The 1141867-nt window shown below is 43.6% G+C and overlaps 6 protein-coding genes and 2 long non-coding RNA genes across 15 annotated transcripts; 7 read left to right on the top strand and 1 right to left on the bottom strand.

Annotated features, from left to right (window-relative positions):
• The first annotated feature begins 14109 nt into the window (after nucleotides 1-14109).
• Nucleotides 14110-59844, top strand: MAPK4 (mitogen-activated protein kinase 4). Of its 2 annotated transcripts, XM_062615390.1 has the most exons (7): nucleotides 14110-14129; nucleotides 35649-35814; nucleotides 36334-37025; nucleotides 46209-46353; nucleotides 52079-52240; nucleotides 54281-54482; nucleotides 56487-59844. In XM_062615390.1, the coding sequence occupies exons 3-7, from the start codon at nucleotides 36480-36482 to the stop codon at nucleotides 57172-57174; spliced, it is 1743 nt and encodes a 580-aa protein (XP_062471374.1). In that variant the 5' UTR covers nucleotides 14110-14129; nucleotides 35649-35814; nucleotides 36334-36479; the 3' UTR covers nucleotides 57175-59844. The 2 variants fall into 2 exon arrangements, with proteins under 2 accessions (XP_062471374.1, XP_062471373.1); XM_062615389.1 differs by having other exon boundaries at nucleotides 35649-37025.
• A 16750-nt stretch (nucleotides 59845-76594) lies between these two features.
• ME2 (malic enzyme 2) lies at nucleotides 76595-114701 on the top strand. Of its 4 annotated transcripts, none has more exons than XM_062615388.1 (16): nucleotides 76595-76851; nucleotides 83579-83705; nucleotides 93165-93298; nucleotides 94635-94784; nucleotides 97793-97868; nucleotides 98593-98754; nucleotides 99276-99379; nucleotides 99724-99833; nucleotides 99939-100036; nucleotides 101077-101190; nucleotides 101284-101398; nucleotides 102578-102720; nucleotides 107223-107325; nucleotides 107978-108048; nucleotides 108834-108932; nucleotides 109282-110777. In XM_062615388.1, the coding sequence occupies exons 2-16, from the start codon at nucleotides 83598-83600 to the stop codon at nucleotides 109429-109431; spliced, it is 1737 nt and encodes a 578-aa protein (XP_062471372.1). In that variant the 5' UTR covers nucleotides 76595-76851; nucleotides 83579-83597; the 3' UTR covers nucleotides 109432-110777. The 4 variants fall into 4 exon arrangements, with proteins under 4 accessions (XP_062471372.1, XP_062471370.1, XP_062471368.1 ...); XM_062615386.1 differs by having other exon boundaries at nucleotides 76595-76866; XM_062615384.1 differs by lacking the exons at nucleotides 76595-76851; nucleotides 109282-110777 and adding an exon at nucleotides 111936-114701.
• A 2711-nt stretch (nucleotides 114702-117412) lies between these two features.
• ELAC1 (elaC ribonuclease Z 1) lies at nucleotides 117413-123121 on the top strand. Its single transcript, XM_062615383.1, has 3 exons — nucleotides 117413-118188; nucleotides 119532-119999; nucleotides 121626-123121. Exons 1-3 carry the CDS (start codon nucleotides 118032-118034, stop codon nucleotides 122093-122095), a joined length of 1095 nt encoding a protein of 364 aa, XP_062471367.1. The 5' UTR covers nucleotides 117413-118031; the 3' UTR covers nucleotides 122096-123121.
• Nucleotides 123122-139625: 16504 nt separating this feature from the next.
• On the top strand, nucleotides 139626-159119 carry SMAD4 (SMAD family member 4). Of its 4 annotated transcripts, none has more exons than XM_062615399.1 (11): nucleotides 139628-140500; nucleotides 141392-141566; nucleotides 141993-142022; nucleotides 143882-144097; nucleotides 145908-146003; nucleotides 146135-146245; nucleotides 148024-148074; nucleotides 149797-149980; nucleotides 150973-151141; nucleotides 152342-152480; nucleotides 154119-159119. In XM_062615399.1, exons 1-11 carry the CDS (start codon nucleotides 140252-140254, stop codon nucleotides 154328-154330), a joined length of 1632 nt encoding a protein of 543 aa, XP_062471383.1. In that variant the 5' UTR covers nucleotides 139628-140251; the 3' UTR covers nucleotides 154331-159119. The 4 variants fall into 4 exon arrangements, with proteins under 4 accessions (XP_062471384.1, XP_062471383.1, XP_062471382.1 ...); XM_062615398.1 differs by having other exon boundaries at nucleotides 139629-140500; nucleotides 145884-146003; XM_062615400.1 differs by lacking the exon at nucleotides 141993-142022 and having other exon boundaries at nucleotides 139626-140500; nucleotides 145884-146003.
• On the top strand, nucleotides 151148-151825 carry LOC134162000 (uncharacterized). Its single transcript, XR_009964159.1, has 2 exons — nucleotides 151148-151489; nucleotides 151531-151825. It is a non-coding gene; the product is annotated as an uncharacterized LOC134162000 (long non-coding RNA).
• A 5703-nt stretch (nucleotides 159120-164822) lies between the features above and the next one.
• Nucleotides 164823-181633, bottom strand: MEX3C (mex-3 RNA binding family member C). Its single transcript, XM_062615382.1, has 2 exons — nucleotides 180811-181633; nucleotides 164823-167075 (listed from the first exon to the last, which is right to left on the bottom strand). Exons 1-2 carry the CDS (start codon nucleotides 181469-181471, stop codon nucleotides 165850-165852), a joined length of 1887 nt encoding a protein of 628 aa, XP_062471366.1. The 5' UTR covers nucleotides 181472-181633; the 3' UTR covers nucleotides 164823-165849.
• A 71684-nt stretch (nucleotides 181634-253317) lies between these two features.
• On the top strand, nucleotides 253318-258080 carry LOC134161988 (uncharacterized). Its single transcript, XR_009964157.1, has 3 exons — nucleotides 253318-253446; nucleotides 257129-257264; nucleotides 258026-258080. It is a non-coding gene; the product is annotated as an uncharacterized LOC134161988 (long non-coding RNA).
• Nucleotides 258081-431300: 173220 nt separating this feature from the next.
• On the top strand, nucleotides 431301-1033368 carry DCC (DCC netrin 1 receptor). Its single transcript, XM_062615397.1, has 29 exons — nucleotides 431301-431783; nucleotides 651545-651865; nucleotides 704958-705242; nucleotides 722306-722456; nucleotides 723030-723166; nucleotides 794608-794762; nucleotides 796488-796608; nucleotides 845931-846087; nucleotides 855818-855972; nucleotides 875061-875209; nucleotides 876449-876587; nucleotides 885412-885461; nucleotides 933168-933309; nucleotides 934434-934544; nucleotides 939551-939745; nucleotides 956243-956338; nucleotides 960350-960588; nucleotides 965402-965540; nucleotides 970583-970690; nucleotides 972872-973066; nucleotides 978535-978567; nucleotides 990037-990102; nucleotides 993099-993261; nucleotides 999898-1000124; nucleotides 1002579-1002695; nucleotides 1007255-1007410; nucleotides 1016107-1016319; nucleotides 1030356-1030498; nucleotides 1032420-1033368. The coding sequence occupies exons 1-29, from the start codon at nucleotides 431693-431695 to the stop codon at nucleotides 1032507-1032509; spliced, it is 4344 nt and encodes a 1447-aa protein (XP_062471381.1). The 5' UTR covers nucleotides 431301-431692; the 3' UTR covers nucleotides 1032510-1033368.
• The last annotated feature ends 108499 nt before the right edge of the window (nucleotides 1033369-1141867 follow it).

Genomic DNA, 1141867 nt, shown 5'->3' with positions numbered 1-1141867 from the left:
CCTTAGATCCAATCTAAACTTCCCCTGTTTAAGTTTGAACCCGTTACCCCTTGTCCTGTCACTACAGTCTCTAATGAAGCGTCCCTCCCCAGCATCCCTATAGCCCCCCTTCAGATACTGGAAGGCTGCTATGAGGTCTCCATGCAGCCTTCTCTTCTCCAGGCTGAACAGCCCCAACTTTCTCAGCCTGTCTTCATACAGGAGGTGCTCCAGTCCCCTGATCATCCTCAGGGCCTCCTCTGGACTTGTTCCAACAGTTCCATGTCCTTTTTATGTTGAGGACACCAGAACTGCACACAATGCTCCAGGTGAGGTCTCACGAGAGCAGAGTAGAGGGGCAGGATCACCTCCTTCGACCTGCTGGTCACGCTCCTTTTGATGCAGCCCAGGATACGGTTGCTTTCTGAACACTGAAGCCGGCTCATGTTCATTTTCTCACCGACCAACACCCCCAAGTCCTTCTCCTTGGGCTGCTCTGAATCTCTTCTCTGCCCAACCTGTAGCTGTGCCTGGGATTGCTCCGACCCAGGTGTAGGACCTTGCACTTGGCATGGTTAAACTTCATGAGGTTGGCATCAGCCCACCTCACAGGCGTGTCAGGGTCCCTCTGGATGGCATTCCTTCCCTCCAGGGTATCAACCGAACCACACAGCTTGGTGTCATCGGCAAACTTGCTGAGGGCGCACTCAATCCCACTGTCCATGTCAACGACGAAGATGTTGAACAAGCCCGGTCCCAACACCGATCCCTGACGGACACCACTCGTTACTGGTCTCCAGCCAGACACTGAGCCATTGACCACAACTCTTTGTGTGCGGCCATCCAGCCAGTTCTTTATCCACCCAGTGGTCCATCCATCAAATTGATGCCTCTCCAATTTAGAGACAAGGATGTTGTGTGGGACAGTGTCGAATGCTTTACACAAGTCCAGGTAGATGACATCAACTGCTCTACCCCTGTCTATCTGTTCCGTAGTCCCGTCATAGAAGGCCACCAAATTGGTCAGGCAGGATTTCCCCTTAGTGAAGCCATGCTGGCTGTCACCAAGCACCTTGTTGTTTTTCATGTGCCTTAGCATGCCTTCCAGGAGAATCTGCTCGAAGATTTTGGCAGGCACAGAGGTGAGACTGACTGCTTTGTAATTCCCTGGGTCATCCATTTTCCCCTTCTTGAAAATGGGGGTTATATTTCCCTATATATATAATAATAATACTTATAATATAATATTATGAAGAATATAATATGTATATTTTTCTATTTACAGAGAGCTCCTTTGCTGAGGACCAGCATGGAAAGGCAGGAAATCTTCATTCAAATAAGGAGTTTTCATCCAGTTTTGCACTTGGGTTTTGGGTTTTTTTTCCCCCTTAGGTGCTTTTCTTACTAGACAAGACCCTTTATGACATGTTGACTGCAACTAAAACCAAGCGTTGGGCTAAATGTGGAAGATGTACATGTGATAATCAGAAGAATATATATTTAATCAGCTACAAAGCTGATTATATACATACAATATCCTTGTATATGTATAATATCCTTGTAATTAGGGTTGCAGTTTTTCCACAGTGAAGAAGGAAAATTAAATGGTACTTTCTTATTAAATGGTTGATTATTATTTTTTTAATCTATCTTGTGTCACATCTTGTGTCACATGGAATTTCCTGGGATGCAATTAAAATGCAGAAAAACTTGTTTAAATGAAGCCACTTCAACACACTGGGTTTTAAGTATAGGCAGAAGCACTTATGTGTTTTATGTGTATAGACAGAACCATGGAATAAGTTTATTCCTACATGTGTTGCTTTCAAAGCTGAATAAAACCAAGTGTTTTGGAAAGCTATGATCGCAACCAAGTCAGTGTGTTTGTACTTTGATGTACTGGGTCATAGCTTCTTCCTCCTTGTATTGGGAATTGCACTAGGAAAATCAGTTTTCCTGTTTCCTCAGTTCTTCCTGGATTTAAAACTAGTGGAAAATCACAGCAGTTGATAGCAGCACACCTTTCTCACTCAAGAAATTAAAGAAAATTTTGTTTTTTCTGATTTTTTTCTATTCCAATTTAGTAGTATTTCTTATTTAGTTGATGTGAGATTAGTAACTGATGATACATCCAGGCCTTTTGTGAGCTCAAGCTGCTTGGATTCTCCTGGTAATACTTTAAGGCTGTTTCATGCTTTGTAGAAGTCTTATGGATTGATTCATCCTGAAGTTTCTTTTTTTTTTCCCCTTATTGATTTCATTTTTCCCAGATTTCAGGGGGAATTTGTCCACAGAAGAGCCTCAGCCCCTGTTCCCCTGTATCCCTTTGCACTGGTCATCCCCACCTCACCCATTCCTGCTGATGCAGCTACTTATGCCATGTGCTGAGCAGCAGCATTTCAGTTACGAACTGATGTTTTATGGTTGATATTTATTCATACAGCTGAGAAACCTAAATAATGACATTTCCCTATGGCCTGAGCAGGCTATGAGCTCCTTCACAGGCGTGAGCTGGGCTAGCTTGAAAGCTTTCCTGGTGTAATGGCTGCGAGCTATGTGCTTGTTCCTTGACAGAGATGGTGGTGCTGGCCATCAGTACTCCAGCATTGGCTCAGCAAATCAGATGAACCTTGGGAAATTGCCAGGGTGCCTTTCCTGTAGCTTTGGTTTTCACAGTAGAAAAATGACTGGTTCAGAGCAAGGAGGAGAACAGCAACTTGCTGTGGAGGGTCCATTTGGGAGAGATGGCTGGCAGTAAGCATGGATCACTCGGTGGATAAAGAGCTGGCTGGCTGGCCGCACACAAAGAGTGGTCAATGGCTCAATGTCCAGCTGGAGACCAGTAACGAGTGGTGTCCCTCAGGGATCGGTGTTGGGACCGGTCTTGTTCAGCATCTTTGTCGCTGACATGGACAGTGGGATTGAGTGCGCCCTCAGCAAGTTTGCCGATGACACCAAGCTGTGTGGTTCGGTTGATACCCTGGAGGGAAGGAATGCCATCCAGAGGGACCTCGACACACTTGTGAGGTGGGCTGATACCAACCTTATGAAGTTTAACCATGCCAAGTGCAAGGTCCTACACCTGGGTCAGAGCAATCCCAGGCACAGCTACAGGTTGGGCAGAGAAGAGATTCAGAGCAGCCCTGAGGAAAAGGATGTTATGGGGACCCTGCTGTGGGACTAGATGGGCTGGTGTTGGAGGAGGGCCAAAGAGAATAACATTAAACCACTCCTGGGCACTCCCAATCCCAGTGTTTGCAGAGCCCATAGCCCTGTACTGAAGCTGTGTGCCAGCAGTGGGTTCATGGGTATTGGAGCAGATATAACATGGGAAGGTTATGGAGGGATGATTCACAACCACTGGAGGCTGTTGAATGTGGTCTAGGCTGCACTGAACCTGGACAAGGACCTCAAAGAAATTATCATCCAACCTCTCAGTCCTGTAATTTCAAAATCAGCTAGTTCAGGCTTATTCTTCCTTGAATGGGCTTGTTCCTCTCTCATAGTGGGAGCAGCTCTCTGGACGTCCTGCCCTTCCCTCTGCAAGACCTCAGGAATAATTGCAAAGGGAGAAGAAGACTCATTAACCTTTTACCGTCTGTCTCTTCTCTGTGTAATCCAGTTGGTGTTTGTCTTGATGGTGATAATTACTCAGGAGTATGTAATTGCAAGACAAATGTTTAATTAAGAGTGGGTTTATCACTAGTCTGTTGTCTGCTTCCATCTGGAAAGAGTGTGGTTGTGTCAGTCATCTTGGCAGTCTGGATTGGAGGTCTGACAGCCTGATTCTGCACCCTCCCAAAAAAGTAAGAAATAAATTACATTAAAATACTAATGGGACCCTTCTTTCCCTGCTGCTGCCATGTGAGCTCCTGATTGCTAAATAATACTTCGCACAATATCCGCATTTTCTGCTCCCTGGAATTGTTCAAGACCAGGCTGGACGGGGCTTGGAGCAACCTGCTCTAGTGGAAGGTGTCCCTGCCCATGGCAGGGGGTTGGAGTTGGATGAGCTTTAAGGTCCTTCCAACCCAAAGCAGTCTGGGATTCTATACCCACTGAGGATAAACCAGGTTTGCCTCAAATGAATCCATAATGCAGGATAGTGTCTTCTATGTGGTCAGAGCTCCAGGTGCCCTGTAAGGAAAACTGCTCTTGTAGATGATACAGTTATTTGCCTCCAGATAAGCTTAAATCAAAACTACTTTTACTGGCTCTTTAGCAATGCCCAGTAATGTACTCCTGCAATATCTTAAAAGTCAGAAGGCTTTTAAAACCCACAGAAAACTTACTCGGGGTGCAAAGGCTCCTCGTTTAAGCCTATTGGAATAAATAGGCTTTAAAGTATCAGCCTGTGCTACTTCCTGGGAAGAGTCAACAAAGGTGAAGGTGGCCCTGAAACCTGATTGCACAGGAAATTAGCATTAGAAATATTCCTCCTCTTGTTGCTCTCAAGTGCAGTGGGCGTTCAGGGCAGAATGTGTCCCTGCTTTACAATAACTGCAGTGAGCATAACCAGCTGGAGTGATTTATATACATTTTCACTCTGGGAAATCATGCTGATCTTAATAGGGTTTTTTAATTAAACAATGTGGTGTTACAAGCTGGGAATATGTTGATTTTATGTTTATTCTCTGCAGCAGCATTCCTTTCTGGTTGTTGCTCAGTTGCTTAAGGAGAGAAAGGCTCAGGATTGCTACCCACTGGGAAATGGCTCCAGGATCCTGCTCTCCGAAGGGTGGATGTATGGGAATACATATATGAGCAGCTGGGGAAGTGCTGACCTCAGAGCTGGGCTGCTGTATTGTCTCATTGGAGGGTGCGTCCCAAATACAACACTGGGTCTCTCCTGGATCCTCACTTCTCCCTTCCCAGCAAATGCAAAATCTGGAAATCGATGGAGTTGTAGTGTTTCTTTTCCCTGCTGATAATGAAGTGGGTAATTAGGCAGAGCAGCAGCAATTTCACTGGTTCTTTAAAACCCAATGAACATAAACCATCGTGTTTCTCCCCATGATGGTGCATCCCAGCTATGAACCCCCTGCTGTCCCTCAGCACCACTGGGCGTGAATAATCTGGCAGCCCTATTATCAGTGCCATGGGGCTGGGAAATGCCATGGCAATATTTCAGGTGGGAGTTGGGTGGGTATGAACGTATATGTGCATGTCAATTAAAAATTTAAACAGTCCATCATGTGGAGAGTGAGCCCAGCCCATGCAGTGGGACCCCTGGTTTGTGAGTAAAGTATATGAGTATTGAATGGATGTCTCTGTGCTGGTGGGTGCATGGCAGTGGGGCTTCTCTGTCCCTGCCTGACCCTGTGGCTGCTTGTCACACGCTCCTGGACTGGTTTGGAGGTTTTGAGATGTTTTGGCTGCTCTACTATCTGCAGTGACACTCTCATGGGGCTTTTTCCTGATGTGTGATGGGCTGAGCTCTCTGTGAAGCACCTGTATGAGATTGTCGTTGAGCAGTTCCATCCCCAGATTGTCACAAACGACTTGGAAGTTATCAATACTTTGTGCTGCAGTGTGAACCAGGAGGGGTTCCCACATAGCATAGGCATTCCCAAGATGACCTCATGAGGACATGCAATGGCTGGCTAATTCCAGGCACAAAAGCAGTGGCTGGAGTCCACAGGAGAAGGCAGCAGGGTGATGTGTGCAGGGAAAGGATGAAATTTTGGGCTAAGCAACTGTCTTACAAGCTATTCTTCCCTGGACTGTTATGATGCTGTCATAAGCAGATCAGATGCAGGGTACTTGTATCTTCTCAGCTTGGGGTGGAAGCGAGCAGCTCTGCAGTACTGCCAACCTTTCCCTGCTGAACTCCCAGCTAAGAGCCTCTAGAAAAGGCATAGCAGTATTAGTTAAGAGCTTGTTTCCCAAACTACCTTTGGCATTACCTCAAATGTGCTCCCCATGTGACATCCAGATGCTGCTCTTGGACAAACTGTGTTGGTCTGGGAGATTTCTCTGCAGGGAGGTTGTTGTCAGCATCTGCTTCTTTGCATTCCTAGCTTTGAAGTGTTTGGGGTTAGTTGTAAATTCAAGTTGATCCCCCTATTAAAAGGCAAACATGGCTACGCACTGCTCACCTTCAGTATGCCATGAGCTCCGAGAGGCTGGGACAGTTTGCAATCACTTCCAAAACACCTTTTTAAGCTTAAAAACACTATTTGCAATTAGAACAGTGCAGGAAAATGGCCAGTCTTGGGAGGAAAAAAACAATAATGTTCTCTTGCTGTGTACTTGAGATTGGTTATTTCTCATGTTGAAATATTCCCAAGATGTTTGATCTAAAATCTAAAGGGCTGTATGATGTCTCAGCTTTGTTCTCAGAGGAGATAGCATCTCCTGGCACAGACAGCACAGCTTTCCCAAACCAGGCTGCTTAAGGTCATTTGAGAACTTCACTTGCACATGTTCAAACAGCTCCTTCATTATCATCCATCAATCCCTCCGCCCTCATCCAGTCCTTCGGATACCCACTGCGGCTGGTGCAAAGCCATCCCACTTAATTGGTACCTCAGGGAAGCTGTTTCAATTCCGAAGCCTGCTCTGCTTTAATTAATGGATAAAATAATCTGTGAATAGGAAGACCTTAACTCACTCACATTTTTATTTCTCCTCTGCTTCCCGTGCTTCTCACAGGTAATTTGAAGGGGCACTTTGTGAAGCTCCATGGAAAGATAGCCTGGCCACTTGTTTCCTACAGGCACCGTCCAGCAAAGAGCAGGGGTGCTTGTCAAACACAGGTAAGTTGTTCCTGGGATAGCTCCTTTGTTAAAGCTAAGCTTGGATACAAGTACTCCAAGGAATTTGCCCCAGAGGGTGGGGAAACAGCAGTTTTGAGGTGATGCTGTTTACTCTGCATGTCTTCTGCATTTGGCATGCTGGGGACAGCCATGACAAATGAAAAGTGTCTGCTTTTACAGAGAACACCACAAGTCCTAAAAGAATTCTGATGGTTTTCTGGATTTCTGCTATGGGAACAATGAGGAGTGCAGCTGATCTGGCTACCAGCGTCCAAAATTACCCTGTAGTGAAGTAGACCCTGTGTGGTTCCTTCCGCTGTGCCTGGGCTCCCCTCGCCCCTCATAGCTTCAGAAGCCATGGCTAAACCAATGCCATCAAGGGTTATGGGCAGGCAGAGGTTGTGCTTTTAATTAGAACCTTTAAACTGAAAACAGGACAATTAACGATCAAGTTGTCAGGGTAAATGGCTTGTGTGGTAAGCAGGGAAGGATACTGGGCAGGAAAAGGGAGGCAATGCTGTGGGGTGCAGGTTTTCCTTCTCAGGCATGTGCTAATTGCCTGTGAAAAAACGGCTCTGGGTGGGAGAGAAACAGGGAAGCACCGTGGAAAAATCTGGGCTCTCCAAGGCCACCCCTGGAGCTCTCCAGCACATTAAACCGAGTGGCGTTTCATGTCCTTCGGAGGCTTCTGCCATTGTTCTGGCAGATGCGATGTTCACGGTCTGTATAAAGGCTGGTTATGACATACGTGAAAAATAATAGCAGGAGGTTGGAAATGATGGAGAATGGGGGCGTACAGCTCCTCAAAGGGCATCCCCCCGTACCAGGGAGTTGTGACAAGCTCCTTCCCAAGGATTTATAAAGGTGGCTGCCTGCGACATGACAGAGACTTCATCATTTTTCTCTTTGCTGTGGCAGTTTTAGGTCAGTTTAATAAGACAGAAGAAAACAGGAAACCTTCAAGGGAGTTGATGCCAAACTGGGAAATGAAAAGCTTTGCACTCAACTAGTTTTGTTGCCAGTGAGATGGAAGGAGCAAGCTGGGATCCCTCGCAGCTGCCGAGTGGTAGCTCTTGCCCTGCTTTGGTGGGTGGGTGCTTTGACACCAGCGTTAAATTGAACGTGATGTGGGAAGATGGAGAAAGAAGTGAGTAAAAAGTGTTAATTCAGGATGCAAGGAGGGTGCCGAGGCCTAGGTGCTGCTGTGGTGGGGTGGGACAGGGAGGAAGAGCACCAGGGGCAGGCTCTGGGGGCACAAGGCAGCAAACCAGCATTTGCAATAAATGTAAAGTAAATGGACTGGGCTGCTGATTCTGCTTTCCCTAGGTGGGCTCATCCTGAGGACCGCGACGTCTGGACATCATCTGCTCTGGGGAAAGGGACCTGAGGGTCCTGTGGGACACAAGCTCAATAGTAGTGAATAGTGAGCAGTGGTGGCAAAGAAAGCCAACAGGATGCTGGGGAACATCAACAAGGGCATCACCAGCAGAGATAAAGGTGGTGTTGTCCCACTCTGCTCACCACTTGTCAGGCCACCCCTGGAATACTGTGTTCAGTTTTAGTCCCGCTATACAAAAAAAGATGTGGATGGATGGAGAGGGTCCAAGGAAGGGCCACAAAGATGATCCAAGGATTGGGTAGCATGTGAGGAAAGGCTGAGAAAGCTGGAACACTTCAGCTGGAGAAAAAAAGGCTCAGGAGAGACCTTGTCACCATGTTCCAGTATTTAAAGGGTGGCTACAAAGAAGATGGAGACTCCCATTTTAGAGGGAGTCCCATGGAAAAGATGAGGGGTGATGGGCACAAATTAATCCTGGGGAGATCCTTTCTTTCACCAAAGGGAAATCTTTCACCGTGAAAACAACCAGCCATTGGAATAATCTCCCAAGGGAAGTGGTAGACTCTTCAATGCAGGACAGTTAAGCTTCGGCTGACAGGGTGCTGGGACATCTAGTTTAGGTCATTCTTTGCCTAGAAAGTTTGGATCAGATCCAACCTTGAGGTCCCTTCCAACCTGGGATTCATGATTCTATGACCTGTCTTAGGTGTTTTAAAGGTAGATTAAAGAGGAAGGTGTGAGGCCTGTTGGTTCTGATGTCCTTAGTCATGGTGGGAAGGGCACTGTGCACCAACAGCTGCTTCACCCCACTAATATGCCCCCACCAGCCGGGACTAATGTGCCTAGCTGCTTTGCAGACACCAATATTGAAGTATCTGTTTGATTTATAACACTTTGGAGAGAAATCAGCACACGTGGTGGGTTGGAGCGATTTAATTTCCTCTGCTTGACACAGTCGCAGCACTTTCCTGTCCCACTGTTTTTAATTTCCACTTTATTTTTTTTTGTACATTCATACTTCTCTGGGGCTACTGATCGCATGTTACTGTCACACAGTCCCATGGGGAATTCATCTTTTTCTGATGGCATCAGTGCAAACGGAGAGTGATTTCAATGGAGCTACCAGAACTCATGCAGCTGGACCATGCTCTCATGGTGCTTTATGCTGGTGTTGAGCAGACCAAGAGGCATCTTGGGTCAGAAGCAGGAGGGGGCTGGTCTTGCAGTTGTGTTTGCTGCTCTGTGATCTGTACAGAGCCTGTCTGGATGAGCACTCTGTTAATTATCTCCATCTGCTGACAAGGAGTCCAGACTCAATGAGATTGCTCTCCATGGGCTCCTGGCTGTAGCACCCACAGCTCCCCTTGCTCTGATGCGCTGGCTGTGTGCTTCTCCCAGAAAGCTGGAATTTGTTTACCCTGAACCAATTTATCTTATTTCCAGTTTAAAATACAAAAAGTACATGGGTTACAGCAAAATAATTGGCAGCCTGCTGATTAATAATACAGCTGACAGAACTAAATTGGGCTGCAAGCTCAAAGCGCTGAGGAAAGCTAAAATTTGGTGAGCAATGTGCAACAGAGAGAAGACTGCCGAGGCAAGCAACACTGTTTTGCTGCCTCACACAGGAAACCTGATTCGGTTAAATCCCCTTCTCCCTACCCCACCATACAACCTTCCATCCTTTGAGGTGGTCAAGACTAAGCTGTGAGGAATCTGATCTGAGAAGATGTGCTCCAAGCTGGACTGGGTGATTCCAGAGGTCCCTTCCCACATAAGTTGGCCTGTGGTTCCCCACAAGCAACTCTAACATGGGAAATTCTTACCACACAGAGTAATTCTTAAAATGCTGATGTATACGAGCAAGTTTTTTCTTCTTTCATGGGTCCTTAGGTGCTCCCAAAGCCCACCAGTTGGTCTTAGCACCTCTGGAACTGTGGCCACTTTTACACTGCTTCTTCATTTTATCAACTTTGTTATGAGAAAAAGTCTATTCTCTACCTATTGTGTGTGGGTTGGTGAAAGCATCAACGATCCATCCCAAGGTGTGCTACTGCAGGTCACTAATGGACAGGGCAACCACATGACATGTTGTACCTTGTTCCAGGCGCTGATAAAACACTGGGAAGTGTCTCAAAAAGAAGGTATCAAAAAGGATGTGCTGAATGTTCCCTTTGGGAACACTGGTGCTGGGCTGACTCCTACCACTTCACTGATGACACAGGTGTCCAGGTCTGGCAGGACCTGAGCCTCATCCATGCTGTAAGCACTTGGAGCAGGTAATGATTTAACTTCCTAAATATGCTGGAGAAGTCCTGTAATGAGAGATGCAACAATATTATGCAGGACAAACATTTTGCAGTGGGTATAAGGGCATTGTTTTGCAGCTGGGGTTAAATCTACACACAGGGTATAAACCCTCAGTACAGTCTGAAAATCACCCCTGTGGGCCTCAGCTTGCTTGCCTGTCAAAGGGGTGAATTTTAGCCTCTAAATAAAATGCTGCTGCGGTTAGACAATTCAAATGCCCACTCTCTCTATGAACATATGAAGTGTCAGCAAAGGATAGAGCAGAGTAAAGCAGCCTCTTCCTAAAGGTGTCTGCCTAATAGCCCAAGCCTGCAGCAGGAAAGCCAAATCCCTGACTTCCAGGACTAATGCTTCACTATTCTGTGTTTGCCTTCTCTGTGCTTCTCACAGAGGAGAGGGAGAGAGCTTGGATTAAAATCCGCGTTATGGCAGGGTTAAAAAAGAGGTTCTTACAGCTCCCACTATTGGCACACGCTTCAAGCACCAGCACTGCCTGCTTTGATCGAGCGTGCTGGGTCCCTCCTCACCAATCATGGGAAATTAATGTAAACACTCAGGTTATGGAGAGCTTTGCTTCTCTTCTGCTTACAAAGAGACACAACTCCTCATGCATGAAGATGCAGCACAGGCCTGTGATTATCTATTCAGGCTCTACAGTGTTTAATTAAGTCCCTCATCATGTTACCATTCTGTCTCTCTTCATCCCACATGGAAACATGTTGTCTTGCACTCATCTCATGCTAGAGAGCAGGAGCACCTGTGTGTATATGCACGTGCCACAACAGCACCATTATGCACCCACAAGTGCCAAAACCCTGCAATTTATGGCGCGCAGTTTGAGTTGTGCCAACACCACATGCTTTAAGTATGCCATTTCCATTCATTACACGTGGCAGCTTGGTGGTCATGATGAGCTATTGCTGAGTTTAATCACTGCATTTGAACGGAGATACCCCTTTCTCTCATCAGCGTTCAGGACAGATTCTGCCAGGCTGTGGTGTTTGTTGCTGGAGTGGTGTGAGGGCTGCTGCACAATGCAAATGGAGTTTGTTTGTCACACAGCACTGCTCTGGCAACAGGGTCCTGGAGCCAAGGTCCTGTGAGGTGCTGAGCACTGCTGGGTTTTCTGAAATGCTCGTGCTATCCAGCCTCTACCAAACAAACCAGCCCTTTAAAAGAAAATATAATTTATTATGTGCATCGACATACACTTACTGCTTCATTGCAAGGACCATCGAGTCAGTGCCGAGGGTATCACCACATGGTTTACTGTAATAAAACCTTGAAGCAATATGCCAGTCAGTAGATGTTTGAGAACACCTTTGCCCAAGAACCCCCATTTTGCCCCAAGAAGCTCTTCCAAGAGCAAGGTCCTGCCCCTGGCTCAAGGCAATCCCCTGAACAAACACAGGCTGGGGGAGAGGGGATGGAGCAGCCCTGAGGAGAAGGACTTGGGGTGTTGGGTGAGGAGAAGCTCCCCATGACCTGGCTTCAGTGAGCGCTTGAGCCCAGAAACACACACACCACAACCCCCCCTCCCCCCCCCCCACACACCCCCAGAGCGTGAGCAGCAGCTCAGGGAGGGGATCCTGCCCCTCTGCTGCACTATGGAGAGACCCCCTCCTGCAGTCCTGATCCAGCTCTGGGGCAGCAGCACAAGAGGGACGTGGAGCTGTTGGAGCGAGGCCAGAGGAGGCCATGGAGATGCTGCGAGGGCTGGAGCAGCTCTGCTCTGGAGCCAGGCTGAGAGAGCTGGGCTGGGGCAGCCTGGAGGAGAGAAGGCTCCTGAAGGGGAGACCTGAGAGCAGCTCCAGTGCCTGAAGGGGCTGCAGGAAAGCTGGAGAGGGGCTTGGGACAAGGGCCTGTAGGGACAGGCCAAGGGGAATGGCTTTAAGCTGCCCGAGGGGAGACTGAGATGAGCTCTTAGGCAGAAGCTCTTTGCTGTGAGGGTGCTGAGGCGCTGGCACAGGGTGCCCAGAGAAGCTGTGGCTGCCCCATCCCTGGCAGGGGCCTGTTTAGTCTGGAGAAGAGCAGCCTGAGAGGGGATCTCACTGATACAGATCAATATCTCAAAGGTGGCACCAGGAGGATGGTGCCAGGCTCTTTCCAGTAGTGCCCAGTGAGAGGACAAGGAGCCATAAAGGAAAACACAAGAAGTTTCACCTCAACATGAGGAAGAACTCCTTTGCATCGAGCATATCAGAGCACTGGGACAGGGGCGTTATAGAGTCTCCCTCTCTGGAGACATTCAAACCTGCCTGGACACGCTCCTGTGTGACCTGCTCTGGGTGGCCCTGCCTTGGCAGGGGCAGGACTGGATGATCTCCAGAGGTCACTTCAACCCCAGCCATTCAGGGAACGCTGGCTTGGTGCAGGCCCACGTTAACACCAGCCAGCAGATATATGTGGGCTACTGCGGGGCGAAAGGGCAGAAACACAGCCAGGGTTGTGCTGGTTTTGGGAGGGAGAGGGCTCAACACCTCTGTGTGAACCAAATGCACTGGGATACCCTCCCCGGGGCTCCTCACAGGGACCGTGCCGGGGGTGGGGGGGATGCAGATGGTGACCAACCCCCTTAGGTGGCTCCTTATAGGGGTTATGGCGGATGTGGGTGTATATATAGGGGACTGATCGCCTCAGGAGGCTCCTCAGAGGGACTATGGCAGGGCGGGTACGGGGATCACAGACAAGATCCCCTCAGGCGGCTCCTCACAGTGGGAGGATGAGGGTGAAGGGACGATGGGTCCCTCAGGCGTCTCCTCACAGTGGGAGGAGGATGAGGGTGAAGGGACTGATGGGCCCCTCAGGCGGCTCCTCACAGCGGGAGGAGGATGAGGGTGAAGGGACGATGGGTCCCTCAGGCGGCTCCTCACAGCGGGAGGAGGATGAGGGTGAAGGGACTGATGGGCCCCTCAGGCGGCTCCTCACAGCGGGAGGAGGATGAGGGTGAAGGGACGATGGGTCCCTCAGGCGGCTCCTCACAGCGGGAGGAGGATGAGGGTGAAGGGACTGATGGGCCCCTCAGGCGGCTCCTCACAGCGGGAGGAGGATGAGGGTGAAGGGACGATGGGTCCCTCAGGCGGCTCCTCACAGCGGGAGGAGGATGAGGGTGAAGGGACTGATGGGCCCCTCAGGCGGCTCCTCACAGCGGGAGGAGGATGAGGATGAAGGGACGATGGGCCCCTCAGGCGGCTCCTCACAGCGGGAGGAGGATGAGGGTGGACTGATGGGCCCCTCAGGCGGCTCCTCACAGCGGGAGGAGGATGAGGGTGAAGGGACGATGGGCCCGTCAGGCGGCTCCCCATAGTGGGAGGAGGATGAGGGTGAAGGGACGATGGGTCCCTTCAGGGGTCTCCTCACAGTGGGAGGATGAGGGTGAAGGGACTGATGGGCCCCTCAGGCGGCTCCTCACAGGCACCATGGCGGGGAGGACGGGGTGCGCGGATGACACCCGATTCCCTCTGTCCCTCACAGGGACCATGGCGGGGCGGGGGTCACCGACCAGGTTCCCTCAGGGGGGCTCCTCACGGCGCGGACACGGGACCCGCCGGGGCCGCTCCCCGCGGGCAGGGTGAGGGGAGCCGGGTCCCCCCCTCCCCGCCGGTCCCTCCCCCGGCAGGTGGCTCCCGCGCGGCGGCGGCGGCCGGTGGGTGACGTCAGCGGCGGGGGCGGGCGCGCGGTGCCGGTGCGCCGGGCCGAGCGGAGCCGGGTCGAGACGAGCAGAGCGGAGCCGAGCGGAACCGGTGAGCGCGGTGCCCGCCCGCAGCACCCCTACGCTTGTCCGCGCCGCGCCGGTGCCGCGGGCTGAGCCCAGCGGGGGCCCCTCGGAGCGGGTCGCGGTGACCCGGGTTCGCTGTGCGGGGCCGGGCAGCGGGGGAGCCCGGCGGGACCTGCACTTGGTGGGGGGGGGAGCGGTCCCTGGACCCCCCGTCGGTGCCGGTGTCGGTGCCGGTGCCGGTGTCGGTGTGGCCTCGCCTTTCCCCGGGGCTCAGCGCCGGCCTGCCGGAGACCCCCTCCCTCTCCCCCCCCCCCCCCCCGCCTCCCCAACCTCCGTGGGCACGGTGCGCTTCGAGTCCGTGATGCGCCGGTTCGCCGCCCCGGAGGGGGAGCGGTGCACATGCATGTGGTTGTCTGCGGCTGTGTGCGTGCTTCGTGTGTGTGCACATACAGCCCCGTGTGCTCGCACACCGCCGAGCCGGTGGCACCGTGCCGGGCAGGTCCCGGCCCCTTCCCCATCACCGGGCAGGCTGCTTTCGCTCCCCTTCTCCTCGCCGGAACGAGACCTTCCCATCTGGGAGTGTGCGTTGGAGATGGCAGTCGGCCGCGGTCCGAGCGTCCATAGGACCGAACGTGCTCCATGCGTGCGGGTCTGGCGGCCGCTACGGGAAGAGGCTTCCCCCCAGGCGGGTGTAATGCGAGCGTCAGAAACGGCGGGGAGAAACCCCGACCCTCGTGTCCCAGCGGCTCTGACCCGTCCTGCAGCCCCGAGGTGGTGGGCTGGGGGAGAGGTGTCCCCCGGGTCCAGTGTGTGTGCAGAGCTCCGGCTGTTCTCAGTGGTGCAGGTGTTGGGGTGCCTCTGGTACCTGTCTGTGTGCTTGGGTGGAGAAGGTGATGTCCAGATGAGGCCACGGAGATGCTGCAAGGGCTGGAGCAGCTCTGCTCTGCTGCCAGGCTGAGAGAGCTGGGCTGGGTCAGCCTGGAGAAGAGAAGGCTCCTGAAGGGGAGACCTGAGAGCAGCTCCAGTGCCTAAAGGGGCTGCAGGAAAGCTGGAGAGGGGCTTGGGACAAGGGCCTGTAGGGACAGGCCAAGGGGAATGGCTTTAACCTGCCAGAGGGGAGACTGAGACGACCTCTTAGGCAGAAGCTCTTTGCTGTGAGGGTGCTGAGGCGCTGGCACAGGGTGCCCAGAGAAGCTGTGGCTGCCCCATCCCTGGCAGTGTTCAAGGGCAGGTTGGACACAGGGGCTTGGAGCAAGCTGCTCTAGTGGAAGGGGTCCCTGCCCGTGGCAGGGGTTGGAGCTGGATGAGCTTTAAGGTCCCTTCCAACAAACCATTCCATGATTCCACAATTACCTGGCCACACGAAATCACGATCTGTTGGACTGTAACTTCCACTGAGGTGATTTGGGTCTCTGTGCAATGTGCCACCAACCAGTCACCCATGAGTTACTGGGGTTTTTCTCTGTGTTACAGGTTTATAGTTAATAAAATCCTGCAAAGAATCACAGATGAGACTAAGCAGTAACAAAAATCCCTGAGGACCATGCTTGGGTACTGGCTTCCCTCTCTGGTCTTGCCCCACGAAGAGTGATGCTAAGGGCAGTGTCAGCACATACCTAATGTGTGTGGAGATGGTTACACCTGGTGTGAGATTCGTCCTCAAAACATTATGCACTTTGAAGAAACGGGGACAAACTCTGTGTTGAGGCTCTTGCATCATGCAGCCCTCTGTTAGCTGTCACAAGAAGAAAGTGTTTTAAATAGATCTAATTCCAGGAAACTCAGCAGGCTGATTGGAATTGCATTTTTAGTCTCCAGTTTGTGTATGTACCTGAGATTTCTGTCCCACTGTTCCTAGCTGGAGTGGACCACAGGTAGCCTGCTGCTCCTGCCTCTCACCTCTCATCCTTTCCGAAAATGCTGCACTACACAAAGCTTCCCTGCGTTCCACTGGTTGGTTTTAAAATGCTTTATCTTAGCAGATGTTTGGCAATACTGAAATCTCTGTCATTGAGGGGTTTTAAGACAGGTTATACAGGAGGTTTTTGGGACCCTGGTTTTGTGTAAGGGGGGGGGGGGGGGCACACGGTTAAGCTGTAGACTGAGTTTCTCATTTCTTTGGCAACCATTCATCCCATCGGCAGCACAGAACTTGCTTCCAATTTTACTCATGGTACCTAATACTGAATCTAGCAGCTATCTAATTCTCTATTCTTAGACTGCTTAAGTGCCTTACTTTACAGTTAATTCTGCTTGCTGTTCAGATTTAATGGATTCTTTTAGACGTCCTCATCAGTTACTAATGCCTGGACATTTCTTTTTCAGTGCCATTTCTTTTCCCCTTCTGTGCCTTGTAGAAAGACCATGTTTCCACGTCTCATTTTTTTTCCAGAATGTGTATTTCACGACTTAACTCCTGCTGCTTTTCAAGGTTTGTAACTTGTGGGGTCATTGATAGATGCTTTAAGTGAGTCCTGTACTCTCAGTGGTGCTGATTGCTTTTGGCTTTTTAAAATTGGCCCTTTTAAATTTAGACACCGCTGCCATTATTTTGGGCTCATGGTTTCTGTGACTGGCACAGAAACAACCTATAATGGAAGAGGACTTGGATTAGACATGGCTTTCGTTTTGGCTTCATCCTTGTCTTGTAGATCTGCTGCTGCTCCTTGGGCAATTAATGTTGAAACATGAACTACTCCGTGTGCTAGCAGCAGTTTTTCATCCAAAAGACTTATCAGTGTGTTCCTTGGGTTTGGTATTGATTATTCATCAGTTGTTTTGTTGTGGTATTTTTATGTGCCTGTCCAGGTGTTTGTATGTCCTGAATGGTGGCAAGACCCTAACCATTCCTATGACATTGATTCCTGTGATACCGTACCCTAACCCTAACCATTTTTTGATGGTTCTAAGATGTTGTCCTCCTTGCACCAGTGTGGCTGAACACGCAGAGTAAAATTCATTATTTATGACCTGCAAATACCCAACAAATAGTCTTTGAGTGTCTTCGACATCACTGCAGAAGATAATCTGCTGTATGTCCCAAACATACTTCATACGTTTTTCACTGTTTTGGCATGTTTAAGCACCATATCTCTTCTTTTGTGCCTCAATGTCTCCATACTCCTAACTGACAGCTGCACCTTCCAAACCTCCCAGGCTGCGCTTCCCAGGCAGGCACAATGCCGATGGGTGCAGCCCAAGCCTGGCACTGGGAAGCTACTGTGTGTTTCCCATGATCTCTGCTAGGGCAAGGTTAAACAGTCATCTGCTTTGAGGGCTTTCCAGGCAGAATTCCATGTGAGGATTTACAGGAGCCTATTTCAGCCCTACTGAAAGGTGCCAGGATTACCCTGTCCCTGGAGCTGGGTCAGGAGCGGGACAAGCTCACAAATCTCCCTGCTGAAAACTTCCCCTGGCTGGGAGGCTGTGGGGGGAATTAGCGCTGCTTGTTCCCGCAGCGCTTCACATCCGAGCTAAGCCTGTCTTTAAAAAGCAGCCAGCGTGGTTGTGCTTGGAACAAGCAGCTCAGTTTCTATATTATACACAACAGTCATCTCTGTAGGAAGCTGGCCAGCCCACGCCGCTGCAGCAGCCCGGAGCTACATGGCTCTTAGCGTGCTTATCCTTGGGGCGTTCCTGGGAGGACGGGAAGGAGCAGGGAGCACTCAAGGAAGAGGCTTTCTGGAGCACTGGTGTGAGCCTTCATTCCCTGGTGGCGTGAGGAGCATTGCTCAGGTACGTGTGTGTCTGTTAGGTCACTGGCAGGGATACTCCTCCTGAGAAAAGACCCACAGGTCTTACTCCAGGCTGAGTGGTGGGAGATTTGGAGTCCATATGATTTCCCATGGAAGCGGATCAGCTACATCCCAGCTTCATTTTAGGATCCCTCAAGATTCAGGAAAGAGCAAACAACTCCCCGGGGCTGATAACCATCGGTGTCCATCTGTTCCAGCTGCTCAGATTGTTTGCACAAGTCAGTTCTTGGGCTACACCTGATTTTACAACCCTATTAATTACATGGTAATTGATACTTATTCAACAATTAGCTATGTAAACTGAGATAAAAAGCCCAATCAAATTTCATGTTTCTGAAGGCTTCGAAAGCCCATAATCCCTACCTAAAGGGAACTGCAGAACATCTTTGGACCCTGAGAGAGGCTTGTTCCTACATGTAAGTGAAGTGGGGCAGGGGAATGCAGCACATCAGCTACCAAGAAGCCTTTCTAGAAGGAGCTGTTCCCCCTTCCCCATCTCCCATTTTTATGGCTGTGATGCTGCCAATCCTTCTGGAAGGAGCTGGGAGTATCCCCATCGCCAAACCACATGCTTCTTTCTGGTCTAGGGGTTTATGGAGGAGAAGAGGCAGAGGAAAATGCAGGCAGGATCATGTCTGCAATCCAAGTGGAATATCTTCCCAGTGGTTGTGCCCTTGCTGGGGCTGTGTGTGTGCTCCATTAACTCCCCCTGCCCCATCCCATGAGATACGGAAAGTTCTGAGCCATTAGAAAGTGCCTTTGGGTAAAGGTAAATTAAACCCTTACCTGCTGTGAGGAGGCAGGGCTGGAAATGTGAATGTGGAAATAGGTCCCAGCTTAAAATGACTTCAAGGACAAAGGGTAGGTGCTGGGCTTCTCAGGATCTGATTCAGATGGGACCAGTTCCAATTAAAATGAGCTCAAGGAGAATGGGAAGAGAGGAAACAAGATTGTTTCTGCATTTCTGTCAGTTTTGCAGCGTGGAACACTGAACTGGTTTACATCTCTTCTACAAGCAAGGAAGCTGACCCAGGGAGTATTCCAGATAATTCCTTTTAAGACTTATAATTCTTTCTCTCTGGGAATTCTGCTTTCTCAATGTTTTTTTTTATTCGAGGTTGTATCAGCTTCAGAAAGCCTTTCCCCAGAGCCTTAAACGCATGTCTGCCTTAGTTTCCTTCCACATATCTCCCAGGCTCAGTGTGGTCAGAAGTGCAGAAATTCCATGAATCAGAAATAACTTCATGTCTCTAGTAAGGCAGGAAGCAGGGAGCAGGCTGCCGCTGCTTCTGTGCAGGTAAGCAAGGCTTTTTGTCTTGCTAAGGAAATCTGGGAGCAGAGAATGGGTGGAAAGGGAGCTAGTGGGGAAGTGGGTGTAGGGCAGAGCCTAAAGGGAAGCCTCGTGAGGCAGAAAAGCTTGTGGGGTGGAGAGGAGCGGGTATTGTAACATGGTGTCACCGACTTATCCCCTTTCTCACTTGAATAAGGGGCAGGGAAACCTCAAAGGGCATCTTGATGGGCTTTATGTTTGCCAAACAGGATCAGTGGCTGATATTATTGACCCTTTTGACTTGTCTCACATCCCACCTTCACCTGAGTCTTATCCGCCCCTGTTACCAGACAGGGGTTTGTTTATTCTGCCTATTTAAAGAGAAAACAGAAATTCCCCAAATACCTGCTTCTGCTTGATTTCAGGCACGACAGACGTCCGTGCCATCTGCGTGCCCCATCAGCTTTGCCTGGGGATTCAGTTGCATCGCTGCATCCCTGATGTTAAGGCAGGTGAGCAGCTCAGCACAAGCCACCTCAGGTTTGTGTCAAATACCAGCTGATTAACACAGTGTAAATGCTGCAGAAAGCTCTTTGCTGAGCTGGGTGAGGTGGTGGAGGCACAAACAAGATTGTTAGTGGCACTAATCGGGACTGGTAGGAAGGAGTTTGATCAGAGCATTTGAAAGGCTTCATTATCTTGTGTGTGCGGAGAGCAGGGAGTCAATTGTGCATTCGGGGAAGGCTTTTACAGTCCTTTGTCTCCTTAAGTCATTAGAAATGCCATGATCTCATCTGTTAGAAAGATGTGTCTAAGGGTGAAAAAATACTAGTATCTGTGAGCTGGAAAGGTAATCGCTGCCTGCTCCTTAAACACAGCAAAATGGGCAGAGTGGTTCTGGAAGGAGGGAGGAAGTTTGAAGGAAATTCCTATTATAATGCTTGCAACATCTTTTCAGTACACAAAAACGTGGTGTGTTCCAGCAGATCCCTGGGGCAGCCACAGGATCAATGCAGTAGCTGAGCAGCTGGGGAAGAACCATCACAGCAAAGTCTGGAAAACTCCTTTATCCCTACAGAGGAGCGTGAGTTGGTAGTTTTGCTCATCTCACCCGTTTCATTTCATTAGGGACTGAGGAGAGACAAGTCATGCAGGCCTTGGAAAGGGTTGGGGATGCTGCTTTTAATGCAGGACATCCCATGTTGGGATGTGGGATGCCCATCCTCCATGGAGTCAGCAAATCTCCCAATGATTTGGACCTGTATCCCAGAATCTAAGCTCATCTCCTACACTGGCTTCTTCTACCTGAATAAATAAATCTCATGTGTCTGCTACTACTCAGACAGTAAAAGTAATCTTTATTGCCATAATACGTTTGTCAGCTTTCCTTTATCTCAGCAAAGTACTGTAATATCTGAAAAATGCTTTAGAAACATAAGCGTATTTTTGAGCAATAAATACTGAAAGAGTCTCCAAGACTTGAGTCTTACAAACCAAACCACTCAGCCAGGTTTTCTTGGCATGATTCCTTTTGCAAAATGGGTATCTTACTGCCTGCTGGAGCCAGAAGGGAAGAAAGGGATGAAGGCAGTGGATTGCTCCATCCTGATCATTCTTTTACGACCCTGTGTAGAGCAGAAGGGATATTTCAGAGCAATATTTGACTAAATGAGGGGCACCGGTGGTCTAGAGCCCAAGCTGGTGCAGAGGACCCTCACTGCATTGCTCTCAATGAAGCATAGGGTGGGATGATGCTCTAGCTCTGTATTTAAAGCATCAGATGTTAAAATGGAGCAAACTGGTCTGAACCATCAGCAAACTCCCAATTTTGCTGTGAAGCTGCTGTCTCACTCCCTGCTCCCTTTTGGGCACCCAGCTCTTGATGGGCAGCAGGGTTGTGCCAGTTCAGATGATCCACGTGTAGCAGGCAGCGGTCAGGCAGTGCTGTACTTGTGTTTCAGTGAGGAGCTGTTTGGGCTTTGATACATGTCATAGAATCAATGAATCCCAGACTAGTTCGGGTTGAAGGGACCTTAAAGCTCATCCAGCTCCAGCCCTGCCACAGGCAGGGACCCCTTCCACTAGAGCAGCTTGCTCCAAGCCCCTGTGTCCAACCTGGCCTTGAACACTGCCAGGGATGGGGCAGCCACAGCTTCTCTGGCCACCCTGTGCCAGTGCCTCAGCACCCGCACAGGGAAGAGCTTCTGCCTAAGAGCTCATCTCAGTCTCCCCTTGGGCAGGTTACAGCCATTCCCCTTGGCCTGTCCCTATAGGGCCTTGTCCCAAGCCCCTCTCCAGCTTTCCTGCAGCCCCTTCAGGCACTGGAGCTGCTCTCAGGTCTCCCCTTCAGGAGCCTTCTCTTCTCCAGGCTGCCCCAGCCCAGCTCTCTCAGCCTGGCTCCAGAGCAGAGCTGCTCCAGCCCTCGCAGCATCTCCATGGCCTCCTCTGGACTTGCTCCAACAGGTTATCTCCTGTTTACATCTTTTTTCCAACAGAAGAGTGGTGGACAACCTGGACATGAAGAGCTGGGCAATGTCTGAGTAGCACAAGCCCCACATGGGATAGAGCAGATCTTCCCACGGCTCTGCAGGACTATGGTGCCTGGTTGCATCCTCTCAATTTTCCTCTCCTGATTAAGACTCCTTCTGGCATAAAGAATAACAACTTCATAACTGTCTTAGTTGCATGTAGGCAGCAGTCTGGGTGGTTGATGTGTCCCGAAACAGACTGGGTGCCTGCAATGTGAGCCCATGGGGGAGCAAACCCAGTGGAGCTGAGCCTGGTCCTTGGGGAGGAGCTGGGTACAAGAGCTGGAGGACTGGCTGCATCTGTTTTGCCCCTTACTATGACGCCATTAAAATTTAGGGTGGAAGTGGGAGGAATGGGAGAGAATTTGCTGTTTAAGGCGTCATTCATTTTTAACCTCAAGCATTGGCTGGACTTTGTGCAATGCACTGGCAAGGCAATTAAAGTGACTTTTTAATGAGTCATTTTTTGTCACTTCACCAGGGTGGGAGCTAAAGATCCCAGGCTGTGAGCTGCCTGGGATAGGGACCATCCTTGTGCTGTGCTGCTCTGATGCTTAATCCCTAATTGGGTTTTATTCACCAGCCCTGTCTGAGTCACAGCAAGAGAAGAGAGGTGCGGAGATGTGTCTAGGTAGACCATGGACAGGAAAACGTCCAGGCTTCAGTCCCCACGGCTCCAGTTTGGATCCATCCTAGACAAGAAGACTTTGAGGACTTTGCACAGTGCAGTGTCCAGTTTATTTTGACTGGGTATTTACCTATTTTTGCTGGGTATTTTGCAGGAGTATGCTCCAAGAACAAAAAGCAATGAAAACAAAAAATAGATTCTCTGAGAGTTCCTCTTAAATCCTGAGGAGAGTGAGGAGAAAATGAGAGTGAGTACACGAGCAGTGGGTTCCCTGAGCAAGAGTGATCCCTCTGAGCGCCTGTCTGCACCTTGGTGACCTGCCAGACCTGCTCTCTGTATGGGACATAGCTGCTGCACCTCATGTGGTGGTGGATGCCGTAGTGATGATGATGATGGTGATGAAGTCCAATTTCAGACTCATCTGGGGGATGCTTTCCCAGGCATGTGCCCTGTTTGAAGCCGGGGGAAGGACCTGGGGCTCATCACCTCTGCAGGGCTGAGGGAGCACAGACTGAGCCTGTTTCACAACACAGCATTAGAGGAAAGCAAGCTTAGGTCTGGCTCAGTTAATTTCTGGTGCAGAAACCAGAGATGAATTGTTTTCCTCTGCAGCATTCATTCATTCAGCTACTGCCTGCATTAATGCACCTTGTTGCCTTGCAATATAGGTTATTTAGAGGAATTCTTTCTAAAAATAGCTGCCTGGTTTGATGTCTTTCCGGTATTAACTCTGTGCAGCACTAAAAACCTGCCTAGAAAGGCTGTCCGGTTCATTGATGTTCCCTTAAAACACAGCTAATCCACATAATCTCATTATAGTAGTAGGTGATTATACTGAGAGCAAGCTTTAACAGTGGTCCAGCAAAGCCTTTTATTCCCCATTCATTATCTGGATGGCTACAAGTTGCTGGGTATGTGCTTTGGTTTTTCTCAGGCTATTTTAGGACCAGGACTTACATTTTTGTTTCAATTCTCTAGGAAATCTCCCATATTATTTTTGACAATGCAGGCACATTTCTGCCATTGGCTTTTAGCTTTGCTGGCATCCCATAACTCCTCACCATGGTCTCCCAGGAAGCATTAAAACAGCAGAGACCTTTTTCCCAGGGTAGAATAGGGGAGCTTTGTTTAGTGTGGGATTCCTGGTCTCCGCTGTCTCTTTGCAGGTTTGGGACCTTGTAGCCCTGCTCTGTAGGGAGTCAGACTAAGAAAAGGGCTGAGGTTTGGGATGCTGTGTCCCCATCACTGGTATGGAGCTGCCTGGCTCCCCCAGGCAGATGGGATGTACAGGGGCAGCTGAGGTGGATGTGTGGGTCAGGCTGGGTGGACTGCGCATTAATATGGGGCAGAGATGTGCACCACAGAAGCCTGACCATAAGTGAGGGCTTGTGTCTGTAAGAGTGGTGAAGCAGTTTGGGCTTGAAATACAGCTCAAGCCTGCCCTTCATCCAGGAGATGTTGCTGCCTAAAACCCCATGTGCTTGGATCAAGGACTGACTCTTCAACAGTGGCCCAATATCACAGAGCTTGTGAAATAAGCCCTGAGGAGAAGGACTTGGGGTATTGGGTGCGGAGAAGCTCCCCATGACCCAGCTTCAGTGAGCGCTTGAGCCCAGAACCCCCCCATGTGCTGGGCTGCACCCCCAGAGCGTGAGCTCTGGGAGGGGATCCTGCTCCTCTGCTGCGCTATGGGGAGATCCCCCTGCAGTCCTGATCCAGCTCTGGGGCAGCAGCACAAGAGGGACGTGGAGCTGTTGGAGCGAGGCCAGAGGAGGCCATGGAGATGCTGCGAGGGCTGGAGCAGCTCTGCTCTGGAGCCAGGCTGAGAGAGCTGGGCTGGGGCAGCCTGGAGAAGAGAAGGCTCCTGAAGGGGAGACCTGAGAGCAGCTCCAGTGCCTGAAGGGGCTGCAGGAAAGCTGGAGAGGGGCTTGGGACAAGGGATGTAGGGACAGGCCAAGGGGAATGGCTTTAACCTGCCCGAGGGGAGACTGAGATGAGCTCTTAGGCAGAAGCTCTTTGCTGTGAGGGTGCTGAGGCGCTGGCACAGGGTGCCCAGAGAAGCTGTGGCTGCCCCATCCCTGGCAGTGTTCAAGGGCAGGTTGGACACAGGGGCTTGGAGCAAGCTGCTCCAGTGGAAGGGGTCCCTGCCTGTGGCAGGGGTTGGAGCTGGATGAGCTTCTAAGCTCCCTTCAACACAAACCAGTCTGTGGTTCTATGAAATCCCATGCCTGCACAGTCTCCTGGACATAGGATTAATTCTTCTTGAGGTTTGAGCAGCCTGTGCTGGTTATGATGGGTTACAGGTCATTGTCTCAGGTCACTGTGCTCAGCGGCCATGCCACTCAGTCTGGCAGCCCCAGTGCCTCGTGGGAGCATTGGTTGTGTGAAGGCTGCTCTCACCCTCCCTGGGGGGGATGGATGGATGTCTCTTGTCACTCCTCTCCAGGATGATGGAGGCAAGAGCATGTGGCTGTCTGTACAGATCCCTGAAGTCTCAGCAGTGCTGTCTGGGAGGAGAATGGGGTGCCAGGGGTTGTTTCTGTCTGGGGCCCTGTGCAGGTCTCCCCACTGGTTTACACCCTTTCCTCTCTCGGTTTCATTTCTCACTCTGTGTTGGGGCTGCAGCAGCATGGGGATATCGCTGCAGGACTGCAGTGGGAAGAGTGAGTGTGGAAATCTGTTACAGAATGGTTTCTGCACACAAATGCAGGTTTTTTTCTTCTCCATAAAGCCTGTCTTGGTTGTTTTCCCAAGCTGAGCATGCAGTCCTGCCCCGTCCCCCAGAATAAACGGGATGAGCTTTGTCAGTGAGCAGGAGGATTAACGGGGAGGTTACAGACCGGCTTTGAGAGACACCAGTGCAAGCACTTTTGTGAGATCCCAGTGTAGTGTTTTGAGAGGAGATCAGGCTCTCTGGTACCTCTGGGGGCCCATGGAGGGTAGGTGCAAGGTGAAGGAGTCTCTCTGCCATCTCTCTGCCTTCTGATACATGCTGCACATACTTCCTCTGGGGCAAATTCCTGGTGTGGGTTCCTCAGTCACAGTAAAAAAAACACCTTTAGGGCTGTTTCTATGTGAATTTTTACTATTTTTTTTTTAATAACCGTCCTGCTTTTGCTTATCTTGCTCCAGTCCTCCAGTGATAACACAGGCAAGGTCCTGACCTGTGGTGTCCTGGGGAGCGAAGCCCAGGTCTCCAACACAGCACTGGCTGAAAGCGGATCTCGTCTCTTTTGGGAAGGAAAGACTGTAGGTGCCAAACCAAAAGGGCAAAGTGATTTGCCCCGATGAGGTATCATGTTTCTGCTCTGATTTATGGATAGGGGAGAGGCTTCTGAGTCATCTCTTCTAGGAATTGCTTTATTTATGTAACGGAAATAATTCTGCTGCTCTTAAATCGATTAAGAGCCCGTGCAGCATGAAAACTGTGGCTGGCAGGAATAGGGGCTGGAGATGGAGGCTACAGGTAGAGCAGAATGTGCTGGCTACAGCGTCTGTTCGTCCACTGTGAATGGCTAGATGCAGGTGGATGCCTTCACAGAGATGGAGCTGGGCTTTTCCAGCTCAATACCACATCACACAAACGTGCTTAGGCTGGTGGGAGAGGGCACATACAGGGAGCCTGTTTGTTCAAGGCACTGTCTGGTTGCTGTCTGGCTGCAGACCACCAACCCCGGGGCAGTTGTATGTGCCAGGTCCCACAGGGAAACAAGACCTTTGCCCATGTCTCTGCTGTGTTCAGCTCACACCCCCCTGCCACGGCTGATTGACCAGACCCAGCCAGGCGCAGACGGCAGCTTTCCTGCACTGCTTCAAACCCCTGCGAGTGTCCGCGAGTTCTTCATTGTTTTCTGTTCTTTCTGTGAACTAATGAGCGTTGTCTGATTTGTCTTTTTTTGCTTTCCTGAGTGTGATTTGGCCTGGCCACAAGGGCCCTCGCTGTGAAGGAGGAAAATTCCTATTTTCCTGCGAGAGGTTTGGGCAGCAGAGGTGATTTTGCAATGCTGAGTGATGCTGCTCCACCACTTACAGTACAATGGTATGCATGGGAAAATTGTTTTACTACTGTTCAAGCCAGGACTCTGGGGTCATTTTTGTGCTGCTTCCCTTTGGTTTTGCCTTTTCTTTCTGGCTTTTCCTGCAGGCTCACAGAGATTTCACCTTCCTTCTGGGGCAGTGCCACTTGGTGACTTCTGGCTTTTAGCTGGTGGCAGCTCTGCTCATCTCCTCAGCGGGTTTCCATTTGGATCCTGGTATTAAATACATCCAATAATTACTATTTTTGAGATGTAGGTATATGATCTCCCCTGAGCAGGTTGCATGGCTGTTGCTTGGTACAGCCAGGTTGTTAGGCATGATAGATGCCAAAGGAAAAAACTCTGAAAAACAGGTTACTTCAGTACAGCAGAGAGGATAAACCCATGTTGAGAAACCTGGAGTGTGCTCATCGATTTGACTCTAGTAATCTCTGAGTCTTTGCTATAAGCAGCTCTGGCATAAGAGGGTCTGATTCTACCCAGGGGAAGGACTCTGCCAGTGACAATTAGCAACACCTTCACTCTGAGGAGCTCACAACATCCATTCTCTGATTGTGTAGCTTGTCTTTAGACAGGTCCAGGTGCTTGCCAGTGTCTATGCACAGGCTTGTGATGCTTTCTGGGGTACCCGTGTGGTGTTTCTGGTAGAGACCATAGCACCGAGGTGGCTGAGGAAACACAGCACCAGAGCATTGCCTGTTCCTCACCATCCTTCAAAGGCTGAGCAGTTCCTGTTGTTGGCTATATTCCTCATGAGGTTTGGGGAACAGCTCAGTCCTCTGAGATCACACCATTTTTCTTGGTGTTCTTGCTCCCCAGTTTTCCTGTTTCCCTGGGAATCCACCTGCCACATCTGGTCTCCTGATAATAGAGTCATAGAACAGTTAGGGTTGGAAAGGACCTTAAGATCATCAAGTTCCAACCCCCCTGCCATGGGCAGGGACACCTCACACTAAACCATATCACCCAAGGCTCTGTCCAACCCGGCCTTGAACACCACCAGGGATGGAGCATTCACGACTTCCCTGGGCAACCCATTCCAGTGCCTCACCACCCTAACAGTAAAGAACTTCTTCCTTAGATCCAATCTAAACTTCCCCTGTTTAAGTTTGAACCCATTACCCCTTGTCCTATCACTACAGTCCCTAATGGACAGTTCATGCCCAGCATCTCTACAGGCCCTCTTCAGATACTGGAAGGCTGCTCTGAGGTCTCCATACAGCCTTCTCTTCTCCAGGCTGAACAGCCCCAACTTTCCCAGCCTGTCTTCATACAGGAGGTGCTCCAGTCCCCTGATCATCCTTGTGGCCTCCTCTGGACTTGTTCCAACAGTTCCATGTCCTTTTTATGTTGAGGACACCAGAACTGCACACAATGCTCCAGGTGAGGTCTCACGAGAGCAGAGTAGAGGGGCAGGATCACCTCCTTTGACCTGCTGGTCACGCTCCTTTTGATGCAGCCCAGGGTACAGTTTGCTTTCTGGGCTGCGAGCACACACTGAAGCTGGCTCATGTTCATTTTCTCATTGACCAACACCCCCAAGTCCTTCTCCTTGGGCTGCTCTGAATCTCTTCTCTGCCCAACCTGTAGCTGTGCCTGGGATTGCTCCCACCCAGGTGTAGGACCTTGCACTTGGCATGGTTAAACTTCATGAGGTTGGCATCAGCCCACCTCACAAGCGTGTCAAGGTCCCTCTGGATGGCATTCCTTCCCTCCAGCGTATCAACCGAACCACACAGCTTGGTGTCATCGGCAAACTTGCTGAGGGCGCGCTCAATCCCACTGTCCATGTCAGCGACAAAGATGTTGAACAAGCCCGGTCCCAACCCCGATCCCTGAGGGACACCACTCGTTACTGGTCTCCAGCCGGACACTGAGCCATTGACCACAACTCTTTGCGTGCGCCCATCCAGCCAGTTCTTTATCCACCCAGTGGTCCATCCATCAAATTGATGTCTCTCCAATTTAGAGACAAGGATGTTGTGTGGGACAGTGTCGAATGCTTTGCACAAGTCCAAGTAGATAACGTCAGGTGCTCTGCCCCTGTCCAGCAGTTCTGTAGCCCCATCACAGGAGGCCACCAAATAGGTCAGGCAGGATTTCCCCTCAGTGAAGCCATGCTGGCTGTCACCAAGCACCTTGTTGTTTTTCATGTGCCTTAGCATGCCTTCCAGGAGAATCTGCTCCAAGATTTTGCCAGGCACAGAGGTGAGACTGACTGCTCTGTAATTCCCTGGGTCATCCATTTTCCCCTTCTTGAAAATGAGGGTTATATTTCCCTTTTTCCAGTCATCCCGAACTTCACCTGACTGCCATGATTTCTCAAATATGATGGACAGTGGCTTAGCAACTTCATTCGCCATCTCCTTCAAGAGCCGTGGATGGATTTCATCAGGTCCCACGGACTTGTGCACATTCGGGTTCTTGAGATGGTCTCAAACCAGATCCTCTGCTACAGTGGGCCCAAGGTCTTCATTCTCACAGTCCCTGTGTCTGCCTTCCAAGACTTGGGTGGTTTGGTCAGAGCCTTTGCCAGTGAAGAGTGAGGCAGAGAAGTCATTCAGAACCTCAGCCTTCTCCAAATCCAGGGTAGCCAGTTCTCCCGAGAGCTTCCTGAGGGGGCCTGCATTCTCCCTAGGCTGTTTTTTATTTCCTATGTACCTGTAGAATCCCTTCCTGTTATCCTTAATATCCCTAGCCAAGTTTAATTCTAACTGGGCCTTAGCTTTCCTAACCTGGTCCCTAGCTTCCCAGACAACATCTCTGTATTCTTTCCAGGCCACCTGTCCTTGCTTCTACCCTTTATAAGCCTCTTTTTTCCCTGTAATTTTCCTCAGGAGCTCCTTATCCATCCAAGGAGGTCTCCTGGCCCTCCTGCTGCACTTCCTTCTAGTTTGGGTGCAACACTGCTTAGCTTGTAGCAGGTGATCCTTGAATATCAACCAACAGTCTTGGGCCCCCCTGCCCTCTAGGGCTGTATCCCATGGAACCTTACTAAGCAGGTTCCTGAAGAGGCCAAAGTCTGCTCTTTTGAAGTCCAGGGCAGTGAGCTTGCTGCACGCTCTTCTCACTGTCCTGAGGATCTTGAACTCGACCATATCATGATCTCTACAAACACGCCTGCCCTGGAGTGTCACATTTCCAAAGAGCCCTTCCCTGTTGGTGAGCACGAGGTCAAGCATGGCACCTCTCCTTGTTGGCTCCTCTATTACTTGCAGAAGGAAGTTGTCTTCCACACAGTCGAGGAATCTCCTGGATTGCTTGTGCTGGGCCGTACCGTCCTTCCAACGGATGTCAGGGTGGTTGAAGTCACCCATGAGAACAAGGGCCTGTGAGCGTGAGGCTTTTCCTATCTGTCTATGGAGTGCTTCATCCGCAGATTCCCCTTTATCAGGCGGTCTGTAACAGATCCCCACAGTAATGTCTCCCATCGCTGTTATCCCTTTAGCCCTGACCCACAAACTCTCTGTTGACTGCTCACCTGTCCCCAGACAGAGTTCCACACTCTCCAGCCTATCCCTAACATAAAGGGCAACTCCCCCTCCCCGCCTGCCAGGCCTGTCCTTCCTAAAGAGCCTGTAACCTTCCATTCCAACACTCCAGTCGTAGGAGCCATCCCACCATGTTTCTGTGATGCCTATTATATCATACCCTCGTAGACGTGCACACATCTCTAATTCCTCTTGTTTGTTCCCCATGCTATGGGCATTTGTATAGAGGCATCTGAGCCGAGCTCCAAATGAAGCTGGCTCATTGGCTGGAGCGGCTGGGATATCTCTGCACTGCTCTGAGCATTTATTATAGGTGCTGGCAACTGACTGATATGCTTCTCCTGGAGAGGCTGGTGCAGAGCACAGCCCTTTGGCATCAGAGTGTCTGGAGAGTCTCAGGAAGGGAGAAGGCATGAAGCTTCCCAAGGCTGTGGTAGGAATTTCATATTCCTGGGCAATGCAAGACATTGCAAAGCACGTAACCAGATCCCATAGTTCACAGCTGCAGGAGGGAAGCGAAGAGGCTGTTTGCCAAGACCAGAGCATTGCCTTTACCTGTGTTCAGCCCCAAAGAGAGACCCTCCCTGGCGCTCTCTGCAGGATGTTCCTGCAGAACTGAACAGCAGGAGCCCGTGTTTATTCATGGAAAGAGCTCATTAAATTTCAGCCTTGAAGCAGCCACTGGCCTGGAAGCCACGAGCTACAGGAGGTTTGCCCATACTTCCCTCTGCTTCGCTAACTCCATTACTGTGACTAAAGCTTGGAGAGATTCCCTAAGGACATGCAAGTCCATCACGGGAGTAATGGGCACCAAACTCCCTGTCCTTGTTTCTCTGCACACTCCACAGCGGGGTCTCTGCTGCTCTGCTCAGCTCCTCTGGGTCAGATATGGCTTTTGCTGTGCTTGGCGGGGATGATGCTGCTGTGGCACCAGGAGCAGTGAGGCAGAGAGAAAGGGCATTTGAAAGGCTTTTGATGCTGGGGAGGAAGGGAGGGATGCTGGAGTGAGGAGACAGAACACAAAATGAATCTCATCCTGCTCCCGCCAGACCCACCCAATGCAGGAATCAATGAGCTAAGCCTGTACGATGAACACAGCCCCTACTGCACCCCTCCTGCTTTATGTTTAATCTTTCCCGAAGTTGAAAAGGCCATAGAGATGTGATGGTTTGCAGGATGCATCCCTTTACGAAGTGTTTAAGAGAGAGACCGCTGTTATCCTCCTTTAATTAGCACCTGTGGTGCCCTGTTAACAGACATCTTGTTACAAAGTTTGAGCTTTAATGAATTCATCCAGATAGAGAGACCGATGCTGCTTGCAGAGGGTTTGGTGACAAGGAAAAGCTCATCACAACGTCGTGGGCAGGGCTTGGGCTGGGAAATGCTGGGAGATGGCATGGAGAGCTCATGCAAGGGCACCCAGAGCTCCCCTTGCCTTCAGAGCAGTGAAGGGAGCAGAAAGGTGAGTGCAGATCCCAGCAGCAACACAAGGAGAAATGCTTACCTTGCCTAGAGTGGTGAACGAGAGAGACAGAATGGAAGAATATAAGAAAACTTCTTAATTCCCTCATCCTACTATTTTATGGAATAAGGGGTCCTGATTATGAAATCTCTGCATCTGTGCAGAGGCTGCAGCTGCCTTCAGTAAAAAAGCAAGTGAGAGGTAAATGGAAACTGTAAAATCTGCTCAGTGTTCATAAAGAGGGAACAAGTCTCCTACATTTCCTGCATTATTCTTATATGCACAGTGTTTCTTGGGAATTTCATAGAATCACAAACTGGCCCAACCTGGCCTTGAACGCTGCCAGGGATGGGGCAGCCACAGCTTCTCTGGGCACCCTGTGCCAGCGCCTCAGCACCCTCACAGGGAAGAGCTTCTGCCTAAGAGCTCATCTCAGTCTCCCCTCTGGCAGGTTAAAGCCATTCCCCTTGGCCTGTCCCTACATCCCTTGTCCCAAGCCCCTCTCCAGGTTTCCTGCAGCCCCTTCAGGCACTGGAGCTGCTCTCAGGTCTCCCCTTCAGGAGCCTTCTCTTCTCCAGGCTGACCCAGCCCAGCTCTCTCAGCCTGGCTCCAGAGCAGAGCTGCTCCAGCCCTCGCAGCATCTCCATGGCCTCCTCTGGCCTCGCTCCAACAGCTCCACGTCCCTCTTGTGCTGCTGCCCCAGAGCTGGATCAGGACTGCAGGGGGGTCTCCCCAGAGCACAGCAGAGGGGCAGGATCCCCTCCCTGAGCTGCTGCTCACGCTCTGGGGGTGCAGCCCAGCACACGGGGGTGGGGGGGTGCGGTGGGGGTGGTTCTGGGCTCAAGTGCTCACTGAAGCTGGGTCATAGGGAGCTTCTCCTCACCCAACACCCCAAGTCCTTCTCCTCGGGCTGCTCCATCCGGTCTCCCCCAGCCTGTGTTTGTGCTTGTATTTGATTGATTTGTCTTATTGCCACTTTGCTTGTATAGTTCTCTTTATAAGCGACTGCGTCCCTTCCCTGGTCTCCTGGCCATGCCCAGGCAACTGAAGAACTGGGTGATTGGAGCAGGGGCATCATGAGAGCTCCTGACCCTTCCCTCTGTCCATGCTGCATGTTTCAATGATGAGTTTGACCTCACTCATATTTATTAAATGGATGGGATTTATGGTCTGCAGAACAGGAGAATTTTCCAACAGAGAACAATTTTGGTATGTGCTTTCTGAAAGTTCCCCCAGGCTTTCCTAGCCTTAAACTAGGATGGATAGGAGGTAGGAAATGGGATGGGAATAAAGTTAGCACTCAAATCTCTTAAAACTACTGTCCCTTTGTGTTCTACTGTCTTCCAGCACCCCATCAAAACCCTCTATCAACGACATGAGCAAAAGATTGGGGTGACTTCACCAGTATAAACAGCTCAGATTTATTTTCCCCAAATGCCATCTTGGTGTAACCACAGATCGCATTAATGTTTGCTCCTGACCCTCTGTTGTGCTTCAGGACCTGTTGGCTGTCTTCTGCTGCAGTTTGCCCTGAAGCTCCCATTGAATTTGGTTTCTCAAGCGGATGCATCAGCTTGAAAAGCCCTTGGGACTCTGGTTTGTAGTTCCGTGAAAACAGACCACAGTTTCCATCATCTGTTGCCAGAGAGCATCACTGCTGGTTTTACGACCGCTGTTGGTCTAAGCAGCTATTTTCATTAGGCCACTGAAATAATACTTTTTCATTACAATAGACTAGGAGACTGAAGAAGAGGAAGATACTGGGATGGCTGATGGTGAATCCTGGAACTCCCACTTGGTTAGCACTGCCCCGGTGGGAGTGTGTTGCCTGCTGGTTTCTCAGCCGTGGTGCACATCCCCGTATTCACCACCAGCTTTTCCCTGGGTGGTTCAATGAGAGGGACTCAGCCATGAGAGCAAGGGTAGGAACACAGCCTGAATCCTCTGGGGCCATCCTTTTAGGGGTGATTCTGCCTGGGCCCTCTAATTGCAGGAGATGTTGCAGGGTCATCACTCATCAGGGACTGAGATGTAGCCAGGAGCACCATGAAGGCCATCACTTTGCTCATGAGGTAAAATGGGGCTCTTTCTTCCCTTTTAGTCTCATGCTTTGCATTTTCCCTTTCAGTGCTTCTAGAACTGTACTAATTATTAATAATTAAGCTGACAAGGCAAAACTTGGTTTCCTTCCATTGCATGTAGAGTAAGCCAAGAAGTTCAGTGTGGGAGCCAGCACCACCTCCCATCCAGCCCTACCTGGTCTCAGCAACCCTGGGGAATTTGGCTCATAGTGCCAAAATGCTGGGAAGCATCTTGTGTTCTGATGACGGTGCCGAGAGGTGAGACGTAGAGGTGGATCTCAGACCTGATGTGTCACTGTGTAGAAGCACGTCGGCCCAACTCCTACCTCTCAGAGTTCCCAGAGCCAGTAGGAAATTTTGCTACTTTCCTTGGTGTTTTTCCCTCCTCAGACATCCATGAGACCTGTGCAGACACTGAGGTTTCCAGCACAGGCTTAGGAAACTCAGACTAGTCACCACAAGGGGAATATGTTGCCCATGTACCTCTTGCAGCCCTCTTGCTGCTGCCTGCCCTTACGCCATCCTGAGGTCCTCAAATCCTCCACTGCCTTCTTGGGGTTTAAGCAACTCATGCTCCCTTTCCTTGGCCATGCACATGGGTTGCAGTGCAGAGGTAACCTTCCTGCACAGGCTCCTCTTTCCTGCTGTCCTTGCAGAGCCTTGGAATTTATTTACCTCCCTTTCCCATTTCACTCCTTGTTTCTCATCCTTATTTTTTTCCCTCTGCCTGACTATAGACCAAGGCATTTCTCTGGCTGTGCATTGCCCCACTTGTAATAGCAAGAGCAGTTTTCTCCATTCAATCTTTGCATGCAAAAGCCAGCATTAGATAATTGCTGGATTGAAGAGAGGCTGTAATTATTTTTGTTTCTAACTACAGGAGCAAGCAGTGTTTGCCAAACTATTTGGTAACTGCTGGCAGATGCTCCTTGGAGGGTATCCCTGCCCAGCCTACATCCCTCCCAGCCATCATATGGTCCATACATCTTTTATTTTAACCATTAGCCAGTTCCCTCTTCAAATACGTGCTCCATGCTGGCCTCAAGTGTTACATTTCTCTTCAATCTTCAATGATTGAAGGATGCAGATTGAAACAAAGCTCAGCATTTGATATTTTCCTTATCATTACTTCACGAGTGACTTCTGCCAGAGAGCAGGAGTCAGGCAGTGCTGATGCTTGGGGGGTGCAGAGTTAAGGACCGTGCTGTGAACTCACGGCCAGGTTAATGGAGCAGCTCTGGCGATAAAGGGCTCCAACAGAGGCATTATTCTGGCATGAGGAACACAATGGCAGCAGATCCATGATAATTTTATTTCCTCCCCTCTGAGCAGTGCTGGTAATCTGGGACATCCATATGCAAAGTTAGAGCCATTGTCATGCAGCTGGCTGGTCCCTGCAGGTATCCCCAGGTTCTGAAGGACCTGGTGGTCCCCTTGGTGGGCAGCACAGGACACCAGACTCCATGTGGTGATGCAAAATGAGGTGTCAGGGGGTGTTTGGGAGCAGAATCACAGAATCCCAGGCTGGTTTGGCTTGAAGAGACCTTAAAGCTCATCCAGTTTCAACCCCTGCAACGGGCAGGGACACCTTCTTCCATCTGTCTTAACAAGGATGCTCTCCTCCTTCCCCCTGCACATCCAAGAAGGGAAAAGCTGTGTTATGTGCTGTGCATGCACCCCAGGCTGAGCAATGCCAAGCATCTCTCTAAGGCACTAAATGGTATGCTGCATGAGGGAAGGGCTTGGCAGCTCCCAGTGACCGCAAGCACGGAGCCAGCGGCATTCCCAGGCTGCTGCTGAGGTTTGCTGCCAGACCCAAGTTCAGGGGGTATCCCACCCTCACAGCCAGTCTTTAGGGCTCTTTGCAAAACCACACAGGGTGGCACTGCTGCTTTTGCACAGCAGTTTTGATTGCTATAAGCCGAAAAACTCTGTGGTCCTCTCTGCTCCCAGGGTTTGTAGCCTCATGGGCTGCTGCTCTCTTTGTGAGGAGGTTTAAATGGGCAGTCAGAGACACAGCACTCTGCGCAGCATGTGCATATCACTCCATAACAGTTTCAGACAGATTAAAATGAAAACTGAACAGCAAAGGGGAAAGGAAGAGCTAGAGTTCTCTGCGAATCACCAATCGAAAAGGAAGGATTAACCGTCTGTAACATGTGGGTAATTATGTGTGCTTCTGGAGGGGATAACTAATGAGTCTCTGAAAGGTCACAGTTTTGCTCACACCTTCAGCAAGCCATTACTAGGCAGTGCTGGTGTCAAATGAATCCATGTCCTCTTTTCTTCCAGGAGTGGGGCTAAGACCTACAGAGGGATAACCAGGCTGTGCAGCGCAGGGAATTCCATCAAGCTGTAAAGATCTGATGACACTTGGCTTCGCCCACAAAAGACATAGAAGGGAAAGGTGTTGGAACTGCTAACATGGAAGCCTGCTGTGCTGACTGCAGCTGATAAAGTGAGTTTTGGTCTGCAAAACATTTGCTTCCATTGAGATTTCTATCAGCTGATGGGGAAGATGAGGTCTGCCTATACCAAAAAGGGAGCGATGAGAAGGGTGAAGCTTTGCTGACCACTGGGGACCTCAGCCAGTGCCTGGATGCACTTCACTGGTGGGGAAAACACTGTCAAAACTTGTGGGAAGGGAGGGTTTTGGGCAGCAGAGGGGCCATGGAGCTGCTCTGGGCTCTGCCCCATGGCAGGGCTGCCTGGCCACTCTAGCACTGAGACACTGGGGACGTGGGGCCAGGCATCTGGCTGCACCTCCAGCCCTGTGCTTTGGCATCATCTTGGGGACATCAGAGAAGGAAACCAAGAAAGTGGCTGGAAAATGCAGCAGTGCTGGTTTCTTTAGTCTCAAGAAAGATAAACTTTCTGTTTTGCTGCTTCAAAGTCTCTTCTACCCAGTTTAAAACATTTTGTTTGTGTCTGTGTGTGCTCGCATCTATTTTCACTGCGTCCGCGTGACATCTTGAAGCAATGGGCTCAGAGCAAGATCCCTCCAAGCATCTGTAAGTAATAATGAGGCGCTTGATTTCAAACCACATTTGTGATCTGGAAGCCCTCTGACTCTCCCAGTTTTTCAAGCGAAGGAGAAAGAGCCACAAGAGGACGGATCCCGCAATGGCAGAGAAGTGTGACTGCATCGCCAGCATGTACGGATACGACCTGGGCTGTCGCTTCATTAATTTCCGGCCCTTAGGCTTCGGGGCCAACGGGCTGGTGCTGTCAGCCCTCGACAGCAAGAGCTGCCGCAAAGTGGCGGTGAAGAAGATCACCATCAGCGACGCGCGCAGCATGAAGCACGCCTTCCGCGAGATCAAGATCATCCGCCGCCTGGACCACGACAACATCGTGAAGGTGTACGAGGTGCTGGGCCCCAAGGGCGCCTGCCTGCGTGGGGATTTCTTCAAGTTCAATATGGTGTACATCGTCCAGGAGTACATGGAGACAGACTTGGCACGCCTGCTGGAGCAGGGGAAGCTCGCTGAGGAGCATGCCAAGCTCTTCATGTACCAGCTGCTGCGCGGGCTCAAGTACATCCACTCGGCCAACGTCCTCCACCGCGACCTCAAGCCGGCCAATATTTTCATCAGCACAGAGAACCTGGTGCTGAAGATCGGAGACTTCGGGCTGGCCAGGATTGTGGATCAGCATTACTCGCACAAGGTAGGCAGTGCCAGATTGTTCAATGAGCTGCTGGCTGGCACAAGAGATCTTATAGAATCAGAACCACAAACTGGTTTGTGTTGGAAGGGACTCTAAAGCTTGTCGAGTTCCAACCCCTGCCACAGGCAGGGACACCTTCCACTGAAGCAGCTTGCTCCAAGCCCCTGTGTCCAACCTGGCCTTGAACACTGCCAGGGATGGGGCAGCCACAGCTTCTCTGGGCACCCTGTGACAGCGCCTCAGCACCCTCACAGCAAAGAGCTTCTGCCTAAGAGCTCATCTCAGTCTCCCCTCGGGCAGCTTAAAGCCATTCCCCTTGGCCTGTCCCTACATCCCTTGTCCCAAGCCCCTCTCCAGCTTTCCTGTAGCCCCTTCAGGCACTGGAGCTGCTCTCAGGTCTCCCCTTCAGGAGCCTTCTCTTCTCCAGGCTGCCCCAGCCCAGCTCTCTCAGCCTGGCTCCAGAGCAGAGCTGCTCCAGCCCTCGCAGCATCTCCATGGCCTCCTCTGGCCTCGCTCCAACAGCTCCACGTCCCTCTTGTGCTGTTGCCCCAAAGCTGGACACAGGACCATGCTCAGTTCTATACTCAGGCAAACATGCAGATGTTAAAGGAACTGCACTTTTCCTCTAACAAATTCAATCCAGTGTGCAGTCTCCTGCAGTGAAACCACCTGGTGGGGTAGCCCTGGATGTGTTGCCCTCTCTTAGGACAGGGGACTGGGCAGGGACCTGTCATCCCACACCTGCTGGGCTGTCCCCAGGCTCTCCTTTGCCCTCCAGAAAGGGAGGTTGGAGCTGGGACCAGCTGACAGTGGCTTCACTGTTGCAGAGGCTCAAGGTGGGAGCAGTGGCTGTGCTGACAACAGGCAGGCAGTGTGGGAGGGAGGGAGGTGAGGAAAACGGGTCACAAGTCTCTGTAACACACAGTCCTGATGCTGATGGGTTTTGAAGGGAGTTGCATATGTTTAGTGCGGGTTGCTGCCCAGGCTGGAGCTTTTGAGCACCAGAGAAGTGCGGTGGATGCTTCATCAGGTCGTGGATCCGCATGCTGCTGGAAGAAAGGAAATGGGCTGTGCCAGCAGATGTGATGCTGCAGGTGCAGCTGGTATCTGGTTAAAGTTGCTATTTGGTATTGTGAGATAAGGTAACATCTGTTTTCTTAAACTAGATTTTTGTGTGGGTGAGTCTGGTGTACCCCATGGACCTGCTGTTGTGCCTGTGCTGAGGTTTAAATGCACTTTGCATTTACCTCTCCAGCATGGCTCTCATTTGGACACTGTTGCTTTGTGTGGGTAGGCAGGAAAGAGGGTAAGGAAAAGGATGGTGGAAAGACTATCTTGTGATCCTGAAGCTGAACCCTGATCTGGTTTTAAATCTGGGGTTTGGGCTGAAACAGAGCCTAGGGAAAAGGAAGAAGGTTGCAAGGGACATCAGGATTGAGAGCAGGGTGTCACTGCTTCCTGCCCCGTGCTCCCTTCCTCACTGGTTATTTATTACCCAGCTAAGGAAGAGGCTTCTGGCTTCTTAAGTGTGTGGTTTCTGTTTTTTAAAGTCAAATGCATTCAGAGGCTTTTCCCAAGGGAGGGAAACTCCTGGAGAAAAAACCCTGCAAACAAGGCATGAGTTAGAAAGTCATTGATTTAAGGAGCATCATCTTGTCAGACACAAGGATCAGGGTAAGTCATCTGTCTGTGCTGCAGAACTATTGTTATTTCTAAGCAATTCTGTGTCAGCTTAATAACAGCCAGTGCAGTGGGAAAGATCTGTCAAGGGCTGTGGCTCTGTGGTGGGATGTAACTTAGCAAGATGCCACTGCATGAGCATCCTCCGATTCCTCCCAGTGGAGCATCACTGCAAACAAACCCGCAGATCCCCACTGTGCAGGGAGGGCTGGGTAGCACTTCAGAGCAGAGCTGAAAATAGCAGCAGCAGTGAGCACCCAGCACCACAAATGATGTCACTTACCTCTAAATTCTGGTGATGGGGAGGAGTGTGTCAGGTGATAGTTGCTGCAAAGGTCTGACAAGAGGGCTTGGGTCATTTGTGCCTTTGATCTCCATCTCTTCTCAGATGACTCATAAAAATAAATTCCTTCCTATATTTCTCTTTCAACCTCCGCCTTCCTGAGGGGCTCATACAGATTTATAATCTCCTTGGTCTGTGCTTTCGCAGAAAGCATCAGCAAGAGGGAAAGGATCAGAGCATCGCTGGTCCTGTCTGAAGCTGTTGAGCCTCCACACCACTGCCAGCCAGCATTGAGAATAACGGAGATCCTCACAGCCCAGTTTTGGTGCTAATGCAAGTGCTAATTTGGTAGCACAGCAAGTGCTAATGCAAAGCTGGCCAAAAGCATGTGAAATCCTTCTCCCTGGGTAATTAATTACTGTAAAGACCCATCAGATCCAAACCTCTGAAGGCAGTGCATAACTCTAGCATAATGTCTTCTTTCAAGTCTTTGTGGTGAGGAAGGGTTGTCTTAAGCACTTGGATTTTTTTTCCTTTAGGATGTTTTGTGTCTGGAATGTGCTTGGACTGGTGTCTGGCTTCTGCTAAAACCAAAAAATCACAGGCTGTGTATTCTTATTTGTCTAACAGGTCACAACTTTTCTGCCCCAATGCTTCTCAAATCCCCAACCAAGCAGTTTTGAACACAGTTTAGAAATACATATACCACTTAAATAATAGCCCTTACTTGGCAATGTGCCTTGTTTACATGGCTTGCAGCAGGCAGCCGTTTACTGAGGACGATTTGGTGGGAAAGGGGTAGCTCTTCAGCTCTGTGAGATGCCCTGGACCACTGCAGGGTGCTGGCCCACACCAGCTTTGAAGCAGAGCAGCTTCACCTGTGTTTTTCCCACCACTTGTCTGGTGTTTGCTGCTCAAATCCCTTTCTTCACACGTTAAGAGCAGCATATGTGCATCTGTTGTTTTCAAACCTCCCCATAACAGATGAGATGAATTTCAGGCTGCCGAGGTCACATCCAGATCTGGGTCTGCACCTTCACAGGCTGCTTAGACCTGTCGGCTTAAATTTTAGCCCTGTATCACATAAACACGTTTCTAAGCAACCTGGGTGTTCATGAACTTGCAAGCATCTCTTTAGGGCACAGAATATCAGGTCTAGCAGGAGATGATCCTGTATGTCCGTTTCTTTGCCATCCTGTCTCTTATCTGATGCTGTCACAATCCAGCCATGCAGGCTCCTTTCTCGTCCTTCTTCTTACCTAGGAGTTACTAATCCTGCTGTTTATCACTGTAGAACATCTCCATGTTAATCCCTTTTTCCTCAGTCCCTGTTGTTTGTGGTCTGAATGCTTTCCCATGTAACTTGGTGCCCAAATGGGGAGCAGAGGAGTGTTGGAGATGAAGGTAAGGGGTAGATTCAGCCTCCACAGGGTCCTTATTCATGTGCAAAACAGGCAAAGCTGAGCGTTTCCGTTGTCATTAACCGCCTCCTTGCTGAACGAAGCATCTCACTTTCACGATGGGAGCACTCTGCAGTGCCCCCTCTGTCTTGTATTTCTTCAGAGACTGCCTGGGTGTGCTTAGCTGCCCATCCATCCATCCAGCCACCCCTGCTCTTATGCCTAATAAATATTGTGATCTGCCCCAAATGTGGGAGGGAAACGGGTGCAAATGTGAGGTGCTCTCCTCCCTTGAGCATCCTCAGCTCATGATAGGCAGGAGGGATGGGAAAGCAGGGAGGTAGCAAAGTCAAGAATTAAGAATTGGGATAAATATCAATGAATGTCTAGACTTCAGAATAATTTTGGAGGCAGACGGCCGTGGCCATGCATTCCATGTGTCATGGTGCCCAGTGCTGGTCAGAGATGGCTGCAGAAGACAGCAGAAACGCCTGCTGGGGATACAAAGACTTGCTAAATCTCCTTTACTCAAGTGAGGACAGTGAAGTGGGACACTCCTGAGCCCGCCCATGTTGTACAAAATAGTCATATTACCTCTTGTGGGGATATGGGGGCTCTGCCTGGTTTCTCAAAGCACTTGGGGGCATCTGCATGGGGCTGCCTCTCTCCCTTTGCCTTTAATGGCAACATTAATTACATAATTAATTGGCAGAAATTCCATGCTAAGGAGGGTGCAGCAGTACTTTTAGGGGGCGATCTTGTGGTAAATAGTTTCCAGAACATCTTCAAACCTTTGAAGTCCTCCCTTTGTTTTGTACTTGCTGGTCATTGCAAATTTAATAGCTTCCAGTTCATCCAGTAAAACAATGGAATTCCCAGGTGGAGCATCACGAGGAGGTCTTCAGAGGAGAGGAGGATGTGGATATTGGTCCGTACTCGCCCTGGAGAGGACCACCCTCCACGTCCAGCCCTCGGGCAGTTGCCTGTGGCCCCATGCAGGCAGCACCGAGCCTCCCCGCTGTGACCCCAGCTCGGTTGTTCTCCTTCTCTGTCCTCTCATGAAGCACGAAACAGTGTGTAGTCCTGAAATAAATGTGCTCTGTCATCCCAAAACCATGAGAATACACGTCACATTGCTGGAACCGTGCACAATGCCAGTTTTATTATTTTATTATGGAACAATATTCCTGCAAATCCGCCTTCTTTCTCAGCTCCTCCTAGATCTGCCCTACCTGCCTTCTAAAAGATAAGGTTAAGAACCATGCTGTGCAGAGGCAGCAGCCCACTGCTGCACCAGGATCATTCCAAAAGCTTGGGGTTGTTGCTATTTTGAGTCCCCGTACCTTGGCACTGCAGCCATCTGCAGCAGGAATTGACCCAGCTCCTGGTGCAGCTACAGAAATCCTGCCTGCTGCTGTGGATGGAGGTGTGAATAGACAGGCTGTGCCTGAATCCTGCTGGATTTACAGTTCGTGGGTGCCTGGTCTGCACTTCTGCAGCTTTTTGAGTGCAGGAAGATGGATTTTGGTGTGAAATACTCTCAGGAGAAGCTTTGGGCTACAGTGCTGGGGGCTGCCTGGTCTGCAGGAGGTGGGATCCTGGATTTTGGTGTCCACCTCAAGGAGGCCTCCAGCTCCAACAAGGAGCTCTGGCCTCGGATGATGGTTGTTTCAGAGCACTGGGGGATCTTGCTGTGCTCCCCATGCTGTGCCAGGTTCCCATGGTGCTCTTGGGATGCAGGCGGTCCAGCGTCCCATGACCAGTGCAATGCTGGGATGCAGCAGTACCCAGCTGAAATAGTTTTTCCTTCTGGTGCTACAAGTGACACACAAAATCCGTGTTGTGTAAAGATTAGAAAGAAACATTCTTTCTTGTTTTGCTTTTCAGTTTCTCGTTGGTGCTGTTGAATGCAAATCGATGTTTATCCTACCTGTAGTGAATTCATCACCTTTGTAGATTGCTGAGCATGTGTCGTGGTTTAAACCCAGTCAGGTAATTGGGTTACCTTCCGGGTAACTCCCAGTTACCCCTCACCCCGGGCATGACGTGCTGTGGTACAGAACACCTCCCCGGCCAGCCCGGGTCAGGCGCCCCGTCTCTGCTTCCTCACAGCCTCCCCTCCTCCCTGGCAGAGCATGAGCCTCACAAAGTCCTTGGCCAAACCAAAATATCCTTGTTATCAGCTCTGTTCCCGAGCTGAAAGTCAAAACACTGCACTGCACCAGTTAACACAAAGGAAAAACATGACTGCTACTGCGGAACCCAGGACAGCATGCCTGCACATGCTATAGGAGCAGAGGAGAAGCAGGAAAATGGTACTTGAAAACTGCAAAAAAACCACACCAAAATAGCTTGGGAGGGCTTGAGAGCAAACCTGGGACTTGAAGCTACTTCTGTTTTCAAATTGACTCCGTTATATTGAGTTTTAAAGAGATTCCAGGAGTTCTTCAGTTCAGACAGGGCTGTGCTGAATCCACAGAATATTGTCATGAAGATGTATGTTCCATCTTAATTATAACTAATTAACATGCTCCTGTTCTTGGTCTGTCTGTCTGGTTGAATACACATAAATGGTGAAAATCTTGTGCTAAAGCCCATGCCCTGTATAGGGGACGACTGTAAGTGCTCAGGCCCTGCATCCTGGCACGGCTCCTGTCCTCATATAAGTCTTGGCACCATGGGTAAGAGCCAAGCCCATACCTAACCCAGGTTTAGGTGGATCTTTACCCAAGCATCCTGTGGCTGTGCCAGTGACTGCATGTTCTCTGCTGCCACAGCTGTGGTGGTATTTCTCCTGAGGACTTGATAGTCCACAGGGCTGTAGTTACATCCTCCAGGACAGCAACTTATTCTGTATATTTTATAAAAGTAAACAAATAGCACATGTTTTTAGCCACCATAGAGGCAGAGCAGACATAGGCATTGGGGCTGTATAAACCACCCAGGACTGGACTGCTGTGGCAGCAACCCCAGCTGCTCCCACTGGAAAACCTCAGGCCAGGTCAGTAAAGTCTTGATCTTCAAAACTCCCATCATTTTCCCACTATTTTCCTCCTGGGAAAGAGGAGGGATAACCCAGAGCACAACAGCAGAATGCCATGGGAGGCAAGGTGGGATCGATGCATCAGTCTAGTTCATGTAGTTGCGCCTCCCCATGTGTCCTTCCTTGGCTTGGTGATGGGTGACCCAGTGTCTGGGTTATTCAGTAAACAGGGGACTGCAGTCAAAGATATGTTGATGGGTGACAAAAGAGGGAAGCACAATGAGAAGTGCTGCTAATTAATTACCACCAGTAACCTCACACAGCAGGGGAGGGGTTGATGTGTCCATAATATTGGGTGAGTTTTTGTAGGGAATTTTCTGCAATACATGAGAGATGCCTGGGGGAAAAAAGGTTTGGCTTATTCTAACATATAGATATTTGCAGTATATTCCTCATACATTTTCCATGCTGTACATGCCCCCAAGAACTCAAATCCATCTTGTCAGAGAAAAAAAATGTATGAACCAAGTGTTAAATCTGTAAGGAGAGCGGCATTCCTTTTCTGCGAAAAGGAAAATTTGCTACTGCTATGAATTGCCTGGGATCATTATCCCCAAAATTCATTTTCTTAGGATTTTCCAATAAGTATCAGCATTGTTGGGAATAATTGCAGTAGCTGAAGAGTGGCAGTCTGATCAGTTAATGCCTGGGGCTTTTGTGCTGGTTCTGATTCAGCAGCATTAACAAAAATGTAATGGCATTAAATGAAACTTCTCAGCTCATCAGTCTTCATTACAATTTATCTCAAGAAGACCAAAATTAAAATGTTCTTTTAAAAGCAAACCCTTTATGATGACTTGCGCATTTGGAAATCGGAGCAAAAACCTGCACTGGGGGAAGAGGAGCATTATGAACCTTGTAGTGTTTGTGATGGTGCACTGCTCTCGTGTTTAGGTTGAGAGATGCATCCCATAACGTGCTAGGAGAGGTTACATGGCATAACTGCATCCACAGTTGTATCGCAACTGAAAACAGTTTGTGAATTAAATCAGCTAGGATGGAGTTTTTAACTGAGTTTTTATGTGAACTGTATTCATGCTGTCATTGCATTTAGATACTCTCCAAGTGCTTCATGGCATTTAAATGCAATTTAAATTTATAATTTAATTTTAGTTTGTCTTTTGTACTTCTACAAGTGCATTTCAATCTATTTTGTTCTTTTAATGCATTATATTTAATGTAGAAAATGGCACTAGGAATATTCTGGCATTATCCTGATGAACTAACTATTCATGCCCATCCATGGCATGCATCCGGAGTTTGGCTGATGGGCAAAGTGGGGGGCAATGTGACATCCCTCACGGTGCCAGTGTTATTTGCAGGATTGAACACATCCCCTTGATTCGAGCGGGAGCTGCTGAGCGCTTGGCACTTGTCTTGAATCTCCTGGGTGAACTCAGGAACAGGAAGGCTGAGGTCCAGGAGGTGACAGCGCTTGGTCTTTGTCCCATGGGGTGCTGCTGAGGGCATCTCCTTTAAAAGCAGGTTAGGCATCCCAGCAAAACATCCTACTGTAAGCAAAGTAGGACAGAGGAGATGAGCTGCCCCATGCCACCTGGCTGCAATGCCAGGAGCTGGGCAGTGAGGAAGGGAGGTGATGTATTAGGCAACACTCAGGCTTGGTGCAGAAATGACAGGGTTTCCTCGTTCTGCATAAGCTAGCTAATCGTCGAAAGGGCTTTCCCACTTATCCCATGGTGTCTTAATTTCAAGAGTCTTGGCTAAGAGCCCTTGTGGGGCTGTTACCCGCTCGGCGATGCTTTAAGACATCTGTTCATCCAGAAGGCTTTCCCTCCATGCAGTAGTGATGTTCCTCCCTAAATCTGTTTCTCTGCCCATTCCCTTGTTTTCCTACTTATCACAAGGTCCCACGTCTCACCCCTGTGAGATGCTGAAGAGGCTCATCTGCAGTTCACAGCATGTGCCCCAAACCCAAGTGGGGTTTGCTATGTCAGCATTCCAAGGAAGCCTGGCTTCTGTGAGAGACCAGATCCTGCTGAGCATATCCTCTGGGTGCTGCCCACTTGGAAGTCCTTTCGGCCACCTCTGCTCTGGTCTTGTGTGTCCCCTGGTGCTTGCTGGACTTACTTACCCATGGGTGCCTTCTCTTGCGTGGGCTCCCCTAAGAGCTCCTGCCCTCAAAAGATCAGTTTTTTAGCATCAGTGTTTGGAGTTGGATCCATGGGAACTCAGTGATATGTAGCTTGCTGTTACCAGTGGTTTAGGTAGCTACGGAGGGACTGTAGATGTGGGATTAACTAGAGATGGAATAAGCAAAAGTTTGCAGACTGGTGACATTTGGAAGTCTAAGCACTGTGCTTGTGGTACTGAGCTGGGAAGGGCTTCCTTCACAGGCTGCTGGGTTACAGCTGGGACCCAGCAAAGTAGTGAAATAACGTGCTTAACTTCCAAAATGTCTCAGATGATGAAATTGGGATTTATATAATACAGCTAAGTCCTCTTAACAGTGACCTGAAATAACTTCTGCAGGTACGATCTGCAAATCTGTGCTATTCAAGCCATCTGTTCTTTGCAGAAGTTGCTTCAATGCCATGGTGACAAACAGCAAACAAGTGCTTTGTCTCCTGGAGGAGTGAAGCATCTCTTGTTTCCTGTGGTGTATGTCTCATGTCTTGCTTCCTGCAAGATACACAACCGCAGCCTGCCTTAGGTACAGCACAAGTGCAGTGGGCAGGTTTTGTAGGATCTGGTGATGTGGCCACGGTGTCAGCATGGTTGCTGCAAGGCTCCTGACATCTCTGTCTCTGCTATTTCAGGGTTACCTTTCTGAAGGCTTAGTGACAAAATGGTACCGCTCCCCCCGGCTCCTCCTCTCGCCAAACAACTACACCAAAGCCATCGACATGTGGGCAGCCGGCTGCATCCTTGCCGAGATGCTGACGGGAAGGATGCTCTTTGCTGGTAGGTTTCTGCCTCCCTGTTAATTCATTTTTGTTTTATCCCTCTTTCCCTGCTACCCAGTTCTAAGCCTTCCAGAGGTAATTCCCCTCTCCTTCCAGCTAAGGCAAAACTTGTAGCATCACTACAGGGATCCTATAGCTGTTAACGTGGAGTTGTCTCCAGAAAAAACATCGCTTGCACAGCCTCTATTAGAGGGTCCCTTGATTGGTACAGACTTCCCTGATGCAGGCGGTCCCCTGAGGAGGGAGAAGAGTTGATTTTCACTCAGTTTTCTTGTGCTTGCCTGGCAAGGACACCTGTTGGTATTGGTATGATGGCCCCAGAGGAAAGCCACCAGCTGGTGGGTGCCTGAGGCTGGCTCTGTTGAGCCTTGTTGGGCAGGGATGGTCTGCTGCCAAAGGTAAAATCCAAACAATGAGTAATTCTGATGAGACAATCAGACTTTCTTCTGTTTCTGGGTTTTCAACAGAACACAGGAGCATTTGCTGGGACTGGGGATGCTGAAAAGTAATACAGGGTAGAGTATAGGACAGGAGATAATGTCAGCCTGTCCCAAGAGGTTTGTACTCTAAGCCATGGGTTTGAATTGTGATTGGTGTCTTCAAGGTATCTCTTTTCTCTGAGGGAAGACATTTTAATGCCACTACCCATTTTCAGCCATTTTCAGTATTTCCTTATAAGCAGGTATTGGAGTTGTAAAGGTGCAGTGCAAAGAAAAGAAGACAAAGGCAGCACTGGCAAGGAGAGCATAATTATCAGTGCAGCATTTGAAGCTCAGCTCTGATGTTCTTGAGAAGTAAATCTTGATTTAATGCAAGTGCTGCTGTCAGGAGCAAAGCTGTGCTGCCCAGGCTGGACGTGTTGGGGGATTAAGCAGCCACTCTCTGCTTGCTGACCACATCGCTTCCATGCCTGGGGTCTGCAGCAGCCCTCCTTCTCGCCTGTCTCTCCATCGCCCGTTAGTGCTGTGAATGACAAGGTCTAATGCATTCTGCGAGCAGCTGCTCACAGAATTGTGTAAATAAATAATTAGGCCCATTAATAATGGAGAAGGACATTTTCTTCACAAATATTTCAGTGCGCTGCACAGCTCCACAGCTGGTGCTTGGTTGCAGCTGTTCCATTGCTCCCTCCATGCTCCAGCTTCCATATTTCTTTTGTGAAAGGTGAAAATGAAGCAGTCGGCATCATTTGGAAGAGGTCATTAAAACTGCCTCATTTTCCTTCCTTCCTCATGCCCTTGGTCTCCCCTCCCCAGAATTTTCAAGTCCAGGGACTTCAGTTATGAAAATAACTCAGTCAGACCTGGCTGCTTCTGGTGCCTCCTCAGGATGTATTCCAGGAGAGGGGATGTCTCCACGTGCCACTTGTCTGTGCAGGCACTGGGAGACACTACACATGGGTGAGCTCCAGGGACAGCTCTGCCAGGGGCTTCCCCTTGCCAAGCCATGGTTTACAACGTGGAAGAGTTTCTGAGCTTTTTGGGTGGGAGCAAACTGGACGATGCCTTTGCAGGCACCATCAGGCACCTCAGCTCCGCCAGCCCAGAGCACTGGATCCAAACTATCTCCAGGTAAACCAGAGCAGCAGAAGCAAACCCCAGCACAGATGGTCCTGGTCCTGCAGGAGTTGAACCAGAGTAGAGCAGTGCACTGCCTCATACTTAAACTGGATGTAGCTGGAGCCCCAAGGAAATCCTTCTGGACTCAGTTTCTGTTCTCCTGTACTCATTCCCTGTGTCAAACAACAAAACAAGACTGGCTTGACTAGGTCCTTCTCTGGCCATCCCCACTATAGTAGCCATGCATCTTTATCCTTGCATTTCAAGCCATGCTTGACTCCTGCCTCAGCTTGGTGTTTCTGCTGTTTGTAGACCCTGGGGTAGAATTTACATTGGCTGACACCAGATACCTGGTCCTTAAAGCTCCCTTCACGGTCAAGGCAGAGGCAAAGGCAGCTCCAGAATGTGATTCATCTGTCCTCTATTAGCTGTCTGCATTAGATGAGATTAACCGACTTTAGAAATATTTATTTTTCCAATACAAAAGTCTGGAGGACAGCTGAAGTGCTTGTGCTGGTGTTACATGTGGGTACATGTCACATCAGTCCTGTCCTGGATGCCCAGATGAGGTGGCCCAGAACAGTCATATGGGAACCTGCTTTGCAGTTTGGCTCCTGAGAGTCCACAGCAGGTCAGAGATCAGGAGATGGGATTTGGCAGGTCACAGGTTGGGCTCAGCCAGACACATGCTGCGAGCATCTCTGCTTCTCTGCTTTCCAGCCCTGTGCAGTCCCTTAATAAGCCCCCAGATACTGAGTTAATGGGTGGGGATCAAAACCAGAGCTCAAAATATATATTTCTTTTGGGTTGCTTTAAAAATAGTCCATAGAGTTGTTATGGGAAGGTTCTGCCCTGTGCCCCATTTTCTTGGCCTCCTCCTACACCAGTAGGTAAGTAAGAGCTGGGGTGGGAGCCTGGCAGTGGGTAGGGTGCCCATGGTGGTGTCCCATGCCATGTACTATCTTTCATCTGCTGGTGTCCAAAGAGGAGGGGAATAAACTCCAGCCACTCAGAGCAACTAAAACTGGCGAACACTCATAGGACAGCACAGGTTCATCTTTCCTTTTGTTTCCCTCCTCTTTGCTTGGGAGAATGAGTTTACCCAAGGCCAGTTACACCCCCCAACACTGCAGGATGAGACTTCTGGAGAGTTCTGGATCACCAGCAACACCTCGTGGGAAAGAAGAGCGATGTAGTTCCCAGAAAGTTGCAAACCTCCAGTAATTGCCATTCACTGGATAAATTTGTTTCCTGAGTATGCGTCAGTGGCACAACTTAAATCGAGTGCTTGGCATAAGTCAGTGTAATTAACTCAGTAGTTTGTCTGGGCTGCTTAAGCAAGGTAGTTAACTTAAGGTGATCCATTACTAGCTTTTACTGACTGCTTTCATTCTCCCACACGTTAATGAACACCCAGCAAAGAGGGACCCCGGCTCCTTGCCCTCTCCACGGCTCCTTCTCTGTGGTGCGGTGGCAGGAGCAGCTTTGGGTTTGGCAGAGACCCGGGAGACCCCAAGAAATGTGACTGATCCAAAGCTCACGGAGCGTAGCCTGTCTCCAGCAGCTAAAATCTCTTTGGCGAGCTCCCCCACCGCGAGCTGCATGGAGAACAGGGAACAGCATCCCCAGCTGAGCAGCTACAGCTCCCTCTAGTGACTCTTCCACCCTCTCCTGCTTAAGTGCATCTAAAGCCTCACCAGTGCAGACAAGAGAAAACGGGGAGAAAAAGAAAAGCTGCGTGTCCTTGCAGGTGTCTGTGGGGTTTGCCAGTGGACCATGAGATAGGAGGTGACGTGGTGGCATTTCCCATGGGATCAGTGCTTGCTCCTAGATAATTCACTAGCAGGGCTTGGGTGCATAGCCAAGATTTGGCTGCAAGCCCAGGGAAGGGTTCCGTTTTCCAAGATGTGATGCAGAGCTCCTTGTTCTCTCCTCGGGTAATGACAGCACATTACGTTTATTCTGTCTGTAGTCTGTGTTTTTCTTCTCAGGAATTAATGCCTCCAGAAGGTCCCTAGGAATTACATAAATAAGAGGATAATGGTGGAGAAGTGGGTTCCTGAGAGCCATAATTCAAGGCTTCCAGCGTTGCATTAGCAGCTTCTCTGTGTGACTAAACACTGTGCTTTTTGGCTGCCATGTACCTTCAATGAGCAGTGGCAGGAGCTGCACTGAGAGGAGAACAGCCGTGAAGCCTTTGGGATTTTCAGTACCCTGTGATTCTGATCACAGTTTGGGAATTAGCCTGACCAACAAAGTGTTTGTTTCTTGATGGTCATTAGTTTCTCCTGGAGCCACGCTGTGAACCTCTAAATGACCTAAAATTAGTTCTTCTATAGGAAAGTTAATTAATTTGCCCAGGATTGATTTTTTGGGAGGGTGTCCCTCTGTCTTTTTTGCCTTTCCTACTGCTTTATCTTCTGAGGTTTTGCTCTGGGTGGATGTGTAGTGCAATGGTGACCAGCTCTGCTAATGTCATAGAATCCCAGAGTGGTTTGGTTTGAAAGGGACCTTAAAGCTCATCCAATTCCAACCCCCTGCCACTGGCAGGGACACCTTCCTCTAGAGCAGCTTGCTCAAAATATGTCGGTGTTACTTTGGTGTTGTCTAAGTTCATTGCCATGTCCTGGCTTGGAGCTCTGCTGTTTGGGGTGCATACAACTGCATTGAACCAAAACTTGTTGGAGTGATGAGGCCATGATGGATGGAGACCCTTTCCCAACCTTGACATTTGGAAGTACCCTTGCCCTGGGTTGTGTGTGTTTGGCGTCAGCTCTATGGATGTGAGTCTGGAAACCTGCTGCAGACCCAGAGGGAGCTCTGGGCTGGGGAGGGCAGCCCCTGCAAGGTGCCAGGGACCTCCAAAGGGAAAGAGTCGCCTGAGGGTGTGAAGCCAGTGATGGTCCACACCAGCCCCTGTAGGTTGTGCTCTCCACCCTCCTTGCAAACTGGTTAGAAGTGCTGTGCCATAAATGAGGTTCAGTTCTCTTGTGGATCATCCAGTTGCTGCTTGCCAGTGAAGCCACCTCAAATTCACAACTTGGACAGCAGGGGCTTGGTGGCCCCAAAACCCCATTGGTTTGTCCACGCCAGCCAGCTTGCTGTCTTAATGGATAGTCCTTCCTCTAATGACAGAATATTTATAACCAGCCTTTCTGGCAGACACAAAATCAATAGTGTGACTTGGTATTTCTGCCAGGCTGCTTCTCTGTACACATAGAAGGCTGGAAATCAGCCGCTGAGCTGTTGGTCAAATCCAATAGTGCATCAAAGAATGGGATGAACGTTCATTAATGAAATGGTTTGCTTCGCTCCACTGACAATGCTGTGCTTCTTCCTCTCACTGACTCGTAGCTGTGGATTAATATGTCCTGAAGGAAAAGGATGAAAAATACATGATTGTTCATAGCAGTTGTGGGGACCGTCACAGTCAGAGCCTTGTGCTCTCCCAAATGTTGCGCTTGCATTCATTTAAAGTGTGTTGCTCCTCCAGAGCTGGACCAGGACTGGGGGGGGGTGGTGTCTCCCCAGGACAGACTAGAGGTGGAGAAGTTGTCATTTCTGAGGCTGTTGTTAGAGCAAATATTCATCTCTTCGTATCACACATGATGGAGCCCAGCAATGGATAATAGCTCCCACCTCTGTGATTTTGTTTGGGTACAGTTTCTGCTCTGCCTGACAGCCTCAGGGTGATAGGGGGCAAATTGTCTAGGTTAACTCTTAAACCCTTAAAATGAGGTGACCCTGGTGTCCCGCCAGGGTGAATGGGAGAGGAGGTATGGGTGCTTTGTGGGCTGCACGGCCTGTGTGTGTGTAGATGGAGGCATCTCACCTGAAGCTCTGCCTTGGACACACCTGAGTGGTTGCTCCATGTACTGCTATGTAGAGGGAGAACCAAAAGGTGAGCTCTCATGCAGGAAGACAGCAACAGAGGAAAATGAAAGTGACCTGGGGATATTACTGCACCTGGTTCATGAGAAGGTGGTGAGGATGTTTTCATTGCATTTATAGTGGTGGCTGATACTGGAAAGCATCAGTGCAGAGATGCACTCAGAGATGCAGCATTGCAGCAACATGGCTCATTTCAGGGAGGTAATACAACACACATGTACACCCAGTTTAACTTCTGTGTCTTACCTCTCTGCCTGTTTTCTGCCCGTTTAGGGGGTCATGAGCTGGAACAGATGCAGCTTATTCTGGAGACAATTCCAGTTATCCATGAGGAGGACAAAGAGGAGCTGCTCAAAGTGATGCCCACGTTCATCAACAGCACCTGGGAAGTGAGGAAGCCACTGCGTAAGCTGCTCCCCGAAGTGGACAGTGAAGGTACTGTACTGCCTCCTGGCTTTGGCAGACGTGTTTCCCCAGAGGGTCACAGGGATTGTCCTCTAAGGCCAAGTGCATTAACACTGGTGAACGGGGTTCAGATATCTGGGGGGTTACAGTGCATGGCTGCAGTGCTGTCCCCACCAGGGTCCTGCTTACCATCCCACCAGGGAAGATGTGGCTGCAGGATAGCAATGGTGATGCGGTAGCTTTCTTGCAGGTAACTCTTATAGAAATATGGGTGAAATAGTCTTCCAAGACTATTCCAAGACACTTTCAAGGTGCATCCTTGCCTTTCTGTGCCTTTTCTTGACCTGTGAGTCTTCACTGCAGAGGTTATTTTCAAGCCCTGTTAATTTTCTTGCTGTGCTTTTTGCATGAATGCATTTGTATAATACAAGAGAATAAATTCACTTACTTCACAAATATCTGAACTCAGTGAGATGGTTGCTACAAGCAGAAGCATCCAAGTGCTTCAAGGCTTGGACATTACTCACATCAGGCTCTCGCAGCCTGCAGTGCTTGAGCACCACTTCAGCCCCTTTCCTCCTTTGGCTAAAGCTTAAAAAAAGTAGAAATCAGCGGTGTGTTGTTGTGAGGGGGCTGCAAACCACAGGCTTCCAGACCTGAACGTTTGCCTGGAGCAGCTTTGCAGGCAGTGAGAGCTTGCAGGGTGGCAGCCAGAGTTGAGCAGTGTGGATCAGGGCACATCCGCTCTTCTGCCCTCCTTCCAGGGCTTAAACTGGGGTAAGTGGACCTGGCCTCCTGCTTTTGGGAAGACGTCAAGACCCAGCCTGGCTTATGTTCATTGGTGTAATTTCTGGTTATAAGACATGTGCTACCAGGGCTTGGCAATGTGATAGTCATCAGCCTGGGTTACCCGTGTCAGCCTCCAGCAAGCAGAGGTGGATTTATTCCCTGTCGTTACTGTGGGAAGAAAGGTCACCTGTGCGCTTTATATAATTCATTGATATTTTCCTTCCTCTCTGACCCATAATATATCGTTCCTTCATGCTTCTCGCCCACAGTCGGTGACCTTATGAAGCTTTTGATTCCTTCCTACTTAATTAGCCCAAGCAATGAAATAATCTTGTGGGAGACAATTGGATATTGGTTAATGTTTAAGCACTGAGGCAATAGGTATGGCCTGGCCTTCTTGCTGAGTGATTTTTGTCCTTGAAGAAACTGTCCCATTCACACTTACACCTTTAATGAGGATATTTCTGAAGGTACAATCCACAGTTGCAGTTGAAGAAAGGCATTTTCCTATTTGTATTATCTGAACTGTAAAGGGTTTTTTCCATTCACCAAGAATCAACTGAATAGCCTCTTTAATGACAGGATTTGATCTTTCCACATAAGCTCAGTAAAAGGTATCATCAAAGAACTCACAACAAGCCCTCTATATTTAGATGTAATTCTAGTAATTTCAATTTCACTTAACTTCCTCCTTCATCATTGTAAAAACAGTTCATGCTCCACAGTCTTTCTAAAGTAATTTTAGACACTTGGAGTTCTTTAAATATTAAAGGGTAGATAATTTCAGAGTGTTGGTCATGCCAAAGACTTCTAAAAACTGCACTTTAAATCTAATCCCACTTCAGCTGCACAAGATGTGAAATCAGTTGTCTGAAATGCAGTGTGCTTGTCAAATGAATCTGAGAGCCCAGAATCAAACCTGACACCATGCAAAGATCTTTTGACCCTGAGCTCAGTGTTCTGGCCCAGGATCACAGGACAGGGTATAACATGTACATGCTGCGCTGTGGAGGTGTGATGTTGTCATTTTTCCTGCCTTGCTAGATAAAATGACACCTGCAGGATGTGGGATTGCTCCACTCCAAGGACACTGCTCCTGGGGCAAGTAAGATGGATGCTACAAGGACAGAAGTGCCTGTTTTAGATGCACACAGCATGTGACCTTTAATTCCTTCCTTACTTCAAAGGGATTTGTTATGGGGGATTCAAAAGGCTTATTCTGGAAAGGAATCTGGTATTGCTTCTGAGGAATTAGTGAGCTTGTTTCTCTTTGCTTCACAGCTATTGATTTTCTGGAGAAAATACTGACATTTAACCCTATGGATCGATTAACGGCTGAGATGGGTCTGCAGCATCCTTATATGAGTCAGTATTCCTGCCCTGAGGATGAACCAGTGTCTCAGCATCCATTCCGGATTGAGGATGAGATTGATGATATTTTACTCATGGAAGCCAACCAGAGCCAGATGTCTAACTGGGACAGGTATGGTACCCAAGGCTAGGCCACAGACCACATACTGGCTTACATAACTTAGGCAGAACTTGACTGGTGAGCCTCTGGCCTGCTCTTGGCTAGGTTCAATCACACATGTTCCAGACCCACAAAGGACACCTGCTTTTGCTTATTTATACCATCTTTATGCTTTCTTTAAAGCCAATGAGAGGTTCATCACTGATGTCCACAGTGAGCAGATGTTGAGCGTGCACATCCCAGTCACTATCTTTCTGCTCTTGCTTTTATTCACAGCCTATACTGTCTTCGAGTTACATCTGTTTAAGTGATGTTATGGTTCTTCCCCCTGTCCTCTGTCCCTGGCACAGGGTGCCCAGAGAAGCTGTGGCTGCCCCATCCCTTGCAGTGTTCAAGGCCAGGTTGGACACAGGGGCTTGGAGCAAGCTGCTGTAGTGGAAGGTGTCCCTGCCAGTGGCAGGATGCTGGAACTGGAGGAGCTTTAATGTCCCTTCCAACACAAACCAGGCTGGGATTCTGTGATAATACCAGTTAAAAAATAATGTAACTCTTGTACCTTTTGGGGACTTGGCCTGATTTGGAGCAGAATATAATCACTTTTCAAGGTTCATAAGCCTCAGAGGCTACAGATCTGGGGTCTTTTAAAGTATTCTTAATTGCATGACTTTTAAATGGTTTGCTGGGAGTCGTACAGCAAGTTTAGAGCAGACCAGAGCCTTGAGCTGAGGCCTCCCATGCCCTACATGATTACCCCAGTTACTAGGCCAGTCCCAGTGCCAGAGCAGGTAGGACAAAATAAGCAGCTAAGAATTAAGTAAGTTCATTTTCCTATACAGCTCTTTCCAGCTGAGTGGGGTGAGCTGGCTGAGGATGTCTGCAGCATTGTTGTTCTCTGAATAGCAATTAAATCTCCTCACCTTCTTAATCCACTGTATTTCATCAGCACTGAAAAAGTAATCTAAAGAAATCCCTTGCCTTCACTATTATTAATCTCTCTGCCTGGTGAACACATATCAGTGTGGAGGCTGGGGGACAATGAGGTAAATTAGGTATAAGAGGAAAGCTGGAAGCTTTTCTCAGGATTTCTGTCTTCAGTGTACCCACAGCTCCAGAATCCCTCCCATTATAATCTCCAAAGCAGTAAATCAGTTGCTGGAGGTCACCTGGTCACCTTTTTATCTCTTGGTTTTCTTGGTGTGACACAAGAAGCTGTGACCTGGGCTGTAGGTCCTGCCACCCAGCTGGGGACATCTGCTATAGGGGCCTAAATTTTGCAACACAAGCTGAGTGTTTTAGAGATGGGAAGCGATTTCTACCTGTTTGTTGTGGGATACCTGAAGACCATTTAATTCCTGGGACACAGAGCCCCAGTAACTGGGATAATACATCTTTTAAAAGCAGCTCAGTTAGGAACCAGTAAATTAAATGTCACTTTGAAAACCATGTTTAAGAATGGGTGTTACCAGGTAATTGCAGTTAATGGGGAAAGTTATCACTTTGGAAGGTGGCCCTTCAGCGATGGTCTTGGTCCACCATTTAGGGTAAATGGTGATGTACAATCTCAGTGTCAGAGTAAATGGTGATGTACAATCTCATCTTTTTTACTTCTATGCCAACAAACAAGGAGCTCTCACACTGAGGGTACTTGTCTGTGGGCTGAAGGTCAGTTTCATTATTAACATTGTTAATAATGTTTTAATACCAAGTGGAGGGAAGATGATAAAGGCCTAAATGAAGGATCTGGTTGGTTTGGTTGTTGGGGCTTTTTACCTACTACTGGTCCCATCTCAGACTCTTGATAAATTACTCAACACCCCCCCCCCCCCCCCCCCACCACCTTTTTTAACACACAAAAGAAAGATCTCTAATACTAATAAGAAGTTAGAGATCTGTAGTAAGCAATATATTGGCAAGAAAAAGGCAAAAATAGCAGCAGCAAGCTGCACGTCTGTTTGAGCAGTGCTGTTTCTAATGAAGCTGTCATCTGTGTGTCTAATAGCAGCATGTTTTTCACAGGTATCACATAAGCCTCTCCTCTGACCTGGAATGGAGACATGATAAATACCATGACATGGATGATGTTCAGCGGGACCCTCGGGCAGGGTCTGAATCCATTGCTGAGGAAGCACAAGTTGATCCACGGAAATACTCACAAAGCAGCTCGGAGAGGTTCTTGGAGCTCTCCCACTCATCCATGGACCGAGTATTTGATGCTGATTGTGGAAAATCATGTGATTACAAAGTGGGGTCACCTTCCTACTTGGACAAATTGCTGTGGAGAGACAATAAGCCCCATCACTACTCAGAACCCAAGCTGATTTTAGATTTATCCCACTGGAAAAGAGCAGCCATAGCACCCACAGCTGAGCTGTCACTAGAAGAAGAACCATCCAACCTCTTCCTGGAGATTGCTCAGTGGGTGAAGAGCACGCAGGTGGGTCTTGAGTGTCCCAGTCCACTTCCAGAGATTCAGGAACGGAGCCTGCCATCTTCTCCTCACCACCTCCACAAAGAACCCACAGAGGTGAACAGCAAAAAAGACTCTGAGTTTGACTTGGATGTCTTCATCTCCAGGGCACTGAAACTTTGCACAAAACCTGAAGATCTTCCAGACAGCAAGCTTAATGACATCAATGGGGCCTGCATATCTGAGCACCCCAATGAGATTGTACAAACAGAGGTGTACCAGAAAGACCGATGGTGAGGAATCCACACCCAGGAAACCCCAATGCATCTCCTTGTTCCTCTCTAACGGTGTGGCCATTGCCTGGGGCTGTGAGCGTCTTATGTCTGTTGTTGAGCACCCGTTTTTTACACTATACTGAATGCCTTCTTCTGAAAAGGCAAGCACAAACCATGTGCCCCTTTTGATGCCTTAGAAATACATCTAAGGGAATCAAGAGGTGTGAATAAAATACTGAGTTTCTTATACTGCCTTAACACTCTTGCCTTGCAATCTCTGGGACCTGTTTGAAACTTAAATGTACATGGGGAAGATGACAGTACATAGTAAGTTTACAAACAGGAGTCAAATCAACTCATTTTCCTTTCTTTTTCTATAGCATCTTAAAACGATGAGGACAAAAATCAGCATTTTCATTATGGTCAGATACCCTCCTGGTTTGATGGATCCCCGAAACGCAAACTTTGAGCTCCTCTGAGGCACCCATGCACGTACAGACTGTACGGACAGAAGCAATGCCAGGCAGTGGTCAGCCGCCAGTTAGCAGAGAACAGAACCAGAGGTAGATTTTGGCCATCAGACAGGAAATAACTCTGAGAATGTTAATGGGGAAGGAATTTGACCTGCAAAACATGGGCCACTTGGGACTTTTATTTTTAATGATGGGAAGATAAGATTTTTTGCTAAGCACATTCTCCTTGGTTTCTCACACATAAATGTTCCCTTCTGTTGCACGGGGTAGATCTGAGCTCTCTGAGTACTTAGAAGGCTCCGTACATGATGCATTGCAGTGTAACAACCTGGTGCTGTGAGTCCTCACTCGGGCAGCTGCCCATCAGACCAGCAAATTCTGGTGGTAAGGTCTGGACAGGAGTCAACAGCTAGAAACAGGGGGTCTCACAGTGTGATGCTGCTTGGCACCACCAGCTACACGGATCAGCAAGGGCACCCACCTTTGCCAATAAAAAATGAATGGAAGTACTACTATTTTACCTTCTGACAGAGATTGTGTGAAGAAGACAACAGTTCCTGTGGCAGTAGATTCGTAACTGGCCACTTGGCTTCCAGCTCCTTTGGAAGATACTAGTGCCAGCAGGCAACTGAGCGCGGTTTGTAAATAGACGAAACCACAACTGATCTACTGTAACTTCTGTTTTCATCCACACTTCTGAGCACCTTAATAGTTAATCAGCTAACAAGAGTTTGTATATGGAAGAAAAGTTCTATACTTATATTAAATCAAATTCAGCAGTTTTTTAAACGGAAAATCTGTAAATAGTGTCATAAAAGCCAGTCTCTGCTTTCCTTGCCATCATGTCACTGTGCTCTCCAGCACGGCAGCACTACTTTCATTTGTAAAAGAGAAACTCCTATATGTAGTAACTCCAAGGTCCATATTTAACTATTGTTCCTATGCGAATTAGTTCGCTTCTAACAAGCAGTCTACTAAATGTTCTGAGATCTGAAGAAAACTCCTGTGAGACTCAGATCATAATTAACAGCAGCATTTACTATATTAACCCTGCTTTCTGTTCTTGGTGGGATCAGGGACAAGTTTAGCTGTAGGAAAGCTTGTGCTAAGCATTGACAAGCCCACGAACTTTTTCTTATTGAACATATCTCTCTTTAGCTAATGCAAATGCAGTTATCACAGCTGATCAGCAGCACAGGTGTGACGGCTGCTGGCTGCATGGATGGGACGGGGTGGAAGTGCTAGGGCAGGGGTGGAAAGCAAATTGGGCTCTGGTTTTTGCTTCTAGTGTTTGGATGTCCCCCACTGTGGTTTAGAAAGGGGAATCAGAGGACAAACAGATGTTGGTTTCCAGGGTGTTGCAGATAATTGATATACCTCAGCTTAAGCTCAGCAGTTTTACTGGTGGTGGGAGAAATTCAGATGCTGAAGAGCAGCCACCCCTGCAGTGGAGTGGATTCAGATCCAGCTCCAGTAGTCCACGACTCACTGCCCATGGTCAGTCCCGCTCAGTTTCACCATGTACACAACAGCATCCAGGAAAGGCTGGGAATGGGATTAACGGAGCTCGAGTGAGTGTACGCCATGAGAGGAGGTGTCCCATTGCTTTGTGCCACCCAACAGGAAAGGAGCAGATAACACCCAGCTTCTGATGGGAGATGCACAAACACTGCAGCCGGGGCATCAACTGAAAATTAGGTGTTTGGGAGCTGATGGAGTTTAGAAATGAAGGGTAAGATTAGCAAGGCCAGAGCTGCCTTCTAAAACTCTTCTGACAGATTCAGTGACTGTTTGCTACCATTGTGTTAAACATGGATACATGCTGACATGTAAAAATGTCCTCTGAAACCAGAAGCCATTTTCCATGGGTTGTTACACTTAGGCTGAACATCTTCACCAGAGGCCTGTGGGACTGTTTGTTACAGCCATGGAATTATCAGTTTTGCTTTTGCATATTGTCTTCTAAAAGTAGCGAGAGCTCTTAAATCCACAGTCAGTGTAATACTAACTTCACAAGAAGCATATAGATTGTACTGCTGCTCAATTTTTCATCTTGGTTTGTGAACTGTAATTTAATGTTGTTACAAAACCTCAGCATCACGTGCTGCGATAAAGGGGATAATGAGAAGCGTGGCTTTAATTTGTTACCTGAGTGTGCTCAGCCAATCACAAGCCAGATTTGTTTCTCATCAACAATAAAACGTAAGGCCTGAGACTTCCTTGCTTCGTAGCATGTAATTATTTTGCTTATTACGAGATTTGAAATTTTTATTCCTGTACTCAACATCTGGGTTCTTCTGCAATGCCCCATCCCTGGCAGTGTTCAAGGCCAGGCTGGATGGGGCTTGGTGCAACCTGCTCTAGCGGAAAGTGTCCCTGCCCATGGCAGGGGGTTTGAACTGGATGAGCTTTAAGGTCCCTTCCAACACAAATCATGGAAGAAGACCTTTAAGAATGATCACAGACACCTCCATTTATGCATGCATCAGATGAATATTTGCATTCTGGGGTTGTTTGTGTTGGGCTGCTTTTCACTGGGCTTTGCTTTGATTGGTGCAGGCCAGCTGAGTGCTCACAGTCACAGGAAGGGACTTTAGACTTTGTCACCACCCCGATGACTTCTGCAAACTGTTTCTTCTTGCAGTTTGAAGAATCACTTCAGTGCAAGGTTAACCATCAGGTGTTTCAATAAATTTGCATGTTACTTATTTGCAAAAGAGAAAAAAGGAGCAGTACTGTCATTAACAGTTGGGCCTACCGAGGCCAAGTGGCACTGGGATGGGTGACCACCCTGGATTTAGAGATGTGGTGAGGTGGGAATGCTGAGCAGAGGCAGAAGGGATGGAAGGTGCTCATTGGGATCACCAGGTCTCAGGAGTGAGCAAGGTGATCCTGTTCAGTGACATGAAGACACACCACAGTGCCAGCACAAGGGACTTCAGATGTCAGATTCCAGAAGCAGAGGGACTGCAAATGTCTCTAAGCTGAGGAGGACCTCAAGTTTAGAGGTGTGTTTAAGCCAGCAATCAGGTATATCCACTACAGACATCCGCCTGCCACAAGCTGGGGACCAGGAGGCCATCATGGAGAGGAGGGTGCAGCTGCTCTTAAAAACACCTTTAAATGTCAACATGATGCCTGCCTGACAACAGTTCAGCTGCTCCCTGGTGATTGTTTCTCCCCAGTTACAAATACATGACTATTTTTACTGTGATTTATTTTTAATTGTGTTGGGCTCAGCAGCTGTTACCCTATCACAGAGCTGCATTAACCAGATCTTCAGAGCTTTACCAGTAAAGTCATGAAAAATCAACTTCAGATTACGTCTACATATGGTTCTAGGGACATCCTGGGAAGTGTTTCATAAGCAAATCACACTTGAATTCCAGAGTAAAACCACACCATAGTGTCACAAGCAGAGCTATAGGAGACTGGACTTCTAATGATCATTTCTGTTCCTTTTAATCCAACAAACATGTATTTGAGCAGTTTCCTGCCACTATTTCACATTTTGGAGGTCTTGAAGTGACAACACTGTATAGTGTGGCATGCAGGTCTGAAACGTACTTTTTCATCTATTGATTGTAAGAGGAAATGAAGAGGACAAATGTACCATATGGTGTTTGATCCTGAATAGTTGCCTTTGACATTTTCAAAGGCAGGGTTTGATCGTGAAGTAGTAAAATATTCAGATGAATGTAGTCCTTTCAAAGTGCATCACCACTTTCCTAGACCATGCTCACCATCTGGCCGCTGCTGGAGCTGGTTTGTAACAATCACATTGCTAAATTCAAAGAGCAGGATTTTATATATGCATATAAAAAAGGAGAATCTGTCTTACAAAGATTTAACGAATGAAGACCCTAGGCCAACTGTAGGAGAGGATTTGTTTCGAGACCATCTTAAGAACCTGAATATGCACAAGTCCACAGGACCTGATGAAATCCATCTGTAGGTCCTGAAGGAGCTCACAGATAAAGTTGCTAAGCCATTGTCCATCATATCTGAAAAATCATGGCAGTTGGGTGAAGTTCGGGACAACTGGAAAAAGGGAAATATAACCCCCATTTTCAAGAAGGGGAAAATGGATGAAAAAGGGAATTACAGACCAGTCAGTCTCACCTCTGTGCCTGGCAAATTACAGTAAAGAACTTCTTCCTTATACCCAATCTAAACTTCCCCTGTTTAAGTTTGAACCCATTACCCCTTCTCCTGTCACTACAGTCCCTAATGAAGAGTTCATCCCCAGCATCCCTATAGGCCCCTTTCAGATACTGGAAGGCTGCTATGAGGTCTCCACGCAGCCTTCACTTCTCCAGGCTGAACAGCCCCAACTTTCCCAGCCTATCTTCATATAGGAGGTGCTCCAGTCCCTGATCATCCTCGTGGCCTCCTCTGGACTTGTTCCAACAGTTCCATGTCCTTTTTATGTTGAGGACACCAGAACTGCACACAATGCTCCAGGTGAGGTTTCAGGAGAGCAGAGTAGAGGGGCAGGATCACCTCCTTCGACCTGCTGGTCATGCTCCTTTTGATGCAGCCCAGGGTACGGTTGGTTTTCGGGGCTGTCAGCATACACGGAAGCCGGCTCATGTTAAGTTCCTCATTTGCCAACACCCCCAAGTCCTTCTCCTTGGGCTGCTCTGAATCTCTTCTCTGCCCAGCCTGTAGCTGTGCCTGGGATTGCTCTGACCCAGGTGTAGCACCTTGCACTTGTCATGGTAAAACTCCATGAAGCTGGCATCAGCCCACCTCACAGGCATGTCGAGGTCCCTCTGGATGGCATTCCTTCCCTCCAGCGTATTAACCGAACCACACAGCTTGGTGTCATCTGCAAACTTGCTGAGGGTGCACTCAATCCCACTGTCCATGTCAGCGACAAAGATGTTAAATAAGCCCGGTCCCAACACTGATCCCTGAGGGACACCACTCGTTCCTGTTCTCCAGCTGGACATTGAGCCATTGACCACAACTCTTTGTGTGCAGCCATCCAGCCAATTCTTTATTCACCGAGTGGTCCATCCATCAAATTGATGTCTCTCCAATTTAGAGACAAGGATGTTCTGTGGGACAGTGTCGAACGCTTTGCACAAGTCCAAGTAGATAACGTCAGGTGCTCTACCCCATCCATCAGTTCTGTAGCCCCATCACAGGAGGCCATCAAATTGGTCAGGCAGGATTTCCCCTTAGTGAAGCCATGCTGGCTGTCACCAAGCACCTTGTTGTTTTTCATGTGCCTTAGCATGCCTTCCAGGAGAATCTGCTCCAAGATTTTGCCAGGCACAGAGGTGAGACTGACTGCTCTGTAATTCCCTGGGTCATCCATTTTCCCCTTCTTGAAAACCCCCCCTTGGGTGAAGGGGGTTATATTTTCCCCTTCTTGAAAAACCTTCTTGGGGGTTATATTTCCCTTTTTCCAGTCATCCCGAACTTCACCTGACTGCCATGATTTTTCAAATATGATGGACAGTGGCTTAGCAACTTCATTTGTGAGCTCCTTCAGGCCCCAAAGATGGATTTCATCAGGTCCCAAGGACTTGTGCACGTTCAGATTCTTAAGATGGTCTCAAATCACACCCTCTCCTACAGTGGGCCTAAGGTCTTCATTCTCACAGTCCCTGCGTGTGCCTTCCATGACGTGGGAAATGCAGTCAGAGCCACTGCCAGTGAAGACCAAGGCAAAGAAGTTATCAAGAACCTCAGCCTTCTCTAAATCCTGGGTACCCAATGTCATTCCATAAACTGCTGAGCAACAGACTGAAGCAGTTAATCACAGAGCGATTTGCAGGGGGCCTCAAAGCAGAAACCTTGGTTTCTTCCTTTGGTTGTGACTTTTCTCCACAGACACCAACTGACATTTTACACTGACTGAACTGGCTCATAAAAAGTCAAACACGAGCAAGACCCCTTCATCATCTCTCCATGAGGAGAGGGTTCATTAAACATCAGGTACTTTGTTGCTCTAAATAAAATTCCTCAAACCCACAAACATGGCAGCTGCCAGTAAATGCTAAGATCCTCCATCTATTCGCCAACCACTTCTAGCTGTTCCCCCAGGAGCTACGTAGTCTCCCTGTGCTGCCCTATCTTCAGGTAAGCACCACTGTGCCCACACTCAGTTTTCATTAGCAACTTTATTAGCTGGCAAATGAAGTTGCTAAGCCACTGTCCATCATATTTGAAAAATCATGGCAGTCGGGTGAAGTTCAGGACAACTAGAAACAGGGAAATATAACCCCCATTTTCGAAAAGGAGAAACCCAGGGAATTACAGAGCAGTCAGTCTTGCCTCTTGGCAAAATCTTGGAGCAGATTCTCCTGGAAGGCATGCTAAGGCGCATGAAAATCAACAAGGTGCTTGGTGACAGCCAGCATGGCTTCACTAAAGGGAAATCCTGCCTGACCAATTTGGTGGCCTCCTGTGATGGGGCTATGGAACTGAAGGACAGGGGCAGAGCACCTGACGTTATCTACCTGGACTTGTGCAAACCGTTCGACACTGTCCCACACGACATCCTTGTCTCTAAATTGGAGAGACATCAATTTGATGGATGGACCACTCGGTGGACAAAGAACTGGCTGGATGGCCGCACACAAAGTGTTGTGGTCAATGGCTCAATGTCCAGCTGGAGAACAGTAACGAGTGGCGTCCCTCAGGGATCGGGGTTGGGACCGGTCTTGTTCAACATCTTTGTCGCTGACATGGACAGTGGGATTGAGTGCGCCCTCAGCAAGTTTGCCGATGACACCGAGCTGTGTGGTTCGGTTGATAGGCTGGAGGGAAGGAATGCCATCCAGAGGGACCTTGACACGCTTGTGAGGTGGGCTGATGCGAGCCTCATGAAGTTTAACCATGCCAAGTGCAAGGTCCTACACCTGGGTCGAAGCAATCCCAGGCACAGCTACAGGCTGGGCAGAGAAGAGATTCAGAGCAGCCCAAGGAGAAGGACATGGGGGTGTTGGCCAATGAGGAACTTAACATGAGCCGGGTTCAGTATGCACTCGCAGCTCAGAAAGCCAACCGTATCCTGGGCTGCATCAAAAGGAGCGTGACCAGCAGGTCGAAGGAGGTGATCCTGCCCCTCTACTCTGCTCTCGTGAGACCTCACTTGGAGCATTGTGTGCAGTTCTGGTGTCCTCAACATAAAAAGGACATGGAACTGTTGGAACAACTCCAAAGGAGGCCACGAGGATGATCAGGGGACTGGAGCACCTCCCGTATGAAGACAGCCTGGGAAAGTTGGGACTGTTCAGCCTGGAGATGTGAAGGCTGCCTGGAGACCTCATAGCAGCCTTCCAGTATCTGAAAGGGGCCTGTAGGGATGCTGGGGATGGACTGTTTGTTAGGGACTGTAGTGACAGGACAAGGGGTAATGGGTTCAAACTGAAACAGAGGAAGTTTAGATTGGATATAAGGAAGAAGTTCTTTAAGGTGAGGGTGGTGAGGCACTGGAATGGGTTGCATAAGGAAGTTGTGAATGCTCCATCCCTGCTGCTGCTCAGGGGCAGGCTGGACAGAGCCTTGGGTGGCCTGGTTTAGTGTGAAGTGTCCCTGCCCATGGCAGGAGGGTTGGAGCTTGATGATCTTAAGGTCCTTTCCAATCCTAACTGTTCTATGATTCTATAACCCTTATTTCCTTACTCAGGGGTTAGAAACATGGCAGAATGCTGCTCTCAGACTCACTCTGTTCCTCCCTGGTCTCCTGAGTGGCCAGCGCTAGAATCACCCCATCTCTGTATGAGTTTCTGCTTGACCTCATCTGTAAAATGCAGAAGATGCAAAGAATATACTGTAAGACTGATTGATGAAAAGTGTGAGGCATCTTCTGGTTTTCTTCTCCAATGGTTAAGAATGTCAGAATGGTTTGAGTTGGAAGGGATCTTTAACAATCATGTAGTTTAGGTCAGTGAAGTTACCATGAACGGGCTCAGCAGCAGACCTCAAGCCCACGTATCCCTGCTACTCTGACTCCATTTCTAGCACAGGTTCCTGCTGGACAGGCTGCTGTTTGCTCAGCAGCAGCCATAAAAGAGGCAAAATTGGCTTTTTGAGGAGGAGGACAGAGAAAAGAGGGGTAGATGGAGAAACCATGGGAGATGGGAAGCCATGAGTACAGAGCTGAGCGTGCATATGGAGAAATGGAAGCTGGGTTGTAGATTCAGGGACTCCCACCAGGTATTGGAGGCCTGTTTGCATGCGGACACAGAACCTGTTTGCATCTGAGGTGCCAGGCAAAGGTCCCCTTCAGGAGGATTTCCCCAGGCCGGGGCTGTCGCTCTGGAGATCAGCTCCTTCCCAGACATTGGGAAGAATTGCATTTCCTGGTTACATATCTGTTTTGACCTCAGAGTTGTGCAGCTCTTGGAGATGTGTGCTGCCTTAGGCGAGGACGCACTGCCCTCTGCAGAGAAGCTCATCAAAGTGCGGTTCCCGGGCTTTATAACTCACTGCCTGGATTCAATCCTCACATCAACCCCACGGAGGACACAGACTGAAGACGCCACCTAGAGCAAGAGCCCTGACGTGACCTTACATACAGAATCATACAACGGCTTGGTTTGGAAAGGACCTTAAGATCAGCCAGTTCCAACCCCCTGCCATGGGCAGGACACCTCACACTAGACCATGTCACCCAAGGCTCTGTCCAACCTGCCCTTGAACACTGCCAGGGATGGAGCATTCAGCACTTCTCTGGGCAATCTGTGCCAGTGTGTCAACACCCTCATATTAAAGAATTTCTTCCTTATATCTAGCCTGAACTTTCCCTGTCTCAGTTTGAACCCATCACCCCTGAAGAGTCCCTCTCCAGTACCCTCGTAGCCCCCTTCAGACACTGGAAGCTGCTATGAGGTATCCGCAAAGCTTCTCTTCTCCAGGCTGAACAGCCCCAATGTTCTGTCTTCATACAGGAGGTGCTCCAGCCCCTGATCATCCTCGTGGCCTCCTCTGGACTTGCTCCAACAGCTCCATGTTCTTCTTATGTTGGGGACACTAGGGACACCAGAACTGTACACAGTGGGATTTCATGAGAGCCGAGTAGAATCATAGAATCATAGAATAGTTATGATTGGAAAGGACCTTAAGATCATCCAGTTCCAACCCCGCTGCCATGGGCAGGGACACCACACACTAAACCAGGCCACCCAAGGCTCTGTCCAGCCTGCCCCTGAACACCACCAGGGATGGAGCATTCACAACTTCCTTATGCAACCTATTCCAGTGCCTCACCACCCTTACAGTAAAGAATTTCTTCCTTATATCCAATCTAAACTTCCCCTGTTTCAGTTTGAACCCGTTACCCCTTGTCCTATCACTACAGTCCCTAATGAAGAGTCCCTCCCCAGCATCCTTATAGGCCCCCTTCAGATACTGGAAGGCTGCTCTGAGGTCTCCACGCAGCTTCTCTTCTCCAGGCTGAACAGCCCCAACTTTCTCAGACTATTTTCATACGGGGGGTGCTCCAGTCACCAATCATGATCATGGCCCTCCTTTGGAGTTGTTCCAACAGTTCCATGTCCTTTTTATGTTGTAAAGGGGCAGGATCACCTCCTTTGACCTGCTGATCACATTTCTTTTGATGCAGCCCAGGATACAGCTGGCTTTCCAGGCTGCTGACTTCCACTTTCAGTGCCCATGATGTGCAGAAGAGCTGCAGGTCAAGGGTGGACCAGCAGTTGGTGATTTGACATCAAGCTTTTCTCCCTATGGGGAGAAATTACAGGATCACACATACTTGGTGTATGTGAGCAGTGAGGAGCAGCTGTACGTCTGGGCTTGCAGCGTGGTGAGTGTTCCCTGCGCCTGTGAATGAAGCCAGGAGGTGTTTTGTCTTGCTGAATTGCATCGGGTAGATTTTCTCCAGCAAAATATTTGAGCACATCATCATCAAGCAGGTCAGCAGAGACATTAAGTCAACAGGGATTACTCTTGTGTTCTGTTGCGTACACACATGTGGTTAAGCACTTTGTTCTCATGGGTTGGCCTTTAAGTAATAAGAGATTAGAACAGAAGATGAAATCATTCTGTTTCTGGTGACCCAAGTCCACCCTGTGTAAGCACTGCAGCCAACTGGATTGTATCAATGTGCCTAATAAATATAAATAAATATAAATTCTTCAGTTTTGTCAGTATATTCACCGCACCCTCTGACAAAGGAGGCAGAAGAGAGGAATGTCTTCCCATGTGTGACAGCACTGATAGGTGTACCTGACAAATTAGGTGGCTTTTAAACCCAAGAGGTTTATGATTTTTAGCAATATTTTTAAAAAATCATGTTGGAGACAGCTTTTTCTCTCCTAGAGAGAAGCATATGATCTACTGGGGAAGCTCAAAGAAAGAAGTCATAGAATCATAGAGTAGTTAGGGTTGGAAAGGACCTTAAGATCATCTAGTTCCAATCCCCTGCCAAGTCCACATCTTTCTGAAGAGTAACCTGGTGTTGCCACCAGGTTTCCTATTAATTCTGCATCCTCTAGATGTTTATGACAGGGATAATGTACAGCCCACATTCACAAGAGCTTCTCTACAGTTAAAAGAGTACAATGTCTTGCTGTTCACGCTTTTGTACGCACTGGAAAGTAAAGAATCCAAACAGTAATACTTACAGCTGCTGCCTGGGTGAGGATTCTCTGACGGCTGCAATTTGCAGTCTGCAGGAGCCGTGTGGAACAGCAGAGACTGAGTAATGAAATGACTCTCCTGGGCCCAGTCATGCATTAAATACACACTGACTTCAGCCCTGCTTCCAGGCCTGGCCCCTGGGGATGCCAGGACCATGCCATGAGGGCTGGCATCTGGAGGCTTTTGCATCTGACAGCGCCTAACAGCTTCTGCTGGCAGGCTCCTGGTTAGGGACTGACAGCATCTCTCATCTTCAGCCAACTCCTGGAGTGGTGGAGGAGCTGCTCTGGGATGCATTAAGTGTGAGCAGGGGTGCAAAGGGACCCCAAACCCTCCTCAGGATAAAAGGGATCCCTCGAGCCTGCAGGTCAGACAGCCTTGGCTGAGGTCCTGCAAAGAGAATGGAGCAAATAATCCTGGAAGGCATTTGTGAGTTCCTGAAGTGAATAAAGGTGGTTGGGAACAACTGACATAGATTGACAGAAGGTAAATGTTCCTAACAGCTTTCTGTGATGGCTTTCTTCTTTCAGCACACTGCCTTTAAAATCTCTGGCCTGCAGGATCAGAGTAGAGGTAAGATACGTAGCTTCTGCGGCTCTGTGGTATGCCAGCTTTTATCTTCAACTGCAGTGGCTTCATTCAGACTCAGTCCACCCAATCCTTGAATTGAGGAAAATAAGCCTGAACTAGAAAAGAACACCAAATTTTCTCGCTAAATAGGTTTCAATTTTTAAAAGATTCAAGTTCCCTTGCTTTCATAAAAGAGAAATATTTTGTTCCTGGAAGTTGTCAAGAATGAGAAATTTCCATTCACAGCAGTGCTGGTGAAATCGTGATGGAGTTATACTCTCCATAATTTAAACTACAGAAGATCCTCAGAATAAGAGCCAAAGCTTGCTTTATAACAGAGGTTTTATAGCTGGCTCATAACTCCCCATCTGGATATCTCATAACTAAGATGTCTGACACTGTTCCAAATAGAGATGAATGCATATTCTGGCAAGTGATATGATGCACCATTGATGTAAAGGATTTATGGTTTTAATTGTGTGTACGAGATGTAGAAACTCATGTAATTGCTTCTCCTTGATCTGGTTTTTAATATAGAATGGTTTGGCTTGAAAGGAACATTAAAGCTCATCCAGTTCCAGCCCCTGCCATGTACAGGAACACCTTCCGCTAGAGCAGCTCGCTCCAAGCCCCTGTGTCCGACCTGGCCTTGAACACTGCCAGGGATGGGGCAGCCACAGCTTCTCTGGGCACCCTGTGCCAGCGCCTCAGCACCCTCACAGCAAAGAGCTTCTGCCTAAGAGCTCATCTCAGTCTCCCCTCTGGCAGGTTAAAGCCATTTCCCTTGGCCTGTCCCTACAGGCCCTTGTCCCAGGCCCCTCTCCAGCTTTCCTGTAGCCCCTTCAGGCACTGGAGCTGCTCTAAGGTCTCCCCTTCAGGAGCCTTCTCTTCTCCAGGCTGACCCAGCCCAGCTCTCTCAGCCTGGCTCCAGAGCAGAGCTGCTCCAGCCCTCGCAGCATCTCCATGGCCTCCTCTGGCCTCGCTCCAACAGCTCCACATCCCTCTTGTGCTGCTGCCCCAGAGCTGGATCAGGACTGCAGGGGGGTCTCCCCAGGGTGCAGCAGAGGGGCAGGATCCCCTCCCTGAGCTGCTGCTCACGCTCTGGGGGTGCAGCCCAGCACACAGGAGGGTTCTGGGCTCAAGCACTCACTGAAGCTGGGTCATGGCGAGCCTCTCCTCACCCAACACCCCAAGTCCTTCTCCTCAGGCTGCTTCATCCAGTCTCCCCAAGTCTGTGTTTGTGCTGGGGATTGACCTGAACCAGGGGCAGGACCTTGCACTTGGCTTGGTTTAACTCCATGAGGTTCACATTGTCCCACCTCTCTGGCCTGTCCGGGTCCCTCTGGATCCCATCCGTTGACTCTCCAGTGTGTCAATCGCACCACACAGCTTGGTGTCACTGGTGAACTTGCTGTGGGTGCTCTATCCCACTGTCCATGTCACTTACAAAGATGTTGAACAGGATTGGTAAGAGTACTGACCTCTGATGGATACCACTCGCTACCAGTTTCCTTTCGGACACTGAGCTGCTGACCACAACTCTTTGAGTGTGACCATCCAGCTAATTCCTCATACAGAGAGTTGTCCATCTGTCAAGTCCATGCCTCTCCAGCTTAGAGACAAGGATGTCATGCAGGGCAGTGTCAAATGCCTTGCACAAGTCTGGGTAGATGATTCTATGATTCAGTGTTTTTAATATCAGCCTTCTCCTGCAGGAGGAGGTAAATTTTATGGTTCAGCTAGCTATATGTGGCCAGTGAGGCTTTGTGTCAGATGACTTTAAATGCATAGGAGTCCAAGCAGGACACAGATGTGACGTTTTGGGTCGGCAGCTGTAACACTGATTTAGCAAAGTCACAGCAGAGTGGGTGGCTTTCTCTTCAGCAATGTTCAGAAGGCAAATGGAAGCTCTGGAAGCAAAAGCTGTTTCTCTTCAGTGCCAGGATGATGCTCTGCTTACCAGCTCATAGTCACTTTTTTGGTAGGAAACAAAGTTGATTTGTGCTGGTTAGGACAATATCCTTTGCTACCCTATGTAGAAGTCAAGGTGGAGATGGTGATATCATGTAACAATAAAGAAAATTGACTTTTTGGCCTCTCAAGCCACTGCAATTTGGAGACCTAGTGAAGGCTAAAGGATCGTATTTGGCAGGTTTCTCTATTATTTTTGTCTGTCACCGCCATACTGGGGGAAAAAGTACACTGTTCTCATTAAAGAGAGTTTCAAGCCTGAAACACTAATGCAGTTGCCTGGGAGCCCAGGCTGAGAGCATGGTGTCCATCATTTTAAAGCACAAGCAAGGATCATCGAGTGTGTGCATGCTGATGGGCACTTGGCCTTTAACTTTTAAACCTCACCAATGGCTCTGATCAGTCCCTGCAAGGTACAAGTCTCATTCTGCCACACGTATACACACCATATCAGATAAGAGAGAGACAGAAAAGTGCTGTATACTGATTTCAAGATGTTAAACCCAGATGCAGTGTCACCAAACACTTACTGATGGGGTTAGACTTTCTTCCAAGGTGTCTTGAGTGATGCCTCTTGCCAACTTAATTGAAGTCAGTGAGGACTTTAGGACATCTAAACTCACAGTAAGTTTAGTGTTCAGGTTTTTGTGCTTTTTATACCCTCTTTTGTCAAAGCCGTAAGCATCTCAACTTGCTATATACTGAGTGATCAGAAGAGGGCAGTCCTTCCCCTCAGTACTTGTTCTCCTTTAGGCTTGGATTAAGAGTCTCAAACCCACAAACTTGATGTTGCAGGTACGTGCTGATATAGTTACACTGGTGGAAATGGACTGGTACAGAATATCTGCGAGGACTACTCTAGTTCTCATCCGCCTCCTGAATAGTCGCACAAAAGGAGACAGGACAATAAACCATTCTAGCCTCATGATGAAAATTAACTGGTTACTTCTGTGGTTAAAAGAGGAACATTAAAGACACAAGGTTTCTCTCCTGAGACTAAATTGCCAGCCTCAGTTCGGGCCCCATGTCCTTCTGTCCTTCCATCAACACAGCTAAAGAGCTAAGCCTCTTGAGAAGTTCCAGGGTTTAAAGGGTGGCTACAAAGACTCCCTTTTTACAAGGAGTCCCATGGAAAACACAAGGGGTCAGAGGCAGAAGTCACTCCTGGGGAGATTCCAACTGGACATAAGAGGAAAATTTTTACACTAAGAACAATCAGATTATTTTTACGGGGAGAATAATCTCCCCAGGGAAGTGGTGGGTTCCCCAGTGTTGGACACTGTTAAGACTGGGCTGGACAGAGTGCTGGGACATCTAGTCTAGGTCATGCTTTGCCTAGAAAGGTTGGACCAGATGATCCTTGAGGTCCCTTCCAACCTGGATTCTGTGATTCTACAAACTATAAGAAACAGGATGTTAAGGAAGATGGTTCAGAAGGTCAGAGGTAGGATGCTGTAGATAATCTCTGGAATAAGGCTCCTAGTTACGAGGATGGTGTAGGAAAGGTCACTTTGTGTCTGTACCAGAGCTGAGAGCTGTAAGCACAGCACATACAAACCTATCTGGGTTTAACACAACTAATATAACTAGCAGCAGTGGAGAAGAGGAAGAAATTTACCAATTCTCAGCAGAAAAGAAAACTTATTAGGGGAGTAAGGCACCAAAAAGCCTACGGCTTTCAACTGTGAAGGCTGCATCTTGTGATACCTGAACTCTCTGCCCTCAGTGTTAAAACAGCCTTTCCTTTACAATGCACTTACTTCTGGCCCTGCCACAGTCGGCAGACTAGCTCCAGTACAGTTAAATCTGTGCAAACTGAAACCGTATCTTCTACTCACTGTGTGGCTGTATTAATGGAGCAAAAATGAGGAGGGAAGAAATGGTCATTGGTCAGTAGAAATAAAGTAGTGTGACACAGTGTGGAAGATAGACTGAGGAAACTGAAAAATGAAGGAAGCAGAGGAAGAGCCAGAAAACCAAGATAAAGTACCACCTGGTTGTGTCACCATGTCCCTGGCTGTTCAAGGGGCTCAGCAGAGTAGAAGCAACTGACGAGCTGAGGTGAAATGGTTCGCCAGCCTAAAAATATCAAAAGCAAGGAAAGTAAAACTTAAATTAAAAAGCAGCAAATGCCAGACTATTGTTAACCTACAAGAGTTACTAAGGTATTAATAAGAACTAGTTTGGGAAGGGACTTGTATCAACGTAGGCCAAAGCTCCCTAACTGGGAAGACTTACAGACACATATGGACATATGCTTAAAGAACATCACCCCCAATAGGCACAGATTTAACAGTGCTACAAAATGTCCCCAGGAGCTGGAGCTCTGTCACCTACACTGTTCAACTGTTAGGACAACCCCAGCCATAGCTCTGGATCAGGCCAGCTAGCATTTTCCTAAACAACTGCTGGAGACAGTGTGGGAACTAGCATGCTATGCCCAAAGTGCAGTCTGCACATAAACATTGATTTAGACTGTAAAACACTTTTATAGCATGGATGTGGGATGTTCCCATGCGAGCTGGTCTCAGAGCCAGAGAATATTCTGGACATATTTGATCGTAAAAATGCTACATGAGTGATTTTAAGCAGAACAACTTTAAAAGATAGAACAAAATTACTAGGCAGAAGTAGAATCAAATAATGGAAACAGCATAAAGATAGTTAGCAGTGTTGTTGCTCTAAAGATATAAGAGAGACAAGGTGTGTGGGGAGAACAGTATCTTCTAGTGGGATCAGTTTAATAAAAGATACTATTTTTCTTCACAAGCTTTGCCTTGAGGTAACAATCATCTTTACTGCCTAGTTCCGGCTATAGTCTCACAATGTAAATGAGAAGTCAGTGGAGTCATCTCTCCATATGAGGACTAGTTTAACCATGAAGTTAACAACTGGCACTTTTTAACAGAAATATAGTGGAAAGTGAAGTTGCCAGTTTTTATCTTCCTGAGAGATGGCTTGTCTGCTAGTCTGCACTGTAAAAAAGTCCAAGATTGGAGGTAGATAAAAAGCAACATGACTGCTTAAATATTTGTTTGTTCAGTAGCTATATATATTTAACTACATTATAAATGTATTTATAGACATGAGAGTGTAGGTGTTGAGGCAGTGCTGTAGAGGAAAAGAGCCTTGGATCTCGAGAACAGAGAAGTCTGGGGTTTGATTTTTTGGGGGGGGGGGTTAGTTTACATTAAGAATCAGTGATATAAAAATACAAAAATACTGAGTCCAGCTCTGGTGACTTTGCTTTAAATAAGATATTTTAAAAATAGGGAATGTTACAGAAAACAGAGACAAAATCATCTCAAGGATAGGAATCAAAAGTCTTCTGTTTAATTTGTCAGACTGGGTTACAATCAATACGGTTTATCACAAGGAAAATGAAACAGGAAGTATCTGACTGTCATTTAGCACAGGGAGACAGAACAGCAGCAAATGATCAAAAGTCCAGGAAAGCTCAGAGCAAATAGAGTATGGTTTTAGGCGAGTGGAAGTGATTTAAGAAAACCACCTTGACATACAACCTTGAAACTGATGTTTGAGAGATGCATTTTACTTTGGCACTGAACAAAGACCCCAGTAAAATGCAGTGGCCTGTGGGAAATCTACTGTTATAATCAAAGAGGTTCCTGTTGTATCAAAAGTTCCTGAATGAATTTGTGACCCATATAAGTGAGCTGTGACACTGCTCAAGGCTGCTCCCATGCAGCCCAGATCAACAGCAGAGCCATCACAGTTGGCTTTATGGAGCTGAGGAATGCTAAAGGCTCCCAGTTGTTCTCTTGGCGACAGTAAAGCAACAACATCATGAGCGCCAAAAGAAACTCCTCTGTGCTGAGCACCAAATATGGTGATAAAAGTCCCCAGGAGGAAGAAGAAATGACAACTTCTCTGCTTTTGTACCACAGGCAGTTGCTGGAAGTAACTAGAAACATAACATGCACTCAGTGGTTATGGAGTAGCATGAGATGAACAATGGACAAAATGTAAGGAACCCCCTTCCTATCTTAGGACAAGCCAAGTCTGCATTACCTGATAGTAGGCTGAGCATTTCCATGACACATGGCTCCATGGCACAAGACCAGGGTTATGTTAAGATATGAAGGATGGACCATACTTCCTCTTCACAACAACCTGTAGCTTGGAAAAGGCTTGATGGCTTGGAGTCTGGCTTCAAGAATGAGTGTGATGGACATCAGAGAGCTGGTGGGAGAAAACACCAGTGCAGAAGTAGTGGGTGTGCTGTCTAGAAACCAAAGTTCTCCCTCTCATTAAAGGCTGCTGCTGTGAGTTCCAGACCTTGCAGCCCTTCCTAATCCCATTCCCTGGGGTGGAGGTTTTTCTCTTCTGGGATTATTACAACACAGCTTTCAACAGATTCTTTCACAAAGAAGTGTTCTGCAATAAACTGCAACAAGTCATTAACTGTTGCAGTTAATGATATAGATATATTGGGTAAGATCCTTGATCTGTCTGAAATGACACGGGTTTACATGTCATTAACCGTTGCAGTTAATGATATAGATATATTGGGTAAAACCTTTGATCTGTCTGAAATGACATGTGTTTACAGCAATACCAATTCATCCTATTTGGAGATGAGCTCTGGCATTTTTAAATGCCTTTGATTTGGGCTATTTTTAACCATGCATGGTTAAAAAAAGTCATGACCTTGTGTGTTATTTTATCCATCTCCTTTGTTTATAGGTGCAGCACCACATTATTCAGAGATGTTTCAAAGCCGTCAGCCATGCTGACAGGGAGAAAGCAGAACAATGAGCACTTCATGACAGGCCTCAAAATCACAATTAGTCGAGGAGGTTTTGATTAAGTGGATTTATATAGGTATTGTTAGTTCCCATAGCAACACTGCTTCTTTTAACTGCACAGTCCTCGTTCCTACATTTCACAATTTAAATCATGTTAAGGGCCAGCAGAGAATTAAGACCCTCAGTATTTGCAATACTGGAAAACATAGAATCAATGAATCCCAGACTGGTGTGTGATGGAAGGGAGCTTAAATCTCATACAGTCCCAACCCCTGCCACGGGCAGGGACCCCTTCCACTAGAGCAGCTTGCTCCAAGCCCTGTGTCCAACCTGGCCTTGAACACTGCCAGGGATAGGGCAGCCACAGCTTCTCTGGGCACCCTGTGCCAGCGCCTCAGCACCCTCACAGCAAAGAGCTTCTGCCTAAGAGCTCATCTCAGTCTCCCCTCTGGCAGGTTAAAGCCATTCCCCTTGGCCTGTCCCTACAGGCCCTTGCCCCAAGCCCCTCTCCAGCTTTCCTGCAGCCCCTTCAGGCACTGGAGCTGCTCTCAGGTCTCCCCTTCAGGAGCCTTCTCTTCTCCAGGCTGCCCCAGCCCAGCTCTCTCAGCCTGGCTCCAGAGCAGAGCTGCTCCAGCCCTCGCAGCATCTCCATGGCCTCCTGTGGCCTCACTCCAACAGCTCCACGTCCCTCTTGTGCTGCTGCCCCAGAGCTGGATCAGGACTGCAGGGGGGGTCTCCCCATAGCGCAGCAGAGGGGCAGGATCCCCTCCCTGAGCTGCTGCTCACGCTCTGGGGGTGCAGCCCAGCACACGGGGGGGGTCTGGACTCACTGCACACGGGTCATGGGGAGCTCCGTGCCCGCCCCGCAGCCGCGGTCCCGCCGTACCAGGGCCCCGTCCGCCATGAGACCCCCGACCCTCACCGTCCCCTCAGGGCACGGACCTCACACAGCCCCGCCCCTCAGCGCTGATTCGCTGTCGCTCCCGCCTCATTAACATATCAGAGGCGGTGCCCGTTCGCGGGTTCCCTTGTGTCAGGGCGGTAGCTGCAGTTGATTGGCTGAGCCCGGCCACGGGCTGGCGAGCCGCCTTCCCCCTCATTGGCTACGCGATGCTGTCGGTCACGGGTGACGCCCCGCCCTCCGGGGTGTCCCTCGCCGGCGCCTCCTCGCCTGCCTCATTCAGTGGTGGGCTCCACGGTGGACGGAGCTCTGGCGGTGGGAGTTGCTGTGGCACAATAGACACAGGTCCTCGGCCAGCATCGCTCGGCAGGCAGCAGCCGCAGCAGCAGGAGGAGGTAGATCCCATTCTGGTAACAATCTTACGATTGCAATGGCGTACGAAAGGCCTCTCTTTACAACCCGTGTCTCGGGGGTGTTTTCTACAGAGCCTCGACCCTCGCTGCCTGTCCTCCTCCCTCTGAAACCTCTCCTCCGGCCCTGTACCCTGCGTGCTGCCAGGGTGAGGAGAGGCCGTCCGCTTCGCGCCCCGCCGAGCAGCAGCCGGAGGTGTGCGGTGGGCAGGGCCGGGGCGGCACCGGGGCCGGCAGGGCCCGGGCGTGTGGCCAGCCCCGTCCCACCCTGAGGGGACACGAAGCCCGTCGGGACGCAGGGAGCTCCGCGCCCCTCCGTTCGGTCCCCTGCGGTCGCTCTAAGTCGCACCAGACCCCCTCTGTGTTCGCTGTGAGGCCCCGAGGCTCGGCCTGCTGTGGGGACCCCCCCACCCCGGGGCCCGCTCCGCCCGCCGCGGCCCGCTGCCCTGGTCCCGGCCGGCTCCGGCGGCAGCTGGAAACCGAAAGAAGCCAAAGCGGGTGTTTTGCTGCGTGGGAAACAGGAGGTTGCATGGCCTCGTCCGTGCAGCGGAGCGTGTTTACCAGCTGTCAGAGCGGTGACAAACGCAGCTGCCGCCCTTCAAGAACAGCCCCCATCGCTGGAGGCTGCTCCTCGGATCAGGGTTGGGGGATGCTCCGCAGACCCCTTCATCCAGGGTGAAGCTGCTTTCCCAGCTATTTAGTGTTGGCCAATGGTCCCCATGCCGGCAGCGAAGTTTTACGCCGCGTCCCTAAATACTAGAGAATAAATGTTGGGCAGTAGCGGAGCTGCTGTTGGAAGAGGAAATGCTTGTCAGGCTGCTGGTATTTTTAGAGCAGACCTCGGGGTTTGCCTCTTGGGTCACAAGAAGCAGCAGTGGCTGTTTGAAGTGCCGCCGCCACAGGTCCCATGTCTGTCTTGGCCTCAGCCACAGCAGCTTCTCACGGTGCTGGTGTCTCAGCACCTTGGTGTGTTATGTCATGGCACATATCTCCCAACTGATTGAAGAAACCCTAAAATTTCGTTGACAAACAGCTGATTAAAACGGATGATCTTACAGCCAAGAAAGCTGTTGATTTGGTACCTTCGTGGTTTTAATTCCAAAATGTTACTAGTGAACCGCAGAGAGAAATTTTCTGTGTAAGAGTATATGCACATGGCTAATTTTGCTAGGCAGAGTAAGCAACCCATGTGTGTGTGCAGCCAGCAAGTGTTGAACGTGATGCTGGCCCTATAAGGTCTGTAGAAATTTGGTCCGAGCAAGTCTTTTTAAGCAACATTGTGTGTTACGGTCCCAGGACACAACTTCTGATCGTCCTGTGTGGCAACGTTCTGAGTCAGCAGTGTGAGTGCAGGCAAGATCTGAAGCTTTTCCTTCTGCAGGCTGTGGAAGAAGCTGTCAAAACGCGTGGTAGTATGTGCTGTGCGTGAGTGAGTACTAACTGAATCTTCATCTTCACTACTGGTGGCAGCACCTTTATTGCAACAGAAGGGCTTTGCGGTTACCTGGGCTGGTAACTCTTTGTGTATGGGTCATTTTCAGATTCTTCTGTGATTTAAACAGGACTTTTTTTTCTTTACAGTCCTTAATTATAGTGCACACCAAGGTTTGTAAGCGGTTGGCAGGTTCATACTTAACCTGATGGGCACTGAATTAGCCAGCAGCTCAGTTTCTCTGTGCTTATTGCTGAGCTGTTCTGCAAGGAAGTATTCCCTGTTGTAATTGTGCAGCAGTTTTTCAGAACATTCTTGTTTCTTTCTCAACTTGTCTCCAGAAAAACACGTATTTTTGATCTGAGTTGAGCTCTAATACAGAGATATATTGGTTCTCCAGAATAAAGCAACAACGCCTTTCTGTTTATTTCTGCAGTTTTTCAGAGGATTCTGCAGGATAAAGCCTTTGCCCTACAGGGATGCACCTGCGTTTACAACAGGTAGCCACCCCAGTTAGACAAATGGGATAAAATCAAGAATGTGAAGTCATCTGCTTGTCAGAGAAGGCTGAAAATACTGCTGCTGCAGTTTCCACAGCACAGGATAATGGACTTTCTGGTGCTTAAGTAAAATGTTTAGGTCAGATCCATTAATGTATAAAAAAGCAATAGCTCTCTGATGTTGTATGGTAAGAGCTTTTATGAACCAAGACTCCAATAACAAGCAACTCAGCCCTAGATAAAGTAATTCAGAGGGCACAGGCTGTTTTTGCAAAGGTGTTCTGAAATGATTCTCGTTTGAATTCACCTAAGTGTGCTTCATTTGCTGAATATTTCAAGCCTCAAGTTGTGAACTTATTTGCTCTATTTACATGCTTCACATCTAACTTTTCTCCTTATTGAAATGATTACCTCAGAATAAGAAGGAAGAAAAGTTTCAATATGTTAAAGATCTGCTTCCAAAAGGACCCACTTATTGCTGCCAAACCTTTTATTAGTAACATCTTCCCATATGATTATTCATTTTAATCTGCAGATCTCACGGTATATTAGAAATGTTTGCTGGAAGGAACACAAAACATTATTACCACCATTTTCTGCTAACTTTCCCCTGTGGTGTCTGACGAGCTCAGGGAATCAGAGGTGCAGAGTTACTGTGAGGAACTGCATGGCCCAGCCTCATCTCTCTGCTCCTTCCTCCTCACATGTATGTGCTTCTGCTGTGAAACAGTGTCACCTTCCCCTTGATCCACAAAGAAGGGTGCAGGAAAAGCTGCTTTAAGTAAAAGTCTCATTGGGAAGCACGTTTATTGTTGATGCTTGTGTAATGTAATAATTTTAGACTGCTTTATCATTACTGAAGTGATGAAGCCAGGTAGTGTGTGCCTGGTTTGTGTCATGCTTGGGTAGGCAAGTCTTTTCTGTTTGTTAAAAAGAGTAACAGTGAGAGAACACTGCAGTCATGCATCCACAGCAGACCCACTGCATAGACTGCTGCGGGTGTATAAGAGAAAATGTTTGTTGGCCCTAGAGCAGTGGTGCTTAAAAACAAAAACTGACTGAGGCCAGAAAGATTGGAAACACTTTGGGGTCTGTAGGGTCTTGAACTAACAATTCCAACAAGTATTAGCAAGAACAAGTTTCTGTTAACACACAAGTCTTGGTAACTTTTGTACATGGAGGAAAGGTCAGAACTGTTCATTTATGCAAGATTTCAGGAATACTTGAAACCTATTTATGTTTAGCCATCCTTCAGACTGAAGGATGACTGCAGACTCATTAGGCACAAGTTGTTGTCTACTCATCTGCATTAAGGTATAATCCACGTAACAGGCAGCCTGCGCAGCAACTGAAGCAAACCTTGCTTTAATTGATGCTGAGCTTCCTGACTCTCTGAGCAACATAATTGCACCTTTTAAAAGTATTACGAACCTTTCCCTTAAAAGTAGCTTTTGCAATTTTACAAATCCATAATTGCAGCAGCAAAACATTTGCTCCTAGATAAGGACACTTGTGCAGTATTGGTAATTAGTTTGACCTGGCCAGATGCCTCCTGATAAGGCACAGCAGAGAGCTGTCATCTGTTATACTTAAGAATTTAATTCTCTTAAATTGTAGCACAGCATGTACACAGTAATAAGTCAGAAATTACCAATTGAATTGGATTAGGTTTAGTGGTACACTTATGGTCTCATCTAGTCCATACCACTGAGAGAAGAAAACAAGTCCTTGTTCTGCTTATGCTGACACATGATTTAGCTGGCTTTTATTCCCCTTTCAATTCCTCTGCTTTCTTTGCAGACATTGCACAACCTCTGTCCTCTGTGGATGGTTTTCACATCATTGCAACCCCCTCACTTTCCTTCAGTTGACATCCTTCCCCTTTTCTATCAGGCTCTGCTATCAAAATCAATATTCCTTTTTCGTATGGATAAAGTAGCATCATCTCAAGCCTTGCCACTCTTCTACAAAACCATCATAACAGTTTAAAAACAAAGAAGCATGACCCAACTTTTTCATCTTCTTGAAACCAGGTATTAGTTTGGGGACTGTTCTTCCAGACCTGTCCTTGCAGCTTGCTGCCTGCCAAAAGTGCTTCCCAGAAACAGGGCTGGCAATAAAAGCCACTGGACATGAGGCTTTGTGTCCCTTCTTTTTTCCCATGAGGTCAGGAGAGAAGTGGTGCTGCCCAGGGCAGCTTGTTTGTTGACAGTCAGACCATGCTGCATTTAAAGGATTTTTATTGTCTGATGGCATCTTTCATGTGAGAAGCTCTGTCCCAAGCTTCTAGTGTGAGCTGGTTTTTATGGCTACCTCAGTGCTCCATCTGGCTTAAACTGTCTGTGAGCAGAGCCAGCCTGGGAGCTCTGTTTTAAGCAGTGGTAAACCATTGACAGCACATATGGATGTAGACCTGATTTTTAATCTTAAGGGTTACTGTACATGTGTTCTTGAGGAGGAATTAGGGCTTGTGAAGAAGGAGCATGTGGGCATAGGGGTGGCTTGTTCTTGCCAGGCTGGTGGCCAGCAGAGCTGGGAGGAGGTGGTGAGTCATGGAGGGCCGTGGCCACACTGGCAAAGCACAGAGCTCTTGGCATCTCTACAGAGGAATGTGGACCAGGGATGGGGGAAGATATTTCTGTTGTGGTTTCAGAGTAAGTCATGTTAAGGTGAGTTTTGGAGGCAGGTTCTTGCTAAAACATGTTTAAAAGTCTGCAGCAAAAGGAGTTAGAGGAGAAGGGCAAGATGGGAGGTGAAACAAATAAACAATTAAAAGAGCAAGAGAAGGAGAGCTCAGGAGTGAGTAACCAGTCAGGTTTTATGCTGGATATAAATTAACTGGGATTTTATCTCTTGGATCTAAACTGAGTTGAAAATGAATCCTGATTCTCCCACTTGCTTTATGTATCTAAGATACCTCCACCAAGGGAATAATTTTAGGTACACCTCAGAGGAGAGGAGTAAGTCTTCTTTCTCACAGAAGAGAAGCAAGTAACATCTCTAAGATTTGAATCACACACCTGAAAAGTCTTTTTTTCTCTCTCTTGTTGATTAGAGAGCTAATTGATCAAGTTGGGAGACATCTGGGCCACAGTCTTGCTTGTTTCTTAAATGCTTATTAGTTGCAATGAAGTTATTTAGATTTAATTAGAGTAAGATAAGGTGGGGTGTTTGGCTTACTTTTCAATTTCTTGTTTAAGGTGTTTGCTCATGATAGACTGAAGTCACCCAAATACCACATGGATGGGATGTGGGCTGAGGTTTGCTGTGACTCTCACCACAGATCGTTTTTAGCCTCGTGTGTGAGGAGATGGGCGCACAAGTGTATAATGATAGCAATGAGCAATTGGGATTAAAACGAGTTAGGACTGAATTTGCCATTCCTAAAGGCTGGTTGTTTTGCAGGATGAAATCAATTTTGCTGATCTGTTGCTGGTTTCTAGGTGCCCTGAGTTCTGGCACATAAGCTGTGTTTAGCCCACCACTAGCTGGTTTAGGGAGGAATCAATGTTAAAAGCAACATGTGTTTGTAGTGCTGGAAGGCTCCCATTCTTCCTCTCTCCAAGTAAATTTATGTTCTTTTCTATGAAACAGCTGAACATGTGGGTTTTGAGTGGAACTTTTTTCCAACAGCAAGGCATAAACAAGCAAACAGGATGAGAGAAAGGGATCCTTCTGAATGTCAGCGCTGCTTTATCATGGGTAGAAGAGAAACTCGGGAGTAACTACTGATGAAAAATACTATGTTTTCATGTTCTTTTACTGCTTGGAAAGATTTTGAAGAAAATCCTCAGACTGTAACTTGTAAGATCAGCCTGTTGTCTTAAAAGCTGATTATGTGTAAATTTAATTATAGAGAGGTCTTCTGAAGTATTCAGGCTATATTTAAGATAATGAAGTTTTGTTCCTTAATCTAATTTTGGCTTCCATCTGGAAGAAATTAAAAATCCAAATCACGCATCATTTCAGTCCTTAAAAATGTCTCATAACCTGCTTTACTGTCCTAGCCTGTGCCTTGGACATAAACAAGTAGCTGGGTCAGGGGATGGTGGAGCATGGGATGCAGGGGTCCCATGCCATGCTGATCTGGATTTCTGCCTTGCTGTCTATAAGCCTGATGCTTAAGGGATATTTATTTTATTAGACAAACGTATCCTTTATTGAAAAGGATATAGTCCTTCTTAAAATAGCTTTTTGTTTTAGGTTTGGAATTTGAAAAAAATCTAAGCATGGAGTCCAGAGTTCAGTGAATTTCTGACCATTTTAATTCTACATTTAATCTAGTTTTCATATGCTAACAGACATAGTTTCTTTCTTTTCTGCTATCCAGGCGACAAGACTTCATGGTTGGAGAAACTCAGTTTAAGTTTTCCTGCTGTACTAGCCCAAGTCATTCTGTCCTCCCTGGTATTTATACTGGTGCCAGTTTCATGGGTCACCACAGAAGGTTAATATTTGCTAATGGCAATTTGCTCTGGGTTTATGGTGCTATAAGACAATACTTACTGAATGCTGCCTGATTGCAGCCCACAGCATAATGCTAGCTCACATCAGTGTCCCTGTGTATTCTCTCCACTCACTCATGTGCTCTCGTTGCTGTAAAGACTCCCTTTTTTTCTTTTCCTTGCTGCTGGAAGGCCATTTTGTGTTATTATCACAATGTTAAGAACAAAGACTTTTATCTAGCATGTTCCTATTCCTTTTACAACAGATGGCCTACAAATATGAATATTAGTTCTGCTGCCTCTGCATCTGAATGGTTTTCTTTCCCTTTTTCCAGGTGCAGTATAGGAGGAAAGATGTTTTCCCGACTGAGAGCTGCTACCACTCCCTGTGTGATGGCATGTCGCAGCGTGCACACGAAAGAGAAGGGCAAGCCACTGATGTTAAACCCAAGAACAAACAAGGTTGGTACTGTATGGTTATCAAATACCTTATCTTCATTTGGTAATTGTCCAGTGGAGCTTGGTCCAGGGTTAAACCACCTCCTGCAGGTGTACTGGGACGCAGCCAAAAAAGGGTACAGAAGAAAGAGGAGTCAGCGATCATTTCAGGTTTACTACCTGGATGCCTACAGTACAAGGACTTCCAATAACACCTTCTGCTTCTGTCAGCCTGTGCCTCCCCTTGTTTGCTGTGGTTTACGCAATCAGTACTGCTCCTTCCTTGTGCCCAATGAAGAGTTGCTGATTCTTGCTGATTACTGGCTTAGGTTTTGGGACTGGTTGAATTCAAGTAAAGCTTTAGCAGTTAAAGAGTCTTATTTCATAGTCTGCAAAAGTTAATTCTGAATTCAGTCTTGCTTGTGATAGAAAGTGTTACCCTCTTTGTCCTAGTCCTGGCTTTTTCCTGCAACACTGTGACTTGGGACTGAGCCATATGAATAAGAAACATCCCTGTGCAGAGAGTTGGACTGAAAGCATCTAAAAATAAACCTTGAATAGAGCTGGGAGGTAGAGACGTTAATTCCCTGCATGGGGAGGAGCTTCTCCTAAGAAAGTAACTTTTTTTTTTTTTCACCCTTCACAAAAAAATTCATATTTCCCCAAACCCATTCCTAATCTCTTTGTTTTATTTCCTGTAGTAGCAGTAGCCTTCAGGAATCTTCAGGAATGTGCAAACTAAAACTAGTAAGAAATGAGATGAGAGCTTTTGGTAGCTCATCCAAGATGTTGAAAATAGCCAACAAAGGTGACAAAGCTAGCCTCCCCTGGCAAGGTATTTCCTGAGCAATGGAGCTATGGAAGCTGGACTTCCATAGTTCTGTCTTGTGTTAGTAATGTCTGCCTTTTTGCTCCTTCTCCATTCTCTGATTTTTATTCCCCTCCGCTTTCCTTTAACACTTTATATTTCCTCTTCACTGTTAAGTTTCTTGCCTTCCTTTTCTGCCCATGGCCCTGACTCCTCCTATCCCCTTGTGTTCTTAGCTCCATCCCATGCCCTGTTTGCCTGCATGCAAAGAAGATGCGCTGCTATAAGCTGGCCAGCTGGCAAGCCAACCACATAACCCCAAGCCTTTCTGTCAGCAGAAGGGCTAGGCTGGCTCTTTCCCCTGCATGGCAAATGTATTTTGTCCCTCTCATGTCCCTGCCTCTCTTTTTGTCAGAATTAGATGTTGGCCAGTGGGCTCAAAATACCCATGGAGGATATTAAGCTAGAAACTGAAGGCTGTATCTCCTTGTGTTCTGCCTTTAACAACAGGGAGAATTGCTCCAGTGTGCCTTTTGGCAAGCATGATTCCTAAGTGTCCTCAAGAGAAAAGAAGAGGACAAGATGTAGACCGGCAGTCATGTTTCTTTCTGTTTCTTGTGTGACATGCTTAGATACTGCGTGAATGCCGGTTGCCTATAGAGAGCGTGAGCTGTAGAGGTTAGAGACTGGCTGACTGCAAAAGTGAAATTGGGATTGCTGTGTCAGGGAAGGAGAAAAGAGCAGATTGGTGTGATTTGTCAAGATCAGATTATCTCAAGTCTTTTCTGAACTATAAACACTTTGACATGCCAGTGGAAATCGTTTCATGCCCTGTAAGCTTTTCCAAGGCTGATTATGCAACAGTATTCAGAAACAAGAACAATAGGTCATTTCTTACTGTTTTTATAGTGGTGATATTACTTTAATTTTTATTACTTTTTTTTGAGCCTGGAATTCTCTGGTGGACTGAGGACATTGCAGTATTTATGGTTTGGGTTTTTTTGAGGAGGAACAGGGAAGATCAGAGAGCTGCTGACTAACAGCAGTTTAGTTTTCTTGACTTCTGAATATCTCCAAGAAATGTTACTTGTGAGAGGTGAAAAACTTGTCATATTTGTTTGGCTCTGTTGTGTCAGTCTGACTTTAAGGCTGACACCTGTTTGAATGGATCTGTTAGCTAGTTAAGTGATCCTGCTTGAGACAAGATGCAGTATCTATACAGAGACCTGTTTTGGAAATTCAGCGTAGAAATAAATGATTGACTAAATATGCAAAGTACTTTACCCCTTGTGCTTTTCTTGTCCCCAGTGCCTCATGTGCATGTATGTGTATCATACATATACAGGCACAGATAAAGGGCTTTATCTCTTGCTGGCAGCTTTTTGAGATTATCATTTTTAGCTGTTGATGTTTAGCTTTTACAGTCCCCATCAGCTCTGCAGAACATTTTGTCTTCTTTTATTATGTGGGCCCTAAAATAAGAACTGCAAGATGGCAGCATCAGTAACAGAAAACCACCCTTCCCCTTGTGCAAATTGATCTGCTCTTGGGCTGTGCTATAGGAGTTTCTTTTTTTTCTCTCATCATTTGTGTTTTTAATTCTTCTCTTTCCCATCCTTACCTGTCTTTTGCTTGTGCATATACCAGCTGCATGAGCTGGTTTGGTGTTTTATGGTTCCATGATGCTTGATTTCAGCTCTGTGGCAGGGATTCAAGTTACAGTTAATTGGCTTCAGGACCTTTTATTCTGCTGAAGATCCCCTGCTGTGACAAGCCTGTTGGATGCTTAGAACACTGTTAGGACAATCTCGTTTGTTTAGTACTGGCAATTAAATTGGTACTTATATTGTGGTAATGCTTCAGATTCTCATTCAAGGGTCAGGATTTATTCTTCCAGCACAAAACATGATGCATGACTACATCATCCCTGACCTTGGCAATGTCCATTCTGCCATATAGAGTGCCATCATTATGTCTTTGTCTTCACTGGAAATACATAAGCTGTAATACCATCTGTATGTTTGCTTTCTGTGTGCTTGCAGCAAATTTGTGGCACTTAATAATTTGTGACACTTTCTGTGTTGGTGACTTTTCTACCTCGTGGCATCAGTTCTTATTCTCTAAGTGTGTGACTGTTTTGTACGGTTGATTCCATTACCCTTTTCTGTCACTCTGTTTCTCAATACTGTGTGGTTATTTCATTCTTTAATATCTTTCTCCTGTACTGACAGTGCCTCTCAAACTTTTAGCTGCAGCCAACATCTTTAGGACATTGCATTAAATACGCATGTATGCATACATATTTTATGTATGCATGCATATGCTTGGGCACGTATGCATGGGATTACATGGTAAGTCTTTTTAAAAAGAAACCATATAAGGAAGAAATTCTTTACTGTGAGGGTGGTGAGGCACTGGAATGGGTTGCCCAGGGAGGTTGTGAATGCTCCATCCCTGGCAGTGTTCAAGGCCAGGTTGGACAGAGCCTTTGGTGGCATGGTTTAGTGTGAAGTGCTCCTGCCCATGGCAGGGGGTTGGAACTGGATGATCTTAAGGTCCTTCCCAACCCAAACCATTCTATGATTCTATATCACAAGTGGCAGTTTAACCCCAGACCGATTCATGAGGAACTGTCCCAGTGTCTGTCTTCCATATGGGTGCTCATCTTCTCATATGTTGTGTTTAGCTAGACTACTAATCACAGTTTCATCTGTGTTCATCCCCCACATTTTCAGCCCAATTTATTTTCCTGTATGCCTTAATGAATACTTCCAGAAACTCTTGACAGATTCCTTTTGTATAAAGAATCAGTTTCCTTAAGAAAAATGTATGTAACCTCACTGACTTTAGGTAAATATTCAAACTGTGTTTCCAATTGGGAATAAAAAACAAAATAAAGAAACCCAACCCAAAGTTAAAGCTACTTGGACAAAACAAATAAGATAGGACAAGAGAATGTGCAGAAATATAATATGAACTTGAAGATCTAAAAGCAGATTGTCCTTTCCACTGCCCTTTCTCACCATGCTGTTTTTTGACACATTTGATTTTTTTTATTTTAATACTTTTCAGACTGTGTCGGTTGGGTCAAGCAGCCAGGGTGTGGAATACACAATGCCCATCTGCCTTCCTGGAGAAAGCGAGATAGGCAGGATGTGGAGAAGTACTTCAGATGATAATTGTCATGTTGCTAGGAAATGCAGTGCTTGAAATAATACCGTTTCTGATCGGTTGCAAAGAAATATTCTAGAAGGCAGGAAATGGATAGAAACTGCTTTTATCAGCTTCCTTGAGATCTGCATGCTTTTAGAGGGAATTAAATGTGGAAAGATGGACCTGTTTAACCAGCTTTTATCATCTGTCTGAAAAGGTGCTATAGGTGCCAAAGGTGGTAGGTTGTACTACACCTCGTTTTACTTAGATCAGCTGTTCTGCTCAGGACTTGTGAGCTGGTGGATGGAGGAAGGAAGGAAACTGTTTTTGCTTTTAGTTTTTTTTGGCTTTGGGTTTTTTTAGTTGTAGGATTAATGCCATTAAAGGGGAACAAAAGCAGTGTCATCTGCTCAGTTAGAAAAACAGCAGCTTAATGAAATGTCTCTGAGGTGCTCAGGGATGCTATATGATGAACCATTTCAGTCATCATGCACATGATTTGCAAGGTACAGCTTTAACATAACTGTCGGTGCTTGGAAGCAAACCCTGGGGAGGCTGTATGACTTTCTTCCCAGTGTGAAGGCTGTTTCTGATTTTTCCCCATTTTCTGCAGGGGGAATGCTTTTAGTTGAAGCCACGTCAGTAGTAAATGAGAGCTACTGCAGGCAGCAGCCAAAGTGGCTTACATTTGGTTCCACACATACAGAGGTAGTACAAGAAGTGGTGGCATCTTTGCCTGCAGTGAGACGATGGGTTTTAAAGCCTGCATAACCTGGGGAATGTCTGGGTCATTTCATGGATCAGAAGGAAGTTAGATTGCTGTGTTCTATCAGCTGCTCCCTCCAGTATGTGTGTTACAAGTCTCTGGAAGAATAAAGGTACAAAATTGAGTTTAAAAGATGAAGAAGGAGAAATCAAAGGAGATTTGCATGCTGTCACTGTTCTCATAAACACAGAGAAACTTTGAATCTGTGGTTGAGATAGCAAATACACCTTTGATTTATATGCATGAACTTCATTAATTTGCAGTGGAGACATGTTGTGCAGTCGTGAACTTTGATTTATCAAAAGGAAGTAGAGTTAAGAGAAGCAGCCCACAATCCAGTGTAAAACCTGCTTTATTTTAAAAATGTTTATGATGCTATTTCAAAGACCACGATATACTGCTGAATATAACAATGATTAGAAGTTACATGAAAACCATTTGATTATATCTCCCCTGTGAAGTAGGCTAATTCATTTCCCAAACAGAGTGTTTGGATATATTCTGATTTACATTTTTATGAGGGGTTTGGAATGAGGTTTTTATTATAAACTGTACTGGTTTGCAAGATGCTTGGGGACATTTATGGTATCAGTTAAAAGTATCCCCTCCTTTATATATATATGTATGTGTGTGTGTATATACGGCTGCAAGACTTTGCAGGTGAGGAAAAAATTATCACCACTAGTACTTCCCTGCCTAGAAATCTCTCAGTATTACTTACTCAGTGGTGCTATAAAAATCATGCTTGCAGGATTCAGGTCTCCTGTTCACCTTCATGCAAAGCAACTAGGATTTTTATATGCTGGTATTTATAGCACCACTCACTTTGTGTAGTACAGCCCAGCTGTTATGGCCAAAGTAAGGTCCTACTGCCAGACACACAAAAATGGATTAAAAGCACAGTAGTGGTGATCCTGTGTGAGCTTGTCTTCACTAAATAACTGTCAACACTTCATTTTTTTTTTCCTCATGGCAGTACATCAGTTTTCTTGCAATTAATTTGTCCACGTGCATTAATTTATTCATTTGTGGTCTTTGAAGTGTGCTGGGTTTTCTCTGAGATGCGTTCCTTCCTTTGTCTGTCCTGCCTTAGAAAGGACACCTGATTTTTCTGAGCTATAAAGAGGATTAAGGGGCCTAATCAAAGTGAAAGTCAGTGCATAACGCTCAGAGAATGGACGCTGTGGGTCAAAGGAAACAAAAAAGTGATCCCTGTGACTTAAACCCACGTCATTACAGCATTTCAGCATTTAATCCCAGTGGAAACCAGCGAGGATTTGGCTCTTAAATAGGTGCTGGGATCCTTTGAGAACATCAGTCCCACTGCTGTGAATTGCTGAGTGCCTCCAGATTCACTGGGAACTGATTGCTGGTGCTGTCAAACTGTACTGACCTTCACAAAATGAAGAAATGTGTAATTCTGCAGCTCCTGGGCATGCTAGTTTAAGGAAGATCCTGCAAGGTGCTGTATAGGGAATAAACCACAATCCCAAATCCAAAACAAGAGGTGGCTGGTGTTTACAGATGAAGACAGTGAATGGGAATAGAGCAAGTGTTGGAAGGGCTGTGGGTTTTTATAGTGCTGCTCTGGACCAAACTTGCACTGTTTTATTTGGAAAGAAGATTAGATTTCTGTGTGGAGGCTGATGGCATTTAGATTCCTGAGTTAGGCCTGGGCAGAAATTACAAGCATCTTTTAATGTGGTACAATCTAATTGTCCTGTAAATAAAGCTGGAAATACTTAGTACCACTTAAAAATTCACTGTGTTTAATGTTATTTTAACGCCAGATACACTGATAATCCAGGTTGCCTGTAGGCTGGGAACAATGTGAATAAACCACATAAAGATGGGTTCTGCTTAGTGCTGACCTCAGGGCTCATTTGATATTAAGGACCTAGACAGTTTAAGGTCAGTGTGCAGGGAAATTAAGGAAAAGCCATATCCCAGAGTCATGCTAATAAGGGGAATTAGAAATTAGGTAGGCTTTATTTCTAAGGGACTTGAGAGTTGCTGATGGGGAGGACGTAGGTTTTGCTAGTGACATATTTCAGCTAGTTTAGAGTAAAATGTCAGTGTGGCCAGTACAGTAGCACTGAAGGGATTCTGGCCTTCGACATGCTAGTGCCATTAGTGGCTTTACTGGCCAGTGTTTATCTATTTTCTGAAAAGAGACTTAACTTGTTTTCTTTTTCCCCTTCTTAATATTGTAAGGCTTTTGGCATCGTTTTTGGTTTTGTAGTGGCTAAAGTAACAGTATTACAGATGTTTACCAGCTGTTCTCAGCTTTGTATTCTACATGACTTGCACTGCAAGTGCAAGTGTTCAGACGCTGTTTTTTTTGTCACCCTGAACTTCTCAAGGTGACAAATTAGGGGGTAGTTAAGGAAAAGGGGAGGATAGCTGGGACACTTTTGCATGGTTCGCTTCCATGCAACTGTGGAAGATGCATTTTTGTTCCCAGATAATGTTTCAGTATTTAATGTTTCCATATGCAGAAGAGAAACCAAGTAAATCCTTTGCAAAATAGGATATAAAATACAGCATTCAGTGTGCTCTTGTATTTTTTTTTCCTCATGCCAGTGCTGCTTGCATTGTTGTGTTCTCAGTGGAAATTATGGATTATTCGATTCAGTTTCCAGAAAAAGAGTATCAGGTGGCTAAAGTGACTGTTATACCCAGCAAAAGACCAGCAGCAAGGGTAAAAAGTTCAGGAGCAAGCTTCATCTGAAATTTATTTACAGACAATGCTGGAAGAATGCTTGAGAATAACAATTACATGAGGACAGAAACCAGTGGTTTGCAGATGACTTGCAGAGAGTAGAAAAAGGATAAACTGAGTCCAGTATATAATGTCAAATCTATTGTATGGAATAATTATTCAGTTGTGTATGTATATGTATTTTATATATACATTATATAAATTATTTTATCAGAAATACAAAGCATTGATCTACTTTAGGATTAAGTATTTTTTACTAAGAAAGTATTTGTGATTGTTTTTTTGCAAAACACTTTGTTCTATTTTTTTTTCTTGCTAACTCTTCAACTATTATATTACTTTTGAACATAGTATAGAATTAGTACAAGAAAGCAGGTGGAGTGCTTGAATCACTTAATTCACGCTTGAATCAAAAACAATGGATATTAAATGTTATTTAAATAAAGAGAAAAAAATATGTAAAACCATTAAATATTTAATAATGTTTTTTCCTAAGGAGTAGGTATATTGGCTGTAATCCATTCAAGTGTGCTGAATTACACCAAGTGTAGATGCTAATTTAGGGATTTTTTGTTAATGGGCACTTTCTACAAATACCTGTGAAAGTCTATTCAAATATAAACAGAGGTGCAAGTATATATATTTTCTAATCGGAATTTGTCTTTTATTCTAAAGTGAGAAAATACTGAATTCTTTATGTGATTTTTTTTTCTCCGATTTCAGGAAAAATTTGAGGTGTAATTGCAAGGCATAAAACAAACTTTAGAGAGCTTTTAGAAACCTTTCTTTTCAACTTGGCAGTGAGCATCTGCTTCCAATGTGGGGAAATGTGAGAGAATGTGCTGTTGGTTTTTAATCTGTCTGCTGTAGTAAACAAAGGAAGTGTGGTTTGGGAGCAGAACTGCTGTGTCTTGTTCCCATCTCTCTGAAAACAGTGCAGCTACCAGACTCCTCCCTTTCAGATTCTGCTTTTGCTCGCAGATGGGTGCACAGCCTTGGCGCAGCAAAAGGCTTTCGTGCTTTTTCAGCTCCCCACTTCGCAAATATTTATTTAGTCATTTGCTGCACTGACCCAGTTGGATGAACTGAAATGAGGAAAGTTTACAGTTTGGAAGTGGCAAATTTAGAGCAGGGTCAGTTGTTGTGCAAAACGGAGTCAGCATTTTGAGACAGGTTGGCTGTGAATCTGGACTGGGATTAGTTAACGCCTTCCAAAGTTACACCCAGGAGTTAACTGCCCGTGAAGTGCCTACCAGTCTCTACTGGCAGGTAGCTCACAGCATTCTATTTTGTGTACTGAGTGAAAAGCCAGTTTTATTGAATGTTATTGTTAAATCATTTTAATTAGTCTTTAAATAACAATAAATTAAAGTCTTCATCCACCTTGAAACAGTGAAGAATGGAAATGGTGTGTTATTTGAGCAGTTTAACTCTTCTGAAATTTAATCTGTTAACAGATGAGGCTTTTTGGTAGTAGAAAACTACATCTGGAAACCAATAAATTAGTTCTAGCCCTAAGTAAAGAAGTCAGGTTTAATTGTGATCTCAATAGAAGCATTGGGGCAATTCAGTAACTCTGGGGTCTGGCTGGATTACTGAAGCAAATGGAGCAATGCATTTGAACCTCTGTGGACTAAATGTCACTGTAGTTGCAGGGACCAGGCTGGGTCTGACACATATGTTCTTGATCAACCTTATGTTCCAATGAAAAGATTAAAGAAGCAGCTGTTATTTCATTTGTAAACCTTGGTCTGTCTGCAGTAGGATCTTTTAGTTGTTCTCCAGTTTCACAGAGGAAAATGAAGTCTGGCAAAGGGCATGAGGCCGCAGAGATGTGCAAAAGCTGTGGGCAGAAGGGATACACACATAGGATGAGGAGAACCCAAGCAAATACATCCAACCCATGCCTGCTGTGGCTCCTGCCATGACAAAAGAATGCAGTGGATAGTCAGAAGTGGCAGATTGTAAGTAGAAATGCTACTAGAAATGCTACTAGAAGAACCACTAATTACTTCTCACCTCTCTTGTTTTCAGGGTATGGCCTTCACATTACACGAACGACAAATGCTTGGGCTGCAAGGACTTCTACCTCCTAAAATAGAGACACAAGACATTCAAGCCTTACGCTTCCATAAGAATTTGGCAAAAATGACTGATCCCTTGGAAAAGTAAGCACTCTCTGGCCTTGTTTTGTCATGAAATTAATGGAAATTGCTGTAAAATATTGCATGGGGATAACTAAACAAGGTTTCAGTGCCTCTTCTGGGTCTTTCAGTTGGTGGGGGTTATTTTCACTTTTGCACAGAGAACTGCTTTCATTGATCATGCATTGATCATGTGGCTAAATGAGGTTGAGAACTTCTTTCTTGTATTCCATAGTCATAAAATAATGAAGAATAATGTGCACAAATTAGCCAGTAACAAAGCTGCAAACCTTGCTGTAATACGTACTGTGTTACTGTAACATGTAAGGTTTGGGTGCCAGGTTGTTAGAGCACAGAACTGTTGAGGGGGAGAGGAGGGCACAGCTAGCACATGCTAGAAAAATATGTGAGAAAGAAGGTAAACCAAGGGTTCGATAATTAGGAATGAAAACCAGTGTTTATCTAGTTACTGCTAGAAAAGAGTTACAGGGTCAGAATTTTGAAACTCAAAATGTATATTTTTTTTATATAATTTTTCTATTTAGCACACTAGTTTGGTGAAGAAATGTGGGTTGTTTTTTTTTTAGTAACACAGTTCTAGCATCCTGTTACTGTTTTTATATATGTTTGTGTATACCTGCATGTAAAAATAAGCAGTCTCCTAACAGTGTGAGGGGAACTGGCATGGTTCGAGGCTTACTGAACCACAACAAAACTCTTTGTTTCTCATGAAAACCAAAGATGATTTTCAAATACGTTCATGTTGCTTGCTGTTCTGAAACATATTATGTCATCTGTATTGGCAAAGTGGCTGTAGCCTAAGATGAATCACTAGTTCATTATCTTTATGTAGCTGGGTCAGCAAGACCAAATGTGAATCAGTATGTGGTAGGTGAATTTGCAAAAATGTAGTTTTAGTTGGCACACCTGGGTAAGTCCTTCAGAATGAACTTTTGTTAGGAGTTAATCTGTATTACAACTGTGTTAATATCAAGATTAACAAGACCTTACTGTCAGGACCTTACTTTTTTGGATGAAAAATTCTGTCACTGGTATTTTTTAACAGTTATGAGATTCCCAGCTGCATCCTGTAATGAATCCATGGGTTGTCTTTTATCACAGTGCATGTTTACATGTATGGTATGTCATATCCAGTGGTCTTATTTCAGCTTTTCAGTTCTGCTGCTCTCTCTTTTCTAGCTTGTGTTTAGTACTCAAAGTCTTGAGTGGAAGCAGTGATTTTATGCAGAAAGAATACAGAGCAAACCTGTTTTTTGCTTTGACATTTTTCACATTGTTTTAAATAAGCTTAAGTGTGAAACAATAAGTGACTTTTATTTTCCTCTTTGCTTAATTTCAGGTATATCTATATAATGGGAATCCAAGAGAGAAATGAAAAATTATTCTATAGGGTATTACAAGATGATATCGAGCGGTTAATGCCAATTGTATACACTCCAACAGTGGGCCTCGCCTGCTCTCAGTATGGCCACATCTTCAGGAGACCAAAGTAAGAACAACATATATGTACTGCTGCTACTTTTAATGCCAGTTTTTCTCAGTAGTTGCCTAAGGTGTGGAAATGTTTTATTTCATTTTCATTGGAATTCAGGTATGCAGGACTTGTGCCAATTCAGGCAGTAAATGTTTGCTAAATAGTGTCTCAAGACCTGGGTTATACCAGAAAAAGTACATTTGAAAATGGAAGTGGTAATGTGTCACATAAATATGACAACTGCAGGGCTTCAACTCCCTTCCAGCTTTTTCTAGATGCCTGCCGTGGATGCAGTCATGCACTTCACTCGTTAAGAGAGAAACAACAATATACTTTATTGATATGACAAAGTTCAATGATAAATGCAAACAGTGGTTTAACAAGATTCAATGCAGAAAAGATTATTTACTGTATAGAGGACATGGTCAGAGAGAACTGTCAGGGAGGTCCTTCTGTTGAGTCATAAGATTCAGAAAGGACCCCCTTACTTTCTAAACTCCTCAGAGAGGAGTCTAGGTACAGCTGGTCATCAGTTTATGTCCACAGGATTGTATGTGTGCAATCAATCCTTTATATCCCTTACTTAAGACTTCAAAGTTTAGCATGCTGTTAATCACTTACTGAGGATCTGTTGTGGTAAGGAATCTCTCAACCTCGGGGAGTAACATTGAGAGGTATTCCTGTTCAAGGGAAAATCCTGGAGTACAGCCTGCTGCTGTGCAGGAGAGCTCCACAGGCCCCGGGCTGCCCACTGCTTATAGAGTGAGATGACTGACTGGTAGTCATAGCTGTGTACCAGCAAGAGGTCTGGATCAGTGTTCCTGACAGTACTTGACCACCAGAGTAAGCTGGATGCCGCAGCCATCACAACTCCCACTGGTGGCTATGGTTTAAGCAGGAGGGAGCATGCTGCCACAGCGTGGGCTGTATTTGCTTGCCATGACTGTATGATGTGTATGCACTGGAGAAGGGTCGTTGCAACAGTTGGTGATATCTGGTGGCACTATTACAGAAGCAACTGTGACAATACCAAGCTTTTGGCATTTCAAAAATGGTAGCTTGCCAATTAATTGTATTAAATGGGGGAGCACGTGGCAATGCCATACAGCTCCTAAGTCCAAGGAAAGTGTTGTGGCTTTCTCCAGCTCTCAAAATCTCATCTGAGTCTGAGGAGCTGTACCAGAACAGAGCATTTGAAGGGAAATGCAGACTTAAAGGGATTTCTGGAGGTCATCCACTCTCACCCTCTGTTCAGAAAGGGTAACTTCAAGTAGATTAATTGGAGATATTCCCCTGTGCACCACTGCATGGGGGCAGAAATACAAGGGCACGCACACCCATACAGCAGTTTTGCTGGAGGAATCTCAGGCTAATTGCAGCTCAAAGCTGTCACTAAAATCTTCAGAGGGCTGGACAGGCCAAGGGGAATGGCTTTAACCTGCCCGAGGGGAGACTGAGATGAGCTCTGAGGCAGAAGCTCTTCCCTGTGAGGGTGCTGAGGCACTGGCACGGGGTGCCCAGAGAAGCTGTGGCTGCCCCATCCCTGGCAGTGTTCAAGGCCAGGTTGGACACAAGGGCTTGGAGCAAGCTGCTCTAGTGGAAGGTGTCCCTGCCTGTTGGGAGGGGCTGGAACTGGATGAGCTTTAAGCTCCCTTCCAACCCAAACCAGGCTGGAATTCTGTGTTTCTGCTGGTGGCAAAGTGTCTCAGTGCTGGAGACCTCTCATGATGTTCTTGCAGAGCAGCACAGATTTCTTGGGTGCAGGAGCAGAGGCCAGCAAGCAGTTGGAAGGATGCTGGCAAAGCAGAAAGTGAGAGACTTGGCTTGTGGTAGCTCAATAGGCTGTTGAATGCAGATAGTCCCCGTATTAAAGCTGTGCTGCTAGGAGTCAGCTTTCAGTTACTCTGGCACAGTACATACACTTGGCTGGCATCAGGTTGGGTTCAGCAGTGACTTCAAAACAACTATTCAGGCTATTCAGCTCTGTGTTAAGGCAGTCAGTTCAGACTGGAGTCGTATCAGCTCATTTCCATGGCACTCTCACTGCAATTCCAGGTATATTTCTGGAGTCCTCTAGAAAGCTTGCCGGCTTTAGTGCTGGATTTAGGGCTAATCCTTTACTGACATGAGGACTTGGCTATGTAGTGCAGCTGCTGTGGTAAAAACAGTAAGAAACTCATGGGTTTGCTCCTGATCTGGGGCAGGGGATATGAAAGATGCGCCTTTAGTTCTTACTTTCTTCCTTTCCTTTTCCACACCTCTCTGTGTATCATAAACCAGTTTAAAACTTGTGCCAATCAAGAAGTTGTCTGTATTAAGAAGGAGCAGCATGGTCTGGAATTCAGGATCTCCCCCCCTTCTTTCTGAGAACTAGCACTTTCCCAGTGTTGGTGATTTATCTTGTTGCCACCTCTGCTCAGCCTTTCATGCCCCTTTTCCTCCTAAAAACAGAGGGCTTGCTCGAGCAGAAGAAATACAGACAGTTCCCTTCACCTGTTCTCCTTTCTGCTGCTTTTTCTCGGCTCCCATGTTACCCCCGATGAAGAGTCAGCAGGGGGAAGCACTGTTCTTCTGGTCTTGCAGAAGACTATGCTCAGTCCCTGTCTTTGTTGTCCTTTTCTTTTCCCTCCCCTAACCTTTTGTAATATCATGGATGGAGATTCACTAAGGAAAAGCCAGGCTTAGGACCATGTTCCCTTCTCATATCCTTAGAGGGGAGTGTAGATTCTGTCCCGTCTGATGCTAACACCAGAGGTATTTTGCCCTCGAGGAGTATTAAAGGTGATTATCTGTAGTAGTGTAAAATCCAGGTAGCATCAGGAAAACTGTTTTCTCTGTGCTCTTATTTTAGAGTGTCAAAGTACAGACTTCCATGTTAGAAATTGTCCTTTGAGTGATATATGTCTGACTATGCTTTTGATTTTAAGCAATCTCTTCTGTTTGACATTGAGCTTTATAAAGCAAGGTGAAATTTCTAACTGTTACCGATAAATTATTTCTGGGTTTGTTTTTTTTTGTTTCAGAGGATTATTTATTTCTATCTCAGACAGAGGCCATATAAGGTCAATTGTGAACAACTGGCCAGAGAATGACGTTAAGGTACTGACACTGTTTAATATTTTTCCTGGGTTTTATTTAATCTTAGTTAAGTTTCTTAAGATTTGTCACCTTTTGATGGAATTGTAAACACTGAACAATACATCCTTGGCTGTTTGACAATGATGGCAAAATGCACCTAATGAAGATGAAGTGTACCTTGAAGAACAGTGTTTTATCCTAAATATGAGGTTTGTGGTTTGAGTAAATGGTGATGATGAGAACTAGACTTGCCAAATGTTTTATTTCACTTCTTTATTCCACCTTTTGGGGAGGGGTTGGGGAATGCACCTCTAGGTCTTTTTTACTGTGTTACGTAGCAGTAGAAGAAGTGCTGTTGTCCTCAGATTAGGACAGAGAAGTGGTAGTTTAGAGGCCCACATTTTGCCATTAAGTCCTCTATGGCCCAGTTGAGTCAAGAACCATGAGGAGATGAAGTGAACAATAGTTACAGAAATCTTGTGATGTCTGGATTATTTACAAATGGAAATAATAAAGCCAAGTTACAAGCTGCAGTTCCATACAGCAGCTTGGATTCTTCCCACTCAGTGGGTTTTGGCAAAGAAAAAGCATAGCAGATTCTAACATTAAGCTTTATTGCTTCAAGTAAAATATTCCTTGTAATCTATTTCTTGATTGTGCAAACATACGTGAATTTTTGCTGGTATTGCTCTAAACTTTATGAATTTCAGTGATCATATGTAATTTCACCTCCTTTTGTTTTCAGGCTGTTGTTGTAACTGACGGAGAAAGAATATTAGGTCTCGGAGATCTAGGTGTGTATGGGATGGGAATTCCAGTAGGAAAACTGTGTTTGTATACAGCATGTGCAGGAATACATCCAGATAAATGCTTGCCTGTGTGCATCGACGTTGGAACTGATAATACAGTGAGTTTCACTGCACTTTGCCTGCCCTAAGTTATCCCTATGAAAAGTATTCAAGAGTATTTAGTCCTGTAAGAGAAGATATTTATTTGAACACTTTTGTTAAAGATAAAACCAAATATTTTATGTAAGGATAAATGATTTGGAATTCATTATGCTGTAAATATAAGTGACTGAAAAATACCAGTTGATTTGTCAGTGAAATGTTGCATTTGGAAGTAATCTGAATGCTGCAACACTGTAAAACAGATGATCGGGTTGACCTGACTTTAAGAAGCTGGAAATGTGAATCAGATTTATTAAAGCAGTTTATTGTTCACAGTATTGATTTGTTCCATTTTAAAAGCAGCCATCACCAATCTCAAGTGCCAGCTGAAGTTACTGAGCATTGATATGGACTGGAGGCAGTTACAGTGGCTATATAAATGCAATATCTTTGGTGTGAAATGTGTTACTGTGAACTCTCATAAGTGGATATTGAGGAAGTGATTCATCCTGCTACTGTCTGATTTATTCTTTTTCAGACACTCTTAAAAGACCCATTTTATATGGGACTATACCAAAAAAGGGATCGCTCTCAGGTCTATGACGACCTAATTGATGAATTTATGGAAGCCATTACAGACAGGTATGACACTGAATATTCTTGCATGTAATATATCCAAAAGTGCTGGCAGAAGAAAACCCTAAGACGCAGTCCTTGAAACAGTCATTTAGGGAATAAGAATAGGACTAGAAGTCAAGAGGCATGGCTGTATGTCTGCCCCTGCAGTGATTTATCTGAGTGACCTGGAACATGTTGCTTGTAGTTATCTCTTAAGTACACATAGAACAGAGATGGAGCTGTTTCAAACAGTGAAAGGCCTGAGGACAATCTCTTTCCAAAGATAAAAGATTATGTGCAGGATTTGTTTTAAAAGGATTGTACTTCTTGATGTGTCTGGTGATAGGAATATTTGCTGCGTTCTGTAGGTATGGCCAGAACACACTTATCCAGTTTGAAGACTTTGGAAACCACAATGCTTTTCGTTTTTTAAGAAAGTACAGAGAGAAATATTGTACCTTCAATGACGATATTCAAGGTACACCCTTTATGTTCCTTAATGTATATGCGGAAATTTTGCCTAAAGCCATAATCTGCCACAGAAGTCTGTTCAGCTCACCTTAGATTTGTACTGCTTTCACAGGGACAGCTTCAGTGGCTTTGGCAGGACTGCTGGCAGCACAGAAAGCCATGGGTAAACCACTTGCAGAGCAGAAAGTGCTGTTCCTTGGAGCAGGAGAGGTGAGTTCTCTTAAGGGCTCTAGAGCAACAAGAGATTTAACTGTCTATTTTCTGGTTCTGTAGGACTCGTGGAGATTCACATTCTCGAATTCCGTTGCAGGACTTTTTATGTGAGGTCAGCTGAAATACGTTAACAGAAGGGACTGCCTGCTGAAAGTTGACTATTTGAAAGGTGTTTAACATTTACAAGACTCAAGTTTTTCACTTTCTTACATGGGCTTGAAAAAAGCATCAATGACTTGTGTGTAGTTGAAGGGGAAAGTACCATAAAATTATAGTTAGTAAGAGAGAGGGAAAGAGCATCTTGTTAATTTTTGTAGCATTGGAGAGATGTACATGGTGGTTTTCTTAGCAAGTTAAATCAGTAGTTGTTTGCAGCAAGTTTACTGGGGCAGCCATGTCAGGACCAGCACCATGCTTCTTGGTACATCAGTGAAATTGCTTCTATGGTGCTGGCAAAATAACTTAATTGGCTGAAAATTTCTCCAGCCAACCCAAGAAGGTCGTGATTGCAGTAACTGGCCAGTGTTGTGTTGTTGCCCTGCTCTGCACTTCCCTCTACCTTATTTCTCCTGCCAGACTTAGCAGCATGTGCAGTGAGCCAAGAGAAGGGATGCGGAGGGAAGCATTGCCAGCACCTACTTTGTGCCCTCTGTCAGCAAGGCCTTTATCACAGGCAGCAGGAGCAAAGATGGGATTGGAAAGCAGCTGGGCACAAAACACTGTGCTATGGTTTCTTGACAGGAGGGCTCGCAGCACTAAATTATTGTTACTGTCTGGTTGGGCTGCTTTAGTAGTGGCTGCTGAACTGGTACAGACATGGGGGCACAACACCCAGAAATGCGGCCTCTCTCCTGTGCTTGAAAACATGACACTGTTGATGCCAGTAGTCTGCCCCCATCTAGGGAAACATTACTTGTGTTTCAGAACTGGCTTATTAAATGAGTTTTGTGGAGATCTTGCACTGGGTGGTGGTTGTGATTTGTGATGAGAAACCTTTTTTGTGAATTGTTAAAAATCCAAGTCCTTTTATCCTTCAGGCTGCGCTGGGAATTGCAAACCTCATTGTTATGGCTATGATGGAAAGTGGTGTTTCTGCTGAGGAAGCCTATAGGAGAATATGGATGTTTGACAAATATGGTTTACTGGTTCAGGTAAGGGTGCACCATGCCTTGAAATACCACAGTACAGATGGCCAGGTGCTTTCTGTGTCTTCCTCACAAAAATAATCAACCTTTTATGTACAGGGCCGAGAACAAAAGGTTGATGCTAATCAAGAACCATTTACACATCAGGTTCCAGAGCAGATACCAAAGACATTTGTGGAGGCAGTGAATGTACTTCGGCCTTCAGCTATCATTGGTAAGTAAGGTTATTTTTGATCCTGTGTCTCCGTCATTCGGTTATTTGCTGCATTTGATTCACTGATGTGGCTCCAAGGAGGTTGGTGACAGTGATCTGCATTTCTGCTGGCGTAAGATGAAAATGTGAGGTCAGTTTTCCGCTTGAAAATACAATGAGCTGCAGGTTAGCTCGCAGTTAGTTCATAGCGTTCAGTGAGCTCACAGTGCATCCTTTATTCAGCTGTGGTGCTGCTTCTGCATCTTGTGTCCGTGTTAACTGCTTCTTCTCATCCTTGTCCAGCTCGTATTAGACTTCCTTAGAAGACTGAGCATGTTCTCAGGGACTGCATGGCCATAATGAACTGAAATTGCAATGAAAGGCACTAAGAGTCAGGAAAGCAAAAATACAACCTTTTGTTCCCCAGACACATCCCCTACATCAGCAATAAGGGGACAACAGTCACAAACACCACATTTTCTGCTTTGCAGGAGTTTCCTAACTTGAGTAATTATATTTTTCCTGACCTTCCCTCCCCCATTAGCTTCTCTGGCCAGAATCTGCCAGCAGCATGTCTTGAAGGAGCTTGTTTCATGCTGCAGGTCACCTATACCTGTTATATTACTGACACATGTAGGTATTGATTTATAACTGTGGCTGTCTGCAGAGGTCAGGTGGGATTACAGGTATTTCCTAATGCAACTCTGCAATTTCCTTTGCACGTGATTTATTTGGAAAATTGCAGTTCTTTAGCTGAGTAGCTTCCCTGAAGTCTATAGCCAGTGTACATGTACACTGTTTTTATGTGTTTGCACCTATGTGTTTGGGTGTGGTGAGAAATACCGGCATGAAGGGAATGTGCATTGCACAGTTAACACCCAGCTAGGATGAGTCATCTGTGAAGAATCTGCAGTTCCCACAGGGCAGAGATAAGTGTTCTTTGCACATATTAATACAAAAAAATTATGTAAAATAGGCTTTTGGAACACATTAATTAGATGTTCCTGTGAAAATGAGAATTTTAAGTAGCCAGAAACAGAGCAGTGCCTGGTTTCCTTCTCCTGCTGCTAGAAAAGCCTGTGATGCTTTGCTCTGAGTGGGAGACTTCAGGGTTGATAAGAACTTAATCTACAGTCACTGTCACCTGCCCTGAGGCAGACAAGTATTGATTCTATTTTTATGTGTTTCCATTTATTCCAGGAGTTGCAGGAGCTGGGCGGCTCTTCTCTCAGGATGTGATCAAAGCAATGGCCTCTATCAATGAGCGACCCATAATATTTGCACTAAGTAACCCCACAGTGAAATCTGAATGCACAGCAGAGGAAGCATATACGTTAACAGAGGTATGTGACGTTCAGAAATGTTGACCTATTGGCAACATTAGTGATGAAACTGTTTACTGACTCTGAGAATACGAGAACTCAATTTATTTTTTTATTATTTGGAGTTACTGACATAGTAATTCAGATCTTTCCTGTCTTCTGGCAAAAAGTAAATGGAAGTGATGTGAAAAAAAGTCTTGATTTTTAAATAATGAAATTTTGCTTAAAAGCTCAAAATAGCCCAAATCTTTGTTATTACTTTTTAAAAGAATGACCAGTAGGTGCTGTTTCATAGCTTTACTCAATTAACTGTTTCCCACCATGCTTTTTAATTATTTTGGCTTTTAAAGGTGAGGCTTGGAGCAACCTGGTCTAGTGGAGGGCATCCCTACCTATGGCATGGGGATGGGACTGGATGAGTTTTAGGGTTCCTTGCAACCCACACCAGTCTGTGATTGTATGATCTTAATACCGTAATAGAGACTAGGGAAGACCTGTAAAATGTGATGGCTGAATAAAATCCTTAAAGCAGGTAATGTCCTTGCATCAGTTCAGCAATTCTGCTTTGTACTTGGTCATTACCTAGTATTTGCAAGTCAGAACTTGTATCATTACCACTATGACCCATGAAGACTGCTTCCTGTGCAGGAGTCAGTGGTAGCCCTATGTCCTTGTGAACCCCTCTCACAAAGTCTTTGTCTCATACAGTGGCACTACCAAACACTGAAATGCGTGAACCAAGAACAGATACATCTCATTCCACATCATTACCTCCAAGCCATAACGCTCCAGGGTGTTTGTGGGGGTTGGAGGTTAGGGGTTTTGGGTGTTTTTCAGTAACACTGTCACCAGCACCTCCAGATCTCTGCCTTTTATCCTTCCGCACTACCTTTTATATGAAACAGATTGTCTCTGAAGAGTGTTTGAGGGCAGAGGTGGGGGCAAGGGAGCATCAGGCAGATAGAGCACTTTCTCTGACACTGTGAACTGGGTGGTAATGCCTTTCCCCTGCATGGTAGCTCCAGCTCACTGTGATCTCTCCTTGTCCACAGGGCCTGCCTGCAGGCTTCAGGGGTGGGACTCATGAAAAGACTGCTTTTTTAACTTTTTTTTTTTTCTTAATACAGTCCCAAACCAAGTGACTCATACATGAAAATGGATGGGTGGAGATCTTTCCTTGTTTCTTGATGCAGAACTATGAACTCCTTTCTTCCACTTTTAGTGTGGTTCATTTTACAGCATTACAACCTCGGGGATGTTAGCTTAACTCTGGGAAGGGTATAATTCCATTATGTCCAGTTGGCACCCAGGTTTTCTTTATTACTGGGCCTGTCATCTTGGAGGGAGCTCTTATTAACAGAGATTTGCAGGTCCAGAGTGAGTCCTTGCCAGGAATAACAGCCTCTGGGCAAAAGCTTTTAATAATAAATGAAAATGGTTTTAAATGAAGATGGTTTAATATGTTTCAGATACTTTGCGTTAGTCAGAATAGTGACTTGGGCAGTATTTCAGTATGCAAAATTAAATTCCAGTATCTTGGATAAAAAGTAAACAAGTGTTCCTTACACAGCAAAGCCTTTAGTTGTCATAAATAAATGTGAAACCCACTGGCATCTCCGATGGCTGAAGGAGGCCAGCAGCACTATAGAACCATAGAATCATAGAATAGTTAGGGTTGGAAAGGACCTTAAGATCATCTAGTTCCAGCCCCCCTGCCGTGGGCAGGGACACCTTACGCTAAATCGTATCACCCAAGGCCTCGTCCAGCCTGGTCTCGAACACTGCCAGGGATGGAGCATTCACAACCTCCCTGGGCAACCCATTCCAGTGCCTCACCACCCTAACAGGAAAGAACTTCCTCCTTAGATCCAATCTAAACTTCCCCTGTTTCAGTTTTAACCCGTTACCCCTTGTCCTATCACTACAGTCTCTAATGAAGAGTCCATCCCCAGCATCCCTATAGCCCCCCTTCAGATACTGGAAGGCTGCTATGAGGTCTCCACGCAGCTTCTCTTCTCCAGGCTGAACAGCCCCAACTTTCTCAGCCTGTCTTCATACAGGAGGTGCTCCAGTCCCTGATCATCCTCGTGGCCTCCTCTGGACTTGTTCCAACAGTTCCATATCCTTTTAATGTTGAGGACACCAGAACTGCACACAATGCTCCAGGTGAGGTCTCACAAGAGCAGAGCAGAGGGGCAGGATCACCTCCTTCGACCTGCTGGTCACGCTCCTTCTGATGCAGCCCAGGATACGGTTGCTTTCTGGGCTGCGAGCGCACACTGAAGCCAGCTCATGTTCATTTTCTCATTGACCAACACCCCCAAGTCCTTCTCCTTGGGCTGCTCTGAATCTCTTCTCTGCCCAACCTGTAGCTGTGCCTGGGATTGCTCCGACCCAGGTGTAGGACCTTGCACTTGGCATGGTTAAACTCCATAAGGTTGGCATCAGCCCACCTCACAAGCGTGTCAAGGTCCCTCTGGAAGTCATTCCTTCCCTCCAGCGTATCAACCGAACCACAGAGCTTGGTGTCATGGGCAAACTTGCTGAGGGCGCACTCAATCCCACTGTCCATGTCAGTGACAAAGATGCTGAACAAGACCGGTCCCAACACCGATCCCTGAGGGACACCACTCGTTACTGGTCTCCAGCTGGACATGGAGCCATTGACCACAACTCCTTGTGTGTGGCCATCCAGCCAGTTCTTTATGCACCCACTGGTCCATCCATCAAATTGATGTCTCTCCAATTTAGAGACGAGGACGTCGTGTGGGACAGTGTCGAATGCTATAAGAGGGAGAATCAGCCTAAGTTTTACTTGCATTTTTTATGGAGTATCAACAGAGCAATAGGTGTTTTAAGGGAAGAGGCTCACTTGTTCCCCATGGCTGTGTGTCGAGTCCCAGAAGTCAGACTTCGGGGCAGTTGTTATAAGATGCAGAAGTAAGGTTAGACTGTGCTGGTAGGATGCAGGTGTGGTAACTTCGCTGAAGTAGCTGTGTGAGCATAGTGCTATTTGAAGAGTTTGTGCCAAATGGTGGGATGAAGTTTGGTTTTATCTTGTATTGAATCTGTATGTCCTTTTATTCATTATTTTCCATAAGTTATTGTTCATAGACATAGGTTATTTGGATGATTAAATAGTCCTGGTCAGTAAATGAATGAGTCTAATTTTGTTCCATAAATTTTGTAATGTTTCTGGCTCTTTCTCCACATCTAATGTTTATTTTCATAATGCTTTTTAGTTCTCTGAAATGTACTCAGTTTACCCCTCGTTTGCCCTTAGAGTGTAATGTTTTAACTAACAAAGGTTGTCAAGCAGTTAGGAATCAGAGCTGTCAGCCCCGTGTGTCTTCTGGCCTCTGGAATAGCCTAATCCTGGTGTGAAATCTTAGGTAGGAGCTCAGTAAGGAAGGTATCATCACTATTCCTTATTCTTTTTCCACTAGGTGGCACCTGTAACAGACCGACAATGCTTTAGCGCCCTTTGCTAATGTGTATTGTGTGGGCTTTTGTTGTGTTTTAATATTCATTGTCCTTTGGTCCTGTCTCAAATGCATCCATACGTTTTGCTCCCTACACAAAAAGGCTATTGTCATGGGTATGCCCTGACATTCAAATGTAGCTCCTGAGACTTTAGCCTCTTTGGTGGTTTGTTTTCAAATGTAGTGGTCCTGGGGAGCCTTAAGCATTTTAAAGTAATGCTATTAAATCTGTTGCTCAAAAGAAAGTAGATATTTTTTGCTTACAGGGAGTTATTGCCTGAGGAAAGGGTCATTTATCTGGAGGGTGTATTTCACACTCCAAGCTCTGGATTTGCTTTAATGTTTCATGCTGATTAAAATCCTTTTCAAAGGAAGGGTAAGCAAACTGCATTATTCACCCCTCTCAGAGCTCTCAGCAAGTATGATACAGCACTCCCCCTTTCACCCTCCCACCCATCACTAAACAAGTGCCCTTTTGTTACTGTACTTTTAGTCAATCTCCTTTTGGAAGTGGCCATTTTCAGCTGTCTTTATGCAGTCCCTGTGTTGTCGGGTCCGATCTTCGTTATGGTTATAACAATGATTAACACACAAATACTTTATTTTGTCTGTGAGCAGTTCCTCTAAACATTGCTGTCTTAAAGAACTATGAATGATAAAACAAATAGATTGCTCCAACTCCTTAGAAAGGAGCACAATTCAATGTGTGTGCTTGCCTCTCACTTTCCAGATGTTTGCTGCAATGTTTCTGCAGAACCATGCAGATGCTTAATGATTCTTGTATCTCTTCCAGGCCCTACGGGAAAGAGTGGATTAGGTGATTGTCATCTAGACACAGAGTCAGCAAGGGATTTAAGTGTGTCCTTGAATCCAGTTGCATTCAGAAGGGCCATTTGCCATTTTGCTGCATGGTCAAATACCTTCTTGTCTCAGACCTAAATCTGGGAGCTGCAGGACTCTGGTGTCCCTGCATTTCTTAAAGACTCCATACTTCTGGTTCTTTAAAAGTTGCCTGAATGTGATCATACCTCTGTTTAACAGGGCCGTTGCTTGTTTGCCAGTGGCAGTCCCTTCGAGCTGGTGACTCTGAAAGATGGAAGAAGCTTCAAACCAGGCCAAGGAAACAATGCTTATATTTTTCCAGGTAATAAATAAAATTGTTAAAAATCTACTTTAAAATTGTTTAATCTTTAACTCTAGGTTATTAGCACCTCTTCCTGGGTTCCCTTGATACACTAGACACATTTAGTGAAGCAGCATGAGGCATTACCAGCATTTAAATGCTTTAATTGCTTTAAAGCTGAGAATTTAATCAGCAGAATCAATGAAAGAAAATCAGTTAAGGACGGATGTTAGGCATGTTTAGCTACACATGCAAACATGCACACAGTGAGCTCACCCAACTGATTGTTTCTAAGAAAACAGAAGGATGTTATTAAAGGCTTTGAAAGCTCCTGCATTATGGGTTCTTCTGCTTATTTGTGGGGGAGGCGGGGGAGGACAAAATAGGTGTTAATATGCTCCCCTTGAAGTTAACCTCTGCACAAGTGAGAGTACAAAAGAAGCACTGGGGATATTTCTCTCCCTATCCTTCCTGAGCTGCTAATCTGTAGCTCTTTGCTAAAAGCCACCTATTAGGGTAAATGACTAGCATGCATGCTGAGAGTTTTGTCAATGTGTGTAGAAAGCTATGGGAAGATTAGTAAACCCCCCAACATTCTAGATGACTGTCAGCTCTCAGCAGCAGGCTGCTGTTTTAAAGTGATGTGTCCTAATTGGCAGTAATTTCATTGTAGGTGTGGCTCTTGCTGTGATCCTCAGCAGCGTTCGACATATTAGCGATAAGGTTTTCCTAGAAGCTGCTAAGGTAAGTGTGGGAACAGAGTAGGCTGGGGCTTCTGACGTGATGGTAGATGGCAAGATGGGCAATTTCTTCAGTCTTGCTGAAACTCTCAGGTTTCCTGTTTGGTTTCTGTTTGGTTTATCCCTCCCCAGTGGGAAGAAACGGATTTTGATCAGACAAAATTGTGAAAAGTGTCAGCTTCCACTGCAATTTTGATTTTTTTTTTTTTTTTCATCCAGAAACTAAACACTCAAATAGGAAATCTGTCCATGTGTATGTTGCCTCCCCACCTTGTATGTCTGGCAGCAGGCCTGAGTTGATCTTTGAGAATTTTTGAGATTTTTGACTGTGTTTTTCTAGTGCTTTGGGAGCACTTTAGTACTAAGAACACTGGAACTTGTTCTCTCAGGTGTTTTAGCGTGTCATTGATCCCATTTGGGAAGCAGTAGATAGAATCCCAGGCTGGTTTGTGTTGGAAGGGACCTTAAAGCTTGTCCAGCTCCAACCCTTCCCACAGGCAGGGACACCTTCCACTAGAGCAGCTTGCTCCAAGCCCCTGTGTCCAACCTGGCCTTGAACACTGCCAGGGATGGGGCAGCCACAGCTTCTCTGGGCACCCTGTGCCAGCGCCTCAGCACCCTCACAGGGAAGAGCTTCTGCCTAAGAGCTCATCTCAGTCTCCCCTCTGGCAGATTAAAGCCATTCCCCTTGGCCTGTCCCTACAGGCCCTTGTCCAAAGCCCCTCTCCAGGTGTCCTGTAGCCCCTTTAGGCGCTGGAGCTGCTCTAAGGACTTGTTTTTCTAACCCAGGCATTGTCGGAACAGCTGACTGATGAAGAACTTGCACAGGGAAGACTCTATCCTCCACTGTCTAATATCAGGGAAGTTTCTATTTATATTGCTGTCAAGGTGAGTATGAAGCATAAAAGTGGACGGTACTAAAAGTGTTTTATGTGTCCATTAAGCTGCTGAATTGCACACTATGACCCTCGAACACTAGGTGCTGGGGTGCAAAATACCCAGTTCTTTATGCCTTTAATAAGAGATGCTTTAAAATGTCTAAATTTGTTGGATGCTTCAGTATGGCAGTGATGGTGAGCCAAAGTTATGCTCCTTTGATTTCTGAAATTAAGTTTTCAGATCCCTTTGGTGTTTGTCTTTATTCAGTTTGTGAGTTCTAAGCATATTGCAGTGGAAGCGCTGGATGCTATGCGAATGTAATAAAAGGCACAAACCACATGGTGATTTAACTTTCCAGGTTATGGAATTTTTGTACGCAAACAACATGGCTTTCCATTACCCTGAACCTGCAGACAAGAACAGTTACATTCGATCAAAGGTTTGGTCCTACGAATACGAATCCTTCATGCCAGATGTGTATGACTGGCCTGAATCTAAGGTTCACTGATGCATCAGAAGATCACACTCCTTAGGCAGTATCTTCTTCTCTGCAGGGATCCCCTTTTCGGTCTGATTTAAATCATGATCTTTGAGTCCTGTAATTTATTTTCACTCATTTTGTTGTCTTCTTTTTTTTCTTACCCCCCTTCTACCCTGTTTTTCACTTGACATAGATTTCTCCCCACTCTCCCAAGTACCTGATAAACTGTATGGATAATGACATCTGTCACAGGAATGAGAGAGCTCTCCAGAATTAATTTAATGACACTGCATTTCTAGCTTAAAGCCAGCACCACAGTAAAAATTCCATTAATGATGTTTTAGAAACATGTGTTTGATGATGAACTATAGGTCTCTTATCACTGCCGATTTCCAGAATGATTTATTTCTGCTTTAAATAATCAGTCTTATAATTGTCCTCGTGTTGTCACACTGCATTATCTGTGACATCACCAGAGAGCATTTGTCAAACAAAAAAATAGCTTGAAATTAACAGTCTAATTTTTTCAGGGCCAGGTTGGACAGAGCCTTGGGCAACATGGTCTAGGGTGATGGCAGGGGGTTGGAACTTAGTGATCTTAAAGTTCTTTCCAACCCAAACCTGTCTGTGATTCTATAATGGTGTTTCTGGTTTGTCTGATGTTTAAAGTTTGCCATATCCAGTCTTGCGTGTGGCGTTGGCTCCTCTTATTTCTTTGAGTGTGCTCTGAGGAGCATCACGGTTTGCAGATGGGGACTCTGCAGCAATGTTTGTGTTTCATGTTTTCATCATTGTGTGAAATGTATGAATCAGGAAAAATGTGAAACAGTTAAAATTATCCTTGGAAAGCCCGAAAATAATACCCATTGCTTAACATATTTTGAAAACAAAGCCATACTGTTGCATAGTAGATTTTATCATGTAAAGGACAGGATCTGAGATAACTAACCAGAATATTTAAGAGATTTTACAAGGAGATTTCCTGCAGCAGACTCCAAGGTGATGCACCGAAGGATTTTTGTTTCACTTGTTAGTTTTCCAAGGTTCTGTTTCTTCTAAGTTTAATTGTTCTTTCCCTTGCATACCCATTTCTCACAAAGACTTGTGTGTGATGTTTTCATGACATTGCAGACTCAAAAACTCCTAAGTGGACTCAGTTGCCAAGTTGAACAAATGTCCCACAGGCAGCTGAAGAAGCTGGAACAGAAAATGTTACAGGCAGCTATTGACACACACATATACACAAGTCTGAATGTTTCCTGTGGTCTCAATCTAGTATATTTGGTCCAGTTTGAATACTGGACTCGAAAGATCTCATGCTTCGAAGCTCCAAGTTGGTCACTTCATGTTCCTCACTCCATTTACACGTTTAATTTGTGTGAACACAAAATGCAAGTTGAATTTTTCCTTGCAGTAAGTAGTACTGCACGTTTGCTACAGATACCACAACGTGTGTTCCTGTGTGGTTTGTTTATACCAGGTCGAAGTGCCCTTCGTCACTTCATATTAGCAGGCACAGGCACACACTGGTAGTTACGGTCTGTGATTTCTCCTAATCTAATCTCTGTAACTAGAACAGTGGTATATTAAGAACAAAAATGAAGTTAATGTGCTGTTCCATTGTTTGCTGCATCAAGGCATTAAAAAAAAAGCAAGCCAAAACTGAATAATTAGACATAACAAGGTGATAGTGGCAAACTTGAAGCCAGATTCCAATGTAGTAGAAATGAAGTAAAGCTTGCTCAGGATTTACTCATGGCAAGCACATCTCTCATACCTTCATTTATATTGGAAAATGCAGTCTCCACAGAGTAGACCTGAAACAGAACAGGGAAAATAATCTCTGTTACCCCCTTAGACATGGGCTCTGTCACTTACTGCTTAGTCTTTGAATTTAAAATTATGTCCATGTATTAAATAAAAAGAATAAACTTTGGGAAGGCTTTACCTAAGTGAGGAAAGAAGACTGATTACATAAACAGAAAATAGTGATGTGGAGAAACGACTGTGTATTCAAACTGTGGTAAAGTGCTGTCTGGTGGGGCTTGAAATGCTGCATTGCCTAATTGGGCGACGTATGTGGTTTGCAACTTGTATATTTAAGCATATATACAAAAAAGACCAACACACACATAGGATGTTTTTACAGAGGATGCTTTTTGCCCCATCTATTTTTGCTGTGCCTGGTTTTTATTGTATTTAAATCTGTGATCTTACTGAAAAATTATTTATTTAGTGTACAGATTATTTTGGCTCCTGAAAATTCAGCTCTAGCTGAAGCCTGTTTATAGTGCTGGTGGAGTTCTGCATCATTGGATTCAAGTACGTTAGGAATGCATACTTCCCCACATCTCCCCACATCTGCCCACACACTGATCAGGCAAGACGAGTAACAAAAATGTCCCATGCACTGATCTTGTGTCCTGGCTGGGAACGATCACAGAGTAAGGGCAGTCAGTCCGTAAATATAACTCTTTGTCTTACAAAATAAAGATCTGCATCCATCTCTTCAGTCTGATCATTTTTTTCAGGCAAGAAGTGCAGTCACAGCCCATGACCAGTGGGCACTGGTAGTACCTATGAAAACCTGCTGCTTGCAAAAATAGCAATACCTGTGTCCAGCAGGAGTCTTTGCTTTGGGCGAGAGTGAATTCGGTTCCCAGGGGGAGCTCCTGCACTTGAAACTGGCAGTGGCTGCTACCAAGCTGAGGGAAGATGCCTGTTTTGAGCAGTGCAGTCCTTTCCCTTCCTGGCACAGGCTCCCTGCTGTCTTCAAGCAGATGCCAAGAGGGATTGTTCAGAACTAGCTGTCAGTGGGATCTTCCCAAGTACAAATGTTCCTGCATAAATTTTCTGGAAATACCACTGCACAGGTGAGGAAAAAACAGTCTTCATCTGGCTCTGAGGCTCCAGTTACCATCTAGCCCTGCCCTGATCTGCACGTTTTGGAGCTCTAGAGTAGACTGTCCCTCTTTAACCTGTCCGAGTTACTGCAGCTAACTGGTACCAGTTAGACCTCATCTGTGCATCCGCACTTGTGGACATAGTTTAATCAGGTTCTTGCAACAAAGACATGGTGCAATTTTACCTATAATGTACTGCTGTTTTCCCTTAGCAACAAGTAACACATCAGCTTGCAAATCTTTACGTGCATTTCGCTCTCCCCATCATCTTTTACAGGTTATTTTTTCTTTATATAAAATACATAGATACATTTTTTTTCAGTTTTGAGTATTCTTCAGATCCAGTTAATCTTTCAATTAATTACAACTGCTGTTCTTACTGTTTAGTAAGGAATCACAGTACCATTTTCATATATTACTTAACCTGATTTTTTCTGTTTTATGGCTTATTCAAAAGCATTTACTGATCTTTATCTATACAGAAAACTCTTAACACAATATGCAAAGGGAAAATCTTGTTACCAGGATGCATTTTCTAATGTTACATACCATAAGTTAAAAAATATTGCCTAAAGGATGACTAGTGTGCTAGCTCCTCACACAGGGACTTTCCCCTCCAAGTGGTACAGAAGTTTGTATTTCCCATCTCGTCTGTGAGGATACTGCTCTGGATGTACAGAACACTTTGAGAGGATCAGAAACTCCCACCGAGGTCAGTAGCTTGGTCTTTTCCAGGACTTGCTTCCTTAAAATCAACAGGAGCAGGACTGAGCCTCATGGCAGCAATGTATAGAAGCATCTATAGAAGGAGAAGAAAGGTAGCTAAGGGAGTGCAGCCTATATTAATAAAATATCCATGTTCTTGTTCAGAGATAGGATTTGTGTGTTCCCAAAGCCTATGACCACAACTGACATATAGAGGAAGACTGTTAAAATGCAGTGTCTGATAGATTTTAAACCCCAGATGTGACTGTTGCATAAATTCTCAGTTATGTTTGTGAATAGTGATGTTTCATGATGTTGTGTTTGTTTTCCAAGCTTAAAACAAAGCCACACTGTACCTGCAGATTGGTGTTTAACAGGTTTCCTGTGGTATGTGCGTGTCTTCTCTGTACTGTTGTTTCCAGCACGCTATTTTGTGGGAGAAGGTAAAGTAACTCTTTGTCACACTCCTCTGGTAGTAACTGCAAAGAGAAGTGATACTCCTTTTAGTTTTTCACTAGCAACCCTATTTGGTGACTACTCCTGTAGGAGAACGGGGATTACTGATGTACAGCTACAACTGTGAATCTTAGTTCAGCTGACTCTGGGCCTAACTAAATCCAAGTTGTCATCTTCCATTTGCTCCGGGTCGTCTTGACTTCAAAGGTGCAGGTTTGAGCACCTCTGTCATTCAAATAAAGGTATCTGTGGGCCTCTCAGATCGGACTGCAAGTTTGGATTCCTATTCTGCCTCAGCCATAAATGCTATTCCCGAATTTAAGAAAACCACTGTTGTTTTTGAACTCTTTTTAAGGGCATGCATACTGCTGTTGTGTTTTGTAACAGCCATATGTAACAGGCGGGGACTGGTGTTACATTGAATACTGGAGCAAGGAGAAAATCTAGAGCAGAGCTCGAATTGTACCCAAATGGCCGATGAATTTGGGAAACATAATTCAGTTACCACTGTTGAAGGAACATCTAATTCTGTATGGATCTACACTGACCTATTTACCTGCTTCCAAAAAAACTCATTACCATGGTATCGGGAAGCCTGCAGATGTTCTGGGTGAACAGCAAGGAAAATCCAGCTTCAGACCTCTGCTGCCTACCATTGCTTCCCAAACCGCAGCACTCCATGATGATGCAGCTTGCTAGTGCCTGCTCCAGGGGAAAATGTTCACGGGGATTAATCTGGAACCTGCTGGCACAGTGGACCATGGCTCATGTAAAAAGCTGCCTTGCATCAGATGTTGTGCGTGCAGTGCAGAAAACTGTGGTGTGCATTTGTATTCCCTGCACACAATGTTGGCACTGGATTGCACTTAACTCTCCAACTGTCTTTGACTCACCCATCCTTTAAGTAGCTCCTTCCTAATGGAAATAAAAATACTATTAGGAATACACAGACATAGTAAGATGGCCAGTTTGTCAATAAATGTCAAAATAATCCACATTTATTTTCACTTTGAGCATATCTACCTTACAAAAATAAATGTAAGTCTACTGGAGTGCTTATGAGAACTGTCCAGGCTTGGCTTTACCTGGGAGGGTCATTGCTCAGCTGAAACTAAAATTGTATTTAAATGTAAACAGGTTGGGGATTTTTCTTCCTTTATAATGTTGTAACTCTATTGAAATGTGTGTTCTGGTCTTCTATTTTCTTAGTAAAATGCGTTCCCTTTGCTTATATTTGATATTATTTATTCTGTGAAAATAACACTTGATCTATATGGAATTGGTACACGATTACTGATGGTTTGGTTTATACTCCCCCCCCCCCCCCCGTCGTCGTTTTCAAATGAGCATAGAATCCCAGACTGGTTTGGGTTGGAAGGGATGTTAACCTCATCCAGTTCCAACCATGGGCACCTTCCACTAGACCAGGTTATTCCAAGCCACATCCAGCCTGGCCTGATCAGCCAACAAAACAGGTAGTTAGGCTGAAGTTAAAGCAATTCCAGTTTTTATTTCAAAACGACTTTTTTGAACATTTGGGTGTTTTACTGCACTGTTAAAGAAACTCCTTGTAAAGGGGCTTAAGGAACTGAGTCCAGCCATTCACCAATCACTGCCAAGTCCACTACTGAAACCTAGCAAGCATACTGTTGTTACCATCCAGGTCATTTGGAAAAGCCATCGGTGAAAGTGCACAGACGTTGGAGCAATCTCATCACAGTATCCGCACCACATCCTAAACCTTTGGTACCCATCTTCAAAATGGGTTTGTCTTCCTTGTGCTTCACCTTCTTTCCTTTACACAGGGGTAACCTCAAGTGTCCTACAGAACCCAGTGTACCCACACTGCACAAAACATCACCTCCAGTCGCATTCTCTTTTGGACACTGGTGCTGAGGAGCTGGCACAGGGTGCCCAGAGAAGCTGTGGCTGCCCTGATACTGATAAGTGGATAGACTCCACAACTCATTAGAGTTGTAAAGTAGGTATGCTTTATTCAGCGCTGAGGCACATGGGGATTGCTCCTCCAAAAGCATGCGCGCGCCCTCTTTGCTACTCAGTTCGTTTATATTACATATAATGGTTACCTGAACATGAGATTGCTTCACACCTAATACATATGCAAAACCTGTTTCCATCTAATATTATAATTAGATTTCTGGCATTCATCCCCTTGGTGCGCCTGTGCAGTGCCTCCTGGTGGTGGTCGTTAGGGGGTTGTGAGGATGAAGGCCTGTAGTTCCTCTTCATCACTGCGAGTAACCTCTTGCTTTCAGGCAGAGTCAATAGAGTTTCGGCTCCGATCCAAATCTCAGGTTTGGTACAAGCCGGTTTTATGTATCTTAAAGCAGAAACATGTCAGGTTTGCAAATTGTGTTACTCTGGCTATCTTTTGTTCCTTTTCTTTCTAAAGATACTATTTGAACAAGAATGTCTTAAATATTAAGCTATGAATCTTACCTACTACAATTCTGCCTAGCAGCTGTAACTCCTACAATTCTGCTTCAACATTCTAGCAACTTTGACTCCTAGGGTTCTGCTTCACCAAGCACAGCGACTGCTTAAGCAAGCAGCCACAATGTTAACCCTTTATTTGCCAGTACCAGCCCCATCCCTGGCAGTGTTCAAAGCCAGGTTGGACACAGGGGCTTGGAGCAAGCTGCTCTATGGAAGGTGTCCCTGCCTGTGGCAGGGGCTGGAGCTGGATGCGCTTTAAGGTCCCTTCCAACACAAACCAGTCCGGGATTCAGTGAATCACGGGATGTATTAAGTATGCTTCTAGGTAGCTGTTGAACAGAATGGTTTAGAGACATTCATGCCAGGTGTGCACTGGGTAGGATCACGCATATTAGTGCCGCTTTCATCCACAGTTCAATTCAGAACCAGCTATCTTCGATTACTGTTAAAGGTTACCTGGCACAACAACCCCGGCCCTGCGGGGCTGCACCCCTGTTCCCACAGGCCGCGGCCGGAGCCGGGACCTGCCGCAGCGCCCCGCCCGCCCCGCCCTGGCCGCAGAGCCGCCTGGGAGAGCGCGGAGGGGCCGGGCCGCGCTGCGGAGCTGGGTAGGCCCTGCTGAAGGCGGCGGTGTGGGGACCCCTCGTACCCAGCCGGCTGCCCCGGGCCGTTCCCGCGGGATGAGGCCCGGAACGGCGCTGGGGTTCCGGGGGAGCGGAGCTCGGGAGGCTGCTGACGAGATGTGGCTGCTTTTGCACCGGGGAGAGGGAGAGAAACGTTCATCTGTGGGGTTGGGGGTGACGGGAATCATCCGTTATCTTGTGCTGCGCTATGGAGAGACCCCCCCTGCAGTCCTGATCCAGCTCTGGGGCAGCAGCACAAGAGGGACGTGGAGCTGTTGGAGCGAGGCCAAAGGAGGCCATGGAGATGCTGCGAGGGCTGGAGCAGCTCTGCTCTGGAGCCAGGCTGAGAGAGCTGGGCTGGGGCAGCCTGGAGAAGAGAAGGCTCCTGAAGGGGAGACCTGAGAGCAGCTCCAGTGCCTGAAGGGGCTGCAGGAAAGCTGGAGAGGAGCTTGGGACAAGGGCCTGTAGGGACAGGCCAAGGGGAATGGCTTTAACCTGCCAGAGGGGAGACTGAGATGAGCTCTTAGGCAGAAGCTCTTCCCTGTGAGGGTGCTGAGGCGCTGGCACAGGGTGCCCAGAGAAGCTGTGGCTGCCCCATCCCTGGCAGTGTTCAAGGCCAGGTTGGACACAGGGGCTTGGAGCAAGCTGCTCTAGTGGAAGGTGTCCCTGCCCTTGGCAGGAGTTGGAGCTGGATGAGCTTTAAGGTCCCTTCCAACCCAAACCAGTCTGGGGTTGCATGATTCTAACACAGCTTTCCAAAGGTTATGCTGCTCATACAGACCAGCCGGGCTCCTCACCCGGACACTACAGTGGATACGTCCAGCACTGCATAGCTGATTGTGTGGATCCTTCAGCCGCAGTAGGTGTCCTGTGGGCTGTTACACAGCCTCATGGCTATGTAAGCCTTGGTCATTTGGTTTGTTTTTCCTCCTAACACTGAGACATCAAACAAGCTTTCAAAGATGCCGTTGCAAAGGCAAAGTAAATCAGGTCACTCCTGCCTCGTGGTCTATGCAGTTGTCTTGAGGGGAGCAGATCTCTCACCTCTGCATTGTTGGGCTGCCCACTTCTGACATCCAGTAACAACATTCAAGTGTCAGCAGTGGCTGTGCTGTCAGTCATTCCAAAATGGCTTTTAGAGGAAAGCACATGAGGGTAGACACAAAGTTTAAAGAAGAAGAATGAAGTAGTAGTGTGTTTAAAGATTTGAACATTTCCGACTGGATAGGGCTGTGTCTTTGGGTAACAAAGTCCTTATGTTTGGGCTGTTTGTAGCCTTCCACTGACATAAAGAGGAGTTTCTGCTTGTAAATATTGTGTTGTCTGAAAGTCATACCCTGTTCCAGGGAAGGGGAATTTGGTCCTCACGCTAAAGGAGGGAGGATGCCTTCATTTAAAGCCAAAATGTTCGTTTCTTTCCCAGCATAAATACAAATGTTCAGCAGCTCAGGATCTCTGTTCCAGATATACAGACGCACTGAGGATGTCTATGGATATAACCTTCCTCGGCACTGGCTCAGCATATCCCTCTCCAACCAGAGGAGCGTCGGCACTGGTGCTTCGCAGGGAAGGAGAGTGCTGGCTGTTTGACTGCGGGGAGGGAACTCAAACACAGATCATGAAGAGCCATCTCAGAGCAGGTTTGTGCTGTGCAAGCTGTTACGATGAGGGAAGGGGGCAGTTTCAGGAGCTCTACACAAAACACTCTATTCTTGTAGCATTTGAATACGCACTCAACATGCGTGAGCCGCTGCTTATGGACGGCAGCTGGTGAACATACTGTGCAGTAAATCCCTGATTGCCCTTCGGTAAAGAACTCTGTTTGAGAACCAAACTCTCCGTAATTAATGTATCAGGCTTTGTACTTTGAAATATGGGCCGCAGACCAGCTTTAAACCAGCACAGTTTGTATCTGTCTGAAGGCAGCTCTAGACAATACCTGCTGTGAGTATTCCTCTCAGTAATTATTGTGCTTTTGATTTCAGGAAAAGTTCTGTGAATTCATGGTAACTTTTCCATTTTGGCAAATTAAGTAGAAACCAGACTTGAGCCTTCAGTCGCTGTGATTCTCATCCTGAAGTGGCAAGAGCAGACTTCTGACTCCCGAGTTGTAAAGATGGAATTGCCAATTATGAATAGAAAACCAGCCTTCTGCTCCTTTGAAATCTGAAGCTATCAGGGGATTTAGTGGCCAAATGGATAGATTAATTTTTTGCTAGAGTTACTGATATTTACTTAATTGTTCCTCAATCAAAACAAAGACTCTGTTCTTCCTACTGCTGAGTCCTAACAGATGGTGGAGAAAATGCCTCACTGTGTTGATGTGGAACCTCAGCTGAGGCAGCCTGGTTAAAGTACATGTGTCTGTCATGACAGAAGATTCTGGGCTTTTGTAACGGGTCAAGAGGAGGGCTTAGACACAAAAACAAAGCTGAATCTTTTAAGTGCAGGTTTTCATCTGTTCCAAAGAAACGAGTCAGGATCTGTGGGGTTCTTGCCTTTTAAAAACATTAAAATCAAACCTGGATGCTTTTTGGTTTTATGTTCATTTCATGTGCTAAATTCAAAAGTAGGAACGATGCAGATTCCACATTACATTTCTCATTAGCCTACAGATTCCATGTAATGTATGGAGGAAGCATGACCATTTTCCAGCACTTCTTCACTTTTAATATAGCAGATGTCACCACTCAGCTTTCTTCCATGTTTGTAGAATGTTTTGCTTAGAAGGAACTAAAACTTCTGCCCTGGCAGTCTTTTGCAAATCAAGCCAAAATAAACCTGGTGTGGAAACTTATCACTGCTGTGGAAAAGAAAAACTGGTTTGGAATTTATTTCTTAAACACTAGTTTTATATTAATTTCCCTTCTCCCTTACATTTCCTACTTCTTGCCCCAAAGTGATTTTTTCTGAGTTGCTGTGCTCATTTATTTTCTTGGGTTTTTCTTTCTTCTGGGTTTTCTTTCCCTGTTCTGATCAACAGGCAGAATTACCAAGATCTTCATCACTCATCTTCACGGCGACCACTTTTTTGGACTTCCTGGCCTGCTGTGTACAATTAGCCTCCAAAGCAGCCCTGATGCAGACAAACCACCTCTGGATATTTATGGGCCATTAGGGCTGCGAGACTTCATCTGGAGAAGTATGGAGCTCTCCCACTCCCAACTTCTCTTTCCCTACACTGTTCATGAACTGGTGCCTACACGGGACCAGTGCCCTGCAGAAGAATTCAGAGAGTTCTCTTACTTGGGCAGTGATGTGATACCTCCTGAGGGAGCACAAGGGAGAATACTTCATCTGGATCCAGCAGAAGACTCTTACTTGCTGCTTGAGGATGAGCAGCTAGTTCTGAAAGCATTTCGCCTATTTCACCGCATTCCTTCCTTTGGCTTTGTGGTGGAAGAGAAGCCCCGGACCGGTAAACTCAATGTACAGAAACTGAAAGACCTTGGTAATTACTTTGACTTGTTTTCTGTCTTTTTTAAGTGTTTTAAATGCCTAAATGTATGTGTTTAAGCTGAGTAGCGGCTCTGATTTTCAGCAAATGGAACAAAATTGCGTTCACAGGCAGTTGAAATCTTTGTGAGCAGCCTTTCTAGGGGTCTAGCAAATTAGAGCTGCTGTATGTCTCCATAACCACTTTAATTCAATTTTCCATTTTCTATGAAAGGCATTTAAATGCTTCATGTTGGTGTGTAACAGTACTGCCATTTAATCTTGTCATACTGAGAAGGGCAAACAAGTTCAGATGTTTGAGTTTAAAAGCACAATGTGGCTTTCAGGGAAATGTATGGCTGGTGTATCTGCATGTCTTTATTGACTTTAGTACGGATAATATAGCTTTTCTTCGAACACACTTCCTGTTAATGTTGTAAGCTCTGTATTTGCATGAGGCATATGAAGTGTCAATTGCAATTTATAATTCTACTTGGAATCATAGAGTAGTTAAGGTTGGAAAGGAGCTTACGATCATCAAGTTCCAACCCCCCTGCCATGGGCAGGGACACCTCACACTAAACCAGGCCACCCAAGGCTTCATCCAACCTAGCCTTGAGCACTGCCAGGCGTGGAGCATTCACAGCTTCCCTGGGCAACCCATTCCAGAGCCTCACCACCCTAACAGGAAAGAATTTCCTCCTTAGATCCAATCTAAACTTCCCCTGTTCAAGTTTGAACCCGTTACCCCTTGTCCTATCACTACAGTCCCGAATGAAGAGTCCCTACCAAGCATCCCTATAGGCTCCCTTCAGATACTGGAAGGCTGCTATGAGATCTCCACGCAGCCTTCTCTTCTCCAGGCTGAACAGCCCCAACTTCCTCAGCCTGTCTTCATACAGGAGGTGCTCCAGTCCCTGATCATCCTCGTGGCCTCCTCTGGACTTGTTCCAACAGTTCCATGTCCTTTTTCTGTTGAGGACACCAGAACTGCACACAATGCTCCAGGTGAGGTCTCACGAGACCAGAGTAGAGGGGCAGGATCACCTCCTTCCACCTGCTGGTCACGCTCCTTTTGATGCAGCCCAGGATACGGTTGCTTTCTGGGCTGTGAGCGCACACTGAAGCCGGCTCGTGTTCATTTTCTCATCAACCAACACCCCCAAGTCCTTCTCCTTGGGCTGCTCTGAATCTCTTCTGTGCCCAACCTGTAGCTGTGCCTGGGATTGCTCCGACCCAGGTGTAGGACCTTGCACTTGGCATGGTTAAACTTCATGAGGTTGGCATCAGCCTGCCTCACAGGCGTGTCAAGCTCCCTCTGGATGGCATTCCTTCCCTCCAGGGTATCAACCGAACCACAGAGCTTGGTGTCATGGGCAAACTTGCTGAGGGCGCACTCAATCCCACTGTCCATGTCAGCGACAAAGATGTTGAACAAGACCGGTCCCAACACCAATCCCTGAGGGACAACCCTTTGTGTTTGGCCATCCAGCCAATATTTATATTGAGGTTGTATGTTTTCAGTAAGACGGCTATATATATAAAGGTATATAATATATAGAGGGTATTTCTTCTTAATTTCTTGTTTTTAAACTTGACACTTGTTATTATACTTATGGACTCTTTTGTCTTTATTCACCAGGATTTCAACCAGGTCCTTTATATGGGAAGCTGAAGAGTGGGAGTACAGTTGTTCTAGAAAATGGACTAAAGATTTATCCTTCTGATGTCTTAGAAGACCCTATTCCAGGAAGAAAAATTTGCATTCTGGGAGATTGTTCAGGGGTGGTTGGAGATGCGGCCGCAAAGCTTTGCTGTGGAGCAGATGTACTGATACACGAAGCCACGTTGGACGATACCCAAGAGGAAAAGGCCAGAGAGCATGGTCATAGCACTCCGAAAATGGCTTCGGAGTTTGCAAAATGGTGTAAAGTTAAGAAACTGGTGTTGACTCACTTCAGTCAGCGGTACAAACCAGATGCGCAGAGAGGTGAGGGTGATGCGGACATCACCGAACTGAAGAGACAGGCAGAGTCAGTGTTAGATGGCCAAGAAGTAACACTAGCAGAGGACTTCATGACAATAGAAATTCCAATGAGAAAGTTAAAATGATAGTGTTAGCAAGCTTGGTGTGAAGACATAAACTAGGATGGTGTTGGGTAACTGTAGGATTCTGGTATCCAACTGTGACACACAGAACACTTGCAAACTGGAGACAGTACCAGGTACAGTTATTTTGCTTTTTTAAAGCAAGAAAAAAGGATACTCGGATGTCTTGAACTTGGAATAAATTCATAATAGTTGGTTTCAAACACCCCAGAAACTGAATGTTTAGGCTGGGCCGTCCTTCTCTTCCTTGGACCACAGATTCTTACAGCAGAGCACTGGATCATTTGGCTTGATACAGTCGGAAGGTCTGTGTTCTGCACCAGAATTTAAGATACCTTACCTGTTACAAGCTTTTGAGTAACATCTATTTCAAACTTGTCTATAGTATTCTGTAACTGTAACCCTGTTTCTGTGTAAGAGGACTATCACGCTGGAACTAATAGTTTTGCCAAATGGTTGTAACTTGGCTGTTGCTACTGCTCAAGTTGAGGAGCTCTTCTAATTCTCCCTTTGCATATGAAGTTTCCTCATAAATAAATGCAGTTTAGGCTTTCCTGAATCACTCTTACCAGTTTGATTCATTTAAACCTCTGAGGCATGAGCCCTAAGTTTGCATACCTATTCCCTGCATCAGTGAAGTTTTAGAAGACTCTGGAAGTCTTTAGCAGATGACAAGTAGCCTCTCCTAAAATGTTCCTCCAGGTGCATTTTCTAAGACAAATTATCCTGATTAAAAGCATATTTGTGTTTGTAGAAATACCCCTACAGGAGGAATTTCACATACATGTCACTCAGTCTGTTTCTGCAATAACTTTATCAGTCAAGGGACATACAGATCAACTTTATCTTCTTTTCTTCCTGCCTTGAAACCAATTAGAAGTGTCCAAATTTTAGCTTACTTTTCTGGTTGAAAGTGAAACTGAGTGGTTTAGAACCCTAAAGCTGTTTTCCCCAGCATAGATTTCCTGAAAGCTGAAACACTTCAGAGTTTTCTAATAAACACTGAAAACTCTGGCAGATGTAAGTGCAGCTGCTGTGTCTGTGCTTTACTTTGTGTACTTGATGGTAATATAGATAGAAAACAAATCCCTTGTAATATACAGTTTTCCTTCCTGCTTTTAATGAAGAATAGCAAAGCTCTAAAATCTGAGAACACTTCTGCTCTTTAAAGATCCCTCCCCTGTAGATACAGAGCACTGTGCACTACGTGTGCTGCAGTAACCCTCACCCAAACCAAACTGTGGAGGTGAGGAAGTCAAATCCTGCAGCTTTCTTTTGGATATTCTTCAAGTTTTCTTCACTAAGAGTGTTCTTGGCTGTAATGAAGCAACAGTCTTCAAAGGAAGAGCGTGATTTCCTACTGTTTAACTAAATGGATGCAATTGAATTCGACATCTTATCCCCACCCTGTCTTACCTGCAGTTATGGTAACTCTGAACTGAATTACACCAACATTAATATTTTCTGCTTCAAATTTAGAGGGTATCTGAGATCTCTTAAAGTATTGGGAAGAGCACAGGCTTGAAGAATATGAATTCTGGAGCAGAAACTCACTGATCTCTGACTTCTCTCTTAAAAATGGTACAAAACAGGCAGAATCTACAGATCATGCACTGGAACATTCTTTCACCCCATAAATTGTTTTTCTTTTGTAAGATAAAAATGAATACCAGCTCCAGAGACCTTGATATTCATGCTACTCTATGTGTTCAAAAGCTGAGCAGACTCCAGCTACCCTATGGTTCTTACAGTGGAAGAATAACTGTGTCCTGACCTGCTCTGCTACATCTGCTTCCACACTGTAACAACCAAAAAATCCTATTTCTAAGACATTCATGGTTGTGATATGAAGTTTAGGGAATGACTTAAAGGCTCTGCGGATACCACCTGCATGTGACAAAATCAAAGCGTGGAAGTAAAAAAAGGGTACAGCCCAAAAGCCTATGGAACCTGTGTGCATGCACCACTGCAGCTCACCTCCCCTGGATACTGCTGCTCCAGAACTGGGTTATCCATCCCGGCAGTAAATACAGTTTTGCATTCATGTGGTTAGTTAATTGCTGTGAATGCAGGAGTTTCTTCAGTTCCCATTCAAATGACAGAGGGTGTGGGTAGATGGGTGAGGTGAATCCACAGTACAGGCTCCTGGTGTGGAGGAAGCCTCACCTCTCTGTGCCCTGCAGTCCTGCATGGTCCAGCTCAGTGTGCTGGTCAGTGCTTGCCTGGATAAAAACAGTTTCTCAGCAGCCTGCAGGAAAATAGCCTCTGGGCTCGTTTTCTGCTCGATCACTGAGTCAGTCAGTGAGCTGTCTTGCTGCATGACTTGAATGAAGGAGGGTGCAGAAGTGCTGGGCCAGAACTGCTTGGGAGCCCCAGTTTTAACAAAGTGAGCTGATATATCCTGTTGGTCCTACCACACCCTAAATATGCTAAATAGCTACATCCTAAATATGTTTTAGGATCTAAATTCTAATTCAGAATGGGTCAATTTGCATGAAGAACAGAAAGGAGAAAAGTGTATTGAATTAAAGCAGTGGGCTAGGTCTTCAAGTGTTAGATGGAGGAACTTTGTTGCACAGAATTGATCTATTAGTGTAATTTTTAGGGCTGTTTATTCTGCATGGAAAACCAGGGGAGGAAATGCTTATTTCATCTAAGCTGAGAAGAAAAGCTGCTAAGTGCCTGGTCTGTATTTAAGGGCAGGTTAACTATATAGCCATCAGTGTCATTCCAGGGCCTAAAGGGGCTGCAGGAAAGCTGGAGAGGGGCTTCGGACAAGTGCCTATAGGGACAGGCCAAGGGGAATGGCTTTAACCTGCCCGAGGGGAGACTGAGATGAGCTCTTAGGCAGAAGCTCTTCCCTGTGAGGGTGCTGAGGTGCTGGCACAGGGTGCCCAGAGAAGCTGTGGCTGCCCCATCCCTGGCAGTGTTCAAGGCCAGGTTGGACACAGGGGCTTGGAGCAAGCTGCTCTAGTGGAAGGGGTCCCTGCCTGTGGCAGGGGGTTGGGACTGGATGAGCTTTAAGATCCCTTCCAACCCAAACCAGTTTGGGATTCTGTTTTATGATTCTATGACTTTTTGAAATGGTTTCTTTTTTGGTATGTTGGTGAATGAGGGTGTACCTAGTGCTGGAGTTATGTGAAATTCCTTTATTTCCACTTTAATATATTTTAGTATTTGTAATCCAGTTACAGTTGTCTCATGCTTAGCAGATCCATGTGTCTTTACTTACCATGTTCCACTTCTCTCTCGAAGTCTGGATACTGAATTTCTTCATAAATCTGACTGCTAGTGAGACCTGAATTAATGGGAACATGTGCACCAGTCAGGACTGACAAATTTAGACCATAAATTGTCTATTTTTGCAGATGAGTTTATCTTTCCATTAACGAGTTGTTAAATACTGAAGAACAGAATTCCTTTGCATTAAAATAGATCTGCCAGAGACCATTTCCTTTGACAGCACATAAAGGATTCTGGTCTGGTCCTGTGAGGACTCAGTGTTTTAACCGGTTTTGGGTCTGTAAATGAAGACCTTTTTTTGTTTTTTTTTTTTTTTTTTTTGGTTTTTTTTTTAGCTTTGAATATCTGATTTTAAACATTCTTCTGCTTTCCTGGTTGAGTTCTGTTAAGTTTGGTTCCTTTTTTTCTAGCTCATACCAGCAGAGGGACTTGATAAACTGCAAAAGAAGCATTATATGTTACGGGAAAGAGGAGGAGAGAGGAAAGAGTTTTGTAACAGCAGAGATGTTCCTGCTTTCTACATGCAGCTGCTAACAGAATGGGTGAGCAACAACCAAAGGAGGAAGGGTAAATCTTCCTTCTCCTGAGGTCTGCATGAGCTTGCAGAAAAGGTTGGGAAATGAGCACAGGAGTGGTGTGCTGCTCCGAGTGTGGGCAGGGTGGAGAGCTCAGGATCAAGTCTGGGCTCTAAATCCCACTGGGAAAGGGATCCTTGATGCCAGAGGTGGCTCAACCTTTGGTATCAACCAGTGGGACACTTCATCTGGCAATGCAGGAGAAACGTGATCTTCATTTGGGAGCATTTTTACTATGTTTTAAAGACTTTGAATAGAATTTGCGCTTAGTGAATCATGTTAATTTATAAGGAAAAGGATATTAATTATTTACCTCAGATGGTTTCATTCTAGAAATCTAATTTCTGGTGAGGTAGGAGGACGGATCCAGGTCTCAGTGAAATTGGTGGTTTGGCTCATAGTCACTGGACCAACTTAATGCTTTTTTATTAATGATAAAAGCATATTGATTGGGATCTTGAGGTAGAAGAAGTTGCAGAAATTTGATCAAAGCAGTGTTCTGAGGAGGGGATGGGTGGATGCTAAACCACAACACACTGAATTGATTCTGCTAATACCAGTGTTTGGTATTCGAAATGTGTTTGAATTCAAAGGCATCCAGGTGGTTGGAAAAGTACCTTTTTCTTGGACATGGTGTCTCTGCAGCCTTTCAGCACCACCTTAATGGCCTACAAAGGTCCCTTGCCTGACTTAATTGTTGCTGGAGCTGTTTGGCTTTGGATAAACATGAGGCAGCTGCTCAGTATCTTCCCTGGTAAAACAGATTTCCACCCCTTTCAGGCTCCAGGTAAGTTCTTTCCTCATGCTGGAGCTGGCTGTGGTGGGATTCACCTTGTGTCTCCAGCAGCCTCCGTGCACAAAGGCTTGTGGCACCAAGCTTGGGATGCCAGAGACAGATGGTGGCACTTGTTCAGCACCTTGTGCACCCTCAAATTTCACATTCCAAGATCCTGTTGAGCAGACCTTGAGAGGAACCAGGACAGGCTGCAGAGGTGGGACTGTGTGAACCTCATGGAGTTCAACCACAGCAAGTGCAAGGTCCTGCCCCTGGATCAGAGCAATGCCAGAAAAATCAGTGGCTGGATGGAGCAGCCTGAGGAGAAGGACTTGGGGTGTTGGGTGAGGAGAAGCTCCCCATGACCCAGCTTCAGTGAGCGCTTGAGCCCAGAACCCCCCCGTGTGCTGGGCTGCACCCCCAGAGCGTGAGCAGCAGCTCAGGGAGGGGATCCTGTCCCTCTGCTGTGCTATGGGGAGACCCCCCTGCAGTCCTGATCCAGCTCTGGGGCAGCAGCACAAGAGGGATGTGGAGCTGTTGGAGCGAGGCCAGAGGAGGCCATGGAGATGCTGCGAGGGCTGGAGCAGCTCTGCTCTGGAGCCAGGCTGAGAGAGCTGGGCTGGGTCAGCCTGGAGAAGGCTCCTGAAGGGGAGACCTGAGAGCAGCTCCAGTGCCTAAAGGGGCTGCAGGAAACCTGGAGAGGGGCTTGGGACAAGGGCCTGTAGGGACAGGCCAAGGGGAATGGCTTTAACCTGCCCGAGGGGAGACTGAGATGAGCTCTTAGGCAGAAGCTCTTTGCTGTGAGGGTGCTGAGGCACTGGCACAGGGTGCCCAGAGAAGCTGTGGCTGCCCCATCCGTGGCAGTGTTCAAGGCCAGGTTGGACACAGGGGCATGGAGCAAGCTGCTCTAGTGGAAGGTGTCCCTGCCTGTGGCAGGGGTTGGGACTGGATAAGGCACAATCCACCCAAAACCAGTCTGGATTCTATCACATCACCATGATTGCTTTATCATCAGCCTCAAAACAGACAACAGAGAGAGTTACCACAGGTACAGTAATTTTCAGATGTCTATTTCAGATCCTGTCTGATGTAATACAACATTCATGCTACAGAGGTGAATTCATCTCACTCACAACCCAGCTGCAGTGTCATTCTTGGGAATTTCCTTGTTGAATTTGCACCTTTTTCACACCTGCTTGTGGAATAAAGTGAAAGATTGCATCAGATTTCCCCACATCCTTTCATCTTCACTCCTAAAACCTACGTTTTTTACTATAAAGATGTTGAAAAGATGCTTAATGCACAGCATCAGTAATGGCCCAGTAGTCTAAATGGGGCTTTGGTTGATGGCATGTCTTGAAAGCAAACGAGGGCTATTTCCAGTGGAAGAAAATGTAAAATATTGTATTTAGACTCATTATTTGCCATTGGGAACTATGGAAATTATACTGCTTGGCACTCAGCATGAAGACTTTGCACCATTCAGCCCTGTATTAGAGCAAATCATGTCCCTGGATGAGGGGCTGCAGCTGGGTCTGGAAGCACAAAGGGGAAAAGACTGTGGTTACAGATTAGAAATTACTTAACGATTTATTTGCTTTTAAACTATATACCTTGTGGAGGGCAGGGAAGTGCTGGTGTAAATGTGCCCGCACAGAGGCAGCCTCTGAGCAGATGCGTTTGCTGCTCCCCGTTGAACTGGAGCTCCTGTCTCCCATCCGTAACGCTTCACAAGCTCCAGAAACAGGCAATTTACAACACTCTCAGCACGTCCTGGTGGGAGGAGGCTTCAATTAATCTACCCAGGAAAAGATGACAAATCTAGCAGTGTTTTACATTGCTTTTCATCGTTATGATACTCTTAAGGAATCCGGAGTGATTATAAATGACTTAATGGTGTGAGCAGGAAACTTTGGTATGGCAACATAACAGTTCTTCTAAATTTCCATCACTCTTAGCTCTTATCAGAGTAGCTGCCAGAGTGCATCAAAACACCCTAATTATTTAGAAAAAAACATACTGTATTTTGCAGCAGCTATGGTATTTCATGCACCTTTTCCCTTCTGTTTGGCATCCTAAAAATGGCCCAGCACCATAAAGATGCGAGGAGGTAACCTTCTAGTTTAGAAGAGGAATGAATCCTTCCCTTTTCAGCCGAATTCCTTTGGAGCATTTGCTTCTGCTGGACAAGGTGATGGGGAATGGGGAAACGTGTTTGTTAGGGCTGTATGTGGGTGTCTGCACCCCGGGAGGTTGCATTTTGCATGGCTGTGGTTTTGCTGGGGCAGTAATTGCATGGCTCTCAACTTGCAGGGGTTGTATTTGAGAGCTGTGCAATGCTGGATGTTGCGTCTGGGGGGCTTTGCATTTACAGGGCTCAGAGTTTGTTTGGGTTTTGTTTCCCAGCAACACCTTGATGGGACCCAGAGGGATCTGGCAGAGGTGGGACCCTGTGAACGTCATGGAGTTCAACCAGGCCAAGAGAAAGGTCCTGCCCCTGGGTCAGGGCAATCCCAGCACAGACATGAGCTGGATGGAGCAGCCCTGAAGAGAAGGACTTGAGGTGTTGGGTGAGAAGCTCCCCATGACCTGGCGTCAGTGAGTGCTTGGGCCTGAACCCCCCCGTGTGCTGAGCTGCACCCCAGAGCGTGAGCAGCAGCTCAGGGAGGGGATCCTGCCCCTCTGCTGCGCTATGGGGAGACCCCCCCTGCAGCCCTGATCCAGTTCTGGGGCAGCAGCACAAGAGGGACGTGGAGCTGTTGGAGCGAGGCCAGAGGAGGCCATGGAGATGCTGCGAGGGCTGGAGCAGCTCTGCTCTGGAGCCAGGCTGAGAGAGCTGGGCTGGGGCAGCCTGGGGAAGAGAAGGCTCCAGGGACACTATAGAGAAGCTTCCAGGCATTAGGCAGAAGTTCTTCCCTATAAGGGTGCTGAGGCGCTGGCACAGGGTGCCCAGAGAAGCTGTGGCTGCCCCATCCCTGGCAGTGTTCAAGGCCAGGTTGGACACAGGGGCTTGGAGCAAGCTGCTCTAGGGAAGGTGTCCCTGCCCGTGGCGGGGGTTGTGACTGGAAGAGCTTTAAGCTCGTTCCAACCCAAACCACTCAGTGACCCCACGGGGTTGCAGCGGTGGGGCTGTGCATTCAGGGTGCTGTACTGCTGACCCTGTGCACTCGGGGCTCCACGTCCCGTGTTTCACACCTCTGGGGGTGCATTTACGGGGACCGCGGGTTCGTAGTCCTGCTTGCCGCCCCATCAGCCTTACCCGCGCCGCCGGCGGACACCAACCACGCCCGCAGCCTGCACCCCCACCCCCCCCCACCATCCCGCCCCGCAGCGCTGTCCGCGGACCGCCCCTTGTCCTGCGCCTCCCGGGGGCTTGTCCTCGGGCCCCGCTGCCCCGTTCCCCGCCCCGGCTCCTGCCCCGCTTGCCCTCAGCGAGCAGCAAACGTCTTTCCCGCACGCGCACATACCCTCCCCCGGCCCCAAACTTTAAGCGTTATTGTTGTTAACCCCCGGTTCTCTCTCTGATGGGCTCTCTCGCCGCCCGTCCGCAGTTAAACTTCGCTGTGGTGCCGTTCAGTGCAGACCGCGTTCTTGTGCTCCCTCTCATGCCCTGAGTGGTTTTGTGTGAGCAGGTTGGCGTTTAGTTCTTTGAAATCTGCCATCTTCTTTGCAATACCAGCGCGCTTTAAGGTGGTTTTTATGCAGCGTGGGGCTGCTCAACACATGGGGTGTTCATAAAAGTCATTAAAGTGATTCCTGCTTGACCCTCTTTCCTTCCTACCGCCGTTTCTCAGGGAGATTTGTGACGGTGTGTTATTGAGTCCTCACCACGGAAGGGTGGTTAATTTAAGGGGTAATCCAGGTGTGGGTTAGGTGTGTTATTACTTGGAGCCCAAATTGTACCACTTGCAAACCAATTCTTCTCAAGCACGTACAGTGGAGTAGGATCGTGGTGTCTTTTACCACTGTTCCTAACCACTTCTTGGTTAAGAACAGCATGCTGCTGTCAACAGGCAGGAGTGATTCCAGACTCTGTGATAGCTGTCATCTTCTGAATTGCAAGACTCTTGTTACTTTGTTCAGTAATGTGGGTAATTCCGTACAAGGTGCTGCCCTATAAACCATGTTTTCGTACTCTTAGCTTTATGATACGTAGACAACTTGTCCTTCTGGCCCTCTTATCTTGGCCGGATTGCTACTGGAAGCAGTTTCTTCTCGCTTTGCATTCATGAACCTTGTTTGATTTGCTTGTTGCATAATCATGCATGTTTAATGTTGATATAGAAACTTTATTTCAAAGAGCTGAAGCCTAAAGAGAAGCAGTAAGTGTCTCGAGCTGATTAGAATTCCTTTTTTTAAGTGGCTCTTTACATAATGCATTCAGGCTTAGCTCGCACAATGGGGATGTGAGTTTCGAGAGGTATCAGCAGATCTAGTGGAGAACAAAGGTGCTGAGAGCAGTGGATCCTTGTGAGGAGCAGTCATTGCTGTGCTGTTGTTAAAGGCCTGCTGGAATTTTAGGGCTCTATTTTCTTATATTGTTAACCTGTGAAAAACTCTAATTTTGGTTGGGGCTGGAATTTTCCATGCTTGTTTTGCCCAGAGGTGGTTTTTTTCTTTAAGCTCAAGTGGAGAACATTATCCCTGTACAGATTACAATAAAGAGCAGATGTTATCTACTACACCTGTTCTGGGGTATCAAAACATGGTGTACAAGTGAAAAATCACACTGCTTCTGCCTGAACAACGTTTGACTCTTCCTTCTTACTGCTTGGCATAACCACAATTGTTTCCTCTGTTTGTGAGGTTTTGACAAATTACTGTTTGTCCTTGTTGGAAGAAGCCTTCTGCAAGAAGATGGGTCTTGCAGGATACCCTGAGGAAGAGCTCAGTTCAGGTTTGCTCTCTCATTCTATGGCAAGGAGTTCCACCACTGCCTGCTTTCTGAATGCAGTCTCTTGGAAGTGAGGTAGTGTGAGGTGCTGTGGATATAGATCCAGGTGTAGTTTGCTGCTTTTCCCACCCCCATGGTGCAATGTGCAGTGGTCTTCCTTCTCTGACCATGCAGAAGGCTGTGTGGAGGAGGGTTTTTTCAGCTGTATACTTTCTCAAAAATAAAATTTGGAGAGAGGGAAGGTGAACCAACATAAAAAATTACTTTCTGGGCATTTAAAATGTGTGCTTATGTAGTCCCATCAGCATCGTAGTGCTGTGTTTTTTATTGTGTCCTGGCACCCCTCCCGCATTCAAGGACAAGATAGGGCTTTATCCTGACTCAGGAGGTGGGCTGGTTCAGCCTGGAGAAGAGAAGGCTCCTGAAGGAGAGACCTTAGAGCAGCTCCAGTGCCTAAAGGGGCTGCAGGAAACCTGGAGAGGGGCTTGGGACAAGGGCCTGTAGGGACAGGCCAAGGGGAATGGCTTTAACCTGCCAGAGGGGAGACCGAGATGAGCTCTGAGGCAGAAACTCTTCCCTGTGAGGGTGCTGAGGCGCTGGCACAGGGTGGCCAGAGAAGCTGTGGCTGCCCCATCCCTGGCAGTGTTCAAGGCCAGGTTGGACACAGGGGCTTGGAGCAAGCTGCTCTAGTGGAAGGTGTCCCTGCCCATAGCAGGGGCTTGGAACTGAAAGAGCGTTAAGGTCTGGTCTAGTGAAATGTGTCCCTGACCATGGCGGGGGCCTAGAACTAGAAGAGCTTTAAGGTCTGGTCTAGTGGAATGTGTCCCTGACCATGGCAGGGCCCTAGAACTAGAAGAGCTTTAAGGTCTGGTCTAGTGGAATGTGCCCCTGACCATGGCAGAGGGCTAGAAGTAGATGAGCTTTAAGGTCTGGTCTGGTGGAAGGTGCCCCTGAGCGTGGCAGGGGGTTGAAACTAGATGATAAGCTTTAAGGTCACTTCTAACCCCAACCATCCTCTGATTATTGTATTTACTGTAGTGTTTGAATGAGATTTAAAAACCCTTGTGCAACAGAAATGTTTGTTCTGTTTACAGGATCAGTCTTGTATTTGTAAAGTGCTTTTGAAAGCCATTGGAGAGCAGGGGTGAAAGCTGAGAGGAGTGAAGATGTGCTGAGAGCTGTAGCTGGACAGCTACATCAGACCAGTTTCTTCCATAAAGAAATGGCCGCTCATATGTTTTAACTGTGGATTTGTGTTAAGATGAAGGAGTTGCCTCTCAAGAGTTGTCTCTAAACTCTTTTTCAGTTCCTTTTATGCTGATGTATGTCTTAAATTTTTGTAGCTGACAGTGAGATGAACAGAATTGATACAGATGATTCAGATATGAGCACAAAAATAGTATTCTGAGGAATGTTAGCTCTTACTGTACAGAACAGTGTCAGTGCAGTACCTCCTTAGTACACTTTCTCTTGCTCTTTAATGCTAATTGGTCTTATGTCTACAAACATTTTGTTCCTGTTCACCCTTTGGGCAAGTAGATAATTGTCTAATGTGCTGGAAAGTATCTGCAGTTTAATCACTTATTCATATCTTCATCACATCACAAGCTGCCTTTTGTTTTATTGGTTTATGGATTTTTTCTTTGTCATGTTTATCATAAAACTTCTACCACTGCATTATTAAACAGCAAAACTCTAGTAACGTTTTGGTGGTTAAAAGCTATCAAATGTACGTGCTGCTTTTTCTGACATCTTTGTGTTTGTCTAATTTTGGCGGCAGCAGCTTATGCAAGAGCCTTTCTTGTCCTTTATTTATGTGAAATGTTCTAGCAAGATGTCAGTTTGTACGCTATTCTAATTAGCCAGTTCGTTAGCGTTGTGTTACTGCCTGGTATGAAAAGGCTGGAAATCTGGGACTGGGATGGCTGTAACTGGTAAATCGTGTTCTGAGTGCAGCAGTGGCAGCTTCAAGCAAACTGTTCTTACTTTTTTAGATGTGTTTTTCTAAAAATTACCTTTATAGTCACAACTTGGAAATACCTTTTTGGTCATTAGGGTTTTTTTTGGCATTAACTCATTTCCCTTCTTGCCCCCGTATATGACTCCCTAGAATTGAAGGCTGTATCTTTTATATTGAAGTTGATGTTACAGTATATAACATATATTAGCTAACATTAATTTTTAACAAAAATTACATCTTTCCCCTTGACATCATATGGCACCGTGGGCCTTGCTCTGGCTGTGATCTTTCTTTGTTACTTTAGTAGACATGTTTTTATTCACTTTTTCACTTGAAAACACAGATAATGTGAGCTTATTTTCTTGGTTTTGAAGACCACAGTGGTAATATTCACTCAAGTCATGGATAATCACAAAGGATATTCTGCCTGTAAATTTGATGACTTGCTTAGACCTTTTTACAGTATGTTACGACAAATAATGGCCACGTTATCTTAAAATTCATAGCAGATAGAAGTGCCTGTAGAGTAGCTGGTGAATGCCATTAGACATACTTACCTGCCTGTATTGTCTTTAGCATCCCTGTACATGTTTGTGACACCAGCCCTTACACAGAGCAGTACTAAAAATGCTCAGGCTTATGTATTCACATGCATTGTAGACCATAACTGCTGCTAAAGATCTGTGTTAGTGTTATTTAGAATAGAATAGTTCAGTTGGAAGGGACTTACAATGATAATGTATTGACAGTCATATGAAATGCTCTCACGTGACACAGGGTGGTTGTCTGAACTGTTTGTACAAAAAGGTGGCAAATCTCAACCTCACGTTTGAAAGGATTTCTGAACCCCAAATGTGTATCTGATACTCAGCATGTGTAAAATCTCTTATTTGACTTTAATTTGGCAGACTGGTTGCATTTCCATTGCAGTGGAGAGAGGCTTTGGACAAGGGCCTGTAGGGACAGGCCAAGGGGAATGGCTTTAACCTGCCAGAGGGGAGACTGAGATGAGCTCTTAGGCAGAAGCTCTTTGCTGTGAGGGTGCTGAGGCGCTGACACAGGGTGCCCAGAGAAGCTGTGGCTGCCCCATCCGTGGCAGTGTTCAAGGCCAGGTTGGACACAGGGGCTTGGAGCAAGCTGCTCCAGTGGAAGGGGTCCCTGCCTATGGCAGGGGGTTGGAATTGGATGAGCTTTGAGGTTCCTTCCAACACAAACCGGTTTGGGATTGCATGATTTCGGGGTTCTTGTGAATGTGGTTGTAGATCCATCTTGCATTGTTCATGCATCTCTGTGTCAGTGTGTGCTGCATGTTCCCCTGCTGCCCCCACTGGCCGTGTTCATCGGCCTTCCCCATGAGCATCTTTGGGTCTTCAGCACCATGTCTCTGTCTGGAACCTCTTTTTCTGAGCTAATCTGCAAGGCTACTTCCCGTTCTCCACCAAAAGCTTTTCAAAGGGCCTTTGCTCCCCTGACACTTGCAGGAACTATCTTTTCAATTGTGTCAAGGGTCTGCTGTATTTTTAAACTTCTACTTCTCATGTAATTTGTTCTGCAAACAGTAAAGTCTCCAAGAGGCTTAAGTTGTTGCTTTTCTAGAAAATACCTGCTTTTTTGTTGAAACTTAACAAACAAGATGTATGCTGTGGAGGGGGTTTGGCCTTTGGCTCATATCTTAAAGTAATTATCCAGTGGCATTTGGGCCGTCACATATTTAGACTGAGTTTCTTGGTGAATTTGATCCTTCTGTGGCTGTGATTGGCTTAAACCCCACTGTAAATGAGCAGCGTCACGTATCATATCAGCGTTGGGCAGGGATAAAAAGGTCTGGCCCAAGCTGCTGGAGAGCTCATTGCCTGGATCGTCTTGCTTTGGATGACATCCCTGGCTTCCAGCTCCATCCATAACCCACTGGTTTGCCTGTGTAAGCGTATTATTTCTTTTACTTGTTTGGGGTTGATCATTCTCCCCACATTGCAACGTGTGGCTTTTGTGGGAGGAGAGAGGGAAGATAAGTGAATTGCAAGTGTGGAAAGTATTCATTTGGGGTTCTTGTTGGTATTTAGAAGGGAATGTCAGTTCTTTTTGCTAAATCTGTATCTGTAACTTCTCAGCAAATTTCAGCCACATTAGTGTATTGGAAAAGGCAATTGTTTGGAAGAGGGATTTTTCAGGTAAGTTTCAAAATTTGCTTGGCTGAATGGCTAGGACATTAAAGGGGGTTTAGGTGAAGTCTCAGTATTTTTTTGCTGCCTCTGCCCTTATGTCTCAGGTGAGAGTCTGTACAACTGCAGTAATTCCTCTGTAGAAGCAAGGAAACCAAGGCCATGTGTTTTTATCTTCATAACCATGGAAAACAGAAAGACTTTTTCTCTCATTCTAAACCCCCTTGTACTCCTCCAGACCATGTGTATGTGTGTGTCTGCCTGTGTCTGTATGTGTCTGCATGCTTTTTTGATGAATTTCAAACTGAAATATGTCTCAGCAACTCTTGGGGCTCGTGTGAGGCTGTCCAAATGATCCTATCTCTTAAGTACCTAGTATGCTGCCTGAGGAGTTGCTGAAAATATTTGGAAGTCATGGCTCACACTGTTTTTGTTATCCTTGATTTCTGGCATGTAAAACCACTTATTCTTAAGGCGTGCTAGTTTATAATACTGTCTTGCAGCTCTAGGGATACTAGCAAAATAAACTATTAATTTTCTCCCTTCAGGTGAGATCTCATCTTCTTTTTGTACTTTGCTCAGGTTTCTTCCAGTTGATCAGGAGCACCTTGTTTCCACAGGTGGGAGTGCTCTCATGGAGCTCCAGGCTAGCTTTTGCAGAAGATGGTGAACATTAAACTTGGTCTTTGTTTTGTAGTCACAGTAGTAGAATAATCGCTGTTTTGAGAGAGAATGTAGCAGTTGATCCTTGAACAGTGGAATGGTTTGAGTCAGTACGGTCTTTATTTTGATTTCCTGCCCATAAGATAAATGTAAGTGCAACGAGGGTGCTAGCGTAAGAGCTCAGTAATGTTACTTCCACGTAGGTAAGTCAATAATACGTTTGATTTTCTGTTACATGAGGTAGCATACTATCATAGATGTCTGTGTTTTTAGACTCTATTTATATTGGTCAGGTAATCATTTGTGGCAGAATTATCCACAGACATGAAAATGAGGCATGTGGCACCAGTGGTGCATTTTTAATGTTAGACAGCTGCTTCATGTTTTGAATTTCATTGCACAGGCTAAAAGATACATCACCCTTCAGCAAGGCAGCCGTGGGGAAGTGGGACGTACAGAAGAGTTACAGTATTTGTTCCAGTCTTCATCACTCTTGAAGGAAGAGCTGCAGTTAAATGTTTACTTACCACTGCGGTGTGTTTTAAATTACCTGGCAATCTTAACGTCTTTTGTCTTTCAGGTTTAACTCCTCTTCAGAGGGTCTTAATCTTGTTCCAGTAATCCTCTTAATCTTGCTCTGATACTTCAGCTATCACAGAACACTAGTTGTTGGCATCTTTCATAAGATACTGTTAATAGTTATTGAAATACATTACTTTCTATAAGATGAGGCTCTTTTCTGTAACTTTGTAACTCATTAGCATTTTATATTAGCTCGTCCCATTCTTTTTTTTTTCTTCCGTGTTCTACTTGCATCCCACTGTAGCAAGGGGGAGAGAAACACCTTTTTGTTCCTTGATAGGTGGAGCAGGGAGCTTCACTAGAAGCTCTGTCTCCTGCAGCGGCTTTTCTTGTGTTCCCTGTCTCTTCTCTGTGCCCCTTTCCCCCCAAAACACCCTTTTGTCCATTTCTGTTTCGTGAAATCCTGGGTAGAGGGGGAGCTAAGAAGGTCTTTGCTCAGTATATTTGCCCCTACTTACTCCACTCTAAATCTAAGCTTGAGCTGTAGTGTGGGGTTGCCTACTTGGGCAGGGGGCCTGCTGGGGAATGAATTTGAAGTTTCATGGTTGCACCAAGTAAACGTTAAATCTCACAAGCATGCAGCTGTTTTGCAGAACATCTAACACTCCGTGTCTGAGGGCACCCTGATCTTCAAAGGCTCTCTTCTAAAAATATAACGCATTAAGATTGCATTTTGCTTTTATTTGCACACATAAAAGTAATATAGTAAGAAAGTGTTAAGGCACCCCTTGAATGTGTGACTCAGTCAAAGATAGGCTTGTAGAGCTATTTTGTGAGAAACTAGATTTGTGGAACATAAGAACTTGGCTTGCCTGCAAAATACACTAATGCTTCTGGTGCTTCAGAGGAAATATGCTGCAGCATTTATCAGTACGTGCTAGATCGATAGCTACTGGCCTCACCCCTCCTTCTGGGGATCAAAATTGCAAGATCAAATCCAGGATTTCTGTAGGGGGCAGTTCTGAAGGGAGGCTCCCGAATTACCATGTGTAGTTAATGCACCAGCAGCGTGTAACAGTATTTAAACTCCTAAACAAGTGGCCTGGCTTTCAAAAGTGCTGAACAGTCAGAAGCTCCTATTGAGCTCAGTGGCAGCTGAGGGGTGACTCAACATTTCTGAAGATCATTCCACTTAAATAAGGATTTATTTGCCTGCTTTTTAGTCTTCTGAAAGTCAGCAAGTAAAATTCTCATTCATGGTTTTAGGGGTGTAGGAGATAGAGCTGCGTATCTAATTTTAAAGCATCTCTTTATTTAAAGCTCTTCTGGCTAATAGCTTTATCAAGTCACTTATTTGTGATTACTTATGCATATCTATCTGGGATGCTGTTTTATATTTAAGGAAAATGATGTTCTATTCTGTTTTAGCTGGCAAGCTTTTACAGATTTATGTGAGTGTGAGTTGCCATGGAGAATGACTGGCAGGTTAAGCTTGACTTTTAAAAGAGACTTATTGAGTTGAAGCACAGAAAAACCTAGCAGTGAGGGAGAAACTTTAATAGCTAGGTAAATGGTCTTACTCAGACTTTTAGGTAACTGTTTTCCTTTGGGATAAATTAGGTTCAGAAGTGTCCTTATAAAAGAAGAAAACTACTGAAAATGGAAGGGGGGGGTGGAGTTTGGGGGGGCTTGGAGGATTTGCAGTGTGTATTTTTTTATTTCCAAGTGTACCAAAGCATGCTGTATTTGAGTTGGAATTGGAGAAAAATAGGGAAGACTTTTGTTTCCTTTTATAATTATTCTTGACTTATGTTACATTATTCCTCATGCAAGAAGGGAAGCCATGCATTCACACTGTCATTTGTGTGATGTATTAACTTCCTAAATTAACATCCCACTCTTATTTTTGTGCAACACATTTGTTTCCAATAAATAGCTGTTACTACTATACCTCTATTAACATGGAAAATTCCAGTGCAGTAACAGGACTTTGTCTGGATATGTTCCTCAGATAATGTGCCTGAGCATTTTTCTTTAACTGTTGAAGTAAGATTTTATTTACACTGAAGAGAACATGTTATTTTCAGCAAGGCTTATATTTTAAGCTTACTCAAGAAATGTAAATATAGTAAAATCATTTTGGTGTATTTGCTGCCAGTGTCTTAAAGGCAGACTGCATAGTTGGTAGAATGATGTTACTGGATGACTACGTCAAGTCAAAGCTGCAAAAAGACCCAAAGCAGCTTTTTGACAGCATTAGACTCCTTTTCTGTGAGTGCCCAAACCTTGCTGTCTCATATTTCTGAATAAAGCATAGTAATTAGCTCATTCAGAATTGAGAAAATCAGGCCAGCTCTTCTTCTGATTTGTGAATTAAAGGACACTTCAAAAGTATGAGGTCTTCTGTCTTTGAGAAGAATGACTTAATGACCAGAAACCACTGCAGGTTCTTAACAAATGGAGTTTAAAGGCCAAATGTGTGAGGAGGTACTTGGTTCTCATCTTCTGTTTGGTGCAGTTAAGGCAGTTCAGTTTGAGACATTTGGAAGTGCTTTTTAAGTGACCTCAGTTGGTTTTTCTTGATCCAGAAGAAGCTGGATGCAAACAAGTAAAGACAAATGTGCCAGCTGGGTTTTTCTTACATAAAGATACACACAATACTAGTTGTCATAAATGTGTATTGAGCTAATGGCCAGATAGAGTTGTTTTTTTTTTTCTTTGTGATTAGCAAAGACAAATCTCAGTCTGAGGTCAGAATGTAGCTGAACTATTTGAAGAGGATTATTAAATGAAGATGACAGATAGATTTTTGGTGTACATTCATGCTTCTTCACTGTTCAAATTTTGTTTAAACCTATGCTCCTTGAGTTACAGTCAGCATTTTCACTTGGTCTTATCCTATCATTATAAAACATAGGAAATCATTGTCACTCTTCTCCTTTTCTTGGTTCAGAGCCTGTTCATCTAATAATCCCTACCTTTCTATATGTACATACTATATGTACATGTATATAAACTATAACCTTTATGTTACTAGGGGAAAAAATAATCTTATATATTAAACTATGCAAGCAGTGTCTTAAGCATGTTTTAGCTGTTATGGGACAAGCAGTGCAGTTTTTTGTTTTTTTTTTTCATGTGCTTTTAATATCCTGCACTTAGCTTGAAAATAAAAGAAGCAAAAAGCCACAGACTTCCTTAGAAACATGATCTGCAGTTTGTTAAAAACAATTCTAATGTAGATATTTTTTCCTCCTAGGTTTTACCAAGAGACAGTACATCTAACACTTAACTTGGATCATCAGCTTCAAAATCAGAACAGCCCCCAAAACTGACATCTGATCTGAAAGCAAAAGCTGTGACAAATGGACAATATGTCTATTACTAACACACCAACAAGTAATGATGCTTGTCTGAGCATTGTTCACAGCTTGATGTGCCATCGACAAGGTGGAGAGAGTGAAACTTTTGCAAAACGCGCAATTGAAAGTTTAGTTAAAAAGCTAAAGGAGAAAAAAGATGAATTGGATTCTTTGATTACAGCTATAACCACAAATGGAGCTCATCCTAGCAAGTGTGTTACAATACAGAGAACGCTGGATGGGAGGCTTCAGGTTAGTACCAGTGAAAATCAGATGCTTTCCTCCTAGTGAAGCTGGAACAAGAGTGAGCGACTCAGGATCCTAGAATGTTGAGGAATACTAGCTGTCCTCCGGCATCCCTGCTTTGTAGTCATGTTTTGTGACTGGAGCTCTGGACTGCATCAGTAGTTGATTAATTTTTCTTTTTTCAAAAGCAGAGGGTGTTGGATCAGCTGTTCTAAACGAGTGTGTGTGGCAGTAAAAAGCAGGGTCACATAATAAATGCGGCTGCTTATCCTGGTATTTTCACTAGAAGCTTCTGTTAGCTCTGTGTTGGTCAGCAGTTGGAAGACAGACCTATGATCCCGTGCTAAGGTACTCCAAGGAGTCTGCACTGAGGATTTTTGTTAGCCTTATATCGCCATTGCTCAGTACCTGTATAGTTTGGGTTGTGATTTGCTTGTTCTGGAACAGATGTCATGTTTGCTGGTTAGCTCTCTGTCTACCCTAAGGCATTATTTTTTTTTTTTTTTTTCAGTATAATGGATTGGCATTCTTCTACTTGTAAATCCTTTATAGTGTAGCCTAGTGCCTTGTTCCTCTTGTGGGGCAAAACTCTGTTAATCATCCACGGTGGGGAAGGTGACCGTATGTACTACACTAAGCACAGATTCTGCTTCTGCCGTTTTGTATTGAGTATTTTTTCTTTAAGAATCACAGTGTTGACTTAACCATAGCAAAACCCTAACAGAAGTTTATTTCTCTTGAAGAACTTGGGTAAACTGTGCAATACCTTTTTTCTTTCTTATTTTGGTGATGGAGAGAGGTTGTGGTGATGTTCATCCTCTTCCAGGTTTGTTCCTTACTAAGTAAAGTGAGATGTCTTGCAACTTTCCAAATCAGCTTTTGTGTCTAACTTTTTAGGTGGCTGGTCGCAAGGGATTCCCTCATGTGATTTATGCTCGTCTTTGGAGGTGGCCTGATCTTCATAAAAATGAACTCAAGCATGTTAAATATTGTCAGTATGCTTTTGACTTAAAATGTGACAGTGTCTGTGTAAATCCTTACCATTATGAGCGTGTAGTATCGCCTGGCATTGGTAAGTAACCTCTTGACCTAAAATGTGCAAATAAAATGTAAAATGTTTTCCTTTTGAGTGTAGAAAATACAGGCCTAAGTTAGAAACATTAACTTTTAACGATCTAATGATAAATTATGCTCATGCTCTTGCCCATCTTCTTAATGGAATTTTTCTTTTACCTTTATTCAGAAAAAAAAACCAGTTTCTGTTTGAAAAAGCAGTTTCTGGCTTTTGTGTCAGCTTTTCTATTGGCTTTGCACACAGTTCTTAAAGTTAATGTGTATCCTGTGAATAACTTACCATTGAGACTTGTGTTGTGATAGAGGGGGTAGAATATGTAGAGTCTCTAGGACTGGTTTGTAAAAGCTGATAAACTTAATGTTCAAACACTCTTGAAGATCTCTGTATAATCCTCCACACCCTCTTTTCTTTTTCTTGATAAAGATCTCTCAGGACTGACACTACAGAGTTCTGGTAAGTAGTTCTGCTTACTGTTGCATTTCTGTGGGCACAAACTGTGTTAAACTCTTCAGCATATACACAGTTTATTCCTGTGCATCTTCCTGGGAGGGAGTATAGAGAGCAGATGGAAATGCATTTGTCTCTTTGGTTTTGGAAAATCAACAAAGTAGCATATGAGAGGAAAGTATTGACAAATTCTTTAAATTGAGGTTTCAGTGCAACTTGTTGTTGTGTTCTGTTTTCATTGCCTCAACCTAAAAACACTGAGGAAAAAATAAAAAAATCAAAAACCGCATTTTTTTTTTAACTAGCAGCATTGAACACACAAGAATGTGTGCACATGTGTATAATAGGCTAAGTAATTGAATTCGGAATAACAGATGCTTATGATCTAGTAAGCAGTTTAACAAGAAAATAGTGGAAATTCTGTAATTAATATGCAGTTGAACGAAGCAGTCTGATATTTTTGGTCTCCCTGAAACTTGAGGGAAATTTGATGTTAAATGTCAAAAGAATATTATTCAGAAATCTGAGGTTGTACAGCTGCTTTATTCCAAATCCAATTTTTTTTTTTTCTCCTCCCAGAATAAATTGGTAGAGAAGGAAACCTATGTTTTTAGCACATTATTAGAAGTAATCAAGGAAAATACTCATCAGGTACTGCAGTGATAAGACAAGAATTAACAGGTTCAAACCTAAAAAGGGGAAGTTTAGGTTAGATATAAGGAAGAAGTTTTTCCCTGTGAGAGTGCTGAGGCACTGGAATGGGTTGCCCAGGGAGGTTGTGAATGCTCCATCCCTGGCAGTGTTCAGGGCCAGGTTGGACAGAGCCTTGGGCTACATGGTTTAGTGTGAAGTGTCCCTGCCCATGGCAGGAGGGTTGGAACTGGATGATCTTAAGGTCCTTTCCAGCCCTGACCATTCTGTCATTCTATGAAAAATGACTTAAAAAGCTTCCAAACAACACAACAGACTGTAAACTTCGCAAGCTTTAAGTTGCATACTCATCTCTGCTGATTTGCATGTTACTTGTGTCTTCTGAAAAATGATCCTTGTGTGCAGAATCAGAGCTTAGTAGCTGTTAGTTAAATACGTAGTAAGTGTTCCCTTGTCTTGCTACTCTTTTTTGCAGCAGGAAACAGAAAATTACTGTCAAATTTTAATATATTTAAGGCTGCTTGAAAAACGAGCATGGGAGCTAATGTAGTATAAGAGTTTTACCTGAACGTGCTTAGTGGGATAGATGGAAATAAATTCTTCTTGTGGTTGTGGTAGTAATTTCCTTACACTGTATGTGGAATATTCTAAATTAGTGTCTACACTGTTAAATACAGAGTAGTGTTATGTTGTCTTTGGATGTGAATTTGATGTTTCTAGTCAATTTGGATGGGAGTTGCATAAAATTACTTAAGGGATGTGTGAAGTTTTTTATGTGCTGTTTTCATGAATTACGTTTATCATAGGAGCTTTATATATATTCTTATAATAGGAATTGGTTTGTTAGCTACTGCATTGACTCATGTTTAGGTGCCTGACAAAAAGCATGTTTTTCTCTTTTATTAACCATGTCAAATCACACAGTGATGGACTGGAAAACAAAATGTTGTTGGAATTTACTACTGAGGGACTAAACTTGATTGAGAGCAGTCAGCAAAATGAACAGTTCGCTCTTCCATCCAGTTAATGCTTCAAAATTTCCTGCTGCTGCCTTGTTTATTTGCAGTTTAGAGGAGTGCTTTAGCAATGTTTAGATAGGTTAAATCCTCCTCCCCAGTAGCTTTAATAGCATTGCTTGAAAGCAGTAGTGCGATTTATAGTTAAATCCTGAAAATAGATTTGCTTTGCAAGTTTAACCATTTGCTTCTTTACAGCTCCATCAAGCATGCTGGTGAAAGATGAATACGTTCATGACTATGAGGGGCAGCCATCGCTGTCTTCTGCAGAAGGCCATTCAGTCCAGACCATCCAGCATCCACCAAGTAACAGGGCATCTAACGAGCCTTATAGCACCCCAGCCATGTTAGCTCCTACTGAGGCTAGCACTACCAGCACCACTAATTTTCCCAACATTCCTGTGGCTTCAACAAGTAAGATCCTAGAGATTATATGAAATATTAAACTGTGAAAATGTGACAGCTCTAAGATAACTGCTGTTTTTTTGCCAGAGTAGATATTGCATCAGAACCGTACTTTTGCTACACTATGCTGGGAAAGTGTGTGGCATTACAATCTAGGCAGTCTCTTAAGTATTAACATAAGGTTTTAACTTGGAGCATAATATGAGTAACTTTTCCTGATAACCCAGTCTTTTTTCAGTGAGACTGACATTGCATGAGTGTAACAAGACTGTTTTGGATACGCCAGTGGTTCAGTGATACTACATTAAAAGAACAATTGCCTGCTGACAGAACATTATGGCTGTTATTGGAATAACTGCTGTAGGAATGGAAGAATTTTATTATTTTATTGCAACAGCAAATGGAACAAGCAAATACAGTGTTAAGTGGCAATATCAAGGGGTTTTCAGACAATTCTTCGTTGTTCCACGGCTGACAGAATAAGTCTTCCAGTTTTAACTTTATTATTTTTGTAATGGCCCACTGTACTACCAGAGTGGCAGCCCTAATTGATATTGTCATGAGTCTGTTGGAGAGCTGTGTCAAAGTTTTTGTTAATTTTCTGTGTTATTTGGTACAAGTGGAAGAGTCTGGTTTACCAACATCAAACCTCACTCTTCACTCCAGCAGGACAGTAAAGCAGTTACGTACAGTGTCCTGCAGCTCTAATGTAGGGAAACCAGGGAGTTTGGAGTGGTTTCATGTGCTCTTTGTCACTTCAGTATAAAAAATGTGTGGATTTCATGTTATCAAATTTTATTTTTTCAATAGTGTTTTGATAATGTTTCTAATCTTTGCTGACTACTTTTCTGCTAAAGCTGCAGATGGTTTTGCCAAGTTTGAGATACAATGTCTATTTGTCTCCAGAAGAGAAAAAAGGATGGGCAGTTTAATTGTATTGCCTTTGCACAACAGTTTATAGTCAGTAACTGTTTCTCATCGGTGCTGTAATTGTTGGAGCCCAGTGGACAGGAAAATAAAAAAAAGCTTGTTTTTTTAGGTTTTAGTTCAAGTTTTCAATGTGTTAAATTCTGCTAGCTACACCAGTTTGAGAGAGTGCAAATGTACTTGTGAAACTGCTGACCAGTTTAGTATTAATGGCTGAGCTGAAGCCTTCTAAGATCAAATTCTGTTAACCTGTTCTAAAATATCTGTAGTTTTACTTTAAATCTTAGTTAATTCTTGAAATGTTTATCTGGGAGAAAAAGAATCCCAGAAGCTTTCTCAGAAACAGCCCAGTGATGTGTGCAGCTCTGTTCAAGCACTGTTTTTAAAACTAAAATACTGTTCAGTATGTTTTGGAGGCACATAAATTTAAGTGAGTGTCCTCCTTAGGAACAGTAGTTACAACATCCTGGAAATAAGCAACTGATTGGACCTACTGCTGGCCTGTTTGGATTCATACCAGATCTGCTCCAGCGATGTTATTCAATAAAACTGTGACATCTCTTCTTCTTTCCTTTCAAACTGGAAAATGAGGTGTGAACGGAACAAAGATACGGTTGATGAACAGAGTTGTCTGCATACTTCTACTGCTAGAATATTAAGGGTGTCAGTCAAAATTAGCTAATGCAGAGCATCTTGCTTCAAGTTTCCTAAGACACGCCGGTGGGTGGAAAAAAATACTGAACCAAACTTGTAGGAACTGTGTCTTGCAGTGCCCTTAGTTGAGTGTATTTTCCTACCCAGTAGTGCTGAGCTCTTCTTAATTAAAATTTTGGAACGTTCATGAATAGGTAGTGTGTTCTTTTACCAGGTCAACCTACCAGTATATTGACAGGTAGCCATAGTGATGGACTCTTACAGATTGCTTCAGGGCCTCAGCCAGGAACTCAGCAGAATGGGTTTACAGCTCAGCCAGCTACTTACCATCACAGTGAGTATATACATATGTGCACTCTTCTTAGTTTTCTAAAACCGGTTTCCAAATATTGAGGAGAAATAGAGGATTAGAAGTGAGATGCAGAAAAGCTTCCTTAAAAACCAACCACTCCTTTCTTTTTCTAGATAGTACTACAACTTGGACCGGAAGTCGGACAGCAGCCTACACACCTACCATACCTCACCACCAGAATGGCCATCTTCAGCATCATCCACCTATGCATCCTGGACATTACTGTAAGTAGTGCAGATTTTCACATCACTTGCTTTGTTTCCAGTTTTGTTGAATGGTGGGGGCTCATTTGTGATGATTCTTTACCCCCAAATCCTTTGTTGTTGTTGTTGTTACAGAACTACCATTACTGTGTTTAGTATATTCTGATGGTTAAATGTAAGAGCTTGATAGACTTTCCTCTGGTAAAGCAGCAGAGATCAGAAATTCAGATAGGTATACTGGTACCGTCTGTGTTATAGATGTCTTACTGTACCTGAGAAAAACTGGAGTTTCCTTTCTAAACCTCTGATTCTAAAGCTTTGCAGTCTAATAGTAAATATTTCTTTTGTGACAGATGAAGTTGATGCAGAATGTGGTGTTTGGGTATTTTTCTTTCAATACTTGAAAGGTCCCAGCTGTGTTTATTTTCTAGAAATTTTGAAGTAAAGTCTTAATGATGTAGCAATCTGCATTAAAGCGTTGAATGACCTGTGTCCGTGTATACTAGCCAGTGTGAAAGAACTTTGCTAAAGCTCATGTAGTAAAGCATGGTCTTAACACAGCCTGATTGATAGCTACATTTGGCACACAAACTTGAGAATGATTTTTTATCTGAAGTAGGACCACAACAGCTTGTTGTAAGGTGCAGGAGGTCATGGAAAAAAATAGCGATAAAACTTTTAGGGCAAGTGTCTAGCACAGTATATGCCTTAGACAGAGTATAGTGCAAAAAATCCCCACCCAAATACAAGTTTTTCTAAATTTTGTGGCAAAAAGGTAGAGCAATTCCTTATTTCCTAATACAGTACTGAACCGGATCAGCTGTTTGCAGCAGTATTTGTTAGTGGAGGGGAGAATACATGGTAAGTTAATGTCAGAAAGACTTCTCACCTTCTATCTATCACAAAAATTGTGGTTTAGGTATGGTGAAGTTAATTGTTCTGTTAGGATCCCACTTCATTTATCTTGTATTTGTCAGAAGTACCAGGATGTAAAAACTTCAGTGGTGCTATAGATACTCTATAAATACTCCTCAGTGCATGATCTTTCTATAATTAATATTTGTAACTGGCTAGTGATACCGCATAGAGCTTTTCTTGGCTGCTGCCGTTTCTCACTTGAGAGAGTTGCATGTTTTGACACCTACCAGCGTTGTGCCTGTTTTGACATCTTGTTGCAAAAGCTACTGTTACTTATAATACTATGTTTAAGTCTTTTTTTTTCTTGTTCTCCGCTGCCTGAAAGGGACTTTTAGGTTTTGAAAGTGGAGAGAATAAACTGACCAAGACTGTATTCAGTATTTTTGTCTTTAGAAAATGAGTTCTCTTGGGTTTCTGTCCATCTTCGGGGAGTGTTTCTCATGGTCAAGCCCACAGCATGCTAGGCAATTTGTTCTGTGATGGTTTCTGACAGATTTATATCACGTGCCTCTATACAATGGTTTTCTCCTTGACTAACTTGAGGGCAGATGTGGGGCTTAGGTCCTATTTCTATTACATCTCTGTGTTACATCTGGTTTCTGCTCTCTCCTGGAGCTGGTTCTGTCTTGAGCAGCATGGAGTCTTTCCTCCTGGGATACTAATGGAGCTCTTTGCTCTACTCCCAGATTTTTAGGAAACCACTAAGAGAGTAATTCTTTTGTGAGCATTTTATCCCTGGTCAGATTTGGCCAGTTGATTCAGAAACTACTGGGATTTGTAACATCTGGCATCCTCACAGGTGTCTTTTTATAGGAAAACAAGTTAAGAAAGAAAACCTTGCTTTTTCTTATGTAAAACAAATTGCATGTTTTCTCTTAAAGGGCCAGTTCACAATGAACTTGCATTCCAGCCTCCTATATCAAATCATCCTGGTGAGTAAAATCTAACATGTAATGCTAATGCTGTGGAAGCTAGTAACTTTCTGGTTTGAGTCTGTTGATTTTTTTCTTTGTGTATTTGTTTGGGTATTTTTTGTATCAAATACTCTAAAATTTGAGATATATATTCAAAAGGGAAGGAAGGAAAAAAACCTGTTTTGTGGTCTTTTGAATTCAGATGTCTCTTTTGGAATGGTGACATAAGCTGCAAACTGAATTCAGTTTAGATGCCTAAGTCAAGAACTGCAGTCCTCAAACCTGTATTGGAGGTGTCTGAGCTCTGAATATCCTTGATCATAACCTTTGCAGGGTGCCTGAAGTTGTACTTTCTGCTTGCTTAGGACCATCATGGACCTTAGGTCATGCCAGAGCCCTCTCTCATCTATGATCTAGAAGTCTATCTTCACAGCCAGATAGACTGAAAGATAGGTATTGTCCTTGCATTTTGGTGCTCAAGTTCCTCTTTGGGCCTCTGTGTAGGGCCTTGCTCTTTCCAGGAGTCTTCATTAATGTAGCAGTTCATGGAACCAAGGAGGTCTTGTCTTGCAGTACAAGCTAGCTCCATTGCAGGTACAAGGTGATACTCTGTTTTTAGCAACAGCAAAGCTGTTGCTGTGCAGGAAAGCTGCATAGGTGAAGAGCTTGAAATTTTAAATTGTTTGTTCATTGAAAAGTGACTAAATCAGTACCATAAATAAAACTGTAATAACTGCTGGCTGAACTTAACTGTAGCTAAATTGTGTTTTATTTTATTTAGTATGTCTCTTTCACCCTGCTGATTGAGCTATTGGTTTCACCCTTGGAGACATGAGTATTCATTTGAAGATAAAATAATTTAAAGGAATTCAGGCACCTTGGTTTATTCTTTCCTAATAAAACCAGAACAACAATTTCTTCAGGAGAGTAGGTGTGCAGCTCTTTGTAAGGAATGAATACCTGTCAAGGCCCTGGAGATGGTCTTTTGCTCCTGGCTTATCAGGCTGTTGTGTTTAGGTCCTTTTCTGCTTATCCTGTTTTGAGGTCATTGTAGTGCTAATTCTCTTTGTCCTCCCCTGCAAACTGCTGTGTTAGCCTTTTGTGGAAATGTGGCCTTGTAGTCAGCAAAGGGGCTGAGTCCCCAAAATCTCCAGCGACTTCAGCTTATGCCAACTTTAGGTTTTAGTATGTCTGAAGAGAAAAACTCTTAACACTTGAAAGCAAACACAGTAAGCTGTGTGGAAGGCTTGACAAGCCAATTGCTCCCAGGTAGCACACAAGCAGCTGGTATATGTATATGAAGTTACTTGGTGTTTTGTCAGGTTTCCTCACTTACTTGAGTTTCATACAATGTATGAAACCCAAAGTTTTGGGTTTCATACAATGTATTACTTCTTTACGTTAAAGAACAAAATCAGGCAATAGTTAGAAGGTGCAGGAATGCAGACGGCTTACAAAATCTAACTGGAATTATAAACTGTACAGAGACTTGTAAGGTGTTAACTACAAAACCTCTTCACATCAGTGTGTGCTCAAAAATGACAAGCCCCTGTTCATTGTAGTATGTAGCATTTTTCTGTGCTAGCAGACATGCCTTTGTGTATCTGAACTTGCTTATGTGAATATACACTCATACTCTGAATGATAAATGCAGTTTCAGAAGGCTTAATTGATTATCTGGAATGGGTTTATAGGTTTTTTTTTGTGCATTTTGGTCAGTTAATCATATATATTCTTTAGCTCCAGAATATTGGTGTTCAATCGCTTATTTTGAAATGGACGTGCAAGTTGGGGAAACATTTAAGGTCCCTTCAAGCTGTCCGATCGTGACTGTTGATGGGTATGTGGATCCTTCTGGAGGAGATCGCTTTTGCCTGGGCCAGCTTTCCAACGTGCATAGAACAGAAGCCATTGAGAGAGCAAGGTAATCCGCACATCTCAAAAGCTCCAGCTGTCTGTGGTATTTGATAACATTTTGTTTCTGCCTTCAGTTCATGCCTCCCTTTTCAAACTACAAGTATGGTATGTTTCTTTTAACTGAATTAACTGCAGCAGAGTGTATCTTTCTAGGCCACTGCGGTTAGGCATTCAGAATGTGAACTGCGTGACAAAGACCCTCAGTGCTTTGCAGAAGCACGTTGCTTTTCATTGCTCTCAAAGGCTCTGCTGTCAGGGATAAAATTAGCAACCCGTGCCATTATGTATGCAGGCTGAATATTAGCTCTCCACACCAGAGAGTGATGTGAGAATAGTAGCAATATATAGATTTGTCAGAGGAGCAAAGAAGCATTGATGGAGAGCTATTTGGATTTTCATTCATTCTCACCATGCACGTGCTAGGCTTTGTGGAATCACAGAGAACTGAAGCCATCTTGCAGCTTTTTTTTTTTCCCCTCTTTGAAACAAAAAAAGAAGAAAATTATTCCATGTCTTCAGAAATGTGCATTGTGACAAGCACAGATTTGCATTGTGACAAGTAAGATGCTAGATTGCTGTAATGTGATCCAAATGAGCAAACAGTTCTGCATTAAAATGTGGCTTTGTGTATGTACTTGAGTGACTTTCTGTGCTGGAGTACTTGTGGGTGATTTTCCACTTCTGAACAGAGCTGAATGTGTTTGGTATCCTGTCTCTGTACTGTCAGCGAGTGCAGTAGCTGCTACTCAGATATCACAGTTTCTGCATTCTGTTTCATGTAGACCATTTGCATGGTATTACAGTATTTTTTACTGTACTGATTTTGTGTAACTATCTACTAACTTATACCTCAGATAATAATTAGAATTTGAAATCCTTGGGTGAATGGAGTGTAAGTTAAGGCACCACAGATGACTGCTGGAGACCTAGGCTTATTTAGTAAAGGTGTGATTTATAGTATGCGTACATGGGTGCATTGTACCTGTTTTTCTTTTTAAGGTTGCACATAGGTAAGGGAGTGCAGCTGGAGTGCAAAGGGGAAGGTGACGTGTGGGTTAGATGCCTCAGTGACCACGCGGTCTTCGTCCAGAGTTACTACCTGGATAGAGAAGCAGGGCGTGCTCCAGGGGATGCTGTTCACAAGATATACCCAAGTGCATATATAAAGGTTAGTTTGATGTTCCTGGATGAAAATTGTGAGGGAAATAGCATTTGGTTCTGGTATGTGTTGGGAAAGCAATGAGATACTGAAATAAATGTAACTGTTTTTGATTATCCTTTAAAAAAAGCCCTAAAATTTCCATTTGACAGCTCTCTTGAGTTTTTAAAATTACTCTAAAATGAAAGCATCATCTAGCTACTACAGAAATGACTGATTTTGTATTTCATCACAGTCTTAATAGCGGGTTTTTATATTTTTAGCCTTACAATTTTAAATTAACTGCTACTAAATTTTTTACCATAGGTTATCTGTTTCTTTACCTCCAAAGCAAGAAGAGTTGGGAAAGTGCAGAGTGTAAAGTGTGTGTTAAAGTGATCCACTTCATGAACCTGAAGTGATCCAGGGACCACTTAAGTTGCATGGAAACAAATTATTTTCAACAGATTGCTACTTGGAGGTGCCTCTGTCAGACATGAAACTTTATTTAGCACAAGTCACACTTGTAAAAAAAGTAATTCTTGAATTAGAGAGAAACTGCTTGAAGTTTGCAGTTATTTATTTTTAATCCTCAGTTTTGCAGGCAGGTTGTGTAATGAAGGTGAAAGAAACCCCATCAGCCTCTATATACAAGGTTTCTAGTACGAGAACAGAATTCCTGTATACATTAGTGCCAAGCCTGATCACAAAGATGGAGAATGCTACCAACCCAGAATCTAGCTGCTGAAACCTCAGGCCGATTGATTATCAGTGTTTCTTTTAAATACAGTAACATATTTCCGTGAAGCAGTGAAGAATGAAGTCTGACAAAGTTAAGCAGGAATTGCTGGCTTCCATTTTTATTTATATGCCTATTTTGTGGAAATACTGGGATTTAACTGAAAAGTTGGTATTTTATCAGCATGTAGCATCCTTCAGACTTTGATCCTGCAGTCACTTCCACACAAGCTATTTCTGCAGCCTGCTCAGCTCAGCCAGGTTCTGGAATTGCCAGTGTGGTAACATGAAGAGTGTTTAAGAATCAGCTTTAATCTGTTAGAAATAAAACTAGTAAGGGAAGATTTGCTTTACCTAAGTGTATGGTGAGACTGTAGGATTTGCTTTGGGAAAGCAGAGTTTTCCAGATTATTGGGGATGGGAGGTGAGGAATTTTTTATTTCACTGATTTCTGTAAGTCTGTGTAATTTGATATTTTCTTTTTTTTTAAAGGTGTTTGACTTGCGCCAGTGCCATCGTCAGATGCAACAGCAGGCTGCCACTGCCCAAGCTGCTGCTGCTGCTCAAGCTGCAGCGGTAGCAGGAAACATCCCTGGACCAGGTTCTGTAGGTGGAATAGCCCCAGCCATTAGTAAGTACATTAACTGCTTGGTCTCCTTTATTCCTTACCTGAAAATAAATAACAGAGCTCCCCCTTTTAACAGCACCCATCCACCTGCTGCCCCCAGAACAGCACAAGTAAAGTGCAAGTGAGGTAGCATGACTGAGGCAAGATGGGGCTGGGTGGCATTGTGATCACTCTGTATTCATCCACTTCTAACCTTCTCTACACACCAGTTTTCACTCTGTAGTCTTCAGGTAATATTGGATATAGAAGTGGCTGCTTATTGTACTGCTTATTAAGAAGTACTTACTGTATTTCTTGGAGTACAATAAGCAGATCCACTTCAATTTTTGCAGTACAATGGAGAACACATTATATGCAAGGTGGAATAGTGTACCCTGTTACTTTAAACAAAGATACTTTGGGGCTGCTTAGACTAAAGCTTTTGAAAAAATAGTCTTTGAGATCTGATCTCAAGAAAATGGTGTTCAAAACAATGGAATTACTGGGCAACAAAGTCCTTGTCTAGGTTTAGGGAAACATAATACTAGGATTCTTGAGACGAGGAAGAAGAGAGTGTGACGGTGTTTAGTGGTGTGTTTTTTTTTTGTGTTTTTTTTTTTTTTCTTTTTAAGTTATTCTGGGGTAAAGTTTTCTTAATTACTAAATTCTAGATCCTTGAACTTGTACCTAAGTACTTTTTAAGAGCATTAAGTACTTCCATGTCTCAGGCTGCTTTATAGAATCATAGAATCATGGAATAGTTAGGGTTGGAAAGGACCTTAAGATCATGTAGTTCCAACCCCCTGCCATGGGCAGGGACATCTCACAGTAGACCTTGTCACCCAAGGCTGTGTCCAACCTGGCACTGAACACTGCCAGGGATGGAGCATTTACCACTTCTCTGGGCAGCTTGTTCCAGTGCCTCACCACCCTCACAGTAAAGAATTTCTTCCTGTGTGCCATAGCATTTTCTGGATTCCATGTGGCTCTTTTTGGCTATCCTACAAATCACTGAGGGCATTTGGGGATTGTATGTAACTTTTTGTCTTAGCCATATGTGTGATTTGAAGTTTGCCAGCTATTAATCTTTTTATTAGATATAAGTAGTGTCATTTGTTAATCCAGCTTCTTGCAGGGGGTAAGCCTGAGTTCTGTGTTGAAAATGCAACATTTGGCAAACCTCAAGAATAAGTGTTTTCTGACTGTATTTCCTGAATAAGGTTTACATGCATTGTATCGTGTAAGATTCTGGGTTTCATAATGTCTGCTTTATCATAAGAGATTCAGTATTTCAGCACCCTTTCAAAGTTGAAGAATGATGAAAAAACAACTAATTAAAAGAAATGCAAAATGATTGCTATGTTCCATCCCTGGCAGTGTTCAGGGCCGGGTTGGAGAGATTCTTGGGTGACCCAGTCTGGTGTGAGGCATCCCTGCCCATGGCAGGGAGTTGGGACTGGGCAATCTTAAGGTTCTTTCCAACCCAAAACATTCTGTGATTCTATGATTTGTGATAGCAGAGATCTAGAAATATGGATTGGCTTTGGTTGTGGTGAGAGGGAACTGCACGTGAAGGAAGACCCAAACAAACATGAGTGGCTAAAACAGATAATGGAAGAACATATCCATGAACACTTACTTGATGAAACCTCTCCTGTTTAGGTTTGTCAGCTGCTGCTGGAATTGGTGTAGATGATCTTCGCCGCTTATGCATACTCAGGATGAGTTTTGTGAAAGGTTGGGGACCTGATTACCCAAGGCAGAGCATCAAAGAGACACCGTGCTGGATTGAAATTCACTTACACCGTGCGCTCCAGCTTCTAGATGAAGTACTTCATACCATGCCTATTGCAGACCCACAACCTTTAGACTGAGATCCTTGTGCTGCACTGCTGTGGGCCATTATATTGTGAGGATGGTGGATTGTAAAATACAATTCTGTTTATAACCTGAAGATATATTTTACTTTTGTTCTGCTTAATCTTCTTAAAACAGGTTTTAAAAATGCGTTTGCCGCCTTGCTCTTAGCAGAAAGAAACTGAACATGCGGAATTTGAATTTCAGTTATTTTCAGAACTTAAATGTTGTAATACAGGGCTTAAAGTGAAAGGTAAATGCCTTATAGAGACTTCACAGTGTTGGGTTTGTTCCCTGCAAAAATTTTCCTTCTCTATTGTGGCATCTTGGTGATAAGCCTCACAGGAGCCTTTTGTATGCAGAATATATATTATATATATATTTATATCTGAAAATTCCTTCTAGTAGTTACAAGCATTTACCTTATAGCAGCTTTACAATTCAGACTGATTTGTGGTGTTCTTTTTAGGGAACAATGGTTAACAGAAGACTTCTTTATTTTGTTGACTATCTTATGATTTTTCCAGATTAAAACATAGAAGCTGCCAAAAATTGAGGGATGAGACATACGTTGTTGGCATTGATCTGAAATAGCAAGGAAAAGAAACGTGGCTTTTCCTTCACTAGTTTTTAAAAAAGATATCTTTAGATTTTTATTTATATTGACACATGAGTTTTAAAACACTAAAGGAAATGGATACTTTCAGTGCTGGCACTCAGATCTAACATGAAATACCCAGTCTCCCACTGAAGTTGCCACTGAAATTGCATATTGAGTACCTAATGGCAGGAACATATTTTCATAATTACTACTGACTTCTATGATTTTACTCAAGTAAAACCTGGCAGGTATTTTAAAAAGTTGCATGATTCTTTTTACTTGCATATACCATTAAATCATGTATAATAATAACACATCAATATTTAGGATTTGGTTTTTTGTATCTGTTCACCATTTCCACTCAGGGCAAGATGGCAAACTTGTTTTTATACCTCTCGGTTATTTTAAGCCCTATGCCATCAATGACCGTATCAATTGGCAATGACTTTGTATAGAGAATTTACAGTAGAAAAAAACCTGCAAATGTATTGACTGTATGACAGATACAATATGTATGCTTTCTCTCTAGCTAATAGTATAAATAAAATTATGAAAACCCTGATTTTTATAAATTTAATTTGCTTCTGTTATGTAATTTTGCACCATGAAATCATTGATCTGGAGTGATGAATTAATGTCCTTTGCAAGACGAGCAGCAGCAGCCAGTAGTGGTAGGAATTTTTCTTGGCCATGAAGCCAGTCCAGTTTTTCTTTCTTTCACTGCTTCTCGATAGAAGTGTGTCCTGAGGGTATGTGCTTTGGCTCTTTGATGGGGCTTGAGGAGAGAGCAGGAATTCCTTATTTTCTCCCATGTATGTGTAGAGAGCTCAGTTAAGCAGGCTTAGAAGTACGTAGACTCCAGCTTAAATCTCTCAAGCCATGCCAGTTTGGTCTGCCTGTCATGCTGTTCTGAGCCGACCTGGCAGCACAGCTGTAGTGGTTAACATAAGTAGAAGACTTGGAAGAGATTATTCGGAAGCTTTTTGCCAAGTTTCTTGCATAGTTTCAGGAATCTGCTTAGGGCTGTGACACACAGTGCTTAGGTGCTGCTTTCCCCGTGTGCTGACATTCTTAGGAAGGCAGTCAGCAGTCACTGTTTCTGTCTTAGCAACAGCCAGAAATGGATGAGTTTTGTCTGTATTTTCATTAACAGTGTTGCCTTCTTCAGACTTGCCTCTAATGAGATCATTGTTGGGTGGGTTTTTTCACCTCTTTGCAGCAACTTCTTGGTGTTTGGAAAAACAGTGTTTGCTTTTCTCAAGGCCTTCGGTTTAAAACCTTTTTCATTTCTCTTTCTTAATGATGCAGTTTGTCTGAAAAGCAAGCTTCTTGAAGAGCACTGTGATTAGAGGCTTCTGACTACATCCTCAGAGAAGCTTATTAACCTGCAGCTCAGTAACACTTCATCCACAACTGAAAACTTGATCTGGGGGAAGAAATGAAAATCTGACCACACATTCTTCTTGCCAGCCTCCCCTTTGAATTGCCAGTCCTGCTCTTACAGTGGGGTTCGAGATTCCTCAGGTTTTGGGAAGTGCCTTCTGTCTGATCAATTTCTTGTAATAGACTGTTTGTTTGGTTAGGAGGCCATGTGCTTATGCTCTGTTTAACTTAGTGGTTTTCCAAGGTGCTCATCTTGGTGGATGACTGATCTGTGTATGGCTACTTCACAGAAAACCTTTTGTACCAGTTGCTCTCATTTTGATTGTGCCAAATTTTGATAAAACTGGGAAAGGTTGTTGATTTTCTTGCCTCTATTACAGTCGGAAAGAATTCAGCTGTTAAAGAGTACTTCTCTTTTTGCAGATGTTTTTCAAATCTCCTTAAGCCTCTACCTGCAGTGAATGGTACCCCTGGTGTTGTATTTAGATGGCCAGGAATGTTCAGGATAGAGCAACAAAATAATGTCATATGAGTTTATTGGAACCAAGAAATCAGGCTCCACATGAGAAACCTGAACATTGTGTAAGTAAGTCAGTAAAGATGGCATTCATCTTCTCCAGCAGGCCATTACTGATAAGGTGCAGCTGTAACTGTTGAAGGGCAAAATGAGAGACATAGTTTTTAATACACCTTTAATGTAATTTCTGTGCTTTTATTTCTTACCAGAAGGCATAGAAGGCAGCACATAGCGAATTGGAAACCCTTCAGCAGCAGCACATTGAATCTCTGACAGTCCTGCATTTACATCTCTTTCTCAGATTCAAGGAAGAGCTACAGCTCCTTGACAGCCGTGACGGTCCCCATACGTGCCGTAGGCAGGGATGTCGGAGTCGCATCTCTTCAGCTCTGAATGTCTCAGGTTCAGTGAGCTCAACAAGTACATTTTTCAACCAGCAGTCTCCTGCTTGTGATCCTGTGCCTGTGCCTGCTCTGCTGACTTCTCTCGGTGAAGTAATCACCCCTGTGCTTCTCACCCTCACTTACGTGCTCCTCAAGCCCAGCATTGTGCGTGGGTCACTGTGTAATTTCACTGAAGAGCTGCGATTAGCACCGGAAGCTTTAGCCGGCTTTAGCCGTGTTATTGTAAGCGGTGTTATTGTGTGTTATTGAAAGCGAGGGCATTTGAAGTTAACACAGAGTAGAGGTGTAGGAGAGGAAGCCTTTTATGCTGGAATGGTTTTAAGTTACTCAGTTCTAACAGGAATACTAACTGGACTCCCCTCTGTGATACAAATCACTTCATTAACAGCTTATGCCTACAGGAGACCTGGGAAGAGCTCTGGCTGCTTTATAGATGGAGACCTGAAGTACAGAGGAGACAAGACAGTCTCTCCCAGCCACAGAACAGGTCTGTAGCAGCAGTAGTCATTGAACCTGTGTCCAACTCCTGTGCCTTACCTTTGAGACCATCTTCTTGTGACACTTCCAACGACGACAGCATCCTCTCTGCGTAGCTCAGGAATGACTGCCTCAGTTCTTTTACTAGGAACCATTGAAAACAATTCCAATGCCAGTGTGTATAGGGGAGCTCCTGCCCCTGAACCCTTCAAATGTTGTTTACGTCATGGTGGTGGTGTTTATTGACACCTCTCTAATCTCTTCTTGGAAGAGTAAGCGCTTTAGAAAGGACTGTCTCCTTGACCTGCATCTGTACTCTGCTGCGCAGGGTGACTGGGCTCGCTGGTCACTTCTCTAATGCAGCCAGTTAAAAGAGAGCCAGATGGGTCTGCCTCTAAGTGGGATTCAGGCTTGGTCTAAGAAATCCTCTTTCCTCCCCACCCTCCTCCCGTCAGGCCTCAAGCTACTTCACATCCGCTCTAAAGTTGCGAGATGTTTCGTTGTCAGGTATTGAGAAGGACACAGTTTTTGGGAGGTGACTTTCTTTTTTGTTGTTTTAAAAGACATAAACATTAAAAGCGATAGTCTTGCCTGGCCCTGCATATGCCAGGAGCATTTCCATGACTCGCAGCAGGTTTTTGGGGGGCACAGTGCTGTGGTTGGGACTGAGATTTGCAAGTTCCCTATCTTAGGTGTGCATGTTACTCATGAGCACTAAGCTGGTCGCTCCTTCCCCTGTTGCAGTTTAGTCATCTCCTTGTTCCTGGGCAGGAAAGGGAAACCAATGGAAAGCATTTCTCCAGCAATCATGGGGGAGATGGGTGCTGTGTGTACTCTTCTGTCACATCACCACCTCCAGAATGCTCTGCTCTGCTCGACAGCGTTTCTGAAGGGATCAGGGGGGTGTGAGCGTGTGTTTGGGGCTGCTGAGGTCCCCAGGAGCTGCCCTGGCTTCTCACTTGGTGAGACCTGGTGGAAAGCAGAGCTGCTGCCCGTGAAAACCTAAGAGATTCTGGCACTGTTGGCTGCTGTTGTACCTTGGTACCATCACTCCTAAATTTACAGTACTTGAGCCTTCCGAGCTCACCAGAATCACCCAGTGCTTTCCTGTTCCGGTACCTTTTCCTGTGTCTTGGTGAAGTTTGGTACCACCACGAAGCTCTGATTGAGCCGGGTTGAGAGCTGGAAAGCACCAGAACCCAAAACTCACCATGAGAGGTTTTTTTTTAGCACGAAAGCCTAGCTAAGCGTTTCTGCTTTCAGCCATTGCCTTTTGATAAGCGGTCAACGGAATTCCCAGTAGTTCCTTTGTAGCTTACTGTATGTTTTTCATTAGACCTAGTTTGTGGATAATATACTGTAGTTAACTTTCCTGAAATTCTGTAACAGAGTATGTTTTTGATTAAAAAAGGTTAAAGAGTCAAGTCTTCGGCTTCTTTATTGCCTTCAGTGGAGAGTGTTTACCCTGTTTGTGTCTGGCTGTCAGAGCTGATAGCCACGGTCTGGAGCTGGGTCAGGGCTGCGGTTTCGGAGCATCCTTTCCTCAGCATCCTCTGTGTGGATACTTGGGTGCAACCAGCATTGAACGCAAAGACAAGTGCGTGTCCAGTGTGGTAGGATCCCTGGGTGACCAGAGGCACGCAGGTACCTGTCTGGTTTAACCTGGTGGAGCACAACAGGTCTGTTGGTGGTGTTATTAATGGAAATTACTTACTTTAAGCAAGCAGCCAAGCTCTGTGTGTTTTTGGCTTGGAGCAAGAGCCAGGGCTCTGCAGTTGCATGTGTTGGTATGAGATTTGTCCTGTGCATGGGAGTTCAGTTCCATCCATAATGCAGTCCCCAGCACAGGCACAGGCTGGGGGAGACTGGATGGAGCAGCCTGAGGAGAAGGACTTGGGGTGCTGGGTGAGGAGAAGCTCCCCATGACCTGGCTTCAGTGAGTGCTTGAGTCCAGAACCCCCGTGTGTTGGGCTGCACCCCCAGAGCGTGAGCAGCAGCTCAGGGAGGGGATCCTGCCCCTCTGCTGCACTCTGGGGAGACCCCCCCTGCAGTCCTGATCCAGCTCTGGGGCAGCAGCACAAGAGGGACGTGGAGCTGTTGGAGCGAGGCCAGAGGAGGCCATGGAGATGCTGCGAGGGCTGGAGCAGCTCTGCTCTGGAGCCAGGCTGAGAGAGCTGGGCTGGGGCAGCCTGGAGAAGAGAAGGCTCCTGAAGGGGAGACCTGAGAGCAGCTCCAGTGCCTGAAGAGGCTGCAGGAAACCTGGAGAGGGGCTTGGGACAAGGGATGTAGGGACAGGCCAAGGGGAATGGCTTTAACCTGCCCGAGGGGAGACTGAGATGAGCTCTTAGGCAAAAGCTCTTTGCTGTGAGGGTGCTGAGGCGCTGGCACAGGGTGCCCAGAGAAGCTGTGGCTGCCCCATCCCTGGCAGTGTTCAAGGCCAGGTTGGACACAGGGGCTTGGAGCAAGCTGCCCTAGTGGAAGGGGTCCCTGCCCGTGGCAGGGTTTGGAGCTGGAGGAGCTTTAAGCTCCCTTCCAACCCAAACCAGTCTGGGATTCTGTAATTTATGGGACATGGGGCTCGTGGCTCCTGTGGTTGCTGGGGCTCCCCTGGCACCAGCACCACTGAAGCCATCCTGAGCTGGTCTGTGCTGTGTCTGCATTGGTGTCCAGCAGCACCTTTCCACTTCACGGTTGTGCCTTGTCTCCGGGTCAAGAGGTCTCTGCTGCCCGAGGGGTTGGGGGATACCCCTCCCATGCCAGACCCCTGCCCACCGCGCTGCCATCGGCATTCCCATGGGACACAGGCGTGACCAAGGCCTGGCCGGTGCAGCCCCATGGCCGCGGCCGTGCCCCATGGCGGGGTCCGGGCCGCTGCGCGGTGCCTCCCGGGTCGGTGCCGCTAGGTGTCCGTAGTGCTCCATGCTGCGGAGCCTCGGCTCTGAGCGGGGAGCGGGGCTGGAGCCCCGGCCCCGGGGGTTACGGGGGCCCGGGGACCTGGCGGCTTCAGGAGCATCCCTGAGGGTTCCGTCCCCTTTGGTCGCTGCGTCTCAGCCATGGGAGGTACCAGGGATGGGGATGTCCCGGGGCAGCGCCCGGCGCTGGGGTGGTTCTGTTGGATGCAGGTGTTGGGGGGAAGCTCTCCATAGAAGTGTGGGGCACTGGTTTGGGTGGCCACGGCTGAGCCCAGCCCTGGCAGCGTCTCCATGGCCTTGCTCCAGTGCAGTGCTGCTGAGTGACCTCCTGATGCCAGGTTGTGTCCATCTCCCGTTTCATATAACCATAGAATTAAGTTGGAAAAGCCCTTGAAGCTCATCCAGTCCAACCGTTCCCAGCACTGCCAAGGCCACCCCTAACCCATGGCACTGAGGCCTCGTCTCCAAGCTGTGTGAACCCTTGCAGGGACGGTGACTGCAGCCCTGCCCTGGGCAGCCTGTTCCAATGCCTGAGCACCCTTTGGGATGGGAGTGTTCTGTAACCTCCAATTGGTACCTCCCCTCCCAACACTGTTTCCCCCCAGTCTGAGGGAGTTTTGCACCCTGTGCTTCACACAGAGTGCTCTAATGGTGCCTTTGGAAGTCATCGTGTCCCCTTTGTGCCATGAGCTGCCTTCTCCTGCCTGTCCTCCCCTCTTCTGACCCTAGTTCTGTTGTTGGAAGGAGCCTGCTTCGCTCTGTCTGGTTCTCGTGCTGGCTCACGATGCAGTGTGCTCAGATACTCCGGCAGTGTCAGGACAGATCTGTTCTTGCTCCCTGTTGAAGCATCCTTCCTTCCCCATTTCTTAGCAAGGGGCACCTGTGGGAGGGAGCAGCTCCCTCCAGGATGGGGAGGTTTTGTCTGGAACCAATTTATGGTTGTTCTGTAGGGGAAATGATAGCAGCCGCTCCCGCTGGCAGCGCACAGGGATGCATTGACATGTGTTACTGCCTGGCCAAAGATCTTAGATACCTGAGGCTGCTTTGCTTTGGGAGGATGCATCTCCCTGGCTCAGCATCGGCTGTAAACACAGTCCTGGAGTACATGGGGGTGATGGAGCTTGTGGTCCTCAAAGCCACCTCCCTGGCGCTCATGGCCCCAAATCTGTTCATTCTCTTCAAGGGGACAGAAAGGAGATTACTCCCTTTTAATGAGAACAAAGTCTTTCAATGATGCCTTGGGAAGAGATCAAAGCGTGTTTAAATTCACTTCACCTGGAGAAGTTTTACTGTTGCAGGAAGAGGCCTCAGACATAAAACCCCTGACAGCGAGGAGCTAAACCCTCATCTCTTCCAGATGAACACCAGCATCCTCAGCCCCAGCCCCTCCAACGTGCGTTATTTACAGCGCAGGTTGCACTCCCGGTTACCCCGGCCTTGCATGAGACGGGCACGGGCTCAGAACGCGCCGCTTCCCATCCATCTGCTGTCATGAACGGTATTTTTCCATGCTCGGGAGCGCTTGTGATGGGTGACTCATCCCACCAGGAATCTCGTCCACGGAAGGGGAAGCACTCGGCACCGGCACGGGCTGCTGCCCCGCTGCCAGCAGGCGGGCCAGGGCGGCCGAGTGAGGCCAACGCTGTTATTCCTATAGGAAGTTCAAAGGAAGCTTTAAATGCACTTTTCCTTTCATGCTCGGCAGCTCCGCGCTGCTCCCTTGGCTGGGCTGCAGCAGGAGGGCTCCTGAGAGGCTGGGTTGGCATCAGCCACAAGCCCCGCAGGACCATCGCTGTCACGGTCCCATCGCTGCTCTGCTGCAGCAGCATCTGCCTGCTCCGATAGCCTGGTCCCCGCGTTGGGAAAACCTCTGGCTCTTTGTTGGGAGCAAGGGTGGGAATAGGGATGTGAAAGCTCTCCAGCTCCCTGGGGATGTTTGCTGTCGGTGCTGTGGCTGTTGCTCAGTAGCTGTGGTGTGACCCTCGGGGTGGAAGTGGAGCGGGCTGGCCCTGAGCTCAGCACCTCCTGTTGGGTCCTGAAAACCAGCCATGGTCCAAGCGCTCCTGCTCTGCTGCCCACAGGTCTCACACTGGGGCAGCAGGTACAGCACAGGGACTGGCAACAGGATGCTGTGTGTTAAAACCAGTAAATAAATAAACCCCCTCTTGTGCTTCGTGCTGTTCCTTCACTTGTGCGAGCACCGGGGCTGCTGCATTGGGGCAGGGAGCTGCGTCCAGAGATCCTCTCCATCCTTGGAACCAGAGGTCCCTTCTCCATGTCCTGTAAGGACACTTAACATCGGCTGTAGCGCTGACAGGTAGAAGGGTGATGCTTCCCTTGGGATGAGGCTGCCCATGCATCGGGACTCCGGGGAGAAGCTGGGTTTTGGGTTGGAATGGGGAGTTTGGGAAGGAGCTCACCTATGGGTGAGTGATCTCCTGTGTCAGGCCAGAAAGGAGCTCTCTGCCCATGGGCAGCTCCTGATCCCTGCCCTGCAGGTACAAACAAGCTGGAAAGGGGCAGCACTGCTCTGGAGCCAGGCTGAGAGAGCTGGGCTGGGGCAGCCTGGAGAAGAGAAGGCTCCGGAAGGGGAGACCTGAGAGCAGCTCCAGTGCCTAAAGGGGCTGCAGGAAAGCTGGAGAGGGGCTTGGGACAAGGGATGTAGGGACAGGCCAAGGGGAATGGCTTGAACCTGCCAGAGGGGAGACTGAGATGAGCTCTTAGGCAGAAGCTCTTTGCTGTGAGGGTGCTGAGGCGCTGGCACAGGGTGCCCAGAGAAGCTGTGGCTGCCCCATCCCTGGCAGTGTTCAAGGGCAGGTTGGACACAGGGGCTTGGAGCAAGCTGCTCTAGTGGAAGGGGTCCCTGCCCGTAGCAGGGTTTGGAACTGGATGAGCTTTAAGGTCGCTTCAACCCAAACCAGGCTCAGATTCTGTGATTTCTGCTGCTGGTCGATGCTCGCACACACGAGTACAAGGAGTTTACCTTGCACTAACTTCAAATGCAGGGTCCTCACCATGGCACCCAGCAGCAGCTACACCTTCTGGAAGACACCAGTTTCTTTGTAAAGGCAGAAGTTAACAGGCAGCAGGACCACTGGCACATGAAGTCACTCAGCCACAAAGCCAGGTCTGCAGTGTATTAACCACTGGGAAACCCCCATGGTGTTTGGGTGAGGGTCATCACCCATCCCTATCCCCATCCCCAGCCTCCACGGGCTGCTCCAGGTGACAACCAAAGGGAGCAAAACATTCAAGTTAATGGAAACGAGTCTTTATTAAGTAACTTTTAATATCAGAAAAATAAAACTCTTATAATTCTCTTTACAGCAAATATATAATATCAGTGCTTTGGCCATCATAAGTTAAAGGCCCTTTATCATAAAATATATGGTTTTTAAACTTTACTCAAATTGAATAACCCCTATGACCTCCCTACATATACATAACAAAAAGTGTAGTAAAATTAGCAAATACTAAATTATATTGATAGTTTTCATTCTTAAGTTTGTGGTTTATAGAAATAGTACACCCAGCTAACATCTGTTGACTCCTTGGCTTATTAGTTGCGGTGTACAATGCGGTATAATACAAAATACATGCCCCGTGAACGCTTGTTTGCATCTACAAGACTGCAGCTACAGAGTAGGATTCAATACTGACAAGTAACTATTCTATAAGCAATCATAGCATTGAAGTTATGCAGTACATAACGTGCCATCAAGGCAACTCTTATACTGAAAATCATGAAATAAAAACCATTATCTGTAAACTCTTCATACGAAATGTAACTCTTCAAGTGGAAATAAAAAATAAATTTTTCTGTATATTTAGTAGTTCAGTACACATATAATTTCATTTTCTTAAGCTGAGAAAAAAGCTTTTTCGTGGGAAAATAATGCTTCGGGAAAAAAAAGTTAGAAAAAAATCCACCAGAACTCCACTTTGTGTCTTTTATTTGTTTGCTTATTTTTGGTTTTGTTTTTTAAAATTGTGTTTATTGTTTTAAATATGCCAGCACAGATTTGGGAACCTACTGAGGATGAAGCAGCAACAAACATCCACAGGTTGAAATGTAAGAAGCGCATTGAAAACTCTTTTTTTTAGAGTTTTGTTTTCTTTTTTTTAGGGTTTTGTTTTCTTTTTTTTAGGGTTTTGTTTTCTTTTTTTTAGGGTTTTGTTTTCTTTTTTTTAGGGTTTTGGGTTTTTTTTAAGGTTATTTCTTAAATGATGGGAAAGAGTTTTGAAATGAAGTAAACTGATTGCAGGGCCACTGTCACAGCTGCTGTCATGAGCAATACACAGGCACATGCGCAACTCCCCGTTTCTCCTTTACCTTATATAAATAATATATTTTTAGTATGTGCAAGACAAGTGTGGATTGAACACAGAAAAATGCTTCACATTTTCAACTATACACTCGCTACAAATGTAATTTAAGGACAGCTTGATTGGACTAATGAACGGAATGTCAGCATCCCCACTAGAAGTTGAACTATGGGAATCCCTCTCTGAAAAGGGATGGAGCCAGCCGGACTTTTCTACATTGCATTAAGAAAAGCAGTCGGTAGGAATTCATAAATCTAGATGCTCCTGATCCTCTGAACATACTGCCCTCAACGTCAGGCAAAATGGAGGTGTGTCGAGCAGCTTCTCTCAACTCTTTCACTGCAATTCATTATCTGAACCTGCCACTACATCACCCAAACCAAACCATGCTTTAACTGCAATGCTGAAGAATCAGGCCTAAGTTATGCACGAAGCAAAGAGTAAGATGTATGTATTTCCCCAAACCTGTTTTTCACAACTGGCAGTGTAAAGAAGGCAGCATTGGAAGTGTTGATATATTGATAATGCCACAAACTCTCCACGGCAGACGAGCACTTCTGAGTTCAGGCGATGAGGTTCACTGCTGCCAGCATACACAAGTCAAATGTTTAACAATGATCCTTTAGAAAGCTCATACGTGTCTTTTCAGTTGTACACCTGGTGAACACTTCCCCTTGCTGTGCCATATCACCACAACAACTCGCTCTATGTTCTATGTGTCATCTGCTTACAGTGAATCGGACAGAGACCACCTCTGTTTAGTGTTACTGTAGCAGCCTTTTGAGAAAGCAGAAATTCATTAACAACTTCAGCCTAATCCCAAGAAAGCTCAATATTCAGAATTCATTACGAAGTTTACCAGCAGGTGCCATTACACTCATGCCTTTAACAGTCCATATATAATATCCATATGTGTTTACGAGTGAATTTGGATTGCCTGAGTAACAGCTGTCTGGCAAACAGGACACGATGGCATTTCTTTCTCACAGATTTTGTTGGCACACTCCATGCAGAAGAGATTGTGGCCACAGGGGACCAGGGCCGCAATGACTTCGCTCTCAAAGCAGATCACGCAGTCGTGCTTCTGTCTCGACTCTGGGGGAGAGCTGGACGTGGAGCCACCATTGGAAGAGGAATAGCTGTTGGTACCGTTGGAGAAAGCAGGTATGTATACGGGAAGGCCAGCTTGGTGGATGACGGTAGGTGGGTCGCTCGTCGCTCTCCTCACCAGCGAGTGATCCAGACTCTCTGGAAATGTGGGTGACAAGTGAGGAGTAGATGGCTGGCTGGCTTGGCGCCGAGGCTTGGCATTGCTTGCAGCATCAGTACCAAAGCCAGAGAGAGGGTTTACCGGTTCAAAAGGAGTCCAGATGGTTTGGCAAGGCATTGGTAAGGAGTCATACGCAGCAGAGTCGGCCGCAAGATCTTCCGTGCCAACTGAAGGCAGCGCTTCTCCAAACCAGAAGTTACCTGTGCTGAAGGGACTTGTTGGGCTGAAGTCAGCCAATCTATTGCTTCCAAAATAGGAATCTGTGGAGCCACTTCCCAAGGAGCTGGAGCTGTCATTTCTGTAATTAGAGATCATTCTGGTGCGGCTATGAGGGACAGGGTTAGAGGGGATCCACGCTGAGCTGAGGGTGCCTCCTTCGAAGCTCACATCCGTACCGTTGTAGTGGAAGTCGTTCTCCTCGCTCAGCTCGATGTAGTTCCCGGTGCGCATCGCTATGTGCATCTCTATCTCCTCACGCGCACGGTCCACGTTTTCAGGCATCCCCGTGACTTCAAAGACAGGCTCCTTGTCTCTGCTGGGAGTGACTATGTAGGTATGGGTCTGCTGCTGAATTCTTTTGATTGTAGCTCCTTTTGGACCAACCACCAGCCCAACTACGCGGTAAGGCACCCTGACTTGGACAGTTGTCTGACCTGGCAGGCTGGGTGTACATGGCAAACCTGCCAGGACAGGACCGTTCTTGTTGCGTGATGCTCTGATCATGGAGAAGTGTTCAGCAGCTGAGAGAATTTCCCTTTTGGCCATGGCTACGTCCTCTTTTCGTCCAGTGACAACAAAGATGGGTTCTTCTCCACGAACAGGGGTCTTAATGTAAGTATTTGTCTTGGCCCTTAGTGCTTTTATTTTGCAACCTGTTTAAAGGGAACACATGCAAGTTTAGCAAGACAGCTAAGTTTAGAAAGCCACAAGAAAGTCCGCTATTTTAAGCGGCTTGGGAGTTCCAAGAAACCATAGGGTGAAACCAAAAGCAGCTGTTTTTATCTCTGCAATCCACAGCAGAGAAAGCAGTAACAACTTCCATCCATTATTTCCAAGCAGAACTCTGGTACTTACAGCCGCAGACTATTTTAGCAATGTTTCTTGGGCTGTTTTAGCCCATCACCTCCTCAACAGCTATTAAATGGTAAATAAACATGGACGGCTTTTCCCTGACAGCCACATTCATGATTACTCCATAATGGTGGGTTATCTCCATTGATTGGGTATCCTTCAGCTATTTCGGACATCCTGCAAAAGCAGTAAAGGCTCTCACACAGATGCACGTATGTCTGATATACACCAGCCTTTCACCGACAAGTGTGACCTAAATGCAAATTAAACCTTTACAAGGGAGAGAAGAGTCTGTGATACAACCTGCAGAGGATATAGATAAAATTGATCTACTGAGAACTCTTCATCTGCTTCCTGTTACCAGTAAGTGTTATTTAAACATTACTCTTCCCTGTGGGGTGAAGGAGCCACTCCCTGAGCTGTCAAGTAGGAGCTCAAGCAGGTTGCATGCAAATAAAGCTTACTGTGCAGTATTATGTGCCTACATGGAATTTCTCTCATTAACTGGGTAAATACAATCCAAAAGAGAAACAAGAAGTTAATGGAACATTTGTCTTTGATTTCTGGGGACTGAATTATAAAGTTTGCTAGAACACAGTGGCAGCAGGCTCCCTTTCTCAAGATGCTTAAGGCATTTTGGCATGGTGCCTACAGAAGCACCTCTTACCCATCACAGGACCAGAAAAACCTGCAGTGCGAAACTGAGAGACATAAGCAGGCCCACGACATGCAAGACAGTCTATGGCATTCAGTCTTAACTGAATTTAGCCTGTATTAAAACAAATTCAAAAGCATGTCATGCTAAATGTCATTTTATAGCAAACCTCATCTTGAAACAACTACAAGCAACGTTTGCAGATCAAGTGTTTTAAGCATCATTTCACTTGCAGAGTGAAATTCGTTCCCATTTTATTCATTTACTTTAAGTATCTCATAACTGTCTGGGTACATGAAACAGTCTCTTGAAACAGTGTTTTTTTGCACCCAAGGTACCACTAGTGATAACAATTTTATAGTTAAAAAGCCACTCAAACATGCACTTTATTCAGGACTATCTACTAATAAAAAAAACAGCAAATATGCAGATGCTGGCTGGAACAGAGGGAAGGAAGACCTGCTTCTCACAGGGCCCCTCCACACAGCAAGGACAAAGGCTGAACACAACAGCCCTTTGTTTCCAGGACACAGCTGGAGAGGAAGTTCATTATCTTCAACAGCTTGTAGGGAGGCCCTACCTCCACCAGAAAGTGCAGGGAGGAGCAGGGGAGTGCTCCTGCAAGGGAAGGAGTGAGGCACAGGCAGATCTGCACAATGGAGGGATGCAGACCTGAGAGCTGAACACGTAGTTCAGCAAGAGGCACAAGTACTTGCAGGAGAAAACAAACCCATAAACCTCAACCTCCCACTACGGCCCACTGGAAAGGCACCAGCACCCCAATAGATAAAATAAAGGAAAACACAGGCACGAGATGCCTTCTGGAAGCTGCAAAATACACATCCTTTGAAGCCGTGTCATTTCCAAGCTTGTAAGAGACAACAGCACCTTGCTCTGGCATTCTGCCTTTACTACCTCCATCTCTTTGTTTGCATTTCTCCCTGTAGATAAATCTGTTTCCCACCCTTTCACAGTTACTCAGAAAATGTGTTGGGTTCAAGTCTTAAACCCACAAGGGTCCCTAAAATGGTGCTGCTGAGGTTTTCACTCCAATCAAGCCCTCTTTACTGGAACACCAAAAGCCAAAGTCAGCCTCCTGGTGTGCTTCAATTATTCTCCAATTTACACAGATAACTTTAATCTACTCCATTCCACCCAAGTACATGCTCTTACTTCCTAAAAGATTAGAGGCAGCATTTAAAGAATACTTAGCACAAGACATACACATAATAAATATCAATGTGGCTATATATATACACCACACTTCAGAGCCTACTTACTTCTAGATTCCAAAGTGCCTTACCAATTCTTACAGTTTACATTTTAGATGAGATTTTCCTGATGTTTTAGAAACTCAAATTGAGTCAGAAGTCTGCACCATCAGCTCCATTCCCCAATTCAGCTGCTAACTCACAGAGATTGCTTTGCCAGAGCTGCATTTCCAAACCACTCCCGTGTGAAGGAAAGCCTTCCTGACTTTCTTCCTCAGGCTGCAGAAGGGCACAGACCAAGATGGGCACCCTTTTCTTTCAGGGTGTGAGCCACATACCTAGAAAGCAGATACTGAATACTGACTCAGCTCCCTGCAGCAACAGAACAAGACTTTTAAACAGTGCAAAGATGGCTCCAATGGAACACTGACCATTAACACCAACTCTCAAACTCTATCTGAAACTTAGAAGGAACTGAAGATAGTCACCACATATGAAACCCAACATTTCTGCATGAGTCAGTAATACCTGCTGGGTTTGGTCAGCAAGGAGTGCTGGAAAACCCCACAACAGACAGTCATGTCAGAGCACAAGGTCAGCTGCCCATCAGAGCACTCCAGCAGCATGATCTTTCTATTTGCCTTTACTCAGCCACTCTGGTTGCCCATCCTCCCCCATTACTCACTACCGAGATGATGACATGAAGCATGGCTGATCCCATCCCCAGTCCGACAGCTCCCAGCACCTAGAGGCGCTGAGGCCACAACATGAACTATGGCTATGAACTCATGTGGCTGAAGGATGAATCAAGAAGTTTCCCAGTCTCCTGAGCTTACTCAGAGAAAAAAAAAAGGAAGACAAAGGGAAAAAAAAAACAACATGGCCCCAGTTATTGTAGCCAGGATGTTTAAGTAGAGAGATAAAAAAGCCTGAAGAGAAGACTGGAAATTCAATTTAATCAAATCTTTCAAAGCAATTTTAGCTTTGGTATGTTAATGGAAGTCTATTCAATACAAGTTACCGTACTTGATTCAGCAGCGTAAGCATTCCTAGGCAGCACATTCATCCATAAGTACACATTGACATAGCTAAAGCAAAATCCTTTAGTTTTGCTTGCATTTAGGCAAAGATTCAGTACTGGCCTGCCCAGGCACCTGTGGAGGAGCTGAGCTGTACGGAGCCCTGCAGGCAGTGTTCATCCTGTGCCGGCTGATTTGTACCATTCTTCTCAAGTCTCCTCCCCATTTTTCCTGTAAGAGGATTATTCGACCGAACATTTTAAACACACTCGAACATCATACTCCCCAAGAGACTTAAAGGTAGCTCTGAATGAACTGTTTACCTCATACACTGCCCATTTTAAATGATGAAACACTTCCTTATTAAAGAAAATGTGATACGAAGACAGATTATTTCCTCTCTCCCCACTGAAAGTGAGAGTTAAGCACAGCAGCCACAGCACATGCAGTCCTCACCTGCCACACAGCAATGGCCACCTCAGCCTTCGCTCCAACTTTCACCTTTCATCGCCACAAACAGGATGAAATACATCAAACCTGGTCTCAGGCCACTTACTCCACGACAGAAACTCCCCAAGGGAGCCAGCAGAGCCCGGTGACTGCAGCGGGAGTGCTCTGCACCACACCAGCAGCCTGCTGCTCTGAGCCAAGAACCACCCGAAATTCAGTCCATGAACGACTCCTCTGTCATTCAAAGCAGCAGCCCAGGAGGAACAGAACCTTCTTCTCCAGCGATTTCTTTCTTCTGTTAAATTCACCTCAACGCCACACACCGGGAATGGGACATGGACTGATTTATAGATGAGGATCCCTTCATCGTGTGGTCTCTTTCAAAGAACTACACCAGGGGAAGAGAGTCCTTCATGCTTCTCAGTACCAACACTAGCAATATGCAGCCTGTCAAAGCAGAGACACCCACCTCATACCCACATTCCTCCTGCAACTCTTGCCAAGCGCTGTGAAACTGGGGTTCAGGTATGCACAGGAACCCAAACACTTTTAACCTTCATGTCTGTTTAACCTTGCCTCCCCAGTTACATAGGGCTTTGGAAACAAAAACCTGGGAAAAAAAAAAAGAAGCTTATCTAGATAGATGCCTGGAAGTCACAGTGGGTAAAAATTCAGTCAGCAGTCCCTACGAACCACAACCTAATACCAGTTTGTTCTCCTTCCTTCCTCCTGATGAGTCCTTTGTTAAAACTGAAAACCTCCTTCAAGACACCAAATCTGGTGGGAAGACACAGTATTGCCTGGGCTGTAAAAGCAGCAAGCAGGGTGAAGCTGCATTAGCACCAACTGACCTCTCATGGAGAAGGCAGGGCTGATGAGCAGTCCAAACCAAACCTGGCATCCTCCAACACAGCCCAGAGCAACCATGGGCAAAGCAGAGATGTGACAGATTGGCCTCTGCAGCTTGTCAGTACTAAAGAGGAAGATGTAGTTCACAGGAATATATTTTTCAGTTGCTTTGCTGTTATCTGATGAAAGACAATGGAGTATTACAGCCTCGACTAAACAGTCTTTAGCACACTGACCACTGATTTTGTAATAGGCTGGTATCAAGTAAGGAAGCAGCAATAGAGTAATTAGTGACATCAATCTGGAACCATGAACTGCTAGTGGAGTTGTGGCTAATTCCTTGCCTAGAAAGCAAGGGCAGGGTCTGGGAAGTCCCTGCAGACATGAAGGGAATGGCACAGGATCACTGGTCATGACAAGGAAAGAGGAGACTGCTCAAGGATTTGTTTTCTATGAACCTGCAGCTGTTGTATATGGACACAGTCTGTTAAGCTGGCACAGCCTCTTTCCTTGGTAGGTTGCCACAAGCTTTTAATTGGGAAGTGGAACTCCTGCAGCGAAGGTAACGAAGGATTTGCAGAGACTGAAACGCTGGATGTACCTTAAGGCTGCTGGGTCTGCAGAGCTTAACACTGCCCACCTGATAGAAAACAAAGAAAAATTAATCTACTTCATTAAGAATGACTGCTCTACGTAGTTTTTAGTGTTGCTCATTCCCATTGGTGGTACAAGCTGCATTCTTTTGCTTCCTCTTGGTTGTGACATGGCTAAAAATACCTATGCAGTTTGTGACTATACAGTAGAAAACTGATATATATGCCCAATTTATCATGCACAGATAGAGCTGCATTGGGACAGAAAAATTAAATCCTCTTCTAAATTGTTTAATGGTTAAACCACCTTAGGTAGGCTGGCAGCACAATTAAGACCAGAGTATTTATGACACTTCACTGGGTTATTAAAAGTATATGTTGTCTGGTCAGTTGATAGACTGACTCTGGCTACTAGCAGCCTTCACCTAAGATCAATTAATTCCTCTCACACCTTGTTTAAATTCATAGACAGTAAAATTTCAACCCCTTTTGTTTTTTTGTCAACTGGCTGTTGAATATCGTTAGTAAATGCAAGGAAGATGAAGTAACTTCTCCACACTTACAAATGATGCTGCTCCACACAAACCCCTAGATCTATGTACTCAGGCAGTTATTATCCCCTCTGTGGCATTCTGATTTTAGGAATGAAGGCTGTAAATTTAAAATTATTTTGAAACAATTTTAAGAGGCAGCCTAAACTTGGACATTATTTATCAGACAGAATTTTTTGAAAGCAAGTTTTCATTCATTTTGTATATTTTTCTCCATAATTGAAGGTAAGCTGAGAGACACCTCATCACAGAGCACAGCACCCGTCCTGAAGACAGCACTAGACCAACCACCAACAGCTTAGCTTTCCATTAGTATTCTGCAGTAAAGACAACAGTCTGATCACTATTTGGGTTAATTAGCTGGTAAGATTAAGGCTGCAGTGTGACCACTCAATGTAATGCCAACAAACATGAATAAACCAAGAGACAAGCACAGCTGGGACTCACTCAAGCTCATGGGGCAGGCCTGGAAACAGAAAATGACAGTCCCTGAAGGAAAAGGGAGCAGGGTAACTGCTTAAATGGGGGCACAGATACTGGCAGATTTTAAGGAATAGCCATTTTGTTCATCACCTAACAATCCAAAGCAGTCTCCTCCCTGATGGTGCCCAAGGTGCAGTTCCTTGGAGATGGCCACCTGAAATGCACAAGAAGAATCTGAAGATTAATTCCCCATGGCAAAGGCTTTTCCTACGGGCTACTCAAGCACCAGTACATCCCTCTGCCCTTCAACAGGTGGTATTTTTAGATGAAGCTTTCTGTTTATCACAGTAGGGATGTTTCTTAATGAGGACCCACAAAGCAGAGCTTCTCCTCAAATTTAGGATCTAAAATGCGATACTGGTACCATGACAACCTGAAATTTGGGAACAAAATTATCTGCTCCGAAGCATGGCTGCATTAATGGTTTCAGACAATGACTACCTCAGAAGTGCTATACACTGGTAATAACCATCTTTCACATCTAACTATAATGATACTACAATAAGCAATGCTGCAAGTAGGTACATTAGCTCCTAGGGTAGAAGAGAAAGGAAAACTCAACTGACAGCCACTCTGATAAAGTTATTCCAGAAAAGGAAAGATGACATATAGGTCTTTTAAGAAAAATAAGAATTTGAGCATTTTATACTTCTAGCAAAGACATGTTCCGTGCATCCTGACCCCACCATTAACTTACCACTGCAATCAAAGGCTTTTAGTTACGCTGCAGTTACCAAACCCCTGTGCCTGCCTGTGGAACATTTCAATACTACTCACACTATATATAGTGACCAAGACTGCTTCCATTATAATTCCATCATGCTCACCCATTTTTGAGCAGCAACTGACCACTTACCACTTTGTACTTTTTACATGCAGGAATGCTAAGATGATGTATGACTTTCCTGCTTGTCATCATCCAGCTGAAACTGCAGAAGGGTTTTAAGACAACATGCTTTCCAGACAAGCACTTCCATCTTGAGAGCACCAGGTGCTGCAGCTGTGCAGGCTCAGGCCTGTCTACGTACCAGGAGGGAAGATGACCTGGAGATCTCAAGTACTTTCATCAAGAGCCAACTAATCACAGTCAACCACTTCATCGTGCCAGACCTCAGGGAACAGTACTCTGTCTGGCCCCATTGCTGCCAAGAGGAGCTAACAGGATGGGAAAAGAGGGCAGCTTTAAGAATCTCTGATGATGCTGAGAAAGCTTCCCAAGAAAAGGCTGTTTACAAGCTCTTGGGACATTTCCCTCTTCTGGAAAACAAAAGCCCTAGTTCAGCAACCATGTACAAACTCATTACTCCTTAGGCATGTTATCAATTTATCAACTGACTTGTACATCAGTCCAGTACAGAATGAAGTAGCGAGCCTGCACACTGTTTGCTTTGTATGTCAGGCTGGGACAATCTACCAAATAAGTAATCTCAGAGGCAGAGGAATACTCCAATCCCCGAGACAGACAGCAACTCGGTAAACAAGTTACATGCAACAAAAGAACCAGAGGGCAACTTATATTATTAATTACAGTACCAAGACTAAGGCAGCAGCTGCTGAGAAAAATTAGAAGGATACAGTGTAGACAAGCAATAGGTATGAGAGGGAGTACTTTCAACAAACAAAATAGCTACAGGACAAGAGCTGTTTCCATCAAGAACACTGATCTAGTGAACGGAACAGACTGGTGTGAGCAACAGTGCTGGGAAAGCTGACCTGCAGATGGAGAATATTAAAAGGGACCACAATTCAAGATGGCATGATGGCAAATAAAAGGAAGACTGCAAAAACCCTATGCAAATCTTCACCTACACCAAATCCATGATTCAAAGATGCTGCAAGACCTGTGTTTTAATACACAAAATTCCACCATATACTGTCAAATATAAAATGAACTAGAAGGTAAAAAGTTGCGAGAAGCACTGTGTCTTTGATCAAAGAAGCAGCAGAGAACTTGGTACAGACTGCAGTACGACTGACTCACACCAGTGAGGGAAACAGAGATCTCAGATGCTGGTGAAACCTCATGAACCTAAAGGAACACCTGAAAGAGAGAGAAAAGGAAGACATTCTTAAAGGGTAACTGAACTTGGAAACAAATGCTTGATTTAGAGCTTCTTAACCTTTTCTTTTGATTAAACAGAAACGTTCTACAGCTCAGCAGCCTGTCAGGGTTTTTCTTGTCACAGCAAGTACCCCTGTTAAATTTTTTTGCTTCTGATAGGGAACTGGCCCTGTGGGATGGACATATTGCATCAAAAACAAGTTTAAGCTTTGAGATATCCAACACTTTGTTTAGAACAAAGTTTCTCTTCCAGAAATTCAGACCACAGCGTACTACAAGAGAGGGCTACAGGGGCTACTGCAAGGAAACACACATCATCTGCCAACTTTACTAACAGCTGAAAAAAAGTGTTCATCACTGGTTTTTCATGCCACAGACAGGTTAATCTAGTGTAGTTCGGAAACACATTAGCCAGGATTTCTTTTGTATGTATGAGTTATAAACTTAAAAAGCCATGTTATTTTAGAACATAGAAATTTTGAGGGGGAAAAAAAAAGGGGGGGGGAGGGGGAGCAGAGAATTAAAATTTAGCATTTTACCTCGTAAGATTTCTGTTAATTTCAGCTTCATCCAAAAAGAAAATCTACTTATGCAGGTATTCACTTCTGGTACTCATACGTTAAAATATACAGAATTACTGGCAGACTACAGAAAGACAAAAATCACCTGAGTGTGAACTGAGTTTGGTGTGCTTCCCACCCAGAAACCCAAACAGTAGCAGCATTTGTAACTGAGGATTTATGATCCCAGCTGGAGAACCTGCACCCTTCTGACACACCCTGCAACTGGTGTTGGGTCTTTGCATAAAGCAAATCACAAACAGTGGAACCAAAATGTTTGTTAAACAGCACCAGAGCAATAAATCACTGGAACTTCAGCAGGGAACTGAGGCCACTGTATGTTCATATGTTTTAAGTTCCTAGATTTACAAGCTCTAAAAATTATGCTTATCAGAAAAACAGCTTTTATACTGGATTTCAACAAACAGCTCAAGTTTTCTTTCAGTCTTTAGAGCAAACCATTTCATATAATATCTAATAACCTGCTTGCTGTAGAGGATGCAAAAACAAATCTGAAGTATAACTGACTTTCAGCTTTCACTTAAAATAAGTTAGCTGAGGTCTTTGCTGTCTGTGGCAATAAGCTGGCACTGAGACATATGATGACTTCAGTCATGTAAATTAAACTTATTCCTGAGAGTGGAAATCTTTAAGCATCCAGGTAAAAACAAGCGAACAGGCAATTCAGACTAGTTAGCTGTGTTTATGCTGACTACTTACAGGTGAGCAATTAATAACCAGTCAAGGCTACATAAATATTGTCAGTAACTCAGTAACACTGTTATCACAACACAGAGACATAAATCCAGACACACTGTTCTCTATGAAAAGGTGTAATTATCCTACCATAGGGCATCCAGGTACCGGACTCTGCTAACACAAGTATTTCCTCCAGGACTGTTTTAGCACCACTTCCACTCCCCCAGGAGTGGTAGGTATTGTTCTTATTCAGCTGTTCAGCTGCGCTAGTTATCAGCTACCAACTTACCAGAAGTATTTTGTTTCAAGGTACAGGACTGTTTTAAGCAAAGTAACATTTTGCTCAAGTATGCATTCAAAAGCAAAGAGCAAAAAGGGGTCCAAGATCATTAAATACGCATAAAATTGTTATTTCAGCGGCAAGGCTGTCTCATGCAAAGCAGATTTGTCATTATCGATTTAATCAGTGAAATGGGATGATATCATTCCTCCTCCTCTTACTCATCTGGGGTTTGGAGACTGCCCGGCTCGTTTCAGTTTCTGCAGCCATCATCTGAACTATACTTACTGAAGAAAGAAAAGCATCAAGCTCGAGAGTTAAGTAGCTCAACTCGAGTGATGTCTTCAGGAGAAAAAACACTACTGTCAGCTTTATAGGAGAGAGAAACACTTGGAAAAATCACATTACTTGGATAGTCACAACAGTGGAATGCAATAGGCAAATATCCCAGCAATCATCTGAAGACAAAACAGGGATGCAGCACCTCCCTACAGCACAGACTTCTGTCCCTGCCTGCATTGTTCAGGTTTTCTGTTCATGCCTTCAGACACCACCCCTCTTTTTGCATTATTCAAAAGAGCTTTTAGTGTTTAAACATGCTTTTCTTATTAAAGAAAGTGGATGGGGAAGGGGACACTAAAGACCCCAGTTAAGCTTATCAAATCCTTCTCAGGGCCCACCAGGATTGACAATTACCATGCCCAACTTCACATATAGGGATGTACATAGAGGATGCTTGCAGGTGATCCACAGCAGACTTCTGCAAGTCCTTCACATGATCTAGAGGTTAAAACAAAACCTCCCAAGTTAGATCCCTAGAAGTTGGTTGTTTTTTTTAAGTCTAGATTCATGCTTATATAATTTTGGGTATACGCCCTATGCCAGCTTTTCTCAGGCAAACAAGGTCACCTCCTTGGCAATGCAGCTTTCTTGCACCACTTCTCAAGAGCACTTTCTCAAACTTTATTTTCTAAAAACCAAAGCAACTTTGTGCATGCAGGACTTTTAGCTGCTGACAGCAAAGGAACTCACTTTTCTCATCAGCACGATGACTGGACAACTTAACGAGGGCTGGATTCAACAGCAAGTGCAAATTCATACAGGAAGCCTGTACAATGCCATGAATGGAATCTAGTTTTCCTGGCTCCAAATCACATGCCTTTACAAGAATAAAAGGATACAAACACCTTTTCCTTTGCTGTTCACCTTTGAGATTCTTCCACTTCATATGAAGAATTGTATTACACTATCCCAACCAGCGTCTGTCAGCTGCATTTTTGGGGAATAAGAAAAGGTTGAGAACATTTAAGATTAAAAAAAAAAATAAACAAAAAAAAAATCCAAAACCAATCACCATCCCTCCAGGTTTAAGAAATACTACGGGACTTTTCATTTTAAAGAAGGAACACCTACTATTCACTAAAAGAAAATCTTACTTAAGCCTTCTCTGTGATATAAATGCTTCCAGCACCATTGAAACACTGTCACAGTAACCCAGCAGCTTCACAAGAAAGCCATCAGCTACTAGGTACATTTCAGGCACTCTGCACCAACCTGTAGCTGCAACATCTCACATCTGTGCACAGCTTACAGCAAAGATCTGGCAAGGGCAGCTACCCATGTGTGGACCAGCTATTCAGTGACCCAGAGCAGGGCTGCAGTCACTGCCTGACGTGCTGTATTTATGCCTGAAACTTGCACATAATTGGAAAAAGGCTATATGTGAGCACCATGAGGTTTTTGCGTGCTTACAGCTCTCCTACGAATGAGGTGCTCCTTTGGTCTGATACAGAGTGCCTGCAAGTTCTCCTACCCCATGCAAAAAATCAGATTTAGGTAAAGAATACTGTGGAATTCTGGTTATCATTATTCTTTCAGTTAGGATGACTTACAGTACACATGCTTTCAGGCACAGCAGCGAGGCCTCCTGTGAAACCTAGACCAAGCTTAGCACTTCTGGTATTTCAGAGTTGATGTTTTTGGGGGCTGCAGACATTTCAAGTTCTTTTTATACCTCACAAAGACAGCAAAAGAGCAAATATAAAGTTAAATCTTAGTGAAAACGTGTCAGAATTAACATCCCAATCACACTGCCCTTACATAATTGGATATTAAAAGTATCACAGTGCAGAGGAGTCTAGCATAAAACTTAAGCTGAATTCACTCAAGATAATGCAACCAGCTGTGTGCTAGAAAGAACATGCAGCATCTTCCGTTTTCAGAGAGAACAGAAGGATGGGTGAAGGATGCAGCTCAGACCAGACTTGCTTAGGGCAGACCAAGCTGCACTACAGTTGACCACACACTGCTGGGTTAGAGCACATACACATGCAAAGCAGGTGGGTAAGGGCCTTTAGCCTGAGTCGTGAGACAGCACAGCTCTGGGCCATAGAAGGACCTGCAAGGACCAGTATTTCTAAGAAATTTGACAAAAACTCAGTGGAACTAATACAGCTTACGTAAGTTGGTCTCTTAAGCATAGGTCTCCCCAGATGAGAGCTCTGAAGGACCTCCTTGCGCAAAGCTTTCATGGAAGTATATTTGGTAACAGTTTTTTTAGCTCTCCCTCCACTCCTGCTCCTTCCTCCTTTGTAGCCCTAATTCTCTTTATGATAGAATCCCTCCCCACCAAGGCTAAATATTTTATCACAAGCCAAACACTGTAAGATCTGATAAGAAAAGCAGAAGCAGCAAATGAACTCTCCAGGAACAGTGATCCCATTTTTAAACAAATTCCATTATCTTGTTTTTAAGTAACTCGAGGCACTGAAAAAATGTACTACAGAGAACAATCCTGATCAAGGGGAGAAAAACACAGCTGCCTAATCTGTCCTTGAAGCCCAATAACTTGCATTTCTCTTCTAGAGGGCTGTAGCAATAACCATTTTCAGTTCTGTTTTCCATCTCCCCCCTCCCTGCCTGCCATCCCCAGTGACACATGAGGAAGTCTTAAGACATTCAAACACAAGTTATTGGAAAAGACGTTTTCTGCTTGAAACAGAACAGACTTGGCTGCATCAGAGGAAGCTACCTGCTAATTTCTGCAGCACACCCTTCGGTTCTCTGACAAACCCAGCAAAAAAAAAAAAAACACCTTTGACTGCTAAAAGTCTAAAATACATGTAGGAAGAGAAAACAAATGTCAGTGCTCAGTGGGCATTTCTTTAGTACCACATGGTTCAGACCGATTTTACCATTTCTTCCACACTCAAGGGAGAAAAAGAAACAAAAGCCACATTGATGCAGAGAGACCAGACAGCATAACAGTTCGTTATCAGAGCCTATCAGCAAACGAGACACACCACCCCCAAACCAATAAAGAGTAGCACAGAAAGGGAAGAGGAAGACAGCAGCAACTCCACTGTCTGTGCTCCCACACCTACACTTGACGCTGCTCAGCGCTTCCCCTGGTATATAAAGTGCTTTTAGAATCAGGTTTACGGCCAGAAAGCCGGCATGAAACGTCATCTTTCTAACTCCTCGGAGCACCGCTCCCAGGAGACCACATGAAAGGGCAGCAGCGATATGACCTTATCCTAACAGCGTAATAGAGACCCGCGGAGTGTAGCAACAGCGATCAACAGGAAGCCGCAAACCGGGCAGAAAGGCAAAGGCTTTCACACAGAAGGGCTGCACGTGGTTCCTTTCTCCACCTCGCTCGCTTCGGAGGTCCCACTGTCTCGGCGAGCGTCGTGGAGAGCTATAGGAACAGTATCAGCCCATACTCTGCGCTGCAAGGCAAGGAAGTTAAAAGTCCTTCACCCTAAAAGCCTTTGTAAAACACAGGTACAAAGTTCCTATGGTGAAACTGAAGACCACAAGCCCAGTGTCACCGAAGACCAACGCTTGTTGCCAACACCTCCCTATGCAAAGCCAGGCTACACGCTGAGTTTTACAGCTCAAGTTAACAACAACCGAAGGGCTGAGCTAGCCCAGGGCTTGCTCTCACCCCCCGGCTGCTCATGCAGCGCCGGCCCCATGTGCTCCGCGGGGCACCCGGGGCTTCGGGGAGAGGGAACCGGCCCCCGGGAGACACGAACCCACTGCCGGGGAGAGGGGCTCCTCCAGCCAACCACGAACGGGCCCTCCCGGGGGTGTGTGGGGAGAGGCCCGGCCGCACTCACCCTGTCTCCCCACGATCTCGGCCACATGCTCCGAGCTGGGCACGGGCACACACTCGGTGGTGTTGACGCTCTTTCGGCGGAGCAGCGCCGCCTGCTCGCTGCTGAGGCCCGTGGCCCCCCCGCCGCTGCCCAGGCCGCCGCCGTAGGCGCGGGACAGCATCGCCGCCATCATGCCCTGAGGATCGTCCGCCCCGCGAAACGCTCCCGCCGCCGGCGGCTCCCGCACATCGAAGGAAGGCGACAACAGGACGGAGCCCAGCGGCGGCAGCAGCGACAGCGGCTGGGAGGGCGAGAGCACCAGCACGGCGGCCGTGTCCTGGTCCTCCTCCTCCGCGTCCTCTCCCGCCAGCAGCTCCTCCTCGTCCAGCTCCAGGTCCAGGTCCAGGTCCGCCTCGTCCCCGGCCGCCGCCGCCTCCTCCTCCTCTGCCCCTCCAGGCCCCGGCTCCAGGGGGGGATCGGACGGCGGAGCCAGGCTCGCCTGCCGCAGCCGGGCTTGCCTCTGGGACGCCCCTGCCCCTCCTTGGCCGCGGAGGCTGAGGCCGGCGAAGCTCTGCTGGAGCACCAGCAGCGGCTGCGGCGACGCCGGGCGGGGAGGAAGGAGCGGCGGCAGCTCGGCGGGCTCGGCGGCGGGGGAGGCCGCGGCGGTGCTGCCGCTCGGCATGGCGGAGAGGCACTGCGGGCCGGGCCGGGCCGGGCCGGACTCAGCGGCGTGGGGCCACCATGCCACAGCCACCACGGAGCGCGGCCTGGCCACCGGGGCCGGCTCCTCACCGCGCCTTTTGTCTCATGGCGCTGCCCCCGGCGGCGGCCGCGGGCGGCGGCGGCGGCGGCAGCGGGGGGGGGGGGGGGGGGCGTGCATGCGAGGAAGAGGCGGCCCCGCCCCGCCCCGCGCTCGCCGCCTCGCCATTGGCCAGCGGAGCCGGTTTCTGGGCGGGGCCTGCGCGGGGCAGGGGAGGGCGCGCGCGGTCGGTGGCCGCTACCGGCGCTCGGTGCCTGAGGGAGCGGGGCGGGGGGGGGCCGGGGTCAGGGAGCAGCTTGTGCGGAAGGGAGCTTAGAGCTCATCCAGCCCCAACCCCTGCCACGGGCAGGGACCCCTTCCACTAGAGCAGCTTGCTCCAAGCCCCTGTGTCCAACCTGGCCTTGAACACTGCCAGGGATGGGGCAGCCACAGCTTCTCTGGGCACCCTGTGCCAGCGCCTCAGCACCCTCACAGCAAAGAGCTTCTGCCTTAGATCTAACCTGAACTTCCCCTGTTCCAGTTTGAACCCATCACCCCATGTCCTACCACTACAGTCCCTGATGAAGAGCTCCTCTCCAGCTTTCCTGTAGCCCCTTCAGGCACTGGAGCTGCTCTCAGGTCTCCCCTTCAGGAGCCTTCTCTTCTCCAGGCTGCCCCAGCCCAGCTCTCTCAGCCTGGCTCCAGAGCAGAGCTGCTCCAGCCCTCGCAGCATCTCCATGGCCTCCTCTGGCCTCGCTCCAACAGCTCCACGTCCCTCTCGTGCTGCTGCCCCAGAGCTGGATCAGGACTGCAGGGGGGGTCCCCCCAGAGCACAGCAGAGGGGCAGGATCCCCTCCCTGAGCTGCTGCTCACGCTCTGGGGGTGCAGCCCAGCACATGGGGGGGTTCTGGACTCAAGCGCTCACTGGAGCTGAGTCATGGGGAGCTTCTCCTCACCCAACACCCCAAGTCCTTCTCCTCAGGGCTGCTCTGAATTTCTTCTCTGACCAACCTGTAGCTGTTCCTGGGATTGCCCTGATGCCATGTGGGGCAGTGTCGAACGCTTTGCACAAGTCCACATAGGTGTTGTCAGCTCTGCTAGGTTAAAGCCATTCCCCTTGTCCTGTACCTACAGGCCCTTGTCCAAAGCCTCTCTCCAGGTTTCCTGGAGCCCCTTTAGGCAGTGGAGCTGCTCTAAGGTCTCCTCAGCCATATACGGGGGACACACAAACATCAGAAAGAACTGGGGTTGCATTGCTGTTCCCTGAAAATATTATGCTCAGAAAAGGTTCCAGGGAGCAAGTCCAAGTCTAAGTTAGAGATGCCAGCATTGCTCCCAGTGCTGCAAAGGGAGAAGTCGGGGTTAGGAGCGTGGGCTGGCAGAGGGGAAAAGCTCTGTATCATCATGTAGCTGTGGGCTGGCAGACAACCATGAGAGGCTGGAGGGGCAGTTCTTTAGCTGGGGTAGAAGGGCAGAGGTCTGTCATGGAAGGATCAGTCTGCACCAAGGAAGGGGATATTTCCAAGTGATGAGCATGATTTACTGTGGGTCCAGGAGAAGCAGGATGTGTCTGGCAAGTGTGGCAAAGCCCGTAGGGGGCCAGGGCAGAAGATTTTGGGAAGAAACAAGTCTGAACCAGAGGAAAAGCTCTCCAGACAGGAGCAGTTGGACTCGGTGCATGTTGTTCTCAGCAGCCAGATGTCCACGTCAGTGCAATCACTGGGGGTGTTAATTGGCATGAGGATGGATGCCGCTCACAGTGAGACCGGAGTCCAGATTGCCTTGCTGTGACTGCTCTGCCAGTGGGAGCTGATGCTTGTCCTCATGGTCCTTCTTCCAGGTAAAAGCCGAGCAGAGCTCCTGAACCTTCCTGGAGATGCTGTCTAAGTTGCAGTGCTCAGGAACAGCACCCACACTGATGTCCAGAAAAGCAGGGCTCTTTGTGTCCCCTTTTCAAATAGCAGATAGATAATGAGCACACTCGACCCCGTAGCTGCTTGTAGAAGATACTTGTAAAAACGAGTGTTAGATAATTGCCTGTTGCAGCCCATAGTCAAGACAAAAAGTGTTCTCAGAAATAGTTTTTGAGTAATAGGGGCTGAAAACATGATTCCTACCTCGGGTTAGAGATAACAGCTGAAAACCCTGGATGCAGTAAGAGAGGGTAAGAGAGGCCCTTACTCCCCCTGCTCACATTTACTTCATTAGCCTGTACAAATACTCAGTGAAGACATTCCTGATTAGACTTCAGGTTGAGTTTCAAAAGCATCACTAATAAACAAAGCTCTTGATTATTTTGAAAACCTCTAGTAACCTTTTCTCTCATATAACTTTGTTTCCAAGTGTAAATTACAGGAGTTATAAATGCATCTTCATGAAATTGCCTATGATGGACTTATGTAATTGGCTATGTATTGGTTAATTATGATGATAAGGGGTTCTTGTGTCCCAGAAGGTGAAATTAGGGAAGAGAGGGCACAGGGAGATTGCTGCAGGGATGAATCCTCCCCAGGCTCATGCAATCTTTTATGTTCTTTCTGCCTTCTCCCCCCCCCCCCCCCCCCCCTTTCTCCGTAATATCAGATGTAAAGAAAAGCTGAGTTGGACCTTTATACTGTGTGGAACATGTTGTGCAATGCCAGCACTTACGCTTTTCTTCATAAATCGCACTCAAATTCAAATTCTTCCCTCTTCTATTTCATTATAGGTTAAATTTGGTGTTCTGTGGCATTCATCTTTAAATCTAAAGTCAGGCTCTACGGGAACTCTCCCACTTGTACTTAGGCATATGTATTTACAGGCATAGGACAGTGGGTTTTTGGGGTGCACCCAGCCTTGGTTGACCTGCTCTCCCAGGGTGACTTTGTGTCTGGAACCTGGAGTTCCTCTTCTGTGCCATGTAAAATCCTCCATTTCTGGGGTTTTCTGCTCTAGGTGATTTCAGATTTAATAAAAAATGAAGCAGAGAGGTAATGGGAATGGTGAAATAGATATCTTTTTCTTGCATTTCTCTGGGTGAGAAGGCAGAGACTTCAGGTACCTGTGAACAGAACTTGGCAGTTCAGTTTGCCTTGAGCTGCAGATCTTGGAGCATCAAAGGGATGCCTTTTCCTCCAGTCTCGTGCATTAACATGCCGATAATAAGGACACCTGCAGGGACCTTTTCTGGGGGGTTCTGGGGTTTTTGTATTTTCAAACACTCCCTGAAGGAGCCTGGGAGGTGTCCAACAGTGCAGGGGGACAAGAGGGGCAAGACAGGACAATTTCCTTATGAGGCTGGAAGGAAGAGAAACCAGAGGCACCCCCTACATGGTGGGTTTTTTTCCATGATATGCCTGACAGTGCTGATTTCTGCCTTGTCTAGACACGTTTCAGTGCACAGCAGCTACCTTTGGCCTCTTCCTGCAGACTTTCTTCCCATGGGAAGGGTAGTGCTAGAGGCAGGGTGCAAGGAAAAAGATGCATTTGTAGGTCTTGCTCTGAAATAACATCACCAGGCAGCTGGGGTGATCACCCAAGTGGAGGAGATGGAGAGTGTTTCTGGGTGCCCTGGTTTGGTGGAAGCCAGAGGAACCTGTTCAGCTGCTTCCCCTGCTTGCTTCTCTCCACATCATCCTTCTGATCCATCAGCGTGTCCCCTCCACAGCAGGAGACTCTTCTTTTGTGTTGGAAAAAGGGCAACTGGGCCATGAGTGTACATTATAGGTAGTATTTCTTTGTGTCTCTAAAGATGTGTTCTTAAGTAAACAGCAGACTGCAGATAAGCTCTTTTAAAACCCTGTGACGCTGATAAATAAATGAAAATTTGTTTTGACTGCATTTGCAAAAACATTGAGAAGAGGATTAAATATGACACTGAAGGAGAGCAGTAGAATTGATGACCTGAAATGAAGAATAATGGATCTTTGTGAGATATTTATACACAAGTTACTAGGTTACAGCTACAGCAACTGGGTGAAGTTCTGCGATTAAATTCGATGGCCTGAAAGATCCTTTTTTCCAACAAACTCTGTCAAAGTTCCCATGATTTCTTCTGGTTCTGTCCATCATTGTTGGTTGGGAAACAAGTGAGAGCACATGAAGAACAAGTAAAGACTACTGCTAGGCTGAGCATTGGTTGTGTAGCAGTGGATGTTCTCCAGATCATTTCCTTGCTCTCCTTCTCTCATCTGCCCTCTGCCCATCATGCGTTTTGGCCAGAATTTTGCCCTAGTGTTGCCTTGAGCTTCTTGGACTGGCTGAAGGCTTTAGGCCTGCTGTATTTCCAGTTCTCTGGAAATATCTCTGGATATCGTGGTGACTTACAGGCGGTCTTTTTCTCATGGTGTTTCCAGGTTCAACACAAGATGCTAGAGCTGGGCTGTCAGGCTGCTGTACAATGTCTCGCTTTTCATTTATTAAATAGTAATTTTCTTTCTGTCCATCCTAAGTCATCAGATAAAAGCGGAATAATTTTTTTGGGCCAGTTTTTTCAAACATCAAACTAATTCCCATCCAGAAGACTTTACTTAAAAAAAAATAATCTCTTGGATCTAACTTCGCTAGTGACAGCCAGTCAGGATGTTGTTTTCCCAAAGACAAAGGATAACATCGGTAACATCTGCCCAGATGTTGTTTATCTCCTTACAAAGGTATGTTATTTACCCTGCTGTTTTCAGCATTAACCTTGTACCTTCCTCCCCAAAACCAGTGCTCCCTAAAATGAGGACTCCTTGCCATGAGACGTTACTCCTGAAGAAAAAGAGGTTTCTTCTCCAATTTCTGTGGAGCATCAAAACTCATCCTTTATGTGTATGTGTAGCTGAACTTCGCTTTTTGACTGGATTTATTTACTTCGTTACCTCCTCCCTTGGCATGCTGTCTCTGGCTGCTCTTCACAAACTGTTCCCCACTCTCTTCTCCCAAATTCTCAGTGCTTTTTTTTCAGATTTATCCATTTTTTCCCTTTCCTCTAGTCCAGTGGTCATTTACTCTGTAGCACCTCAGCAAGCATGTAGGGCTAGTGTCAGAGGGAAGACAGGTGAAAAAGCCTTGGTCCCATCTGATGCCAAGGACAAGATCCCACTAGCAGGAGGAGGAGATGGCCAGAGGCTACAAGCATTTCTGTGGCATAGGGAAAGCAGGGGAAGGTAACAGCTTGGGGCTGTCAGGTGTGCTTCAAGCAACACCGATCACATCCTCATCAAAGCCTTGGAAGGACTACAAAGCTGGTGTCACCTCGTTCTTCTCCTGCCATTGTTGTGTGGAGATTGAGGATGAAAACACAACTCCTTCTTGGTGTGACTGTTGCACCCAGCAGCCATAGCTGTATGGGAGTTGCTAATGGGTTATCCCATAGGAGCCTCCCCTGCACATACAGAGTAGTGATGGAAGGTGAGGGAGCCCCAGTTATTCCTCTGTGGAGCTCCTGTCCAGAATGTCATGTCTTTTGGATGGTGGGGAGGTCTCACTGCCTATGGGATAATGGGGAAAGAGCATTTTAGGATTGCACAAGACTAATTAGAAGAGGAAACAGATGAAATAGAAGAGTACCCAAGCATGGGACAGCAAGTACCAAGGCAGCCTTGCTGGTGTATATATAAGTACGCCTGTACTGTATATATGTATTTCCCACGAATGAGCCTTTATCCTGTTCAGGCAGAGATGGGAAGAAGGAGGGGAAGAAGAAGCCATAGGAGGATGAAGCTGTTGGTCCTGTTTTCTGTTTCCATGAGTGTTTCTGTCCATATGGATACACAGGATGGTGGTGAGGCTCTGGGGGCAAGGGGAGCCTACTGGGGTGAGATGTAATGCATGTGATGCTCTGAGCATCACCTGTCTTCAGGACATCCCAAAAGAGGGGTGCAGAGGAGCCAGGAAGTAATTTGGAGATGGTGTTGGAGGAAACATAAAGAAGCACGTCTGAAACTTTCTGGGTTGAACAATGCTACCTGGTGCTTACAGGCAAAGCAGAGGAGGGATGTGGGTTATAGACTTTTCCAGCATCATTTTGGCAGCTCAGGTTCAGGGACTGCATGAACTTAAAGGAACTGTGAAGCCTGTAGGGTGAGAAACCTGTTCCTGTTCACTTATTTCAGAAAAGAGGCAGAATTTCAGGGAGGTTTTGCCTTCTCAGAGATCTTGTGTGGGTATGGGTTGAGGGCAGGCTGTTTGGAGCATTTGGGAAAGACTTTAAACTCAGCATGGCTTCTGCCTTGGGACCGAAGCAGCAGGCAGCAGGTACCTGAAGAAAGGTTAATGAGTGACCTGATTAAAAGTGCCCTGTTGAAAGCCAGACCTGGTCCTTTGGAAAGACAAGTATAATTCTGGCCAGCTGTTGTTGTAAGCCATTTGGCTAAACACCTGTCCGTGGATTCTGTTACAAAGCCAGCAACCAAACTGGTGTCCTACCAAGTGTAGACTGGGATTATGCCTGGAGGCAGAGGGACAGATGGTTTATTGTAGCAAAGAAAGAGCTGAAACAGTTTCATGTTCTTCATCCTGCAGATTTCATTCTGCAAGGCTGTAGCTCCAAAAACTGTTATAAAAAGAGCCAAGAAAGAAAAGAAATAAAAAGGAAAGAATTTGTCTTCAACTGATTTCAGTGGAAAACCAGGGATAAAATGTTTATGTTGTGTAAGTCAACTGGCACCGTTTCATCTCATCATCTCAGCTAGACCTGCTAAAAGATTGTGCCTGGTTTCTGTGTGTCTCAGAATCAGAGGGTGGTTTGTGTTGGAAGAGACCTTAAAGCTCATCCAGCTCCAACCCCCTGCCACGGGCAGTGACACCTTCCACTAGGGCAGCTTGCTCCAAGCCCCTGTGTCCAACCTGGCCTTGAACACTGCCAGGGATGGGGCAGCCACAGCTTCTCTGGGCACCCTGTGCCAGCGCCTCAGCACCCTCACAGCAAAGAGCTTCTGCCTAAGAGCTCATCTCAGTCTCCCCTCTGGCAGGTTCAAGCCATTCCCCTTGGCCTGTCCCTACATCCCTTGTCCCAAGCCCCTCTCCAGCTTTCCTGCAGCCCCTTTAGGCACTGGAGCTGCTCTCAGGTCTCCCCTTCAGGAGCCTTCTCTTCTCCAGGCTGCCCCAGCCCAGCTCTCTCAGCCTGGCTCCAGAGCAGAGCTGCTCCAGCCCTCGCAGCATCTTCGTGGCCTCCTCTGGACCCCCTCCAACAGCTCCACGTCCCTCGTGTGCTGCTGCCCCAGAGCTGGATCAGGGCTGCAGGGGGAGGTCTCCCCAGAGCACAGCAGAGGGACAGGATCCCCTCCCTGAGCTGTTGGATTGCCCTGATGTTGTGTGGGACAGTGTCGAATGCTTTGCACAAGACCAGGTCGATGACATCAACTGCTCTACCCCTGTCCATCAGTTCCATAGCCCCATCATAGAAGGCCTCCAAATTGGTCAGGCAGGATTTCCCCTCAGTGAAGCCATGCTGGCTGTCACCAAGCACCTTGTTGTTTTTCATGTGCCTTAGCATGCCTTCCAGGAGAATCTGCTCCAAGATTTTGGCAGGCACAGAGGTGAGACTGACTGCTCTGTAATTCCCCTTCTTGAAAATGGGGGTTATATTTCCCTTTTTCCAGTCATCAGGAACTTCACCTGACTGCCATGATTTCTCAAATATGATGGACAGTGGCTTAGCAACTTCATTTGCCAGCTCCTTCAGGACGCACAAATGGATTTCGTCAGGTCCCATGGACTTGAGCACATCCAGGTTCTTAAGATGAAGTTGGACCTGATCCTCTCCTAGGATATCATGTCTGCCTCCACAGAGGGTTGGCTTTTTTATAAGCAGTGGGTCCTTTATATTTTTGCCTGAAGATCTATTTTCCAATTTAATGGTTAGACTTGACAACATTAAGGGTCTTTTCTGACCTAGTTGATTTTATGATTCTGTGATTCTATTCTATTTATATACAAATTAATATCTGCTGATGAAGTGTATGGATTATTAAGGTTGATTATTCATCATAGGTATGATTCTGTTACTGGGATTGCTTCCTTTCCTGTATTGGGCAGCTAAAGGTTTGTATGGTTTATTAAGGGGTAGCAAGCAATAAGCGTATTTGAATTTCATTTCCATGAAAAAAGTGCTCTTTTCCAGACAGAAATGCAAACACGCACACATCTCTGCAAGCTCTCGTAAGAAAGTTAATAAAAGGGATGATCTGGTGTGAGCTGTTGCCCAGAGAGGAAAGCAGCAGCACACTGTGGTTACTATGGGAGGCTGCTCCAGCACGGGGTGAGCACTGCCTGCATCCCTGGCAGCGGTACGGGCAGCAGCAGCTCTCTGCAGGGGCAGTGGGCTCCAGTGTTTGTCTGTCCTTTTCTCACCCCCACCATGATAGGAAAAGAAGCAGGTTTTTTTGCTGCTGTGACACTGGCGTCCTGGAGATGCGCAGGCTGCGCATTTGCTTGATTTTTAAGTGAAAGAACCACAGTCACATCACTTAACGTGGCCTGCCTGGGTGCAGGGGGAGAGGAAGACAGACAGATTTATTTTTCCATGACGTTTCAGCCATTCTCCAGAACAATTCTGGCTTAAAAAAAGGGCAGGAGTTTTAAAAAAAACCAACCAACAACTTTAGATTTTTCAGCCAAAATCTACCAGGTTTTGTTGAAGCCACTTCTCTGAGAATCTTCCTGGCATGCTGTCCTGAGCTAGACCCCATTTTGGTAAGACTGTCTCAGGTGGAATTTAGCTCAGCCCTGCATGTTTGTACAGTGCCGAGCCTATATTAAGCACTTGATTAACAACACTGCCTTCACCTTCTATGTGGACTGAACAGATTAATATATCCCACCAGGAAGGTATTTTTCCAGGTAGCCTAATTTATCCTAATCTTCATTTTATCCTACAGTGTAAATGATGTAGAAGATAACCTGATAGGGAGTATAGGGATGACTGTACATTTAGGCACACACCATGGATGAAAACACCTATTTTTGAGACTTCTTGAGGCTCTGAGACATCATCAGTGCCATTTGAGGAAGCGAAAATAATTTTCTCTGCCTTCAGGCACCCAAGCATCCAAGCACGGCTTCCTGCAGAGCCAGTGACCTTAGGGGATTTTCTTTGCCACCAAACGACCAGGGGGAGTGAAGTTTGCCTTGACATTACCTGGCATGGACACAGCTGTTATCTAATATATGGAATAGATTTCTGAGGTCAGAAGAGACTGTTATGATCATCCAGCTTGACAGTTACTATGATCAATCGTGATGTTTTGGGCTCTAGCCAGCAGCCTGCAAGGGTCAGGGAGGACTTTTCGCCCTGCAGTGCACAATCAGTGGGTATTTGCTGGGTTGGGTTTATGAGTTTGTTTTCCTCTTTTGTTTTTTTTTGTTTTTTTCTTTCTGGAGGCATCTGAGGCTGGTTGTGGCTGGAGATCGGGCCTGGCCGGGCCCCGTGGTTGTGTACAGGAACCGCTTCCTCTGTGGTGGTGATGTCTTCTCCTAGAGATGCTAACATGCTCACGAAGCAGAGAAGCTTTTGTGTATTGTTTCTGACCCCCCAGCTGCTATATTGATTTGAATCAATCCCATGCAAGATACGGGATCAGAACAAAGCTATTCCCCAAATCAAAGCAGAAGGGACTTTTTGCTACCTTCTGCAAGATGCGGTGTAGGGGACTGGATCAAGCCCCCAGACATGCACCACATCCTTGCAGCCCATCCTCTTTGCCCATAGCACCCTAAAATTCAGTTTCTGGAGAATAAAACCAATTCTGCCTACCAGAAAAACAATTACCGCAGTCCAATCAGGGACAAACTGGGTGGATTATGGGCAATGGGAGTTGAGGTTGTTTATCTAATTAGCTTAATTAACCTGAAGGCTGAAAAATTACTAATACAGGCTGTATTACTTGACATTTTGATTTATTCTTGAACAGTAAGAAAACAGTGCCCATAATTAGAGCAAAACAAAGCAGAGAGATGGCCTGCCCACCACGACCTGGGAAGACTGGGGAAGCTCTGTACCACCCGGCTTGCTGGGGAGTGGGAGTTTGCTGTGTGTACTGGGAATATAAATAACCAGATCAGCCCAGAATCAACAGTTTTGTCAGCTGTGTATTGGGGTTCTGCCAGCTACAGACTCTACATATGTAATTCTTATTATAATCCTTTCTCTTACACTGGTCCCATAATGACCTTGTTGCATAAGGAGGGAGTTCTAATGGTGTTATAAAGGGGAAATATTTCTTCAAATTTATTGCCAGAGGAAGGCTTTGTGGAGGATGGATGGCCCTGCTACCTTCCTACACTTTTATCCCTGTGTGTCTGAAAAAGCCCTGCAGTGAGCTTCTTCATTCCAGGTGAGTGAAAAGCATTGCTGGAGATGCGGCCAGGAGCCCATGCTTGTGCCTGTTTTGTGGCAGCAAAATAATGCCTTGTGCTTGACACTACAGCTGCAGTTTTACACCTCACTTGGCTTAATCTTATGAATAAACAGTATACTAATTGTTTCAGCTTGCAGGGCAGCGGGGATTGCAAGGCAGCCTCGCCATGCCAGGAATTAAAGTTTATGTAATTTGGTTTTTGCTGTCGATTGCAAGCATGGCCTCTAGCCAGCCAGGGCACGAAATGCTGTGTGTTGCAGATGCCCTGTGTTGGGTGAGAACCTGCTCAGTCCTTATGCTGCTGGAGCATCCTCCACAGGTAGTGCATCCCATCACACTATGATGCTGAGTGACCAGCTCTGCCCACAGAAATGCTCCTGCTGGTAAGGAGCATGTGGAGCAGAAGCCAAACCAGCTCTGATAGCTTTGAAAGCAATGCTTCCTAGGCAAATAAAAGCAGGGTGAGCTGTGCCAGTGATAAGGGTGTGCAGCAGGAGAGAAGTGTCCTGTGGTTGAACATGCACTTCATGTTTGTTGTTCTTTCCACATATGGTCCAGAAGCTGCCATGGTGCTTCCTGAACCTGGTGTGCATGAAGCCATCTTGAGTATCTGATGAAAGGAAATTTGAGAGTGGTTTTAAGTCACTTGTATGGATATAATGCCAGCTATTTTCCCTGCCTGATTGCATTCGGTGTGTCTTTAGTCTCTCTGAGTGGTACGACCTCCCCCATCTACCAGCCCAAGCAAGGGTGGAAGCACTGTCTCTCAAACCGCCTCTCCTGCTCTGCTGTCACCCTTCCTGCAGGATAAACCCAAACACGCTGCTCCTTCAGTTTGCGTTTCAGCTCCCCCTCCCATCTGCTTTCCTCCCCTGCTTCCCTAAACATCCCTCTCTGCCATATGGTCCCTCTCTCCCGCATGGCCTTGGCAGCGCTCTCTGGTCCTCCTCCCCTCCAGGCACTCTCAACCTTGCCAAGCCCCAGCATTTTTCTTTCGAAGCTCATGAAACTCCATGTTTTTTAGTGATGTCCCAGCTCCTGTGATGATGGCCGGACTACATCTGTTTCCTTTTATCTTCAAAAAACAAAGTTTCCAGACGTGGGGCTTGCATTTATATTTAGTACTTTGAGAGTTTTTAAGCTGTCCAGGTAGGATTTCTCCTTGATCTTTGAAACCCACTAAGCTCTCTGGCTGCCTTTCTCCTCCTAGTTTCAGGGTTGTTCTCCATTTGCCTCAATCCGTTCAACTTTTTGCTGACCAGTCAAATCTGCACTTTAGTTTAGGGTAGATTTTCCTTTTTCATACCCTCTTGTTATTTAGCAGTGACCCTAAAAAGTGTCATCTTTCTCTGACAGCTAGGTAGGCGTCTAGCTTCTTCTGCAATGAAGAAGGACATTGTTATAAGCAGTTGGAGTAAGCAGGAGGAGGGAACACAGCCACCCGTCCCTGCCAGTCTGGTCCATGTCTGGTGGTGATGGTGCTTCTGCTGCAGGATGGGCATTTCCACGAGAGGTTTAACTGGGAAGTCACCATGATGTGGCATTCCCAAAGCCTTTCTTTTGGTAAACACACTATATTGGTTTGCCTGGGGATATTGTCTAGGACCGGCTCTAGTGCTGGTTATCAAAATCCAGGCTGTGCCCATGAAATCTGGGGTGGTGACAGAAGGAGATGGGCAAAAGAACGACAGGTTGTCCTATCTGCTAGGGAGTGCAGACATGGCCGGTTATTCAGGCTGAGAAACAAGTCCTTCATGCCAAGGAAGTCAGGATTTTCTGCCTATCCGCCTAAAATAAGAGTATAGATGCACAAGTCTGAGGGAGTTCTGCTTTTTGAAGGCATTTGATCCAGTCTTGGAAGGCTGATTCAAAGGGAAGCCATCACATGCTGCTGCATCCCTGCAGGACAGTTGCCATCCCAAATCCGCCATCTGCCTGCTTCGTTTGTGGATGCAGCATCTTGTTTTTACAGTTACAGATGGCTTGAAAAGTTAAATCAACTTGACACAACCATGGCACAGAAATCTTCCTTCCCTCCCACTCGTGTGTGTCAGCACAGCCCTTTACAATCCATCAGCTGTTTCAGTGGTGATGGATGGTTACTGCCAGCCAGCATGGGATGCTGGAGTCAAGCATCCTACAGCCATATAGAAAGCCACAGTATTATAGCAATCTTTAACAGCCTTATTTTCCAAGCAACATCCAAGAAAACATCACCTTGTATATCTTCATCAGTAAAACTCCTAGATTTTGAGTGTTTTTTTTTCCCAGTCTGTCCTGAGGCTGTGCTGGTGAGCAGACACAACCCATTGCCTGTTCAACCAGCAACCAGCAGAAACCATCTGCGATCCAGGTCTTATTCCACCTTTGCCAGCATTGATATCAAACTCAACAGGAGGCTGAATGGCTTTCAAATGAAAAAAGACCCCAAGTCTTTCTTTTTAAGAGCAAATATTACTCAACTGCTTTTATTGCTCATCCTATATTCTATATTTCTTTGTTATGTCTTATTATTTCTATATTATTCTACATGAATTCTTTTTCTGTATTAGTTACTGTTTTTATTTCAACTCTCTGTGTGTGACTGTTTCAACTGTTGCTAGTTCAACTCTGGTCTCGTATGTGGAAAGAACAGAGGATGGGGATGACTTCTCGACCTGTTTTAATTAGGATGCCATCTTTGATAGGCAGAGAAGAGTCCTCACCTCCAAAAACTCATACTCAGTCTTAGCTTTTGATTCCCAAGTGGTAGCTCAGGAGGATTTAAATTATTGGTACCTGGTCCAGTAAACACCACATGTGTACAGATACATCATCTTGGCCTCCAAGTAGGCAATCATGAACAGAAATGTAAAATTGAGGAAGTCAGGGTCTGGCAATATGTGTATTTGTGCCTACTCATGAGTGTAAATACATTTACCTGCTAATGCTTGGGGAGGTGAAGAGGTTAATTAAAGCACAGCTAATCAAGCGCTCCACTGAAGCGGGCTGCTAGGGGTTGATTATGCTGATAATTGGCACCTTTAAAACAGGGGTTCCAGTCTGCCCTTAGAAACAGGATAAAAAAGGACTTATAATGGACTTAAGGGAGTACATGTACAAGGGAGAGAAGCGGCTATTGCAGTCTGTGATAAACAGATTATAATGTCCAAACAAACCCCAAAAAATAGTATTTCTATACTCCTCCTGAAAGTCCCTCTTGATACCTGCCTTCTTCTTCAGCACCTGGAATAGTGGTGTCCTGGCCTGCTAGCATGGCAAAGGGAAGAGGCATTGGATCTCTTGTTCCAGCAGATATGGACCTGTTGTTGCAATGCTCCAGGTGGCAGAGGGAGCACTCTGCCAACCATCCCATGGCATTTCACTGTAAATCAAGGAAACTGCTAAACAGGACACACAAATCAACCCATTTTTTAACATGTAAGTAAAGTTTACCACTTCCATCCAAGATGCCATAAAGAAAATGCTGCCTTGTCTAAGCTGATCTGGAAATATTTGATAAATAAATTGTTTTGAGCCGAGTGCTGTTCACTGGGACATTTAGGAGACCTATGTTGAGTGGCTTGTTCCTGCTAAGAACTTATACTGTAGTGCAGGAGGGAGCAAGGATATTTGTGTCTGCATGCAGGATTTTGAGCTGAATAATGAGAATTAAACACTAATGTAATTATATACTTTGAGATGTTGCTGGTATTTGCATAATTGCTCTTTTTTTTTTCTTATTTTTTTATGTTGTAGGAAAGGATTATTTTGCACCAAAATCCCAGAACTGGCTGAAACTCCTTGCATGAGGAGGTGTTAGGGTGTCTCAGCTAACAAGGTCCTTATTTGCCTATTATTTGGGTTGGGAGCTTGAAACTCCCTGAGATACATTTACGCTATCTCTACAGGGAGTCAAGCACATCTCTAAACAAATTCCAAGGATTTCTGAGCCAAACCTCTTTTACGCGGCTCTGGAAGACGGAAGGCTTCTTAACAGCCTTAGAATCATAGAATCATAGAACAGTTAGGGTTGGAAAGGACCTTAAGACCATCCAGTTCCAACCCCCCTGCCATGGGCAGGGACACCTCACACTAAACCATGTCACCCAAGGCTCTGTCCAACCTGGCCTTGAACACCGCCAGGGATGGAGCATTCACAACTTCCTTGGGCAACCCATTCCAGTGCCTCACCACCCTTACAGTAAAGAACTTCTTCCTTAGATCCAATCTAAACTTCCCCTGGTACAGTTTAACCTGTTACCCCTTGTCCTATCACTACAATCCCTAATGAAGAGTCCCTCCCAAGCATCCTCATAGGCCCCAAAATGCAGATACTGGAAGGCTGCTATGAGGTCTCCATGCAGCCTTCTCTTCTCCAGGCTGAACAGCCCCAACTTTCTCAGCCTGTCTTCATACAGGAGGTACTCCAGTCCCCTGATCATCCTCATGGCCTCCTCTGGACTTGTTCCAACAGTTCCTTTTTATGTTGAGGACACCAGAACTGCACACAATGCTCCAGGTGAGGTCTCATGAGACCAGAGTAGAGGGGCAGGATCACCTCCTTCGACCTGCTGGTCACACTCCTTTTGATGCAGCCCAGGATACGGTTGCTTTCTGGGCTGTGAGCGCACACTGAAGCCGGCTCATGTTCATTTTCTCATTGACCAACACCCCCAAGTCCTTCTCCTTGGGCTGCTCTGAATCTCTTCTCTGCCCAACCTGCAGCTGTGCCTGGGATTGCTCTGACCCAGGTGTAGGACCTTGCACTTGGCATGGTTAAACTTCATGAGGTTGGCATCAGCCCACCTCACAAGCATGTCAAGCTCCCTCTGGATGGCATTCCTTCCCTCCAGGGTATCAACCGAACCACACAGCTTGGTGTCATCGGCAAACTTGCTGAGGGCGCACTCAATCCCACTGTCCATGTCAGCAACAAAGATGTTGAACAAGACCGGTCCCAACCCCGATCCCTGACAGACCCCACTCGTTACTGGTCTCCAGCTGGACACTGAGCCATTGACCACAACTCTTTGTGTGCGGCCATCCAGCCATTTCTTTATCCACCCAGTGGTCCATCCATCAAACTGATGTCTCTCCAATTTAGAGACAAGGATGTCATGTGGGACAGTGTCGAACACTTTACACAAGTCCAGGTAGATGACATCAACTGCTCTACCCCTGTCCATCAGTTCTGTAGCCCCATCATAGAAGGCCACCAGATTGGTCAGGCAGGATTTGCCCTTAGTGAAGCCATGCTGGCTGTCACCAAGCACCTTGTTGATTTTCATGTGCCTTAGCATGCCTTCCAGGAGAATCTGCTCCAAGATTTTGGCAGGCACAGAGGTGAGACTGACTGCTCTGTAATTCCCTGGGTCATCCATTTTCCCTTCTTGAAAATGGGGGTTATATTGCCCTTTTTTCAGTCATTGGGAGCTTCACCTGACTGCCATGATTTTTCAAATATGATGGCCAGCGGCTTAGCAATTTCATTTGCCAGCTCCTTCAGGACCTGTGGAGGGATCTCACCAGGTCAGCCTTGTTTACAAAGACACCCAAATCCATATTTTTTTTTCCCTAGGAACAGAAAAATTGTTGTTTCCCTATATGTATGAAGATGTGTAAACTCATGCTGCCTTATGAATATGCAAACTAACAGCATCATTCTAATGCAAAAGAGGTGATTTGTGATGCTGAGTTTATACAACTAAGTCTGGTTTTAATGAAGGCATTAAGTACAGTGCTGCTGTGTCCCTGTTTTGTATTGCTCAGTGGGGATGGCAGAGGCTATGGAATAGGAAACCTCACTTGAAGTCCCTTTTTTAAACATAGGAGGAAGAGGTTCATGACATCTGCCATCCGTGGGAGATGCTGGTTCTGTGGGAGAGCTCTCTTGGGGAGGTGACCACTGTGATTTCTGTGATCTGAGATGGTCTGTTCATTGCTCACATCCTATCCTGGCACTGTTTCCAGGACCTGGTCATGCTCTGTGTATGCAAAGCTTGGACAACAAAGAGATAACGTGAAACAACTTTAAGAAACGAAGAGGCAACTGGCATGAACAGATGTCCTTGGGAAAGAACCACAGGGAAATAGGGCTGCACTGACTGTCTTCTCCAGCAAGCCCATAATAATTAACTTGCAACCCTGAAACTGTTGCTATGGCTTTGGTAGCTTTTTGGGACAGCTTAGTAGCTGCTTTAGCTTCTCAGGGGGACTGTTGGGGAGGTGAAAAGATTGCCTTTGACCCCAGTGGGACCTGCACATCCCTGGGAGGTTTGGTGCATAACCTGCTGAAGTGACTGGACTCGTTCTCATGAACCCCATGCTGTTTGTGTTAGGTATTTCATTTTTGAGAGCTAATAATGAGAAAATTAAGTTCTGGGATAGGGGTTATGCATTTGGGCACTGCCCTCGCTCCTCTCATCCAACAAAGCTTCCACTTGAGCAATGGCCAGCCTTGCAGAGGTGGAATAGCCTTTAGCATGACACATGTTACTCACAGAGTCATTTAAGTTGGAAAAGACCCTTAAAGCCCTTAAGGACACCAGTGTTGCAGTAAACTATGACATTTAGTAGCTAACAACAAATACTCGTAGCTTCCAGTGTTTTCCAGTCCTCAGTGGGAGACATTTATTTTCTGTGTTGCCATGTGCAGCCTCTTTGTAAATATTTTGGCCAATGCTATGTCATTTCTTCTGTTGCTAAATTTCCCAGGGCAGAGGATGCATACTGAAAAATATATATGTAAATACATCTCCCATGTATGGGAGGAATCAGCTATGCATGGAGATGGTTTTGGGGTAGTGGATATAGTGGTGAGGAAGAGGAGGAGGCTGAAGCTGCTGTTTCAAGAGTGAAAAGCAGTTCTCCAGCTCTATAAAGGAATAATAGTGTTTTCCCCTGCCCCTCTCTAGCTGGCGATGGGGAATGGCATGCAGAGCATGCTCTTTTCTAAGGATGGAGCTGCTGGCAAGATGCTCTATACACTCCCTACACAGCTTATAGGCTAACATGGCATTTTTATCTTTGGCTTCAACCTTTTTCTAGTACATCTTTTCCATCTCTGGCTTCCCCACTGCACATTGCAGTGCCAGAATGGGAGGAAAATAAATGCAGACTCTGGTACCACAGTGCTTCCCCCCAGGTGAAGCCAGGCTGCAGATATAGCAACATAAATCTTCTTTTACTTTATTAGGCTTTTACTTATTTGGAGTCCTTTGACAGCAGCCAATAAAGATGGTCCCAAACAGAGACAGCTGGTATAAAAGTGTGGTTGACAGGCATAAATAAATAAAACTAATTGAAATAGAAAGACCTTCTGCTTCTTTATGGTGACAACTGAAGCACTTCACTAAAAACGGATCGACTGCAAAGAGGAATTAAGAGGTGTTGTAATAAGCTGCGGAGGTCGCTTTCTCTTGGAAACTTATTTTGGTGGAAGAGTGGGGTTTCAGTCAGGTTTCTTCACTGGCCACACTGATTTTCTGTAAAAGAATTTTTTTCTTCTGGAAAAACATGAATGCCTCATGTCCTAAAAAGTGACATTTGGGGCTCTAATCTGGAACGTGGGAGGATGTAGTCTGGAGTCTCGGCTCTTTTCCTATACCTTATCTCACAGTCACTCTTCTTTTGCTGGCATAAGGAAGTAACCGTGCCTTCTACCACTCTATCTGAGATACAAAAAGTCTGAGACACAAACAAGGCTTTCTCTCCTCAGACAATTGTCTCTGCATGTCCTTGCTGTGTGTGCAGTAAAAAAAGAGATACACCATTACAGCTGCAGATAACTGTGTAAATAAATGATAGATTTAAAATAGAACATAAATATTCTAAAAAAAAAGCTGTACGTATTCTATTCCTGAATGCAGCCCCAACCTGATTTTATTTGCTCTGGTCAGGGGTAAGTTAAACCCTCCTTATTTGAGCACAGTATTTTTAGACCCGAAATACAGAATACCAATTGTGGGTAGTGGCCTTGCCCTCAATTTATTTTATTTTCTGTCTCTTGTTCTGCTGCACTATAATCATCTTGCGGCTTGTGTTCATGGTGTGCTTATATTTACCATGCAACATGCAAATTGGTATCTTGTGAAATACCCGATGTCTTTCCACTGCCCATCACAGGAAGCACTTGGTTGGCTCTGGAAAACGTCGAGGCGATTAAGACCCAGCCCTACTGATTTTGTAATTAAACAGAAGCACCTCCCATATGAATTTTGTGCTGCTTCAAGAAGTGAGGACGCTCTTGAGCAAAACAGTGTGCTGTGTGAAAAGAGGGGCCAAGTCTGCCCTCTCCTCTTTTGCTAATTGGTGCCTTCAAAGGCAGCCTGATGATGTCCAGGGAGAGCTGAAAGGGTGGTTGTGCATCCCTGGAACCATGCCAGAGGGTTTCCACCTACCCGCTAGAGGCTGGACACTGCATGAGCAAACCCACATCCTCCCTTGCTGCAGGGACAACTCATCCTCTCCATTGCTGCAGTGCAGCCACCTCTGTACAAAGTAATTAAGTGGTTTGAGTTCTGACAGGAGATGATAATCCCATCCTGGAGCAAAGCTTCGTGTCACAACATGTCCTTGCACGCTCTCAGGCAGCTGGCTTTCCCTTGGACATCAGGCTTGTCAGCAAAGCCTACAATGAAAGTGCTGTAGGCTCCAGTCCTCAGGAAATTACAACCTGGGTGTGTGTGGAGAGATCAAAAGGGCTCCAGTGAGCCTGCAGGCACGGCCCTTAGGCATGCTCACAGCACCAAAACAGAGGCAAAGAAGGCAAAGACTGGATTTAGCAACAGTTTAAGTAACGTCAGGTCCACGCTGGCTGGTCTGTGCCAGGCTGGGTTCCAGCCCATGCTATGATGGCTAGTGCTGGGCTTCCACATCTGCCCTCCCTGGGAGCCAGGACCTCTCCTGCCTCCTATCTCCCTGGGTTAAGCAGAGATTGTGTTTTGAAAGCAGCCTGATGAGATTTAACCATTTTTTTTTCCTCAAATGATTAATTGAACACACAAATTTCCTCATTGCATAGAACCAATTTGTTTTTACTAAGTGTAAATATATTTCTATCTTCCATCCTTTGGAGGCATCAGTGTGAGGATGCACAGGTAAGGGTGCAGCCTTCCTTCTGCTACCCCAAGGGGCAATAGCCATTCCCACTGCAATACAGAAGTATCAGCATATATATGGTAAGTCCACGTTTCTAAATGCTTCTGAACTTTCCCAGGAAAAGAGGGAGCATCCCTTCCCAGCAGTGCTGATGCTACAGCAGTTCTGATGCTCTAGCTCTTCCACTTGGTAGCAGACATCCAAACCAGGAATCTTGATGTGTTTTAGACACCTCTTTGTCACCGTGCGGATGGACCCAGGGCCCAGCTACAGTGTGTGCTAGGTCAGGATCATTGTCCTGGATGAAACCAAAGGAGGTTAAGTGCTGGGACTGCTTGGGAAAGCACAGCTGGGACCTCTTCTGGAGCAGGGTGTCGGGGACCCTGACATGTGTTCCTTCAGTGGTGCTGGGTGAAAGTCACACCATGGTGTACCTGAGGTTCTACTCCTGCTGCTTGTGTGTCCCTTGGGCTGTAGTGCTCTCTGCGAGGAGCGATGGAGATGTGCTCCACACTCCCGGTGCATCACAAACCTTTTTCAGTAGATTAGCTCATTTAGAATCTAACAACCTACAGGATGCTTTTGAGAAGCAGTGGTTTTGCTTCTGTGCTGCCCCTGGAAAACGGAGGACATTGGGAGTGAGGTCCTATGGAGAATATTGGCCTAACAGAGGTGGTGTCTTATGGTGGGAAGGAGTCCTTGGATGCCATCAAAACCTGCTCCTGCAAATTTCCACCTCCCAGGTGAGACCTGCAGAGGGACAAGCCCCAGGCCTGACATCTGACAGAAGATGGTTGCTGTTTTCTCCCTTGCTCTGCTGGGAGCTCAAGTGCTGGAGCCAATTGCTAGGGGACCTCAAGAGACAGGCTGCTGGGAACATGTGGGCTTGAGAGATGAGACACCATGTTTTACAGGATGCTCCAAAGCCCCAAAGTAAGTCAGATTTGTTAATTTTTTTATATTTTTTTTTTTTTTAGATTGTCCCACTTTTTAGATAAAATTCTGTAAGAAACCTGCCAGGCTTTCTGGCAGAATTTCAGTAAGCCCAGTATGGTCCCATGTTGTGCTTTAACTACAGATACATTGGCAAGTGGAAAATAAATGTTTTCAAACCTTCCTCGTGGGCTTTCAACTGCTGGATCTCCATGGTGCTGTCAGCCAGGAGGAGGTGTAACCAGAAAACCTCCCCATGCAGCTGCAAGAGAAAGTTGGGGCTGTTCAGCCTGGAGAACTCAGAGCAGCCTTCCAGTATCTAAAGAGGGCCCTATAAGGATGCTGGAGAGGGACTCTTCATTAGGGACTGTAGTGATAGGACAAGGGGTAACGGGTTCAAACTTAAACAGGGGAAGTTTAGATTGGATCTAAGGAAGAAGTTCTTTACTGTGACGGTGGTGAGGCACTGGGATGGGCTGCCCAGGGAGGTTGTGAATGCTCCATCCCTGGCAGTGTTCAAGGCCAGGTTGGACAGAGCCGTGGGTGGCCTGGTTTAGTGTGAGGTGTCCCTGCCCATGGCAGGGGGGTTGGAACTTGGTGATCTTAAGCTCCTTTCCAACTCTAACTATTCTATGATTCTGTGAATGGTGGTTAAACTAACTATTTTATCAACCTAAAAATACAGCAACAATGGATGTTGCATAGGAGCAGAAAAGAATAGAGTTGCCTTTCTTAAAACCCCAGCTTTGACTAAACGTATGTCAATTTTCCACAAAAAGGTAAAAAAAATATAATACGACTTTGACCTTTACCATTTCTTATCAGACATTCATATTTATCCAGGGCACTTCATACGAGCATTTTTTTTTTTTTGCATTTCATTGAAATTTTTGCTGCCAGCCCTTGTCGTGACAGAGACATCCATATATCACAGGGATCACAAGTCAGGTAGCTGCAGGATGTACTTGAGGTAAATCCTGGAAATTATGTGACCTGAAAGTGTGATTTGGTGTTGGTATTGTGGGATTACCCTGTGAAAAAGGTTTGTTACGGTGTGGGGCTGGTATGTGGCCCCATAAATAAAGATTCCTGCCTATAACTGCATATGGGGAAAGCCACACATACGATGTTGATGAACATCTCTGCAAGCAGATAAATGTACTTCTAATTTGTTAGCATAATTACCGTACCTTTTCATAGTACTCAGCCAGTAATTCCTTTCTCAACAGATTACAAGTCTTAAGTAATTCTCATGGAAGATTAATTCCTCCCCCTCATATTTGGACACCTCTCTGAAGTGCATTTGCAGAACTCAGCTGGGTGTCATTAATGTCCCTGCGTGATTACTGTGGTCACATTATGATCTATAAATGTCCCCCTGGAGCGACTCCTGCAGATCTAAGTATGAGGCATCAATCTTCTTTTTGTAATTACATCCTCAGAACAGGAGTGAGGCTTCATCCTCCCAAAACAACCTACTACCAATTAGCAGGCTTTATGTTTTGGGTAGACACCCTGTCATCAGTCTGCTTGAAAATAGAGTCCATCTCTTCACCCTTTCCACATTATGACAGTAAAAAAAGAGATACCATGTAGAAGATTGTAAATATGATGTCTGCACCCATGGTCTTCACCTTGTGTGGAACTGCTTTTAACTCTCCTGTGGACAGCTCTGTGTAGGAACAATTCAATCTACACAGCTCAGTATGGATTTTGGGTCAAGAAACCTCAGTGAAATTTCTAGACATGTTTTTCCTCTTTTTTCTTTTTCTCATTCCCAGTACCAAACTTGGTATCAAAGCATTTGATGCTCTGGCTTCTCTTATACCTGTATGAGAAACAACAAAGTGCTGTTTCTGTGGTGGACCAAGAACAAGCCTAGTCTGGGCTCTTCCGAAAAGTAGACTTAGAAATCTGGGTTTGAACAGCAGTCTTGTGGGGTCTTGAATCTGCCCCTTTAAAGCCAGGCTTGGATTGTTTGCATAGGCTGCGATGGTTGCTGAGAGATACTAGTTATTTAGCTTAAATAATGAAGTCTTAAATAGTTTGAGTCACTTGGAGCTATAGTATTGTGTGGATCACTGTGCTGTGTGATTAGCTTACTTGCTTAGCATGAGCAGTTAGATGTGCTGAAGCCTTAGGCCATGGGCTGTGGACTTTCACCCAGAGATGCTTTTGGCTGGAATAGAGTTAGTTTTCTTAGTAACTTTCCCAGAAGCTGGTGCAGTGCTGTGCTTTGTCTTTGGTGTGAGAAGAATGCTGTTAACACAATGATGTTTTAGCTGTTTTCATGTGTATCTTGTGTCCAGGACTTCTTTAGTGTCCTGTGCTCTGTCCATGAGTGGGTAGAGAAAAAGCACAAACCAAGATATAAGGAGGCCATCACTGTCAGCAGAAGCTGTGACTCCACAAGGTAAGAACAGTTAATGGCCTGCCTGCGTGAAACAGAGAAGGAATTCAATAAGGTGTTAGGAGACAGGCTTTATTTCCCTGGATGACAATTGCTGACTTTAATCTCATTGATCTGGCAGTTCCCTTGTTTTTCAGCCCTTCCAAGACCTCAAAGTACCAGATTTCTCTTCCTCAGCCCTTGGCTGCAATGGGCTGTTTGCCCTGGAGCTGCTCTGGATTGCAGCAGATGACTTGTCTGAGTGATCCCAGGATGAGAAAACACAAACCCTCATTCCCTAAAAGTGCCCATTTCTTTCTCACCAGCTATGGGAGCAAGCTGGGGTGCCCAGTTTGGGTGCAGATACTGTTATGGTGGGCAGGGATGGCCTGTCTGCTCCCAGTGCTATTGCAGTAGGGTTGGTAAGCTGTGAGGATGCCTTGCCTCGTGCTGGAGCTGAATTAATAACCCTCATATTTTTTCAAAGCAGAGTTTCATTAATCAGATCTGTTGCACTGCCTCTGGAGTTGCATTTGTGAGTGGCGCCCAGCTGCTGGACATGACTGAGGCTGGTGATGGCGTGACACTGGAGGTGATGGTGGTTGTGGCTCTACCAGGCCATTGTCCCAGTTTATTTAGACATATAAAACGAGGTTGAGAGAATGCTCAAGTATCTCCATGGGGAGGGATGGCTGGTGATGCTTCAAAAAGACACGTGTGATAGTGGCAGGAAAGGGCTGCCCTTTCTCTCCCTCCTGCTGACCCCTCACTGGAACTCAATCCAGCCATGAAGTATCACTGATCTTCCAAAAATGAACTGGGAAGATCATTCTGAACACCCTTCTTCCCTCATCTGGCTATTGAGCTGCTTGTTGTTTGATGAAATCGGAGGCAGGACTGTGTGCTGTTTTGTGATTCCTCAGTAGATGAAGCCTTTGTGTAGGATTTGATTGTTTCGAGCCATAACTGCAGAGTCAGCAAGAGAGGTTTTTATTTTTAACAGTGTTTCTGATTGCAGCCTTCCCTTCGAAGGCAAGCTGGCTCCGTGTGGCTGTTCCTCTGTCACACTCAGTAGCTGCTAAGCTGTGTAAGAAATGGCTTTTTACTCTTTGCTACTATTCGTGTTGATGGTGTAGAGCCTTTGATTTGTGCCTCAGATCATTTCCTGGGTCAGTGCCTGCAATCAAGCCAGCTCCTCTATGTCTCCATCTCTGTTTTCTTCCCTGTCTTCAAAGGAGGTGTGGGGAAGGGGAGTTTGCCTCACTGTGTCAGTTACCCTAGCATAGACAGGTTTGGCCTGTGTGGATGGGACAATAGCACTGAGAACTGGCCATGGCAGCCAATGAGGAGGTTGTCCTCACACAGGGTTATCAGTGTGACCCCAGCCTGAAAGCTGATGGAGCGTAAGCGACTGTGGTCCCTCCAATGTGGATGGTGCTGGGGGAGCATCCCACAGAATCACAGCATCAGCCAGGTTGGAAAAGCCCTTCAAGCTCATCCAGTCCAACCACTCCCCAGCACTGCCAAGGCCACCCCTAACCCATGGCACTGAGGCCTCGTCTCCACGGTGTGTGAACACTTGTAGGGATGGTGACTGCAGCCCTGCCCTGGGCAGCCTGTTCCAATGCCTGAGCACCCTCTGGGGAAGGAATTGTTCCCAATATCCAATATCTAGTATCTCCCTGCATCCTCGTGACCTGGGGACACTGAGGTTGCCACCATCCCCAGTGTGTAGAGTGCTATGGGGAGGCAAGCGTCTGTGGACTTCTAGCTGGATTTTCAAATGAAGCCGGGGAGATACTTAATCCAGTTCTCCAGCTGCAGCATCCTCTGCTTTGTGTGGTTTAAATAACCTTGGTCCCAGTCTGCGGAACTGGGAGGATGGCAAACTGGGAGGATGTTCACAACCAGTTTCATAAACTTTTTGCTTTTATTTTCTCTTTCCCTTCTGAAACTTGGAGATGTGCAAAGAAAACGTTTCCTGGCCTTTGAAATGCAGCATGCAAGATTTTGGGTTTGATGTTTGTGGGCACAGGGTTGGTGGTTGCACCATCATCTGGCAACATCTGTGTTGCAAGACCTGCTCACAAGGCACCCAGAGCCTGTTGAAGCTCTTGCTTTATCCTGATTGGATGCTTAAAAAGAAGGAGGAAAGATAAATTTCCCCAGACTAGATGCTACCTCTAAACTGAGGTATTGAGTTGAGATGTGCCCAGCTGAGGGTCTCTGCATCCATGTTGTTTAGAGCTTCCCTTGTGATGGGGGGGAAAGGTAACAGAGCTCCATGGAAGCTGCTGTGGTCTCACCCTATGAGCCTAGTTGCCAAGCACATGAGCAACCCTAGTGCGATGCCCCCAAAATATTATCATTTTTTCCCATTTCCCAATAATCTGGAGATTTGGGGCATAAAATCATAGAACCACAAGCTGGTTTGGATTGGGAAGGACCTTAAAGCTCATCCAGCCCCAACCCCCTGCCACGGGCAGAGACACCTTCCACTAGAGCAGCTTGCTTCAAGCCCTATCCAGCCTGGCCTTGGACACTGCCAGGGATGGAGCAACCACAGCTTCTTTGAGCAGATGCTTCTTTCCTTTCCAAATGCTTTTTCCTTTCAGTTAAGAGGTTGTTTCCAATGCTAATACTAAAATTCTCATTGAGAGCTAAAGTGAAAAATATATATCACGGGAATGGAGAGGAGCGCTGCCCTCTGGCAGCTTTCTTGCCATCTCCTTACCACCTACAGCATTTTTTTCAGGGGTTTGCCATATTAATCCTAAATCTTTGTCTGTTAGCAGCCAGCACAATAATTCAAGCATGCACTTAATGCCAGTAACAAATGTTAAACCTCACATCTGGGACAGAAAATATTAATTTTTCTAGTTGCAGGCACAGAAAAATGAAGGGAAGGAAAAACAGATAGATAGTGCCTGAGCCCTGGGAAGTGTGTGGGATGCTCACAGCGCATACATACATACCTTATATGTATGTTTTATATTATTAGTATATGTATTTTTTTATTTAATAATTAAAGTGAAGGGCTGGACTCGGATTCAAAGTAAACCACTGTAGCCATTTCACCTTCCAAGGTAGTTCCCTTATTAATTTAAAGCCCATGAAATGGGTGATCTTGACAACAGCGGTAGGACCATCTGATCGAGTGTGAGGCGCTGAGAGTTCTAGATGTGATTTATCTCATCCTGCAGAAGACATTTAAAACAGATTGAATGAACGAGTCCCTAGAAGTGCCTGTTTCTCTTCACTGACTAAAGCAATTGTGGGGTGATTATCTCTGATGGAGACATCTATGCTGCACATACCTTGAGTCGAGGGAGTTGAATCGCACTCCAACTGATGATAATATCTTTATTTTCCCAATGGACCTTTTGGCTCAGCAACTTGCCTGAGCTCCAAGTAAGCAAACCATTGGGAAGTGATAATAATTTGTAATAACTGATTTATTTCTAAGGACTTGACTGCACTGGCAAGCATCAACACAATATTGGAGGCTGCCATTGTTAAGCGTGCATCTGGCTTTTGTCTCCTGCAATTGTAATAATGCATTCAATGATGTGCCAAACGGCTGTTTGGGGAGGTAAATATGTAGCATGGCCCAGAAGAAAGTCTTTTAATGTGGGGAAGGGCTGTCAGGGAATTGCTTTTGGACACAGTTCATCACTGGCTTCCTGGTGAAATGGAAGCAGCCTTGAGAGGTTTGGGGGTTACCCAGGGCTGTCCTGGGGTGGGCACCCACCTCTGGCTTTTGTGGGTGATACTGATGGTGCACTAATGTGCTTATCAAACCTGCAGGTCACCCAAGAATGGGAAAATCCCAAAAGGGCTTTGCAGGGCAGGGCTAGAATTTGAAAGGATCTTGGCAAATTGGAGAAATGGTCTCAAAAATGATGTGGTGCTATTTGCAAGGTAAATTCAATGCACATGAGATCCAGCATGAGGTGGAATATAATGGGAGAGGTGAAGGGTTGGGGATACTGTAGTCCCCAGTGGAAACTTTGTGCTGTTGGTGCCTGTCACCCTGTGCTGCTGAAAGAGGAATATTCATAAAATCCCAGACTGGTTTGGGTTGGAAGGGACCATAAAGCCCATCCAATTCCAACCCCTGCCATGGGCAGGGACACCTTTCACTAGAGCAGCTTGCTCCAAGCCCCTGTGTCCAACCTGGCCTTGAACACTGCCAGGGATGGGGCAGCCACAGCTTCTCTGGGCACCCTGTGCCAGCGCCTCAGCACCCGCACAGGGAAGAGCTTCTGCCTAAGAGCTCATCTCAGTCTCCCCTCGGGCAGGTTAAAGCCATTCCCCTTGGCCTGTCCCTACAGGCCCTTGTCCCAAGCCCCTCTCCAGCTTTCCTGCAGCCCCTTCAGGCACTGAAGCTGCTCTCAGGTCTCCCCTTCAGGAGCCTTCTCTTCTCCAGGCTGCCCCAGCCCAGCTCTCTCAGCCTGGCTCCAGAGCAGAGCTGCTCCAGCCCTCGCAGCATCTCCATGGCCTCCTCTGGCCTTGCTCCAACAGCTCCACGTCCCTCTTGTGTTGGGGTAAAATATCAAATGCATACACATCACATACTGCAAATATCTGTAAGAGCCTGGAGACAATCTTGCTTATCTTGGTGCTGGTGAATCCTGAGCTGGTGTCATGGGTATTGAGCTGAGCACCAGTCAAGAAGAGAGCAGTGGCGGGGAGAGGAGAAATTAGGTCCTCCAGTGAGCATCTTGGGGACTGTATGTCCTGTGTAACTCTGTGGAGAGACACAATGGCAATTCTGCAATGCACCATGTGACATAATGTCCTGGGTTCAGCAGTAGCAGTCATTTTTCTCCTTCTTGGTAGCTGGTGCAGTGCAGTGTTTTGACTTTCGGCCTGGGAACAGAGCTGATAACAAGGATGTTTTGGTTTGGCCAAGGACTTTGTGAGCCTCATGCTCTGCCAGGGAGGAGGGGAAGCCGGGAGGAAGCAGAGACAGGACACCTGACCCAAGCTGACCGAAGAGGCATTCCATACCACAGCATGTCATGCCCAGGATGTAACTGGGAGTTAGCTGGAAGGGCTGGGAGTCTGCAGGGTTGGAGGAGGTATGGGTCGGTGCTTGGTCGGGCTGGGGGGGGGCAAGTTATCGGTCGGCTGGTGGTGAGGTGTTGTATTCTCTTCCCTTGCTATTTATCATTATTATTGGTGGTAGCAGTAGTGATTTGTGTTATACCTTAGTTACTAAACTGTTCTTATCTCAACCCGTGGGAGTTGCATTCTTTTCGATTCTCCTCTCCATCCCTCTGGGAGTAGGGGGAGGGAAAGAAGGGGGGAAGTGAGTGAACGAGTTACCTGACTGGGTTTAAACCACGACACAAAGGAAGGGAATAAATTGTTATTGGGGGGGGGGGGGGTGTGGGGTGGTTGGAAGCTCTTAGTAGCATAAGCATCAGTGCAGGATGTGGTTTCTCAGCTGCGCTGGGAATAGCTGCCTGGATAAGGGCTATCCCTGCATGAGCTAGGCATGGGTTGAGGCATCCTTATGGCTCTTCTTTCTGATGGCCATGTGCAGCCAGGCTTCTCTGGCCACCCACAAAAGAAAGATAAAGTGCCAGTGGGAGAAGCAGAGCTTGTTTCATCCCACTCAGGAGCCAGTGCTGGACCAGAAACGTGTGCAGTTTGTTAGTGTGATTAGCAATTTTCATTTTCTACATCTCCTGCTCGTTAATTCCATCACACCCTTTCAGGGGTGTAGGTGGATAAGAATGATCATCCCCATTTTCAGATAACAGGATCACTGGGGTTAACTGATTTCCTAAGGCACCGAGGTGGCTGAGCAGGGATTACAGCTCAGCTCCCAGTTCCTGCTCTGCGCTCCCTTCCCTGCACCCCAGGCTGTACCCCACCACTTCTCTCTATTTCCCCTTCTAAATTTCTGTGTTTACGTCTGTAGAGGTTTCCCCCCCTGCATTTTGCTGCTTTCAGGGTGATGGTGAGATGTATTTTTCTTTCTAAAGAGGGCATTTTATCCCTAACGTTAGCACAGCACCGTGGACCCAGTGCTTGACAGCATACTGAGCTTTTGACGCTGTGTTCTTAATGGCTTGAAAATTCATTTACCTACTATGGCAGAGCCGTTTTTGGGGTGAATATATTACTTTGAATTGTGCTGGCCTGGCATGCCAACACAGTTCTCTGTGACTGTTGACGAAGTCATTATCCCATCACGGTGGGAGATTTCAATTGCTAGAACAGATTACTGCCAAGCATGAGTCAGGGGATGGCAGATGGCTCAGAACTGGGGTCTCTGTGATGATCCCCAAAGATGAGCATCCTTCAACAAAGGGAATGCAGGTCTGGTTTAGCCCAGGCTCCCCACTGCATCCCTTCTGATGTTCTCTGGAAGAGAAAACCGCAAACCAACCTCTTGACTCAACACTGGCCTCCTTTTGGGTTGCTAGACTTGATGGAGACCACTCAGTTGCTGTAAAATAGCAAAACTGGATCCCCGGAATGCTTTTCATGCAATAGCTTCCTTTCATAAATATATAAGGCATGCCTTATGAGTTTTCTTTCAAGTATTTTCTTTGGTATACAGAAAAACTTTCATTCTCATATCTGCAAATTCCCTTTTGAGGACCTGAGAATTTGTCCAAGCAGCCAATTGTAATGAGGAATTTCTCCCTTCCTTCTTGACCTCATACTTTTGCTTCTCCCTTCTGTTTTGCTTCCGCAAGATCCAGGTTATTCACCTCCTTGCTTCTCTTCCCTCCTGACCCACTGAAGTGAGTGATTTTTACATTCTCATACATGCTGCCTTGTAGCTGGGTTTCTCAGTAAGATGCTAATGGAAGGAAGCAGGTGGAGTATCCCGCATTGCCTTTTTATGTGAATATTTTGCATTTACCATAACTTTGGATCTTTTGACTCAGCAGCTTAATCAAAAATATTTTAGAAGATTCTGGTTTTGTTCATTGAAACGTTTCATTTGACTGTAAATGCAATCAATACTTCTTCGTATTGCACTTTGTGTGCACCCTAAGCGAGTTTCTTCTTTGCATGGTTGAGCCTTTTAGGAAAAATTATTTAAAATAAAGTGCATCCATTTCAGAATTCAAGTATAAACCTCAGACAAAAACTAAACATGAAATTATTTTTTAGAATCTCTTTTCTCCCTCATTGGCTTCAGGTCTCAGTCCTATCTGACTTAGGATTGATCCTGGCTTTAGCCATCCTCCAGCTGCACCACTGTGCTGGGTGTTCTTTCAGCCAAAATCACCTGCAAGTTGTCTTGTTATTATTAACATGATTATTATTAACATATTATTTGCAGGGCGAAGGAGGTGATCCTGCCCCTCTACTCTGCTCTCGTGAGACCTCACTTAGAGTATTATGTACAGTTCTGGTGTCCTCAAAATAAGGGGGACATGGAGCTGCTGGAACAAGTCCAGAGGAGGCCACGAGGATGATCAGGGGACTGGAGCACCTCCCATATGAAGACAGGCTGAGAAAGTTGGGGCTGTTCAGCCTGGAAAAGAGAAGGCTGCGTGGAGACCTCAGAGCAGCCTTCCAGTATCTGAAGGGGGCCTATAGGGATGCTGGGGAGGGACTCTTCATTAGGGACTGTAGTGATAGGACAAAGGGTAACGGGTTAAAACTTAAACAGGGGAAGTTTAGATTGGATCTAAGGAAGAAGTTCTTTACTGTGAGGGTGGTGAGGCACTGGAATGGGTTGCCCAGGGAGGTTGTGAATGCTCCATCCCTGACAGTGTTCAAGGCCAGGTTGGATGGGTTGGACAGAGTGTTGAGTGACATGGTTTAGTGTGAGGTGTCCCTGCCCATGGCAGGGGGGTTGGAACTGGATGATCTTAAGGTCCTTTCCAACCCTAACTATTCTATGATTCTATGGTTATTGTTCGTCTGTCTTTATTATTAAATCTCAGTGGTTTTACTTAGGAAGTGTCCAGTGCCTGGAAAATCAGCCTCTCAGATGCCCTCCCTGAAGTGATGTCCTGGTCTTGCCATCCTTCTCAGGAAATGCTTATGGGGCCAAGAGAAACCCAAGAGGTATAGAGTCCCATTGACATTCCTGTTAAGCAAAGGAAGCTGCTTCTCTACTTTGGGAAACAGAGATGACTTTGGAATTAAAGTTTTAATTTTGAAGATAGAGATCTGAGATCTCAGATCTGAGCAGCTTTCATGAAACCATTTCAACTGATTTTTGGAAACAGTTCTGACAAGAGCATTCAGGATTTATGTGTAAAATGTGCACAAAGCAGCTGCTTCCCGCAGTATTTCTACTCCCAATGTGGGAAATACCTTGCATGCTGCACAGTTGTCACAAACAACAAACAAAACTATTAAAGCCAGCAAAAACAAGGTGCGCGCTGTATTTCATCTCAGGGATCTCAAGCGGCTGTGTGCCAATTTGTGTATTTTACCATTTTCTGCGATTTTCCAGGCCTAGATGTCTGTTTTCAACATCCCACAGCACTTAGATGCGAGCTGTTTGCTTTGCAGGAGACTGCACTGATGAACTCCTCTGCAGCCTCTCCTGGTGAGGGTGGTGGCATGGGACAGATCTGGTGCCCACGGTGAGGTGGTGTTTGTCCCCATCTCTCAAGGCAGACTCCTCTGTGTGCTGATGGCACACCAAGTTCTTTGGAGGTTTAGCAGCACAGACTGTCCCGTTGCAGTGCCTTGTGTTCCCTGGCACTGCTTCATTCCCTGGCACAGACACTGGCTTTGTCTCCTTGTCCCCTGCGCCGCTTGCGACAGCTCAACAATAGTCGGCGGCCGCTGCGTGCTGCTTGTGATGCTCCTCACAGGCATCTGTTGCCTTGTGCTTCCCCATCTGCTGCTCAGATCTACTCCTCTTCTGCAGAAACCACGGGGCAAATGCTGCCCTTTTGTTGCTGAAGGGCTCATCTGCTCCTGAGAGGGTTTTCACATGGGGCAGTGATTTCACTTGGAGAACAGAGTATCAGGAGAATCATAGAAGGGTTTGGGTTGGAAGAGAGGTTTAAAGCTCATCTAGTCCAACACCCTGCGATAAGCAGGGGATCTTCCACTAGACCAGGTTGCTCAGGGCCCCATCCAACCTGGCCTTGAATGTTTCAAGTTATGGGGCATCTACCACCTCTCTGGGCCACTTGGGCCAGTGTTTCACCACCATCAGTGTAAAGAATTTCTTTCTTCTATCTAGTCTAAATCTCTCCTTTTTCTGTTTAAAGCCATCACCCTTTATCCTATCGCTACAGGCCCTACTAAAAGCTCTGTCCCCATTGTTCTTCTAAGCCTCCTTTAAGTATTGAAAGGCCACCGTAAGGTCATCTTGGAGCCTTCTCTTCTCCAGGCTGAACAAGCCTGTCTCCAGATCAGTCTTGTCTCTTGGATATGCAAACACAGTCACATCCCCTGGAAAGAAGTTATAGCAATGCTTTGTGTCCCCTGTGGAAGGGTTTTTCTGGGCAAAGGTAAGTGTGAACAACCCAAGTGAGGACCATTTTGGTTGTCTTCACTTTGGGAACCAACATTTAGGCACTGCATGGTTTCTGCATTGCTCAGACACCCTCAAAGATGTCTACTGACTAACTCCAATGCTATGGAGAATTTTGAGGTATGTCATGAAGCTGAAGAAGTCATAATAACCCCGAATTTCCATCCGGACATTGCCCACAGATGGCCAATCCAACTCAACCCAACACATGGACAGGCTGTCAATAGCTGCTTGATAGTTTGGGCATATGGACTTGGAGTTATCATTGACAATAACTCATTTAAAGTTTGGCAAAGGCATTACACATAAAGAATACTGTATTTTTGAAAGAAGAGTGAACATTGATGTTATGGGTAAGGCCCTATCCAGCTCTGCACATGCTGTCTCTGGGGAAGGGTCTCAAAGGCAGGCTGTAATTGCGTGGAGCCCTGTTTTCTCTGCTGCATTTACACCTACATACAAAAGTACTTCTCATCAAGTATGCCAAAGATACATGTAGTAATTATGTAGTCTTCCCATATTGTTTTTTTCCCCAGGAGACGTACTTTCAAGAAGTTCATCTTTATGATGCTGCTAAAACTTGATGTAAAGAGAGCAAGTGTCTTCTGATAAAGACAGAAAGTCCTGCTACAAGTCAAGAGGCCAATAGTGATGAGAGTATGATAACGTATGAGAAGAGGATAAAGCTTTTTTGAGCTCTAGAGCACCTGGAGGCTGTTTTTTTCTGGGGAAGGTGAAATGAGCTCAGTGGTAAGAGATGCACATGGGGGATCCCTGTGTTATCACTTCATTTTCTCCTTGACAGTGTTGGAAAAATCAGGAAACATCCAAGCAGCTATTGTATGTGCATTCCTCCTCCAATAAAACCACCAGATGAGGAATGCTGTCTTATACTCACCATAAAATGTTAAAATCACAGCATGGTTTGGATTGGAAAGGACCTCAAAGCTTACCCAGTTCTAACCCCTGCCACAGGCAGGGACACCTTCCACTAGAGCAGCTCGCTCCAAGCCCCTGAGTCCAACCTGGCCTTGAACACTGCCAGGGATGGGGCAGCCACAGCTTCTCTGGGCACCCTGTGCCAGCATCTCAGCACCCTCACAGGGAGGAGCTCCTGCCTTATATCCAACTTGAACTTCCCCTGTTTAAGTTTGAACATGTCACGCCTTGTGCTATCACTACAGTCCCTGATGAAGAGATACTGAAGATACCTTAAACTTACTCAGAGTTAACAACTGTCTCTTCCAATCCTGCTGTCACGTTACTACCTAAAACAAAATAGGACATTTCAGGGCTGAAGTGAAAACATCCATGGTGCAGCAAGTCCATGGCTACAGCTGTGTGACACTGTCTTCCTTTTTAGCTGTAGACAGCAGTGCTCAGTTTAGGATAAAATGCAAAAAAAAAACCACAAAAAAAACCAACAAAACAAAACACCAAAAAAGATAAACTCACCACTTCTTTCTTCTTACTGCAGTCAGGAAAAGGGGTTATTAGGCAGCTCTCCCAGCTGGTAAGAGCACTGTCACAGGTAAAACACATTCAGCGTACATGTGTATATATAGCTTCAGTCACATGTCAGTTTGAACGTGGCCATGGGCATGAAGTTGGGCTTGTGCTACCACGTTTGGGACTAGGGATTTTTTGGGTACGTGACAGTAATTATCTTTAATGAGCGCGGCTGGCACCACTTCTACCCTGGGGCAGCAGAGCTCAGCGCTGCTCCGGGGCACCCCAAATACACCTGACAAATCTGCTTGCCTATCGTCTCCTTGAAAACCAGCGTTCCTCGTTTAAAGGCAAAGCTTTCCTTGCTCTTTCTGCCTGCGATGTTGCTTCGTGCGCAAAGGAGAAGGTAGAACATCCTGCGGAGCTGTTTTGCCCGTTGCTGCAGACCCAGCAGGAGCCCGTGGCTTGGGCTCCCCCGTGTGGGATGGGATTTTCCGTGTAGGACAAACGGTGTTTTCCACGGACAGGCAGCAGAGCAGCTCCTATTGCACAGTACCGAGCAGAGGCACCATTTTTGTCAATACCCACTTGCTGCTGGAGAAAACCTGCAGCTCCCTCGTCCGCTTGCAGCCACAGTGTGATAACAATGATGTCTATGCAAAGCTAACGAGGGGCAGAGAGACATGTGCTTCATTTAGTTAATTAACATGAATGGCAATTCAGCCTGCAGCTCAGAGCAGGTGGCTATACCCACAGACTGCCTTTTGAAATGTTTTTCCTGGTTTGGGAAACAGGGAAAATAAAATACTGGGTTTTCGTCTGCAAAGATCCTCACTTTGCTAAAAAAAAGTGTGAGTGAAAGGAATGCCAAGGTGCCACAATTTCATTAGATGCATTTGGTAGTGCGATAGCATAGTGGGATGGAGCAAATAATTTACAGTGAATAACTGACCCAATTTGGCTTATTTTTTTAGCCTCAAAAGCCTTCTAATCAACTAATTATAATTATTGTTTTGTTCACCTGAAATTCTAAGCACCAGATAACTTCAATAAATAACCTTCATAGCATAGCTGTTTTATACCTATTTTATCTTATGGGCACTTAAGACCTGTTAATTAACCTTAGCCGACACCCTTGTTGCACGATACCACATCTTCCTCCTGAGTGGGTTTGCCTGGGGTTTGGAGTCATCTCTCCAAAGCAAGCAATTGTAGATCCTAATCTTGAAATTAAATTCTCAGTCACTTGTCTCTAATAATTGTCTCCTAACATTACCTGTTGTTGTAAATGTACGCAACAGCAAATCTACTTCTTTAAAGGATACTCCTAGAAAGCAAATTAAAAAGAGGTGAAAATGAGGCTGAAGAAAATTCTGTAGGATATTCTGAGTGTTTGATGGTGCTTCCCGTGGTGTAAAAGACCCAAGGTGGCCCAACCTCTTAGGTTTCTCTCCATGGGCCCATGCTTCTTTCTTATGGCCCAGTTTTGGACTAGTTATCAGTTGTGATGTGTGGTCTTCAGGTTTGCCTTGAGGGATGATCCCTCTTCATCAGGGACTGTAGTGGTAGGACAAGTGGTGACGGGTTCAAACTGGAACAGGTGAAGTTCAGGTTAGATCTAAGGCAGAAGCTCTTCCCTGTGAGGGTGCTGAGGTGCTGGCACAGGGTGCCCAGAGAAGCTGTGGCTGCCCCATCCCTGGCAGTGTTCAAGGCCAGGTTGGACACAGGGGCTTGGAGCAAGCTGCTCTAGTGGAAGGTGTCCCTGCCCGTGGCAGGGGTTGGAGCTGGATGAGCTTAAGGTCCTTCCCAATGCAAACTTTTCCAGGATTCAGTGATTCTGTGAGAGTAAAGGGATATTCCCTGGGACATCCATGAGACCGTCATAATACATCCACTGGGATTCATCTTAAAAAGGAGTTACATGCTGATGTGTAGCTGGTATAGCTGATGCTCTGAAGTTATCCAGTCGTCTCTTGATACACCCCTAAAAATGGGATTTCAAGGCCAGGTTGGACAGAGCCTTAGGTGGCATGGTTTAGTGTGAGGTGTCCCTGCCCATGGCAGGGGGGCTGGAACTAGATGATCTTAAGGACCTTTCCAACCCTAACTATTCCATGATTCTAAGCTTTCTTGGAGCAAATGTAGTCAGTTCTAAATACACAAGTACATATTAGTTCCCAGGAAGCTGCTGTGCCTCTTGAGATAATTGCTCCCCTTCCTTCCCCTGCAGTTGTACGGGTCAGCCCAGGACTACCTTGAACTAGTACAGCTCTTCAAGGCACGCTATAATAACTTCAGTACTTTAAGGCAGGCCACAACCTACACATGCAGCATTCAAAATCAACATCAAAAATCATGAGTCATATGCCAGAAGAACTTGACATTTTTTATCAAGTGCTTTTGTGTTATTTCTGGTTTGGGTCACATTTTCTGGTTATCCTTTTGAGTCACAAAACTTGTACTTTTTGTTGAGGTCACAGTTGTTATGATGTTGTTATGAGTCTGCTGTGATTTGGCTCTTTCCTGTAGCCTCACCTCATGAAGCCTGGGGATAAAAAGTGATCCACAACTCAGTACAAGGTTGATGATCATGATGTCCTGGGCACTGTATCCGTGTGCTTTGGGTCCCCAGGGCTTTGGCTATGGCTCCTGATATTTGGGGTCCTGCCAAGCCACAGTTCCTGCTCTCACCCCCATGCCCATCTTGTCCCTTCTTGAGTCCCTTAATTGTGGAATTCACATATTATAGTTCTGAAAGAAAATGTGAGGTGCCTGAACCATCCCTCTTGTGTCAACAGAGATGCAGCTTGGCTGTTAATGGTGTTCTTTAATACAGTAAATTCCTTTAGCCATGATGGGGTTAAGAGTGAAACAACAGGGGGAAGGAGAGGGTTAAAATAACTGAGCTGCTGTGAAGAACAGGTCCCAACAGGCCCCTATGTAAGTAATTCTTTCTTTGGACTTAATCTTCTACTTCAGTTTACAATTAAGCACATAATCCTTCTTGCTTTAATATTTTTACCTCACTCTGTGTCTTTTCTTTGTTTCACCAAAGCAGCGACAAAAGGATAAGACTGGAGTAAGAGACTCAGGTGGATGTGGACCTTGTGGGTCCCTCTTCCTTACAGCAGAAGATCCACTTTTGGTGTCACAGGGGAGCTTGGGATGGGATTAAATAGGTCCAGGTCCAGGATTTATGTCTCTGAGGCCATATCACAGCCCAGCTGAATAAATGAATTCCAATATTTTTTTGTTGAGACATAGTTTGGAGAACACTAAGAAAACTTTGATTTCACTTTACCTGAAGGTGTTAGAAATGAGTTCCTCTTTGGGGGAGGGGTTATAAATGCCTTTGTAAGGGCTGGAACTAAGCAGGATAGTGCTGGAAGCCAGGCACTGCTAATCTGTCACCCAAAATCGAGCTGGTCATATATGGTGAGCAGCAATATGCATCCCCCTGAGACACCCCAGAGACTCCCCAGACCCTCAGTGTAGGGTTTACAGGGAGCATTTGTCATGTGTGAAGTCTCATTGCTGCATGGCAGGGACAGACCTGAAGCTGTGAACTCATTTTGTTCTCCAAAAGAGCAGAGCAAAGCGAACCAAGTGGCAGACCTTCAGCTACATCAGCTGGCCTCCACCTGCATATGCATTTGGTATACCCCATATTCCTTCCATACTGCCTACACCTTTGGAGAATAGATTTATGTAGCTATTTTACAACCAATATGGACAGAAGTTAGGAGAATTACGCATTTTTTTATGGAATGTAAAGTCATTATGCAAATCTATCACCTAAAATATGGGCACTGTGGAAAGAACTTGATAATCCTAGAGAAGCCTTTATAAAATCTTTATTGGATTTTAATTTGTAGCATGGGCTATAAATTGTGCAAGCTGCGGTGCTCGTACCGTGTCCCTGACATGGCACACACTGGGTTGCCCTTGGACCAATGACAGTGACAAAGATGCTCTTTTTAATAAGGTAAATAACTCCAAGAGAGGCTTCCTTCCAACACTTTATTATGGTTGTATTAAGCTGTCCACAGCCAATTGCCATTCCTTTTTGTGCGGAGAGGGTAGACAAGCTCTGTTAGGGATGGCCAGATTGCAGATCTTGCAAAATACTTTTTGAGGGCTGACAGCTGTAAATAAAACATGTCTGGTCTCTAGAGATAACACAGGGCCCCAGCTCATGGTTTGGTGCTTTTGAGAGATATTAGTTATTTAGCTTAAGTAAGTTTTGAGTAGTTTGAGTCACTTGGAGGTATAGTACTGTGTGGATCACTGTGCTGTGTGATTAGCTTTATTTGCTCAGCATGAGCAGTTAGATGTGCTGAAGCCTTAGGCCATGGGCTGTGGACTTTCACCCAGAGATGCTTTTGGCTGGAATAGAGTTAGTTTTCTTAGTAACTTTCCCAGAAGCTGGTGCAGTGCTGTGCTTTGTCTTTGGTGTGAGAAGAATGCTGTTAACACGATGTTTTAGCTATTGCTGAGTTATGTGTATCCTATGTCCAGGACTTCTTCAGTGACCTGTACTCTGTCCATGAGTGGGTAGAGAAAAGGCACAAACCAAGATATAAGGAGGCCATCACTGTCAGCAGAAGCTGTGACTCCACAAGGTAAGAACAGTTAATGGCCTGCCTGTGGAAAACAGAGAAGGAATCCAGTAAGGTGTTAGAAGATCCCACACTGAAATGTCACCATTGGAGTAGAAAGGCTTGTGAGGGGCAGGTGCATAAATGATGAGGATGTGATTGCCCAGGAGTTTCTTTGCTGGGGGTCCCTCTCCACATGTCCCTTTTACTCTATGACTCAATCATAAAGTTATTTTTTCCTGGAATAGAGTAACAGAGACACTGCTGCAGGGTCGAGCCCAAGGGAGGAGGAAGCACCCCTGAGAGTGAGCATGTGTGTGAGCAAGGAGTCAAAAGAGGCACCCATGGGCTCACTGGTCCCAGCAGCTACAGTCTCATAGGGCTTGTGTGCAGTTCCTCAAATGGTGTTTGAAGGCTCAGGCAGCAGCTTCTCCCCTAACAGTATGCCTTTAACTCCTCTCACTTTAACTGGCATGGATATAGGCATTGAAAAATTCCTGCTTGTGTTGGCTACTCCTTTAATCTGGGACTTAATTCTGTCCCTGTTTATCAGCGTGCCTGTGGCCAGGTGACTGTTTTTAATATGAGCAACAATAGGCACAAAGGGGAGATTTTCAATAAGCTCAGTTAGAAATCCATCTAGATGCACTTCAGCTGTCTGGACAAAGCATCAGTCACAGAGCACTGAGCTGCCACAGGTGGTCACTAAGGTTTAAGCAAGTTGTAAAGGTCTCTGCGCAATTCACTGGAGGTGGCACACGTGGGTGCTTCATGCAGGCTCTACTTTTGATGCATGTAAGCAGGCAGATAACTTGTTTCCTGAAGTATTTACAGTGGCTACCCTGGGCAGGACTCAGTAGAGTCTAAAATTAGTGGATAGGAACTTGAAGGACTGCGTGTACTGAGGACAAGCAAACAGCTTTCCAGTGCCTAAAGGGGCTACAGGAAACCTGGAGAGGGGCTTGGGACAAGGGCCTGTAGGGACAGGCCAAGGGGAATGGCTTTAACCTGCCAGAGGGGAGACTGAGATGAGCTCTTAGGCAGAAGCTCTTCCCTGTGAGGGTGCTGAGGCGCTGGCACAGGGTGCCCAGAGAAGCTGTGGCTGCCCCATCCCTGGCAGTGCTCAAGGCCAGGTTGGACACAGGGGCTTGGAGCAAGCTGCTCCAGTGGAAGGGGTCCCTGCCCATGGCAGGGGTTGGAGCTGGAGGAGCTTTAAGGTCCCTTCCAATGCAAACCATTCCAGGATTCAGGCATTCTATGAAGGCAGGAGGCTCAGGTGAGCTTTGGTTGGGCTGCCTGACAATTTCTGGGTGAAAGAATAGAAAAGGTGACACAAGATATGATAGATAAAGAATTATAGCACAGGAGTGTAATTAATGCCAGTCAAAATGGCTTTATGGGAAATAGGTCTTGTCAAAGAAATGTGATTTCATTCTTTGATGAGATAACACATTTGGTTGATAAAAGTGACTGTGTTGAGGTAATAGACTCTTCTAAAGCGGTTAGTGCAGCATGGGCTGACACTCTGATTAACATTTATCGTGGTAAGCTATCAATAACGAGCACATTAAATGGATGGAGGGCTGGCTAACTGACAGGTCTCGGAGAGGGGCTGTCAGGAGGAAATCAGCAGCAAAGGGTGATATTTCAGTGAGATTCCTCTGCTGAAAGCGGTGCTGCAGGCTCCCATGCATGGCGTTAAGGGGCAGCACGGCAGTTTTTAACCACATCGCTGCCCCACAAACACACTGTAGTCTTGTATTATTCATGTGATGTAATTACCAAGTGTCTGGAAGGAGGGAGAGCATCCCGGTTTGACCGTCTTCCTCAATAGCGGGAAGATCACTTGTGAGGGGATTTTATTCAGGTTTTGTGCTTCAGGTGCAGAAATGAGAGCAGAGCTCAGAAGGGATATTTAATTGGTAACTTTTTATAAGCACCTACTTCTTGGCATCCTTCATGAGCGATGTTCTGTAATTCTCCTGAAGACTGAGCTGATGAAAGAAACTGGAGCAAGAGTATATCAAGGACAAAGCCAGGACCCATCTTTTAATGAAGCAAACATAACCTTTTACTGAGGCAGACTCACCCTGCATTTGTCACGAACCCGATTAAAGCCTATACAACAATTCAGTGCAGTGTTTAATTATAGCTGAGCCCGTGAGCCACCTCAGACTTAAGGATTTTCAGGATTTCTAATAAAATTTCCCTTTCTTTCTTGGATTTTTGGAGGCTTATAACTTATTTATAATGAAATACGCTTCAGGTTGTACTTGCTGATGCAAAACGATAAGACGGTTGGTGCCCACCTGAGGAGGAATTATCCCGAAGGGTGTCCGAACACCCTCCAGCTCTTTTCGCTCTCCTTGGTTTTTGTTAACATAGGAGACACGTAAGATAGTTTTCTGATTCATAAAACTTTTCCAATCACCTTTCCACCACCTGACCCTGAAGTGCAGAGAACACCAGAGAAGTTTTGAGGTCCACACCTGGATAACCACGTTGAGGGGAAGGGCTCTTTTTGTGATAAAAGGCGTAGAGGTATAAATCTCTCTTGTCTTTTCAGATGTGAAGGGGAATGTTTATAGAGAATCAGGGAAACCCTATTGCTCCCAAGCAGGAACCTTCTGAAGCCTTTCCTGGCTTGAGCTGGGGCTGTGTGAAGGGAGAGGGGCAGGACACAGAAGGCAGCAATTCCAGGAGGAGGTGGCATGGAAAGTAGCAAAATTATTTAGCAAAATGGCTTCTATCACTTTTCTCATTTCTCCTGAGCCAAAGTTGTGGAATCGGGACCTTAATTTCAACGGCTTCCAGCTCGTTGCGGTAACATCAAGCAGCTTTTTAATTAAAAAGGGCTTGTGCATTTCTGCATTAGCATTATTTATTTGTTCAGTGGGTTTGCTGAGATTAACATGCACATGGGGAGAGGGGCAAAGCACTCCCTTTACTCTTGGATCCAATAAATCTTACGCAGAAATATATTGACTGCCTCTGCCACCAAATTGCACACCTGGTTATTGCAGTGAGGATGGGTGTAGTCCTGCACGTTAAGCATCATCTGCTTGCTCACTCAGCAGAATTGGCCACAATATAGCTGCTCCAGGTCCTTCATCCTTTAATACGCTGATCTTACTATGTATGTGTGAAGTTATAAGCATTTTTCCCCCTGCAAAAGTATCAAAGCATTAAAACCCCCAGAAGTCTGATTTTTCTCTTGTGGCTGTGCTCAGTTCACAACAGGATGTACTAACAGCAATAGCAATAATAGTAATAATAATAATAACAATGATAGTAATAGTGGTAATGATAATAATAACAATAATAATAACATTAATAATAAAACCACAATAATAATAAAGGGGAAAAGGCAAATCTTTCCTACCTCATGACGAGGTGAATGTATTAAATGCCTTATTCCTATGTCAGGACCAAGACCTGGGAGGCTGCAACTGGGAAGAGCTGAGACCAACAATGAGATACTGCCCGAAATAAATAGGGGAAGGAATTTCTCCTTTGTAAGTACAAAAGGCTGTGAAAGAGTTGGTGAGAATTTGAAGAGATGATAAGGGTAATTTGTTAATGCAAGGAAAACCAGAAATGAATCCTAGCAGTGCAGCCAAGGGCTGAGCAGTGTTACGACGCCTGCCTTTATCCAAAGCACTTTGCTTTGTGCTGTAGGATTTTTCACTCACCAATTTTTCACACAGAGGGGAAAGAAAGAAGCAGCCTTCAGCATATTTCTTACAGCTGTAAACAGAGAAGTGAAAAGGATCAAAAGAAATAATTTATCATCTCCCTGCATGCTTACAAAATAAACACACTTTCAAGTTGCAGGGACTTTTCCCAAGTTTCTCTGCATCACAGGCTATTTATAAAGGCTCAGCGCTACTTACTTTCTGTGGAGGTTTGAATTTTTCACTTCTAAAGCAGCTTCTATCTCTGCATCTCCAAAAGCTTATGTAAATAGCAACGGGTGATGGTTCCCAGTGCTGCTATGGAGTATTAGCTCCCTTTTAGATAGCGTAAGACAGGTATAGGAGGTAGCTTACACCGAGTCATGTCTGGGTACTACTATAATAGACTTATGTGATGCTGTCAACGGGCTGTGATGTGTCTAAAAATACTTGCTCTGGACTAATTTTGCATGCTGGAAACTTGGTGGTGGGAACTAGGACTTGAGCAATTGGCCACTGAGGGCCTCCCGTATGGTAGATCTCGCATGTATTTGCTTATGGATTGCTTTCAAAAGCCATTCCAGCGTATTTCTCCGATTGCAAAGAGGTCAGATGTGGCAAAACACATGGCACAAGATTCTTAGAAATAACAGTGTGTCCCCAGTGTGGTGGATACTGTGGTCTGGCACTGTGCCTTGCGCTGGAGCATCCCTGCTCTGTGGGCCAGACAGACAGCAGCGTGAGAAGGAGCCTTCTAATTATCTTCACGTGATATAATTAGATGGTGCTAATTGCATCCGTGGCATTCGTTTCTGGGTGGCAGTCATGTTTTGCTGCACAGGGGAATTAATTTGACTTCATTAGAGGGAACTAAGAGAACAAATCTCCATCCCTGGCAGTGTTCAAGGCCAGGTTGGACACAGGGTCTTGGAGCAACCTGCTCTAGTGGAAGGTGTCCCTGCCTGTGGCAGGGGGTTGGGACTGGATGAGCTTTAAGCTCGTGATAGAAAAGACAGATTTCAGGGAGTCAAACTGCAGAAATATGCAATATTTAGCCATGTAATGGATACTTTGCCATTCTGTGGCTGTTTACTTCTAGTCTTGCCAATATGAGAAGGTGATACCTAAACTTTAGGTCTGGAAATCCTGGCTATGAACTAGAGAAGTGTTCAGCTGTGTGCAAGGTGTTGGAAATTGGAACCACAAGGCTGCTGATAGCTGAAAGGAGGTTGGAACTTGCTATGTTATTTAGGCAGCTGTTAGCTGAAAGCCTTTATTTAAGAGCATTGATGGAGAAAGGCAGAAAGCAAAGCTTACATCGTCTTGCGAACTTTTGTATATGCCTGCACAATCCATCGTAACACAGAATGAAACCTGGTAAAGACATCACCTATTTTACATGGGAAAGGAAAATTGCTTTGTGGAGTTTCCCATTGAAATTCTATCTTTGGACACTGCCGCTGACAGCAAACCTGGCTTGAAAGGTATCAGCAGAAAAGATCAGCTTTGAGGACTCACATGTTCCTGGAAAGAGCTTTCTCCAGCTGAAATGTTTCATAGTTTTGTTTTGTTTTTTTTTTTTATATGTTTTAAATTGTAGCTTTGAAAATGTCTGAGCTGATGCTATGAAAATTTCTGCTTTCTTCCAAAGTCATGTTTTACCTAAAAGATCACACAAAATACTAGTTTCCTTGGCTGTAACTGTAAGCGCAGGAGTTTTTATTCCCTTCAACAGCACCAAGAGCATTATTATGTACAATAGGGGGAAAACAAGAAAAGCCCCAGTGAATCTCATTGAGAAGTGAGCAGCCCAGACTGAAGCGTAGTCCTCAAACACTGCGACTCTCCATCCATCTCCCAGGTGCTCAAGGCCAGGTGAGGTGCCCTTGGGAGATGGCCCTTCTCTGAACTGGCCTCACTGTTTCTCTATGTCATACAATCACAGAGTCACAGGATGGTTTGATTTGAAGGCATTTGAAAGCTCATCCGGTTCCAACCCCTGCCATGGGCAGGGACACCTTCCACTAGAGCAGCTTGCTCCAAGCTCCGTTCAGCCTGGCCTTGGAAGTCCCTGCAGTGGGGACCATCTCCCGTGACTCTGGTCCCTGATGCCCTCCACAAGGATTCCAAGAAATATCTTCTCCGATGATAAAGTGAGTAGGAAGCTGGAGCTCACTGAGCTGGGCACCTCACAGGTACTGCAGAAGCTGCATGGTGATAGAGATCAGCTCTGAAACATACAGGAAATGTGGAAGCCTTCCCTGGTGGAACCATGCTAGAAGAGTTGCACCCAGGTATGGAGTGGATAGAACTTGCAGCCCTTTGCAGTCTGTCACAACAAGCCTTTTCCATCCTTTCAAAGCAATGCAAATGCAATTAGCCAACAATGGGCTGGAATTACCACCCTGAGCAGCTCCTGAACACACAGCCTGAAGTCCCACACTGGCATGACTCCTGTGCTTCCCATAATGAATGAATCAGTTCAACATCACACAGGTGACTGTGTTTATATACAGCAAGAACTGTTTGCATTTGCTGGGTGTTAGGTGGGGGCTGAGATGCAGCCAATGCTCTAGCTTTTTGTGCTGTTTCTGAGGCAGCCCGTGGTCTCTGACCACCTCGAGGAGGCAGCAGTAGGTCCCTGCTCTGCTCCTGGGTACCCTTGTGAGAGCTGGGACTCATCACCCACTGTGCCATGTAATCAGAGTCACTGGCAAGTGCTATCAAATGGTAATTATTGTGATTTGCATAAATATAGGTGAGCTCATCAGCAGCAGCTGCTCCCTCCGGGTCCAGCACAGTGTGCATGAGTTTGTGCTGTATGGCAGTTTTCAGGGAAAACCAGTGGGAAATGGGGACGTGGGAGGAAGCTGCAGGTTTGTGTGGCATTGCCCTTGGTTGTGCTGTGACCCTTGTCCTTCCAAGATGCCCCTTTGGGTCTGAATTGTTGAGAGGTGGCAAAGGACATCCCCATCCTCTGCACTCCCCATTCTAACCTACCCAGAGAGAACTGGGGTTTCTTCAACTCTGCCTTCTCAGAGGGTTACTTGCCTGCTCTGAGGTGTGCAGTGCAATGCAACCAGCTGGTGGAATGTGTACAGTGCCAGGGCAGAGATTTAATAAACCAGCAGCATCTCATTGCCTTAACAGGGTCTTAAATCACAGAATGCCAGACTGGTTTGTGTTGGTAGGGAGCTTAAAGCTTATCCATATCCAACCCCTACCACGGGCAGGGACACCTTCCACTAGAGCAGGTTGCTCCAAGCCCTGTCCAACCTGGCCTTTATTAAATGTATTTATTTAAATCCCCACCTTCATGCCATTTTAACCCCTTCTGAATGTGTGCATGGTTTAAGCCTCTGGCTGGGGCATTGCTCAGGGATGATGCTGAGACTCTTGAGCAGACACAGCAAAGCTTTTTCTGATTCCTTACTGAAAGTGGGAGCTTTTTCTTTTGCTGCACAGAGCTCTGTTATTGGCTGTCGGTGACAGCAGAACCAAAGGTTATAGATGTGTGCAATTCTTTTCTTATTTGATTTGGAAAAGGAGAAGAGGGAGGTAAAAAAAAATACAAGTTAGTTTAAGTTTTCAAATTAAAAGAAAGGGAACCAGCAATTCATCGAGTTTTGACAGAGCACTCCATCATTTGCTCCTTTTCCAGGAACAAAAGTGAATTTGCAAGAAAAATAATAAAAGACAATGGGAGGTACAAGCTTTTTCCAAAGGGAAACATTTCTCTATTGTTTTAACAAATGTGAGGAACGAGTGCAAACACACAGAGCCATCCCCGGTGCACTTCCTCGGAGCCATAGCTTTTCCTCTCCACATTCTCAAACAAATGCGAGGGCACGGACACGTGCGTGCCCTCTCCTCCCCATCCTCCACCCCACCAGCTGTTGGTACCTCACAGTGACTTCTGCTTCCGAAATAATTACTGTGTGGAGTGGTTTTGGAGAGGGCTGAGGTTACGCTTCCCATAATAATGAAGGAGAGAAAGGCAGTCGGGGGTGAAATCCTTTCCTGGTGGCACCAAGCATTTGTTCTGTTATAAAATGAGACTGCTGCATATACACCCTTGGGTAGGTACATTTTGAGCGTTTGCTTGCTGCATTAATACCCTGGAAAGAAGCAAGAAGTTTTCCACAGGTTGAGCTTTTAAAAAACCCTCTGAGAGTAATGAGGTTTGTTTTGGCCTGATTTCTTCTTGTTCTTTCTTCTGCGCTAAGTAGCAGCTGGAGGGTTGTATACATAGCACCTATGTATTAGCCTCTTCCCAAGAAGCCTATGGGAGAAACGAGTTGTTATTAAGCTATTGGTTGGAGATGGCACCAAGTTCTTTTGCATTCAGCAAAGTTATGCTAATGGGGAAGCCCAAGGCTTGGCAGTGGAGCGAGGCTGTAACATGGTGTGTTAACCTGCACATCATGCTGATGGGTGCTGGGGAGGGACTCTTCATCCGGGGCTGTAATGATAGGACAAGGGGGAATGGGTTCAAACTGAAACAGGGGAAGTTCAAGCTGGGTATAAGGTTCTTCCCTGTGAGGGTGCTGAGGCGCTGGCACAGGGTGCCCAGAGAAGATGTGGCTGCCCCATCCCTGGCAGTGTTCAAGGCCAGGTTGGACACAGGGGCTTGGAGCAAGCTGCTCCAGTGGAAGGGGTCCCTGCCCGTGGCAGAGGTTGGAGCTGGATAAGCTTGAGGTTCTTTCCAACACAAACCAGTCTGGGGTTCTGTGATTAAAACTGATGGGTGATTAGGTACGCGGGATGAGGAATTGCATATCAGCAATCATCACAACCATTTGGCTGCTTTCTAATGAGCTCAGCCTGATTGCCCTCAGTTCTGGAAACACCCCAACTTCTGCAACCACGCTGAGGCAATGCTCAGGCTGAAACACCCCAAAGCTGGTGCTAAACTCATTAGCTGGTGCTAATTCTTGCTTTTCTAAGAGACGCTCACATTAGATCACGTTTGCCTGCAACCTGGATCTGGTTTTCAAACAACAGCTTTGTATTTTACCCCACGGATGAGAAATTCATGACTCTGAGAAACTTTGGCATGGCAGAAGGTGGAGACTGTCAGGATTTTGCTGTTTTACTTTTTGCTGCTGGGTCCTCTCCAAGCCCATGTTGGGAAGTTGGGCTGTGGGAAAAGCATGGCTAAAGCACCCTGGAGGATTTGTGCTGGAAGCTCTGATAAGCGAAAGCACAGAACACTGCTCAGCTCAGCCTGCTGGGCTAGTTACAGCCTAAAACTGCTCTGTGAGCTGTGTGCTGGGCACTTTATAGGGCATCAGTCACAAAATCCTTGAGAGAGGCACAGCAAGGCTTGGTCTCCCTCCAGGCTGCAGATACACAAATATTTTGAAAGGAATCATAAACACTGCAGATTTTGCATAGCCTGTAGCTAGAATATCTGTTCATTCCTGAAAAACACCCCAACTTACATGGCAATATAATGGCCATTAATAGCTGCACACTCATTTAACTGCCAGCAGCTCTCCGTTGCCTGGTCCTCAAGGCCAGGGCTAGCTTTGCCTTCCCTCCCAGCCCTCCCTAGGGCTGCAGGCTGGTGTCCAGATGGACAAACTCCATGGCATAAAACATCTACAGATTATTCAGAAGCACAAAATAATGCGAGTGTTCATTTTTAATGCTTTAGGGTATTCCCAGAGTCAGTAAAAACTTATAATGCCCATAAACAAAAGAGGTCCTTCAGCAGCTCCACGTGATACCTCCAAAAGTCAATGAAAGCAGAGGTAACCACAGCCTGGGACCCTGCTGTGCATTTCACAACATGTATTTTCATACACAACAGTATTAGTGGTTGTCATATTTTATTTATTCTGATAGCACAAAGTCCCTGTTTACTTCAGGACCCATAGGGAGTTAAGTTACCCTTGTACAGAAAGCACAGAGGTGTTGTAGTTTAGTTCATGCTCATTTCAAAGAATAAAAAAAGGCATTTGGAGTAGATACTCCCTTTATATTTAACACCATAGGCTGGGTGCTCGCTGGAGCCCACCCAAACCACCAGCTCTGCAGGGAGAGAGAAGAGGTGGAGGAGGGATCAGACAGACAAACTGCGCAACTCATTGCAATGGGGAAATGGCCAAAAATGAATATTAAGACCCAGATTCCTGCTTAGAATAGAATCCCAGACTGGTTTGTCTTGGAAGGGACCCTAGAACCCATCCAGTTCTAACCCCTTGCCACGAGCAGGGACACCTTTCACTAGAGCAGGTTGCTACAAGCCCCATCCAACCCTGCCTGGAACACTTTGCTTCCCATGGGCATCTTCCCAAAAGCTCACCAGCAGAAGCTGCTGCTTTGCGTGAGTGTTAACACAAGTCTTAGCTCAGAAGTGGATAAACCTGGCTGATACAACATAAACTGCTGCTGTCACCTGGGACAAGCCTGAATCCGAGTGTGGATTTCAGCAGTGTTTTTCCAGAAAGGGATTATTTGGTCCCATTTCTCCCCAGACGGCAGAACCCTTCACGGAGTAGAATTCAGGATTACCATAAATGTAAACATGTGTTTTCACAAGCTGTAATGGATTAAAAATGCTTATAGAGCTTTTATGAAGGAAAAAAAAATCACTGTAATCATCATAAAAATCTTCACCTTACAGATGTACTTAATGGAAATGTATTATATGCACGGGGAATGTTTACTTACTCTTTGGCTTAAAACTGCTTGTGTGATGCAGAAATATTTAATGGAAATGTATATTATACACAGGATTCATTTGCTGTTTCATTTAAATAACTCCTTCCATAGAGCAGCAATTTTTAATGGCAATGTGCTGGAAAGTTGTATATTATAAAAGACAATATTTTCACGTTTTTTCCCCCAAATCCTATGCGACAACCAACCTTTACTGAACCTTTTTACTCTGCAGAGACCTTTGTAGGGCTGGTAGGAGCCACATCCTCAAGTTATTTAATAGGTGACCAACGGGAAGGACAGTGTTCACCATGGGAGTTGTGGGTCAACGGTGCCATACCTCAAGGATACAAAAATGAGCAAACCCTCAATTTTTATGAGGGTGAAGCATCACTTTGCTTTTGTTGCTCTTCCATTTGCCCCAGTGCAGCACCAAGTCCCAGCTTTGGTGGCTGGGGAAGCAATCTGGGAAGCATAAAGGGCGAAAAGCCCCTGGTCTGATGTGAGCTGCTACAACAGAGGCCAGACAGAGGAAGAGCTTTAAAACCTGGCAGTAGCTTGGCTTGTATTTTGCAGCCACAAGACTCCTGACAAGGTAAAGCTCTTCTCAATGCCCACTCCAAAGACAATTCCCATTTCCCCAGCAAACTTAAGGAAAACAAAATCATTTGGAGTTACATGAGTGTGTGTGACAAATCCCAGCACCGTGGCTCCAATTGATTTAACTTGGGGCTGGGGATTGAATTGCTTGAAAGAAACTGGAAAAGCTGTTTGGTTATTTTTTTTCCCATATAGAACCACTAGCTTAAATACACAGCACATGTTATAGTCTGGGTGAGCACTTGGTAGAGTGAATTAAACCACACTTAGTAAAATAAAGCAGGTAAATTACAAGTAATCATACTTAGCAACAAAAACATACATTACACTATTAATACTCTTCGGACAGGGTGTAATTCTTTAAAGGCGAGGGAGACATTAGTAAGTGTAACACAAATATGCGATCATTGCTTTTTAGTGGATAATTGAGTGCAACAGCGCTTTCCTGTCTAATTTCCACAGAGCTCCATTTGTCTTCTCTCCAGCTCCTGAGAGCTTTTTATGCTTTGGGTCATGTTATTTCCATCAGTCTCCACATAACCCAAGCCCTTGTTTACCATATGGACATGTGTCTGCCTTCATTTAAGACACTGTGGTTTTGTGTGTGCAGCTTGTCCCCATCCATCCTTGCCCAGCTGCCGGGCAGGAGAAGCCATTAACTCCTTTTTCCAGCCCGAAAGCTGGTGGGAAAGGAACCCTGTCACATTGCTGCAGCGATGGCTCCATGTGTCCCTTGAGTTCCAGCATCTGGATCCCTGTGAACAGCTCCACTTGCATTCTGGAGTTAAAGACATGCGCATTAAAGGGTCAGCACATGTCCCACCAGCTCTGAAACAGGGAGCAGACGAAGAACTTGGAACACACAATTGCAAAAGAGCTCTCATGGGGTTTTTTTGTGCATCAAAATTCTCACAGCCAGAATTCTCTGAGTAAAGTCTGCTCTGGGAATGGAGAAGACCATCTGTTCCAGGGAAGTGGTTTTTGACAAGGGCAACCTGACATCTACTTTGGAATTGGGCTCCTGCTTGGCTTCCAGGTTGAATGCGTTGCTCCTAACAAGCTGATCCTGCTCTACCCTGGGGGAATGAGGGCAGAGCCAAACTCAGCACACATGGGCTTAATTAAGTCAGTTTATTTAATAAGAGCAGGGAGATAGCCTGATTTTTCTTGTGTTCTGGAGGGCTGTGGTGGTTTGGTTTCTCCCTCAGGCTGGTGAGGCCCTGTAGTTGATCTGCACATTTCTCCTTATCAAATATTCTCAGTGGAGGAGAAGGATTAACAACCTCAGTACAGGTTGCATGAGTCTAAATTAATGCCTTTTTCAGGCAGAGAACAATTGGGCTCACTGGTTTTAGTGGAGTTGGTCCAGATTTATGTGGGTGCAAGTGTGATTATAACACAACTTTATTGACTTTATTTTGCCCCTTATAACATGGCATCTTCAGGCTTGAATTTACTTACATATTAGTTTCATATACTGGTGCTTATCCTGAGCTCTATACATTTTCTCTTGAGTTGGATGAGTATGTGAGGAGAGAGTCAGACCATGGCCCTGGTTACTGAGGCATTACAGGCTCTCACTGGAAACTTGGTGGTGCAGGCAGAAAATGCATTTACCCACCCTTCCTGTAAAGGTGCATGCTAATTAAAATAGAGATGTACAATCTAATGTTATTTTACATGACCTAAGGAAAAGACCATTTACCTGGGGAAACTCAATTGTCACCTGGTGTAGCTCTGTGTAGGAACTGAGGATGTAACCATGAAGTCTAACTATGCCAAGTGCAAGGCCCTACACCTGGGTCGGAGCAATCCCAGGCACAGCTACAGGTTGGGCAGAGAAGAGATTCAGAGCAGCCCAAGGAGAAGGACTTGGGGGTGTTGGTCGGTGAGAAAATGAACATGAGCCGGCTTCAGTGTGTGCTCGCAGCCCAGAAAGCAACCGTACCCTGGGCTGCATCAAAAGGAGTGTGACCAGCAGGTCGAAGGAGGTGATCCTGCCCTTCTACTCTGCTCTCCTGAGACCTCACCTGGAGCATTGTGTGCAGTTCTGGTGTCCTCAACATAAAAAGGAACTGTTGGAACTGTTGGGACAAGTCCAGAGGAGGCCACGAGGACGATCAGGGGACTGGAGCACCTCCTGTATGAAGACAGGCTGAGAAAGTTGGGGCTGTTCAGCCTGGAGAAGAGAAGGCTGCGTGGAGACCTCATAGCAGCCTTCCAGTATCTGAAGGGGGCCTATAGGGATGCTTGGTAGGGACTCTTCATTAGGGACTGTAGTGACAGGAGAAGGGGTAATGGGTTCAAACTTAAACAGGGGAAGTTCAGATTGGATGGAAGGAGGAAGTTCTTTACTGTAAGGGTGGTGAGGCACTGGAATGGGTTGCCCAGGGAGGTTGTGAATGCTCCATCCCTGGTGGTGTTTAAGCCCAGGTTGGACAGAGCCTTGGGTGACATGGTTTAGTGTGAGGTGTGCCTGCCCATGGCAGGGGGTTTGTAACTGGCTGATCTTTAAGGTCCTTTCCAACCCTAGCTATTCTATGATTCTATGTGTCCCACAAATGAGCACAAGCAATTTTCCAGTATCTTTCAGCACGCTCTTTCTGCCTAGCGCATGGGAAGTTCATCTTTTTCCTGATAAGCACAAAACTGAAAGTATCTCTGAGAGTTTTCCATCCTTGAGTGAAAGTACAGGAAAATAGCTGCTAAGTGGTCAGAATGCAATTGCAAGTAGCACTTGAAGGAGAGAGAGCTGCAGAAAGCAGCAGGGCTGGGAGAGGATAGTGATGGCCCAGGAGCTTATTTCAGCTCAACTCCAGCCTTTTCCAGGGCAGAGGGTCACAAAGGTGACCTTAAAGGTGGTGAGCAACTGAAGCAGAATGACATATGGGGAATAATGGTGTATGGGTTTTATGGTGAGGTGTGATTGTAACAGGTCCACTGGTTTCCCAGCTAGCAGCCTGATGATGGTGTGGTCTACTGACAGCCTCAGTAGAAAAGGCAACCTCAGTGTGCTGAGCACAAAACTAAGTCAAACCCAGAGCAGCATGAAAGCTGTTGGTGACTAGTAAGAGGGACTTGAGCATGTTCATATCTGGAAAGAAACCCAGTGTGGTGGTTTTGAGAGGCAGTGGGTGCTTGGCAAGATGGGTTATGTTGTAAGGGAATAGTCAATGCAGTGACTACAGCTTGTTCTTAGGGCCTGGATGGAGGTAAGTCTATTTTGAGGCATGGTTATCTTCTGTAATGCTATAGGCTGTTTAAAAATTGTGGCATGTCAAAATGAACTGAAAGTCATGACTGGTTTTAGTAACCCCTGGATGGGGTAACTGATACAGATCCCTGGATCAGCTGTGGGGCAAGCTGCCTGGGGGAACTCCCCTAGTCTCTGCGCAAAATAGAGGGATTTAATCTGAGTTCTTTCATGCCTCTTAAACCTTGGAGCACTTGCTGGACCTCTCAGGTCCTCAGTTACAAAGATTCCTTAGAAATCTTGAAATACAATGCTTTCTTAATGCAGAAACCATGTACTGAACTCTGGATAATTGAATATTGACCTCATTCCATTAGACAAAGAGGTGATGACTGGTCAGAAATCTGTCAGCTCAACTGGTCAGGTTATATCAATGCTTCCTTTGTGCAGGGAAGAAAATGGCATTGACCACTGATGCATCATTCTGAGACTCCTAAAGGCTGAGTTACCCAAAGCTTTAAATCACTGTAGATGCAAGTGAATGGAAATTAAATAAGAAGTACTGGGGAAAAAGCTGAACTAAGGAAGAGTGCCCTGCTGAGTGCCCCTAAAACCTGGAGCTTAAAGGCAAGTCTATGGGAACATTGTTGTGGAAGTGCCTGAAAGACTGGAAAGTGGGATAAATGGTAATGAATGTGGGAACAGTTCAGATATCTCTGATGTGTAAGAGGTGGTGAGGAGCACTGCTGAAATATGTGGCCAGTAAATTATGATCTCCATGAAATAAGTAACTATGTGAGGTCTCAGCTGATGGGTCCATGTGGTTAATATAGTGACTGGGCATTGAGTAGTGATGGGAACGTTATGGATGCTTCCAGTCTGTACCTGAATCATAATGGAAAGCATGGAAAATGGTGGTGAGGGTTCAGGTTAAATCACACATCTGTGTAGTGAAGGAGAGTTTCCTGAGTTATTGTGTGCAGCGTGGGTAATATATGAAATCTGTAGCTTAATAAAAGACAAAGCCTTTTGCTAGAGGGCATAAACTGATCACCAGTTGTATTCTGGTTAGGGAGAACTTTCCCTACATGCAGGCATCTGACACTGGTCCACTTGGCTGGTCTTGCTCATTTAAAGAGAGACAACTGTCAATGGAGAGAGTTCAGCTTAATGATCTAACCTGCACTTCACCTTTCTCTCCTGTTTACAACTTGTTACCACAGCAGCTGAATTCCTCTGAATTGCTTCCAAAATTAAAACCCCAGAGCTGTTTGCTCAGCTTACTGGAATCTGACCTGAAATGCACAGACCACAATAAAACTCATGATAAAAATCCGAGAAGTTTCAGGTTTTTACCAAGGGAAATGGTCAAATTCTAGTCAGGAAAACACTTGTAAACGAACTTCTCCAAACTTCTGCCAGCTTTCATCCCTGCCCAGGGGAAGGGGCAGAGGGAACTTTTAATGGCAGTATTAACCTAACCTTATCTACAGAAGCTTATAGGTGCCGCCCTAATACGAGATACAAGCAGAGTGAAATGTCAAACCCATCAGTGTAATGGGTGAGTGGTTTCTGACACCAGAAAGGAGAAGGATGGTTGATCTTTAACCAGTATTTTTTGTACGAAAGACCTTTGCTTGGCACTTGACATCTCCTTGCAGCCATTTTCCATCATCCCTGATTGGGATCTTGCTGGCTTTTCTGCGTGCTGTGTAGCTTGGCTGTTCTGGGTAAGCTTGTTACGCCTGTACTGTGGGAACAGAGCTCCAGAATGCTGCCCAGAGGAGCTTATCCTGAAGAAATATGTGGTCTTGTGGCAGGGTGACAAGGTTTTGTCCTGTGAGCATCTGCTACCCAGATCATCCGCACCTTGGGCAGCCTTAAAGCTTATTGCTCTGGCCCTGGTCTTGCTTGCACCAAGCATGGCTGTGGTTTGTAAGCTGATTGATCTCAAGCCAGGTTAACTTTGCCAGTACAGAGTGTTACTGCTTGGAGCCTGTTGATATAGCTGATCTCCAAGTGGTTTCTGAGACCAGGCAGTTCAAATTGTAGGTCTGGGGGCTTTTCCTCTTGGGAAAGGAGAGAAATGGGACTGCATGCCAGTCCTCAAGGTTGTCTTAATTCTTTGCTAGGCCTCAATGTAATTACATAGAAAGGGAAAGAGGGGATGAAGCTTCATGCTGTTAACTTTCTATGGGGAAAGGGAATCTGCAGGTAGAATAGCTTGACACTGTGGTCAGACCAAGGATCGCTAAACAGAGCAACAGATCTACAGGTGGAAAATTATTTCTGGGTCATCTCTGCAAAACTTCTTGTATTTGGGCTCTTCTGTTGTGATTCAGGAGCTGCTGGCACTCATCTGCCATAGACTTTTTCGTGGCAAGCAGGTGGAGATCTGTGTGTGAACACTAGTTTTGTCTCCTGTTTCTAGTAACCTGCTGCCTCCAACAGAGCAGATGCAATCTGCTCAGATATAAAAGTGGTCTCTTTTGAAAATCATGCAGACAGGCTTGGAATAGTTATGCTATTTGTGCTGTGAAAAGACAAATTCATTCTTGAGCTGAAATAAAACTCCTGAAATAGAGTGTGATCAGGCTCGTGGCAGAGACATACCAGGGTGGCAGCTGGGGAGGAAGATGTGCAGTTTGGTCCTGAGAGGGGTCCCAGAATGGACAAGGGGTGTGAAATTTGCTTATCTTGTGTCTGCTGCTTGTGCCAGAGCAAGTTGTTTGCTGGGTCAAGCCTTTGCTGAATCCGTTACTGGGCTGTGCATGGGTTTGCTTGTCCCTTTCTTATCCAAAATGACCTGTGCTAACCCTTCTACCCTCCAGCAATGTGCAACCTCTGATTTAGTGACTGCTTCTATAACAGTTACTGCACAGGTCTGCACTGTTGTACACACAATAGCTGTGTAGGGAAGGGAGTATTTTCCTTCTCTCATCTTAAACTATATGTTTGCATTATCTTTATTAACCAGTGGTGAAGAATGTGTGTTTTCACAGTGGCCATAAAGCTAAGTGGCCCTGCTTTAAAAAAACAGCCATAACCTGACTCAAATGGCAGCATTTCTTAGTGTGGCTGTCTCAAACAGCAGAAGGAAGGCTCCTTATTGCAGCAGGGCTGTGTGAAAGACATGGTTTGTCATGGACAGCATGGAAAAGGCACAGTTTGGCTTGACACGTGCTGCTTTCCCAGCCCCAAGGAGCAAGGGGAGCCCCAAGACAGATTTTATAGATCTGACATTTAAAGTCATTAAGACTCAATTAGATTCTTGTTGAAATCACTTTATCCTGATTTTTGTCCCAGACTGATTATTGAAAATTACCTAATTTCCCTAAGAGGGAGGACTCCTGTCAGGGGAAAATCTTCTCCGTGAATTGTGAGTTTCAATATTCAGTAAATCCAGCTTTAGATGAATTCTTTTTCTCCAAAAGACTACAGGAAAATGCAAAGAGGAGAGAAAGATGAACAAATGCCAGCTCAGCTGCTACAGACGGTGGCTTTTGTGTGATGGTACCATGCATGGTGGTGGTATGAAGAAGAAGAAGATGTCTGAGTTGCCATCATAGGTGGTTTTGTTGCTGACACATGGGAAAATCTGGCTGACAAACCAGGCTGGTTGATGGGGGTCAGCAGGGTCCCTCGTGAAGTGAACTGCATGGGGTTTAGCTGTGGGTGCCCAGAAGACTTCTCCGTTGTGTTTGAGCCTGAGGTGGGCAGAGATCACCAAGCTGATGAATCCACACAAGTGCTGCAGTCCCTCCTTGCACAATTTGGAACCACCTGCATTTGGGTGGTCAAAGCTATTGCCACATGGTGGGTGCTGCTCCCCTTCACCTTTGGGATTTTCCTTGCAGTTTGAGATTTCCACAGGTTGTTTATCCTACTTATTCCAAAATCTTTATTCAGTTAATAAGAACTCAAATGTTTGATTTTCCACCTGCTCTGATGCTCTTCTCAGCTATTTTGCTGACAAGCTCTGTTGGGACCTTCTTTGATGGCAAAGTGTGTTTCTCTAGCACATGGAACTTGGAAAATGAAGATGGTCATGGCTTCCATTTCTCTTGGAGAACAGAGCTTTCTTGATAGGGCTGTATTGCCCATGGTGTAATAAAGCCATATACCTCATGTGAAGGCAGGCAGATCAACTAGGCTATTGATAAAGGGTGGGATATACTAGTTCTGGGATGCATAGTTCAGAAGAGAGAATGAGGCTGGGACTACAGCCTGATAAAGCATCAGAAGGCCAGGTTTTGTTGTTTTCTGAGTGTGCCTGTGATACCTAGTGAGAGCTAGGCCATAGAGCCTGTTCGGATGAGGAACTGCAGCTACAGCTCCTGGATTAAAGGCATTTAAGGTCATGGAAACGCAATTTTGTGTTGAGATGACTTGGAACAAATTGTATTTGTCTCACTCTAGGAAACCAGGACACAAGCATTTCAGTTTGAGGGCTTTTGAGATGTTTTATTTGGGATGAAAGACTTAAAAAAAAAAAAAAAAAGGAAGCTATCAGTGTGTTTCTCAGAAAGTCTTCAAGTTGTGTTCCAGTTGCCTCTTTAGAACAGGACCTCTTTTTCCAAATTGTGAATCTCAGGATGCTTTGGTAGAAGGAAAATAATTCTCCTTACCGTGCTTGTTGATCCGAGTGGTGCTCCATCAGTGGTACTGCCATGAGAACAGGGTTTGAACAGATCACGGGACTCAGGGACTCAAACAGATCAGCCAAGGCTGCTGCAGTAACGCTGTACCCTCCCATTGTGTCTGTGTCTCCCAAAAGTGCCAGAAAGGGCCCAAAAGAGCCCTGGAGAGGTGATTTGTGCTCGAAGAAAAAAGTCTGTTCAGTTTTCCTGAAAGAACAAGGTGGATGAAGTGGTTGTAATCTTCCAGGGGAGCATCATTTCTTATGGGGAGAATGAATCACAAAAAATCAAAGTATTGCTAAAGACAAAGCTTGAAACCAGTAATTTCAGACTAGGCAGAGGAGGCACGTGTCATGCTGAGAGGGTAATTAACACAGGGGAGGTACTTCCAGGGTTGTAATGGGATTTGATCAAAACTGGAGTTTAATATTTTCTTAACATAAATCCCACATCTGCATTCCAGGCTGGTGCAATAGAGGAATCGCCATCCCTATGAAATGTGGAACTCAATTTAAGTGATTGCCATTTCCTTTCAGCAAAAATCAACAAAGGTTTCATCTTATGAGTATGAGCAGTATCAGAAAAGGAATTACAGGAGCCTGAAGAGAACCTGATATTTGCTGATGTGAGAATGCCTTTATTTTACTTTGCATGGGGAGTAAAAGCCAAACAGACAAAATAGATTCGTAAGTATAAATTTCCATTCATTATGATACTGTGATACAATTTGTTCTGCGCTGAGCTTTAGGTGAATTTTCCATTCAGGGAAATACTACAGAAATACGAACATTAAAGCTTGTCCATGAGCACCAACCATGCAAACACATGGACTGTATCAAAAAAGACATTTCCTGCTTGAAGCACTTTCCTCTTAATATATTTGTATAAGTATCTAATGTTCCCCTTTCCTATCCCTCAGGATATGTTGCTCTGTCAAGAAGAGAAGCAAAAGCTATTTTTGGTTGTGTGATCCAGCAGCCTTCCTCATGTCTTCGGTACATGGTGCAAGTTATCTGTCAGCAGGGCTGTTCTTCCAGTCTCTGATGTTGGGTAATACCATGAAACTGGATGGTGTGAGGGAGCCATCTTCAAGTTAGTTTACAAGAGAGTAAAATGTTTAAAGACTATTAGAATTAACATTCTCCTGATATTGTATTATGTAATAAATGCGAGATTGGTGTCTGTTATGAGGCTCAGGGGAAGGAGTCCCCTTGTGATAAAAATAGGGAAGACAAAGTTCAGAAATCAGGGTTTTTCCCCTCTGAAATTCTAGCCCAGCTGCAAACATTCTTTCTACCCTGCTCCTTCCTTCTATCTTATCTGCAGCTCACATGGCTATTTCCACACTGTGCTCACAACTTCACTGATCCAAGACTGTTTTGAAGCCCCGGTTACGGCACAGGCGAATGCTTATTGTGGTCCTGCAGGAATGGCTGCTGTGTGACATGCCATGTCCCAGGAGTGACCCGTGATTTGTTCAACACTTTCTCCTCTGCTGCTGAAAAACCATGGCCCAGCATAGAAGCACCACAGGAGGCCTGGAAGAAGCCACGAAGAAACATGAGATGCTGTGGCTGTCGAGCCAGGTATGTGAAGATCAAATGGGGATGCCGGTGTGCGGGGCCATCATTGCTGGACCCGAAAGTCCTTGTTTCGCAGTCACCCAGCTCTGGTACTCACTCCCTTGTCCTCACGGGCTGGGGGTCCCTCCGGCACTTTCCATTCTGCTCTGCTAGATGGTGCTGTTGCCCTGGTTTGTGAGAGCAGCGCGCCCGCTGGTCCTCAGCAGATGGTCCTGGAAAGAGAATTAAAGCTTATTCAATTAATGCGTACGGTATCAGCCGGAGCCTGCAGGAAATAGGCTGTGTTGGGAACTGCGGAGAGCTGGAGCTGCTCGGAGCTTGCCTGTGGCCAAACCATCCAAGCCATCCCAACCAGCCAAAATGTGCTCCAGGATGGGCCTCATCTCCTGGCTCTGCTGCTGGATGGGGAAGCTTTGCCAATGGTCTCGTGTGGTTCAGATGACTTGTGCTGCTGTTCAAGCAGCATCCGCATCTCTTGGTATTAAAGGAACAAAGAAAAGCAAACTCCTTGGGAATGTCAGGAGATTAGGACAGGGAGCAAATGGTGTTGTGCAGCCATTAAAGTATTATTTAGCTTGATTTCAACAGCAAGCTGGGAGACCCGAGAGAAAATGGCTTTTAAATTTGATCAGGTAGAAGTCATCCCTGAGTTATTTCCCTGCAAATCTGGAGGAACTTCACTGCACTTAATTACAATGTTTAATATTCATGTGAGTCTTTTCTTTGAGGAATATCCCCAAACACTTCTTGAGCTATACAGGCAGTGCCAGGGAAAGGCACTTGTCACTTTGGCAGGGAAGACTAATAACTAATATGCTTCCTGGCAATTAAAGTGGCAATGAAATCTGCTCCGGGGACTGAGGTAAACATCCGAAAAAGGTTGAGATAGAATGATAGAATGGTAGAATCGTTCTCTTTAGGACTGGCGAGAAGCTGAGACAATATTAGGACTAGAGCTCTTAAATATCCATAAAAACAACTTATAGACACCTGAGCCCGGTATTCAGGCTCTGAGTGCCAGAAACACCCATGTTTCTGTTTGCTGTTTGCTCAGACATCCAGGGTCTGCTGTAGGTGGGCATGTTGTGGCTGAGCCCAAACTGTCCCTAACTGAAGCGCTTTTCTCTCAGTGCAGATACCATGAAGACCAGAGTCAGGCGCTCATCTTACATTCATAGAGCACAGAAACTGTGGGGCTTTTCCCCCTGTGTCATATTTAAATGATATCTTGGTGAACTTCAGCACTTCCCACACATGCACCCTGTTCCCAAGGCTTGGTCATGATTAACTAAATCCCATCCTGGTGCTGGGATCTGTGCTTGTCAGGGGACAAGGTGGGGTGCCTGGTTATGCCCCCCGCTTTGTGCCTCTCATGATTCAGGCTGCAGCTTTGCAGGGTTTAGACCTGCTGAGAGTGGGTTTTTCTGAACATAAGTCTGGAGAGGAAGGGAGGGAGAGATGGATGGATGGATGGATGGATGGATGGATGGACGGACGAATTGACGTGGCCCTTTGTCTCTCCTTGTGAAGTGCTTCTACCTCACCCAGCTCATTAAATATTAATTGCTGCAGTGTTGAACTCAACTGTCCCACATCCCAGCTGGCAGCCCTGCCCGTGGAGCTGTGATGCTGCTTGCTGGCCTGATGAATATTTGATTACTGCACAGAGCGGAGCAGCTCTGCCGTGTGGTATTTGACAGCATCAACTCAGAGCACCAGCAGCAGTGCTGGGGCTTCAGAGGTGGACTCTGGCTGCACAGGAGACAGGACTGCCCATGGTCTCAGTTAGATGGAAACCAAAGCAAATAAGCAACTGTTCCCTTGTGTTCTATACCCAAAGTGATAGGAAGTTTGGAGCTGGGGAGCAGTATCCCTGAGAACCTGGGAGTCAGTTGAGTTTTCTGGGGTCCCATTTGCTAAGGCTGATGTGACTGGGCAGGGAGAAGCAGGGGACTTGGACTCCTTCAGCAGTGACACAAGATGGTTTTAAAGCCTGGGAGTGGCTGTTCCACTATCTGCCAAAACAGGAATGAACGACAGGCAGCAGCATCTTTCAGTGGTGGGCTATTAGGATTTCAGAGGCAGAACTGTGTGAGGGCAGTGTGGCCTGGGCTGACCCAAAATGTGCCAGGTGAGAAGCGAAGGACCTTAAAGCCTGAGCCGAGGTGACTGCATGCACCTAGTTCGGGTGGCAACATGGCCACTCATCCTGGGTGCCTGCTGCCTCCTGCTTGGCAGGATGAAGGGCTATAGGGGGCTTTACAACCCCATGAAGTTTCCATGGAGGAGATGGAAGCTTGAACTGGATTCATTGCACACAGCCTGGCAGTGTTCAAGGCCAGGTTGGATGGGGCTTGGAGCAAGCTGCTCTAGTGGAAGGTGTCCCTCCCCAGGGCAGGAGGGTTGGAATGAGATGATCTTTAAGGTCCCTTCCAACTCAAACTTCTGTGTGATTCTGTGTGTGATTCTGTAACCTCATCAGCATGCCACATTCTTCCCAGTGGCACTGGGCTTATGAGAGAACAGCAAGGAGAAATTTCAGACTATGGAAGTAGGATACCTTAAACTTTTCTGCATCCACAAACTTGCATGTAGGGGCGATGCATGGTGGACCAGGTTGGTTGCAGAGGAGTATCTGTTGTTCTCTTGAAAGCCAACTTTCCTTGGCACTTGGGAATAACCCCCCCCCCAGCAGACCATTTCCAGCCACCATGCTACCAAGATGTCAGTTTGCAATGTTCCATTTTATCTTTGCTGCAGGCTTCCCCACAGACTATAGCATCTTTGTATCAGATGTCCTCATATAATGGTGATGTTACAGCACCTCGGGTTTTTCCTGATGGTGAATTACAGCTAATTTCTCTCTCCCACATGCCTGTAAGGAATGGGAGCAACAGGCTGCAAATCTCTTCACAAGAGTAGCTGCAGCGGTGAGAAGAGTGACTGCTGGGGAGGGCAGCCGCTTAAAAGCAGTTCTGAATCTCAAATGAATATTGTAACAGTGCTCAAGTCCCAGCTCTGTGGGTAAATTGACTTAATAATCATTAAAAAAAAAAATAAAGCTTTGGACAGAAGTGTCTGAGTATGATAGATTGAGAGAATCTTGAAAATACAATGGGTTTCTGGTGCCACAAGTAATTTCTGAAAGCAGCTGCGCCTTGAAAGCAAATCCAGGTCTCTTTGTTTTCAGAATAACTATTTCAACGTGCTTATTTCCAGCATGTTTCTTTGGAAGCAACTAGTCTATCATATTGGATTATTTGCAAAACTCCTGTTGAAGCCAAGTCCTGAGCAAGTGTTTGGTGAGGCAGGCAATGGAACCAATCCAGACTGGGTTGGAAGGGACCTAAAGTTGGCAGCTCCAACCCTCTTCCGCAAGTAGGGACACCTTCTGCAGGTTGCTCCAAGCCCTGTCCAACCTGACCCTGAAATGCCATGTATTTCCCAACCAATCACATGAAGTTCAGGAGCCATGCCTTGGGCTGTGTGTGTGAAAATGTATTTATTCCCTGCTCTAAGGTAAATCAGACCAAAACAGAGGAAGTGGGTAGGAAGTCAGGCAGCCTTCTTGTTAGCAGGTAGCTTTCAGCATGCTTTATTAGCTGTGAACTGGTACTTCTGATACTGTGCTCTTACATTTCCTATAATTTTGTCCAATTAGTATGCCTATTAAAATGAAACTTCTTACTTGTTTAATATCAAGCTAATGTAATGAAGTCAGATTCACTTGTTAATCCACTCACAGGTAATTGCAAAGATAACAAATTTGTTCGAGATTGCTATTCCTGGAAATGCACCCTTCTGCACTGCCCCGGAACTGAGTGGGTTTGCTAATTTGCTCAAGTAGTAGTCACCTGTGGATTAGATGTAGAATCTATTTAAAACCCTTCTTCATTCTGCATCTTTAGCATCCACTTTCATTTGCCATCTCAAGACACCTAAATAAAATGAAAAAAAATAAGAATTAATCTGATGCAAGCTTTGTGAAAACAAGTAATTTCTTAACAAGAGCCAAGTGAGTAATTCACGATGAATAATTTAGCTGACATCTTTTTCTGCTCGTGGGGCTTCAGCAAACAGATTTCTGCTTCCTTCAATTAACAGCAGAAAGCTTCTGACGAATTTGGGGTGAACAGTCTCATCAGGATGCCTCATTTCAGAAAAGCCTCTCTCTCCAGGATCCAAAATTGCAGTTTCACAGCTTTTTTCCTTTCATGAGGAGCTGCATGTGGAGAGGGATGAGGACTGGGGAGTAGGGCAGAGCTGGTGGCTTGAGGCTGTGGTAGTTCATGGCTAAACCCTTGCAGGGAGAGGATGGAGGGGAAGGCAGGAAAACAGCATGGTTTTCTCCATGCTGTGTTGCATGGCTGTGGAGGTGAGGTGAGAGCAGCCCCATAGTAGCTGGGATCACCACTATGGACATGGATAGTCACTAGGAACCACCATGATGACCATGTCCCACGATCTCCTAGTCTTTCTCTACCTGACCAATGACTTGAGCTTGCTTAAAGCATGTCCCTTTGCATGTGAACCTGGTGACATTGGGCACGGCTGGTGGCGCCACATGAGAGGTTGGGCTGGGTGTCAAGGTCTTTTCTTGCAGCTGGTGAACTTGGCAACAGGAGTGGATGCCAGAATGAGATGCACGTTTTTGATCCTTTTCAGGTGAAATAATGTGTTCATGCTCACTTGTTTCCTCCCTTTCCCTTTGCACGGCACATCTCAGCCTCATTGCAGGGAGGTCATACCCTCCAAACCTGCCAGGAGTAGAGCAGAGCTATGCTGCTGATGGCTGTCTTCAGCCACGAGCTTACAGATGTTGTAACCAATGTTACATGAGTCACTCATTTTCATACTCTTGACTAGAGATTCCCTATTTGGATGAGGCCTTGGGTGATATGGTTTAGTGTGAGGTGTCCCTGCCTGTGGCAGGGGGGCTGGAACCTGATGATCTTAAGGTCCTTTCCAACCCTAACTATTCTATGATTCTATGATTCTATTTAGCGCTCCCTTTACTTCCTCATTAGCCTCTCCCACATGTGTTGGACAGGAAAGAAAACTTTTATAAAGGATCTTACTTGTAACACATTTTCTCCAAGCTAAAACAAGCTATTTTTAGAATAGAAAATCTTACAGAAAGGAGATTTGTCAAGTCCTGAAATACGAGACTGCAAACATTTGAAGATGCAAAAGAAAGTATTTGAAGTCCTGTGGCTGCTGCCTTAAAATTCAGTCACCATAATACCCAAAGAAATTATTTTAACTGGCTCTTCCCTAGTTATTGCTATGAACTCCTCCCCTGCTTGAAGCAGCAATGTCTGTGGTTTTGTGCCTGTGTTTTGATGGCACAGCTGAATGCTCAGCCTTGCTCCAAATCTGACCACGTGGTCAGCACCTGACTTGGGTGAAAGCACTTGACAAACTGTCCTGTATGTTCAACTTGCTTTTGCTCATCTTTTGCTCTCCTGCCTGATATTTATTGATTCAAACACTCTATCACCTTCAATTTTAGATGTTGTACTTAGATCCGGTTGAGCTTCAGTGGATGAGGAAAATGTGTTATGTGCTGTTGGTAAATCAAAACATGCCAAAGAAAGTAATTGGAAACTGCACGGGAAGACACACAGTCAAGAAGATAGATGACTCTTTGGATGGTCTTCATTGCTGGAGTTTTGGGTCAAGTCTTTACCACTTAAACTTGATTTTTCTCAAGCCAAACTCTTGCAATTTTAGTTATAATGAAACTCAATTGGTGACCTGATTTGTGTATGTGAATTAATTTCAATACTGAAGTGATGAGGTGCACACTTAAACCAAATTCTTACAGCCTGAATTTTGTAGAGCTTGAACTGATGTGAGGTCATGTGGGAACCCTCGCTGTCTGCCTGAGAGAATTTGGGTGCCTCAAAGGGAGTACTCTGCAGTCCCTGAAAATAAGACTCCTTGGAATTGCACCAAAAATGATTGCACTTAAATTGGTGGATACCTTTATATCTAATTTTAAAGTGAAAGCCTTGTTTTCTGACACATTTTACTGAGATTTAAATAGGCAGTAATTGCCTTTTAATTACTAAATCAGTAATCGGCTATGTATCTTAATCTGTTATGCTGTGATTCCTTAAACATATTACTATTCATCCCCAAGAATGGATTATATTTAACATGCATTAACTGTCTTTTTAAATCTCTGTAATACGTCTATTTGGGAATCTTAACTTATGCATTTAAATTAGATTTAATACGAGAGGATTTTGTGAAGCTGAAACTTTGTCCATTAAGAACATCTCTGAGGCTATGGAGATGAGAGGTGTGCCATGGGCACCACTAATTGCAGAGCTGGATGATCTTGTAGAGAGGGGCTGGAGGCTGAAAATGTCACCATAAAACTGGTGACTTACAACAAGGTCTAGTTCTGCCCTAAATCCCCCATTTCATTCCTCATCCATGTACCTGTGGGGATGCTGAAGGACACAGATACAGGAATGTCTTGTGATCAGAAAAAGCCTCTTGTAGTGCCTGATAGCGTAGCTACTTTTGTCACCTAACAAATGTTGGTGGTGGGGATGACTTTTAAGATACCCTGCAGTGTAATTGTACATATTTAGTTCTGATTATGAACTGTAAACATGCATTTGCAGGTTAATGGAGAAAACGTTTGACTTCTTTCTGAAAGCACTTTGGGACTTGGCAAAGATGAGACACTACATTATTCATTAGAAGAATTTATTTTTAGCCTTGTGAGGAATGGGTCATATCACTTATGTTTTGGGGTTTTTGTAGGTATTTTTTCCTCCAAAGATAGGTTATAAATAAAATTACAGGATATAGTGGGTTGTCAGGGACTTGTCTCTGTGTTGTATGTGTCTCCCTTAGGATAATGTTGAAATTTTTTCTGTTCTGCTTTGTTAGATGTAGGCTTTCTGCCTACCACTAGAAGGTATGTTAGAGAGGATGTTGTCCTGGGAGCCAACCTCAACACCACCAATAAGACATGCCTGAATCATAGAATCATAGAATAGTTAGGGTTGGAAAGGACCTTAAGATCAGCTAGCCCCAGCCCCCCAGCCATGGGCAGGGACACCTCACACTAAACCATATCACCCAAGGCCTCGTCCAACCTGGCCTTGAACACCACCAGGGATGGAGCATTCACAACCTCCCTGGGCAACCCATTCCAGTGCCTCACCACCCTAACAGGAAAGAATTTCCTCCTTAGATCCAATCTAAACTTCCCCTGTTCAAGTTTGAACCCGTTACCCCTTGTCCTGTCACTACAGTCCCTAATGAAGAGTCCCTCCCCAGCATCCCTATAGCCCCCCTTCAGATACTGGAAGGCTGCTATGAGGTCTCCACACAGCCTTCTCTTCTCCAGGCTGAACATCCCCAACTTCCTCAGCCTGTCTTCATACAGGAGGTGCTCCGGTCCCCTGATCATCCTTGTGGCCTCCTCTGGACTTGTTCCAACAGTTCCATGTCCTTTTGATGTTGAGGACACCAGAACTGCACACAATGCTCCAGGTGAGGTCTCAGGAGAGCAGAGTAGAGGGGCAGGATCACCTCCTTCGACCTGCTGGTCACACTCCTTTGGATGCAGCCCAGGATATGGTTGCTTTCTGGGCTGCGAGCGCACACTGAAGCCGGCTCATGTTCATTTTCTCATTGACCAACACCCCCAAGTCCTTCTCCTTGGGCTGCTCTGAATCTCTTCTCTGCCCAACCTGTAGCTGTGCCTGGGATTGCTCCAACCCAGGTGTAGGACCTTGCACTTGGCATGGTTAAACTTCATGAGGTTGGCATCAGCCCACCTCACAAGCGTGTCAAGGTCCCTCTGGATGGCATTCCTTCCCTCCAGGGTATCAACCGAACCACACAGCTTGGTGTCATCGGCAAACTTGCTGAGGGCGCACTCAATCCCACTGTCCATGCCAGCAACAAAGATGTTGAACAAGCCCGGTCCCAACCCCGATCCCTGAGGGACACCACTCGTTACTGGTCTCCAGCCGGACATTGAGCCATTGACCACAACTCTTTGTGTGCGGCCATCCAGCCAGTTCTTTATCCACCGAGTGGTCCATCCATCAAATTGATGTCTCTCCAATTTAGAGACAAGGACGTTCTGTGGGACAGTGTCGAGCGCTTTGCACAAGTCCAGGTAGATGACATCAACTGCTCTACCCCTGTCCATCAGTTCCGTAGCCCCATCATAGAAGGCCACCAAATTGGTCAGGCAGGATTTCCCTTTAGTGAAGCCATGCTGGCTGTCAGCAAGCACCTTGTTGATTTTCATGTGCCTTAGCATGCCTTCCAGGAGAATCTGCTCCAAGATTTTGCCAGGCACAGAGGTGAGACTGACTGCTCTGTAATTCCCTGGGTCATCCATTTTCCCCTTCTTGAAAATGGGGGTTATATTTCCCTTTTTCCAGTCGTCGGGAGCTTCACCTGACTGCCATGATTTCTCAAATATGATGGCCAGTGGCTTAGCAACTTCATTTGCCAGCTCCTTCAGGACCTGCAGATGGATCTCATCAGGACCCATGGACTTGAGCACGTTCAGATTTTTAAGATGGTCTCAAACCAGATCCTCTCCTACACTGGGCCTCAGGTCTTAATTCTCACAGTCCCTGCGTTTGCCTTCCAAGACTAGTCGTGCTGGCAGTGTTTTGGGGAGTACCAGCACTAAGGCTGTTTCTTCTGTAAGGGATTGGGTTTTATCTTCCCTCTCCCACCTTTCAATTGGTGCATTAATTTTCCCATGTGCTCCTTGAAGTCCCAGTGAAACCAGGCAAGTCCATACACTGCTGTATGGCTTCTGTTGTCCTCAACAGGGGAAAAAAGCCCACAGCTGCATGATTATTGCCTGTGAAATGTTAGGTTCCCTTCCCTCTTTCTTCTGTGCATTGAACTTTTCCAATTCCAAATATAAATTATTTAAAATGGGTTGAGGTACTTAAGACATAGGACTGGGAAATACCTTTTGTGTCCACTCCTGTATCAGCACAACAGCTTTGTGAATTGGTTGAGCCATTCCTTGAAGCTAATCAAGTTTCTTTTCTCCACTAATCTTACTGGAAGGCTGAACCAGAACCCAGGTCTTTTGACACTTTATTTTAAAATCAGAAGCCTTTGTGCCTTTGTAGAAAATTTGCATCCTTTTCTTTCATCAACCATTTCTGAGCCCAAAGTGCTCATTTTTCCTGATTATCTTCTTTCAAAGTGTAATTGGTGAAACTGGTCAAGTATGTTCTGAGATGTCATTGTGTTGATGATCAAGATGAGTTTTTTTCAGCATCCACTGATAAATGTCTTCAGTATTTTTATGATGGATCTTTTGTGGGCTTGGTCGAGCCTGGATCCACCTCACCTGCACCAGGAGGGCCAGGAGGGCCAGTGACCTTCCACCAGTGTCCCACCAGTCTCTTAGCTTATCAGGGATGTTTCCCACAAGTCAGAAATACAAGGTGAATTATGTCTCTGTGCCTTAGGGTTGCATTGAGGCTTTTCAAAGGTGCACCATGCTGGTGGTCTGCAGTTTTAATGTAGGAGTGTGCCCACTGGGCTGTCCCCAGGAAAACTGTGGACTACCCAGTGAGATCCTACAATACATTGGTTAAATGAGTAATTTCTATTCTTCCATTAGAGCCTTAATTTCTGTAGTTAATCCTAGATGCATGATTTAGCACGTTATGCTATTAATTTGTGCCTTATTTTCCAATTCTGTGGGCCTAATATCCTGAACCCTCTCCATATTGTTGATGCTTCCCAGCTAACTATTAAAACTTGTCCCTGTGCTTTTATTTTTTGATTAAGTTTATTAAACCAAGCATTAAATAGAGCAGTTGCAGGTTGGCTTTCCTCCAGGTTCAGCTTTAGCCTCCATTCTCTCTTCCAGCATAGCCCATTATGATAAACTTTCAGTTCAGCCCCTTTAAAGGTCTGTGTTAATCAACGTTTTTTGCTGTCTTACTAATAGTTTCCTCTGTTGCTGCAAATGAGATGCTTTATTTTTTCTTAAGCTTTGAGTTGTAGAATCTGCCGTGTTGCTGTTGTCTTGGAAATAATTTATTCCAGCAAAGAACAGTATTGGGCTGGACTGGTGTGCTTTTTTGTAGGTACTAGTAACATGGCTGTCAGAAGCTGAAGATGCTGTTTGAGGTCCAGGGGATTTATTGGAAAGCGAAACTAAAGGCTACACTTGAATCTGGGATCTCTGCCCTGGGAAAAGATGGGAAGTGTTTACAGCTCTGAAGGGGGAATAAAGAAGAACTCTATTATGCAGTTTGCAAAACAGTAAGCAGAACTAAACTTCTTGTTTAATGAGAAGATATCTTGTGCGCAAAGCATCTACCCATTAGGATAACCCCTTAGACAAAACAGGTGAATGATGGGAATAAAAGCACTGAACTGACGAGTAATTGTGTAAAACCAGCACGTAAATGTTCTTGCAACATTTCTTCCCCTTGCAGAGGAGTTTTGAGCAGGGCAAGACTTAAGGCTCAGATGTTTTTACTAATGACTGACCTTAGCAAGGGAGGCATTTTGTACCTTGTTTGTACGTTCCTCACGGTGTGCAGTCTTTCTCTTCCTTCGTATTTAGGAGTTGTTTTGGAAAAAAAGCACTTGGAGGCTTTGCTGTGTATCTGAATCAAGTGGGAGCCTCAGGTTCCCCTGGGGGGTTTAATTCTGCAGCAGTTAAAACATTTGGGGAAGTTAGGCTGCAGGAATTAGTATCTCCTTTAGAGATAAAATGTTTTAACTTTGCCTAATTTGGGATTATTTTGGGGGGTTTAGCTAACTTCTGTACCTTGCAGTGGCTCTCAGAAAAACTGCACAATTCTGTTATTGGCAATGGGGCTTTGTCTAAAATCTGTGTGTAAAGGAAGAGTGGTTTGGTTTAAATTCCTTGGTATTTAGCTATTGCCAAATAAATTTCTTCACAGATGCTCTTGCCTATAACCATCTGTGCATTCCAATTATTTTCCGTTAATATTTTCAATTATTTCAAAATATAATCAATTCAATTATCTTTCATTAATTACATCTGATCTTGCAGAATTCAATTATTTTTCATGACTGATCAGTTTTTCATCAATCATTCACTGTCACTTGAAGCACTGAATGGAACCGGAACACTCTGTGTAGTACTTTATTTGAAGGTCCCCAAAATACACTTTTTATTTCAGTCAACACATTAACTCCTATTTCCCTTTGCATGGTCTGGCTTAGAGAGAAAACCCTCTAGACCTGCCTGACTCTGCCAGAAAAGCTCTTACACTTTGGCACCCTGTAGAGGCTCCTCCTTATAGAAAACACTCACTTCCTTAGATGACCACCACTAGTACCTTATTCTGACCTGACATATAAGAGCCACAGACTTTTCTGTCATGATTTTTTCCCACCAGCTGCAAGTACTGGAGCTCCATCAGAAGTGCTTGCGTCTATATATAATTTTTTAAAGGCAAAACTGACTTCTGACATAAAACCTACAACTTGATGAGTAGTTTGGGGAAGTCAGTGGGAAACAGCTCATCATCAGCTTCTTTGACGTAGAGAATACGGGACAGGAGATGAAATGAGTGGGAGCTTAATGTGAACAAAGTGACTCCCTTTCTTAATGGGGTCCATCTTCTTTAAACAAACCATTGCCGTCAAGCGGTCTTTGTGTACAAGATGATGCTTGGGAGCCCTCCTGAGGCTTCTACGTCTTTGTCAAAGAGGTCTTTCCCTCTTGATGTGTTTTTTTTTGTGGGTGCCGTCAACAAAGATCTTATTTTCATGAAACTCGTGCCATTCTGCATGAAATGGGGAAACTCCAGCCCACCATTAACAGAGTGAAGAGCTTGTTCTCTGTCCTCAAGAGTGTTGGGAGAAAACACCTCTGTGTCCGAGCGGAGCCGGTCCCTCCCTCCCTGCTGCTGCGGAGAGTTCTCTCCACACAATCATCTCACTTAACCTCTTTGTTTAATATTTTTAATGACGACTTTGGTCTGTGGATATTCGTAACATTAACATAATTATCTATCTTAACATACTGTATTTGCCGCCTGCTGGGGATGAAACACTGAAACTAACACTAGTAGCTCATTAACAATAATGCTGCTAGCTCATTAACAATGTTGACCCAATTACATGTTGTGTGTCCCAGAGACAAATAACTGTAATTGCAACTCAAAAGTGATTTCATAAACACTGAGATTCTTTTTGAAATGCAAAGTAGGGTGCATTATTTGAATTTTTGGTATAAATATGGGTTTAAATTAAATAGAGCCAATCATCCCACTAAAACAAAATTTCCGTCCATGTAGACATCCTTCAAAAAGGCCTTTTGCGGTGAATTGATCCACGGCGCATCTTGTTCTGCAGGATCAAACCATTTTCATTTCTCTGCAAAAATTATCCCAGTTATAGACAACAAAAGCCAGACATCTGGTAACTGGCAGCCACTCTGGCTATCAGCAGGTAGCAGTTTTCTTTTGAAACCATTCGGATTATGTGGCGCACCCCGGACAATAGGAATCTGATGAAGCCTTTGATATAATCTGTTGAGTTGTTGTTTTTTTTTTTTTTTTTAAAGCTGCCTGGATGAAACAGAGCTAAAGAGATTTGCAGGAGATGATGCCCGCGAGCTGCATGTGCAACGCTGTGCGTGGGACTGGCTGCCATGTGGTATACTGTGAGTGGAAGGGAATGGCTGTGAGTGGGGAAAATGTCTAATACAATAGTAGTGGGGCATATGGATCAGAGTTTTGACTACTTGTTTCCTTCCCAGAGGCTGGCATGGGACACGTTAAAGGATGCTGGGGTTCACAGAATCATAGACTCATGGGACTGTTTGGTTTGGAAGGGACCTACGAAATTCATCCAGTCCAACCACCTGCAATGAGCAGGGACATCTTCAACTAGGTCAGGTTGCTCAGGACCACATCCAGCTTGGGATGTCTCTAGGGATGTGCATGCACCACCTCTCCAGGCAACTTGTGCTGGTGTTTTACCACCCTTGTTGTAAAGAATTCCTTACTCATGAAGAGGAGTGAGAGAGCAAGGAGAACCCAGGTGCCATGGGATTGAGCTGAAGCTGGTGAGGGTGATTTCCCTCCCTTGGTGTGCTGATGTCCTGTGGCAATGCCCCTTGCTACTATTGCTCTCTTATGAATGCTTTCTTTGTAACTAATGTTTTATGTTTCAGGTTACTAATCCTTGATAGAGGGATAAGGTGGACTCTTTTCAGGTTGCTTGTTCATGCCTGTTGCATCCCCAGTGGATCTGCACACTCAGCCATCCCTGCAGGCACTCTCTTTTCTGGAAGTGGGATGGAGTCAGTTTGTGTTGTGGACAAATTTCACTGAAGAAAAACACTCTGAGAAAAATAAAATGCTCTTATTTACAGGACCAAACCAAAAATATTTTTTTTTCTCTTTGTATATAACAAGAGGTCTGTTGAAAGCAGATACTTCGTGTTGCAGAGGAGCAACTAATGCTCAGGCTCAGAAGCACGCGTTTCCTAGAGTTACTTGCCCACAGGCTTCTATACTGCCTCCATGGTTCGGGCCAGTTTGTGGCATTGGACCAGTTTCCTTTTTGCAGGATATTCCCTTCTGTAGCTTGTACAGTCCCTGCAGGAAGAAGGCATGGAGAATCACAAAATCATGGACTCATGGAATGGTTTGGGTTCTCAAACCATTGGAACTCATCCATTTCCAACCTCCTGCCACAGGCAGGGATACCACTAGGGCAGGTTGCTCCAAGCCCCTGTGTCCAACCTGGCCTTAAACACTGCCAGGGATGGGGCAGCCACAGCTTCTCTGGGCACCCTGTGCCAGCACCTCAGCACCCTCATTGTAAAGAACTTCTTCCTTATATCTAATCTAAATCTCCCCTGTTTATGTTTAAACCCATTCCCCTTGTACTGTTGCTACAATATGTCCCTGATGAAGAGTCCCCCTCCAACATCCCTGTAACCCCCTTCAGACACTGGAAGTCGCTCTGAGATCTGCACACAGCTTCCCCTCTTCGGGCTGAACAGCCCCAAGTTTCCCAACTGTCAAGACTAAGAAATAATAATTTCATCTTCAAGGCAAACAGAGGATGGGTAGGGAAGGTGACAGGCACTTTGGGACATGGGGCTTTTCACCAATGTGATGCCTTGTCCTCTACTGGTTGTGCTTCTCCCTCAGCACTGCCATTTACTGATGGAGCGACATTTACTTTAGAAAGTAACTTCAGTGCCTCTGCCACAATATTGAATGATGTTAGCAAGATGGCTAGGAATGGATTTTTAAACTTGAAAGGAGATGATAACCTTGTCACATGATATGCCAGATGATGGGTAAATTGAAACTTCTCATCATTACTGAAAACAGCTACTACAGCCTACCCAGGATTTTCAGCATGACAGGGCTCATTTACTTCATATTTTAAACATTAAAGACAACAACAGGGGAGGCTGTCATTAAGGTATCAGTGAATCAAACCATTGAATGAAGTATGTGTTCACCAGCAAGGAGTTAGCTGATCCTTAAAGTCAGAGTAGCTTAGAGGTGAAGGTGGTTGAAATTATAGCATTTATGTGCAGTGATATCATTAGGAACTGATGTCGTACCAAAAAGGGTGGTCAACTATGTCTACTTGCCTTCATCCCGTTGTCTTGGTTTTGGCTGGGATGGAGTCAGTAGCTGTTACAGTGCTCTGTTTCAGATTTAGGGTGAGAATGATGTTGATTGTACACTGGTTTAGTTGTTGCTGAGCAGGGCTTACACTAAGCCAAGGACTTTCAGTGTCTCATACTGCCCTGCCAGTGAGGAGGCTGGGGGGCACAAGAACATGGGAGGGAACACAGTGAGGACAGGCAGAAGCTCTTCCCTGTGAGGGTGCTGAGGCGCTGGCACAGGGTGCCCAGAGAAGCTGTGGCTGCCCCATCCCTGGCAGTGTTCAAGGCCGGGTTGGACAGAGCCTTCGGTGACATGGTCTAGTGTGAAGTATCCCTACCCATGGCAGGGGGTTGGAACCGGATGATGTTAAGGTTGTTTACAACCTTTAGCATTCTATGATTATATGGTTCTATGCTGTCATTCCATGCCACATGATGTCATGCTCAGCATATAAGCTGGGGGGAAGATGGCAGGGGTCACTGCTTGTAGACTGGCTGGGCTCCATGGAGCCTTCTCTTGTCCAGGCTGACCCAGCCCAGCTCTCTCAGCCTGGCTCCAGAGCAGAGCTGCTCCAGCCCTCGCAGCATCTCCATGGCCTCCTCTAGACTCACTCCAACAGGTCAATGGCCAGACAAGCCCATAAGCCCGTTGACACGGCAAAGACTCCAGTGAGAGTTACAGAGAGAGCAGCCACCATGTGCAGCACCTCCTGGAGCAGGTCCTCAACTGCCCCAGCTGGCTCAGATCTCCCCTTTGAAAAGGTACATTTTTTAAGTCGTGGACACAGATTTTTGCGTGTTCTTTGACTATTTTTACGCACCATGTTAAAGTGAGGTTTCCTCGCAAGCGGCTGAAGCACGTGTTCTTGCTGTCTTCCTATGCTTAGTGAGAGTCTTTGGGGTGGCTGGTGAAGCAAAGGAAGGTTCTTTGTTATAAAAAACAACCTTAAGAACCTCCTGTGTCTTTTGAAATCATTGTTTTGGTGTCTTCACTGGTGGCTGCCAAACACTCTGAGACTGCTTTCACCCATTCCCCGGCTCTTTTGGGATTGGATTTACATTACTGCCAGCTGTAATTGCAGCTGCCTCTGCCCACCCAGCCCTACTCAAAGTTCCTCCCAGGAGAGCTTATTACAGTGAGAGTTCTCATCCTTTGTGGATCTTGAACTGAGATGAAGTACCTGCCCAGCCCAGGGAGAGTATTATTGCCCAGGGAACTGGGGATTTTTAGTTGTTTTTTTCACCAGTTTCCTCTGGTCTCTGAGGAGACAGGAGCCTAACAATACAATATAAGGCTCAGAAGTCCATCATCTGGGGAAATTTTGGGATAACCCTTTTTTCCTCAGATGCTGTTGCACAGACAATGTGATTCATGCCCTAGAAGGATGGCTCCTCCTTGCTCTGTCACGGGGCATATCCCTGTGCTGATGCTTCCAGGATGAAAGATGACAGGAAAGCAGAATGCAGCCCCCCCTCCCTGCACCCCAGGTACCACCCTGGGGGTATGTGCTAGTCCCTCAGGCCATAATCAGCTGCAGCCCAGGAGCTCCCCAGGAAATTGCCTGTGGGCTTATTCAAAAGCTGTGCCAGAGACTGGGTTAATAACTCATCATCAGTACAGCTGGGAGTGTTGCTTCCCATGGCTTCTAATATGCAGGTATGGATGGAGCAGGATGGCTTGCGTACGTGTGGGCATCATTTCCTTGCGTGGGGTGAATGGCTCTGAACCTCAGTGATCCAGAAGCAGCAGTGGAGGGAGCTGGGCTCAGATTCCCATGCCCTGTCGATGCGCTGGGATGAGGAGCAGCTCCTATCTCACTGCATGTATAGGCTTTCCCTTACCCTTAGGAAAGTGCTGCTCTTTCTTTCTGACCTAGAGGGATGGTTCAGCTGGAATTGCTTTGAGTCTGTAGCAATTTAGCAGCACCAGCAACAAGCTGAGTCTGTCGATGAGGCTGCTAGGGCTGAGCTAGCCCGATACAGAGTGATGCACCCTGGCGCTCACTGATCTTGCCGTGATTGGAGAACAGTGGAACTCCAGCCCTGAGCTGGGTTTATTCAGTTTGCTGGCAATATTTCACGATTTGACTGGTTGAAATGTTTCTGAGAGAGAAAGCTCACTGGAGAGCCTGTAAATGGAGCATTGGGGATGTATTCTAAGGGAGAACCTGCCAGGGTGTTCAAGGAAAGCATGGGGAGAGGTTTGAGCTGTTTCTCATTATTGCAGCAATGTGGGATATGGGGCTCCTGACAGGGTTGGGCATTTGATGTTAGCAAAACTGCAAATTGCATTGGTAGCAAATAGGGGTTGTGTGGCATCAAAACCTGACTGTTTTTGCTTAGGCGCCAGGTTTTAGGCTCCAAGTGAAAAATGATGCATGAACTCAGCTGTGATATCTGTGCAAGGAAGGGAAAACCCAAAGGTGTGGGTAGGATGCCACTAGCTGGTCACTGGTTTGCTGCTTTGCCCTCCTGCTATTCACTAGGTAAGAAGGACTTGACTAAAGGGGTGGTTCCTGTTTCATATTGTTAAATGGAACCAGGTGTGGGCTGGGGAAGGTGCCTGGGGCAAGGGCACACCATGCTGTAACAGCGGGCCCTCATCTGGCTGGGCTTTCATCCCATCCTCAGGAAAATGGCAGGTTTTGGATGTAGTGCTTCATCTCCCAGGATTCAAGTGGGCCTGATGCCATACTCCTTAGCTCCAGCCCAGGCTGCAGTCACCGAGAGCCCCTCAAAGCCTGAGGGACTCCCTGGCATCTCTCTTTGCATCTTAGATCCCATTTAACCTGCAGATCCAGGGGTTTCCCAGTGGATCTGATGGGAGGATTTAGCCTTTGGAAATACTCAAGATTGAGATACATAATGCAGTGCTGCTGAAAAGCTGCAAGCATTAGCAGATCAATTATCTATTTCAAAGAACAAGTATGTAAAACCATTGCTGTTCAGCAAGTCTTTCAGCACGTATGCTAATTCCGAGCCTTTATCAGTATAAAGTCTGCAATGCTCTTATGCTCTCCCTGTGTCAATGCTGCCATCAACCTGCACTGCTCAAGTCAAATGGAAACCTAACAGGAACAGGGATGGTTTTACTGGTGTTGTCTTTTTGGGGCTGAAATAGCAAGAGAAAGATTGATTTTTGAGAAAAAAAAAATTAATATCTAGATAAAACTGGGTGTAAGCCTAGGCATAGGAAAAAGTGTTTAACTGTTTGCACTGTGCTGGTAGCATCTCCTGCCTTTTGCAGGTGGGATTTTCTGTGGCAAACCTTCCTGGAAAGCAATGAAAACAAAAAATTAAAGTTAAGATTGTTTAAAAAGTTCCCAACCAACCATGTCAGCAAACGGGAAAGCTCTGTCCCCTTTGCGTAACTCCTGCCATTCACCTGGGGACTCACACTCTTTGCCAGGGCAATCGAGGGAGGAGTGTCTACACTATTAAAAAGGCAGGTATTGATTTACTAATTAGTGCCACTGACAGGACATTGCAGCCCATGCAATCTAATGTGTGGCAGTTGAGTTGCCTCTGAGCTCAATGGCCAGCTGGACTTACTCTGTTTCTCCTCTGCGTCACTGGCACGGTCAGCTTTTATGTATTTGTGTATTATTGCTGGTTTATGAGAGCCTGTCAGAAACGTTGATATCCCAAAGGCAGCTTCACAAACACCAGTTCAGGATGGTGGCAAGCAGGGGACAGGCAGTGATGTGACCGAGTTAGGGGTGGCCCTGGCACCAGCAGCAAGGGGGCTGGCTCCCCGCAAGCTTCACGTGCAGCACATGTGAGCTGACAGCAAAGTGATCTGCTGCCAGTCACTCAGCTCTGATCAGCACTGATGATAACAGAGCGAGCTGGGAGCAAAAGAGGGATTTTCAGAGTTCGCAGTTACTTCAGTAATTTATTACAGTTATTGCAGTCGCTGAGGACTGCAGAGCAGCCCCTGCTGCATGCTCCAGCAGGCAGAAAACCCGGTGAAATAACATATTGGGTAATTTTCTCCTAAATTTGGCTTTTCAGTTGAACAGGGCTAGATGTAGTGGGATGCTGCGGAGGCAGGATCCTTTCCACAGGGCTCAAGGTCCCCAAAGCTGATGTGAAGAGCTGGCTGGTGTGTGTGTACTACACAGCAAGACCAGCAACCATGCTTTTCCTTCAGGGAGAATACATCTGAGATTTATATTATGTGAATAATACACACATACGCTGTCCTTTATTTCCATATATATCGCATGCACATATACTTTATGTATGCTATGAAACACCTCTACTGGTTCCTGTTGGCTCCAGCCCTTTTTACAGACCCTGCAGGTCAGGATTGCCTTTCCCTCAACAGGTTAATTTTATTCTATAACCTTCCCTCTGTCAGAGACCTTCTTGCCATTATGGTGTTTGGGCAAGATTTAGCTAATAATTACCTTCTGTTAGGAAAAATGATTTGGCACAAGAAACCTTCCTTGGCTTCTGCTGGAGAGCTTCTGAGTGAGGCTGCTTTAATATCCACCTCAGAAATTGTCACCATACAACAGCAAGTCTGCACTGGGAAACGGGAAAGGGATTGTGGCTGTAACACCACTAGAAACTAGATTTAGAGTCTATTTTCTCTGTGGGATGAGAAGATAGCTCCAGTTAACAGCCTGAGCTGGATTATATGAACCTTGTCCCTGTGTGGCATTTCTTTTCTAGAGATATGGAGGTAATTCCCTGATCTGGGTAAAGAGCTGTAGTAGGTAATCCACAGGCTTCCCCACCGCTTCCACAGGCATCCATCATACCTGGCTGCTCTTAATGGTAGCTTCATGTGTTACAGACCTGGCCAAAACAAGCTATTCTATCACAGCCTAACAACAGTAACCAAAATATGGCTTTTCCAGCCTTGCATGAAGTCATTTGAAGATTTTTGTCTTCATCCCAGTGAAGTCCATGATTTAATCTGGAAAGCTTGTGATGGTTCGTTGAGTGAAGTGACAGCTCTCCATCCTTCCTGCTGGAGCCAAAGCCAGCCTCTGAGGATGGACTAACAGGGTGAAGAGCTGAGGATTGCAAGCACCTCTGCAGGTTGTCTGGTCCCATCTCTTCTCAAGCAGGATCAGCTACAGCCAGCTGCCCAGGACTGTGTCCAGTTGGATTTTGAACATCTCCAAGGATGGAGACTTCCCAGGCTTTCTGGGTGACCTGCTCCAGTGCTCAGCTATGTCCAGAGTACATCCAGTGTATCCCTGTCTCTTCTGCACTGGGCAGCCCAGACCTGGATCCAGCACTGCAGGTGTGTCTCACCAGTGCTGCACAGGGAGGATGCTCATGTTCATCCCGGTGTCCATGAGCTTCCTAGGTCTTTGTGGATCTGTTTTCCAGCAAATGAGTCCCCTTGGGTACTGGTGCCTGGGGCTGTTGCTCCCATGGAGCAGGACCTGTTGTTTCCCCTTGTTGAACATCACAAAGCTCCTCCTGGCCCATTTCTCCAGCCTGCCCAGGGCCCCCTGAATGGCAGCTTTGAGGTTCCACCACTGCTCTTACCACAAGCACCCTCTTCACTCCTTGCCAAAATAGCCAAGCACTATAGATCTAATAACCTGAAGTCTCATTTCTCATCTTGGCTTTTAACTCATTTTCCCATCATTTCACCAGTTTTTTGTTGTTACATAAGTGGGTGAAGGTCTTATTTACTTCTGTTATCATTATTTTCACTTCCTGTGCCTGTGCAGACTGCTGGTGAGTTTTATTAAAATGCTGTTTGTCAGAGTGTTTAATGCATGTTTGTAAACTGGCTCAGAGATAATTTGCTGTTTGTACTTAATTTTTAATAAGGTGGCTCTCTTCATTATGCTGTCTGCTTGAGACGTTATGTTTAAAAATATCAGCGCTGTGGCCATTGTATTTTAGTTCTCCAACCCATACAGCCCTGCTGACAGCAGCGCTGTTCTGATGCAGACATCTCCTGTGACTGTACATCACCATGTAGCTGGGCCCTTTGGGGTGGACCGTATCCAGAGGGTAAGGTCCACCTTACCCTTGCAGACTGTCACAAGTGGACCTCAGAAATGTCACCTTTGCCACAGATGTTTCTATGAAGGCTTTGGGTTTGATGAACTCTGGTTATCTGTGCAATGGCATGGTCAGAATGTGCTAGACCTCCTGTATCTGTAGCACAGGGGTTGAAACTAGAGGAACTTTAAAGTCCCTTCCAACTCTAACAATTCTGTGATTCTATTTATTTTTAAAAGTCGTAATTCCCAGTTCTCCAAGGGGAGCAAAGTGGAGATGGGATCCTGCACCTTGCCGATACTGTGGATGCTGCTACTTTGCTGAGCTGCAGCTTACCCATCCCACCAATCTGTCCTCACATAAATACCAAACCTCTAAACCCTCCAGCTTGGTCAGGGTGAGGGGCAGCCCTCATGGACCTGCCAACAGCAGCTGCTGGGCAGCAAAGTCATGCTGAAGTGTGTAAACCCCAGCAGAATGGAGCAGTGATGGCACCTCTCTCCCCTGCTCTCTCTTACATTTTGTTTACATTCTTTACAGAGAGGTTTGAATCACAGAATCATAGAATAGTTAGGGTTGGAAAGGACCTTAAGATCATCCAGTTAAAAACCCCCCTGCCATGGGCAGGGACACCTCACACTAAACCATCTCACCCAAGGCTCTGTCCAACCTGGCCTGGAACACCACCAGGGATGGAGCATTGACAGCTTCCTTCGGCAACCCATTCCAGTGCCTCACCACCCTCACAGGAAAGAATTTCTTCCTTAGATCCAATCTAAACTTCCTCTGTTTCAGTTTGAACCCGTTACCCCTTGTCCTGTCACTACAGTCCCTAATGAAGAGTCCCTCCCCAGCATCCCTATAGGCCCCCTTCAGATACTGGAAGGCTGCTCTGAGGTCTCCACGCAGCCTTCTCCAGGCTGAACAGCCCCAACTTTCTCAGCCTGTCTTCATACAGGAGGTGCTCCAGTCCCTGATCATCCTCGTGGCCTCCTCTGGACTTGTTCCAACAGTTCCATGTCCTTTTTATGTTGAGGACACCAGAACTGCACACAATGCTCCAGGTGAGGTCTCACGAGAGCAGAGTAGAGGGGCAGGATCACCTCCTTCGACCTGCTGGTCCCACTTCTTTTGATGCAGCCCAGAATACGGTTGCTTTCTGGGCTGTGAGTGCACACTGAAGCCGGCTCATGTTAAGTTTCTCATCAAAGTCTTCCTGGAGGGCAGGGTCTTTGGGTCTGTGAGTGGGAACCTTCCACATGTAGGAGAAGACCTGCTGGACCTAATGGGGTTTCCCACCATTGGAGCATCATGGAACGAGACTGTGACGTGAAGGTGGGAAGCAGTATGGAGATGCCTGTTTAGAGCCCTTTGATGCCACTTTCATTGCAGATGCATGTACAACATTTAATCCTGGAATATTGACTTACATTTTTATATCATGGCTGTGACAACTGAAACCTGTACTCGGAGAAACCAAGTTTTAAATGCTCCACATTTTCAAAGTCCTTTAAGATGCCAGTGCTTTGCCACAGAGGTCCTGGCTTGTTTTATCAAGCCATTTATTGGAATTGGTCTACTGAGCCCTACTGAGAGCCAGCAAATGCTGGGAATCAATCCCTAACCTTAAATCTCAGCCCATTGCTGAACCTCACTCAGCCTGTCACATTCTCTTTGCATGACACAGTGGTTCTGCCCTTATAACTAAATATTACATGCTTTAATGATTATGCTTTTTTTTTAATTTATATGCAAAATTGATTCTCACAATCAATACCCCTGTGGCTGAGAAGCCTGGGCTGCAAGTGGAGCTTGACTCCAGCTGCAGGAATTTAAATTTCTGCTTCCTGATGAGTATTTGAGCATAAGATGCAACACAGTTGGGTTTTTGTTTCTTATGTATACATAAAAAGGCATGAATTTACTTCTATATCAGGATCTATAGCAAATAGCAACTTTCTTCCAGAACCCAAATGAAGCGGGATTAATCGCACTTGGCTTTTCTCTGGTTTGCTGAAAATGGTGTTTCACTTCAAAGATCCCCTTAAACCTGTTGTAAGTCTGAATGCAACCTCTTACATCAAGGGTAGAGAGCTCCTGGTTCATGATCCAGCTCAGAAGGTTACAGCTGCTGCTGTTAAAGATGCCTCTGCATTTTAATGTCTCTGCATAAATGCCTCTGAATTTTTGCTTTTGGATTGCTGTTAAGGCTGCCCTTCAGTTCTGATGCTGTGCTGAAATAAGAGTGTGAAACGGAAACATAAATAGTGAAAGGCAAAACATCTGTACACATTGCTGCTTGATAGCAGGGAGACATTGAATGGTCAGAACCAGAGTCGAGCTTGGAGTTCTGTCTGGTTTTAACAGCAAACTCTGTAGTGAACTTGGATAAATCATATAATTGCCGTGGTCTGCATTCATCCCTTATACTGGCACAAATCTGTGCATAGCCAGTGTTTAATTTAGCAATAGCTCCCTCCTTAATGATTGTGGCTGATATGAACTACACAGGTCTTGCTAAAGATCCTTGTACTGAAGCAAGATTTGTCCCAAGCAGGTCGATACATCTCTTCAACTAATGCTTTTGCAACAGAAAATGCTGAGGCTTGTGCTGCACGTAAGCTTTGTTGAATTTTCCAGTTGCTAGAGCATTTTGGGAAGATATCCTTTTCCAAAAAGCATTTCAGAGAAGCTCCACTCACCGGTTCAAAGTGCCTCTGCCTTGCTGAGAAGGGAACAATTCCTTTCCCAAAGGGTGCTCAGGCATTGGAACAGGCTGCCCAGGGCAGGGCTGAAGTCAGTGTCCCTGGAAGTGTTCACACGTCGTGTAGATGAGGCCCTCAGTGCCATGGGTTAGTGCTGGGGCAATGTGTCCACCTGATGAGCTTAAAGCTCTTTTCCAGCCTGGTTGATTCTATGATTAGTTATTTCAAAGGGGAAAAAAAATGGTACAAAAAAAATCTGAAATAAAATTAATTTTGTGTATTTATTAGTACTTGTAATTTGTGTTTCATCAAATAATTGAGATTTTTAAACTCTTTACCTCAGAAAGATCAATCCTAGACAAGTTTTGTGTCAAACACAAAACTTGCCATCCACTTACGTTTTTGGTGTTTTCAGCAAAATCATTGGTCTGGCTTTGTTTGGGATGGGATATTTCTGCAGGGAGGGAGGCAGAGCCCTTGGTTGGGTGAGAGCAAAGGACGTGCTGTAGAGGTAGCTTCCTGGGTACAATGCGCATGGTTTTCTTTGGGAAAGATAAAGTGCCTGGTGTCAGTGTTATCATCACTGCAGAGGCTGGGAAGTCAGGCTGCGGAGTCGGCTCTGTAGCATCCTATGACATTCATCATGGGCAATTGTCTTCAATTTCGACTTGACCCCTTGAAGCCCTTCGGGAGGCACTTAAAGGCAAACATCTGAGAACATAAACTGAGGGAGATAAAAAACAGGCACCAGTTGCTGAAGGGTGGAACTGTCAAAATGTCAGGAATGTTTTGAGCTCTGCAGGGTCGATGTTACGTGATCCTGTGTTCTAAGTAGAAAAGATGAGAAAATCTCTCCCTAAGACCAGTTTTCGATTCATCTGCACCAAGCCTCTCCTTGGAGATGATCCCAGAAGAAGATTCCTGCCTGTGGCCACTTCGATGCACCACAAACTGCTGGAAACAGGTTTTGTGGGGCTGATTTTGAACCAGAAACCGCTATAATGGATCAAGTATCGTTTTTATCCTCAGTTAGGTTTAATTCCTTCTCCAACCAGCACAAAGTGCTTCAAGCTATCCGAGCTTTCTGCTGCTTGCTGCGAGCCACTTGCCAGGGCACTCAGATCCAATATTAATGATTGCAGAGAAGCAGCCGCAATCATGGCCTTTGCTTCCCGGGCACAGCTCGGCTTGGAAAGCGCAGACAGAAACGATACCCTTTCACACAGAGCTTTTCTCTCTCTGGAACTGCACTTCAAGGGAAGTTTTGTTTTTCTTAGTTTTCAGTGCAAATGAGAAGGCAAGTCTGGATCTCCTTATGGGTGGTGAAGTGGTCACTGCAGAACTCATAGTTAAGATGCTTGGGGTGAGGGTATGGGTTTGCTGGTTTTGCTGGGGATTATAAATTGCCTAGCAGATTGTAAGTACTACATAAATAATAGATGGGTAAAGATAAACAGAATATCCTTTTCTTCCACTGCTGCATCTGTACTGTGCAGTTTCAGTAAAGCTAGACTTTTTAGCACCCATCACTGCTAAGGAAAGAAGCTGTTTGGCTACCAAGCTCTGGAAATCAGCCTGTCTTTACTTGGTCTTTTTACAGGCATCTGTACTTTTTGCTGTTACTCATCCCAGCCCCCAGGCTTCAAGCCCTGTTCCATCATCAGTACATGTCCATGGTGTGAACGTCCCTGATGGAGGGAGCTCCCTGGGAACTGGCTGTGCTTTGCAGAGGTGGGACCAGGATGGGAAAGATAAGAGGCTTCCTTCCAGCACCAATCACGGCTTCTCAGCACTTAAGTGTTTACGTGGAATTCTTTGTACAAAGTCCTGCTCTAAAGATTGTGTTTCCTCCTCCAGCTATAACCCTTGATCTATTTATTGATTGGTAGCAAGACAATAGCTTTTGCTCAGACTGTGCTCAGAAATGGGACTGAGGACTCTGGGTGCAATGCAGTGACTGCTGCAACAGCGGTGCTAATAAAGGTATTATGTGTTTCTGGTGAAGGCAGGGCACTGCTGGGAGCCAAGGGTGGCTGGGGTCACTGGAGTGGCATAGACTGGTGAGGCCCCAGCTGATGGCAGCAGTGTGGAGCAGCTTTGCTGCAGGCATCCCTGCTGTGGTGGCAGAGGGACTTGGGGTTGAACTCTTGTTTCTTGTCTGTCAATGTAAATATTGACAATTGTGTGGTCCCTGCATCCCTCTGTCTCTAAGCTGTTGCTGCTCTTGGTGTTATTAACTGAAGTCTGTTGTTCGTGGAGATGGAGCTCAGCATCATAATGTGTTGTTTTCGGAGTGCCAGTTAAAAGCCAGTAACTCTACCGTACCTTGTCATGTGATAGTTTGCAGGACCAGAACACTAAAAAGAGCAATCTGTTTCATGTTTATTACCTTGTTTTTCATTATTGCTGGGTTAAAGACATGGCTTAGTAATAAGTGCTGGTTAGGATGCTGAATAGCATGTGAACATCCTCATGTCGGTGCAAGGCTGCCAGGCCCTGCATGCTGGCACAGACTAGGACCAGCAATGCTCTGGGGTCACTTTGATTACTCTGGCAGAGCAGGCTGGGTCCCCATTGCTGCTTGGGAGGCCCTCTCCAGCTGGGATGCAGATGGATGGCAGTAACTGTACCACTTTGCTCAGATGGGTTCTCTCTCACCCATGAGTGAGCAAGGATTTAGATCATAGAATCATGGAGTGGTTTGCGTTGAAGGGACCTTAAAGCTCATCCAGTTCCAACCCCCTGCCATGGGCAGGGACACCTTCCACTAGAGAAGGTTGCTTTTTTCAGTCTTAGTGGGAAACATCTCAGCTGCATCATAGAATCATAGAATCACAGAATCGTTAGGGTTGGAAGAGCCCTTAAGATCATCTGGTTAAAAACCCCTGCCATGGGCACGGACAACTCACACTAAACCATATCACCCAAGGCTTCTTCCAACCTGGCCTTGAAGACTGCCAGGGATGGAGCATTCACAGCTTCCTTTGACAACCCATTCCAGTGCCTCACCACCCTCACAGTAAAGAACATCTTCCTTAGATCCAATCTAAACTTCCCCTGTTCAAGTTTGAACCCATTACCCCTTCTCCTGTCACTACAGTCCCTAATGAAGAGTCCTTCCCAAGCATCCCTATAGCCCCACTTCAGATACTGGAAGGCTGCTGTAAGGTCTCCACGCAGCCTTCTCTTCTCCAGGATGAACAGCCCCAACTTTCTCAGCCTGTCTTCATACGGGAGGTGCTCCAGTCCCCTGATCATCCTCGTGGCCTCCTCTGGACTTGTTCCAACAGTTCCATGTCCTTTTGATGTTGAGGACACCAGAACTGCACACAATGCTCCAGGTGAGGCTTCAGGAGAGCAGAGTAGAGGGGCAGGATCACCTCCTTCGACCTGCTGGTCACGCTCCTTTTGATGCAGCCCAGGATACGGTTGCTTTCTGGGCTGCAAGTGCACACTGCCGGCTCATGTTCATTTTCTCATCAACCAACACCCCCAAGTCCTTCTCCTTGGGCTGCTCTGAATCTCTTCTCTGCCCAACCTGTAGCTGTGCCTGGGATTGCTCCGACCCAGGTGTAGGACCTTGCACTTGGCATGGTTAAACTTCATGAGGTTGGCATCAGCCCACCTCACAAGCGTGTCCAGGTCCCTCTGGATGGCATTCCTTCCCCCCAGGGTATCAACCGAACCACACAGCTTGGTGTCATCGGCAAACTTGCTGAGGGCGCACTCAATCCCACTGTCCATGTCAGCGACAAAGATGTTGAACAAGACCGGTCCCAACACCGATCCCTGAGGGACACCATTCGTTACTGGTCTCCAGCTGGACATTGAGCCATTGACCACAACTCTGCATGCGGCCATCCAGCCAGTTCTTTATCCACCCAGTGGTCCATCCATCAAATTGATGTCTCTCCAATTTAGAGACAAGGATGTCGTGTGGGACACTGTCGAACGCTTTGCACAAGTCCAAGTAGATAACATCAGGTGCTCTGCTCCTGTCCATCAGTTCTGTAGCCCCATCATAGAAGGCCACCAAATTGGTCAGGCAGGATTTCCCCTTAGTGAAGCCATGCTGGCTGTCACCAAGCACCTTGTTGTTTTTCATGTGCCTTAGCATGCCTTCCAGGAGAATCTGCTTCAAGATTTTGCCTGGCAAAAAATACACGTGTATATGTGTATGTTCATATATATGTGTGTATGTATATGTGTATATATCGTATCTGTATATTTATATATATGTATATATAATAAATACTCTGATTTGTATTTTAAGCATCTGATGAGGCGGGGATAAAAGAGGGGGAAGGTGATTTTAATGGTTGAATTACAAGGTGCAGTTTATGTGCTGGAAGATAACATGAAGGGCTCTGCAGTCCACCCAGACTTTGGAAATTGACTTCACCCCATATCAGAAAAGAAAATGTGGGAGTTTTCAGCAGAGAGATATGGTTTATTTCATTTACACAAAGTTGTCTTTGATAAAACTGAATGGTCTCATTTCCATATTGACCTTTCAGAAATGTTTTTCTGCAATACATACTTGAAAATATTTTATGGAAATCCAGCTTAACACAAAAAGTCAATATCTCTTTTTGGTCAAAGCATGGGAGGAGGCTGCTCCCCAGCCCTTCTGCCCTGATGAAGCTGTGGGCGTGATGGCCCCTGGCAGGTTGGCACTGCTGGAGGACCCTTCCCCTCTCACCATGAGCAGGACCTTTTTCCTCCTCCTTCCTCTTCCCCGAAGAAAAGCTCTTTCTGTCTTCTTTCAAGGTCCTAACGCCCCTGCCCACAGCTGTGCTATGCACATCTGTACATACCTAAATAAGTGTGTATAAATACGGGTGTGTGCATGCACCTATAGAAATATATGCCTATACACTTTAACTTGCTTTTATCAGCACAGTCAGGCGTTCTGAGTTAGGGAAATGCAGTACTGGGGGGTTCATAAAACATGGCTGGGATCCCATCACCTGCCCCTGTTAACCTGCATCTACCTGTGCACACGTGAACACAACACTGTGACTTTTACTGATATTTTTTAAGAAGATCTATATCTTTCAACATAGAAACGTTTCATCCTGGCTGTGATTGCTGCTCCTGCACAGCCCTCCAAACTCTTGGGGTGACCTCATGAAGTCAATAGAAGTTGCACCCTAAAAAGAGAGACCTGGATAGGAAAAGCTGAATGTAATTAAGTTGGAAAGCAGCGCCGTTGCTGTCGGTGGTTGAAAAGCAAAGCCCTGCTTGCTTGCTGATAGCCCCCATGCAGTCGGCTGTGGCTTCGGGCTTGGAAAGAGGTGCATAATGGTTTGTCCCTGCAATATGTCATGCTGATGGTCTGTCGGTCACTCCCAAACCACTTTTACATGCAATTCTGTTTCCCTTCAGGGTAGCTGCTCAGCACCTACTTGTTTGGGTTTATAATTGGAAGGGACTTCCACACTAAATAACTCCTTTGGTACTGTTAGCTTTCACTGACTTTCAGGGCTTCTTTTATGCTTGCCATTTTTCCTTCTTCACAGCTTCATGTATGTGTTGAGGGTGCCCAGGAAAGCAAATTGCTTGGAAATGAGATGCCAATACATCTTCCTTGCTCGTAGCATGGCTGCAGGAGTACATTAGTACTGGTGTTCTCTGAGCTGTGCCATGCTCCAGCTCTGCCATAGTTTTATTCCAGGCTGCTTGTTACCAGAACCCTAGTGAGACAGTGTGATGGTCATGGTCATCCCAGTGTGATCTCCAAGGTGCAATTGCATCAGTCATAGATGGTGATTTCTGCTTGACTCCCTCTGTGTATAAAGTGTCACAACAAGAGATGTTGGTTTGGAGGGAAAAGCAAAAAGGAACTGAGAGAATGCATTCCTAGTCATCAGGAATAATGTTAGTCAGCTGCATTCAGAAAAGCAGTGGTGTGGAATTGCCTGCAAGCTGTGAACTGGCCATAAACTATTGTAAATGTACAACCTATGTGGAACTGCCTGCAAAGGCTGTAAACTGCTCTTTGGAGCAAGGTGAACATTTGAAGATGAGTTTTGATACTGAACTGTGTGTAGCAGATCTGATAAGTAATTGGTAAATATATAACTTTTTGCTCCATTGCTGATGGAGTGAAGAATAGAGATTTGCTCAAGGCAAAGTATTCTGTTTGACTTTTAAGCCTATAATATAAACCTGCTTCTGTTTCCCCAGTAGGAAGCTGGGTAGACCTTGCCTGGGGATAATGCAGTTACCTCTGAAGTCTCCAGATACGCACATCTGACTCCTTTAGAGTGTTTCTCTAAAGAAGTGGTGAGATACTTATTGACAGATTCTCCACTGCTGTTTAAAGATGTCTTGCTTCCCCTTTCCCTCTTGGCAGCTCTTTCACCCTGTGCAGCCTCCCTGGGAAGTTTGCAAGTGCTTTTAATTGACTGAGACCAGTTTGTGCTGTGCTCATATCCCCAGGCATGGACAACTGGCTGATGAGGTTTTGGTACAACACATTGAAGCTTTTTCCTCTCAAAAATCTTCTGTATTGGAATAATAATTAATATGTTGTAAATTCTGGATTGGATCGAGCTTTATTGATGGGGTTTCTGTGCTAAGTGGCTTTATCATTGCTGAAAATTAACATTTGTGCCATAAATCTGCAACTAGGTGGTCCTTAGATGAACTTAAAAGGTCCCTTCCAACCCAAACCATTCCTTGATGCAGAATCAGAGAAGAGCCCAACGTATTTTCCACTCCTGTTTGTGTCTCCCTGCCTGGATCCTGAGGGGCATCCTGGCTTATGGGTCTCCCAAAAGGTCACCTCCTTTCCTCACTCTAGGCTTTCTAAGACAGGAAATATCCTAGTCCTCCATTGACAGTGAGAGCAGCCTTGTAATGGTAAGAAATGATGTAATTATGGAATTCCTTGTAATGGGAAATGCTGTCAGCTCCTCCCTGAAGACTAAACGGAAAAGCAGATACAAACACACTAAAAAAAGGCACAGAAGCCACAAAACTAAAGCAACTCCCCCAAAAGGTTAAATGCTCCCACATTCTAGGTAAGAAATAAACCCAAGAGCTCTTCACATTCCCAACCCTGGATGGGAGACACTGCTCTAACACCTGACAATGCATTTCAAAGCACCACCCATTCCTTCAAATCCCACAACTTGGATTGCATCTATCCAGAACTTTCACTGTCTCTGCTCCTGGCTGACATAAATACATATTCTAATTCCTTATGGGATTTACATCTCCTTGTTTAATCCCTAACATGAAACTTTTGCAGTCTTGCAGAATGGGCAGATTTGGTTTGAACAACATGCTGGTGATGTCACATAAAATTATAGGGCTTAGAGTACATAATCCCAACAGTTTGTTGGGAAATTACTTTTTGGTTTTTTGCTTCTTTTTTTGTTTTTTCCACAGCAGAAGTGAATTCAGACCAATCAGGGCATTGGATTAGTGAAGCCTGACCTGCTAAATTGAATCAGACAGTTACACAGCATCAGATGTTCATTGCATTGACCTTTTTAATGAGAAATAGGTCTAGTAGATCTGATTTACTCTCAGTAAAATATTTTATGAATTTGAATGGTGTTTTCCATCATTTAGGTATGTATCAAGTTATAGTGGGTATGTTACGACACAACCAAGGAAAATTAGCATTATGATGGCTTGTCCAGGTGGAACATGTCGAATTTGTTAACTTGCTGACCCCTTTTCTCCATGTGCCAAAAGCCTCAAAAAAAGAGGAAACACAAGTGAGCAGCCTACACGTGGAGAAGGACAAGTTAAGGCACCCAGCAGAAGCTGCTCTGCAAATATCCAGCAGCCTGGGCCTGGCCAAAAACAGAAGTAAAAAGGAAAATCTGCCAAAATTCTCACTTTTGCAGAGTTTGGGTTTTTTGGTTTATTTTTTGAGAGATGGAGCCCTTTCTGCTGGAGGTGCCTGGCCCCAGAGCAGTGGCTGTGCTGTACTGCGTGCCTCCACCCTTCATTCTCTCATTCTCCCTCTCCTCATTTGATCTGGATCTTTTAACAGTAATTTTTGCTGGCTTCAGTGAGCGCTTGAGCCCAGAAACCCCCCGTGTGCAGGGCTGCAGCCCCAGAGAGTGAGCAGCAGCTCAGGGAGGTGATCCTGCCCCTCTACTCTGCTGTCATGAGACCCCACTTGCAGCACTGTGTGCAGTTCAGATATCCCCAACACAAGAAAGACACAGGGCTATTGAAGCAAGTCCAGAGGAGGTGATGAGGATGATCAGGGGACTGGAGCACCCTGCATATGAAGACAGGTTGAGAAAGTTGGAGCTGTTCAGCCTGGAGAAGAGAAGGCTGCGTGGAGACCTCATAGCAGCCTTCCAGTGTCTGAAGGGTGCTGCAAGAATGCTGGAAAGGGACCCTTCATCAGGGACTGTAGTGATAGGATAAGGGGAGATGGGTTTAAACTGAAACAGAGGAGATTTAGGTTAGATATAAGCAGAAGTTCTTCCTTGTGTGGGTGGTGGAACACTGGAACTGGTTGCCAGAGAAGTGGTAAACGCTCCATTCCTGGCAGTGTTCAAGGCCAGGTTGGACAGAGCATTGGGTGACATGGTCTAATGCAAGGTGTCCCTGTCCATGGCACTGTGTTGGAACTGGACGATCTTAAGGTCCTTTCAATCCAAACCAGTCTGTGATTCTATGATTGTATGAACCAACTCAAATTAAGCAATTACTTTGAATTATTTCTAATGAAGCTGCAAATTAGTGTGTCTTCTGTGCTGTTTAAAGCACTGAATGCAGACTGTACTGCATGCAAGCTAGGAACTTGGTAAACCCAACTTTCTCTTCTACTGAGAAGCTGGCTGCTTTGGAGGAATCCATGTGGATTCACAACTTTCCCCCACAGCCTTTATGGAGAAAGGAGGGTGGAGACAGATGTTAACCTGCTCAACATGCTTTGTGCTCTGCTACTTGGCCTCTGCCCATCCTTGAAGTCAGATACCTGTGTTGTGCTGCTGCATCATCCATCAGAAAAATTAAAGGTGTTTTAAATCTCAGTCACCTGGCTAGATACAGGCATTCTGTGCTAGTTTAGGTACAATGTGATATTCTCCTTTGCTGTCAGCTCTAACCCCAGGGATACCCCCTCTAAATCTCATGTCATGTCAGCCAGTTCCCATGGGTGTCTTAGATGATGGGAGGTCACCAGAGATTCCAGCAGATGCTCACCACGAAACTGCTGACTCCCAACCATGAGTACATGAATATCCGTGAAATCAGGGGCTTCTCATCAGCAGTATAATAAGACTGTAGTGATAGGACAAGGGGTAATGGGTTCAGACTTAAAGAGGGGAAGTTTAGATTGGGTATAAGGAGGAAATTCTTTCCTGTTAGGGTAGTGAGGCACTGGAATGGGTTGCCCAGGGAGGTTGTGAATGCTTTATCCCTGGCAGTGTTCAAGACCAGGTTGGACGAAGCCTTGGGTGACATGGTTTAGTGTGAGGTGCCCTCGCCCATGGCGGGGGGGTTGGAACTGGATGATCTTAAGGTCCTTTCCAACCCTGGCGATTCTATGATTCTATGATTCTATATCTGTTTATAAACAGCTCCATTCACCAGCCAGACTTGCTGTTGACATTGATCTTTGGGTTTCTTTGGGAAAGACAGTTGATGTATAAAATTTTATTTTTATCTTTGGTTTGATGTTGCGCTCAAGTACAACCCCTCACATGTAGCATGTTCACAGTGAGACCCAGTGGGGTTTTCTCTTCATCAAGAGGCAATTTCCTCTTTGTTCCCTAACCCAGTTAATGGCTGTTTATGGTCAGGTATAGACTTTTCCTGTAATTTGACAGACGTCCCTGGATGAGGACATGGTCCATAGATCTTTGTGACAAATAGAAGAAATCACCATTTTGTAGAAAGTGAATAGTCAATATTTCATTTCATAGTTGCCAGGTATGATTTTCCCAGTTATTTAGAGAAGATTAAATGAGGAAACTTAATTCATTATTACATTTTAAAACCTGAATTGGTTTTCTTCAGATTGTTATTTTAGGCTGGGTCTTCAGATGCTGTTCTTTGTCAAGAATAGGGTCACCGTTGTTTTTCTTCCCTTGGTTATTCTTGTGTGTGTGAAATATTAAAGACTCATTTAAGCTGTTGTCAGTGAAAACATGTTCTTCCTGATTCACAGCGGGGTTCCTGCTAAGAGTGTCATCTGCTGAAATGCTGTCTCTACTTTCAGCACGTTGGGCGTCAAGTATCTGTTGTCACTTTCCAGGTGCAGTGGCCAACGTGCTGGGATTTGAAAGAACCCAGGCATATTTCCCATGGAGATGGGAGAATTTCCCAGTGCCTGATGGAAGAAAAATGAAAAAAAAAAAAAAGTGCTGGAAAAATGAATTTATAGGGATAGACATGAAAAAGTAGCAACTAAAATGATCTCTGTACACTTCTGCAGTAATATGACAAAGTAAAAAGAATTAGAAATGCCCCATACCTTGCAATTCTGGCTTTTCTAGGCATCAGAATTGCTTTGCATGAATATCAACATCATTTGACATTGAGATGTGGAGCTGTTCCAGAGAAGAGCAACGGAGCTGGTGCAGGGCCTGGAGCACAAGTGTGATGGGGAACGGCTGAGGGACCTGGGGGGTTCAGTCTGGAGAAGAGAAGGCTCAGGGGGGACCTCATCGCCGTCTACATCTGCCTGAGAGGAGGATGGAGCCAGGAGGGGCTGGGCTCTGCTCCCAAGGAACAAGGGATGGGACAAGAGGAAACGGCCTCAAGCTGCCCCAGGGCAGGTTTAGATGGAGCTGAGGAACAATTCCTGCCCCAGAGGGTGCTCAGGCATTGGAACAGGCTGCCCAGGGCAGGGCTGCAGTCACCGTCCTTGCAAGTGTTCACACAGCGTGGAGACGAGGCCTCAGTGCCATGGGTTAGGGGTGGCCTTGGCTGGGGGACTGTTGGACTGGATGATCTTGAAGGTCTTTTCCAACTTGGTTGGTTCTATGATTCTGTGATCTGCTTAGAGGTGGATCTGCATGATCTACCTACGAATACTTCTGTAATATCTTAGCATGAATGAGAGAGGTATTTGCAGATGGTGTGGGCTGGGTTGCTTCTGCAAACAAGCTCCAGCCTCTCCTGCTCGACTGTGACCGGCACACAGAGAGGAAGAAACTCAGCCACCCGAATCTGGGCACAGCAATATGAATCACAACCTGTGAGCAACGCAACAAACAACTTATCCATGTCTGAGCTGCTAATACATATTTATTCTGTTAACAAGTAATTCATTCCTGAACAGAAAGCTTCGGAGTTGATTTATATCACAGTCAAATCAAGTTTGAAAAAGCTGCTAAATTCACCTATATAAAATATGACAATTTTGCTGTTGCTGTGGGCTGCAGTGAAAATGGGACCTGAGCAAACATGGCACTTTATGACTGTTAGTAATTAATAACAGTTAATGAACAGCATGAGCAATGTTCTACTATTAAGATGATTAATAATACTGATAATCATTTTATTATTACCACAAGGATTGTTCACAATAATAATGATGACGAAAAATAGGCACCTTGGAGTGCCCTCATAACCCTGAGGATGCAGGTAAGTGTCATGGTTGAATGGTTGTAGCAAAGTTTCCACGTTCTCATTTGCAAGATGCTTTTAGTCCTGATTTGTGGTGTGTGACAGAATAAATGTCTACGTAGGTAGAGACACCACATCAGCAAGTAGATCAGTGCAAGTCATTCCCAGGTTTGGTTGTCTTTACCTAAAATAATCATGTTGTATGTATGGGATAAACATGCACTGTGAGGAACATGCTCAAATAGAAATATTCTGTGGTCTGGAAAACCAAGCATTGACTGTATTTTTATACCTGCATTTTTTTCCCTTCTAATTAAATTAATTCCTCTTTAGAAAGTTATGTTTCTCCTGCAACTTTTGTGTATCTTCTGCCTCTGTTCAAGGTAAAGCTACTTCTGCTCTAATTTCTATCATTTTAATGAGCAGCAAATGAAATGGATGTGGATTTCCCGGAGGGGGTTAAGCACTGGGAGCAGGAATTGCACTAAAGGTTTAAACTCCCTTGATTAAGTTTCCCTGAGAGGTTTAAGTGAGCGTGTCTGCATTCAGATTCAAGTTAATCTACAGTTTTTCATAGACATCATGTTTTAAAGCTCTAAATCCGTGAAAGGCTGTTTTGAGCCTTCTGCCTTGACACGGCTGCCCAGCGATAGTGCTGAATTTATTTCATTGATGATATGTTTAACCCAGCATGCTGTAGTAGTCGCTAAATATTCAGCAGAGACTTGGCCACCTCCTTACACTGAGGCCCAAGACAAAGCTGAGATGGTGACATTTTCATCCATGATCCCTTCACTCCTTTCCCCATTTAAGAGATTTTCGAAGGATGCTCAATGTCACCAAGGGACCTTCAAGTTGGCAAAACTGTTTAAAAGTGGTTGTTTTTCCAAAGAGGGTACAGTGTTTGGTGCTACCACCTTCCGGACAAGAGCCTGTTATTGGTGGAATCTCTTCCAGCATCCTTCCAGAGAGACCTGAAGGTTGCAAGTGCTCTGTGACCCCCCATCAGGTGATGCTTGACTGAGGATCAGAACTTTCTTATGAAAACTATGCAAGATTACAGTGTGACTAATAAGATGTAGCCACCTCAGGTGAACGCTGAAACTAGGCTGAAGACAATGAAACCAGTTGCTCTTCATTTTGCAGCCTGAGTGTGAACCATCACTTTGGGAAATGGCATTGTATAGAAGAGGAAAGGAGGATGATCTGATAATGTTGTATCTGGGGTTTATTTAAGATTCTTGCACTGAAGGGAGGTCATTAGTGTTATCTAGTTAGCTAGATATCTTAATTTGCTAGGTTAGAGGTGGCCTTTGTATTTCAGTTCCCCAAGTGAGCGAGGCAGCAGTACTGGTTTACCTGCCAAAATTAGGATGAGAGTAAAACATTACAGATTTATGTCTCAGAGATGGGGACTGGAGCGATTTCTGTGGGATTAAAAGCCACAGCAGAGTCCCTGAATATAGCAGTTACTGCCAGAATAGCTCCCTTACCCCAGCCAAACACTAGTTTTTAATTCTTGAGGCTTGAGACTTGTCTATGACAAATGTTACATCTGTGCAATGCTGTTACCTTGGGTGGGTTTTGAGGTGGAGAATGAGTTTGAAGAGGAAAAGTATTGTAAGTTCAATAGTTAGTAGAAGTAGAAGTAAAGACCAATCTTTCCACTCCTCCAAATGTTCAAGTTTTGAATGTTTTCCTCTGGTAAGTACAGAAAGAAGTTGAGTTTTGCATGAACTGGCAATTTAAACTGAAGAAGACATCCATCTGTGTTATTTGGGCTGTTTCACTTCAGTTGGTTTGAAAACCATTTTGAAAACAACATAATCAGATCAAATTGAAAACCAGCATTTCATTTTAAGTGTATTGTAAAAAGAGTTTCCCACCATTTCAAAGCTTTCTTTGCCAGGAATTCGCTGGAAACTGCTCTTTTCAATGAGTGATTTTGGTTTCTGATAAACAAGTGTCTTTAGACCAGATGCATTTTGCTGAAAAAAGGCAATGGCACAAGAACCACCTCATCTCATGTCTCCTGGCAGCCGGTGAGCAGGGTCAGGGAGAAGGGCTCAGCTCTGCACCCAGCCTGGCACTTGGGGATTGCTCCACAGTCCTCCAGTACAAGTCAAAGTCAAACATTGTGCAAAATGTTTTACTCTCCCCTGTATAAACATCAGTTTATTATCTGTAGAAAGAGATCACTGCATATATAAGAAGATTTTTTTATTTCTTCTTTTTGGGTTCATCCCAATCAAGTCTCAGTTTTTTTTTAATTGTCTATACATGGAGGAGGTTTATTGACCATATTTCCCCATGTTTCTTAATTGTGAGTACAGATGAATGTACTGAGCATAACATTTCAATTGCCTTATATGAGTTCATAACATTTTGCAATAACACTTGCAATATTTGTTTAGATGAACACTTGAAGGACATCTGTTGGTACCGGAAACGATGATGCAGGTTTTTTCTTCTGGTTTGGTTTTCTTTTTTTTTTTCTTTTTTTCTTGTTTTAATTGCTATTTTGTCAGAGGAATGGGCACTCTTCTGTCACTTGAGATGAAAATTCTGCTCCATGTTACCCTGGTTCCTCCTTTCCGTCTCTAATTGGCAGAGCTGCAAGAACAACTGAAGGTAAAGTCTGCTATCACACATTTTGGAAATTGAGATCAAGATCCTGCTAAGCCATATGCGGGTCTCTCCAGGGGGTTTATTTAGCCAGTTAGTATTTGTGATGATAATAGCACTGTGAGTTCTGTTTGATGTCAGGTTTGAAAAGGTATGCGAAAAAGCGATGGCGTGAGCACTGAGCTGGCATCTGCAGGAGAAATGTGCTTCATATGCTACAAATTATGAACAAGAAGCCATGTGAAGGGCAACTAAAACACAGGATCTATCAGGGGATCCACATTTGAACCCCATTTTTGTCCCCAAAGTGAAAAAATAGAAAATCAGCTAATATTTTTGTGGGCTCTTGGTTGCAGCAGCTAACTGCTCATTGGGAATGCCCTTGCAGGTGCACTATATGGATCAGCCCCCTCTCTGGTAGACACCAATCGACTGATGATGGAGGTGTGTGGAGCTCCAGCAGGAACTGTGAACCTGTTGCCCTGGGGCGGCTGCAGATGCCCACCCTCCCTGGGGCAGACAGAAGGGGATCTCTATTGCAAGCTCGGAGGGCTACAATACCCCTACACTTGGATTTCATGTCCACTGTCATCATTTATCACCCACATACTTTCAAAGGGCCTGATTCTTGTTTTCTTGTGTAAAACATGAACATTTTCCTTTGGAATCATGGAATCACAGACAGGTTTCTGCTGAAGGGGCCTTAAGGCTCATCCAGCTCCAACCCCTGCCACGGGCAGGGACACCTTCCACTAGAGCAGCTTGCTCCAAGCCCCTGTGTCCAACCTGGCCTTGAACAAAGCAAGGGATGGGGCAGCCACAGCTTCTCTGGGCACCCTGTGCCAGCGCCTCAGCACCCTCACAGGGAAGAGCTTCTGCCTAAGAGCTCATCTCCATCTCCTCTCAGATGTTTGTTCATTTTCTTGGCTCTCTCCACCATCCTTCCCTCTCTTCCTTTCTCTCTGCTTTAAGTAGTAACATTGGGATAAATAGTTATATCTTTAACAGTGCATGGCTTTTGCCGTATTTCATCTTTGTCTGCAGAGCATTGACTACACAGTTTCAGTCAGAGTGTTTTATGTGTGATGGGGACAAACAACCTAAAGAAAAAGCAAGTAAGAAAGTGATGTCTCCATAGAACAAGCAGTGTTGACTGCCTCCCAGCAAACACCTCCTTATTTAAATTGGGGAAAAAAACCACCAAACCTACAGATACCTACATCTCAGCCTCACCTGCTCACACGTTTGTGATCTAGGGGAGTATTCCCACTTCATATACCCTGGTAGGTGAAGGCCAGGCTGGGGGGTGCCACCCTTCCCTGGAGAAGGATGGCTGAGGTGGCAGAGCAGAGTGGCCCCCCAAAAAGCCTAGAATCTCCAAATGTTTTTTTTTCTTCTCTGTGACTTCAGGCAGATCACCAAATAATCCAGTACCTCATATGCTCGTTAGTAAAATAAAGATAACAGAATTGTAGAATAATTTGGGTTGGAAGGGGACTTTAAAGGCATCTAGTCCAACATCCCTGCAGCAAGCAGCAACATCAGCTCGGTAAGGTTGCTCAGAGCCCTGTCCAACCTGATCTTAATCCTGATTTCTTACCTCACAATGATACTAAGATGGATATACTGAAGTCTGAGAGGTAATTAGCTGTTGTGGTATTAGGTTTAGCTAGTAATTCAAATTAATCTGGTAAGAGAGATGAAATATCATGACATCTGTTTCCTCTGCTCTCAACCAAGTAGGAAAACACTTTATTTTTGCAGAGAGAACTTCTATCCAGGGTGACCTTGGTGGAATTCTTTTTCTGGCTGAATTTTGAATCTTAATGGCTTGGAAAAAATAGGAAGGAAACCTGAACATGTTTCTCCAGGTTGTTAATTGGGCAAATTGATTTGAGATAACGCAGGTACTCTTGATGGCTTGCTCTGCATTTTGGTTCATTTTAATTCAAGTAACTAACGGTGCAGGAGCTGGTCCTACTGTGTGACAGCTAGAAGCTTTCTCTTTTTGTGTGTCCATAACAGCCTAAAAAAGTGATGCCTTTTCTGTGGACCCCTGTACATTTCCCTTTTCAAAGCGGGTATACCATGGGTTATCAAATGTGGGGACACTAATTTTGTTTATTTATTATAAAATGAAATGTAGGGACACTATTTTTAGTAGGGCCTGTTGCAGTAGGGTAAGGGGTGATGGTTTTAAAATGAGAGAGGATAGACTCAGATTTGGGAGGTTACAAAAGAAATTATTATGTAGGTAGATACAAGGAAGAAATATTTTGAGGGTGGCAAAACACTGGACCAGGTTACCTAGAGTGGGTAGATGCCCCATCCCTGGAAACATTCAAGGTCAGATTGGATGGGGCAACCTGGGCTAGTTGAAGATGTCTCTGCTCACTGTAGGGGATTGGACTTAATGACCTTCAAAGATCCCTTCCAACCCAAACCATTCTGTGATTCTATGAAATCCAGCTGAGTGGCTTGAAAGCTTTTCTGAGCTTTTCTGATAAGTTTTGATCCTTGCCCCTGTTGTATTATCCAGCAGTGTTAAAACTGAGGTACCACCTCCTCCTGTAGACTTACCAGCAGCTTCACTGCAATGTGGTTACAAGGGCTTGTGAGGTATGTGGCTCAATATTATTGGTGGAAAACAAAGTATTTAGCATAATTTTTGATAATTACTGTTACTGCAATGGTGAATTTCTTTACCTTTAGAGTCCACATGTCTGCTTGCCAGGTGCTATTCAGAACATTACTTTGAAAGTGCCACAAGACTTTTCCCCAGGAAGCCATTTAGGAATTAGAAAACCCTGAATCATCTTCTTACTAAGTTTATATACTGGCCAAGCATGCATTCAGAATGAATGTTGAAAAGTTTGCCAGCCAAAAAAATCAAATCAATTAAGCTCACAAGATTTACAATGTGGGTTTTCAGGAGTTTCAGGGGTTGGAATCACTGACCATTTTCCAAGGATACAGGATGAATTTTGTTTTACCTTGCTGCTTCAACATGTGGGTAGAAGAGTGTCACAGGAGAGTGTAATGTGAAGTGAGCTGGGAAATGCTGCACAGAAGTGTTGTGCTGTAGGAGGATTCATCCCCTAGTCTATCGGGACTGCATCTTTTAGGAAAGAGTTTTGGAGGATCAGTTATATACACTCACACACATATATGCATAGTTCTCTTTTCCCTTTGCAGTTTATTGATTGCAGATTACATATCTATATGTATGTGTATATAGATATATATATTTGAATAAAATTATAAAGGAGGTGAAGATATCTTGAGTAAAATCACACATACCACCCTTGGCATCTCTGAGATAATATCTCAGAAAAACCGGGGCAATGATGTCTGTCTTCAGACAAGTGCAGGGTTATGGGTATCGTTGTGTATGGGGACATTGGGAACGGTCCTTTCAACAACCTGGTAATTCCCAAACCTCTGCCTCCTTCATCCACACTTGTGTGTCCCCAACCCCCTCGAGCATCCCCACCACCTCCACTTGCACAAAAGGCTGAGTTTTCCTAATAGATATCCAGATGTTTGTCAAAATATTATCTGGTATCAAATGCATATGAAAAGTAACCAGAAAATAGCAAAATTAAAAGGATTGATTAATCATTTAATTATAACTAACTACCAGTAAGCCAATGCACATTTTAACATTTCTTTCTATGAGTTGCCAAGAATGGTCAAACTTGAATGGTACTGGGAGGACACAATGTTACTTCATAAAGAGACTTGTACACCTATTAAATAATGAGTTTTAATGGAAAATAGCTGGTTGAAATACATTAGGAATGCATTGAGTGGGGAAAGATACAAAGCTTATTACCAGTGAGCATATCTACATCTCTGTTAAACTGATTTGGGCTTAGCAGGCGGGTCAGCAGACAGCTGGATGTGGGGATGGAGAATTGCTTTTTTTATCCCCAAAGGATAACTTTTGAGCGGGATTTACATGACAGCCTTCCTTTTCTACCTCTCTAATATTTCAATTACCCTAATTCTATTTCCTACACACAAATCACCTCTGACTGAAAACCAAGTTTCCTTATTCTCATTGATCTGCTACATGAATCTAAAATTACCTAAAGCTGTTCCTGTCGCTCCTTCGCATCCTCAAAGTGACACTTTTCAGATCTGTACTTGCCATGTTTTCATTCCTTTAAGAAATGCATCTTAAAACAGTTCTTGTTTCCCTTTGCAGTTGTCATGGTTTAAGCGCAGCCAGTAACTCAGAACCAAGCAGCTCTTCACTCACTCCCCCCACTTCTTCTTCACCCCGCTCCTGGAGGGATGGTGAGAAGAATGAAAAGAATGTAATTCCCATGACTTCAGGTAAGAATAGTCCAGCAACTAAGGTATAACACAAAACCGCTGCTGCTACCACCAATAATAATAATGATAAGGGGACTTAACAAGGGAAGAGAATACAACCACTCACCACCCGCCAACCGATACCCAGCCCAACCCAAGCAGTGAGCTAGCCCTTCTGGGTAACTGCCCCCAGTTTATATACTGGGCATGACGTGCTGTGGTATGAAATACCTTTTTGGCTAGTTTGGGTCAGGTGTCCTGTCTCTGCTTCCTCCTGGCTTCCCCTCCTCCCTGGCAGAGCATGAGACTCACAAAGTCCTTGGTCAGAGTAAACATCATTGAGCAACAACTACAACCATTGGAGTTATCAGTGCTATTCCCAGGCTGAAAGTCGAAAACACAGCACTGCACCAGCTACCAAGAAGGAGAAAAATGACTGCTAGTGCTGAATCTGTCAATTTCCAGTCCCAATCTTGACACAACTTTTGTGATATAGGGCTGATTATTATGAAAAATCACTTCCTTTCCAGCTGTTACATCTCATTGCATAGGACCTGGGTGCCACTTGTGTACCTTGCCAATGAGAAACAATTAGATGCCTACAGAGCTGGGATAAAGGGAAGATTTTAGTGACTAAGTATAGGCTTGTAGGAGTTGAAAAATAAAGATAATACAGGTGAAACAACTCGTGGGATGTTGCTGAAGCTCCCAGTGGGTTTGATACTGTGGATGCACTTCTTTATTCTTGCTTTTGTTGTGCTGCACAGTGCTCCATTGAGCCCTCTCCCCTTTCAATGATCACGCTAGCAAAACGTTATTAAAGAAGGGGTTTCACATCCCTGCTGTAGTGCAAACGGATCATGAGGCAAATTCAGTCTGTGTGAAGGAGGCAGCAATTCATATGAAAAACATGTGGGCAATGCTCCTGGGGAAAGCTGTGCCTGAGGGATGGATGGGGAGAAGCAGGTTGCAATGGCAACGCCAAGGCAGCAATGAAGTGGGGAAAGATGCAGCAAAGTGATGAAGGAGAGAGGGGAATTGGCAGTACTGGAGTGAAGTCAAAGAGCAGCCAATTTCTCTTATGAATGTATAAAGGAGGGGAATGAAACTCATAAACTTCGGAGAAAAAAAGTGTCTACAAATAAATAGATGGCCACTTGGAAATGTAGAGCTTGTGGCATTCATTGTGGGGCTTATGGGTGCTCAGCCCCATGTTGGGAGCCCATAGTGGAACAAGAGGTTTAGACTGGACATTAAGAAAAGTTTCTTCAACAAAAGAGTTGTCAAGCACTGGAACAGGCTGTCCAGGGCAGTGGTGGAGTCATGCCTGCAGGTGTTTAAAACACATGTAGATTAGGCCCTTAATGACATGGTTTAGTGGTGGACTTGTCAGTGCTAGATTAATGGTTGGACTTGGTGATCTCAAAGGTCCTTTCCAACCTAAACAGTGCTACGATTCTAAGAAGAGCTGGGAATGGTCTGCATGCTGAGGGTGGATATCTTGAGGAGTTGAAGAGGTTGTTAAGAACTCGTTTTGACATCTGAGGAATGCAGGAGCTCTCACTCTCATTAGCAGTAAGACTGTTTTGCCCAACTAGCAAGCTGAAGGGCATCAAAGCACACTGACATGGGTGCTTAAGGATGCTTAAACACCTCGTTGCTGTTCCAGCCTGATGGAGTGTAGCTTGAGCTCCAGAGACAATAAATCTTGTGGGGCTGCTCTGCGGCTGGCACTGATCTCTTGATGCTGTTGAGCTCATTTACACTTTTGAGCACCCAAACTTACACTGTCATCTTAAACCACCCCAAATCAAAAAGCACTACGGGATGCAGCAGTAAATGGGGGCCACAGTAACTGCATGAAGACCAGTGCTCACCCAAGCCAGGCACTGCTGCTGCAGCAGGCCAGTTTAATGTTAAATGATTTCCTAGTGTGAATCAAAGTGCAATGAAGAAAGGAACAGATGTTTTATGGGTAATGGTGATGGATAAAAAGGCAAGAAGTGGGAATTACAGCATTGATGAGCTGTGGGAGGTGACACAGATATTATACAGGATGGTATTGAAAGCTGTGATGATGGAGCAGCCCTGGATACAGCTCTAGGGCAGGGGATCCTTCTGAACCATCTTCCACTTAAAATCCATGTGTTGCCAGAGGTACAATCCTTGCTCACCTGGTGCTCAGCAGGACTTGGGTTCCATTTAACTTCATACACAGCAGTGACAGATGATGAAATGCTACAAGGAAGGCAGTGAAACTGCTGCGTGCCTGAGAGCGTGGCAATAGGGGAACTGCTCTATTTGGCAAATTGCTGGGCTCCACAAACTGTTGGTTTTTGGGTGTTTTTGTAATGCAGCTTTAGCCTGCCCGGGGGAAACAAGCACATTCTGTGGGTACACAAGAGGCGAAGCATCTGTGTGGCATTTAAGACACAGGCAGTTATGAGAGAGGAAACCAGTATTGCTGAAAGGCTGTGTGAATTGTGTCTTTGCTGTTTATGGAAGAAGAGGAAGGTCACTCCCCCAGGCTTTGGGACTCCATTTGCTTGCAGAGAAGTGTTAGGAAGAAAAAGTGAAAAGCCTGCTTGTAACAGAGCAAAACAGCCAGTAAAAGCCTTAAAAGTTGGCATTGTTCTTGAGCCATCCAGAGGGACCTTGACACGCTTGTGAGGTGGGCTGATGCCAACCTCATGGAGTTTAACCATGCCAAGGACAAGGTCCTACACCTGGGTTGGAGCAATCCCAGGCACAGCTACAGGTTGGGCAGAGAAGAGATTCAGAGCAGCCCTGCAGAGAAGGACTTGGGGGTGTTGGTCAATGAGAAAATGAACATGAGCCGGCTTCAGTGTGCGCTTGCAGCCCAGAAAGCAACCGTATCCTGGGCTGCATTAAAAGGAGCTTGACCAGCAGGTCGAAGGAGGTGATCCTGCCCCTCTACTCTGCTCTTGTGAGGCCTCACCTGGAGCATTGTGTGCAGTTCTGGTGTCCTCAATGTAAAAAGGACATGGAACTGTTGGAACAAGTGCAGAGGAGGCCACGAGGATGATCAGGGGACTGGAGCACCTCCTGTATGAAGAGAGGCTGAGAAAGTTGGGGCTGTTCAGCCTGGAGAAGAGAAGGCTGTGTGGAGACCTCATAGCAGCCTTCCAGTATCTGAAGGGGGCCTAAAGGGGTGCTGGGGAGGGACTCTTCATTAGGGACTGCAGTGATAGGACAAGTGGTGATGGGTTCAAACTTGAACAGGGGAAGTTCAGATTGGATGGAAGGAGGAAGTTCTTTACTGTAAGGGTGGTGAGGCACTGGAATGGGTTGCCAAAGGAAGCTGTGAATGCTCCATCCCTGGTGGTGTTCAAGGCCAGGTTGGGCGGAACTTTGGTCAATATGGTTTAGTGTGAGATGTCCCTGCCCATAGTGGGGGCTTTGTAACTGGCTGATCTTAAGGTCCTTTCCAACCCTAGCTATTCTATGATTCATGGTGACTGCAGCACTGCCCTGGGCAGCCTGTTCCAATGCCTGAGCGCCCTTTGGGGAGGGAATTGTTCCTCATCTCCATCTAAACCTCCCCTAGTGCAGCCTGAGGTCGTTTCTTCTTGCCCTATGACTTGTTCCTTGGAAGAATATCTGTATCTATATATATAGAGATATATACATTATAGATATATATACATATATGCACACACACATACATATGGCCACAGTTGTTCTCTGCAGCCTCCAGTTTTATTTCTGAATTTCCTAATCTTTTTGGACAGAAGAAAGGGTCACTCCTAGAGAATCTGGGGTGGTTTCTGCCCTTGCGCCCCAGCAGACATAAGGGTACTGGTGGCTCCTCTTGCATACACATGGCTTTGATGCCCAGAGAGGCTCCCCCAGCCCCTGCTGTTTGCTGGCAGAAGCCCATCTAATGCAGCATTTGAGGTGATGGATGGGGAAGAGAAAGGGAAGAAGGGCTGGCAGGGAGCCCCATGGCCAGCACTGGAAGCTGAGGCCCCACTGGGAAGGTGTCTGCTGCTCCATTCCTGCCATAGTCTTGGCTGTTCAGTATTTTTCTCACGCATTTGTTGCTAACACAGACTCTAATTCACTTTGTGCACGAAGGACTCAGATTTTGCAGCTCTGGCTCTTGGTTTTGGATTTTTTGGCTTTTCTTTTTTTACTATTATTTTCATGCTTTTGGTTGTTATTTTAACAGGGATTGTTTTTTTTACTTCTGCTCTTGTCATTCTCTTCCCCCCCAGTCTGGTACATGATTTAGCTGGAAATAAATCAACTCAGGTATTAAGTTTAACACTGATAAACTTCTGGTTACTTCTCACCCCTTTTCCCAGTCAAGGCCTAAGCATCAGAGGCTCCCCAGTATTAAAGATACTTTGGGGGCACTGAGTGGTCCAGTCTCAATGGAGATGTTGAAAACCCTGTCAGCAGATTAAGTTCCCACCACAGTTCATCCGCCAGAACAGAATGGAAGCTTTTAACCAATACAAAGTGAAGCTGTTGGATGAGCATGGATCTCTGATGCAAATGTTAAGTGAGACCATGCTTTCTATTGAAGTGTATATCACCATGCTGTGCTGTAAGAAATATCTCTTGCATCCGATTTACACTTGCTGGCTGTAGTTATTGCTCATCTTGGGCTAAGAGGCTGCCTCTCAAGCTGCTGTTTTATTTATCACCCTTGGTTCCCATGTGCTAATCAGGGCTCATTTCTGAGTTACTCGGGGATTTGGAGTGGGGCTGGCTCTCCCTGGTGCTTCAGGTGGAGAAGAAGGAGAGAGCTTGGAAGGGTCTAAATACGTGGGAGAAACAAGTGGGAGGCAATGACTAATTCAAGTATCCTTTCTCTTCCTGCAGTCTTGAATCTTTGTTTTGGGAGCAATTCAAAGATAGCTGTATTTGGGAAATTAATAGCACTTGCTCTGAAAGAACCTTTTGTCAAAGAAATGCCAAAAAAAATTATGTTCTTGAGGCAGGCCATGCAAGTATTGAATGGAGTGCCAATATATGGTCTTCTGTTTACAGCCTTAGTGAAAGAGGCTTTTTAGACAGGATATGATTTGTACCAACTCCTACCCACAGTTGATCTCAAAAGGACCAATTTAATGCAGGATCTGTTTATTTTATGAGAGTGCTAACAGACCTTTGAAAGGGTCAGTGGTGAAGCCAAACAGATTTTCAATATCTATGCCATTGAAGAAAAGGCTCTTTCTCAGTTGTGCTCTCAAAGAATGGTGGAAGGAAAATACTAGACATTTATACCCCAGTATTACCCTGTTAAAGAACATGTTAGAGCTACATGGCTTTTACATAGTTGTAATTAATCTCTTCCTATCTGATCTCAAGGCTCTGGAAATTCAGGCTTACATAGATTGCAGTAAATAACTTCACATGCTTTTCTGTAATAGGACAACTGCAGTCTTTGGCTACTGGTAGTCTAATACAAGATTTATTTTTGTTGAACAATGGCAATTGTAATGTAAAAATTGCTCAAAAGACTCATAAATAAATATACTTTCTTTGCTGGGAGTAAAGGGAAAATTCATGTTCAAGCATGGAAAGCATTTTTTTAGTGGAGGAACTGAGTTTCTGATAAATGCACTCAAACTTGTACCCCATGTTTGGAAAAATGGAACTACTGGTCATGTAGAGCTTCAAAAGCCCTGGTTGCTCCTGCACCTTGGTAGGAGAAGAGGGACAGTAGCTCTATACATACCCCAGAACTGCCTTGGGCTTAACCCCCCTTGCATGGCCCTTCATAGGATCTGAATTATGCATATCTGGGTGTAAGGATAAAGTCTCCTGCCATTACTCCTATGTGTCACCCCATCACTGCAGTGTGGACATCATCTGCCCTGGGAAAAACATGGTTTTTTTTAGAAAACTGTATATTTTTTAGACACGTTTCCTTGATGTATCTACTAAAGTTAAGCAGATACATCCAGGAAAGTTAATAGTGGGACACTTTGGGGACAGGAAGGGAAGGATTTGTGTGGCCAGATGTGGGTGTGCAGCGAAGGCCCCCTCTCTGCCACCTGTGCCAGCAGGGGTGAATCTTCCAGTTCCCATGGATGAGCCATATAGGTCAGCCCTCAGCAGGTCTCCACATCCAATGCCTGTGACGGTGACCGTGTGCTGCATCCCCTTCCCTCACACCCTCCTGTTTGCTGGGGGAAATATCCATCCAGCCCTCTGCAAACACAGTGAAGACATCACACAGTGCTCAGCTGATCAATACCCTTCCTAAAAGGCTCTTCATCTTCCCCTCAGCATTGCCTGACAAAGGGTACCAATGCTTTTTCCACTGGGCTGATGGTACCTGTTTGTTAACCACAGTGCTTGCCACATACCAGCCTTTGGCCTGTTGGTCTGTGGACATCCCCCACTCCTTTCATTAAAGCAGAATAAATATTTAGATAGCGGGATAAAAGCTTTATTCAATGTAATTAGTCTGGTTTTATGTGTCTGTTAGCTGAAATATTAAAACATTCATTTTCCTTATTTATTTAAATTGTTGAGTGGCTAATGATCTTCCTTCACATGCGCATTTAATCTGTGAGCAGCTATTCTGGGAGATGCATAAGAAACGTTTCTTCTGAAATAGTTCAGGACCATATTAACGTGTGTTGTGCTCATTTTGGTACTATGGGTGAGTTTTGTGGTGAAGGAGAATGTGATACATACTTATAAGCCAGTAACTTTCAGGCTTAACCTCAGTTTCAATAAATCCCAGTAGGAATTTTGACTACTAATACAAGATTCGGCTATTTTGTACTTCAGCTTGTAGGAAGTGCAGACATTTGTGTGTAGAGACCTGCCTCCATCTAGTCTGCAGTTCTTGTGCCTTGCAGGCTTGCTCCATACCAATGAGTTGGGGCAGTTTCCTGCTCCCATGGCCCGTCACTGAGCTGGGACATGCTCCTGTTCTCCATGGCACATCAATAAGTTGGGGCACATTCCTGTTCCCCATGGCCCGTCAATGAACTGGACATGCTCCTGTTCCCCACCAGCCTGTGTCTCCTGGGCTGATGCTTCTGCTTCTCTTAGGTGGAGGAACCTCTGGTGAAAAGAGCTCGGTACCAGCAGGGTGAGGGCAATATGCAGAAATATGCTGCTCCAAGCATGAAGAAGTGTACTGGCTTAAAACAATTTGAGGGGTTACTACTATAGTGATGCCAAGCAACCCACTGGGCTCTCACCCATTATGTCAGTGCATAGTCTATATAACATTGACTCACGGAAGTTCTCATCACTGAGACCACTAGAAAACAACTTGGGTTACCATCGAGCTTCCAGCAACGTTGATTTACAAACATATTTAATACAGTACTGTTACTATTCCTGTATACCATAAAACTTCTGCAAGAGTTGCTTACTGAGCAGTTTGACATATTCATTTTAAATGACTCAACCATAGCAATATATTCAGGTATTATTACAAAATAGTTATTCGCCAAGGATATTTGAGCAGCCAATAACAGACTTGAACAATGTGGAAGGTGTAAATGGTGTAGCAACTTCTACACTCTGCAAATGACATAATGGAGATGAACGAAGCTATAAGGTTTCTTGCATCTTTCTGTAATTTTTCTTTTTTCTTTCAATGATCAGGTTTTGGAGTGAAATTGCACCTTTTTTCTGTAAGTCTTGTTTTTTCTGAAAGTCTTGTTTTTTTCTGACTGTGCAACAGAAAGCTTTTCCCAGTACATTCCAGCCTCCTTTGTGCTAATGGGGAAGAGACGAGTCTGCCTTATTCTGCTCCTCTACTCTGCCTTGGTGAGATTCTGGGGAGGTCTTATTGACACCTTTCAGTTCTTGAAAGGGACTTATAAGAAAGATGGGGAGACACTTTTTAGAGGCGCCTGTTGTGATAGAACAAGGGGTGATGTTTTTAGAAGAAAAGAGGGGAAATTCAGGCTGGATGTGAGGAAAATATTCTTTATAATGAGGGTGCTGAGGTGCTGGCACAGGGTGCCAGGAGGACCTGTGGCTGCCCCATCCCTGGCAGTGTTCAAGGCCAGGTTGGACACAAGGGCTTGGAGCAAGCTGCTTTAGAAGAAGGTGTCCCTGCCCATGGTAGGGGCTTGGAACTGGAGGAGCTTTAAGGTCCTTTCCAACCCAAACCATTCTACAGTCTTATGATTCTAGTATCTAAGGAATAGGTGTTGGAGGGACTGCTCAAAGAGTCTCACAACCCACTGGTTTCAGATGTTGCATGCTGTCATTTAGCAACAAAACAAGACCCATTGGAGAGATCTTGTTGTTATCTTTCCCTATTTGTTCCATGTTTAAACTCTTCCTACTGCTGAAGGGGTCTCTGGTAGAAATGACTGGATATCAGAGCTGCCAGAGATGTGCGAGGCTGACGACAAAGCGAAGAGCTCTTGTTCTCTTGAACAAATGAAACCATGTGTGTTGAACAAGATGAGCCGAGACTTAACAAGAAACTGCAAACCAACCTAATAACTTGATTATTTAATTACAGCATTTTGAACCTGAAGAAATTAATTTTTAGTTCAGTCTGTTTTCAAAAATTCTTCCACTTGTCATCCATTTATATTAAATAAAGTTAAAAAAAAAAATATCCCCTTACAAAAAGACCTAGACTTCTTGTTTTCTTTTGGAGGAACATTCTCTTCACCCATAAAAAAGAAAAGGTTTTAAAGCATTTAGAAGGTTTTAAAGCATTATCTATTGTTATTTTGGAGAAAGCAGCAGTGTTCACATCTCAGATTAATACCAAATTATATCTGCTCTGAAATACCTTTTTACTGGGGCAGAGCATAAATAATGAGTATTCAGACAGCTTTACTTGCAACATGGGTTCCAAAAATCTTTAACTTTCATTCATTGGTTTAATGGTTTCAGAAAAGTTATTTCACCTGGGAAATGAAGAAAAGAGAGAATGGATATGTGCATGCTAGGAAAGTTTGGGAAGCCTACAAAATGTTGTGGGTTGGAAGGAAGTGTTCAGAAGTAGGAGATCGGATAAGATAAGCTGCAATGCTTTTCATGCGCTAAGAATAAAGTAATCCCAGACTGGTTTGGGTTGGAAGGAACCTTAAACCTCACCCAGTTCCAATACCCTGCCATGGGCAGGGACCCCTTCCACTAGAGCAGCTTGCTCCAGGCCCCTGTGTCCAACCTGGCCTTGAGCACTGCCAGGGATGGGGCAGCCACAGCTTCTCTGGGCACCCTGTGCCAGCGCCTCAGCACCCTCACAGCAAAGAGCTTCTGCCTAAGAGCTCATCTCAGTCTCCCCTCTGGCAGGTTAAAGCCATTCCCCTTGGCCTGTCCCTACATCCCTTGTCCCAAGCCCCTCTCCAGCTTTCCTGCAGCCCCTTTAGGCACTGGAGCTGCTCTCAGGTCTCCCCTTCAGGAGCCTTCTCTTCTCCAGGCTGACCCAGCCCAACGCTCTCAGCCTGTCTTCATAGGAATGAGGAGGAAAGCACCAGAATGTAAAGGAATTGGTACGAGCAGGGACAGAGCAAGTGGGATGTTGGTGAGCGTGGCTGGAAGACACCTGCAGGGGGATTTGAGGAGGGCAGGATGGAGTTGGAGCAGCAGCAAGTGCATGGGCACTGAAGGCAGCAGGGCAGGCAGGGGAGAGAGCATGAGCCCTGTTGAGGAGAGGTGTAAAGGAATGTCAGAAGGTTCCTTTTCGCGGCATTGCTCAAGAGCTGAACAGAAGCCTGTCCATGAAGAAAGGACATGTGCCTCAGATGAGTTGGTTCTTGTATGCTCGTGGCTGGTGCTCAGCTCCTTTCAAGATGCCTTGAACCTTCATAGCTTTTCTCACATCAGCCCATGAGTTAATCTTCTCTGAAGGAGTTCAGTCCTGGGTCAATGGATAGGGACTGTTGTCTTCCCCTGACACACACATGTGGGGTGGTCCCAAGTGATTTGTTCCTTGTCCTCTGCCTGGTCTCTGCTGACTGTGTGGGCTGTGCTGCCACGGGAGCAGAAGCTGTGAGCTGTGAACATCTTGATCTCTTCTCTCCCACCTGATTATCTGGTGACAGAAAGGGAGTAATCTATGAAGATGACTCTATAAACACATTTTTGCCAGAGTGATGTTATTACTGTAGTTTTGCCAGAAGCAATTATTTTATTGAATAAGTTCATTGTGCTGCCAGAGGTCTGCCTATGCTTTATGTGGCTTAATTGAGGTTCCTTACTAAAGGAGACTTTCAGAAAGCTTTAATTCTACCCAGCCTCTGACTCATTAGTAGCAGTACCTCTCCTTGCAATTGTTGTCTCAGACAAAGGACGTGAATTAGGATGGCCAGTCCCATGGCTGGCAGCTCTCAGCATGGTGTGGAAAGGTGGCCCTCGCATCTCTGATAATGGCAAAAGAGCCTTATTTTAGGAGGTATTTTCTATTTACCAGATCTGGAGTGGACCCTGTGAGTCATGTGTAGGTGGCTCACCTCGGTGGGCATGGCTGGAGGAAATGATTCACCGTGGTTCAGGTTGGCTTGGTCTGATAAGTGGAATGAAGTACCAGAGCACTGCAGCCTCTGACAATAACCACCATCCCCAGGGGATCTCGCAGGCAATGCATTTTTGTTCTTTCTCCGTGATTCACACACACAGCGGGATGGCCAAGGAGCTGGGCATGAAATGTACCAAGAAGGTTTTCTTTGTTGTCTTGATAGCTCTTCCTGGGGCTGTTGTGTTGATATATATGTTGGAACCTGAAACATGGCTTTTTTTCCTTATTCCTTTCCTCTTGGTCAGGTCAGGAATATTTCTGCCACACCATGGCAGTGACGGACGAAGCAACCAGGGCTGCTCTCCCTGCTGTGGACTGTGCGGCTCCTGCCGAAATAGCCAGTCTAGGGTAGACTGGGGCGATGCAGTGCCCAATCCTTCTGCTTCATCCCATGTTACCCACCCCAAGGCTAAGCAGAGAACAGCCCTCCCAGTTCAGATGCATCCCAAGATTGTCCATCCATGGTGCCTCCATGTGTGTCTGTTAGCTCCAACTCATTAGCACTGAAGCGATACTCAAAGGAGTCTTGTGAGTGCTCTTATAAGCTTCAAGGTGACTTGCTTGAAGCTGTAGCTCTTATTGCTGACTCCGTTGTGTGATGGATGTGACCCAACTGTTTTGTCACATCTCATGATGGGGGGGAAGAGCAGACTTGCCTGTGCTGTTTGCCATAGACCTGAAAACCCTTTATCTGGAACATGAGGGAATAAATTTATCTTCAGCTGGCACTGTTCAAAGCCTTGGGAAAACAGGCAGAGACGAAGGTTTCTATCTCTTCTTTGGCACAGACTCCCAGGTAAACTAGAAGGATTATATGGTGTGTAAATGTGTGCCATCCGGTTTGGAGGGATTAGGACTGCATTCAGCTTGTGGGCCAGTGTCCCTGGGGTCTTTTTATGATGGGCTGAGGGTGGTAGTTTAAATTAAATGTGGAGATAAATAATGTCCAAAGGATTTGTAGTAGGGAGGCTGCTGTTCATTTGAGCAGGTTTGGATGCCTTAGTACCTTAAATCCAAATACCTGGCCAAAGAAATGAAGATTTCACTATAAACCACTTTTTGTTTTTCACACTGCTTTGGACCTAGGGTGACACTTCAGATAAGCCCTGAGCAATGCTTGTCCCTTCTAACCAAGGGACAGCTCTTGGTCTGGCTTTCCCTGAGCTCTCTTTTTTTCCCCCAGTTCAATTTCTTTGTATGACATATCCAGGTTTAAAGCACAATCTCCTGAACTCCTTCAAAGACTTTGTCCATCTTCTGCTACTTTGCCCCACAAAAACACAGTGGGGCTTCCTTTTTGTGGTTAGAAGTTGATTTAACTTCTCTCATCAAGCCTGTAGCTTTGTTTTATATATAGTTAGGTTAAGAAAAAACACTGTCAAAGAGAAGCCCTTTGTCAGTGCTCAGTGGTGGCACCCTCCTTCAAACTGGTACCTACATATTACAGGTTATCCTGGTATCCTGAAACCCAGATTTTCTGGGTAGATAACAAATTGGCAGCTCTCTGCAAATAACCTGGTAGTGGCTTTGCACAGCCTGAGCAAGGCTGGGTTGTGTATGCCTTCTCTCCTGCAGTGTTTATCAGCTCCTGCACATTTGCATTAGAGAAAAGTCTGCCTTTGGAAGAAGGACTTTAATCCAAAACTTGAATTTAGACCTGGATTCAGCTTCTAGCACATACCTGTCATTTCAGTTAATTAAGTGGTTACACGGCGAGCAGTTCAGAGAACTGCTATGCTCCCTGTATGATTAATGGAACTGAGTGGTTTGAGTCATTTTACAGGACCACATTGATAGGGCAGCAAGGTGCCTATTTCATGCTCATAAATCAGACACCTAAAATGATGTGAATATCCTCATCAGAGCTTTATGCAATAAGAGGATGAGTTCTGCCTTCTGGAATCCAACATTGCAAATAAAATGCACTTTTGAACCTGCTGCAGCAGAAGACACCGGGACACGTGAGCTGGGGCACGTGAGCTAGAACTGGGTAGGTCTGTATGGCTGTTTAAGTAAGTTACATTACTTTTGCTGCAGACCCCATCCTGAGGTCACTTACTTGGCTTCATGGCTGCTTTTAGGAGGCTCTTCATGAGCCTTCTCAGCTCTGATGGAAAGAAAGCTATCCCTTATTTTAACACTGCATGGGTCCCTATCCGATTTACATCCACAGGCTTCTGCACCAGTAGTTTTTTACCTGGCTGAGCTCTTTCATCCCCATAGCTTAGACAGGATGACAAAGCCTTTCAGCTTTTGCCACAGCTAGGTTCAACAAGTTAGACCTCTAGAGTTTCCCTTTGCATGATAAAGTAAGTGTTTGCCTCCTTTTGTAAGCCTGGGAAGCTTCCTCTGCACCTGCACAGGTCTGAATTAATCTCTCATGGTCACAGGGGACCTGAATTGTGTGTGCTGTTCCAGAGAAGGTCTCCCTCATGCCTTGTTCAGTGGGAAGCATTAATGTTTTCCTGTCTCTGGGGGAAGTAGCTGATGAATCCCAGAATTGCATTAGCCTTTTTGAAGGCCTCAGTGAATTAATTTGGACTGTAATGTTCAAAGGAAAACAAAGCAGTGGTGAAATTAATCGAGCTGGTGCAACAAATTGGGCCTTACTTACAAACCACACTTGTTCTGCATTACTGGGCTCATTTTCTGATCCCTACTTCAAGCTTAGTGGTTGAAGAGTGGCAATTGAGTGGCAACTGCTATCTCAGAAGCTGTTGCAGCTTTGGAGAGGTGTGACTGCAGCCTGAGAGCATGGGTGCGTGGTGCTAGCATCGATGCCAGTGAATAGCTGCACACTGCAGGACCGTGCCCAGTTGTGAATGCTATGGAGGGCGAGGAGGGCAGCATTCCGAGCTGGGAACACAGATCTGCTCCAGAGATCTGGAACAGCTGAGAAATTAATGTATTGCTGCTCTCTGGGTGCAGAGAAGCCAGGAGCCCCTGGCTCAGTCATGCCTGCATTGTGAGAAACCAGGCTGTACCACAGGGACTGTGATGGGCACTGCTGGCAGCCTCCCATGCATGGAAACAGAGGGTTTTCACAGTGCACTTACAATTACAACAGCAACGAAAGCGATCCGTCCTCCCTGCCATGGAGGTGAAGGTACACAGCATCCGTGATGTTTCCGTGCCAGGCAGCTGTGCTTGTTGACAGGTTATAATCAATTCTATCAAAACCTTTAAGTAACTGAATTCCCCAAAGCGGTGCAACTTCAGTTCATAATCAATTCCTCTAACCCAATAATTGGAGGGCAAATTATTAGAAAGTGACAGCAAAGGATGTAGCTGAGGGGAAAGAAGGATTCCATTTCTCACACTGCCCTTTCTGGAGGGGATAATGCTCATATCTATCCTTGCTCACAGCAGGTATATTGTTGCACAGCTATCAGCAAAGTGCTGGCAGAAATGACTCTGCTCCTGAGAATGTCTCATTTCATTGCAAACAGTGCAAACACATTGACTTGACATAACAAAGATGCTATTGCAGATGGGAGGGGTGGCTTGTGATGCCCCAGACTGCCAAGGGCAGGTCCCCAGCAGGCAGCACAGAGCAGTGGTTCTGCATTATGGGGTATCTGCCAGCACATACCCGTCAATGGCTGAGAGATGATCAAATACTGTTGTTCTGAGGTCCATATAGATCATGCTGATACAACAAGCACAGCTTTTAAATCAAGCTCTGTTCAACTGAGGAACTTTGGAAGTGAAGAACTGGTTTGAAGCCTTGCATTTCTCCAGAGATCAGGAGTTTTCATACTTTGAATTGTGGACCTTGCCATTAAAGGTGATGGGTGCAGAGTGTGATACGTGGGTGGTCCCAAAATTAGTTTTCTTCACAATAATGTAATCTTAGTATTACTGCAACTATTCCCTGGCTCCTGCTCATGAAACCTGTGTCACTGGGAAATGCTTCTATAAATATAGTGAATATTCCCCATCAGTAAGGGGGGATATATAAAACTTGACATTTTTTTGCCCTTTGACACAGAAAATCTCTGAAACGTAAACCATGAAGAAACAAGCAGCCTTTCAAGCACAAAGAAAGTCCTCTCCACATCCACCTCTTTCCATCAGTTTTAATTTCAGATATAACCTGCTGTGACCGAACTGTAGTTTTAACATCAGAAATATTCTGTCTGAAATGGCTGAGACTGTGCAAAACAAGAGATCTTTTGTGCAGCTGGCATAAATCCCTTGCCCTGGCTGCTGTTTGCTCACACCTAGGGTCAGACAAGCTTGTTATTTGGAGGAGCCTAAGGTCCTCATCTATTCCCAAGGTCCTCATCTATTCTCATGCTGTGTAGCTGCTGCCCCCCAGGTGTGGGGAGGTCAGAAATTCCACACGTGAACCTCCACTGTGCTCGTTTATTAACCTGTTGGCTATGTAATCTGCAGACATGTCTCAAATCTGTTAGATAAATACAGTGTTGAGCACTTTACTGCATACTCTACTCTCCAATTAGTATTAATGGGAATCTCACATTCAAAGGCATCCACAGTTTATGAAGGTTCCCACTATCTCAGTTTCTCCCTGCATCCTGTGCATCATTTTTTGAATAGAAGTACTAATGTACTGCAGTTTTTGAGGTTAGCTTTTGATGGCAGAAGTAAATATAACTGACTCATTGGAGCACTGACTTCAGCTTGCTCCATCTTGGCTTGCAGTCACTCATTTTGTCTTTTGCACTTAATTATAACTTGAGGTCATACAGGAGCCTGAAACCACAGGTATCCCACAGTCCTTGGAAGCCATACAGCTGTATAATTGGACCTGTGTTAAGGACGGAAACGCTGCAACTGTGATATAAGCTCTGGATGTGGGCACAGGAGCCTCCTGGGCTGGAAGCCCTGCATTGCAAGCGCCCTTCTGCAGCTCCATCCCTTTGAAAGCTGTGCACCCTTGCATGCCTCTCCCAGTACCAACTCCTGCTGCCTGATGGGTCCAGCTTCTAGAGTAAATGTGAAACAAGCCTCTGAGTGCTCTAAAGGTCACAGGAACACCTGCAGCCAGCCCAGGACACTAATCATGGCATGCCCAGAGGGATGGGTGGCTGCTGCTTGCTGGACCACCGGGCTCATGATGCTGACACATCACAGCTGAGCCCTCGTGTGCAGCTTGAGATGGGAGGAAACGCCTCACGACCGTGCTCAGACAACAGATTTGCTCTTGTCCTCACGAGGAGCACACTGTATGAATAAAAACCTTCTAATCGAGATCTCCAGGGGGTTCTTAAACATAACTGCGTGGTTTTGCTGGACCCCAGCGCTGCCTGGCATCAGACAATTGTACCGCTTGGGTTTTTACCTCTTGCTTGACCCAGGAACAGGCAGCATGCAGAACTGATGTCAAACCATTCATTACTGAAAGAAAACATCAATTAGTATCAGCCATGCTGCATTCATTATTGTTTCTAAAATTAGTATAAATGATCAATCAAGGTTATGCATAATGAGCAACAGCGATACCTGAATTATGAATTGTGTGGAAATAATAGAGTCGACAAGCAAAAATAGCTTTCCCCTGGGAGAAAATATTAGGCTTACAGCAATAATTTACTACCTTCTTTTGTTTGAACGCAGATTTGAATTTTACTTCAAAATAACATTAAGAGCCATAGGGAAATTAAGTTTATATTTTTGCTTGGTATTTCCAAAATAAAGGTACTAACTTTTTCTATAAAGGCCTGTTCTGGCTATATAATATGATTGAGCTCAGGAAAATTAGTGTGAATGTGCTGAGTTTTACTCAGTAATGAAAAGTGTCTAGGTATTGATGCACGAACATTATTTCAAATAAATACATAGATGAAAGGGTGATGCAGGAAAAATGGGAGGAGTTCTTCTCTGGAGTATCTGCTGCTGAAAATTCCAAGGTTTAGTTTGAATCTTTGAGTTTTTTTTTTTCCTCTTTTGTTTTTATAACTGGGGAAAGAGGTATTTGGACAAAACAAAGCCCATTTTTCCTTCCAGTGGGGAACCTGTATGGAGATGATTAGGGGCAAGGAGTCACCTTTTTTGTATTTCCATTACTTCTGATTTCCAGGGATGGGGGAAGCATGAGGGAGCCAGAGGAGGTGGCAAGGATGGTAAGGAGCTAGTGACTGTGAGGAGGGGCTGAAGGCTGTTTGAGTGCTGTAAAGACAGAGCTAGGGATGATCCCATGGCAGCCCAGCAGCACTAGAAAGGGTGTTAAGAAACTGATGGAGACAAACTCTTCTTGGTAGTGTCAGGTACAAAACAAAGGGCAGGGTCCCCAAACTGTGACTTGGAAATTTCATCTCAGGTATTAAGAAATGCTTCTTGATGGGGAGGGTGGAATAGACCTGAAGAAGTGGCATCTCTGTCCTTGAAGGTTTCCAGGGCTTGGCTACAAACTGATGGCCTCATTGCTGCCAAAAGCCCTACATGGAGCAGGAGCTAGGACTTCAGACTTCCAGAGTTCCCTTCCCACTGATGCCTCTGTAATCCTTGGATTTACATGTTGTTGTGATGTGCTGGGATCTGGCAGCATACAGCTCAGATAAGAAAAAAAAGAAGAAAGGAAGAAAAAAGGCAATGATTTAGGGATGTCAGAACACTGTAGTAGAAAGAAAAAAGGTGTTCAGAACAAGATGTGGAATTCTAGCACAACTCAAATTCATAGGCAAATTCAAGTATAACTATCTCTTATTCTTTCTGTTTTGGAAGTGGTGATGATGATCCTGTGGTCAGTATTCTGGAGCATGCAGTTTACTGTGAGATTTCAGTCCTATGGCATTGCAGGTGCTGCCGATGCAGCCCTGCCAGGGATGCTCATACCTGGAGATGAATAAAACACACAGCGAGTGCTGGAGCTGTGCAATGCCTCCAATGGCACGGGTCATGCAGCCTCTGTGTTGAAACCTCCCTGTAGCAGATGGCATCAAAACGTTGCTGTTTGCTTGCAGCTTCTCACTGTAATTCTGCTCTGGGATTACTTGGGATCTCGGACTCACTCACCCTCTCTAGCTGGTCTCAAGTGCAGCTAGGGAAGCTGTGTATGTGTTGATGGCACTTGTCTGAGTTTTGAGAGGAAAAAGCAAAGTGAAGTTCCATGTCTCTTGCCACGTCACCTGCTGCTCTGCTTCCCACCTTGTCTCCTTGCAGAGGGAAGAAGCATAGCGTGGGGGAAAGGGTATTTTTCATGTGTGCACTTGTGTATGCAGTGGGTTTTGTTGCAAGAGGCTGAAGCACAGGATTTTCAGGGCTTTCTTCCTGGTTTTCTGCATGGCGCCATGCACACACTAATTCCCTGTCACCTGGCTTCCTTGGCCGCAGTGACAGCTACCTGGATGCAGTCACTCGGTTCCCACAGCATCCCGCGCAGGTACCAGCCACCGCGACCTCTGAAGCATCTGTTTCCTACCCCTTCAAAGGCTCACTGAGTGAAACTGCCCTCCTACAGTAACACCAAAAGCCTGTTCTCTGGGGAACCCCCCCTGCAGTCCTGATCAGGCTCTGGAGCAGCAGCACAAGAGGGACGTGGAGCTGTTGGAGCGAGGCCTTGGGGAGGCCATGGAGATGCTGCGAGGGCTGGAGCAGCTCTGCTCTGGAGCCAGGCTGAGAGAGCTGGGCTGGGGCAGCCTGGAGAAGAGAAGGCTCCTGAAGGGGAGACCTGAGAGCAGCTCCAGTGCCTGAAGGGGCTGCAGGAAAGCTGGAGAGGGCCTTGGGACAAGGGCCTGTAGGGACAGGCCAAGGGGAATGGCTTTAACCTGCCCGAGGGGAGACTGAGATGAGCTCTTAGGCAGAAGCTCTTTGCTGTGAGGGTGCTGAGGCGCTGGCACAGGGTGGCCAGAGAAGCTGTGGCTGCCCCATCCGTGGCAGTGTTCAAGGCCAGGTTGGACACAGGGGCTTGGAGCAAGCTGCTCTAGTGGAAGATGTCCCTGCCTGTGGCAGGGGTTGGAACTGGGTGAAGTTGAAGGTCTCTTCCAACACAAACCTGTCTGGGATTCTGTGACGATTCCTTTTCATTGTAAGCCCATCAATTACAAAAAAAGAACAACTCAAAATGACAACCGCAACCTTTCTATTATAACAGCTACGCTTTTATCAGAGCAATGATTTCCCATCTAATTGCATCACTCCACAAGAAATATTCACAGACAGGAACCAAATACCAGAAAAAAAAACTTTTAAATCCCTGGAACAGACTCGAAGTCACATAATTTCATTTGATGGGAATAATGGGTTTGTTTGCTTATAATAAAATTCATGATAGTCTTAAATATTCTCATTATGTCCTTACCGCTAAGTGCTGCACAGGTTTTGTAAATGTCACTGTTACTTAGCAACTTTGACTAGTTTTTGAAACACTTTTTGATTTTGGAAACATAAAGAGGATATAAACATGAATGGTATGTTTTTCTTAAACAAAGTGCAAAACATGTATTTCTCAATTCAGGCACCTAATTTTAGATTAAAGGAAAACAGCCATCAGAACTGTGGAAAAATAGGAGAAAGATCACAGAAATGAACGCTTTCAGCTTGTGAATCTGAAATGAACTGTAGCTGCAAGATTAACTGGGCAGGGACAGTGGGTTATATTTAAAATTGTGATATCCATCAGGCAAAAGGACATCTTTTAGTTATGTGGCTGCATATATCACAGCAGGCAGGCTTATCAGGTCAGGAGGAAAAGGACATGTGTGATCCTGATACGTGTTATACAGAATGGGGATCTGAGTTATACAAATTTGAGGATTCAGTCAAGTAATGGTACTGAGTATATTGGGTTATGTGGAGGCTGTAAAAAGAAAAGAGGGAGTTAATGTTAATGCTGGGTGACATAATTTTAAAAGGTGTTCCCTTAATATGTTGCTTTATATATTTTTATATATATTTAAAAATATTCAGAGCTTTCCAGCAGAGAATTTTCTTTGCGTCACTACAGTGGACCTGCCTCATTACAGTCATTAACTAGACTGCTGGGGCAATTCTCTTACACCTGAAAGATCCATGATAAGATCTTGACCTGGCTAACATTCACCTTCACAGCTATGCCCCAGCACTCCATTCCTCTGGGGTGGATCTGTCTCTAAAAAAAACAACCAAACAAAACCAATCCCAAATCTCAAAACCTTAGCTTTCTTGCTGAATTGGATACATTTATTTCTGTGAAAAACATCATAATTTGGTGATAATTGTCAGAAATATGGCTATGATTCTACAATAATTTAGAAAATCAAACTCTGTGTGTCTGTTCATGTCTTCCCCTAATAGCTTTTGCTCCTGTTTGATGGGAATGCTTAGATCAAGAAGAGCCAAAGTGTGTCTGCAGAAGGAAAACAACTGCCATCAGTCTTCAGCCCTTATCTGAAACCAGAGAGAGCATGAAGAAGAAAGCTGCTCAGAATGGAAAGCTTCAGGAAAGCAGGCTTCATGTATTTCACAGCTCACGGAATTGCACGTCTTCAAACTTCTTTTTCTTCTGCATGGACAGAATTCATGGTTTTTTCACCCAGCTTTAATGAATACTTGACAAAAAGCAGAGAAAAGAAGCGATGTAAAAGTAAGGCTCTTTGCAAACGTACCAGTAGGCTCTTATTGACTCCAGCACAAGCCCTGCAAGCACTTCATAGCCATCTTTTCTTTCTGCTGGAAAAAGGGTCTATTTTCTGGAGGGCAAAAATCCCACCTCCTCCTACTGTAATCAATATGGTGAAAAAAGTTTTGTTTACTGTGAAGTGCTCCTTAACTTTAAACAAAATGTTTAACAAGCTTTTTTTAATGCTTGTTAGGCTATAAGGAATTTTTAGAAGACCTGCTTCTTTTTCCTTTTTCATCATTTATTGATTTATTTTTTTTTTACAAGTGGTTTTTCTGTGTCATTTGTGGCAAGGTGCTTTTGATGAAGGTGTAATAGGGATGTTTGCAAAACTTCGAAAAGTTGGTCCTCTTTGGATGCAAATAAGAAACTGACCTTTTGTTTTTGCCAAATTTTAATCTGATGATAATTCTCCACTCAGGCCCAAGGGCTTTGATATAAGACAGACATGTTCCTTCTGTAAGTCTGTGTTCAGTAGGGTTATATGGGAGATATATTTTGGTCCCTATAGCTAAAGAATAAATTTAGAGAATCCATGTCCAGCTCCTAACCAGTGTCTGAATGGGAAGTGGTTGTCACAGTATTATTATTAAAAAAGAAAAAGTAATTTTTTTTCAGATGAAGCCCCAAACTGTTCTCATTGCAGCTATGTGCAGCACAGAAAGCAAAGCAGATACGACTGTCACTGTGGTGTCAGGATCCCTGGCATCAGGAGAAGGTCAGTGCAAGCACCAGCATACACTTAGTAGTGTATTTATACCACTGAACCTTGGCTCTTGGGATTCCCCTGCCTGGAGCTGTGAACCTCTCTCTGCTGACTGCACAGGAGTGTGAATTATGCACTCAAATGTGCGAAGGGTTGATGTCTAAGGTGAGAAAAGTTTTATTCTACCTGAAGATTGCTGCTATCTTATACTTGCTAGTAATTAGATCCTTGTTTCTATAATATATCTATTCATTTGTATCCCTGGTTCTAATCTTTTCACTACCAGGCTCTTAAGAAGCCATCTTTCCTCTTCTGAATTGATTCTGTTAAAAAAACCCAACAGTAAAAACCCACAAAAGCTTTCCAGTTGAGGGCGAGACAATATATTCTGAATGGTACTTTAGCACTTTCAGTGCTATTTTCTGACCCATTTTTTTTTGCCATAGCACTTTACCTGTCTGTACATTACAGAGGCTTCCACTGAACTGTGTTTTGTTATTTGTTGCATTTTTTTTTTTAATGTGGAATAATGGCTATAGCATGCTCAGCACTCAGCAAGATGTATGGCTAGTATGGGTCAGGTCTTCCAATGTATATTACATTTGGCCAAAAAATCCCTAAATTTCATCTGCATTTATGTGGTTCTTTCACCCAGGTCCCTTTTTAAATCTTTTGCTTTCCTCCAGGTAACTGAAATACTGTGGGTCAGCTGCAGTTCTTGCCATCTTACTGTTTTTCATTCCAAATAATAAAGAATTTAAAAAAAAAAAAAAAAAGAAGTAAAAAGAAACCTTACAAGAATGCACAAGCAACCACACTGACAAAATTTGCTTAGATTTTCATAGCAGTGCAGTTTCACAGGCTATTTCAATCAAACCCAGTGATATACAGCATCGGTTTAGATAGTATTAGATTGCAATTTATTTATTGAGTAGGTGCAAATAGCTGTGATAGGGAAATTTTCACCTAAAGAAAATGATTCTCCTGTAGTTGCTCAGAAATTCATTCTTGGTAATGTTCCCCTAAATAATTGTCATTGATCATCTGCAGAGAAATACAAATGTTGTTGCACAGGAAGTCTGGAGGTTCTGCCTGAGTTGGTGGAATGGTAAAAAAGGTGGCTGGGGTATGAAATGAAAGAGGTTGGAGTCTGAGTGGGATATGATATCACCTGGATGAGGCTGGAGTTTCGGGGCAATGGAGATGTCTCAGCAGACTGAAACAAATGTTCCCAGGAACCTGAGGTTCTCCTTGGACACTGGCAGTTCTTGAGGATAAATACGTATAGCAGCAGCCTTCCAGGAGCATCACCAGCAGAGCTGCTGCTGCCTTGGCACAGAAGAAAGCTCCAGATAAATCACAGCATCCCAGACTAGTTTGGGTTCGAAGGGACCTTAAAGCTCATTCAGTTCCAACCCCTGCCATGAGGAGGGACAGCTTCCACTAGACCAGGTTGCTCCCAGCACCATCCAAACTGGCCTTGAACACTGCCACAGCTTCTCCTTTGTTTCCCCTTGATGTTTTTTAAGCTTTCTAATTTGTTTTCTCAGGATCAATCATTACCTTATTACAGTGACTTCACATGCCTTAATTTTTCAGGAAATTAATGATCATTTTCTCCTGAATTTCCTGGGCACTATTTCCAGGTAACTATTTATCCTGTTCTTATTCAGCTTCATATGTGTCACTGAAAGGAAGTAACTTTTTTTTTCATGATGCAAGTATAATCAACACACACAAAATGCAGACACTCGCGATTTTTAAGGTCCCTTCCAACCTAAACCATTCTATAATCCTATTCTATGTATGTACACATATAGGCACAAGACCACCTTTGCAAAATATGGCTTCTCTCACATATTTCCCCTGGCCTCCCTTTAGAAAATATCAGGCCAGTTTGGCTGGCAGCTTTTGGTTAGATTAAAAAATTGAGCATGTATTCATAAGCCTTGGTTTCTGTCTTCTGTCTAGTTTCTATGACAATACTTTACCTTTCACCCCTTAGCATCCTTAATAGCATCTCATAAGGGAGTTGTCTAAGGTTTTCTGAAAGTCCATGTAAACCATCTGTCCTTCTGTTTACAGAAATATAGCTGAAAGAAGAAAGAAGGCAGGAAGGATAAATTAGTTATTCAAATCAAAAGAGCAGGTTGGTTTCAGAGAACCAGGGAAGGAACCCGGGAGCCCAGCTCCCCCATCAGCTGCTTACGGCATTTGAGACTACTTTCCCTGCAGAAACATGGGTGCACAAAATCAAGCAAATGGGGGTAAAAGGAGAGCAGGATGGGGGATAAATAAGTAGGCTCATTAGTTCCTTGACCTTCAATCTCCAAGCTACATTGGAACTGGCTTCCCAAAACCAAATCTGACATTAAAAAAGGACCTGCAAGTAAGTATATCATTAGAGTCAGCTTAGCAGTAGTGTAATGGTCCGCAAGTCCTCTCTCTGTGTGCTGCATGCTCTACACAGAGGCAGAAACTGCAGTGAGGAGGAGGGGAGGCAAAGGGGGCTGTGGCAAAGGAGATGAGGTACTATCAAGGACTTGATGCAGAAACCAGCAGCACTGCGAGAGGACAGAGATGATGGAAAAGGGCTCAGGTGCACATCCAAGAACAAATTAAATCCCCAGGAATGAGCATTGATCTCTGATTAGCTTCTTATGTGACCAGTATCTAACTAGCAACAAATCGACTGGGTGGTTCTGCTTACCTTTCTGTGGGTATGTGGTTTGCACGCAGGTCAACACATTGGGTGCTGGGCTGGAGGAACCTTTCTGGACAGAGATGCAGGGCTGAGAAGACAACCTGGCCATGAGAACATCAGACTCATGGAATTCGTGGCTGAACACGTATCTGCCTGCCTTTCAGTGCTTTCAAGATGTGGGGAATGCAAGAGCTTTCAGTAGAATGTGTCAAGAATTGCAAAAACCATTAACTATCACTTATGTGGTATTTTCTTTTGAATTTGGAGCTTTCAAGTTGAGTGATTACACAAGACTCCTGTTATTAACCAGAGAAAAAATGTTCCTAGTCATAAAGAAAAGTGGAAATGGCTTCAAAGCACAGACTCCAGAAGGTTACACACTAGAGAGCAGTACAGGCAACTCCTTCAGCCCTCAAGGTTGCTGAGGGTTGGTGGGGGTGGCTGCACTGCAATGCAAGATGACTGTGATATAATGCAGAGGTGGTGTGAAAAAACAATTAAAACTCATTTAATGCTTTGGAAAAAGGTTTTGAAAGGAATGAAAGATATATACGTATCTTTAGACTGTCATACTATACAAACACCTCCTTATCCTGGCAGAAATACATGGGTCCAAATAGATCCACTTCCTCTGCTCTGTTAAAGCCCTTTTTCTCACTTGAATGGGGTGAGAGAAAGGCACAGAGTAGTGCTGGTGCTCTGCATTTCACATTGGTCTGCTGTCCTGGGAGAGCTGTTAGAGAAAAACAAACACGAGGCAGCCTCCACATCATTCTGTTTATTGTGCCTCCACACTTGGGAAAGAAGAGGGACTACTTTTTGGCTTGCCTTGTCCTGCCAGGTCTAAATGAGTGACAGGACTCAACGTTCAGCCAGGTTTCTCTTCTGTGAGGACTGGCACTGCCTTTTTAAACCGTCAAGGACTGAGAGCAACTATCTTCAATAGTCCCAAGACCTGAGTGTTTCCTGGCACTAAGGTAAGTGCTGACTTCTGTCTGGTTTGGAAAATGAATTTTAACATCCTTTCACTTCCCAGGAGGGTGCCTTACTGCCAAGGCATTTTTTATGAAGCCTACCTCCTTCTTGCTAGTGATTCTCTTTCAGATCTTAGGAGCAATGAAGCACTCCTTGGTCCAGACATGTGGTTATATCTGTGTTGAGCAATCTCAAGACTGTATTTTCCAGCTGATCATAGTGTTTAGCCTCAGGAGGGCAGTGGGAGCTGCATTTAGGACAAACCACTGGTGCAGCAGGGAATAGCATTGACTTGAAGGAGGGAACCTCTAATACATGCCCTGTGGCTTTGCAAGCATGAAAGTATGCACCTTCCTAAGAGACAGAGAGGTGCTAACATGCTCTGTGTGCCCTGCAGTGCAATCACCATGATGTGAAGCTGTTCCTGATCTGGTCTGCCTTAAGGTGACATGGGGTTTGTAAAGAGCCTGAAGTCTTCCTGTGAGGCAGCATTGCCCTCTGAACCCTTCAGACCTTTCAGGTGTGTTAAAGGTGTAGCCTCAAGGTCCTGCTGCCCAGGGACTATCATTTGCAGGTTAGTTATCTATTGCAGAGGAGGGCATTGCAGTCAGAGGGACTGCATGACGACTGTACTGCAGGGGTTACATAGGGGTCTACATCCCTAGCAGAACTGCAAGACACCTTGGTTCAACGATCTGTCAGACTGGCCAGGGACTTGCATTTGAGTCTGATTTCCTGCCAGCATGCATTAACACAGAAGTGCTTTATTTTTGGTCAGTGCGTCCTTAAGGTGATCCATGCAGGCTGGAGCAAAAGGAAGGGCAGAGCAGTATGAGACAGTACAATTCTCACAGGCAGGGACTGACCCAAGACCTACCACCCTGTGGGTGAATCCTTGGTAATGTGAAGCAGTTAGGAAGCCAAGCTATTGGACACAAGCAGTAAAACGTTTATGGGAGCAGTATTTAAAATGTTTTCTTCTTTCTCTGTTTGTTTTTCAAGGTCAGGGTGTTTGAACACCCTGTTGGCCAGTGGTGCAGACAGAATCTCCAGGTTTGGAACAGTTGGGATGTTGTTTTCCTGACAAATACGTATTCACAGAAACTTGCTTGACTTAGACAAGAGGAGGAATTCTGCATGATACTACTCTGTGCACATTAGGGGAGCTCTCAAATGCAACAGAGTAGAGGACCTGAGGATTTCTCCTTCCAGCCCAAGCCCAGCTGGAACATAAGCCACAGGGAACATAAGTACAGAAGGCCCCGACCCATCCTTCCTCTGCAGCTGATTGGGACTGAAGGAGAAGGGAGGGACCAGCCCTTTTCACTGCATATTTTTGTTGTTACCTACATGTTCCTGTTCAAGTTTGTGTTTCTCTCCATCTGCTCCTCCTCTCCTGTGTGACAGGCTGCTCAGTCTGGTCGTGGGAGGGAGCCACAAATTCAGCTCATCACCTCCTCCACCTTTCTTGACATGTGTAAATTTTTGTTCATTTCTGTTTGCTGCTGTGGTGGTTGACCCTGGCTGGGTGCCACGTGCCCACCAAAGTCAATCCATCACTCCCTGTCCTCAATGGGACAGGGGAGAGAATACAACAAAAAGCTCGTGGGTCAAGGTATGGACAGGGAGAGGTCACTCACCAGTTACTGCAGACTCAATTTGGAGAAATCAATTTCATTTATTGCCAATCAATTCAGAGTGGGATAAAAAATATTAAAACCAAATTTTAAACCTGCCTTCCCCCACCCCTCCCCAGCAAACCTGGGGAGCTCCAGCTCTCCAGGGAGCCACAGGTCCTGTCAGGAGCCTCCTCCATCTTGGGCTTCCCATGGGGTCACAGCCTACTTTGGCATCCCCCTGCTCCAGCATGGGGTCCTTCCTAGGCTGCACAGGGATATCTCCTCCACTGTGGACCTCCATGCACTGCAAGGGGATATCTGCTGCTCAATGGATCTCCATGTACTACAGGGGGATATCTGCTCCATCATGGACCTCCATGGCCTGCAGGGGATATCTGCTCCATCATGGACCTGTATGGGCTGCAGGGGATATCTGCTCCACCATGGATGTCCATGGGCTGCAGGGGGTATCTGCTCAGCCTTGGCCAGTGGTGTTTCCTTCTTGGAACCAGCTGGTATTTACTCTTGTCATACAAAGGGGCAGCTTTTAGCAGCCTCTTACAGAGCCACCCCTGTAGCCCCCCCCGCTACCCAAACAAATCCACATAAACCTAATAATGCTCCTAGGTCTGGAGCCAAGCCTTGCAGAAAGTTGGTAATGGGGCTTTAGCTAGACACACTTCTTTGCCTTTCCTCAGTTGGAGTGGTCTCTCAGTAGAAAAACTGGGCAGAACAGCATTCATCCAAAAGAGGTGTGAACTTCTGGCATGTTTGTATGAGTGGGTCAGTTCCATTCACACAAAGAGCTCAAGAAAGCAGCTGGCTCCACCCTCAGAGCAGGGGTTTATTTTCAGATACTTTCATCTACAAAGTTTTACATGAATTTAGACTCACCATTCAAACTCACCATTCATTGAAACTCACCATTCAAAACACTGCATTGGCCTGGAGCTCAGCTCACTGGTGGAGGTGTTCAGCTGGAAAGGGTCACTGGCAAATGACAAAGCATTCTGCCAGAAGGGAATTGGGGTGCCCAGAGTTGGACTGGAGATACTGTGCTCTGATGTGAGGTGGGGAGGAGCTCTGAGCGCCTCACTCATCACCTGGAGCAGGAGTGTGTGACTGCCCTGAGGCCAGAATGAAGGTGGCTGTGGAAACAGGAAAACAAACTGCATTGTTTTTACTTCTGGGTGTCATTTTCTCCACCTCAACTCTTTTCACTATTGCACTGTGATCTTACAGGTGCATTTTCCCTACATGCATTTTGGGGGAAGATTAAAGAGAACTGGTTCTTTAAATATGGCAAAGCTGTAAAAGCAACTCATTCAGTTTTGCTTTGCTCTTTTTCTCTTTTATCTGTCAATTCATGTTAACCACTGATAAATTTGTTTTCATGTCTGCAAAGCTGGTTTATTGTCTCCTTGCATTCTATTTTCAACACTTCAAACTACCTTAGTGAGCTGCCTTTCTCTCATGGATTGCACCAAAACGTTGGCATTATGATTCCCACACTAGGAATGATGCTTTGGCTCAAAGGTTGACTTGTCGAAGGTCTATTTTATTTCAAGGTGTGTTTGTCACAAGTGCAGCAACAATATGGTATATTTTAAAGCCATTTGGTACTCCCAGATGCTCAAGTCTGTTAATTGTATGTTTTCTGGATATAGCTTGCTAACAGCTAATTGGAGCTTGGTCATTGCACAATTCCTCTGAAACATTTCCCCAGCAGACAGCAACAGTACGTGTATTTTTCTGCTTTTGTCTTTTAAACTGAAAGTTCATTTAGACTTTTACAGGTAAGGCTTTTCACATTTTTTTGGAGCTAAGGGTCACTTATTAAAAATAGCAAAACCCCAAACCTCACTGAATCATAGAATCCCAGACAGGTTTGTGTTGGAAGGGACCTTCAACTTCACCCAGTTCCAACCCCTGCCATGGGTAGGGACCCCTTCCACTAGAGCAGCTTGCTCCAAGCCCCTGTGTCCAACCTGCCCTTGAACACTGCCAGGGATGGGGCAGCCACAGCTTCTCTGGGCACCCTGTGCCAGCGCCTCAGCACCCTCACAGCAAAGAGCTTCTGCCTAAGAGCTCATCTCAGTCTCCCCTCTGGCAGGTTCAAGCCATTCCCCTTGGCCTGTCCCTACAGGCCCTTGTCCCAAGCCCCTCTCCAGCTTTCCTGCAGCCCCTTCAGGCACTGGAGCTGCTCTCAGGTCTCCCCTTCAGGAGCCTTCTCTTCTCCAGGCTGCCCCAGCCCAGCTCTCTCAGCCTGGCTCCAGAGCAGAGCTGCTCCAGCCCTTGCAGCATCTCCATGGCCTCCTGTGGCCTCGCTCCAACAGCTCCACGTCCCTCTTGTGCTGCTGCCCCAGAGCTGGATCAGGACTGCAGGGGGGGGCTCTCCAGAGTGCAGCAGAGGGGCAGGATCCCCTCCCTGAGCTGCTGCTCATGCTCTGGGGGTGCAGCCCAGCACATGGGCACTCGTCTTTTCCATTCTTATTCACCCTGGTCAAATTAGGACTGATTATTTGTCTCCAACTTCAGCTGCTGACATGATCTCCTCTTACTTCTGTCATATTTCTTTTTGGCTTTAGCAGTACCAGTAAATCTGTCTGACTCCAGGAGACTGCAGCAAACCTTTGTAGCTCAGGAAATGCCATGTGGAAGCCAAGTCTTGGCAAGGCTTTTCTTTGGTCTGTGTGGCACCCATAAGCCCACCTTTGTGGCATGCAGAGATGATTTCACTCTCAGGTTTGCTGCTAGAACCAACACTAATACTGCTTTTCAGGTACAAATGTTTCTGGTGTGCTGATGAGTTAGTCCTGTTCATGCTGTGCTTGGCTTTCCCAAAGACCAAATCTGCCCCAAAGAGTTAAGTGGGAGGAAGAGGCACAAAAACACAGCCAAAAGGTAGTAGAATTAGAGACTGGTTTTGGTTGGAGAGAGCTTAAAACTCACCCAGTTCCAACTCTTGCCATGGGCAGGGACACTTTCCAGTAGAGCAGGTTGCTCCAAGCCCCATCCAACCTGGCCTTGGATGACCTGCTGAGAGGCTCTGAAGGGAGAAAGCTCACACAATCCCAGGCCAATCTAATCAGAAGGAAAACAGAATTAAATGTTTTAAGGATGTTTTATCAAGTTTTGTAAAAGCAGATAAAAGTCCCCTAGCTGACTCTAAGTGCCAAGTACTGCAGTGTTGAAGTAACGGGAACAAGTAACAGTCCTGTAGCTCTGTTTCATAGCTGATATTAGGTTTTCCTATGAATCTGCTTTTAAACAAATTGTATTTGGAACCAATTCTTCAAATATTGATGATTATACGTCTTGCAGTAGAGGAAAAGACACTCTAAAATCCCTATTTAAGCTGGTCAGTTCACAGTTTTGCTCTTTCTGAGCAGATCTACAGCTGCTTAGCTGTGTATCCTAGCTGCTGAATTGCTAAAAACTAATGAAGAATTGCTTTCAGCTCTTCAGAAATACAATTCCTGTGGTCATTATAGGATGTGGGTTGGCCTACTAGTAACCTAAAGAAAGTGGGGCCAGACTCTAGCTTCAAAGTGGGAAGATCCTTGACTTGGCTCAGCCAAGTGAGGAGGAGGAAGGTCTTCAGGATCTTCAGGACACCAGACTGAGGAGTTGCTGCAGTGTTGTCTTTCCAAAGAACAACTCACACCATGCTATGCCTTGCTCTAAGTCAACTCACATAAGGTCATTTTGGGACTTTGGAGTCTGAGGGGCATTTTGGGAGGCTGTGATAAATGCCCCCTGTGGCATAACTGCTGCCTGGCTGCCCTGGGGGAAGCTCTTTGGAGGGTTCTTCCCTGTGCTGGCACAAGGACAGCTTTACAAAAGGAGCCTCTTCTTCCTGAGGTGAGACAGATCGTAGGGGATGGAGAGAGATTCCTAAATTTGATGAAGCCTTTGACTGAAAACAGTTTTTGCTATTCACAGTAATGATGTTTACAAAGAAAGGAAAGAAACAAGAAGCTCTATTGTCAGACGTTTGCTGCTTCCCCCTGAATGCGCTACTGGAGTCCCACAGGGACATTTCATCCTTGAGAAAACATTACCCTTGTAGTGCAGCCAAGGTCACTGGCTTGCATGAATTAACTGTCATGTCAGCTCTGGTCAGGGGGGTGATGTGAACTTAAGCACCTGACTTCCCAAGTCTACATTTTGCCTTTACGCCCGAGTGTGTCTTGTCTTTTTCTGCTGCCTCTTCTCTACTTCTCCATTGCTGCTCAGACCTGCACGTTGTCCTCACTCACAGGCAGGTGATACAGACTGTATGGGCCAAACCCAGGGGTAGAGGCCATGGAACGTAGGAATGAGATCTGGGACTCTTTGATGGTAAAAATACATCATCTGGCTGTGAAGGCAGGCAGGAATTTAGAAAAACCCGGCTCAGATTTTGCTTTGTAGGATGTAGGAGCTGTCTCTGTGATGTTTTGGCTCTCACTGTGCCTTTGCTGTCATTTTGTAAGGATGTGACAGTAACACTCCTGCCTGGACCCAGTGATGCTCACATTCTGGCAGGCAGAGGCTTCACACTGTATCTGGACCTATCCAACTCTTCCCTAGGCGTTTTGAGTCTTGCCTTCTGCCAGCCTTATTGTCCATTTGCCATCCTTAGTGAGCCAGTTCCGCTCACTAACCCAGCAGTAAGGGAGAGGGAAAAAGATGTTTTCTGCTGATTTAATGATTTGAAAGAAGGGAGATCTCCCAGGACAGAGCAGGGTTTCCCCTTTCAGGAACCAGCTTACAGCTGAGCACATCTGAGGTGTCATGTAAAGGACACATGAGGCCCAGTAGTTGTCCCAGACAGAATAGGGGCACTGCAGTCTCCACCGCCTCTCTCTACACTGCTGTGTGCTCACTGTGGGCATTGTTCTCTGTGAGCAGCATCTGACAGGGGAGTTGTTTTGGTCACTCATCTTTAAATGCCCCTCGTCCAAATGCAAGGGTGCTCACCCTTACCCCCTCCCCTGCAAACCCAAGTCTTTTTGAGGTTCCTAACAAAAACATGGTGTGAACTTTGAAGGGGTTCTTGCAGTTAGCAAACAGGGCTCTGAACAAGAAGCCACAGAGCAGGAATCTGTCTGAAAATTAAATGTAGGAAGCAGGAACAGGGAGTTAAAAATGAAATGATTCTCCTTCCAGCGTAATACAGAGCTGTTCCTGTACACAGACAAGCTGAAACCCCATCTTCCGAGATCCAAGTGCTCCACCCCAACACCATCTTCCCCACTGCATGGAGGATATTCCAGTGCATAGAAGGCTCTGAGCTTTAACTACCCTTCATTTCCAAAATTGCGAGAACCTGATGTAACTCAGAGCAACCTCAACTTACATTAGTCTTGCCTCAGAGTCCTGCTCAGTTTACTAGATCAAAGGAAGGTAAAAGCTATATTTCTATCCCCTCTCTATTCTTGGCTTTATCAATAAACCTCAAGTGCTGATGAGTTCTGTTCAGAAAATACTTTAAGGTAACACTAATTATCTATCTATCTATCTATCTATCTATCTATCTATCTATCTATCTATCTATCTATCTATCTAAGGTTTTTATAATTGCACTGTGCTTTTCAGAGGAAGTAGTACACTGTTGAGTGCTGCCAATTGCACTAATTTAAGAAGCAGATAGTGTTGAATTTTCTCCAGGTTTATACCTGGGAGCAAATCCCCTTCACCTGGAAAAGGCAGCACTGTGCTCAGACCACGTTAGGGGCCAGGTGTGTAATTGGTGTTTACGGAAGGAAAAGTTTCCTCTGAAAGGAGAAGGTGAAAGAAAATCTGGTTTCTTTCCTGTCTGTAGATATCTTGTTTCAAGTGGCCGTGGAGTCAGTGTTTACATCAATATTTGTCCAGAGTCTGTTAAAAAACTCCTAAATGAAAGAAGATGTGTGAGTGCCAGCAGTGATGGTGTGTGCAGGGCAGCGGGGAGAGGGGACCCTCCATGGGGGAGGCCTTAGTATAGATCATCCTTCTTTGTCAGCAGCATCATGGAATCATAGAATAGTTAGGGTTGGAAAGGACCTTAGGATCAGCTAGTTCCAACCCTGAAAATAAAGAGCATCAGGAAAGCTGGAGGATGGGCAAACTCCACAGCATGAAGGTGTTAGAAGGACAAAAGGAAGTGTGGGGTGCCATGATCATAGAATTTCAGACTAGTTTGGGTTGAAGGGAGCTTAAAGCTCATCCAATTCCAACCCCCTGCCATGGGCAAGGGCACATTTCACTGGAGCAGCTTGTTCCAAACCCCTGTGTCCAACCTGGCCTTGAACACTGCCAGGGATGGGGCAGCCACAGCTTCTCTGGGCACCCTGTGCCAGCGCCTCAGCACCCTCACAGGGAAGAGCTTCTGCCTAACACCCCTCAAAACTTAACCTTCCCTCGCTGCTGTGGGGTCTGGGCCGCCTCCATGTTCTTTATTCCCAGTGGATAGGATGGACACGGGCAGAGGAGCCTCATTTGAGGAGGATGCTCCCCGTGCGTTAAATCCGAGGCTTCCTCATGCAGCAACCTTCTTCAGCGCGGTCCCAGACAACCATAGATGTGCTGGGGAGCCCCAGGGCTGTGCCTGCATGGCTGTCCGCAGCAGAGCCGCTGTGCCATGGCAGACCCCAGGCTCTGCGGGTCTGTTTCCACCATCAAACACAGTGCGACTCAGGTAAAGACCCCAGCGCCCAGCCCGCAGTGGCACCCTGGCAGCCCTCCATCTGCTCGCACTGCTCCTGCCCGGGCCAGGACAGGCTCTTTCCCAGCTTGGAGACCTCCATTCAATTTTCACGCTTTGTCTTTTATTATGGATATAACCGGAATAAAATAAGATAGACTTTCCCCGTTATTATTAGAGGTGATAATTTGCAGCCTTTAAGTGCGTTGCCATGGAGACGCGAGAAGCCCCCGAAGAGGGAGGCCGGGATCCGCGGCCTAATCCCGAGGTGATTTTCAATAGCACCAGCTGTCCCGGGGCTGAAAGGCATGGCAAATTACACCATTATTGGAGGGAAACAGGGAGGCTAAGCTAATTATTCGTGGGCTTTAGACACAGGTGTTCATAAAAGCGAGGCCGTGCGCTCCTCATCAAGGCCGGCGTGGAGGGGGGGGGAAAGCCCGGCGGGAGGCCCCGGCCCTCATTTCAATCACAAAGGGCGGCCGCGGGCTGGCTGCTGCCATGGGGCTTCGCTGCAGGCAACCGGCCGGCCGAGGCGCTGCCGGCTCTCTGGAGAGCGGTCTTCACGCTTTAACTCTTTTCCTAACGTTTTTCTGGGAAATGGTGAAGGATCCCGGGGGTCTTGGGGTGTGCTGGGGGTGAGATGGGGAAGGAGGGGATGGGGGGGGGGGGGGGAATGCAGCTGAGGTGCTGCGATGGCCAAAAATACTTGTAATTTATTGTTTTAGTCTTTGATATTTGGTGTTCTAGTGAGTTATTTCTAAGAGTTAAAAACTGCTTTATCAGTAAAGCAATTCCTTGCTTCTACTGGCCAGGAAGTAAACACTGATTTAGTTTCTCATCCTTTGAAAGCAGTGTGTAAAGGAAGGATGCTCAGAAAGAACTGCTGTGTTAAAGTTTACACTGCGTTCTTGCAATAGTGTGTAGAAGGACCTAATGAGGCTGAGCTATTTTTTGGTGTAGTCATAAACAGACTCTTGTGGCCTAGGGAGTACATAGAGGATGGAAGAAGTACATTTCAGTAACTCAATTTGATCAGTGATAAAAAGAAAAGAATCTTTGAGGCATACAGATGCTTTAAAAACTTTGTCTGCTTTGGGGGCTTGGTGGATAACGTGTGTAAAACTCTGCTAAAACACATTGTGCCCTTTCATCTAAAGTGGTGTAACTTTGCCTGGAGAAAGCTTTGGTGTTTGTGGGGATTTTTTGCCTTTTGTGGATGTACTGATGAGAGCAAGTAGGCATATACAACTAAAATTCTTGTTTTCTATTCTCAAAACAAGCTTATTACAAGCAAAACAAGGAATCTGACATGGAAATGGCGTGGTTTCTTGGTGATGAAAATCCTTGTGTCTATGTATTATGTTTATGTGTGTGTATGAAAATACATTAGCTAAGGCTCATTATTGCTTTTTCTGAGCTGTTCTGTGCTTCAGGTTTTAAAGGCTGCTTCTGAACCCTGGAACAAGATTTAAAGAATCTATTTTGTGGTCAACAGCATAATGTTCCTGTAGAGACCAGTGATGAGTGGTGTCCCTCAGGGAAGAGTTTGATCCTGTTTCAGCATCTTTGCTGCTGATCAAGCACCCACGGCAAGTTCACCAGTGACACCAAGCTGTGTGGTACAATCAACACGCTGGAGGGATCAGATAGTATCCAAAGGGACCTGGACAGGCTGGAGAGGTGGGACTGTGTGAACCTCATAGAATTCAACAAAACCAACTGCAAGGTCCTGCCCCTGGGTCAGGGCAATCCCAGGCCCAGCTGCAGGTTGCATGGAGAAGAGATTTGGAGCAGCCCTGAGGAGGAGGACTTGGGGTGTTGGGTGAGGAGAAGCTCTCAATGACCCATCTTCAGTGTGCGCTTGATTACAGAACCTTCTGTGTGCTGGGCTGCACCCCCAGAGCATGAGCAGCAGCTCAGGAAGGGGATCCTGACCCTCTGCTGTGCTCTGGGGAGACCCCACTTGGAGCACTGCATACAGTTCTGGTGTCCCCAACATAAGAAGGACATGGAGCTGTTGGAGCAAGTCCAGAGGAAGCCACTAGGATGATCAGGGGCTGAAGCACCTCCTGGATGAAGACAGGATGAGAAAGCTGGGGCTGTTCAGCCTGGAGAAGCTGTGTGGAGACCTGAGAGCAGCTTCCAATGTCTGAAGGGGGCCTAAAAGAGTATTGGAGAGGGACTCTTCATCAGGGACTGTAGCAATAAGTCAAGGGGTGATGGGTGCAAACTGAAACAGGGGAAGTTCAGGTTAGATATAAGGAAGAAGTTATTCCCTGTGAGGGTGGGTGCTGAGGCACTGGCACAGGGTGCCCAGAAAAGCTTTGGCTGCCCCATCCCTGGCAGTGTTCAAGGCCAGGTTGGACACAGGGGCTTGGAGTAAGCTGTTCTAGTGGAAGGTGTCCCTGCCTGTGGCAGGGGCTTGGAGCTGGAGGAGCTTCAAGGTCTCTTCCAACAAAGCCACATCTGTAATCTTATTTTGGATACTTAAAACTTAAATGTTTTCAGGCGTGGATATTACAAAAATGTGAAACTGTAACTTCATTCTGTAGGTGAGGAAGGTGGTGATGGAGGCTAAAACTTGGTGAAGTGACCCGTGTGAGCACGTGGCTTGGGCTGTCCTGATGTCGGGGGTGCCTGGTGCTTCCAAAGGGGGTATTCTTGTGATAGGTCAGAGACAAAATGTTTTATATGATTTCAGATATAACCAAACCAAAATGGTTTAGGAACTTGCTTCCATTTCATTAAAGAAGGGAAATGTTAGTTTTGTCAAAACCGGCCATCTGTCTAAAGGAAAATTCTTTAAACAAGCTTTTAAAAAAGTACCTTTTGTAGTTTCCATTTCCTTTTATTCATACTAAACTTTTTTTTTAAATAACTATGTTAATTAAAAAGATTCTTTTTGTCTAATTGCCAGATAAGCTTTGTGTTTGTTGCAGCCTTAATGAGTGCTTCCTGGAAAAAATGCAGTCTCTTAAAAATAATTCCAAGAAAAATATGTTACCTCTTGGGACATCTTGGCCAACAAAGCTGTGTCTTGCTTGATATCTGACCAGAAATTTTTGGTGGCACAAGGATTTTGTAGGATCATGGAATGATTAGGTTTTTAATCTGAATTTCCTCAAGCTGGTGGTTGGGCTGCAGTTAACAGAGGTTTGTTTTTTCAGGTGTGGCTTCAGCATGTCTGTACTAGGTGGAGTGTGTGTTAGGAGTAAACATGAGTGTTTGTGGGCTGAAAGCTTAGGGGTTGGTGTAAACCTAAGACAGCATCCACTGGAGAGCAGCACAGCAAGGGGAATTTGTCTCAGACAATGTATTTACTGTGTAAATGTACTGCCAGTCTGTGCTGAAGCTTTCAGATGCATGACAAAATAAAGGGATTGGTACATACTTTAAAGCCTAAAAAAAGTTATGCAGTGTATTACGTTATTTTTTTCCATAAGATAACTTTATCAGAATACTGTCTGTTTTGCTGCTGGGAAAAGCCCATGATCATGTAAGTGTACACTCAGATTGTATTGTAAGTTAAAACCACATGGTATTTTATATTTAATCTTTTTACTGTCTTTTGGAATAACACTGCAGAATTGATGTGAGGTTGTGCATCTTCCCTCAAGGTTAAGAACTGAATTTACAAATACACACTGTGGTCATCTCTAACGTATCTTTCTGGGGAGGATTTCAATATTGGGTTCAGTATAGATTATTCAGATCAACAGTTGTGGCCACAATTTCTTACACTTTCGATTTTTTATAACCTCTTAAAAAAATAAATGAAAACGTTGCATATTGTTAAATGTCAGAGTACCATAAAAAGTTCACACTTGATAGCTTTAAATAGCAGAGTGTGGGCTGACATGGCCAATTGCTTGTCTTCCAAATAATAATACCATAATGGATTTATCACCTTGCTGCTGTGATATAATGAAGTAGTAAGAACTGATGTCGGTTTTATGCACTGTGTAACACAAATATATTCACAGTGCAATAAGATTAGGGCTGGTAAACGTAAGCATTTATTCTATACTTGCATGCCCCGGCGCTTTGTGTGTAGCCTTTAAGCATTTACAGTAATTTCCTGTGTAACTTTGCAGGCAGCATTGTTCCCAGCTTCCAGAAAAGTCTGCTGCCTCTGAAGTGAAGGAGATACATGAATCTATGAACAGAGGCTGTATCTCAATGCTGAATATAGTTTTCAGTGTGGAGTTTTCCATGTCTCAGTTATAACTGGGACCTTCACAGCCCTTGGTTCAAAAAGGAATGCTGACATTCCCAAATGGCCCTCAGCCAAGCTTACCTGTGCTAAGCTCTTGCAAATATTCCTTGTTGGGAAGGTTGTGAAGGAAAGTGGGATTTCTGGGTGCAGGTGTGCCCTGTGTTGAGCTCTGCAGGCAGAAGCAATTAACATATTTGTGTATCTCATGGTTTGGCGATCTGTCAAGAGAAATCTTGATTTACTTTTTTTCTCCCTCTCTTGTTTTCCTTAGAATTATTGGCTATGTGCACTTTATTAACATCTGAAGAAAGTATGATGGGAGATGAGAAGCTAGCGGAAAGCTATGTCAGGTGGGTCCTTGTGGAGTTCATCAGGACAGAGGCTGGGCTTTAAAGCCAAGTTCTTCAGTGTGGTATTGCTTTACTGCTGTGCCACATATGGACACCTAGAGAAATAAGGAAAAGAGGATTTAAAGCTGTTAGGGTGGCAGATGCTCTTTTCCTGCACTGTTTGAGTTCAGCATAGCATGTGCTGTTCTTACAATGTCCTTTTTAGACCTTGAGGTGTTGTAGTAGCTGCCAGATGAAATCATGGTAAAAAGCAAAGATGCTTCATTAGAAAAAGAAAGAAAAATGCAGTGAAGAGGGATGAGCTGGCATGGGGGGGGGAGGGCAGCTGTGATCCTGTAAGAGGGTTACTGCGTAATAGCAGCCCAGGCGCAGAAACAGGGAGTCAGCCCTTCCAGGCGTGCCTAGTGGACCGGGCAGGATGAACTACGGCAGGACCCAGGGGCGCTGTTTGTGGAAGCCCTTGGGAGCACAGATGGTGCTGGGGTAGGGGATGCTGCTTTGGGGCAAGTTGGGAAGCACGGGAGCTGAGCCTCTCTGTAGCTACTGGGACCCATTAGATTGTGCTTTGGTGGTCTTTAGTTCATGCTTTGTTGCTTCATGATGGGGTGAGGCAGGATGGTGCACTCTCCTTCTGCCTATGGCGTGCTCAGAGAAAGCTTCTAAGGCTCTTAAACTGCTCTCTCCAAAAAGGTAGCAAAAATCCTGCTCCCTTATCACCTTCCCATAGAAGCAGCTCTGCTCTGCAGCCAGGCTGAGAGAGCTGGGCTGGGTCAGCCTGGAGAAGAGAAGGCTCCTGAAGGGGAGACCTGAGAGCAGCTCCAGTGCCTAAAGGGGCTGCAGGAAAGCTGGAGAGGGGCTTGGGACGAGGGCCTGTAGGGACAGGCCAAGGGGAATGGCTTTAACCTGCCAGAGGGTAGATTGAGATGACCTCTTAGGCAGAAGCTCTTTGCTGTGAGGGTGCTGAGGCGCTGGCACAGGGTGGCCAGAGAAGCTGTGGCTGCCCCATCCCTGGCAGTGTTCAAGGGCAGGTTGGACACAGGGGCTTGGAGAAAGCTGCTCTAGTGGAAGGGGTCCCTGCCCATGGCAGGGGGTTGGAACTGGATGAGCTTTAAGCTCCTTTCAAACCCAAACTTTTCTGTTACTCGTGGTCTGGGTGGTGATGTCAGAGGCTCCCCCTCTCTGTGTGTCAGCCTCTCACTGGCTTCAGCAGCAGTAGATTGGCATAAGATTAATTCCATGGGGAAGAAGAAAAAGAAAAGAAAGAAGGAAATAAAGAAATGCTTCATGTGGATGATAAACTGTTTGGCGCTTGTAAATCCCCAGGGCATTGTCCTTCCAGGCCTCAGGCCAGGCCTGTGCCTCATCTGCACTAGCACCGTGACACCCCATTCTGCTGGGTGCCCAGCTGGCCTTCAGCTGCAGCCCCGCATGGGAAGCCTGGGGAAGGCAGGGCTGCAGTTGCAAATCAGGGGGGTCCTGATGACAAATATCTCTGCAGAGGGCAAAGCCAGTGATGGGGACTATTCTGTAGGCTCATTAGTGCAGCACAAGCTGGCATTACCCTGAAGTGCCTGAGGAGAAATGAGGGGGCTCCTTTGGAGCTAAAGGTCCTATTTAAACTCAGTTCATTGTACTATAATTGTTGTTGCCCCTTATTATGGGGCCTTCTGCTGATTGTATTTAGCCTGATAAGAAATTTTTGGTAAAATGAGCCGTGAGACAGCATGCAAGGGATGAACAGTTCTTGCAGTAGATAGGAAAGCTGCTGTACTGGGCAATGGTTAGCATTTTATTTGTCTTAGGAACAGTTAATACTAATCAGGAGAATGTTTTGCCTCTACATATGCTTTCAGTTCATTACTTCTTGGCTCAGCACAGTGCTGTTATTGTTCAAAGAATAAATTGAGTAGTGTTACTGGTGGGTTTTATAATTTTCTTCACTATAAGAGCATATCTGAGGGATGTTATTCCCTCTGCTCTCATATTTTGGTCTGGTCTGGAAGCAGAAATCATGTCAGATGTGATTTTCTGCAACTGTGCAGGGTATGTAGCTGCTTGCTACTCTGCAAGGTTGATGTGGGAAACTTCGGACACTTTATTTTTTCCTAGTTGGGTAAAGACAATGCAGAACAGCAGTACAGATTCACATGCTAAATGCCACTTGAGTGCCGGTGGAGAAGTGAGAAAACCTTTACTGAGTACTAATAAACAGAAATATGGCCAGCCTCAAGAGTCATGAAAGCAAACAAAACCTAAAACCTGGGAAACACATGACATGGTGACAGCAAAAGAGCAGGTGTTTGAGGATCCTAGCTTTTGATTGTGGCCCTGACACTTTGTGTGATTTTTCTGTGGGGTACTTGACCTCCTCCTGCCTGGTTAACCCAGCTGGAAAATTAGGGAAAGAGAGTAAAAACCTCAGTGAAACTCGGGTAGCACATCTGATCCGAAGTCTTCAGGGAAAAGGGTTTACAAAACCTGTGGTGATATTAGATGTTCAGTCTTTAATGCTTCCTTACACAGTACTGCATGCCTGCGAGCAAGAGGTTAGACCTGCCATGCAGGAACATAGCAAAGCAATTTTTAAACAAGCTGTCTGACCGGCTGTGGGTATTGCATCAAAGTGAATACCTAGTTTTAGCTTGTAAAGATTTCCTTCCCAGCTGAAGGGTGAGCCTCTGTGGGTTTTATTTTAATGTGGAGTAAGGATATGCAATTGATTGCCCCCGTGGCAGATGCTTCTTGCTGTCATATTTGACACAAGGTTGACTTCTCTCAGCCTTACTTGTTTTAAAAAGCAGCTTTATATAACTTACTGTAAGCAAACATATATACCCCAGGACCAGCTGCTGCTGATGTTAATGGAGGCCGATGTGTCTGTGCGGCCGGGTGCGTGTGTGTGCACGTCCCCAGGGAACAGAAAATAATGACGGCTAAACTACAATCTTGGTCCCACCATTGCAGCTTGGTTCATTCAAACCACTCCTTAATAACAGCAATACTTTATCTTGGACCATTTAATCTCATTTATAGTTTTTAATGGGGATAACTATTTAAAGCCACAGCGTTCTCATTTGGTGGATGCAAAGCTGTGGTGAGATGCTTTGCCAAAAACAGGGTGTGGAGTGTACAGAAAGCTATTGCTGCTGCAGCCCAAGTGGCACATCCATCTGGCTCAGGACCATGCTGCTTTTTGTGTCTTCCTATGCTGGTAATAAAACAGTACCTAATTTGTCCCTGATTGATGTTCACCTGCAGCCTCTTTGACACGAGACCTCAGAATGAAGTTCTGGCTTCCATTAGAAAGAGAAAAGACTCTTAACAATAAATGAGGTGGAGACAACTTGAGCAGTAAAATTGTTTAAAATAAGCTCTTAGCTGGGTTTAAATAATTGCAGCAACTAGAATGCTCACGGCAGGGCATCCTATCTGTAATGTGCGAGGGACAATGACACTTAAATTCTGAGAAATACAAGTGTCCAAAAACTAAGTGATGGCACAATTTAGGCTAAAGCCACTACAATTATGAGCACATACAGCATAAGCGCATTTTGTGTGGCTCTGAAGAGTACAGATGGCTCATAACTTTCCATAGCCACATCTAGAATCTGCAGGATATGTTTTTAGCTTAGTTGTATGGCCTTCATCATCAGTACCAGGTTTTAATTGTTGCTCAAAGTAGTTCGGAGTCATGTAATGGAAATCTGAGACTGCTGGATGCGGAGAAAAGGTGCAGTGAAGGGGAAAGAGGTGTGGGTAAAGAAGCAGAGAGGGGCAGTGGAAAAAAAGGGGTTCTTGAGGAATTGAGTGAATAACAAGTTTTTTCTATGCAAGCAGTTACTGGAAGCTTTGGGGTGGGAGTTTCACTTGAGGCACGTGCTTCAGTATAAAAGTGTAACTTCCTGCTTACTGCTTCTTCCTGTGCCTAAAGAAATTCTTTATTCTTTCTGGACATGAGAATGCCTATGTTGATATGGAAGTGATGACAGTAAGATGGCATGCTTTCTCTGAATCTGTAGATAGCCTGGAACAAAATGGGGGATGGTTTCATCGGGATGTCCCTGTGCATCAGTGATTTTTGAGCAGTGGGTGGCTTGTGTCAGCTGTGTATATTCTCACCATTATCCAGTAACCCACCAGCTCCAGCCTGAGGAAAGCACAAAAATACTTCAAAGGTCCTTTAGCATTTGTCCTTCTGATGCCAGCTACAGCTGAAAAGCTGAACTTGCTCCTTTGCTGCTGTTTGAGTGGCATCTCTTTATTTTCCTTTCCCTTTCCCCCTTGTATTTGCCAAAGCAGGTCTCAGCAAATCCCCCCTGAACTCACAGTGTTGGCAGGCTTTTGTTTTAGTTCACATTTTTCCTAGAACACCCTCTTTGTTTCTCGTGCTTAATTTGAGGGAAAGGCAACTGATGTTAAGTATTTCCAAAGAGATCTCATCCTGCCTGCAGGGTGTGAAGTACCAAGTTGGTTTTGGGTTAAGGCATTGGTCTGTCAGACACCTTTTATGTTCCTCCATAGTTACCATGGTTTGTCACTGCCAATTGATATAAGATGGGTGCAGGCAGGTGCTGGAGGCAGGTTAACCTGGGAGCTGGCCTGAATCTTCTGTGTGTCTGTAGTGCTTGGGGTCACTAAAGGCAGGAGTTTGTCCTCGAGGGACATGATCAGTTTGTGCTGGACTGTTGCACTTATACCATATGCATAGTGGTCTTCTAGTGCTTCTAGAATAGAGCAGTTGAAAGTGTCAACCTGGAATATTCATGAAGAAAAATACAATCACATTTTTGGTGGAAGGGGGGGGGAAAAAAAGACAAAAGGAAAACGGCATGTTTTTGTTTAAAAACCTCAAAAACATGGGAAAATATTACCTAGAAACATTCATAGGGAACAGTATAAGCATAACCAAAGTGATTTTTTTCTTTTTTTACAAATGTAAACAAGCACTCGTGGAATTTCATAGCAATATTCCCTCAGCTCTAGTTGTGGCTAACCTGCAGGTTCACACTAGTCATTCTGCAGTCAAAACATGTTCATCTGATGCTGAACTCCTTGATCTTGCTCACTGACTGCACTTCCTATAGCAAATTATTAATCATTTTGGAGATCAGCCTTGCTCTGAGAATGTTCCTGTTAAGGGAACTGCATTTTGTGTTGCAATGCACTGAAATGGTTGACATTTTTCCATCTTCTTGTATCACAAAGTCACCCTGTTGCCTCCCGTGTCTCTTAGCAGTGCCTTTAGGCCATCTTTGACAGTCCTTCTTGTCCTGATCATTGCACTCAGCTGGAGTAATAGTCACTGCCATGCAGGCTTGGAAGACCTTGTCTTGTAGAAACAACAACGGACAGGGAATAAGTGTGTTACAGTATTCAGTCTGTATATTGTGCTAACAATGGCAAATGTTATGCAAGGCCCTCAGTTTTTTATCACATCTCTTGTTTTAGTTCAGCAGCTCAAAGTAAATCCGCAGTCAGCAGCAGATCCCTGTCAGTCCAGCTTGTCAGCACAGGTTTCCATCACAGAATGGGGAAGCTGACAGAAAGAGGAGATGAACCTTTCATGCAGCAAAAGGAAGGTTTCCCTGTGACAGATGATATCTTGCTTGAAGAATCTAAAAGATGGGAAAATGTTTAACCACCATCAGCACAGCAAAGTTTGGATGTTTCATCTGTCTTTTCTTAATGCTAGGGTAGCAAGTTCTGGAAGAAAGAATTATTTGTGCAGCGTATACTTCAGATTATCCATGAGCTGAACTCATTCATTTTACAAAGTCTCATAGTAATTGTGTGTAATTTCATCAGTCTTCAATTGATTGCTGAAAGTTTTCAGCCTAACTTGTGCTGCAGGCTGGATCTTTAATGACTACTTTGACCACAATGACTTAGACATTTGAGAATATTTGGGAGGGGGGAGAGGAAGTATTGTTTTCCATTTATTATTAATCTGCAGCTGGCCAGCAGATAGGATGTTGTTGTTTGTAGTTTTTGTTGTTTCCCTGGCAATATCTATCCTGGATATAAGTACGAAGGTCTCTCATGGAATATGTCTGCATGTTAATGTATTTAGCAGCTGGAGCCTCTGAAGGTTTTGCATTTGAGATCCAGAGGCCTCAGTCTGCCATAGTCCCACCCAGAAAGTTTGGAATGGGATTAGCTGGGCTGCTTGGAACCAGTTTCCCAAGTTCACCAAGAACAGGAATGCTGGAGAGAGACTCTTCATCAGGGGCTGTAGTGGTAGGCCAAAGGGTGATGGCTTTAACCTGCCAGAGGGGAGACTGAGATGAGCTCTTAGACAGAAGCTCTTCCCTGTGAGGGTGCTGAGGCGCTGGCACAGGGTGCCCAGAGAAGCTGTGGCTGCCCCATCCCTGGCAGTGTTCAAGGCCAGGTTGGACACAGGGCCTTGGAGCAAGCTGCTCTAGTGGAAGGTGTCTGCCCGTGGCAGTAGGTTGGAACTGGATGAGCTTTAAGCTCCATTCCAACCCAAACCAGTCTGGGATTCTACAACATGGGGGACTGCACTGGTGCTGGTAAGGAGGCTCTGGTGTGGTATGAGATAGAGTAGGAAATTGGATATGGAGAGCAGGGGTGAGGGGTGAGGCTGGGGAAAGCAGAGACCTCCAAAATGAGGGGCTGCAGATTGCTATAGATAAGTTCTGCCAGAGCTGAAGCCATCAGCTTTGGGGATGAACAGGGCCAGGCTATCAGCCCACTCTTGCCAAATATGAACTCATAAACTCCTGTCAACAGCTGCCTCTGAAACTCTTTGGCTAAGTTTTGTCTTCCCTGCTCATTCATCTAGGCTGATAACTTGCTGTCTTAGTCTGTTCTGTTGGTGTTCCAGTGCATGGAATCAAATGAGACCACAAATCCTGAGAGACTGCATCCAATATATATTCTTCTGAACTACGAAGTTACAAAGAGGTGCTTAAAAACTACAAAGTGCCAGAGTAAGTATTTTCTGGAAGACACGGCTGGCTCCTTGCCACATGCACTGGGATACAAGGTGGAGTTTGTGTCCTGTAACCACACCCCTAAAATTTAGCTATTTAATTTCCCACTATAATGGAGAAAGGTAGGTATCCCTAGAACATTATTTTTATTTAATGGATTATAAATCGTCTAGGCAGCTAGTTAGGCAGGATACCTATGGTGTAGTTCATACGACTAGCAGCAGCAATCTGTAGGGTTCCCTGGGGTCCCTTTATAGTCAGCAGAGAGCTTGTTAATATAACAGCAGACCATCAGAAAGGGTCAAATGAATCACTCCCTCGAAGTGCCTGGCTCTCTCAGCTGACAAAGTTAATGGAGGAATGTGTCAGAAGCAGAAAGCTGGGTCTCGATGGGGCTGGCTGGCCCCCCTCAGGCTCTGCAGGGACACCTTATTCTTTCCCTGTGCCTGGGATGAAGGACCTGGAGAACGCGTGGCTGGTGTCTACCAGCAGCACTCCAGCATCCTTTGTTGGCCCCCTCAGAGTTGTGTTAAGTGCAAGGTGACTGCCTGGAGCAAATGGATAGCTTTGTGTGTGAGACTGAGGAGAGAGAGCCTTGAAGAGACTGAGATCATCCCTGCTGCTGCTGCTGTGTTCAGTGGGATGATGACAAAATTGTTTAAAACTTGCCTTTTATGAGAATTTTCTCCTTTTTGAGGTGCGTGTCCTGATTTCAGGCTGCAGGATCTAATTGAAGTGCCACGTTCCAGGAGCTTTAACTAAACTTCGAGACACCCAAGGCAGTCTGTGATACTGGGGCATTTTGAAAAATTATGTCTTAGGCAGCTCAGGCTACAACCCAAAATAAAGTCAATTTTTCAGCTTGATTTCTCTGCCTCGGTGAAGCAGAGATGCTAACAGCCTCTAGCCTCCTTTGGTTGTTGTAAAGCTGAATAATATTTGTGAAGAACTTAGTGTAGTCATCAGCATGGTATAAAAGCTGTGAGGAAGCTAATAATCCTGTCCTCAGGGTATTTAATAAAAAAAAAGGAGAAAATGATATAAATGGGAGCACTGCAGCTCAAACACATGTAACAAACTGTGATAAACAGTGCTTCATCCTGGAAACGTTTATCTCTTTTTGTATTTCTTAATAACTGTGCAAAATGTGGACAACTTCAGTTGTGTTTACTGCTATGTACATTACTGATTTCTGTTTTGGAAAAAGGAAACAAACCAACCCACAAAGGTATGCATGTACTGGGTTTTGGGAGTATCCTGTGAGAGAGGACCTGCTGAGACTGGGCTGCATGAAGAGCAGAATAGAGTGAGGGGCACTGCCTTTCCAAAAGGGGAGATGTTCCCTCATCATTCCCTGCCTGTTAAAATGTGTCTGACTATCATAGTCATTAAAAAGGTGACCTGCCATGCAGATTGCTTTGTTACCTGGAGGAAGACTGGCATCCTTCAGGGGCTTATTGCAGAAGTGAAGACAGCTCTCAGTCACTCATGTAGGTTCGGAAACGTCTAACTACTCAATGAGCACTCTGCTCATGTAGAGAGGTCCTGGCACCATGTTGGTGAGCTGTATTGGCACATCTGGCAGCATTACTGAGCTGCTGCAGGTCTGGTGGGAAGTGCTCCTGACTGTCTGGATTTTGCTGTGGCTTGCTGCTATGGGAACAAGGTGTTTGCTGATGTCTCCTTGCAGGCAGTGGAGCCAGAGGTGGGTCTTGCCCCATGATAACTCCACCTGGCTTGGCAACACTGTGCTGTTCACTTGTTGAAAATGTTCTATGCGTGTTTACTAGAAATAAGCTGCTTTCTGTCCTGTTAAAAACTATGTTGATGTTCTCAGGTATTTTGTTACCTTGTTTACCCTTGCTGTCAGCTGAAAATAATTCATAGAACCATGGAATCAAACAGGTTGGGAAAGACCTCCGAGATCACCAAGTCCAACCATTGCCCAGCATTGCCAAGGTCGCCACTAACCCATGTCACTGAGGACTTTCTGCATCGTGTGTGAACACTTTCAGGGACGGTGACTGCAGCCCTGCCCTGGGCAGCCTGTTCCAATGCCTGAGCACCCTCTGGGGAAGGAATTGTTCCTCAGCTCCATCTAAACCTGCCCTGGTGCAGCTTGAGGCTGTTTCCTCTTGTCCCATCCCTTGTTCCTTGGGAGAAAGAGCCCAGCCCCCTCCAGGCTCCATCCTCCTGTTAGGCACTTGTAGAGAATGGTAAGGTTTCCCACCATTTGTGTCTGACGCTGCTCTTTAGTGAGGAGCTGGTAATGTTCACTCTTGTTCTTCATTTCTCCTCCCAAAACAAAGCAGCTCATACAAATCTCTCAAATGGCTGTATTCCACAGCCATTTCAATGGGGCCAGGCATACAGCTTGTACCTGTCTGTGGATACTTTGAGCTAAATAATATTTATATACAAGTAAAAGCAGGTATTTACTGTTATCAATGGAAGTTGATAACATAACTGGCTAAAGGTAAAACTGGCAGGAGAGGTATTAAGCTGCAGCTTGGATCACTGTGCCTGTGTTTAGTGACACTCCAGGTATTGACTGACTTGGCAAAGGAAAGGCAGAGAGGAAGCAGTCAAGGTGTCTTTGCAGTCACTTCATATCATCTTTGCAGGCAGATGTGAGCAACTGTAAGTCAGGCACAGTGCCTCACAAGAAGAGATGTGTTACGTGACACTGGCTCTCATCACTCCACTGGAAAATGACACTTCTGATGTACATTGTAAGCTTTTCTGAAGCAAGTAACTCAGTGCTAGAGTCTGCTCCCAGCACATGGTGAAAGAGGGAGCTCCTGAAAAGTAAGGCATTGGAGTGTGGGTAAAGTAAAAAGGCTGAAGGCAAAGGAAGGAATATGCAGTGCTTTTCTGCAGAGGGAATAACTTGGAACTGGGCTGGGCAGCGGCATGGCAGAGGGATGGGGGGTGTGCAAAAGAAGCTGGAAAAAAAGTGAAGTTTGAAAGATTGCACAAGGTTTATTTTGGGTTGTGCTGTTTCCCCTACTGGTTTGAGTGGATAGCCACTGTTACTTAGACTGGGGCTGTTCAGCCTGGAGAAGAAAAGCCGCATGGAGACCTCAGAGCAGCTTCCATAGTCTGAAGGGGACTACAAGGGTGCTGGGGAGGACATGGGGTGATGGGTTTAAACTTACACAGGGGAAGTTCAGGTTAGATATAAGGAAGAAGCTCTTTACGGGAAGGGTTGTGAGACACTGGAGCAGGGTATTCAGAGAAGTGATGAATGCTCCATCCCTGGCAGTTTTCAAGGCCAGGTTGGACAGAGCCTTGGGCAGCATGGTCTAGTGTGAGGCATCCCTGCCCATGGCAGTAGGTTGGCACTGGGTGATCTTAAGGTCCTTTCCAACCAGACCATGTGTGAATCTATGGATTTGATGCATTATAATAAAATCTACTTCTTTGAGCTGCCGTTAATTACAAGATGATGCACACCAGGCTCTGTTTCTCTGAAGGCTGTAGAGATGGCTCCCTTCAACCCCACACCTACAGTCTGGGGAGGCCTCTGTGCATCTCCTTCATTTCCCTGCTGAGGATGTCCTCTCCCTGCGTGCCCCATGGTGCAATGAGAGCTGCTTAGCAGCATGTAGTGATCACCCCATGGCACTGAGCTTGGGTATCTCCCCTCCTGAATCCAGGTCAGCAGTGGGGTGAAGAACCTTCCTGAGGGCTTACCTATGAGGCTGTGGGATGAAAAATCATGTTGTCCAAGATTGTACTGATGCTCTGTGTGCTGCATCCCAAGAGGGCAGTGATGTCTAAGAGAACATAGATTAAATATTCATATACTGTAGACATATGACTCATATGAACCAACAGCTTCAGCTTGCAGTTTGGTTGTCAGAAAAGATAGTCTTGTAAGTCACCTTTCAGGGAGCCTCCATAGTCTGTATATGGGCTCTGGTTCTGTGTAAATGCATATATGCATTAAATCATAGAATAGTTAAGGTTGGAAAGGACCTTAAGATCATCCAGTTCCAACTCCCTGCCATGGGCAGGGACACCTCACACTAAACCATGTCACCCAAGGCTCTGTCCAACCTGGCCTTGAACACCGCCAGGGATGGAGCATTCACAACCTCCCTGGGCAACCCATTCCAGTGCCTCACCACCCTCGCAGTAAAGAATTTCTTCCTTAGATTCAATCTAAACTTCCCCTGTTTAAGTTTTAACCCGTTACCCCTTGTCCTATCATTACAGTCCCTAATAAATAGTCCACCTCCAGCACCCCTATAGCCTCCCTTCAGATGCTGCAAAATATGCATAAATATGCATGCATACACATATATGCATATGTAAAAGAATATAGTGGTGAACTGAGTCTAGCTGGGGTGGAATTCACTTTCTTCATAGCAGGCTCTATGGTGCTGTGTAAGGCTATATGTATGCATGCGTATATATGTATACACACACATGATCATCAGAGTTTTGCAAATCATAGATTCATAGGAAGCTCATCCAGTTCCAAGCCCGTACCATGGGCAGGGACACCTTCCACTAGATCAGGTTGATCCAAGCCCTTGTGTCCAACCTGGCCTTGAACACTGCCACAGATGAGGCAGCCACCAAGTGCCAGCACCTCAGCACCCTCAAAGGGAAGAGCTTCTGCCTTAGATCTAACCTGAACTTCCCCTGCTTCAGTTTGAACCCATCACCCCTTGTCCTTTTGCTACAGTCTGTGATGAAGAGTCCCTCTCCAGTATCCTTTTAGTCCCTTTCAGACACTGGAAGGCTGCTCTGAGGTCTCCACGCAGCCTTTTCTTCTCCAGGCTGAACAGCCCCAACTTTCTCAGCCTCTCTTCATACAGGAGGTGCTCCAGTCCTGATTATCCTCGTGGCCTCCTCTGGACTTGTTCCAACAGCTCCATGTCCTCCTGATGCTGGGGACACCAGAACTGTATGCAGTCCTCCCAGTGGGGTCTCACAACCTTTTTTTACTCTGAAACTCTTGTTCTGTAACCAAATTGCTTTCCTGTGGTCAAAAAGGAAATAAAAAAGTAAGCCAAATAATATTTATTTTAGAACATGGGTCTTTGAAGAGGTAGTATTTAGAGGGCGAGATGAGCCAGCATAGAGGTTAGATGTAGGTGTGTAGGACTTTGGGGTGCCCTGTCTCCTTTTGGCAAGGAGCTGCTGATGGTCCCTGTGCTGGTCTGGCCTTGGGTTGTCCCTGATGAGGGGCTTGAGCTGAACCTTTTGCTCTGTTTTGATGAAGATGGCTCTTGGTTCCTCATCCTCACTGTGTCCTAGACTGGCTGTGTGGCAGCTGTGTATGTAATTCCTGTAGCAATTTAGTGAGACTGCTGTTGAGGTATTACAGCCTAGATCTTTTGTCTCCCTGTTTTCTATTTAGCTTAAAGCTTCTTCCATGTGTACACGCCAGGGTCCTGTTTTTTTGTTCTTCCCATGGCAACTGGTGTTCCCTCTTGCTAAGGTCATCCGAATCCCAGCGAGTCCTCACCCTGCTGGTATGTTTCTAAGTCAACAAGGACATTGAACCTTTATGAACATATACCAGTCGTCTGTTGTCAGATCTGATTCCCCAGGTCATTTCCATGCTCTTCCTTTGTAAAATGACCATATGAAGCTTTAAAAATGCAGCAAAGACAAGAAAGGCTTTGTGGCAGTTGTCCAGTCTATTACACTGACTGTAATATTTTCTCATGACATCTAGAAAATAGAGAATAGAGCTTTTGGTCTCTCTTGATGGAGATGTTTTTGAGTTCCCTTTCTTATGCATCACAGCATTTTTTACTTGTCGAAGAAGAATGATTGCTCCAGTCTTTTAAAGATGAGGAGGTGGAAGAAAAAGGGAACCATAAAGCAATAGAGTAGGGAGGAGGAACGAAAGGGAGGGAAATACAGAAGTCAATGTTAGATGTGTTTACAGCATGTTTTTTTCATAGGTGCTGTAAAACTCTAATTAAATGCGAGCACTTTTATGGGTCACAGCAAAAGTTTGGCAGTGAAAGCTAATGCTATTACTATATTATGTTTTACTTCACCCATGTTGGACCAGTTTACAGCTTTACTTTCAGACTTAATTACCACACCATGAATCAGGGGAAGGCTTGTCAGCACCAATGGTGTTACCCTTGTGCAAAGCTGACATAATGGAGCTGTATCCCATTTCTAAGTGACCTGGAGCAATAGCCTCCTATTTTAGCCACAATCAGTTACAACCATAGTGTTTTTTATATGATATGGCTCTGTTAAATGTATCATTGTTTCAGATAAAGAGTGACTGGACAGTTAATTTCTTCCTATCCCTTTTAAATCTGTAAGTAGTGAAGAAATCATTTTTGAATGTGTGAGTTTAAAGGGTTCTTTCTAGAAAAAAAAAATGAACAAACCAAAACCCCCAAACCCCCAACAAACCAAACAACTCAAAACTGAAGAAGACAGCAACAAAAGTGGTTATAAGAGCCGTCTTGCTTATGTGAGTGAGAAAGTAAAGGTTAGGGGAGAGGTGAGGCTGGGCGAGATGCCCTGGAGGATCCCTTAGCTTGGTTTCAGCAGCCTCTTATCTTCTATGGGGATAACATTCAGGTTATTTAGCATCCAGAGTCATCACAGCATGGTGTCAGCCATGTCTTCCATCTCCCACGCTCACAACACGTCCAACCTCAGGTAGTGTTGGCTGTTACCTCATCTTGCAAATAGGATGAAAGGTAAGGAGACGGTGCTTTGTCAAGTAACAGGTAGGGAGGGAGACCTCCCCAGTGGGTGCTATGTTAACTGAAGCTGCTGCAGAAGCAGGAAGGTTTGCAAAGGGACTGCATGAGGGCACAGAGCTTGTTGTTGCTACAGCATTCAGGCATTGCAGGATTTGGGGGGGGGGGGGGGGGGTCACATGAGAGCTGAAGAGCTGTCCTTGTGGCATGGGGAATCATTAATTATGTCCTTATCCACATATCTCTGTCTCATCTGTCTCAGTGAGTTTGAAGCGGCTCAGTGTGCTTTAGACATTAGGACTATTCTCGAGATACTTGCTCATTAGCAGGCATTACAATTACCGCAGAGTTTGAGCTGATTAAACAGTCTAATGATCGTTACTTAGGGTAGTAGCTATTCTAGTTAAGAGTGCAATTGGCACATCAAAGTCTTACAATTTAGAGGTGTAATTCTGCCCCTGGGGAAACCCCCCCACATTCCTACTTCCTTCCAGGCACAACAGACCATAGCAACTCTGTGTGAAAAGGGCTTGAATAGGATTATTTTCCTTGTCAACATCAGCTGCTGGCTATGGCAGAAAGGATTTTGGATGGTCTGGAGCAGTGATTTGATCCTGTGTGGCAGGCCTGAAGCTCCTATGTAACACTGCCTTAGGAATATAGCTGTAAGTGATGCTGACATGAGCAGGCTTGATAGGCTGGTGTATGTGTGCCACCATGGATGCGTTGGCCTGCACAATCTGAAGAGACAGCACTCTGGGAAATCTGCACTGCATTCCTCAGTATGCTGTAAACAGAGTTGTGGTTTTTTTTTAATAATGCATTTCTTTTAGATACCGTATTTTCTAACACACCTGTTCAAAATACTGAAGCTTTGTTGTGTAGGTTTGGGATTGATTTAAACAAGAGCCACCTTGGAGCAGCTAATGTACAAAGGACTTGTATTACTTTCCATATAGGTGCCTGAGAACTTGTGCATGGTAATACAGAGACTCTGTGCCTGGGACTGCCAGCGTTACTGCAGAAGAGGAGATATTAGAATCTTTATCTCAGAATATTTACGTCTTACATTTCATGTCTGGATTCATTTTAGTCTTATGTTCACCTTGTGATGGAAGTCATACCTGTAATGTTATTTTTAGACATTTATGTCTAGTGCTATGAACTATGCTTGTTGTAAATGCTTCAAAGGGTGGATAAAGCTTCCCTTGTAAAATGCCCTCGGCAGAAGACATTTGCTGCAAGGTCATGTGTTCTAAATTTCACTTATCTCTTTGGCCCTTTGCATGTGTACATGATTTTGCTTGGGAAGTAAAGACAGTACTTGTTTCTCATTGTTAGTATAGTCATTTTTTTGTGAATTACTTTGTATTGCAATTCTCTCTCATTCTATATTGCTATGATAAGGCTACCTGAGATGAAGAATGATATCAAGTTGGAAAAATAGTTGAGCACTACATTATGATACAAATGCGAAAAATGATACTTTAAACTGCTGAAGGAAGAAGAGTTTCCAATATATGCAATAATCAAAACAGTAAAAAAAAAAAGAACAATTTTCAGGGATAATGTGGCAGTTAAAATGCTTATCTTTGGATATGATGATAGTTAGCATTAAATTGGTGTTTTTACGTCTTTTAAAATGATGTACAAATATTTACTGATTCGTGATACTATTTGGAGGAAGATAGGAGACTGTAGTTGTCTGGCAATAGGGGCTGAGATAAAGGTAAAGTGCACCCTGAGTCCCAGTGTGCTCCAGAATTTCTTTCATCATTAAGGAAAATGCAAAGTGCTTTTGTCAAGTACTCGGCATTAGATCCAGAGAGGATTTATGGATGTAAAACGTGGGTGCTGCAATGCCCATGGCTCATCCACCTGACCCCAGAGACAGCGATGTAAAAATATGTGTGGGAATAGACAGCACTGGGGGACATTATTGAGGCTGTGTAAAATTGGAATGTTGGTATTTAGCAGTCATTATGTGCTTGGAGGAAGCTCAGGACTCCTCTGCTCCCGTGAAGCACATGGAGTGATCACTGTGCCCAGAAGAATGGTGACAGCCATAGCAGGAGAAGGTATGCACTTCGAGAGGACAGGGGTTTATCTTTAAGAGAAAATCCAAAGTATCTTGTTTTATTTCTTTACACTTGGACTTTCCACTGTGTTTCGCAGGGGGGTACCCAAAAGAAACTGCATGGAGGGTGGGAAACAGGCAGTCATATACACAGTGGCTGCACATTTAAAAGCACTGCCACACTTTGCCATGAAACGGGAAGGTTATTTTTCAAAGGCATTAAGGACCTGAAGGCTTCTGAGTGTAGAGTGAGCTGTGGACAAGACAAGCCCCTGGTTTGAGGCAGTGATCAGATGCAAGTTGAAGGCCAGACTGCCACGTTGCACCCATGGGAAGTTACCTTTAATAGCTCAGTGCTGCAAGTTCTGTGCATACGCAGCACTATAAATAGCATTCAGCAACATTGCGACCATCATTTGAAGCAATGTGACATATTGCAAAGTGCCACATGGCAGTATGCTGTAATACCCCGTGATAATAATGGAAATATAGGCAACTGTGAACAGTCTGTAATTTTAGTTGATGTACTTAATTGAAAACATGTTGGCATCACCTGGAGTGAACCAAAACCTATTCCAGGAACAAATCATAGAATCAGAGACTGCTTTGGGTTGGAAAGTGCCTTACCTAGTTCCAACCCCTGCCACGGGCACGGACACCTTCCACTAGAGCAGCTTGCTCCAAGCCCCTGTGTCCAACCTGGCCTTGAACACTGCCACGGATGGGGCAGCCACAGCTTCTCTGGGCACCCTGTGCCAGCGCCTCAGCACCCTCACAGCAAAGAGCTTCTGCCTTATCTCCAACCTGAACTTCCCCTGTTCCAGTTTGAACCCATCACCCCTTGTCCTACCACTACAGTCCCTGATGAAGAGCTCCTCTCCAGCTTTCCTGCAGCCCCTTCAGGCACTGGAGCTGCTCTCAGGTCTCCCCTTCAGGAGCCTTCTCTTCTCCAGGCTGCCCCAGCCCAGCTCTCTCAGCCTGGCTCCAGAGCAGAGCTGCTCCAGCCCTCGCAGCATCTCCATGGCCTCCTCTGACCTCGCTCCAACAGCTCCACGTCCCTCTTGTGCTGCTGCCCCAGAGCTGGATCAGGACTGCAGGGGGGGTCTCCCCATAGCGCAGCAGAGGGGCAGGATCCCCTCCCTGAGCTGCTGCTCACGCTCTGGGGGTGCAGCCCAGCACACGGGGGGTTCTCAGCTCAAACGCTCACTGAAGCCGGGTCATGGGGAGCTTCTCCTCACCCAACACCCCAAGTCCTTCTCCTCAGGCTGCTTCATCCAGTCTCCCCCAGCCTGTGTTTGTGCTGGGATTGCCCTCACCCAGGGGCAGGACCTTGCACTTGGCCTTGTTGAAATCCATGAGATTCACATGGTTTCACCTCTGTAGCATGCCCAGGTCCCTTTGGATCTCATCCCTTTCCTCCATTGTATCAACCACACCACGCGGCTCAGTGTCATCACAAACTTTCTGAGGGTGCTCGATCCCACTGTCCATGTCACTGAGAAAGATATTGAGCAACATCAGAGACACTTAGGAGCAGCTCTCCTGAGAGCGCTTAAGAAGTTCTACAACACAGGAGTAGGTAATGAGGACAAAAGGAACCAGCAAAAAGTTTATTTAGTGAAGATAAAAGTGCATCTCCCTGGTGTAACTTTGCTCCATATATATTTTTATGGATGTGTATGACAATTTTACTTTGCAGGAATCTCTCTATAATAGTAAAACCAGAAATTATGTTGCTCACCAGGAGCTAAATTGTCCCATATATTGTCAGATAGGGTAAATGTTTTCAGGCTGCTATAATTTTCAACTTCTCCTATTTATTGCTGCAATTATTGTTTCACTGTTAACAATAATTTGGCTCAGGGTTTTGTTTGCCAGGTACTTGCTTTGTTTAAACACCAGAAAATGCATTCCATAAAAGAAACCTTTGTATTTCAAAGCATTTTCTTGCAAATTTGACAGCATTTAAAATACTGAAATGCCTTTTTTTTTTTTTTCTCTGCTCTTTTGTCTTCTCCTCATAAACCGGTCAACAGTAAAGATTGATGAGGTCTTTGAATTCATCTAATGGACTTTTCCTACAGTTTGGGAGATGCTGGAAGGTTCACTTCTCCATTCTGTCTTGTGCAGCTGCAGTGGAAGTGGAATTTGGGTTTTCTTTCTCATCCCGAGACTGCTGTAGTCTTTGACTTGGGGGCGGGGGGGGGGGGGGGTAGAAGGAATTTGCAAGCTCCTCAGGCTCACTAGAAGCTTCTAATCAAGAGCTATTGTTGTTGCATCAAACTCAATTTGCATCGTTTCCCAGACCCAGTTTTGTACTTCCCTTCCGCAGCAAACACTCTCTGTAGGTTAGTGGGACCTTCCCACCAGCCTGGCTCACCCTGGCCATGGTGCTGTCAGGCTTGGGGCAGATCTGAGGAAGTGTTCTGAAGTGTGCAGGTTTCTGCGCCAACAGACTGGGTCAGTGAAGAGATCCTGTGATAGTTAAAGGGAAAGCTCTAAACCAGTGAGTCTGTATACCACAGCCGTTCACGAGACCTAGCTACCAGCCTGCTGGTTTTGGGTAAGCTTTAGTGCTTCTGGCTTTTTATTGTATATGCAGAGCAGTGAAGTCTCTCTGCTGGAGAGCATTATGGCTGAGGTCTCTAGAAGGTCATGTGTGGGCAGGAAACTGCAGGCTGAATCAAAACGCTTAATGTCATCCCCATCTCTTGCACAGGGGTGACCTCCCTCCTGTGATTTTGGTAGCTGGCCTTGACTCAGACATGGATTTGTGGGCATGGGGACTGCTGCCCCTGTGGGTACTTGCTGCTTCTCCCACCACCCTGACGTGAGCACAGTCTTGCTAGAGCGGTAGGGAGTGGGAAGAGAGACCTATTCCTATTCTTGGATGGCACTCATACATTAAAACAAAAAAGCCTACTTTTGCATTTAGCTTCAAACTAATTCATAATAAGGAGTTACTTGGAGAGCAGCCCTAGAGTTGCTGATATGAGAGCTGTCTGCCTGGAGGTCTGCCCTGAGATGCAGGTGCTGAAAAATGGGGCTGTCTGCCTGCCAAGTGGAGTAACTATGGGGATTCTGGGAGCATGGCTGGATAGGAAATTGGGCGGAAGCCGCAGATGACATAAGAGGTCTTTACTGCCAAAGTTGTCTGTAAGTAAAGGCTGGATCAATGGGCTGAGGCCAATTGTGTGAGGTTCAACAAGGCAAAGTGCTGGGTCTTGCACTTGGGTCACAACAACCCCATGCAACGCTCCAGGCTTGGGGAAGAGTGGCTGGAAAGCTGCCCGGCAGAAAAGGATGTGGGGTTATTATCTGTAGGTCATTGAAAATGAGCCAGCTTGTGCCCAGGCAGCCAGAAAGGCCAATGGCATCCTGGCCTGTATCAGCAGCAGTGTGGCCACAGGGCCAGGACAGTGGTTGTGCCCCTGCACTGGGCACTGGTGAGGCTGTACCTCAAATCCTGTGCCCAGTGCTGGGCCCCTCACTACAGGAGAGACATTGAGGTGCTGGAGCGGGGCCAGAGCAGGGCAATGGAGCTGTTGCAGGGCCTGGAGCACAAGTGTGATGGGGAACGGCTGAGGGACCTGGGGGTTCAGTCTGAAGAAGAGAAGGCTCAGGGGGGACCTGATGGCTCCCTACAACTGCCTGAGAGGAGGATGGAGCCAGGAGGGGCTGGGCTCTGCTCCCAAGGAACAAGGGATGGGACAAGAGGAAACAGCCTCGAGATGCCCCAGGTCAGGTTTAGATGGAGCTGAGGAACAATTCCTACCCCAGAGGGTGCTCAGGCATTGGAACAGGCTGCCCAGGGCAGTGCTGGAGTCACTGTCCCTGGAGGCATTTAAAATACATGTAGATGTGGCACTTGTGGATATGGTTTAGTAGTGGCCTTGGCAGGGCTGGATTAATGGTTGGACTTGATCTCAGAGGTCTTTTCCAAGGTTAAATGATTCTAAAGGTCTGGGCTTTTGGGTCACATGGACTTTTCTAACTTTTCTCTTAGAATGTATCTCTTGAACTGCTGCATGCAGAAGGAGGGAGACCTCCTTTACAATGGAATAGAGGCAAGTTTGTGTTGTAATGAGGGTCACAAGTGTTTTAGACAGGGAAGCTACTGTTAGCACAAAAAAGCTATATTCTGTTGGCGTCAAGTGAGTTACTCCCACTGCTTTCCAAATTTTGTAGCATGCAGATTCCTGGAAATCTGTGCACATGTGAAAATACTTAAATAGCGCATGTTTTCCATAAGTGCCAGGAGGTACCGAACAGATACAGTGCGATGAAGTTAAATGTTTTAAATATTCCTTGCTGAATAAATAGAAACAGATGACCCATGAAGGATGACTGTTTATCCCACTCATGAGAAGACCTTGATCATATATTAATGAGCATAATAATTAACCTTCAAGGGTGAGATGACCTATATATATGCAGAATCTCATGCTGGCACACCTTGAAATTTGTGTAACAGCCAGATACCTTTGCTTCATTCCTAAATATGTCCTGTATCTATTTGCCCAGTGTATGCCTGCACTTTCATTATGAGGTAATAAATAGTGACGTCTGGGGGTTAAAGAGTCTTCGTAAGAGCTGCTCTGAATTGATTAATCGGTAACTATTGATTACCAGCATGTTCTATTAATTTCATTATGATGTCTAAAGGGCAATCCATAACAATTAAATAAAAAGTCATCTGATAGCTTGTGGTAATTTGATTTGTAAATTTATTAGCTTATGTTCATTTACTCCAAATATGAGTAATTAATATTTTATGCAACTGCTTTGAAAGTGAGAATTCTGTGGGGATTCCTGTAATTGGGGCAGACAAACCTAGTTCACTGGGAACCTCCAATTTTAAGAAATGCTAATGGTGTGCAAATAAAGGAAGGAACTTGTAACTGAGCTTCCAATGCACAGTATTTTCTGTGTATGTGCAGAGAAACAAATACACCAATTACTGATTTCAAAAGATTTTCCTGTTATGGTGAATATTTTCTTACCTTTGTTTGTATTTCTATAGTCTTCCTTTGATTTTAGTGCAGTGCTTCTGCTGTTAATAAATGTAAAAGGTATTTCTTTCGTGGGAGAGGGCCCTGGTGTGTGGTTATCCCTTCTGATTTCCAATGCAAAACCAGCTCTAACTTTGAAATGAGGTGGGAAGGGGGTGGGTTCTCAAAGTTAGATGGACTGTCCTGTGGTAAATACAGGGACATACATTTTCAGCATCGATTGTAACTTCACACAGCCATGCTGATCGCTTGGCGAGATGGTCTACCATTTGGAGTAATTATTCCTTTGGATTATGCCATAAATATGCCTGCTAGGTGGGGAAGGAAGAGCAGTGTTTCTCTCAGAGCTTTCAGAAGCATTCTGATTTTTGCTTTCCTTGAGGAAGCTAATAACTGGTATAGAGACAAATGCAGGCATTATCGGCCAAAATTAAGGTATAAATCACCAGAGCAAGAATCTCAGCGTGGCTCTGCAGCGGTTGGGGGAAATCTGATTTTGCACTCTGCATTCTGTGTCATGTCTGTAACTCTGTCACAGCCCATTTGTTTGCCATCCCTGGCACCTCGTTCTTCTTCACTTGAACGTGGAGCTGATAATGACATGTCGGGTGAAGGGGTATCGGGGGCTCTGTCTGTGCTGGAGGAGGCAGCCATCGGTAACCAGCTGCAGTGCCCAGGCTCCGGCTGCTGCCGCTTGCTCTGGCTTCATGCCTGCAGTTGCAGTTCATCTGCAGTTTGTGCTGGTATCGAGGCTTGTTCTTGTGGTGAAATCACTGTTTCTGTGTTCAGACATGTTCTACCATTCCTATTCAGATTAATTAATTGTGGTGCAGTGATCTGGGCTGGACTGGGCTAGCCTTGCCAGTTTGAGTAATCAGACAGTAATCATTCCTGTGTTACATGCAAGTTTTAGGCTAGGACCTCCTGTCATTCATGCTATGCAGTAAGCTGTAGATCTCTCCCTGCAATCCAGAGGGAAATTTCGAAGGTTATAGAAGTTTAGATGTAGGCTGCCTCTATTGCACTGAAATGGCCAGACAGACCTGCTTATCTGAGCATCGTTACAGGAGTATAGCTGTGAGGCCCTAAAATCATAGGCCCTGAAGTTACTTTCTGTTCTTGATCCTAGGGTGCAGAGCTAATGCAAGGACAATAGCTGTACCATGACTGTAGTGCTGCCTATTAAGCTCTGCTAGATTGTGTCATAGTATTGCCACATCCCTGGCAGTGTTCAAGGCCTGGTTGGACAGGGCTTGGAGCAACCTGCTCTAGTGGAAGGTGTCTCTCCCTGTGGCAGGGGGTTGGAACTGGGTGAGCTGTAAGGTCCCTTCCAGCCCAAACCAGCCTGTGACTGTGATTTAATTGTGAAGGAGTGTTTCACTGCTGCAAAGCCATGCGCCATCTGCAGCCTTGTTACAGAGAGGCAGGATGAGACTGTGGGGCTAATTACAGCAAAGGCAATCAGGGCTTTCTTTTGAGATTGGAACAAATGGAATATTTTAGCTAAAATCTTTACTCTTTCTAGAGGGATGCATGCGTCAGCACTGAAAGGAAAGCTTTCCATCCCCAGGATGGGAGCTGTTGGTCAAAAAAGAAACGCTACTTTTTGCACAGCATTTGTGTTGGATACTCATCTTGGCATTGGAGATGCATATCGATCTGCTCTAAATGAGATGGTGAAAGGATGTGAATCTGGATCTTTGGTGTGCTATATGCCTTCCGCGTTCCCTGAGCTGTTTGTTAGCTGTAATGGCTGTTCTGTGGCAGTTTTTTCAGTCGTGTAAGTGGTTGCATTATACCTATATCTCTGTGTCTACCTGTGAGTTGACTCCACCACTGGAGAATATACTCCATGAGACTAAGTCATTCCTGAATGTCCAACTTCTATTACTTGTTTTGTGACTTCAGGTTGTTACTTTTCCTTGAAACTTCCTCTACGAAATATAGGGAAAGAAACTTCTTTTTGTAGAATCGTGGAATGGTTTGAGTTGGAAGGGTCCTTAAAGCTCATCCAGTTTCAGCCCCCTGCCACAAGCAGGGACACCTTCCACTAGAGCAGGTGGCTCCGGGCCCTGTCCAACCTCTTTCTTATCATCAGATATGGTTACAAATTTCTAAATAATTATTTTTGTTCATCTCTCTTTTTTTCCCAAACTTCCAAGGTACAGCACTGGAAGATGGCTTTATTCTGGTGGGGCACCAGGTTGAAGCATCAGTTCTTTACTGAAGCTGATGTTTCCTGTGCTGCTGGACAGACCGCACTCGCCCCGCAGCTCCCTGGGGCTGCATTGGCTGTGCAACAATGCGAAATGCAAGCTGCACAGCCTGCCAGATCATCTAGATGGGGCTTATTTTTGCTGACCTCTCCTATTTATTGCTCTCTTATTTCTGGTGGCACCTAGAAACCAGAGTTCCTGACAAATTTTTGTTTATTTTCTTTTCCTCAGATCCCCAAAATGCTGCACAGCGTATTCCCAGGAACAGCCAGTGTGGAGCTGCAGTGGGAATGCTCTGCTGTCATAGAGGATTCCCTTTTTCAGGTATGTCTTTAATCCATTTAGCACGGCCTAAACTGATTTTCCTTTTTTGTGTTGTCCTACTTAATGAGACATCATGCACTGCAGAGTGAAGTGTTTAAGAAGGATGTCTTTGCTGATAAGCAGGCCATAATGCTGGCAAGGTCCCCTGGAAACTAAACACTAGTTTCTCTGAGCTCCTGTTGATAGGCATTAATAAAAGATGAAGTTAGGGTAATATGGTGTAATCTTTCATAGCTGATATTCTTACATTCCAAAATTGTCATGATGTTGTGAATTTCATCCTGATAGCTGTATGTCGGCTGGCTCTCTCCCAGATGTGGGATGTGAGCGTTTGTTGAACACTATTGCCTTTTCCTATTATCATTTCTACCACTTGTGTCTAGTAATGGGTTATACTAATATGGATAAATCCACTAAATGGATTCATTTGCTAGTAAGATGTAGGTGGTGTCTTTGAAAAGAATAACACCCCAGATTGTTTCAATTACATTGGTCACAGACTTCCTTTTATGGTCCTTTTACTTCCCTTATCTGTACTCTACAGTTCTCAAATTCTGTCACGTATTGATTACCATTAGCTTCCTCTTGAGTTTTCAAATGACAATTAAAAATATTTGTTTTAGTTGCTTTCCCTTTAAGGAAGACTAGCAAGCCTGTTATAAAGCAAAAATAGAGATGTTTTTTCCTTTTGTGAAATGGTGTTTCTTTTGGCATCTGGTGTTGGGTTTTTTAGAAATGAAAAAAAGGCACATGAAAACAGAATAATTTCTATTTATATTTTTTGTCCTCACTGACTTATAATCATTTTGAGTTTAATGAAATTGGCCCTTTCAAAGCTCTGTGTGTGTGATTAGGGTGTAGACTATCCTTTCGCGTATCAAATGTAATCAAGTCATGATCTCTTGCACTCAAGAAATAGCTGATTTCCAATTTTCTAGCCAATTCCTTATTTACTAAGATTATGACCATCATGTCAGTGACTTTGTCCTCCTTCCCGTACCTCCCCCGTGGCCGTGACATTGGGTTAAGAAATGCGTATTTCTTAACCAGTTGAGTTCTTTGTACTGGTTGAGTAGTGATGAATGATGTTTGACCTAGTTGCCCTGGGACTGATTGCAAGAGTTTTTACTCCTAGTGTGGGAATTTGTCACGGGTGGAGTATGTCATCAGCAGTAACAATAATACAGATGGGGAATTCAATTGGTGTAACAACACAGTGATCAACTTCGGAGGTAGGAAGTCACGTGGTGGGAATTCTATTGTTGGGAATATGTATGAGTCAGATATAAGGTCTTTAAGTCTGTATATTCATAGGTTCAGCATCACTGATGTCCAATGGCTTTTACGGTTAGGTCAGGCTCATCAATCTCATCTATGATATATAGAATTTCAAGAGATAGTAAGGCAAGCAAGATGAGGATGATAGCTGGTAGACTGCTCTCTTTGAAAGCTATTTTAGGACTGCTGCCTGTACTTGAAGTTCTTCGCTAACTGAAGACTCCAGGGACAGTTGAACAGGCTGTGTTTTTTTGTGTTAGGACACTGTTTCGTAACTCAGAATAATTTCTGCTATCTTCCTAGGGACCTGAACCAGTGGTATCATTTAGGAGTGTCATCTGTGCTGCCAGGTGCTTTACAGTAGTATAGTAGAATCACAGAATAGTTAGGGTTGGAAAGGACCTTAAGATCATCTAGTACCAAGCCGCCTGCCATGGGCAGGGACATCTCACACTAAACCATGTTGTCACCCAAGGCTCTGTCCAACCTGGTCTTGAGCACCACCAGGGATGGAGCATTCACAACCTCTTTGGACAACCCATTCCAGTGCCTTATCACCCTTACAGTAGAGAACTTCTTCCATATATCCAATCTAAATTTCCCCTGTTTAAGTTTTAATCCGTTACCCCTTGTCTTATCACTACAGTCCCTAATGAAGAGTCCATCCCCAGCATCATTATAAGCCCCCTTCAGATACTGGAAGGCTGCTATGAGGTCTCCACGCAGCCTTCTCTTCTCCAGGCTGAACAGCCCCAACTTTCTCAGCCTGTCTTCATACAGGAGGTCCTCCAGTTCCCTGAGCATCCTCGTGGCCTCCTCTGGACTTGTTCCAACAGTTCCATGTCCTTTTGATGTTGAGGACACCAGAACTGCACACAATGCTCCAGGTGAGGTCTCATGAGAGCAGAGTAGAGGGGCAGGATCACCTCCTTTGACCTGCGGGTCACGCTTCTTTTGATGCAGCCCAGGATACGGTTGGTTTCTGGGCTGCGAGCGCACACCGAAGCCAGCTCATGTTCATTTTCTCATTGACCAATACCCCCAAGTCCTTCTCCTTGGGCTGCTCTGAATCTTTTCTCTGCCCAACCTGTAGCTGTGCCTGGGATTGCTCCGACCCAGGTGCAGGACCTTGCACTTGGCATGGTTAAACTTCATGAGGTTGGCATCAGCCCACCTCACAAGCGTGTCAAGGTCCCTCTGGATGGCATTCCTTCCCTCCAGTGTATTAACCAAACCACAGAGCTTGGTGTCATCAGCAAACTTGCTGAGGGTGCACTCAATCCCACTGTCCATGTCAGCGACAAAGATGTTGAACAAGACCATTGCTTTCTGATACAGCTGGAAGCAGAGACTCAGCCTTCATCCATGGAGATCCCACTACATGGAGTCCTTGCTACAAACCTGGTGATGACTCTGATCCCATGCAGCTTGTCTGCCCTCATGCTATGCTTAGACAACTGAGGTGTGGGGTTTCTGTGTGTTGTGTGCTTTGATTAGTGTTTGTCTCATCCTGTAACCCTGTTCAAACCACTTCTGCATGGGTTCACCAGCCTCTGCAAAGCACCTTTGCTGTTTACATAGTGTACAAACTGTACCTGCCTTCTTTGCTTAGCAGGGACTCAGCATTTCCTCTTGTGCATCTCTGCTCTTCCATTTCATGGGATATATATTTTGGGAAATCAAGCTGGGATATTCCTGCTGTGATTCCCGCTTCTGGTGTGAGATCCAGGATCCCTCTGCAGAGCTCTTAGTGTCCCCTAAAACTCTTTCACGGCTCCTGCAAAGTTGGGCTGGGGTTAATTCCTGCCTGCTGCAGGGGCTTCTTCCTAGCCCTGTCCCTGGATACACCCCTTGGAAGCTGTTTCTTCTCTGCTAGCCTTTCTAGCCCGATTTAAAAGATAGGAATCTCTCATAAAAGGAAGGAAGCAAAACTCAAGGTTAAAGGGCTGAGGCTTCCCTGTTTGCTGGGAGGGAGTTGGGTTTGCTTGTACTTCACCTGTTCTGGGAGCTGCGGATATCTGGATTGGGTCCTCTGGCTTCTCTGAAGGGGAAGAAAAGCAGTGAGGCATTTCCTGTGTTGGGAACTGCTGGATAGCAGAGGTCAGGAAGCGTGGAGCTTGCTCTGCACTTATGAATAGTATCAAGCTTGGCAATTCTTCTTTGAAGGTTGCATTCAGTGAAAGTTTTTTTGTGCTAACAGAGGAAGGCAGTAGACAGAAGCCACAAAGATGAGCACAAATCCATCTCCCACATCCGACACCACAATCTGGTTTTCTTCCACAAAGTCTGAAAATGTGTAAAAAATATTTATTTTGGGGATACAGGGAAGAAATGTGGGACCCTTCACAAACTAAATTGCCAGGTCCTTATAACTTAGAGTGTATGTAGATAAGAGGCTTCTTTTTTTTTTTTTTTTCCTCATGGAAGTCATACGGGAAAAATTTCCTTTCATTTACAAAAGCAGCATTCGAGAGTTCTGGCATAAGACTTAGAGGGTGTTACCAACCCTATAACTAGAAAATGTGAACACAGAAGGCTTGTCCATGGATTTCTTTTTCCCTAGCATAAGGGTGCCTGCGTAAGCTGCCACCTGTGATCCATGCTGTCCAGGTCAAAAGACTTCAAAGTAGCGCTGGCAGAGAATATCTTCTTTCTGCATCTATGCATGCAGAGCCTATTTGCGAAATCCTTTTATGTTCCCTTCCCTTGGCTTCTCCCTCCCTTTTTCTTTTTAAGACATCTGTTTAAAACTCAGCATTTAAGGCAGACAGGGGTCTCTTGATTGCACAAGCATGCTCCTGGCTCTCTGATTCAGCCAATTAAGGGCTCAGGGAGCTGACATTACCATTTTAATGCTACTTATTGGGTGGCACAATTTGCTGCATGTGAAGAATAGAGTTCATGCCCCGCTATGTGCAAAGTGGCTTATTTGGCACATTTGTTGTTACAGGAATCTTTAATTAACAGTGGTTGCAGTATTTGTTTTCTCTGACTGAGGTGGGGATGGGAAAATAGAAACAAGCAGCAAACACAGTGTTTAATTGTAAAGTTAAACTGTTTATACTTTTTGCTTAGGGTCTTGTTATGGTGCTCATCACTGGATCATTTTAACTGTATTGCTGTTTTTGTGTTGCATAGATTCTAGGAAAATATGGTGCCTGATACTGCTGTTTTTATTGTGAGAGTTAATCAGGATGAAGTCTAAGTTACCGATTGCATTGCGTTGGCGCTGGATTGACATAAGCTTTGGAAATAGAAAAAAGGAGCTTTGTTATGCTGAAATTATTAATGGGCAGAAAAGAACACACCCTAAATGCAGTGTTTTGAATATGTTAGTCTAATAAAAGCCTTAATCTTATCAAAATACGACTAATGGGTATTATTAGTCCAACTACAATGACAGGCACTCATAGTTCAAATCATGTAGTTAATATGGAAAAGGTTCACTAATGATAGAGCCAAAGGCATGCTGTTCCTCCAAGGGGCAGGATGGTGACTCAAGACAGCTGGGCTTCAGTGCTGGAGGTGGAGGTTGGTTATTCATGATAGCTGCAATCTTATTTATGCACTACACATAAACAAGTATACTGTGTATGGGGACTTGGAACAAAACTGCATAACTTGCAGCACGAAAGGGCTGGCTCCTGGCTTGGGAAATACTAGCTAAATGTAAACCTGAGCAAAAAAAAAAAACCATGGGTAGTTGGATTTGAGAGCATAAAGGCCTGCAAACACATTGCAAATGCAAAATCAACCTGTGCGTGGCTTGGGTTAGAGGTCTCAAAAGTATGACAGGCATAAGGAAGGATTAAGAAAAGGAAGGAGTTTGGTTTTTTCTCCTTAAAAGATTAGCCTGGATGTTAGTAGCATTAATGAATTGAAAGCAGCTCACTGAGGTCAGGGTGGAGCACATCAGCAACTCTCTGTAGGTACAGCAATAATGATTTGTAACTACAGGAAAGAAAGAGCCCTGCCAGGGTGCTGTACTTTAGAACAAGGAGCAGGGAGAGCAGAAGACAGATGCCTGGGTGACAACCATGTTGTGAAAGGCTGAAATAGGCTAGTTTAAAAAACCAACCAAACAACAGACCCACAAACAACCAAAAACCACCTCCCCCAACCATTGCCATACCACCCATGGGAGAATCAGGAGTTGAAGGAAAAATAGCTTAAACTATAAGGACAAGTTCTTTAGACAAATGTGATTCAAGTAGTCTCCGCTGGCCTTGCTCTTTAAGATTCACACTGATGGGAATTAGGTCACATATCAGACAAGACACCATTATCCTTCCTTTTCTTGGCATCTTCTTTCTTTTCTGCTCTTTGGGTGAGAAAGTAAACCCTTTCTCATTAATATCTTCTGTGATGAGGGAGTGCAAAGCCCAGTGCAGTGGTGGAATTGCTGCCCCTGGAGGTGTTAGAAAGATGAGTAGATGTGGTGTTTGGGGACATGGTTTAGGGGTGGCCCTGGCAGTGCTGGGTTAATGGTGAGGTTCAATGACCTTAAGGGTCTTTTCCAACCTAAACAATTCTGTGATTCTATTGCCTGCATTTCTGCATGGGCTATTATGTACATTAGAGTGATGTGCGAGTGCTCATGGCACAGGTCATTGCATGTCTGTATCCTATGCCAGTAGTAGCTTCTCCTGAGTGTTTCTGTGTGGCTCTGCTTAGTCCACTTGGAAAACAGAGCAAATACACTGCTGCAGAGAGCTACTCCTGGAGCATACTAAGAGCATTTAAGTATTTTTGTTGTTTGCTAACCTTGTAGCCTTGAAATAGCTGAATAGCCTCCTGTTAGGATGCTTTTTTGTTTGTTTGTTTGTTTGCTTTGAATCCTGTAGCTTGAAGCTGTGCTGCATAAAATTCTTCAGGGAGTCATGTAGAGCTAGCACTAAACCAGAGAAATTTATTCCCTTTTCTGCTTCTTATTTCTACAACTTTTTGGTTGTTGCTGTTCATGAGAGTCAATCCTAGAATGGTTTAGGTAGGAAAAGATCTTAAGCTCATCTGCTTCCAACCCACTGCCACAGTCAGGGACACCTTCCACTAGGGCAGGTTGATCCAAGCCCCTGTTTTCAACCTGGCCTTGAACACTGCCAGGGATTGGGCAGCCACAGCTTCTCTGAGCAACCCTCACAGGGAAGATCTTCTGCCTAAGAGCTCATCTCAGTCTCCCCTCTGGCAGGTTAAAGCCATTCCCCTTGGCCTGTCCCTATAGGCCCTTGTCCAAAGCCCCTCTCCAGCTTTCTTTAGGCAATGAGTAACATCTTTCTCAGTGCTGTGAGGGAACAGCTTCTCTCTTTTAATATTGGAGAGGAGAATTTTGTTAAGGAAAACTGAAAGTGAGGTGGCAGTGCCTGGCCTTGGGCGTGCAGAGCCTGCAAGCAGGGTCTTCCCTCTATCACTCTCTGGTTCAGGTTGAGCTTTAGCACAGCTTGTGGTCTGTTCCCATTGTCTGCAGCACCACAAAAGCCTTGATTGCTCCTTCTGCAAAGCTGAAAACTAGTGTGCCACAAAGGCAGGCATGCAAGACCCATTGCACCTCCTGGTGTAGCATTATCAAACATTTATTCAGTACAGTGCACCATCCAGAATTCATAAAACTTCATAACAAAAAAATACAGCAGTGATGCCAGACAACAGGGAGGATGCGATCAGTGGTGAGACACTTAGTGTTAAGAAGCTTCTCGGCAGGTTAAATTACTGGGGAGGATGGGGGAGTTTAACAGTACAGTTGTTTAAAACAACAACAGTTGCTTATTTTTGAAGGGTTAACAAACCCTTGGGGGGGGGGGGGGTGGTGGAATGGTTAACAGCTACCCAAAAAGAGGCGAGTTAAAAAACAGGCGGTATGAGGACTTGTTTCAACGCAGAGTAGATCACAGAATCACAGTATCACTAGGGTTGGAAGGGACCTCTGGAGATCATCCTTTCCAACCCCCTGCCAAGGCAGGGCCACCCAGAGCAGGTCACAAAAGGAACATGTCCAGGCAGGTTTGAATATCTCCAGAGAAGCAGACTCCACAAACCCCCTGTCTCAGTGCTCTGACATCCTCAATGCAAAGGAGTTCTTCCTCATGTGGAGGTGAAACTTGTTGTTCAGTTTATGGTCACCACTCCTTGTCTTGTCACTGGCCACCACTGGAAAGAGCCTGGCACCATCCTCCTGGTGCCACTTTTATGATATTAATCTGCATTGGTGAGATCCCCTCTCAGGCTGCTCTTCTCCAGACTAAAGAGACCCAGATCCCACAATCTCTCCTCAAAAGCGAGGTACTCCAGACCCTTGAGCATCCTTGTGGCCTCCACTGGACCCTCTTCAGCAGCTCCTTGTCTTTCTTGCACTGAGGAGTCCAGAACTGGACACAATGTTCCAGGTGTGACCTCACCAAGGTGGAGCAGATGAAAGGAATGGGGTAGGAGGAAGGCTTTGAAACTCGCAGAACGTGCTCAAAAATGATTTTGTGTGTATAACCATGTGTCACAAACAGCCCTCACAGGTTGGTGGGGAAAGAGCCACAAGGGCAGCATGAGGCAGGTGGGAGGGATGAGACCCAAGTGACTATAGTGAAAGCCCAAACAGTGCTCCAACAGAAGGTTCCAGAAGTAGGAAAGGGAAGTCATGATACATTCCTGGTGCCTCCTCTCTTGACTGACTGGTGTCTCAGCTACTCCTGGAACTGAGGTGAGGGAAGGTTCCAGAAGTCCAGGAACTGGGTATAATAAATAGGGGTGCATACAAGCCTCTGTGGTACTCCCTCCACCCCCACTGGCAGGTCTGATGCTGGATCCAGGACTGGTGATCTCCCAGTCTCTCCCCCACTTCTCGTCCCCTTGTAACACAGGGCCTACCTTGACTTATGAAGATCCATAGCTTAGGTGGAATAGAATTGTGAGAGGGTCAGCGTTTACAGGATATTTGTTCCATTACAGTTGGTGTTTATGTACAGACCTTGAGTGTTTTCTCACCTTGATCCCAGGGGCTTTGTGAATCTTAGTCACTCCTCTTTCTGTAGGTGGGATGTGACAGCAGAAAGGAGGTTGGTTTCTGTGCTCTCTTTCTGCATGTCTCTTTGTGATGCCTGTTGTGCTGGTGCTGCTTGTTTCCATGCAGGGACTTGGCTTTGCAAAGAGGTGTTCCTACCTGGTGGGGCCAAGGGCGCTTTGTTTCTTGGGATGTGAAAGCCCAAGCCTAGGAGGGCCAGACCTAGCTCTTGGGGTTGTACAAAGGCATCTGCATCCACGAAAGTTTATGGAGGACAGGGAAGGAAAATGACCTGCTCACCTGCACCAGAGACACAAGGTCCAGCGGGGCAGTCAGGTACTCAATCTGTCTGACAGAGGTGTGCAACTGAGCTGGGTGACAGCCAGGGCTTCAGGCATGCTGTTCTTAGGTTCTTACATTTGTTTTTATTTTCTTCTTTAGCTGTTCTGGCACCCACTCAAAACACCGCTGGGTACCTTGCTTTTCTGAAAAAGAACAAAATTTGATGCAAATGCATCTGAAGGTGTCCTTGTCAGAAGTCCTGCCCTAAAGAGTAGGAGAAGGCTTAGGGGAGGCCTTGGAACAGTCTTCCAATACCTAAAGAGACGGCAAGAAACCTGGAAATGGGCTTTGGACAAGGGCCTGTAGGAACAGGCCAAGGGGAATGGCTTTAACCTGCCCGAGGGGAGACTGAGATGAGCTCTTAGGCAGAAGCTCTTCCCTGTGAGGGTGCGGAGGCGCTGGCACAGGGTGCCCAGAGAAGCTGTGGCTGCCCCATCCCTGGCAGTGTTCAAGGCCAGGTTGGACACAGGGGCTTGGAGCAAGATGCTCTAGTGGAAGGGGTCCCTGCCCATGGCAGGGATTGGAGCTGGATGAGCTTTAAGAAACCTTCCGACATAAAGCAGTCTGTCATGCCATGATTCTAAATTCTTCTCCAAAGTGGGGTAGGCAGCAATGGTAAGTTTTGACTGCTCACATGAATTGATGAGATAGGAAGCATGGGGAAATACTTCATGGAGCTGCCTTATATGTGGAAAGAACAACTGCCAAGCCAAGCTATGAAGCAAGAAGCTTTCGTTTAATTGAGACCATAATAAGGAACAGTGCAAGGGAAGAAAAGCGCTGTAGTCAGAGCTGAAGCATCCAGGTACTGCTCAGCTGCTTGAAAAACCAGCTGAGATGTGAGCCTTTCAGAGAAGTGGGGGAAAAATACAGCTCATTTTATTCTAGCAATTCATTTACTTTTATAGAACTACTTAAAAAATGGTGGCAGTGAATTACCAGAACAGAGCTTTATGGCAAGAAGCTAATGACTTCAAAACCCGATTCATTAAAAAAGAAAAAATAGAAACTTACAATCAATGTTCCCTTGGGCTTGTTGTACAGTTTATTTGGAATGTTTTTCAGTAAATTATGACCAATTTGAATTCATGCATCTCCTTTTTTGTACACATTAGCAAGCAACTGCCTATTTAAATATGATATGCTTCTGGAAGTCAGGCAAAAGTTGTGTCCTCTCCATCAAATCACTGTCCCAGGAAGTGGTAGCAGAAACTCTCTGGAGGGTTTGGATGCTAAACACAGATTAAGGCAGAGATCTGGGAGCAAACCAACCTCCTTCCTGAGAGTGGTACCCAGAATGCTGCTGTACTCCAGGGAACTGACTTCAGTACCAGCCAGCATCAACCATCTTGCAGTGGGAACTCCTAGAAAAGTGGAAAAGTATTTCCCAGCTCTAGGCAGCACCCTGTAGGTGTTATTGCCTGCAACTTACAGAGGTTTAAGGATCTCAGTTTGCCAGTGTGGGCTGCTATGGCAGAGTGAGCAGGGCTCAAACGCTCTCACAGGAAAGGGACCCATGTAGCTGGGATGCTGAGGGGTACGGTGAGCCCTCTGCTGAGCAGTGCAGGGCTGCTCAGTGATGGAAGAAGTGTGGGATGTGCTTCTTGACATCATAACTCTCTCTGGGTATTGGGAACTTTACTGACCCTTGGGCAGTACTGCCAGCTCCATGGGCATTTGTGCTGACTCTTTTTCCCCCTTCCATTCATAGCTCATGTCTGATCTTCATCACTGTTTTGGTTTAGGGCAATTGGAGCTCTGTTCATGGGCTCTCACTGACCAGCAGAGTGTGGGTGTACCTGTGTTGTTGCTGGAGACACAGTAAAATGTGAACTCGGTGTGCCCCTGTTCCTCTGGTCACTGCTGTCTATTCTTGCCCCAAAACATCATAATGTGCCCTAAAGCTTATACTGGAGTGCAGATGGGAGTCAAATGGGGGAATGTGGTGTGACAGTCCAGTCCCATGCTCTGAATTCTGCTAACGTTCAGGGATGCAGCAAAAATAAATACTGCCATATTGCCTAAAGGGGCTGTAAATTCAAACCATAAATGTAGAATGAATGTGAGAATTATCTGTGCTCTGCAAGACAAAGCACATGACACTTACCCTGATCTGCCTAAGTGGACCTGGCTGAAGGCTATCTCTCTGGCACAGAAGCCTCTCCAAAAGTACACAAGTACCCAGAGCCATAGCTTGATCTGCCTTCTGTTGTGCCTCCCTGCCTACTGATCTGTAGCAGAAGAAGGATTTTCCCATGGAAAACCAGCTGTGCAGGGGTGACTGCCAACTGTATTGTGGAGCCAGCACACATGCAGCTATACATGGAAAGTCATACACATCTATTTGTAGAAGTGGCGTCTGTACAAGTGAAGGCAGCGCTGGCAGCCTGCTGAAAAGGGTTTCTGCAGAGTTTGTACCACAGCTTGGTACTTGTCATGCAAAAATATTCCTTGGAGAATCCCAAATCTAACTTGTAGGAAATGGAGGAGGAGGCTAGGACATGTACATTGCATTTTTGGTCCCACATTCTGTTTTACTTGCATTTTTACAGCACTGTTGTCATGAAGGATGCTAGAGTGGATTCAGAAGCATATGGCTGTGTTCAGTCTGCTGTATCCTTCTTGGTTTGCTTATACTTTCTACTATGAACCTCATTTTCTTTTGGTATTACAAACTGAGCACTCTGATAGCCGTTTCCAAAACCTTTAAACAGTTGGAACGGAAAAGTGGCTGAAATAATAGCTTACTTTTCTAACTGAAAATGGGATTTGCTTCATGAGGTTGTAGAATCTGCTGATGGAGGTTTTTAAGGGTGGGCTAGACAAACACATACTGAATATGATTTTGCTCTAGTTTAGGAGATGGAAAAGTATTTAAGCGTTGGCTCTGTTTGCTAGAATCCCTGATAAGCAGCTATCTTCAAAATTGTAAGGGAAGAGGAAAATCCCAGAGGACTGCAGAAAAGCAGTGTAGGCCAGTTTTAAACTATCCTTACCATTAGAAAGTTTTCCTGATATGTAATCTCAATCTTGCATCTCTAGGTCTGTAACTTAAACCTGTTACTTCATACGCTTTCTGTAAAAGACAGGCAAAAAAACCCCTGTGTTAGTGCTGTTTCCTTTGCATCAGCATTTTCCTTATGTGGAAAGTTATTATGTGTCCTAATAGATTCCCTTTTCTGGACCAAACTCCCTCTCATGTGTTTTGTTCATGGGCTGTTTCCTAGATTTCTCTTCATTGCTGATTTTTTCCAGTTGTCTTAGTGTGGACCAGTTTATTCTTATCATGTTGTCCACCTTTTTCATAATGAGACCAGTTCCTGTTTGGCTGATGACCTGCACTACACCTTGGATCCTTTTTTGCAGAGCTGGTGTTCAGCCTCCCATTCCTCATCCTGTATTCGGACAAGTGATCGTTTCTACCTCTGTGCTGTACTTCCACTGCCATTTTGAATCATCTCCCATCTCTTCTTCTGCATTGTTAATGAAATTTGAAAAAGGGGTTGCAAATTTGGATCACACCCTGCAGAATCGTAGTTCTGGACAGCTTTGTTGATTGTTCACAGTTTAATAAGAATACTCACGATTTAGTTGCTGCAAGCATGAAGATATGAGTGACCTTGTCAGAAGGGGAAGCTTTGCTCGATATACAGTTCTGACTTTGCAGTGAGCCATACGCAACTACTCTGTCATGAAGAATCAGGTCTGCACCCACTTGTAGACACTGCAACTAGGTGGTTTTCTAGGTTGCTTTGCAAGAAAGTGTGAGAGGCAAAACTTTAAGGGTCATGGTGTCTGGAGCTTTTCCCTGACTGCAGGGTTTCTTGTCACATGAATGAATCACTGAGGTTCAGGTACCAAAGGTACAAATTGAATTTCATCATGCACAGAGGAATAGATATTCTCTGTTCTCTTCCACAGATTTGTTGGCAAGATCTACTTCCTTGTTCCAAAAACACCTGATAAATAGAGGGGCTTTGGGCAAGGGCCTGTAGGGCCAGGCCAAGGGGAATGGCTTTAACCTGCCAGAGGGGAGACTGAGATGAGCTCTTAGGCAGAAGCTCTTCCCTGTGAGGGTGCTGAGGCGCTGGCGCAGGGTGCCCAGAGAAGCTGTGGCTGCCCCATCCCTGGCAGTGTTCAAGGCCAGGTTGGACACAGGGGCTTGGAGCAAGCTGCTCTAGTGGAAGGGGTCCCTGCCCGTGGCAGGGATTGGAGCTGGATGAGCTTTAAGGCCCCTTGCAACACAAACCAGTCTGGGATTCTATAATATCTGATGTATCCCAACCTTCTCTCCTATCCTTCAAGTTTCTCTTCTTTTTGCCCTTTTCTGTCATTTACTCACTGAAACATCCATTATCTTTTCTCGTTTTGCCTACTGTGCACCTGCCATTCCTCTGTCCTGAGGCAGTTTGGGTCTTTGATTCCTATCCTTGCAGGACTTTCCTTCCCACCCCCTTTCCCTTTCTTTCTGTTCCAGCTGTGAAGAGGTCCCTGAAGCAGCTCCACTTGTCACCTCCTGTGTTCTGGGGCATTGGGGCTCACTTGCCAGCATGCGTGTCTGTGGCCTCTCCCTGCCTGCTCTGCTTCCACCTTAATCATGGAATCAACTAGGCTGGAAAAGATTTTTAAGATCATCCTTTCGAAGGGATTTCACTGCCAGATTGCTGAATGACCGAGACCAACTTCTCTGTACTCCCTTTTTTCTTCCTCACCTGCTTTTGGACCATTCTTTCTTCAGAGCAAACTCACCATCTCTTTGGCTCAAATCACGTTTCTGTCTTTCAGCCCTCCCTTGTCATACCAGGGAGCTGTTTTATTGCAGAGAGGAGGAAATAGGCTGTTGATGTGTGTGTTTGTTGTTGTTTTTTTTTCCCCTACACCTGCTCAGGATGGTGCTGCCTTTTGCTGCTCTCAGTGGATTGCCTGTGCACACACACATATACTGACTTACAGGAAAGTGGCACAGAGCAGCATTCATGAGGCTGCTTAAAGAAGCAGGGCAGCAGAAATATGCAGGCCTTGGCCATGAATAATTTGCCTCCAAATAAATGATTAGAAAGCAGTCTAAGTAGAAAAAAGCTCCCTAACAGTGGGAGGCTGGTATGTTTGTGAAGGAGGTAATATCTCTTATTAGACCAATTGATACAGTTCAGAATAACAGGAAAGCCTGAGGCTCATAAGCATCAATGTTCAAAGTTAGATTCAATTTGAAGACTATTGCTCTGAGCTTAACCAGATTTGATAATCATGCAGACTGTGGGAGAGAGAAGAGACACTGCTTGGAGCAGAGGGTAGTGGAGACTAGCAGGTGAGGAGGGATAATGTGGCATGCTCTGGGATAGAGGGGAAATTTATGGCTATCAGATCTTGCAAGTCTCTGCTCCTGAACATTTAATGTTTCAACTTGTCCTTATGTGTTAGCCCTTTCTGCTTCCTAAAACACGAGGGAAGCAAAGGCAATTATTCCTCCTGTGGAAAGCAGAGATCTGCAGTTTGCCCTGTGTTAACACAAAAGGTTGCTCTTGGTCCATAGCAGTGTCATCAGGGATGCCTCTGCCAGGGAAAGGCTGAGTGGGACATGGCTCGTATACATGGAGCAGCACAGCTGTTTGGTAGGAACAAAACTCTCCCTTCTGCTTCCAATTTAGTATCCATAAAATAGCTAGATTAGCATCAACAGCCAGGCAAAAATAATGAGCATTTTGATTAAGACAAGCTGGAAAAGGGCCAAATGCTAATAAAATTAGAAAGAACCTGGTCTCTTCAAATTAAATGAATTGTCTGCTTAATGAGAAAAAAGTTTAAATTAGCTAACCAGTGGCCCAAAATGAAGCATTAGTAATCTTTATTACTGGAAACCTGTAGAATCTGCAAACAAATTGTTCTATTTTTCATTATCGCTTTATTTAGTTGATAAATGATTTTGCAACTCTATTCTTAGGGGAAAGTGTTATTACGTGAGCTGTGTTGAGGCCTCCCTTGTGTGTGCTGGTGTATTCTGGTGTGGCACAGTTGAACCGGGCCAGTGGTCCCTCAGGCTCCTTCCATCTCTGCAGGTGAGCATCTCTGTTTGCTCAGTGTGGACTGGAGGGGACTGGGAGTTCATTATGTTATAAAGGTGATCATTTAGAGCCCACAACTTTTGCTTTTTCAGGCTTGTAGAGAACACTGCATGTCTCAAAACAGAAGCCTGCTGGGGGCTTGCTACAGCAACAGTGCTCATGTGAAGCTGGTGGGGATCAGGGGAGCTTCATGGATTAATGGCACTGAAGGTAGGCGCTAAACCAAGAGGAAAAGTCAGTATGTTGGATCAGATGAATGGAGTTCACCTCTGAGCAAAGCCCTGCTTAATGCTGTCAGTAGTAGGCAGGAGAAGTAGGAGCTCTGCTGCTGGAGTGGGATGCTGACTTTGCACTAGCTGGTAAGTCATAAAGACTGTATTAAAATGTATTTAAACATAAACGTTCAAACTCAGATTCTCTCAGACTTGAGAGGCAAGGCAGAAATTCACTGAAAGCAATTTGATATCTCTCTCTGAAGATATGGGTAGGTTTTTTTCTTGTATGTATATAGAAGAAAATACCCTTTAAAAGTAGTTTGAAGATATCCATGGTGCCTGAAACAGCAGTCAGTTTGATACCCCACCAAAAAATTTACCAAATTCCACTATACCAATAGGAAATTGGTTTGGGGAAAAATACATTTCCTTAACATTATTGTGGCAAAAGGGACTATAATGCTATTAGAGGAAGGAGGAAAGGGAGGGCTGATGTAGAGGCTCAAGCTGGTCCAGGCTCAACGAGGTGATTACTGTGATTAGAGTTCAAGTTGGACTCGCATCTGTAAAATGACTGTATGGAAATGGCCTTTTTACTCAGCAGGTTCCTCCTTGCCTTGGTGCACTCAGGAGTGTCTCTGCTGCGGTGAACAGCAAATGCGGCTGTTTGCAGCTTGCTTTAACCCTGATGATCAGTTGTGTTGGATCTGCGGGCTGAAGGGAGAGAGGACAAGCTGCATGTTGGTGCTCAGCCCTGGCCAGGTTCAGTGACTGGAATGTCTCTTGGGCCCTGATGAGCAATGGGGCTGGCGTGCATCACTGAATAGAAGGAGGAGAACACTCCTCTGCTGCAACTAGTGTAAGAAAGCAACTGGCCTTGTGATGTTACAGAAGAGAGATTATGGCGTCCCCATCCTGAAAGCCTGTATTAGGTGGGAAAGGGCAACCAGTGTTCTTCATCTGCTTCCCACACTCTTGAGAACAAGCAGGGTTCCTGCGGTGAGGTGGTTTCTTCCCTACCTGTTGTCTAAAACTGGTTGCATCGATTGCAAAGTAACTTGTATTCCAGAGTATTTTATGCTTACTCTGAAGTGCAAATAATAGCCTGGGGCAAAAGGAACATCAAGTGAAGATCAGGCTTTGGCAGCAAGAGCACCATGTCTGCCAGCAACCTGTGCTGGCCAGCATTGCTGGAGTTTCTTTATATTCCCCATGTGTTTGTCACCTGCTGCTGAAGCTAATAACACAGGTAAAACCACTTGTATAGTTGTGTGGTGTCTAGTGACAGCAGTGCTTGGTTTCCTTGCTGCTGCCCTGCTGTATGTCCAGCCCTGGGCAGAAGCGACTCCCACAGAGGTTTTACCCACAGAGCTGCAGGTTCCTCTGGTTTTATGAAATGAGACTTTAGTGCTGCCCAAGCTTGTGAAAATCTTTGTCGGAAACAAGCAGTGAGTGCTTGAATTCAGACAACAATAGTATTGACTACAAGTGAAACGAGGTTTGTTTTAGCTGCCAGGCAGCAATACCGCCCTGTAACAAATTAAGGGAAGATGATGTGACAGTTTAAGTGTTAAATTACATTTCTTGGGGATGGTGGTGACCCCACTATCAGCATTTAAGTTTGATGAGTAGTGCTGGCTTTCCCTACTGTGAGGGTGCTGAGGCGCTGGCACAGGGTGCCCAGAGAAGCTGTGGCTGCCCCATCCCTGGCAGTGTTCAAGGCCAGGCTGGACAGGGCTTGGAGCAACCTGCTCCAAGTGGAAGGTGTCCCTGCCCATGGCAGGGGGCTGGAACTGAATGAGCTTTAAGGCCCCTTCCCACTCAAATCGTTCTATAATACTTATTTTCTGTGTTCTACTTGGTGTTTGGGCTGGCTTTGCAAATAGCGTTCTTGTTTGTAGTGCTTTTTTCCATTTCCATGTTGTTATATTGCTATATTTGCTACAAACCAGCACCTGAAGCTGGGATGATGGCTTTGGAGTGGGAGAAATTTCTATGCAGCTCAAAAGAGGCAAGAATGGATGAGAATTAGAAAAATGTGTTTGTTACCAGCTGTTGTCAGCAGCGCTGTCTGCTTCCTTGGATGCTTTGGGAGCATTTTGCTTTCAACTCATAGAATTTTGCAATAGATGCTTCCTGCAAAAAGCCTTTATGGAGGTGCATCTATTTCAAGTCAGTGTCTGATTAGAGCTTTAAAGATTATCATGGTACTCTGTCAACTTCTGCTTAATTCTTCTGCGACTTTGCTTCCAGGAGAGGCTATTATTTGCTTGTTATTTGTTTTTTATAAATGACTTTTGTTTCGGTTGAGTTGCCTTTAAAATGAATGCACGTTTTTGATTATGTTCTCCTGTTTTATCTTTTCAATGAGGCAGGTGCTGTGTGTTGGAAATAGCATATGGAATTTGGTACCTAGAATATAGAAATAACAGATGTTGAGCCATACAGCTGTGGCTACAGGGGATCTGTTTTTACAGTTCTGCACAGTGACAGAAAGGTTAATCTCCTCTCTTCCCATTAGTTTATTAGCCCATCAAACAACTGGAAAAAAACTCTGAATTCTTCTCCTTTCCTGATTCTTGTCTCCCAGACTGTGCTCCAGGCTGTGAGGAAGCTTTGAAAACTTCCAAGTCAAACTGCCTATACCAGGTCATGGGTTAATAATGTGTCTTTAGCTGTGACATGCAAATAAGGACATGGCAATTAGAAGGTGGCTCAATTAGACTCCACAATGCTAATACAGGGTGGTGGAAGGAGGCAAAGAATGCCTCCAGCTATGTGTCAACCTTTACAAAAGACAGTTTACAGATGACTTATTTCTTTCAAAATAGACATCAGTTTTTTTTCTGTCAAATGATCGGTGTGTTTAGTCTAGGCTGTGCTTGGTGGGGAAGTCCTGCATATACTTGCCACCTCTAGCAAACTTTAGCAATGCTTAAATCTGGTCCCTAGTGGCTAATGCAGTGGAAATCTATGGCTGGTGTGATTTAAGCAGATGGGGATGGGGATAGTGATGTGAATGGAAGACCAGATGTGTAATGTATAATAGGGAAACTTTTCGTCCTGATTTCAGCTCTAGTACCTGCCATAGCCTCTCTCAAAAATGGAGTGAGGCGTCAGTCACTCCCTTGCCCATAGCTACTCTCAGACTGCCTGATTCCTGACCAAAGGATATGGTAACAAGCCCCGTGCACGAATCCCTGTTACATGATTGTATGTGGTATAGCTGCTGATGGTTGGTATGAATTCTAAAATGCCTTGTTCAAAAGAGCATTGCACAAGACTTGCAAATGGCCTTGCTGGGCAGGAGGGTGTTTGACCTTGGGAAAGGTAAACGCCTTGAGAAGGGCTCCTCGCAATGCTGCAATTATTAGTATAGTAGGGGGAGGAGTGAAACTGCCTTCTAATTAAGTCAAGGAACAAAATAGCCTGAGGGGACAGATTCTGAATTTAAATGGACCTCCAAGGAATCATGAAAGAAGGGATTAGAAACAAGAGCAAGTGCATACCCAGTCTAGGGTAGGCTGCTGTAGTACAGCCTGTGGAAGATGTAAACCTTCAGAAAACATGATTTTAAACACACAGCTAGGTGGGCATCTAAGACTTGTGATCTTGGTGAGAATGGAAGAAGCTGCTCATGCTAGGATCAATGAGAAGAAACAGCATCTGAGACCGTGTTATTTGGATTTAGTAAATCTGGATTTGTCTTGACTTAAGTCAGGCTGTTTTCCTTTTGCCTCTGCATTCAGGAATCTTTTTATTCTCCTTTTAGCTGCAGTGCTGGACTATGTTGGAGGTGCTTTGCATCCTGCCCAGCTTCTCCAGGGCACCTCAAGGCAGGAGGAGGCTGCTCAGCAGAGTTGCATGTGGATGGAGTTGGCAATGTGAAGGTCTTCAGGTGGAGGTCATCCTCCTGTCCCCCTTGCTCTTTTGTTCTCTGCTGTCCACATGGGGATGGAGTTTCCACCTGATAAAGGTTGGCTGTGTTTCTGCTGGGATCTGGGCTGTATTTGTGCGATGGTGAAGAAGCTCACTGCAGCATGTAAATCTTGACTGTGTCTACTATGTTTGCTCAACCTGTCCTATACTGTCCTCAAATGTGATTTAACTAGGGTTATATCTTGCTGGAAGAGTACAGGTGGTTACTCTAAATATGATGATTTTGCAAAATATGATGATTTTATCAAAGGCTTCATTCTCTTCATCTTTGATTAAGAAGAGAAAACTCAGTTGCAAATCTTCTTTCACATAGACTACCAAAATTATTCAGGAGGAGCACTTGGAGTTTGGGTTGCTCCTGCATGTCAGCTGCTACAAGGTGTTATTTGCTGCAGTTGTCTGTAAAGAGAAATAGGAATGCATTTCCTTGCCACTTATATTCTTGTCCTTTTCTGAAAGGTTCATTTTTCTGTATACCTAGGAACTTTGGAGATTTACTTTTCCTTTTAACAGAAGTACCAGCATACACAGCTTTCATCTCCTTGCTGTGGGAGTTGCATATACGTCTAACATGCTCAGATGAGAATGCACTCCGATGGGTTCTGTGATAAACAACTAATTTTACAAAGTGATTTTATAAATAAATTAACAAAGGGGCTAAACCTGGCAGGGCACTTCTGAGAGCAAGTAACACACACAACATGTTAGTGACTGCATTTTCTTTTTACTTCTGCTGGTGAAGGAAGCCTGTTTCTCTTATCCATTGTTGTTATTTATGTAGTAATGTTAATTAACAACAAAAGGAGCTGTTATTTCGAGTGTGGGGATATATAATGGTAGCTGACTTGCAGAAGGGACTCTTGTGCTTTTTTCACTTTGAAGGCAAGGCACAATGCTAAGTGTTGTGGTGGTGGGTGCAGCATAACAAGGCAGATTGACTCAATTAATTTTTCTTGTTATGTCCTGCCTGATTTCTTGGATTTGCATATAATTGTATAAATTAATGCTGGGCTATGGCTTTAGGAGTTACTGCATCATTAGTCATTAGCCTGCAGTTGAAAAATCTAAGACCAGGCCAGGGAACTGGTGTCTTCTCTGGAGTGGCTTCTGGGAAACAAACACTTTGAGAAACATTGCAGTGAACTATCCAGTTAAATAAAACATTTATTTTTCATCCCAAGCTCCCAGAATATACTTTTCTGGTATATAAGTGCAGATTCTAACTAGTCAGATAAAAGAGCATCCTTGACAAACATGCTGAAGTTAACACCTCTGACAACCCATCAGTCCTTTCCCACAGCAAAGTGAAATCTTGCCAGTTCATTGGCAAAACATGGGAGAAACAACAGGTGGTGATGGTGGTGAGGAAGAGAAATAAGAGAGGATAAAAGCAAAACAGGTTTTGCTGAAGGGATACCTAACTGTTATAAAAGTTATTTTCAACTTAATAACACTTCTCACAGCTGATAGTACAGACACATGAACAAAAGAGCTAAGTGCACTTGGAACAGCTTGAAAGGAACGTTGAAATGGTTTAAAATAGGGAGAGAATATTAACTGCAGGGATTTAAAACTACAGGGCTACACTGTGTTAATTGCTCAAAGTTAGCCTTACTGCAGTGTCAACACTGGCTGGCATTAAAATGTCACAGAGGGAGCCAGTAGTACCTCTGAATATGCACATTTTATTTAGGTGTCTAACCAGGAGTGGAAATCTTCGCAACATCTGGCCTCATCTGCACTTGTGGAGCACTTGAAAAATCTAGCACTGAGCAAAAGGAACACAAGTATCCCTAGGGAGCTTCTCAGGGAGAAGGTTGCCTGTGGAACATCCTGCAGAGGTGCAAGCCATGCTGCTTTGCATAGGGAAAATATGATGTAGTGGTTCTGTCATGTAGGACTGGAAGATGAGAGCAGTCCTTTGTCACTGCCATGGGGCTTCTGGTCCCTGCAGCTCTGGGCTCCTGCCAGACCTTATACAAGTTTTATGAGCAGTCTGTTCTGTCCCCTCACATTCAGCACACGTGTAACCAGCAGGCAGGCTCTGGCCTGCAGGGTTTGCTGTGTTTGCCAAAACCTGTGTATGGCTCTGTTCTGGTTTACACCACTTACACAACTGTATGGCTGGACGCTCTGCTGGAAGCAGTGAGTTCAACTGAGCACTGTGCTGGAGGTACAAATTTGGACTCTACTTGACTCTACTCATCAACAGGATCAAAATATATTTACTCTTCCCTTCAGTAACCATGATGAAGCAGATTACCATGAAGACTTATTGTTTGGTGCTAATCACTGAAGAGATTAAGAGATTGAACTAAAGCCAAACTGAGCATATGGCAAGCCAGTTCCAACCTACTGCAGTGATGAGCTGACAGTGTTTGGAGAAAGGTGTCTAAATAGAGTGTCTGGTTACAAAATATTTGCTGTTAAACTGATCAGCACTGATAAAACATGTCCATTTGAATTGACCACAGTGGTACCAAGGGTATTTAGCTGCCCTCTTTCCTAAGAGTGAGTCAAGATCATCTTAAAGGTCTTTTCCAATCGAGTTGATTCTGTGATTCTGTGACTGCTGGGACGTGTGTACAGTGAGTATGTGGGAAGACATGCAAGTATTACAACTATTTTCAGAGCCATGTGCAAGTACAGAGGTATCCCGCTCCTGCTTGTATCTTTGGGAATCCTGGGGCAACATTCTGGTTCAGGGGCTATTTTAAGGAGGGTATTGAAGATTGCTCTCTGTTCATCAACTAGATGAGCTCTTAGGCAGAAGCTCTTTCCTGTGAGGGTGCTGAGGCGCTGGTGCCCAGAGAAGCTGTGGCTGCCCCATCCCTGGCAGTGTTCAAGTCCAGATTGGACGGGGGCTTGGAGCAAGCTGCTCTAGTGGAAGGTGTCCCTGCCCGTGCCAGGGGGTTAGAACTAATTTTAAGGTCCCTTCCAAACCAGGCTGTGATTCTATGAAACCAGTACTCCTGAGACTATGGATAGAATCACAGAATCATAGAGTCCCAGGTTGGAAGGGACCTCAAGGATCATCTGGTCCAGTCTTTCTAGACACAGTATGACCTAGACTAGAGGTCCCGGCACCCTGTCAGCCAAATCTTAAAAGTGTTCAACGCTGGGAAATCCAGTGTTGTCCACCACTTCCTTGGGGAGATTATTCCAACGGCTGGTTGTTCTCATGGTGAAAGGTTTTCCTTGATGTCCAGTCAGAATCTCTTCAGGAGTAATTTGTGCCCATCACCCCTCGTCTTTTCCATGGGACTCCCTGTAATAAGAGAGTCTTTCTCTTTTTTGTAGCCATTCTTTAAATACAGGAATATGGTGACAAGGTCTCCCCTGAGCCTTCTTGTCCTCCAGGTTGAACAGACCTAGCTGTAACGTGGTACTGCCAGCAAGCTCTACACCAGCCTGTGGGGTGAGTGATGGGGCATGACTGCAACTTCTGGCATTTTACCTCCCATGAAGGAGAGGAGCGGGGCACGCAGGTATGCAGGGGCTTTGCTTTCAGGTGCCCTTTCCAACTCCTTGATCAGCGAAGAGTAGTTCAAGTGAAAATTTATCACATAAGACCACTAAAAATGGGATTATACATCTAATTTAAAACAGTCCACTGAAAAGCTCATATTTTCCCAAAGAATTCATCTGATCATTTTCTGTGTTTCAGAATTGTTTGGTTTTGCTTTTGTCTGTGTGCTTTACAGTGGCAATGGGAGAGCTGTAACCTTCCTTTGTTAGGTAAGTGCTGAGCCTGATCTGTGGCAACTGTGCTGCTCAAGACCATCTGTATTGGCTGATACTCTTCAAATGTGATCACCCAGGTCAGGTAAATTAGCAGTGATCATTAGAGAAGCTTTGAAAAAGGTAATAGTGGAGAGACCTGCCTTGCTAATCATTAATATGGGTCTTGCACTGTGGAAATTTATTGGGTGGTACTTTCTTTCTTCATCAAAATTCAGTGACAAAATACGGACTTTGAACAGTGCGTGGGTACACTAAAATACCTTTACTTTGTATTCCTTATTTGTGAAGTAACATCTGCTCTATTTGTGTGTTAGTTTTGCTTCCTGAAAGGGAATAGACTTTTCAAACTGTAACAATATAGGTTTCCTATACTTCTGTAATGCTTGCAGATCATACAGATAACATTGAAATTCCTTTTTGATGCATTGACGCTATCATTTATTCCTATATTCCATTTATCAGTGCTTTGTCCTGTGTTTTGAGGTATCTCATGCGAAGAGGTTTCTTTTTTTCTTTCTTGGGTAGTATGCACCCACTTTTCTTTATTGAACATTGTCGTGGTTTAAACCCAGTCAGGATCTAATTTTGAGGGTTGATCCTCTAAGGGAACCTTCTGGTGTTTGAGACATGCAAGAGAAATGTGAGTGACAGCATGCGTGAGATAGAAGGACACTTAAGGTCCTTTCTAACCTGACCCATTCTACAATTCTATGACACTTAGGTGCATGACCAGGGGAGGAATAAGAGTGATACAAGATATTTGTACTGTGTTGCAGGAGAAAAGAAGTTTTTAATCTAAAGAGACTTCTGGCTGTGTTTAGCTGTGAATTTAGGGAGGATGGTCCCAGTCAAATGCTGCTCACTGGCTGTAGCTTCTCCTGCTGTGCTGTCTAAATCTACCAAGGGAAGAGCAACACGCTGATATTTAAAAAGCAAGAGAAGTATGGAGCAGAAGACACAAAAAGGCCAGAACAGCCTCTGGTCAGCTCAGGAGCCAGGCAGCCACTCTGAGCAGAGTGAACAATGATGCTACCAGCAAGATGGAGTGTGCAAAATCCATTTGCATTTAAGATGCTCCCTTTTGTCAAATAAACCACGTATGGGAGAGGAGCTGTAACAAAGAATGAAGTAAGGTGATTAAGGGATGGCTCAGCACATGGGCCTTTGAGTGTAGATCCCACTCCAGACTTGGGATGAAAGCTTGACAGTGGACGAGCGTCCCTCACCCAGTAGGGAACCACTAGGCTGTGAAAGAAGTGACAAGATGTGGGTGAGCAGGGAGGGAGGAGACCGCTGGTGAAGGCAGGAGACAGAATCAGAGCCTGAGTGATATGTGTGAGGACAAGCATTGAGAAAAAAGAAGGAAGGAAACGTCTGAAAGTGAATAGGGAGGAAGTTATCGCTTTAAATTTGGATATATACAATTGAGCTGTGTGGACTAAAATAGGAGGAGAGTAAACAGCCCAGATTTTAACAGAGCAGCTCTGATTTGTAAATAGAGTACGTGTGGGATTCAGCTATATCAGTTCCTCCTTTTAGTCATCTCCCACATTGCCATGGATTCCTCTAGGTTGCAAGCTCTCTGTTTTGATGAAGTTAATTTCTTCTTCAATGTTGGGATTCCTTTTCCTGAGATTTTCAGGCAGCACAGTGTGTTTTGGGTTCCAAAGCTTAAACACACAAACATGATGTATTGGGCAGAAAGTAAATTATGATTTGGTGCTATTCAGGGCTTTTTAAATAGACTTTTCAGGGCAAAAAAAATCTTTTCAGTGTTGTCAATGGAGCCAAATTCAGTAATTGAGACCAGGATCTGTCTATTTACCTACACTGTAGAAACACAGAGTTAGCCTAGCAGTTTGCATACCGGTTAAATAACTCCTGTTCCTGTGGCAGTTTCATCTCTCCTTCAGAAGAATGTGCCGTAGAAATGGTGCTGCCTCCACAGCGACAGTTACTGGGACTACAGGCTGTTGCTATCAGTTGACTTATTTTTACAACTTATTTTTTCCTCAATTCAGATACAGACTTGTAATATTCTCTGCCTCAGAAATACCCTTCTGCATTATCCCAAATGGCATAAAGGCCTCTTGGTGCTTTTGGTCTGTCCCAGAATTTAGTTATTTTGAAAGCATTTTAATATGAGCTAAGCAGAGCCATTGGCCAGGACAGTAACAGGCAACAGCAAGAGTGTACACGGTCAGTAATTTGAAATGATGAACTTTCCTGCCAACAGATTTTCCCAGCTCTTAGGCAACAGTTTCTGATGCTAGGAAGGCTGAAAATTTGGGTGTAGGTGAGGTGGTTACAATTGAGTGAACTTATGGATCTGTGTGGAGTTCACTGACTGTACTAACAGTCTTTGTCCTAGGGACACCTTCTACTAGAGCAGGTTGAACACTGCCAGGGATGGGGCAGCCACAGCTTCTCTGGCCACCCTGTGCCAGCACCTCAGCACCCTCACAGGGAAGAGCTTCTGCCTAAGAGCTCATCTCAGTCTCCCCTCGGGCAGGTTAAAGCCATTCCCCTTGGCCTGTCCCTACAGGCCCTTGTCCAAAGCCCCTCTCCAGGTTTCCTGCAGCCCTTTAGGCACTGGAGCTGCTCTAAGGTCTCCCCTTAAGGAGTTTTCTGTTCTCCAGGCTGAACCAGCTCAGCTCTCTCAGGCTGTTTTCAGAGAAGAGGTAAATCATCATTCCTCCTCTTCTGTGTCTCCTCATTGCTTTTGTTGGATCACCTATAAAACCAGCATGCATTAGTGTCTGCTAACTCGTAAATCTTTAGAAGAATTAAATAATCATTCAGAGGTGATTCATACTCATGGTAGTTTGCTTAGAAGAGGAAAACCACAATGTAATAAATATTTCGTGTGTATCAAGTGGTGGTCCCAGCCTCACTGACCTTTCTGCTTGCTGGAGCAAAGACAGTGTATATGAGAAACATCAGCGAATTCCATTTATGTTGATGAATAACTGATAGTTATTTCTCCTGCTAGATAATTTCTGTGGTTTTTGTTCCTCTGTGCCTTCAGAATATTACCCGTTTCCCTACAAGGGGTATTAAGAAGTTATTTTGCCTTTCGTATTTCTGAACTTTGTGATTGGTCATATATTACAGTACTTCTTTGAATAGTCAGTGGCTGTATCAGAATGTGTGTGCTCCTCAGGAACAGGCTTTCTCTTTGTGTCTCTGTTTCTGTAACTTAATTTACCATGAAAGAAAACAAAACATGGACACAAAATTGAATTTTGAAGCCTTTTGTCCATTCAGAACTGGTCTTTTTTTTTTAATCTCCGCTGATGACCTGAAGAAGGCAGAGACTTAAGCAAATCATTATCTTAGAATAAATGTAAAGAATCTGTTTCATGGATTCTTAGTCAGGCTCAATCTCCATGAAAAGTGGGCCTGTCAGCAGTCCTTCAGGCTGTCAGCTCTCCTCTGGTAGCTGACAAGGAGCTGGAGCAGCAAGATCCTTTGTAAGCTGCACAGGGAAGGGAGATGCTGGTATGAGCAGAGGTGGAAGCAAAAGGCTGCAGGTCCATGGACTGAAGAGCCCAGGGCTTAACCCTTTGCAGTGAGGTTCTCCCCTCTCCCACGTAGTAGCTTTCTTCTAGACAGACCTCTTATGTTGTGCTGAAACACAGCCTGGTGGTCTATGGACAAATACCAATGTGCTGGACCACATTCTTCCTAATATTTGCATTTTTTTTCTTGTTCCCCTAATGCGGAATAGAGGTCATAAAGATATATTCAAGGCACTTTGGGGATGTTTCTGACCTGGCTGGGATTTCCCTCTTGTAAGCTTCCAACAGCTTCTCTCTCAAGAGAGCAGAAACACAAGTTGCCCTTCCCCAAACACAAAGGCTGTTTCTGTGGCCACAATGACCTCAGTCATCAGTCTTTCAGCTGCAACTTTTTGCTTCCTGCAAAAAGGGTGACATGCTGAACACCAGGAGCAGATTTTGGGCACTCAGCTGAGCTCCAGTGTATCGTCTACAGGGTGTTTCCACCCTTTCCACCTCACCGTTACCATTACCTTTACAGCTGACAAGGAAAAGAACCAGTGACTCTGTTAAGCACTGGACCACCACCATGTTCAGCTGGTGACGACCTAAGTGGTAGCAATGGCATGGACACTGGTGCCATGGCATGTGAGCCATCCTCCTGATCTGTGGTGGGATCTTTTGATTACCATTCCAGGGCTGAACCCACACCAGCTGTTTAGAAAGTGACTCAGAAGCACAGCATGGGAGAGCTTAATAGCTGGAAAAAGAATCTCTTGATTCACCCAGAAGAAGTAATTTTTTGCAATTTCTTTCACATACATATTGCAGATATTCTGTGTCAAAATCACTTATTGTCAGAAGCAGAGAAGTTAAAAAGAAAAATATACACTATAAAAATACTCCCACATGCACTTTTACCAAAACCAGTTCTTTTCCTGGATCACTGTGCACCTTGAATAAATGTGTATTTGTGGCACATAAGCATGGAGAAAGTTACACGTTGGAAACAAGCCATCAAAAGGATATGGCTGTTTCTAAGGTCAGCTGCACAAATGAAGAGGAGGAATGCAATGAAGTCTCCAAAGAAGCCTATGTTTCCAGTCTGACACCACAGGTTAACTACTGCAGTAAGGTTGACTTCATGTCCAGCTCCTTTCTCTGTCTTCCCTCTTTCATTGTCAAATGGCAGTGCTTTATACCAAAGAAAAGCTTTGGCAACATTTGGTGGTTTGAGGGGTGTTTTTGGTTTTGTTTTTGCCATTGCTTAACTGTGTTTATGCATTTCATCTCATAAATATTGAAGAGCTCATAAAGTGAAAGTCTCTCACAAACTCTCAGAGTATATGAAAAAACATTATTGAGGACTCCATCTCATTGTACTGATCAAGGAAAAAGAGGCAAAAGCTTCATAATAATGCTGATTCCCTCAGATTGTGCTGTTTTGGACTGTAAGGTCATGATGCCTTCTTAAAACATGTGCTTCAAAGAGGAATTATGGAGCTTATTATAGTGGTAGCCTGAAATCCTATGGCATGTGTTACACAGAGGTCGGGCTAGATGGTTTAGCAGTCCTTTCAGGAAAATCTGTGAGTCTAACCAAAGTGTATATATCCCCTTTGAAGACTGTTTGGGTAAGTACTAATCCCTTTTCCTACTGATGGAAGAATCGGTGATATTTTGTGCAAGTGATCTGCAGCATAACAAAGGCAGTCCAACTGCAGAGAAACAACTTACAGAGAAACAACTTACTCTGTAAACAGCTCCCTACATAACCACCCACACTACGAGAAAATGTATGGCAAGTAATTGAGATATAGTATGATCAGAATCATAGAATCATAGAATAGTTAGGGTTGGAAAGGACCTTAAGATCATCAAGTTCCAACCCCCCTGCCATGGGCAGAGACACCTCACACTAAACCATGTCACCCAAGGCTCCGTCCAACCTGGCCTTGAACACTGCCAGGGGTGGAGCATTCACAACCTCCCTGGGCAACCCATTCCAGTGCCTCACCATCCTTACAGTAAAGAATTTCTTCCTTAGATACAATCTAAACTTCCCATGTTTAAATTTTAACCCAATTCCCCTTGTCCTATCACTACAGTTCCTAACAAAGAGTCCTTCCCCAGCATCTGTAGAGCCCCCCTTCAGATACTGGAAGGCTGCTCTGAGGTCTCCACGCAGCCTTCTCTTCTCCAGGCTGAACAGCCCCAACTTTCTCAGCCTGTCTTCATACAGGAGGTGCTCCAGTCCTGATCATCCTCTGGCCTCCTCTGGACTTGTTCCAACAGTTCCATGTCCTTTTTATGTTGAGGACACCAGAACTGCACACAATGCTCCAAGTGAGGTCTCATGAGAGCAGAGCAGAGGGGCAGGATCACCTCCTTCGACCTGCTGGTCACACTCCTTTGGATGCAGCCCAGGATACGGTTGCTTTCTGGGCTGTGAGCACGCACTGAAGCCGGCTCATGTTCATTTTCTCATCAACCAACACCCCCAAGTCCTTTTCCTCAGGGCTGCTCTGAATCTCTTCTCTGCCCAACCTGTAGCTGTGCCTGGGATCGCTCCGACCCAGGTGCAGGACCTTGCACTTGTCATGGTTAAACTTCATGAGGTTGGCATCAGCCCACCTCACAAGCGTGTCAAGGTCCCTCTGGATGGCATTCCTTCCCTCCAGGGTATCAACCGAACCACACAGCTTGGTGTCATCGGCAAACTTGCTGAGGGCGCACTCAATCCCACTGTCCATGTCAGCAACAAAGATGTTGAACAAGACCGGTCCCAACCCCGATCCCTGAGGGACACCACTCGTTACTGGTCTCCAGCCGGACATTGAGCCATTGACCACAACTCTTTGTGTGCGGCCATCCAGCCAGTTCTTTATCCACCGAGTGGTCCATCCATCAAATTGATGTCTCTCCAATTTAGAGACAAGGATGTCGTGTGGGACAGTGTCGAACGCTTTGCTCAAGTCCAGGTAGATGACATCAACTGCTCTACCCCTGTCCATCAGTTCCGTAGCCCCATCATAGAAGGCCACCAAATTGGTCAGGCAGGATTTCCCCTTAGTGAAGCCATGCTGGCTGTCACCAAGCACCTTGTTGTTTTTCATGTGCCTTAGCATGCCTTCCAGGAGAATCTGCTCCAAGATTTTGCCAGGCACAGAGGTGACACTGAATGCTCTGTAATTCCCCGGGTCATCCATTTTCCCCTTCTTGAAAATGGGGGTTATATTTCCCTTTTTCCAGTTGTCGGGAAATTCACCTGACTACCATGATTTCTCACATATGATGGCCAGTGGCTTAGCGTCTTCATTTGCCAGCTCCTTCAGGACCCACAGGTGGATTTCCTCAGGACCCATGGACTTGAGCACGTTCAGATTTTTAAGATGGTCTCGAACCAGTTCCTCTCCTACAGTGGGCCCAAGGAAATGGAAAGGAAATTTCTAAGTGAATATATTTGCTCTCAGAGAAATAAGTTTGATTTTACTCCTCCTGAACAAAAATTCATTGAGATAAAATATATCTTAAGCTTTTGGGGTTTGTTGCCTGGGAGAAGTCTAAAACCTCTTAATTTTTGTGAGCTCTAAAGGGGAAACACATTCTTCAATTTTTCTGAGAAAAAATCTGAATATTTTTGTGAAGTATATGATTTTTTTTTGCCTCTCTCCTCTCCTTCTCACTGTGAAACTTGTTTGGGGCATTATACTTCTGTTTTGTGATAGATTTTAAGCTTCAGGTTTGTTTGTCTTGTCTCAGAATTCCATAAAAGAAGTTGCTGTGGACATGTTGTGAAATTGACTTCAGGGACAGGGCCCTGCAGGGGCTTATGTGCCTGCTGGTTTTTCTACTCCTTCCATCTCTTCTACCCAGTGGATTTCAGCAGTAAGCCATGGTGGAAAGGGTTCCAAATGTCCAGAAGCCAGTGACAAGCTTCACTCCAGGCTTTAGGAACTAATTATGCAGACCCTCTAATCCTTAAGGGTTGGAATTAACTGTGTTTGTAACACCTACATCATCAAGAATGACCGTAAGGTGTATTCCTAAAACCAACACTGCAAGGTGCACAGTATCTTGAGACTATGACCTTCAAAGTCCGGTATTGAAACAGCTATGTGAGCTTTGCATCAATAGCTCATTTCTCCGAGTTCCCCTGTCTCTCTAGAGCTCACCAGGGATTATAACAGCAGTGATCAGTGCCACTTCAGGTTACTGTTGCCCTAAATGCCCTCTTGTTCCTTCAGAGTTAACCTTCTTGCTTCTGTCATGTTAGTCAACTGTAGCACATAGAGGTGTTATGGGCTTACTGTAAGCGTCACCCGTTAATACAAAACAGTTGCTCTACAGAATCCACAATTACCCTCTCCCCATGCAACTCCACTTCATAGCTTTATTTTACATGACAAAATGTCCTAAATGATCTAATTTAGATTGACAGCACATGGGCCGCAATTCTTCGCAGACGGAAAAATAAACGAATGAACACTTATTTATGAGTAGAAAGCAATGCGAACACCTTGTCAGTGCTGCAGCACATCAGAACGCTGACAGTACATGACAGTTTGGCAGAGATGAGCCAAGGAGTCTGGAGCATCTCAAACTGCCACATACAGATTCCTCCGGGGCAGAGGGTGCTGCACCCCGAGTCTTCCAGGTTCTGCAGACTGACACCTTGGTTAGGGCTGACTGGTGAAGGGCCTGGAGCATGATAAAGTAAAAAGAATTAGAAATGCCCCATACCTTGCAATTCTGGCATCAGAATTGCACTGAATATCAGCATCATTTGACACTGAGATGCGGAAGGTGTCCAGAGAAGGGCAATGGAGCTGGTGCAGGGCCTGGAGCACAGGTGTGATGGGGAACGGCTGAGGGACCTGGGGGGTTCAGGCTGGAGAGGAGGAGGCTCAGGGAGGACCTGATGGCTCCCTACAAGTGCCTGAGAGGAGGATGGAGCCAGGAGGGGCTGGGCTCTGCTCCCAAGGAACAAGGGATGGGACAAGAGGAAACGGCCTCGAGCTGCACCAGGGCAGGTTTAGATGGAGCTGAGGAACAATTCCTTGCCCAGAGGGTGCTCAGGCATTGGAACAGGCTGCCCAGGGCAGGGCTGCAGTCACCGTCCCTGCAAGTGTTCACACACTGTGGAGACGAGGCCTCAGTGCCATGGGTTAGGGGTGGCCTTGGCAGTGCTGGGGTAAAGGTTGGACTTGATGAGCTTAAACATCTTCCAGCCTGGTTGGTTCTATGATTCTGTGATTCTTCTCCAGCGAAATAAGCTGCATGAGCTGCTGAGGAACACAGGGGAAGAGCTACCTTCCAGTTGGTGCTGGAAGCAGTTGATCTTCCATTAGCTTTCTAAACTGGCCAAAACCAAGCCAGAGCCAGGGTAATTGTGAGTGATTGTGCCTGAAAGTCTGATTAGACCCTTGTTTCAAACATGAAACCGGCTCAAAGTGGAGCAGCAGGCAGGCAGGAAGGATTGCAGAACAGAGTTTCTTTAGGAGCATGAGAAACAAAACCAGAAGAAGGTTGAAACTTGAATGAGGTTGAATGAGGCACTTTTAGGAAAAACAAACACAAAGCTATGTAAAGGATTTTATTTTTTCTCTCTCTTGAATGAGAACATGAGTGAATGAAGATCTGTTCTTTCGGTTGCAATGAAGACACTGGAGTTGACGTGGTTTAACTGGCATGGGGAAAACTAAGTAGGCAGATTACCAAGTAAAGGCGACAAACTAATATAATGACCAAGGACTTCCAGCTGATTAGATTCATACTGTAAAGCAAGTAGTAGAATCCAGACTATCCCCAAATGAACTGTAATGCCTATGGCTGCTGGAAAGGGTCTTCATCCTTTGTCATCTTCAGCTCCCTGGGATAAATAACTTCCAAGTAATACTTCAATTGGTGATTGTTACCATTTATCATAGCCCAGCATATTCTCCCCTGCTATAAATTAGGCTAACCCCTTTAAAAACATTTGACCTATACTGGTCTACACCTGCCACAGAGGTTGTTCTGACACCCACTTTAAATTCGCTGGTGCTTCTGACTATTTCCCCTTACTCTCTACTTTATTCCTGGGTTTTTTTTTCCCCTAACTTTGTTCCCATGAGATTCTGGTTTACCCCTACAGATAGGCTGAGAAATGTTATGCTGTCATCCAGATTATGCCTGGCTGGAATCATATAGTTCCCTTCATTTCTCCCCAGTTGTTCTTTAGTATGTTCGTACATTTGCATGAGAAGAGGATCTTTGTGATCTTTGTTCCTTAAGGGCCCATCTGCTCTTGCTGCTTATTTTCCTCCACCTGAAGTCATAATCCTGCTTTTGATATGACAGTAGCAGGGAAGAAATTAAAGAGATGTCACAGAAAGAGGATTATGGCAGTTTCAGGTACCGGAGCAGATGGACTTTACACAAACAGGGTGGCAAGGTTCTCACTCACAGAAAGCAAAAGGATGGGAGAAAATGCAAGAAATGGGTGTAAGTATTCTGCCAAAATGTGTCTGCATGTTGCTAAATGGATTATTTTTCTTCCAAACCAATTATGATATGTGCTTAGGTCTTGAGATCCGATGCTGATTAAAGCAGAATAATATTCACCAGGCAGCTGTTTTATCAATTTCTGCCTGGAGAAGCTAAGCAATCTCTGAAGGAAGTCAAAGCCTCAGCATGCTGCATGTGGAATACAGCCACAGCAAGGGATTGCACCTATTGTTAAAAATGTGTGAAAAAAATTAACACACCGGTGAACAGGAGTCTGTGTTGGTGGCTTGTTTTTAACCCTCCCAGTGTGGTTGCTGGGGCACAAAGTAACTTTGAGGAGCCAGTGAGCCAAGTCAGGGTACTGCTCAATGTGACCTGGCGTTTCACTTGTATGGGTTGGTTGCCTCTGTCATGCACAGAGACTCGGGAGAAAAAGAGTTTCCCATGCCAACATCTTGATCTGCAACTATCTTTTCTTCCCTGCAGTATTTGCCCTCCTCCTGTCTCAACACTGCCTGTGCAGAAGCAGGTTCTCTCCTGATGGTGATCAGAAGTTAGCAGAGTAATAAAATTCCTCCTAAACTTCGCTCCTGTTAATTCAAGATCTTGCTGTCCTTTAGCTGTCATTGGAGCTACCCTCTGCTGAGAGTATATATTCTTTTCATTCCCATAGTCTTGATCTTCTGGAAATGTTCCTTTTTATGTTTATACACATATTTCATTTGTTATTGTGGTGCATTGCTTATGAACTAGCCCCAGAGCAATACTTTTGACAGTATTTTAGGCTTTGATGGTATTATCTGTTCCCTGAATAGAGAGAGAGGAGAGGGAGAAAAGCTGGTGACTTTGATTTTGAAGGATAGTAACTGTATTATCCTGAAAGCACACAAATGTCCCTGCTCCCTTTCTTAGACACTCCCTATGGTCATGATAACATCTGAAATCAATGCTACTAATTTATCCCCAGCATAACTCAAATGATGGCAGCTGGCCTTATGCCTTATTACACACGGATACCTCCTGCACCATCTCTGCTTGCAGAGCATGGAGAACTCGTTGGTTTGGCATCTCCCAGTCCCACAGTTGCACCATCTCTAAATCCCACTAAATCCTGCCCTCAACACATTCTGTTCTCTTTTCCCTTTTTTTTTTTTAATTTTTTTTTTAATAATTGTATAACAAACAACACTTAAATTGAAAACAGACTGGATAGCAATAGGAATTTTTTGCGCGGGTAATACTAGCAGCTAGCGGAGGATAAAATTTGTGAGGCTCTTTCCTTACGCTCTGAGGGTTAAAGATTGGTTGCCTTGTTGCTTTAAGGCTCATTGCCAGACTCAGAGATGCAGAAGTTCTCCCTTAGGGGGACTCTGAGCCACAGTTTTGGCAAACTTTAGGGGATTTGCTTCTATTTGCAAAGGATCTAGGATCTGACATTGTTGGATGCAAGATGTGCAAAGGATTATTATGGCAAGTCGTGTGATCCAGCTAATGTGACTCCATATGCTTTTCATAGAAGGGTGGAAAGTCACCTGTTGTTGCCTCCAAAAAGTCTTCCTTAGTGCCAGATTGAGCATATGTTCACATTTGAATCATGTGGAGATGACCCAGAGATCCAAGACTCCTTTGATTCATCTTGTAGTGGGTTTATGGAATTACTTCTTACAAGCAGGGGCTTTCTTAATTCTCTTAGATGAGATGGAAGAGGGATTTCTTTCTTGAGTTTTTGTGGTTGCAGTCCCATGATGAAGTAAAAGGGATAAGAGCTGTTTGGAAAGCACTCTGTGTACGGAGGAATGATGCGCCTGCCAAGACTGGCTGGCAGCATTTTGTCAAGTGATGTTCAGGCAGGTTGCTGTATGCTTATGCAGTTTTCACTGTTCAGAGGTTATTTGTCTTGTCTTCTTGTTTTACCCTGGAAATGTGGGGGACAGCTGGTTCCCTTTATCTGGGCAGTGCCTGCAGTTACAGTGTTTCTCACGTTTGAGCAGTGGACCACTTTGAGACAGCTGTGATTTATCTGAATCATGCATGTGTGCTGTATCTCTTTTAGAAGCAAAACCTCCTCTAGGCATAAGCTGATCTACCACTGGAGGGAAGATACATTGCAGACTTTTCTCCTCCAGTTAATTTAGCATCTATCCAAATTGCCTCACAGGCAATCCATGTCCCACAGGGTTGATATTTTCCAGCTGGAAAGATAACAGCCTGCAAATAAAACATGGAAAAGAAATAGAAAGAGAAGATGGCTCAGTAGTTCCAGGGGAGTCTGGGGCCTTGACCTCAGTTTCTGCTGGCCTTGAATAAGTCATGTAAGTTACTGTGAGGAGCCATTGCATTTATATGCTCTGTTCTTCCAGCTCATGTTTCTTGGGCACTGTTGTCTTTGGTTTCCCCTGAATTCCTCATCAACTTATATAACTCTGCCATCTTACTTATGCTGCAGCTCCTTCAGGAGCCAGTCAGGAGTTTGCTGTGTCGAGAAGTCTCCAAACTGCTTTAAAAACACCAGCTCCATGTACATGTATCCATGGCTCAGGAAACAGCACAAATACAAAGGGGAGATGAACCTCGTTCTTTAACATAATCTTCAGAGAAGATTCCTGTAAAGTAGCTCTAAGGAAATCAATAGTGTTTGTGTGTGTGCATTTAAGCAGCACTCCATTTGACCACCCATTGGTCAAATCTAAATCTGAGCTAATGCAGTTTGGTAATGGTTATTTATTGTCCTTTATCTGCAAAACCATTACATCTCCATCCAGAATTGTGCTAGGGAGGGGAAAGAAGTTTTTTTCCAGCCCTCCACAATAGATTTGTGTCAGTATCACAGAATCTCAGACTGGTTTGGGTTGGAAAGGACCTTAAAGCTCCTCCAGTTCCAATCTCCTGCCGTGGGCAATGACACCTTCCACTAGAGCAGGTTGCTCCAAGCCCCATCCAACCTGGTCTTGAGCACTGCCAGGGATGCACACTCAAACACTTCCAGGGATCAGGCCAGCAGCTTGACTGTCTGGATGACTGTGGGTCAGTGTCCCAGTCACTTCTGTGACCCTGGTTGGTGTAGCCCTGTGTGTTAACCTGCTGTTGCATCTGCTGGATAGTGTCCTGCCCTGCACCATCCCAGCGTTGAGCACCAGCCAACTTCTTTTGACACATGCTGATTCAGTGCTAAGCAGCCAGAGTACACTGATCTGACAGCACAGAGCAGCCAAAAATATGTTTAAATGGCTCTTGAAAATTACCTTTGTGCAAAGAGGATCTTGAGAGCATGTTGCCAAAGCAGCTTTCTAATAAAGGGGGAAAACAGGACTTGGCAGCGATCCTCATGCCAGAGCGCTTCCTTGGGGTTACAGGATCCAGCCATAAATCTGATTAACTTTCTGACTGCTCTAATTCATGTTGAGATGTAGATGAGTTAGGCTTCGGTTTGGGATAGCCCAGTGATGGCTTTAACTTCTCACTCTCTGGTCAGCCCACCACATCTGGATACTTTGGCCAGAGCAGAAAGTTCCAACTCCCTGTTGTCTCCTTTCTCCTCCTGCTGCCCAACCCAGCTGTAACACTCATCTGTGGGACTCTGCAGGTACAGGCTCTGCCCTGGCTGGATTCAGTGCCTTTGGTGATGGCAGGGAGGTAGATCCATGCCTGCCTCAGTCTGCCTTGCTTAATTTAAATGAGCTTTTTGAGACAGAAATATCCTTATAAATCCATCACATAAGATACAGAAGCCTTATGTTCTCGGAGTGCTGTATTCTGAGAAAACCAACCAGTTAGGCTTTAAGGTGGTGCACCCTCAGGAATCAGGATTGGTACCAATAATGTTCAACATCTTTGTCAGTAACATGGACAGTGGGATCGAGCACCCTCAAAAAGTTCACCAATAACACAGAGCTGTGTGGTGCGGTTGACACTCTGGAGGGAATGTTTGGGAACCAGAGGGACATGGACAGGCTGGAGATGTGGGACTGTGTGAACCTCATGGAGTTCAACAAGGCCAAGGTCCTGCCCCTGGGTGAGGGCAATCCCCAGCACAAACATGAACTGGAGGGGGCAGCCGTGAGGAGAAGGACTTGGGGTGTTGGGTGAGGAGAAGCTCCCCATGACCCAGCTTCAGTGAGCACTTGAGCCCAGAACCCCCCCGTGTGCTGGGCTGCACCCCCAGAGCGTGAGCAGCAGCTCAGGGAGGGGATCCTGCCCCTCTGCTGCACTCTGGGGAGACCCCCCCCTGCAGTCCTGATCCAGCTCTGGGGCAGCAGCACAAGAGGGACGTGGAGCTGTTGGAGCTGGGTCAGAGGAGGCCATGGAGATGCTGCGAGGGCTGGAGCAGCTCTGCTCTGGAGCCAGGCTGAGAGAGCTGGGCTGGGTCAGCCTGGAGAAGAGAAGGCTCCTGAAGGGGAGACCTGAGAGCAGCTCCAGTGCCTGAAGGGGCTGCAGGAAAGCTGGAGAGGGGCTTGGGACAAGGGATGTAGGGACAGGCCAAGGGGAATGGCTTTAACCTGCCAGAGGGGAGACTGAGATGAGCTCTTAGGCAGAAGCTCTTCCCTGTGAGGGTGCTGAGGCGCTGGCACAGGGTGCCCAGAGAAGCTGTGGCTGCCCCATCCCTGGCAGTGTTCAAGGCCAGGTTGGACACGGGGGCTTGGAGCAAGCTGCTCCAGTGGAAGGGGTCCCTGCCTGCGGCAGGGGTTGGAGCTGTATGAGCTTAAAGGTCCCTTCCAACACAAACCAGTCTGGGATTGTGTGATTCCATGATAATAACGTGGTGATTAAAGCAAGTAGGGGGGAAATGAAAACACTGAAAAAATTATTGGATGTCCTTAGAAAAAATAAAGTTCATCCTTAAATTACATCTGATCAGAGGAATGTTGTAATGTCAGTCTTCCAGCAGCAGTTGAGTTTCCAGTTCAGTGTAAGTGACCTTTGTAGTCACTGCCATGGTGGTTGCGTGCTATGGGTGGATATGTGCAGATGGGGAAGAGTGGCTGGGATGCTCATCCATGCTGTTTGTATTTGGTGTCCTGTGGCAAAACAGGGATGGCTTTCCTTACTTCGTTTGCCTGGCTTTCCCATCTGGACGAAGTTGGAAAGTCTGTTTCAAAAAGGGAGATACTGTCCATAGTATCTGATCATATCTAATCACAGGTCTAAATGCTTGGGTCTAGCATCCTTATCCAAAATTATTGTTGATGATCTTTGAAATGTAAGGGAGCTATGGAGGGGCAGGGAAAAGGTGGGTGAGAGCTCCATTGAAGAGATTTGGCACAGACACAGCAAAGTCCTCATGGCATATGGGTAGCTCTGCTCACGGCTCTCATGTTAAAGTTCAGCACATGCTCATGTGTGTTACCAAATCAACACCTTAGTGACGGTGATGAGTGGTGAGATGCCCTTTTCAGAGCAGCACTAGAAGTGCCTTTCTCAGCATATCTAGGATGAAACTGGGTATCTGGTGGCAGACACTGACGTCCCTAATGGCTCCTCTCAAACTTTTGTCTATTTTTATTTCATTTCCTATAGAAAGAAATTGCTTGTCCCCAGCTTTGTGTGTGCTAACCTGCTGCAGCAGGCGCTTCTCATGATGCAGAGCAGCCCTTCTACCACACTGGAGGGTCTTTGTGATAAAGTCTTTTAGATAATGTGGGGGGGCGGAGAGGGGGGGTGTTGGAAAATTCCATTAAATTAGAACAGGAAGAAGTGTCTTTGAAAGAGAGAGAAAGCAAACCCCTCTCTAGCAAAAATTGCAGTCTGAGGCTAGTCGAGGGAACAGTGAACTCTTTTCCATCATAATGTGCTATTAGAAGCCTTGGGGTTTTTAGAGATGTGCTGTTTAAAAAATCACCTTAAGGGTAAAAAAGCCTCTCTTGGCTCTCTGATGACTGCCAGGGTTCAGGAATTTCATGCAAAAAAAAGGGATAAAAATGCAAAAAACCCAACCCTGTATCTGAAAACATTTCCTCACTTGTAGAGATTTTTAAGCAGCTGGAACTATCACCCAGCACACCAAGGCTAGTGAATGAAAAGCTAACATGGTACTGCTAGGTGAAGATTCCCCTTGGATGCAGTGTAGACAGAGACACAGGTGAAAGGAAGTCTGCTTTGTTGGAGGACTCAATGCAAAACCAGTGTGCAGCGTATTTTGGTAGCTGGGGAGGAATGCAAGGGAGTGAGGATGGGAGCGAGGTGCTGTTTATTGGGCAGCTGTGTCCCTGTGTAAAGTCTGCAAGGTACAAAGGCAGATGTTGGCACTGGGGTGTTGAAGGTGAGGTTGTCAGGGCTGCCAGTGTGTCTGGTCCAGCATGGAGGACAGCTTGCTTAACATCACCTCTGTAGCAGTGTTATCCAACTGTTTGTGTAGACTAAAGCAGAGGGATCAAGCTGACCTTTAGCTGGACTGATCCACGCTAAACTCAGCAGCACTGGAGGAGCAGGAGGAGCAGGACCAGATGGCATAGCTGTTTGTCTGTCTCCATCTGTTATCATACTTGCTGTGAGTTGGTTAACCCACCACAGTCCTTGCTAGCCTGGTCCCATGGTTACATTACTCCTGAAAACTTGTACCACACTTCAGGTTGAGTTTTCTTTTGTGGTCAGAACTTCCCGTTGCTGATTCTTGTCACAACATGTTGCACGCTGAATGGAGAAATCCTCTATTAATTTTGAGTCCTCTGTAGTTATCCTCACTTACCCCTTAATTTTCTTCCTGATGAGTTAGAACATTACAGCTTTTCTTATTCTCTGATTAGTCTTGAGGTTTTGTTTGAGTCTTCAAGAGTTTCCCCATACCCTGCTGACTGGTAGCAGAGGGTAGGACACAGCAATGTTACCCCCAGAGCCATTCCCAAAGGTAATGTCACTTCTCCTACTCCAAGACTATTCAGTTTTGTCATTCTTAATTATTTTGTTCTGTCATTCAAGCCAGGGTCATGCAGAGAGCTGTCATTTAACAGATTATCTTGATCCCTCCCTAGGTTCTTCCAGAAGAGCTGGTTTGCAAGGGAAGCAATTCCTCCATGGAACTGTATTGGGTTGGATTTGAGGAAAATGACTTCGTTCTGAGTGATTGGTCATGTTAAAGCATCTGAATCATAGAACAGATTGAGTTGGAAAGGACCTTCAAAGCTCATCTAGTCCAGTCCCCCTGCAATGAGCAGGGACATCTTCAACTAGATCTGTGCCCAGGTCACCAGGTCTTTCTATGCTGGTGACTTGCTTCTGTTGCTGTTGATCAATCATTAAGTGTTCTGTCAAAGGCAGACTTGGTCCGAGACCAGTGGATATGTTTGGTTGTAGATAATAAATGTCAAAGTGCAGTTTAGCTAACAAAGTAGTTATTATGAAATCTTCCTAAAAACAGAGCTCAGTGGGGCAAGCAATGCCTCATCTGCAGCTATGCTGGAGAATTGCCAATGGGTTTGTCTTGAATTGGTTTCCAAAGGTGACCTGGAGTTTCATGGGCATGTGAGTTCTCATGTTGGTCATTCCTGATGGCTGCTGAAATTGTCATAATGAGACACCCGGAGCCCTTTGTCTCCAATCAGTGATGTGTATTTCCTATTTTACTTTTCATTTGTGCAATTTCACTGAACTTCACATGAGGAGGAAGTCGTCAGCTCAGGACACCAGCACCTGCATGTGGCCAAGGGCCACCTATTTTGATGCTCCTTAAAAATAAGTCTTGTCTGATCATTCTGATGCAGTTGTTTGAGGGCATGAATCATTTAACAAATGAAGGATGAACAGCTAATAATTTCTCAGCTGCACTGCTGAAATTGTTATAAATCCTCCCAGTGAGGATTTTCTTTTCTTTCCTTTTTTTTTTTTTTTTCATCTTTTAGGAATGTGAAACTCCTGCTCTGCTGAGCACTCTCCCGTGCTGTCTCAGACTCTCACCTCATCATTTTATCTGCACTTTGCTCTAGGAGAAATAGAGGCTGAGTTAAATTATGCTGCACTTTCAATGGATCCACACTCTGCAAGTGGTTGTTGGCCTGATGGCTTTACAGGCACCTGGGAAATGGGACTTGGCAGAATCCTGCCTTCAGAGCTCCCCCAGCTGGGAGCATTTTCCGTAGAGATGGGCAATGTCCATTGAGAATTGTTGGCTACGCTGTTTTTCATGTTCACAGTGTCTGTGAGTCTGTCTTCTCTTTAAGGATTGTACATGCATATATGTGTGTTTATGCGCATACTGGGGATTGGACTAGGTGGCCTCTAAGGTTCTTTACAGTCCAACCCATTCTATGAGTCTATATTCAACCAGAAAAGACTTCTGTCTTGTACAGGGGGTGCAAAGACAGATTTCCACGGAAACTGGAAATAAGGAACATGCTTATAACTGTGAGGGTAATTAAGCATTGGAATAACTTATCTCCTTTCAGAGTATCCGTTTCCCAAAGTCTTTACTTGAGTATCACATACTTTTCTGAAACACAGGTTATAATTCATCTAGTGGTTATTGGGCTTACAGCTCTGTGAAGCTCTGTGGCCTGGCAGAGGTCACCCTGGGTGATGACAATGGTCCCTTAAGGCAATGATAATGGAAACCAAGGAGGGTTGTGTTCAAGAAGTCTGAGCTCTGCTGCTTCCTAGTGCAGCAAATGGAAACAACAGGGTGGTTTTATTTAGATGTAACATGATGGTTTTTAATGAACCAAATAGACAATTAGATAGCATAATCAGTGCTGTAGACCCTTCAATTGTATTTGTCTTACTGTGCCAAACACCTCGGCTTTTTCAACATGCCAAAAATGTTTGTATTGACAATTTATCAGTGTGAAATCTCATCTGGAGGTTTGGTAAGGGTAGAGACAGATGGGGTTTCTGACCTCTGGGGAGGCAATTTGAGATGGAAAAGAAGTATACTAACAGAATAAATTCTGCTAAAATGGTGGTTAAGTGACTTGCTAAGAGTGGTGACCTTTGAATCACCATATTTAAGCTTTGAAGTCAACAAATGATCGGGATAAGTGAGGTGGTGCTGAAGAGAATGAATTATTGCTGTAGGCTGTCTGCAGACTCAGGAAGACAATGCAGTGTTGATGAGTTTGTGTTTGAAACACTGTTATTCTGTCAAGAGAACACGTTTTTAAGAGGACCCTTATATCTGGGACATAGTCTTAGAAATTGCAGTGCATGTGCAGGTAAAGTGAGGCAGCTTGAAGGAAAATGTGCTTTGAATAGCAGATGTGCAAAACCAGCAAAAGGAGGAGACCTGGGGATAAAAGCATGTGATAATTAGAAGGTAAAGATCCAAGTGTGTGCCAGATGCAAGAGAAGCTAATCAGGTCTTATGGCGAATAAGCAAGAGGATTAGTTAGAATCAGGAGCAAGAATGGTTTCATTATTCAAAGCCTTGTAAAACCTCATTTGAAATATTAAGTCCAGCACTGGGCAGTGGGTTTAAAGAAGGATATTCACAATATCACCAGCGTGTAAAGGCAGCGTTACAAGGCTTATTGAGGCATATGGAGGGTGAGCCTGGAAAGAGTCTCCAGGCGCTGCCTTGACAGGAGAGGGAAGAGAGGACTTGGTTGCATTTTGTCAGCATTCAAAAAGGTTCTTGGGAGGCTGGGGAAAGAGGGAGGTCGGTGGGTGATGAGTGTTTAGGGCCAGGGATCTTTTCTGACCATAATGCAGCGGTATAAAGAGCAAGTGGGTCAAAGTGCTATGTGCTGTCCTGTTGATGGTCACAATCTCAGCCTTACCAAGGGTGTTTTGGATAAAGCAGGCAGAGGGTGAGAGCACAAGTCTTGTCTCGCTGATAGGCTTCTCATATTCATGTATTGAGGCCAATCACTTTAAAAATAGTCACAGGCTTCCATGAGACAGTCCTGGAAGTTGAATGACAATTAAAGCACAGGGTTGAGCAAGACAGTGAAAGCTCAAATGCCTATAGAAGCACTGGTCCTGAACACAGGGCAGGCACACACTATTCATGAAGAGAGAGGAGCAGTGCCAGGACCAAACGCACCATCATTGCCTCCTCCAGTGCTTCAGAGGTGCGTGGAGGCACCACCCCACAAAGTCCTTTGTAGGTGGAAGTTAGAAAGGAGAAGGAAAGGTTCATCTTGCAATTATAAGCAGGAGGATTCCACACTTGTGTCTGTGCTGGGGAGTGGATGAAGAGATGAAAAATGTGATTTAACAGAAGAAATGTTGTGAGAGGCAGATCAGTGATTAATTCATCTTGTGGTTAGAACAGGACGTAAGGCAGAAACTCCAAGTAAAATCTAGTTTGAAAAACAGTGCACTGTTTTTTCCATAGAAATTCATTAGCCAGGGAGTTAGTCCAGGGAGACCTGGTGACAGCAACACATTGCAGATACGCAGCTCCCATTCGTTGGACTGAGCATCAAATCTGGTCACTACTAAGAAGAAGCCTTGAATAATTAATTTCCTTTCCTCTCTATTTTTTTGTGAGAAAGAAAGGTATTTTTCATTATTCCAGGTCTGAAGACAGACATGTAACAGTCCAGGTATGTCACTGCTCATTTCAGTCTTACCACAAACATATTGGAATTTTGATTATGTTTGTTTATTGTTCTTAAAGTCCTTCATGCAACCTGATGGAACTGAGCTTGTTTATGAAGATGGAAAAGAAGGGGAAAGAATTATTATCACCTTTATGAGGTACTACGGTCCCACCGATCAGAAGCCTGTTCAGTTCTGACTGGTAATCAACACACACCTTTCATATCATTTGCTTTATGCTTCTACTGTGACCTATAGTCTGCCAGACATGGGCATGTAAAACAGAGAATGGGCAATTAATAATTTGCATTAGCCTGCCAGCTTGCAGTATTATAGTTCTATGCATGTGCATGCATAGAAAAACAATGCTCCAGTTCTCCACAGGCATTCAACCACGAAATTTTCATTCTTCTTAAAAAAAAATAAACCAAGCTTCATGTTTGAATCCCATATGGGACAAAGGCAAAGGAAAGCCTGACTTATTAGAAAAATCAGAACATGCCAGTGACCAGTATTAAACATTTTTTAAAGTTACTCTGTTTTCTATGGCAACTGTAAAAAAAATGCACACAGATGCGAACACTCAGTTCAATGAAAGAAATGTTGAATGGTCTGCAAGTTCTTCCCTGTGAGGGTGCTGAAATGCTGGCACAGCATGCCCAGAGAAGCTGTGTCTGCCCCATTCCTGACAGTGCTCATAGAATCATAGAACACTTAGGGTTGGAAAGGACCTTAAGAAAATCCAGTTCCAACCCCCCTACGGTGGGCAGGGACACCTCACACTAAACCATGGCACCCAAGGCTCTGTCCAGCCTGGCCTTAAACACTGTCAGGGATGGAGCATTCACAACCTCCCTGGGCAACCCATTCCAGTGCCTCAGCGCCCTCACAGTAAAGAACTTCTTCCTTAGATCCAGTCTAAGATTCCCCTGTTTAAGTTTTAACCCGTTACCCCTTGTCATATCACTACAGTCCCTCCCCAGCATCCCTATAGGCCCCCTTCAGGTACTGGAAGGCTGCTCTGAGGTCTCCACGCAGCCTTCTCTTCTCCAGGCTGAACAGTCCCAACTTCCTCAGCTTGTCTTCATACAGGAGGTGCTCCAGTCCCTGATCATCCTCGTGGCCTCCTCTGGACTTGTTCCAACAGTTCCATGTCCTTTTTATGTTGAGGACCCCAGAACTGCACACAATGCTCCAGGTGAGGTCTCACGAGAGCAGAGTAGAGGGCCAGGATCTCCAGTGAAAGCAAGTAGGGGGGTTGGAACTGGATGATCTTAAGGTCCTTTCTAACCCAAACCATTCTATGATTCTATGTTGTGAATGCATTATAGAAAATAATCAGCCAGGGCTGACAGTCATTTCCAGACCATTCATTAGAGCTCTTAATCCACGAGGTTTTAGGCAGGTGATGCACCAAGTGACAAAGCAGAGGCTGAGCTGGCAGGTCCATTCAAAGGGCCTGGCCATTCCTGTAGCCACAATTGGAGAAATGGCTCCTGCTTTTTCTCTTGAATTTCTTGAAACAGTGCACCATACTGACTGCTCCTTTGTAACATAAAGTGTAATAATTAGGTTATAGAATAAAGTGTAACTACTTCACAGAATCACGGGTGGTTTGTGTGGGAATGGACCTTAAAACTCATCCAGCTCCAACCCCTGCCACGGGCAGGGACCCCTTCCACTGGAGCAGCTTGCTCCAAGCCCCTGTGTCCAACCTGGCCTTGAACACTGCCAGGGATGGGGCAGCCACAGCTTCTCTGGGCACCCTGTGCCAGCGCCTCAGCACCCTCACAGCAAAGAGCTTCTGCCTAAGAGCTCATCTCAGTCTCCCCTCTGGCAGGTTAAAGCCATTCCCCTTGGCCTGTCCCTACATCCCTTGTCCCAAGCCCCTCTCCAGCTTTCCTGCAGCCCCTTTAGGCACTGGAGCTGCTCTCAGGTCTCCCCTTCAGGAGCCTTCTCTTCTCCAGGCTGACCCAGCCCAGCTCTCTCAGCCTGGCTCCAGAGCAGAGCTGCTCCAGCCCTCGCAGCATCTCCATGGCCTCCTCTGGCCTTGCTCCAACAGCTCCACGTCCCTCTTGTGCTGCTGTCCCAGAGCTGGATCAGGGCTGCACAGGATTCTCCCCAGAGCAGAGCACTGCACTGTTGGCTTACCTGTGTAGTGGTGATCCCTTGCCTCTGAGACGCATCTTTGCTGGACTCAGCCAGAATATATCATTTGCTGCCTTCAGGCTGTGTTACATGACATCTCTATTTGGTTTGTCAGGGGAGGACTCTCTCTTACTACCCATGAGCTGCTGTTCTGATGATGGTAGTGAAGTGGTTCTACACTGGGCTTCCCAAAACTGAGTGCAGGGAGGAGGGAGATGCAGGAACAGGCAGAGGGAGAGGCTGTTATGAACTGGTGGTGCTCCACATCCCTGTGAGCAGGGTGACTGTTTCAGGTGTTGGACTTCAGAGTGAAAAGCTGCAAGCTCTTTGTTCTGTCTGTCGTAGAACTGTGTGCTGTGCAATATCAAATAATCCCCTGCTCTATTCCTCCAAAGCTGCTTATGCAGTCCCTGCTCCTCCAAGGTCTGAAGAATTCACCAATTTTAAGGGAATTATCTGTGTAACTGTAGGGTGAAGCACAAAGTGTTGGCTTTAAACACCAGCTAGTGTTGACCTTTTGGCTTTTCCCTCCTCACCAGCTTCAATTATTATCTGTCTCTCACTGGTTTCTTGTCTTCTCAGCCCTGGCAAGAGGGATGTGCTATTGGAGCACTCCAGTCAATAGGAGGAACACAGTAATTTATGTGTCCCACTGATGTTGGTGGGGAGGAAAGTAAATTTATGACTTGTCTATACACATCTCTTCACTTCTTTGACAAGATTGGTAGGACGAACAAAACAAAACCCTGTCTGCCAGTCCAAGGACAGTGACTGCCTGGCCTGCAGCATCAGGGACTGGAATACAACTGCAGCACAGAGAAATCACCGTCTAGCTCTGTATTTGAGGATGTTATCCCGAGGGTAGTTAATGCATTTGTGTTAGTGCACTGTCTTCTATTGGATTCAATACATCAAAGTGTTACTCAATCTATTTTCTATTTAGTTTGCAGTAACCTCCGGTATTAACCTTTCTTTCTTTAGCATGTGCTGGAGGAACAGAACTGACAGCAAATAGAGATCTGCCTGAAATTATGTGGCATTTGCTGAGCATATAAATCTATTTGGAAATGTCTTGGAACAAACTTTGAGTGGGTGAAGTTAGCTAATAAACTAGAATATTCATCTTTCATGTCGCTCAAATAGTTGCATTTAAGTTCTTGCTAAAGCAGTTGGTTTCATGCTGCATTCGCCTTGGAATCCCTCATTACTTTCAGGGAACTGAGGTATCAGTTATCATTTGCTATTAAAAGAATTAAAAGAAAAATGTGCTAGAGTATGAAAGCCACAGACAGTGCTGCACATGGAAGTGTGGAGACCTGCTGTCAGTGGAAACATGTAGCCATGCTAAAAAAGCACTGCTCCAAAGCTGTTGGAATTTGGAGTCACATTAACCTGGAAATACCCAAATACCAACCAAATTTTACTCTATTTGCTGATTTAAAATAGTTTCTTTGGGAGAAGAAGAAAAAAGCCCCAGCAGCTCAAGGAAAAACAACTGGCTGAGAGCACTTAATAGTGTCAAAATGTCATAGTTTGGGGTAGTGGTAGCCTTGAACAAGGTGATCACAGCTTTGTTCCTAGCTCTCCTGATGGTTTCCCACCATTCAGATACAAGGCCAGAGCCCTTTGGGTCCAATCAGAGTGACATTTGGCATACAGTGTCAGAAACCTTTTTTTGGTTATAACTATGGAAGGTAGCTTTGTTACTGCAGACTTGACTTTCTTTTTCAAATTATTTTTTTAAGTAAATGATGTAATAATATTTTCCATTAGAGCTGAAAGTTGAGTTGTAGAGACGTGAAACTGAACTTTTTTTGTTGCATGCATCGATTCTGGATAATTATAGCTTTAAAATACATACTTTCCTGCATTGTTTAAAAAGAAACTGACATGGAAACCTTTTCAAGAGAAGATTTCATTATCCTGGAACAATGTAGTTGGAGAAAACAAAGAAAGAAAAGGAAAAGAAAAAAAAAAAGAGGAAAAGAGAAGTGGTAATTAGCACTGAAATCTCACCAGGAAGCATCATGCAGCTGTTTATTCTCTCTGAGCACCATACACTGTCACATGGTTCTTCCTATTTGCCTTATAGACAGTACAATAGAGCGCCCTAAAAAAGAAACAGAAAGCTTGAAGAGCCAAACAGTACATTTGGAGGTGCTCCAGAACAGAACCTACGCCTATTTTGCTTTACAGCAGCTGATAAAAGTCCTTGTGGGTTTGATCCCCATAGTTTTTCATAGCAAATCTTTCCTTTCTCCTGCTTTCCAAATTATCTCATTACCAGGGAACACGCAGCACAAAGGTGGCACTGCTGATATTTTTAACTATGGGCTTCAAACAACACTGTTAATCGGCCACCCACGACAAACCTCCTCTTACTGACAGAAGGGAGTTTGCTTCAGACAAAAGCTCTTTCTCAGATCTGGGATCCAAGTGGGCAGGGTAATACTACTGGGCTAACAAACATATGTTTTACAGACTTGTTGGAAACCTTCCCACTTTGTTCCAAAAAAACATCGTATATGCTGAGGGTACGAGAGGAAGTTAAATGTACCTCTAAGGGAGCCAGTGAATTCCCATCCTGGGAAATCTTTGGGAGTGCTGCCATTTGACACAATCTGTTCTCCACCCAGGGCAAAAGGAAAAATAAGCTCCTCAGAAGTAGTTCTGTGACCCTCCAGGCTAAATCGTTGCTGGCACTGATGAATTAGCAACATATCCAGACAGGGATTAGCATCACCAGAGGCAGGGAAGGAGGCCCAACCTTCCTTCCAATTTGGTGATTGGGTTTTAAAACAGGGGCCTTAGTGAATACACTGGAGGAAACTGTAAAGAGATGACGTTAACTCAGGCAGAGAGGCAAAATTATTCCTGAACTCCAGATAAAAAGGAAAAAAAAAAACCCAAACCAAACACAAACAAATGTTTTGATGATATTTATTCATGTGCTTTACAAAGCCCATTGAAGACAATCTTGCCAATAAAAGCTTTTGCCATATTCTGACAATTTTGTCTTCTTGCTTGATTTGGGTGCTCATCAGTGCTGGAAGGCAGACATCAGTCTCTGTCGTCTCAGACATGTTCTTCAGGGTTAAAGGGTTGAGAGTCACAGATTGGAAGCCAAAGCAAGATGAATTGGAAAAAAATAATGTGCATCATTTTAACAATGAATGCAATTAACTGTTGGGATAATTTACCTCAGGCTATGATGGTTTCTCCATCACTTGAAGTCTTTAAATCATGACTTGAGTGGTTGTCTAAATGGTGTTGTGTAGCTTAGAATTAAATTATGTTGATGGAACAGTTGAGTTTTTATATGGTAGGAAGGGATTATTTGTCCTTTAATGTCCTCTATGTATGTATATGTATATTTAGAGAGACACACACACACACACACACACACACATACAGACATATATATAAAACTATAAACATAATATCTCTGCAAGGTCAGAATGCATTGAGCACATTTACATGTTTGGAACACATAAGCCTTTTCTGCTGTAGTTCCAGGTAATATTAGCATTAGATACCCACTCCCACATGTATATGCTTTTATTGCAGATTAGTGTTTCCCCCATATAAAGCTGTTAGAGAATAACTTAAACCACGTTCTGCAGTCCAACAGATTTGCCTGCAGTAAAGAATCTCTGGTGTCAAAAGAGGTTTTAAATTTTCATAGTTCTTACTGTAAAAAAAAGTCTGCTTCTCCAGTATAAACATTTAATAAATATTGCTAAAACACAGTTTCAGCTGGAAGAACAAACTAAGCTGCGCTGCTGTGTGATGGAATGGGACAAACTATTTCTTGCTGAAAGAGAAAACCTTATTTTTTCCTGAAAACTTTGCTTGTATTTTAATGACAAGCATAGGTGAGGTTCGATTAGATTCACAACCTGTCTAGCTTCCCATGTATTCGGTGCCACAGGGGAATCATGGATAGTGCTCACATGGAGCCTCGCTGCAGCTAAGGAGTTCCTCTGCAAGAGCTTCACCACGATTCCTCTCCTGCAACAGCCTTCCCCACATCTTTCTATTGATTCATCGATCGATTGACTTCACAGGGGCTGCTCTCATCTGATAGTTGCTTATCTTTGTGGGCATCACCCAGAGGTACTTGGAGAGGTGCGAGGGGGAAGTACAGACCAGGATCCTCTGCTGCCACGTGAGGGTGGAGGTGTTCGGTCACCTCTACTGGAGCCAGGGTGGCAGCTTCACTCCAGTGCTTAGGCCTGTGTTCAAGAAACACAAGGTACTGTGCTGATGCTGCAATTTCAGCATCATCCTAAAAATGATAAAAAAAAAAATCATCCTGAGGATTTATTTATTTTTTTTTTATATCCTTGTTTGATGGGCTTAAATGTTAGGGAGTAGTAAAAATATTGCAGTCCTCACCAAGATTAAGGCTCTACTTATTCAAACACAGGCAAGATAGGATCGTTATTTCAGCCTAAGGTTTCCACTGACTTTTAGGATTTGTTTGATGCAACTCTCTCTGGTTTAGGGAGGCTGCAAAATGCTTCACTCCAGAGTTTTCCTTGCTCTTCTTCACCTGCTCTCCCTTAATAATGTCACCACCTAAGTATACATTTACTGCCACTGGCACACACTGAGGGTTGGATACTGAAGGTTTTGACAGCCCAATCCTTCATGCTTTGAGCTGGATAACTTGAGTAGAATGAGGTACCTGCCAATCATGGTGAATGAGTCGTGTGTTGGGGTGGAGGCTGTCGGTGTTGTCAGTACAAGTCAGATCAATTACATTTGAAACAAATCTTTTGTTTTAAGCTTAAATGATCTATTTAGGTCAGAAACTTAGAAAGCAATTCTGTGCCCCTGGCTGTGCAGCTGGTCCTCATTGCACACTGCTTACTCTTAATAAGAGTTTAGATGTGGTTTTTCATATCTGTAGGCCAAATGTCCTCACTGTGTTTATGTAAAGCACCTAACTTTCAGATGAACAGTTTCATGCTAAAAACATGCTGCTTCAGCACTTTCTAACTGTACCTAGTAGGTAGTCACTAGGGAAAAATAAGTAGTTATGCTCAAAAGAGGATGAAAAATGTTCTTTAAATTCCCACTGTTGCCATTTCATACTGCAGCCTGCAGATACATCACTTTCTTCCATGGCTGCTTTGTGAAGCAATGTAAATAGGGATTGCCTTGGGGTTTGTGCAGGGATCTCGACAGCCAGACATTGGACTGTGAAGGCAGTAGCAGGAGCATCTTGATCCATCAAAGCCAAGAATACAGTGGCTTAGATCTGCTGCCCACCCAGTCGGGACCCTTCTTCCACAATGCTGTGCCAGATGTTGCAGAGATATAAAACCCCCTCCAACATTTATGTTATTTTCCTTAATGAACAGGTTATACTCTGAAAATCCAACCAGCTCGCTTGTCTGAGCTTCTCAAGTGTCCTGTCCTCCTGTGAGAGTTTTTTTAAACGCTCTTTCTCCAACAAAATATCTCCCATTCTTTACATGTACACATCATTAATCACTGGGGCAATTTTATTTCTAATTGATATTTATTGTAATAAAAATATTTGTTACCCAAAGTAGTCTGTTAATAATACAGTATTTTAAATGCAGTTGAAAAAATGAGATCTGAATTGCTTTGGATGGCAGTGTGTTTGAGTCAGGATTGCAGTGTTACTGTGATATCCATCTTTGGATAATTGCATTCCCCATGCCTGCTTTTCCTTTTCCTTTTAGGCGGACTGGGAAATCTTCCCTGACCTTATGCTAACTTGTGGATTAATGTGTCTGATATGTTTGCAGCAGTGAAAGGTCTATGAATAAACATTTTTGTCTTCTTTTGCTATGGCTGGCAGTATTCTGGGGTCATTTGAATAGAAGCATAAGTTATTTTTATAGCTGGTTTGCTCCTCTGCATACAACAATGGCAAATCACAGTCCGGTGGTGTGTGGACAAAGAGATCAGCAGAACTCAGTGCTGTGTTTTAAAAATCCCTGCTGTGTTATGGGTTGTGCAATGCAAAGACACTTTTCCTACTTAACTGAATTAGAATTGGAGGGAACCATTTTGCTGGAATAGGAAGAATTATACATCTGGGCAGCAGTGTGCAGAAGTTACCATTTGTCCTTCCAGGAGGAAGGGCTTTTTGGTACCAGGGATGGATGTGCACAGGCATCTCTCTCTGCTCTGCTGTTCTGCCTGGTGCAATGGGCTCCTGAGGCATTTTGCATATCAGTGCATCCCGAGGAAAGCTGTATCTCGCACAGATGCTGTGCCGCTGCCTGTTTGACTGCGTGTTGCAGATCTCTAATAGGTGTGATAACAGAATATTTTCAGAGAGTCATAGAATCAAGGTTGGAAAAGTCCTTCCACAGCAGCAAGTCCAACTGTTCCCCAGCACTGCCAAGGCCATCACTAACCCATGGCACTAAGGGCCTTGTTTACACAGTGTGTGAACACTTGCAGGGACGGTGACTGCAGCCCTGCCCTGGGCAGCCTGTTCCAATGCCTGAGCACCCTCTGGGCAAGGAATTGTTCCTCAGCTCCATCTAAACCTGCCCTGGTGCAGCTTGAGGCCGTTTTCTCTTGTCCCATCCCTTGTTCCTCGGGAGCAGAGCCCAGCCCCTCCTGGCTCCATCCTCCTCTCAGGCAGTTGTAGGGAGCCATCAGGTCCCCCCTGAGCCTTCTCTTCTCCCCACTGAACCCCCCAGGTCCCTCAGCCCTTCCCCATCACACTTGTGCTCCAGACCCTGCACCAGCTCCATTGCCCTTCTCTGGCCCTGCTCCAGCACCTCAGTGTCTCTCTTGTAGTGAGGGGCCCAGAGCTGAACCCAGAATTTGAGGTACCGCGTAACCAGTGCTGAGTGATTGGTTTGGATATGTTTGGGTTTTGTGCCATTTCCCCGAATAGAGATATTTAATGTGACAGAACTTGATTGAACCAAGAGCTGTTTTAACATGACTTCTCTCTCTTCTGAGTTTCAGCATGTTATTTCTGGCTGAGTTGACAAATTTATTGTGTGAGTGGGAGAGTGGGCATCCCTCGAAGAGCCCAAATGTTTTCTCTCCTCCACCTTTAAGCACCAGAGGTGTTAGCAAAAAGCATTTGGGGAAGCTCTGAGGACAAGGACCTTTTTGCTCTCCTCTGTGACCATCTACGTAAAGGAACACCACAGAGCTGGGAACTGATATGAAAACACAACCTGCTCATCAATTTTACTGTGTTTTCTTGCTCTTGAATTATGCAGTTGCATAATTTTCTCAGTCTGCGTTTTACATGGCAGGTCTTTTGAACCTAAGTATTATGTGTGAGCAAGGACCTAAGGCCCCACACGTGCAAGTAGGCTGTGCATGGCTTTTGTTGCAATGTAGAGTTTCAAAATTGTTACTGACTCAACTAGATTAAATCCAAAAGAAATGGCTTATTGGGTAAACATAAAGAGCACGAGACCCAGAGCAATTGAAGAGTAATTCCAATAGGAACAAACAGCAGCATACAAGGCAAAGGTGGAGCAGATAGAGGTATTTGTGTGCTCAGTTTGCACTTCAGCTTGACTCAGTGGTAGTCAAGTTTGTATTTCTCATGTGCATATTTGCCCTAGGAACTCATAAAATTGGTTTGTACCCTGATACTGCTTCTGGGTGAAAACCACCGCTTTGTGACTGACATGACTTGGGGTTCCTGGTCTAATCCTTGGACAATAAACTCAATTCTGTGGCAGAGGAACTTCATGGGCAGTGGGGCCGGTCTGCAGAGGGAGATGGCTGGAGCTGAGGACTCGATCTCTGTACTGCACGTTCATAGAATCATGGAATCAACCAGGTTGGAAAAGACCACCAAGATCATGAAGTCTAACTGATTCCTTGTGCTCTGGTTCTATGATTTCATTAACAATCAGAGCTAATTCTCTGCTCTATTTTAACCAAAAGGAATCTAATTTTTGTGCCCAGTGAGCACTTGGCAATGACAACGAAAGCTTGGTTGTGTTTACAGCCAGAGAACACCTTCTTGCCTGAACTAAACTTCTGTTGTAATCTCCTGCAGGTACCACTGTGGCAGACTGGTCCTGGAGTGGTGTCTCTGCTTATTCCAGCATGGCAGGATGCTTAGAAAACCTCCAGCCTGAAGCACCCATCTGCTCCCATGCACTACCTCCTCAGGGAGCCTAAACCTTCTCATAAGGCCACCAAGAAGAAAAGGTTTTCCAAGGATTAGTCTTGTGCTTTGTTGTCTTTAGCCACTGCTGATGACTCCTGAATACTGTTGATGCTGAACATAGATCTGGTATGGCTGGACCTCACTCTGAGACCATGCAGGGACTTCTCTGTCACCCATTGCTTGAGTTGCTCAGTTTTTTTCAGACGGCATTTTCACTTTGATGCCAAAAGAGGTCTTTTCAGTCGCAGCAGCAAGGGATTCCAACCCTTCTCTGTTGACTTGTCAGACAAGATGGGGAGTGATGTCTGTAGTCTGCACCCAGACAACAGGTAATTCTCCCAGACATAAAATAACGTGACAATTCAGCTTGTGAAGTGGTGCCCAGTGCCATAGATCCCTCTCTACAGCCTTGAATAAAGCTGCAGGGTGTGTCTATAGATAGCAAGTGGATGAACATTGTTAGCATTAAATTTTCTTCCATTATGGACTGAGGAAATAAACTTGGTCCAATACTTGCAAGAGCAGAATGACAAATTGCAGTTTGATTAATGAAGGCTTGTGATTATGCCTCATCTCTTCTGTAGGTAATTTTGGATCCTGAACCATGCTGCATTGTGTATTTAAAGCAGCAGAGATCACACCTTGCTTTGAGAAGGGGAGAGTAGAGTTGGACATGTACATAACCAGCAGTGATTAGTGCCTGCTGTTCATTATCAGTGCTGTGCTCCCCGCGCAGCTTTGGAGGCAGAATACGAAGTTGTTTGGAGGCATGATCCAGAAATCCGGACTCACTTCCCTCCTGGATCATCCTCACCCATGTTTGCTGTTAGAATTGTGTCACATGCTGAAGCGATCTCGCAGCAAATGTTGAAGTGAGGCTGCTTTTTCTAGAAAACATTGCTGTTGGCACTATTCTCATGTGTTTGCGGGCATCTTGCGAGCAGGGGGGAGCTTCCTCTGCCAGATGTCCCTGTGAGCCAGGCTCAGCACCTGCGTGGCTGCAGGCGTTGCTTGGCTGAGGTACCTTCTTTGTGCTCCTTTCAGTGCCTTGCGTCTGAATGTCACAAAGTATTCCACACGATAGTGACTACTGGAGCTTTATCAGTAGTGCAGTGAGGTAGCTGCTCTGGTTAAATGTTCTGCTGGTGGGTGAAATGCAGAAGTGCTGCTCCAGGCAAGGCCTGAGCAACTAAAAACGAGATGCGTTGCTGAGCCCTCTGAAGCCTGGAGGAAAATAAACCATCTCTTCATCTCTCAGGAAGAGAAGGTGAAGAGGCTGGTGGCTCGGAGCATGAGTAATCTTAAGGGCAGCAGAAATGAGGTTATTAAAGTAATATTCAAATGAATCTCAAATAGTTTCACTTTCGGGGCTGTGACCTGAAGTCACATAAGTTTTGACTTGGTTATTATAGCTAGGTCTGTTAGCAGTGTGAGGGGAGGGCAGAGCACAGTTATAATGGAAATTACGGAAACACAGGGGTGAGAATTAATAGGTGGATTTTAAAAATAATTTTAGCCTTAATTAACTGGGGTAAGAGCACAGGGTGCAGGGGGAAGCCTGAAGTAATGCACACCAGTAGAGCTTTTTGTTACACTTGTGTTCTGGCCACATGTCTTTTTCTTCCTCTAGCCAGGGGCTGTGTCTCTCCAAGGTCTTCCTTTGCAAGCTGGTCTGTACTGCTCCTTCCTCATTAGTAATTTTAAAAGGTGCACCTTCCAAATGTCTTTTCTTCTCCTTCCTTCCCTCCTCCTGCTCTGTACTGCTCGTTATGGAGGTGACAAATGAACTAGAGGTGACTGAGCCACGGACCTTCAATTGTTCATTGACCTACACTGTCTTTCCTCTGAACAGATCCTAAAATTACAAATTACACATCTGCTATGATGCCATTTAGTTTAAGCGGTATGTTCATTTTATGGAAAGAAGGTTACTGAACTCTTGACACTCTAGTGTCAAAAACCTACATGCTCCTGACACCCAAATGACTTTGCATGGTGGAAAGAATAATCCACCATTACTATGCTGCTAACATTTATTGTTGCTGCGACTTTGCATAGCTCCTGGAACTCCGGAGTTAAAAATGATGAAGTGGTGATGGTTATGGTTTTAATGCTTGCTTCTTTGTAAATTGCTGTCTGAAGTGTCAGTGAAACAAATGATTTGTAAGCATGATGGTGCACTTTGCCAGCTGAGCATCTCATTAGCACAGTGGACTGAAAACTGCTTTATCACTTGCTATGGTTTATAAGTGCATCCTAATAGCTTCCTCCTCTCGGGGAGGTAATGTTTTGTTTTGTAAATGTGAGCCTATTATATATTCATGTTAATCAGCAAAATCAGTATTCCCTCTTGTGAAAATACCTGATGGAGAAAATCCTTGCAGGTTCCCCTGCATTACGGCCCCTTTCTCGTTGCCACTAGAGAGCAGTCAGATGTGCTTTGCATACATCGCTTTCCTGTAACTCTGCAGCTTGGTGAGGGAAGAACTTCTTAAAGGCCAACTCTCTACTATCTCAGGCAGTCACGTCCTCTAAATCCTTGCCTTCCCCTTGGCTTGCTCACCCTCCTCTCCATTACCTTTGGCTGTTCCAAGAAGCTCATGTGCTTGGCTGGGCCATAGCTGTTTTTGTGCCAGCCTTGCGCTGTAGCTCCAGAGGTTATCTCTTGCTCAGTGCTGACCCTGGAAGCCAAAACAGACACAGGTTTGGAGGCTGGTGTGTGTCTTGACTCTTGGTTGTCTCATTTCAGCAAGCAGAAATAAGTTCATGTACTGGGAGTAATGTGAGTCCCTTCAATGAATCTTGGTTCATTGGCAATTTTTACATGTGTTATTTTAACTGCTGTAAGCTCTCTAATGAGTTTTCTCTAAAAAAGATCTACTTATCTGTGTGTATATGTACACTTCTTTGTACTTTCCTTCTTCAGGCAGAAAATTACAGTTGCAAGCACTGACTTATTTTTCCCCATTCTGCTTTTTTTTTTTGCCTAATTATAGGATGAAGAAGTGAAATACAGTAAATAAGAAGCCTTTGTGTGTTTTACAAGTGGCATAAATTGAAATGAAGAAAAGTGTGGCTGTACTTTAAACCCTTAAATTGGGTTTACCTGGGCTAAATTCCAGGAATAATCGGTGTTTGTAAGCGAGGTACCATCACTGCAGCCTGCCAGTTCCATTGTCCTGTTGCTGCATACAAGGCTTCTGCTAATGGCTTCATAAATTCTTCTCATTTTAATATTTGTGATAATCAGTGTCATGTCATAAAGGTCTATGGACAACATTTCTAAACTCAGCAGCTTACCTTCAGGTCTCTCAGTCGATACTTCAATGGACTGTTTATGTTAATAGGCAAAGTAAAATCTTGACTTTATACTTAAAGTTAAGAAATAAGACAGGTATCTTAGATATAATAGTCACATTCAGTAATGCTTAAAACTCTCAGGGGCCTTGTATAAATGACATTTTTTCAGGCTTTTATATCAGTGCACTTTGGAAAAGAGCAGACTGAAGCACAATGCCACCCGATGCACAAGGCACTGAAGCACAATATGAACGTTTGGATGAGCTCAATGGTTGCCTTGTAATTGAATGCAGTGAAGTTTGGGGTACTCTAAACCTTTAAATATCAATATGCTCTACAGATGACCTATCCACAGGCTTGGAAGTATAGATTGAAACGTCCAAACCTCCAAGGCTTGGATCCAAAAGCTCTGTGTTCCTACTGCTGAATAACAGTCAACATATGCAGGTAGGGAATGTTTGTTTGTGTGTCCTTTCTTCCTATGTTAAACACAGGAGATGATAAAATGATGTATGAAAATATAATGACTAAAACAGTTCACATTTTTTACCATCTATCACCCAAAGCGCCTCTTTTTGACAGCCAGAATTTGCTCTTGGATTAAAGTGTAACATCCGAAACACAGTCAATGGAAGCTGGACACACACATCCGAGGACAGAAGCTGGCCCTACAAGCTCTACATATGGTACCACTGAAAAGCTGCCAGGCACCTTCAGGATGCAGGACAGAAGGCAGATGGGTTAACAGTGCACAGCAGGCTGCCCTGCAGCATGAGGAGAGAAAATGTTGGCTGAAGACCTTGAAGCAAAACCAACAGCAGTACTGCAAGAAGGAGCAGGAATTTGGATTCACAAATGGTAGGGGACAGTGAGATGTCCTCAGAGGAATAAGTAATCCCCAAATCTGTCTTGAGCATAACGAGGTTTAACCCTTCATGGTGTTTTTCCCAGCTATTTCAGGCAGCTTCACCTAAGAGTACCCAGGCTGTGCCATTGCACCAGCCAGCACCGCGAGGTCCAGTGTTGAGGCTGGTTGGCAAAGCTTAACCCAGTCTGAAGGTGCTGTGTGTTCAGGGCCTCAAGTGCTGCACAGCCACATGAGGGACCTCAGGGAGAGCTTCCCCTACTTTTGGAGGCGATGTCAACTCTTCTCCACTGAATGATTGAATTTATGATAAGTAATAATCAAGCTGAGAGTGCGAATGAAACCAAGGAGTAGGTGTTGGTTTGGCGCATCCTTGATGCTCTCAGTGAGAAACAGGAGAACACATGGGCTCTGCAGATAAAACTCTGCTAGTGGTGAGATTTTAGGAAGCTAGGCTCTTTGGAAACTGTAGCTGATGAGGTACCCTTCACAAGTGATTGGGAAAGTGCTTTGGATGCTGAGTTTTGGATGTTTCCTGCGTCATAGCCTCATCTATTAAGTCATCATCTTCAGTGCCAAGAAATTCAGAGGGCTGGAAGTGCATGAACATTTTTCACTTCTGCTGACATGACTGAAAACATGCCTGCAAAAGTTCTGAAAACATGACTGCAAAACCCCAGCATGGAAGTTATATACTTTAATATAAAATACTGAGCAACTGCTTGTTTCTCCCTGATTGTATGGTTTCGATTGGGCTCCCAGGAAAAGCTTGATCTTTTTTGAAAGGTAGAAAAGGAATCTCTCACCAATATAAATAGAAGTAGCTGTGAAGGACTCAGGCCAAGGAAAAGGATTTGGATTTCCCTGGATTTGTCCTTTTCAGCTGAGGAGGAAGGGAAAATTTCAGGTCAGAGCAAAAGCTTACATTTTTCTATTTTAAAAGCACAATATGCAACAAGTGTCCTGCCAGATTCAACACACTCAGTCAAGGTTTTAGATAAGCAGGACATGATAGTTTTGTATGTGCATTTTCTGGACAGGTCTTCAGCAGAGCTGTGGTTGGTGGAAGGTACAGCAGGTTTGGAAGAAGAGAATGAAGACAATGTGGCTGTAGGAAAGAGCTGATTTAGAACAATCTGGTCCCAGCCTGAACTAAATCCAAGTTGTCAGGTAGCAGCTGGTAGGAATTAGAGTTGAACCACATACTGGTGCGATTTCTTCTTCCTTCTGAAAGGGCCAGGAAAGAGAAAGCAGGTTACTGAGGGCTCTGTGCTCCTCAGCAGAAATCCTGGTCTTAAGGAGGGTTTGTAGCTGGCATTGTGTGACCTGACTGCTCCTGCTGATTTTTTTTCCTTACCCTTGGTCATGTCTATTTAGCTTTTGATCAGTATGTGTCAGGGATTGTCTGTGTAATAGGGGTTTGGTTTTCTGCTGAGGACATCAGTAATATAATAACTTATTTTCTGAGCAGATGTGTGCATGGGAGAGGTTTCTGTTTTTTTCAATAGCTCTGTGTCTCCTGAATAGGATTTTCTACTGACTATTAACCTCTGACTGAGGCTTTTCTTGCTTTAATGTGGGCTATTTATAATATTTCTCTATTCTGTCAAATTTAGTTCCAGGGAACCGACATCTTAAAAAAAAAAAAAAAAGAAGAAAATAGAGAGAAAAAGGACAGAATGACCAGTGGATGGATTGTGTGCCATTAGTCCTTTCTTCTTTAAGAATCCATATTAAAAACCTACAAAAGGATGAAATAATCTTCAGCTGAACATTTTCCACCAAGTTTTTGGAAAACACTTGAAAGTGAAGGCCATCACCAGCTGTCCGGGTTTTTGCACAGCTTTTTGGTGTGTGCCTGCTGCACTTTCCTGACGTTTGCCACAGCTTCATCTGAGCACATGCAAATTGATTAACTGAGCGTTAATCCTCATTATCTCACATGGATTCGTGAAAATACTGAAAGTTCTTTGGTTCTTTGGTAGAATGAGCAACTCTTGGAGAAAATTTGTTAGGACAAGGACTTCTCTTTTCCTCGGAAAACCTTCCCAAGCCGTATCACAAATGTGCTGGTCACTGTGGTGTTGATGCTGGTACGTCAAGGTTTGGGTTGGATCCACAAAGCAGTTTCAAAAAGCTTTAGATTGACTCACCTTTGGGGTGGTAAATAACCGATTTGCCACTGTCTGTGCATTTGGGGATGTGTTCAACCAACACTTTGCTGGCCTTTGGACAGCTCCGTGTTTAATTTATTCTGAACCCTCCTATGCCATTGTGAGGCTCAGCTGGGACATCTGTAACACCTCTGGAGTGATCACACCAGCATTTTATTCAGGGCTGTCGGTAGGAATGGTTGTCTCCTTGGGAGTAATTACAGGAGTCACGATACCTCGCTGCCGAAAAACATCCTTGCCTGTGTGGGACAGACCAGGTTTCTCTGGGTACTTTGAAGCAGAAGGTCAGCTCAAAGGGCATGGATATTTATCTCCTGCTGATTTCCACAGTCCCAGAGGACAGGGTGGTTGCTCTTTCAATAACAAGGAAACTGCGTTCTCAAGGGTTGTGTGGCCACTTATTTCTCCAGGTCCAGGCTACCAGAATTGCAGGTGGAACTGGAGTTTAGACCATTTACAAGCAACCACCTAGCAAGAGACTGCACAAAATGCAGAATGGACCCCAAAACCAGAGCTGAAATCAAACCAGAAGGTAACTGGATGTATTTCAGCAGACACTGTTCCAGAAGCTGGTGATCTGGTCCTCATCTGGACCAGATGTCTGTATCTGCCTGGGTGATGCCCACACATCTCTCCTGTGTCTTGTTGGGGATTCTTGGTGGTGCTGCTCTGCCTCAGGCCCCTTGTTTTGCAGGGGTTCACCACTGGACACCAAAGACACTGTGCATCTGCTGAGCAACTTCAGATGCATGTGGCACTTTGCCTCCCTTGCACCTCTGCTGTGTGATGAATGTGCCTCAAGAGCAGTCTGGCTTTTTGTGTATTGTAAGTTTTCTTCGCACTTGCTCGAGACCTACACATAGATTGTGCCCCTTGGTTCCATGAATCTCAAGAAAATCCCTACTCTGAAAGTCAGATTTTGTCTATGTAATGGGTTTATAAGTGTTGGATTTGACACAGAGCTTGGAGTAGGTCAGCAGTAGCTGTGGCTGTGTCATCTACCAGGAGAGACAGAGAAGCTGGTTGATAAGAGAAGGAATAAAGTTGTTGCAGGCAAATTTGTCAGACATGGCAAAGGATTCCCACATGAAAAACATCGGCTCCAACTTCAGTAAACAGTCAGTGCAAGCAGTTACTTTCTCTGCATGGGAGGAAATCTTGAGGTCCCTCTTGAGACAGTCATGAGACTTGTCAGACCCCATGAATGAAGTTTTGGAGACTATGGGTTGGGCAGCATCCTATACAGTAGATACAGGGAATGAGAGAGGTACTGTGACAACAGTATTTTAACTCTTTGCTAAGGCAAAACCAACACCAGTGATTTGTTTGTCGGACAAAAACAAATCTCTGACAGTTGATGTTTCAGTTTTCTCCTCAGACCTTGGACTGGCCATGGTGTCTTCCATGAAACCTCATCTCATGCACATCCTTTAAACTCTTTGTTGCTATTATGTTTTTCTAAAAAGAGATGTAATTGCATCTCTTTAGGTGTTAATTGGAATATTGTACATAAAGGTAAAGTGATCCTTGAAGGCTAATGGGAAGCTCCTATCATGTTCCTAGGGAACAGTGAGAGATGTGTGAGCCTGTAACAAGAAACTGGTTAGGTTTAATTTAAGGGTTTCAAATACCGCTGTTGCCCACGCAGATCCTATCCACTTCTTCAACAAGCTGGCAGGGGGGATTCTGTAGACGGTTAGGATCTCTGCAACAATCTGGAGGGCAAGAGCAGCAGCCCTTGCTGCCAGCGAGGCCAGGCAGCACCTGAAATACTCCTCCGGGTTATTGGAGAAATGTTGCTTCAGTATTGCTCATTTGTGTGCAGCTGGGAGTAAAGGCATTCAGGTAACTCTAGAGAGCCGGGATGGTGGTCCCTGGAGCAGAGGGACTGGACTCCCCATGCTTTTATATATGCATCCTTATGGATGCACTATGTGGACCATGGCACTGCTGTTTCAAACATTAACCTGCTGCATCTGGGAGATTCCTTAGAACCCAAGAATGGCTTGAGTTGGAAGGGACCTTAAAGCTCATCCAGCTCCAACCCCTGCCACGGGCAGGGACCCCTTCCCCTAGAGCAGCTTGCTCCAAGCCCCTGTGTCCAACCTGGCCTTGAACACTGCCAGGGATGGGGCAGCCACAGCTTCTCTGGGCACCCTGTGCCAGCGCCTCAGCACCCTCACAGCAAAGAGCTTCTGCCTAAGAGCTCACCTCAGGTTAAAGCCATTCCCCTTGGCCTGTCCCTACAGGCCCTTGTCCAAAGCCCCTCTCCAGCTTTCCTGCAGCCCCTTTAGGCACTGGAGCTGCTCTCAGGTCTCCCCTTCAGGAGCCTTCTCTTCTCCAGGCTGCCCCAGCCGAGCTCTCTCAGCCTGGCTCCAGAGCAGAGCTGCTCCAGCCCTCGCAGCATCTCCATGGCCTTCTCTGGAATCCCTCCAACAGCTCCACGTCCCTCTTGTGCTGCTGCCCCAGAGCTGGATCAGGACTGCAGGGGGTTCTCCCCAGAGCACAGCAGAGGGGCAGGATCCCCCCCATGAGCTGCTGCTCACGCTCTGGGGGTGCAGCCCAGCACACGGGGGGGTTCTGGGCTCAAGCACTTTGTGAAGCCGGGTCATGGGGAGCTTCTCATCACCCAACACCCTTCTCCTGAGGGTTTCTTTCAATCCTTTCTTGTTTTCCACTTTCTCCAAATGGTACCTTCTCCTGTTTTCCTAGATCTGGTTACATATTTGAGCCTCTCTACTTCCTGTTTCCCAACACTTTTGGGTGCTGCATAGCTCTAGAAAAGGCGGTTGCGGGATGCCAGCATGTGCCTGAGGTGGAAGGTTTTCTCCTGCTCTAGGATCCTTTCTGACCGTGTCGCTGGTGAGCGATTAAATTACCCATTAAACACAGAACTGCTTGTCAGGCAGGATTACTAGCTGAGGTGTGGATTAGCCCAGCTTTATTATTTAATGTACCATGGTGTGCAGTCACTTGCAGTCCCACTGCATTCTGGCAGGATTTAGTCCCTTGGATGGAATATAATTAGCACTTGAAAGCCCATAGGTCTCTTGCTAGTTTTACTGGTGAAAATGGAATCCGTTCTTATGTATAAATAAGAGCAATTTGTTATCTGGAGACATTTTAGACCTCAAGGAAAATCTTTGACTGTATCATTCTGCTCATTACAGCAGGTATTACAATGCGTTCCCATGGAGAAAAAAAGGGTTGGGTGATAACATTCAAAGGAAAGTGATTGGAAAATCTACATGATTTATAAAATACCTCTTCCTAAAGTACATGAGAAGTGTAATGAAAGCTTAATAGTAATTATATGAAATCCATACAAGGGATTCATGCTGATATGGCATTTTGCAGCAAGAATGGATTCATATGATGAAAGGAGAAACAAGATAAGGGAAGGTGATTTTTAAAGGCAGCATCGGGAGAACCTGAATGTTCTGGAGAGACTGGTGTTGACTGAAATAAAAGGTCAATACTTGTTTTTGTCTGGAGCTGGCAAATTGCTGAGCCAGGCTGTCAGGATTGCTCCAGCTTCCCTTGTGGAGTCTTGCTGTGGGCAAGGAAAAGCAAGCAAACTTTGCAAGGAACAGAGCTGCTGTGCAACAAGAGAGCAGTGAAGCTAAGCTGGGGTGGGTGGATAGATTTCAGATGTTCATTTCTGCAAATGGTATCATTCAGTTTTTACTGCTTGCAGTTTTGTAAAGACCCCAATATTTGGGTTTTTTTTCTTTTCCTGCTCTTGCGTAGCTACTTCTTGTAGCTGAGTAATTAGAAAGCACGTCGGAGAGCCCACAGCATTAAAACTTTGGCTGAGACAATTTGAGTCCATTGGTATTACAAAAACTCTCATGTTGATTTTTTAATGCAGTTTTATTTGAAAAGGTATTATAAGGCTTATGCTCATATCTCTCTTATTTTGCAATGTGCACTGAGTGACAAACTAATAACTGGTATTTCTGCCTTGGAATTGCTTCACACATATCTCTACTATACCTCTACTTCTTGCTCTGACAACAGCCCAAAAGTGTTATTTCATTTTATCAGAGCTATTTTAATCCAGAAAATAAAGCAGCACACTTCAGTGAGCACTAAATTGCAGCTGCTCTAAATTATTCAGGACATAATATTTTAAGTATTTAATTTTAATGTTATACTGTGACATCAGAAGATGTAAAGCAGTTTTTAAACACATCATTTACACTTGTATAACTTCGGAATATAGGTGGCTATCTTTTCCAGTACAAGTTTTTTAGGTCTGTGTCATGAGGGTTTGTCTTTATTTCTGTGTTAAAAAAATTCATTTTTACTGCAAGGATTAAAAAACAGTGAGTTTCAGTGAAGAATTCTAGCTAAAACAATGTCTTAGAACCAGACTATTTATAGGAATGCTGTGAAGGTCCCAATAAGACTTCATGTAGCTCTGCGAAGGGCGATTCGTCTTGCACTTTGGCAAGTTTTATGCTAGGTCAGGTGAATTACCTTTAGAAGGACCTGTATCTGAGAGTTAGCATTACAAGGGATGAAGGTGCTCAGCTTGGGCTAAAATAACTAATTTTCATGTGCCAATTTAGGACAGATTAATCTCGTTTAAATTCCTGCAGCAGGCTTTGCTCTATCATGCTGATTCAGTGTAGCACGAGAATGGAATGGAAATCAAAACTCAAAACTTCTCATCTTCTATTTTCAGCTAAGGCTGGAGCTGGAGCCACGTCCAGTAAAACCAGAAAGTGTATTTCCATCTCGTTCAGCCATGTGGGAAATCCAGCCTTCTCTTTCAGGCACATGGAGACATGAAATGAAGGAGTTTATCTTGTGTGTGTTAGATGTGGTGTTGTGATGACGAGGTGTCAGGGTTTTCTCTGTTTCTGAAGCACAGCAACTGCTCCTTATTGCCACGCTGCAGTTTCATACGTTGGGAATTGGTGAATAAATAACTGCCAGCCAGTGAATGCTGCTCCCTTGCAGATACACATTGCTGGCACTGAAGGATTAATGGCTTGAATAACTTTTTCAAATACCATTCTGCTGAGACAGCATCAGCAGGGCTCATGGTCACTTTTTGTCACCTAATATGAGCCCTAAGAGGTTCAGTAAACGACACTGCTGAAATGGAAAACCAGATTAGCTGTCCTATCTTGCCACAGAGCTGCTGTGGGCTGCGGGGGAATGGGTCCAGGCTCACTTATCTTCCTTAAGCTGCAACTAGTGCAGACCTTGTGGTCAAAATACAGCCTCTAATTTCTTTTTCTATCTTTAGTATGTATTTATTTGTATGTCTTTGAATGTTTTCCTTCATTCGGATTTCATTATGCTGACGTAATTGATACTGAGTAGAGTACATTGAGCATGACATGATTGCTGGTGCAGCATGTGATAATGTGTCAGGGAGGGATGGCTTCTGTGGCTGTGATAGCAGGCAGAGCTTTTCATCTCCGTGTCGGATTCAAATCCCTGACATGAAATGAATTAGGAGGATCAGTCTCACCTGTATCCTAGTGGACTGATGCCCCTCACAATGCACATTATTGCTCTCGTTCCCAATTTTCACCTTTGTTGCAAACAGCCCGCAGTCCAAGAGCCTGAAAAGACATGAAAACAGAAAATGAGCTTCCAGCTTTATCCTACAAGCTCAAGCCCAGGCCACTCAGGGAGTGAACAACATCAGGGAGAGAGTACAGGAAAGCTTCAATTGCTGCTGTCCTGAGTGGAAACATGCAGTAGGTAAAGTCAAAGTTTAATGCTCCAGGCACCACCAATTCAAAAATTACAACCATTGAAATTAATCACAAATTGCACCTATTTGTAGTTCTTTTGGTTTAAAATTCCTAGGGCCTCACCTTAAAAAAATTGACCTCATCATGACCATCATAACTTCATTTAACTATTTGCAATTGCAATTTTACAATTTATATTTGGGAAAAGCAAGGCAGAGGTGACATGAGGTAGTGCTGCAAGGCAGAGGTGATGCTACATCCCTGTTGCTGAGCCCTAGCCCAATGGCTGTAGTGCAAAATGACCTGTAGTTTGGCTTTAAAGTTGCCCAAAATGAGTGTTCCGTTCTCAGGAGAAGACTTGTACAACAAGAGGCTACCAGGCTCTTGCCTCCTTCATACTAAACCAGAATCTTTAATTTCAAGCTTTTTGGAAGCAGACCTGTTGCTTGACATATATTTATGTATACCCATTATAATTGCATCTGTCACATATTACTGATACATAAGTGCATTCAGATAATTGAAGAACTGAGGGTTGAGTTTCTCCTACTTAAAACTTGAGGGTACAGTACATCAGTAGACCTGGCCTTTAATTGTCAGTGCTCATGCCAGATAATGAAAGCCTGCTCTTTCTTCAGAGGCAGCTGCAAATTCATCATTTCCAAGCTACGAGTTTGCACTCCCCTGTCTTTATAATTCAGTAATCTGTTACAGTCCACAAGACTTTGATTTCTGGCTGTCAGCATGTCCTGGGTTCAGCAGTAGCAGTCATTTTTCTCCTTCTTGGTAGCTGGTGCAGTGCAGTGTTTTGACTTTTGGCTTGGGAACAGAGCTGATAACACCGATGTTTTGGTTTGGGCAAGGACTTTGTAAGCCTCATGCTCTGCCAGGGAGGAGGGGAAGCCGGGAGGAAGCAGAGACAGGACACCTGACCCAAACTGACCAAAGAGGTATTCCATACCACAGCATGTCATGCCCAGGATGTAACCGGGAGTTACCCGGAAGGGCTAGGAGACTGCAGGGTTGGAGGAGGTATCCGTCGGTGCTTGGTCGGGCTGGGGGGGCGAGTCATTGGTCAGCTGGTGGTGAGGTGTTGTATTCTCTTCCCTTGTTATTTCCTTTATCATTATTATTATTGGTGGTAGCAATAGTGATTTGTGTTATACCTTAGTTACTAAACTGTTCTTATCTCAACCCGTGGGAGTTGCATTCTTTTCGATTCTCCTCTCCACCCCTCTGGGAGTAGGGGGAGGGGGGGGGAAGTGAGTGAACAAGCTGGCTGGCTGGGTTTAAACCACGACACAGCACTATGTAAATCCCCAAGTTTCTGTGCAGATCTCTGAAGTAATGTGGATTTTTTTGCTGGGTCTACTTGAGCCATAACTGGAGCCCTGGGCAGCAATGCAGTAACGAAAAAGTGTGATTTACATGTCTGCAATGGGGAGAAGCAGAGTTATTTGAGCTGCTGTGGTTATATAGGATCCTGGAAACTAACTTGTCTCTTCTGAAAACAAAATCTAACCACAACTGATGCTCAAATCATTATAAAGGATCCAGGTCCCAGAGGCCTGAATATGGAAGTGGGATTCGGGATACTTATTTGTTGTGTGACTCGGGCAGGTCACAGTTTCCCTGCCCCTCACTTTCCCCTTTCCTGAATCTCAGAAAATTGGAGAGGTGTTATTTGGTAAGTACTGTGAGATTGAGAGGTGGAAAACAGTAGCCTCTGATGTGCCTGAAGTTACGTATTCTAATTGCAACATTACTGTATAAAATGTATGTTTACAGAAAACGCTGATATACCTATATCAAACTCTTAAATATCTCTTTTAAATAAATTTATATGGACAATATTTGCTCTTAAGCTTTCATCTTCAGAAAGCCCATTTTATTGAGAACATGCTTGCATGGTGGCAGGGGGTCTCAGTTTGGAGACAGCAGGTTTCCCTCAATAGTAAGCAAATAGCCAAAAGTTCTAATTCATAGAATCACAGACTGGTTTGTGTTGGAGAGGACCCTAAAGCTCATCCAGTTCTAACCCCCTGCTACAGGCAGGGACACCTTCCACAAGACCAGGTTGTGTAATTGTGTTGTGGAGTGGAGGTACCAAAGAAAAACCTGTTCTGTACACCAAAAAGAGGGCAAGGGAAGCAGAAAATGGGAGAAAATGCACAATAAAATAGGTGTAGACTAAAGAATCATATTTTAACAAATTACTACCATAGAAAAATGTCTACAAAGAAGCAGCAACATAAGTAACATGCTAATTTCCAAAAGCGCTAGAAGACACAAATAAAACTCCATCTTTCCCAAGCAGCTGGTGCAATGAAATTGTGTATTACTGCATGTGTCTGGCAAAGGGAAATCTTGTGGGAAGAGAAGTTATTGAAAAATTACCATAAGCCATTTTTACACCTTTGGAAGCACAATGTGGAGCATGCTCCAAGGAGCAGTTTGGGATGCAGGGAAGACGGTGTGAGTTATTTGGAGACATGAATTCAGGCCTATGGACAGGGTGGTCACCCTCGAGGGTGGTGGAACGCAGGGATATTGGTGCCCCAGGAATTACGGACTGTATGGTGACCTCTCGTAAGTGGGCAGGTGCCTGGCTCAGCCCCTTGCCTTCTGTTTTAGCATATCCATAAACCCCCAAGCCAGGCACATACCACACCATGAGCTGTGATTAGCAGCACAGTAGGAGAGATAAATAGCGAGCAGCATAGTAATAACAGTCCTGACAAATAAATAAAATAAAACCTGTTTGTTGTCATGAGAATTGCAGGCTCCTGGGAATTGAAATCTGTGGCTTGTGCTGAGCAAAGCCTTTGCCTTTTCATCATTGTGCCATAAGATGAAGTGTCTCTTTCCTGCTTTTATTTTTTTAAAGTGCTGTTCTTGGACAGCATGCAATTACAGCAATTTGCATGTTGCACGATGTGGTATTCTACCTTTCCAATGCCGGTGTGTAGCAGAGTGAGGCAGGAGCTGTGAAGCCTCGGGAGTCCTAGGAAGCACGTGCTGACCCCTGCAGTTGCTGTAGTGCCAAATGAGTCAGACTCACTTTTGGTCTGACTTTTCTCCAGTGCTAGGATTCCAGTAGAGACCAATGCAGAAAGCTTCTGAAAAAGACTTTTGTAATTCCCACATCAGCCATCTAACTCCTCGATGCTCCTCCAGTTTCTAGTCATGCTGTGCCCTGACTGGGGCATCACTTCGCTACCTGCCACAGCAAACGGAGTTATCCCCCAGGATGTAGGTGGCAAAGGTTTAGAGCTGGAAAGGGGTAGATGGCTTTTTGCTCTACCTGTTTGTACACTCTGAACACCACATACATTCCCGTACATGAGCACTGTGGTAGCTCTGTGACCCTGAGCAACTCCTGGTATTATTAGCAGGAGTGTATTGTCCAGCCTGAGTTACAGCTGAACCCTGAGAGCTTTTACTGCTGCACATACACTAGTGGTATTCTATTGATCTACAAGCTGTGGTTTCTAGGTCATCGTTGACAAACTTTGACTTCAAGAGGCCATTGATTTGGTTGGCAGAGAAGGTTGAAGCTGGAGGATCCCTGGGTGCAGCTCCAGGAGCTTCCTACACTGGGATGGGATTTGCCTGTGGAAGCACGAGCCCTGTACTTGGTGTATCTCGATGGGGTTAAATGCTTATGAGACTTTATTATTGTCACAACTTTTGCTGACATCTGGCACTTAACGCAGGTGCATGAAATTTTAAGTATGAAAAACATTAACAAAGCAAAATGCCTCTGCCTGTGTGTGTTTCAGAAGCCCTTATTTCACAGCTGTCCTACATCTTGCACTACATATATATATATATATATATATATATATATATATGTATATATATACAAAGACACACACACCATTGCTGTGGTTTGTAAACTCTCTTCATGTCTGCATTCGAAAAACAACCTCTGGTCTAACTAAGGGGGAACATTTCATGATATTCCAATCATTGACAATGACATTAAATGATCTTCCACAGCAGGAGAGAGGGAAATAAAAACCCACCCTTGATAACACACTGCTTTAAAAAGCTGCATGATAAATGCAGACCACAAGGACTGCTCTGTTATGAAAAGTCTTGTACACTGTTGTGTATGGGTCCAAACCATTTCAGAGAAAAAAGTGTGTCAAGTGAGCTCTAAGCCTGACATTTTAATAAGGAAAATATCTCATTTTAACTGTGTCTAGATTATTTTCCCCAGAGGTGGATATTTATTTCTATTTTATTTTCTTTTTCAGATAGAGGAAGCAGGAGAGCTATCATCAGCCATAGCCGGTGTATGGGATATTTGACGACAAACTTCCACAGTATATAGCAAAAATACAGCTCAACACTGTATTAATAACTATGTACTTACTCATACATTCTCTGACAAGGTCTTCAAAAGTATGATGAAATACAGTGACAGAGCTCATATGAGTGGGAGGTTGGTGTAAACTCATGTATACAGCTGAAGAAAGATGCCTCTTTATAAGAAATGACCACACTGCACTGCTCTTGCTCCTGGTAGGACCAAGGACCTATTTCTGGCCAGACAGGCTTTGCTCTTGCTCCTGTAAGCAAGCAGTGTCCCCCATGGGTGTTCTGCTAGTAGGGACAGGAACAACCTGTGATGTGCCTCAGATCCCCACCACCAACCTTCTCTGCTGGGTTTCAGACTTCATCTCAGCCTGCATTGTCCACCCTCATATTAACTCTCCTTCTCACACCTGCTTCTTCCCATTTCCCTAATTTTCCCTTGTGTATCAAGACAGCAACTCTGCCGTGTCTTTCCAAGAGCATCTCCTCACTGCTGCCCACCAGCATCCCAGGACGGGTGCTTTCAGAGCTAGTACAGTCATTTGCCTGGCCAGGGAACCTGGTTGTGTTTTCAAAGGTATGAGGAGACTTTGAAAGTCATAGAATCATAGAACCAACCACTTTGGAAAAGACCTTCAAGATCACCCAGTCCAACTGTTCCCCAGCACTGCCAAGGCCACCACTGACCCATGGCACTGAGGCCTCGTCTCCACGCTGTGTGAACACTTGCAGGGACGGTGACTGCAGCCCTGCCCTGGGCAGCCTGTTCCAATGCCTGAGCACCCTCTGGGGCAGGAATTGTTCCTCAGCTCCATCTAAACCTGCCCTGGGGCAGCTTGAGGCCGTTTCCTCTTGTCCCATCCCTTGTTCCTTGGGAGCAGAGCCCAGCCCCTCCTGGCTCCATCCTCCTCTCAGGCACTTGTAGGGAGCCATCAGGTCCCCCCTGAGCCTTCTCTTCTCCAGCCTGAACCCCCCAGGTCCCTCAGCCGTTCCCCATCACACTTGTGCTCCAGGCCCTGCACCAGCTCCGTTGCCCTTCTCTGGCCCCGCTCCAGCACCTCAACGTCTCTCTTGTAGTGAGGGGCCCAGAGCTGAACACAGGATTTGAGGTGCTGCCTCACCAGTGCCCAGTGCAGGGGCACAATCTCTGCCCTGTCCCTGCCTCCACACTGGTGCTGATACAGGTCCTTTTCTGCCGGGCAGCTTTCCAGCCACTCTTCCCTCAGGCTCTAGCATTGCATGGGGCTGTTGTGGTTATATCTGAGTCTTCAGAGACAGGTGGATTGCAAGGTGAACCTCTTCTCAACAGGACAGAGTCACAGTGGTTTATGGTCCTCCTACTCTCTTCCACCTCGCTGCTCAAGTGGGATTGGGATTACCTCTTCATCCACTGCTGAGGAGCAGGAGACCCTCGGGGATAGGATTTATCATCTACCTCTAGCAGCAGCCAGTGTGAAGTGCTTCAAAGAACTATTTAGCACAGCTGCTACAAGAGTTTTGTGGTAATTTGGTCTTTCCAGAGCCCTGCTTCAATCCTTTAACATCCTGGCTTAAGCAAAAAGTTTGTGCTATGCCTGTAGGCATCTGGGTGAGGTTTCTTTATTCTCTGTATCTAGTCATGATCTCAGACTGAAAAGGGCTTTCTTGTGTATTATCTGGAATACTTCTGCTGTACATCTGTATAACCTTAAGTATCTTAATTGAAAGCTTCTCTCTTCCTGCCTACACTTCGAATTTTCCTGTTACTTGTTTTTTTGCCCAAACCCTGAAACTAGGTATGACCAAAAAGTAGTGTTGGCAAAAAAAAACCCCAGTCAGCAGCCAACATGTGGAAGCTTGTCTGCTGAATTCACTTTCAGTGCAAACTGTCATAAAAATCATGCATGGTTTGGTTGGTCGTTTGGTTTTTTTAACACAGAGCATGCCTGAAGGAAGCAATGTATGTTATGCTACAGCCTCTACTTCCACTCTTGGGGGTTGTGTATTCTGTTTCAGTATGCAGGTGTAGCATAAATGAAAATCCTGTGCACACAGAGCTACTGATACTTGCCCAGATCTCTGAAAGCTCAAGTCTCTCTTAATCTACTATTTCACTCTGCTCCTGAATGTCAGCTTTTGTTGCATGCTCCCTTTCTGAGATACATAAAGCCCCAAATATCTTTAATATCAAAATAAGAGATGGATTTTATGTTTCTTAGATTTCAGTTGCTTACTCAGTTGTTATATTCAGATATTCACTGGTGAGCTTTGTACTGTTCGCTATGAATTCCTTAAAAGTGCTACTGTTTTGTGATTCGGAAGACTTACAAAAGGCTGGTATTTGACATATATCACACTGGGACATTTCTTGTTGCCCCTGGCATGCAGGACTGCTTATTGTATTGACTTGATTATTGGCATTTGATAAACCTAATAAGAGCTTCCCAACATCTGTGGAGCATTGAGAGAAAGAAGTTAATCCTGACATCATCAAATGTTAAGACTTCTAGAGCGACTGCCTGAAATCAGCTTTCACACTGGAAATAAGCGAAAGGTAATTAAAAACTACTGTTTTCAAGCAGGGATTACAGAAACTGGGGCTATTTAGAATCAGTGATGGTACAGTGAGACATTTCCCTAGCCAGGTTTCACAGCCAGACCTGTAACTATAAGTGAGGGAGGATGATTTTCTCTTCTAAAGCAGAAAACTCCCCTGTGCTGTACTCCTCTTGTCCTCTTGCTGGTTACATTTCTCAGGCTATTATGGTACTTCCATTCTATTCATGAGATAGTTTGAATTAACATTAAAAGAAGTGGAGAGGGATGAGAAATCCTGGAATAGAACTTGATATGAATTGACAGGTAAGAGCTATGTTGATTTATATTCATTGAGAAATATAATATAAATATAAAAAGAAAGGAGTTAACAACATGTATAACTTCAAATAGGTTATAATATTAGCTTTGCCTTGTACTTTCCATATCACTTCTGAAGTTTGAAAGGTTTTTTTGCACTTCTGATTTTCCCTTGCTGCCTTTGATAGTAGAGTCCTTCTTGCTTCTGGTTTTGGACAAAGCAATAGGATTGATTTATACAAAAAACCTGAAATTAATTAGGCAAAGTAGAAAATAATGGGGTTTGATGGAAGATGTGTTTGTGCCTGGACATTAGTTGATGAGTTTTATATGCATATCTGATTTTGGAGTATTTAGACATCCATTTCATAGCACTGAGTCTGCAAGTTCTGTTACAATGCTCCTATGGTAAAACAGTAGTAACACTGAGAATTCATTTTGGTTCTGGAAATCCTGAGCAAGAGAGTGTCCATCCTAGGGAAAGACATACCACATACTTCATTCAGCAGCAACGTAATGCCAGGAATGCTGCTTTTGAGAGATATTGAGCAATGCCTGCCATTAAATTATGGTTAGAGCACTCAGTATTTCCAAGGAATGGCCCCTGGGGATGGAGAGTGAGAGTGATGATTCACACCTCTATTTTAGGCAGCATTAGGCAACTAATTGGGTTGTATTTGAACAAAGTCAGAAGTCTAATTTCCTTACGGAGCCAGTGGAGAAAAATTAGGTACCTTTGGGGATGTGCCTGATCCAGAATGTCAAAATGCTCCTAGAAGACATATCCCATAGAAAAGGTCTGTTTTGTGTGAAACTCAGGTCTCCATTAGGGTATTTTGGGGTTCCAAGATCTGTTTCAAGTCTCAAAAAACTTTTGCCAGCAGGGAGCAACCAATGCTGGGTAGTTACATGGAGAAACATTGAACCCATGGCAGCCCCTCCTAACTGAGATAGCTGCAGGTGCCGAATTTATTCCAACAATGGGAACGTGTAACTTTGAGAAAGTGGGTTGTTAATGACTGCCACTTTGGCAGCCCCAGCGATAATAGTACAATGAGATTAAACAGACGTAATGATAATTTGTCTGCAAATATCAGTTTACTTTCCATTTATAAATATGTTAGCTTTCAAGTTGAAACACAGATTTCAGAACAACAAGGGGTCTATAGAAAAAAAAGAGATTTGGAAGTGGCAAATAACTACTGGCTAACTTTGGACTAGCACTACGCAGTGTGTTCTGTTTTTCATTGGAAGCCGTGGCTCGGTTGGTGAGCTGAGCCGCTGCGGGCTCTTTTTCCATTCATTGTAATTTTTGTCTCATCTTGGGCACAGTCCTCCTGGTAAAGGACTACACATTTGAACAAATTGCTTCTCAGCCTGAGTAGTCCAACACAGCAAAGAAAAAATTACCAGATGCTTGTCTCTTTCCCAGAGGGAAGAGTGCAGTGGTCTAACCGTCAGGTTTGACATCTCTAATCAGCAGTTCAAGCCCTGGCAGTCATTCAGAGGTACATAATGCAGACTTGATATTTTGGCTGGGGACTAGATGGTGTAAAGAATTAGGCACAGGCAAAACAGTTTCCAAAGGGAGGTGACAGGAGATGAAAACAGAATTTGTTCAGTGCTGTAATTTGTTGTCAACATGACTGCTCTGTGTCCACAGGGTGTTGGGACAGGTGCCTTCTGAACCATGACACAAGAAAATCCACAGGAAGGCAGAAAAGAGGCTTAGCTCGTGATGCTGCTGGAAGGCTATCTGCCCCGTGGTCACACAGCCTGGTCACTTTAACCCATACTGAACATCGCCGCTGCCCCAGTTTGTTCAGGCAATATGCATGACATATGAGAGATGATCTCAGTAGCTTTGACAGTCTGTGACCCTGCAGTCCCCTGACCAAGGTAGAGGTATAGCTCCGGGAACTTGTTACAGGTGCCACCTCTGCCTGTGCATAGCTAATATCCTTTTTCATAATTATATAGTATCCTTTTTTTGATAATTAAATATTATGAGTGCTGTCATTTTCCTGCAGATTTCCACAGGGAAGGGTTTAAGGCCAAAGAATCCCAGACTGATTTGGCTTGGAAGGGACCTTAAAGCTCACCCAGTTCCAACCCCTGCCACGGGCAGGGACACCTTCCACCGGAGCAGCTTGCTCCAAGCCCCTGTGTCCAACCTGGCCTTGAACACTGCCAGGGATGGGGCAGCCACAGCTTCTCTGGGCACCCTGTGCCAGCACCTCAGCACCCTCACAGCAAAGAGCTTCTGCCTAAGAGCTCATCTCAGTCTCCCCTCTGGCAGGTTCAAGCCATTCCCCTTGGCCTGTCCCTACAGGCCCTTGTCCCAAGCCCCTCTCCAGCTTTCCTGCAGCCCCTTCAGGCACTGGAGCTGCTCTCAGGTCTCCCCTTCAGGAGCCTTCTCTTCTCCAGGCTGACCCAGCTCCAACAGCTCCACATCCCTCTTGTGCTGCTGCCCCAGAGCTGGATCAGGACTGCAGGGGGGGTCTCCCCATAGCACAGCAGAGGGGCAGGATCCCCTCCCTGAGCTGCTGCTCACGCTCTGGGGGTGCAGCCCAGCACACGGGGGGGTTCTGGGCTCAAGCGCTCACTGAAGCTGGGTCATGGGGAGCTTCTCCGCACCCAATACCCCAAGTCCTTCTCCTCAGGGCAAAGAAACCCAGCCATGGGTGAAACTGGGTATGTGGCTCTTGTTTAGTATGTTGCATCACTTCCACATCGTAGGATCACTGATAACACTAACACAGGTTTCCAAGTTACAGCTATGGCAAAATTTCAGTCTCTTCTACAGATCAGGTGCAAGAGGACAGCAGCCTCCCTCAGCTTTCAGTCAGACAAGTGTGTCCTGAGGTCTCAAAATCTGTGTCTTCTCCAAGCAAAGGGACTGGAGGGCCACGTATACAAGAGTATTTGGTCTGTCACAATTTAGCAGTAAGGTGTTGCTAATGCCGCATCTACTGGAAATCTCTTCCATCCCTGATTTATATGAATTGCAGGCACTTCCATACAACATTTCTGGCATTTAGATTTCAAGGTCATAAATTATCTTCTTGCCATTTAATATTAGCTATAAAATATCCGTATTTTAATGTATTAGTGTAGCATTAGCTGTAATCCTCTGAGACCTGCTGTTGATTGAGAGTCTAGCAAAGCTTTTCAGCTCTTGCTTCCTTTCACTTTTGTGACTAATCTGTTGACATCAGTGGTGTTTGCCTGATTGTTCATGCACTTAAAATCAGACATGTCCCTGAAAGCCTTTTGGCAATCTGTGAGTAACTTCTGCGCCCTGCTAATTGTATAAAAATGGCTTTCATTGTCTTTTGCAAACAGAGGGGTTATTTGATGGAGTGTGAGGGTTGACCAAAAGGATTAGGGTCTTCCAGAGTTTGCATCACCTGATTCGGAAGGAGGTGTCTAAGAGTGATACCTTGAAACTGTGGTGTTCCACTCTACTTACTGTAATGAAGAATCTCAGATGAGTAGGTCAGGTGGAGTACATCTGCATTTTACATGACAAAAATGTGATGCAAAAGAGCACAGCTGGGATTGTGCCAGTACGTGAGAAATCCAGCTTTTGCTGTCAGCACTGCCACTTATCTCCCAGGGCTGTTTAGGATGATGGGTTAGTGATGCTGGAGTTCCCCCAGCACCTTCTCTGGGGAGCAGCAGCATTTGCTGAGGCTAAAGATACAGTGATCAGGATTTGCTTTGAACTCTAAAAAACTCCTGTGGAGGGGATGCATGGGTTCTTGAAAGGAAATCAGTGCTTGCAGAAAGAGGTGCCTGTGATAGGTAGGACTAGCTAGGGCCACAGGAGCCTCTCTGTTGGAGAGAGTCGTTCTGTCTCAGAAGGCTTTGCTCCCTGGAGAGCTGAGTACAGAAAGGGCACCTCGAACCCAGAAAATGCACTGAAGTGGTTACTGAAAGCTGCTGTAAAATGAGCGTGGTTTCCAAAATCATTAAAAATGAAGCAAATTCACTTTTCAGCCTAACTCTTACAGGCAGCTTCCCCATGTAAGCATGAGGATTTCTCAAAGGGTGTGCTCTGATTTCAGTAAAACATGGGGCTATGACACAGTGTTAGGCACAAGCAGACTTCAAAAGAACCTTCAGGAAAATGCAGAGAGAAATATTTTTTTGCAGAGGCATGATTTGCTGAATTTTTGTAGGATGTGCTGGCACGAGGTACTCTGGACTTTGCCCTCACTCTCTTTAGGGAAAACAAATCTTTCCAGGAGACTTCAAAACTGCTTTAGGAGAAGAAACATCTTGGCAATCCATCAGAGAACATAATGCACCAGAGGCACCTGAGCATCTGATGGTAAGTCACTGAGAATTTCACAGCCACATTTTACTCTGAAAGAAGGTCACGTTCATAAATTTATAAGGCTGAGCTGCCTCCCACATGGCTTGATGTCCAGAAAAGTCCACAGCTGATCCAGCTTGGACGGGACTAATACCCGCTTGTGTAAGAACAGAAAAGTTGACAATTTTTGTTTATGATCATCAAGCAAAATGCCTGTTAAACCTTCATATAACTTCCAGAAAGAAAACTTTTCCTAAGAAAATCCCCATCTGGAATTACAATAAGGATCAGGGAAAATGAAAGAGTTCTGACCTTGAGAAGAGCAGAACGTGGGTGAACTTTGTTGAGACATTTCTCACAGCTTATGCATGATAACTTTGAGAGTATCTTGGCTGCTGAAGTCCGGGATCATCAGAGTAGAAAGGACCAACATCTTTTAAAGTTTGGATATTGCGGCAGACAAACCTTTTAATCCTATTTGTTACAGCAGATTTACGGTCCTTTGTTCAAGTTATAAAGTTGTTGTGGGAGGACAGGGGAAGAACTCATTCATTTTGATGAAATAAGGACTATAACAGGAAGGTCCAAAATACAGATGCATCCCTATAACCTGGCAAGTGAACTCCATAAGTGTGGCTGGTATCCACATATTCTGGTATCCTCTCTGCTGTTCCTGGTAGTGCAGTGGTTGCAAAGCCTGTGTGAAAGATCAGCCATCACCCCTTACTAAGTGAGATTGCCTGTAGAGTCATTGGGCTGAGGGTGCATGTGATCTGTGATGGGATCTCTGGACCAGCATGGAAGTATAACACAGGCAGGCTGTTGCCTTCTCCAGTGGTGAGAACTGGAGATGGTACCGTGCTGTGCTGCAGGGAATTTAAAAGGAGGTGGGCACCTTTACCTGTGATGATCATAGAATCACCGAACCAATCAGGTTGGAATGACCTTCAAAAGCAGCAAGTCCAACCTTTACCCCAGCACTGCCAAGGCCACCCCTAACCCATGGCACTGAGGCCTCGTCTCCACAGGGTGTGAACACTTGCAGGGACAGTGACTGCAGCCCTGCCCTGGGCAGCCTGTTCCAATGCCTGAGCACCCTCTGGGGAAGGAATTGTTCCTCAGCTCCATCTAAACCTGTCCTGGTGCAGCTTGAGGCCGTTTTCTCTTGTCCCATCCCTTGTTCCTTGGGAGCAGAGCCCAGCCCCTCCTGGCTCCATCCTCCTCTCAGGCAGTTGTAGGTAGCCATCAGGTCCCCCCTGAGCCTTCTCTTCTCCAGACTGAACCCCCAGGTCCCTCAGCCCTTCCCCATCACACTTGTGCTCCAGGCCCTGCTCCAGCTCCATTGCCCTGCTCTGGCCCCATTGCAGCACCTCAATATCTCTCTGGTAGTGAGGGGCCCAGAGCTGAACACAGGATTTGAAGTGCTGCCTCAGCAGTGCCCAGTGCAGGAGCACAATCTCTGCCCTGTCCCTGCCTCCACACTGGTGCTGATACAGGCCAGGATGCTGTTGGCTTCTTGGCTGCCTTGGCACAAGCTGCTCGTGTTCAGCTCCATCAACCAGCACCCCCAGGTCCTTTTCTGCCAGGCAGCTTTCCAGCCACTCTTCCCTCAGGCTCTAGCATTGCATGGTGTGATGCCTTATCCTTAAAGAATGAATTATTTCAGCCTAAGTATTGTAAGGACGTTTACTTAGAAGCTCCTCAGTGCAGCACAGGAGAATGTGAACCAATGCAAGGGTCGTGCAGAAGAGAGACAACATTTAGATTTACCAGCTTGACTCAAAAGTGGCAAAACAGGAAGGGTGATTAAACCCTAATCACAGGAAAATGAGAACTTATCATACGGCATTACAGCTAGATTTCTCAAGGCAGCAAATCCAATACTCTACTTCAGAGAAGGGTGAAGCCACAGATGCACTCCTTCCTTCCAAATATGTGCCAAGGCAATTGAAGTAGTTGCTTGCCTTGCCAAAGCAAAAAGTGTTTTTTTGTGTCTGTATGAAAACTAAAGGCTCTTAACTCTATCTGACCTGCCTAATAATCTCATTAATTGTAAGCCACCTGGTTATTTTAAGGTTCTTTCTAAGAGGGACTGAATTCTGCTCTATGTTGCTGTACTTCTGGAGCAACATCAGCATGGCTGTTATTGTGGCTTCTTTATGCTTACGTTAAGAAAACCCCAAGCTAAACAAAAGAGCCTAAACAAGTTAATTATAACAAAAATATAAATTCTGTATGATGCATTAGAGGGCACTTCATAATGGAAAGATGCCACAGACATGGAAAAACATACAAAGGATGTTTTCTGATCCCTGTTGTAGGTGGTAGGAGAAGGTCTGCTTGGCAGAAGGTGGACATGTCAGAGTACATGGGCCCTGGTACGGTGAGGGTCACCATGCTAACACTGGAATGAAGCCATGGGATTGACAACAGCCTGCACCAGGGAAAGCAGCATGCTGATGAGGGCTGGTGGGAAGAAAAACAAGTAAGAAAGGAGAAAACTTCACTGCAGCTTGCAGTCTGACTTGCACCAATTTTCTAATTATGTTTAAAAGGCACTTAAGTAAGTGTGATGAAATTATGTGTTCTGATCGGCTGCATAGTTGGGTGAATTCATAAAGGTGTATAAAATATTCCATGTAACAAATGAAAGGGGAGTGGTAATTCTGGAGAACAAAATTACATGAGAAGGAGGTAATTGCAGATAATCTTACGGTGGATAATAGTACCTTAAACATGGTTATTGGGATGTAAAAGTCAGTAAAAGAAATGTTAAAGTTTTTGAACAGGTCTCTTGAGGTAGAAGAAACCAGATCTTAGAAAAAAGTCGTAATGTGTTACAGAGTAAACTCTTCAGAATTCTGCCTTGAATAGTCCATTGAGCACTGCACATCCTGGGGAGTGAGAGAAGGAAAAGCCTACTTGCTCCTACTGGATGAGATGTACAGGGGAAATCGCACACCATGGAGAGCATCACCACAGAGGGGAGATCCTGAGGCCCTGGCTCAGGCTCTACAGGGCTGATGAGAGTCTGGGCTGCACCCAGTGACTGGTGGATTGGCGATTTTAGTTTCCTGGACTGGAATGGAAATCTCCTCAGCCTAGTGAGAGCTTTTAAACCTCCACCTTCAGGGTCACACTCGCTCTTAGAAGTTCTCAGTCCATGAATCTCCAGTGGTTTTCTGGCATAATAGAAGGGATGGGTTTTGGCTGAGGAAGGCAGCAGGTTTTACTGGAGAAAATATACATGCAGAAAAAACCTGTTGACAATAAGCCTGAAGGTAAACCCAGGACTGGTTTTTAATCTCCATTGTTTGATCTCCTCCAGTTTTTAGGATCTGGATCTCACTTGAAGACCCTTCCCAGGGTTTGGTAAAACAGCAAGACCCTCCCATAATGGAAGAGTGCACCTGAGCAACTCAGGCAGCTGTTGCCCATCTTGCTACAACAGGAGGCAGTTGTTTGTCTCAGGACCCAGGTCTGGCTTTAAAGGTCTCTGTATTCCCTTACTTCCCAAAAGACCAGCAATGCCTGCTTCCACTGATGTGGAGTCCAGTTGTTTAAAGGTGCACACCAGCCCTTGATCCCTGAGGAGATGCAGAATGAAAGCAAAAAAATGAGTTGAGTGGTGAAAACCTGCCTCACCCATTTGTGAAGCTCATAAACCCCCATGCACAGCACAGCACAACTGGCAGTCTGTTCCTGAAGAAGCTCAAGGCAAAAATAAGAGAGATCACACGTCAGAAGAAAGCACAGCGCTTGCCTGTTTACTGCTTGGTTCACATCAGTTCTGTTTGTCCTCCACTAAGTTGGGGAAAAGCACACAATGGCCATATAAACCTTCCAAAGAGTTGAGAGAGAATGGCTGCTTCTAATACTCTGTCTTTGCTTGTTGTTTACTTTCAGATGCAGTTCAGCAAGACTTATTATGTTTTCACTACTAGAGTACATGCAGAAGTTAAATAGAAAACTGAGATATGGAACTTGCAAACTGCAATGCAAATACTCTCAGTGACACCCTGAACCAGCTGAGCTGCTGTGGCAGGGTTGTACCAACAGTCCTGTTAGGTCCTCAGCCTTAGGCTGACCAAATTTTATATGTCTTCTTTCATAAATCAGAAAATTTCCTTGTTCCTTAATCACATTTTGCTTTGCAACCTTCATACAGTACATAAAGCCATGTGCTGGGTGATTCCAGTTCAGCTTGTGGTGTTCTTCATCACGCAGACTTCCTCCTGAGGATGTTCACTCTGCTTTGAAGTCAGCAGTGCTATTTCATAAGGAAAGGTCTGCTCCCCAAAGGACTGGCAGAATCTCAGAGAGAAACTCCCATCTCGGTGCAGCTACAAGTTGTAAGATCAGCACCATATGTTGCTTTGTGTGTTCAAATAGAAAGGGTCTTGGTTGCATACTGGCAGAAGTCTTGGTTCTGTTTAAAACAGAAGCCTGCCTTTGCTCAGCTTGCTATTTCCGTGGAGCCACGTCTGTATTTGGAGTTTAGGCTTTTTTGTATTTGTAAAATTAGGCTTTGCAGGGTGCAGTGTGTTTCGGCAGACACTTAAGGAAAGGCTGATTTTGGAAGGACAGTTTTTAGAAGCTGGTTGTGAAGAGCTGCTTGGAGCTCACACTGAGAACCACGTTGTTAGCTCATGCTGTGAACCATATTGTTAGCTCTGTAGAATTATGGAATCACATGTTGGAGCGTGCCAGGAAAGTGGAAGGGAATAAACCCATCCCCAGCTACAGATGCCTGTGACAGATATAGTCCTTTCCCTTTCAATATGGTCCACTGTCTTTTAACCTTCATGATAATGGACCAGATGCAACTCATCATGCATAGAAACACAGAATCAACTAGTTTGGAGATCTTTAAGATCATTAAGTTGTGAGACACTGATCTGAAATCAGACTCCACTGTCCATTGTCTCAAAGATTACTATGAGAAGCTGAGATGGAATTCCACCAATCCATTGTCTCAAAGATTGGTATGAGATGCTGAGATGGAAATCCACCTGTCTGGCAGAAAACTGTGAGGAGCTGAACTGGACTCCACCGTCCATTGCCTGAGGTATGAGTAGGAAAGAGCTGAGATAAGACTCTTCAGTCCATTACCTTGAGGACTGGTGTGAGGAATTGCTGCCTGTTGTCCCAAGAATTGCTGCAGACACCTGCAGCTGAAGAGCTGGCTGCAAGACCAGGGAAACTGGTCCGCCAGGAACGTGTAATGCGTGACATGAAGAACAGAGGGACTCCCCACAACTCATTATAAAAGGGGGAAAAGGTAATCACGAAAAGGAGCTATTGCCATGAGGAAGACTCCAGAAGGACACCTCTGTGAGGACATTCTCTGATGATGACTACTATGGATCCCGAGGGACAACCTCCATGAAACATCATCATGAGGGCAAATCTACCAGGACACCTGTAGGGGTACCTTCAAGGGGACGACTCCAGAAGGACATCTCCAAGAGTACACCCACCTGCAACAACTACTACGGACTCTTGGGGGACACTCTGCTTCGATACCAGCTATGAACCCTGAAGGACTCCCGCCACCACCAATGAAGATAATGGATCGATGGGATGCCTCAAGATGCACAGTGGTGACTATCTCTCTCTCTCTCTGCACCCCGCTTCATTTCCATCCTTTTTCCAACGTGTCCTATCACTATCCCCTTTATTACGACAACTTCCTTTTTTTTTATAATGTCTTTTTGTAAGTAGCTAGCTGATGGGTTATGGCACTTGACCTCTTTTGTGTCTTAATTTTGCTCTTGGGATCACAAATGAAAGAGGGTCCCAGCTGGACCCTGACTGAAGTCCAATTGCTCCTCAGCACTGCCAAAGCCACCACTAAACCACGTCACTGAAGGTCTTGTCCACATGGCTCGTAACACTTGCAGGGATGGCAACTCTGGCACTGCCCTGGGCAGCCTGTTCCAATGCCTGAGCACCCTTTGGGGAAGGAATTGTTTCTCATCTCCATATGAAGCTCCCCTGGCGTAGCTTGAGGCTGTTTCATAAAATCATAGAATCATAGAATAGTTAGGGTTGGAAAGGACCTTAAGATCACCCAGTTCCAACCCCCCTGCCATGGTCAGGGACACCTCACACTAAACCATGCCACTCAAGGCTCTGTCCAACCTGGCCTTGAACACTGCCAGGGATGGAGCATTCACAACCTCCCTGGGAAACCCATTCCAGTGCCTCACCACCCTCACAGTAAAGAACTTCTTCCTTAGATCCAATCTAAGCTTCCCCTGTTTGAGTTTTAACCTGTTACCCCTTGTCCTATCATTACAGTCCCTAATGAAGAGTCCCTCTCCAGTATCCCTATAGGCCCCCTTCAGATACTGGAAGGCTGCTCTGAGGTCTCCACGCAGCCTTCTCTTCTCCAGCCTGAACAGCCCCAACTTTCTCAGCCTATCTTCATACAGGAGGTGCTCAAGCCCCTGATCATCCTCGTGGCCTCCTCTGCACTTGTTCCAACAGTTCCATGCCCTTTTTCTGTTGAGGACACCAGAACTGCACACAATGCTCCAGGTGAGGTCTCACAAGAGCAGAGTAGAGGGGCAGGATCACCTCCTTCGACCTGCTGGTCACGCTCCTTTTGATGCAGCCCAGGGTATGGTTGCTTTCTGGGCTGTGAGCGCACACTGAAACTGGCTCATGTTCATTTTCTCATCAACCAACACCCCCAAGTCTTTCTCTGCAGGGCTGCTTTGAATCTCTTCTCTGCTCAACCTGTAGCTGCGCCTGGGATTGCTCCGACCCAGGTGCAGGACCTTGCACTTGGCGTGGTTAAACTTCATGAGGCTGACATCAGCCCACCTCACAAGCGTGTCAGGGTCCCTCTGGATGGCATTCCTTCCCTCCAGCGTATCAACCGAACCACACAGCTCGGTATCATCGACAAACTTGCTGAGGGCGCACTCAATCCCACTGTCCATGTCAGCGACAAAGATGCTGAACAAGACCGGTCCCAACCCCGATCCCTGAGGGACACCACTTGTTACTGGTCTCCAGCTGGACATGGAGCCATTGACTACAACTCTTTGTGTGCGGCCATCCAGCCAGTTCTTTATCCACCGAGTGGTCCATCCATCAAATGGATGTCTCTCCAATTTAGAGACAAGGATGTCATGTGGGACAGTGTCGAATGCTTTGCACAAGTCCAGGTAGATGACATCAACTGCTCTACCCCTGTCCATCGGTTCCATAGTCCTGTCACAGAAGGCCACCAAATTGGTCAGGCAGGATTTCCCCTTAGTGAAGCCATGCTGGCTGTCACCAAGCACCTTGTTGATTTTCATGTGCCTTAGCATGCCTTCCAGGAGAATCTGCTCCAAGATTTTGCCAGGCACAGAGGTGAGACTGACTGCTTTGTAATTCCCTGGGTCATCCATTTTCCCCTTCTTGAAAATGGGGGTTATATTTCCCTTTTTCCAGTCATCGCGAGCTTCACCTGACTGCCATGATTTCTCAAATATGATGGCCAGTGGCTTAGCAACTTCATTCGCCAGTTTTTTCTGGCCCCACAGATGGATTTCATCAGGTCCCATGGACTTGAGCACGTTCAGATTTTTAAGATGGTCTCGAACCAGATCCTCTCCTACAGTGGGTCTTAATACGGATCCTCTTCCTACAGAAGGTCTTAATTCTCACAGTCCCTGCGTCTGCCTTCCAAGACGTGGGTGATGTGGTCAGAGCATTTGCCAGTGAAGACTGAGGCAAAGTCGTCATTCAGAACCTCAGCCTTCTCCAAACCCTTTTGTTTCCTCTTGTCCCGTCCTTTGTTCCTTGGGAGCAGAGACCAGGCCCCTCTTGGCTCCATCCTCCTGTCAGGTAGTTGTGACAGCAATAAGGTGCAGTTATCTCATGTTGCAGAGCACTGATTGAGAACAGAAAATGAAGGGGGCTGTTCAGAGAAAACACCTTCCTGCAACCGTGGGAGTCCAAGAGCATGGAGGTCTCTGACCACCAGTAACTAAGTTGTCATTGCCAGAGCAGCACTGACCACTCAGACTGTAATTTTGGAGCACGTGCTGTAGTAGTGATGGTGTTACTGAAAACAGAGATTAGGCAGGTCACATATTAAGTCAGGAAAGAAAAAAGACCAAAATATGAGCAAAACCAGGGAACATCAGAGCCAAGACAAACAGCAACAAGTGCCAGAAAAACATCCTTGCCCCCCTTACAAAGCCAAAGCAGAGGATTTGTTGCGTGAAAGCTCCTAGGGTCGGCAGCAGGGGTGCTCTCAAGGGCAGGGAATGGTGAGGATAGTGGGGCAGGGTCGGGCTGTTGTGTGGATTAGGGTGGCAGAGGTCTTCCCCAGGATCCTCAAGTCTGGGTAATTTCTAGAGATAACCCTTAGAGTGCAGAAGTTTGTAGGCAGGTAGTGAAGGCATTTCCAGAAGACTTGTGCCTGGCCAGTGTAAATTAACTCAAGCCAGTTAATTGTCTGAACTCCTCGGCTTTCATTTCCTACCCAATGCATGCTTTTTCCAGCAGCCAAGAAGCTACTGAAATACATGTGGCAGCTCGGTATGTTCCGCTTGCAAGAAAAGTGTGCGGAGAATGGCCAAGTAAGCTGTGCAAGGTTGGGGTTCCTCACCTGCTGGCAACGCTTTTGCTGCTGTGGAGACCTCAGTTTGACCTGAGGCATGACATGCTCTAATTAAGACAAAGCAACGATTGCAGGCTGAGCATATTGGTTTGATGGTTATTTTATTCCTGCATAAAGCCATGCCAAATTGGAAAGTCAGGGTTGCAGAAGAAAAGCATCCAAGCTGCAGACGTGTGCCTGGGATTTGAATCCTGTTTCCACTGAGGTACACTTTATGTAAGCGCTGGAGCTGCTGATGCTCACTTGTCCCAAATTCACACTCAAAAGAAGACAAGGCCAGCTCCACCACCATGCAGGAGAAGCCCCCCTAACCTTGTCCCTGCATGGTGAGTACTCTCTATCCTACTTTCATCCTCAAGCTCATTCAACGATGCTGCAGCCCTCTCCCATTCCTTACAGCCAGTGACGGGGGCTGCAATGGGGGCTTGGTACCCAACTTCAAGCACTCGTCACTGCAACAGGTTATCATGCAACAGCCTAAGAGCTCCTTAACTGCAATTTACCCTCTTAGATCCAGCTCACTCCCTGCCTGATTACAAATGGAAACGCTGAAAATTTTCTTCTTAACATTTCAACCAAAACAATGGTTTGTTTTTTTTTTTATGGCTTCCATTATGTGTATTTTGGGCTGTGTTTGGGTTCCGGTTCAGTCATCCATAAGGTTTGTTACAGCCCTTTTAGCTACTTGGGACACTGATCCTCAGCCTGGATGTTTCTTGCTTTGGAAGTGCTGATCCTCAGCTGGGGGATCTTCCCAGTGCTCTGCTGATCTCAGGGATAACTTGTCTGTTGCAAGCCTTCATTCTCTTGATTTGGTTTTCTGATTCTCTCCCCTTTAGATAATGGTTTTTTTCCTTGAACACAGAGTTAGATGTTTGGGAGACTCCGTCTTCCTCTTACGAGTCAAATCTCAGTCCTAGGAGAAGTGTCTGGGTGGGTTTCTTTACCCTTTTCATTTGCGTAGCCCTGTGGAACAGCTGTAAAAACCCAGCTGTGGTGGCTTGAGGTGTTTGGAGGAAACTGGGAACATAGCATGGAAGAGACGAAGGAGATGGGTTGGGTGCTGGGAAGAGAAGAGGCGCTGCAGCAGTGCGGAGTGGGGATGTTAAAGGAGAAGAAGAGAAGACAGGCTGAGAGAGCTGGGCTGGGGCAGCCTGGAGAAGGCTCCTGAAGGGGAGACCTGAGAGCAGCTCCAGTGCCTGAAGGGGCTGCAGGAAAGCTGGAGAGGGGCTTGGGACAAGGGCCTGTAGGGACAGGCCAAGGGGAATGGCTTTAACCTGCCAGAGGGGAGACTGAGATGAGCTCTTAGGCAGAAGCTCTTTGCTGTGAGGGTGCTGAGGCGCTGGCACAGGGTGGCCAGAGAAGCTGTGGCTGCCCCATCCCTGGCAGTGTTCAAGGCCAGGTTGGACACAGGGGCTTGGAGCAAGCTGCTCTAGTGGAAGGGGTCCCTGCCCGTGGCAGGGGTTGGAGCTGGAGGAGCCTTAAGGTCCCTTCCGAGGTTCTGCGACGCCCCGAAGGCAGCAGAACGGCCGGGCCCTCACCGCGGAGCAGAGCGGAGCTGGGTAGCGCCGCCGCCGAGCCCCTGCAGCCGGGTCCCGTTCCCGCGGCACTTCCTCCAGCGGCCCCCAGAGGGCGCCCCCGCTCCCCGGTGGCTCTGCGGTGGCTCCGGAGAGAGCAGCCCAACCTGGCCCGGCTCCCCCATCACTGCCCCGCTCCCCCATCACTGCCCGGCTCCCCCATCACTGCCCCGCTCCCCCATCACTGCCCCGCTCCCCCATCACTGCCCGGCTCCCCCATCACTGCCCGGCTCCCCCATCACTGCCCGGCTCCCCCATCACTGCCCCGCTCCCCCATCACTGCCCGGCTCCCCCATCACTGCCCCGCTCCCCCATCACTGCCCCGCTCCCCCATCACTGCCCCGCTCCCCCATCACTGCCCCGCTCCCCCATCACTGCCCGGCTCCCCCATCACTGCCCCGCTCCCCCCTCACTGCCCGGCTCCCCCACCACTGCCCGGCTCCCCCCTCACTGCCCGGCTCCCCCCTCACTGCTCCGCTCCCCCATCACTGCCCCGCTCCCCCCATCACTGCCCGGCTCCCCCCTCACTGCCCGGCTCCCCCCTCACTGCCCCGCTCCCCCATCAGTGCCCCGCTCCCCCCCTCTGCCCCGCTCCCCCCTCACTGCCCCGCTCCCCCATCACTGCCCCGCTCCCCCCTCTCTGCCCGGCTCCCCCATCACTGCCCCGCTCCCCCATCACTGCCCCGCTCCCCCCTCTCTGCCCGGCTCCCCCATCACTGCCCCGCTCCCCCCTCTCTGTCCCTCTCCCCCATCACTGCCCCGCTCCCCCAGCACTGCCCCGCTCCCCCATCACTGCCCGGCTCCCCCATCACTGCCCCGCTCCCCCCTCTCTGTCCCTCTCCCCCATCACTGCCCCGCTCCCCCACCACTGCCCCGCTCCCCCATCACTGCCCGGCTCCCCCCTCACTGCCCCGCTCCCCCATCACTGCCCGGCTCCCCCATCACTGCCCCGCTCCCCCATCACTGCCCCGCTCCCCCATCACTGCCCCGCTCCCCCATCACTGCCCGGCTCCCCCCTCATCACTGCCCCGCTCCCCCATCACTGCCCGGCTCCCCCATCACTGCCCCGCTCCCCCATCACTGCCCGGCTGCCTCTCCCTGCTCCCCCCTGTGCCCTGTTCTCCCCAGTGACCCACTCCACTGCCCGGTTCCCCCCAGTGCCAGGTTCCCTTTCCCCAGTGACCGGTTCCCCCTCATTGCCAGGTTCCCCCCTCACTGCCCGGCTCCCCCTTATTGCCCGGCCCCTCCTCACGGCCTGGGTACCCTCCAGTACCCGGCTCCCCCCTCTCTGCCCTGGTCCCCCCTCGGTGCCCAGTCCCACCTGCGATGCCCGGCTCCCCTCCCACTGCCCGGTTCCCCCCTCAGGACCCGGTGCCCGGCTCCCCCTCACTGTTCCCCTCTTAGTGCCTTGCCCCCGCTCAGTATCCTGCCGCACCCCAGTGCCTCCCCCCCCCGCAGTGCTCCAGCTTCACTGCCCGGCCCCCCCTCACTGCTCCCCCGTCACTGCCCGGCTCCGCCTGGCCCCCGCCCCACGGCCGCCGAGGTTGAACGTCCCGGCTCTGTGGCTGCGGGCGGCAGCTCCCGGACCCCGTGAGGAGGACGCCGCAGCTCTCCCTGCCCTGCTCTTCCCTTCGCTTCCCTTCGCTCCTCGGGCCGGGAGCAGAGCCGCCCGCTGCGCCCTGCCCGAGCATCGGCGCTTTTACCCTCCACATCCCCTCGTCTTTATTATTCTGTCATTCTTTGTACTTGGCGCCGCGCTGGACATGGAGCCGCCGCTGCTCCTGTGACGGGTTTTTGGTCAGGATTCTCCTGCGTGTGTTGTGGGTTGCGTTTTTTCCCTTCCAGCGGTGGGAGGACCCTTCCCCTTCTCCTTGAGTTACTTCCCTGCGCGCTCGGCATCCTCGGAGCCTCTTGGTGCTGAACGCAACTTTTCCTCCTCCCTCCGCACCCGCTCCCCCTCCGCTGTCAGCGGGTACCGGCGAGGGAGGCGAGCTCCGGCGAGGAGGAGGAGGAGGAGAAGAGGAGGAGGAGGAGGCAGGAGGGGCTGTGTGTGCATGTGTGTCTGCTGCCGGAGACTGGGACCCGGCGCTGGAGGTGTCCGCTGAAATATGGAGCATAGTCTTGGATGTGTTTGGGTACCAAAGCTGGTTTTAATCCTCTTGGTGTTCTCGCTGGAGAGCCTGCATCCTCGAGTCGACGGTAAGTCATCTCTGCCGCGTTTCCCTCCTCTTTCCAGGGCGAGGGTGTTTTTTTCTCCGCAACCTGCCCGTTCCTCTTGTGCTAAAGCACTTTCTCACCCTCTGCAAGTGCGATTTCGTTTTTTTTTCGGAGGGTTTTGTTGTTGTTGCTGCTGCTCCGTTTTTGTTGTGAGCTTTTGCATCACCTCCCACAGATGGGAAGGGGAACCGGGGTTAGAAGCGCTTTGCGCAGCCTTGGAGAGAAAAGGCAGCACTGGAAAGAAGGAAATCCATGGAAAATAAATGAGAAATGTGGCAGGAGGTAGCATAATAGGTGTGTAAGTCTGTTTGCCGTGGTGGTGATAAGGTTAGTTCCCATTCTATTTTGCACCTGATCCGTCTCGCAACTGGATGTATTCGCCTGTAGCTTTTTGGGTCTGTGTGCTGAAAGCAAGGGAAGGGGCTGCCTTTACTGAGGAAAGGAATAAGAGCGGTGGATGAGTTAGCAAGGCAGAGATCACAGTTACCCGCAAAGCATCTTCCAACTCTATCAGGCTGCGATTCTTTGGGGCTGCACCTCTCTTGCCGCACTTGGCAGGCACATTTTCCAATTAAAAATGGCAAAGCTGGTTGTGTGTGGAACTGGAGTAGGGGAGGAACTGACAGAGCGATGCGCCGGGGCTACTTGTACGGGAGATACAGAAGGGCTCGGCGGTGCACAGATCTCTCATTGAGAAAGAAGGAAAAGGGGAATGGGAGAATGAGCCAAGAAGTGTTAGGAACTAAGAAAGTGCAGCTTTGATTTGCAGGAGGCTCTGGGCGTGTGAGTGCATGGTGGAGGGAGATGCGTGAGAGGAAATACCAGTGCTCATTTAATCCTCTCCTAAAGAAACCAAGGAACACTTTGGTAGGAGAAGCCTTGGGAAGGGGGGAGACTGGAAAACGCACATGTCTGTGCACACTGCTCTCGCAGCAGCGACAGAGGAACAATGGGAACCAACTCCCCACACCACGCACACCAGCACTAGAGCAGATTTTTTGTGAAGGGGGAAAGTGCTGCATGAGAAGTGTTTTGCTAAAAGATCCTCGGTGAAGCTCAGGTTATCAGCTGTATGCAAATAGCAATTGCCCATGGAGGTGGTGCTTCCTTTACACAACTTGGGGGGGGGGAAGGGGGTATCTTTTGATTGTCCTGGTTTTGGACAGTTAGCAAGTAAACTGGAAGATGCTTCTCCAGCAAACCTCGAATGAGGGTTATTTTGAGTGCGTGTGTCCTCAGCATTGTCCTCTGCAGTTACTTGTGTGGAAGGTGGGACCTGGGCAGTGGGAGCAGCATGATGAATAGGTGTCTCTCTTGCCTTTGCAGCTTAAAGGCTGGGAGATGGGAGACATGGCAGTGATCCTCCTTCATGACAGATGATTGACTTGCAGGCTCCTTTGCTGCCAAAGGAGGGATATAGGCAGAGGCTCTGTGTGAAGGTGCCCAGGGAGCTAAGGAGGCCGTGTGCTGTGTCAGGGGCCAGACGCGTTGCTAAACCATTGCGCCCACAGCATGGTGTGGATGTTGTTTTGTGGTCCATGGGTGAAACAGCCACATATTTTCCAGCTACACATATTGGTTGTGTGTTTCACACGCCACCTATGATACACAGGTGTTCATCGCACTGGTTTTGAAGGTGGCATCTCTTGTGCTGTGCTTCGCAGGCTGCAGGTGGGCAAAGTTTTCTCAGCACCGCAGCCCCAGGGGCTGTCACGAGTTTGTGCTTTCCCAAGCATCCCTGTCACTGTCCTAACTCAGCCAACGGAATTGAGTAAAGCAGACTTTTGGGGCAAGGCTGTGCCCTCTGCTTGCTCATTGTGGTGTTTCCAGTGCCATGCAGGAGGTGTGGGCAGGAGATTCGGGCAGTACTGTGCTGGCACGGTCCCGTCGCAGCAGGGCATGGGCAGGCAGCAAGCCTTTCTAACAAAGGGCTCCTGGAGATGCTGCACAATGGGGCCAGTGCCTCTCCTGCTCCCTGTCCAAATCCCGGAGTCACTGTAGGCACGCTGGGGTGTGCTCAAAACTTTGGTACCAAAGGGTAGTGGTGCATCCGTGTGCAGGCAGGGGCACGCTGCTTCTGGCTGGGTACGAGTCCTGTTTCTGTTGTTTGCCATTGTGTGTGAGGGGCAAAGTGTTTTGAGAGGGATGAGACAAAAAGTAGAGCACACTGTTGGACTTGTCCTTGTTAAAAACATGTATATGTGGACGAAGAACAGCAGCATTTGCCATTTTGGAAAGAGACCATGGAAAACATGTTTCTGATCAAGGCAGATGTAAATGATGTTGTGTTTGATTATTATAGTGTTGTATGGTTTGTTCTGTGTATGTCTTAAAGTAACCACAAAATATCTTTTTTTTTTTTTTTTAAATTTTAACCTGTAGGTGGTGATTTAACTCAATCTTCAAAGTTTTGTTGGTTTTGTTTTTTTTTTCCTGAATGGTTTCTGTGTTTGGTGTCTTTGACTCCCACTAGCTCCCAGTGAGAAATTCAGTGTTGGTGCAGCACGTCAGAGCCCGGTGATGGCTGGGTACGATGGCAATCACTTCTCTGAGTGGTGCAGTATAAATCACCAGTGACCTGTCACAGCATCCATTTCCCATGCGCTGCAGTTGCCCTCTGTGTTGTGAGGCCCATGAGCCACCACACGTGTTAACAGGAGTGGGAGAACCGCCGTGTGTTCATGAGTATTTTTAAAAATGGAAATGAGCTCAGTTGAGGGTGAGCCATTTACATTTAAGTAGTCGTCGTCTTTGTATAGTTTGATGAATGTTTTTATATTCAGCTGCTGTTGTTTTATGCCTTTTTGTCCTCACTCCCCCCCTTCTCCATATCCATATGGATACAGGACCAGTGCTGCCTTTAAATACGCAGTCAGGAATGTTTGTTTACAATGAGATTATGCCAAGTGCAATCATCTCCAGATTTCACACTTGGTTCCTTTATCCTTCACTGCTACTCCCTTGTCCTTCCTAGTACAAAACTTAGCGTGAAAGATCTGTTCCAGAGCACAAGGCGTGGCAGCACCATCAAGATATTCTCCCTGCATTTCTGTGTCTGAACCCTTGTTTGATTGCCTGTTTTACTCTGGGACAGCAAGGTCTTTGGGGCAGGACTGTGAGGGCTTTGCTGTGCAGATTCACAGCAGGATCATGATACACAGCGAGGGCTTCCAGGATCAAAATGATTAATAAGTAGAAGAAAGCCTGTGAGTCTTCTCCTTCAGGGTGCAGCTTGCAGTCCAGGTGAGTTCTTCACATCATCTGGCTGAGCTTAAGTTCAGAACTAGTGCACTGACCTTGCTCTTTGCACTTCCCTGGAGCAGCCTGGGTTGAGTAATGGAGGAACAAGCCCTGTCCTCTCTCAACCCACCCAAGCTTTCCCTGCACTGCCAAGGAAGCAGAGAACCTCGCTTTGCATCCCCATCCTGTCTCACATTTAGACTGGTGAAGGACTGGTGCTGGGTGTTGGCTGCTATTTCCCAGTAGCCTGTGGTTTAACACCATCCTGCAATAACCTATGCTCTGCCTCAGCTCACTTCCTGAAGCATGTATTGCATATGATGGCTAGGTTGGCCTCTTCTAACAGGAGACAGCTGTCAATCCAGTGAGATGATAGCTAGAATAACTCTGCCAGTTTCAGTCAAAGTCATTCACCAGATGACCAGCACATGGATTTTCCACCAAATGTCCTTTAGAGGGCTCATACTGATTTATCAAATGTTTTTTAATGGGATGAAATAATGCCACAAAATCATCTGTTTCCTATGAGCCTGCTTGCCTGGCATACCCAGCTGCAAGGACTGAAACTGCAATGGGCTTCCACCTCCATTCTTGATGGGAAGGGTTATTGCAGAGACTTTAGCAAATGTGCTAATGTGAGTAAGCTGTGAAATAAATTTGCCCTTTTCTGGTATTTAAACATCCTATCACACTAAAGCTCACTGGTTCTCCTCCATGCCAGCCTAAGACAAGGCTTGGCTGTGCCACTCTGCAGGTGTAGGGACATGGATCCAAAGAATACAGCAGGAGCCAACAGGTATGTTCTTGCCTCATGTTTACTGTTGCTAATCCCTCGATGGATGTGAGCTACATGAATTAGTTGCTTCGTGTATTGAATGAGGTGGTTGCGAATGAAGCTAACACTCAAAGAGGGAACACGTTTCCACATGCCTAATTTTCCCTGCTGCTGAAACGCAGCTCCGTAACAGTGTGAGTCAATGGAACCAGTCTCTTTGTTGTAATACAAATAGATGGAAATTTCTTAAAATGTTGGCCTTGCCTGAATAAAAAGTATACTGACAAATTCCACTGAGGCTTTCATGACTAATTAACTAAAGGCAAAAAAAAAAAGAATCACTCGCTGTGTTAAAATTATCCTTTCTCTAAGAAATTGACCTAAATTTTTCTTTCCATTGGAATCCAAAGTAAACACAGCCCTGTCTTCATTTCCTTTGCACCCCTCTCACCATGCCCTCGGCTGGATGGAGATGCTCCTGCCCTGAAGTGAAAGTATCAGCAGCACCCAAGTCCTCTGGAAGCCATCCACCATTTACCAGCTGCTCTTGGCTCTTTCCCAAGTCTGTCACCACCCTTACTTTGAATTTGCTGAAGTGAATTCCTTCCTCCATGCTATCCTGAGCATTCATCTGCCAAAAAACTAGGTACCGCAGTGTTCTTCATCTGAACTGTGTGATTGTGCAGCAGGCAGGGCTGAGCTCAGGTGGTTTGCAGGAACTGGCTTCACTACCAGCGTTAATGACATTGTTTGCCCAGCTCCCTGGTGCATGTTCCTGGTGCTCGTTTTACAGAATTCCTTCTCATGTTTGCTGTGGGGATGGCTTAAAAATTGTTACTGGTTCAGGTCCTTGGGAAATTAAATATACTTCATATGCCCATTGCCTTTCTCTTCCCCATTTCCTTCTATAAACTTCCAACCTGTTTGACCACTTCTGCTGTTGAAAAGTACCCATGCTCTCCTCAGCAAGATAAAGGATGTTTGATGCTTTGGAGTCTTTATTTAATATGGGTATAGAGCCTTGGGAAGTTGATATTTGCTCCGTTGGGTCTTCTGACCAGGTTGGATGAGATTTTGAGCAACCTGGTCTAGTGGAAGGTGTCCGTGCCTGTGGCAAGGGGCTGGAAATGGATGAGCTTTCAGGTCCCTTCCAACACAAACCATTCCATGATTCTGTGGTTCTGCACATCTGCCTATACAGAAAGCTATCCAACTATGGAAAATGATGACTGAAAGTGAAGTGCATCTCTTGATTTCTGACAGTAAATTCACTGGTAAAATGGAGTATATTATTCCTGAAAGATAACACATCAGATAATTGTAAACCTAGCAAAATTGTTTCTTTCTAACAACATTTCTCAATTTCAGGTTTGATGTGAAGGGCTACAGCTAAATTGGGCTAATGACAAACAAGAACATCTCGCTTAAGTGTCTGGAGATGTCTGCACTATAAAGGAAACTGAATTCTCAGAGAGGCATGATAAATGCACAGTTAAATGTCTCAATTTCTGTCTCAGTTGATGGCAGTCATTTGTCGATCGTAATGCCAATATCTGCTATAATTTTATAAGTGCTCTGAAGTATTCAAAATACATTCAAAACTACTCTAAATTGCTGCCCAAAGTTTCAGCACACTATTGGTTGTCAAACAGAGAAGTTGAAAGAATAGTATCTACTTGGAAATCGCACTACTGCCTGAACATGAGGTATCTTCTCACCCTGCAAATCAGAGTTTAAAATTGTGAGACTACTGAAGTTTTGATGGTTTTGTTTTCCTTTAATGCTGCTTTATGAGCAGATTTACTGTATTGGTCATGTGCACTCAGTCCATGGTCACACTTTCCTTGAATGGAGGGCTCACAAGGTGCCTCCTCTCCCAGCTTGGAAGCAGCAGGTAAACAACCCTCAGCTTCATCATTTCCAAAGCTTTGATACCAATTTCCACCCATTTTGGGAAACAACATCCTTACCAGTGGAAGAGTTTGACTCATTGAAACAATATTCACCATTGTTCCCTTCTGGGGTCTTACAGCAAGAACAAGAAGCAACAAAAATAGATAAAGTGTAAAATAAAGATGCTGGAAATCACACAGAAAGGCTCCTGTTCTGTGCCCAGAGCTTCCTGGACAGTGCAACAACCCCAACGCAACCACCAGTGCAGGTGTTTATGGAAACATTTACTTTAGTTGGAGAAGGTGGGTGTGTTGGATGCTTACTGTGACACTGCATTAGGAGTCACAGAATCATCCAAATCACGGAGCTGGTGCTTGCTTGATGTGGATGTGCCATGGAATGAAGGATGGACCATGGGAGGTGAGGCTGCTCGTTGGGGAGTGGATGGAGAGCTTGATAAATTGCAGGGTTATAGCTCTTTTGAGAGGCTCTGTAGATTAGCTGAACTAAGGTCAGCTCTTCAATCACCAGAAGAGCTCTGCAATGAACGACAGTCTCTTAGTTCATATTTTTATCATTTATATAATAATAATAGTTTCCCAACCTGGCGTTCGTGTGCTGTATACCCTGTCAGTCAATGGGGTCTTCAGGTATTATGCTGACAGATACTATGTTGTATTTGTCCTGCACAGGTGAGGAGCTACATTTCTGTATTTCCGATTTGTCATTGCTTTGTGCTGTCCTTTTTTTAACTCAGCATCATGGCTCTGTTCTTGTCTCCTGTTTCTCAAGTTTCTATTTACTCACACTGCATATCTTCTGCCATCTCCCCAGCTGCCCAGTGTCACATCTGTGCAACAACTGGAAGTACAGACTGTTGTAGTGGAAACAGCAGCAAGGTTACTCTTGGGTGTGGGTAGTTTCTACAGTGAAAGACAGTAGAGAGATTATCAAGGTCTTCAGGGAGACCTTAGAGCAGCCTTCCAAAACTAAAGGGGGCTGACAAGAAACCCGGAGAGGGGCTTTGAACAAGGGCCTGTAGGGACAGGCCAAGGGGAATGGCTTTAACCTGCCAGAGGGGAGACTGAGATGAGCTCTTAGGCAGAAGCTCTTCCCTGTGAGGGTGCTGAGGTGCTGGCACAGGGTGCCCAGAGAAGCTGTGGCTGCCCCATCCCTGGCAGTGTTCAAGGCCAGGTTGGACACAGGGGCTTGGAGCAAGCTGCTCTAGTGGAAGGTGTCCTGCCCGTGGCAGTAGTTTGGAACAGGGTGAGGTTTAGCATCCCTTCCAATGCAAACCAGTCTATGATTCTGTGGTTCTGTTATTATAGCATTACAAATTAGTTCCCTGCTTGCTTTTGAGTACGCTGGGTAAACAAAGATTTTAATAAAAAATAGTGGAATGAAGTTTGTATCGTCTGCCAGGCTGGTCACAGATTTGAGTCTCAAGGCAAAGCAATTAAGGACAAGTCCTCTCTTGAGCCCTGTATGAGATACACTTGTGCATGTGCTTGAGATCTTGTGACCAGGATGGGAACAGATAATATTTTCACTAAAAGAGGAATCATTTGTTCATTTAGTGTATTCTGTGTATGGACAATCCATATAACTTCAGTCATTTCTCGTGCAGTGCTATGATTCTAAAGTGATGCTTGACATATGCTCCTGCCTATGGTGTGATCTGCAGCTAAACTGGTGGGCACTTCTGTCTGGCTGTTGAACTCTGAGAGTGGTAATTAGACAAAACATTAGACAGCTCTGGGCAAGATCAATCGATATAATTGTTTGAAGTGTTTCTTTCTATAGGCAGGACTTCCCAAAGCATTACAATTAAAAGCTGAAGGTTGCTTCCCTAGGAACGCAGTTGATGTAGGACAAGGAGTGGTCTATCTTGGGGCTGGCATCAGGTACCTGGTTTCATCTTTAGCCCACAGCTAAATCATCCTTCCCCTTCTCTCTCTGCCACTTTTTCCCTCTCTAGCCAAAGACTAAAAAGCATTTTAAAAGCACTCTTTTGAGTCTTTCTCTGTTATTTTTTATTCCTCTTGGAAGTATAATGGGAAGAAGAAAGACATTTTAAAAGGCTCTGATGGGCCTTCGTCCATATTCCCTTTTTTTTTTCTTCCCTGCCTTCTGAAGCACAGAGGAGGGAGAGCAAAAAAGACCTTAAAACTTTTCCTCTGCTCTTCCATGGTGCTGAAGACACACAATGAACTGTGGTTGTGGTGGGACCTGAAAGCACCAGCCTCTTTTCTGCTGAAGCAGCAGTGTGTTTTCTCCCTGGGATTGAGGCTTTGATTGACATTGTTGTGGTGACAGGCACTCATGTCCAATGCCAGGGAAGGACCTCTGCAAGTTCTCTGTAGGACTGTAATTAGTAATCGCAGTTTTGCTTCAGTCACAGTTTGTGCTCACCTACCTCCAGAATCACAGAATCCCAGACTGGTTTGGGTTGGAAGGGACCTTAAAGCTCATCCAGTTCTAACCCACTGCCACTGGTCTCATCTCAATCTCTTCTCTGGCAAGTTAAAGCTATTCCCCTTTGTCCTGTCCCTACAGGTCCAAAGCCCTCTCCAGCTTCATATGGTTGCAGTTATGTGGAGTTTTCCCCAAATTCATCAAATTAGTCAACATTCATTCTCATTTTCCAAATGTCATAGTGATTGCACTTCTCCTATCCGATGTGAAAATCCTTTTTTCCTGGTTTGTTCTTCATTTATTGTATTGTAGATGCTGCTGAACATGCTGTTGGAGTGACTGGTAATCCTAATGTCTTATACGTTACATATAAATATGGCAAAAAGGCCCATGATCCCCCATTCTGCTTTGGAAGGAAGCTTCCTAGATTTTTTTTTACTTAGAAGGTTGAAGATGTTTAGATGAATAATTGAAGAGGAGTCTGCCATACATATGAAAGTAGTTAACAGTCTTAGATTTAGACTTTGCCATTAGAAAGGATATTGGGATTTTTAGGTATTTATTTATGGGGTCTCCAGACCTGCTTATTTTCCCTGTACAGGATGAATACTGTTTCCTCTTGCGTGAGAAACAGTGTGAAGCAAGTTAAAAAATTAACTGAATCTGACTGCTCTTGTTTTACTGTTCATGATTAGGAGGATGCAAAATGAGATGTTTTTATACTGCTGAATGGTGTCAGAAATTTTGTGTGTCTGTGACAGAGATACCAATAGGCGCTGGTAGGTCCCATGGTCAAAGCGTCAGTAGGGCATTCAGTCAACAAGCAGTGCAAGGATGCTCAGAAAAAGGCATCAGTGCTCAAGATTTGAAAGTGCTGTAGGACTGAGGGTGTTGTACGTTTAGTGCATTTGCAAAAAAGCATATGGTTTTGTGTTTTTACATGTATGATGTTAATTGGTTTTGACATTAAAAGTAAGGGGGTACTCTGTGGAAATTAAAACAACTACGTGCTTTGAAATAGCAGGTGTGTGTTGTAAGAAATACATTCAGGTCTGGCAGAGGCTGTTACACAGGGCAGTTTGCTCTGATCTCCCTCTCACATAAGCATTATTCTTTTTTTTTTTGTTTTGTTTTTATTAAGGTGAAATAAAGGTCTTCTGGGTGAAAGATTCAGGAGAAAACTGGATAAACAGCTCTATTTCCATACTGCCCACAGAATTCTCTGAACCCACAGTAATGGGCATAAATCAGATTATTTTTATTTTTTTTTTAGTCCATCAAATGTCAATGATTTAAACAATTAAAGAAAGAGAGAGAAAGGTTGTTTTGGTACATAAGGCCAGGTTTTCAACCTGAATAAATCCTCACTGACTTCCATGGAGACATCTTCACATCAACAAAGTCCTCTTAACACAATTTCTGGTTGATCATTTGCATTCCTTGTGAGCTTGCGTAGGTGCTGGTTCTTTGCAACCAAATAGCTTTGCTCTAGCAGGTGTATTGGTATTAAAAGGGTTGCTAACACCTCTCCAGAGGGGGATATTCCATTACCAGTAACTCTATTAAGCTCTTCCATCTGTGTAGGGAATTTGTCAGAAGCTGGTGTTACGTTATTAAAAGTATTAGTTATCTCTTTTTTTAATGTCTAATTGAATTGCATCATTACTATAACTCCATTACAATAAATGAAAAATGATATCACCACAAGGACAGCAACCTCTTGAGGTTGGGGGTAATGCTCTAGGCTCAACCATCCAGGTACAACTGGGACAGTGTCATGACTCTCTTAATAAGCAAATTTTCCCATCCTAATGGAGGGGAGGTTTGGTACTTAAATGGGTGCTCTGGCTTGGAGCCACCCAAATCCCTCAGCACTGTCGCTTCATTGTGGATAGTTTTTTGGGAATCAAATATGAATCATAGAATTATAGAATAGTTAGGGCTGGAAAGGACCTTAAGATCATCTAGTTCCAACACCCCTGCCATGGAAAGAGACACCTCACACTAAACCATGAAATAACTTTGATCTCAAACACGCAAATAAATAATACTCTGGCTTTTTATTTTCTCCTTCCCCTGATTCTCCTTACATAAGATTAATCTGCCTTTACTGCAAATTCTTGGTGGAGTGAAGCCATTGATGAAGAAACAATGATGATGAATACTCCATCCCTGGCAGTGTTCAAGGCCAGGTTGGACAGGGCCTTGAGTGACATGATGTAGTGTGAGCTGTCCCTGCCCCTGTAAGATCTTAAGGTTCTTTCCAATCCAAACCGTTCTGTGGTTCTATGATTAATCACAGGGGACATCCCTGTGTGTGTCATGCCCAGGCTCACATTGCTCCTGCTTGTCATAGTTTTTCATAGGAACACCTCCCAGCAATGACAATTGCATCTGTCAATAACTACAAAACTTAGCTAGCTTTCCAGAAGACACCCTAATGCATGAGATGTGGGAGAACAAGCTCAAATCCAGAGAGAAACCAGAGCAGAGCCCAAAGTGGGTGTATCAGTTTTTTTTCTAAGTTGGAGATACTGGCCATAGAAGTGAAACATTGCTCCTTGGGGAAGCGGAAAGAAAGGCATAGACCCCTGGTTGGTTGTTTAATTTGCTGCCCACCAGTGATGGCCACCAACTACTACTGGTGGCAATGAGACCTCTGGCTGCAGCTGAAGTGCAGAAGAAAGATATTACAGTGACAATACAGGACAAACAAGATTATTCATCACACACAAGACTCTGAGAGCTATAGTGTCAGGAGTATGTTATAGCAGATCCCTGGGCTATATTATACCATTAATTTTTTTAAAAGCAATATTCTTGACAGGTTTTAATGGGAAAGTCCACTTACAAATCAATGGTGTGATTCAGTCCTGTATTTATTAACACATTCCTCAGATTGCAGATGAGTGAAACTACCTGAGTACAATTCAAATGGCCCTTAAATGTGGAGTGTGATAGTATTTGAGTGTCCAATAATTTATATTGCCAGACTCTGTCTTGGTAAATGAGATCTGTCTCTGTGCATTAATATTCCAAATACCTGATAGCAATAACTATTTCATTAGTTCTGATTGTACTTGACATCTACATTGCCAGGAGTTTCCCTGAATCACCCTTTGCTCGGCTCCATGCTTTGCCACTAAACGCCCTGTTCCCATCTGGTAGGTAAATGGGTTGTGTCAGAAATAAGTAAACCTTTATACAAGGTCAGTTTGGGTCATTGCATGACTAAAAAACAACAAAAAATGCAGCCAGACACTTCTGGAGCTGGGGTTAACTTTCCTAGTTTTCTCAGTCTGATAAATGGATGCTGATGCAGAGGTTTCCATCCCAAGAGCTTCTCCTTGACAGAGCTGTAGAGCTAAAGGTCCCAGGGTCCTTCCCATGAGGAAACCTGATGATGAGGCCAGTCCACTCAGGTATAATTCTTTCTGTAATTTTCTACTAGGTTTTCAATCATCCCTGTTCTAAAATCTCATTTTACCAAATTACTCTGTGATGCTGCCACAGCCTTATAAGTGTCCTGTTGCTGCTTGTCCATGAAATTAAATGAGGGTGGGGAGGTGCTAATCACAGTTAAGGCTAAACAACTGCAAATGCCTACGAAGGATGGTAAAATGCTTTGAGATTCCTGTAGTAAAAGGGTACGACACAATTGTAAAGTATGACTGTCATAAAACGCTGATCTTCTTAGCTCTAGTAAGCTCCAAATGAGGCTAGAGTTAGACTGACAATAAATTACATTTTAAAAGGTAATTCAGTGAATGTATGATGAAAATTTGTCCTCTTAGTATGTGATCTGTCAGCAACTTATCTGAATTTGTTTTTCATTTTTTGTAGGGCATTTCTTGATGGCATATACATTATTCTTTAATATAAAGAAGAAAACAGCTAATGATTTCCAAAATTCATCTTAGTTTGGCTCCTGGGAGGAAGATGGTCTTTTAAAATTATAATCTGTAAACATATTCCCCAAAATCTTTTGCAGTTGCCTCCTGAAACTCTGACTGAAAAAAAACCCAAACACATTCCTTCTTTGTGGTCCTTAGTCTGAAAATGTGAAGTGTTGTTAATTGCTGAAGGCCTTCCCTTAGCCCTCTGTTACTGTAAAAGACATTCATGTAATTGGATTGCTCAGCCTGGAGAAAAAAAGACTCTGGGGAGACATTTAGAGCAGCTCCCAGTGCTTAAAGGAGCTACAGGAAACCTAGAGAGGAACTTTGGACAAGGGACTCTAGGGACAGGCCAAGGGGAATGGCTTTAACCTGCCCGAGGGGAGACTGAGATGAGCTCTTAGGCAGAAGCTCTTTGCTGTGAGGGTGCTGAGGCACTGGCACAGGGTGCCCAGAGAAGCTGTGGCTGCCCCATCCCTGGCATTGTTCAAGGGCAGGCTGGACACAGGGGCTTGGAGCAAGCTGCTCTAGTGGAAGGTGTCCCTGCCCGTGGCAGGGGGTTGGAACTGGATGAGTTTTAAGCTCCCAACACAAACCAGTCTGGGATTCCTGGTATTCACAGCCTTAAGAGGCTGCACAGGAGATGAAAAATACCCCTCTGCATTCCTTTGAGCTACATCAGGTGAATTCTCAGAATTGTTCATAGTAATTTTTCTGCTCATTAATGGCTTTCCTGGGCAGATGAATTGTAACCTTGCAGAAAATCAAAATGTTAAGTCAACAGGCAAATGACAGAACTGGAGTTGAGTATTGCTTCTTAGTTTGTACTTAAGCAATAACTGTAATGTTTGCAGCCCAGGACTTAATTGTCAACTGTCAGGACCAGAAGGGCTACAGCTAGCAAACACCTCCCGTCCTCTGCTTCTGCCTGCACACCCCCAGCTAAAACAGCGTATAGATGCATGATACAAAGCGAATTTTCCCTAATTAGATTGCCAGGGGCTGTTTTTCTGCTTTTTTGTGGAGTGAGTTCTGCTGGGCTTCTAGTATCTCCTGTCACACTCAGGGACATGAGTATCACCACGTCACATCTAGGAGTTACAGACTCTGGTCTCTATAAACTCTTTAGAAGGGTGCCTGCATGTATTTTGAGGGTTCATTGCGTGCAGTGAAGCTCTGTGGACCTTCCTGCATCAGGTTTCCATTGTGTAGTGGTTCTGTGGATTGGGCTTGATGACCCTGGTTGTCTTGTCCCATCCAAAGCCCTGTGTGGCATAACTCTTTCTACACATCCGGTCAAATTGGAGCCCTCCTTGTTGGGACCTCGCTGCTGTGAGTGAGACCCGGTGGGAAAATACCTGCTCTAGTATACTAGAAATATATATAGAAATAACTATATAGAAATAACTTCACGTTTCTGAAAGCTTGTCATTTAAGGCATGGTAACACATATTAATCTGTGGAGAAAAATAGTCACCTCCAGGTGGTGTATTGTCTGACCTGCCTTGATTTCTATCTTGAGATAATGCCAGCCTTCACAAGGTACCTACTTTATTCTATTCTTTACTTTATTTGTATGACTGTATAATATTAAGGAAACCTGAACCTCAGCATTACGAATGACACTCTTTTTTTCAGCCTTGTGCAAATGATCTCTAATGCCAGTTTGGTATTGAATTAAAGAAGTGACCTTTGTGGCATGTACCTGAAGCACAGGGCATGGGCAGAGAGTGCAGAGTCGCTATAATTAGGGGCACTGCAGACCGGGAGGCTCTCCTATCAAAGCTTGCCTCGGAGCAATGGATGCCTCAAGCAAGAATCTCTAAGTAGAGGCAGAGGCAAGGAAATGCTTGTTATCAGAGGGTTAGGGCAGATCCTCTTGAAACATTGCTGTATACTAGATTATGGTAAAAGAAAAGGAGCTGGAAGTCAACAAACTCTCCCGTGCATTAGAGAAGTGCAAAAGGCATTTTCCTCTGTGATGCCGTTTCCCAGATCTTCCTGCAGCACTGCTGAGATTGACCTGTTTGACACCCTCCATGTTTTAGGCAGTGACTCAGTAAGGGAATTGTCTTCTTTTTTTTTTCTTTTTTTTTTTTTAAGTAGAGATTTTTTAAATGTCGCATACTAGTAGACTATACATATATTTTATTATTTTTATAACAAATTGAGTGTAAAATAAACAGAAATATACTTTCTGCCTAAACGGACAGGGACCTATCCTTTTTTGCAGTCTAATGGCTTCTGTGGGTGCTGTGAACACGCTGACAAGGGATGAAGTCCATGTATTTGCATGTTGTTTTGTATCTCAGATATAGCCGGGTGGGCACATATGTATGCTTTTATGTATATAATATATGTGCATTATGTACGTATCTATAGCGAGAGAGAAAATGTAGGTTCTTGGAAAACTAGAGTTAGAAAAGCTAACAAGCATGCTGGAAAAACTGAAATTAAAATTACAAGTGCACAGAACTGTGATAATTATTTTTCCCCATTAGATTGTTTGAGTAATAGAATCACAGAATCCCAGACTGGTTTGTGTTGGAAGGGACCTTAAAGCTCACCCAGTTCCAAGCCCTGCCACAGGCAGGGACCCCTTCCACTAGAGCAGCTTGCTCCAAGCCCCTGTGTCCAACCTGCCCTTGAACACTGCCAGGGATGGGGCAGCCACAGCTCCTCTGGGCACCCTGTGCCAGCGCCTCAGCACCCTCACAGCAAAGAGCTTCTGCCTAAGAGCTCATCTCAGTCTCCCCTCGGGCAGGTTAAAGCCATTCCCCTTGGCCTGTCCCTACATCCCTTGTCCCAAGCCCCTCTCCAGCTTTCCTGCAGCCCCTTCAGGCACTGGAGCTGCTCTAAGGTCTCCCCTTCAGGAGCCTTCTCTTCTCCAGGCTGACCCAGCCCAGCTCTCTCAGCCTGGCTCCAGAGCAGAGCTGCTCCAGCCCTCGCAGCATCTCCATGGCTTCCTCTGGCCTCGCTCCAACAGCTCCATGTCCCTCTTGTGCTGCTGCCCCAGAGCTGGATCAGGACTGCAGGGGGGGTCTCCCCAGAGCGCAGCAGAGGGGCAGGATCCCCTCCCTGAGCTGCTGCTCACGCTCTGGGGGTGCAGCCCAGCACATGGGGGGGTTCTGGGCTCAAGCACTCACTGAAGCTGGGTCATGGGGAGCTTCTCCTCACCCAACACCCCAAGTCCTTCTTCTCGGGGCTGCTCCCAATAAGCTAGAAAGATGTGACTTGTACTGAAGCTTCCAGTTCGAATTTGTAGGGGGAAAATAGTCATTGCATTATTTGCACTTCAGGAATCAGGGGTTCAATGACAGATTAGACACATCCTAGTAATCTTTTGCCACTGCACACTGATGCTAATTTTGTAAGCTGATGAGATCCATCCGCGAGTCCTGAAAAAGCTGTCAAATGAATTTATGGAGCTGCTGGACATCATATTTGAGAAATCATGGCAGTCACGTAAAGTTCCTGATGACTGGAAAAAGGGAAATATAACCCCCATTTTCAAGAAGGGGAAAATGGATGACCCAGGGAATTACAGAGCAGTCAGTCTCACCCCTGTGCCTGGCAAAATCTTGGAGCAGATTCTCCTGGAAGGCATGCTAAGGCACATGAAAATCAACAAGGTGCTTGGTGACAGCCAGCATGGCTTCACTAAGGGGAAATCCTGCCTGACCAATGTGGCGGCCTTCTATGATGGGGCTACGGAACTGATGGACAGGGGTAGAGCAGTTGATGTCATCTACCTGGACTTGTGCAAAGCTTTTGACACAACATCCTTGTCTCTAAATTGGAGAGACATCCATTTGATGGATGGACCACTCGGTGGTTAAAGAACTGGCTGGATGGCTGCACGCAAAGAGTTGTAGTCTATGGCTCCATGTCCAGCTGGAGACCAGTAACGAGTGGTGTCCCTCAGGGATCGGGGTTGGGACCGGTCTTGTTCAACATCTTTGTTGCTGACATGGACAGTGGGATTGAGTGCGCCCTCAGCAAGTTTGCCGATGACACCAAGCTGTGTGGTTCGGTTGATACCCTGGAGTGAAGGAATGCCATCCAGAGGGACCTTGACACGCTTGTGAGGGGGGTTGATGCCGACCTCATGAAGTTTAACCACGTCAAGTGCAAGGTCCTACACCTGGGTCGGAGCAATCCCAGGCACAGCTACAGGCTGGGCAGAGAAGAGATTCAGAGCAGCCCAAGGAGAAGGACTTGGGGGTGCTGGTCGATGCGAAAATGAACATGAGCCAGCAGTGTGTGCTTGCAGCCCAGAAACCAACCCTATCCTGGGCTGCATCAAAAGGAGCGTGACCAGCAGGTCGGAGGAGGTGATCCTGCCCCTCTACTCTGCTCTGGTGAGACCTCACCTGGAGCATTGTGTGCAGTTCTGGTGTCCTCAACATGAAAAGGACATGGAACTGTTGGAACAAGTGCAGAGGAGGCCACGAGGATGATCAGGGGATGGGAGCACCTCCCGTATGAAGACAGGCTGAGGAAGCTGGGGCTGTTCATCCTGGAGAAGAGAAGGCTGCGTGGAGACCTCATAGCAGCCTTCCAGTATTTGAAGGGGGGCTATAAAGATGCTGGGGATGGACTCTTCGTTAGGAACTGTAGTGACAGGACAAGGGGTAACAGGTTCAAACTTAAACAGGGGATGTTTAGGCTGGATATAAGAAGGAAATTCTTTCCTGTTAGGGTGGTGAGGCACTGGAATGGGTTGCCCAGGGAGGTTGTGAATGCTCCATCCCTGGTGGTGCTCAAGACCAGGTTGGACAAGGCCTTCGGTGATATGATTTAGCGTAAGGTGTCCCTGCCCACGGCACGGGGGGTGGAACTAGCTGATCTTAAAGTCCTTTCCAACCCTAACTATTCTATGATTCTATGATTCTATAATGTGTGTTGAAAGCCAGTGAGGTGGCAATCTCCCTCCCCCCATAGAGAATTAGAAAATTTCCCCCATTTTGATCTATAGTGTAAATTAGGGCTATAAAGTGGAGTGCTACATCTTCATTAAAAGAGGAGACAGTAATCATGAGACCATGCAGCCTGATGGCGCAGCGCTTTCAGTTGGTCTTTTGTTGCTGGGTGAGGGTTTTTTTGGATTATGACTACTGAATATTGGTTCTGCACTCATGCAACCATATGACTTTGAGAGCAACCTGTGATCAACAGAAACATGCACACATTTTCATGAAAAGATGTGGTGCTTTATTGAAATATTTTATATTGCTTATCAGTGCATGGATTCCTTAAAAATATTTGTTTAAGTAGGTATTTAATGACTTTTCCTGTAAATTATAATAGTGAACAGTACCCAGGGACAGATTTTATAAGTATAAATCAGAAGTATGACTTCATGCCAAGTTTTGGCCCCCTGGGGTTTTCTATTTTCACTTCCAAATAGCGACAAATTATGTGTTTTGCATACAATTAATGTGTTTTTAATGAACAATTAGAAAATTGCTGTGGGATGAAATTACTGTGATTTAAACTTTGACTTTCAAAGGAAAAACTGCCCTCTGTATCTATGCATGTGCCAGACTTTTTTCCATACAAGTTTTATTGCCTTTGCAATCCCTTTTAGGTTTTTAACTGAGCCTGGACCTCTGTAAAAGCTGCTTCTTATGCAATATGAAAAAAGCTGTTGATGTTTTGAGGTTTCCCCATGTTGGGACAGATTTTGGGCAATGACTGGAAATAATATCTTGGAAAAGCAGGGTCTGTAGGTCTGAGTTCCCTCCTGTTCCTGCAGATCAGTAGTCACATTAATCAAAGTGGTTGCACCCATGTAGAAATGCTGGCACAGAATTCATGAGGCTTAATTTCTGCACCATGGTAAATCTCAGGTGTTTCTGTGATCTCAGCCTGGGTCACATCTGGGATTAGGATCAGGGGATAGTCACTTGCAGAGATTTCAGCTGTTGTCTAACATGGATTTATTGTGTTTGACAGAATTTAATTCTGACATTTCTGTAGAAATCAGAATAATTTTCTCACACCTGTGTTTCATGAGATGATTGGCTTTATAAGAGCAGAGAAAGTAAATGTGAGAGGGGAAGGAGAAACATTGATTTATAATGCGTTGAGCCTGAGCTTTACATACGTAATGTGGCTCCTTTATTTTGTGATGGAAATTGCAAGAATGGTTGTGAGCTTTCAGTATTTTCCAGATTGAAACCAGTGATGGGTGGGTTTGGTGCATTATATGAACACACTGCTGAGTATCCATCCAGACAGTGGAATCTCTGTAAAATGAAACTCTTTTTCCCATTTTACTGTCCTGTAACTGTGAGGGGGACAACATGGCTGCAGCCAAGCAGCACTCGTGTTGCCTTTGGTTTGCACAATGGCAGTGCTGGGTTTTCAAGCACTTGACATCTGGTTAAGTACATATCTAAGTGCACTTAAAATTTCTTACAGAGTTCAACAATCTGAAGTTCTGGCATTTACAAGGTGAAACAAAGACATAAAATATCTCTTGTTCGTGAGCAAATTAAGCATTTGTTTCAGTCTCTGTTTTCACAACCCAAATCCTGTGCTGGTATGAAAGTTTGTAATATTGTGTCTTCCCACTCCTTCACAAGGATCTAAAGGGGCTTTCTTATGCTGTAGAAGCTCATGTCTATGTCTGTGTTTCCACCAGATTTGGCTTTGACTAGGTAGAGGGACAGAATAATTGATGGTTATGGTACTATTTCTGTGTTGTTCATTATGTTAAAGTGAAGCACTGTAAATGGGCAATCAATATCAGAGTAAAGGTACATGACATCACCTTCTGTCACCGCAGATTCCTCTTCTTTTGTTTTGTCATTTTGTGAAGTCAAAGGACAGAGGGAAAACTACAGTCAGCTGTCTCCTGTGACAAAACCTCTAGAAAATACCCTGTCTTGGCATGAAGCTCCCTCAATGTCCTGGAGTCTTTCCAAGATGGTGAAAAGTTCTTTGGTAAACTTCCATGAAAGGTCTCATGTAAGTGGAGACCACATTGCCCAGTTTGGTTTCATCTTAACTGTTGAGCTGCAAGAGTCTTTTCAATCAAGTTTGACCAAGGGGTTGAACTGTCAGGGAAATCGGGTGTTTCAGACACAGAGGTAGCTACAAAGAGCCACTCAAGGAGAGGCAGCAAGGTTTGTGTGCTTCTTGGGAAAAAGAAAGAGACCCAAAGTCAAGACACCAACCTGGGGTCTGAGATTGTCTGATGGCAGATGTGCCTGTAATGGAGAAGAGTGGGAACTGCATCATTCAGTGCAGAGCTCCCTTGTCCCGCGATGATTTCACGTTATTTGTGTTCTTTTTCTCCAACAGAAAAAAAAAAAAAAAAGGTAAGAAAGGCAAAGACAGAATAATAATCTTCATTTACTGTAAATCACCTTTTCTTGCATATATCCTTCATTCCTTTTAAGAAAGTGCTTTTAAGGTCAAAAGCAATCAGATAGAAAAGTCCACATAAGAAGGAAAGGGGGATTTAGTTGGCCTTTATACACCCTGGAGGGATAAATTTTTTCGCTATCCTCAACATAAAAAGGACATGGAGCTGTTGGAGCGCGTCCAGAGGAGGCCACGAGGATGAGCAGGGGACTGGAGCACCTCCCATAAGAAGATAGGCTGAGAACATTGAGGTTTTCAGCCTGGGAAAGAAAAGGCTGCATGGAGACCTCATATCAGCCTTCCAGAAGGGAGCCTATAAGGATGTAGGGGAGGGACTCTTCATTAGGGACTGTAGGGGTAGGACAAGGGGTGATGGGTTTAAACTTAAACAGGGTAAGTTCAGGTTAGACATAAGGAAGACGTTCTTTACTGAGAGGGTGGTGAGGCATTGGAATGTGTTGCCTAAGAAAGTTATGAATGCTCTATCCCTGGCAGTGTTCAAGACCAGACTGGATGGAGTCTTGGGTGACATGGTTTAGTGCGATGTATCCCTGCCCATGGCAGGGGGTTGGAATTAGATGATGAGAAGGTCCTTTCCAACCGTAACTGTTGTATGATTCCATGATGCTGTGATTTGCCAGCAATAGTATTTTCCACCCTGTGGAGGTGGGCAGGAGGTTCATAGAATCAGTTGGGTTGGAAAAGACGTGTAAGACCGTCAAGTCCAACTGTTCCCAGCACTGCTGAGGCCACCACTAACCCATGTCATTGAGGGCCTTGTCTGCATGGTTTGTGAGCACTTCCAGGCACAATGCCTCCACCACTGCCCTGGAGAGCCTGTTTCAGTGCCTGAGCACCCTTGGGAGAAGAAATTATTCCTAATACCCATCTAAACCTCCCCTGGCTTCAGTAAGTGTTTCTCTTTTCCTTGATTCATCTTTCTTCAGCTCTAAAACTGGGTCGATCCTGTAGCACTTATCTGAGATGGCGTTAATTGGGCGGAACCTATATAATCTGATTGTGGTGGCAGGCAATGGTGAAAGCTCTTCCAGAAAAAACTTAGCAGGGCAGTTATTGCTAAGTGAGTTGTTGCATGAGCTGCTCAGAAGAACAGGGAAGAATAGCGTAAAGAAGAGAGTCAGGGAGAAACTGGAGAAGAGAGTTGGATGTCCAAATTAGATGCAGCAGCAGTGATTTTTAACATGAAAGAACCAATTTATAAGAAGCTAGTGAAGTGATAAGTGAGGAGAAATGGTGAGAAACAAGGCAAATTGCAAAGCAGGAGGACTCTGCTGGTGGAATGGAAATGTGTGGTGCGAATGCAGGTTAGAGGAGCACTGCCTACGTGGGGAGGGAAACCCTTGTGTTAATATGGTAGAAATGAGTGTGGATATGCACATATAAATCACACACTGTAGGCACTGTACAGAACAGAGTAGCCAGGGAACAGCTACACATTAAACTGAAATTGTAAATCCCCCTTTCCAAAATACAGTCCCTCAGACCCTTTTATTTCCACTCATTAAAGCACATGTATGCACACTTTCAGGTCAAGTTCAAGGAAAACTTTTGAATTGTTTCAGCTGGAAAAAATAGATCATTTGCACATTTCACTGTTGATTATCTCTTTTCTTCTTGTGCAAAACCATCATTGTCAACATAATGCTTGTGTTTGCGTTCCCTGACCTGAAAAGCAATTATTTGAGCATTAATGCTAAGAGAACTCAATGACAGGACTTTTATCTCCACCGCTGTCCATATACACTTGCACACATGGGTATGTGTACTCTGTATAGCACGGGATTTCCAAATATAAATAACCCCTGTGTATTTCTTTCCTGTAGAATAAGCTGGATTCTTAAAATAAGAGGGATTTCAAATACTTTAAAGTTGTGTTTCAAATTTCATACTTGAAACTGTTTTTCAATTAGTTGGATGTTTTTCTGATTAATACTCAGCTGAAAAGTGCTCAAAGTTGTTTATCACTTGTTTCAATTTCTGGTAATTACAAACAGATTGAAAAGATTTTATGCAAATTTTGTTCTAAAAATTAATCACCCTCCACAAGAAGCCAAAACATGATGTTCCTTAAGAGAACTGTTTTCAATCTTGGACTGTATGCATGCTGGGCTGCAGTGATAGATGAGCTCAGGGCTGTGTTGTGACTCTGAGCTTAGAGATCAGATGCTTGATGGATGCTCATACAAATGTCTGATGCCTCAATAACTTACTAAATAGCAAAAGGTTTGGAGTATGACTTCCAGGACTGACCAGCCACATGGGAGAGTGGGGATGGTGGGATGTGAATTAATGATTAGTCCCTTGAGCTGCTCAAGACAATGAAAAGCCAGGACTGACTGACATTTACGTCCTGCGTGCCCATACAGGGGAAAAATTTCCAGAGGGGCAGTAGATTTTGCAAATAAAAGTCAGGATGCTGTTTCTAGCTGTGCTTTCACTGGTGATTAGAGGCAGGGAAGAATGTGCAACAGGGATACATGCAACGATGTGCCTCTGGAGCAGAGGTAAGGCGGTGGATATTGTGTGTTTTAGTGAACAAAGTACCAGAAGAAGAAAAGGCTTCTTGGGTTTGTGTTGCTAGAGGGCTTTTATCATAGAATCCCAGACTGGTTTGGATTGGAAGGGACCTTAAGGCTCATCCAGTTCCAAGCCCTGCCATGGGCAGGGACACCTTCCACTAGAGCAGCTTGCTCCAAGCCCCTGTGTCCAACCTGGCCTTGAACACTGCCAGGGATGGGGCAGCCACAGCTTCTCTGGGCACCCTGTGCCAGCGCCTCAGCACCCTCACAGGGAAGAGCTTCTGCCTAAGAGCTCATCTCAGTCTCCCCTCGGGCAGGTTAAAGCCATTCCTCTTGCCCTGTCCCTACAGGCCCTTGTCCAAAGCCCCTCTCCAGCTTTCGTGCAGCCCCTTCAGGCACTGGAGCTGCTCTCAGGTCTCCCCTTCAGGAGCCTTCTCTTCTCCAGGCTGACCCAGCTCCAACAGCTCCACGTCCCTCTTGTGCTGCTGCCCCAGAGCTGGATCAGGACTGCAGGGGGGGTCTCCCCAGAGCACAGCAGAGGGGCAGGATCCCCTCCCTGAGCTGCTGCTCACGTTCTGGGGGTGCAACCCAGCACACGGGGGGGTTCTGGGCTCAAGTGCTCACTGAAGCTGGGTCATGGGGAGCTTCTCATCAGCCAACACCCCAAGTCTTTCTGATGGTTTCTTTCAATTCTTTCTTCTTTCTCACTTTCTCCAAATGGTACCTTCTCCTGTTTTCCTAGATTTAGTTATGTATTTGAGCCTCTCTGATTCCTGCTCAAGCACGCACTGATGCCGGGTCATGGGGATCATCTCCTCACCCAACACTCCCAAATCTTTCTCCTTAGGCTTCTCCATTCAGTCTTCCCCAGCCTGTGTTTGTGCTGGGCATTTTGAAGACCTTCACGGGAAAATCCTGTCTGTTCATGTTAGTGCCATGAGCAAGGCAGGCATCCTGGCCCTGGGGATCTTTAAAGGCTTCAGGCTGCTGACTGCTTCAGTAGGCACCAACATTCATGTGTGTGCTAAAGATGGAGTTCGAAGGGGTAGATTTCCCTGACAGACCCTTTTCTGTCTTGTAAGTGCTCAGTGAAGGAAGATAGACCTTGCCAGGGCTTGCTAATTACCTGAAAGTGCCCTTTGCTCTTCATAAGTGGCAGAGGAGCAGATGGGGCATAGCTGGCACTGCTGCTGGTGCCCAGTGCTGGGTGAACCATAAGGTAGTGGTGAAATGTCTCACAGGCTGGTTAACTGAGCTTGACAGAGAATAATTGCCAAGGCAGCTCTGTATAGGTGTTACTGATGTACACACGGATGAGGATTAGGCAACATCTATACCCTAACTGTCCCAGTGAATGTCATGCATACCCATGGCCATTTGTAGGTGATTGAATCTTGCTGCTGAATGTCTGGATTTATAAGCCAGCCATCCCCAGGAGTGAAAAATCAGACACAAGCAACTTGGATAACTCAGGTGCAGCATTTGCTTTAGCAACAAGCACTGTATGTCTTTTGACTTTGAGCTTTATGTCACGGAGCAGTGTGGAAATCACAGAGGACAAAATGACAATAAGCTATGAATGATAAAAGAAAACCTATCCAAATCAATTCAAATCGTTCAGTGAATGGTGGGGAAAGTATATGAGGATCCTAAATTTGTGTCACTTGTCTTATGAGAGTTTAGCGATATATTGCTCTCTCCTAAGCAGGACCTTGATTGCAGTGACGGACAGGCGGCTGTGGAGACTGGAAATCAATAGCTGGGATAGATTCAGACAGGAATCATTAGTTTGCAGTCAGTGGAGACTGAGATCTGCATGGCTCAGCCACTCAGACGTGGCTTCGAGGGGGCATTTTCTGACAAGAATGGCAGGATTTGGCCCTTACAATTTTCATAAGTACTTTGCAGAGGATGTATGAATATGCTTAGGGTCCAATTTTATTAGTAGTAATTTTATTGTACGTCAGTTTATTATGACTGAACATTTCTCCTTCCTTTGTGTGGTCTTAGGGCAGGAAAGACTATTTACAGCACAGCCAAGATGCACTAACTTTGTTCATTAGCCTTTGGTTCTCTAGGGAACTTCTGTCCTTTGCATATCCAAGCTCTTTTGCCAAGGAAATGCTTTGCTGTAGAAAAAAAGGTTTGTGTGAGGACAGGTTAGGAGATTTGAATTTCGCTATGGAAAACTCATGACTCCATTCCCTGTGGTAAAACCAGCAGTGAAGTTGTTGGCAAGTCCCAGCTGCAACTTGTGTGTGCCATGTGCTGGTTTGGTGAAGCAACCTCAGGAACTATTTCTACAGTAGAAAACCAGTAAATGGCTTTGCTGAGAGGCACAGAAAGCCTGTTTGTGGGAACACCTTCCCCCAGGTCTGTCGCCTTTAGAGCATCTTCCACCTTAACAAACTGCAATCATCATAAGAGTGATTGCTATTGGAATAATTTCCCCAGTGAATGGTGGACTCCCCAGTGTTGGGCACTTATGCTTCAGCTGGACAGGGTGCTGGGACATCTACTGTCGGTCATGCATTCCCTAGCATGATTGGACCAGAGGTCCTTTCCAACCTGGGATTCGTGTTTCTATGATTTACAGACTGTTCCTATCAACAGCTGGGGTTTCTGTGTGCCCCACATGGTTTCTGAAGCTGCATTCAGCTTGGGTTGGAAGCACTACAATTTTTCAGCAACTGAGTGGAAGGCAGAAAGAACTGTTTTTCCACTTAAACTTTGATTGTGTCCTGAGCTAAGGTCACTGGCCTTTGTCTGCAAAATGAAGATGCTCAGAATTAGCACTCTTATTTGTCAGTGCCTGCCAGGCTCTGTGTGGCTCTTAGATGATGGCATTTATGAGCAACTTAGTTAAAAGTATCTTTTTTGAACTTTGTATTTGATTCAGCGATACTTTGGTGAAGAGAAATAGGTGCAGATAAAACCATATAGGCATACACACACACAATTACACACAGTTATATACATATAGATAAGGGACCCTGGGGAGATTTTCAGATACTGGGCTACTACTGGAAGGAATAAATACATAACTCAGTCACTTACTGTGGAAAGGTCAGCAAAAAACCAAAAGCTATAAGAATATCAGAAGTATTTCCAGAAAACTTGAGTATTTTTTTCTCCAAGATGTGGTGGTGAATAAGGCAAATGATGGAGGACTTTAATGTGGCTCATACCACAAAATTTTAGAGTTTAATTAGTTATACCACTTCTGTCATTTCATCCTCAAGCATTGTATTAACTGAACAAGTGTTCAGTGATGAGCTCCGTATCTTGGGCTTAAAAAAATTAAATGAAGTTTTAATGCATTTTTTTTCTGAGTAGAATTAACTGTAGAAGGATTTTGCTGCCCAAGCTCCAACATTATTACCAATTTAATAATAAAGATTTTTTATTATTATTATTATTAACAAAATAATTTCACGTAGTATTACTCATCCTGGATACTAGGCTCTTGTATTCTATATAGTGTTATTCTTTCACAGGAATTCATTTCCTGACCTACATTTTTGGAAAGATATGGCTTTAAATTCATAAGTTCATGGCTTTAAATTCATAAGTTCAGAAAAGAACCCTAAGCTCCTAACAACTTAGCTTTCAAGTTTATGAATTTTAAGGAATGTTGCAACTTTAACAAGTCTGGCTCCTGCTGAAGAACAGAAAGAAGACAGGTTGCATTGGGATGTACAGGGGTAGAAATTAAATCAGAGATATTCAACAGAGATATTAATGGCTTTAACCTGCCAGATGGGAGATTGAGATGAGCTCTTAGGCAGAAGCTCTTTGCTGTGAGGGTGCTGAGGCGCTGGCACAGGGTGGCTGCCCCATCCCTGGCAGTGTTCAAGGCCAGGTTGGACACAGGGGCTTGGAGCAAGCTGCTCCAGTGGAAGGTGTCCCTGTCCGTGGCAGGGGTTGGAGCTGGATGAGCTTTAAGGTCCCTTTCAACTCAAACCAGTCCGTGAGTCTATACTTACATTAGTAAAAGCTATTGTGTTCACCTCTGTTTCCTTATATCTATATTAAATCCTGCAGGTGTTACTGGCAAAGGGAAGCAGATGAACATCCTCACTCCCACTGTTCAGGAGAGATTAACAGAAATGCAACAGAGTACACTGTCTGCTTCCCTTTCTCTGCTCTGAGGAGCTTCCCACTCTTCCCTGTGTGCCCGGGGGCTTTGCTTTGTCTCTTCTGTCCCTGCAGAGCCCATTACAGGATCCCAGGAATGGGTACCAGAACTTCCTTTGCAAAGTCCCAGGCAGTGAATTAAGAGAAAACCCCAACTCAAACCTTAGCGGCTAACACTGAAATCAAGTCTCTTCAGTTAATAACTGTAGATGAAATCCTGCCAATTGTCAAGAAATCAAATTTATTTGCCAACCACTTCTGTGTTGTCTTGAGTCTAGGGATAACAAAGCACTTCATAATTAAATTAATTTCACAGCAGCGCTGCAAATGGAGAAGCACAATCACTCTTCCTATTTTCAAGACTGTAGCTTAGGACCACATGGGTAAGATTTTAGAAGTGGCTGGAGACTTCTAGCTGAGAACTTGACAAGCAAATGAAGCCTTTGGATACAAGCTTGGCCAGTGCTTTGATTTACCAGCCACTCTCCACATCTAGGTGAAAAGGGGACGGTTAAGGATTCCCTGGGGTAAAACTTCTCCTTCCCTGTATCTTCCCCTGTGCCTGGGATAAGCATCTGGGGAGCTGAGTGCGAGGGGCACCCCAGCATCATCACAACTCTGATCAAGTGTAAAACTGCACAGAAAGTGGATTTTTTGGTAGTAAATTGGGCCATAAAATAAAATGGATGGTAACCGATATAGGGAAGTTTCCTGTGTCCCCAGTCCCACCCCATGGGTAAAGTCCCACACCCCATGAGCCCCAGCTGAAGCATCAAGTCCTTTTGCCAAATGGGCGAGGTTTCTGGGAGGGAAGGGGAGTTTCTGGCCATTGTAATGCTAGTCCTTGAATTTTATTCTCCAGGATGGTTCAGGAAACAAAGGGACGCTTCTGTCCCTCTCCCACTTCTGTAGACACCAGGTACCCCCCCACGTCCTTGCTGGGGACCATTGTTTCTTCCTAGAGGAGCCAGGACCTATTTTGGGAGCTCTGGACTGATACAAGCTGTCACCAAAAGTTCGTACGACTTTTAATCAGAGGATATTGGGGCAGGAGCAGTGTGAGGCACGGTTGGATTTTCTGTTGGCCTTTTGCATTTCTTCATTCGACATTAAAGGAAATAACTCATATTACCTGATATCCCACAAGCCACCTGCCTCCTGAACATGCAGTTTAATCAAAGTGACAAATCTGGAGCTGGTGAAAATGAACCAATTAATTGAATTCAGTGGATTTTCTCCTGGTTCCACTTAAATGAATTTAGACCATTAGGTTATTTTCCATCCTAAATCTCCAGCAAAATATCACATTAACACAGAGATGCTGTTCCCTGTAAGGAGCAGAATGAAACACTGTAAAAGCCTTAGGGAAGAGGGCACCAGTGTTTCAGCTAGAGTAGGCTTTTCAGTATAAGAGATAGTGATGTGTTTCAAATTCTTGTATTTCTATTCTAAGCTGCAGGGACTTCATTTGGACATTCACCTTAAGTTGTATTAAATAGTGTCTTATCTAATATGATATTTATGCCTTTCTCTTCACAGCTGAGATTTAAATACTGACTTTATACCCATAAAAAGGGCAAATGAAACCAGAATACTTACAGATCATTGCAAACCACGATGCATTTCCTTCTGGGTGGCTTTAGAGCAATCACCAAGGGGATATTTCAGAAGTTATGAAATAGTTCCTTTCCCTTCCCTGGTATTCAGTATCTCCTTGTCAACTCCTAAACGATTTTACAACTGAAATTTTGTGATGCAGACAGTTTATGGTTTAGGTGTCACTGATTATGAGGCTAGAAAAAGCTGATGTGGTTGTTTAGCCCAGTCTCCTGCAGCATATTGGATGCTGCATTTTCCCTGTGGCTCCTGACGAGAAGCTTGTGGTGCCTGGAGCTCCAGAGGGGTTTTGCAGAGTGCTGGTGGTGGTGGGTTGTGTGGTTTAGTGTGTTGCTGCAGGTGGTTCATGCCTCTGATGGAACTTTGGTTTTATCATGTAACTGGGAAGGAATTAGGGCAGAAACGTTGTAGAATTGGTGGGGTCATGTGTGAATGCTTGCAGGGACGGTGACTGCAGCCCTGCCCTGGGCAGCCTGTTCCAATGCCTGAGCACGCTCTGGGGCAGGAATTGTTCCTCAGCTCCATCTAAACCTGCCTTGGTGCAGCTTGAGGCCATTTCCTCTTGTCCCATCCCTTGTTCCTTGGGAGCAGAGCCCAGCCCCTCCTGGCTCCATCCTCCTCTCAGGCAGTTGTAGGGAGCCATCAGGTCCCCCCTGAGCCTTCTCTTCTCCAGACTGAACCCCCCAGGTCCCTCAGCCATTCCCCATCACACTTGTGCTCCAGGCTCCGCAACAGCTCCGTAGCCCTTCTCACAGAGATTTCCCTGGATTCAAGTTGTGTCATTAAGTGCTAACACAGAAGGAAATGGCAAATCCTTTCTTTCCTGCAGTTCAGAAATAGGAGACATTCAGTCTTAATGAAAGACTGAGCTCTTGTATAAGCTGGGATGGAAGGAGGACACCAGTAAGGCAGTGCTGTCTCTTGTGGAGTGAACCCACACGCAGCAGGGAGAGGGACTGCTTGGGCAAGGGGTCTCTGTTGAACTTCTTTGACTCTCACACGGTACTAGTGTGCTTGGAAGGGACCGTCTGTGACAGGACCCTTAGGTTATGGCCATGCCAGCATTGTGGCTGATGGAGAGCAATACAGGGTTTGGGTACTATGGATGATGGTGAGAGGAAGGGTGCCATTGGTGTCCCAGCAAAGCATGGCTTTGCTCAGTGCTGGTAGAGGCAATGGCAGGTTATCAGTGGGGAGGTTTGCAGGCTGGGCTGGCTGTTGGTGGATGGAGAAGAAGTAAATTAAACTGAGTAGTCTTAGTGCCTTTCCTGTTTATTCTGGAGATGTCTTTTCACAGACAATGTCATCTTCTGGTGCCTGCTAGCAGCGGGTGAAGTTTCTAGAGAGTTAAATGCAAATCTCTTCCTTCAATATATGCAGTTCACTGGCACTGGGGGAGTTACACGGATTTGACTGGAGTCAGGATTTAGCTAGAAATATGCATATTCATGGCATTTTCACAAATCAGAGTCCATTCAAGGGGCTGCTTCAAGGCTTTGTGAGACCCGAGGCAGGATTCATGCACCCTCCCTGCTCCCCTCGCAGCTGATGGGTAATTGTCAGAAACCCAGAAGTGAGCAGGTAAGCATGAGTCTCTGGCAGCCCGGGATGCACTGTGACTGACAGCAGGCTACTGATGTCTGTGAGATTACAGGCTCTGACTTCTAAAGAAGAGCTTAATTAGCTCCGCTCCAAGAGGTCCATTCTCCCCTTCGTACGTGTGTATAACTCTAGTTGACATTAATGTGAGTTACACACGGGGAGGAGAATAGGCCCAGAAGAACATGGGGGAGGTGTGGGACAGAGAGAAAGGCAGAAAATGAGATAGTGGGGGAGGAGGAATGAGAGGGAGCACAATGGGAAGGAAATGTTGGGGGAGTAGGTGCATGCCCGGGGAGCAGAGCAGACCTGCCCTGCTGGCCCTATGGATGCTGGGAGCATGGGAACATGCTCTTGGCTTCTCCTTTTCTTGCCGTGGGAAGTAAGAGCACAGCAGATGACAGAGGACTCTTCCCCAGGGTTAAAATCCTTGGGAAATCTACCTCCCTTACCTCTTTTAATGGAATCAGTTAGGTTAGAAAAGACCTTTAAGATCAAGTCCACCCATTATCACTGCCAATTCCACCCCCAGACCGTGTCCCTAAGCAACACAGTTACACGTCAGAGAACCCAGCTCCCATCCTGTTGCTCCATGAAGCACATGACAAAATCCCCACCAGGTTTCAGCAGCAGTCAGATATGGGACAGCCATAGACACGGGCATGTAGGGATTAGGGAATGGAGAAGGGGATACGCTTGTGCTGCAGGCGTGGGGCAAGTGGCTCCTTTTTATAACAAAGAAGAGAGGGCTGGATGCATGAACAAAAGCTCCTATTTAAACTCTAGCAAAGACAAGAAAGAACTGAAATGGAATAAGACATAAACTATAGAAATGATGAATGGCTGCTCTTCGTGTGTCTATATATGGGAAAGGAGCTGCTGTGCATAATTAAACAGTGGATAAATGGAAATGTACATGGTCACTACTAACTAAAGAGCATGATAAATGAGTTATACTCTGTCATGTTCATATATCGCTTGCTGCAGGTTACTGGTAATGCATTTGTGCTATTTATTCTACTTTCATTGCTTCAGCCAACTGATTTGCGGAAGTAAACGAGACACGGTTTGATTCCTCTGCCCAACAGGTCTGTGAGCCCATGTTCCTGCAAAGTCTCTCTCTATATACTGATAAAACTCTCCCTGGGACAAGGGAGAAATTAAAGACTTTTCTTGAAGCCCTTTTTTTCCTGTAGAGCCGAACAAGCTTTGTGTGCTTAGAATTAAATGGAGAGAATTAATGATAAACCTCCCATTAGGGCACATACTGAATTCAGTAAAAAAAAAATCTCAAAGTTCAGCTTGCCATTGAAACCTTTGCCAGGCCACTGTCCCCAATTATTTTAAAATAGTGTTTTATTATGTGTAGTCCATATCTGGAATTTATTTTTAGCATTGTTCCTTCAAAACTCAGGCAGCACTGAAGCAGCTGAGATGCGGGGTGGGGAAGCTCCTGCAGAAAGATGTGGCCATTCCAAAGGCTGTTGGCTGTCATGAGGGATGATGGACTTCTGTGTTGATAGATGCTCACCCAGTTCCAAACTACTGCCACGGGCAGGGAAGACTTCCACTAGAGCAGCTTGCTTCAAGCCCCTGTGTCCAACCTGGCCTTGAACACTGCCAGGGATGGGGCAGCCACAGCTTCTCTGGGCACCCTGTGCCAGCACCTCAGCACCTTCACAGTGAATATTAGAGGACACCACTTGATTCCCTGCTGGACTGATCCCTTAAATCCCAAGCAGAAGGCTCATGCAGAGGTTGCATGCAGTGGTTGGTTCCCCATTCCTTGTTGGGACCTATGTGGGCCAGGGCCATTTGCTGGTAATACAATGCAAATAATAAACCTGTATGATGCAGAAAAACAACCCTGTGCTGCCGATGACCTGACTTATTGGCTTCCTTATCCTGCTCTCACTTTGTGGTCTGAAAGCACAAGCTTGGAGAAGAAACAACATGACCTGAGAGCTGCAGAGATGTCTGTTAAGTGTGTTGCCAGGTTTAAGAGTAACATCACTGGGTTCTCATTCATTCTTTTTCCTGCTAGTGAAAACAATACTGTGCATCAGGGCACTTTATATTATCAGTGTGTATCCTGATGTGTTGCAAGTACCTCAAGAGCTGCCTGAGATAGTAACACATTTCAGTGGAGGTGGCTCCCTCCCACAGCCTCCATTCATTAACAGTTCTGCAGAGTACCAAGAGATTAAATTGCTGCAGTAAAAATAATATTAATGGACATTAATGAAGGTCAGAGAGGTATTTTCCAACCAAGGGATATATGTCTGTAGTGCATTAAGCCCGAATTCTAGATTTTTCAGGTATCTTCACCTAGTGCTCTGTGGCATTAGCATAAAGTGCCTTAAAATCCGGAGGAAAATAAATGTAGATTCACAGTAAAAATACACACAAATGCAGATTGCATTGAGCTTTTCCATCTTCTGTTCTTCTAGCTCTACTTTTTATTGGAATTTTATTGTAAAACATAATGAGTATTTAAAATGTCTCCTCAGAACATAATAAAACGTTGGATTAATTTGCACAGATAGCATTAATGGATATTTTTAAATTACAGATGTTTAAGTAATCACAATGTACAGACCTGCTAGAGACTGAAGTTGAACTTGAAATGCCTTTGGAAGGTAAAAAACCCCCAGGTAACAGTGACTCCAAAAATCAAATTTGCCTATAACAGCCTTGAGAAATGTCCCTGTTAGGTTTTTTCACAGATAGAGTTTGGCTTGCAACTTAGGACCATGGATGTTAAGGCAAGTGTCAGAGGGATTTGTGAGTCTCAGCTGGATTAGAAGTGACCACATGAGCGTGCCAATGCAAACGTGACAGCATGGGCTCTTCTAGAAGTGCACACACTGCTGCTGAGGTGTTTTTTTTTAAGCTTTGGACCTTTCTACTCCATCCAGCCTCTTCACATGGTTCTCATTTTTATTATTGCACTTCCAAATATAAGATACGGATGACTCCTTAGACGACGCTTACCTGGGTAGCATTGTGGTGCTTGGTGAGCTGACCACGTTGAGCTGCCTGCTTCACACATGCCCTGAGCAGGCGTTGGAGAAAAGGATCTCCACAGGCTCTTTCCAGTCCCTTTCCATATGTTTTCCTTGGATTGAAAGGATGTAGATTGCTCCCAAGCCCAAACCTCAAAGGCTGAGCTAGCAGCAATGTGGTAAGACTGTCTAGAGTGAAGTTAAGAGCTTCAAAATCCCCATGTGGCTTCTGAAGTCACCTTGAAGGCTTGTGGCTGAAAGCCAACCCCCTTCAGCAGGACTGGGAAGCTCCAGAAGAAACCCTGAGCACCAGCAGGGTTAGGTATAGGGCAAGTTTTGGTGTTTCATGGACTGTGCCTATGTTAAGGTTCAGATTCTGCAAACTAAATCTGAGTATTACTTTCTTTTTTTGAGAAAAAAGAAAGCTTGTGTCCTTCTGACACAAGCTGATGCTGCTGATAACTGCAAACCCTCCTCCTTTTTGTCTAAGTCAGTGGCTTAGTTGCTGAGCTTCATTGCTACCTGACAATCAAGATATGGTTAATTTTCCTCTGAGGACAAAATGTTATGAGGAGAATATGTTTCTCTTTTCTGGCATGAATGCACTTTTTTATTGTAACCAAGTTCTGAAGGCAATTAACACTAAACAAGTGAAAAGAAAGGAAAAAGACACATTCAAAACCTGCTCACATACTCTGTGTTTTCTGCTGTTATTACTATGGATCAGGTTATAAAGAGTGCTGCAGACAGGGACAGATTTTGAGGGGTGATCGACATCCACCAGCTCCTTATCTTCTCCAGATCTCCCCCAAAGAGCAGTGGGCTCTTCGCAGCTCTGTCTGTTTGTGTGGCTGTGTAGCAGAGCCCATGGGAACCGGCGCATGCCCATCTGTGCTCTTCAAATGCAGGATGGGAGCAGAGGAACCTCTCCGTTTTGATCACAACTGTGATGCTGACAGGATCCTGCACTCGGAGCAGGTCACTTGCCTTTACCACCTTCATTTACCCCGGTAGTAATTCTCGTCTCTGGCTCCATCACCCCTTGCTGTACAGAGGCAGTTCTGAGTCTTGGTAGCAAAGCACACCTTTGTGATGATGTTTGCTGGGACATGAGAGGAATAGCAAGCAGCTGCTGCTCTGTATCCCCCGAGACCGGTGATGAGGCCTCTTTAGTGAAACAGTGAAGGCTAAATAAATAAATTAAAAATTAAGGAGTTATTCCCCCAGTGGAGGAATCAATTTGGAGCAAATGCACTGATAAGTTTTGCTGGTGTATTAGGTAGATATCTGCCCATTAGCTATAGAGGAATGAAGTTACATCCGGGCTTGTGAAAAGAAGGTATTGTGTTAGGGAGAAAACGTGGTGTTTGTGGAACTTGTCACGACAATTAATTGGAACAGCATTGTCTGGGAAAGCTGCAGCCTTGGGGTGATTTGGGTGTCCTGTAGAAACACGGAAGCTCTTACAGCTGAACCCAGGACAGTGTCCCTGTCCGTGACAGGGGGTTGGAAGTGGTTGAGCTTTAAGGTCCCTCCAACCCAAACCAGTCTGGGATTCTACGATAACCCTTCTGCAGTGTGCAGTAAAATCAACTTAGAAAAATAGCAACGCAAGGGGAGCTATCAAATGTGGGCAATAAGTGCTGTTGTCTTACCATCACACCGTGGCACCAGTGTTACGCCATCATCGTCTGGCATGGATGTTTCTGAGCAGTTTGTTAATTTGCTATGTAAAGTATGTAACAAACAGCAGTTTCTTCCTTCAGACACACTCATTCTTTTACAGTGATCTAGGATGGTGCTAAAGAGCTATTTCGGACAAACAGACATGAAATGAGAAAGTGGAGATATAAAGAAGGAAAGGATCCACAGCTCTATGGATCCCTAACTGGCATTTTATGTCAGGATCAAGTGTGCTACCAGAATATATAGAGCTCTGGGACACACAGTGAAGATGCATAAATTGTGGGTGAGTGGAGGGTGTCTCAGCTCCTTGTCAAGTGTTTCTATGAAGTGAGGCAAATTATCGTGTCTCATATGAGTGACCTTTTCCACTTCCGATACCTTCCTGTTTTTCTCTCTGCATTCATTAGCACTGCCTTCTTTTAGCAGCTCTCCACTTTGCAAACAGCCCCAGCACCACAGCCATCCCATTCTGACCTATGTCTGCACACAGGCTCAGCCTTTCCCATCCCATAATGGCTGGTGAACGTATTCCCCCGACTTTCTGCACTGAAACTCTGGCGTCTCTCGTGCTTTTCTCTCCTTCTGCAGTTACTTGACTCTGTAATTGCATTATTCAGCAGCAGCCCTTTGAGGCCTTTCGTGGTGGCAGTGAGGGCACGGCAGCACAAGCAACCAAACCACATCGCCTCCCGACATCTGCACTTGTTTTCCATGCTGCACTTCTAATAAAGGCTGGTGCTGAGGCTGGGGTGTCAGAGTCTCAGGTCAGAGGCGAAGAGAGCATATTTTATCCTAACTAAATACTTTCTATCATTTCCAATTGGGAGATTTATAGCATCTGATTATAGTAACACCATTACCCATGCATCTGCTGTCTGCACAGAGGAGCAGAGCCGGCCAGTTACCTCAGATACTCTGCACGTGTGTGTATGCGTGTGTGCTAGCATCACTCGGAGCTGCTTGTCAGCTTGGTTGCTGAACACAAGCCCTGAACTAACAGCTCGCCCCGGGTGGGAATGCAGCGAGGCTGTTTTGGGGGGGGGAGTTTATGCTATTTATTCCAACAACATTGAAGGGAGCTTTGCTTTCTCGTTGCTTTTCACAGTCATGGACTGATCCTGCTGCCCATCACTTGGCCCCGTGTGCCTCTTCTCCTTCTTCCTCTGCTCACAAAGAACATCCAATTTATCTCCTTTCATAGAAAATTCCCAGTTTTTTATAAAATATGGCTAGAAGGCACATATACATGAAGTTACGGAAATTTTGCATAGCCAGTTTTGCTTGTCTTCCCAGCATACATTGACTTGTATGTATAAGTAAGTCCAGATCTCCCAAAATTAAATATAACTTGCATAACACTGTTGGAATATATATATCAAAAGAAGCAACCTTTCTCTGAGTGTCATCCACAGTGATGGGCTCACATTTGGGATGAAAAGGGGCTGAAGGGAAAAACATGGCTAGTAAAAGCCAATGGGGAGCTGAAAGGGGTTTCAGGGAGAGAGAGATGGTTGTATCCCTTCGTACCAGTGGGAGGGGAGACTGGATTCTGGCAGTGCTGTGGCACTTAATGGGTTGTGAGAAGTGAACTGGGATGGGAATTTGAGACCTGATAGTGGTTGCATTTAGGACTCAGAAGAAGAGACTAGCTGGTGGTTGAAGAGCCCTCTGACACAGCGCAGGTGCCTGTGATAAGCCTTTTTTGATAATAAGAGGTTAACTAATAACTGGCTCATCTCTGCCCCTCTGGTGGCTGCACTAGCAGGTGGGAGGTAATAGGTCTACCCATTGTTACCTCTCCTCTTGGGGCTGTGTCCCTGAAACCAAGGTGAAAGCTGGGAAAGGGTGGACAGCTGCTAACACATCACTGCTGTTCTGTGAGGAACCTGGGAAGCACCGTCGCCAGCCTCAGATGTGCTTGGTTGCCTGGTTAAAAACCAATTCCCTTCTCACCACAGAGCAAATGCTGTGCAACGTAGTGATGGGGTAAAAATGGTTCTTAAATACTACCTGGGACTAAAAAACAACCCAGAGAGGTTTTATACAGGCTCCAGGTGACAATGACATTGAAGGTAGCGTATCAGAATAGACTGTGATCCAAGCAATCGGGACAGACCAGTGATGCAGGTAATCCCTCATCTTCCTCCTCACCTGCAAGAGCTGAGGGCATCCCATACCGCCTTCATCTGCTTTTATTGCTGAAAGCCAAAGACTGGGTTTGTTTAAATAAGAAAAAGGTAGAGATGAAAGATAATTGTACCAGAAAGTTTGAAAATACACTTCCAATATGTTGCTTTGGACTTTTGTCCATTTTCAAACTTCCCAGTTTGAGCAAAATGGGGATTGTGTCTTCTGGAAACAGTGTTTCACCAGTGTGTTTGTTTGACATATTTTCAAAAAATAGGTCATGGCAGTGTCCATTCTGGGATGGGGAAGGGGTTTGGTTTTGTTACTTTTTAAGGCTTTCATAAAAAAAAAAAAAAGTAAAACCTTTTTAAACCTTTCTAGCACAAATATTTCAGTCTGTTGGTGAAACTATTAACAAGTGCATTGTTATCACTTCTGTGGGCAGCTGAGAGGTGGTGTGTCTGCTGCAGCAGCGAGCAGAAGAGCAGCCTTTCCCTGCAACAGCATCTGAGCAGGGTTTCACACACCAAAGGCAGAACAAGAGCTATTGATCTCAGCTATGCTCCAGAGGCTCAGAAGGGGAAAGCAAAGCAGCATTGATTTGGAAATAGTAGTAATGGAACTGAGGGGTGTTGTTTGCTAGGAATGGATAAAAATGAGTGACCTTTCTGGTGTGTTCTATCTGCTTAAATCAAACTGTAATAAATGAGGCAGCATTTTCGGACAAACTAATCAATAGGCCGGCATAGCCAAGGAACCTCATTTCACATAAGCTAACTGGGTTGGACTTCATCATGTGAGTTACAGCGTTGTTGGGCTCTGTCCTGTACTTGGAAGCCTTAGGAAGAGCTTGGAGAAGCAGCTCATGCCATGAGATGCCCTGGGAAGCATTCGCTATAGCCCTGCTGCCCCTGTCGTTTCTCGAATAACCAAGTAAAGGGAGTGCTACTGGGAGAGCCTGGGTTGAAATCTCTTTGAGAGGCTGCTAGAAATCCAGCTTTCCTGGGAAACATTGCCAGGGAGGAAAACATGCTGGTTGGTGGCATTTTCCTCAAGTACTGAGCATCCATGTCCTGGATGCACGCAGTCTGCACAAACTACAAGAAGTTCTGGTGGTTGGAGGGAATCCTGTTGTTTAATACCTGTAGAGAGCTGCAGAGAAAAAGCCCTTAAATAGTAATTATCTGTCTCAGGATCGGTGGAATTGACCTGATTATAGACAAGGAAAGGCTTCGAGTGGATTAATTGTGGCAGTGCAGTAGGGACATTTCACAACATGATGTTGATTGTGCAAACCTGACAAATGCTGGAAAATATTAGTCCTCAGGACTTCACAAGCTGGACATGTGAGGCTCAGCCTGTTACCCTTAATCCTATAGGAACGTGCTCTGGTCCACTGTTTCCAATTTGTCACCTGATACATGGAAAGCATCGTGATGGTACCTAAGTGACACCTGGCAGAGCTTTGAAAGGAGCTTGGAGGGGGTTGCCATGTATAATTTTAGTTATCTGTCTTGGTTACCTTATAAAAAGTTCGTGCAGAGCCTCACGGTTCCGAAACAGTTAATATTTAACTGGTTTTATGCACTATGTTGATATCTGTGGCATCCATATTACATGCTGTGGAAATTAAAGACTTCATCTGGCTGACTCTGGTGGTCCACCAGTTCACATGAAGTTGTCTCTCGACTCAATTATTTCCTTTTTTGGGGGAAAAGTTTATTAGTTGATGAAATTTTGATTTTCTGGCTTGATTTTCTAGGAACTGATTGGCTAGCCACAGGTTTTATTGTACCATGTTTGAAATGTTCTGCATAACTTGATGATCTTAAGGTCCTTTCCAACCCTAACTATTCTATGATTCTATGATAATAATAATAATACTTTATAACTCTGCAGCAGTTCTTTCACACAAAGAACTGAGAGTACTTAAGGGAAATTCTCAAGGTGTATGTGACAGTAAATCAAAGTTAGCTGTTGTATTGCTACTTGTGCCTATCAAATACCCATAACAACTATTAGCCTGTATTTTGCAGATAAAGGCATTAAGAAAAGGGTCCAGATGATGCACAGTGAATTAGTGCCTAAGATCAACTCTTCTTTGGTGGGTTAGACACAACACCAAATGGACTCTGAAAAGGCTTTTTCTGCTAGTTAAGCTTAATTTATCCTTTTCTTTCTTTTATTTTCTTTCTTTTATTTACAAACCATTTCCTCTGTGTTTTTCTGCATAATTACTAAGAGTAATGTCACACCCCTTTCCCCACAGCATTCTACATGCTGATCTTCACTGTAATTATATTTTTCACTTAAATAATAGTTTTCACTCAGATTTCAAAGTGGTTTACAAAGGTGGGAAAATCTTCTCTGTGCAGCCTCAGAGTTGCACGTGATGTGCTCTGAAAGCAAAGGTGAGTTAGGAACAAAATGCTCCAGCAGGATAGGAGTGTGCCCTTTCCAGGCACAAATGGAGCTGCCATTTCACAGCTATTATTTCCCCTGCTTCCATGGACAGGCCTTTTCTTTTACAACGTTGTTGAAGTGGATCCTACAGTCTTTGTTTGGGCTGCTGGTAGTTTATACACATCCTTTGTCTGTGTACAGTCCTTTGGGTACCACTCAGCCCCCGGGACATATGCAGCAGCTCTAGCTAAGAGGCGTACTTATTCATAAGGGCTCCAAAAACTAGTCACCTCTTGCTTTTATCATAATAAATACACAGATGTCTTTTTCCTACCCCAAAACATTTCTTACTGCTGAGAACTATGAGGTATTACACGACAGAAACACCAGAGCTCTTTTCTTCCAACACAAGCTTTAAGGAGCCCCCCACTGCAGCTCTGGGACCCACAACATCAGAAGGACATGGAGCTGCTGGAGTGAGTCCAGAAGAGACCACGGAGATGCTGCGAGGGCTGGAGCAGCTCTGCTCTGGGAACAGGCTGAGAGAGCTGGGCTGGGGCAGCCTGGAGAAGAGAAGGCTCCTGAAGGGGAGACCTGAGAGCAGCTCCAGTGCCTGAAGGGGCTGCAGGAAAGCTGGAGAGGGGCTTGGGACAAGGGATGTAGGGACAGGCCAAGGGGAATGGCTTTAACCTGCCAGAGGGGAGACTGAGATGAGCTCTTAGGCAGAAGCTCTTTGCTGTGAGGGTGCTGAGGCGCTGGCACAGGGTGCCCAGAGAAGCTGTGGCTGCCCCATCCGTGGCAGTGTTCAAGGCCAGGTTGGACACAGGGGCTTGGAGCAAGCTGCTCTAGTGGAAGGGGTCCCTGCCCGTGGCAGGGGGTTGGAACTGTATGAGCTTTAGCATCCCTTCCAACACAAACCATTCTATTCTATGATTCAGTTCTAAGTTGTGTTCTCTTCTTCTCAGGCACAGGCAAGAAGTGCCAATCCAGGTACCTGTGTTATTCTCTCTTCTTTCACATCCTGCATGGCCAGGGAGTCTCTCTTACAACTTCCAGTCACTGTTGTCAGGGAAATTTCTGTTTATTTGTATATTGGACATGCGTAAATCTGCACAGAAGGACTTCACTGAAGATGCACTGTCCATTCACACAGAAATAACTGGGAAACTCATTCCTAACAGAGCCTCTTTGGAGGAAATACATGCTTCTTTTAAAATAATAGTAATAATAATGCGGAAATAATTCAATGTGGCAGAGTTAGGTGTGATGAAACATTTATTCTTTCGCACATGACAAGAAAAAATGTGTTTATGTTTATGTGGCAGCATAAGATTTATGATATCATTAACTATTCATTTCCCTGGCTTTAACTGCTTGCTGTTTCTAGATGATGTGATAGACAATTCTGTTGCATTCACTTAGCAGCCTTAAAAGTTGTGTTTTCTTTTTTAAAACGGCATTTTTGGGCCATTGCATTTTATCAAAAGATAGTTTAGTACATTGAGGAGAGGATAAACTTGTCTGAGGTTGCCCGCTGAGTAGAGATTAGATCCTGTCTCTGACTTGCTGCAACAGGGGTGTTGGGAACCAGTCTCCCCTCCCATAGTACAGGCAGCCTGACAGCTTCACCTTCTGCATACACACAACATAACTTTCATTTTTCCTCACAGTCCATGTGCTTAAATCCTCCCAACGTCCCATGACTGTAATCCTTCTTCCTGCTGTTTTCTCCATGTCCCTTGCTATGGCTGTCCTATATTGAACAGGGAATAAGTGACATTTGCACTCTTGAAGATGGGCTGAAAAGGTGAGGAAGGAGCTGGTATGGCTGCATGTCTTAGGTGTTCAGAGCATAACTCAGACCTGACTAATGCATGTGCTGTTAATTCAATAATGTATTTCACACCCCAGAAGTGTCTTTTTGTTAGTGCTGAGTCTCAGCACCTGCTCTCCTAAAAGAAGGGCTCTTTAATGTATATTTTATGACTGCAATGCAGCAAGGGAGAAAAAATTATTAGTATTTGGAAATCTCGATGTCAGTACACATTAAATTGGGACTTAGTCATGGGTAATTAGCAAGCATTGACCCACATAGTGATTTATACCATATTTTGTGAGCTAAAGATAGTAATTTTCCTGAAGAACAGAAGTCCTGCATATTAGAGGAAGGACGGGGTTGGTGGGAGAATCAAACCAAGCAAGAGTAGCTGAAGAGGGGTCAAAAGAAGGCTGTTCCCCCGAGCCCTTTGGGAACAGAGACACAGACCTGAGCTACAGCTACAGATATCAAAACTCAACTCTGTTCACTTAAATGTAGAGGATTACTAAAACCTTTTATCCTCTTTAAATCAGGAAAGTAATAATTTACATAGCACTGGGGTGTAATGAATTGCAGTTAAACAAGCATCATTTAGCAACTGACCTTCCAGACTTCTGGGAGGGAAAAAGAAAGTGTGCAAGCATGTGTTTCTCTGTGTGTGTGTAAATGAGCTGAAATGGTAATTATTTCACAGTTGTGCCACTCTTTTTTTCTATCCATCCCAATAAAATTGGTGGGGAGGTGGATTTATTCTAATCTTGTTACTTCAGAAGGAATTAGTGGGGAGAAAGTCAAGGTGCGATGCCACTTCTATTAATAAGATTCTTTCTCTTGCCATCACTCAATAAGACAGTCAATAGCCAAAACCACCCTAAGTGGCAATACACTCTAGAAAAACGTTGTACTTTTATTACCCTAACTCAAAATAGGTGTAGGGACAGTATTTACACTCAATGCCTTTTGCTATCTGTTGATGTAAAAACATAAAATCCAATGGAAAAAAAAAAAAAAGAGATGAAGTTTTGATTGTTTTTTGTATTTGGCACAAGAACAAACATAAAATCAGTCTGGAAGTGCTGCATTATCTGTGCCCATGGCTACTGGAGAGAAGCGGCTTAGACAAGGTTTGATGCCAGGGAAGTAAGTGAAGGCACTTGCTACAGCTTGGTAGCAGTTTCTCCCCTTTCATCTTTGGATATAAACAATTTCATTTGAACTAGAGCTGGAGTAAATCTTGGGTTTTGTTTATGTGATCTTGGTCTGGGTTTATGTGATTTTGTTTGTTTAGGTGAACTTAGTCTTGGTTTACATGATTTTGGTCTGGGTTTATGTGATTTTGGTCTAGGTTTTCGTGATCTTGGTCTTGATTTATGTGATCTTGCTCTCAGTTTACATGACCTTGGTCTCAGTTCACATGACCTTAGTCTCAGTTTACATGACCTCTGTCTCAGTTTACATGACCTTGGTCTCAGTTTACACTCCAGTGATAAGTTTCCTCATCTACATTGAACATAATCTGTAAAAGATGAAGAAAAAACATTGAGTTACCTTTCTAAATTCTTATTTCACCAAAGTCCAGAGTACATTGGCTTCCTTCAGCATCATATTATGGACAAGTTTTCTTCCTGCCAGTTCATTTGCTGGATTATGCGTTTTAGGCAAAAATTCTTCTAGTTTTCCCAAGTATTTATTTTCTATCAGTGCATCTCTTTCGACGTTGCATCAGTGTCCTCAAAGGCAGCAGTATACAGTGCTACAGCTGGGGGGTGATTACTAACAAGCAATTACTTTTGCAACATTGCTTCTTTCAGTGGGATTAAGTTGGTATTTGATCTAACCAGCCCTAACTCTTCCCAGCTATAAGTGATGCTTTATTGCCATGTTTGAAAAGAAGCTCTGTGTCCTGAGTTATGGATGCAAAGAGCTTTCATTAATGAATTTTTCAACTTTAGTAACCCAGGAAATTGAAAATGGGGGAAAGAGAGGAGCAGAGAATATATTCTTGTTATGAAGCAAATGTATCTAAGATCCAGAAATAAAAGATGGTAAATTAGCTACTGGGTATTTTATGTTCTCTATTTTGACTTGTCTCTTTTCCAGTTTTTCATAAACGAGACTGCCTTAAAAATTATAGCCCCATTCTTACAATAACTGCTATGGATACCCGAATGGTATGCCAAGTATACCTGGAGTCTGAAAAAGAGGCTGAAAAAAGCCCAGAGGCACATGGGTAAAGGATGCATGTAACAATTTTTTTCTGGTCCTTTTCCAGTTGCTGGGCAATGTTGACTGTGATGTCCTGTGCAAATAGGAGCAGCTAATGAGCAATGTCCCCTCATTTTACTGGGTTACCATTTGGATTCATTCTACTCCCAGCATTTCAGAGTTGTCCCAGGCTGGTTTTCTGTCTACCCCAGATGATTGAGGCTCCCATCATGGCTTTACCCAAACCACACAGTCCCGAAATCCCAGGCTGTGAAGGGCAGTGTGGTTCCCATTTCAGCTGCATACAAAGCTTTCATGAAGAGGAGCTGCCAGCCCTCAGCACTCCTGAATTTATCCAGCTTTTTGACACTAGAGATTGAAGAGTTTAGCCTTGATGACTTCCCTCACCGTACCCTGTGAATAATAATCACTCACTCAACAGGAAGGACTTGCTCGAATCAATCAGCAGTCAGTGCCTGGAAAACCTGCAGAGCTGGAAAAAGCTGAAGAATACCAGGTCTATATTTTGTAACAAAAAATAGACCAACTTATGTTTTTTTCAACTTCAAATAATAGTTGATGAGGCAAAAAAAAATTGCTGTTTTCAGTCATTTCACTGTAAACACCAAGTCTGTGTTTTTTCAGGTTATATATAAGGCATGGGATGAAATGTTGCATACAGGGCATGTTTCTCCATTCCTCGCCTCTTCACTGTTCTGGTTGCAGGCGATGGTGGGTTTTGAGTGGGTAAAGAGTGAGAACTGAAGTGCTGAATGCAGAAGGAGAGTCCAACATGACTGATAAGAACCCCATGGAAATGCCATAGTGTCAGATAAGCAGATGGGTATCATAGAATCATCAAATCCCAGGTTGGAAGGGTTGCAGAGATCATCTGGTCCTACCTTTCTAGTCAAAGCATGACCTAGACTAGATATCCCAGCACTCTGTCCAGCTGACTCTTAACAGTGTCCAGCATTGGGAAGCACAGCACTTCCCTGGGGAGATTATCCCAGTGGCAAGCTGTTCTCATTGTGACAGATTTTCCTCTTTTGTCCAGTCAGAATCTCCCCAGGAGTAACTTGTGCCCATCACCCCTCATCTTCTTCATGTGACTCCTTGTAAAAAGGGAGTCTCCATCTTCTTTGTAGCCACACTTTAAATACTGGAACATGTGACAGTGTCTTCCATGAGCCTTCTTTTCTCAAGGCTGAACAAATCCAGCTCTCTCAGCCATTCCTCATAAGGCTTCCCAGTCCTTGGATCATCTTTGTGGCTCTTCTCTGGACCTTCTCTATTTCCAGTCATGGCTGCTGGAGTGTACAAAGGGTGTCTTGGTTTGATTAACATCATTAAGAGCTCAGGTCGATTGTCAGAAGAGACTGCCATTAGCAGAGGTCTCCCCAGGTGATGCAATCATAGAATCATGTTATGGTTTGTGTTGGAAGGGACATTAAAGCTCATCTAGTTCCATGAGCAGCAATACCTTCCACTAGACCAGATTGCTCAAAGCCCTGTCCAACTTGCCCCAGCACATACAAAGGCTGGTGCTGACTGCAGTGGGCACATATCCTTTCTCCAGGATAGCTTGTCTGCTCCGGGAGAGAAGAAAGCTTTGTGAATAAAACTTTGCTGTAGCAAACCCAGAATTATAATGAAAAAAAATACTGAAGTGTAGATGATGTTTCTCTGCAGTCAACAATCAAATGTAGAAGAGTATTTCTTATATTTACACCAGTGAGGGATTAAGATGTTTACACAAGAAGAAAGTAAAACAGATCAAAACTCTTAAGCAGCTTTTGCCTAAACCGCAAGAAACTAATTTTTCATTGTTTTAATTTAGCAATAATTGTCTGTTTTAATTAAAATGCTCTGCTGAAATATTTTGCAGACTGTAGCAATTCGATTCCCATGTGCAGGCTTTTCCCTTCTTTGTTATGGCTTCTGTCTACCAGAACTCGTCACTGCGTAGATATGTGTGTGAGCAGACATCAACAGGTAGTTTGGGTAGCAGAAGGTAGTTTGGGTAGCAGCTGGTAGTAATACCTGACCTGGTAGGTGTTACTGTGCACCGACAACATGAAATCCCCTTGGCTGTCTCTCAGCCAGGAAAAGACTCTAGTGAATGCACTGTTAAAATATGCCCATGATTTCTTTACAGAAGGATCTTCCTTTAATTGGAACTCCATAGATGGATATTATTAGCACTGAAATGCAAGCTGGCTCAAACCAGAGTTGCTAGCTTCAGAAAGAAGTGACTGAAAAAAGGGTTTTAACGTACGCGCATTTGCATCCCTAATGCCAAGTCCATTAAACCATTTATAACACCTTTTATTTTTTGTTTTACAGCATGGTGGCTCTTTATTTCATGCTGCAGCTTGAACTTCATAAAGGTTGCCTAATCCATTCTGATTAAATATGTGATTGCAGGCCCTGATTATGTGTGTGCGCGTGTGCTTGTTTGTGTATGATCTAGCTTTGGTGGCAAGATGCCCAGAAATCAGTACAAACTAGGTTTTGCACTGAAAACCTTCCTGACAGAAGAGGAGTTCAACTGTATCTGAAGAGTACATTAAGAAGTGCTGGGACATCCTCAGATATATGAGCACTCATACATAACAAGCAGTCTCATAAGTGGCCCATTTATACTGTCTTTCCAAACAAAGCATGAGAAACAGCCATGTTTTGTCCTTGCAAGTACTGGATAAATTTAAGCCCTAAATCTGAATGCAACCAGTGGGACCCCCAAACAGCAGGAGCTGCTCCTAGACAGCAGCCCCACAACCAGGCAGACCCTTGGTTTTAACACATTACCAGCCCGATTAACCCATTGCAGTGCTTTTTTTTTTTCCCGGGAATGATGTGGGCTCTTCAAGGCGATTCATGATGGGTCACTCTACCACTGCTATGCAGCAAACGCGTCGTATCAACGAGTTTATTCAATCCAGGAGTAATTCAAGGGCCTGTTTTGCAAGGAATGGATTTAAGCCCTATTGACAGAGCTGACTTTTATCTCTGAATTAGTCCCACGTAAAATAATTGCATTTAAAAAGGACTCAGCAGGCTGCTGTTATCAAAACCTTTTGAAAGCCCTGTTCCGTTTGATATTGCCGTGAGGCTTTTTTTAAACAACATCAAAGAAAAAAAGAAAAAGACAAAAAAAAGAAAAAAAAAAGAAAGAAAAGACGAAAAAGAAAAAAGGAATTCATAAGAGACATTGCAGTGCACACGAGCTCACCCGTGTCCCCTGCTGTTAAAATACACCCGAGCAGGCTCAGGACACCATGTGGCACTCTGTATTGTGCTTCAGAGCGGTTCCGGGACAGATGCCATTTGATGGCGTGCTGCCTATGGAGCTGCTTGTGTGGACTGCATTGTAAGGAGGAATAATCAAGGTTCACCAAGAAAGGGATCTGTTTGGGTCTCTCTCTGTCTTTTTTAATGAAGTTCCTAGCTGGAGGATTGTCTGCTGAGAAGCATTTCTCCATTTGCTGACCCAAGGAGATTGTGGTTAAAGACTCATCTGTATGAACCAGAGTGGCTTTGGTTTTCAGTTTGGCCAGGTCTTGGCTACCTGGGCTCGTGGGGAGGTTGTGGGAGCTATCTACTGGCATAGCAGTGGGTTTGAGTAATGGAGAACAACTAGAAAAGGGGAACTGTATCAGGAATGAACTCCCACAGTCTGCCTGGGAATGAAGCTTCTTCAAGCAAAGCAAGGAATGACTCTGTGAGGTTATTCTGGAGGTGGAATTACACCAAAATGTGTTAATTTCTCTGCTCTGTCCATGTAGAAGTAAAATTGTGGCTTTGTACACAAAAGAGCATACATGGTGTTGAGTGTCCATACTTCCAACCACTTGTGAATGCTCCATCCCTGGTGATGTTGAAGGCTGGGTTGAAGAGATCCTTGGGTGACATGGTTTAGTGTGAGGTGTCCCTACCCATGGCAGGGGGTTGGAACTTGGTGATCTTAAGGTCCTTTCCAACCCTAACTGTTCTGTGATTCTATGATTCCCATCACACAGCTGGCTCCTCTGAGGAATGCATAATGGACAAGCCTATGTGGGTATCCTGGCTCTGCCTGACTTTGATCACTGCTATGGCTTTCCCTCTTGCAGGTATTCCCTAGGAACTGGCATGGCTGGAGGAGATATTTCATCACAGCCCAGACCGAAAATTCACACAGATATAAGTGCTTTCTGAAAATCTTAGCAGAATAAGAGATGGAAATTGGAGAGATTTGGGGTTAATGGGCACCATCGTCTGTTCTGCCAAAGGGGGAATCTCTCTACCAGCAGAATCCACAGGGCTGTCTCTGTTGGGGAAGTGTTTGCATCACAGCTATTCTGGTTCAGCAGCAGAAATGGAAAGAAAAAGGGGGGTTGGATCAAGCCAGATTTTTATTTTTTTTTCCTGATAAAAATTAACGTCTGAAAAATTCAATTAATGTCAAAAGAAATTTTCTGCTCAACCCGCTTCAACTTATTATGCTCTCAGTTTGTCTGAGAAATGAAGGACTGCAGAAATGACTCACCAAGGAGACAGGGAGAGAGATGGGCCTCTTCATCTGATGGGGGCTGCATGGTGGTGGGATGCACCAAGGGGATGGGGCTGGTCTCATACCCACAAATGGTGTTGGACTAGCACCCCGTCTCATGCCCCAGATCCTCTTGGAGTGGAGGGGCTTTCAATGCTCTTTGCACATTGCTTCTCCACTTCTAGACGTTTGAGTATTTAGAAAAGGGGGTAATTCCCTGTCCCTCTACTCACGTCTGTGATGGGAAGTCAAAGTCCTGGACTTGAGATCAATGAGTACTGCTTTGCCAGTTCCCAGCAGTGCCAGCAGCAACCAAAATATCTTAGAGCCTAAAATTAGTGGTATTTCCCTGGGGAATAGGAAAAGAGGTCTGTGCTCCCCTTGGCAGAGGAAGAGAGGACTGTGCTCCTTTAGGCAGAGGAAGAAAACCAGCACCATAAAGGACGAAGAAGCCTTGACACCATCTTCATTCTTTTTGTTGTCTTTATTTCTTTGCATTTTCCCCTTCAAATGCAATAGAAAACACAAATTGTTTCCCAACTGTCCACATTGACTTCTTTTTGGTAAATTCACTACTTGCCAACAGTTCCTCTTCTTTAGCTTTCTATGGACGTGTAAAGTCATTATGTCACAGCATGTAGTAATACATGAGCTGCCTGGGGTCAGGCGGGAGCAGAGGGCTTCTGTCAGTTCTTGGTGATAAACAAAGCATGGTCTGCCTTCAAACAGCCCATCCCCAGCAGTCCTGACCAGAACATCTTGCACCTTATCACACAGCTCAGTGTTTTGTCTGTCCCTGCTTTGCATCACTCCTCTGCTTGCTCAGCCTGCTGCCACAATTGCAGAGTCATAAAAGGTTGGTCAGTGATGTTTTAAAGTGGATTTCACAGAGAGAAATCTGCTGAGAGTTTCCTGGGTGGTTCAAACATTCAGCTCCAGAGCCGAAAGAAATTATAGAATCATATGATGAATGGTTTAGGTTGCAAGGGAACATAACGATCATCTAGTTCCAACCCCCTGCCATGGGCAGGGACACCCTCCAGTAGAGACGCTTACTCCAAGCCCCATCCAGCCTGGCTTTAAGCACTGCCAGGGATGAGGCAGCCCATTTTCCAGTGCTTAAATGGAGCACCAGCTAACCCGGGAGGGCACGGATATGTTGAGGCTAGAGAAAATTTTATCACCTGTGGTACTTCTGCGAATCGTGTTTTCATTTTATTAACTTTAATTATAGGAGCCATATAACGTTTTCCTGTTCCGTGCTGCATGAAAAATGCAGCAGTTAATTGCTCTTGACATTTCGCTGGTTTGTGTTTTCCTCTAACGCAATCTTATACTCACAATAGAGACAAGGATACCAGTTGGCTTATTTTAGAGATCGGAGGCTATGATCACACAATGAAATTAGTATTTTTGCTACTTCTCTCATCAGGTTAAAACTATGGATGTAAATGCGTGGGTTTCAAGAGGGTGTTCTTTGACTTATGGTGCTTTGCTTGCTAAATACAGCAGGCTTCCTTTGCTCCGTGTTCTACCTACTCAGCCAGGTCTGCACTGTTGTTCTTTTTTTACCTTTCATCCTTTCCTTCCTTTCCTTCCCTACAGATCTGTCATATTTTTTCATCCTTGTTGTAGGTTTCAAGCCATCTGGACTCGGAGCTGTCTTTGTTTTTTTTTCCAAATGTCAATTTGTCTGTTGTAAAAAAAAAAAAAATAAAAGAAAGGCACATGGGGTTTGAATATTACCAATTATAATGTCTGGTGGCTGGATAATCCCTGAGCTCAAAGTGGCAGCCGTTCCCCCATCCTGGTGGCAGTCAGGACTCCACCATTTGGACTCCATCCATTAATGTCTCTTTTCAACCCAAACCAGTCTGTGATTCTATGAAGAATAACCCAATCCAACTTATTTGGGAAAAAAAAAGTTTAAAATTAAGTATCGAATAAATCTGAGTGGTATCAGAAAAGGTAATCACTTAGGTGTTTTTTTGTAACATGAAAGTACTTTTCAGCACAGTTATTTTAAGAACATATTCAACCCTCTATCTCAGTGAGTACAAAGGATAAAACACATGGTATATCTTGATGGTTGTGAAGATGTAGAAAGGTACCCAGAAATAGTTATTATAGAATCATAGAATGGTTTGGGTCAGAGAGGACTTTAAGATCACCCAGCTCCAACCCCCTGCCATAGGCAGAGATGCCTTACAGTAGACCATGTCTCACAAGGCTCTGCTTAACCTGGCCTTGAACACTGTCAGCGATGGAGCATTTACCACTTCTCTGGGCAACCTGTGCCAGTGCCTCACCATCCTTACAGTACAGAACTTCCTCCTTAACATCTAACCTGAACTTCCCCTGTTTCAGTTTGAACCCATCACCCCTTGCCCTATCGCTACAGTCCCTAATGAAGAGTCCCTCTCCAGCATTCTTTTAGGTGCCCTTCAGACACTGGAAGCTGCTCTGAGCTCCCCATGCAGTTTCTCTTCTCCAGGCTGAAAAGCCCCAATCAGCAGAACTGATGATCTTTTATTCGTTTTTAAGGTATAGAGATTAAGACTAGAGAGACAGATAAACAAAAATAAGAAACAACAAAGTTGCTGCTAAATCCACCTTTCATACTAAATCCACCACGGATCGAAATCCTCACAAAAACATGGATGTGAAGGTTTTTGTTGAGCAGAAGACTGTATTCAGATAAATACCAGAATCTGGGATTAATCCAAGAAATTAGCTGTTGATCCTACCATAATGTAAATTTATTCCCTTTGCATTTTCTGAATATTTTCATCTGAAGTGTACAAAATGCAACATTTTTAGTCAGATCATATTTTCATCTTAGACTGCACAGGAGAAAGAAATTGTTGCTCTATGGTTACTGTTGAGACCAGGAGAATATATTTATACATAGAAAGAATACGTCTATGTAAGTAAATAAATAAGTAATATTAGCACAGTGGTGTGAAATGGGGAAAAAAAAGGAATGGTTATTGAAATGGCACTGTTTTCTGTGTCAGAAATTTCCTGCTCCCCTGGATTACGGTAACATTTCAATCTGAGCAGTGTGCTGGGACAGCGGGCCAGAGGAGAAAGATCAAAAAAAGAGGTAACGACAAAAAGGAAAAGACTGATACTCATATTATGAGGAACATTGTAGAGAACACCAACTGTACTGCACAGCACAACTCATCGGGATAAGGAACCTGCCTGGCTGCAGCTTGTCCGGGCAGCCAGGCAGTGGGTTCCAGCTTGGATTATGTGGGGCAGCTGCTGGAAACAAGAGTGGAGACTGTGACTGAGTTACACCACCCGCAGAATCTGCTGCGAGGGCTCTGTGGCTCCAATCCTGGTAAACCCTGGGCTGCACCCCCGGAGCATGAGCAGCAGCTCAGGGAGGGGATCCTGCCCCTCTGTTGCGCTATGGGGAGACCCCCCTGCAGTCCTGATCCAGCTCTGGGGCAGCAGCACAAGAGGGACGTGGAGCTGTTGGAGTGAGGCCAGAGGAGGCCATGGAGATGCTCCAAGGCCAGGATAGGGCTTGGAGCAACCTGGTCTAGTTTAAGGTTGGAACTGGATGAGCTTTAAGGTCCCTTCCAATCCAAATATTCTATGACTCTATGAAATCTGTGTTTTCCCCTGGGTGGTTTAGTTTTTTGTAACACACAGTGAGCTTGCAGAGTGTCTGCCAGGGGCTTGGATGGAGCTGCTAAGACAGGAAAGGCTGTGGCCATCCTCTTCTAGCACCCTGCTAGGCCACCGCATTCCTGGGTGCATTTTCCTTACGACTCTTCTGTTCACTTCTTTTCATTTCACTTTAAATGGTTACAGTTTTGGTTGCAAGGTAATTTTCTATTCTTAGTTCATGGTCAAATACTGTAACTTTGCAAGAGCCAAGGAAAAATCTTCTGGGCTTGAGATTTTGGTATATAAGTACAGACTACTGGTAGTGTGCAAAATTAGGGCTATTAAAAGAAGGGATTTAGATAAGAACATCTTTCATTTTTCTGAGCTCTCTCTGAAGAACAGCAATCAATTAAACCTGTCTGAATGGGGGGATTTGAGTGGGGTTTTTTGAGATGCCGTGATTGACTGTTTATGCAAAAAAATTGAAGGAGCTGGCAGCATTGCATTCTGCAGTGTTTTTATCTGTAGTGCCCATCATATTGCAGGGAGCTGTGCTGCAGGCTTCCCCTCATTGCCCTGGCAATGAACTTCTCCATGCATCTTGTAAGAGAGTTGATTCCCTCAATGCATTAACCTAGTTTTGGCTTTTTAGGGCTCTGCAGCCAGGGCAGCGCCTGCAGACCTTCAGATGTGTTTTGGAATCCATTTTAGTGCATTTTGGATTAAGTTTGTGCTGTAACTCCCTTAAGGAATGTCAGTGTATTATATTTGTATACATATGTAGTTTATGGATTGATTTTTTTTTTTTATGATCAATAAAACAGAAAGAGTACATGAAGGACCCTGAGTATTATAAATGCCCTCCGAGCAGTTTATGGAGTGTCGGTTTTCTTCATTCTCCAGCTGCTCCTCTGAATGATTTAGAAGGGCTCCAATCTTCAGCATTAAGGGTCTGCTCCCTGTGGGGCACACAGGCATTTTTAGGAAGTTATTTCCTTCAGAGCAGAGGAGGATAATGAGGTATTGGCCAATTGGCTTGGCTGAGCACTTGTGTGTTCCATACCCTTTAGGCTCCACCGAAACCTTCAATGTGATTTGGGTTTATGTCAGCTACTGGGGCCTTCAGCATTGTCGCAGCAACTCTTCAGTAGGAAGGAAATCAAGCGGTGGTGTGAAGATCTGTTTTGTTTTATAATAATTTTTATGGTAATTTCTGTATGCAGAGTTCACAGATCTTTAGATTTAAAATTGTAGTTTCCTCTCATTTTGGTTCACTTCATTCTGTACTTTCTGATATTGTTTATTGGTGCCTTCATCAAAATGAGTACTCCTTATTGGACCCTTTTGAAGGCTTGTATTTTCTTTGGTCAAAGCACATTGATTTTCTTGTGTTAAAAATTTAGGAATTAATTTCATTTTGAGCTCAGTTCTTTCTGGTTTCAGCTCTGAAATTGGTAGTGGAGCATGACAGCTCGCTTGAAGTGTGCTTTGGACATTTTCTTTATGTTTAAAACTGTAACATGAGTGAAAGAACATAGTGGCTAATCCATGTCAACAGCCTTTGTTATTGGGAAAAACCTCAGGTAAGGTACTTGCTCATGGGGTGTTGTGGTGCAAGAGCCAGAAGAAGAATTTGCTTTTCTGGTGGGAATGTGGGAATGTATTTGAAACATATGCCTTGCTCCTCACTTTCTTTGGCTGATGCAGACAGGATTCATTGCTCTCTGTGTTAGAGATGTCCAAGGCAAATATTGATGCTGAAGATGCTCTCCTCAGCTCCTTGGCAGGCAGAGGGAGCAAGAGCAACCCTTAAATTGTGTCTGTACCAGCAAATTAACAGCATATTCACTTGCCCTGCACTTTCTTATGGGTCTCCATTACTGCTGACTGCTTTCCCACTAATTATTGTAGTTGCAGTAGTGTCATATTTAAAAACTCAGATCTGTATAAAGCACAGCATAATGATTATGGTTTGCAGTGCTAGGCTGCATGTATATTGCTGAAGTGTCCTGAACCAATGTAGGTAACACTAACAGAAATGACAACAAAAAAAGTTAGAAAGGTTGTGAAGTCTCTTTGTTTTCCAAGAATTGTACCTGAAGATGAAGTGCGGATGGCATGAGGCATCTTTGATCGTCTTCAATGCATCTGCTCCTGTTGTCTGCTTCAGACAAGAACCTGGTCTATGTCTGATGTGGTGGAGTAATTCCTCTGGGACATTTCCTTTTCTCATGGCAGGGACAGTTATGGGAGACTGGAACTAGTGTTAGCACAACATGTCTGGATCATGCTGACAGCATTTTGAAGGGAGTCACTATAGGAGCCACACAGGTAGCTGTTGCTGATGCTTTCAGCCCTGCTGCAGGTACCCAGGGAAGGTAAAAGAAACCATCAAAGGGTGTGTGAGCAGCAGGAAGAGGGAGGGGATCCTGCCCCTCTGCTGTGCTCTGGGGAGACCCCCCCTGAAGTCTTGATCCAGCTCTGGGGCAGCAGCACAAGAGGGACGTGGAGCTGTTGGAGCGAGGCCAGAGGAGGCCATGGAGATGCTGCGAGGGCTGGAGCAGCTCTGCTCTGGAGCCAGGCTGAGAGAGCTAGGCTGGGGCAGCCTGGAGAAGAGAAGGCTCCTGAAGGGGAGACCTGAGAGCAGCTCCAGTGCCTGAAGGGGCTGCAGGAAAGCTGGAGAGGGGCTTGGGACAAGGGATGTAGGGACAGGCCAAGGGGAATGGCTTTAACCTGCCCGAGGGGAGACTGAGATGAGCTCTTAGGCAGAAGCTCTTTGCTATGAGGGTGCTGAGGCGCTGGCACAGGGTGCCCAGAGAAGCTGTGGCTGCCCCATCCCTGGCAGTGTTCAAGGCCAGTTTGGACACAAGGGCTTGGAGCAAGCTGCTCTAGTGGAAGGTGTCTCTGCCCATGGCAGGGGGTTGGAATTGGATGAGATTTCAGGTCCCTTCCAACCAAAACCATCCTGTGATTCTGTGGTTCTATGAAAACTTGCTTTACGCGTCAACTCTTGCAACTGCTATAATGTAAAGTTTAGAAGCGGGTGGCTGCGCCTAGTTATTATGAACATTTTATTACTTGTTTCTATTACTCGTGTCTCCTGGTTAATCACTGTTTTTGTTTGTCTGGCTTATATGGCTTAGAGAGAGGAAAATCTGTGAGGACCCCAGCTGTTCAAGGAGACAGCCGAGCTCTGTCATTTCTCTCCAGGCTCTTTCACCCCCTTCATCTGTTTTTCACAGCAGGAAGGAATTCAGCCTCAGGGTTTTTATTCTGTATGCATGGTCAATGCCAGTGTGCACAAGCTGATACAGAGCTGAATTTCTAGATTAACTTTTTTAATATATTTTTTTTCCCCCAAAATACTGATTGTCTCAGCAAGGGATAGACTCGCAGCCTCAGATGCTGTGAGCAGTGTTGGCTCTCACTCTACAAGTGTTCTGTTTCAGTTGTCAGTTGGCACTTGAAGGGAGGTGCCAGCACCATCACCACAGTTGCTGGGAATTTATTTGTATGTGTGTTGCCCTCTCTCTTTACCCCACAGCTTTATGTGCCAGATTGCTTTTCTTGTATCTGGACATCGCTGGGGCAGGGATTGATGCGTCCTGGCTGGGCTGAAATGGGATCCTCTCACAGTCAGGGCTAGGCAGGAGCATTAAGGACAGGACATCTTAATTTCTCTTGAAAAAGAAGAATAATTCTTCCTATTTGCAGAGAAATGAGCGAGCAGGTCCCTGGCTGGAGGATCCCCTCTCCCCCCTTCTCTCATACTCCCATTCCTCAGGCTGGCACAGCCTTGCTCTGGTTTAATCCCTGGCCTACATCCAGCATCCACGCTCCCACTTCTCATTTCTCTCGCCATGAATATTCTTTTCAAGAGAAGTTGGCTGAAGGATTTCCTTAACATGTTACAAGACAAACAGAGTAATCTTTCACACTGCTGATCTGGAACCAGCAGAAAAGCCCTCTACAAATCTCCCCTCTGCTCATTCCTGTCACGTCTCCACAGCTAGATTGTCTCTCCTCCTGTCTTGGCATACATCTTCACTTCTTCCTTGGCCTTGCATTTTGAATGCTACGCTCCTTATCTACTTTTTTATCCACATTCACTTATCTTTTGTCCTCTATCCACAAATCATCATCCTTCCATGAGCTTTACTACAGCCAAGTGTGTCTCCTTGCATAGTTATTAGCCATCCAATTTTTCTGCTTGGTAACACCCAGAACCTTATTTAGCAAAGTCATTGTGTAAGTCTCATCTAGGCAGGAATGACTTTAATTAAGTAGTTGTATGCTGTTTGTTGTTTTGGCTTCATTTTCCTTTTGTACTTAGTAAAATTCAAGGGGAAAATAAATCTCAACTAGTCTAAAGATAAGCACTAATACCTTACTTTGGTTTATTTTACCAATTTTTAAGAGTACAAGATCTTCAAAAATACCCTAGATACTAAAGCAAATAGAAATGCCAACTGGAAATCATAGTTCACTGAACTACTCTTTGGAAAGGCTATTTTAGACTGTAATCACAGATAAGGAGGTGGAGAAGCAAACCATCTTCATGCAGGTATTAGTAAGTTCACCTTTTTTCTTCTAATCAGCACACTGACGCTATGACAGTAGGTGGTACTGCAGTCAAATAGATTTCCCAGATTGCTGGAGTGTACAGAATCACACCCCTGGTGCTGTACGTGAAGAGGTCTCAATGGCTGCATCCTGCTCCCTGGAGCACAACAGTTAAAGGACTCACCCAGCACTACATGCACTCCCTTATTCCTCTTACCTTGCACATCTGCTGCGGAAGAGCTCAAGGGATAGAGCGGGGGGCTGGAGGAGGTTGAATAGATGTGGAAAATACATTCCTTTCTTATTCACATCTATGGCTCTGGAAATACCTGGGTTTTTTTTGCAGAGAAGCTTGGTCTGCCCATCCCTGACAGTGTTCAAGGCCAGGTTGGATGGGGTCGGAGCAAGCTGGTCTAGTGGAAGGTGGCTCTGCCCATGGCAGGGGGTTGGAGCTGGATGGGCTTTAAGGTCCCTTCCAAGTCAAACCAGTCGATAGTTCTAAAATTCAGCCACTTACTGATGCAGAAGGCTGAAGGACTGAATGGTTGCACCAGGAAATGTTCAGCGCTTGGTTTCACTCCATATACAATGTTCCATTGGGCTCCAAAGCAAAATATTCAATTAAAAAACCCAACAAAGCAGTGCCAGGGAAGCAAAACTGCTGGAAGAAGATCACTGCCTCTTTATGCAGTATCTCAGGAGACTACTTGATTTAGATGCTTCAGATCAAGGTTCAAATTCTTTCTTCTGCTGAAGAGTGTGTGAAGACACATCTGTCTCCTGCTGAGAGAATGTCCTAATTGCTAACCCAAGGAGTAGATCTCGCCACCTTCTTTGATCATGTTCCAGCTATAAAAAACGTTAAATAGCAATAAAAGGAAGTGTCTAACCTGGCAGGTTACCTATATGCCTAAAAATACTAAAAATACACATCTCACTCGCTCAGATTTTAGCGGTTCAAATATTAGACCTCCACTTTTTGACCTCTGAAAGGATTCTTTTTTTTGCTGGTCTATCTCAAAATTATTCCATCTTATTAATTCTTTTCTTGAGGTGCATATTTAACTAGACAGATGTGGACACCATTGCCAAAAATATTTTCTCCTTTGTTTGCTGGGGATGTACATTCCAGACAGCATTCACACTTGGCATTTTAATTCAAGCCCTACCTACACTGAAGTTCACAAGATCTTTAAGGGCATTTAGAATTGACAGACTGAAGAAAGTCTGTCTTTATCATGTTTTCTGCAGCGTTCTATCTAAAAGAAAGATCTTTGTTCTGAAGGTATTTCCAGCGCAGCTGCAACCAGAGTGGATGAAGTTATCAAGGTGAAGTTGGAGGTTACTAGAGAAGATGGATTTGCTGGGGTCATGGGAGTCTGTGTTGCCTAAGATGCTGAAAAATGTTCTTTTTTCCTTTTTTCTTTTCTCTTATTTTCCTGGTAAGACTTGTGCATTTGTGTCACAAAAGAAAAAGGTCTTGGATCACCACAGGCTTTGACTTTTCTTGTTTTTTTAATTTCCTTCCATTTATTTTTCTTTGCTGAGGAATTTTTATAGCCCATGAAGGTCATCAGAAAGGTCAATAATTGTCAAGTATATTTTGGGCTTTTTTTGCATCTCCAGTTCTCTCCACTGGTCCCCTCTTCTTCTGGTAGCTCTGTGGGACCTTCAGTCACTGCAGAGTAATGGAAATGCTCCCAAGCTGGTTTCTGCCCAGCAAGCAAAGGCACCTACAATGACCTACAGCTTGGCAGAGGCTGTGCAGGAATGAGACGTAGCCTTCCTTGGGCCCAGTGTTGCCAGGCTGGGTGATTATCCAGTTTCTAATTGGTGTCAATAAAGGGGGAAGTCCCCAGGACTGCAGTGAACAGGTTATACCATTGACTGAAGTCCTGGCAAAATGAGTGTCTGACCACTGGTGGAAATAGACCCTAACTTTTGTACAAGCTGTGTTGCTGGACTTGTATGTGGCTCCTATTAAAATGCATCATTCATGCCAGGAAAAACTGCACTGCAGTCCTTTGCCATATTCTTCCTTATTTATTCATTTTCTTCTTCTCCCAGCAAGTTCTCTGTACTCTCGAGCTGGTTCACACTCCCCTATCCTTTGGGTAGGAAGGGGATAAGGGTTAGATATGCCTTTTCTCCTCTCTGTGCTGGAGAAGAGAGCACCCGGCTGGACTGGCTGAGGTCCAGACCTTCAGCAAGATCTTCAAGTTTGCTTTTAGGCTTTTATTCTCCAGGGTTAGGAGAAGCTGTTTGTTTTTCTCCCTCTCACTCAAGATTAAGGAGGACAAGAGAATCTCTGTGTATGTTACCTTCCATTTTTTGACTTGCATACAAATGAATCCTGCTGATGATGTATCTAGGTATCAAGTCTCCCTGCTAGAAGAGGCTATAATCTCCGGGAGGAAAGGGAAGTGTTTTACCTGTGTTATGGAAAGCACAGAAATAATGTAGATTTATGGAAAGGCTTTTGCTGTTAGTGATCTTGGTAGCTTTTAAAAGCTGATGCCCTCGCACCTGATTAGTGCCATAAATGTTGGGGGGGGATGGTGGTGGTGGTGAAAACCCCAAAGGCTGAAACTATCCTTACAAAATGATAAACTATATCAGTGTGTTCCTGTCTGCATTCTGTAGCAATGATGTTTCTTGTCTGTCAGATCACAACTTGTGCATCTTGCCAGGCAAAGCACCACTAATAGGGATGATGAGCTGACTCAGGCACGGAGCTGTTTTCCCAGTGCAGTATTTGTCCTTTTGATATGTCCACAGCAGGTACAGCGATGTACTGCCACGTGGGTAAGTCCTGCTTACTTTGATGAAAGCTATTTATTTTCCTCACCACATCTCCAGTGCCACTTTAAAGCAGAGCAGTGGCATAGCCTCCCAGTATTGCCCAGGGCGGCTGTCCCAGGCAGAGTAGTCAGATTCAGTCTGTGATGGAAGCACTGAAACAGATGCTGTTTAGAAAACACAGGAAAAGTAAAATAGGCTCAATGACATCTTCATGCATCATGAAAGAGTTGGGGTTAGCTCCTCTTGAGTCACTGAGTATATTCAGAAAAGCAAAGGGTATTTTTAATTCACTATTTTTTAAAATAATCATATCTCATCTGCTGTTGCTGTTGCACAGGCAAAGGAGAGTCCATTAAATCCCAATTCTACATGAGGGTTATAACCCTAGTATCGTTTCAGGCATCCTTTCAGGATATATTTCAAGGTCTGGAATGCAGAACTCCCCAGCAGGACCCCTGGGGTAGCTGAAGGAAGTTCTTGCAACTTCTTGAAAAACAGGAAAAACAGGAATGTGGAAGTAATGACTCCTCCTAACCCCTCTTTGCTCCTCTATCCCCCTGCCCCAATTAAGGAGAAGTTTCTCCTGCTTCTCTCATTCCCCCGACTTCCCCATCAAGGTGGTGGCCCTGCTCAGACCTCAGCAGAGCACGGTGCAAACCCAGAGGCCAAAGTTTCAAAAGCTGCTGAATAAATCTACTTTATATTCAGAAATCTTTTTTTGTTTTTTTTTTAATTGCTTGTTTCTTGAAGAGAGAAATGGCATCTCTCAAAAATTCACTTCCTCTATGACGTATTTTACTTCCCAATAAATCTATGACCGGGGAGCTTCTGCCTCTTCTATCTTTGGTGTTGCTTGTGTTGCTGTGTGAAGCTGCTGGCACTAATTTATCCTGCAAGTGCCACTTTGACTATTTGAGGAAAATTGCTAATTGTTCTTCTTCTATGCAGACTCTTTCTAGGAGATGTCTCCACTTTAATCAGTTCCATTGCATCTTTGATGATGATGATAGCAATCACTGCAAGATTCATCTACAAAGTGCTGTGAGTGTCCGTCTTTGCAGTGAGCTGGTCCTGACTCACTTGGCTGCACAGTGGATCATTATGATGCTTTTCAGATGCAACTTTGTTGTATCTTATAGTTCTAAGTCCAAAGAGCAGTGTGCAGCCTCTGTGATTGTTTCTGATTTATTTATTTTTTGTAAGAATTAGAATGGGGACAGTGCACAGACAGTGATTCTTTCTCAGTTTGCATTACAAATCTCTATTCATTCCCTATGGCACAGCTACTTCCCCCAAGTATTTATTGTTGATGAGTCTCAGACCCTCTTCTGCTCCCCAGCCTTTCTGATATTTCTCAAGAGCATTCAGTTCCTGGAATGTTGTGGAGGATTTTTTGTCTCTTTTTTCTCAGCCTTTCAGGCCTGAATCAGTGGTCTCCAAACATAACCTGCTGTGCCAGCTAGCTGCAGTCATTATAGTCTCAATTGATTACTGCAGTGAAAGTGGTTAGATGGTTGCACAGTGGATTTTAGGCTCAGAAAGGCTCAAAAATGTTCAAAGCATAGCAAGTAATAGCTTGGGCTGGTTGGGATGGCTGAAAGATTGTATTCACAGCTAGTATTGCTTGAGGGATATTGCTGGGTATGTGCATTTGCTTCCTTTTAAGTCTTGCTTGCTAGAACCTGTCATTCATTGTTGGGCACTTACAGCAAGGACAGTAGCAGTGTGGTGGTGACTGCTCTTGTCCAACGCAGAAATGGCACAGGGGAGGGAAAAGAGAGTGTTTTACACACCAGAAGTGTTGTACCCTGCTGCGGTGGTTTGCCTTGATGAAGAGGTCAGTGCGTGGGGACATCTCATGGTGCAAGAGCCAGGGTAGCTTTGAAGTCCTGCTATTGCTGAATCCCAAAAAACAGCCTGCTGAGCTTGCCTCGGTGCTGTGTTCCTGCCCCCAGGGCTGTGGGGACCTCTCCACCAGCTGACTGGGGCAAATCTACTACTGTAGCTTCTGCCCTGAGTTGCCTGGGAGAGGTCTTGTTTGGAAAGGCAGCAATCCACAAGCTGTAGTTGCTCCTGCTCTTCCTGTCCACCTGGAGCAGTACAATTAAAGCCAGTGGGAATCCACTTGTCTGGGAGAGATAAGTCAGGGTGAAGTCCTGCCCCTGTAACACACCTCATATTAATAGCATGACCAGGGAAGGGCTGGGTGCTGCAGGAGAGCTCCAGAACAAAGCGGGTCCTCTTGGCGTGGCATGTCTGGTTTGATTGTTGTGACATTTAGCAGCTGTTGTAGCACTTCATGTTATCCTTGTCTAGCATTCTTTTGGGGTAATATTTATGGTCCTTTTACTTCCAGACACTGAGGGGATTTTCTGGAGTGTCTATGACATCAATACCCAATTTAAATGCATGGAAAGCATTTTCATCTGAGATGTGAACATACGAAGGAGAAAGAAAACCCTTGGGCTTTCCTAACCAGGCAGGTTTGCTCTCCACCTGATGTGTTTTGCTGTAGAGAAGCATGTACCTGTATATCCCAAATCACTTGATGATAACTTTTACTTGTCAAAACATGTGGAGGGCACAGAGGCTTCAGTTTCCAAACATTCAAGGTGTGGTCCTTTAAACCATTGGAGCAGAAAATACACTGTCAGCCCCAAAAGCTAAGAGCATTTCAGCAGAGCGTCAGGAATGTTAGGCCTGCCTTTATTCTTGTGCCCTCTTCCCTGTTTTACTTGTGGTTCACTTCTGTTACCCTGTTTACCACTTCTTTCTCTCCCTGACAGGATGCTTTCTCCCCTGCTGTCCAGGCTTTGAAAACATCCATCTCCTGTTAGCTGATCCTTGTACCTCCCTTGAAATTTCCACTGACCACTGCTTATCTTTGATGTCTTGCATGCTTCCTCTTCATGTATCTTTAGGAATGCATTCTCTTCCTTGATGCAGCTCGGAGATGCCCATGGGATGCTAAACAAGATGTCACTGTATCCTATAGACTCTAATTTATTTACGTTTGAGTGCATTTTCTACTCAGTCACAGACTCCAGGTGCCTCCTGTACCTTATTTGTGTAATGCTCATGTTTTCATTAGAAATTGAAAGCCTAACAGAATAAACCCAAAATGTTGGGGATTTTTTTAGCTTTCATCTGTTTTCATTTTGCTAAGCACCCCATAACAGCATTAAGAAAATTGTTTTGGTCTTTTTTCTTTTTCAATTCTTGGATATATAGTAGGGTTTGGACAAGATGAAAGCAACAGGCTGCAGAGATGGTGGTGCTGCTTGCCATCTGTAGTGATACCAGAACAAATTATGCCCCTGGTGGAGCACATAAAGAGGAACAGAAATGAGATCTTGAGGAGCCCTTCATTCTCCTTAAAGTCTTCTCATGCTTTTTTTTGTTCTAATCTGGTTTTATTCTCATTTTAAAAAGAATAATAATTAAAAAAAATGCATCGTCTCTTCAAGACCCACAGTGCAGAACACCCAGAGCAGGCTTATTTGAAAGCCTGAAAGGTTTAAGATCTTTCAGTTCTTCCCACCTCTTAGCTTTATTGAACGTCTTACCAGTTTTGATAGGATAGAGGGTGTTTGACAGGAGTGTGTAGGGACAGGCCAAGGGGAATGGCTTTAACCTGCCAGAGGGGAGACTGAGATGAGCTCTTAGGCAGAAGCTCTTTGCTGTGAGGGTGCTGAGGCGCTGGCACAGGGTGGCCAGAGAAGCTGTGGCTGCCCCATCCCTGGCAGTGTTCAAGGGCAGGTTGGACACAGGGGCTTGGAGCAAGCTGCTCTAGTGGAAGGGGTCCCTGCCCATGGCAGGGGTTGGAACTGCATGAGCATTAAGGTCCCTTTGAGCCATTCCATGAGTCTATGTTTAATACAAGCACTCTGAGAGGTGCTGAAAGCAGACCCACGGATTCTATGCACTTGTCTAGCTGTGAATCTACAACAACCACTACTTATTGTTAATAGTGACTGGCCAGCATTGAACTTTTTCTTCCAAACCTTTCCAGGCTTTGCAAAGATGTTGTATTTCCCCTTCCCTTCTTCCCTGCATCAACTTTGTCTCTACAATTGTCATTAGCTACCCTGCTGTTTGGTAGACAGATACGGCTCATCCTTCCCACTCCTCTCCTAGCTGAACTCTGACTTTTTCCACTCCGTGCTGTTGTCATCTTAGAGTCAAGTAGCAATATTGATGCTTTTTATGTCTTTTCTGTGATCTGCTAACCTGCTTACCCTTCTCTCTTACAAAACTGCTGCTCCAGAAATTCTACCTGCGAGCTGACCAATTGCTTTTCTGTGCTGGATACTTCACAAGCTCCCTCTCCAAATGACTGAATCCTTGCCCTCCTGCGTCTAAGTAGGAAAAAATCACCTCTGCTTCATGAGGCTGTACTCTGCAAAGAGCATCCGTTGCACTCCCAGCAGTAGAAAGATTTGTTCTGTTTTTCTGTTGGTTCTTTTTTAACAGGTGACAAAGAAGATAAAAGCACTAAGATAGGGTATCACTGTTCTCTCCCTTTCCCCTGCTTCTGCAGCCCTGATGGGGAAGCTTACAGAGGAGGCTGGGGCAGCTGCAAAGCTCTTAGTTGTGATTCTGCAGACAAGTGAGTTGTTCCCCGTCCTACACCTGTAGCATTGTGGAGAATTTCCCATTCATCACTGTAATGATAGCAATCCGCTTTGCTGGCTGCCTCCTCTTGGGCAACGCTTGCTTTCTAGCTGCTGCTGAGATTGATACTTGCCATTCCCTATGATCCACATTATTTGGGTTACCGTAGACACATTATCTAAAATGGGTGTTACTGTCTCTGCTAGGTAGAAGATCTACTCCGTTTCCCCACCTCTGATTACCATCCTGGCCCCAGCCCACCTTTTCTGAGGCAGTTTTCAGTATGCTGTTCACAGCACCACCTGAGGAGCTCTGTCAAAAGGAGATACAGGGATAATAAAAATCATAGACTTGCCTTTTTTCTTTGCCAAGCTAAACCCATCCTTTGTTGGGGTAGGAATTTGAGCTGTTCCTGAGAATCAAACAGGTTCATAGAATAACAAAGAGGAGAGATAGAGAGAGTATTCTGGTCATCTAATCTACTCCTCCCTACCTGTCAGCACAGATTTTTCTCCCCATTGTGCATTTTTCAGGTGCCTTTGTGGTGTGATACCCAGTTCAGCTTCAGCTGTCCCAGGCAATAATGTTCTTCCTTCTTGTCTCGTTACATAGCTCAGTGAGACTCAACTTCCTTCAGTGAAACATGACCACTCATGTCTGACAAGAAATCACTTCTCTTAGGTAGACGATGTAGCACACGGCGTAGATGGTTACAGCGTGCTGCTTTTTCCATCAGGATTACCTTGTTAAAGGAAACTAATCCAGGGCTTTTCTGTTCATTACACTTGCTGCTTTTTAACATTGCCTCCTGTTCCATTGTGCTGGCGGTGCAGTCAAATGAGATGCAATCACACCTTTGCTTCATGCAAAATGAATGCAGCCATCCCGAAACACCCATTCTCCGTTTCAGCTCCTGGCTTCAATCAGCAGAATTCTAGAGAAGTGCTGAAGCAGGTGTTGGTTTGGGTTGCAGAGGGGGCTGTAACAGGATCTTCTTCAACACAACTTTTTTAATTTTGTGCCTTACTGCACCCCTGCTTTACTCGCCGGATCTCTTTGCATGGGATCAGCCTGCAATATTCTGCAATGCACTGAGGTCAAGTGAGAAATACAATGCATAAACCCCTTGAAATAGACATTTTTAACATAAAACATAGAAGACCATTTCAGAAATCATAACCCTTGCTCAAACAGTTTTGCATGAAGTGAAGACTAGGAGATATTTCAGATCAATGATTAATATGACGTGTGGCCTTGTGTGAACCATCTGAAACCAAAGGTTACACTTCCTGGCAGTGTTCAGTAGATGCAGGAGCTGGTCACTAACAGGTCTTGTACTCCTAACTGATTTAGGAATAAAGCTTTTGGCATCCCACTCTCAGCCTATATTTTTCTGCTTTTCTGCCTCATCTTCTTAAATCCTGTAGAAGCCAAAAATACGAGATGTGATGAACTAGTGATGAATTAGTTGTTATAGTTAGGTATTGTGAACCCATGGGATGTGCTGAGAAGCTCTTTGAGGTGGGTGAGTCTGAAGTGATGGTGAGATTCATGGGCATTTAATGGGCTGTGGAGCCCCTGTGAGTGAGGCCGTTTGCTTGTGCGCAGGGTTTGAGTTATAGTGCTGAAATTTAATGGTGTACTCCATCTGTCAGCTGCCTCCCTCTGCAGAGAAAGAGAATTGTTATGTTGGTTTTGGTTTGCTGTTTCCGTTTTCTTTTTTTTCCTGCTTAAAAACGGGGCTGTTTCTAACCTGCAACATTTAGCAGTGTGCTTTTGATTTTGTTTATATATAGTTACTGAGGTTTCTGAGCTTTAAGCACGGTTTCTGTATAGATAATTCAGGCCCTTCTGCAACTGACAAGTTCTGATAGATTTATGGCAGTCATAACACAGAATGGATTTGCTGATACCTGTGTTTATAGTAGCACTGCTGCTCTAAGAGTATATTTGGGTTGCACGAAACATTGGTAATACATGAAGCAGATCCTTGTGTGATACTGTCATAAGGAGACCACGGAAGCATTGCAAGATTTATTAGGGGACTTGCGTTAAAAATCCCAAAGCCTAACTCACCAAGAGTATTACAGGGCCTATGACATTTGGGTTGGACATTTTACATGTTTGGAGGACTGATGATCTGATCTGTGGGCACTGTGACAACACGGGGGGACACATGGGTGCCATCGGTGCTTCAGCATCCTCCAGGGATGGTGGGGGATGCTCTGGGTGCAGCTAATTTTGATTTATAAAGTAATTTTTTTTTGTCACAGCTCCAAAAGGAGTTCATGTGACTTATTCTGAAAGGAGAGGGCCTTTCATTCAGTCTACCTGTGAAGCCAGAGAGCACCTTCAAAGTGTTTTGTAATAGGTGTTTGTTGCTAGAAACTACCAAGAGGTATTTCCCAGAATCATTTATAGCAAGATGTTACTGCCTAATCTGCTGCTTACCTGCAAATGACAGCTTGGGAGTCGGCTAGCTGTGTTTAGCTTTACTTTGATTGTTGGCTTAGGAAACATCCTGACTCTGCTGATTTATTTCTTGGGGGGTTCCCAGAGGACTGTGGCAGTGCCTTGTCTTGACAGCTGTGAAGCGAGGGCTGTGACCTCAGTAGGATGGTTTGCTCAGAAACAGTTCTTTGAAAGATCAGAGGTTCTTACCGAAGTGCTGCAGCTTGGCTGGGAGCCCTGTGGAAATCCCATGGGCCCATGAGGAGTGCAACTATGGATCCACCTGTATGGAACATGCTGCTGCATGGGTTCACCAAGTTGCACACTTCCTGCTTGCCTGAATAAACTCTGAATAAAGTGCTGTTTCTTACTCTTTTATTGTTGTTGTGTTGTTAAAAGCAGTTAAATAATGACTGTTTTAAAACTGCTTGTGCCTCACTGATAGTCAGAGACCTCCTAAACCCGTTAGCCTAGCTTCCATCTTATGTTCCTCAACAGGCCCATCCGATGTGTTCTGCCAGCAGTATCTTTCATGCCTTTGCTCTACACTGACATAATCAGTGAAGTTCAATTTCTTTCTAAGAGGGTATTTTTGTCTTTGTTTTGTTCTCCTGCCCTGACCTTAAAAGCATAAAAGGAAACCTGCCTGTGTTTTGAGCCTTTGAGGTGAGTTCATGTTTAATAAGGAACAAAAGCTCAGGGTGTGTCAGGCCCGCAGAGTGAAACTGAATTTATTCTCTGACATGAAAGCTTAGGGAGTGGCTTAGTAATCCAGGCCCACTCTCTCTTTCCCGTCTCCAATGGGCTCAGGATGTAGTAATGCTACAGAAGCCTTCATCAGGATGCTGCAGGTGAAGGAGGGCTTCCAAATTCTGCCTGCAGGTGAGATGGGCACTGGGGCTGGGTCAGCCTGGAGAAGAGAAGGCTCCTGAAGGGGAGACCTGAGAGCAGCTCCAGTGCCTAAAGGGGCTGCAGGAAAGCTGGAGAGGGGCTTGGGACAAGGGATGTAGGGACAGGCCAAGGGGAATGGCTTTAACCTGCCCGAGGGGAGACTGAGATGAGCTCTGAGGCAGAAGCTCTTTGCTGTGAGGGTGCTGAGGCGCTGGCACAGGGTGCCCAGAGAAGCTGTGGCTGCCCCATCCCTGGCAGTGTTCAAGGCCAGGTTGGACACAGGGGCTTGGAGCAAGCTGCTCTAGTGGAAGATGTCCCTGCCCATGGCAGGGGTTGGAACTGGATGAGCTTTAAGCTCTTTTCCAACCCAAACCATTCTAGGATTCTGTGATAAGAGCCTTTGCTATAAAAATCTCCTTACCCAGATTTTAGCCTACTATTGATTTCAGCAGTCATTAAACAGCAAAAGCTACAACCAAGTAGTGTTACATTAAAGTCAAAGTTCACAGTCTGTTTGCTGTTAATGATACGTAAGCTGGTGTTTAGAAAAGCCCTCTGGGCATAGTGTGTGCTTCCCTTGTATCCCTGCAATGTGGCATGGTGTGAACCACCCCAGTGAGACTTTCTTTTACACCCAAGGATCTCTGCAAGTGGGAATTAAATGGACTTGGTCCCCCATTTGACAGATTAAACTGCTCTGTTGGAACAGACAATCCCAAGTTTCCCTGATGCAATGCAGTGGCATTATTCCAGTTTTCAGCGGCTGTCTGAACCTTGTCTATTCACTTAGGTAAATGTTCTGCCTGCATTAAGGGGCCAGGATATTACTGTTGCTTTCCAGTGTAACGTGGGTCTTTCAGAAATACATGAAACATTATCCAGCTCCTCAAGTTGCTTTAACGAGGGCATTTATTCATTCTCTTGCTGAGGATTGGCAATAGCAGTTTCCCTTGGTGGGGACTGGTTAGCTTCCCACGCTGCTCAGCAAACAAGAAATACTGTGAGGAGCTTAAGTGAAAAGTCAAAGCAAGAAAAGAGGGTCTCCAAAATCTGGTGCTGGAGTAAGGAGTACTTGACTTCCATGGAGAAAAGATTGATGAATTGCTGCTAAACAGCGCCAACAGTATTCCTTCACTTCAAATTACTGAGTGATTAGATAAAAGAACTAAACAAAAGATCCAGCTTTTCTCAAAGCCTTCTTAATCTTATGTTTTATGCATCTTTTTTTATGTTTCACATTATGTTTAATTATGTTTGTTAACCCACTGAGAGTAAACTTTAAAAAAAAATGTTTTTTCCTCTAATATAATAAATAAAATTAAATTATTTTTGCTTCTCATTTATTTGTCCCTGAACCCGGGACCATATATTTCTGTGGCATCTTGTATATCTATCAAAGAAGTCTTCATGCTCTTGAACGTGAACACCTGAGCAGTCTTTATGATGGTACTAAAAGTATTTGATGGCTCTCTTGGAGATGTGGGACAAACTGAAAGAGAAATTACAATCAGTTAAAAGCAGTATTCATTTTGTTCTAGCACACCTCTTCAAAAAAAGAAAAAATCTAAATCTAAACTGCTCAGGACAGTGGGTTTCTATGCAACGTTCCTCAAATGTTGGATAAGACAATTAAAACAGGCTGTGCCTTCAGGAGCTCAGTAAACCCCCATGTAACTGTGCACTGAAGTCAGCACATTGCAAGAGTGCAAGTCCTTCCTTTGTACTAACACAGGCAATTATTTACATTATTTACATTAACTTCTGCTGAGTCCAGTGAAAAAAAAAAAACCCTTGTTTTAGCACTGGTAATGTTTATTTCCATGACTGTGCCCATTTTGTCTAACAGACCTGTACCCAGAGCTGTCTTCCACCCAGGTGTCACCTGCAGTGCTTGCCTGCACTCTGCAAAGAACCAAAACCTGATGAAATGGGAAGAGGGCATCCTGTCACGAAGTAAAAGGGAAATCCTAAACACAGAAATTTCAGTGAAGCCATAAAATATAAAGTAATGTAGCTGGGACTGCCAAGCTTCAAGGCCACAGTGGAAATGAAAGTCCTTTGGGTCAGGCCATGGGGCTGAGGGCTGGCAGGAGCACAGGGCTTTAGCTGACCCAAAGCATGGTGGGGTCCGTGCTGGGGAAGGCAATAGTGTGGGTACAGAGCAATGCAACTTAGAATAGAATCATGGAATAGAATGGTTTATGTTGGAAGGGATCTTAAAGCTCATCCAGTCCCGAGGGAGGGACACCTTCCACTAGAGCAGGTTGCTCCAATGCTCGTCCGACCTGGCCTTGAACACTGCCAGGGATGGGGCACCCACAGCTCCTCTGGGCACCCTGCGCCAGTGCGTCAGCACCCTCACAGGGAAGATATTTTTCCCTACAATCATAGAATCATACATAGAATTGTTAAGGTTGGAAAGGATCATCTAGTTCCAAACCCCCTGCCGTGCGCTCTTTCCAGGGAAGGGTGAAAGGGGAAGGTATGCAAATATCAGAGCCTCCAATATAAGAAATTTGATTGAATCAGGACAGGAAAATAAACACAAAAAGGAGTACTGCACTGTTTTTCCTTTGTACCCTTCAACAGGCTGACTCATAAACAAGTGCCTTTGACCCGGCCAGTACTGATGGTGCTGCTACAGGCACAAATCCGAGGTTGTTTGTCTCCTTCATAGTTCAATCAAGAATGAGCCTGGAGTAATCACATCTCCTGGGGCACCAGAGGGTTATATGGCATGTGAGGCCAAAGAAGCATTTGAATTTAACTGATTGATTTTTGGTTTCATGCCGTGGGAAATCCTTCATCCCCTGCCTGGCATGAGCAAAGCTCTGGGACTCCCCTGCCTCCAAGCGTGGCCAGCTTCTGCACCAAGTGACAACACGGAGGACCTTTACAGACTGTTTAGCATCAATTTAAGGTCTGCTTCCTAAGACAACATTAGGCTAAAACTTCTTGACTTTATAAAGTACTTTTCCCCTTCGGGAGAGAACTGTGAAACTGCCACCGCTGCAGCTAACACACAGTGGCAAGGTGAAATAATTGGTTGGAATATGTGCTGGCGGTGCTCAAGATTGGCACTGAAGACCATTAATGTAGTGAAAGCTGAGTAACTTCTCAAAAGCACCTGGAATATATAATTTGAGTAAAATACTGAATTGCACATTTCTTCTTCACCACGTTAAGTAGTGACTGAACTTCTAAATGCAGTCATTTAGCCCTAGCAAAATAATATAATCTGGACAGTAGTAGAATAATGATTAGTTCAAGCCTTGGTAGAGCTGAATGCAAACACTTTGGCTAAATCATTATGATTTTCTGACTGAATCCTGGGGAGCTGAAAAAATCTGCAGTCTCTGCTATATTGTTAAGCAAAGCTGAATGCAGTACAGGTGCCAATGCACAGAAACAAGTGACCTAAATTAATGTTATCACCAAAATCTCAGAGTAGCTCCTTTAAACCCCCTTCAAGGGAACCCTGACTCTAACCCTCAGCTCCAGCAACTGAGATAGTTGCTGCTCAAATCACTGTAATATTGAACCATTTTAGAGAATGAGTTTTCCCCAGTGATGATTTTGCATGTTCAGTTTTTAGGAGCATACAGAGAAGATAAAGAAAAGCATCCTGGCTAGGGATGTGAAAGATAAAAGGAAGCGATTCCTTAGGTACATTGAAAATAAAAGACAGAATAGGGCAAACATGGGCCCTCTCCAGAAGCTATCAGGAGAACTGGTTACCCTGGATTTGGAGAAGGCTGAGGTTCTTAATGACGACTTTACCTCAGTCTTCACTGGCAAATGCTCTGACCACACCACCCACGTCATGGAAGGCAGATGCAGGGACTGTGAGAATGAAGACCCTGGGCCCACTGTAGCAGAGGATCTGGTTCGATACCATCTTAAGAACCTGAACGTGCACAAGTCCATGGGACCTGATGAAATCCCTCCACAGGTCCTGAAGGAGCTGGCAAAAGAAGCTGCTAAGCCACTGTCCATCATATTTGAGAAATCATGGCAGTCGGGTGAAGTTCCCGATGACTAGAAAAAGGGCAATATAACCCCCATTTTCAAGAAGGGGAAAATGGATGACCAGGGAATTACAGAGCATTCAGTGTCACCTCTGTGCCTGGCAAAATCTTGGAGCAGATTCTCCTGGAAGGCATGCTAAGGCACATGAAAAACAACAAGGTGCTTGGTGACAGCCAGCATGGCTTCACTAAGGGGAAATCCTGCCTGACCAATTTGGTGGCCTTCTGTGACAGGACTATGGAACCGATGGACAGGGGTAGAGCAGTTGATGTCATCTACCTGGACTTGTGCAAAGCATTCGACACTGTCCCACACGACATCCTTGTCTCTAAATTGGAGAGACATCAATTTGATGGATGGACCACTGGGTGGATAAAGAACTGGCTGGATGGCCGCACACAAAGAGTTGTGGTCAATGGCTCAATGTCCGGCTGGAGACCAGTAACGAGTGGTGTCCCTCAGGGATCGGGGTTGGGATCGGTCTTGTTCAACATCTTTGTCATTGACATGGACAGTGGGATTGAGTGTGCCCTCAGCAAGTCTGCCGATGACACCAAGCTGTGTGGTTCAGTTGATCCGCTGGAGGGAAGGAATGCCATCCAGAGGGACCTCGACACGCTTGTGAGGTGGGCTGATGCCAACCTCATGAAGTTTAACCATGCCAAGTGCAAGGTCCTGCACCTGGGTCGGGGCAATCCCAGGCACAGCTACAGGTTGGGCAGAGAAGAGATTCAGAGAAGTCCAAGGAGAAGGACCTGGGGGTGTTGGTCAATGAGAAAATGAACATGAGCTGGCTTCAGTGTGCGCTCGCAGCCCAGAAAGCAACCGTATCCTGGGCTGCATCAAAAGGAGCGTGACCAGCAGGTCGAAGGAGGTGATCCTGACCCTCTGCTCTGCTCTCATGAGACCTCACCTGGAGCATTGTGTGCAGTTCTGGTGTCCTCAACATAAAAAGGACATGGAACTGTTGGAACAAGTGCAGAGGAGGCCACGAGGATGATCAGGGGACTGGAGCACCTCCTGTATGAAGACAGGCTGAGAAAGCTGGGGCTGTTCAGCCTGGAGAAGACTGCGTGAAGACCTCATAGCAGCCTTCCAGTATCTGAAGGGGGCCTATAGGGATGCTGGAGAGGGACTCTTCACCAGGGACTGTAGTGGTAGGACAAAGGGGAGTTTAGATTGGATCTAAGGAAGAAGTTCTTTACTGTGAGGGTGGTGAGGCCCTGGAATGGGTTGCCCAAGGAAGCTGTGAATGCTCCATCCCTGGCAGTGCTCAAGGCCAGGTTGGACAGAGCCTTGGGTGACATGGTTTAGTGTGAGGTGTCCCTGCTCATGGCAGGGGGTTGGAACTGGATGATCTTAAGGTCCATTCCAACCCTAACTATTCCATGATTCTGTGATTCCTGATTCATTGGTGTTAACAAACTCCAGTTAAAGTCAACAAGAATTCTGAAGGAGCAAGTCTTCAGAAGTGAGTGTGAATACTCCAAGACTCATGAAATGCTGGGATTGTTTTAACTTCTCCTTGTTGTCTATATTTTGTTTAGAGATTTGGAAGGTGGTGTTAAACGGCACAAAGGTTGTGATGATGAGATTTGATTTTTTTGAACTGATGGAGGCGTAAGACTCCCTCCATTGGTTCGAAAACCTATTTCAGCTGAGGTGAAGTTCTTGTTATTGCCCTTTTAAAGAATAAAAAGCATAATAATAAAGAATTGACAAGGACGCAAGGCAAGAAAATTATAGCCAGGCTTGATTATTACAATATGCTTTCTAGCCTTCTCCTCCTATTATGGCATCACTTAAGCATACAGCTTTTTTGCAGCCCAACCATAAATATCTTTCTCATGCTTCTGGTTGCATTTTTGATGAAATAACCCACGTGCCATGTGTCTGCTCTTGAGATGAAGCTGTTGGCAATGCATCTACCTGTTTTCTCTGCTGCAGTCAGTATTTTCTTTTCAGATCTTTATAATTCATCTTAGTTAAAAAGAAACTGTTGTGGCTGACAGAAATAAAACCCAACAGGCCTTAAACCCCACAATATATATGAATCCATTCTTTCAGTTGTTCCCCTGAGGCCCAACACTGCAAAGTGCTAAGAAACTTGTATTCATACTGAAATCAATGAAACTACATAAACCACCTCTGCAATGTGTTCTAATCTATGAAAACACTCCCCTTTTTTCAGTTAAATTAAAAAAAAAAAAAGAAAGAAAAAAAAATGCTGGTAGAGAACCAATAGGGAAAAGTGGAAGGAATAGGTAGTTACAAATATATTTCAGGTTTTCTTTCTATGAAGTCTATGAGGACTTTAGCAAATTGCATTTTAATGGGAGAATATTCAGGGGAGGCATTCCTACAGGATTGCTCAGTATTGCCTGATGCTTCTGATGATTAGAGGCAGGGTCAGGGCTGGATGGAGCTCTGGTCTGCACCAATAGTGGGAGCTTCTGATAGTGTGCTCAGTCTTAGTTATCAGAGACAACCCCCACTGCAGTCCGGCGTCCAGATCTGAGCAACAACACAAGAGGAACGTGGAGCTGCTAGAATGAGTCCAGGAGGCCATGGAGATGCTGCAAGGGCTGGAGCAGCTCTGCTCTGGAGCCAGGCTGAGAGAGCTGGGCTGGGTCTGCCTGGACAAGAGAAGACTCCTGAAGGGGAGTCCTTAGAGCAGCTCCAGTGCCTGAAGGGGCTGCAGGAAAGCTGGAGAGGGGCTTTGGGCAAGGGCCTGTAGGGACAGGCCAAGGGGAATGGCTTTAACCTGCCAGAGGGGAGACTGAGATGAGCTCTGAGGCAGAAGCTCTTCCCTGTGAGGGTGCCCAGAGAAGCTGTGGCTGCCCCATCCCCAGCAGTGTTCAAGGTCAGGCTGGACAGGGCTTGGAGTAACCTGCTCTAGTGGAATGGGTGCAACTCGTGGTCTTGTAGCAAGGGTGCTCGTGCTGTCCCCAAACCCAGAGAGCTGCAGAAATTTTCTCATTGAGACTAAGGAAACCAACTGGTAGCATATCCAACCTTCCCCTGTTCCTGAAGGAAGGGGAAGCATAGTACTGGTCCTCTGATTTTTTAGTGCTTTGTTTTCAGTGAAAAAATCCATTTTCAGTCCTCCTCTCAAGCCACATCAGCCCTGGAAAGCTTACCCATTATTAACGAATAAATACAGTGCTGACAACCTCATCATTGCCAGCCCTAAGATGAGCTGCACTCTGTGCTGAAGTTAATGACATCTGCTCCATTTTCCAATGACACTGCTCCTAATCAATGGAAACGGACCCATTAAGTGGACATCTCCATGCAACCCCTCTCTGGCTGACAATGGCAAGAGGGGCTGGAGAAGGAGCTGGCATCTACAAGATCATTTAGAGCACTGCTAAATTAGAAGGCAGCTGATAATATGATGTGCTCTCGCTTTTAACCATAGCTTCCTCCTAAGGTGCAGCACTTAATCTTATTTCCATAGCTGTTGCTGCTCACCACCACCTGCCCTGTTAGCATGCAGATTAAAATTCATTGTTGATCTTGGGAGTAGGAATTCGACAGCTTTCTCTGCAAGATACCACTGATGGGAGCAAAAGAGCTATTTTCTTTTCTGCCAGGGAAGCCGCAGACTTCTTTAGGTGAAATGTTATCTTTTGTCATAATTAGCATTTGATTTTCGATGTAATTAGTTGTGATTTTAGTCTAATGGCTGGGGCATGCATGGGGGATAGGGACAGGTGGGACTGTTTTTCTGCAGGATTAACAGAATGGCATAAAAAGCTTTTTTCCTTTCTATGAAATTTATTCAGGGCTGCAAAAATGCCTAATTAATAAGCAAGTCCATAATAATGTTACGTTGCAACGGGAAGGATTTACATGAAACCATTAGTGAAGTTAAGAATTTGCCTTTTCAAGTGAACCCATCATCCCTGCGGGTGAAAATCTGAATGGTGGTGAAGTGACCATGTTTTGTTTTGCATTTTATCACTTGGTGTTTTCATTGCAATTTTCACAGACCTGTTATGCTTCTCCAATATTAACTGATGATCTTTTAACTTGAAGTCCATATATAAGAAATACATTTGGACGTAGGGGAAGGAGTTTGACTTGTCTGAGCCAAGCTTGTGAATGACTTCCGAGGAGCCATCTGAAATTCTGCAGTTGTGATCAATACATAAAACAAGTGTTGCGTTAAACCAGATGCTCTTTGCAAGCCAAATTTATATCTGAATGTATGCAGAAGCCTTAGCCTCTGCAAACTGCTAAGTGTGCACTTTTCAGCTCACGTCCATGGTATGTACAGTTGATGGAGTCTCAGATGAGTCTGGGCAAGTCTTGTACGTGTACTTACTATAAACTGTACTTCTTTACCCCTCTGTGAGCTGGAGTGAGTGCTAGCATTTACATAAGTGACTAAAACTGCATCAGAGCCCAGACACCTCGCTAAGAGTCTCAATCCACTCTCACCAACATGCATGCCACATTGGTCCTCACATCAGAGAAAATATAAGGGTGTAGCAGCTCAAATTGAGAAAGACTTAAATCTTCAGCTCAGTTTGTGACAGATTACTGCTTTTACCTCTGAAAATCCTCAGTTTAGCACCTGACATTTTGTCCTTGGTGGCCATTGTGCAAACAGCTCTGAACATACGGTCCCAGTACTTGGAAAGTTATTGAGTGGCAACTACAAATGGGATTACAAATGAGTATGTAAAACATACATTTTATGACATTAAATGAATAAGGTATCACAAGAAAGGCATTTATTTACATTTTAAGCCATCTGAATCCATTGCTTATGAGCTTATTTGTTGCTTTAGCTCTACAGCACAATCTTGTCTTTAGGAGTTGGACCTAATTTTGCGAAAAATAGTCTGGGCATAGCTACAGAGACAAAGGTAATTCCATGCCTTCAGAGATAAAACCCAGGCCAGAGACACAGTTAAACTTAGAAGAAATGAGTTAAATTCACTGACCCTTTTGAGTCACTTCATTCTCTCCTCTCCCCTCTTCTCCAGCAAAACCACTGTTTCTTTGTGATCATGCAGCTCTAAAATCTAGATCTCGTCTCAGACACCAAGAAATTTCTGCCTATGTTTTTCAGGGCCTTGAATTGGTGTATTTAAATGTATATATATTCTCCTTTGCCTGGTAAGGTAGAGTTCCTACCAACCTCTGCTAGGCTGGGATGGCAAGAGGATTGTACGTGCAGTTGGGCTGGGTATGGAGGCTCAGCACTGCGATAGAGAGACTGTAAGATAAAAATACTGACTGAAAAACAAGGCTTGAAAGTGTAAAGATGCTTCAACAAAGATAAAAGAAAGGAGATTTTTAAAATGACAGACTGAGAGCAGTTAAATCTGTATGAGAGTATGGAATCTAAATCCATGAAAAATGAATGAACAATAAGTGCATCAAGATACGAGTTGAATAAAAAGAAATGAGAGAGGAGGAAGGTTAAATAAGAGACGCAACATGTTTCCTGATTTTTATGCAATGTTAATGGTAATTCTACGTGTCTTACCCATGTCAAATTCCAGAAATACTGTCAGCTACAGGAGAGCTTATAGCATAGCTCCATTGCCTTACTTGCTTGGATGTGGTGGAGTGATGCACACATGTTAGCATGAGGATTTCGGTTTCCATGAGGTGGAGGCATGAAGGGCTCAATAAGTCTATTTCCCAGCCTGCAACACAATCCATTACTGACTTCAGATCTACTGCAAACCACTAGATTTTTACCCCAGTTTTAATCTGAAAAGCTTTAAAGGTCTGCAGATGTTTAATTTGAAAATAAAACTTTAGATGCTATATACAATTGTACCTTCAGGACTTGATTTTCATAATAGGTAGAAATCAAAAATGACTGTTTGCAGTAAGTGAACAGACAAAGGGAAGCAGCATCAGCATTGCATTGTCTCTGTAAGTTAACTCAATTAGCTTTGTTTTAAATTCTCCCTGTTCAATAACTAACACAGCACTGTGTTACACCAGTGTGTTTGGAAATTAAATGAGTCGAATAATTTAATTTATTACCAGCAAAACTAACAGGCAGTGCTAAAAAGTGGCAGAAGCATATTTAGCTTATGTTTTCATTGGTAGTGGGAGCCAAAATGACCCAAACCAAGAACAGGTTGGACAGGGCTTTGTGTAACCCTCTTGAGTTCCCAGAGGGACTAGGACATTTGGGATGATTCTCTTTTGTTTCTTAGAATCCCAGACTGGTTTGTGTTAGAAGGGACCTTAAAGCTCATTCAGTTCCAACCCCCTGCCACAGGCAGGGACACCTTTCACTAGACCAGGTTGCTCCAAGCCCCATCCAGCCTGGCCTTGAACACTCCCAGGGATGGGGCAGCCACAACAGTTTGATGAAGAAAGCTTTCCTTTTGATATTTAGAACAATGTGGCAAGGCCCTGCTCAAAATGATGGGGGAGATTAGGTCCTCATCAGGCCCTGGGCATTCATGACTGCTGTGGAAATGGTTGTGGAGCCTCAGCCAATGGTGGATTTTCCTCTCCTTTGCTTCTGGCACTGAGCTCAGTCAAGTGCGGTTTGCGATGCTTTAATGTAGCTGAAATCTTTGGACTTAATGTAGGTGCAAGTCAGTGAAACTTAACAGCGTGTGACTGCGACCAGACAATGTAATGCTCCCTTGTCATCTTGAACTGAAAGTATGGAGAACTTTACTAGTTCAGTCCGTATAATTTCATCTGCTTCTGTAAGTTTTCAACAACCAGCCATTAGAATAACCTCCTCAGGGAAGTGGTAGGCTTCCCAGCATTGGGCACATTTAAGATTAAAGTGAACAGGGTGCTGGGACATGTAGTCTAAGTCATGCTTTGCCTAGAAAGGTTGGTGATGCTCCTTGAGGTGATGATCCTTGAGGTCCTGTCCAACCTTAGATTCTATGGTTCTTTGATTCCGTGATTCATACAAGTAATATTGACTCTTTATTCAATATTTTGGGACTGTATGCATCAGCACATGGAGGCTGGCCTCGCTGCTCCATGGGAAAGGAGCTGTGGGTGAGGTGAGACCCACCACTGGGAAGCTAAACAAGAAATGGCGAGTATCCGTTCTGCAAGCAAATTTTCACTTGGATATTTCTACATTTCCCAGGATTTCTCTCTTTTCATGCTTGAGGTGTGTGGAACTGAACACAGTTCATTTTCTTCCCCCAGTGTATTCAGGCAATCAGATATATCATAGGGCAGGATAAGAAATTTCTGTTTTACAGGCTGAGTAAAACACGCAAATTCATTTTGCATGGCTCATGGCTGCTTGATTTTTTCAATGTGTTTTAGCAGTTTCTTGCACAGCAGTAAGGGGTGTGTTAAGCTGTTCTGCATCCTAGTCCTTTGAAATGCCTCTTTGCTGCCAGCAAGGCGAAGGTTTCCCACCTGTGCAGTGGTGGGAAGGAAAGCTTGCTCTTCGCCTTCAATTGCCTTTCCACAGAGCTACAGCCCAGAGGAGCTGTTTGGAGTCATAAATGCCTATTGATAATAAACGTCAATGAAATCTTTAATTAAAAAAAGGAAAAAGACACAATCAGAGCAGAGAGAGTGGAAGAATTGGCCTCCCGTGGTGCAGTGTGTGGAGCAGACATTAAGGGGATAAGCTGCGTTGCCTGCTTCGCTTGGCAGCTGATAAATCACTGCTGTAATCCCTGCGCCTGCAAGCAGAGTGAATGGTTTTACACCAGGATGCTGTAGCAGGTGCCTCTGGAGCCTTGAAGCATCACATGTGGGTGACCAAACAGGAGCTGGGCTCTTGGGCAGCAGTTCATGGACTGTCAAGGAAGGCTAGGAAAGGCAGAAAGTGCTACAAGACAGGGGATGAATCAGCCTGTTGAATTTTGGGCCTCTTCAATGGTGTTAAATTGAATTCCGGTCCATTAAGCAGGAAGTTTGAATGGAGTAATACTTGCAAATACTTACAAATAACATCTATTTTTAGTACATCTGGTTGGCAAAGCAGATGAAAAGCAAAGCTAAACCAGAAAGGCTCTAAAATGAGAAATCTTTTGTTTGCTTCATCTTTTCCCCCTGACTGCAGTGTTTTTGTTCAATCAGTAATGCACAATATTTTTTCTTGAATCCCTGTCTTTAAATAGAAAAATCAGAAACATGTAAATATCAGCATTACTTTTAGAGGAAGGAAGCATTGTACAAAACCAAGTATTGCTAGGTCTTTTGGCAGTGTTTTATTATTGCATTCAGAAAATAGGATACCATTTCCCTAAAAAGAAGTTAGTTCCCAACTTCTGAGCCTAACAGAATAGATGTGGGCAGAAGAAATAGCATAGAAAGATTCAGCCTCTTCCTTACCATGGCAGAAAAGCTTGTGCTTGAGTGAATACTAGCAATGTATCCTAGATAATGCAGACTGGTTTTGTAAAGCACTACTACTTAGACACAATTACAAACAGTTTATCTTTTGGCAGCATTGTATAGTTGTCAGGATCCCTGTTTGTGTAATTTGTAACATTTAAGACAATTGAATGGATGCACTGTGTGTAAAATCTTTGATTCAGCAGACTTTCTGGACCTTCAAAAAGCTACAGGAATTTTCTATTAAGGACACAGTTGATGAATCCTGACGGTAAGAATGGACTGTGGGGACTATTGACTGTTAAAAATAATAATAGGTTTTCTATAAGGATTTATGTCGCAGTGGTAGGTGATAAGTGAGATGTATCTCACCTTTTTACTCCATGAGAGTGTGGAGCTTCTTGAAAGTGTTTTGTTTGCAGCTACATCCTGAATTTGACTCTGCAGTCATGCGAGTATATATATTTCAGGTCTGCATATGCATAGTTAATTTAGCAGTCTATAGCAAGGTAGGGGATGTGATAATTGCTTTATTAAATTACAGACTGAAAGGAAAAATGTGTGCGTGGAGCAAAACCAAGGTTAGTTTTTGTTAGGATGGCTGTGCCTTGCTCAACGTATAATGTCTGACCTTAGCGCTGTCTGGATACTGAAGTATGGGATTTGATTTGTAAAGGTCTGAGATCTTGGGAAAACTCCAGCAGAGCATTTAAACACATACATAGTCTCATTAAAACAACCCGTTCAGATGTGGAAATGAATTTGCAGCATTAGCCTTGTGTCTGGGCTAAATACTCCTCTCCTACATAATAGTAAAAAGGTGGACTCGGGAGCAGAGTCAATTACAGCCGGACATGCTGTCCCTGGGGGGTTGCGAAGCTACCGAGAAAGCAGGAGGGCAGATGTCCTTTGATTAATGGGACACCCCATGTATTTTGGGCATCTGGCAGGCAGGCGGATGGCCCCTAGTGCTGCTTAGGGACTGCAGCCCCTGGTCGATTCTGTAATTGCTCAGTCCCTGTGTTACCTCCCAGCCACTTGTCTCTGCCGGAGGGGAGCAGGAGAGCACGGCCAGCCCTGGGGACACAGGAGACCAGATTTGGTCCCATAGCACCTTGGGCAGCTCTTCTTCATGTTGGGCAATGCCTTCAGCTTCAGAGTCCCTCTCTCTTGTGGTCAGTCAAAAGGATGGCTCAAAATAGGAGTTCCTTTTGTTGTCCGAAAAGCAAGTTCGTACCCGCTGTGCCATAAGTCAATCCCACATGCTCTGGAGAGATACTGTGTTTATTCAGACCTGGCTGTTCTGTGGATTCTTCCACAAACCAGGCACACCAACAGCAAGTTTCAGTGCTCTTTCATACAAAAAAGTCACGGATTAGTACACATCTGCTACATACTGACTAATTAACATACAGTTCCTTATTCATTCATATAAATTCACGTGCTCAGCGGAGAAGTCTTCACCTCGGCCAGAGTCTTTGTGACCTGTGGGTGTGATTTTTAATACATAATGAAGGCAGGTCACTTCAGGACACCTTTAAAGGTAGTTTTGTTTCCAAGTTAGTTAATCTGATAGTCAGTTTGCCAAGCTGTCAAATAACTTACCCTTGATACAACCAATCCTGGATGTTCTACTTGGATCTTTGAAACAAGACCATGGTTTTACTCATTAATTCCTTTTTGTTAATGAAGGTCATCTTGACTCATGTTCAGGATCGTAATCCAACAGCACATACAAATAAATAATGTCCAGGCCATGCTACAGCACATGTAAATAAATGTGTAAAACACATTAACATGTAAAACACATGGACCAGGCGATTGTACAGCTCATAGAATGGAAACGAATGTTGGTGTTTGTTTGTGCAGAAAGCAGAGGTGACCCAGAAGTGGCACTCCAAGGAACCTGTTCCTCAAGGCACCACTTAAAGCCAACACAGGTGCAGGAGGAGTCCACAAGCCCACCCAGGCACACGTGAGGACATTGACTGCAAGAGGATAGGGGTAGCACTGTGTCGCTGCACAAGAGCTGCTGTTTTTTCCCGTTGCTTTCTTAACACAAATGTGCTTTGGTCCCAGTAAAGAAAATTACTCCCTTGTGGTTAACTAAAAATCCACTCCAAATCACAGAAGAAAACTACACTGTTTTCTCTGGCTCCTTTGTTGCCTGAGTGAAAAGCTGGAGAAGATAGATGGATCACTCTGCATACAAAAGGTGCACAAATACCCTGTCCTGATTTCTCTCTTAAAACATAACACAGAAAGAGAAAAAATGCAGATGCAGCTTGTTAACTCGTATGTCATCATTTACTTTAAAACTCTAAAACATTAGTGGGTATTTTTAAATGTGAGCAGTGGGATGTTAGCTTCCCAGTACTATGTACATATGGAATTACTTACGCTGTTGTCTTTTGTTAGCTGACTCATAACTATCAACATTTTAGTATTCACATAATTAAATTTTATAAGTAGAGTGGTGAACTTTTTGTGTTTTAAAAGGAATGGATTTAGGTCTTTGCTCATTCAAGTGATGCATATATCTTTATCATAGAATACACCAAGTTGAAAAAGGCCTTTAAGATCATCAAGTCCAACTATTCCCCAGCACCGCCAAGGCCACCATTAAACTACATCACTAAGGGCCTCATCTACATGTTTTTTGTGCAGATGGTGATTCCGCCACTGCCCTGGGCAGCCTGTTCCAATGCCTGATCACCCTTTTGGGGAACAGAATGTTCCCAATATCTGGTCTAAACCTCCCCTGGCACTGTGTACATATATATATATATGTATACATATATGTATATGTATATGTATACATATATATACGTATATACACGCATATGTAACAGTCCTGTTTTCCTCACATTCAGAAACACCAGGATGCAAATCCCACCAGACCTCCTGCTGCTCTTTTGTAGCACATACCCTGTGGGCAGGAGAGTCCATGAGACACAGCCAAAGGTGACATAAATGCGAAGGACATCGGTGTCCACGGCTGGGATGGGTTCTGGGGCTGTCCCAGTGTGGGACCCCACATCTGCCAGCACTGGGCTGGGTCTTGGCCCCCGGGGCTCCAGCAGCGGGGCCACGCTGTGCTGTCAGACACACACAATAGACACATCTTGTTGGTGGGAGGAGGTGGGTTTTTAAGTAGTCCCTGGGGGAGCTGGGCAGACAATGGCTACCTAAAGACACCACAGGGGCTTTGTATGAGAAAAAGAAGCATCTGTTTAAGGTCTAGTCCTTGAAGCAGCTCTATTCAACTTGCTGGAGTTGTGTTTGTTCTTTTTAGTTGCCCTTTGTGCTGTTTAGGGGGAATGTAACACCTTCTGAAAGTGGAAACCAAGAAAAGTTGATTTTTGATTTTTGATTTTTCTGCATATGTGGCTTTTTCTGAGCTTGTTTCCATGAGCCTTCTGCTCCTTAACTGCCTGCTGTTGTGTCCAACTGCTGTCTAATACTGAGCTGACAGGAGGAGCGCTGCAGGAGTATCAGGAGCAATTTCATCTCTTCCTTGGCTGTCTCTGCACTGTGTAGCTGGCTCTGTCTGACTGCACCAGCATAAATAAGGACTATTAGCTCCTAGTAACTCTTCTCGGCTTATGCTGTTGACTAGATATTTGCTGGGAATGCTGGAGACCAGGTCAAGATTGGCTCCAATGCTTTAGGGGTTGCAGCAGCAATGAGCAGGAGAGCTTCTTTTTCATATATTTGTCAGGTACATAGTAAAGGCACACTATCTGAGCTCTGGTTGCTCTTCAGTGCCCATTGTAGTGAGGTTGCAGTTGAGGGGAGGCACAGCCCTGCGCTGCTCCTGCTGCATCACAGGAAGAACAGGGGTCCAAGACATGTTATTAAGCATGGGCCTGGTTTTCTTTGGATATTCTCCCCTGCTGCATTCAGGTACACCTTATTTCTCTTCCCACCTTCCCTCTGAGGTATATCTTTACCAGCCTTAAATAAGCATCATCCTTAGGACATATGCCCATTTGCACAAGGGGGGATAACTGAGGCTGAGCTGCTATGGCAAAGCACTACTGACTCCCAAGGAGGTTTAGAATGAGCAAGGAGACACACTAGAACCACCCTACTCTGAACAGCTCCTCTCCTTAAAGCTCCCCTCTGCATTCCCAGGGTGGTCGGTTGAGCGAGATGGAGCATCTCCACTTGTCAAGTGTTCGGAGAGATGTAGATCCTGGCATGGGTGGGCAGGACAGGGATGTTCTCCTACACCAGCCTTCCCCTAACTTCTCACTTCTTTGAATTGCCTTGGGCTCCAAGGCTTGAAAGCCCTTCAAAGGTCTAAGGAAATGTACACCTTGCAGTGCATTGACAGTAAATGAATATTAATTCTCATTTGCATTGTGTCAGTAGAGCTCCACAGTTTGTGCTGAGCAACAGTTCTAAAGACTTCTCTTATTGCACATAACAGTGTAAACCAGTGGGGTATGCTGGTGACTGATCTACAGCCATATGGATTTGCCTTCCCCAAAACAGCATTTCCTGTGACCAGCATCACCTCACTAACTAAAGAAAATAGTGGAAGAGAAGTGCAAAGACTTCAGGATGTTCTCCTGGTTCATGTAATAGGCCAACCTGAGGACCAAACTCAGAACCTTCTGAGCGTCTTTTTCTAGTGTCTTTCCCTTGGTGCACTGCATTTTTCCCATGTATGTTGGCTTCTCACCATGCTTAGCTGTTGTGATTTTAGATACTAGGAAGAAAAATAACTGTTGCAGCTGAAACTAGGACATTAGCATACGCCTAAACTGCTTCATTTCTGTTCTATACCTCCTGTGAAATATTACACATGCTCAGACCTCTTTGTGAGAAAGCTGTACTGCTTTATTGTGTTTCCTACACTCCTGTGGTTAAATAGAATGTAGAAGTCCCTTTCACTTTGCTGTGAGATAAGAATATTCTTCTCCAGTGGAAGCTGCAGGATGCTGTTTTAAATATTTAATTTGCATTTCTGTTCCAAGCTTAATAATAATTAAAAAAAATCCCTATGAGCAAAGGGGTTGCTTGACAACAAGAATTTCTCAGTGCTTTAAAGCATGCTGAGAGTATAGCAGACATATTTATTGCTGATCTAGCGAAACAAGGAGCTTAGCACACACTTTGCGTTGAGGTTTGTCTGTTTGCAACGGCAACTTGGTTTTGGTTTGTTGGGTTTTTTTTCTTTGCTATTTGGGGACTTTTTAAGTCAGTTGGTACATAATCCTTCCTCAAAACAAGCTCTGGGGCTCTGCGAGGTTTTTCTTTTGTATGCCCTAAGTACTGACCAAATGGTTTAGCAGTTATTATTAAATGAGGAGGGATTAGGAAGTCATGCATACACTTCCCCAACACCCTGCCTGTCCTTTTGACTCCTTGTAAAGTGAAGTGCCATTTCCTTGATGGTACTATTTAACTCTTTAAACTGAGAATGGAAATTCTTCAGCTAATTGAAGATGGACACTGCCATGAATGGCCTCAATCTGCTCTCATTAGCATGCAAATTGAGGTTTCCTCTATCACCAACAGCCTTATTCCAACAAACAAGAAAGCTGAACTAAGCAGGGCTAATCTCACTGCCCAAATTAGCAGCCTCAGAGCTGGGCTTTTCAGAGGTGGCCTGGAGATCAGATGCAAGTCTTAATGAAGATCAGATGTGAGTCCTAATGAAGAGAATAAAAAATTCATTTTCTAAACTTCAAAGGGATCAATTCAGAGTGAAAGCAAAAATATGTTGTCGCTGTGAACTTCCAAAAATGTTTTTATCATCAGAGTAACGAGTGGCCTCCCTCAGAGATCGGTGTTGGGACAGGTCTTGTTCAGCACCGTTTTTGGTGACATGGACAGTGGGATTGAGTGCGCCCTCAGCCAGTTTGCCGATGACACCAAGCTGTGTGGTTCGGTTGATCCACTGGAGGGAAGGAATGCCATCCAGAGGGACCTCGACACGCTTGTGAGGTGGGCTGATGCCAACCTCATGAAGTTTAACCATGCCAAGTGCAAGGTCCTGCACCTGGGTGGGAGCAATCCCAGGCACAGCTACAGGTTGGGCAGAGAAGAGATTCAGAGCAGTCCAAGGAGAAGGACTTGGGGGTGTTGGTCAATGAGAAAATGAACATGAGCTGGCTTCAGTGTGTGCTTGCAGCCCAGAAAGCAACCGTATCCTGGGCTGCATCAGAAGAAGCGTGACCAGCAGGTCGAAGGAGGTGATCCTGCCCCTCTGCTCTGCTCTTGTGAGACCTCACCTGGAGCATTGTGTGCAGTTCTGGTGTCCTCAACATAAAAAGGACACGGAACTGTTGGAACAAATGAAGAGGAGGCCACGAGGATGATCAGAGGACTGGAGCACCTCCTGTATGAAGATAGGCTGAGAAAGTTGGGGCTGTTCATCCTGGAGAAGAGAAGGCTGCGTGGAGACCTCATAGCAGCCTTCCAGTATCTGAAGGGGGCCTATAGGGATGCTGGGGATGTACTCTCCATTAGGAACTGTAGTGAGAGGACAAGGGGAATTGGGTTAAAATTTAAACATGGGAAGTTTAGATTGCATATAAGGAAGAAATCCTTTCCTGTTAGGGTGGTGAGGCACTGGAATGGGTTGCAGAAGGAAGTTGTGAATGCTCCATCCCTGGTGGTGTTCAAGGCCAGATTGACAAAGCCTCGGGTGAGATGGTTTAGTGTGAGGTGTCCCTGCCCATGGAAGGGGGTTGGAACTATATGATCTTAAGGTCCTTTCCAGCCCTAATTATTCTATGATTTTATGATTCTATCATGGTTCTGATGCAGTAACATTACCAAAACCTGCTTGATGTTGGCATGTGCACGGTGGGCATTCATGAACCCACAGTGCTCTTCTGCTAAAGTTTGGAAGATTTGGGAGTTAATGCGTGCATGGGAAAAGCTTCATCACTTCACACAGGAGGCAGTACAGTTATTGCCAAGACTGAAGAAATCTTGGCTTGAACAATGTAGAACATGTTTTTAGCCCTCAGAAATGAGCCTCAGAATCAATGTGGCAAGGCTGCCTGTCACGTCCATGAGTGCCCCTCACAGCTGTGGCAGCACACTGCTTTCTCTATTGCATTGCATTTGATAGACCAGTTCTCTCCAATCAGTGAAGTTCTCAAGGATTTCATGAGCTGGGGAGTATTTGTCAACTCTTTACATAATGCTCTTATCCAGAAGGATGTCACAGAGCTCCATGTGTCTTGGGGTAACCCTTTGCCTTTCCTGGGTTTGTTCATCCTGAGAAAAGAAAGCTCAGGGGAGACCTTGTCACCATGTTCCAGTATTTAAAGGATGGCTATAAATGGAGACTCCCTTTTGACAAGGAGTCCTAGGGAAAAGTCGAAGGATGATGTTACTCCTGGGAGATTTGGAATGAACACGAGCGGGAAGTCTTTCACCATGAGAACAACCAGCCATTGGAATAATCTTCCCAGGGAAGCGGTGGATTCCCCAGGGTTGGACATTGTTAATATTTGGCTGCACAAGGTGCTGGGACATATAGTCATGGTCATGTTTTTCCAAGAAAGGTTGGACTAGATGATTCTTGAGGTCCCTTCAAACCTGATATTCTGCGATTCTGTAATTTCTTAGCACAAGAAAAGGATTTTCCAACAGCATAGATTTTGATCACGTTTAGTCTGAGTAACTTCTTATAACTCATTAAAGCAGGTCCCTGCTGCAACAGGTAAACACTGACACCACACCTGGTGGGTATCGGAGAGTGGTCTTGATTTCTGGTTGTCCCTTCAACCCACTGCGTTTGTCCTTACTCCAAATTCTCTTGATTTCTTCTTGATTTTGGTAAGGTGTGCCCTTATTTTCACTTAAGCCCTGTGGATCTGAATCTTGCCTCCCTTAAGACATTGTAAACTAGGAATAACTACTGGGTCCTTGTCACCATGTACTCTGATGAAGCTAGAGGAGACTGGTGCAGATGACATGAAAGCAGTTTTGACAGCACCCTGTATCTCACTCTGCTTTGGGAGCCACTGAGAGCTTCATAATCTTGAAAACCTCTGTCATCTCAAAACCGCTTATATTCATCTCTGACCTCTTACTTGACTTAGGGAAGCGATAAAACAGTTTTGTCTGAAGAAGTAATGCGGTTACAACCTTTGAAATGATGCTAAGAACATTTAGGTCTAATCTCATTGAATCTTTGGGAGGGCTGACAGCTGGAGCCCAGCTTTGAGCAGGGGAGGGAACTTAAGTAAGAAAAAATTGCTTCAACTTTCTGTAGTTAAATCCTAATAGGCTTAGTAGGAGAAAATAAAAGCAATTCATTTAATGTTACAGTTGTTTAAATAAAAAAGAAACAAGCAGGGACAGAGAAGCAGAGACAGAGCCTTTAAATTAGCCAAAGTTTCACATCTCTTTCTCCTCACTGTCCTTATTTGCCGATTTCAGGCTTGTCAGAATCATCAGTTTGGGTCTTCAATCTTGTGACAGCAATGAATTTTCATGGCAGTCCTCGTGGCCTCTTGACACAGGGTATCAGCCAAGTCTCCTTCAGCCGATGGGGCCACCCCTGCCCTGTGCTGGCATGGGGGAGTCCAAATTAAATTTCGAACAATGATGATGAGCGGAAAATCCGACTTGTCTGTGGTGGCGGGGGGAGGACAGCTTGCCACTGCGCTCTTCAAGTGTGCATCTCTCATGGCTTTTCTTGATCGGCTTCAGCTTCCATTGCTCTAACCCAACCCAGCTCTTTTAATTTGTCTTTGTGACAAAAATTGCTACGTAAAATAATAATGATACTCCCCTTAATTAATCTTCAAGATAGCCCTGCACAGAGTAGGTAAATCTGAGTTCATGGTCAAGGTTGTATTTGTTGTCAAAAGATGATGTGTGTTTACATTCTGTTTTGTTTGTTGTTTAAAATAAATACATACCATGGAATGGCATTTTTGCTTTATGGTGATTGCCAGCAAAACAAGAGCAAATTATCAGCAGCAAGGTTAGTGCTCTGACAGAAAACTACTGGAGGTTTTAATTAGAGCAGACAACAAAAGGCGTAACAGTAAATAGTGGTCGTCATTGATCAACAGTTGTTATTACTGTATCTGTTAATAAATGCTTCCCATTTTCCCAGTAAGAATTATTAATGCAACTTTAACTTTTAAAGCGTATTCTAATTCCCACAAAGTTTTCTTTCAGACACACTCCAAATTCTGCAGAAAAATACAAACTCTAGAGAAAACATCATCTTCTGCAGGTGCAGTGGCATAATGTTTTCCCTGCTGAGCTGGAGTGGGAAATAACTGATACAAGCTCTGGGGCGAGCAGAGCACAGGCTGTCTGTAAGTTTGTCTTTTTTTGTTGAGACCACTCTGCATAAGTAATAGCAGAGTTAGGTAGTTATGAAATGCTGCTTTTCTGGTAATAGAGAAGTATAAAATGAAATATTCGTCTTTGAAGTTAATGGCTTTTTTTGCCATTAACCACAGCGACAGTAATGGGTTTTGTTGTTGTTTTTTTTTTTTTTCCTATGGCACTTATTTTAAAACTCATTCATTCCTTCTCTTCTTTCACACCATAATGAAGAAAGATGCCACTTAACTACTAAATCTGTCTAACTTACTTTGGAAGAAAGGACTATGTATATTTAACATTGCTTGACTAGAGCCTCCTGCAGGGCAGTAGGATACTAAAATTCAGAAAAACCTTCCAAAATACCTGCTTATTTTCCTTGCTTGGGCTCTTCAGTTCCAGTGCTGCTGCAAAACGTTGAAGCATGATCTGAATTTCAAAAGAAAATTGTGAGAAAAAGATATTTGCGGTCAGCAAGCAATTAACATTCACTGTTTTTTTTCAGAGGGGGACTAATTCTTTCCTTTCTAGTTCATAACCATTTAGCATGCTGTGTTATAATAAAGCGATGTGGCTGCTTCCACCTGTTATGACTGTCGGTCATTATCCTCAATTCCACAGTGCTTCAAATAGAAACCAACTACTCCACAAAAGATTAAAAACTGCTGGGTCCACAGCCAACTTGAGAGACAGTAATTAATGAGCTTCATACACATCTCCTGAAGCAATAGCACTTGGGGTTCCAAAGAGATTTTGTCTCTCAAACTGAGAGACGTGTATTACTACTTACATAAAACCTTCCCTTGAATACTCAGCAATAAGTTATTAGCATCACAGAAGATGCACTCTGCCCTCTTTTATTACTGAACTGCTGTTAGAAGGCTCTGTGAACACAGAGAAGGTTTAAATTCACAGGTTTCATGACCTACAAGAGCTAAGGCTCCTTGATTGCTTGTCCCAAATTTAACTAATAGATATTACCTCTATCAACCTGTGCTTATTAGATACTGGAGAGTTTATTCGTGTTCCAGAGGTGCCACGATGTGGTTGTGCTGTGGTCAGTCTTGCTAAGGATGGTGAAGCCACGTGAAGATGGCTTGCAGACCTGGCAAACACAAGCAAACTGGTTTGCTCTGCTATTTGGTCATGGTGCAGTGTGATGTGGTCAGGGTAGCAGTATTTTCATACAATCACAGAGTAATGGACTGGTTTGGGTTGGAAGGGATGCTAAAGCTCGTTCGGTTCCAACCCCTGCCACGGGCAAGGACCCCTTCCACTAGAGCAGCTTGCTCCAAGCCCTTGTGTCCAACCTGGCCTTGAACACTGCCAGGGATGGGGCAGACACAGCTTCTCTGGGCACCCCGTGCCAGCACCTCAGCACCCTCACAGCAAAGAGCTTCTGCCTAAGAGCTCATCTCAGTCTCCCCTCGGGCAGGTTAAAGCCATTCCCCTTGGCCTGTCCCTACATCCCTTGTCCCAAGCCCCTCTCCAGCTTTCCTGTAGCCCCTTCAGGCACTGGAGCTGCTCTCAGGTCTCCCCTTCAGGAGCCTTCTCTTCTCCAGGCTGCCCCAGCCCAGCTCTCTCAGCCTGGCTCCAGAGCAGAGCTGCTCCAGCCCTCGCAGCATCTCCATGGCCTCCTCTGGCCTCGCTCCAACAGCTCCACGTCCCTCTTGTGCTGCTGCCCCAGAGCTGGATCAGGACTGTGGGGGGGGAGCTCCCCATAGCGCAGCAGAGGGGCAGGATCCCCTCCCTGAGCTGCTGCTCATGCTTTGTCATGAACTGGTTGAAGCACTTTTGACTGCATGAGACAAGAAAAGTGCTGGGCACAGTCCTCAGTGTGTTAAGTGTTAAGGGACCACTGCCAGGTGAACATCATCATCTGGCATTTGCATGTGGTACAGAACATACGGAAGTGATGCATGGTTGACGTGCAACACGATTTGCCCTCTCACTCTAGAAAACACCTAGCAGAATTGTGGGGAATGGTGTTTGTGTCTGACTGTGGCTGTGTTTATGCAGAGCAGAAATTGCTGCAGAAATTGCTGGCTGATGGGAGCTACATTACTCCTTTAGTTTGGAAGAAGCCTCATCCACTTTCTCTCTTGACTACTTTGACAGACATCTAAATTTCATTAGTTTTAGATTTTTTTCCTTGTAAAATTCAGACCTGCATTTGCTGGTAATTCAGTAAAATTATCAGACATGAGCATCCTTTGAACAGTCTTGATGCTGCTTTATAAACCCTGACAGAAAGGAGAAGAAGTGGCAGTACCAAAATGGGACTTAGTTCCAGAGTTCAAGGTCAGTTTTCACATGCCATTCGTGTTAGAGATAAAAGGATCCTGCAGTAACTCTGGCACATAAAATGTGTAAATTGGTTCCGATTTTTTACTTGCTTTCTTAGTTTTAGGTTGCCTTAACTCTGAAAAGCAACTTCAAAGTGGTATTTTGGAAGGCCATTTTTGACGATTGAACCAGCTCCTGTATTGCACTGGCTTTTTACAAGCTCAGATTCACTTCTCCTGTCTGTCCTGAGAGCTCAGAACAGATTCTTTGTAGCTTAAACACCATCATTGGTGGCAAAGATGCTGCACTACAAACTTCATTAATTTTTGTGCTCATATTTTCTTTACGGGTGGATTAAGGTGACCTCTTAGGCAGAAGCTCTTCCCTGTGAGGGTGCTGAGGTGCTGGCACAGGGTGCCCAGAGAAGCTGTGGCTGCCCCATCCCTGGCAGTGTTCAAGGCCCGGTTGGACACAGGGGCTTGGAGCAAGCTCCTCTAGTGGAAGTTGTCCCTTCCCGTGGCAGGGGGCTGGAATTAGATGAGCTTTAAGGTCCCTTCCAACCCAAATCGTTCCATTCTGTGATTCTGTGATTGTTCTGCTTTTTCGGATTGTTCTGCTTGTTTCCTGGGCTAACACTCCTCACTTTGGGGAAATCTTACTATAATAAATCTAGTTTCTGGAAGGGACACCCACAGTAAGCATTTACTCAGAGACCACTGAAGTCATCAATGCTCCTTTGGGCTTGTGGGACAAGACTGGGACATGCCTAGTTAGTACCTGTGCAGCAGGATGGAGCCTTGCAGTATAAGACCACAGACTGCAGCGTGTCAGTGCAGGGAACTAGGCATCCATAATCACTGAGGTTGGACTGCAAAATTCTTTTCCTGAAGTGCAAGCTTGGACCAAACTTTGTTTTTAGGAAATACTGAAAAATATCTTCATTTTCAGAAATGCTTTTCCACTGTAGGAAGGTGCAAGTCTCACAACACAGCTTGGTTTTCCATCTTCCACAAAAGTCTATAAAACAAACTACGGGACAAAGTAATATCATCCCAAAGACAGCACAGTTTGTTTTGCACCTCCTGCCTTCCAGAGCAACAACTTTTCAAGAATCCAGGTCAACTAGAGCTTATACTTTGGCTAAGAAGTGCAGCTAGATATGGAGCATAGGATGTAGAAAATACCCAAACCTACGCATTATTATAAAAGCTTTAAAAGTTTAATTTTCACGTCTTCCAATGGAACTTTTATGTATTTCATTTTAAGAAGCACTTTATGTTTAATGGGAAAAAAGGTCAAACATAAAGGTTAAATAAATTGAATGTGTAATGAAATATGCAATTTGGGGTGAAACAGAGCATTCCACCTCAATGCAAAATAAATGTTTGAGGGGCCGCAGTGGGAGGAACTCAATTGGCAAGATGCTTCCAAGCTTTCCATATAAGTTTTACCAGATCAGCTTTTTTACTTTTATTTTATATTTTCTTCCTAGCAAAACCTGAGGAATCTGTTTCCTGTCCAATTCTGGGGCTGTGCACACCATGGCAGACCATGCTTAGCCCTAGCGTCTTCGGCCTGGTTACCCCCTGACCTGGACTTCATATTCTTCTCCTGCTAATTCCAAAACTATGTTTGCAAAGATTTTCTTCCCCTCCCATAACTAATTCGTTAAGACAGAGTTGAAGGATAAGTACTGACAACATGCTCTGTTAGCTTGAATTTGATCTTTGCTGTCCTAACATGCCTCCAGTGGAAAATCAATAGAGGAAATAGAGAGAAGCAAGAGAGACCCCCCCGGCTGGATGAGGAGAGGCTGTGTTTTCACAGTCTTTTGTTATTCCAACTATCCATAAACTCTGTGTCATGTTTTCAGAGTATTATATTATAATTGGTGTTAGTCAGCATTCATGCTCTTGGGTACATATTTTGAAAGGAAGAAACAAAAGAATGATGGTCTTTTCATCCCGTCCTCGTAATTAATTACAGAGTAGGACTGGTTCAACAGCTCAATGCCTGAATTTCCCCTTTGCTACTGTGCAGACTTCTGTGTGAAAATCCTTTACAACACAATGCAAAATAAATTCTTCATTTTGTAGCATTCACTGTTCAATTATTCCCCTGCACAGAACCCTGTACTTTATAATGTAATTGTGTCTATTAATTAAATTCTCACTGTTTGTTGAAAAGTAAAATTTCTGTACAAACTTAGTCATTTTCTGCAGACACTGGCATTAATCCTGTCACTTGCTTCAGCAGCTTCCTGTGGAGATAGTTTTATCAGTACGCTTTACCCCAACTCAGCACCTCAGTGCTTTAAGATGTCCATCACTGTCATTGGGACTCCCTCCACATTATTCCTGTGCCATCAAGGTGTTGCAGCTACACATTAGGTATCCATTCAGGATCACATTCAGTGCACTGGTGGGGGGGTTAGTCACTGAGGACACTGACTCAAGACCGAGGAGCACTTTATTACAATTAAGGGACTACCCATTAATCTCCCTCACCAGAAAGATAAGATTTTGGAGGAGAAGGGATGTTAGGAAAGTTTCTAGGCAAGGAATCTCTACGAAGAGAGCAAGAGCAGTTAGAAGAGAAAATCTGACTCTCTTTCCCTGTTGGTGGAATGTATTTCTTATTTACCCCTCACTGGGATATTTTTCTACATCTCACTCCATCTCTTTTTGTCTCCAGGTTATATGGCTCTCTTGACCTTTTCAGCAGCTATGTATAACCTACCTTTGAATTGCTAGTTTGTGTTTTTTTTTAGTGGTGAAACTGCACAGAATTCTAGACATAAAAAGGAGAGGATGGCAGTGGGTAAAGACACAGATAGCTTTGTGGCGGGACACAGGGAGGAAGGGAATGATGCACCGCCAGCCTGCTTCTGCCATTGCATCCTGCCTTTCAGTGCTTTCCTTTTCTCCCAGGCCTCTCTTTAGATTTATATCACTAGATGCATATGCATGAGAATTATTTATAGTGTTATCGAATGTATCCAGTCAGTCAAATATGATGGAGTTTCTTCATTCGTACTCCAACAATTACTGCAGCGAGAGCTTCCCAAAAGCTGGAAGAGATCCAGAATCTGTGGTTGCCATTAATTTTTCAGAGTGAAAATTAATTTCCAGTAGGCTGTATGCAACCATGGAGTATCGTCTCAGGAGATTAAGTCCCAAGGGTCTGTCTTTAAAAAAGTCATTGAATGGTTTGAGTTGAAGGGACCTTAAAGCTCATCCAGCTCCAACCCCTGCCACCTGTCCATGGCAGGGGGTTGCAACTGGGTCATCTTTAAGGTCTCTTCCAACCCAAACAATTTCACGATTCCATGATTATGTGATTCTGTCAGAGTATTGGAGGAAGACACATATGGGAGAGACACATTCTTGTTGAGGACAACTTTTCTTTGGTAGTAAAGATCTTTCACTGAGAAGTTAAGTATAGCTACCTTGTCTTAGTAATTACCCAAATATATATTGTTATTAATGAGTCCATAATTATTCCCAAAGGGAGAGGGTTCAGACAAACAGCACTTTTTGCTTGCAGAACGTGAGATCTATGAATACCTCCATCCAATACCACATGCATATAGATATACATCCAAAATCAAAAAGAATGATTTCACATAACCGGACTTTTTCTTGTAGCCCAGATGAGAATCTAGATTACCAGATTTTAGGAATAAAATTATTTTTTTCTTCTTTATTTCCCATGTTCAATATGCATACTTGAACTTGAAGATCTTCTATAATAAGATTTTATTAAAAATTCATACTTCTTAGTGAGCATTTGTGGTAATGACACATTCACACTATCATATAAAAAGCATTTTCTAATGGAAAAAAGAAATTCTGACACTGTTCATGACACTTGTCTTGTGACTAGTGGCTGTAGTGGTAGCATGACCAGCTTTTGTAGACAGAATGAAATAAGGCCACCCTGGAACTGCAGTGGGACTGAAGTTTAGATGGGATCTGTTGACCCACTGTAAATTCCAGTGACTTACCAATGTGCCTGGTGAGCATTGTCAGGACTCCAAACATGATTGTATTTGCACTATTGGTATTATTTTTATTGCCAGGACCAAAGGAAAACAGACATTGTAAGAAATTTGTTTCCTCTCTGGATATTCAATCTGTTCAAACAAATCAAGCCACTGGAGGAATCCATCTATATCCATCAGCTCTCAATGGTGCCACATAACATTTGCTCTGCTCATGAGAAGCAGGATCTGGTCTTCATTTCCAGCCGCTGGCCATGCATCATCCCTCAAGGGACTGAGCAAAGACACGCACTCAACTTTTTGCTCCATATATTTTGGCCACCAGAAGATAGGGGTGCAGTAAAAACACACTCATTTCTGAAGCTTTTAGGGTTCTGTGGCTGATTTTTGGAAGGAGAAGCAATTTTGCAAGGCTGTATTGCAAAATATGGGCTAGATACCTACTTATTCTGTACGTGCATTTCTTGTGATTGCATATGCTACTCATGTATATATTTAGAAGCAGCCAACAGTTAGGTGTCCCATTTAGCTAGGAAATCTTATGCACAGATGCCCTGTGCATGTAAATGTATATTTATGTATTGCAGCACTTTCAGTAACATTTCAAAATTGCTTGAATATATTCATTATTTTGTAGGATTTCAAATATTACAAACGAATTTCAAACTGACAAGATATGTGAACTGTAAAAATAATAATTGCATTCCCTGTTCATATTTGTATCACAAGTTTTTAGATTCATGGTTTTCTGCTTTGAAACCTCAGTCTTTTACACAAAGACATTATTTGTTCATGCTGTTTGGTCATTTAGTTGTCTACTGAACATGCACACAGAAAAAAATGAAAGGGACGATTTTTCGAAACAAATTCAGGCTGGTTACAAACATTGTTTTATGAAAAGCTATTTCAATAGTATCCGTTGAAATTTTTGTATCTGATGGGAAATTAGGCAAGTTGGGAATTAAGCTACCAAAACATGGAAGAAAAATATCATCAAGAGTATGGAAGGCTCAAACATCTATTGCCTGTCAATGGCTGTCATGCCGTAGAAACTGGGCGGAGATTTACTCATCTGCCAGAAGTCCCTTCCAACCCAAATAATCAGTGATAGTCTGGGCAGATTATTTATTGATGCCCTGTTGCCCTTTTCTTACAGCAGAGGTATTAAGTTTTACATCTTTTACTTTTTTCTTCTTTTTATTAATGAGGCTCTTGATACTGTTTCTATAACATCACCTGTTTCAGGCCATTATTTTTTCGATACGTATTGGTAGCTAGAGATAATATTGTTATGCCTCTTAGGATATGTAAGATTGATGAAGAAAGTGGGTATTGCTTTTTTCTTTGCTCTGATTTGCATACTGAATTATGATGGTCATCACTTCTTCCATGAAAGCATTTCCTTTTAACAGCAATATTTACTGCAGTTCATTTAGGAAACCAATCGCTCTAATTTTTTAGAGTGAGGTGTAGGGTTCCAACTGCATGACTCTAATTAAATTCAATAGGAAACTTGCAATAATTAAAACCTATTTTTCATTGGGGTTGCACCTCCGTCATGAAGGGAGCAAAAAAACTAATTAAGAAGAATTCTGATTCACTGAACTCTTGCACACCATTAGACCACTGATTAGCAGAGTTACAGCAATGCAAGTGTGTGAAACCCTCTCACCCTGCTCTGTGCTGCCAGAGATAGGGATGAAAGAATAAAGTGAAGGCTAAAAAGGAAAGGACAGCTATTCCAACTACATTGACATTTATATATGAGCTAACCTGAATAATCATTTTGAGGAACATGAGGCTGTGAATACTTAACTGTATTGGTAACGAGGAGCAGAGAACTAGGAGCTTATTTAGATTGTGTGTACTTAGTAAGTTTAACTGGCCTTCCAGGTTTTCCTTGAACTGCCATTGGAGTGATAAAATGAAGATTGTGATATTTAATTGGAAAGACTAAACACTGATCTACATCGTTACTCTTCCTCTAGTATTTCTACTCAAGGATGTATAGCGTTAGAGGAGACTAGACAAATTCCATTCTTCTGGAAAAGCATGCAATAGAGTAACATTTTTGTTCTTGCTTTGAAGGTGTGAGCCTCATAATTCATGCAAGAGGTGACATTTTCACCATCAGTAAAAATTACTTGTTTTACGTTTGTACCAGAAGAAGGTGAGCAGAGTGTTTTTAAAACCTTGTTAACCTCTCATGTGGTAGCACATTTTTGTTTCAGAATAATAAGAAAATGTTATCCTTGATCCTTGGGAAGGCTGCAGAAATTCCAGGGGAAAAAAAAAAACAGATGGTCTCTTTTCCATGCAGGTGATGGTCAGAGGATGTGATGGGAAGATGCGTGAAGCCAAGGCAGCACATTGCCTTGTGTACCCCTAGTGAGTTACTGGTGTTTTGTTCTAAGAACTCGGTGAATTTGGTCTGTCTGGAGTGAATTTCTGAGGTTTTGGTGTCCACAAAGTGATAACAAATACGTGTATCTATAGGTAATCCTGTCCATGCAGGGGCTTGGAGCAAGATGATCATGAAAGTCCCTTCCAACCCAAACCATTCTATGATTCTATGATTCCATGGTAATGAGGTTAAAAATTATTTCCGCTTCTACGTGTTTGGTACAGGAAGGCATCCAGGTTTTATGGCTAATACGGACGGACTATCAAGGGAGTGAGTCCATGTGCATGCACCTTCTTCTTTCCTCTCTCTATGTCCAGCATGAAGCCTTCTGGAGCCCTCTATAGCTTGGCTTCAGAGTCCCTGTTGGCATTTCTGAGCTCAGTGGGAGCACTGGAGTAAGAGCAAGGGACAGGCGGAAGGAGAGAAGCAGGCCTGCTTCCACATCTTGGTTTATCTATTGATTTTGGTTGAATTTCTGCGCCAGTAAAAACCAAAGCAAAGATTTCCCCATGACGAGAGCACACCAGCTCCACAGAGGATCCCAAAGCAATGGGGTGGTTACAATCACAGAATGGTTTGGGTTGGAAAGGACCTTAAGAACATTTAGTTCCAACCTGGGCAGGCATGCCTCACACAAGACCATGTTGCCCACGGCTCTGTCCAACCTGGCCTTGAACACTGACAGGGATGGAGCATTTGCCACTTCTTTGGGAAACCCGTGCCAGTGCCTCACTACCCTCACAGTAATGAGCTTCTTCCTTATATCTAACCTGAACTTCCAGTTTACTGTTAAACCCATTGCCCAAGGAAGTCGTGAATGCTCCATCCCTGGTACTGTTCAAGGCCAGGTTGGACAGAGCCTTGGGTAACGTGGTTTAATGTGAGGTGTCCCTGCTCATGGCAGGGTGATTGGAGCTGGATGCTCTTAAGGTTCTTTCCAGCCTTAACTATTCTATGATTCTATGATTTTATCACTATCCCTTGTCTCATAAAGTACAAAAATTAGCTTTTTGGCAATGACCCTTGATGTTTTCAGGTGCTTTGGGTTTCACACTTCCTTGGAGCAGCAGATTGCAGTTTATTTCTATTACGTTTGTTGGGAGCTGGATTATAGAAGCGCAGACCCAAATCTCCAGTGTTCTTTTGGCTTGCCTTTGGACTGTTTATTAAACACAAAACCCCACAGCCTGAAAATCCTAACAGTTGCCCTTCACCTCTTAGGGATTTCAATGGCAGTATAAATCCTTTTTCTTCTGTAAACAGTCAAGGATTCCTTAATTTCTCTGCCCAAGTCTGGCTATGGCTCTTTTTTTTCCATTGATACCCCATGAAACATCTGAAAACCATTCTGATACCTTCACTGAACCTTTTATATCTCATTTCTGGGAAGCGTGGAAGCCCATAGAGGAAAAAGAAGCATCTGTCCAATGACTTTGTGGGGAAATATTGCCAGTTTTGATTCCAACCTGTCCTGATGAATGTATGTGGCAGTCAGAGCATCGCTGCAGCTAATACAGTACAGCCATCATTGCTGTAATAACATTAAAAATATAAGCTGTAATGATGACATCTGTCATCTCTGCATCGCTAGCAAAGACTTGCCTGAAAATGACCCACATTTTCCAGCAATCCAGGCTGACAAATCTAAAGTCTCGTTATCCTCTTCTCTCTGTGACCTTATCAGGGGCCTTTCTTTTTTTTTTTTTTTATTTATGGTTTAATTTTATCACAAATTCAAGCCATTTATGTTGCTTTTTATGCATACATTTATTCTTAACACTGCAAATATTTTGACAAGGTATTATTCTTTCATAAGGTTTCTGTAAATGCAATTAGACTAGATGTAACTTAGAGTGCTGGTGGTCCTTCCAAGATTCTCTAGACTTCTCATGGGTGTTGTTTAGTCCTTAAATTGCTTACTAATGTAAAAATATCATTGTTAGTATAGCATAAATCATGACAATTTTGTCCCACAAGAGCCTAAGAGCAGCTCAAGATGCCATAATTAACATATACTAATAGATCCAGCAATTTATCTAACAGCAGCTTTTAACAAGGTTGAAAAATAGTGGCTCATACTGTACCAAAGGCAGAAAAGACAAGAGTAGGTCCAGTTCATCACAAGCGGGTGGTTGGCTGAGTTTCAATATATGTGGGATCAGCTGGGAACCATTAAAACTGAACATGTGGATTTTTCTTAATATATCCATGTGCTTTGTAAGTCTCAGATATTCTTAAATAGGTATGTGGAAGTCTTTGAACTAGGACTTCCTGAATTATTTCAAAATTATTCTGGATCTCTCCTTATAGGATTAGAACATGTTAAGCCTTGTGACCTGCCTGAGGATTTAAGATGATTTGTGTCCCTATGGGGAAAGTTTTGACCAACACCAAGATGCACAGGAGCAGGAGCAGAGAAAGAGAATTGGGAGCTGGTGCCTGCTCCCCTGAGGCTGGGAGACTTGAAAGGGTCTTCTCCCAAATTCACCCCCTGTATTTGGCAGCAGGGTTTGACCACATCTCCTGGCCCTGCAATAAGCATGTTTGTCTCAAAATGAGCAAGAAACCCCAGGAGAACAGCAGATATTGAAATTATTGCCTGAGGCTAATAGGCCCTCAAACGATTGAGCTCTGTGCCCAGCAGTCATAGAATCACAGAATGATTGAGGCTGAAAGGTTTGTGTTGGGAGGAACCTTAAAGTTCATCCACTTCCAAACCCCTGCCATGGGCAGGGACACCTTCCACTAAAGCAGCTTGCTCCAAGCCCCATCCAGAGCAGCATAGCTGGGACATCATCATGTCCCCAGGTTGTGCCCTGGCATGCAAAATACTGGGGACCCAAAGTGCCCGCTGTGCCCTGGGGAGCATTGATGTGGCAATGTGCTGGGAGACCTGAAGTACTCCAGGACCTGGGCTGAGGTTTGTGGGGTGCTTCACACTGGGGTCTGCATGTCTCAAGCAGGGCTCAGGAGCCAGTATCCAAAATAGGTATGAAGTCTCATGGTACTGCGAGCCTCTGTTCCCCAAATCTCTTCACGTTTCTTGAGGCTGGACAGATTGTTACTGTCATTGCAAGTACAAATTGCTTTTACAGTGTACCTTAAAACTGTATTTTATAAAAGTATATCAACAATTCCTGGAGCAGCCTCGAGACTCCCTTTCCTTTTCTTCTCTGAAAGAGGACTACAGTTACGCTTCAGCTCCTCCTCTCTGGACCATCAAGTCTTGACATTTCTCTGTACAAAGCTGTGCAAAACACAGTTGTAAAGGGGCAGTCATCCTTCTTCCATACCCTGACCCGAGCAGCAGCCTGCGACCTGGAGATGCTATGCCATGAGGGACTTACCTACCCACTTTGGGTGACTTCCTCGCTCCAAACAATACACCTTAATCACTCAGATTCATTTTTTATAGGTTTCTCTAGCCTAAATGATGGGGTTTATGGAGCACTGTCAGATTCCTTAATCACCATGAAAATATTTTACGACAACAAAGGTGGTAAAACACCAGCTTTGTGTGAGGTAGCAGTAAATTTGGGGCTGTAAGAGCGACCGCAGAGAGTTGTATACTTTCATAGATGCCTCCCTGGGTGGTGCTCTTAATCTGCGTGTATATAAGAGCAATTTTGTAACTTAAAAGCACTGGTAGTGAAGTGACTGGAATGAATGGTGAATCTCTGACTTAGGACGTCAGTCCTGTAAAAGTTCATTAAGAAACGCTCTGTAGCTTAAAAACAAGGATTACAAACTCAACAAGGGTTTATTTTAGTAAGAAACAGGTGGATTTTCTGTTGCTTTCTGGGATAAAGTAAACTGCCCCAGAAAAAAAGAAATTCTGGAGCCATGGCGGAGATTTCCATGGTTGACTGTAATAGAATCACAGAATGGTTTGGGTTGGAAGGGACCTTAAAGGGAAGAACTTCTGCCTAAGAGCTCATCTCAGTCTCCCCTCTGGCAGGTTAAAGCCATTCCCCTTGGCCTGTCCCTACATCCCTTGTCCCAAGCCCCTCTCCAGCTTTCGTGCAGCCCCTTCAGGCACTGGAGCTGCTCTCAGGTCTCCCCTTCAGGAGCCTTCTCTTCTCCAGGCTGCCCCAGCCCAGCTCTCTCAGCCTGGCTCCAGAGCAGAGCTGCTCCAGCCCTCGCAGCATCTCCATGGCCTCCTCTGGCCTCGCTCCAACAGCTCCACGTCCCTCTTGTGCTGCTGCCCCAGAGCTGGATCAGGACTGCAGGGGGGTCTCCCCAGAGCACAGCAGAGGGGCAGGATCCCTTCCCTTGACTGCTGCTCACACTCAGCACACGGTGGGGTTCTGGGCTCAAGCACTCACTGAAACCAGTTCATGGGGAACTTCTCATTAACCAGCACCCCGAAGACCTTTTCCTTAGGGCTGCTCTCAGTGTCGTGTGTCCATGCTGTGTTCCAGTCAGAAGGAGCACAGGGCTTCACCAGGATGGGGTTGTCTGATGAAGGTGGTTTTGGAGCCGTGTTCTCAGGCACAGAGGTTGTGCCCTGTCACTATTAAACAGCTTTAGCAGGGACTGGAGCTACCTGCCTCTGATCCGTGGTTGCTGGCAGAGCCACCTGTAGCTAGGTGAGACTTGGCCTTCGTCACACAGCACGTATTTCTACCAGAAACCTGCTCCAGGGTCATCTTTTTCACCCTGCTCTGCTGCAATATGAGTATGTTGGAGGGACTCATCCTGCTTTATAGTCGAGTTCACACTGGAAATTAAGCTCCATTTGTGTTTACAATTCAGGAAGTCTTTAGTAACATTCAGCTTTCACGAGTTACCACAGTTACGTGTTCTTGCTGTTTTAGGGGACTTGAACCCCCTTGGTACAGGGAGCAGCACAAAAGAGAAAGTCACTGAGTGATGCTTGGAAGAACCGTGAAACTGAATATGCAGAAAACCTGTTTGAATGCAGAAAATCAAACACTGAGGGTGTTGTTTTCCACTCTATCTGCTTTCAGCTATGGCAAAACGAGGTGTTACTTGTTCTATTAAGTTAAACAATTTTAGAGCAATGTTTAAGTTCCCCAAAGAACTGGTGAATGCTCCATCCCTGGCAGTGTTCAAGGCCAGGTTGGACAGAGCCTTGGGCAACATGATCCGGTGTGCAGTGTCCCTGACCATGACAGGGGATTGGAACTAAATGAGCTTAATGTCCCTAACAAACCAAACCAGTCTGTGCTTCTATGATTTTGTAGGTGATACGTAAGTTGAGGTTATTCCATTTAAGAGCTGTGTAAAGATAATAGATTTCATAGCAGGTTTAGAAGAGACCTTCCAGACTGCAAGAAGGGGTCATAACGGGGACTCAACACATCGCCAGGCTTTTTGCTGTTGTGAATTAGTACACATCCATTGCCTTCAATGGCTGGAAGTTGTGTTGGACCAGAAGTCTGTCATAGAGTGGATGAAGGGCTGTATGTCTGGCATACAGACCAGCAAGCTGTGAAAAAAATTAAGTGAACGGAGGGACAAGGCAGGAAAGAAATTTGTTGGTTTATACCTGGTTCAGACAGTGCTGAGCATCTCCTTGCTGATTGCACACAGACTTGCCTGGAGCCCTGCACTGATTTCTAGTCACAACATTGAATAATTCAACTTCCAGCGTCCCTTGCTGAAGAAGTGTATCCTGATTTTTTTCAGATTTCATAGCAGATATAATCCTGGGGGCCTTGAGCTTCAGGGATGTGTAGGTATAAAATGTTCTCCTTTTTCAGCCACGTGGCAGACCAATTTCAGGCTATCTCCTGATGTTAAGTTTCTATGAAAGCTTAAAACCCAGATAAGCTTCTGGGTATGCGTGCGTGGATTGTGTATATGAGCATCTCCTGCTCAGGCAGTGTGGAATGGGGGTGCAGGGCTGGGGCAGGACCATGGACCCGCTGGAGCAGGCAGCGTGGAGGGATGCACAAGGCTGAGCCTCCCCTCCCCTCCCCTGATTATTTGCAGTGGTATTTGCACTTCGTTTCACTGAACATATACATCTGATTCATCAACATCTGTTAAGGAGGAAGCAGAGAGTCAGCCATGCATATGGAATTTCAGGGAGTAACATCTGCATTTCAATAAGCTGGATCTGTTGTTACCTAGCCATTTATTATGTGGTCTTTGGGGTCTGACAGGCAACACCCATTCTGTTTCTCATCAGTTTAAATTCTGATATTCACTTACAATTGGTTCACTATAAAGGCCTTCCTTAGGGTCGTGCATGTCAGCCTCAGGGTGAAAACATCTCTTCTTCAAACCAGGTCTGCAATTGTTTTGACATTTAGATATACCAAAAAGGGAGTGGCAGAGAGGAGCTGGAGGACAAAAGTGGATGCTGAGATCTGGCATGGACATAGTTATGGTCTCTGCTGCCTCAGAAGACAATAATCAAGGGCTCACAAACATCAACAGGAATAAAGACTGGCCTCAGCAGTGGTAATAGATGTCATCAGGTGCTTGGTGCATTTTTTGAAATCCTCATCAAAGCCAACCATTTTAAACAGCTTTTCTTTAGAAATAAATAAAGGCAGTACCCTTTAGGAGGATGTTATTCAAAGTGCCAGGATTTGTGCTTCGTGTCAGGAGACAAAAGAGCTGATGAGAATTCACGGGGTTAGATGTTGGGGAGGCAGAGTGCATTTAGGGTATAGCTGCAGCCAGAATAAGCCACTCTTGCAAAAAAGAGCAGGTTGGACTCTGAGATGAGTTGTTCTTGAAGTATTTTCAGAGCTAGCACTTGTATCCCTGTCCTATCTCGTGTTTGTCAGTGACTGCCTGGGAATACATAATCTGTTCAGTGTCTGCGTGGTGTTTTCTCAGTTGCCCCAGAGCAATCTGGCTTGATATTGCAGGGTCATTCCCAAGTACAGGGCTGCTCACATTGGTTTCCCACAGCAAAAAGAGCAGTGAGACAATCTTGCAGGATGCAGCAAGCCAAAAGGTGCTTGGAGCTTCCAAGAGGAGCCTGGGATCTCCAGGCAAGAAGCAGCCAAGCTCAGAGCTGGTCGTTGTGGATGTAAGTTGTGCTCTAGCATTAGGGATCCTTGTGGTGAAGTGGCGTTTTGCTCTGTGGGGGTAGTGGTGTACGTGAACACTCTGCCAGTCTCCCTGGGACTCTCATCAGCAGGTTACACTGTCATTTACTTGCCACAGGGTTTCTTTTCCTTTGTTTCTTCTGAACCGCCAAGCACCATCAGAAGCTGGTGCAGACTGTGGGATGGGTTTTGCCAGATCTGCACCATTGATACTAAATTTATTTTGCACCAATAATGAAAAGCATTGAAATAACACTGCATGCTGTAGCTAGACTTCCCCCCAATGTTTTCGCACTTTGAAGAGTTCTGGGTGGCTTCATTGCTTGTGATACTGAAAAGTGGGCTAAGCAAAGAACTGGGGAATGTATTAAAGGGAACACTAGTTCTTTGACAAGGGAATGGTTTTATTAATGGGACATTCCTACAAGCAGCCACTTACTTCAACAGTGATTACTGCTACTCTGTGGAGGATATTTTCCACCTGTAATGTGTCCCCTGTATTCAGTGACAGTATAATATTAACATAATTGTCATTAGTTTTCCTGTCTCTCTATGCTGAGGAGCATCATTGCAGGTGGCAGAGAGCAAGCGTTCTGCTTTCCTTTCCCCGACACTGCAGAATGACAACACACCTTTTATTTTCTCCATCCTACGTGAAAAGTCGATGCCTGTAAAACGTCTGCAAACAATGCTGCGCAGTGCTCCTCTGGTAATGCATGGGTGCATGTGAAACATTCATGAATTACAAATGAAGTCTCGGAACAGAGGATCTCTGACTAGGTAGTAATGGATTAGCAAATTAGGATGTGATTTGTTATATAGAAATCTGCTTCTTCCTATTTAATTTATAGGATTTATCATTTTGTGAAGGAGGCACTGGCCCTTAAGGCCTAATGTAAAGTAAAATAAAAGAAAATGGTTTTACAGATGTCATGCATGATACAATAATGGATTTTTGCCAAGGAAAAGAATAATTTGAATATTTTTTTATGCTACAAAACTAAAGCACCTTCAGACTCTAGAAGTTGTGTATAAGCTCAGGGACAGAATGTAATTGCACTCCCAGGTGGAATTGCTACAGTTTTATGCCTCAGCAAGCGACAACTGAGCAACAGCGATGCTCAGAGGAGCATTTCCTGAGGTCTTTTTTGACTGTCATGCTAGAGAAATCTAAAATATGAAAGACACTCAGAAGAAACAACCATAGCTCCGTTGGAATTGAATTTATAGGAATCCTGTTGAGCAGCACTTGAAAGAAGGCAGTTTGAGCATTTGGGACTATTTTCTGTGTAAGACAATGGAAGACATGGTGTCATAGAAAATCATAGAATCAGAATGGTTTGGGTTGGAAGGGGCCTTAAAACTCATCCAATTGCAACCCCCTGCCAGTCCTGTCACTGCCTGCTCTTTTACAAAGCCTCTCTCCAGCTTTCCTGTCAGCCCCTTGGGGTTCTTGTAGGGCCCCTTTATGTCTCCATTTCCCATGTCTGTCTCTCTATCTACTGGTATATCTGAATGCTGTAAGCAGTGCAAGGTGCCACTAGCTTTGGTGGCGAACAGCAGAAAGAGTGAGGTGCAGGGTCTCTCCCAGTCTGGGAAAGGATTTCTTCCCTCATCCTACCTGGACCTGCTCTCTGTTTGCGTCTGAATCCAGACCCTTCCATTTGCAGTCATTATATCTCCCAGGACAAAGTTTAGGATGTTCTGTGTTTGCAGTGAAGGTTTTAGCTCATCTCTCCATTTTGGAGAAGTGCCTTACTGCCTCCTGCTCCAAATACTGAGTGCTGGAGTGTGTTGTCTGTGTCTGTCTGCTGTCAGACCTGAAGATGGTTGTTTCTGGATTACCAGAAATCTTTTCCAGCTTTTCTATGGTCATCCTAAAAGGAGAAGTTACTCCATTTCCTCTGGATTAAAAGTCTGTGGTTTTGACCTTAACTGTTGTGATGGAGTTTTGCCTTTTGAGTGGAATGGAGGAAGGGAAAGAAAACATCTAATTTGTGTTTGATGCCATTAAATTGCTAGCAACAGTTGAAGTGAAGTTCAAGATTCCTCCAGAGAATTAGCAGGCACTTTCAATGCACTTGTTCCAGGGTTTCTCCATCTTGCAGTGAGAAGGCACTAGAGAAGGATGGTAGTGCTGGAATCAGGACTCACCCTGCTTTGCTCTCTCTGAAACTAACTTAACAGCATGGCTGTAGGCAAGTGACTTAACCTCTGCTTGCCAGATCCTCTTCTCAGAAGTGTTGTCAGCACTTCAGATCATTAAATGCTCAGTGCTCTTGTAGGAGTGCTTTATTGCCCTTGAAAACCAAAGGAAAAGCATCCACAGCTCAAATATTTCAAGGCTATATTTGCACGTGGTTTAGCTAGCATAGGATCTCTGTCCGGTGGTGGCTGATAAAAAGAAACAACCCAAAATATAAACACAAGGTATATGGGTCATCATATTAAAGCACATTTTCAAGGAGGGACTTATTCATACAATCACAGGATGGTTTTGTTTGGAAGGGACCTTAAAGATCATCTAGTTCCAACACCCTGCCATTGCAGAGTCGCACACTGGATGTGTGCGTATGGTAGGTCCTTCTTGTCTAAACCCCTTGAGCTCTCGCTGGAGTAGGAGCTGGTGCCAGCTTCCCTTCTGCCTCCTTATTAGATGTCATGGTCCTTGTCTTTCACAGAGTGGATTTTATGTTAAGGTAATACTGACCATGGTAAAGACTCAAGATATCCCCATCCTTGGGAGAGGTGATGTTGGTATGGACCCTCCCTCGCTCTGGAGAATTAACCTGGAGGCACCCAATATCCTGGACATTGGTGATGGGTCCAAGGTCATCTGCAAGTTTATCTAGTTCAAACTAGTTTGCAGCAAAAGTAAACTGTTTGGAAAGGTCAGCCCAATGATAATTTATTCACAGATAAGGCAGATTATTTAATCCGAGCTCCTTATGGAGAGAGGAAGACAGAAAATACTGCCTGTTACGTGTGATGGTGTCATATTTTTGCAGCACACTTGCTGCTGCTCAATGTGATGTTGCCTGAGGTTTTATATGCATGGCACAGCTCAATACATCATATACTTATGGGCAGGCACAGTGGGGCCCTGAAGGCCTACATATTCCTACATATTCTGATTTCTGTTTTCCTATTAACCTACCCTTGGGGAGATTTCTGAGTACCTGAAAATATCTTTCTTTCTCCACCTTCCTCATGGGTACACACCACCTTTCTGTTTCATCCTCCCGGCTTTAATAGCAGAGTTCTGAGGCATCTCCAGCAGCCAAGTTCATCCCTGCAGTAAGACCTTTGTCCTCCACAGTTTCATACTGAGGATTCATTTTGTCAGTAGGTACTGGACAATCAAGTGAATAGTTATGCTATTGTCATTTCCCTTGGAATGGGTAGAAGAAAACTCATTTTTGTGGTCTGCTCTTTGTTGGTTATCTGGCTTTGGTGACATTCATGCTTAATTCAAATTTCCTTCTGATGCTGACAGGTAATGTGACTGTTGTGCAGTGCCTTTCTGTGGGAGTGCAGCTCTTTATTGCTGAGAATCTGTCATTTATGTAAATCCTTTCCCACATTACCATTTCTAAGCTGGGAGAGAGGATTCCCAGCTCCTGGAATCAGTATCCAGCAGATAGAGATGATCCAGGTATGAAAGCGCGTGAGACAGGCGGGAATTCTTCCACCTTTATCTGCTCTTTGCAGCTGAATTTCTCCAGGGCTGATTCATGTAGGTCCAGGAGACTATGTACTGCTTTATAGCTAGGTACTGCTATCAAATGCTTGCTAGCTGACAAGCTGGCAACTTCAAGGTTTTGAAGGATACTAAATTAAATTAGAGTTGCAAGATCCCAGTCTGTTCTCTATGCAACAGTGACTGCATCAATCTATCTGGGTTTGAATGCTGTTTCCACTTGCACATACTCACGATATCCCTCTCTGACACTTCAGCAGTATTTCCCTGGTCTCCTCTGATGCCTGCTACAGGAATTTCTCAACATGCCAGTGGTAGATCTGTCAGCCATTTCTTCTTCGTTCAGCCATAGAGAGAGAAAAGAGAGCTGGGTGGTGTAGGATGTACTCAGCGGCAGTGACTAGAAAATGCTATCCCAGGAAACCTGTTATTTTATCAGAAATGGTGTAGAGGGAATTTGTTTGATGTAGAGGCAGGAGCTTGGAGTAAGGGATTAATTCAGTTGGCTGATCTAAGATACTTCTCCACAGAAGGGATCTGGGGGGTTTTGGATGAATTGCCAGCGAAACTGGCATGGCTTCTTGATCCACCCCCTTCCATTCAGCATGGGAACCCCACCGCATGTCTCAAACTCAAAGATGTCAAAAATTAGTAATCGGATATTCCTGAGCAAACACACATTACGGAAAGCACAGAGCTCTTCCTCCCAAGCCCTGTTCCGTCAGTGAAGCTACTTTATACACTCAGGAGATGACATTAGGCCTTTGCAATCCTACATTAGTCATTTCTGGTTTTCTCACTGACCTGAAGGAAAGAGATTCTCTAACTTGGATGAGCACCAGGGCTGTTTTCGAGCAAACTTCATCAGGCTTGAAAGCACCGTATGTGCACATGTAGGCAATTGTTGGCAATTATGTGCTGTGCTACTGGTGGAGTTTTAACTTGTTCCTTCTTTGTCAGCATGATAATTGCTAGTTTTACCCTGTGGTGGCTGTTGACCCAAGCTGTCCCTGACCCTTGGTGGCATCGACGACAGCGTTTCTACCACTGGGAATTGGGACAAATGTCACTGAAAAGGTGACATTTGCAAGAAGATTTAAGATGTGCTTTTCCTCAGGGTGTTGCATATCCTGATGGCAGCTAAATTCCTCTTTGGGATAGTCTGATACTCCCAAAGATGCTGCTCCTTTGCTCCTCAGCGCTTTAGGCACTATCCCATGAACTGTGGGGCTTGGGTTCAGTCCCTCACTTTGGTGGGTTTCCTGCTCCCAGGATATCAGACTTCCCTGTGCTGTGAAAGGGATCTTTTTGCTGTAGTGAGATCTGAGGGAAGAGTGGGGGATGGACCCGGGAGCTGTTGTTTAAGGATCTGAGGAGTTGCATTGTGTTCTGCAAATTGGCCTGGGCGCCAGAAATTATGTCCAACTGTTCCTCATTTTGAAAGAGGGAAAAAAAACCAATCAACAAAAAGAGAGAAGCTGTGAAACATCTGTGATAGTTTAGATGACTTGCTAATGCATATGCCAGCCTGTTAGAGGACATTTAACAAAAACCTGCATGTTTTACTAGCAGGTAGGTTGGGCTGAGGGGTAGGTGCTCTCCCTGCCCCCAGTGACCTTGTGCACATCCACACCTTGGGGTTTCTGCAAAAACAGTATCTATTCATATAGATATAGTAGCACCTTATCTGATTTTCTGTCTGGTCTTGCAGTCCAAAACTCCCAAGGATGCACAATAAGCGAGTAGTCATAATCTCACCATATTAATAACCTGCCTGCTTTTGTTTCATGTAATTAAGATTAGATAAATAACACTGGTTTTTAAAGAGCAGCGTCCAGTTTGCAGTGCTTCAGCTTAATGTTTCTCAGTTTCCTATTTCTTTCCGAAGGTGTGGTTTGAGTTCACTAAAGGCATTTTCACCTATTGCGCTGAGAAATCTCCACTTGAATAACTACAACCTGAATAGAAGCTTCAAGATTAGATCCTGTGAGATGATCATAACGTCTGTGCAATAATTATTAAATGATTAATGTGAATAATGTTCTCTGTAAGTGAAAGATTTGGAGATGTATTATTATATTAACAGTGTTTATAGCAAAACAGGTAATAGCATCCCAATTAATGTCACAGCGTGTACTCATTAGGTTTTCAGCTGATCTTACGAAACTTCATTCTTATGACAAATAAGAACTTTCTGGTGGAATAATAATAATATTAATAAAAGGATTGCCCTAATGAAGCCTTGACAGAAATACCGTGTAGAATAAGTATGCATAGCCAGTCTTACTATGCTGTCTAATGGTTTAAAGATCTATGTGAAGATATAAAATATACGAGGGCTTGTCATTTGTATCAGAATAAATGAGTTGCTGCAGCCCCATCAGTGAACTATAAAGCCCATAGAAATAGCGGGGGGCGGGCATGAGCTGCTGCAAGGAGAGGAATATGGGATCTCCACTGAGTTCCTCCCTGGTCAGGAACACTCAGGGTGGCTTCGTAATACAGGCTTTTGATGTTGGCACGTTCCCAAGGTTTTCCTTCCCTCCACTGAGCAGGGAAATGCCATAAGCAATTTGCCCAAAGTCTTTGCCAGCGACAAAGCTGGGAGTAAAACCCAACCCTCATTTTCTAAATTACTAGGAGAGTAAAATAGACTATATGGTTGGCAAATCTGCAGATTATCCATCCTGGGGAGGGGAGAACTTGTGAAGGAAGGAGTTAGACTTGAGCCAGGAAAGGTAGCTTGGAGAAATTATGCCAAATTCAAAAGACAAAGTGAAATAAAGAAAAGACAATGAAGGCAGGATACCCCTAAAGGCTTGAGAGGGGTTTAGGCTCAACAGCACTGTTACCAAAAAGATCTTGGGGAGATCATAGAATCATAGACTGGTTTGGGCTGGAAGGGACCTTACAGCTTAAAGTCTCTAAGGTCTCTGCTTAAGCCTTTTCTTCTCCAGGCTGAACCAGCCCATCTCACTCAGCCTGACTCCATAGATGGTGGATCCTGTAACCAAAAGCATGAAGGTGTCTTGAAAGACAAATATTGCTGCATTGACTGAAGTGACACGTGTAACAGCGCATAGAGGGAGTTATTCCTCTCCCCTTGACATTGATGAGACCACAGCTGGAGAAGAGGCCTCGGGATCAGGCACTGCACTTCCAAACTCTGCCGACAACCTGCAGCAACCTGGGCAGTCTTTGGAGAACCCTTAAGGGAGAGTTTCAGCTCTGGTGTGGTTGAACTGGCAAGAGGAGGTTAAAGCATGAGAAGATCTTACACTAAAGAAAGCATTGTAGGGAGGACGTTACCAGTTATTTTCCATATTTACTGGGGACATTTTTGCAAAAGGCCAGCTGAATAACTAGCAAAAGTTTAAACAAGAAAAAAAGCTTTCCAAATATAAAAATAATTCTGGAAAAGTTTTCTTTGGAGGTTCTTGAAGACAGGAGCGCCAAACATTGGTTGGGATGATTCTGCTGCTGTTCCACAGTACCCTGATGAGATGCTTTCTGCTGCCCCATGTGCGTGTTTCTCCCCACACCAGTGCTCGGGGCAATCTCTATTTGCCAACAATTTTGTCAGCCACTTGAGTGTCTGCATAGTCTGGGATTAATTGTGTTTGTCTCTGTGATAGATGCTTTTCAGCAAGTATTTTCATGAGGGAATCAGGAAATTAGACCACAGTGATCTTTGCGCCTTAAAAATGAGTCGCTGGGAAGAAACCTTGGTGCAGCTTGTTGATGCTGCCACAATTAATGGCTGTGCTAATTTGTCATCTCTTCCTGCTCTCTCTCTCGCCATTGCTGTAACTTCTTGTCTCTACCGCACCCCCTGCATTTCAATGAAATATTCAGGAACAATCACCCACGATAAAACGTGTGGGTAATCTGAAGTGACAGTTGTTGTATGTGAATCATTGATATTTTAGATAATTGCATTTAAAGTCCAGTCTCTCATAATGGTTCGTATTGATTGAGGGTAGGTAGCCAGATGTACTGTGGAGCTGCGCTGGCAGCTGGATTTCAGATAACAGGAAAGATTTCCATCGGGGAGTGTTAAATTCATGGCCCCCTGGGGCTGGACGAGCAGGCTCAGACATGGCTCCTCCGAGATCTGAGCAAGTCCTGACCTGCTGAACAAAAAATTTCATGGATCCTCAGGACATGTTGTAAAATGTCCCATTATTTTCAGTTTTCCATGCTGCTACAGCATGGGCAATGAATTTGCTGGTAGGTAACCATGGTCCACAGGATGGGTTTGGGTTGTCACTTGCTGTGAGTGCCACTTGAGTTTTTCCATGCTGTCATGAGTGGATTCACCTGAGCAGTATGTATCCAAAATGTTTTTCTTTAACCGAAAATGATAAATCTAACAGTTAAATGCCCTGCATTAGGGGGTTGGTTTGCTTTCCTTCAGTGGTCTGTAACTCCATGATGTCAGGCTTCTCCAGCAACATAACACAAGTTGATGCGATCAAGAGATGTAGGAATTTTGCCAAGACCTGAGCATTTGCCTGTGACTGAGATAATAGCACGCTCAGAACTGTCTCACCATCCCTGTGTCTGTCCCTTTTCAACCCCAGTGCTGTGCTGCCTGCTTGTCATAGCGAATAAAAATTAAAGGTGTCCATAGCTCATGTACGTTCAGAAACAACAGACTTGTTTAATAATGTCTTTGACTGCAGATCAGCTGTCTTCCTCTTTAATGAGAACCAATCAGGTCTAACTAATTACTCACATCAAATGTGTCAAAATCTGGTAACCAAGAAGATGAGAAATTGGATGTTATTACTGCATCTCTTCTTTTTTTAATGTTCAAAACACAGTGAAGCCTGTTAGTTGAGTGTTTGCAAATACGGCACCACGAGGAGAGCGGGCAACAGGCTGGAATGCAGAATGTGTGCCTGGTCTGTGCTCTGCTGGAATGATTAACGCAGTAAGAGGTGGGATACTGTAGAGTAAGCCAGCGCAGGAGATGCTGAGCTTATTATCCCAGAGTATTCTTATGTTGTAAATAAATGCTATTTTGGGATGAGGAGCTACAAAGAGGCCAAAAATTGAGGACTGTAATACAGAAATATAGAATCATAGAAACATAGAATCAACTAGCTTGGAAAAGACCTTTAAGATCATCAAATCCAACCATCAGGGGCATGAAGAAAAGAATGTCCTCACATAGGTCTTCATGGCTCCCTTCTGTGATGCTGATGGTGAAGAGCGGTTTGCTGGGCTAAGGAGGAGTGCAGAAGTGCAATGAAACGTGGGAAAATGACTTCTTGCCCCTGGGGTTGCCCAAAGGGAGAGACAAGGGCTGAGTCAGGTCTGGGGCAACTCTTGCAAAACAGAGGTTTGTGATGGGTATTTTTTCACTGAGCTGTTTATAAATGTTGACCTCAGCCCATGACTTAGCTATGATGTGAGCTTGGACAAGAGCAACGCGCCCTCCCTTGGACACTTCCCATTGCTCTAGAATTGACTTCCCCCTTCCAGTTGCAGCAAGACCTTATTTTCTTTATCTTGTTCTTCACTGGGGCAACAGCACAAGAGGGATGTGGAGTTGTTGGAGCGAGGCCAGAGGAGGCCATGGAGATGCTGCGAGGGCTGGAGCAGCTCTGCTCTGGAGCCAGGCTGAGAGAGCTGGGCTGGGGCAGCCTGGAGAAGAGAAGGCTCCTGAAGGGGAGACCTGAGAGCAGCTCCAGTGCCTGAAGGGGCTGCAGGAAAGCTGGAGAGGGGCTTGGGACAAGGGATGTAGGGACAGGCCAAGGGGAATGGCTTGAACCTGCCCGAGGGGAGACTGAGATGAGCTCTTAGGCAGAAGCTCTTCCCTGTGAGGGTGCTGAGGCGCTGGCACAGGGTGCCCAGAGAAGCTGTGGCTGCCCCATCCCTGGCAGTGTTCAAGGCCAGGTTGGACACAGGGGCTTGGAGCAAGCTGCTCTAGGGGAAGATGCCCCTGTCCATGGCAAGGGGCTGGAACTGGATAAGCTTTCCAACCCAAACCATTCTATGATCCTGCGATTTATACCCCCTCTCTTACTCAGTGGCTATATTCCTCTTCTCTGAGTGTTCATCACAGCCCACCATAAAAGACTTCTTATTGCTGGGATTTTTTGCAGTAACACCAGGAGCTGAGGTTACCTTTGCTGGGGCTCAGTGAAGATGTCGTTCTGTACAGCCTGGGTTTGGAAGCCCTGTAAGGGTAACCAGGCTCCAGATTCAAACCTCTGTGAAATGCCAGTGTCTCATGAAAATCTTACAGCAGCCATCATTGCCAGAGCCCAGGACACCTGATAGGAGCTTCCAACTCTGCACACAGAGCTTTAGGTCCTTTCACTCCCAAAATATTGTTCTCATACATCTCTGAGGTGCTTGAGCTGCCCCAGACTCAGCTTAAAATTAAGATGGGGAAATGCATTATGTGCACCAAGTAGGTCCCCTCTGTGTCCCTGTCTTCCCCTCAGCACTGGCTGTGGTGGAATGAGCCACTGAATTTCTCTCTTCCATAGTTTCCCTATTTGCCCAAGAGGTTTGATAACAATAAGAGCTGCTTTTCTCACAGGGCTATCCTGAGGTTCAGTTTATAAATGCTGACAAAGCACTTGAAGTCCTCCAGTGGGGCGTATGAGACGGAATGATGCAAGGCAGGGAATGAGGCATCTTTCTTTTCAGCCATTGGTCGCTTGGAAGATAACAGTGCCTAGAAATAAGACTCTTTGTCTCTGTACAAATCTCTGTATGAGAAAGAAAATGAGAAAAGCAGCACTTTGACAGACGCTTTTTAGGTATTAATCATAGTCGAAGCATTTACAGAGTGTTCCTGTCTTATTTACTTTCCATCCACAGTTTATCTTTCACTCATGCTGCTGATTAATTACTTGTCTGGACATCTGAAGTCCTGATCAATTGATGATCCAAATGATGTCCCAGAAATAATAACTAGTATGGCCCTTTGCTTAAATTTTTCTTACATACAAAAGAAAGTCCTCACTAGGCATACTTTGTAGGTGAAACATGAAAGTTTTCCTTTGTCTCTAGTATGGATTTTGCTCCCTTCCTGGATGAGGAAAACAGAATTTTTATTAAACAGACTCTCAAAAGTGGAAAAGAAAAAAACTCCCTTGTTTTAAACCCAAAATGTCTGTATGATATTTTGTTTTATGCAAAAAATATCCCAAATTATTTAGTGCATTTTCTGTTTGATGCCTCTGTGATAATGGGAGGGTGACAAGCTGCAGATGTTAATCTCCTGTGCTAGTATCTTGGGAAAAAAACATGGAAAGCTGTATGCAGAGCTTCAGGGAAGTGTGACAAGGAAAAAGAACTCTTCGCTATGTTTTTATAACCTCCCCAACACGCTCTCGTTCCCTAGGAGAAGTTGAAGAAGCACTCTGGTGCCAACAGGAAAGGAGACAGTGTTTAGCTACTTCTGCATCATACTGGTCTCTCTTCTGGCCCTCTTCAGGCTCCATGCAGGTTTCTAAAGTGGAGCCCTGGTGGGATCCTCTCCTGTAATTCTCTCTTATCGTGCAGTGCCTAAATAATGTAGAAGTGAGGAATGGAGATAATAGGACTGCTGACATCTGGCTAATTGCCATGCCGGCTAGGGGCTGCCTGGCAGCTGAGGGAGACATGATGTGGGGCTGAAGAACTTCTAGTGAACCGTGATGGACAGAAGCCATCAGAGAGAGACAGACAGAGAAAGAAAATACATGTTTTTTTCTCTCTAAATGGGTCTCAGTGGTAATGCCATCACCTCTGGTATCATGTGGCTTCAACCTATCAAAGATAACAGCTTCAAGGATGGGAAGGTGTGGGCCCTGTTTAATAGTTGTAATATACTGCCTGGCAATTGCTGCAGCTGAATTGCAGCATAAAGACAACGCACATCACCTGTTTTCTGCACATTTTCCTGTTGAACACTGCAATTAGTAGTGGGAAAATTCAAGAAAGCCCTGACTTATTTTTTTACCACTCTAAGAATTTGTTTTTCTCCCCATTCTAACATGATTTAAGACCAAAAAAAAAAAAAAGGAAAAGACAACTGCTTTTATAAATTCACTAAACACTAAGAAATGATGACTGTGGTTTGAATGACTGTCTTTCCTTCCTATCCTGTGCTGTTCTTTTAGTTTTGAAGCTGTTCCAGGTAAACATAATGTCTCTGTAGGCATTTGGCCTCTGGAGAATGACTATGCCATTAATATGTACAATCTTCCATCTTTAATTTTATGCATTGACAGAAATATATATCTTTAAAAATATGAGTTCTATTTGCAACTTTCTGCAAAGAAACTGTAAAGGGACTTCAAAATCACCTGTTACTAAAGATATACGAATTCATTTTGGACATCTGGTTTGCAAGGAGGGGAGAGAATGTGGTGAAATATGTGTCCTGTCATTGGATTTGAAGAGAAATTAATTTTTCCAGATGGATGTAACTTTGCCAATGGAAATAGAGGCTCTTCAAGATCAACAAGCTGTTCAGAGAAGAAATGTTCATAGAATGGCTTGGGATGGAAGGGGCCTTAAAGCTCATCTAGTTCCAACCCCCAGCCATGGTCAGGAGCACCTTCCACTAGACGTAATACCATACATATCTTTTATACTTTCTCTGTACTTTTGTACTTGCATTAATTAGGTCATTTGGAATCCACTCCAAACTTTCAGTACAAGCACTGAGTTTATTTCAAAGGGAATAAAGATTCTGATACTGTATTCAGGATTTGCTTGGATGTCAGATACAATTGCTTGTGGTATCATTTGAACTCAGTATGGAGTCTGAACTCAGAATATGAACTCACTATGGATGGGATGGGACAGCAAGCTACTTTTGTCCTCTAGAAAATGAAATACAGTTACCAATATTCAGTATATAGTGCTGGATATAGCATCTTCTACTATTTCTATTTACGTATGCTCAGTGAAATATTGTAAATGTTCTGTTCTTCTACAAAACCTGTATATTTTTGAAGACCATCACTGTATGGCAAAGAAAACATCTGGAAAAAGCAGCAGTATTTTGCAAAGCGGTGCTCACGAATACCCTCTTACTTATACACACATACTGCTGTGCTGTAACTCAGTGCTTGGGTTTGATGGTTAAAATTTTAATGCACAGTCTCCGAATATACAAAATGTTCAGAGGGTAAATCTAAACTATTACCTTTACATTATGAATGCCGCTGGCTACATGTTTATTGTGCAACTTAATCTGGAAAGGTTCTTTCATGAATTTTCATCAATTTTTCAACAAAGCCCTGTTGCAAATGGTGAATAATGCATTAACATATGTTCATGCTAATTTATACAATGCTGACAGCTTTTTGGCATTGGATCAGTGACTAACATTTATATTTCTAAAGTTTATTTATTGATAATATGAAGGAAATTGGGACTACCATTCAGTAAGAGATAAGGCATCTTCTTTTTGATCACTGTTGGGTTTTTATGACAAAGTAATGAGAAACTGAGTCCTGGACATGTGTGTGAGTTCACAGTGTGACCTATGGCTTTAACAGATGTCAGATTTATGAAACAGGTCTCAGTTGACAGTTTGACCTATTTAACTTCATAATGTTGGTAGGTCATTTTAGCTGAGGAAAGTAATGTGCCCATCAATATATGGAGAGTTTTGGTGCACCCCGGGATGTAGCAGCACTTCTGCCTTGATCTCTACTGGAGTTTTCTGCCTTTTGCCACAGGGCTAATTGCAGTTTTCTGCAATTTTAGGAAGAATATGCAGAATTGCTTGTTTTCAAGCAGACAAAGTCAGTAGGCTGTAAACTAATCGCTGAACACAGGCTCAACTAATGGGTCAGGAGGATTGGAAATGTTGGCCTTCTTTTAAAATATGGTCTTATTTACTCTCATACAAAACAGAAAGATGCATTTGGAAATAACGGATAGAAAACAGAAATTAAATGCAAGCTTTTCTGACCTAGTGGGAGGCAAGCTAGAAAGCTAAGAAAATACTGGTGTCTTGTTGCTTGGGTTTTTTTTTAAGTCTAAAGTCTGCTTTGGCATTTTTTTCCCATGATGACATTTCTGTGGCCTGAGACATGTGAGACCTAAAGACTGAGCATAGCGATTTTTAAACTGTGTAGAATATATATGATGGAGAAATTTCTAGTTAATCAATACGGGCTACTGCTGTGGTGAAATTTCTTTAGATATAAGATGGTATATCATAAATATGGTAAGAAATATTCAGATAGGAGACCAGAAGTGCACTGAAATGTACGCCACTGTCAAGTATGCATTATTGCAATCCATTCCTTAGCTGTTTTAATTTGATGATGAGTAGCCTTGTGAACCAGTGGATCAATGGATAGATTGTTTTGTTCGTAGAGCCCAGTTCCCAAGCAGGAGTTTAATTTTTTAAACTCAAAAGTCTATTAAAGAAAGTCAATTACATTAACATTCATACATTTCTTTGGCTCCCTAATCTGTCTCCACTTAGACTCTCATGCTCTAAACCCCTTAGGACATTCAAAGAAACACCCATAGGCAGGAAAGAGTTTAGGGGGTAGAGGAAGGATCTTGACCTCACAAAAATAAAAAGGGTAAAACAGGCATTTAAGATGGAAAAATCCATACTAGGTTTTTCCAAGGAGCCAAAGATCAGCTTAGGCACTGCTTCCTGTTCCCTCTTCCAGGGATATTTTAGACCCTAATTTCCCTAGTTTCTTTGGAAATGTCAATTATTGACTTAAAACTGTGACATTGTGCTTTTCGGGAAAAGCACCATCCTTTTGTTTAGTGCCGTTGCAGTTTCCAGTGCAGTGAATTATCGGACCATTTCTTTTGGGTTTATAGGCACTTGGCACAGTACAAATGAATACATCCCAGTCTCAAATTTAAATTTAAAGGGTTTTATTGGTTTGGTGCAAAGTCTTTAGTAGCTGCAATTTTTCCTCAATGCCTTGATTGGATTCTCACACCTGTTTCTATCTCATAGATTAAATATCTAATGGTTGCAATAGAGGTGTTATGGTTATTTGTCTGACGTGATCTCATTCAAGGCATCCCTGCTCTTGTTCAACACCTCTCCCCCATCCCTCCCTTTGCAGCTTGTACTTATTAATCTTTTCTACCACATGATTAGGTTTTCCACAAATACTCTATAAATAAACATACTTAATGATGCCACTAATGATTAATTGGTTCATAATGGTTTACTGGTCATGATTTATGGATGACAAGTTTAAGCAATTATTAAGCTTAATTATACTTAATCGATGGGGTATTATTCCATTGTTTATCACAGCGTTGGTTAGCAATGTGAATGAAAATAAATGTGGTAGGAAAACCTGGAGTTCAGTAGTTGTTAAATGGGTTTATTAATTCTTACATGTGTAACTGATTAAATGTGCTACTGTGCACTGAACACAGGGCTGAAAGGGTGCTTCCCATACCATGTTTGGACAGAAACACGGAAAAGATTTAAGTCACTTTAATTTTGAGGGAAAGTTAAACTGTATGCTATATATGCTATAGTTGAGGTGTATGTACTATATATATGTGTATTTCTATGGTTATATATGTGTATGTATATATACTCGTATAAAAAAGTGACTGGCCCTTACTGATGCTACCTTTCTTGACCAAAATATGAGGTTATATAGCTCTGTGAATGCATGCTGTTTAACCAAGCATGACAGAGCCATCTGCTTGGTGGTCTGAAGGCCGTATCTTAAATAAACGGAACACATCACAGTTGTCTTCATGTCTCTGAGCACCAAATGCTTTGATGAAGCCTACATTCCACCCTGTGACACATTCAACAGAGCCTAAATTTACCTCCAAACTTAGGTGACACATGATGAATATCCAGCAAGGAGCAATATGATGTTTTCCTTTGCTTTGTTAGTGTAAAGGTTTAAACTGAGACCAGTATGAGCTCAAATTCAGCGTTACTTATAATGCTCCTGGTGTTATGCGCATAGCTTGAAGTTCCTGGTAGAATGCAGTGCTTTGTGCTTGCTTTGTAGGCTTTTCAGCAGCTGTCAGCTAATCCTGATCCTTGTAACTGTACTTGTCATCATCTGATAAGGGTGACAGACAAATAAAGATGTTTGTTTATAACCGGGGTACTTTTGAAAAGTTGGAATTAAGTCAAGGGACTATGTTAATTCAGGCTGTAGTCAGAATGGAGGAAAACAATTTGTTTGCCACATAATAGAAGGAAAAACGGTTTCTAGCGAACAAGAAAACATTGTTAAGTTAAGCACTGGAAAATGTGTGGCAGGTTGGGTGCCTGCTGTGCCAGATAAATGCCTCTGCAGATAGATATTCCCCCTGCTACAAGGCACCCGTGGGGCTTTGCCGGGCACACATTGATGCCCAGGATCAGGTGGGCAAAGGAGAGGAAAAATCCCCTCCTGGAGCCTGGATAAGGGCAGTGCTGAGCCCCCCCTGCACCTTCCAGGTTGAAATCCCACAGGAGATCATGCCAAGACCAATCACTAGTTGCCCAGCCTGCCCAGCAGTGCCATACACTGGGGCTTAGCTCTGCAGAAAAGCCAGGGAATTCCGGCACCCATCGTCCTTCTGGGGCTGGTACTACCCTGCTTTGGGGACAGCAAAGGTTTAACCTGAGAGGGAGCATTGGCAGGCATTGGGATTTTATACCTTTTCAGGGATGAAATTTGAGAAATTCTAGTCCTTTTGATTTCATGACTGGGACTTCCTGCCAAGTCAGCTGCTCACTTGCTGAAATATCAAGTGATACGGAGTCAGTATTTTGTCATGCCATGATAATGCATGGAAATAACCACTAATTAATATGGCATAACAAGGAGAAAGATAAAACCCTTTTTCCCTGAAATGTCAAACGGTTGCTGAGTGGTGTTCTTTTTCTTCTCTACTGTGTTAATAATTTGCATGGAAAAATTCTTCTTGCTGCAAGCCAACAAAACAACCCAAATCCCTATTTGAGCATCTAACACAAGGCATTTTAGCAGGTATTAGGAAACAGAACAGGGCAAACAGGTCTGATACTTCCCCCTTAATGCCCCAACACCCACCCTTTAATGTTTTTACTGTAGGAGAGTTCTGAAGTCCCGCAGCCCTTCAGGGGCTGCATGAAGGACTTATAGCCAATTTCATTGTGGAAGCGAGGAGTTGATTGCAATCAATAATCAATCAAACCACTTGTGACAGTAATCGTACATCACTTTTCAACGTGGTTACTCTGTGCTGCTGTTTAAAATTATAGATGCTTCTCTTTAAGCAGATTTACTTCCCTGTGATTTTCTTTGTGTTCTGGAGAAAGACCAGTGGTCCTAAACTTTCAGGTAATGCTGCCAGCATTTTGGAGCACTGATTAAGGGAGTAGAAACAAAGAAAAGCAGTTCAATATAGACCATCAGGGCTGGGCTTGCTCTGACTTTGAGGGTGGAAATCCTCTGCATGAAAGGCAGTGTTAACACCATGGCCACCCTTTGCTGCCTTCCTACAAATGATAACTGCATGCCACTGCACGCCCTTACTCACAGCCTTAGCGCAGGGATTTTGTGTGATTAAAATGATCCCACACATCCATCTGGGCAGAAAGTCTCTGAAGTCTTCTTGGTGCTGGTTTTTGGTTTTTGAGTTTGGGAAAGACAAAGCCATGCATCACATTCAGCCTGCAAAATGGTGCATCATCTTATCTTCTCTGTGTTGTTCCTTGGTTGTAGGAAAAAAGCAGTGCTGGGGTTTTGTATCTCTCCCTTGGTCTGCTAGTAATGAGACTGGATGCTGAACACATTTGTGTCTTCCTCTCAAAATCTAAAAAGTAAGCTGGAATACTACTATTTTTCATCGTACATTTTGCAGTGGCAGGAATATTTGCCTGCAGTTTTCACAGTCCCATCTCTTGAGTGTGTGAAGTGTTCTAGACTCTGAGCACAGGATGGGACTGTGCTGGGTCACACATACATTTTGGATGGAGGGCTGTGAAGCAAACCCTTGGTGCTGTGCTGGAGGTGCCTGACTTTGGTCCCACTGCAGGAAGCACAGTGCAACATCCCTTGAGCAATTATAATGCTTATTTCTTGAGACCTATATATATAGGGGCAGCTATTTCCTTTTCATGCCTGGCATTTGATGGTACATTTACCATTGGTATTTGTACTGTGGACCATTGCTGGAAAAAAACAAGGCCTTACACCTTATGTTAGAAAGCACTGTTCTGATTGAGTCTCTTGGGTTCACATGCACGCTGTTTCCAGAGTCAGTCCTCCCTGGATTTGAAATGCCAATGCTTGATTTTTATTCAGACTTGAACATGCTGGAAAATTTCAAGGCAGATCCATCCAGCCTTCTAAGATCTCTGACATGGTCACCTAAAAAAGGTGGAGAAAACATTTTTCTCTTTTTGAATAAATACAAAGCATCCTAAGCTCACATCCTGTCTAAAATTTTGCAGATGAAAATGCATGCTGCTGAAAATACAAACTTGGCATTTATTATTAATTACTCCTATTTTTTATTTATTCATGCACCACCACACATTACATGCAAATGGAAACCTTCCCCTTGGAGATTCTGGGTGCCTTAGAGATATGCATGCGCTGCCATTTACGGAATGGAGACATGAAAAAAGCCTGGAGGGATGAATTTATTCAAAAAAGGTCATAAGGTAGCTCAGTGTCACCTCACCTCTCTGCTGTGGATTCCTGTCTGTGAAATGTGTTCAGTTCATCCTTTTTCCATCAGAAGGATGGAAAAATGAATTAAGGTTTCTTCAGAGATGCTCAAGAAATTAATAGGAATTACTGAGAATTCTGCAAACTTGAAAACTCTCATCCATAAGTTTTCTGGGTGCCTGGAACATGTGAGCTCATAAAAAAAAAAACGTGACTAAAATCTGTTCTGCTTCACCAACTCTCTTCTTCAGGAGCTATTTACAATCACATGGAGAATTTATTTTTGTTCTGCTTTTGTCCAGCCAGGCTAGCAGAAACTCAGGCATTACTGCCCAGTCCATCTTTCCAGGGTTTTCTCTTTATACTGTGAAACTATCTTTCCCTTCATTGCCTAGAGAGGTTGTGTAGTAACCAGAGCTTGTTGATTTGAAGAAGCTGTTTTTACTCTTGCAAATCTTCCTCTTACACATTGTAATATATATCTCCATTTGTCTTCTCATGTACATTAGGACAAAACAGTAAAATAACCAGTTTTCCTGTCCTTAATGCTCAAGCAGATGTGTGTGTATTGCAATGAAAAAGGCCAGGTTGGACAGGGCTTGGTGCAACCTGGTCTAGTGGTAGGTGTCCCTGCCCGTGGGAGGGGGCTGGAAGTGGATGAACTTCAAGGACCCTTCCAACACAAACCATGCCATGGTTCTAAGAAAGAAAGTTTCTTTTATGATATTACAAAGTGGACTCATCTCTTTGTAGTGTCTGCATTGCCTGTAGGCAATGATGCAGCTGGTGGAAACCTTCTCCCAGCTGGATGTCTGCTGAGACTTGCACCTCCAAGGCTTCTCAATGGTCTGTTCAAAGCAGAGATGACCTAAAACCCTCGTAATGTTTAGCTTTGGACAGTTTAGAGCCTCTTCTTTCTGTACTGCTTGGTTTGGGAAGCAGCAGTGAGAAAAGACGGGAGGTGAAGGTCCTGGAGAAGTAGTAGTTTTGCAGGGTCACCTTTGTCTTAAAAACTGCACTGGGAAAAACAGTTGCACAGGTGTACAAAATAATTGATTTTAAACCCTTGGAATGCCTCTACCCTCATATGTCTTTTTGTTTCTGTGTTTTAAAATTTTTTATGAGTGTCTTTTGCGAGTGAGATGCCGTACAGCCGATGCCAGGCCTACAGATGCCCTGATTCTGGCCACTGACTGAAAATCAGGACTGTTCCTCCTGATGACTGATAGAAACGATGAGGGAGTCACAGCCAAGGCTCTCAGGCTCATCTCCAGGGCTCGGGCTGCAGTCAGATTTCAATTGTTTGCTTTGGCAGCCACTAGCCATGTGGGCTGATCTGATCATCTGAGGTTTTGGAAGAATTTGCTCATTGAAAATTATATACCTAGTTACACTAATGAAGTGCTGCAAGTCAGTTGTGTGAGGACCAGGAACATGAAAAACAAGGGAAACAAAAGGAGTGGTTAATCATTTTAAGATATATGTCAAAGAAGGAAAAAGAAGACTCTCCAGGTTTCTGGTGCCCCTTGTTTTGCAGCCCTCAGTCCTCAACTGACAATTTAAGGAATCAATTTCCTACTAACTTGTATTATTAAAAGTAAAAGCGTTTCTTTGCATTATTCTTTTCACATCCTATTTAGGATTCAGGTTACCAACGTGTGCCACACAGGCAGGGTGTGATTTTAATTAACTAGTTGTTGAGAACCTTGAGTAAAAGGTACTGCTGTAATTAAATGTTATTTGCTATTGCCTGCCATTGCTTTCTCATTTACATTGGGAAAGATTATTAGGAAAGGAATCCCAGTAAAAGTTTCCCTAGAAGATTCTCTACAAGAGATGTTGGGACAGGGCAAGGGGGAATGGCTTTAACCTGCCAGAGGGTAGACTGAGATGAGATCTTAGGAAGCGCCAGTGCTTTGGGGCTGTTCACAGAAGACCTGAGCCATTCTGAAGTACCCTTTGGATGTGTGAACTCATCAAGCAGACAGCCAATATTGCTTCGTGCTCTGTTCATCACTAGTGTTAGAAGGTTGGAGGAAAATCATGAGAGTGTTTGAAACCTTCTTAGTAACTTAAACTGTTCTTCCACCTACCCCAAAGCAACTTATTTACTCAAGTGTGACCTCTGCTCAGTGATTTATTACTTGTTATTTTATTCAGTCTTGGTTAAAGCTGTAATACCACTATTTAAAGGGAAACAAATCAGTACACAATTCTGAAATCAATCATGAATCTCCATAGGATTTTTTGCTGGACTTTCTCCTCCACTTCCCATCCTATTGGAAAAGAGCCTTCCGCTGGTGATGGTTTTTATGAAAAGTACTGATCTTCCAGTTTGCATGTGGCAATAAGGGTGGGTTTTTCTAACACATCACCTAAAAACATGTAGGGCTGTTTTGGTTTTGGTTTTGTTTTCTTTTTTACAAGGCAATATTTTTCATTTATTTAGGAATTTCCAGCCAGCAAATTCCAAGTATTTTTAAAGCCTTGAAGAAATAAATCCTGGAGGGAGGCTAAGTAGAGGGGAAGACTAGTCTCCTGTGGGTTTTATGTGATACAGAGAAGCCTCAGTTTTGACTAGCTGGAAACACTCTAGATTCAGATCCATATACAGGCTTCCTGATTCCAGAAGGCACTGAAAATACCTGTAAGATATTATACCAGATTGAATATATGGTAGTTTAAATCTGTGCTCCGGTGTATTCAAGCAGGAACTGAAATGGACCTGAGCACCAAAACTAGAACTTTACTTCCCTTTGTAAAGAAAAGCTACAGCACAGAGCAACCCTTATGGGTGATGGACAAAGGTTCAGTTTCTTCACTGTTGTCTCAAAAATGAATCTCCCCCAATCCAGTCACCTTGCAGCATGTCTGAAGAGCAGGCAGCAGCTGGTTTTGCAGTGCTTTGCATGGAGCTTGGTGACTCTCTCAACACTGATCCTCTCTCCAGTAAAATACTTGAGGTTTGTGTGAGATACAGGGTTGGGGTGAGAAGAATAATGACTGTTCATACTGCTGTGAAGGGTGTGAAAACCTGTTTTCAGTCCCCCTGTTCTCTTGTGTTTCGTTCAGTAACCAGTATACAGTGTTTTGAATCAGGCATTGAAACCCAGCTCTTCCCTTTCCAAGTGCCTTAACCTCAAGTGCTTTTCTTCTCTCTGTCCACTCACTAAACCAGGGGTATTTCCAGTAAAGCTGAAGAACCATGATTCTGGGAGGGAGGCAGGAGGCACCTGGTCCTCATGGGGCACCCCAGGATGGTGCAGCCTGGTTTTGGTTGCTTCCAAACATGAGATGTTTTCTGAGTTTCCATATAAAATGGGATCTTCTCCAGTTAGTTCTTAGGAAAAAAAAACAAACAGGTTTTAAAGGGAAGAGCTTGGTTTCTTAGCTTCAGAAGGGAGTAGCAGGCTCCAGTGGGCTGTTGGTGGGATATGGGCATCCTGGCACATCCCTGAGATCCTGAGGGTGGATTTATTTCACACTAACATCAGCACTGCCTCTCTGACTGGCTCGAGGCAGCTTTCCGATCAGCTGTTTCTCTGTCATTGTGTTTTCGGATTGCATTTTCTGGCTCCTTGCTCCCCTGTTGCAACAGAAAGAGATCTTTGTCACAAAAATCTTACAAAAAATAAAAATGGTCTTGGTTTTATTGCGAAAGACAGGAATCTGAAATGTGGAGATACAGGACACTGTCTTATGGCCACAGTAAGAAGAGATGCCTGGGGATCCTACAGAATAGTCTCAGTAGAGTATGTTCTTTTTCCTTATAAAATGGTCTTTTCAATCAGTTTATTACAACTAAAAACCTTTTCACAGTATTGGATGTTATTCAAAGCAGTTCTTGCGGTTAAACTCTGATGCTTGTACAGCCCTGACAGGGAAAATTAAGGCCATCAGTGACAACTTCTGCGGTGCTTTGGATAATGAGTGTAATATGGGTGTGAACAAAGTCTCTAATGACAAAGCAACAGATGGGGCACTGGGGAGGAAAGCTCCGCTCTGCAGATGTGAGTGTATTTTCAGGAATGGCAGTGGCGCACGACCATTCTGTTCCTGCAGCCCCTGCTGAGCAGCATGTGAGAGTACGTGGAGATGGATGCTTCCAGCTGAGTGCATAGAGATGGCTCCTGAGGATGATGCGGGCAAGAGGGTTTACAGACAAGGAGGAAGAGGAGCAGGATCAACAAGAGGCTATTGCGATTCAGCATTCCTCTATCTCATAGAATCATAGAATCACAGACCTGTTTGGGTTGGAAAGGATCCATACTATCCAATCCTCAATTTCTACATTAGGAATGCCATGCTTTTGCAGCAGCATGCACTGAGAGGGCACAGGAGTGGGACAGGAATTGAAGTGCTGATGGCCTCAGTTCCTGCTGGGGTACAGAGGTTTTCCAAAGGAACCATTCAGAACTCTCATCACAATGAGGTCATCTTGTTCTGGAGGTTCAAGTGCCGTTGTCTGTTCTTCAGAGCCATACAGCATTAGCTGCATGTAACAAAACTTAAGTAACAGATTTAGGAAACACAGGGCAACAATGAATTTTTGGTAATAGCGAGAACAAGTGACCTGACCTTTTCTGTGAGCCTATAATCACAAAGGCTGACTCCCTGCTACTGGGTTTCCCCACCTGTAGAAGGATAACAGCTCTTCCACGCAGGGGAAGAGGCAGCCTGCCTTAGTTTGCAAAGAGCTTTGTACTGAACAAATGGATCTGGTTCAAAGAGAAGTCCTTTCGTACTGTAAATACCAACACACCAGTATTTTTGCTGGGTAAGCTAGAAACACAATGGCTGTGGTTCATACAGCAAGGCTGCTGTGGGCTAACAATAATTCAGATGCCAGAACCTACAGGAAGAGGAATCCATCCCTTTCCCCAGCACAGACATACCTCCTTGGGATCTACAGCAAGGCTGGGGACACTCAGGAAAGGTAACCCAGACTTTTGGTCAACATTTATAGGAGTCTAAAAGGGATATAGGATGGGAAAAAAACATTTTCTATATGTCCAGACACTGCTGTTTCCAGGTATGCAGTGTTTTTTTCACTGCCTTTTCTTCGTGCTTTGTGCTTGGGTTGGGTTTTCTTTTTTTCCCGTTTTTCCCTGGAGATGTCTGTGTCTACTTACTGCCTGAGACCCTTAACCATTTCAGACCTTTCTTTTCTCTGCCTCTTTCTCCATCGCATTTTATAGTATCCTTCTCTTTCTTCTGTCACTTACTGTCCCATGAGACTCTCAGGACCCCCTGTTAGTTTCTTTCAGCAAAGAAAGCTTTTTGACAGCTAGTCTGAGTCCTACTCAGTGATGTGATATAAAAAAAGAAACGACAATAGGTAGTTTTCTCCCATTTTCAGATCATTTTCTTTGGCATTTCCTTCCTTTTTTCTCTTCACCCCGTCATTTTAAGATGCTCATCTCCTGCTGAAGTACCCCACTGTGATAAGCTCAGGTTGTCATACGGTTAATGTGCATCTCTAGGCCAGGCTGTATGGTGAGCCTTGACACTGCTTCCTCATCTACTTTCCTACTTTAATTTAAGGGGTGAGAGGGAAAAAACAGGATTATTTTATTTATTTTATTTTATTTTTCATTTTATTTGTCATTCATTTCATTTTATTATTTATTTATATACTTTCATTTTATTTTTGAATTTTCATTTATTTATTTATGACATATTTTCTATTGTTATTGCAGAAGTATTTATGTTAAAGGAATAAGTAATGCAGCACATCTCTTAACTGGCTTTTAGCCTTTCTTTGAGTAAATAAGAAGCTTTGTGGTAGCTACAATATTGTATATTTGTTTTCCCCTAATGGTAATTATCACAGATTTATTGTATTGCTACAGAATTTCCAACTCTACAGAACTCATCTTCTGTTTTGGGTTCATCAGAAATCTACAACCTGGAGTGTGTTAGTGGAGGGCAAGCATTTCTGAAGATGTTAGGCAGGAGATCGTGGAAACTGCTCACGGCCACATAGTATTGTATCACTGTCTTCTTCTATTATAACACCAGATAACACCAGGGGCTTTAAGTCTGAGGTATCCATGATGATACCTCTGGAGATGTGTATCTCCTCAATTCTGAGCATCCTAAATGCTTCTCATCTCAGATTGCCTGCGCACAGCTCAAACTCTGTCTTACCCTGTGTTTAAAGATTATGGCTTCATTTTGCTAGGGATCAATGAGGAAAAACAGGGAATGAAAAATTCTGTAGTTGGCAGCACGTTAAAATGCACCCATCTCGCTGTGTGTGACTACTCCTCACACTGCTTTCGGTGAGATGCAGGTATCATGAATCATAGAACCATAGAATCCCAGACCACTTTGGGTCGAAAGGGACCTTAAAGCTCATCCAGTTCCAACCGCTGCCACAGGCAAGGACATCTTCCACTAGTGCAGCTTGCTCCAAGCCCCTGTGTCCAACCTGGCCTTGAACACTGCCAGGGACGGGGCAGCCACAGCTTCTCTGGCCACCCTGTGCCAGCGCCTCAGCACCCTCACAGGGAAGAGCTTCTGTCTAAGAGCTCATCTCAGCCTCCCCTCTGGCAGGTTAAAGCCATGAAAAGTCTCACTTGCGTTATTTTGCTATTTGCATATCTTGCTTCACAGGGTTATGAAACGAAGCAACATGCATGGCTCCAGTTTTAATTCAGGAGTGAAGCAGGTAATGGTGAGAAAGTCTAGTGGGTTTTAAACTGATTAATCCAACCTTACTTGAGACTGAAATTAAACAAAACATTCCTGGTGGTTTTAGTTGTGGGGAATGCTGGAGGAAAGTAAATACTTAGGATTCCAATGGATAATCTGTAGGGAAGATAAAGTCCTCAATTAAATTTTGTGAGCATAATCATTCGTTCCCTGAGAATTATTTTTCCCCTTCAGGAAATATTTGTTCTCTGTGTTTAGCCTATCATATTATGTAAGATGATTAGCTGAAATTGGAGTTTGTTTCCTATAAACTTAAGAGCCAGAATCTTGACTGAGAATACCTAGGAGTGCAAAGCTAGCATTAAAATGGATCCGTAAAAACAGTATAAGAAGTATTCCTGTAAAGGTGAAAGAATTAGAATAAATGTAACTAATTGAAATTTCTGTACTGAATGAACTGTTCTCTCCTGACACAGCCAGCCTGAAGCAGTCGGGCCGACAGCAGTAGAGGGGCACAAGATCTGATAGATATGGGTGCCATGTAATTTCTTTTTTGCTGTGTCTAATTTCCAGTTTCTTACGAATGCTAAATATTTGTGGCTGTTGTAGCTGTGATGGTTAAGCTTTTCTCTCCATTTGAATACTGAAATCAGAAGGCAGCCACGTGTCCCACTGCTTGAAGTTGAAAGTTTTCTGGCTACTTTAACCTATACAAATTAGATAAAAATAGAAATGAAACTTTGGCATTGTCTGCTCATGTCTCATTTAGTTTTCAAGGCGCAGTATTCTGGAATTTGCAGAATTGTTATAACAACCTTTGAAAGTATTCTACTGGTCTTGTCTTACTGAAGAAGAAAAACATGACGCATTTTGATCACTAAAATAAAAAAAAACTAGGAATATCAAGATTGCATCTTATGTCTCTTCCATGAAATTATTTGGAGCTTTACACTGTAACATACAGTTAGGTACAGTTAAAAAGTCTCACTGTCCAACATATTCAAGCAATATGTTTATGCTCTTTTGGGCTTAAGAAAAGTTATGAATGCATCTGACTTCTAGTGTGTCCAGCTCTGGGAGCAACAGCACGTGGAGGGATGTGGAGATGTTCAAGGGATTCCAGAGAAGGCCATGGAGATGCTGCGAGGGCTGGAGCAGCTCTGTTCTGGAGCCAGGCTGAGAGAGCTGGGCTGGGGCAGCCTGGAGAAGAGAAGGCTCCTGAAGGGGAGACCTGAGAGCAGCTCCAGTGCCTAAAGGGGCTGCAGGAAAGCTGGAGAGGGCCTTGGGACAAGGGGAATGGCTTTATCCTGCCAGAAGGGAGACTGAGATGAGCTCTTAGACCAGGTAGGATGCGGTTTGGAGCAATCTGGTCTAGTGGAAGGTGCCCCTGTCCATGGAAGGTGGTTGGAATTGGATGAGCTCTACGTTCTCTTCCAACCCAAATTACTCTGTGATTCTATGATTTTACTTTCTTTTAAGTTGATTTTTCCATTCTGTAGCTGTTTGCCATTGCCTGAAGCAGACTGCATCTTCGAGAGTCCAAAGTAGACTTATGGGCAAGTGGTGCTGGTTCCCTACAAACACTTTGGAACAATTGACATTTAAGCCTGTGCTTTCTCTGCCACTGAAATCCCTTTCTTTGTCTATTTTAGAGACTCTTAAAGGTAGAAGCTGTTCCTTTTACAATTCTAATATGCAAAATGATGTGAAACTTGGTGGTTAAAAGCTCCTGTCGTGCAATCATCTTGTCAGACCAGACATGGGCAGAAAAATAAGGTCTCATGAAAGTCCTTGCTGACAGGCTACCAGAACAGTTCTTTCTGCAGTAATGCTTTAGTTCTGTGTGTTGAGCAGATAATTTTGGATTTCAGCATAAGCTGGACTATAAATTAAATATTTTATAGAGTTGGTTAGTAAGGCAGCATTATATATCTTTTCTCACAAAGTTATATTGGCTGAAGTTCAGTGCCAAGGGGTTGGATCTAATTATAACGTGTTTTGAATTCTAAAATAATGTGGTTTGATGCTTAAGTAGAAATCTGAAATTAGAAAAAATAGTTCTGGATTCAGTTCCTCTCTCTAGTTGTGCATCTGAGAATTTTTTATTGTCTTCTTGCACTGTGTCTCCTTCCTGAACATTTATGTTTAGCAGGTTGCATTCTTTTGTCTTAGAGAAATCATAGAACAGAATCACAGAAGTGCTTATGTTGGAAAAGACCTTTAAGAACACTGAGTACAACCACTGACCCAGCACTGCCAAGTCCACCACTAAACCATGTCACTAAGTGCCCCATCTATATGTCTTTCAAAGACCTCCAGGGATGGTAACTTCACCACTTCCCTGGGCAGCCTGTGAGCTGTAAAAAGAATGAGCAGGAAAACTATGGCTCAGCACTGTACTGAATGTGACACATTTGTCACTGAGCTTTACCAGTGAAGCCATTTTTTTAAGTGTTTTTAGATAAGCTTAGCCTGGCACACCAGCTTTGACTCTGCTAATTTAATCAGTATTTATCAAATACATTTATTTAACCAGTTCAATTCAAAGAATATTGCAGGCTAATGAAGAACCGCCAGTTGTATATTGACTAATTCAAGAGACCAGTAATTGCACATCCGTTCCATTAGATTGTTAGTTGTGCTTTTCAGATAGGCTGTCCCAATGACATGTTAAATGATACTTACGTATAAATCCCCAATCGTTCTTCCTGATGGCATGGATCTGTGGTTACATATACAATAGGAGGGTGCCTGTACCTGCAGTGAAGTGCGATATGAAGCATCAAATTGATTTGAAATGGTACGGTAGTTTGTTGCTTCTCCATGAAATTCTAGTGGTAAACAAGCTGTAAACAATTCTGTCCCTTGATACTTCTTAGGGAAATTTCTCAGGGAAATTTCTCCTGAGTTTATTGATTCTTTGTTGTAGAATGTTGCATAAAAATATTAATAAAATTATCTATTAATTCCTCTGTAGTACAATTTATAATTAATCTCATTAAGGAAACTTACTGAGAATTCATACATAATCTCACATTTTTAAAAGGTTTTCATTTTTTAAAAGCCTTTTTAAGGGTGAAGTTGGTTTTAAGTATGAAAATGTCTGCCAAAGAAATAAAATGCCTTTTATTCCACATGCACAGGTTGCATGGCTGTATTGAATTCAGGAGAGTAACAGTATGGGTGAAATGTAGCTCTCTTTTTTTTTTTTCCCTTCACTTTGCATTTCACATTGTAAAACACCTTCTCCAACTTAGCAGAAGTTTTTCTGCAGGCATTTTTCTGCTTTCTTCTGGAAAGCAAAAACCTCTTTTAAGAAAAATCAGCAGTAATTGGAGGCTAAAGGAAAGGTAAGGTTGCCCACAGCATCACTTGACTTCAATTGCCATTTTAGGCACCTGAAAACTGTCCTGTATTTCCAAATGTATATCTGATCTAAGGTGTATTTATTACGTTACACATGAAAGCAGGAGTCCAAACACATAGTTAATCAGATTCCTATATAGTTGAATTAGTGATTATTATGAGTGACTGGGTAAAATTGAGGTGAATGTTGGGATGAAAGTCATGGAAATGGCTTTCGTCTTCTTTGTTGTGCTGTTGATTTAAACTGTTGGCACTTCAGCTTCTCAAATGTAACACAGTACTAATATTTTCCTAACAGCTCTGATTTAAAACAAGATCTTAAAAAAATGCTGCACAGTATACTGCTGCACTGGTTTTCTGCAGAAACCACTAGCTCTCGTACAGCTGATCATTTATACACGTGGTCTAAGCATGGGTTAACTTGACATTCACAGTTTGGGATTTTTCAGGGATGACTGCATTTCTGCTTAATAGGTTATGACATGAAGGCTAATTATATACAGTGTGAGTTATCAATTAGTGAATAGTTAGGAAAGATCAATTGAAGAAGTGTGATCTTTTCTAGGGACACATGTGAAGGGTCATGCTCACATGGGGTGAACCCTGCATACTGTAATCTAGTATTAATCCCTTTGCCCTAGAGTATTAATAAATAATGCATGTCACTGATAGACTTAACAACTGTATGGTTTTAATTCATGCATTTTCTTCTTCTTCCATACATAATAAACTCACATGTAAAGATGTTTCCAACTAAAATACTTGGAACTTGAACTTCTCTGTTCTCAACGCATCAGTGCTGCCGTAATCCAGTGAGAACACATAGGTGTAATATTTGCAGCAAACCAGTGTATATTGAAATTTAGAAGCATCCAGCTATATCAAGTGTTTAATGTTGTTAATTTTCTTCTACACATGTTCACGGTAATGCTCTTTGTGTGCCCTCATGGTCATTTTTCTGCTTTCTTAGGTTTTATGAGCAGAGTTCTAGGAGTGATGTTGACTTCTTGTTGAACTTTTTGTTGATAAATGTTCCTTATTTCCTGTGTTGGCTTTCTGCTCAGAAGCAGAGAGGGAGCATATCACTGAATCTGTCATTGGCTTGGTCTGGAGTGTGAATTATTTTAGGTACCACCCCCTTTCTTCCTAATTCAAGCAAAGGTCTTGGACCTGGGTTTCCCCAGTCCTAGCTAAGCGCCTTAACTGCAATGGTTGCTTGGAGATTCTATAGAGGCTTTCTTTGATTTAGAGCATATCTTTGAAAGATTATGTTTTATTTTGATTATTTTTTTTCTTTTCCTGAAGCAAAGTGGATTATTTTTTTTTTAATGGAAACCTGTTTCTGAGATAATAAAATCCTTTCTTACCCATTTTCCCCAAGGCTTCTGGGGAGTATCAATAATAGTCATATCAGCTTGCACCTGCAAAGGAACTATTACAGCCTGTATCTGAAATTAATTGCAGGCACAGAAAGGCACTGATATTTTACAGAGAAAGAAAAAAATGCTTTTAAAGCCAACAGGAGCTGCATGGAGGGCTGTGTGAAAATCAAGTTCCTCAGGTAAAATCATATTGGCTGCAGCAGAATTCACAACATCTGTATGGTTTCCAAGTCAATTTAGTTTTTTAGCAGTAATTCTTTCCAATGTCTTCTTTTTTTTTCCCTTAGCACCGTTTCAAGTCATACCCAACCTTCTTCATAAATTGTTAGGCACAGCAATAGTTTCTAAAATCCAAAATGTGGAAGAACTCACGAATCTCAGGGAGTGAATTATAAAACGGGACAGATTTAGGTTTAACAAGAAATCTCATGGAAATAAATCCAGTCTACCAAGTCAGTGCTTTCCTGGATTTAGAATATTTCAACACTATAAAACTTTCAGAACTCCAGAGCCCCGGGAATAGGGGATGAATTTACAGCAACAACTCTGTTGCTTTTTTTTCTGTCATGGTTCACTGTGTTTAAAGATACAAACTGATAGTCGTCTTGTCCTTTGCTGTCAAGAGCAAAAACTTTAGCTTGCATGGGACAGGTTGTAATACAGTAGACAATACATCTCTGAAGAGCCACAATTTACTGATGGTGTGCCCTCCCCTGTTTGAACAGTTTTACTGGCAAATATGCCACCTTTTCAATGAGTAAATCAGGGTGAATCCCTCCACACTAGTAATGGGCTTCTTTTAGTAATGATAGTAGATAGTTGTGCTCATGGACTACACTGTCTTTGGCTCTCTCTCTTCCATTATTTCTGCTGGCCACCCTCAGAACCTGTTATCAATATGAACACTTTTTAGGCTGGTAATACCTGCATTGATTCTGTATATTGAGGTGTTTTTCTGTTTTGTTTCTTCTTCCTATTTGTTCAAGATGTCTTTAATCAGTGCTAACACATGGTTTTCAGGGGAGAAGAAAGACACTGCTATTAGAAGTTAGGAAATTACAGTTCTCCATGTGGCTCTTTCTGAAGTAATACAGACTGAGGGTGCTGTATTGGATTTGTTCCAATGGTGAGAGTTGGGTCTGCAGACTGAGAAAATTCACGTTGCTACAACTGGACCTCCTCTTCCTTAGTCGTAGATATTTATTCTGGTTTAGGCAGTAAGTAACGAGAATAAAATCCACGGCTGATACTGGAGGTAGAACTCAACATTCCTTTCTCTTCTGTATACAGAGTATACAGCTGTACACAGAATAAAGATCCTTCTTGCCTCCTTTGCCTCTACTTAGAAAGGCATTGCTTTGATTGCTGTGTAGTTGTCCAATTTCACATGAAGGTATCTCGAAGCAGAATACTCTGCACCAATTAGTCTCTGCTCTGATGTTTTCAAAAGTGGGAGATAATGGGCTGGCATTACTGCAAGCTGAGAAAATGAATTCCAGTATATCTGAAACATGAATGCCATTTCTAAGTAGCATGCTATGCCACAAATGCTGGGCAATTCTTCAAAAGGAGCAAGCAAGCAACCAACCAATAATCCTACCAAGTATCAGCTCTACAATACCTGCAAAACTTCTATAACTGGGAGCTATGGCTACTTTGGAAGTTGCCAGGAACATTTGGGAAGATACGGGGAAGTTATTCTTATTAGTGAATAATGTGGGAAGAGGTGAAACTGTTGTAAATGTCATAGAAACTGCTGAGGAAGGTATTGCTGCAGCTGCTTACCTTGCACTGAAATGAAGCTATGCAGTACTGAATGTGAGGATTGAGAACCTGTATAATCAACATGGTCCTTTCTGGTTACAGTGATTTCCAAAGGCTCACATCCAGTGACCTAGATACTTGCCTGTGCCTTGTGAGTGTTCGTAATAAAAGCAGAGGGGAAAGCAAGTAGTTACTGGTTTTGTAGTCAGATGTAAATTCAAGATGGCTATAAGACATGCAGAGATCTGATTATCTCTTCAAGTCATGAGCCTGTCTCCTGAAATGAGGAGTAATGGACAACTAAAGAAGTGACAAGAGACAAGTTTAGAGTGGTCTTGCCTTGGCGTGTCTTCCCTCCTTTGACAGTTGGCGTGCAGGAACTAACAGAGCCAAATGCTGCTTTCAATCTGTCATCTTCAATAGCATCGTCAGATCATAGTATCCCAAACTGGTTTTATTTGGAAGGGAGCTTAAAGCTCATCCAGTTCCAAACCCCTGCGATGTGCAAGGGCACCTTCCACTAAGGCAGCTTGCTCCAAGCCCCTGTGTCCAACCTGGCCTTGAACACTGCCAGCGATGGGGCAGCCACAGCTTCTCTGGGCACCCTGTGCCAGCACCTCAGCACCCTCACAGCAAAGAGCTTGTGCCTAAGAGCTCATCTCAGTCTCCCCTCGGGCAGGTTAAAGCCATTCCCCTTGGCCTGTCCCTACATCCCTTGTCCCAAGCCCCTCTCCAGCTTTCCTGCAGCCCCTTTAGGCACTGGAGCTGCTCTCAGGTCTCCCCTTCAGGAGCCTTCTCTTCTCCAGGCTGCCCCAGCCCAGTTCTCTCAGCCTGGCTCCAGAGCAGAGCTGCTCCAGCCCTCGAAGCACCTCCGTGGCCTCCTCTGGCCTCACTCCAACAGCTCCACATCCCCCTTGCATTGGGGTTCCCCAGAGTAGAAGAGAATCCCCTGTTGGTCACACTTATCTTGATGTAGCCCAGGATACAGTTAGCATCCCTATTTAACTTTCCTGAAGCACTAATACTTTTTAAGCCTCTGGTAGATCTTTCCACACCATTGTCTGTCCATCAAGGAGTTCCAGTCCACTTTGTCCCTCCTAGGTATGAAAACCACACTATATCTCATATTGTTCCTGTCATCTTGCTTTAATTTTATGAAAAGGCCAGGTTGCATTTATATCAGTGGCTCCTTTGGAGGCAACATTAGCCATTAAAAGCACCTTGGACTCCCTTCTATTTAATAATATCTATGTTTCAAATTCAGATAAGCATTTCTAAGTGATTTGTCTTGACCTCACTGCTCTGTTGACTTTGTTAAACTAAAGATAAGATCCTTTGTGCAGGTGTCATCTTGTGCAGGAAAAGTGATAGTTACTGTTGGAAGATTTCCTGTCAGTTTTGTCTTAGCGATCCATTTTTTTCAGAAGCTTTATATGTGATTTATTATGAAATGAAAAAATAAATAAATAAAAAAGAGAGTGCACATCTCAAGATAGTTATCATAGTTAAGTTAACATTCCGTAAAGAGTTTGGAATCAGAGCTTTACATTTTCCACAGGGGGATTGTTTGGAGACAGCTGTACTAAGAAATGTGGTTTACCAAGACCAATCTGCTTTCTGTGTTCAGAAAGCGAAATCTGTCTCTGCCAAGTAAGTCCAGGTTAGTTACTTTGCTCTAGCAGAGTAAGATCACTGTGAAAACAAACACCCCTTAATACATCCACTTTTAAGCTACAAAACCAGAGTTGGTGTGTATATACCAATGTACACCTGTGCTACTTTCCACTAGTTACACGTCTGCAAGAGCTCCCAAGTCAAAACCAGTATCAACCCTTTTCCTCCCTCATGGAGTGAAGATGTTGTTCCATGAATGAATGAACCCGTGAGCATCACCTAAAAAAAAAAATGAGATGTGAAAGCGTCATAAGCTGTCTTTCAGGATTGTTGAAGGTGAGCCGTGACAAATGTAAATGGTTTGTCCAACACTGGGCAGAACTAAAACACAAAGTAAGTTGTCTGATTCTCAGAGCCAAGCCTGAGTTAAAAAGATGATCCCTTTCAATCTGTTCTTATTACACAATACTTGTTATTTTTAAAACTGAAGAAAACAGAAGAATAGAAAAATGACAGTGAAGCAGCATGGATAGTTCTTTGACAAGGGAACATGAAAGATTGGGGTTTACAGCTTTGCATCTTTCAAGGATAGCTGCTTTGCCGTGTAATATGCATTGTCATTACACCGCCTGCAGCTGAGGAGGAAAAGTAGAAAAGCATCGGTTTCTCATCTTATGAAGCACAACCTCTGTGCTCTCCAATGTTGGTGCAGACAGTCAATTACTATTTACTCAAGTAATTATTGATACTCACAAATAAGGCAGTAATTATATTTCAGAATTAATTTCTGGGTAGCACAATGAAGCAAGACTACTGAACAAGGGACAAGAGCCCTGGTTTGCCTAAGAAGGGATTGGTTTTTTTCTGAGGGGAGGAGGAATAACCAGGATGTTTTCTGCCACTCTCCTCTAGTGAGTGTCTCTGTGTGTGAGAAAATGAACTGTGAGTGTTGTTTTAGAAACTTCTATCAACAGGACTGAGTGTGAACCTCTTCAGAGATGTAACTGCTATTAAGGTGATCTGTCAACCTTATAATAATCAAGAAAATGGTTGGAAAACAGTGTAACTGCCTGGTTAAGTTTGTGTTTTGTCCCTGCAGCTCCTGTGAACTGCCAGTTTCACTGTGCTTCCAGGTATAAATTTATATCTCCCAAAGCGTGTATCACGCAATAAAGCCAGGCTACTACCATTTTAAGCCAGGAGAGGGTCTGAAATAAGCCCTCTTACTTTTATAAATAAATAAAACTTAACATTGGGAAAAAGCCCTATAGATGAATAGGTGGGTAATCAGGTTAACTGCATTAATTCTTGACATTCTTCCAGCTCTGGTGAGTCAGTAGGATAACGTGAGATACTTGAATCCCCAGAGCCAGTTTAAAGAAAAACTGTAGCACAATAAACATGAGTAATTGCTAATTGAGGCATTTCATTTCCATTTCTGCCAGATGCATTCTGAGAGTCTTTGGATAAATCAGTTACAGCGGGATTCGTCTCCTCTAACTTTGGCTTTGACTAGATGGTTGATAGTCTATGCTTCTCCATACCGATACGGGTACTGTGAAAGAACAATTAATACTATCCAGAAATATAATGGGAAGCTTGCCATATGGAAGTGGTTATCTGGTAAAGGGAATGCACATATCTAGCACAAATTGCACAACTATTTGGACAGTCCTTTTTGTCCTTAATGTAGTGTTTATACACATCCCATGCTCTGAAACAGTGATTCTGCTCTTCACACTTTTATATCTAAAAAATTGTCTTGTGCTGTCATTTCTAATTGTCTTGTTCTCATTGTGGCTCCAACTTAAACTGAAGGTGACACTGCTCTTTCATAGTCTTTATATGTTGCCTTCTTCTACATCAGAAGTGAGAGTCCAAGAAAACATGGTTTCTTGTGTTCTCTGGATACACCACCAGAACAGCAGCTCTGATGACGGTCATACATGATAATGAAGAGCTCAAGACTCCTCTTTCATTCTTTCTCATGAGTGATGGAGTGTCAGCCTTCGAAAAGGAAGAGTTAGGCAGGTGTTTATGGGAACAGAGGGAGTTTGACAGTTCATGGAAATGAGAGAAAAGAATGAACACAGAGATTACTGCAAATACTCTTACTGGTGAAAGATATTCAGGAGTTGTTATCTTGAGAGACTTTCCAATCCTAAGTTTTGTTACATGATCTTTTGCGCAACTTCAGCTTTTAAAATCCACTTAGATACAATTGTTAATGATTCCTTTGAGGGTCTGCAATTTAGATTTCTGCTGCTGTTCCTTTCTGCAAAATAAGTGTAATAATATTTCACTTAACATGGGGTTATTCTGACATGTCAAGAATAAATAGGAGCATAAATTGAAAAGAAGATATCTGTGCCTTAACAATGTATGTTGAGTGGTTCTGAGAACTGACAAACACTTTTGAGAAGAAGACTTTAAAGACAGAAATTGAAATGACTTGTAGACAAAAGCTGATTTCCCCAAGATAGGAGAGGTCCTTTGAACATCCTTTCAATATCTAGGCAGAGCTGCAGTATTTGAAGATACTGAAATACTCATTGATTATATTGTACCCCTTTGGTCAGGATGCTTTGGTCCTCAAAAATGGCAGGGCAGAGGCAGAACATAACAATTATTTTCAGTTTAAAAACATAGGTAGTCAGTGGCACCCACGACGAAGAGCCTCGAGTCCTACTGAGTGACAGACCGCGGGGGAATTCATAGCGTATTAAAATTCTGCGCAGTGGCTCTGATTAAATAGCAGAATCCTGCTGCAAAATGAATATTGAGTATTGTTTTGATTTGAGAGATGGGAAAAATGGAAGCTTGGGAAGGTCATTCAGGGTGACCCACAGTAAGTCAGGAAAGCTGAAAAAAAATCCTGCCCTTCCAAGGCCAAACCTTGGTGCTGTAACCAGGAGGAATATTTCATTATGAAACGTATTAGTATATGATCATGAGAACTGTTTTGGTGATAGATGAAAATAAAATACTTTCATCCTTCTCAGTTTATTAGATTGCTTTATATTTTTCCATTTCTGATTTTCATTACAGCTGTCTAGGAGATGGCTTCATTACAGAGAATGCAGGCTCTAAGTTTTTATCTACACTGTCTTTCAAATGGTGAAAATGGGATAGAGTACATTGGGAGAGATGATGAAAATGTATTTAGGACATCTAAGCTACCTTGGAGGATTAGAACAGCATAGTTCTCTTACAACCAAATTAGGGGAACCCCATTTAAAATCATTTGACAAGGAGCAAGATAGCCACTTAAAAACTTGAGCTTGTTTCATTAATTTATCACAAAATAAACTCCTGTTTCTTTCCCAAATCTGAAACATTTTAAATTAAATTGACATGCTGCTGCATAATTTCCCTAATGCCTTGCTGTAGTTTGATGAGGAAACCTTCCAAAGATGGATGGATGGATGGATGGATGGATGGATGGATGGATGGATGGATGGATGGATGGATGGATGGATGAATGGATGGAATCCCAGACTGGTTTGATTTGGAAGGGAGCTTAAATCTCATCCAGCCATGGGCAGGGGTACTTTCTGCTAGAGCAGGTGGTTCCAAGCCCCTGTGTTCAACCTGGCCTTGAACACTGCTAGGGTTGGGGCAGCCACAGCTTCTCTGAACACTGAATAACATTTTTTAATGTTATTCACTTAACAATGTCTATGTTTTCATAAAATTAGAAAAAAATATTAAAATAAAGAGGTTCTAATGAAGAGAAATATCCTGGAAAATGGCTCTCCAGGGCTTGCTAGTAATACAGGCTTAATTTTCAACAGCAGGCCAGGCTGTAGCTCTGCAGGGACACAGTGATGACTGGCAGCTGGTCATGTTCAGCAGCATTTGCCATCACTCTCTGGACACAGTCTCTCCTGTCACTTTAGAAGCCCGTATACCATCAGGTATTCATCTGAATTCATCTCTTTTAAAAACCAAAAAGGCACCAATGAGGGATAGTGGGTTGAGTATTGTGTAACCTCAGTGCCCGGCAGGAGCTGCCCTTCAGGAGCATGGCATGGGCTTTTTAATACCATATCCTCTGCCATGTGGCTTTGCATGTGTAAGTGCATCATATTTCACCCAGCATTGGTGTCAGCCGGGGAGATGAGGAGTGGAAGCTGGCTGTTATTTTTAGTGGTGGCCTCCATCTATCAATACAGTAGATGCTAACGAATGAGTACTCTACAGTAGGGACTTTTCTGTATATAACTAGAGTATATATTAAAAAATTACTAAAAATGGGGAATAAATACGAAAGACGGCCTTTTTTTCTGTACTATTAATATGTGCCTGTTGGGCCAGGGCAGCACTGCAGGCCAAAGCTTCCTGGGTTTTCCCGGAGTGCAGGCTTTATAAATGGCACCTAGGAAAAGCATGTCTAAATACAGAGATGGGTGCTCTGATGGAACATACCAGAATGCTTCAAAATTGTTAAAACCTGGCCAGCCAGACATCTGAAAGCAGTTACTGTGCTTCTTACTGTGCTTCAGCTTAGACATAGAATCACAAATTGGCTTGGGTTGGAGGGGTTTAAAGCTCATCCAGTTCCAACGCCGTGCCACGGGTAGGGACACCTTCTACTAGACCATGCTGCTCCAAGCCCCATCCTTCCTGGCCTTCAACACTGCCATCTCGGTGCTGCCTACCAGAACCATGCTCAGAGCTGTGGGATAACAGTGAAATTTCATGTTGGCTTCTAATCCCATGTGGATTTAAACAATATCTTCTTATTGGTGCTGACTTTCTTTGGAGCTGAATAGCTTACAGGTAAAACTTCTATAAAAACATTTGTATTGGCAGTGCTCTGAAACATGTTATTGTTGGCTTTTTTTCCCCTACCACTGGGCAAGAGTTTCCTGCTGATGATTTAATTTAGTCCAGGAGAGAGGGTAAAAAATTGTTTTACTCCTCCTTGTGCAGGTTTTCTGCTCCAGGTTTACACTGGCAGAAACCTTGCAAGTGTGGTGTGTAGGCTTTGTATAGAAATTGTGTTTTCCTACTCAGTCTTGAAGCCTGGACCGATTTCAGTTGACTTGGAATGAAGTCACACATACATAAAGACGTATTTTGGTCTCCATAGGTACATGTCTAAACTTGAATGAAGTGTTTTATTTACAGGCAGGGAAAATAATTGTGTTAATCATTCCTTCAGTTTAGAGCTGGTCAGCTGCCTCATGAAAATTTTATGTATACTATTGACCGGCAAGGTCTTGGTGTTCCAAAGTGTCAGGTGGTATACCTGTTGTCAGTGACTAGCACAAGGTCTTCAGCTGCTCTGTTTTCCACAGGAGGCCAAAAACAAAGAAGGGGAAGAATAGAAAAAAGTAGGTCTGAAAACCTAATGTGGCCTGGTACCTCCAGAAATACCAGTTTAAAATGTTTTTCATTAGGCCCTGACAAGAGATAAATGAATTCACAGGAACAGAACCAGAGATGAAATCAATTTCTGCTTTTATAAAATGAACATAGAGCATTCTAGAGCTAAAAAGAACATAAATCTTTCCAGAAATGACACCAAAAACCTGCTGAGTGTTTGCAGGGGCATGTCAGGTTCTGCTGAACTGTGGGAGTATTTATGAGCAAGACAATGCAAGATAGAGTATTTTGATGTTTCCTAGAACTGCACATGCATAATCCTCATTTGCTACTTGTCACTATCCTAATCTGAAAAGTAAAGCAGGATAGTGTGGTGTTTAGTCATGCTTCTTAAATGTGCTTTGTAGACTACTTTGCTCTGTTCTATTTAATGATATGCTGCTAACATCCTACTAAAACCTTAAATACAGCTCTGAAATAAAAGGACCGTTTTCATTTTCTTGTATTTATAATGCCAATCAATTGGTGCCTTCAAGCAATTATTGACTAATTAAAGACTATCTCGGAGAAGACAGAAAAAGCATTAGGAGCTCACATGTGGCACTAAACCATTTCATAATATTTGCATAGTGCCACAAATGGAAGAGCAAATAGAAATTTGTGGAAGCTTTTAGCAACGAAAATGGAACGCTGGTGACCAGACAGAATAAATCTGTTGCCAGAGTGGGAGCCCTTCATGCTTCTTAATCCTTTTAAACATTATAGACAAATTAGCTTTTGGCATCAAGAAATGCCTGTGGAGCTGTGTGAGGATATACATCAGCTGGTAATATATTCTGCTACCTGCTTGTTTAATTTACAGATGGAATCAAAGCTCAACCCTGGAATTTAATCAGCCTATGGTGAAGGGTTGTGGGGATACAGGGCATGCAGTATGTTCCTTTAACAAACAGGGAGGGCGAACCATGTGCAAAAAATGACCTGCTCATACTGTGTGACTTGTTTGGGTGTGGGCACAAGCATCAACCACAGAAGTTCAGAGAGATTTGATTTCTGCTGTCCTTTTATGATTAGTTTTTGGTTTATGCCTAAGCTCTATCTTTTACTTCAGAAGACTCCCTAAAACTCCCCGACCTTTCAGACCATCATAGGTTGTTCTTCAGACCAGCCTGAGTTGATTTATTGTGTTTTTTTTTCTGTGAAATCACATGAACTTCATAGCCTTTCAGAGAGTAAGGCAAAATCCAGTGGTTTTCTTCTGAGCTTTGTTTGAAGTCAGATGGACAGGCACAGGGTGAAGTGAAAATTAAGAGCAATAAAACCTTTAGGTGGTCAAGAACCTATGAACAGTTTTCATAACTCCTTGAAAATCAGCTTTGTAAACATTTAAATGTTAAATCCTCACAAGTAACTTGAGCAGGGAAATAACATGATCACTACTATGGCCAATGTAGTGTGTGCTAGCATCTAGATGCCAAACTGAAGCCAGGTGTCTGCAGTCCTACAGAGTGTAATTCTTTACATGCAATGTGTAGTCCATGCCTTAAAGAGCTGGATCTCTAAATTGGTGTAAAGGAAAAAAGACAGGAAGATAACTGATTATTTTCCTTACTTTAATTATGGTGAGTCAAGAACAGGAGATGGGTGAGTTGCACAGTGTCACTGTGGAAGAGCGTCTATCTGAGTTTAAATCCTTTTAGCCAGAGGCAGGGTTTTCTTGTACAACACCCTTTTTTGTTTTTTAAATGGGTATGTATTGACTAATTCAGAGTTACTTGAAAACCTCACTGGAGTTAAGTGGAAAGGTATTTAATTCCCTGTCTAGAGACTAAGTCACCAAGCCTTCATTTCTCTAATAAATTACACATTCATTTTTAATTAATCTTGCTCCAATTAATTAATCCCAGTATCCTTATTGAAACACAGCTCAGTTCATTTATCCCAGAGTATTTTGAATGTCCCCTGTGTTTTCAGCCAGGCAGGTGGTATCTGAATCCTTGCTTGGCTGCACTCACTGTGAAGTTTGTCTTCTGGGGGTGGATTTTTCCTTTCCCATCATCTTGATAGGTAACTTGTAACAGTTCTAGCAGACAGTGCTTCACCTGGTGTGGTCTGATTTAGAGGACTAAATTCTGGAAATTTCTATCTTTAGTACAATTTTCTTGACTTCCACAGCTCTGTTGGAAACCAGAGTTTGCATAGCAAAGCTCTTCTGAATGAAGAAAGTACTTTTCTAATATTAAAAATGTTTACAAAGAAGGTTTCTGATCTATATTCTTAAAATGTTTTCAGAAGAAGATGAAGAAGTTGCTACACTTAGATGCTCTGCCAGGCTCCTAAGAGCAAACAGGCATCCAGCTGTAGTCTTTTCAGTTAAGAGGATGCAAATACTAGCTTAGAAATGTAAGTTTTTGTACCCAAGCGGATGTCTGTGCTTACAGAGCTACAGGCCTTATTATTAAAGGATTGTGTGCAGCTGCATGACTCACTCTTTCTTTTTCCTAGGAGTTTCAGGTAAGTAGAAATAAACCCTGAGATAAATCTTCCCCTGGAGGACAAGCTCTTCAGGGACAGACTCATGGCCTCCTGCTTCTTCGTGCTCAAGAATAGAGTATTTGAACATCCAAACCATCTATGCAATGATCTTGGACAGATGGTTCAGCTTTCAGGTTGGCCTGTGTAAAGTCAGGAGCTGGACTCTATGGGTCCTTTCCAACTTGGGATAGTCTATGAATCTGTGAATAAGTAAACATAAAGTAATATTTTATAATAACCAATATCCATGTTGGTTACATTGAATGTCATTGGGGCTACTTGATTATTTTCTTAATAATATAATGATTTGAGTCTTTAAAAAGTCATTAATGGACTTTTCAGTAAGTGAAACAAAAACAATATGAAACATAAATTATTGTTCATCGTAAGCAGTCATTCCAAGACAGTTCAGCAATTACTCACTCATTCTTTTATTGAAAAGAATATGCATTAGACAAGAAAAGTAGTTTTACATAATGGTAGAGATCTGATCTTAGAAAAGAAAGGGAAAATATCAATACCTAAAGAGGCTACAAGAAACCTGGAGAGGGGCTTTGGACAAGGGCCTGTAGGGACAGGCCAAGGGGAATGGCTTTAACCTGCCAGAGGGGAGACTGAGATGAGCTCTTAGGCAGAAGCTCTTTGCTGTGAGGGTGCGGAGGCGCTGGCACAGGGTGCCCAGAGAAGCTGTGGCTGCCCCATCCCTGGCAGTGTTCAAGGCCAGGTTGGAGCAAGCTGCTCTAGTGGAAGGAGTCCCTACTTATGGCAGGGGTTGGAGCTGGATGAGCTTTAAGGTCCTTCCAACACAAATCATTCCATGATTCAGTGTTGGGACCGGTCTTGTTCAACATCTTTGTCACTGACATGGACAGTGGGATTGAGTGGGCCCATGCCAAGTGCAAGGTCCTGCACCTGGATTGGAGCAATCGCGGGCACAGCTACAGGTTGGGCAGAGAAGAGATTCAGAGCAGCCCAAGGAGAAGGACTTGGGGGTGTTGGTTGATGAGAAAATGAACATGAGCCAGCTTCAGTGTGCTCACAGCCCAGAAAGCAACCGTATCCTGAGCTGCATCAGAAGGAGCGTGACCAACAGGTCAAAGGAGGGGATCCTGCTCCTCTACTCTGCTCTCGTGAGACCTCACTTGGAGCACTGTGTGCAGTTCTGGTGTCCTCAGCATAAAAAGGACATGGAACTGTTGGAACAAGTCCAGAGGAGGCCACGAGGATGATCAGGGACTGGAGCACCTCCTGTATGAAGACAGGCTGAGAAAGTTGGGGCTGTTCATCCTGGAGAAGAGAAGGCTGCGTGGAGACCTCAGAGCAGCTTCCAGTATCTGAAGGGGGCCTATAGGGATGCTGGGGAGGGACGCTTCATTAGGGACTGTAGTGACAGGACAAGGGGTGATGGGTTCAAACTTAAACAGGGGAAGTTTAGATTGGATCTAAGGAAGATGTGAGGGTGGTGAGGCACTGGAATGGGTTGCCCAGGGAGGTTGTGAATGCTCCATCCCTGGCAGTGCTCAAGGCCAGGTTGGATGAAGCCTTGGGTGACATGGTTTAGTGTGAGGTGTCCCTGCCCATGGCAGGTGGGTTGGAACTGGATGATCTTAAGGTCCTTTCCAACCCTAACTATTCTATGATTCTATGATACTATGATTCCATCTGTTTATGTTGCAGCAGCGGGGTTCCTGACATCGTGTGGCTTAAAGGTGTGCTTACAGTCTCTTTCCAGCCTCTTAAAGATGAGACATTGTTCCACAACTTTTTGGGGAAAAAAATCAAAACTATTGTTGTGCAGGTAGAGCTCCTGCTGGGGTTGGAGCTTCTCATCCCACTGGCTGCCACCAGGCTCTGGTCTGGAGCCAGCAGGTTCTCCTCCAGTCCGGTAGCATTCAGCATGCTTTTAGTCATAACTGTAGTCTCTGACTGTTATTTTATTTGTAGATCTCAAAGTGCTTTTAATTATTGATGTGCTTTAGAGCTCCCTCTATTTATCTTGGTTGAGAATCTGCCTGTTGACTGTGGTTTACGTTCCAAATTGAAGTTGATGGAAGTCTCCGCAGAGACTGCAGAGTCCAATTTTGCCTCATTTGGAGTTGCAGCAATATGAAGAACTAGGAAGCTGTTAGTTCACAGTCATTTTACTGGAAAACATCCTTTAATTCTAGTGTACTTGTTTAAATCCTGCGTGGATTTTTAGCTCTGAAGTTACAAATGCATATAAGAGTTAGAACTGGGATGCTGAAAAGAGTCCTTTGGAGACCAGAAATTAGCATTTATTTTAAAAACGGAATCTTGACAAGGCACTCTCCTGTAGAAGGATACCATTCAGATATCATATCATATCATATCATATCATATCATATTATTTATGAGGTTAATTTTTTAGCTGTCTGTAATTAAGACCTACTTATAGAATACTTTTTGGACGCAGCATTTTCAGCTGACTGATAACACTGTTTCTGCATGGAGCTGTAAAATCTGACAGCATTCAGTTGTTTCTTTTACCTGTTGAAGAATATTTTTTCTTGGTGGTGGATGGTGTTTGATGTAAGCCCAGACGTAATGAACCCACTCAGGAGGGTTTCTTAGGGAAGCTGTAGTACAGTCCTATCTCCAGAACTTGGGCTGTGTTAGCACTGACTGCCTTCAAGCAGTGTTTTGCCACCTGGTTGTTATCTCGATCAGTGTGGCTATGGCTTGTTTAGATGTTTTGGGGATGGGTGCCAGCAAATCAGGACTAAATGCGATTTCATATACTAACATCAATTTGCTATGGATGCCTGAGAAACATCCTCTGAAATCTGGGAGGAAATGAGGTTTCCTCTCACTGCTAACAGGGTTTGTGTTGCCAAGCCTGTCACCGGTGGAGCTGACCCCTCTGCTCCACAGGACTGTTATATTGCCTGTTCCAGCTGGTGCTATTGGCTGTTAATCAGAAGTGTTTATACTTTTTCATTCTCACTTGATTTCTGCTTTCCCTGCTCGACTTTGCATTCAGAGTTGGTTCATTATGAAGTATATTGTTCCAACCGTGTCTTGACATTTCACTGTCAGCTGGCAGTGATCGGTCAATATTACTGCTGTCACTTCTCACGATGTAGAAAATATGCTATCGCACCAATTAGGATGTTTACTCACTTTTTCTCTGTACTCCCTCTTGCTGGCAAACTGGGCTCAGGATTTTAAAACAGGGAAAGCATGTTAAAAAACCTACTGGCTGGAGTTTCTGAAATAACTGGCATAGCTGCAGCAGTGCCAGCATCTATAGAGCAGGAAACAAGATGGTGATCAAATTCTGTTCTCACAGCTTTGGAGGTCTGTAATAAATCCTCTGGGTTACATTTTGCACTCACTTACGCTAAATATTATCTCTTTTCATGGGGTAAGAGTAGATTTTTGCCTCATTGACTGAAAATTAAAACAAATTACAGTTGTGTGACTGGGAATAGAATTTAATTTGTTGACCATAACTAGGAAGAATCCTGTTCCCCCTCCCCACTTCAGTATCTCATACCTTATTTAATTAAATGTACTGATTCATATAATCAGTGTGGAGGCAACACCGACAGCATGTCCTCATGGCAGAATGCAGAGCAATTTAGATGATGAAGCTGAAATGGTTTCCATGAAGGTTTCTGAGCTTCTTGAGTTTTGGATCCTAGAAGTGTATTTTAGTTTGTTTGTAGTCGTGGTGAATTTGAACCAGACCTCATGCTCCTCCACTGCAGGACATAATGAATCAAGTGTGTAAATGTATAAAACATGTATGTGTTTTCCCTCCCACTGCTGGGAAGGATGCGTGTAAGAGGCAATGAGGTGTGTGTTGTGGATTACCAGCAAACCTTTGTTATTGTTATGATTTGGATTTAATTTTCTGTGTTCCTCCTGTTCCCAGGAATGTTGGTAGGGTAAACTCACTAAACTTAAGAACAAAATCACTGAGTATTGCACTGTATGGTTCAGATATTTGCAGAGAGATCCAAAATAGCACTTTTTTTTTGGCATACATTTCAGTGTGGAGAATGTAGATGGCTGTCGTGGCATGAGCTGGGGAATGGGGTGAAAATCTCTCAGATGTATTTTAGAAACAATTAACACAACTTTTTATCCTCAGAAAGTAAGCATGATGCCTCCAGTGCAAACCTCAGAGTTCAACTCTCTTACTACAGCTGAGAAGTAAATACTGATCTCTTGCCAGAGCTCAGTTGTGTGTCTCCAACTCGGTTTTGAGGGCACCAGTCTGTTGCATACGCTTAGGTTATAGCAAATGTGGAGGTAGGGCTGAGCTTTCCAGTTGGGTGATTTTGCTGTAAAACACTACAGATGCTGATGCAATCTTTCTCAACAGTGACATAGGGGAAGACCTTTGTTAGAGGTCTTAGATCTGTCCTTTTTTCTGACCTCTATATGATAGCATTTAGGTATCTTAAATAAAATAAAGCTCTTTTAAACTCTTGTAGCAGATTTGATTTTGTTATATTGAGGGGATGTTTGAGGAGAGGAAGAAAAGGAAGACAATTCCTAGAAAGTGACCTTTTTCCTGTGTTGTGTTGGCCATTGTGCAAGGTATGTATGTGCTGCCTTGGCCAAAGCATGTGATTTGTAGATTGTTTTATTTCCTCTGCACACAATTTTGATGAAATGTAATTGCTTGAATTAAATGTATGTGTAGCTCCTATGGATAGGGAAGCTGTTTTCTGTCTGTCTTTGCAAGCAATTCATAGCATATGCTTAATGACCTGCTTCAAAAAAAAAGCCACTCAAAAAAATCCCAGCAACAACAACAACCAAGAGCAAAACTGAGGAGTGACTGAGAGAGATTGCTTTGAAAAGAAAATACTTCATTTTGAAACGAAAAAGAAAACAAGCAGAAGTGAACTAATATGACCCTTGAAATGGTAGAATGAATTTCACACAGAGTTTCCTCAGAGGGTGTGCACAAAACAGTATCATTTCTTATTTGCAAGTTTTACTAACCTGGTTGTCTCATTTTTTATTCACCCATCAGGTTATGAATATCTTCTTAGGAAAGAGAAGCTTGTTTTCTTTAGGTTTTTTAATTCCGTCCCTATTTGCAACTAATCTAAACAGAAGCTTAAGCTGTCACTGTTCAAGAGGCAGATAGCGACATTGATGTTTTTCTGTTTATATGATCAAATGTAGCTCGTTAGACTAAGGAAAACACTTGCCATTCAAAATAATGAGTTTGTTTAGTAAAACCCTTCTTTTTACAATGCAAGCTTTGTAGTGCAATATCTCAAATTGTCATTGGCAGAGGTTGCTTTAAATTAACTTGTCATTAGATTGTACAACATAACTTTCCTCTAATAACTCATGACAGTGTGTAAGCATAGCTGCTTTTTGACTAGAAAGAAATGGGAAATGTAAGTTGTGATATGAAAAAGTTAAACTTTTTACTGGTTTTTTGCTTATTTGGGTGTTACTGAAATGGCAAGTAGCTTAGGGCAGTGAAAATGCATTAAAAAAAAAATGTAGGATGCAAGTGATCATAAGCCCAACACAATAGCAAATGGATGCAGTGCCATAAAGCACGTTCTAAACTGTCGAGAGCCACCAGCCCGAAGTGATGTGTATTGGCATTTCCATAATAACACACTTTGTTCATAAATCTCTCTTTTAACTGACTGCCGTCTGGCTCTGTTCTGTCAGATTCTAGTTTGCTTCCTCACTCCAAATTTTTCATTGCTGTGTCTTGACTTGATTTTGGTTGTCATACAGTGAATGTTACATGATTAAAGATATAATTGATTAGGGATAATGGGAGTAGTTAAATTTTAATCTAGCACTCCATCCTGCTGCAGTATCCTTCAGAAACCAAATCAATACAGTTGCTTAGGTCTTCTCTGCAGTAATGATATAGGTTGCCATCTGAGGTCAGGACTCCTGTCTTCTAGCAATTACAGAAAGGCTACCTGGGAGTCTTGTAGTAGTTCATAATAATTGTGATTGTGTTTTATACAAAATATACAAATGTGTATGTGTAAATGTGCCTTTAAATGTGCCTTGCATGGTAAAATAGAACTGTAATTATATTTCAGGTATGCTAATTAAATACCCTTTAAGCTGCAGTTAATATTGATTAGGAGGGAGCTCCTGGGCAGTTTTTATCAGCATTCTATGGCCCTCAGGCAGAGTGTTTAAAGTCCCAAGTGGTCTAAATCTACCAAATGTGTCTGCATAGCTGCCTGCTGATCAGAAATCCAGAACAAAAATGTGTGTCTGAGAGCAGAGGCAGAGAGTTAGTGTCAATAGTTTATCTTTGTTAAAACCTAAACCTGTTTTTCTGCTGTCATGTCAACCACACTTTGCTCACTCCTTGCCAAAATAATACAGAATATATGACAGTCTCTTGACAGGTTCCTAAGTCAACTACTGCTGTGTCTCCCCCCTCTTTGCTCTCAAAGTTGTTAAATAAAACAAGGCCTACCATGACTTCTCATGAAGCCGCATAGCTTTGGTGGAATACAATTTTGAGACAGATAATGCTTACAGAATATTTGTTTCTTAAAGTTGATGTTTATGTACAGACCTTGAGTGTTATCTCACCTTAATCCACACCAAGAGGATTTGTGAATCTTTGTCACTCCCCATCTCACAGATGGGATGTGAAAGTCGTAAGTTCACTTTATTGCTGCTTTTCAGTAGCCCTTATTTCAAGTCTTTCCTATCTCTTCTTGAAATGTGGAACTAGGGCAATATATTGCAAGAAAATCAAACTCATTTTGCCTTTAATGTTGCACTGAAATATTGAATGCACTTCAAATTTGTCTATTTGTAGTAATCTCACTTGAAAAGTTAGAACATTGTGGAGGAAATACTGCCCAATAAATGCCCAATACATGCCCAGTAATGCCCAATATGTGCCCAACACAGCATGTCTCTGTAGCCTGGTTGTTATGGCTGGTTACACTTTACTAAGTGCCAACCAGGTGCTTGTAAGAGGGAGATACTTTTATTATCAGAGTTTTAATGTAAATCCTTAATTACTTTGCCTAGGGTTCCAGTATCATTTATCCAAATTTTAAAGATGAAGAAACAGATTCCTACAAAGATCTGAAATTAAATGTTCATGATCGCCTACAGTCCAGTACAGAGACAGGAATGAGATATGTCTTCGGAGGTTCTGAGACATCAGTAACTGCCATCAATAGTCAAGTTATTTCTAAGGGCTTGTATGTGGCTGTTACTGCAACACGTGCTAGGGAAATAGCTGAAGAATGCAACTGTTGTCCACCAGTGACTGTTTCACCGTAGGCTAGTTCAGACTGGGAGGGACAGAAAGGTCATAGGTTTATTTAGCCTAGAGAAGAGAAGGCTCAGGGGACCTTATCACTCTCTACAACTGCCTGACAGGAGGATGGAGCCAGGAGGGGCTGGTCTCTTCTCTCAAGGTACAAGGTATGGGACAAGAGGAGATGGCCTTGAGCTGCACCAGGGCAGGTTTAGATGGAGCTGAGGAACAATTCCTTCCCCAGAGGGTGCTCAGGCATTGGAACAGGCTGCCCAGGGCAGGGCTGCAGTCACCGTCCCTGCAAGTGTTCACACACCATGGAGACGAGGCCTCAGTGCCATGGGTTAGTGGTGGCCTTGGCAGTGCTGGGGTAATGGTTGGACTTGATGATCTTAAAGGCCTTTTCCAACCTGGTTGATTCTATGGTTCTATGATACAGTCCATCTATTGCTTAAAATTCAGGGATTAACTTGACTTCACCTGTGGCAGCAGAGTTGGAACTAAATCATCTTTGAGGTCCCTTCCTAACCAACCCATTCTATGATTCTGTGATTGAGTCTGCTATGATTGACCAGTCGGGCCTTCAAAGTCTCAGGCTGCCCAGCTTTGTTGGGTAACCCATCGTGCTTTCTGACTATGACTTATGTTGTGAAAATTGCTTCTAGGAGGGGCATCTATCAACAAGATGAATATAGTGCTGAAACTCGGAGAATTTTTTAATGGTGCCTGTGGTGATGAGACTTTTGTAGCCTGTGGTGAAGTGTTATCATAAATATTTACACTGAATTGCAATAACAGAGCATGTGTCTGGATTAGAGACTTGCTTAGCATCCATAACTTTCCACCGGGGTCATACAGGGCTCTGGGATCCATCTTGTATTCCAGGAGTTACTCATTAACCTCTGCTCCACTGGGAGCTGGTACTGCAAATTACTTGGCAGAGTTTGTCTTGAAACAAGGTCTGAGTACCCAGTCCTGAGAATTGAACTTTTAGGGTATTTTCTAAATTGACAAAGACCATCATAACTTACATTGACTTCAACACATAGTAACAGCGAAGGAATTATCTCTGTAAAATTCATGGCAGTACATTGCTGAACATTTTCACTAGTATGGGTAGTTACATAAAACATATATAAAGTTATAACCTTTTTAGTGCTTAAAATCAACATTATATGTCAGTTATTATATACCTATGGGCATAAGGGAAACTTGGAACTGATTACTTAATTCCTTTAGGTGTTAATAAAAAAAAAAAATCAGAATGGAAAATACTGTGTGGCAAATGTGAGAAAGAAATTCCTCCAATGCACTATTTTTGAAGAATATTAATTAGAACTCATCTGAAGACATAAAAGATAAAAAGGGCGGAGGAGAATTAACTGATAATGCTGAGCTTTCACCTCCTGTCATATGGAAAGGCATGGATGCAGACTCTGGTTTCCTTTATTTTGATAGAGCTCTAAGCAGTGTCATTCTTTTCCCCTGTAAAGCAAAACAATGTTTTTATTTAATGATATGAGAATGCTTCTGCTTTTATTTCTTCATTAGAATGAAATAATAAAGCTATATTTAAAAATAAAAAACATTTATTCTTTAGCAGAGCTGTCAGTTAGTTGAATGGCTCTTTTAAACTAACATGAAGCACCTCATTCTGCAGGGTCCTGCTTTGTCTCTGCTGCTGGTTCCATTAGGAGATGAGGAAGCTCAGTACCTGTCAGGAGTGGCTCAGTATCCTGAAGAATAGTCCCTTAAGAGCTAAATCCTCCTATCCAAACAGCAGGGTGGATCTCAGATAAGCAGCTCAAATGAAGGATTATCTTGGCTGCAATGCAGACAAGTTGATCTGCAGGATGCTTCTGTGCTTGAAGTAAGGATTAATGCTGCTTGTGCACCATCTCCATGGTGGAATTGCTGTGGATTTTCACCTGTTGTGTTTATGGGCCAAATTCAGATCAGAGCAACTAGACAGTTTAATTTGGTAGGATTTCTTGTAGGCCTGACTTGCTTGGGAGTTCGTATCAGGATTAATACCATTGATATAGAGATCTGCTAGCATGTAGCTAAAGGTCAGATATGAAATAGTAGTCTCAAATGCACATATCAGAATTATACACTTAGGGTTTTAAAGTTTTATGAGGTTATATTTGACTTCTCATGGCAGCAGCCAATGGAAGACAGTGGTGCATAAGGCAGAAAACCACAGTAGACCATTAGGAAACAGAAATGCTCATGTGAATGCCCCAAACTGAGTGGTACAGTCAACACACTGGAGGGAAGGGATGGGATCCAGAGGAACCTGGACAGCCTGGAGAGGTGGCACCTTGTGAACCTCATGGAGTTCAACCAGGCCAAGGGCAATGTCCTGCCCCTGGGTCAGGGCAATCCTGAGCACAAACACAGACTGGGGGACACCGGATGGAGCAGCCCTGAGGAGAAGGACTTGGGTGAGGAGAAGCTCCCCATGACCCAGCTTCAGTGAGCGCTTGAGCCCAGAACCCCCCCGTGTGCTGGGCTGCACCCCCAGAGCGTGAGCAGCAGCTCAGGGAGGGGATCCTGCCCCTCTGCTGTGCTCTGGGGAGACCCCCCCTGCAGTCCTGATCCAGCTCTGGGGCAGCAGCACAAGAGGGAGGTGAAGATGTTGGAGTGAGGCCAGAGGAGGCCATGGAGATGCTGCGAGGGCTGGAGCAGCTCTGCTCTGGAGCCAGGCTGAGAGAGCTGGGCTGGGGCAGCCTGGAGAAGAGAAGGCTCCAGGGACACTATAGAGAAGCTTCCAGGCATTAGGCAGAAGCTCTTCCCTGTGAGGGTGCTGAGGCACTGGCACAGGGTGCCAAGAGAAGCTGTGGCTGCCCCATCCCCGGCAGTGTTCAAGGCCAGGTTGGACACAGGGGCTTGGAGCAAGCTGCTCCAGTGGAAGGGGTCCCTGCCTGTGGCAGGGGCTGGAGCTGGATGAGCTTTAAGGTCCCTTCCAACCCAAACCATTCTGTGATTCTATTCTGTGATTTTTATACAAACCTTAGGTTTCCTTGCAGAAACTTTGCAGACTGCCTCATGACACATGCCGGCATACCCTCCTAAGAATAATGTATTGGAGGGCACTTACTGAGAATATATATTTTGACTTCTTTTTCCTTAGGGAAGAACAAAGGTTAAGTAACAAGTGCTAAGTTTCAGGCCTCTGCATGTTGCTTCTAAAGAAGCAGTAAACACACTTGAAGGGCAGTGGTCAGTGGGGAAGCAGCTCTTCCCGGTGTGCAGAATTACAGCCTGGTGCAACGCAGCAATGTGCCTTCATGGCTATGGTTGACAGAATGGCAGTGCGCCCGCAAGTACTGGTCTGGCAAAGCAACATGTGGAGTCTGACCTTTTGAAGTCTGCAAAAATTCCTAAGTGCTCACAATGCTTGTTGCCTGTTGCCACAGGCATTTCCACTGCCTTGATTGCACGTTAGAAGAAGGTTTTTCTATCACAACTCTGTTTTTACAGTCAATTCTACATTCACAGCTGTAGTCCTAGCATGGCTTTTGAACCATTTTTCATTGCAAATTTATTTTGAGTACAGCAGACTTGCTAAGGAAGAGGTAGTGGTTGTTCTTTTTTTAAATCTGTAAATTCTACTTAATGTTTTCCCAATGGCTGTCATATTTATTTGCCTACTCGCAGCCTGGCTATAGTGGTTGAAGCATGAAAATTAATTTATCCAGGAAACAGCAAAATCTGATGACACTCAAGCTGGTTTACATAGATGAAAACCAATGTGTTTACTTCTGGCTTACTCTTTTACATCCGTTTACAAATTCGGGTCACTAGGAGGTATCCAATCTTGGTGTGATGTAGTTCAGATCAGTGTAACACTGCCTCAGAGCTGTTTTACCAAACTGTGAGTGTGCATTTTAGTATTACAGTATTATTGCCCAGCAATATTGATGGTACTCCATGAATCAGAGAATAAATTCTGCCCTTGAATATGTTCAGCAGAAGTGCAGACCAATCGTTCTAACTGAAGATGAAGCAGTGCTGGGAAACTTCTACCAGAGATCTCTAATGGACCTGCCCAGTGTGAATTAAGGTACATGAGAGGCTGCGGACATTCCTAGTTAATTGTTTTTACATTCCTCCCAAATACATAGACTGAAATACAAATTAGATTGGAGCAGCACTGTGATGATCTATGAAAACTGTATTTCCACTGGGCTGTGAGGAATAGTTACTATATAAAGATATTGATTTAATTTGAGCTGGGTGTCAAGAAGAAACAAGTAGCAGGAGAAAGAACAGCTTAAAATAAATTGTTCTTTGGTAAGTGCTGAAGTACTAGTAAATTAAAGTACTGTATCTGTAAGGTTTGCTGAAGTTTGTTTTCCCTCTTTGGCTCCTGTCAGAATTGAAAGCTTTTTGTTGAGAAGGGTCAAAAATTTTTTGTGAAGGACTGATGTTCACAGCTAGTGCTCAACTGGGGAGATATCAAAACCACAGGTCTGCTTTGGTTATTTTCACCGTATAGTAAGCAGTGAAGGAAAATACAAGTGCCTAGATTGGCCTTTGGTTTCTACTAGATGTTTCAGTTACTGTTAAAATAAACATGACTTTGCTTTTAAGTGTTATTTTTTAAAGCAGTCATCAATAGTGAGATATAAAGAAGAGTCAAAGATGTACCAATTCAGATGAAGTGGAATAGCTCATACGAGGAATTGTATGTATTTCAGTATTTCAGGAGTGTATGCCAGAAGTGTGAGAAATTTGAAAGCTGAAAGCAATTTGTATTTAAAAAAAATACAATGGATGGTAGCCTGGGTTCTATATGCGCAACGGTATGATGTCAATGTTGGCACTGCAGTGTCTGCTGGAGAGTTGCTTGTTGCTTAATTAGAGAAGTAGGAAGTTGTTGGTGGCATGTGTCTCTTCTTCAGGCTCCTACAAACCATCTCCTGCTTTTAAAGATCACTGTGTGAGTGAATAATCACTGCTTGTACTCATTCTTCAGTTCTTCCTTGTTCCTTTCCTCTTATACCCTTGCACTCTTCCTTTTCCTTAAGCTTGGGTTACAAAGATGTATCTGTTCTAGCACCACACCAGTGAGTGATGTAAAAAATTTAGTATAATTTCTTGAAACACTTTAGAAACATAAGCAGTTTATACATGAAGCTTGAGGAGCTTTTTCAAAAATAAAGTTGTATCTTTTGAAAAAAAAAAGAAAAAAAAGAAATGCATAGTTCTCTTAAAACTGATGTGGTGACTGTAAAATGACAAAAGATAATCTGAAACTGAATCTAAGTTTCTCCTTTGATAAGAAAATGCAGATGTAGTTAGAACTTTACTAGCACAGACTCTCGTAAGAGTTGTGACAGATCAGTGTCTATGCAGTGATAGAGCACAACATCGGCACCAGCATCCACAAGGAGGATGCTAATGAAATACTTCTTCTCAAACACAAGCTTAATTTAAAACAGCTAAATAAAGAGATGAGCTCTGTCTTCTTCAGTAGAAAATGTCACTTAAATGTCAGATTTCTACCTGCCTGACAACAGTTTTCCTGAAAATATAATGTAGCCCAAACAAAGCTAAAACGTCAATTCTCAGTTTAAAAATATCAAGGCAGTAGGAATAGTAGATGTCTATTGGTGTGAAAGGTTGGCAGGGAAAGACACTTCTCATCTTCTGGAATCATTCAGGTCTTTGGAAGGTCTTCTTTCCACTATGGACATATGATGGAAGTTGAGGTAAATGGGACTGGTTTATCTCAGGATCAGCTCCTGATAAAAGCAGGTTTCTCTTCCCCAGTCACCATGACTCTGTTCTGTTGTAGGCAATTGGCATGTGATTACTTTATAGGGTTTCATAAAGTCATGGAGTAGTTTGGGTTGGAAGAGAGACCATCTCTTAAGGAGCATCTAGTTCCCACCATGCTGACAAGGGCAGGGACATCTTCCACTAGGGCAACTTGCTCCAAGGTCCATCCATCCTGGCCTTGAACACTGCCAGTGATGGGGCAGCCACAGCTTCTCTGGGCACCCTGTGCCAGTGTTCCACCACCCTCACAGGGAAGAACTTCTGCCTAAGATCTCTTTGAAATATACTCACTTTCAGCTTTCAGGTTTTTTTTTTGTTTTATTCACTAGTGTGACAGGAGAGCAGGGTAGGGATCTACCTGAGAATGTGACAATGATTATATCATTATAGCTTTAAAAAAGGTAGCACAGTTTAAGAGCTTTGTTCTAGTTGGACAAGATGTTCATTAAGTTTTGGATGACTTCTGTGAGTATGAGATGAGATCTGAGCTTTCCAGTAACTTACAAATTTGTGGAACGTACTGCTTTATAAATTTGTTGGATGTGTAAATTATAAGGTTTTTCTTGTGAACAAGGAAGAACCAAGGCTACAGACTGCAAGTCCAAGTTGGAACAGTTGCTGGTCATGTAAGTGCAGAAAACATTACAGGATTGTGACCTTTAGACCATATTCAGGTGGTTGTGGTCAGCATCCAAAGTCATGAATTCAGAAGACTTTCTCATAGTCATGAGATTTAGAGTATCATAAGGCATCTCCAGTAGACATAAAGTCCACATGTGGGCAGCTAAACAGTGCTTCTGGAGTTGGCCAATTAAACTGGCATCTAGATCTTGTTCAGTTTTTTGATTGACTGTAGTTGGAATTTAGGCATCTGGTTTGCATGTAAATGCTTAAACTACACCCCAGCTTTGCTTGCCTCAGGTAAGATTTAAGCTACCAAAGTCTTTGTTAGTCTACTACTGCTGTGATAAGTCTTTCTTCACACTAGACAAAGTATCTCATTGATGTTTTACCTGTTTGGATATTGAATTCAAACTTTTCACGTTCTCAGGACACTTTTTAGTGTAGTGAGATTGAAATGGAGGACGTTGTGTGACGAAGACACGTAGTGAGAGGCAGGAAAAATAGAATGTCTCAGAAAGTACTGAAATACCATAAATTGCCTTATTTTAAGGACAGAAGCTAGCTGTTCAGTTTCATATTTATTTTAATTTACACTTTGGGCATTTTAAGATGTATGAGGAATGTATATTGTCAGATAAAGACATGCAAACAGATGAAGGGCAGGGTCACCATCTACCTTGGTGGGCAGGGGTCTTGATGAAGGAGAGAGATCCGAGACTGACAGCCTTCTTCAGTGAGCAAGTTTTACTACTGAGCCATAAGCTTTTGGCAAAGACTGATGTGTAATGGTCAGAGAAAAATGTATGTATGTCAGTGAATGCTGATGGAAGCAGTGGACTTGAAGCCTGTGGGCTGTTTTGGCAATTTTGTCACCTAGGAAAAGAGAAATATGCCTTAATTATGAGCTGGGAACGTGGTGCTATTTACGGGAGAAAAGTGATTTTCTGGGAATATTCATTAAAAGCAATTAGTTACTGTGTGTACCTTTGAGAGCTAAATAACTTACACATTAAGTTATTTAGAAATAAGCAAGGTTAGGAGAACTATGCATTAGCATGCAGAAAACTGGGGATGCATCTGTGTTGTTGCACAATCTTCATACTTACTATCATAGAATCAGAATAGTTAGGGTTGGAAAGGACCTTAAGATCATCTAGTTCAAACCCCCTGCCATGGGCAGGGACACCTCACACTAAACCATTTCACCCAAGGCTCTGTCCAACCTGGCCTTCAACACCGCCAGGGATGGAGTATTAACAGCCTCCCTGGGCAACCCATTCCAGTGCCTCACCACCCTAACAGGAAAGAACATCTTCCTTAGATCCAATCTAAACTTCCCCTGTTTAAGTTTGAACCCGTTACCCCTTGTCCTATCACTGCAGTCCCTAATGAACAGTCCTTCCCCAGCACCCTTATAGCCTCCATTCAGATACTGGAAGGCTGCTCTGAGGTCTCCACGCAGCCTTCTCTTCTCCAGGCTGAACAGCCCCAACTTCCTCAGCCTGTCTTCATACAGGAGGTGCTCCAATCCCCTGATCATCCTCGTGGCCTCCTCTGGACTTGTTCCAACACTTCCATGTCCTTTTTATGTTGAGGACACCAGAACTGCACACAATACTCCAGGTGAGGTCTCACAAGAGCAGAGCAGAGGGGCAGGATCAGCTACTTCGACCTGCTGGTCACACTCCTTCTGATGCAGCTCAGGATACAGTTGCTTTCTGGGCTGTGAGCACACTGAAGCCGGCTCATGTTCAGTTTCTCATCAACCAACACCCCCAAGTCCTTCTCCTTGGGCTGCTCTGAATCTCTTCTCTGCCCAACCTGTAGCTGTGCCTGGGATTGCTCTGACCCAGGTGTAGGACCTTGCACTTGGCATGGTTAAACTTCATGAGGTTGGCATCAGCCCACCTCACAAGCGTGTCAAGGTCCCTCTGGATGGCATTCCTTCACTCCAGGGTATCAACCAACCACACAGCTTGGTGTCATCGACAAACTTGCTGAGGGCGCACTCAATCCCACTGTCCATGTCACCAACAAAGATGTTGAACAAGACCGGTCCCAACACCGATCCCTGAGGGACACCACTCGTTACTGGTCTCCAGCTGGACATGGAGCCATTGACCACAACTCTTTGTGTGCGGCCGTCCAGCCAGTTCTTTATCCACCGAGTGGTCCATCCATCAAATTGGTGTCTCTCCAATTTAGAGACAAGGATGTCGTATGGGACAGTGTCAAATGCTTTGCACAAGTCCAAGTAGATGACATCAACTGCTCTACCCCGTCCATCAGTTCTGTAGCCCTATCAGAGAAGGCCACTAAATTGGTCAGGCAGGATTTCCCCTTAGTGAAGCCATGCTGGCTGTCACCAAGCACCTTGTTGTTTTTCATGTGCCTTAGCATGCCTTCCAGGAGAATCTGCTCCAAGATTTTGCCAGGCACAGAGGTGAGACCGAGTGGTCTGTAGTTCCCTGACTAAATTGCTCAACTTAAAATAAAATTGATTGATATTTGTCCATTTAGGACTTTTTTGTTTTAGATTTCTTTGTAACTGTCCAATTCAGCAAGCTACAGCCAGGCATGCTTGTTTATCTGGTTTAATCTCATTACACAGTCCCTCTGCATAAAGCCTGTAAGCTAACGGTTTGTAACGGGATTACATACATTGGCTTATTTTATGCAATTTTCTAACAAGGTTATTCAAGGATACTGTATTTGCATAGATTTTCTTTTTTCCTAGCAGCACTTCTGTTTTCCTTACAGTCAACCTTTCATTTTCATGTTTTCAGGTTTCTGTCTGTTGTTTTTCCTCACCTTTTTCTTGTTAAAAAAAAATAATAATAATCAGGAGTTTTGCAGTGCAATGTATCATCTCTTCTTTGCCATACTTCTTCATTGCTGATCATAAAGTCGGGGAAGACAATGGAATTAATCAGAAGTAGGCATTAGGTGCTTTATGACTATATGCTGCTCCCCACCACAATAATCAAAACAGTGCCTGCTCAGGTAATGCTGGCTTTTCATGGTGGTGCACTTGAATTTGCTGGGTTTGCTCAGACTTGGCAGCAAATGTGCTGAATCCTTCCCTTGTCCCCAGACAGGAATTTCACTTTGAGGGCAACAGTTTCACTCTGGCATTAGAGGAAGGCAGGGTACACCACCCTGAGAAACCTAAATCCATGTAGTAAATTATGAATGGGAAAATCTCCCAGTAAAGCACTTTTAAGTGCCCCAGTGCAAACTATGTTAAATGTGTCCTCATAAATCCCAGCAAGAATTAAATGACTCGGTGGAGACTTGCATCCTGTAATTAAAACTGTGAAGGTTCCTCCAGACCTAAATATAAAGTGACACTTATATTTCCCATTTTTTTATGTGCCTGTATTTGTTGGAGATCAAAGACGCCTGTGTGTGTGTGCAAGAGGATGGGATAGTAGGAAATAGTTACCTTCATTACCAAATGTTGCTTAAGGTGAGGACAAAAGGTCTTTATTACAATCCCAATAGCAACGACTTCAGATAAAAATATTTTTGTAACAAAAGAAGTGTGAAAAGGAAGATCTCTAAGGAGAGTGGAGCCTCATGTCTATAAAGGAAACAAGAAATATGATATTAGTGCGGCACTGTTGGAAAGCCTAGGGATATTAATGGTCTTTAGACTGAGATCTTAAAGGAATATGACTTGCCGCGAAGGGCTTGGAGGGCAGAAATTGCTTTTTTGTGCTCCTAGCTAAGCAGCCCCTGGAAGCGCTGGAGCATCTTTGTTCCAAAGCTCCGGAAATGCCGTTGGTGTGTAACAAGCTTGACCCCTTCATTTTGTGATGGGATTAATAACCATGGCAATCTGAAATAATCTCTTTTCTTATCAGCCATTCGCATGCTGATGGACTAATGACATTTCATAATGACAGGTTTCATTCCTGACCCAGATGCCACAGGCAGGGTCAGAGGATATTGTGGTGACTGTATACTCGGCGCACTTCACTCCTTGTCCAAGGCTGCCTGTGAGAGAGACACTTTCTAATGGTGGGTTTTAACGTTGACAGTTGACTCCTGCAGAAATTTCTCTTGCGTGCAGCAAGATGGATGAGCCAAGCTGCTTCTGATTCCAAATTCACCTTTCCCTCTTTGAAATTATTCCAGCTTTCAGTCTTTTGCCTTGACAGTGGATCTGTCAAGAGCCTAATTGCAGTTGGAGATGCCACCCCCCCACTTCAATTTGCAAAAGCTTGAATTTGTTATCCTACTAGCTATAAATGTTTACCACATAACCTGCCCTGATAACTCTGTTTTAGAAGCTGATTAAAACTGCATCAGTCATTACTGAAACTGTCTCTGTAGAGCTGTGCATCTTGATTTCTGCTAAAGCTTCTGAAGAATCAGAGGAAGTTCAAGGTGTCATTCAGCTTTTTCAACTGGAACTAAGTCTTTCTGAAAAACAGTTAGGTATCTTAACCTGATTTATTCTCCTAAACCCCTCCTAAAATAGGTTTGCTGCTTTGGGAAAAACGTGCACAACTCTTGTTTTCCACATATAACAGTGGAAACAATGAAATAAACCCCTGAACTCTTTAAAGCTTTGTCCTTCCTGAAGACTGTAAAGATCTCAGGAACATCAAAAATGGCCAAGTTATTCTGGAGGTTCATTGAGAGAAACTGAATTGGACCACAGTAATTATGTCATTCCAGTATTTGGCTTTTATTTGGCTGCAGGTCATCTACCATGATAGATGCAATTAAGTAGTTTTATTGACAATAATCTTGAAACACATTAAAAACTTCTTCCATTTAGTGTTTTGTATTTAAAATCTGTATTTTCCCAGATATAGTCCCTGATTTATGTGTTTCACTAAAGAATGTGTTCTGAATTGCAATGAAAGTAATATTAAACTGAATTGCCTTGCCCATAACAGTAATACCTGTATCTGTAGATTCACAATCTCTCTGTGTACTTCTTGCTCTATGAGGAAATACAAGAAAGTATACTGGAAATACGTCCTTGTGATTTTGGATCAGAGAGTTTTAGAAGGTGTCTCAGCTTTAGAATATCAATTTCGTGACATTCATGGAGCTCCAGAAGTTTATTTTGAGAGAATTGGCACCTAAAATCTTTACTTTTATGTCTGAAGGATTCTAATGAAATAAATTAGAGTAAATCCCTCCTGAAACCATAGTATTTCACAATGCTTTGGATTAAATTTTTGTAAGCATTTTTAGAAAACCTTTGCTACTTATTCTGTGGAGTGAGATCTCAAATGTTGATAGATATCTTTGAACGTTATAAAATAAATCTTAATATCTTTCATTTTATTGTTAACATTTTCATCCCCAAAGTGAAAAGTATTAAAGTTACTACTTTTATCTTCAAATGTTTATTTCTATTCTTTTGTATCACTAACGTATATACATATTTTGGCTTATTCATGTAAGATTACAGTAGAACTGCTCATTCAGTGATTTATACACACAGGTTCATATCTAAAACATGCTATTAATTTTTGCTTTGTATTGTACTAGTGTTGTTCCAGGAGGCACCATCTCTAATCTCTATTATTTTGTGATATGGACAATGTAAAAATACCTAGAAAATCAGAATATTTAAAAAAAAAAATGAATCAAAGTGATCAAGTCAAATAAGCTGATAATAAAATATACATGCTTCAAAAACATTTGTATTTTCCTATTTGGTTTTCACTAAGTTTCTTTTACTGCTACTGGAGCTGTTGGCAGCCATATAGTCTTGAGAGAGGGATAATGTTTTCTACAGACAGCATCAAAGTCATGGAAAAATATTAGTTAAAGGACTACTGAATGAAATGGTAAGTTCTGAGTGTTTCCTCCTTAGTTTTTCTGATACCCAAAAGGGTTTTTTAGTACAGCTGGTGAAATAAATGTCCAGAAATGGTGACTGCATTCAGCATTTCTTTTTTCTGCTAAAGATTCTTAAAACACAGTTCATCTTATTCCGTAGGGTCTCTGTACCCTTTGCAAAAGTTGTTCATGTTTCCTGTAAAGCTTTATGATTGATTATGCTAATCTTTATATCCCTGCTTAACCATGCTGGGTTTTGTTGGCCTTTTCATTTCCTAAGCATAACTACAATGAATATCAATGGAACTCATGCCAAATGTCATTTCTTAAATACAGAATTTTCCATCCTTTCTTAATTTCTTCTCTCTTTGTTAATGTGGCACAACAAATGTGTGAGGAGTTGTGGTTTAGGTCTGAGCTCAGGCTTAGAAACATCCATAATATTCAAACCTGTTGTGACCTTAGTCCATTGTGCAGCTCTAAATTGTTCTGGAAGTCATGTTCTGGAAGACAGTTGAACTCTGTGTGTGTGTAACCATCGAGGGAGCACTTACCACTGATGGAGTGCTAAAAGATGGTTGCATCTGTGCTGCATGGTTGTACATTTTTTTTCTCTAGGGTAATTAGATCTTTTTTTTTTTTTTCTCGTATAGTAACAACATGGTTTCATGGAAGGTGTCTCTGTCCATAGAAGGGGGGTTAACTGGATGAGCTTTAAGGTCTGTTCCAACCCAAACCAGTCCAGGATTCTATAATAATTACTGTATCTTGAATAAAGTGCTGATTCTGCAGATACTCTGTTTTGGAAATGTTCTATTATAATGCTTTTCTTTAGGTTCCTCTTCACTGATTTAGAAAGGAGGGGTTCTTGGAACTGATAAGGAATTAAATGCTGACATCAGTCTATTTCAGTTTGACTTTGTGACAGATTATTTTAGCCAGCTGTCTGCCTTTGAAGCTAGGACTGTTTTATTTATGCATTGTTCTTGTTTTCAGACAAACCTGTCCAAGGCATATGTCTTTTTTTTTTTATTTTTTATTTTTTATTTTTAATTTAATTACAGGTGCATCCAGTGCTTAGCATGACAGTAATAGAATGACCATCAATTAGGTTACATAACTGCCTGCTCCAGATGAATCTGTTGCTTTGGGATGCTATACTATTTCAGTTAATCCATTGCTCATTTTCCCTATTGAAATTTCTCTTGTTGGCAGACACTTCTGCTAGGTAAAAAAAAAACTTTTCCTTTTGGGTTCTTTCTGGATGACTAACTTTTCCCATGAAAACGTCTGAAGGGCAAGTAACTTCTGAATGTCTTCATAAATTGTTAAGGGCTTTTTTCCAGACCATTCAAAGGCACCTGAATGATGTAGTAACTGGTGTGAATGCCAGTGTGTGAGTATCTAGATTGCACAGTGTTCTCAGGGAGTACAATCGCTGGCTATAAATTTAGTTTGATGGCTGTTTTTCAAATTTATTACTGTTTGTCAGCTGTTCCTTCTTGGCAGGATATTGTCACAAGCCTCATAAATAATGTATACCATTTCCACAGTGGTTTTAGGGTATCGGCCCATGAAATGCCTGTCTGGAACTTTGCAAATGCATTGTCAAATATATTAATAAATCTAGTAAGAAAACTATCAGTGTATATATGGGGAGAGAAACACAAACATGAATGTTAGATGTTTCATACATGTGGTGGAGAAAATGACAGACTGTTTAAGGGTTCAGATATCAAAGGCTCACTAGTAGATATATCCAGCTCAGTGGCAGAGCTCTGAACCTGAGGACAGCTCTGCTTTCTCTTGCTGCATTCTATCTGCAAGTGCTTGGAGTGTTAGGTTCAAATTTCATATCTGGATAGGCGCTGATGTTCTTCCAGTTACACCACTGTAATTTTCCATAACTTCATTATCTGCAACATAGCCTTGTACTCAAGAGCTGGTGATGTGATTCTTCTCCCCCAGTGAAAGTGTTTTTCTGCACTGACTTTAGCCATCACTCCTTGTCTAAATTACATGGTCCTGACCCATAATTTATGTGTAAAATGACATGTAACTTGAGAAGCAATGAGGAAGACTATAGCCTTTGAGATGCATGTGTGTTTATTAATGAGGGGCTCCTCCGAAAGCACTTCTTAGCCACATGCTGTGACTGCTAGCCTATGATACTCTATAAACGGCTTTGCTTGATTAACTCTTCTGTTAATGAAACTTTCTTAAGCTATTAGAAGATGTGGGGTTTGAAGTCCTCCTGCCTAATCTCGAAGGCCACGTAACCAGTAAATCCCCAACCAGAGAGCCTTCCTTGGCTCTGTGGCTTGGGCTGTACCAGTTTTCCAGCCTGTGAGCCAGATCCAAGGGGAAGAAGAGGGAAGAAGAGAAGCACGCACACACGTGTGTATTCATGCTTCCCTGTTCAGACAGATGCAGTGGCATCAGCTCCTACCTTGTTGAAGGTTGAAATGCTTTGTTTTGAAATGCTTTGTTCCTCATTCAGCAAGGGCAAATAACATGTTGCTAAATCACTTCTTTAAAGAGTGGATTTTTTCAAGGATGTCTATGTGATGAGAAGACAATTCTGTTGTCTCTTGTCAGGGTTAAGCAGAACCATCACAATGAAGTCTCTGTCGAAGCCCATGCAGAATCACTCTCACTGGTCCATTCTCTAGTGTTACTCACTGCTGTCTGGAAAGACTGGAAGGAAATTTCCAGGCTTCTCTTAAGCTGAAGGAATCCTTACGGTAGTTCTTCCTTAGCAGAAGCTGATGGAGGAGGATCATGGATATCTAGAACTCCTGTATTCTGTGGGGCCAGAATGTTTGTGATAGGAAACACTTCCATGGTGTCTTGACAGAGGTGGCTGTGAAGAGCCCAGCATCAGCATTTCTCTGTAGGAAACGGACTGTTAATATGCTCTCCTAAGAGGGGGGAAAATAGGACACAGAAAGGTTAAATGATCCAATGTAGTGAATTCTAGATGCATGAGTTACTGCTGTTCAGTTGAGTGAAGGATGATGCCTAGAGTCAAAAAAGCCTTGTTATAGTATTGATTTTTTGTGTGATTTATTTTATTATATTTTTCTAAAGAAAGACATTTCTCTAAGCCTCAACTTCCCCATTATTCTCCCTCTGGCCAATAATACTTACCTGCTTCATGGATGTGTTGCAAGGCTGAACAAATAAAGTTTGTAAACTAGCATGTACGTGAGGAACATTAAGGTTGGTCAGTGGCAAAGTTGCAAGGTTATTACAACCTAGTGATCAATCCACTGCATCATGCAAACTCAGTGGACTCTACCGCTTTTTTCAATTCAGGTATTTTTTTCATCCTGACATATTATTTGTCTTTCTTAGAATTCAGATGCAGCACTGTGTTAGCACTGTGAGAATTTGCATATGTCTTCATGATTTTTCTTACAAGTTTTGCTTAGCTCTATTGACCATGTTTGTGACATGGACAGTGGGATTGAGTGCGCCCTCAGCGAGTCTGCCGATGACACCAAGCTGCATGGTTCAGTTGATCCGCTGGAGGGAAGGAATGCCATCTAGAGGGACCTTGACACGCTTGTGAGGTGGGCTGATGCCAACCTCATGAAGTTTAACCATGCCAAGTGCAAGGTCCTGCACCTGGGTCAGAGCAATCCCAGGCACAGCTACAGGTTGGGCAGAGAAGAGATTCAGAGCAGCCCAAGGAGAAGGACTTGGGGGTGTTGGTTGATGGGAAAATGAACATGAGCCAGCTTCAGTGTGCACTTGCAGCCCAGAAAGCAACCGTATCCTGAGCTGCATCCAAAGGAGCGTGACCAGCAGGTCAAAGGAGGTGATCCTGCCCCTCTGCTCTCGTGAGACCTCACTTGGAGCACTGTGTGCAGTTCTGGTGTCCTCATCATTAAAAGGACATGGAACTCTTGGAACAAATCCAGAGAAGGGCCACAAGGATGATCAGGGGACTGGAGCACCTCCCATATGAAGACAGGCTGAGGAAGTTGGGGCTGTTCAGCCTGGAGAAGAGAAGGCTGCGTGGAAACCTCAGAGCAGCCTTCCAGTATCTGAATGGAGGCTATAACAGAGATACAGGGAAGGGACTGTTCATTAGGGACTGCAGTGATAAGACAAGGGGTAACGGTTTCAAACTTAAACAGGGGAAGTTTAGATTGGATCTAAAGAAGAAATTCTTTCCTGTGAGGGTGGTGAGGCACTGGAATGGGTTGCCCAGGGAGGTTGTGAATGCTTCATCCTTGGCGTTGTTGAAGGCCAGGGTGGACAGAGCCTTGGGTGACATGGTTTAGTGTGAGGTGTCCCTGCCCATGGCAGGAGGATTGGAACTGGATGATCTTAAGGTCCTTTCCAACCCTAACTATTCTATGATTCCATGATACTATTTTGTAGATTCCAGATGCTATTGTACAGAGGCTCTCCTGACAATGACGATAATTTCCTAGTATCTTGAATATTTTCTTTGGATAGCTTCTTTCTAGTTGTCTTGTGCTATTTCTGTGTCGAATGCACTGAAGCTCTTCAGCAGTGTAGCGGAATTCAGAGACTTCTTCTAATATCTTCATAATGACAGATTATGAACATGATATCCTTTTTCTCATCTCTTCTGCATTTTTGTGTTGCAAATGCGAGCGGCAATTGTTCTAAGCAATGGGAAATGAGACAATAAATAAAACATTGTTTAGATATTTACTGCAGAACTCAGGGCCATCTGTTAAGAATAGTTTAAGTTTGATATCCCTAGAATAGGACAGTCTACATACTTCTTAATTCTGCCTTTGCACTTCTTGAGGCAAAGCTGAACAGTGACTATTAGAAAGTTTTAAAATTTCTTTGTGTTATAGCTGGGTTATTTGATTGGGACAACCATTAAAGTGTTAATTGGATGACACAGCTTTTAAATAGCATGGCTTTCATCCTCCCCAGTATCACTGGATTACAGTGCAAATAGTAATGACTGTATCTTGAAATCCATGGTCTTCTTTTGTGCAGTGCTTGAGAGTGACAAGGCAATCCCTGGAATTCCCACTTCTGTTTTTGTGCAATTTGGGGCAATATGGAAATAAATTCAGCTGCGAGATCCCCGTGTTGGGGGGTATAAATTGCAAATTTATAAAATCGAAGCTTTGATTATCTCCAGAACCCAAATTTCCTTTTTTGATGCCTGGAATATGAATTAGATTTGCAGATATTGTTTACCTTCCTTCCTAATGTTAGTAACAGTCAACTTCCATACACAACATGGTCTTAGCCTTACTTAAGCAAGGTAGACTCCAACGGACTCTATTAAACCAAGCTGATAAAGTGTTTGGTTCATCATTTGCCAATGATTTGCCAAAACTCTGGATATACTTTAGCCTCCACGTCAAGTAAAGTTCTGCTTTTATTTTTTTTTTTTAATCGCACTTAGTTACATTAAGATATCTCCCAGTGAAGTTAGTTTTTTAGACCTTGAATAATGGCAGTTTCCCATGGTATCTGTAGGAAATTGAAGTCACATTTTATACTTGCGCGATGTACAGGTTTTCATGCATGGGTAGATTATACCTCAGGGAAATATGTATTTTAAAATTTGCTATGTTCTTGCTGTAAGTTAAAACTTAGAACAAAATAAACTTCTACTGTTCTATATAATAGTTACCAGAAAACACATTTATAAAAGGTTTAGTAGATTTTTATTAGTCATGTACATGCATAAGTTAGTAGGTGAATGGATATTTTCTCTTAGACCTACAAAGCATTTTAATAATCTAGATATTGTGTTCCTTTAAAGTTTAAAGCATTATAAAACAGTAGCAGTACTTCAGCCCCAGCCGAGGCTCATAGGTTTGTCTACAGCTCTTCACAAAGAGAAGAAAGTGTGTCCTTTAACACACGCAGTTGAGAGCAATAGACACGAGATCTCTTCAAATCTCTCAAATAAGTGTTTTCTGCTAGTCGAGAAACATGCATAAAAATCTGCCAGCCTCTGAGCAGCAAGGGGTTTTTATGTTTTCTTTTGTTCAAAGCCATGGAAAAAAACACTCAAACAAGGAGAAAAATCAATGCATCCAGTCAGTATTGGTGTCTTGACAAATTTAGACCGCTTTGGTCTTAATCGTGAAGCTGAAGCTGGAGATAGTTCAAAGGATGCCTACAGAATACTGCTCCGCTTCTGTGCAGAAGGTTATTTTATTTCAGTGCCATCTCCATGCTTTGTTCAGCTCTTGTGGTGCTTCTTGAGACTCCAGATGGGTTAGCAACCTCTTAAGTTGCGACATGGAAACTAGGATGTATGTGGTATTATGCAAATAACCAGGCAACTAAACTGTCTATCAAAATGCCAAATCCTTCAGTAAGTACAGTTTGGCAAATGCCAGTGGCAACCTGCCTTAAAGGGCTCCCTGCTGTGATCTCTGAAGCAGTCAGAGTAGGAAAATCCAAATTGCGTGTTCTTAGGCTGAATAAATGTCAATTCCCAGGGTTTCTGTTATACATCCAAAGGCACTCGAGTGGTTAAATGACCATGTCTATTGATAACCATAGAATTTTAATATTAGCCAAGGGAGATACTATAAACCCCTTCTGGGATACAGAGCAGGGGATTTCCATATATTTATTTTTGTGCTTAAATGATTTTAAATAAAGGTTTTCTCTTTAGAGATCTTTCTAGCCAAGCTTTTTTAATATTACCTCTAAACATAGTACCAGACTTTGAGAACTTTGGTGAAATATGAAATGAGCCTCATCTGAAAAAAACAAAACATCACCACCCCTGGCAAACCCCAGACAAAATTAACAAGCAAACCCACCAAGGACTTTAGTGAAATCTTACAAAGGGGGAACTTCCAGAGTTAATTTAGCTTTAAACTCCTTATTTTTTCTTCATCTTTTAAATCAATAAATTAGCTTAAAGTGAAAATCTGCAGTATAAATATTATGTTGCTTTTGTATCTTGTTTTTTACTATTTGCTATTAACTTTTTACAGAGGTTATGCACCGTGCTACTTTTGGGTTAGCACTGTAGTTAATTCTTCCTAAGGGTATGTTGGAAAGAACCCCTTATGTGTTATCTTTATTAATGTAACTATGAATAAAATCACATTGTTGCAACTTCGGGGCCATACGTCATTAAACTTTTATGAGTTGATTATTGCTGACTAGAGTCTGATAAAATACTGAACTAATCAGATCCATTTAATATCAAAAGGCAATTCTGTTCATACAGTTTTCTGGAAAATCACAGAACATAAATTATGTAGAGAGTTTTATCCCGCTGTTTTTTCAGAGTTGGCACCATCTTGTTTCCTTCTGTGTTTTGGGGCAATTGCTACAGAATGAAAGAAAATGAGGGTGTGAGGGAAGGAACAGGGATTAAATTAGAAATAAGTGATAAATAAAACCCCATGAACAGTTTGAGGCACATTTGTTGAGCACATTCTTCAGTCTGTATGTCAGGTGATTCCTGAGGGACCTGCAGTGAAACCAATCAGGCTGTGATATCAAGTTCTGCATATGCAGTTGCGGGTATTTCATTCTGCATTTGCAACTGACAAATGTTTCACTGGAAAGAAAAACCAAAAAAACACCAAAACCCAAACCTCTCATCATTTTCATGGGAAGTGTGTGTGTTTCCTTTTAGCTCATGCTACACAAAGATGATGGACACGTACTCAGGCATATGTTAAACGCTCTCCCTCCCTGAACCCAGTTGCCCATTATTGACTGGCTCAAGCTTTGCATTTCCTCTGCCTGTTAAATGCAGTCAGCTTTCCTGTAACTGGGGGAAGAATTATAGTGGGGGATTTTACTGAAGGTAATGGCTAAAATATTTCTCTTCCAAGGAGGCAGGTTAAGTTTGTCTTGCACAAAACAAAAACCTCAGGAAGCCTTTTCTTTGTGCCCTGCTCTCCCCGTTTGTAATATTAGGCATAACCTGAGGCTTAATAGGATTTTCAGTCATTGTTCTCTATGTAATGTTGCTCCTGGCTGTTCAGTCTTGATGGGAAGGTAGGATTTGTCACAAAGGCTCAAAGAAATTTTCCAGCTATGACAGCCTCTTGAAAGTAATCCACAGCATCTGTAATGTGGCTTGGTGCAAAACAGGAAGGTGGGAGTAGTGGAGAATATAACATTTGAGTACTCCCATCTGAACACTGCTTGGGAATGTTGAGAAGGGATGTCTGATGAGTTTCTTAGTTTTAATTATTTGAGCATTATTTATTATCTGTGGTGCTGATTGTTAGGTCTCTGTTACTAGTTTCTGGGGTAAACTATCCCTTTTCTTTGAGGGAAGGAGGGAAAGATGTAGATAGAATCGTGGAATGGTTTGAGTTGGGAAGGGCCTTAAGATCATCCAGTTCCAATCCCCCTACCATGGGCAGGGACACCTTCCACTAGACACACCTCTTTAAGCAGATCAGGGTATCACTTCTGAGTCTCAGAAGGCAGTCATCTAATAATAAATAAGATGCTGCCCTGATGCTGCAGGTGATGTAGCACTGGGTCAATTGAGATTCACTCATTCAACATCAGAGCATTGTGCTTTGTCCAAGCTAGAGACAAAGTGAAATGGCTGCCAGTATTGCAGGGGGAGCGAGTGGCAGGAGAATTGCTTTGGGAGATACAAAAGCCTGTTGCCAAACCCCCCTGCATTTCTGGACAAAGGAGGTTGGATCAGTTTGGGAAGCCTTTTTGAAATGCCTAGCTCAGGCATATTCAGATTTAGCATCCTGTAAAAAAAAACACCTCCTTCTATCCAGTGTTAACAATGATGTCTTTATTAGCATTGTGTACTTAATAGTGGGTTATCGTTAGTCTGTTGTTTTTACCATGGTCAACATAATAGAGAGATACAAGCCTGACTTGGGCATTGGCAAAAAGGTCTGCAATGGACTTTTTCCAGCTCTTGGTGACTTAAGAGACAAAATGATGACAAAAAAGAAAAAGCGCCAGAAACCAGTGAGTTCCTAAACGTAATGCTGAGGAAAAGAATGTTGGGAACCAACAGCTGGAAGTTAAAATGATAGAAATTCAAATGATAAGCAAGATGGACGTGTTGATGTTGGCCAGCCTTGGGAACAGTCACCATGCTCTTATAACGCCTGCCTTCCTTGCAGAATATCTTTAGTTCAAGATGAGTTCTTGGAGTTAATAAATCATTAATGAATGATCTTTATTAACTTCTTCATTCAAACAGATGAGGAGATGAAACCCTAGGGTCCGAGTATTATAACATTATGTCCACTTGTGAAGGGACAATAGTGTGTATTTCAATATATAGAGCTGTAGGGGTTTTCCTGAGATTTACAGGAATAGTGGGAATATAATAGGTGAAACATGAACCATAGAATCCCAAACTACTTTGTGTTGAAGGGACCTTAAAGCTCCTCCAGCTCCAACCCCTGCCACGGGCAGGGACACCTTCCACTGGAGCAGTTTGCTCCAAGCCCTGTGTCCAACCTGGCCTTGAACACTGCCAGGGATGGGGCAGCCACAGCTTCTCTGGGCACCCTGTGCCAGTGCCTCAGCACCCTCACAGCAAAGAGCTTCTGCCTAAGAGCTCATCTCAGTCTGACAATGACATATAGGAGTAAAACAATTTGAAGATTTCAATTTCAAAGATCGTGTTGTAAACTTGGACTTGAACTTCATGCAATTTCTCCAGCTGAAAAAGTGTGTTGTATTCCTCTTGCAATGTGTGAGTGGTTGTAACATCACATATTCTCAGCTGTGCATAGCCATTAGGTGGATTTTCATGCCTGGCTTATCTGCTTGTACGTTATTCCACAGAACTGGTTCTCCATTATACAAAGGCAATCTTGTCTCAAATGATTCTGTATGTTTCAAAACAAAAGAAAAAATCCAAAGGACAAAAATTTAATTCTAAAACTTGTATAATATATTTTAGTCACTTGATTTTCAGTGTGAAATCCGTGAATTGTGAACAGGAATCTGAAATTATTATTTACAGAAAATTGAACCTGAAATGCTTTAGTGACCACATTTAAAACTTTCAGATGTCTCACTTCTTATGAAGTTTCAAATTTTATTTTCCATTCTAATTTAAAGAAATCAGATGGAGATTTCAGTTCTCTTGAAGTATTTTCTCAGGCAAAGCACCCTTACCACCTGTGCAATGAAATTGCTTATGTTGTTTATTTTGCAACATGCCATAAATATAAATCTGCAAGTGCTAAATCCTCCATGCATGCCTGCAGGAATAAATTTTCTGTGCTGTGTAGTGGAATTGAAGCACTCATAAAGGGTGAATGCACCACACTGAGCAGTTGAACCTGGGCCTTTTTCCATTAACCCATGTACCTCCTTTCCCTTTCAAACAATTACCTTGAATTTTTAAGGCTGATGCGTTCAGCACTATAAATTAAGGCTCATTCAGCAGAGTTGTAGGTGATGAAGCAATAAGACCTCTTATTTTTCTTCTGTAAAACAGAAGGCTTTACACTCCTTTACTACTAATAAAATGTAGGAATGACTTATTCAGAATTGTTAAGGTGTGGAGCAGAAAAACCATAGCTCTCTTCTACTCCACAGCCCTTCTCTCATTTAAATAGTTTATGTGAGTACAGTATGAGAGTATATGGTGAAAAAGTGTCACTGTTAGAAGTGTCAATTAGTTATAAAAGAAACAGACTTGAAGAGGGAAGATTGAGATGAGCTCTTAGGCAGAAGCTCTTCCCTGTGAGGATGCTGAGGCGCTGGCACAGGGTGCCCAGAGAAGCTGTGGCTGCCCCATCCCTGGCAGTGTTCAAGGCCAGGTTGGACACAGGGGCTTGGAGCAAGCTGCTCTAGTGGAAGGTGTCTGCCTGTGGCAGGGGGTTGGAATGGATGAGCTTTAAGGTCCCTTCCAACACAAACCAGCCTGGGGTTGTGTGAATGTGCAGTATCATAATCTGAAAAGCTGGTTTACTGCAAAAGGAGAACAGTGTGGAAGCAGCTGCTGGAGTGGGTGTTGCTGCTGCTTGAACCTTAGACCTTGGGGACTTAAGAACTGGGCATCAGCTGATTGAGCTCAAAGATTAAACCCCTCATTTGGCTGTTCTAATTTACCTCTGTTTTGTTGACTAGATGTTAAATGGATGTAGGATGACACATTTAGTGCATGAATATTCAGTTTCTTACTATTATAGCTCCAGACTTCTACCTCTGGTACAAATTTAAACTTAATATGATGCTAGTAACTTCAGTCCTGGTTAGATAAATAAATTCTTTGTACATATCTGAATTTTTTTTAAGTGAAAATAAACAACAGCTTACATTTTCATTCTTTATCATTACAGTCTCCTGGCAACAAAGCTTCCTCTTCAGTGACCCTTGCTGTTTTGGAAGGGTTCTATCCAAGATTCTTTAAATAACCTTAATTCTTCTTTCAGTTTCTGAAACTTGTACAGAGAAAGGTTTGATTTAAGTTTGATTTCCCAGGAAAGGATGTTATTTGCTCAGGCTTTTGTAAGCAGAAACCAATTGTATTACTATTAAGCCACTATTTTTTGTGTAGCTGCTTGCTTCATAAGTATTTCAGGAATTTGAAGGTTACAGTTCTTACTAACTAAGTCTATTTTCTGTTGATCATAGAAGCATATTCTCATTGTATCAGCTGGGACCGATGTGTTACTACTGTAGGTGCAAGGTCTGTAATTAAGGTTATTCAAAGCTCTCCATTGTGGGGAGCAGAATTGTGTGTTACAGTTCGTTAAACTCTTCACTATCTGAATTATGCTCTACTTTGTTCTGATCTTTTTTTTTTTAGATTTAATTTTCACATGAAATTTAAACTTAATTTTCACAAGACCTCTGTCATGAACTTGTGTAGGGATCTATTGAAAGGCCTGCTTCAGGTCTTTTTCTGACTCAGGACTGATTTAAGGTGGTGTAAACCCAAGAGTAGTTCTTATGAAATACATGCATGAGACTATAATCAAATTATATTTGTAACATGTAATATTAGAATTCTGAAAGGCCTCTTGGGTTTTGGTGCTGCTGCCTCTGTCATGAACAGCGTATATGGCTCTATTTATTTTAAAGTAGTATGTAGACTGAAGGCTTCACTGTGGCTGTGAATTTCTGGAGATTTTTTTCATATTGCATGAAGCTCTACTAAGGACTGTTTGTTTGGGAGGGTTAGTAATCAATATGGTATTTTGGTTACCTTAAAGTAAGGTGAAATAGATGCAAATCATAAACTTACATCTGGAATATTCACTTTTTTTGATATATCACTATAGTTGGGGTTAGATTCTTAGCTTAGGTATCTGTTACACTGGTTAACCATGACTCTCATATAAGAAAGGTCAGGTTTTGGACTGAGGAAACTATTAAATCTAATATTTTATTTGCTCCCACTTTGGTTTTAGATTCTCATTGTAATGGAGTTAAGTTAGGAATGCTAACACTGTGTGGCTCTGGTCCAAACACTCTTGTTAACACCAAGAGTTTTGAGAGGTATACTGGATTGTGGCAATACCAGATAAACCGCAAAACATCTTGGAGTCTCATTAGATGAACCAGGTCCCACATGCAGTTTCATGCTGCAGCTTTGTTATTGAAATCAGAGTACTTTACTGGGCTTAAAACTCTGTTGCAGTGAGACAATTGCATTCCTATGCCAAGATGCAGCTATTTCTAAGGTAATTCAACACTACACAATTCCCAAAATGATAAGCGAAGAGTATAGAAACGAGTTGTTTTTGCATGGATCACTTATGGAAAAACATAGTAACATTTGTTAAACCTGTGGAATTAACCTGCTCACAGAAGCACCCAGAAGAGTTCTATTCTGGTCACTTCCAAACTAGTGCAGAATGTATTGTGTCATGGAATACCATGCTTATTTAAAAAGCAAACAAAAACAGCTGCATGCTTTTCGTTACAAACTTGGCGGTTTGTTTTTTTTTTCCGTAACTAAAATTAGATTCACTCAGTTTTTCAGATGTGCTGTAACAGTGAAATCGTTCTTATGAAGAATGGAGCAGGATCTTCAGCCACATTTCGCAGAATGAGACAAATTGAACAAGCTGGGCTGTTTCATCCAGGAGAAGGCTCTGAGGAGACCTTAGGGCAGCTCCAGTGCCTGAAGGGGCTGCAGGAAAGCTGGAGAGGGGCTTGGGACAAGGACCTGTAGGGACAGGCCAAGGGGAATGGCTTTAACCTGCCCGAGGGGAGACTGAGATGAGCTCTTAGGCAGAAGCTCTTTGCTGTGAGGGTGCTGAGGTGCTGGCACAGGGTGCCCAGAGAAGCTGTGGCTGCCCCATCCCTGGCAGTGTTCAGGGCCAGGTTGGACACAGGGGATTGGAGCAAGCTGCTCTAGTGGAAGGGGTCCCTGCCCATGACAGCGGTTGGAGCTGGATGAGCTTTAAGGTCCCTTCCAATACAAACCAGCATGGGATTCTGTGATGAGGGCATATTTAATTTATATGGACCTTTGTCTAAGTTCAGAGAAGGAGATGAGGTTCAGCTCCTTCTGGCTCAATAAAAGTGTCCAATTAAATAACGCAGAAGTCACCTAAATTCTCAGCACCTTCAAATAGGGTTAATGCTCTGTCACTGGGTGTCATTTTGCAGATACAATCATATAAGACTGTGATATAAAACATCTCATTAGGCAGTGATCCAAAAATAATGCCAAGCATTGGCAAACAGGAAAGGGGGATTGGCTCTTGGGAGTGTGGACTGAAGCTGATGCTAATTATGATCTAACAATTAAAATCATTACGTGGAATTCTATCCCCTCTACCTGTGCAGTCTATACCTATCCACCGTCCGTACATATGTCGACATTTATGTAGGCACGTTATCCGGTGTTAGAATAAATCAGTATCAGATTACCCAGTTAATAATTGCCAACTTCTGGATGACTTCCAGACTCTTTCATGCACATCTGCTCCACACATTAACAAAATGTACAGCAACCAATGCTGCACAATTCAGCACAACAATTTAAATATTTTGTAGAATTAATTATATGTAATTAAACTTAATATCATTACATTTGTGTTCTCAGAGGCAAGTATTTTATAATTGCTATAATGTCAACAAATTACTTTTTTCCCCCCAGATCAAAAACCATCTTGGTGAATGGTATCACCATACATACTTAGCAGTATTTGTTAAATAACCGTGCTTAGAGAATAGCAAAGAAACATCCCAATTCATCAGCTTCTCCCTCTATAGACACTCTTCCCTCGCCAACATGCACGTCAGTACAGATATTAATGGCTTTCCGGGCAGGCTGCTCAGCACTCACAAACAAGAACATTGCCTCCTCCGCTCTCCCCGCTTGCCGGGAGATGGGCAGAGCTCCCAGGTAATGCCATCACTCAGCACAGCCGGAGCCACGGCTGCCTTGTACCTGCCAACCTCTGCGGGTCAGGATTTTAATTAGCAAGCAGTGCTGAGAGAGCAGCTGCTTGGTGGCTGGTTCCTCCTTTATTTATAGCTACACCTTTGCATCCTGAGCGCGTTGGGTTTTTCAAACCCGCATTTGCATGATGAAGATGCATGCAGTGCAACTTCACCGGCACCATCGCAGAACACTTTCTGCACTTAAACTAATGGCCCATGTCATATATCACCAAGAGCGGCAATGAAGAGGTGTCAGGAAGATTTCAGTTTTGAGGCCTTTGTTCTATTGGACTGATTTATGAGGTAGTTATCTAATAAAAAGCTCTTACCAGCTTTCATATGACCACAGAAGTGTTGTATATTATGATCCGACCTCTTTTCTTTAATGGGTAGCTTGAATTCAAGTAGCCGTCAGTTCCTTACCATGCCTGATTCTCCTGCACCATTAACTTACTTCAACATTTCCTGATCTATGCAGTTGTAGAAAAGGTAGTTTTCATTTTGCAGACATCTTCCATATTTCAAGTTTAAGTTTTCTTCTACTTAGGCTAACTTGATCAAATCCCTAAATGTAACAAGTTTCTTTATGTCAGCAGACATAGAGTAAGCTGCCTGCATATGTCCTGGTTAATAACAAATACAAGATTATATACGCTGTCCAAAGCCTGTTATGCTTTAGGCTTAACTACATTGCTCCACCTCACATTTGAGGGGTTAGAATTACAAGCAGGTTAACTACTACTCACTAACTATGGAGATCATCTCCTCATCCTCCACTTTGGCAATCACAATGAAAGCCTCCCCAAGCAGAGACCTCTTGGAGTCGTTTATACAAACCTGATGGGCAAATCTAAAGTGATCCTGGCATTTAGACTGGGTCACTGGGCATCTGGTTTCCTACCATCACACTTGTCTTGGCCTCTCTCCAGACCTCCAGATATCGGTCCAGAGTTACACTTCATAGCATCATGGTATCCTAGAATGGTTTTTGTTGGAAGGACCTTAAAGTTCACCCAGTTCCAACCCCTGCCATGGGCAGGGACACCTTCCACTAGAGCAGGGTGCTCCAAGCCCCTGTGTCCAACCTGGCCTTGAACACTGCCAGGGATGGGGCAGCCACAGCTTCTCTGGGCACCCTGTGCCAGCGCCTCAGCACCCTCACAGCAAAGAGCTTCTGCCTAAGAGCTCATCTCAGTCTCCCCTCTGGCAGGTTAAAGCCATTCCCCTTGGCCTGTCCCTACATCCCTTGTCCCAAGCCCCTCTCCAGCTTTCCTGCAGCCCCTTTAGGCACTGGAGCTGCTCTCAGGTCTCCTCTTCAGGAACCTTCTCTTGTCCAGGCTGACCCAGCCCAGCTCTCTCAGCCTGGCTCCAGAGCAGAGCTGCTCCAGCCCTCGCAGCATCTCCTTGGCCTCCTCTGGATTCACTCCAACAACTCCATGTCCCTCTTGTCTTTGGGGGCCCAGAGGTGAATGCACAGTCAGTGAATCTGGGTTGTCAAATGAAGCTAAATGGCAAAATATTTCACTGTAATGATAGCTGCAGGTGATTCAGGAAGGAGGAGTGAAGAGAGTACTCCCATATTCCACCATGCATGTTTCCAGGTTGGATTCTGTGGAGGGATAAATGGTCCCTTTTTTAGCACTGGTTATGTAATGAAGGAGTGAGTTTTGGGTGTATTTCAAGCCCTGTGACTCAATTGCTGATGCAATTCAGCTAAATCCTGCACCCCTCCACCTGAGATAAGAATGGGATCAGCTGAGACTGACAACTTTTTCTCCCCATGCAGCCTGAGAAGCCGCCGCTCTTCCTTCCTTGCACATACGTCCTTGCAGCTGACTGTGGAAAGACTTCAAGCTGCTTGGAAAGCAGCCACATCTGGCCAAGATATTCATTGCCCTCTCTTCTTCTCTTCAGTATTTAATGTACTCTTGCTGTCATCCTACTTTTTTTATCCCTAAGCCTCCAGGATGCTCTGAGGAGCATGAAAAAAATGGATTTGTTCGTCCTTTTAAACAGAGGGGAAAAAAGCCTTCTTAGTGTTGGTCTCATAATATAAATCCAGTGTTGACCCTGGGGTGAGGTAACCGTGAAGGGTTTGTGTCCTTGCCTAGTGAAAAAATAGCTGCTAAAACCCTTTCTTTCCTGCTCTGCTGGCGTTACACTGCAAAGTATGGATTCTTGTTTTGTCCACCTCCCTTGCATTGGGATGCCAAAGAGGTTCTGGTTAATGCTTTCCAGTGGGATGCTCCTATCCCTGTCTGGTGTGCTTATTATTCCACATTGTCCCTTGAAACACTGAGGAGTTTTCTGGGGATATAGTCCTTACCTGGTCTCCCAAAAGCCGCTGACCCTGATGTGGCAGGACCCTTCTGCATTTCTCCCGGGCAGTGGCTTCCTGGGGATTCACCAGCCCCATGGAAAACATTTTTGCTGCTGTGCCATCTTCAGGTCTTTTGCTTTGTTCTATTGGGTTATGAAGCCAAGGAAGTTGGGTTACATATTTAAAGGTGGATATGGAGACATAAAACTTGAACAGCCCTTACATCTATAACTTGTCTTGTTTTGGCATCAAGGTGATTTTGATGTTCCCTGCTAATAGCAGACTCTCCAGTCAAGGTGGCTTGTAGAGCAATTCTAGCAGGTCCATAAGGCTGAGATTTGGTCCTTGAGACAGGCTTACCATTAGCCTTTTCCTGTCCTGAGCAAGATCTCATTTTGGGGTTGACTCTCCCATTATATCACCCTTTCTGAGCATCATTTTTCTGAGTGCAAAATGCTATTTTACTATTCTCAGTCCTGAAAGGTAAATCAGAGCACTGACTCTGAAGAGCTTTAGCTGGTCCCCATGCCAGGGCAGGCGAGGCCAGGTCTGCAGATGAGCTGCCGAGGGCAGCCCCGTCCCTGTCCCTCTTCAGAGCTGGCAGTTAAGCAAAGAGAATGAATCTTCCTTGAGTATGCATGAAGGTAAGGGCCTACTTCAGAAATACTCAGTGTGCAAAAAAGAGAAACATGAATGTAACATTGCTATGGGACAAAGACATGGAACAAAGAAACATATGACACTGTTCTGGGTAAGGGACTTCTTAGTGCAGAAGGGCTGATAAAGGCTCACGATTGTCAAGGCCCTTCTGGAAAAGTAGGTGTATTGGTTATATGACATGGAGAAGGACTTTGTACAAGGCCATTTAGGGGGAATGGCTTTAACCTGCCAGAGGGGAGACTGAGATGAGCTCTTAGGCAGAAGCTCTTTGCTGTGAGGGTGCTGAGGCGCTGGCACAGGGTGCCCAGAGAAGCTGTGGCTGCCCCATCCCTGGCAGTGTTCTAGGCCAGGTTGGACACAGGGGCTTGGAGCAAGCTGCTCTAGTGGAAGGTGTCCCTGCCCGTGGCAGGGGGTTGAAACTGGATGGGCCTTAAGGTCCCTTCTAAACCAAACCAGCCTGGGATTCTATGACATTCATTAATGACAAGAAAATTTGTAATGAACAACAATTAGTGGAAATACTAATTGGAATTAGTTAAAAATAAAAACCTTACATCTTTGTAATATGTCCTTTGGTGAAGGTGGGTTCAAGTAGTTAATTGATGTATTTTTTTGTCCCAGATACACAGTGGATGTGAGTCATAATTAATGATCTCACAAAGTGTAAGAAGGACAGGATAACAGAGGCTCCATCGTACATCTTGAATTATTTCACTGATATCAAAGCTTATCTTCCGTTTAACAAGAGGAATTAATTTCCTCATGAATTTTAGTGTTAAATGCCCTGATAACATTTAGATTTGTAGGCCTTATGGCAGTATTAAATAATTAATAAGTCAACAATGTCTTATCACCTGGACAATGTATTTTTTTTAATCTACATTATTGCTATAAGAAAAATAGATGTCTAGTGACTTTATTCCCTTATGTCTTTAAATGGAATCCTCTGGGCTCAGATCTTCCATTACAGAATCATTCATTCTGTTCACAGAAAACAGTGGAAAATTAGTAAGTAGTTTGTTCTGGGAAGTCTACCACAAAGCCAGTCCAAAAATTCCAAAAACATTAGTGCAAGAAAAGGAAATGCAAGTTTGCATTTCCCACAAGTACAGGAACAGATGGTATTAACTATATATGTAAGAAGTCCAGTTTCAACCTTCTTCTTTCCCTTCAAAATGTGTTGGAAGATACTACTTTCAGAAGCATTTCAGCTAGTTACTGCACTTGAATGGATTTGACTCTTCATCTCAGCAAGGGCAGATTTAGACTAACTTGTGATGCTGTTGATTTGGTTGTTTTGGGTTTTTTTGGGGGGAGAGGGATGTATTTCTTTTATTTTCTATTAGTAAAAGAGAGAATTTGTTATAGGTTCCTTGGAATAAGTTTCAGTGTTCTATTACTGTGGTGGCCAGACTGCTGGACAAAGGTGTGCAGCAGGTTGTCTTCATGAAGCATTTAGATTTCAAAATCTGGATGAATTTTAAAATATTAACAAGCTAACATATCAATCTTCCCACAAACAGAACTTGTAAAAACCTTTCGCTGATATTTTAAAATAATCTAAATATGTTACATAAAACTGCTTTGCCTTAACTCTTGCTATTTTTGCCTCTTCCTAATTTTACTCTTCCGCCTATCTGCATGCCCTTCTCCTTGCCAATTAATTTTCAATATGTTCTTTAATTCAGCCAATCTTGACAGAGGAGTAGGTGTTTGTGAAATATTAAGAACTTACAGAATTAATGAAGATCAATAGCTGAGTAAAGGAGGGATCCAAACAAGGGCTGTGCCTGAAGGAACAGTGGAACTGGGTGTTTCATAGGTGGTGGGAGATGGCAGCAGAGTCCCCTTGGAGGGGGTTTGGCTGGAGACAAAACATGGTCAAAACATAGTGAGGTTTTGGTAAGGTATCCGTGATGCTGGTTGGAGGGCAGGAGCTGGGCTGCTGGAGCTGGGTCAGTGGGAAAAGGCAGCAGATTGAGAAGAGATCTTCACTGTGAGGGTGCTGAGGCGCTGGCACAGGGTGCCCAGAGAAGCTGTGGCTGCCCCATCCCTGGCAGTGTTCAAGGCCAGGTTGGACACAGGGGCTTGGAGCAAGCTGCTCCAGTGGAAGGGGTCCCTGCCCGTGGCAGGGGGTTGGAGCTGGATGAGCTTGAAGGTCCCTTCCATGGGCCATGCAATTGAGTGAGAAGTTGAAAAGTAACCTCAAGATATTATTATTTTAATCATGTTTAATTCACATTTTTGTAACTAGTTTGAGATTTCACTTTGGAAGGACTTCTTGATCTATCTTCTGAAACCTTGTCTTTTCGAGTAGGAAAGGAAATGGAAATGTGGGGGCAAGGCGGCAAGATTTACTTTTGGCAAATAAGCAAGACTTTTATTTCTAAATCAGAAAAGCATTTCAAGGACACTAAATTTTGCTTTGGCTCCAGAATTCTTGGGAGAACCAAATCTCTTTTCTCTAACATTTTTATTTTTGTTCCTTCTGCATGTTAAACTCTGTGGCTGTGTGCTGCCAGTAATTTCCTCCTCTAGTAGCTCTATTTTCAGCCAGACTATGTAGCCCCTAAGTGGTAGCAAGATGCAACACTCTTGAGTCAGACTTTCTTTATGTTTGCATGTGTCAATTGGAAATGACTGTATTCAACTAAACAGAAGTGCAATATTTTTATGCTTTGAAAGCTTTCTTTAGATTATAGTATAAAGAAGATGTGGGGTTTTTTTTGCCTCTTCCATTCTTATATCTAATACTTTTGGTTAAGCAGAATTTTATTCCAGTTTACACAGGGAGTAAGCAAGTTCATCTGAGCTATGAGTGTTAGAAGTGATCATCTGAATTCTTTCCACTTCCCTGCAAAGTGCCTCCCACAAAACTGAATGATGTATTTTGGCTACCATTTTGCATCTACTTTACACCTACTTTTGCTAGGGTTTGTTAATCAAGTGTAACATCTTAGCAAATTAAGTACAACATCTTTAAGTAAATGTGTTAATTAGTCAGCTGTGGTTGGTTTCTATTTTAAAGTCTGTACTTTTCAAAACTAGCATCAAGTCTGAACCCTACACCCGCCCATGGAAAAAGCAAAACCTGTGTGAAAGCCATGAGCATATGGCTTGAATATCTGCATAGATACATGTGCAAGGATGGAGGATGGAAATGGTTAGTTACAGCTCTCTCCTGATGCCAGATTTATTACAATTTTTCAATTCCCGTTGAAGAGGATGATTCTGTTAGATATCTGCAGTTTGTAAGGCAGCTGTGAGTATGTGTGCGTGTTATCATTATCTACCAAGCATGGCTAGGAGTCGTCAGGACAACACCCTGGCAGGAGGTAGCATTTGCATCTCTCCTTTGAGCCTTGCTGGCGTGTCAAAGCTCATCTCAGAGCCCCCTCCCTCCGTTTGACAGTTGTGGCAAATAAGAACAATTTATTCCTGACAGCTTTAGTAACAATATCAACTAATTTATGCAGAACTTCTCCTGGGATAATTGGGATGCGGACATGCTCTGCATAAAAGCCAAGGGGTATGAGGAGACCCCTGGCTCACCAACTGCTACTGCCTGGAAGAGGCTGGAGGCCAAGCAGATTGCCCCTTTTCAGTAGAAATTAAGGGTGATAAGGAGGTTGCAAGACAAAGAAGGGAGCCCCGCGTGGGTCATCTGTCAGGAGGCATCCATAGAGCTAGCAAGGAAACAATGGGAACCACTTCAGGTCCAACAATGAAACTTAGAGAAACATGCCTTTTTCGTTAGAAAAGGGACTAGAAACATTTGCTCTCGAGCACTTACACAGAGAAACACCTTATTTCTGTCTTTAATTTAAAGCTCAAATAAAATCTACCAAGCAGAAACTTTCATAGTTCCTTTTTTTCTTGTGTGTGTGTCTTGTTTTGGAAAGATCAGCAAATAAATTATTCAAATTCTGTCTGACAAAGTGAGGTTTATGAAAGGAGGGCTCACTGTGTGGATGCAAAAAGAGGCACAGATGAGAATACCAGTTTAAGAGATTATATTAAAAGTTAAAGATTTTGTTAAAAAATACACTAATTCCCTGTAAATTTTCTCTGATCTTTGTAAATGTTAAGCTTTATATTTAGATGGCAGACACAATGAGACAGTTTTGCTTTTTTTTTTTTTTTTCTGACAGATTAGGTCCAGATCTACAGATGGTAAATATTTGCATAATTCTGAAGTCTTGTGTATAAGTCTAATTTACACCAGCTGAGACTCTTCTGCTTTTTGTGATCCTGAAAATAAAAAAAAAAAAAAGAAAACCCCAATCAAAAAAAAAAAAAAAGATAAAAAGAAATAGGGACAAGAAGAGACAAGGTTAAATTGAATTTTATGCGCTGTATCCGATGGGCACCTGCTGATTTGGAATTTGTAGTTGATCTGTGTTAATGATGTGTTTATGAGCTCTATTTGCTCATAAAGCTGAATCACTCAGATTTGACTTGGAATTTTCTTAACGACTTTTGCACAAAAAAGGTGAGATTTTAAAGGGCATCTATGCAGATATAAGATTAAAAGGCAGTGAGAAGTTTTTTTAAGAATAAATGTCCATATTTTAGTGTTATTTCATATTTGTTATTAACTCACGTGACTCATGCTGGGGTGGACTTAGATAAATAGGTATTTTTGTTCCTTTTTATGAAAAATATCACATTTTGGTCTGTACGATGAATTTTTGTGAAACGAGGTGATTGAGAAAATAAATCCACCCTTTTCATTGTATCCTTCTGATCCTAGGCCATTGAATAACAATCTGTAGGGAAATGACTTTTTAAAGTCACACGAACTAGCATCTGTGACCAGTTACAATAGGACATTTCTGGTAAAATAGAATATCTCTGGTTTCTCTTGAACCATGGAATATGCTAAGGATGATTTATGATCTTCTATTGCATTGTTTCTTTTTAAAAAAAAAAAAACAAAGCATTTCAAGATCTATATGTTGGCATTTCTTCTGAACGTCCTTACAGCAGCACCATTTATGTAGACATGCCAGACTTTATTTCTGTAAGTTTCTTTTCTTTTCTACCCTATTAATCCAATTGCATGATTTAACAATTTCTATAGGTAATATTAAGTGGCTTTTTTACTATGTTACAGGAAAACCTCTTATTTTGCTCCTCCACTAGGAGAATATAGACCTATCCAGAGAAGGATGTGAAAAATTGTTTTGAAGACTGAGCTGTCTTGCTTTGGTTCTACATCCATTTCCCATGCAAACATAAGTGTAAGCAGGTAGCACAGTCAGTGGAAGTCGTGACTAACAGACTGTGCCTGAGTTGCCCCATGACCCTGGTGTGTAGGCACAGAAGTTTTTTGGGCAGTGTTTTGGCACTTCTTCCCTCTGTGTGCAGGTAATAATTAATCAACAACCAGTGTGGCAGAAACTCAACGTTTTGAATGCTTTTTTAGGACCTGAGGTCGGAAAGGGTTACCTTGTTATCTGTAGATTTATAACCTGCTTCAAAGCTGACCCAAAATACTGTTTTTCCTTCACCTCACCTCGCATTGTAGGTCTTTACACCTTGGGAATCTGAGTCACATATATCAAGAGGAGACAGGCCAGCTAAAAATGCAGCACATTTGTTAAAGCAGTATTTTTGTATCTGGAACCTCTTGGGAAGGTTTTGCTCCTTCTTAGCCCATGGCAGGGGGGGGGAATAATGTGAGGGCGACTGATGCTGGACACTGATATTGTGTAATAGCGTATTACACGGCTGTCACTCAGTTGTCCCTGTGGGGAGCGTGCACCTCTCATATCTGTGTGTGCCTGGCCAGTGAGATGGAGGGAATGATGCTTGAGTCTGCTCCCTCCCTGCACTTGTTGGGGAGCTGGTGGCACTGGGGCTTGTAGCGTCTGGGGTTTATTCTTTACTTCTTTTGCCTACCATTTCATCATCCTCAGAGCGTCTTGGTGGAAATGGCTTTCCTTGGCACATGGAGTGGCAGCAGGGTTTAAAATGTAGAGAAGTATAGATTATCAGCAACGTAGTATTGTGGCAGTCCTCCACATTAGTGATTAAACATTTGATGCTTAAACACCTTCTCCATAGGTGGAAAGGTGTGATGGCTGCCTTGTCAGAAGATGATGCTATTATGAACCATTTTGAGGCCAAACAAAGTAGCTGGTGATCCTGTGTTTGGATAGTCTCATGTATTTGCATATGTCTCGCAAGAGGAGAAGGAAAGATCAGCTCTGCAAAGAAGCTGCATCCCTCAGTTTTGGTTTTACACATGAGAGGCTCCTAATCAAGCATGTGAGAATCTATAAATGTTGGTATGTAGTGCAGGGAAAGAAGTACAGTCATTTTCCCCTTTTCCTTTCCCCCCTCCCACCCTGGACCTCTTCCAGCTCTTCCATGTACAGTTATTTTAGTAGCTATAGGACTCTGTAATTTTCAAAATACATAAATGAAGAATAGCACTAAAAATTGTTCTGTTACTGAAGATACTGTCAAAACAAATTGGAGGCTGGATTCATGTTAGGTTTCTTTTTTTTGTTCTCAAATTGTCCTGTTTTCACTGAAAAGGGATGACCCACCCACTTCTGTGCGTCTGCGGATTCTGATGTAATTTCTATGGATTTCCATCCCTAAATTGCTCTGCCATTGTGTTTTCCTTGAACACCATTCTGGAACAGCTTAAATCTTTGTTTTCCATCATTTACAAGCATGTTAAGTTAGTGAGCTTTGGCTGAAAGGAGGACTAGAGAAAATACTGCTCCTGTGATGTTGCTATTGACCTTTGAAGATGATACTGTGCAAGTTCACTGTTTCTTCAGTATATAAAATTGTATTCTTTAAGCTCTGGAGACGTAATTTGGCTACTCTATTTTGGGCAGATTTATGTGCACAGGTCTGCACAGATCCTTTCTGATAGCCATAATCCTACGTTATGTGATTTCTGTTGTTTAAAGTAGTTACAGTTCCAGACAAAATGAGATGTGTCTAGCTGCTAAGATGTCTTTGTAGGTCAGCTGCTCCACTTTACCTTTCAGAAAGTGAAGTGGTGATTTATGGTGGGATGCTTCTGTATGCACCAAGTATTTTTGAGACCAGAGCCTCAGAAAAGGGTACTTTATGTATTTACAGTAGGAAAAGTGACTTCTAAAGCAGAAGTCAGCAAAAGATTTAATTAACCTTTTCACTGTGAGCGTATCACTGTTGATTGTCTTCTCCTTCCTCCTTCCTTTTCTTTGTTTCTTATTCTCTTTGTGGTAGACCAGTTTTGTTGCCTGCATTTAGATATCGCGTGCGTCAACTGCTTTTGTTAGCTCTGGCTTGTCTCAGTCTCTGAAACCACCTTATTTTTTCATCTCTGGGTCTCCCATAGTGATTTTGGTTGCCTTATTACTTCCTCTAGTCCTGATAAATTTTTAATTGAAAAAATCAATATAGACCCAAGAGTATAGGGTCAGCAGAGAAGTTTTGTAACCTACCAGGAATAAAACTTAAAAATACTAGTTTTACCTCAAGGCTTTATGATTTCCCTTGAAAGAATATTATTTATGGGAGTAAAAGAAGAGAGAAGGTACGGTCTAGCAATTGGGGTCCTACATTTGAAGGATAATTAGGATTATTTATAGCATTCTGATTCACTCCCACATTTAATTATATTTTAGATTCAGAGACAGTTAACAACGTATTGAGTCCACTTCTGCAGTTTCTTCTGTACCCGTTTATGCGAGCTGCGTGATGAGCTGTGCTGTCAGTATTCAGCCAAATATTTCTTCAGAAATGAAGCTGGATCCAAATTAAGCACTTACTGAGATCCAAACAATATTCTGATTGTGTTCTGTATTAACCCTGCTCTCCTCCTAGATGATGCTGGAAATATAAGATTGGAAAACAAAGAGGATGGAAAAACCTATGTTCACATTAGAGGGTTGAGCGTCACCTAAGCAAGGCAGCTGGTGAAGAGGGTCTGCTGTCCATAGTATGATATCTGGGAGGTTTTTCTTGAAGTAGCTGTAGCCTCATCTGAGGGGCCCAATGCCTATGGGATGCTTCCAGCACAGGTTTAGCTACAGCTGGAAGGGATCCAGCTTACGTGCTTGAAGACTGCTCCACCATGTGGATCGCACACAATAGGTCGGAGATAGCAGGGACTCTGTTAAGTGCTTTTGAGATCCAAATCAAAATGCTAATACGGGTGTTTTCCATCTGTCCCATAATTCTGAGAGAAATCCCAGTGCTGTGAGATTTCATCTGACTTCTGTACCTCTTAACTTCTGCAACAGATGAACAATGTTTTGATACAATATGTCTGTTACAGTTTTGGTTATTAAAACTGTTTTTTAAAATTATGACTAACCCAGGAAAAACAGCATTGTTTTCAAGCTGAATATGTCTCATTTCAGCCCAGTTTTTAGAAGCTCTGTCTACAATAAATAATTGTTCTTTTTTTTTACTTTAGAAGCCTAAAAGGGTATGACTTTGCACATATTTGCACTGGTATCAAATACAAGAATCTACCTACTTCTGCTAACAGTCACCAAGTATATCACAGACTCAATTATGTTGTAAACTCAGGTTAGTTCACCTGATTCTTCTTCAGGCTAGTAAAAGTTTTAGACATAATCTTACTTAGATATTCACATCAAAATTAGGTGATGATGGATATGCAGGTTGGCTTTTTTGGTGCAGTCAAAAATTGCAAAGTATGACAATTCAGACAAAATAAAAGCAATGTCAGAAAGATGTCAAAACCTCAGGAATTGCTTTGTAAGTTTTGCATCAAAATTGAGGATGATATTTTTTGGCTCTTTCAGTAATGGTTTATGAAATTGAGTACTGTTGGCAGTATATAAGATGCTTAAGCCTTCCTGTTCATCTAGGAGGTTGTCCTTGAATAAAGCAGTGGTGCATCTATCTTGCCTGCCCTATTATTTCTAGAAATCAATCAGGCCTCTTCTGAAGTCTGTGCACAGCTCTTGTGGCAAGCTCCAGCTGGCTTGGTGTGAAGTGCCTTGGAAGGCCTTCAGATGAGTTCCCATTGTTTCATTATAGTTAAATGCCAAGAACAGGAGTTCCGGTGGTATTGCTGATTCAGCTTCTCTGCTGTGGGAGGCCAAAGGCAAGCAGCCCTACCTGGAGGAGTTGGACGATTGTCAGAGCCCTCAGTGCCAGCTTGGGCTGTAATGTGATTAACCATTGTGTGGGGAGGTGCCACTCACAATCATGAACATTGGAAATGTTGCACTTTGCTAACTTCAGCTCTCGCTGATGGTTTTTGTCATGAAACCCATGAAAATGATGAAAAGTTAAACTTCATGTAGTTCATTTCTTAAGTTTTTATTTTCCTTTTTTGTCTACTTAGGTTGGAGCTTATTACCAGTGCTTTCAACTGTCTTTGCCTTGAGGGCTTTGGAAGTTGGAACTGGCTTTCAGATAGATGAATTCACCTTTGTAAATTCTACTGATGTGCAATTAGCAGAGCTGTTTGTATTTAAGCAGGTTTTTGAATTGGAATGTCTTGAACCTGAGCTTATCTATAAAAAATAGTGCAGTAGTACAGATTTAGCTGGAATAAAATTGTTTGCTGTGACTTGTTCAAACGTGTTTCAAAGAACCATAAATAAGTTGCATCGTTCCAGCAAGGATGCCTGGGACCTGTGCTGTGATAATGATGTCAAGTTGTAAATTGTAAATCTTATATTTCCTTAACAGTAACAGATTTTTCTTTTAATATGCGTTGCAAGTAACTGTTGACCAATTACTGAATGGCTTTGATCTGTGGAAGGCTTCTGGGGCTGTATACTCAATGATGCAGTTCCCTTTGCTGTGTGATGCCTGACTAGCATTTGAATAGGATTCCTTTTAAGAGATCCTCTAAAGGCTGTCTTTTCTCATGGATCTGACAGCAGTTTTTCATTCACCTGCAAATTCATTTGTGTGTGCCTATATGTTTGAGAATCGGGGTGAAGGCAGTTATTCATGCTTGACTCTTGTAGAATAACACTGGTTTGAAGGAGAAAAAATGTCTTCATGTCTCAGTGACAACCAGGGTTTGGATGGTGGGTGTCTTGTGGCACTATAACCAGTAATTTAAAAAACGTGACTGATTTCTTCCTTAGCTTAAATCTTTCATTAGACTACTTCAAAGCTAATTTCTTTCTTATTTTCCTGAATGCTAACTTCCATTAATTTCACTCTAGGTAATGATACAATTAGATGCAATCATTGACACAATTCAATATGCAATACATCAGGTCCTTTGTGCAGTGACTGCGCAGCCTTTTCAGCTGCTTGGATTTTGGATGGCTTCCATCTTGTGCATTGCCAAAAGCAGTTCTGGAGGCTCTGACATTTTGTCTGACATTAGTCAAGACTGGTAAAGCAAGGTGCTTTGGCAGTGGTTCTGCAGCCTTGTCCAGTTTGTGAGTGTCCGTTTGACGCTCGGGAGAAAGGGATGAACTAGCTAAAACATGTTTCCCACATAATGTACTGTCTAAAGCATTAATCTGAGATAAATACAAACTCCTCCAGGAAGAAATCTACTGGAGATGTGTTATAGCTGTTTCAAGTGCTAATGACAAGAAAAAAAATCATATTTGTTCCCTCAAGCTATGGTTTTGAACATAGAAATTGAATATTGATTAGATAAATCAAAATTTTTTTTGTTTTGTACATGCAGTCCATGTCTGCTGGCCTTGCTGTGCAAATTTTTTTTTGTTTTGTACATGCAGTCCATGTCTGCTGGCCTTGCTGTGTGACTGTGTGACTGCAAGGACTGGCTGCTTGTTATGGTAGCTCAAGCCAAACTTTGCTTTTGCTATTCCAAATCTGTAAGTCACTTATTTTATTTGATATGGATCTCTACTAATGTTACTAATCGGAAGGCATGCTGTTGAGCCTCTGAATCTTGACCTTCTTCAATGAGAGCAGGCACCTGCACATCCACACACCTGCGTGTGTTGATGTAAGGGAGATCAAAACCTCAGCCCCTGCAGAGGAAGTCTCTGGTCCCACAGATCCTGGCAGTGCACAGGTGATGCTGGGAGACTGGCAATGAGATCAAGGTGCTGCTAAATGGGAATCAATAAACGCAGGGCTGTCTCCAGCTCCTGAAGGAATGCGAGCCGGGAATCTCCTGGCATTTGAAGAACTCTGTGAAGCGGCAGGGGTAGTGGCGTGTGAGCTCAGGAGCTCTGGGGGGCCCTGGGTGGCAGATAAGGCGATAATGATCCATGTGCTATGGGAATGGAAGAAACTGTAAAACCCGTCTCCTTTTCTTTTTGCGTGTTGTCTGATGTCTTTGATCATTCCATTTCAGCGTATTCCTCTGTAAGATTTGTCCCTTTTAAAGCTACCTTTGATAGGAAGCTGTTATATACTTCAGTGGAGTCCCTTGTATGCTGCACATGTGCAGGAGCTGGATGTTCTGCCACCCACCTCAGCCCCTAGCCTGGCTGCCTCTGGCTTCAGGTCCTCAAAAGTTCCTAGGCCTGTTTTCTAAATGATTTTGTAAAAAAGTATTTTGCTATCTTTCTTTTTTGGTATCCTGTAGGTGACTGTTCAATGTTGCTGCATCCTGCCAGCTACAATAACCCAGTGATGAATTAGGGATGCATGTGAGTATGTTGGGAGGCCTGGTACACCCCAAATGTGCCATCTGCAGAGCAATTAAGGCATGCTTAGGGAATTAGCTCTTAGCTGCAAAGAGGTTTCTATGCCTAATGAGGTGCGAGGTTACCTGCTGATAGTCAGGTCTTGATTTTTTATGGCTGTTTTTCTCCTGATGGTTAAAGCTCTGCAGTGGTTCCCTGGGAAAAAGAGCCTTTCCATGGGTATACAGCACCATTTTTACAGGATTTAAGACCTTCTTACAAGAGCAAGTAGTGGTAGGGCAAGGGGAATGGCTTTAACCTGCCAGAGGGGAGACTGAGATGAGCTCTTAGGCAGAAGCTCTTTGCTGTGAGGGTGCTGAGGCGCTGGCACAGGGTGCCCAGAGAAGCTGTGGCTGCCCCATCCCTGGCAGTGTTCAAGGCCAGGTTGGACACAGGGGCTTGGAGCAAGCTGCTCTAGTGGAAGGTGTCTCTGTCCATGGCAGGGGTTGGAGCTGGATGAGCTTTAAGTTAACTTCCAACCCAAACCAGTCTGGGATTCTATGGCCTCCTTCCAGCATAGGAGCAGCAGCCTTCCACAGCCTGTAGAAAGGTGCTCGTTTTCTATTAAATTCTATGTATTTTTAGAACAACTTAAATGAAATCCTGTTAGTTTAGCTCCTTTGAAATTCTGTAGGTTAATTCCACTTGACCATGATGACCAATATTCTGCTTATTGCTGGCAAATTCACACAATAACTGAATTTGGTGCTTCACAGGCAGAACAGTTTGTGAGGGGCTATGGCAACCTGTGCATTTAAGTGAAATATTGATATGCAGGTTCCAGCTTTTAGGAGTTTTGCAGGAGTCCATCACAGCCCTTTCCGTGATGAATCCCCAGTTTTGAGTTGTTTGACAGGTACCTTTGAACTGTGTTAATCAGCTGCTAATTGAGGTACAGACACCCTTGCCTGTGCTGCCTCTTCAGGAGTTCCAGAAGAGAGGACAGCTTCCTTTCTCTTTGAAAGGAATACAATAGTAAACAATCCTGTGATTAGCTTGTGGAATAAGTGCTTTGGTTCGGAGTGTTTATCATGGGTATTTGGCCAAGATGGGATAGTCCTGGAAGTGCACTTACTTTCTACCAGCTGATAAAGATTTGTTTTAAGAGCTTGAAACAAAATACAGTATTATGTTAAAAATATGAGTTCCATGTAAGTTATTTTAAGCATTGAATGGAAAATATTAAGGCCAGTAACACCAGTTCTGAATTTATAGCTTTTTTAAGGACAGTATTTTCATTCTTTTGAATGGGCTAGGTGACTCCATTTAACGGCACAATAAAACTTAGCGATATCTCTCTAGACACTGTGGGTTTTCATAACTGTTTCTGAGTCCATTACCATGACCTTACATACGTGCTTGTGCAATTTCTCTTCCTGCTGCATTTGTATTGTGCATTTTTTTAGCTGTTGGTATTTTTTTTTGTGTGTGTGTATGTTTCTTCTGTTTAATTTTTCTATTAGTGATGCCCCTGCATCCTTCTCTCCTGTTCCTCCTTAAGGGCTGGTTGGTGGTATGTACTGCAGTTGTACTACTTGCTAGCTACTTGTTTCCCGTTCTTTATCTTTTCTATGCATTTTTCAGTAGTTTTGCTGTTGGCAATCATGTGAGGAAGGATGGCTTCTCTCCCTGAGGCTATGGAGGGGGGTTACAGTAATCAGGTGGGTAGATGACAGCCAAGGAACAAAGAAGGATTTGGACTGAAGAGCCTGTGGAACTGCCGGTGGAGCATGTCCCCAGGCTGCAGAGATGCCTGTGGGGATGAGGGCCTGCCTTTAGAGATGCAAAGTATGAGCAAAAGCCACAGGCTTAACCCTGCACAAGAGAAGGTCTGCAGAGGAGAAAACAGAAGCCCCCCAGGTTGGCATTTTGGGTATTGGAGCTATCTCCTTGTTAGAAAGACAGTGTTGGTCCAAGCCCTGCTCTTCCAGGGTGAAGATTTTCAGTATAAAGACTAAGATGGTAATGGCTTATTCATCCTGTCTTACCTCTTTTGTTGGTTTTATGGGTAGCTTTGTTTTTCTAAGCAATATTGGCTGCCAAAATCCCCGCCACCACTGTAACCATCATTTTCACTTCATTCTTAGCTCAAACCTTGCACCTGCCTAAGTACTCCTGTATTCACATGTGGTGTGATGCATGTAGAGTTTGATGTTCTGGGGAAAGTTACAGTACAGAGACAAATTATTCTGAGGACAGATGAATCTCTGACTGGCATTTTACTACTGGATTTGACTGTTGAATAATAACCTGGTTAGTAAGAAATGGGCTTGTCACTCAGCAGGCTGCAGGAGTTTTCAGCATCTCTAATTATGAAGTGAGAATTTCTTCCTAGCAACATCAGCTTTCTGTAGTACTTGTCCTCTAGGATATGTAACATTTAGTGTATTCTACATATCTTGAACACAGTGTTATTTGGGCTTATTTTGACACTTGCTGCCTTAGCAAACCATGTATTTTTAATGTACTTGATTAAGACAACTTATGGTCATTTAAAGACTAATTAAATAAATACATAGTTCTAAGTAATACATCAAAATAAAACCAACCCAAAAACACAAACCCCAAACCCTTCAGGTACCGGTAAACAGGGAATTACTGTTAGGCTGTAGCCATAGAATAGAGAACTATTCCTATTTTAAAACTAAAAGCTACTTTAAAATCATGTTGTTTCAAAGCAACCTCCATTACCTTTTTTTAACCTTTAAAGGTAGTACATCTGCATTTTACAGAAATGCTGAATGTACCCATTCCCAAAGAAGGGTGATGTGTGAATAGACATGTATTACAGATATTTAAAAGATCACAGTGCCCAGTAACTTTGTATTTCCCCCCAAATATAGGCCTTGGAGTGACACTTCTGGTACTGGGACTGCAGAGCTGCAGACCTCAAACATTTGCTATGCTGTACATATAGCTGGGGAAAAGTTAGGTCCTGCCTCAAGTTTTAATTCAAACCTACTTTGTTCATATTGTAATTACTTTTTTTTTTTTTTTCTAAATTGACCAGTTTCTCTTTCTGAAGTGAAAAGCTGAAAATGCTGGTCAATAAAAGCATTTTGAAATACAAGCATGTATTATTTCGTTTTTCAGTTAAACAGCAAGCCTGTTCTTCAGAGTGCCCTGGTGATGTTCTTCTCCTTAATTATGATGTTAATTATTTAAAGAAGAAAGCAATTCAGCTGGCAGGTGATGGTGTCCTTTCAATCTGGGATAAGAGTGCTGTCTGGTACCTCTTAGGCAGTCAGTTTGTGATGCCCGTGAGCTAGGAATATCTGTGACTTGCACCTACAAATACACGAGAGGTCAATACTGGTGTTCAGGGACAGCTGCCATCTCATTCTGTACTTGGGTGGCTTTCACAAAAACCCAGAGTGAGGACTGACTTCATGCTTCTTCATTTATCTACTTAAGTGGGCCTCTTAATTAGTTGTGTCTAAAGCCCCTCGTGTAGCTAACCGCAGTCAGCTTCCTTGTCAGGCGCTCAAACAGGGCAGATGCTCGGTGGACTTCTGACATGCTCAAGCTGTAATTTAACAGCATCTTGCTTAAAAGATCTGAAGAATTGTTTCACTTGACAACTCCTCATTTGTTAAGTGACCACTTCTGGCACTTCATTTGCTGGTCCTACTCTGGAGATTTCTCTCATCTGTCATTTTCTGTCTGTTCTAGGGCCTGTGGGTTCAGATTTCTCACATCTCTCTTCTTTAAGCAACGTGATAGAGATCCAGAGGTTCAATGGTCAACGTGTTTGGCAGGATGCTTTGTTATCCGTAGGCTCCCGACGTGTCTTAGCAGCAGATTCACACGCGGCATTCTGCGTGCCACACGGCTTTTGCAGCCCTGGCAAGGCTTTGCTTCTCACCTCACTGTGCAAGCAGAAACCTGCAATGTTTCTGTAGCAACTAGTGAAATTCAATCTCCATGTTTGATGATGGCTGTGTTTTGAGCATAATATCGAAGCATTCTAGGGCATAATGCCTGAGTGATCTATAAATTGTAGCCTGTCTTCTTAAAGAGCTGCAGACCATCAGTATCTGTGCTTTTCGCTGGATGGTTCTCAAATTTTGCCATAAATTCTCCCTTTCCCCTGTCCTATGGGTTGCATCAGTAAATCATAGCAGATGCTGTGAGCTGGGTTCTCCAGTCCTGCCCTGTGTAGTCAATTCTACCTGTGTACAGCCAGGTGTCAAGTATTGCCAGATGGTATGGCTTCATCCCCAGAGAGCCCAAATCGCTACTGTCCTATATCTTTTGCAGTTGTCCACATAAGTATGGAGTATGTATAAAACATTACTTGCCATATATTACATTAAAGCCACTTCTCTAAAGAATGATAAATGAATCGGTGGGAAGCAAGGGAGCCAATTATTCAGCATGATTAAAAGCAAACAAATGACCTATAATTACATTTCATAATTAAAATTTTACTGCATATTAATATATTTTTATTGTTGAGTTTATTAACACTTCATAAAACTGTATAACATGCATTTCTAATAGCTGCTAAGTAATTGTGATATATTTTAAGTTTTCATCTCTACATGTTTTTGGAATGGAGTTTAGTACAAAGGAAGATAGTGGTTTTGGCCACATAATGTCTTATGACTCTGTGGATCTCGCTTTTAATTCAATGTGTCCTTTTATTTCAAAGGACACAGCAGAGAAAGACTTAATGCCAGACCCTGGCCATTCCTTCTGGTCTATATCACATCCTTCTGAAAACACCTAGCCATGTAAGCACTGACTCCTGAAAGCTCCTGGCAGTGACGAGACTGCTCTATTACTTAACATCTTTCTTCAGTGCTTGTACACCCAAATATTGAATAGATGGGCTCCAGCAGAGCTGTGAATGAATGATATTGGTGGCTTATACTCTCTAAGATACCTTAAATGCTGCGGGGGTGGAGGGAAGAATTAACAATAACAATACAGAAAATAAGAAATAGATCAGAAGTTTTAGAAAGAAATGTCCTGGGGCTTAAGATTTGAGACATCTGCCAAAGCAGGCATTTGCAGAGCTATGAAAATAATGTTTTAGGATGCCCAAACTACCATGCTGTGGCTGCCAGGCAATTGGCAGGGGTAAGGAAGAGCAGTAGTCACACCAGAAAGCTATTGCTGAGCTCAGGCTCATTCGGCATCTCCATGGGCTGCCCTGTTGGCCACAGCGAGTGGCTGATTGAAATCCCTATAACTCCCTGGGGCTGGGGCTGTAAAATCTCAGTATAGCTATAAATAAAATAAATGAAAAAAAAAGTCAAGTAAAAGGGTGCTATGTGTATGAATTATTATTATGGAGGGATAGGAATAAAGCTGAGTCCTTTCATAGACTCATGAATTGGTTAGGGTTAAAAGTGAACTTGGAGATCATCCAGTCCCAGCCCTCTGCCACGGGCAGGGACCCCTTCCATTAGGGCAGTTTGCTCCAAGCCCCTGTGTCCAACCTGGCCTTGAACACTGCCAGGGATGGGGCAGCCACAGCTTCTCTGGGCACCCTGTGCCAGCGCCTCAGCACCCTCACAGGGAAGAGCTTTTGCCTAAGAGCTCATCTCAGTCTCCCCTCGGGCAGGTTAAAGCCATTCCCCTTGGCCTATCCCTACAGGCCCTTGTCCAAACCCCTCTCCAGGTTTCCTGCAGCCCCTTCAGGCACTGGAGCTGCTCTCAGGTCTCCCCTTCAGGAGCCTTCTCTTCCCCAGGCTGCTCCAGCCCAGCTCTCTCAGCCTGGCTCCAGAGCAGAGCTGCTCCAGCCCTCGCAGCATCTCCATGGCCTCCTCTGGCCTCGCTCCAACAGCTCCACGTCCCTCTTGTGCTGCTGCCCCAGAGCTGGATCAGGACTGCAGGGGGGGTCTCCCCAGAGCACAGCAGAGGGGCAGGATCCCCTCCCTGAGCTGCTGCTCACGCTCTGGGGGTGCAGCCCAGCACACGGGGGGGTTCTGGGCTCAAGCGCTCACTGAAGCCAGGTCATGGGGAGCTTGTTTTGAACACGATGTTTGTAAAACATGGGTTGTCCCCATCCTGAATCCTATGGGACTGTACCTCTTCATCCTCTGGGATCCAGGTTGATTACAGAGATGGCACTGGGTAAGGCTTACAACTGCAACTGTTCAAGTGGTAAGAACATGCCTCTGACTGAGCTGCATTGAACATATGCATCTGCATATTTATATCCAGTTGAAGCTAAATCATAAAACAAACACAATGATAAACATTTCTCTGGTGTAAATGTTATGTGATATGATCAACAGCTACTCTTCTGAATTATTTTCCTTGAGTTTTCTGAGTTTCTTTTCTTGGTAACTGCAGGCATTTCTAACTGAATTTTCTGATGTGACAGATCCAGTGATGTCGCTTTGAAGTTTAGTTTCAAACTGCTTTTATACTTGCATGCAAATATTGTATAACTGCAGATTTCATTGTCACTAGGTATATTTTACTACTTAAAATGTATTTCTGTGCAGTGAATGCAATTGCATTGCAACGGCAACAGCGACACTGTATTTTGCTTAGAAAATACACAGATTCATCACTTATAGTAGGTGAAGAAGAAAAGAAAAAATAGAATCTATACACATTTTCTTCTTCTGATATGCTCTTAAAATGAAAGAAAATGTTCCTTGTTTCACTGCAAAGTGTGCTGAAAGCTAGAGTAGTTCTGCAGTCATTTCAAGCAGGCACTTTATCACCAGTGTGCTACGAATGCTGTCCTGCTCAGCAGATGGTAGGTGTGAAGGATGGGTGATGTAGTGTGAGATGCACTTGTGCTGTGTCATCCCAGGGTTCCCTAGAGCCAGGCTGGAGCAGGAACAGATGGATGCTCCATCCTCTGGAGCAGGGATCAAACGCTCCCTGATCCAGCTCCTCCGAGGTTGATGTCCAAATGGTCTCTCACTTTGTTGGCTTGCTGTAATCATCTGTCCTGAAAACCCAGCTGCTCAGGTTTGTTTAGCAGCTCCTGGAGGTCTGGAGGCTGCTGGATTTTGACAGGACTATCAATACACAAGTGGTCATGTCAAAATAGCATTTTGTTCTCCTTCTGTATCCTACTGGTAGTTGCCTGTCCTACTTCTGCCAGTTGCCTGTGCTTGATTAAAAATAAAAAAGTTTACAAACCTGCAGCGTAAATCAATACTTAAATACAAAATACTATAACAAAACACTAGCTCGTGAAAATATGACAGCTGAAATCAGTACTATACAATACAGGCAAAAAGAAAAAAAAGGAAGCTTAGAATAGGGAGGGAAAGCAGAAGATATATCTAAATTGAATAAGGTATGGATAGCTTTTTAATCAGATGACTTCACAGAAGTTTTAATCAAGATTTTGCCTAAAACATAGGTCAGATTTTGAACAAATAGAAGAACTAAACCCCTTGGAGGAAGGAATGCAAAAGCTGAGCTGGTTAAATTCTCATCCGATTCATGGGATGCACATCACACAGGATTCAGTTATTAAAAAGTTAAATTGAGGCAAAACCCACTACATAATGATTGTAGGATCTCTGCCATAAAATATTCTAAAAAACCCCAAAATATATGTACTGAAATGTAAAAATGAAAAAACTAAATATGATTAGTTACTGCAGGATGGTACCTTGGACTCCTAGCAAGATGAATGTGCCCTCTTTCTGTCTCTGTAGGGACATAATATTTTTCTGTTTCATGTAGGTATTTGGAAATGGACATGGGAAACAATATTCTTATATAAAAATTGAGGTCTGATTATTTTTTTTTTCTAAAAGAATACATTTAAACCAGGGAGATGTGCTTTATTGCGCAGAAATTGCTGTAATTCTTAAAGCTAGATAAATTATGTAATTATATAAGCTTTTTTTTTTATTTATTTATAAACATTCTCCTCAAGTTTTAGGGCATTTTTCTTGAGTGAGGAACAACTTCTTTGCTCTTGCCTGGAGGTCTGCTTTAGGGAGCCAGAACCAACACTTGATTGAAGATGTCTTCTCAAATGGTTTGTGTCTGTGCTGTATAGGTGGTATGGGAGCTTCAGGAATATGTGTAATTAAAGTACGGCACAGCATTTAGCATCTGCTCTTGTGAGACCTCACTTGGAGCATTGTGTGCAGTTCTGGTGTCCTCAGCATAAAAAGGACATGGAACTGTTGGAACAAGTCCAGAGGAGGCCACGAGGATGATCAGGGGCTGGAGCACCTCCTGTATGAAGACAGGCTGAGGAAGTTGGGGCTGTTCATCCTGGAGAAGAGAAGGCTGCGTGGAGACCTCAGAGCAGCCTTCCAGTATCTGAAGGGGGGCTATAAGGATGCTGGAGAGGGACTCTTCATTAGGGACTGTAGTGACAGGACAAGGGGTAATGGGTTAAAACTTAAACAGGGGAAGTTTAGATTGGATATAAGGAGGAAAATTCTTTCCTGTTAGGGTGGTGAGGCACTGGAATGGGTTGCCTAAGGAAGTTGTGAATGCTCCATCCCTGACAGTGTTCAAGGCCAGGCTGGACAAGGCCTTGGGTGATATGGTTTAGTGTGAGGTGTCCTTGCCCATGGCAAAGGGGTTGGAACTGGATGATCTTAAGGTCCTTTCCAACCCTAACTATTCTATGATTCTATGATTCTGTAATCCATATCATCTACTCCTTGTGGGAAGCCAGGCTGGGTAAATCTTCTTTCAGTTGCCCATGTAAGACAAAACTATGTAGGGCTTCCCCTCATGCCACTTCAGTGCTTTGAAGTGACTTTGAGTGCAAAATAATAATTGGAAATCACTATAGATGGTCAAACTGGAGAAAAAGAACTCCTCTTTGTGTTTTTTCTTTTTTCTTGATGTGCTGCATCCATATTTAACAAGAATTGGCAGTTATTTTTGCGCCACAGAGGAACCCGGTCCAGTCAGGTTTCTGTGGAGTGCACAGGAAGGACACGACAAAGAGCCAGTTAGGAAGCATATGTGCTGGAACTGCTCCATTGCACTGGCTGTCAGTCGGAGTGTTTTGATGGATACTTATTAATGTAAATGGATTTCCCTTCTTCCTATCTTTGTTCCTAGAGAAACTGAAGCACCTCTACTCCATCTTTTTTTCCCTAATTAATTGGCGTAATTGGTAGAAATGGGCCATTTGGGAGTGAAAACCCCTTTAGTACCTAAGTAAAATTACCAAATAATGTTTATCTACACAAGTGCCAGTAATTTAAATGAAAATGTTTGGTCCTAACCTTTATTCCTTCCCCAGCAAGTAATTTTATTCCTGTATTTTCTGTTACAGTATCCTCACATTTTTGTATGTAATGTCTCCCACTTTCCCTTTGACATAGGATTAATTTGCCATCAACATTTATGTGTTTTTATTTACGCATAGCAGTGAAGGAATGTGGGAAACTGAATCTTCAGGGGCTTTGCCTGCAGTGTAATGGGCTTTAGGAAGCTGTTGTGGAACTTAAATATCAAAGGAAAAGAATTATAGCATTTTAATTTGTTAATTAAAGATAGAGCTTTTAAAGTGATGGTGCTCTTGAACAGGCTCATGGGGTGTTTGATATATGCTCTTTCTTCTTCCTTAATCCTGGGGAGAAAAATATCCAAACCAAAGAAGAGGAACCCAACTGAGCAACGACTCTGATTTCTTCTCCTCCCACTGCTCGGTGGTGGTTCTTTTGACACTTGTTTCTATGTCAGAAAGAAAAAGGAATAGTGAAGGCCTAGTAATTTAGTGAAATAAATCATGATAGTGTCTGAAATCATGTTAGTGCTGTGATTTCAAAAAGCCACAAGTCTAAACCCCTTTTGTTCTTTCCCTCTTAATATGAATCGGGTTCAAACCAACTTTATATGATTACTAAAGCTGCTGTGGTGAAGCACCATAGCATCATAGAACAGTTAGGGTTGGAAAGGACCTTAACATCATCTAGTTCCAACACCCCTGCCGTGGGCTGGGGTACCACACACTAAACCATGTCACCCATGCAGTAAAAGGCATCCTGCCTGATCTACGAATCACAGGGAGATAAATAACCTTGGGTTCACCTAGTTCCTTTTTTAATCTGATTTTTTTTTTTTTTTTTTTTCTGGTAAGTGTGAAGTATTTCTCTACTTAAAGATAAAAAATGTTATTTGATTTTTAGTTGTCATATGCTAATAAGCTTAGTCAGCACTTAGGAGTTTTAATAAACTTGCAGTGTGCTGTTACCCCAATAGTCATAGAATCAATAGAACAGTTTGGGTTGGAAGGTACCTTCAAATGTCATCTAGGGCAACCTCCTTGCAATGATGTATCATATAGATTTCTCTTTTCCTGCTGGGGAAAGAGGACTGCCTAGTGGGAGTACGATGTGTCCTGCTTTCAGTGGGAGGTTTTTAATGACCAAGTTATACCATTAGACATGCCAAAACAGTGTGCTTATGGGATGCTGTTTCAAGCGTGCAGCCATAGCAAGCAGACTAGCAGGCTTTAATTTCATTAATTACCATGGTTCGTGTAAACTGAAGTAAACAATTGATGAAGTTGCCGCTTGCGCTGTGCTCTTGGCAGCTGCTTCCCAGTTCAGCAATGCTGTTTTGGGGATTTTTTTAGCTTAGAAAGATGTCATTCCCAGTGGTATCAGGCCAGTGGTTTGTGGTGGGCTCTCAGGTGGAGTTGCAGCCATTTTTGGTGAGTAAAACTGCTTTTCAAACTGAGATTTTTTTCAGAAAACTTCTGTAACTTTGCGGCCAGAGAAAGACGTAGGGTGGCCTGTACCCTGAGGGTTATTGGTATTCAGGGCAGCCAGGGTAAGGCTTATGGCTTTTGCTCAGCTGCAGAATATGGCAGCCCCCTTTCTGCAGGAGGTTCAGGGAATAAGGTCGGTATTGTGCTACTGCACAACGCCCGCTACAATGGGACACTGTGTGATGGCTGTTGGGGTCTCGAGGTACCACTGCAGCCCCAGCGTGCCCTGATTTCAGAATCTGCATTTAAAAGGAGCTCTTACCAATGCCAAAGGTTATGAAACAACCTCTGGGGCTCCCCACTAACTGTCTTTCTAAATTTGTAATTGCCTTTTTCACAACTTCACTGAAAACAGTGACAAATATTTCCTTCTCCTGTTACCTGCCTCGCATGTGGCTCAGGGATTTGATCTTTTCCTTCTTTTTTTTTTTTTCCTTGAAATTGTGTGAATTGAACCTTTGCCCAGCTCAAATCAAGTGGAGAGCTGGAAGGCACCAAAGAGAAATGTTCAATAAAATCTGTCTTGTCCCGGCTGGTGGTGGGAGTTTACTGTAGGATGTGCCAATGTGGCTTTCTGTCGCTTGGCCAGAATTTGTCTGAACAAGTAAACAGGGTGAAGAAACCAATTACACAGCCTTAATGTCAAAGGAGATGTGTCAAAATTGTAGCATAAAGTAGGAGAACAGACGAGGGATGGATTGGGCGAGTGGAGGCAGATGGGCTGTTGTCTGTAGAACAATTTTGACGTTTGATTTTAAGGCGATTAAATACCTCTTATAGCTTATTAAGCTGTGATATAGTTTATAATGTCATTAAAATAAGTAAAGAACCTTTCTAATCTGTAGTAGTATTGGAGGAAATCCTCTTGTGTACAGCCAAAGTGATACTTTTTGTGCAAGTCAGCTTCCTCATGTAAAGGAAAGAGTGATCAGAGGCAGGAATGGAGATCTGGGAGAAAATATTTCTAAAGAGTTTGACATTCTTTTGGCCTACAATGCTTCATTTGTACCAGTTTACTAGTTCAGTGTTTTACCTGGAGGACATGCACCGTCTCTCTGGATGAGGGCTTCATCTCCATGATCTGTACATTCAGTCTGGTGTCTTGGACAAAATGCATTTATGGGAGCAAGGTCTGCAAGGTTTTATGTCTGCATGTCCTTGTGCGTGTGTGTGCTGGCTGTGTTTCAGTGTTTTTTGTTTACATGCCCTGGTTTGTTTGGGTTTCTTTTTGGGTTTTGGTGGTGTTTGTTTGTTATGGTGGTGTTGTTTCTTTAATTTCTTTGATCCTGCTTTTTATTTAAAAACGAACAACTAACCAAAAATCCCAAACCTCCCAACAGCCATCTTGATTTTTGATTTTTCCTAGAACCTCAAATAGAGCATGCCAGACATATGGCTACACCATCAGTCCAAGGGATGTAAATACTTTTGGTATATAGCTTTTTTTGTCTTCCCAGAAATACTTCCAATCAAAAGGCATTTAGTTGCAGGGGTGGCCAAGAGCAGGCACAGTCTTGGCAAGAGGCCCCACAGCCACTGCCCCATCTGCATAGCATTATCCACATGAGTAGGCTTTCTTCATTGAAATCAACAGGACCGTATGGCAATATTCAGACCTGAAATTATTTCAAATGGATTCCCATGTAGTTACAACTCTGTATTTGCAATCTTAGTGATTTCAATTTGGAAACTCATTCAAGTGAATAATATAATGTCAGACTGCTCCTTCTGTTTTCCCTAAGAGCTGGCAAACTTCTAAGAATAACTTTATCATGAGGAAATTTCTCAGACTGGGGATAGGACATCAGGGTGTTTGAGGATTTATTTGCTCTGTACTTAAAATTGAGTGGAAGTTGCTACTGCACAATGTTTTAATAAGAGTGACTGGATTTCGGGCTCTGACTCCAAAGCTTTTCCTAGGCTCAAAAGACATACTTATCAACAGGTTTTTGCATAGCAATTCTGTTTTGATTATATGGGTGAAGGACCTCACTTCCTACAGCAGTGCTGCTCCTCTTAATCTGATCTTTCCTAAAGCACACGCTCATCAGAGTTAGAAGTGAAATTGTCAATACCCTGAATAACGTTATATCCAAGAGACTGAGTGATACAGATTTATATAGTCATTCCAGAAGCAGGTTAGTGAGACAAGAAAACAGTATCTGTGATTAAACCAGAATTGCACAGCAAACTCAGAGTATGCCTTCAGGCATTTTGAACCTCAGTGCACACCAGTCCTTGGGCCAGCTTACCTGAAGACAACAGGGGTCTCTGTCTTGGTCAGAGTGACTCTTCGGTGATGTGACAGTAAGATGCTCTCTTCAACAGACCTGCAGTGGGAACTGGGTACCAATCGATGCAGAACTGAACAGTCAAGCATCTTTATGCAAGCAGACAGAGAAGATGGAGGCAAGAAGTCTTGCTTCTCGCATGGCCAAGTGATCCCTAATCCCAGATGGGAGGGCAGGAGAGGGGCAGAAAGGCTTCTTATGTACTTGTTCCTCTACCAAATATTGTGGCAATTGCTGGGGTGAATACTTCATAGTGCTTTCATATTGCTTTTTAGCTATATCTGGGCTTACTCAGTGCTCACTCAGTGCTTTGGTTGAAGGGGGACCCGAGGGAACAGCCTGATTCATTTGTCTGCCGTGGTTAGATAAGGAACAGGAAAATGATCTGGCTCTTAAGGGGTTGAGGAGAGCATTCTTCAGATGTTGCAAATGCTTGGAGAGAGCATCTTCACCTTTACAAAGAGAGTTGGGAAGAGGAAAAGAGATGAGTAAACCGTAGTGGCTAAACTGTTCCTTGGAGAGAGACTGAGACTTTTTGTCGTAGCTCAGAGCAGAATAAGGAGAAGTAAATGTTCTTTGTGTCAAATTATGACTGTTCATCAGGAAACACAAACCCCAAGGAGGAGCAGGAGCAGTAAACCTTACCTGAGTGTTTCCTTCCTGCTCTTTGGTGCCACTGCAATACAACATATTTAAGGGGAAAATGGATGACCCAGGGAATTACAGACCAGTCAGTCTCACCTCTGTGCCTGGCAAAATCTTGAAGCAGATTCTCCTGGAACGCATGCTAAGGCACATGAAAATCAACAAGGTGCTTGGTGACAGCCAGCATGGCTTCACTGAGGGGAAATCCTGCCTGAACAATTTGGAGGCCTTCTATGATGGGGCTACGGAACTGAGGGACAGGGGTAGAGCAGTTGACGTCATCTACTTGGACTTGTGCAAAGCATTTGATATCTTTGCCTCTAAATTGGAGAGACATCAATTTGATGGATGGACCACTCGGTGGATAAAGAACTGGCTGGTTGGCTGCACACAAAGAGTTGTGGTCAATGGCTCCATGTCCAGCTGGAGACCAGTAACGAGTGGTGTCCCTCAGGGATCGGTGTTGGGACCGGTCTTGTTCAACATCTTTGTCAGTGACACGACAGTGGGATTGAGTGCGCCCTCAGCAAGTTTGCCGATGACACCAAGCTGTGTGGTTCGATTGATACCCTGGAGGGAAGGAATGCCATCCAGAGGGACCTTGACACACTTGTGAGGTGGGCTGATGCCAACCTCATGAAGTTTAACCATGCCAAGTGCAAGGTCCTACACCTGGGTGGGAGCAATCCCAGGCACAGCTACAGGTTGGGCAGAGAAGAGATTCAGAGCAGCCCAAGGAGAAGGACTTGGCGGTGTTGGTTGATGAGAAAATGAACATGAGCCAGTTTCAGTGTGTGCTCGCAGCCCAGAAAGCAACCATATCCTGCGCTGCATCAGAAGGAGTGTGACCAGCAGGTCGAAGGAGGTGATCCTGCCCCTCTGCTCTGCTCTCGTGAGACCTCACCTGGAGCATTGTGTGCAGTTCTGGTGTCCTCAACGTAAAAAGGAACTGTTGGAACTGCTGGAACAAGTGGAGGGGAGGCCACGAGGATGATCAGGGACTGGAGCACCTCCTGTATGAAGACAGGCTGAGAAAGTTGGGGCTGTTCAGCCTGGAGAAGAGAAGGCTGCGTGGAGACCTCATAGCAGCCTTCCAGTATCTGAAGGGGAGCTATAAGGGTGCTGGGGAGGGACTCTTCACTGGGGACTTCAGTGATAAGACAAGGGGTGATGGGTTCAAACTTAAACAGGGAAAATTTAGATTGGGTCTAAGGAGGAAATTCTTTCCTGTGAGGGTGGTGAGGCACTGGAATGGGTTGCCCAGGGAGGTTGTGAATGCTTCATCCCTGGTAGTGCTCAAGGCCAGGTTGGATGAAGCCTTGGGTGACATGGTTTAGTGTGAGGTGTCCCTGCCTATGGCAGGGGGCGTTGGAACTAGATGATCTTAAGGTTCTTTCCAACCCTAATTATTCTATGATTATACCAAGGATGAACAGGAACCAAACCCATAATAAAAATTATATCCTTTCTTATAATTTGATAAGGAACTTGGGAAGTACGTTGAAATAAAAACTGTACCTATCTCAGTACAAACAAATCCATTGTTTTAGCACACCTTGGAATTACAATGCTGGAGGGTTCATTTGAGGTGTTTCAATTTATGGGCAGAAATGGTTTACTTTTCCCCATAGAAGTCTGTTTTCCTTGAAACCTCACTACTAACAAAGAATGAAGTGGTTGCTTGATCACAGAATAATCTTTTGGGATTCCTTATCCCCTTCCCAGTCACAGGTGAGAATGATTTCTGATTCTTTGCTGGAGCCTCCATTGCACAACCACCCGTGCTGAGGTAGATGAGATAAATTTGATGAGTTTATTCCGTATTTTTTCCCCCCATTTTTTCACCTTGTTAAGATGTGCTCAATTAACTGGTATGTAGTAGGTGGCAGAGAACAAGGGGCTCTGAAGACATTTCTAGCTGAAGGAGAAGTGTGATGAGAAATACCGCTTACTGTGTGAGGGCTGCAGAAACCCAGTTTCCACCTGAAAACTATACATCCTCCAAGTAATATCATAGTGACAGCTTTGGACGTTACTTAATGTCCCTTCTAGGCTCTGTGGTGTCTTTGAAATCTAGTTTTATTTAGTAGTTTTTCACTGGATCTTTGTGAAAGACTTCCGAATATTGATCTGCCATGAAAGCTGCTTCTCTTATTCTGTGGTTTTCAGGAAGAGCTTTACACCATGTCATGAGGCAGACTTCATGGCTCAGATACTTTGTGGGTGTAAATTCACTTAGCAGCACTGTACAGGTCAAAGTCTGACTGGTCAGGCTTGATCTCTAAACCACGAGAAATTCAAGTTTTAGTTGTCATGCTTATCCTGTGAAACAAAAATGGTGCTTTTAGTGCTGACGGGAAATTAAGAAGAAGGGATGTAGGCATATGCTTAAACTGTAAGGCACTCGTTTGGAGAAAAATTCCTTGTCCTGGAGCTTCTGACACTCCCAAAGGAGAGCTTCATTTTCTAGCTAATGATGTTCATTATTTTTTTTCCCCCAAGGTCTGGATTCCTTCTAGGTTTGTGGGAATGTACTGGGTTTTATTTTTTTTTCCTTTTTGTTTGGTTTTGTTGGACTAGTGAAATAGTTTAGGTTGGAAGGGACCTCAGGAGGTCATCTATTCTAGCCCCTCCATTTTTCTGTCACTGTGGTTGAGACAGACATGGGGTTAAAAGAAAGTAAAACAAGGAAGCTGTGATTTATTATGAAAGTAAATGGAGTGGCATTTTTTTTCTCTTTCCTGCTGAAAAGGCTGATGCATTAAGGGAGTGTGATGGGAGCAGTTTGATATTCATTGGTTATCCCTCACAACAGCGGTCTCAATTGCTGTTGGATGTTTTATGGCTCAGATTATGCTCAGATTAGACTTTTTTCCCTTTTTTTTTTTTATCTTAATTCTTCTGTGTTTTTCAAAAGCTGAAATGATGCATTCAGGGCACACAGTCCATCAGCTTTGCTCTGTGCTTTCATTGTGCAAAGAGGGAAGGGCTCTACATCTGCAGTGAAGTCCCCATTTGTTTCTTTAATGTTCCCATACATTATTGTAGCACTGCAGTTTGTTTCCTTAATGAACACCATTCTGGTGTTCCCAGAAGCCTTTCGCTAAATAGAAGTGGGAGAATTTTAATTTCAAGGCTTGAATGAGGAATTGTCTGTTTTGGAAATGGAGCTAGAGAGAACATCATACTAAGGATATGGTATCATAGTAATGGGAGGAGGGCCCAACCAGCCTCCTATTCCCCTATCTTGGGTGCTGCTTTGCTTTATGCACATTTCAGTCTTGGGTGTGCATAAGGAGATGCAGGTGCACTGTGAAGTCTTGGTGATGCCATTGGGACATGCTGTTGGAGGGTATACATGCATTATTTTTGGCAGCTGTATCCCCCAATATGTTGAAGGAGATAAACTACCCCTGGGGTCAGACATGCCAGATCTGTCCCGCTCATCCTTCAGTGCAAACACAACTCTAGTTTCTAACAAAACCGGGAGAAAACAATTTGTCTGTGTATCATTAACATAATTGATATTTATTACTTTCTTTGTAATTTTTCTGAGTGTGTTTTGGTTTCAGATGCTGGGTTTAAATCACACCGGCAACAGGCGTTGTTGATGTGTTTGTGTCTATTATGCTGTCCTGATAGCTTGGGCAGTGGTTTTCACCTTCCTGATGCAAGTTATTGAGATTGATTGAAGCTCTATGCTTGTCCTATCCAAAATACTATGTAATTAATGTTTCATTATGCTAATGCATGCAAATTCAGTAGTATGCTTTTGATGGGGAGGGGAGAGAACAAAAAGGATTAAAGAGTTCACTCTAAAGTACAAATTAATTTATTGCATTACTAAATGGCCTCCAAGGAAGGAGGAATGCATTTAAGAAATGAACAAATAGGAAAACAAAAAACCTCCTGTCTAAATGTTTTGTCTTCCCAAGAAGTGGTTTTATTCTGAGCACTGCCATGTGTGTTTGAGCAGCTTTATTTGGGCTATTGACTTTTCTGGGCTCTAATGTGCTTAAATTCAGCACAGAGTTCTCATTCATGAAGGCTGGGTTTTGTATTTTGCTTTGTTTTCCCCAGTCCTCTTCACTCTTGCACTTTTCTCCCGTAAATGTCTCACCATCTCAAAAAAAAAAAAAAAAAAAGAAAAAAGGAGAAAGAAAAAAAAATCAAACTGGAAATTCTGGCTTTGTCTTTGCTTCTCTGCCTGTCTCTAGCTTAGAGCTCTTCCAAGGGATTTGCTTTTTTGGCATCTGATGTGTGCTTTTGATGTTTTAACTCAGTATCTCTTGTTCTTCATTATCTTTTCATCCTTCTCTCTATTCTTTCTCTCACCTGACTTTTTTCTCCTCTGCATACATTCCCATGTCCTTGCCCTCTCCAGCCTTCCTTTGCCCTTTCATCTAAGCAACGGATGTCTATTCTGTTGCCTTATGTCTCCTTCTTGCAACCTGACTTTTTCCACACTAGCTGGTAGAAACTTGCATCTGGCCAGATCTTTGGGCACTTTCCTCCTTACAATCCACTCAACTCTCCCCTCCTAGTCCTTTTCTGCTTGGCTTGGATTCACTGCTGGATTGATTTTTCTTTTCCTTTTCTTTTCTTTCTTTCTCCCTGCTTCTTGGCTGTTCTTTCACCACAGCCCTGAAGGCTTTTCTCCTCCTTCTCATGCTTGGTGTTGCTTACTGCTCTGCTCTTTATCCCCTCATACCCTCCCTGTGTGGTATTTTTTTTTCCCCTAGGTGATTCAATCTAATAATAATGCAATTTAATAATTTAGATGATTTTATTTTGTTTCGTTTTTTGCCTCTACAGTTATATACCCCCAAATCACTTCTCTTTGTTTTGCTTTTTCTGGTCCCATATCTGTAGCCAGGCATCTCTGGGGTGTCTATTCTGCATTTTCTTCTGCTGGTCTGAAGTGTGAAATGTATCTATGGGATGCAGCAGACTGAAACATTATTAGAAGAAGGCTGGAGATTTGAAGATTCAGCGTAGGAATATTTCTTTCATAACTTACTAAATGAGAAGGCTGTGCTGTAGGATCTCTGAGATGAGACGAACGGTGTTGGTAGACTGCTTTAGACACACGGTAACTGTCAGGATGGATTCAACTTTTCAGCCCTGCTCTATTGGGCCACACTCAACTGACTCATAGAATCATGGAATAGTTTGAGTTGAAAGGGACCTTCAAGCTCATCCAGTTCCAACCCTCAGCACCCTCACAGGGAAGAGCTTCTGCCTAAGAGCTCATCTCAGTCTCCCTTCTGGCAGGTTAAAGCCATTCCCCTTGGCCTGTCCCTACAGGCCCTTGTCCAAAGCCCCTCTCCAGCTTTCCTGCAGCTCCTTTAGGCACTGGAGCTGCTCCAAGGTGTCCCCATAAGGAGCCTTCTCTTCTCCAGGCTGAATCAGCACAGCTCACTCAACCTGGCTTCAGAGCAGAGGTGCTCCAAATAGTTGTTGTCTTGCCCTCTGCCTTGTGTTTTATGGTTCAGTTACAAGTGATCTGATCTGAGAAAAGTGGTTTTCTTTTCAGGGCTGGCAGGTCAAGCTGGGTCTTTGTGTTTTCCTGTTTGCTAGAACCAAAGTGACAGAAGTCCCAGTGTGTACACCTGGTGCTGGAGGAAGGGATGGAGTGCCCATTTCATTGCAATGTCCTCAGCTATCAGCTTGCGTCAGCCATTGGACTGTTTTCTGAATTAGAGGGTTATCCCAAATATCTTTGCTGGGAAAGGAGTCAAGAAGGTCCAATCAATTAATAGTGCTTTTGGAGACCTCACTGGCAAGAGGGGTGGTGGAAAGGATCTTCTGCCTTTGTGTTCTCATCTTTCTTATCACATCAGAGTTGGTTTAACATCTACAGCCAGACTAAATCTGTGCACCGAGTGTGTAAAGTAATGTGACAAACCCATGTGTTGCATGAGGGTCATTAATTCTTTCTTTGCTGAGAACTACCCATGAAACTCAGCTTGTTTGGTTTGACAAGGGGTTTATTTACTGTTGGGGTTTTTCTTAAAGTGACTGCGATTTCACACTAGAGAAGCAGCTTGAATGTGGGACACAGGCAATGATGGATCTGCTCAGTGGTCTCAGACATGGCCCTGATAAAGTCCTTTTTCTAGGTGATGCTCGTCAGTTATGAGAACAAAATTTCTTTGTAATGGACGTTTTGAGCACTTTGGATATAAGGAGCGGGATTCTGTGGTGTGAAGACACCACCCTTAGTGATAAATCACCTATAAGCTTTCGATAAATCACTAAAGCTTTTAGGTGAAAATCAGACAGCTAGCCTCTACATGCTCCTAATGATTCAATGAATATAGAAGGGTTATAATGGAGTTGTTTTTTCAAGTGCTTTCATCTCAATCCTGTCCAAAATCCTGTGATAGCACCATTTAAAAAGTCAGCAATTTGGAATGTCATGATAAAGTCCTGGTCAAAAGTATATGCTCATTTTTACATAAAGATTGAGCAATATTTCCACATACCACACACTTGTGTGTTGTGTTGTACATTTCTTGGAGCAGAAATTTTAGTTTCCACATCTGAACTTCAAATGCAGCCATAAGGCTAGATTTTCAAAATTTTATAGAACTGAAATGAAATATTTAACACTCCAGAAGGCACATCATAAGTTATAATAAAAACATTAAAACAAGAGTTCTCCTTTTAATATATATTAAGCTTCATATTACTGTATTTTGTGCAAACAGATTAAACGATCAAGTTTTGCTGTGTATTCTGCATTACCTAAGAATGTAAATAAATGCTTATTAGCCTCGTTATTAAGCTAATTTATACAGGCTGTGTAGATGAAGGGGAAAAAAATCCTCTGAGAAAACATATACTCTGAGTGTCCATAAATACACTTCATTGTAATAGCCTTAGTTCAGCTACAGAGCTCCACTACCAAATGCCGGTTGGACTGGGGGGTATTTCTGAGTTCACAGATTTCAAATTGTCTGTGTACAAAAGTCCTATTTCTTAATGTTTATTTGAAAAAGAAAGCTCCAGGGGTGGCCCAGTGAAATGCTTTTGCAACTGTGACATCTCTTCCCTCTCTATAATGGAAGCAACTGGCGCAGAACATGAAGGGGAAGAAAAAAGAAAACCCATCCTGGAAGATTGCATTTCACAGAGCTGAAAGTGGAGGATTCAAAGCGAGGGACTGATTAAGAAGCACATCAGAGATGATCTTTTAAATGTTAATTTCTTCTGTGGCCTAGAGAATGATAACCTTGAAGTTCCTCTGATGTTAGCTGTCAGGGTGAGAAGCCCATTAGTTTTACTCCTGTATCACAAAGTGGGTCATCACATAGGGTAATGTCTTGGTTGCTAAAGCAGCAAGGGACCAAGGGTGGGGTCTTTCAGCTTCAAGTTTTCTTCTCCTTTATTTGGTTAAAGGATGTGTGGGCTATTGCTAAGGGCACTCTCCTTGACCTTGGAGCTTCAGATCCCCAAGCAGTGCTACAGGCTTGTTTGACACAGATGTGCTTGGAATAGCTGACACGGTAGCTTTGTGTAGGAGGTATTTAATCTTTGTGATGTTTCTATTCAAGTTTATAGGGAAGCCATAGATCTCATAAATCTGTATTTGTAGCTGTTCTGTGCTTTCTGTAGTGAGAGTAAAGAGGAAGCTCGAAGCTGCCCTGGACCCATCACTTTCAGCAGCCTCATGTTTGCAGGGCCCTTAATGTCCTTAAGTCTGTTTTCTTCGAATATGAGCATGCTGGACCTTCAGTGACAGCTCTGAGGATGCATATAAAAGGTGAATTTACTGAAACAGGTGAGGAAGCTCTAACTGTACTGCCCTCCCTTGTTCTAACTTTTAAAGCCTCTGAGAGGTAAGGATCCTGGAAGCAAGCCCCACGGAAGCCAAGGATGCCTTGTGATGATGCAGGGGATAAAAAAAACTGTTAACTGCTATGAGTGTAGGTTCTTTTTTGCAGGCCACGCTGGGGAACATCAATCCAGGGCTCAGTGTAAATGTGTACATGTTGTATTTGGTGACTGTTAATGACCATAGCCTTTTCTCAGCTGTTCAATGTCTCGGAGCTTTGAAGTAAGTGGATATAAAAAAGGGCATGACCAAAAATGCCAGATAAAGGGAGAGACCCACTGCCACAGAGGACAAAACTTGGAAACAGGAAACACGAGCATGTTCTATAACAAGTTTTAGAAGAGCTCTTCATCTCTTAATTCTCCTCCCTGGCTGCCTTCCTGTTTTCTTCTGTCCTTGCTTTCCGTTTCAGTTGAGCTGCTGCAATAAGGATTAAATTGTAGGCTTATCAGCTCTGTTTTAAAATGAGTACCCTACTCTGCTTATGAAAATCGCTAGGTAGCTTACAGTGGCAGCTATTTTGGGTGTGTTTACTGTAATGTACAACAGCAAAGGAGCTGCCCAAGGACCAGGAGAGATATTAAAGAACTTTTTCATCATTTTCAGGTTTTAGATATTAAAAAGCTGTGCAGTAGGTAGCTAGAGAGATGGCTGGCTGGGCTCTGCTTTGCAAGCCTGATACTCAGATTTGAGACTGAAAGGCTGCTCCTGGCTCCTTGGTTTTCAGCTCGAGGTCTTCCCCTCAATTTCCTCCTTGACTTCCCCCAGGCAGGGGTGAAGGCATGAAGTATTCTTTTTCCTGCTTTTGGACAATATGGAAAAAGAAAGTGCCCTGCAGTGAGTGCCTAAGGAGGAAAGACCTTCATAAGCTAGAGCTTTCCTTTGCTTTGGTCTTTTTCTTAGAGCAAGGGCATTTTAGAATCATAGAATCATAGAATAGTTAGGGTTGGAAAGGACCTTAAGATCATCTAGTTCCAACCCCCTGCCATGGGCAGGAACACCTCGCACTAAACCATGGCATGCAAGGCTTTGTCCAACCTGTCCTTGAACCCTGCCAGGGATGGAGCATTCACAACCTCCCTGGGCAACCCATTCCAGTGCCTCACCACCCTCACAGTAAAGAATTTCCTCCTTATAGCCAACCTAAACTTCCCCTGTTTAACTTTTAATCCATTACCCCTTGTCCTGTCACTACAGTCCCTAACGAAGAGTCCCTCCCCAACATCCCTATAGGCCCCCTTCATCTCTTAGGCAGTAGGGATCCATTGGGTCTATAGGAGCTGCATTAGTAGTGGCTGATCTGCCCATTTCCTCAGCTGCCTTACCCTGGGGAAGCAGCTGGTGGTGTTTGGCTTAGGATTGAGCATGAACTGAAATCCTGATGTCTTCAAACAGGAGAGATACTATAGAGGAGAAAAGGGATACAGGGAAATGCTTTATTAAGCTTGTCTTAGGCCTCAAAGTAAATGTACCATTAAAAAAAGTTGCTGGAGAAACTGCGCTCATTTGTGTTTTCTGCAGTGTTTTAGGAATTATTTCATAGGCAAATTTTTTTTCAGGGTATGTGTATATATATACACACATAAGTATGCAATGTCCTTAGTGAATATACGATGAATATAGAAATCTTCACAGAGAAATCATGTTCCCCCCTGGAAAGAACCACCAATTAATAGGAAATGGTAGATGACCATTGTTCGTTTGTTTTTTTTTGAGGCAAATTGTGTTGTAGTCTTCTAGTAATTGGGCTGTGTCTTATAGCTACTTGTCCTCTACAGGGGCTGAATATTACTTCAGCCTTGTTAGAGCACGTTCAATATGCGTTTCAGAAACTGTGTTAGCAGGGTTTGATTTCTCATTGCAATTAAAGTTTAAAGCTTTATTTAATTTGATACGTGAATCTTTTGTTTCTTCAGGTGACAGTCCTTATTTTTATGCACATATGCATTTAGGAGGAAGGCATGGAGGTGTGTTGTGGTCTGGTTTTATCATGTCAGAGATTTGTCTCTCCCTTACCAGAGGCTGAGTTTATGTTGTGAAATTAAATTCTTTTTAAGTGCTGAAATAAGTGTATGTATTATATGTATCCTATTCCTCCTAATAACCTGGTCTAGAGGAATCAGGTTTAGTGTCTGCTTCTTGAGGTAGAAATTAGGATGAAAATTCTGTGGAAGTCAAGGGTCCAATAAGATGACAAATTTCTGGGAAAGTTCTTAGGTGTAACATTGCAGCTGGGCTTTATAAACTTAGCTAATAGTTCAAATATGCAAATATTTGAACATAATGCATATTTGCATACGTATGCATAATGCAGGTACTAATAGGGTTTTCAAATACTCTTCTACCTTTCTCCTTCAGCACCTACATTCTACAAAAATGTGGCTATTAGATTCTTATCCTACCAAGTAATCTCTTTAGAAAATACATGGTAATTTTTCTTCCATTTTTCAGATGTCACCTACTTCTATCTCCAGGAATAGTATTTCCAAGAAGATCTGAATTTTCTTCACATTCAGAATGGTTTCCAGGTTATTCAAGCTGTTAGCTTCCTTGTAGTAAAGCAATTTAGGTTAAATATGCCTTTTGCAAAAGATGTGAATAGCTGAAATTGCAACTGAACTGCAAGGGTAATTGCATGAAAAGAAAGTTAATCTTTGTTTATCTCCTGTAACTTCTGCATTTGCTGCACTGGAAGCTGTCATAATGCCATTTCTCCTGTAGAAGTGGATTATTTACTTGTGATAATAGCCACATAAAATCATTAACATGCTGTCATAAACAGCTGTGTTAAAATGTGTTATAAATGGTGGTGATATAAATAAAATGTCCAACAAGAAGCTGCGATTTACAAACAGAACACAGTTGCCTGTGGGAGAAGGGAAAGGAACACATGCTTTTTAGAGTTACTCTTTCACACATTGTAAATATACTTCCTTAATATTACCTATGTTCTAGGGCAAAAGTGCCAAGCTTTCAGGCCTGATGCTGACATTATGCTTCAAGTAACTGAAATCAGAGCATTACAACGCATATGAAAAATAAATCAGAATTTGACTACCCTTCTTGAGGTTATTAGACATTACATTTTATTCTAAGTTCTAATGGTGGTGTTCTTATTGTGTCTGAAGTACTCTTCAAATTGAGTTTCCCAGCTCTTGTTTCTCCTTTGCTAGCTGTTATTAAGTTTTTGAAGCCACACTTTTTTCTGTATTTGCTTTGAAGGAAAATCTGGTACTCGGCTACGCCAATTAGTGTATAGGTGGAACTAAGCACTTGACAATAAAATTAATTTCTGTAAAGAAAATGCCAAGTAGCTGTTTATGCACTGTTACATATATTCATAGAAATCTTTGGTTTGAGGTATAAAATTGAATTAATTAATTGTTTTCTTAAGACTTTTGAATCCTTTTATTGTGCAAGTTTTTGTCTTCATTTGCTCTAATGAGGTAAAAGGATTCATTAATTTCGTACGAAAAGCAATAAAAGCCATTTTTGCGTTCACATGCAGCTTTCTGAAAACTCTATTCCCAGTGCATGGGAGCACACAACAGTGGTGCTACTGCTGGCACCGCTTTGTGTGTTGGGTGGAAGTTGGGGAGCAGCCTGTCTGTCTGGGAACCAGAGCTTGACATCTAAACCAGGAAACCCTTGGATCTGCTGCCCCTGGACTGGGGGAGATAGGCAAGCAGTGTGTCAAAACCATTGATTTTACTATGATATAGTGGAAACTTTCTCACTCAAGCATAGCCACTCCGACTTGAGAAAACTGCGTGATCTAAAAATACATGTTGTGTGTGCTTTGCCTGTTGGTCAATCATTAGAAAATGCTTGATGCAGTAGAGATAAAGGACCACTTCGTGTTTCTTTGAGTTGTGTTTTTTTTTTTGTGGAACTGCATCCACATGTTCTCAAGCAGTTTAATAATTCTTTTTTTTCTCCTGTAGCAGATTTTATATTGTAGCTGTGGTCTGAGACCATCTCCCTCTGCCTTTACAGGCGAATTTAAAACTTAAACAGGGGAAGTTTACATTGGATCTAAGGAAGAAATTCTTTACTGTGAGGGTGGTGAGGCACTGGAATGGGCTGTCCAGGGAGGCTGTGAATGCTCCATCCCTGGTGGCATTCAAGGCCAGGTTGGACAGAACCTTGGGTGCCATGGTTTAGTGTGAGGTGTCCCTGCCCATAACAGGGGGTTGGAACTGGATGATCTTAAGGTCCTTTCCAACCCTAACTATTCCATGATTCTATGATTTACTGTAGAATCCCAGACTGGTTTTTGTTGGAAGGGACCTTAAAGCTCATCCAGTTCCAACCCCTGCCACAGGCAGGGACACCTTTCACCAGAGCAGCTTGCTCCAAGCCCTTATGTCCAACCTGGCCTTGAACACTGCCAGGGATAGGGCAGCCACAGCTTCTCTGGGCACCCTGTGCCAGTGCCTCAGCACCCTCACAGCAAAGAGCTTCTGCCTAAGAGCTCATCTCAGTCTCCCCTCGGGCAGGTTAAAGCCATTCCCCTTGGCCTGTCCCTACAGGCCCTTGTCCAAAGCCCCTGTATCCTTGCAGAAGGAAAAAATCTCAGGTTTTCAGTGCTGTGGTAGGGATGTTTGCCTCTTGGGCATTGGCTCAACAGCTCACCTGAGTCTCCTCTGTGCAAACGACATGCTCGCATAGTCTGTCTCGTCTCACTGGAAATCAGTGGCCAGACTAGTTACAGTGAGGGGAATGTTCTAGTGAGGAGAGCATCATTCTGATGAGGTGAAAAATGATCCATGAGGCCAAGGGTTTGGGCACTGTGTCGGGTAGATGGTGAGGCTGCAGTCTTGCTGTGTTTACTATTATCAAATAAATGGGAGGAAAGCATGCGAGGTCCAACACTATTTTTGTGCCTGTCACGTTGAAATGCATCTTAGGACATTTGGCCAGAGAAGGTCCTTTGTAAGGAATTCAATTCTCCAAGTAAACTTCAAGATGTATGGTGATTCTATGCCAATCTCCATCTCATATAGTTATATAGATTTTTAACTTTGCTTTATCTCTGTGTTTTATAAATAAAAGACCAATTTATCTACAGATATGTTTTGATGGAACAAACATATGATTTGTGTTTGGGATTTTTTGCATGTGTTAATAATTTGCAGAGAAACATAGCCTAATTTCTTTTCTTTGCCAGCTGCGCCTGTGATGCCTATGGGGGTTGTATTGTAGCTCCTTATACTGAGTTTCTGTATCTAATACAGTATGTTCCTTCCTCCACAGAAATGTATAACCAATATTTACTCGTTGTCTCTTATGGCTTTGCTGTTTCAGGTTCACAGTTTAAGGCTTTTACAGCACTGAAATTCTTGACTGAGCCTTCAGATGCTGTCACCATGCGTGGAAGCAATGTGCTTCTGAACTGCGTTGCAGAATCAGATCAAGGAGCCCCAGTTATTAAATGGAAGAAGGACGCCGTCTTCTTGAACCTGGCAGTAGATGAAAGGAGACAGCAGCTGGCAAACGGATCACTCCTGATACAAAACATAGTCCACTCCAGACACCACAAGCCAGACGAAGGTCTCTACCAGTGTGAAGCATCTCTAGAAGGCATTGGAGCTATCATCAGTCGCACAGCTAAGGTCATGGTAGCAGGTAGGGAGAAACATTCCTACCTTCTGGGTTGCTGGAAATACTCTTTGTAAGAACATGCTTTCTTAAAAAACAGGAGCAAAAAGTGCACATAAAAGCATTTCGAGTGCTTTGGGTTTTCTTTTCTCCCCCTCTTCAAAAGAAGTAAAGCTAGATATGACACTTCTATGACAGTAATTTATTTCTGACAAGGTATTATTCTTGTTTAAATATGTCTAATCACCTCTTTGTTGCTTTATCTACTGCATATTTATTGTCTTCAAAACAGATAAAACCTCTGAAGTTTGGAATTAACTGCTTTTCTGATGAATTGAAGATTACAACCCTCCTTCCCTCCTCTCCCCCCCCCCCCCCAAACCTCTGTAAGGCAATAAATGTACAAATTTTTATTGTTTAGGAACTTCTTTGTAGAAGAGACCTCATTGCAGAGCTTATTGGAACTCGCAGCCTCTTTTTATTTCTTTCAAAGTGCTTGTGTAGGTATATTGCAAAAGGAACAGAAGTTTGTTACCAGGCATTTGAGAACGTTTGCGTCTTCTCGTTGACTTCACAGATATCTTCATGAATCATGTTTGTCTGAAGTTTTGAAGGAGTCTTTTGCCTCTTCATCAGTCTGTAGAAGGATGTAGTGAGTCCTCAATTGTCTAATTATTGGGGAAAAAAACATTTGAAAATCCGTCAAATCAAAAGAGAAGTACTTTTCTCCAGGCATCCAGTCTAAGCACTACCTAGTCTTGCTGTCATGCAACATTTTGAACAACACAAGGATGTGAGATAAAACTGAAGTTCAGTCTAGTTCATTCAGGAGTTTTACAACTTTTTGTCATCCTGTGTGTTCCTAAACTCTTACCAGTTGCACTGGGAGGGAGTCCAGGCAGCTCTTCTCAGCTGGTCTGGACAGTCCCTCATGAACTAGGTGCCTTTTTCAGTCTTATGGTTCTTTTTGAAGAACCACTTCCCCTCCTCCAAACCCTTCTCCACCAGCTAGAAAAGCCATATTTTCTCATGGTACCAGATTAAAACAGGAAATAAGAGTCAGCTCTTTCCTAATCTATCTCCTCCTCACCACTTTTCTGTATGAATCTCTGGTCACTTAACCTAACATCATCATCAGTTTATGTACTCCTATGCTATGACTCCTACCCAAAGTGATGGAGAACCCCACAGATGCAAAGAAATCGGTCATTCTGTTACCAAGTTTCTCCTTCAGGGGTAGCCTGCAGAGCCTTGCTTTGTGAAGTAGGACTTTTTGCCAGTTCAAGTTGTTATTTGGCCTTGATCTTGGTTACTGGCAACCACTAACTAATAAAATAACTTCAATTACTCTTTTTTAAGTGAATGCATATATGTATGTGTTCCCTGTGCCGCATACAGCTCTGTAATTTTGAGATTTTTGTAGGAAGATCTGTGCTTTTTGTGTCAGGTCCTGATCTCATATCCCTGCAGTGATGGTGGGCAGTTTGGGCTTGGGGGAGCTGAAACTGGGACAACTGATCAAGTTTTCAATATTGGAAAGACAGTGAATGGGACGAGATGCAGTGTGCCCAAAATTAAATACTGGATAGTTATTTAAGTATTTTTAGTACAACAGCTGCCCAGGCAGCCTATGGAGGCTCCACCTTGGAGATACTCATGACCCACAAGCTGCTGGAAGCTGCACCTGCTTTCTGCAGGGCACTGGGCTTGGATGATCTCTGTAGGGGCCTTGATGACTCTGGTTTTTATTTCTTTTCTGATCATGTGAAAATGGTGCATATTGTAAGGTGAAACATAGGGTGTATGGCATTTAAAATTAGCAACAACTTCTTCAAGCAGAAATCGTTATTTTGCTCTCTGAAGGACATGTATTCCTGAGTGAGCAGAATTTCTGTGTTGGGTTGCGGAGTATTTTTTGAGGGAGTCAGTGTGCAGTGTTGGCAGAATGTCATTGACTCGGGGCACTGGCAGATGGAAACACGACAGAGTAAGGAAGAGAGGGCAAGAGGAGAAATGAAGGTCTCACTCTCCTGTATGTTGTGTTAAATCATTGCTTGGCAGAGCAAGTAAACGCCCTCTTACTACACAGATGATGGTTGGGGTAGGAGAGCTGTGTTCAATATTCTAACCCTTGAAAACTGAATCTTACTGATCTATTGTATGATGTACAAGATACTCCTGCTAAACAGACTTTCTGGACAGCCTGATGTTCTCATCCGAAGTTGATGATGGCATGTGTGATTGCACTGTCTTCAGGAGTGGAAGATTGTGTTCATGTCAACAGTACAAATCCTCTTTTCACTTAGTCTCCCATTGTGCAAGATTTTATTCTTTCAAGATTTTAAAGGAAGGATTGTGATCTTTAATATTTCAGGCTGGCTGTAGGAAAACATTCTGTCACCTAATTACAATCTAACCTTTGGTAGTATCACTTTGAAACTGTAGGCCTGTTCATAGCATTTTAAGTGCTTACTGTGCTGTTTGGCAACATACAATTCATCAACATTTATGTCTTTGTAGGTTGAAATTACCAAACCAGGGGCATGTATAAGGGACATAGATCTTTCTTTCTTGCAGTAAAGACTCAATGTGTTTTCCCAATGCTATTTAAAGCATTAACAGTCAATAAAGCAATCATCGCTAAAAGGTAACAGCTCTGCATGGAACAGGCTGTTCAGGGTTACTGAAAGTATATTGCCCTTTAAAAGCCCTTCCCCTTATACTTTCATGTCTTAAAGTGGTTTCAATAAATGTAGCAAATGAAAACTGTTCTTAATCAGTCAAGAATTTTATGCATGAAGCCTGCCATGTATGAGGAAAATACAGTGTTTCTAAGAACTTCTTGAGGGTCCTTACAGCCCTGACATGCTCCAGCTGTAAAAGTATTCCAGGCTGAAATGGAAATGAAAGCACTGGAGAGAAACCGCGAGCTGCTTCCTTTTCCAGCGTCTTATTAAAACTCCCAATTTAACAGACTACTGATTATCGGTATTTCTAGTAATTGGTGGGATTTCAGACAGAAACCACACTGCCCTGTTCTATCTCTCTGTTTATAGACTGCTGCAGCATCAATCTGTCAAAGTTTCTGGCTTTACTGTTGATCTGAAATGCTAGTCATTCAGAGGAAGATAAAAAGTGGAATCAAAGGTTCCTTTATAGGGAAAGTCCTGAACTTCAGCATCCAGTCCCTTGGAAACCAGTGCGATGAGACAGGAATTCTTTTGTGCGTGGTTGTGATGATTTTTAATTAGAAAATTATGCTGGAAATTATTTATAATAGCCTTGTAAAAAACAAACCAAACAACAGACAATCTACATCACAGCTATAGATCTATTCAGACCAATGTTCTGGCTTTGGTAATCATCAGTAGCAGATTCCTAGAGTCTGTAGAACAATGAGTATCACAGAATCATAGAATCACCGAATAGTTTGTGTTGGAAGGGACCTTAAAACTCATCCAGTTCCAATCCCTGCCACAGGCAGGGACACCCTCTTCTACACCAGGTTGCTCCAAGCCCTATCCAACCTGGCTTTGAACATTTCCAGTTCACCTGAATTCTGTACCAGTCACCAATGTGGGCTGTGTGTCAAGAAAATCTTGTTGTGAGTGAAGCATTTGGACATTTAGATGACTTTTAATTAGTTTTTCTTTTTCAATTTGTCTTCCTTACCTCGTACTTACAGCGTTTCATTCTCTGCAGTCCTGGCTGAAATCAGAGGTTATTTTGGAGGATGGAGAGGGAAAGAAAACCAAAACACAACAACCAACTCTCTAAAAGAATAGTTAGGACATGCTTTGTCAAAGTAATTGAAAATATCTCCTATCTGATGAGGTCAGTGTAAAAGTGCAGCTGGCCAGCTTTAAGGAGCCCTTTGAGCTCCTGAAAGACTTAATCTTATGAAGAATTTTTAAGGCAGTGTTATGGCATGTGTCACTAGATGGTAGCTTAAGTACAGTCTCACTAGCCTTCTCTTTATTGTGGAAAGAGCTTTCTGGTTGTTCTGAAGGTTAATATCCAGGCAAGAAATAGGGGATTTCTCAAAGTGTTGCTGCAGTGCTGCTTATTGCATGAGTTGAGCAAGTACCAGAGAATTAACAAAACCCATTAGTCATATTTCCCCTTCAGCTGAAAGTTGGTCCAAATGCTCCCAAAAACCTGCTAGTCAAGCAATAACTTATCTCTTCAAGAGCTTTAAAGGATTTTAAAATGCTTTTAAACAGTGTTTGACACCATCAGTGTATTCCTCAGCTCTGAATGTGAGAGTGCCGTTTGTGCCATGGTGTTTTACAGGTTGCTTCATCAGTATTAGAGGAATAATTTAAACAACCCCAAGTAAAATGAACCATGAACTGGTTTATAATTGTACTGATAAGAATCAAAATTTTGCTTTGTACTTGTCTAGGTAGAACACCAGGAGATTCCAAAGACACAAGGTAACTGGACTTAGAGATTACAGCCTTGTATTTATTGTGACTGCACTTTGTGCTGTGCTGCTGTCTTTGTAACAGCACTGCCACACTTCACAGAATGGATGAGGTTGGAAAGGACACTGGAGGTCATCTGGTCAAGCCTCCCTGCTCAAGCAGGGTCACCCAGAGCACATTGCTGAGGTCTGTGACCAGACAGGTCTTGAATATCTCAGGGATGGAGACTCCATGGCCTCTCCGGGCAACCTGTTCCAATACTCAGTCACACTCGGAGTAAAGAAGTTCTTATGTTCAGGTGGAACTTCCTGTGATTTAATTTATGCCTGTTGCCTCTCATCCTATTTCTTGTCATCATGGAGAAGAGTCTGGTTCCGTCATCCAGACACCCTCCCTTCAGACACCTGTATAAATTTATCAGAACCTCCTGAAATTTTCTCCATGCTGAACAGGCCCAGCTCCTTCAGGCTTTTCTTGCATGAAAGATGCTCCAGACCCCTCATCGTTCTCATAGCCCTACGCTGTACTTGTCTGTCTTGTACCGGCGAGCCCAGAACTGGTTACAGTATTCTATGTGAGGCCTCATCAGGACTGAGCAGAAAGGGATGATCACCTCCCTCAATCTGCAGGCAAAGCTCTTCCTAATGCAGCCTGAGACACCATTGATCTTCTTGGCTGAAAAGTCCCATTGCTGGCTTACGGGCAACTTGTTGTCCACCAAGGACTCCCAGGTCCCTCTCTGTAGAGCTGCTTCCCAGCAGGTCAGACCCCATCCTGTACTGGTGTGTGGGGCTATTCCTCCCCAGGTGCAGGACCCTGTGTTCACAGGGCTTTCAAAACTTCCATTCCAAAAGGGTCCTCTCTGCCCATCTCTCAGGAGTGTCCAGATCCTTCTGAAGGACAACACAGCACCCTGGAGTGTGAGCCAATCTTCCCAGTTCCATATCCTCATGCAGAGGAGGCGCTCTATCCTTTCATCCAAGTAATCGATGAACAAGTTAAACAATAGTGGACCCAATATTTGAGTAACACAAGTCTAGGTGCTGGGCCAGCTGTTGAACCTAAGGTTAAGATCTTTCAGGTGTGAAGAAATTCAACTCCTCACTTAGGAAAACAATGAAGGTGTAACACTGAATTATTTTCAGAATATTATAAATCCACTGGTCATTCTGAAAGATCTGTATAAGTGCGCAAAGAAAAGTGATACATTATGAAATACAACATTAGATGCTATTGCCTACCAGCATTTTTGGATTTTAATGAACTAAGGTTGAAAATCGATCATTTAGAATAACACTGGGAGGTATTGGCTCTAAGAAACTGTGGGATAAACATGGAAAATCTGCTATAACAAAATTCAGAAAATACTGCATTGGGTAAACAAAATGTGGTTGTCCTGGTTTCAGCTGTAAGTTGTTTTTTTTTTTCTCCTTCCTAGTAGCTGTTTCAGTGCTGTGTTTTGGCTTTAGTCTGAGAACAATGCTGGCAACACACTGATGTTTTAGCTGTTGCTCAGTAGTGCTTATCCTGATCAAGGATTTTTCAGTCTCTCATGCTCTGCCAGTGAGGAGGGGTACGAGAAGCAGGGAGGAAGCAGAGTCAGGACACCTGACCCAAAGTAGCCAGAGGGGTATTTCCATCCCACAGCACATCATGCCCAGTATAGAAACTGGGTGAAGTCCCCCGGAAGGCCCAGATCACTGCTCAGGTCGGGCTGGGTGTCATTTGAGGGGTGCTGAGCAATTGTATTGTGCATCACTTGTGTTTATGGGTTGTTTTTTTTTTTCATTTCCCCTTTTAGTTTTATATTCTCTCTCATTGTTATTTCCCTTATCATTATTAGTGGTAATAGTAGCAGTTTTGTATTATACTGTAGTTACTGGACTGTTCTTATCTCATCCCATGGGTTTACATTCTTCCCATTCTTCACCCCATCCCATGTGGAGTGGAGAATGGAGTGAGTGAGCGGCTCTGTGGTTCAGAGTTACCATCTGGGCTTAAACCACAACAGTGGTCTAAAGTGTTGCAAATTTCTCATTCCCTGGATCTACCATAGCCGTTTTTTAAATGAAGAAAATTGCTTTCATAAATTTATCATTTGGGAGGTATAACTTCATCTAAACCAATTAAAATTAGCCAATACAGACTTAATCTTTTTCTTTTTTTTTTGTTCCTAACCCCAGGAGACTTTAAGCTATTTAATGTGAATTCATAAACCATAATAAATGTAGTGAACAAAACTAAACCAAACTTTACTTCCCTCACAAACTCATTTTGGAGCTCCAAAAATTGATTTTCTTGATAAATGGAAAAATAAAATAATAATAAAAAAAAGCAAGTCAATAACTGTAGAACAGACATTACGGCTGTGTAGCTAGAAAGCTTAGATTACAAGTATCACCCCTTGACAGTGAATTCAGAAAGGCAGATGGATGTTTATGAACTTTCAGCCAAGAGGTTTTCCTCTTTTTATATTCATATATATAGATTTATATTTATATTCATATTTTACATGAATACATACAGCATTCCTGTACATTAGCATGTACTCCAGCACACAGTGTGTACTGGTGCATAGAGATTTGCTGGGGAATCAATGAGGGCTTGGGTAAGTCCACTGTTTAACGACTAGCAAGATGATTTATATGTTCTTTTTTTTTTTTCTCCTTGCCATAAAAATATATGCCCATGGGACCACTTTTTACATCACTTGATGACCTGTAGTGCTTTATAATTTTTTTTAGTTAATGGAATGGATGATTTCCGAGTGCTCACACCATGCTATTGCTGCTTAATGTTCCTTTGTTGTATTTGCAAGATCCACCTGCAAATGAGTCCACAAATGTGTACTCTGTCATGCCATTAAAGCTCATTAGCATGCTTGTATTTAAAAGCTGATCTGAAATGTGAAAGGACATACCAGAAAATCAGGTAAATATTTGACTCTTTACATGCCACTCTCCGTTTTGGTCCCTGTATTTTTCCACTGTCTTGTCATGGTTTGGTATAAGATGCAGTTTTCTTTGGTGTAAATGAGGGTGCAGGGGTACAAGTGATCAAAAAGCCCCAAACGAAATGCCAGCATATCTAGTAAGGTAGTTGTCATTTTGATGCAATCACTGATTGTTTTTTTTCTTTAAGTGGTCATTTTCAACATTATTCATGGTTATTATTTGTATAAGGTGAAAAACCATGGGAAAAGTTTCTGTTCTGTATAATCATTCTTGTGCAACAGGCTGTGGGTGACATCCTTAATTCTTCCGTGTGTTTGTCCCACATTTAGTCTGGTGGAACTGAAGCAGCTCCTCTATTTGCCTCTTCCATATGTGGAGCTGCTCCAGGTCTCTCTACTTTCCCGTGCTAAGCTGTGATGGGATTTCTCATTGCCTGGCACAACGTTTGTATGTGATGGCTTTATTTACTTGGGAGTAATCTTAGTGTCTGGTATAAGGCAAGATACTTGGATACTTACTGAATAACAGAACATATCTTGAATACCCAGTCCACTGAAAATTTAAAAGTAACCAGCTGCTTTTAGTGACAGGCTGCTCTTCGTAATCATAGAATCCTAGAATGCTTTGGCCTCAGAACAGTGGCAGAGATGGGGCAGCCACAGCTTCTCTGGGCACCCTGTGCCAGCGCCTCAGCACCCTCACAGGGAAGAGCTTCTGCCTAAGAGCTCATCTCAGTCTCCCCTCTGGCAGGTTAAAGCCATTCCCCTTGGCCTGTCCCTACAGGCCCTTGTCCCAAGCCCCTCTCCAGCTTTCCTGCAGCCCCTTTAGGCACTGGAGCTGCTCTCAGGTCTCCCCTTCAGGAGCCTTCTCTTCTCCAGGCTGACCCAGCCCAGCTCTCTCAGCCTGGCTCCAGAGCAGAGCTGCTCCAGCCCTCGCAGCATCTTCACAGACTCATTTTAACAGGTCCATGTAATCAGTTTCTGCTAAACACTGAGTGGTTTTGAAGAGAATTATTAGCTTTTTATCATACATATCTACTGATTTCTAGTGCCCAGACAAACACAGCAGCCAGCTTCTGCCCCATTACTAAAAATACTGAATTCTTCACTCTGAACAGGTAGAAGGAATAGTTTTGGAGTCTTCGGAGCCAGTCATCAAAGCCTTTTGGGTGTAGAATCAGAGAGAAAGTGGGCCCAAAGGGAAAGAAGTAGAAAAGGCTGAGCACTATATTGGCACAGCTACAGGTTGGGCAGAGAAGAGATTCAGAGCAGCCCAAGGAGAAGGACTTGAGGGTGTTGGTCAATGAGAAAATGAACATGAGCCGGCTTCAGTGTGTGCTTGCAGCCCAGAAAGCAACCGTATCCTGGGCTGCATCAAAAGGAGCGTGACCAGCAGGTCGAAGGAGGTGATCCTGCCCCTCTGCTCTGCTCTTGTGAGACCTCACCTGGAGCATTGTGTGCAGTTCTGGTGTCCTCAACATAAAAAGGACATGGAACTGTTGGAACAAGTCCAGAGGAGGCCACGAGGATGATCAGGGGACTGGAGCACCTCCTGTATGAAGACAGGCTGAGAAAGTTGGGGCTGTTCAGCCTGGAGAAGACAAGGCTGCGTGGAGACCTCAGAGCAGCCTTCCAGTATCTGAAGGGGGCCTATAGGGATGCTGGGGAGGGACTCTTCATTAGGGACTGTAGTGACAGGACAAGGGGTAACGGGTTCAAACTGAAACAGGGGAAGTTTAGATTGGATCTAAGGAGGAAATTCTTTCCTGTGAGGGTGGTGAGGCACTGGAATGGGTTGCCCAGGGAGGTTGTGAATGCTCCATCCCTGGCAGTGTTCAAGGCCAGGCTGGACAAGGCCTTGCGTGATATAGTTTAGCGTAAGGTGTCCCTGCCCAAGGCAGGGGGGTTGGAGCTAGATGATCTTAAAGTCCTTTCCAACCCTAATTATTCTATGATTTAGGTATGGTATAATCTAGATACAGTACAACTAATCAGTTATGCCTAAGAATCCAGAGACTTTAGAGTCCCGTGGAGATGAGGGCAAAAAGAAGCATGTCTGTGACAGCCCCTGTGGTGTCCAGTTAATGCACAGTTCTGGCTTACACTCATTTTTCTCTTCCAACTCTGTACCATAATGTTCCATTGATTTTAAAATAGCGAGCAAAGTAGTAGGTCATGTCTGAAGGTAATCTTTGCTAATATTCCACCTCACATTCAAGTGCCTGAAAACCAAGACACTAATAGGACACTTTCATCACTTTTTAATTTTACTTCTGTAGTTGACTTAAGTTAATGTAGGGAGTGACTTGGGAGGAGCAGACTCCTGAGGACTGCTCCAGTTGTACATTTCTTCATGTGTATCTATCCACGTTGCTTGTGGGTACGCTTTCTGCCAGGAGGAGGAATAATTAACTCTATGTTTAATACAAAAAATAAAAAGCTATCTGTTCATCTGCATTGATTCAGTGAGTCCTCTAGGATCCTCAAGGCAATGGCAGAGGCATGGCTCCCATTCTGTCGCTCCAACAAAACTGCATCTGGATTCAGAACCATCAAGGCTCCTGTGTTTTCCCCTCTCCTCCACTCTGGGGGCCAAGTAGAAATCCAGATAGTCTGAGCTAAATTTACTCTTTCACATGTTTATTTTCCACTTTTAGCAGAGCAAAGGGTATGCGTGCATCAGGGCTTTTGATTGCCTGTCTGAAACGCCTTTCATTGTACCAGGGCACCACATTTCATCTTATTTTGTCTCTCTAGTCACTTAGTGCTATCTTCTTGGCTTGGGCAGTTCCTCATGATGTGAGCCGTGCTGCTGGATTACAGCTCTGCTGGGAAGGTATCCCAAAGGAGACGGCTGAACAATTACGGTGCTGTTGCTTCTGCCAGTTTAAATTGTAACTGCACATAGTTAGTCAAGCCCTATGCCAAAGTCCTCCTTTCACACCCTCCTTTGCTGATGTATGAGTGCTGAGACAATGCTGAAGCCAGAGCTCTGAAGCGGTACTCCTTCTGTTGCATTGTATTGTCTCATTGCTTTGCCTTGTTCTCTTGCCTGCCATCCATCTGTTTCTCAAATTCTACAATTGAAGCAGGAGATATCTTTGGACAGAAACAAGTTGGGTTTTTTTTTATTCACTCTTCTAAGTGGCTTCTTCCAAGTCTGAGGCCATTGTTCAATACTCCTGTTTGCTGTGTGAGGGGATTGCCTGCCTCTCTGCAATCCCATGTTTTCATAATTACTGGCAGGATTGATGGTACTTATTACACCTAAATACAAAAGTCCCTTTTATTTTAGCTAATTTCTTAATGGAAATTATTTAGCTCATTAAAATGAAAGTTTGAAAATCACAAATTATGAAATTTGTGTCAACACACCAATTCTTTCATAGTTTTCAATTTCATAAGTTTATCAACCTGTAAGAGAGCAACATTCCAGACTTAAAAAAAGGTGTTTGAGAACTGCATTACTCCACAACGCTCCTTTACTTTGGGGGCAAGGTGACAATAGCAATATTATTTTTTCTGCAGCATTCTGTAGACTTCTACTATTGGGACGTTGAGAAATGCTCAGAGAGAGTGTATGCCACCGTAATTCCAGCTCTTCTGACCCTTGTGCTGCATAGAAACGTGACTTCAATTAGCAAATTTAATTTAGGAAAAAGGGTTTGCTTTCATTTTTAGTGCCTGACAGAGATTTACTTAGGCTGAACTTGAGGAGATTGGATTGAAAAAGGAGCAGCCTTGGTTGGCGAGGGCGTGAAGTCTCAGTGAATTAAAATAACGGGGTGTAATAGATCACAGGCACTGGAGATGACCAGTAGCCTGTAGATATCTGGTCAGTTTACCTTCCAAGAGAGGACTGTTCCCACACTCTGTTTGCTGATGATCTGTCTGCTCTGGCTTTACAAGACCTGAGTGATAAGAGTCCCTTGGAACTGTGTCCTACATGATCTGTTGGGGTGTTTTTTTTCTAGAAATTAAACTTAAGTTTTCTTGGTGTCATCACTTTGTCCCTGTTGCACAGGACAAAGGGGCTGTGGGGGTCTAGTGTTCTAAGCCTGAAAACAAGTGCTTGACTTGTAAGTCCTTTGGTATATAAACTAACTTTTTTTGATTTTCTTCCTGATTATAAAAGAGCTTTTCAAATTGCTCGTGTCCCCTGGCCTACTGTGACAGAATAGGCGATGACTAATGCAGTACTTTTACAGAAGAAAAAAGCTTTCATGATTCTCTCCTTCCAAAAGCTTTCATGATTCTCTCCTTCCTAGACCTTGTAGTTTGTCTGAGACTTGATGAAAACCTTTTTACTCTTTGCTGCCTTTTTTGGTGTCCCCTCTTCTTTCATCCATCTCCCAGTGGCAGTTATTTGAGTGAAGAAGGACCTACCTGCATGTACTTCCTGGTGCTGTCAGCTTCAAGTTCAGTGCTTTGGGGAGGACTGAGCTCCCTTGCTTTTGGAAGCATTTTGTCTCCTTTTCTTTTACTGCTGGGTACAACCCCTCTGCCTAAGGCCAGTCCCCTGCTCCGGGCTGTCAGGGCACTGATGCTTAAACCTCCTGCACTGCTCATGCTTCTGGTCTTCCATGCCCCCAGTTACATATTCTGTATTTTCTCTGGAATTTCTACTTTTTTTTTAAGGCAAAAAGGCTTTTTTTTTCTTTTTTTACATTAGGAATTTCTCTTCTTTATGATCTTTTTTGTTGTTGTTACCTGGAAGTAGCAATGCTCACATCTGAGTTTGCAGAGGTCAAAATATTCCTAGTTTTCTATGAGCCTTCTTGGTGTGATATACAAGTGCTTCAGATGTATTTGTCAGCCTACTGCTACAGAATACTTTGCAGAAATACAAATAATGATGTGAGAAATATACTACTCCAGCGTTACAACAGGAGAAAATAAAGAAAAGTTGAGAAAGAAAAGAAATAAAAGGCCACTTGCTTCTATTTAGATGATGACTGAAATTAGCTGCTTGAAGTTCCTTCTGGACTTCTGTCTGACCATGGAGGCATTTAAAGCCTGTCTGTGCAGGCAGGATCAGGCTCCCTGCAGGAGAACTGATAGGCACCAAAAGCTGTAGGAGTTGCCCCTGCCCTTCTGTACCATGCTCCAAGTATTGCAGTACTCAAAACGACAATGGAGCAATCAACAGCCTTATCCAGCCCAGTTTCATTGCAGGACACAGATTTTCTGATGCCCAACCTACATCTTCTGTAATATTAAGGAATATGATCTAATCCTTCTATTTATGATCAAGAACAACAGAGGGATCATTATTCAATTGCAGTTTAACACATGAAAACCTTTCGGACAGTCCCCTCACCCGTACTCTTACTTTTTCTGGACTAAGTAAAGGTGGCTCCATGCCCAGGATAGGTGGGATGGAACTGGATGATCTTGAAGATCCCTTCCAACCCAAACCATTCTGTGATTCTATGAAGCCTGACTAAAGTGGCACATGCATCATCTTCCGAAATATCTTACTTTTTTTTGTTTAGTTTTGTTGCTTAGTTGGTGTCATGGTTTAAACTGGGTGGCTGACTGGGTTTAAACCACGACAGCTGGATAACCAGATGATACACCCTTATCCAACAGCGGCATCATTAGCGTCGCATGGCACAAGGTAGCAGGAAAAAAGTGAAGGATATTCATATGTCTCCCCAGGGGAGTGGTGAACTCCCCAGCATGGGACGCTGCTAAAATTCAGCTAAGCAAGGTGAAGGAACATCTAGTCTACGTTATGCTTTGCCTAGAAAGGTTGGACCAGGTGATCCTCGAGGTCCTTTCCAACCTAGGATTCATGATTAACAATATATGTTATAGGGGGGATCTTGAAACTATTCTTCCAGGCACTGTGTAGTATAATTATTTCTTACAAGGATTATAATGTCGGTATCTTTCATGTGTTTCTACTATAAAATAAACAATCATGAGTTCTTCCTCGGAAAAGTGTACACTGTAAAGCAAGTAACAATGGATAATTTTATAGCTGCATTTATTTTAGAACTCTGTTCTTCTATAATCTTATTTCTTTGGAAAAGCCTTGGCTACGTTTGCTGAAATGTGTTATTTTCTTAAGCATGAGCAGTTCTGTGTAATTTTATACTTACAGTTTGAACTTGGTGTCATGTAGTCTAGGGTAGTTGGATATAATATCAGGAGTTCACAGTGAACCCTACACTTAAATTGCTCATCCTGCATATCTTGAACATTAGGGACCTGGCTCTCAGAATAGCATTTACAATGATCAATTGGATCTGAAGTATCATTTATAGTGGATAGGGAGAATTAAATGCCAAAGAGTGAGATTTGTAGGAGCTGGTGTGCTGAATGCCAACATCTGCTGAGGAGGAACGTGTCTGTAGTCTCATCTTTTTCCTTTACTAGAAACTAGGGAAACTACCCTCTGTACTTAAAATAGCAGACACTTGGGCATAGATGGAACAATCATTCTTCCTCTGATGATGCGGTAACAACAGGTAGCGATGTCTATTTTGTTGAAATTCTTGCTAATGAAATGACAGATTAGAGTTTCAGATCCATTTTGATAGATGCGTAGGAGCCCATTGCACCCATTCTCCGGAACAATATTTCTGTTCCCCTTCGTGTGAAGCTGCAACACAACCCAGCCAAAAATGCTTTTTTTTTTTTGCAAGAGCTGAGGATTGAAACCATTTTTACGTGCTTTTATTGAAAGTGACTGTTGAGCATGTTAGAGTCTCTCAAATGTTTGTTTGCGTGCCTGGAAAACTCGATGGTTTTGTGAATTTTGGGCATCTCAAGGAGCATAAACTCTTAAGTGTTCAGAGAGCTGGGTTAGCCAGAGCAGAGGAGCTTTGGGATATACTCAGCAGTATCATTTTGAGTACTAAAGTAGATTTTCTAGTGACAACTCAGACATCTATTCTGCTTAATTTGCATAAGTGGGTCCTGTGAAGGGTTTTTTTGCTCGCTTTCAGTCTAGTTTAGCTGACCAAGTTCTGAGTAAGCGTATTCTTTAGATATCTAAGCGCTATTTCACCTGTGGTATACTTCTGATCTTGGTTTTGGATGAGTCTTCAGTGCATTTCAGGATAAATACAAATGCAGCAGACTTCAAAGTGTGTCTCTGTGTGATATTTCTTTGCTTTATGCTAACATCCGTACTGGTAAAACAGCAGCAGTTGTTCATGGAAAGTGAAACACTGAACAACCATGACTGGGTGGAGATGGCGGATAATTCAAAAGTGTCAAGGCTTTCTAGGTAGCTGGTACTTTGCATCTTTTATTTTTTTTATTACATCTTCTGTGATTTCTTGATTTTTACTTTTGTCCCTAACAAAGGTAATGAAGATATAGTCACTGTCAGGTATTTCCTCATGTTAATTTTGTTTTCTGACTTGGAACAATCTTGTGACCACCTTGCATGCTCTCTTGTTTCCAGTTTAACCTTTCTAATGGTTTCCTGACCTTGCTTACTTGAAATCTATACAGGTTTCTGAAGTGATGTTTAATAAGATGAGAGAAGCTGTTTACAACCCTCTCATTTGTCCTTGGTGGCCTCTGTTGGGCAAATGAGAGAGAGGTCAATTGTGATGCTACAGTGTCACTAACAGGGGAGAGATTTAAATTAGCTGGGACAACCTTCAAGTTCCATAAAACACGTCATCCAAGCAATTTAATTAAAAGGGGTCAAGTTTCTCTACCCTAGTTGGTGCCTCTATTTGACCAAGAGAAACAGTTGATATATACACTCATTTGGGACTTGATTGACACAGCAGTACAGAAATGTAGGTTTCCACATTTCTCTGCATTCCCTGATTGATGCAGGATGATTACGGGTTTACAAGCTGAAATGTATAATTCTCAAACCTTCTTATTCCGTATTTACTAGTAGATGATACAATCCAGCACTGACAGGGGATTGAAGGGATGACATATAGGTCTCTTCCATCTCTAATCTCAGATTCTATGAAAACCTTTAGAATGTAAATTGGAAACATGTTTTATATTCGTAAATGCAAAAATACTCTTGAAAAGCTTTCACTTCGAAAGGATTATTATGATTAGCATTTATTATGCTGTTGTTTTCATGCAAAAAAGAAAATCCTGCCCAGATTTTACTCAAATTGAACTTTTGTGCCTTGCATAATAGCTGTGCTTTAATTTGAATAAGATTCAGAATAAAGTGGCCAGATAGAAAGTTAAACACTGTGGAGTCAAGAATCTCAATTTAAGCTGCTAAATGCATGTGTTTTAGTACACAGACAAAAATGAGGATGTTTACAAGTAGTATCACAAAGGGCACATGAAAAAGTCTAAGGAAGAAAAAGCAATTTAGTGGAGAGCAAGATGCTAAGTTTCCTAATTTTCTCTACAGCTATAAAATCTGGTAAAACAAGGTGAGTGATTGCATTCATTTTATTACAGTGGTTCCCACTAGGGTAGCTGTAGCTGAGAGTCTGTCAGCATTTTCATTATAAACTCTGTTTTCATGTGTTTATAACTCACTCCTAAAAGCTCACCTGGGCTGGCGTCTGGAATTCAAGATCTTAAGTCAGAAAATAATATTTCACACATTTAGAAAATAACATGTTGGGCTAGATCTAAATTAACCAGTGATTTTAAAACGGACATTGCCTCTCTTCCTCAGTGCTGCACTTGAGATTTTGCGCAAAACTTCAAAGGCATCATTTTTGAGTTACTTTCTTGTTGTTAGTGACTGTGGTTACTAGTCAGGTCTTACAGAAGAAAAATCAAGGGACAGAATCATGCCTTAGGTTATATAGTAAGTAATGAAATCAAAAGTTCAGCACAGATATTTCAATGTCCTGAACTATTTTGTTTTTCTCACTTTATTTCCTTTTCTCACTTTATTTGCTCACTTAAAGCCCACTTGGACACCTTTATGTTACATTGCACTTTGCAATGCAGATCTATCTATCAAAGTGTATGAAGGGAATGACTCCAGCTTTGAGGCTAGACAGTGAGTCATTGAGGTATAGACTATGATGTTCTGCTCAAGAAGGGGGAAAAAATATGTGGTAAAGATCTAAGAGGATTTTGCCCCAGAATGTTTGGTGGCTTGGGGTGGGGGGCAGGCTAGGTGAAGTCAAGTCCCTGGAGGTTACAGACTGTTGTGTACTTAGAGGTATTAAGGGCATGGACTTGCTGAGTAAAGAAGAGTAAACACAACTTCCAGTCTGCTCTTTAGCAAGATCTAACTAACAAATTTGGTGTGGATTTCTCAATGGAATTCTGTAAAACAGAATGTTTTAACTATTTGGGAGGGGGAGGCAGAATAGGGGCGTACGTTACTTGCTTAACCCTTTCTTTTACCTAGTTTTATCCACATAGCGTGCACATGCAGAGTCCTTAAAGTAATGAATGGAAAGTGTGTGCCGTATCACATATGTAGATGTTTAGAAGGTTAACATTTGAAATGTTTAAATTTTATATAAGAGTATGCTTCCAGGAACATACAATCAGACCAGGAAGTTTGCAGCTCTCTGTAATCTGAGCACAAAATGTAGGTTTACCTGGTTGCAAGTGGCACATACTTCCTCTTCTGGTGCTCTCATGAGACATTAAGCAATCACTGGCTGGGCAGCAAAAAGCTATGAAATTGGCTTTAAGATATAGATGTGATTGAATGCTTTTTATCTGTTGTCTGGCTTTGGCATCGGTAATTCACTCATTTTTTAAATGATTTTGAGAGACAGCAGAAAAGAAAATCAAGATCTCCTTCAAGTTCCTGTTTCCAGGAGCTATTTCTTTAAATTTGGAACAGAGCTAATTAGTAGCTGTTTTGCTTGGTCAATGTAGATTTTTTTTTTATTGTCATATTACATTTTGGTCAAACATATTTTTTTTAATGAAAAACGGTAGTGGCAGCACCCATGGGTGACTGAAATGATTTTATTTCTGTTGCAATCTGTCTTTAATCTTGCTAGTTTCTGAGATTCAGGGGAAATGCTTCTATGCTATTGGAAGTGAACTTATTGAGGGAGATATTACAGCAGAAAACTTTTAGGCAAATAAAATTATGTCAGGCAGGACTGAGCACTTCAGAGCCTAGCAGGTCCATGTTCACCTATATGCTTTCAGCAGGGTTTCATTTTACTGTGATTAAAACCAACCAGTAAACCATGAATGTCAGGAGGAGAATAACAAGAGGCCAGAGAGAGTACATGGCAACAAACAATTTATTCTGAGAAGACTCAGTTAAAAGCTGTCTCTGTGGACTGCTTAACTTTATGGCAGAAATGACACAGCAATTGATGTTGCAGTTTGATGGTCCTAGAGCCTAAAATTTGTGTTCTGGACTGTGGATACGCAGATGGCCCTCCAGGCTGAGCCAACAACCTGTGAGATAAAACTCCCATGTAACTCAAGAGGTGGGGTGCCTCCCCAGCAAAGGCAGGCAAAAGCCTGTCCACGCTGGTGCTGAAGAAATGTGATTCAAGCAGAGCTTGCTCTGTACCACCCCGCAGGAATGCAGGTGATATCCAGAATCCATGGGATTATCCAGATGTTCATGTTGGTTGGGAATCTCTTTTTTCTCCAGGGTGGTATCTGAAAAGGGTGAGCTGATGCTGGAATCTGTGCATTGCTCTTCCAAGCTTTCCTCAAATGATGGAGCAAAGGCACCTTTTCCTGCATTTCCCTTTCCTGGAGGTAAATTCTTGTGTGTACCAACTAAATAGGAAACGTTTCAACAGCCTGTGCTTATTAGCACAAGAAAAATCTGCTTTGTCCCAGCAAGATGCTTCTGGTTCATTGTTTGGAAATATAAAAATATTTGTGGAGTAGGACAAAGAAGACTTTAAAGGAATTGTTAGTAAGGGATGTTTCCTTCATTTTAGAGTAGTCAGGAAAAAAAAAAATTCTTGATTAAAAATGTTAACCTCTTAAATACAGGATTTTAAAAATTCCTACTCTTTAAGATAAGCAGGAGCTATCTATCTCATGACACCCTATATGTGTCACAGATAGTGGTCCATGGTGAAAAGCACAAAAATAGAAAGCTACTCTTTGGCATGGGTTGTGGAAACATAACCTTGAAAATAGGGTGTTAACACCGCTGTTAGCAAAAGGGAGTCTTATACCAGTAAACCTCTGTTCACAGCTGGCCATACATGCACTGATGTTGCAACTGGTAATTTTCCATTCCAACCCAAGGGGGGATATAAGGACCTGTGCAGGGGTGGATGGGTGAGTAAGTCAGGTGCGTATCTTGACTTGGGGGATGCCCTGATGATGCACTGCCTACCACCCCTCCGACCTGGAAACATATTCCATCTCCTTCTCCTGCTGGGCAGTATCCCATTCAACCAGGGGTTGGTATGTATGTAACCTGCTTTGCATTAATGTATACATATTTGCTTTGCACTGGTAATTCAATAAATAGACTAGAACATTTGATTGTTGACACTGAGTTTGGTGTCCAGTCTTTGTACATGGGAATCCTGTGAACCTGGAACACTATACTATGGTGTCCTTTTGCATGAATGCCTGATGAGAGCATGTGCTGGTCTTGCCTGGGTAGAGTTAATTTTCTTCATAGTAGCTACTATGGGGCTATGTTTGAGATTTGTGCTGGAAAGTGTTGGTATTTCAGGGATATATTCATTTTTGCTGAAGAGTGCTTAAACAGAGTCAAGGTGTTTTCTGCTCCTCACACTGCTCTGCCAGTGAGTCAGCTGGGGATGCACAAGAAGTTGGGAAGAGACGAATGTCTTCAGTATCTAAAAAGAAAATACAAAATTAGATCAGTAATGTCATAGGTAGAAATTTGTTTACTGACTGTACTTTTTGTTGTACAAATGAGAAAGTACTTTGTCAACAAAGGAAGCCTTTATATTAATGCTTCTTGGGAGCAATATTTGTAAACTGCATCCTTGTGATTTAGTGGTTGTGTGAAAAATGATACTTTCTGACTAAACAACCATCTTCTTTATGCAAGTTGAGTTATATCATCAGTGACAAAAATGAATGTTAGTCCTTCCTATGTACTTTGAAAGTGCAACGCTAAGAGGGATTCCTTTGTTACACGCATATAGTCTAGAAACAGTAGTGATGTGGTGGTACGTGTCACTCAGTAAGAATCAGGTGGCGATGGTGGAATGATTTAAGTCCTGAAAGCAGGATGTAGTTTGTTACTTGATGTTGTCATGAAGGGATGAGACCTGGCATTTGCTGGCTGGGTTGGGACCTGCAAAGACTTGATCATGTAATGTTCTGATGCTGTGGCTGGTAAAACCTCTTTGTACAACCCTTGTTGTTAGAAGCACTGCTTATTGCTGGTGGAGCAGGTGATGCAGGAGGAGAAAATACAAGTTGACTTCTCATAGCTCCTGACTGACCCAGGAGATGCAAAAGCTCATGAATTACCACGACAGCTGGTTTGAAAGAAGCCTGTAGCCATGTTGTGAAAGCAAATAACTCTTTCAGGTAGCAAAGCTAAAACAAATAAATAGTCTCCTCTTAGGTCGCTTTCTGCCCCAGAGAAGCACTGTTTTGCTGCATGTCACCAGCACAGCTTGTCATTGGCATAAACATTTTTTGCCCCTCTAGTTGTGCAGCACCTACAGCAAATATTTCTGATTCATGGTTAAAGATTTGAGTCAGTATGTAGTACAAATCACAGAACCCCAGCCTGGTTTGTGTTGGAAGGGACCTTAAAGCTCATCCAGCTCCAACCCCTGCCACGGGCAGGGACACCTTCCACTGGAGCAGCTTGCTCCAAGCCCCTGTGTCCAACCTGGCCTTGAACACTGCCAGGGATGGGGCAGCCACAGTTTCTCTGGGCACCCTGTGCCAGCGCCTCAGCACCCTCACAGCAAAGAGCTTCTGCCTAAGAGCTCATCTCAGTCTCCCCTCGGGCAGGTTAAAGCCATTCCCCTTGGCCTGTCCCTACAGGCCCTTGTCCCAAGCCCCTCTCCAGCTTTCCTGCAGCCCCTTCAGGCACTGAAGGTTGCTCCCAGCACTGGTCAAAATGCTGAAAAACGCCTTGGGGGTAGAGGAGAACCTTGTAAACTCTCATTACTTTGGGGGTGACCTGAGTCAGTTTTCCCCATCCCACGGTGGCACTGGGCAGAGCACCACCAGGTTTCTCTTTCCTTGAAGACCCCAATAAAGAAAATATTTAATCTTTTATTTTTCATTCTGTAATAACTGTAATATTTTCTTTAAAATGGACTCCTTGCTTCACTGTGCTTGGGGAACCTACCATAAGTTTAAACTTATTTTCTTCCTCGTTGAATATAAGCTTGTTGTCTTCAAGGCATGGTGCAGGGTCTGGGCATGTTCCTCACCAGGGAGGTGAGGCAAAGCAGATCCGGGACTCCCCATTGCAAGCAGGTACTGGCTCCTTGCAGCATGCTCCGAGGTTTCTTGTGGAAAGAAATGGCTCATTATTTACCTGGTAACAAGAGGGTGAAGTGAATTTGTTGGGAGAGAGGAGGAGAAGCAATGAGGAGGGGATAGAGAGACCTAATTGTGGCAAAGCCTGCAGGGCAGCCTGGCGCTGCACTAGCAGATCATGTCAATAATAGAATAAAGCCTACTGTGCACTTGCAGTCTATGCCCCAAAACAAATCTGACAATGCATTTGTTTAATAGAAAAAAAACACCCCCAAAATGTTCACAAAATGGCCTTTTCATTGTGCGCTGTAATGGCATAGGTGGTGCAAATTCAAATAAAAGCTCTTCTGCCAATGTTACCAGGTTGTCTCCTAATTCACCCCGCAAGGAAGGCACTAATCTTCATTAACAACCTGCTGTGGCTTCCCAAAATGCACTGTGTAATTGTGAGACTGACAGTGTGATGCTTTGCTGTGATCTCAGGAGGGGAAAAACCCCCCAAAATTGAAAACAATCAAGACCACCCCCAAACAACAAAACCACCAATAAAAACACAACATCTCATCATAAAGCTTTGGGGGTAAACGTATATATAACAGAAAAATTAGCAATTAAAGGATAAAAAGGAGTGGGGACATGGAAGTACACTACGCTTATTCACATTTCTCTTCTGTGTTAAATGACAGTACAGCCTCAGTATAAATATCCCTTTAGGAGAAGGATTGGAGTCCCATTGTAAAACAGTGTTGTTTCAGTCATAGGTTGGTTAATGTTGCTTGGGGAAATGATGATGCGGTGGGTTTGTAAAAGTAATAACGAGACATTCCTTATCTGAATTTAAAACACATGTATAATAGCAGGCTATCTGTAGCAGCCATGCCTGATTATTACAGTGTTTAAGATGAGTAATTTTATAGTTAAGCATTTCTATATCCTACATATGTTATGGATCAAGTGCAGACTGCTGCTTTTTTTCAGACAGATGTGACAGTCTGACACTTTGATCAGCCCAACACAGTGCAGTCATATTTATGGCCTGGCAATTGTGTGTATTGCAGCAAGGGCTGGGGAAGGAGGGGGCCAGCTCTGGCAGTAAAACACACATCAAAGTGCTGATATCAGCTTCAGAACAGGCGAGTGAAGGGGGAGAGAGGCAGAGATGCTGCAGGCTGCAGGGAGAAGTGGAAGCATTATTGTAATGTTGTCTGAGAAATCTGACTTTTCATTAAAATCAGTCAGAGCAAGTCAATTCCTCACCATAATCCTCCCCTCTGCCTCCGGAGTAGTTTTGACAAGATCCGTAATAATCCCGGAGCACTGTGTAATTTTACAAACTCCAACACAAACAAGCGCTTATCCCAACCTCTGATGGGTTCTGGGTTTTAACATAGGTGCAAGTTTAAGAGTTTAATGTGATTTCTTTTTTTTTCCCCTCATTTTTTTTTCCATTAGCGGCTAAGGGCTCATCCTGTTATGTAACAACTATTTCTAATCTTACTTAGTATGAATAAAAAGTAATAATATTCCCCTCTTAGATGCATCTTCTTGGCCCATGTGGGACTGTCCCAGTTTTTCTCCCAAGGCGGAAATATTGATCTGATGCTGTAATAAAATAGGTAAAAGGTCACTGAATTATGGTTGCCATGGCCACTAATGCTTTGTATTGCTAAAAGTCTCCCTGGCACTTTGTGGCTGGGAAGTGACTTGTGGCCCCTGGTTACTTGGTGAGTGGTTAAGTCCATAAAAAATGTTCAGGAGACATGGTGCCATGGACCCTAGAGGGGAGCAACCACAGTCATCCTGATGGCAAAGAGCAGCAAGGTGGTGTGTCAGACCAAGAAGTTGAGGAGATTATATATATATACACATTGTATATCTATCTATCTATCTATATATAATTTTACATATACAAGCATTGTATGTATGTTATTCCAGTTAGAAAACAGCAAAGCTGATTTAAAGAATCTTTTCTTTGGGAAATCCCAGATGACAAAGTTTTTGCTTTAGGTAAGAAAAGATGATATTTTATAAAAGGAAATTTCCACGAGTAGCATGGAATGTTCAAGTGGCTTAGAATGAGGGGTGCGGGAATACTTGGCTTGTAGAAATTTAATCTTATTATTTATTATTGTAGTCAGGTTTTATTACCAGATGGCTCTGGGGAGACCTTAGACCTCCAGTGCCTAAGGGGGCTGCAGGAAACTTGGAGAGGGGCTTTGGACAAGGGCCTGTAGGGACAGGCCAAGGGGAATGGCTTTAACCTGCCAGAGGGGAGGCTGAGATGAGCTCTCAGGCAGAAGCTCTTTGCTGTGAGGGTGCTGAGGCGCTGGCACAGGGTGCCCAGAGAAGCTGTGGCTGCCCCATCCCTGGCAGTGTTCAAGGCCAGGTTGGACACAGGGGCTTGGAGCAAGTTGCTCTAGTGGAAGAGGTCCCTGCCCGTGACAGGGGTTGGAACTGGATGAGCTTTAAGGTCCTTTCCGCTCCAAACCAGTCTGGGTTTGTATGATTCTATGATGAGGAGTTTTGTGCATCCATGGAAGCAGACTTAGGTGGCTTTCTCACCATCCCCATGTCCTCATGTCTCACCAGTCCCACTGCTATTTCTTTCATGAAAACTGAGAAAAATGGGTAGGTTGAGTAGACAATTTGGAGAAGATGAGAAAAGAGGCAGACAGCACCATGCTGTTATGCATCAGAGTTTTTGCTGTAACTTGTGTTCTCCAGGAGTGAAGGAACCATCACAAAAGAAGGTCAACATGTTGTGTGTGCAGTGAGGGGCTGCATATGTTGTGCTTTGAAAACAGAAGTATGAGGATGAAGACAGAGCTCAAGGTTGGCACTCGAAGAGGGCCTGAGCTGCTGGAAATGTCTGACTTTCTTGGTCTTTGCCTAATGATTCCAAGAATGGTTTACCCCGGGTGCTCACCAAGTGTGTGTGTGCTGAGCAGAGTGGGTACTCGCATGGTGCTCACTAATCATTAATTAACACTGTTTCAGCCCATTTGGATCAAGGGATTTGGAGAATTGATGTTCTTAATAATTCTTGAACATGTCTTCCAGGAACAAATGCAAGATATGAAATACTGAGTTTTGTTGTCAACTCTTTAATGAACAGCTGATTAAAGATAAACTTAAATATACTGTGTATACAAGAGATTAAAAAAAAAAAAAAAGAAACAAGCCAACCCTCCCAGTATTCTAGTTTAAAAAAATAACCTTTATAATCGAACTAAAATAGCCGATTTTCGAAATTAATACTGTGGATAGCACAGGCAAGATGCACAGTACTGATTTGGTGAGAAAATGTACAATTTGCTACTAATTACATCAAGTAGCAAGCTGTTAGACTATTTAGTAGCTAATTGAAAAGGGCATGATTGATTTTTAATTGGAATCAAGCAAAGAAGAAAAAGAACCTGAAAGCCAGGAGATGCATTAGTGAAGAATCATATTGAACCTTTGCTTCTTGTCATGTCTCACCCTATTTTGATGTAACTTCAGAAATACTTACTTATTCACAGAAGCAATATATTTAATAAAATATTTATTTTTTAAAAGAGAAGATGTTTTGATGGGGAGATTTTTGTCCAACCTTGTTTTTTTCAGTTGTTTCTATGGAGCTGTCTGAAACATCAGGGTTTGACAATGCCCATGATGATGTAAAAGAGAAAATACTATAGCTGCCAGCAAACATTAATTTTATTGAAAGTTCCATGCAGGTTCATTGCTTTAATTGCTCTGCCTGAAAACTGAGTCCCTAATTTTTTTTCAATAATATATTTTGATCTATGAAAATTGAGTCTCCTCCTTGCCTTGTGAGAATCTTGATTTTCTTCCCAATGCATCATTCAAGAAAGGAAAAAAATGTTGCAGTCAGCTACAAATTCACCATGTGAAGAAATAATACATCCAATAATACTCAGGCTGATTTGCCTGAGTGAAAGACTAAATTAAAGCCTAAAAGCTGCATTGCATTTTAATTTACTGTCAAAAAGCCATGGTAAAGTAATGTCTCCATCTAATCTCTGAGCAGGTGAAATGTGTCAGTTTGAGATTGTAGGGTTTTTTGTGTAGCAAATTGGGATAAGAATAGTATTTAAGCATTTTTAAAAACAAACAAATAAATAAACATAACCCAAAAAGCACAGCACAAATGTAGAATAGCTAAATACCTGAGAGATTTCTTTCCCTTAATATAGTCACTTTATTAGTGTCATAGTTTAATATTGTCTGAGCTGGAGTGTAATAGATGAGAACACGTAATTCTAGAGCAACTGGTAGCACATGTTCTACCTTTGATGGAAAAGATTAATTTTGAAGGTTAAAACTCAACTAACCAAATTTTTGCATGTACCGTGTCACATGGTTTTCATCAAGTAATGACATGTGAAAGCATCTGTTTTATCAGATTTATTGAGAGTGTATTTCAATTCTGCCCTTTTTCTCTTCTGTTAATTGGTGTAATCATGGCTTTGCAGGAAATATTAATTGAATGTAATGGTCAAACTTTTACAATTGTAATTTCTTTAAGAAATGATTTTTTTTTTTAGATGCAGTTCTGTATGATGTTTCAAGTGTAAAGTTCATTCATTATTTGCAAGTCTTTCAATGAAGTTACTTTCTGGTTTTGAATAAGATAATTCTTAAATTTAAAGATTCTTAACACCTAAAATGTATATTTATTCATATGGATGTTCAGCTTCATCATTTTCCTGTAATCTTAATCAATTTTTTGCATGAATCTCCAAATGTTTCAAAAAAAAAAAAGCAAAACTTCCAAATATTCTAATTATGCTTGGAAGAGAGGAGCTCATGTGCTGCTTAACTCACTAACATTGTAGGATAAGCCAAATAGCCAAATATTCCTTCTAAAGATGGAGCTGAAAATTAGTTTATGACATAAGGAAAATAATCAGTCTAGGTATGTAATTGCCTGCATTAGAGGACAGTATGAAGTAATGTGAATTTTCAGTACTTGTTATTTGTATAGCCAAGCTCCTCTCCTCTTTCTCTGGTTATTAGTAAATACTCCAGCACTTCTAGTCAGTCTCTGAAACAACCCAGAGCTTCAGAGAAGCTTCATATAATGAAATGATGTTCTACAGAGTTTGTATAAATTTGGTAAGATGAAAAGGTCAGGTTGGGCAGGGTTTGGAGCAACCTGATCTAGCAGAAGGTGTTCCTACCCATGGCACGGGTTGGGAATTGGATGCATTTTAAAGTCCCTTCTAACCCAAACCACTCAGGGATTCTGTGATTCTAAAAGGGAACACTTGTTCTCTGTAGCGCTGAAACAGCAAGAGAGGAAGTTGTGAAGTTTAAGCACACTGCATAATAATGATATCCTGAACTCCTATCTGTGCTGTCCATGGTGTCCATGATCCCTGGATGTGATGACAACTTCCACCTAAATAAATTCTTGTTAGATATTGATTAATAACTTTTAAGCTTCTCTTTCCTTTGAGTATATAGGAGTAACAACTGAATTAGAAAGCTCATTACGCTTCTGATGAAACACTGTAGAAATGGGGAGTTTGTACACTTTTTCTAATAACCTCAAAATAATTGCAGTTATTCACACAATTTCATATTTCAATAGAGCTTCATGTTTATTAGTTTCTAAGGTTAAAAACAAACAAAAAATTACAATGTGTTTTCCTTTATCCATGTTTGTCAGTGATTGTGTGGATGTTAATTAAAATACACAATGATTACTACTATTTAAAAAAATCATATTTTACCATAGAACCGTGACTAATTCACACCCTGAGTGGGAAAGCAATGCTGGTGTCAGGGGAAAAAAAATACCTGGTAAATAATGTCCTTATACTCTAGCTGCACGAACCTACTTGACTTATCTCTATACATCCGTGTATGGGGAAGCTTGTCCTCGTATTTCTATGTTCAGTACCAAAAAAAAGATAGAGTAAGCACTGGTGGCCTTGATGCACACATCCAAGATGAAAGTTCTGGTGACTTTCTATTCCATCATATTAATGTCACAGGCTGGAGGCCCTAGGAATTACAAAAGGAATATTGACGTATTACTTGACGTGCTATCATTAAACTGCAGATGATGACAATATGATAGAATATGAGGATGCTGTTGAAGCTTTAGTGTGGGCATCATATAACATGCAAAGTAGCATAGTGCAGCCTAATTACGATATAGCTTGTTGGTGAATGTTCATGCCTCCACTTTGAAGTATTTTGCTGTAGGCAAAACAGTAACTCCTGCTTTAAGGCCCTGGTTCTATAATACATACTTTCTCAGGTTTTTCTGTGGGGGTATGGTATCACTGGGATTATTTGAATATTGGAAGTTGACAACTCATCTCTTCCTTCTTCCTCTGCCTTTGCTATCTTGTCTTCATAGACATAATTCTTATTCCTCTCTGTCCCTGACTCTTGCCATTTACTCATAGCTGAATTATCAGTGTCTGACCTCATGGTCCATTCCCTGTGGGCTTCTTCTCCAGGATTTATGACTATTTGGACTTCTGTGAAAGTATTTTCCTATTTTAAGATTGTCATCATCTAAGCAAAATGAATGACCGTATCCCTTTATCTTTAGTATAAAGGTCTGAACCATTTTCTTCTCTTAACTATGTTGTTCTTAAAAGTCTTTTTTTCCCTGCAGCATCATCTAAATCCTGATCATTGCTCCTTTCTTTTTTCAGTGACCTTTACAAATGCAGTCTTGCCTGACTTGCCACATCACAGTAGAGTAACACAAGTAATTATTTTGCAGCCTGTTGTTTGCTCCCAAAGATCCTCCTCCTCTCTGTCTTTTCCAGGGGCTGATGCTTCTGAGGCTTCTAGTTTTGCTCGTGGAGCCTTGTCTTCTCTTTCACTATCAGGATATCTGCTCCCATTCTGATGGGACTGACATAGGTGGGTGACTGCAGCAGTCTAGCTCAAACCCACGTTCTTGAAATGGATTCTGAATTTTACCTCTTGATGATGACCAGACTGGATGAGGCTTTGAGTAACCTGATCTAATGGAAGATGCCCTTGAATGGGAGGTTGGAACTAGATGAGATTTAAAGTCCCTTCTAACCCAAACTGGTCTTTAATTCTGTGATATACATGTATGTTTATGTACATGTACGTATGTACATATGTGGTGCTTCAAGTGGGTTTAGATACTGGATATCTATGTTATGATCTGCAATTGGGCTGCTGTCTAACTAAAGGCATTCCCTTGGTGCCTCATACCCACAGTACTTCTGACTGTCTTAGGCTGCTTTGTCATCCCACTCCCAGTGAGAATCTAGAAATTAGTATTCCCCTACCTACAGGACTAGTATCTACTCATTGCATATGGAAGTACTTCAGTGTGCCTGATTGTTCCCTCTTGCTCAACATCATTCAACACCATTAGCTGTTGTAGAAGATAGTGCTAGATGCTTTTCTATTTGGGCATTACCAATACCAGACTAGTCATCTTCCTGCTTCCTTGGCTGTGTCCAACCACCGTGTTCGGTGGTCTTAGAGAGTCCCACTCCTTTGTAGCCTATAGTCCTTTTTTTCCTGATTTTTAACCATATTTCTTACCATGCATTTTGGATTCAGCGAGAAGAGCAGCAGGAAGGTCTCCTTTCCAGAGTATATGTCCCCCCTCCCTCCCCGCCAAGGTACCAGAAGGTTGCTTCCCTGCTAGTCATCACCTATGTGTGCTCTCAGGTATGTGGATGGGAACTGGCCCGTATGTTTGCACACTGTGTTAACTCAGACTGCAGGATTTCCAGGTCATGCACCACTTCTTTAGGTCTAGGAAGCTGCTTTTCTCCTTGAAACTCATAGGGAATCAGTCAGCTGTTGGTTAAAAGTGGGATGTTTGGTATTTGTGGCTGTTACATGTGCTAGGATATATTTCTAGCTGATGTTCTTTTAGTGAAAGCAATGTCTTATTTATCTTATGAATCAATCAATATCAAAAATCCACATTGTGTTTACCTGAGAACATCTGCTATTTTCCTACCAGTTGTATCACAACAGGAGATTAACCTGTATTTTATGATTCCTAACCAGACTGGTTTTTAGCTCGTAAGACATCAGTTGTCCTTTTTTCTTCATTTTGAAATTTTCCAGACTAAAATATTGAAGAACAGACATGAGATACGAAAAATCCTTTTAGAGTGTATTATCAAGTGCAGTGCTCAGCTTATGAAAACACATATGTGCTGTCTCTGCACGTTTGGAAGACGAAGCAGATTTTGGAGACTCTTTACTGACGCAGAAGTAATTCTCTTAATTAAGGGTGCCTTCGTGTGTTGTGTGCGTATGCTAGGCTTTACCAGCAATAAACAGCAAAGGAAACAACCTCCCGTCAGCAAAAACATGCACAAAAGTTTCTCAACAGTGGGGCAACATGAACTCTCTGTTACTGAGCCTTTTCTCAGCAGCAGTGATTGGTGATGATGTGTAAAGCCATCGTCAGTGACAACTGGAACCCCAGTTAGCAGCAGTGGTTGTGTTGCTGAGCACAGTGATTAGTTAATTAATGTATATTGGAGGACTCGGGCTGCTCCCTCAGATATCTGAATGCCTTACCAATGTGTGTCTGGGGCAGTTTAGGCAGAGTCATTTCATCAAGGTGAAGTCAGATGACCTTTAAGGTCATTTCCAACCCAAGCCACTCTATGATTCTATGTTTGGACCGACTGCTTGAGGATTAATTCCATACAACAATAGAGTGCAATAGATTTTGGAACAACTGATAGTAAGAAAACGCCTTATAAATCCAGTTTCCCTTTTTTTGGTTAATATTCATTTCTTTGGAAAAAAAACCCTGGAAATTCCTTCATGAAATTCTGTTTTTCGAAGTCTTGCACATGCCACACCGTTATTGTAGGTCAGTGGGACATGGTGAACTCATGTTGAACACTCCCACTTTCTTGAGTAAGAAGGAGACATTGGGTTCAGCAGAAACCAGATGTTAAGCAAGTGACCCTGGTTAATGCCCATGAGGCTGCATGTGCTATCAAGGATTCTGTCTGGGTTTTAACATGTCTAACAGACAGGGAAATCTTATTTAAAAAGATAAACGAGCAAACTGAACTAATCTCTAAGGCTCCCTTTATAGGTCCTTGTAGCTCTCAGCTCTTTGGTACCCCAGGAGGAGATTTTATGAAGCTGTATGTGATTTAAGCTATACGCTTTGTGGAATATCAGCCCTGTATGACAACAGACCCTCCATTCACCTGCAGAAGAACTCAGCAGGGATTTTAAAGCCTATTTGTAAAAGCACAAGAATCTGCTCACTGCCACAAACAGCACTGAATGATTTATTTTGGGAAAAATCAGTGGTATCTTTGCTTTCCTAAAAATGGTGTAGTTTATCAGCCATCAGTGCCACTTTCCCTGAATGCTTTTTTGTTTCCCTTTTACCAATCTTCACTAGTGGGAGGAACTAACATTATTTTTCTTTCCCCTCATTCAAATCTTTCATGTCTAGGACTGCCACAGGAAGTGGGTGCTCTGATCACTGGCTAGGGATGTTCCTAGATAGCCCCTGACACAGCCTCTCTAACAGCAGAAGACCATGATGCTTTCTCTGTTTTGCCACAGCCTGAAGAACTCTAGAATCTTGTTGTATTCAAGTTCAACCAAACATAAATTTAAATATAGTTTTGTAAAAACAGAGTTTGTACCAGAATAACATCTCTTGGACTGTAGCCTGGCTGCCTGACTTCCCATGTTAGTGCCCCTACCAGGAGACATGAGGGGAGTCTCTTCCAACAAAATCTTTGCAAAAATAGAAGTGTCTTTCCAATATATTTCTTCTCCAATAAAACAGTCTGTTGTATCAAAACACTGTTGAGTATCCTTCTGGCCCATAGCCCTCGGGGTTGCAGATCTCTGGCTGTACAGTTAAATCTATCAACAGGGATGTTTGGTGGTATTGCTAATTTTAGTATTACTGGAGCTTAAACATTACTGTATGAAGTGCAGACCTTTTTGCTATTTTCATATAGGCTGAACAATTTGCAGGCTGATTTTTGGTATTTGCAAATTTGGGATATGCTGATACTAATTTTTGGTTACTTCTTGTTATGTGGGCATTTAGTATTGTCTGTGGGGCAGCCCCAGAGCAAACCTAAACCCTGGCATTAGCAGAGATTATGTTGGGAGCTGAATGTAGTCCTTTCTCTGTGCTGAGGTTAATCCAATGCCCTCTGTCTGGGTAGGGATTTCAAAGGGCTGAAGCAGCTCTGCTCTGGAGCCAGGCTGAGAGAGCTGGGCTGGGTCAGGCTGGAGAAGAGAAGGCCCCTGAAGGGGAGACCTGAGAGCAACTCCAGTGCCTGAAGGGGCTGCAGGAAAGCTGGAGAGGGGCCTGGGACAAGGTCCTGTAGGGACAGGCCAAGGGGAATGGCTTTAACCTGCCTGAGGGGAGACTGAGATGAGCTCTTAGGCAGAAGCTCTTCCCTGTGAGGGTGCTGAGGCGCTGGCACAGGGTGGCCAGAGAAGCTGTGGCTGCCCCATCCCTGGCAGTGTTCAAGGCCAGGTTGGACACAAGGGCTTGGAGCAAGCTGCTGCAGTGGAAGGTGTCCCTTCCCGTGGCCAGGAGTTGGAGCTGAGTGAGCTTTAAGGTCCCTTCCACACCTAACTGTTCAATGATATGATTCTATGAAAACAATGAAGTGCTGATGCACACAAGCTCAAGCTTATTTTTGTCATGTCCTCCTCAAAATGGGATGGAAAAAGTGAACCATGGTGGATCTTAAGCACTAGTCAAATTTGCCTAGTATTGCTGGCAATAAACATGCTTTTGAAGAAAGACATTGATGCAAAAGCAAGCAGCCGGGGTGCTGGTAAGAAGCCTTTTCTTTGGTGTTTAGTAGGTTGGAAGAAACCATTCACCCTTATAACATTTGTAATGCTGCCAGAGTTAGAGAGACCTGTTGTAGCACAGCATAAGTGCTGGTTAGACCAGCTTTAAACACTTGAGGCAAATGTGTGGAGTCAAAACGTTGGATCTTAATGGTAAGGTTTGCTGGAATGTAACTTCCTGGTATGCTGGGTGAGAATCCACCAAACTGCTAATTGTCCATTGGGATTGGGCATTTAGATTGGATATAAGGAGGAAATTCTTTCCTGTTAGCGTGGTGAGGCTCTGGAATGGGTTGCCCAGGGAGGTTGTGAATTCTCCGTCTCTGGCAGTGTTCAAGGCCAGGTTGGACAAAGCCTTGGGTGCCATGGTTTAGTGTGAGGTGTCCCTGCCCACGGTAAGGGGGTTGGAACTCCATGATCTTAAGGTCCTCTCCAACCCAAACTGTTCTATGATTCTATGTTTTAATCTCGTCTTTATTCTCTCTGCATCTCTCTTTGGGCATTTCTTTATTATGTGGTTTCCAGGACGCACGCAAGGCCTCAATATCCTTGTCAGCTGGGAACTAGCTCTGTGGTAAACACTAGCCTTGTTTAATAGCTGAAAAATCCAAAATATTTCAGCTGACAGCAAGGGTGAAGTAGGTGTCAACGTACATGAAATCAGACAAAACAAGTTGCTTTGAATGTACTGAAGTGGAGCTTAGTACCATAGCTCAATAGTAGAAAATGCTAGAAAAAAGCCCCCTGTGAAGCTTGTGGTGCATAATACCAAGTTTCTGTGTGTACATACTTCACAAATGGTTAATGAATGGTTAACATCTCTTTAATGAATAGTTAATCAGCTCTTAGACTATTGGAGTCTTGCAGATTAACCAGATGCTTATAGCCATCTGTAATACCTCTCACTGATGAATTTTACAATGATGTGCTACATGTTCTTCATATTTGAGTAGGTGACTGGAAGATGTTAGAGACACTTCATGTTTTAGAACATAACTGTTTTAAGTATCACTTCAAGAAAAGTTTGACCAGAATGCTTGGATACCAGAGGGAAAGCATACTTCTGTGTTTAAAATAAATAATAAATTGAGCTGTCACACAAATGCAGACTTTAAAAAAAAAAAGCCTTAAAGTGTTGAATCCATACCATCTGGTGAAAAAAAAAAAAAAAAATACAGCCACCCAATTAAAACTTTAAAAATATGGCTTATTAGGCTGAGATTTTTTTTTTCTTGTGCAATGTAGAAGGAAGTCTTTCTAGTATGAATTACTTTTAATTTGAAGCTCATTCATAAATTGAAACTGTAGGAACTGAAGCATTTTCTGGGTCTGAACTCCATGTCTATGTTCCATCACCAGCGATGCCAGCAGTCTGGTGCAGAGCGATGCACCTCTTCAAATAAGTAGTTTTGTATGTGGTGATGTCTTGTATAGTTATAAATCTACAAGATACCCATGGTGAGTAGGAAAGATCTGTTTTACCTGCTGGATTAATGTTGAATTATTCTGAATAGACCAAAGTCCTGTTGTTCAATGTACTGACCCATTAACTGACCTACCAGCTACAGTCATCTGCTCTGTTGCGGTAAATGGCACCAAAGGATCACGAGAGACATTGAGGTGGTAGAGGGAGTTCAGAGAAGGGCAATGGAGCTGGTGGAGGGCCTGGAGCACAAGTGTGATGGGGAACAGCTGAGGGACCTGGGGGGGTTTAGTCTGGAGAAGAGAAGGAGAAGAGAAGGCTCACTGTCTACAGCAGCCTGAGAGGAGGATGGAACCAGGAGGGGACTGGTCTCTGCTCCCAAGGAACAAGGGACAGCTCAAGAGGAAACGGCCTCAAGGGTCAGCAGGGTTTAGGTTGGATGTTGAGAAAAATGTTTTCACCAAAAGGGATGTCAAGCACTGAAACAGGCTGCCCAAGGCAGCGTTGGAGTCGCCATCCCTTGAGATATTTAGAAGATGTGTAAATGTGGCACTTGGAGCTAGGGTGCAGTGGTGGACACAGGAGTCCACTTGGGACAGTTGGAGTTGATGATCAAGCATTTTTTCTAACCTAAACAATTCTATAAATTCTGTAACCTTTATCGCAGCTTCTGCTCCAGATCCTGCTGCTTTTTGCTCCAAAATTTTCTCACCACATTTAGCTCTTAAATTCCTTAGAACCTAAGTTCCCCGCCTCTCCTACCTTAACCTCTATGGCCACCTTTCGTGTTGGGCTCCCAGATTCAGTAGCTTTTTTCTCCACTCTGTGGCTTAGTAGAGAAAATCTTTCATTTGCCTTTAAAGTTCCCTACTGATCCTCCCTGTTCCCTCACTAGGTTGTGTAATTTTCAGCTTTCAGAAACTTTTAATATCTCTACTACATTTTTGCACAACACTTTATTAAAAGAATAGTTTTATGAACCCGTACTGTCTCATCCTTCAGATTCCCTCTTTGTGATTCATTGAAGCTATAAGAAATCAATTTATTTATGAAGCTATGATGGGGAGCAGCCCTAGATAGCTGACATCATATATATCATGATCATTAAACTGAGGGAAATGTATAGGCACATGCAAGCACTTTTTATACCCATTCACTTTTGGATGCTGCTTGTTACTTTGGAGCTTGATTCTGCATTAATTTTTGAGGTTTTTATTTGACTAATATGATTCCCAGACACACACCTAGCATAGCAGCAGAGTCAGTCTCTTCGTTTCTGCTTGTGTGGTTTCCAGCACAGCATTACTCCCAGTAATGGTGTTTGTGTCTTAATCAATATAAATATTAGAATTTTTAGTCTACACCTTGGATTGGTCTTTTAATTTACAAGGCTTATGATGCTGCTCTGGTTTCAGGGTCCCAGAACAGAGGTTTGGTCATGTTGGGGCCTGATCAACACTGGAATGAGTACTTGGAGCACACAGACTGATTTTTAATGAGCTCTTCACTAATTCAGAAAGTACAGAAAACAACATTCCCATGCACAGGCCTGCAGGTTCGTGCTGATGTCTGCGAAGGCCAATGGGAGTATAAAAGTGACCAACATCACTTTCTGGCCCACATCAAGAGCTGCTGAATCCTTCAAAAATACCAGTTTTATGTGTTTAGATAGGATTCTTCCACGAGATGTGACAGAAATGCTGGTCATGTGTCCAGCTAGGTGTTGGCTTACTGGTCTCTAAAAAACCTGTGTATATTTATGGCTTAGTGCAAGGTGTTCCTTCCCATGGCAGGGGGTTTGGAACTAGATTATTTTAGGGTCCTTTCCAACCCTAACTATTCTATGATTCTATGATTTTATGTGTGTGGGCATTTATGTGCACTTATATCTCTTTATATAAATTAAATTATGCAAATATTATATTTTAAAATAACAATTTTGAAAAACAATTTTAAAATATCTTTAGATACAGCTTCCTCTTATTGCTAATAAAGGTGACTCAAGTTTACTGGGGCCAGAAAATATAGTGAGAAGAGCTATCTGACCTTGTGAAGGTATTTGATTCAAACTCTATCAAAAAATGAAAATGCAAAGAGAATATTGAAAGCACTGAAGTCTTCTGGCTTATCTTGAATTCAAAAAATTTAATTGTCGAAAAAATAAATGAATAAATAATTGCAGATTCTAGTTGTTAGATTTATCATCTTAACTAATCAAAGAACTGCATAATCTTGACAGTATTTGTGGTCTGGGCTGTAAGCTGCTTTTCTAAATATTTTAGGAAAGGGAAAATTATTGATGCAGTAGCATGAGTGGCTAGTGTATCTCACATCACCTTCCAAATCAAAATGAGATGGTAGGTATTTCGTTCAGTGTCTCATTCTTAAATTTATTCTGTGGAGCTTAATACTTTCAGCAGTTCTGTTGTGTATCACCTGATACACAGTTTGTCTTTGTCCTTCAGCATGCAACCTTGCTTTGCAATATGGTCTTTTGAACCCATGTTATAATACTCAGGTCTAAATATGTGCATGCATCTCCTGTTTAAAACTAAAGATATAACTACAGGTTTTGCCTGTCTTGTTTCTTATGTGTGCTTTACTAAGTGGTCTAGTCCTGCCTTTTTTCTCCTTACCCCTGACAGAAATTGTGCAGCCATTTGCTGATACCGCCTGAGATAGTTATTAAATCTAGTAACCACAAGCATAAAGCAGCTCGTGCAAACATTTTCCTAATGATTGAACAAAATAATACACTTAAATATAAATGAGCTGAATACTGTGACTGACATTTAAATCACCCAAAGCATTACAGGCTATATAGTATATTGCTTTTTTGTGTGTTGGCTCATAAATGGTGGTGTTATACCTTGATTAGGAAAGACCTTTCTGCCCCTTTTTTTACTTTTTGTTCATTCTTTTCTCTCTTTCCTTTTTCTAAAGTACAATAATTTTATTACAGTATTTCACATGGTGTTTTCTTGCTGGTGTGGGACATACACCTCCATTGGTACTGTAGCCCGTGAGGCAATATTGGGTCTGGTTTGGATGATCTTGTCACACCTGTATTTTACTTATTTGTTGTATTCATTGATTATATTTTTATTTATTTATTATATTTAGCTAGTTTTCTATTAAAAGTTTGAGTTACTCAATAGTGACACTGTACACTAAGCTTCTGAAATTTGATAACTGAAGTTCAGTACAAGTTCACATCTTCATAAAATCAGTTGATATATCACATTAAAACTATGAGGCAAAATCTGGGCCCTTAGCCAGGTGTGTATTTAGTGTGACTTTGTCATCCAATGCCGTCTTTGTTTCCAAGATCCAATTCAACTTCTACCTTAGAGTCATATCTTTCCAAATTAAATTCTTCCCATTTCTCTCATCTCAAAGCCTGTGAAAAAGGTTCTGGTGAATTCTTCACTTGTTTCTGCAGCACCCAGGAGCTCCAAAATTATCTTTTAGCAGAGACAAGCAGGATGCTTTCAGAATGGAGAGCTCAAATATATTCTAGAATATAGGTCTCAAAGTATCAATTTGATAAATATTTAGACTGTTTAGAGAAAATATTAACATTCTTTTGAAGTTCCATAAAGGTGTTTGGTAATGGAGATGGTTTGTAGGATGGTGTTTTGGTATAAATTGTGTTTGCAGTAAAAATTGGAAATAAAAAAAGAGAGAGAAAGTAGATGCCTTTAAGATGCTTTCAGAATTATCAGAAAGCATGAGTTTCATTTTCTGGGTAGACCTAAGTAAATTAACACTGATGAGAATGACCCAAATTAGAGAGAATATCATAGAATCCCAGAATCCAAGACTGGTTTGTGTTGGAAGGGACCTTTAAGCTCATCCAGTTCAAACCCCCGCCACAGGCAGGGACCCCTTCCACTAGAGCAGCTTGCTCCAAGCCCCTGTGTCCAACCTGGCCTTGAACACTGCCAGGGATGGGGCAGCCACAGCTTCTCTGGGCACCCTGTGCCAGCGCCTCCGCACCCTCACAGCAAAGAGCTTCTGCCTAAGAGCTCATCTCAGTCTCCCCTCAGGCAGGTTAAAGCCATTCCCCTTGGCCTGTCCCTACAGGCCCTTGTCCAAAGCCCCTCTCCAGGTTTCCTACAGCCCTTTAGAATAGAATCATAGAGTATTTAGGGTTGCAAAGGACCTTAAGATCATCAAGTTCCAACCCCCCTGCCATGGGCAGGGACACCTCACACTAGACCATCTCACCCAAGACTTTGTCCAGCCTGGTCTTGAACACTGCCAGGGATGGGGCATTCACAACCTCCCTGGGCAACCCATTCCAGTGCCTCACCACCGTAACAGGAAAGAATTTCCTCCTTATATCCAATCTGAACTTCCCGTGTTTAAGTTTGAACCCATCACCCCTTGTCCTGTCACTACAGTCTCTAATGAAGAGTCCCTCCCCAGCATTCCTATAGGCCCCCTTAAGACCCTGGAAGCTGCTCTGAGGTCTCCACGCAGCCTTCTCCAGGATGAACAGCCCCAACTTCCTCAGCCTATCTTCATACAGGAGGTGCTCCAGTCGCGTGATCATCCTCGTGGCCTCCTCTGGACTTGTTCCAACAGTTCCATGTCCTTTTTATGTTGAGGACACCAGAACTGCACACAATGCTCCAGGTGAGGTCTCACAAGAGCAGAGTAAACAGTCAGGATCACCTCCTTCGACCTGCTGGTCACGCTCCTTTTAATGCAGCCCAGGATACGGTTGCTTTCTGGGCTGTGAGCGCACACTGAAGCCGGCTCATGTTCATTTTCTCATCAACCAACACCCCCAAGTCCTTCTCCTTGGGCTGCTCTGAATCTCTTCTCTGCCCAACCTGTAGCTGCGCCTGGGATTGCTCCGACCCAGGTGTAGGACCTTGCACTTGGCATGGTTAAACTTCATAAGGTTGGCATCAGCCCACCTCACAAGCATGTCGAGATCCCTCTGGATGGCATGAAATGCTATATCAGAGAAATGACTTCCTTAAAGTCACCTCCCAAACTAAAAAGAGAAGCTAAAGTGTTGCACAGAACACCCTGGTGTGTGCTGGATAGTCCGCCTCCCTCTTGACTGTGTATGCAAAAATGCTGTTGGAGTCGGTGCTTGCGGACTTGTGATGTTGTGATGTAGGGGTCCTGGGGACACACAGGGTTTCTGTCTTGCGATGAATTGCATGGTAGGGCTCACATACCAGCAGTGTCACAGCTCCAGTGCTGCCTGCAACCTGTTGAGCAAGAGAGCCAATGGGACCTCAGTGCTGTTCAGGTCTGCACTTTGCAGAATCACCACTGGCCAGGTCAAAAATCAGAATGAGAAGCCAATTATGCTGAAGAATTCACAGGCAACTTACATAATATTTTTGCTTTTCCTCCCAGGGGAAATTACGAAGCTTCTTGAGTCAATTAACACTTTATAAATTATTTTGAGATCAGTGGATAAATAGCCTTGTGTAAATGCACCACGTCATCTGCAATAGCTGAAAGGATGCCACTGTGCCTTTTAACGACTCTTATCCTATTTTCTCTCTCTGATTTGATTTATTTGCACTTAACATCCTTTTTTGATGCTAGAAGGCCGGTGTTGAGCAGCTCCTTCCGAAATGCTGAAATTCCCACTTGAGGGACAAAAGAAGGAAGGAAAAAGACTGCCTTCCACATATTATATGGGTTCTCTCCTCTGAGTTGACAAGGCCACTGGAGTTGCACTTGGGGGCAACTTACTTTATTTTGCACTAAGTACCTCTAGTTACCACTGCAATATATCCTCATCTAACCCTGACATATTGGAACAGGGAAGTGCAAACATGGAATGTATAGTATTCTCTATGTGGCCATAAAGACGGAGGGTAACTGAGGATAGCAGTGCAGAAAATGTAATACTGCGGCGTTCGCTGTAGTGCTTTGGTTTGATGCAACCTGTTCTGTGCTACTGACAAAAAGCAAACTTGAAGTCAGAGATTCTACACTGTAAAATATTCAAGTTTCTTATTTGTGCTGGGGGCTACTGCTGATTTATCTTAGATTTGTCGTAAAGCATGACAATGCTGTAGTATTCATCAGAGCAGAGCTAGCAGGTCGCTGCATTTTAATGGACTCTGGTTTCCAGTGATGTTCTTACTGTTCTCATTGTTATCTTTTGCTTCCAGAGAATAGCTAGGCCCTGTCAGAACAGACCATTTTATCAGAAGAGGTTCTTTGGTTCTATGGGCAAGAAAATGGCCTGTGGTAGAAAGGAGTCTCCCACTAAAGTCAGCAGCACTTAAGTCATTGAGAATGTGTACGTATATAAAGTAGGATTTGGCTCCTTGCATAGAAGGGTTTCAAGAGTAGCCAGTGGCTCTCCCTGGGTGCAAGGATGATCTCCTGAGGCAGAGATTGCTCAACCAAGGGCAGGGTGGTATGCAGTATGTACTGTTTTCCACCTAGATTCCACTTCTCTTCCTCTGCCTCACCTGCTGAGTGGCAGCACAGCTGGCAAAGGGTCTATTGTTTTTTTGTAAACTAAAATAGGATACGTAGTAAAGCCTGAGGTAACCTTGATGGCTTTACACAGTCCCCATGGAAGAAAGACGGAGAGGATGCTGTGTTTGAGGACACGTGCCAACGGAAGATAAGACATATGTGAAAGTCAGGTAAAGCATCAGGGACCAGATTATTCTGCAGTTATGAACTGGTGTTAGATGGTTTCTCCTGCTGTAATTTTAATACTTTTTTTCCTCATATTCTGTTTCCAGTTTTTGTTCCAGGCTACTGTTAAAATGTCTGGTGCTTGTGCCTTGCAGTGACTCCGCAGGGCTTTGACTCACTGATTCTGTTTTGTCCATTCTAGACAAACCTGCTTCAGCAAGTAATGGCAGGTGAGAGCTGGAAAACCATAAGGACCTTTTACTTGCATCTATACATGGTTGAGTGAATCATTTTCCTTTCTGTCAATGTGCAATCAAACAAGCCAACATAAATCATTGTGCTTTAAGTAGATGGGTTTGTCTTTCCACACACAGGGGCAAGGAGAGCTCTTAAAACCTGGGAAGGTCGGGAGGATGCTGAAGAGTCTGCTTTATACCACCCTGCAGCCAATGGAGAGCAGCAAGTTATTGCAGAGGATGAGAGCTCATCTGACCCGGTTTCCCAAAGGGCTGGTTTGAGCTAGAAGCTACCATCTAGTCCAGACTAGAGGCTGATGTTCAGCAAATTAGCTCACAGAGCTGGGCTCAGATATGGCATGAACAGGCAGCATATGTTTTATGCATAGATTGTAGAATAAAATGGGGGAAATGCCAGCAAATAACGTCCATATCCAAGCACTTCCTAGCTGTTTGCTCTGACATTTGGTCAGGAGTATTTTGCTGGTGTGGCACTAAGTTAGCTGGCATTTCTCACTTCCTTTTCTTTGCACTTGGCTTATTCTTTCCGCTTAAACATACAGCACCTTGTGCCTACAGTGCATTGAACTGGTCCCTGTGTGTGTGTTTATGTGTAATAATGGGAACAACAGAGCCATAACACCCACTGAGGCCCCTGGGAATTGCTGTAACACAAATACCGCTGCTGCTAAATGGTTACTTATACACAACGATAGCTGGTGATTTAGGGTTGAGTGCTAATGCTCAATAAAATGCCAATTGGCTTTGCATTTCTTCAGTTGGTATTTGCCTCCGCCTGCATTTCTTTCAGTTTAATGGCCATAGAGTGTATGCTGTGCTCAGTTAATTCATTTATTGCACTGTATTTCGGGACTTCAACGTGCTTTTACCAAATTTGTCTCAAAAAGATAAGTCACATGATACAAATGCTTTCCTGGCCTACAGATGCATTAGTAAATCTAAGACTAGCTTGTCTTAGTTGTTAGTGAAAGCCACTGATTTCTTGGGATTAAGAGCAATGGTAACTTTCCGAGTTTTAATGCTTAGGAAAGGAGAGGGGAGGATGAATCCTAAATATGTGGAAAAACATATTTAAATATTTCTCCCATAAACAAAGAAATACTACGGGTTTATGAGGAATTGATTATTTCAGGAAAATATTGCTACCTATAATGGTAAAACATTTACAACCTGATTCTTATGTGTTCATCCCTGTAGTTTGGGATGTCTTATATAGTATGGATAATATGCTGGTGCAATTAGTCCTTGAAGATTTATTATTAAAAATAATTCTAGCCAATTCCTAGTATTTTGTGCACAATTCTATTAACTTAGGGCAGGGTGTGTTTTGTTGTTAACCCATAGCTTTGTGATCCTTATCATTAGCAGCAAACACAGGGATTCTACTATAAAAGAAAGCATATAGCCAAGAATGAAAGATCTTGAAAATATGAAATGAAGTTCAAAAGTGTTAGCCGACTGAGAAAAGCCATTTAGCATCCCATTTAATGTCTCATTTAGTCTTATATTATTTCTGACATGTGGTTTGCTTCATGACTTTGAGTTTTTGGATGGGCTCTATAGTATCATGTGTAATCTGTCAGTATTGCTTTTACAGTTAATTTGTTCTCTCTATACTTTTTCTCTAGCTTTTTTTTTTTTCTGTCAGGTAAAATGTCATGTGTCTTATATTCTTATGTGAAGAGGATGTAAGGAGAGAGAGGTTTGGCTGTTTGAGGCGAAGAGGTGTATAGCTGAAGTGCATTGTCTTCAGATGCAATACCAATGCCCAAAGGAATGGGAATTCCCACTTTCCAGGAATGCTGCAGGGATGAATACAGTCCTGTTTGTGGTGTTCAGATCCCACTGTGACAAATCCAGTGGGAAGCGAGTGAGATAAATAAGTTGGTGGATATGCTTTGGACCTTCTTAGTGTCTGGAATAAGATGAGACAGAGCTAAAGCACGTTTTCATGCAGTGTGTCAGATAACAGACTAGAGAAAAGATAAACTTCCAGTTGTTTTTTTTCCTCCTTGTCTGTTCAGCTGTGTTGCAGCACTTGAGGGGATGAATGCCTCCTTTGGCACAGTTAAACCTATCAAGGCTTGAGCTGCTTCACATCCTATGGCTCTGACTACAACGTCTAAACATCCTGTTGGTCTCATCTTTATTAATGATGTAAAGTTTTCTTAGTCCATGCTTGTGGAGCAAAAAGCTTGATGTTCATACACTTGGAAGTTTGTCCAAACAAAGTTCCCTGACCTGTAGCATCCCTTTAATCACTAGTGACATGTTCTGCCCCGAGGAGCTAAAGTTAGCTTTAGCAGAATAAGTGGTTTTCAAAGATTTCCACCAGGTGAGAGCTGTGAAACGGATGTCCTCTGAAACAAACACTGAAAGCATAAACCAGTAAGTAAAAAGGACAGCAGGCAGGACTTCTCAGGTGCTGCACTTGTGCCTTCTAACTCAGTGTTCCCCATCTTCATTCTTTTGCAACTGCCTTGCACAATCTTCTGCATCTTTCCCCAAGCAAGTCCAGTGCTTGGGCTGCATGTCCTCTTTCTCTGCATTCTGACATTTAAGAAAGATCCACATACACTTTGCACACATATATCGCACCCTGTGTGTGTGCGATGTCCTAAGCCAGCACTTGATGAATTAGAACAAATTTGCTCTTGTGCTTGCAACTGAAGTTTCTGAAATCTCTGATCTTCTTGCACGAGTGTGCTTCACAGTCTGTCCCAGTCCTTGATAAAGTCTGATCTTCAGCACAAGTGAGACGGGTGCTTGCTGAAGATGAGTGTTTGAATGAAGCTGAAGATGAAGGTTTCGATTGATCTTTCCTTTAAATAGATATCATGACCCTGCACCATTAAATGTCTTAAACTAGAAGACTGAGGACTAGAACTTTATTTGATATGTGGATAGTCAGTGGAGGAGGGAGCAAAGAAGAAGGTTTTTGCTCTGAGTTGCATTAGTAGTAATTTATATACATACTGGCTCTTCAGAGCACTGTGGAAGTGCTGGATTAGGGAAGGAGAAGGGAATATGCATAAGCATTTTCTCTAAGTAGAATCTGTTATTCATGGTAGCAGAGTCCTAGCTCTCTTGTCTGTGAGCAGATTGACCTTTGATATGTCAAAACTGGTCTGCCACATCAGAAACGTCCACTGGTATCATCGGAGAATAAACCACAGTTCACACCACATTAGGCGTTCCGGATTTTTAGAAGATGAGTCTCAAAGCAGGCAGCTGGATTCAGAAATGCAGTGGATGGGGTTTGCAGGACAGAGAGGTTTGTGGTAGTCTTACAGACCTCACTAACCCTTACTGTATCTGCTGGGGTGATGTGGACTGTTGTGCCATGCATCTTCACTTGGCTCATGGCTTGTCTGTGTAGTCAGGGTTTCAGCTGTGGCTGCTATCGTCCCCAGGTACGGCTCATCTCAGTGCTGTTGGTGGTAGCCCAGGCGCAATCACTGCTTGTCAGAAGCTACATCACTTGTTCTTTCTCTCTCTGGAGCCAGGGATGCCTCTGGCTTGCTTGAAGACTCTGTTCGTGTATTGGAAGGGGTGGTTTGAGTTACACCTAATTACTCTGAAGGGTTTTTTCAAGGTTGTCCTGAAGTACTTTAAATGAGGCAAGTCACAAAAATATCATGTTGTGTTTGTAGACCACTACATCAAGAGGTTGCTGTTCCAATCAGGGCATCTTTACACTACATCTACAGTGCTTTATGAGAGCAAAATCACTGCTTTAAATGAGGCTTTAAATATGACTGGCTAAATGATGCTAACACCAGCGAACTCCCAGTGCATGGCGCACAAATGAGAGAGCCCGCATGTTTTATAGTTTTAATTAGAGATTTTGAAATATGTCCGGTTTTAGATTCTTCAGCAATAAAATACAAAGCCTATTTTCTTCTTTCTTATTTCATGTTTGAGGAGCAGATTTGATGATTTCATTGGCGACTGGTGGGAAGCCTGTTCTGCTTGCTGGCTACGAGCCACGAGTGATGGCAAGAACAGCCGTCAGGAAGATAAAGAGATTTACACCCTCTGATTTGTGTATTAACAGGGGCAAAGCAGTAGGTGGGCCTGTCAATGGATGATAAAAATTTAGGGTAGTATTTCTTTTCCCCACACAGGTGTAGTGTGCTGCTGTGAATGACAGGGAGTTAAACTCAATGAGATTCCGTATATCATGTAGACTTGTTAATAAATATTAGAAGATTTGTTGCTCTAAATATCTACTATGCTTTCCCCCCTTCTCCTTGAGAAAGAAGCAAAAAGTCATAAGCTGTGGCAGTGTCTTGTGGAAATTGTGAGAGAGGGAAACTAGATACAGCCACTGCCTGAAAAGCCATGGAGAACTACAGGTGTGGATCTATGGAGAGCCATGTTTTGCCTGTGACTATAAGAAGGTCTAATTTCCAAACTGTGATCTTAAAGAATGACAAGGCAGGACATGGACCTCCTGGAGGAAGTCTGGAGGAGGCCATGGAGACGCTGCGAGGGCTGGAGCAGCTCTACTCTGGAACCAGGCGGAGAGAACTGGGCTGGGTCAGCCTGGACAAGAGAAGGCTCCTGAAGAAGAGACCTTAGAGCAGCTCCAGTGCCTGAAGGGGCTACAGGAAAGCTGGAGAGGGGCTTGGGACAAGGGATGTAGGGACAGGCCAAGGGGAATGGCTTTAAGCTGCCAGAGGGGAGACTGAGATGAGCTCTTAGGCAGAAGCTCTTCCCTGTGATGGTGCTGAGGCGCTGGCACAGGGTGCCCAGAGAAGCTGTGGCTGCCCCATCCCTGGCAGTGTTCAAGGCCAGGTTGAACAGGGCTTGGTCTAATGGTGTGCCAGGGGGATCAGATGAGCTTGAAGCTCCCTTCCAACCCGAAGCATTCCATAATTCTATGAAATTGGTTCCCATGAATTCTGAAAAGCTGAAGAATCTCTATTGAAGGGAAAAGCAATTTTGAGGATTGAACTTGAATGATTCAGTTAAAATTGAAAATTCTGCTGTTCTGAATGTATCCTCTGTGCGTGGGATGTTCAAGCACAACAGCTCTACGCTAGTGTTTTGAATCAGAGAGGAAGATCTGCAAAGACTAAGTAGAACTGACCATGAAGGCATTTAATCCTTGATGAAAATCCCCCTGCAGCATAAATACATGGATGGAAAAAATAGATTGTTTCCATGCGTTATGCTGAGCGAAGCCAGCATGCGAGCTGCATAAAAGGTGACAAGTAAATTAGATTTTCAAAATTCTTGTGGGTTTGATAATCTGAGCTGACATCAGTAGCACAGGTTAGAGAAAAGTCTTTTTCAGAAAAATAAGTTCATTTATTTCCTGTGATAGGTAAGTGGCATCAGAGGGCACATCCTGGCTTCATCTTCCTTCAGCAAGCCTTTCTTGGTGGAATTAGATTGCTGCCAAGAATTGGTGCTATAATATTTGTAATGGACTCAACATGCTGTGAGAGAAAATTGCTGTGCTGGAGGAGACCTTGACATCGCCCTGTGCTAGAAAAGGGGATATTTTCTTCCTATATGGGATATTCTGAATCATCTGTTCATGAGCTGTGGTTTCCATCTCACCTACAATGAGTTCAACAGCACTTGTGTGAGCATGTCCAGGCAAGGATAGGGCTGATGGAGGAAGAGATGGCTTCTGACATTTCTCTCCATGTGATTTAAGAGGAAACATAGTGGCTTTCCTGGCATTATACGAGGAATCTGATCTAATAGTAAAATATCAGGATTAAAACCTCCTCAAAAGGTGAGGATGCCTGGAGAACTGGAGCATTTCCAAGGCTAAGCAGCATCAGGGTTGCAACACAGCCTAAGTGTTTCAGACTAAACTCTTCCCTAAGTCTTCTCACGTATCTATTTATATAAACATATACATATACACACTTGCTTTTACAGTCAACTATAAAATCTGTCCCTTGTATTTTTGACTTTGTTATCAGTACAGAGATTCCCTCCACAGCTGTGCTACTGTTTGAGGTCAACTAAATTATCTTCCTCCCCAAAGGGCCACAGAGAGTAAAGTGCAGGGACTTCACCTTTCAGCCTTCACAGTGGATCTCTGAGCGCTATCTAAAACTAGAGGACTTCACAGGAAGAGTATCAAGATGCATATTCCATGTGATGACTGCATGATAAATGCAATTTGCAGAAATAATTGTCTCGCTCTTAAATATGTAAGCTGAGAAACCTCCCACAGTTTGGCTCTTCTGAAATGAGGCCAAGTGTTTTGTTTGGCTCGGACTTTGAGATGAATCTGGCTGAAACATCTCAGCTGCTCTCCCTCCCTTGGCACAAAGCAAGATGAGTCACTCCTTAATCCAAAAGCAGCAAGACACATGCTAAGAGACCAGCAGAAAAGCATGTGAAGTAGATTCATTCTTTTGACACTTGTTCAATGAATATTAAACATAGTAGTGTCTGTTTAAACTCTTCTTTTGTTGCTTTCTTTTTAAGGTATCTGGTGATGTTGGTCCTTAAGTTTTCTTTCAGGAAATTGATTTTCATGCCCTCTTCAATAGAGCCCACAGGCTTGAATTGTACTTTAAGCTCATTTATTTCTCTCCTTTCTTCTGAAAGACTGAGAACTTGGCATGAATTTGACTTTCCTTTCCCCCTTCAGCTACTCCCTGAACTGTATTCCTATTTGTTTCAGCTTGTGAGTACCCCGAAGGAAACCCCCACTCAGTATTATAGAAAGGAAGGAAACACTGATATATTTATAGAAGAGCTGGGGAAAGCCTGGCTCACACCATTCCTTACCTTGCATTTCTCCTTGAGCAAGCAAGTCAGTCACCGTAGCATTTTCAGAAGTGCCTATTTTTAGGCCTGAGGAACTCAGAAGCTGCTTACATTTTATGAGCTGGTGGGATGCCAGTTTCTGTGGCTTTGCCACCTTTAGATATTTGAACCTGTATTATCTCAGAGACTCAGTCATTATCTATGAAATTGAAAAGTTATCTCTTGTTTATTAACACAAATTAAATACTGTGATGCACTCTGTTAGGAAATAATTTCAATTATTTATTATATATATGTATATATATATAATATATATGTAACTAGATGTACTTTGGTTAATTTAGAGCTATTTGCCACTGTGCTTCATAATTACTTACATCTCAATACACAGTTTTAATGCCAAGCCCACATCAATCCTGATCTCCTGCAGACAGGGCCATACACCAGAGTCATTCTTGTTAAAGCATCTTAAATCAAACTTCCAGACCTGAAGCTGTGTCTGTTCTCCCTTTGGTTGCAGCCACTGGGTGCTCAATGGTACAGACTGCTGCATTTCGGTATCTCCTTAGGGCTGTGATGATAGGTTACAACTGGATTGCTGCAGAAATAACACCTGGGACCCAGTGAAAACAAAAGGAAAGAAAATTAGAGTTGTGTACCTTTATTTCTAAAGATGCTGTGTTGCTCACTCTCTGAAATTCTCAGTTAGTTTTCAATATCTTATTTTTGATGGAACAGTTTAAGATACAGTCAATGTGTTATGTTGATTATATTGCCATTACCCATAATTTATGTTCTTTCAAACAGCCATGTTAATTTCTATCTAAGTTTGCTTATGTGAAACTCCAGAGTCAGTAGAAATTAAGGCTATCATACATTCACATCATAAATCACAATCACCAGAGATACGCATGTTGCTTGTTTCACAGTGTGTTTGTGATGTGATCTACCAGTGGGGACCCTGCCTGTGTGTTTCGGCCCTAATTGCAGTACTTTGTGTCCAGGGGAGGAGTTTCACAGGATTTAACTATTCTCTGTGTAGTCAGAATAACCAGCGTGGCTTGTATTTAGATCAGGAAAAAGAGATCCTGCCTTATTTGTAGTTCTTATGAACTCTTAACTGATTAATCCCATCTGGGTGTTAATACAATTAACAGGTAGTCACCTAATTTAGGTAACCCATATGGGTTCACTGGTTCCCCTGCCACAGGAAGGCAAGAAGGACTGTCTAGAGGAAAGCACGACTCTCTGCACTAATTACACAGGAGATGTGCATTTTAATTTAGGCATAAAGGACAAAACTCACACATTAGCGATGTTTTTACATATCTTATTTTTAGCTTAGGCATTTGTTGAAAATTGAGCACTCATAATCCATGGTCACTTGTGCCAGTGGCTGAGGTGAAGAGAGCAGCTGGAAATTGGGGCTGTAGAGCAAATAAACATTTCCTTCCTAAGATTTTGTGTTCCTCTGGCATATTGTGGCTACAGTCCCAGCTGCTGGCCGATAAGTATTATTTGAAACATTCAGCTTCTAACAGGATGAAGTATTTCCAATATCAGATACAAGTTTGAGGAGTGGTTGAACTTTTCTCCTGTTGAAAATAGGCAATAGTAAATAAGCCTGTGATTACTTAAAGTGTTGTCTTCTGGCCCCACCTGCTCTTGAGCCTGTGTGCAGGTTTCTGTCAGCTTGACAGGCAATTGTAGGATCACAGACTGCTTTGTGTTGGAAAGGAGCTTTAAGCTCATGCAGTTCCAGCCCCTGCCACGGGCAGGGACCCCTTCCACTAGAGCAGCTTGCTCCAAGCCCCTGTGTCCAACCTGGCCTTGAACACTGCCAGGGATGGGGCAGCCACAGCTTCTCTGGGCACCCTGTGCCAGCGCCTCAGCACCCTCACCGGGAAGAGCTTCTGCCTAAGAGCTCATCTCAGTCTCCCCTCGGGCAGGTTCAAGCCATTCCCCTTGGCCTGTCCCTACATCCCTTGTCCCAAGCCCCTCTCCAGGTTTCCTGCAGCCCCTTCAGGCACTGGAGCTGCTCTCAGGTCCCCCCTTCAGGAGCCTTCTCTTGTCCAGGCTGACCCAGCCCAGCTCTCTCAGCCTGGCACCTTCCTCTCCTTCACTTCACACCGAGGTGCCCTTTGTGGTAAATTGGTTTAACTTCCATCTATATAAAACTTAACTGCCCAAATTTAATATATAAAAAATGCAAAGGCATAAAATATCTTATTAATATTAATTTTATTGCAATATTAAAATCCTTCTCTTTGAATCCTTTTCATTAGGCTAGCAGACAGTACTAGGAGTGGCTGCCTGGTGCCGTGCTGCAGGTATTCCCTGGCTGGCCATCTTGCTGAATGCATACTGGTAACTTGATTTCCCTCTGTGATTAGTGTCTTTTAAATCAGAAATCTGGCTGGCCAGCTTTTAACCAGTTTTATCTGCTCCAAAACCAATGGCATCCAGTCCCATAAGGTGGGGTTTGCAACAAGAAGTGGAAGAGTTTATTTAGCTCCTATTTCTATGAAAGAACCTGTACTTAGATTATCGGTTGAAGTCTGTAGGTCTTGTTCTGTCAATTCTGATGTGCGCTACTCAGTGCAAACCTTTTCAGAATTATAAACTGGAGCTAGAAAATGAAAAAAAAATAAATAGAGTAATTAAAGTGTAGCACCTTTTTGGAAAACAGCCTGTAGAAGAGAGAATTAGGCAGCAGTTTCTAAAATATTTACATTTCCAGATTCACTCAACCATGCTCTCTCTTTCCTATTTTTGAAAGCAAGCAGAAGGAAATCACTCTTTTTCATTACCTTGGTTTCTTGCCCTTCAGCTATTACGTGAATTGAAAGTGGAAAAAAAGGTCTTGTCTTGATGTTAAGTAACCTTGCAGACTTTAATTTGAAACAAACAAAGCATTTAAAGCAGTTCTTCTCTGGGGGATTGTACTGAGTGCTACTAAATTGCTGAATATTTAATACCTAAACATGTTCTAGACCCTGAGGTCTGTCCCCCAAATGATAAGCCTTTTTATTAAGTGAACTTTAATTGCTTAATAATTGGGTCTTCTGTAAGGAGAGATGGGAATGCTGATAGAATCTGCCAACCAGACTGTGTGCTAAGTCTGAGTTGGGTACCGCTTTCAATTAAGTTTTCTGAGTAGGTGTGGGTATATCACAGGGAGGTGCATCTGCAATCCTTTGGTTACAGAGCGAAGCATCACCAGGGATCTGCAATGTTTAATTCCAGGGTCTGTCATGGAAAGTGACTTTCTCAGAATGTATTTGCTGGTCTGCTCCCTTGAGCCAGCTCCTGACAACCCAAACATCTGTGTAGCATCAAAAAATGCCTTTAAAATAAATCAGCCCAAGCCAGGAGAGCTTTAAAGATCCAGTGGTAGTTTTAAGATCTCATATTTTATGGTCCTGCAGAGAGATGAACGAGTTTTGAACATAACCAGGGAAAAAAGGAGGTTAGTATATTTTCATTTGGACACTGTAAACAAAAAAAAAATTTTTTGCAGCATCTTGATCTGTTATGCATAGATTTGATTACGTTTTTTAAACTTAAAAAGAGTTTGAATCTCTGCAGAACTGCCTTTTTTGCAGGTACAGGGCAAAGCATGTGCTGGCTGTGTGCAGGTATGGTGCTGGTGTGGAAAAAGTTGTCCCTGTCTGGCAGTTGTTTTAGTCCTAGTGTTTTACAGTAACTTGTTAGATTTAGCCATCTTTCCTCCTGGAAAAAATCTGCAGTTATCAACAGCTTTCCATCACTATTCACACCGTGTTTGTCTTCAATTGTTTTTTAATTTTATTTTTTTTTTTAAATTAAGGTGTTGAATGCTTGTTTTTCCATCTTGCACCAGCTTTGCTGGGGGTGAATAGCTGTTAATAGTACATCTGTGGCAAGGGCTTGGCGGGAAAGTAGCATCCCTGCTGTAACAGGGAGGCGTACAAGGGTGCAGAGTGTGTCAGTGCTTGCGTGGATGGCACTGGGGGCAACTGCCCAGTCTTCTCTCCCTTTGTTCATAGGGACAACTTGTGAGCATGGCAACTGGGAAATACTGCTTGTACAACACTAGATTAATCTAAGCTCCTTTTCATATGTTGAAATGCCGTTAGGAACCCTTTACTGAGCCAGTTCCAGTATAGTTAATGAATCTCCCTGCCTCAGCTCATGGCAATCCAGGCTTTGAGACCTCATCCATGCAGAAGCTCTGTGAGACAGGAGCAAAATGTTTGTGAAGAATGGATGTAATCACAAGAGAAAAGAAGTGTTTGAAGTGGGCAATGAAGAAAGGGCTCCCACTGTAATGCTTTTTCCAGCACTTGATCATTCCCCAAGACACTGATTTGCTGCATATTTGTGTGACGTTTTAGTGCCTAGAAAGTTGAGGTCATTATTCTCTTCTTCAGCTTCTTAATAGCCTCCAGTGCCAGCTCCTTTTTGAAATGCCCAACCCTGGAAGTGTTCATGGCCAGGTTGGATGTGTCACTGAAAGTCGGCAGAATAAAATTCCTTAACTCCAGTGTAGCATTAAGAAGCAGGCATTATTTATTACAGCAGTGGATGCATGGGGGATAGCTCCGCTTAATGTGCAAGCCAATTCTTACAAGTTTCTTGCTTATAAGCATTTATCTCATACATACACATTATCATTCCCAGGAATCTTATGCGTATTATAAATTCTTGCTAGAACATAGGTTATCACCCACTATGCACAGTTTATTTTGAGTGAGGGTCCCATGGTCCTTTGGACCCCTGCTGCTCGTATCTTTGCTGACCTTCAGTTGAACTTCTCTTGATATATTCGTTTCATGGTCTTAGGTTGGCCTCTCTTCTGACTTTGTGAGGAATGGTTCCCAGTTCATTGGGCTGGAGAGGCACTTTGTGAAGAATGGTTCCTAGTTCAGTGAGCTGCATAGGTAAAGAATGCTCTTTACCTTTTGTATTGTTCCTTGTTGACATATATATGGTTTTGTTTAGCTAAAATTTAACTTGGTTTGTCTCAGCTAGTAAAATTACCCCTCTTCTATCAGATGGAGCTTGGAGCAACATGATCTAGGTGGCAGGAGGTTTGAAATGGATGAGCTTTAAGGTCACTTGCAACACAAACCAGTCTGTGAAAGACTTCACGGAATGCTGGCTGACATAAACAAAAAGATACTTCTTTCCTATGTAGTTTTTGGTGGCTTTTGGTGGCTTTTTCTTTCTTTTTGGTGGTCATCTTTCAAGGTTTTCACTCTGTCGGACACTTGGTGCGTGTTTGCACATGCTTCTGAGTGGCTGTATTTACTGCTGTGCCTTCAGATAGTCCCTGCAGGCAGGTGAGTGTGCCCAGGTGGTCTGGGAGGGTCATTTCTAGAGATTGGCCAGGACAGACCAGGTCCACAAGATATGTCCACGCCATCTGTAGCACATTGCTGATCTAGTCGCTTCTTCTCCTTCTCGTATTTAGCCAGAAAGAGAGCTGGTGGTTTCTTTCCCTCTTCTTCATCACAGAATCCCAGCCTGGTTTGTGTTGGAAGGGACCTTCAAGCTCATGCAGTTCCAACCCCTGCCACAGGCAGGGACCCCTTCCATAGAGCAGCTTGCTCCAAGCCCCTCTGTCCAACCTGGCCTTGAACACTGCCAGGGATGGGGCAGCCACAGCTTCTCTGGGCACCCTGTGCCAGCGCCTCAGCACCCTCACAGGGAAGAGCTTCTGCCTAAGAGCTCGTCTCAGTCTCCCCTCGGGCAGGTTAAAGCCATTCCCCTTGGCCTCTTTACGAGTTTATCTGGTTACGTATAAAACAGTGATGCTTCTAGATAAAAGTTCATGACCTAGACATCATCTTTCACTTGCATTATGAATATAGCAGACTTGTCGGGTTTTTTTTCTCTGCCATGTGAAGGACGTGGTCCTCATGATTTTTGCACTGAGTGAGAAAGAGGCACTTGGGAGTTGTGCAATTAAAGTCCCAGCTCTCTTCTCCTGCTCTCCTGAGTCAAAAATGCTTCATGGAAAACCAGACAATGGCCATTCCCTGATTTAAGTGTTTTGATGACATCACCTGAGCAACTTATTTATCAGTGGGTTTTGAAGTATTTTTCTTTTCATTTGAAAGGAAGGAGAAATACAGCAAGATGCAACTAACATTTTCCTTACCTCATGTATCTTTACTTGTGCTTTCCTTTGAATGCCAGCCTGTTCTAAGCAGTTTATATTGCATGATAGCATATCTGTACTTTGTTAAAGTTGTTCCTAAGTGGGTTCAGGCACAATTTGTTACTCTTCATGTTGATAACACATCTTTTCTTTGCTATTAATGAGTGTCACTTACAAAGGAAAGCGTTAGCCACCCTGCCATTATAGCAATCTCCAAGTGGTTTTCTGAATGCCATGTAAATTTTTTAGTATTTTTACTCTGGATGGTTAACAAAATCCAAATCAGCATGGAAACAGCAGGTAACTGCAGTTTTCAGCGTCTGTGTAATTGCTTTTTTTCCCCTTTGCCTGTGTTTGCAGGACCTCTGAGGTTTCTTTCCCAGACGGAATCTGTCACAGCATTTGTAGGAGACACGATTCTGCTGAAGTGTGAAGTCATCGGGGAGCCCATGCCCGTGGTGCACTGGCAGCGAAACCAGGAGGACTTGTTCCCAAACTCAGCCGACAGCCGGGTGGCTGTCCTGCCCTCCGGTGCGTTACAGATCAGCAGGGTCCAGCATGGGGACAGTGGGATCTACAGGTGCCTGGCGAAAAATCCAGCCAGCTCAAGAACTGGAAATGATGCAGAAGTCAGGGTTTTGGCAGGTAAGAACTGAACAATTCAACACTGCCTGTTTCTCTTGCCGGGTCATGTCCTTTGGTTCCCTGAAAGAGCGGTCACTCCTCCTGGGGAAGCTAGGCTGATGTATCTCACTTTCCTTCCAGTTACTTCTACAAGCTCCCAGATTCTATTGGAGCAAGTCCAGAGGAGGCCTACGAGGTTAATAAGGGGACTAGAGAACCTCCTATACAAAGACAGGCAAAAAACACTGGGGCTGTTCAGCCTGGAGAAGAGAAGCTGCGTGGAGATCTCAGAGCAGCATCCGCTATCTGAAGTGGGCTACAAAGATGCTGGAGAGGGACTTGGGTGACATGGTACAGAGTGAGGCATCCCTACCCTTGGCAGGTGGTTGGAACTAGATGATCTTAAGGTCCTTTCCAACCCTAACTGTTCTATGATTTTATGTTTCCTTTTCACATGGAAGAGTTTGGAGATCTTTAGAAGCAGTTGCTCTCAAAAGTGAGGAGTGAGCTGTAGAGAGTATTTGTGCTGCCTAGCTTCAAGTACCAAATTTAGATATGCAGCTGGTTTCTATAAATGGTTAACAGAGAGAAGTACTTCCCATCACAGAATACAATAATTATTGTCTCAGAGAAGTCTCTGGAAGAGTTTCTCTCACTCCATTGATTAGAAGACAATCTGTTGGGACTAGCTGGCTAGCTGCTGAATTTACCTAATCAAAGTCAGGTTGCTTGCACACTTGAGTGCCTGCTGTGATCATCTGAGCTGCCCAGAGCACAGCTTGAGATCTAACACGGTTTAGCTGTGGCAGATAATGTACCTAAATTCACAGCCAACTTGCATCTTGTTCTCCCTCTTGATAAACTCATCAGCTAAATAGATGGTTACCGGTCATCACAGCATAGGATCAAGGACTGAGCACCAGAATAGAGGTTTAAAGAAGGTGTTGCTGCAAAGCCTCCTTCCCTTCTAGTTCGACATGCTAACTTGTAACCACTAATTTAATCAGAGAGGTTGTGCTTTTAGAATTTTTTATAAATGCATTTTCTAGAGGAATGCTTTTAGTTTGCCGGACTTCTCACTGGGAGGTAACTAAGCAGGATTCTCAGATTTCTGAGATGGTCTACCAGTGTTGTAGGAATAGGGAAGGCCAGGATCAGCCTTGGGGAAGTGTCAATGCATTAACGCAAGTGATCCTCATTTCTAGGATTTATAGCTCTGGGATTTATTGCAGTTCAATCTGGGGAAATACAGGCTTTTGTTTGGGATTTGATGCCAAAAACAGAACCTACCCCTCAGTCTCTGAACCTACAACCATGTCCTCAGTAGCAAATATTGATCTTCTAGGAGCTACAAAGCAAAATGCAAGCCAGAATAGCTAGCAACAAGGGAAAACCACATCACCTGCAGCTCTCTGTGGGCTTTTCCCAATGTTTGTTGGGACCACAGCTTGCACCTGATCTCTGTAGTGTGGACCTGTTCCCCATCCATTTGCTTGTCTAACAGGCTGCCCCAGGGTGGTTGCTCTTGGGGCTTCCAGGCTCGCCAGGAGCCTTAGAGCCTTGTGCCATTTAGTATGCATTGGGCAGCACTGAGACATTCCTGTCTCTGTGGTTATTAATAGCAATGAGATGTATGAGGGAAAAGAATATTCTTTCATATCTCTTGATTAAAATTAAGAGAAGCACAAAACTTTGTATTTTAGGCAGACCTAGAAGCTTTCTTTCAGCCTCCTCAGCTCCTCAGGGTATTGTTAATTTGCCATGCATATACATTTCTGATCATTTGTGGATGGATTGATGTTTCTTCCTTATCCCAATTTCGGTCATTTACATCCTGGTTAAATGGCCTCTCTCAGGCTGTCTATAGGAGAGAGAGGAATTAATTTATCTCTTCCTGGCATGTTAAAATTTTATACCAGGGAAACACTGGAGCAAATAATGAGGAAAATATAAAACAAGGAACTAGTGGAGTCTGTCAGACTTTGGCTTAGGGCAAGCAGCACAAGGTCTCATTTCAGGATAATGTGAGCAGACAGCAGCTCTTAAAACAAATGAGTGCTGCTCCTGAAACAAAAATTCAGATCTTATTGAGCCTCTTGGGAATCTTGTTCTCATGTACACGCTTTGATGGTTCAGAACTATCCAATACTTTGCTGATAACTCTGCCTTTCCTATTTTTGCTTGTTGGTAGAAACGAGTCTTCCATTGCAGCTCTCCTATACCATAATTAGTGGAGGCAGAATACTCTTGTTGGCCTTTTTCCCCTGGTTAGTAAGGAGAAAAAAAAAAAAAAAAAGAAAAAGCCTTAAATCCTATTCAGAGTAACAGGCAACAAAACAAAACAAAACAAAAATTTAGGTAGTATATCATAATTCTGTATTTTTAAAATGCTGCTTCTTCCACAGAGAGTCGTCGTGATTTGTTTGAACACAAAGCATATCTGTCAGGATCTGTGATAAAACTGACCACAATCCTGGCAAATAATTTCTGCTGTTCTCTACAGCTTCCAAGGGTAACACAAGAAAAAAGAATGAGGTATAAACATCTTTTGTCATTCAGTTTATTTAGTCAAAGAGCCTGTGGCTGAAATATTTGATCTGACATCATGGTCGGTCTGGAGTTCTCTGTATCTCATCTTGATAGAAAAATCGATCATCCAACATGAATACAGGTTAGAAAAACAAAGTATTTGAATAAAGGAATTACCACTTTCCTGGATAAAAAAGTGAAATTCACCCTAACAGACCCAAATTTGTAGCTTAACTCGACATGTTAATGAAGGAATAGTTGAACCTTCAACCTCTATACCAAAGAGGAGTTGTTTGTAGGCAGTTAATGTGTTGGAAAGGTGGGGCAAGGCACTAGGCATGAAGTTTTATCTTTGATAACTAAAAGAGACTGTAAAAGTGACCATTTGCAAGCATGTTTCCTTTGTGGAGTTTGATTCTGCCTGGGGAGGCTCTGATAGGGCTGATCAATAAGCGCATGTCACAAACAGCTCCAGCCTCACTAAATCCTCCGTCAGAAACCATATACATGTGGGAGTACACAGGCCATATGAGAGGAAATTTTGAAGAGCATTTATTAAAAAAGCCCCAGCAAACTTGAGCAAAAATCTTGAGGAGTTTTCAATGTGCCAGGTTTCATTTATTACTTTTAATTATAACAGTGGCTATTGCAGCTTTTTGCAGAAAGCTCATTCCAAATGCATATTTTTCAGCTTTCTAATTGGAGTGCTGTTGTTTTCTCTGGGGTCCAGATATATAATCCTGGGCAAAAAAGTGGAAAAAAAAAATAAATACAGCAAATACTGAAAACATGAGAAAATATTCAGGTACTCACCTAACTACATGTCCTCATCTAATTAATTTAGAGGAAATAATGCTACAGTACCAAAAAAAAAAGGGGGGGGGGGGGGGGAACACAAAAGATCCTATACAAACCAGTACTAAGGAATGAATTTATAGAATTTATAATTCTATATATAGAATTCAATGCTTCTGTAAATTAATGAGTAAGTTTCTTTGGGAGTTCTGACACTTCAGAAATACAGAGGGATTTTAAAAGCAAAAATTGAGTCTTTTGATGCCTGAAAGCTATTAATTCTGTATTTATAAATAATAATCTTGCATTTATCATTAGCTGTTCAGGTAATCTGCCATTGTACTCTTGTCTATTATGGAGGCTCTTTCTAGTCTCCGAGTTTGTCTGCTGAGCTGCAGTGCAAGATAACAGTAACAATATCATGTAATTCCTTCATATTTAATGCAAGCAGATCTCGGTTGCTGCTGTGTGATTCAGCTCCTTCCTCACGGTTGCACTTCTGAAGAGAGGAGGGTAACAGCAGCAAAGAGGACCAAGTTGAAATGGATCTCATGAGAAGGAACTAGGAGCGAGAGGTTGATGGTTGTGTTTAAGGAACTGCATGCAACAGAAGTTGCCCCATGAGATCAGGCTTACTTTGATCCTTAAGCAGCTCCACTTTTTAAAATAAAAGCAGTTGTGATGTTGGGTTTATTTAAATATAACATCATAGTGCTGGCAGAGTTTGGCAGTTATCACTGTCTTAGCCTGATAGGGAAGCTGTGGCTGCCCCATCCCTGGCAGTGTTCAAGGCCAGGTTGGACAGAGCTTGGAGCAACCTGCTCTAGTGGAAGGTGTCCCTGCCCGTTGGAGGGGGTTGGAGCTGAGCGAGTTTTAATGTCTTTTCCAACACAAACCAGTCTGTGATACATGATTCTGAATAGTCGTGTTAGTACAGGAAGCATCTCATCTGAGGACATCCAATATATGTCTGTGTGGGAAACGAAACAGCTGGAATATACTGAATGATGCTATTCGGTCTGAGTCTGTTGTTTAATATGAGTTTTACAGTTAAACTTAGTCCTAAGGAGGGTCTGGCTAAGTGGAAACACAAATCTCTTCAAAGCTCAGCCATCAGTTTTTCACACCACACACTTTAATCAGGTACAGAGATAACTTACAAGTATTCTTCTCATCTTTTATACCCTGGGAGGATCCCAGTGTGGGTGTAAGTTCCGTTTCGGCCAATAGTTATCCAAGTCAGATTTTTAACTTATTCTTAACCTCAACAGATAGTGCTTATGAGTGTTTATTCTTGGACAAAAACAGATTTGCAGCAGATGTGGCTAATTTAAAATAAATATTGAACTTGTGATTTTTCTGTTTTTCTTTTTAAATCTAACCAGTTCCACATATATGTTCTCCAGTGTCTATTTTCTGCAGTGGTGCCTTGCCCTAATTCCAATCAGTACATACAGAAACCCAACCAAATAACAACAAAATTACCATAAAAAACCACCAGCAAAACCAGTGTTACCTCTAGGTGTACAAGTTGCAGGTGTGATGCACAATGCCGGAGATGCTTCCCTCCACAGATGGTTCCAGACTGTGGCATAAGCTGAACTCGTTTTGTACCACATGTATTTTGATGCTCTTTTACCAGCGAGGTGATGCACACAAGTGTGCAAAGCCTCTGTTCAGAGCTGAGGATGCTCTGCAAGGCGTTTCTCTTATATGAATACCAACCAAATATGAGCTAAGAGAGTGAATGTTGATAAATTAATGATAGTTCATAAAAGAATTACAGTTTTTACTGTACATAGCCTGCCTTTTGGTAAACACTTGGGAAATTTTGTACTTTATCAAGGAGAGCTTTACAGACTTGCTGCTAATGTGTTCTCTAAGCACTTACTTGGTGGGGGTAAGGCTCTTTAACCTGAAACTTTTTTATATACTGCATGAAAAACTACTGACTAGAAACCTGGAGCTACATTCTTGTGAACATAAAAAAGAAATCAAACACTTAAACCCAGCAATAGCCATTGGAACTGTTTGTTCTCTGAGCTGGATTTTCCATCCATAGTGCTTAAATCAAGGATGGATTTTTATTTGCTGCTGCTTCTCCTGCCTTTCAAACCAAGCAACAGATGGATCAACAGCCTTGTCCTTAGCAGTGCACCAAGCACAGGCATCACTTGTGCCTTTGAACTGGTGTAATTCTTATTAAAGGCTTCATTTTTACCTCGTTAGAGGACAGCTATTTGGATGGGGCATGCCCTGTCACAGAGCAAGCTGTGTTACTTAGCAATAGTGTAATTACTCTGATTTTTCTTCTGGTATTGGTCATATTAGGATCAGCTGGGGGTAAAAATACTTTCTTATTTAGTAAGCATATCCACCTCTGATGTCATCTGTTAAATTCAAGTTCAAAGAGGCAGCAGTGTGAGAGTATTCACACATTTACACATGCTATTATCTTTCCATTTGTGTTCCTACAAGGTAAAATCCTAGTTACAGAATATCCACATAATAACTTCTAGTATCTGGGTTATCCTCGCTGCCAGCTGTCCAAACAAATAGCGCTGTTGATGTCACTTTATAAGCTAGCTATATTCTGACCTTTCACTAAAAACCCCCAAAGGTTAAATTTAAAATTCTCATTAATAATCCTGGGGAATGAGCTATTTTGCCTCTCTCCCTTACATAAATCTGATTAGTGTTTAAGTAATCTCTTACATAATACATGTAAATATCCATTTCCCATGTTATAGTGTCTTGCCTGGTTGGAAATAAAAAAGAGCAGGCGGGCAGAGACGTAGGTACAAGTCAGTGTGTCCTCTTAGCGTGGAGCTGATGTCAGGATCAATGCAACCACAAGGAGAATAACTCATACCCACCAAAGAGCCATTTGCTCAGCAAATCTCTGGCTGGTTGCCAGATTAGTGTTTTTATTTATGAAAATTGCATTTATTTATTTATGCATAGGGGTTTCGGTGATTGCTTTAAATAGGGATTGGGTTTAGCACTTGTATTTGAAGCACAGATTGAGTTCAGAACAAGGGCATTAAGAATATGATGTCATTTACTTCTGAACGTATTTGAAAGTGTAAGTTGTTATTGGGAGGTTCCTTTATGTGGTGGTCCTTATGGAACTGAGGTTGCTTGAGGAGGCTGACACTGGCGGATAGCGGAGCGTAGGCTGGATTGCAAATCTGGGTATAGAGGGAGAACAAGAAAGGTCACTTTAAATTTGTTACCAGTCCTGCTCTTAAGATGCAGTTCACAAAGAATACAAAACAAAAGGGAATTCTGCAGTGTTGGAACAGCCTTTGCATTCCCGCTTTGAGATTTGTTTCATGCTAAGTAGTGTAACTAGAGCTGTAATATGGAATATTATTTCATACTACTAATAATAACATACTAATAAGGTATTAATAACTATGACTATTGCATATCCTACACATCAGAGATGATGGATGCAACTAAAAGTTGTAGCTAAGCTTTTTTTTTACAAACTCTTGATTTATTTTTTTTTAGTTGTTATTTTTAATTGCATGAAACACACTGCTTTCTTCTCTGCCACCAACTCAATCTGCCAGGAAAACATATGCATCTATCCCATTGCCACTACCTTCTGTAAAATTATCTCTTAAATCAGAAGAGAATTCCCCTGTGCATGAGTCAGATTAGCAGCCAGAGGGAATTTAAGTGGAATGAAGCAAATGGCTGTCGGGGAGTTACAAGTATATTTTGATATACAAAATAGAAAGTTACTGTAACACACTGAAACGAAAAGCAGACTTAAATGAAACCCCCTTAAATCTGATTACAAAGAAATGAGAAAAATATAAAAAGTGGAACAAGTAATCTGATAATAATTATTATGAATTAACTCCCCCTCCCCCCCGTTTGTTGAGACTCAAAGGAATCAAAGACATGAAAGATATCAAGAATTACTAAATTTGAACGATATCAAGAATTACTAAATTTGTACCCTAAATTTGTACCTAATTTGTACTAAATTTGTACTAAATTTGTACCCTGAACTTTAGTTCAGGGTACAAATACTTTTCAGATGTAACTGAAACAACAATACTATGTGTGGCTGAAAATGGCAAAACTTGTTTCAATATTTACAAAATTATTCAAAAAAGGAAATACTGATTTTTTTTTTTTTAAGGGGCTTGTACATATGGCACTGAGTTATTTTTACATTAAAAAAATTAGAATCATAGAATCATAGAACCATAGAATAGTTAGGGTTGGAAAGGACCTTAAGATCATCTAGTTCCAACCTCTCTGCCATGGGCAGGGACACCCATGTCAGCCAAGGCTCTCTCCAACCTGGTCTTGAACACTGCCAGGGATGGAGCATTCACTACTTCCCTGGGCAACCCATTCCAGTGCCTCACCACCCTTAGAGTGAAGAATTTCCTCCTTATATCCAGTCTAAACTTCCCCTGGTTAAGTTTTAACCCGTTACCCCTTGTCCTGTCACTACAGTCCCTAATGAAGAGTCCCTCTCCAACATCCCTATAGGCCTCCTTCAGATACTGGAAGGCTGCTATGAGGTCTCCACGCAGCCTTCCCTTCTCCAGGATGAGCAGCCCCAACTTTCTCAGCCTGTCTTCATACAGGAGGTGCTCCAGTCCCCTGATCATCCTTGTGGCCTCCTCTGGACTTGTTCCAACAGTTCCATGTCCTTTTTATGTTGAGGACACCAGAACTGCACACAATGCTCCAGGTGAGGTCTCACAAGAGCAGAGTAGAGGGGCAGGATCAGCTCCTTGGACCTGCTGGTCACGCTCCCCTTGATGCAGCCCAGGATACGGTTGCTTTCTGGGCTGTGAGCGCACACTGAAGCCGGCTCATGTTCAGTTTCTCATCAGCCAACACCCCCAAGTCCTTCTCCTTGGGCTGCTCTGAATCTCTTCTCTGCCCAACCTGTAGCTGTGCCTGGGATTGCTCCGACCCAGGTGCAGGACCTTGCACTTGTCATGGTTAAACTTCATGAGGTTGGCATCAGCCCACGTCACAAGCATGTCGAGGTCCCTCTGGATGGCATTCCTTCCCTCCAGGGTATCAACTGAACCACACAGCTTTGTCATTGGCAAACTTGCTGACTGGTCTGTAGTTCCCTGGGTCATCCGTTTTCTCCTTGAAAATGGGGGTTATATTTCCCTTTTTCCAGTCATCGGGAACTTCACCTGACTGCCACAATTTTTCAAATGTGATGGAAAGTGGCTTAGCAACTTCATTCGCCAGCTCCTTCAGGACCCGTGGATGGATTTCGTCAGGTCCCATGGACTTGTGTACATTCAGGTTCTTAAGATGGTCTCGAACCAGATCCTCTCCTATGGTGGTCCCAAGGGCTTCATTCTCTCAGTCCCTGCATCTGCCTTCCAAGACTTGTGTGGTGTGGTCAGAGCATTTGGCAGTGAAAACAGAGGCAAAAATGTCATTGAAATTCTCAGCCTTTTCCAAACCCAGGGTAGCCAGTTCTCCTGAGAGCTTCTGGAGGGGGCCCATGTTGTCCCTAGTCTGTCTTTTTTTCCCAGTGTACTCATAGAACCCTTTCCTGTTATCTTTCACATCCCTAGCCAAGTTTAATTCTGACTGGGCCTTAGCTTTCTTAACCTGGTCCCTAGCTTCCCAGACAACATCCCTGTATTCTTCCCATGCCACCTGTCCTTGCTTCCACCTTTTATAAGCCTCTTTTCTTCCCCTCTAATTTGCCTCAGCATCTCCTTATCCATCCAAGGAGGTCTCCTGGCCCTCCTGCTACACTTCCTTCTAGTTGGGATGCAACACTGCTGAGCTTGTAGCAGGTGATCCTTGAATATCAACCAACAGTTTTGGGCCCCCCTGCCCTCTAGGGCTATATCCCATGGAACCTTACTAAGCAGGTTCATGAAGAGGCCAAAGTCTGCTCTTTTGAAGTCCAGGGCAGTGAGCTTGCTGCATGCTCTTCTCACTGTCCTGAGGATCTCAAACTCAACCATCTCATGATTTCAAGTACTCGTGTTGACATGAGTGTACTCATGTACTTAGTACTATCTTGACATGAGTGGCTTGAAAAGCTGTTCTAAAACCAGATGTTTTCAGGTCATTGTATCTAAATAAAAATGTAGCTCCTGGAGGAGCCGAGAAATTCTCAGGGCTGTTAATTCTTGACCATAAGTTTTGAATACTGAAGGTTCCAGTGGTGTGGAACAAGCCAACTCTCAAGTACCTAATGGTGTGCCAGGTTGCCATCCCTGAGACACAAAATAATAGAATGATCTATGCTATTAAAACCATTCAGTATCAGTGTATGAAAACAGATTATGTTAACATAATTTTTGGTTATGAACTTTATCATTATAGTAAATTGGAAAGTGGCCCTGCTGATAGCAGGGTTTGGAACTAGATGATCTTTAAAGTCCCTTCCAACCCAAACCATTCTGTGATTCTATTATTTCTGGGAGGGTTTCTTGCCTAAAACAAAAGAGCAACTGAAAATCAGTAAAGGATTTGTGTGCTAGATTAGATTTGTACCTATCGAGCCTCCAAATAGAAATAGTTATGGATCAAGTACTTATTTTTTTTTGGTGGGAGTCCTCACTAAGAGCCAGGGATATATTCTTGATAAAGTACTCTCAAATACAGGATAAAACAACCAAACTACAATTGAAGTTGTCTGCATGTATCACAGTAGTGGTGAATACCAAAGAATGTGGTTCACTGGACAAAAATTTATAAATGGGTCAGAATTTAAAAAAAAAAAAGAATTTTAATGTGATGGGTCCTATTGGCCATGTCATAGGAGCATCTAGGGCCTGGAGCAAATGCTTCCCTGTGACAAACATCTTGTGGTTCATTGTGGGTAATTGACAGAACAAAGGTGAAACGGTGCAGTGAGAGGCGAATGAGGTCCCAGTGAAGATAATGGCAGTGATGGCTGGGTCATGGTGCAGTAGATGTGTGATGACATGCTGAGGTCCATGTGATGGAGTGTGCCTCACTGGGGACCACGTTTTCAGAAATGCTGCAGGAGGTTTAGAGGAGGTTTGGGAAATGGCCATAAAAATGATTTAAAAGGTTTTCCTGTTTACCATTTGAAAACTATGAATCAGTTTGGGGCTGCTACTTGTTTCTAAAAATTGAGTAACCCAGTCTTTTTTTTTTAAATTAATTCTTTCTTTTCATCTCAAAACAGACTGAGACTGGTAGTAAAATCTTTTTCCTCTTCAGTTATATTCATTTATCACTGCATAGAAAAACTTGTACTAGGTTCTTCCCTGTATTCAGTAACTACCTGGATCAAGCCACTGTTCTTTAATCACTCGTGTCTTTGCATCTCAAGGATGATGTAGGTCCAAGTAATGCCTGCCAAAATTCTGATGATCAGACGAAAGTGAGAGTGTAAATGTGTTGCCACAGTCTCAACTCAGCTGTGTTCTCCTTTTTCAGAGTAGAAGATGATGCAGTTGTGGAACAGTTCCTCATTCTGTTTCAATTTTGCCTCTAAAATTTTAATGGCTAGAGAAAAAGCTTTCTCCTTTTGTCTTGTAAACACAAACCAGCAGTAACCCTTCTGCACCCCTGCATTAATAAATTTTATATTATTCCTTTATCAAAGGATCAAAAAGAGTAAGTAAAGGCCTGTAAATATTTTTGTCACCATTATGGATGAGGAAACTGAGTGTCTCAAAAGAAATCATCATTAAAGTTGGAAATAGGACTCATGTACATACATTCCAGCAGTGACTTGGCACAGTTTCCCTTGCTCTTTAGTTAATGTATTTTGAAGTCACTATGGTAAGAAGAATGTCTTCACGCCCTGATGCGTGTTGGTGCTAATGTGACAGTCTTTGTGTGTACTTACTACTTAGATGCCCCTGGTTATGATACATTCCAGTGGTTTGCTGGGCCAGGCTTGTGGTTTTGGGCAGAGCAGAAGGGATGAAGCAGAAACAATGAGGTGGAGGCAAAACTGCAAAATTCCAAAGTAGTGCTGCATTCTGGCTATACATTTTAATGTGTTCTGTAGATTGAGAGATCAGTATCATTTTAATGACAGATTTCTCTAATGCTGTTCACACATAACCCTTGCTTTCTCCTTGGGATTAAGTGTTCAGCCTCCAGGCACGATGGTGAGATCAGGCTGGGAGATTTTGCTGGCCTTTCTTCACTGAAAACAGAAAGCAAAATTGGGTTTTATTTGGTATAAATATTTGTGCCTCTTAATCAAATTTAGAAATGTGACTGTGGACGCTTAGAGATAGTCTGTCACATCAGTGTCACATTAAAGGCATCTCAGTTTGCAGTACAAAAACTACTGCAATAAAAAAAAAAACAAAACAAAACAACAAAATTGTACCAGTAAACTGTAATGTTACTCAAATACATTCAGAAAAAAATTTCATGGGTATGATGTGATGGGAGTCTTTCATCAATTGAAGAACACAAAAGCGCTGTAGCACAAAGTAGCTTAGCACAGTGAGATCCCATACAACAGGAGGCAACACATTTTTATGGAAGCATTTCTTTTTTTCAATACATAATGTAGCTAAAATACTGCAGTAGCGTTTTTTTCTTCAAGTGCCAAAGAACTGCATTTCTATTGCTGAATCCTAGTGAACTGCTTGCAACTTAATTTTTCTTGGAAGACAGAAATAAATCACATTGCCTTTAGTTCCACTTGCTTAAGACCAACTTGGTATGAGACTTAAGTTCCTCAACTTGTATCAATGCATAGTGACACAAATCTGAGGGTTTGTTGAGAGAGCCATTAGTGATTGGCTATAAAATATGCTGGTAAACTGTGGCAGAATCTATGCCTTCAACATAAGAATGTGGAAAAACCCTAATTCAAAGCTAGTCATTGCTGCTGAATACATATATGCCTTCAGTTACATGACAAAATATCTCAATTGTTCCACCAACCATCTATAAGATGGAGATGAATGGACTTTTCCTAATAAGGCTTTGTGAAGGTGTACTGTTTTTTTGCAGATAGCATGGTATTCTCAGGTATCAGTGCAGTGGGACTATTGGAATCACACACACGTTCACAGATCCTGTTTGTGGCTTTGAATCTCAACTACTTGTCACTAACTTAACGAGCATGGAAAATATATGTATAGCTGTGCCTCATTACTGCACATTGTGTGCTCAAGAAAAAGGCTAAGTATGAAATGAGAGGTTTTGCTTTGTTCAGGGAAAATAAGTTGTTACAGCTCACTGCTTCTTAATTGGATTTAGGATTTCTTAGATTTTTTTAGGAATTTTTTAGAAATGCTTGCTCTTAAACATTAATATATAGAAAATTTTTAACTCATGTTGATGTGGTAGGTGCTCTGCAGGTTGGGAAGCCAGACTTCCATTGGCGCCAGGCTCCAAGCATGTGCTGTGAGCACGGGCAGTAATGGGGGTCTATGGCCCGTAGGTGGAAGCAGCTTGCTCCATGTGGTCACAATCTAACAATTTTTCTTGGAAAGCTAATGTTGGAAAGGACCAAGAGGTGTCGGATCACATCCCCATGGATGGGGTCGTCGCCATGAGGTCAGGGCACAGCAGACACATTGGTGCCCAAGAGCTTAAACCACGGCTGAAACAAACCCAATGCCTTTAATAGGCCAGGGCTTCATGTGAAGAATTTCTCATCTGCTCAAGCTGGTCCACAGTTAGTTGATTATGTGGGCTTGATTATAGCGTACAAGTACCTTGTCGGGGAGAATACACTGAGTGCTCTTCAATCAAGTGGAGAAGGATTTAATGAGACCTTGGATATCTTTATAATCAGGACTGGACACCTTCCTTGAGCTCAGGATGGGTGTGATTTTGTGGTCTGTCTATACAAAACCCAAGGTTTAATGACCCTTTAGTCTTAAAAATCTGCTCACTTACTTTTCCTTTCTCTCAAATGTAAAAATTTAATTTGCTGGGCTGATCTTTTTCTATTCCTCAGCTCAAAATAACTGGTTGCACTTGTGCAATGGTGAGGAGCTAGTTTTTAATCAGACAAGTCTGAATCAGATACTGAAATTGCTGCCTGGGAACTAGATGTGTTCCTTCAGCTCACAAGAAGGCCTGAGCATCTCACCAGGTCTGTTGTGTCACTGATGCATATTTTTGTGGGGTTTGCTCAGAACACATTTAGTGATTTTTTGTTTGTTTGTTTTTATTATTATTGATCAATTTTTAATTTGTGTATTTTTTCCACTGCCAAGCATATGTGAGTGGAGACCATACCACCTTCAGAATAACACTCTTCTGCAGAGGACTGCACTCCATGGTCCCACAGGCTTTTTGGTCAGTGAATTCTTTTAACATCTAACACCATGTGGTTGCTCAAGACAGATCACAGCTCTGAGAGGAAATTGTGGATACCCTTCCTGAGGAAAAGGTGCTTTGCAAGACTCCTTGGTCCCTTGTAGGGCTATGGTTGAGTAGCTGTAGCTCCTGATAACACTGTCTTTTGTGTTCTAGTTACCGAGCTCTGGTTTTAGGCCACCTCTGTTTTTTGGAAGGAGGCACAAAGCCCAGGGTTGTGATATATCAACTTGGATAGTCCGTGATAGCAAGTCAGTCCTCCTCACTAAATAGCACTGTGTGTCATTAAAGCTGTGGGTTTGCTTCTTGATGCGTAAACAAAATGTGTTAGTTATTCTATCCAGACCTCTCCAGTACTAAAACTGATTCTTTACTGCATGGACACCAGGACTGACTGCAGTTGTGACTGCTGTGGTACAGTTGGTTTGCATAGTTTCCACCTCCTGAAGGAGACTTACCAGAATAACATGCAAGTTCTGATTTTCATGGATTTGAAATCCCAGCTCTCTCCCCCCTCTTATTTTCTGAAAATAATAAGGTATTTTCTTCTTTTTTTTTCCTTCCTGTAACTGGTATTTTCTTTAATGCTATGTGGCTTTAGCCTGCTAACTTTGACTGTACTCTGCACTCTCCGGTCAAGTGGAAACCAAGCAGCAAAAGGTTGTTTCACAACTGACACATCTGGTTTCCATCCACTTTATAGCTGTGTTTCCAGGAGATAGAGGGCTGTAGAGAAGATGCTGCCATTTCAGCTAGCAGCTATATCATTGGGGAGTTCAGAAAAGCTCAAGTGCAAGCTTAGGCTTCTGTTTAAGAGGCTTGAATGGAGCAAGAGATGGGGATGATGAAGAGCAGGCGACAGCAGCTCTATGGTGAAGACAGGACTCTCCTTTCTCCAGGCAATGCAGCATAGATGAGCAGCAGCCAGCCCAAGGCAATGCCGTATTACAAGCACAGTTGTCTCCTGGAGGCAAAAGGAACCATCCTAAATCAGAACTGTTGCAAAAGGGAGGTCAGCAAGACATGAGGAGATGATTATTATATGTTAAGCTTTACTGGGGATGAACGCAGAGATATATTACAGGGATGTGTAGCATTGGTAATTTCTCATGCTGGAATTATATATAGCTACCCATTAAATACAAAACTAATTCTGAATACATTTTAGAATAAAGTTTTTCTGACAATTTTAGATTAATTAAAAGATCCCATAATAATAATAAAAGATACTTACCTACCTTTGAGTCCTTCCTCTGTCATCTACCATCGTTGTCTAACAATTTGAATCCCTATTTGGTGTTGGATGGTGACTTTGCCCTTTCAATGTTCAGCAGTTTCTCATGTCGGCACCCTCTTACTTTAACCTTGGACTTGGTCTAGCTGTGTGCCTGCATCCCTGAATGCTAACTCCTTTCCTTTCACTTGGATATTCATTCAATTATTTCCCCCAGTAACACTGAAAATTTTGCCAGAGAAATTACAGGAGAGAGGAAAACTTCCTAGTAAAATACTGTGTTGTTTCATTTTGGTTGAAATATGGTGTTTCTTTAATCAATGATAGCTATTAACTGATCTTGAGACTGGTGACAGAATTACAATGAAAACATAATTTTCTTTGGAGGAGTTAAGACAATAGTAATGTCTCATTAATGTTGTTTTTAGTGTCCTGTGCAACACAAATGAATTATATACCCCCATAAAATTTGAACATACTATCCTGCTTTTTTTTTCTCTTTTCTTTTTTTCAAGTACAGCACAGTAATATGTGTTGAAATAGTTTTGCGTGGCTTAGGATTTTGCAGCTTTGTCTAATACCCAGCCTATACCAGCTCTGGAATTTCATTTATTCCAGATGTATTTGAAGAACCCTCTCAGCCAAATATATTCTGCTAAAGCCTGTGGTTTCAATTCTTAATCATCTCCTGTTTATAACTTAAAATGTAATCTTTATTGGTGTAATTTCCCTATATTTTTACTGCTGTGCTTCTTACTGTTGCTCACATCTTCCATCCTAACTAGGATCTTTATTGCAATCAGATGACCTCTCTGCGATATCAGAACTGAGCGCTTTTAAAGGGAAGGAGACACTTCTGTGTTAAGATCTGGATGCTATTTACAGTTTTTAGTTTGCTTTCTGGTTTTGCACATCTATTTTCATATTTGCATACCCAACTTTTTTAAAAAAATGAAAACAAGCCAACCAAAACCCCTTTGTTTTTCCGCTAATTACCTACCATGTATTTTAATTGTATACATTAATGTAATTTGTGTATTTGTGGTTATTACAAGAGATGCCATGTGATTCACAGGCCAAAGGCATCACTGTGATCAGCTAAGACATCTTCACAGATGGAAACTATTGAGTTGTGTGTGATAACTTCTGCATCAGTTGCAATTACTGATGTCTGGGAATTGCATGTCCATCTGGTTACAGTAAGACGTTGAAATATGCTGTTGTTGTAAATTTATAACAAATACATGCAGCTAGTTACAGTTTCTTTCTACTTGTATGGAAGAACCAGTTAATTAATTGGAGATGATCCTGGAAGATCTTGTAGTTGTTAATTTTGTGGGAATATTCATTTATATTGTGTAGGTTTTATGTTTGTGTCAAGAAACAAGGAATAATGTTTAATGGCTGTGGTCCAGCACATATTTTTCAACATCTGTGGTAAGAAATGAAGTCATTTTCAAGAGAAGGAACAGACTCATTAAACAGCAACTGGTTTCCTTAGCGTACAGTTCTGTTTGCTTGTATTCCACACATAAAGGGCAGGATTTGGGCCTAGGTTGTGACCTGCTCAGTGATGATCTACCCATAGCAGGCAGAGGCAGAGATTCAGTTTGTGTGCTTCCAGGATTGTCTGAGATGGCCTCTTATAAGCAGGGCAAATGAGAATTTGGAGCACAGATCTTTCTACTTATTCCTTCTCAATTCAGACCTTTCAAGTTATTTCATTCTTCATTTTTTTGTGTTTTCCTAACCTAAAGCTTTCCATGTCTCCTCTCACCTGCCCTACTTGCGAACTTCCCTCTTGTGACTCCAAAGCAGTGTTGTTAATCCAGTACCACTCTTAACCTTATGTATATCCCTGTCTTCTCTTGACATGACTGTACCTTTTCCTGTGACTTTCCAAGACCTGACTTTAATACCAGTCTTCTGACTGTTTAATAAAGGGTCCTTTCTCACTTTCCCCAAAAGCTGGTATTTGTCTGCCTTCAGATTGCTCCCTTGGGTTCAATATGTAAGCAGCTCTAAGATTGCCATTTGATACAAATCTTTTTATATTTTTGTACAGTGATTTTCTCTTTTTCCCATCAGTAAGAATCGGTGAAAGCTGTGGTCTCTGGGGCCCGTTATTGATCAGATGTTTTATATTCCCCATTCCCTATTATTGTTTTGTTTTGTTTGGTGGTTTGGGTGCTTTTTTAAGTGGATGACAACTGTCTCTTTCCTCTTGTAGATCCAGGTTTGCACAGGCAGCAGTTTTTCCTGCAGCGACCGTCTAACGTGGTGGCTATGGAAGGGAAGGATGCTGTTCTGGAGTGCTGTGTTTCTGGGTACCCGCCTCCCACCTTTACATGGCTGCGAGGAGATGAAGTGCTCCCCATCAGGTAGCTCAGTCCTTTGTGCATCACATATCTTAATGTTACATTCCTTGGGCAAACTAAAGGCAACCACCACGGAATGATGTTTTAAATTCAGAAGGGTGCACTTGGAGGCCATGAGATTTTTCCTTCTAAATAATAGTGAGACTGGGTGTGTCTCTTAACCTGCTGCTATAACTCATCTTGTAGCTGCCCCATCCCTGGCAGTGTTCAAGGCCAGAATTGATGGGGGCTTGGAGCAACCTCGTCTAGTGGAATGTGTCCCTGCCCTTGGCAGGGGTTTGGAACTGGACAATCTTTAAGGTCCTTTCCAAACTATGCTGTTCTGTGATTCTGTGATAACTTTGGGAGCCAGTTCTGCCCCTGTGCAATACTATGGCTGATACTATAACCTCTGCACCAAATCCAAGGGTGGAATTTGGTCATAAATGTGACCTGGCTGCTATTTAAAATGGAAGGGTAAAGCTATTAACAGCAAAGATAGTAGCTGAGAATTACTTATGGTGTAATTTGCTGTGTGTATTTTTCTACATCGTGATAACACCTTAACACACTGCGGACGTGTTACCAATGTTTCAGGTCCAAAAAATATTCCTTGCTGGCTGGGAGTAACCTCCTCATATCAAATGTGACTGATGATGATTCTGGAACATACACATGTGTAGTCACCTACAAAAATGAGAACAGCAGCGGCTCTGCAGAGCTGTCAGTGATGGGTGAGTACATGAACTGTGGTTTTCCAGGAACACTTTTAATTATTCCCTTTTCCAGAATGACTTTATGTTCAGAACTCCAAACAACTGCAAACTGTACAAGTCCCTCCCCTGGTCTGCTCAGGTATTCACACCTATGAAAGCCATCCTGTGAATCTCTGAATACTTTCCACCATGCTCAATAGTCTTTCTGCTGCTGAACATCTTACATTTTCAGATGCTAATTGCTACTGCCTAATGCACATGGTCCTTTCCTTTTATTTCTCATTCCTAAAGCCACATTTTTGGCATTAAAATGATTGTACCTGTTGTGCATGACATCAAGCACAGCGGCTTGGAAATCAGGTTTAAAGGTTTTTGGGTTTTTAGTTATTTGTCATGAGCAGCCAGCATGGTAAGAAAAGAAAACCCAGTGTATTTAGCGTCTTCTCATCAAATTTACAAAAATTCAAATACGTGCATGGAAGTCCTCACTCTGCAGTGATGTTCTGAGGATTCCCACTGTTAAATCTTACAAAAACACCCTCTGACAGGACCTGCTTTCCTCCACACTCCTTCCTCATGGCAAACATTAATGAAATCCAAAATCTGTTTAAATCTAATAGCTGCCTTTTTCCTCTTTGCTTTATTTAAACCACTGAACAATAGCCGAGCACATTAGTGTTACTCAGTAAGATCTAAAGAACGGCATGGTTAGTACTTAGTCAAACAATAACGTGTTTCAATGTGCAGTTCATTTTGCATTCCAGCTTTAAAGCTTATGCGTGAAAAATACTTTCATTAGTGAATAGAGCCTTAATTTGGATTATAGGATATTCAGTGCTTGTATAACAATATCCTTTTATGAAGCCATAATAAAATATAGCAATTAGTGGTGATGGAGGGTTCAGTTCTATTTCTTTAGGTACATTAACGTGATACATTCTTTTACTGGATAAAAATAAAAATGTGGCTTTATAATTGTGGAAGCCTATTAATTATGGAATCGTTTTCATTATAAGGAATCAAATATTGAAAAGGCAGGTAAGTTGTTGGGCAGTACACTTTATTTGCCTTACCGAAATGTATTGACTCCAAATCTAGTGTGCAGCAGGGATTAACTGTTACTTGAAAAGTAGAAACACCAATATTTTTCCCCAACAGGAGATTGCAATATCTGTTGGTGAGAACAACTGTGGCTGGAGGATCATGGCATAGATTATGTCTGACCATGCGGTTCCTGTGAAAATTAATAGGAGATTTGCATCTTAGTCGTTTATGTACCTATTGAAAAATTTATTCCTGTCTGCAGTCAGTCTGTAATGCATCTAACTTTGCTTCATTTTGCCTTCTGTTGTAAGTGTGTCATGTAGAAATTAAGGGTACATAAATTTTCATGAGCATTGAAAGGAATGCAATAGCAAAATGACATAACTGTAAGGATGAGTTTAAGGTGATGAAAATCTCCAGAAGACAGAATACCAAGGTAGTGCTAAGAATGAAACTAGACTGACACAAAGATGAAAGAATTTACAATTGCTGATTCTATGCAGTCTCAAGGGAAAACTAAAACTGCATTGCCATGGTCCAACACAATTGCATTCACCCTGCTGGTAGAGCAAAGGTTTATTTGGTAAAGTTTCTGTTCACATAGGAAGTTCACAAATACAGAATTAAAAAAAAAAAAGTGTTGTAACCTAGGCCCAATATTGATGTACATTTCTTATTTTCATGAGTAAATCACTCATTTGTGGCAGACTTAACTGAAAAATCAACATCATGTTCATGAATGTAACAGAAAATGCTCACAGAATTCAAAGGAAATTACATGACTAAACTGGAGAGATGATGACAGAGATCCCCTGATAAATTTCTTTGCAGAGTAATGTGCCAGAACTCTGAACTTGTTCGGAATCTGTTTATTTTATGAATTCATCCTTATTAGTAGGAAACTCTGAAAAGCACTGAAGTTTCTTATGTAGTCATTGCATCTCATAAACAGAATAATTGATTGAGAGTTTTCTTTTCTTACCTGGCTAGATAAAAATGCAAATATTTCTGTGTCTCCTTAGACTTAATATGCTTATTAAAAAAAAATGTAAATTGCCCATCAGTATTTTGTTGCAAGACCCATATTTTTTAACATTGACATAGTCTTTTAATTTTTAGGGTATCTGTAGTGTGAAGGGGAATAAATGAGACATTTGCAGTCAGAGTGCAAGAAAAATTAACAGTCCAATAATTATCTTCTCTGAAGTCTGACTAGATGATATCAGATCAAAGTTAGCTGCATCACATGGTAGCAAGATGCTTTTGATCTTTTAAATAATGAGGCTATTTACAAGAATCAGAAAGTGTTTCACAATGGAGTTCCTGACAGTGTTTTTAAAGAGCTAAAAATAACCTCCACTGTCTTGGACATAGGTCTAAAATAGGAAGAGGTGAATGAATTTGCAAGGAAAGATAATATATTTTGATAAATTTCAATTTTGTATCATGGACTTTCAGCAATATTTTGCCACACCTCTCTATGCAATGAAAATTAAAGGGTCCAGTGCAGATAACCCAGTTGCTGTATAAACCATCTGTGTGCTTGATAGCTTTAGAGAGCTTAGTGTTTAAATAAATGTTTGAAGATGATTAAATGTGTTAACCAGTGTCAACTACAGTTATTTTCTAAATATTTTCTAGCTTTCAGAATTGTATTTTGGGATTGTTCCCTATTGCCCTCTGAGGGTTGTTTGTTTGTTTGTGTTTGATTTTTTTTTTACAGCTTTTCTGTTTCATGTTGTGTTAAGCAAGTCTGAAAGCCTGAGTATCTCTTTTAGCTCTGCCCCAACTCCCGAATTGTTCTGAAAGCGACAAAATCCAGAATAAAATAATTTCCATATCCTGTACCTGCATGTAGAATCTCACTCTGATTGCAGCCCCATTTGGTGGTGGGAAAAAGGCTTGGGATTTCAGGTCCTGGTAGAGATCTAGGAGAGATCTAATTCTATAACTCCCCAGTTTTCTGTATGTGGTATAATTGAACTGATAGATTTTCTGATGTGCTGTCATACCTCATTTTTTTTTTCTTCCTGCTTAGTATTTGGATTGTCCCTTAATTGTGTCAAGGATATTCTATGGATACAGGAGGGGAAGAATATCGCATCATCTGAAAGTTATGTCGACTAGTCTTTTCATAATAATGCACATATTGAGCATAACGCTAACAGTACCTCTGAAGCAGGCAGCAATTTTTAAATTAATCAAGATTGAGGTGATATATTCCTTATTTTATTTCTGCAAAGTGTCCCTTAAGGAGGAATAGAGAAGGTAACAATTTTCTAGTAGTGTTGGGTCAGGAATGCTAGTTTTAGATACTCTTAAGTCATTGCCTAGAGTAACAGAAAGTAGCAGCAACAGCCAAAAAAAAACCTAGATTTGAAAGACAGTTTTTGCTGAGAAAAACCTGCTTTTTCTGAACATCCATATGTATAAGCTACAAACAACTTGACTGCAATCCGGAAGCATTTTTTCTATGCACATGCCTTTTACTAAGGAATTCTTAATATGAAGTGCTTTTAGCACTGGTTTTGTTTGCTGTTGCAGAAGAAAAGCTACATCAAAGTTAAGGCCACATGAGACAAGTGGCTTATAAAATCACCTGGGTTTTCAACAAGGGTGAATGATTGTAAGCACTGTGCATCTTGGTTAAATCGGTTTTACTTCTGGCTCTGCTGCATAGATTCCTGTAGCAAAATGGTTATTCAGAGATCAAGGTCATGGAAAGTACGGCATAAAGCAAGTGTGGATCCTGTTGTTGTGTGCGAATCACTTAGGTAGAAAGTAGTATTAAGAAGGAAACCCACATCAGCATAGCGTGGCTTGACACAGCAAGGAAAGCATGAAAAATGAGAAGCCTGTTAACACTTTCTTCATGAGCACTGCTTAAGTTATCTCAAAACTGCGCTGATCCTGAAATATTTACAAAAACAGTTACAGTCTATTGCTAATGTTAAATCCCATGATGTACCTGATTGGTTTATTTGGAAAACCAATTCCCAAAATACAAAAGATTACCCACTGTTATAAACCTGTAGAGGAGTAGGCAAATCTTCAGTGGATGGACAGTGCAGCAGTTGGTGAACCCAAGAAAACTTAAGCAGCCTGAGTATTTGCTTCTGTGCTATCCTACGTTGTTGAGTGAGTTAATTTTGTTCATGTCTTGCGATTTTACTGAGGAAACCAAGCACAAAACCGACGATTTCATTGTCTTCTGCTCTGAGTTTATAGACTGGACAAAAGGGGAAATCTTTCGCAATGAGAACAACCAGCCATTGGAATAATATCCCCATGAAAGTGGTGGACTTGAAAGTGGTCTCCCCATGAAAGCAGTGGACACTTAAGGTTTGGCTGGACAGGGTTCTGGGACATATAGTCTAGGTCATGCTTTGCTTAGAAAGGTTGGATAGACGATCCTTGAGGTCCTTTCCAACCTGGTTTTCTATGATTCCTTATGGAACGGGATGTATGTACATGTGAACTGGCAGGATAAAGCAGCACAGTAATATATGCTCAGTCTCACGATGATTTACTTTAGGCAAAAACGAGACAAAGGAACACAAACCTCAATCTCTCCCCAAAGCAAAGACTGCCTGTCTCTCATTCATTTTCTTGATAAGTTTCAATACTGAAAAATTCTGTGGAAATAGAAACTTTGATACCGTTCCCTATATATCGTGCTAGTATAGCTTCGAGTCTGAGACATGGCAATGTAGGTTTTCCACCCCTACAGGTCCTCTGACAAGTCAATCAAAGAGAAGCATCCAATGTGACATTCTTTTACCCCTTCCCAGAAGGTTGATGGAGCTGAGAGGTCTAGTTCTTACTGAGATGAGAGAAAATTAGTGGTATCGTCACCTGAAAATATGAAAGTCAAGTACTTAATTTAGCCTTTGGGAAGAGACAACTTTTTCAGGGTATTGATGTGGAACAGGCAACCCAAGCTCTGTTGGAAATACTGCTGCAATGGAACCAGGCTAAGATAAAGGTGCTGAAATAGATGGATCGATAAGTCTTTTGTTTTCACTCTCCTTTATTTAGAGAATTTTAAAAATATATTACTTAATCGATAGTGTACAATGACTTCTCAGAAGCCAGGTATATCTTCCATCCAGGAAAAGCACATTTGGAGGGTGTTTAAAATGAATTTTTTGCCACTGAAGCTGAAACATTTCCCTTTTGAAATCAGGTACTGACCGTTGCACTGCTAACAGAGCAGGTGCTATGGTTGCACAGTGCTAAACACAAATAGTGACAGTAAAATAATGTTATGGGGGTGCCCTGTTAACTGATCTCAAAAGGTTGTTTACTGCCTTTCAAGGGTTTGTTTTTGCTTTCTGGAGGGGTGCAGTTAAAGAGAAAACAAACATAATGACAGCAACAGTTTTGAAGGATGGTCTGTTGAACAGGTCCTTGAGCAACCTAGTACTGCAGAAGGTGTCCCTGCCTGTGACAGGGAGTTGGAACTAGATGATCTTAAGGTCCTTTTCAACCTAAACCACTCTATGATTCTGTGGAGCAGGGCAAGGGGCTGCCATTGCTGAGACTGCTGTGTGAAGAGTTATTTTATTAATAGGATAGAGATACAGAATGAGATAGCACATGCATGGCTAAATGCCTGGCATGTCTGCAGTCCTGCTGAGTCAGTGCAAGTATTGGAATCAGCAGAGTTTTGCAGAAATTTTTGCAGTTTTCATTTTACGTGTGAACATGCTTGATGTTCTGATGCTTTCTGTTGTTGTTGGGGTTTTTTTGATATATCTTAAACTACATGAAGCAGTTCAACCAAGCAGGCCAAGCAGTCCAAGCAGAATGACTGGCTTATCCAGCACCTTCAATGAGCCAAGAAATTTGCGTCAAGACTGAATGCCCTTCAGACAGACAAAATATTTGAGTAGGCACGAGTGTTAACAACACTACTGAAAATTTAAAGCTGATAAAATTATTTATTTTTCCCTTTTAAACAGTGTTATATTAATCCATGGATCTTCTCATCAGAGTATAGCATTGGGACCAAAATATTTGTAGATTGATTCGAGATTTGACATTGTTTTATTGGATGTAGGGACATAGAACACCAAAGAAAATAGGATTTCGAGTCTCTTCTGTATGTCTGTGTTTTTATATGAACAGAAGATACGCTTATATATGTGTATGTTTATCTCTGTGTGTGAGCTCCAGGGCTGACTTTATGGGATAGTATTATATGCATATATTATTCTGTACCTAATTACACAAAGCTGCTACCAGCTTACTCTGCTGTTGATACTGGCCAGTACTTGCAGTGAGGTTGTACTTCAGTGAAAACCATTCAGTTCTTTGAGTATTTAAGGATTTTTTTTCTTTTCGAGTACTGCCTGATTTTGCTTTTAATGCAGTTTGAAGAATTTGTTCTGAGTGATTTTCCTTTAATGGAGTCTGTGAATAATGAGGTGAATTCCTACTTGCAGGTATAGGGAAGCTCATCCTGGTAATTGTGCGCTATTGAAGGACAGTCAGCTAATTTTTATTGCCATGGATGGAATGGGAGTTGAGTACCTAATTCAGACTAATCTGGAAATGTAACGCTTGTCAATGCATCATGAGTATCAAATACTTATTCTGCACCTGACACTTATAAAAAGCACTTGCGTGAAACTCCAATGTTGCCATTTTCTGATAATGGTGTTTAAATTCAATCCTATTAAAAATAAATATACCTAACAAGCTCTGTGATACAGATGCTCACTTGGCTGATCATAGGAAAATTGCTGTGTCTGGGTATGATCTACAGTTTTATGTTTAATGGAAAAATGTTAATGCAGAAATCCCTTTGAATCCACAGCAGAATGAATGTTGGAAGTACAACTGTAAAAGATCTATTCATGGTTTAATTTTTAAACTTTTTCTTTTGTGGATTAGCCTGCACTAGTTGTAGAGATATTCTGCCAAATAGCTCATTAAAGAAGCTATTTTCTACGAGAAGGGAACTTATCTGCTGCTGGCAGCGCTGAGCACGGTGTTGTGTTTGGGTGCCCGGTGACTGTGGGCTGATTTCCACCGAGGGCAATGGCAGGAGTTACACCATAAACAGTCTTGACAATGACGTGACTCTGGAATACAGCATGGGACCAACTGAGATGTTCTCCATCCCAGGTGATCGCACAGTTTGCTGCTCCAGCTAGCTGCTTCAACCATCTCTAACTCAAATATTCTATTTGGTTCTAGGTTCTAGGGCCACGCTTATGGGCATAAGTGCTAAATGAGATGTAAAGAACTGCCTAAGGTCAAATTCCTGCCCCTGGGTCAGGGCAATCCCCAGCACAAACACATGCTGGGGGACACTGGATGGAGCAGCCTGAAGAGAAGGACTTGGGGGTGTTGGGTGAGGAGAAGCTCCCCACGACCCAGCTTCTTTATCACTTTGATATTTACATTAAAGTGTGAAATAGATCTCTTCCGATCAAACAGGGTAAGGCAAAGCCCAATGGAAAACAGAGGTATATTTTCTTTCACTGTGCAGTTCCTCAGCAATGGCATCTGCTTATAGCAGTCAGCTGCTTCTATGAACATCTAGTAGCACTGCTAGGAATCTTTTACACTATGGTATTGTAATTACTATGTTAGCATGGTTTAGCCCCATGCTATTTCCAATTAGAAGAGAATGTTACGTACTTTCCCCAAAAGATTGAAAGCGACAAGTAAAGACGATGCAAATGAAATGAGAGTTTCCCCATATTGCTGGCCAGGTTTGAGAAATAAAAACAACAGATGTCTGCATACATTTTAAACAGCTTGTTTAAAAAAAAAAAAATACAAAACCAAAAAAAAGCACAAACCAAGGAGTTTTTTTCTGGTTTTAACTAAATGTTTTAGGCAGAAAACTTCCTGAGAGAGGAGCGGCTCCCAGTATTTAACCTGACCCTTGGCTGTTCAGCTCTGATTTTCTAGTTTGTATCTTTGTCTCCATGGAGAGAGGAGCCTACAGCTGGCTTACTTCCGAGAGCAGTCTTCTATCTCTTGTACAGTAAATTGAGAATTGCATGAATATATATTGGAACAGGAGAAGGGGTTTCATTTGCCCTTGGAGTAGTTTGCTGTCTGTTTTGGAGCTCTCCATATACTTTCTGCAACAATGTACTGCAGAACAAGTCATCCAGGTACTTCCATAAGACAGTCAAGGTATGTAGATCTCATTGCATTGCATGCTCATGTCCCTAAAGAATAAATAAATTACTGCTTTTGACTGTGTGTTGCAACTTTTATTAGTTTACAGACACATGTGAGTAGTTTCTAGGAACAGGTTGCACAAGCAGTTATCAGGCAAAAAATGGCTTTATACTGAAATATCACATCTTTAAAATCAGAATTGGGGTAGAGTTTCCCAGGAAAGTTGGCATCACTGTGCTTATGCACTGTTGTGATCCCAGTGCTCTATTTATAAGACATGATGAAATGCAGCTTTCATTAGACCTTTTTTTGTTCTCTTTGTCTTCTGGCTCTGGTTTGATGACAAGAATGATTGGCCATTGGTTTGATTATTGGTTATAAAAGGTCCTTAATTAAATGAACGGTGAACTGCCCTCAGTTATGGAGTAGTTCCCATTAAACTACAAGATTAACATGAATTAATGCAGCTGCCAAAATTCAGTTATTAAAAAAAGAAGGCAGGAGAGTGTCCAAGACTGAAAACTGTCTGTGACTGATAACGTATGTATGTCAGCAGTATTCCCGTGGCTTTTCCATGCTTCTAGTATTCTTCAGATTCCTAAAAGTGCTTTATGTTGGTTTCAGTGGTATGCTTGCACCTTGCTGGGAAAGTGTTTACAGCTCACGGTAGTGATTATCTGTTAAAACCACTTGGGACTTTGAGACTACTCAAATTCAGCATGTGAAATGTGTATATTCCAGTTGTGAGGGAGAAGCTCTCAAAAGTCTTTTGAGCAAATGGTTCCGATTAGTTTAACAAGGAAATATTGAGCAGAGTATAGAACAGGCTTCCTATGAGGTGGCTGGGTTAATATGTACATTTACTAGCTTAGACAAACAGTTCACTATGCCGGGGGAAAGAGTGAACTCAATTTAGACACTGTCTGTATCATTGTTCATAGGAACTGCATAAACAAGTTCATAGGAACTGGCACTGAATCTACTATGACTGCTAAATAATTGCAGATTTTGAAATAACAGGATTTCTTTTTTTTTTCCTGCTGCCCAAGGGAAATGTTCACCACAAGTACAGGTTGTTTTTCATAAGTATATTTAGATCTGTAGTTACAGAGTTAACAGAAAATTGCTTTTGTTCTTCTTGAAATTCCATATCTTATTGCAGTGTCTGGCTGTAATACGGTTCTGGACTCCAGAAAAGCTCCTGATGGGGCGATGTTCTCCAGTGGAGAATGGGTGCAGCCAGACAGTGCATGGTGATAGCATTATTTATATACACACAAAGCCATTTAAAATTCCTGCCAAATACGAACCTCACTGAATATTAGCCTCAGCAACTGAGTGATGCTGAAGCTACCAACCTGATCAATCTGATCTGATGAAGCCTCATCCCTGATCAAAGCATGCTTTATTCTCAGCTATACAGTAGCTGCAGGTATCTGAAACCAGCACTACACATCAGTTGGGAAGGGCTGGCACATTCAGTCAAAGCCAGATTTTAAAACATGCAGCATTTCTGACATACTTTAAGTAACTTTGACTTTAGTATTGAAGGACTTGTATAGCTGACATCTGGGGGTTTTTTGATCCCTTTTAAACCTTGGAGGTGTATTGAATATGCACAGCATGGGGTTTGTCAGGAACATTTCGTCATGACTTACCTAATTAAAGCATAGCTGTAGGCCAATTAGACACAGCCATGAGTGTTTTTAACCAACTTTTTATACAGAAGAGAAGAAATCATGAGCTAGAATAGTTTTTATTGGGAACATAATATCTCCCAAATTAACTCTGAGGTTTGTGAAATGGAGTTATAATGATACTTAAGAATGCTGGAGTTCTTTATGTTTAAGAAGTGGTTGAGTTCAATATCTTGTCTCAGATGATACCCAAGAGTTCAAGGTAAACCTGTGCAGAAGCTCCTCTTTTGAGCAGTTTGAACCTGAGCTCTGGATCAGAATGAGCTGGAAGTAAAACTTCGCTTCTAGTGTCCATAAAACTGGACAAAATAAATGAGTAAATAATCTTGCATGTTTTTGTTCTCTGTGAGTTTTGCAAAACTGTGATGGAATTAGGGTAGACTGCTGAGATGTGTAGTGCTGGGATTCAAACTGGTTTCACATTAGGGTAAAAGGAGTAGGACATCATTGCTGTGATGATAGTCTATCTACATAACTTTTTTTCCTAGGACTTTTTGTAAATAACCAGAACAAGAGAAGAGGAAAGATAATAGGAATATTTAGTTCAAACCACTGTCTTTATTTGCATGCAATTTTGGAGAAGATAATTGAAATGGGGGAACACCTCCCGTTGCAATTTTTTAAGCTGTTTCCGTCTGATACTGGTTGTCAACCATGAGCAGAAAAGTGCAGCAAAACAAAACAGAAAATGCAGCTTTTCTTTCTGGTTCTGACCAGTACTCATGCCGTTCCTGGGTAGAGCCTTACTGCTCTATCCATCATTGACAACCCTGTCCATGCGTCAAGCAAATACTTATTTTAGCTACCTCTTTGAAAGCAGAAAGGATAAAACTAGAGGAAATGTGTTTGCTGCAGCAGCTCTTCTCTGGAGCCAGGCTGAGGGAGCTGGGCTGGGTCAGCCTGGAGAAGAGAAGGCTCCTGAAAGGGAGACCTTAGGGCAGCTCCAGTGCCTGAAGGGGCTGCAGGAAAGCTGGAGAGGGGCTTGGGACAAGGGCCTGTAGGGACAGGCCAAGGGGAATGGCTTGAACCTGCCAGAGGGGAGACTGAGATGAGCTCTTAGGCAGAAGCTCTTTGCTGTGAGGGTGCTGAGGCGCTGGCACAGGGTGCCCAGAGAAGCTGTGGCTGCCCCATCCCTGGCAGTGTTCAAGGCCAGGTTGGACACAGGGGCTTGGAGCAAACTGCTCTATGGAAGGTGTCCCTGCCCGTGGCAGGGGTTGGAACTGGAGGAGCTTTAAAGTCCCTTCTAACCAAAAATATTCTAATATGATTCTGTGGTAAGACTGGACTTCTGAAGGGAGGGTTAAAAGAAGGAGGGGGAGGCTTGAGAATGTACAGAAAGAAACCCACAGAGATGAGGAAAGACCCACATCACTTTTGGAACACAAGAGCAGTCTTCTGGGTGGTGTCCAGGTTACAGCTATGTCTCATCTCAGTATGCAGGGTACTTCTAGGCTCCCACCTCAGTGGCATCATTCTGGAGCTGGAAGCTATGGTGAGGGTTAACCATTGAATTCCCATGAATTCAATTTTCCTTTGAAAATAATGTCTTCAAAATAAATCAGTCCAATCATGTGCATTTCTGCTACTTTTTCCACCAAATTTAGCTTAGTAAATTGTATATCTGTAATCCTGTTTACCAGACTGCAGCTAGCAGTTAACACAGTGCAGTTAGCATAGCCTTACAAGCACTGTGAGCTAGGCTTTTTTCTTGTTAAGCTAATTTCCATTTCTTTATGTTTAACTTCTGAAAGTGCCTTTTATATATTGCTTATTGTACAAAAATATGAGCTGGACTTCTACTGCGTTGAGTTGCTTGAAATGTAGGACTCCACAAAGCAGGATCTGTTTGAAGCCTGGAAATTAATCATTTATTTATAGGTGCATAATAAAATTGTATTAATTTCAGCTAATATGTTTTGTTCCAAACAGAGAAGTCTCAGAGGCTCCAAACTGATTGAATTAGCATGGGGTTTGTGGCAAATATATTTATTTTTTCCTCTACTATCTTTAAATATTGTATTCATTCATGGTGCACATGCTTCTCATCCTTAGAATAAGGCATGTTTTAAAATTCAGTTAAAGAAGAGTCAAATGTTGTTGAGCACTGTATTCCTTCTTAATTTTTTTTTATCTTTTTCAATAGCTTTTTGTCCAGTAGTTCACCTTTTTCACTTTTTTTCCTTTCTTTTTCCTTTCTTTTAATTTTTTTTAGTTTTTATGTTCCTACCCATGAATCATTTGTCTAAATCTAATTCACATTAATTTTCAGGATGGAGGGTTTCTTTAGCCATCTGTATGTACCAACACATGGACATTACCTAGTAAATAGACTCTAATGTGAAGTTTTCTTCTGTGACTTCTTCAAAATCTTTACTCTTTTAGCTTTCATTGCACTGTTCTTCTTCTGATTGATTTGTATGGATTGACTAGAAAATGGCTATTATGAACTAAAATTTTGCTTTTTGAAGATAACAGAAACCGATTTCCTGTAATGAAAAATTGGAGTAATTTTTTTTCATTAAATCAGGTTGTTAGAAAGAAAAAGGTCATCCTGTTGACTAGGAAAGGGCATGGAAGTAACTGCCAGACTAGGCAGGCTCCTCCTAGACACCACACATGTCATCTGGTCTGAAGGGACTTTCTGAACTCCAGGGATGACAGGTGAGGTCTTTCAGAAGAAAGCTCATTATTTATTGTGGGCAAATGCAAAGGATTGTAAAGCCAGCAGTTGTATGTAGTCAGCTTCATCCAGGCCATCACTGTGCTTTATAACTAGTGAAAACACACTTCTGAAAATCACTCTTCAGTGCCTCAGTATACAGATAATTTCTGGAGCCAAACACTGTTCAGTGTCTTCATCAGTGATCTGGGTGATGGGATAAGTTTACCTTCATGAATTTTGCCAATGTCACCACACCTTGAGGTCCCTTCCATGCTGGTATTCTGTGATTCCATGAGATCTTGAACAAGCCGCTGCTCCCTGTCGTTTGCCCATGTAAAAACCGATGTCATTTGGGAAGTGCAAGATGCTGTTTGTTTTGTGAGTATGGATTCCATAATAACTATTCTCCACTGACAAAGTGATAAAATTACTTGGATGGTTTCTTTTGCAGACAGTAGCTGAGGTTCAGTAAGATGTGATCTTTGAGCCGCAGCCTGGAGCTGAAGGCTGCGGTGCTTCCCTGGTGTGAAGCCTTATGCAAATACTGCTGGACCAGTGTTGAAGCCAACCTCGTGTGTCATGGGAAAGTCAGGAGCAGCATCTGAAAGATGCATTAAAAGAATAGCTGTAAAGATAGTGGTAACTGGGTGAAAGCAGAGTCACGGAAACCACCAGAGGATGACATTTTGAGAGAAGTGTGGCCGGCAGTGCTGGAAGTCACTGACAAGATCCATGGGCTAGAAAGAGCTTCTACAGTCACTTTACAGTAAACACTAAAGATTTTAATGATTTCCCCACTATCTTTCCTCCTCCTCTGCTGTACAAGCAGCTTGTTTATCACAAAGCAGTTTTCTTTTTTTTTTTTTAACTTCTGATTTCCCATTAATAGTGTCAGTAGAAAAGGAGTGAAAAGAAAAATGACCCTGTCAGATAAAAGGTTAAAACTAAATTGTTCCATGCCAAGTTTTGTTTCCTGAAGTAACATTTCCTTCAGCAGATGCCGTGCCACAGTGCCTGCAGTACACTGCAGTGGTCTGGGCTTTCTGTCTTAAAAAAAATACACAGCACACTTGGATAATTCACACACTTAAGCAGTTCTTGTTCTGGAGACCACCAGCTAATGCGTAATGGGGACTACTTGTCTTTGCTTATGACCTTCCCTAGTATTTCTGTGGATAAATAGAAGCATTTTCTAGTGTGCGTATTAAGTGCATGGATTGAATGTTGAATTCTGTTTGCCAGGTAAGCTCAGAGCTTCCCTTTGGTCCTGTAGGTGCCAATGAAAAAGAGAAGTATTTGTGAGTATCTAGTATTGATCTGTGGTATAAAATCAGTGCTAGAGGTGGACATCATGGGGTCGTGGGTACATCTGAGCTAGGGACAGAGGAGCTTCACATCATCTTGAAGAGAGCACAAGCATGTAAGCATGCACTTTCTCGTATGGGAGATACAATATTTACAGGTAAATTCTTCCATTCCATTTTGGACCTCAATTTGCAAAATCTTGTAAAATGACCATGATCCCTCTGTAAATGATACAGTTTTGGCTGATGTTATAATTCATATTTATAAGTGGATTTGGCAGCTGGAGCTGGAACAGAGATATTCTTGCCTGTGGTATATTTTCATGCAACGTTATCACGACAGCTGAGATGATTGCATCTATTAAATATTGATGCTTTTATTTTAAAACCCCACAATTTGGGCTTTCTTTTCTTAAAGTGAAAAAAAAAAGGCAAAAATATATAGTTTTCTGAGAAAAATGTAAAACCAAGATTTTTCCAAATGAAACGAATGTATAAAAATACTTAGAAAACCAAATGTGCTTTATATCAGACTGTGTGTATGATATTGTGAACACATCAAATGCTTTCCTAGATGTATATTTTGATTTTCCCTGGTGTTTGCAATGAAAGAGCTCTTCATATCAACTGACAAATATGAAGAGATTCCGCATATCTTCAGTGAAATTTCTTAAAACTGTAACCATAAAAAACATCTTCTAAAGCAAAAAATCAATAAATCATAGAATCCCAGACTGGTTTGGATTGAAGGGATCTCAAAGCTCATCCAGCTCCAACCCCTGCCACGGGCAGGGACCCCTTCCACTAGAGCAGCTTGCTCCAAGCCCCTGTGTCCAACCTGGCCTTGAACACTGCCAGGGATGGGGCAGCCACAGCTTCTCTGGGCACCCTGTGCCAGCGCCTCAGCACCCTCACAGGGAAGAGCTTCTGCCTAAGAGCTCATCTCAGTCTCCCCTCTGGCAGGTTAAAGTCTTGTCCAAAGCCCCTCTCCAGGCCCCTTCGTGGCCCCTTTAGGTATTGGAAGGCTGCTCTAGGGTTTTGATATGGTTGGAGTGGAGAATATATGGAAGTAAGATTAGAACAGTCTGCTCCCAAACTATTTGTCTCTGGCTCTAAGCTATAATAGTTACAATCTGGTGCAGGTTAGTAGTGATGGGATATCACTATGGGCTCACATCCAAACACTGTAGGCTTGCAGTGGGTGGGACGTAGAAGCTGCCCTGCCTTTGTGGCCTTTCCTCACATGGTTCTGGTCCTCTGAAGGACTCGTGGCAGACCCTGCTTTGTGGCTGTTGTTTGTCCCTCAGCCTTGGGACAGCAGTGGAAGCCTGTGATGTTGCTTTGTTGCCCATGAAGAGCTTTATTTACCACCATATACAAATGCAAGTCATCTCTGTAAAATAAAGCATCCTGTTAGCATGTTTATCCAAACCATATGGACTGGTATACTAATACATTACTACTTCTAAATGTAGACAGTGGTAAGTCACTATTTTTTTCTTTTCTGCTGGTGGTATTTTTTGGGGGAGTAGTTTTCATCCCAGAGATTAATTTTCTTTCTTTCTTTAATAGGTGCTACTGAGAAAACCAATCTTATTTATTTGATTTTTAGCAGAGCCAGTTCAGATATTTTACGTATCTACAGTTGCATGCTCTGAGTTCTCTATAGAAGATCCTTTACATCCCGGTTGATCGGTTGCTTTTCATGGTGTCACAGTTTTGCTGCTCTGCAGATATCTATAGGGAATTGCTAGAGTACCTTGGGCTCAGTGTCGCTGGAACCATAGCCAGGTTAGTACAGGGGATATCCAGGTTCCTCTGCCTCCCAGTGAGCATCTAGCCATTGCAAGTGAAACCTTGCAGATGCATGGTTTGGCTAACTCCTGAAAAAAAAGAAAATATTCAAAGGATCCCAGAGAGATCACTCCTCATCCTTATGGTTTTACGTAACCAAAATATCCACTGAGATCAGTAGGAGCCTTGTTTGTGACAGAACTACAAGTTTTGAATCTTTACCTTCAAAAGAGGGGAATAAAAACTTTAAGTATCTTATATATGTGTGTAGTAAGAGAATCTTCGAGAGGTTCTTGGAAAAAAGCTCTTTTTCAGAGGAAATAACCTCACATAGTCTCTTTTTCCTTTTCCTGCTTTTCTGTTTTCCCATCCCCTTTCACACAGCATCCTCTTTGCATTTGCCTTTGGCTCTGGTAAGGTCTTTTTAGAAGCTGAAATGGTATTTATTCAGCATTTGTAGTTAAGTCTGCTTTGTGTCTTTGTTGTGCCACATTATCTTCAAATGCATCATTGAATCCAATGTTGAATGTCTCTTTGGCTGTATATCTTTCTTTATGTGGGGCAGCAGGCTGTTAACTTTGCTTCATCTGCATTCAAAACAAAATGAAACTGAGGAGGAATGGTTCAGCTGAGGAGAGAAGGATTAGCAAGCAGGGCAGTGCTAAACACTGAGGCTCACACTTTGCTTGTCCTGGCACACCAGTCATACAACTGTATAATATTTCACAGGACTGCTTTTCTTGAGTCAATGGTGTTGATTGTCTAGTAAATTGGAACAAGTCTTCAATGTTGAGGTGGGCGGAGAAGGGACATCCCTCCATCTTATTCTTCCAGGTTTTAAGAACGCTGAAGTGTCTCTTGTCTTCAGAGTACTGATGGGGAAGTGAAGGATCTAGATCTCTTCCCACTTCCTTTCACTTCAGGGAAAGAAAAGGGTAATTGCACCTTGCCTGTGGACATCTGAGCACTGCCTGTGCTAAACTGGATCGTGTTTGGGGATGCAAGAGTTGTTTGTAGATCATGTCTAGAAAATCAAGCATAAAGATTGCCATGGTGAAGGGATATTTTAGCTTCTTATTTAGATTTAATATTCCTATCCTTGGTATATTGGATATAGTAAACAGAAGTACTGCAGGTTTTCCCTTGTAGAGCAACACTGTACTCTTTCGCTGTTCATACAAGCAATTACCATGCCATCTGAGCATATAAATAAAAAACTTTATATTATCTGGGTGTCAAAGACAATACTTGAAAAGTTCATACAGAAACCACTTATTGTTTCAATGCTTCATCTTGGGTTCAAGATTCTCAGCCTTTTATAGCAAAATTAAGTCTAATTAGGAAGTCCTTAACCTTTACAAATAGAGATTATAGCTTTTTTCTAAAACCATAAGGTCATATTAACTGTGGTTTTCTTAGACCTGAAAAAATACTTCTGCAATAACAAAGATGCAGAAAAATAATATTTTTTTAAGAGAGTTTTCTTTCTTTTTTGAACCTTTTGAGCACAATAGAGCTGAGTGCTTTGCAGATCTTTTTCTCCAGTGTTTCACACCTTGGAAAGGAAAAAATGTTTACTTTCTGCGATAGAAAATTCAATGCTTTAGCAGTAAAGATGCATGGCATGTGTAACAGCATGCTTCTCAAATCACCAGTTTGATGGTGCTGGTCTGGTTAGTTCTGTGTTATCATTACTTTTACAGTGCTTTGGGGTTTTTTATGGCTGCTGTTGAATATAATAAAGCAACGAGAAAAATGCACTCTAGCCCACAGACATCTAGAGAGAGAGGAAGAAAATAAGGAAACTTTCTGATGTGTCAATTTTTGCTTCAATAAGCACCTCCTGAAAACAAAATCTCAATTAGCAACTTGGCCAAAATAAGTTTAATATGTACCATGTTCATCTTCCAGTATCTTGCAATAGGTTTTTTTATGGATTGTAAATAGCAGGTGACCTTTTTGAACATGGAACTCTGCAGCATGTGAAATTGTTGGAATGAGTGCATGGGATCATCAGTCCTTTTATTTTAGTAGCAAAAATTACATAAACAAAATTGGAAGGGTCCTTTGTGCTGAGTTGCACTAAGCAGAGACTTTCTGTACCTGCCTGTCAGCTTCTGCTTCAGGTCAGTACATGTTTCCCAAAGGTCCCATGTGATATTTGCCCCATATCTCAAATAATTTTGGATATTACAGATGATGCTTGATGCCTGTGTTTAAATATACAATTACCACCAGTTATTTGTCAGCAGGATTTTCCCCAAAATTATGCTCATTGAATTGACTCTTATTCGCCTGCTGACAGCATAATGTGTCCCCTTCCTGTGTGAGTCAACCCCCTGCCCAGGGCAGCAATTTGAGTACTATTATATTAATCTAAATAAAGTTGTGTCATGCTGCCTCTATATACATGCCTCTGTATAAACCACATATCCAGACCCAAATGGCTTATAGCTGAAATAAGCTTCCGCTGTAAGTCAACAATCTATGTAGATGGCAACTTAAAATACACAATAAATCACATAGTAGTGCCTAAGTGTCATTGTTTAATTCAAGTTCTGAAACAGCTCTCTGTCTTGCTCACACTTTATATAGAGAAGAGGTCTAAACATTGCAGCAGATTTCCTAGAGCATGTACCAAAAATACTCTTTCCCCTGAGGCATCCCTGGAAGTTGCCAAGAAGATGCTTGGGGGTGGCATTTATGTTAGGGTGTCCTGTGGAGCACTGTGGTGTCCCAGGTATCTGAGAGAAGGGATTTGCACCGTGCACCCCTGAAAAAGCTATTGAAGTCCCCTAAGAAGGGGATAAAGCTTTTCTTATATTTATGTTGGTCAAACAAGGGTATCCAGTTCTCTGTGGGCTGGCTGAACTAGTGATGGGGAATATAAATTACTAAGTTCCTGGAATCAAGGTGTCTTTGAAATGGTAGGTTTTAAGTTCTCTTTCAGATACTTGAATTGGGGTCACACAAAAAAGACCAAAGTTCAGTTCCTGGGAGACAAGTAAGGGCTGTGGTTGATCTTTTCTTTTTTTTCCTTTTTTCCCCCTCTTGACCTGCCTAGAGTTTTTTGAGGTTTTAATCCCATAAAGTACAAGGCATTTCTAAGGATGAAGAATGTAATAGCTTTCTTCACATACAAGTGTTCAGAGAAACAGAGGGAGTTGCACCTGGCCTTCCTTTACATCTGATTTAGATGCAGAATTAACGGTTTCAGGTATTTAATATATTGATCATATCCAGGCAGGTTTATGGAAAATCTAAAATATCAGCAAAATGCATGTGGATGTGCACATTAACAGACTGGCCTGCCACAATGCACATCTGTTTAAGATATTCTGTAGTAATATTTCTATTAATTTGAGTTAAGCAAGTCTTTTTTATACCTGCCAAGTATGTTTGAATGTAGCAATGCCTAAAACCTTACTGAATCCTGAATCAAATGTTTAAAAAAGTGACAAGATCAGTCATCCTTTATAACAGAGAGGTCAAACAGTGACATAAGGAAGAAGTTTAGAAGAAGTTAAAAAAGAGGTAGTTTGTTAATCTAAACACTTCAGTCCACCTCTGAACAAAGACCGTGTTTTTTCCAGTGCTCAGGTTCAAAAGTCTATCTTGACTGTTAAGATTTTTTGCAAATAAAGAAGCAAGTATCAACACGAATGTGAATTCTCACTTGTCAGATTCCCATTTCAGTCTGAGACCAGTCAAGGAGAGATTTCAGGCACTTAAGTGTCGCTTTCTTGAACTTCCTTAATTTTTAAACCTCACTACTATCAGTTATCAGTTTGTCATTCTATTGACTGAAAAAACAGAGATTAAAATAGCTTCTGGATTTGAAACTAACAGTACTTTGAAGGCTGGGTGGGGAAGATGCCAAGGAACTCCACGTACCTGACAGAGGGAGGTGGAGAGTGATCGCACTGCCTCAATTACGAACCCTTTGTCCTCTTGTGTGCCATTTTAGAGCATCCCAACTGGAAATCGGGTTCCCACATTGGCAGCTCACATTAGCTAGTGGGGCTTGGTTTTGGGCTTTTTACCCTTTTCAGTATTTGCCAGGGTAAAATGTGTTGAAAAATGAACTGACATCAAAAACTTCAGAGGTGAAGCAAAATTCAGAATGAGATCTGCAAGTACCAATTTCTTTATCAAACAAGCACAACACAGCAGGATCCGAACCATCTCTCATTCTGCATGTAAATCTGAATTAGAAAGGGATTTAGAATGAAACACTAATTTTCCAGTTATTCTGGGAAGTGATGAACAGTACTGTATTTCCACAGGCTCTTCTGTGCTTTGAAGTATGACTCTGTTAATGTGCGTAACACATTGTCATATGCTGTAGGTCTGCATGTTGGTTAGACTTAGTATTTTGGTGCTTCTCTTGTAGGATTTTGCCCGGGACAAATTGACACCTATGGGTGACTTGATGTTTATTTCTCTGCTTGGCAGTAAATCCTCTGGGTTTTTCATGTATGGGACTTTAGAATCTCCTCCGTCTTCTTGAAAACTGCTCGTATAAATATGACATCATCTCCATGTCATGGAGGGAGTTAGACAGGGTTTGTTGGTGCAGTGCTTTTCCTTGTCTGTATGACAGGTGAGGGTTTATTCTGACTTGTGATTGTTGGGTTTGCTCATGGTAGGTGGATAACTAACACTGCACTGTCAGAAATAAACCCTTAAGAGCACTTCAAATATTACAAATTTGAGAGTGACTTTTACCTTTTAAGTACACCAACTCTGCAGGATGCATCTGAACTTCCAAATATTACAGAATTTATAGAAGTTGAGAAAAAGAAATTAGGCAATACCCAGCAGAGCTTCTTGTCAAAGCAGGTTTGTGGATTCTTAACTGAAAACTTAATTTGCAAAAGATCAGTTGTAAATCTCAATTGGTGAAAAGGCTTTCAGAATTTTGAAGATGCCAAGCTCAAGCACACAAACCAAAGACTATTATATTGTGTCTTCTGAAAGTAAAATAAACAGCAATTAACATAAATAATAGTTGGTGTAGAAGGTCGTGTATGTGTTTGGGTAGGAAAGTGTGTATTCGTGTGCATGGAGCCAGCTGGGATGCTGCCTGTTAGTTATTGGACATTCATAGTCTTCCCAGATCCTGCTTTAAGGGGAAAGTTCAGGGCAATGGTATAACTGAGTTTTACACAAAATACTTTTAAAAATACAGATTTCAAATGTTCAGAAGAGAATCTTATTGCAGTAGCTGTAGTTGGTTTTATTAAAAGCACTTTAAATTTCCCTGCCTGGAGCAGTTTGGAACTACAGAGATGGGCTGCAGAAATTTACATTTTAATTGAAGCAGAAGACAAAATAGGGCATGGCACAGCATTCACACACTATGAGAAAGAATAAATAAGATATGTATCACTGGGAGAAAAGAAGTGAGTGGTCGTTTTTCACTGCCTCCTGTGCTGTATTTTCTAGCAGTGAAACAACCAACACTCTGTTTGGTTTTGTTTGCTCCCCAAATTGCAGCAACTAAAGCTACTTCTATTGAGCAAGTTCTTTATTTAAAACACGTTGTAAGACGAGACACCACCAGGGACTCAGTGAAAGGTAAGGGGATGTGTATGTGATCTGTCCACTGATTCACTGGAAAGCAGGAGGCTAAAAGAAGCTTCTTGTTTGTGTGGTCTGAGCAGTTGGCTAATTTTTGAGTCTGATTTCTAAAATGTTCTTTCTACAAAAAGCTTCTCTGATGCTAGTGGGAGCTGGTTGCAGGGTATGTGTAGCTGGGTTTATGTAGGACTTGCTTTGGATTCTGAGAATGTTCTTCATAGTAGGTAGAAAAGAAACAATACTGTTCCACTGATGACTTTTGAAAAACTCCATTGAAGATTCATTATGTGCAATGTTACTGTTATGATAGTAGAGACTAGAAACAGTACCAGAGATTAATAGCCTACTATACTCTATATCATAGAATCACAGAATCATGGAACTGTTTGTGTTGGAAGGGACCTTAAAGCTCACCCAGTTCCAACCCCTGGCCATGGGCAGGGACACCTTCCACTAGAGCAGCTTGCTCCAAGCCCCTGTGTCCAACCTGGCCTTGAGCACTGCCAGGGATGGGGCAGCCACAGCTTCTCTGGGCACCCTGTGCCAGCGCCTCAGCACCCTCACAGGGAAGAGCTTCTGCCTAATGCCTGGAAGCTTCTCTATAGTGTCCCTGGAGCCTTCTCTTCCCCAGGCTGCCCCAGCCCAGCTCTCTCAGCCTGGCTCCAGAGCAGAGCTGCTCCAGCCCTCGCAGCATCTCCATGGCCTCCTCTGGCCTCGCTTCCACAGCTCCACATCCTTCTGGTGTTGTTGCCCCCAGAACTGGGCGCAGGACTGCAGATGTGGACAGATATGTGAAAATTAGATGCAATTGAAATGGCTTGTCAGTCAGACTGAGCAGGTAGAAGACAGGAAAAAGCCATGGGCTTTGGGCAGTGTTGCCAGAACCCAGCTTTCCTGACCCTGCTGCAGCAGCTTTCCCTTGAGCAGCAAAGTTGTCCTTCAACTTTCAGATGAATTGAAATAACATTATCACTTGGACTTTTTGTTTAAAAAAATATCTTAAGGCCTTCCTTTTATTGGTTTCGTCTGTCCAGCCATGTAAGTCACATCAGATTCCTGGATTTTAACATTAAAGCATTAACTTAGTGGACCTACTGTTTTTGTACAATCCATGCAAAGCGTCCCAGGTTTGTCACACTCCTTAGGGCATGCTCGTAATAATAACATCTGCAGAGAAGCAGATAATGTACTAGTTTAATAGGCAATGTCCAGGAGTTTATTTCTTGCTATCTGGAGAAGGATAAAAGGCGGTCAAAAGCTTCAAAAAATCCCTCCAAGTTATCTTCTTCCCCCCAAAACAAAGAATTTTCTACCAGTGGTGGTTTTATGACTTCTGCCCCAATGGAAACCCCGCTGCAGGCCTCATGTTTTGGACATCAGAAGCCATGAGTTGAATCAGTATTAACCATGGGCTAACAATCCTTCTCAGGTCCCAGCAGTCTGGCTGCAGCATTCTTAATTCTTGCTATGCAAAGCTTGCAGGAGCTTTTATTGCTATAATGTCATTGTGGCATTATTAAGGGAAGAGAAAGTGAGGATCCAAGACTGACTCTGGTTGATTTTGGTTGGATATTTTCTGTCCTACAAAAAGAGCTGAAGGGTCCACTAGTGTGGAGTAAGGACAAGCTTGTGAGTCTACATAGCCTCCCAGTTCTCGTATGTGATGTGTGCCATGCAGCAGAATGGAAAGGATCTGTGAATGCATTTCTGCGCTTCTAAAGTGTGAAAGGCTTGTTAGGCTGAACCAGAGTTATCTAGATGCCCTGGAGGAATCGACACGACTGCCAGCAGTGTATGGCACAGATCAACTCCTCTTTCCCCAGAGGAGGAGTGAGTTGTGCAGACAGAACCATGTCACTATGGATGAAACCACAAGTGTGTTGAGTATCTGCCCCATGCCACATGGATACACAGCACAGCCTGTGCATGTTCCAGGATGCTCTTGAGAAGGAATTGAACAGATGAAGGTTTGAGAAGTTGGCAAATAAATTCCACCATGTGTGTATTCCTTATGGCTCTCCTAGAAATGACTAGATCTTACACTTTCAGATCAGTGCCAGTGCTGTATTAGAAAAAACTAAACTAAATAAAACTACACTAAACTAAACTAAACTAAACTAGTGGCAATGCAGGAGATTTTCCTTCTAATCCACCATGTAGATTATTGTTCCCTCTTCCAAAAAAAAAGAAGTCTATGAGCAAAAAAAAATCATGTCCTACATATTTGTTTAGAAAGGATTATTTCTTTGTGATTAAAAAAATATAATTCTCCTACTTTTAAGCCCCTGAGTTCTGACCTTCATTGTCTTTGATCTAAACAGCTAGTCCAGTGGGAATTTAATTTTGATGTGGTTTCAGAATTTGGCTCCCTGCTGATTTTTAAGTGGTTAGTGTGAAACATGACCAAATCTCTAGCAGTATGGTGCTAATTAACATCATCTGAACATGCTTTTTCCTCCGGTTAAGCCCAAAGGTAGCAGCCAAATCCAAAGGCAATTGTCCAAACCACCTACCTAGGTCACTGCTCAGGCTGTGTTATTCTCCTCTTTGTTTAATTACAGTGGCTTGTCTCCGACCTTCAAATTAAATTACCTCCAGCATTCTGTATGATGATGTCTTCATCTGTATTGTTCAGCCTCAAAATATCCTACTTTGTCCCTTTGTTGCAATAAAGGTGCCAGGGCACCCAGTTAATTTCTGTAATTCTTCTCTTTCTGGCTTCCTGCATACAATTCAAAACACTTACAGCTTCTGTCACTTTAGCTTTCAAACATACTTCCTTTGGGGTAGTGGGCAAAGCAAATTCAGGATGTCTCAGAAAGTTCAGTTCCTTGAATAACTTCAATCTTTTGTCTCTTCCTCTATTATTTTACATTGCCTTTTGTTCCCACCACATCTTTCTCTGATTTACAGATTAGTAATTCTTTAGGTTGGGACAAGTCTGGTGTGAAATTATAGGAACAGAGGTGATACAGACTGAATTTGTGCTTAAACTTTGTGTTAAGCTGTATTGGTATTTGTTACTCAGTTGTTTTATGTGTAGGGTATGTTCTTTTTCCTTTGGAATAAAACAAAGCAAGATTTCAGAGCATAGATTTTCAATGTTTTGTCATTTCTTGGTTGTGGGGATCTTTCTGTTCTTTTTTTTCTTATTTTTTTTGTTTTGTTTTTGTTTAGGTTTCTGTGTTTGGTTTGTTTTAATTGTTTATTTGGTTTTGTTTTAGGTTTTTTTTTGGTTGCGGGTTTTTTTTTTTTATTTATTTGTGTTTTGGGGTTTTTTAAATTACTTTAGGTGGTTATCTTTTAGTCACATTATTTCTTGCAAGACACTTATTTGGCTTCTTTGCAATTCTGTGGTATGGTTAGTTTTATCTAATGCCTACTTGGAATCCTAAAGAAGCGGCCAGATAAACTGGTTTATGTTGCAGGTCCTGCTGTGAGTAATACTAGGATTTCTCTGGGAGTGAATGCCCCTTTAAAAGAAACCAGCTCTGACTTTGTGAGTGCTTTACATCTTCTAATTGTTGTTTACTGTGAAAAATTTGTCCTAAGATCACAGTGTAAGGGAAAGATTTACTAACACATTGTATTAAATTGCTATATGTCCCAAATGATAAGTGTCTTTTCTCATCTGGCTTGATAAGGAATGATTAAAAATAAATGTTCCTAGAGCCAAATGTAATTGTTTTGTGATATGTGCAAGAAAACACAAGTTAACACAAAGGGAAAACACGAGACTGGATGAGGCAGATAAAAAAAATGATGCCTGTAGTCTTGGATTTTCATCCCTTAAGTGATTTTCTTCCTTTAAGAGATGTATTGAGCCTGAAAAATTGGTAATTCCTTTCTTAAACGTGCTGGAAAAGTTTTTGAAAACTTTAGAAGTAGCTTCAGTTTTAAGATTAAAATGACAAAACACCACAATGATGATATTTGGGCAATAGCTGACAGATTTCAACCTGATGCACTGTCAACCTGCTGGACAGTGTTGTCAGAGCAGATGGAGACTGGAGGCTTCTTTGCTTCCATGGTGAACACAGGCTATAGAGGCTTATTGAGTCTCGTTGTAGTAGTCTGCTGCTAGGGACTGGAGAGCAGCGTTAGCCCTTAGGGCACAATATAGATGTCCACTGGAAATAGATCAAACAACTTCTGCTGATGGGTGAAATGTGAAATAAATCTGTGAGCTGATTTCTGAAAAGGTGGCAGACCTCAGACTCCTTTAGATGGGGACATTGGAGTTGTGCCTGACCTCTGTCTTCATGAGAGAGCAAGGAAAACGAGCCCAGCTTGCGTAGCATCAAGTGACAAATTATGATCTAGTTCAACATCTTGATCAATGATGGCACAGAAATTGCTGGTTAGAGCAATCAACGTATTGCTCGTGTATGACATGGCTTCAAATTGAAATTCTGCATCTGATACATTGTCAGGGCTTATCTAGATTTTAATATACGAGATGAAAATCTTTTGCTGCATCATTCTAGGAGTTCACAGGAAAATATTTGAGCTTTGCTGCCTGTTTGTTTCTAAATAGGCACCAAAATTCTTTGAAACAATACAAAAGAGCAAAATATTAAGAAAAAAATATATTTCAGTGTTGATGGCTGAATTTACTTGCATGAAAACTACTCCTTTCCAGGTGATTGTTATGCTTTATGAAGTTGTGAAAGGTACTCTAGACATTCCAGCTGAGGGCATGTGATGTGCCTTCATGCTGAGACCTAATACTTACAAAAGCATTCTTATTACTTAGCTCTTATGTTGGATAATATAATCAAGAGAAGGGCATTTGTCTATACAAGCTCCTTGGTATTGCAGGATGACATCTAGGGTCTGACTCTAGCTGGAGATATTCCTGAATGCTCAGAGAAAAATCTTTCTCCAGTGTCACAGAATAGTAGAATCATAGAATAGTTAGGGTTGCAAAGGACCTTAAGATCATCAAGTTCCAGCTCCCCTGCTATGGGCAGGGACACCTCACACTAAACCATGTCATCCAAGGCTTCATCCAAACTGGCCTTTCAAAACCACCAGGGATGGAGCATTCACAGCTTCCTTGGGCAACCCATTCCAGTGCCTCGCCACCCTAACAGGAAAGAATTTCTTCCTTTGATCCAATCTAAACTTCCCCTGTTTAAGTTTTAACCCGTTACCCCTTGTCCTGTCACTACAGTCCCTAATGAAGAGTCCCTCCCCAGCATCCCTATAGGCCCCCTTCAGATACTGGAAGCTGCTCTGAGGTCTCCACGCAGCCTTCTCTTCTCCAGCCTGAACAGCCCCAACTTTCTCAGCCTGTCTCCATACGGGAGGTGCTCCAGTCCCTGATCATCCTCGTGGCCTCCTCTGGACTTGTTCCAACAGTTCCATGTCCTGTTTATGTTGAGGACACCAGAACTGCACACAATGCTCCAGGTGAGGTCTCACAAGAGCAGAGCAGAGGGGCAGGATCACCTCCTTCGACCTGCTGGTCACACTCCTTTGGATGCAGCCCAGGATACGGTTGCTTTCTGGGCTGTGAGCGCACACTGAAGCCGGCTCATGTTCATTTTCGCATCGATCAACACCCCCAAGTCATTCTCCTTGGGCTGCTCTGAATCTCTTCTCTGCCCAACCTGCAGCTGTGCCTGGGATTGCTCCCACCCAGGTGCAGGACCTTGCACTTGGCATGGTTAAACCTCATGAGGTTGTCATCAGCCCACCTCACAAGCGCGTCAAGGTCCCTCTGGATGGCATTCCTTCCCTCCAGGGTATCAACCGAACCACACAGCTTGGTGTCATCGGCAAACTTGCTGAGGGTGCACTCAATCCCACTGTCCATGTCAGCAACAAAGATGTTGAACAAGACCGGTCCCAACCCCGATCCCTGAGGGACACCACTCGTTACTGGTCTCCAGCTGGACATGGAGCCATTGACCACAACTCTTTGTGTGCGGCCATCCAGCCAGTTCTTTATTCACCGAGTGGTCCATCCATCAAACTGGCATCTCTCCAACATCCAGGGTCACTAGCATTTTGTTTATTTTTTTCTTTGCCTCCAAAAGACTAATGCTCTCTGAAAGCATTCTCAAATTTTAGAGAAAGCAAAAACCAAAGGTCTATGTTTTGTTTTAAAAGCACATCCTGGATGTTGGATTTGAGCATTTAGAAGCCTGTTGTTTCAGAATTAATGTTATTGAGCTTTTTCTTTTTGTTTTGTTTTATGTTTCTTCTAGGTGAATAGTGGTAGTACAGTACTGGAGGAGAAGATACTATGGATGTATTTATATATTTTTTTTTCCATCAGTGTATTTTTTCTGCAAGCTCATGTTTCCTGAAATTACTGAAGAGTAAAACATTTGATCTGTATTATACAGCTCACCTTAAACTTTATCCAGCAATATATTTTACTATACTTACTTGCAATACCATGATGAAATTATTCTGTAAGATACCCTACAGCTCAGGTTCAGTTTAGTATCCTTCACTTATGCTGATGTATCAGAATTTATTTGTTATATATCATTTTCTAGTTAAAGCTGTAGACATCCTCTTAGGAGCCGGAGACTAAATCACTGAGGGATTCAGACATGTCAGCGACTTCTGCGTTTAAAAGTGCTGCAGGGCTGCCCATGTGTCGGGGCAATCCCAAGCACAAACACTGAGGGAGACTGGATGGAGCAGCCTGAGGAGGACTTGAGGTGATGGTCAATGAGAAGCTCCCCATGACCCAGCTTCAGTGAGAGCTTGAGCCCAGAACCCCCCATGAGCAGCAGCTCAGATAGGGGATACTGCCCCTCTGCTGTGCTATGGGGAGACCTTAGAGCAGCTCCAGTGCCTAAAGGGGCTGCAGGAAACTTGGAGAGGGGCTTGGGACAAGGGCCTGTAGGGACAGGCCAAGGGGAATGGCTTTAACCTGCCCGAGGGGAGACTGAGATGAGCTCTTTGCTGTGAGGGTGCTGAGGCGCTCACACAGGGTGCCCAGAGAAGCTGTGGCTGCCCCATCCCTGGCAGTGTTCAAGGCCAGGTTGGACACAGGGGCTTGGAGCAAGCTGCTCTAGTGGAAGGTGTCCCTGCCCATGGCAGGGATTGAAACCCGATAAGCCACCTTCCAACCTGAGTTTCCTGATGTTACCCTGCAAAGAAGGAGGTCACCAGCCCTGCTCTCACCTTATTTGTCAACAACTACTTCTCTATTCATCTATGATCTGAAAAAAACCATCCAAAACAAAATAAAACAAAAAAAATCCAACAAAAAAGCCTACTTATAATTTATATAAACTTCTTTTTCCCCAAAAAAATTTGGCCTCAGGAACTCTTACTGCAAGATGCCTGTTTTTCTTCTTTCCCTGAAGACTACATACAGTCACTTTAGGTTTCCAGAGCTTTCTAGCCAGGTGTAGTTTTCTTAGACTCATAGAACCATAGAATCATCCAGGTTGGAAAAGATCTTCAAGCTCATCCAGTCCAACCCTTACCCCAGCACTGCCAAGGCCACCTCTAACCCATGGCACTGAGGCCTCGTCTCCACAGTGTGTGAACACTTGCAGGGACGGTGACTGCAGCCCTGCCCTGGGCAGCCTGTTCCAATGCCTGAGCACCCTCTGGGGCAGGAATTGTTCCTCAGCTCCATCCAAACCTGCCCTGGGGCAGCTTGAGGCCGTTTCCTCTTGTCCCATCCCTTGTTCCTTGGGAGCAGAGCCCAGCCCCTCCTGGCTCCATCCTCCTGTCAGGCACTTGTAGGGAGCCATCAGGTCCCCCCTGAGCCTTCTCTTCTCCATCTGAACCCCCTAGGTCCTTCAGCCGTTCCCCATCACACTTGTGCTCCAGGCCCTGCACCAGCTCCACTGCCTTTCTCTGTCCCCGCTCCAGCACTTCAATGTCTCTCTTGTAGTGAGGGACCCAGAGCTGAGCACAGGATTCAAGGTGCAGCCTCACCAGGGGAGGAATCACTCCCTTGGCCTTGCTGGCTATGCTAATTTTGATAGAGGCCAGGATGTCATTAGCCTTCTTGGCTGCCTGGGCACAAGCTGCTCATGTTCAGCTCCATAAATCAGTACCCCCAGGTCCTTTCCCATGAGCAGTTTCCAGACACTCTTCCCCAAGCCTGGAGCATTGCAGGGTGTTGTTGTAACCCAAGTGAAAGACCCAACACTTTGCCTCATTGAATCTCATACCATGAGCCACATCAATGGAACCCACCAATCCAGTCTGTCCAGATCCCTCTGCAGAGCCTTCCTACCTTCAGCTGATCAACACTCCCACCCGACTTGGTGTTGTCTGCAAATTTACTGAGGGTGCCCACGATCCCCTCATCCAGACCATCAATGAAGTTACTAAACAACACTGGCCCTAACACCGAGCCCTCGGGACGCACCAGTCGCCGACTAGATGTGATGCCATTTACCACCACTCTTTGGGCTTGGCCATCCATCCAGTTTCCAACCCAGTGAAGAATCCTCCTGTCCAGGCAATGAGAAGCTGATTTCTCCAGGAGAACACTGTGGGAGGCAGTGTCGACACTTTACTGAAATGCAAATAGACAATGTAAACAGCCTTTCCCTCATCAACCATGCAGGTCACTTGTTGTAGAAGGAGATCAGGCTGGTCCAGCAGGACCTGCCCTTCATGAACTCTTGCTGTCTGAGCCCTATTGCTACATTTTCTCACATATGCTTTATGATCTCACTTAACATCATCTGCTCCATGACCTTACATGGCACTGAGCTCAGGCTGACAGGCCTGCCTTCCTGCCCTTTTTGTAGAGAGGCATCACACTGGCCAACCTCCAATCCCCTGGGACCTGCCCACTAGACCAGGACTGCTGATAGATGATGGAGAGTGACTTAGCGGTCTCCTCTGACAGCTCCCTCAGCACTCTTGGGTGTAACCCATCTGGCCCCATCAACTTGTATGCATCTAAGTAGAACAGAAGGTCTCTAACCATTTCTTCCTGAACTATGGGGACTTCAATCAGCTCCCCATCTCTGCCATGCAATTCAGGAAACTTCTAATACAAAAGGTGAAAAAATGTCTCACAAAACCTACTCAAAAACCTGCTTGCCAGCAAGACAACCTAAGCCCATGTCTTATGTTCTTTGGCATTATTTACTGGCTTTTTCTTTGAGTCCATATCAGGGATTTATTGAAGAAATGATTATATAAAATGTCTAAGCTGCTTCTATTTTCTCTTTGCAGTATTTTGTTGTCACACATTTTTATCAGAGTATGCTTGGTATATAAAGACTACGAAGGAGTATGTTTTAAGGCTAAAAATAAAGTGAAGTCTAACATTCGGCACTTGATGGTGTCAATCAAGTGCTATCTTTAGGTTGGAATTAGCTTAGCCCTGCTCAGGGTGTGTGCTTCCTATAGCTTGTACTACTGCACATTTTCCAGTAGGCTACTGATAAACAGTTCCTTTCTTTCAAGGAGGAAAAATATCCACTCTTCTGGACATTTTGTAATATCCTGCTTAGCTTTCTTTTTAAAAATTTAAATTAAAGTTCTACAGAGAAATAATAAAAGTTGGAGACTATGAGTAACAGTCAAAATTGTCTCTGGGAGTTCTCACTGAGGTACATGAAGAGTTAATGTACCTATTCCCTTTTGAAAAAAGCTTTCTCCTTGTGCATGGTTTTCCTAGGAAAAACAGAAACATGTCCTCAAACTTTGCATAGGCAGTATTTCTCCTTCTCAGTGTATTTAATTATTCTTTAAACATAGTCTTTTTCCCTGGTACCTGCAGCTATTAATGGCAAGAATGAAAAATTTGTCCCAGAAAAATAAACCAGGCAGGATGCTATAGAATAGCAGGAGGATTGTTTAATTTTATACATCTATATATTAAAAATCTTTAATTGGTGTTCAGTTTTTGGAAAGATGTTATAAAGTTATCCATGTTATATTCATAAATAAATGTATTTTTATATATTGTGATAGTTATAACTATAATAATTATAGTCCTGTTGGATTTATAATTCTCAGTAACTTTTATCTTTTTAATATGCATATTACTAGTATTAATAGAATTGCTCTTTGGGAAAAAAAAAAAGGACTAATTTGCAGACTGAGTGACTTGTGTTAATGACTTTCATCAGTCTAAGGCTGCCAGTATGCATTTATCTCCCTTTCCACCCTTATTTATTCTTTCGTGATAGTAATTTTCTTTTTATTTATGTCCATCATTGATGGACTTAATTCCTAATATACTCACGTACAGGAAGGCTGCATACATTTACCCTGCACCTGAACAGAGCAATTTTTCTTGTTTGTCATGACATTTTACCTCCATTTTGAAAGACAGGGGTATGGCTCCTATCAGGGGTGAAACTAAGAGTGCTGTGGGGATCCATATAGGCAGTAGCGCTGATGTAGGAGGAACCCGACAGACCTCTCGTATCAATGTGTGTGTGTACCCGAGCAGCTTACTCTGACTTAGATCATACCAGCCTTAACCTACTGCACATCATAACAACTACAGCTCATTGCTGTGAGGAACTCAAGTGTAGAAATTAAACTCATGGCCACACTGACGGTACACCTATGCGCTGTTCCTCTCTTGTACAGCGCACGCATTTTAATGCGTCAAAGCTACTATTATCTCTTCATTCCAGCTGAGAGCCCAAGAAAAGACTCCTCAGACTCAGCAAAGGGGAAAAAAAAGGACATTTATTGTTGAGAAAAATAATTGTATTGCCACGGGTGGTTTATGATTTGTATACAGCAGATGCACATGTCTCTGTGTGTGTGTGCAGGAGTGTAACCCTGAAACCATTCCATGATCCAGGGTTCATTTGCAATGGTTACAGATCTGAAATCATTGCTGGTAGGCAGTGAGCTGGTGAAAAGTTGAGATGTCAGCCTTTGGAGCCTCTGTTTGAAGCTTGGATGTAGAAACCACTAAGACACAAGATGAATAAGTGTGGTGCTGGACTTGGTAGTTAGCCAAAAATACACTAAATTGATGTTCTCAGCGGCTCCAGTCCAAAACTGTGCTACAGTAAACCAGCATTCCCAAGGGTTTTCGTTAGCATTGTGAGAAGCCTTAACCAATCATTTGCTTTTACCAATAATACTCCAAATATTCATTAGTTTAAGATTTGATTACTTACAGAAAGCCATCGATAACTGATCAGAAGGGCTGCTAAAGAGAAGGGCTAAGGCAGAGGGGTCAGTTTTTGTAGGAGCTGAGTCTGGGACTCATACTCATGATAGAAAAAGTGAAATCACTGAAATCCCAACTTTTACACAGTTAATTGTGGTAAGCAAAGTCACTACAACTAGTTTGGGTTTACAGTATGGTAAAATGGTCTACTAGATATTTTTTTCAAGATAATGGAAGATGCTTGATATGAAAACATGATTTTCTGTGTTATTTATTTGTAAGTTTATGACTTTCTCTTCCGATGAGTACTGAGAATACTTGCAGAATGAATTGTCAGCGACAGACTGTGTTATCTCTAAATCATCTCCTAAACATATAGAAATTTAAAGTCAGGAGAAGCATTTAATTATGTGATTCTCTGCATAGCACAGATCATGGTATTTCCCTTAAGTGATTCTGTGTCAAATGAAAACTTGTTAGAAATGCAGCCTGGCTTGAATAAACCATATCACAAGAATCCCATCCCCTCCGTATGTAAGCTGGCATCAAGGCTGATAACCTACACTTAAAAAATAAGACCAATGCTTAATGGTCCACATCAGCTGTTAACACTTGAAAATTTATTCTTCATTGATCATGGTTTCCAAGTCTACAAAAAAAATATAACCTTGTCCTACTTTGTTTTTTGGCATAAAAGAAGAAAAGGACTGACAGAGCTGGCTTCCTGTTTTTAAGACAGGTTAGCCTGGAGTTATGCAAACTCACAGAATCCCACTTGCATTGGCATTCATTCTAGTCAAATGCTTTTGCCTCTTTCTGTTAATGTATTGAATATTTTTAAAGTTTAACAAAGGGTATCTGTTTCAACCTTGACATGCCTTTTGCAAACATCTAGTATAGCAAGTAGCTCACAATCCATTGCCGTCATCTTCAAAAGATAAAGGTCGTGAAAGAAATGCAGTATGTGGTTCAGCTCAGCTTTCTGGTGGCCAGCCAAAGCTTGTGGAATGAGAGAGACTGTTTCATGTAAAGAGATGAACAAAACCAGCTTTGGTGAAGGAGGGCAGTAAGTTCTCAGCTTTATAGCTGAGGGCTTTTTTGTTCATGTAGGGTTTGGTTCAGTTTGTTTTTGTTTCTTGTTCACACACTCATACATGTGCATCTGTTATATGCAAATCATAAACCACCCGTGGCAATACAATTATTTTTTGGTTTTGGTTTCTTTTTTGTTTGTTTGTTTTTTGTTAGGGTTTTTTTTTGTTTCTAGTTTTGTTTTGCTTTGCTTTACTTTTTTGTTTCTTAAATAGCTGGGACTCCTTAGAAAGAGGATTTTCAAGATGCCACTGCTGACACAGGGACAGTCAGATGACTGCTGGAAGAAAGCAGGCTCAACCCCAGCAAACAGCAAGACAGAGATGCACTTCACCGGTGGCTTTATTCTGAAACGGGTCTGTAGTCATCAAAACACAAGGGAACTGAAAACGCAACAGCAAAGGGGCTGAGAAGGAATTTCTTTTGTCTGAGAGCAGGCAGGATTCTTTGCTTTACATTTCTTCCAGGCTGTGCCTTTGAAAGAGTCTAAATCCATCCCCCCTTCCCACTGCCCTCCCAGCTGTATCTCAAGCAGACAGGCTGAACACATGAAAATGAATTTCATGGGAAGTTCAAACACGCAGAATTATAATTATGGTCATCATGACCACACTAATACATTTTGCACTGTTTTTTTTCCTAGGGTTAATTAACTTTTGCACAAATCTGGGGGAAGGAAATGATGCTTATGAATAATAATAATCTTGTTTGTGGGAAAATTCTGAAATGCAGATTGTGGTGTCATGCACACACAAAAAAGCAAAGGCAAAATATCTCTCCAAAAATGGTCTTAGAAAAACAAATTTACCTGTGATGCCTGTCCCCAGACCAATGGCTACATCACACATGAACAATTGGCAGCAGGAGGCAGAACAGAGACTGCTTTGAGTATGGCCAAGATGCTAGGATCTGGCATGAAGGTAAAAAGATGACAGCTTCACACACAATAATCTCACTGCTGTTAGAATTCAGTAACCATCCACAGATAAGGAGAAAAAGGCCTTTATGCTATTATGTGCCTGTCTCTGTTTACACCTGTAGTTTAGAAACGTGATTATGTTTGGATCATAGAATCATAAAACGGTTTGGATTGGAAGGGACATTAAAGTTCACCCAGTTTCACTTCCCTGCCACAGGCAGGGACCCCTTCCACTGGAGCAGCTTGCTCCAAGCCCCTGTGTCCAACCCGGCCTTGAGCACTGCCAGGGATGGGGCAGCCACAGCTTCTCTGGGCACCCCGTGCCAGCGCCTCAGCACCCTCACAGGGAAGAGCTTCTGCCTAAGAGCTCATCTCAGTCTCCCGTCTGGCAGGTTAAAGCCATTCCCCTTGGCCTGTCCCTACAGGCTGTGTAAAGAGTCCCTCCCCAGATTTCCTGTAGGTTTCCCTCCTTGCTGGAATTTTAGGTAAGGCTTTGTTTGTGGGGTCAGGCTTTAAGGTCCCTTCCAACCCAAACTATTCTGCGATGACTAAAATCAATAGCATTCCCACGGTGTCTCCCATTGAGGCCACTATTCAGTAAGGCAAAGCATGGCTTTATTGTGGGAGACAGAGGCAAAGTCAATGGGAGTGCAGCTTATCTCCAGGGCGGTTGCCAGGGCTTTAGAACATCTGGCTTTTTTGCCTCCTGACAAGGTAGATAATGACTGTTTCTGCCTTTCTTAGCCCTTTTACCTCAGCAATTTTTTTTAACACGAGACCTCTTGATGACACAAAGAATACAAGGGGTATCCATTGGCTGTGCTAAAACTGATCGTCAGCTTCTGGGATGCTTTAGTGTCCGAAAGAAGATTTTATGAGTTTTGGTCGAAGTTGGAAAATGGAGTTCTACTCTATGGCTCTAGACTTGCAAGTTAACCTGAAGCATGCTCCAGACTCTACAATTTCCAGATCAGAGCAAAGGAGAGGTGGCTTGAATGTTTCTTTAACAATATAATTTACATCCTGGAAATGTGCACCTTGAGAAAGTAAGATTAACCTTCTCTGATATGAGAAAAGCCCAAGCTAAGTTAAGGGAGGTTTTTGAAATAGAAGTATTTTAGAGCCCCAGGGAAAGAGAAGTGCACAGAGAACTAAATTGCAACAGATGTGAAATGAAAGAGCAAGTGTTTGTTCCATGTACACATACAATCATAGAATCATAAAATAGTTAGGGTTGCAAAGGACCTTAAGACCATCAAGTTCCAACCCCCTTACCGTGGCCAGGGACATCTCACACTAAACCATGTCACCCAAGGCTCTGCACAACCTGGCCTTGAACACTGCCAGAGATGAAACCTTCACAACTTCCTTGGGCAACCCATTCCGGTGCCTCACCACCCTCACAGTAAAGAACTTCTTCTTTGAACTTCCCCTGTTTAAATTTTAACCCATTACCCCTTGCCCTATCACTACAGTCCTTAATGAAGAGTCCCTCCCCAGCACCCCTTTAGGCCCCCTTCAGATACTGGAAGGCTGCTATGAGGTCTCCATGCAGCCTTCTCTTCTCCAGGCTGAACAGCCCCAACTTTCTCAGCCTGTCTTCATACAGGAGGTGCTCCAGCCCCTGAGCATTCTCGTTGCCTCCTCTGGACTTGTTCCAACAGTTCCATGTCCTTTTTATGTTTAGGACACCAGAACTGCACACAATGCTCCAGGTGAGGTCTCACAAGAGCAGAGCACAGGGACAGGATCACCTCCTTCGACCTGCTGGTCACGCTCCTTTTGATGCAGCCCAGGATACGGTTGCTTTCTGGGCTGTGAGCGCACACTGAAGCCGGCTCGTGTTCATTTTCTCATCGACCAACACCCCCAAGTCCTTCTCCTTGGGCTGCTCTGAATCTCTTCTCTGCCCGATCTGTAGCTGTGCCCGAGATTGCTCCGACCTTTCGCAGATGTCATAGAGTTTGGTATCCAGAACCTGCTCACTGGAAATTACCTATAACTGGAACAATTTATATGTAAAATATGTTAATTATTGCAGAAGAACTATATGTGAGAAGTGAAGATCTCTGGCAAAGCCATGTCTTATTGCAGCCTAGCTAGTTTAATACTAGTGAGCTGTTCTGACCTTCTCAGCTCTAGTGATGAAAGGTTTGTCATGGGCCTTGTCAGTAAATATTCAGCAGCTGGATCAGTTCAGTCAGGGCATGACAAGGTCTCCATAGGTTTGTGCAGTGCCCTAACAAATGATAATGACCTTGGAGAGATGGAGAAATTATTGATCAACCTTCAGATCCCTACACTATCATTCGGGATGTATACCACCAGTGCCTAACTACTGGGTATTCTTCAGAGCAAATATAGCATTATTACAGAAGGACTACAGAAATTAATATGGGTAGAGGTGAGGTGTCTGCTCTGCATGTGGATGCCTCAAGAGATCATTGTATTCATGAAAAGAGCATGTTGTTCTTCAGCTGCCTGTTCACAAAGAGGCAGCAGGATTGGACTGCATGTTAATATTCAGGTACCAGACAAGATTTAGACGCGGATCCAATAATTTAAGGCCATAAGGTTGCTGGGGTAATAGGAAAAATTGACACTGAAAAATATGAGAGCAAATCGTCAGTAAGGTCAGATGTGGATGTCATCAGCTGAATTTGCAGAAGTCCGGTACAGCGTTCCCACTGGAGGCCATCAATTTGTTTGCTGTGAACTGTCAGTTTTATCGAGAGCTTGTTCCATCACTTGGTAAGATCTGGAAAGTTAAAGAAAGAATCCATCAAGGGACAATGGAGTTGGTTAGAAAAGGGTGAGGAGCGGAAGTCACAAAATATGATTTAAAAGCAAAGAATAGATTTGGGACTATGAGCTGGTAGTCTCTAAAGTGGGAGCTACTGAAAGCAAGAGAAAGCCAAACGTGACATCACTTGTGAGTTTTTACTGTTTCAAAAGTATTGTGGTACAGTGCTGCTTGGGAGCAATGACAACAAATCAGCTGCTGTAGAACAGTCTCTGTGCTGATGCACAAGATGGAAGAGATCAGAATTGTCAGAAATTTAGTTGAGGTTTATAACATGCAGCACTGCCAAATTAAAATGTGGAAATCTAGGAAACACTCCTGACAAGAGCCAGCATTGCTCTCTGGATCCTTAGGAGGAGGATGATCTCATTCCCTTCCTCAGGCAAAGGCACCAGTGTGGAAGGGATGGGAGTGGGGAAAGGTGGGATGTATTGTCTGCAACTACTGCCCTAGCTCCGCAGCAGTGCTAGAGGCTGGAAAGACACTGGATGTAGAAATGGTTGGGATTAGGCTGATGTTCGCTGTCAGGACAGTTCTAGCCACAAGCCACTGAGTAAAAAGAAAACTTGCTGTGACTTTCTGGTTTTAGCCTCAGTGTGATCTTTCTTATACCAGTATGTTTGATTTTCAAAGCTGGAGGTTAGGCTGGAAGGAGATTTCCCTCTTCTTGTCAATACCGGCAAGGAGCCATTCATTTTTGTTTTGTTCTTTGCTCATTCATCATCCTGAAGAATTTAATTTGGGAATTAAAATGCCACATTGCCGGAAGCTTCACTGATTCCCCGGGGTTAAACCATGCTGGTCCTTGGCTTAGCATTATCCAGTGAGGAAGCGTGTCCCTGAGGTTGTCCCTGTGTTGGTCTTCCCTCTACCTCCCACCTGGCAGAAAGCCTTTGATTTAAAGGCCATGAAGAGAATTAATGGAGGCATGGGGTAATCATAAATTTACTGCTGCTCTTTTCCTGTTAGTGAAATATCTTGGAACTGGCAACTAACATGGTAAAATGATTTCTTTCACCTTATGCATGAAATGCCTGAAATTATCCAGAATATAATAAAACCAGAGATGGCATTGTCATGATAACACTTCTTTTTTTTAACCTGTATGGATGAAAAGAGACATTTGCAGACATTTCTTAACAGTTTCATTTGTTCTGATATCACCTTTTGATACCACGTCTATAGAGCTACTAGGAGATATTAAAGTGAAAGAAAATCAAAATCATAATGAACTTGCTTCTTTTCAGTGGCATAAGTATTGCTATTTGATGACAGCAATCTAGTCTTAAACCACTATGATTGATAAGTGTACTCTAAGGTTGAGAGAAATTATGCTGGTTTGTGTTGGGCATATTTTAATGAAGAAAGTAAAATACTCCCAGCCTTCCAAAAAATCCAATGACAATCAATGTGTGTAGAAATTTGGTTGTCGAGCAGATGAGTACATTAAAATGTCAGTGGTGCTGGTGTTGGACTTATTTGAGCTTCCCCACAGAGTTTTTTTCTCCAGTGGGAAGATACAGTGAAGCCAGAGGAATGTGTCTTTGAAGTATGCATGACAGATGTTTTCTTAATCAAATACATCAAGTATTACCAGCATTTAAAATTTGCTTAGGAAGTGATTAGGCCCAGTTGTGTGATATTGTCTCATACTGGTTTGGTTTTGTTTTGTTAATGTTGTAATTAATCTTAGAAAAAATCTAATTCGTCCCTGGGCTGTTTTCATGCCATGATCACTTTGTTGAAATCTAATGCAGCAACCCCTCTGTCTAATCAGATACATTATCTTGATTTAGAGTAACAGCAGGTTTATGTAGTTTTGTTACAGTAATAAAATTACATCTTCATGAATTTGGGATAATTAATCTAATTATTGTTTTGAAGAATAAGTATCTAATAAGGAAGACACAGTCCCCTGTTACTTTTTTTGTCTTATTTAGGGGAATATGAAATAACACACTTCGCAGCATGTGCCACTGCTTTACTTTAAGCACTTGGGCAATGGATATGGGCTTTAATGAATAATACCTTCAACTTTGACAAAAAGAGCGAGTGTCTCTCTTGAATGAACTAGTCAAATAAATGCAACCCTGACATCTAATTATTACTGGTGCATGAATAAAATCTTTTACACTTGCTATGTTTTAGCTGAAATGAGATTGCTTAGCATTCGTCTAACAGCAGGAATGCTCTCCTGGAGTTTAAAATGAACACAAGTCCATAACTAACAATTACACGATTAGCCTTGCCCTGTCTTAAGTGCTGTTGAATCACCAGGTTAGTTGGACACCGATCTCTTGCTTATCAGTCACAAAATCAAACCCTGAACACCATTTTAATCTTTCCCAGCCCACTGCCATCAAGCTCCTTCTCTCTCATCACAGACTCACAGACTGGTTTGAATTGGAAGGGACCTTAAAGCTCATCCAGTTCCAACCCCTGCCATGGGCAGGGACACCTTCCACTAGAGCAGCTTGCTCCAAGCCCCTGTGTCCAACCTGGCCTTGAGCACTGCCAGGGATGGGGCAGCCACAGCTTCTCTGGGCACCCTGTGCCAGCGCCTCAGCACCCTCACAGCAAAGAGCTTCTGCCTAAGAGCTCATCTCAGTCTCCCCTCAGGCAGGTTCAAGCCATTACCCTTGGCCTGTCCCTACATCCCTTGTCCCAAGCCCCTCTCCAGCTTTCCTGCAGCCCCTTCAGGCACTGGAGCTGCTCCCAGGTCTCCCCTTCAGGAGCCTTCCCTTCTCCAGGCTGACCCAGCCCAGCTCTCTCAGCCTGGCTCCAGAGCAGAGCTGCTCCAGCCCTCGCAGCATCTCTATGGACGCCTCTGGGCTTGCTCCAACAGCTCCATGTCTTTCTTACACTGGGGGCCCAAGCCCTGTTCTCTGTCATTAGTCTACAAAGTTTTTCCTAACTTTCTTCCAGTCAGTAATGGTTCCAAGAAGAGACAGCAGACTCTGGTGTTTAATGCCATTAATTCGGGTTTGAGCTTGGTTTGAGAGAAATCAAAATGCAGCAGCTTAGGTTGTTTGTGGGTGCAAGGGTAGCCCAGCCATGCTCTCTACCTAGCACGGGACCACACAGCACATGAGACAAAAGTGGTCATGTGCAGCATCCAAATAAATAGCCTGTAATAGCATCCTACAAGTACAGACCATTTTGAAAATGGTGTAAAAAATGTCAGCCAGTTGCCTAAGACAAGTGAAGTGTTATTAGTCTTCTGGCAAGGCACAAGTCTTTTAAATACAGTCCCTCTTCACAGTGATGTAGTCACCTCTCGGCATTTTCAATCAGCCAAAGACATTAAACATGTTAAGTCTCACAGTCCTCAGCTCCTGGATCATTTTTATGGCCTTCCTTTGTGCTCCCTCAGTCTGGTATCTCAAATATCCCTTGAAGCGGGTACCAGGGCTAAGCATGCTTCTATAGTAGCAGTCTCAGAATGACGATGTAGTCAGGCAAGATCAGACTCTTTTTTGTCCTTGATGTTCTTCTTTTTAAACATCCAAGGCTTACATTTAGTTCTTTTAGCCACCACGGTGTACTAAGAGCTCATGGTGTGGCTTTTTGAGACCTCTGAATGCAAGTGCACCACCTGAGGTCACAGAGGGAGCAAGGCACTGTAGTCATATGGGATATCAAGGCTTTTGAGAGTCTCTGGTCAGAGGATCAGACCACCCTGCTGTCTTTCAGAATAACCTTTTAAAAGAGCATCAATATAACATATTTTTATTTTCCTTGTGCTTTTGTTTCACTGTCTAAAAAATAAAAACCTAAAACCACTCCACGTGGCTTAAAAGAAGTACGAAGTCTGGTGAAACAGGATAAATACATTAATAGGCTGGATGCCATATATTAAATGACTGTAAAAGCATCAGTGCTTTGAATAAACTGCACTACAAGACATTTTGTAAAGACTGCCTTGCAAAGGCTAGGATCACAGTATGAGAAATAACACCGTGTATTTGATGTAAATAAATAGATTGGTGGATGGAAGGTGTTTCAACTGTTTGATTTGACTGTATAACATAACCTGCAGGAAGCCAATAACTTGCCACTTATAGAACTATTTGTTCATCTGAAAAATCTTCAATAAACGTTCTATTTAGAAACAATACATATTTCATGTTCGACACTTTCTTCTTGTTTTTTTTATTTGTTTTATTCATGTATTTATTTATTTAATATTTTTAGGCTTGACAAATCTGGATGAAACCTGATGTTGTTTTTCACATTTATTTGCCCATGCTGTTTATCTTGCACCTGAAATTGTAATTCTTGGTTTATGAAAACATGCGTACTTTAAGATCAGCAATGGCTTCCGATAGCTTGATTTTTTTCTTCTTACAGTGGAATAAACTGCCAGAGGTAGGGAATATCTTCTAGAAACAAAACTCATTGAATGCCATTGATTGGAGTCAAGGCAGGGAAGGGACGCCTGGTCTGTGAGTGCAGACACTTCACAGATCTTCAGGAAGTGAGATTTCCTTGGGGATACAGCCCTCCTGTAAGAGGCTGGAAGGCTCATGTTTTCCTGGACTGAACAACCTGATCTCTTCTGATAACTGTTTGTTTTAATTTATAGGAGCACGACGTTTTGAGCTATTTGCTGCATTTTAATGATAAGTATGGATTCTTGTTCACCAGGTACGTCCTGGCACTGACAAAACTGAGAAACAGCTGATGAATGTGTCTGAGGGATGGCCCACTCTATCCCTTCTGTACCTGTTCTGTGCTACTGGGCTAGATTATCAGACCAAAGCAAGCACTTCATCTCTCCCACTCTTCCTCCTCCAGAGGATTATTCACGATTGCTTCTCCTGTAGATGTCGTCTTGTCTCAAGCTGCTTCCCCTGTAGATGTCGTCTTGTCTCAAGCTGCCTGGCTATCATGTGGCTCTGGTCTCCTCATTGCAACTTTTGCATCCATTCATACTCAGTTATAGACAGTGCTTAAGTGCGTTACACATAAATGCAGCATCTCAATGCGACCAGGAAGGTGTGAAGCTAATTCCGCACCAGTTGGTTTAGAATCATAGTATCATAGAATCATCAAATCATAGAACACTTGGGGTTGGAAAGGATCTTAAGATCATTAAGTTCCAACCCCCTTGCCATGGGCAGGGACACCTCACACTGAACCATGTCATCCAAGGCTCTGTCCAGTCTTGCCTTGAATACTTCCAGGGATGGAGCATTCACAACCTCCATGGGCAACCCATTCCAGTGCCTCACCACCCTCACAGTAAAGAACTTCCTCCTTATATCCAATCTAAACTTCCTCTGTTTAAGTTTTAACCCATTACCCCTTGTCCTATCACTACAGTCCCTAATGAAGAGTCTCTCCCCAGCATCCCTATAGGCCCCAAACTTCAGATACTGGAAGGCTGCTCTGAGGTCTCCACGCAGCCTTCTCTTCTCCAGGCTGAACAGCCCCAACTTTCTCAGCCTCTCTTCATACGGGAGGTGCTCCAGTCCCCTGATCATCCTCGGGGCCTCCTCTGCACTTGTTCCAACAGTTCCATGTCCTGTTTATGTTGAGGACACCAGAACGGCACACAATGCTCCAGGCGAGGTCTCACGAGAGCAGAGTAGAGGGGCAGGATCACCTCCTTCGACCTGCTGGTCACGCTCCTTTTGATGCAACCCAGGATACGGTTGCTTTCTGGGCTGCAAGCTCACACTGAAGCCAGCTCATGTTCAGTTTCTCATTGACCAGCACCCCCAAGTCCTTCTCCTTGGGCTGCTCTGAATCTCTTCTCTGCCCAACCTGTAGCTGTGCCTGGGATTGCTCCCACCCAGGTGTAGGACCTTGCACTTGGCATGGTTAAACTCCATGAGGTTGGCATCAGCCCACCTCACAAGCGTGTCGAGGTCCCTCTGGATGGCATTCCTTCCCTCCAGGGTATCAACCGAACCACACAGCTTGGTGTCATCGGCAAACTTGCTGAGGGTGCACTCAATCCCACTGTCCATGTCAATGACAAAGATGTTGAACAAGACCGGTCCCAACCCCAATCCCTGAGGGACACCACTCGTTACTGGTCTCCAGACGGACATTGAGCCGTTGACCACAACTCTTTGTGTGCGGCCATCCAGCCAGTTCTTTATCCACCGAGTGGTCCATCCATCAAATTGATGTCTCTCCAATTTAGAGACAGGGATGTCATGTGGGACAGTGTCGAATGCTTTGCACACATCCAGGTAGATGACATCAACTGCTCCACTGCTGTCCATCAGTTTTGTATCCCCATCACAGAAGGCCTCCAAATTGGTCAGGCAGGATTTCCCCTCACTGAAGCCATGCTGGCTGTCACCAAGCACCTTGTTGTTTTTCATGTGCCTTAGCATGCCTTCCAGGAGAATCTGCTACAAGATTTTGCCAGGGACAGAGGTGAGACTGACTGGTCTGTAATTCCCATCCATTTTCCCCTTCTTGAAAATGGGGGTTATATTTCCCTTTTTCCAGTCATCAGGAACTTCACCTGACTGCCACAATTTTTCAAATGTGATGGACAGTGGCTTAGCAACTTCATTTGCCAGCTCCTTCAGGACCCGTGGATGGATTTCATCAGGTCCCATGGACTTGTGTACATTCAGGTTCTTAAGATGGTCTCTAAAACAGATCCTGTCCTACGGTGGCCCTACTGTCTTCATTCTCACAGTCCCTGCGTCTGCCTTCCAAGACTTGGGTGGTGTGGTCAGAACATTTGCCAGTGAAAACAGAGGCAAAGTCGTCATTGGAAACCTCAGCTTTCTCCAAATCCAGGGTAGCCAGTTCTCCTGATAGCTTCTGGAGGGGGCCCATGTTGTCCCTAGTCTGTCTTTTCTTCACAGTATACCTATAGAATCCTTTCCTGTTATCTTTCACATCCCTAGCTAAGTTTAATTCTAACTGGGCCTTAGCTTTCCTAACCTGGTCTCTGGCTTCCTGGACAACATCCCTGTATTCTTCCCTGGTCACCTGTCCTTGCTTCCACCTTTTATAAGCCTTTCTTTTCCCCCCTCTAATTTGCCTCAGGAGCTCCTTATCCATCCAAGGAGGTCTCCTGGCCCTCCTGCTACACTTCCTTCTAGTTGGGATGCAACACTGCTGAGCTTGTAGCAGGTGATCCTTGAATATCAACCAACAGTTTTGGGCCCCCCTGCCCTCTAGGGCTATATCCCATAGAACCTTACTAAGCATGTTTCTGAAGAGGCCAAAGTCTGCTCTCTGTCTTTGATTTGCCCTTAGTTTGAAAGTAGCAGAAATAAAATTGAGCTCTGCATCTGCAAACATCTGTCTTGCTGCAAGCTTTGGGATGTGTTGTCTTGCTTTGTTTCCTTCTCAGAGGGGAATTTGTTTAATAAACATTACTGGAGTATTTAGGAAATGTTTGTATGCAAACACTAATGAATAGGAAAAATTGTCTTCCTCTTTATCAGGTGAGAATCACAGAATCATAGAATCGTGGTTCGGGTTGAAAGGGACCTTAAAGCTCCTGCAGTTCCAAACTCTTGCCACGAGCAGGGACACCTTTCCAAATAGCTGGATTATCCAACTCTAGAAATATTAGATGAAAGCCTATTTTTATTACACATTTCATTGCCTGAATGGGACAATTTTGGTTAAAGGGGGGATGCTGACTATTTCTTCACCATGAAAAGCAGCCTATTTACTGTGTGCAGGATACGTTTTCACTAATTTCTGGCTTTATTGGTAGCTTTCTGTGGATTCTATAGTGGATTATAATATTTATCCTGATGAAAAACTGTATGATGTAAATCTTTCTGAACAATTGCAAATTTCAGGTAACCAACTCTTAATTTTTTTCTGTTGTCCCAAATTATAGGCTTCATCTTACTCATAGAGGTGCTATTTGCATAATGTGCTATATTTTTTTTTTTTTTTTATGTAAGACTAGCCATCAAAATATTAGGACTATGGGCTTTTTTCTGTTTATCTTTCCGTTACATTTAAAGTATGGTAGCTCAAATAATCTTATTTTAGTTGAATTGTTTAGCTGGCTTTTGTATCAGAGGAGAATGACATCTTGGATTTTACTTGTCAGTGTTATCAGCAATCATCCTCTATCAACATTGTTTTGAGTTAATAACTTACGTTTTTCCAGTGGATAGGGGTGAATTTACTCTTTAAAACTTAGAGTGCTGCTCTGGCCCTCTCACATCTTTAAAGATGGGTGGGAAGAATGACAACAGGTAACAGTTCTAGTAAAACTTTACTCACAGAAACCTGGTGGCTTTTTGTTTGGCTTTGTTTTGCTTGGTTTAAGGAACAGCCTTTCTGCATTTAGTCCCAGCATCTACTTGTTAGAAGCTCAAGCAAAGCACATTGTTCAAATGGTACTTCATGTAGTTGTATTTGGTTGATGTGGTCGTGAATTTATTTTATATACATATATAAAATATACAGAAGATCTTGAATTTATTAAAATCTGAATTTACTGCAGAAGAGTTAGTTGGATTTTCACATTCTCATCATGTGTCCATGGAACACATCCCAACATATTTAATTAAGAAGCACTTCCATTGCTGTAGAATCTTGACTCCTAGAGGAGAGTAGAGTTTGTTGCACGTTGCTGCCATTGCACTGTTACCCCAGAACTGTTAATTTTAGTTGTGGTTATTGCCCTGTAACTGTTAATTTTAACAGTACAGCTTTCACTAGCGTGGATACTTCCTTGTGACTAAAACTCAAATCCCACTTGTTTCTTTCTCAGGCTGTGTACTGTACTTAAGGAAATACCAATCCTGACCTCCGTAAAGCTTTGGCTGATCTTGATATTTAGCATTCCCTTGTACGTAGGTAAAATCCCAACTGATTCATTAAAAGTTGCAGGATTTACTTTCATGTATTTTGGTTTCTTTGGGGTCTACTTGTTACTTTTGAGAGCAATTGTCAAAAGTATGAGCTAAAATTTACTTTTTCATTTTGAGCTCTCTTACTGACTTCTTATCCGACCTTGGGTAATTTGGCATTACATTTAGCATTTCTGTAAGGTTTTTTTTCCCTCTTGCATGTAATGTGGTTAATAATAACTATCTCAGAGGAGCACAGTGAGATTTAATTTATTAGTTTTTCGAAAAGTACTTTGTGATCCTTAAATGGAAAAATGCCATAAAAGAGCAAAGTATTAATATAATAAATGAATGTGCAAACTTGTCACAAATTAATAGTCAGATTGTGAGCCTTATACTCACACAGAAAAGTGTCGTAATATTATGTGAGTAGCTCTGTTGAACAAGACAAGCTATGAAGGTGGGATATATGGGCAAAATTTAGAAGAAGAAAGGAACAATATTCCTGAACTGGACTTAGAAGTGCTAAGACTTTAAAAACAGGTGTTGGCAAGGGTGGTCAATAAATAGCAGTAGGAAATAAAACCCAAATGTGACATTCAAAAGGCGTGGGCAGTTGTAATTATTCCAGTAATAGTCCTGCTTGTTTCTGAATTTCACATTATTTTTCCATACATGGTGATGTCCTAACAAAAAGCTTCGGTTTTACAGACACTGTTCTCCAGAGCTAGAACCCACTAGACTTATTTTTTAACATACAGTCTGTTAAGTTGGGGCTGGAAAGAGTTACTTCTCCAATACTCACAGCTTTTTGATATGTACTGTATTTAAGAACGTCAAGGTATTGAAAGTATGAGGGAGCTGCCTATTTTCTTGGACTGCAGGCATTAACAAGAATAACATTGTGCTTTGATGTTATAGCACCATCACAGCATGTATTTTGAAATCACTTTATAACAAAAATAATCAATATGTACAAACTGAAAATACAAATACTCAATAAAGTGGATTTCAGAAGAGCAAAGCTGTGGCTTCCTCAGTAATTTCAACAAGCATGTTGACACATGTACTGGGATGGGCAAGATTTAAACTGTAATTTTGATTCTGATCATTTGGTTAAATTTATCAATGAGTTCTGCTGTGGGATTGTTCTGCAGTTATGGCTGAATGCTGAGAAACCCGAGGGCAGAGCAAAAGGCATCGTGTCTTGAGTGATGGATGGCATGTTCAGAACTGAGCATTAACTGCTTGAACATAGGAGAGCAGCCAGGTTCCCCAGCTCAGCTCAAGAGGAGCCCTGCTAGCTGAAGTCCAGGCATCCAATTTTAACTTCAGTTGTAAAGTGTCTAAGTGCTTCTTGCAGGGTTACAGATCTGATAACAGCAGCAAACTGTATGATACCTTTCCTAAAACAGGCAGCAGGAATGTGGAGAAACTAATTAACCTGAGGCCGTGCTGGCTCCTCTTTCATTGCACACTGTGCTCACGCTCCCAAATAAACGTGGGATTTCCATGAGCGGCAGTAGTGTCTGTTGCGAGGGATGCTGCTTCTCCCACAGATCCCAGACACGCAGTAGTTAAATGTCATGTCAGGGTTTTTTAGGCTGGCTGGTTGTGGCTTTTGTCTCCTTGCAGCCTACAAACCATTAGTGAGTCAGAGTCATGGTTCTCAGTGGTCTTGCAGCCACTGTAAATACGGTTTCTGTTTGATGAAAACAATGACTTCCAAAAGGTCAAACAGTAACCTTTTGCTTGCTAGCAGAAAGGTATAAATGGTTTCTTCCTCTCTTTTATCTTGAAAATCTCAAAGACAACTGATAGAGATTTGCAAGGTTCCCCAATGTTTTTTTTTGACCTGCATGTTGGACAGACTGTTGAGTGGATCTGTAGTATTCATCTGAGGGGGTAAAGATGCATTGAGCAGGACACTCCCTAAAAAAAAAATATCACAGTGTTTATAAAGGTCCTCAAGCATTAAGAGTAGAACATAGATTGCTAAATATGCTGAAATACCTAAATGCATACTCATAACTAATAGAAGGTGGATTCTTAAACATAAGCTGGGTATTTCAAAACTTAGAGGTGAGCATGCTTACCGATGGCTGTCAACCAGGAAAAAATACTCATGTGAATGTCTGACTGACATATTTTGGAGTTACAACAAACACTGCAAATATTGTGAGTCTCTTTGTTCACCTGAAGTTTGTTCTAGGTATTTCATATACAGTATAATGATTTTTACTCATGAAATGGCCTGGAAAAGGTGACACAATTTAATATCTAGCTGAATCGCACAATACTTAAAAAGGTAGAGACCTTTGTTCCCATTCTCCTCTGCAAGAAAAGATTCCTATCCTATAACTCACATACTTTATTTTTATACTGCAATTTCCTGTTCTTGAAGTGCCATCCCTACGGAGATGAGCATGTTGTCCTTCATTTATACAGTTGTAACAGGAGATGGAGATTTACTTCTTGGCTTTCACATTTAGTATCATTTGAGAAATTGCCGTGATGCGTGCAAATGAAATGATTTTGTAAAGCTGTCATTCATGAAAGCAAATCTTACAGAGTGGGTAAGGTGGAGTGTTGCCATGTGCTTAAAGATACTCCAGATTAGGAAAACCCAAATGTGTTAGTTAGAGAGCTGGAAGAGGCAAGAGTTTGCCTGAAATTGGCTACAGGCTATTTAAGAGTCAGCATTTCTCTGTCAGAAGTATAAACACATTTGAATGTTTGCACTCTGAAAATGTGTGTGCCTCTCTGATGAGATCTTGAAAGGCAAATTACATCTTAAAGGTCACGTATTCCCTCTGATTTAAGGGATGCTAACCTGCTTGTGGTCAAACATGCTGCAGCCTGCATACCCAGCAGTTATTCCACGTACCCCATGAGAAATCACGTTCTTTAGTGACTGAATTTATGAGGTGAGGAGTAAGTTTATCAAGAAATATGTTAGGGAAAAAGTACAAGAGATTATTAAAATAGGAATTTTACATAAATGCAAAAGTATATGCAGTATTCTCTTTATTATAGTGTCTGTTGGTCATTGCAATCTACTAGTGTCAAAAGAAATTTCTTTCAAGCAATGTGAGTGCAGAATATTCAGTGTTCCTGTGGATGAGGATCAGATGGTAGATGTCTTTTAATGATTGCCTAAACCACATTTTCCTGGACAAATATTTGATGAGGCTGGTGCTTCTTTTTTCTCTACTTATTTCCTGAATTTATGCAAATACAATTAAAATCTAATAAGTACTATTATTTTGCATAAAATTCCCAGGGTAAAAAGAAGGCAAAGGAGACTTAAAGGCTTTTCTCCATGTCTTTCTCTTCTTTTGCTTGAAGTAATAGTAAGAGTGAAATATTTCCAGTATTTTTCCTGTTTAATTGAAAAGAAGTAGTCTGTGGAGTCTGATTAGGACAGGCAGTCTTATCTACCATTTCTTATTTTCTACCTGGGATGGGCAGATGCAGGATTTAAATTGAAAACTGGGGGCCTTATTGTTCTGGTCTAACAATGAGGCCAGATGCTCAAGTGAGCAAGGAGGGATGGTTATCTTTTGAAACTTCCAGTAGCATTTTGAATGTATTCCTAAGAAAAAAAAATAAATATCTGGAAGAGGATATGTATTTGAAAATGTAAGACAAAAACCTTGAAATACAAGATAAATTGAAAAGTAAGAGCAACTCATTAATTTAAGGCAGGTCAGTTTTATCCCCTTCCAGAGCAAATAGAGTGCTGTCAGCCAGTTGCTGTACATGCTCCCCAGAAGCCTTAGGTCAGTTGCTTTGCATGGTTGCATGCCACCTGAATTTTCAAGGAATGCTAACCTGGGTCCAAGTGGTTGGAAGCTGGTTGTTGAAGTACTGCTCAGGCTATAGAATTACTTGGGTAGCATCAGCTCTGATTCTGAAAAATAATCTTCATAGATAAAAATGAAAGTTTTGTATTTCTACATATGTAGTGCTAACATTTACATAACAAAAAGGTGTAAGTTATAATGACAGAACGAAACATGACTAGGGCCAGTCAGTAGGAGAAGTTAACTCTGGTAACATCTAGTAGCCTGTTGATTTCTTGTTATATTCCTTTCTGGGAGGCCAGAGCAAGACAATGAATGTTATGAGTCTTTCAAACCCATTTACTAAGTTCTCCATATAGCCAGAGGACTAAATTTCTGAGGTTAAGTTCAGAGTTGTGATACTAAGTCATGGTAAAATTGGACATTGTGGGTAAAACACTAGCATATTAGAAACTATAAGTAGTAATTCTAGATGAAAAGATCATGAAAGTAAGTCATTTACTTAGGAATTTGTATGTATGCATTTAATATATGTATATATAATTGCATGTACTAAATAAAATGGATGGAAAGAGAAGTAATTAAAGATTTGATTATAACAAATTTAGACTAATGAGACTAAATTATGGTCTTACGTACATAGAGAAGGTTTTTCTGGCTTCTAATGTTCTTCACTCCAGTTTGGAACCTGTTTTGTCATCAATTTCAATTTTGTGTTTAATGAGAAATAATGCAACCACATTTAGAAGGTTTTAGGCTTCATGGTTATTGGGAAAATTACATGAAAACATACAGTGTAATATAGACAAATGTGAAATAAGTCTGGAGGCAATGAACCAAGATACAGGGTAAATGTGACTATAATAGGAAAATCCTCGAGGCCATCATTTTAGTCTTCTGACAGAGTAAAATGACAAAGAAGTTACTGGGATCCATTAGCAGAAGGAAATATTGTACTGGGTTTATATGGCAAGGTTTTGGCAGTGGGTGGCTTCTGTGAGAAGCTCCTGGAAGCTTCCCCCATGTCTGATGGAGCTGATGCCAGACACCTCCAAGATGGACCTGCCACTGGCCAAGGATGAGAGGTACCAGAGGTAGTGCCTTTGTGAAAAAGTATTTAAGGAGAAAAACCATCAGTAACTGCATCTGGAAGTGAGCAGTGAGAATGTATAAGAGGAGCAGCCTTGCATACACCAAGGTCACTGAGTAAGGAGGGGTAGCAGATGCTCCAGGTGCTCAAGAAGAGGTTCCTTTGCAGCCCGTAGTGCAGACGATGGTGAGGCAGGACATCCCCCTGCAGGGTATGGAGGTCTGTGGTGGAGCAGATATCCCCCTGCAGCCCATGGGGGTCCACAATGGAGTAGATATCCCTGTGAAGCCACAGAGGTCCATGGTGGGGCAGAGGTTCCCCCTGCAGCCCATAAATGACCTCATGCCATAGCAGGGGGATGCTCGAAGGAGATTTGTGTTATCTTTTTTTAAAGAGTTCCTAATTCTGATGCAGTAAGCCATTGAGAAGATACTTTAAAACTAAACATGTGCTAAAACAAAATACCTCAGATGAGAAACAGAGAGGATAGCAAATTTTCATGGCTGCCTACCAACAATGAAATATTTTCCAGACTTTATTAAAGCCTCAAGAGAAGTGCAGCCTGAGGTGTGGACATGAGCTAATATCTGCTTCTTTTCTAACCCAAGCTGTTCACGTTGCAGACAAATGACAGATTTCCTCAGATACCTGTAAAGCTTTGTAGGAAATGCTAGATGTTTAATTTTTTCCTTCATCTCTGCTTTTAATTTTCAATGAAAAAGCTTCTCAGGATTTTTTTCACCAAGGTTTTTGGCCTTCAGTGTATTTTTATGTTATTCTGTAAGTTCTTTTAAAAGGCTTCTGTTTCCTTAAGAAAAAAAAAGAAAAAAGGAAAAAGTAAAATGAAGACTTAAAAAGACAGAAAGAAAGAACTAAAGGAGGGTTCATTTAATAAAGTAGCAGAAATGATATAAACTTACATGGAAGATTCTTTCAAACCTGCTTTTCAACTCTGCATTAACGCCCTGAAAGGTATTTGTTAGCAAGTACTGGACATCTTGTTCTGCTAACTTCAGACAGGAGAAAATGCAGGGGTCATATTTTTCTGTATGTGTGTTTTGTCCTGAGAAGATACGTATTTTTTCCAGCAGCTCAGTCACCTCTAGGGGTGTGAATAGTGTTTTTTGGGGGGTACTAAAGACCTATTAAATGGCAGAATTCAAACCAATCAGCTATATGCTTTCTCACAAAACTGTTGTAAATTCCTTCATTGCAGGTGCAATAATGTTGTCTCCCAGAGGAAACAGAACCATGGCTTACATGGTGTGCTGAGTCATGCTTTCAGGAGTAGTATTAAAACAAGTTTATTTCGACTTTGAAGCTTTTGCTCGATTTTCAGTATCTATTCAAGGGAAGTGATCCTGAGGATGACTTCACAGTAGTGGTCCATTTTCTTAGTAGGCAGAAAGTGAACACATAGGAGTAGAACCTTAGCTCTCTGCCAAGTATATGTGCATTACCTCCCATTAAGACAATGACTTCTGATAGAAGTAACCATTAAAGGGAAAAAGTAGGAATATGAGAAGGAGAAACAGAAACAAACCTACAATGGCTACTCAGTGGGTTTGCCCAGCTGAGCCTGATCTAGTTGCCAGAATTGCGCAATTTTCCTTGTTAATTGTAAGAAACAGGCTTTCTCTTTTCACATTGATTTGCTTCCATTGCATTAATCTTTTTATTTTTTTCCTCTCCACACTGACCACTGCTGTTTTCAGAAAGCTTGTATTTAAAACAAGAGTTTTACAAGAAAATTTGGTTGCCATTAAGGTTTCTTGCAAGTTTGCTCCTACTCAGCAGAGGCAAAGGTTTTATGTTCTGTTTGCTCTGTGCAGAGTGCTTCATTGTGATGGTATTTCAGGGAGTGATAGGACTACAGCAAAGCAGTTCATATGGTAAGAGAGTTGGGTACACGTTTTGAAATTAGTTGTATGAGTGTGTTTTCTTGCCTCAGTAAATGAAACACATGAGTAAGAATCAAAACTCATTCCGTAAATTGATAAATTGTGTTCCTTACATCCCCTGAAGTGCAGTGAATTTTGATTGATACATGTAATTCCTTAAAACTCAACCTGGTTTTTACCATTATTTCCATTACCTTTTTTTTCCCCCCTTATCTACACTTTTAAAACTGTAATTTTCCTAAGACTTTCCAGGGGCAAATCTTTAAACTCTTTGTTGCAGAATAAGCCTCTTTATTTGTGTGCTAGCCTGGCTTTTCCCTCCACAGCTAAATGTGTTAAGTGGTGATGAGAGGAGTGACAGCTGTCAGAGCGATTGGTATCGCATCCCAGCAGCTGAGTACTTATAGCAGATGAAAATTTGGTCTTGTGCATAAATTAAGGTATGAGCAATTGCATGGTGGATGGGAGAAGAATCCCAGAACCTCTTTCCAGTCCTATTTTTACAGGTAACCTTTTCCTGTGAAAACAATTAACAGCTTCTTTAAATGAAATTTGTTGTTAAGCAGAGAGCCTATGTGTCCTTAGATTCTGTGCAAACCCTCAAGGAAATAAAGTCATTATTTTTTATCTCTATTTCATATATATATATATCATTATTTCCTTTATATAACACTATTTCCTTTATAGGGGAAATAATCCTATGTGAATTTTACCCACAGTCCATGAATTAGTGGGCTGTTTGAATGGAGGAGATGAAATATCTGTTATCAAACAGGGGTCAAGAGCATTACTTGAAGTAGTAAACACTAATCCTAGTAATACAATCGGAGCCTGCAGGTTTGGGATCATACTGGTAACACCTCAGTGTTATAGATTGTAGCTTTTATTTCTTCTGTAAACTGCTGAGAATACAAGAGCTGTAAAAGTGGTACTGCAATGGGCACTAAGGCTTGTAAATATTGTATTTGAAGGATTGAGATATATACGTGGACAAGTTTAATTTCTTCTGCTGATACTCATTCAGGCTTTTAAAGTTAATGCTGTCCTTGTAGAAAAAGGTGCTGCAGGTACTTTAATCATCACCAATAATGGTGATGTCTTCAGTTTTAATTTTTAATTAAACAGAGACTGCACTCCCAGCAATCCACTGCTTCCACTAGTGTGGTAGAGGATTGATTTAGTAATTCAGTGAAGAGTTGCTGATAGAGACTGAAATTCAGCAATGTGACCCTAATTCAGCAAAACCCTTATTTAACTTCAGTCAGATGAGTTACTTCAGCAACATTAATAGAAACGAAGCTCTACAAGTGGGTTAGCACCCGCCTGGCAGAGGTGGAGAGGCTCCCCATGGGTGCGTAGGGTGCAGCTGCTCACAAGCCTTCGTGCTCTGTTATACTTTTCCATGATGCATTGGATGATCTTCATGAGCATCCACCACTCTCTAGTGAACCAGCACCTGCTCTGAGGGCTACTCAAGGTTACAGAATGTCCAGTTCTGCTTGAATTGAATGCTTCCTTCTGGCTCTTCAGCTGCAAGGTGGTTTCACACATGGAGACAAATTCAAGTTTATCTGGCAAATATAAGGACTTCCTGTGGCTTGTTGGTGCACTGAGATCTTTTAGAGACACAATAAAAAGCCAAGTTACAAGTGCAATCGGCTGTAATTGACTATTATTATTTCCTGATGCAATCATATGCTGAGAATTGCAGAGATTATATTAGGAGAAAATTAGGAGTCAAAATAGCCAAGAACAGTGAGATAAAATTTGAAAACATTTTAGAGATTCCCAACTGTGATTTGAAGCCAAGATGTGAAAGCTGTGTGACACGGCGTATTATTGTGTCTCTTGATGTAGCTGTGCTACGATGCATTGAGGTAGGTCACACATGAAAACACAGATAACTCAGATAACTGTCAGGAAAATATTGGGCAGTAGTGATAATGAAATGAGAAGCTGTATTTTTTGAGTCACTTTTGGTTTCACATAAATAATATGTGGAGTATAACTGTGAGCTGAGGAAGTACATACTTATGTGTGTATATATATATACATGTGTATATTTTAAGAGTAATTTCATCTGTAAAAATTCATAATACACTTGCATCCTCATATATATGCAAAATTGAATTGGGCAAGTAGTACTTTGTTGACCTCATGGCAAAAAGAGAGGGTTTTATTTTGATTTTATTGTTGTTTTAATGCTCTACACCTGCCGTAGGCTTGAATTCACCTGAGGGGTTTTATGTAGTTTTTGAATACCTCATCCACCTATGTGTTTTGACAGCAGCTTATTTCTGGGAGAGGAAAACTGGTCAGAAAATATGCAGGTGCTTGGGCTCTTCATGCCAAGTAATGATCATTAACTTTTTATCTCAATGTTGAGGCATGAGATGTAATTCTATGTAGAGCTCCAGAAGAATGGCAAAGACAAAGATGGACATCCTTGGAGGAACTCTTTGGTCCTTCCTCTGCCTTGCTCTCTGCAGGCTGTGCCAGCTCTTTCCCAGTTTCCTTGTTTTGGCTGGGATAATGGAATGGAGACTCTCATTGCTCCTAGCACGAGCTCAGCCTTGCAGAGGACACAGGGCGGATTTAGGAAACCCCTCTCTGGTCTTGCAATGTGGTTTTGTCAGTTTCCAAAAGGCAATCAGAGGGTACCACAGCTTCTGTTACATTATCTTAGGCACCTAGAAGAGATCATAGTGAAGTTCTTGGTCCTCCGCCTATCCAAGGCCAAGGAGGAGCTAATACCCTCCTGAACTTGAAAATACATTAGCTCTGAAATCTCTATGTGGGCAGTAAAGCCTGTAGATACAGAACACACACTCATGCTTAAAATGTTTCAAATTCATGAAATTAAAGAAAATTCAGAGGCCAATCAGGTAGGAGGAAAATGCAATTAATACTTGGGGACTTTGTTAAAGCCATTCTTCTTTCAAAATATCGAGGGTTTTGCAGCAGATGAGATTTGTGCTGCAAGCTGAAGAACACCTTATGCTCTGGGGTTAAGTGTTATGGAGCATCATGTAGATGTCCCATAGAGAGCTGCCATGCCTGGAAGAACCATGGGACCAGCATGCTGTTACTGGCTCAGTCTCCTGTCCAAGCAGAAGCTGGACCCACGACCAGCTCAAGAGGTAGTTTATCCTCTGACAGCTCCAGTATTTTCTCAGACCTGTATTTTGCTGGACTCTATTTTCATATATAGCAGTATTATAGTAAAGTCACTGATCTGCAAATATTCATAGAATCATAGATAGTTAGGGTTAGAAAGGACCTTAAGATCATCAAGCTCCAACCCTGCCATGGACAGGGACACCTCACACTAAACCATCTCACCCAAGGCCTCATCCAACTTGGTCTTGAACACTGCCAGGGGTGAAGCTTTCACAACCTCCATGGGCAACCTATTCCAGTGCCTCACCACCCTAACAGGAAAGAATTTCCTCCTCAGATCAAATCTAAACTTCCCCTCTCTATGTTTTAACCCGTTACCCCTTGTCCTCTCACTACAGTCCCTAATGACGAGTCCCTCCCCAGCATCCCTATAGGCCTCCTTCAGATACTGGAAGGCTGCTCTGAGGTCTCCACGCAGCCTTCTCTTCTCCAGGCTGAACAGCCCCAACTTTCTCAGCCTGTCTTCATACAAGAGGTGCTCCAGTCCCCTGATCATCCTTGTGGCCTCCTCTGGACTTGTTCCAACAGTTCCATGTCCTGTTTATGTTGAGGACACCAGAACTGCACACAATACTCCAGGTGAGGTCTCACAAGAGCAGAGTAGAGGGTCAGGATCACCTCCTTCGACCTGCTGGTCACGCTCCTTTTGATGCAGCCCAGGATACGGTTGCTTTCTGGGCTGCAAGCGCACACTGAAGCCGGCTCATGTTCAGTTTCTCATCAACCAACACCCCCAAGTCCTTCTCCTTGGGCTGCTCTGAATCTCTTCTCTGCCCAACCTGTAGCTGTGCCTGGGATTGCTCCGACCCAGGTGTAGGACCTTGCACTTGGCATGGTTAAACTCCATGAGGTTGGCATCAGCCCACCTCACAAGCGTGTCGAGGTCCCTCTGGATGGCATTCCTTCCCTCCAGGGTATCAACCGAACCACACATCTTGGTGTCATCGGCAAACTTGCTGAGGGCGCACTCAATCCCACTGTCCACGTCAGCAACAAAGATGTTGAACAAGACCGGTCCCAACCCCAATCCCTGTGGGACCCCACTCGTTACTGGTCTCCAGCCGGACACTGAGCCATTGACCACAACTCCTTGTGTGTGGCCATCCAGCCAGTTCTTTATCCACCAAGAGGTCCATCCATCAAATTGATGTCTCTCCAATTTAGAGACAAGGATGTCGTGTGGGACAGTGTCGAACGCTTTGCACACGTCCAGGTAGATGACATCAACTGCTCTAAAGCAGTTGATGTCCATGCAGTCTGAGAAAAAGGTGGGTGATTTACCCAGAGCATCGCATTGAATCAGGGGAGCTTCATTAAGAGTTAACTGGCAGAACAGGAAATTCTAAAAGCACCACCTAAAATAGACATGTTCAAATGTATAATTTTAAATTAGCTTGTCTAAATATATTTTATTCCAGAACTTTAAAATAACTGGTTGATGAAGTGTCTAAATTATGAATGTTCCTTTATTAGTAATTCTTGAAATAGTAGGAAATTGTGGAAGGCTGGAGGGGAGCTGCTTGTGTGCCGAGGTTTGAAAAGGCCAAGGGGATGCCTGAGTGGTTGTGGGCTCCATGTCAGATTAAAGTATTTTTTCTGATATTTTGACCTGTGACCTGAAAGAGAACAAAGCATTGACAAACTTTGTGGGTAACACAAGCACAGGTACGTTATTTTGTGAGAGCAGGAACTAATGAACAAAACATGTCACTGGTTCATCCAAAGTAATTATGGCAGCACAGCACAAGCAAATGTTACGGATGTGGACGTGGCCTCTTCATTAAAGAGGCCAGCTGGACAGACTGCAGGCTGTGCTGGGAAATGCAGACAGGGAAAGTCTTGAAGGTCAAGTCTGCAGAGCAGCTGAACATCCCGCCCAGCACAATGCAGCAGACAAAACTGTTGATGTGATTTAGAGTACTGATGAAAATGGGACCATTGAGTAAGAGTAGAACCTCTGTGCCTTTCATTGGGAAAAAACCTGCTGAATAATTGCATCCTTAATTCAAGAAGAAAATTAAAGAAGTGATGAAGGCATTCAGGGTGAACCACAATATTGGTTAAAGAATTGGGAAATATACTTGAGATGAAAGAGACCCTTTTATTTATTTAATTTGTCAGAGAAGGTTACAGAGTGGTTTGATCATGGTCTGTCACTATCTGTGCAAAGAACAGAAATGTAATAATGGAGCCTTACAGCCTACCTGACAAAGATACAGGGAACATCCACTGCTGAAAAAGGATAAGGTTATACTTGAAGTAAGATAATACTTTTTTTCTTAAATGAGAATAATTAATCAGTAGAACAGTGTACCGAGGGCCGTGGCGTATTTTGTATCTCTGGGAGAAAATGAATGAGTTTCCTAAAATATACATGGTAAATCAAAAGGTGATTAATTCAGGGAAGTCCTGTCTGATTTATACATTAGGTAGGACTAGATCATCATAACATACCCTCCTGATAAGTCTGTTCCACATGCTCTCATTTCCCCATTGGTAAAGTGACAGTGAGGTGTCAATCTCCTTCACTTGGGTATTGCAAACCCATTAGTATCACAGGTAAAATGTGTCATAGCAATTAAACTATGATTACTTTTGCATCAAAGGTTAAAGCAGTTGCAAGAACTGAACTGCTTGGGGTGTTGGCTGACAGAAATTCAACCAGCTCAGTCCATTCAAGCTGCATTTGTGCAGTCTGCAGTATGTTAACGTTGAGATTCGGAAACAGCGCACTAACAGACATCATGCAGACACAGACTGCTTGATTTATATCAGTTTTGAAAAAAATAATGTGTCTTATCCTGGGGAAGCAACTGAATGAAGCACAGTGTCTCCTAAAACCTAGCTCTTCATGAGTTTTCAGTTATTCCTTTTTTTCTGGTTGCAATTTGAGCAGTGCAAGTGTGTTTCAGGAGATGGCATCCTCCATTGGCATGGTGCTTGGGTGATGCCAGCTCAGATGTGGAGTTTCCCCAAGGCTGGGAGGTGGGACACACGCTGGCTCCATCCTGCCCTTTTTCCTGTTTTGCTGAAGTAATCTGCATTTTTTTGCCCTCTGATTTGGTGGTTGCACGCAGGTGAAAGAGCGCTGTAGCAAGGTCTGTATGGCAATGCCTGCAGGACAGGCAGTTCTTCATCCCATTTCGTCCTCGCATGTGGTACAAGAGACATCAGCTGTTTCAGTCCAGCCTTAGAGGTGAATTAATGAAAAACAAAGACTTATGTTTTTGGTTCCTGGAGCAAGCAACTTAGCTGCTATCAAGAGAATAGCTGTCTGATTTATATTTTGGTGAACAGTGTATGTCTACCTCAGTCACTTTTATTCTCGGTGACCTTGGATTACTTAAAAATCTCTTGACGTTTTTGCTTGCTAATCGAATTAGAGCTCGTTGATTCCTTTCTCTTTGATCAAATTGCAACCGCCTCACCCAGAGCAGAAGCAGGGGAGTGTAATGAAGCTGCTTCAAGCCCCTTTCATCTATGTGCACTTCACTTTTAGTGCTGAGAACAAAGGTCGTCCTGTGCCAGGGCAGCCGGAGGAGAGGAAGGTTTGTGCCAGCTGCACTGAAAGCATCCTCACTCTTTTCCATAATTCATATTCTGCCTCTGCTCTCATTTTTGTACTCAGTTGGCAGGTAGGACTGTTAAACAAATAAACCAAAATAAATCTGCCTAGCTTATGCTTTTATGTTTTAACTAAAGGGAGCTTTTAGATGCTTTCGTTAACAGCTAGCTCTTGCTAGCTGTTCACCTTAACTCTACAAGAAAGATGAAATGACTGTTTATTCATTTATTTATTTAAAGGCTATCATGGGCAGAGAGCTACATTGAACTCGCTGGCCTGACATCTAAAATGAGAGTTAGTGTTAGCCTGTAAAGGGGACAATATTTTTATTGGACTTAGCATGCTATTTTAGTTTGAGCTTGATAACCTGGCAGTGACTACCATGTCTCCCATGCAGTTCCTAACTCTTCCTTAGTTATGTGGAGAGAATAAACCTAATTTTGTTTTGGTTTTTTGTTTGTTGGACTGTTTTTTTTTGTTTGTTTTTTTTTTTTTTAATGGAATTAGAAGGTTTTATTACTTTTTGGCAATGACTTCTTCATTCTCTGTTTCTACACAGCTTAGTTAGTAATGCCTTTTGTGCTCGGCTCGAATCTTTCTTTTCCAAGGATGCTCATTCTGAGCATCTGTCCTCAGTTTGTGCTAATGACTTTGTTTAAATGGGATAATTTAAAAGTTAATGTACTAGCCTGAATAAATGACATGAGATTTCACCTATTAACTTGCCAGGTACATAAAGGGGTTTGAAAGTATACTAAGCATCATAACAGACTGCAGTAACATGTCCAATATTATATATACTCCTGTAATATATATTCTGTTTTATCTATTTGCTCCTCAGTTTCTCATTTTCCTTTCTTTTAAGACAGTGTGATAAAATGAAGATTGAGGCCATATGAATAAATAGCTCAAAAATAAGTACCTTTTCAGCACACTTTCTCAATATTTTCCTCTTGCAGAGTGACAACCTGTTGCCAGTGTTTCGCACTAGAATTTCTCAGGGCAGAATTTCTACCTGCCAGGCAAACTACACATGTGGCAATTCAAGTGGATTAACAGTTTGACATAATTTTGGGGTTGTTTCAGAAACCAGCTTGCATGCTTGTGTAAATGTTATTGAAATGTGATCAACTGATAACATTTTTCCTATGAGATAGTAGTCTGGTTAATGATAAGATAAAAGAAAGGAAAATACAAAGGATCTGCCATAATATATTTTTTAATGTATTTTATTCTTTTTGTTGTATTTCCAAGCATGGAGGAGGCTTTCTAGGTAAAAGAGTAGTTTCCTTGTTCTTTTGATGCTTGAGCAAGCAAATCCATGCTCTGCCTGTGTATGGACCTGGCAGAGCCACTGAGTGAATCCAATGAGCTGCTAGGTGCAAACCTCCAATTTCTGGTAGTTTCATTTGGAAATTTTGCTGCTGAATTAAAAACGTAGCATCAGCCAGGATAGGATTCTAAAGACACCTTCTGTGAGCAACTCCCAACTTAGTTGTACTAATACTAATACAATAATAATAATATTCAGTACCTGAAGGGAGCTTATAAGGATGCTTGGGAGGGACTTTTCATTAGGGACTGTAGTGATAGGACAAGGGGAAGTTTAGATTGGTTATAAGGAAGAAATTCTTTACTGTTAGAGTGGTGAGGCACTGGAATGGGTTGCCCAAGGAAGTTGTGAATGCTCCATCCCTGGCAGTGTTCAAGACCAGGTTGGACGAGGCCTTGGGTGCCATGGTTTAGTGTGAGGTGTCCCTGCCCATGGCAGGAGGGTTGGAACTGGATGATCTTAAGGTCCTTTCCAGCCCTGACTGTTCTATGATTCTATGATATAATAAGTAGTAATATAATGAATACTAGTAATATGGTTGATAGGTTCTTTACCCACTGACGTGCACTTTTATGTCACGGAAGTCTTATTTCCGTGGTCTGTTGTGAGGGGTTTTTCAGCTCTGGGATGTTATGGAAAAAAAAGAAGGGACACTGGCGAAAGATGGAGGTTCATGGCAGGGGAGCTTTGATGGTGCCTTGTCCCACCACTACATTCCCTCTCACACTGCTCCTTCCCCACAGGAAAAGCCATAAAATGTCCATCCACACCAGAATTGCATTGCAAAAGTGGAAAAGGAATGAAATCATGAATAAAAACATTAAAAAGGTCTTTATTAGAGATCAGGATTGTTACAGAAGAAGTAATAAACTCATGCTGTGTTCCTCTAGCTTCTACTGTATTTTTATCAGTTTTCAGCTCCTCCAATTTTCCCTTTTGAACAGCAGTTGCTTTTAACTTAATGAGGAATGCTGGGGAGGAAGAAAGCTGTATGGAGCAGGGTGGTGCTGGCTCATTAACTGACCCACCTGCAAACAAGAGCTCGTCCCCAATGCCCAACATGGGGCTTGTGTAGAGATGGAGCCCCTGCTCCAGAGGGTAAACCTGGAAAATCTATATTGCAAAGAGGCATCTCTGTTCCAGCTAGAGAGGGAAGGGAGTCTTACATATACAGAAATCTCACAGGGACATCTATTAATTACACTGGCTTTTAATTATCTGTCACTGATACGTTACATGACCTTGAGCAAGTCATTTATTTTATGTGTGTGTATCTATGTGTAAAATGCTTGTGAATTATTTAATGTCTACATATTGCTTTGAGATCCCAAAATGAAAAGCATTATAGTCGCAATTATCAAGTCTAATAGCATGGTGCATGCTGGTGTCAGCACGAATCTCAGCAGAGCACTCCGGAAAAGATCGTTCGCTGATCCTTAACGTACGATGAGGAACAGGAGAGAGATCATGGAGCATCCAGGGTCAACAGTTATTTTTCTGTCTAATCACCAATACTGCTTCTTGCACAGAGGCATAGGAAGGAAAGGTTGTAGAATATTCTTGCATATTTTATTTTTCTTCAGTTTTCTTGACTAGGTGAAGGTTAGTGCCTATAAGTATTTATCTTGAGTTAACTTGGAGTATCTAGATGTTTTAGGAATGAAAGAAAACCTCCAAATATGCTTTCTGAGACCTTAGAAAGTATTTGTGGCCTTACATTATGTTTCAGAGATTTCTTTTTTTCATTAACTTAATTCCTATTTAGGCTATCCTTAGACACATAGGCAAAATACTATTAAAAAATAAAGAAGTTAATGGAGATAATGAAGCTGTATTTGCAACTTCCTTACAACCTAATTTTTCCTTTCATGTTATTTACTCAAAATTTAGCTAATTGTCAGTATCATATTAGCCTTCAGAAAGCCTGTTCTGTGATGATGTATGAGTTCCTGTGATGCATAGGTTGACAGAAATAACGTTAATGCATCTGAAGATAAAGTTTGACCCAATACACAGTTATGAAATGCTAGTTTGTTCCCGGGGTGAATGGTATGTGGTCAATAACTGTTTTCTGTACCGTAAGTCATAAAGGCAGCAATAAAATAAAATCTTTAGGTAGTTATAAATTGACAGATATCTGTGACCTCAGTTTCCTCCTCCCAGGCTGTCCACTACTTGTGCCTTACTTAAAGGGAACATTTATTAGCATCCTGCTTCTGTGATCTCCAGCTGGGGAAACCCATTCAGGAGCCAGAGCAACATTTTTACCTGTAACAAGGGAAATCGTTTATTTCATCTTCATGTTGTTTTTACCTTGGTGATCATACAATGTTTTAATGTGGAAAAAAGTCCTCTCTCCATGCCCAACTCCTTTACTGGTGGCAGGGAAGTCCTATTTCCTAAGCGCTCCAAAATACCATTAAAACAACAGTTTAGTGTTATGATCCGTTTGAAAGACATATGCTCATTATTTGTCTATAAACTCACAAATTTATGAACACTTGCATTAGTCCTGAAATATTCTATGCTGTGGTAGAATATAGTGGTCTACAAAGTGGCTAGGAACAATATTGAGTAAAACCTAGAAACTATACAGCGTGTACTCTATGGAAACTTGTAGATGAGCATGTGTGCGTGCATTCCAAACCTTGCAACTTGTCCTCCAGTGATCTGGTTTCAATACTTTATAGCCTTTTTCCGTGAGGATGAACACGTCTAACTGCTGCATCTGCTCCTCGATGCTGACGTTGCAGTAGCCCACTAGCAGCCAGATGGAGCTCCTAGAGATTTCGTAGGGTTATTATCAACCTTGCCGAATTTATTAGGGCCTGGCTACGAGGAGGGCAATAAAGTGGAAGTTGTGATTAGCCACCTGATCATGCAAGCTTCCCTCCAAAAAATCTCAAGAGGCTTTGTATTCTTTTATTATGGGACACACATTATGCCCTTGGCAAGTTTTTTAAACTAATTTTTAGGGAAAAGGCAAATGACACAAAGCAACAGCTGCTACTATTTTGTAATAAGAGTTTCTAACTTGATTCCTTATGTGCAAACAAAATCTTTGTTGATGCAAATTGCTAAAGAGTCCTTTTTCCCTGATATTCTCTTTATAGTTGATTATCATGGAGGTATGATCCTTCAGTGAACCTGTCCTTCACTCCTGCTCTGACTCTCAGAACTTTCCAAATAAACTTCTCTCTTTTGAGTGTTCTTATGATAGCTGCTATTTGAACCATTGCAGGGACAATAATGAATTTTTCATGCATAAATGGTCTCCCCTTTTCCTCTGCACTGGGGTGAGGAGCTGGACCCTAGAAATAAAAGAGAAAAATTATCTTTTTATGTGGATAAGATTAAGACTTTTAGCTCTTCAAGTACAACACATCACAGCCTTTCAGAAGGATTTCTTCCTTTGGTAACAGAAGTGGGAGCAATGTTGAGCTTTGCTTTTTCACTGTTTTCTGGATGTAATGATGAAGAATCTTCACCTTTGTTTATAAAACTGAAATTGTATTCTTCCTTAAGCGTGTCATCAGTGCATTCATTAATAGAAACACATTTAGTAATGTCGTCAATTAAAATAAAAGCTCCTATTTTTATTATTTTTCATTTATATAGTGCTAGAGTGGAATGCTTAGCAGCTTTTCAGTTGTCTAAAGACAGTCTAAAGGTAACCTTAGAAAATGTAAAGTGGGAAAGATGTGTTTTTCTCTGCCCTCTCTCTTCTAGTGGATTTTCTGCTTTCTTAGTCTTTTCTCCCCAGTCTCTGCTCAGCTCCCAGTGTTTTGCTGTATGGATATGTCTGAATCCATGGGCAGTTTGGGAAGCTTAAATGCTTCTCTGAGTTATGCTGAGGGACAAGGGTACATCTTGGTTAGCTGCAGAACTAGAGATTCAGGCTGATTAAAATGCATTTCTAATACATTCAGTACAAAGTGGGATGCATGTCTTAGGTGAGACTGCTTTGACCGCAAATGCCCAGCCCTAGTTGCGGGAGTGTCTCTTTATCTCTTCCTCTTTCATGCCCATGGGATTGTGATGATTTACTATTTGAATTTTTGGTGGCTCAGTTCTTTTTCTCTTGGGAAACATGAGCTTCTGCTGTTCTGTAGTATATGGCATAAGCTGACCTTCATGTTGAGAGCTAAAAAAGCATGCAAACAATCTAAATCATTAAATAAGTAATACCTTTCTTCAAGTGAAGAATGAAGTTTTATCTACAACAACAGCTTAATTTTTGTTTTATTTCTTCAAGGCTGGTCTGAGGGAATATACACTGAGATCATATCCTCTTTCTGTCTTTAGGGCATGGAGTTCAGAGTAAGATAAGGATACAGAGCTGTGGCAAGAGATAGAAAGAGAGTAGGTGTAGACTACTATTATTTTAAGACATGTTAGTGGAATCTTAGGATTTTGTGCCTCATCCTCTTTCCGAAGAGTCATGCATTGTAAAACCATAAAGAGTTACTTCTTCAGCTTCTTGCAGAAACAGCTCCTGAATTACCATATATAACAGAAAAGAGTAGTAAACACATGGGCTATATATCTAAATGTAGAAAAAAAAATATATGTTTATATAAAAATTCAATTCTACTGTCAATTTTAGATCTGGAGAAACTCTAGTGGCTTTGAGTTAGATTGTCCTGACTCCCCTTAAGGCAGGCACAACCTGGCACATTCCCTTGACGTAACTTTATTCCAAATCCATGGTTTGCGCAAGTTAGCAGTGAAAAGTACAAGAGATAGTTTTTAAAGAGGACAAAGCCAGCCTTTGAGAACATGTTATCTAAAGTCATCCCATTGAGAAGGCTGACAAGGTTGGGCACTTGCTGACAGCAGTTATCTTTCTTGGGTCAGTAGAAACACATTCCTTATTCAAACATGCAAAGAGAAGACACTTTACATTAGGAAATGCGGACATTTCTCGGAGTTTAAATTGTTCTCTCTTGTCACAAGATCAGCTGTCATCTTAGAAAAGGTATTTCTAGAAATAGGGAGGTCATCCCAACACACAGCTCCCTAAGCCAGCTATTTCTGCTGGCAAGTATTCGATTAGTTCCCGAGACTCTACTACAGGCCCATTACAACCAATCTTTGACAGTTTTGGTAATAAATACAGCCCGCTATGGCCCTTAGAGGGAAAAGCCTATAGAATCAGAGAATCATAGAATGGTTAGGGTTGGAAAGGACCTTAAGGATCATCTAGTTCCAGCCCCCTGCCGTGGGCAGGGACACCCTACGCTAAATCATATCACCCAAGGCCTCGTCCAACCTGGCCTTGAACACTGCCAGGGATGGAGCATTCACAGCCTCCCTGGGCAACCCATTCCAGTGCCTCACCACCCTCACAGGAAAGAATTTCCTCCTTAGATCCAGTCTAAACTTCCCTTGTTTAAGTTTTAACCCGTTACCCCTTGTCCTATCACTACAGTCCCTAATGAAGAGTCCCTCCCCAGCACCCCTATAGGCCCCCTTCAGACACTGGAAGGCTGCTATGAGGTCTCCACGCAGCCTTCTCTTCTCCAGGATGAACAGCCCCAGCTTTCTCAGCCTGTCTTCATACAGGAGGTGCTCCAGTCCCCTGATCATTCTCGTGGCCCTTCTCTGGACTTGTTCCAACAGTTCCATGTCCTTTTTATGTTGAGGACACCAGAACTGCACACAATGCTCCAGGTGAGGTCTCACAAGAGCAGAGTAGAGGGGCAGGATCACCTCCTTCCACCTGCTGGTCACGCTCCTTTTGATGCAGCCCAGGATACGGTTGCTTTCTGGGCTGCAAGCGCACACTGAAGGCAGCTCATGTTAAGTTTCTCATTGACCAGCACCCCCAAGTCCTTCTCCTTGGGCTGCTCTGAATCTCTTCTCTGCCCAACCTGTAGCTGTGCCTGGGATTGCTCCGACCCAGGTGTAGGACCTTGCACTTGGCATGGTTAAACTTCATGAGGTTGGCATCAGCCCACCTCACAAGCATGTCAAGGTGTCTTTGGATGGCATTCCTTCTCTCCAGTGTATCAACCAAACCACACATCTTGGTGTCATCGGCAGACTTGCTGAGGGCGCACTCAATCCCACTGTCCATGTCAGCGACAAAAATGTTGAACAAGATCGGTCCCAACCCCGATCCCTGAGGGACACCACTCGTTACTGGTCTCCAGCTGGACATTGAGCCATTGACTACAACTCTTTGCTTGTGGCCATCCAGCCAGTTCTTTATCCACTGAGACCTATCTGTCTGAAGATGGTGTTTGAGACCCACACCCACACATGCTTCCCCAGGCATTGTGGAATTCCTACACAACCTTTCAAGGAGTTATTTAAAAGACACCAGAGAATGACAACCTGATTCAGTAGGGACCTGCAAACAAGACAGACTTTAGAGCATGCTCTTCATCTGAGGGTCCTTCTGCCAAGTGAAGGTCAGGGCTATTGCATGATCTTTAAGGGACTATACACATTAAGTTTAATTTTCAATTCTGCTTTTTTCTTGCACCGAGTAAAACAAAGCACTCGTCCTCTCCCAGAGGTGTGTGGGATCTCCTGGCACGATACATTACTGCATTTTGAATCTTGGAGCGTGTGATACTGATGTGCTGTCTGCTGTGGGACAGCCTTGGTGACTAAGCACCCACTAAGTGTGCTGTAGTACCGAGAACTTTAAACTTTTATACAAAACTACTTCATTGCAAAATGGGTCCTATCTTGTATTTAGTTTAAGTTATGTCACTCACATAACACACAAAAAAATCCTCCTGAGTCAATAGGGTTATACACTGGGGTCTGTCCAGCTCTTTATCCAAATGACTTTGATCCTACTTGCTGATATGACTCCTTAAATCTCATGGACATCTTCTTTTCTAGATCTCCATTAAACTTTTGGAGTTTTTCCTCCCTTTTGTGGTACAATATCTAGCATAAAGTATCCTCAGTCTGTGACTGGGGCATTTTGATGGGGCTGGGTTGAGATGAAATAACGAGTGTTTAGAAAAATGTTTTTTCATTCTGTTGTGGAATAAGCATGACCTTCTGAGTTGTTATTTTAAGTTATCTTTATCTGAAAATGGAATTTTTAGGCTTTCATCCAGAGCCAGGGCAAAGTACGACAATAAAAGCATCCTACGGTCCATGGCTGTTCCAGAAAAATCTCACTAACTCCCACTTTCCAACATTTCACAGGCATTTTCTGAGAAAGAAAAAAACATTTCTGTGAAACATTTTAAGTTTGGGGAGAAAAAATGTCTGCTATTTGTTCAAGACTTTTTAGATTGCCACAATGTAATTAGAAGGAACATGAAAACAGCATGTGTTTTTATTTCCTTTGCAACCCACCTCACCATCCTTATGCTGGCGCATACCTTTAAAATATTCAGTACTGAGAAAAAACACATAGAGAGCAAATATGGGAGTGCTTGACATTTATTGAATATATAAAATATTTATAGAATGTATATTTAAAGTGCTTGACATTTTATACATACATGCATACATATTTCCAATCTTAATGTATTACATCTGTCTGCTTTGGGGTTTTAGGCTGTCCTTATTTGTGGCACCTTCCCTGTGTTTAATACTGCATAATTTCTGCCAAAATAATTATGCAAATTACTCACTTTAATGGTTTCCTTAAGGAAAATAAGGGCACACCTCTCCCACTGTAGGAAAGGTGTTGGTGAATGAGTTATAGTTGCTAAATATGTCTGGTTTTGTTTGAAACTCAACACCCAGATACGCGTATACTGAAAATGAACCATTATAAATATAATAAAAAAAAACAACCAAGCATCAAGCTTTCTATCAGTCTGGAAAAATACCAGCAATTAAAAAAAGTAAGAGAAAGAGAGATGCAGGGAGAGGAGCACCCGTTCTGCTGGAGGATGAAAAGCTGCAGGCAAGTGGGGTCAGGGTCCTGGAGCGTCTGTCATAAAGAATAACACATGTGAATCCATGAATTACAAGTCTATAAATTAATTGCAGGCTTCTGCTGACATCACAATAAACTACGCTAATGAAGATTGAGTAGTTTATAATTTTGTCAGAGCTCTGAAAAATGACATGGTTTATAAACTATGTAGATACTGGTGCTTTTCAGTGAGTCTGTTAAATAAATTATACTAGGATTCTAGTGTAAAAAGAAATTGTTGAAAATTAATATATGAATGTGATTCTGTTTTAACGTTTTTTAATTCAAGCTTTTCTTACATAAAGACTTTATTTTTCCTTGAGCCATAGTATCAATGGTGATTCTCCATAACTCAGCCACAAAACTGTCTCTTTTTCATGTATCTCCAATTTAAGTGATATTATTTTTTTAAAGCATCTTAATCATCATCCTAGTCACTAGTTTTCTCTTATGAATGATGTTTTAGTTGGCAAACTGTTTACAAAATTTCCTGTATTGTGGCTGTGTGGTCTGGAGACCCTGATTTAATGTCTGTATGGCTGCAGAACAAGAAGAGCCCAGCCTGGAGTGTTTCTAAGCCAAATGCATGCATCTGTCTAAGCCTTTTTGGTAGGAAATTAGGCAGCTAAGTTAATCAGGACACCTCATCAGTTTTCATTTGCATGATTGGGTTTGAGCTGAACTGGATCGGGATCTTCCAGGTATCCTAAATTATTAAATACATGAAAAACAAGAGACTAAGCTGAAAGAAGAATAGAGAAAATGAGCCATGAAACCAGTGCTGCAGGGGCCCAGGGTATATGCTTATTTAGGTGTAGGAAACTTAGCTCAAAAGCAGAAACAATTGCTCAAATCAGCAAAAGACTGACATAAAACCTTTGCAGTCTTACTCAGATCTGCCTGAGTTTATGCACTGTATACAGTTTTTATATAATTTCATTTCTCAGAAAGTATTTGTACCTACAAGTTAGGAGAGCACTCAGGGTTGATTGGGTGCGTATGATTGAAGAGCTGATGGTGTCTAGGACTCTCTTCATTTATTACCAAAGCTGGAAACAATATTGTCAATAAGAAAAAAAAAAAAAGAATAAAAGAAAGATTTGTAGTTAAGGTGCTGCAATATGAACCCTGAAGAACACAATTTATTGGTACATCTGCCATAGTATTCCTACTGGACATGGGTTTTGTCGCTTACACCATGCATACATATACTGCAACTGTTTTCATCTTTTTCCGCTTCCCTAATGAGACTTTTTGCTCTGATGTGCAAAAAACCCCACATTAGAATATTGAGTACTAAATCACACCTAACCAGGCAAGAAAAATACGGGGTACTTCTGCCCTATCACTGGTAGCTTGGCTAGTAGCACCTCTTAGTGTCCCACTCCTACGAATTTAAATACACCTGTGGTTCATGCAGGTGTTGTCAAAATAGGAGCCAGATTAAAAAAAAAACAAACACTGGGAAATAAATGAATCATTTTGTTTGCAGAGAAAAATTTGAAAACTATAAAGCATGAAGCTGTGTACTAAATAGGAAGCTTGAAATTAATCCTGAATCACTCTTTCAGTGAGTGGGGTCCTCCTATAGCCCTGAGGGAGACTGCTAAGAAACTAAATTTTATTGTGTAATTGAAGAGCATACTGTAATCCCTGCAAACCTGAGATTTGCGTTAGGGATGTGAGGGCAGCCTCCATTCTCACATTTCTTAGCTTTTTTCTCTGCAATTTATTTTATAATCTTCACCTTCTTTTAATTTAGAGGGGTTTTTTAATATTATGGCTTTATAAATATTATAATCAGACATTGGGAATGATGGCTGGAGAAATACAATTGGATTTTCTGTCTGGAATAATAAGTCATGGATGGTACTTAGGAATTAATCTATTCTGGCTTTGTGGCAACTGTGGGTATTCAAAACTGAGACCTTCATTCCCCTACGAAAGCCGGTGGAATGTACGTAGGCTGCTGAGTTTTTGCGTGTGCTTTTCAATACAGTGCGGGGGAGGCTTATTAGAAATGTAATGTTATTAGCAGTTTTTCTCAAATTGCTGATTTCCATCATCCTAGTAGTACAATAATGATGAAATTAAATTAAATTAGCATATCATATAGCACACTGAAAAACTGTGAATACATTATAGTAATACAAGGCAACAGATAATTGCTAGCTTAATAAGAATTTATTTTTGGCAAAGATAATTCAACCTTTTTCTTCTTCCAATCACTAGGGACAAATTTCCTGGTTATTGATTATCTCCTCATCTTCTCTAAACCAAGTCAGAAGTCCTTCTTGGTTATATGCAAATGTCTCTAAATATTTGTAATTCTGTATCATTTGTCAGTCGACTTGTCTTGTACCTGTAGGTAGCTGTCCGTACTTTGGTAGGACCTTGTTATAAACAGTTGGCATCTGATCCTCTAAAACAAATTAGATTTCATTACCCCTATATTCACTTAGTGACAATGTTATTTTACATGTCTTCTAAATTGAGGTTTTAATTATTCCATTTGGGAAAAAAAAAACACAAACAACAAAAAACCCAAACATTGATGGTTTAAGTGTATTTTCCAGAGCAAATATTTTCCCTGGTATTAAATTTTTAATAGGCTCAGTGTCAAAGAGAATAATTTGAATTACAGAAATGTTTTCTATTTATGTCTAATATTCTTCAAGCTCTTTGAAATTATTTACTTTCTAAGCTTTAATTTATATCTACTCATTGCCACTTTCATTTTTTCCCCATCCTTTTTGCAGTTCCACCATGGTTTTTAGTTCACCCTTCAAATCTTTATGCCTACGAGAGTATGGATATTGAGTTTGAATGTACTGTGTCTGGTAAGCCTGTTCCTATGGTGGAGTGGATCAAGAACGGAGAAGTGGTCATTCCCAGCGACTATTTTCAGATAGTGGTAATTATCTGGCTTTCACTTATTAGATTATTTTAGAAATCAAGTTCTGAAATGTATTGTGATATTTGATACAATTGTTGCCTTCACAAGCATATTAGTCTTCCCAAAGAAAACAGAATACATATTATGCACATTGCACTGGGATGTGTTTGGTCACGTATGTTGACACTGTCTGAATTCTAGTGATATTTGAATGAGTTGCTATTGATAATATTATCTACCATGTTAGTCACTTCCCTTGCCATTGTCAGTGGTCAAAAAAATAATAGATCTCCAACGAAACAGTACATGGGTACAAGGGGTTAAGAGTCATAGAGTAGGTTGGGTTGGGAGGGACCTTAAAGCTCATCCAGCTTCAAGCCTTGCCATGGGCAGGGACCCCTTCCACTAGAGCAGCTTGCTCCAAGCCCCTGTGTCCAACCTGGCCTTGAACACTGCCAGGGATGGGGCAGCCACAGCTTCTCTGGGCACCCTGTGCCAGCGCCTCAGCACCCTCACAGGGAAGAGCTTCTGCCTAAGAGCTCATCTCAGCCTCCCCTCTGGCAGGTTAAAGCCATTCCCCTTGGCCTGTCCCTACAGGACCTTGTCAAAAGTCCCACTTGACATAATTACAACTTTTCAAAGGGAATTGTTGTGTGCCCTACCCAAGTAACATCCCTGTCCAGGATTACAATCTCCTTTAGTTTAAATGCCATTAGTACGTGGGCTAAGAATTTATGCTGTGTTTTATGAAAGGAGTGATCTAGCTGGCCTCTCCTGAAAGCAGTGCCACTTGTAACACACTTGTAAGTGAGCAGGGATGTTGGGGACAGCCTCTTTAGCCATATGAAGATGCCTGTAGGCCACAAATTGTGGCTGGTTCAGAGATGCGGCTTGCTTCAGCGCTTTTTAATTTTTCACCTTGTAGCAAATAATATTGATTATCATCATGTCTTTCAATTACTTATCACAAAAAAAGCTTTTGTAACGTGTTTTTCATGCAGGATAGACTTATTCTTCCATATGCAACAGAAATTCAACCTTTGTTTTTAAATATTTTTGTTATTAGAAAGCAGCCAGAAGCTGTCCAGAGAAAAGACAGGTCTCTTTTGCTGTCATGGATGTGTGGTAAAGGTGCTAGAAAATGACTTCACTTAATAGTTAATAAAAGGTGCATTTCAGCCTGATAATACCCCTCACTTGAGATTTTTTACCCAACATAATTGGTTTCTGCTTGTGCTAACAAAAGCTAAAAGTTAAATCTGTTTCAAATGAAGTAAGCGCGGAGTGACATTTTCTTGAGGATCTCCAGGCCTCAAGCCATATGGAGGGTTTGACCTTCAGAATAGTGTTTGTTCAAAGATGCAGAAGGTGAAAGTTCTTTTAAATCTTCCCTGCAGCAAAGGGCCAGGACAAAATTCAGAGCGCTGCTCGAGTGATGGCTGCAATTTGGAGCTTGAGAAAGGTGTTGGATGGATTCTGTGCAGGAAAGTGAATTCACCCTTGGGCCATAGGCACTATCATACAAAATGCAAAAATTACAAGGTGTCAAGACGATCCTAATGAAAGTGCTTATGGTTATGTGCCTCCAAGGATCAGGGCTATGTGAGGCGGATTACATACACATCACCATGTTTCACAGAATGTCCCTTCTGGAAAGGTTTTATAATCCACGTTCACTCTGGATGGTGTTTTTTCTAGTTAATTCTCTCCACTTCCTTGCTTTCTCTTTTGTTTTCTCTCTAGGGTGGCAGCAACTTAAGGATTCTGGGCTTGGTAAAGTCAGATGAAGGTTTTTATCAGTGTGTAGCTGAAAATGAAGCTGGAAACGCACAGGCCAGTGCACAGCTAATCATCCCAGAGCCTGGTAAGATGCAAAGGACATACAGAATTGTAGATGTAATTAATGCTATTAACAAAAAAATCCCAAATGAGCAGCTACTATTCTTTACTCCCTCTTGCTTATCCAGCTGGCTGGCTTTAGTTAAGAGCGTGTCCAGGCTATCAGATAGTTTGAGGTATTTTGTTCACTGAGGCAATTACAAATGCTGGCCTTGTCCTCAAAATTACTCTGGAGGCTCACTAAACGTGCATGAAAAGCCAACGGTAATGCCCTACTATGTATTAGTGGGCTTTGTCCTGCTGAAATATGAGGTGATCACAAACTGGTGGGGTGGTGGAATAAAGTAGTCCATAAGCAACAGCAAATTTTTCTGCATTAGGCTGTTGTAGAACACTTGTCTCTGGGAAGAGAAGAGAAAAAGAGGGGAAGAAAAAGAAAATTTGGCAGTGGAATATCAAGTGCAGCCAGCCATTGAGATCAGAATGTTTGTGTCTACGTGCTGACAGGATGAATGTTGTTTTTTGTTGTTGTTACTCGGAAATTAATACGTGTTTGGATTTATGGACAGCACTGTGCAGCAGATGAAGTGTTTACTACTTTATGGGGTTTTAAGTAACAGAAAGATGTCTTCATCTTAAACTAGCTGATACATAAAACATAGATAAAAGCCTGTCAAAGTTTCTGGGTTATAAATGATTAATGACCTGCACTGGGCTGCAGGTTACACTTGCTACCTCTCATGGATTATGGCACTAAGATGAGAATAGGAGAGTGTGCTGAAGCATTGTTCTTTCTCTGATTTGGATTGAGAAGAGCAGAATCTTGGTAGACCACAAATTGTCAACACAACCTTGCTGAGATCAATTAACCAGCCTGATGGCTCATATCATAGTATTTCTTTGGGAAATACTTTGAAAAGCTTCCACACAGCATCAGTGTGAAGTTATAAAGCTTTGCCAAAAATCTGGCTGTTTGGAAATAGAGAAATAAGTATGGCTGCAGTCCATGTTCTTGTTAGCTGCAGTAGTCTGACTCTTAGGAACTCCTGTCTGAACACTGAGCAGGAACATTTGCTGAGATTCATCAAAGTTCAGTCCTGCAAGCTGCTGTGTTATGAGCACTGTTATCCATAGTGGTTCCAGGTAGTGCAGAGGGAGGTAACAGTACCACGTGGCCATAGCTGAGATCATCTGGTAGACAGTAAGCACCACTGAAATCCAGAGATCCCCAGTTTTCAAAGTCCTGTTTATGCAAATACTTCAGGCAGATGCAAATACGAGCTGGGTTAAGGTTTCTCCATCTATTTTCTCCCTTGGCCTCACATGCATGGCTGAACATGGATTTGCATATCATTGAAGATCCCTGTCACTCCTTTTCCCTTTACTTTCAGTATCTCTTTCAGCCTGTTCTCTTTCCTCTCTCTCCCTTACCTGAAAACAACTCTAGTATATACTTGAGATCCATCAGAGACCTCTCAGCCGCTTTCTCCCTCTCCCCTAGATGCTCATGCCCCAGACACTTCACAGCCTTGGAACCATGCAGCTTGATGAGACATCCAGGAAGGAGGGGTGCGGGTAAATAGAGAAATAATGTCATGTCCACTGAGTCATTATCATTATCCTCCTGCAGCCTGGGGTCCCTCCTCACCCAGCTCTGCAGGACTAATTGGCTAACTAAGATTGGTGGTTGGGTATCAGGATCGAGGGACAGATATTTATTTGGGTTCCCACTTCTTTACATGCCCTCTGCCTGTTGTGGTGCAGCATCTTGCCAGGTGCGCATTTCCCTCTGTGCAGTCACCAGAGATGATGATGAGGTTACCTTGCCTTGGAGACAAATGTGAAAATGAGAAGGCACAGACAAATGTATGTCGGTGGCAGAAAAAAAGAAGTTTATATGATACTGAGGAAGGCTGGCTGGGATCATCATCGTCCTGCTCAGAAACAACTTGCTCCACTTCAGATCTCACTGTGGGATGTGCACATTTGTCTTGCCTTTGTATTTTGTTGTTTGGTTGGTTGGGGTTTGTTTCTTTCCTTCTGCTTGTTCTTAAGCTGAATCTCACATGCAGTTCATACATCTGGATTATATTTAGACACATGAACATCTAAAGGAAGCAGGCCATCTCCTGCTGCAGGGGGCTTTAATCCGGTGCTAGGATCATCCTGAAGGAAACTGAGCAACTCATTGCTGCTCCCACCTAGTCATGGCAAGTGAAATGCTGTCAGTAAATTTCACGCTCTGTGTTAGTGTTTATTATGTTTGGCATTGAATTAAAATTAAAATAGAAGAAAATGGAAAGAAAATCCTAAAGAGCTACAGGACACCATTGTAAATTGTCTCCATTTCCCTTTTTAAGTGATGGATTACTTTTTTCTGGTTATTTAATCGGATCTTCAAACAATGCCACTCCAATTCCTTTGAGATGAAGGGAGGGCCGGCATGCACAGATGGTGGAGAAGCCAGCTATAAATACAAATGAAGCGCTGGGGCTGGCCGTGGCCAGGAGGAACGTACTCCCCTCAGCTTTGATTTTGTTGGATCATGCTCAAGCATGCATGCGTTTTTATGAGAGCCTGATGAAGTTTCAATATACTCATTAATAGCTATCATCTCTTTCTGCAGCCATTAATGTAGAAGGGGCTTAAATGGAGACATGCTGAATGCTTATCTGAGCTTCGTTTTCCTGAAAGCCAGGGTCAAAACCCTTCATTGAACTAATAATGATTTACTCTAACAATGATTTCTATGCCAAGCTTACATTAGGGTAAAACGATCACTACTTTTTTATTTGATGGTGATTCATAAGACTACAGTTAGTTTTTGCTTTTATTTATTGCAAATAATTTGGATCATCTAGTAAGTTAAATATGCTGTGTAAGTTCTATTGTGGGATTTTGTAAGTTATAATCAGGTAGAAGGATACAATGTGATTGCTCCTATTACTTTTGTTGTTATGCCAATATGTAGATTCACATCCACTGCTGACTACCTTTAACTCTAGGGGCTGAAGTAGCAGCACATAAGATGGCATTAAGCAAACATAAACGAGCTCAGACTGAGACTGAAAGTACCCCTTGCAGAGGCTGTGGTGCTAAATTATAATTAGACAATACTGAAACGAGAAGTGAAAGCCAGAAGGCTGCTAGCTCATACAGTTAACAGCTTCCACTTTTAGTATTCCACATGTGGCTATAGGATGCTTATAACTATTTTGATATCTGTTGCTTAGACTATAAAAAGCCAACAAGCTCCCTGAGAAATATAAAATCTCTGTCCTTTTAAGTCGAGATTATGACTAGAGGGGCATTGTACTTAACAGTGTATTATCAATGGGAGCATAAGTGACAGTTGCTGGTCTGCAGTGCACAAGTTAGTCAATAAATCAAAGTATATTTGTTGATGCCAGCACACTTGGGAAAAAGGTGGTTGGGATTGTTTCTACTCCTTTTTCTTTTCTTCCCATTAACAATCTTAATGTTACCCTCTTAGGAAGAGATTGCTCACCATTTTATAACAAGAAAAACAAGAAGCAACTTGAAAGGCTTCCTATTTCTGTAGAAACCAAAGCAATAAATGAGTCAGATTTAAGGATTTCAGTTCTTTCATCCCCAACACATACATTCTGAGTTTATCAGGCCACTGTGCTGCTTGGCTTCCTCTATTTCTGCTCCTTAACTCTGCTAAAGGGACTTTGTGCAGTCTATGTGAATGTGTGATCATACTGAGCAGGTACCAGGAATAAAGCCTACAGTATGTACTTATGGTTACATGTACTGGAAAAAATTCTCAGCAAGAAGAATCAGATGAAAGAGATCTCAGCTGTCTTGGCTTTATGGCTGTTTAAAATCTGTTATTTGCACACCTAAAGAATGAATAGAGAACAGCGTGGTGCTGAGTGATGGATGTGCATAACTTCAGCTGAGGAGAGTGTCCCAGAGGAGTCTTCCCATACGGAACTCCCAGACCATTATTTGATTTATGCCAGTGGCTTCTCAGAGATTCATCCTTCAGATATTCATAAGATGTGTAGAGCAATTGTTTTATTATAGCAGATGGAAGATCAGATAAAGACAGCCCTGAAATAATCAACTTGTGTATAGGGTAGGATAATTATTAGCTATGTCTGGCAGAATACCTCTTTCTACATAAACTGAAAATGTAGAAGCTCAGGAATATACCCTCATCCAGAGACTGGTAAAAGTGCTGTAGATCGCTCTACACTCTTGGCATTGCAAGCAGCAGCTAAGTTAGCAAACAGAGCAACAAAGAAAACTATCTCTTATGCAGTATAACTAATGAATACCTGGGCTTTTTGTGCTGCCAAGCAAGGAGGGGACACAGCCCCAGATCATTTGGAGAAAGAATTACATGTCCATACACTGGTGATCTGCAGATGCTGAAGAATGTCCAAAGACAGGTGTTACAGGGAGACAGGAAAGGGTACAAGAGCTGATGCTCATGGGTATCCTGGTCCTTGGTGGCTTGTCCCCATTGAGTGGGTGCTGAACTCCCCGCCCTGCTGCTCGGGCTCAGGTTTCTCTGCCATTCACTTTGTCATTTTCATCACGTACTTTGTCTTTCTTTTTAATTCCTCAGCTTACAAGTTGCATAGCTCCTTCTCATGTCAGATCTTCAGCTTAACAGCTAGCAGATTTTAGATTTTTGCATGCACAAGGCTTTGCATTTCCGCATAATGAGGCTGAGTTTGGGAAACCCAGGAATTACTTGTTTTGCTAAGGATAAACAGAGGTTGAATCAAATAATTTTCAAAAAACTTCCTTTCTCCTATTACAAAAACATTCTGTGAGGCACCATATACCTTCCCTTTAATATCATAGATATTATTTAGTCTTATTTATAATTACTTGATTACTTATATTAATATTTATAATTATAGTATTGTGTATAGTATCAATGATTACTTCCTCATTAAAGAAAACCCAACAAAATGAAATCCATCTCTATACTAAAAACTGAGCTTAGATTGTCATTAAAACTTCATATTTTTAGTCCTTTCAAGTCTGTTGGAAAGCTAAACCATGTACATTAATCTTACTTATGGTTAGCCTTAAAATGAGTCTGAAATAAACTCCATGATTTCAAATACCAGGAAAAACAGGTGGGTTTTTTTAACAATTGGTAGAACAGTGAAAAAGTAGTGATGAGAAATGTTCTTCATCAGAAATTTTAAAAAGCAGTTTGACAGATACATCTTGGTGCTAATAATCCTGATTCTGCCTTCACAGAGGAAGCTGCAATGTGTCTGTTCAGTTGGCTCTTTATGTCCTGAATTAGAGATAACAAATTTCACAGAGCTACTTTGCATTGTGTAGGCAGAGACAGAGCAGAGGAAAGAAGTGAGAGACTATTTAAAAATCCCACTCATAAATTCAGAGTAGAATATTTTTTTCTTTCTTTCTTTTTTTTCCTTTTTTTTCCTCTAACAGAGGAATAGCTGTTCTACTGGGATGTGGAAGGGTATTTATTTTCTGAAGGCTTATTTAATCAGGTGGTGCAGGTTACATTGACTGTATTGACTTCTCATATTTAAAAGAGCATGAGGGCAAATTCCTGTACTGGGTCAGGGACTCTTTACCCCATTGAGCTGCTCACTCATGGGCTCTGGTTTGAGCACTGTTGGGCAAGAAAACTTGCGCATGGCTCTCGTGTGCTGTTCCCGAGGAGGGACAAAGCAGTGACTGCACTACACACCAAGCTGTGTGATGTGGTCAACGCACTGGAGGGAAGGGATGGGATGGAGAGGGTCCTGGACAGGCTGGAGACCATGTGAGACCATGTGAACCTCGCGGAGTTCAACAAGGCCAAGGGCAAGGTCCTGCCCCTGGGTCAAGGCAATCACCAACACAAACATAGGCCGGGGGAGGCTGGATGGAGCAGCCTGAGGAGAAGGACTTGGGGGTGTCCTGGCCAGGACTTCTCTGCTCTGGAGACAGGCTGAGAAGAGAAGGCTCCAGGAGACCTCAGAGCAGCTCCAGTGCCTAAAGGGGCTACAAGAAAACCTGGAGAGAGATTTTGGACAAGGGCCTGTAGGGAAAGGGCAAGGGGAATGGCTTTAACCTGCCCAAGGGGAGACTGAGATGAGCTCTTAGGCAGAAGCTCTTCCCTGTGAGGGTGCTGAGGCGCTGGCACAGGGTGCCCAGAGAAGCTGGGGCTGCCCCATCCCTGGCAGTGTTCAAGGCCAGGTTGGACACAGGGGCTTGGAGCAAGCTGCTCTAGTGGAAGGTGTCCCTGCCCATGGCAAGGCTTGGAGCTTGATGATCTTTAAGGTCCCTTCCAACACAAACCAGTCTGGGATTCTACAGTTCTGTGTTGTGCAGTGTCACTCTCCACCACACGTGGTTCTCCAGCATCTTCCAAGCAGACTCAGACTGAAGTTCTGCTTCTAGCTGTGGGAGAGTTTCCCCTGACGTATCAGCCCAAAATCTCTGGTTTTATTCTATAAATGTGGCATTTTTACTGAGCTGCAGCACAGCCCCAAGTATCTAACGCTCTTCAAAATGAAATAGTTAAAAGTTGTAAGTATACCCTAAGGATATTGAGGTGTAACCTTGCAGAGCACACCGTTCCAAGCATGAACTGTGATGTAGCCCAGCTGTGATAATTTCAGCCCAAATGTGACATGACAGCCTAAGGCAGAGGTGGCTTGCAGTGGGGCTGTGCCTTGCAGCCCTGGACCCTGGAGGTATTTAATGTTCTGTACCACCATCGTGTTTGGAGCCCCACCATGGTTGATGGGTGAAGAGGTGTTTCAGGGGAAACTGCTGCCAGGAAAAAGAGGTAAAAGCACCTAAAGCACAAGGGTGGGGAGAAGAATAACCTCCTGAACCATAGTGTCAGGATTTTTTGTGATAAAACGAGATTTAACATCCTTATTTTGGTATGCACAACTGGTAAGCTGCTCACATTTATTGCACCGCATGAGCAGTAATGATCATGATAATAGTAAGAATAAATTTTGTTTATATGCTTTTATGGTGGTCTTTGCCATAATATTATGACACCTTATTGGGGATTTATAACAGAAATATGCAAAAAATGCAAACTCAGTGGAATATTTTTTTATGTTACGAAAAGATATATAAAGGCCACCCTAAAAACAGCAGAGGTGCTTAGAAGGCACCCTGTACACAAGAGGTTATCTTGGAAGATTTTTGGAGTTTTAACCTTTTCAGGTATTAACAAGTTAGGTAAACATCTCCTGGGCATATTTTTTATCTGGCCACAGGGTGTGTAGGAAAGAATTATTTGGGTTCACGAGACTATGTCCATCTTGATCTGGTAGCATTACTGGGACTATAACATAATCTGTAAAGTGCAGTTAGAGGTGCTTGATCTTACCTTAAAATGCCAACGTAAAACCTGGTGACTTTGCTCTATAAGAGCTGCAATGGTTTAAAAACCTGGCAGCTGGGTTTCTACACCAGCACAGTCCTTTATGAGGTTCAGAGGAGCTTCTGTGCTGGAGACACTCTGTTTTTCCCCAGCTGAAGGAGACTGCAGTGAAGACAGAGTTTTGAGCATTTGAACAGTCAGGGAGAAGAAGTCCAGCAAGAGGGAGGCTCTGGAGAGGGGTCATTTGAGAATGTGGTAAGACCAGGAGATGTTTCCTAGCCTGAAGTAGGATGTATCTCCTTCCATCAATCGTAGAATCACAGAATAGTTAGGGTTGGAAAGGACCTTAAGATCATCCAGTTCCAACCCCTCTGCCATGGGCAGGGACACCTCACACTAAACCATCTCACCCGAGGCCTCGTCCAACCTGGTCTTGAACACTGCCAGGGATGGAGCATTCACAACCTCCCTGGGCAACCCATTCCAGTGCCTCACCACCCTCACAGTAAAGAACTTCCACCCTAGATCCAATCTAAACTTCCCGTTTAAGTTTTAACCCGTTACCCCTTGTCCTATCACTACAGTCCCTAATGAAGAGTCCCTCCCCAGCATCCATTCCTATGAAATGTCAGGTATTCTGATGTGAGACATTTCTCAGCTCTGCTATATGTGAAGGTGAACAGGATCAGTTTTTATAAGCAGTTTGAAGAGGAGAGAACCCAGAATAAATAGTCCTGTTACAGGTACAGGGTGTGTGCTTGCAGCTTTTATAGGTCTGAGATGGGAAGTAGTTGGACCTGAACATTCCCTATCCCTGTGGAATGCTGCTGATGGGTGGCTGCTGTGCAGCACGGGGGCCTCTACTGCTTACACCTTGGGTTTTGGGTTGTGTTTCTCTGTTGCACTAATGTACCCGTGATGAGATGGGCGAATGCACCAGCGCCTGAAGCCAGCAGAAGCTCTCAGGATTTGGGTGCAGGTTTGTACAACCGGGGAGAGAAGTTCAGGTGAGCAAGGAACTCATGGGAGAAATGGAAGTATTTAGGCAGCTCTAACACCTGCAGCAGTCAATAGCAGAGTGGTGTGGGACTGGAAGATTGACAATTTAGAAGCAATTTTTGAAGTTACGTTAGTCATCTAAGGGGTCAGTTGGATTCTGAGAACATTTGTGGCTCCTGAATCATTTACAATCATGTTTGTGCTTTCCTAAAAAGGGAAAAATAGCCACACTGTTAAAGAGCGATCCAAGCACAAAGGTTCTGTGAAGGCATAATAGAAATTCACAGAAAATACTATGAAACCTATTGCATGTAAGAGAGAAAGAGCTGTTATCTGTACTCTTAACAGGAGCACAACTATATATTAAAATAGATTTAGGATAATTTGAAAAAAAGACAAAGAATGGTAATTATCTCCTATAATGTTATTAACCATTTAAAACACAGCCTTACCATGATTTTTGTCTTTAAGAAAGGATATATTTTGATAAATAATAAGGATGGGAAACTGACATACAATTAAGGTTCAATTGGTGTTAATTGAATCACTTAGTGTATGTTGGCTTTACATGGTAATGTCAGAATAATCACATGATAAATTAATAACTGCACAATTAGTTCTAAGACTTTGAGATCTGTTAGAATTTAATATGTCAGAACAGCAGAACTAAAATGACTGTGGAAAGTGATGTGTTTTTTAGTCCTGTATGAGTTTGGTGCAGATAACTGAGTGTAATGATTTTATATAGGAACTCTTACTATGACTATTGGTTTTGTGGGGTTTGGAGGGGGGGGGGGGGTTAAACCTTGAAAGGAGATTTTGTTTTTCACAGGTATTGTATGAATGAGTAGACTTGCATACCAGAAAGCTCAATTTTTCATATAGGAATTCGAGTGCAAAGAAAATAGGTTTTCATGAACAGCTCATTGAAGAGGTGCTCATTCAGCTTTGCATATGCTCAGAATTTTGTGTTTCCACAAGAGCAGTACAACGTATTACACAGTTAAGTAACGCTGTACAAAAATCCAGAGAAGGTGCCAAGTCAAATTCTGAAGGAACTGGAACCCAAGAGGAGGTCAAATGCATCTCAGCATGGGTGTCTGCTGCTGCCCAGATCTGGTGGTTGTGCATCTGCTTTCCCTCAGCTCTGCCAGGACTAACTTGTGCCCATCACCTCTTGTCGTTTCCATGTGACTCCTTGTAAAAGGGAGTCTCCATCTTCTTTGTAACCACCCTTGGCATACCGGTGACGAGGTCTCCCCTGAGCCTTCTTTTCTGCAGGCTGAACAGACCCAGCTCTATCAGCCTTTCCTCATACGGCTTCCCAGTCCTTGGATCATTTTTGTGGCCCTTCTCTGGATTCTCTTCAGCCTGTCCACATCTCTTTTGTGCAGCAGGGACCAAAAATGAACACAAATATCAAATGAGAAATGAGGTAGGCTACAGATAGCAGCTTTTGCAAGGAGCTTGCTGTGACTCCATGAAACCAGTGGAAGGGGATTTACAGTCAGAAGAGGTGATGATACAGGTTTCAGGGAAGCCATGGTCATCTTCTAATGTATGTGGTCCTGAGCAGCCTGTGAGGGCTGGCCATAGGCCAAGATCCATCTGCTCTTGTTTACAGGGAAGTATCTGTGGCCTGAGTTTCAACAATTTAACAATAAATTGTAATGGGGGGGGGGGGGGGATAACAGCACTGCAGTCTGTGTGGGCTTTGACTTCCTTCCTTTAATCCACCTATAAGGAAGGAATTGAGGAAAAAATATGGAGAAAAGATTTTTCCTTAGAGAGGAAAGCCAGGACAGAGCCTAAACTAGTTTGACTCTAGTTTGCCTAAACTGACTTAGAGCCTAAACTGACTGTAGTCTGACTCCAGTGCGACAAAGGTTTTACCCCACACCTCAGAGTAACTCATTGAGATGCCTACGGGTTAAATGAGTTCTACAGTATTTGCCTGTTTATCAAATGTGGACTTAATATAACTAAATTAGAAATCCTGAGGTGTCTGTATATTCTGTAACTGGATGCTGTCTGTGAATATAAGTTATTTAAGAGTTCTTCACCTCTATACAGCTCGTATCCTTCTACCCCTGTTGTTTGGCCCAGGTTTAGCTGGGTGTTTCATCCCAGGCTTCTGACTTCACTTGCCACTTCACGATCCAGAGAGAGCTTAATTTTAAGTTAACTCCTCTCTTTGTCATCTTTTTCCTCCCTTTTGCAGCCGCTCATTTTCCCCCAAGCATAACAGTTTTCTTTAGGAGCGTAGATGAAGTTACACTGCAGGGTTCAGGAGTAATAAGGTCAGGAGATGCATTGTCTGCAGTCCTGAGTGCTGATGGGTTTTTAAATGTAGTGCACTGACTTGTCACCTTCCCAGGAGAAACCTATTTGCTGAGCTGCCATTTGATCAACGATAAGAAAGAGCAGGAAATAGCTAAATGTATTTGGTTTATAGGGAAACAACAAATTAATCTTCAGGCATATTTGTCAGTGATACTAACTTTGCATCCTTAATCCCTGATGGAAAAATTTAGGGAAAAGAATCCTCAAACATGCAGACTTACATGGGGTCCTATTTAGGAAAATGCTAGATACCATATTAGGTTTGCTTTTATTCATACTTGGAGCCAATGGTACAGGATGACACATGGAGCACGTGAACAAGATACAAAATTGTGCTGTCAATATCACTCTGAAGACTAGAATATATTGATTTCATTAGCACCTACAGCTCCGGCAATAAAAGACTGAGAGCTTTGCCATTCCTGTGTACACGTTTGCTTGGGCTCTCCTATGTGCAAAATGCAATTTTTCAGTGTTGCAAAAGATGAGTCTGGGAGAGAATGAAAAAAGGAAGGGCAAACTTTGGCTTTTCGCCACCTGGAATAAAATCCGCCTAATTCACCCTGACTATCCTTGTTAGAGTGTTAAATATAGACTAAATAGTTTAATATGGATATATGTAATGAGCTCACAAATTGATTTTGCAGCACGAGCTTGGTTTAGAATTAGGGAGCAGACGGTCTCTTGTTAAGATCAAAGAGTGCTCCTGCTTTCTGACACTCTGAACGTGGGCTTGGGGGTGAAGATGATGATATTTTCTCCTTCCTTCCTTCCTTTCCTTTTCTTTCTTCCTTCCTTTCCTTTTCTTTCTTTCTTTTTCTTTCTTTCTTTCTTTCTTTCTTTCTTTCTTTCTTTCTTTCTTTCTTTCTTTCTTTCTTTCTTTCTTTCTTTCTTTCTTTCTTTCTTTCTTTCTTTCTTTCTTTCTTTCTTTCTTTCTTTCTTTCTTTCTTTCTTTCTTTCTTTCTTTCTTTCTTTCTTTCTTTCTTTCTTTCTTTCTTTCTTTCTTTCTTTCTTTCTTTTTTCTTTCTCCTTCCTTCCTTCCTTCCTTCCTTCCTTCCTTCCTTCCTTCCTTCCTTCCTTCCTTCCTTCCTTCCTTCCTTCCTTCCTTCCTTCCTTCCTTCCTTCCTTCCTTCCTTCCTTCCTTCCTTCCTTCCTTCCTTCCTTCCTTCCTTCCTTCCTTCCTTCCTTCCTCCCTCCCTCCCTCCCTCCCTCCCTCCCTCCCTCCCTTCCTTCCTTCCTTCCTTCCTGTTCTAATGGTGATCCAGACCTATTAGGACTTCTTCTGTTTCTGTGTTTTTTTACATGTGAGATAAGGGAGTAATGAGGGAGGGAGGAAATAAATTAAAAACAAACAAAAAAAAATCATGAAAAAAGCCTTATACGCGCTCCCAATGGAGGAATTAGGCACATTTCTTCTAGGAATGCAAATACCTTATCTGGGTGACAAGGAAAAAAAAAAAACAAACAGGCTTCTCATATTCTCCCCCTTCCTCCCCTCCATCTCTTCCTTCTATCTCATTCCCCCCACTCCCTTATTTAGTAATAATTCAAGCCCCTTGTTTAAACATTAATTATTCAGCTTCAGTGATTTGCCAATAATTTGCAGAATGATATTTCTTGGAAATTTAGGAGGTGAATCCCTGAGATGGTTCATCTTTCATCCACCCCTTCCCCTGTCTGGCTCAGTGGCCTTGGTTAGATGTAATTGTAATTGGTGTCTGGGTTGGGATGACAGTGTCAGCCTATCATTTCAGGGTTTAGAGCTGTACATTGGATAGCCAGATTTGTAATTATAATGTGCTTTACTCCTATTTATATTCAGCAGCATTCTCGCCTTGCTGTTCCTTTCCCTGGGAGTGGAAGATTGGGCAGGGGAGGGGTGGCTTGAAAGCAATGAGAGCCATTATTTGTTCAGAAAACACCCCAGTTCTCTGAGGAATTACAGGGACAAGGTGAGCAGCCATCAAAAGTTACCATTTGCTGTCCTGGAGCATGTACTCTGAAATTGGTCCTGTCAAAATTAAATGGGCCCTCCAGCAGCAAAAAGCAGGGTTTTCCTTGCGTGGATATCTGGAACTGCATTATCTGTGCTGCAAGCCCCAGTCAGACTGCTAGGTGGAGGATTTCTCTTATTATGACCTCATAAAGATGATTATTTAGTGGTCCTGTCTTCATCAAATGTGTCTGCTTTCAGCTGGAGTTGCAGGGCCACAAATAGAGATTTGCAGAAGTCAGCAACTTGGTGCTCTGGAGCGGAGATCAGGATCAATTTCAATATCTACTGTAATTCTCCTTGCAACAGTAGAAGTTAATTTTGAAAAGGTCTGAGGGTTTGATTAAGTAGAAGAAGTCCCTCTGGCCTCGTCAATCTGGGGCTGTAAAGCTGACAGTGTATCTCTGACCAGGACAGCACTGGTCTGTACGGCATTAACCAGCACTTATTGTTTGTGTTTAGGATATTATCCCTTCAGCCTCTGCAATTTTTTCTTCTTTCAAATTCATCACATTATCTTCATTTGCTTTGCAGGGTTTCACTTTCTCATGGGTCTACTTTCGGCAAGGCAGATTCTTTAATGTAATTATATTCTTCCCAGAATCAAGTCTGCAGCCATTGCATGCCATGTATGGCAACGCTGTCTTCTGCCTAATGGGATTTGAACCTCTAATCCCATGAGAGGTGTCCTAATCCTGCCACGGATTTTGGGGTGAAAGGTGTTTCCAGTTCATTTCCTTTCATATTCATCGGGCTTCTGTCTGCAGAAAAGAACATTAGCTAGAGCAAAGACTAGGTTCAAGAAACTCACACATTTCTCTGTTGAATTTCCTAAAGCTCTGCAAAAGAATTATTCCTTCCCCCCAATACTGTAGTTTGGTGAAGTGGTAGCTATTTTATACTACTTTATACATGGAACAGATCCAATGTGAGGATGAGAGAGTTCTCACCTCCCAGTCACGCAGATCTGCGCAACCCATGGCAAGGCTCTCAACTGACATTGCCAAAGATCCAGGATTTTCTATTTATCTCTTGAATTAAAAATATGTATGGGGAAGTGATACCTCTAAAAACTCATTACATATGTATAAGAAAATCAAGTTCGTTGACACGAAAAAGGAAACAATTACAGAATGGTTTATATTTTGTAAGAAGAAACTCTGGAGAAGAATTATTTCCCACTCTTTCTCCTTCAGTCCCGAATTGAAATGTATTTCTGTCCTCTCCATCCTGTAGCGTCATCTGTTCAGAAAGTAAGGAGGGAAGAGGGCATATTCTTGGGTTTTCCATATGCTTTCTGCTTCTCTCAAGCTTGTGACACCTCTGTTAGCAGCATCTTTAAAAAATCTTCAAAATATTGTATTTGGAGTACAGCTTTGCTGTTATCTGTCATAGAATCATGGAATGATTTGGATTGGAAGGGACCTTAAAGCTCACTCAATTCCAACTCCCTGCCATGGGCATGCACACTTCACACTAGACTCAAAGCCCCATCCAATCTGCCTTTTAGCACAAAGGAATCTCTGATAGCCGAGTATCCATTAAGAGGTATGCTAGCTATTTACACACATGCTGGGAAATAAAGGGAGAACCAGATCTGGGGACACAGCTCACAGGACAAACACAGGACATGTCACAGAAGGGTGATGAGCAGCTCCATGGCCTACCCTGATATTTCCCTTGCCTTACCCAGGCTCTATACTTGTTTGGGCCACCCTGAGTCCTCCTCTGACCTGGAGCTCCCCTCTGGTGTCCCTCCCATCTTAGAAACACAGAGGGACCCTCTGGTTCCTAGCAGACCTGTGCATCTCATGGCTGCAGAATGCAGAACGAACTATTGTAACATCCATTATTCTGGGCATTATATTAATGCCACACATCTATAGATTTTGGTTTAACAATGTTGACCTTAGTTGACTGTATTCCTGATTTGTAATGGCTGCCTGGGAATTAATCCATCTCCTTGCAGGACCAGAGCAATGCTTTTGTCTGTTTCTGAGGAATTCAGTTTTAATATCCTTACTCCTTACGTTTATGTTTCTTAAACCAGGACTAAGGGATCTTAGATATCATAGACTCATAGAATGGTTTGGGTTTGAAGGGACCTTAAAGATCACCCAGTTCCAGTCTCTCTGGTTTTGCTTTCTTGGTGTTTTTTTTTTCCCTGTTATTTGCTAAGTTAGTGTACATTAGATTTCTGAGCTTTTCAGAGGTATGAACAATTTTACTACAGAAACAGTTGGCAGGATTTTCCCTGCCGAGTTGGTATCTGTCCTTCAGGTAGCAGCAGCTGTTCACAGTTGTTGTCAGTTAAAATATCTACGGCAGTGCTTTCAGTAAAATAAAGCAAAATTTTGCTAATCCAGTGGAGTGGAAGAACAGAGAAGAATTTTGAAGCATCTGTCACAGCTGTTAAACCCTGGAAAGAAATGGGAATTGGGTAAAGAGCCTGCGAATCAGGTAAGGATATGAGACTTTTTTGTAATTATTACAAGAATAGGACAATTAGTGATATGGTTTGCATGGGTAGGGCTCAGGAAGCTTGACCTTGCATCCCCTGTGCTGGTGATGTGGGACTCCATTTTCTCTTTTATGGGAAATAATCACTGTGGGCCAAAACATTATCTGTCACAGAGAGGTAAAAGCAGATGGAACCTGCTGAATTTAATGGCTTAATTAGGTCGATGTTTAATTCTGTAGACTCCCTTCAGTGGCTGCGGTCTGCCCTTGGCAGTGCTGTGGATGGGAGAGCTCCCCACACACCAATGGTGCTGGTAACTCCCCTGATTCTCCCTGCAGAGCTGGGGCCCAGATGCGTAACATGTAGTATGACTATCAAATCTGATCATTTTTCAAGCCAGATTATGAAACAATATAAAGCTAAGTTAATTCCTGTTATCCGTGACCAGATAAAAGTATGTATCTAAAATCATATATTAAAATGAATCCTCCTTCAAACAGCTTTGTCTGAAAATGATGAATTGCAGTGTGAGAATTGGCGTGGTTGGCAATGTGAATGAAATTATGTTTGCTGTAGTCAACACTGGCTGAGTGAAATCTGGTCTCCGTTTTTAGCCCTTCACTGAAGGGACCAGAGAAACACCAGAGAGGAAAGTGATGGGAATTATTAGAGGAGAAATCATAAAGAGGAGAAAGACCAAAAGAACTGGGAGACTTTGGTTTAGGCACTGAAACAGATGTCTGAGAAGACACAGGATCCCAATTTGCAAATTTACAATCAGTAACGGAGATGCAAGAACATCACTTGCTCTCCAAACCCAACTGCAGGAAGCAGGATTCAGGGTACAGAGCACCACAACATCCCAGCCTTCCTGATGGTGGAGCTGATGAAACATCCGTGTAGTGTTAATGATGCTTCAGGACACCACGTCTAGCACTAGGTGTCATTAAGAGCAGAATTTTGACAAACATCTGCCTGGGATCCATTGGTGTAATTATCTGCCTGAAGACAGATGGATGAACCTAAGTAAAATCCTCCAAAGATGCAAGAGGAGAAACCACAAATAGTAATGGGACAAAAAAGATTCTCTTAGCTAGGTCTGTCCTTCATCTGGTCCCAGGCCCTACCCATATGTGTTTCTTAAAAACCAATGACAATTCATGCCCAGTCTACAAGGAGGAATTAGTCTGGCTTTGGTTATCCTGATATGAAGTTGCTCAAAATTAAAACAACTCTTTTGGATTTCAACTACAATGTTGCTTATTATATTAGACTCCAGATTATTACTGTTGGTACTTTTGCAAGACTATATTCTTGAGCTAGCTTTGTGACGCTTATCTTTCTGTATAATTTCTTAGCCCCAGTAAAAAGAAAAATCAATCTGCTGATATCCCAAAATTGAGATATTTTTCTAACATGTTGAAGGCATGCTTAAGAATGCCAATTTTAAACCGAGGTTTTTCACAGACATACAAAGCCATAGAAAAATTAATGTTGCATGCGTAATATTATATTTGCAGTACTGCAGTTATCCTGTGCTTTTTGGTTCTGAAATCTCATTAGACTTGTCTTCAGCATGCAAGGTGAAATTTTATGTTGAAATCCACCCATAAACAACGAAAGTACAGTCTAATGGTTATGCTGAAAAGGGTTCAGTTTAGCCAGTGGTTTAGTGACTTCATAGAATCATAGAATGGTTTGGGTTGGAAGGGACTTTGAAGATCACCTACTTCTTTATCTGGGTTTTGTTCGTAACTAGTGCAGGATGGAGAGAAACAAATCAGTTTGTGCTCTGATGAATATTTTCACAAAGCAAGGAGCTACTCTTGCCCATTGGCTTCTCCAGAAAAGTGGAGGAGCCCACGATGCTGTTCTGCCCAGCAGACTTTGGGATCGGAGCTGTGCAACCCTGACTCAAGCACATGGGCTTGGATGAGACAGTTTTAGCAGGCAAAGCCCAAGTTTACATGTGGCTATGGAAAGCACAATTGGGGTGGAAAACACAATCTATTCTGCTGTCCCTGGAGCAAAATGTGTCCCCTTGTGTGTGATCAGGGGGAGATCTCTTCACTCCTGTGGGCACAAAGCTTTTGCCTAAAAGTAGTTCAAGTAGCAAACATCTAGTGGGGGGATGCCTGCCCGCTGCCTCTTCCACCAGAAGGATTTTCCATGTAATGTTTTATTTTGTGGCTTCTTTTAAATCAATCTCCTTGCTCTCAGTAAAGTTTGCAAGTTGCTGAGTGGTGCCGGGTGGGATTCTGTGCCCTGAAAAATGCTCTTCATGGAAACCAACCCTTTATTTCTGTCAGTGTCAAGTCCCATGGAAAAGACATGGGGTGATGGACACAAGTTACTCATGGGGAGATCCTGGTTAGTCACAAGAGGAAAATTTTTCACAATGAGAAAAAAAGCAGCCATTGGAATAATCTCCCCAGGGAAGTGGTGACTCGCCAGCACTGGACACTGTTAAGTTTGGGCTGGACAGGGTGCTGGGGCATCAAGTCTAGGTCATGCTTTGCCAGAAAGGTTGGACCAGATGATCCTTGAGGATCCTGGTCCTGGGATTCTATGATTCTGTGGTTATGATTCCAACCTGGAATCATTCTGTATGATTCCAACCTGGGATTCTATGATTCTGTGGTTAAGTGTAGTCTCTGTTCATGGACATGGCAAATTGCAGAGTACTGTGAACACAGTGCCCTGTTCCTGGTCCTGTTCACAGGCAAAGGGGTCTCCTGCAATGGCAGGATCATCTGCAGTAACAAGCTGCAGGAGGACATCCTTCAGGGCAGTACCTGTTGGTTTCAGAGGAAGAAGGTGGCCACGCCATGTCTGTGGCCCTGGGACCACAGGCACCCTGCAGTGTCAATTATGGTGACCAACAGCATATGTGGCTGCTGTGATTTTCATTTTCAGGCACAAGGATTAATCTTGAATGTGGACTCCCAGTTCTGGGCAGGGAGAGAAGGTATTACCTGGCTTACCTGTCACCTCCATGCTCTAATATCTGCAATCCTCTGGTGGCCTTATCAAACAGCAAACCAGCTGTGAACACTGTGGGATGTGTTTTCTCACCCTCCTGTTTTTCCTCCAGCAAAGCCTTTCCTGGCTTTGGCAAATCTTCTGGCTCCAGCCATCACTTTGTTCCCCTTGCTTACATAGTCAGAGCTGTTTGGCCAGACCAGCTGAAAGAGCTGTATTTGCTAAATATGTGCTTAGTGTCCCCATCACTTCTCAGGATCCTTCTGTGTGCCACGGCTCTTCCACCACAGCATCCCCAGCATCCTATTGTACTCGTGAGTCGAGGCCCCTTGAGCCTCCCAGCTTAATAACTTCTCTGCTTCACCATCCAATATTATTAAAACATATTTAGTATTCAGGGATTTAGATCCTGACCTTCTATAATTATTGACACCTATTTAATTTCTCCTTTCATCCATGGCCAAGCCTGGTACAGCTGCCGTGGCACATGTATATACATCATTGTTGCCAGCACAAGCTGATTGGCATTCATGCTTGAGTGTGTTTTTATTTTCTCCTTGGATGCTGGGGAGCAGCCTGAGTAGCTCAGAAACTAAAGAGCTTCATCTATTAGGCGTGACAGATTTGTATTCAGCGGTAAATGCCTGACCTTGCTCAAACTCCCTCATCCATTCCCATCATCCCCTCCCAGATGAAAGATTCTGCTTAACTCCTGCTTCCTGTCTGTCGCCTTGGAAACGGGGATGAAGCGATGCAGCCTGAGAGAATAACTAATAAGAAAATATCTCTAGTATAAGAATAAAAATACATTGTGAAGAAAGGTGCCCGCCGCAAGCCGGCATGTGAGGGGCTTTTGGCAGAAGGACTTTAAAAGGCAATCAGACATGAGTAATGTAGTTGCGTTACCCTATAGTGAATTGGGGTAATAAATGGGATGAAATGCCAATGCCCTCTTGCTGTGGAACGATATTCTTTAACTTTAAGTTTCCATGTGGGTGTGTAATCGACCTGAGCACCTGAGCACTGAAACTTGTGTTTCGGGCTTTGGCACGATGTGAGCAAGCACAGGGGAAAACCTGGCATGTGCCCATCACCTGCTCTCCCTTCCCTGCTCTTCTCCCCTTGTAACGCTTTGCTTAGCATGACTCTTAACCTCTAACCATTTCTGGTTTTTAATGGTTTCCCAGGTCAGCAAAAAAAGTTTAGACTTCAGACCAACTCTGAATTGAACCTGGAAATTTCTTTAGATCCTGCCTTTCAGAAAAGCTGCTTTGGATTGATTTGCTGCAGTGGGAAAAGCCCTTGAACATCAAGGCAAACACTTTTCTTCTTGTTCTGTACACTCAGTTGTGTCTGCAGGTGCTAATGTGTGTAGTCATTAGCATGTGTGTGCAGGATGTGTCTACATACATTATCAATACTGTGTTAGATACCTACAGAGGTTGGTGTGAGTTCATTGACTTACTGGGCTGGCTGCATCCAGTGTTGAGCCCACGATTTTCAGCTCAACTGTTACACTGGATTTCCCATCTTAAAAAGTCCTGAATAATAGGTGGTAGGTTTGGGCAGGTGTGGGGCTTTTTTTCCACCAGATTTGCTTTATTGACTATTCTGTATTTGCTGAATGTGATTATGCACGTTCTGAGCTCAGGAATCTCCATGAGTTACTTCTTTTTCTATCTGGAAAATGTATATATAGCATGCAAATATATGTACGTTGCATATGTATATATACACACAATTTTGCCACAAACTGTATAATTCAACCCATTGTATCAGTAGGTACATTTAATCTTAAGTAAGGTTGTATGAATTTCTGTAGTTCTCATAAGTGATTCCTGTTACATGTGGATAAACAGTCCACACGCCGTAACTCAGTGCCCTTATGTGGGTCTTGTGATGGGTTTTGGGGTATCGAGGGAGTGCACGGCCCTGGTTATCTCTCTCTGGGTGGCCCGCAGCAGTCACTGGCAGAGCAAACATCGGTCCTTCTGCCGATGGCAGAAGCTCTTCACATGTCTTTGAAGTGGGTTTCTGAAGCAACGCAATAGAGTGATATGAAATACCACATATATTTTATTATTCCTGGGGTCTGTGCCATCCTTGCTGTGGTCAGGTATGCAAAAGGAGGTGATTCAGAAAGTTGACTTGTCGCACACTAAATATAAGAGAGAAGACAGAATGATGGAGTGGTAAATAACAAAGGATGTTAAAAGTACTCTAGAACAGGCTTCGTAACAGGGAGAATAGAGCTGGGTTTTGTAATGTTAAAAAAATATGTGCCTTGCTTATCTTGCATTGCCATGTTTGCTCAAGATTCTAATACTGAAATAAAGAAGCAAAACCTACCATAGTCTCTTTATCATGTAGTGCATTATTTCCAATGGTTTCTTATGCAAAATATTGTAAAGTGGTAAAAGTAATTAAAACATGTCTGGGAAATATTGCAAGAATTTAAAGGGAACAAAGGGTTACAATGCTTGGAAAATGAAGGAAAGTATGATTGTGGATTTAATGCAAGAGGGTGTTCATGATTAAATGGATAGCATATGTGCAATCAGGAAGGAAATACTGAAGACTAATAGCTGGGTTCTCAGAATTAAGGAAGAGATGAAGACAGATCATTTGAAGGAGGATGAGAAAAAGTGTATGTAGGTGTTCAAAGAAGCAGGTTCTTCTGCTAATGTTGACATAATTGGCTTCAGAAGAGAAGGAGAACGTGCTGGGAAGGAAAGGAGAACAGAAAGGAGCTCTTATAAAAAAACCCAAAACACCAACCACCAGTTGATTTTAAGTGTCACTGGCATGAAAATACTAAGACGAGAGAAGAAACTAAAATATCAGTATTTGGCTGGATATAAGTAAAGCAACTCAATATTGTGCAAGGCTTTAAGCTACTCTTCCTCACAGGATTTTTGTGGAACGTGTCTCTGCCCATGGCCAGGGCTTGAAACTGGATGAGCTTTAAGGTCCCTTCCAATCCAAACCAGCCTGTGATACTGATTACTAGAGTTAAATGGGTTAGAGACACACACACAGAGTGAGTTAGATGGTTAAGCAAACTAAGCCTATTCAACTGATGTGTGTTTCAACTATAGCCAGTTGCAAAATAATATATATAGGAATCAGAAAGAGGGAATACCTAGAGAAACACTGAGGAAAGCAATCACCCTGGAAAGAATGGAGGATAAATAGTGCATTCAAACAGGAATCCTCTTGAGGGCTATGAAGAAGAGGGATAATGCATTAAATGCATTAATTTGGGTATCTAAGCAGAGGATTAGCAAGCAGGAGCTGCTGTGATGCCTTCTTTGTCGCTTTCCGAACCAAGGCTGGGTGTCTTCCTCCAGGATATCTTTCAGCTAAACCCAAGTCATTTAAACACCATACTGGGCACAGAATCCATGGTGAGTCTGGTGTTTTATTGCAGAGATGCAACACTGAGAGATGCCTATGGGAAATCTGAGCTATGTTTGGAAGGTGAGTGTGGTGCAGAAGGTTTAATTGATTTCTGTCTGACAAGGAGGAGTTCTAAGAAGTGTTTTATTGAGTTGATTTAAGCTAAAATACTTCCATTTATGTGACAAAAAAATAAATTCACTTAAAATGAAATGGATAAGAATATACATTTCCCAGAAAAAAATTTAAAACCTTCAAAATAAGAAAACTAAAATTTGTAGAGATTACTGTTTTCATGGGAACTTCTTTCAGACATCAAAATTCACTCAGCTAGGCTTTGGGAGAGGCAGGGTCGTATTGGTGGAGGGGAAAGTATTTTCTTTTTCTAGGAGCCCTTGTAGGATGTCTAAAAATCATATTTTGCTCTTCCTCTGTTACAATAAAATTCATTGTTTGTGATGATAGATTAAACAGAGTTGGATTAGACAGGATGTATTCTCTGGACCAACTGTTGGAGGAATGTGATTGTCACATTTAATGAAGTGTAGTGTACTCTCGTCTATATGATTATTATTTTTTTAAACAGGATACTGAAGATGCCATTATAGAAAACTCTTTTATTATGGAGATTTCTGAAGAGACAGAAGGGAAGGAGCTATAGTTGATGCCAAGGGAAAGGAACTATTGAAAAACAAATAAGTCCTCCTAAAGGTTTAAATTAAACGGGAAAAAAATTGAGATGCACAAGTACATTTGCAAGTCTGTTTGTAGACAGCTGTTCCTTTACAGAAGCTGTAATACAAGGTCTTTGTAACCTTGACAGAATTTGCTGAGGCAATCTCTGTATGAAGAGGAAACACTTTTCCAGTATGTTAGTCGCACCCTGGCTTTCCTTCAGCATCAGATATGCATGTGTATTCTCCCAGCATTTTCCCTTTTGTTAAAACTATCCGGCTGTATTCTGCTCTACACACGACTTGTTTTGATTTTTTTACCAGGAGCTTTGTGTGTCTTTTCACTGTAGCAAGGAAAGGGAAGAGACCCATGTCCTCTGCTGAGCCGTTTCAGATCCATCTGGGCTGGTGATACATTATAGATGCTGGATCCAAAAGCATGCTTGTTTGTTTTGGCTCTGCTTTCAAGACCCCTGTGCCACAGAATCAATATTGTTTAATGTCAGTCTTGCCAGCTTTTCTTTTCTTTTGGGAATGAAATTAATTTTCTTCAACTTGGCATGTATAGGACAACAGTGTCCCCCCTGACCTACTGCTTGAACGTATGCAATTATCCTAAGAGTGGAGGTTGTGAGGGAAATAGCTTTTAAAGCATTAGACATGGCAGCTTTAGAACACTAGCAAGCACTAGGCTGAGACATATGTCCCATGATACTACCCATTTTCTAACCTCTGTTGGATAGACTGAAGGTAGATATTTTCCTTTCACTGAAGACTTTTTGTTGGCACAAAACTCAGCTGGTGCTTCATAACGGATGAAAATCCCCTTCCATGTCAAGCCTCCTTGATCATACCATGCAGGGAATACGCAAAACACATGGTTTTTAACTGTGATTTGTTAGCTTCATCACACAGTGCACAGAATTTGCTTCGTCACACAGTGCACAGAGTTTGCAAAGTCTAGAAAAGGAGCATTTAGGGTTTTTTTCAGTAATCTTATATATTATCTGTACATTATTAGGTGGAATTTTTAACATGCAGTATAAAGCAAACGGATTGCAAGACCCTTAAAAAATACATTTTGAGTATAAATATTACTCTGTTACACATTAACTAAGTTATATTTTCCATTACCAGCCCTGGAGTCGTGGGTTCTTTTGTTTTGTCTTTTCAGTTTAGTGTGAATTTCTTGAGGCTGGAATGCCTTTTTGCTGTAGATAGAGTATTTTCCTACTGGTTTCTGCTGATTTCTATTCTAACACCTTGGGTTTTTGCCATCACACCAGACTTGGGAGAATTATTCTAGCATGACCACTATTTGAATGTAGTCTTTGGTCTACTCCAAAGTTTCGCCAGAGGCAGTTTGTCTGCCTGCCATTTCTTACATTACCCTGATGACTGGAGAAAGAAAGCTCAATCTGTAAAGCAAAGAATGAGATTCTGTGTAAAGGAGTGTTTTGCATTAAGCAAGTCTTATCTTTCTTTTTTTTCAACTTAATTGAGTAAATGAATTTGAAACCATACCAAACCACTTATTTTTCATTTAGGGAACATCACAGATCCAGGCTATACCAAGGAGTTTTCTCCTGCTGCAGTATTTCCGTTCATAAGGAAAAATGGAGGAAACCAGAGCATTCCTCAAGGCCATATGATGAGGAGTTGGTTTAAAAGTTGGACCACATGATCCTTGAGCTGCCTTCCAACATGATATTCTATGATTTTACATGACGTCTTTTCCATAAGAGAACTGAGTGAAGTTTGCTATGACTTGCCTGAGATTAATGCCTTCTATCCAAAATAAAATTAGTACATTTTACACCCTCAGGAAGGGTTTTCCCTAGTATTCTCTGTCCTGTGAAGGCGCTCACATACAGCTGTTTTTGGGGCAAGCTAGCCTTGGTGATTCTTGCTTTCCCTTATGCTCATCTAAATAACGAGGCTGCAACCGAGGATCAGTCTTGCCACTTACCAAGCATCTCTCATGTGTGTCTTTTTTCTCATGTTTTCTACTGCCTTCATGGATTTATTTTTTCTTGATGCATGGCTCTTGCCACTTCCATACGTTGTCTAAGACGACTGTGAAAGCTCTATGGAAGCACAAGATGGGGAAGACCATGTGTCCAGCCAGTTGTTCAGCTCATGGTGCTTCACTTCATAGAATCATGGAACAGTTTGGGTTGGAAGGGATCTTAGAGATCATGTAGTTCTAATCTCCTGGCCATGGGCAACGACATCTTCCACTTCTCCACTTTTTACCTGTTAATTTGCCAAAGGTAACAGCAAAGGCTGGCACTCCCGTTTATGTGTACTGGTTTCAGTATTCCCTATGGAGAACTACGTGACAGTAGGCAGTTAAATAAGAAGGTATATTAATGCAACATAATATAATAATGAGAAGCCTTACCTCTTTAGCTTCTTCCTAACAAACTGTTAAAGGAACATGGCTCAACACTGTGTTGGGAAGCTCTCTGCTGCTGGCCACTTTTATAACCTGGGGTGGGATGCGATCCTTCTCTGCCATTGGAGTCCGACTTGGTTTAACTGCCATTTTTGGCTTGAAAAAGGCACACCATGCCAAGGATCATGTATCTGTAGCTGGTGCACACAGCAGACTCTAACTACTATTTTAAATCCTCCCTGATGTTAATTTGAAATGCCTCTGGCTACAAAATGTTGTTTTGTTGTGGTATCTGCCCAAGACACCACCTGGGAGAGCCAATATGAGTATCAGCAATGCTGCATGGATACATATCTTTGCCCAGGTTAATGCAACCTTCTCAGCTAGTTAAATAAGCAGAAGTGAATACTATAGTAATGTGGTTGTATCGCTTTGAGTATATTAAGGGTTTCTACACAACGCTGTGAAGGTTAAACACCCTTAAGTGATTATGGGATTAGGTCTTTTGCAATGTGATTTTATGCTTTCTGTGAACTAGGCTATATTTCAGCACCGCAATATGAAAACACGATGCGAGTATATAGTTAGTGCTGTCATGTGTCCCTTTGTGATAGTAAGACAGAATATATTCATTTTCATGTGGATTTGATGACTTTCAGCCAAATGTGTATTAACAGCACCAGTTGGTAGGATTTGTTTAAAACCTTGGCAATGCCCTGTTTGAAAATGACACCCACTTTTAATGAAAACTTCCCCCTTCTCTTTTTGCTGCATATGAGCGATGCCAACAGAAACAGAATGAGATTTAAATGGCTGTTTTCTGCTTTGTAGAAGATGGTTAGCATGCAGGAGAATAGCAAATGTTTGCCAGCAACATATTGTGTTCCCCAGAGAACCAGCTCCTGAGTAAGTTAGCAGTCTCTGCATGGAAAGGTAATTCCATATTATAAGCAAACCAAAATGATTTTGCTTTCTGGCTCTTACATAGAACAACTTGGAGTGGGTAGAGGGCAGTTCTATACGCTGCCAGCTGAGGAGGTGCAAAAATCAAAAGCTCCTTTGGAAAGGAAGTGAAAAGAATGGGAGTTGTGTGGCAGCGCACTGATAGAGATGGTACTAATGGCTCTTCAGGGCTGCAAAGAGAGCAGCAGCCTGTCATTGTTTCAGGCCTCGTGGTGGATTATTTACATGCAGATCAGCCCCTGTGTGCTGTGCTGAATTGCTCCTGTATAGAATAACCCAGGCCTTCAAATCACTCTGAATAGCTTGGGCTGGTGCTATAGATTTCTGCAGGCCTCCCTGCTTGATTACATTTCTGGTTGGGTTCACAAATTTATAAAAATAAGTCAGTTCATTTATTTTGGGCCAAATTAAATACACATGAAGGAATTTCATGTATCTGGTGGGAAAAAAGGAAAAAAAAGAAACGGGTGTGTTCAAACGCAATGATTCCCTTGAATTTTGAGAGTTTAGACCTACTGTAGTTAGGATGAGCACAGGACTCCACACTGGCTCTGGCCACCACATGAAGCTGTGCTGCTCTTTAACCCCACTGTTATGATTTGCCTTGTGCGTGGCACTTATTTTTTGCTGTCTAACTTTGAGGGTAAGCACATGAAATGGTTTCTGTTCTTAGATTTTGATTTAGTATTCTTGTGATCAGCCCCAGATAATTTCCTGCTTAGAAACCAGCATCATTGAGCTACACAAACATGCATCCTCACCATTTCTAATCATACGGGTGGAAATTTGTTCTTTATTTTTTTGCCTTTTTTTTTGGTTCTGTTTCTATTTATAGATGTTGATTTGGAGCTCATTTTTCTCTTTATCATCATGCAGAATCATTTGTAAATATTGTTTCTGCATTTTTGCTTGTTTCTTCCTTATAAAAGTTAGTTTCATTTAGTCAGCAAGACCAATGTGAGCTACTAGCAAAAGATGAGTAATGACATGGGCTGCTGGACACATGTGGACTCCCTATTGTTGCTAAGACATCTCTGTGAGCCATGTCTCATGTCCACTCCCCAAGTGCAGGATCAAGTCCTGATGTCATGTGAACACCTACTAAAATGCAACTCATGCAGTATATGTCTTACTTTTCTCAGCAGTCATCATTCCAACATGTAGGTGGCTTTCATAAGTACCTCCAACACTACATGGAGATCTCCAAGCTCCTCTGCTCCGGAGCCAGGCTGAGAGAGCTGGGCTGGGTCAGCCTGGAGAAGAGAAGGCTCCTGAAGGGGAGACCTGAGAGCAGCTCCAGGGCCTGAAGGGGCTGCAGGAAAGCTGGAGAGGGGCTTGGGACAGAATGGCTTTAACCTGCCCGAGGGGAGACTGAGATGAGCTCTTAGGCAGAAGCTCTTCCCTGTGAGAGTGCTGAGGTGCTGTCAGAGGGCGCCCAGAGAAGCTGTGGCTGCCCCATCCCTGGCAGTGCTCAAGGCCAGGTTGGACACAGGGGCTTGGAGCAAGCTGCTCTAGTGGAAGGTGTCCCTGCCCATGGCAGGCAGTTGGAATTGGTCAGTCAAAATGGTCAATCAAACCCATACTATTATTCTTCTGGGTGTCTGTTGTCAATCTTATTTCTTCTTTCTATGTGAGACCCAGGCTGGAACTCCTGAGGAAGGCTCTGACTTGGAGGAACTGGTCTCCCACTCATGACACCACTGTGCATTTCCCATCCGCAGTAACAGAGGAAACTTTTCCAGCTGTAGGAGCCTCCTCAGGCTCCAGCAGGTTGTTTTTCCATGCTTGTAATAGCCACCAGGATGGTATTTACCCTCACGAGATATTTTTACTGTCATCATTCTCTGTCCCAAGGAAGCTGCAGGACTAGTGTCTTTCTCACCATGCTGAGATCTCAAGCTGTCTCCAGTTGCAACTCCAGTTTTCTAAGGCTATGGTAAGAAAACGATGGTTGTGGCTCCTCCTCAGGAGTGACATCTGATGGAGCCGGTAATCACCAGGTTCCTTGCCTTTGTACTCACAGGCTTCCAGTTCAAGGAGACAAATTAACTGTTCTTTAAGGTTACTAGTTGCCAGCCTGACATTTCTGAGCACATGACATGGTATGACATTTTTCCATTATGACACATGATAAAAGCTTATTTATGGGTCTTGAATAGCTGGAAGATGTATCTTGCACTTTTTCAGCTGCTCAGGTCCTGGCATAGCCATCAATTATTGGGTCTTTGTATAAAGACTGAAGAAGAATAATCTCTCTTTTTTTTTTTAATTTCTCTTCATTTATTCCTTCAACTCCAGGGTTTGTACAGATAGTTTTCCAAGTCTTTCTTTTCTTTCATGCTTATATGTCCATACTTTTTTTTTGTGGAGAATATGTCGTCCATATCACCCGTACTATAATTATCTTTATTATAGCAATCTTTAAGGATCCAATGAGTTGGGGGGGTTTCTCCTTTGTTTTAAATGGTGCTTCTCTTTCTGCATAAAATATATTCCTTTTTTTCTTCTAAATAAAAAAATATAAAGATCCACTGTGTTTCCATTTGCATGCTGGGGAGGGATGCTGGAAGGGACTCTTCATTAAGGACTGTAGTGATAGGACAAGGGGTGATGGGTAAAAACTTAAACAGGGGAAGTTTAGATTGGATATAAGGAGGAAATTCTTTCCTGTTAGGGTGGTGAGGCACTGGAATGGGTTGCCAAGGGAGGTTGTGAATGCTCCATCCCTGGCAGTGTTCAAGACCAGGTTGGACGAACCCTTGGGTGCCATGGTTTAGTGTGAGGTGTCCCTGCCCATGGCAGGGGGTTTGGAACTGGATGATCTTAAGGTCCTTTCCAACCCTAACCATCTATGATTCTATGATTTCATTTCTGGCTTGCTATGCATTTTTATTAACTTAGTTTGCTATGTTAGTAGCACCTAACTTTCTAGAATTCAATTTCAATTGTAATTTTTAAAAATACTAATTCCTGATTTATGTTCTATGCCCCTTATTCTATGGAGTCATGGAATTTGGGGAGTTTTCATCAAGATAAAAGGATTTTCTTCAGTTATGCAAGTTCTTGAGTCCTTTCAGAAATGTGTTTGCTGCTTTCTCCTTCCAACAAAAATACTCATCATGGTTTCAACTGGGAGTCATTTACCTCTCTTTGTAAATAAAATATGAAAAGTTTAGGATGATTTTAGAAGGAAAAAAAAAAACAAATCTGTTCTGAGAAACAGGAGGTCTTTGCATGACGAAAATTTTATTACTCCCTCAGTCATTCAGCCAGAGAATTTCAATTTTAAATCAGGAAGCTTGCAGAAAGACATGAGAAAAAAGAAAACTTCAGGTTTCACCAGTGTTTTGCTGGGAATCTTTTATGTCATTGCAGAGCAAAATTTTAGACTGGCTTTAAAATTTCAAGCCAAGATTAAACCTCCATAAATGTCTGGACATCTCAGACAACTTGTTTTACACACCAGCTTGCACTGGGGAAGTGAGTTATTTTCTGTGAGGTTAAAGATTTCAGTGGCACAAACCACGCTGCTTCAGGTTTGAACCGCTGCAGCCTCTTCTGAAGAGTGCTGGCAGTGAAATATTTAGTTCCATTTTCCCATCAGCGAATAGCTGGAAAATAACTCTGCTGACAGGGTTGGTGATTGTTTACATCTGACTGCAATCTTTGGTGAATCATCTTTCATAAGTACTGTGGGAAAAAAAAAAACACATTTATTTTTCTGTCATTTTAAGTGCAGTTTGAAATACCTCAACTGAAAAACTTTCTTGCTCTTGAACGAACTTAGTCATGTTTTCGTCCATTGCTTTGTTTCAACTTTTCCAATTGTAATGCACGCTATTAATGCGATGGATGTATTAGTCTGTTTTTCCTGTTCTGCACTGATGTTTCTCCAGTTCCACCCTCAACATTTGTGCTCTGTCTGGGGCGACTCATGGTTAACAATGGCGAAGTTTATGAGATCTGAGATTTTTTGAGAGCATGAGTGGGGACAGGATGGTAGGATGCTCATTTTGATGGGGACAATCAGCTGGAGCCTTGTTCTGATGAGGGATGCTCCCACAGCTCTGGGCAGCAGCTCCCTCTCCCTTTCTCCTTGAAAAAACTTCTAAAGGTCTTGGGCTCATCCGAATGCAGGAACGTGTCTCTCTCCCCCTTTTATCTCAAATTTCTTCTCAAGACAGGAAAACCACTTCTGTCTGGCTCTGAATAATAACGTAGAGCATGGAGAGCCCTGTTGATATCAAAGCATTGGCAGTGTAAGCACGGCTCAGTATGAATAAGGATATCATAATTCATCCCTCCAATATCAAACATTTTACTGTAATTTTTAATTCCTTATATATTTATAGGAGCCTACTTTGTACCTTTAAAATCAACAGGGAGTTTGCCCTTCACTTCAGGCCAAAGAGGTGCCAAAACATATTTTAACAGACTATTTTAAAATGATCTGCAAATGACTTAGATTTTTTTTTATTAATGTGGTTATTTCCTCACCTTTGCATGTTAGAGGACAATCCCCCCCCCCCCCCGCCCCAGTAACAAACTTAATGCAGTTTAGTAACAAACTAAAGCCAAATTAATTGTGTTATCCTAAAAGCTCTTTCCTTGTACAATCAGCCTTGTGATTTTCAAAGGAAACAGTATAAAATTTGCAAGACTAATAATCATAATTATAATGAATAATGAATCCTGAGATGTTATTACACAATAAAAACACACCCTCCCATGCTGTGCCTTACTGTTCAATTATTTAAAGCTCCCTGACAATTATAAACTCACTTTAAGTCTGTCTTCTCATATGATGAGGAACCATAACCCCAGCCACAGCAGCTTTCTCTTTTTTTATCATTGCAGTTCAAAATAAAATTGCATTTAATATTTCAAAAGGAAGGACTCTTTCTCTAGTCCTCCAATTTTTCTGCTTAGAAACGCTGTTTTATTTCAAAGCTTTATCCAGGTGAAAAAGAAAGCAAGCCACATTTCCAACCAAAGTGCTGTGATTATGTTCTGCAAGGAGGAGAGCTTGGGGAAGAGGATTGTGTTGTCAGCTTTTTTTAAAAAAATCAACCACACTAAAGCTTGGAATTATATATTAATACTGTCAAAGTTGATAAGAATTCTGTTCATACTGCTTATAGCAGCAAGCCCTCTGAGCAAACTTGAACTACAATGTGTCAGAGAAACTCAGCTTTCCACCGCGTCAGCCATGGCCAGGTATTGAGGGTATACCAACAGCCTCAGAGGCAGTGTCTCTCCCCAGCTTTTGGGAGAACTAGGCATGCAATAAATCTAGTCTAGTCCAGTCTAATCTAGTCTAGTCTGGTCTAGTCTGGTCTGATCTGGTCTGCTGTTCTCTTGTCCTGTCCTGTCCTGCTCTGTCCTGTCTCATTCTGTCCTGTCCTGTTCTACCCTACTCTATTCTACTCTACTCTCTGCTCCACTCTACTCTACTCCACTCCACTCTACTCTACTCTGCTCTACTCTACCCTACCTCTACTCTGCTCTACTCTACTCTGCTCTACTCTGCTCTACTCTACTCTACTCCACTCCACTCCACTCTACTTCACTCTACTCTACTCTACCCTACCTCTACTCTACCCTACCTCTACTCTGCTCTACTCTACCTCTACTCTACTCTCTACTCTGCTCCTCTACTCTAACCTACTCTGTACTCTATTCCATTCCATTCCATTCCATTCCACGTCTTAACCTCACCTCCCAGTCCCTCAGAAATCCCCTGAGTCTGTGCTCTTACTCTCTTTTGCTCTGATCCTCTTACGTGCTTTTATTGATTATTTATCCAACTTGCAGTACACATACTTGGGCAGACTAAATTCTGTCCTAACATCTCTTAACAGGATGCATGGAGAGAATATAAAATCAGGGCAGATTTCCACAGTAGATGCTGTTGGGGTTGACCGTCACCCATTGCTTCTCCATGGTGGAGCCCATCTGTGCTGTCCCATGTGGGACCTCCACTGCCCACCTTACCTCACCCATGGGCAGGTGCTGTAAACAGTTCTGTGCAGCACCCAGTGTCCTCATTGTCCTGCTTAAGCCACAGTACTCGTCAAGTGATCAACCTTGTGCACATGGGGGACATCAACGTCTTCCTCACTGGTATGTCTCAAGTGCTCACTGTGACCATTTGTCCAGCTGGACAAGTGGAATGGGATTTTCTTCAAAAATGTATAACCTTAACCAAAACCATTTTTTTTTTTTTCCAGAAGCCCATGTAGTCATTCAGTAGTAATATTTCCAGATCAAAGTTTGACTCAGTAGCTCCTGTGTAGAGTAAGATAGTTTTAAACTTTTTTCCCCCTGCCCTGAATAAAGTGTTTCTCCCATCAGGTCCCCTCTGTCCTTCTTGCAAAATACGGGTGGGCGGTTCTCCACTGAAAAATTGCAACCTAATAGGTGAGAAAAAAGTTGAAAATTACAGGTGATTGAAGAGAGAATTAGAATGGCGGAAAGCCAGCAATTTTTAAGATGCTACTGTAACTACCACCATTATGTATAATTCTTTTTAAGTCTATGGCAAGGTAGATAACATTAATGAAACTATTAGTATCAATACACACTGCTATAAATATAATTTCTGTTGTCTCAAAGTAACTGCTTTGCTAATGGGACAAAGTGAATTTCTTTAATATATAAATTAGTTCTGCTGGTTTTTTGCTTTTATCAGTAAATTCAATATTCTGGGGAAAAAAACACCTTACCTTGAGAAATATGTAAGACATTACTATATTTTTTTCAATGCTTTGCACCATGATAATGGTCTCAGAATTAGTATTCAACACATCTGATTGCTATTTTTCAAACTGGTGTAGGTGGGGAGATAATTTTTAGAAAGGACAGGGCACTAAAATCTCTGCTGACTCTTTTTTTTTCCCCTGTAGCAAGCAATCAGCAATTGAGCTTTCTAATAGGTTTATTATAGATTGGAGGCACTAATTCTCTCAGGTTGAGAATCTTCTTAATTACTAATTTTGTTCCCTGTGCGGTAGAACAATTGTTCTGAGAGCAGCGTAACCTACAGACTTACATCCTACAAGCCTGTGCCTTGACACCACAGTCATCCTCACTGAGGTAATTTTGACCCCTTTTCCCACCTCATAAGCACATCCTGGGGTCCCAATAAGTATAAATGTGACCAACCCCACCACTTTTGATGCCTCTCAGTACCTCCTATCAAGAAGCAGCTGATAGGGGAGCATACTTTTGGAACCAAGCCTGATGTTCATTAAACTTCTGATGACTTCCTCTATTTGAGATCCCTGGTCTCTTGAGGAATTTTGTTAGAAGTGGCCAAAATGCAACAGATTCCATAGAGGGTTTAAAGGGCAGATAAATGGGGTGATCATTAAGCTTTCTTTCCTTAAAAATCAGATTTGAAAATATAACATGGCAATAACTGCCATGAAGATGATTTCATGCAGGGTATTCCATCTAAGGCTTACATTTTGGCTTTAGGGGTATGTACTTTTACCATTTTTGTATCTGGCCATACTGATAGTCGATGAAATATTTAATTTTGTGTTTGATATTTCTTTAGGACTGGGTAGGGTCACTGTTTTAGTCTTCCGCAGTCTATCAGCAGCTGTAATTTCACTTCTTAAAGCAGATGGATCCCAGGTGGCAGGTCAGCCCTTTGGTGTTTTGCTGCTGGTGTCCATCAGTCTTTTGAGCCCTGGACCTACTAGGTGGGCAGCCTATCACTTTGCTGGGACTGCTTCAGCAATCCTATTCATAGATTCTTAGATTCATCAAATGGTTTGTGTTGGAAGGGACCTTAAAGATCATCCAGCTCCAAGCCCCGGCCACCTTCCACTGGAGCAGGGTGCTCCAAGCCCCTGTGTCCAACCTGGCCTTGAACACTGCCAGGGATGAGGCAGCCACAGCTTCTCCTGGCACCCTGTGCCAGCACCTCAGCACCCACACAGGGAAGAACTTCTGCCTTATACCTAACCTAAATTGACTCTCTTTCAGTTTAAAACCATTCGCCCTTACCCTATCACATATTTTAACAACAAAGCTGGGAGACCTATGGCAGCATCATTCTGCCCCCTCCCTCTGCCTGCCCCAGGCTTGATGTGGACTTGCATCATGGTGCACTTCTGGGGAAAGAAGTGCTGTATGTTGTGGGTCTGGTGCTCTAAACATAATGAATAGGACGCTTTCAGAGCAGCCTCTCTCCAGCGTTAGCCAGGACCAGGGAGTAATGCCATGTTTTCCTATTGATTTGTTGTTGAGAGCACAGTTTTGCTACATGTCATATCATACAGAAATTAAGCTTTCTATTTTCTATGACTCCCTCTTCCCCCCAGCGCAGCAGAAAACATCCTTCCCATCTTACGTCTGCCCTACTCCTAGTTTAGGAAGTTGTAGGAAATTTCTATGGAAGAAGAAATAGCGATTAGTGCCTTGTAGCCCCAAGGCTTTGGGGTTGTGAAGTGCATATTTAGTTCATTCAGCGTGGTGTGGAATAGGGGAGGCACAGCTTACCTGTCTTCCTGAAACTAGCAAGCACCAGTACAAGCCTAGGGAGTTTATATGGACTTCTGCTGTGTTGTATATGAACCGAGACTTGATCTGTCTCAACAGTACCAGGAATTCCATTCATGAGCTACTGAAGGCCCACCATGCTCAGTGGGATGCTGAGCCTGCCAGCTTACACTGGGGGTAACAGCTGGGTCATCTGCTGACCGTGAGAGACTTTTACAGTTAAGAAATTACATCTCCACAAATTATTCGTATGCTGGGCACAGGCATATGGTTTACTTTTAAGAACGTGGAAGGTCAAAGTAACTGCAAATCTGTCTCTCTTAAAAGTGCTATCCTTGAGATACCTTGGTGTGCGGCATGCAGTCACACACAGGGCACCTGGAAGTTTTCCAGCTCCTAGATGGTTTTGCTCACTCTGCTGAAAATTCACATCCTTTACAAAGCCAGGCATTCCTATGACACAGAGGAAAAAAAGGGCACACACATCTGTTCCAGGGTTGTCACTGCTGGCTTGTAGGCTGGTTTATGCTGTGAAGAAATAAGGGTTATACAAGTGTAGCATCCAGGTACCCATCTGTTTGCCTTCTCTCTCACCTTCTTCCCTCTCCTTATAAGGACCCATAAAAGAACCATTCTTCCTTACAAAGAACCATAGAACTATGCAGTGATTTGTGTTGGAAAGAACCTTAAAGCTCATCCAGCTCCAACCCCTGCCACAGGTATGGACACCTTCCACTGAAGCAGCTTGCTCCAAGCCCCTGTGTCCAACCTGCCCTTGAACACTGCCAGGGATGGGGCAGCCACAGCTTCTCTGGGCACCCTGTGCCAGCGCCTCAGCACCCTCACAGCAAAGAGCTTCTGCCTAAGAGCTCATCTCAGTCTCCCCTCGGGCAGGTTAAAGCCATTCCCCTTGGCCTGTCCCTACAGGCCCTTGTCCAAAGCCTCTCTCCAGCTTTGTTTTTGGATCCTTTAGGTATCCCTCTCTTGTAGGCCCTTTTTAGTTATTTATTAGCAGTTGCGCAGTTTAAAACGCTTATGGAAAGAGTAAAGGTCAAAGTTTTTTAATCCTTTTGAAACTGCCAGGTGGGCAGAGAAGAGCCACCAGAGTCATCCTGGAGGTGCAAGAGGGAGAGCTGAGTTGTCCCCGTGTCCTGAGGTGGTGGGCAGCTGTGGGAAAGGGAGGTGGGGGTCCCTCTGGACCCCTCTACAGGGCATCGCTACCAAGCATTGGAAACACCTGGGGGATGTGAAGCTTTTGGAGCTGCACTGTGAGTTGTACCTCTGCAAGCCCAGTGAAGTGGTTGTGTAACCATCCCTGGAGGTATCTAAAAGACATGTATATGTGGTGCTAAGGGATATATTTTAGGGGTGGACTTCGCACTGTTAGGTTAACGGTTGGACTTGATGATCTTAGGTCTTTTCCAATGTAAATGATTCTATGATTCTAAGTTGTTGGCTGGTTTAATGCCTGACTTTGCTCCCTTGCTGTTCTGTCCTGCATCTCGCTGAAGGTGGCACATGCCTTACAAAAAATAAGAGCTGCCTGGATTATTTAAAATCTCACTTTGTGCTTTCCAGGAAATTTGGGTTCAGGTGTTTCTCTTCCTGTTTATTTTCAAGCTAGGTGGTAGCACTTGCTTCATGCAGTTTTACACAGAGCATACAATAAAATGATGGGTTGAATGGAAAATTCAAAGTGACTGTGTTGATGTAATTCCCATGTCAGGAAAAAGGTAGTGGTAAGAGCAAGAGTAGTCATGGCACCTGGGCAATGCGGATGAAAAAAGACCTCTTAGATCCTCATCAGTCTCCTTTGATACTTTTATTTCTGTAAGATCTGAGCATTTCACATCACTGAATTTACTCACCTGTTAACTCCTGTCTCAAGCTAAGTGATTTGGGAGCTTTTTTTAATTGCCTGCGTGAGGAACACTGGGTGTTGTAATACATGCCATAAAAAAGCAATGAAAAATAAGCATGATTATTTTATTGTGCTGATGGGAAAAAATAGGAGCAGTGTAAGAGAGATCCTCTATGTTATGCTGAAAATCTTGCAGAGCTAGCAGTTGCATTGGGACACCTATAACACAGGCAAAATGCCTTTGCTACACAGCCATCTTTCTTCTTTTTCCATCTCTGTTTTGGGCTATCTGTTTGAAATATTGATGATTTTGCTGTAGGTCAAAGCTGGTTCTTTACAGATAAATATTGTTTGCAGTAAAGCAGCTCATGAATTCCCCTTAGCTGCTCCCTTAGTTTTCACGTGGCCAAGACTTAGCAGATGTTCAGTAAAGCAAAACCAGTTGACAGTTTTTTGCAGTGTATCAAGAGATCTGAGAAACATTGTGGACCATGGTTCTATTGAGGAACTCAAAATAGCTTCTTATGAAAATCGCTGTAAAAGGCTTGATTAATTTATTTGTCAGTTCATTTTGGTGTGTAGCCACAGAAGCAGGAGCTGTAGGGGTTGGGTAAGATCAGATTCATCATGGAGAGCAGCTCCTTGAGCAGTGTTAGTTAACCAGGTCTGGGAATAGGCTTGTTGCTGCCAAGGCAAGTCATGGAGATGTCTCCTCTCTGCAAGACAAAACTGATTGGGAAACCGAGGCAGACAGAGAAAGATTTTTTTTTAGGGGAAGAATATTAATAAACAACCAGTGAATCAAGGCAATAAACCTTAACAGGTATATGCTGGAGGAGAGGGACAGCTAAAGGTGATGCTCTGAGCCCATGTGGTGTTTGAGCATCATTTTGACCATCCTGTGGAGGCAGCACGTGGCTTATTCTGGAGTTTCCTACTAAGACAAGTAGTTTTAAAATACAGTGAGATCCAGTATCATTCCACTTTTATCTTCAAAGGCATTCCCATAGCATCCCAGCTTTCAAAGCCTCGTGTATTTAGGAAGAGTTGCTGCAAGAAAGCTTGATTTCGGTTTTGGAAGTAAAAATGTCAAGCCTGCAGTCTGCTGTTTCATGATGGTATGGGTTTGCTCCCAGTGGAGAGAGGTCAGTTTGCAGGGTTATCCACAGGTATTTTAATGAACTGTGATAAATTTCTGCTCTTGAAACGCATACCTTGGATATAGCCTGACACTTCACGGCTGCCCTTGCAATTGTAAGTTTCTGAAGCTTCCCATCGTATACAAGATGGTGCTTCAGTGGTGAAAACACTCCATGCCAGATTTAGCCTTGTCATCATCTTCCTTATTTCCTTCCTGATGTTCAAACACTGCTTTGAAGGTGGCATTCTTAATTTTTTTCACTGTCTTTTCTCCGGTGCTTCTTACCAGAGTGTATGAACCTTTGTGCTACCATGAACACACTTGGACTGACAATTCTCTGTTTTTCAGATGAGGACAAAAGGTGTAGAAAGCTTCACCTCAAAAGGTGAACGAGATTACTTGTTAGATGAAAAATTTTTCCCTGTGAGGGTGCTGAGGCGCTGGCACAGCGTGCCCAGAGAAGCTGTGGCTGCCCCATCCCTGGCAGTGCTCAAGGCCAGGTTGGACACAGGGGCTTGGAGCAAGATGCTCTATGGAAGGTGTCCCTGTCCATGGCAGGGGGCTGGAACTGGATGAGTTTTAAGGTCCCTTCCAACCCAAACCAGTCTATGATTCTATGAAAAGCATCCCAATTAGCCATGTGTGGCTGCCCTGTCACTGAGTTTGATAGATCAGCTGAACAAATCTGTAACACATGCCACTTTTTGCCAAAACTCTGAGTACCACTCAAAGTTTTAAAACTATTTTTTTTCTTTTTTAAAGCAGGACTAATATGCCTGTTGGAAGACAGAGTTACAAAAGAAGACTTTTTTTTTCTTTTTTTTCTTTTTTTTTTCCCATAATGTTTGATAATAATTAGGTGCCAAAGGACTAAAATACTGAGCAAATACCCACTTCATTTAGCCATATTATGGGAAATACTGTTGAGGAAAGAATGGTGCTGAGACATTTTGCTGTTTTGATTTACTTGGGATGGTTAGCTCTGAATATTAATATTACCACTACTAATAATAATAATAATACATCAGCTGTAAAATACCTTATTGGCACAGACAGAGGTACCTGTTTTGTCCCACTCTTTCTGAAAGCAAAGGGTTTGGCCCAAATATTAAAGACAAGAGCACATTTTTATATCCTGCTGTAATCCTGGGCCAGGTTTGGTGAGGAGGATCCATCCCTGGGGGATCTGCCAAGGTGCAGGTGAGCTGAAGCTTCACACAACTCAATTGTGTCAAGACAGAGATTTACGTGTGGCCATGAGCAAAACCTTGCTGGAGCTGGGTAGCAGCAGTGAGCCTCTGTTCAGCATCATTCAGAGATTTTAGTTCTTCTACATTCAAGCAGTTGATGAAGACCTTCAAAGGCCTCATTGGTGCTAAAGGTTGGAATCGTAATGCCACATGCGACTGTGAATACAACTTGAGGTAAAAGAGAAATTGAAAGATAGGGCTTACCAGCGAATAATAGGTTGCACCTCTAAGTGTGAGCAAACATTTTAAGTACACAGTCTGCCTCCCTGAGAAGCCCACCCAATATCAGAGTGCCTAAATTTCAACTGTGACAGCAAGCTGTGGTCCCCTAAGTAGGTACACAGTTTTGGAGTGCCCTAGGGAACAAACACAAGAGGTTGCAGTTTTGATTCAAATAAATTCCCACTATTAAAAATAAGAAGATGTTTCAAAATCATGAGTCAGAAAGTTTCACTGAAAATAAGTTGAGACATGCCACAATGTTCTTACAAGAAATGGTTATTTCTTAGTATGAGAACATTTCAGTTTGTCATGATTTCAGTATTTTCCCACTATTATATTTTTCCCCTTAGCAAATACTATTATTCAAGTTTGTTACATTCATGAACAGTTTGACACTCTTCAGGGCTCAGTTTTAAATCAAGTTAAACTTCCCAAAAAAAAACATTGAAAACAAGGCCAGGGTGGATGGGCCTTGGAGCAACCTGCTCTAGTGGAAGGTGTCCCTGCATGTGGCTGGGGGTTGGAACTGGGTAAGTTTGAAGGTCCTTTCCAACTCAAATCAGTCCATGATTCTATAAGCCACACACAGTACACTGTTGCAGAAGAGCTGATGGACACGGGGAGAAAGAAGACACTGATTGAGAGCACTGGGTTGACCTTCCACCCGCTCCCCTGATCATCCCTAGAAACAGTCGCTGCACTCTGGAGTTTCACTTGCAAAACTATGAATGTGCTCACTGCTGCATTTTGAACACCATAGATGATGACAACATTTACGGTTGCTGTTTACTACTGTTGGTATTTGACCATGAAATGCCTTCCAAGTCCCTTGGCTGCTTTAAAAAACTTAATTTCTGCTTTTTCCGTAGGCAGCAGCTATTGTTCGGTGGGTTGGGGATGGCTGACTTGATTAACTGACCAGCATTTCCTGGGGGAGCATTTGCGGGTGATTGAATTTCTTGCAATCAACAGCCCATTGCCCCTCGCACCCCCATTTTTCTTGGTGACTAATTGATGATGACAGATGTCACCTGCGTGGTGACACCAGTTCTGCCTTCTCAGCTCCAAGGGGGGTAGTGATAGCGCTTCTCTGAACACAAGAGCTGATCACTGGTGGGTTTGCCCATTGTTTTTTTTGTTTTTTTTTGTTGTTGTTGTTTTTTGTTGTTGTTTTTTGTTTTTTTTTTTTTTGCAATGCAGTGTCAATTAATTAATAAGATCTCTTCACTGTATTAAACAGCCACTAAGGTCATATTAGCCATTGATTTTTTTTTTTTTTCTTTTTCCTTGCAAATGTGAATAGCAATTTTCTCAGCTGTAAAAAGAAAGAAATGGGATGTAATATGTAGACAGATGTGCATACAGGCATGCCTGCCTTCCCAGAGAGAGAGAAGACAGTACGCGTACCAGCCTGAGTTTGCAGTTGGAGAACTGCTTGGCCAAGCTGTTACCGAAACAAGATCGGGTACAAAACCAGAAATATCTCAGATATACTCCAGTTAAAGAAAGTACTTTTGTATCATCTATAGGTGGCTTTTTAAAATGAAGTAATGAGTAGCGGCCGTGCCTGGGCTAGGAGTGCCGTGGCTGTGCTGGCGTGGCAGTGATGTATGTGTGGATGTAACGTGTTCATGGAGGGTGGCAGCTCCTACAGTGGGGAACATCAGCTCTCAAAAAATAAGAAAAACCACTAAAATGTCTCCTTTGCTGGCAGAGCTGCAGTCACAGCTGGAACTTCGCTGCAATAGTGGTTCCAGGCAACTCTTTGCACCCAGCATCCTTTAAGCTTGGTCAGCAGGACTTCACCATCATTGCCTTGACGCAGCCTGGTTCCTTTGCATAAAGTAGTTCTTAGGTGACAATAGCTAATGATCTGAGAAAAAGAAAAGCATTTTCTTCTAATTCTGATCAAGCATCTTCACTGCAACAGCGCAAATACTAACATCCCGTGGAATCTCTCCTTTCAGCCCCTGAACCTTCTTTGCCTTGCTTTTCCTGCCTACATCCCACTGAAGGCTCAGTAATTATTCTCAGCTTCCTAAAGGGGCGACATCTGTACAAGATCTTGGTTTGCACATTTAAAAGTAGATAAGTGTCTCAGTTATATCTTTCTTGAAAATAACTTTCAGAAAAACCACTGGGCAAAACTGCCCTGGATTAATTGGAATTATGGGGTCTTGTAGTTCTATATCGTACTACTGAATTTCAAAGTAAACACAGGCAACACATCTTTTGACTCTTACAGGGGATCCAGACAGATTATATTTTAAACTGTGCTAGTCATTTGATAGTTATTGTAGCTTTCTTTGGCCAGAGTTTACCCTTTTGTCTCTGTGACTATGCAATGTCTGATCGTTTTCTGGACTTTCCTCCTACCTTCTCTTCTTGCTTCTCACTTCAGCGCACCTGAACTTTGAAATCCTGAAGAGAGCATCCAGTTTCCAAGCCATTTATCCCTTTCTTGTATTCCATACATTTTGCCACCCCTTCAGGCACTCTCCTCTGTGGAAGATGAATAAAAAATAAAAACTGCTGACTCTTCTATGGGAGAAGCGAATGTGTGATGTGGTGATCTTCATAGAATCAGAGAATCACAGACTGGTTGAGGTTGGAAAGAACCTTAAAATTCATCCAGTTCCAAGTCCCTGCCATGGGCAGGGACACCTTCCACTAGAGCAGTTTGCTCCAAGCCCCTGTGTCCAACCTGGCCTTGAACACTGCCAGGGATGGGGCAGCCACAGCTTCTCTGGGCACCCTGTGCCAGCACCTTAGCACCTTCATAGTAAAGTTTTTTTTAAAAGCCAACGTATGATGCATATTTCTCTTGGTTTTCCCCTTGTCCAGAAATTGCCATGATGAGCAGAGAATAAAACCCTAGAGTAACATGGTTGCATTGCAGGTGTAGGTTGGAGGGACAGTTCAGATGTCCTGAGTTTCACAGGAATGGGGAAACGTCTGTTGGAGCTGAGGTTTGTGGCATGGCCCTCTGGGCTTCATTTCCTTCACTCATTGTGGCTGCAGCTGCAGAGTCTCATGGTCCATCCTGGGGACATATCCTGCAGGCTTCTTTATGGGAGTGAACACTACTGCCCCTTCGAGAGGAGCATGTAGGAGGTGAAGCACAGGCTTGTTTTTCTTGGATGCTTCCCTGTTTACTACATTCAGGTCGTGCCATTAAGCAGATAACTAGCATCCTTCCTCCCTCTATCACAACTTAGCAATTAAGCTGTTATCCTGCCATACATCTCTCTTGCCTGTATTTGAGAAAATGAGGCTGGCAAGAAGGGAGAAGCATTAGTGTGTATTTAGCTTCCGATGTGGTTGTTACTGCATAGGGTGGAACTATCAAAATCTCCCCAGTCCCTCTGAGATTTTATATTTCAGATAAGTACATGCTGTTTCCAAAGCACAAATAGCTTAATCCTGAGAGGTGTTGAGTTGGGAGTGTGTTCCTTGTACAGTAACATCAGGCGCTGTTGACACACATGAACTTCAGTGATTTATAGCAAGGTTCATAGTGTCATAAAAGAGGCATAATAAAAATTAGTACTGCATGACTTGGTTCTAAGAACATCATTATGGCACCAAGTAATAATGAATTGCTGAGCAAGAAGCCAGAAGGGAGGAAGTATGTATGGCAGGGAGGACAGATCTTTTATTTGGTGAATTAGTATCACTGCATATGGGCTGAAAATCTCTAAACATATGCTGATGTACCCTGACGTCCTGGCATGTGCTCTGTGTCACTGGTAAAACCCGACGTGTGTGAACACATCAAATGTGGATGTGTGCACTCCCATATGAGCGGTTCCAATGTGACCTCTGGTGGCATCTGGGGAGTGGATTTCAGCTCAGAGCGCCTGAAGAAATGCTTCTGAATGCGATGATTTGAAACTTGTTGTATGATTAATTGGCTGGATAAAAACTGGAAAGGCCAAATTGTGTAAATGGTCCCCAGGAAAGGTAATAGGAGTTGCTTGTGCGGAAAAAGGCATATTGTTTGACCATAAGTAATGAGTTACCAGTAACTTGTCCAATCTGATACTTATTTTGGACAGTAAATGACACCTATTTCATGTCTCCGTAAAGGTCATCTGGTAGAATGTCTGCTTTTCTCCTAACTGCTAAAAACAAGACCAAAATTCAATTGTTTAGCAATCAGATCAAAACACTACGATTCATTTGGGCCTTGTTTCTCTGTTTTACCAATTTTCACCTATTTAATTACTTAACATGGGAAGATGGGAGTTCCTGAATCCATGTCCCAGGGCTTTTCCGGGGACTGTCTTCCTGCTGCTGGTTAGCTTTGGGTTTTAAAAGTGGCATTTCATCACGAAATTTCAGACAAAATTTTCAACTGCCTTTGCTAAATGCAGAATTTTATCTTGCATTCCCTGCATGTCTTAACACCAGTGATGCTTCCAGATACATGGGTTTCAGAGGCCAGCATCTGTACATCAGAGATTTTGCCTTGTATTGAAACCAGCTTCTTTAGTGGCATAAACACTCTGTCCTTCGCTACCTTCCTTGATCAGGAGAAAACCAGCTCCTGGTTACTGTCTTGAACTGTTTGTGGGTGTATCTGGAACATGTAAGTCATGGATTGGTTTTATATTCTGAGTTCATAAAAAAAAAACACAGAATCACAGAATAGTTAGGGTTGGAAAGGACCTTAAAATCATCCAGTTCCAACCCCCCTGCCATGGGCAGGGACACCTCACACCAAACCGTATCACCCAAGGCTCTGCCAAACCTGGCCTTCAACACTGCCAGGGATGGAGCATTCACAACCTCCCTGGGCAACCCATTCCAGTGCCTCACCACCCTCACAGGAAAGAACTTCCTCCTTATATCCAACCAAACTTCCCCTCTTTAAGTCTGAACTCGTCCTGTCACTACAGTCCCTAATGAAGAGTCCCTCCCCAGCATCCCTATAGGCCCCCTTCAGGTACTGGAAGCTGCCCTGAGGTCTCCACGCAGCCTTCTCTTCTCCAGCCTGAACAGCCCCAACTTTCTCAGCCTGTCTTCATACAGGAGGTGCTCCAGTCCCTGATCATCCTCGTGGCCTCCTCTGCACTTCCAGTTCCAACAGTTCCATGTCCTTTTTATGTTGAGGACACCAGAACTGCACACAATGCTCCAGGTGAGGTCTCACAAGAGCAGAGTAGAGGGGCAGGATCACCTCCATGACCTGCTGGTCACACTCCTTTTGATGCAGCCCAGGATATGGTTGCTTTCTGGGCTGTGAGCTCACACTGAAGCCGGCTCATGTTCATTTTTTCATCGACCAACACCCCCAAGTCCTTCTCCTTGGGCTGCTCTGAATCTCTTCTCTGCCCAACCTGTAGCTGTGCCTGGGACTGCTCCGACCCAGGTGTAGGACCTTGCACTTGGCATGGTTAAACTCCATGAGGTTGGCATCAGCCCACCTCACAAGCATGTCGAGGTCCCTCTGGATGGCAAATGAATCTTGTTATGTTAAAGTAACACTGTAAAAATACAGCTCCTCTCATCTGCAGATCCTTGGTACAGTCTGTTAAATTAGAAACCATTTTTTATGTGTTACGATTTTAATATAATTGAAAATTCATATTTTTATGCTAATGCAGTGCAATGTAAAATTAGGCAACTCATCTTCTACATCTCAACTTCCTGTTTCATTTAGAGTTCTTCTATTTCTTTTCTTACTGTACATCAATGCTGATTTATTTGTTTAAAGACCATGAATTAAGATTTTTTTAATCCTTTCTTTAAAATTTAATTAAAAAAATGTTTTTGTTGTTGTTGGTTTTTGGTTTTTTTTTTTTCAGTCCATCATTGCCATTTGGGAATGGCATCTGGATGCATATCTAAGGCTTTTCCCCAGAAATCACTGTCAGCCCCTCAACTTCCCAGTTCTGCCATTTAATGACATAGCCATTAAAGTAAAATTAAAATAAAATGGCGTTCTGTACAATGAAATGGGAAAATGATTCTTTGAGAAGTGTCTACATTCTTAAAAAATTACAAAACCACTAAAATTGGTATCTATTACAGATCTCATTTAAGGATATTTCGCGGCAAGAGTACTACACATTTTCAGGTGGTAGGTGTTAGATATGCAGCATCTCTTGAGTTATAGGTATCGCTGCAGCGAGCTCTTTTTCTCACTTATAACTTTCACAGTTTGCTGTATGGAAGGTGTAAGATGGGTCAAAAAGGTTCTGAGTAAAAAAATGAAATTCAAAAAGACTAAATTCTCTGAATGCAGGAGTGTAAAAAGAGAGTGGATTTGCCAGGCTATTCCTATACTGAGCAACACCAGACAATAAGCACATATTTGATGTTATTTCTAGAATTAAAATTCCATGTAAATTGCTTTTTCTTTTAGCACTGAGGACTTGGAGATGAGAACAGATTCATGTTCCTATGCCGTACTTGAAATTCCTGCTATATGTATAACTGATTTAAAGTGCTAAAGCAAAAAAAAAAACATATTGTGGGGGAGAGCAGGGAGGAGACTTGAATTAATCCAAAAGATTTATATTTTAACTTGAATAAAACATCAGGGTTTTTTGGGTTGTTTTTGTTTTTGTTTTTTTCTGAACGCTTAAATGCATTCAGTGAATTTTTCAAAAATATTTTAAAACTGAAGCAGAACTAAAAAATCACCTCTATAGTAAAAAAAAAAAAAAAAAAAACAAATCAAGGAATTGAAATAGTCGTTGGAAGCCATAAAAAATATTTCGAGGTAGTGTCTTGGCTGAAAATTTTCATTTGATGTCTTGAAATGTCATTTTGGCGTCAGGGTATGTAGGCTATTTAGGGAAAGTGTGATTTGTAGCAGAAGGTTGAAGATTGCAAGCGTGATGGTTTTCTCATTTTTGCTGAAAAAGTATCGAGTTTCAGATCTTATCAGTGAGCTCTAATTGGCCACATTTTGAAAGTATAGATAGCCTATAGTAGATGGTCTTATTTTAACAGACTCTAAGTGTAAAACAGGGGCAATTGCTTCACCAGTCTTTGCTTAGGTAAGGTTATAATTTAAAAAAAAAAAAGAATAATGACATAGACATTAACCACTTTCTCTGAGATACAGACAGCTCCTATATATAGCCCAATCTCTTTCTGTATTAATTTATCCCCCTGAAAAATTTGAATAATTTTAAATTTAGGCAACTTGCTATATGTATAACAGGCGTCAGCGTTCTATGTGAATTAAACACAAGTAGCTAAACCCACCAAAGTTTAACTTCTTCCAAAGAAGAGAAGCCAAACTCAGCTTTATCAGTTTAAAGCCTGGACCTCAATGCAGATTACCAGGATACCTTTTAGATCAGTATTACAGACGTATAAGCAAAATATTTTCTGTATGTACTGTAACTTCTCAACTTAGTTTTAATTTTAACTTGTAACTTCTTTCCTTAAACTTTTTTCCCTTTCCTATTGACTTAATGAATATGTAAGAAAAAAAGAAAAAAACAGCAAAAGTTCAAATTAATATTTTTCGTAGAGGTAGAAAACCTTTGCTGAGATCTGTCCGTGCATATATATCTCTCTATCATCTATATCTATATCTAATCTATATCTATATAAATATAAATTCCCTCTGATCACCCAAGTGAGAGCATGAGATATTTTATAACTTGGATTCAGAGGATTTTAACCATGTCTTTCACCGGGAAAGGCTCATGAATAAGCCCATACCATCTTTTGCCACCCCTGCTTAGCAATAATAATGTTAAATCTTCTTGATACCAAATCCCTTGTGGGATATAACTCAGGGTATTTTCATTCTTTCATCATCTTTTCTTGTATATCACATAAGCTTTTGCTGGTCTCTAAGAACATGTGAAGAGTAGGCAGGTGCTGCTAATAGGATAACGGGGTAACAGGTTCAAACTTAAACAGGGGAAGTTTAGATTGGATATAAGGAAGAAGTTCTTTACTGTAAGGGTGGTGCGGCACTGGAATGGGTTGCCCAGGGAGGTTTTGAATGCTCCATCCCTGGCAGTGTTCAAGACCAGGTTGGACAGAGCCTTGGGTGATATGATTTAGTGTGAGGTGTCCCTGCCCAAGGCAGGGGGATTGGAACTAGAAGATCTTAAGGTCCTTTCCAACCCAAACTATTCTATGATTCCATGATTCTATGATTCTAAATCCCCCCAAAACCTGTGAAAAGTATTAAAGACTCTACAAGTTAGGGGAGTTCTTTAGGAGTGCAAGAATGGGAGCTACTCTCAAAATACTGCTAAGGTCACAAAACTCACAGCTGATTCTAGACTATAAATAATGGGGGGTTTGGCTCTGAATGTGACGTGCTTTGTTTGGTTTCTTAAATAGAAACATGAGGATCAGTTTCCATCAGGTCTATATTCAGACCTTCTCTGTTGATTGTATACTCATTTGCACACATAGGAAAGGAATCAGTCCAGTTGTACGCTTGCTTTCTACAGAGGTAGATGATTATTTGTACAGCCGCAAGAGCAGAGGAGATGCACTTTGCAAGGAGTTAATGTAAACTGCATCAGGCTGAAATCAGAGGTTGTCAGGCTGATGAAGATGGTTTAACCAGTGTGGATTGATCTTGTGTAGTCATATGAAAGACTGAAGGATTTCAGGCATTACTTGCTGAGATAATTTCAGGTTATGTCTCTCTATATTGTACTATTGCAATGCATATGCTTGCTATTCACTGCTAGCAACAATAAAAGTGGAATTGCTTTTGTCAGTGATAGCTCTACAGTGTTTACTGAAAGCCAGAGCAAAATATATGCTTAGCGGACTGGAGTTTCAGCCACAATCTTCCTGCTTTTCACCTCAGTTTTTTGCTATTATTTTCATAAATTGAAAATAAATCATGCTTCTCTGAGCATGAGGTCATGAAAGATATGGATTTATCTCCAGATTTTCGATACTTTTACAGTGTGTTTGAAGGTAGATGCAACTGTTTGGTAGTTTGATTAGCTCTTTAGGCTCCGTCACCTGTCTGTGTTAGGTATATGTACTCATTTTCTATGGGAGGAGCTTAGATACCTGTGTAAATGAAGTCATGTACACACAGTTACCTACATGTACATGTGTGGACTCAGGGCTGATCATAGCACGGGTTTCTAATTCTAAATAGGTTTCAAGGGAAAATAAGTGCCCAGCTCCTGTGTTCCACCAGGAGGATGGATATTTGGTGGAGGAATCACGGACCAGGTGTTCTATATAATTAAAATAGATTTATTTATCGCTATTATAAGGTGACTAACAAGAGGGATTTTTCCCAATTGTTGCGTTTGACTTTAAGTACTAGAACTCTGTCTGTGTGTTTTTTCCAATCTTGCCTTTGGTACTTCTCTAGAATTGTTTACTTACCTCAGCCTTCACTAGAAGACAGCAATGCACTTACGTTCATAATGTATGAGTCAATGTATAGGATAGACCAGAAGCCAAAATCTACTTGCTATGAAGCAATATAGTCGCGTTGTTGTAATATAAATGTGCACAGAATTATACTGTGGCCTTGTGTTTGCACATTATTTAGATCAGTGGCCCATGACTAAGGACGCTAAACAAAACCTCAGTGCAAATAATGGATCACAACTTTGCAGCCAAGACAGCTGAGTCTATGGCTTAATATTTCCTTTCAACACATCATTACTCTGGAAATGCCTCTGGGAAATTCCTTAATTCCCTCTGGTTAGGAATTGATCACAATAAGTAAGAGGCAATAATATTTCTTATTAATAACAGCAAAATTAATGGCTTTTAATAATAATTTAGGGATAATATAAGAAAACACTAAGCTATTATTCAATGAGCTTCATGCTTTTTACCTACAGCTATTCTTCATAAGCTGTTTAGATAATACAATGCTGTTAATGATCTCACAGCAAATTAATGCTGCTAATATATTTCATATTATATGCATACGGAGCTGACCAAAAAAGATTTGCAATAATGAAAAAAAATTAATTGCTTTTTGGTTTTATACCAGTTGTGAAAACCTGCTTTTCAGGGCTGGTATAGCCTGTGAATTGGGACCTTATACGTCATTTTGCTCTCAGTGACATGAATGCTCCATAAGATGCATGTGCTGAAGCAGGAAGCAGCTGATCACTTCAAGTATTGTTGAAAAACAAATATTTTTATTTATTTATGTTGGCAGGCCAGCTTTCACATGGATTTGGTGAGCAACAACAGAACTCTTAAACTATATAAACATATAATATTCTAACATGAATTTTACTGCTTGAATCTGCAGTTTAGGCATTTCTGTATTTTGCACATAGACTGAAGGCTTTTCCATGCCGAACAGGGTTAATATTAAGTTTCACTGCCATTTTATCCCACTTTGATACAATTATCTATTAAGTCATGTGCAGAAGCACCCTACTTAGTTCCTGCTCTTCCCAAACCAGTTGGTTTGTACGCTTCAGGCTTTGAGTAGCCAGTTCTTGTTTATTTATGCCATCTGCTTGGGGCACAAAGGACAAAACCAGTGAAATAGGAGTGAACAAATACTATCATACTGATCAATTGTATAAGAAATAACTTCGCTTATCACAAGGAAGTAGCCTAGTTAAGTTTTGCGTGTTGCTGTTCACTTTAGAGGATGGCTCGCGGTGGTGTGTATTAAGGTGTGATTTTACTGTTAGTTTTTTCTCTCTCTCTTTCACCCCCTGTCATTTTATTCACGCTTCTTCCGTGCCTCCTTGGCCCTTTGTTCTGTAACACCTCAGCTGTGTCCACCACAGCACCTCCTGCCTGCCCTGACACCCCTGTGCCACCAGCCTCTCTGACTGACTCGTCTCCTTCCCCTCCAGCTGTCCCAAGTTCCAGTGTCCTCCCCTCTGCTCCCCGAGATGTGGTCCCTGTTTTGGTCTCCAGCCGATTTGTCCGTCTCAGCTGGCGCCCACCCGCCGAAGCCAGAGGCAGCATCCAGACGTACACGGTCTTCTTCTCCAGGGATGGCGTCAACAGGTGAGCCCCAACAGACCATGGGTCTCCTCTGGATTGGGGGTATAGTCCTAAGCTGTCTGAGGTCTCTGCAAGTATCTTGCAAATGGTTCTCAACCCCTTGTTCTTCTCCCCATGGTATGTTTGTAGCTATGAGTCTTTTGTTGCTGTGTATTGTTTTAGACATCCTATCAAGGGTTATATGAATGTGCGCATTGTCTTGGTCTGAAGAACCATTTGCTTTGAGAGTGATGTCTGTGGGTCTTACCTCCTCCAGTTACTACTCGACTGTCTACCATAAAATAAAGTTTTATATTTCACCTTTCATCTTCCTCTGAAGACACAGGGTCAAGTGTTCTTTGCACTGCCAGTGGAGGGAAATTTGTTGAGCTCTAATCAGTTGGGGAGGAGATTGCTTTCAGAGCAGTGCAAATGGTGTAAGACCTTCAAAGCAGCCAGGAAGCGGGCTGTGAAGATTTTACATGATTGCAAATACAGTGGAACGCATGGGGCTGTTCAGGCCACATGAATTAGAGCTTCACAGAAGACAGCTCTTTTGTGACAATGGCACTATCGATTGTTTGGTGTTTGCATACTTCCTCATTGTATATGCTCATTTCACACTTGGAAAGGTACTGCATATTTACTTGGGTTTTGTTTCATTTTCCTAACTTCGTAAATGGCTTTATGCCTGAGAAAAATTGTGTGTTTTTCCTCTTCCTGTACATCATTATGAAGAGCTCACTTGAAGTATCCTGTCATGTATTTCTCTGCTCTTATGATACACTTCAGCTACCAGCTGGTGACCAGTGCTTGTGTGTGCTGACGGCAGTTCCCTTCTGAAGGGACTTGAATAGGAATCTATATTTATTTAAAAAAAATGAGCGGATGTGTATTGGATTCATGAGAGCTAAAGAAGCAGGACTCCACAGCTATCAAAGTGAGCGTCCCTCTGCCATAACACAAGCTCATCTGAAAGGTTTTAGTGTTGCAGGCAAAATTTCCTGCCCCTGTCTGGACATTCACAAGCTTCTCAATCTCCAGCAAGGTCCAGCTTTCCTTTATAGCCATATAGTCATTTATTCACCAAAAGGGTTGTCAAGCACTGGAACAGGCTGCCTACGGAAGTGGTGGAGTCACCATTCCTGGAGGTATTTGACAGACATGTAGATGTGGTGCTTAGGGACACAGTTTAGTGGTGGGCTTGGCAGCGCTGGGTTAATGGTTGGACCTGATAACCTTAAAAGTCCTTTACAACCTAATTCTATATATTATTCTTTATATAAAATTTATATATATAGAAGTTGTAGACATTGACAGGTACAGCAGCGGTACCTGCTGCAAGAGGCTGACACTCCTAAATACAGATGTGTATCCATCTGGTCTGGCTGAGCAGCCTGAAAGGGCACAATGTTCAAAGCGCTTGGGATGAGAGTGTGAAACACTCTGCCTCTGTAAAAGAGAGCTCTTAAATTCAAGTTGGCATTCCTGAGGCTGGTGCTGGAGGCATCTTCTGCAGCAGGTTGTCACTTGTGAGATAAGCAGCATGTAGGCAGGGGGTGAAAGCATGGGTTAGGAGCCAGCCTTGTTGAGTTTGGTTCACAGGTCAGACACGGGCATCTCAGATTCCACAAATCCTTCTGAGTCAGACTGTGAGCAGAAAGGAGGAGATGGGAGCAAAGTGAGACGGATGTGGCACAGATTCAGAGCTCTGATCTCCATCATGCATCAAATCAGGTCTCCAGTTGTGACTAGTTTATATCACAAAAGAATTACAGTTCAGTGGGGCTTTGGGAAGGGGGTATATTGGAGGTTGTAAGGCACTCAGGAAAGATAGGAACTGGCCCTAGCAAAGTAACTGATGCAAAGAGAAAATTAATGAGCTCAGTGGGAAGTGAAGAAGCTTAGCGGCTCCTTTGCCTCTCCCAGTTTGGGTACCAAATTGGGGTTCACACGGCTGAATCAGATATTTTTGCACATACATGTCCTACTGTTTGTCTGCAGCCATCACAACCAGAAATGATGGAACAGACTCCTGTGCTGTGCATGGGGATTTCATCACGTTACCTTGAGAATGCACTTCGAGATTTGTTGCTGGGCATGAAGTACCCATGATGTAGCAGTGCTGGCGGGTGCTGTTGTAGTGACATCTCATTTGTTTTAACTGTCTTAAAAAACATCAGAGCTGCCACATACAACTAGATTGAGTCATATTCCAACTCAGTTTATCAGTGGAGGAGAAAATACTAATGCTTTTCTATGAAGCCTTTAAGTAGTGGTGTTTCTGAGGTCAAACAAGGTGGAAAAATAGCTCACCCCGGATTCCCCTTAGACTTCAAAAGAATTCTTCTTCCAGAATTTCCTTCATGCTGCTCATGGTGTGTACCAGACATAGTATGGTGATGGGACTAAGGCATGTTTTGTGTACCAGAAGTATGCCTTAGTTCCAACTACATGCACAACTTCACGAAGTCTTCTGTGTTAGGATAACTAAAGAAATAAATAAATGAAATAAAAATTCCACTATGCTCCCTCCAGCAAGAGACTCAGAATGCTACCTGCAGTTTATAACTTTTGAATACGTACCTGTAGGTTTGCAAACTCTCAGAAAAACTTTGAGATAAAATTAATGTAGTTTTCCTTAAGGGAAAAAGCTTCCGTGGATTTTTGGAGTTGTTCATTGTTTTACACATTATTCTTACAAAAAAGCAGATTTTTCCTGCTTGCAAAAATAAATATTGGATTTGACATTAACCTCAGGGATGCAAAGGAATTGTCAGACAAATTAGTGTAAGGCTGCAGCAAGACGGTCTTCCTGAGTCTGAGAGCAGTGAGGATTCATGTGGCAGCTGGCAGCATCACTGAGGCCAGCACAACACAAGGGGCACACAGCCATTGAGGGAGCATCCGGAAAAACAGCCTCCTGTATTTTGAACTCCTCTCATAAGGGTTTTTCAGCACAGCCCTTTCGAAGTAACCCCTTTTGGAAGTGATTGCACTTACTGTCGTAGCATAATCACCAGAGCCCTGCTGATGGGTGGCTCTTTAATCTTCATACTCAGCTAGGCATCCTGCGTGGGATCAAACGGTTTTGCTTGCTGATAAGGATGATTGGAAACAGCACTTAAAGGTAAAAGGCAAGTTTCTCAGAAAAGGATAAAACAAACCTTAAATCTGTGAAGAAATAAATAAACAGCCAACCAATACACCTGCACTCAGGAAAGTTTCTGGCTGAGATTAAAGTTCAGATTTAAAATTAGGATATTCTATACCATCTGCTGATAGTAGCAGACGGTTGATTTAAAACTGAGATCCCTCAGAAATGGAAGATTTCATGGATAGGATCTGCCAGTAGATATGTAACTCTTAGTATACATCTGATTGTGCTTATTTTCTGTTAAAATATGGAAGAATATAAAATAGCAGAATATAATTCATGCATTTCAGAGCATATCACTCTCCAAGGTATAGACATGTACACACACACATGAAAACCATAAAATCAATCCTGCCTTGCTAAAGAAGTGTTCCAGAAGACAAAGGAGTTTAGGTTTTGTTTGATGTTATAAGCTCACTAGGAAAAAAAACCACCATTTTGTATGCAAGTAATAAGGTCATTCAAAAGATTATAAATACAGAATTTACTGCTTTAATGGGTAAATCTCTGCCTTTTTGATTTATTTCCCATTTTCCGCTGGGATGCTGCCCAGATGGTGAGATCTTGGGCATGGCACTGTCCTTTGGTGTTGGGAAGGTGGAGATGGTGCTTCATCTCCAGCATCTCTGACATACACAAGCTGTTGAAACTTTAATTGTAAATAATTATATTGCATTTTTTTTAGCTAAATCTGGTCTTCAGGTGGAAAGCGCTTGATCTGTCTCCATCCTTAAGCCCCTTCTAAACCAACAGCATTTGTATCCGGGTGTTTCCTAACTTTAGTTGCAAACTGATTTGGAACAGGTTTTTTTCTCTTATTTCATTCTAAACATTTGCAAAATGTGCCAGATTCAACATTTAAATCCACAGGGAGGTTCAAATTTTGATCTGCTTTCGATGTTGAGATTTGCTCTTGGCCTCGATGTTTGTTCCCTCTTCTCATCCGTCTCTGCTGGTTGGCTTCTCATTGAGCAAGCATTGATTCACTCAGGCATTTGATATTTATCTGGTAGTGTACTAGTCACCACATTGTTTATTTTTCCTGATTTGCTCTTCATCCATCTCTAAACCAAAAAATAACTCCTCAAAGGTAATATCAAGACACATTCAATTACCTGTGCATATTTTTACACGAATTCTGCTTTCCCAGTGAGAATTTACATCAATGTACATAAAATTTAAAATTTAATTTGCAATAAAATATCACTGTATTTGTTTCTAAAGAATGATAAATATTTATGTGGTGATATTTTTCTGTTTAGCATTTTAGATGAGACACAAATCCACAAAATACTGTTCAGTTTTTGACTGCAACCTTTGAAATGTCAAGTTGGCTTAAATAGCTGGTTCTGGTTTGCAGCTAGCCTTTTTTAACTGACTGTTGGCAACCATTTTTTCCAATAAATGAAATTAAATGCTCAGAACATAAAAGGGAGAAAAAAAAAAAAGATAATAAAATTACCCTGGAAATCAGCATTGCAGCTGAACATAAACTGCTTTGATCAAGCACTCTCTTGCAAGATTGGGACCAGTTTTATTTTCAGATAAACATTCTCTAGAACTTGTTTTCATCAACGAAATAATAAATGCATCAATAGTCACAACAAGCTAATAGATCTCCCAGTTCAAATTCCTACATATTGCAGACTGAAGAAATGAATCAAGGGACTGCTTAATTGAATACCAAGCCTTATATTTGATTAAGGTCTATCTTCCGAATTCAGCTGAAGTGCTAAAATATCATTCCCAGATGATATATTTACATTAGTTTTGAGGTTTACTTAATATAATCAAGGACTTTATGTTATTTTGGGGAAGAGTGATAATGGGACATAAAAAAAAGAACTCAGGGTAGTAAAAGTTCATCCATTTTAATAGCATTCATTTCACAGCAAGGAGCACGAACATGACTTGTCTTACTTGAAGTAACTAATTAGGTGTTTGAAACATTATAAAAGCATTTGTTACACACCTAAGAGATGTATGGGAACTGTAATTAACTTTTTTTACATGCTGATACTGTAATGTAACATGATCTTCACTCACTGGAAATTACATGTCGAGGCCTCCATTCTACAAGAAAGTGGATGACTTTAGTCAAGGTCTTTTATTTTTAGCCTGTAATTTATCGTCTAGATGGGTTTTAAAAAGAAAACCCCAAATACAAAGGTGACCAATTCAAGGATGTTTGGTGCTTTTTAGATTATTCCTGCATTTCTGTAGCATCTGTAGTGCATTAACCCCTCGCTGGCAAGCAGAAGCAGATGATGGACTTTTGGGTGCTCATCTCACCTAACTTCAGCCCAAGCGCATGTCAGCGGGACAAGCTGCTGGGATAAAGGCAGCCACATCCATATGATGTGCTTTGGATAACCTTACACTTGTCTTCATAAAATAGGTGTTACATTCAGAAGGGTTTTTTTCTCTTTGCTAGCTGGAGGGCCCATGGTGTCACAGAAGATATCACTGCCAGCTTTGACATTGGCAGGCAGCCCGTTTAAACAAAAGGAATCATTATTTCTCACGACATAAATACATTGCCACAGGATATCACAGAAACAGAGGAGTTAGAGGAGGTTTGACAGTTTGAAGGTGATGGACCCATTTGGCTGTCTTTTATCACCTGGGTGCCAAAATATCAAAACCCTGTGAGCAGCAGTAACATGCCAGGGGAATAACCAGGTATTTCTGTCCTGTGCCAGGAGAATAACAAGGCACTTCTGTCCTGGTTCACTTATTTCTTTCAGTGTCTGTTATTTGGCTGCTGCCAGGTTATGAGATGGGGCTGACTGGGCTGCTGGCTCTTCTTGCATCTCAGCCTGCCCAGAGGGAAACCTCAGCCTTTTCTTCTGCTTTATTCCTCTTGGTCTCAGTCCTGGGGTGTGTGCTTGATGATTATTCAGTCTTAGGAAAATCTGGAACTTCTTCTTTATACAGCCTTTTCTTACATTCTAAGTTACAATATCCTTCATTGCCCTATAGGCACTGTTGTATTTGGATGATGCTTTAGATTGTATAGCTTGAAAACCCAAACTATAGGAAGTAGAACATGTAAAGTTTTCATTTGCTCAGTGTTTTACAGAGGGGCATGAAGGGAACACACTGGCTGGCCAAGAATGCAGAACTTCTTGCTCTGATTTTTCATCATGCCTGGGGGCAGCCCCAAGCTTCTGCTGTTCAGTGTTGCTCCCAAACTGGAAACTGTCAAATCACCAGAACACAGGGTTGTACTCAAGCTAATTAGCCTTGGAAGTGATGTGTGAACACTATGAGATGGAGCGTGCTGCAGACACCTCCAGCCACTGTCATCCTGTGTGAGCTGCTGTTGGGAGCAGCAGCGTTTTACTTGGACTTGCATTTATCTAGGAATGCACTGGCCCATTACTGCAGATGATGAGATTCTTGGGTTCACCACCTTGAGAGCTCTGATGGACATGGGTGGTTTTACAGCTCCTGGTTCGCACATAGAAGTGTCCTGGGACATGGACTTTAGCAACATCATTGAAATCCCATGGAAGATGAACACTGAATCTGCTGATACTTTTGAAAATTAGTGCATTAGAGTTCAGTCAAAACTCTTCTTTGTATGTTTCTGCATCCAAAGCTGGGATGTGACGCAGCGAACGCAGGTCTGAGGTGAGGAACAGCAACCCTGGGTCTCTTTGTGCCTCTGTGGCAGGGGCTGGATATTTTTCCACTGCTCTTGAAACTCATCATCAGATACAAAATGGGCTATGCCAGAATTTCATTCCTCATCATCACACTTCACACCTACATCCCAAGCTACACAAGGTGAGAGAGTCATGCTGGTTCAGCGCCGTTAGTCTTAAATGAAGGTTTGTTTCCTCTCAGGAAGTCACTCAACAGCAGTGTGAGTGCTGAGGGCACTGGGTATGTGTATGGGGTTGTTTGGGTTTTTTTTCTTACTAGATAATGGGAAAAGACTTACTGAAAGAATGCTGCAAAACATTCCACCTTTCCGGACTTGCATATATATATATATATATATATCCACCAGTACCGCTGTCACAGAGAAGTATCAAAGCAGAGACCTGACTGGAGTTTTCTTTTATCACATCATCCTTTTCCCTCTCTTGCTGCTTTCCTGCTTTTTTGGGATCGAAAAGTGGTCTTTTTGCTTCCTTGCTGTTAACAAAAAGATGTATACAATGAGATACATTTACTGACAATCCCATTGTCCAGGTAGGAGGACACTGAGCATATCTGGGTTTCTCTCTTACTGCTGTGGTTTCCTGCATCTTAAAGACTTCAGGAAAATATCAGTGCTGTTCAGTTCAGATGTTAGGGGCCATCTGACCCCCCTGCAGTACCGCTGCTTTCAGTCGTTCTGTGGGTTACAAATATATTGGAGCCATTTTCAATGCAGCTGGAGTCCTGCTTCTACAGCTTGAAAGTAGAAAGCAGAGATAAGAGGCAAGAGAATAAAATTAGCCAAGTTGGTCAAGCACAGCTCAGCTTGCACAGTTAGAAAGAGCAAAGGCTCTGTCTGCCAGTGTTCTCATCAGGGAGCAGCAGCCATCCACAGGTCTGAGTTATCGAGTGCAACAGAAAACCTTTGTGCTGGAATAGAGGCATGAGACTCCTGTTGTTTCTGCCCAGGGATGATCCAACCTTTCATCACCAGCAAACGTGCACCCATGCTTTGCTCAGTCCCTCCTTGGAGGGCTGGAGCAAAGGTGGAGCCTGGCTCTTTGAGGACAGGACCATTCTCTGGTTTGAGGAATTTAATTTTGAGGAAACATTCCCCAAAAGAGCAATAATCTAATTCCTTGAATTGCTGCTATGCCTATTGCAGCCCGGAGAACCACAGCAGCGCTACACAAAGTTTGTCAATTAGTTGATTCGGTCTTAAATGACTTTTTTTTCTGCAGCAAAGTCTATCTTCTTTTTTTTTTTTTTCCATGTTGTTATCTTTGCAGAGGTCTTCCAGTAAAGGAGAGGAGGGAAGCATGCCACCCATAATAAATCAGTTACAAAAGCAATTTTACCTACTTCTGTTTGCAGATTGTCCGTGAAATGACTGTGATTTCATTCAATTTAAGCCCTACTTTACTGTTTAGAGATTGTGTTTTTCCCAGATAATCCCATGTTAATGACTCTGTGTGGTTCTCTCCAGTTGTTGTTCTCCTGAGCAGCATGAACAGGGACAAGTTTTGCTTGCGCTGGGTAGAGAAGCCAGTGCAAGGATGCAGATAACCCTTTAGCTCTGGGTGATTATGCTGCCAGGAAAAATGACATGGCTCTTTCCGTGATCACGGGATGATGTCTTGTATGACTCCCTGGTCAGGGAGCTGCCATCTCCCAGTGTCCGGGCTGTACCTTTGCTCTGGAGACCACCACCAGCCAGTTACACCAGGACTCATCACTGGGAGCAGTTGATGGAGGAGGTTCAATCACGTTACATGTGATGGGTCAGTGATAGCAAACTGCTGGCCAAGTTGGGCTAGAAGAAATAGAAACCCAGCTGATGCAAGCAATAGGGAGCTGTAGTGAGTGATTCTTGAAAGACATTTTGTGCTGGGAACCAGGCAGGCTCACAGTCACTGCTCGAGAGAAGGGGTACCTGCAGTCCCTATGTAGTTTTCCCAGCAGCTGATGGTCAAGTTTACACAACTTGTGCCTGACCATCTTTCAGCATTGCCCTCAAAACAAGAGGGACATGATGCTATTAGAGTGAGTCCAGAGGAGGCTATGAAGATGGGATAGAAAGAGGGGCAACAGCTTTAACCTGCCAGGGGGGAGACTGAGATGAGCTCTTAGGCAGAAGCTCTTTCCTGTGAGGATGCCCAGAGAAGCTGTGGCTGCCCCATCCCTGGCAGTGTTCAAGGCCAGGTTGGACACAGGGGCTTGGAGCAAGCTGCTCTAGTGGAAGGTGTCCCTGCCTGTGGAAGGGACCTGGAGCTGGGTGAGCTTTAAGGTCCCGTCCAACTTAAACCATTCTGTAATTCTATGATATCAGGAGAAAGCTGCTCCTGAACTGCCTGGGTGCTTGTTTTGCCAGTGGGGAGCACAGTGCAACTCCACTAATGGATTTTCATTTTAGACCTCTGAAATGGTGAGTGGTGACCCCACCTTATTAAAAATTCCATGTGGTCCCTTTGCCTGTGAAACAGTGGGGGGGTGATGGCGGTTTTTCAGGTACAATTATAGCAGGAGCACCAACAAGGGCTCAATTTACAGCACAATCCAAACACAGTTTTCATTAGCTGGATGCTTAGAGTCCAATATGCATCTAACCTCCTGTATCAGAGATGTGTTCCTTTGTTGAATAGCCATTTCCTTCATCAGTTTTCCTTTGTTCTTCTGTTAAGAAAGGCAAAGAACCAAGGACCTCTATGTTTTACGAAGTGTTAAAATACATGTTGTCTTTGTAGTGCTGGCATTGTTCCCAGTGGGCCCTATTACTTCAATTAAGCTTTTTAAAGTAAAAATAAATATCTAAACCCTATAGACAAACAAGCTTCAAAATTAAGTTTGATAAGCAATCGTACCTTTCAGGCTGCCAACTGTGTAAATAAATAATGCTTTGAGATCCAAATGTGGTTTAAAGTGGTTTTGGGGGGTTGTTTTTTGTAGGGAACGGGCAGTCAACACTTCTCAGCCTGGAACACTTCAACTTACTGTGGGCAACCTGAAACCAGAGGAAACCTACACCTTCCGAGTGGTGGCGTACAACGAGTGGGGACCAGGAGAGAGCTCGCAGCCCATCAAGGTCGCCACGCAGCCAGAGTGTGAGTGTGCACAGCACTGGGGTCTCGGTGCGGGTGGCAGCAAGAGTTGGAGGGGTGAGCTGCAGCCCTGCAGCACTTACAGTGCAACGGTTTCAGGCTTTCATAGGGCTGATCTTAGAAAACATGACCCAGCCCTTATGCACGGTAAATAAAACCTTTCTTCAGCTCGTCATAGTTCTTGCAGAGCAAGACAACTATTACAGCTATTACAAGAACTTAACAACAGCGTATTGCTTGTTTGTGTCATGACTTTGATGATCACACATCCCATCTTCTATTACGCGACAGCGTGAGTGATACCAAAAGCAGTGCTATAGTACATAACACTTTGGTTTTCTACACAGAAATATGATAAACTGGATGGAAGATAACACAAAACATACATAAGGAGTTGCTTTTTTTTTACAAAGAAAAGTGATAGACAAACTTGCTGAAAGATACAGAAACTTTCTACTGGAGAAAACATTTTGGCTTATCAGTGTTTAAAAGCAAACATTTTTCTATTAGTTAATGTTAACAGTAAGTGTGCTTTCTATTTCTTTGGAGCAGGTGGAATCTTTCAGTAAACACTTTTTCTCTGTCTGATTTTAGTGTACATATTTGCATATGTCTAGTCTCCAGAAAGAAAGAAATTCCTTCTGGTTGTGTTTGTCCTATTGCAGTTTTTCTCCTTTAGAAGGTCCAAGAAGGGCTGTTGTAGAGAGAGGACCGAAACATTTTGGAACCTTTCCACGGCAAAATGAATCATTCTGAAGAGTAGACAGTGAAAATGGGATTGGTATCTAGTTATCAACATCAGGATGGGTGCTGTGCATGATTCGGATGGTCATTAGACTGCTTTGGTGAACTGTAGGGGAAATGGTGCGATGCCGAGCTCCTTTTGTGCTCGGCAAAGAAGTCCCTGCCAGAATGTACTCACCCTCTGTAGTAAGGTGGGAAAACTAACACTGCACAAAAGCACAGAAGCTGTTTTACATCGTCACACCCTGCTATGTTCAGAAATTTACTGAAAGGCAATATTTGTCTGAAAACCCCTCGTTGTGTGAAGATAACAGCTGCGCTGTAAACCCTGAAATGTGTTTTCTTGATTCATTGCTGCAAGTGAATCACTGGGAGCGAGGTAGAGGAGGTGGGAATAGCTCTCCACGGGGGTGGAGAGGGAGAAGCACTTGGAAGCAAACGTGGTGATAAGGCAAGCCTTGTGGGGTAGCTTTAGGTGGCTTTTGAACTGTTCTGTTCCCTTTACAGCTAGTCTGAGCCCCAGGAAAGGTGTCTATTACAGCTAGTGAGAACATCTGCGATATCACCTGGCCCAGCAAGGTGTGCTGTGAACAAGCGGAAAAGGGACCTTTCAACTCACATTATTCTGTGGGTTTTGTGTCTTTAGCTTTGTTTATCACAAAACATGAATTTTACTCCCTGTTGTCACTTCCCAAACCCCCAAGAGTGGCGATGTTACTGAAAAATCACCCAAGATACAGGAATTTCTATTTCTCTCAATGGCCTTGAATTTTAGATACGTCTTCAATGCCTGCCTTTATTTGCAGTTACTGAAGCAAGGTTGTACCCCAGCCCTTTTTGGGGAAATAATTCTTGAAAAGGAAGCTGTGGCTGCCCCATCCGTGGCAGTGCTCAAGGCCAGGATGGACAGGGCTTGAAACAACCTGCTCTAGTGGAAGGTGTCCCTGCTGGTGGCCTGTGGAACCAGATGAGTTTTAAAGTCAACCCAAAGTATTGTGTGACTCTGTGATCCTCTCAAAGCCAGCTTATGAATCTGAGCCTATTGAAAATAAGGTATTGAGTAACCATTAGCATCATTTATCTGTTAGCAATTTATCACTGCTTAGACAGACACTCACAAATGTGCGTGTACACATTTCTGTGTGTGTTTGCAGTCTCTCTATATATTGTGTATATGTATTTACACAAGCAAAACAACATTTCAATTAGGAAAATACCTTCCCCCTGGCAAAGCCGCAATGAAAATCAGGCACCGCTACCCCCCGCTGACACCATCTGAAGCTTCCACACCACAGTTACCAGCTCTGTTTTATGTGTGGCATAGACATTTGGAATATCTTTCCTATTTAATAACTTCAAGATTTCTCTGAAGTGTCAAGTTTGAGCATGTAGAAAATATTGCATTCCATTTTTCTTTGTGCTTTTTTACTGTTGACCAAATTATGTTATCATTTCGAAACAACTCTCGCTGGTCCTGGGAGGCAGTCAGCCTCTATGTGGCTGTCTTTTAGAACATGCTGTAACTATTGTACAATAAATTACATGGCTGCACATAAATTGAATTTTCACATTATTTGCAAGTATCAGAAGTATTATGCAATCTGGCATTGTTAAAGAAGAAAAAGCTGATGAAAAAGGACATCTGAAATTCATGTCTGTCAGTGCCTGTTTCTAAAAGTGCATACATTTGCTCGGTAATCAGTTTAAAAGATCAACAGAACAAGCTCCAGCTTTTTGAAATAATCATCTGGAATGTATGGGCTGGATTTATATGAAGGTTTTTGTCCCCAGATTAACAACCCCTCCTTCCATTTTTTATTTTTTTTTTCTTTTTGGTAAACTACGACCCCTTTTTCTCTGCTTTTATGGTATATAATTTCACTACAGTATTATCAGTCCAGATTTAAATCCCTGACTGCTTAAGCTATGTCTAATCTTTTCATACCACATGTGGAGACTTTGTGAGTTATTATTTTGGCTCCTCAAGATGCTGTTAAAGCAGCTTGGTAGTAGAGAATAAAAAAAACTTCTATACTCAACAAGGAGGATTGAAATTGTCCACCCTAGCTTTGAAAGCTGTTTCCTGCTGTGGGACCAGTTCACCTCTTTTCACAACCCTCATGAATTAAAACCAGTTTCCTAATAGATCTATGTCTCCCTGATGTGTGTATTAGTTGGTGAATGATAGTTAAGATGAATAGGAAGACATGTTTGTGTGCCCCAAAGCAACATAACAGTCTCGCTTCAGCCTCATAAAGTCTCATCTTATCATCGCCATTCCAGTGAAGTCAGTGCAGTGTGCACTGACATCTCAACTTCTACCCAGCCATCTTTAAGAGCTTTATAAGGAATAATTAATTACTGTATCTTTCTGAGGTAAGGAATTGGTATTACACCTACTTAAGAGAGGCCCAGCTGTGTCCCCATATGGCTACCCCCTCCTGCACTACACTGAGGAGCAAATCTCTGACCCCCTGAGGGAGGGAGCAGCAGGGAGGAACTGTGCTTCCCATCCTAATATCCTGAAAATGGGAATTCTGAAACAGAAATAGACGGTTCAGACTTAAACAGGAGAAGTCTAGGTTAGATATAAGGAAGAAATTCTTTACTGTGAGGATGGTGAGGCACTGGAATGGGTTGCCCAAGGAAGTTGTGAATGCTCCATCCCTGGCAGTGTTCAAAGACAGGTTGGACAGAGCCTTGGGTGACGTGGTTTAGTGTGAGGTGTCCCTGCCCGTGGCAGGGGGGTTGGAACTTGATGATCTTAAGGTCCTTTCCAACCCTAACTATTCTATGATTCTATGATTTGGGGTGAATTTATGCAGTGAGCGAGGCATTTTGCAGTGGCTAGAAGGTGATGTTATTTGCACGGGAGACTTGTGTGACTTCGGCCACTGAGATCCATGCCTGCCTAGGTGCTTTTGTAGCCACTTTCAATTCCCATTAGAGGATGCTACATCTAACCTCAGAAGTCAGTCACTTTATTCTTTTCCTTTTTTTTTTTCTCCTTATCACTCACTGGCTGCACCTGAGTTTTCTTGCTAGAACAACTAGCAGCAAGAAGTACCATCAATACTGCATTAGAGGAATCACACCAGGAGCTATTAAAGTTTTTGGTTTCATGGTGAGGTGTCGTTTTTTCTTTTTTCCTACAGGTTTTTCAGTGGAGACACTATTCTTTGAAGTTGTTGCACAGCAAATGTTAAAAAGACATAGAGAAAGTTGCTACAGCCATCTCTTTTGACATACATCTCTTACACAAATGTCAAACCCGCACAGAAAATTAAAAGGCCATTAAAATTAATGCAATGAAATCTCACATGAAAATGCAAGGAAAGAAAGAGATGTCTTTAAAGCCCACATAGATGACAACATTTTCAAACAATAATCTGCTCCGTATATGCTGATCTGTGCAAGTTAAGTTTACAGAGTAAACGTGTGCTGGAGTAATTGAATTTTCTAAAGACTTCTATCAGACCAATCCCTTTTAGACACCAGTTCAGAGATGGTCCCAGACTGTTCACTTCTCAGGGCTGGTAAGGGTCCTCAAGCAGGGCTGCACCCCGCCAACGCTGGATGCTGTTTCAAAGAGCTCTAATGCCACATTTGCACCCTACTCAGCTATTTTAGGTACCAGTTTCAGTCACAATGATAATATTGATGCTATAAATGGTGCTAAATGGTCTCACCTTGCACTAGAGCAGCTTGCTCCAAGCCCCTGTGTCCAACCTGCCCTTGAACACTACCAGGGATGGGGCAGCCACAGCTTCTCTGGGCACCCTGTGCCAGCGCCTCAGCACCCTCACAGCAAAGAGCTTCTGCCTAAGAGCTCAGCTCAGTCTCCCCTCTGGCAGGTTCAAGCCATTCCCCTTGGCCTGTCCCTACATCCCTTGTCCCAAGCCCCTCTCCAGCTTTCCTGCAGCCCCTTCAGGCACTGGAGCTGCTCTCAGGTCTCCCCTTCAGGAGCCTTCTCTTCTCCAGGCTGAACAAGCCCAACTCGCTCAGCTTGATGATCTTTCCAGGGCCATTGCAACTCTCATTATTAATTAGGTCCATGACTTTTTTTCTTTCCTTGCTCATGCCCAGGTAAACATTCGTACAAGCTGCTTGAAAAATATCCTTCATGACAGGGATTTCCCTGTTCATCAAGTGCTGGTGTAACAAAAATCAATAATTTTTAACAGACCTATAGCTAGTCCATCAGCAGCCTTCCCTGCTGCAGCCCATCCTGCATCTGCTGTCAAAGTGACGAACAGAGGACATGGCAGTCCTGCCATCCATCCATCCATCCATCCATCCATCCATGCTTCCATCCATGCGTCCAACCATCCACCCACCCAACAATCCTTTTACAACATTGAAGATATTATTTTAAATTTCATAAAATGTCTGCCTGAGTCTTCATTCTTACCCTGCCAAATTTTGTGTGCACAGAAAGGTCCCCAGAGTAATGAATTGGCTGCTTTGCTTTTGAGCAATGTCCATTTTGCAGGGTGCAGGGTTATTTCTACATTTATATATATATTTAATGTATTTCATATATTTATGAATATATGAAAGAGCTGAGGTGGGCAGAAACCTAAGCATCTCCGGTGTAGTGCCTTGAGAGTGATTTTTTTCTTATCATTTGATGAAAGGGTGAAGCAGTACTGAAAAATGTTTTCTGTGGAGTCATTAATATCCTCCTCATTTGTATGTATTCTTCCATAGTGGCTCAGTAAAATACACCCTGGGGTAACTTTATGCCATTCCTGCATGGTTCTTTAATTTTATGAGTAATTTATGTGGAGCATCGTAGGGGGGAGGAGGTTTTCAATTGCTTTAAATGAAACGTATCTTTCTAAAAGTTGGGTAGACATGAAGGAAAAGGTGGAGGTGTCTTGTTCTCTCTGTCTTAGAATCCTGGTTTTTGGTTTCTCACCCACTTTTTTCCCTCTGCTGTTTTGTTGGGGTTTTGTGTTTTTTTTGTCTTCTTATCTCTCTCCTTGAGAGAGTAGAGTTGCTTTAGTCTCAGCTCTTGTAAGTAACTTCATAGAATCCCAGACTGGTTTGTGTTGGAAGGGACCTTAAAGCTCATCCAGTTCCAACCCCTGGCCACGGGCAGGGACCCCTTCCACTGGAGCAGCTTGCTCCAAGCCCCTGTGTCCAACCTGGCCTTGAACACTGCCAGGGATGGGGCAGCCACAGCTTCTCTGGGCACCCTGTGCCAGCGCCTCAGCACCCTTACAGGAGGCATCTTCACTTTGCAGAAGGTCGATGCAGGAGCAGGATGAGGTCTAGCTCTAGCTTCCTGGTGATGTCCACAGCACAGGCCAGGTAATGCTCCTGCCCTGGCTCCAGTGTCATTAGTGCTGCTTTCTGCAATGGAATATATGAATTCAGATGCCCTGCACATATCTGTATTATGAATTTTATCTTCTGCTTCTTTTGTGTTTATTTACATCGGGTTGAATTTCAAATGAAGTAGAAATTCATTTCATTTTGTGGGGAATCTGATCTGTTTTCTTATGGAAAGCCAACTGCCAGCCCCTGCTGCCACCTCCCACACTGCCCAGACACCTCTGCTGCACTGTGTCTGGGTCTGTATGTGCTGCAGGGCAGTCAGGCCAGCTTCTGCTTCTTAGATACATTTAAACTGGAGTCAGGTCTGGTTAATAGAGGCTGTTAGCATTGATAATTGAGATTAAAGGTCACCTCATGTTGGTTTATTCTTCAGATTCTGGCTAGCTTTACTGCCGTGGTCTTTTTCTCAGTCTTTTATTTCTCTTTCAATTCCCATTGAATTTCTAGTTTTACTTGTGGAACAAAATGCAGTACCTTAAGTTAGATTCAGTTATCCCATCTGCACTTACCTGATGAAGATGTGGTTCATTGTGTGTCATGGGGAGGCTGATTAAGAGTTTTGTAAAAGGCCATTTACAAGGAGGGTTTAAATAAGAGAAAAATTTCTATTTATGCTATCCTGCTTCCTAGAGACTTTAGAAAAATATAGCAAAGGAGGAGAAGACAATCTTCCGCACATCTTCTTTGGAGTTCAGATTGATTCTGACCTTCCTTTTAGAGCAGGAAAAATAGGAGCAGGTGAGCATGTGGTCAGTTCTTCAGTTGTTCTGTAAATCTTAGGATGATCAGATTTGCAAAAACATTTATTCTGCTAAAATTTTCCAACTTTTGAAATAGTCTCCGACACTGAGGGTATTTCCACCCTCAGTCTTGCAACGGCCATGCTACCTGTTGCCTTTCTGCCCCAACTCTGTCCCCCCTGGAGCCACGTGCTGTAAGGAAACCTGGTGAAATACTCATTCAATTCCAACTGAGCCATAGTGCTGGCTGCAGAAGCTCTCTGAAGTTGAAGTTCTAGCTGGGTCATGCAAAGGCATTGAGCAAATTGCTCTGTTCCTGTATATCATCATCCCTTTGATACTAAAATGGCCACAATGGTGAAGACATACTGGAATCTTAATCCTTTCAAGATATCATGCAAGCCTCTCTTTTCTGTGAAGGCAGATTTGGGTTATTAGAAGTGGGAGCATTTGTTACCATCTTGGTACACTATGAGTTAAAGTGAATACCAAATCAAACCCAGAAAATAAAATTATTCCTTTTCAAATTGTCTTGGATTCAATTTAAAGTATCACAAATTGCTTGCTGTTCATCATTCATCTTAATTAACTGAAATAATGAAGTCAAAATCTTTTTTTTTTGGAGGTCTTATTTAGTTTATTTTTTTTTTTTCTGACCAGCTCTTCTGCCTCCTTTGAAAAGTATAAGTCTCATTAGAAAGTTGCATTGTTATATGAAATAACTGTAATTAAAAGTGAATTCAAATGCCTTTGCATTCCCTTTATGAGACTTTCATAAGTCTTGGTGTCCTGTGATTGTGCTATGATTTCTGCAGAGGAAGAAATGCAGTAAACAACGAATATGTATTGTATCAGATGTGTATTGACATACACTGAATTTTATATCAGATGTACACTGAAGTGTCATTATTGCACTCTCGAGTAGGTACCGCCATAGCTTCACGCTTAGGACAGAATTACTGGTGCATTGAACATGATGTGAACCAGTGACGGCCTCAAGGGTTGTTTTCCTTCTGATTACTGACACAGTCACCATACCAAGAAGACTTTCTCTCCTGGGATATTGTCGTGATGGCTGAGGGTCACTCAAAGAATCACCATCAAAGGTATTATCGAGGGTAGTTTTAATAGGAATTCCTGAAACATGTGAAGGAGTTAGAATTGATTTAGAATGACTTATGTTACACAGAGACCAAAGATGCAGAAAGGTAAGGGAGACCCCCTCGCTGAGTCACAAGGTTAAGAGTGTACCCTCTTGCTTTCTAAACGCGTGATGGACCTTTAGTGCAGCTAAGTCCAAATCTTAGTCCCAGACTTGTTCAGCTGTTTACGTCTCAAGGGTTACATGTGTAATGATGCAGGACCGTCTAAAGAGTCATGGTTCACAACAGCAGCAAAACATGATCTTACCAGGATGTTGTAAAAGTACTGGTTCACCAGAGGTGGGATTTTTGCACACCCTTTGACCTAGCAGCAGTCTGCAGTGTTAAGGTGAATAGCAAGAACCTCCTCTCCTCCCAGTCTGCTGAGCCTTGGCAGTCTGATGGTTGGTGAGGGCTCTTACAGGTATTTCCAAGGGGTTTAAAATAGTGCTAAATTACAATCTTTTTTTCCAATTGTTTTTAACAGATCTCTTCTGCCCACTGTCATTAATTTGAAATTCGCTTGTGAAAGAATAGTGAGGGTTTTTTTAATACTTAAAAATTTTTTCTTTGTGCTTCTTTAAAATTATTTTGTGGTTTTTCGTCAGACTTTTTAAATATAGGTTGAGGAAAGAAAGTTAAGGGAAAGGACCAGGGTTTTGGGGATCACAGGAAAATGTGGTGCTGGAGGCTCTTGTATTTTGAAGTACAGGAAAAACAATTCTTAATTGCTTTCCTCTTTTTTTAAATTAGTGAAACAATGTGTTTTATTCTGTCATCCAGTATGTAAAAATTTTGAAAAGCTTATGCCAAAGTTGCTGCAAGTAAAAAACAAAAATTCTAGAAAATAAATATTTTTGTTTGAAAATGTAATTAATGGATTTTTCAGTAATGGTATTATTTTGCCTCATTTTTCTTGCTAAGAAAAAAAAGTCACCCTTTTTTCCAAAAGTCTTGATGCCTGTGACGACCACGTTTACCAGAAATAACCTACTTCAGTGAAAATACTCCAAATGCTCTAAATGAGAAAAGGGATTTTCCGTTTCGGAGGTTTTCCTGTGCCGCACACTCCTGCCTTTTAGTGGCTCATGGAGGAGGTTGATATGACGAAGTCAGTGCTTGCCACCTAATCATTGCTTTTGTAAATAATAAGCTTCAGTGGCTGGAAGTACATCTAATTCTGGTCCAGGTTTGCTGAGATGCAAAGGCACCGTTATGCGAGCAAAATACTTTGCTTTGACTGACTTGACAAGAAGGAACAGAAAATTATAGCCACTCTTATCTGAAAGAAAAAAAAAAAAAAAAAAGAAAAAAAAAGGGAAGAGATTAACATATGTTAATCAAGTATGCAAATAAAGAAATTTCACCATTTGCATGAAATCTCCATATTGATAGGTCCTTGACGTAAAGAGTGATGCAGAGGCAGAAGCGCAGTGGCTGTGACTGGATCCCCTCATCCAGGAGCAGTGTAGGGCAGACAGACCATCTTCAGCACCCTTCACGGTGGCAGGGTTTACCCTGCACGCAGATGAGATGGCAGTTTGGGGACGTGGGTAAGTCTGAACCTGCTTGAACGAGTCCAGAAGATGCAACGGAGATGCTGCGAGGGCTGGAGCAGCTCTGCTCTGGAGCCAGGCTGAGAGAGCTGGGCTGGGGCAGCCTGGAGAAGAGAAGGCTCCTGAAGGGGAGACCTGAGAGCAGCTCCAGTGCCTAAAGGGGCTGCAGAAAAGCTGGAGAGGGGCTCTTCATCAGGGACTGTAGTGGTAGGACAAGGGGGGATGGGTTCAAACTGGAACAGGGGAAGTTCAGGTTGGAGATAAGGCAGAAGCTCTTCCCTGTGAGGGTGCTGAGGCGCTGGCACAGGGTGCCCAGAGAAGCTGTGGCTGCCCCATCCCTGGCAGTGTTCAAGGCCAGGTTGGACACAGGGGCTTGGGGCAAGCTGCTCTAGTGGAAGGTGTCCCTGCCCATGGAAGGCCATTGGAACTGGATGAGCTTTAAGGTCCTTTTCAAGCCAATCCAGTCTGGGATTCTATGGCACTTGACAATGATGAAGATGTCACCCTACCTGTATGAGATATGTCACAGTTGGAAGCTCTTTCACACCAGTGTCCATTTTCTCCATCCTTACATCCCTCAAGGAAGTGTTTTGATGCCGCAGTCCTCGAGCAGCATGGTTGTCAGTTCCACTCGCTGCTGGTGAGATGCAGGACAGTGTTTCACCAGCTAGATTTGGCAGGTACCTTTGGCACTGCCTGATGTCCCTCTGGACAGGAGCGCTGGCGTGGCATTTTGCTGAGATTCATCCAGAAATCTCTGCTGACCTGCAGACTACTGGGATGCATTTGTCTCCCTTCAGCTTTCTTAGAACATCGGCAATCGTGGCACCGGGAATGAGCTGGAAATGAAATAAGTTCACCAAGCCTGATTTGGGCACAGGGAAGTGACCAGCTCAGTGCCTCCAGCTGATCCAATGCCACTAAATCTTATCGAATAGCGGTACAAATCCCTTCTGAAACCTTTTGATCAGAAACAAGGCTACCTCTATAAAGAGACAGGTTTTATTTGTAGGACAGCTGTGTGTAGAGACCTCAATTAGGCTTGAGGCCTTTTGTGCCGTGATTTCCACGAATTTAAGGGAGGGATGAGATCTGAGACAGAAGCAGACTGTTAAACCTCTGTAGCTGAGCAAGGGAAGCACTCCAGCCTACTATTCCTGGGGACTGACAAATCACTTAATTCACGTAGGTCCATTGGCCCCTTTCATATCCGTTGCATCTGTGGAACGTACAAGCTCATGGAGGTGTTTGATTAACCATCTGCTGAGCTCCCATCCGGAGCCTGGGTGCTGCAGTCACCAGTCCTGTCTCACCAGGAGCTGGCAGGGTATGAGGTGCCCAGCCACAACCACTCTGGTCCTTCGCAGTAATACACACCAGGAGAAGGTCGAAGGGAAGATGTCCTATAGAATGAGCTGCTGCCAAGAGACTCTAAAATAGCTTTGGATATAGGAATTGAAAGTCTGTTTCAGCTCTGTCTGAAATGCATTCATCTTTGTTTCATCTGGACCTTTCTTCCTACCCTAGAAATCTTGCAGTATAAATAGGTAAGATAAAGAATGGGTAGGAGATATATTATTATGCCATTTTATGGGAAGGAAATTGAAGCATAAAAGCATTAAATTATTTATCCAAGCTCCCTCTGGAAGTCGGAGCAGAGCCAGGATTGCTGTACCCTGTGTTTCTGTGCACTGTTTCTCAGAATAAAAGGTTGAATTTCTGTCCCTGCTGAAGCCAATAAGAGTTGCTTTTTAGTTCTGTGGATGTTATCATTTCACCTAAGTGCATAGCAGGGCCTCCAGTTCTTGTAAACGCCCTTCCATTCAGAGAGGTTTTCCTTCCATTTTTCAGACCTCAAACAAATGCAGGGCATGTTTCAACACCCAGAAGCAGATGGATTTTGTAACAAAAGCCTGTTTTCCGACTGAATTCATCTCACTGACTGCAGAATATGTCTTTGTTGATGGTATTATTTCAGTGCTCATGTTTGCACCCCGTATTTGCTCTCAAACAGCTTATTGACATTAATGAAATCTTAATCAATTTTGATTCTCAGAGAGATCTTCTCCCCAGTGCAAACTAGTACAATGACTCCCTCCTCCATCCGCAATCCTGTGGCTTACCTGCCACAAATACAGCCCGTCAGCACTGTGTAAAAATAAATGTTCTCTTTCTGAGCTTAGTGTCCGGGCTGACAGGATGGTTACAGCGGCTCAGCTCCTAGAAGTGTGCACTGAGATACATACTCAACTGTTTAAATGTCAGGCCAAACAAGGATGGGAGCAAAAATGTGAGTGATGAAGGTACTTTTTAAAGTTTCTCTATTAATGAGGTGCCTGCGAAGGTGTTGAGCGGTTTCTGCTGCACATTTCTGGCCAAGGGCTTGTTTGGCAGGAATATCTTCAGTTGGAAGAAACATCCAACAATCACCTAGACCAACTGCCTGGCCCCTTCGTTGCTGACCAGAAGTACAAGCACGTTGTTAAGGGTGTTATTCAAATGGCTTTTGAGCACTGACAGGCTTGGGGCATCAAACACTTCCCCAAGAAGCCTGTTCCAGGCTTTAACCGTACTATCTATAATGAATTCCTTCCTCATGTGCAGTATAAACCTCTGCTGGTGAAGCTTTGAACCAGTCCCATGTGTCACAGAATTATAGAATGGCTTAGGTTGGAAGGGACCTTAAAGCTCATCCAGTTCCAACCCCTGCCACAGGCAGGGACCCCTTCCACTGGAGCAGCTTGCTCCAAGCCCCTGTGTCCAACCTGGCCTTGAACACTGCCAGGGATGGGGCAGCCACAGCTTCTCTGGGCACCCTGTGCCAGAGCCTCAGCACCCTCACAGGGAAGAGCTTCTGCCTAAGAGCTCATCTCAGTCTCCCCTCGGGCAGGTTAAAGCCATTCCCCTTGGCCTGTCCCTACATCCCTTGTCCCAAGCCCCTCTCCAGCTTTCCTGCAGCCCCTTCAGGCACTGGAGCTGCTCTCAGGTCTCCCCTTCAGGAGCCTTCTCTTGTCCAGGCTGCCCCAGCCCAGCTCTCTCAGCCTGGCTCCAGAGCAGAGCTGCTCCAGCCCTCGCAGCATCTCCATGGCCTCCTCTGGCCTCGCTCCAACAGCTCCACATCCCTCTTGTGCTGCTGCCCCAGAGCTGGATCAGGACTGCAGGGGGGGGGTGTCTTTGTCGATGGCAAGAATCCCCTGCCTCGACCTGCTGATCACTGTCATCTTGTCACTGCATCCCAGGACAAGAAGGTAACACCGTACTCCCATCTTGTCTCTTGCTCCAGATTTGGACCACAGGTCCATTTGTGGTCTCTGGTGATGTACTTGTCCCCTGAGCTCCCTTTTCTCCCCAGACCCCTGCCTCTCACATTTCCAAAGACACATTTCCAAACCTCCTCTGGTACAGGCAGCCCCAAAGAGGCATTTTCCCTTCACTGTAGAGTTCAGATCTGAGCCATCTCCATCGCATCGCTTGGTGGTACTACCCTTGGTCCCACATTCCTTAACAAATCAACTACTAGATTCATGCATCCATCTGTGGTGCACAGCTGAGCATCACGTGAAGAGTTAGAGGGCAAACTAATGAAAACCAGAAGACTCTGTGAAAACATAAATGACAGCTACTTCCAAAAGCTGTCTTCACCACCAGCTCCTTTGGATAACACTGGAGGCATACATGGCAGTCCTGCCAAATAACTCCTATGTCTTCGGAGCGTGTCCAGTGTGGGTAAGCAGGGTTTGCTGAATTAATAATTACACTGTTCTCTGGAGTTGCATCTTTCTGTGCAGCATTGAACCAAATTTTAATGAAATATCGTTAAAGCTGTTAACTACAGAGAAAGAAAGGAGGGGAGAAATCAAAGGCACAATCAAAGCATGCACTCTATTATCAATAACTGCAAGTGGCTTCATAAATGTTTTATGTTATAAATGTTTTCAGCGCAGATCAGCACAGAACCAGCTGTTTAATCGAAGTGAAATGTAGTAACAAGAACATTTTAATCATTGCATTTCATTATAGAGAAGAATGAATCACCAGGAAAGATGTTTTAAAAAGCAGCTTTTTTTTTAGCAGATGGAGATTGCTAGCCTGACACAGAGCTGGAGACCAAGGAAGCCTAACTCAAGTTTAACAGGCGTATTCCTTTAAAAGAATTGGGTTGAGATAAGTGGTTTTATTTTCCTTATAAAAGCATGGTGCTGGTACACCCTCTCTCCTGGGAAAGTTTAATGTTTTCTTGTACTTGAAAGGATTCAGAGCATAAATGGCACACTTGGTCCAGGAGACCCATGGCCATTAGGTGGGAGATCGGTTTGGACTAGGGGCAATAAACGTCAAGACCCCTGGGACCAGAAGGAGAAAACAAGTAGGACTGTGATCTTTTCACCTCATTTTCAGGCATTCAACTTCAAGATGACTTCAGAGTCATCTTCAGGACTCTGCCTTCTTGTCCACAGGTTGTCATACATAATTTGGCATCAATACACCTTACAGCCCAAGACTGGAGCCCATCAATAGCTCTGAAAGAAGGTCGTTACCTTGTGATACAGCTTGATGTGACTCTACGTGCCAGAGCTGTGCTCAAGGAGTTCAGGTTCTCCTTCCCATGGCCTCCATTGGAGCTTTGGTATGAGCCAGATTCCCACCATCACAGGCCGGGTGGCCTGAGGTGCCGAAGGGAGAGCTTCAGGAACTGATAAAGATGTCAGATTTGAGAGATATGCTTGTCATGTTTAGGCAGTTGCCAAGCAATTTCTGACGTAGTTGCCTACACCCCTATTTCAGGCACTTCAGTCTTGCTTATGTCTTATTAGCTATTATTATCAGAAATCTGACTAAACGATACCAAAGAGGAAATGTCTGTGTGAGAACAGTGAAGCTCATAGGGGTAGATACTGTGTTCGTGCAGGTTTTAAAGAGCAGTTGATTTTGTGGACATGTGGCTTTAAGCAACTGAAAGTGAGCAGGGTCAATACCAGAGTCTCTCCATGACGAGATGCTTTTACTGGCATACAGAGATGCCTGTCCTTTCTGCCCCTACACTACATCAAACCTGTGGGATTTCTAGAGGTCTTAAAGGCCTCATACCCTACAAGCAGCAAGGTCTTCCCAGCAGCTATTGCCCTCTTCAAGCTGTGGAACCCCTCTTCTGAGTTCCTCTGGGTCTGCTGACCCCAAAATCAAAGCTGCATTGCCTCAACTCGCACTCTGGAGGTATGAATCCAAATGCCACTTCTCCTGTGGGAGGCTCCCAGCTTGCCCTGTGTCCGTGGTGCATCAGCAGCCAGCAGAGGACATTTACTGCGAGGGTGCACAGGGTGCACAGAGCAGCTGTGGCTGCCCCATCCCTGGCACTGTTCAAGGCCAGGTTGGACACAGGGGCTTGGAGCAAGCTGCTCCAGTGGAAGGGGTCCCTGCCCGTGGCAGGGGTTGGAGCTGGAGGAGCTTTAAGCTCCCTTCCAACCAAAAACGTTCTGTGATTTTATGATTCTATGTGCAGCACTGCTCTGTAAGATGGAGAGAGGGAATGAGTTGTGGATGTTGTCTGGAGGCACTTCACCTATGGCCAGCTGCACATGACCTCGTTGGTGTTATATGGACTGCTGGCAGATGAGCTCCAAAATAGCTCAAGGTCTGTTGAATCTGTGAACTGCTGGAAGATTAAAAGCAACACATAACATTACCCTCTTGGCTTGGGCCAGCTTAGATTGGAAACAACAGTACCATTCAGCAACGAGGATGTTAGGAGCCCAAGTAGTCATTTCTGCAATAGTGTATACCTAAGATCAAGGTATATATCTGGTGCCTATGGTAAGCATGACCTCTGAGCCCCAGGAACATTGGCTTTTGGGGCAGTGTGAGGCATACTCTTACAGCACAGCATGAATACAGCTATTCACCCTGGTAACACAAGATCAGCCACACTGACAGCTAACATTAGCAACAGCAGAAAAGAAGTTCATGCGTATTTCTAAAATCAGTATTGGATTCAAAAAAATACCCAAAGCATTCGACCGTTTCTGGCTTTGGACCTGATTGCTTTTACTGCTGTTGAATAGGAGAGATTCCACCAAATAACCCCAGACTTGGCAGTTGTGAGAGCAGCATCGAACTCTTTGCAAGCAATTGTTGTAGCTTCTATTTCAGCAACAGTCTGAAGAGCCAAACCAATCTTCTGTGGGAGAGGAAGGGCATTCTCAGAGGGAAGGGTGACTTTGAATATATTGAAGCATTATGTGGAGCCCCCAGTAAGAGAAAAAGCATCAGTCGTCTGCCTGCCCTCTTTCCTTTACCCTTTTTTCTTAGAGAAAGGATGATGTTAGTTGCAAAAGACTGACTTTAGAAGAAATGTGATTTAATGTCTTGTTTTAATGGAATGTAACGCAGTTCTAGGGCCTGCGTGCTATTAGAAAAAGAAAACTTTAGGGAAAGATTTAAAACTTAATGCCAATTTTCATGAGATTATTATTTGACAGAAAGGATCAGGAGAGATTATTAAATGCTTTGTGTGTGCTGAAAATACTGAGACCTTAAGCACATTAGAGTGCCTGTCAGAAGTATTGAAATAGAATGAAAAGGGAAACTGGGCAAAGGAAAGAAAAATATATTGAATGTATCTACACTGCATCTAAACCTGAAATCACTTGTGATCAAACGGTGTCTGTGTGTTGCTGACACCATGTCTAGGCCCTTTTCTCCAATGCTCAGCCCTGCAACCCATGTCCTGCGGGAGAGGGCTGGATCCAAGGAGCGCGGGGTCTGCTGCTGCTTCTCACCACACACAGTTTGCAATAGAGAGCTGTTAGTGTGAAACAGCCTGGTAATGGGGATGTAACTGTGCAGAAATGTCTTCCAGAGGAGCTGTAATTCTGTTATCTGCCATGCATGCAACAGCTTGTGAGTTTGTTTTATGCCACAGGACACTCCTTATGGGAAGTGGAAAGGTATATTTGGTGATGAAGATTTTCTCCTTGACTTTTAAATTTGCCACAGTTACTCATTTTTTCTCTTCCAGTTTTGCTCAGGTTCAAGATGGAGGCACAGACTAGCTATAGATAGCCATATCTCCGAACATCAGGTGTCATGGGGTTTAGGTCCAGCTGAAACATGCAGGGAGTGATTTTGTGGGGAAATAACGCTGGTAGTTGCAGGAGTTTATTAAGGGTTTTTTTAGCTCTTTTGTTTTCATAAGTGATTCAAGCTGACATCCAAAGTGTGATGTGGCTGATGTGTGATAATTTGCATCCAGGCTGAAATTGGTGCATTCTAAGACACAGTCGTTGGCAGGGGATTTGGACTACATGGTCTCCAGATGTCCCTTCCCACCCTAGCAATTCTGTGACTGTTATAACAATAGGTGACCTAGAATAGCTCCCTGAGCACTTATCAGGGGTTGTTTTACCAAATAAACCAAATAAAGGATTTATTTCATAATAATAAATAATGGAAATGCCCCATCCCTGGCAGTGTTCAAGGCCAGGGTGGACACGGGGGCTTGGAGCAAGCTGCTCTAGTGGAAGGTGTCCCTGCCCATGGCAGGGGATTGGAACTGGATGAGCTTTAAGGTCCCTTACAACCCAACCCATACTGCTGTTCTGTGATTCTGTGATTGGTTTGTGTTGCCATTTGAGGAGTTAAGCGCTTATTCACCCAGCAGCATGACCTAGTGTGAAGGCCGATCTAAATTTCACATTTCAAATGATCTCTACTGAAGGCTCACACTATTGCAAGCCTCTCTGTTTTCAGAACTAATCAAACCAGGTAATAGTTTCAAGGATGGGATACTTTGGCACCTCTGTTGATGTTATTTGGTTTGTAAGATGAGCTTGTTACAGCCCTTCAGTTTCTGTAAGTGCTGGGCACCTTGCAAACACAAGAATATTACTTAAGAGCAGAACTGGGATTACATATTAATGTTGAAGCTTTTGGCTAGTGAGGCCAAACTTTTGAGGGCAAGTTAGGGGTTGCAGATGATGGTCCAGCCCCTACGCAAAGCAAGTCAGCTTCAAGATCAGCCCAGTCATCAGGGCTTGATGTGAAGAGCTCTAGGATGTCTTCTGACCCAACCCATCATGCTCTCAGATTTCTGGGGCCTTGCAGGAGCAATTTTGCTAGATGTGGTGATACCAGCCTAGAGCCTAGCCTTTGTGAGCTCCCTTGCTCATTAGAGCATGCCAAGGAGTCTGCCCTTAACGCTTCATCTCAGCCATCATCTGTGATCACTCAGGCAGCTAAAATAGTGAGCAACGCATAAAGAAGTTTAAACAGATAGCGCAAACAACTTCATGTGCACAACATGAGCAAATATGCTAAGTAAAAGCTAACAGAGGGATCTTGAAGACAATTGCTTGCTAAAAGAAACCAAACCCTGCTGCGGCGCACCAGATCAATTTATAATTTAATAGCACCAAGCTGGTACATACAGAGCTGGGACAGTGTCGTGGTTTAAACCCAGTCAGGTAATTCGTTCGCTCACTTCCCCCCCCCTTTCTTGCCCTCCCCCTGCTCTCGGAGGGACGGAGAGGAGAATCGAAAAGAATGCGACTCCCACGGGTTGAGATAAGAACAGTTTAGTAACTAAGGTATAACACAAATCACTACTGCTACCACCAATGATAATAATGATAAAGGAAATAACAAGGGAAGAGAATACATCATCTCACCACCAGCCGACCGATAACTCGCCCCCCCCAGCCCGACCAAGCACCAACCGATACCTCCTCCAACCCCGCAGTCTCCCAGCCCTTCCGGCTCACTCCCAGTTACATCCTGGGCATGACGTGCTGTGGTATGGAATACCTCTTTGGTCAGTTTGGGTCAGGTGTCCTGTCTCTGCTTCCTCCTGGCTTCCCTTCCTCCCTGGCAGAGCATGAGGCTCACAAAGTCCTTGGCCAAACCAAAACATCGCTTGTTATCAGCTCTCTTCCCGAGCTGAAAGTCAAAACACTGCACTGCACCAGCTACCAAGGGAAAAATGACTGCTACTGCTGAACCCAGGACAGACAGAAATACACATAGCCAACTGGAAAGGCACTTTAAGCTCTCAGTTGGTGTGTTTATGAGATGATTGTATGTGTTGGTGTTTGCCTGTGAGCTTCTCTAATGGCAGTTCTTTGCTACAGCTGGTCTTGGAGGATCAGGTTTGCAAGTTTCTGGTTTCCTACTACCATAAAATAAATGCATCTATTGAGTGTTTTAGGTATCTGTGCCAATTAGTTCCCAGAAATTCAATTTAAAGATGAAGTTCATCCTCTGAGCCAAAGGCACCGAGTTGTAGCATAGCTGGAACAAGCCTTTTTCAGTATTTCACAGAATCAATTTGATGTGTTCATGCTGCTAAATCTGCAACAAGTCTTTTTGCACTGTATTTTCCATGGGTTTATCCATGGGTTTTCCATGGGTCCCTTTTGCGTCCTGTCTGGATTTTCTGAGGGGCTGAAGATTTGCTCTTGTTGGCACCCCTGGAGGTGCATCCTGGGCTGGCTCTTGCCACGCACTGGGGTCCAGGGGCAGTGGTGGGTGATGTGGGAATGGGGTTTTCACACTGCCCTTTCCTTTCTGTGCAGTGCAAGTTCCCGGGCCGGTGGAAAACCTGCGGGCTGTGTCTACCTCACCAACCTCGATTCTCGTCTCCTGGGATCCTCCTGCCTATGCCAATGGCCCCGTCCAAGGCTACAGACTCTTCTGTACAGAGACAGCGACGGGAAGAGAGCAGGTGAGCAATGACCAGAGTGGTTCTTCTCCCACTGTGAAAAGGAAGAGGAGATATCTGTGAAAAGGAGATGTTTGGTGTTGGCACCTGCAGGTCTTTAGAAGGACTCAGAGCAAGAGGTTTTACAGATAGATACTCCATGGTAGGTAAACTTTGCACGGAGCAGTGATAAAAGAGCAAATCAAGCAAAATAAAAATATCCACCAGCATAAAATGGGTTCAGAAGGCAGAAGAGGCACCCTGTTATATATCAATCATCCCTCAGTTTTACACTGAAATTTCAGAATAATGCTGAAGAGCATTTAAAGACCCCTTAGACTCCCCCTGTACATTGTGCAGAACCATCACCGCATTGACAGCAGTTTGTACATGTGGTCTTTGTAGAATATAGATTTTTAGTTGCTGCTTGCAACATCCTTCTAGTGGGAGGGTAAAATAATATGAATCCAGGCTAGAAATTACGTGTTTTCTCTCCAGATTGGCAGATGCTTACAGTAAAAATTGCTGTTGATGTGCGCTTAATTGCACTCTTAACTCCGCCATGACCACATGGTTTTGAGGGGCAAACAAGCAACCTGGCTTTCTGAGAAACGCTCAGACACTTCCCACCGGCCATTTAATGATAGGAATGCAGCAGTAGCAGTGGAGATGAGCTGCTGCGGAGCTAGCAGTGGAGGTGATGGGTAGAGTATGGCCTTGAAAGGTTGTTAGCAAAAAGTACAGCAGGGAAGAAAGTGGAGATGTCTTTTTTCTGGCCTGATAGCACATGATAATCACAGGCATCAGCAGTCTTGTGGCACATGCTCCAGTATTCCTACGGGAACTTTTATACCATCCCCACTTTTCCTGTGCTTGCTTTATTTTACTCCTCCTTTGCTCCGAAATTCCCATTTGACTCTGTGTTTATTTTCCTCTTTCCCTATCATGTACCCATGGAGTAACAACAACGGGCTTAACTAAAAAAAAAAAGAAACTTTTCTCCTGCATCCTATGTAACTAAACACAACAATTAGGTGCAAAATTCCCCTCCGTGCCAAAGCTGTGGGCAGGACTGCGGATGAGTGCCGAGAACCGAGCTGTAACGAGCCACTCTGTTACAAATTGCCTTTTATATCCACTTAAATGAGGATTTCACTCTACTTGTCAAAGAGTGAAAAGCTCACCTCTAATCCTCTCATCCCCTGGCATGGCTGCAGCGCTGGCTGACACGTTTCCCCTTGGTTTATTGTCTCTGTGTGCTAGCACGTGGAAGTGGATGGGCTCTCGTACCGGCTGGAGGGGCTGAAGAAGTTCACCGAGTACACCCTACGCTTCCTCGCCTACAACCGCTACGGCCCCGGCGTCTCCACTGAGGATGTGACGGTCACCACGCTTTCGGATGGTGAGTGGGGATAGAGGGGGCAGGTTGTGTCTGTTGGTTGCAATTATCAGACTTCTTCTTTTGCCACTATATCTTGGAAGAAGCAGCAGTGAAGCAAGGAGGTTATTGAATGTGCAGGACAGAAACAGGAGGTTCAGTACGTTCCTGGAGTGGTACCCTCTGAGCTGGTGCTCATCTCCAAGGATAATTGGTTCATTTCATTATTTCTACGTCTAGTGATAAGGATGGTCTATTTTCTCTTTAACATAGGCACAGGTGTATCCTTTGAGCATTTCAACAGATGCTATTTTACTACAGCTGCATCTGAAGAGCGAACTGCCTGGGTTTTCCTCGTGCTTTAAACACAAGGGTAGCAAACGTGCCAGGGCTTCAATCTCTGCTCGTCACACTAGCTGCACCAGCATCCCTCCCGAGCTCGTGCTGTACTCCTGTGGTTTGCAGGCAGAGGAGATAAATTGACTTGTACCTTGCAGTCAGAAGCACTTAGTTATGTTTGCTATTGTGCCTGACTCCTCTGGAAGTCACTGAGCCTGATCCCCACACCTGGCTAAAACAGGAATAACTTCATTGGAGTCATTTGAGCTACATAAGTATAAAAACTGTACAAATGGAGGGGAAATCCTTTCAGAAGGGTTGGTTGGAGGTCACAAAGCAGAAGCTAGACGGGGGACAGGCTTCAGAGGCTTCAGGGATGTGCCAGCTCCTGGCAGAGCTCCACAGCCAGAGGGGATTTTTCCTCTGGCTTTCTTTAAAGATGACATGAGGTGGGCAGTAAGCTTTTAAAGTGAGGTTTGTAAACAGCTGATTTTCCTTCTGCTAAAGATTTAAGCAAGTTATTTTCGTTCATACTTATAAAGCAAGGTTTGGTTTTTCGGTGGCCCTGCCCTGGGATTGGATCACCAATTTAAGGTCACTTTCATGGGGAAAAAAATTGTTTACTTTTAAATGAGAGTATAAAAACAGGGAGTAGGAAAGAAATATGTTGCTACAGGCTTCAGCTAGGTATGTCGAGCTTACTGGGCTTTTCTGTCCTCAGAAGTGCAGCAGATAACCTGTACTAATGAGCACATCCAGAAACAGAGCCTGGTGTGCACCTTAAGTCACATAAAAATTTCACTGTTAGTCACAGAATCGTTGAATCCCAGACTGGTTTGTGTTGGAAGGGACCTTAAAGCTCATTCACTTCCAACCCCTGCCACGGGCAGAGACACCTCTCGCTAGACCAGGTTGTTCAAAGTCCTGTCTAACCTGGCCTTGTACATTAAAGACATCTTCCCTTGTATGACAGAGGAAAAAAAAAACAAAACTAAACTGGATGAAGAACGAGGGTGACTGAGATTTATCCTTTATATTTGCAAATATTTATCTAATTTTGTTAGAAATTTGATAACTCTCCCTTGTTATTCTACCAAAAAAGTTAGAAAGATGAAAATTTGTACAAGAATGGCAATTTTCTGTCTGGTAACCCAGTTGTTTCTGAATGGTCCATCTAATCAACTAAAAATACCAGTTTCTGGGCAGGGGTACTGTTTTAACCTGTGTTGTCCTGGGCTGTATCTTCGATGGGATTCATCTCCACGACCCCACACCTTGGCTGGCACTCTTATTGTACGTTTGACACCTCTGCAATATTTTTTTCAACTGCTACTTATGTCTACCCAGCAAATTCAGTTTTCCCTTGTAATAGAGGCGGGACCTTGGCAGAATAAATTACTTCACACTTATAATTATAAAAACAAAAGGAAAACAAGTGAAAATGCATATTTTGCATAATATATGTAGATTTAATTCACACCGTGAAGTGTAAAACTGCAGCCCTGTGCTCCACTTTGGTTTTAAATGTCACCACCATAAATGAGAAAGGGAAAGATTCTTATTCATGAGTCTTAAAATTATCTTCTGCAAGTGTTTAAAATGCTTTACCTGTCTGTGAACAAAAATCAGTGCTAACGAGAAGGTTTGCATGAGACTAGTCCAGAAAACAGTAATGTGCATAGGTGCCCTTGTTTCAGGAATCTGGAAAGAGATGGTATTTATTTTACTCTGTGTTTAAGCAGAAGCCTGCTCTGCAAAGGAGTCATTTGGTTGCAGTTTCCCAGTGTTCCCTTTTTTGGAGTAGGTAGAAGAGAAAATCCTTTTAGGATTTCTTACAAGGGGAATGGCTTTAACCTGCCAGAGGGGAGGCTCTTAGGCAGAAGCTCTTCCCTGTGAGGGTGCTGAGGTGCTGGCACAGGGTGCCCAGAGAGGCTGTGGCTGCCCCATCCCTGGCAGTGTTCAAGGCCAGGTTGGACACAGGGGCTTGGAGCAAGCTGCTCTAGTGGAAGTTGTCCCTGCCCATGGCAGGGGGTTGGAGCTGGGTGAGCTTTACGGTCCCTTCCAACCAAAACCACTCTGTGATTCTGTGATATTTTTTCATCCTCACTATTCCGGGTCTGCCTGAAAGCACTTTGGTCTCTTGCATGAAGAAGAACAGCAAAAAAGCCAAAGCGAAAGCCTGTCATTGCCCAAGCCTGGGTGAAGGTGGTAGGGGTTCTAGTTGTCCCAGGGAAGAAAGGAGGGAATGGAGAAAGCAAGTCCACATCACTGAAACTTCCTGCACTTTCCTCTTTTACGGTACCATGCAGACCTTTCCCAAGGTTAAGGTCAACTTCTGCTAGAAGGATCCACAATAAAACAGCAAGAAATAACTCCTGCCCCGATGAGCTAACAGCCTACATAGAGCAGGGGGAAAGACATTCAATCATCTGTCCTATTTTATAGGTGGGAGACAAAGGAAGGATAAAAGAAAAGGAGAAGTCTGTAGTTGCCCACACACACGTGGATTTGGGCAGGTTTTGCTCCTCCTTCCCTGCTACCACCCTCCCCATGGAGGAGAGCAGCTCCCCAGGCTGCCCTGCTATGCTATTTAGATTGAATCCATCCTCCAGCTAAGCTTAGATTTAGCAACATCATCAGGCAGCAAGCACCACTGCTGGAGGGACAACACCATGACATGGAGCACCTTGCCTGTCACAGCCAGCTCCCTTTGGTCTTTGCTTCATGCTGTCTTCACATCACAGTCCGTGTAGTCTCTAGCAGCTTGTTTTTCCATCCGCAGGCAAACCCAGAGGGCAGCCCCTGGGCAAGGAGCTGGGATGCTCCCGTGCTGCTTTTCTGAAGCTGGTTTGAAACAGCAGTAAATGTCAAAAATGGGAGAAGAGCCCAAAGATCAGTCTGCCTTTCCTTTCCTCTTGTGAAAACGACAGCATCATTTCTAAGTCTGCCTTCCTCGTGAGAGCGTGCTTAAGCTGGTTATTCTTTCCACACCAATCCTTTGCTGTATAGCATACAATAGCTTATATAGAATCATAGAATAGTCAGGGTTGGAAAGGACCTTAAGATCATCCAGTTCCAACCCCCCTGCCATGGGCAGGGACTCCTCACACTAAACCATCTCACCAAGGCTTCTTCCAACCAGTATAGTTGTATTAAGAAAAAAAAGAAAGCCTGTACTATTAGTTCCTGTAGGTCTGTAGGCAAAAATGTTGCATGAAGCTCTGGGATGTAATCTATAGTCTGAGAAATGCCCTCCCATCCAAGGAATTTCTCCAGGTGCAGGTTACAGATCCCAGGAAGCATTCACCAGATCAAGGAACATATTGTTTCTCTAAAGCTTAATTTTCAGTTTAAAATACAGCTCAGATAATATTTGGCCAAGCTGTGTGCCATTTCAGAAACGCTTTGAGCTATCATGCTTATGAATTTATCAAAATGCATTTAATCCCAGCTAATTGGCACACTGTTATTTCACGCTTCATGAGTATTTGATCTAAACATAATTTATGTCCATAATTATAATATGAATGGTGGGGAGGGGGTTAAGTAATATTTGAAGATTGAAGTTCATGTTGACACAGGAGACGGCCCATGAAGTTTTAGGTGGTGTTTACTGGGTTTGCATGGGAGTTGAGAGCGGGGTGAGGAGAAGAAGGCTATGAGAACGCTTACGGGAGCATGAACAGAACCCCGTGCTCAGACCTACAAGCATAGATATACCAGAGGTGAATGGTGTCATGGCTGTGACCCTTTTTGGGAACCAAGTCCCTTATTGTAGCACTCCATTAGCCAGGTCTCTTGGGACAGTGAATTCCCTCCAGATTACCCAGTCTCACCTTATCTGTTCAGAAGAAACACCAGGCTGTATCTCGCCTATTCCTCTTCCCCTGCAAGAATTACACGGGAGTTTCCTGTGTAAACCCATTTTTGGTTTGGTGGCTGGAGTCTGTGCCTGCACCAGCAAGACTCTTACCTGGAACGCTTGTTTCAGTCATTATTTCACCAGACAGAAATAGAGAGCAGCTGAGAGAAAAAGGACTTGAAGTGTTGGTCAATGAGAAGCTCCCCATGACCTGGCTTCAGGGAGCACTTGAGCCCAGAAGCCCCCTGTGTGCTGGGCTGCACACCCAGAGCGTGAGCAGCAGCTCAGGGAGGGGATCCTGCCCCTCTGCTGCACTATGGGGAGACCTTAGAGCAGCTCCAGTGCCTAAAGGGGCTGCAGGAAACCTGGAGAGGGGCTTGGGACAAGGGATGGAGGGACAGGCCAAGGGGAATGGCTTGAACCTGCCAGAGGGGAGACTGAGATGAGCTCTTAGGCAGAAGCTCTTCCCTGGGAGGGTGCTGAGGCGCTGGCACAGGGTGCCCAGAGAAGCTGTGGCTGCCCCATCCCTGGCAGTGTTCAAGGCCAGGTTGGACACAGGGGCTTGGAGCAAGCTGCTCCAGTGGAAGGGGTCCCTGCCCGTGGCAGGGGCTGGAGCTGCAGGAGCTTTAAGGTCCCTTCCAACACAAACCAGGCTGGGATTTTATGAAAAAAGAAAAAGCAAACAAGCACAACAAATCTGAGCACCTTGCCGTATGATCCTTCTTCCCATCAGTAAGTATCCAGCAGTGAGGTTTACCTTCCCTACCTGTAAACACCTGGCCCAAGTCAGGCAGCAAAGCTCCTTCAAGCGTATTGAAGGCTTCTTCTACCACCGAGTCACCCCATGCTGAGACAAAGAGGCTGGATGTGTCTGTCCCTGTTCATTTCTTGTTGCATAGCGAACACTAGGTAAAATGAGTTCTTATCTAATTCCTAACGGTATAATTAAACTGTGAATAATAAACAAAAAAACAAATTTTACCAGGCGCATCCAATTTCTTTATTTGATCAAGATATAAAGCTGGAGGAAGTAATTGTAATCTTACAGGCACTGGGTTTGCCAGGGAGCTCTCTTGATTGTTATGCAACCCGAGATATTAAATCTGGGTCTCTGATTCGGTAATTCAAAACATCTCCTTGACTGAACACTGAGCAAGGAATAAAGACATCCAGTATTGCTGTGATTGAGTTCGATGCTGGGTCAGGTCTGGATTTATGTCTTGTTTTGATTGAAGATGAAGAGTGCATCAGTTATGTTCATGTATGCAACAAAATTGGGAAATGTGACAGGCATTCATCGAACAGAAATCATCAAAGTAATGGAAAGACAAACAAATAGTGGGGAAAAAAATAAAAAAGAAAACCGAAGAGTTTTTCTGGTAGGGGAATAATGCGCAGTAGCAATAAAATTTTAGTCAGTAATGTGAAGGAAAGCTTTAAGATGGCAATGGTTAAATGTTGTGATGAGCCTTTGTGGCCCATGAGTGAGGGGAGAGAAGAATCACATTTGAGAATGTGGGGCTGTGAGCGATTCTGCCTTGCTCGCAAACAAAGGCAAATATCATCCAGTGAAAATAGCATTTTCTGGGAGATACCAGTGTTCATCAGATCCAGCTAGTTCAGAAATGTCAAAAAATATCTCCATTTGCTTATTCCATGCAATGCCAAGTACATCATAGGGAGAGTTTTCCATCTTTTTCCAAATGAGGGGAGTGTGGTCAGTGACTTCTCCTCTGTGTTGTGGGAGGTGAAATGTTTCATGTACTGTTTTCTGCTGCCAGTACCGTTGCAGCAGCAATGCCTCAGATCAACTTTGCTCTGCCATGGGCAGTATGGAAACAAACAAAGAAGAGCCGCTGCACTAAAGAAACCAACTCATTTCTAAAGCTGCTCATCTGGAGAGACACAAAAGCGACTGCACAGGGAGGTCAGGGCAGAGCTGAGACAGGCACTCAGGTCCTTCAGCCAAGTATGCTTGCTTGCCCCAGCCTGGGTCGTCTGCTGTGATGGACAGGTCTGGGTGGTTAAAGTGCATGATGTCAAGTTGGTTTTGTGTATTCCTTGAATGCCTGCTTTCAAACCAGGTAAGGCAGGATAAGCAAAATGATCCAGAGCTCTGGGTTGCAAGAGCTCCTAATGGACTCAGGCTATAGGTTTGTGTTACCTTGCACCTTTTCCAGCAGCCAGTCTCTGTGACTTGGGATCCCTTAGCTGAGGAAGAGTTTATTTTTCCACGGAGGCTTCATGAAGGACAGGGTATTAAATATGGGAATTTGCTGCCAGCGGGTCCCTCCTGGTGTTAGCTGTTGTTACCTCTGTTCTTTTGTAGCTCTTATTTAAAATACAACTTTCTTATTAGCACTAACAAATGACTTATCTCTGTCTGACTGAGATCTTAAATAGCAGCATGCATTGAGAATGCTACATTGAGGATGCACTTTGGGGATTTGTCTATTGAACATAGATGTGACCAGGCAGAGTTCAGCAGAGGAGCTGAAAATAATCTGAGGGAAGTAGCATCTATCTGACTTGCTGCAGTCATTTCCTTTCATTTAATAACTGCACAGGGGTGTTTATTGTCATATTAGCGCCCATTAAACTATTTGGAGATTCAGAGGTGTTAGGGCTAGGGGTGACTCGCTATAGATGCAACCTGCCTCTTCCAGAGTGCTGAGGTTAAGCCAGCCTGCACTGATCATCTCCATCTGCCACAGCTGGCAGCTTACATGGACAATGCAGAAACAATATAAAGAGACATATGCAGAAACAATATAAAGAGACAACATAGACAGTAACCCCCCCGTGTCCATCTCTATACAGTACCTCAAATGTCACCAATTCATTCTGGTGAAAGTTTTGGCCAGAGTAAGTGATTCACAGAAATACTTATGGCTACATTTTGCTTGCTGATATATGTCCCACAGCCCTAGACAGCAATTTTCAGTGAAGATGAAGAAGGTGAAAAGGAAGGTATGCCAGATTTCGAGTGAGATGGATTCCAGCTCCTAAATCTTTGCCTACTAAATCATTCCTTCACAGCCAGAAGTCCTTCCTCCTTCAGATAAAAACAGATAATAATCTGAGCACTTCTTAACACTACAGTTTTCAAAATATAATTAATTTATTTGATCTCTAAGATGTTCTAGGTCTCAGATCATTCCTGTAGGTCTTTGCTGAACCAATCCATATGTGTGGACAACTGCAACAAGAATGATTTTGCCCTAGAGTTCTTGTTAATATCATATATGTTAAACAACTCTTTGACTTGATATCTTCATACTTATACACTGAAAAAAATAATATACTGTAGTATATAGCAATGCAAACTATTCTTATATTGGGTAGTTCACCCACCATGATGATTTTTCTGCTCTTTCTTTCCAAATCGAGGGCCACCTTCCTGTGAGAATAAACTGCATACCTGCTCTTCAGCTCTTCAGTAGCACAGGTTAGCAAGCAGGTATTATTTGTCTGAAAGGAAAATAAAACTTGAGGTTCACGTCTGGCAGTTGATGCCCCACCAGCTATGAATTTATTTTTAAAGCTCTTTGCTCCTCAATGGTTGAATTAATACATGCCATCAGCTGGAAGAGTTTGAGCCATTGTTGCACAAGCGTATCGGAAACAAATATATAGATATGGAGTGGAAAACAGGCAGAAATGTGTCAGGAAATATTTAGGTGATAATGGTCTGTCCAACCATGCAGAGAATTCACCGTGCATTGGTGGTGAGAGCCTTATCCTTCGCCAGGATGGGATAAATGGATCTGCACCGCACTACTCTTTCCTATAAATATAGTTAAAGAGAGCATGAAATTAAAGGAACTTCTAAGATGGAAAAAAAACAACCTTGTGTCAGAAGCACTTGTTTTATTTAAGCCTACAGGTGCCAAACCCTCTCGTTAATGCCTCGTGCAGCACCTTTGCAAGACCATACTTTGTATAGCTATTAACCCCATTTAAGAATTAAACTGTATTTATAAGAATGAATATAATGAAGTTTAGTTGGACTTGATGATCCTAAATGTCTCCTCCAACCTACTTGATTCTATGATTCTATGATTAGTGGTATAATACCCAGTATGGATTATATTGTGTACGTCAAGTAAAGCCTCAATGTAAACCACTGTTTTTTAAATAACATCTGCAGACAGTTTCTTTTATCTTTCTCTCTTAGGCATCCTTGTAAAAAGACGTGCATTGAGAAAGAAATACCCTGCTCCACCTGTAATATGGATATGTAATATCCATATGTAATAATATCCACACTATATGCTCTGAAACTCACTTTAATACACAGAAACCACAGAAATTGCAGCATGCTCATATTTATTTCTGACCAAGTTTGTTACAAATAACTGAGTTCAAGTAGTTGGCTTCACTGCAGGGAGCCTTCTGACTGACTGTTTAAAGGGCTTACAAACAGGTCTATCAAAAATAGGGAAAAATGAACAGATGCATTTGTTTTTCCTCTCCCTAGGGGACCTCTGAAGTGCCACCTGGATTAGCTGCGCGGTTATGACCAGATTATAAACTAGGTGTAAAAGCTGCACTCTTTTCTTTCCCCCAAGAGAGATATTCTATGAAATCTGACTTAGATACTAATGATAATATTTCCCATTTCTTTGTGCTTTTCTTCGCTTTCAGTGCCCAGTGCGATGCCTCAGAACATCTCCTTGGAAGTGGTGAACTCCAGGGTAAGTCTTGCCATGTGCTCAGCACCTCATGGCCTGTGATCACGGGTGTTTGTGGATGTACTCCTGCTTTGCGTTGCTTTTTCATACATAACGAAAGCCAACCGGGCCCTTGCAGAAGGTTCCCCTGACTTGTCTATTAGGTGTTGTTAAAACAACAACTGAAACACCCAGTTTCAGAGAGGAGCAGTGATTTTTCCAGGGAGGCTTCAGCAACAGCACTGTCAATTAAACTTGGGTGAGCAGCAGAAACTGCTCCCTGATTGCAGAGTAACACCTGCAATAAATGTAGCTGTGCTTTGATTAGATGGAGCAATCTAGGGGAATAATGAGAAGCAGAGATGATTCTTGGGAAGAGGTGGTGTGGGGGAGAAATATTTTATTGACAGTTTATAAACACCACATGCAGGTAGGTCTGTTATTAGAGATCTTGCTTATTCCAACAAATACATTTGTTTTCTGAAACGTGTATTTCTTTCTCTTAAGTCCATTACTTTCCTCCATTAAAAAGTCCAACATTTCCATATCATAAATGAATTGGGTTGATGTTATTTCATAATATAGTATTGTACATAATAGGTGCTAATTATGCTTACTACTTTGTTGAGTGCTGTGTCTTAATATTGATTTTGAAAAGTGTTTGAGATTATTCCTTTTCTTTTTATTCATTCCTTCCACTTACTGGAACTACTTAAGCTTTTATTCCATAGCTAAGTTCAACGTTTCATTTGGAACATGGAAGAGCTCACACTTTAAAGCGTGAAACCGGTTGTGTCTTGTCAGGGTGTCCCTTTGGATATGATCGTTGGAGGCTTCTATTTGCACAGCTACCAAGTAGTAGGAGCCCCAGGCTCACTGACAAGGATAAACTGCTGCTTAGAGAACATTTATATATCTTTGTTTTGCTGGGAACACTGAATACCTGTCAGTTTTGTCTTTCTCTTAACACTGCTCATTTTCATGACATCAAACATATATTCTGGTTATTTTTTTATTTGTTTTTTTTGTTTGTTTTTTTTTGTGTGTGTGTGTGTGTGGTTTTTGTTGTTTTCTGTTTTTGATATTTTTTATTTTATTTTGTTTTTTAATGCACCCAGCTCCCATTCCTTTTAAATTTCCTCTTACGTGTAGTGCCCAAAGGGCATTGATGTCTTGGCACATCTTGTTCCAAACCTTTATGTTTACTTTTTCTTGCTTATTCTCAAGGTAAAATGTCAGAGAGCAATTGATCACGTTTTGTGACCTTTTGTGGTGATCATTTACATTTGAAGTACGTAGAACAAAAGTAGAAAACAAGCTGCAGGGTACAGTGCTTCATTGGATGGTATGTGAATGCTCCTGTCCCAAGATGTTTTATTGCACTATTGGTACTCACAGGTGGAGATAGTTTATACAGATGGGGTAAGACAGGATGGACTGTGCATAAATTGTGCCTCTAGCCACCATCATCAGGGGTCTTGGTATGTTCCCAGTCGCAGAGTACTTAGTGTTGGAAGTCTTTAATAAATTATTAATTTGCAGCTGTATTTCACATGGATTTAAATGAAAACATGAGTGTTTGGCTGAACCGTATCATGCGGGACGGCTGGTTTTGGATAGGCTTTGAACAAGGGCCTGTAGGGCCAGGCCAAGGGGAATGGCTTTAACCTGCCCGAGGGGAGACTGAGATGAGCTCTTAGGCAGAAGCTCTTTGCTGTGAGGGTGCTGAGGCGCTGGCACAGGGTGCCCAGAGAAGCTGTGGCTGCCCCATCCCTGGCAGTGTTCAAGGGCAGGTTGGACACAGGGGCTTGGAGCAAGCTGCTCTAGTGGAAGGGGTCCCTGCCTGTGGCAGGGGTTTGGAGCTGGAGGAGCTTTAAGGTCCCTTCCAGCACAAATCACTCTGTGATTCTATGGTGCCTCTGGCATTGCAGGGCATCAATTTCTAGGCTAGCAAGCTGGTACTATGTGTGTGACGTAGCAACTGCATAGAAAGGTATATTTGGAAATGTATGTATGAAATGGGGATTTTTATCAGAGAGTAAAAGATACATGGAGCCAATTGAGGCTCTTCTGGCCTGTATCCTACAGGCAATGCAGACATAAGAAAGACCCAATGAATTCCAGCAAATCTTGATAAGCTTGAATAGAATTTAAATACTTACATCTAGGTAATTCGGAACAAACACAGAAATGAACTGAACTTCCTATGTCTTAAGGAATAAAAAGGCTTTTCAAACTGAAGAATTAGCTTGAAAGACCATTCCCAAAAAAAAACACTTTGCCCATTCTTTTGCAGTACAATTTCTATGGCGTTGGTGATTGAGGCACAACCAAGCTAATGTTGAAAAGAGCTATATGCAGTCTTCCACTCTTATAAAAGACTGCAATAACTCAGAATATAGCATTTCTGCAGTTCTTTTTTTACTGTGTTCTCACTTTTCTTCTCTTGGCAGCAGTCAGAATTAATTTGATTAAAGACTTAAAATTCACAAACTGATTAAATCAAAACAAATAACTAAATAACCTTTTGAGTTTGCTAACTGGATTGGAGTGGTGTACAGAAGAGCACAGAGGCTGGCCCTGGCAGTTCCCAGAATTGTTTAAAATTTTATTTCTAGTTTAATAAGATTTCTCTCTTTGTGCTATTTTTCTTCAGTGGTGGCAGATCTATTAACTTAATAACATAACGGAGATGGTCAAGCAAATGGAAGATGCTTGATATGAATTACTATTATCATGATTATTGCTTAATATTGATGGTATTCTGTGACTGGCGACCTTGATCAGATCAAAATTGATAATGGTGAGGACTATGACAGAAATACAGTTCGATGCTTAAAAGAGATTTCACTGTAAAATGCAACACAGACGTGGTGGAGACAAGTAAGGAAACAATTCAATACCAGAAGTGCTCAGGGTGCTCGCATGGATTTTTTATTAGAGATAGGTGATATAATAAGTAAGAGATTTATTTCTTATTTCTTTGGTTTGAAAATACCCTGCTTTGTTTAAAGAAAAAGGACATGTATAATATTTAATTTGTGACTGGAGTTTTGACCAAGAAATATCTGGATCAACAGCTTCTTCTGGCAGAAAGAATGTGGCAGTTGCCAAATTTTGATCAGCAGAGATCAGAAAGGGAAACAAAATTATACCAGGCTTTTAGAAAATATAAAACGTGTAAGAGTAGATTCTAAGCTAAACCTATTATTGAAAGTTGCATCTTTTAAAAGATAATTCTTTTTTTTTTTTTTTTTTTAATTTAACCTGTTAAAAAGAAAAAGGAGATGTGTTTTGCTGTAGATGGGGGAATGAAGAAAAAAAAGTGGTATTCTTACTTTGGGAAAAATCTGGCAGATCTGGACTCCTTTGAGCTGACATACCATTTCTGCTTGCTTCTGCCCAGCTGTTGATTTAGCTGGGGGCCATGAGCTAGGAGGCTGAGAGTTTGCTCCTTTTGTCTTTGGTTTGAGATCTGTTTCTTCCTTTGAGCTTGCTTCTCCCACCCCTTTTCAAGAACCAGCGTGAAGGCAACTGTTTGTGGCTGTTTATGTGTTTGTTTACTTCTTTACTTCCTTGCTTTAAGTATTGATGGTTTTTACTTTCTTTAATTTTTTAAATACTAGTTGCTAATTAACAAATCTAAAGTGCAGAAATAGCTGTAGATTTATTTAATTAAAACTGTATGTAACTTTGTTTCTTCTTCTCATTTTAAAATATGGAGAAAAGTGAAGAAATAATCAGAATGAACTGTAGAAGCAGAATTGGTTTGGTAGTATTTAAGTAGCAATTTATTCCTGGGATGTAGTTCCAGTTCAATGAATAGGGATTGCTTCTGGGGTAAGATTTTTCAGAGGGTAGTTAGGGCTCTGAGAACATAACCAGCAATGATCCCCCGAGGAAAGACAAAAGACATGAAATGTTTATTTCTCATTTCTTTTGTGTTGGTGTGTTTGTATCTATACCTAAAAAGACTTCACAGTCATTATGACTCATAATGTTTGCAGGAACATACCACAAATCAAAATTGGTGCTGTTTATAAAATAAATAAATAAATATATATGCTTATGAAATATATATATTTATATATATAAAAACAAAGTGAAAGAAGAGTTGTCTTATTCTTTAGTTCAGATCAATAAAATATGGGGGGTTGTATCAAATTCAACAGAGGAAAAGGTGATTTAAGCTAGCTGCAGATCATAGACTTGAATTCCACATGTGTAATGTTTTGCTGAGTACTATCTGTAGCTCTTTCTGGTATGAGTAATTGTATTGTTTAGCATTCACCGAGTGAAACTCTCCGCTTCTTTTTTCCTCACGTGGTCAATTATTCCAAGCAAAATCTCTGTGGAAAACATGTTTTACTGTCTGAAAGGGTAGGCTAGTGGGTACCAGGGCCTCCACCCCTAACAAATCACTTAATTTCACACTACTTATATACACAGGTATCCATATTCCAGAGATGCTCCATATTCATGGTAACTTTAACCCCTCAGGGCTGCAAAGTGTTTCTGCTGATTGGACCACAGTTTTGGAGTGTTGAATGAGTTTAAAGTGAGGCTGTGACCTTGGTGGGGGGTAGAGCAGCGATAGCAGCAAATCAAGCCCTAGCCCGGTGTACTGGGGTTTTAATCACAGCTGGCTGGTGTAAGGATGAGCTTGACTTTGGGATCAGCCCAGACAAGGGCAGAATGTGGTCAGGGACCCATCATCTAACTCTGCTTTTAGTTATGTTCAACCATCTTAATGTTTTGTAATGAAGAACGGTGCCTAAAGCGATGAATGCTGCAGGGTACCTTAGGGTGGATAAGTACTTTGGAGCTAGCTATACTTTTTAAAATCACATCAATATTTTTTTTGTTGTTTCTCTGAGTCTTTTCTAAATTATTTTATCCAAAGGATTTAAGCACTTACAGTCAGGCATCTGGCTGCCTGCTGTCATAGGCACTTTGCTATGGGACGTTTTATTTTAACCCATATTTACTAGACCGTGGACTAGATCCACTAGGATCTGTGGACAGGACCTAAAGGAAAACAAGCTTCATCAGGAGTTTTTCATCATACACACTTAGGTCTGCCGCTCAGCTGGAAAATGCTTAGGGGTCTCCAAATTAAAGTCGTCATCAAACTATCTTTGATAGTCCATGGAACAAAGCTTTCACCATTTTAAAGCTGTCAAAACGAAATGTGATTAACTTTCTCCTCCTCCCCTTGCAATTTTGGTCCCCAGATTGATTTCTGTGGTTGAGAAGGATGCAGACAAGAGGAGATGTGCCTTAGGGTGCTCTGTGACAGACGTGAGGCACACAGGAGCCAGATGTTGTCTCTGCAAAAGTACTTCTCTTTCATTGCCTGGCATCTGGGTCTGGAGGCTGCTTTACACTGACAGCAAGCAATATACTCCAACACACCCGAAGAGATCAACCATTCTGTCAAATTGCATTTAGCTCAGCTGCTTAAAATTGCTCTGCCACTAAATGTGCATTAAAATGTGCTATAAATGCATCCTAAACCTTCAGAGGAATTGTTGCTGAGCTGTACATCATCCCCGTGTAGGGCCACTGGCTCACTGGTGGACAAGGATGGATTGGGCCCTTTATGATAAAGCAGTATCAAGAAAGAATGTTTCTTTTAAGTCTGGACAGACTGCTTGAAGTAGGTGTGATATATCCTGTTTAGTGTCTTTTATCACATGTGAAACACTTGGCTGGTGTGGAAAGTGTTTTTCCCCCGAAAGAGCATTATTTATAATGCTTAGACTAGACATGAGGAAGCATTTCTTTTCCAAGAGGATGGTCAAACACTGGTGCAGGCTTCCTGAAGAGCTGGTTAATGCCCCAAGCCTAGCAATGTTTAAGAGGCATTTGGACAATGCCCATAACAGCGTGCTTCAACTTTTGGTTAGCACTGAAGAGGTCAGGCAGTTGGGCTAGATGATTGGTTTAGGTCCCTTCCTTCCAAAAATACTATCATTCTATTCTGTTCTATTCTGTTCTGTTCTGTTCTAGTCTATTCTATTTTTATTCCACTTCTAATTCTATTTCAATTCCATTTCTAGTTTCAATTCTAATTCCACTTCCAAAGCTATTCCATAATATTCCTTTGTCTTGCTAATGCAGTTTAAAACTGCCTAAGAAAGCAGCAGGATGTGCAATGATACGACCTGGGTTAGAAGAGCAGTCTCCCACCCAACTGATGCGACTGATGGGGAGCCTTTCCATTCTTCCCCCACTGCTGTGTGCGTGAGGATCATGAAACACTGATCCATCCTTCCACTCCAGTTGTATTGAATGCTGTATTTCACAGATACAGTCTGGCCAGGAGCAGAGCCCATTCTGGACCCAAAGCACAGCAGTTGTCCAGCACTCATCCCATTTTACAAACAGAAGAGGCCTGAAACACTTTTTCAAAGTGTGAAATGCTAAGTGGTAAGATACTTGGACATAATGAAATGGTTGTTCTGGCAGAACAGTTTATTTGGGGGAAAACTGAGAAACAGAAAATAGCTGGTTGGTTATACTGTCAAACAAACTGCACTGTCAGTGCCATTCACCAAAATACGCTTTCCAGAAGGGATGGGGAATCAAGAAGTAGGAAAAAGCCACGAGAGCTCAGCAGCAATGACAGCCAAGCAATAAGTTCAAGTGCTTGGGCTAACCCTGTGCACAAGGCTGCCCTGTGATATTTCTGTCTGATGCTTCATGGCAAGGGTAGGAAACAATAGATAGTTATTTGGATTTTAACAAGTTATTTGCAAAGTGTGAAAAACAAACTAATTTATTTAATTAGCTAGTATTCATAAAGCACTGAGGAGGCTGAAGCTCTCAGATACACATGAATGTGGCTGTATGAAAAGATGAGCTGTGAATTGGAAATTGAGATTGGATTCCTCATAAATGAATTGACATCAAGTAAGCAGTTTAAAAGAACAAAAAAAGTAAAATCAGAATGACTGTCACCACTGTTTAGAGATGTGTCCTCTGGAAACAATGTTTGTAACCTTTAGAAGTATTAGTATGGAGAGGACCTCAGAGAAAGAGCTCTTTAACCTTTAAATCTGCTACATACAGGAAGGGATAGTACTGACTACTGAGCTTAACCTTTTAAAGGAGAAAATTTGCTGAAACTTACAGATCAATACCTTCTGATTCTTGCTTTTAATTATACACATTTCTGAGACCAAAACTGTTTGTGGGTCATTATCTTAGAAAATATCCCTTGAATTCGCTTCTGGAAGATGTATCATAATCAAGAAAGCATTATAATTGTGCACTTCAAAGTGCATCACACAAGTGATGAGCTATATACCTTGTATAGTACCGTAATCTTTGTTGTACTTTAAGGGTATTGTCCACGTCCAGCACCTCACTGCTGAGTACATATAAAGTCTCAAAGGTTATGGTGTTAAAATGGGACAGATTCATTATGTTATGGGATTTGATTAAACCTTGTTCAAGGTGATGAATGTTCTGGCCACCTTTCTATTTAAGATAAATTTAGAGATACTATTAAGCCACTTAATGCACCCAGGCAACACACAGAGTGGGAGCTCTGGGCAGTTATTTCTTAATGATAAAGACTCAGTAGCTTCTGAGCAGTGTAGCAAGAGAGGTTTACCCAGAGACCAATAAAGCAAATTAATGAGCTATGACACTGATTAGTAGAGCTTATATGTTCCTGGGTATCTCTGAGAGAAACGATAAAAAGCCTAGGGAAGGAGAAAGGCAAGGTCAGGAGGAATGGGATGGGGAGAAGGCAGCAGGTGCTGCTCTGCCCCTTTCCCAGAGCCAAGAGGAAGGAGATGCTGGGCTAAATGCTGGGATTTTATTTTCCATCCTCAGGACAAGATGATTTCTGCATGCCTTTGGAAATAAACAAACATGCCAGGTTAAAGTGCCAATATCCTTTCTAATGTGAGCAACATTGACATTCCAAGTCAAACTTTACTGATCTCAAAGGGATTTTAATGATAGCAAAAATGTTCAGCTCGCTGACCCCTGGAAACAGTTATAACTGCCGTGCCTAGAAGCTTGGTAACATAAAAAATGATTTAAAATGCAATCTATCATGCTTCTGGATGGTCGTCCCTCTCCGCAGCAGTGGGCTGTACCCTGGCTCAGCCAGAGGCACCTGTTTGATGCTGAACCAGCACTTTGGCAGATTCTGGTGTTTCTATCTGTAATTCAGCCATCACAGATTCCTGGGTTATTTTGGCAATTCTTTGCACTTCCTTATGTACAGTTTTTGAGCCTGATCCTCTACTCTCAGGGAAGGCTGTTTTGATACAGTCCATATATTCTAAAAGTGCATTTTATGGTTTTATACGTTTATTTTATGTCTATGGATTAAATGTAGTTAAGAGGGTGCTGAGGCACTGGCACAGGGTGCCCAGAGAAGCTGTGGCTGCCCCATCCCTGGCAGTGTTCAAGGCCAGGTTGGACACAGGGGCTTGGAGCAAGCTGCTCTAGTGAAAGGTGTCCCTGCCCGTGGCAGGGGGTTGGAACTGCATGAGCTTTAAGGTCCCTTCCAACACAGACCAGTCTGTGGCATTATTAATCTATGAAACCCTGAACAAACAAATGTATGACAAATAATATGCTTCATTAGTAGATTCTGAGCAAAAATAAGATTTAACATGTTAACAGAAACAGAAACAAATATAGTGATTTTCCTAACTCATCCAAAAAAAAAAAAAATTGAGCTGGCTTCTTGGTTTTGTTTTTTTTTTTTGCACAGTGTAGAAAGGGACTGAAGACAGCTATTTATTGCTCCGTACAATTTACGTGATGTTAATGCAGTTTGCCTGGTTGAAAACTCTCCCTTTGGCATACAGTTTACCCCTGGCAGTGTTTTCAGTCCGAGTGGATTTGGAGTTTTGCTTAAGTTGTATATAGTAGCTTATTTCAATTATGAGACTTCCAATACGAATGAGGTCAAAAGTTTATATTTGGTTTAAGATGATGCCAGACAGTAATTTTGTCCAGTGAGCACTGAAGGACCATGACCATGAGCTTGGCCATCACAGGGTCTGTGCAAAGTGAGAACAGAGAGGGTGTTCAATGCCCGTTGAGCTGGAAAAGCTCTTTGTGTTTCCCTCCACAAAAAAAAAATGTTTTTGACCTGCAGCATTTCCTTTGAGTGACTGAACTATGGTTTTCTTCAACAGCTAATATTTCCATGGTCAGTAAAACTCCAGCCTTGAGCAGGGCTCTCCCATTTCTTGTCGTTGTGAAAGCCTCCAGCTTCACTCGGGCAGCTACTGCTTGGGCATGAAAGAAGGAGAAGGAAAAATGCAGAATATTGTTTTAGCCACCCTTCAGTCTGCTCCATGGTGATCTGTTTGTCCTGTGCTCTACCAGGAGCACGCCATTGTTAGCTCTGGCTCTGCTTCATCCAAACATAGGAGGATTCAGATCTTCCCAAAGAAAACCTTGACTTCATGAGCATCTTTCTGTTGTCAGAAGCTCTTCAAAGCCCATAAGCAGGTTGGCACAAATGCCTCCGTCCCTGCCAGGAAGCATGCTTGGATGCTGCACATCATTCAGTTGTTCTAATATTTACTCTTGCTCCCTTAAGAGATCCTTATCCGTTTGCAATTAGGCAGTTAGGCTGACAAAATAATTTATAATGATAACAACCAAAGCAGCGCAAATCGGTGCCTAAATATACTTCTTAATTTGATGTGTTGTGGTAAACAGTTTATTCATTTATAAATATGTTCCTTGAAAATTACCGGCAAAACATTAGTCCTGATAAGCGTGATATTGTTTTTAAAATCAGATAAAGCAACTGAACTTAGCAGAGATGCTATCTTCCCAACAAAATTTGTATAATAAAGAAGCAATGCTTTTAGTTGATAACTGGGAGCTTGTAGGTCTGTGTTTTAATCCCAGCTGGCTTAGGAGAACAGGTTTAATTCTGTTGGTTGCTTTCATCTCTGTCTGGCAGTGTCCTACTTTCTCTTTCCAAAATTTGGAGCTCGATAAAGTCCTCTTGCATTTGGAAGCTCTGTAAGGATCTTCAAAATACTTTAGTCTGAGTTAGCATTGCAATCCCTGTTACAATTTGGCCCTGAATTAAGGATTTAAGTGCTTTCCAGAATTGCACTGAACTTTAAAAGTGCTCATTCTGTCTCGGAGCAAAATGTTATTTATATTATTTACCATGATATGGTGAGTGGGTTGACTCTTCCCAGTACCTCTGTACGGTGTGCTGTGTCAGGGCTGCAGCATTTGAGCCCAGACATTATCTGACAGAATTCTGGCTCTAAATGTAGCCATCCAGACTGGAGCTGTCAAAATGCTTCCATGCTTGCCCTATGAAAAGCAGACATGATGCTAGGTGACCAATAGAGAAAATTTCTGTCACCTTTGTATTTCATGTAAGGGAATTATGAAGAAAAAGGTTTTCTTCAGATTTCTTGAATGAGTTGGAGGATACATCAAACTTTTCCTCATTTGCAAGGAGACAGGAAGACAAATTACTTATTGTAAATAATTCACTCATCTCTAATTCTGGTTTGCGCTATTTCAGTTTTTCAATACTGCCAGATTTTATTCCACATTGCTTTCTCTGGTTTCTTTGTTATTTAGTCCTCTGTGTTCTAATGCCTTTTCTGTAATTGTTTTGACTGGAGAACATCTTGCAATTAAAAAAGAAAAAAAAATAAAAGAACAGAAGGGATGTAAAAGAGAGGAATGCTACTATCACAGCTGAAGAGACAAATAAGACCGAGCATCCTAACACAGGCAAAGCAAAATGGAAACAGCATACAGAACACAACTGTGACAGGCTCGCTTTTAGTATGCAATGCTTCTCCAGCCTCCTGATAGCAAATTAAGAGCACTGCAGGGTTGTGGGTTTAAAGGTCCAACGGGCTTTGCTGAAGACTTTGAGATATCAGGAGAAGGTTGGCATAATCCCAGAGCCCTGGTGCAGACACAGCCCCAAGAGCTGACTGAAGCCAGCAGCACACTTGCTAACCTGGAGCTGGTCCCACCCACTGCAACATGATTTGCTCCGTTTTTTGAGTGAATCAATGATATTGTACACTTAGGTAGCAAAGAGACATTAATGACAGCAGTAGGGTTAATGGACATAAGTTAAAGGGCATTAGAACCCCATGCAGATGCTCTCAGTCTGACGTCAAGTTGTGGTTTCAGTGAAGCATGAGCTTCCTTGAAACACTGCAAATGAAAGCCAGCTTATTTTTGGAGGGTATCCATACCAGAGTTTGATGCTCTTTAATTTACAGGTGTAAACTGCCTTTAAAATAATTCCTTTGACTTTCCAGATGAGGGGTGATAGGCACAAGTTACTTCTGGGGGGATTTCCAACTGGACACAGGAGGAAGAGCTTCACCAGGAGAACAAGCAGCCACGGTATAATCTCCCCAGGGAACTGGTGGACTCTTCAGCATTGGACACTGTTAAGATTTGGCTGGACATCTTGTCTTAGTCATCCTAGACAGGTTGAACCAGATGAACCTGGGATTCCATGATTGTATGATTGATTCTTCTGTTGTCAAGCCATAGAAAGTCGGACGATAGTTGCTGAAGTGGTCTCCCCTTTCATAGATTTTCATCTCCCAGGCAGTAGAATCATAGAATCATAAAATAGTTAGGGTTGGAAAGGACCTTAAGATCATCCAGTTCCAAGCCCCCTGCCATGGGCAGGAACACCTCACACTACCATATCACCCAAGGCTTTGTCCAACCTGGCCTTGAACACTGTCAGGGATGGAGCATTCACAACCTCCCTGGGCAACCCATTCCAGTGCCTCACCACCCTCACAGGAAAGAATTTCCTCCTTAGATCCAATCTAAACTTCCCCTGTTTCAGTTTTAACCCATTACCCCTTGTCCTATCACTACAGTCTCTAATGAAGAGTCCCTCCCCAGCATCCCTATAGCCCCCCTTCAGATACTGGGAGGCTGCTCTGAGGAATGGGGAATGACATATTTTTTTATGATGATGCTCAAACCCATGAGGTTGGACCATTGCTTACCCTCACCTCCACACTCTTCCTGTCCCCTACCAGCTGACAGGCAATAAGTCTGCAGTCGTGTCTGTACATTGTCACTTTCATTATTGTTTCCATGTTAGAGGGTCCCTGGGTGCTGCTGCCTGTCTTCAGCATCTCACTCTGCAGCTAACACCACCCTAAAGGCTGACAAGAGCAGCTTTTTAGCACTGAATGTCAGCAGAGCTTGAGAGCATGATGCATTCCCAGCATCGTGGATATTATTCTCTGTTCGGTCATGTGTTGGTTCAGTCAATTGCTGTGAACAAATAAACATAGGAAGAAATTAATAATATTCCAGATGTAATACAGATTATCTTAAGTTGACTTAGGGTGCAAGTCCCTTTCATCCCCATGTCCTTAAGCACCTCTTCTGCATGTTTCCTTTTACCAGCCAGCCAGGGCTAAATTTCCTTACCTTCATATGCCACTTTCATATTTGGCACTCTGGGAATTTTTTAAAGGGGGAACAGATAACGTGCAATTTAATGTAACCTTTTTACAATTACAGAGATTTATGCAGATTTCTTTGGCTAAAGTCCAGTGAGTAAAACTGGTGGCCTTGAATGACCTTATTAAAAAACAAAAACAAAAAAAATGCAGTCTCTTATTCAATGTGGCTGGTTTATGTGGGAAATTATTATAATCTTCTAAAATTGTTCTTCATAGGAGGGAATCTTGAATTATTTCAGTCTGATTATGCAATCTGGCTGCCAGCCTTTGAGGAACTCACATAAGAGGGCCAGGTTTCCCACCTGAGATTCAGCATCTCCCTTCAAATAGGTGTGCAGAAGGTGGACATCTCTGCCGAGGGGTAGCTCAGGAATGGGCTGGTCCCTGCATCAACACCATTCTCCCCCTGCAGCAGGGAGCACCTGTGGCTTGGGTGAAGGGATGCTGTTTGAGCTACAGCATTGGTGGGTTTTAGTGGAGAAAGAGAAACAATGAGGGGAAAAAGGAAATCTCCAGTTGCATTAGCCTCAAGGTTTCTACCTTGGTTAAAAATTCTAATTAATAAATAGGTAACAATAAGCCCATGAGTCAATGCTGTATGACTGGGGCAAAAGAGTCCATTACTGAGAGGGTCAGGCTTGTCAGTGTTCAGAACCTCAGGAGCAATCGTTCAGTATTTAAAGGGGTTTGTGGGAAAGATGGGGATTTACTTTTAGTAGGGCCTGTTGTGATAGGACAGTGATAGGAGAAGGGGTAACAGTTTTAAACTAGAAGAGGGTAGATTTAGGCAAGATAGAATGAAGAAATTGTTTACTGTGAGGGTGCTTAGGCACTAGCACAGGGTGCCCAGAGAAACTGTGGCTGCCCCATCCCTGGCCAGGCTGGATGGGGCTTGGAGCAACCTGTTCTAGTGGAAGGTGTCCCTGTCCATGGCAGGGCATTGAAACTGGATGAACCTTAAGCTCCCTTTCAACCCAAACCATTCCATGATTTTACGATTCTTTTAAGAATAGGGACTGGACTTGCCTTTCCAAGTGTGGCACACAGCAACCAGGAGACCAGATTGGACCAAATAGGTCCAAGCAGTGCGATGATGGGCTGCATGACCAAGGACAAGGGGTAACAGTTTAAAACTTAAACAGGGGAAGTTTAGATTGGATTTAAGGACGAAATTCTTTCCTGTTAGGGTGGTGAGGCACTGGAATGGGTTGCCCAGGGAAGTTGTGAATGCTCCATCCCTGGCAGTGTTCAAGACCAGGTTGGACAGAGCCTTGGGTGCCATGGTTTAGTGTGAGGTATCCCTCCCCATGGCAGGGGGGTTGGAACTGGATGATCTTAAGGTCCTTTCCAACCCAAACTATTTTATGATTCTACGAAATTTGGCTGATAACTGTGGTAAATCTGGAACGAAGGCATTTTTCCGGCCCCTCTGCACCCCAGGTACCATTTCAGCTTTCTGCCACGGTCACGGTCACGGTCACAGTCACGCTTGTAGTTTCCCTAGGCAGACAGCAAACACAGTGAAACGAATTGGCACAGTTTGCCACTGTATTTCTGAAGGGATGACTGGAATATGAAACAGAAAAAAATGTTATGGTGGTCCTGCATGGGATGCTATGGGAAGCAAGGGAAGAGAAGCTGTCAAAGCAGCTTCTTGAGTCTACAGTATGATAGGTGATAATCTGCAAAAATGGGAACAAAAGGAGAGATTTTCTACAGGTATAAAACAACTTTCTTCTCAGATGTACCCAGGTGTATACCGAAACAGTGTGGTAGTTGTAGTGCAAAGGGGGCAAAGCTCTGCTTGGAAAACACGCTGTCCTAGTGTGGAAAAATGGCTGAGTAGAGCACAAGTGACTTTCTGAAAGGGTTTTTCATCTTCAAAGTGCTTAACAAATATGAACTAATTAATTCCCACAGTTCCCTCATGGGGTGTTAGCATGGTTTTATGCATGGGAAGCAATTAGCTTGGAAAAGTGCTGCCTCAACAGTGAACTCTGTTAAGTTGATGCTGTCTTCTTCTGCAGGCACCAGTTGAGGTCTAACAAGGTGGTGGCCAGTGACTGCTGTCCTGCTGTTGGTCTCAGGGGACTGATTTAAGAAAGAGCATAGAAAACCTTGGTTTGCTTCCCTTGCCCAAAGCTGTCTATGCTGCTGAGCACCACCCTCAATATATATATACTATACCGTTTATATACATACTATATATGCTTCTGTATATCAATCTGTGTAGAATCATAGAGTAGTTAGGGTTGGAAAGGACCTTAATATTATCTAATTCCAACTTCCCTGCCATGGGCAGGGACACCTCACACTAAACCATGCCACCCAAGGCTCTGTCCAACCTGGTCTTGAACACCGCCAAGGATGGAGCATTCACAACCTCCTTGGGCACCCCATTCCAGTGCTTCACCACCCTCACAGGAAAGAATTTCCTCCTTATATCCAATCTAAACTTCCCCTCTTTAAGTTTTAACCCGTTACCCCTTGTCCTATCACTACAGTCTCTAATGTACAGTCCCTCCTCAGCATCCCTATAGCCCCCTTTCAGATACTGGAAGGCTGCTATGAGGTCTCCACGCAGCCTTCTCTTCTCCAGGCTGAACAGCCCCAACTTTCTCAGCCTGTCTTCATACGGGAGGTGCTCCAGTCCCCGATCATCCTCGTGGCCTCCTCTGGACTTGTTCCAGCAGTTCCGTGTTCCTTAACATTAACATTAGATGTGCATGCAGCTCTGCTGCTGGGGAAGTACATATGGGTTTGAATAACCAAAGGCAAAGTTTACAAATGCAGGTAGAGGCAGACCAAGGGGAATGGCTTTAACCTGCCAGAGGGGAGACTGAGCTGAGCTCTTAGGCAGAAGCTCTTCCCTGTGAGGGTGCTGAGGCGCTGGCACAGGGTGCCCAGAGAAGCTGTGGCTGCCCCATCCCTGGCAGTGTTCAAGGCCAGGTTGGACACAGGGGCTTGGAGCAAGCTGCTCTAGTGGAAGGGGTCCCTGCCTGTGGCAGGGGTTGGAACTGGATGAGCTCTAAGGTCCCTTCCAACACAAACCAGGCTGGGATTCAAGGATTCTGTACAAGTGTGGGCCATGACTTTATGGTGAAACTGTAATTGATTCTCTTTGCAGGTCTTAGGGCACAGTGGTTCAGCGCTCTGCCTGTTCACATGTTTTCTCATGGGTGCCTGACCTGTGCTTGGTGCAGAACATGCTGTTAGCATTTGGAAACCATGAACCCATGTTTGCCGGCAACCATCAAATATTCTTTTTACTCAGTCATGCATGAACGTGCATAAATAGGTGGAGGTAGGATCACGTGGTAACACCTTAAAAACATTCATCTCAGGTGCAATGGCTTAGACTTTTACTCCTGCTGCCACAGCTTCTGGAGGCGTATCAGTATACGAGTGAGCTAGTAGTTGCATCCGCAGCTCCCAAGCCTGAGGTCAGCTTGCGTGTAGGTGGATGATCACTTATCGCTCTGCTTCTCATAAATAGCAGGGACGCATGTGGAGTTTCACCCCGTGGTTAAGAGCTGGTTCTGTTCACGGTCAGTCATTCAGCTTGTTCACGCTCAGTCATCCAGCTGTGACCACAGTAGTTGCCGTCTTTATTTTCTGGTTGGGCTGGGAGCTCTCACTTTCAGGTTTTGAAAATTGCAAAGGCAGTAGAAGTGGTGGTTGGAATAAACAGAGGACTTCAATACTGTTAACATCAGAGCAAAATTGCTACAGAATTGCATAGTAAGCATCATAAAACATCCTAAAGTAGTGAAGCTTAATCTTTCCAAGTGAAGAAGGGGATAATGTCATCCTTTCCACAGGAGTGATGTGAAAATAAACTTATGAACAAGTAATAAGCTAAATTCATTAGTCTTTGCAAAGTGCTCATGCTATAGAAATCCCAGGAGGAACTTTGTAACTCTATCTCCTAAACAGGAGTGAAAAGTAAGCCTTCTGAGCAGAGTTAGTAAATGAATGAGTATCTTATAGTTAGATCATATTCTGTGCAGTGAGTTGGGCATGGGACAGGGTGCCCAGCATTTCCTAACTGCTACATCTTGACTTTGCAGGATGATGACCTTTAAATACGGGTTTTAGAATCATAGAATCATAAAACATTTTTTTAGGTTTCCTGGTTTGTTGAGAAAATAACTGGGGAAGAAAATAAGTCCACATGGGTACCACACAACAGAATCTGTGTTCTACAGCAGGATGAAAATTTTTAGCTCCATTCTGCAGATCTGTGCCCTTTAAGCTAATAACAACCACATTGGTTAGAGCAGAAGTCATCTGTGATACAATCTGTGTCCAACCTGCTCTGTGGTGTGCGCCTGAAGCCCTTCTCATGACGGTCCAGAGAAGATGAACACAGTCTGGATAAAGTATCATGGAAAAGAAATATGTGCATATATATATAGGGTTGTAATTGCCACCTATGAGTGGGTTGGGTTGCTTTTGGAGACTTCTAGGTTGGCAAAAATGCTGGATGGTTTTCCATCCAGCGTCTACGAGGCTGAGTGGGAGCAATGAAGACACATCCCCAGTACAAAGTCAACCTCCTGCAGCATTTCCAGGTGCTACTCACAGGACCTTCAGGTGCGGAGAAAAAACCCCTCATACCAGAATAAATGTATATTTTTAACTAGGACAAAGTAATATTTTCTGTACTTTGGTCATAGAAGCAGTTGAAATTTTTAATTGAAATTTTCTGGAGCAGTTCAGCCTGAGGCAGTGATCTTCACCAGTAATGGAGGAATTCAGCACTGCAGGTTTCACCTGCTTCAAAATCTGCTGCCGCACAGTTTTCACTGCCTTGTCTAAGGGAGCCATTTTAATCTAAAGAGTCACACTTTTCTGCTTGCTGCCTCTTTCTTTACCTTCCATTTCAACATTACTGCTCCTCTTCAATATCCTGGAACAAAGTTCCATAAGTTTCATGCATATTCATAAGTTTATTTTCAGCACGGACGTTCTGCAGCTCCTCTTACGTGTTAATTATATTCAGCATCTCTCTATAGAAGTTCTCAGAAGTTTCCAGCTGTTTAAAAACCTTGTCAGAGATACTGTGTGCCACAGTCGAGTGCAGAGCCTAAATATGCTTTCAGTGTTGTAAAAAAAAAGAGTCAAAACATCATTGCACTGAAATACCAACATAACATTTCCTGTTTGTTGTTTGCCATAAAGAGGAACAGAACCCAAAGCAGAGTGAGAAAACAGCAAATTAAAAAAAAAAAAAAAAAAGAGGAAAAAAAAAAAAGAGAAAAAAAGGAGCTTGCCAGAACAGCTGCTGTGCTGAAAAAATGTATTGGAAAAATGTTATTTTCTGAGTTATTGGTCAGGGCTATCTCTACGTCCCAGGTAAAGATTAACACTGCCTGAAAATGAATAGGCAAGCCACATCTTTTGTTCCTATTTATTTTTTGAGATGGGTTTGCTGTAATGGAGCATTCTGGATGCAGTAAAGGAACGCTTCGTTTTCCACTCCATGACACTCTGCATCCTGCTAAGGCAGGGGGTGGGAATACCCCACAGATAGCTGATGGTACCAGACTGCTTTTACCCTGCTCCTCTTTGGAGCTTGGTAAGTTCTTAGAATTAATTGACAATCAAGATTAGTTTCAGGAAGCAAATCTCTTGGATGCTGGGAGATTGTTTTTTTCAGGCACAAGAGAATTGAGTTGACTCAGTCAAATATGGGGATCTGTAACCCCTAGATGGGTCAGAAGCTGATGTATAGGTTAGATAATGCCCCACGGATTATGCCTCATTCCTGGAAGTGTTCAATCAAGGCCAGATTAGAAGGGGCTTGGAGCAACCTGCTCTAGTGGAAGATGTCACTGGCCATGGAAAGGGGCTGGAACTGGATGAGATTTAAGGTCCCTTCCAACCCAAACCATGCTGTGATTCTGTTATTCTGATATTTTCTTCCTTTAGGTCTTCTCCAAAGTCCTCCCAGGACATTGGAAGAGCTTCCCTGGCTTCAGCAATCACCACTTGCTCCCCATGGATCACTGCAGTGATTGCTCATGGTTTCAGTATTTCATTGTTTGCAAATGCTCTTTCTTGTCTACCAAGGTAGAACAATACTTGTGCGGACCTAAAAATTTGGGAAGTTTTGGAAATTGTGACATTTTGGCTATGGAATGATGCCAGTCTTGCTGAAACAAAGATTATTTTTTCTATAATGGCATCTTCCAGGAATATCACTTTGGTGACAGGTACTTTAATAGAAATCCTTTACTTTTCCATGCTTAAAGGTAGCCAGCATTTGGTGTAAAACATCATGCCTCCGAGCAAAAGGGTAGTTGCAGGCTATTTTATAGGTTTGCATTTCCAAGGGCTGAGATGGAAGGCTATCTCCAGGAGCCTTTAGTGACCAGTGGGAGCCTGGATTTCAAGACACACAAGACAACCAGAGCTCATGCACTGATTTGCCTGAAAGAGTTAAAATTAAGGACTTTTTAGAAAAGAATGCTGCTTGGATTTTACAATTATAAACATCTTATTAATTTTTCTTTTATTTGCTTTTTTTTTAACAAATGAAAAGCTGGATGGTTGTGATTTCCTCCTGGACTTCACCACCAGCTCTGTGGGGTTTGGCTCCGCAGATGCTCTGCAACGCCAGCTCAGCACACAAGGAGCTGCAAGCGGGGTTTACAAAGATGGTGCTGGATTATTCCTCCCAGAATTTTCTCATTTCCTGTTTATTTTGAAAGATGTTATCCAAGCTTCTTATTGAATTTGTTGCTAATTTCATTGAAGAAGTAAAACTGCATTAATACAGCCAAATTTAATGAAGACTGGCAGGCGCAGTGCTCCTGAGGAACTGTGATCTAATCATGCTAGCAAGCACTCTGCCTGGTGCAAAGTAGGTTAGGTGCTGGTATTCAGTGGAAAATATTAATTAATTTCTTTTGACTGAGTTCAATATTTTATTATTTTTGCCTCCAGACTGTCAAAGTGAGGGTGGTTTGATTGACTTACAATGAAGAACTATTTAAGATACTAAAAAAACCCAAAACACTTACAGAAATAGAAGCAAAAATTGTATTTCATATAGGGGAAGTTCCATCTGAAATTTTGTATGTCTCCAAGCTGTGTATGGTACAAGCCCAGCCAAATAACTGGCTGCATCCTGCTGCCTGAGTGTTTAGTATGAACAGCTATTTCTTCACTCCTTAGGACAAGGATCCTTTCTTCCACCAAAGCACAATTAAAATCAGCCACCAGAAATTTTGGAATGGTTTGTCATTAAAGTTTACAAAGTCAGGATTCTGCTTGATGGTTAAATTAATGTGGAAGGAATTCATGCCAGTTGTCGGTCTGAGTACTTGTGGCTCAAGATTTGAGATAATTTGGGTGTCTGTCTTCCTTTGATTTCCAATAGCTTGTAATGAGTCATAAGATTCCTGCAGCATTGGCAGAGTTTTTAATTGGATTCTATTTTTTATTGTATTATTTAGTATATAAAAGAAAGAGACAGCAAGTGCCTGTGCTTCCCTCATTTTCTCTAGCATTCTTTAACATCATATTTTAATTGCCTTTTATGCGGAGATGCACACTGGCAATATGTTCTTTTATTATCCTCAAATATATTGGCCTGGTGCCATTTATAAAAGAAAATTTCTCTCCTGCACTTTGACAGTACAGTGTACAGGTTTATAGGATTTTTAACATTTTCCATCATTATTTTTTATTACTGTAAAGGAGGATGGATGCGAAATTGGAAAAAAAAACAAACCAAATAAAACAACAAACTGATGAAATTTCTCCTGTCCGTCAGGATGGGAGTATCATTGTTAGAGGCACATCGGAGCGTTTCACAAGATTTCCCCTCCATGCCCTGTTGTGTCTCCAGTTCCTTACATGTAGTTTATTTGTTTTAAAGTGTTTACGGTACAAGCTCATGATATAATTCCAAACTACTTTGTTTTCTTGCCTGTATCATCAGCAATGAACACCAAATGGCATGGTAGTATAAGAGAAAACTATTTCAGAAATGCCTTGAATGCTGGCAGTCCTCATCTCTCGTGAGCACTGAATGCTCTTCAAATGCCATATACAACAAACCACTGAACAGAAGGCACCAGTCTGTAAAGAGCAGGAAGGCAGGACATTGCGTGTGTCATGCACACCTTCCCAGGGATGGACAGGCATATTTGTTGATCTGAGTTTTCATTTCTCAAAGTCGTGGATGCTCATGGAAACAGACAACATTATTTTAGTGATAAAAGCTATTGGGGAGGGATAGGTGAATGCAGTGTGTCATTAATGTCAGCAACCCTGAACAGGTAAGACAGTTGAAACCCCTCTGTTACTACTTGTTTTCCCTAAAGACAGTGTATGTACAAAGCAAATCTCTGCTTATCTGCGTTGCTAAATTACAGCAGAGAATGGCTGAGTGCTTCATAACATTTGATGAAAATTGTTTTCTATACCCTTCCTGAAAAATATTTGTCACGTCTTGGAAAAGAGAATGATCTGGGAAGCTGTGAGTTCTGGCAGGCGTCTCGTACCAAATTGCATCAGAAAGTTACTGATTCACAGGTTCAAGTTATGCGTAGACAAGGCCTGAAATGCAGGGCAGGAACTGCAGCAATTCATTAGGCACCTAGGAGCAAACTGCAGCATCCAGGCCGGTGGGGAAAAATGAGATGCAAGTGTATGTGTAAAAGTGGGAGTTGTCTGCTTTATTTGGTAGTTTTGCTTCTTCGCATGCTCCTTCCTACTGAAAGGAAAGGCTGATGGAAGCCTGTTTGTAAAAAAAAAAACTGTTAAAACTGCTTTTTTTTTTTTGTTTTAATAGAAACATAATTAAGGGAATAAAAAAGGTCCAGTCCTAGGAGATAGCTTGCTAATCCAAGGTTCGAGGTGGCCTTGGATGCCTTCTGCACACTCCAGTGCTTCATCAGTGCTTGGCAATAGAAATGGCTTCTACAAAATAAAGCTGAAATTGCAATAGAAAACAGAAAAGAAATAAGAACTTCCAATTTATTGGTTGTATTGACTTCTTCCATAGCTCCAGTTCTCAGCCTAATCCTCTGGGGAGCATTTCCTAAAGATGGTTGAAATATTGAAGCTGTAACAAGTGGTTGCATTAAATAACTTGCTCTTGGCCTATAGCATCATACATGATGACAGGCTGTGGTCAAATGGAAATCAGAACTCTGAATATTATAAATAAACTAAATTAACTATCCTCTTTTTTTTTATAATTAACTTTGAATGCTTTCCAACCCATCACATTTTCCGCTGATCTCTGAGCCACAGCACACAGTTACACACACACAACCATCTAAGTGGTTAAAAGTGGATAATTCTTGAAAAACAGATCTGTGTTGGCAGGGATTTGTTCCTTGCTGGATTATACGTTGTTTTTCTTTAATTTATAAACTGATCAAGTTTAGGAATGTTTAATATTTGGCAGAATTTTAATATATCACATAGAATATAGATGCCTGAATGCAGTTGAGTGTTGCAAGGTGAGCTGAGCTCCTTCATAGCTGTTCTATTTACTGCTGTTGCCATTTGGACTGAAATTGAGATGTTCCTATTGCATTTTTGGGTAATATTGGGCTTGATGATTGAAGTATTATTATTCTCTTGTGTGTATTTGTACCTTCAGTCAGAAATGATCAAACTGTGATGACCTTATCCTTGGTAAGAAAGGTTAGTAGAATCTGTACAAAGACTTTCAGATACCTGATAACAAATTCAAGTAAAATAATAAGAAGGGAGTCAAAAATTGGTGCAAAGATTGAAAAATTACAGATTAGTGCAAGACAAACCTCTACACCCATGGCAACATCCTGCCACAGGGGCAGCTCATGCAATGCCCTCAGTTGCCAACTCTGTGTCACACCTGCCTTGGCTTCCCCTTGGGCAGATAAAATGGGACGACGGGCAGTATCACAACATCATTAACTCCATATTGATTTTGCATTCGAGAAAAGAATTGTAATTATGAAGACTCTCCATGCAGAGGTACAGGTCTTCTGTCCACTTGCAGAAGCTGCATTTTGCATGGTTTATGTCTCTATTCCAGCCCGGTTTCTCTGTCACATTCTGTGCCCATGATTAAAAGTTACAGCTTTGTTCTGTTAGTACAGTAGAAAACACCAAGTGAAAATATCCTCTCATTCACCCTTGGCTGCACATGTAACTGTAATGAATGTTGTGTGTTTCCACCTCATAGCTGGGGTCAGTGGTGACCTGACTCAGCTGCTGCTATTAATTTAAGAGAGATGGTGATAGCCACTGTGTTGGACTGGGGTGGTAGAGGCACGCTATCCCTGTGCCCCCTTGGTAATAAAACTAATTGTCTGCTGGCTCTGCCTATCAGCTCAATAATTGTATTAGTTTTTCAGCATGGACCAGAAGGCCAGAAATTAAATGACCACATCTTGCAGTCTAATATGTGCCCAGGACAGTTAAGGAAACAGGAACATTTCTCATACTCAAAACAATTGCAAAGGATTGGGCAGTGTCAGTGAAAATGTGGCCGTATTGGTTTGTTGTCTTCATGTATTTTCACCGTAGCATTTTAATTGCTAGTGTTCGAGATAATTTTTCCGTTTATATTGGCCTTTAAAAGAAGAAAATTGTAGTCTGTAGTAATACAAAAAAAAAAGGAAAATAGGAATAAACTTGGCGGGGAGATTTTTAGTTGTCATTTTGGTGGTGAAGTTATAGGCTCATCTGAACCTGGCTGTAACAGAGGTAACTTGTATCTGAGGTTAACTGACTGCATGTGGGAAGGTTGTTTTCACCAACGTCAAGTTTTCCCTACAAAACGACTGAAATGAGATTTGGAAGGAGTTGCTCGTGTCCTCTGGTACCGCTGCTAATGCATCTCTTCTCCCAGCAGGCAGCTTTATGGATTTGGCTTGTCTATTTACCTGTCTTCCCCACTTCCCCAATGTATTGGTAAAGCATTTAAGTGCTGGTGTTTACCTACCACGTTTGCTGGGGGATTGCTCAAGTGCCACTGCCACGTATCTCAATGGGTAACACTGTCTGTCTTTCCTGAAACACCCTACGTTTTCCCTTTCTTAATGTTATTCTGCTGCTTCGAGTTATGCCCCTGGGTGCCATCATGAACGATGCCTTGCCATTGACACTTGTAGTTTGTATGCTGTATACTCTTCTCTTCCCCTCAATACCTGTGTGCCAGGTTTTCATTAAAATGGGGGGGGGGGGGGGGGAGGTTGCATTACTGCACATATTACTGCAGTTTCTGTTATTATTATGTCTATTAATATGCTGTATATGCTCTCTGACATGTACAAACACAGGCTCAAGACCTCCTTGTGCTCAACAACATGACAAAACAACAAAATAACAGCCTTTGCAGCCAAAATTAGTGTGAAAGGGGTTTCTGGTAGCTCAGAACACCTTTCTGCATGGCTGCTTTTAAGGAATTTCAAAAGAAGCATACATTTTAATTCATTAACAATTACTGCCATAGCCATTCTCTACCTTCTGTCAAATTATTACCTCCCAGCCTCTCTATATCATAGAATCACAACATGGTTGTGGCTCCCCAGGTTTCCTGTAGCCCCTTTAGGCACTGGAACTGATCTAAGGTCTCCCCTTAAGAAGCCCTCTCTTCTCTAGGCTGAACCAGTCCAGCTCTCTCAGTCTGTCTCCATAGGAGAGGTCTTTGTGGCCCTCCTCTGGACTTGCTCCAACAGTATTATACACTTTCTCCTTTTACATAGCTCCGTAAAGAGCATCACCAGTGCTTGAACTTTACTCACAGTCTCCAGTTAATGAGCAAGTTGGCCAGGGAGTTAATTTTACTGATCACCTCACGGAGTGTATAGCACTCTCAGAGCAGCACAGGTAGCGAAGTCCATGGAAGTGGAAACATGATGGGGCACATGCAGCTTCCCGATGAACCTGCTATGATTTTGGTGCCTGAGAGATGGACCAAAAAAAGGCATTTGTGCCTCTCAGGCACCAGGAGTTGAAGCCAAGTTGCTGAAGGTAAACCTCTTCTTGAGTGCTAATCAGAGATTCTGCCCAAGGTTTTAGATACAACAAAAACAAAAACCACTGTTTTCTGATGATGCTGATGCAGCTCTAGAGCCAATAGTTCACACACAGATCTGTGTGCACGAGCTGTGATTCATGATCCTGCAACTAATGCACTAGCACAGCATCTCTGGAGAGGAGTACGGCTTTCTCCATGTGGATGCTCACAGCCTGTGCCTTGGATGCAGTATTTTCTCAGAGCTTTGCTGCTCTTCACTCAAAGCAGGACTACTCACTGGTACCATGATGAGAAGACAGGCTGCAAAGATCATTGGTGTGGACAGTCGCTGTTTGTGCTACATTGCATGCCTCGGGATAGTATCCATCTGGCTTAAAATTAGCATCGTCAGTTTGATTTCTGTCTTAGACCAAATCCTCCAGCTCTGGGGAAGGAACCCCTGGAAGCACATATGAAGCTGATGCTGCCATATGTGTCTTGGCTTGTCACATACAATGACATGCAAATTGGGGTCTTTCCATCTTTGCTTGGCAATGTTTCCAGAGACAATGCTCTTAAAGGCACATCTCTTAGAGGTGCTTGAACCTTGAGACGATTTGTCTTATTTGGAGAAGACTTCTTTTTGTTTCAGCCACAGAAAAGAAATGCTATAGCAGCCTTGTTCTGTCCTGCCTGAGTGCTCCTGCTGTACCTGATTTCTTCTTGAACACAGGCAACTAACTACCTGAAAGTTCTCTTAAGGCAAATTTACCCAGGAACAAGACTTATGTCAAGAATTGTCTGAAGGTTTCTTCAAGGTGATTTTGGGGGGAAAGTTAAAAATGGAGCTTTATTCCTACTTCTTTAAGTTTGGAACACACAGGCAAGATTCATAGAGTTCCTTTTGAAAAGGAAAATTGGGTTTCTACTAAAACTGAGAGACGGACGGACGGACGGACGGACGGACGGACAGACGGACGGACGGACGGACGGACGGACGGACGGACGGATGGATGGATGGATGGATGGATGGATGGATGGATGGATGTGTGAATGGATGGGTAAATGGATGGATGGATGGATGGATGGATGGATGGATGGATGGATGGATGGATGGATGGATGGATGGATGGATGTGTGAATGGATGGGTAAATGGATGGATGGATGGATGGATGGATGGATGGATGGATGGATGGATGGATGGATGGATGGATGGATGGATGGATGGATGGATGTGTGAATGGATGGGTAAATGGATGGATGAATGGATGGATGGATGGATGGATGGATGGATGGATGGAGGGGTGGGTGGGTGGGTGGATGGATGGATGGATGGATGGATGGATGGGTGGGTGGGTGGGTGGGTGGGTGGGTGGATGGATGGATGGATGGATGGACGGACGGACGGACGGACGGATGGATGGCCGGCTCATGTTCATTTTCTCATCGACCAACACCCCCAAGTCCTTCTCCTTGGGCTGCTCTGAATCTCTTCTCTGCCCAACCTGTAGCTGTGCCTGGGATTGCTTTTCAGTTATAAACATTGAGGTCTTCTCCCTCCTTCCCATCACATCTTATCTAGCAGCCAGTCAGGTCGTAAGCACAAGGCACCTGTTTTCCCACGTGTTATAGAATATAAAGTTTTTAAAAGACGATAGGTAAATACTAATAATTATTTCAATTTTCCCTGTGTTTGTCACTATGTCGTTATACACACATGCCAAACCAGTCCTTAAAAAAGAAGAAGAAAAAAACAAAACAAACCAAACCTTTCTTATTTAAAGTAAAAGCATTAGGTTCCAAAACCTGTACGGTTACATTGTTAAACATTTGCTGTCAAAGTCACAGAAGGGGAAAGGGAAGTGTGTTTAAGACTTCAATCAAATGTTAGCTTGGCTAAACTGCATATAATGTGCTCTTTAAAAGAAGCATTTAAGGCATAAATAAATTAGCTGGGGAAAAAAGACTTTGTGATGCAGAGTAGAAAGGGTTTGTGATTACTCTCAGGAACTTAATTTTTGCTTTTCCTTATTCTGTGAGACCTTATCTGTGCAGATTTAATGTTTCAATAGCAGCATTTATTTGATTTTTTTAATAAAAAATATCAGCTTATGTCTATTCTGTATAAATAGAAAGAAATATAATTGTTGGCCTAACAATACTCTACGTGCTTCCAGTTACAGGAGTCAGATGGGCTTTTTTTCCCTTGTTATCAGGCTTTATCACATTCATCCTCTTCTTCTGTCCTTCAGCGTTTTCACTTACAAAACCTCCTCCTTGCTTTCTATAAAATGCAGCAACATTCATGTCTGGGTTCTGCTTCTGTCACTGGAATAGCAAAAAGGAACATCACTGCCGAGGAACTAGGGGCAGTCACTTTAATTTAGGATGCACAGTTCTTCCTGTGTTATCACAGAGACTTTAAAATGACATCCTCAGGAATCCTACCAGCCGCATTAGCTGACACTGTACAGCTGTGAAAATAAAGCAGACCATTTCCCTGGTGTGACAATCCCAGTGAATGAGGATGAGCAGGCTGTGTAGATCACATTCAGAAAAAAAAAAAGAGCAATTGGGGACTGTTCTTCAACTAATTTCCACTAGAAATGCATTTCATTGAGGCAAAATGTAAAGAACTAGACTACATTAATGAACAGTTGGCCTCAGCAGGAATGTCATCAGCAGGACAGGCTTCAGCCAGGTTGGGAAGGTGGAAGGAAAAAAGGTGATACTGCTTCATAAGAAGCAAACACTGCTTATGCCATTCTGGGAGGATGAAGGTACCTGAAAAGTGTTGCGAATTTACTCTTGTCTCAATGAGGTCTTCTTGCACAGGCAGAATGGCTGGAAGATTCCTCAGGGTAAATGAAAATCTGGATGGAAATCCAACCAGAGGGACCGGGACAGGCTGCAGAGGTGGGACCCTGTGAACCTCATGGAGTTCAACCAGGCCAAGGGCAAGGTCCTGCCCCTGGGTCACAGCAATCCCCAGCACAAACACAGGCTGGGAGGGAAAGGGATGGAGCAGCCTGAGAAGGAGGACTTGGAGTGTTGGGTGAGGAGAAGCTCCCCATGACCCGACTTCAGTGAGTGCTTGAGCCCAGAACCCCCCCCATGTGCTGGGCTGCACCCCCAGAGCGTGAGCAGCAGCTCAGAGGGGGGATCCTGCCCCTCTGCTGTGCTCTGGGGAGACCTGAGAGCAGCTCCAGTACCTAAAGGGGCTGCAGGAAACCTGGAGAGGGGCTTTGGACAAGGGACAGGACAAGGTGGCTTGGAGTAACTGGATCTAGTGAAAAGTGGCCCTGCGCATGGAAGGGAGTTGGAACAGGATGAGCTTTAAGGTACCTTCCAACCCAAACCAGTCTGGGATTCTGTGATTCATTGTATGACATTTTCCCTTACTTTTTCTGAATTTCCCTTTTAGGTGCCCAAAAGATTTATGGATTCGTCTCTGTGGTCACAGCATTAAAACAACATAATTATCTCCCATACGGACAAAGTATTAGAAAGAGAATGCAGAAAGAAGACATTAGAATAGGAATCAAAATAGAAAGTAAAAAGAAGTTAGAACATATTAGAAAATAATCGCCCCAAAGAAGGGGTGACTTCCCAGGGTTGGACACTGTTAAGATTGAGCTAGACAAGGTGCTGAGGCATCTAATCTAGGTCATACTTTGCCCAGAAATGTAGGACCAGAAGATCCTTGGAGTCCCTTCCAACCACGTATTCAGTGATTTGGTATTGGTGTGACTGTCAGTACCACTGTTAAGGCATTTTCTGCTCACATGTCTTGGCCCAATCATTGGATTTGGTTCATTTTGATGACAAGTCAAAGCAAGATGAGATCAATCATCTTTCTTTCATAGCTCCATTTCTTCTGCAACCCTGTTTCTGTGCAGCCTGGAGATGCTGCTGGTATCTCCTTTTACTGGCAAGACCTGCTGGGTTCATCACACTTCATTTGATTCAGTAGAGAAATTACATTTAATGAAATGAAGGAAAGGCACACACTTTTAACAAATATTTACAAATTTTGGCCTGGGTCTTGAGTGCATTCAAGAGCTGTAGGGCAGACTTTTAAATATGTTTTTGGCCATCTTGATAGACACGAAATAGGTTTTGTTTGGTTTTTTTCAGTGAGCCCGTAAATCCAAATACAATCTCATGGTTTCATTCTTGCATCCCCCAAAACCAGCCTGGGTGTCTCGTAAAGCTTCAAACCACACAAATAAAACCCCTGAGCTGGAAATGCCCTTGCTTTTGGAGCAAGGGTGGGAAAGGGGATGGCCTGTGCCTGCTATATAGAAGGCGTGTGGGTGTCCACATCCAGCACCTACAGGGTGGCAAGCAAAAGCATCCCATCACCTCCTGTGTCATGCAGCCTCCTTTGTAGCATTGGTGGAGGGTCCTACAACACTTCAAAACACTTGGAAAGTATAATAAAACTGTTTCAGTAGATTTATTACCTGGTTTCTATTTATGCAACCACTGCTTATGCCATTCTGAGAGAATGAAGGTACCTGAAAAGGGTTGTAAATTTACTCTTGCCTCATTGAGGTCTAAATGCACAGGCAGAATGGTTGGCAGATTTCTCAGTCTAAATGAAAATCAGGACCAGAGGGGGCTGTCTTTTTGTGTTTAATGACTTTTACAACTTTTTGTCTTAATTACCTGTAGCTTAAGGGCTTGGGGTTTCTTTTCTGTTGGTGTTTTTCTTATTCCTTGCTGTTAATGTGTAAATAGCACTGGGAATAATGTTATTTGTTTATTTATGTTGCAGAACCAATGAAAAGGGAAACCATGAAATACTTCTGTTTGTTATAAAAACAGCCTTGTCAAATGGGATTGTTTTATAGAGGGTAGGAGGTGACTAGAAATAACAACCTAAGACCAGAATTGGCTCCCTAAAAGCAAGGTTAGGTTCCCATAGCTCAACTAAAGCCAATAGGATATGTGTTCCCATCTTTAAAATCAACAGAGCAGTCTCTAGAGAATGAAACAATTATAAACCAGCCTATTTCTGGGCTTAAATTACATGATATTTATAGAATCATTCATGTCAGAATTAGCTTTGCTTCAGAATATTAAAAGTAGCCTTAACTCCCAGAGTGCCCTTTTAGTGCAGAATTAACTCTTTTCACTAGCTTAATGTTATCTTTCACAGAGAATTTGGAAACTGTGTGATGAAAATCTCTATTTGTGATATAATAATATCCTCCGGTGCTCTTTGGATTATTTTGGTGGTGGATTTTGTTCAGTTGGTTTTGTTGCTCTTTGGTTTTTGGTGTTCTTTTAAAACAGGTGGCAGTAGGAGGGAATTAGATTATATTTTCTTTATTTTTCTTCCATTCACTTGGACTGAAGTTTTTGTAACAGTATCTGCATTGAGAAGCCTTCCTCTGGGTAGTCTCCACCGAGCAGATTATCTCCTAAAACCTGTAAGGAACAGATTTGTCACCTGCCTTCCGAGTGATCTTTGAGATGCTGATGACCGCATCTGTACACAAGCATGGGATTTGATGGGAGAATAAATGATGCTGATTGTGTGCCTCATTATACAGTTTATGGGCCCAATCCAGCATCCACTGAAACTAAAAAGGAAAAACATCTCTCTGCTTTAGGGAGCTTGGGTCCAGGAGATGCGAAGCAGAGTACTGTGCAGTGTTTATTAAGTGTGGGTTTTCTTTAGATGGTGTAGAGAAAAACGTGGTGTGTAAATCTGATACTTACATAAAATCGCTTTTTTGAAGCTGTAGTAGTTTTCAGGAATCAGAAAATTTGCTAAATATGGAGATCAATACTCTGTTGTTATTTGAATAGTGAAGACAAATGATGCTGGGTGTCTCCTTCCTCACCTGGAGGAAGGAGGAGACTTCCTCACCACCTACAGCAACAGCTGAAACACTTCGATTCAGTTGGTCCCTTCAGACCTGTGTATTAAATACTTTTTGGCTAAATAAGTATCTCCAAATCCTCTCACATCCTTTGTATTGATTTATTAAACTGTTTCCTATATTTCTGTGTACATCCTAATACATTTACTTCTGATCTTTTCTGCGAATGCTTAGTCTCCTGTGCTCTTTCTCTGCTGCCTATTTTCTCTTCAATAAGGCTTTCATTTACATGCAGCAGTACTCTTCATCTTGCTTCTTTTGTCCAACTTATTTATTGAAGTAAGAGTTCATAGAGCACTCAGCAGGAGAAATAGCATTTCTGTGGAGCAGGGCATATGCTGCACATCCTCATGTAAATCCTGAGTGTTTCCATAGTAAGCATTGGCATCTTGGGCATGCCAGAGGCACAATGATAAGGAGTGTGGCTTTTGTGACGATGGATCACATGTGTATTTTAGAAGAAAAACTCATGCAGTACCCAGCAAAATTGCTTACCCTACACAAAGATTACTCCTTGGTAGGTGTTATTAGGGGGCTGGTATCTATTTGGTTCAGTTTTCAACGGTGTTTTTCTGGGTACATATGTATTAATTATATTAAATGTCTATTTTAAATGCCTTCTATTTCCATAACCTTTTCTTCGTTAGGAAATAAAGGCATTCTGGTGTAATATATAGTTGGATTTAGCAATATTCGCTCTCAGTACTGTTCAAAATTTATGAGCAGGAGATAAACCAGATAAACCAGCCATTTAACCAGAATTACCAACCTTTGGCAGAGCTGGTACATGCTGTACATTACACCGTGGTTTCACATATCTGAAGTTAAGGTTTGGTCCTGACCCAAACACTTATGAACATCAAGGAGACAAAATACAGCTATAGATTTTGGCTATAGATTTTGTCATTTGGATCTCTGTGCCCTTCAGATGGTTTTGCCAGTTGACGAGGCTATGAACTGTTGAAATCTATGTTCGTAAAGTCCTGTTTAAACCCAGCTGCTCTTGTTGCATCTCTGTTGGTTAATCTGTTGGGTGTGAAAGACTTCACCTGCATGGCAAGACTGAGCTGTGTTCTTGAGTGGAATTTGCAGGATTTTGGGGTAGGATTTTATTTTTGGGTTTTCCTTTTTGTTGTTTATTTTTACTGTTTTTCTTTGCTGTATAGCTTTTTTTCCTGACAGAGAAAAACAGGACCAAAATACTTATTATGACGCAGCAATGACAGCCTGGAATTTCTGAGAGTTGACATCTGGTGTAATTGACTCAAACTGTAAAATCTCTGAAATTATTTTTCCACAAGCATGTGCAACAAGGGTTTCTAATTTTTTAATGGTTGCTTTCGTCTTCCTGTTAAGATAAATTAGCAATGTGATATGGTATTCCAAAGTGAAAATTTCCCTCTTTATCTATGGGATGGTACCCAAGAAATTATATGCCACTTGCAAATAAAATGACATGGTAAAGAAAAGAAGGGAAAGAAACACTCATGCTCACTCAGAAGACACATCAAATGTGATTTTTATTTGTCTTGACTGCAATATCTGTTTCTTTACTCTGCTATTAGTAAAACTACGAGAGGTCAGCCAGAATATGCAGGAGCTGGTCTTGTGTCTTTTTTGAAGAGGCAAATTGTGCAGCACACGGTATGATGGTAGCGTTTATGGAGTGATGCCTTGCTGAGGAGAGGTGAAAACAGACGAATGTGACTCACTGTGCACCATTCCTCTGAATAGCTCTTTTTCTGGAAGTTGTTTGATCCTTCGCTCCATTCAGACAAACATAAGTGAACATAACACCAATGAAGGCAGGCTCCAGTCCCACTGCTGCAATGGCTTTCCACTACCCTATGCCATTTAAGCTCTTAAATGCCATGAATAGAGACACAGACCAGCTTCCTCCACGATCTCCTCCTGTGAAAAGAGGATGTCATGGTGGTCTGATGCAATAAGAAAAGTACTTACTTTGAATCCAGTCTCTTAATTTACCTGGTGAACAACTGTGTTGTGCAGAGAACCTGAAAGTGAATTGGTGAATGTTAAAAACTTTGAATTTTTTAGTATTTTGACAGTTCTTCTCCCTCAAGGGCCTCAATGTTGTGCCCATGATAATGAGAGCAGGCAGAACTCAAGTAGATGAATGTCTTGTAATTCTTACACTGCAACTTTTTCTTTGAAAGGGATATAGCCCTGAGGGTCAAAACTGTCAGAAATGATACCTCTGTTATTCTTACACATTTCTTTTTTAGCAGTCTCCCCAGCTGGGGTGGTTAATTGTGATCATCAGGTAGGAATCCACCCCATCACTAATGTAAGGGGTTATTTTCTAAAATCCATTTTTAAAGGTTGCTGTGTTTATTACCTAGTCAAAGAATAACAGCCGGGCGCTAGGCTATTTTGATCACTGCATGCTTTACTTCAGAGGGCTTTGTTCAGGACTGCAGCTGGGATTATTTCTCATTTTTCTTGACAACTCTATTGTGCCTTCCTTTATAGGTAACATTATGGCATTAAATCTTCTGAAAGGAAAATAACATTTTTAATGCAGTGGCACTGGGCGGCAAAGGCTGTAATCAAAGTTTGGCCATTCACTCACTCCAACAACATTGTGCAAGTCAATCTCTTCCTTGAAAACAGGATAAGACTTCCAAAATATACCAAAAGAAGACAATTTCTTGTCTTTAACTGTACAGAGCTGTCCCCACTTCTCCCAAGGTCAGGCAAAGCCAGATTTCTCTTTCATCCCATTCCAACAAGAATTAATCGAGAGTCTCAGAGACTGCTACACTGGGCAGGGGACAGAGGGGACAGAGGAGACAGTTGCAGAAATGGATGCTCAGCGCTGAGCCTAAGGACAGGGGCTGTCAGATGGGAGGTCTGAAATGCCCTCAGGAAACTGACTAACTCTGTTCATGGCCTTAATTCAAGTTAAGTACGCTGCTAATGAGGACTGGTGTTCTCTACAGTGAGGCGTGGACTGCAGTCTCTCATTTTGGGAAGCATCCCCATACCCATCTATAGTAGGACAACAAGTTAGACAGGGTCCTCACAAGACATGGGGGAAATGTCACTGGTGCAGGTTGCCTTCTGAAATGTTGGCCGTGACTGGTTGTCTCTGAACAAGCATTAAATAAATGGTTCAGGGTTGGAATAAATAACCCTCAGAGGTCTCTTCCAACCTACACCAGTCCATGCTCTAATATTTCCGTTGCTTTCTATTGCTGTTTTGATAATAAATTCTCAAAGAATCATAGAATCATGAAATGGTTTGAGTTGGAAGGGACCTTAAAGCTCATCCAGTTCCAACCCCTGCCACGGGCAGGGACCCCTTCCACTAGAGCAGCTTGCTCCAAGCCCCTGTGTCCAACCTGGCCTTGAACACTGCCAGGGATGGGGCAGCCACAGCTTCTCTGGGCACCCTGTGCCAGCGCCTCAGCACCCTCACAGGGAAGAGCTTCTGCCTTATCTCCAACCTGAACTTCCCCTGTTCCAGTTTGAACCCATCACCCCTTGTCCTGCCACTACAGTCCCTGATGAAGAGCCCCTCTCCAGCTTTCCTGCAGCCCCTTAGGCACTGGAGCTGCTCTCAGGTCTCCCCTTCAGGAGCCTTCTCTTCTCCAGGCTGCCCCAGCCCAGCTCTCTCAGCCTGGCTCCAGAGCAGAGCTGCTCCAGCCCTCGCAGCATCTCCATGGCCTCCTCTGGCCTCGCTCCAACAGCTCCACGTCCCTCTTGTGCTGCTGCCCCAGAGCTGGATCAGGACTGCGGGGGGGGTCTCCCCAGAGCACAGCAGAGGGGCAGGATCCCCTCCCTTGACCTGTGGGTCGCTGTCTTCCAACATGGCTCAGTTGCAGCCTACATTAATGGTTTCTCCAATAATAGTTGTTTCAGTGATGCAGTGCAGTCAGCTCCTCAAGGGTGGTTCAGACAGACAACACCTCCTTCTCTGTCCAACTACTGGGTTGCTTCAGCAAGTTATAAATTAAATGAGATGAACCCAACCTTGAAAGTTCAGCAGCAGATTTATAATGAAGTTGAACTTTTCTAGTAGTAAACAGCAGTTGAGCTTGGACTAGATCCAGTGTCCTTCACTATAGGAAGATATCCTTCTGCAGGTCTATATATCACCTAATGTATCAATGACAAATACATCCACTACGAGGTCTTCAGAACAAGACTTTTAACTATAGTGATCTGCCTGAAGCTTATTACTGACTGGTACATATTCTGGGTGTGCAGAAAATTAGGCAAATTCATTGAATTCTGTGAATTCAGGTAGATTTAGGGGAGGTGGAGTAATATTATACCAGAAGTTTCTCAACAGCAGCTCTGATGCTGATTCAAAATATCTACCTGCAGGTCCCTAAAGCAAAAGGGCTTTTTAGGAGGACTAGAAAATAGAAAACAAATTATTATGTCTGAGTTGATGTTTTGTGGAGCCCCACTTAATGTTATTGAATGTCCAAAGGCAATGAAAAGTCTTTAATTAAACAGATGCCAATGGGTACATAATTTAAAGGCATATCCTGAATGACCCTTGTCATTAATCCTGAAAATCACTAAAATGTGTCCGGTTGACTAGTGACTTCCAGTCATTTACCTTTCGCTGATGAATTTGTCGTCTGCACCCCATGATAATTAGAGGGACCCCCAGTGCTTCAAATTTTAATGAAAAACACATTTAAACAAAAAAATCTGGAGATGAACCCAGAAATGTTTACTGAAGATAGCATATTTTCACAGCTGGCGAGGGCTGGACTTACTTAAGGCAATGTGTGATACCTGGACTACCCTTGTATTTCAACCAGTGTTTTAGAGACATGGAAAGCTGAAAGCAGAAGCACAGATAACGTTCAATCAGAATTAATGAGTAAGAGCAGCCTTGGGGTACAAAATGGGAAGGAATTAAGCGGTGGGGAGGTTTTAAAAATGCTAAGATAATAATCACAGGCTAAGGATATGGGCCCTGGAGTGGGTTTGCCCTTGCTCTCAGGGATGGATTAAGCATTCTGAGAAAATGCCAGAGCCCCTTCATTTCTCATGAGCTGCCAAATTTTGCTTTTTTCATCAGAGAAGTGAGCCGTAAGATGTGATTGTGTGTCCATTTAGATAATCTAGCTGCATCTGTGAGAAGTCCCTCATTTTGAGGCTGCATTTGAGCCTTCCACCAGTGCCTGCCTGCAACATTGGAAGAGTCACCATCCTGTAAGGTGCAGTTTCTTGATGCATTATACCAAACAAACAGGGAAATAAAATAGTTTTATATCTGCTGCAGAACTATATATAAGCTGTCCAAAACCAGCATGCAGTCGCAGCATGCAAGAGGTGAGAGCAGAGCATCACAAATTAGTTCTGATGAATATTTGTTTGAATTTGAAAATCTGCCTGTGGCTCTTCATGCTCCATTTCTGTTTTCAATAAAGTTTTACAGTCACCAGCCACTTCTTTGATAACTGACTTAAGAACAGGGCCAGAAACTTCCCTTCTCATTTCATTTGAACTTCTCCCAAGGACTTGATTGGGGACAAGATCAGTTTGCATTTGTACTTCAGGCTCTGTCATAGCCGTATGCCATAGCCATAATGATCACCACTATGTGATCATTAAAACACAGTTCTACAACACCACATTTTATTAGTATTCAGCCTCAAACTTAGTGATAGGAGATGTATTTGTATAATCAAAAGGGAAAGTAACACGCTTCTGTGAATAACTGGATGTAACAAGGCTTAGAAGTACTTCAAAGTGCCAGTTTTCAATAGAGCACAGAAAATGCATGCAATTCAGGGATGTTGTCAAGGAAATTTAAGAAATAAAGTTTCTTCAGTGAAACTTAGGGAGGTATTTCACAGGGTATGTTTCTCATTACAGGAAGAAAAACAGGCACGTAGTCGTGTCCCCTTTCATACCTAGTATCTTCATTTCTTGAGAGGAGGCTTTCCTTCCCCTGGATACTGTTCTGTAATGATCTGCAGTCCTGAGAAGCAGGTTGGGATGTGTCCTAGACTAACCTGAAAATTTACAGGGGCAGAAGGGTTTATCTTTAAGATCCACAGCCTGGCTAATTGTCCCTACATCTTGTGATGTGTTGCGTGTGTTGGAAGCGCTGTTGGGTGCACTAGGTCTTACCTCTGTGTCCCAGGCAGAGAAGCCACAATAAATGCACTTGAAGTTCTGCACTGGGAGGTTAAAACTTCCCTGCAGTATCATCATTAGTGGGACAGCATCATCTCACATTCAGGACTTGAGGTTCAAAAAAGTGTGAATATTGGCTTTGAGTAAAATTGAGATGCATCACACTGCTGGACTCACGTCTTCCCTGGCCTGTTACCCCATAGTACAATTATAATCCTCCCCAAATTAGTTGGAAGCAGTGATGTTCTTCACGAACAGTGTTGGTGAGTGGCACATAGCAAGTTACAAAGTCAGAGGAAGTGTCTGTAATTCTGCAGCACGTCTGTAATGAGGAGCAGAACGCTCTACGTGCTTCAGCACTGGCACAACAAGCTGACACTTCCAGATCTTTCTATTCCATCACCCCTAATGCATCTGTCCTTCTTCTGCCTTTCATACTGTTTATTCTCATGAAATTGAAATGTAAAATTCTTTTATTTAATTAAGCTAAGGAGCTGGTCATGGAAAGGAGCAAGGATGAGCTCCTGCCATCAGTTGGAGGGACTAAGGAGGATTTACCAAGCTGAAGACTTGTAACTAGTTTAGATTGCAAAACATCAGAAAAAAAAACAAGTTCTGCCTCTCTCAGATGGCTCTACAGCTTGTTTTTGGGAGTCCACATGGAAGGTGCACATGGTGCTCACTGGCAGAGCACACACAGGAGGGGTGATGGAGAGAGGGAGGTCTCCTCTGGCACTCAGCAAGCCTGAAGGCACTGTCACTGCTTGCTCCCTAGAGACTGGGGCCAGTGCACCCAAAAACCTATGTGGTCCCAGTAATGGGGAAAGGAGTACTAGTTCTCCCACTGCTAGGTGAGTAGGATCCTTTTATGGTTTGCATCCAAGCGGTATATTGTTTCTGGGTGGGTGCAAGAGGAGTAGGACATGCAGACCACTGCAGACTTTTTCCCTTAAATACCACCGAAGGTCAGCTGGCAGTAGATAAGAGCCAGGTAGGTGATGCTGCAATGGAGTTGCTCGGGATTTACTGCACGTCAGGGCTTGGCAGACCCTATTCAGGGAGCCAGGACTCGGGTGGTTTTCTGAGAAAACCTCTTATGTTTTCTGGAAACACTATTCCACGAGAAGGGAGGTGATTGTCGTGAAGATGAGGAACGTTTGATGGATGGTGGGTTGTATGGTTCACTGGGTCTGCTTTCCGTAAGGAGAAGTTCCCCAAATCTCACATCTCCTCTTTCTCTGTACAGTCGTTACAGGCATGCAGCAACAGCCCCAAACTGACTAGCTCTCTGACATTCCCATATGCATTCATGAGGCTGTAGCATGGATGACCTGTGTGTGTACACTCCATTCACGCTGCTAGGAAAATCTCAATGCAGCCTTAGGAATAAATTAGTTTGGGCCCTGGTTGTAAAACATGCAATCCAGAATATTCCTCTTTGGATATAAGTATTTTCAACTCCAGCAACATCTGGCAGTTTTTCCCTTCCTTCCACAGATGTTTCAATGCTTCCTTGTTTCCCTGGCCATTTTAATTGGAATATTCAGCATCATCTTCCATCTTTGAGAAGCTCAAAAATAGCTTTATACCCATTTTTAGAATTTACCTCTTTTTAGCTGCCTGCTCATGATCCTGTCCAAATCCATTCCCAGCCCTCAATGCCCGAGATCAGACTCAGGGAGCTGTTCCAGCACATCATGCGTAGTGAATAGCACCAGATGGCTCCTTTCTCTTCAGAAGCTCACTAGCAAACCTCTATACCCAAAATAGCACCTTCTCTGCTACCAAATTATGCCTTTAGATCTGTACCTTTCTTCTGAGGAACAACTTCTAAGCTTTTTACTTAAGAGGCCCAAAGAGATGCTGCCCAGATGAACTGTACATCATGAGAAGCAGGTCTGCTTTGCGTTTCTTCCTTACCTTACTGCAATAACCTTCATACACGTTAAGACTGGCAAGCTTCTGTTGCAATTGTTATTTCAATAGTAGTGTTATAAAAACATGTAGTTTGCAAAGAAGAGAACCATACAGAGAATTAGTGTCAAAGCAAAGACGGGTTCATGGACATAGGATCTCCGTCGGTTTTTAAATGGAACGTGCACCACCCTGTTGCATATGTTCTAACAGGGGGAATCTCCTTCAGTGCTGCAGGCACATAAATATTTAGTAAAGAGGTTTAGGGATTAATTATTTGACTGTGCTTTTTTTGATTTCCTCTTTTCATTTTCTGTGGCAGTGATGGTGTTTTGTGGTTTGTGCTGTTGGGCATCTAACACCTTCCTCCTCCAGAGAAAGGGGGAGTTAGCCCCCTTTGAGGGATGTCTGGACAGCTCGTGGTATCAATACAGCATAGTAAGGGCACATGCATAAACATTATCTCAAATGGAATATTTTCTTTCAAATATTCTCGAGATTTTGATTTTGATCTGAATCTTAATAACCTAATTATTCTGAAATTATTGTCCCCTTGCTTTATAAACTCTTAATCATGAGGCTCTCAGACAGATATTGTTTAAGCAATCAGTATCAGTATAATCAGTAATTAAAGTGATAGCCAACTACAGGTGCTGCTAAGTGCTAACAATTAAATGCATTTGTAATTGAAAACTTGATTGAAGTATTGATAGCTGCTTTGATCCCTGGACCTGGAAAGTTCCAGTTCATTTTCTTATAGTTGCCTGAAGCCCTCAACAAGTTAGCGATATTTTGCAGGTGTTGTGAACCCGGGAGGTGGAATTCAACCTTTCCTTGCCTGACTGATATGAATAAAAATTGTACCATTGATCAGAAGAGGTTTTGCTGGTTGTTGAATGACTTTAAGGAGTTTGTATGCATGTTGAGAGGCAGCTCTGTGCACGTGGGTTTGCTGCCTCTGTACATATGAAGATGGCAAATCATTCAATAGAATCATAAAATCATAGAACAGTTAGGGTTGTAATGGACCTTAAGGTCGTAGAATCGTAGAATGGTTTGTGCTTAGAAAGCACCTTACAGACCTTCTAATTTCAATTCCCCCCCCTTCTGCTGGACCAGGTTGCTCCTAGCCCCATTTATCCTGGCCTTGAACACTGCCAGGGGTGGGGCATCCTAGATTGCCACGCGAGCAACGTTGCCTACAGTATGGGTAATAGCAGCACCCATGTCTGTTTGCTGGTTGGCCTTATGGGGCTTCACAATTCCATGTATCCTGGCCACTTCAAATTCAATCATCCTCAGAGGAGCAAGGAAGAGCTGAGAGCAAACGCTCATAGTGAGTAATTGTGTCATTGACATAACAACGAGTTAAAATAAAAAGAAATATATCACTACAGTTATGGAAATATGCTGTAGATGGTTTTCCTAATAGAGGGGTTATTTTCATAACGAAAAATTTAGGCCCAACTTTGCATGAGAAGTCAGAGCTTTGAAAATGTCCATGAGTATGTTGTTCTTTAAAAATAAAGAGCATTTCAAACTAATGGTATCTGTTAGTTATTTCAAAAGGTTTAAAATACACTTACAAAATTAGTATGTTAGTTATAATTGTACAATGAAATGGCTAGAAGTGCCCCAAAAATATCTAAAATGCTTCAAAACAGATTTTTCTGCTTAATAAAATGAGAAATAGAAAGTAACGTTCACGTATCCTAACTGATATCTGAAAGATATCCATGGCTGGGCCAGCTGTGCCATGCAGTCAGGAGAAACTGGGCAATTCCAAAGGCAGGCACTGGTGATGAATTTCTTTGGACATTCCCCTTTCTCACTGCAACTGTAAAATAGAATCATAGAATCATGGAAAGGACCTTCACAGGTAGCCTAGTCCAACCCCAAAAATGCTAATTTGAGGTGTCTAAGCTTAGCTCAGAGGAACATCACCAAGTTTTAGACATTACAATTCTTTTCTTTTGAATGCCTGGGTGTTCCCAAGTTGAAAAGCACTCAGGTGCACCGTACATGCAACAATATTTCAGAAGCAGTTGTGCCTTAAGAGCTCCTACATTTGCAAAGAGAGAAAATTATGACTTTTTTCACTGCTTGCTTTCAAACCTCACTATGTTCTGTTTGTTTTGTTCCTTGCCACCATAACCAAGTATTTGCCTGAGGTTCGTGACTCCTCTAAGCCTTGTACTTGTTTGTTTCATCCTCTCTTCTTTTCAAATTAGTGAAGGCACCCTGAGGCGTTTTTAGCCTTAAGTTTTTTCCACAGCACATCATTATTATCACTTTCTTTCTTTTTTTATCGTTTGGTTTTTTTTTTTGTAAGACTGTGTTGATCAAATGGTTGAAGTATTTGATCATGCAACTCTAATGTAAGAGCTGTCTGGAATCGTATTTCAGAAGAGAAATACCCTCAGTAGATAATACCGGCTGAAAAGGTCTTCGCACCTGAACAAATCTCCCAATATTTTTTTTATTTCTTGCCTTCTCTTGGGTGAAAAAAAAAAAATTTTAAAAATTTGGCCTGTAGCAGGTTTGGTTGCTCTCCCACAACACTGGAAATGTCTTTCAAAGTAAGGCTTTTCATTAAAATTCATTCCTTTAAAAGCATCCTTTCATTAAAAACACCATACAGGATCTCTGTAGACTCCATAGGTCTGATTTTTAAATAGTTTTGACTTTCCTTACAGTGTTTGGGTAATAAGCTTCTGTGTCAGATACATAATATAGAATAAGTATTTCCTGGGAATTTTTCTCTTCTTCTAAAGAGAACTCACACAAAACAAAAAAAAACCTGTACAGTACCCCATGCGTGACCTCAGGATGCTGAATTTCTTGGTGAAATCCATTATTTTGCAGTTGTGCCAATCTTAGCACATCTTACTGCAAAAATAACACAATGATTTTCATGTTCTCTCAAACACTAGCCTGCTTTGAAGTACATCTGAGGATTAGACATATTTATTTTAAATACTGGGGGTTTTTGAGTTCCTTCTTGAGTCTTGCCTGTTTTTAAAACGTACCTAATGTGGGAGATAATACATTTTTTCCAGCAGCTGTTCAGGTAGTTTTGATTTAATTGTTTAGCAGAAATGGTGCTTGAATGCTTCTGAATGTGCAGTTCACCCAGAGGAGATTATTGAGGCCAAGATTAATTAGTAGCAGTTAAAAAAAACACAGTCAGACATCCCCATGAATTTTGGCAAGCACAGAAAAGCTTTTTATCAGAGGCACAGGACAGCTTCTGAGTGCTCCCATTAGATCTCTAGCAGCCTTTCTCTGGGATGTGTCATTGTGTTCAGTGGTGGCTGGTCTTACATACACACCCAAATCCCAAGGGGCTTTTAAGGATGAAAGATGAGTCAAACTGGTTGAGAAACTTTCTACTCAGTGTGCTGAGGGATTACAATTATTTGCAATAGTGTCCTGGGTGGTTTATTGTGGTTTTGGATATAAGCCTTGCTTCTGACAGGTTCAGCTTATTTATGCTAGTATTCAAATTTTCATTTCTTCAAGCTTCTACTATTTCAGCTCGCAACTGCACTCTCGCCCTCTGGGTGTATTGAAACCATTGATACTTCAGAGGGACTGTGGGAAGTTTTGTTTGTTTGTTTGCTTTTATTGCTATTCTTAGTATTTAGTGTGTCAACGCAACATTTGACAGACCCTGGGTGTCTTCAGTGCCCTTTGCTATTACTAATAAAAGCTAAACAAAGGCAGTAGCAGTGTTTGAGGTTTAAAGTAGCTCTGCAAAATTTCAGAACGCTTTAGGAAAGCACCTAAAAGTTGTTCCTAGCTTCCACGTAGAGGGAGTGTTAAGTGTTTCTGTGGGGTCGTTGCCCAATGACCTGGCTCCCAAATATGCCATTTTACTCTGGAAATTAGTTTCAAATCCCAGCTCATGTATGGGTCATATTTGGAATGAGAAATGTGCTGTTTCTTGCCTTGTAGGGAGAGCAACAGCCCCTTTTGTTGTTGCATGAAATAATCAAGTTATTCAATTTTAGAACTTTTTCCAACTTTTTACAAATGAGGTGTGTTCTAGATGCTTAATCAATGTAAATTCACAACAGACTCTTATTCCAGTTTCCATTCCCCTGCCTTGAAGTGTTCAGGCTTTGTTTTTTAAACCGAGTGTCCTGGGTTCAGCAGTAGCACTCATTTTTCCCCTTCTTGGTAGCTGGTGCAGTGCAGTGTTTTGACTTTCAGCTTGGGAACAGAGCTGATAGTGATGTTTAGGTTTGGCCAAGGACTTTGTGAGCCTCATGCTCTGCCAGGGAGGAGGGGAGGCCAGGAGGAAGCAGAGACAGGACACCTGACCCAAACTGACCAAAGAGGTATTCCATACCACAGCACGTCATGCCCAGGAGGTAACTGGGAGTTAGCCGGAAGGGCTGGGAGACTGCAGGGTTGGAGGAGGTATCGGTCAGAGCTTGGTCGGGCTGGGGGGGGGCGAGTTATCGGTCGGCTGGTGGTGAGATGATGTATTCTCTTCCCTTGTTATTTCCTTTATCATTATTATCATTGGTGGTAGCAGTAGTGATCTGTGTTATACCTTAGTTACTAAACTGTTCTTATCTCAACCCGTGGGAGTTGCATTCTTTTCGATTCTCCTCTCCGTCCCTCCGAGAGCAGGGCGAGGGCAAAAAAGGGGGGGAAGTGAGCGAACGAATTACCTGACTGGGTTTAAACCACGACACCGAGTTAACCTGTGCTGAGCCAAGCATTCAGTAAATAGTCCACTATTGACTGCTAGATAGGGAATGTCAGCCACAAAATTTCTTCCAAAAAAGTGAAATCTCCAGTGGGCTTTTATCCTGGGTGTGCCTGCCAAACCCTTTAAAGGTAGTGGTTGCTCTGTGAGATGCCTTGCATCCCATTGCATCCCCGTGCTGTTTGGCAGCTCATGATATGCCCCTGTGTATTTACACCAGTGTTATTCTCAAATATTGATTTAGTTTAGCTTCACCTTTCAGGCAGAATACCCCACAGCCTTAAGGCACATGATCACCTCTACTTAAAATTTTGTTGAGTTTCGGAGTCCTTCTCCAGCGTGGGAGGGGGTTGAATCTCCATGGTTTTAAGGTCCTCTCCAACCCAAACCAGTCTGTGGCTCTGCGATTCTATGATTGTATCAAATTCTTGGTTTGTGTGTCTAGCAGCTTTGATTGTAGATAATTGATCTTCCATTGTGGAGGAAAAAAAAAGGAAAGAAATGTACAGAGTGACTTAATAAAGAAAAAATCAGAAGAAAAGCATATGTGCAGAGACAAAGTGCGACAGGGAGACTTCATGAAGCAAGTACTAGTCCTTTGCTACCATAACTGAATGAATGTTTGCAAATATCTGCTAATGAATATTTATGCCCAGAAGATTATTGATAAAACAAGCTGACAGATGGTCTTTGCACATCTAGAAACTTTGATTTGATAAGATTCATGAGATTTCTGATGCTCCACGTTTCCAATCAATGTACAGATAACATGCCATCTTTTTCTTACTGTACTCAATAATTATGAAAATGAGATAATGGAAATATCCTATGGTTTTGGAAACTACAGGGAAGATGTTAAAGTTTCAGCGCAGGTTTAGTAAGTTCCATTGGGCCAACAACTCTTCTCCCTGGAAAAGTTTATCGAATACAGTTGAATTAGGAGGGATTATGCTGTGTACTTTGCAGTCCATAACAGGCCATTTGCAATGTCCAGGGCATGCGCAGCTCTGAGCGAGGGCAATGTTAGACATCCAAGCAAAGCCGAGCTGCTCACAGTGATTTCCTAATAGTACAAGGAAAGGACCATGCTCCTGTTGAAGAAGGCTCATTTCACCAAATGGAGGTGGCCAGCAGCCTTTTACAGTACTTTTCTACATGGCATTCCAAGCAGGAATTGCTTGGAATTCCTACAATCCTACAGATTGCTTGGATTCCTACAATCCTCTTGAAGCTGTTTTTATTTTATGGTTTTCTTAGGAATTCTGGTATAACAGAAAGGAAATGTTTTCTTTCTGTTGGTTGCCTCTCGGATGAAGTGTGAAGCAATAGAGCAGTAGTCATTACTGCTCTCTTTCAGTGGAAGAAAGAACAAGAAGCTTGTCAGAGCCTTACTTATTGATTTTCATGGAGCAACGAGTCATATATTAAGTACTATTGATAAAAAGCATCGTTGTGGTGTCCATGGAGACCAGGTTAAGGTGAAAGTGAACTGTTACCGCTACAGTGACAGCTTTACGTGGATCTGTAAAGAACCAGCCTTTTCCTCTAATCATAAGAAACATCTTATTTATTCTACCTGGAGTGTTAGATCAAACCCATTGCTTCTGTGAGCCCTGCTGTGCAGGGCGGTGCGGTCACTCTTGACTTCAAGGCAGAACACGGGATATATGGGGTCTTGAAAAAACTGCTCAGCACATGCAGGTGTTGGAGTTCCAAGTGCTTCGATGCTTCGGTTGGAACTCATTTCCATCTTTTTAAGTCAAATTAGTGTCAAGTTCAGGCTGCAGATATGGCTGCAATATCCTTAGAAGCTGCACATGTGTAAATCTCACATGTAATTGTATGCCTGCGTGCAACAGGCTTTGTGCTCTGCTGTGTTTGGGCACATATTTGGGCACACATGGAGAACATGCTTGGACACTGTGACACTTACACCAGTGTGCCCTTCCTTTGGAAGCCTTCAGGATTTTCTATGATCAGAAGGGTAGGACCAATGCTGACTGGTCAGGGTTTGGCATTGAGAGCCCAGGCTTGTGCAACCTGATAATGAAATGGCTTGAGAGAGGCTGGAGTCACTCCTGCTCCAGTTCCAAAATGGTTATGCCATCTTTTGGTCTGCTAAATGGTTGCTGACTGGCCCATGGAGGGTTTGAGCCACCCCAATTGCCGGTCTATTGCTTTAATATTGTTCCAGTATTTAAAGGGTGGCTACAAAGAAGACAGAAACTCTTTTGACAAGGAGCCACATAGAAAAGATGAGGGGTGGCAGGCACAAGTTACTCCTGGGGAGATTCCAACTGAACACAAGAAGAAAATTTTTCCCAATGAGAAAAATCAGCCACTGGAAGGGGCAGGTGAAAGATGGAGCTGTTGTTTCTTTCCCTCCTCTGAAAAAATATCCAAATGCCCTGCTTTCTCCTCTATCTGTGAAATGGGGCAGGCAGTGTGTCTCCTCCTTATAACTGGGCTGGAATATAGAGAGATGTTGAGGGGTCCATGGTGACAGTGCGGCTCCATGTCATGCAGACATCAGAAGAATTGGGAGTGCACCAGTACCAGCCAGTGAGTTACCTGTAGATGTCCGCAAAGCTGCCACACTAAGATGTTTTAAAGCCATTCTCTGTGTGTTTGCAGTCTCCCATAAACATTTTATATGTAGGCAATTTCAATATGCAAAGTGACCAAATCTGTTTCTAAAGCAATCACTCTGTGTTTTGAAAAATGGAGTTTGTTCTGCCCTAATGCAAAAAACTCAGCATTATTTCACTCACCAATGAAACGCTGAAGTATTGATTTTGAAATGTATAATTGATTGTAACAATAAATCACTGGGCAGTATATGTGCAAAATTGATTTTTCTATTGCAATAATTAATTGGATATGTGCTATAACATATTTATGCAGGGACTAAGCAACTCAATGATGGCAATAAATTGTATTTGGTCAAACACTATCCGCTGTGATGTGGTTGACTTTTCCCTTTGTCTAAAAATTTGTAATACAGTGCTGTAAGAGATAAGATAGGCACAAGTGTGCAACGGTAGGCCTTGCTCCATGAGAAACTCTTAATGCCCTGAATAACTTCCATCATGCTAAGGAAAAACACTCAGAGGACTAGAGACTTTCAAGGAACAGCTGGTGCCCAGATTGTTTCAGCAGACAAATGTTGATGTACAGTATCAGCTCTGTTATCAGTCCAGCCCAATAAATCTGGTGTTTTTTCCTGGACAAGATGATAGAAACTGTAATAAAGACTAGAGTGAATAGGCATAAGGATGAACATGATATGATGAGCAGGGATCAATAAAGCTTTTGTGGAAGGAAGTCCTGTTTCACATGCCTATTAAAGCCCTTTGAAGGAATCATTCAGCACATGGGCAAGGAGATCCCAGTTGATAGCGCTGGATTGGGTTTCCTAAAGCCTTTTGATAAGATCACTCACAAAAGGCTCCTGCAGAAATGCAGTTGCTGCAGTGTAAGTAAAAAGATCTTTTTGTGATAAACAACCGATGTGATAAAGAGCAAAGGATAGAGGGAGGTGTTGGCTTGGCTGAGGAGCGCTGGCATGGAGTCATCAGTGATGTCAGCTGGGATCCACGCTGGCTAGTGCACAGGATGGAGGGGGAGGAAACAAGGTTTAGCAATTTAGTGTACCGTAAGTGAAAGCTGGTTGCTAAAAATCCATACAATGTGGAGTGAATGGCAGATAAAAGAGTAGATGAAATTCCATGTGGTTAAATAGAAAGTGATGCAGTAAAAACATGAGTACCCACTGCTAAGCCCTGAATTAGCTGCTGCTGCTCGGGAAGAAGGTCTTGCTGTTAAAAGTCTGGAAGCACAGTGATCTGTAGTGGTAAAAGCACCACTGAGTGTTGGGATTTATTGGTAAATGAACAGGGTTGAGAAGAAAAAGATCGCTGCGGCAGCGCATAGACCTGCCGTGCTCCCTCCGCCTAACATAAGAGGGAAGAAAAGGTACAAGAGCTAGTGGCAGGAATGGCAAGTACATGGATTGGCTTATGTATCACAGGGGCAAAATTCCTTCGGGGCTTTCTCCAAGGGCAGAGGTGTCAGAGACTAGTGTCTGGCCATGCAGGGGTGGGATGGACTCATGAAGAAGGGATAGTTTCTCTTTGGGCAATTAGGCTGAGATGAAATCCCTCATCCAATCTAGCAAGCAACATTTAGAAAAGAAAGTGGCTGGTCCTGGTTAATTGCATTGCTGCTGTCTCTGAAGAACAGCTCAGTGAAAATTCTCTTACATGTTGGGAAAATGAGGTGCAGTGTCTACTCAATCCCAAAGCTGATTTTTCTAGACCATATGTGTCCTAGTGGTCCGCTGAAATGAAAAATTCCTCAGAAGGAATAAAATTTACTCTTCAAATTGATTGTCTACATAGCCATCCGCTGCTACAGAATGTACAGTTTTCTTTATGCCAGTGTGACTCTTTTTAGTTTTGATTTGGCTTTCATCTTAAAGTAGTAATTTAGTTGAATACATATTGTTATTACAAAAACATATCCTTTTTCTTTTTCCTTCCCCCCCCCCCCATTTTATGTTTTACTTCTGTCATATCTTTTAAGTGAATAAAGCAACAATAATATCTCTTCTTTTACAGAGCATCAAAGTTAGCTGGTTGCCTCCACCACCAGGTACTCAAAATGGATTTATTACGGGCTATAAAATCCGGCATAGAAAGACTACCCGCAGGGGTGAGATTGAAACACTGGAGCCAAACAACCTCTGGTACTTGTTCACAGGTCAGTGTTCACATGGTACAGCCTTGCAAGGTTTTGATGAATTAAATGCTTTGGGAATAAAATATACTTTCACTTCAAGGAAGCATTGATTTCTTTGCTGGCAGGTAACATTTATTGTGTTGTACAAAGACAATCTTTATAGTGCTTTTTTTTCAAAACCAATTTTTTCCTTAATGTTTTTATCATATGTTTGTGTGCTGGACCTTAACATTAATGAATTTGAAGCTGAATTTCTAGTGTTTGATGTCTTAAGCCTCAGCTGGTATTTTTTAGATCACTCAGCCAACATCTCCTATTTTCTCATGGATGCAAAAACATTGATTTCCCCAGTTTCTTTTCCAAGATTTTCAATGGAAAATATCTCCCCACAGAATAAAAAGTGCAACAGTAGATCATAGCAAAACTATAATTGTGATGAATGAAAGTAGCCAAACGAGTATCATAAGGGTAACAGCGAATTCTGGTAGGTGAAAGTGAATTTCATCTGGATTCGTGTATTACACCCAAGACATAACTAAGAAAGCAAGGGACAAAATTAAACTCTAACAAGGTCAGTGGCACCTTTGCCACTGAATTTAGCATAACCATGATTTCACCTTAAATGACCTTCTTTATGTTTATTTTCACATGTAAAATGTAACCTGTGAGAATTAGAAGTAATTCTGAAGCATGTATTTCAGAATAAACAAAATAATTTTCATTGGAAGGGAGAGGGGTATTTTATTTCAAAATTGAATAAAAACAGAAGTAGAATGCTGTTATAAAGAAGACCTTTAATAGTGAAATCTCAACCTGGTCATCTAACCTAGGCCCTTGACCAAAGCCCCTATGGGACCTCTTGTGAAAGCTGTATATCTAACAGCTGCACAGCAAACAAGTACTTGCTGGGGGTACACAGCATCTTCAGCACCTTCAGCAAGTTTAAGGTTTCTTCCAACCTAAACCATTCTGTAAGTCTACAAAATATATACGCATTTCTACGTATTTCCATATGTATGGCAAATCCAGTGGACTATTACTAAGAGATTTTGGTATTGTCCTTAATTTATTTTCTTCATCTTCTTATTATTTTATGATGTTTATGTCATTTTGGGGTGTTTTTTTGGTTTTCTTTTTTTAAACAGGACTTGAGAAAGGAAGCCAGTACAGTTTCCAGGTGGCTGCAATGACAGTGAATGGGACAGGTCCCTCCTCAGACTGGTACACAGCAGAAACACCCGAGAACGATCTCGATGGTAAATGCATCTCTTTTAAAACCTGTTACTTCCTAAAGCCAGCTAGCTGAGGGGTGTCATTGCAGTTGTCGCCCAGGCTGAAGTTGAGATGTTCAGACCTTCTGAACATGCACCAACAGATGTTTTCTTATAATCCCAGGTCCCATGCATCTTAGGTTGTGTTTCTCTGTTGTTAACAGGACTAAGGAGTCAGAAACCTTTGTTAAAACAATCCTGTGCTAGAATTTAGCTCCTGAGCATCATGGTCATCTGCAATAATACGGTGAAGTGAACGTGTACCTTCATAAATGATAAACGTAATCAAAGAAACAATAACAATGATGCCAACAATCCTAACAGTTAATGAAGCAAATATTCAAATAGGTCAAATCCTGTTTCCCAGCCTTCATTTGCAGATGTTAAAAATGCAGGTTGGCAATGAAGCTGAATAATTAGTGAAAGATGACGGGATGCAGATACCTGGAAACTGTGGGCTGTGTAAATCACTGCAGATGCTGACACAAAAGGGAAGAAAAACACTGAAATGAAAGGGTTAGATAAAAATGACTGGAATATTTGAAGTAGTAAAGGAATAAAAGGACAGTAATGAAAAAGTCTACATGAAATTAAACAGAGTGCAAATCAAATGGAACAAAGAATCTGACAGATGGAAGTCACGGCAAAACTACAGACAATACCTAAGAAGGAAGTATGTAGTAGAAAGGAGATGAACAGAAAACAAAAGGAAACTGATGAAAATTGCTAGGATTTTTAAAACAAAATAAGTCACCTAAAAAGGATCAAACTGGATGAAAGAGTAAATAAATACTCTGTTTAAACGCACCACAGTACTTTGTGTTGCCTTTCTTTTGACTGGCTGGATTTCCTTATGCTCTCAAAATCAGCCCTTGTAAATTGAAGAATCTCTGCCTTTCCCTATGTCCAAATGCAATTTTCCAGCAGACCAGGAATGACTGCAGTGCATGGCACGCAAAATGGGAGAACCCAGTACCTGGGGTTTCTCATCAGGGTTGTAAAGAAGAGGTGACGCTGCTAGACGCGTTGTAGCTATACCAACGGATCACGACATGCCACGGCGCATGATGATATCTTTCTAATTATGTTTTGGCTAGGCAGCAATTTGAGAAGAGATGCTGTTGAGGTATAATGAGCTGACTTTTCACTGGTGAGAGTGAAAGATAAATTCTGAGCACACTGCAGTATGCAAAAAGGACGTAACACATTTGAGCACATTCGTTTTCACTTGCATTCAGTACACACTACATATATTCCTTTGAAGTTTTGTGCCTCAGTACACATGTGCAAAGATGTTAATCAGGTCCTCACAGGAGACACACCATGGAAGTGAGTGCATGTGAATAAACTCAAGCAAAGCCATTTTGTTCATGTTTTGTATTTACATGCATTTGCATTTGCAGTAGCGATGAATTATCCTCCTGAAGCTGCCACAGCCTGATGCTGGGAATGCACCATGTTACAGATCAGTTACAAACGCTGTGATAAACCCTAGGGAAGAATCTACTCGTTACTGCTGTTAGGCAGAGTCCTGCAAGCATCAGCTAACCAGGGAAAGGCTGGAGCAGAGGCTGGAAACTGCAGTTCCCGTTCCTTCTCTGCTGCCACGGCTAATGCAGTTTCTCTTGCTTTCATTGGAAGCCTGTTTGGCATTAGCAACATGAAGATGACCAGTGTCCCAAAGAACAGTGTCAAATCTGAATGGATATTCATTTTAATTACTGTCTTTTTAAAAAGTGCTTAAAAATCCAAAAATAAGGCTGTTTCTTCAAGGCTCCCTAGAAAGCTCACATGCCTTTACCGACAGCTGAGGAAGTCTTAAATATTTATTTTAAGCCTCAAATTTTGAGCTCTAAAAAGAAAAATGTAAGAAATTGAAAACAGTGCTTTCCCCAAAGACTGCGTTTTAAATAGCTTGAGCAAGGATGCAAGAGAATCGCTGATCAACTCAGCACAGGTATCCTCCAGGAAAACAGGTTTAGGATGCTTGGTTTCTGATTAATGCATTGAACAGGTGGAAGCTGTTATACGTGTTAGACAGTGATACAGTGCTTTAAGAGCATAACGAGTTAGACTACTATCATTTTGCAACTTATACTGAAAAGCAATGTAGGAAATAGATGAACAAAATGGGATGAGTAAAAAGTATCCTGACATAAAAATCTTCGAATATCTCAGAAAATTACTGGAGTGACCCAAATGTTAAGCATTTTTCAAGCTTGAGAGTGGAATTAGAGGTCTTTAAGCAGTACTAAGCTCAATATTCCCTGGATGAAGACGTGGGTGCTCAAGCCATCACATAGTAACCCAGTGAAGGACTCAGAGCCACGTGTGAGGAGATGTGACATTCCAGGAAGAAAAGTCACCACAGGCAGGAACACTGAACTTCAGCTTCCATTTCCCTGGAATCTAATTGTTCATAAGGGAAGAGAGTAAGGAAAGCAGCACCAAGAAATCTGGTTTCATTGGCAGATCTACCAAGGAACTCTCCTCCTGAGTGCTGGATGATGGGCTGTGGGGCTGGATGACACGTACAACTTGTGTGTCTGAGCACTGCATTTGCTTACAAGTACCCAAAGATTTCCCTACAGGACAGCAAGTGATAAACTCTTGGTGCAGTTAAGAGAGGGGCTATAAATGCGGCAGCTCATTTAGGACTTAAGGTGAAGAACTTGTTTGGCAGTTCCTGTAGGGGAATGGGATCTCAAGGTTGGTTCTTAAATAGTTCTGGCATCATGTACAAGCCCAGAAGAAACATAGGAAGTAGAAAACATATTGATCTAGAACTGCAAGGCAATGGTTTGACAAGAAAGCAGAAATGTGAGATCCATGTTTCAATAAGGGTTTTACTCCTGGATATCTGGGTGCTGGGACACTGGAAGTCAGCAGACCCATGCAACGGCTGGAGGGTCCGATTTCCTGACGAATGGATGGGTTTAGCTGTTTTGCCGTATGTTATGTTTGGCAGAAGTCCTTATACTCTGAAACATATTTTGTTGGAAAAAGAACTGAAGAAAAATTGTTTGAGGGGAAAAAAACAGTTGATTCTGACATTTGAGTATGTGCTATGGGATGTGAACTACATGACACAAGCTCTAAAACTCAGAGCTGTATCAGACTAAGAACATTTTTTCCACAAATTTTTAAAGTAGAGCAAATGAAAATGTAATTAAGTTGCTTTATACAGAAAGCTGAACCAAGAAAATGCATCTTTAAATAATAGCTGTGTTTATGAAAAATCAATATCAAAAAACAGTTCAAAAGTATTGCTCGCCCTAGCTTCATTTTAGAGGGTTAATTCAAAAGAAGGATACAAAAAGTTAAACTGCGTTTTGCTTTTTGAAAGAAGTCATGTTTTAGCTCTGAAATGCCTGAATCTCGTATTTGAATTGTTTGAAATAAAGAGTATGAAATGTTTGAATAAAGTACTTTTAACCTAAACGGCTGCCTAGAGGTATCTGTACTGCAATTGAAACCTCTGTGTTGTGTCAGATGTAAAGATTATCATTTGAAGGCAATCGGTTTTTTGAATGCTCTGATCTCCTTTGCTGCCTGAGAATTGCTACTTTTAGGAAGTTTGAGGAGTTGCAGTGTTGCTGCGTTACCCAGCTTCTCATTTCAAGGCATCAAGTTGCTGTTTTATCTTTGGGGCTTGTAAGAAATGCTTCTGTAATTTGTTTTTCAAATTCCTGAGCACTGCTCAGGAATAGCTGCTCAAGTAACTTCTGCATTAAAAGAAAGATTGGGACTGGGGTGGGGGTAAATGGCAACTTCACCTGACTTACAGTGGCACTGCTGGTGCAATCTGTTTCTTTTTGTGAGTAGCTCGTCTTCAGTGAATTTTCTTCATCCTTTAAACAAGACCAATGCTTTGCAATTTTGAGTTGAACACAAAAGGCTTCTAAAGTTGCTTAAGCGTTTCAGACTGGTAATGTACTAATCAGACATCTCGGAAGGTGCAACAGTTTTCCTGAGTACTCTAATGCGTTCTTAAGAATTCACCTGAAAGCATATAAAATACCAAGAATGCATGTATGGCACTCCTTACTGAAAAGTGTTAATTCTTCTTTATGTTGCCTTTTCCAAGGTTTATAGTGGGAATGCTTCACAACTGCGAAGTGTCTTTTGTTGGAGTTTACATCATTTTATAGTATTGCTTTTTTTCCTACCCTGTCCTTGTTGCCTTCCATATAAGCTTTCATCTATTATATTGCAAGCCTTTTTGTTGGGGAAAAATAGTAACTTGTCTCTTTCTGCTCTCAAAAAGACAAGCTACTGTGCAGCTCCTCTGGAGAGACTTGTGATATGGTAGTTCTCTGCTAAACTCAAACAAAAGGCATTTACTCATCATTTACCCTTAACAGTAAAATCAGGCTTGTAAGAGGCTAACAGAATCCAAGTGATTAATTACTACTTAAAGAGCTGAATTTTACCTGGGAATACCTGTAAATAAAGTATCTGGTTCTATTATTTCATTATTGAAATGTGGTGTATTATTTAAAGCAGCTTCAAAGCAAGAGTTGCATGTCTAAGAGTGCAAGTCACTTCTTGTTTTCATAGGAAAGAGACAAATTATTTCCAGAATATACTAGACTATCACTAGGAAAGTAAACCTTTCTGTTAAATAATTTGTGAGCAATTCATGCAGTCAGCTGTCAGGATCCTGCTGAACTTGCAAATAGAGAAAAGTTATCCTCCTGGAAATTCTTTTGCAAGTCATCTTTCATTTTCCTGCAGCACTTTAAATCCCGCTTGTAGCCTTATGCTAAAGGTGAAAGGTAGTAAGAGGTACTGTGGCTAAACAGGCTGAGGCATATTGGTGGCCTAGGAAGGGGAGGATGCAGCTCAGAAACTAAATTGCATGAGCTCTGCATGTAACTCTGGGGCACCTGGTTGGGGTTTTTGTGCAAATGTTTTAATTTAAACTCAAACCTTGAGTAGAATATGAACTTATTCTTTTATCCTTTTTTTTTTCCTTTTCCGAATCCCAGAATCTCAGGTTCCTGACCAGCCAAGTTCTCTTCATGTCAGGCCCCTGACAACCAGTATTGTCATGAGTTGGACCCCACCATTGAACCCGAACATTGTCGTCCGCGGGTACATCATTGGCTATGGCGTAGGCAGTCCGTATGCTGAGACTGTGCGGGTGGACAGTAAACAGCGGTATTATTCCATTGAAAACTTGGGTAAGTAATTGCTTTCATTCATTTCATTTCATGAAAAGATGTTGCTTTGAGATTATGCTGGTTTTGTAAGCTTATTTTCAGGCTGTCAATGATGCTTCCTTTGTATGTTGCTTTCTTAGACTGCTTCTGCATTCCATTTCACGTTTGGTCTCACCTTCAAAGCTCTGGATACTCTCAAGCATGTCAAACCTCTTTGATCAAATCCTCATTTTATTCAGGAGATCTTATTAAGTCGTGTGCTCCTAATGCTGGCTCCCACTTGTGCAGAGAGCTGGACCTAAAGATGTTATTCCCTGGGCTGCCCCCCACCATGTCTGAATTAATGGCAATTGCAAAACTCCTATTTTGTGTCTGTCAAAGTGGTGCCGAGAGAGAGATGATTATTCATTATTCATGGCACAGCCTTCCTGATAGTTCATCTGAATTCTCAGCATGGTATACAGGGACCTGCATCCTTCCACTGGTGATGGACCACTCTCCTAACACTGGTAAAGCAATTCAGAGTTTAAAGGAAGTCAGAAAGTTTAATGGTTTCATGTCATTTCTTCTTTAGCAATTTCATTCCAGGTAAAAATGGTAAATTTTCTGCTTAGCAATCTGGGAACGATCAGATATTACAGATTACAGGAAGATGATTTAACGTGGTGCATTAGGTACACAGCTGGACTAGTTATCTCAACCCTATAGGGCCAAAACTCTCTAATACCTGGGGACAGCTTTCTTTGGAATTTGTGTTTTCTAGCACCATGAAACTGCACCATCCAACCTTTTCCCTTTTTCCTTAGGGAAACCTGGAGAGACAAATAAACCATTTTTGCTGTTACTTCATCAAACAGGTTCTCTATGTTCAGGTGTGAATTTCATAATGGAGCTTTTTGCAAACATTCATGCATAAACACTCCAAATATGTAGTGGGTCCTACCGAAAAAGGCAGATTTGATGATGTTTTATGCAAGTGCAAACTTAGTTTGCAAAACAGAAGGATGCCTGACTATGGAAGAAATTTGGTGGAATATAAAGATAAAAGCTATTACTAATGAACGTGTGTGTCTAATAACTCTTGGTCAGTATTAAATGCAAAATATTTTTTAATATGTATTCCAAAGGGATTTAAATTCTCCAAAGCCTATTTTAAGTTGTTTCATATCCTTAATGAGTTTTCAGTTCGATCTGTAACCACTGTTGTCCCAGAAGTACTAGAAAAGGAAATCGGATCGTCAGAGCTATCAAGGCCAATGTTCTTTGGCTTTGGTGAAAGCTAAGGACATGCCTACGCACCTCAAATTTATAGAGTTCCAGATGGTCAGCTCTCACTAGAAATGTCTTGATTAACAACAGGAGAAATGTTTGGGGGTTTCTGAAGCCTCAGTGTTTCTTTTCCTCTATGTGTTAAATGACCAGTGAATATATTTGCTCCTGGAACCTCTGATAGCCACTACCATCACAGAATCACAGAATCGGTAAGATTGGAAAAGACCTTTAAGATCCTTAAGTCCCACTCTTACCCCAGCACTGCCAAGGCCACCACTAACCCATGGCACTGAGGGCTTTGTCTACATGTTTGGTGAACACTTTCAGGGACGGTGACTGCAGCCCTGCCCTGGGCAGCCTGTTCCAATGCCTGAGCACCCTTTGGGGAAGGAATTGCTCCTGATCTCCATTTAAACCTCCCCCGGCGGAGCCTCACCATTTCCTCTTGTCCTTCCATCAAGACGAAGATGGGCTTGAAATAACTTGTAGATACAAAAGCCTTCTCTCAGGGTAACTACATTGGTGTTTGTGGAAAGTTGGTAGTATACTGAAGCTATTAGAACAGTTTTGTTGGATTAAAAAGGTTCTCCTATATTGTTAACTATGCTGGCAGGCAGAAGTACACAGTGCAGAAAGTGGGAGAGGGTGTTTCGCCAATATAATTACAGAAGCAACACTTGGACATCTAGAAAATGTAAAGAAAGTGTCTCGAGTGTATCAAATATTTAGTTACAAATGATCTGGCCACTGAAATCAGGAAAATCAAGGTTATGTTTTTTTTTTGTTGAACATCCTTCGACAGACTGAAGTTTCATTGACAGTTACTAATTGTTCAAATGGAAAGAACCTTTTCATTGCTGTGTTTGGGGTTGCTTTTTTGTCTGTTTGATTGCAAATACTCAGAAGGTGAGCAGTGTAACTTAACTGTTGTTGAACAGGTAAGACGTGTGCATCTGGTCTCTAACTGGTTAAGGATTTTGATCATAAGACCTGATGTGCGTATTTTAGATCTGACTTTTGTGAACATTCACATGTGCAACTTTGAAAATCAATTTCCATGAATAATTGCAGTAATTAAATCCCATCATTTAAATATCTACAGAAAATGAACCCCAGTGGTATGTGGCTAAGCCCCAGAGAAAGGTTTTAAAAAATTAGAACAGTAGCCACACTGCCTAGATTATTCACACACCTTATTAGAAACCATTAGAAAAAACTACACAAAATTATGAGGTAAATTTTTTCATAATAAAACCACTGTTTCAATAAGGCTGTAAATCAAAATGTGCTGCTGTCAGGAACGAGGGGAAAAATATTTTCTAGATATTGCATGAACTCATCCCACTTGTTGCAAAAATTCCTATGAAACACATGCATGAGAGGTACACATTATCTTAAACATAATATGGAAAAGCAACAATGAAGTCTGATGCCTAAATAAATTATGAACTTCAGTGAGTTTTTCCTCTCCCCTCTGAAGACCTCATCCCTTTTCATCCTCCTGGCTTCCAGCAACTGCTGCTTCTTGGCTCCTCAGCTCTCCTTTGTCTCGTTAGACAGAGACTGCAGAAAGGTCACCCCACTGCTCCTCAATCCCATCTGTGATGTTTCTAGCTGAAAAATTGGCTTTTTGCCGCTTCCCGAGGTCCAGTGTAGTTCTTTTTATTGTTCCTTTGTATGCTAGCTTGAAGCACACTGCAAGCCTGTGTACCGTTTAGATCCTGTAGTGGTAGATACTTTCATTAAAGAGCAGTCAGACTTGTTTGACACCAGAGGCCTTTCAGAAATCCTGCCTGGCTCTCATTTGCAGTTACTGTTTTTGCACATAGATGCTGAAACGCAATAATCCAGGTCATGTTAAGCATTATTTTACCTCTATAAGCTCATGGTGCAGTCCTGAGGGAAATGATGGTGAAGAACTCTGTATTAAAACTAGTGCTCTGACAGTTGAACAGGGATGCAAAGCACCCTGAAACCATACGTGCGTGCATACATGCATGCCTGATCTTTTCCCAGGGAACAGCTTTCTTCTTTCTGTGCTCAGACCTGTACAAAACCACCTCCTGCACATCTTTCCAAAGACCTTATGGTTGAGAGGTTGAGAAGACAGACGCAGGTGGGTATTGAAAGTTGAAGCTAACAGCCCCTACTGACTTTATTCCCTTCCCAGCACCTGCAATAGAGCTGCTCTGGAAGTTCCTGCCTTCTTGATCCCCCTTCGTCTGGCTGCTCCTGCCGTAGACATATGATAAGGTTGCTGTAGCAATTCCTGTTTGTTGGATATGTAAGGCTGCAGATCCTTGTGCTGATGTTTGTGTGGGTTTTGTACCTCCTTCCCTAACTTGTTTGCGCAGCTGTGAGTTGTTATTGGCTACCTGCGCACACGTTCTATGAGTGTGGATGGCTGGGTACCGTTGTTATAAATGTCTTGAGATAGAGTAGTGTATTGCAGTTCGCCTTTTGATGTGAAATTCTCAGATTATAAAATCTAACCCTAAATTACTTCCTACTATCATAAAATAAAGCTGAGGCAGACTCAGAAACAAACTGTAACCCATGCTTTAAGCTCAGGACTGTTCATCTCTGCAGGCAGTCTGTAGCTTCACTTGTGGCCATAGTAAGTCAGTGTTGGGTGGTAAACCGTTTGTGATAAGACAGAAGTAGTGATAAACTCTCTGACCTAGTCTCTAGGCTGTTTATTTTGCCCAGCTTCAGACATTGAACTGAGTCACTGGAGTTTGAGCCTTATCAGCCCATGTTACTTCTCTAATCCTTCAAGCAGGGAAAGACGACAGCAAGGGTAGTTCAGCCCATTCAACAGCTGACTTTTTCTACCTGTTGATCGCTGTGGATAACTTTCTACACTGTCCATAATGGTAACTTAGCCATGCTGGGCATTGTTATGCATCAGGATGCACTGTTCTAGGGATGATAATGAGATTCCAAAGATATTTGAACCTTCAATCTGCTGCTAGTGGTTGACTAAAAGGGTTTTCTGTGCAGGAACTGCTGGTTTTTGGATTGGAGTCAGATTTCAAAATCTCTGTAGAAATCCTATTAGACACTTCACTGCACCTTCATAATCCTAAATACTTTAAAAACTCTGCTTGAAAGTACAAGGCTTGGAAGTGGTGGAGGATCTCCTTAAGCAGACCACACACAGGGGAAGGTTGGAGACCCGCACGCTTAGAGAGTGGCCTGCTTTTTAATTCCTTTCCTCTTGGTAATATAAGTTTAACGCCAGTATGCACAAGTCACATGGCAGCTTTGCATCACATTTCAGGTACTTAACTGATTTGCCCCTTCAAGCGAAACTTCTTTAATGCCTGCATCAGCCTGTACCCAAGCCGTTAACAGCACTTGTCCGAGTAGTACACTTCAGGAGCTGAATAAATCACTTCAAAAAACATGAGGAAAACCTACTCAGTCTTTCATAACAGTGATTGAGGACTTTATTCCCTGTGATCATCTTGAATGCAACTATATAGAGGTAACACTTGTATTCTAGAATGAATTAAATACAGTGATTTTTTTCATGACTGAGTGGTCATATTGCCTTGGAGACACTCTCCACAGGTGCAGAAGGATAAAAGAATATCCAGAGACTTCAGCTTTGTCAGTGAAGTATTTGTTGTATTTTCTTTCTGCAGTGTATGAAAAATATTTGATGTCAGTCTCATAAATTTCAGGAGCAAGCATCCCTTGCTCTCACTCAGCCTTTCCTGTGACAGAGAAATCAGTGACTGACTCTCAAATGAGTAATTCTAACAAGGAAACCCTTCAAGTGAGACAATTCATTGTTTTTTCTGTTTCGTTGCATTTTGTTTTTTTTTAATATATTATTTTAATTATTTACTTGTGATTGTAAACAGCAAGGTTACTGGCTGATTAATGGTCATTTTAACAGCAGTGGAAAACTCACATATGCTAATTCTGATCTTCCACACATAAGAAGTAATGAATTCTGTACTGATCAAACTCAAAAGACATTAAGGGTAGAAATGAAGTGATTGGGCTCATCTCCAGTGAGCTTTTTATTAACATTTACTCATGAAGTAAAAATCTAACAGAGAAGGGAAAAAGCATGCCAAGGAGATTTCTGTTTACCAATTATGTAAACATAAACCCCAAAGTACCTGAAACACCACACTGGCTGCAATAATTTGCATTAAAACTTCAGTAGCTGATAAACCTGTATTTTTAATTAAATTATTGGAGAAATTAAGTGTGGTAAGTTTATCATAGCGTGTTACAATCTGTTAACAACATTACTATTCTGGGATATTTTGATAACTTATTCTGAGATATTTTAATCATTTATTAGAAGAAGGGAAATGGGTGGGAGGCTGGCATGAGAATGGTGGTAGCCTGGGTTCAACAAGACCTGGGGAATGACCATTGGGTCAGAAAGGATATTAAAGCTCCCTCAGCTCCGACACTCTACCATGGACAGGGACACCTTTCACTAGAGCAGGTTGCTCCAAGCCCCGTCCGATCTGGCCTCAATACATCACAGTGCAGCCTCTGCTCTATGCTAGTGACATCCCAACAGCAAAAATGCTTTTAGAAAGCATCTGAATAGCAACAATAGACTATTTCTGCATCGGATGACAGGGTGGTTGCATCACATGAGGGAAAGCAGAGAGATGCAGATTTGAAAATCAAAGTCTCGGTTTTAAGGTGATCAGAAAAGTTAATTCCTCTGGCATCCATAGCAACACTTCCATCTGTGAAATGCCCAAAGTCTTTCCATAAGAAAATGTGTATAAAAATTGCTATCTTATGGATATTCGAACTGTTAAAAAACTAAATATGACAGGAGAGCTGTACCAAATTCCAGAGTCTTACAGAAATGTGTACTTTCCTCTTCAGAGCACGGCTCTTCCTCCCCACTTACGTATGTGAGAACAGAATAGGGCATAATTTTAGAAAAAGCTTTTAAGTACAGTTGCCTTGATGTGACCCAAGAAAAAGCTACATTCATCTCCCTGAGTGTGCAGAAATCCAGATGCACCTTCTTAAAGGAGTTTGGCTGGGAAGCTGGCTTGCACATCTTGAAATACTATTTTCACGTCTCATTTTTAACTTGAACCTTTGATCCTCCTGGCCCTGCAATGAAAGCAAAGTGCATAATATGCAGCAAAACCTAGCAAAGACTTTGCAAACTTACTCTCTCTTCTCCCATAAAGCCTGAAGCTACTCACATCTGAAAACCATAAGCTGCAAAGAGAAAATTTAATGGATGTGAGCTATTTCTGCTTAATTAGTAGTTTGGAGAATTACAGCTACCGTATGAATAATAAGAATGTGTTAACAACTCACACCAGTAAGTCTTTTTAATAATGCTGGGGTGAGCTGGATGGTCTCCTTGGTCTGTGTGGACCTGTGCAAGGAGCTCCATACGGCATGGTGGGAGATTGACAGCTGTGGTGTTCTTGTCCTTGTGCACCTTGATGCAAGTGTTGCTGTTCAGGTGATGCCCCAGTGTTTTGGATGGAACAGATGTTGAACTTTACAGATATCTGAGTTATTCAAGCAGTAAGAATTTAAAGAAAATTCTACAATCAGAAGTGACAATAAATGGAGATAAAGCTTTTAGATCTGAATTTATATTTAACAACCACAACAGAAGGAATATAAAGGGTTCCATCAAATTTGCCTTCGTCTTAACTGCAGATCAGATTAAATTTGACCCTTCTGCATAAATGAGGCAAAAAAGCATTTTGTTTTATTGTGATGGGAGGCAAAGGAGGTTCTTCATTTTCTTTAATCTTTGCAGATGACAGTTGTGGATTATAGCAAAGACATAAAAGGAAACAAAAAAGCATTTTAATGTAGTTTTGGGTTGTTTCCTTCCCTTTGCATTTTTAATACAAAATGGAGCAACAAAAATCAAACAAAAATATGTTAAATTTTATGCATCTCACTGTTTCCCTCATAGATCATATTAAAGCACAATGCTAACAACTAAAGGCACTCTGAAACTCCAGGGAATGCTCATTTTCTTCCTTGCCTTTGAAAACCAGCTGTCATTTAAAGAATGCTGTCATTTCTGCAAATACTTCATGCAACAATTTTCTTTCATTTCTCCCTGACTTTACTTTCTTACCGAGTCCAGAGAAATCACTCCCAAAGAAAGGGTCAGTTTGTGATCCATGCATTATTTACATTACAAACAGACTTTGCGTAACTCCCCCAAATGAGATAGTGTGTGGATTTTAAGTTTGTCCTCGTGTTAAAGTGGATTTTAGCCTGCCCATACACTTACGTGTATGAATCTGCTCATGCACTTCACTCTGGCTGACTTTCTGTAAGGCATTTTAGTTTGTTTATGGCTCACTTCTTCAGCTGTAAAATATTCCTAAACAGGCTTCCCTGAGAAATGTTTAGGATCTGTTGACAAAGGATAGAAGAGAAGAGCTGAATATTTCCCTTCTATGCTGGTAAAGAACAGAATCATAGAATCATAGAATAGTTAGGGTTGGAAAGGACCTTAAGATCACCCAGTTCCAACCCCCTGCCATGGGCAGGAACACCTCAGCCTAGACCATGTCACCCAAGGCTCTGCCCAACACCTAAGAATAACTCTGAATCCCAAATTAAAATATAAATAATGGTAGCCAAGAATCGTAGAAGGTTGGAAAGGACCTTAAGATCATTCAATATAAAAGAAGCAAACATTTTTTTTTTTCAACTTTGGAAGTTGCAAAGCAAATTCTGTTGCAAGCATTAGTTTTCAGGGAAAAGGGCAGATACAATGCTATGCTTTGCCTTCAGGAGTGGCACCAATCTCTCAGTCAGGGATGCCAAGGACATCAAAGCAGTGAAGTGACCCAGGCTTCTAGGTGCACAATTGCTCAGATGAAAGACTTATTTTTTGCAAAGGAAAGCACAACCCCTCCTGCTGGTGCAATTTTCATTGTTATTTTTTGTGTATGAGCACCTGACAAAGCCTTCCCCACACATGTTTATCCTCCTGGTACATTAATGTCGCTCCCTCTGATGTCAGGAATCATCTTGAGACACGGCTCTTCATTTTTTATTCATCTGTCCATATGTCTTACACTTCATTTTCTGCTACAGTACTTCACGTTTCCTGAATTTGGTGCATTTGTAACATCAATAACAAGTGTATGTGATACACATAGGGATTTTTTTTGTTGTTTCACATCCTCTCTGATGCGGAGTGCACTGAGCTTGTGATGCACCACGGGAGTTGCAAAGGTTCATATCTCCACAGGAGACAAGGCCTCTTTCGAAGCATGCTCAAATTAGTTTTTGCTTAAAAAAACAAAGTCCTGCACATTTTGTTATAATGCACATAGGACACAGCTCACAAGAGAAATCACCAAGCAGGCATAATATAGGATGGGATGACATCTTAAAAACAACTACAAGTATGGATTTGCTGTTCATCTCCTGAGCTACATTAAAATAAAAGCACTTAATTGATTCTCATTATAAATTCTCTTTGCTCTGTTAAGCACTTTCCCTAGTGTCTTATAGGTTGAGTTACCTAAACATACACAGGCACCCCCAAAGTAGTGAGGCACATCGTTGTCCTAAGAGGTCTTTAATTCTTAGGTGGGAATTTACCCAGGCCAAGTTTCAGATTTGGATGCCTCGATCAGGCAATCTCCATTTGTTCTTTTGGATCCTAAGCAGGTTTTCAGGAGATGCTGGTACTGCTGATGTTTAAAACACCATGGTGGTTAGCTGACTTTGTTTAAAAATCAGATGAAACTTTTTGGCATGGAAGAAAATCTGCCAAATTTCTAAAATATGCATTTTGTGCTTTCCATTCACCAAGAAGATATTAGGCCCATCCTCTGTAACCTTGGAAAATGCATTCTTGAATTTTACAGCATTTTGTAAGTTTAGCTTTTTTGAACAAAGTTCTTTTCACTTATTATGGATTGTTTGGTTTACCAGAAGATGTAAATACATGCTAATGCTGTTGTGTTAGAGAAAGGGCAATACACTGGTAGGTCTCTTATTTTATTAAAGCAATGCATGAGCTTTTCATTACACAGTTTAGCCTTTCTGATGGTGACTCCTCTCCAAATTACCTAATACATTTGATGAAATAACATCACATCTTACAATGAAATAGTATTCTTGTGGAGCATTTATAGTTAAATTTGCTAATATGATTAAAAGATGCTTTGTTGTTGTTGTTGTTGTTATAATGTAGCTATGATTTCCCTCAACTGTGCTAAAATCTGCTTCTAAGTTTTCCTTTTTAGGGCAAGTGTATGTTGTCCAAGAAGTGGAATACATCATTTATAGTTCCTTTAAATGGAGTTTAATCTGCTGGCCATTAGGTGACCAGTGGATATTTGTAAAATCAGAGTCAGGGTGCCTTTATTATGGGGCAATAGTCCATAGCTTGAGGTAATTTCTGTACAGGGGAGGCCAAATCACCCCCTGGGCTTCTGACCCCCTGGCAGGACACCACTGGATGCTCTAATGTCATACGTGGCACAGTTTATCCTGCCTGGATATCTGACACTGCAGCTCTCAAAGCACGAATCTATTAGTATTCTACTAAATGCAGCCTGTTTCCTGCAAGGTCTGACCCAGGCACCCTCTCTTGTGAAGAGATTCCTCATGAATTTCCAGAGAAAACCCTCCAGTTCTGTCGGAGCCATCTCGCGCAGCAGGATATCCATCTGCTTTGGGCTGGTTTGTTGTGGCACTGCTAGATGAAAACTTTATTGTAGACTGTGCTTGGGCTCCTTAATGCATTTAGAGTGGTTTCTGTTTTCCTGGGAGCGTGGACAGCCACCACCATGGATGCAACCCCTCCATTTCAGGTTGTATGGAAGTACATCCAACTGTGATGTTGGAAGAGCTTTCCTCTGTTGATTTCTCAGAATTCAATAACCCTTGTGTGCAGAGGTTATACTTCAATTTGCCATTTGCCCTATAGATAGATTATATTTTCTGACAGTAAACTGATGTTACTAGATCTAGGAACCAATACTGGTGCGATTGATTACAAGGTGCGATGTTTTCACAAACCTAGATAGGAGTAAATGAGGCTGTTCCCGAGTTGCTTTTTGAGATAATAATGAATGATGGGTTTTTTGCCTTTTAGAGGGCCTTCCAGCATCAGTGGCAATGGCAGGACACATAGGGCATAGACATAATTATCCTGAAGACGTTTTCTCTCTGAACAGAGCATTTCCTGCAGGAGTTACACTGTTTACAACGAAACCTAGCATTTCTGTTTCCACTCCTTTCATTGCTATAACAATAAAGGGGAGTCAATATGCTTGTGGTGAAGCAAAGAGAGAGACCAGCAGAGAAGACAGAAAGGTCCTGGGTCAACAGCTGGATTAGAACTTCCTCCTCAGCTTGGCATCAAAGCCAGGTTCCTGCCCTCACCCTGTTTGTGTGAGCAGGTACTGACTGTCACAGACTGACTTGGGCTGGAAGGGACCCCTCAAGTTGTAGTGTCCAATTATTTGTTCAAGCAGGGCCAGCTTCGAACTTGGCTCTGGGTCACAGCTGTCATCTGCAGCTGAGTTCTAAGAACCCTCAGGGATGGGGGCTCCACATCCTCTTCCTCAGTGCTGAGCTGCTTCCTTAGTGCTTCACACCCCCAATATTTACTTTCAGAATCACAGAATGGTTTGGATTGGAAGGGATCTTAAAGACCGAGTTCCAAGCAGCCACAGCTTCTCTGGGCACCCTGTGCCAGAGCCTCAGCACCCTCACAGCAAAGAGCTTCTGCCTAAGAGCTCATCTCAGTCTCCCCTCGGGCAGGTTAAAGCCATTCCCCTTGGCCTGTCCCTACATCCCTTGTCCCAAACCCCTCTCCAGGTTTCCTGCAGCCCCTTTAGGCACTGGAGCTGCTCTCAGGTCTCCCCATAGCACAGCAGAGGGGCACGGGGAGCTTCTCCTCATCCAAAACCCCAAGTCCTTCTCAGGCTGCTCCATCCCGTCCCGTCCCCCCCACCCCGAGTCTGTGTTTGTGTTGGGATTGCCCTGACCCAGGGGCAGGACCTTGCCCTTGGCCTGGTTGAACTAATAGCTAATGGAATTTTTTTGCTTGTCAGACCGCATCAGTTTTGACAAGGTATCTTTGTTCTGACATTGTCTACAGGGAAGGTATTGCTCCTCCTGATGGATACCTTATTACTGTCTCTGCCATCCCAAGGGTACACTTCCATAGCCTACAGTTAAAAACAGTATAGGAAAAGGAAAAGAAAATGCTGTAGCCATGGCAGTTTTCCTCCTCAGGAAGCTGTGGCAGCATGAGCATGTTGTTGTATTATATTCAGAGATACACACTAATGCTCGAGGAGAGTAAAAGTGATCAGATGTCAGCAAACTGCTACTTCAGAGAATCATAGAATCATAGAATCATTAGGGTTGGAAAGGACCTTAAGATCATCCAGTTCCAACCCCCTGCCATGGGCAGGGACACCTCACACTAAACCATGTCACCCAAGGCTCTGTCCACCCTGGCCTTGAACACTGCCAGGGATGAAGCATTCACAACCTCCCTGGGCAACCCATTCCAGTGCCTCACCACCCTCACAGGAAAGAATTTCTTCCTTATATCCAATCTAAACTTCCCCTGTTTAAGTTTTAACCCGTTACCCCCTGTCTTATCACTACAGTCCCTAATGAAGAGTCCCTCCCCAGCATCCCTATAGCCCCCCTTCAGATACTGGAAGGCTGCTGAGGTCTCCACACAGCCTTCTCTTCTCCAGGCTGAACAGCCCCAACTTTCTCAGCCTCTCTTCATACAGGAGGTCCTCCAGCCCTTGATCATCCTCGTGGCCCTTCTCTGGACTTGTTCCAACAGTTCCCTGTCCTGGAAGTTCACTTCTGTTTATGATCAGCAAAGGCCCTGACAAAGGCATTAGGAGGGGATCATTGGACATAGAACTTATTTTTATTGCTGTTTTATTAGCTACTTCCCATCTGAAGAAATCCAGATGTTTTTAAGTTTAAGACAGTTGCAGTGGGCGGTGAGATGAGATCGAGTGTTTTCCTGGTGACCAGGAGAGCTCAGCTTATGTTCAGCATTCCCAGGCGACCAATTTGTCGAGCACTCTGCAGGTCCCTTGTGCCAGGTAATTGTTATACTGGGAAGTGAGAAGATGACTTGAGAATGAATTTTTCCCTGAGAGAGAAATGAGCTGATCTGCAAAATCAGCTGAGTAAGCCACCCTCTGTCCAAAACTGCACGTTAAGCTGAGGAGCTTTCCTTGGGCTAGAGTTCACATCTAGTTGTCAAGATTATATCTCATATTTATATTTAAGAAGATATTTACATTATGCATGAAATCTCAACATTTGTCAGAAGACACCATGGAATGTCTGTAGAGATGTCACAATTTTACCCCGTTAAAGAATAACTGTGGTATCTTAAATAAGTTGGTATTTGTTGATTATTTTCCTTCCAGTAACACTTGTCAGTAGAAAAAAATCTATTGTATTCATGTTTAGTTTGAACTTCTCGTCCTTTGGGGTTTTTTAAGTTGAACTGCAGAATACAACTTTATTTCTGAAGCATTTTCCACACCAACACTGGCATGGCAGTTCTTGGCTAATGCTGATGTCTTTGCTCAGCTTTTTCAAAGGCAAGAAGAGATGGCTTCTGTCAGGAAAAAAAAAAATAAAATAAAAAAATATAAAAGAAAACCATATAATTCTGCCCAGAATAGCACATACAAATGGTAATATCCTTATTATAGAGTTGAGTTCCTATCCGTGATGAGTGGAGTAAAATTCAGGACTTACCTCTGAATTCTTGCAAATGGAAGTTTTTTTAACTGAGGGGATGGGTTGAGGCTGACAGATGGGAGATGTAGATTAGACATTAGGAAAAGATTTGTCAGTATGAGGGTGGTGAGAGACAGGAACAGGTTGCACAAAGAAGTTGTAGGTGCTTCATCCCTGGAAACATTCAAGGCCAGGTTGGACACAGGGGCTTGGAGCAAGCTGCTCTAGTGGAAGGTGTCCCTGCTCGTGGCAGGGGTTGGAGCTGGATGAGCTTTAATATTCCTTCCAACACAAACCAGCCTGGGATTCTATGATATTGTTATCTCTAAACCCTATGTTTCATTGTTTCTTTGCATTGTTTCTGCCAGGAGTGTTAATGAACCTCCTGTTCCATTAGCAGCTGCATTTATTAGTAGGTTTACACTAAAAAGCTTTCCGACTCCCACTCCAGTCAGTGGCATTTTCCCAAAAAGGGCACCAGAGTGACCTTGTAAGTACTGTTAATATACAATGCAGTTCAGAAAGTAACCGCCACATTAGAAAATTAATGTTTTTCTCACTTTTCCATTGTATTGAACTATTGGGCTATAAGAACTCCGGTACTGTGTTCAAACACTGTACCGTGGCAAATTGCCTATTTCCGTATTATCTAAGAGGGACTCGAGCAATTATTTATTGCTCCAGTTAGCAGCAGCTCAAACTGAGGACCTGAAATTCCTCCTTTTTTAACAGAAAGCGACAGATCACATCCTCACCCTAATCTTAGCTCATTTTTGCAAATGTAACCTTACCCAACCTAGTTATAAACATATATCATATGTCAGTCTGTTAGAGTTATAAAATTTGTTGAACTATATATTGTGCTATATGGGCAGTTATAATGAAGTATGTGCTATATAGTCTCCATTTTTAAATTTTTCATGAACTCATCACATTTTTCCACCTAATTTATCAGTTTCTGTGAGTATATTTTTCATGATCAAATTAATAGTAAATCACTCATTTTGCTTATTCATTATTGGGGAATTCATAATGTATTTTGATTAGACATAACAGTCCTATGGGGCTTTGGGGACTTCAACAGTAATTTCTAGAATCAGGTTTCTTGAGTAATCTTTCACATTTAAAAAGTCAGTGTTTTGGGTAACATTCTTCTCTGGCTAATGTCTCATTATTCAAATTTGAGTCAAGTGAAGTCCAGACATTCATGCTCTGGTCTTTATCAGTGGAGATATGTACCAGCCCTTAGAGGACGACTCATCTTCTATTTCTTCAATACCTATCTTAGCATGGGATAAACTGCTCTACAGAAGTGCTTGTCCCTTCAACTGTTATATGGACAGCCCCTATTAACTAAACCATGTGTCTAACTTACGGAAAACACTAAGATTAAACTGCTGTCTGTCCCTAGGTGTCCTTTTCAGTATAGTCACTTAGCTCACTGCTGGTAACGGCAAACAGCTGGCACATCTCAAAGCCCTTAAACTTCATTTTTTTCGTATTCTCTGCATTTCTCGCAGTGTACCTTAGTGAGTGGTCTGTATTAATACTTTACATCGCTCTGTCACGTCTTTCAAAACTCATAAATAAGTACAACAGCTGGGTAGAAGGAAGAGATGGAGTCCTTCTTTCTTCTTCAGAAACTACTGAACGTGTCGTTATTAAACTCAGCTAAATAATGACTTTGTGTCCCAATAAATAAATCTTCATGTGGAATCTGGAGAGTTACAACACTTAGTTAAATTAGAAATTAAAAGTAGTATGCTAATACCAAGTGGAAATCAGATGAAAATGTATACTACATCTCTGTGAATACAGAATAATTTCTTTATGACTAATGATGTTACAGTGAGTAACAGCTGAATTAATAACCATACTGCACTTAGCACAGGGAGTTATTAATGTACCGGTCCTTCATTTGGCAATTTTTAAAGTTTAGCTGTTTTGCAATAGAAACACAGAAGCCACCTGAATATTAAACAAATATGTCACTGTTTCTTCCGAACGTAAAACGAAATACAAAATACATGGGTAGAAAGGATATTAGTAACAATATGCAATAAGTACTTAAAGATTATTTACTCATTTCAGATTCACTGTAACAGTATTAATCACGCTGGGCTGATTTGGTGTTAATGTAGATAAAATATGTAATTTTGTGGCAGGTCTTTCGGAATGTCATGTTAATAAATGCCTCCTCGCATGCAAACATTTGTTATTTTTCAGTAAAGAACTTCAAGGAGGCAGTTCTCATCTTCGGTAGGTGTATGAGCACCCTGGGTATTCCGCTGCAATTTTCTCCTGTGCAAATAGAATTAACAGCTTAAAAAGAAATGGGGGGGGGGGGTGGTGGGATGAAGTGAATTACATGAATAAAGACAGCAAAACGGATTGCCTTTTTTCCTCAGAAAACAGTAGGAAAAAACCAACATGGCGCTGACATGCAGATTTCACTTTGTTTTCATTTAGGGATGCATTAACATAGCCTCATGTTAAACGAGGACGCACAAACCAGCACAGCATGTCCGTGAACCCAAAAGTTAATTCCTGTGTGCTATTTGCTTCCTACCACCTCCTCCTTTGGAGAAGTGCTCCAGCTGGGAGAGCTGGGCTGGGTCAGCCTGGAGAAGAGAAGGCTTCTTAAGCTGCTCTAGTGGAAAGGGTCCCTGCCCATGGCAGGGGGTTGGAACTGGGTGAGCTTTAAGGTCCCTTCCAACCCAAACTATTCCGTGGTTCTGTGATTCATATTTGCCAACATAGCATGAGGAGCTGTCCGTGAGGTAAAATGGGATAAAGTGGTTGTTACCGTTGTAATTCTGACATCATGAAATTAGGGAGGGAGGCTGTTGCTCAGCATCCAGACAGTGACTACCAGGTTGCATGAACTGTTCTGGTACAGCTTCAGGAGCACAAGTTCCAGCAAGCAGCACTGGAGAGCTGGACACCGGTGCTTCACTGCAGAACTTCAGCTTTCCAAGGCAATGCATCACTGGTGACACTCACCCGTCTCTTCCCACCTCGTTTCCAGGCAGCAGCACATCCTCATGAGGAGCTGCACAGGGATGGATGCCCCCCTGCCACCTGGAGTTCAGCACCAGGCACAACCCTGGATCCCCCAGGTCCATCCTGAGGAAGGCATTGGCAACCCTCAGCATCCCTCACCTCCATGTAGCTCTGCACATATCTGAGGCTTCCTCTGGACTTACAGCTGATGCCCAAAGTTGGTTCCAGCTTTCCTACACAGGCAAAGCTGCAGGTGGTTTAAAGGAGAACTTTACCTTGCTATTGATGAAGATAAAACCAGGATATTGAGATAAATAAAGCCTTTGGAAAGAAAACAAAAATGATGAGCAACCATTGCGCTCATTGCTTGCTTTGCACTGGTGTTTACTTAACTTCATTTCCTTTCTTCTTGCTTTTCAGGAAAACACTTGCCTGGTCTGCATCCCGAATCTGACTTTAACATTTTGTGATCTGTTTTGCCTTGTTTGTTTTCTCCTGCAGAGCCAAGTTCCCACTATGTGATTTCCTTGAAGGCCTTTAACAATGCAGGAGAAGGGGTGCCTCTGTATGAAAGTGCAACCACTAGGTCAATGACAGGTGAGTTGCAGATAATCTGCTCCCCATCAATGAACATCAGCCTTACAGAAGTGCACACTGGGCAAAATATTTTGGTCAAGGCAATGGAAGAAACGAGTTCAGCACCCACCATGTCCTGCTAGAATAAATCAGTTTCGCTTTCTACTTAATTGCAACTATACAGATAGAAGGAATTAATTAGCCTTTCCACGAACTGGCTGTGTAAATTTAATGGGATGCTCAGAAGTACTTGCTTTTTAGTGCAACCTGGCTTGTGAGAAGCATGACTCCCAAACAATTTAAATATTTAAAGGTCAGGGCAGAATTCTGGTCAACAGCTTGGCTGCATTAAGCCCAGATGAAATTATTTTTGTACCCTTCATTTTTAAAGCAGTTTAAATTAAAACTGACTAGTTAAGAGCACACTGTCATCATGCACAACTACAAAAGCATGTAGAGGGGCTGCAGAAGGCAGAGGAACATACTGATGGGACTTCCCTGGCAGGATAAGGCTAACAGAAGTGATTACCCAGCAGTAGCAGGGCAGGTTGCTTTCAAGCAGCTGTTTTTCACAGATGCATGTTTGGGATGCTGGCAAAGTTATAAAATCAGACTTATTCTTATGTAGTATTGTCTTCCAGTCTGCCATGTGGTTTTTCCGCCATCAGTGGTGGGTTGATGAGACTGACGAGGGGTTAAAAGAACAGGAATGAGAGGGGAAAACAGAAAAATGGGGGGGGGGGGATCAAAACATGTGTTTTTCCTCTGATTGGCACCATCATTTGGTGAAGGTTTTTTCCAGTGTTTCACCCATGGTGTTCAGAGCTTCCTGGAAGGGGAGCTGTGTCACTGAGAGCAAACCCGATCACTGACGCTGGCTTGGGTGGACCACGAGGAATAAATCAACCAAATGGTGCTTCGGTGCCTCTACAAGGAAAAACAGCTTTTATCCATATTTGTGAAGTATTCCCATAAGAAATCTTGGAAAGTCAGAAGGAGAAAAATAAACCAAACAGATTAATTACACGATCAAGGGCAACCGTGACAAGCCACATTAGATATAATAAGTGTCAGGGGATTTCTGGCTGAAAATTATTAATCTTGTGTGGAATATACAGAGGTCGTTCTTGCTGTATGTGTGTCTTGTAAAACCTTTTTCCAGTGAGTTTGTCTTAGGATCCATACATACTTTTTGGTTTTTAAGATTTTGGTTGTTGAATCTATTTAAAAATCGGGATTTGACTTCATGTCTGTATATAACCTCTCATAAATGAAATGATAGCCAGGTGTGAAAAAGGTAATTCAGGATTGGGTTCTGTTTTGGTGAATGGACCCTAATGATCATCTGTGAGCAGTCCATCTCGGTGTTTCTTTCTTATTGATGAGACGTGTCTGTGCCTGGAGATCCCCACCACCTCCCACCCAAAGGATGAAGCCTCTAAAAGGAGAAACTGGACAGGGTTGGTCATGGGGGAACGTCTCAAAAAAGGCTTTTAGCAAAGCAGGGAAGTACAAGGAACTGTGTTCCCCAAGAAGCAAATGAGCTGATGCATCATGTGCACCAAAGAAAACAAAAAACTGTGTCCATTTAGCATATGCATAGACATACTTCAGTCCCTGCTGGTGTGGATATGACGTGCAGACTACAGTTACATAACATGCAATATTCACAAAAGAACGCCAAAGAGAGAAAAAAAACAACCTATTTTCTGTCAAAAGATTGCAATTACCAAATGACAGATGCCTACGCATAAATAATAACAAATGAAACTTTGGTGGAAAATCGAGGTGGTACTTAGGGGCCTATTTTTAGCCACCCTTGGATTATAGACATTTCCCTCTTCCTCAAGTCAGTGGTGATGCGTTTCAGAAAGTGAATTATCTTGATTGATTGGGTCTGACCATTTTTTGTGGCTAAACGCAGCCTGTCTTCATAATCTTCTCTACAGCAGGACTGCATTTGTCAGTATGGGAAAGAAAAAGGAAAAAGGAAGTGTGATATTTGCTAAAATACCAACTGAGCTCCAGTCACATCAACTTCTGAGTTTGTAAATAAACCAAACAGGAGCAGGTACTGCTCACCTTTCAAAATTCACCACCAATTCTCCTTGAAAACTTCAGTTCAGGAAAAGAAGCTGTTAACTCAACTTGCAGAAGCTCAGTTCTCTAGGTCGGGGTAAAAAAAGAGATTCAGCTGCCCATTCCACACCACGTGGATCGCATCTTTGCGTTTTGAATCACTACAACAACAAAGTTGCTTCATTTCCATCAACACTCACATTCAAGCTTCCTATAGAGCAGCTTTCAATGAGGGAAGCAACGCAATGAGGTTGTTTAAATGGCTTATTATAAATTTTATCCTTACCTCGTTTTTCCTTTCAAAGGCTGTAACCTCCTAAAGTTCTGAATAAAAATTACAAAACCATAAAAAAGGAGTGATCAAAGAGTGTCAGGGGCTGCAACTGCACATAGAGCAGAAAAAAATGTTACAGCTGTCGATGAGGAAACATTAAAATATTAGATTGGTTTATGCTTTGATTAATTAGCACATTATTTTAGACTCAAAAAAAACCAAACCCAAAACCAAACCAAGCAACCTTTTGGAGTGCTTTTGCTGCACTTTATCACAGCATTTTGAAATTGCATGTAGAAAAATCACAGCTGGTAAATAATGAGTAAGTCTGGATTTACAGGTAAGGCAGAAGGTGGCTGGGTGCTTCCACAAGGATGGAGGCATTTCATCCAGGTTGGATGGGGCTTTGAGTAACCTGGTCTAGTGGAAGGGGTCCCTTCCTGTGGCACGATGTTGCAACTGGATGAGCTTTAAGATCCCTTCCAGTCCAAGCCATTCTATTGTATGATTCTGGTTCCCACATGGGTGCCATCACCATGCAGCTCCAAAGGGCAGAGACAGATCCCTGGAGAAGCCAAGAGCTTGAACATCACTGGGGCCAAACTGAACACTGACCAGAAGAAAAATCCTCTACACTGGTAGTTGGTTGTTATCTGCTGGCTGCAACAGCAGTAACCTTCTGCTCACCCAACATCTGTTCCCTTTCTCACACCTTCATAACTCAGACTCAGAGTAACCTGCTTTGCAATGAAGTAGAAGGAGAAGCATGGCCGCACTGATCTCGACAGCCTCAGGAAACTGAATGATTCAGCGCGCCACTCAAAAGGCCTGAACTTTTGGGAGTGAAACTGAATGTGGCACTGTCTCGATAACTAAGCCAGAAATTTCTTCTGACACTACTGAGGCATGTGCTTGGAGCTCAGCATCTTGCTCCCCAAAGACCACTCTGTCACAGACACATCGGAGAGGAACTGTGCTTCTTCCTTAAGGAGGAAGCCTACTTGAAGATAATCCATGTCTCCATGCCTGTATGTGCACATGGAACACACTGACAGTATTAAACAAACAGCTGCAAGATTTTCACTTCAGCACTTTCAGCAGTGAAATTTTCATGTTCTCTTTTGCCTAAAAGTGCTTAAGCAGATGCAGAATACGTTCCTTTCAAAAAGTTTAATCAACAGAAGAGCCCAAAAGAGGCTGCCAATAGGGAAAAGCATGAGTAACTTCTAAGCATGTGAGGGTATGTCATGTCTGTAGATCAGGTTGGAAGTTGACACGCTCTCCACTTTGCAGTGTTTCCAATAATGTGCTGTTTACATGATTTGATTTTTTGAAGAAAATGTGGGAGAGCCACTGTGCATTGACTACATCTTGTGCGAAGAAAACACAGAATACCTCGAAGTATTTAAACAAGTCATGGAAAATAGCACTTACCGCTGCTTAGTTTTGTTGTAGTGATATGACTGAAATGTTGCTGATGAGTTCTCATTTTGCATTAATGCCTTTCTTTCTGTTCTCCTCATGTTCCTCCTCCTCATTAATGCCATGCATTTAACCCATTGTGATGTGTGCCCCTTGGTGGCTGTTTGATTTTTGTTTTCTTTTGTTTGTTCTTTTTCTTTGTTTAACTTACCTGTTCATTTAATTTGGAATGCTCATTTGCTGATGTATGGACCCAGACCCCATTGATCCATTAGAAGTTGATTTTTATCCTTTGCTTGATGATTTCCCTACCTCAGTCCCAGATATCTCCACCCCCATGCTCCCACCAGTAGGTGTCCAGGCTGTTGTACTTACGCATGATGCAGTGAGGGTCATCTGGGCAGATAACTCTGTCCCAAAGAATCAAAAGACAACGGAGGTTCGCTTCTACACGGTCCGATGGAGAACAAGCTATTCAACAAATGCTAAGTATAAGGTGAAATTTTAACACGTTACGAATTTATGAGCTATTTCATCTGTTCGTGGTTTATTTGCAAAGACTCTGAATTGGCTTTTATGAACTTTCCTCAACCAAATCTCCCATTTCAATTAAAAGGAAACTTGCCTGAGTAAGTACTGCTCCCTAGAAACCCATGTGTTTAGTTGGATGAGTGCCACGTGCCAATTGTTGAAAGTTTTGATCTTTAATCTTTACCAATCAGACATAAATTAGTCACAGATTTAGGAGCACAATAGTGTAGCGTGAATAGGAAGAAATACCAACTGCAAACCCACCCACACTGTATGACAATTCCACCCACCCATATTGCATATTCCGAGTAGCAGAAAATGAAGGCTAGTTTATGAGAAAACACAATTTGAATGGATTGGCAGGAGCATGCTACTCTATGGTAATTTCTTTTCAAGTCCTAATGAAAGCAGCACCAAAAGCAGTACCAAACGCAGCAAAGAGATGTGGTAGGACAGGGAATGTAAAGGAGCTAGCTTAGACTTCAGGCTTTTTAGTTTGCTTGGGTTTGAACGATAAGCTATATATCCACACTATTGTCAGCTTAAATATTGCATCTCATATAGCATCCACCTTCTCCATGATAAGTATGTCATTCCTCCCTTGCCCTACCATAACAGTTGTTTTCCCTTGCCTAAAGGACCATATTGATCCATAGTGAGTTGTTTGCTATGGGTGTATTTTTATACTGCAAATGGATGCCTTATTTTTCACTGTTCTCTGTCCTAACAAAAGCAGCCTCATACAAGTCATTTTTACAGGGATTGTGGAGCAGCCTATGCTCTATCCAGCACTAAGGCTGGTCTGATTAGAGCCTGAATGGTGTGTCTGAATATAGGCTGGCCTTTCTAAACCCCAGAGAATGGCTCTCCACCTTTTTCAGGTTTGGGGTACACCTGTCCTACAGATTGATGTTGAGATCAATCCAGACTGGGAGACGTGGGATTGATGATGGAGAAGCTTTTGCCTTCAATCCCTTTTCTGAGTGACTTTTTTCAGCTCTCCCAGGATATGTTTCCATCAGAATCTGGCTCACTGGTGCTTGGCTGAGTCCGTGTGCTGCCACAAACTATTCATTTCAATTTCATTACATCTGATTTGCCTTCACGCCAGCTGAAAAGCCCATTCAGGCCAGCTGTATTTTTTCTGAAGGTGATGACCCCTGTAAAGCTTTTAAATAATAGTACATCTTTACAAGGTATAAAAGTCCATACCTTGCTTTTCTATCTACTTCCATACTTAGGGCAACTTCAGATGCTGACATGGTGACCTGCAATACTAGGCATAAATTTTGTATGCTCATGCAGTTGTAACAAGCTTGTAAGTAATTAAGGGTGCCAAAATGATGCATTGCGATGTTTTGAATGCCTTACCTTGCTTCATCTCCTATTTAGAGATGGATTTCCATGCCCAGCAAATAGAGGAGTATAGCACAGGAAGTGCAGCTCTAGCGATGAACTCAAAGCTCGAGAAAAAACAGCATTATGTTTTGCCACTCACAGTCAGTCATAACATTTTCTCTGGTTTCCCAATGCATACAGTGAGCTGCATGCACGGGAAAATGGTGGGTGACAAAAATGATCAAAAATAGCCCATTTAATCCAGCATTTAGGAGAAGCATGTCCTGTTTGGAGGTGTCAAGCTCAATGGCCTTCTGCTACTCAAGTAGGTGGGCATCTCTCACAAACCCACACACAGGGCTCTGGAAGATGTTCAGATGCAGGAGACTAAAGAGGAGCAAGAGTGAAGTCACCATTTTTTGCCACCATCTCTAGTTTGGGCAGTCTCTGCTTAACGTGTAAAGAGCCGGTCTGATTCTTTTATTCCAGTTCTCTCACCCAAAAGCAGAAACAATCAAAAATCTTTCAAGAGGGTCTGTTTTCTTGAAATAACCACATTTTTTCAAGGAAACTGATAAAACCCTATCATGTTATTCTTTGAAAACAGTGGAGAAAACTTCCCTTCTTCAGAGGTGTTTGGATGAGCCTCCCAGTTAGGTTCCCAAAGCACTTGCCTGTGCTTTGGCATTGAACTTCCAAGTCTTTTGAGGTTTTCCCATTAATGTCTCCTGCCACTTCAGAACCACGTATCTAAGCATGATGAAGGGTTTAGCCCTTCTCATCGAAGTGGGAAGTTTAGGAATTTAACTTTGCCCTGCCAGCTTTACTTTGTGCAAACTGTCCCAGACAGCTATCCAGTGGTATTACTAAAGGTACTTGCTACAGTTACACCCCCTTCATCTCAATGTGATACTAACTTCAAGGATGTTTCTACTGTTGAAATGCTAATTTTTAGTACTGAGCAAAAGAGTCAAAGAAAAACACGCAGCTGGAGACAAATAACTTTCCTTTCACAAAAAAGAACCCAATGTCGACATGTTCCACTAAAAGCCATTTTGTCCAGGAATAGGTTCAAACCCTATTGTTTCTTTCCATGTGAATTTTTCCTGACTGTTGAGTCTAAGGACTTCTGCAGTGATAGTTACCAGTTTTAGTTACTCTCAGTCATGCTGAGGAGTATTTTATGCTGTAAATCATTTTCTTTCTTGCGAAATATTTCCTGGGGGAGAAAATTATTTTTCTCTATGTTAAAATCCAGCTTTATTCAAATAATAATTTATATAAACTCCAGCAGGTAGATTTTGCCATCTCTGGAGAGTGGCCAAATAGTTTGGCAGAATAGTTTATGAACACTTTTAAGTGATATCTTTGTTTCAATAAGACTTTTAACAGAGGGAAATTCTCTGCTGGAGTAAACCCTTAGTACAGATAAGTTGCAAACTTGCTAATTTCCAAGAAATAGGAGTTTTAATTGAGTATAAAGATGATAAAATCTGGTGCTGCGTTAAGTCTTCCTATCAAGTAGCATGCAAAACATGTGAAAGCACTTGTGGTAAAACAGCGTACCACATAGGTAAATATAGCCATTAATCATAGCATCATTGATTCATAGAATAGTTAGGGTTGGAAAGGACCTTAAGATCATCAAGTTCCAACCCCCCTGCCATGGCCAGGGACACCTCACACTAAAACATCTCACCCAAGCCCTTGTGTCCAACCTGGCCTTGAACACCACCGGGGATGGAGCATTCGCAACTTCATTGGGTACCCTCTGCCAGTGCCTCACCACCCTAACAGGAAAGAATCTCTTCCTTATATCCAATCTAAACTTCCCCTGTTTCAGTTTTAACTCGTTACCCCTTGTCCTATCACTACAGTCCCTAATGAAGAGTCCCTCCCAAGCATCCCTATAGGCCCCATTCAGATGCTGGAAGGCTGCTCTGAGGTCTCCACGCAGCTTCTCTTCTCCAGGCTGAACAGCCCCAACTTCCTCAGCCTGTCTTCATATGGGAGGTGCTCCCGTCCCTGATCATCCTCGTTGCCTCCTCTGGACTTGTTCCAACAGTTCCATGTCCTTTTTATGTTGAGGACACCAGAACTGCACACAGTGCTCCAGGTGAGGTCTCATGAGAGCAGAGTAGAGGGTCAGGATCACCTCCTTCGACCTGCTGGTCACGCTCCTTTTGATGCAGCCCAGGATACGGTTGCTTTCTGGGCTGCGAGCGCACACTGAAGCCAGCTCATGTTCATTTTCTCACCGACCAACACCCCCAAGCCCTTCTTCACAAGGCTGCTCTGAATTAATGCCTCTGCAAAGTAAATTTCTCCCCCCACACGCACCCTGCTTGAATATTTCTGCTTTATTCTGTGGTGTGGTGGAAACTTGATGTCCCGTTTTCAGTAAAGGTCAATTGATCTTTGAATTGCCTGATGATTAGCATCAGAATGGCACTACTGGTGCGTGCCAGGAAGCGCCTTGTTGTGAACCACTTCTCAAATGTGAGCATCAAGGTACTCTTCTGATCGAAAGCCATGTGTATCTTGTCCTTACTCAGCTAACTTCAGTCTATAGGTATATAAACTTGTAAAAATGTGCTCCACATTTACTCACTGTCCTATAAGTTGTGGATGTTGGAGGATTGCACACCAGGCTCTCTAACTGAAGAGCGTGGGAATTGATTTTACCCAATTGCCACCAATTTGCCTGACAATTTTCTTCTGACTTGTCTTCTCTGACACTAGTTTGGGCTCAAATTGCTCCTTGCTGCAGGCTGAGGTAAAAAGATAAATCAGTTAAAAATAAATGAATAATTTAATATTCACATCAACATCGATATGTTTAGCTGTTCATAACATATCACAGGGAGACAGGTATAATATAATGTATAAACATGTTGTATCTAACCAAGAAAAAGTGTGTTTTGTGAATACAAAAATGCAACTTTATGCAGCAGTTCAGGTCATATTTTGATCTTTTCATAAATACATGTTAACTTCAGAAACCAGGAAGCCTTAGTAAGGACCATTCTTGGGATAAGAATGTTTTCTGAACCTCTACTAAAAATCAGCAAAAATCAGCAAAATCAGCAATTAAAACTTCTTTTTAGCAGGAACCTATCAAAGAGGCTGAAAATGGGTGTTTTACTCATGAAAATATTGCAATTTTTTGTCCTCCTACAGACATAGACGTAAGACATAGGGTTAGCTTCCCATTTACATGCGGAAAACAAGGCACAGCAAATTGCTTTATGTGGGAATAGGCAAAGAGAAAGCATCACAATAATTTATTCAACTGCTTGTGGTACTAAAAATATTCCCATTAAGGTATGCAGTAGCAATAGAGCTATTTTGCTTGAAAAGGGAATCCTGTATCCGCGTTTTGCTTAGCTACTAGCAGAAAGAGTGTCTTTAAAGATGTTCTCCGCTGTCTCTCTTTGCAGTCGGCAGATACGACTGCTCTGAGCCACACTGTGATCGGCCTGAAGCCGAACACCATGTACGAGTTCTCCGTCATGGTCACCAAAGGCCGGCGGTCCAGCACCTGGAGCATGACCGCACACGCCACCACCTACGAAGCAGGTACGGCAAGAGCTGCTGGGATGGGTTTCTTTGTGTTTTTTCATATCTGCCATCAAAAGCCTTGCTCAAGTTCAACTTGAACGAGTTCAACGCGAGCTGGCACTGTATGTACAGATTTAACTGGTTTTCCTCACTTCTTTTCATGGGTAGTGAGCAGAGCAGTCATTCTACTGGGCTCTGATGTCACTGCAAGAACTTAGGGGATGGTATTACCTTGATCCATAGCATAACAAGTAGCTGTGACTTCTGATACTAATGATTTAAGAGTTTTCAAAGAAACCCAAGATCGGGTGACAGCAATTATTCTCTTATCATTAGATAACGATAATTGCTACTTTAAAATTTTTACTTGCAAAGTTCTGCATCATTTTGTCTCTAGTTCATAACTTCCCATCTTACCCACTTAGTAGAAAGGACTCAGTAACTGCTCCCATCTGCTACACATCCTTCTTGACCGAAGGTCTTGACTCACAGGCCTGTTCCTAACGCTGTGTAGACACATTTTAACGGTTTGCTGTGTGCTGTGCTGGTGGCTGATGCTTCAGCCCAGGCAGAACCTTTTGTCACTTACAGTGACTAAATCTGTGTGTGCGAAATTAGAGACAGAAACCAGGAAAAAAGTCCCAAAACCTAGTGAATTGAGCGGCCTTTTGAACACTACTCACTATAATGGCACAATTATCTACCCTGTGCAAATTGTTCTTATATAAATTCCCGGCTAACAGCTCGAATGCATCTCTTCTACCCTCAGTGTGTTTATACATCTGTATTTTATTTTCACCAAGGAGCCATTCTCAATATTAACAATATTCTTATAATAAGCAAACACACTTCGAAGGCTTAATTTAGCTGCTCTTCTCAAGCTTTTGAGTGGCATTTTCCAAGCAAGAAGCTATGATACATCCTGCTTGAAGTATGAAAGATGCTTCAGATTCTGAAGGGGGATGAATGCAGTTTTGATAAAAGACACCAGGTACATATTATATGTAGCTCTAATTCAGTAGGATAAAAATACTTGAAAAGGGATGAAGGTGTAGTGATCTCTGCAGATAACATCCTCTCCAAAACATAATTCTTTCGTTATCTTTCATGCGCTTTCCCTTACCCACAGTAGCTGAATAGTATGCACGGGCTTTACTTCTAGTTACCATGCAGGTGTTAATGGTGACAGATATCGTGATCCCTAGGCTGTCTTTAAACAAGGCTAGGGGTTTACCATTAAATTTTCGTTTCTTTGAGAATAAGCCCCTCTTTTGAAACTCCTGAGTACATTTCATAGGATCATAGAATCATAGAACCATAGAATAGTTAGGGTTGGAAAGGACCTGAAGATCATCCAGTTCCAACCCCCCTGCCATGGGCAGGGACACCTCACACTAAACCATCTCACCCAAGGCTTCGTCCAACCTGGCCTTGAAAGCTGCCAGGGATGGAGCATTTACAACTTCTTTGAACAGCCTGTTCCAGTGCCTCACCACCCTCACAGTAAAGAAACTCCTCCTTATATCCAATCTAAACTTCCCCTGTTTAAGTTTTAACCCGTTACCCCTTGTCCTGTCACTGCAGTCCCTAACCAAGAGTCCCTCCCCAGAATCTCTATAGGCCCCCTTCAGATACTGGAAGGCTGCTATGAGGTCTCCACGCAGCCTTCTCTTCTCCAGGCCGAAGAGCCCCAAATTTCTCAGCCTAAAATCATATAATACCACATTGGAAGGGAACTCAAGGACCACATGGTCCAACCTCTCTAGGAACAGGAAGACCCTGCACCCAGCACCCTGTCCAGCCCTAACTTAACAGCATCCAGTGTTAAGGAGTTCAGCACTTCCTTAGGGAGACTATTCCAATGGCTGGTTGCTCTCTGTGTGAAAAATGTCCTTCTTTGTCCAGCTGGAATCTCCCCAAGAGTAACTTGTGCCCATCACCCCTCATCTTTTCCATGGGACTTCTTCTAAAAAGGGAGTCTTTTGTTGTCTTGGTAGCCACTAGTTAAGTACTGGCACACGGCATAAGGTCTCCCCAAGCCTTCTTTTCTCCAGGCTTAACAGACCCACCTCTCTCAGCTTTTCCTTCAACAGCATCCCAGTCCTTGGGTCACATTTGTGGCCATTCTCTGAACCCACTCCAAGACTGTCCACACCTTTTTTGTACAGCAGGGAAAAAATCTGAACAGTGTATTCCATATGTGGCCTGACAAGCACTGAGTAGAGCTTTTACATCACTGAGCTGCATGAGGCTGTATACTGTGAACCACTAGATTTTCCACATTCTCTGTGATTGCCTGTGTATCTCTCTATAGTCCCTTGCCCATAGATAAGAATGGCTGTGGTTTTGCTGAAGGTATTTTTCTTCTTCATGTGTTGTAGACAGCAGCATGTACATTTGGACACCAAATTAGTACGTACTGTATTTTCTAAGGGGGGCTGGTATCTTGAAAAGACTCTAGATGCCTTTACAAACTGGTTTCTACCAGCAGATACCAAATGAGGTCTGCCTATAAATATTGATTTGTTGGGCTTTCTTTTCAAATGAAAGCCACAGTATACGCCAGTTAAATAACAAAGGGAAAACAAGAGGGAATATATGTGTCTTTACATTTTCCCATGTGATTGCAACACAATTATCTGAGCTTGATAGAGCAGCTTTGTTTATTAAGGGCATCCAGCACTGCTGATCTTTATTGCCTATTTTGTACCCATTCCACACGTTGAATTTCCTGTAATGATATTAAAGAGCATACATATCAGCATCGATAAAGAATTCACTCAAGATTATTACCATGGCTAGGGAGAGTTGCTATGCCCAATATTCAGAAGGAACTCTCGGAGCCAAGTTCCATCCCCAGATCAGCCTACGCAAGTCTTACGAATATGAGAGGTGTTAGTAAGTGCTAAGGGAAACATCTAAAGCTTTGATTTTTCTCATGATATCTTATGTTCACAATCTGCTGAAAACACAGCTCGACTTCAGCTGCTCAGCAGAGTTCATGTTTTACTCACCAGCACAGAAAGGTTGTGCTACTGGAGGGGTTTACAAGCCTTGCTAGTTTAGCCTCAAAAAGACAGAAAATCTAGGAAAGGAAAGGGTTAACTAGTTCATGAAAACATGTCAGAAAGGTTAATATCAGAGAAAGGAAAACAGCATTCAACATAAAAATGTTGTTTGCCTACAAAGAGATGGATGCACTTCCATAGAAATTTCTATGAAGGTAAATAATATCACAGGATAGGCTTGGCAAAAGTAGGCAAGAGAAATTTTACTTTAAAAATCGAGTGAGATTCATTTATGAAAATGGTTATTTCTTGCAGTTCCCTGAGAAAGAAGGACCATGCAAGGTGGAGAAGAGAAGGCTCCTGAAGGGGAGTCCTTAGAGCAGCTCCAGTGCCTGAAGGGGCTGCAGGAAACCTGGAGAGGGGCTTGGGACAAGGGCCTGTAGGGACAGGCCAAGGGGAATGGCTTTAACCTGCCAGAGGGGAGACTGAGATGAGCTCTTAGGCAGAAGCTCTTCCCTGTGAGGGTGCTGAGGTGCTGCCCCATCCCTGTCAGTATTCAAGGCCAGGTTGGACACAGGGGCTTGGAGCAAGCTGCTCCAGTGGAAGGGGTCCCTGCCCGTGGAAGGGGGCTGGAGCTGGAGGAGCTTTAAGGTCCTTTGTAACCCAGACCCGTCTGGGATTCTATGGTACTAGGATTATAGTACACTTTTTTGAACTGATGAGCCAGTGTCCAGAGCTGGCTACAAGCTTTTAAGTGCAACACAGTCCTCTCGAGAAATCCCCAGCAGCAGCACTAATGACAATAGCAATAATGCAACCTTCCCCAGCAGTGTGTTACCTCATGTCATGCTTGGCATCACCCAGGACTAAGGGGCTTCTCAAAGACATGTGAACTTATGTTCTGGTTTGCCTACTTCAGGCTAAGAAAGATGCTTCCAAAGAGGAGCACCCAATGTGACAAGACTGAAGTGAGTCCCATTGGTGCCGGCTCTGGACATATCAGACTGAAAGTGTTGTTCCAGCACATATAGCAAAGACATAATCCACCATAAACCTGCAACAAAGAATGTTATTTCAAAGGGATTAACTCCCTGTGACCAGAGCCTGTACAGCAGCTGGTTCCTCCCTTGTTATTTGTCACCCTGAAGACTTGTCTCTGTGTTTAGATTGGGCTGGTTTAGCTCAGCACAGTCCAACACAGCTTTACCTCACCAAGTGGCTTCAGGGCAGTTGTTCAAACATTCAGAAATGTTGTTTAGTGGCCACAGGGGTAGGACACAGATGATGAGATGCTCCTATTCTGTGTTCCCTGTGCTGTTATGTTCTCTATATGCTCCAGGTCATTGACAGCCTGCATCAAACGAAGTTAATGAACAATGAGCTTAGTGCCAATGCATTTACTCCTCTCTCTTAACTATTTATTAATAATTGGCCTTCTTTCCTTTCTCCTCCATAGTCTTACAAATTATCTGTGACAATTTCCTGGCCTTACAAAATATCTGTGCAAGACGTCCTGACCATCAGCAGAAAGGCAGGGTGCAAACTAGATTCTGTAGGCTCAGAAATCCAACCTTGTGTCTTTAATACACTTTAAACAGAAAAACTAAGAGTTTTCTATCATATCTAAAATGTCCCAAGATGAGATATGTTTAGCAAATAGACACAGTAATGTTTGGTTTATACTGGTACATACCTACAAGTTTTTCTAATAAAGAACCCACAGTGTTGTTACTGGTTTTAAGTGTACAGTGTTCCCAGAATATGTTAGGTGTTCCTGGATGCCTCTGTGGAGAATAAGAGCTATCCACCAAATCCTAACATATCCACACGCAGTGTTTTGTGCAATTACTGCTGTTAAAATCTCACTTCTAGACAAACCATATGTTACATGTTTGAATGCATCTAAGGACACTCACATTTGAAAGGATCTAAGAAAGCAGTAGGCGCCTATAGTAGATGAACTATAGCTCATGACTGCTATGGTGTGTAAGGAATTCAGAATCACAGAATAGTTGAACAACTTCTATTTTCTATTGTTTCAATTGTTTTCAGCTCCAACCTCTGCTCCCAAGGATTTGACAGTCATTACACGGGAAGGGAAACCCCGGACCGTCATTGTCAGCTGGCAGCCGCCGTTGGAAGCCAATGGAAAAATCACTGGTAAATATTTAAATTATCTATCTTCTCCCTTTATTTACCATTCTGAGCATTCGATGCTTTCACTCATTAACTCTTTTTTCTTGGGTGCTATTTGATCTGATGATATTTTATTTTCTTTTACTTTCATCATCCAACATGTTTTAGGGTTCAAGTCAATGTTAGGGGTACTGTAGGACCTAGAACTTGAGATGTAAATCTGTATTTTTAATTGCTAAGAGCAGTAACATAAGTTAAAAAATGGAGCACCTGAAGTGAAGGTTTTGTGGTTCATGCTGCTCAATGATAATTAGAAATGACTAATAATTAGTATTTTGTTTAGCAAGAGTGCAATGCATAATACATGTAATAATAGGTTGCTCAGTGCAGCACATCATGGGAGAATTTATTGGTAGATATTTGATTTTACAGTAACTATTTAAGGCAGTGATGATCAGGAAAAACCCTAATATTGACTGACAAGAGCTGAACTGAACTGGTGCTTCACAATGACAGATTTTATTTTCCAAAACACTTCATGTAACCTTAGTGTCTAATTAAGAAATTCATTACAAACCTTTAATGTTAATTTAGTTTGAAAAATACAGTAGAGTTCTATCTGAGATTTTGCTTGTAACTGATCATTTTGGGCTGTTAATAGACATCTCAGAGCCTTATAATTAGTAGGAGAATTATTGCCCACCTTCAATAACATGCACATTATGGTCACATTACTACTAACAGTTGGGTTGGACCTGTTCTACAGCGTATTTATGTGTGGGTGAATGAAAATGTCACTGTTAGTGCTCATAATCCCAGTAACACACTGCTGAAGCATTGAGGAATATAAATGCAAGAGGAGGAACACTTCAGAACAATGTCCCATGTGAGCCATTAGCAGTGAAGAGCCCTGGGTAAGCTTTAAACAGTGTGTAACTCAGCAGGGCCTTACTGGCATCAGATGAGCTGTTGTGAGTTACACCAGGAAAGTAACCCACTTTATGTTATCAGTAAAAATAAGGATATATTTCCACGTGGACATCACCCAGCAATAACAATTTCTAGGCCAGACTTGCATAACTGTGTACAATTTCGCTCCATATTATCATCAGGACTTTACAATCCCTGACCATGTCCAAAGGAGGATGTTTTGATGAAATGCCCCTGTTTACACTAACTTAATTTAGCCATTAGAGAGAAGACATGGCCGTTCTGATGGACAGCACACCCAAATGAGTGTTAATAGTCCTGATTCCCCAGTGAGTAAGAGACAAAATAAAATACAAGCTTTCCTGACTTCCAAGGCATGAAATCACTCCGTGGTGGCACCTTTCAGAGAGTTTTTCCACCAGGAGCAGCATTCAGACCTGAGACCAGACTGGATCCCCTGGCATCCATGCACAAACTTGTTTCTTCTAGTGCTGGGTTGCAGAATGTCTCTCGAGCGAAGTTTTTGCTGAGTGCATAGTCAAATGTTTCTTAGGCATATGAAGCAGGGCTGCAAAGTAGTTGCAGGGTGTTCTAGACCTCTCAGCCCTGATTACAGGCTTTTTTCTTCTTCCCAGAAGTTCATTTACAGGCAAAGTAATTCCTATAAACTGTAATGATATCCTAATGCTGGTCCTTGTGGTCTCTAAGTTCTGAAACTTCCAAGTTTTATTCAGTGGAAAGTAGTTATTGTGCTACTTTAAGTTACCAAAATTCTGAGCTACCAAAACTTATGATTCTCCATTTTTTTCCCAGAATACTTTCCCCTATAGCTGAAAAGAAATATTGCATGGCTTCCCATAAACACCGTCATTTAATGTGGGTCATTAATGCCGTATAATTTTATTTTAGGATGGAAACACTAAAGACTTATATTGTATGGTTTATGGAAGCTATCAGACTGAACGATATCTCAAATGTCACCTGAATTTGAGAAATGAGCTTGTAAGAACCTGTTAATTATTAAAAATTAACCTATTTTCATGTTTGCTAAATCTGTATTTCTTACAGTGAATACTGTAACTGTGGTTTTGTTCTAAAAATAAACAAATGTGTGTTTTTGTAACTTTGCTCAAAACAAAATAGACCGGAGGCCTGACATCCCTGCTTTTAAATAGAAAAGCCAGATTTTTAAGAAATCTGAATTTTGCCTGTATTTTATCAAAGAAGCACCTTAAAAATTGGTGAAGTGCTAACTGAGAGGTTGTGTTTCTTCAGCTTACATCCTCTTCTACACTTTGGACAAGAACGCTCCCATTGATGACTGGGTTATGGAGTCCATCAGCGGTGACCGGCTCACCCACCAGATCATGGATCTCAACCTGGACACCGTGTACTACTTCAGAATCCAAGCTCGCAACGCCAAGGGAGTGGGGCCCCTCTCTGATCCTACTTTCTTCCGCACGCTGAAAGGTTTGGATCTGTGTCATCGGGATAGTAATGACACACAGCATTCTCTTATGCTTCTGTGGGAGCTTTGCAATTAATGCCACTTCAGCCAGAAGAGATCCTACTGCTTGAAATTGTTGCTGAGAGATAAAAGCAAAACGCTAGGTACAGTACTTGATGAAAGTAAACCACATAATGAGGTGGTAAATATATTTCTAAATTCAGCACTCTGACACCACCTAACTTTCCAGCAGCAATAACAAAACTAATTAGATTTGACTGGGTTTCTCTAGGGAGGTCCCTCTTCGTTTTGGATCCTCTTGTGACTGTAGGAACCTGTAACGACTCGCTCCTATCAGCAGAGCAGGCACGCAAAATCATGATTAGAAATCTCAGCAAGCTGGGATGCAGCTTGCCTTTGCATGGGGAAAGTTATTGTACATATTTTTCAGTAGATTTTATTAGCAACAGACTAATTAGTGCTTTACCCTTCTCTGTAAAGTGACCAGTGAGGAGGAGCAGGCAAAACAGGGGCACCCTTTATTTTCCTGGTATTCCAGTGCCTAGATGTTCACGAGAACAAAGGACTGCACTTATGTCAGATTCAATTTCAAATCAACACAGAGAGAGATTCCTCTGCTCTCTTCTCCACTGTCTGTCTGCGTGAAGCCCTGACATGATCTACCCAGTAATTATTAGTTATGAAGATGTAAGCAATATTACTGTTAGTGGGAAGCAGGGTGCTTGAGGCAGCTCTGCTCCTTCTATTTTAACTGTCACTCAATCATTTGCACAAAGGTATGAAATTACTTCTTAAAAAGGTGTGTAATTAATAAAGAACGCAAATGACACAAACAGTGAACCTGTTCCAGGAAAGAACCATGGCATGTGAGAGAGCACGTTATTGCTGTGCCTCCTCTGGAGAAAATCCTGGGATTTGCCTGTAAAAATAACAACATAGCAGAAGACAATTGAAACAGGACACACACTGGGCCTGAGTATTCATAACTGGAGGGGAATTAAGGAAATCCAGATTCAAACCTTGCTGGAGAGGCTTGGAATTAGCTCTCACACTCAGGCCTCTGCCGTATTTAACGTGAGCTCTACTAAGCAAAGTGACTGCAGAGAAAGGGGTGCCACACCACCCCCGTATCATTCCCTTTAAGGGATTTGTTGTTTGATTAGTGGGAGATTGTATTGGAATTCTCTGTCAGCAAACCTTCATGTGAATAGCAAATTTTTGCCCTGCCTGTGAGGGAAGGCGGGGAGGAATCTCCACTTTTCAACCTTTAAGAAAGGCTTTTGATGAATGAGCCAGTGTCCACAGCCGCACAGGCAGAGAGCTTGCCCTTTTTCCTTCACTATCAGTGATATCAGTGTCTCTAAAGCATGCTATTGACCGTTGAATAGGAGTGAAAAGCCTCATAGACTGTTTCCATGCAGTAGGTGGAGAATCAGAAAAGAGAAAGAAAAACTGTGTCAGTTCACACTGAGCTTATCATCGCCTGCCCAGGTTTGCAGGACTTACTTGTCCAAGTCATGTCTCACTCTGAATGAATTATTGGTAGGATCCTGATTATTGATTCTCTACTGCCAAGAAATGCGAAGAGATAGCACTTTGCGGGTGCTTCGTCTCTATCAAGGGGATGGTGCCAACTTAATTTCATGCTCAGAATCTGTGCCAAGCAGAAGTCTATTAGACTGAGCTTAAAAGAGACAAGGCATCAAAATATAATAAGCACAGACTAATGAGATATGAAAAGATATAGAGACCCGGATATCCAACTAAACCAAAAGATTAATGCACTTGATATCACCTGCTTTGTAATGTTTACACAAAGTACCATGAAACTCATTTGGGAAATGAATTCTGAATCAGACAGCATCAACAGATACTGAAAAGATGAATTTATACAATTGTTACATCTTGTAATAGCCTACAAGGACTATGTCTAATACCCTGCCATGAATACTTAATGATATCCACCCTAAATATGTCATGTTCAATACTATTCAACTGTTTTTTTGACAAATTTATCCCTACATTTGAGGTGAAAAGACTTTCTGAAGTCTTGAGTGCATTCTGAATTATGCAGAAATGTTGGTTTCCTACCCATAATGGTTATTAACAGAAGATATGTATGAGCCATACGGCTATGTGTGTTCTGATGGCAAATCTATGTCCTGATCAGAGGAAGTTTTAGATCACGAGGAGCTAAACAGGCGTCAAAGATCCACTAAGTCACCCACGCTCTCGTTCCATACATTATAGCACTTAAAGCTCCTGCAAGGAAACCAAGCTATTACTTGTGTTGTAACTGCAATGAGAGTATTTGTAGTGAGTTTCCTTTACTAATGAAAATGTAGTGATCTGTGAGAAAGAGATATGTTTACTAGTAAGTAACACTACCATGGAATAATGAGTTTATATTCTTCCACCTCAGCTTCACTGATGATAATATAGACAAAAATGGGCAAATCCTGAGGTTATGTAAACTGTTGTTACACTGTGCACTGCAATCAATCTCTGACAGCTTTCATCAGTTGAGAATCTGCCAGTTTTATGCTCTGGCTGGTTAAATTTATCACTTAAACCGTGGAGAATCTGATACACACATTCTTAGGGACCTGGAATAGAAGGCTGAAATGTGATCGAACGTCTCACCTTTTTATTGTTATATAGTTTGGACCAGAATTTGAGACTGTTGCTAGGATTTTTCTTAATGCTTCCTGAGTCTAGATGACTTCAGTAAATATTATGTATACGTATATACTTACATGTGTTTAAGGAAGAGAAGCAGACAGTGCCCAAATCGAATGTGCATTTTGTGCAAAGCAGGGTATTTTCCCAGATTGCCCTGATGTTAAAGTCCAAGTCTCCATGTTATATCAATTTTATGGCACATATAGGAATGACTTTTGGAAATTCATTAATTTGCAGAAGTAAATACACAGTCTGCAATGTTTTTGCAACTGCCCAATGACACATGGCAACTAAAGAGTGAGTGAATGAACTGGGAGATGGGGAGGAGGATTGCCTTGATCTTTTAAATAACTTCTCAGCAACTTGCTTTTTCATCTGCTGCAGAAACAAGCAAATTTTAGAACTAAACTTACTAACGTGTTTATGCTTTTTTGGCTCAGCCGTACCTATTCGGAATTACAGCCACATTTACAAACAGACCTCACTTGTGTGCTGACTCCTTTAAATAAATGACAATGAGGGAGTGGTTATCAGAATCTGACAAAGCATTACATCACATATAAAATGAAGAAAGTTGCCTGTTAATGCACTGATAGACATAACATCAAACATGGACAAAGCACTGGATCAGATGCGGTTGTAAGGGGAAGGATGGAAAGGGAGAGAGACAAAGAAGTAGTTAAGAGCTTCACAGTACTCTCAGATATTCCCATTGAGCTAAGATCAACAAGGAAAACCGTATTCCTTGGCTTTCTACAGGACACCAGATTTAAAGTTGCCGCTGCACCATTTCTAGAAGAGCCCTGAAATGGGCAGGTGACGCCGATCCCGCTACTTTGCTCCCCTTTTTCGAAAGGGTGGTGTGGGGCAGCATTTCTAGCACTGCAGTGCCCTCTAATGCTGCCTCAGCATCGTAGTCCAACAGCATTTCCCAGTTCATAACCGCTCCAAAACTTGAGCCCCCAGGACCTGCTGGAAGCCAACATTAGCCATCAGAGCTGCAGCATCTCCTGGCACTAGAGGTGTTGCGGGTTTCACCTCCTCTATCGCAAGGAGAAGGAGCCAGGGCAGCGTCTAAGGGGCATCCATGCTTAGATGGAGGTAACCACACTCACAAGCAAGGCTTCATGTTTTCATGAATATAATTGTCCTAAGGGAAAGGTGATAACCCAGGTATGGCTCGGTGGGGAAGCACAGGCACACGGGTTCCTAGAGAGTTTGAGTCACTATGCTCCATATACCCAGTTTCCCTGCATCCCTGAGAGGGGATTAAAAAATTACTTGAGGTTTGGGGGGTCATCATAGGAGCTATTCCCTCTCTGCCACAGGCACTGAGCTCCTGGATGTATCTTTAAATGTAAATTACTCCTACTTCAGTACCTCCATTTGTTCCTAGCACGATGCCATGGTCTAGGGGAGGTTTTGCCATGATTTTAGCAGCGAGGGGAGCAGCATGCCCTGCACCTGCAGGCAGTGGTTATTTGACTTCCAGATTCGTGTACCAAATCACTTCTTTTCCCCCCAATTTCCTGTACTTAAGATTCTTGCATAATTTATTAAGCAGAGGACTGGTTAATGCTCTACGATAGTAGCTACTTATGAATCAGAGGAAAGTTTAATTCCCTCAGCCATATCATAAATAGTCAGAAGTTGTAGCTGTGCAGGAAAGCTTTTAATATATCTATTGAATTTTGAAGTCTTGTCTGGTTCACTTCACGCTATCTTTTATGGTTATTATGCAAAAACATGTAAATAGTTTTAAACCGCTTTGTAAAAAGCTGAAAGAATAATAATGTAAGTCAGACCAAGCTTTTAGCTTGTAGGTGGTTTGACTGTAATTATTTAAAGAGGCAGTGTCTCTCTCCCTTTTCCTTCTTGCTTGATTAAACTTTCCAGCTTACACAAAAAAAAAAGAGAACAAGAGGATTAAAAAATGATATAGTAAGGGATTCACATGAGGAAGAACTTGGTGAAAACAGTCAGTTTGAACTGGTTCTTGAAGCAACCTGGTCTGATGGAAGATATCCCTGCCCATGGCAGGAGGGTTAGAACTGGATGAGCTTTAAGGTCTCTTCCAACCCAAACCATTCTGTTACTCTATGAACATTGGGCCTCTAAGAATGCTGGGGAGGGACTCTTCGTTAGGAACTGTAGGGGTAAGACAAGGGGTAATGGGTTAAAACTGAAACAGGGGAAGTTTAGATTGGATCTAAGGAGGAAATTCTTTCCTGTTAGGGTGGTGAGGCACTGGAATGGGTTGCCCAGGGAGGTTGTGAATGCTCCATCCCTGGCGGTGTCCAAGACCAGATTGGACAGAGCCTTGGGTGCCATGGTTTAGTGTGAGGTGTCCCTGCCCATGGCAGGGGGTTGGAACTGTATGATCTTAAGGTCCTTTCCAACCCTAACTATTCTATGGTTCTGTGATTCTATGTCTGCTATAACTCATGGTGCAACCTTGGTTCAGTGTTCCAGGAGCATTTGAACGTTTCTCTTAGCCATATGGTTTAGCTTTATGTAGCCCTGCGAGGACCAGGGAGTTGGACTCAACGATCCTTTTGGGTCCCTTCCAACTCAAGAGACTCTGAGATTCTATCATCCTGTGTTTGTCCTCTCAGCTCTCCAGGATCTCTTGGGAAAATGGAAGGGTAAAGCTCACCCTGTCCTCCTGCACCAACCGTCCCCGGTGCGGGAAGGCAGCACCAGCCTGCTAACCCTAATAGTTGATGTGATGTGTCGGCTTGCCTGCGAGGAGCTGTCAGCCTCTAATGACATTGTCTCTTTCTTGCAGTGGAGCACCCTGACAAAATGGCTAATGACCAAGGTACGGTGCCCTCAATCTCTCTCCTTTCCTCGGGGCCGCGCTGGGGAGGGGGCCGCGCTTTTCACCTGCGCCGCACACCTGATGAGGCAGACGCTGGCGTGATAATTAATCTTGTTAATGAAGTTCTGCTTGGCTGAGGCTGCTGCTTTGATGGGGAAGATGTAAATTTTCAGGAGAGGAAATTGTTTTGTCTCTTTTCTGAAGGACCAATTAAAATGTCAGGCTTCTTTGTATGAAATAAATTTTTAGTCTCTGCTGCACTTCTGAATAATTCACATTAAGTATAATTAAGCTCGGCATAATTTCCAGGCTCTTCTTGCACCCTTTCGTGGGTTATAGATTAGAGTTCAAAAGCCTTACAGTGATAAATGATATATCATCTTTTCTTTCAAACCAGCAGCTCTTATTTAATAGTAACAAAGTCTAGTCAACTTTTCAAGGCAATATCATTACATTTTCCAAATACGAATATACGTTTGATTACTCACAGTTTCTCTGCTCCTACCTACCTTTCAATACTTCTGAAGTCTGTTGCTAGGGTATTTTTTCCTTTTATTTCTTTCAATTACAGCTAGAGCACTGTACATTTATGTGACATCTGCCCAAGGAAACAGCCACAGTGACATTAGGAAAGTTCAGGCTTGAGCTTGTAAAGTTTATTTGGATTTGTACTCTCATTTTCCACTAGTTTAAAAGGCAAAGCATGGTGTAAACCTCAAATCCCTGGATTAACAGCAGGTGCCATCTTACTCCAGCTTAGTGAGTTGAGCTAACCTGCAATAAATAATTCCTGGGGAAAGACAAGAAAGAGTTATCTAGAAGATCAAAGTCAATTCTAGAACCTTTCATTGGCTTTGCTTCAACCCGGAGCACCCCTGAAGGGTATCCAGGGCATATTTCATCGCTAAGATTTGACTTTGTACCAGGTAGCACATACAGTCTCACAGCAAGGTAGCACACTGCAAATTCACCCTCTGATTTCAGCGTATGATTTGCTAAAAGAAATAGAAGCATACAAATTACAAAATAAAAAATAAAACAGCTGGTTTTCTTGGTATGACTCAAATTGAAAATGTCAGGTTTGACTAGATAAAAACTATTCTCAAATTGTTAGGTTACAAAAAAGCCCAAAAGTAAATTGTCAGTATGTCTTTTCCAAATTTGCATTTAAGATGTTTTCAGGCAGGTTTGGAAAACCTAGGAGAGGCTTCAGCACAAAATCACCTGGTAAGCAGGACAGGAAAGGTGTCAAGTTCAATTAAAGAAAAAAAGAAAAAAAAAGGAAGGTTGGATGGAAAATAGAGTGTGTGTCTTAGTTCTTCACCCGGTGTGCTGCTCTGTTTCAACATAACTGCACAGCTCCATGTCCATACTGTAGTGATAGTTAATGGATCTCATTGAACGATCTCAGAACGTGGAACATCTGCCTTCTCTGCTGGTTGTGATTTGCAATGGCAAAGCCAGGAGCAGCGTTCCAGCAGGCATAACCTGCTATAGCCATTGTAGGACAACCACTCCTATAGACATGGTCCATCCTTTCATAATGCTGCCAAAGGGAGACCAAGATGAGCTCTCAGGCAGAAGCTCTTCCCTGTGAGGGTGCTGAGGCTCTGGCACAGGGTGCCCAGAGAAGCTGTGGCTGCCCCATCCCTGGCAGTGCTCAAGGCCAGGTTGGACACAGGGGCTGGGAGCAAGCTGCTCTAGTGGAAGGTGTCCCTGCCCGTGGCAGGGGTTGGAGCTGGATGAGCTTTAAGCTCCCTTCCAACCCAAACCAGTCTGGGATTGTATGAATACTTGTTCCAGATCTTCTGCCCATGAAGCAAGTATGTGTGTAAGCAGTGTCTGGCTTGTTCATGGATTTCTGCTTGCTTCTGTTCATGTAAAGTGGCAGAAAATCCAGAATTTGTTGGATGCTCTACAGTTTCGTGATACTTTATGGGAGAAAAAAAAAAGAAAAGAGTAAGAAATGTTGAAAAGTGGTTTTATGTTCCATAGAGTGGTGAACTCATGCCCATCAGACAGACATAAAGAACCAGATCCTCTGCAGAAAGACCAGCCTATCCCACCTTGTGTTTAGTTAATGAGGAAATGTAAATAAGCATGACAGATTAACTGCAGTTGTTCTGTATATGGTAGGTGAATACATTTTCCTCAAACTAACACATTAAAAAGAGCTCTGAGTTTTCTGTTTTCTGTTTTCTGCTTGTGCAGTTGTGTTGTTCTGGGAATGCTGTGCCCCTCACTATGGAAAAACCACCATCAGAATACTTCATTGCTCTTGAACAGCCCAGACAGTGTTTGCAATGTATTTAGTGAGCAATACCCCTTACGGACTTTAAACAGGAAAGATTTCAACAGTTCTCATGCAACTACTTGCAGCATGATGTCTGGCTAAACCACGTCCCCAGGGTGATAACTGTGCTGTGATTGCAGGCACAGCCTATGGTTCACAATTGCTTTAGGTGTGGTGAGGGTTTTTGGTCTGATTTAAGTCAAATAACGCACACAAAAATGAAATCAAGTTAGTGTGTTCTTAGCAGACAGCAGGTATGTACAGCTGGAGTTAAACACAGTCACTCCTAGGACATAAATACTGGCTTTTGCCTAGGTAGCTGAAATACACTGCAGTTTTGTTCTTTAGGAACGTAGTATCTATGGAGGATAAATTCTCAGCCTTCTGTTGTATCTTACATAGGCTTGTTCATATCTGAATTCTTTCCATTTGACCTTAATGATGAATTCTAATGATGAAACCTGAAGTCATCACCTGCATTTCCTTGATCTCTAGACACTCTGTTAAAAGTAACTGGATGATGCCAGGTCTCAGTGTAACTGTACTCCATGCGTAAGTGTTAAGACAAACAAAGTCAAAGTTTCTAAAGGCTCATTTGCCTTAGAAATCATCAAAGCTACTTCTTTAATCATCCTGAACCAATGCCTACTGAAGTCAATGGGAGCCTTTTAAATTACTCTGTGCTTTGGACAAGGCCCTTAGGGCCATTTCAGCCACAAATGAAATTCTTATTGAGTGGCATGAATTAACTCTGGTAGGTCATCTGTCTCTAATGCTGGCTCATGGTTCCTAAGGTCAGGAAGCAAAATTAACTACTTGGCAGCAAAGCATCGTTGGAGGGGGCATGGGCAGAGACCCCGAGGTTGCAGAGCATGAAGAGATGGAGGTTTGAAAATCCCAGATGTATGTTCTTCTGGAAGGGATGGTACAACCGCTACCATCCTTAGGTGCAAACAGAGAGGTAGGCTGGAGAGGAGAATTTAAGGAGAACTTCTAATGCCAGGGCAAGCATGCTCCCTAATGCTGCAAGTCCCTGGGAGAGCCAAGACCAGCTGCTGCAAGAAGGATCTACCACTGTCAAGAGGAAGGAGGAAAGAGGAAGGAGGCAAGAGATACCCCACCTCAGTTACTTCATTCTTGCCCATGAGTGAGGGATAGTGTTGAGCCCATCCCATCCCATGGATGCCTCGGTCCTACAGTATCTAATAGACAATAAGAAATCCTTCTGTGAAATGCAAATAATGTTTCCAGGGTGCAAAGACTGTTATCTGGAAGGGGGAAAAAAGAAGCATTAGCATCTAAAGAATCAAACTACTTTCCCAAGAGAGCCCTTAAATCTGAAGTGGGTCCCTATCCCCTAAATGTGTCAGCTTCCTTTCAGGTTTTTATTATGCCAGTATGCAATCGGTAGAGCAGGGCATATACAAAGAGAGTAAAATCGGGAATGTAGAAGTAAGAATTAAATTACAGTTTCAGATGCTCAAGAGAGAATTTTTGTCACAAACATCATGTATGTGGGGCAGGGCTTTCAGAAGAGCTGTGGTAGAGGCTTTGTGGAGTCTAAGAAACTCTTATTTATGATTTTCATCTGAAATTTATAGAGGCAAACTGGGCAAAGAAGAGATTAATTCGTTGTGGTTTAACTCAGTCCAGTTTTCATTTGATAAAACAATATTAAGTTCCTTAGTCTGTATTTTGTCAATATAGGAATTGTCAATAGCTTTCTGTTGACATCAGAATTAGATTTTTGCAAGAGAAAAAAAGAATAAAATATTATTTCTGCTCTTGGACTACAAATGTTTTATAACATCCCTGTACATTTTGATAAAAAGAAACAGTTTCTTCTTATCTTAGGAAATTTCAATATATTTTAATTGTTCAGTTGTTTTCTGAAAGCACACCTCCTGTGGAATGGGTCATATAAACTGTCCAGATACACTGAAATATCACTATGAAAAAACTGATGCGTATGGAATACAGTTACAATATTTTTTTTATATGGCATGACTCTTTTTTAAACCAAAAACTCAATATTTCCAAATTTAGACTTAGTTTTTACTGCCATGGTGGGGCCAATGAGAGGCCCCACGCTTGGAGCAGGACCAGTGACCATACCCAGGGTAGCAAAAGATCACCTGAGACTGGCATCCACAACATTTTTTTCCCAAGTCCTGAGGCTGATGGTGTTCTGCATTGTTTTGCATCCATATGAAGGCACGTGGAAGGGTTTCAAAGCTATGCTGGGGGATTTGCCATTCTATACCTTGGTGCTCTGCATCTCATGAGTTAACAGCACGCTGCTTGCTTGAGCTTCCACAACAAGGGGGTTTGAAGCACAGTCTGGTCATGCCCAGAATTCGGCTTGCTGCAGTTCAGCCTCTTCCATGCTGGATTATTGCTGGCATGTCGTCCTTTTCCCATTTGAAACCTTCCTGTCCATGTTTTTCTGCATATGCTTTCCTGTGTGAAACAGCTGCTGGTACAGCTAGAGGCTGATACCAACCCCAGACAGTCACATCACACTGTGACTGCAGAAGGCAGCAAGTTTGCCTCTTTTTTTCCATTAAAGGTGGCTCCAGGCATTCTGTTCTGAGGCTGTTTTGCAAACTCTGAGCATAGCAGCAGTGAAAGGCTGAGCAGCTCAGGTCTTTTATAAAGCCCTGCCTCCTAAACAATAACGCAGTGGTCTGTAATGCTCTTTGCTAGAGAAAAGAGACAAGAAGTATCCCATTTATTGGAATAACCCATTTTGGGCAAATAATAATAATAATAGTAATAGTAGTAATAATAATAATAATGCCTTTTAAACTCTGTCCTCTGGCTGTGTTTACCAGGCAGGTGTAGGAACTCTTTCTTAAGGCCCAAAAGCTTGAAAGCATCTCTGAAGACATGCTTGAAACGTTAAGAATGGTTATTTCTGCATATGGGTTTTGTTTCCTGCTATGTTGAGACACAGCTGAACCAACTGTCTGTGGATGCACTTCAAAAAGGAGGACTAGAAAGTCAGCAGATGATGTGGTATCTGCCTGCCTGGTCTTGCATTTCTACCCTGCCAGAAGTCTGGCAGTTTATGATTGCTTATAGGCAAATTTGCCTTCACCAGGCTCTTCAGCTGTCACCACGACAATCATAGAATCATAGAATAGTTTGGGTTGGAAAGGACCTTAAGATCACCCAGTTCCAACTCCCCTGCCATGGGCAGGGACAACCCACACTAGACCATGTCAGCCAAGGCTTTGTCCAACCTGGCCTTGAACACCGCCAGGGATGGAGCATTCACAATGCAAGAGTCTCCTTTGTTAGCAAGTGCTGACCATGGATGGGAAGAAGACAGAGCGTGCTCTGACTTGTTTAAATGCTAATGGTGCAGAACCTCTGCAATGAGCTCTAGTGTTGCGTATCTCGAAGTCTTACAGCGTAGTCAGCTGGGAGAGGTCAGTTCTTCAACAAGCAGCTTTTCCCATCCAAGACAAGCATGTTCAGTCATGGCCTTGAGTTTCCTTCTCCTAACACCGGCCAAAGAGGGAAGATGTGAACAGCCATGTGCATGGAGGTGGATCCTCACCTCAGTTCTCTCTGAAGTCAGAGTGCGACCCACCGCTCCTCCTCCCACTGTGTGTGCAAGTACGTGATGTGGGTGCACAGCATTACACGTTCCAGGCTGCACTGGCGTTCATCTTCAGGATGAAGAGCAGCCGCTGCAGTGATACAGAACTGCTCAGCATGTATTTTCTCTCTTCTGACTTGCATTTCTACCTTCCCAGAAGATGATGAGCCGGCAGTGTGTGAACATGAGCCAGCTTCAGTGTGCGCTCACAGCCCAGAAAGCAACCGTACCCTGGGCTGCATCAAAAGCAGCGTGACCAGCAGGTCCAAGGAGGTGATCCTGCCCCTCTGCTCTGCTCTCGTGAGACCTCACCTGGAGCATTGTGTGCAGTTCTGGTGTCCTCAACATAAAAAGGACATAGAACTGTTGGAACAAGTGCAGAGGAGGCCACGAGGATGATCAGGGACTGGAGCACCTCCTGTATGAAGACAGGCTGAGGAAGTCGGGGCTGTTCAGCCTGGAGAAGAGAAGGCTGTGTGGAGACCTCAGAGCAGCCTTCCAGTATCTGAAGTTTGGGGCCTATAGGGATGCTGGGGAGGGACTCTTCATTAGGGACTGTAGTGACAGGACAAGGGATAACGGGTTCAAACTTAAACAGGGGAAGTTTAGATTGGATCTAAGGAAGAAATTCTTTCCTGTGAGGGTGGTGAGGCACTGGAATGGGTTGCCCAGGGAGGTTGTGAATGCTCCATCCCTGGTGGTTTTGAAAGGCCAGGTTGGATGAAGCCTTGGGTGACATGGTTTAGTGTGAGGTGTCCCTGCCCATGGCAGGGGGGTTGGAACTTGATGATCATTCCTGTGTAACATTCTCTAAGTGTTCCTGCTCCGGCAGGGGGATTGGACTAGATGACCTTTTGAGGTCCCTTCCAATCTCTAGCATACTGTGATACTGTGTGATACTGTGATCTTAAGGTCCTTTCCAACCCTAACTATTCTATGATTCTATGATACCAAATTAGAACAAGTTGCTGGGGGAAATTTTCCTTTATCTCAGATCTGTGTGTCTGATTTGGGCAGAACCTTTCATTGCCCTTTGCAGCCATCCTCCTTACTCTGCATTTACAGTCTGAGCTTCTTTATACCACCAGCTTTCAAGCACGGTTGCAGGTCAGCAGTGAGCTAGAACTGCCCCCCAAGGCAACTTACTATCTTCTGGTATCTTCTGCTCTATCCTGGAGCAGGTTTCCAAGTGCTCAGTGCCATAACTAACTTCAGGAGCTCAGCTTTCCCCTGGAAACAGGAGAGCTGGTTTTCCGATGGCACAGTATGCCTGACAGCTTGTGTTGGCTGTTTGTGAGAGCAAATGACTTGGTTTGCATGCTTAAACCTTCCAATGACTTAGCTGGCATGCTTGAACCTCCCTGGGGACACCCGTGGGGCAGGAAATATCACTTACATGCTCTGCTGTCTCACACGAGAATATTGCTCATTTTGTTTTCTCTATAATTTTGACTGTTTAAGGCAAAACACAGCAACAGTGCAGGGCCGTGTCTGGTTCAGAGGAGCCAGACAATGCAACAGCACACGTCATCCCCCCCTCCAGCTCTCCAGCTCATGTAGCTGCCTTGCAGTGAAGCATTTTGCAAGGAGAGTTCATTCCCTCAACATCTACTCATCTACCCCTGCTGTGTGGGGATACTGAAGTCTGCGAACAAGGAACCTGCGCAAGGAAAGCATGAAAAAGGAAAGAGATTTACAGCAAAATGACAGCAGAATTTCTTGGCCGGTTTCTGAGCCCTGGAGACCTGAGAGGATGAAGAACTGTTGCTGTCACCAACAACTTGATTTTCTTTTGCCTTGACAAGACCAAGCTGGAAAGTTTATTTCACATAATGGCACCTGAGATAGAGTTGTGGGAAAAGGATATGATTTTTTTAGAAAAAAAACTCAAGTTGCTGAAACGTTTCAGAGACAAAGATGGGGGGGAAAGCAGAAGTTAAATAGAGAAGTAAGGGATGAGAAATGAAACGAATGCTCATATGGTCTTGTTGCAGGTTTTGCTACCTCTGAAAGTACGTTACGCCTTTAATACAACTCATTACACAAGTAAGGAAAATCAAGATCCGGGACTGTTAAACCTCAGTTAAAGGATGTAGACCTGTTGAAGTGAGTCGTGAGTAGGGCCGTGAGGGAGCTGCTGCGAGGGCTGGAGCAGCTCTGCTCTGGAGCCAGGCTGAGAGAGCTGGGCTGGGTCAGCCTGGAGAAGAGAAGGCTCCTGAAGGGGAGACCTGAGAGCAGCTCCAGTGCCTGAAGGGGCTGCAGGAAAGCTGGAGAGGGGCTTGGGACAAGGGATGTAGGGACAGGCCAAGGGGAATGGCTTTAACCTGCCAGAGGGGAGACTGAGCTGAGCTCTGAGGCAGAAGCTCTTCCCTGTGAGGGTGCTGAGGCGCTGGCACAGGGTGCCGAGAGAAGCTGTGGCTGCCCCATCCCTGGCAGTGTTCAAGGGCAGGTTGGACACAGGGGCTTGGAGCAAGCTGCTCCAGTGGAAGGTGTCCCTGCCCATGGCAGGGGTTGGGAGTGGAGGAGCTTTGAGGTCCCTTCCAACACAAACCAGTGTGGGATTCTATGAGAAAAGGCAGCTCTAGAAGAAACAGCTGATGAGTCAAAGTTTTATTATGGCTTGCCCCAAAAGATGCAATAATACAAAGGAGAAAAGCTCCACAGGAAACTGTTGGAAGTTGAAGAGCGAGTCCATTGACTGACTTAAAAAGACACAAATGGATTCTAGATGTCTGTTGAGTTATGCTCCACTTTTATGGACTTCCTGGCTGACACTCGGGGTTTAGACCTAAACTCAGTGGTCTGGGAGTTTTGTACTTGTTTTCTGTAAGACAAACACATGGATGGATTTGGGAAGAAATTGCAGAGTGACAGCAATAATAAACACAGTACTAACAGACAAGTGCAGTGCTAACAGACAAATGCAGTGAAGATGCTGAAGTTTAAGTGGAAGCACACAGGTTAGCCTCCTTACTTCAATTATGTTATTTTAAAGGTAGTCGAAACCTGAGGCTATGGAACTGAAGAAATAGCCTCAAAGTAGCAATGTTCTTGCACATCATTTGATTTTTAAAGGGAAATAGAGCTGTTGCTGAGTGAAACCTAGAGGTAGAAATGATTTGTGGAGGTCTGTTGGAGCAAAGCATGGATAACCCTCAGGGGTTTAAGAGCTACCTACTCTTTAACATACAAAACCTTACAATGGATCAGAGATTTATCTCCCATATTGTAAGTGCTTAGATCTCCTTGTTTATCCGAATATTGAATACCGTTTACGTGTCTTAAGAGGAGAACAGAGCCAAACTACTGTAAATTCTGTCTTGGCTATCCTTGAGAAAAGCATTGTTGAAATACTTTTATTTGTTCAGGCCTTATGTGTGTTCCTGTCTCTCATCAGGGAAATTGCCTCTGATTGGAAGTTGAGCTTTTGAAAGAGTTACCCTCAGTGAACGAAACTGGAAGACTCTGTTGCCTTGGGCTGTTTTTAAAACAAAGTCTTTCAGAAACTTTTTTAGCCCAAGATGCCCCCAAGGTGGATGGTGTTGCCTGAACCTTTCCCTGGTTGCTGCCTGCCTACCTCTATGTTACCGCCATCCCAAAATAATGACATCCTCAGGTTCCACTCACCGCATTAGAGCCAGGAATGAAATGAGCAGTTGTTCACACAAGTATTTTCACAATAAAAATGTCACGTATAATGCCTTGAAAAGCACTTTTGTGTCAATTCAGAAAGTGCCAAACTTCAGAGTCAGGCATTCAGGGTTAGGATTTTTAAGTCTCCAGTATCCTGACTGAGTGGTGCAGTGTGATGAGCTCCTGCTAAGATGGGCTAAATATAAAAGCTAGTAACATTTAGCAAACTCCCATGGAGCTACCCAGTTTCCCAAGAACAGCATAACCCCGGGGTCACAGTGTATTTGAATGCTGCGGTGTAGTATTATGAATAGGACTGCTTTAAGAACGTCATCTTCACTACATACCTTATATTTAGCTCTATTTTGTCTGCTTTTACAGCTAAACATTTTGCAACCTTGCTTTCTTGGGATCAGGTTGTTGTAGCTGTGCAGTTATGCTGATTGAAAAGATGATTACGTTGAAGTCTCTTCTGATGATAATCATCTTTCATTTATTTAGGGCCATTCATCACAAAATACTTCCCAAATTGGTAGACAAAGTTATGCACGTGGATTTCTTCACAATCCACAGAAGTACAAGTACCCCTGGAGAGGCGTATGGCAGTTGTTTAACAGTGCACAGCGTCAACAAACAACTGAAGGGAAGTGAAAAAACAGGGGGGGTTTGCTCAGTCTGCCAAGATATCTGATGCATATGGTGGCTGTTTAATGTAGAAATTATCTGGAATAATCCCTGGTAATTCCCTGCCCTGCACCAAGATGTCATAATTTTTACTTAATTCCTTCACCAGCAAAACTCACGCTACTGAAATTACACTATTTGATCTAAGGGGTAACAGAGCCAAAACAGAGAGTGTCTGAGGGTCTTATGGAGTTGTTGCTGATGTGGTGCTCCAGCAGCCTCTGCCCATCTCAGGGAAGATGTCATCTGCCTGAAGCACTGCTCCAGCAGAGCAGCACTGCATCAGCTGAGACTCTGTCACCTAGGAAGGCTCATTTGACTTAAATGAAAACATAATTAGCTTTGGAGGAATAAGGTGGCTGTGTATTGTGCATAAGCTTCTGGTCTTCTTTGCCAGAAGAGCAACTTTTACCCCAAACCACTTCTGTTGTGGACTTGCATTCTCCCATGCCAGTAGAGACAAGGAGGAGTTTGGTAGGACTTTACCAGCCTTTGTGTTTCTCCTTCTAGCAGACATGAGGAAGTAGAGATTCTGGTCTTGGCAGGAACGTGGGCATACCACCACAGCTATTTAGCCCAAGGTTGATAAATAAGGCAAAATAAAGCAGGGGAAAAGGTGAACACCTCGTATTTTGCTATGTTAATTTGGAGTGCAAGTATGGCCTCAACAGCCAAAGCATTTTTGGAGTAATAACCATATACTTTCTTTTTTACTTTCCTTTTGGGGTGTTTTTTTTACTTTGGGGTTAGAAAAGAGGCAATCATTTTTTGTAAAACCCAAGCAGTGGCGGAGCTCTATTTCCCCAAGTGCACTTCACTGGAAAATAAATTACAGAAAGGTTGCTCAATAGCGGTGGAAAGCCACCTGGCAGGTGGAGAGCGTGCTTGTGATCCTCTCTTCAGCACTGTCCCTGTGCTGCAGTTCCAGCCACAAAAGCAGCTGAGTTATTCCTGTTACCCATGGAGGGGGCTCAGATGGATGCTGCCATCGCACCTCAGTTTGTCACTCTAACAAGAACATCTGGACGAGGGGAAAAACCAACAGAACAAAACCAGCTGCTCAAAGGGCTGGCATTCAGCATGCTTTCCATAGCCTGCTTTGGTGACAGATTTATCCCAGTACATATGGGATGACTTTTCCTGCACTGTTTAACAGTTTAAGCACTGTCAGACAGGCGCTGTCTCAAGCAACACTCTTGACTTTGCTGGTTTACCTGTTACACCGTGTCTGATGCATTCTTTCTGCCAACAGGTCGTCATGGGGATGGTTCTTACTGGCCAGTGGACACCAACCTGATTGATCGGAGCAGTCTGAATGGTAAATACAGGCTCCATCCAGCCATGCTTAATAATTAAGTGCTGTTTGGTGATAACCTTCTGCCTCTCTTCTCTTCATCGCTCTCTCATTCCTCTCTCTTATGGCTTGGAAGCCACCTAACATGCCCACAGGTCGTGCATTCACTTCTATAAGGGGGAGTTAGCTGTTGAAAATTCCACCCATGTGCAAAACACCTGCCCCAAACCAGAAATGCTAACAAAAAATAGGGTCAGAACACCATGTATTCTGTTTTGGTTTTCTCAAAGCTGGTCCCCAAATTTCTCATCAGATTTTCAGCTGAGGCAGAACTCCCCAAAGTATGTCGCTGGGGATGAAAATCCCATCAAGAGAGAAGTTTTAGATATACCTCAGCCCTCAGAAACACCTTTGAAAAAATAATGTCTTGGAAAGAATTGCAAAATGCATTTTACATTATTTTATTTCAATCTCTGGTCACATGAGACCTCGCAGCACTGGGTGCAGTTCTGGCCTTCTAAATGTAAGAAGGACGTGGAGCTGTTGGAGCAAGTCCAGAGGAGGCCACGAGGATGATCAGGGACTGGAGCACCTCCCGTATGAAGACAGGCTGAGGAAGTTGGGGCTGTTCAGCCTGGAGAAGAGAAGGCTGCATGGAGACCTCATGGCAGCCTTCCAGTATCTGAAGGGGGCCTATAGGGATGCTGGGGAGGGACTCTTCATTAGGGACTGTAGTGACAGGACAAGGGGTAACGGGTTAAAACTGAAACAGGGGAAGTTTAGATTGGATCTAAGGAGGAAATTCTTTACTGTAAGGGTGGTGAGGCACTGGAATGGGTTGCCCAGGGAGGTTGTGAATGCTCCATCCCTGGCGGTGTTCAAGGCCAGGTTGGACAGAGCCTTGGGTGGCATGGTTTAGTGTGAGGTGTCCCTGGCCATGGCAGGGGGGTTGGAACTGGGTGATCTTAAGGTCCTTTCCAGCCCTAACTATTCTATGATTCTATGACACAGGCTTTCTGGAGAAAATGCCTTTTTTAATGAATTTATCCTGTCCTAAAATAGGAAGATGTGACAGGAAATCCCATGGACTGACAAAAACTAAATGAACATAATCAGTGACAGCTGGGATTCAGTTATGTATCAATAACTTCTTATTCCTGACCCCAACTTCGTTACCTAATGAAACATTGTCATCTCACATTATTGAATGGAACAACAGACAAGATTCCCTCAAATGCGTTATCAAGTGAGGGTTGAAAGTACAAATTAATTGCAAGGCACATAGCTGATTAACTCTGATTATTTTCCTCAGAGAAGACAAGGAGGGAATGCAAAATTTTGTTACCTTTCCTGTCCTACTCTGCTGCAACCAACTCACCACTGTTTTAAGCTTTCTCCTGCTCTTCATAGTAGTTCATCATAAATATAGAAAAAATGACTTTTAAGAAGTAAAAAGAGCTTCCAGGGCCTGCAATAAATGGTAGAGAGTTGTTTTTCTTGATAGCCACTGTATTTCATAGGGTGTACTCTTTCAATGCCTCTTACTCAGCATGGAGATGAAAAAGAAATCAAATCCCCAAATCTTCAGGATTCCTCTACTCAACCATTTTAGTTCCAGAAGGATGGCACTCATAGCTGCTTCTCTTACTATTTGCCTGAAAAAAAAGCTATGTGAAAAGGGCAAATTATTTAAATAGAATAATTAGCGAAGTAAAGAAAGGATTATTAGGGCAGAAAATCAAGGCAGAATATTACAATTAAATTACATCTATTGCTAACTAAAACTGTTGTTTTGAAAGATTTCTCTTTTTTTTTCTTTTCCATTCAGTTGTAATAAAGGCCAAATGAGATCCCCGACAAGTATTGTTTCATTTATACATGAGAGTTTGTGCGTTTGATGCCATGTGAAAACTCTTGAGTTATTTTTCTTATGAAATCTTTGGCAAGACCAGCACTTTCTATCCCATTGCACCTAATATTTAGTTTTTCTCCAAGCTTAAGTTGAAAGATACTTTGGGGTTTCTGAGTTTGTAATCCTACAGGATGCCTGCAATATTGCCCTAGCATTCAGAGCCAAAACGTTACTCCCTGATTTGTGCACATGTCCATAACCAATGGCCCAATGAAGTGTAATTTGAGGCATTATCCAACAAAATATCCAAAGGGATTGGAACAGGTTGCCCAGAGAAGCTGTGGCTGCCCCATCCCTGGCAGTGGTCAAGGCCAGGTTGGACACAAGGGTTTGGAGCAACCTGCTCCAGGGGAAGATGTCCCTGCCCATGGCAGGGATTGGAATTGAATGAGCTTTAAGATCCCTTAAAATCTAAGCCAGCCAGGGACCAGAAGATTTTAGAAGTAAAAACTGTGCTATTCCCAATGCAATGGGGGAAATACTGTTGAAAGCAAGGGGCCAGTTTGACTGGGACTTGACATTGGAAATTAAGTTGTTTTCAGTCACTGCCTTGCTGCTGCATTGAAACTAAAGAAACTCATCACTTCTGAAGATCGAGCCTGTAACCTGCTCAAGTGTTGCACGGGGACCTGGTCAGCATAGCAATCAACAATGAGTTGTGATATAGGACTAGCTGTGGGGTGAACATAGTACTGCCAAATGAATGAGGCATTTAGACTGGCTGACACACAAGTTATGTCCTTGCCTGTAAACACCAAAAAAGACTATACAGGCCATAAAGAAAAAAATCCATAGTCCCTATATTTCCATTTTCAGCTGATAACAGCAAAAATGAGCTGAATGTTATTGACTCCCAACATCAGGTTATTATCATCCAGAAAATGCACAGTCACTACTGCTTCAATATTTTCCTCTCTGCTGTACCACTGAAACACAGAGATACATTAATTTCAGCTCTTTATGACACCCTTCTGCTCCCTCCATTGTCTTTTTCAGAGGAATTCATATCACCTGACAGGCTTTATGTGTTTTATTTTATGGTGACCCCTAAAGAGGGAGTAGAGCAAATCCAGCACTGATCATGCCCTCGTTATCCATCTTCTTTCAGAGCCCCCCATCGGGCAGATGCACCCTCCCCACGGCAGCGTCACACCCCAGAAGAACAGCAACCTCCTTGTCATCATCGTCGTCACCGTCGGCGTCATCACCGTGGTCGTGGTGGTGGTGGTGGCCGTCATCTGCACCAGGCGCTCCTCGGCACAGCAGAGGAAGTACGTGCTCAAATCACGTAGTGGAAAGGGAAAGGCAGATGCTCGTGTTCAAAACAGATCTGGTCAACAGCATTTCTGCTGCAGAGATGTGGGTTCTGGGACTGAACTGCGTTTTGGGGCTCAGCCTTTTGGTTTTGGAGGTGTCACTCATTACTGGTGAGTGAAGAATACCTCCTGTCACCAGGCTGAGGAGTAAACCATGGGGAATAAGTACCCTTCACGTGGTGAGCTTCAAAAATATCCGCCATGCCCTGCTCTCTGTTGTTTTTATTGCCAAGTATAATTCAGACGCAGGAAAGAATCAATTCCATTGATTTAAAGGGAAAAAAAAAAGAGTATTTGTCTGTGCCTGGTGATACCAGACTTCCTGACTCTGCAAGCTGTGCACCTGCACAGCAGAGAAACACAGACAGTCCTGCTCACTTGCTCTGGGAGGATGTTGTCCTCTCCAGACAATCTGTCTCTGCAAGTCTTCCAGTAAAAAGCATTCAGAAGTGTTTCTCCACATAACCATCAAAAAACACCCTCAAAACAGTCTATAGAAAATTGTAGGAAAAACATCTTTAGGATTGCTCTGAACGGCTATAAAAGGGCAGTAATGTAAAGCACAAAGCTTTTTTCAGGTTTCATAGAAATGGGAAGTGAGTCAGTGGGTTTGAAACAGACAGTTTGATGAATTTAATGCATTGAAAATTACATTTTTCATATTTTTCTATTATTTTTCTATTATTTGTCTATTATTTTTCTATTAGTTCATTTATTATCATGCTATTATGAAAGATTGGGCATGAGAAACTGAAGTTTAATCCTAGTATGCCCACAAGAATGATAAATGTTTGCATGAGCCAGACATTATTACACAGATTTGCACTGATGCTTAAAAACGGTTGGCACAATGGAAGACAGGATGGTCAGGAAACTGAACAGCTCCCTGTTTGCCAAAATCAGCTTCAGGCTGGTTGAGTGTGGGCAGATGGCAGCTTGGAGCATTCTACAGTCACTAAGGCAAGTGCTTTCTGTAAAGATAGATGGTTGGGGGTAGATGTTTTAAATAAGAAAGCTCTCATTTAGTCAGGAAAGTGAGGGTCTATGCTTTTAGAAGTGTTAGGGTAGTTGAATGATGGACTGATTTGAAAATCTGCTTCTATTGTGAGTCTTAGCACCTGAAAATCAGTCCGTTGTCTAACAGCAATGAAAAAATATTCTTCTGAATGGAGTTTGGTGAATCCAAGTTAAAGCTTCCTCGAGTTTCTAACAGAGAAAAGGCAATGACAACAGAAAGAGATTCATATATACAGAATTAGCTGTCAAAAATTAAACGCCTAAGTTTGAGGTAATCAACCTTGACCTCCTCTGGAGCCCCTGGGGAAGAACAGGAGCATTCAAAGAATCATAAGATCATCTATCATAAGACATCAGAAGACTTGCCATTTTAAGATGCTTATTGATGTCCATTTATTAAAAATGTGTGAAGATGGTGGATTTGGATTTGCTGTATCAGTTGTAAACGTCTATACTGTAGGTGGGTAAATCTCCCCCAGGTTGCCCCAGACAAACCATTTCTGAATTGAAAGTGGAGAAAATAGTAGGGTAATCAGAATTAAATAATGCATAAATAACGAGAGATGCATAGTGTGACACACAGGGTTTAGATCCCAGTTTTTATTGGCAGCAGGTTCTTAGTTTAGTCACCAATGAACTGCTGGACAAAAGGGCTGCAGTGAGGGTGAAGGCCAAGTCCCACTGGATAGTGCATGTGTCCTTCCCCTGAGCAAAAACTTGCAGGGGACGGAACAATCTGCAAGCCTTCAGTGGAGGAAAGTCATGTTTCTTAAGTTAACTAAAACTTGACTGAACAAAGTACAGTAAAGCATATTATATAGAACAACCCGGTACTGACCTAGGTGGTTTAGTAGGGATTTTCTGTCCCTACCATCTGGTGAAGACTGAAATATCATCCATAAAACCCCTGTGACAAAAAAATAGAGGGGACAAATGTATGCAAAGATTCAGGTGCAATAACTTACCAAGTTGTGCATAAAGAGAACGTGTGGGTCCTGCAGTAATTGGGATTTATACCTTCACAGTAACTGCATCTTCCACAGCACGAGGTGCTCGCTGCCCTGCACTGGCAGTGCCCGGTGATGTGGTTGGTGTCAGGGAGGATGGACAACGGGGCCAAGCATCAGCTTCATCCTTCAGTTCAGAGTTCAGGCTTAGAGAAGATGAATCCCAGTGGAATCTTAAGGGAAAATATCACCCATACAGCATGCACCCAAAGTGCAGGACCTGCTTCTTGCAGGGATTGTTTTAAAGCTTCAGGGTATAATAAAGACTTGCACCATGCCAGAAGAATTAGCCTGTGGACTGGCAACACGAGGTCACGACTGCCACAGGAGATAAGCTGAGGGTAGGTATTTAGTTCAAGACTGGTAGGTAAACAGTGTGCATTTAAGCCATTAAAAATGAAACATAATCTTGAATACATCACCCAACCCATTAGTATGCCAGACAGTGGTGTGGTGTAAAAAGAGGCTGCAAAAACAAGCTGGGACTAGTTTAAGTCCTATGTAAGTAATAGGGATGTGTCAGTATACATTTAGGAAGGCTCGGGGGAGGTGTTAATGAAAGTGTGATCAAACTCAAATGAACTGGGAGTGAGTTGGCAGCCACTAAAGAGCTGCCCTATTTCACTTCTGTGTTCTAGAGGTGCTCCCGGGTTCCTGTGTACCCTCCGTGCTGGGGTGCCTTGTTAAATCCATGCTGGGGGAGCTCATTAGCTCCATCCTGGGGTAGCTCATTAGCAGTGCCCTCTGCCCCATCTCTTGCAGGGTGGCATGAGGCAGGATCTGACCTTAGGGGAAAGGACCATGAAGCCAGTTGATAGCAGAGACAAGTACTGGTTTCGGGTTTGTAGGGTGGTTGGCAGGAAGTAAAGAGGTCAAAATTACACATTTTTCCATCTGTAAACACTGGGGAGATTTTCTAGGGAAAGAATTGGTTTGGATCCTTTGGTTTTTGTACGGGACCTCTGTATCAGCTGAATTTCCCTTAATACACCCCAAAAGACAAAGCGCATGTTTTTACCAGGTTAAGAGTAAAGAAAAGAAACTTTAAAACACTCGCTCATGCATTGGAAGGATAATTAAGGTGAAGTAATGTTCTTATTTATCATTGGGTATCCATAAAGCACTTTTCAAACAGCAGTGAAGGAGCTCAGTGTGGCTATTGCTTATGGCACTGTTGCTTCTGTGTTCTGCCTTCAAAAGCACCCCTGCTCCTGAGGAAAAGATACCCAATCGGACCAGGACTGTGCTGTTACCCGTGGTGGTCTTTTACAAGCAAAGCCTTGTTTTGCCCAGGAGAACAGTTTATTTCTGAGCTGTTCAGATAAAGATGTCTTCAGGGGTTGTTAAACAAATAAACTAGGCTGAGTTGCTATAAACTTAACTGTTTTCTCTGGAGTAATGTAAAGGCAAAATGAAGGCAGTGAAGAGTAATCCTGCTCTGGAGTATTTGAACAATTATCCTAGCATGTGTATGCTGTTAGGAGCTATGTGGGTATGCTGTGTAACGGCTGGAGTCACTGCCCAGCTGCGGTTGTGCTGGCAAACGCAGGAATGGATGGCGAGAAAGAGTTTCCTCTCCAGAGGCTTTGTTTATTTCAAAAGTACATCATTAACCAAGACTGCATGATCATAATATTATTTTAAGGGCGGAACTGAAGTCTATTTTTAGTTCTATCCTTAGGAAAAAAAAACAAATATATATATATATATAATTATAGTATGCAAGGATGCATTTCATGCTGTAAAATCATTGAATAACAGCAGAAACACTGCTATTTGGGATTTTATTTTTTCAGTTCGGAACTTCTTGTCTTCCCAATCCCCCCTCCAGCAATCAAATGCAATCCCATCGTAAATCTCAACATGAATTTCCAAAGTATCCTTTTCCTTTGCTGCAGCTGAGGTTCAAAAATCATGTTGAATCTTTTATGACTTCCTACATTCTAAAGACATATTATTCTATAGATATAATGTGCTCTCTGGTGCAGCATTTATTCCATTATTCCAGGATCCTGCCTCCACCTGAAATGGAAGGTAGATGCATTTTCAGAAGCTGAAACTCAACTTCTGCACTGCATAAACAAAATATTCCAGGGGAGGATTTATTTTCATTTGTTATTGATGCCATTTTCTTATGCACTCCTGGCTCTGATTCAATTTGCTAATCACAGGCTGTCAGAACATCAATAATTTGTGAGAAAAAAACAATGCAAACCAAGCTAGATCACTGCATATATTTTTAAACTGTATTATTGCTGTAGCAGTTGTGTAGTTATGGTTGAAATGGCACATTCATTATAACCCCCTATTTTGAGTTCTGCATAAAATTACTTTGGGGCTGAAATTTCTCTTGCCTAGCTAAAGCCTGGAAAAATGAATTCCCTTCAATTGAAAGTGACAAAAAAGCTGCTGTACCCCAAAGTGAGGAAAGTAAGGCCAAAATTATGGTCTTTTCTTGAACAAGACAGCAAGAGCAACTTTATACCTCAACTTAACTTCAGGCAGGTCATACATTAAGGTTAGAATGGAAGTGCTCATAGCTATTCTTGTGGGTGTAAATCATGACCTAGGGTCTGTTCCAGGTGTACTAGGGTTTGTGCAAGAAGGTATTAAAGAACTGTCCTTGTTCCATGCTCTTTATTCCTGTTCTTTGAAACACTCACATTTTAAGTTACCAAGCTTTGAAAATTAGCAAGTACCAGACTAAACATAGGAAATAATTATGACCAGAAGCCAACAGTCTTGTTTTCCACGGGCTATGAACAAAAACCCCCGAACAACCCCAGCCTCCAGATCTAACTTTCCAGATCACATTCTGAAGTTAATCTTTTGACCCTTGAAGAGAGTTTGTGGTACTGACCAGTCCAAGGACCTAAACCAATCTATGCCATTAAAGGAGGCAGTTCGAGGACTGGGATATTTCTGCTGAAATAAAATGTCATTGCCATCAGCTTCTGGGATTGGGACAGGGCTGTACCCTCAGTGATGTTTTAAGTTACAGGATGTGTTTCTTCCTTCCCTTGGAAGCCAGATGTTTGGTGATGCACGCGGTTGTGACATGCATCTCTTGCTTTCTGGTCCAGGCTGAGAAAACCTAGCAAAGAACAGAAATTGATTAAAATAATTGAAGTTTCTTGAAATTTAAAATTTCCTCAGTTTTTTTTTTTTTCTGGTAAAATAATCCCGTAGCATCTTCCACGATGCGTGCCATGGGAGGAAGGGCAGTTATCCAAGCATGCCTACACAGATGATACCCAAGGGGTGAGTCCTAGGAATGCCAGCAAGAGGTTTTGCACTGCTTTCTATGGATACAGAGGTGTAACAGAGGTAATGAGTAACCCAGAATACTCAGTGCCCCTGGAAATCAAGGTTGTCATTTTTTGTTACCTAAAAGTGCACATGAACTCGAAAATATTTGACTGAAGTTTTTTGTGTATCACAAGTATTTCCAATTTTCCACTTGGGACAGCTACATTACTTTCTTTTCACAAAAAAACTTTGAGATATACAAAGGGAAAAATCACTGGTAAGAGAACATTTGGATTATTGAGCAAAAAACACAACAATAAGCCAGAAAAACTGTTCTTTCAGAGTTGATAGATTTCTGACAAGGCTTTCTCTACAGCTGTAAATTAGGCTTTGTGCTCCATATTTAAGGTGCATATCTTTTTTCTTTAGAATAGAAAATCACACGTGTTTTGTTATAAATAGGCTGTATAGTTGAGGGGAAGTTGGAAAGCGGCGCAGCAGTGCCATCCCCTCGTGGCACAATGTGGTCTCCAGAGGAGATGACCCACTGATGCAAGAGTATAGTGTAATACCTAGGCATAGAGAAAGCAGAGTTCATATTGCTCTGGGAAATACTACTCTGGATTTCTGTGAGTTGTTGCTGCTGTTGCTGTTGTTGCTATTATTATTATTTTTATTTTGAAATGTACCAAATAAAGGGTTTATTTCCTAGTAATAAATACATAATAATGTGGATGCCTCATTCCTGGCAGTGCTCAAGGCCAGGTTGGACACAGGGGCTTGAAGCAATCTGGTGCAGTGCAAGGTGTCCCTGCCCGTGGCAGGAAGTTGGAACTGGATGAGCTTTAAGGTCCCTTCCAACCCAAACCATTTTGTGATGTGAGTCTATGAAAAACAGTGGTTTAGTGTATATTTAAATAAATACAACATATGCTGCATGCATTTATAGAAGGTGCAAGCTGTATGTGACTTGGCAGGAGTGGGCTCAGCAATTTTCAGTCGCTGTATTGAGTTGCAGGCGTTCCCTAAGTGTTGCTTGCTGCTCATCCCAAGATGAATCTGGCCACTTCTCTTCTGGTCCAAGAAGAGTAGTTTTCCCCAGTGTCTACAAAAATTGACCCACCCTGCTGAGCCCCAGGTCCACTTCCTGGAGTAAACTCCAGGAAGCGGAGGACCGTACTGAGGTAACTGCTGTCCTTTGGAGGACACAACCAGAGGGGTTCCTTAGAAAGGTGCTAAAGGAGGAGACATCACTCTTTTGGTCTTATGAAGGAGAAAAACTTTCCTGTGTGACAATTTTGATCTTTCTTGGCTGCAGGAAACGTGCAACCCACAGTGCTGGTAAGAGGAAGGGCAGCCAGAAGGACCTGAGACCCCCAGATCTGTGGATACACCACGAGGAGATGGAAATGAAGAACATCAAGAAGCCAGCAGGCTCAGACCCTGCAGGAAGGGACTCACCAATGCAGAGCTGCCAGGACATCACCCCTGTCAGCCACAGCCAGTCGGAAACGCAACTGGGAAGCAAGAGCACCACGCAGCCTGGTGAGGGGCTCCGGAGGCAGGAAGGGTAGAAAGTGGTTGGGCAACACTTGTAGACTGGGTGAAATTAGGATCATAGAATCACAGACTGTTTGGGTTGGAAGGAATCTTTAAAGGTCATCTAGTCCCACCCCATCCTGTGTACTCCAATTTGGTTTATTCTTGATCACCAACATATCACCTTTCTTTAAATTGATATTGGTGGTTAGTGGCCTTAGCCCAACATGTGGAGTTTCTAACAGAGGGATAAACCTGGCAAGATCCAGGAGGAGACTGGAAAAATTAACAGCTATGGGTGCCAGGAGAGATGTTCCAACGTGATTTTTGCTGTGGTTTCAGACTAGGGGGAATCCCATTGGTTTTTATTTTTAATCTGTTCTAACGTCTTAAGTTCAAGAATTAAACTGAAAGTCAAGTGTTATTAAATTTGCATACCGTGCTAATTAAAACAGGGAGGAAAAAGGGGACATAGAGAAAAAAGTGGGAGAAGGGGGAGAGCATGACTAACAAGAAGGTCAGGAGCTGAATTTGGGCCAGGGAAACTGAGAAAACTTACAGATATGAAGAAGGAAATTCTGTAAGAAAAATGTGGTTTCAGGGAAGTTTCCTCCTCCTTTTTTGAACCTTGGTGCACACAGCACATCACAGGTTTCACTTTAGCTGATAACATTTTTTCCATCATGATGATAGAGAATCTTGCTGGTGACACGCACAGAGAGGGATGGGGGGCAAAACACAGCACAGAAGTTGAAAACAGAAACATATTTGTCTTGAGTTCATCATCTGTGGAAGGCAGAGTGAAGTCATTCCAGAATACTGGTTGGGGCTGTAAGTAATGAAGGTGCCTTTTCTCTGATGTTTTTATCTATCTCTTTTCCATACCACCTATATTCACAAGGAAATAAAAGTTGAAAAGAAACAGTTTTCAAATTTCTAAATGGATCTCATTTTCTGACATCGTGATTTGGGCTGATGGTTTGCTATTTATGAAGATAATTGTGGCAATGATTTCCATTTTTCTTAATACAAAGGTCCTTGTTGTATTAAAGAAAAAGCATAACCAGAAGATTCCCTCTGCCTAAACAGATACTGCTGATGACAAGGAGAGCTTATCCAGGGCCCAGAAAGATCAATACAAGAGCTCCATCGATTGCAATACACTTGCAATCGAGTGCATAGCAGGAAGTCATCACAGCATATGAGCAAGTTAATGACAAAGGCTGGGCTAGATATTTTATGTGTAAATGCCTTGGACCATAAATAAATGCCTTTATTTTTCTTCCCATCTGAAACACTGGCTTTTCACTAGCAATTAGCTCTTTGAATGGCCATCAATAGAAGACTTGGCATTTTACTCCTGCAATTCAGAGAAGAATGATTTGGGGGAAAAAAAAAACAACAAAACCAGAAAACAAAACAAGTATTCAAAAAAAAGAGGCAAATTATTTTTTTGTTGTTTTTTTTTTTAAGGAATATGTGTTTGCTTGGGTACATCAGAGCTGAATACTTTGTGTGAATATTAAGCGTAACTGTATGACATTATTAAACTAACCAGTTATCAGGTTCATATAGGGTATGAACATGAACATATATGTTGTTCATACATAGGGAAGACAAAAATACAGCTTTTACTCTTGCAAATTACTCCACCTAACACCCAGTTCCAAACACACTTTCTTTCTGACAAGTGTATTCTCTATAATTTTTTAATACTTAAAGTATTCTATACTGATGTGACTAAGTTAGAGGATCCTTATTTCAATACTTAAACAGAATATCTAATTTATATAGGTACTGGAAGAGTTGATTTGGACACTAGGCAGTGCAACTCAGTTCTCTGATCTAGGTGTGCTAGCTGTGATCCAGGACCAAATAAAGGGCAGATCCAGGCACATCATTCATGTGCCCTGGTTTCTGTAAAAAACGAAAATGCACAGTTTGGAAAAGACACCATGAATTAGTGAACAGTCAGAGCATGGGACTCCATGGCATCTCACAAGGAAGGTCGTTTACATGCTTCAGATGTATCTGAAAGACCTGTTCTTTGCTGCAGGGTTTTTTACGTACCCGAATTTACACGGCCTTTTCTAGTCTTGATACTTGACATTTTGAAGAAGTTTGTAACTGGGAAGCTGTAAGAAAATGTCTTATTTTTAGCAAGAGAATGGGGTATTCAAGATAATTTTGGAGACAAAGAAAAAAGGGACATGATATCTTTATTCTCTTACAGAAAAATATAAGCAATAATTCTATTCAGATAAGGCAGCCAGAATAGTCTGTGCAGCTCTTTGCAGGTGGTGCCTAATGATGGGTTAAAATAACCGAATTCTCAAAAAAAAAAGGAAAAAACAACAAAAAAAAAAACAACAGCCTATTTATCTTTCTGCTAGAAATAGGGTGAAGAGAAACATTCATTTACAGCTTTTTCAGCTGAGCTATTGTGTTGTTCTCCTGTAGGTCCTGAGACAGAAGATGTTGGAAGCAGCATGTCCACGTTGGAGCGCTCGCTTGCTGCCCGCAGAGCCACCCGTGCCAAGCTCATGATCCCCATGGATTCACAACCAAACAACCCTTGTGAGTTCCAGAACCTTCCCCCAGCCCCATTCTGCACCCCGCAAGCTGTGCTCACCCATCTGAAGACCTCATACAGTCTTTCAAATATGATCTAGTTATGCCTCATGAAGTTAAATCGCATTAGCAATGTTTCCATCATCCTAAAAAAAAAAAAAAAAAAAAGTTGAGAAATATATAAAAGGCCTGGAAGCTTGCCAGAGCTTCCAACACATCGGTGGAAAAACTATAAAGAGAATTCCTGAATCATATTTCTGCTAGACTCAGCCTTGGCTGAGCCTAAACAGCCATTGTTCCTGTTTTACCAGGAGGATAGTGATGGATGGATCCCTTTGTACCCCTACTATAAAACTTTAAAAACAGGGGTAAAAGTTTAAAGCTGACAGAGCAGAAGGCTTTGGAATACATAGACATGAATCGTGATATTATTATTATTACTATTATTATGTTAGTATTGTTATTCCTACTGCTATTACTATTTCCATTACTATCACTATTATTGTTATTATCAATAATTATAATCAGTTGGACATTATTGCAATTTCTGCTATATTCTTGTTTGTCTCTACTAGCTGCCCACACACTATATACTTTTATAATATGGAGCAGCTCTCTTACAAAACCAAATAAATCAGGAAAAAAGACGGTTTTGATAGGTGTTAAATTTTAGTGGCCACAGAGCGTTTATCATTGAACAAATTACATAGATTATGTGAATCTTTTTCAACACAGCAAAGTGCAGGCCAAAAACAAGAAGGCTGGAGAGCATTAGGTAGGTTCTCCCATCATGCAGACCTTACTTACTGAATATCTGATATGAGCTTGTTTCACATCTGAGCACAGAAATGATATAAGTGAGACCCCACATGCACTAGCATGCACTCATCAAGTTCCCCATGGAGTATGAGGCTTTGGGTCTCCACCTTTCCTCTGAGCAGCCCTGGGATCAGTGTCTCCGTAGCTCTCAGCTTTGAGCTGGAAGTTCTACCTTTGACCTCACAAAATAGATCTGATCAAAAATCCTCAGAAATCGGTACATTTGTGTGAATAGTCTGGGTTAAGAAAAATGAAGATATACTGATAGAAATCCATTTCACCACAGGTTTTCTCTCTAGCCCTGATGGTTAAATGTAAGTGCCTATTTGTAGGTTTGTGGAAGAGCACATCAGAAATGATATATTGAAAAAAAATAATAGTAGAGGGAACTGGATGAAGGAGAGGGAATAACCTACCATGGCTTTGCTTAGGAAATTGCTTACTAAGAGATAGTTTGGTTCCCTTAATTGGTGTTTGCCAGGGGTGCATTTCAGGTCATGCTGCTCAACTCCAGTACCCAGGTGCCCAGGGAGAGAATGAATTCCAGTTCTGCACACCTTGGGCTGGACGTATCGCTGCATTTCAGCCTCCACACTCTTCATGATGTGGAAGACAGGTCTGTGGGATGAGGCAAAGAAACCTCTTATGCTACCTGGCCATGTCCTGGGACATATTCCCACTAATTTCACAGTCAGACAATTTGCCCTTTTTTCAGTGGGGTTCCCCCTGGGTTGAAGGGGGAGCAGCAGTCCAAGAAAATGAATAGACTTGGAGTGGTGTAAGCAATATCAGAAACAAATCAATCTTAATTACAATGGGTCAATAGCAGTGTTAGTTAAGTCCAGTCAACAAAAAGCTGTTCCATGGCTTATAGCTAAAAATGCTCTTACACATATTTAGATCTTTCAGTCAAATGATGCATTTTGGGGAAGGATCTTTTCTTTTTACTTATATTTACAACAGGATCGATCTAACTTACAGTGGCAGCATATTATGATTGTTTGCAAATAATTAAACTCTGATTTATGAAAGTCTTATTTGTGCAGGCTGGGTTATGCTGAATATGGTTGGGTTTTTTTTTCCCAGAAGATAAAACTGAGGCTTTGTCAGATTAGATGCTTTAATTAATTTCTCTCTGTTTGCCTGGTGCTGAAATTGTCAGCAGTGAGTGATTAAATAGATTAAAGAAGCTACAGTGTAATTCTGAAGTAAAAAATGCATATTTTTAATTGTTAAATACCAAATCTGGAAGTACTCATGCTTGTTTCAATAATCATTATTTGCAGACTTTGAGAACAAATACACTCCATACTGTGCTTTTGCTTACTGAAGTGAAAGGAGCATAAACCAGATAAATTTGATGAGGTTTTAGCGATATCTTTGACAGCTCTAATGCAACTGAAATACAGGGAGTCACAAATACCAAGGCTGTTGTACAGAGAGGAAAAGACATCAGGGATGAGGAGCACCTCAAGCTTCCCACTGCCAGTCCTTCCCTCCCCTACTGTTTAGTTGATCCCTGCCCAACACCATCTCCTTCTGAGGGTCAGCTCCCTTCTCTGGCGTTTCAAAGCGAAGGTACATATCTCTAATCCCTAAAGTCCTTGCACAGAGGGTGGTATAAAAGTGGTGGCACCAAATTAATGGTAAATTTTGGTACAAGAAAATAAAAGAAAATGGGAAAAGTCCATTTCTAATGTTGGTGGTGGGATTATGCAATACTGCAGGTGCAGAAGCACATGCTTTTTGGTATACTGCGGCAGTCAAAGCATCGTAATAAACTATTCATAGAGACTGGTTGGATTTGATGATCTTAAATGTCTTTTCCAACCTAGTTTATTCTATGATTTAATGAAAATTAATTTAGAAGGCCTTTGCAGGTATCACATTCAAGCATTTTACCCTGTTTTCTGTCTGTAATCTTTACTTACGAAAGATGAAAATGAAATTCTCACAGAGCAAATCAGTTTGGAAAGAGATTTCAGCTATGTTTTGAGGGGAGGTATTTTTTTCTGTTTATCCCCCTCCTTAAAATGACAGAAAATCACAATTCTTTTTCTCGAGGAAATATGAACATGTCGACTCAGTTGCTTTGGGAGCCTCTGGGGTGTTGAATACAATTCAAACTGTCCTACTTTGTCATTCCTGTAAGCTGTTCTTGGGTGCTGCTTTCTTACATGATACAGTACATTTTAAATGTAGACCAGTGTTCAGGGAGCTCCATGATTTGGTCAGGGAATTTCTGTTTTCGGTGTCTTAGTGTATCAATATTAAGTGCAAATTCAATTGCTGACAGGCTATGACAGAACAGATTTGTTGTCATATCTGTCTGAATCGCAAAGATATATTGAAAATGTTTGATGTTAGCTTTACTCTGGCTTCTCTGCAATAGAGTACTGCAATGAATAGTAATCCTGTCTTATGTTAAAAATGAAAGTGCTAGGTACCTACACACTAAAAACAAATGAAGGAATGGACTTGGAAAAGCAAGCTGTTCTTTAATATGATTCAATAAAAAGTGATATTTGTCACTGTAGCAGCAATGCTATAAATATTGTCAATAAAAATGTCTTACACAGACAAAATGAAATGCCTGAATAGTAGAAATTCTCTTCTACAAGTGGATTGACTGAACCCAGACAACTCAAATCACCCACGTTAGCGTTTGTTCATGAGTTTTCTTCATCGCTTGCCCATTACTTCTGTGAGCGCAGCATCCTCTTGCTGAAAGCCCAGCTCTTAAATACACCCTTGGCACCATGTTTGCTTCCTGTGTGACCTTGAGCAGGTAGCCCAGTTTGCCACCCTCTGCGATGGGTATAGTAGGAGCTAGAAGTAATTGTAATGACTATCTTAAAGTGTACAGCACTGTTTGTAATTCATGTGTGAAAGATGCTAGATAAGACAAACCTTATCACCAATGAGCCAGGCAACTCTGTGCATTGTTTAGCTGGAAAAAAAAAACTTCAATGGGAGTTTCAATAACTCCCAAAAGAGGCAAAGAAATTTATGATTCTCACAACATTATTATCACCCACTCTTCAAGCAATGATGGTTGAAAATGGGGGAGATGACTCGCAGAAAAGCCTGGATTCATCAAACTGCGATCCCAGTTTTCAAACCAAAGTGTTTCATTTAAATTCAACACAACTCACCTTCAGTTTTGGACTTCTAGCTTGTACCTTTCATCCCTCTTCCATATAGGCTGGGACATTCCTAAAGGGGGGAATGATGCATGGGCAGCCTCATGTGATGGGTAAACATGGGGGTCTTGTGCCATTGGGGACATCCTAAATCAGGCACACTGGTTGTGAAGCTGTTGGATGTAATAGAAGAGCCCATGGTCCTCAGAACAGCAGGTGAAGGCAACAAGCTCTCCTAAGGCATCAGAAATGGCACGAGGGACCTGTGCTTAGACAACTGAAACAAGCCCTTAAATTGCCTGGTCCATTCCTTCTCACTTACTTGTCTAAAGTGCTCCCCAAAATGTGGCTGGATGGCTGGAACACAGGGAAAAAGCTATTTAATTTTACAGGTAATTAATTGCAGGCTGCACTTGCAGTTCTGCAATGGATACCAAATATTTCTGTATACAGAGGTAGCTTCTGTGGGCAGCAACTTGTTTTATACCGAGCATTTGGGTACTTTGTGGTTGTTTCTGGTTCCCTACTGACCCTCTAAATATTTTTTTTGTTTTCCTTTTCTGAAAGCACTCATTTAACCTCGCTCTCTTTCTTTCCTTTTAGCTGTGGTCAGTGCCATTCCGGTGCCAACACTAGAAAGTGCCCAGTACCCTGGAATCCTGCCATCCCCAACCTGTGGATACCCGCACCCGCAATTCACCCTTCGTCCAGTGCCGTTCCCAACCCTCTCCATGGACAGGACCTTTGGACCAGGAAGAAGTCAGTGCAGTGCTTTTCTTCTTCTCTTTGCTATTAAAGTGCTTTGAAACAAGTTGCTTTCTATCATTGGAATGCATAAGCTCTAGCCAATGCAAATCATGCTGCTGTGCTTTTTGGGCGACACAATGAGTCCCAAGAGGCAGCCACAATAAGTCCGTAAATCCCAAGTGTAGAAGAGGCAGCAACTGATATTCAGTCTGTACTGAACACCTTAGAAGTTAAAAATCACTGCCTCTCTAGTCCAAACTTGTCTTTTCTGCAGGTCTTTCAGTCATTTCACTGTACTTCATTTTCCTTTGCTTTATTCATAAGGATGCTCCAGAAAAATGCAGGCTCCAAAAGCTCTCCTCCATTCCAACACAGAACCCAGTATCATTGCTCATTAAAATCACCCATGATAGCACTTACATGACCTTTCCACAGAGTGTCTTACCAGGCTTAGCTGCTCTCAGTGCTGGAAACATTTTCTTTACTATCTAGCTAAAATATAAGCCAGTTGTTTCTTGATTCAGCTATAGCAGGCATTGAGAACAGATTGTTTTCTTCCTTTAGCAGATCCTTTTATACATGTGAATACTGTTGTCCTCGCATCACTTGTCTCTTCCCTAGGCTGAGCTCCGTACTCATATTTACTCCTCTGGAGCTATAGATCTGTGGTTTGTGTGTTCCCATAACTATCCTCCACCTTACCGTGATCTGGGGAGAGATCATACTTGGAGACTCACCTTCCCAGTTCACTGGTAATACCCTGCCACACTGACAGCCATCTGCTCTTCGTTCAAGCCTAAGGAGTGTACTCTGGCATCTTATAGTCAGAGGGCTTGTGTTGTCTTACAGTCCTCCCTTAACTGTAGTGCGTATCGAGTCTGAATTATTGACAGGTTAACGTCAATCTGTTACACATACCTTTTTCACATCACAGAGAATCCGTGCTGCTGGTCCATGGGGAGCTCTTCCTGAAATGACTGATTTCTTTTCCTGCTATCTGATTGTTGCTTTCCATCAGTTCTGACAGGTCTTGGGGGACAGGTGATTGAAATCCAGTGGTAGGATTGTAGGTAAAAACTGGGTTTGGGTGTACTGCGCATAACTCTAATGCCACTCTATAATCCCTAAATTCAATGATTAAGAAGCTCTTCCCTGGGAGGGTGCTGAGGCGCTGGCACAGGGTGCCCAGAGAAGCTGTGGCTGCCCCATCCCTGGCAGTGTTCAAGGCCAGGTTGGACACAGGGGCTTGGAGCAAGCTGCTCCAGTGGAAGGGGTCCCTGCCCATGGCAGGGTCCTGGAGATGGATGAGCTTTAAGGTCCCTTCCAACCCAAACCATTCTATGAGCCTACGACTGCTGCTTTTTTCAGTGTGGTTGTGGAGTCTTGCCAAAGCTAGATGGCAATTTCTTTGGAGTGCCTCGCTGGCCTTATCAGGTTTAGATCTGCTGCTTGAATTAATACCAAACCCACCACAAACGCCATGCACAAACAAAGTAGATTCACTTTCTTGCTTGGCAAACGTTAGATGTTGGGGAATAAAAGTGTCATTAACTACCCCGTGCCTGATCATGGAGATGGAAAAAGCAGAATTGAATTATTTGCTCAGCTATCGTCATCTTGACCTGTTCATAAAAGGACCTGAGCGTCTCCTGTCCCCACATCCAAAGTCCAGCTGCTGAAGTGAGGGAGGTTTTTACCGTTCTGCTGAAGTTCAAGGGGTGGAGGCAGCTCTCCTTGTAAATACCATAGGGAGCAGTGGCTGGGACACCATTGCTTAGCAATGTGCTAGGCACAGCCCCCCAAATCACACATCCCTGGCACATCCAGCTTTCTGCCTGAACCACCCACTGGGTTTACGTGTGTAGAAGTCTGGAGGTGACATTTTCAAGAAGAGGAAATCCTCTTTGGGTCCAGTGGCAGTTCCCGGGGGAAGGTCTGTATAGGAAAGTGTGGGTTTGACCACATCTTTCAAGCGCTGCACACTTGAGAGTTTAACAGAAGATTGCTAATACACAAGAGGTTTCTGCAAGAAGCTTCAGTACAAAACAGCTTTAATTGCTCAGAAGGCCTGATGGGCCCTGAGAAAGCTCAAGCAGTGAAGATTTCAGATAATTTGGGCAGTTTCCCATGAAATAATTCAAAATCAGTAGACAGCCTTGTTTGGGTAATGGCTATTTCAGATCACTGAGGTCTGTGTAATCAAGGCTGCGTGGTATTTATAAATTATATAAGCCAGTTACTATATGCAATGACAACCTGTTAGAGGTATTGCAGTTGCGCTCTCTGGTGAAGGCTATTGAGTTTCAAAGCTCATGGAGCATACAAAACAACTCCAAATGAATATTCTCTTCCCTCACTGTGCCTTACATTTTCACCCCTATGGCAATGAAGTGAAGGCACAGACAAGGGCATGGAGATAGTGCTTGTTTTCTAGTGACACTTGACACTATCAGAACCATCCAAGCGGTTCCCTACGTTTGCATAATGTCAGTGTTCATTACTTTTCAGTCCAAGAAAGGAAGAAGGGATATAAAAGTGTATTTCTGAAACGGTGCCTGAAGCTTTCCAGAGCACCAGTGCCGTTGCTGCTGAATGCCAGCCATTCTGGAAGAGCGGTCAACCTCCAGCGCATCCGACTCGAAAGCATCTGCTTTGTTTATAGCTTGCCTCCCACTGCCTCCCCTCCCACCTCGCTGCAGCAGAAAATGAGGGTAGATCCACAAAATTCCTCTTAACTCTTTGAATTTGTTTATTTTTGGCTGCTTTCTTAGTATGATCATGCTATTGAGAGCAACTAGCAGTTAAAGAGATTATAGAACCAATTCATACAGCTTTTTCTGGGTGTTTTACCCCTCAGTGAAAAATTCACATGATACTTGACCAATTACAGCTGTGTCTGAAAAAGAAATACTTAGCAATAATCCCTCTGAGGCAGACCCTACCTGTGGTGCTGCGTGACCGAGCACCCTATTGATCAAGATGTAGCAATCCTTGAATAAATCATACGCCATGCCATTAGTGAGGGTGATGCTTGGCATCCTGCCTCACAGGCAATGCTTGAACACTTTCTTCTGTTTCTGAAGGCTTTTTTCATTGACCCGAAGGCTTGAGTGCTCGAACTTATCTTTAGGACAAATGTTCCACTGAAGAGGAAACTAAAAAAACAAGGCAAGGGGAGTCAGGCCCCAGCTAGAGATTGAACAATAAGCTGTCTTTCCTGTTTGACTACTGCTGCTGACCCAACCAGCCATAAAGTACAACGTTTTCCAGCCAGAAAATATCTCTGAGCCATAATAAAGTGACTGCTGCCCAGTCAGAAATGCTCCCCACAGCTGCTCTTCTCTTTCAGCCTTCTCCAGAGCCCAGTTGCACCCACTGTTCACAATGTTATCATGGCAGGTAGGAGGTGATGGTGACACGGCTAGTTTGTCATGACTTAGAGAATGAAGAAGATGCCCTTTTTTAACTCCACCATGACTACTAGAGGTGCTGAGCCACCACGGTCTCCAGTAGGAAAAGAAGAGAGCTGGAGGAAACCGTCTCCCACCTGGGAGATACTGAGGTGGCCCCATGCCTGTCCTGCCCCATCTCCATCCATGCTCTGTTCAGCATAAGCAGGTTGTGTTCTGGTCCCGACCTGATCGCTACCTTTACAAAAGGCTTATGTGGTCTTATGGGAAACCCTAAAGACCACAACTGGTCTAACAGCACCATTTTTAGAGGGAGCTATTCATCGAATCACAGAATCAACCAGGTTGGAAAAGACCTTGAAGATCATCAAGTCCAAGCTTTACCCCAGGACTGCCAAGTCTACCACTAAACCATGCCACTAAGGGCCTCATCTGTATGGGGTGTGAGCACTTCCAGGGATGGTGACTCCAGCACTGCCCTGGGCACCCTGATCCAATGACTGAGCACCCTTCGGGGAAGGAATTCTTCATCAGTGCATTGCCCTAATAATCCATGGGATGAAAACTCGGAGATGTCCAGAAAATACGGTGTATTTTTTTGTTGTTTTTTTTTTTTAAGTACAGATACATTATTTGCCAGTATTAAAAAGAAAGGCTGTAACTAAGAACAATCAAATAACAGTTACATTAATAGCTTGAGATAGCCATAGGAAAGGTTTATGGAACGGAGATAACTTTTTGTATCATTAATCTGTTAAAGTGAGATGCACTAAAGCAAACATTTTCTGAGCGCATTTCCTCCTGGAGCTGGCTTTCTGTCAGCTCTGCACTGAGTTTATCCAGTTGGGAAGCTTAAATCCCTTTGACCATAGGAGCTGCATTATGGATTGAATGGAAATAGTATTTTTTATTCAACAGTCTGGTTTGGGTTTGCAACGTCTCACAGAAGTGCAGTAAGAGCTGTAATGGAGTTGTGGGTCCTGCCTAGCCCCTCACTTCCTTTGTTTTCCTTTAGGAACTGAATCAACAACAGAGGAATCTGCTTTTTTTCAGTACATTATTTTAGGATGTAACCACCTGTCATTTAAAGGTGGTTCTGCCATTACGCCATGATTCAGCTTTAGATTAGCAATTTTTTAAGTTTTCCCCAAAGGCATTCTTTGGGATGTATCTGAAATTTCACAATAATAGTAACCTGACAATGAGCATGCTAAAGAAACCCATTCCTGCTTGTGCTACAATAACATCCCAGCAGGAATGAGGCCCTGGTTTGTCAGCATTGCACAGGTATATAGTCTTGGTCACATAATACTTACAACCTGTGTAAGTTCCAAAACACACAGAAAGTCATTAGATGCAGCATAAAATTCAGTCATTTTAAGTCACATCTACCATCACATACTTCAGATTGTTCTACCTCTTGTTTTCAATCCATATTGATTTTTTCATTTCCACAGACTGCAAATAGACACAAATCCAAGTGTGAATATTTCCAATGCTACTTGTTAATAAAGATACACAATGTAAAAATACGTTCAGAGACTTAATTAAACTGTTTAAGAGCACTGTGCCAACTAACAATTATGCAAAAGCAAAAGGAAGATCAAAAGTGTTTGTATCAGGTATCTATTCTTCTGCTTGGTGAGCAGTGTCCATGGCTACTGGAGTTCAAAGAAAGCTTGTTCTCAATGTTCGTTGCCTATAAAAAGAATGCAAGTAGGGTTTTATCCAAAGTTTTCCCGAAGGAATAAAACCCTAATTGGTTTTACTGGGCTTTAGAACACATCTTCATGTATAGCATATTATTATCTTTACTTGGCCAAAATATTTTACTAAATTCAAGAGCAGAAGATCACAATTGGAATGCAGCATGGTGTTATCTGCTCCATCTTAAAGGCCATTTGGGAGTCTACTTTCTGTAAAAGCAAACAAAAAAAAAAAGTAATAATTGGATCAGTAGAAATAATCAGAATTCCTGGGCAGTTCTGTTGAGGTGTATGAAGGCAAATATCTGGCTGCTAGGCAGGGAATTGAGGTAGGGAATGCAGGCAGCAGCAGCAATGTGCTCATCTTCATCCATCCTTCAAATAAACAATCTATCCTCTCTTCCTGCAGGGACTTGAGTGAACTGTAAATTGATGGTTCTCATTATGTCTGCAATCTGCAAGCATGCACATCTTGCTTTAGAAAAATGTCTTCTCAAGCATGAAGCACACCTTCATTAGACCACTTACCTTCAATATTTAAATCCCAGCACCAGCTTCTAATTTTAATAGAGTCATCACACCTTTCTCTTCAGTCATAGCTGGAGGATAACGTGAAATCTTTTGTATAATAATGGTTATGTAGGTCTCCAGCTTTTACAACTAGATCTTTAAGATAAAACATGTGCATACTGTAATACAGTAATTTAATAGCCTTTTAATGCAGGGACCATTACACTGATGCTAGCTAGTAAAGCTGATAAAGCTTTGTTATCTGAGAGTACCACTGTGGAAAATACCAAGAAGGTATCTGATGGCAAGTAGTATTAAGTGTCTGGTGTACTTCTTCCTCCAAACAGGTCAAGAGCCTTCCAAAAGAACTGTCCTTAAGGACACAATGAAAAATGCTGGGCTCCATGAAGTTCAGACTTCGATAGACATGTCGGAAGGCATTTTGAGGCTAAAAGCATAGACAAAAGGCTTTATTTTTGCTTTAGGCAAAAGCCTTGCAGAGGTTTTACTCCAGAAAACACTGTAACCTCAGATGTTTACTTCTTTGAGACTCACATACTATTTTGCATCTCGCCTAAGAGAGAGTGAAGGGAGAGAAGAACCCAATGCCCATGGTAGCCTAGAGCAGAAACTCTGTGGCACCTTCTTGAAGGTGTGAGCAGTAAATAAGGGTAGAATGAGCCCAACTATTATGCCTGCTTTATTCTGTTACAAATAACCTCAGTACCTCTGGCTTCCTTAAGAAGAACTTTAGTCCTCGGAGAAAAGAGGGGTCTGCTGGGCAAGGAAGGAAATGGAAAACCAGGGCAATGGCATGGTAATGCAAAGAGCCTTAGAGTTAAAACAAGGAAAATGAGACACAGAAAAGCAAACTTTAACAGACTGTAGATGATTTCGACTTTGGTCTGATCCTGTAATTGGCTTTCTATCCATGGTGCTTGATTTGGCCAGGCCTCTCTGTGATATTGCCTCAGGAACAAGAAACGGGGCTGTGGAAATGAGGCAAAATCCTCATTTCCATTTTTCAAAATTGTTTTGCCTCTTAGTAGGTTGTAATTACTTCTATACTTTGACATTAATTATTATAAAATGCCTTGAGATTTGACTTGGCTGTGTAATTGCATGTTATTTACACAAAGAGTTCTGGTTGTTGCAGAAGGCTCTGAAAGAAACCAGATCCTCTGGAGCACTTTGGGTCCCAGCATAATGACTAATTCTGATAGCTATGTACCATAAAGGTTGTTTTCTTCAATAAGAGGTTGAGCTTTTCCTAGATTTCTGTTTCATACCACAAGCTGCATGATTAGCTGTTGTGCTGTGAGCTATTCTGACTGGCGTAAATAACTGTGGGGGCATTGGACAACACCGACATGCTCAAGTTAAATAGGCTCCTGTTGTGATCAATCTCTTCAGTATCCAGTTTGATTCTTTCCCCTGTTCTGCTTGCAGATAATGCCAGGCCCTTCAGGAACTTACATTGGACAGGTCTTGGAGCAATTTGCTCTAGTGGAAGGTGTCCCTGCCCATGGCAGGGGGTTGGAATTGAATGACATTTAAGCTCCTTCCAAAGCAAACCATTCTATGATTCTGTGAACTTTCTCCAGTGCTGTTACTTAGGGCCATTGGGGAGGAGCTGGTAAAAGGGCCAGGAAAGGCCAGACCTGAAGGCCAAGATAGACTCAACAGCACTCGTGATGCAGTGGATGTGGAAAAGAACTGTAGAATCATAGAATCACAGAACCATAGAATGGCTCGTGTTTAAAGCAGGTCAGAGGTGGTGTTTCCAAATCAATTTGGCTTGTCTTCTCCTGCAGAAGGAACGAAACAGAAGTGGCAAGCCCTTTTCTGTGTCATGGGGAATCATAGAACCATGGAATCAGAGAATACCAGGTTGGAAGGGACCTCAAGGATCATTTGGCCCAACCTTTCTAGCCAAATCATGACCTAGACTTGATGCTCCAGCACCTTGTCCAGAGGAATCTTAACAGTGTGCAGTGCTGGGGAGTCACCGCTTCCCTGATGATCTTAAGGTCCTTTCCAACCCTAACTATTCTAGGATTCTATGAAATCTGGGCAATGCCATCAGGGTGTGTGAGTGCTCATCCTGCTTCTTGTTGTCATCTTACCTCCCATCATCTTCACTGTACATCCTCCATAAGATACACTCTGATTTTAGACTGCAAGATTAGAGGATTTTGCAAGCAATAGATTCAAGATAACTCTGTTCACGAATCACCTTTCTCTGCATTTATGGTGCTGTTGATGTTAGACAGCAGTATGGACCATGCACATCCTGTAATTTATCCTTTGGGCACAACATGTGTTTCTTGAGGGCTGCAGAAACAAAGTGATTTTCTGTTTGTCTCAACTTTTGTTTTCTTTTGTTTTCCTTGTTTTTCTTCTGTTTTGTGGCATGGAAAGTCCATGACGGAGGCCGACACTGAAAGCTTCTTTTAAGAAACTCTGCAGAACATAAGGAACCTGCCTTTTATATTGGAAGGTTGACATGGAACATTTAAATCTCTGAAAAACTGACTGTGAATATAGGCTAATAAAACAGCAACCTACTGATTTGGCACACTAAATGTTACAGCTGTCTCAAGGGAAAACAATATTGGTGATTGGTTATGTAGAAATTGATTAAGTCCTTTCTTTTTGTCAAGCTTTTCTCCACTATGACTAGAACAGGACCGTGATGCTGAACATAATGAGTTTCCATAGTCATAGCTTGTTTCGATCCCCACATGTATTTATGTGTTTATTGATTTTTAATATTTGAAAGCACATAGAGACGAAAAGATAGACAGAAGGGGATAAAAATATGCTTGGGGTTTTATGCTTTGGGGTTTTTAAAGAAGATGTTTTGAGCCTCAGATGGCACACGGCCACTCTGAGGAACATCTGGTTTTAATTTATCTGCCAATAACTTTTGATGGAACTGTTTACACGTTTCCTGCACCTTCTTGGAGGATGGAGGCTAATGTTGTCCCTTCTGTTGGAAACGACCATAAAAGTGGGAAATGGGACATAAAATATGCATCAATAACAGTCCTTTGGGGGTTTTTTGACTGTTCTCTTGCAGCTGTTAGCGAAGGACCAGCACCACAGCAGCCGCCCTTGCTGCCGCAGACTCAGCCTGAGCACTCCAGCAATGAGGATGCCCCGAGCAGAACCATCCCCACCGCCTGCGTCCGCCCTACGCACCCTCTCCGCAGCTTCGCCAACCCCTTGCTACCTCCACCCATGAGTGCAATAGAACCGAAAGTCCCTTACACACCGCTTCTGTCTCAAACAGGTAAGAGTGACTGGGGGGAAAGTCTCCGGTACCACTTGCCTGAAGCACTGACTTTGAGTTCGTGAGAAAACAGAGAGCACAAGACAGTCCCATACCTTGAAGAAATATCTGTAAGTGCTGACAGAGGTGAAACAAGATGACCTTTAAGGTTCCACCCAACCCAAACCAGTCTATGATTCTATGTACAGTTATCGTAGAATCATAGATTCACAGAATAGTTAGGGTTGGAAAGGACCTTAAGATCATCCAGTTCAAAGCCCCCTGCCATGGCCAGGGACACCTCACACTAAACCATGGCACCCAAGGCTCTGCCTAACCTGGCCTTCAACACTGCCAGGGACGGAGCATGCACAACCTCCCTGGGCAACCCATTCCAGTGCCTCAGCACCCTCACAGGAAAGGATTTCCTCCTTATATCCAATCTAAACTTCCCCTGTTTCAGTTTTAACCCGTTACCCCTTGTCCTGTCACTACAGTCCCTAATGAAGAGTCCCTCCCCAGCATCCCTATAGGCCCCCTTCACATACTGGAAGCTGCTCTGAGGTCTCCACACAGCCTTCTCTTCTCCAGGCTGAACAGCCCCAGCTTCCTCAGCCTGTCTTCATACAGGAGGTGCTCCAGTCCCTGATCATCCTCGTGGCCTCCTCTGGACTTGTTCCAACAGTTCCATGTCCTTTTTATGTTGAGGACACCAAAACTGCACACAATGCTCCAGGTGAGGTCTCACAAGAGCAGAGCAGAGGGGCAGGATCAGCTCCTTCGACCTGCTGGTCACGCTCCTTTGGATGCAGCCCAGGATACGGTTGCTTTCTGGGCTGTGAGCTCACACTGCAGCCGGCTCATGTTCAGTTTCTCATCGACCAGTTACATAGAATCATCATAGAATTACATGATAGTAAGCAGGTACTTTATTCTGACAATCTGGAGTAAAAATTCAGGGCAAGGCATTAGCTTAAAATCAGAGTTAACAAGTAAGTGATAAAAATGAACTAAATGAGATGCCAAATTAATCACTTGGTCTTGTTTCCAGTCTCCCGTTATGCTGCAGTAACTTGAAACAGTGCCAAATGCTTGACTCTTGTTTCAAGGCTTGCCTTTTGGATAATGAAAGAGCTATTTATGTATGCTGGAAAAGAACTGACTGCAACCCACTCCAGTGTGCAAACTGATCAAAAATTAAACAGCAAGCGTGCAAGGAACGGGAAGAAAATTACTATATGTTTCTTAAAAAGGCTTTCGAATAGTGATGGCATTGAATGAGGCTGTGGGCTGGTGGTAGGGTTAGATTAAATAGTTGTAGTGAAATATTTGCTCATGGGTAGGGTCATGGCAGAGCAAGAGGGAACGGTGCTTTTCTAGCTCGTTTCTGGGTTTGTTTCCAGAGCAGCACCATTTCTAGGGAGCTGTCTTTAAAATTCACTCTTGGATCCAGTGAATGCAGCTGTGTGATGTACCTGGTATCTGCTTTGTCCATAAACTAGGTGCAGTGCTAGGATTGTTCTTAGTGTGAAGTGGTATAATAGGAGTAGTGCTACCTGCCTTAGTATCCCTAACCACTCGAGTTACTAAGAAGGGGTAAAAAAAGGATCTGCATGCTGGTCTCTGATTTCTGATTTTAACTTCTGCTCTTTTAGCTTTGATAACCTCCAGTTTAGCTCAGAGAACCTTTGAGATTTCATTTTCACTCTTTTCTATTCTAATAGTGCTTTCTGAGCACAGCTTTCTCGCCATACAACATATGCTGGGTCGATGTTTTCAACAAGCAAGCTACCAAAACATCTCTGCATTTTTACTGGAAGCACCTGCTATCCATCAGCAAGTAATCCAGTTTCTGACAGCAGACAGAAGTAGATAAATCCTTATTTACTGGAGAACTGCTTTTGCCAAATAGCGTTGCTGAATTATTTTTTATATATATCAGAGACTATTCATCTCTATGTAGTGCTACATTTTACTTTATGGGGATCCAGTTCTACCTGTCTTACTCTCATAAGCCTGATTACTTCAAAATGGCTATTAGTTCTCCAAATCAACCAGAGTTTACCTTTTAACCGTTATAACTGGGAGGTGTGGTAAAGAGAGAGGAAGTCACAGCATGGTACTTATCTTCGTAAAGAATCCCATCATCCTGAAAAATAAAACTGTCTTTTTTTTGAGCAAGTAATCTCAAGTAAGCAGATGCAGTGTTTCCTGCAGCAGCGTGTAGAACTTTGTTATTAGGTAAAATTGAGAACTGAAAGTTTATGGCATGATCTGCCATAAAGCAATGGAAATAAATAGACCGAATGGTAAAGCAATGAAAAAACCTGTTTTTCCGAACCCTGTCACATAGACAAAAAACATGTTGCTGGGTTTTATATGGCTTTCAAACTATTGTATTTATTATTACACTGAAACCACTATTTTCACTTTTTAGAAGTGCTTGTAGCTTCATTTCTGATTTGCTTCTGGCTATTTTGTGGTGTTGGGAGCTACTTACTTCCCTCTATGTCTGGTTTCTGCTGCTTGTCTCAATGCACTTGTCCTCAGAGTCATTACCCAGACTGATGTCTCCTTTTACCAAGTCCTTGTAGAATGTTTTCCTTCATAAATGTTAACTTCTCTTTGTTGCTCTGGGCAGTGAGTGGGGGGTGCAGAACTGATCCCGGTCCTGCAAAGGGTCCCTCAAAACTAGGTTGCTCTTCCAGCACCCACTCCTGAATCTCCCACTCCTCTGGACTCCAGATCTCTCTTCTTTTCACTGAAAATGGGAGTGGAGACAAAAGGCATTGAGAAAGAGACGTGAAGAAAGAGCACTTCATTTCACCAGCAATTCTGAGTATTTAACACGACCCATGAGTATGGTATCTCAACCATCGTTAGGTAACCATGAAAGGGAGATCCTGAAGACATTTGGGCGCCACATCCCTTGCCGTGTTCAAGGCCAGGATGGACAGGGATTGAAGAAACCTAGTCTAGGGGAAGGTGTCCCTCTCAATGTCAGGAGGTTGGAACTGGATGGTCTTTAAGGTCCCTTCCACCACAGACCATATGATGACTTTACAAAGTCTCTGATGCATTTCCCTATTTGAACAAACCTCCTAGAAAGATGACTGACACATCCCTGCACAGCCACTCCTCCCTATTCCCCTCTGGCAGAGCAAGGGCGGTCCAGCTGTCTGCAGCCCAAATGAGACAATTCCCTCACGGACCATCTCTGCTAATTATACCCTACTTAGGGACATCTCAGGTTTAAAAAGCTCTTAGCAAATTCCCACATTGGAATAACTGTTACTTTCCTTAACCTGAGAGACAGAATTAATTAATTTGTCCTCATATTTTTCTTAAACTCCAGACATTATTACATGTCCTATGTAATAAAGTAATAGGGCAATAAGTAATGGACTCATTATCGCTTAAGACAATTAAACTACTCTTTACTTTGCTATCCTACTTTTTAAAGTCATGTTATTCAGGTGTCTTATCCCTTCAGACAATGCAGAACTAGTGGAACGATACTGCAGAATTTAGAGGGGCAGGAAGCAGCAGAGAACCATAGAGATTGATAGAGAGATTTCCAGCAAAGACTTTAAAAAGCAGGAACCTGAAATTCAGTGGAGATTTCCCTTGAAATCCCTTCACTGCTGGTTTGCAGGCTCTTCTTCCTCCAGTCCTATGCATTTTATACCTCCTTTTAAAGAATAGCCTGTATGGAGATGCCAGGCAGCATCCTCTGGTCCTCAGCCAGGCCCATTGCCTGCCCCACAGCCAACCACATGCAGAAGCTCCAGAGCTATTTGTGTATTTAGATTATAGTCCTGGAGCTAATATCTAACACTGTCCCTCCTGCAATATTAGTATTTGGATCTTGCCCAGTGAATATATGAGCACAGGGCTTTTTCTTGCCTCTTTGATTGACCTGATGCTAAAAGGAAGTATCTCCTCTAATATTTTATCTATTCCCCATATCTCTGTAGTGGCATTGTAATTAGCTGTTAAACTCTATCATATGCTTCATAAAGAAGACATACAGAGATCATTATTCAGTTGTGGGAGATACTGCCATGAGGATATGAATAAATATTTAAAAGGCTGTTCTCCTGGTTTTGGGTCATGACATCAACCTAATCCAGAGCTAAATCTGACATTTTTCTTCTTTTCTTTTTTTTCCTGTTTTTTTTTCTTCCTTGAACCCAATAAATTTACGTTTTTTCACATTAAGCCCTTCCCGTTCATATTTTATAGGAGATCTCACTTTTTTCATCACTGCTTTGTGATCAGGTACTTGAGATTCCTAATACTTATTCTGAAGGCATCAGAATCCAATCCCCACTGTGGCTGTACCTGCTCCCCTTTGCAAATCATACACATAGGCATATAAGTGATTTGACTTAGCCCCCTTTCAGGCTAAATAGAAAATGTTTGATGGAGTGTTGAGCTTACTGCGTTATAGATCTGACATAAATTCCACAAATGGACAGGAAAGACATTTTTTTTCCCCCTCACAAATGAAAATTCCTTTTAGGTCTTAATGATCAGCTGCACTTTAAATGAACCTGAATTAGGAGGTCATTTGTCTTCTGCAGAAGCAAGTGTGTGGAGATAGAAAATGCTGCCTGTGAAGTGGTGTGGCTTATATCATGTCACAGTTACAGAACTTCAGCCTTTTCAGGCTCTTTTCTGAAGCTGTAGAAGTGCTGCATGTTCATGTTTTGGTTCTTCCCCAAAACAGTGTAGCTGGAAATCTAAATTGTCTAGGTCTAGGTCTTCCTAGAATTGCTCAGTGATACCCCAGAGCTAAAACCACTTTATTTTACAGCAAAACTGAACTTGATTTTCCTTCCTGCTGCTGAGCAGTAAGGTGTGTCCCAAACTGGCTCTAGGCAGGGATTGCAGGGGAAGGGCTGCACTGCAGGTGAAGTGCTCAAGATTTATTTCTTTGCTGCTTCGGGGGAAAAAAAAAAAAAAAAAAGAAAAAATAATATAAAAAATCCTGTATTTTCAATGTTGGGTGTTTTGGGGAATAGAAGAGAAGAGTGAGATGAAGAAATCTGTCGGTAAACATCCCTGTGTAAATAGCAGTAGCTGAGTATTACCTGAACGTCAGCACAAACCCTTCCTTACCCAGGCTGGCACACACACTGTTTTCATTACCAAATGGGATAAGAAGGCCTGGTAAGAAAATGAACTCCTTGAGGTGTTTCTATTATTATTATTATTTCTAAATCATTTGTAAGAAAAGAACCAGGTAAACAAGATAAGGCTGAAGGTCTGCCGAGCCTATGCTAAAGCCACAAGCTAACAGTCAAATAAATAAGGGATGAAATGAAGAGGAAAAAAGGGAATTTGGGTATTAAGCAGTGACTCCTGAGCCATAATAATCTCAAATAGCAAGGGTTTGGAGCCTCAGCAGCTGCTGAAATTACAGTGATCTTTAGAAGAGTGAATATGGAGGAAATAACTAATTTTCACTCATGCTGACAATAGACTGCTCCTCACCGGAGCGCTGGTAGAATCACTGTTACTCAAGTGCCTTCATTATCAGATCTCAGGTGGAGTGTTTAGAGACAGAAATTCCAAGAATTAAACTTCTGGCTGCAAATTAGGCAAATTTTGGAGACATAAACTTAGAACCCTCTGGTGTAAGACTTGTGCACTTAATGGCTATCTGCTTTTTAGAGTGCTTAATCCCCTCTCGTGCAAAGTGGGGAGTTAATTTGCGAGTGATGTGAGTGCATTTATTCTGAGCAATCAATTAGGTCTAATTAAGTAGCTATATAACCAAATTCTGGGTCCCGTGGGGAGGGAGGAGTTCAAGGTTTACCATTCACAGTAAAGAAATCACAGTGCCAATAAAAAATACAAGCAAAAACCTAAACCTATTGCTTCTAATTTGAGTTCAGTCATTGAATTCAAAGGCAAATAAGAACTCTTTTGTTAATAGAGTATAAAAATCTTTGTGGCTTAAGAGTTTGGGGTGGGGGGATGTTTCTTACTTTAATGATGAATGCAAATGAGATTATGGACTTCTCTTTATCACAGTCTACAGTAAGCAAGGTCTATAAATTCACTGAAAATATGGGAATTATTCACTTCCTGAACCTTTTATTCTGAAATCCTGGCTTTTTGCACTAGAACTCCCTGACTCAAAGGAGAACGATTCTTTTATTTCATAATCCTTTACCTACAACCCCTCCCCTTCAGTTTTGAAATGCATTTTCTCATCCACATTTCTTTTGTATGAAAACGCACGCACTTTCTCCATCCAGCTGGGAGATACATTGACACAGCAGTGCCATGGAAGGGTCAGTCCTGTCCATTAGAGAAAGCTGGTCCCAGTCCAGTGGATGTTAATTAGCATGCAGACAACTGGAGACACCTGAGTTGTCTCATTAAAACTGACAGGACTGCTGGAAGGTGTAAAGCGAAGTGTGGGTTCAGGTGCTTGCCTGGATAAACGCACTGATTCCCCTTTGATAAAAATGATCTTTTTCAAGATCTGTTTCAGTGAAATAATAATTAAAAAAAAATATTTATCTGAATAATCATCTTGAAAATCCATAGAAAGATTTAAGGAAGGGTTGTTCTATGTCCCTGTGTTTCATAAGCAGAGAAATTAAACTTTTCCCACTGTGTGTACAGTTTATCTGCATTAAGTGCATGTGTTATCCCTGCGCAGTCACAGCCAGTAGGTCACTTTTGCCCAAATACTTACTTATCCATAGTATTTCCAGCAAATAGGTTCAAAACACGAACAGCAGCTGAGTAGACAGGGACCAAATCTTTCACATATTTGCGCTGCATTTGTGCAGCCTGTGTTGTTTTTTTGAAGTGCCCTTTCCAAACTCACTATTTCTATACCTATTTTGAAGCCGTAGCACGTAAAAATGTGTAAAGTTCATCAGTGTTATTTCAAAAGCCTCCTCAATAGTCAACCCCAGTACTTGCTTGGTACCATATTCAGGAGAGTGATTAAATGATCTCTTTGTCTTTTCTGTTGGGGTTTTCTCTTTTTTCCCTCTTTTTAATTTGTTTCTCTCACTATCAAATATTTCTAAATTAAACTTTGCCTCTTTCTAGAACAATTTCCCTGGCATCTGTTGATTATCATCTTAAAAACGATTTTTAGAAACTCAGTTTCTGAATGAAAAACACTTTTTTCCCCCCATTTAGTGTAAAACTGAGTCTTCAAATAATATTTTTCACATAGTTACATATTCTGTTCCCCTGAGAGGCACTGTCTTTCTTAAAGAGGAACATCCTGCCATGGAGCTACAAGTAATCTCACTTCCACGTGTTATTCTCACCTTTATGTTTCAGCTTTTAAGTCATTCAAGCTGACATTGTTTTTACCGGTGGAAATAGCAAATAGCCGGTAAGTGGAGTTTGATCCTTTTGTGATTTCGTGTTGTACATTTTGTGAGAAAATTACCACTTCGTACTGCAAGATAAGCTGTATACCTCACCAGCTTTGATTGCTTAACAGTGGAAACATCTGGCTTAGCGCTGTTGTACAACCCTTCTTCCCAGCCTTGAAGTTGCGGCTGCCAATCTCTTTGCTGTCAGAAGCATTCATAAATAATTGGAGTTTTCCAGAGTGAGTTCTTTCAGCTATGACATACCGCTGCGGGAGCATCCGTGCAGACTCCTCCGTGCCTGCGGGTCTTTGTTCCTAGAAGCAGCTCCAGTTAACCACAGAATCATGGAATGTTTTCTCAAAGACCTGTCCGACCTGGCCTTGAGCACTGCCAGGGATGGGGCAGCCACAGCTTCTCCGGGCACCCTGTGCCAGCGCCTCAGCACCCTCACAGGGAAGTAGCTATAGGGGAGGTGTGAGATGCACAGCCAGAAAAGATTAGCCTCATTTAGCTATAAGCCTGGCATTACCTTCTGAATTCTGCAGCTTATGATGACATCTTGGTACCCTTCATCCTCCAAGAATCCTCTCAGCTCTTATGGAAACAAAGGCTTGTTTGCACCCCAGTTGATAGATCAGTTTTCATCTGAATCCTCAAACAAGATTACCTTCAACTACAGATCCCCTTCACATCTTTGATGTACCTGCTGTCTGTTGGGTTATTACGCGTAAGAATATCCCCAGTTTGGAAATTTTAAGTTTCTAAATCAGTTTTATGAGACATGCCTACAAATACCTTGCCTGACCCAAACTATTTTTTACTTGGTTGAAAATCCTAAACCAGCAACTAAAAAAAAAAGTCAGCTTTAGATTAACCAAATATTGAACAGAGTATTTTGTCCATCTCTGTAATCAAATGGCTTCAGGTTAAAAACTGGAGCCTGTATACAACACAACGCATCTTACTGCCAAAGTCCCATTTCAGAGTTTCTCTTGTGTCCTCCCTGCTGGCACACACTGTCTTTGATGATAGCTGTACATGTTTACCAAGAGCAGAATAATAGGAAGGAAAACATCTTCAAGCTGCTAGTCTTTTTCTTCATCTGTGGTAACTACCTGGTGTTTTAGCCCAGATATGTCCTTCATAAGCCCAGCTGCTGGTGAAGGGCATGTTGGCATTGTGAGCCTGACCCACATCTCACTGAGCTGAAAGGAAAGACTCTTGCTGCCTTTGAGTTCTGCAGTCCCACCTACTGAAACCAAACTACCACAGTCCTTCTGAGAAGGGCAGGGATTGCAGGCAGAGCTGACCCAATCCCATTTTCTCTTCTATATATAGATTGTCACATAGACTCTTCCTCTTCGTCACTGGTAGTCAGTAAACCCCTCTCAGCACCTTGAAGGGTTCCCTTTTCCTGCGTGCAAGTCCTCAGGCTTGTACAGAGCTTTCCAGATGGGATCTTCCCAGTGGTTTGTAAAATGGCATTGCTATTTGCCTTGTTTCTGCCAAAAATCGCTTTCCTTGTACATCTGAAGATCACAGTTGATTTCTCTCAGGCACATACCCACTTGTAGTCTTGAAATCAGAAGCAACGCAGGTTTTTCTCTTCCTTCATTTCCTTCTGTTAGACCCGACAGAATTTATGGCAAAACTTCGCGTTCCTTCTGTCAGAGACGTGATTCATTCCTAGGTAATTCTAGACTTCTGATTATTGGGTGTCTGCTCTGTGCCAGTCACAGGAGCTCACCGTGCTGCCACAGCCAAGAATTTGGATCTTCAGAAAGACAATTTGTCCAACTTCCCTTCAAACTTCGAAGGGTGCTGTTACAAAGTGAAATTCAGCTGAAGGGGTGGCAGGTGGCCTTACCTCTTTGCTGTGAAAGCCTGGAAGTCTGCATGAGCAGCAGATAGGCAGACAGGTCCCTGCAGTTGTCTTGCACTGTTATTCCAGCTCCAGCTGTATTTCCAAGCTTTGGCAAGTAGTAGATTCCACAATCACACTCTTACTGTACGTAATGTTGAGAATCGGTCCTAGATCCACATCTCGAGCAGCTCTGCCTTCTACTTCAGTATTATCCACTGAGCATTACTTCATGCTCTATTTCCATAAACTAGCTCCTTCAATTTTTACATTCATCTCCATTTCCTTCACTTTAAGTCTATTTTTTTTCCTTATCACATTTTTGAGTCATCACCCAGGATGCCTGTTACACATGAGCCACACAAGTATTTTTGGTCCTCAAGCTGGATACAGACCCCCAATGCACTGAGTGTGAACACAGCACCTCTTGATGCTGAGTTTCCAGCTCGCTATCCTCCCTGCTTCCAGGGATGGGCCTTTGAAAAGCCTGCAATGCGAACAGAAGAAACCCTGAAATGAGTTGTTCTCACTTGGCTGAGTACATCATCCCGTGTTCCATTGGACATATCTCAAAATAAAATAACGCCAAGCAGCTCTCCCAAAGCACTGCTATCAAGAGGATGGATGCTCTATCGGTTTTACTTGCTGTCCATCATGATAACGTATGTCCTGATAGGCACAAATGTGTATAGATTTATAAGAGCTGCTGCTTTTTGGCTTGACACAGGATCGCAGTGATGTGCAGTGCGTCGGGAATACCCAGGGTGGTACGGCAGCACGTTCAGCGTGAGCCTTGGAGGAGCAGTGGATTTGCACCTGGTAGCCACATATTACCTAGCTAATGAGCCAGTGAAGTGTTTAATCACCCTGCTGAGAAAATGAACCTTCTAAACAGGGTAAATCCACCCTGGGGCCGCTCAGAGCTACACCTGACAGGTATTGTCATCTTCTGCCTCTTGCGGCCCCACTGCCACGGGATCCTCTTTTGTTAACTCGTGAGAGTCCTGCAGAGCTGGAGAACGTTGGAAACCAAAGCAATTTCAGTTTAATTAGCTGCTCATTTGCGTAAAGTGGGTTACTTTGCGCGTCAGCCTCCTGTGTCTAGAACTCTCTTGGAGAGCTCTGCTTGGTCTTTTTAACATCCTTTGGGGGAAGAGGGCTCGACTCTTGTACTAATTACGTGTTACAAGCAATACCTTGGGAAACAGTCACTGCTGTAGAGCATTTGCTGGAGAAGTGGAAATACACTGTTCAGCTTAACGAAAATCATCTCAGCTCTGTTTTAGTTATGAGCTTTACAATTTGCCTGTTGCTTTCGAGAGCTAAAGGGCAAAAAGATGCGCAAACTGAACTTACTAATCATCATTATGCCTTCTCATTAACAATATCCAGGAGGAAACATCTGTCTTTGTGCAGAAAAGTGGGTCTTTAAGTCCAATTACTACAATTAATGAGTTACATATGAGAAACATGAGTTTTACCACGGGATTTAGAGGATTACAATAGCAACATACTCTGCATTTCACATGAGCTCCTCACCACCACATCAAATATTTGCGTTTCCACCAGCCTATGGAAACTCAGCAAGTCACAGTGAGAAGTCACTTCTGCAAAGAAAAACTATTTGGGTCCATTATCTAACCCATAAACAGCCTCGATGCAATTTTCTACAGTGGCTGTATCTTATTATTCATTCTTCACGTTGCAGTGATAACCCAGGATGCAATCCAGAATCCCTGCAACTGGAATGAGATAAATCTCTCTTTTGCAGGGCACACAGGCACTACTAGAATAGAATCAGTGCTATAGCGTTATAGAATTGCAGCTGTAGGTGTTTGCTGAGCACTGCAGGTGTTTTCAAAGCACTGGGGAAAGAAACATTGAGAATCCACAGTCTATGCACCAGGCTGCTTACAGTTAATTTGCTTGCGCTGGTGCTACCTCCTTCTCTTTATGTTCTTTTAAATCAGGCTCTGGTGCTTCTCAGCATGTGAAATACATAGTAAAATAGGCTTGGTGCATACTTTGAGTGTCAGTGTGTGCATGCTCACACACACACTTCTTTGGAAATAAGCTCTTTTTATTAAGAAGTGGAAGAGAAAACATTTCCTATTTCAAAAAGCTGACTTGAATGTGGAAGAACGAACCTCTGGGGAGAGCTGTATCCTCTCACTCTGAGGAACAGGGAAGTCTGAAGGCCCAGTTATTAAAGAAGACTTTTAGCTGTTGAACAGGAGCTGGAAGAGTGAAGGCATAGAATCATAGAACCATAGAATAGTTAGGGTTGGAAAGGACCTCAAGATCATCCAGTTGCAGCCCCCCTGCCATGGGCAGGGACACCTCACCCTAAACCATGCCACCCAAGGCTCTGTCCAACCTGGCCTTGAACACTGCCAGGGATGGAGCATTCACAGCTTCCCTGGGCAACCCATTCCAGTGCCTCACCACCCTAACAGGAAAGAATTTCCTCCTTAGATCCAACCTAAAAGTCCCCCGTTTAAGTTTTAACCCATTACCCCTTGTCCTGTCACTACAGTCCCTAATGAAGAGTCCCTCCCCAGCATCCCTATAGGCCCCCTTCAGATACTGGAAGGCTGCTGTTGGCAGCTCGGTCTCAGGAGGGATTTTGCTCTCTCTTCTGCTCCTTTGTGTAAGTAATTAAAAACATAAACACAGATCTCTGAAATACAGGAAAATGAACCCGCAGCTCTTGTCTCCTGGCTGCTGCTGGAGCTGTAAGAATATGGAGAGCTGTCATGACTGCATGGGTTTGGTGGGGTTTTGGGGAGCGAGAGTGGCAGTAGCTCCATGTGCATCAGCTGCCTGCCCTCCTACGTTGGAGTTATTCCCCAGGCAGTGCTGCTCCTGGCTTAGGAGCATTCATTTCATGCTTTAATGATATAACATAATGCAAAAAGGGCATCACAACCCACGAGGGACGTGGAGCTGTTGGAGCGAGGCCAGAGGAGGCCATGGAGATGCTGCGAGGGCTGGAGCAGCTCTGCTCTGGAGCCAGGCTGAGATACATTTGTTTTGGAGTGAGCCTGTGCATGTCCCACATGGATGTAGACATCTACCATGCTCCTGGTCCCCTGTCTCAGCTCCAGAGCTATGGATGGCCTCATACAAACCTGTCCTGTGGCTCGTTCCTGGGACACCCCTTCCTCCATCAACATTTTATGGCTTGAGTGTCTCAAGTCGTATTTTCCTCTCTCTGATCCAATTCTGATGCAGTGGACAATAACCTACCTGACTTACTAAAGCTGATGCCTTCCTTATCATGCTACTCATTTTTGTAACAGAAAAAGGGCAGAGAACTTGCTGAACGCTATAGCTGAGGAAATATATAGGGAAAATCTATTTATGATTCATCTGCATGATTTCAAATGGTCTTAAATAATAAGAACAGGAATTGTGCCCAATTCCTGTGAGAGATTAAAATCTCCCACATGGAGTCTGCCCTGTGCCAGAAAGGATCTGCTGTTACCTGGTGGGGATAGCTGGTGGGATTTGACTGTCCCTGGTACGTGATGCATCCAGCCAAGCAAGTATTAGCCTGGAGATTGCATATTTAAAGATATGAACACAAAACTTGCCTTAGAGCATCAAAGTGGATTAATGTTAATAGAGAAACCAGGAAGAACAAACTTTGGAGACCTAAGTGGATGACACAAGTGCCATAGGCACCCACTGGAATGCATTTGGCCCTATGCAGGTTGTGGGAATGTTCAAGGCATAGCTTCAGAGGAACAAGACTACGCTGGCAGTAAGCAAATCAGAAACTGCTGTCCCCGGTTGTGGCCTTGAATCTGTGATGCACAAGATTCATGACCTCAGCCAGGCTTTGCAAGGCAGCTTTTAACCTTAAAGCTATCCCCATGTACTTAAAACCAACGTCTTGTGTGCCCTTGTTTCATCTGGCAGCCCTCGGGTCTCCGGCAGTGTCTTGCATAGAACCAGGCACCTTGTGCTCATCGGAGGCAGTGTCCAGGACACAGGTTTTACTCTTTGATGCTTTAAATGATTTAAAGGTACAAAGAATCTTTAATTCCCTCTGGAAGAGAGCTGAGGTGTCTCAGCTGATGCATCTTTAAAGGGCAGAGCTTGAAGCAGTGCTGCAGCTGACACCTCTTTTGCCAAGCAGCAGTGCTGTCGCTCCGTGGGGTGGGCAGGAGGAGCTCTTCAGTCTCATTTTCCCCCTCAAACACAACATCAGTTTGGCAGTTCCCTGCCCGACATTCCATCGTTCTCCCGGAATGCCAAGTTTTGGTGTATTTTCCCAGGAAAACTTCAGTTTCCATGCGAAAAGTTTCGTTTCTTTGGAAGAGCATCCATCAAATATTAATGTCAATGGGAAATTGCAAACCTGCTGCAGTCTCACCCAACAGCCTTGGGCATCATTCCTGTTGGGTGCAGCAGTGGGGTTTAGACCTTCAATGCTTCAAATGTAACTGAAGATGTTTTAGAAAGTGTTTGTGTTGGCGCTGGTGCTTCTCCTGGGATGATACAATTCCAGGCTGGTTTGTGTTGGAAAGGACCTCAAAGCTCATCCAGTTCCAACCCCTGACCACTGGCAGGGACACCTTCCACTAGAGCAGCTTGCTCCAAGCCCCATCCAATCTGGCCTAGAAGAAGCAGTGTAAGTCTGTCTGGGAATCATAGAATCAAGGCTGGAAAAGACCTTTAAGGAGACTTCTATAACTGAAGGCGAATGGTAAAACCAATAGTAAACGCAACAGTAAAACCACCCGCATTTTGCCTACGGTCCCCCAGATTTCACTGCAATGCCCTTTTTCATGCCAACAGGTTCTCAGTGTGACTTCTGCTTCTTTTTCCAGGGCCTAACCTCCCCAAGGCTCAAGTCAAAACTGCATCCCTTGGCTTGGCAGGAAAAGCCAGGTCACCTCTGCTGCCCGTCTCAGTGCCCACAGCCCCGGAGGTTGCAGAAGAGGGACACAAGCAGACCGAGGACTCTGCAAACGTAAGAACCACCTGTCAGAGCCAGCGGGCTTGCAAGGCTCGTCACCATCGAGTTCTGTTCTCTAATCCCCAGTCTACACATCAGTTTTTAGATAACAATCCATCCCTCCTTACGTGGGGCATTGCACTGCACACATTACACTGGCAGCTATTAGAACACTAGTAGAAAGTTTTGGTAGCCAGGAAGGCTTTGCTGTTGGCTTTAATGGACCTTGTGATGTGGAGGAGAAGTGAGTGCTTCAATTCTGTGTTAATATTACCCATGAGACAGCTCTCACAACCTCTCCTCAGCACCCTGAGATACCAGGAGAAGAGAAAAGGGGGCGAGAAGTGCCATAAGGGAAGAAAATAGTTTTGGCAGGGAAATTTAGTATAGAGTAATACCAGATAATGGTGAGAAAAGTAACACTGAAGGGGTAGGTAAGTGAAACTGGAAAGATGGAGTAATTAGAATAATCTTTTCACTCCTATTAAGACTCTGTTAGAGAAGGGACTTACGTGACTCAGAAGATGAAACTGTGCGGAAGAAAATGAATAAGGGAAAAAAGAAATGCACTAAATACATGTTGTGCACCACGTCTTTTCATCTCCTTGCACAGCACAGCTTTTTGCCAGGCACTATTGCAACGATATGTCCAACATTTGGTTAGTGAATCCTTTGGTGTTTTCAACCTGGGTTAAGACAAAAGATTCTCTTTAGACATGTATGCAGGGTTTGGGTCTGCTGCTTGATTAATGCAGGACAGCAGTGTTTGATTCCTGCTTGTTGCTGTCACCAGCATAGGTATATCCTTCTGCACATAGTCACAGCAGGATTCCAATGTTTTGTTGGGAAAGGGGATGCAGGATGATTAAAAGACATGGAATCTCCTACTGGAATAGGAACGGGAAAGAAAATCCCCTCCATGGTAAAACTGGTGGCATAAGGAGTAATTTAACACAGGACATTTAGTAACACGAAGTGCAATTTCAGCTTTCAATACCTTATCACAGGATCACAATTTAGCTCTCAGAAGAGACTCTGCTCAAGCTCCACAAGTGTGAAGGCAGTTACAGGCGACAACAGTGCAGGCAACAAGCTCATCAGGTGGTCAGAATTTGGGGTGAAAGGCTAAAATTTGGAGATCAGTTTTCTTTTAAGCTTGGCTCTGCAGGTGCTTTCTTAAGGTGCCTGCTCCATCTCACCTCAGGGACTGCAGGGCTTATACAGCAGTGCCAGATCGTTTATTGGGCAAAATAAACAAACGATAATGAAGTAAATAATACTGGAGCACCCTCAGTGTCCGGAAGCAGGGGACCCCTCCTCTTGCTCTTGCCTTGGTCATGTCTGAGGTCAGTGGTTCCCAAGAATAGGTTCAGTTTTGCTGCCAAATGTGGGTTCTGCTGCAGATTCCCAGCTGGCTGTACCCCAAGGGACTGCCCAGTTAGGCACTTCTGAAAACTGCTCCCACTCCTCAGCTCCCACTAAAGGCTATGGTAGAAACGCCCAACCACCAGCAAGGGAAGAGAAATTCAGCTAATTGCTGGATCAACTGTTGCAACCTGCTCTGAAATACATGTTTAGATGAGCATTTTACATCTCTTTTGGGCGCTAAAACTGTTCTTGTTGTGTCTTGTCCCCAGCCCCAAACACGGATGCATGCAGTGGAAAGGAGGGAGCTGGGGAAATGGGGACTCAGAGGATGGCTGTTAACACTTCACATTGTTCTAGCATGGTCACCCCTGGTTTTCAGCTCCTGTGTTGATCCCAGAGAGGCTTTGCTAGCCAACCTGTGAACATCAGGCCATGGTTGGATGCTCCAGGTCCCTGAGTTGGGGGCCCTGGGAGGTCCCTGCCATGGGGCCATGTCCTTGGCTCTGTCCAGGGGTCTCTGTTCCTGTCCCTCTGCCTCTTATGTGTGTGTGTGTTTGTTCACTTGCAGGTTTATGAGCAGGATGATCTGAGCGAACAGATGGCCAGTTTGGAGGGGCTAATGAAGCAACTCAATGCTATCACAGGCTCAGCCTTCTAACAGCTCTTGATGAGGTGATAATTATCCCGGAGCATTGCAACATACCAGGATTTCTCTCATACTACCCACTTACACAACCCCATCACAAATCATCTTGTTGCTGGTATCACTCCTTCAGTGCAAGGAAAATGCCTGCAAATTCCTAAAAAAGGAATGATTAAAAAAGAAAAACAAAGAAGAAGCAAAGGATAATAATGGAGATGTTACAGAACTTCAGATCTGGCATCTAAAGCGATGGAAGCATGAAGGCAAATGACGTTGTCACCATGGGGTCATTAGCTGATGCTACCAGATTGCTCATTTTGACCTACTAGTATTTGTAGAGCTGAAGTTGTCATGACTAACTCATGTTTTACTCCGTAGAGGTTCGTAGCTCTTTGTGTAGATCTAGTCTTACCTCATGCAAGTATGTTTTTAAACATAGACTGTGCCATTAATGAGACAGTGTTGTAGGTCACTCGTTTGGTTTTGGGTTTGTTTTTTTTTTAAAATATATAATTACTGACTACAAAAACACCCATAGCAGATGATCACACCACAACACCAAAAATTTGGAAGCTTTCCCAACAGCACAAAATGAAAAGACAAATTACTAATTTCTTTTGTTGTCTCTGTCAGTTATCTCTCACGAGAGGTGGGGATTAGTGAGTGGCTGTAGAACTCAGCCACTTCAGCATTTCCTCTCGTAGTTAATGTTTTATGTACGGAAAAACAGAGAACCAGGAATGTAAAAATTAAAAAAAAAAAAAAAAAAAAAAAAGGAAAAAAGGGGAAAAAATAAAAGTCTGAGTTTGCATTGGCGGCCTGCTGCCAGCCAGCCAGTGTGCACTTGTGAAAAGAGGATGTGATGAGCAATCTTCTCTGATTAAGCTTGTAATAAAACATGTCTGCGGATGAGTGGCCTTTGTGCCAGACCACGATGACATTGGGAAGCACTGCTGGGGCCATGCCAAGATGCAGTAGGATGAAAAACAGAGCTGAATTTGCCTCCCTTGCCTTCCTTGCCTTTCTCACCTTTCTCATCCACCCCGCATCCCAGGATGTCCATCCCTGATGCGATGACCCATCCGCCTTGGATGATGATGGGCAGAGGATGAGGAGGCCAATGGTGTGGTGCTTCCCACGGGCAGGACATGAGCCTGGAGGAAGAACCACAGAGGCTAGTAAATACCTGATAAATCATTTAGGAGTTTTTTCCCTGCAAGTGTGGTATTTCCTGGCTGAGATCAGCAGTGCTCCATGAGAACAGCAAGAGTGGAGAGCAGCAGGATACCGCGAACCATCCTTAGGGATTCCCTCTCCTTGTCCTAGTGCTTTAGCTGCACATTGCGGTGTTTATTGACAGCCATAACTGGTTGAATTGGCTAGATTTTGTGTGCATACATTTTATTGCTAAATTTTCGGCTGCATTCAGCATTAATCTCTGTTTATGCAGCTGAATCACCAAAAGGGAACTAATTTGCATATTTATCAGTTAGGAGGCTGCAAAACCCAATAAGAGAGTTTCAGATGAATTATTCCATTCAGCTCTGCCTTTGATTTCAAGCTTGAGTGGGTCATAATTTTAAAAGAGCATGGAAAGGATAGGATCTTTACAACCTAATAGCTCCTTTTATTAGGTGGGTAATTATATCTGAATCTCCGAATAAAATATTTTGAGTAAAATGGCACTGCAACAGAAGTAATAATTCAGATTATTTTCTAAGGCCCCTTGTTGGAAAGGAAATCAGGTGTCAAGGAGCAATTCAAATGCTTCGTTAGGAACTCCAGTGTGTTTGTGAAAATGCTCCTTTAAAAATGCCCCGTTATTCAATTTGCTAAGATTTTAATGAAATATTTCTCAGGAGTGAGAAAATCTTGTTTTCATGGAAGGCTGAGCTTTCCAGTTTGGAAAGATTTGTAACCGAAAGCCTCTACTAGAAGTAAAACACACAAATCTTTCCCGATGAAAAGCCAGGCTCTATAAAATCACTACCTCTAGTTTGACTCAAAAAAAAAAAAAAAAAAAAAAGAAGACTTTATGCCACTTTTTAATAACTCCCCCTACATATTTGCAGAGATTGACATTTTTTAGATAAGAACATAAGGTCAATTCTGTTTCTCAGCTATCACTTATGAAATAACTTGATTGGCAGCAAGAGAGCTGAGAGCAGAAACTGCTCCAATGACTTTAGAGAGCATCACTGCACCTTTTTAAATCACGGAATATTAATCCAGGAGCAAGTTGTAAAACAATCCCAAATTGCCTACAGTAAGATGAGCCACAAAGAGGTTTGCAAGTTGGATTTGGTTTGGTTTGGACACGAGTGTTGCAGCGTGTCCAGGAGCTTTGGCATCGATGAGCCCCCTTGCTTTGTTGAGGTGTCATTCTTTGACTCGACACGAAGCCCTTGAAGTCTGCAGGTTGATCTGGACCTCGTGTGAGCACGGCCCTTCTTGTGCTGTATGAAACCTATCTGTCCTCAGGCTCATCCTATTTAATTCAATACCAGTCACAGACCAAGGCCAAGGTGAACACCAAAACAAGTGCTCATGTACTCTGCCCACAGGAAGGAACAACTCCATTGTCTCGGCTCAAGCAAGACACAGCAGCTCCTTTTCCCCTTTAATAAATGAGTAAGAAATTACTTTTCAATTTAAGTTCAGAATTTGCCAGCAAAACTCAATTATTCCACATAAACACCGATTTGGGGGATTTTTTTTTATTTATTTATTTTCCTTCAGACCTCCACTTGACAACCAGGAAAGGGCTTTACCCTTCACCTCCCCTGAGCCACCCGACACTGACTTCTGGTGTTGCTGTTGCCCTAAGGAGCATTTGAGACATTCCCAGCCTTCATTTGAGGGTGATTTTAGTACAATACCTACGTAATTATTAACCAGATGTTTCTTGTAAAATTTCACCTTATGTGAGAACTACGTAACTTGCAAAATTCCAATGTTTTAGTACAAGACTACAATACTTTAGTACAAGTATTTTGCCGATGCTCTACTTACTGGCAGTGAGCTTGGCTGAGATTTTCTTTGTATTTTGACAAATTCCTCCGCTGCCAGGATATTTATAGCCCGTGACTGTGTCAGCCAGGGACACTCCCAGGAAAATGCAGCGAGAAATCTGTCAATGCATGACGGGCTTGTGAAGCTCGATGTTACCATGGATGATCATCAGCTAATCAGTACAACAGGGCTGCCATAAACAGGTGGGAAAATAAAGACAACCACCAAAAAAAGGATGTATTTATTATAGTTTATTTTAGTTCTCCACCCCCTTTTCTTTTTCTTTTTTCTTCTCCAAGACCTTACAATGGAGAAATATCAATGGTTCAAAAGACTGAGCATTCCTTAGCTCAACATTTTTGTCTTGGGTACTTGCTTCTAGGGAAATGTTCAGTCATTCACTGAAGCTGTTTAGGTTTTTGAACGAGGGGCAGATAATCTGCTTGTTGTTCTTGCACATCACCTTGATTATGTCCGAGTTTGGATCTGGACATCGACACAGCCAAGATCTTGCTGTAGGGTTTGTAATGTCATCTGTCAGTGAGCTAGAAGTTCTGTACCCCCTATACCGGTGTGGCTGTTTGTACACCCTCGTGTATGGGAACTGGTCATTCCCAGTTAAAAGGCAACCAGAAACTGGGGAAGCACAGAGATAGTCGTGTAGCTCTGGGCAGGACTGCCCATTCCGGAGTTTCCCAACAGGTTTGCAAATGCCCTGAAGGTTGGTCCTTGCTCCCCCCATGGCACCCAGCCAGCACATCCCAGTATGGCCTAGGAAATCTCATCCACCAGGATTCTGTGTGGCTTTGGGACACCACGTGTCAGATGCTGCAACGAGATTCTGCCATAAAGTGGCTGTTCTTTGCATCAGCACTCCTTGAGGCTCTTCTTTTAGTTGCCTTGCTTTTTCTTTGTTCACGGGAGCATCTTTTTTCCCAGAGCCAGCGTGTTTAGAAGCTGTTTTGGGTAGGGCTGCTGCACATCTGGCCTGGTTCCTTCCCTGGCGTTTCTAAAGAGCAGATAACATGGTGAGGTTTTGAGCTGGTCTCCAGAGCACCGGGGCACGTTTGCAGTGCGTGCTCCCTGCTCTGACACCTCCTGCCAAAACACACAGCGTGAACCAGGAAACACCAAGCAAAACAAGGCAGTGCTTGTTCACACACGGAAGGACAGGGGTGAGTTAACGTTGAGGATATCCCCGGCTCCTTCCCTACCCTGGGAATCATTAGGCATTTTTCCATGCGCTCAGAGCTGGTGCTGTAATTCCTGCTGTAGCTCACCAAGGGCCCTTTCCCAGGATGCCCTCCTAGCTAGTACCTAATGCTGAATCCTGCAGACCCACCAGGTGCTCACACATGCTGCTGTGGTCAGGAACGAACCACCTTTAGCATTAGCAGTGGTAAAACCAGGCACAAGCATTTGCAGGACGAGAGCTGGCAGTGCTGTCAAGGTGCTCATTAAAACCCTAAAGAGATTTAGGTAGGTAAGGGAAGCACTCTGCCGTCGACACCAGTGGGAAGCAGAAGGTGGTGGATTTGCAACCCTTTGCCTCCACTTCTGAGCTGGATACCTGGGATTTGGATGGAAGAAGGGGTTTTTTTTAAAGTACTCAGCAAAAAGGCATCGAACGCATCCTCATTGTGGTCTTGGCTGGCTGGAGCACATAGTACAGCACCCACAGGCGTGCTCCTCTGCGTGCTGTGTGCGCGTTTCCAAGTGCAAGGAAGTAACACCAGTAGGAGAAGGGACGATGCTGTTTTTATTCTTGTAAAATAGACTTGGCAATTCCTTACCTTTGTGAATTGTCACCATGTTCGGGACGGGGCGGTTGGGGGGGGAGGGTGTACTTTTTATAAGTAATATTTAATTTATTATTTAGAGTGTTTTCTTTTGGATAATTTATGATACAAGGGGTACCTGGCTGGGAACCTAGAGCAGGCTGTTAAAGCTGCAGTGTGCCCATGTCCCCCTGCGCCGGGCTCCAGCTCGGCGTGAGGATTTGGGAGGGTAATGCAGTGGGACAGTGCCACCGTGTCACCGGTCACCACGACTGTCACCCACACACCCCGCTGCTGCTGTGAAGCGCTGGCTCCAGCCTGCTTATTCAACACCCTGGCACTGGTGAGTTGATGCCATTTAAAGGGCTTTGCAAGGTAATTCAGAAGTTCTTAGCATACTAGTGATACGTTTATCGGATAGAAATGGGTTATACTACAGCTTTAACTAGCCTTAGTGGAAAAAAAGAAAAGGAAAAAAAAAAAAATCTTGTTGTTACAGAAGGCCTAAAAGATGGCATTTTGAGCCTTTAAACAGTTTCTTTAAATTGTCAGACTCTAGCATTGTTAACCAAATTAGAATAGTGATTGCAATATTTAAGTGTAAATCTTGTTCTATGAGAAAGGAAACTTGCTTACAGTTTAAAAATAAATGACTGTTTCTACACACAATCTTGTATACTGCTACATGATGAAAAAGGGGGTTTTTTGTAATGCACTGTAGAACAGTCTCATATTCATTTTTTATAGAAATGTTATTCCAATGGTGCATTTTTTTGTTTAACAAATAAAGTTTTGATACAAATCCTCTTCGTCTGACATGTTGTACGACGAGCACTGGGCACTGCTCTGGTTGAGGTTGTCCCTGCTCATTGCAGGGGGGTTGGACTAGATGAGCTTTGAAGGTCCCTTCCAACCAAACTGTTCCATGAGTCTATGATCCCAAGGCAGCCCCACAGCTCCCACCCCAGCACATCCCACCCGGCTCCATCCTGCTGCACTGCTCCCACCTCCCAATCCCTGTGTAAACACGATTTGCAGTTTGGGTGTGAATTCAAGGTGACCATCAGGGTACATCCTGGGTGCTGCAGGAGCGGTGTTGATCTGGGGAAAGCATTGGAACGGAATGAGTTTTCTGGTGTAGGAAGACATGAGGCTGCTGTGCAAGCACTTGTGCAGGAGGGCAATTTCAATTGCTTGGGAATCATCCCATATTGGTAGAGAAAAGTCACTCTGGCCTTGGCTTTGGGGCCAGCAGCAAGCTAAAGCTGTGCTGCGCACCCAGAGCTTTATCATCCATCACTTTCCATGTCCCCAAAGTTGGGCACAAGAGGTATGCAAGGTGCTCCTCCAGCTATTGCGTGTCACAGAGTGCTTTCGGTCTCTCTGTAGTGAGGAGCTGGGATTTGGATTTATTTCTGCTCCCGCATCATCCCACTGCACTTTGAAACACTGCTGTTGTTCCGCAGTGACTGCTGAGCGTGCCTACCCTGCCTTCCACAGGCACCACAGGTTAGTAGAAAACTCGCTCAAAGCAGTGTACCGCATCACAGCAATGATGTGAGCAACCTCAAAACGTATTAATGTTTAGTTCTGAGCACGCAACACATGGATTTTTCACAGCTATCCTGTGAATCTACCCAGCACCAGACCAAAACCCTCCTGTGCCTCGCTTTTGCACATGGGTGCTGAGAACGGGTGGCTTCTCACCCAATCAGAAACAGAGATAAATCCATATTCTGAATAAAACACACAGTTGGAGCGACTCTTTGGACCTGTGTGAGCACCAAGGACCTGGTGCCCACCACGTCTCATCCTCCACGGTGCCTGCTACCCAGCAGAACCGCTCCTCGTGTTCAGCACCACGGCCACACTTGTTCTTTCACACACGCCTTTTCTTTCTCATCTAACCTGGAGGTAACTTTTCTGACACCTCCTGCTTAAAACCCAAAGAGCCAGAAGGATCGTGAGGCCCCACTTTCACCGTCTGTAGTCGTACTGGAAATCAAGATCAAGCCAGCTTTGGCCCTTCTGCTCCACGGGAGGTTTCCATCCTCCCTGAGCTCACCTTAGGACACCTGCCTTACGCTTTGACAGCGCTCGCCCGGCCTCCCACTTATTCTGCCCCTCTCACGTCTCTTCACAGCACCAGACTAGAGTCGAGCTCAACAGGGTCTTCTTTCCCCTCTGATTCCAAGCCCGTTCCCTTGGCTGTGGTTTCGCTGGATAGTGGGTAGGGACAGTGGGAATCTCGTTCACCCATTCATGCGCGTCACTAATTAGATGTCGAGGCACTTGGCTACCTTAAGAGAGGGATAACTGGGTTGTGGCGGCCAAGCATTCACAGCGACATTGCTTTTTGATGCTTTGATGTCGGCTCTTCCTGTCATTGTGAAGCAGAATTCACCAAGCACTGGACTGGTCACCCACTAACAGGGAACGTGAGCTGGGTTTAGACCATTGTGAGACAGGTTAGTTTTACCCTACTGATGCTGTGCTGTTGCAACAGCAATCCTGCTCACACGGGTTAGTTTTACCCTACTGATGACGTGTTGTTGCAGTAGCAATCCTGCTCACACAGGTTAGTTTTACCCTACTGATGACGTGTTGTTGCAGTAGCAATCCTGCTCACACAGGTTAGTTTTACCCTACTGATGACGTGTTGTTGCAACAGCAATCCTGCTCACACAGGTTAGTTTTACCCTACTGATGATGTGTTGTTGCAATAGCAATCCTGCTCACACGGGTTAGTTTTACCCTACTGATGATGTGTTGTTGCAACAGCAATCCTGCTCACACAGGTTAGTTTCACCCTACTGATGCTGTCCTGTTGCAACAGCAATCCTGCTCACACAGGTTAGTGTTACCCTACTGATGCTGTGCTGTTGCAACAGCAATCCTGCTCACACAGGTTAGTGTTACCCTACTGATGCTGTCCTGTTGCAACAGCAATCCTGTTCAGTACGAGAGGAACCACAGGTTGAGACCCCTGGTGCTTGCACTTGGCTGAGGAGCCACTGGCACAAGACTACCATCTGCGGGCTTAGGACTGAAGACCTCTAAGTCAGAATCATGCCTAGATGTTTGATGTGCTGCTGTTGTGACATTGGTTGCCCAAGATTGCCCCAGGAGATGTCAGTCCTGGTCGAAAGCTTCCTGATTGCCTAAGCAGCCTTTTTGGCAACCAGATTTGCCTATCCCACATGCCCTTGGTCATCGTGCTTGTAGCACACGTGGGTAAAGCCCTTCCCAAATCTTCACTCACAAAGCCAAGCTGTCAATTTGGATGGTTCCGGGTGCACTGGATATTTGGGGTGGGGGAATGTCTTCTTTTTTTCCCCATCATTCTCACTTCTAGGGCTTCATAACGAAATGACTGTGGAAGGAGCTGCTTTTCTTCTCTTGCTGTTTGCTCCCTCAAGGTCTTGCTCAAGGAGAGCAACGTGGTTTGTGGGGCCAGAGTTTTCATGTTCATTTCTAGAAACGAATACCACTTTACGGGTCCTGAAGCCCTTTTTATGTTCTTGGCACAACCTTTTTCAATATCAAACTACTCTTATTTTTAAACTCCAAGCTCTGGCAGATACCAAATCATCACATCAATGGAGTGGGACGACTTTTGTATTTAAAGACTGAAATATAAAGAGAAATAAGAATTTATCTCTGGTTGGACAAGGTTATCAACCCTGGTTTTGAAACAAGTCAATGTTGAGCAGTGATCAACGGTGGTTTTTTACATCTGCAATGCTGAGAGCAGCAGAAGCACATCCCACATCCTCACCCTCTGCCCACTCGAGCACATTCTAGTCCGGGCAAGGACCAGGCAACAGGGACCTTGAGCTTGGTGGGGACTCTTGGCATGTACCCCACTGCTGTGCTCAGCACAGTGAAAGGACAGAGAGCAGCTTGGGGCACTTTGCCTGCTCTGAGGCTCTAGGGTTCATTGCAGGCTTTTTGCATAAGTAACCTGTGCTTTGTTCCCAAAGATTGGGTTAGATGTTAGTGAGGAAGATGGTGAGGCCAGCCGTGGTGAGGTGGGTCACTTCGATGAGGTCAGAACTTTGGTATTTCCAGATTTAAAATTAGGTAAAGAGGGACATGGATTTCATTTTTCCATCAAAAATCGGTCCAGGAAAGCCAACCGTGTGCTGGGCTGCACCCCCAGAGCGTGAGCAGCAGCTCAGGGAGGGGATCCTGCCCCTCTGCTGCGCTATGGGGAGACCCCCCCCTGCAGCCCTGATGCAGCTCTATGATTCTATGTAATTCTAAGAATGATTATTGCATTTCAGAACATACTGCAAAATACACATCGAAAACAAACTGAAAGCTCATAAAACTCTTCCAGGACCACAAACACAAGCTCTGTAGGCTTTTGCCTTCATCCACTTTGTAAATGTTAGATTCTCCTCTGTAGGAAGGAAAAGCTCGTCAAATACCTTAATAAAGACACTACATGTTGACTCTACAGTGGGACTCTCCTCCAAAGAAGAAGAGCATGAGTTACGTGTGTTTGGTTTCCTGAGCTGAAGGCAGGGCTGGTGCATCCTGCTGAAAGCAAAGGTGGGACATTGTCCCAAAGGAAGATCCAGGAAAAGAAATCAGGGGAGGTGCCCTAAACCACTGCTTTGGCTTTTATGCTGGAGTCCTTGGAAAACTCTATTTGGGGTTGTCAGTGGGGATTAATGGGAACCCTTTCTATTGCACCATGCTTAAGCACAGAGAAATACGACTGTAGGGTAAACCAGCTCCTGATGAATTGCACACGTCGAGGCTTCAGTTTGAATTTAAAATGTTGGCATTGTAATAAATTTATCACGGTTCAGGATTTTATTGGTCAGGAGGGAATATATTGTTTCATGCACAGGAAGATGTTGACCTCTCTTGGAGCCAGTAAATTAAACCTATATGAGCTTTTCATGTCGCAGAATGATGTTAGAGTAGGAAATGAATCAGTTTAGAAGAAAATGTTGTTTTACCTTAACTAAGTCAAACTGACTGCCCAATCACTATGTTTTGGTCTAAAGACCTTTGCCTTCGGTGTCTGCAGTCACAGCACTGGTTTTGGGGGGGGGGGAAGATTTACATGTCCATCACCTTGATTTTCCCTGTGTCTAGAAGAGGAGGCTGCAGCCAGCCTGTAAGCATTAACCCATTGTGATAAATGAGCGTCTGTGGCTGAGATGCTGTTTTCCAAGCATGACTGCCACACGTGGAAAGGTTCCAATGGCTTTTCTCTTACAGGTTCCCCAGCTGTGATTTCATGATCACTCCATAGGAGGATGCAGGAGCATGTGGCTACAAAATGAAGTCAAAAGAGCTGAGTGTTTGAAAGGAGGTACTAAGCCCGCAGGTAAAAATCACAGCCCGGACAAGCAGCAGCATGGGAAGCAGCTCGGGAGCACTTACACATTCTGTGTGTGTGTAAAGACTTCCCTTATCTTGGTCCATAATCGAAGCAAGCCTGGGAAACGCAAGGGAGCAAATCTGCTGTGTGCAAAATCGCCTCCTGGGGATTATTTATTATGGCAGTTGCAGAGGAGAGACTGCATTGAAATGGTTTGGGATCCAACCCAGCACCATCGCTGCAGGTGCTCCTGGGCATGGAGCGTTTCTTCTGCTCTTGTTTCCAGCTGGTTTCAAGCAGGTGGAAGCACTGGGAGCTGAGGTATTTGCAAGAGCAGACAGCATCCTTGCTGGAATATATAAGCAAAGGCACCTGAGGGTCACATCTGGGAATGCCTGAGCTTCACTTTGGGCAGGGACTGCACAGAGCTGCGTCTCCATAGAGTTCTCCTGGCTTTTCCAGCTCAACTACATGGGAGTACCTAAATCTCTTCAATAGAGATAATTCTGCTCCTCGGGGTGGCTTTGAGGGCAGGCCTCCACACACGTAAGCTTGTAAGCACCAGGATTGTGGGGGGGGGCTTTCCTGAGGCTGGGATCTGCAGAGCCTCATCTGGCAAAGAAAGAAAAGGAATGAACTTAGACATTTTCCATCAACAGGCACCGCCTCACCAAAGTCCTCTCTAGGAACAGGGAGGGCTTTGATGCACAACTGCACCTCTCAGGGGAGGTTATCCTATTTTAAAGGCAGTTAGAAGGCAAAATCCTCATGGTCGCACCCGGCTCCAGCTGCTTTTCTGCTGAAGTCCCGAGCCACAGTGCTGCTTACAAAGTGCATTATTTTAAAGAAAGGTCTTTTTTTCCTTTTATTTTTTTTCCTCCTTTCAAATGTCAGAAACTGATTTGAGGCTTTCCAAATATGTCACTGAAACATATTGTATTTTATGGAATATGCTCAGGAAACAATTCCTGTGTTTTATTTCAGTCTTGTTTCAATGTGGCAAAGTAGTTGGCTGCACTATAAATATTATGACTTTTTTTGGTTATCATGCTTTAAAGCTGCATATGTTCCTGCTGATATTATAAAGCAAAAGTCCAGATGCAGAAGTCAGAAGAAGACTTTCTGACTTTGCTGAAAGATAACGTGAGTAAATCAAACACCTTCACCATATTTCATTTCGAAGAAAACTATGAATTATTAATTTTTCACCCTGATTTAGGACAAACCCAGGTTTTGGCTCTGTTGTGGAATAGCAATTCAATTTGATAGCACTCTTAAACCTATGGGCTCCGCTGCGCCTGCTGTTGCTGGCACTGCAGCAAGACACTCCATCTGTACCAGCCAAGTGAAAAGCAAACATCCTTCCTAGCGTGTCGCGTTACCCTCGGCTTGGTGACGTGTTCCTCTGTTTGATGAGACACCTGCAGATACCTGGGCTTCATCCCGAAACCCCAAACATCATTTGGACAGAAGATGTTAGGGACTGCAGTGACAGGACAAGGGGTAACGGGTTAAAACTGAAACAGGGGAAGTTTAGATTGGATCTAAGGAGGAAATTCTTTCCTGTTAGGGTGCTGAGGCACTGGAATGGGTTGCCCAGGGAGGTTGTGAATGCTCCATCCCTGGCAGTGTTCAAGGCCAGGTTGGACAGAGCCTTGGGTGCCATGGTTTAGTGTGAGGTGTCCCTGCCTATGGCAGGGGGTTGGAACTGGATGATCTTAAGGTCCTTTCCAACCCTAACTATTCTACGGTTCTGTGTTGTGCCCTGGCTGGGGGTGAAGCTCCAAGAAGAGCAGCAGATTGAGTTGCTTTACTTTTGGATAGCTTCTGCACTCTCCCTGCCATGGACATCCAGCAGACCCGGCTTTGGTCAGGTCCATCAGACCACAGTGAGTTTTAGCAGGGATTTTATCTCACGAGCGGTAAACCAACTTTGGGCCAGGTGGAACCAAGGTTTTTGCTGTACTGACAGAATTCATCCATTTCTGTTTATCCGTTTTTCATCGGGGAAACCAAACACCAGAGGGACGTGGGGATGATGGAGCGAGGCCAGAGGAGGCCATGGAGATGCTGCGAGGGCTGGAGCAGCTCTGCTCTGGAGCCAGGCTGAGAGAGCTGGGCTGGGGCAGCCTGGAGAAGAGAAGGCTCCTGAAGGGGAGACCTGAGAGCAGCTCCGGTGCCTGAAGGGGCTGCAGGAAACCTGGAGGGGGGCTCTTCTTCAGGGACTGTAGTGGTAGGACAAGGGGTGATGGGTTCAAACTGGAACAGGGGAAGTTCAGGTTGGAGATAAGGCAGAAGCTCTTTGCTGTGAGGGTGCTGAGGCGCTGGCACAAGGTGCCCAGAGAAGCTGTGGCTGCCCCATCCCTGGCAGTGTTCAAGGCCAGGTTGGACACAGGGGCTTGGAGACACTGCGCCAATGCCTCATCACCCTCACAGTGACGAATACCTTCCTAATACCTAATCAGTTGTCCCCTGCTCGGTGCAAAGCCGTCAAGAGCAGAGACCAAGGAGGGGACCCAACACCAGGTGAGGCACGTCCCCTTCTGTGGTTTCGGTGCTGGAAGCTAAGCACATGCTGAACAGAAGCCCAAAAATTCACCAGCTTGTGGGATCAGGTCATGAGATGATCTACAGAATTAGATGCCTTTGATCAGTGTTTGTAAACACAAACATTTAACTTTCCAGATCACCAGGTTTCATTAAAACAGAAAGCCTGAGTAAGTAGAAACAAATTTATATTGCTGCTAATGAAATTGGACTAAGATAATAGGGTCTTGTCTGAATCATTACACGTTCCGTCTGCATCTTCTTTTCCACAAATTCATTATTCAAAACTCTGCATGTTTGCCATATTCATTAAAAAAGAGGGCAAGAGACACAACCTTAGCACTGAAAAGAAAATAAAGCTTGTTGCAAAGAGAGATATTTTCATATTATAAGAATTGTTTTCCTTTATACTTGGCAGTTATAAGATACACTTGGGAAAATAGAATTCTTGGGTCTAGAAACAGCTTTTTCTTGTATCTTGCCATCTAAAGGAGACACAGTGAAACCTGACAGGCACATGGGAGTGTTCGTGCTAACCACATAGGCACTCCTCAGGAGGAAGAGCTCTGACTCAAGACCTGCTGCCTCTTTGTAGAACCATAGAACCATGGAATAGTTTGGGTTGGAAGGGACCTTAAAGCTCATCCAGTTTCAACCCCCTGCCATGGACATGGACCCCTTCCACTAGAGCAGCTTGCTCCAAGACCCTGTGTCCAACCTGGCCTTGAACACTGCCAGGGATGGGGCAGCCACAGCTTCTTCCCTTGCTGAAAGATGGAAGAGGCTGAAAAACACCAGCACCACAGAAACAAAGGGGGTGAGGGGGATAGAAAGGGGGGAGGGGAGCTGGGAACTTCTTTTCTGGGCCTCAAAATGCTCTGTTTTGTTGACTTTTTGAAAAAGAGATTCACAAAGCAATTTGATTACAGGACCTTAGCACTGCAGCCTAGCGGCTGTTGAGCCTAGCAGAGAATGGATGGGAAGGACCATGGCTGGAACCTGAAGCCAAAAAGCCCTAAGATTAGAAATGACTCCTATGTCTTTATCAGCAAGTGTAATTAACCCCTGGAACAAACTGCTTATGGAAGGTTAGCATCCCGACACTGGCAAAGCAAACCAGCCTCCAGTTTAGACTGGCTGGCTCCTAAGAACACGTGTTAACAGAGCAGATGGAGAGAGTGTAGCCTATAGTGGGATGTGCATGCCTTTTAGTTTGGTTTTTACACTAAGAAACATGTCCCCGGAGGGGTGGGGGGATGTGTCTGTCAATAACTCTATAAATCACTGGCTGCAAGGGTAAAGCTGTCCAGGTAAAACCACACTAATAGCTTTCCCTAGCCTGGGATCAGGTGCAAAGTGGAAGTCAGGTACAAACTTATGCTGTTACCCCTATTGTCATCGTGAAGACCTTAGCGGGGGGGGTTAAGTGATTGAATTCCTAATTAAAGGTAACAGAATGGCTCCCCAGAAACCACGAAACTCCTTTTAGTCACAGCTAAAGCACCAAGAGCAGCATCAGTGTAAGGTGTCTAAGTTCAGCCATAACGATGGAAACGAGTCTCAGTTTCTATAGACTCTGAGGGAAAATGAGGGAAATTAGAGAAAACTCTCACAGTTTTCCCAAAGTTACAACATTAAAAAGTTATAACGTTAAAAAAACATTAGGGTGAAATGTAGCTGCTACTTCCAGGGCGGGATGCTGTTGGCACGTACGGAATCTACCCTACAGTAGCTACTCAGGCAACACAACCTGCATCCTTAGCATGTGCTGAGAGGAGCTAAACGGGGTGAAGACACAGCAGCCAGGCTTTGTTGTACAGCCTGCATGAGTGGGAACTCGAAGGTACTGCATTCTGACAAACCACCTAGCAGTTGTCGAACAAAGAAGGTAAGGGAAGATGTTGGTTGTTGAGCCAGCGGCTATGGTGAAATTGTTTTCCTTGGATGAGCTTGGCTCATAGCAATCTAATTGTAATACTGAAACACACCTCTGTCTCAAAGCCACCCATCTCCAAGGTACAACCACCCATCACTTCGCATGTGCTCTAGATTTTAATAGAAATTGGATAATAAATTTAATAAATCGGGTCCTTAAAAGCAGTGACAGAATTTCCTACCCATCAGTAACAAAAGTTTGCATGACTACGGTTACTCAATCACCACCTAAAAGTAAAGAAATAATGTAGAACCGAATTAGGAAGGAGAGCAGTTAGAGAAGGCTCCACAGGAACTGTTGGACACATTACAATGGACTGTGTTGGACTTCATTGGAAGTGTTGGATGTGTTCCTGTGTAACCTGCTCTAGGTGGCCTTGCCTTGGCAGGGGGGTTGGCCTGGATGACTTCCAAGGGTCCCTTCCAATCTTAACGATCCTGTGAACTACTGGGATTAGTCGAGGAGCCAAACCTTTCTTCTCCCACCTAGGGATGTCTATTGGGTGAGAACTGTACTCTATATATGCTCAACGATTAATTCCAGATGGTTTTGTATGTGTTATTTCACACTTGTTATTGCAGTTTGTGTACTATCAAGGGCAATCTTTGAACCTTAACCTGTCGTGAATTTGTGTAATGGGATTTTCAGCCAAGATCTGTTTTGTGTGAGCTGGAAACTCTGCACCACATGCATGGCAATGTCTAAGGAGCCTTGGTACTTCCTCCCACATAGGATGTGCAATTAGTATTCGTGAACAAAGGAAGTTTAGAACAAAGACACACACACAATAGAAGTAAGAAGTACCTGTACCTCTACCTGTACCTCCAGAACCTGCAGGCTGTCAGGATGAAAAGCCTTTCTGCTGTGCACCTGAGGGGACCAGTTAACCTTTATCTGTGAGACTTGAACCAAAGAAAAGGGTGCTCACAGCTGCTTTGAAACGCACATTCAAAATGCTCAGACATGTTACTGCTTTACAATTAGAGCAAGGTGTCCCTAATGGTTTTGATTTGCTTAAAAGCATGCTGCTTGTCACCTTGTCTTTTCAATTTCCTATCTGTCCTCAACTTCCTGCTGCGAAGATTTAACATCTTGAGATGGTTTCCTTCCGACTTTTGTTATGTTTCCTCCTGCTCCATCGGTTCAGTTTCTGCAGTGTTTGGAAGCAGCTGTACATTTCATGGCCAGTCTAAAAAGACATGTAGATTAAAATAGTGCTGAGTAACACGTTCAGAGCTCTTAAGTACAGTGCTGATAATAAAAGTACATGAGGGTCTTGTCCTACTGTATTGGTTTGGGGTCTTGTTCTAGTTATACTATTCTGTCTTATTCTATTTCTTTTTCTGGTTTATTCAATTCTGGTATCTGAGAGTTCAATTTGTCACACCTCGTGTAGCAGGTCCTCTGGGGTCTAATAAACAGAGGTAGTGGATGAATCCCATTTCAACTGTCCTATGAAGAAACCTGCATCTTTCTGTTGATGGGTGGAATGCACCCAACTCCATACACCTAACCTAACTCCATACCTGCCACAGAGGATCTTCAGGCAAATAATAATGGTGATACAGTTCAATACCTTGTTTTTCTTCAAGTTTGCTGGGAGGCCCGTACCACCAGTAAAAGATCTATGTGCATTTGTAAAGGAAACCATTTCTGGGGAGAAAGATGAAGGAAAAGAGGAAGGGGAGAGCTACCCGTGAAGGCAGACCATGTTTGAACTGCAGGCATTTGTTAGAGCTCTGTCAACACGAGGGATGAAGTTGGACGTGTTCAGCAGCCAGTACTTGGTGATTAGCCCACAGTCATTAGGTAGACGTGTATTTTGCACTGAAAATGTTCCAGCAAAACCAAAGATGAGGTTGTACCTGAAGCCCTGCTGGTTGACAGCAGCTGAATATGATCCATCAGCGTGACCCCCCAGCCAAGAAGACACCAGCATCCTGGCCTGTATCAGCACCAGTGCGGCAGCAGGGCCAGGGCAGGGATTGTGCCCCTGCACTGGGCTCTGGTGAGGCTGCACCTCAAATCCTGTGTTCAGCTCTGGGCCCCTCACTGTAAGACAGACATTGAGGTGCTGGAGTGGGGCCAGAGAAGGGCAGCAGAGCTGGTGCAGGGTCTGGAGCACAAGTGTGATGGGGAATGGCTGAGGGACCTGGGGGGTTCAGGCTGGAGAAGAGAAGGCTCAGGGGGGACCTGATGGCTCCCTACAAGTGCCTGAGAGGAGGAAGGAGCCAGGAGGGGCTGGGCTCTGCTCCCGAGGAACAAGGGATGGGACAAGAGGAAACGGCCTCAAGCTGCCCCAGGGCAGGTTTAGATGGAGCTGAGGAACAATTCCTGCCCCAGAGGGTGCTCAGGCATTGGAACAGGCTGCCCAGGGCAGGGCTGCAGTCACCAGCCCTGGAGGTACTTAAAAGATGTGTGGATGTGGTGTTTGTGGACATGGTTTAGTGGTGGCCTTGGCAGTGCTGGGTTAGCAATTGGATCCGATGGTCTTAAAGGTCTTTTCCAGTATAAACTATTTTCTGATTCTACATGGTTCCCTCCAAATCAAGCCACCACTTTCCAGAGGGGACTTGACCATTTTACGCTGACACTTTGTCTCTCAGCCCCATTTTGGCATGGAGTCCTTCAAATAGAAGGGTGGAGGCAAAACATCAGCCAACAAGAAGATGAAGCAGCCAGGTGCTGATCCCAGAGAGGACAAAAGTATGGTGTGATATCAAAGCCCTGCTTTTCCCTTTATGTACATGCCAGGCTCTGCTGCCTGGGAAGTAAAACTTGAGGCAACCTGCACTTTTATGGTCCTCAAGTCTCCTTCTCCTTCAGCTGCAAGGACTCCACAGGTACCCTACAAGAAGGTAACGTCTGCCATGCCCCATAGCAGCTGAGAACATGTCCATGCCTTTTCTATCTATCTTCAAGACTCACAGGGCAAACTGGGCGATAGCTGAGACGCACATAACCCTCCTTCGACAGCAGGGAGAGGGGCTGTGCTTCCCTGAAACCACGTGAACTTTTTATTAGTAGTAACTAGAGTTATTGTTTTTGTTTTCAATTGGCTGTAGTAGCTGCAATGCGATCATGTCCAGCCAAAGGAATGCCTAATGCAAGCATAAATCTTCTGAAATCTTTATAGCATGCATGTCTCAACATGTCCTGTATTTATAGGCAAACCATTTAAATGAATATCTGATAAGGAAAAAGACTTTTAAGTTGAGAAAATCTTCCCTTCCCAGCAGGGCTACAGTGACTGTTGGAGTAGCTAAATGAATAAATCAGCTTGGCACTAATGTATCAATGCCACTTGTTCTATAAACTTTCCATGGAAAAGAATATAAATATCTGACAAAGAAATAATCCTATTAAAGAAGAAAATTGACTGCAACTCAGAGCCATATGGATAACAGGTCTTTGCAGTATTACACGCTGGGTCTTTGATTCTCCGTCTTTACCATCTTTTTCCAGCCCCCCTTCAACCTTAAGGAATCGTCTCTGAAGACGTCTCCATTTAAAGCAAAATAGCCAGAAAATCTTTCACAGTTCTAGAAAGGAATCTCTAGCCAAGGAGGGATTTCACACAGATTCAAGTGCTAAAGGGATTATTTTATACATGCAGTGTGACTTTCTATATTGCCCTGACCAGTGCCTCCTGCAATGGTTCATGTGTCAGTTTCATTACGTGGATGGTGGTGCTGATGGGTTTTGAAGTAGCAAGACCAAAGGCGTGCAAGGGATAAAAGCACATTTGCTCCTTCCCTCCAGGAGAGCTGCCAGGTTTTGAAGCTCGTCACAAACCATGGCCACCTGCAAGCCACGGGCAGCAGAAAACAGGGGTGGTTCAGGTGCAGTTCCAACCAAAGCATTTGGTGCACATCAGAAGCCTTTGCTTTGCACCAGGGGAGCAGGTATCCAAGCTGCAGCCTGCACTTCAGGTAGTCCAGATTCCCAGGAAGACTAATTCACTCAGTGGGACTGCCCATTTTTAGCCCCAAGCAAAGGATGGGGCTGTTTGTGACCGGGTGGGTTTTGCCTTCATAACTTCAAAATTCAAATGCGACAAAACATGCAGTAATTTCATAAGCCCTGTAAACCAGCTTCTTGTCTTTGGGTAAAAGCTGATCGCTTTCACTGTTATAAGTGGACAGGCCCCCTTTCTGGTGGGTATTCATGTGCGCTACCGTGAGTCAGGGTAGACTGAGAAAATTAGAAAACTCACACTACTGTTAAATAAAACTGGGATTTTCAAAGGCACCTGAGCGTAGGAACTGAATCTTAAAGGATTTAAGCCACCTCATTCTTTTCTGAGAATCTGAGTGGAAAATGACGTGATATAAATGCTCAGAAACTTTTCTGTTACTAAAAAGATCCCATTCAGTAGAAATCAGAAGTGATGGGAGCTGGAAAGGAGACGGACCAGCTGTGATCCCATGGGTTAGCAGCACTGGCCAGGCTCCGTGCCTCCCCACCCCAGCACATGGGTCAGGGGTTTGATGCACGTGTTTCCCAGAGGAATCATTTCCATTCAGGAACAACTGAAACAATCATCAAAGTGCAGAATGAGTCTGCCTCTGCACGTTATAGTATCACCAAATTACAATTGATTCCTGCCCCACAGGGTTAGTTCTTGCCCCAGGATGCACCTTCCCAGCAACGCAGGAGTTTTGTGCTGGATTTGGGTTTTGGTACCCTTTACAGTCACTTAGCCCACAGTGCAAAGAGCGGTTTTGCTTGTGTAAAGCTGCCCCTCTCAGGGCTGGAGGGGATGCAGGGTGTATAAAGTCCTTGTCTCCGCTTCCAGTGCCTCCTGTCTTCACTTTAGCCCAACGCACTGCTTCGGCACAGATTGCCCAGCTAAAAGTTCTCCTTATTTTTGTGCCCCTCGAGCCTCCACAGCAAACTGATCCGCATAAAAACATTGCTCATGAGGAGCAGGAGGTGCTGCTGGAGGGGAAGGATGCTCTTCCTTAACATGCTCTGGAATAAACTCATTAAAGGCAATTTTGTTTGCAGACAGCTTTCTGGAAGGCAAGTTAATTTATGGGGAGGAACGGAAGTTGCAATCTGGCAGGGGAATCTTCCCAACGCATTTGGCAACCTCACAGAAGCATAAATCTGGGGCTGAGTCCCCTCCTACAGCTTCACTCCTTCTGTAAGCATCACAGCGTGCGGCAGTGGCTTGCTGCTGGACCACGCACTGGCAACACAGAGGAGATGCTGCTCTCTTACTCATTGCTGCAAAGACCACAGAAGCTCTGCTCAGCGTCTGCTAGAAGAGCATATACAGAGGGAGCAGCAGAGATAAAGGCAGAAAGAATGATTATTGCAAGTAAATAGGTTACCATCAACACCCTCTGTCCAGTGATCCCATTGAGGTCGTCTGAGTAGAGGTGGTGTGGCGCCCAAAAAGCAGTGATCCACAACCAGTGCATCAGAAACAGGTCAAAGCAAGTGCTTTTGCAGTCTTGGAAACCGTACAGTGGGATGTGATGAAGAGGCAGGAGAGGAGGGCAGAGCAACTTACGCAGTCAGCATCACCTTAAAATGAAAGCCAAACCACGCCCTGAGTCAACCTCAATGAGCCTCCATTATTTGGGTTTTCCTGGGTTTTAATGACCCCAAAGCAGAGACTGGGAACAATGTGACCTTTCTCTTCTTTCTCTGGCTTTGCCTAAGTCCCATATGACTTCTATGATACAAAACACACAATTTCTGCTGTGAGTTTTTCGTTCCCAATTTCTTTGTTCCTTTTGTCACTCTGGTGCCTTGTTTCCCTTCCTTGTCACCCTCATCCCATGCAATGAGGATCTGGTTTGCTCAGCAAAGGTCACTTCTGCAACCAAACAAGGCAGCCAAGAACATGAAACCTTGAAGCTGCTGCAAGCTTGCAAGGCTTGGGATGGCTGACACCATGGCCCATGGCTTTGTTCTACAGTGGCGAAGGTTCTTGCAGGGCCAGGTCCAGAAAAACAAAACAATGTTTTATAGTGTTGCTGTTTCTTCCCTTCCCCTCTCACGCATTCATTGGTGTTGGTTGCTATGAGGAGGGGCAGCCCAGGACGGTGAAAACAACCTCAGTAACACGCACTCCAGATTGTTTCAGGAAAGTATTTTATTTCCCATCTGTAGTGCCATCCAACGGGTTGTCAAATACGATTATTTTTCTTTTAAACACTCAGCAGGTAATGACAACAAGGATACAGGGTATTGTTAACAAGAACACCATTGTTACTTCTTTGCTTTTCAGATGCTTTAACAGTTTTTCTTCATTTTGACCTTTACAAACAGATTTTGAAGATTATCATAGAATCGTAGAATGGTTTGGGTTGGAAAAGATCTGAAGACCATCCAGGTCCAACACCACAGCCATAGGCAGGGACACCTCACACTAAACCATGACACCCAAGGTGTAAGACGTGTTTGCCAGGGGTCAGGGTAGACCTACTCTCCTAACCCTAACCCTAACCTTAACCCTAACCCTAACCCTAAACTTAACCCTAACCTTAACCCTAACCCTAACCTTAACCCTAACCCTAACCCTAACCCTAACCCTAACCCTAACCCTGACCATGTTCACCTGTCAAATGCTGTGCAGCAGTGGGGACCCAGCAATGGTTTTGAGCCTGGTTTTCCATGTAAAGGGAAAACAAGACTCATGTTAGTCTCCTGTGGATGCCCGCGGGGTTGGCTCATTGCCACTGTGAATCCTGATTCAGTCCCACTGTGACGCCAGGGATGTCTCAGTGCAGAAGCCAAGGGGAAACCTGAGAGCAGCTCCAGTGCCTAAAGGGGCTGCAGGAAACCTGGAGAGGGGCTTGGGACAAGGGCCTGTAGGGACAGGCCAAGGGGAATGGCTTTAACCTGCCTGAGGGGAGACTGAGATGAGCTCTTAGGCAGAAGCTCTTTGCTGTGAGGGTGCTGAGGCGCTGGCACAGGGTGCCCAGAGAAGCTGTGGCTGCCCCATCCCTGGCAGTGTTCAAGGCCAGGTTGGACACAGGGGCTTGGAGCAAGCTGCTCTAGTGGAAGGGGTCCCTTCTAAACAACCATTCCATAATCTATGATTCCCACCAGACAGCCCATCCCTTTGCAGTGTGAAGATATTTAAGCAACTGAGTAGACGTGGGTCTTTTATTAGTGCTAACAGAAGCTGTGGTTGCACAGCACTCCCAATAATGAAGCAATCTCTTCGGAGCACTCTCATTTACAGAATTACATTTCTACATTACTGCCCAATCGACTGCTAAGAGGAAAAGAAAAATAATGGAAAAGTAGTATGTTGCACTAAGTTTTTGCACATTTTAAAATGAAAATCTAACTAGACAGGACAAATAACACTGGGGTGAGCAGAGGATACAGAAGCAGAGTGCAGAATTATGATAGCAAGTGCTACTTTCAGCCAGTATCTCTGAGGAGGCAAAGGAAAAGACGTTAAATAAATATTTTATTATGTATTTAGACATAACTAAGTTCCCAGTGCTCAATTCTTGTTCTGAATACGCAGCTACCACAACCATCTGTATTGTATATGTTATTATTTTTCTTGCTATTTCTAACACAGTTGCATGGTGTTTGTCTCTAGTATCTGAGCAAACTAATGTATTTCTACTCTAAGTGCACCTGCGTTTGATGATAGCACTACCACTACTGCACTATGTTACTGCTGCACTACGTTATGCACAGCTGATGTTACACCCAAAGGTGAAAAGGAAGCACAGTAAATAAATAATACACAATCTTCACACTCTAATTCAATGATTGTTATTAGGGTCTGCTATACGATTGTCATAGGAAAAGAAACTAATATAGTTGGGGTATTTTTACACAGAGCCAATCTCAGTGATAGCAATAATACAACTTCATTTGCAATATGCATGCTTCTTAATAATCTATGCCTTTTCCCCAGTGTTGTGCTCACGTTTCCATTGCTCTTCCATGTCTTAGAGCCAGTAGCTTCAGCGATACAAGGGTTTCCAGCTCTGGAAGATGAGGATTGCTAGTAGAGCACCCCGCACCCTGTGTTAGCCCCTGCCCATGACCCCAGAACAGGCACTTGGGTGATGAAGCAGCAGCAAAGCTGTTTAGTGCTATAGGGAGTACCTCTGGGGATGCAAAAGCAGTGGGGCAAGAGCTCACAGGCCTGGAGAGAGGACAGCAGGGAAAAGATAGAGCCTGAGGTTCGAAGTCCTGAATGAGCATCTTCATTCCCATGCAAAGCTGAGGGGGAGCCAGTGAGTGGCTTGGTCAGTGCTAGGCATTTAGGCTGGAAACCCACATCATTGCCAGGGTTTACTAGAAAAGTAATTGTTCCATTAAATGTGCATCTCAAAGGAGGTATTCTGGTAGTCATTTCAGTTTCCAGCTCCATGGAAAACACAAGCCATGCACTTCTGGCACATGCATTTAGCAAGGTTACTCTGACAGGTATGAGCTTCTATTGAATTAAGCTCAAGTGAGTTTCAGGTTTGAATACGAGGGTTGAAACCCACAGCCGGGTGTGTAAATAGGTAACTGCCATTCAAACTGGTTATTCACCCCACAAGTGAAATAATCCACAATGGTGAAGATTCAAAACCCTACATTCCTAATGGCTTTTCAGTAATGTGTATGAAAGGTACGGCTCCCAAGGGGATAGTTATGCATTTGGCACTAGTAACTACCTTTGCTGGCAGCCAGAACAAGCTCATTGGCAAGAAGGAGGTACTGCTTTGGCTGCTCTTCCTCAGGGTCTCACTGGTTCCTGGCTCAAGAGATGATGCTGGTTGCACGACAAGGTCTGCAAGGCCAGGGCTTGACTTCTATGTCCTTGAGGGGTGTAGAACACCTTCACCACCGCTCCACAATTCATCATGAAACCCCACAGCAGCTCTGGTTGGGGATGAAATGAAGGGCTGAGGGTGATAAAGAAATACGTGAAATATTTAATGCTTGCATGAAATCATGTTATAGGTAGAATACATACTTTAAAGCCTGAGCAAAATGAGCCATTGTGCTAGATTAACCTTTAGTCTAGCTCTTCTTAGGCTCATGTGTGCTGAATTACTTGATCTGCCCTTCGTAGTAGAGGCCATGTAACCTCATCCAATTGCCTTCACACCTGATGAGATTTGTTTCACTGGATTTTACCTTCTGGTAAAGCATACAGCCCTGGTGTGAATACTTTGATGTCAGAACTAGAGCAGTCAGGCCTGTGATCATTGGGGTCCTGTCTCTGGAGCAGAACCCTGTGGGTGAGCAGGGGGTGCTGGCATCCGCCTTTCAACACAGACCTGGCCTCCGGGTTTTGCAGCCTGTGGACTTCCAGAAATATGCAACCCACTTATTCCATTGGTAGATCCATCCACCAGGCTGTAACTGCAGTTAAGGAATCAGGAAAGCAACCGGAATGGTTCGTAATCCTCATCCCTGCTTTTGCTGTTGTTGAAAAAGGGAAGAAAGAAGAAAAAGGAAGCAGAGGGGGTTTGCTTCTGCTGTTGAGACCTCATGAACAGTGCGCGTTGTTAAATAAAGCCATTGTTCATTTCTTTCCCATGGAATTTATCTGTACGCTCCTGCTCCTTTACGAATCTTACTTGCTTTGATGATAAAACAGAGTGGCAATGCGGGTCAGGTCTCTGCAGAGAGAGATTAAACGAACTTTGCTTCTTGCTCAACAAGGTGATTAAGACAAGTTACATCAGTGTTTTCTAGCCAGCTTCGTAAACATAAATAAACCAGTTTTGAAAGCATTCTAAGGATCATTCGTCATGGTTTATCTTTGGGGTGGTTCTTTGGTGTACGTTATCGTGGAAGAGGCGATACCTGAGGAACGAAAGTGTCAGTTATCACAGCAGTTTGGCTTGTTTCTCTCCTGAGGTTAGAGTAAGTTGAGTAAAGTGCATCAGGTCTGCAGGACTTGCAGCTCCCGAGTGGAAAAACAAGACAAAGCAAAACTTAAGCCCTGTTGACTTGAAGGTGTTGCGCGGTGTGAAGGGACCCTCCTCACCCGCTTCACAAAGACCGTGATGCGATGGAGCAGAATCCTGCTCCACAGTGCCCATAAGCAGCAGGTGGTGCTGGCTCAGCTTCCCTCTTTGCAGCCCCCAGAGCCGCTTCTGCTGGCAACAATGGTCCAAAGGGCTCTGCATTCCCAACTGCTCGGCCCCAGCAGTAGGCTGGGAAAGGCTTCCAGTGCTGTGCTAGTGCTGAAGAGCACAGTCAGACAGCAGCGTGGTAACAGGCACTTCCATGACAAGCTGTTTTCTTTATGGCCTCAAATAGACAGCGGTGCCAAGTGGGAGGACAATGTGGGCAGCCTCAGTCAAGTGAGTCCATGCAGGTCAAGGAGATGATGATGATGGCACGGTCCGTATGATAGCTTTTAGGAAAGACAAAGTCTGCTTTGGCATCACTGCCTTTTTGTCCCAGTGCAGGCTCTCCTGAGCCTGTTGGAATAAAGCTTCCTTACAAGAAAATGTTAGTGGAAGTCAACATTATTATCTTGAATGGCTTCAGAGATTCCAGCCCACGTCTTCAAAGCGCTGTATCATGCCTGTTAGTGCCTCTTTTTTCCCATTTTACATTCATTCTCCCGTATTTTCTTTACTTGTTCATTTGGTAGATTTGCTATAACATTCCTGGACTCAAGTTCAGAACCAGATGAAAGTTACTTCCAAAGACTGGCAACCCATTTCTCTGCCTCCTCTCTGTTTATTTTCCACAAATAACTTGACACTTACCTTGCAGTAGGAGATCATTACCAGTTACAACATTTATTTGCAGTGACATTATTACTTTGATATTTCACTTTCATAAAAAGGAATCTATTTATTGCTGCCTTGTGAAAAAAAAAAAAAATGAGCAATTTGATTAACTAGTAGCTCTGGTTTGAATATTTCATGGGACTCTGGCTGTGAATTCCTGCAAAGTGAATGCTTCCAGACAACTTGCTTAAGAGCTTACTTCAGCTGATTCTCAGGAGACACACGTTAATCATGTCAGAAACCATTCCTCTCTTGCACTACATGGCGACTTCTCTTTCATTTATCCCCCAAGAATAGTATTTACCGTATAGAATCATTGATTCATAGAATAGTTAGGGTTGGAAAGGACCTTAAGATCATCCAGTTCCAACCCTCCTGCCATGGCCAGGGACACCTCACACTGAACCATGGCACCCAAGGCTCTGTCCAACCTGGCCTTGAACACTGCCAGGGATGGAGCATTCACAACCTCCCTGGGCAACCCATTCCAGTGCCTCACCACCCTCACAGGAAAGAATTTCCTCCTTAGATCCAATCTAAACTTCCCCTGTTTAAGTTTGAACTCGTTACCCCTTGTCCTGTCACTACAGTCCCTAATGAAGAGTCCCTCCCCAGCATCCCTATAGGCCCCCTTCAGATACTGGAAGGCTGCTATGAGGTCTTCATGCAGCTTCTCTTCTCCAGGCTGAACAGCCCCAACTTTCTCAGCCTGTCTTCATACAGGAGGTGCTCCAGTCCCTGATCATCCTTGTGGCCCTCCTCTGGACTTGTTCCAACAGTTCCATGTCCTTTTTATGTTGAGGACACCAGAACTGCACACAGTGCTCCAGGTGAGGTCTCACGAGAGCGGAGCACCTGCAAGTCTTGTGTGCCACAGTGCTTCCTTCAGGACATGCCCATAAACAAACTCTTCATAAGAGAGAGAGAGTCTCTACTCTGTTTCTGACCTCCACAAACAGTGAAAACCAATGGCAGGAAGAAGAAAATGGACAGAACATGTCAATGGGATGACCCGTGGGGTCTTCTCTGGAGCCAGGAATAGAGCCCAGACCCCCTGCATGTGTTCTGGGGCACGTCTTCCTACTCTTTGCTCTGTTTATCTGTCTTTCATTCAGCAGCTTTGTGTTCAGTTTATATTGAACCTTTTGCAAGTCGACTCGCTGCTTTCAATGTCACAGCAGCCAGTTCTGTTCACAGAGCAGAGCAAACAGGCAAAGAGCAATGGTTTCTCCCTGCAGCGTGAAAAGCAGAGCTGCAAGAGGAAATCAGACTCACTTTAACCCCATCTCTGTCATCCATTGTTCATAAAAAAGAAGGCAAACCAGCTAATTAGGGCTAACTTCACTAACCCAGGGAGGATCCTTTGCCGTGCCCAGGGTTAATGTATGGGCAGAGTGCCCTGGTTGGATGGGTGAGGCTGCCACTGGCGATCCAGGCTGAACAGGAGGTAGAAAAGGAAAGGCAGGATATTTCTGTGGCTGGTAGCACCTATAAGTCTGTACTCTGCTTCTGCTGCATCCCAAACTGCCTTGCTGGGCATGTGTAGGTTTGTCTGAGCCATCGGAGACTGACAAGTCTACCCTGTACAAGATGCTGCCCAGCCCTGCAGTACAGCCCAGGCACACTAAACCAGGTTATAAGCCTAGACACTTGGCGCAGCATGTTACTCCAAGAGCATCAGCACACAAATATAGGGCATGTCCTGACTACATTTGAGCTGCAGACAGTGCTAATCCAAGGGGTGAATACAAGTAAATTCAACAGGGAATGGACAGTTCTCATTCCTATCAGTGCATCGCATCTATTTCCTATCTGACAAAATAAGGCTATCATTTCACTGCTCCACAAGAACAACTTAGAAGTATTTAAACATTAAGGTGTTGCTACTCCTTCCCTTCAGCAGCGAGGCAGGACTGTGGTGTGCTAACAGTAGGGACCACAGCTGGTGGGATCTGGATCCCAACCTTTTCCCACTCCCATGGGTTTAGTGAGCTCCATGTGGAGGGATTGGCTTAGTGTTAGGCTCAGCACTATGTCTGGCAGGGCCGAGTTGAGTGGGAGCAGTAGGAGACCATGGAATGGGTCTATTCCAAGGCCTGGAATAGCCAAGCTGCAGGAGCCCAGAAAGCAGCAGGTGATGGATCCATGGAAAATGATGGAACATTTTGCCTTAAATTGTAGGAGTTTGCTTCTGTGAGAAACATGTGACATTAGCCATTCCCTTCGCCCTCATAATAGAACCATTTTGAGAAAAGGCATCTCCTCCTTTTTCTCCCTGTAAATGGCATTATTATAACCAGGACTGGTTTCTGAATAAACCTCTTACTTTAATACTGAAGTTGTTGGGCATACAGACAATGCTGGTTTCACCATGACTAGATCTTGCCTGTATGACACTGCTGATGTCTTGGCAGCTGTTCTGAAATGATACCAAGTGTTGAAAGTCTTATTTCATTTTTACACTAAAACATGTGAGGAAAAAAATTGATTTTGGTTGGGTTTTTCTGTTTTCTTAATCTATTGGAGATCTGGTTTTGAGGACTGGGATGGAAAAGCTCCAATGCCTCCTGAAACCCTGGCTGCAGCAAATTAAGCCCTTCATTCCCATCTGAGTCTTTCCCACTCCCAGGCAGCTTGTCCCTGTTGCTATACACCTTTTTCTTCTTACCGTCTTTCCTTTCTTGTTTTCCTTCCTTTCTTTCATCTTGAGATACCAATTCAGACTTGGAAAACCAAGGCAGCCTACTGCCAACGTTGCTAATATAAGCTGGTTTGTGAAGCAATAGGTGCTTTGGTTACAAATGGGGAGTAATAAATAGGGGCCTATAAAACAGGATAAAAAATATGGAAGCTATGATTCCTTTTGGCCTTTTCCATTTTCTGTTCTTCCTGAAAGCAAGTTTAATACAGACTAATTTCCAGTGCTGAAACACAGAAGGGAAGTCAATCGGGGAAGCAGATAAAGACGTAACCATTAATGTTAACAGTCCAGAACTATTAGCTTTCACTGACTCAGAATAGAAAGCAATCCCCAGTGCACAAGCTGGCTTGCCTGCCACCAAATCTAGTAAGAGATTTATCCTTCAGCGTCCTCTGTGTTTACTTCATTTTGATGGCAATACATCTATCAGGGACCATCGGTTTACCCAGTCAGTGAGACAAAGGTACAGAAAGCAAAGGTCCCAAGCCAGAGATCAGCAGGACACTCAAAGCCTCCGTTAAATAGCTTATAGGGGACAACACCAACACTAAGGACTTTGAAACTCAACAGGGAGCACCATGGCAGTAAAATCCCAGTGATTAATTGCAGCAAACCCCGGCAAAGGAAATATAATTAAAAACCAAACCAAAATGAAAGTAAACACCCATCAAGACCCTGAAGAGCTTCGGGAGTCAGGGACAGGCACCATGAGCTATCGATCCAGCCAATGCCGCGCACGGCAGCTGCCAGAGCAGTGGCTAGAATAAACAGGAGAGGAGATGGAAATCAGCTCTCATAAGTGAATAGAAGTGAACAGAAGTGTGTGTCCGTGTCCTAAAAGAGCCAACAAAATAAACTAGAGCAGCAGAGAGCAGGCACTGGCGTAGCTCTACACCACCTCCTTGTCCCGCTTCCCCCAGCCCCCTGGGAGCTTCGTGATGCTTCCATCAAGAAGGGGAAACGACAGCTATAACTGCTGTATGAGCGTACATCTACAAAGGATTCAAAAGCCTCCCCCATTTTGATACACAAATCCAGATAAACTGTTGAACTGTAAAGTCACACATACAGGTGAGAACAGAGAAATGCCAAGCCGTAACAACAATCTCCTTGCGCAGCTTCCTCTTCTTGCAGGTAACTGAATCAGATCATCCCTTTCATGTGATATTCAAGCTTTATCTTGAAAGTGGATGAGCTTTCACCCTTCTGCTGCCTGGGAAAGATGCTTGAAAATATCATTTCTTACAAAGGGGCTTTTTTAAAGGTTTGATTTCAGTCGGTATTTATTCAAGGACAGCCGGCTTTCTAGAAGGGACGTGAACACCCATTTCAGGACAAAGCTTCTCAGTGGTATAGATATTGCTTTTATGTACGTAGGTTCTCCCACCTTCTGCTCATTTCCCTTACATTAATCATGAGGCAAGGCAAATCCCAAACTGCCTGACTCCTGATCTGAATCAATAAATAAGGGAATGGATGGATATTCCTTTGTCATCCACAGTCTGCGGTTAGGCTGGAACTGCATTTGCTGTAATGTAGGAGCAGCGCTTTTGCAGTTGCCATGGTCTAAGGAGGTAAATGATGCTAAGTAGTGAGGAGGGATAATATCTCTCTATTAGACCAAAAGAAACAAACAAGTGTGCAGGTCTGAAATTAGAAGAGTAATCTTCAAAGCAAGGAACAATAGTTCTGAATTGAACTCTGTATCTGAATCAGTCAAACCATCTGAGAGGTGATTAGTACTTGTAAGTAGGAGGGAAAAAGCTGCCAGCCAAGAGAAGGAAAAGATTGAAATTCTTCTTGAAAAAACTAAGAGTTAGAAGAACAGTGTTAGATGCACCTATGTTAATTTACTAAATTGAATTAGATTTAAAAAATACCAATTTAAACTTCCATCCAAAAACCTCCTTGCTCGAAGAAGACAGGGTACATGAGCAGGCAATTACAACGCCAAGCGTAAGAAATTGTATAAATTAGAAGAAGACACATGAGGCAGATAGAACAAAGGGCTTGGAGGACAGCAGTCTTCTGAAACCCTGAGGGGCGAAAGTGAATCCCAGGAAAATTTGGTCCGTGAATTAGAATCCCAGAATCCCAGCCTTGTTTGGGTTGAAGGGACCTTAAAGCCCATCCAGCTCCAACCCCTGCCACGGGCAGGGACCCCTTCCACTGGAGCAGCTTGCTCCAAGCCCCTGTGTCCAACCTGGCCTTGAACACTGCCAAGGATGGGGCAGCCACAGCTTCTCTGGGCACCCTGTGCCAGCGCCTCAGCACCCTCACAGGGAGAGCTTCTGCCTAAGAGCTCATCTCAGTCTCCCCTCGGGCAGGTTCAAGCCATTCCCCTTGGCCTGTCCCTACAGGGTTCAAGCACTCACTGAAGCTGGGTCATGGGGACCTTCTCCTCACCCAACAGCACAAGTCCTTCTCCTCAGGGCTGCTCCATCCGGTGTCCCCCAGTCTGTGCTTGTGCTGGGATTGCCCTGACCCAGGGGCAGGACCTTGCCCTTGGCCTGGTTGAACTCCATGAGGTTCACAGGGTCCCACCTCTGCAGCCTGTCCAGGTCCCTCAGGATCCCATCCCTTCTCTCCAGTACATCACCACACCACGGAGCTCGGTGCCATCACAGACGTGGTGAGGGTGCTCGATCCCACTGTGCATGTCCCCAGAAGAGATGTTGAATGGAATTATTTAGAACTCTTACAGAGGGACATGGAGAAAGTAAATGGAACATGGGAAGAACATGAAACACTGGAAGCTCAGCAGAGGGGTGTAAGGTCCCTATCCCTCAATTTGATTCGCGCAACAAAATTGTTCTTCCCCGTAAGATCTGCAATCTGGTTATAAAATGAAAACAAGAACGAAAAATCTGGTTGTCAGAAACAGCAGTGGGGTTTTACGTAAGTCCAGGTGTTTGTTCTTATACAACTAATTGCAGGTTGTGTACTGGCATCACACAAAAATATCATCTCTAGTACGTGCCCAGTGGTTCAAGCAGTGAATGATGCACCTCAGGCTAATGGCAGAGCATCCCCAGTGTTAGAAACAATTAGCTTCCAGAGCTGTGCAGACTATTGCAAGGTATTAGCTGGTGCTTAGTTGGGAGAAAAAGATAGTGCCTTTTAATTGGAGCATCCTCAAGTGGGGCATCTCTGATATTCACAGGATATTTACTGTGAAATAAAACATAGGTTTCACAGATGAGACAACACGCTATGACATAGATAAGAATCCTTTAAACTTGCTTATAATGTCTTCATTGGGGAAAAAAATGGCTGATTTGCATGGTAATTTGTTTCAACTACAGCATGAGGAAGACAGCTCCCCCCCTTTGGTCTGCACTCCGTTTAAAGCCTGAAAGAACACAATGCATTAATATTTTACCTCTCTGCCTCCTTAACACGGAACTGCATTTTCTAACGATGCCCATATGGCCCTTGTAAAGAACGTGAGTTCATTAGCCAGCACTCACAGCTCCAGCTATCAAATCCAGGCTGTGGTTTTATGGACCCACCACACATAACACGATAGCTCTGACTCACTCTGCCAGCTTCCAGCTGATGTTACTCTTAAATAAGATTAAAAGCCGCAATGCAGAAGCGAGGCAGAACGGGTTGGTCAGCGGTTATTGCCAAGGGCCAGAGAAGGGCAACGGGGCTTTAGATGGAGCTGAGGAGCAATTCCTTCCCCAAAGGGTGCTCAGGCATTGGAACGGGCTGCCCAGGGCAGCGCTGGGGTCACCTGGATGGTGTAGATGTGGTGCTTGGGGATATGGGTTAGTGGAGGCCTTGGCAGTGTTGGGTTAATGGTTGGACTTGATCTTAAAGGTCTTTCCCAATGTAAACGATTCGATGATTCTATAAGACCCCCTCAAAATCAAGCCAGCACTGTCAGGAGGCGGCTTGGCCCTGCTGCAGCACGGAGTTCTTCAGACACACTCTTCTCTTTCCAAGAGGTAGTAAGAACAGGCACATTACACAGCCTTTGACCTGGCTATTAAGTTTCTGCAGAGACCTTGGTTTCACACCCACACATAAAACCTATTCAGCAGGAAGCAATCCTTTGACAATCTAGATGTCCATGTAAGAAAAGCAAGATCATTGTTCACCTAAATATGCAAGATGAGGAAGAAAACTTCCCCGATGGCTGCTTGAGCAAGGGAACGTTTTCTTTTACAGTGCTATACACTGAATTAATTTTATTTGCAGCATTAGCCTTATTTCTTCATTGGAAAGATTTCCACATGACTTGCAGCGCTTTCTCATTTGTCTGTATGTCTTGTCAGGATCAGACTTAATTACTTTTCCTTTCAATGTTTTAAAAACTAACCTGCCCTCCAGTCTTGCATGAAAGTTGTGTTGGCATGGTTACTCAACCCATTACTTCGTGAGTATTGATTGTATTACTTGTATGGCTTGAAATAATTCACTAACGAATACTATCTGTTGAACTGAGAGTTGGAATTGTAGCATAACAAATAGCTTTCTAACTCAAGAAATCCTGCCCAAAAATGAGAACTGGGAATCAGCTAATATGATTTTTTAATGGCTGTTGCAAAAAATACCCGACCGTGGGAGGCAGTGCCGAAGAGCCAGCAGGCAGGATTCACATTTTAAATGCAGATGTGTCGAGCAAGGTGCTGAGGAAACCACCCAACTGTCTGCATTTAGGGCAATGAGAGCGGGGGAATTGTGCAGAACCAGAGCCAAACGCGATGCTGCATCCTCCTTTCCGTGTCGGAGCGGGTCTGGCTGCAGTGGGGTAACCTGCCCTGAGGCCTCTCGCTAAAGATATGCTTGAACAAGGGGATTGCAGCTCACTGAAGGGTCCACAGACCTCTTCCCACCCCCTACCAGCCCAAAGCAGTCCCGTTTGCTCGTTCCTCTTGAGGTGCCCGTTACAGCTGCTGGCTGGTTCCTCCCTGTTTCTTGCTGTTGTTTTGCAGACTAGCACCTCATCAAACAGCATCCCGACGGGTGAAAGGCTAATGTTCACATTGCACCACCCTGTGTCAGCTCACAGCAAGGAGCTACAGAGGATTTAACCCTCTGGTAAGACACTTCCCGTGTACAAGAGCCTTTGGTGCATAATCATTCTTGATTGCTATTTAGTGATTGGAACAGGGAGCTGGTAATTAGGACTCCTGGGTACTATTTTCAGCTCTGTCAGACATTCCATCTGTGACCTTGGGCAAGCCACTTATCCTCCCTGCCTATGCCCCATCATACCTATGCGGGAGACAGCAACGGCACCGCTGAGGAAGTTGTGAGACCAACCCAGCACGAAAGGATCTGCCATCTTCAACCAGACGTCGGCCACCCATTCACCTCAGCCCCACGCTGCCCAGTGCATGCCTTCCGTGACACCGTGAGGATAGCTGGCAGCACTGCAGGGTCCCTCGTGCACAGCCAGGGGCAGGGGTGATGCACCCCGAGCATCTTCTGCGCTGTTGGCTTCCTTTTCCATTTGTGAAGACATCAAACAAAGCTGCTACAGACATCTCATCCCTCCCCACTTCCCAGCCTCACCGAGCAGCTGCAGCGGGCTCAATGCAGGCTCATACAGCTAACAGCAAATCCAGTCCAACACTCCCCACCTCATTGACCAGCCCTGTAGCCCTTGTTACCCGTGTAGTTGAGCCCAACAGGGCCCAGTGTGAAGGGATCTGGTTGACCAGTGTTAGATGCTGCCCTCTTCACAGAATTGGGCACCATGTTTTGGAGTCAAAATCTGCCACTGCATGGGGATCGCTGAGCCTCCCCTCTGTTTTCCATTCCCACAGCAGAGCAGAGACAATCTGGAACAAACGTGGAGTCTTTGTCTTGCTTCTCATCTTGGCTTTATGACATTTGCTCAGAAACTTAAAACTGGAGATGCTGGAAACCTGATGAAGTGGTTTAAGCCTTTAAATAGCACTGTTTTGAATCGTGATTGCTTGAACTATTTATCCCTTTGGCAACTTGGAAACGACCAGCTAAAACAAACGTATCAACCACAAGGCCAGGGCTCCTGTCCTGTGCCAGAAGAAACCAGACACCTGATTCACTGAAACGTGTTGGTAAGGCACGGGCCATTGCAGTGAAATCGTAATGACTCAATAAAGGCTCCAGTACTCCATGGGAGCTAAACTGCAGCGATTCGTTATACTGTTAATTAATTTTTCCTGAAACTTGTGACAATTCTGTTTTACAGTGTATTTCACTTCCATTGCGGGTCCTCCCTAGCACGCACTTTCTAAGTGAGGGTCACAATGACTAAGAATCCCCTGAAGTTCCATGACCTGGCAATGTCCCTGTCTCCTGTGGGGCTCGCTGAAGACCCATTTCTGAAGCTACACAGTAAAAGGCTTCATGAGCAGTTCCATGGCCCCACTTTTGGTCTCACCATCTGCTGCAGTATCTGACATTTGGGACATGAGAGGATGGTTTTGCAAAGAGGCAGCTGAGCGGTGTAAAAGCCAGCTGCAGTCTAAAACTCTGGCCAATTTTCAATACACTTTTAAAATGAGTTTTCTTTCAAGGAAATGGCAATTATACACTTTCCTACTCATGGGAGTACCTGATTATCTTCTGCTGATGATGCCTATGACATTGCCTCGTCTTCTCAAGAGGGAATAAAGAGTCAGAAACTTTCTTTAATGGAATATGAAGGTTTGGTGAGGTTTTTTCCAGTCTTTAGGCGCTCGCTGGTATCAGTATAATGGCAAGCAGGTCGAAGAAGTACACTTCATGCTTGGAGCAGAAGCCAATGAGGTTTGCAGTGGTCATTCATTACTGCTGAATAGAACCCTTGAGTTTGCATTAGACCTCAGAAAGGAAAGTGCCTCTCAGAGGCAACCTTTGCCCCTATTGCAGGAAGCTGTACTGACGTGAGGAACCCATGATCATTCTCAGCCTTCATCCAGAAACTTCCATGGGTATTTCAGCACCTTGGGCCCAGACTGTTATGGAAGTTGAAGATAAAAACTGGGATCTTATCCTTGATTCAGTACACTCCAGATGAATATTGAACTACCAATGGCTGACAGATCTTATTTACTGGTGTCTTGCATGGAAGCACTTCCTTAGGGGCCTGTTTCTGAATGACTGATACCTTGAACGTCCCATTGCTGGAGTTCAGGAATGAGGTGAAGAAGGTATGAAAGAGACAACTTGAGAATTCCTTGGCAAATGGAGAGGACAGAAGCAATTCCAGATATTTAGATGAGTGGTTGTAATCAGACATAAAACGAAAGATGCTTTTCGGGTGGAAATGTCCAGCTGTTATCTTGTGGCTTCACCCAAGCCACACAATGCCAGACCATGATACTTTCCAAGTGTTTGCCTCTTTAATGCGGTTCACTTTCAACTGGCTCTTGATCTAAGCGATCCTCATGCAGATAGATGTTGAACAGGGAGAAAGTGACCTTTATAGGCGCCAGAGATGAGAGGTGTAATGCTGAAGATGTATTTTCCTATCCCCATTCTTCGAGGGTGTCTCTAGGGGAGGAATAGAGTGTATTCCTATAGCCTTTCTGGCATTCTACCAAGTGGGAGGTAATATCTCATGGCTGACAATGTGAAGGGCTGCAGGGAGGTCTAAAATAATGAAAACGTTTACTAACAAGAAGAAATCATCCATCATTGCCACTAGAGCTGTTCAGGTCTGAATTCCAGCCTGAACCCAGAGCGTGCCCAGCACTAGGCGTTAGGTTCACTGAGACGAATTTGTATTTACTCTTTTGACAGATTCTGCACAGATTTCCACAGGAATGGCAGGTGTGGCTCTGGAGCAAGCATAGGGAAAAGCTGATGTGCCAAGGTTAATTCCTTCAGCAGTGGCCATGCTGCCATTTCAATGGAAGGGAAAGAAAAGTTTATTTTGTTAAATAAACTACTGCATTTTCTGGTCAGGAGTGACAGCAGCTGCTCATGGCTCTTTCCATCAGCTGGGAAAAGCAGGGTATTAATCACATGTGTTGGGTCAAGAATCCTCTGGGCTGTCGAGGGCTTTTTGATGCTTTCTGACCTCAGAAACCCTGGCTGTTTGATGAGATGCTTTGGGCACAATCAGGGCTATAGCACTTTGGCAAACACTTACGAGAAAAACAAGTAGACGGCCAACACTGGGGTTTTTTTGGGAACAAATCACATCAAACAAATCTAATTTCCTTCCATGACAGGGTCATGGCCTTGGAGATAAGGAAAAAGCAGGAGAAGACTACAAAAACACTTAGAAAGGCTTTTAGCACTGTATCACCTGCCATTCTTGGAAGAAAGGGAAGCAAAACAGTCTCGCCTGGGCGAGTCTCTGCCTCATGTCTGCTCAAGCCTGAGAGGAATGCAGGAAAAAGACTTAGAGAGTGATAGTATTTTATTTCTGTGCACTTTTATCTGAAATGCACGTTTCCGAGAGCTCAAACTGCAGGTGTTGCTTTACAGGTGCATAGCACAGCTACACGTTGGCTTACAGTTATACTGCAGCCATTTGCTATTTCAGCTGCAGAAGGCACCAAGCACAGTTTTGCCATGATTGCTGCCTCATGCTTTGCAAATACATCAAAGAAACTTCCCTTTAACAAGGAAAAGCTTGGTGTAATCTAAGCATCAGAGCCTACAGCCATAGTCCTGGCTCTACTGTGTTGTAGTAGAGGAAACACATCCTCTTCTAATGTGCTCTTGAGATGGCACAATAGTAGGCTTAACCTTGAGTGGGGCTCTCCTGTCCCTAATTGTGCTCTCCTGCATAGCTAACACTTTGATAAAATACCTGGTATTATTACCATCCTGCTTTCTTACATATGGCACAGAGGCACAGCAAAGTTAAACATCCAAGGTAATGCAAATCAGGCTAGAGCTACTACTCCATGGTCCCTGGTTCTGGCTCCTGCCCTCACCATGGGACAGTCCCTTATGAAGACTTCCACTCTGATCCTAATGTGGTATATGTATCTCTTGCACCCTCCAGGATTTGGTCAGAACATAATATCCAATATTCCAATCAGTGAGTTCTCTTGTAAATAGTGATATTTGCTTTACGACTGCGAGGACACGATTCCTCGCTACTTTTTTCCAACTGGTTACCTGCTTGGAAATTACATTATTTTTTCTGTGGCTATAAAGTTTGTTTTATTTCCTGGGATGGCAACATACACAGTTCACGAGGTTTTATGTATTCTTTTATAAAACATTTTGTGCTCTGAACCAGTTAATGCATTATACGTTTGTCCCTCTTTTAGGAAAAAAGGGCAGACAAAGTTGATGGTATGGAAAGATGATCTTCCTATGTAATGATGGCTTTTTTTACCTAAGTTTCAAATATTTAATAGCACTGTTTATTAGTGATACTAAGCCTTCAGCAAGGTGAATGTCATCGTCTCAATCCAGCTTCGGAAAGTACTTGGATTTTTTCAAGTTTGGCTCCAAGATTACGCTCGGATAAGCAGGCTGCACTAGATGACCTTTGAAGTTCCCTTCCAACCCCAACCATTCTGTGATTCTATGATTCAGATAAATCAGAGCACGTGTTCAGTACTGAAGAATCACAAAAAATTGTGCTTGAATTTCCTTTAAAATATTTTGCTTAGATTTGATTTAATTAGGAGACCTCATAGCAACGTATTTAGCCATATGGCTTTTGTTACTGCAGCTTTTGACCATCTCACAAATTCTTAGCAAGACAAAGACAGAAATAAAAAAGAGGTAAACTTGAAAGGGGAAAAAAAAGGAGAAAATGGACAGACTCTATGGCTCATTTTAAGGTAAACAACCTTGGATTGTTGCCTCTTCTTCCAGAGCTCTTTGATTGTGTTAAACACACCAGACACAGCCAAACAACACCACACTTGCAGCACAGGCTAGATTTGGACCAATACTTTTCTCTTAGAGCACCAATGGCCAAAATGAGTCTCCCAAGACCTCAGCTTGTCCCCTTACCCAGGGAAATCTTTCTTGCCAAACTCTTAGACGCCGTCTGTGGCTGTGCCTACACTGACTGGTTGTGTTTGCTGTCTGTTCAGAGAAGATCCACAGAGCATGACAGCTGGTGCTGAGGATGCAACGCCCCAGTGCATGTCCAAATTTCTTGATGAAACATTCATTGGCCATTCTGAGACATCCTTGGCACAAAAAAGCCTTTGTCGGCTTCGGTACTGATAATGTTCAAGACTTCAGCTGGGCAAATACAATGAGGTTGCTAACCTGATAAAAACAGTACAAATGGCAGCGAGTGCACTCCCAGGCTCTGACTGAAAAATGGGGGCTCAAAGATGATTGTTTCCTGCTTGGCTTTATAATAAGCTAGAGAACACTTTTAGATCTGATTTAATAGACAAACCACCTTCCTTTTGTCTAACCAGGATATCCCAAGTGCAGAACAATTATTTGTGTTCTCGTCCATAATGAAAACATCTTAGTCTGAATATCAGTAGAGATATGTCTTCATAACTTCAAGTAAGTATCACAAATAAGACTAAATCTAGGTTTATTTCCTCTAGCTAGCTAAATAGGCATTTAACATAGCTAGAGGACTATGTTACTTATCCCGTTAACTGAGAGAAAGAGAGATAATTTTCTCTCTGGCAATGAGTCAGACCCAACAATGACTAAGTAACCCCATGAAGGCCTCTTCATTGACTGCAATGGATGTTAAATGGGTCAAACCAAAGCTTCCATTCAACATTGTCTACACTGACCAAGAATCATTGTCCATATCGACTGAGAATCATTTATATTGCTATTGTGCTGTCCATAGAGCTAAGAATCATTTTAGCTATTCGAATTTCATCTGTAAAAACGCAAATATTTTTACTTTTATATTTCTTATATGTTTGTTCCAGTATTTAAAGGGTGGCTACAAAGAAGACAGAGACTCCCGTTTGACAAGGAGTCTCATGGAAAAGATGAGGGTGAAGTTACACCTGGGGAAATTCCAACTGGACACTGGACACGAGAGGAGAATTTTCCCAGTGAGAACAACCAGCCATTGGAATGCTCTCCCCAGGGAAGTGGTGACTTTCCAGCATTGGACCCTTAAGACTTGGCTGGGCAGGGTACTGTGCCATCTGGTGTAGGTCATGCTCTGCCTAGAAAGGTTGATCGTACCTGAAACCCTTCCAGCTTGGAATTCTATGATTCCATGATTCTATGATTGACCTCTTCCCCCTTTGTCAATCTTGCCTCAATGCACTGTCTCCTGGTCCTGAGCAACTGGAGCTCAGCAACTCTTCATTATCAGCTGGGGTTAATTCACACATAGTAATGGGCTGCTTTGTGAGTAAAAGGGGGTTTGTAAGTTTGACAGAAAAAAAGGTGTTCTAAGGGGTGAAAAAAAAGCAAATCCATGCTGATAGTCCCAGGCAAACACAAGTTTATCTGATACCCTATGTCAGAAAATGTTCAAGAGCAGCTCATGTTTCTTTCTGAATTGGCTCTGGGAATTGCACACCCCGGAGAAACCTGCCTGCAGGAAAGCTGAAATGAACTGATTTTTAACTTATTTATCTTGTATTTTTTGACTTAGTCGTACAGTGGGCTAATTTGAGACCATTCTTCTGCCTTTCCCAAACTCTCCTCTCCTCTTAAAACGCTGTGCACATACTCATTATGTAAGGGGCTTATATTTCAATGCTTGATTAAAAAAATACCTAGAGGTAATTCTAGTTTGAAACAAGTTCACAGAACTGTTTTCTACCCATCGCCTGCTCAAACAAAATGAAAATTAAATGTGCATGAGAATTAGGCATCAGCTCCCTTAAACTGCTGGTTTATGACTGTATACTTTAATTGGACATTGCAGATAAATTCTTTTAAAAAGCTTAAAAACAACATTTTCATCAGCCTGAAGCAGCTCATATTTTGTTCCAAGCAGCTGAACAAACACATTTGGTTTCTTCTTCCTCAAAGGTTTTTAAACCCTGCTCCAACCCTAAGCAGAGCCAGCACGTTACATGCACGAATTGGGCAAAGCAGATTCATGTAAATTGAATATTGACTGAAATGGAGTATGCATAATTTCTTGCAGAAGGGAACAGATAGAACACATTTCGTTTGTTGAGGGGAAAATTTAGTCCCTTTTCTGCTCCTGAAGCCTCATGACGTTAAAAAGCTTGCATTATATATAACAGCAATCTTCCACCTCTTCAGGTGAATCAAGGAGCACTATCAATTTCTACCTGCTCCACAGATTCCTGGGCTTACCATTATAAAGAAGCATTTGCTGGGCAAGGGAAACAAATCAAATACAGCATCTTGGGTTTTCAGAGTCTGTTGCAGTTAGCATAAAAATCCAGGGAAAGAGCCTTTCTGCATCACTGAGGCCGGATCCAGTTGTCGTAGGCAATGACAGCGCCATGAACTTATTAATGTCCATCTAAGGGGAGGGTTGGGGTGAGGATTGCCCATGCCTGCTGCTCCTCCCAAATCCCTCTTCCAGAACCTCTCTGCACTGATGCGCTTCTCTGGACACTGATCCAGAGTGGAAGGGTTTTCCTCCAGATCCTTTCTTACAACGGATAGTTGCAACCACTGAGGAGAACCCTTAAAAGGGATGGTGTCTGCCTTGCCGTCAGGAAAGCAGCAAACAACGGGGCTGTGTCCAATAGGGTAAGTGGGCACAGAAATCCGGAGTACCACCACAATTCCAAAATCAGCCTGTTTCCTGACAGGGAAAACAACAAAGCACAAGAAAATCACGCGAAGTATAGGTTGCCCTGGTGCTGGGACAAGGACTGTGTTATGGGACAGCACTCTGCCTTGGGCAAGAGAATAGTTGGACAAGGCAATCCAATCTGCATGTCTTGAAGCTTTCCCCACCACTCTTTTCACCCAGCTTTACAGATACATATCCTGTATCAAGCTGCAACGGTTTAAATTCATTTCCCTTCCTGCACCCTCTTCTAGTAATTACCTAATGCTAATACAATATTGAGGATTTATTTGTGTATTTTTCCCACTATGTATTTCAACCAAAGCACATTGCCTCTAAAGAATTATGTTGTTTATATACATCCCTCCTGAATATAACTTACTTAATTTTAATCAGCTACAATGAAAAAGTTGCTATCTGCGTTGGTTGCCTTGAGTTCTACAACAGCAATAGAAATCCTGTGCTAGAAATGCCTCTTTCTCTTCCATGGAAGAAGAGTCTAGAAGGCTCATTCATACCTAGACATATTCTTGTGATTCTCCACCGTCCTCCTTGTCCAACCAGTCCTAACGCAAGCCATCCCAAAAAGTTTAGAGTCCTAAGGAAAACAGTAAGAGACATTTTCTGCCTGGTTTCCACTGTTTCCACAGTGCAGACAGGATTCAAGGGAAATTGAAGTTTTGAGAATACCCCCATCCCAACGCTTAGTGACTCATAAGCTGCATGCAGGACACAGAACTTACATCTTGGCCTACAGAAAAACCTCCAGATCTGCAACACTGCATTTTTTTACGCAGTTTTCAGTCAACTAGGCACAGAAAATAATCAAAACCCTAGAACTAAGTACTCAGGCTTTTTATATGAATTATAGATCAGCTTGGGAGCTACATGCTAACCAGCAAAATGAGTAGAAAATCACATAAGCTATTCAGTAGAAAAAGTCTAAATTGGTAAATTCTTACAGACGTGAGATTCTTGCTCAAGGCTGGAGAGAAATTTTTATATGGTTAGAAACCCAGCCTTGCATAGTTAAAGACTGTTTAAAAAAGAGATTAATCAAAGTGGCTTTAACTGGCTGGAAAATAGTACTTCTGTTTCCACAGAAATGTCCTGTATTTCTATATCTGATTTTTGCTTTCTGAAATGGAAATAAGATTGTCATAACGTAGTTGCAAAATATCAGGATTGTGCAACCAAAAAGCACAAATCAAATTCCTCTGAGAAATCACACGTTCATTTTTACAAGGCCAGTTTAGTAAAAAAAGTCAGAATTGAAAAACAGAACGGGAAAGTCAAATAAAATTATTTCATAGAATCACAGAATAATTAGGGTTGGAAAGGACCTTAAGATCACCCAGTTCCAACCCCTGCCATGGGGAGGGACACCTCACACTAAACCATGGCACCCAAGGCCTCGTCCAACCTGGCCTTGGACACTGCCAGGGATGGAGCATTCACAACCTCCCTGGGCAACCCATTCCAGTGCCTCACCACCCTAACAGGAAAGAATTTCCTCCTTAGATCCAATCTAAACTTCCCCTGTTTCAGTTTTAACCCGTTACCCCTTGTCTGTGTATTGCCAGTTCTGTGTATTGTCTCCTCTTGTTTCCTCTACATTGGTGTATCCATATGGAAGACTTCCATTTAACCAGCAGTGGTTTTACCTTTTCTCTTGACCAGCCCTACTCACAGGAGATATTGGCAGGCAGTTTAGGTGACTCGATAGGAGGTTTTTAGTCTCTTAACTTTGATAATCCATGACCGATGACTACGTGAATATATGAAGTTAGAGAATTATCCTTCCATATCAGTCTATTCAACCCCTCGCTTTGAATCAAACGATTGATAACTCATTAGCCAATACCTATTTAACTTCATAGCAGCGAGGAATTGATGCCACCAGCAAGGAAACACACAGTAATGGTTGCAGATTTTCAAATTAAAAAATAAAAATAAAAATTGAAGACATTAGATGTTAATTTTACGTAGCCATTTACCCACCGTTTGGTGCTGTACCACCTTCCTGCCAAAGACCAAACTTTTCCTCAGTAAGATGTAATGCTTAAATCACCTCTTTGTGACATTTAAAAGTCCCACAATATGATGAGGTCGTTCTTACTTGTGGCACTTGTTTATTCCATTCCAAACCAACATAATCTCTTTACTACCTCTTCACCTATTTTTCTCAAGCACTACTCACTGATGAGACACACTTAGATTCCTATTCCCTTTTTTAGCTGCAGCAGGTAACTCGACTTACTCAGAGGATCTAAACTCTGATACGTTTTTTTCCCTACCTTTTCCTGTATAATCATTCCCATAGGGAAGGCCTACCTCTGCAAGCATACTCAGCTCTTTAGTTCACAGAAGCTTGCTCTATTATTTGCAAAGGTTAATCTAAAAAACATATAATTTATGAATCATCTATTTTTCAATTCTACTAGTCATCTGATCAAAGCCAGCAGCATTAGTATGTGCAGATACAACAGCAGAGATTTTATTTCAATTCTGTTGACTCTCTACCTGCTGTATTTCCAGTGAATTATTACCTTTTGGAGCTATTTTCTCACCTGAAGGTGGGACAAACAGCAGCTCAAGTGAAAGAGTTGTGCGTGTTTATTAGGTTTTGAGACAAAAATCTCATATTACTCCATCTTCAGTAAGTTATATTTTCAGGCAACAGCGTTACCGTAGTTCTTCAGCGTATTGAGCACCAGCTCCATTGCCGTTCCAGAAACTGCTCTGTTTAACAGTGCTTGTGCTGCTGCACAGTCACCCTTTAGCACCAAAGCTACAAGATGACGATGACTTGGAGCTGCAGAGATGAATATGCAAGCAGACCTGACCTCCAAAACACAGGCAGGAATTCCCCAGCTGCTCTCATGCGCTGGTCTAGATTGAGCTGGGTATTTGAGAACTAAATGGGCCATGTCAGAATGACTCCCAGAAGCTTTGCTCAGATAGCAGTCACAGCAAACCATCCCCGTGCCAGCACGTATCTAGAAATAAAGCACTGATTCACAAGAAACAACTTTGAGTCAGAGGTTTACAGGTTGTTTTACAGGAAATAAGACTCTCGCAATGGCCTGAGGGTACTGGGACATCCACCTCAACACTGCCCTCAACTTCTGCTCTTACTGGTGAGAAATTCAGTAATGGAAAAGCCTATAGCATCAAGGTTTAGAAGTATGAGAGCTACACACACAAAGTAAAACCCACTACATCCTTATCATTTTTATTTGTCCCTGGAAGTGTTCACACAACGTGTAGATGAGGTCCTTGGTGACATGGTTTAGTGGCCTAGGCAGTGCTGGGGTGAAGGTTGGACTTTATGATCTTAAAGGTCATTTCCAACCTGGTTGATGCTATGATTCTTTGATCTTTTTATGCTTCCAAGGCATAATACACTTACATTTTGCATATTGGGAGACAAGTGTAGAGCATATTGGAATATTCTATATTCCAATATGCTTTGCACCAAGCAGAGAGTGGGTAGGGAGTGACCAGGTAGGAACCAGACCTACTTTTGTGCTGACGATCTTGCAGTAACGTTTTCCTCTGCTTAGTCACAACCGTTTGATTGCTCATTTCACACAGAATTCAAATTCAACATGGCAAAAGAATTAAATTACTGTATAACACAAAACATAACAAGTATTTTTAACAAGAAATCAATCTTTATAGACCTGCCTTCTCGGAAGTGTTTTCTGTGGCCTCTTAGGCCAAGGTAGATGTAGAGCTAATAGGCAGATCAATAAAAGAAATATACCTAGCAAAGAAAAATACCATGACAGAGTGCTTTGATACTTAATGCCTAGACCAAGCCTTCTTGAGTAAGGGCAAAAATGTGGGACTAGATCAGCCATATGGGGTTAGAAGTTTTATTCACAATGTCGTGTCTCAGCCATGGTGAGTTACTTGCTGTTTGATGGGGATTACACTCGTGGATAAAGTATTCCATGCTATTCTATATGCTTAGATACTGCAAGAAAGGAGGATTTGTTCAAGATTCATTCCAAACTATGGACTCTCCAACAGCTTTCTTGGCAGAATCTCACCTAATGAGAGCTCAACAAGAACCCCAACTGCCTAACAGAGCCTTTATCTCCCAATTTTTTCTTAAATTGCATGTACTTAGCTCAAAACAAAGCACTTGCTGGGTGGTTCCCAACGCCTGCAGTCTGCGCAATGCCAACTCCTACAGTACACTCTTAAGTTCAAAACCAGGGCTCATTTTCCTTCCAGTGCCAAGGAGTCTCCTCTTCCTGCAGGCTTCTGCCTCCTCTGATGTTGATCCCCCATTCTGCAGTCAGGGGAAGGCTAAGATTAGAAAGAAACGGGGTTTGCTGCTGTTTCCCAAGGCTGGTAGGATTCTGGTCTCCATAGAGATTCAGTGCACATCCACATCACCAAGATCGCCTGCTTTTAAGGCACTCCTGTGGGTGGAAATGCAGAGCTTTGGGTGCTGTAGGGCCATGCGGGATCTCTGTATGTAATTTTGAAGCGAAAGAAACTGAGGGTTTGCTGTCTTAAATGTAGAAGCTTCTTTTCCTTTATCTACAAAGTCGTGTTTTCCTCTCAAGTTACCTTGAAGACTGAAGTACTGCTTCAACCCCTCTAAAAAATGAAACTGAAAGGGCCATATCACTGTTTTCATAGAAGGGCATGAAGCAAATTCCTACCTTGATTGCTCTGAGTGATCAGAGTTATGACAGGTACATGCTCTTACTGGATGCTTTCTGCAAGCTCATCCTTTTTATCCCTATGGAGAACTTCTGACTTACACACTTTCTTAGCAGAACACCAGCCTAAATTCTCTTCCTTGGGAGACAGGCTTGGCACTACCACTCCTTGGATCTATATTTTTGTCTCATAAGTGTTCCCACTGACAGCAGCAGCAGCGCCCTTGAATCATCTTGAAGCTGCATGAACACTTGAGAGATGAGGTTCCCAGTTAATTAGATCTTGCTGCCTAAACTGTGAACTTTTTCATCATTTTCCCTTCGTGTCTTGGCTTCCAGATTAGCGAAATTTACAGATTCTAATCCCCTTTTCTTTTGGGAGGTGATATCGTAGAGCGTGCCTTGCTCAGCATTAACCTAGAGCAGCTTTCCTCCAACCAAGGGTGCAGCCCAAGTTACGTCACTGCCGCAAAAAACCTAGATTAAAGTCTTAATGATCAGTTTATTTCTTATTTTACCTGGCTATGTTTGGCAGTTTGTTTTCACTGCCCTGAAAGGATTTCGTTTCACTGTAAAAAGAAGGGCTGCAGTTAACGGATTTGAAAATTCCACCCCCTGTTTCTGCACTTTACTAGAAAAAAATGAAAATGGGAAAGCTAGAGCTCAAAGAAGAGGATGCTTTAACTTATCTCTGCTCTTCTTGCCTTCACCCGTTTTCCACTACTTCCCTGAAGATGCCGAAGATCCATAGAAGCACACTCAGTATGGAAAAGAAAAGCATAATTCTCTGCAACAAATGCTGATGATGTTTTCAAAACTGGATGTTGTGTTAAGTAAATAAGAAGAAGGCATGAATGGCTGGTAGAACATATATAGCTGTTAGAAAGGTGAATATAAGCATGACACACTGGTTCTGCAGTTGCAGGGAAACACAAACCTGCCTCGAGTTGCTTCAGCCCAGACCATAACTCTCAACCTGGCAGTGCACACCTACTTCATCACGAACGCCTCCGGCTTTTAAACCAACCACAGCAGCTTTCAAGCACCTCTGGTGGTCACGGTTGTAGGCAGAAACTATGTTAAGAAATCCTAAAAATGCTTTTCTTACTTTCAGCTTAGTAAGAATCTCAGATTTATCTCTCATTTACCCGCAGACTGTCCAATTAACCGTGATAAATCAAGTCTTTGATAACACAGCTTGCTGAACCATCCCCATATCTTTTCTGCCCATCATCTGACCTATCTGATTGTGACAAGTATCCTTTAGTTTCCCATTAATCAACAGAGCAGCTTGCTTAATAATTTCCTGGCCCTTGGTCCTGTAATTTAGGTAATTTCAGTTTTTTCCTTCCTATCATAAGCTTAATGGGCACATTCAGGATCATGATGAAGAGCAAAGCTCCTGACAATTGGCAGCTATCTTGTGAACTTTAACAAGTGAGTTTGCAACAGTGATGAACAGTGAGGTGCAGCTCTATTTAAATCTAATGGAGGGAGATGATTTCTGAAAGACCACTTCTGAGCTTCCATCAAGTGCTGGAAAATTTGCCAAGGACAGGACACCACGTAAGTTAGCAAAACCTATTTCCAAGGCGCGTTATACACATGGAAGTGGGTTTTGAGAGTTTTTCATTGTTTCTAGTAAATTCATACCTGCTTTTACTCTACTAGATTCATACCTGATGGTTTCTTCCGTGTAACTCATAACCCAAGACTTCTAGCATGCAATTTGCTGAATAGGAGCATCCTCCGGTTGAGTTTATGTCTCTCAGTATAAAACTGTAGCTCTCTTCCTGGAATTATTAGCTCCAAATTTGCAATACTGATAGTAGGGACCACGGGTGCTTCCACACCAGTATGTGCCAATTTTCGTGCATCTTAGCTGATGATGTTTCTCTGTTAACTGACTATGGTTGTGCACATCATTTATTGGGCCATGTCTGATCTTTTGGATATGTCTTTATCGCTGGGATCCAAGTGCTTAATAACAGAGACCAGTATTGCTATTATTGTTATTCCACTTCTCACATTAAAAAACAAGCTCCAAAGAGGTGGAGTTAGCCAATAACACTCGTCAAACCAGTGATAGGATCAGACCCAGAATTCCTGAAAGCACCACTTCACCTGGGAAGGAAGCCAACCCTATACTTGCTAACCACAAGAACCCAGAAGAGTTTACGTATTGATTACAAGGTCCCAGAGTAACACTATTCATTTCTGACTTTACTACAGTCAGCAGTTGTTGGAGCTAATCACAAATTTCCTGTAGTGATCTCATAATTTGATTTGTGTCATTAAGAATGACCTGATTAATTGGCGTCTGATTAATTGGCAACCTGATTTCATTGTAAATTCCTTAAGTTATTGAATCAATTGTGACCTTAATCTGGTAATTGTACTGCATAAGTTCTAGTTAGTGTAGTAAAAGCTTTTGGCTCATTATGCACACACCTTCTACAAGAAATGCCATTGCTTCTTCCTTTGCTTCTTTACCAATTTATGCTTAAGCTCACTGTAAGCCACACAGAGATGGTTTTCTTTTATATTTTAGGGTGGATTAGTCAATGCAAAGGGTTAACAAATGTACGGGGGGTTAGGGTTGAACTGCTTACTTAACGATGTTACTGCCTGCTCATGCTTATCGTACTTGCAATGTACAAGGAGGTAGATCAGGCTGCTTGCTTAACAATATCATTGCTCATTCATGATTATGCTGGGACAAGATATAAGCACATAGTTATTGTCAAGAAGTAGGGACCGTGTCTTGATTCCCATCCTTTGGACGCCTCCATGTATGCTAGAACTAGATAAAAGGACAAGCTATTCTTAAGAGATAGGGACCGTGTCTTGATTCCAGTCCTTTGGATGCCTAGGCCGGCTGAAATTGGCTCTGTCTTTGGACAAAGACCAAGCCTCCAGAGATGAATAGTTCAGGCTTGAGGAAGAGTCATTTACTTCATCTCGAGACCCTTGTCCATGACCACCAGGAGGCACTGCGTAGGTGCAAAGGACTTCTTAGCCCATTATACTATGAAGCTGGGATAGGACATGAATATGTATAGGTGTGTTGTGCAACCTCATGCATATGTATAACTTTAGAGGGTAAATATAAAGGGAAAACAACGCTGAGGTGTGCATGCTTTCGGAGGAGTTATCCCCCATGCTCTTCAGCGCTAAATAAAGCATACCTACTTTACAACTTTAATGAGTTGTGGAGCCTATCCACACATCATAGTAAGCCAAGGCACTCAGGTGTGGCGTTTACAGAGGTTCAGTGCTGTTTCTGAGCCAGCACCTTGCTCCTCACCCAAAACAAAGCTGGTGGTTCCCTTGCCTCACAGGTACTGTGATCCCTGGGGGAAGGAGCAGTCATACCTGTATGATGCTTCCTTGCCCCATTTGCAGACTGGTGCAAAGAAAGTTTCCCAACTAATGCACTTTTTCCTTAAACAAAAGCACTAATTCTTCTGATAAATCATGAGTTTTCACTCACAAAGCTTCCATCCTTCTCACATGCTCGGTTGGCACTGGTCAGTGCATCAAGTGTATTGGACAGGCAAAGCGTCTACCAAAACCACGCTGTTGCATACACTTGATTTCATTGAGAAACCAGGAGAAGTGTAGCTCTATGTAAGGACTGCATCCATGCGGCTGTAATTCAAAGTTCAACGACTTTTGTTTGCCTTTATCTGGTTTTGGATCACGTGCTACATGTGCAAGAGAAAACCCTGCTCCCATAGAAACCTCTTAGCACTTGTGTGAAGGCAAAGTCCTTCTCTACCACTTTCACCGAGGCTGCCAGGAAGAGGTATCTGCAGGAAAGGACACGGATTCGGATGCAGCTTACAGACTTGGTGCTTTCATTTGTGCAGGGCCTTGCCCCACTGGCAGTGGTGCTCGTCCGATCTGAGGGAGGGTCTTGGGGCTGCACAGAACCAAAAATCACACCGCCTCCACCATCGCTACGCTGTGTCACAAGGGGGGAAATCATTCCAACACCTGAGTTAATTCATAGAATCATAGAATCATAAAATAGTTAGGGTTGGAAAGGACCTGAAGATCATCAAGTTCCAACCCCCCTGCCATGGGCAGAGACGCCTCACACTAAACTGTATCACCCAAGGCCTCGTCCAACCTGGTCTTCCATTCCGTTCCCATCAAACATACTGCTTTCTCCCCTTAGATAGTGTAAAAGAACACTGATTCCTTGGCTTGAAGAATATATGGATTCATTGCCATTGGAATTCCTCTTAATGTTCAGGCTAAATATCTAAAATGTAGTACTATGTAAGCTTTTTAAAGAAACCTCCTTAAAGTCCCCTTCCTTTTTAAAGGAAGTTTCAATTTGTCCCAAAGTTATACATGAGTGCAAACACCAGAAAACTGGATTATATTTTTTTCAGTTGCTTTAGTCTCAGTCCTAGGATTTATGCTTTGTATTCTTTTATTTTTTCTTTTATTTTTTTTGTAAATCTGCCTAAATAATATTGAGGATTCTGAGCTAAATCTTAAGCAACTAGGCATAATAATCAAGAAAAATAATCAGAGTAATACAAGGGAATGCGTAACAGTCCTTAATATTCCCTACATACAAAATACACCAAACAAGTGAGAGTTTTCACGCAGTATTAAATGCCCTGCAAGGGTAGCTTTCCCTGTTGACCACCCTTGTTGTCATAGTTGTTGACTACACATGTGCACAGTGGGATACAAAGGGAAGCAAGAGGTTCACTGCAGAGATCAGTTCCTGCAACCACTGCCTCCATGGACCTTCAGCTGCAAAACCACTAGTGCCAGGAACACTAAAAGGTCTTTATAACTTCGAAATGCTTTGCCCCGTGAGTAGAAATCAAACCCTGGGGTAGGCAACTGAGCTTCCTACACAGCGTGTAGAACAGAAACGTAAACCGGGTCTAGGCTGCTCCTGGGAGCCATTATCTTCATCTCATCTTGAAAGCTAACCCTTTATACAGGAGAAAAATACAGACTCCTGGGCCTGACAAAGAGTACAAAGAAAAACACACCTGGTTTTCAGCTCTAATTTAGCTGAGGTGAGTGCATACCTTTCTCCAGGGATTGGCTGTTGTCAAACATACACCTGAAGGAAAAGGCCAGATGCCAGGGATCCCTTTTTGAGGTGTTTTAACTTTAAGACAACAAGTTGTATTCATTTCTTACCTGGTGATGGGGGTCCTCCTGCTTTGCTCGAGGCACCCTCCCACCCACCATACACCTGCATCAACACCTTTGTCCAACGCTCTGTGCTCCTCCCAGGAGCGTAGTTACCTGTGACAAGGGTGAATTGGGGTTTGAGCGTCTCTCTTCCCCCACGTTCTGATGGTAGTCTCCATGGAAAGAGGGTTTGCATCCTTTTGTATGGGGGTTACAACCTTTTGGCCTTTTCCATGCATAATCTGAGAAGCCAAACATACTGCACCCACCCCGGGGACTTAGGACAAAGCCCAATTATATTTCGGTGTGTAGCTGCAAGCTGAGCTTGTTCACAGCTTTTGGATAAGGGAGGAAACTTCAGGTGAGGACAAGGTCGGGCAGCACTGGTGTTTGGCCACCTACAGGGAGTAGCAGCAACTTCTCTATCACCATCTGGGATACAGTAAACCTCAAATGCTGCCCAGCTCCTTTATCAGATCAAGTCTGACTTCTATTTTGTACGGAGGTTTGCCATAACGCCGTTCTTTCTTCTGGCAGGGCCTTTGAAAGCCAAGCTGCTGCCAGAGCCCACATCAACACACGAGTTTTGTCCTGCATTGAACTCCAAAACGTCGCTCTTAAATATAGAACTATTATTTAAAACCTTTTCCTGTTGTTGTTGTTCTTGTTGCTGCTCAGCAACTTGTCCATAATGAAGGATATACTGCTAGCAGGCTTCCTTGTAGATGGAAGCCCGAACATCAGTCAAAGCAGCATCCAGCTAGGTGTGTGCTGGCCAAGCCAATGTCAATCTGTTCTATTTAACATAAGTGAAGTCAGCAACGGCATGAAGCAGCAGCAGCACGGATGTTGCTCTGCAGCATAAGACCAGTGAGGATACGAAAGGCGCTGGACTGGCTCACCAAGTCTGAATTAAAAGAGAGCCGTGGCATGAACGGTGAAGCAGAGGTTGTGTGCAGTGACTCGGGTTTGGACTGCTGCCACGCTGCCTGCAAGCAGCCCATGGAGTGCAATGGTTATGGGGTCACAGGCTGTCTTCTCCCACAGCAGTAACACAAGATCCTAATTCTATGGTTCTAAGATGCTGAGCCAATTTGTCACATGTTGGGTTACCCAACTGAAAGCTACATTTTCTGTTCAAAACAAACATCTTTTTTTTTGCTTTTCAGAAAGCTCCGGTCCAAATTTCAGACTAAGTCAAATAAAATTTATTTACAATCCTCCCAAACAAGAAATTCAAGACAAAAAGTGTTAGGAAACGTGAAAACGTTTCAATAAGCATTCAATACACCGCTGTGCTTAACACCTGAATGTCAGCTTCGCTCTTCAGCAGATATTGTTTCTTTTCAAAGCAAGAAAGTGAACAATTTCAAGCCTTGAGGTCAATAAAGCTCATCTTCCTTCTTAAGGATGTTCCAAGTGTTTCCCTGCACTTCATTGTGAGGGTTTCTAAAACAGAATCATTGAGTTATTTGGGCTGGAAGGAGCACCCGGGGGCCGTGCAGTCCTGCTGAGGGCTGTGTCCCATCCAGTCACACCTCCAAAGGTGGCGATTCCAGGATCCCCCCATGCAATCTCTTCCAGTACTTGGTCACCCTCATTGTAAAGCCTTTATTCCTAATATCTAGTAAGAATCCACTGTGTGTTAGCTTGCATCCATTGCCTCTCACCGTATAGCCACTCACCTCTAAGAGGAGTTTGGCTTCATCATCACCGTGTCCTCCAACCAGGTAGCTGTAGGTAGCTTAACGTCCTCCCATGTCATAGAATCATAGAACCATGGAATGGTTTGGGTTGGAAGGGACCTTAAAGCCCATCCATCTCCAACCCCTGCCACGGGCAGGGACCCCTTCCCCTAGAGCAGCTTGCTCCAAGCCCCTGTGTCCAACCTGGCCTTGAACACTGCCAGGGATGGGGCAGCCACAGCTTCTCTGGGCACCCTGTGCCAGCGCCTCAGCACCCTCACAGGGAAGAGCTTCTTCTTCATCCCTAACCTAAATCTCCCTCGTTTCAGTTTGAACCCATTAACCCTTGTCCTATCACTACAGTCACTGCTCAATAGTCCATCTCCAGCATCCAAGATGAGCAAACATGGTTATCTCAGCCTCTTAGGTTTTATTCTTTACCCCCCCACCCAACCATCTTGTTGGCTTCCAATGGGCTCACTTCTGGAAGTCAATGCCTTTCTTTTGGTAGGAAGCCCAACGCTGGAGGCATCACCCCAGATGTAGTTTCAGAACTGTCCTTCACAGAGGAATCATTCCTCACCCTGGTTTGTGAGCTGTGCTCTGGCTAAGGTAGCCCAGGTTGTCCTTCCTTACTGCAAGGACCCACAGTTGCTCCATCCTTCTCTCATCCAAAAGCCCTGGCTTCCAGAGACCCACAGAATTGACTGGGAGCTTTTCACCTTCATTGTGGTGGGCAATGCTGCTGAGGCTGAGGATAAAGATTTGTGAATAAGCAATAAGAAATGCCTAAAAACGTCTTGGCTCTGGCTATATTGTCACCAAGGCAGCAGAAGGTAAGATGGAGGTGCCTAAGCCAATTAGATTGGTTTTTCTTTTCTCTTGTACTTAGAAGTCAAAGTTTATTTTTCCTAAGCTGGGTTAAAAATCAAATCAGTGGCAGGTGAATCAAAATATAATTGTAGATGAACAAGCACCTGTGTTAGAAATAGGCTATCAATCACTAAACCTCCATATTGTGTCAATAATCCATCTGCTGAAAGTTCATGTTGGCTGTAAGAAATATGACATTTACTACGCAAATTTTATTACTTTCCCCCTATTCCACTCCCACAATAAACTTGGAGGGTTTTTTCCTATGAATCATCTCTAATTTGAGCCTGAAAAGAACTCCATTCTAAAAAGCTAAGATTTCAAGTAACACATTCTGCTGTGTCTCTTGTGAATATGCCATTCTTAGGTAGCAGCCTTGTATGTAAAATCCCTTCTCTGTCACTAAGTTGCTGCCACCAAGGCTGAGGCAGGAACTTCCTCTCAAACACTTCTCATCTGGCAGTTACAGCTTAGCATCACGGAATAGAATCCTACAACAGTTAGGGTTGGAAAGGACCTTGAGATCATCCAGTTGAAAAGCTTGTCAAAAATTATTCTTCAGGCCAAAATTCCTTACATCTCTAAAATCCAATATTATAGGATATTGTAGGGGGAGAACAGTACCAACTATTTTATGTTCATCAGCACCTACATAGAATCACAGAATCCCAGCCTGGTTTGTGTCGGAAGGGAGCTTAAAGTTCCTCCAGTTTCAACCCCTGCCACGGGCAGGGACCCCTTCCACTAGAGCAGCTTGCTCCAAGCCCCTGTGTCCAACCTGGCCTTGAGCACTGCCATCAGGCTCCTGTTTTGTAATGATGGTGGCGATGCCCTGGCAAAATCCCCAGCAACCTATGCTGTTTTACACCCTTTTTTCTATGCCATGTGCAGTGTAACCGTGCAGCACAAAGCTGAGCAGGCAATGCGCGTGGTCTGTTGAGAGTGTGCCTGCTAAAAAGGAAAGTTAAAAATCCCCTAAGTACACCTAACTCTACCTATAACACACAAGTACAAAGTGCTGCACAAACCTTCAGTGGAAAGCTGTCATCATCACATAGTGCCCCTGCCTTCATCTGCCTACATCTGCACTTCCCTGCTTGTCGACCAATGCATGTCCTGAGTGGCAGCACTGTACTCTGTTTAATCACAGACTTTTGGGGGGTGAAAAAATACCAAAACCACTTGCTTCCCTCTATAGCCTGTCTTTTATGAGATTTCATAGCTGTGTGGAATAATTCATAATGAACAGAGACAAAGTTAATTCCCAGGCACCCAGTGAGCAGCTGTGCAAGATTCATCTGATCAGCACCGGAGAGGTTTTCAGCAGAAATTCATGTCCTCTTTTTTTGGTAGAGTTTAGTACTGCTTGGCTTTAAAAAGGAAAATAATTAATGTGTGCTTCTCTCCAGCCGTAAAATACACCCATATAAATGTGTTATCTATTAGTTTAAGTGAAAAACGTATTGGCATCTCTGATTAAAAGGGACAAAGATATCCCTCATTGGTTTTGACAGGTTGGATATTGCCAAGCAGTACCTTCCCCTTCTCAGCCGGCAGAGCAGCTATTATGAAACCAGGGCATACTGTCATCAGTAGAAGCACTGTGCTGTATTTCAGTGCATTTTTATGTTACCTTTTTATTAATGTGGGAGTGAGCAGCACTGCGTCCTGGCTTTCATCTTAGTTTACCCCAGCACAACTAAATTCACATATAAACTCCCCTGTCCCACCTCTAAGGGGACAATTCTCTGCTGCAAGAGCTGCTTTCTTGGCAAGGGAGACATGTCCCCTATAATTGGATAACTGGGACTCTTTACTGCCTTTTACTAAATTGGGTAACTCACACAGTAGTTATTTAAACCCCTTTTTTGACTCCAGAGCTGTCTAGACCCATGGAATGACACGTCTCCCTTGCCAGGGTCTAGACGTTCCTGCTGCATAAAAGGACTTGAAATAACTACTGTGTGAGTTACCCAATTTAGTAAAAGACAGTAAAGAGTCCAAGGTATCCAGTGAAGAACTTTGATGAGAAAATTTGCCTTGGGTTGACAATGCTTTAAGTTTCCCCATGACAGTCAAGTGTGTAGAGCACCACGCAGTCAGCAGGCGTGCCCTGCCACACCGGGGATGAATAATAGATTCATAGAATAGTTTGGGTTGGAAAGGACCTTGAGATCATCCACTTCCAAACCCCCTGCCATGGGCAGGGACTCCTCACACTAAAACATCTCACCCAAGCCCCTGTGTCCAACCTGACCTTGAACACTGCCAGGGATGGAGCATTCACAACTTCATTGGGTACCTTCTGCCAGTGCCTCACCACCCTAACAGGAAAGAATTTCCTCCTTAGATCCAATCTAAACTTCCCCTGTTTTAACCCGTTACCCATTGTCCTATCACTACAGTCCCTAATGAAGAGTCCATCCCCACCATCCCTATAGACCCCCTTCAGATACTGGAAGCTGCTCTGAGGTCTCCACGCAGGCTTCTCTTCTCCAGGCTGAACAGCCCCAACTTTCTCAGCCTGTCTTCATACAGGAGGTGCTCCAGTCCCTGATCATCCTCGTGGCCTCCTCTGGACTTGTTCCAACAGCTCCATGTCCTTTTTGTGTAGTGATGGCGACTCAATCTGCTTTCCCCCGTGGCTGTCAAGCCCTGACTCAATAACGCTGGCTGTTGTCTGACAAGTGTGAGTTTTGTTTAGGAAGACAGAAAGGAAACCGAAGCCTTGCTTTAATTCTTCACCTCCCAGCACCTTGGCAGACAGCATAAGCAGGACATTCGGCTGTTGTGTGGGAAATAGGCTGCAACAACCCCAACAAACCCAAGTCAGAAGAATTCAAGGTTTCCTTTCAAAGCTTTCACACCCATTTTACATCCCTGACCTGTGAGCTCACTCACTGCCATTGAAGGGAGCACTGCTCACTGTTAATGCTGCCACCCGTTTTTCATTAGTGATCTGGTGATCAGGACCATCCCATTCATTGATAAAGGCAGTGCCAGCATCTTTTCCAGAGTCTCTATTGAATTACGCTCCTCTTCACATGGAACTGTTGGAACAAGTGCAGAGGAGGCCACGAGGATGATCAGGGGACTGGAGCACCTCCTGTATGAAGACAGGCTGAGAAAGTTGGGGCTGTTCAGCCTGGAGAAGACAAGGCTGCGTGGAGACCTCAGAGCAGCTTCCAGTATCTGAAGGGGGCCTATAGGGATGCTGGGGAGGGACTCTTCATTAGGGACTGTAGTGACAGGACAAGGGGTAACGGGTTAAAACAGGGGAAGTTTAGATTGGATCTAAGGAAGAAATTCTTTCCTGTGAGGGTGGTGAGGCACTGGAATGGGTTGCCCAAGGAAGCTGTGAATGCTCCATCCCTGGCGGTGTTCAAGGCCAGGTTGGACAGAGCCTTGGGTGAGATGGTTTAGTGTGAGGTGTCCCTGCCCATGGCAGGGGGGGTGGAACTGGATGATCTTAAGGTCCTTTCCAGCCCAAACTATTCTATGATTCTATGACAATAAACACATTCCTGTCATTTTGTTCCAGGTTTGCTCGGTGGGGGTTTTAATAGTAGGTAGCAATGAGAAAAACCTGTGACAAAAGTGCTTTAAAAAATTATGCCAGAACAGAGGCCAGTGCCCTGTAACAAACTGCGGCACAGCTTCGGATCTGAATCATTTAACTGGGGACAGCCCGGTACATGGAACAAAAGAAAGATCTGAAATCATTTGTATGATTTAACTCTATTTGCATCCACCACTTAAACACAAATCAGCCTGGAGAAGAGAAGGGTCCTGAAGGGGAGAACTTAGAGCAGCTCCAGTGCCTAAAGGGGCTGCAGGAAAGCTGGAGAGGGGCTTGGGACAAGGGATGTAGGGACAGGCCAAGGGGAATGGCTTGAACCTGCCAGAGGGGAGACTGGGATGAGCTCTATCAGGCCGTGAAGCCCAGCTCCTCACTGTCATGAGCATTCACATCATACAACACTTACGGAACATCAAAACCCAGCTTGTGTTTCCTGCCTTTATTCTGCTGCCAGAAAACCATTCCCAAAGTTTACCCCATGACTGGCTGGCAACCTTCTAATTTCCACACCAGGTTTGCTCTCGACTGGTGTTATTGCTGTGTGCTTCTATGAGTCGCCCTCCAGCTTAAAGAGCCCTACAGCTAAACAAGTTTTTGTTCTTCACCATTCCTCCTCCCAGGGAAGTTAATATTCCCACAATATCCACACGCTACTCAGGTAGCTGCATTCAAAGTAAAGTGAATAAAGTGGAATTACTCAAACAGTGTGTTGAGAATAATAAGCGTAGTTAGTTAAGTTTTTATTTAAAATTTATTTAAAACCAATCCTCCTTAGAATCCAATGGCACAATTGCTGCCGTCTTCAGCTGGACCAGAATATTGTGTCACAACGTATCAGGGGGAGCAATTAAACACAAGTACACACTGCCACACAACTTGGTACTCAAATATTTTCCATTCTTCCTCCTTACCTGCAAAAGTCTATTGGGCAAAGTGCCCAGGAGCCATAAATTTCAGGCTATCTTGAACTAGGGATGGATGGGAAGAAAATCTCAGAGCCCCTACCAACCAGGATCTGACTTCAACATCCCCCATGCAAACAGATACGACAATGAGATATGAAGAGCAACCTGGCATTTTCATTACTCTAAAATGCCACTACAACACTGACAGAAGCACAAAGCGAAGGCTGAAGGAGTGATTATGATATTTCCTGCCTCGTTTTTCCAGATTGGGCTGAAAAAAAGCTCATCTCTACCTTCCTCTGTACAAGTCCAAGATACGCACGGCAGCAACGGAGCTGCAGGACTGGGGCAGGGACAGACCTGGTAGGTGAACTACATATCAAGTATGCTGCAGCACTGAGTTCAGATGGAACTAAGAGAGATTTTATTAATAGGGTCATTTTTAGTGAAAACTTTCACTTTATTTTGGCAACACAAATTTTGACAACACAAATTTTCACTTTATTTTGACAACAACAGAAAGCCTGAAGGTCTAGGAGAAGTGGCTTTAAGTCAAATACAGCAACTATTTATAAAAGGTAAATAATTTGCTCATTCCGTAGGCATTGTCTTACGATAAACAGATTGTAATACTGGAGTTTGGATGGGTTGCAGTGGTGGCTGGCACTGGATGGGACAAAGAGCTTGTCTTTTCAACAAGAAACAGCTACACAAAAGAGGGAGGTTTTCTGGCTTTTCACAGTGTGGAATGAGAGGAAATGATGGTTTGATGTATAATGTCCTCATTGCTGCTACTCTGATCACAGCTTCTGAGTGAGTATCCAGGACTCATCAGGTTCTGGTCACCCTCCCAAAACGGAGAAATGGAAGGACTCCTCTACTGGCATTGGCTCCAAGACTGTGAAAGAGAATAAACAACTAAACACCTTGGCAAACCCAGACTGCTGCCCCAAACCCACTTTCTCAACAGCTATGATGTGTCTGAGCTCTAAAAAATCATCAGTCTTTCTTTTCATTAAAGAATTAACTCCTCCTGGCTTCCTTGGAAGTGCCTTTGTACCTGTCTCAAGGCTAAGCTCCCTGGATCAAGAACACAAGCACCTTTCTGCTTCTCCTTCTGGGGGGGGGGGTCTACTGTGTGAAGTACTTTTTCATCTGCTCATACACCAGTCTCATTCCCCTCCAAACTGAGAAGTCCTTTTTTCGTTCTTTCTCCTTCCCTCATCAGGCATGTCCTTCATTTTCACCACACCATTCCCATTTTAACTTCTTTGTCTCTATAGCTTGCCTTATATATCAAAAGAATGACACTGATTTGCTATTCAAAGTGTATACTTTATATACTGTAAATCCCAGTTCTTTGGTCAACATCTTTTTTCACTGTTTTGAAAGACAAATCGCTCATGACTCATTCTGGAGAGAAAATGCTACAAAACATTAATTTGTTTAGTCAAACTTTAATTTATTCTTAGCCTTTCAAAGTTAACTGTCTTCACACCTTCTTCCGCAGTTACTGTGGAGTGACAGAGCCCCAGGCAGCAATGCCAGCCACTTGTTCTACCTTGGGATGGAATAGCATCATCTTTGGAAAAGCTTGTGTCCTCACCACCAAGTGCAGAGTGAGGCTGGGAGCACAACATTGCACCCTTCTACTCCAGCATCACTTAACAAATACCACCATTCACAAAGCACCTACTTCACAGTGAGACTCAGATCAGTTAATCTGGGCTTTCTGAATTACCTAGGCACTGTAATTTCATTTAGCTCATCCTTCACCAGGTCAACACTAAGATAAAATGTCAGGACAAGAACCTAGGCATGAGATGAAGAGGAAATCATTCCATTGCAATCATTGGAAGTTTGGTTTGAGGTTTATTCAATCTCTCAGTTAAAAACTGGCACCTCATTTCTCAACAGAATTCATCTATCTGTGCATTTTAGTTGTTTTTCACTTTTTGGTGAATAGAGTCCATATAAACTATGGTCACTTTTGATAAAATGGAGAGGTTTCCACATGGGGCACAATTTCTGGCCTCAAGCCATTTTAGTGGTTTGTCTCTGTACTCCTTTCGCTTCATCATCTCTCCTGTAACGCAGAGCTCAGAACAGGACCCATTTATTGTCTTTACAAACGCTACGCGGAAGGCAGTATCACCTATTTGTTTTCATACAGCTCCTCCTTTCAGAAATACATCACCCCCCACTTACACTGTTTAGACACTATGTAATCAACGTGGTTCATAAATAACTACGCATCCCTTCATCATTTGTATTGCTACCTGATGAATTTACTATAACAGAATTCCCCAAGAAGGGCAGCTCTGCATCTGCACCCAGTAGCCAAGCAGTATTACCCGGCTGCATGTTTAGCTGTCTGCAGTGATGAAAGGTAAGGGGTAACCACAGGTTTCGTTTTGGAAGAAAACCATCTCGTTTTTATTGACGTGCTTTTTTGGAGATTTTCTTCTACATCATAAATGCAAAGTCAAAAGATGCAATTAAGATAAAATTATTAATCTCTCTTATTAACTTCAGTCTTGGCTATGGAGTATTATGGCTCCTAGGTGCCTCTTATTGGGTAGCAATGAAAAATGGAAGTGAAAAATTGGCATATGGTACAATGCACACTTAGATTATCAAAACTATAAACACTTCTTGACAGCACCATCCTTTTCCTATGCCTTTACATAAGGGGATGGAGAATTATTCCATGATTCATGCAAGCTCCAAGTCTCTATGAACACATAAATAATTGATAACGATAAACAATTAATTTTCCAAGTGATGACATTGTTACTTCTTCGCCATTTTTGGCATTAGAAATATTAATAGATCCGGACGATGAGTAAAGCAGAGAACAGTCAACGACGCCGAAGACGAGACCATTCCTGAGTAAAGCACAACTTGCACTGCTCTGCTGGAAATTGATTCGTAGGTGAGAATTCAGGCAGGGTATGTTGGGAAACCAGAGGAAATCGGTAAGCCCCAGAGCTCCACTGGGAACAGTGACAATCTACAGGTAGCCACTCAGGGCTCTATGCTTTTTTAATCCTGGGGATCACCCCCTGCTCAATGCCCCTGTCTTAAAAAATGGCTTTTTCGGGGTAAATTCGGCACATAAAAGCAGTAAAATCGTGTCCACCGACCTCTGGGTGACAAGTGCTCGTGCACAAAATGCAAACCAGGCTTTACTTACGTCAAAATTTGAGGTTATTATGGTAACCTCTGAATCCTAATACCTTCTGATCCTCGGGAGAAACTCCCATTTTTCTTGTAACATCCTTGTGCTTCCTCCAGTGCCACGAACGTTTCCATTTCTCTCCATGGTTTCTCATAGAGGCAGGTGGTTCTCAGGTGCTCCTACAGAAGTGTGACCCTCCACAATGAACCCATCCTTTGGCCACCCGCACCAGTCAAAGGTCACTTAAAACATGCTGGGGTGGAAAAGAAGCATCTGAGACCCAAGGTGGACGAAGCACAGTCTTTGTCATTGAGCACTTAGATTTGAGCTAATGTCACTTCTGTCAGTCAGCTGCTGCAAGAGACAGGAGGTACAGAGATGGAAAGATTTCCTTCAAAGAAAGGAAATTCCTACCTGATCACTCCTAAGTCTAAATTTGAGTGCCTTGTGTGAATGTGCTACTAATGAAAGTGTCAGAATTACTTGTCAAACCTGCAGAGAAAGTTAGATGCCTCTGAAGATACCCAAAGACAACTTAATTGCCATAGTGTAAAGCTGGGGGTAAGTAGGTTGGATCCCAACCTTAGACCTCCAATGTCCAGTTAGGAAAGCATCCTCATATTCTGCATTATGAATCAAAGGGACTCACCAAAGTCAGTGGTCTAGCATTGAGCGACATCTCCTGATCCCCTACCTAAATCCTTGAGAACCGTGCTCCCTACAGCCCCTCCAAAAGAAAAGGGCCAATGCTCTTGGCCCGATGAGGTCTGTAAAGAATGCAATGGAGTCATCAACACGTTTCCCCTTTCCACTTTTTATTGTCAACTAATAGTGAAAAAACCCTTAATCATTTCATCCTAATCTTCTACAAGACAGAATGGGGACTTCAAACACCAGATCATCTTCTGATACTGCCCCAGGTAGCTTCTTTTCTTCTCTTTGAAAGTTATTTTCCCCTACGAAGGTGCCACAGAGCTGCTTGTGATGGGATGCTCCTTGTTACGAACACATCACCCTTGTGCCTATCTCCAGCCATGGACTATTACCAGATAGGCAATTTATTCATGTGCCATCTTGCACGTAGCATCCCCTCCGTAGATTGCTTTGCGATCATGCGTGACAAGAGGTGACACCCAAGGTTACAACCATCAGGTGCCTCTCCCAGGGGTAACCCGGACCTGCCTTTCCTGCAGCACTGGTTTCAGGCTGGGAGGTGCTGGTCCCACCTCACAGTCCATGCTCCTGGGACGTGCCTTACCCCCATCACTCCCCTTCCCAGCGTGATGAATTCTTGCGCACGTTTTAACGTGGGAGCAGCAGTCGTAGACCTACAGCTTTCGCTTTGCTTCAGATCAACATAGCTCTTGCTCATGCTGAAGGGGGGCCTATAGGGATGCTGGGGAGGGACTCTTCATTAGGGACTGTAGTGACAGGACAAGGGGTAACGGGTTAAAACTGAAACAGGGGAAGTTTAGACTGGATATAAGGAAGAAGTTCTTTCCTGTGAGGGTGGTGAGGCACTGGAATGGTTTGCCCAGGGAGGTTGTGAATGCTCCATCCCTGGCAGTGTTCAAGGTCAGGTTGGACAGAGCCTTGGGTGCCATGGTTTAGTGTGAGGTGTCCCTGCCCATGGCAGGGGGTTGGAACTGGATGATGTTTAGGTCCTTTCCAACCCAAACCATTCTATGATCCTATGATTCTATGCTGCTTCTGCAAATAGATCAAAGGGGAAATCCATTCCAGAGAAGAGGGTTTGCACAACACTCACACAGTTACCTTCTGGTTGTGCTGTAGCAGCTCAGGGCCCAATTTCAACCATGCTCTGTAACAGTGCCCTTGTCTTTTAGCACAGCAGGCGTGCAGTACCACAGGAAAAGGATTCCAGTGGTGCATGCATGACACATTATATTGTTGTCCATGTGAGTGTAAATTTCACCTCTACTTAATGCTGCATTCTACTCCTATCTCTTGCTCGGGAGTTCTTTTACATCTATCGTTAACAAAAGTGCAGCTATTTAAACATGAAAAGAAAGTGACCATAGGGATTAGTGACCTCATCTACAAGGGTACTACAGCAGGAAGAACAACAAACAAAAGGGAGAAATCTCTTCATTGTGCGGAAAGAGATATTAAAGGCAATTTTCAGGCAGTGTCTAAAGGTTGATTAATTCCAGACACCTGCACCATGACGCCTGATAACCCTCTCACATGCAGAACAAAGGCAAGTCCCCCTTTATCCCTGTATTTCAACCTTCTCCCCCCTAAACTCTCTGATTGCCATCTCTAAATTAAACCTCAATTTCAAGGCTTTGGACAACTCCACCTCAGCTCGCAGCTGTGCCAGAGGATTAACTCTTCTGCAACTGGAAATCTCATTCCTTTCTCTTAGGGGGAAGACCAGTTTCCTCCCCAGGTCCACCCACAGGGGCCAGGTACGCGGTCATTGCAGACCAGACTGTCTTTGGAGACAGTCAGGTGTAAGAGCACTCCAAGTGTGGTCTGCCCACCCATGTTTGGTGAGAACCAGAGCTTCCATGGCAGGGAGATGTTACACACTGGGAAGGATTTAGCATCCTGACTGCTCTCACCTCACTGTAGAGAGCATCCCCATGCTCTGTCCTCCTCCCAGCAGTCTCGCTTCAGCTGTGAAACATCTCCAAGGATGCCATGGAGTCCAGAAATACCCAGGGACACCTAAGAATGGGCTCAGCTTCAGACAAGAGATGTTCAGGGTTGACTTGGCTGCCAGCCGCTGGGATTTCTATGGTGATTTCTGCTTCGCTTCACCCCATCCCTTGCCAACACGCTCCAATTTCCATGTCCCTCTGTGGGCATCATTTTCCCTTTGTGGAGCTGTTTATACCGTCAAATACAGTACTTTTACATAAAATTTGCTAAAGATAAGGGATAGAATTATCATCCAGGATGGGAAACCAGACTTTCACCTCTTTCACTGCAGTAATGTTTGTTATACTATTTTCTCTGAAAGAACGACAGAGCTTTTTTTCAGGCTATTAACTCTTGTTTTCTTTTTCCTCTAGGACTGGCAAAGAAAAGAGCCAGCAGATTTTTAAAACACCTCTCATGGAAGGCAAGCTTATCTTCAGCAGCAATTGCGTGTTTGTTTGCGTTTCTTGATAAAGCTTAATTATAAAACCTTGACAGAGGTAGCTTTAAAACAGACATCTCTTGTGGCAGCAATAATGACACTGGTAAACCTGGTAATCTCTTTCCTTTTTTCTTCCCTTGTAAGAGTTTAGAGTCTGATAAAGAGCTGGGATAACAAAAAGAAATTAGTTACAGTTAATTTTAATACAGTAAGGCGGAAAAGTACAGCAGATAAATCTTTCCGTACAGGAAAGCCCGAAGCTTTCTCTGATGCCTGTGCAGATACAGCTTCATTGAGAGCTGCATGTTCATTAATAAACACATTATCAGACAACTTCACCGGATTAGTCCTGTCCAGATATTGTCATTCCCTCAACAGAAGCATTATGAGAAAAAATATACTAAAAAAAATGCTTTCAGTTGGGAAAAACACCCAAACTTTGTCACTTCAGGGATGGAGGGCTTTCTCCTCACCTTCTCCATTCCCCCATGTTCCTTACGCCCAAGTTTCCCTCACAACATTTTCCTCTCTTTTTTTTTGTTTTTAACAAGTTTCCTCTGTTTTATTTTAGCACTGAAAAGACATGAAGATAAAGCAGGGTAGACCCTCAAACAATGGCTTAGTGAAAGTTTTGATGATTCAGCAGCTCCCACCACCAGAGCTGATATCCGCACGTCTCGAGGGTAGCGAACATCCCCAGCTAACAACTTCCAGTAGTTTTGAAGGGAGATGCTTGTGGATTTCAACAGTTCTTGAGCAGACCAAAGGAAAACCAAGGACAGGTACACTATTCAGTGTAGGAGAAGAGTTTGAACTTGGTCAGAGTATGCTGAGCGACCTCAACCCTTTGGGGAATTAACTTTTGAGCCAGACTCTGTAATTTTAGCTCTGTGGTTAACTAACCTCCAGCAAGAAAAGTGGAGCAAAAGAAGTGGAACAAAAGGGGAAGAAAATGAGAAGTAGAAGAAGGAACTGAGAAGTGAGGAGAAGGTCAAAAGGATGGTGTCAAAAAAGCAGACTAATCAATTATAATTTTAGATTATGCGCGCGGACAGCAGCAACCAACCAATTGTATTGTAGCTTTAAGGATGTGGATATGACCAAAAACATATATAAGCCATGTAATCTGAAGCAAAAAAGTCTTCGACCAGCAATCGGGGTCCATGCCTTAAATCCCCTCAATTCAGTGACTAAACTCTTAACCCGTGATAAGTCAATGGCCAAGTGCCTCTGCCAAGCGTTCCGGAGAGCCTTGGAAAATGGAACTACCAGGAGAATGGTCCATCCAGAACAGTGATGGAATGGACTGAGGTGGGATTTCTGCTTTCTGCCTAGGGCTTGGTGGATGGGACCGGTGGTAGATGGGGAAGAGAAGCCCAGCATCAGAGGATTTTATCGCCAGCCACCACCGTGCCCTGCTAAGCCATGAGGATGCAGTTAGAGACAAGCGGTTTCCTTCTTTCACTGAACATCTTCACCCCTCAAGCTCTGGGCAAAACCACTTCAACAAAACTGAGTGCTTGCTTCTTTGCAGGGACTTTTTTTTTGCTCATGATTCCCTAGAAACTTCGCATTTTCAGTTCAAACCCTGCTCATCACCACGGCGGCTAGGGGATGCTGCCGCAGCTCCCGTCTGATGTGACAGTGCCTGCAGGTTGCTGCAGCAGCTGCGAAATACCAAAGAGCAGTTTCAGGTTTAGGCTGACATTTGTTGTTTTTCATGCATTAACTCTATCCTCAAAAATAAGACGTTTTGATCCCCACCCTCCTCCCACTTCCTGGGTGCTCCCTTTCACTACACAACTTGGTCTGTACAGAGCCATCCATTATGGAACGAAAGGGCTTTCCTACCACAGCTTCCTAAAGGAAATAGTACAACAGCAAACTTTGGCCCAGATGCCTTTTTATCCAGGAATAGTCAGTCCAGCAGTCTGATATTCTCGTTTGAAATGAAGTTTCAGGATTATGAAGTCACAAAATTCAGAAAGAATCCATATGAGGCTTGATTAGATGAAGAAGTGGTGAGTATTAATATCACAGTGACCTAGAATCATCTGTGTCCCTTAAGCCCTAGGAATGGTGACTACCCAGCTAGATGCTTATATTTAATAGTTAATAATTTTGGTTAAAGTTTTGGTTAAGTATAAAGTTAAATATAAATAAAAATATAAATATAACATTTTGGTTTAAAAAAAAAAGTAAAATTAAACACCGACTGAGCTAAGAAAGCTTTTTGCTAGCTCAGGATCTCAACCACAGCAAAATTAGCAATATTCAACGTTGAGTGTTATCTTCAAAGCTGTAATTCCTCGTGCCTGAGGAAAAGCATTCTAAAAACCTCAAAGGAGCATCAATCAATCACAGCTTCATGAAGGCCCAGGAGGGGGAAGGCAGAGGGTGGCTCGCTGGCCAGGGACAGTGCTTGCTCAGGGGAAGCATAAGGAAGAACGGAAACAGCAATGCCCATGGCAAACCTGTGGGCATCAGCCCTTCCTTTAGAGCAGTAACAGCAATCCCTTGATGCCTCAACTCCGGGAACCAGATGGACCAAACAGCACCGGGATGGGACCTTATTGGGGATTTCTCCAGGAAAAAGGTGAGGAAAGGCTGAAGGAGGACACAGACAGTGGCCCAGAGAAGCTGTGGCTGCCCCATCCCTGGCAGTGTTCAAGGCCACGTCGGAGCAAGCTGCTCCAGTGGAAGGGGTCCATGCCCATGGCCAGGGGTTGGAGCTGGATGAGCTTTAAGGTCCCTTCCATCCCAAACCAGGCTGGGATTCTGTGGTTGTATAAACCTGGGCCATTTTCTTTAATGAGAGGTCCTCTCCCTGCTCCAGCTCCGTGGTTTCACGAGCCTTGGATGGATCCATGATGCCAACCCAAGAGCTTCATCTCAGGAGCTGCCCTAAAAGTTAACTCCCTCTGTGGAAGCGAGAGCAAGCTGAGAATCACCCGTTATCACCATCCCATCCAGCAAAGACACACACTGACATCCTCTGTCTGGTCCCTGGGAGCCTCTTTGCTGTGCAGCAGTGAACTCATTCTGCGATGAGCAGAACTTGCTGCTTGTTTTCAACAGGGGTGAGGGTAACAACCGCATTAGAGCAGGCGGGGTACTGATGGTGCTCATGGGCTCACCTCAAACACCAAATCCTCCCTCTGGTAGGAGAAGGAACAGCAGCCAGTTTACTTATTTATTTAGAGAGGCAGCGTTTTGCCTGTAATCGAGTATTACATTTTAAGAAGCTGATTTTCTGAAGCATGAAATGGGTATATAAATACAATCCCGTGACCTGTAACATCCAATTTCAGAATCTTTTACCGAGCAACAGCTACCTAACGGGAAACCAAAGATTCTCATTTCTTGGAAAGCTAAACATAAATATTTGAAAGCGTTAATCATGCAAAGTGAATTTTGGAACCTTACATTTATTTCGGATGTTTCGGTTTATTTGAATAAACCCAAAACACGACGGTTTTGGGCTCCTTCCCAAAGCCCGGGCATGTGTATCAAATTGCCTTTTCTTCACCCCCTTCCTTTCTGCATCCTGCACAGACACAGCAACGCATCAAAGGCACCTCTTGTGCCCCGTGCCCCTGGGAAGCGAGGCTGCTGATGCTCCCCCCGCACACAGGACCGGGGCTGCCTGACGTTAGAGGTCCCGGATCCTCCTGGAACAGGGCTGGAGCTGTAGGAACCAGGGTTCCAGGCAGAGCTGCCGTGTCCAGGGAGGGCAGGATCCTGCTGGGGGGGATGTGAGGGGTGCAGAGGCACCAGGCAATGGATTTAGTGCGATGCTGAGTCCGTGCCAGGACCCAGAGAGCAGAGCTTTGGTCTCCGGCCTGCATTTACCTTAAAGCTGTTCTGGGTGAAAACATCCCTGTTTTACAGCCCTCCCAATAACCCCTGCTTTCCTCTTTCCAGCTGTACACCGCACTGCTTCTTCTCCATCTTCAGTCTCAAAGGAGCTTGTTTCCCCACGAACAGGCTGATTCCCCAGGCCATTACCGCCGGTGATTGCTATTAGGACTGCAGTGGTCTGCAACAGTCCCAGGCTGCAGTAAGGATCTGGGTGAACCAGGTTGATTGCACCCTGAAGTACAACAGATAAAGCACTTATTCCTGCGTATCATCCCTCCTAAGGGGAGGTGCTCATTTGCTAACCCAAATCGTGCCGGTGTTATCAGGTTTCAATGTTCCTTTTCAATGAATTGCTCTTTTAAAATGACTTTAAAACCCAGTTGCATTTTCTAGTCTAGCTGCAGAGGGAAACCCACTGCTTGGCACTGGGTGCAGTCCTGGCTCTGTGGAAGTGCCTATGGCCAGAACAGCGCTGCCTGGGACATCCAGTGTCCAGAGGAGCATCCATGGTAATGGTTAAAGACTGTCATCAAGGAGAGGGTCGTGACTGCAGAGGGTCACAGCCCTTTGGGAGCTCAGATATTTGCACAGTCACGGGCTGACCTGGACCACTAAATAGATGCGGAATACCAATAATCACCTTTCTTGGGTCAAAATTGATCTCATGCTGGTGGCTCCCCAATGCTGTTTATCTGATGCTGATGCTGCTGCGAGAGAGGGAACAACACAGCAGGGAAAAGGTCATCAAATTAAACTGGTTATATTACCAAATGAAATGCTTGTGAAACTGAATCCTGTAGCCTGTTACGCAGGTTAATTGTCAAAGCAGAGTCACAGAGTACTGCCCTAGGTGTTGAAATGAATTAGATCTGGTAGTGGTAGGTCAGTGGAGGTACCGGGCTCCGCTCCCCAGCAGCTTCCATCAGTGCGAGGCAACAGGCTCCAGCACTACCCGCGTGCAGCCAGGTGGAAGCTCCCCCTTTGGAAACGAAGTGGGAGGAAGGGTATCCTGGGACACGCATCTTGGGATCCAGCAGCTGGGGAGAAGCAGCAAACTGGGCTTAGTTCAATCATAGAATCATGGAATCACAGAATCATGGAATCATAGGATGATAGGATTGTAGAATCATAGCATTGTAGAATCATAGGATCGTAGAATCATAGGATCATAGGATTATAGGATCATATAACCATAGGATCATAGAATCATAGGATCATAGGATCATAGGATCATAGGATCCTAGAATCATAGGATCATAGGATCATAGAATCATAGGATCATAGAATCATAGGATCATAGAATCATAGAATCATATAACCATAGGATTATAGGGCCATAGAACCATATAACCATAGGATCATAGAATCATAGGATCATAGAATCATAGGACCATAGGATCATAGGATCATAGAATCATAGGATCATAGAATCATAGGATCATAGAATCATAGGATCACAGGATCATAGCATCATAGAATCACAGGATCATAGAATCATAGGATCATAAGATCATAGAATTATAGGACCATAGGATCATAGAATCCAAGGATCATAAGATCATAGAATCATAGGATCATAGAATCATAGGACCATAGGATCATAGAATCCAAGGATCATAAGATCATAGAATCATAGGATCATAGAATCATAGGATCATAGAATCATAGAATTGTAGAATCATGGAATAGTCAGGGTTGGAAAGGACCTTAAGATCATCCAGTTCCAACCCCGTGCCATGGGCAGGGACACCTCACACTAAACCATGGCACCCACGGCTCTGTCCTACCTGGCCTTGAACAGCACCAGGGATGGAGCAAGGTTTTTAATAAGCCTGAAAACCAGTGATTAAACAAGAATCTTCCTCTCTTCTGGCACACACAAACCAAGACCAGGCCCTGCTGTTTCCCCACGCTCCCATTAACGCCGCATGGAACAGAATGGGATATGCGATTTCTGTTTGGTTTTCTTAACTGGAGAGCTTTATCACCTGCAGCACATTGTGTGCTACAGCAGCACAAGGAGAAGGCTGGGGAGCTATCAAGAAGAGCAATAGCCTGCTCCAGGAGCCTTTCAGCAGTGTTTGCTCTGTTCGCAGGCGCCAGTTTAACAGAACTCGCGTGTTCTTGCACACACATCTTTGGTTGGAAAGCAAGCAAGGAGGCACTGGAATGGGTTGCCCAGGGAGGTTGTGAATGCTCCATCCCTGGCGGTGTTCAAGGCCAGGTTGGACAGAGCCTTGGGTGCCATGGTTTAGTGTGAGGTGTCCCTGCCCATGGCAGGGGGGTTGGAACTGGATGATCTTAAGCTCCTTTCCAACCCAAACCATTCTATGATTCTATGGTTTGGGATCTCCAAACCCATCTACGAGCACAACTGAGCTGTCCATTGCAGCAGAGGAGCCCTAATAAGTCCCTCCAGGCTCAAGAGAAACCACATATGGTGATGGCTGCTCCAGCATAGCTACCAGGTCTGAATGCCCCAGTGAACACCAGTGCCTACAGTGACCAGTTGACCCGTTTGCTTATTAAGCAGCTCCTGGGTTTGCACAGCATCCACTTATCAAAGATGACAAGGGTTTAGCAAGCTTGGGATTCCTTCTTCCCTACCTCCAGCTGAAGGCACAAAGGAAATAATGCCATCTACAGGAGGAAATCTTTTGTGCTCTTCAAGGGAATTGTCTGATGAAATTCAACAAATTTATATACATATATTGATCCTGCATCCCTTTAAGAACAGAAAGCGAAGAAAAAGCAGCTGTTTTCTGCCCCAGTTAATAAAATAATCAGAAAAAAAAAAACAAAAAACAACCCGAGAAATGGGAAAGCAAAGCATTCTACACTCAGATTTAAAGGATTTTGTCATCTGGTCGGAGATAACAGTCTTGGATGACAGGGAGGGATCCCGCTGGAAGTGTGATGAATCTGAACCGAGACTCAGGATTCATGGGGTGTCAGAGTTACTGCTCACTCCAGATTAGGCCAGATCGGATGGGGCCTTGAGCAAGCTGCTCTAGTGGAAGGTGTCCCTGCCCATGGCAGGGGTTGGAACTGGGTGATATGACAATCAAAACCATTCTGTGACTCTGTAATCACCTTTCCTCTGCCTCACTAAGGCCCGGAGCCGATACACTGATTTCAGTAGCATCACTACTGCTTTACAGCAGTGTAAATGAAACTAGGCTGAGGACCACAGTATTGCACAGTATGAAAGGTGTTCAGTGTGGTTGTCTTTGCTGAGAGAGAAAGATCTCTAATATTTATAAGAATATAAACAGGAAGATCTTTTAGGAATATGCAGGCAGATTTTTGTAAATAATTGGGCACGGTGCATGTTAAAAAGTTGAAAGTTTCCAACAGGTGTGGACAGGGAAGCAAGTTTTAATGCTGCAGGATTTATCTGTTCTGCAACGTGGGCATTGCCTTTTCTGCAGCAGCACACAGCAGGACTGCAGGAAAGACATCCCTGAGCCAGGGTGCAGGCGCTGGGGTGGCTGTGAGGAGGCTGACAGGACTCAAGCTGGTGCATCCCTGCGGTATTACCAACCCCTAGAACTGAATAAACCTTAAATGGCATTGAACAGGTTAGGGCAAGAAGGGCAAACTCAGGAAAGGTATCCTTCTGGGATTAGATAGTGTGTAAGGGCAGGGATGTCCCCAGCTCACAAGGGGGCAGAACGCAGTATGACCCATCAGGCATCCCCACAGGGATGCTGATATTGGCCTCAAAGCAAGGTTCTGTGCTCTGGTCCAAAGGAAGCTGCAAGAGCAGGGAGCACATAAAACAACTGAAATGGGATGCATGAATATAACCAGATTTATCACAATGCAGGGGGCTGCTGGAGTTTTTGCACACCTTCCGTCCAACGCTGACCCTGGATCAAGTTGTCTTCAGTGGTCAAAGCTGGAATTAAAAGACTTAGGGGATAACAGAGTTCATCGAGAAACACAGGCTGGGTCTCAGTGAAATTCATGAGCTTCCCTGTTTTCAAAGGGAAGCATTATACAAAAATAGTCTGTATTTTTCATTTTTGGATATATATTTGTCAACGAAGTGGTGAGCTTTTATATATATATATATAACCATAGAATCATACAACAGTTTGGGTTGGAAAGGACCTGAAGATCATCCAGTTCCAGCCCCCCCAGCATCCTCACACTAAACCATGCCACCCAAGGCTCTGTCCAGCCTGGCCTTGAAAAATGTTTATGTGCATATAGATACACATTTATGTACGTTTGAATACATGCTTTTTCTTTTCTAGTACTTAAACGTTTCTGAGTAGCAGCCATAGGTACCATATTAGACTGGTTATTAAGAAAAATCTATTAAGTTAAACACAGATGTATTAGTCATTAATTCAAGGCCAGCTTGGAGCAAGCTGCTCTAGTGGAAGGTGCCCTTGCCCGTGGCAGGGGGTTGGAGCTGGGTGAGCTTTAAGGTCCCTTCCACCCCAAACCAGTCTGGGATTCTGGGATTCTATGATTATCCGGGTACTGTTTAGACAAAGAGGGGCCCACTCAGGAGAAACAGCATTTCCCCTTGCTTGGAAACAAGGCACAAAATGTGAAGAATCACCTAATTCCAGAGCTGCTCAAACTGAACTATTTTGCTTGAGCTTAGGCTGAACCGTTCAGCTGAACGGTATTAGGTGCAATTGCAGTAGTGGAGCCTTCCAAGTGTAAGTTATTGCTTCATTTAGGCAGAGAATTCAATCACCTAGTCTCTCATTAATATAATAACACCAAAACCAGCGATGGCTTCCTGGTGGTTTCCTTTTAACACTGTCGCCAGGGGATTTCAAGCCACGTCGTCTTTCCCACCCTTTGATCTCCATCTACTGGAAAAGTTCAGATTTTTGCTAGGATTTAGCGTTTTTTCCATTTATTTCTTGATAACCAGTGGTTAAGTGACCAACCACCAGCCAAGAGAGGAGCAGATGAGGAGTGACAGCCTGTATTTAAACAGGGAAGATGGACGGATGAACAGAGGCTTTAACAGTTGGGTCTGCCCCAAAAGCATGCCAGCAATAACACGATAGCAAAAAATACACAAGCCCTCACTTTTCCCTCCTATCCTTCGTGGCAAATACTCATTCCCAAGCTCCACACAAGGTAGTTTCTGAGAGTTATGTCTGCACTGGGGAAACTAAATGGCATCTGTAAGTAAATCCCATATGGCGCTACCTAAACAGTTCCAGTGAGAAGCTGGGTAATGGGGCTGGGGTCTGGAGGAAAAACAACAGGTTGTGCCAGGCTGGTGCCTTTGGGGATCAACCCTGTGAGCCATTGGAAGTCTGCTGTTGGGTGGCAATGCGTCTGCATTGGTATCTGGGCCTTTGAAAGGTGGAGCGAAGAGCCTTGGAGGTGAGATCAGCGCTGCTCCCGCTGGCTCAGCACCCAGAGCAGAGGGGTAATGCGTATTTGCCTTTCAGATTTGGGGTTGAATTCTCTGCACAGCGTTCAGACGCCGCGGTTCCCTCCCGTGACAGCTTGTGAAAGTCAACACTCTCCCTGCAACAGCTTTGACCTTTTCAGCGCTCGCTGATTTGATTAGCTGACTATTCATGTTCTGCTCTTCCACCACCTTGATATCCGCTTGGAGAGGAGAGGAGAGGGGGGAAAACACAGCAGAGGCACATGGAAAAGACAGGGAGAGTCACGCTATGGGATCTGGGATGCCTGCCTGCAAGACACATGCGTTGCAAGCTCAGTGGGTCTGTGCATCCCTTGGGGTGCTCCAACCATCCCCTCAGCTGCAGGGCAGGTGGTGACAGCCCCGCTTTCAATGCCTCCGTCCTGCTGCAAAGGGTTGGAGCCAGGACATAGATTTCAGTTTCATCCCCGTTTTGGGTGGCAAGGGGAAGCTGAACACAAGAAGTATTGTGTAAATAATGACCGTGTTTGACTTCTCATAGCTAGCATTTAAATGGCTTTGATTTCAGGCTCGGATCTGGGCATCTACTTAGCAACTGATCTATCTTGCTTTTAAATGGTTCTTACAGCCAGAACTTCTTCAAGTCTCCAAGGACTGGCACACGCAGTAATTGCTGGTTTATTGCAGCTTAATCATTGCAGCATTCAGCTTCCTTGAAGGAATCCAAATAGATTAAGGATTTCTTGTACATTATATATATATATATATAAGTATATGTGGGTATAATTTGGGTCCAGTCTTGCTATCTACTTGGACGGCAGCACATCGCACTGAATTCTACAGGCAGCCTGATGTGGTAAATCTCTCATTGCTTCTGAAGCATCATTAATACAGTCACTGGTAATATATGGGTATGAAAGGTCACACAAGTTACAAGTCATTTATCAGGAGAATTTAGGACACGATTCTCCATAGAAAGCATTAAAACAATCCAGCAGTGGCTGTACCAAAGAAGCTGTTAGCAAAATTGTCATCAAAGAGATCTCCCAAGGGACAGTCCTCATGGACGTTCGTTTGGTCTCAGCTCACAACAGCTAAGAGCCGGTACCTAAAGCTGTGCCACATTTCGGAGCGCAGCCGTGTTGCATGAGAATCAATGGTGAGAATCAATGCTTCCATAGGCACATTCAGACCTTAGGTGGCTCGGATTGCCCCTTGGAAGTGCCTTAGCTAACCAATTTCAGTGTATAGATGAAGGCAGTGGTAGGCCAAGCTCTGATCCTCACCAGTGTGATGGAAGCCAGGGGAGGTGGAGCGAGACCTCAGCACTGCAGAAAGTTTGCACAGGTGAGTAGGTTTTTCTGGCTGGAAACAGAGTTTTTGGTTCCATGGCAAAGACACATTAGGGAGGGATTTAGGGGCCTTACGGTGCGCCGTAGCAGCTAGGAGGAAGAATTTGCCTGTAAGCCATGGGTCGTCAAGGATGTCTTGGAGTAATAGCGGGTGGTCTAAAAGCAGCCAGTTCCCACAGGCTCCTGCCTATAAATTAGTGAAAGTTCCGTGAAAACTGCTTTATTTTCTGCAAAATGTGTTCATTTCAATGAATCAGCCTTTACCGATTAAACCAGGTCAAGCGAATTGAGTCCTTCTTCCATCTTCACGCGCCTCTGTAAAAGGTCATACCCACCTGCTCTGTAGGCCTTCCAGATTAAGAAATAATTGAGAGTTAGTGCAACGTCTACATTGTGTCAAGATCAAAGCTGACAACTAAGCGTGTCTTTCAACTCTTGAATCTCAGTTCATGGATGCATTGCCCAAAGAGACGAGGTGGGGGGAAAAAGTCAATGCAAGACGTGACGGAGCAGCCCCTGCAGGTAATGTTCATCTGCCGTGTGCCCATCAAACATTACTTTAATGTGCAAAATTCTAGTCAATACCAACAAGAATTTTACCTGCATGCGTGTGAATTTAGCACCCTCGTTAGCAGCCGAGCTCCTAATTACACGCGAATCTGAAGCTGTGGCTTTCATTAGGCAGACTTAGCTGCTGTTGCAAGTGGATGGATAAAACCTCAGCGTTTGCAAAGACTCTGCTTAGTCTCTCACCAAACTTTGAGCATTTGTTATCCAGCAAGCCCCTGGCCTGACTTTCTGCAGACTGCAGTAACAGCTAAAGAAATTCTCATTCTGTAGGTAGTTAAGTGACTGTGAATGGCAGTGTCGGTGTAATAAAGTTGGTGGCATTTTTTAAAGGAATTCCACTTTATTAATTATTAAGAATCCTTCCCCATTTTTTCTTAGAATGAGGCTAAGTTATGTATTTCTTGTCAGAAGTAATTGCATTGCTATAATAAAAAACCCAAAGCAGGACAGGTACTTCTCTGATAAATACGGGCTAGGGTGGGCTGGCACATTAGTTTACGTACTAGGTTTTTCACCTTATGCTAAGGGGTGAAATGCAAATTCCATGGATTTCCCCTCTATCCGCAGTTAGTAGATCGTGTCCCCATCGATCCTACAGAATCATAGAAGCAATTAGGTTGGAAAAGGTTGGGTGATGGGGGACTGAGAAAACTATGTGGTTGCTTCTTAGCTGAAAGTGAGGGAAATCACTTTCCTCCAGATTCTTAGAGGTCTACAAAATGCACAGAGCATGAGACGACACGTACGTACCTGTTAAGCACTCCGAGAGATTCCCTAGGGAAATGGAAGATTATCCAGAGCTTAGAAGAACAGGTAACGTATTAGTCAGGGGTGATGTAGGTGCAACAAACAAGCATCTTGTCCCATTTCCCCTCTGAATCATAGAATCATGGAATGGTTAGGGTTGGAAAGGACCTTAAGATCATCCAGTTCCAACCCCCCTGCCATGGGCAGGGACACCTCACACTAAACCATGGCACCCAAGGCTCTGTCCAACCTGGCCTTGAACACCGCCAGGGATGGAGCACTCACAACCTCCCTGGGCAACCCATTCCAGTACCTCACCACCCTCACAGTAAAGAATTTCCTCCTTATATCCAATCTAAACTTCCCCTGTTTAAGTTTTAACCCAATTCCCCTTGTCCTATCACTACTCACTACTCATATTTTAGCACAGAGCACAACCAAAACATTATCCATTCTATGTGACCTCTTGTCTAAGCTACATGAGCTGGTTTAGTTAAGTTAGGCTCATTGTTATTTAGGTATTCTTCAGGTTATGACCTCTCAATTTCTTCTCTAAACTGTCTAAAAGACAGACATTTTCCTTTTTAGCTCAGAGAATTTGGAATCGAGTCTGATCAACAGAGCAATCTTTGTCATTTTCTAGAACCCATTTTTCACTATCAAAACAAATTAATTTTCCAGTCTTTTTGAAATGACACATATTAGAGATAATGCCCTTCATAAAACGTGGCATGTAACTAACCCATTATCACTGAATACACAAGAACTTTATTTTGCTTTCCAACACAAACAAGAACTGCTCCTTAAGGGATTTGCTAATAAGAGTCTGTGTTGAACGAGTTGATTAGGCACAAGATAGAGCACAGCAATGAATTGCTCTCTCTGTTACTAAAGAGAGTTTCAAATTAAATACTCTTTCTTGAGTAACAGTTATATAAATACATTTCAGGCTAATACTTGGGGATAAAAGGTTAGAATAATACATTTACAATAAAAATATGTGTATCAAATTTAAATACCCAAATCTGCTTCCTAAATCAGAGAAGTTTTCACACAGAAAAACTTCTACATGCTTTATTTTTACTTTTTTTTTACATTCCCCTCTCACCAAGTGACTGTTCCATTACAGTGTCGTGATGAGACCTTTCCCTCTGTAAATCCACATCAAGGACCACCGTCAGCCTGGCTGTTGAGGCAGGATAGCACCCGCCTGTGGAAAGCTCTTTCTGAGGGCAAAAGAGAGAAGCCAGTTTTGATTGAGGAGAACCTGAGTCAACCCAATCACCACAGAGGAAGTGATTATATAAAAATAAGTGGCTAATTCTAGGCATTTAAGCATTGCTTTTTATCAGTATGTTCTTGACGTATGCCGCTCAAGTGTGCTGATTTCTAAGCATCACGATCTTCTGCTTGAGCAAATCCCCAGTGTTCATTGGCACTGCTCATTCTGCAAACGCTTACTGAAGCGATGGATGCACCAGCGTGTGATCAACATTGTTCTCATCCTAAATCCAAAACACAGCACTATAGCAGCTTTTAGGAAGAAAATTAACTCTATCCCAGCCGAAACCAGAACACTCAGACAGGACCGTCAGTGGTGGATTCCACCACCCGACAGTGGTTTTCCATCCATGTTGAGTGAAACCAGCCTGATATGAGCACTGTGGTTTTCAAACTGGACCATTATTGCTGAGGGAGGTAGAGCATAAACTTGTCAATGGCTGAAGGTGTTAGTGAGTTTACCCAATGCTCTTCTCTCTTTCAGCTCAGGTGTTTCACTCCATTCACCTCGGGCAAGGGAACAGTCTGACGTGTTCATCTCCTTGTTTCAGATGGTTTTTTTTAACTTTTTTCCACATTTTTCCAGCATAACAGTTCATTGCTTACTGTGTACTGTTACACTTATAACATAAGCTCTTACCTTCCCTCTAATTATGTCACTGAACTTAGTTTGCATGTTTTGTTGCTCACCTTTGCAGCACCCATTCTTCCTTGCTACCACAATTTTCTTTATGGCCTTTGTAGCTGCATGGATTGCTTTCTGTAAGTGGTCTTTATTTCTCACAGCACTGAAAATACATTCCTTGCCCTGAGGCTACAGTATTTTACCTCAAAGAACACTTTGAGATCCATACCAATTTGTTAGTATATCTTCAGGGGTGTCTCATGTATTACTTATTGCCCTCCACTAAAAACAGATGTTGAGCTGAAAGGAGGATTAGCTCTTCTGCAGGCTTCAGGAGAACTCCTCCAAGTAGGTGCCCAAGTACCCACTAAAGCAGAAAAGCACCTACACCTTATTTTAATACAGGTGATTAATACTTGTTTTTAAATCTGTAAGAACTTTTGATGAGTTGGTTTGGTTTGTGTCAGTATGATTGCAGTATTTCATTCCTCCTCAGAGCTGAATGCAAAGGGAATTTAGGCACAGGGCTGTATGAACAAAGCGAGTGCATAGCAAGAAGCCAACCAGGAGCCTGATGGTTAGCACTCCTAGTACCCCTCCACTTAGGCACAAACACGAAACGCAGTAACCAATTCCTCTATTGCTAAAGAGTGTTTCAGATAAAACACACGTGGCTGGACCACATGAGATCCAGAGATCTTTTCAGATAGAATCATTCCATGATTCTTGGAGTGAGGTGGTGTCGTTTGGGTCATGAGCTGCAAGACTTTCACCTGCCTACAAAGGCTATGATGAATCACATCATAGTCTTTGGGTTGGAAGGGGCCTCAAAGCTCATCCAGTTCAAGCCCCCTGCCATGGGCAAGGACACTTTCCACTAGAGCAGGTTGCTCCAAGGCCCTGTGTCCAACCTGGCCTTGAACACTGCCAGATGAGCAACTTAATTTCCTTCCTGTGCTTGTTTGTCTTCCCTCTGCATCCCGTTGTCTCTATGAACTGAAGTTACCCGCGATAACATAACCACCAGACAAGTATAACAGCTCTGTTGATGATAGTGGGTAGAACTGTAAGTAAAAAGAAAATAGCTTTGCTGTGTCTTCACAATATTTTCCTTTTCCTTCTAAATGTAACTAAACTGTCATAGCTTGCTTGAAAAAAACTTAAATATCTCCCACTATATTTATTAGTTTTTATGGTGGCTTCCATGCGCTATGCACAAGAGAAAGGAACCTGAGAATCTGCACAGTAAAATGTAGACTAAAATCACAGAAAAAGGTGAAGACTGAGAGTCTCTCTTGTATATTGAAAAGATGAGAACACTTACAGCAGCTGAATTGGTCACAAAACCCAAGAGCAGCCAAGAATGAAGAAATAGAGATGTACTAAACCAGCGTGCAAGTGAAAAGTATTTTATAGGTACCCGGAGAGTGAGGTTAACTTAGATGGTACGGAGAATAAACTGCACAGAGATTGATGTAACAGCATGTCCAGTCACGCCATCCACAGGGATCTGTCCTCCTCTATAGCCATGGCTTTGCTCAACTACTGAGTAGCTGAGCCCTCTCATGCGCTTCCAGCTTAAATGTGTGATAAGTGTACAAGTCAGCTTTATAACTAAAATCAGTTATAAACTAAAATCTGCCGTGTTCACAGGTGGGAAATGAAAGTCACACCGTCACTACAGCTGACTGGAGTAGAGGAAAGAGCGCAATGACACTTGCCTGAATCTGGTATCTCCTTTAGGTTAACGTTTAACCTTCAATTGCTGTAAATCCAGAATGAGTATTCCTGACTTACTGTGAAGTCACAGGGATATCAGAAAGAGAACTGGTCCCAAAAACACACAACCCTCCCCCCTGCTGAGAAAAAACAAAAACAATGAAAAAAATCAATCAAAAATAAATTAAAAAGGTAAGAACTGGAACTAGCAAGCAGTGAAAGAAAGGAAGGGGGTGAAAAAGTTAAATATTGAAAATACTTTTAACTAAGCTATTTTCTTTTTTCTCATTGAAAGTCAAACACTTGATTTGGTTCCATTCCAATAATAATATTTAGAAACAGCAGTTCTGCATCCTGCCACAGTCCCATGACTGCAGAGGTACCGACCTTCCGTAACGGCACCACTTAATCTTTATTCAGAAGCCATAAAAGACTCTGTAATCTCTGCTGGCTTTCTGTGATTCCAGCCTTCTTTTGGAACACACATTGTGTCCTGTGACAATACAAGCCACGACCTACTTGAGTGACGCACGGAGGAGGACTGAACAAATATAAGCCAAGGAAATGGCAGTAGCCTCACGTTGGGGAATTCTTTTGCTGAGGGGCAGCAGGGATTGCTCACATGCCTGTCTGCAGACTCTTGAGTTGACTTGGGCAGAATAACAATGAAATGTGAGTCTCTGCACACGTTCTAGTGCAAAGCCATCAGCGGTGCTGAAACAGGATCACAGCATCAGGGGGGCTGGAAAAGACCTTCGAGCTCTTCCAGTCCAACCCTTAGCCCAGCAGTGCCAAGGCCACCACTAACCCATGGCACTGAGGGCCTTGTCTCTACACTTCTAGGGATGGTGACTGCAGCCCTGCCCTGGGCAGCCTGTTCCAATGCCTGAGCACCCTTTGGGGAAGGAATCATCTCCAGTCTATGTCTGGATATTTCTAACATGAAACTTCCTCTTTGCAGCCAAGATTTGCTTTCTTGCATGGCCTGATGGTGGCTGGGATTTGCCAATATAAATGAAGCCACAAAGGCACATGGGAGCACACAGTAAAGCTAAAGCAAACTCAGGACTGATTACCTCATCCAGCTAAAACATCATCCATCAATATTTCTGTCCATATCTCACCAATTTGGCTATAAGGATATTGCATCAATCTGTGCTGAACTCTTTGCTAAAATCAAGGTACACGTAGTGAGCTGCTTTTACCATAGAGGCAGCCAGCTCATCATGGAAAACAGTCAGGTGGGTCAGCAACAACCTCTTCCCAATCACGTTCCTGTCCTTCAGGTGCTTTGAAAGGCAGCCAGGAGGATTCTCTCCACAGCCAGACTGTATCTCCCACATCCTCCTCCTGCCCTTCTTGAAGATGGGTTTGACTTCCACCTTTATCCAGCCAGGAATGTCTCCCAAACACCGTGTGGTTTCAGAAATGATAAACAGAGGCTTGACAGCCACATTATCCAGGTCCTTTGGCACCTTCAAGTGCATCACAACTGTTTCAATGGGCTTGTATGTATACAACTTGCTCAGGTGGCCCCTACTCAAACTTGCTCTTCTGTAATGCTCTTCAGCATTGCTTTAGAATCATAGGCTCCTAGAGGGGTTAGGGCTGGAAAGGACCTCAAGATCATCCAGTTCCAACCCCCCTCCCATGGGCAGGGACACCTCACACTAAACCATGGCACCCAAGGCTCTGTCCAACCTGGCCTTGAGCACTGCCAGGGATGGAGCATTCACAACCTCCCTGGGCAACCCATTCCAGTGCCTCACCACCCTAACAGGAAAGGATTTCCTCCTTAGATCCAATCTAAACTTCCCCTGTTTCAGTTTTAGCCCATTACCCCTTGTCCTGCCACTACAGTCTCTAATGAAGAGTCCCTCCCCAGCATCCCTACAGCCCCCCTTCAGATGCTGGAAGGCTGCTCTGAGGTCTCCCCGCAGCCTTCTCTTCTCCAGGCTGAACAGCCCCAACTTTCTCAGCCTGTCTTCATACGGGAGGTGCTCCAGTCCCTGATCATCCTCGTGGCCTCCTTTGGACTTGTTCCAACAGTTCCATGTCCTTTCTATGTTGAGGACACCAGAACTGCACACAATGCTCCAGGTGAGGTCTCACGAGAGCAGAGCAGAGGGTCAGGATCACCTCCTTCGACCTGCTGGTCACGCTCCTTTTGATGCAGCCCAGGATACGGTTGGCTTTCTGGGCTGTGAGCGCACACTGAAGCCGGCTCATGTTCATTTTCTCATCAACCAACACCCCCAAGTCCTTCTCCTTGGGCTGCTCTGAATCTCTTCTCTGCCCAACCTGTAGCTGTGCCTGGTTGCTGCTTTCCTTGTCCCTGTCTGAGAGAGCTGGGAGGCTTAAGGGCAGAATTGAGGCTTACAGCTATAAGTGATGCTTGCCGTATGTAGTTTACACATACTACGCTCATGAGTCCGTGCTTATTGTGGATGGCCTGTGTGTTTGAATCGTGCAGAGCACTAGTTGGGTTAAGGAAAGCCATCCCTTTCCCAAAATATCCTTCATTTATGTGCACAGATTTCACAAATTCAGCCAATTTGCTTCTGCAGTCTTTGTGTTTACATGGCAAAAGCTTCTAGTGGTCTGATTGTCCTCGCAATGCAGCTTCTAAACACTGATTGCTATGTGCCTACCTGTGCGTGCGATTAGCTGTGCATGGCGTTAAGCTAGAGACTGCCTTCTCACTTAGCCAAAGTCCTCGATTTTCAGTTCATATCCCCTTCCATCTGCCTATTTTTCTCTAAGGGGCAAGCTAACGATAGAAAGTAGGCCTAATCTAAATACACACGCTCAGGAAAGGCTTAAAGATCCACCACAAATTATGTCCTTACAGGATTTCCAGTGAAGGTGCTTTGGCAGAGAAGCTCCACACAATGCTTGCTAACTGAGACGCCAGAAGTCCTGCCTCCCTAACCTTCCCTCCATGCTATTCCCAGGCATACTCAAGACAGGTTTTTTGTGTGCCTACATTACTCATACCCATTACCTGAACACAGAAGGGCAGTCTGTCAATTGTGTTTCCTCTCTTCTATTCTTGAGAACAGACACAACAATGGAAAATGCATGTAAAGAACCCATACAGACAACTTCTATTTCATCTCGTATCCTTCATTCAGCAGCAAGGAACAGCACTGCAAGGCAGTAGCTGGTTAATCGACCTCTATCTGTTTACTAAATAGGAATGCTGAAAAACACTTCAGTCTTTCTCCCAAGCACAAATGTTTTGATGCACACTCAGAAAGATGTCATTGCATACAAGATTTCCTGTCACTTCTCGTACTGGTGCTTGCTCATGTACAAGCTCATACATTCGAGCTTGTCCCATCCCACTGCACCCTGCAATGTCGCTGACAGATTTGGTATTCCACTGCCGTGTTCCCTGACAGCGTGGACATGACGTCCATTGGAAACGACGCCTGATTCTTCATGATGGTGATATTGCAGCTTACCACAACTTTAACACTTTTTTGTACTTCAACAGATTCCACGTACCTCACACCTCCTCCGTTTCCTGCATGAGCATACTCTCAAGTGCCCCTGAACCCATCTAGCTTAGCACAACGGGACACCCAAAGTGAAGAACCATACAGACATCGGTGAATTAGCAATTCATCAATAAGGGATTTTGTAGCATTTAGGATGTCCCATAACTGACCTGGAGGAGGAGAAGTGGACTTTGCTAAGCTGACACCAGTAAGCAAAAAGCAGGAAATTTAAGCATTCACAATACTCCTTTGGTGACACCCTTCCTGTCAGACATTAAACAACATTCTAAGAGAAACTTCCAGCTATGGCAAAGCTGTGTTTGAGCTTCTTTGCCTATGTTTCTACCAAAGCCATCAGAGCTAACATAGACAGTAGATTTAAACAGAGAAACTCTCCTAATATTATTCAAGGTGACCTTCAGACAACTTGGTTGGGAGATTCTGTAGTAAGATGATTTCTTTCTGCTGAATAAGTTGAAAATAATGAGCACTGACCCAGAATTGAAGTGTAGGACACTGAAGCAGATACCATGCACCATTAGGAAGCACAATGTTCTCATGCAGTAAAGACGACCAGAGACAGAGAGTTGGAAAAGGAACTTTGCCAAGTCCTGTCTTTTATAAATCCAGATTTAACCCATGGCTCTGAAACTACGAGCGGTTTCGCTCTTTAATTATATATTTAACAGAATGTGTAAGCTCTGTTGCAAGGCAGGTTTAGAAGCCATGTTTTAAGCTGAGATTTTCAAAATACTGCAAATATAAATTCTGATGACTTCTTGGGGGTTTTAGGACCCTCATTTTCTGATTTCTTGAAAATCTTTGTCTAAAGTGATATAGCTGGCATGAAGTTGAAGTCAAATCTACATCATGTTGTCAGCATCACTCTTGTTCGGTTATAGAAGTGTATGTATGTTAATTCCCACACTTCAGTCATAGCAACCAAGGAATGCACCCCCAGGAGATTTACCGGGACATCTGAATTTGGATAACTCAGGAAAACGCATTCTGTGTTTCATCCCATGCAGCATTTTTCGTCAGGCAGGAATCGATTGACAAGTCCCAGAGCCTGGTCAAGACCCAAGAAACGTAGAATCGATGAAAATCTTTAAAAAAGTTTAAAAATATACCCTGAGGCATTACAATTTAAATTTGATAGCCAAATATTTTATCAAAAGAAATGTGGAACTCCACCTCTTTGATGAATAACATGACTTTATTTGCTATTCATGAAAATTTTCTGCTTCTTGAGAATCTTAGGTCAAATACACATTATAAACATGTTATTTGCTGTCTGATACATGTTGCTCTTATTTTAAAGCCGTCTTTTGACAATCTTCACTCATGCATTTAATGAGCATCAAGGCTACTCTGCATGGCGGTGGACGTAACAGCCTCCTCCAAAGAGAAAGTGGGATTTCATCGATGAATGTGAGGAGTGAGTGGTGGGTGAAGGCACCATTGGATTTGCAAGTTCTGGGCTTCACAGCTACCAGCAAATGCCATGGGTGACTATGGGATGCCCGTGATGCTCATTGACATCCACCACTGTTCCATCATCTGCAGCTCCACAGAACCACAGAACAGTTTTGGCTGGAAGGACCTCTGATGATCATCTGGTATCGGATCCCCTGCTGCAAACAGAGCCAATCTGAAAGTTGAATCAGGTTGCTTAGGAAAAACAGTATTGAATATTCCCAAGTATGGGGATTTCGTCACCTCTCTGGGTCCCGGTTCCACTGCTTGGCAACCTCACTGTGAAAACTTTTCCCCTAATATTTATCTCAGTGATGTATAACAACTGATGAACCATAGGGAAACAAATGCAGCTGGCAGAAAAACCCATGCTGTGATTTCCAGATTGTCCCTTCCCGATCTCAGATGGAGCAATTGGTTTCACCTTCAGCAAGGAAGTAAATCACCCCAATTGTGTTAATACCACAGTGATCTGTGGTGCACCCTGACATGCCTTCTGTCTCTAGGTATGACCACTCTCCACTGCATCACAGGACAATCCCCCTTCCCTCCTCCTCCCTCTCCCCATTTCACAGGTTAAAGAAGGTATGAGTGTGGAAAAACACTCTCTCCAGCTCCCGCAGGAGCCCAGACCAAACCCTGCAGCACATGATTGATGGAAGTGAAACGATGTACGGACAAACAACAACTGATCTTTGAATAAAGACGCCAGCGAATCCGCTGCCAAACGATGCAGATCACAAGCTTAATTTTCTGTCTCCCACAGAACTGCCTTGACAAACATCATAACCTCCAGCAGAAAATACTTTTTCCCCACTAATGTGTTTGCAGGCTTGCTCCAGAGCGTTATACCTCACGTAGGAGGAAACCATCTCATTTCCAGTCTTTCATAACTGATTTACATCCAGTTGGTCTTGTGCCTGAATTAGCTTCCAGTTTAAAGCATTTCCTCCTCCTTTGATATGTATAGCCTCAGTAATTGGTACGTTTGGACTGACCACCTATGGATGTGGAAATACCCGAGTTGTTCCCCTTTCCTGCTCTCCAGAGGGATAAAACAAGAGTAGTGACGATGTTCAGAATACGCAGAGGCAGGGTGCCTCGGTAGTGTAGACATGGGATGAGTATGGCTTGAACAAGGATCTGGGAGCTGTTGTGCAGAAAGAATTGGCAGGATTTAGACACATCCTGGGTGTAAGGAGCTGCAGGTCACAAAGATGATGCCAGGTTATTGGCCTGAGTGACAGGCAATAATGCTGGGCTACACGCAACGATTGAAAAAGGACAATAGTAATAATAGTAATAATAATAACAATGACAATAGTTGTAACCAGTTCTGATAACAGTGCATAATGAACTGCCTATTGTAATCATCTTTGGAGACCACTGTTACCTTCCTGGCAGTGTTCAAGGCCAGGTTGGACAGGGCTTGGAGCAACCTGATCCAATGGAAGGTGCTGGAACTGGCTGAGCTTTGAGGTCCCTTCCAACCAAAACTGGTCTGTGGTTCTATGATTCTGAAAGCCCACATCTGCAGTCACCATCTAAGACTATTGTGCTATTTATATGTGTATATTTTATATATTATCATTATATATTACATATACTATTATATCTATTCATATACTGCCAAATATTAAACTGTGATGCATTTTCTGGCCCAAGATTCAGAGCACAAACAACATCATTTTTGAATCGCGTTGCTAACACAAACCTAAAGATAAAACTGTCCCGAACCAAAAAGCATCAGGAGAAATAACATTAAATACATAAATAGAAAAATTCCCTCCTTCTCTGCAGTGCAAGCGGGTGTCTGGTGCCCTGAACATGCCAATGGGAATGTCCAAGCACCTTTCCAAGCACCTGGAGCTCTGCTGACGTGAGTGGAACCCCGTGCAATGCCCACACACCTTCACAAGGCAATGGACCAGGGTTTTGGGGTTAGCTCAAGCAGCGTTTTGGTGGGACATGCCCGATGTTTTGCTAACGTTCTCCCTCCTCCATAGCTTATCCTTCTTGTGCTTCCACGTTCCTTCCGTCTTACGCTCCTGTGCACATACTGCTCACCCGCAGCTCCCCGTGGAGAGCTTCATTCTATTTTGCTCATTGGAGCAGTTGGACAAACAGAATGATTTCGTTAATTGATGTATCTCCATTAAGTAATTCTGCTAATAATATTTTAATAATGTTTCGGGTAACAGTCAGGGATTTTTTGCACTTTTTCTTTTCATCATTTATCTTCATTTATAAGGATCTGACAAGTTGAGTGGCCTAGAGTTGATTTCAAATGACTTATTGTAATATATGACTGAAAATGGTAAGTTATTTTATTAGAACTTGACCTCATTTTAGGGGGAAAGCTATTCTGGTTACCTTGTAAGACACAATTAATCAATTTTTAATGTCCCAGACGTATTTATCTCCAACACATATTGTAATTAGGCAGAGTGCAAGAGGGACCATTCTCTGCTTTATTTACTTTCTAACTTGATATTGATGTAGTCCCTGGTCTTAGATATAAAAAAAATGGAACAATGCTGAAATATATTATTGACATATAGAGCTAGTTTAATGGAACAAGTAAATGACAAATCTCTTGATCACACACAAAAGCATGCGTTGCTAGATCAGTGAGGAGAAACATGCTTCTTACACTAAGGTGTGTGCTTGGATAATTAAAGCAATTGCTTAGATCAGTAGAATTACTTTGTTGAAGCTGCAATGATTTATTAACTAAATTAGTTTGTCGGGGAAGGCATTTCACTGTAATAGGGAATGTGCATTTTCTGACTGACTTGTTATTGTTGTTTTGGGCTGAAACCCAAACTTTTACATTTGGAAACTTCTAGACATCTCCTTTACACATTCTCAATGGACAAGAACGCTATTACCTCCCTGAGTAACCGTGTGCTTTTCAGTTTGACTCAGTGTTATGGCACAACTTCCTGCCTTGCTCTAGTTCCTCAGGAGAGCTCTGGAGTGAGGTGTTTCCCCTGGGTCGTGCATCCTATGAGCAAACACCTGAGCTGCAGGTCTCTCTCAATGTGCTTGAGTGGGTCAAGCCCAGAAAAGGCTCTGCAGCAAAGAGACTGGGCATGGAAATCCAGAGGCGGAAGAGACCTGGAGATGGGGCTTGGACAACCTGATCCAAGGGAGGTGTCTCTGCCCATGGCAGGGGCTTGGAACTGGGTCAGCTTTAAGGTCCCTTCCAACACAAACCAGTCTGGGATTCTATGGGACAGAGATAATGCCCATGAGGGACAGAAAAAGGTGAACGTTACATAAATCAGAATCCACCAAATTTAAAGTCTGCTGATGACTAGGTAATTCCAGTTCCTATTCCCAAGAGGAATGTTCAATTCCTAGTAAAGATTTTGGAGAATTTTTTACATTTATGACAAATATTGTCCTAGGACCCTGCTCTCTTCTTGATCACTGAGAAATAGAAATGATTAACCAGCAGTAACCAACAGTGGGGCTGCATTCCCTCTTTGATGACCATAGAATCGTAGAATCATAGAATGGTTGGGGTTGGAAAGGACCTTAAGATCATCCAGTTCCATCCTGCCTGCACATACGCCAGCCAGCAGCAGAAGGCTCTAAAGCCTTTAGCTTTATTTGGAATGCATCTCAGGATACAGGAGAAAATACTCAATATTTATCTATGATTGCATTTTTCTCCCCGTTTACCTTTATTCCTTTTCTCTTGGTATTTTGAGGTATTTCTATATTCACTGTGATATTCTTTTGAGATGATAGTTCTATATTCACTCTCAAAATAGCTGTCTATTGATGTAGCAAATTAAATGTTGTCAGTCGGCCGCAACGCTTTAGGTTATGTATGTTACATAGATTTATATGTATTGTGCACATATAGTATTTGTATGGAGTTTATATGCATGCACATAAACAATAAAAACATGAAAAAATGCTTTGTACAAAAAAACACTATTGCATAAAAATTGAGCAAAATTATAACAAAAATGAGATACAGGAAAATAAATTATACAAAAGCCAAATGCAAGTGAATTTTGAGGAAATATAGTATGATGTGGAGTCATTCTAGTGAATGGTGCTTTCAGGCTTTGATGGTATTCACATACATAAATCGAGCACCAAGAAGGAAAAAGCAAGTGGAGGTGGAGGTCTCCAGGTCATAACTAGGAACTTTGCTGCCTCTGTTCTAGCTTTGACTGTGTCTCCTTTGGGTTTGTCTGGCTCTTGCAGATAACACCAATCTGCTGTGTTTGGCCAAGCGTGTGCAAGAGGAAGGACCCGCAGCCCCAGACCGGTGCATGGCTCCTTCAAAACCGATTTGTACCTGTTGAAGTCTGACCTAGGACGTGTATCCGTGTGGGCACCATCCTTGCCAGACTTTAAGAGCAGCTTCTCAAGACTATTCGGGGAAAAGAGGGGAAAGACATTTGGTTTCGAAACCCTTTCCAGATTATTTTACTTACAACTTCATTTACCAAGAAGCAATCTCTGCTGTCAGTGGGACAGTGGATCCAATCCTATATGGTCCTGAGCCATCCCCAGGAAGTGCTGAGCACCTCCTGTCAGGAGACCAGACCGTACCAGAAAGTGTGAAGCCATTATTGGCCAAGCACCAAACGGGTGGCTAACAGTATCGACGATATTGGTTCCTTCCCCTTGAAGACAAACTGTTCCGATTCTAAATGATCAATTGAAATGAATGTCCTTCAGCAATTTTTCCTGAAGAACGGTCTTATTTGAGAGTAAATAATTCAGTAGACTAATCCACTACTGACATATAAAACTTCATGTAATTTCTTGCTATTTTCAACCTTTCTGAAGACCTTTCATGGTGCTGCACCAGTAGATGTCCGATTCAATTGTAACTTCACAGATCAAAACTCATATTGCAGCCTAATTCTGGGTACCTGAGTCAAAGACAAGTGGTAGGGCTCTTGTGGAAGTTAAAGGGGATGAAGGTGATTCAAAGGACTGGAGTCCAAGGGGAACTGAGGGGGCTCTTTACGATATACACGCTTCCAGGTCATTCTTACCATAGGCAGAAACAACGGGTTTAGAATATAAACATGGTGCTTTTGATTTGAACTAAATTTCATTGCAATGTCACAAATTAAATCTTAAATTCTTACTACTAAAAAAAAGCTTCATAACAGGTTTACTATGCTCAGTTTTTTAACTCAGCATTTACAGTGGTTTCTTATACCTCAGTATTTTCCTTAGCCTGGACAATAGAGATCTGTTACCTCTTCCTTTATCATTAGCTTCCAAGCAGCTGAATTTCATGTGCTAATAAGGTGCTGCCGTGTTTGGGTCACTCCATCTACTTACAGGCTGGATGAGAATGTTACCTGGCGAAGGTTTTTTGGCCTATGCTTTCTAAAGGCTCTCAGAGCTGATCCCTGCTGTCCTTTTCACCCCTTAAAGCCTATAAATGAAAAGGATGAATAGAAAATGGTTGTATAAAAGTCTCTCACAGACACATGAACTCCCAGATCTACAGATAGAGAGATCCAATTCCACTGTAATTAAAATACACACACAAGAACCTTCCCAGTGATCTTAGAGTAAAAGCTTGTATTTTCTGTATATCAAGGTAAGGGCAAAATCAACCTGACATTTGTATTTGACAAGTAAGTTAATGCTGTGCTAATCCCCTCTGGGATGCAGCAATTTTCACCTGTCAGAGATGCTGTGGTCCAAAGGGAGCATCACTCCAATTCTTTTCTGCTCTATTTGAACTGAAGAAGGGAGGTGGGGAGGGAAGAGAAAGAAAAATGTTCATTATCCTGCAAATGCAAAGGAAAACGAAGGACCCGGTGAGGATGAGCGTAGATCTCTACATGGCTACATGATAGCCATAGGGATCTGGATTTGGGGCTGAAGATTCATCTGGTGCCTAGGTGATTTCCTGTATGCGGCCAGAAGCCACATACTGCAATAAACTCTTTAAATGCTTTTCTTGTCTATTACCCACGATTTAGGATACACATCTATTGGGGAAAAGAACTATGGATGGTCTGGACATCCCGGTGGGTACCTGGAAAGGAGAAAATACCTGACTATAGAGTGGAAAACTGCAGAAGCTACATCCTGCGAGGCACCAGGCTGGGAACGCTGCCCCTCCAAACGTGGGGAGGTGGGGTGCTGGGCTCTGTGTGTATATATATATATATATATATACGTATTTTTTACTTTTTTTTAACACAGATATAAATAAGTTTCACTTGAGACTCTTAATTGTTAATTAGTCCACTTTAAAACTAGCTATGTTAAATTCATTACAGCACTAACCCAGTTTGAAATACATTAGCATTCATCTTCAATGCTTAATCACTACAGTATTCATTTAAAATTCTTTCAGTAATCTAGTCTGCAAAATTTCAAGTTGATGCAAATGTCAAAAGCAGAAGACAGAGACGCCTAATTAGCTAAGTACCGCGGTTGTTGCTATTTCTTGGCAAATAATAAGCGAACTTATGTAATGCTTGTTGCAAGAGGGTACAGTATTTCATGGGAGTCTTTGAAGGAAACAAAGAATAGCTGGTGATGACTGATTGCCTTTGTGTGCCTGTGGTCATTATTTCTCTCCTGTGGGTAGGAAGAGCCTCACACGGCCCATTCACACTGCGCTCCTGTTAATCACAGATCTGCTTGCAACGGGATTCCACCCTCGGAAGGTGTGAAAACTCAGCTGGACAAGCTCCAGAGCAATATGGTTAATTTGAGGCTGGCTCTGCCCTCAGCAGGGAGCTGGACCAGGTCACGGCCGGGAGTCTCTTACAACCGAAGTTATTCTGAGGTTAGAACAGGAGTTGTATTCGAGGCAGGGCCAGTCAGTGCAGATGGCTCGGGGCATCATCCAGTCTTCACAGAATCACAGAATGGTTTGGGTTGGAAAGGACCTGAAGATCATCCAGTTCCAACCCCCCTGCCATGGGCAGGGACACCTCACACTAAACCATGGCACCCAAGGCTCTGTCCAACCTGGCCTTGAGCACTGCCAGGGATGGAGCATTCACAGCTTCCCTGGCCAGCCCATTCCAGTGCCTCACCACCCTCACAGGAAAGAATTTCCTTCTTATATCCAATCTAAACTTCCCCTGTTTCAGTTTTAACCCGTTACCCCTTGTCCTGTCACTACAGTCCCTAATGAAGAGTCCCTCCCCAGCATCCTTATAGCCCCCTTCAGATACTGGAAGGCTGCTATGAGGTCTCCACGCAGCCTTCTCTTCTCCAGGCTGAACAGCCCCAACTTTCCCAGCCTGTCTTCATACGGGAGGTGCTCCAGTCCCTGATCATCCTCGTGGCCTCCTCTGGACTTGTTCCAACAGTTCCATGTCCTTTTTATGTTGAGGACACCAGAACTGCACACAGTGCTCCAAGTGAGGTCTCACAAGAGCAGAGTAGAGGGGCAGGATTTTAATGTTCTCTGACGATAACTGTGCCAATACCAGTCTGGTGCCTGCATCTAGGGGTGTCTGTATCTGATTCCAGTACCTGCCTCCTTGATTCTGGTGTTATTTGGACCATCAGTTAGACCATCCATGGAAAAAAAAATAAAATAAACCTGCATTTTTCTATTTCAAATTCATCAATAAAAGTGAAGTTGGCTTTTTCTTTTCTATCACAGTTTGAAATGATTAAAGTGGAAAGGTTGGGGTTTTTTTGAATGAAAGGGTGTTTTTTTTTAGTTTATGGCACAAGAACACGTACAAACTGACTGCACCAACATGTGGGTTAGTTTGTGTAACCATTGTTTTCACATCGTGCCTGCTCTTTCCTTCCTTGTGGCTAGCTTTCAAATGGAAGAGCAAATTAGACCAGCCTTGGAATGTGTCTTCGGGCAGGAAACACGGCATATTTGTTTGGAGAGGAACAAATAATTAATAAGTAGTAATTAGCACTCCCCACTAATGAATTCTGGCTTTTCCTGTTGTTAGATGCCGGTCAAAGCCTAAAGATCCTTCATCTTTCTGTACTTAAATTACTACCTGAACATTCAGGAGGAATAAAATTCATGACCTCATTAAGTTGGAGCCATGGGCCTCTCCTGTTTGTGTTTTTGGTCTGTCTGAAGTTATGATGCCTGCCATTAAGATGTCAGCTTTCACCAGGAGTTACAACACCACAGAATGCAAGGTGCTGCAATTATTTCCTGCTCTTGGTCTAAGAGGTGCTGAGGAGCTTTAGATTCCAGTGTAAATGACTCCTTAATGGTGGCTACTGTGCATCAGGGTAACATCAAATACCCACCAGCGGTGATACAGTGCCAGCAGGGGTAGGAAATAAGTGTTTCTTTCCTAATTTCAGATTCCTAGGAGCACAAAGGATTTTGAAGAATGGAGTCCCCACTGCAATCAGGGAGGCCCCCATTCCGCCAAGGAAATGGTGAACACCGAGCGCAGATATTGGAGCAGAAAACGGTGAATAAAGGGAAGTGGGAAAAGAGAGATGATGGGAAAAGGGTAAAGGATGATGAAAATCAAACAGCAAACGAATCAGCCGAGCGACATCGGTGGGTTTGGCTCGAAACAGCGCACGTGGGACCTGTTTGTCAGAGGTTGTGCGGAATCTGTCTCAACTCTCAGAGTCATTCGGGGCTGAGAAGAGAACGCAACCTGAAATTACCAGTCACTTTAGAGCAGAGCTTGTTGGGTAGCCTGCCAAGTGCGGCTGTGGGTGGAGAAGGTGCTTCCATGCCCCGTTTCCATTTTAGCTTGATGGATCCCTTGAGCCGCCTCCTGCTTTTACAAGCCTTTCATATCTTGTGCTTCTCCTGATACCGCGACGTCTGTTCCACTTCTGAACATGCAGTCAAATCCATGGGGATGTTCCCCAATGGTTTGCTGATTTCCTGCTTTACTTTCAGAGTCCTAAGACTGAAAGCTCTTAAGGACGCTGAGCACACCGGTAGTGCCACAGAAATGCAATCAGTCGTAACAGACTTACAGAGCATGGTTCTGTCTTTTCCTAAAGAATAACACCCAAACAACACGACAACAACAGCAAACCCTACCAGCGCTGATTTAAAGCAGAATGGGGTTTTTTTGGAAATAAAAGGGGTAGGAATTCACTTGTTACAAGCTCACTCAGCCCCAAGCACTGCAGCAGTTTTACTGAGCGAAGTCAAGAGACTTCACAAAATTAGAAACCCACTGACCAGGTTATTCAAGTCCTACTGCACTTCCATTGCAACTCTTTGTGTGTGCAATGACGGATTATTTTGTTATATATGATTTATCATTATATATTTTATTTTTATTATTATATATATTTTTATTATTATATGTATTGTTATTATATATATTATTATTACATGTATTTATTGTCATATCATTGAATTAAAATGCAACGGCTGCCTTTAAAGTCTACTACATTGATCTCTACATCGAGTGTCTCACTGCAAGTCGCACAGAAGTGAGACTGTTTATTTTATTCAGAAGTGAGAAGTTTTGTGCTACAGAAAAATTCCTCAGGGAGAGTTCTGTAAAAGCAAAAGAGGAACCACGGAATGGTGATGTGCATAGTAAGAATAATTGCTCAGGGTAAAACGGGAGAGGAAAACCTAATTCCGTAGGATGAGAAGTAGGCTTTTCAAGCAACACAGTGCCACAAACAGAGAAGGCAAAATCAGTCATGATACTTAAATAAACACCTCTGGCCTAAGTTTAGAAACCACAACACCCTCTCTGCGACGCCAGCTGTGCCAAAATTCCTCTTTATTCCTGTGGAAATTGTTCCTCAGTGGGAGATTTGAGCCACTGTTAATGGCATTTACAGGAAGGCTCAACCCCAGAGAAAATAGCTGTTTATAGCTAAACTGCTGATTAAAGAGTGATAACAAATCATACCAGTAAGACCTGTGTGCGCCTAAATGTCAGCTGGTAGAGAGGCAGGGAGAAAGAGAGGGTCTAAGAATCACCTGGGAAAAACAGCTAAGATCCAGTGAGCAGGACAGACACCTTCAGAAATGCACTGTTGAAAGGGAAATATGGCTAAAGCTATGCTCATAAGGGAAGGAACAATCTGAGGTGAAACACAGTATTTTTTAAAGCTTTTTCTGTTTCTTAAAAGGACATAAAATTATAGCTGTAGACCAAGGGGTTTTGATTTTTACCTTAAACGCTCTGTTTATAGCCTCCCCTTTTGTCCCCTGAAAGGGTACTGCAGCTCCTCAGAGGCGGGCTCATGACAAAGGGTAAGTCAGCTAGGCAGGAAGCAGAGTCTGATCTCTTTGGAGAGGTGGCCAACCACAGCTAATGTGCTCCAGCTACTGTCTCCCCTTGGCATTACAATTTAGAAGCTGAAAAAAAAAAAAAAAATAGAGTTTATTAGGAAATAACACAACGGGATGCTCAAGAATACATCCTAAAAGCTTTAGAGCTATAGAGCAAATCCAGGGCTGCTGTCCTCCAGTCTGCTCCCACCAACATCAGTGACTACAAATCCGTGCCTATAGCATTAAACACAAACCCATGCCTTCTAAGGAGCAGTATTCTTTTTACCAGACCTATAGAATGTTACATCAGGGAATATTGTTCATATTAAATGCTGCTGGGTGGCACAAATTTCCTATGGGTAATGTTTGCCTGGTGGCCTTTCCGTCCTACCCACGTCTTTTCTAGAAGGGAAAAAACTAAGCACAAAAATTAATCTAGGAAGTCACTTCTATCATTATGAAAAGAAGTCCATGCTTATTCCTGTGCACAAACTGAAGTTCAAGTGGATTCACCACCATAAAATATGAGAGACAATTACCTAAGTAAATACTGGCGTTTGGCAAAAAAAAAACACAAGAAAAATTAAGGGACTCTGCTTTTTTACAGGTTTAATATGCAATGTGAAGTTGTAAAGATATACAGCTTTCCTCAGAAAGTCTCAGGGGGACATAAAAAATCATATAACACGGAAAAACAGGACAACAAGAGAAATAATAAAGATTTATTAAGGCGGAGGTTAACTGAATAAATCAAAGAAATGACAGCCGTGGTTACTTTAAATTCAGAATATAAAGTTGGCAAAGGGGAAGAAGACAGAAACTGACTCTGAATCTTAGACAGACGTACAGAAAATTCCTCCTTTAAGGAATTTTAAAGAAAAGCTTATTGAACCCAAAATAATAAGTTCCACTGCAGAGGAATTTTGGCTATTTACAAGCATGCCTTCCCGTCATTAATAAAGACATATTACTGCTATTTCTTTTATAGATAGAAGGATGAGGGACCTCAGTCCCCACTGCAACACCCTCACCATATTTCTCAGGCCCAAAGGGGCTCCAAGGGTGAAGTCCTTGTCAAACCGTTGTTTTGGGGGGGTTTACCAGAAAACTGGAGTTTAAAAAGAATAAAGGAAAGACCTCAAGCTGCATTAAAAGTGGAAGAGGCAATTCAGCCAGAGCTGCCCATTGGGTTTCCCAGTCCCAGCTGAGGGCACCAGACCAAGGCGAGAGAAGGATGGAATGTGAGTCACTGTGCTCAGAGCGATTCCCAGCCCAGTTTGCTAAGATCTGGGAGTGTGCAACGACAGAACTTACCAGATTTTGGCACAGTCATCATTACAGCATATGGATCTGGAACGCTCGGCCTGCTCTATTCTATGGACCTTTCTATAGGATAGCACTCTACCCGCACAGAGGCGTGCATCGATTTATTCCTGGTTGCTGCAGCACCAGCAAAACAAGTCAGGTTCACAATGCAAAAGGTTTCCAGTTGGGCAGTGTAAAGAACACCTACATTAGAACTCACTCTTTCCCAACACGAGACTAGAAACGTGGCGGTGGGTAGGCTACTGGCCTATTGAGATCATTAGTGTTTGTGTTGTCTCGTGTTTTAATATGATTTCCTAACTGTATCTATCCATCTGCTAAAGCCTATATTTGGGTTGTAAACATTTGTTTGGATGTTTAGAACACTGAGAACTTTTGGTTCTGGTCCATGCTGAGATAGCGTTGTAATGTGAAGTATGTTACAGCAAATCAAAGCGTAAACAATTTTCACATGTCTGAGCAATCACTGGCGAATTAAAATAGCCATCTGCTGTAACAACACGAAGTTAAAATCCTTCCAGAACAGAAGAAAAGTGTGTTTGTATTTCCTCATTTCCTCTTCAGTATTTTAAGTGTGGTTAATGTTAGAAGCTAATCAGTGCTGAGCCCGTAACGTCTTAACCCCACTATTCTTTAGCAGAAAGGCTGCTCTCTTATGCATCCGGCCTAGTAGCCTGAGCTAGCAATCAAATATATTTTAAGCTATTAAATATTGCCAAAAATCCCCCCTATGATTCTCCAGATCTCTGAATGTCCCTGTGTACAAAAAACGCACTTCAGTAATTTGTCCCTGTATGCAGAATGATATTCCTTGTCATTTACATGTCTGAATGACATAATGGTATGCTGGTTATATACTTTTATTTTAGCCCCTGGGCTTTTTTCCTTATTTATCCAGTGTAGAAGGCACTTGATCCAAGTAAGTGAAAGCTGCTTTATTTATCTCCTATTTGTATTCACAGGAGTAACAACTATACTGCAGTATTCAAACACTTACCGACTTTCATCTGTGAAGTGTGCTAATTGACTCTAACTTGCTTATTGGTGCACACGTGTCTGAGCCTGGTCTATGTAAAAATCTATCTGTGCAGCTCTCCAAGTTTCACGTCATTCCAGAGGGGCGTGCAGGCCTCACTGCTCTTGGTAGATAAGCTCAGATTGCCCTACGGAATGAAGGAAGAATTGGTCATGAAATTACTTCTCCCAGTTCTTTCCTTTAGGTGATGTGCTGGACGTAGCATGCTGCCCTAAGAGCTGAATTACACATCTGTAGAAGAAAATCTAACCTGATATCCACATTCAGAGGTGCACGTCTATGTGTCTTAGTTTGTCCCAGTTCCTTAGGTATAGGGAATATATTACAGATGCATAACAAAAGCATTATAAATGCATCTCATTCATAACACCGTCTTCACGCGATGGAAGAGCTCCCTGTCACCCTTCCCTGGCATTGCCTCAGGGATGAGCATCTCTCCTCTTCTCCATTGCTGATCTTACCCTGCAGGACCTCACTAGAGACCCTCTCTTCTGGCGGAAGATTCGGGTTGTGATGAACCCCCCCAGTTATCTCCCGCTTAATGGCAACGCTCACAGTTCATTTGCTCAGGCCGGAGGATGAATGGGTACCAGCGGTGCTTCAGAATGAGAACGAGAACGAGCACCAGAGGTGCTTCAGAAGCAGTCTCAAAGCAGGGTCCTTCAACATCCCGTGCATCTAAGTCAGGTAAGACAGAATCATAGAGTCCCATAGACTGGTTTGGGTTGGAAAGGACCTTAAAGTTCATCCAGTCCCAACCCCTGCCACGGGCAGGGACCCCTTCCACTAGAGCAGCTTGCTCCAAGCCCCTGTGTCCAACCTGGCCTTGAACACTGCCAGGGATGGGGCAGCCACAGCTTCTCTGGGCACCCTGTGCCAGCACCTCAGCACCCTCACAGGGAAGGACTTCCTTACATCTTACCTAAATCTCCCCTGTGTAGGTTTGAAGCCGTTACCCCTCGTCCTGTCACTGCAGTCCCTGATGAAGATGATCCAAACAGGCTGATGCAGCCTCAGCAAACCTCAGTTCTCCTGCAGGAACACGTGCTGGAGGAGGAATGGGGTTGGGGTGGGTCCTAACTCATCACGTAAGTGAAGCCCAAGAGGTAGGGAAGGAAACAGAAGACCTTTGACTGAGGCTTCTTGTGCCTGAAGCCCATCAGTAATTCAAACACTGAACAAGGATGACGTGGGATCACTGTAACGCACAGTAACAAGAAGGAAATGCATGGCTACAGCAGGGATGCAAAAGAGGCAGGTTACTGCCTTCTGCTCACGGCACACATGGCTTAATCACAACAGCCTTGTTGTGCACGAACGATCCCTACCCATCCCCGTTCACACAGTAACAACCTTGCCATGCGGTTACACCGACTCTCCCCCTTACTCCATGCTTCAACCATCTTTAACGCCACTGTTGCCTTGCTGAGCGTTTCCAAGCACCACACCATAGGCAGATTTCGGCTGGCTGGCTCGCAGGTGGAAAAGCCATGCAGCCTGTGAGCAGTATCACACTCCATCTTGAAAACTAGAGCTGAAAGCAGGGGAGGAAGAATAGCTTGTGCTATGCTTTCCCAAGGCTAAGCCCTTCGAATCCATTCTCTTTAGAGAGCTGCTTTCCAAATGCTTTGGAAAGCTGGCAAATAGAGCTCTGATCTGCTCCCTCTTTTAAACTCAAACCCAGTATAGAGACAGACCAGTTTAACAGAGCAGTTGTTGCTAACAGCTGTTCTGAAACGTAGATGTCCATTTACATATATTCATATCCAGCTCCCTCGGCTTCTCTGTGCTACAAACAAGGAAGTTTTGCCGGGTGCCCGGGGATAGCTTTGTTGTGGTGGTGCTAAATAAACGCAATTTGCTGCAGTGGTGATTGTTTGCTCCCTCCTCACGGGCTGCTGGAGGCGATTACATGGAGCAGCTTCCTGCCGAGACCCTCGTTGTGGCTGAAAGCTCGCTCTGAGCTAATCCTCTGTGGTCTGCAGGAGCTGTGTGGAACAGAGCTAGGAGAAGAATAAGTGCCCCAAAGCACGCGTGAAGGTGCCCAGCTCTCTGCAATGTCAGAGCCGCAGGAGGGATGTGTATACCTGGGAGCTGCAAGGCTAGAGGTTACTGGTCAGCGCCCGTTCCCCATCAGGTTGTAACTGGCCATAAATGACTCCTCTACACGGTCTGGTTTGCAGAACATTTTGGATTGCTCCACCCAGGCTGCCTCTCAAGAGGTTTCATTGACATATGTCTCTCTGCTTCCCATCCAGGACTCTGCTCAGACACCTTTCCAACCCTTTATAACACAACAGCATGTTGCTGAAGTGGAAAATTCGACAGCTCTGTGTCTGGAAATTACCGCAGACAGCAAAAGTAGCAGCCCTGTGAAGCTCTAATCAATACGTATCTTAAACTGTGTTGTCTGTGGAAAGACTTTGGGCAGAGCACACCGAGCTGCTGGAGATTTTGCCTGCCCAGCAATACATAACACCGTGTCTCAAGAGCATGTTACAGTGGGCATCCCTTCTGGAGAGGAGGAAGAGGAGGGGAAAATACAGCTGCTCTTCCTCCCTGTTACATCAACACTTGTCACCCTTCTCTTAATTAAGCCATTCCCAGGTAACAAAACAGCATCAATTGCTTATGACAACGAAGAGAAAGCCATTCAGCCGTTTATGAATCACGTTAGCTTACATCTTGGAACCCTGGTCAAGCTACTGATGCTTTATAAACGAACGTGCGTTAGGAGTTACGTCAAATCGCACCCCTCTGCCTTTGCTAACAGCACACAAACAGGGATCCAGGTTGTTGCTATGGCTCCTCAAACTCCACACGACTCCTATGATCAAATCTGACTTCTTTCCAAAACTGGGATTTTAAATGCACAATTCCATAAAGACAGAGATGAACCTGTTGTGGAGTTTGAGGTACGAGTAAGGTCCAGTGCTATCTCAGCCCCAAGGTTTACCCGTTCTTGCACATTTTTAGTTTCCTAAGCAGAAATGAGCCAGGGCTGTCACGACATTTTTACCTGTCTGGGTAATGAAATACTGGTCTTTACCAAGCTCTGGTTTCATCCAAACACAAACCAGAACATAAGTGCCTTCTATATTAAGTTTGATCTGTTACAGGTAATGAAAACTCAGAGAGGGATTTCCACGAGACCTGTTAATATTCACACCCATTTGGGGGACAAAATCTAGGGGTTTCTACATTTTTGCCAACACCATAAGCTACGCTAGTAATAAATTCCCTAGGAATAAATAAACGCTGTGTGTTCATCATAGTGAAATAACATTCATGTTACTTCTACACCCACATGTAATTCATTAAACAGACAAAGCTCATAGCAGCATTCATTAAGTTTCAACTTTAGAACACATCAACTATTCTCCTATGCATTCTTCCCTATTCTGATCTTATCCAAGAGTTACAAAAGGCCATTAATATTCTGAAATTATTATAGAAACTAAATTATCACACTAAAAAAAAAAAAAACAAAATAAATGAAGCTTTGCTTGCTTATTATAGACCCCATTTTGCATTCCCGCAAAGGAAGTGGGAAACAGAATGCTAAAGCACAGAAAAATGAAAGGAGGCTGACGAGTTACAGGACTATGGCATGAATTCACCACCTCATCAACCCTTTCTGTACTGGAACTTTGAAGGAACTGCAATCCTGCTTCAAAAATGCCCGTGAGGATGAAACAAACGCGAAGCGATGCGGACGTTGCGTCTTGCTTGGGCTGCTGCTATCCTGAAGTTGATTTTCCCAGGCTCTGCTTTCTTTTCTCCTTCCCCCAGCAGCCTGAGAGCAATCGCATCGTGAAACACCCCATTTAACAGCGCTGTGTAAAAAGGCTCATTAAAATGCAGCCTCGTTAATTACTTCTCAAATGAAGTTATACCGGGTATCCCTATCTCAGCGCTTCAGGTTCTTCTGGCATACAGCGAGGTTATTATTTCACCTATAGGAAGCGTTTGCAGAAGAACTACAACAAGAGCCCAGTACCAAACCCTATATGAGCTACAATCAGTACCTATATTTCTTAGATAGGTAGCACCACGTTTGCCACCCTCATCCAGGCTCAGGTTAAAAGACAAATTCAGCTGCAGAAAGGGAGTGCTGAGCTTCGCGTGGGGATGATTTCCAAACGTACAAGCTGCACGCAGGGCTCAGCTATCAGCTTTGTTTAAACGCACCTTTCTCCCCTTCCTCGGGCTTTGGGTGCCCTCGCAGCTGATGTTCCCCATCCCAGAGCCATGATTTTCCACGGTCAGCTTGATGAAGCAAAGGGTTCTTCATTATTCCCTCTCGAGTGTTTGAATCAAGGCCTCACTGATAGCGTTATCTAGCTTGTTGTCCTTCACTGCAGTGTCCTGTTGTGATGGGATCGCTGTAGGAATGCTGTGTGTCTTTCAAACACAGACTCACAGGCTGCCCCAAAGATTTCTATTTGTATCCCAAGGATTGGGAGCAAGTAAGAATTCTGGGATCCTTGCAGCATGGTTTTACGATACTTGCCGCTGCACTACGCCAGACTGCAGAGCTGCCTTATTTCTGTTGTGTCATAACTGACCTACGTGATTACACATTGACTCGCATAAGCAGTGCCTAGACTCTTTGTTGACGTTGGGTTGGATACTCGCACGGAGCACCGTGTGCAGTTCTGGTGTTCTCAGCATAAGAAAGATTTGGAGCAAGTCCAGAGAATGGCCATGAGGATGATCGGGGGCTCAAGCACCTCCCATATGGAGACAGGCTGAGAAGGTTGGGGCTGTTCGGCCTCTGTTGTCTACTGCATCAAGCTTGAGTGTTTCACTGGTCCAGCTAGCAACTGCAGCCAGCATTGGCTTGATGGGACCAGGAAAATTCCAATGGATACACAGGCTGCATGGAGACCTCAGAGCAGCATCCCAGTATCTGAAGGGGGCCTATAGGGATGCTGGGAAGGGGCTCTTCATTAGAGACTGTAGTGACAGGACAAGGGGTAATGGGTTAAAACTGAAACAGGGGAAGTTTAGATTGGATCTAAGGAAGAAATTCTTTCCTGTGAGGGTGCTGAGGCACTGGAATGGGTTGCCCAGGGAGGTTGCGAGTGCTCCATCGCTGGTGGTGTTCAAGGCCAGGTTGGACAGAGCCTTGGGTGCCATGGTTTAGTGTGAGGTGTCCCTGCCCATGGCAGGGGGTTGGAACTGGACGATCTTGAGGTCTTCTCCAACCCAAACCATTCTGTGATTCGATTGGGGATGTCCTAAGAAGACAATGCAGGCGGGTATTCCAGCAGAAGCTTTTTGAGGTTGTTTTGTGCTGCTTTGGAAATAAACTTTTAGAGTGTTGACGGTGGGATGTCGATGCTGTTATTCAGTAGTTAACTAGACTTGCCATTTGACTTGGTGACCATTTGTGTGCTCTGAAGGTTACACGGATTTGCCTAGAACTGTTCTCAAAACTCCATCTATAAACTACACAGGAAGGCGAGGCTTTATGACCCGGAGATGAGCATGCTCAGTGAAAACAAGGTCCTTTGCAAGCTCCTTGACTTTCAGAAGTGGCTGCAGAGCGTTCGCAGGAGCGCCTTACACCGACTCTGAACGTGGCAGATGCCGAGTTTAACAGGTGATTCTGCCTCGGATTTCATCAGAATCCTTCACAAATACATAATATTTACTCCTCCGTTTTTAACTCAACTCTGATATCCTTACACTAAAACTCATCACTGGAATGATTACTCAATCAGAGTACGCCTCTTCGGCGATGCATCGCGCCGAAGGCTGCCTTAAGTTTGCTCAGTATTCTTCTGCACCAGGGAAAACCATAACTAAATCATTGCTAAAAATAATGACTTATTTAGGAATACCACGTGAGTTTAGATGCGATTGCGGGAGATAACAGTGTTAGAAAGGCTCAGCAATGCTTTAAAATACATCAGATTTCTGTTTCCACTGGAAGGAGCGATGCTGGCACGAGGATGCAGGAACTCAGCCAAAGCTTTCAAAATCTATCAGTGTTAGGCTGCTCCTGAGGACTGGGAGAGCAGCTCGCAGACTTGCCTCCATCCCCCTCAAGCAAATTTACATCAGGGCATGAGCTGCACTAATTATTTCGTTTTCCTCGTTAAGCAGCCTGCGTATTTAGTGTTTTGCCTTCTACACATTCAGAAGATCCGTTTCCCAAACCATATGTACCACCGCCGTGCATCTGCTCTGCATGAGTGAGGATTGCTCTTGTACTTGCAGTGCAGGGAGCCGTGCCGCTCACCCGAGCTCCTGAATGATGCCTTCAGCACCTTGCACGCTGTGATTGCAGCTCCACAGCGAACAAGGCGAGAGGGGATTGGTGCCACAGAACCCCAGGTTGGAAGGGATCTCCGGGATCATCTGGTCCAACCTTTCCACGCAAACCAAAGTGGGTGTCCCGGGGCCCTGTCCAGCTGAATCTTAACGGTGTCCAACGGGAGTCCACCAGTTACCTGGGACACGATTCCAATGGGTGGTTGTTCCCGTTGTATCTGGGAAAGGAGGGAAAATCAGTGGGAAAAAAAAAAAAAATCTGAGTTGTAATTGGTTTGGGTGACTGCTAATAAACACTTCTGAGAAGAAATTCTGAAAATAAGCCTGATTTTATGCATGCTCGTTCTTATCCATACATCAGAGACAAAACTGAATCCCTCTGGAAAGTCTTCCTGTTAGCCTGTTGGTTGGTATTACAACATCAATGCTGTAACACCTCCCACAAGACAAAGGCTGAAATTCCATCTCTGCCTTCTGACTTGGTCACTTCTAATTTCCACAAAGCCTACAAAGATCACCCTAAAGCAAGGTCTGGAACTGGATGATCTCTAAGGTCTTTTCCAACCCTAACTCTTCTATGATTCAATGATTTAAAGGCAGACGTTCTCCATCTCTTCTGGGCTTGGTCTGTTTTGCCTGCATAATGTCAAGTTACGTGGGGATGGAAACCTTTATTTCATGGCAAGTTCTGCTTCAACACCACCACTCTGTGACCTTTCAGGAAGAAACATTTTGACCGTCAGAAGCTGGAAATGATTTCATTATTTCATTGGTAGTAAGTGGGGAGATGCTGGATTTAGAGCCCATGCAGAGTCCAATGAGCGGGAGCTGCAGGAAACCCTAAGCGTGGGTGCCACACGGTCGTAGTCCATAGGGGTTTTTAGTGCAGGTGTGCCTTTGAGGAGCAGCAGTGGTGGGGGTTTCTCAGGTTCGTTTTAGAGACCTCAAGGATCCATTTTCCTTAGGCAGGAAACTGAAGTTGTCTCAATCGTTTCCACTGACGGTATTCAGGCATCCCATAATGAATTTCTTACAAGGAGGGGAAAAAAAAAAAAAAGAAGAAGACATCTAAATGTTAAGTGGTTTACAATTACAAAAATGCATTATTTGATTTTCTATCAATAATTTAACTGCCTGTAGTTTTAATTTCACAGGCTATCAAGTTCTCTTGCAACACACTGAATCTGCGTCCTAATGTATTACATGTAAGAAAAAACACCATAAATTATGTTTATACAATTGTATGAATTGTCTGAGGCCATTCTGCTCTGCTCACCCTTGCATCAATCTCGATTTATTTATTTTTTCAGAGGGAAGTCAGAAATAAAGAATAAGTTAAATATTTTCACACTTAACTCTGGGCTTAATTAAATCTCAGCGCTGTGTAAAGAGCAAATCACTTCCCAGGGGGCACAGGGGCCCAGCATGCCACCAGGAGCTGCTGCAGCCCTCGGGAGGGGAAATTGCTCGCAGTGGGGATGGGAAGGACCTCAGTGTCTCTCTGCATTGGTTACACCATGCTCACATCCATGTGCTTCTATAGCTTGAGAGAGACTAAGCATGGAAGACCTCGTTGGCCCCCACTGACTTTGGTGGGCAGCCGGTCAGGACTGAAAGCCACTCGTGTTTGCATGCTGCTCAAGAAGTTGCCTTCTTATTGCTTCCTGCCCGCACCTGAGGTTAGGCAAAATCCTGGTTTTCCCTCTTTACCCATGGGAAACTCATTCTCTTACTTCCATGTTTCTTCACCTCCCAGAACGACTGAAAGCAGCTGAGGGGGTCTCACAGTTTGTACCAAAACTGGTGAGGATAACTTGGCTAACCCATATCCCCATATTCTGAAGGCCACACATCTTGAGGTGCCAACCTCCCCTGACCCAGGGTCATTTGTGTGACGGCAACGGAAGAATGATGAAAGACACAACTATTCGTGTCCATGGTCTTATCTGAACAATGATCAGGAAAACAAATCACTGCCATAACCTTAGAACGCCAACCCTAACTATTTCTCTGATTCTACGGTTTGTATCTCATGCAAATGTGGTGCTTTCAAAAAAAAAGACAACCAGAAAAAGCCAGAAACCAATGACCTTAAGGATCATTTGTCTTGAAATTTATTAATATTAAGTGTGAGCACAACAGCCCCTATAAATATACATCATATAAACGCATAGCTTTATAGAGTTCATGAATTGGGCAATGGTTTTTCATCACTCAAAGTCAAAACTGCCAAGGAACAGCAGCCAGGAATCTCTTGAAGACCTCTGCAAATAGATGAAGGCATTGCTGAGTGCAGGATTTTGCTGACGATGATCTGCACTGCGACTGGGGATGAGGCTTGGTCAGGCAAATCTATGGCTAAGAGGACTGATGAAGCACTGATTTCTCAGCATGCATTTAAGGCTACTGGTTTTGACTTTAAGGTACCACTATATCTATCTATATAATATGTAATATATATATATATATTATACAGGTAGCATCACGCTACTGCATGTGCCCAGCTGGTGTTGCCTGCCCTGGGCAAGGCAGACGTAGGTTTGATTTGTCAAATACACCAGTTGTGTAGAGCTGCACAGCCATGGGTGATCAGCACAGAACGTGACCCTGGGCAGTAACAGCATCCCAAGCCTATGGATCACAGCTCTACGCAGACCTCAAGCAGACACACAAGGAGCAACAGTCGGGTCCTGCATAAAACACTGGTTGTGCGAGAGAGAAATTGTTCTTGTATTGCGACGTTGAAACATGGAAAATCAAGGAATCATGGAATGGGCTTGGGTTGGAAGGGACCTTGAAGCTCATCCAGTTCCAGCCAACTCCCTGCCATTGGCAGAGACGCCTTCCACTAGACCAAGCTGCTGAATCATAGAACCATAGAATAGTTGGGGTTGGAAAGGACCTTAAGATCCTCTGGTTCCAACCCCCCTGCCATGGGCAGGGACACCTCACACTACACCATACCACCCAAGCCCCACTAAACCCATTAAAGAAAAAGGAGATTCAAATTCTAAATAGCTACTAAATCTGCTAAAAGCTGTTAGTGCAAGTGTCAGCTATCTGCTATCAGGTTAATTGTAGGGGAAACAGACTTTCTAATTAAAAGAATGAAAAGCAGATGTAAACTGCTGGTTGTCCAGATCTGCAGAAGTGGCAAGGGGTGATGTGTAAGGACACCTTGTCATTTGACCCTTCAATGGAGTAACACACTCTTCTTAGCAGTAGCATGAGATGTAAAGATGGGTCATTAAGACAAGAGGGGGTGTGGGCTGCTATCACAGTAATTACATTTGATGAGTAGGTAAGACTTCAGACACTTAATTACATAAAATAATTTAGCCTGTTTGGTTTGTTTTTTTTCTTAAAAGCCTGGAAAAATGAGAACAATTTGGTAGGCACATGCCTACATCAATGACAATGACACAGGCACATAAAAAAATTCGGAAAGAAAACCAAGTTTTCTTGCCCAGCACCTCCCTCTCAGAGCTTGAGGCTCTGCAACGCTTCAATTGCATGCGATGTTCTCGGAGTGTGTATCCACACATTATCATCTATGGTAGCCTGGTTTGGGTTGGAAGGGACCTTAAAGCTCCTGCAGCTCCAACCCCTGCCACGGGCAGGGACCCCTTCCACTGGAGCAGTTTGCTCCAAGCCCCTGTGTCCAACCTGGCCTTGAACACTGCCAGGGATGGGGCAGCCACAGCTTCTCTGGGCACCCTGTGCCAGCGCCTCAGCACCCTCACAGGGAAGAGCTTCTGCCTAAGAGCTCATCTCAGTCTCCCCTCGGGCAGGTTAAAGCCATTCCCCTTGGCCTGGCCCTATAGGCCCTTGTCCCAAGCCCCTCTCCAGCTTTCCTGTAGCCCTTTAGGTGTTGGAAGGCTGTTACAAGGTCTCCCTGGAGCCTTCTCTTCTCCAGGTTTAACAGCCTTCTCCAGGCCTGTTTTAAATAAGCAGAAATAGAAGAAGTTTGAAATCTTTATTTGATCCTTGAGATTTTGGGTAACCATTCAAATAAAAACAAAAAACCCAAAACACATTCCTGGAACAGTGTTATTCATTACCAGGGACTGCAATCAAGGGAGAGGAACTGAATTTGAATCAATTATGAAAAGAGGTAGAGGCAGTGATGAAGTTGTTTACAGAAACCAAAAGTGTCCAAAAGGCTTATTAAAACAAAGGGAAAAGTAGCACGCAAAAATGAGGAGTCCTTGCAAAAAAAAATAAATAGAAAAAAAAAGAAAAGTAAAAGGGAATTAAAAAAAAAAAAAGAAAAAGGAAAGAAAAGAAACCACTGGAAAGAAATAAGTGCCACTGTTTAGAAGAGTAAAATGTAAAATGATCAGTAATGCGACTGACGAGAGCCAGCCTGTGGAGGGTCAAAAATCAATATTCCCTACTCTGCCTTTTCTAAATCCAGCTCTAAGCCTTTTGTTTGGTCTTAGCAAACAGAAGAAGAAGAACTACAGGAAAGAAAAAGGGAACCCTTCTCTTTTATGGCAGTAACTCTAGAACTGTGCGACTCAGGCCTGACCCTAAGATGAGATGGGGATGGAGAGTGGGATGGAGATGGAATGGGGATGGGGTGGGGATGGGGATGTTTTTCACACTGCTTCATATTTCTCTTGCCTATTCTTTGAAATATATTACGTTCTTTGTTTGTAAGTATGTACATATGCCTCAGAGTTACTCTGCAGAGGTATTGGAGGATGGCGGCTCCCCACCGGAGCACACCAGCAGCAATTCCCATGCAAGCCAAGGTGTCCAAAGAATTTTCATTCCGATTCATCAATCACTATCCATCATTTATTTTCATATAAAACTGTTTTCCTTATTTATTCAGAGAGAAAACAAAATAATGTGAGCTGTGACACCTCATAAAACATAAGTAATGAATAGCTCTGCAAACCACCCAAGGCAGAAAACGCAACTTCAGAAGGTCGTAACACACACACTCAGATGAAGACTGGTATGGCTTCTCCTTGAACGCTTGGAGAGGGACAAAAATCATGAGGTTTTACAGCAAATCCTTTCCTTACCCCCTCCTTGAAGATGGGCACCCCAAGAAGGCTGCCTCCTGCCTGTTCACAGGTTCCAGTTGGGTTAGAAACAGTGAAAACAGCTTTGGTTTCAATATTACAGGAGACCACTAGGAAAAATTAAAGGATATTTAGATGAACAGAACAGCGAAAAGTAGACCTGAATTCTTTATCCATCCCTTACACGCACAGTTCTCAACAAGGCAAACGAATTAACCTCACTGAAAAGATTAATGAGGTACGAAGAGGATTGGTACTACCCAGACTCACATCAGACAGCAGCGAAGCGGAGGTTAAGTTGCCACTGATAGGCTCGTATAAGATGGAGGGGTCTAAGGGGCACGTGCCTACTTGCCTGAACAGTGTCCTGCAGCACCAAACTAAGTTCTAACACTGTTCCTGCTGCTCACCAAGGAGTGGCACACACGCATTTCCCTTTGCAGTGGGAAGTATCCCACCTATATGCTAATAGTTCTCAGAGACTGATGGGATTTCCCAACTACCTTTAGGATGAGGTGGTCGCCATCCCTTACACAACAGGAAAGGAATTTCAGACATCAGTGATGAATTTTAACACCTCATTTCTGCTCTTAAAAAATTAGTATAAATCTAAAAACATTAGGTTGGGGGTTTTTTTTGAGTGGTTTGCGCATCAAATCCGTTATGATTCCTTCAGTCGCTCTACCTGGTTGATCCTGCCAGTACCATATGCTTGTCTCAAAGCTTAAAAAAAACAAATATCTGATTACCTCTCACTAAAAGTATTATTTTCTCCCTTCTCACAGTTTTGTATCTTTTTCTTGTGTCTCTAGGGAAAAAAAAAAATAAATAAAGAGGCCAGCACTGATTGAGAAGCAGGCTAAAAGTCAGATCTGAGAGAAAATAATTGGTACTGCCAGAGGGCAAATGGGGAGGACACAGAGGAAGTCCCACCTCCTCCCATGCTTGTTGTCTCACACTGACTGTAAAATGAGGAGAGTGATGAGACCCTAGAGCCATGCTGTTAGATCCATCTCGAACCTTAGGAAGTTTGAGTGCGGGGCCTGGAGCACAAGTGTGATGGGGAACGGCTGGGGGGCTCAGATGGAGAAGAGAAGGCTCAGGGGGAC

The sequence above is a fragment of the Pezoporus occidentalis genome, unplaced genomic scaffold, assembly GCF_034315485.1.
Source record: "Pezoporus occidentalis ecotype Australia unplaced genomic scaffold, CSIRO_AGI_Poc_V1 ctg180, whole genome shotgun sequence".
NCBI classification, from domain to species: domain Eukaryota; kingdom Metazoa; phylum Chordata; class Aves; order Psittaciformes; family Psittacidae; genus Pezoporus; species Pezoporus occidentalis.
The sequence above is the reverse complement of the archived record's forward strand: the minus strand, read 5'-3'. Positions and strand labels throughout refer to the sequence as shown.

What these genes read in the sequence shown, in the direction of transcription:
- MEX3C (XM_062615382.1), bottom strand. Translation starts at nt 181,471, where the DNA reads ATGCCGAGCGGCAGCACCGCCGCGGCCTCCCCCGCCGCCGAGCCCGCC. An exon ending in CGAGATCGTGGGGAGACAGG is followed by an intron (nt 167,076 to 180,810) that starts GTGAGTGCGGCC and finishes CCCTTTAAACAG; the next exon opens with GTTGCAAAATAAAAGCACTA.
- SMAD4 (XM_062615398.1), top strand. Translation starts at nt 140,252, where the DNA reads ATGGACAATATGTCTATTACTAACACACCAACAAGTAATGATGCTTGT. An exon ending in GAAGCCATTGAGAGAGCAAG is followed by an intron (nt 149,981 to 150,972) that starts GTAATCCGCACA and finishes TTTCTTTTTAAG; the next exon opens with GTTGCACATAGGTAAGGGAG. An exon ending in TGGAATAGCCCCAGCCATTA is followed by an intron (nt 152,481 to 154,118) that starts GTAAGTACATTA and finishes TCTCCTGTTTAG; the next exon opens with GTTTGTCAGCTGCTGCTGGA.
- ME2 (XM_062615388.1), top strand. Translation starts at nt 83,598, where the DNA reads ATGTTTTCCCGACTGAGAGCTGCTACCACTCCCTGTGTGATGGCATGT. An exon ending in TAAACCCAAGAACAAACAAG is followed by an intron (nt 83,706 to 93,164) that starts GTTGGTACTGTA and finishes TCTTGTTTTCAG; the next exon opens with GGTATGGCCTTCACATTACA. An exon ending in CACATCTTCAGGAGACCAAA is followed by an intron (nt 94,785 to 97,792) that starts GTAAGAACAACA and finishes TTTTTGTTTCAG; the next exon opens with AGGATTATTTATTTCTATCT.
- MAPK4 (XM_062615390.1), top strand. Translation starts at nt 36,480, where the DNA reads ATGGCAGAGAAGTGTGACTGCATCGCCAGCATGTACGGATACGACCTG. An exon ending in ATCAGCATTACTCGCACAAG is followed by an intron (nt 37,026 to 46,208) that starts GTAGGCAGTGCC and finishes CTGCTATTTCAG; the next exon opens with GGTTACCTTTCTGAAGGCTT. An exon ending in CAGATGTCTAACTGGGACAG is followed by an intron (nt 54,483 to 56,486) that starts GTATGGTACCCA and finishes TGTTTTTCACAG; the next exon opens with GTATCACATAAGCCTCTCCT.
- DCC (XM_062615397.1), top strand. Translation starts at nt 431,693, where the DNA reads ATGGAGCATAGTCTTGGATGTGTTTGGGTACCAAAGCTGGTTTTAATC. An exon ending in AGCTAAGGTCATGGTAGCAG is followed by an intron (nt 651,866 to 704,957) that starts GTAGGGAGAAAC and finishes CTGTGTTTGCAG; the next exon opens with GACCTCTGAGGTTTCTTTCC. An exon ending in TCCAGGGATGGCGTCAACAG is followed by an intron (nt 846,088 to 855,817) that starts GTGAGCCCCAAC and finishes TGTTTTTTGTAG; the next exon opens with GGAACGGGCAGTCAACACTT.
- ELAC1 (XM_062615383.1), top strand. Translation starts at nt 118,032, where the DNA reads ATGTCTATGGATATAACCTTCCTCGGCACTGGCTCAGCATATCCCTCT. An exon ending in GAAGAGCCATCTCAGAGCAG is followed by an intron (nt 118,189 to 119,531) that starts GTTTGTGCTGTG and finishes TCTGATCAACAG; the next exon opens with GCAGAATTACCAAGATCTTC. An exon ending in ACAGAAACTGAAAGACCTTG is followed by an intron (nt 120,000 to 121,625) that starts GTAATTACTTTG and finishes TTTATTCACCAG; the next exon opens with GATTTCAACCAGGTCCTTTA.